This window comes from Lissotriton vulgaris, chromosome 3_1, assembly GCF_964263255.1.
Source record: "Lissotriton vulgaris chromosome 3_1, aLisVul1.2, whole genome shotgun sequence".
Taxonomy (NCBI): domain Eukaryota; kingdom Metazoa; phylum Chordata; class Amphibia; order Caudata; family Salamandridae; genus Lissotriton; species Lissotriton vulgaris.
In genome coordinates, this window is record NC_141689.1 from 443,176,599 (window position 1) to 444,330,031 (window position 1,153,433).

The window sequence follows — 1,153,433 nt, forward strand, 5'->3', positions numbered from 1 at the left end:
AAAGCCAGGCATCCCACCGCGAGGGGCCGTTGCGGAGATTAAGCAAGCTATTGCCCAGAGTCGCAGAGTGTGAACCCGTGAGTCGAGAAGGCACCGGAGCGAGAATTAACGAGTCCGTGGAATTTTTGAGCCCAAGACCCACCGAGGCAGGGAATTGAACCCTGGTCCAGGGCCGAACTCAAGCTCCAGGTCTGCCGCCTCTAACCCCTGAGCCACACTTCTCCAGTCATAAGGATACAGGGATGACAATTTTATAAAACATTATTGTGCAGCTCTAAACAGATTCTAAGGTATGATAATCTAACACTAATATAACCTATATATGCAGAACTCGAACACAAAACAGAAGTGAAGGAATGGAGAGCACAGTAGAAGTGAATAAATATCCTCTTTCCAGATCACAGCGCTAACAGAAGAAAATTGAATGTTTTGAAAAGTACTTGCAATTTCATTTTTTTGTAAGTCAGAGCCTCCCCCAATGTTTTCTTCAGCTGAATCACTGCTTTAGGAGAACTTTCATTGCCCACCCACCACCTCCAGGACAGTGTACATTTTGTCAATACTTTTTGAACATATCATGTCAATAGGACTCATCCTTCATTCCCCATGCCTGTGCTCTTGTTGGCTGTGGGCCATCAGACTAAACAAAACATTACAAAAAAATACACGATGGCCTCGTTGGGAAGCTGCACTGGGCTGTTTTTCTCTGAGCTGTCCTACTTTTTCAGATGCGGCTTTAAAATATCAATTCAAATAGCACTCATGTTAGATCTCCAAATTTGTGTATGACGTGACCTTAAAACTAGCACATGAAGAGAAATTAGCAAATTGCATGTATGACCTGCAGATTTTAACTATTGTTGAATTTAGGAGTTTTATGCTAAATCAAGAAAAATGTGCAATTATCATGCATGGCATGTGGATTTTCACTATTGCTACGTTATGTATATTTGAAAAGCACACTATCCCCGGTCACTGGCTTAACGAAATTTGAGGGGCCCCCTTCAATGTACGTAGAGGGGCACCCTCTGGACTAAATCGAGAGCTCTCCTGTCAGACTACTCTGGTGAGGGGGCCCCCTGGAGCTTGGGAATACCCACACTGCGGGGGCTGCGGGTCCTGTGTTCAGCCACTGTCCCCGGTGAGGGTATCCTGGCACAGAGCGGGTGTGTGTGCCTAGCCCTGCCAACCATAGGTTAGTTAATTTCAAAGCCAGGCCTTTAGCTTCTTGCCAAATTCAATAAGAGAGGAGTAGGCTGTTGTGTAGAGTGGGAGGCCATTCGATGCTTTAGGAGCAATGTAAGAGAATGTCTGTCATCCTGATCTGGTCCTGTGTATGCGTGGGATGTGTGGAGTCGGGTACTGTGGAGAGGAGGTGTCTGGGAGGTTGGTGGAAGGAGATGCAACTGTTCAGGTAGGTGGGGCATTAGTTGTGTAGTGCCTTGAATGTGTGTGTGAGGAGTTTGAATTGAATTTGTTCGTGTTTTGGGAACCGGTTGAGTTCCCGGAGGTGTGATGTGAGTTCTGTTTGGGAGGTTGCAGATGAATATGGATACAGAGTTCCTGTAATTTTTAATCTGCTAGTGAGCTGCTTAGTGATCCCAGTGTAGAGGGTGTACCCACAGTCCAACTTGCTAGTGGCTAGGGCGTGAGTGAGACTTTTTCTAAATTGCTTAGGAGCCATTTAAAGACCTTCCGAGCATCTTATGGATTTGGAAGCAGGATTCAGTGAAGGTGTTTACTTGTGTGTTCATGTCAAGATTCCTGGCATGCGTTGTGGGTATGGGTGTAGGTCCAAGTTTGGTCGGCCACAAGTTAGAGTCCCATGGTGAGGTGTCCTTGCCAAAGATCACCACTTCTGTCTTGTCGGTGTTGCGGCAGTAGGCTTACAACCTGTGAGCGACTTCGGTCATGAAGGCGGTGAAATTGTTTCTTGTTTTGGGGTACTTGTCTAAAAGCGGATGTCATCTGTGGCAGTGAAGGGTGCTGTTTCTCTACATGTGGTTTGGCCTGCATTCAGATTGCGTGGGTCAAGGAGCTGGTGGTTTCTCAAAAGGTTGATGATGCATCAGCTTATTAGTTTCTCTAACACTTGTCTGTTTTTCTATGTTCATGTGCTTGGGAACTGAAACCGGCTCATTATCACTGGCTGCATTTTTGAGAAATGAGTGGATTCATTGAAAGGTTTGCACATACTTTCTATTTCCTCTGTTAACATGTATCAAAATTCTCTAAAAGATTATTGTGTACTACTCTACAATGAGGTCTAGGCGTGTTAGTGCTATGTGGTGATCTGTGTCCTCTGGCTCTAGGAGTTCGTCCTTGATGTTAGCCAGTGTTGCTTAGGTTCCTCTTTCTGGACAAAATCCTGACAATAGTGGAATAAGGTATTCTGTTCTACAAATCTTTTAAGTTGCTTTGGCACATCTCCTTCAATTATGTTTCTTGGAAACGGAAAGTTAGAGACAGATGTGTCATTTCTAGGATTATTTGCGTTCCCATTGGACTCCTTTAGATGATGTGTATTTATGGATGTTTCAGTGCATTAAGTATTTTTCTCTGAGTAAATGAGGCATTTTCTAGAATTGTAAAGCAAAAGATATAGATAGAAAATAGTCCTTTAATGCATGCTGAGAAACATGGCTCAGCAGATAGACTGGGAAATGTATTATGGTGCAGAAGGCTATAGACCCCATTTTTTCATCCATTGTAAGGATGGGTGCAAAATAGGAAAACAAATATTTAGGATGGCGCAGTTTGGGGTCTGCTTATTATCGACTCTTATTCAGCAATTTTTGAGTTGAAACATGGGTGCACATTTTTAGTCTTGCTGGTAAGATATGTATTGTTTACTTACACTGCCATAAAACGGTCTGCATTAATCAATTCAAAAAACATGTGGATTATAGCTCTTTAGTTGGCTTGCAGTTTATTCTTTTATGTTATGGAATTGTTTTGGATATTATAAAGCACAACATGCACTGGAACAGGCCCCTGCAACAGGCCTTATGGAGTTGTTAAAGCAAAAATCATACAGTTGCTAAAAAAATCACCACAATCCATACCTTCATGAGTTTCTGAACTTGGTTTCTTCCTGATGTGTAAAGGAGTTTCACCCCATTGATGTGTGCCTTTCCCTCAAAAATATTTTCCACTCCATTTCTTCAATTTAAATTTCATGAAAACATATCGTAGTTGACCATTGAACTCAGAGTTCTGCTAGGAAAATATGTGACAAATTGTGAGGAATTGAGTTGTTGGTTGACTGGAGTGAGTCTTGGTCAAGGAACAGCCACAATCCCTTGCAGTTTGGGGTCTGCTTATTATCGACTCTTATTCAGCAATTTTTGAGTTGAAACATGGGTGCACATTTTTAGTCTTGCTGGTAAGATATGTATTGTTTACTTACACTGCCATAAAACGGTCTGCATTAATCAATTCAAAAAACATGTGGATTATAGCTCTTTAGTTGGCTTGCAGTTTATTCTTTTATGTTATGGAATTGTTTTGGATATTATAAAGCACAACATGCACTGGAACAGGCCCCTGCAACAGGCCTTATGGAGTTGTTAAAGCAAAAATCATACAGTTGCTAAAAAAATCACCACAATCCATACCTTCATGAGTTTCTGAACTTGGTTTCTTCCTGATGTGTAAAGGAGTTTCACCCCATTGATGTGTGCCTTTCCCTCAAAAATATTTTCCACTCCATTTCTTCAATTTAAATTTCATGAAAACATATCGTAGTTGACCATTGAACTCAGAGTTCTGCTAGGAAAATATGTGACAAATTGTGAGGAATTGAGTTGTTGGTTGACTGGAGTGAGTCTTGGTCAAGGAACAGCCACAATCCCTTGCAGTTTGGGGTCTGCTTATTATCGACTCTTATTCAGCAATTTTTGAGTTGAAACATGGGTGCACATTTTTAGTCTTGCTGGTAAGATATGTATTGTTTACTTACACTGCCATAAAACGGTCTGCATTAATCAATTCAAAAAACATGTGGATTATAGCTCTTTAGTTGGCTTGCAGTTTATTCTTTTATGTTATGGAATTGTTTTGGATATTATAAAGCACAACATGCACTGGAACAGGCCCCTGCAACAGGCCTTATGGAGTTGTTAAAGCAAAAATCATACAGTTGCTAAAAAAATCACCACAATCCATACCTTCATGAGTTTCTGAACTTGGTTTCTTCCTGATGTGTAAAGGAGTTTCACCCCATTGATGTGTGCCTTTCCCTCAAAAATATTTTCCACTCCATTTCTTCAATTTAAATTTCATGAAAACATATCGTAGTTGACCATTGAACTCAGAGTTCTGCTAGGAAAATATGTGACAAATTGTGAGGAATTGAGTTGTTGGTTGACTGGAGTGAGTCTTGGTCAAGGAACAGCCACAATCCCTTGTAGGGTGAACCACAAAAAGTAACTAAATTAACCTGTGCTTCGACCTAGGTAGCTTGTCACAAAATGCAGACAGGCTTAACTTAGAGGTAATGTGTAAAGTATGTATGCTATATTTTAAGAAAGAAGGAGGGAATCAGATGTGATAACGGGTTCACTAACCTTCCCAGACATCTAAACATACAAAAACAACAGGGGTGAATCCCCTACCAAGCATACCATGTCTCTCCATACCAGCCCAAGGAGGTCACCCTATGGTATTAAAAGGACCCTCACCCACTGAAATTCAAGGTTCCATACTTCATAATAGAGTCCTCGTCCAGATACATAGTGTATTTGGAAGGGCTCAAGCTTGGTAGCCAAGGGATCTCTTTGAATAATGGATGGGATCTTAGATTTAAATAGTCTAGGTCGTCTTGAGGGTTAATTTTATTTTCAAAGGGTACTCTGACAGAGTTAAAAATAGGTCGGAATGAACTAAGGATATCCGCTGTCGCCCTGGGTCAATATGTTTCAGCCAACAAACCAATGCCTCATTGGGCTAGTTAGCTTTCGATCATCAATGCTGGAGAAGGAGGAACCAAATGTGTTCACAGCCGGTAAGAGACCTTTGATGAAAGTGTGACTACAAAGTCCACCTGCATCCTTACCCTCATGGAGCCCTAACTAGGACAATACTAAAGAAATTTGAACATAGGTACAAAATAGGTCGGTATGTGTGGCATGTATAAGTATGGTGAAAGGGCGTTTCACAATTGAATGCACACAAAAAAGACACTAACAGGATACTTGTGAAGTCCAGACAAAAGCCAACTAGCCCGGTGGCTAATCAGGGTAGGGGTTCCCTCCTGTTGTTTTTTAAAGTTTTTATGCAGCACACAAACAGTAATAGAGTGAAAACACAGCACAAGAAAAAATCCCAAACCAATTTAGGCAGTGTCAATTTTGAAATATTATTTGACACCAAAACAACAAGAATCCAATTAGTAGAACCGGAGTTATGATTTTTTTTTTTTAGGTAAACTAGCACCTAAAAGTTCAAAGTGCCAACCGCTGATATCTAGTCGTGAGAGACCAGGCCATCGATGAAAAACTTGGCCGAACGTGAAGTAGTGCATTCGGATACAAGAAATGTATATGACCCAATCAGCAATTACCTTCGGACTTAAAAGAAATTCTGAGAAAAATTTCTGAAAACATAAAGTTCAGCGGGGCAAGGATGCAGGAAGCGCCCGAGTAAGGAGTTTTATCATTGGATGGCCTCGGATTAAAGCTGCAGTGAAGATTTCCATGACTTAATTGCCAAAAAGGAAGTCGAAAATCCCTAGTGAGTCGAGACAAGGGGCTGTAGCCAAAGACAATTCCATGAGGCTGGATACCCCTTTGGCGAAGAAACTCTGAAACGGATTTGCTGCTGTGGAGAACTTAGTGGGAGAAGACGCACAGTCAATCCGACTGGCGATGCACCTCGGACGGATAGGCGAGCAGCTTGTTCCCAGTCTCCTCCTGGTTCTCAGAGCAGTTTTCAGCTAAAAGTTTTCTAAGTCTTCAGTTTTGGAAATTGGCCATCTGGGCACCTTTAGAACCTTAATTAAGGGTCCAGGGACACCTCTTGAAGGTTCAGGACTCACTCAGGCAGGTCCAGGTGCAGGTTAAAGGTTGCAGAGCTTTTTATTTCCCTGTGTCAATCAACATGCAAAATAGCCCTCAGAGTCACTTCTGAGGGCTATTGTATATATATATAATGGTATATATATACCAGCATGCAGTTCACCCAGAGTCACTAGTATTCAGCACACACCTGCAATAAGGAGGAGTCGTCGTGAGACTGCTTCAGAGGGAGTGGTCTCTGAGTCAAATCCAGGAGAATTCAACCAGCCTGTGAGACCGGCACTGATGACGGCCATTCCGGCCAGGACTGTGCTTTGCTTTGCTCAATAAAACCTGTGTCTGTATCCGGAGCTGTGTTCCGCTTGCTTTTACTCGAGGTGAGCAATGGAAGTAAATATATATATATATATTTGTATGTGTGTGTGTGTGTTCCACCAACAGTCTACATAGAGCAATCGGAGCGCGCTGCTTAGTTGAAATTTTATTGATGACGCGTATCGGCCACACAGACTTAATCATGTCAGATTGGTTGCACTCCATCCCTCAATCCTTGTTTAAGTACGAGTACATTGCTGAGAAACACAAAAGAAGGACTTCTTAAAATGGCTTGATTTTTGTCGCCATTTTGAAGTGTTGTCTGATCAAACAATTTTGAATAGTTCATATAAATTCAATGTTCTTTAACCACGTATTTGCGTTCATTCCTCAAACAATAGTGTGCCAGGAAGTGTGTTTGCAGAGTGGTGGAGAAAGAGGGCGTGGCCTCCAAGACCTCTCAGCAATTCCACTGTCTGGGATTCGACCTAAAAGTTTTAAAAAAAGAAGCAAAGTTTCCTGTGATTCTTTTCTAATTGGCCAACAGGTACGGCAGGTCCCTGTGGCATTGTAACAAAGGATGGGGGTGCATGCTCTCCCTTCTGGAGCTCAGTGATGCCCCAGGAACCACCATTCTTCTTTTTAAATAAATGTGGGAGAGGCCCATACGGCCTCCACCACTACTGCCAAGCCATAGCAAATACTGCTCTGCTTCTAGCAAGCGACAGAAGATAAAATGTTCTCGCTTACTAGAAGCGTAGCAGAATTGCTTGTGGACAGAGGGAGCTGCATGTTAGCAGATCCCTCTGTCCAAAAGCAATGCCTTCTCCCGCAGGAGGCGGGGAGCCGTCAGGGAGAGCAGGTGCCCACTTTTCAAAGTGGGGTCCTTGGGAGGGACCAACGCAACTACACTACAGGTCAGGCCCTGGTACACTGGATGGCAGGGACCAAAATAGGCCTGAGAGGAGCCACCCACATACAATTAAACTTATGCCCCGGGGAGGTGGCAGTCCCAGGGCAGCAGGGGTCCATGCTGCCCCCCCCCCCCACCCTGATATTAAGACCGAACCTCAGGTAGGTGGAGGGTCCCAGGGCTGGGGGGAGGTTGAAAGGCCCCCCATCCAAAAAATAAATAACCCCCTGGAAGGTGGAGGTCCCCGGGACAGGAAGGGGACCGTGCGCCCCCTCTTTTATGACAATACCCCCAGGACCTGGCCCACCCGGGGATTCAGAAATGAATCGTGTGGCCTGTGCTTTGTTTTAAAAAGAGATTTGTCAGGATCTGTGGATCTCATTGAAAATGAAAATTGAAAATGTTTTCAAAATATGCTTTTTGAGCCCTGCCTCCCAAGAGGCCTAAGGGGTCAGGGTGTTTTACCTAGCTCCCTTTTTCTGTTTTGTTAAATTTTTTTTTGTGACCCAGTTCAACCAAGTCCCAAGATGGCTGGTAGCAATTCCTGGTGGAAGTGTTGGCAGCCAATCAAATTTCAGAAGGAATTTGTAGGATTTTGGGCTCCCAGATATCTATATTTTTAAACTTAGATATCTCTGAAACTACTAAATAGATTTATACCAAATTACAAAAAGCATACTTTCTGGACCAACCTCTAGCTTTCTACCAAATTTGGTGTAATTCTGTTCAGTGGTTCCGACTGTAGTCATGTTCATAAAATGAAAAATCCCCATGGACATTACATGGGGAAAACGTGTTTTGGGACCCCCCCATTTTTTCTCAGCCACCACTTGATCAATCACCCTGAAACTTTCAAAACAGCAGCTGAACTAATAAGAGGAAGATTTGTAATAATTTTGTGAAGATTCGTCGAGCGGCACCAAAGTTGTTGGCAAAACAATAAATACTTTTCCTATGGAAACTTTGGTCCTAACTATAACTACCAACTGGGGACCGCCAGTAGGTGATATGTATATATGTATATATATATATATATATATATATATATATATATATATCCACGGATTCCTTTCGAGTCGGGAAAAGGATGACAAGCCACACCACCAGGTACCGGAAAAGCTGTTTATTTTAGGGCATAAACAAGAGCTCACGGGCTCTTGGTCACATATATATATATATATATATATATATATATATATATATATATATATATATATATATAAATATATATATCACCTACTGGCGGTCCCCAGTTGGTAGTTATAGTTATATATATATATATATGTTCCACCAATAAACCCCTACGTTACAAGAAGGCACACAGCACTCTCTCCACCACCGGTATGCATGCCTTTCTGTCACACAGAATTACATTCTTCTGCATATTATTTCCATGTCGAAGCGTTTCAAGGCGGGGGCGCCTCTTCATCAGGACTCAGCATAGGGAAAATGAGACGCTCACAACAACATCCATTGATTGCACATTTTTATTCAATGAACAACGCCCTAAGTGGGTGTGGCAACATCATGACCACCAGCGGCATGCTGGTCTTTGTAGCCCCATGAATGGCGAGTACAATTATATCCTTTAGTAGGTTCACTTTCCCTATATTTGTTTGGCTGCATTTGTAATTCCTATAGTTGGATAGAAGTTCTGTATCGCGTGCTTGATCGCCCCTGGAGAGTGCGCCTGGTAGAAAGGAGTCGTTCCTTTCAAGGCTTTGCACTGTATGCATTTTCAGAATCCTGGACATGCCATCCAATGTGAATTGGTAATTTTGTAATTACTGTGCACCAATTTTTGGCTCTTCTGATCGTGATGTTGGGGTTCTTTTCCACAATGTTGTCTGTGATTGGAACCAATTGCAGCAGACCCCAGTGTTTTCTCAGTGCTTGGCATACTTGTTTTGATTCTACTGAACAAGTTGTGATCCTGTGTCATTGTCCTTGTGTTTCCATTTTAAAAATTGTTTGGTTTTAGCCAATCATGAGCTTATTATATGTTGTGGGTATTTTCAATATGAAAATAGTTTTAAAGTGTTGATGCCATATTTCCCAATTTTTCTTTCCAGAGAACAGTTTCTTTTGATTCTCAGACATTCCTTGTAGGTGATGCCCCACGTTAAACTCTGTTGGTGAAAGCAATCAGAATGTAGTACTGAATTAGTGGCAATTGTTTTTCGATGAAAGGTTGTTTGGATTATGATTTCATCAATATAGGTTTCTATGTCTAAGAAGATCACTCGACTCACTGATCTATTATGTGAATTTGAGATTTGCTGTGTTGCTGTATAAGATGGTATTATATTTGTAAAATTCCTGTACACTGCCATCTCAAATTATAAACAGATCATCAATAAAAGGCAGCCACACAATCATTTTGTTTACACATTCATCATTTTCTTGTGCCCATACTATCCGTTGTTCCCACCAACCCAGGGTTAGGTTTGCATACCTTGGACAGAAAGAGAATTCCCATCACTGTTTCTCTTGTTTGTTGTATACTTCCCTGTTGAATGAAAAAATAATATTGGTGTCTGATCATATCCAATAGCATCTGATTGTGATGATAGAAATATTTATCTCTCTTATTAAGTAAGTATTTGTATGCTTTTATGCCTATTTCATTTTTTTATGCTTGTATAAACTAAAGAGATGTTATATCCATGGTTACAGTTTGTATGACGGCTGTCATTGGCTGTCCTGCAGATGTTGTAGTAGTTCCCCCATATCTTTGAGATACGCAGCAATATTCTTAACAACAGGTGCAAGGAAAGAATCTACATAAATTTGACACTGGTTCCATCCAGATCCTTTCGTGAAAATGATAAGTCTACCCGGTGAAGTTTTCCAATTTGTATGTATATTTGGCAAGAAACACATTGTCTGTGTTACGGTATGGTCTACTGTCAAGTATTTGTGTTCATCAAGATCTATTAGATTCAGGTTAACCCTTAGTGCAAGTTTTGTTTGTAATTCTTCTTCATATGTTGATGTTGGATTATTTATTAATTTCATGTAGCATTCTTCATCAGCTAGTTGTCGATTTGCTTCCCTGATGTAATCATCCTTATTTAAGATAACGATATTTCCACCCTAATCTGCAGGTTTAATTTCGATGGTTTCATCCTGTTGTAGTTTCAGTAGTGTTTTTCTTTCCTCTGTTGTCAAATTATCCTTGTGTTTGATAATTTCTATAAATCATATATCACTGCCTCATAAAATAGTTCAATTTTATTTCCAGGTGGATAATTTGGATAATAGCATGATATTGGCTGTTGTCACTCATGTCAGCCCCTAGAGGGGTAATCTGTTCATCCACTATAGACCTTTCATGGCTTGTGCCTGTCTCATTTAAACTGATCAAGGTAAGGAGCCCAGATGTACTATCAACTGTTACATCTGCCATTTGTTTTTCTAATGCATCAACATGTCTGGTTTTGATTTTAGCTTCTGCAAATATGTTTGCTAGTTTGATTTTCCGAATTTATTGGTATATGTCAACTCTTGTTTGTGTTTTATTAAATGTCAGAATATCATCTAGCCATCCAATGCCTTTTTGTCTCTACCTAAACAATCCTGGCTGACACGATTATCACAATCTGACTTGCGTCCGTATTCAACGTATTTTGAATGCACAGCGACCTTTTCATTTGTTGCACTAAAAGTTTTGCCTTTTCAGATTATTTCACTTTAACACTACACGCAACAGATATTGACATTGCCAACTAAAATTAGCATAGGAGAAGGAAAAGGATCAAATAAAGTGATACAATGAGTCCAAAAGTATCTTTCTGTGTGTAAAATAGCTGAAGCGTAGCTGGTAAATCAACCCACTGGGGGGAAGTGAAACAAATGAATGGATATATTGTTCAAAATACAGCTTACAAAATTAAGTATCATATGTATATGTTTTGAACCAGCTAGTAATTTTCGAACATATAATAAACCACCACCAACTAAAAGTACAAACGTACAAAGTGCGGGAGAATTAGATAAACTCTCTATGCACACATGAATGAAGTATTGTTTAAATCATGCCATATTGTTACATTTTGACCGAAACAAGCTTGATTGCAATATTAACTAACTTAGTGGTCGATTAGGATGGCGGACGGACTTGCGTCTGTCCAACACCCCCGAGGTGGAGGGACCGACCGCAGGGGCAGCGGCGGTCCCTCCGTAGCAATTAGGATGTGACCGCCACCCTGGTGGTCACATCCCATATATTTTACATTGTGGCTGGTGCTGCTTTGAGCAGCACCCGCCGCAATGTGAAATATACATGTTTAACTTTGGCGTGCACAACTTGGCAGGCACCGCGTGGTGCCTACCACATTGTGCATGCCAAAGCAGGGGGGTACCATAGGTATCCCCCATGTGCACCCCACACCCCCCAACACCCTGGGCGCCCGCAACGGGCCTCCAAACACAAAAGACCACATGCTTTTCCACGGCGGGAAAGCCGCTGTGGAAAAGCATGTTTCCGCCTGCATCGTAATATGGCTGGTGGTGTCTTGCGTCCGCCGCTGATCCCACCACCATCCTAATGTGGCTGTGGGTGTTTCCAATGTCAGCGGCAGTGAATCCGCATCCTCCAGGCCAGCGGTGGGCTTCCGCCGGCCCCAGGATGCGGATTCACCGCCATCCTAATTGGCCCCTTTGTTTGCATCTCTTTCTGCTGCACTTTAAATACACTGCCATGTTTTCTCAGAAATTGTAATTTCAAGGCCGTTTGAATCACGTGTTGCAATGCAATGAACACTAGCATTGAACACTACAACTTCCATGTAACAGGGAGGAGAGACAAAAAGTTAAAATTAAAATAAATGTAAAACGGATATAAATATAGCAAAAGGACTGTGTTATTCATCCTGTGAACAAGATCCAGGGGGGACCAAAATGTGTGTTTTGGGGGGGCGGCGGGGTGATTGTTTGAACCATTCAAATAAATGAAATTAAAGTTCTTATCTTGGAGTGCGACTTGTTGAGGATGCTGGCAACAAAAGTAAACGCTCTTCTTTTTGAAATATATATATATATAATATATATGTATATATATATATTACCTACTGGCGGTCGCCAGTAGGTATATATAGTTAGGATTTTTTCCCCATGGGATTTTTAAAAATTCTATGTCTAATAACTTTGGCGTTTGTGGATGGAATCGGCTGAAATTTTCAGGAAAATGGCACATTTTGTTTCTGAGCAGCTCCTGGAAATTTGGGGGGGGTTCGTCAAGGGGGGGCCGAGAAAAAAGGGGGGTCCCAAAACGCGTTTTTCCCATGTTAATTTCCATAGGGCGGTTGGCCTCACTTTTAGCCCGAACGGCTGAATGGATTTCCACGAAACTTGGCAAAATTGTAGGGACTGTTAGCCCGATGTGCCTTTGCTAGGTCTCAATATATGTGCTTCAGTGGATTTTGAGAAATTAACGTTTAAAACAAGATATATATCTGTAACAGCGCTCCGGGCAGCGCTCCGGTTCGCGAACTTTTCGCGTATCGGAACTTTGCGAAGCGAAGCTGATTGGCTCTCCGGTGTCTGTCAACATTCTAAACAGTCCGGAGCGGCCGCCATCTTGTCTCTCGGTAGGATCGAGAGACAAGAGGAGGCCAAAACAAAGGGGGAAATTACCATAAGGGGGCATAGTAGATCCTCGTTGACCCCCTAGGTTTTATGTGGAGGTTTTAAAAGGGCCCAGGAAAGTCAAAAAAAAAATTTTTTTTTTTTTTTTGCGTGGTGAGCGCCAGGTTCGCGAACCGGAAAGCGTTCTGGGCAGCGTACTATAAGGATAAAAGAATGATAGACTTTTCTAATACTGTATGGTAATTGTTTGTTGTTTTTTTTTTTTTTTGTTTTCTTTATTTTAAAAGTATTTTTTTTTTTATTTTGATTGTGTGTCATAATTCATTAAACTTTTAACATTCAATAAACATATAAAAATAAATAATGTGTCAAACAATTTTTGAATTAAGAAATTAAAATTTATTTTTCATTTTGTTTTTCAAAATTTAAAAGAAAATCTAAAAAATCGTGATCATTTTTTTCTTCATTTTTTAGTAGAAAATCTACTGCATCTACGCATTGCACAAGTTCATTATTTATTGTGTCGTCGTAGAAATCCATGTCATCTTGTGTCTCAATTTTTTCTTCTGTTTCAGTTTTCATGTTGTTTTGTTGTTCTTCCATTTTCAATTCTGAAAAATGAATTTTTAAAAAATATATCAGTACAGAAAGGGCATTGTTGGGTTTCAGTACAGATTGGCAGTTTGGTTATTTATATAGTGTTTTTTTCACAAAGAAAGGTGTCGCCTGCAATTAAGGTCTATTGCAGGGGGCCCCCTCCTTGGGCCTCCCATGGATGGTGTCAGGAGGTATAGGGGAGGGAGAAGGAGACGCTCCCTCAATTGCAAGGAGACCATTCACAGGCACTGAGGGGGTCCATTGTCCAGCATTTTTGCGCCCCCACAGTTTTAACTTTTAGACCACAATCAATTCTCACACCTATGAAGGTGTGAGATATGCGTGTGGATTTAAAGTTAAAACTGTGGGGGCGTCAAAATGCTGGACAATGGGGCCCCCTCAGTGCCTGTGAATGGTCTCCTTGCAAGGGGCCCCTTATGTAAATTGGAGGGGGCTTCGCGCACGTTCCTTTTTAGCCTATGGTCTTGCAAATTCTTGGAATGGCTCTGCCATAACTAAAACAGAGTAGTCTATTTTTTTCTATAAGTATTACAGAGTGATAGAATATAATTCTCAGAAAATGTTTTTCTAATTAGGTTTCAGTACAGAACATACTTAAGTTTTATAAATAATATCTTACCTTTTAAATATAAGTTGAAGTTATCAGTTGATTTTTTGTTGTGCACTTCACGAAGTAGCAGTCAAAATGGCTGTGTTTCCTTCTCTTCCTTTATATATATTCAGGTATATAACCAATCAAATGTCAGGTAATAAAAGTTGAAAATGAAAGTAACATTTTCATTGGTTGTCAATTCCAACTCTTCAGATGTGTTTTGTGAAGTAATTAACCTCACGGTACTTAGAGAGGTCTACAGGCTAAATGGCTAAATGAAATTTCAATCAAATTTGTGAAAATGAAAGGGATTGTTATGTAGTATGAGCTAATCTATATTTGGTGAGAGTGTCTCTAGTCGTTTTTCTGTAAATTACTTTCCCACCTTTTTTTAGGACCGCTTCCCGGAAAGAGGCTCGGTTCGCGAACCTTAAGCGTCACGGGAGTCCACCATTTTGTGTTTCGGTCGCATTAAGATACAAGATGGAGGGCAAATAATGTTTAGAATGGGTAGAAGGGGTCATGGTAGACTTATCTTGACCCCCTAGGTTTTCTGAGGGTGGCTGAGGAGGCTTATATGTGCGGAAAAAAAACATTTTTAAAAAAAATTCCGCGAGGTTAGCTTTCGGTTCGCGAACCGGGTAGCGCCCCGGGGAGCGTATTTTGTGGAAAATTCGTGAAAAAAGTTAGAAAAAAATAATAATTGTGAGTGATCAGATGAAGGGTAGCTCTGAGAAGAGCTTTTGGGTTTATGGTACATTTAGATACTTATAAGTAGGTACCAATGCACAGTCTTAAATTCAGAATGAAACTTCTGTTCCCCTCATCTGAGAAGTGAACTCCATCTCCTCTGTAGATATCTTGCATGTAGTAACGCAAGTTATTGTTGTACAAGGAGCCCATTCCATGGTCTCTCATGAAAGCTGAAACAGATTTGTTTACATGCTTCCTCGCTTTCTCAATTTGTGGACAAAATTGGTTGGACCACCTCCATTTCTGTCTTTGGCATATATTGGAATATACCAAGGCAGTTTGAGGAAAAAGTGCCATTATTGCTCAAAGGTGTCCTTTAAAAGCATTTCCAGACCTACCCCAGTCAAAGTGCCCAAATCATTACCTCCACAGTGCACAATTAACAGGTCAGGTTTTGGCAAATGCATAAAGGTTTTCACCAATGGTATCAATTGGTGACATTTTAATCCTCTTTGGCCCAACCACTTAATTTCCACATCTTGTAAATTGAGGTTAGGTAAATTTCTGTTCTCAGCATACCTTTGAGCCCAGTGGATGTAACTATGTCCAACAATCCAGACATTAAACATGGTGGGAGAAGGTTGTGCTGCAGTCAGATGAAGTGTGGTAATGAAAGGGCAGTTGAAACAGTAGGAGTTTGTAAAGAAAAAAAACTGTGGATTTCCAATGCTAATGATTCATTAGCAGTGATTGGTGCATTTCCATTTCTGAAAACAGAAAGTTAGGGTGCATGGATGTGTTCTTTGAAAGATGTAATTTGAATGGTCAAAGAAGAAACATTTAATGAAAGATTGCACTGGATACGCAGGTGCACTGAGAGTTCAGAGTTCAATTGAAACATTGTTGTGTGAATTTGCAAACATGAGAGGTCTTCCAGGAGGTGGTTGCTATGGAAAAAAGGCAGAGAGGGCAGAGGGGGGAAGGGTTTTGATTTGTAAAAAGTGAGGGAAGAGTTATGATTGGCTAATATGAGAGATATGTGAAATGAATATCTGTATTTCTGTGCTTTCAATAGCTGCAGCCTCTGGAGTGCATCCTTTTTCTTCTGCTGAAGACAATTTGGTGTATTTCTGAGACTGTTTTCAAAACTCAAAAAGTATTTGCTAAGGTGAGAAAAGATTTATTTAATTTAGATAGAGAATAGTATGATTTAAGGAGAAAATGATGAAGAAAGCTGTGTTTTTAAAATGTGGCTTGGTCTCTAGTGATATACAAATAGATTTTGTTTCTTTGAGAAATTGTAATTGCATATTCGGTGTAGCATTCTGGCATGCAGTAACACAAGTTATTGTTTTACATGGAGCCCATTCCATGGTCTCTTATGTAAGCTGAAACAGATATGTTGTTTTTAAAAAACGATTTTTGAAATCAATTACATTTCTGGATATGTACTGCTAGAGCTTCATAGGTTGTTTTGGGTCATATTTATAAGGCATTTGAGTGTCTTTGATGTTATTTTTTCCTTTTTAAATGGAAAGCATTCCTCATGGGGCAAGTTTCTTGTAAATACGCTCCCACCTGTGCTTGGCAAATTTAGATTTTGATTATGGGAGTTACATAGCCATGTTAATAATGTCCAAAAAATGGTGCTAGGGCATTCCAAAAAACGCTTTCATGTGTCTCAAGGACATTTTCAGTCATTTCCTCTTGAATGCAGGTATACAATTGATTTATATGCTGTGTTTAAAAACGATTTTTTGAAATCAATTACATTTCTGGATATGTACTGCTAGAGCTTCATAGGTTCTTTTGGGTCATATTTATAAGGCATATGAGTGTCTATGATGTTATTTTTCCTTTTTAAATGGAAAGCGTTCTTCATGGTGCAAGTTTCTTGTAAATACGCTCCCACTTGCGGTTGGCAAATTTAGATTTTGATTATGGGAGTTACATAGCCATGTTAATAATGTCCAAAAAATGGTGTTAGGGCATTCCAAAAAACGCTTTCATGTGTCTCAAGGACATTTTCAGTCATTTCCTCTTGAATGCAGGTATACAATTGATTTATATGCTGTGTTTAAAAACGATTTTTTGAAATCAATTACATTTCTGGATATGTACTGCTAGAGCTTCATAGGTTGTTTTGGGTCATATTTATAAGGCATTTGAGTGTCTATTATGTTATTTTACCCTTTTTAAATGGAAAGCGTACCTCATGGGGCAAGTTTCTTGTAAATACGCTCCCACTTGCGGTTGGCAAATTTAGATTTTGATTATGGGAGTTACATAGGCATGTTAATAATGTCCCAAAAATGTTTTTTTTGTGTTTTTCATGGAGGGGAAACAACAAAAAACAGGCATTGAAAAGGGCTCAACAGGAGCAAAAAAAAAATTACTGTTTGGGTGGGTTAGGGCAATTGTGGTTTTCGTACGCAATGTTGATTAATTTCACGCTCATGTTCCCACATGAGAGCAGAGCACCACAATATAAGCAGGTTAGCTTCATGTGTTTGAAGTTTTGCTGTATGTTTGGCACGGTTTCCTGTGCCTCTCCTCCTGTCAAAGAGATATTTGACGTTGACCTGGCCACAGGAGTTGTTGGGGGATTATCTTGCAGGTCACACAACTCTGCCCGGCTGTAGTTTAGTGGATGCCACCTGGCCATATGGCGATGCATAGTATAGTTTCCCATACCATACTTTTTTTCAGTGCCTCTAGATAATCTGTATTTGCAAATGAGGCAGGTGGCATACTTCGCATTGACCTTCTTCTCCCCTCGAGGGATTGAAAAAAACTGCCATATGAAACTTGTTTTCCGTCGGGAAACACGGGGCAACTCCTGTATAAACTGTGGTTCATCTGTCTCCTCTTCCTCTAGGTCATCCTCTTCCTCCTCTCTGTTGGAGATGAATTGAGATGGTGGTCCTCTCTTCTCATGAGGAGGTGGAGGTGGTGGTGGGGGTCCACCAGCTGCAGCAAGTATAGAAGCCATTGCTGAACTACAGGAAAATGGTCTTTCTCTCACCAAGATGAAAGTCAGAGTGAGGAAAGAAGGAGGGGTTTTCATGATTTGGGAAAAGCAAAAGTTCTGAACCAATGAAAAGTGTTATATTTAGGTCACATGACCTAGTCATACATCATTTAGAAACCAAAAGTGAAATGAACCAATGAAAAGTTTGATAAACAAGTCACATGACCTGTTCCGCTTACGTTACGCGGTGCGCGCCGCGTCCCGGATCGTTTCCGGTTCGCGGTCCGGAACACTTCCGGGAACGCTAACGCGGCGCGTCATAAGACGCATTACGCGACAATGATACGTCGCGCTTCCGCGACGCGTCACAGTTGCGCTAACGAAACGTTTACCGGTTCGCGGACTAGGCCGCGGCATCAAGATGAGCTAACGGAAAGCTTCCCGGTTCGCTTACCGGAAGCGAAGAAAAAAAATATTTAAAAAAAAATTATCAATAAACATCTAAAATATATTTTGGGATTTAAAGAAGAATACATTTTACAGCTACAGATGTTAGCTTTTAAAAAACCAATGAAATTCACAGAAAAAACCATAGGTTATAGACCATATATAGTTAGGAATTTGCATTTACAAAACCTTGAAAATTCACTGAAAAAACCATAGGTTATAGACCATATATAGTTAGGGATTAGCATTTACAAAACCTTATTTTACTCGCATAAAACCATTGAAATTTCATATATAGTTAGTTGCGCTAACTATATATCGCGCACCCGCAATCCACTGCTGATGATGTCACATATTACATCATTCATGACATGGTCAGTGACATCACTGATGACATCACTGATGACATCTCAAATGACATCACTGATGACATCACTGATGACATCTCAAATGACATCACTGATGACATCTCAAATGACATCACTGATGACATCTCATTTGATATTACTGATCACATCACTGATGATATCATTCATGTGATAATACGATGAACCTCTTCAGACTCTAATATAACCTTAGATACAATCAGTGTAAACAGACACTCACAGACTGTCACTCATCCATGGAGTTACTCACACACCTAGTCAGTCATGCAAAGAATCAATCACACCTCCATTTCCTCAACTATACAGTTATACACACCTTACTTATTCAAACATATACTAACACACATTTACTCTCTTATACAATCCCTGATACAAGTTCACAATGATCCATACAGCCACTCACACATTCACTGGCTCTCATGCACAGTTATTTATATATGTCAACTCTCACATGTACTGTGTTTTACATATGTACTTACTTTGACATGTAGCACTAAGATATCCATTCACTCACCAATAGACTCATGCACACAGTCAACTGCCCATACAGCTGTTTCCACATGCACTTTTGAACCCATACATCTAGTGAATCCACTGCTCACACATCTATGCACAGAGTCATACACCTCCCAGCCACCCACACACACACTCAGTGTCCCATACAAATACTTGGGCAACCAATCAATAACCCATATAGTTACTCATATAGCTACTGATCAACACATGCAGCAGTTTACAGAACAACAGACATAATGATGCACAAATTAAGACAGTTTAGTCACTAACTCATGCACTCAGTGAGACACATTTAATCACTCACTCATACAGTCAGTCATGCACCTACTAAATCCTTCATACAGACACTTATACATCCACTCATTCTTCAATATGTAAGACATATTTTAACTTTACAGAAACTTACAGTCACTGGGTGTTGTCATCAGTGATGTCATCAGTGATGTCACTGACCATGTCATGAATGATGTAATATGTGACATCATCAGCAGTGGATTGCGGGTGCGCGATATATAGTTAGCGCAACTAACTATATATGAAATTTCAATGGTTTTATGCGAGTAAAATAAGGTTTTGTAAATGCTAATCCCTAACTATATATGGTCTATAACCTATGGTTTTTTCAGTGAATATTCAAGGTTTTGTAAATGCAAATTCCTAACTATATATGGTCTATAACCTATGGTTTTTTCTGTGTATATATATATATATATATATATATAAAACAAAAGGGGAATACTGGATACTGTGAGTGTTGGTGATTCTTGAGCAGGCTACGTTTGATGAAGGGGGCAAGCCCAAAACGAGTCAGGAGCGGCAACCAGAAGACCTTCGCTGATTGACATTGGCCTCCTTCGAGTGCTTCTCAATCTAGGGGCAACTCTATCTCTCCACATATACCGCCAGCCAAAGTCGTGTGAGGTCCGCCCCGTGATGCGAATCAGCTGCTGTTGGAGATAACTGTTACAGCAAACAAATGATGGACAGAATGCTGACAATGCAAACATTCTCCCCCAGTCAATAGATCTGGGTTAAATCCATTGTTCTTTTACCCATTATGTCTCCCCAGTTTGGACCCAGCCATATTCATATCAGTTTTGACCCTGTGCCCCATGGGAACAGTCCAGACTGAACTGCCAGGCCAGGCCCTCCCTGGACCGGAAACAAGCATCCTGAGACCGGTTTCAGGGTATGTCACCCTTCTTCAGCCAGGCTAGCTTGAATCCAGAGGCACAGTGAGCAAAGGACAAATGTCTGGGCATACACATCCCACCTAGGGCGAAAAGCGTTAAAGCAAACAAATGATGGATGGAATGCTGACATTGCAAACATTCTCCCCAGTCAAAAAATCTGTGTTAAATCCATTGTTCTTTTGCCCACTAAGCCACCCCAGTTTGGACACATCTATAGGCAAATCAGTTTTGACCCCGTGCCCCATGGGAACAGTCCAGACCGAACTGCCAGGCCAGGCCATCCCTAGACCGGAAACAAGCATCCTGGGACCGGCTTCAGGGTATGTCACCCTTCTTCAGCCAGGCTAACTTGAATCCAGTGGCACGGTGAGCAAGGTACATATGTCTGGGCATACCCATACCACTTAAGGCAAAAAAAGTGTTATAGCAAACAAATGATGGAGGAATGCTGGCAATGCAAACTTTCTCCGTCAGTCGAAAGATCTTGGTTAAATGCATCGTTCTTTTACCCATTACGCCACCCAAGTTTGGACCCAGCCATATGCAAATCAATCTTGACCTTGTGCCCCATGGAAACAGTCCAGCTGAACTGCCAGGCCCTCCCTGGACCAGAAACAAGCATCTTGGGACCGGTTTCAGGGTATGTTACCTTTCTTCAGCAAGGCTAGCTTGAATCCAGTGGCACAGTGAGCAAGGGACCCACGTCTGGGCATACCCATCCCACTTAGGGCGAAAAGTGTTACAGAAAACAAATGATGGATGGAATGCTGACAATGCAAACATTCTCCCCCAGTCAAAAGATACGGGTTAAATGCATCGTTCTTTTGCCCACTACGCCACCCCAGTTTGGACCCAGCCATATGCAAATCAGTCTTGACCCTGTGCCCCATGAGAACAGTCTAGACCGAACTGCCATGCCAAGCCCTCCCTGGACCGGAAACAAGCATCCTGGGACCGTTTTCAGGGAATGTCACCCTTCTGCAGCCAGGCTAGCTTGAATCCAGTGGCACAGTGAGCAAGGGACCCACATCTGGGCATACCCATCCCACTTAGGGCGAAAAGTATTTCAGCAAACAAATGAGGGACGGAATGCTGACAATGCCAACATTCTCCCCCAGTCAAAAGATATGGGTTAAATACATCGTTCTGTTGCCCACTACACCGCCCCAGTTTGGACCCACCATATGCAAATCAGTCTTGACCCTGTGCCCCATGGGAACAGTCTAGACCGAACTGCCATGCCAAGCCCTCCCTGGACCGGAAACAAGCATCCTGGGACCGTTTTCAGGGAATGTCACCCTTCTTTAGCCAGACTAGCTTGAATCAGGTGGCACAGTGAGCAAGGGACCCACATCTGGGCATACCCATCCCACTTAGGGCGAAAAGTGTTACAGTAAACAAATGAGGGACGGAATGCTGACAATGCCAACATTCTCCCCCAGTCAAAAGATCTGGGTTATTTCCATAGTTCTTTTGCCCACTACGCCACCCAAGTTTCGACCGAGCCGTATGCAAATCAGTCTTGACCCTGTGCCCCAAGGGAACAGTCCAGACCGAACTGACAGGCCCTCCCTAGACCGGAAACAAGCATCCTGGACCGTTTTCAGGGTATGTCACCGGAAGCCAATGATTTCACAAGGCACACGAGGGAATATGCAGCAGCAATAACTATGATCTCTGACACGGCCCTTGGCGAAGAAGCAAAGAGGCATTGAAACGCGTTGGGCCAGAGACTAATGGCAGGATGAAAAGCTGCATGGTTCCATGAAATAAAGTGGTAATATTTACCTACTGCGGAGTGCTGCTTCGTCTCGGGACAAAGTTTGGATAGAAATACAATCACGGCGGTTCCAGGCCGTCGAAGCGACACTCCGCCCGCATACCAGCCAAAGGGTCCGCAAGAGTGGAAAAATTCACTTCTGTTTGGGCGCAGCAAGAGAACTAATTAAAACATACAAAGTCCCATCCGCAAGCCTAGTGGGGGGGCTGTAAATTTATCTCGAAGTAAGTGCCAGAGATCTAACCTACTGGAGGGGAAAAAGTGTGCTACAAACTACATGTCCCAGTGTGCAGTGTTTAATGGACATCTACTTAAAGGGCGCACCGGAAGCCATTGATTTCACAAGGCACACGAGGGAAGATGCAGCAGCAATAATTATGATCTCTGACATGGTATCTGACGAAGAAGCGAAGAGGCTTTGAAACGCGTTGTGCCAGAGACTAATGACAGGATGAGAATCTGCATGTTTTCATGAAATAAAGTGATCATACTTTCCTACTGCAAGTCCGGCTTCGTCTCTGGGCAAAGTTTGGGTAGAAATACAATCACAGCGGTTCCAGGCCGTGGAAGCGACGCACAGCCCGCAAACCAGCCAAAGGGTCCGCAAGAGTGGACAAATTAACTTCTGTTTGGGGGGCAGCAGGAAAAATTATTAAAGCATGCAAAGTCCCATCCGGGAGCCTAATGAAGGGCTGTAAATATCTCGAACTAAGTGTTAGAGACCTAACCCACTGGAGGGGAAAAAGTATGCTACAAACTACATGTCCCAGTGTGCAGTGTTTAATGGACAACTACTTAAAGGGCGCACCGGAAGGAGCAAAGAGGCTTTGAAACGGGTTGGGCCAGAGACTAATGATGGGATGAGAAGCTGCATGTTTTCATGAAATAAAGTGGTCATACTTACCTACTGCAGCTTCGTCTCTTGGCAAAGTTTGGGTAGATATATATATATCGTGTGATCAAGGGCTTCTGAGCCCGAAACGCTTCACTGCTGGAACTGTTTTCCTGTTTTCAGTTACTATGTTTGGTAAATTTTGGTGTTTTTTTCCAGTGTTTTCAAGTAATTTCAATACCTTAAACAGTTGTTATCAGTGGTTACACATTTTCGCTCCTCAAAAAACAACAGGAGAAGTTTTTTCCCGGGGTTTATGGAACGTTTTTCTTTTATCATTGCTTGCTTTCTGCACCCATAGAACATGGTTTATAGACAGTGTACGTATAGTGTATATGAGGTCCAAATAGATTTTTGCACATTACGTTTATTGTAGTACACCATACAATATTTCTTCAGTGAGTCTTTGGTCATGTGCGCTCGCTCTTTCCTTTCCATGTAAATTTCTGTGAAAAGGCCCTCTCAACACTGGCACTTGAGACGGGCAAAGCCAAAACAGCCAGTACACAATTTGTTAACTCTGGCCACTGACATAGCTTTCCATGCCAATACTGGTGCACTTGAAAATTGCAATTCTCAGGGCAGGTTCTGCAACATTTGCCTGGAGCTGGGCGCTTATGCCCTCGGAGTTATTGAAGCAGTCAAAAATGAAGCAGCACTTTTGAAACTACTGAGGAAATTCCCCTTTACTGAAGGGATCTATATCTTGTACAGAGTACCACAGTGAGGTTTCATAGACTTCAAATGCCATTGGTGGTGAAGGGACATTTCTATGCATCACTGCAAGCCATTTCTCCTACATTGTAAAATAAACGTTCCTGAATTGCTCTCCAGCATTGCTTTGCTTATCAAGTGGCAAGCACTCTAACATGGAACATGTTGAAGTGCCAAAGTCACTAAAGGTGTTGCCCAGCCTACTCTCAAGGAGATGTTTCACATCTATACCAACTATGCTGAACACTTGGCAGAAAAGGTTTTTTCAGGCGCTAGCTTTTTAATTATGTTATGTTTTCCTGTAAAAATCTAATAATGCAGTAGAGTGCACTTTTTTCACATCACTATCTTTATACGACCAAAGATCTTCACATTTCTTCCCTTTGGCATCATCACTCAGCAACAATTCTCTAGATGGTTTCCACATGGATAATATAACATTCATAGCCCCTTGGACTGAGAACCATCAGCTAAGGGACACAGTTGGTATGACTATTTCTTTGATACCACACAAAGCACAAAATTATAAATATTCACATTTTAGTTCCTGTGCATAAGAAAACAGCGCACCAGAATGGACTAAAAAGTCAATAGCATCCCTCATTAACTTTGAATATTGTAAAGATGCTTTCATCATAACATCTAACAAGTGGCAAGGGTCCCCTACGGGGAATCACTTCAGCTTGGGTATCAATTTTGACAGGTCATCACACAACATTTTCATATACAGACCAGAATCTCCTCTGCAAATACAAACAATATCACTCCAATCTTTGTTGAACTTGAAAAGAATCTTTTTTGCAGACCATTCCAAGTGACACTGCGTTCTATGTTTTCCAAAAGTCTGGTGTCATGTTTTCAACACTATCCCAGATGCTTGGTGATAGCACTCTTTATTCATATACTTGTCATTATACCTTGCATTGAATATTTAAAGGCAGAGGTGTTGGCAATTCACCTACTATCAATACTGACCCACTAGAAACTGTGGTCTGATGTATTAAGGGTTTTTATCCATTCTCTGTGGGTTAATGTGATGACAGATGTTAGGAAAGATTCTTATGAAACCAGCCATTTTACCCATCAGTAAAAGAATCAAACACAGCCAAAATATCAAATACGATTTTGATATTTCCTGATTCTCTACAGTTTATAAAATAATTAAACGAGAACTAAAACATTCTTCTAAACACTGAAACTTTAGACCAAAGACCACAAAACTGAAAAATACAAAAGGAAGAATAAACAATATTTTAGTGGCATCCCTAAACAATAAAACTCAAGCAGAATAATGCTAGCCCAGTCTTTCTTATTGCTAGCTTGTATAACAAAGTTATATTGTATTTGCACCTTCAGGAAGAAAAACATGACTCTTTCACTCTCTTTTTTCTTTCTTTGAATGGCATTTAGATTGTGGTTGTGCAGGTGCTTTTTCAGTGTTTATATATCTTCACTGGTGAGGGCTATTTCTCTTTTAGAGGGGTTTAATCAGTTATTAAAAAGTTGAAAGGTTGTTTAAAGACTTGTTGTAAAGACACATTCATTGTTGAGGCGACTCTGTAAAGGCGTGCCATTGTTCATGCATCATTGCAAATGCTGATTCCCCTCAAAGACACTGCAAAGCATCAGTCTCATCCTGCTTCCACTACTTATCTTGCTGAGTAACGTGGTACTCTTAGAGTATAGAGGATTGTGATGCAGGTGGCCTGTAACTGGTTCAATTCCCAAGTCCCACTTCCAAAACCTCCTATTGCCTATTCTCCACAGTTTTCAACTACCAGATGCCCTACTTCCCTATTACGTATCTTGTCTTGAAGGCAAAATCCACTTTCTTCTAGGGCACCACTGTTCACCTGTTCTTCCCATCATGTTCTCCATGCCCTAGTCATCATAATAAGGCAGATAATTGAAATTAGAAAAAGGGCGATGTGATACCTGAAGAGAGGTTTGTGAAATGGCCTGAATCAACATCCTGACCCTCACACACACACACTAAGATCATATGGAGAACAGTGATAATGCTGTTGACATGTCTATAAGAATCAAAGTGCTGGCACAACTGGAATTAAACCAGTGGATTTCAGGTTACACAAAGCCCTATGTAGATAGGTTATTAACACTCTATCTTATTGGAACTCATATCCTTATAAATAAACATATTCTTATGCACATTGTTAGAAATGGGATTTTGGCAGAAACCATCACTCTAGTGGGAACAAGGGAGTTACATGCTGAAGATAAGCCCTGCTCACCCCCTTGCTGGGTTGGCACGAGCAGTCAGGCTAATCCCAGAGGCAATGTGTAAAGCATTTGCGCAACACACACCCACAGCAGCGACACACTAGGCCCATCACAAAAGAAACTCCACACAAAGTTATATAAAGAATAGCCTTTAAACACATTAGAACATAATCACAAATATACACTGTGCCAACGTGCACTTAGGTACTACTTTACAGGGGCTTATATACAAGACAGGGTCAATTGGGCCACTTTCAGCACCATGAGAATAATAAGCAGTGACAATAAAACAAGCAGTAACTACTGGTATAGACACTTTGAATAAATCACATTAGGCATAAACGCATTATGCTTCATCACATTTAGAAGTGTACCACATTTACACTCCCCAGGAGCATACATCACCTTCGGGCCTTGCCCCCTACCAGAACACCAGGTGCTCCCAGGCCCACTGGTCTTCCTTGGCCTTCCTTGGGGGACCATCTGGGACTCCCCCGCAATACCCTCTGTTCACAAAAGTTAGGGTTATAAATGGGAGCGAGGGTGCAACTCACCCTTGTTTTCCTTATGTCAAAAAGAACTGCCCCCGTCATTGCAGCTGCCTGCAGTCTGGAGGTGCAGCTCTGACTCACACCGGGCAACCACAGAGTGCCTCCTAAGTCCGCCTCACTGGGGCTTCTCTTTGCAGAAAAGAAGCGGGCACCATCAGTGCCTTGGGGACCCCCTTTTCTGGGCTCCTTCTGGTGCAACCAGCAGGCACCAACCGTGTGCCCTCTCCACCCCACTCACATGGGCTCCACTTCCTACTGGCACCCAGGACACAGCAGGACTGTAGCAGAGAGCCAGTGAGGCCCCTGTCACTCCTTAGGCGCTCACCCAAGCTAGGTAGGGTCCAGCCTGAATCTCCAGCTCGGCAGCGTCCCTCTGTCAGGTGAGGGCCATGCCCACAACCAGGCCTTCTATTGCCTGGCTTCTGCTCTGCACTGCTTTGCACACAATCAGGCATTCCACTCACTGTCTTCCAGCCCTTGCATGGGCCATCCATCTCTGGAGTGAAGACTCCTTCTGCTTGGCTCCTTCCTGCTTCTGGGATTTAGGAACAGAGGCTCACATACTGGGGCACTAAAAAGAATCCTGAAGCACCTCATGCACTTCACTGCAGCGGTGGCTAGTTCCGGTGAGGGAAAGGTTTTTCTGCGCTCTCAAAGCACGTGTATCAACAATGGTGAAGACAACAGCGCTCTGCTCACCCTTAATTTTCTTCGCCCCCCAATACATCAGGAAGGAGGCACCCACCTTATGAATCCAGAACTCTCTTAGTGCTAAGCCTGCAGGACAGGATCCCCCAAAGTCCAGAGATCAGAGCTGGGCACAGGCAGGCCAGTACGTAGGAAGCAGCAGCAGCTGGGTCCCAAAGCAGTTCCTCCAAGCCCAGCAGTCTTTCAGCTTCACAGCTCCCAAAACTGGTACCACCTTTCATGGGGTCAAAGCTTGAGTATTTATACCATGATTGTCTTTGTTTTTCCTCCTGCACAGGGCACTGGAGCTAGTCCTAACCAGTTCGGGGGGGGGGGGGGGTACACAAGCATTTCTATAGAGTGCTCACACCTTCCTTTGTCAGGTTAGACTCTGGCCCAAGATACACCACAGGGGGGCAGAGTCAGCATTGTACAAGGTAGGTAGGCACAGTCCTATTCAGTGTCTACTTTTCCCACTACTCTGAACGCAGATCAGGTCCATGCAGCCTAGCACTGACCCACCTAGCCCCTCTGGAGGCACGGCACCTCCCCAGTCCCTGTCACTCTAGAGCCAGACATTTAATACACATCAGGCAGACACAAAGACACATAGCAAATGCCCTCTTCTAAAAGTGGCATTTCTAAAATAGAGATAATAAATCTGCGAACACCATTATGCAGCATTTATTATTACTATGCCAAACATACCAAACTTGACAACGCTGCTCCTCTCATTCAGGAATTACCACTGAAACACTTATCAGGGAATCCCTAATATATTCCTGTGAGAGGGCAGCCTCACAGCAGTGAGAAACCAACATGGCTGTTTGTCCCTACCAGGACATGTCACACAGTTAAGGCACATGTCCTACCTTTTACCTACACGGCAAACTGCCCATAGGGTTATCTAGGGTCTACCTTAGGGGTGACTGGCAGGTAGTAAAAGGGGAGTCACAGACGTGGCACCCACTTTATGTGGACGTCACAGCAGCAGTAAACTGCGCGCACAGGCCCTGCAATGGCCAAGACCTGAGACAGGTTTGAAAGGCTACTTTGGTGGGTTGCGCAATCAGCGCTGCAAGCCCACTAGTAGCATTTAATTTACTGGCCCTGGGTATCTGAGATACAACTTTACAAGGGACTGACAGGTAAATCAAATACGCCAAACAGGTGTAGACCAATCTTACCATGTTTACCACAGAGAGCACACACACTTTACACAGGACAGTAGTGATAAAGTGCCCAGAGTCCTAAAACCACCAACATCAGGTCAGAAAAAAGACTAGGAGGTAGGCAAAAGTTCAGGGATGACCCTGTAAAAAGGGCCAAGTCCAATACACATTATATGAATTCAGTAGACATGATTCACTTCACGATTTCACTTTTCCTAATGACAGGATCTTTCAGTTATTTCTGCTGTCATTCTTTAGATGTCATTATATTTATATATAGCACCACATGCCACCAAATGATTCAAAGTGCTATGAAAAAAAGCAAATAACTTCTACATACATATACCTTGAAATATTATTCTTATTTGTATTCAACTCTTTCTTGGAAAAACGTTTGTCTCTTGGAGAGACAGATAAATATAGTTCTTGTCTCTCTACTACCTTGTGATTATAGTTTGCAACCTATATCTATATTTAGTAATGAATGTGCACTGTTTCCCTGTAGTGACTTTGTGAGATTAGCTACGATTAAAGAATATTGGCTTTGGAAACTACCCTTCACCATCTGGGCTCAAACTGTCCCCTCCTGTCATTATACAGACACTGGTATTATGATATTTCTCTGAAGTAATGGAAAGATAATGGGCAATACTTCCTAAAACTATTATATAAATAAACACATATGTATTTTCAGTGCATCTTAACCAATTATCATACAATTGCAGGAAAGATGTTACTGTTCTGTGGAATATATCGGGCGGTACTGGCTCACTCTTAAGAGTCAGGCCTAAATGATGAAACCTTGTTCTCACAGGGTCCCGCTTTTTAAACATTATTAGAACATTAGAATGTTGAGAGCTCCATTGAATACAATAAAGTGGCTCAGGGCTAAAAACAGCTAGCACAAGCCATCTGTTTATCCCTTTTAAGTCCAGAACTTTCTACCGTTAGTGGGTGGAATATTCTCATAGCCTTATAGCCATTCTGCTTTTGGCGACAACAGTTGTTAAAGGCCCTCTCCCCTATTATAACTCGGGTTCAGGGACTTTAATAACCGGTATAGCCCTCAGTAGCAGGCTATAATGCTATAGGCAATAGTAGGTCATTGAAGGTTCTTCTTAAAGTAAGATCATAAGAGAAGATTCTAGTTTGCTATAGTGGTTCACCACGGCGACTACTAAGAACATGAAGAACGCATCGCTCTGTTAAGAGTTATTCAGCCAGTAGTGCAAAAACGCTAAATCATTTCTCTTGAGCTACTAACACTTCATCAATGGAGTTAGACAGGAAAAATGTGTATGTTGGAAATCAAAAAATAGCCAAGATATTACACAACACAGTATTGACTCTATTACCAATAAAAACCATGGAAGGAAGAGCACTGGTGCACTAGACTTTTTCTCTGACAAAAGCTTGCACAACCCCTGCAACATCTTTAGAGCTGGGTAAAAGATTTCCTGCAACTCAGTGGTCTTCTGTCAATTTATTTGCTTTACCAAACACAACAAAAAGGCAATTTGTTAATGGAAAATGTTTTTAAAGTAAGCATGTAGATTTTTGAACAATTTCCTTCCATCTTACCTCCAAGTGTCCTCTTGCAAATTGCAGCATCCAAGGTGGTGTTCACCAGGCGTTCTTGTTAGTTCTAAAACAGTAATAAAAAGGATCTTATTTGAAGAACTCAGCCACCTTTCAACTATTTTGCCTATGTCAACTTCATCTTGCTTAAACAATGCATCTACCAGTTCTCATTATTTTATTCACTCAGAAAATCAATCTGCCTTCTGAAATATTGACTTCGACTGTTGATACTAACCCATAACTGGCACTAAATGCCACGTGCTCTTCTACAGCTGTCTATCTTGGTTAAGCCAAGACAGTGCCCACTCATTTAGGCATTTCCTGATTCCATGGCTGAGTATTCAGCTCTCACTGAGAACTGTAAAATATAAGGAACTATTTCCTTGTAAAACAACAGTAGTAGTATAAGGTGACGTGTCTAGATTCTGAAGGCGCCAACTATGGAAACTGTGAGCTATAATCTAAAACACATTTGAAAAACTAGAGGTTGCTTTAACTCTGATAGCAATGTGATAGAGCCATATGACATCCAGAAAATGTAATTAAGTAGCAATCTGACTTTACATTTTTGGAAAAATGTATAAAAAGTGGGCACCAGCTCAAATCAGCACTTGAGTTTGTGTTGCATTTTTTTTAATATAGACACCTATAAGATAAAGGATAGCGTGCGCCTGAGGTAGCAAAAACAAATGAATGTGATTCACTCTCGTGAACTTAGTGCTTCATGCATTTTCACACTTTTCAAAACCCTGCCCAAGCCATCTGGTGGGTTAATGTTTCAAAGAGGCACACAAACATACACCCCGCACAAGAGGGAGGCGAGGTGATGCCTGAACTTATCGCCAATGCACAGCTGTGCCATAAACTATCTCATTTTAAAAGGAGGGCTGATTGCGACTCTGTCTCTCCTGCTCTGAAAGTTATTCTGAGCCAGCACCAGTAGAAAGTCTTGGGATGTTTTTTAGGCCGATTGGGCTGACCCAGTGTCTCTGTTCAAATGTATGGTCAAAAGCATGGTTAAAATATGGGCATCAATATTTGACAATATATAACCCATGAACAGCCTCGGTTTAACCATGAATATGCAAATGTACAGTAGTGATTGAGGGTAGGGAGACCTCTTTGATTCAAGTCTGCTCTCAGTACTATTGAAGTTTGCATGGACGGTGTTTCCGTGAGGTGTTTGGTACCAATAGGCAGACTCTCTAAAAAGGAATTATTTGATAGTGTAGTAGTAGTGGGACTTGTAAATATGGCCATTTATGCATTGAACTTGCTTCAGATACATATGGACTGACAGCTCTTGTTTTTGTAAACTTAGGTTGGCCAACAGCTTGAGCTAGAAGAACAAGGAAGACCCACTGTCTGCTCTGAGAGGAGAAGCTATGGTCGTAACTGGAAAGTTTCGATTACATTCACTGTGAGCCATGTATTCAAGGGTCTCTGGGAAAGATCTTTGGGCAAGATCAAGGGCACAATGTAGCATTCCACCAATGGCAATTTAACACTGATGCATGGTTGGCGCAGCTGGTAATTGCCTTCTTTACTTTTCTTGCAACAAGAAAAAGTGTTCTCTTTTAAAGTCGTTACTACCAAACGTTAATCATAGAGGGAGAGAGGCTAATCTCACTCCTTTGCACCAATGTTTCCAAAGAAAATTCATTATAAATGAAGTATATCAAGAAGTTAAATACAGCATTAAAATATTCTACACATTTAAACCTACCTAGGACGACATACCAAGTTCATTTACTGAGGAATTACTGGGCACATGTATGAAGCCATTTTCCCGTTCGCAAACGGGCTGATTCTCAGAATCGGCCCGTTTGCGAACAGGTACTAGCCTTTTGGGATGTATCCTCCCAAAAGGCCCTCGCACAATACGGAATAGCAAAACTTGTGATTCCCTTTTCTGCAAATGCATTTAAGGAATCGCAAATTATGATTCCTTACATGCAATTCTGCAAGTACCCAAGTTGTGCGATTTTGCCTTTAGAAATCGCAACTTACCACTAACTTCAGGTTGGTGGTAACTTGCGATTTCTTTGAAAAATGCACTTTTTTGCATTTTTCCAAGTGCCATGTGGCGCATAAACATGCCCTTAGGCATGTTGGAGAAACATAAAAAATGGATGAAAGCCCCGGAAAACAAATTGTAGTGAAAAACGTTCTGCAAACACTGCTTTGCTGAAAAATTAACACTTTGTTGAAGTTTTGTTAAGTTCACAAGCTTTACAATTTCAGAATGGTGCAAGACTCAACTAAACTCCATGTTAGACATGGGGGCTGCTAATTCGGAGAGGTATGTACCTTTGTCCAAGTAGGCACCCCTGCTACTAGTCAGGGAAAAGGAATTACATGCTTTAGTTAACTCCAGCTCATCCCCTTGTTAGCTTGGCATGAGCAGACAGGTTTATCCCAAAGGCAACGTGTAAAGTATTTGTTACCAAACTCACAGTAACACAGTGAAAACACCACAAATGAACATCACACCAGTTTAGAAAAATAAATTATCTTTATCTAAACCAAACAAGATCAAAACAACAAAGTCCAACATACATGTATCAAGATATACTTTTAGAACTGTTATTTTAAAAATAGAACTTGTAAAAATAAAATAGTATAACGATGTTGTAACAAGCATAAATCCAGAGTACTGCACAGACCGCAAAGTGTGCGGCATCGGGCACGAAGACACACAGACCCACAAATAACAGTAGCTTGGAAACGAAGTCTATGGCCAATACACTGCGACATAGAGGTGATGCGTCAAGCGAAGGCTGGCCCTGGTTCCCACGGGGGAGGCAAGGCATTATGTCTGTAAGGAGGCAATGAGCTGAGTCCAGGACAGTGAAAGTTAGGTGGTGTCGTCGATGAGGCATCGGTTCCGGTGAGGCGATGCAAACTTGAAGAGTTTCTTAAAGTCACCCTCATCGGTTATGAGCCCCACGATAATGGGATGCAGGTACTGGCAGTGTTGGTGCGATCACTGTTGTCGGGAAGGGCGAGAACTGCAGGCCTCGGTAGACGTCGGAGCTGAGGTGTGTCCTGCACATCATGAGAGGTGCCCCAAGCCTTGGTGCGGGTCATGGCGCCACTAGTGAGAGCGATAATGGCGGCAGATTTGTTGCTCTTACTTTGTAGCTCAAACCACACAATACTCAGGGCCAAGAACTAGAATTGGAGCCCTTTTGAATGGAGGAGTCCACAGAGGAGTCCAGGTACTGGTCAGTGAGCTGCAGGTGAAGTCTTTTTGTCCTTCAATAATGCTAGCCTCCTTGTTTATCAAGATTCTGATTATCAAGATTCTGTATTCAGTAAAACCTTAAGAATCTTCATTTTATTTCAAGACAGATGCTTAGAATTATGCATGTTCAAAGTTTCTCAAGGGATAACATTGTCTACAGCTTTAAAATAGAATCTTCGAACAGTGGCTGCATTTGACCAATTTGCGGCTTTTTAATATGTCCTCCAATTGTCCCCCTGACATAAGAACCTTTTTTGCCATGGCTCCCCTGACTGAATGCTCTGTAAATTAATATAAATCACCACCCACCTCTTTCATTTCTGATTTCACCCATCTTGCCATTGTAGCATTTGTTACATCTTTATCTGGTTTAAGAAATTAACAATTGATTTTCTCCATCACATCTCTTCTCTAACATTCTACACCCATGTTCCTTTACATACCTCGCCACGCACAACTTTGGAATGAAATGAAATGATAAAGAGATTTATAAAGTGCAAATCAATTACCCAAAGGTGTCAAGGCGCTAGACTCAACAGATAAAGCGTAAGTTGTAAGATCTTGGCTCAAAGTCAGAGGTTAAACAGCCAAGTCTTTAGTGCCTTCCTGAAAATCAACAGGTGATTCTCGCCTTTTAACCTTTGAGGAAGAGAGTTCCAGAATTTAGTTGTCCCAACCAAAAAACTTCTACCACCACAGGCAGTTTTCTTGAACCTGGGGATCACTAGCTTATGAGATTGAGCTGAATGTAGCTGACGTGTAGGGAAATACAAGCAAAGATGTTACTTGAAAAAGACTGGCCCATATAATGAATACCTTTAAATGTTATACATTAGGCTTGAAACTCAATACGTTGCTTCACTGGTAACCAGTGCAATGCTCTTAAGGCTGCAGCGGCTGATTTATGCTTGGGTATATTCAACAAAAGCCGGGCAACAGCGTTTTGCACGATCTGAAGTTTAGTCAGGCATTTGGACATCAGATTAATAAAAAGGCCATTGCAATAATCGGCTCTGGATAGAATCAAGGCTGTGATCACCAGCTTACTTAGCTCGGCAAGGATGAACGGGAGAATCTTTCTCAGTAGTTTTAACGTATAGAAGAATGCTGAGGTAACTTGGTTCACCTGACCTTTAAATGTGAGCTTTGAAGCAAAGATGACATCAAGGTTTTTTACTTTAGTTGAAGGGGTTGGCAGCGGGCCAAGTTCCAGTGGCCAGAGAGTGGGAGACCAGAAAGTAGTGTTTCTGCCAAAGAGTAACCCCTCAGTTTTATTGGAATTCAACTTCATACAGTTTGCTGCCATCCAGACTCCAACTTGACAAAGGCAGGTATAAAATTGTGTTGCCGTCTTTGATGGTGTTCCTGTCATTGACACCACAATTTGGGTGTCGTCAGCATAAGATTTTGCTGAGAAACCCTGATATCTAATAGGCTGCCCTAAAGGGGCCACATAAATGTTTAAAAGGGTGGGGCTCAAAGATGAGCCCTGAGGGACCCCACAAGGAAGTATAAAATTATGTCAGAAAGTGCAACTAATTGTTTTCGGTCACACAGAAAAGAATTAAGTAGAGAAAGAGCTTTTCATTTTATGCTTATCCCTTCAAGGCATTCCAGTAGTTTTGTATGACTAACAGTATCGAATGCAGCAGAGAGGTCAAGCAGCACAAGTGCTGCGTTTCCCCCTGCATCAACCGTCTGCCTATTCTGTTCTGATGCAGATATCAGTGCCAGTTCCGTGCTGAGTGGCATCCAGTAAAGCAATTAGTCTCAATATACTCAGATAATGCTGTGTTCATGGCCACCTCAACTATTTTAGCAGGTAAAGTTAATCTTTAGATTGTCCGGTAACTGTTAGGATCGGCCGCATCCAGATGTGCTTTTTTAACAGGGGAAGAACTGATGCTAGTTTCCATTTGACGGGAAAAGTGCCTGAACAGAACATTTGATTTAAGATGGGGGAAAGATAGGGAGCAATTGTTCCTTATAAGAGATGAAAGATCTTTGGGGTGCAGGGGTCGAGAGGTAATCCTGATTTAGTAGATAAAAGGAGTTTGACAACTTGGTCAGTTGATAGTGATGAAAAATATAGTAGTTCTGGACGCTCCGTGGAATTTGGGGTTGTTATCATGACTTTTTCTGTAGAGTTAGAGGCGATTGGCTTAGCTTGTGGGGCGGTTACTCAGAGGAGTGGGGAATCAGGGAAGCCACAATAAACCAGTTTAACTTTATCCTGGAAAAAGGTAGCCAGTGAGTCACAGAAAATCTGGCTTTCAGGAATGTTGGTTATTTCAGGGGATTTGGCTAATTTCTTTACTGTCACAAATAATTCTTTGGATGAATTCTTAGCTGCAAATATGGCTGAAGAGAAATACAGGCCTCCTCCTCCTGTATTAGTCATTTATAATCTAGTAGTGATTGTTTGTACAAGGATCTATCATTCGAGTCATCGCTTAACCTCCAAAAACAGAACTGTTGCAGGTTGGAAAGGAAGCAGAGTCTAAGCTGTTCAGTAAACCAGGGCTCTGAGCATCTATCTCCTTGGTTAGTAATAGATTTTTCAGGTTGGACCTGGTCGACAGAGTTGTGAAGCCACTTTTCAAATGTGACTGCTGCTATGTTGGGGTCATTACTGTATTTATGGGGATTTGAGGTTAGAGATCTTTCAATAGACTTCAATTCGATTTTGTTCCATGGTCGGAACCGTCTAGAAAACTTATTTTGAGAGTTATGGAGCCTTAATTGGTGAGGAGAAAGAGAAAACATAACAGCTTTGTGGTTGGACAAGTGAAAGACATTGCAGGGCACTGTTATTGGAGAAGATACCGTCCAATAGGTGCCCTGCTAGGTGGGTGCTACAGTTACTTGCTGAGTGAGACCTAGGCTGTTCATACTGTCAATAAAATGTAAAGCGTCCCTGTCTAAAGGGTCTTCGAGATGTAAATTGAAGTCACCTAAAACGGTGTAGTCAGATGACTGAGATACCATATCAAAGGACAGCCCGCCATATTTAGAAAGTCTGCCTAGTGCCTGTTGGACGATATAGCAGTAGGCAGTTGAAAGAGCAGCAATTGTTATTAAGATAGTAAGCAGAACAGATTCCAGAGTTGTCTGATTGTATTGGGTGTTAAATGTCCCTTTCCAGCTACTTCGATGTATTATTGCTAGTCGCTCTCCCCTTTTACCTATTCTGTCTTGCTTAAAAATAATGTAGCCCCTTGGGACAGCTAAGGCTAGGTCTGTCCAAGTCTTGGTGATAAAGGCTAGGTCCACTACTTGAGATTCCATGAACATGGCAAATTCAGAGGCATGTTTACATAGGCATCTGCATTAATCAGGGTGCAAGCTATTGCTTTTGCCTTTTGTGGCCTTATTGTGACTAGCATAGTGCAGATCTTGTCAGTTGCAGCATAGTGGTACTGTACTGGAAGTCGCACTGTGTAGATACAGCAAACAAATCAGGGTGCAAGCTGTTGCTTTTGCCTTGTGTGGCCTTATTGTGACTGGCATAGTGCAGGTCTTGTCAGTTGTAGCATAGTGGTACTGTACTGGAAGTCGCACTGTGTAGATACAAAAAACAAATCAGATCCAAAGCTGAGCCTACACTACACCTACTTATGTTGTTGATATCAGCTAATTTTTCTCTGGAGTAGGTGACTCCTGTGGTAGAATTGTGACCAAAACCAACATAGCGACTGGCCCTAAGCCCGGGCCAGGCCAGGTGCGGACGGGCGCAGACGGGCTTTCCTTTGGCGCGGCCACGCAGCGGCTGTGCTTTTAGAGCCCCCCGGTGTTCAGCATCTAGACCACTGAACACCAGCTCTCCCCTTAGGTGTTTCCGGAAGTGAGGCAATCCTGTCAGCTCGTGTTTCCCCCCACGGAAAAGTGCAAGTGCAATTAGGTGAGACTCTACAGGTCTCTACAATTCTACAACTGATTGGCAGTAATAAATTAGCGTTCAAAGGTTACCCAAGAAACGTTTTCAAATTCAATACAGTTTCCAAAAATGAGACACAATAAAAACAGGGTAACAAACTAAAAATGAGCAGTACTTGAAAACGAAGTAATAAGGAACTCTAAACGGGATAAAAGGTCAATGGGACGTGCAGATACGACTGCTTACGAGAGAAACTGTCTCTAGACTCGTGCAGCGGCCGTGCTTTTAGAGCCCCCGGTGTTCAGGATCTAGACCGCTGACCACCTGCTCTCCCATTAGGTATTTCCGGTGTTCCCAGAAGTGAGGCAATCCTGTGAGCTCCTGTTTCCCCCACGGTAAAGTGCAAGTGCAATCAGGTAAGACTCTACAGGTCTCTACAATTCTACAAACGATTCTCAGTAATAAATCAGCGCTCAAAGGTCCCTAAGAAACGTTTTCAAATTCAATACAGTTTCCAAAAAAGAGACACAATAATAACAGGGTAACTAAAAATGAGCAGTACTTAAAAACGAAGTAATATGGATCTCTAATCAGGCTAAAAGGTCAATGGGACATGCAGATACGACCATTTACGAAAGAGACTGTCGTCAAAACTTGGATAACAAATTGAACTAGACTTTCAGCCTGATTCATCATTGTTAAAACCGGTCGCAAAGGGCCAGATTCTGAGAATCTGGCCCTTTGCGAGCGGTATTTTTGCATTTGGGATTCATCATCCCAAATGCAAAAATCGCTATTTAAGAATTCGCATATTTGCGAGGAATAGCATTTAAGGAATCTCTATTAGAGATTCCTTAAATGCTATTCTTGAAACATTTTTAAATTGCGAATTCGCAAAAATTTCCCGCTATTTACTGCGAGGTCAAACCTCGTGGTAAATAGCGGAAACTTAGAAAAATGCATTTAAATGCATTTTTCTAAGTTTCATGTTACACACACACATGTCCTTGGGACATGTGTGTGCGCAACACCAATGTAGCATACATTTCAGGGGTGCTACAGGGTGTCCTTTGGACACCCCTGCACCCTTGAAATTGCAATTTCAATATGCAAATCGCTAATTGCGATTCGCACATTGAAATGTCTTCCCATTCATTCCTATGGGTCTTTGGGCCCATAGGAATGAATGGGGGGAAATTCCTTAATTGCGATTAGCAATTTGCTAATCGCAATTAAGGAATAATTAGAAATCGCAATTTATTTAGCGATTTCTTGGTGAATAGCATTTTGCTATTCCTTAATAGCGATTCCTTAATAATCGCTATTAAGGAATAGCAAATACTCACCTTGATGAATCAGGCTGTTTGTCTTAATTCTTTTCCATATTTCACTACAACATTTGGTTGGTAAAATCTACTAGACACTTCCAAAGCGGTTATATCAGAGACTCTCCTGAAAGGAATGAAACACAATAATGTTGCAAGTTTCCATGCCAATTCCCTTACACCAAAATATTTGTTACTTGGCCATCTCTCAAATAGTTTGAGCACTATATCCACATCCATGAAGACTGAGACTTTGCTCGTGGAGGTCTCCTCAGCCCTTTCATCACTCAGCATTCTAATTGACTTCGACCAATAGATATTCCTAGAAACAAACAATGTCCTGTCGCCACTGCAGATCTTAACAATTATCAGTTCTGTATGGTAAACCTTTATCAAATAACTGTACTAAAAAAATAGACACTTCTACTTCATCTGCCTGTACGGGATCCAAATCCATTTCCATGCACCAATGTAGCCATACCCTCCATGCCCCTCTGTATCTCTTTCTTGTACTTGGGGACCAAGATTCATTGAGCAATTCTGTATCTGTTACCGAAAGGTCTGAGAATATTCCTGAATTCCTAACACTCTCAATACTAATAGATTGAGCAAACCCTCTACCACTAAAGGATTATCTTTTTGCTCTCCTCCCCTTAAAAGTCCTTCGCACAACTGTATTAAATATGGAATCTCAATCACCATCTCTAAAATTGTCAGAAACCATGTCTGTGTTGTTCAAAACTGGGTCAACAGTACTATCTGACACCTCTGCCCAGTCTCATGTACTAGTACACTCTGCATAATTGAAAAAGGAGACATAGCATAACCCCTCATTTCTTTCCAGTTCTGTAGGAAAGTGTCCACTGTTAATGCTCCAGGATCTGATCTCCAACTTATGTAGTACTGCAACCGGGTAGTCAACCTGGAGACAAAAAGGTATACTCCAAAAGGACCCAACATCTCCTGAATTCCCTGAAATAAATCTTCCCTCAACTTTGAATCACTGAAATCTGGTACATTTTTTTATTCCAACCTGCGATGTCACTGTGTACCCCAGGAAAGTATTCTGCCTTCAGGATAATCTTCTGTTCCCAACAAAACCCCAACATTTTGTGTGCTAAATTGGACAATCTCTTTGCACTGTTCACCACTTGTTGATATATATCACTGCTGATATATTGCCCATCTTTAGCAGATTGTCTTGTCAACTGTCTCCTGAAGAGAAATAATCCTGCCTTCCTTTTTAGACAATGTATGTGATTCTCCCTCTCTAATACCTGCCAAACTACTCCTGCTTACATTCCTGAGCATAGCACTCTCTATCCTAACTTGCTTGCATTAGACTCCAGAAGGTAATATGGTTTTACTCCAAATATCGCTCTTCCATTCCATGCTTCCAAATTCTCCTTCTTCCATTGCAATTCTACTTTTGCATCCTGATCCAAGGCTATTTTGTCTCTATACCACAGACCTCTGGACAGACCCTACGTCTTTAAACGTTATAGCTCTGTATTGTAAAGGCCCTGGGAAAATCACCTGTATCATTGAAGATAGCAGACCAATCACTCGAGCCAACTCTCTCAGTTTCACATCTTCCTTCTTCAATAAGGTATTTACCTCTTGCCTTATCGTTCTCCGGTAATTTGAATTGACATACTATTGTGTCTACTACAAATCCCCAAAATTCTAAATGTTAAGTCGGAGTCAAAATCAGTGTTCCCTGTAACGCGCGCTGGCGCGTGAGCGCGCACCTTGCTTACCCCCGAGCACGCAGAGTCCCGAGGGAAGCACGCACACATCCTGTGAGTGCTTTCGCGCCGCCGCTTTTAAAATGCGAGCGGCGCGAAAATGGTAATTCCGGCTGTGGCTGCGGGCTGTTTGTGGCCCTTTGTGAAAACATTTGTTAATTGCAGCTCCGTCATGCGCTGCAAGTACCAAACATTTTCACAATGGTTCACAATCAGCCCCCAACCGCGCTCCCTTAAGAGAAGACATTTAGCAAGTCCGTGCTTTTGGACTTGCTAAATGTCTTCTCTTAAGGGAGCGCGGTTGGGGGCTGATTGTGAACCATTGTGAAAATGTTTGGTAATTGCAGGGCATGACGGTGCTGCAATTAACAAATGTTTTCACAAAGGACCACATGGTTTCATAGCTTCCAAAGTTTCAGATTGCTTTGTGTGACGTATGCGCACAGGTCCCTGCAGAAGGCCAGCCAAACCTTCATGCTGAGATAGAAATGTGACGCGAATGAAGGCTTCAGGAACAGCTCGGTAGCAGTGGATTAACTGTCCGGGCTATCAGACCTGCACTTTCCATCCCCATCTCTGCCGTAGGGACATAAACCCACTGAGCTGTCTCACTTGGAGTGAATCATGACAGCTGCACATACTTTTCTGTTGCAAAAGTCTTTGGCCTGTAAGTTATAGAGAAATCAGTGCAGCATGTGCTGAACCCATTGAACTTTCTGTTCAGTTCGTTTTTGACTCGCACACAGACCCTTGAAGGTTGATAGCTTATTTTTGGCCAATGCAATATAGCTTTTTCATGTAAGTACCTGTCCGCGTGGCGCTACCTTGCAGCAATACATTATTTCATTATTTAAAGGGTGCTATTTTACTCCATTTGGGCCAGTGCTGTTTTCCAGAAAGTCCATATTGGTAAAAAATATGAATATTGATTTTAGCTGCTGTAGAAAAGCACTGACCATTTGAATAAGATATTGGACACCATTATAATCCGCAGGTGCTGGCAAATAACTCCTCGTTCCCAATTAGCACCATTAGGATAATTCACGTAACCGGCTCAGTGGGGTTCGTAGATAAAAGGGACCGAGTTTGTCCAGCTGATTCAAATTTACCTTAAGGTGGTTAAGAGGCTGTGATACGCCAGTTCATTGGTACTCATTTTATCAACCTCAGAAGGACGAAATGGCGAGTTGTTCCCGCCAGTATTTTTCCCTACGACTCTGCTGCTTCTGGAGTTCTCTTTAGGAGGTTCATGCATGCGAGTTCTGAGTAGAAAGAATACACAATGTGTGAAGAAAACTCAACAGGTAGTGTGTGCTGTCGTGACGAGTGAATGGTTATTGATCCATAGGTCACAGGTTCAAATACTCAAAAGGACTTCACATCCTTTTGAAGTAAGTAAAATGAATATCAATTTCAATTTGGCAATAGTATTTATGTAAAAAAAAGGTATTTTTATCATACTTTGGATAAATGTATTACATATAACAGAAGAAGTTCAAATGGAATTTGAAATAATCTATCAAACGTATTTATTGATTTTCTAAGTCTTGAGGTGCCGGGCACGTTATTAGTCAGGATAGAGATGCATTGTGAGAGCACTTGGAGTGTCTTGGATCTGAGGCACAAGTGCACTGCATGTGGGGATAGGGGGGCATCGCAGAGTCTGTGAATGGGTCTGTACTTAACAGTTGTGTATGCATACTGCATTATGAGAGATTCATTCGATGCATAGTGTAGATGTCGGTGATGTTGCATTATATGCCCACTCCCTCCCCCGAGCAGAAGTTATAAGCGATGACTCACCTGGTGCAAAAGAACAACCACAGACTATTTGTGGTGAAACAACTTGAGTTGCATTTATTATACACTTGTGTTACAAGGTAACACACCTCCTCAATTGCAACATCAATAAATAACTTGTTAGATGGAGTTGACACCATTCCCGTATGTATACCCATGGCTTGCATCACTAATCGCATTTTTCTTTTGGTACAATAATTGATTTTGATGAATAAAGGTGAGAGTTTAAGCACCCGCCCCTGCACTTCTGCCAGAGAACAGATCAAATTCTCAATCTTATTGCTTTTATATATTTCTTACTATCTCTGATGAGGCGGCGAAGCGCTTTATCCCGGGCAGCACATTGCTCAGAACCCGTGGTTAATGGTTAGTTCAGTGTTATTGGTTACTGTTTGTTATTAGGGTTAGTCTTGTGCATTCAAAGCAAACCATTGCATGCAGTCATTTCAGTTTGGTATGGTGTACTGAAGTAATAGTTGATGGTTGCTGTCCTTAGTGGTGAGGTGAGCTCAGGCACATGGTTGGTGGTATTAATACAGGAGTTACAGGAGATTAGCTATGGTAAGGCTTCTCTGTGTAGTTAGGCCTCTGGTGTTTGCAGTCTATCTTTTCCCCAGTGGGATACAATCATTGTTTGGTCTTCAGAAGCTGCTACAGGACTTGCTTCCCAACACAGCTGGAATTGATCCGTAATTGGGAAATCCAGTAAGATGACTTCTGAGTTCTTTAGTAGAACAATACATTGATCTCTTCTACATTTCCTGGCCCAGTTCCCAAAATGACCCCAACTTGCAGACTCTGGCCTTTTGTTTAAGTATTACTGTTAATCGGAGCCCGTGAAGGGGCTCTGATAAACATCAATACTTAAACAAAAGGCTAGAGTGGCTGGGGAACCGAGCAGAACAGGAGGCAAAAGGGGCACGAAAACATGGAAAAGCGAAGTGGGACAGAGGGCAGAAGGGCACCAAAACGAGTGGGACAGAGGGCAGAAAGGCAAAAAAACTAGTGGGACAGAGGGCAAAAGGGCACCAAAAACGAGTGGGACAGAGGGCAAAAGGGCACCAAAACGAGTGGGACAGAGGGCAGAAGGGCACCAAAAACAAGGGAAAAACGAGTGGAACACAGGACAGAAAGGGACAAAACGAGTGGGACACAGGGCAGAAGGGCACCAAAACAAGTGGGACAGAGGGCAGAAGGGCACCAAAAATGAGTGGGACAGAGGGCAGAAGGGCTGAGTGGGACATAGGGCAGACGGGCACCAAAAACGAGTGGAACAGAGGGCAAAAGGGCACCAAAACGAGTGGGACAGAGGGCAAAAGGGCACCAAAACGAGTGGGACAGAGGGCAGAAGGGCACCAAAAACAAGGAAAAAACGAGTGGAACACAGGACAGAAAGGGACAAAACGAGTGGGACACAGGGCAAAAGGGCACCAAAACGAGTGGGACAGAGGGCAAAAGGGCACCAAAACGAGTGGGACAGAGGGCAGAAGGGCACCAAAAACAAGGGAAAAACGAGTGGAACACAGGACAGAAAGGGACAAAACGAGTGGGACACAGGGCAGAAGGGCACCAAAAACGAGTGGGACAGAGGGCAGAAGGGCACCAAAAATGAGTGGGACAGAGGGCAGAAGGGCTGAGTGGGACAGAGGGCAGAAGGGCACCAAAAATGAGTGGGACAGAGGGCAGAAGGGCACCAAAAACGAGTGGGACAGAGGGCAGAATGGCAAAAAAACTAGTGGGACAGAGGGCAAAAGGGCACCAAAAACGAGTGGGACAGAGGGCAGAAGGGTACCAAAACGAGTGGGACAGAGGGCAGAAAGGCAAAAAAACAAGTGGGACAGAGAGCAAAAGGGCACCAAAAACTAGTGGGCAGAAGGGCACCAAAAACAAGGGAAAAACTAGTGGAACACAGGACAGAAAGGGACAAAACAAGTGGGACAGAGGGCAGAATGGCAACAAAAATGAGTGCAACAGAGGTCAGAATGGCACTAAAAACGAGTGGGACAGAGGGCAGAAGGGCACCAAAAATGAGAGGGACAGAGGGCAGAAGGGCACCAAAAATTAGTGGGACATAGGGCAGAAGGGCACCAAAAACGAATGGGACAAAGGGCAGAAGGGCACCAAAAACGAGTGGGACAGAGGGCAGAAACGCACAAAAAACAAGTGGGACAGAGGGCAGAAGGGCACAAAAAACGAGAGGGACAGAGGGCAGAGGGCACCAAAAACTAGTGACATTTGGCGCCGCAGACAATAGCGGTTTGGTTCCTGGCGCACATAGCCATGGTTGCAGCACACAGAGACCCTCCACTGCCGCACACAGAGGAAATCAATTAGAGAGAACATTGGTCAAAATTGATTTCTGCAAAGTTACTACAAAACCCAATGATTCCAACAAATCAATTTCAAAGAACTAAATGTACTGTCAACTCTCACAAATTCTAACTCAACAAAATATCTTCTAAATATATTTTCATTCATACACTTCTTTCTCTTAGGAATACATTACAGGTTCAAACCTTTGTGAAACACCAAGGTCTGCAGACAGCCTGAAAGGTAGACACAGAAATTGATATTGTACTCCTTTCCATCTGAATTGTAAATATTCTTCACTTTTCTCCTCCATTGGAATTGTGAAATATGCATCTTTGAGATCCCTTTTCACCATTCAATTGTGATCCTGAAGCATGACCCTTAATAGATAAATCCCTTCCATTTTCAAATGTCTATAGGTTACAAATCGATTTATATTTCTCAATTGTATTACCGGCCTCCATCACTTGACCTTTTTCTCTACAACAAAAAGTGTACTCACAAAACAATTTTTCTCTTCTACTACTATCACATTGGCACCCTTTGCTAGCATCTGCTTTATCTACTCCATTACAATACTTTCCAAGCCTTTGCTGAGTACCAATTCATTTGGTTCTCTTATTTGGTAAGGTTATGTTGTTATGTTTAAAACTCTATTTGATAACCTTTTACGGTTTCTAAAACACAAATGTCTTTTGTTAATTGTCTCCCGCGATCTTGGAGCAACTTTAGTCTTCTTCCCACTTTTATCGTGGTTTAACCAGTAATAGTCCTTAAACTCACCATGTCCTGAAGTGGGTGCCTGCCCTCGACTGCGACCCGATCTTCTTCTCCTTTTGGATTGGTCTCCTAATTCTCCCTGGTTTCCTATGCAATTTCCATAATTACCCACTGGTTTGGTAACCTGTGTCATGGGACACATAGTAGCCTGGCTTAAAGATTGCTCTTCTCTTTCAGCCCTTATTCAAGAAATACTTTTAGTAAATACTCTATTCTAATTAAATTGTTTTTAGATCTGGTGTTCTCTCATTGTCAGAGGTATGCACCTTGGTGCAAGTAGGGACCCTTACTTCTAGTCAGGGTAAGGGGGATACACACTTGCTCACCCCCTAAGTAGATTGTCATGAGCAGATAGGCTTATCTGAAAGGCAATATGTCAAGTATTTGTACTCAATATAGTAATATAGTGATAACAACACACCAGTTTTTAAAAATAAAGTATCTTTATCTAAACTCAACAAGATCAAAACAACAAACATCCAACATACTTGTAGTAATACAGCACTTCAAAACAGTTATTTCCAAAATAAATCTTGTAAAAAACAATAGCTCCACCTGGGACTTTTATGATGTTGTGAAAGCAATATATCCAAATTAAGGCGACACACGTAATTTGTGGGGCATTGGCACAGAGGCACACGGACCCCCAAACAAGCAATACCTTTAAGAACGAAGTCTATGATGAGGCACAGCGTCGTGGAAGGGAGGCATTGGTGTGGAGGTCGAGGCTGGCTTCCTCCCTGCCATGGGAGAGGCGAGGCATCATGTCCGCAAGGAGGTGACCTGTCGAATCCGGGACATGGGAAGTCTGCTGCATCGGCGGAGAGGTGTCGGGTCTTGTGAGGCGATGTGAAGTTGGCGAGTTCGTGGAGTCACCTTCAGTGGTTATGGGTGCCGGGATAACAAGATTCAGGTGCTGGCGATGATGGAGTTGGTGCAAGCGCTGGCATCGGTTTTACCAAGAACTGCAGGCATTGAAGGGCATCGGAGCTGTGGTGCAGGCTGTGCGGTGCTTCGTGCACTTCACGAGTGGTGCCCCTGGCCTCTGTGCAGATCGCAGCATCACAGGTGCGACCCTGATGGCGGCGTAGATTGCTTTCCCTGCTTCTTTTACGTTTCTTCCAGGTCTCAACAGCAGCAACACCCGCCTAAAGCCCAAAACTGGAACAGGCACCTCCTGGCAGTTCATTCCTCACAGCAATAGTCTTTGTGTGAGACTGCAGAACAGGAGGCCAGCACACACAGGTCCTTGGGGATTCTTTTTCAAGCAGTTTCCCAACAAAGTTCCAGTCTTTATATTTTACTTGGCAGAAGCAGCAACTACAGGCCAACCCTACACAGAACACAGCAAAGGGGCAGTCCTTCTCCTCACAGCTCTCCAGATCTTCTCATTGAGACCAAAAGTGATCCCAAGTTCTGGGGTTAAGGTCCACTACTTATACCCCATTTTTCTTTGTTCCCTTTGTGCAAGGGTCTCTGAGCCCAGTCCAAACCAGTTCTGACCTCACTGGTGCAGTATGACCATAGGGGGTGGAGACAGCATTGTGAAAGGGAAACAAGCCCTATTCAGGTGCAAGGAAAACTCCTCCCGCGACTCTGAATGAAACAAAGGGCTATTAAGCTCAGGTCTGAATCAACCAGGAAGGACCAGGCACACCTCAACCCTCCCACTTGCTGTCTACAGTGAATCCAAATCCCCAGCCGCTGTCAATCAAAACCAGACAGTCAACCCACAAACAGGCAGAAGCACATAGAATGGTTAAACAAGAAAATGCCTACTTGCTAAAAGCATCATTGTCAAACAAACAATTATAAAACCATCTTTACTAAAAGATGTGTTATTGAATTCTGAGTTGAGAGAGCCTAAACTTAATTTCTCTATCTTGTCTCAATGGTAAGTTATGCTTGTACGATGTAAGAAAGTAACTCTCATGTTATCCTATTCAATAGTGAAAAGCAAAATGTCCAGTATTTTGCTATCAGGTCATGTCACACACATCAGTACATGTCCTACCTCTCACATACACTGCACCCTGACCATGGGGGTACCATAGGTAATGGTAATGGTAATGGTAATGGTAATGGTAATGGTAATGGTAATGGTAAAAGTACTTATAAAGCGCTGACATTCATCCTGAAGGATATCATGGCGCTAAAATTAACAGTGTACGTGTAACTGGTGGTTGTGGACGGTAATATGGTGGTTTATTGGGTCTTAGGGAACAGTGTTGTTTTAAGTTTTTTCCTAAAGGCAAGATGGTCGTCAGTGAGTCTCAAATCTGTCGGTAAGTTATTCCACAGATTAGCTGCTAAGTGTGAAAAGGTGCGGCCTCCCATCCTAGCCTTCCTTATTCTAGTGGTTGTTGCTCTTGCTGTGTATTGGGAGCGAAGATTTCTAAGTGGAACATAGAAGTTGATTCTGTTTTTTAGGATGGTTGGACCTGTTTTGTGCAATGCTTTGTGGGTGAGGCATAGTATTTTAAATGTGGCTCTTTCTCTCATTGGCAACCAATGTAATGCTCTCAGACAGCTTGTAGCAGAGTCGTATTTTCTTTTATTACAGACGGCTTTTGCTGCCGCATTCTGAACAAGCTGTAATTTAGAGAATAGGTAATCTGCCATGCCAACGAAAAGGGAATTCCCATAGTCAAGTCTACTGATTAATAGTGACTGTACTAGGATCTTTCTACATTCCAGAGGAATCCATGGGAACACTCTTCGTAACATTTTCAGTAATGCAAAGCTTTTACCACAGATAGTTATCACATGCCTACCTGAGAGGTATCTTACATGTAAGGAGATGATAGGTTAAGGCCTGGCAAATGGGTGCACCTGCCAGATAGACATGGCAGTTTAAAAGTGCGTACAGACACGGCAGTGACAGGTCTGACATATCTTTTCAGGGCTACTCATGTGGTGGCAGAATCAGTGCTGCATGCCCACTAGTAGCATTTGATTTACAGGTTCTGGCACACTCAGTGCACTTTGCTAGGGACTTACCAGTAAATCAAACATGCTGATCAGGAGAAACCAATTGTAATGGCAATTTACACAGAGAGCACTTGCACTTGGACACTGATCAGCCGTGCCATGTTCTCATCAATGGGCGAGTACATTCAGCCATCATAATATTACACTCCTCTTTTTACAGAGGTTTCCTATTTGGATATCATATGCATTTGGACATATGGTCTAAGGGCCATCAGTGTTTACCCCTTGGTTGTCTGAGATCCCTTGGATCAAAAAAAGTTTTCCCCATAAGGTCTGTCACTATCTTCATCTTTTTTGACTTTTCATCTACACTTTCCCCAAAGTCATTGTCGATAACATCATTATAATTAAGTTCAAGAATGTATTTATCACTTTGGATGAGTCTCCTTTCATTTCCATCACATCTGATGGTATGTCACCTCTTGCAGTGCTAGACTGCCTTTTTTTGTGTGCCGCTTCGGACGCACACTATATCTGAGCTGCCTGGGACTCCCATCTTATTGGAAGAGAGTTACATATGTTTTATTTTTTTATGCACCATCCCCCCCCCACTCCCCCCCCCACAGTGCCTCTTTGCACCTCTTCCTCATCAGAAATAGAAAAATACTTGTCATCATCTATATGGCTTATTTCCCTTTTCTTCTTTAATATCTCCTTTATAGTTTCTTAAACTGCACCACCCAATTACTGTGAAATTATTTCCCTAATAAGGCTTTGCTGGCTATTCTCTAGATTCCACTGTTCTTCCATTTTACTAAAAAATTATTATTTTCTTCAAAAGGTTTGGATATATTTGAGTTATTCCTCCTTAAAACTGCTCCCAAAATGTTTACCGTGTATGAATTGTCCCCTGTTAGCAATGGACTGTTGTCTCTTCACTCGTAACTATTGCTCACAGAAGTATTTCGGGGCAGATTTACAAGCCCCTTGCGCCTCATTTACGCCGCCGTTGCGTCACTTTTGTGATGCAACGGCAGAGCAAATCCTGCTCCATGGTGCGGGGGTACTTACAACGTGACGCATCTGGGAGATGCCTCACGTTGTAATGCCCTGCGCCACATGTAGGCGTTCCGGTGCAGGAGGGGCATTCCGGCGCAGGAACGCCTCCTAAAAGTGGCTGAGTGAAATCTACAAGATTTCACTCAGTCTCTTTTAGGCCCATGCTGCGTCAAAACCCTGCGCCTGCATTAACTAGATAGGGCCACCAGAGCATTGCTGGAGCTGTGTTGCGCTTGCGACGCAACTCCAGCAATGCGTCACTTTTACGGCACAGATGCATCACGCATCTGTACCGTTTTTGCACCATGGTGTGCCGCATTGTAAATGCGGCGCATCCATGATGGCGGAGTTGTGTCGCACAATAACTGGCACATCCCTGCTGATTTGCAGAGATGCGCCAGTTATTGTAAATATGCCCCTTCGTTGTTATGCGACATGCTTCACATACCTATTTCCCTTGGAAATGAATCCAAATATTTTAAAAATAAGGCTTAATGCCTGTAGACATCCAATTTGTGTCTAATATACACTCTATTTCTTTTCGAAATGGACGCTCACAAACTTTCTTTCATGCGCAAGCATCTATTTCATTCCGGCCTTCATTGTGGTGCCTTCACACTGATGTGTGTGGCTCAATCAATTGCCCTTTCGCTCGGCACTGTTCTCCTGATGATTACACAAGGGTGAGAAAACAACCGCACGTTGCGCTCAGCTCCCAAAAGGTAAATATCTGTTTGTTTGTTTTTAAAGCTTATTGAACATTGGCATTAATGTAAAAATATATTACGCTTACAAATCCACCATGAATTTAACATCACTCAGTTATTTAAGCATTCTGTTCATACTATAATAAAGCAACTCATTTTTAACAAACAGAAAATTTGTGAAATTATTCTCTAAACATACATACATACCATCTCAATAAAAGCTAAACATTTAACCCATAAATTGGGAAACTTGTCAATCTAATTATTAAGGTTAAATCCCACTATAATAGATACAAATTCACATAGTAATAATAATAATAATAATAATAATCTTTATTCGGTTTTTACAGTTTGAAAAAGCCATAAAAGATAACATAATTATAAAAACATTCAGTTAATTTAAAAAGGGATTACAATTGAATTTTAAACTCAAAGAATCATTTTTACCAACTTATTACGAAAAGCGAGAAATAGTAAGTTTACAGTTACAAGTTGTTTCTGTGTCTCATGATACATTTTAAAAAGTTTAGTACATGATATACCGTGCATTCTGAGTCCAAAAATTGGAGTGCTAGCATCGCTGGGCGGCATTGTCTATGACCCCATTTTTTTAATAAGGGAATGAGCCATGTCTTTCGGTGTGGATGATAGAACTTACAGACAAGTACTGTATGGATGGTGGACTGTTGGGAATGATCGTCACAGGGGCACAGGACCGTCTGGGTGCTCCAATTATTCTTTTCAGGAAAGGTCACCAGTCTGAAAAATAGGTTCAATCTGAACCTTGTTAGGAGCATCTTTTCGTAGGTGGAAATCTCTAGTGTGAGATATGGCTGAATTTTCAGAGACTGCTGTATAATGATTGCATGCATAACGGATTTTTTTGTGGCCAACGTTGATAGTCTCAGGGAATCCAAATGGCTCAGTGCTACTTGTTTTAGTTCTTTTTTAGAGATTTCCTTCATTAGTTCTGGGTTATAATAATATTTCTCGATCCCTAGATCATAGAGGAAATTTCTAATGTAGGAGAGCCAAGGTATTTTTTTAGCATGGTCCAACTCCATAATATCTCGTAGAATGTTTTTTGTCAGATTGTTTTCTTCGGATAACCAGACTCTTCTCCAAAGCATTAGAGGTTGGATTTTGATCAGATCTTCGATAAATGGGATTCCCAATTCTATGTGCGAGGCATAGATGGAAGTGCCTCGTGGTATTGATAGAAGGAATCTCGTGAAGATATTTTCCTCTTTTTGAATGGGGCCGGTGTTTATATGCCCCCAGATCCCTGCACCGTATAATGCTGTGGATTTGCACTTCGCAGCATATATTTGTAGCAGTTCCACTGGAGGTTTTTTCCTTAGTCTGTTTGAAAATTTCATTAGTGCCATAATCGCTCGTTTAAAAAGATGTCTCCTAGCCTCTACCGCTGCTTTCCAATTTAAGGCATCATCTATCATGATACCTAAATAGGGGTATTGCGAGGTTCTTTCAATTTTTTGTTCTTTCATAAAGATGTCCTTTACAGGTTTTTTTGTGCCACCGACCACCATAACAAAGGTTTTTTTAACATTTATATGCAGGTCCAAGGCAGCCATAAAATCTGCATATTTGGTTAGTGATTTCTGTAGTTCATTTGGAGTTCGGGCTAAAATGACAGCGTCATCCGCGTAGAGCAGGGCGGGGATCAGACGGTCTTTTACTTTTGGGAGGTCTCTTCCCCCCTTCAGCATACACTCTTCGAGGCCGTTGGTGTATAGTGAAAAAAGAAAGGGGGCGAGGACACAGCCTTGCCTCACTCCCCAAATGGTGCTGTCAGTTCTCCTCTTGTCCCAAACCTCACTCTCGCTGTGGCCCCGCTGTAGAGTTCCCTTCGAAAATCCAAGAGAGGAGGGTCTACCCCCATCTCGCTCAGCAACGACCAGAGCTTGGTATGTGAGACACAGTCGAATGCGGAGGACAAATCCACATATGTCATAAAAATAGTACCTGTTTTTGCATTGGTATACTTGGATGTAAGCAAGGAAAGATTTAATGCTTGCTCAATAGTTCCAAAGCCCTCCCTGAAGCCGAACTGTAGGTCAGATAGGATGTTTTCGTCAGCTACCCACTGTTGCAACTTGCCAAGGAGGACTCTGCCAACCACTTTACCCAGAGAGTCAAGAAGCGAGATTGGGCGATAGCACTTGACATCTTGCCTGTCCCCCTTCTTGAAAATGGGGACCATTATTGATGATGACCATGAGATAGGGAAGGTGACTGGTTTGTATGTAGACTGGTACGGATCGCTATTAGGTGTGGATTGAAAAATTTTCGAGAAATGACTCATCCATGTGGCCTCATCTATAGCCACATCTATTTTTGGTCCACTGGAATCAGTTAAGGAGGGGGATTTGACTATTTTCCAGAAAGCCTGGGTATCCTTCGAGAGTGCACTCTCGTGCAAGGCCTTCCACAGGGATGTTTTTAGTTCTTTTTTCCTCGTTTTTCTGGCAATAGTGTATTCTCTTCTGAGGCCTTGAATCTTTATTATATTTCTGTTAGTTTCTCCAAGAGCTTTCCTCAATTTAGTCTGTGCTTTCGTACAATCTCGATTAAACCAACCTGTGGTGTTTTTATTATTTTGGTTGGAAGTTCTAGTTAACAGGTTTTTGACATGTTCTATAATGGTATTGAAATTTTCCAGGATTTGATTCGCCCCCGTTTGGGGATCAAGACAAATCAAAATATTTTTATAGGCAAAAGTAACTAGTCTCTTCGTAAGGATATTGGGATCCACTTTTTCCCATTTGATTGTGAAGCCATTGGTCTTGTTCAGCTCAAGTCTATTCTGTGATAAAGTGTTGGCTATAGTTACCATCAGAGATTTCGAGTGATGTAATTGGAGACTTAGACTTAGAGCGGAGTGGTCACTGAGACAGTTTTCCAAGATTTTAAATGTTCCGATTTGCGGTTTTAAGCCTTCTGTAACTAATATATAGTCCACGGTGGTCTCGTGGCCCCTTCCTCTATATGTAGGCTCTAGTTTGTTGGTTGCTTGTTGTGTGGGATTCATAATTTGCAGGTCCAAGTCTGAGAGTATTTTGTTCATAACAGACCCCACTCCTGAGTGGGTGAAGTGAGTTAAAGGAATGTCAGACTCGTCTACTATTCCACAGGTATCAATATTGGGGCAAGGATGCAGATTAAAGTCACCACCCCAAATTACGTGAGCAATGTTCACTTTTTGTTTGAAGTGAGTGTGTTCAGTTATTTTATCTTGAATTTGGGCAAGAACGCTCACAAAGTTATCAGAATCCAGGTTGTTGTATGTATTTACTATTGAGATACGAGTTTTTTTCCCTACAGAAAAAGTGAGGATCTGAAAGTTCGGAAGGAGGTCTGTCTTAATGATCTAGGATGGTTGGACCTGTTTTGTGCAATGCTTTGTGGGTGAGGCATAGTATTTTAAATGTGGCTCTTTCTCTCATTGGCAACCAATGTAATGCTCTCAGACAGCTTGTAGCAGAGTCGTATTTTCTTTTATTACAGACGGCTTTTGCTGCCGCATTCTGAACAAGCTGTAATTTAGAGAATAGGTAATCTGCCATGCCAACGAAAAGGGAATTCCCATAGTCAAGTCTACTGATTAATAGTGACTGTACTAGGATCTTTCTACATTCCAGAGGAATCCATGGGAACACTCTTCGTAACATTTTCAGTAATGCAAAGCTTTTACCACAGATAGTTATCACATGCCTACCTGAGAGGTATCTTACATGTAAGGAGATGATAGGTTAAGGCCTGGCAAATGGGTGCACCTGCCAGATAGACATGGCAGTTTAAAAGTGCGTACAGACACGGCAGTGACAGGTCTGACATATCTTTTCAGGGCTACTCATGTGGTGGCAGAATCAGTGCTGCATGCCCACTAGTAGCATTTGATTTACAGGTTCTGGCACACTCAGTGCACTTTGCTAGGGACTTACCAGTAAATCAAACATGCTGATCAGGAGAAACCAATTGTAATGGCAATTTACACAGAGAGCACTTGCACTTGGACACTGATCAGCCGTGCCATGTTCTCATCAATGGGCGAGTACATTCAGCCATCATAATATTACACTCCTCTTTTTACAGAGGTTTCCTATTTGGATATCATATGCATTTGGACATATGGTCTAAGGGCCATCAGTGTTTACCCCTTGGTTGTCTGAGATCCCTTGGATCAAAAAAAGTTTTCCCCATAAGGTCTGTCACTATCTTCATCTTTTTTGACTTTTCATCTACACTTTCCCCAAAGTCATTGTCGATAACATCATTATAATTAAGTTCAAGAATGTATTTATCACTTTGGATGAGTCTCCTTTCATTTCCATCACATCTGATGGTATGTCACCTCTTGCAGTGCTAGACTGCCTTTTTTTGTGTGCCGCTTCGGACGCACACTATATCTGAGCTGCCTGGGACTCCCATCTTATTGGAAGAGAGTTACATATGTTTTATTTTTTTATGCACCATCCCCCCCCCACTCCCCCCCCCACAGTGCCTCTTTGCACCTCTTCCTCATCAGAAATAGAAAAATACTTGTCATCATCTATATGGCTTATTTCCCTTTTCTTCTTTAATATCTCCTTTATAGTTTCTTAAACTGCACCACCCAATTACTGTGAAATTATTTCCCTAATAAGGCTTTGCTGGCTATTCTCTAGATTCCACTGTTCTTCCATTTTACTAAAAAATTATTATTTTCTTCAAAAGGTTTGGATATATTTGAGTTATTCCTCCTTAAAACTGCTCCCAAAATGTTTACCGTGTATGAATTGTCCCCTGTTAGCAATGGACTGTTGTCTCTTCACTCGTAACTATTGCTCACAGAAGTATTTCGGGGCAGATTTACAAGCCCCTTGCGCCTCATTTACGCCGCCGTTGCGTCACTTTTGTGATGCAACGGCAGAGCAAATCCTGCTCCATGGTGCGGGGGTACTTACAACGTGACGCATCTGGGAGATGCCTCACGTTGTAATGCCCTGCGCCACATGTAGGCGTTCCGGTGCAGGAGGGGCATTCCGGCGCAGGAACGCCTCCTAAAAGTGGCTGAGTGAAATCTACAAGATTTCACTCAGTCTCTTTTAGGCCCATGCTGCGTCAAAACCCTGCGCCTGCATTAACTAGATAGGGCCACCAGAGCATTGCTGGAGCTGTGTTGCGCTTGCGACGCAACTCCAGCAATGCGTCACTTTTACGGCACAGATGCATCACGCATCTGTACCGTTTTTGCACCATGGTGTGCCGCATTGTAAATGCGGCGCATCCATGATGGCGGAGTTGTGTCGCACAATAACTGGCACATCCCTGCTGATTTGCAGAGATGCGCCAGTTATTGTAAATATGCCCCTTCGTTGTTATGCGACATGCTTCACATACCTATTTCCCTTGGAAATGAATCCAAATATTTTAAAAATAAGGCTTAATGCCTGTAGACATCCAATTTGTGTCTAATATACACTCTATTTCTTTTCGAAATGGACGCTCACAAACTTTCTTTCATGCGCAAGCATCTATTTCATTCCGGCCTTCATTGTGGTGCCTTCACACTGATGTGTGTGGCTCAATCAATTGCCCTTTCGCTCGGCACTGTTCTCCTGATGATTACACAAGGGTGAGAAAACAACCGCACGTTGCGCTCAGCTCCCAAAAGGTAAATATCTGTTTGTTTGTTTTTAAAGCTTATTGAACATTGGCATTAATGTAAAAATATATTACGCTTACAAATCCACCATGAATTTAACATCACTCAGTTATTTAAGCATTCTGTTCATACTATAATAAAGCAACTCATTTTTAACAAACAGAAAATTTGTGAAATTATTCTCTAAACATACATACATACCATCTCAATAAAAGCTAAACATTTAACCCATAAATTGGGAAACTTGTCAATCTAATTATTAAGGTTAAATCCCACTATAATAGATACAAATTCACATAGTAATAATAATAATAATAATAATAATCTTTATTCGGTTTTTACAGTTTGAAAAAGCCATAAAAGATAACATAATTATAAAAACATTCAGTTAATTTAAAAAGGGATTACAATTGAATTTTAAACTCAAAGAATCATTTTTACCAACTTATTACGAAAAGCGAGAAATAGTAAGTTTACAGTTACAAGTTGTTTCTGTGTCTCATGATACATTTTAAAAAGTTTAGTACATGATATACCGTGCATTCTGAGTCCAAAAATTGGAGTGCTAGCATCGCTGGGCGGCATTGTCTATGACCCCATTTTTTTAATAAGGGAATGAGCCATGTCTTTCGGTGTGGATGATAGAACTTACAGACAAGTACTGTATGGATGGTGGACTGTTGGGAATGATCGTCACAGGGGCACAGGACCGTCTGGGTGCTCCAATTATTCTTTTCAGGAAAGGTCACCAGTCTGAAAAATAGGTTCAATCTGAACCTTGTTAGGAGCATCTTTTCGTAGGTGGAAATCTCTAGTGTGAGATATGGCTGAATTTTCAGAGACTGCTGTATAATGATTGCATGCATAACGGATTTTTTTGTGGCCAACGTTGATAGTCTCAGGGAATCCAAATGGCTCAGTGCTACTTGTTTTAGTTCTTTTTTAGAGATTTCCTTCATTAGTTCTGGGTTATAATAATATTTCTCGATCCCTAGATCATAGAGGAAATTTCTAATGTAGGAGAGCCAAGGTATTTTTTTAGCATGGTCCAACTCCATAATATCTCGTAGAATGTTTTTTGTCAGATTGTTTTCTTCGGATAACCAGACTCTTCTCCAAAGCATTAGAGGTTGGATTTTGATCAGATCTTCGATAAATGGGATTCCCAATTCTATGTGCGAGGCATAGATGGAAGTGCCTCGTGGTATTGATAGAAGGAATCTCGTGAAGATATTTTCCTCTTTTTGAATGGGGCCGGTGTTTATATGCCCCCAGATCCCTGCACCGTATAATGCTGTGGATTTGCACTTCGCAGCATATATTTGTAGCAGTTCCACTGGAGGTTTTTTCCTTAGTCTGTTTGAAAATTTCATTAGTGCCATAATCGCTCGTTTAAAAAGATGTCTCCTAGCCTCTACCGCTGCTTTCCAATTTAAGGCATCATCTATCATGATACCTAAATAGGGGTATTGCGAGGTTCTTTCAATTTTTTGTTCTTTCATAAAGATGTCCTTTACAGGTTTTTTTGTGCCACCGACCACCATAACAAAGGTTTTTTTAACATTTATATGCAGGTCCAAGGCAGCCATAAAATCTGCATATTTGGTTAGTGATTTCTGTAGTTCATTTGGAGTTCGGGCTAAAATGACAGCGTCATCCGCGTAGAGCAGGGCGGGGATCAGACGGTCTTTTACTTTTGGGAGGTCTCTTCCCCCCTTCAGCATACACTCTTCGAGGCCGTTGGTGTATAGTGAAAAAAGAAAGGGGGCGAGGACACAGCCTTGCCTCACTCCCCAAATGGTGCTGTCAGTTCTCCTCTTGTCCCAAACCTCACTCTCGCTGTGGCCCCGCTGTAGAGTTCCCTTCGAAAATCCAAGAGAGGAGGGTCTACCCCCATCTCGCTCAGCAACGACCAGAGCTTGGTATGTGAGACACAGTCGAATGCGGAGGACAAATCCACATATGTCATAAAAATAGTACCTGTTTTTGCATTGGTATACTTGGATGTAAGCAAGGAAAGATTTAATGCTTGCTCAATAGTTCCAAAGCCCTCCCTGAAGCCGAACTGTAGGTCAGATAGGATGTTTTCGTCAGCTACCCACTGTTGCAACTTGCCAAGGAGGACTCTGCCAACCACTTTACCCAGAGAGTCAAGAAGCGAGATTGGGCGATAGCACTTGACATCTTGCCTGTCCCCCTTCTTGAAAATGGGGACCATTATTGATGATGACCATGAGATAGGGAAGGTGACTGGTTTGTATGTAGACTGGTACGGATCGCTATTAGGTGTGGATTGAAAAATTTTCGAGAAATGACTCATCCATGTGGCCTCATCTATAGCCACATCTATTTTTGGTCCACTGGAATCAGTTAAGGAGGGGGATTTGACTATTTTCCAGAAAGCCTGGGTATCCTTCGAGAGTGCACTCTCGTGCAAGGCCTTCCACAGGGATGTTTTTAGTTCTTTTTTCCTCGTTTTTCTGGCAATAGTGTATTCTCTTCTGAGGCCTTGAATCTTTATTATATTTCTGTTAGTTTCTCCAAGAGCTTTCCTCAATTTAGTCTGTGCTTTCGTACAATCTCGATTAAACCAACCTGTGGTGTTTTTATTATTTTGGTTGGAAGTTCTAGTTAACAGGTTTTTGACATGTTCTATAATGGTATTGAAATTTTCCAGGATTTGATTCGCCCCCGTTTGGGGATCAAGACAAATCAAAATATTTTTATAGGCAAAAGTAACTAGTCTCTTCGTAAGGATATTGGGATCCACTTTTTCCCATTTGATTGTGAAGCCATTGGTCTTGTTCAGCTCAAGTCTATTCTGTGATAAAGTGTTGGCTATAGTTACCATCAGAGATTTCGAGTGATGTAATTGGAGACTTAGACTTAGAGCGGAGTGGTCACTGAGACAGTTTTCCAAGATTTTAAATGTTCCGATTTGCGGTTTTAAGCCTTCTGTAACTAATATATAGTCCACGGTGGTCTCGTGGCCCCTTCCTCTATATGTAGGCTCTAGTTTGTTGGTTGCTTGTTGTGTGGGATTCATAATTTGCAGGTCCAAGTCTGAGAGTATTTTGTTCATAACAGACCCCACTCCTGAGTGGGTGAAGTGAGTTAAAGGAATGTCAGACTCGTCTACTATTCCACAGGTATCAATATTGGGGCAAGGATGCAGATTAAAGTCACCACCCCAAATTACGTGAGCAATGTTCACTTTTTGTTTGAAGTGAGTGTGTTCAGTTATTTTATCTTGAATTTGGGCAAGAACGCTCACAAAGTTATCAGAATCCAGGTTGTTGTATGTATTTACTATTGAGATACGAGTTTTTTTCCCTACAGAAAAAGTGAGGATCTGAAAGTTCGGAAGGAGGTCTGTCTTAATGATCTTTGTGTCTACAATTGTATTAGCCATGTAGATTACCAGACCCCCCTTAGGTCTACCTGAAGTGCTGGGAAGGGCGGGAGAGGTAAATGTTCTGTATCCCACTAGGTGGAGGGCAGCCATTGCCCAGGTTTCTTGAATACAAATGATTTGATAGTCATTCAAGAATACCGCTGCCGAGCCATCCTCAATCTTGTTTCGGAGGCCGGCCACATTCCAGAAGACCATAGAAAGCTGGGTGGGTTCATGTTCTTGTGCAACATTGTACTTGTGTGATATAGATAGGGTAGGCGCTGGAATTGAGTATGAAGGTGCTGCTATTGTTGATGAGGGCTCTGGGGATTTAGTTGTTTGTCAATCGACCATTTCCAGGCCACTGAACCTGTTCGTGGTCGGGAAGCCTAGCCAGTGTTGCCCATTACTGGTGTCTTCATAGTTAGAGCCAAAAGGTTGGTGGGGTGGTCTCTCCCATTGCTCCCAGTTTCCAAATCTGTTTTGAGGGCCCACGATCTGCCATGGGGCTTCTCTCTGCTGATAGCTCAGATTAGATGGATACCGAGAGTTGATAGGTTCAGTAAATCGCATTGCAGGATTGGGGGCGGCAGTTTCTAGCTCCCATGGTTGCGGAATTGGCTTCCTCCACATGTTGTCAAAGTTACGTTGGTAATTGTTATTATTGAACCTTTTCGGGTAAAAATAGGACAAGGGTCTTGTTACGATCCCCCCAGAGGAGTTGTTACGTTCCCAGGAGCATATATAGTCAGCTATGCTGGGATCCTCAAACGTAATGACTATGCAGTCTCCCCGAATTGTTTTTTTCCTGTAACCTACCCACGAGGTCCGAGAAACTGAAGCTATTTTACTTTTCCAAGGTGGCGGGACGGGACGATTTGTATTCAACCAATACTGGACTTTGTTCTTTAATGACCAGTTGGGTTCAGGACCCTCACCTGTGAGTTCGGGGACCCCCGTCATAACTACCACGTATGGAGTGGCCTCAGGTGGTAAATTTAGGGTAGGTATTTGTTCAGTTGTCCCTCTCGGGGCATTTTTTGTTTGCGGTGGTTTAGTGTTTGTTGTTACGGGTGTTTTGAGAGCGGGTGTTTTAGGAGCGGGAGTTTTTGGAGCGGGAGTTTTTGTGGAAGTGGAGTTTGCAGTTGGTATTGGTTGGGAACTAGCTTGTGGGGGGATAACCAGGGGCGTGGGAGTTGGCTTTTGTGGAATGGTGGTGTTTGTTGGGAGGATTAATGTGGTTTGCTTTTTGGACTGTGGGGGAGGTACAGTTGCAGTTTTCTTAGAAGCAGGGTGTATGGATTCTGGGTTTGAAGGGGGCTTGGTATGAGGTTGTGGGGATGTAGATTTAAGAGAGCCGATAATTTTTGTTAGCTGCCTCTCTATATTACTGAGTCTGGATTCTAGTGGGCGTATATGGGAATTTAGAAGGAAAGCTATCTCTGTGATTAGTCTTGCTGATTCTCTTTGTCTTCCTGTGTTTTGTGAGGTTAACGAATCTGGCATTAAAGCATCACGGAGGTCACGCGGTACATGGTGAATTGTTACCACGTTATTAGTTGGGGGAGCAGGGTGGTTAGAAATCACTGAAACGTTTGTATCAGTGACCAATATCGGATGCTTGGATGTTATATAGTTTATAGTTTGATCTGATTTACTCTTAGCATTCCGTTTTTTTACGGCCCCCTCCCGCTTGCCTCTCATTTGTCTGGTTTCTTCAGGTGTGGGGTCGGGAAAGATATCAGGGGTATTCTCGAGATCGGTTTCTGAGAGAGTTACAGATATTTGGGATGCTGACAAATCGACATTATTAGGTAGGCTAAGTCTATTTGTGGTCACCGCCATTTGCGTAGGTGCTGGCTGTAATTCGGGAGTTTTTGCTGTTGCAAGTAATCCCATTGATGAACGACGTGCAATTGCCAATTCAGTAGAAACTCTACCCTCGATTAAGCTTATACTCTGGTCGATGAAAGTATTTGCTTTGGCCAGAAAATCGTCCATTGGACCTAGTAGTTGGTCACCTATACCATTCTTTTTTGTTTTTTTCTGCTTGGTGGATCTCGTGTTCATTTTGCAGTGAGTATTCACCTTGGAAGGGTACTAGATTGGCCAGTTGTGGAGGGAGTCAAGATGTTTATAAATACCTGTATTGGGGAGGCCGGGGTGTAGTTGTTAGAGGGGTGGGCCGGACCGGACTCTCCCGTACTTGAACGGCCTCAAACGGCCCGCTCTTTGCCCGGTCTTCGCCCCGGTGCTTGCCCCGCGCGCGTCCCGCGATGCGCGGTCCTGCGTGCGTTTTTCAGAGAGTGGTGAATTGTAGGGGCGGGGCACTGGAAGGGGGCGCAGCACTCACGGGAAGAGGACCAGCTGGAGATGGTGTATGCTGGTCCTCGCAGTCCCGGGGCCGGCGCCTCGTCCTCCTCTGCGGCCTCTCGCTGTCCAGGGTCTCCCTCAGCAGTTGGGCGAAGCTTTCACGCTACTCCAGTAGCAGGGATGAAAGGTCAGGGCGTCTGACAGTCTGTGGCAAAAAGATTAACTCCACGAGTGGCACCCGCGGAGCGGGTGCCGCGAGAAGTTATCGCAGTTCGCTGGGGGCGGGGCACTGGAAGGGGGCGCGGCACTCACGGGAAGAGGACCAGCTGGAGATGGTGTATGCTGGTCCTCGCAGTCCCGGGGCCGGCGCCTCGTCCTCCTCTGCGGCCTCTCGCTGTCCAGGGTCTCCCTCAGCAGTTGGGCGAAGCTTTCACGCTACTCCAGTAGTAGGGATGAAAGGTCAGGGCGTCTGACAGTCTGTGGCAAAAAGATTAACTCCACGAGTGGCACCCGCGGAGCGGGTGCCGCGAGAAGTTAACGCAGTTCGCTGGGGGCGGGGCACTGGAAGGGGGCGCGGCACTCACGGGAAGAGGACCAGCTGGAGATGGTGTATGCTGGTCCTCGCAGTCCCGGGGCCGGCGCCTCGTCCTCCTCTGCGGCCTCTCGCTGTCCAGGGTCTCCCTCAGCAGTTGGGCGAAGCTTTCACGCTACTCCAGTAGCAGGGATGAAAGGTCAGGGCGCCTGACAGTCTGTGGCAAAAAGATTAACTCACATAGTATACTCGTCTGCTCAGAAGCAGCAAACAAAAGAGGAAGAAGATAGAGGATATGGAGAATTTATTGGACTGAAAGTTTGAAGTTTATTGTAATGTTTCAAAGTTTATTTTCGAAGCTTTTAAAGGTGATGCTCATAAGGAGTGAATAAAAGTTTACACATAATGCTAGCTTTCTGTCTTCCCAACAAACATGAGGAGTCGAAGGGGGAAGAAAAGGGGAGGGCACCTCCCACTCAATTAGATTCAAACAACACGGCCCCACCTGAGTTGCACCTATCATGACTTAAACAAAGGAAAATACAATGGTGTTGTCTTATTCTCCTCCTAGTATGTTACTTTCCACTACTATGCTTCGTCATGGTGCTCCTTCAGGGCCTGATGTAGGTAATCTCGATTTACCTACTCTTAAATAGCGAATCATACCGATTCGGTATTTAAGAGTACGTAAATGGGATGTAGGTAATTTCTATTTTTAAATTACCGAATCGGTAAGATTCGGTAATTACCGAATCGGTATTTACCGATTCGGTAATTGCCATTCATTCTTATGGGCCTGGAGGCCCATAGCAATGAATGGCAATTACCGAATCGGTAAATACCGATTCGGTAATTGGGGGAAACATTGAAGGGTGGCAGGGTGTCTTTTTGACACCCTGTTGCACCCCTCAATCGAGTATGGGTGCACATGTTGCAGACATACATGCCCTAAGGGCATGTATGTCTGCAACATGGCAGCGTTTGAAAAGCAAAAAAAAAACTTTTTCAAGGCTTTTCATTATTTACGACCAACTTCTAGTTGGTGGTAAATAACGAATTCTGAAAGCCCTGTAGCACTGATTACAGTGCTACCTACATCGCAAAATACAGATTCGGTAATTTTACTGATTCAGTCATTTTACCGAATCGGTAAAGTTACTGATTCGGTAACATCTCATTTTCCAAATACCAGTCAGTGACGGCCGAAATTACTGAATTTCGGCCGTTACCGACCGGTATTTGCCTACCTACATCTGGCCCTCAGTACTTAAAAACTGTCATCACAGGTCTAAACTAACTCGTGAAAAAATCTAGGCCTAGATGTAGGTAATTTTATTTTACCACTTCTTAAATACCGAATTTTACCGATTCGGTATTTAAGAAGTGGTAAAATAGAGGGGGTGGGGGGGTATTACAGAATCGGTAAATACCGAATCCTAAATACCGAATCAATGGGCATTACCGAATCGGTATTTACCGATTCGGTAAATACTGATTCCAGCAAGGGTGCAGGGGGTGTCACTTTGACACCCTCTAGCACCCCAAATACATGCCCTCAGGGCATGTCTGTCTGTCACATGGCATAGGTGTGCATGCACACCTGAATTCGGTATTTTACCACCCAATTGGATTGGGTGGTAAAATACCGAATCTGAAAGGCCTGTGGCACTGTAAACTGTGCCACCTACATTTGTAATTACAGAATCGGTATATTTACCGATTTGGTAATTTTACCGAATCGGTAAATATACCGATTCTGTATTTTTCAGCCATCTACATCTGTAAACCCTAATACCGATCGGAAACGCCCGAAATCGACCGTTTCCGACCGGTATTAGGGCTCCTACATCTGGCCCCTAGTGTGTAAAGAGCGAGTACCTCACTGTAGCAACACCTGAGAGGGTTACTGACCAATAATTGCCAGTCTACCCACTTTTCATCATTGGCCGCTCTCTCTTCGTTGTGTGTGTGAAAATGATAGCCCAAAAGAACTAATATACTCCCTTTTCAACAAACTCATTTAGTGAAGAAGTAGTGGACAAAGTTGAATGTGCCCACTGCACTAACCACTTAAGTGCTCACAGAACCCCAGTGAAAACCAAAAAAGAAAAGTTTTTAGAATTCTCACTTCTTAAAACCGGGTGCTGCTTGCTGGCCATCCAATTTTATTCCTAGCTGTAAGCATTCCCATTTAAAAATGGTTACTAATCTACCATATTTTCGCCAATATATTTCATTGCCGGAAGTTTAGGCAACTTCGTCAGGGCTTTGGGGGTTTCTATGTTCTTACTCTTCACTCCTGGTGAATCCCAAGACCTAGTGGTTGCCGTCTACCTGCATACCTGTAACCTCCATTCATAAAAAAGGCCCTGTGTCAAAAGATCACGTGTCCGCCAGGTAGCCCTTCAATGTCGAGCACCAGGTGCCGAGTCCCTCTGGCGCGAATACTAAAAACTTTTCTTTTTTGGTTTTCACTGGGGTTCTGTGAGCACTTAAGTGGTTAGTGCAGTGGGCTCATTCCACGTTTATTCACAAGTTAGTTTAGCCCTGTGATGACAGTTTTTAAGTACTAAAGGAGCACCATGACGAAGCATAGTAGTGGAAAGTAACACACTAGGAGGAGAATAAGACAACACCACTGTTATTTCCTTTGTTTAAGTCGTGATAGGTGCAACTCAGGTGTAGCTTTCTGTCTTGACATAAATTCCGTAAAATACCCACACAAAAAAATATGGGCTTATTTGCGCTTATTGCATTTGTATTTGGCAATACATTGACCTGCTATCAGCAAGTCGGTGAAGTTGTCTTCAAGAAATGGTTATTTTCGAATTCTTGTCTTCTGTCCTCTCTATGACATCCTTTGACAGTTAAGAAGATAAAGCTGGAAAGCCTTTGAAGTTAGCTGAACTGTCCTAACCTGGTTAACAGTGTGTGAACTTAGATGATAGAACGAGCAGGCTACAAGGCTGTCTTCAAACAATCTGTTTTCGATCCTTCAAATTGTTCTAGCTGGATTTTAATGTCAGTAGTTGATCTCCCACAACGCAGTGGCATGAAAGCAGAAGTTGGAAGTGTGAGACCTTTTCAGCCTCAATCTCCTCTACTTTACTATTTAAAACATAATTAGACCACTGGCCCTTCAAAAGTAGCTTCAATTCAAAAGCAAAGGGGAGATTCCTTAACTGCTGCAAGACAACCTTATTCTGTCTGTCAGTTAAATATTGAAAAATCTATAACAATGGCATGAACCTCTGTTCCCTGAATATCAGTAATATCCTACTCAATGAAAACTCACTTCTGCAAAACCAGCTCTCAAAAACAGCATCTGAATTAGATTTAGGGAAGTCTACCTTTTTTTATAAACCAACTTTATTGGTTTCATGAAAAAGACAAAACAAAACAGAATAGTATCCAATATATAGAGTGCAAATGCAAGTCTATAGTATACCCACCACTGGCCCCAGATCTTACTATGTTTGTGAGTACAGCTCCTCACATTGCAAATGGGTTCTATGTGTGCGTCACTCACCATCCATATCTGTTCTCCATTCTACCAGATCGGGGAGGTTTGAGGACTACCATTTCTGTGCGATATCCCTTTTGACAATTATTGTGGCTATACTAACCAGTTCTCACTCCACTGGGAGCCTCCCAAGTCAGCTAGGATTCCCAGTGGGGCTATTCTTGGTGTTAGATCAGTCTGTGTCTCCAATTCTCAAGAGAGTACTCCATTTGCTAGCCAATATTGTTCAATATTAGGGTACATCCAAGTTACATTAAAAAAATTCTGCATTCTGGTCTATCCATCGAAAACCTACCTGCGAGCTACAATTGATGGTGAGGGGTAAAGTATGCTATGTGTAGCTATTTGAATGAAAGTTGAAATGACAATGTACTAGGAGCTATTGTGGCCTCTCTACAGTCACCATCATCAAGGGAGCTTACCCAACACTCCCATTTCTACAAAGGGATGCAAATATATCTGTGGTGTTGATCACCAATGATAAATAAATCTGTGCCATAAACCACTCTCTCTAGGAAACCCAACATAACTTTAGCCTACAGTGGCCTATATTCTGGGGTGTCTAGTCTTCCAGCCATGTGAGCTGTAGGTAGAGGTGGGTTTTGTTCAGGTGAAACTGTGATTGGAGTTCCAGGAATGATTTAATTTGTGAGCCTTGCCAGACGCCCCACCCCAACCCCAGTTTACGATACCTATTGGGTTCCACTTGCTGATTCTCTGTAGTTGGGTCAACTGTTCCAGCCTTTTCTCCTGCCATAGCCAAGTCTGTTGTGTCAATCTGCAGTCCCATGCAGTCATGCGTAGCGCAAAATTCCAGATCAAGAATACTACTTTCGTAATCTATGGATATAGGGCCTGCTTATAGGATTCCTATAATATTGTCCATCCCTAGAAGATAGCGCTCCCCCTTGTAGGCCAGGTCATTTCACCCCTCACATAGCCAGTCATTAATTATCATAAGTCCGCGTTTTAATCTTTTTGAACATGCAATATCTTTCACATTGAATGGGGGCAGCTATATTATCAGCTTAATAGACATGACTACGGAGTGTCACCCTTTGAGGTTTAAACTGAAAATTCTGCCAGGTTAGCGAGCAAATACTCTGCTGGTCTACTCAGAACAACTTCTGGACTATACTAGTCAGCCTGAGTTGTATCCCTTATCCTTCAAGACTCCTACTACCAAGTTTCTTTTGGAAAAACAGCTCTCCAAGGGTGGATTAGTTCATTAGGTGGGGTCACAGATCACATAAAGACTATGACCTCTCACTCCTATTCCCTATCAACTGCTTATCATCTAAAAGAGTAAACATTAGAAAGTTTTGTGGTTTGATAACAATAATTTCTGCACAATCCAGTTGTATTTCTTCCTTTATTGTTGCTTCACGGAATGTTCATGAATTTTTATGAAAACATTCTAGTGTTAAAGTTTACTATTTTATTTCTCATGTGGTGCAGCTCTGGTCTTGTTTTTGTGTATCTGATTTCCCTAGTGAGGGAGAGCTGAAGGTGTATACAGAGAAGTGAACACAAGAATAATAAATACTATCCAATAACAAAATGTAATATTGGGGAATAACGGTGTGGGTGCTGTATTTCATGCTCTGGTCCACTGCCCATGTTCACATTTTAGCTTCCTATCCATACAAGCAGTAAAAGAAAATTGAGTAGACAGATGTTTCTAGAACATAAACTTAATTCACTCTCCATCTGCTTTGTCTGCATTGAAACTGTCCGCAGTGATTGAGTTCTAGCTAGGACCAAATTGCTTTAAAAACCCCACTGAAAATGTACTAATTAATCATATTAATTGCCTATCCCAAAGATACTCAATAAAACTAAAGACTTTAAAAACCTAGCCTTGTGCTATCCTCAATTAACCATTAGATAAACCAAATTAAGCATAACAGGATGAACGCCTATGAAAAATATAACCTGGTCCTGCTTAATGTACAACTCCACCTCAAAAATGTAAATCAGAATTTTTTCAGAAGAATGCAGCCTTCTACAGTTAACATACTTTTCAATAAATCAGTACCCAATAGGCTTCCTCACATGGACCAGAAAATGAATATATCTGCTATGTGCATACTCTTATCTCTCAAAGTTTTAAGAAAAATCATCCTTCTAATAATGCCATTGAATATAATATCCAATTATGTTATTTAACCTCACCTTGTTATTTAGCTCCAAAGTTCAAACATGCCCTCAAATATCAGAATATTTCTTTGTGCAGAAGAACATAAAAATGGAATTCACGAGTGACAGTTAATCTATATTTGAAGTGTGGCTAATAAGGGTGTCTATAGTTTGAGAAGGATTTTTGGCAACTTTATCAATTTTTTTTATGATTTACAACTTTATTCAGCTTCACCAAAAGGCAAGGTTTAAAAAAAAATGCAAAACCAAAAATAATGAGAAATTATATTTTGTAGAAGCATTGAAAACCTACTTTGTTGCTGAAGAATTCTACTGCAAAAAAAATGTTTGGACAGAAAAAATCTCCAGCCGAAGCTAGTTTGTCTGAGAAATGTTGCTTGTTTAAGATTTTGAAAAGGTGGCTTTGCAATGACATGATGTTGAGCTGTTTTCAACCTTTGCAATATTTTATTTGCAGAATTTTGGCAGACACGTCGCCTTTTCCCAAGGAACTGCAAATGTGCAAAAAGAGGGCTCAGACAAGAAGATTCCGAATTAAATTATCAAGTATCAATACATTATGTGCATTTAAATTGAATGAGCCATACCACCCCTATTCATAGAGCTGGTAATCAAGTGCATCCTGGATGAGAACAGTTTGTTTCATCAATGTTGTAATTGCACTATTGGCAAGGTAGGTGACTAGAATACAGTTTTCTCTGATGTCTCTACTGTGCATGAACACCACTGGTCATCAACAAAAATTTCTATAAATGCCCTGTGCACAGGGCAAACATACTCTCAGCATGTCCAGGGTGTTAGACCTGGCATCCTTGATGTGGTTTTCCTCTAGCTTTTTATATTCAACCCTCCTTTTTGTTGCTGGCTTTAGGATTCTGCTCATTTTACCACTGCTACCCAGTGCTAAAGTGCTGTGCTCTCTCCATAAAACATGTTAGAATTGGCTTATACCGAATTGGCATATTTAATTTACTTGCAAATCCCTAATAAAGCGACACTACCTGTGCCCAGGGCCTGTCAATTGAATGACTACTAGTGGTTACCAGTGGGCTTGCAGCACTGATTGTGCCACCTACTTAAGTAGCCTTTTAAACATGTCTCAGGTATGCCATTGCAGCCTGTGTGTGCAGTGTAAACTGTCCTTTTGACCGGTCAAAATAAAAAAAATCCATATACCTTATCCCGGAGGTAGGCCCTGGAAAGCCCTGGGATCAAGTGCAGTACATTCAACATGTTGGGCATGTTCTTTTTAGTTTATCATGTCTTGGTGGTGAAGAACTCTTACATTTGTTTTTCACTACTGCAAGGCTTGCATCTCTAATAGGATAACATTGGATTTACCATATTACCTCTAATAGACTGTAACTTCCAAATGAGAACAGGTAACCAGTGCAGGTTTGGTGTCTTTTGAATTGCAATGAAAAATCCTCCATCCTGGTGAAGTCGGATTTTAAATTGTAATTTTGAAAATGGCACTTTCAGAAAGTTGTCGTATACCTGCCTTAGTCATTTAGTGCCTGTAGCCTCTCTGGGTCACATGACTGTGTGCAGCTGACATTAGGGATTTGTGTATTCCTCCTAGACAGCCACTACAATAGACACTTTAGATGTTAATGGTTGGGCCTTCACTGGCATGATGGGAGGGCGGAGCTGGTCACAGCCCTGTTTACACTTGAATAAGCTGTGTCCTGCCTCCGCACAAACAGCTGCTTTACCTCAGTAGTTAATCTAGAGCCTTGCAGGTAAGGCAGGATGCCTGTAGCCTTCAAAGGAAACCTCTAGAAGCTTTTCCCAGTTCAAAGGCAGGCCCAGGTATAAATATTGGACCCCAGACACCAACTCTTCAGTACACTTCGAAGCCTGTAGATACTCTCCCAGGACTGCTGTGCCTCTGAAGGGACTGCCACTTTGCTAGACTGCTGCTCTGAAGGACTGCTGCCATGTAGTGCAGTCCTGCTGCCTGCTGCTTTCTTGCTGGGGTGAGAAGAACTGGGCCTACATCTGTTGAACCCAGCACCCCAGAGTGACTCCTTGGTTAATTGGCTAGCCTCCTGACAAGAGCCTCAGGGTCAGAAGGGTCCATTAACCTTCCACCCAGCACCTGGACACTGCCATCTTTGAGTCCTACCCTGTCAAATGAGGCCACCCCAGTCCTGGACCCTTGGAAGTGGACCTGAAGCTGCCCTGCCAGCCTGTCTATGAATTCTGTAGAGCCGACGCATCTCTTCCGTTGAGCAGTGCAACCCCAAGCAGAACTGGCGCATCGCCTCTGCTGCAAGGATTCTTCCAGAGCAAAGGACTGCATCGACCCCACAGCTTGCAATGAAATTGCAGCTGCATGCCGCTGTACCAACACAGGCCCTTGCATTGCAAATCTCTTGTCAACAGCAGCCTTGATGACAATGCAGGTTCTCGCATAATGGCCTGGAAGCTCTGCAGAATCCTCACATCACCTCGACTGCATGACGCATCCTCAGTGCTAGACTTCACCTTGCAGCCCTCATCAACGGGATCCTTGACAGTAATGAAAGACCTCACATCACAATTTAGCAGCTCCTCAGCATCAACGCATTGCCTCAGCTGTGCGGCACATCCTTGACGTGGGACCTCGCAAAGTTCTGCAACCAGAATGTAAAGTGGTCCTGTTCAGCAGGCCTAACTGGGTTCCAGTAGCTGGCCTGCACTCCATCAGGGTCGCCCTGAATTTATGGCTTTGCCCCCGCCCAGAACGACCAGATACCCACAGTTGGCGCTTTGTGCTTTTTGGCGCTATGTTTACTGAAATCTTTAAAGTTGCCTAGCTCCAGTTCTACTGAGTGGCTTTTTTTATTTTTGTCTTGCCCTATTTATTAAAATTTACTCCATTCTTCTAAATTTGGATTGGAATATTCTTATGGTGTATTTTCACTTTATTAATGATTGACGTGCTGCATAAATAATTTACACATTGCCTCTAAGTTAAGCCTGACTGCTATGTGCCTAACTACCAGAGGGTTAAGCACAGGGTAATTTGGGGTTTGCTTATGTCTCACCCTGACATGGATTAGGGTTGCTTCTTGAGTAGGGTTTCACCACCCTCAACCAGAAACCCTAATTAGTGCATACGGCCTTTTTTGCATGTGGGTCGTCGAAATGAATCTTCACTTTGCGGGTATTCTTCTTGGACCCTTGTTTCTAACCACAGAATAAATAGTGCAAAATATTTTTTCTTTTATTATGCAAGAAGCAAAAAATATGTATAGATGTGTTTGCTGTATTCTGCACCAATGCCAAGCCTATGTGCCATGGATGGGCAAGGTTGTGTTCCAAGAACAGACTGCATACAAATAAAGAAGTCTGACTTAAAGAAACAATATAGCCCCAAAAGGGGAGCTCCCACACCTCATAAATTGCCTCCCTTTTTAAAAAATGTATCAACATGCTATCTGTTGTGCGCTACAACGCACAGCCTGTGATTTAAAATATGAACAAATAGCCCCTGAAATATCAATGAGATACGCAGACATTTTAGTTGAACCAATTGAGGATTGTGGTTTAAAAATAGGCAATGCATGCATGGAAATAAATGTACTTCAAGCCTAAGCGATGTGTGCATTTACAATGGTTAACACTTAAACGCTCTATTCAAACGAATAATACAACATAAGTCACACAGTGCTTATTTCACCTCCCACTGTATTTTAATGTCATCACATTTCGCTTATTCTTTGTTCCCAGCTTCTCTCCCAAGGCCAAAGACCCTTTCATCTTTTAATTGTTATCATAGAGAGAGCTCGAATGAAGCAGCGAGAGCAATATCGCAACGAGGGTTAATTAATGTATAAGTGCCTGATAAGTGGCGAAGAAAACATGAGGATTACACTAGGTGAGGCCCTCTCCTCCATCACATCATCCGTGCTTTTGAGTAAAAATAAGTGCACATCACACAAAGGACCTTGAGATCAACATACCATCCTGAAACTCCAAGCATTGAATACAAGCTCCAGCTAAAACCATATTCTGGTTACAGTAAATCTTTTGGGCAGAGTTATGTGCCTGCATTCACCAGGCTGAATTATGCGTCTGGTGTCGAAATCAAAATTCGCAATGCAGCAGAGTGGTAATAGTTCCAACTTAAAGCCTTTTCAGATGTGTTTTCTAAAGTCTTTATTAGTAGCTAGCGCCTAGAGGTCTGAATAATGAAACTGTTTTTCACCATGTTAGAAGAGCAGAAAGTTAAGCGAAAATCTCGATTCACAGTAGCAGATCTGTGGATTTTTTACTAACACAAATTCACATACTCGAGGCAAAATGTGCACAATTTGTGAATTTTCAGCGAGAAGAATTCCTTTATATGGAAGGGAAAGGGGCTTTTATAGGAAGACGTAGAAGACGTGGGGTTCAGGCAAGGCCTTGCGCACACGCCCCGGCCATGATTATGAAAGGGATGGTAAGTAAGTGGCATTTACAAAGTGTAGTAAATAGCTCGTATTCCATCTTCCCTTGGCAAACGGACACCGAATTCGGCAGGACGCATCCGAGTTTTCCTAAAGGTCCCCCACCCCAATAGTGTTCTTTAAATTAGGTGTGATGAAATTTGCAAGGGGGAAATAGTGATGTGCATTATTTATTGCAAGACTCAGAATTCCAATAACTGCGCAAACTCCAGTTTAAAGAGGGACTGAAAGTTACACCTCCTCTCATATTCAGGGCCTTACATTTTGAACTTTTTTGGTAATTGCAAACGTTGCAGTCATGCACACTTTAAACACACTCGAAATCCATGTATTTAAAAGGCGGATGTACGTTTATTACTCAGTGTTGCTCCAGAGAAATAAATATTTTCCCTTTAGGAAAAAATGTCAAATGTATATTTATAGTACACTTACTTAAGCAGTTTATACATGCGGGGAAAATCAGAATGAATTAGTAGGGTCTGTAGGAGCAGTCAAGGAAATAAATGACGTTGATAGATTTCCATGATTACTCTATGTGATGTTTAAGAATCATCTCACACATGCAGGATCCAATTTGCAATTTTCAAGTATTTAAAAAACTGTGCATCAGGCCCAGAATGTCATATTAAAATTACAAAGAAACAAGACACTTGGCTGGAAGGAGGATGACCAGGCCGAGTCTGTGTGCCAGTTATTTATTAGCCACCCAATGTGTTAACCGGCTAGAAGCTGTCACTGGGCGCTATGCTTTTGTCCGGATAGCCAGCAGGCAGATTAACCCCTTGCGTGCTGATGACGGCTCCCGTCCGTCATGCATCACAGTGGGCGTGTGCTGATGATGGCCGGGAGCCGTCATGACCACGCCCGCGATCGGAATCTGCCACAAAGACGCAGAATTCCGGCCGCGGTCAAGGGGTTGAAACAAAGAAGACTAACTAAGGCCATATTCTAGATTTCTGTTAAATGCGAAAGTCCCAGTTTGAGTCTCTGTGCTACACTGCACAGCTTCTGTGTGCAAAATTGTACGGTCAAATCTCCAGTTCCAGCCCCTCTCTCATTCTGAATGTAGACTTCTTAGTTGCCCGTTCGGTAAACCTCTTGGTTCCTCTTACTATCGCACTTTTCTATCGTCCCCCCCAAACTATGTCTTACTTCGTGCCAGCTTTGCAGGAACTTCTGGCCACCCTTGTGGTCAACAATTCCTCAGTTCTTTTAGTGGGTGACTTCAATTTTTGGCCTGGAGACCCCAGGGAAGAGCAGACATCTAAAGATTTTTCTGATACTCTTTGTTGTCTCAACTTCATTTCTCATATTCACGCCCCCACCCACATACACGGTCATACTCTCGACCAGATATGGTCGGCCAGTCGGACCATCCTTTCTCCTCTTATTCTCCCTTGCACTTGGTCGGACCATTCTTTAATTTCCTTTTCCATTGACCTGGGAGCTATTGATAAACCACCTCTGCCCAAGAATGTGTTGGCCCGGAATTGGAATCGAGTGGACCTTAATACTCTTTGCTCTTCTTTGGCGTCCTTTGCCCCCGATGTATCTGACCTTCCCCTCGACCTCCAAGCAGACGCCGTTAACAGCTGGTTGTCCTCTTCTTGTGACCTGTCATGTGCTTATCTAGGTTCCTGATCGATACTGTGACCTTATGCCCCTATTCGGCTATAAATCCATTTATTCCCTATATTGGCATAACCGTTCAAGTGCGATTTTCTGTAAAGTCATCTCTGGCCTCACACGAGCAGAGCCACAGAGCCACATTCCAGCATGACTCTCTGCTACTTCCTTTGCGACCAATTAGTGCAATGACAGAGCAGCAGTCACTATCTGATATTCCTAGATAACACTCCGAGTTCTTCAACAAGATAAAAACTTAGCAAACCTGGAAATCCCCGCTTGCTATGTTTTGATTAGTAATGGAACTCTAATGAGCAACTGATAACTATCACTTCCTAGTGACATCTTTAATTGACGTCTTATGTCCAGCAAACTTGCGTCAAACCCGGCACCTGTCAGGTATAAATATTACCAACGTTGCCTTAAGCAATGAGCGAACATGTTGCTGATGCCAGCTGCCTGCATGACCCCGTGTTGGTAAAAACTAGCACTCTGTCGCTGCAGCCTGCTATCCTGTGGTGGTGAAGCTACTGATTACCATTATCGCCGCTACAGCGCGATCTATGGTGCAGTACGCTTGAGGAGCCGTGCAGCCGTCCTCTGCGAAGACATCCAGCCCAGCTGCCCGCGGACGCTGTCACCCCTCCTTCCTCGACGCGCTGAGAGAAGCCGCTGCCTTTCTCGTGCAGAGAAATCCAGTCCCGGCGCTTCCAGTTTACCCTCGCGGGTGACTGGGATATCGAGAGAGACCCCTGAAGGAGATACCAATCCTCCATCATTCTATTCAGAGGTATGGTGTTGACTAAACCCTTAGACGAGAATTCTTGAAACAAACCTTGGCAAAACCAACTTAACTTAAGCTACTTACTTACTCCCCCTTCTCACGTGTTAGGCTTAGGTCAGGCACACTGGGGTAGGCTTAGTTAGAAGCACCAGTTGAGTATGTTAGCCTAATGTATATATGACTGTATATATGTTTTATTACTTTTAAACCATTGTATGGCTAAGAAACCATATCAATGCTTTTACAGTTCTATTTCGCTATTCTTATCTTACTGTACGTACTTTTTATAATAACAGTTATTGCAATTGTGGCAATACATTTCTCTTGTATGAGAAGAAAGACTGTTCAATAAATGTTAACCCTTTATTGATACACGCCCGTCTCTCTATTCTCTACATACTGTGAAAGTAAACTGCACTAGACTGACTGAGTAAAATCTATGTCTATTGTTTCACACGACCCTAGAGATCGACTCTTGATCTGAGGAGCAAAGTTGTCATGTTGCACGGTTGTTGGAAAGCTGAATCCCTTCTTGTCTGTGCCAAGGAAGCTGATCACTTCCTATGCAGAGAAGAAAGTTTCCAGTGACCTCTGAGCTAGTTGGTAACACAACCCAATTAAGTTTAGCATAGTCAGTGGAGGCCTGGAATATAAGCAGTTCCACGTCGATACTACTGTTTATGTTATTCCAACGCGCAGGGCCTAGTGGGAAACTAGGAACTACACTACATGGCGCCCAAACGTTTGGTAAGGCGATAAACTAACGCAAGACTTGTAGAGTAACTCAGTCGTGCATATTTCACACCCCTTTCTCCCTTAAATACTCCAATAGACGTCTGGAGTGGGTGAAAGGTTAAAATCCGCCCGACCTTAGTAGGAAGAGATTCCTATGTAAAGCTCTGGTTTATTCAACGTTGAAGGATACAGTGTTCCAAAATATTGTGCATCTAATCTTTGTCTCCTTGGAGACCTACTCTGCAAAAACTGCATTTATACAATGTCAGTAGAAAACAACGGCACCACTGGGGCCGCAGCAGATGCGACTCAGCGAGGTCCCGAATACACAGACCCGGATGCTATTATCATCCCGGTCCAGTTAAGAAGATCTATAACTTTAAAACTTATAGAACACGGACTGACACCTCAAGGAGGTACAGTAATTTTCGTGATAGAGGCTCACGAGTATCGGCAGACAGAGGTATTCTATTCATGGATAAACTTTCCAGCGGTAAACGCTATAACACAAGAGTTTCACTATTACAAAATAGAGGAACCTCCGGGAGAGTACGCTCCTTTCGAGGAGGTTGAAATCCCACTTAAATTTCAAGAGCACCTGCTCTGGTTTAATGGCGCCCTAAAACACAATGATCACATAACCAGGCTCGGTCCACTAGGTAGACCAGGAGCCACGTGGCCGGTTCTAGCCAGCTACACACCACATCCTGACATTATAAAAATGTCTAGAGAAGAGCTGTTAGTACAGCTAAACACATTAATAAAAATACATAGGCAATTAGTCCAATATGTAATACGGACTGCAACAGTCCAGCCAGCTGTTAATTCACACCAGCTGATCCCTCATCAGGGGAACACAAATAAAATTACACCACAGAACATACAGTCATGTCTTGGTAAAACACCCGTAAAACGGGAACAAATTCCTTTCTGGTTAGCCCAGAAAATCACTCAAATAGAGGCAGTATTTCCTGATACTACCCCTATTGAGAAACACAGAATCTTGACCATCTGCCTTCCTATGGGAATCGCACCACACGTGGAGGACTGCGACACTTGGGGTACAGTCTTTGCTTCCATTTACACAAAAACACACGGTGTTCCGTCTATGGCGGTAATACCAGACGTGCTAAAACAGATTCAAAATGAATTCGGTCCAGAACCAGCTTTAAATCTAGGTATGAAATTACTGAAAGACTTCAAGCAGGTCACGGCTATATTATTAGCCAACATAAAGGGAGAAGCAGCATCTGTGGCGATTCGCCAGAAGTTGAGGGAAACAGATATAAAAGATCCTGTTGAACTTGCAAAAATCATAGAAAAATGCTATGAAGAATTAGGTAGAGACAGCTTGGGTGGAAAACCAGTTAAGCCCCAACTGCTCGAAAATCCTGAAAAATTATTTATTAAAAATAATTCAAACACTCCTAAAAAGAGCTGGGATGGAAATAAACAATCCAGTCCCAAGGAAAAAGTTTTCCAGTCCAGAGGAAGGTCTCCTCGACGGAGGGAGAGAACTCCAACTCGAGAACGCCAGTCTCCCCAGAGGGAGCCCTCTGAGAAAAGATATAACCTTAGAAATAGGGATAATATAAAAAAACCTGATAGATATCAAAGTATTGATACACGTCCCTCTCGATCTCTTCCACAGAATTCGGAAAGAAGAGGACGGTCAGACCCAGGAGAGCACACCAAGTCCAAAGACAAGGAACCTGCTCAAAATAAGAAATCTCAATTTCAGAAAAAGAAGGTAGCCAGTATTAGAGTAATCAACCATGCCGAGAATACTGAGGACACAGTTGAAAAACGGGGAGTGGGCATTGACAATGTTGGACAGTGCAGCAGAGATCAGTATAGCGCGCAAGATCTTGATGAGTCATCTGGAGACAGTGGACACGAATGAATACATTCAGGTTGAAACTGCCGACGCCAGACTTAGCGAGCCCCATAAAATATACGAAATAACATTGCGTATGGAGGGTGATAAGACTAGGAAAATTAAGGGTCTATTTTGGGATAAGCTCTCAAAAGGCTATGATATTCTGTTAGCTGAAAAAGATTGGCCCCCGGAGTTTGTCAGGGAGTGCCCTCGTGGCGAAGAAGTGATTATGCCTGCCTTCTCGAATCACATTCCGATTCACAAAAAATACACATATGCAAGGAAATGGGCAGTAGCCCAGGCACCTGCATTGTATAAAAATCATGTAGGATGGGATGAGGATTCACCGCCTCACAAAATCCAACTAAAAAGTGAACCAACTGCCCAACGGCAGTATCCCATAAAGCAAGAAGCTAAAAAACAAGTCAGGGAGATCTTAGATCAACTTGAGTACCAGGGGGTGATTGAAACATGCACCTCTCAAATGAACAATCCTTTGTTTCCTGTCTCCAAGCCAGACAATTCATATCGTCTAGTGTTGGACTACAGACATCTTAATACATGTTGCAAAACTTTTGCAGTACAAAACTCGCATAGTGCAGCCCTAATGAATAACATAGTTAGGAAAAAATACAAAACGACATTAGACATTTCTAATGGTTTCTTTTGTCAAAACATTGCACCAGAAAGCAGATATTTGACCGCTTTCTCTGCATTTGGGTCACAGAAAAAATTCTGTCGACTCCCACAGGGGTTCAAGAACAGCCCAGGACTATTCTCAGCTAGGGTAACAGAGTTACTACAAATCTATGATGATGAAGCATTGTCTTACGTAGATGATATTTATCTCACAGACGACGACTTGGATACTCATTTGAAAAGAGTGAACACCATTATACTTGGGTTCGCAGCAGAGGGTTACAAATTCAACTTTAAAAAGTCCCGAATTGCCCATCTGACAGTACTGTTCTTAGGGTACGAATTATCAAGTGAAGGGAAAAGCCTAGCGGACAACTTCTTAGAGAAGTGCGCTGTACTCCAAGCTCCAAAAACGCTGAAGAATTTACAATCAATACTAGGTTTTCTGAATTTCGGAAGAACTTACATTCTAAATTACGCAGAAAGGGTTAAACCTCTCTACGAACTAATAAAACCTGATTTAAAACAAATCAATTGGACTCAAAAACACACAGAAATTTTGAGATCACTGCAAACAGACATGTTAGCAAAAACTAAATTAGATACACGTGACAACACGATCGATCTTGTAATCCGAGTCATCCCAGGAAGATGCGGATTCACGTACCTAACCTCTAATGAGGGAGAAAAGGTACCAATTTCAATTAAATCTCACTTGTACACACAAGCAGAAAAAACATTCAGTCGCACAGAAAAAACTGTGAACGCAGTGCAAATCGCATTAGCAAATGAACGAGAACTAGCACACGGCAAACGGATTAATATCCTTACAGCGGAATCCGCCTTCGAGGCGCTATTCAGCCCAGTAAACCTGCCTACAGTGTCACTGGATCCAAAATGGATACAGTGCATAGATTCTCTAGGAGCGGAAGACGTGAAATACTATTTCGCCCCGCAATACAAAGAACTGAATGATTTAGAATATGAAGAAGAATATCCTCTGCCAATCGAAATTCTGCCTCTCCCACAATACGCCTGTATAATCTATACAGATAGCTTTGTACAGCATTTTAATGTAGAGAGTAAATCCTACAATGCAGCATGTGCGATCATTAAAGGTCGTTGGCTGTGCGGTAAATTCAGACCGAAAGTAACAAAAACTGAATCAGTAAAGTACTGTTCGGTTCAAAGAACTGAAATCAGGTCTTTAAAGATGGCGCTAGAAAATGCAGAACGCGAATTCCCCACACTTATAGTGTGCGATTCTCATTTTTGCGTCAATTCTTACAACAACAAACTGCAGAGTTGGATCGAAAACGACTACAAAGATGACACAGGTGCCACAATAAAGCATAAAAAGCTCTGGAACGAGGTAGCTCTTTTACACAAAGAACTACAAAAGACTCACGTGATTCACGCACAGAGTCTTCAGCGTGATGGCGTTCACGTTGCAGGGAATTCATTGGCTAATACAGCCACCGCGGAAGCAACTAAACCGGCTTCCGTAGCCACAAAAAAGCGTACAGATAAGTACATAGACAGGGAAACCATGCTGGCAGTAAAAACGACCGTAAAAGGCGACTGTGCAGCACTACCCGTAAACTACCCACTCAATTATGCATACATAATCGATGCAAACTCCGTTCCTTTTGCTCGAATCCCTGGAGTGGGGGATAGAGTAATTCCAAACACGAACAGGAGAATATTTTTAATAGCAGACGCACATATGGGTTTGGGTCTAAGGCACAGAGAGATCAAGGAATCACTGACTGAATTACAATCAGTATTCTGGTGGCCGGGAATGAGTGTAGAACACCAAATATATGCAAACAACTGTGAAAACTGCAATAGGGATCGCAGTAGCGAACCTTGCTACCGGCTACCAGTCAGAAAGAGCGTAACGCTGCCTACACCCCATCCTGCGTCCTATTAATAGTTAAGACGAAATACACTTAAAAAAATGAGGCCTCCAGCACTCGGCTGACGCTAGAACGGTTATAAAAGATTAGCGAGTCCATATCGGCACATACGCAATTACCACGTTCCATTCTGACCAGGGTCCTGCTTTCAGCTCTCGAGCCTATAAGGAGGCCATGGCTAGCATGGGAATTGGGTTGTGGTATTCTTGTCCGTCGCACAAGTGTGGTAGAAAGAAAAAACCGGGATATAAAGCAATCTATAACAGCGAAGGTATTAGGTTCAGGCGCTGGGTGGGTCAAACATTTAATAAGTGTCCAGACTAGTCTTAACAACATGCCAAGAAATTCTCTAAAAGGTTTCAGCCCATACGAACTATTGTTCGGAATTAGAATGAACGTTCAGGACCTCGATAGTCAGATGTCAGTGGTACAAGCAGAAACAAAGCAGTTTGAAGTAAAAGACCGTTTGGCTGTTTTACAGGAACTGAATGAAACAAGAAAATCATTAAGCAACATAAAGTTAAAGCAACAGCCAAATACCACTGACAAGGCACCACCCGCAACAGCCCCAGCAAGGCCTGTCTGGATTCCAAAGATTGGGGATCTAGTCAGAGAAAAGATCGCGGTTAAGAAGGAATTTGGGCCTTCTTACAGAAAAGCAGTACCTGTCTTAGCAGTCACCGGAACAAGATCAGTTGTGCTACCGCCCCTTGCTGGTAAAAAGGAGAACAGAGTCGTGTCCATCGACCTGGTAAAACCACAAGCATGTGGCCTATAATCAACAGTAGGCCCAGTGGACTCCCAAGAAACAACAGAATACCCAAACTTGCAACAATCCAAGAGGTTCAAACTGAAAGACTCATCACATTCGATCAGCCTGCAGTGCACAATGAAGGACTATGCAATAATGCCATGGAACTCGTGCCTCTTGAAACAGAGATTGAAACAGTTCGTCAAGAAACAACACCAGTCTACACTAATGTGGCATCAGAAAGTGCTACGGAGAGACAGATTGAAAGAACAATCCCATCAATTGACAGAACTGCCTCTGGTTATTTCATCAACTTCGACAACTTCTCTGAAGATTTAAACGACCCCGAAGTGATGCCAGAAACAAAAAAGTCTTTTAAAGAAAAAGCAACGGAACTCTTTCATCAACTGAAGGAAATCTACCTAATTTCCCCTTGGCTAGAGTTCTGGTTCGGTCTAGGTGTATTTTTCCTCCTGCTTTGGCTCATCATGGTACTGTGTTTGGGAAAATTCATTGAGGGAAAATATATTACAATGGACACAGCAAGTCAGAACATCAACCTAGTCCTGAAACCACACAGATCATCCCACGTGAAGAAAAGAGAACTGTCAACAGTAAATGTCACAGCAATTCCAATACCTGGTGGGGTAGTATGGGAGAAAACAGACTATGAGATCTATGGTCCGGTCGAAATCCTGAAGTATCCTCATCAACTAAAGGTTTCCTTAAGTGACTTTGTGACACCAAGTACATTCTCTGATGATTGGGACTTTAACAGTATTAATGACATGATGTCTGATTTAGTAATGTCAGCTAGATTCACAGATCATGATTATTTACAAGGTTCATCTAGTTATGAGCAGTTATTCTGTTACACCCACTATGGGGATCATTACTTGCATAAATCTGCACAGCCTAGAAATGTTTTTATGTATAATCAATGGGAACATTGTTCTACACCACCTAAAAGCAGTTCTAAAGCATTTTTTGAGAAATTCAAATACTTCTCAGGGTTTAACACCAGTGATGCAGAAACGTTTTATTACAAACTGTTAGATAAAACAGGAATGAAAACAATGCTGACAAATTCAAAATTGATATATTCAAAAGCATTTTATGACAAAATGATGACATTTGGTTTTGATTATTGGAAAAAAAATATTGAAACGAAAACAATTTGGGGTACAAAAGATTGGCAGGTGCAAGGCATAGAAGCACTATTTAGAACCTGCATGATACCTGAACAAATGTTATTTTTAAATGACACAATACACCAAACATCTTGTCTTGGCCTAGCTAAGAACAAAGACCTTAAAACACCGTCTATACCAAAGCCAATGCCTGAAAATGCAACAGCTGATATTGAATTAGACATGTCACAAATTTTACATTTCAACAGAACACATCCTGATTGGAAAAAGTGGTTAATCTGGCCTACAGACACAAATAGCTGTCAAGATAGGTTCCTGAATAAAACACAGGGGTTAAAAATGACCAGATTAGACCCTAGATACTCCCAGAGACAACATCCAGGGATTATAACAACATACAGTGTAGGAAAGCTCTGCCTAGAATGGCTAACTACATCCACACTGGCTGAAATTAAGCAACACTTGTCTTTGCTAAAAGATGGTGCTGATTTGCGCGATTTCATTCTGGGACCACGCAAACAGCGTCAAAAGCGTTTCATAGCGACCAGCATCTATGCTGCTTACAACGAGGCTTGGAAAGTAAAGCAAATTGAAACTGCTGAAAAGATACGAGAAATTGATCGTATTAATTTGGAAAAATCACTTTCTGTGGTAGACAATGGGTTAATGACTCTGTCTTCCAGAATATATTCTTTGGACAATATTGTATCCTCTGCCTTTGATGTGATAGACAGAGATTTGCTAATGTTACAACATGGCCAGTCTCAATTACGCTCTATTATAGAATTAGGCTGGACGCTGCAAAATCTTCGTTCAGGCTATGTGCCTTGGCGTTTAATCAACACAACGTCATTATTTTCCATTTTTAACCTTACTGATAAACAGATCAGTTTGGCACAGAAAGGAGCAGACTATACAATCTTGAGCATCGAGAAACTCGAGAGATTACCATTGACAATGTCAGAGAGCCCTGTCATTGAATGGATAATACACGGAATTATCACAATTCCGATAACAACTTTCCGCTTTAAAAAATGCCTTGAATACATACCTGCTGGCCAGTATGAACAATTGGGTAAGGGATATGTTAAATCCGAATGGAAATTACCATACACTCATTCTTGCTATAGTGACAGCGACAAAAATGTATTTCTTAGTGGTGAAAATTGTAAACACTCACTAAGCGGTATACTTTTGTGTCAGGGTATTAATTTACACGGAGCATGTGATGGCAATTCAAACAACCTTTCATGCCACCAGCTAGTCACACCTGCAACTCAGATAGAGCCCTTCTTTATGCAACTCGCAAACGGGAGTTACATTCTAAGAACGGATCACAGGTGCTGTGGCCTCGCGCCCGGAAAAAGTTATCTAGTACAAGTAACGTCCATGGTCAAATGTTGCATGCAAGCATTGTTCCCGAGCGGGCCTCCAGACTTAGTGACTCCCCTCTGGCCTCGTCTGAATCTCTATTCTATACGAATTGATACATTAAGCAAAATGAAATCTGTGCTTTTACAGACAACAGTGCCTATAACGTCATCTAAAGAGACGTATGATCTTCTAGTCGCAAGGACGGCTACTGAGGTCCATGACCTTTTATCAACAAATTGCCCCGTGCATTTCGTACAAATGCTCGACCAACTCCTTAACATGTCTAGTGCTACAAGCATCCCAGGCATATTTAAGACAGTCTTTACGGGACTGCTAACACCCTTCCAGGCAATTTTGGGAATCTTTCCTAATTTTGTGCACTCCATCTTTGGTGGTATTCCACTATTTTTTGGACTCATCGCAGGGATTCTATTTTTGACCCTTCTGCTACGTTATGGCAAGCCTCGGCTCAGACATAGCTCCCATGGGAATGGAAGAAACAATCCTAGCAATGCGCTACAGGGACAGGATAACTAACGTCCTCGGATTGGCCAGGCTGAGAGATCTAAACATGACCTGGTTCCTTTCATTCAGACCAATATGGCAAAATTGCATTTTACCTGTGCTACGGTGTATGCTTTGCGGCGATGAATGCGTGTTGGACATCTGTCTTTCACTTCCATCAGCAGTACCAATGGACGTCGATACTTTGCTAAGTCCAATAACGGCTCACGCATTGTGTTGTCCCCAGCGGCTACCAATCCTGATGACGGCATTCGTGGAGACTCCTGTACTACAGCCAAGTGGTAACAGTGGAGCGAGTGACAAAAGCAACATCATCCAGGTACAACGTTCTGTGAGCAGGGCTGGTCCTGTCTTCGATGACAGCAATCATTCTCACACCTGCCAAGTTTCAGCGCTATCTAATTTGGTTGAACTATCACCTGATTTTGTAGACCAATTCTTTGCGAGCCTGTCTGATACGATGTTCTCACCCACAGAGAAACAATAACTTTTGAAAAGCTTTCCGACACACGGCGTTCCCATGAACTCTGAATTCGGCCTTCAGTTTTGATCAACATAAAACTGCCAGGAGCTTTGGTAAACTGATTTTTTCTTTGAATTGGACAATTTTTAAAAAAATATTGACCCTCTCTTTTTGGCACGAACAATTCTTTGCTTAACGTAAAAACTATTCTTAGAGAACAGAAGCTTCACACTTCTATTTCTAAAAACACATCTAGAGACATAACAACATAACACCAGCCTCTAGCACACATATTATTACAATGCATTTTTATGTGATGATTTATCTCGCATTTCTTCTGTCAGAGATACTTCATGTGTAATTCTTTATGCATAATCGTTCATTGATTTCATATGCAATAATTTTTGATTGATTACTATGCTTTTAAAACTACGTACAGTACCTAAATTCCATGTATTACAAGTACGCCTATTTCGAATGCATTTATGTATTTTGGGGTGGGCTATGTTACACCATGTTACACATGCATCTAATTGCTTAGTTTTAGTAATTTTGATGGACATGAATTCGTGGAGTGGGTGTCATGTGCTTATCTAGGTTCCTGATCGATACTGTGACCTTATGCCCCTATTCGGCTATAAATCCATTTATTCCCTATATTGGCATAACCGTTCAAGTGCGATTTTCTGTAAAGTCATCTCTGGCCTCACACGAGCAGAGCCACAGAGCCACATTCCAGCATGACTCTCTGCTACTTCCTTTGCGACCAATTAGTGCAATGACAGAGCAGCAGTCACTATCTGATATTCCTAGATAACACTCCGAGTTCTTCAACAAGATAAAAACTTAGCAAACCTGGAAATCCCCGCTTGCTATGTTTTGATTAGTAATGGAACTCTAATGAGCAACTGATAACTATCACTTCCTAGTGACATCTTTAATTGACGTCTTATGTCCAGCAAACTTGCGTCAAACCCGGCACCTGTCAGGTATAAATATTACCAACGTTGCCTTAAGCAATGAGCGAACATGTTGCTGATGCCAGCTGCCTGCATGACCCCGTGTTGGTAAAAACTAGCACTCTGTCGCTGCAGCCTGCTATCCTGTGGTGGTGAAGCTACTGATTACCATTATCGCCGCTACAGCGCGATCTATGGTGCAGTACGCTTGAGGAGCCGTGCAGCCGTCCTCTGCGAAGACATCCAGCCCAGCTGCCCGCGGACGCTGTCACCCCTCCTTCCTCGACGCGCTGAGAGACGCCGCTGCCTTTCTCGTGCAGAGAAATCCAGTCCCGGCGCTTCCAGTTTACCCTCGCGGGTGACTGGGATATCGAGAGAGACCCCTGAAGGAGATACCAATCCTCCATCATTCTATTCAGAGGTATGGTGTTGACTAAACCCTTAGACGAGAATTCTTGAAACAAACCTTGGCAAAACCAACTTAACTTAAGCTACTTACTTACTCCCCCTTCTCACGTGTTAGGCTTAGGTCAGGCACACTGGGGTAGGCTTAGTTAGAAGCACCAGTTGAGTATGTTAGCCTAATGTATATATGACTGTATATATGTTTTATTACTTTTAAACCATTGTATGGCTAAGAAACCATATCAATGCTTTTACAGTTCTATTTCGCTATTCTTATCTTACTGTACGTACTTTTTATAATAACAGTTATTGCAATTGTGGCAATACATTTCTCTTGTATGAGAAGAAAGACTGTTCAATAAATGTTAACCCTTTATTGATACACGCCCGTCTCTCTATTCTCTACATACTGTGAAAGTAAACTGCACTAGACTGACTGAGTAAAATCTATGTCTATTGTTTCACACGACCCTAGAGATCGACTCTTGATCTGAGGAGCAAAGTTGTCATGTTGCACGGTTGTTGGAAAGCTGAATCCCTTCTTGTCTGTGCCAAGGAAGCTGATCACTTCCTATGCAGAGAAGAAAGTTTCCAGTGACCTCTGAGCTAGTTGGTAACACAACCCAATTAAGTTTAGCATAGTCAGTGGAGGCCTGGAATATAAGCAGTTCCACGTCGATACTACTGTTTATGTTATTCCAATGCGCAGGGCCTAGTGGGAAACTAGGAACTACACTACAGACCTAGTCGCTCCCCTCAGGAGGGTCAGATCTTGCCGCCACCACAAAGCTAATAGATGGTTCTCTAGTGATCTCAAAACTCTTAAATTGGCTCTCAGACAATCAGAGCGTCAGTGGAGGCGCAACTACTGTCCTTCCCTGAGGGCCCGATACATGTCTCTTCTCCACAACTATAAGAAAGCTATTCTCGTAGCCAAAACGGAATACTTCACTGGGAAGATTTTACTGGCGACTAACAAACCTAAGGAGATTTTCTCCATTGTCCATAACCTAGCTGCATCTGACAGAGCTAATCCTAATCCTGTCCCCTCCCAAGTTCTTTGCAATTCTCTTAATGATTTTTTCCTCGAAAAAATCGCTAACATTAAATGAAATATTCCTCTGTCAATTCCCTTCCCTTCCCCTTCCCCCCCCCTCGCCGCTTTCCTCCCTTGACCATTTCTCACCTATTTCCAAGGAGTCTTTCCTTGCCCTGCTATGCAAGGTCAAGTCAGGCTCCCCTGCTGATTGCGGCCCGACGCACATCCTGAGGGAGTTGTTTTCCCGGTTGCCCTGATCCTCCCTTGTCCCTTCTTAACGCCTCCATCTCTCAGGGTACAGTCCCGGCCTCTTTCAAATTGGCCACAGTTATCCCCATTCTTAAAAAACCTAGTGCTGACCCCCCTCTCCCCGCCAACTTCAGGCCCATTTCCCTGCTCCCTTATCTGGGCAAGATTTTGGAGAGCCATATTACTTCCTGTTTCTCGGCTTACATTGAGGACAACCATCTTTTGGCCTCCCACCAAGCGGGTTCCGTCCGGACCACTCGACGGAATCTGTGGTTCTTTCCATCCTGGACGAGCTGAAGAGCAAGACAGATGCTAACTCTCCCCAAGCCTTGGTACTTCTTGATTTGTCCGCTGATTTCGACACGGGCGACCACTCCATTCTCCTCGATCGTGTCAGAGCAGCGGGCATCCGCTCTCACCTGGCTCGCCTCATTTCTTCAAGGCCGGTCGCAGGCGGTCCAACTTTCGGGCTTCACCGCCCCTACAAGCTTTGTGCCCTGTGGGGTTCCCCAAGGCTCTTCCCTTTCCCCTCTTCTTTTCAATCTTTATATCCATCCCCTTATTGTTTCCCTACTCAACATGGAGATCTCCGTATTTAATTATGCGGATGATCTCCAGCTTGTTCTGGTTCTTTCCTCCTCCCCGGACTCTATTCTCAAATTTCAAGCCACACTCATCTTTATTTCTGATTGGATGAATCAAAATCATCTAAAACTTAATCCGGACAAAACGGAGTCGGTCCTGGCTGGTGGCCCTACCAGTCCCTGGACCTCTGCCTTTTGGCCCTCCTATCTTTGCCCCTCCCCGGTTCCCTCTGCTCAGTTAAAACCTTGGGAATCAAAATCAGCCAGGACCTCTCCATGCGCCCTCAGATTAGTTCTGTCGTTTCGTCCTGCTTTCTGTCCCTTCGAATTATCCGCAAGATCTCCAGTTTCTTTTCCTTTGAAGCCCTCAAAATTATTGTTTTGGCCATGGTTCTCTCCCGTTTGGACTACGGGAACTGCTTGTACGTGGGCATCCCTGCTTACGAACTGTGGCGCCTCCAGTCCATCCAGAATCAGGCCGCTCGTCTCATTTACCGGATCCCCAAGTATCGTCACACTATCCCCCTACTTAAGTCTCTTCATTGGCTCCCCATCCTGCAGAGAACTCTCTTCAAGATGGGCTGCATGGTCTTCATGGCTTGCGCCGGTACGGCCCCAGTTTACATCAACTCCATGATCACCCCCTGTCTTCCTTGCCGTAACCTCCGTTCATCCACCCAGGCTCTACTCAGTGTCCCTCGCTTTCGAAGGTCCAGAGTGGGTGGCACTAGGTTCTCCATTCTTGCCCCCCGCTTCTGGAACAGCCTTCCCCTGACTATCAGGTCCATGACAGTATATCGGCATTTCCGTAAAGCACTCAAAACCCACCTGTTTGTCCAAGCCTTCCCTCTATAGTAACTTCCTGGTGTTTCCCCCTTCCCCCGTCTGTCAATCTCTCAGCTCCAGGAAACCGCTTGGTAGCAGAGCGCTTTACAAATCCTTTCAAATTCAAATTCAATAGTGCTGCAGTCAGATAAGCAAACGCTAATATCCCTGGATTATGAAGCTGGCGGGGAAGTTCCTTTATTCACTCGCATATTCATGATGGACCCTCAAGAACTCAGGTTGCCCTTAGGCCTAAATTGGGCCAAGCTGAGCGCTAAAATAGCGTGCGCCGCCATTATGGCGGTCGGACCTGTCCTTCGCCATACTAAACGAGGGGTAATCCCTGACCCATAACTCATCTGACCCCCAGATAGATGCTCATCTTACCCATGGAGGACTTCATTTCGTACAGCAGTGCCTTCCTACCCAGGAAAGTCAACTCATGCCTCCCCAGTGTATGATCAAAATGATGGGAGGGGTGAACACCACCCCCCCAAAGACTGTCGCAGCTTCTACAGAAAGCTGTGCCAGTGCAGGCCGGGGACCCCAACCAAATTATCTCAGTAGTGTGCCGTAGCTTCTACCCTAAGCTGTGCTCCTGCATGCCTCCATTTCTTGGATTTCGCCAATCGCGCCACACACAGGACGCATGGATGGCCCTAGCCCAGACCGTAGATCCTGGCAAAATAACAAAATGCTCAGTTGCTAGCATCCTTAATGAGCACTGCACACCATCTTATACAACTACCAAATCTAACACCTACTCAAAGAACGCCCAGAAGGCCCTCACCACGGACCATTGCTCCTGGCAACTTTTAAAATGCTAGGTCGCTAAACCCCCTATTGTGCTACATTTGTCATGACAAAGTGCTTTTGGCTGGTGGGACCCTGGGGAAAATAACACATACAACTAGCATCCCCTTTGTATTGCCCTAGCCTGCCAGTTCCTAGCCATCTGACCGCGATCTATAGCTGTTGGGTCACCCTGCTCCTGACCCAACCCTTGCATTAGGAGCCCTGTGCCACACCTCTGTTAGTGTATACCAGGAAGCAGTAGAGTGGGTGGTGACAATCCTATACACCCTGCCTCTCCATGCCACATAGCAGCATTCACTGATGCAGGTGTCTTGTTGCAACCACTACCCGCCCCTCTTGAGCGGTAATGGTTAGCATTGCTAAAGATGTGTGGTTACCTCTCATCCTGGTAGGTGTAACATATAGCATGTGCCCCGAAAGCACAATATGTGTGATGTTGTGCAGGTGTAGCAGCATCATTACACTAATAACTGTGCATATCACACCCAATACAATCGTAACTTGTTCTTGATATTTAATGAACAATGCTGTCAATTGCAATGCAACTCACTGGTACTAATTTTATTACGCTCAAAAAGTGAAAGCTTGAGCCCGCTACTTATGTCCTGAAAAGTCCACATGGGGTATGCAGCAGGCACATACCCCAGAGGGCTTCCTTGTTTGGAAAGGATCTTTGACCTGGGGATTACACCTCGCTCCCTATGCCAAAGGCAAGGACACCATAGGAGATGTCCTAGCATGCACATTTATGACCTATAGATTATGCCCAGTGCTTACAAAAGACCCCTCGCCTACACTTACAGACCTTGTAAGCCAAATTCTGACCATTTCCCACCGATCCTTGCAGTGCAAGCCTTAAACCACCAAACCCAGCATTATTGTTCCTATTGTTGAATTCTGTTCGACAGATTGGTATGGGAAATTCACACCCGGCCCTGCACTTAGATTGTAGAACACAGAGGGTCAAGTGCCATTCAAATGGGCATTTGTGGTACTGCAAAATAGAAGAATCTCGGGAATGAATATTGGACCAGGGCAAGTCAGAAAATAGTCCCAAGTCCCTTCACAATTACAAGGATTATAGATTAATAAAGTATCCTCCTCTAAGTACCAGTCACCCCCCTCTGGCAGGCACGTGGTGGAGCAGGAGGAAATACCTTGCACCCCCACATGTGTTCTCTGCACGCCAAAAGGTACCTAGTTGAGTCACCCAGTGGCCCCCTGATTCTGGCCTGGACGATTACACTATCATGGCATAGTCTTAAAACATGTAAGCTGTAAACATTTCTTTGCATAACGTGCCACACCTTTCAGGCTCTTCATCCTGTATCCCTCTATTACAACAACTTGTAACATTGGACCCATCGCCAGCCCTCATATTACCCTCGTCAATGGCTGATAGTTGCATCGGACCCTCGGAAGAATTAGCATGGGATAGATTCCACACATATTGTGGATCCGATCAGTGTGACCCCATCCGGCCCTACCTGGTGACCCCCAGAGGTGCTGCACTGTTGGCTCCCCTTCTCAGTTCAACCTGATCCCAACCACAAACACAGGCAAGTGTGCTGAGGGATTGTTTCTGTGCGTGGCTACGAGGGGGGGACAAGCTTGCGCTTGGTGATGTCACCATGACCGGTAGGGAACATGTGGCTATCCAAATGAATTTAGGGTCTAAAGAAATAAACCCTTCCCAATTAGTGTTTTTTACCTAGCACTTCAGACAGAAATCCGCTATCTCTGCACTGCTACCTTCTGCCTGTTTTCTGGCCATTCCGAGAGGGAGGACAGTAGGGCACTCTGAAAGACTCGGCCTGGGCCAACATGCCCTGTGAGTGTGTGCACCTTCAGCCCTAGGGATAACCTGGCACTGCCTCACAGGTGTTTCATGCTATCCCCTTGTATCAACCCCAGGAGGTATGGCACACTCTCAGATGGGATGGCCTTACAATAGCTGCCCCATTGTCATATGGTTACTGCGTTTCTATATATTGTGTTAAGTTAGCATGAGTTTATTAAATGTTTAAACATCATATTTTCCTTCGGCTTCAGTTTGCACACGACACCTAATTGTTATTGTAGCTTTCAACCTAGACGAAAGATGTGATTTATTTGAGAATAATATGTTATTGCTCTGATATCAGTCGTGCTTGGTACACTTGGTACAAATGTCTGCACACTGAGAACTGTACCCTCTAAGAATAACCTAACACAAGGTTGCTGAAGGCCTGATCCTCGCACCACATTAGACATAACACAAATAATGTTGCTGCCAACATTGGGCTCTACTCGGGTTTAAGATAGAGTTACAGGGAATGAATCAACACACTTGATGCTTCGCATGCAGAGAGCTGGTAGCTGTTGATGTGATCTGCTCCTACTGACCATTAGAGGTATGGGCCCGCCCTGCTAAAAACCCAAATGAGACCTTCTTAGATATAATATAATATGCTAATTAGGGTGCGCGAAATATAGGTGATACAGATTTCTATAGATTTTGCATTATAATATGCTATCACCATTCGCTTACTATTGACTAGTGACTATGCTGCTAACTCTGATTTTTATAATATGTATGTTGATATTATATAAGATACTGCGTTTGAGAACTTTGCATTGAAAAATAAACATTTCAAACTTGCACGTGTGTTCTTTGCCTCCCAGTTTCGGTTGGTAATGATTATATAACGAAAGAGTGTTCATGTGTTCCACGATACCTGAGGTACCCTAAGTTCATGTTCTGGATTGTCTAAGTCATTGGGAAGTTATTACTACCAATGAGACACTGTAGCTAGCTTGGTAAGGGGATTTCTGAAACTAAGGTGAGTTTTGGGTCTCCCTAACTCACCCAGGTTCTAGATCTCTGTGCACAGTTCTGTGGGAGAACGGAAACCCTGCTACATGGCGCCCATACGTTGTTGGCCTTATATCATGACACTCGAGTAGTATATCATTCAAACCTTAACCCCTTCATTCCCGTTTCCGGAAAACGGCAGTGTCGGAAAAACCTACCTATTTTTGAAATAGGTCTTTTTCAAGCTTGAATCTATCTAAAAACGGTTTCCTTGAATTACTACCCAGTTGTGCTACAAAGTAATCTTAGTTTTTTCACTTTCCTGTGCTGACATGGCACAAGCCGTGGACATCCCGCAGCATAGTCGCATTGCGGTGCGCGACCATTTGCGGGCTTATAATGTCCCTGTGGACAGCTTGGCTGTGGTTCTGGTGGTGAGTGCGGAACATGCTTACCCGTACGAACTGTTTTATTCGTGGGTGACATTTCCGGCGGTGGACGCTAATTCTGGAGTGTTCCATTCATACACTGCTTCAGTTGTACCGGTTGCGTATGCTCCGTACAGGGCACTGGAAGTTCCTATTGATGCTTGGCAGCTTGGAGTTTGGTTTGGTGGCGCCCTACCACACGCTTTAACCGCTCCGAGGTTAGGTCCTTTGTCCATTCCGGGCACACCTTGGCCCGCTTTGGCTGGATTCACTCCTCACCCTAATCGCGCCACTTGTAACGTGGCTGATCTGCGGCGGCTTCATGAAGTCGCAGTGGCAGTGATTAGAGCGCTTGTTCATTACACTAGCCGTAATGTTCAGGACGTAGCCCCTAGGGGTGCACAGCTTTTTTTTTTTTTTTTTTTTTTTTTTTTTGCGTAAGACCTTTATTAACATAAAGTAGAATACACCGCATGAGCCCACAACCCTGAGGCCGGCTCGCTATTGCATCATGTTAGATCAGTACAATCAAAAAATGAATATGCAGAGTAATCTGTTAACGGTAAATAGAACCAACCGGTATTTTCCAGTCAGGGCACGCATTGTACAATCGACATGAGTCTTACATTTTGTGATTTTGTCAACCAAACTCTAACTTCCCCAACTTAAGACCTGCCATCGCCTCCAGTTACATCCTATACAGTGAGCTAAGCAGTGTTACATAATTCTCTTTAAGTAGTCTTCAGGGGCCATATCCACACGACATTCACTCATCTCACGGCGTCACCCGTACATCAACTAATCCTCCCCAGTCTCCTGCAAGGAGTTCAAATAGTCCGTCAAAAAGCACCACACATCCTTGGGCCTAGATTTAGCAGGCAAGTCCTCTTCATACGTTTGTAGTTTATCCCTACAAGTAGACATGCTATGCATCCACATCTTCACAGTCGGTACCTTACGGCTGTGCCAACATTGTGCCACCTGTCTTTTGGCTAACAGCAGTGCGATAGCACAGAACTTGCGCTTCAGCGCTCTGAATTGGGGTATAATACCGAGCAGACAGACCTGTGGTGTGCAGTGTACCTCGTCATCCAACATGCTCGACAACGCGGTTGTGACCTCCTCCCAGTAGGTCGCCACACGCTCGCACTTCCATGCCAAATGTACAAAGTCTGCCCCATCTCTGTTGCAGCGCTTACATTTGTCTTCCTCTTGAAGCCCGTATCTGCGCATTTTCACCGGTGTGTAATAGCTTTGGTGTATGAACTTGAAATGAATAATCCTCAGATTCCCGTTTGGTGTAAGTATCTGAGTCAGTGCGCATGAACTATACCATTCCACCTCTGTCAGTGGAGCCTCCAGTAGCGTATCCCACCTTTCCTTGGCTTTAAGTGTGTGACCTGCTATGTCCGACTGTGCAGCAGCGTAAAGTCTGGATACCAAATGAGACAGATCGCTCGTGGTGATCAGCATCTGTAATGGCGCTAGTGTTTCCGGCTCCTCTGGGAATGTAGGGTAATGTCCCTTCAATGCCCTAGTCAATCTGTAGTACGAGAAGCGGAACATAAGAGTCTGATTTTGTATGTAATCTAGTTTATCAAGTTCTATGAATGTGCCCCCCTGAAATACGTCGCACATTTTGTCGATCCCTGCTCTGGACAGTAGTGACATCCCCACTTTCTCGCTAGTGACTGATAAGGCCTGATGGTGCTGTAATGGCATGTTCGGTGCATACAATGGGGTCTTGTGGGCCAATTGTCCTAGTTTATCCCATGCCTTGATCGTGGTGTCTACCGTGTTGATGTCTTTCGAATGAAGCGGGGGCCTAGTGTGTGACAATATCGCCGATAGTGGGACCGGATGGGCATCCCCTTCTTCAATGGCCACGTGTGTAACGTAGGGGACTTCGTGATACCAGTATGCGGCGTACTGAGCCTGGGCACAGAGATAATATAGGAGAAAATCGGGAACCCCGAACCCACCCTTTGCCACCGGGAGCGTCAGGGTCTGTAGTTCAATGCGAGCCTGCTTACCCGCCCAGATCAAGGTTAGGACTAGTGATTTGATGCGCCGAAAGACCTCCCGTGTAGGTGTGATAGGGATGTTGTTGAAGAGATACAACAACTTAGGCAGGATGTTCATTTTGACGATCGCTATTCGATCAGCTATGGACAATGGCAAGTGTATCCAGCGATTGACCTTCTCTTCCAGTTTGGCTATGACCACTCCGTAATTCGCACGTAGGACTTCGTCGGGGTCCCTGTGAAACATGACACCTAGATAGCGTATCGGGTCGCGCTGCCACTCTAGTGGATAATCTATTGCAAAGGAATCAGTGGAGTCGGTGAGGGGTATTAGCGAGGATTTGGACCAGTTTATCGCCAACCCAGAATGACCCCCAAAGCGGATGTACTCCCTAAGGAGCGGGTTCAAATGCGTTTCTGGATCGCGAACATAAAGCAACATGTCGTCCGCATAGAGCGATATGTGCAGTGGTCTGGACACAAATTGCAACGCCGATTCCCTGTAATTTTGACGCACGATGCACGCCAGTGGTTCCAACGCTAGCGCGAAGAGCAGGGGTGACAGGGGGCAGCCTTGTCTCGTACCCCGACCAATGTCGAATGGCGCCGAAACGTACCCATTTATCCGGACCCTCGCACACGGTTTGGTATACAACAAGGAGATCCACTGAACAAATCTTTTAGGAAAACCCATCCTATTGAGGACAGTCAACATGTATCTCCATTCGATTGAATCAAACGCTTTGGCGGCGTCGAGTAGTACAGCCACTGCTTTAACCGAGGGTTTTAGATAGTGCGCCAGGGCAAACAGGGACCTCGTGTTATGTGAGGTGGATCTCGTGGGGACAAACCCTGCCTGGTCCGGGAGCACTAGGCGAGTCATCAGGGGGGACAATCTGGCAGCTAGCAACTTTGCAAGTATTTTTGAGTCCACATTTATTAGGGATAGGGGCCTGTAGGAGTCACAGTAGTCCGGGTCTTTAGCCGGTTTGAGGAGCGCAATAATCATAGCTTCACGCAGAGTGGGGGGGAGCAGTGAACCTTCAAAGGAGGTGCCGTACATGTCCACCAAATATGGGGCTATGATATCGACAAATTTCTTGTAAAATTCGGACGTGTATCCATCCGGGCCCGGCGCTTTACCGTTTGGGAGCGATGCAATCACTTCAGTGACCTCCTCTACCGTGATCGGCCGAGCCAGATATTCTCTATGGGCATCTGACAACCAGCCAATCGCCACATCATGGAGGTATTCGTAAGTTTCTTCCGCTGTAGCCGTTGGTTGAGATTGGTATAATGTGCAGTAGGAGTCCGCGAAACATTTGACTATGTCCTCCGAATGTGTGTGAACTACACCCGCCTCAGATTTGACCCGAAGGATCGCCGAAGGCCCCCTCCCTTCACAAATTTTCCGCGCCAGTACTCTCCCTGGCCTGCCCCCTTCACCAAAAGCCCTGGCGGAGTGTTTGCGATCTAGATATTTGATTTCTGACGCTAGGAAGTCGGCATGTTCTGTGTGTAAGTCTCGCAGTTGGGACAATAGCTGTATGTCACGTGTATTTTCATATTGCAGTTCCAAATCCCTCATCTGATTTTCGCAGCGGCGGATCTGGCTCCTAATGTCTTTGAGTACACCTATAGTGGTGCTAATGCAGACGCCCCTTATCGTGGGCTTAAAGGCTTCCCAGAGTAGACATGGGTCGTCCGTAGTGTGAGAGTTGTTAGCGAAGTAGTCCTTGATCGCCTTAGTCAGGGTGTCAACATATACGGGGTCTGTGAGGGCCTGGGAGTTAAAACGCCAGTGAAAGGGGGGAGGTGTGTAGTGCGGAATGTCTAGTTGCAGTACTACCGGATTGTGGTCCGATAAAGTGCGTGGAAGCACCTTTACCGTACGAGCCCATAGTGCAATATCCCTGGATCCTAACCAATAGTCTAGTCTGGACCAACTATTGTGTGATGCTGTAATGTGAGTAGCGCCTGGATCGTCGGTATGTTGTAGTCTCCAGATATCCGCTAATGCTAAATCGCTCATCATGTGGTCTATCATAAGCCTCGCCTGCTTGTGTTGTTCCACTGATTGGGAAGATCGATCTAGCCCGTCCCGTAGTGTTACGTTCCAGTCCCCCCCACATAAAATGTGTGTGCCAGTGTGGTCTTGTAAGTGTCCCCAGATTTCCCGATAAAAGTCGGGTGCGTCGATGTTCGGGCCATATATGTTGAGGAGTGTAATGTGTTGCCCCCTGAGCTTGCCGGACACCAGCACGTATCTACCAGCTGGGTCGTGAGTCACATGTCTCTCTTCGAAGTGTACCCCTTTCTTGACCAAGATGATCACCCCCCGGGAATAGGAGGAATATGAGGCTCTGTAGGACGATCCCGCCCATCTCGACCCCAATGTAGCGTGTGTATGCGGAGCCAAATGTGTTTCCTGCAGGAATGCAATGTCAATATTCCACCTGGTGAGACTGGCAAACACTTGTCTAATTTTCTGTGGGCGTGAGAACCCTCGTATATTCCACGTAAGGACGTTCAGTTCGTGCCTGCTACCAGTATTGGAACCTGGCGTACCCATTTAACACAGTACCATTCAATCCTAAGCATGCAAGCAGCCCGCCCCCATCCCAACCCCATCCAGCTCTCCGAACACCACCTGCAGACACAAGCCCCAGCAGGGCTAACCCGTAACATGCACTGGTTTGCAATACCTTCGGTCTTATTAAACAGTTAAACATCCTTCCTCCCCAGATCCCTCCCACTCCAGCAACCCCAACCTGCCGAAGCCTCACCCTTTCAGAGCACAACTCCCTCAACAGTGTAACTAGTAACTTGGTGCTCATAGTAAAACTCGAGTAGGGTTGTACCCTCATGGAGGACCGCTAGTGGCGCAGCACGTCACCCGACAGACAGGTGCGGGCGACATTAACATGAAACTAATTGAAACGCGAAGTATGTGTCCATTAATCCACATGCCCACATTCCCAGTACCACCCCTGCGTCTGATGTAGGCAATGATGCCGCCCTAGAGGATGCACATCTCTCGACGTTGGATGAAGCATAAAGTCCATTAGTTAGCTACGTTATAGGCTGTCCCCCTTCCAGTTCTGAGGGCTCGTGAGCACAGAGTGCACATAAGGACCTGATCCAGTGCCCCAACATGTCCCAGGCGCAGGCGCTTCACGGCTGTTGGCTCTGAGCTCCCAAAAGGGAGGCCTGTTAGTTCAGTCCGAACATGAGTGTCTGCGACAGATCAGGGCAGGCTAGGGCTATAGCCACAGTTAGTTCAGCCGCCTCCCACCTCTTCACCGCCCAATGCACAAACCAATAATAAAGCGCCTGCAGCTCACCTCAATCAGACGTACACCAACGAACCTTACATAGACAGCCTAAAATAACAGTTTGGCAGAACCTCGTGGCAGTCAGTGCAGCATTCTCCACCGCTCTGCAAAGTTCGAGTGGTCTAGGCGCCTCAGTCCGATTCTCTGTTCTGGTCTCGTCGGGCTTCCGCTCTCGCCTCTTGTTGTATTTTCTTGACAAGTTCGAGGGCCGCCTTAGGTGTCGGTAGCACTAACGTCTGTTCCTTCCACACCACTCGCAGCCGGGCAGGATACAACATGGAATATCCAACGTTTAATTCTCGCAATTTGGCCTTGACCGCTGTGTATTCCCTGCGTGCTTGCTGCACAGCGACCGTATGATCGGGGTAAAATTCCAGAGTGTTGCCCTGGTGAACGATTTTGCCTTTCTCCCTTGCAAGCCTTAGGATCACGTCTCTGTCTCTGTAATTCAGGATCCTCGCAACTATCGGCCGGGGCGTGGCACCTGGTGGCGGTTTGGGGCCTAGCGATCTATGGGCCCGTTCCACAATGAAGATCTGCGATAAGGCTTCCGGTCCAAAGATATCCCTGCAGAGCCCTTCTACATACTGTTCCATGCGGCCCGTGTTGGTGGATTCTGGCAGGCCCGCTATTCGCACGTTATTGCGCCTCGAGCGCGCTTCCAAATCCTCCTCCTTTGCTTTTATTACCTCCAGGATACGCTCCATTCCCGCGCATTTTGTGGTGGATGTGCGCGCCTCATCCTCGACCGCAGATATCCTAGTTTCGGCCTCATCCAGTCGTTCTCCGTGCTGTTCTTGTCGGGCAGCCATGCCATCCATCCTGCACGTTAGATTGTCCAACTTTCCGTTGATGTCCTGAAGATTTGTTTGGATCGCTAGTAGTATCTTCTCCATGTTGGTAGACAGTGGCGAGGCCGAAGACCCGCCGGCCTCCGCTGCGTCATCCACTGGCTTAGACCCCTTCCTATTTTCAAAGGACAGTTTTGGTTGCTGTTTGTCTGGCTTGCCCATGGCGGCGGGTGGTGATGGCGCCTTATTCAGCTGGGGTCTAGCCGCCCTCGTCACTCTGGTCGACGTCGCCGTGTTTCCGTCTTGTTGGCAGGCAGTAGACGTATTCAATGGCTAGGTCGTTCCCAAGGTGGCCTCCTCCTGTTGTAGCAGCCCTGCAGCGTTAGGAAAGCGAGGTATACCTGCCAGTACTGCAACGTCGAGGGTCAAGAGTGAGGGTTGCGCACGTGCTTTTGTAGACAGGGCGCCCTGTTGTGAACCCCACCGGGGCCACCGCCCCCTGTGCGTGTGGTTCGCTGCCCCCAATGTCTGACCTTCCTCCAGACACCTGCTCCTTGATCCACGAGTCGGCGGACGCCAGCAGGCCCCCAATGTGATGCTATGCTCGCTGCAGTGTGCCCAGAACCGCTATGAGCCGGACCTCCGTTGGGGCGCCTCGTTATAAGAGCAGGGGCCCGTTGGCGTTAGGCCGCCGACATCGCTATTGCTGGAAGGGGTGCCGCCATCTTGTCAGGCAAAACATGCGGAGTGGTGGCGGACTTCGCCGCTATCGCTCAGTTTGGCAGCGAGTTGCTCGTGCTCTCCGGCCCTGGTGGTCCGTGTGAGAGGATGGGCGCTGATGCTGGGGTTAGGCGGCTCTCTCGCTCCCGCTCGCGTCTTGCTCGCAACGTACCTCCAGGCGGCCGCCGGCCATGTTGTCAGGCAGTCCGATGCAGGTCACCGCGATCTCGGTGTTTCTCCGCGATGAAGGGGAAGCGGCCGCCTCCGCACACCTCCAGCTGTGCTCCACATTATCCCACACTAGTACGTGGTCTTGCAGGGTAGATTGGTGGGGTTTTAATGGCAATGGATCACATCGTGTGATATCGCCCGGCGGAGCTGCAGTTCAGGCAGCCATTCCGCTGTGCGCCCCCTAGCGCCTCTTCAGGGGTGCACAGCTTCGTGCAGAACAGGCTGGTTTGAAAATCAATCCTGTCATGGTGAATTCCGTGATGGGCAAAAAGCCCCAGGACAAGGATGATTTTCCGTTCTGGCTTGCTGAGAAATTCGGCCAGCTGGAAGCTGTGTTTCCCAACACGAGTCCTGGTGATAAACACAGGATTCTTACACTAAGTTTACCGAACGATTTGGCACCAGAACTTGTTGACTGTGAGGCCTGGGGTAAGACTTTTGCAGCGGTCTATTCGAGGTGCTATGGCACCCCGTCTGTGACCAATCTGGGTGCGGTCCTTAAACTTGTTCAGGACGAACACGGACCGGAGTCGGCGGTTGAATTGGGTATGCGCCTGTGTGGCACCTTTGATGTAGTTTGCGATCTGATCCTTGCGAATGTCAAGGGGGATGCAGTGAACTTTCAGGTTGCTAACGCATTGGCGTTAGTTCCCGAGGCCGAGAGACCCCGTCGGTTGGCAAGGATTATTGTGGCTGCTTATAAAACGGTTGACCGCAATGCAAAGGAGCTTAAGGCTTTTCCTGATAAAGAGAAAAAGCAGCCCCAGGGTCAGTCTTCGGAAACTAGTGGTCAACAAAAGTCCAAGAAACAAAATTGGCCAAAAAAGCAGACTCAAGGTAAGCAACAACAACAGCAAACACAGGCTTCTGCTCCTGCGTCTCCGTTGCCTGCGCAGTCGGATCGGGTTTATGATTTGCGCGATCGCGCGATGATTAAGTCACCTGAAAGCTTTCAGGCTTCTAACCAACGCTCTCCTCGTTCCTTTCAGGACTCATCGGCTCCGTCAACCGGTGGTGGAGGGGGCGGCAGGGGCCGGGGTGGCCAGCAAGGACGTGGTCAGCCCCGCCCGCGTAACAGTGGAGAGCAGCAGGAAGGCGTTACGCCCAAGAGACCACAGTTTGCCACGAAGAAGGTCGCCGCCCTGACAGCGCATCGATATGCCCCAGATAGTGAGAACGCGGCTTCGGAATCTGACGTGGGCTCTGACCTTGCTGGACAGCGCGGCAGAGATTACCATAGTGAGAGAGGCCCTCCGTCCACTGTTGAAGGTGACAGCGACTGACACTTATGTTGTAATTGAAACAGCTGATACACATGTTGCTCCCCCTGAACGTCTTTTTGAAATTGTCCTGTTAATTGAAGGTGACATGCAGCGAACTGTAAAAGGGGTATTTTGGGAAAATCTTTCGTCTACGTATGACATTTTGCTTTCGGAGGCTGACTGGCCCCCACCTTTTGTTCTCGCAGCTCCGCGAGGGGAGGAGGTGAGCCTCCCCAGTTTCGCGCACACTGTATCGAGAGTGGAAGCGCTGCATTTTGCAGAAGAGTGGGCTCTAGCGCTTGCGCCGGCTGTGTACCGCAATCTGTGTGGCTGGGATAAATTATCGCCAAGCCACGAGATTCCTTTGCGGTCTCAGCCACAGCCTCAACCTCAATATCCCATACAGCGTGAAGCCAAAGCTTCAGTCGTGGCTATCCTTGAACAATTGGAATATCAAGGTGTAATTGAAACGTGTGTGTCACCAATGAATAACCCACTTTTTACTGTAAACAAGCCGGACGGCTCATATCGTTTGGTTTTGGATTATAGGCATTTAAACTCGCATTGCCGTAACTGCGCAGTACAGAATACTCATGGCTCTGCTTTAGTGAATAGTCTTGAGCGTAAACGGTTCAAAACCACGCTTGACATTTCCAATGGTTTTTATGCCCCTAGATTAGACGGTCTAAGTTCCCAATGGACCAGCTTCACATGCGGCGGTGTGCAAAAAATGTTTCGGCGTCTCCCAATGGGCTATAAGAATAGTCCAGGAGTATTCTCCGCCCGCATAGTCGCTCTTTTGGAGGGCTTCGACCCAGTTGCTTGTTCGTATGTGGATGACATTTATCTGCCAGACGACGATCTTTGGGAGCATCTGTGTCGAGTGAATAGCATAATTTGTAACTTTGCGGACATAGGTTACAAGTTTAACTTTGCAAAGTCGCACATTGCAGAGTACACAGTGTTGTTTCTGGGCTACGAGCTTAACAACGAGGGAAAGGGGTTGGCACCTCACTTCCTGGAGAAATGCGCACAGTTGCGCTCTCCGACAACACTGAAAAAATTACAATCTGTACTGGGCTTTTTGAATTTCGGGAGGACTTACATTCCGGAATATGCCCAGCGTATCAAGCCTTTGTATGCTTTGATACAACCATCTTTTTCCAAATCATGCTGGCTGCCTGAGCATTCAGCCATTCTGCAGTCTTTGCAGGCTGATTTGCTCGCTTTTGAATACTTACAGACTCGTGATAACCAGACCAACCTGGTGATAAGAATTATCCCTGGGGCGGTGGGTTTCACGTACCTGACTTTTAATGAAGGAGATACAGTACCTATTGCTTACAAGTCACACTTGTACACTTCGGCTGAACTGCGTTTTTCCACTGTGGAGAAAGTTTTGACGGCTGTACAGATGGCGATTCTTAAGGAACGTGCCCTGTCACAAGGAAAACGCATGTTGGTTGTTACCCCGTGTCCTGCCTTGGAGGCAGTTACGAAAGCCAGTGTACCTAATTCCAAAGCTAGGTGGATTCAGTGGGCTGCATCCTTGACGTCCCAGGATGTCACTTTTATTTTTGACGCCACTTTACGGTCGCAGGAGTATTTACAGTATGAATTTGTTCATCCTGCTCCTTTAGCAATGCGGCCGTTGGAGGATTTCCATTGCATCATTTACACTGATGGTTCGGCGCAGGTTGCGCATGGCTCTAAACATGCCTACATTTCCGCTTGCGCCATTGTGGTTGGTGCCATGGTGAACGATGAGTTCAAGTCCAGTGTCGTGCACACGCAGACGCTTGGGGACTGCACCACACAATTAGCAGAGCTTCGTGCTCTGATGCTTGCATTGGAGTACGCAGATCCTAGTGTGACGACTTTGATCGTAAGTGACTCTTACTACTGTGTCCAGTCTTACAATGAAAACTTGTTCTTTTGGATTCAGAATGAATTTTGTGATTCCAAAGGTAGCACAATAAAACATAAAATGATCTGGGTCCGAGTGGCGGAACTTAAAAAGAAGTTGCCACTCGTGTTTGTGATTCATACTCTCGGCCATCAGCGCGTGGGGGTCCACGCTGTTGGTAATTCGCTTGCTGATGATGCAGCAAAGTCAGCGGTATCAAAATACTTAGTTGCAGCAGTCATGAGGTCCAAAAGCAAAATAGATGATGACATCTTGGCAGCTGTGGCTGCGACCGCGAAGGGGGGTAAATATCCTGCGGGGTTCCCTTCAAAGTACACATACCACTTAAGTCCCGATAAGGTTCCTTATGTGAAAATTCCTGATGTTGGCGAACGTCTAGTTCCCAACTCGGATCGTAGGGCTGCTTTGATTACAGCGGCTCATGAAGGTGTGGCGTCTGCGCATGCGGGCGTCTCAGCCACTGTAACTCAGCTACAACAGAGGTTCTGGTGGCGGGGACTGTACAAACAGACGCGCGATTATGTCCTTCAATGTGACATTTGCCAGCAGATTAAACCTTCGACTGCTGCGCGTCCGCCTCAGACACAGTTGTACATCTCTAATAAACCGCTTGGATGAGTTTATTTGGATCACTGCGGTCCATTTTCTTCTGATACTGCATACAAGTACATCTTGGTAGCAGTTGATTCATGCACACGCTTTGTGTGGGTATGGCCACATCGGAGTGCTGATTCACGAACTGTCATCAAGGATTTGCGAGTCTTTATAGGGATTTTTGTCTGTGGTACCTTCCATTCGGATCAGGGTCCGGCTTTCGCCTCTAAGGCGTATAAGGATGCTATGGTTTCGTTGGGGGTCCAGGTCAAGTTTTCAAGTCCGTACAGACCCGAGGGTAACAGTGTAGTGGAACGAATGAACCGTGACTTAAAGCAATCTTTGACAGCCCGAGTTATAGGCACTGGCAGAAACTGGTTAGCCCACCTCAATGGCGTGCAGCGTGCGCTTAATAATCTCCCTTGAAGGTCTCTGGGTGGGCGGACCCCGTACGAAATGCTCTTTGGTATCAAGATGTACGTCCCTGACCTCAATGGTTTAGAATGCAAGGCCCAGGCCTCGGCCTTTGACGTAGATGAACATTGCAATGTTTTACAGGATCTACAAAAGACCATAGACAGTCTAGCAAAGGAACATTTGCGCTCCACATCGGATGATGCGTTGCAGATCCCAGCAGTTGGCTGGCTACCCCAAGTTGGAGAACTGGTTCGAGAGAAGATCGATAACAAGACTGCCCAATCTACCTAGCAGGGATTGTGGGTCACCCCGCCGTGTTCTGCTACTCCTTACCAGGCAGCAAATTGCTGACAGATAGAATGGCTAAAGACATAGATGGTGACATCTAATTGTTGAAGAATCATAACCTCTCACCACACCTTGAGTCTTCTGTGAAAAGTGTGCCACCGACTGCAAATTGTGACTTCAGACATTGGCTCGAGATACGTACTACAACAGTAACGCTACACCAACAAGTTGTACTTCTTGGGTGATAGTTGTATGAGTAAAAAAAAAAAACCACAACCAAGGCTCAGCAAGCTGAAAATTGGTGCTTAGCTTAGTGTGATGCCGATGGCAATCTACAGCTTCTGTCATTGACCGGACCTGACTACCAAAAGTAACACTACACCTGTTACCCCGACTCCAGGGGTCTTAATTGCCTAAGTAAGAAACAACTATGGCTCAGTTCTAATACTAGTGGACATGCTTCAGTTCTGAAATGATGAGGCTGAGCAAGCTCATGATCAGTCACTAGAAGTTACATCACTGGCACACCACAAAATTACAACATACTTGCCTCTCTGACCCAGTTGGTGCCCCTCAACATGAGCCACCCTCGACGCACACAGCTAACCGCTACCGCGCCTTCTGCTGCTACTCTTCTAACCCTTGGAGTGGCTGAACTCAAGAACCGCCCAGCAAGTATTCACTGGACATTCTGGAGTTGAAAACCATGTAACAATTGGACCTGTTGGAAAAACAGTTGAGCAGTGCCACCTTGTGGGCTGACACTGTAAGCCATAGTGGGGGGAATACAACCTTTCCCTTTTCAACTAAGGAGCAGGATAAACTCCAAAAAACTGACTACCTACCCCTGACTTCTATGGCGCTCTAATACTTGCTGACCGGCCATAGCGTTGTGCCTCTGAAGAAGTCACCCTGGGAAATCGATTCAGGCAGTAACAATGCCACTGTTCAAGCTTCTTCATACCCCTGGCAAGCTGCCGCAGGGTGTCACCTAGAGGCCTGGTTCACACTGCCTGACATGCAATTCTGCCCTTTACCTCGGAACTGCTAGCAGACATCACCTAGGATCCAAGTGAAAACATACAAACTTGAGCCACTGAAACTTCCACTTTTAACCGTGTCAATCTTTCTGCTAACCTACCCTTAGAAATTATCACCCCTTTCAAACCTTCCCCTTCACTTTCTTGCCTGGCGAAGCTGCAGCAGATTCCAACCGCCAAAAATACTTGGCAGTGCCTTTAACGTTTTGGAAACAATCCTTTCAAACATAGCTCCAACTTTGACTGGACAGTCAGCCAACAAATGATCTAATCACCGTCACGATCTTCTGCCCCCAAATTGAACTGGAAACTTTTGTGCTCGCTCCCGTATGGGCATCCGGATCCAATACCCCTTCACTTTGTTTGCACCGCAAAGCGAAGCCTCTGAAAAGTAGGGGGCATCGCGACACTCCCCACCTGCAGATGGCCACCTAGGAACGCGCCAGCCACAGCCTGTGTTGTGTTCTACCTTATCTAACACTCTAAGGAGCATTGCGCTGGAGACATGCACAGCACCCAATCTGCGAGGGCCACGGCCCAAAAACCGTCAGTCAGATTGGTAAAGGGGGGCCTGCCTCGGGATGGATATAGCGCCTCTCGCTTACTGACTGAAAGGCCAATCCTTCCTGTCCCCGTCACGTACGCGCCCTGCCCTGATGCAGCCAAGCCATGCCCACCCCAAAGCCCCTAAATGTATCTTTCAAATGCCCTCACAATACAGGCTCCATCATACACTATGGCTGTGCCAACGCCAGCAAATACCCAGGGAAGGGCTCTCCATGATGTGCCCATCAAGCACCCCCCGCCTTGCGACCACGCCAGCCAAGGAGCACACAGAAATCTCACCCCACTGCTCGTACTACCAAGGTATGCGAGCAGAACGGGGCCACGAAAGCGACACCACAGGACTCACTGTCAAACACCCTCGCGTAGTGTGTGTGCTATACCCACAGCAAAACCAACGGGAATAAATACCCACAGCGTAGAGCAAAACTTCCCCAGACCGCCCACACACATGGCACCCCTGTCCTCGCTTCCCCCCTAGCCGCCGCTCCAAGGGCAGGTAGTCTACTAATAAACGCCTGTACCGAAGTAGGAGCAAGCAGCCCTCGCTGCCCCTCCCCCCACCCCAACCTCCGGCCTGCGTGGGCCGGGGCCCAACCCTGGTGCTGACGCACTTCCAAACATCAATTGAACACAGGAGAGCAAGCGAACATTACTCTCCCGGGGACGCCCAACTCAATCCAAGCAGTAATTGCCCAGAATGGTCGGGGCCTGACCTAGCCCTATCCAGGCATTGGCAGGCATAATGAGAGGTGCACTGGCGAGGCTCTCCTCCTCCACAACGCAACCCTCGAAAGCCGTGGGGTAAATGCCCGGGTGTGAGGAGTCGAACCCCGGGCCTCTCAGCCCCTGTGCCCCCGCATGGCCGAGTTGTCGGGCCTCTGTACACCCCTAGCCTCTTTCCCTGGTCAAATGACATGGGGAGGGGTGTGATGTCTAAACACCCTGGTAGCTTCGCTCTCCCGAACTGTGGCCCAGGCTAGCAGCCTCGTTAGGCTTAAAAAGGGGGGGCACACTCACATACGAACAGCTCCGTGGGGCAACGTGTCACGTCTAAATCAGTTGTTGACAAGCTCCCCACCACGAGCCACACGGAACTGGCCTCACCGTTGTGGTCGCCTACTCCACCAAACCCGGACAACTAAGTTGGCGTCCTGCACCTAAAGAGGCCAACCCTGTTCGCGAGACCGGCTGTATAAATTTAAATACAGGCCAATTTTACTGCTGTGTCATCTGGCCCGGCTAAGGATTGAACCCCGGTCCTTTAATTCCAATCCGAGTAACCTATCATGCATTTAATCACTCCAGACCTCGTGGGGGCCGGGCAGGGACTTTGCGCACCCCCTCCCTTGTCCACAGCCTAAACACTGCGTGATGCCTGGTGTGAAAACGGGAGCACAAACACACCATCCACACGAGAATGCAGTGCCCCTGAGAACCGCACTCCCGGGAGTGTAGAGGATACGATTCACCACAAACAGAAACCGACCCCGCGACCGGGATTATAACCAGCACGCTGCTGACACCAGACCAGTCCTCTGCACGGAGTGACCAGATGACATGCAAACGGCATCAAGGCAGCATAACAAAGAGGGTGATCAGTGGGCGGGAGAGGTATATGTACCTCTCCCCCAGACCCCCCCTGCTCGGAAGTGACGTGGGCATGGGGGAGCCTCGATGGTCCCAAACACTGGGAGGCTGACTCGTCGTGTGCCATCCTGTGGCACTAAGGGGGGCCGCCCTCTTAGGAGGGCCCCCTTCGTGGGCCCAGGGCAGCCCTGCAATTCTTCAAGGCGCGCTTTGGTTTAAAGGCGGTGAGGCCCAGGTGCGTGAGGAAATGCGGGCTCAGCCTCGGCTGGCACCGCCCTCTCAGGCCTTGTTAGCAGAGTGAGGCAGTGGGCGCGACGGGCCCCGTCTGCCGTGTGCCATGGTTTTTGTGCAGCAGCGTGCACCGAGGAGACAGGCCAGGGGGGAGGCTGTTCACACAGCAGGGCCTGCCTAGGTGCAGATGTGAGTGGGCGAGCCTGATGGTTGCCTCTGGCTCACCTCAAGGTCCTCACAGAAGCTGGAGCAAGATCACTGCCGACCAGCTCACCACCTCTCTCAGCCAGTACCCACCCACCAGCACAACGGACCCCAACGAAGCAGCCCTCAACTTTACCCAGTGGCTGACCGCCTGCGCCGACGAACTCGCACCACTGAAGAACCCTCCCAACAGACCCAGAAGCAAGAAGGCCTGCTGGTTCACTGACGAACTCAAGGACTCCAAGAAGACCTGCCGCACCCTCGAGAAAGCCTGGCTCCTCGACCAGACCACTGGCAACATGACCGCCCTCAAACACGCCACCCGCAAGCACCACCAGCTCATCCGCACCACCAAGAAGAAATCACTGAAGGAACGACTGGACAACAACGCCCACGACAGCAAGGAACTCTTCACCATCGTCAAGGAGTTCTCCAACCCCAGCACCGGCAACAACGACATCACTCCCTCACAAGATCTCTGCGACTCTCTCGCCTCGTTCTTCCACCGCATGATTGCCGACATCCACAACAGTTTCGGCGCACCACCCACGCACCCAACCGTTGAACCAACGCCCCCCACCGCCACCCTCCGCACCTGGACCACGGTGATCACCGAAGACACAGCCCGCACGATCAACACCATCCACTCCGGATCTCCGACTGACCCCTGACCCCACCACGTCTTGAACAAGGCCAACTCCACCATCGCACCCCTACTCCGAGACATCATCAACACCTCCTTCGACACCGCCACCTTCCCGGAAAGCTGGAAGCATGCCGAGCTCAGCGCCCTACTGAAGAAACCAACAGCGGACCCCACCGACCTCAAAAACTTCCGCCCCATCTCGCTCATTCCTTTTCCTGCCAAAGTCATCGATAAGATCGTCAACAGGCAGCTTGCCGCCTTCCTCGAGACGAACGGATCCCTCGACCCCTCGCAGTCCGGTTTCAGAGCCAACCACAGCACTGAGACCGCCCTCATCGCAGCAACTGACGACATCCGAGCCCTGCTCGACAACGGGGAAACAGCGGCACTCATCCTCCTGGACCTCTCCGCAGCGTTCGACACTGTCTGCCACCGCACCCTAATACAGCGCCTCAGCAACATCAGCATCCAAGAGAAGGCACTGGAGTGGATCGTCTCGTTCCTCGCCGGAAGAACACAGAGAGTCCGCCTCCCCCCGTTTCGATCCGAGGCCACCGAAGTCATCTACGGCATTCCGCAAGGATCATCACTCAGCCCCACCCTCTTCAACGTCTACATGAGACCTATTGCCACCATCGCACGCCAACACAACCTCAACATCATCTCCTACGCCGAGGACACCCAGCTGATCCTCTCCCTCACCAGAGACCCCAACACCGCCAGAACCAGCCTACATGAAGGAATGAAAGACGTCGCCGAGTGGATGAAGACCAGCCGCCTGAAACTGAACTCAGACAAGACGGAAGTCCTCATCCTGGGACCATCGCCCTCCGCCTGGGACGACTCCTGGTGGCCCCCAGCCCTAGGCACCGCTCCCAAGCCAACAGACCACGCACGCAACCTGGGATTCATCCTGGACTCCTCCCGCTCAATGACCAGACAAGTCAACGCCGTCACCTCATCATGCTTTCACACCCTACGCATGCTTCGCAAGATCTTCCGATGGATCCCAACCAAAACCAGGAAGACGGTCACCCAGGCCCTCGTCACCAGCCGATTGGACTACGGAAACACCCTCTACGCCGGAACAACAGCAAAGCTGCAGAAAAGACTCCAACGCATCCAGAACTCCTCCGCCCGACTCATCCTGGACATTCCCCGATGCAGCCACATCTCCGACCACCTGAGGGACCTGCACTGGCTCCCCGTCAACAAGAGGATCACGTTCAGGCTCCTCACCCACGCACACAAGTCTCTCCACGACCTGGGCCCCAAGTACCTCAACGACCGCCTGACCTTCTACACGCCCACCCGCTAGCTACGGTCTACTAGCCTCACCCTCGCAGCCGTACCACGCATCCGAAGAGCAACCGCCGGAGGCAGATCCTTCTCCTACTTGGCGGCCAAGACACGGAACTCCCTCCCCATCCACCTTCGGCTGACCCAGGACCACCTCGCCTTCAGGAGACAACTCAAGACCTGGCTTTTCGAGCAGTAGCGGACCCCCTCCCCCAAGCGCCTTGAGACCCTTCCGGGTGAGTAGCGCGCTATACAAATGCTATGATTGATTGATTGATTGATAGTGTGCCGCCCGACTTGTATTTTGCTGTTTCTTTAATTGCATCCAGATATATAATTGATACAACAAGTAACACATACTTACAATAAGTCAGGACTATTGGCTTTGTCAATTTTGGCTAACAGCCATAATGCGGAGAGGAACGATTATTATTCCCTACTAGCAAACATTAACATGTTATCAAGTTAGCTCAGACGCTCTTAGTCCGCTCCACTATACTCCGAACTGTACAGGACACATACCATAAGGAGAGTGTTTTATAATTTATCTAGGCCTAGGATTTTGCTCTGAAAGGTCATGCTTCCAAGAATTCCCACACACACACTGGCTGAATTTTACTGCCGCATGATTGTATGGTTCCCTCGACAAATGAGCGCCAAAGGCAGAACTGTTCGAGAGTCAATCTCTGTCCAGCTGTACTGTATTCAATCCTAGGTACAGTGGCAGCAAGGTAGCTGCGCAGGTTGGTGTCAAAGTATCACAAAGTTTGGGCATGGGCTTAAGGTGGCGTCAAACAGTGTGCTTGTGCTTGTTTGTGCGCAGCTTCCAGTGTGCAGTAGGTTTTTAGGGTGTATAAAGTAGTGTTTAGCACACCATGTGCCCCTTTTTTTAACTGTTACATCCACCAATAGTAACACCGCACAATGTCTTAATCCGTGGACCACTTGCGCTCAGTCACTGATTGTGTCGATTCCTTGCCCACTGCGGGGGGAAGCTTGCTCCGACATTTTCCTTGTTGCTTGACAGAGCGGGGTTAGTGATGCCATCAGACATGGCACTATGGGAAGACCTTTATTCCGCAGGGCATAAATTGCATCCTTTATTTCTTGGGGTTAAACATTTAAGTGTTTGCCCGTCTAGCATTAAAGTTTGGGGACGGGTTGAGATAATGCAGTGGGGTCATGCATGACCTTTGAGGGCGCCACTTCGAGCTCAAGAGCATGGGGCCCTTTTTTGAACCACACTGATAGAGAAGGGAGGTTGTTGTATGTAGCTTTTCATAACATAGTATTGGCAATTTCCGACCACAGTGAATAACCATTGTTGTTATTACTTCATGTATGGTTCCCAGGGGGATTATATGTCGAATCACGTGGGTGTTGCCACGTGGGGGGTTACCGCTTTGTGGGTGGTTACCGTTTTGTGAGTGATTACCGCTTTATGGGTGGTTACTGCTTTGTGGGTGGTTACCACTTGGTGGGTGGTTACCACTTGGTTGGTGGTTACCGCGTGGGTGGTTACTGCGTGGGTGTTACCGCATGGGTGTTTACCGCCTTTTGAGGTTTACCGCATTTGTGTTTTACCGTGGGTGTGTTACCACGTCCCTCTTTACCATGTGTTACACCGCGTAAGGGTTACCACTTAGGTGTTAACAAGGGGTTGTTACTGCAAGAGTTTTACCGTGTGTTAGAAAAGTGACTGTTACCGCATGGGTGTTACAGCGTGTGTGTTACCGTGGGGTGGTTACCACACATTATCATGTCCATCTTAGCATGACTGCATCGCATGATACACAGGAGTAAGGCAGGAGATCTCTTAATCTACCCGTGCCTAAAAAATATGAATGTGTCCTCATATAATACGATTGGGCTATGTTAAGTGCTCTCAACATAATGTCTCGAGTCCCTGAGCTCCGGGTCAGCCAGCCTTGAAAGGAGCCCACACACTCTTACACTAATCGGAACTACGAGAGTAACTAATAACAGAAACATGGAAATTAGAATTTCACCCGGCAAGATGACTGGTGATAATGCATATCAAACTGAGATTCCGATAAATGGGAAGCCATTTTGTGACCAAGTTGTCTGATTGTGATTTTAATGAGGATATGTTTGTTGATCTAAATAATAAGGTACAAGGTAGCAGTCAGAATGCACACTGAGATTCGGCGCAGATCCTGTGATCTGGCCCCAGTTTGCATTGGGTGCGAGTGGATTTCAGCCTGTCATGGCCAGATTTCAATGTTCAGCAGCTAACGCAACTGTTCAGCAGCTAACGCAACTGGTGCTACGCTAAGCACTCTCATTTGAAAGTACGATTTCAATGTTCCTTGTAATGAAACTGGTACTGTGCTTAGCGCTCTCAAAGTCTTTCTGAAAATCTGATTTGTGTTTTTCATGTAATGCAACTGGTGCTATGCTAGGCGTTCTTAATTGGATTTTTTGATTTCAAGGTTCTTCACTTAATTGAACTGGTGCTATGCTAGGCGCTCTCATTGATAGTCTGATTTCAATGTTCCTCACGTAAAGGCAACGGGTGCTATACCAGGCGCTCTTAATTGGAAGTATGATTTCAATGTTCCTCACTTAATGCAACTGGCGCTATGCTAGGCGCTCTCACTGAAAGTCAGATTTCAATGTTCCTTATGTAATGCAATTTAGGCTATGCTAAGCGTTCAGAATTGAAAGTCTGATTTCAATGTAAAGTTTTAAAAGCCCTGCTTCGGGTCAGCCAGCAAGGTATATATACGGTATGTTACCCATTATTCTTATTGGAGTTCCCCAACCAAATTCTTGCGGAAGCGAACATATCCCTGCTTGCTAAAGAGTGATGACAGCCTGGTTATCTCACTATAATTTCATGCCACATTTTGGGGAAGAACTTACTCGTGAAGTAAGAATGCGTCTGGTCAATCTGAGCGCGAAGAACGCAATGCTACGCATCCATGAAGTGTCCATTATTTGCCACAGAATGGTCAAACCATTGACTTTCGTTCAAGTTGAAACTGACTGCTTAATATTGGCGTCACAGCAAGACATTCCAAGCCGTGGTAATGTCACATCAATACATCCCAGGCCTCGTTGTCATACCTTCGAGAGTGCCATATGCACGTGTGTCCTGTTACACATAGGAATTAGGAGTCTGTTGTCAAATAGCATCTATGCACCCATCGCAGGTACACATATGCATTGGAAGCTGGTTATTTCACACTATACCTCTGCACCTGTGTGCTGGCACACATACGCAATATATGCCTGTGGACCTGTCACACAGTACCTGTGTGCTCATACACCTATGATAAGTTATGTATTGTATCACAGAGTACCTCAGCACCCTTGTGCCTGAACGCATATGCATTGGTTGTCCGTGTTGTTTCACACAGTACATAGGCACCCTTTGTGCTTGTGCAATCAAGCTTTATAGGCCTGTGGTTCCTCACATCCATGTGCTCGTACACTTATACTATTAATGTATTTTATCACACAGTACATCAGCGCCTTTGTGCCTGAACACTTATGCATTGGATGTCCGTGTCTGTGTCACGGTACCTATGCTCCCTTGGGCCTGTTCAATTAAGCATTATATTCCTGTATTGCCTATTCCCTGGGTGCTTGGGTACATTTTGGCATTAGATGCCTAGGTTTTATCATACAGTACCTATGCACCCTGTGCTTGTACACTCTTTGCACTAGATACGTATGTGGTGGCACACAGTACCTATGCATCCGTTTTGCTTGCACATTTGATGTACGCATTGTGTCACACCGTACCTATGCACCCTGGGCTGAGGGTGTGGGTAGGAAAGAGGAAAGGGGGGGGGGGGGGGGGGGGAAGTCTCATGATGTAGTCAATGGGCCTGCCATGCAACCCACTTCTCTTATCCAAAGGCTAGGAGCATTAATCATCTGTGTTTTATGTTCCTTTATGTATGGTGGATCTATGAATGTGATACTCGTGAGGTTATCCACACCGCAATGACGGCGGGATGTCAGGGCCACTTCTCCTACGTGGCGATGGGTCACTCCTCACTATCTTTCAGTTCAAAAGTGTAATGGGTTTGGCCATCCAAGACGCCGGGTTATATTCGGCTAAACATTGGGACCCACTCGTTTAGAATTGGGGCAGCCACCGAGGCAGTAGCAACGGGTCTAAGGGAGGAGCAGGTCAACTGCTATAAGTGCTATGTGCCGTTGCACATGCTCTAGCCCATTGGTTCTGTTTCATGTGAACTGCAAGTTTCTTTATCCTGTGACTCAGGGGGAAGTTTGCATCAGTGCACTGTTACATAGTATCATGTGCAGTAGTGTAAGTTTTAGCCAGTCAGTAGGGCAATGCACTGACAGGTGTTCTATTTTCATGTTTCCTTGTAGTTTCACAAGGCCAGGGTGCGTAATCTGGAAACAAGAATAGAGTTTCATGGACAGGGCAGACTGTGCGTGGGGCAAGTCAGGGACTGGTGAAGCACTTTAAAAGAAAGTCAGGGACCACCAGCAATCTGATCCTGCACCTAGGGGATAACAACCAGGCTCACCTGGGACGAAGGGTTTTAGTTGAGGAACTGCCCCCTGAGGTGGAATGGTTTGGCAAAGAGGTGCCCCGATGCTACGATCGTGTGGCCTCACGTGATCCCCAGGTACCAATGGAGAGGGGACTGTTCAGTGCGCGCAGTGAATCACGCAGCAAAGCGGATCACCATTAAGTTTAATAAGACATGACCCAGAAACGGTTTTCAATAGGACATGGGTACAGCCGGGCTGATTAGTTTTTTTTTTGCAAGACAGGTTTCACATATCATTCAAAGGGAATCAGGCATTCATGGAGGACATTTTAGCATGGGTGGAGAGCGCGAGTTACAGGGCATGAACTCCAAGTGGCCTGAGGGGGAGGATAGATAGTCGGGCAACTTTCTGAGTAATTGTACATAATGTTCTTCACTAATGTTTTTCAAATTTTGTAAGAAAAATGGCCGGGGTTACCCCCCTAATCCAAAATAAAAATAGCGTGGTCTTAATACTTGCCTTGAAGGAGGAAGGGAGACCCCATCCAGACAAGGGCTGTGGGTTGAAAAGGTAAAAAAGAGACTTGGGGAGTACCAGGCTATATAGGCAAGCCCGAGCGCTAAAATAGCACACGCCCCCATTATGGAGGTTGGACCTGTCCCCGGGGGAAAGAGGAAGAGGTGGGGGACTCCCCCATGAGCGTCCAATAGGCGGCGTGGCGTTAACCGGAAGCACTTTAGTGCTTCCTGTTCACACAGGTAAGAGTGGGGGCCCTACCGGTTTAGACCGGCCTGGCCTGTGACCCCCCTAAAAAAAGGGGGTGTGGGGAGCAGAACAATCTCTTGTTACTTCGCTCCCCACGAGCACAGCACCGGGTCACCAGTGGCCCGTCAGTTATTTTCCCCCACCCACCATCCCATAAGGCAGGCAATTTAAATGTGTTGGTCAGGAATATATTTGCTTTTTCTTTAAAAAAAAATCATTACAGGTATCTCAGGAGGTAGAAGAGGTAGAATTAATGTAAATTTGATGATTTGGTACATTTTTAATGTATTTGCTTTGTTCTTTTAATTTTATTGCTGGAATCTCAGGAGATAAAATTAATGTAAATATGGAGTTTTGGTGAATTTGTAATAAAAGTGGCAATATTTGTAAGCTTGTCAGTTCAGGATTCGTTAATGCAGAGTTATGTAGTTGAAATGTATAACGTTTAATAAATGTGTCAGTACATGGTATTTGATTTCAGGTAATAATATCGTATTTAGTTGTATGTGTCTCCAGCCAGGCGCTAAGGTCATGATTTGTAAGCATAGTCTTCGGTCCTTAGCGGTCAGAACCATGTAACTCCAGGGGCAGTGACAGCCAGTAGGTAGGCTGTCAGGGTGCAGTGGGCCTGTGGCCACCTCCGCATGCGCATTCACATCAGGGCGCAAGTATGCAGAATTTCTGCAGCCCCTATTATGGAGTTTAAGGCACAGGGCGTCGGGGGGCCCGGGGGAAGGTATCCGTCCAATAAGCTGTACCCCCTGTGCAAGCCTACTCCAGGGGAATAATTTCTCGTAGTTTGCTGGGATCTGGAGGCTGCCAGTCATTGTCCTTGCCATAGGCTCTAGAGGGGACACGCAGAAAGTGAATATATGTATTGTTAGATTTACTGTAGGAGTGTCGTGTGTATTAGAGTAAAGGTTAGCCATGTGACATCATCTGTCTAACAACGTATCTGCACTTTCTGCGTAATTGTACATAATGTTAATAACTAATGTTTTTTCATTTTGTAATAAATAAGGTTGGGTGATTACACCCAAGGGTGTGGTCTTTACGCTTGCCTTGAAGGAGGAAGGGAGACCCCATCGCGACAAGGGCAGTGGGTACAAAACATAAAAAGGGGACTTGGGGAGTACCAGGCCATATAACTAAAACTTCTAATCACCCACCATACACCTACAACAATGCCTTGTAAGATAATATTTAATATTTAAAGCAATTTAAAAACTTTTAAAACATTCAAGAGTGGTTTAAGAAGACTGTGCATTGCATTAACTATCAAATAGTTCATCCTCATGAGGCTACTTTGCTATTTCCTAATTGTTATCATTTAAATGTTTACTATAGCAGAATTCATCCATCTTTAGCTAGCAACAATGTACATGTATAGCAACTTTGGAGATGGAGGTATATGATTACTAGTATCATATATTCACAATTATAGCAGGGAGAAGACTGTAGTAGGGTACAATCTAAGAGCCTCAGCGGTAGGATATGAGCTCCAATACAGGTTTCTTCTCTGTCCTTATTTAATTTCAGAGACAATGTCCTAATATTGTTTGGCACAGTTGGATCCCCTATGCACGAATAGGCTCAATTTATTAATACGAGCCTTTAATGTAATTGATCCTTTTTTGCAAATCTATGATTTACAAAGTACATATCAGAGACTTGTGGCAAAATAAAAAAGCTCCATTTTGTTTACATATTGATGAGTGCATGTCAAAACATTACCTGAAAATTCGATTGTCCCCAAACCAAAAGTTCCGCCCCTAATCTTCAAACTTCCAAGCCACATTTAGCTTCCCGTAAAGAAACTCACCAAAATGCTAAGCTATTTTTTTTTTTTTACTTAACACCTAACTTCACCTACATCTTTACGTAAAACTGTATTGGAATGGCACAATACCTGTATACTCATTTTGCCTTCTGTGCAAGTTTGCACAATAAAGCCTTCAAATAACCCACAGTACCATATCTCAAATTTACTTGTTTTCTCACTTGAATTCTCTATCACGCCTCTTGGAATCCTACTGAGTATTGTTTCCTGTTCTCAAACTCTGCTCAAGGCTAAGTAGAAATAATAACCTTTTTGGCCAACGCTCTCTATCCTCTCCCAGCTCACTGTATGACTCGTCTCTACTTCATGCAATACAATCCTAATTTCAAGCAGATGGTCATTTACTCTCAAGAACGTTTGTTTCTTACCTGTTTTCCCGTTTCACCCACGATTTAGCCTATTTTGGCCACCTAAAATCAATCAGTGTATCCCACTTCTTTCTTATATTTTAAAACTTTTTCAACTGATAATTTTTATTGAAGTGTCATACTATTTAGACCGTTATTATCATCTCCTCGCCATGATTCAATTCGGATTCCACTCTCCTCATTTGACTGAAACTGCTCCTCTCCCAGTTAAAAAAACACTCCTACTCCTGTTCACCACAAAAAACGTCCTCTTCTAATATTTTTCTATTTTTCTTTATCTCCCTTCTAGTTGTGGCACAGTTAATGGCATATTCCACAGGACCCCACTACAATGTCTTCAAGAATGAAAATGTAGTATCAAAGTTGCAAAAACCATCCAGCTCCCTCCCCTAAATTACGATGTCCACCTTCCTCAGATTTCTATTTTTGGTTTAGTTCCGCTTTCTATCTATCACACAACCTACTTTCACTAATCTCATTTTATGGATGCATTTGGCGTTGCAGCGCACACTATTTCATTATTTTTATTATTTATTTCTTTACTTAACTCCGATCGGCCGTATGCCAGAGTTTACAAACTAACAGTGTGCGACGGCAATGTGTATAGTATAAGTTTCGCAAATATCATTGGAACTGGAACTGTCAATCTCTTCGAATGGATGGTCAAAAAGCAGAATCATCAGTTCTTACAGGAATCAAGTCTCCAAACACAGGGACTTTCAAACTTCTTTATTTTCTCCAATTTAAACAGACCCAATCAATGCATTTCGTCCCATATGTGAGGACTTCATCTGGGCAAAAATGTAGCTATCCTATGCAAATTAAATCTTGGCTGTAATTTTCTAATATTTAGTTTATGCCGTCATTAGGAAACTTGAATTCCCTTGGGCGAAGAAAAAGGGGCAGCCTCACATATTGACAGCAATATGTCTACAGACAAGACGAATCCTGTACGAACTGATTCTGCTTCTTGGCAATCCATTTGAAGTGATTGACAGTTTTCGGTCCATTGATATTTGCAAAACTTATACTATACACATTGTCCTCCCACACAGTTGGTTTATTTCGAGTAGATTTGGGTTTGCTGGCACTCAGACCTTTGGGAGTGTGTATGAGGATCTACGAATTTGGGATATTGACCGGTGCGGTGCTAAAGTACTGCCATCGGATTTTATTATAAACCTGTATAAAGTAGTATTTTGAAAAAATTATTTGAGAAACAGCTGTAGATTCTGAAAGCAAAATGGAACACAAAACCCACAATCTGTACATTTTTGTCACCTTCACTTCTGACTCCCTGTTTTTGAACTCTTACCCTATGCTTGCTCCAACTCCTAATCAAGTATATTTTTTCTTTTACCCCATTATATTTCAGCCAATTTTTGACAGCCTAAATACATTGTGCTATATTGTTTCAACTCAGTTTATTTAACCAATCACTATCAATCTGGAGGTCGACTCTGGCCTCCTGCTAATTTGTGCACAGCACAGATTCGGGTAGTAAAAGTAAATCTTATTCTTATGAAATTTCGTATATTTATAAAAACATGAAATGTTTTGGTTATTATTATCACCATTACCAGTAATAGGACAACAAGATTCATCATCATCATCATTAGGATCATTTTGTAATATTATAAATAATTTCATAATGTTTCCATTTCTCTCTGTGGAGCTTTCAAGACGCCGACCAAGTGCTCTGGCTCCATGACTCTGATCTCCATCCTGGGCGGTAACAACATCCCTTAATGAATGAATGGATGAAACACATTTGTTATAGAGCAAGACGACTACTCAAAAGAGTGTCCTGGCGCTGCCAGAAAGTGGCTAAGGAAGCTGGGGAATGCTACTAGATTTTAAAAAGCCATGTTTTCAAGTGTTTCTTAAAAACAGAGACATCAGAAATGGAACTTAGGGCGACTGGAAGCCTGTTCCAAGGCTGGGCCTCTAAGAACCCAAAAGATCTGTCAACTGTGTTGTGACAAGGAAGCTCTTATTTCATAACTGTGAGAGAGCGCAATTTGAATAAAACGTATATCCGAGCCATATTTACAAGCATATCGCATAAACATAGGAGTTATAACGTGAAGTTGACACTTGTAGCGTAAAGTTAGCCGATGTAAACAATGTAATAGGAAATGTATCTATATCTATTCTATAAAGTATTAGAATTAGAGAGGCCCGTATACATAGTGGGCTAATATAGAAATGTATAGAAATGCTTACGAACAGTAGAATGTGCAAAACTGAATATACGTGTGTAATCATTAAATGGAGAAAGCGGGAAACGTGAAGCGAAGAAATGTGCAGAACATGTATAGAACGATGTAAGCATAAGAATATAAAGTTGTACTATATGTAGAATGTATTTGCTTATAATCAAAGGCTTTGCTAAATTCGATTATATATAAATGTGTGTTAAAGGTTATACTGTGTCGAAGAGTTTGTAAGAATGTTAGAAAGGTTTAGGTCATATGTGATTTTAACCTAACTGACCAAGAGTTCGCAGGAGTGTAGTCCGCTGTATGTAATTTAGTGGGCTCACAGGAGTCGTGAATAGCCTTGGTCTGAATGTGCGAGACAAGAGCAAAAGGTCTTGCTAGATTTAAGGTGACAATGCTGGACGAAGTTTATGGCCTAAACGTGATAAGAGGCGCTTGGAATTTGAGTCTTGTTTAGAGAAGTCCGTTCACAGGACCAACTAAGGTTATGAGTAAAGATCTGCTGAGGTGATAGACTTTTGAGCCGAAAGTGTCAAATGAAATGTCAAATGAAGTCACCAGCAAGAAGACGAAGATGGCGTCTAAGGAGAAGGGTCAACTTAACAGACGACGAGAAGAGATGAAGCCATGGAAAGAGCAAAGAATTACATCATGGGGAAAGTACGTGGTGGGCGTCGAAGGGGCGTTCCACCCATACTGTGATTGTGTATTTTAGGGACAGCACCCCGGGGAGAAGACAGCGAACAGCTCCGAGCCGATGCCATCATAGGGAGCTCAGAGAGAGAGAGAACAGAGCGCAAGAGAGCAGTAGGCCGAGGACCCTTAGAGAGCGGATGGGTAGGCAGAGAAGGTACTGCTTCTCGATAGAAATTACCATTAGGAGTTAAGAGAGTTTGAACTTCTTTGGAAGTCAAACTGCTGACACCTTTTTAGGTAAGGAACTTGCGAAGTAGGGATGTCACTTAGTACAGAGTAGGGACAGAATTAACTTGTTTATTCCTTTTATAGATGACGCAACGAGACCACATTGTATCTATGTTTTAATCTGCAGATTTGGAACAGATTTGGAGCAGATTTGGAACAGATTTGGAATAGAGTTGGAATTGACTTTAATTGTATTCTTTTGTATATCTATTGAATCTTATCCTGAGAGGATTGTATATGCACTTAATTCTGATTTTATATAAAATTCTTAAAACTTCATCAGTTGTAAGTGGTCATTCAGAGTTGCGTCAGTTTATGGGGTTAATTTAACCTATGCGGGGTTTGTCTTTTACTCAATGACAGAAAACAATCGATCCAAATTGATGAATGAGATTAATATCTAAGTGATCAAAAACGGTATCAAAATCTCATTCCCCGCAGTTGGTAGCAGAGAAAGATGGTTTTCTTCTTGAGGAAGACAACCTAGGTCAGGTCTAGATTACCCCAAGGTCCCTAGTCATCGACGACCAGAAGAAGAATCCCTGCCGAAGAAGGTGCTGACGGTGCGTCAAGAGAAAAGCAGCAGAGTCGGTCGAGAGTGAGTATAAGGGTCATGCGTTGTAAGATTGCGGTATTTTATGTTGTACCTGTGTTGTAATGTCAAGCGGAGTTGAATGCCTGTAGTGTGATTGAGGGAAGGTTGTGAGCGCGCGCAACCGGATAAAATCTTAAGTTCAAGGAGAGCTTAAGTGGTTCGGGTGTATCGAACACCCAGAGTAGTTGTTCACCATTGAAAGGGGGTCATGAGGTACCATTGATCGCCCGACAGACCGATGATAGGGGGAGCGTAAGAGTGAGTGTATGAGTAACGGACGCTGGTCGTACGTTTACTGTGTGTAAGTAACCTATCAGTAAAGGCGATCGTCTGACCGTGTGAGGAAAGACGTTTCGTCAGTTGAGGTGACAATTACAGTTAGACTGTGGCCGTACAGTCAGAGAAAAGTGATCGCTTGGACGGAAGTAGTCATTTTTCAGCGTATGAATGAAAACGCATGCAAGATTGTGAGACGAGTTGAGAAAGAAGGGGAACTGCTGCAGAGAGGACGAGTGACGTCAGCGTAGAGCCGCGCTGAGATTGGTCGGTCAGTGTAGAACTGCGCTGGGATAGGCGGATCAGCGAGAGTCGCACAGGGATTGGTTGGTTTGTCATCTGGACGTAAACAAGGAAGAGAATTAAAGGAAAATCGTAGATTATCGAAAATGAAGTGTTTTAAACGTTTAAGGGCAATCTTTAAGAGAGATAGAAGAAATTTGTATGCCGGAGAAGAAGCTCCACCAGAAGGCACACCAGCTTATCATATGGCAGTGAATGTAGGCTTACACTCGATATTATGGATCTCTGAGTGGAATAAGTTAACGGAAGGGAATAAGGAACTGACGTTTCCGAGATACGGAACGTTTAAGTTGGAAGTATTGAACCAACTGAAAGCGGTAATACTTGCAACAAGACCTCTACCGAGGCCAACACAATTCGAAGCACTTAGTGCATGGTTTAGAGCAGCACACGAAAAGAGCTTAAAGAGGCGCCAAGAAAGAGTGAGACGATCGGTAAAAGCAGTGCAGGATGCTAAATGGGACGATGAAGCTAAAAAGTGGAGGGTGCAAAAGATAGAAGCAGACAAACTGTTCACAATGTTAGAAGCCACGGGAGAAAAGAAACCTCTAGAAGAAGATGAGGATAGCGAGCCAGATGAGGATCTGATAGAGAGACTATTAACAGATAGACCACCTCCGTACAACACAGAAGCCGAAAGTCCTGTACTACAACAAGGGGACGGAGCTAGATGGGGGGAATATAAATCACTCCCAGTAACAGAATGGGATGCCAAGAAAGGTGAGGAACTACCTCAATCTAGTTCCGAACAAAGAGTAGTAGGAAGATTCGTGGTCCAGAAGGTGCCAGAAACGCAGTATGCAAGGTTGTATCAAATGCCAGACGCTCTACAAGTACCTGTTACCATAGGGCCTATAGTGTCAATCTACAACCCAGAGGGGGTCCAGCAGGATGAACAGGCACGATGGGACAGGGAAAGGGCAGAGATGGAAAGAAGGAATAATACGATCAATTCCCAAGGGCAGTTGCTAGGACCAAGGAGTCGGAGTACCCCACTAGATTCCGCAACGGGTCCCTGGATAGAACAAGGGGGTCAAAGAGGACAGATGGATTTGAGGGGACCGAAACCGAAATCCTATAAGGAATTAAGGGAATATTTGAGAGAATGGGATGCTGCTGAAGAGACTCAGAATAAAAAATTAGAAACAGGAGCAGAATGGAGTGATCAGGATAACAGGATCCTCTCTCACTGCGGAGCTGGCGAAAGCAGCCCTGAGTGGGAGGGAGGGAGTCAAGGAAACAGAGGAGATACTTGCCATACTACCAGTGGCAGTAGACAAATGTGCGACAACAGGAGTGCAGGGTGTGGGGGAGTGCCTCGCGTCATCTTTAGTGAGGGAGAACGAAGGACGCAGGAATACCGAAATAGTTTCAAGTGCACTCACCATGTCCCGGGTAATAATGTGCGACATTGGAATCACGGGAACATGGAGAGTCGCGAAGCGTCTTGCCATGCATCCGGTGATCACGGACAAAGTCAGAGGAATATGGAGAGTCGCGAAACGTCTCGCCATGCATCCGGTGATCACGAACGAAATCGCGGGAGCATGGAGGGCCATGAAGGACCTTATCGGTTGTTGAGCGACACCAGACAGCAAGCGAGTTACAGTGGTTTAGAACAGCACGGAGGATCCTATATCGGATCGGAAGAAACCGAGCCGAAAAGACGTAATGTAGTGATGGGGAATGGAGCAACGTTCCACCATACCCCAAGGGAAGATGGAAAAGCTTGGGATCTAGATAGGTGGGAACAAAGAGAAACAAGAAGAATTCCTCATAACTCACCTGTGCTTAGACGTAGGGCGCATAGTGGAGGTGAGAGGAGTGTAAGTGAACAACCTAGGACTGACGTACTGAGAGCTGAAATGAAAGCAAGACGGCTTGATGTAATGAGTTTAAAATCAGACTTGGATGAGATAATTGATGGCACAGTGGCAATAGAAAGGTTAGAGCTGTACGAACCAGATGAAATACTGTTTTTATCTAAGGATGTTACTCGGAAAGCAAGGGCAGCTCATGAAAAATTATCTGAATTGGCAGACAGGTATATGATAGACATGTCACGGACTAAAGCCTTACAGGCCAACCATAGGCTAAATTGCACGGATCAGGATCTAGATGAGCGTAGGACGATTGGGCTAAGAGTACACATAAGGGAACTAATCATGTGTATCAGAATATGGAGAGATCTGGATAGATGGGAGGAAAGATGGTCCAAGAAGGGCTCCGTCAGAAGGAGTACACTTGCGAAGTCCCAAGATGGAGAGCTAATGCGAATGGAAGCTTTCCCTTTGCGAGAAATCGCGAACGGAAACTACGTCCATGTACCCTGGAGTAGGGGGGATTTAGCAGCATTTACTAATTCTTTCCCCAAGTTAAGAGAGAACCCCGTAGAGTGGTACAAGCAGGTAGAGAGGTTTGTAAAGATCTCTAAGGTACTGTGGATCGATTTGAACACTCTGTTTGATATCGTAGTACCCGGAGATTTGTGGACGGCATGCAAGCTTAGTATTGAATGGCCCGCTTGTGAGCCTCCGAGGGATACTCAGACAAACGGTCCATCAGAGAGAGTAATGGAAAAGTACGAGAGAGTAATGGCATGGCTAAAGGAGAAAGTGCCAGTGCAAGACATAGACTGGGTTAAGATAGATCGAACAACTCAGGAACCTAAAGAGACAGTCCACGAGTTTTATGAGAGATTGCTGAAAGCATTCAAACAGTATAGCGGGTTGGATGTCATGGATCCCAAAGACATAGGACAGTTTGTGTCGAAGTTTGTTCTAGGATTGAGACCAGACATAAGCCTGATGATTCAACAGCATTTGATTTGTTGGCAAAACAAACCTTTAGATGAGATTCTGAGGTATGCGAGGTACTGTAGCGATGAAATAGACTCAAAAGCAAAGAAACTTAAAGAAAAGCTGATGTTGGTGCAGATGCAATCAGCTGGGAAGGGTGGACAGCGACAACAGGGAACAGGAACACCGGTAAAGAAACAGAATAATCAGAGCAGAGATGAGGAGGAAAGACCGAGACCGAGAATAGATATCGCGACACTTAAAAAGACAACAAGATGCCATCAGTGTAACGAGGTGGGACATTGGAGACGCAAGTGTCCCTACAATGTCGAGACAGGGGAATTAGAACAGGAGGAGGATGAGGTTCAAACCAGCATGATAAAGGGAACAGCAGTCCCGAAGGGAAAGTTTATCAAAGGGGGGAATCAGACTCCTCGAGCGCCGTTCCCTCAACCGCCTCGCATTACAAATGGAAGAAAAACCTATAGACAAATGCCATTGTTCGTAGGAGGAGAGGAATGCTACTACGTTGATCCTCTTACAGGGCAACGAGTGAATAGAGAAGAAGACTGTACTCTAGGAGCAGCCCTGGAAGTAGACCAGAGAGGACCATACGTAGAGGCTGAAGTAGCTGGATGTCCTACGACCTTTTTGGTAGACACGGGGGCCACTCGATCCACTTTGAGATCGGCGGTAGTCCCAGGTTTGCCAATGTCGGGAGAGACGATTCAGGTGGTAGGAGTCGCAAACAGGAGAATGACGAATCCTCTAACAGAACCAGTGTCAGTGAAGATAGGGAATTACAGTGACGAACATCAGTTTGTGATCTGTGATTCTAGCCCTGTGTGTCTGTTAGGAAGAGATCTGTTGTGTAAACTAAATTGCACGATACATTGCACACCTGAAGGAGTAGAAGTGCAGACCAACGATGAGGATGCCGATTTTAAGGTTGTAAACTCGCAGGAATGCGTGGAACTATATCCTACCTTGACAGTGGAGGAGCTTCCACAGGATTTGAGAGAGAAAGTGTCAGCTGAGGTGTGGGATTTTACGGGAGAAGAAATAGGATTGATTAAAGGGGTAGAACCAGTAAAGATCATGGTAAGACCCAATGCTGAGTATCCAAGAATACCACAATATAAGTTGACGCCGGAGACAATTGCAGGAATAAAGCCTGTGATTGAATCCATGATTAAACAGGGAATACTGAAGGAGATCGTGGGAAGTCCATGTAACTCCCCGATTATGGGTTTGCAGAAGCCTAGTGGAAAATACAGAATAGTGCAGGATCTTCGAAAGATTAATAATATCGTTGTTTCATGTTGTCCAGTGGTACCGAATCCATCAGTGATATTGTTTCAGATACCGTTCCAAGCTGAATGGTTCACCGTGATAGATTTATGTCAGGCTTTCTTTTCGATTCCTTTAGATGAGGAGAGCCAGTATTTGTTCGCTTTTAAGCTGGAAAATCGCGTTTTAACATGGTGTCGTATCCCTCAGGGGTATACAGAAAGCCCATCGATTTTTAACCAGCTGCTGAAGAAAAATCTTGAAAGTCTAGTACTGCCCAAGAACTCGGTTCTAGTCCAGTACATAGACGACCTCCTAGTTGCGTCAGAAACTGAGGAAGCTTGCAAGGTAGACACCATCACCTTGTTAAATCACTTGGCCGAGAACGGACACAAGGTGTCTCCAAGTAAATTACAGTATTGTCTCACCGAAGTGCAATACTTGGGCCACAGGATTGAAAAGGGAAAACGGAAGGTGTCTCCAGACAGAATAGAGGCGATCATGAAAATGAACGCACCTAAAACACAAAGAGAAGTCAGGATGTTTCTAGGCATGGTCGGTTATTGTCGGCAGTGGATAGCCAACTTTTCACTGAAGGCAAAACCTTTACTACAACTGACGCACAAAGGAGTAAGTGATCCGGTACCATGGGACAAAGATTGTTTGATGGCATTTTTGCAGCTGAGGGAGGACTTGTGTCGTGCCCCGGCTTTGGGAATGCCTGATTACACAAAACCATTTTTGCTTTACTGCTGCGAAAGAGAGGGATGCGCTTTAGCAGTTTTGGCCCAGATACACGGAGATGCGCGTAGGCCAGTTGCTTATTTTTCGGCTACATTAGATCCAGTAGCCGCAGCGTTGCCCGGATGTCTCAAATCCGTAGCTGCAACGGGTGTCAGCATTGAACGATGTGAAAGTGTGGTAATGGGACATCAGTTAGTGGTATACGTACCGCATTCTGTGGAATTGTTAATGACCAGGACTAAGACTCAGCATCTGACGAATAGCAGGCTCACACGCTACGAGCAAGTCATACTGGCTGCCGAGAATGTGACCCTAAAAAGATGCTCCGTCTTGAATCCTGCAACTTTGATGCCACTTCCAAATGGGATTGATGATGAAATTTGTACAGATCATGACTGCCTAGATGTGACTGAACTATGCACCAAACCGAGACCTGATATCGTAGATGAGCCATTGACTGACCCCGATGAAATATTCTTTGTTGATGGTTCATGCGTAAGAGACGATATTGGTCAGCTGAGAGCAGCATATGCAGTTTGTACAATTACCAGAGTTGTGGAAGCCGCCTGCCTGGAAGGAGTACATTCCGCTCAGGTAGCTGAAATTATTGCTTTGACGCGTGCCTGTTTAGCAGGTAACAAAATTCGAGTCACCATATACACCGATAGCCAGTATGGTTTCGGGGTAGTTCACGACTATGGGCAGTTATGGTCTCAAAGAGGTTACATGACCTCCTCGGGTTCTCCTATTAGGAATGGAGAATTCGTGAGATTATTGTTAGAGGCATTGCAAGGTCCGTCAGCCATAGCAGTTGTCAAATGTGCTGCGCACACGAAGAATGTAGACTTTGTGTCGCAAGGCAACCGTTATGCTGATGAGGTAGCACGATATTGCGCAGAACAAGGTTATTCTCACACCAATGTAGAAGTGGGGGGAATACAGGAAAGAACTGAATTGACAATGTTGTTAGACACTGTAGATACATGGGATGAGTTAAAGTGTGTTCAGGAAAATGCACCAGATGATGAGAAAAAGAGCTGGGAAACAGCTGGATGTACTAAAAGTGAAATGAACTTTTGGATTTCTGCCGATGGGAGAGCAGTTTTACCAAACGAACTTGTTAGTCCAATGGCAAGGAAATTGCATGGATAAGCACACATAGGTAGAGATGCCATGGTGAGAGTATTCAGACAAACGTGGTTTAATCCGAAGTTTAGAGTAGCGGCAGAAGCAGTATGTCAGCGTTGTGCGATCTGTCAGCAACTAAACGTAGGAAAGAGAACACCAGTAACGTTGAGTCACATTGGGAGGTCTGGGGGGCCTTTCAATAGAATGCAGCTGGATTTCATCGAAATGCCTCAATGCAATAGACTCAGATACGTTTTAGTGATTGTTTGTATATTTTCTAGATGGGTTGAAGCTTACCCGACACGTAGGTGCGATACACTTACAGTAGCAAAATTGTTACTTAGAGAGTTGATACCGAGGTTTGGGGTGCCATCCTCTTTGGAATCGGACAGAGGAACTCATTTCAATAGCGAAATAGTGAAGATGCTATGTTCCGCCTTGAGTATTGATCAGAAGCTCCATTGCAGTTATCGACCAGAAGCTTCAGGGATCGTAGAGCAAATTAACAGTACGATAAAATCCAGACTTGCCAAAGTTTGTTCATCGACATTCCTGAATTGGCCAGATGCACTTCCATTGGTTCTGATGAGTATACGTAGCACACCAGACAGAAAAACAGGTCTCTCTCCACACGAGGTGCTAATGGGAAGAGCTATGAGATTGCCATCGGTTCCGACTGCAGCGTTGTTGAACATCACAGACGATTTGATCTTGGACTACTGCAAGGGACTATCTGATGCCATTAATTCTGTGTCCCTCCAGGTCCAGGCTGCAGAGGTTCCATCAGCACAAGACTTGTGCCATGACTTGTGTCCAGGGGACTGGGTCCTGGTGAAGAAGCACGTCAGGAAGAACTGTCTAGATGTGCGCTGGCGAGGACCGTTTCAAGTCATACTAGTTACGAACACTGCAGTAAAGTGTGGAGGCTTGCCCAACTGGATACACGCTTCACACACCCGAAGAGTGCCAACACCTCTAGAAGAAACAGCTCCTCTCTCGGATGAGAATCCAGCAGAAAGCGGAGAAGCCACAGAGGGGGAAAGCCAAGCTGTAGAGGTGATCGAAGAGGCTGAGCCTGTATCGGAACAGGCCGACGATGGTCAGGATACCAGTGGGACCGAAGTCGTCTCAGAAGAAGAGAGTACATGGGAGTTCGAGTCAGATACCGAACAAGCTGTGAGTGACCAAGAGACAAGTCCAAGAACAAGGAGAGGAAGGACAAGGAGTGACGAAGCTAGTTGGCCGAAGAGAAGGAGTAGGCCAAGCTTGAAAGCAACTCAAGAGAAAACCCTTGTCCCGATCTCTGAAGAGTCGGATCAAGAAGAAGACACTACAGATTCAGGATCTGAGAGTCCAAGAAGATCAAGAAGGGTACGTGTGCCCTGTAGAAGGTACGCCACCCCAGAGTGGACTTATCTAGCAGATGTCTTGGGGACAGAAATCTGGGAGAGTGAAAGAAGTGAAGGTAATCGATCTCGATCCATTTGTGGCAGTGGAGATATGGATGTTGACGCCTGGACTCGAGACTGAGGGGTTACTGACTTTCACACTTCCCATACCCCCATACCTAAGTCGGATCAAAGATCTAGTGCTAAAACGATTACAGTTTCCAACTTTTGGTCATCAAATACCAGAACAAGAAGAAAAAGTCATCCGTTTAGAACTATTGGAACATGTTATTAGAGCTGCAGGTACGAGAATAATTGTAGATGCATAAAGACTTTTGTGTTTAAGCTATAAAGAAGAAGATAACCTAGCGCCGAGTGGAAAGAAGAATAAAATTAGGGATTACATTTAGAGGACGGAGAAGGGTTAGGGTTGTCTATTTCTGAAGATAAAAAGACATTTTTGGGAAAAGAGACTTTTGTTTATAAGAGCACTTTACAGGTTGAGAAAGCAAAACAGCAAACAAAGACCTGAAGAAGAAAACTTTCCTCGCTAAGGAAGGAGTGACGCCGTTTGATAACATGGAGAACGGCAACCCAAACCGAAAAGCCAAATGCATAATAGGTACATTAATAGCGGTAGTAGTTTTTCTAATTATTACAGTAGTTACCACGTCGTACATGGTAGGACATGCAAGTGAAAAAGAGATAACAGATGTAAAGCTTGTAACGACTTTGGAACCTGCTCTTGTTGGGAAGAAGGAAGAGAGCAATGTCATTCGTGAAAAGACGTTACTGGCAGATGAAACTCGTAGGTTACACGTAGACGAGTCACAGGGAAATTTTAGATCAAATGCATATGCCAAGCTGTTATATGAGTATATCGATGCCATGGAGGCCAAAGAATGCTATGTTTGTATGCAATTGCCGGCTTCCGTAGACGAAGGCATCAGATATCATCATCTCCCACTGACTTATGGGATAACATGTAGTTTACTGCCTAGTATATTTTATGGTAGAGAAGGGTTTGAGTACTACTTTTCAAATTATGATTCGGTACTGCCTGAAGTTCCGAATTATAAGCAAATGAATAAGTGGGACTATTACAAAAAGGAAGACAGACTGACAAAGTTCTTTCTTCCTTGGGATACACTAGATACTTCATATGCACGCAGAAATAATCTGACTTGCAAAGTGTCAGAGGTAGAGAAAAAGTTCATAGGACAAGTAGATGACCGATACAGAAGGCAGAAGATTCTGAAAATGTCAGGACAGTGGAAAACAGATTGGACCGAAGAAGAAAAAGCACACAAGAAGAAAGGTAGCAATGGTCCAATAGCTTTGGATAGAACGCAGAAAGGAAAGTTATGTTTAACTCGAAGCAAGACGTATTATGAGAGTGTATTTGTAGGTGAAGTAAATTGCGAACATGCTTTTCGATTAGAGTACTATACGAAGGATTTTATGAAAGGGATGCAAGCGATTCCTAATGTATATTTTGTATGTGGAAGAAATGCCTATGTAAAACTGCCTGACAATTGGTATGGTTCGTGTTACTTGGCAATTGTCTTCCCCAAAATATATCATGCAAAGGATTTAGCGATCATAGAAGGAAAAGCTTCGACAAGAGCGAAAAGGGAAGTAGGAGATGCAGAAGTAGTTGGAGACATTTTTGGAGCAATGTTTCCTATGTTAGGTTTAATACTTAACGATGTTAAGATCAGGAGACTAGCTACAGTTGTAGATAGATTATCTGCAAGTACTGCAAGGTCATTAATGTTGGTAGAAGGAGAGATGCAGTCGATTAGAGCAATGGTTCTTCAGAACCGACTTGCTTTAGATGTACTGCTAGCAAAAGAGGGCGGAGTTTGCAAGGCTTTGAAGGTCCAAGAATGTTGTACTTACATTCCAGACAATTCAAAACCACTTGAGAAAGTCATACAAAACATTACAGAGATACATAAAGAAATCGAAGATTTAACAAAAACAAATGTTTGGGAGAAAGTAGGTCATGGAGTAGGAAAGGTTGGAAGTTGGTTTGCCAACCTTGGTAAAAGCATTGTGTGGTATATATTAAAACCTGTATTGATAGTATTGATTTGCATAATCATATTGTTAGGTTTAGTGAAATTGTATAAATGGTATAGGTCGAACCGGTTACAAAGGTCCATGAGAGAGCAAGAAAGGAGATTAGCTGCTTTACAAGATCAACAGTACAAAAGTTTAAGAGCTCTCGAAACGATAAAAAGAGGGAATATTGTAACTAGTTCTGTGTAGGGTGTTATTCAAATTGCATTTAGTGATGACTCCTAGAAGTCATCAAAGGGGGGAACTGAGAGAGCGCAATTTGAATAAAACGTATATCCGAGCCATATTTACAAGCATATCGCATAAACATAGGAGTTATAACGTGAAGTTGACACTTGTAGCGTAAAGTTAGCCGATGTAAACAATCTAATAGGAAATGTATCTATATCTATTCTATAAAGTATTAGAATTAGAGAGGCCCGTATACATAGTGGGCTAATATAGAAATGTATAGAAATGCTTACGAACAGTAGAATGTGCAAAACTGAATATACGTGTGTAATCATTAAATGGAGAAAGCGGGAAACGTGAAGCGAAGAAATGTGCAGAACATGTATAGAACGATGTAAGCATAAGAATATAAAGTTGTACTATATGTAGAATGTATTTGCTTATAATCAAAGGCTTTGCTAAATTCGATTATATATAAATGTGTGTTAAAGGTTATACTGTGTAGAAGAGTTTGTAAGAATGTTAGAAAGGTTTAGGTCATATGTGATTTTAACCTAACTGACCAAGAGTTCGCAGGAGTGTAGTCCGCTGTATGTAATTTAGTGGGCTCACAGGAGTCGTGAATAGCCTTGGTCTGAATGTGCGAGACAAGAGCAAAAGGTCTTGCTAGATTTAAGGTGACAATGCTGGACGAAGTTTATGGCCTAAACGTGATAAGAGGCGCTTGGAATTTGAGTCTTGTTTAGAGAAGTCCGTTCACAGGACCAACTAAGGTTATGAATACAGTCGTAAAGAGTAAAGATCTGCTGAGGTGATAGACTTTTGAGCCGAAAGTGTCAAATGAAATGTCAAATGAAGTCACCAGCAAGAAGACGAAGATGGCGTCTAAGGAGAAGGGTCAACTTAACAGACGACGAGAAGAGATGAAGCCATGGAAAGAGCAAAGAATTACATCATGGGGAAAGTACGTGGTGGGCGTCGAAGGGGCGTTCCACCCATACTGTGATTGTGTATTTTAGGGACAGCACCCCGGGGAGAAGACAGCGAACAGCTCCGAGCCGATGCCATCATAGGGAGCTCAGAGAGAGAGAGAACAGAGCGCAAGAGAGCAGTAGGCCGAGGACCCTTAGAGAGCGGATGGGTAGGCAGAGAAGGTACTGCTTCTCGATAGAAATTACCATTAGGAGTTAAGAGAGTTTGAACTTCTTTGGAAGTCAAACTGCTGACACCTTTTTAGGTAAGGAACTTGCGAAGTAGGGATGTCACCTAGTACAGAGTAGGGACAGAATTAACTTGTTTATTCCTTTTATAGATGACGCAACGAGACCACATTGTATCTATGTTTTAATCTGCAGATTTGGAGCAGATTTGGAACAGATTTGGAATAGAGTTGGAATTGACTTTAATTGTATTCTTTTGTATATCTATTGAATCTTATCCTGAGAGGATTGTATATGCACTTAATTCTGATTTTATATAAAATTCTTAAAACTTCATCAGTTGTAAGTGGTCATTCAGAGTTGCGTCAGTTTATGGGGTTAATTTAACCTATGCGGGGTTTGTCTTTTACTCAATGACAGAAAACAATCGATCCAAATTGATGAATGAGATTAATATCTAAGTGATCAAAAACGGTATCAAAATCTCATTCCCCGCAACTGCAGGTGGAGTTCATCATCAACCTATGTGACATTGTAGCTCACTTCTCTATACACTTGGTGCTGAGAGGCCGCCTCTGTTTGAAATTGTGTCAACCTGCAATAATAGTTATCTATAGAATTCACACCTTCAGCAGGGTGTGTCTTTTTTGGTGCAATAGCTTTATTGCTTGATTGTGGTTGCAGAATCTCTTCGGTGTAGTGAGTTCTGGAGTGTGATGGACACTATCACAACAAAAGAAGGGGGACCAGGAGTGCCTTAATGTCCAGCATACATGCTCCACAGTGTACTGTAACAAGTAAGGGTGTGCAGTTCCTAAAGTTGAAAGGAGAAGGGAGGGAAGAAGTTGCAGGTCGGGACTGTGAAATCCACAGGATGGGGAAAAGTTCCTTGTTGGAACTAGGGCAATCACGCCCCAAGAGGTGTCATGCATTATCATCGGGCATGCTCCTCATTGGGCCGGTGCTGCAATGCTTGATGGGCATCCTCAAGGGGGCTCTTTATCAGAGATCCTTTGTCTCAATGAACGGCAATTTCTTCCCTCTCATCTTCTTTAAACTTAGGAACTGCATACCCTTACTTGTTACTGTGAAGGACACTGTGTGAACTCCATACATCTACCCTTGTTCTTCAAATAGGACTGTAATCACATGTGCACTTTCTGAGCATTGGGTTTAGAGGGCAATTTCACATTCATGATAGGAGCATAGTGACGTCACTTCCGGGTCAGTTGCCTGCGATAGTCACTTCCAGATCACTCCGCTACCAGCTAAGGACTTTCGGATCAGAATTCATGGGTGGCATCACTTCCAAAGCAGACACAGAAGTGATGTCACTGCCAGCTCAGGTCTCATGGGTGGTATCAGTTCCACCGAAGGTGCAGGAGTGAGGTCACACCAAGTAAGGTAAAATCGTAGCTTCGTTTTAAAACCACAAAAGTTTCAAACTGAGTTAGCAATTCATTGTACAAAATAAATGAGTGTTTTAACAAGTTCAATTTTTCTAAAACAAATATTGGACATGGTTCAATATGTATGTATGTGTGTTCTTATATAGCGCTCGACTTACCCTAGGGCATCTCGGCGCTTGCATTGGGAACCCGTCCTGGCTTTTCCCTATGAGATAACCCATACTGGGTCTCCCCAAGGTGAAAGCCAGGCATCCCACCGCGGGGGGCCGTTGTGGAGATTAAGCAAGCTATTGCCCGGAGTTGCAGAGTGTGAACCCGTGATTCGAGCAGGCACTGAAGCGAGAATTATCGAGTCCGTGGACAATTGGGCTCAGAACCCTGCCGCGTCGGGAATGGAACCCTGGTCCCGGGTCTGACCTCTGCTTCAGGGTATGCCTCCTCTAACCAGTGAGCCACACTTCTCCACTGATACCTATATGCAGAAGAGCCATTTTTTTTAATAAAAACTTTTTCAGGATTCTTTAATGGTTTCCCACCCAAACTATCTGTACCTAGGACCGGCTCATCTTCAGGTTGAGCGGTGTCAGAGCTGTGCAGACTTACACGTGTGTTAGAAGGCTTTTTTGCAAGTTGAAGTCTCTGTACTTGGGACAATACAGTCTGTTTCTATGGTTGCTTAGGATGGCCATATTTTGAGAAGTCGCAAATGCATAGGATGTGCTCAAGTGACAGTTTGCCAGCAGATTATTTAGTCAGCTGTTTAACATTTGCACAAATCAGCTGAGGAATTAAGAGAGTCAGTGTAGGAAGGTTAATAGGGTGGAAAAGTAGAAAAATGGAGCAGGTTGAGGAAAATGAGTCTGGGGTAAGGTGAAGGAATACGTGGAAAGGATGTTTGGTAATTTAGCATTGAGGTTAGATAATAATATAGACAGTTGTGTGAAGAGACATATCAAAGAACAGGGTAGCAGGTTAAAGAATAAAGAGGAGGCAAGGTACTGATGTACCGAGGAGGTAGCACCATTGGAACATATTTTGGAGGTTCCAAGAGAAAGCAAAAAAGAAAGCACATGGAGGTGCAGAAAGAGAATAAAGTGTCTGGACGTAAGTCACCAGAGGCAGGACATAATATAAAGGTAAAGGGCGAAGCTATAAAGGCTAAAGGGAAAAAACACAATGTGGTAGATTGTGACAGATCATTCTGTAGCGGGGATGTGGAATTGACATGTTCCTCAGGTAAGGTAAGTAAGTTTATTGATGGTTAATTACTTAAAAATGTGTGCATTTTAAGGCACATTGTAGTAAATACTGCCACATAAATACAGAAATACAAGCGATGTTTAATAACACGACTAAAATATTATATCTATGTATAAAATCATTCTGTCTAAGAGTCAATACTATGTGCAATGGCATCTGGATTACGGCTTAGTGTTTTAACATTTTTTGTGTTGCGCCTAAGGTCAATTCTGTGTGCAAAACAAGCGTAAAGTGCTTTGTGCTGTTAGACAGTCCTGCAAGCCTATTGTCATAATGAAACAAGAAATAAATAGTACATTGTGCAGGGCAAACTTGGTGCACTCTGACTTTGGTCATATAGATGTTAAGAGTTCATGTGATCTGAGGTAGTTCATTTTTTTTGTCTGTTGCTGATATGTTCCTCAAATTTAAATGAGACAGACAAGGAAGGTGATAAAAGAAAGAAAAGGAAATTGGATCACAAGAAAATAAAGTTGGAGGTAGATTTTGTGGATCCACTTGGAGAGGAGATGATTGATCCTCTGTTGATTCAGCACCCTTTGTCACCACAGTGGACTCCAGCTGAGCATGTGGCATAATATGTTAGTTATTGGATTCGCAGAAAAATACTGAAGGAATTGTGTGTAGTTCCTACAAATCTATATAGGATCTGTGCATTTAGACAACATAAACATAAACTAAAGGATTGGTGTTCAGACTGATTCCAGACACCCCAAAAGGATAGGTTAGTCTGTTAGTCCTGCTAGCTCACAGTGCCACTTCGAGCCCCTCTTACCGAGGAGCAAATAGTTTCTGGCAACTATCGAACTTGACAACCCTCACCCTTCAGGGATCAATGAAACTGTACTGTACTTTTTCGCTCAGTCACTCGTGCACACTTTGTCTCAGAATAAACAGTGGGGACGTTTTTCAATAAGCATTTATTGAACCAGCATCATTCTAGTGTAAAATATGTGTGCTGCAACATTCATGAGACAGAAACAAATATATACCGTTATAAGCACCAACAGAGTAAAGAAAAGGTAGAATTCTACCATAGTGCTAAAACAATGAATATATGCAGGCATATAGATACATGACAGTAATAATGCGTACTCCTGCGATGCAACCCTAACTAGATGTACCTAAGTGTACCTAGCATGTATGTAAGTGTAAAGCCACAAATCCCCTCAGGATAAAGCCAACCCTATTACCTGATGTGAGAGAGTGAAGGACATCTTGGTCTCAAGATGGACACCACACATGGGATGTCAGACCACTGCGTACTGGAGTGTCTACATGCAGGAACCTGAGCGTCTCACATCAGCATGGAAGTCTTTTTCTACTCTGGTTTGTCCAGTGAAGATGTAGTGCTTATATACCCGAAAGGTACCCTCAGGGGTTCTACCTAAAAGTGTACGAAGGGCATATCGGGCAAGGATGACTATAGAGGTGACACTTATACAGAGTTATTATGCAGAAGATTGTATTCCTGCTGTGATACTGAGAATCCTCATGCATAATACATTAGGCTAGTTTTTGGAGAAAGCCACACAACAGTCATGTAGCACCTAACTAGGTAAAAGGTCAGCGTCAGACCCGTTATGTAGAACAATGGTAGGACATATGTAGGTAAAAGGTTGTGTAACTACCTCAGCCTATATTGGGGTTCATAACAGGAAGTATCGCCTCAACATAGGTCGAAGTGTCCAAGACCAACCCTGCAGTCGAAAGTGACATATACACCAGAGTTGGAACCCAAATTCTTGAGTTTGCTGAATATAACAGGACAAGACCCAACAAAGGTGTTAGTTAAGGGTTTGAAGGGGTGCCAGGATAGGATGTTAGTCATCATGGGACCCATGACAAAGGGTTTAGATATGTGCGAAGAGGCACATGCTATTAACACTGGGGTAGATGTAGTTGAACTAAGACAATGGGTCCAGAGGGCGATATGCCTTTTGGGCAATTCAAACGTGGCTTTATGCATAAAAAGACACAAAAGCATTTTAATTAGGTTTTCGGATTCAGATCTTGAAGGGAATTTTGACGTTGCCTTTGGAGAAGGTGAAGAAGATATGCAAGGAGTTAAAGAGAGTGAAGCTATCAGTATAGATCACTGTGTGACTGGTAGTGAGGTTGTTGGGACCTCTGTCAACGTCGACACAGGCAATATTCCCTGCACCTATGCATTACGGTGCTCTTTAAAGGTTGAATGGATATCATTTACGTATGGTAGCAAAGTATTCCCAGAAGATAAAGAGTCAGGAGGCCTCGCAGGAAGTGGAATGGTGGTTAGTGAATATGGAAGCATGGAATGGAAGAGCGATTTTTGGGGAAGTTCCAGAGGTAATAATAGAGTCAGATGCAACTCTGTACGGTTTGGGGGGCCAGGTGCAGATCAGTGATGACAGGGGGACGTGGGTCAGAGAAGGAGATGCATATCAATTGCTTGAAAATGTTGGCATGATCTTTGGTAGTGAGGAATTTTGAGAAGGATCAGGTGAAGTATTGTGTTCTACTGAAAATGGACAATGTGTACGCAGTTCCTATGGCAACAAGCTAAGGGGCTCCTCAGACAAAGATGTTAGCAGAATTGACAAATGAGTTTTTATTTAGACAGGGGATTTATGGTACAGGCACACCATATTCCAGGGCCGAGCAATGTAGTAGCAGATTGGAATTCCAGGAATCTGACAGATTTGATTGGTTAGAAGTTGGCCAGAGCAGTTGGGTCCTTTCAAAGCAGATCTGTTTGTAGACAGATTGAATGCACGGTTGCAGAGATTCTACATTTGGAGACCGGATATGGAGGCGATGGCGGTGGATGCTTTTCTTTAGGAGTGGGGAATGGAAGAAGGTATGTATTTCCAGTCAATCAATCAATCAATCAGCAAATTTGTAGAGTGCGCTACTCACCCGCTAGGGTCTCAAGGCGCTGGGGGGAGGGGGAGTCGCTACTGCTCGAACAGCCAGGTCTTGAGTTGTTTCCTGAAGGAGAGTTGATCCTGGGTCAGCCGTAGGTGGGTGGGGAGGAAGTTCCATGTCTTGGCCACCAGGTAGGAGAAGGATCTTCCTCTGGCGGTGGATCTGCGAATTCGTGGGACGGTCTCGAGGGCAAGACTGGCGGATCGGAGCTGGCGAGTGGGTGTGTAGAATGCGAGGCGGCTGTTGAGATATTTGGGGCCCATCTCGTGGAGAGCCTTGTGTACGTGGGTGAGGAGTCTGAATGTGATCCTCTTGTTGACGGGGAGCCAGTGCAGGTCCTTCAGATGGGCAGAGTTGTGGCTGTGACGAGGGATGTCCAGGATGAGTCGTGCCGACGGGTTCTGTATGCGCTGGAGTCTTTTCTGGAGTTTGGCTGTGGTTCCAGCGTTCTCTTTGATTCAGAGTGTTCTCATGAAGGTCAGGAGAGAGAAGGCAGTGTCGGTGTTGATCACCTTGTTTTAGCAGTCACAGGTTTGGTTTCCATACGTGATGGGTTTATAAGTAGACGGTCCGGTATTGTTGCCATGTTATCCACAACTGTTTATAGATGGCCAAGGACATTGCCACGAAATAATGAAAGAGGTGCTTAAATGAGGCATACAGTATAGGGAATCACTCCCACTAGAATCAGAGTTGGCAGATGCATGTTATCTCGTTACATTAATTACAAATGCAACAACATGACCAATGTATTTCCCACACAATTCACAATTGGACGTAAGTGGCCTACAACATTAAGAGATCAGAGTACCTTGTTGAGCCATACTGTATGTAATGACGATGGTGACGGGGCTTCATGACCCAGCCAGGGTGCATCATAGGAGGCTCCGATCTAGCTGCACAGGGGTGTGGGAGCAGGTGTGTCCTCTGAGTCAGTGGCACGCTGGCGGAGGTACGTCATGAAGAGGTCTCAGATATTTTTGGGGCTGTTCATCGGCGGCATAAGGTCCCAAAAATTGGTTAGCTGTGCCTGGCAGTGGGAAACATCGGCCAGCCATGCTTTCTCGGTGGGCTCTGGCTTTCAGCCCCATTGTGTCGCCACTCTGCGCTTGGCCAACAGCAGTAACATCGGGACAAGGTGGTGGTATGAGTCCGTGGCCACCTTAACATATCCAAGTAGACACACCACGTGGTCTGGTATGAAGGGGTCTCCCATGATAGCACTGACAGTCTCACACACGGTACCCCAGTAGTCTGCCACATTCGGGCAAGTCCAGGTGCGCAAATGTGGCCTCCGACTCAGAGCAACGTAAACAACTCGCACTGCTAGGCAGTCTTATCCTATATAAGTGCATGGGTATGCAATATATTCTATGTAAATATTTCAAATGTATCAGCCGCAGTCCATAGTTAGGAGATGGGTGTTCAGTTGGGTGCTATTGATTTCAGTAATATTTTGACACCTGCTGTCACCAACTCAGAGGCCAAATCAGAGGGTGCTTCACAAGTATATTAATGTATGTGACTTGTGTAAAAACTCAAACTCAACCAGAAAACTATTATGTTCTTTACTAATCACAAACCATCGGCCTTGTATGTGAAAAATGTCTGTGCCAAATGGGAAACGTACCCTATTTTATCAAAGTGGCTTGAATCATACGAAGGTACTTTAAAAACAAACAGCCTTATTCATGAAGGCTAAATCGGCTCGCAAAGGGCCGGATTCTGAGAATCCGGCCCTTTGCGAGTGCGATTTTTGCATTTGGGATTCAGCATCCCAAAAGCAAAAATCGGTAATTGCTAAATCGCTAAATTGCGAGGAATTACATTTAAGGAATCTCTATTTGAGATTCCTTAAATGCAATTCATGAAGCATTTGAAAATTGCGAAAATGCAATTTTGGCCCGCTATTTACCGAGAGGTCAGACCTCTCGGTAAATAGCAAAAACTTAGAAAAATGCTTTTAAAAGCATTTTTCTAAGTTGCATGTTGCACACACACATGTCCTTTGGACATGTGTGTGCGCAACACCTGTTTCAATTTGCATTTAAGGGGTGCTACAGGGTGTCCTTTGGACACCCCTGGCACCCTTTAAATCGCTATCTTATTTGCGAGTAGCAAATTGCTAATCGCAAAAAGGGAATACTCCCCATGCATTCCTATGGGCCTTTTGGCCCATAGGAATGCATGGGGAGTTATTCCTTATTTGCGATTAGCAATTAGCTAATCGCAAATAAGGAATCAGTGGGAATCGCAATTAATATTGCGATTCCTACATGATTACCGTTTTGCGAGTCTCAAATAGCGATTCCTTATGATTCGCTATTTGAGCCTCGCAAAACGGCCCGATCATGAATCAGGCTGAAAGTGGGTTATGAAAATTCCCTGAAGCAGGCGGTATTTTATGTCACCTTCCAAAATGCTCTCCCTTTACAGCGCTCAGAAATAGAGCCTGCGCTGCACACGGTCTTCCATTCGAGGAAGACAATCAGGAAGGGCACTCTGTGAAACACAATTACAGGGTGCATGACATCATTCTAAACCTGTAATGAAATGTAAATTTTAATGAAGTCTTGGGAAAAGTTCGTTTTTAATAAAGCCAATGCCTGACCATTTCTTTAGGATTGTCAATTCAAAAAGAGGATGCCAATTATTAAATGACATTTTGGATATTAAAGATTCTCTTTAATTGTGTTATTGTCAGTAGGTCATTTACCTTGATGAAAACTGGTCCCCTTGATGAATTTGTAATGCTGGCGCCTAGAGCTGCAGAATTCTCTAGAAAACTGTAATAGCAGTCAAATCAATCGGCACAAAGTTATATCCTTACTTATTTTCCAATAGAAATGCCACTTAGCCACACCCACTCTGTTTACTTCAGCACAATAGCAGAGTCTTCAGCTTAAAAAACGTGCATAGCACAGCACGCATGTTTGTCACGTGGGTAAGTCTGTGAGGGGCAACACAAATTATTTCAATACCTGCATCTAGCACCTTCCTTGTTATCTGCGCCTCCAGGGGACCCGGGGACAGATGCCTGCACGGTATTTTGACGAAAGTGTGCTACCTTAGGTAAATCACGTTTATTGCGTTTTGCCCCATATTCCCGATGTGAAAAAAATAAGAGCATTTCAAAACTAAAGCTACGCATTTTTATTTTTCATTAAACAAATAAATAAAACTGAAATAAAAAATTGCTTTTTAGAAAGTGAGCGAAAAGATAGTAGTAAACAAGCATTGGCAAAGCCAAAAGGTCTCGCCTACGGGAGGGTTGTTGCCTTAGTCAATGTGTTTTAGCCATTTTGGACAGCTGCGTGGCTGGGGTGCATCATGGTTAAAAGTTCGGAAAAGCAGCGCTGTAATACGCCCTGCGCTGACAGTGTCATAGCGCTTTTTTCTGTTAGGACATATTAGAACAATGCGTTCATTTAATTTCTGCAGCAGCCGTCCGTAAAACAGTTTATATTGATTCAACTATCATGGACTCTGCAACCGAAAACAAGATGAAAGTAAAACATTGGTTCTGACGAAGAGTGTGCTCAATAGTGTTTACAATAGACATCTTATATGTGATGAAATAGTCTCGACCTTCCTTTCTGTAAATTAAGAGACTTTTCATGTGTAATTTTCGCAAATTGTTCAACTGAATATATATGATTTTTTTTGGAATGATTACACTGCTTAAAAACGTGCAGTACCTTAATTTTCCGTGTATTTCGAATACACCATTCCAAATGCAAAATGTATTTTGAGGTGGGTTGGAATACACATGCATCTTTATTGCTTAAGTTTTTAGTAATCGATGGACATAAAACCGTGGAGTGGGTGATGTGTTTTATCTAGGAACCCGATTCAATATTGTGACCTTATGCCCCTATACGGCTATAATCAATAAATATCCCTATAATGGCATAATAATCAGAGCCATATTTCAGTAACTCGCCTCTGCAGACCATGACAGAGCAGAAGCTACTTCCTTAAGATTCCTAGAGAGCACACTGAGTTCTTTCGACACACCAAACCCCCAGCAACCTGGGAAAGCCCCGCTTGCTTTGTTTTGATTTGTAATAGAACTCCTGCGAGCACTGCAAGAACGACCAGTTCTTAGTGATATCTTTATTGACGTCTTATGTCCAAACCTTACGTCAAACTCAGCACCTTTCAGGTATAAATATACCAATGTTGCCTTAAGCAAATACACGGTGTTGATTCTGGAAGAGAGCAGCTAATCTACTTTCCGAGAGCCCAGCAGAAGCGAGAAGCCCACGGACGCTGCCCCTCTTCTTTGACGCGCTAAGAAAGACGCTGTCTTTTCTCCTGCCGAGAAAATCCAGCTCCGGCATTCCAGCCTACCTTTGCGGGTGACTGGAATATCGAGTCCTGAGAGTGAGATACAAGACCTCCTACATTCTATTCACAAGGTACAGTGCTGACTAAACCCTTGAAGAGAATTCTTAAACAGACCCTTGGCAACAAACCTACTTAACTTAAATTGCTACTTACTTACTCCTTCCCACGTATTAGGCTTAGGTCAGGTACACCGGGGTAGGCGTATTTTAGAAGTACCAGTTGAGTACGTTAGCCTATGTATATATGTATATATATTATATCCATTTTAAAGTATCTTATGGCTAAGAAACCATATCAATGCTTTTACAGTATTATTTCATAATACTCCTTTTACTGTACGTACTTTACTTTATAACAAGTCTTTCAATTGTGGCGATTCATTTCTCTTGCATGAGAAGGAAGACTGCTCAATAAATAATATCTTTTATTGAAAACGCCCGTCTCTCTATTCTCTGCACCCTGGTGAAACTAAGTATGCACATCTGACTGAGTGAAATAGCTGTCTATTGTTTCACACAACTCTAGAGATTGACTCTTATTCTGAGGGAACAAAATTGTCATGTTTATGCGGTTGTCGGAAGCTGAATCCCTTCTTGTCTGAGCCAGGGAAGCTGATCACTTCCTATTTAGTCAAGAAAGTTTCCAGTGACCTCTGAGCTAGCTGGCGCAAACCTAAATTAAGTCTAACATAGTCAGTAGAGACCTAGAAGACCTCAGTCCTACGTCCACACTGCTGTTTATGTTATTCCAATGCGCAGGGCCTATAGGGAAAATAGGAACTACACTACAACATCACCGAATTGCCTACAGTGAGGCGGTTAAACAGATATGCAGCGGTTCAAATTTCTAATAGAGCGCGTGCACATTACCTTTTTCTGGAGTCGTGCTGTGCCTCCGTGGGATTCTCTGTAATGTCTTTGCTACTACGCATCTTCTAGCTGCCGTGGGATGCCTGCTAGCAGTAACCCACCTTGAGCCATCCCATCCAGTTCAGCCTCATTTGCGTGCTGCCATCTTGGGGTTGAAAGCATCAAGCAAGCACCGGGGCTACGAAGTGTCCCGTAGGGTCCAGCCTGCTTCGCATCACTTTCTGCCAACTATGTGTAGTACCAATAAAGTTGTACGGACATTTGAAAGAGACCGAGGACATTGTACTGCGGCTCTGGACTTCATTCTTGAGTAAAGGAAGGGTTTGGTAAAGCACCAGCGTCTGGGAGCCACCTGTTTCAAAAGTTTGACGTTAGATTTGCTTTCTGTATCTAACAACGCAGTTACACGCATGTGAAGCAATTGTCTAAGTCTGCTGCCTGCAATGCCTGCGGGGTCCTCAGACATCTTCATGCAAGCTCGAAGTTAATGAAGGTTGACATTGCTCAGGGGCATTCTTTTAGGGGTCACCACTCACCAGGACATGAAGTTTGATGCTGGAGGTCGTGGCAGAGTACAAGCTTTGAAAATGTTTTACTCTGTTTGTCACAAATATTTTTCTAGGGTCAAAGTGTTTAGTGTGTGGCATGTTTAGCAGTACTTCTTTGGCAGGCATTTTTACGTTACCCATTTCTTACTGGTGCGTACAGTTCTAGTGTTCCTATTTGTCTAAATACTATGTTGGTTACACTACAATGCGAATATGACACCTTACATAGTATTCACTCTATGTCTCTATGTTGCAGTTTACTTATCCCTTAGAAGTGGGATTACTTTTGGGGTTGTTCTGGCCCCAGTTTAACATTTACACTAAATTGTCATGCCTACGATTGGCAATAGATTTAGGTTACACTGCTACATTGAATTGGATATCCCTTACATGTGGGATTGCGTTATGGGTTTAAGTTGCCTTTTTACTTTGGAAGCTTAAGTACCCTTACATAAGGAAGGTCCTAGTGGTGTAGTGGGTGGTGGACACACATCTCTTGGTTTCTTCTTACACTCCCTTACATGAGGGACGGGTATGGATTTTAGTTCTATTTCTACACGTTATACTCGGGTATGGATACTCGTCCCATTTCTACATAGTACATTATGTGACCTCTACATGGGGGTTGCCTAACTGGGTGTTGTTCCCATTTACATGTGTTTACGTTGTTAACTCTTACACAGGGTATGTCTTTATGGGTCATTTCCCCATTTACATTAGTTTTTACGTCAGGGGTAGGTTATGGGTGTTAGTTCCATTTACACGCAGTACATTAAAAATTCTTACACAGGGTGTGTCTTTATGGGTTACAGTCCCATTTCTGACAGTTCTGATCCTCACATGAGGTTTGGTTCTATGGGTGTCAGTCTCATTTACACAGTTTAAGTCAAAAACCCTTACAGGAGGGATGACTTTATGGATTACAGTTCCAAGTGTTTGACCCTTACATGAGGGGCAGGCATCAAGACGGGTTTTTAGTACCATTTTCACAATGTGCATTATATTCCTTACATGAGGAATCCTGTCTACACTTTTTATTCCTTTGTAGTAGGAATCGATTTCTTGGGGTGTGTGGCACCCTTTGTTTCACTTTAGTGTGAGTGTTCTGAGTGGAATGTTGGTGTGACAGAGATGCATGGAATGTTTGAGTGCCTGTGTGGGTGAGGTGCGACAGGTGAAGATGGGTTGGGCAGCAGGCAGGCTTCTCCTGCTGGGGCTGTAGTACATGGTTTATCAAGCTGATGTACATATTACCATTGTATTCTACATGGATACAAATCTGTAACTAAGACCAAATAAAGAAACTACAAAGACATAACTCGGCTATGTCTGGTAAGATGTAACACCCCTTCTCTTCTTCAGAAGCAAAATCATTATATTAATATATATTAAAAGATCTTTGGGTGTTTGCTGCATGCACAGATGAAAGTTATAAATCTCAGATTCTGTTACGGTCTCCTCCCTGGACAGATCCCTCTCCAAGTGTGTTGTTACCTATTCTGTACATAGGTATGCAACAAAGTAAATGTTCCCAAACAACTGCTGCATGTGTGTGTTTTGTGTAGGTGCTGAGGCCTGACCAGAACAAAATAACAATGGGCATTGTTGTTTGACCTTGTCTACGATGTGCAGACTAAATCCCAGGAAAGAATAGTATGCAAAAACAACAACAGTTTCTCTGCGAAAGTACAGTGTGGCGCAAAGCAAAATACGTTTCTATAGTAACGTTCGCAAAGCAAAGGGGTGTCTGCAACATGCTCATGCTAACATAGGAAAAACAACAATGGGCCTGCACGAGACATATGCCACTGGGTATATGGTGTACCACTTTGCACCGGACTTACATGTAAATTAAATATGCCCATCATGTATATAGCAATTACACACATGTTTAGGGAAGAAGCACATGCACAATCTCTGGTCAGCAGTGGTAAAGTGCTTAGAGTTCTTAGGACAACATAAAAGACTCATCAAAACATGGAGGCAAAACACTAAATGTGAGGAGGACTACCACCCTGAGGATGAGAGGTCTAACACAAGTTCCCCCCCCCCCCCCCCAGCTGTAAGCGGGGAGATCTACCTAGTCTCTAGGGAGTTCTCTTCACTAAGGTGGAAAAACCTGGATAGACCATCAGCACTGGGTGGTCTACCCCTGGTCTGTGCTCCACTATGAAGCCCATACCCTAGAGAGAAATGGACCACCTCAACAGTTTGGGATTCTCACCCCTTATTTGCATGAGCCACCGGAGGGTTCTGTGGCCAGTCTGAATCAGGAAGTGAGTGCCAAACACGTATGGGCTCAGCTTCTTCAGCTCTTAAACCACAGCAAAAGCTTCTCTTTATACAACACTCAACCCTTGGTCCCTGGGGAGTAACCTCCTGGAGATGAACACAACAGATTGATCTAGATCCTCCTCATTACGTTGAGATAGTACTGCCCCTATGCCATGCTCTGGGGCATTTGTCTGAACAATAAACTCCCAGCAGAAGTCAGGGGCATTGAGCACCAAAGCTGTGCACATGACCTGTTTAAGGGAGCCAAATGCAGTTTGGCATGCCTCTGCCAAAATCACATTTCTGAGTTGCTTCTCCTAAGTCAGTTCAGTCAAGGGGGCAACAATGGTGCCATAGACCTTCACAAACCTATAGTAACCAGTGAGGCGCATGAATACATTAATCTCAGTTGGGTTTTGGGGGGTAGCTAGGTCATGAAGGCTTCTACCTTGGCCCAAATGGGTTGCATCTTCCCCCTGCTGGCCAGGTGTATCAAGCACACCACTGAACCCTCCCCTGTCAGGCCTGCCTTTGCAGAGCCTGGAAAAGATCCTAGAGGTGAAAACGATTGTTCTTTCAGCAGCTACTGATGACAGCTATGTCATCCAGATAGGCATCACAGAAGGCCTCCATGCCACCAATGACCAGGTTCATCAACATATGTAAGATGGCAGTGGCGTTATTTAATCCAAAGGGCATTACCCTAAACTGACAGTGGCCCTCTGGAGTAGAGAAGGCTGACCTCTCCTTTACTCCCTCTGTTAGGGGGATCTGCCAGTACCCTGATGTAAAATCAAAGGTACTTAAGTGCTGGTGAGCCCCTGACCTGTTGATCAGCTAATTAGCAAGGGGGGACAGGGTGAGCATCTTTTTTTGTCATTGAGTTTAGCCCTCTTTGGTGCGCACAGAACCTCAGTTCATCTGTGATGCCCCCTGGGCAGCTTTAGGTAACAGAACCACAGGACTGGACGAGGGGCTACTGGAGGGTTCTATCATCCCAACTCCAGCATTTTAGAAACTTCATCCTTAATGCTGGACCTCACCTTATCTGACAACCTGTAAGACTTATTCTTAACAGGCAGGTTGTTGCCTTTGTCCACATCACGGCTACATTGGTGGGTAGTCCTAGGGATAAGGGAAAACAGAGGAGTAATGTCCCACACTTGGTGTCAGTCTCCCTGTTGTTCAGGAGTTAGATTGGGAGAAGGGATTACTCCCTCCACAGACCCATCTTTTCCCTTGCAGGCTAAGAGATCAGGGAGAGGTTCACACTCCTCTTTGGTGCTAGGATTCCCTGAAGTTTGACCCCACCCCCATCCATCATATGCAACTCACCAAGTCCAAGCGGCGCAGAGGGCCGGCACTCTAACTCGTCTGCAAGAGTAGTCTCAGGTAACTGGGAGGTTTATAGAAACACTGGATAGTGACACCACCAGTGGGGGGTGGAGGGGCCCCAGCCCTCGGTGTCTGACATTGAGGAGTGAACTGTGGGGTGCTCTCCCCCATGGTATGGTCTCATCATCTTGTTTCAACATCCTACGCATTCTCCGAAAGATCTTCCGATGGATCCCCACCGAAACCAGGAAGACGGTCACAAAGGCACTCATCACCAGCCGACTGGACTACGGAAACACCCTCTACACCGGAACCACAGCCAAACTTCAGAAGAGACTCCAACGCATCCAGAACGCCTCCACACAACTCATCCTGGACAACCCCCGTCACAGCCACATCTCCGGACACCTGAGAGACCTGCACTGGCTCCCCGTCAACAAGAGAATCACGTTCTGACTCCTCCCCCACACACACAAGGCTCTCCACGACCTGGGCCCCACGTACCTCAACAACCGCCTGACCTTCTACACCCCCACCCGCCAGCTTTGTTCGACCAGCCACGCCCTCGCCGCCGTTCTATGCATCCAAAGAGCCACCATGGGAGGAAGATCCTTCTCCTACCTGGCGGCCAAGACATGGAACTCTCTCCCCATCCACCTCCGTCGACCCCGGACCACCTCTCCTTCAGGAAGCAACTCAAGACCTGGCTGATCGAGCTGTAGCAGACCCCCCCCTCCCCAGCGCCTTGAGACCCTCCGGGTGAGTAGCGCGCTATATAAATTTTCTGATTGATTGATTGTATGCTAAGGCAACAGAAGAAACAACAGGAAGTGAGCTAGGGGACAAATTCCTACCAAGGAGAACCATGTGCAGCACCGAGCAAAGGAGGCACACTAGGTGGGAGTTAGAGGAGAGGCACTGATGGAGAAGGGAGAGAGAAAGAGCTCTTGTTTGGGAAGCACAGAGGGATAACAGAGCTATGCTCCCTTCCCTGGAAGAGAGCTTAGCTAGGCACTGGGTTCCACATGAGGCGGAACTATAAATAAAACAGAAGGGAGGCCCCTATCCAGAGAAGGAAGGCCACGAGGTCATTAGAGTAGGAGAGGGCCAACCAAAAAATAAGAGATAAGGGTAGCCTAGCCAAAAATCAATTCAGACACAGGAGAAGCAAAATGGCACTTCTGGGCGTGCACATGGAGAGCAGCGATGAGAACGTCTGCCCATGCCACTGAACGTGCGGGTCAAACAAGCTGACCCCTAGAGATATGATATCTAGAGATGAAGGTGAGGTCTTTGCGTGACCATTTTGCCACCTACTAGCCCACTGGACCAAAAAGATGGGCCAGTATGATAGACCCTGATTGGAGGAGGGATCCTTCGAACCAGAGGACATGGTCATCGTAGAAGACTGGATTCAGCACATAGGGAGAGATCCCAGGTGGAGCTTCCCCTACATGAAGAAATGCCTGAGAAGACAGGAGCGCTACATTGGAGAAAAGCCAAAGGAGTGGCTTCTAGCCAAAATATGCCCATTGTTACTGAAAGGTGCGTAAGGGATCATCTATGTGCCATGGGCCACGAGTGACAAAGGAGGGTCAGGGCCAAACTGCCTCCATTGATGGACGGGGGGGGATAGATCTCCAGTTTTGAGAAAAACACAGCTGGAATAAACCTACTTATAGGCAATGTCAAAAGTCTATAAAAAATATTATTACAAAATATTATTTAAAATTCAGAGTATTTCTTCACAATCCTAAGCTGAGATGAGAGTGTCTAAAAGACAAAAAAGAGATAAAAAATATAGAAAAAAACATTTTACATCATGGGTCTAGTTACATTGAGATTGCTAATCAAACTCAATTTACTGCATGTCATCCCCTTCCTTTTTCTCATGCAGGTCCATAGGAAAGTTGCTACAGAAAAGCAAACCAAAGGACCTTGGAGTCTTTTTAAAAAGGATAGTGCTGCCCTACACTGCTTAAAGCCCATTTTCTTTAAAATTGGCTTCAAGTAGGCCGAACCGTTCACTCACGTAGAGTTTGCAAAATAAAACCAAATGCAGTTCAGTCTGAAGGGATACGTTATCACACAGTCTTAAACGTAGATTGGACTGGTTATACGTTTTTTCAGGGTAGCCAAGCATTAGAGGAATCAAGTTGGTACAAAATCTTAACAGTAAGAATCTATGTTGTGGACTGTTTATGTTGACCAGGTAAGAGAAATCTCCCTCCATTTATGGTGGGTTAAGATAATGGACCTGTGCTACATGTTTTTCTTTATGGTATTCCCTATGCTTATATTCAGCCATCAACATAAACATAGCAATAACTTTCTGCTTGGACACCCTCTTACAGACCAGAGGATCTTTAAAAAATTTGTGAAGACCGATCTCTTTTAAAACTGTCTCCACATAGCTTAGCCACTTAGATCTTTTCCATTTCTCCATCTCTATGCAACTCTTAAATATCCTTTGAGTCAGAGGTAATTTGTCTCTCCTCCAAATGGAATGCCATAGGAGGAGTGGGGCTAGTTTTATGTAATCTGATATGTAAGGGAGGGTTAGTTCTGTGTGTAAGATCACATTCATAAAGGAGAGAGGGAGGCCCACTACAGATTTGTAAAAATTATTTTCAATGATTTGTAGAGGGTTAGCTGCAACCGTACCCAAGACCCCAGCTCCATAAGTCATGGAAGATCTTACTCTAACCTGATATATGATTTTTATTGGCAGTTGGGGTTTGGCGCCCAATTTCTTTGCAAATGATTTTACGGCAGCAATGCCCCTCTCCATCACCATCCTCCTGCCTTCTATCAATTTTGCCCATGACAGGTCTTTATCAAAAAGAATACCTAGATAGGGGAAAGAGTCTACAACCTCAAATTTTCTTGCATCTGCGCTAAAATATGGGTCTTTATCTCTTTTAGTACCCCGAGATATATAAAGGACTTAGATTGATTTACTTTTAGCTGTAGTGATTCCATAAAAGAGACATACGCTGCTATCCCCGTTCTTGCAATTAAAACCGCACCGTCTGCATAGGACAATATCAGTAGCATTTGATTTTCATTAAGAGGAACGTCCCTAGTAACCACTGTTAGCGCCTTCTCTATTCCGTTTGTATATAGGGAGAAGAGAAAAGGGGCCAGTATGCAGCCTTGTCTGACTCCTTTGGAAATTTTAAAGAGACATGTACAATTTCTCGATTTAGAATAGCGCACTGAAGCCGTGGTATTTGCATACGATTGCCTAATGTAATTTAAGATAGCGTGTTAAACCCCAATCCTCTCCATTATGTCCCATAATTTTCATGGACCACGCAGTCGAAGGCCCGCTCAGGTCCATGAACGCCATGTATAGTTTACCATCTTTCATACTGGTATATTTTTCAATAGTCAGTGCTAAGTTCAAGCATGGTCCACAGTACCCCTCCCCTGCTGGAAGCCATACTGTGCCTGGATATTTGTAGAAGCCCAACTCTCTAATCTGGAGAGGAGAAGCTGGCCCATAAGCTTTGGTGTTGTGTCGGAGGGGCGTGCATTTTCAAAACACCATGAAAGTCAGATGCCACACTAAGTTAGAAACACTCAGCCAATCAGAACCCCGCATGCACACTACACACACTGATAACCCGATCCCCATGTCTGACATCCGAACAAGTACCCACTGGCCCCACAGTGTGTCCATGCAAGGTCGAGACCCACCTGCACTTCTTATTAAATGATCATATGATCATCTTTATAGCCCAGTGACGAGGCCCAGATTCCTATTCTAACAGAATGTACAAATTGCTTTATAACACTTTGTGAAATGTATAAAATGACGGCCAAAACCAATGTACAGTCTTCAGACCCCGACTCTGTGGCCTGTCCTCTTGGCTGTTGGGTTTAATTAAATAAGCTGTTCCTGTTTTGCCAAATGCCTCTTGTGAATTCCCATTCAAGCAACATAGATGGACCATGTGTACCATTCCATGTGTACACAACATCATTGTTCTTAATCAGTCTTACTACTATTATGAGTATATGTTTATTTGAGAAGACACTGCCATTTCATACACCCACAAGACCTGAGTACTTTAGCAGGTCTTTGTTTCTTATGATGGTTGATCATGATTCAATCTATATATATATATATATATATATATATATATATATACATGTCACATGTGATTTTAATTATAATTTAAGCAAATTATTGATGACAACATGTACAAGTTCAGCTTTGTCTGATAGATGTGTTCTTCCTCTCCAACAAACCATGAGGAGCAGGGCCAAGACTGATTCGCATATGGCTGGGTCTAAACTGGGGTGGGATTGTGAGGGGAAACATTTTTTATATTGCATCCGATACATCGCATGCCATTACAACGCGGTCATTACAACAACTGCGTTGTTACATCACAAACCATTACAACACAAGTCATTACGAAGACTTGCTGTAGGGGGCAGAAGGTTTTGGATTAAAAATCCAACACCTTACCTACTGTTGCACAGACTGGAGTTAGAATAGTAAATTATACTATTCTAACATCTAGCACCCCTACAGCAAGTCATTGTAGCAACTTGTGTTGTAATGGTATGCAATGTAATAACGCAGTTGTTGTAATTCCATCATTGTAATGGCATGCGATGTATCGCATGTGTTGTAACGTGGCCTATTCGATTGTGAGCAAAAGAACAATGGATTTAACGCAGATCTTTTAACAGGGGGTGAATAGTTGATTTATTCCACACATTTGTGTGTCTTTTGCTTTCTCACCATAAGTGAACCTGGGAATGCCCAGATGTGGGTCCTGGGCTCACTGTGCCACTGGATTCAAGCTAGCCTGGCTAATTAGGGGTGATACCCCAAAACCAGCCCCAGGATGCTTGTTTTTGGTCCAGGGAAGACCTGGCTCAGCAGTTCGGACTGGACTGTTCTCATGAGGAGCAGGGTCAGGACTGATTTGCATATGGCTGAGTCTAAACTGGGGGATATGGTGAGCAAAAGAATGATGAATTTTAACCATATCTTTTGGCAGGGGGGGGGGGGTGAATGTTTGATTTGTTCTGCATTCCATCATTTGTGTGTCTTTTGCTTTCTCACCCCCAGAAGTAGGTCCCGGGGGCTCACGGTGCCACTGGATTCAAACTTGCCTGGCTCTTGAGGGATGATACCCCAAAACTGGTTCCAGGATGCTTGTTTATGGTCCAGGGAGTACCTGGCTTGACAGTTTAGACTGGATTGTTCCCATGAGGAGCAGGGTCAAGACAGATTTGCATATGGCTGGGTCTAAACTGTGGTGGCATGATGAGCAAAAGAACAATGGATTTAACCCAGATCTTTTGACTGGAGGGAATGCTTGATTTGTTCCGCATTCTGCTTATTATTTGTGTGACTTTTGCTTTCTTGCTCTAAATGCACCGGGCATGCCCAGACGTGGGTCCTGGGCTCAATGCGCCACTGGATTTAGGATAGCCTGGCAGGTGAGGAGTGATACCCCGAAACCAGTCTCAGGATGGCAGTTTCTGGCCCAGGGCGGACCTGACTTGGCATCATTATTTGTGTGCATTTTGTTCCTCTTCAACAGACAACATGACCTCTGACAAAGAAAAGGCATATGGCATTAGGATAGAGGTACTGCCACCTCAGGCACGTTGTCTGGACCTACAGGCCCATGGAACAGAAGTATGAAGAAGGGAAGTCAGTGAAGACATGGAAGTCTGCACCTCAGGGACAACTAGGGCTGGACATGTCAAGCTACAGCCAGAAAGTGGTGATCCTGTTGCAGTTGCAGGACCCTCCACGTCTCAGCCAGCACTAGCACCACAGCATGTGAGAACTTCCCAAGGACAACCATCATATTTTGAGAAGCAGGCCTTTAAAGACAATTCTGACATCAAGCTAAGTCTGACTGGCCTAGAACTGCAGGTTTCCACACTGATGTGGATGTTTCACACTTTGTATCAATCAGCGGATCACAGAAGGTGAGGTGGGGGGCTGATGTTTAACAAGTCTGTAGTGGTCTCTGTTTAGAGTAGTATAAGTTAAGGTTAGGATAGTTGTAAGTCAAGGTAGAGTAGGGTAGTTAGTGTAGCTTAGTTATGGCAGGAGTTTAGATAGTATAGGTTAGTTAGTGTACTGTGTAGTTACCTTTTAATTTATAGTACTATATACTGTTAGTAATAAACAATGTTTTACACGTTCACAACTTCTTAGTGATCAACTGCGTAGGAGTTTTCATATCTGCTTTGGTTGTGGGGTTGGGCAGAGTTCAAGTGTCAATGCTTGATGTGTTGTTTCAGTTCATGTTTTTGCCTTTGTACTGTGGAACTTGTAGCTCTGGTGACTCATGATCTACATTCCACTACAAGTTCCAGTATGCAAGGTGTACCTAGACTAGTGCTACACATCAAGCATGGAAGGGACAACCTTGACAGAGCTGGAGTGAGCTGTGCAACATGTAACTGAGCTAGTATATGTTCTTGTGCTAAAAAACAATGACAAAACACTAAGGGGCATATTATCAATGCTTGCGATATGCTATTTTCGCCGCTTTAGCGGCCGTTATCGGCCGCTAAGCGGCAATAATACTATCGCCCAATTAGCAAACTGTCGCTAACTGATGTTAGCGACAGCTTTGAGGAGATAGCGAGCGGTTTGGGGCCCGCTTTGCATGTTAGCGATAATTATCACTAATGACATGCAAAGTAGGTGTTCCCAACTCGTTAGCGACTGAAAGCTGTCGTTAACGTCGCTAACGCTTATTGGCAAGGCAGGCTTAGCGATGGCAATATTCACGCTAAGCGCGAATATCGCCAAAAACTAACACCTGCCCAGACCAGTTCTTAGCCATGTTATACAATGGGAGGTGGATAACATGGCTAAGAACATTTAGTCGCTAATGCATGAATATCGCTGCATTCTCAGCGATATTCACGCTATCGCCGGAAAAATTATCGCTTTGGATATAAACGTAGCTAATAGCACGTTATCTCAGCGATAATTTCCGGCGATGCTTAGCGATAATAAAATCGTTGCTAAGCCTAGTTAGCGATAAATATCGCTAATCGTTGGTAATATGCCCCTATGTTTCCAGCAATAGCGTTTGTGCGGTAAGCTCTGTTAGCGTGCCCACAAAAGGTCGATAGTGTTTGTGCGATTATCTCGGCTAGCATGTCTGCCTGTTACCTCCCCACCCTTCCCCCTCCAGAACCACATACGGTCACACACCTGGTTAAGCCACACTCCTCATCAAGTGTGGCAGGGCAAAGCATTTAGTGAGTCTGGTCCTCAGCTCTCCTGCTGCCTCGCAGCCTCGCAACTTGCAGCCTCGCAGCCTCGTCTGTCTGTTCTGGATGCCACGATATCTCGGGGGTTCTCACTGCTTGTCTCCATAAGGGCACGGGTCCTCACCGTAAGGGCTTCTCATCTCAGTGATCTCTGTGCCTTCCAGGTTGTTCACGCTCGGTAGCTCATTGTTCTCTTCTTTTTTCTCCTGGGGCTTAAATCTGTCCTCCCTTTCTCCTGTTCAGGGCCGGCTTTAGCGCTGGTGGCGCCTGGTGCAACAATAAGTTTTGGCACCCCCACACCCCATGATAACCTCCTCAGATTCTCTCACTACAACCAGGCAAAAGCACCCCTCATCTCTCCAATCATAAGTTATTGCTAAACACAGTGGCTCCCTGAGATCAGTGACCCCCACCACAAGTCAGCGCCCAGTGCGGCCGCATCAGCCGCATGCCCTAAAGCCGGCCCTGCTCCTGTTTTGGTTTTTATCCCCGCCTCCACTGTTTGTCCTTCCTTTGTGTTCGTGTTGACTTCCAGAAAACGTAAAGTCTGTTGTTGCTTTCTTTTGTAAGCACAGCATTTGACTTGGCCCTGCAGCAGATTTTGGATAAGTCTTTCCCCAAATTGTGTCTACCCCCTTCAACCTGACACACTACTATAGGCATTCACAATAAGTTAGACATGTTCCTAATTCCTCCTGAAGTAGAACAGCTCAATGCGTATGAGAGTATTCTGATTCCGAACATACATCATTTTCAAACCATAGCCAGAATGCAGACAAATAGAACAACATTATCTTAAAGGAAATTAATGAAAGGTCTTAAAGGCAAAGTTGTTTATTTTCCACTAGATTTTATTTAGAATATAGATACTCTTGGCCCCAAAGTACCCCGGTGATTGCCCCAAAGTACCCCGGTGATTCCATATGTATATGACCTGGGGTTAAAACGAATTGAGGACCGGGCAGTTTTGATGACCCTGTTATACTGGATTAGGCTATGGGTTACTGATAAACTTTTCATTTATAGGTAGGCACTAAAATAACTCATTGCACTAGATATACATGTAACCATCCCTTGGTTGACTAACATACGTAGATGGCTAATAGACCTGGAGCTTAGCGAGTTCTGGCTCCACCCAGAAAAATTGACTCTCAAGGCGGACTTCTTAACCAGGTATGCAGCTAAAGAACAGAGGATCCAGGCGTTTGAGGAAGACGAGGAACTGAGAAAGGCACGCATGGAGTGGAGTATCTGCGAAGCCATAGAATACGACAACGAGTCTGCTGAGGAGGCTGGAGCGAGGACGTCATTAAAATGTCCTGGAACACGGATCCAGGACGGGAAAAGGAAGGAACTGGATCCAGACCCTATCTGGTACCGCCAGCACACCAGCCACGCTCCTGAAGGAGCGTGGCTACTTGAGGTACGCAACCACATCTGAGGGTGGTTTATAAAATGGGCCCAGCTGAGAAAGAGTTGTAGTCAGGGCAGGGGAGGGATAAAAATGAGGAAAGCACTTATTGTGTCTTGGTAGGGTTTTCACCCAAGTTAAGCACCTGTCACATGGTGGTGGTACGGTGTGACGGTGTACGTACCTCACTCCCCTCCCTCTGAACATGAACCGATGGACGTCTGCTTTCTACCCAGACATGTCTTGTACGCAGAAGAAATGGGCACCTGTTTTTAAGTAAGTCTGGTGATACATGGGATTTATGTAAAAACGCTGCTAGATTCCGGCTGTCAGCAGTCGGTTATCCAATCTGCCTTGTTTAAGCCAGAAAACATGAGTAAACGAGGAGAGAGCGGGGATAACATAGTGGTACATCAATATCCCCAGGCTAAGTAATGGACAAACAATGTGGACGAACATTCTCAAGCAACAACGTGTGCCCATTTGGTGCGTCCATGGTGAGGTCAAGACATACCCTGTGGCCAGGGTAGGGGTGAGATTACCCGATGGGAAAGACCTACAAGGAACCGTAAGGGTACTACTGAGACTCTCAGAAAGTTTAATACTAGGGACTGACAAGCCAGAGTTTATGTCTCTCCTTGCCAATAAGGTAAAGAGCGGTCAGGAAACCCCCTGTCCTCCTCACTCAGGCTCCTTGGCAGGTAGACAAACAGATATGCTCAGAAAAATTACCCCATACTTAGGATGGCATGGCAACAGGTGTCTTCTCCCTCTTCACCCGCTAATACCTACCCTACATTTCTGATATAACAGGACCTCCTTTATAGGAAGGGAACTCCCTCAGACCCCAAACAATTAGTCGTCCCTCCGGCATTTTGAGACCAAGTAATGTTCTTCATGCATTGCCACCTTCTAGCTGGCCATACCAGAGCACAAAAGACCAGCCAGAACATACTGGAGCACTTCTACTGGCCTGGCATACATGTTAACATCATGAAGTATTGCCAAGAGTGTGAGGTATGTAAAACAAAAACCCTATCACCCCCAGCCGTCCCCTACAGCCCCTTCTGATCATTGGGAAACCCTTCGACCGGGTAGGTATGGACCTCATAGGACCGTTACCTAGATCAAGAAAAAGGAACATCTACGCTTTGGTAATCATAGACTATGTCACCAGGTATCCCGAAGCTTTACCATTGCGGACACCAGACACCACCAATATTTGTGAGAAGCTGCTAAAACTCTTGGGTCAGGTCTGTAAATCCCTAAATATCACACAAATAAAAACCTCTGTATATCATCCACAAACAGATGTATTGTGCGAAAGATATAACAGCACTATCAAACTAACACTGCAGAAAATGATAACAGTCAAAGGTACTGACTGGGACACCCTCCTTCCCTTAGCCCTGTTCGTCATCTGCTGTCAGAAACAGAGTAGCTTATTGTTTTCCTCCTTTGAGCTCCTGTCTGGGAGACAACCACGCACCCTCCTGGAAATGACCAGGGAAGCCTGGGAACAGGAGAAAACAGAGAAGAACCGAACCCTTCTTGAGTATACCCAGGGTTTACGATCCCGCCTACACAAACTGTGTGAATTCACCCATACCAACCTAGAAAAGGCCCAGAGAAGCCAGCAGGTCTTTTATGACAAAGGGAAAAGGTGGCGTCATCTCCAATTACATGACAGGGTGTTGGTTGTTTTCCCCTCCTCCCTCCCCAAAGCCTGAGCAGAGTGAGGCCTTTATGAAGTGGTCGATAACACTTATCGTCTACGCCTTAGTAAAAATTAAACCCTCTTAAAGAAGTGGTTATCCCCCCCTAAAAACACCCTCTTAGTGACACAAGAAACGAGGAAAAACCTCTCCACTCTACATTCACTAACACCAACGAGGCCCTTCCCGAACCACAAAAGAGAGCACTGGAAACAATGCGGAATCCTTTTTTACATATATTCACTGACACTTCAGGCCGTACATCACTGGTGGAACACTCCATCTCTTCAGTGCACAGGAAAGTGGTCAGACAACGTCCGTACCCCGCAGTCCGCCGAAAGGCCATAGAGGAGGAGATCACAAATATGCTTGCGCTGGGAGTCATTTGACCCTCCCAGAGTGAATGGTCATCTCCGGAGGTCCTGGTACCCAAACCTGACGGCTCCGTGAGGTTCTGTATTAACTTCAGGGCGGGGAACGCCATCACCAAGTTCAATTCATATCCCCTGCCTCGGTTTGAAGAACTAATTGAACAGCTAGGCGAAGTCCAATACAACAACATACTAGACCTCACAAAGGGATATTGGCAGGTACCCCTATCGCCAAAGGACCAAGCTAAGGCAGCATTCACAACCCCCTCAGGACAGTAGGAGTTTACTGTCCTCCCTTCCGGCCTTCACAGGGCTCCGGCCACGTTTCAGAGACTCATGGATGTGGTCCTGCGAGAGCACAAAGACTACTCTGCCGCCTACCTGAATGATATTTTTATATACAGTCCTGACTGGGAACAACATCTAGTGCATTGCCAGAGAGTACTCCATGCCCTCCAAGAGTCTGGGCTCCATGTGAACTCCCAAAAATCCAGAGTGGGATATCAAAAAGTCTGTTACTTGGGTTACCTCCTGGGGAATGAGGTTATCGAACCACAGGAAGAAAAGATTTAAGCCATCCCCAACACTCCTTTCCCTACAACCAAAAGGGAGGTCAGGGCATTCTTGGGCTTATTGGGGTACTATAGTAGATTCATTCCACGTTACTCAGAGATAGCATCTCCTCTGACCGATCTCCTAAAAAAGGATGTTAGAAAAAAAGCTCTCCTCTCTCCCTCCTCCATAACACATCAGGCATTCCAAGATCTCAAATTGGTCATTACCTTCAGTCCTGTCCTGGAATCCCCAGATTTCACAAAGCCTTTCATTCTCCAGACTGATGCCTATTACTCAGGCCTATGAGCAGTGCTGTCACAGCTGTCTGATGAGGGCCTGAAGCTCCCAGTGCTCTTCATCAGCAGGAAGCTATTTCCCCGAGAGAGAAACTACCTTATCATAGAGAAAGAGTGTTTGGAGGTTAAAGGGGCAATTGATAAACTACACTATTACCTGGAGGGCAATCCCTTTGTCTTGTATATGGACCACGCTCCCCTTCAGTGGTTGAGCCACAATAAAGGGAACAATCCCCATGTCTTGAGCTGGTTCCTCTCCCTCCAGCCATTCTCTTTTGAGGTCTGACATCGGAGAGGCACGAGCAACAGGAATGCAGACTTCTTGTCCCGAGTTGCCCAGTTCCCCAATCATAAACTGTCTAGGTGGGAGAGGTGTTACGATATCCTAACCCAGGACCGGGAGGAGGAGGAGAATGAAGGGGTTTTTCCCCCTTACGTTTCTCCTGTATTTGCAGTCACCTGTAGGACATTCAGCGAAGGGCGGTAGTGGTCCCTATAATTTCCCATGCTTACGGGAGACCGTCTCGTCCCACGTGAATTCATCACAGGCTCCAATGAGCAACGAGGATGACGAGAGGGCAGATGTCTTAACCTAGTATGCGGATGAAGAACAGAGGATCCAGGCATTTGAGGAAGACGAAGAACCGAGAACAGCACGCATGAAGTGGAGTATCTGGTAGCCATAGAATACGAGGACGAGTCTGCTGAGGAGGTTGGAGCGAGGACATCGTCAATATTTCCCAGAGCACAGAGCCAGGACGTGAAGAGGAGGGAACCGACTCTATCCTGTACCGCAATAAGGCCAGCCGCGCTCCAGGAGGAGCGTGGCTACACAAGGTACACAACCGCATCCGGGGCTGGATTACAAAAGGGGGCCCAGCTGAGAAGGAGCCTGTAGTCAGGACAGGGCAGGGATAAAACAGGGAAAGCACTTTTTGTGTCTTGGTAGGGTTTTCTCCCAAGTTAAGCACCTGTCACCTGGTGGTGGTACGGCGTGGCGGTGTACGTCTCTCACTCCCCTCCCTCTAAACAAGAGTGTCAAAAGCCGAGCACAATGCCTAAAACAATTGTTTTTCTTTTTTTCTTACTTTCATGCTCCACGAGTGCCCACTACTTGAACGGGGACAAGGTCTGAGCCCACAGCCTTCCTCTGACTGGAAGATGGGAGGAAACCTGAACCTTATTGAAACATTGAATAAACTCCTTTGTTTGCATTACATACCCTCTTTGCCTCTCCTTGCACATTCAAACTCTGTTTTGTCCTATGCAGTTGCACATACTGTGCAAACAGGAGCACGTGGTGAAAATGTGACTGCAAGAGACTTTGCAGCGAAGGTTCATGGAAAAGATGAGAATCTTGAGTTTAACCTCATGAATGTCATTGCATGCCAATGTGGAACTAATGAGTACTAGTACTTTCAGTATGATGAGCTCAAGTGCATGTTGTGCAATTTAGGTGCACCTACATGGTTCATAACTCTTTGTTGTGTGAAGTATGCCTGGGATGATTTGCAAGCCTTCCTCAGAGAAGCTAACTTCAACATCTTCATGGCATCACCTTTAGAGAGTCAACAAGAGGAGACAACAGCAGCAGAGGTTCTGACGGACAGATTACAAGGCAGCCAGAGATTAGGACCTGAACATCAAAATACTCTTGGGCAGCCTATTATTGAGATTGACACAGGTAATGCTATTAAGGAGGGAAAGACTGCTATGAATCAGGTAAAGATTCAATCTACTGACTTAGACAATTTAGTAGTTCAACTAACTGCATCAGTGGATCATGGATGTAGGAAATTGGGTTAATGGTTTAGAGAGGTGAAACCCTACTTAAACAGCAAATACAATATTTGTCAGGTTGAACCACAAGCTCCCCATGTTAAACTGGGCTCAATCCTCTGGTAGCTTGACACAAAGCACCCATGTTTAACTTGGAGGCAATGTGTAAAGAATGCATGCAGCACTTCAAACAGGAATGAATGGAAAACAAACAGAAGAAAAATCCCAGAACAATTTAGAAAAATCAAATAAATTATTTGAGACCAAAATGACAACAATCCAATCAGCAGAACCAGAGCTCTACAATGTTAAAAGTTTACATGAAAATAGTACCTAAAAGCACAAAGTGCCCACTTTGGTTATCTGCTCATGCTGGACCATGACAAAGTCACACGTTCAGGCGACCCAGTACAGGGACCAAGTTAGGCAATCTGAACAAATCTGAGGATGTGTCACACAGCTGCAGTTCTAATGAGATGTGGTTGGGGATGCGAGGTCCTACTTTGAGGATGTTTCACTCAGAGGTGGTTCTAATGGAGTCATCAAAGCTTGCAAGAGGTTCAGCATTGTTGTCGAAATAGCTGCCGACAGATGTGTGTGATGCGAATTCCTGCATCGGGGAAGCTTCACGCAGCAGTGGTTCCAATGAGCTGGGGGCTGCGATGTAACGTCCTGCATTGGATATTTGATACACAGTAGTAGTTCTGATTTGAGGTTGCAAGGGAATGCTTTGCGCTGCATTGGGTTTGGCCAGGAGATTATAGCTGGTGTGGCAGGAAAGCTTCAGTCCCACGTCCCAGGGTTCAGGACTGGGGAGGCACCACTTTGGGGCAAGACGCACAGCAGACAGAGTCCAGGTGCTGGGTCAAGGTGGTTGGAGCCTTACCTGTTCCTGAGGCTCTGATCAGGCAGCCAGCCATATAACGCTTTGAGTCAACTTGGTGGTTCTGGGCTCAAGATGCAGGTCTAGTCCTGCTTGTTCAGGAAGCAGGGCAGCAGAGGAGCTGTGCACCACAGTAGCAGCCCTTCGTGCAACACAGCAAGCCTTACTGATCTTCCACAGGTCCAGAGGTGCACTGAGGAGTTGGGTCTGAAGGTCCAATATTTATACTTGGTGCCTGCTTTAAAGTAGGAAAAGGTTCTGGAGGTTTCCATCCCTGAGGCCCTTGGAAATTCTTGCCTCCTTGCCCTGGTTCTGGCTTGATTGGGGGCATAAAATACTATTGCCAATTCTTTTGTGAGTGTGCTCAAGCAGAGGCTTTGTGCTGTTTGAGTGTATTAGGTAACAGCGCTTCCCCCCTATCAGGACGGAGATGGCTCATTCCGCCAACACCTTATCCCCTTTTGCCTCACAGTCTTTGAGCAATACACAAAGACCAACTACCAGCTACACCTAGTCAATTGACCCAGGATACAGGTCGTCGGCACCAAATGGTTAGGACAAAACAGATGCCAACTTTGTAGAAGTGGCATTTTCAGAATTGTGACTTAAAATCCAATTTTACCATAAAAGAGAGTTTGCCATCAAATTTTCTTAGACACCAAACCCAACGTTCCTACTTCTCCCAATTGGCAGTAAGCACTTATTATATACAATATGGTAACCCAAAGTTATCCTATGGAAGAGGTAGGTCTTCTAGTAGTAACAAATTAATGTAAGTGTTTTTGACTACCAGTACATACAAAAGTTAAAAGTAAATGTCCAATTTTTAAAATACACTGCACCCTACCCTCGGAGTTGCTTGGGGTGACCTATATGTATTCAAAAGGAATTTTTAGGTCTGTCAAAAGGTTTATGTGGCCAGGTCGATCGATCGAACACACACACACACACAGTTGGGAGTAAGCCACTGTTACTAAGTACTATGTTTAGAGGAGAAAGCAGAAGAAATGTAACACTGGTTAGCAGTGGTAAACTACTCAGAATACGAAAACCAGCAAATACAAATAAACAGAAATAGGAGGGTGGAAGAAAATAAGAAGGGGGAAAACCACACCAAGGATGTCAAACACAACACTGGAATTCTACATGATAACTCTTATTAGACTGGCACCACATTCACACCTGAAAAGTGCTTGCTGCATATGTCCATAAAAAGATTGATTGTAATCTTTCTTGTGTTGTAAGAGCACCCACCAGGCTAGCTTCACATACTGTAAAAGGTATAACTTTGCATCAATGTCTGGTGTTGCCAGTGGAGCGTGAAAACTAACAGGAGTACCATAAGTTATTCGATGATGTTTGTCCTGAAGTAACAAGGGTTCTTAACAAACTGACGTTTCTGATTATAGATGACATTACCATGGTTTCAAACTTAATGCTAGAATGCAATAAGTGTTCAGAAAAAAACTGCAATATTCTGCTTGTCTGGAAACATTTTATAGTGTTTGGGGATCTACTTCAGCTGACGCATGTGAAAGGTCAGCCAGTTTCCAATAAACTGGGCCATGAGCAAATTAGAAATTGTTTAAGGGGCATTGGAAATGTTAACATTTGATTGAATTTCCAATGCAAAGAACTAACTAGGAATATGAGAAGGCTGTGCATGTGGAGTATTGTAATACATTTAAGACATTAGTATAAGGAACAGCCACAAAAAAGTCCAAGTCGGCTCTAGTGAGTAATAATACTTTAAGTACTCTTTATCCACACCACAAGTCTGCAGAGCCTGTAATGGAGGAACTTCTTAAATGTTACACACCAATGGTGTGCCTCATGCCAAAATTTAATGAATATGCACAGTTTACAACAGAAATGCTGATGTTAGAGAAAGAGGATATTATTAACCTTCCATGTAAAGACAAGTTGGACCATCAAGATATATATTTACCACATGTCAATCAGTGATAAAGAAGCTGGAGGGACTAGAATAATCAGTGCCTCACATAGCACATTTAGAGAAAAATCATCTGTAAAAACTGTAGAATAATTTTGCGTCAAAATGTGAATGTCAAGGAGGGCTATGTGCATTGTGCAATGGCTAATGTGATAGTTATCATTACATATGCCAATAAAAGTCTGAGTACATTATAATACAATTTGACTGTATTGAGGAGCCAAAATAAATAAGTGAAGTGCTAGGCTACTGTTAGTGAAAGATTTGTATGTGCAGTTTCTGCTATGCTTGGCATATGCTGCCACCATACATAAATCTCAAAGTTCTAGTCTGGGTTCAGTTAATATACATATAGGGAATATATTTCAAAGTCGAGATGTCTTATGCTGCACTGGAACCTCATCTGTGGAGTCCCCCAGAGATGGTCCCTCAGCCCGACTCTTTTTAACATCTACATGACCCTACTGGCCAACATCATCTGGTCACACAGCACCAACATTCTCTTGTCCACAGACAACTCACAACTGACACTGTCCCTCACGGACATGACATTTATGATAAAAACAACTTTGCTACCTGCATGACCACAATGGCCATCTGGATGAGATCCAACTGCCTCAAACTGAACACGGACAAGACCAAACCTGCGATTTTCGGAAAGAAGACCACTCTGTGGAACAACACCTGGTTGCAAGCAGACCTAGGACTCACACTGACTCCTAATGCCCGTGTCAGAAACATAGGAATCATCTTAGACAACAAGCTCGATATGGCAGCCCTGGTCAACTCAGGCACCTCCATCTGCTTCCACAACTTAAGGATACTGCGAAAAACCTTCAAGTGGCTACAAGAGATCACAAGGAACACAGGCACTCATAACCAGTAGAATCGACTACAGAAATACATTCTATGCTGGAGCCACCAAAGAGCTCCTGAACAGACTCCAAACCATCCAGAACACAGCAGCAAGACTCGTCCTCAACCTGACATGCCGCACCGACATCACACCTCAGAGAACTCTATTGTCAGCCCGTACACAAACACACACAATTTAAACTCCTCGCCCACACATACAAAGCACTACAGAACATGAGTCAGGCATACTTCAACCTCAGCCTACACTTCCTCCAATCTTCCAGGTACCTTTACTCAGCAGGGCTTGCCGCTTACACACATACCCCGCATACACAAAAGTTAAGCAGTAGCTTGCACCTTTTCCTACATCTCCCCCATAGCATAGAGCGACCTCCCACAGCGCATCAGGGACTCCAACTTGCTTCTTGAGTTCTGCAAGAAGCTAAAGCACTGGCCCTTCGAATAATCTCCAGGGAGTCCCTTACCTACCCATCTGCAAAACACCTAATTACCATGACAGGTGATAATGGTCATCTACAAATCTACATGGCATAATATAACACTGTCACGTATTATGTCACTTTCGGGGCTCTAGCTTGTAGATTTTGTTGAGAGTCAATAAAAGACAGACATCTTATGTGCCAGGGAGTATAATCAGTCGAGAAGTCTGTATGAGTCTCATCTGGGTCATACTCATCCTATGAAAAAAGTGACATCTGAGTGAAATATAAACTCAGAAAAGTGTTGAGGAAAGGAAAGGCCGTAAACAGGAGATCATAAAATCTAAGGTATTGAAAAAAGGGAATGCTGATGATGTAGCAGAAATGGTTGGATGTCAGTTCTCCATTGTATATGGAGCTGTTATTGTAATGTAGCTCTCAATGTTCTCTTTGTCACCTCCAGTAATACAGGGAATTAAGAAAATGCAGAAAGGCCACTATGTAGAGCACAGGCAACTCTACTGAGGCCTGTGCACGCCCAGAAAGATGCTTTTCACTCAGTGACAGGTATGTGTGATTGTGCTGACTTATGTACAAATGTCACACAATTTCCTCTCAGTTCTCAAGAAGATTCTCAAGAATTAGCTATTAAACGTAACATGACTGGGAGAATTGTCAGTACAACACAGTTTCTCCCACCCACCTTATGGTCAGGTCTACATTCTCGCCTCCTCCTTCATGTAGTCACATTCTAGCTGCATGGATTCATCTTAATTTACATTAAACTCTGGTGAATTCTATACCACTTCCATTTGTCGTTGTTTCATTTTTAAGAAAACGTCCTGTGTATGGGCCTTAGATTGTCCCGAGATTTAGCATACACTAATATTTGCAATTGCATAACATATTGCAAAATTACTTGTTGTATTTTTGTCCTTAAAAATACATTTGTAAGACGACGATGTTCAGTGGTTTTTTTGTGTACCATTGAGGATAGAACGCAGGTGTTGGTCTCACTTTCCTCCACATCTCAGCAGTCTTCTGCAGCAAGTCCTACTCGATGCTCTCTGTATGCACATGGGCATCTTTAAAAGAGTCCTCAACAGGTTAGTAGCAACTGAAATCATATCTATGAACACTGCTTAAGCATACTGGAGGCTTGTTGGGGCATATTACCAAGCCCGCGATAAATGCGTTAGAGACTTTTTAAAGTCGCTAACGCATTTATTTTCATATCACACTATTACCAATACGTCTCTAACCTGAGTCAGAGACGTATTCTTGACGTTATCTATCGCCCCGCGCTGGGGGCGATAGATGACGCTAATGGGATGCAGGGTGGGCGTTCCCACGTCCAACCACATGTAAAATGTGGTTGGAGGTGGTAACACCCTATTACCAAGGCAGGCATTTGGGAGAAGGAGACTTGCAATAAACTCGTTTATCGCAGGTCTCCCAACGCCTGCTCTGATCAGGTGTTAGGCATTGATAACATGGGGGTGTGGATCATAAAGCTGAATCCACCCCCACCCATATTATCAAGGCACACATTAGCGCGTGAAAACAACGCTTGTTTTCATGCGCTAATGTTCCATATCACCGACTATCGCCGGATTTGATTTCGCCTACGTGATGCGCGTTGATAATTATGTGCTATCACGGCGAAAAAATCCAGCGATAGCCGCCGATATGAAAATGTGCGATGTGCGTTTTTTAACGCACATCTAGATAATATGCCCCGTTGTTCGTACAATTTCTCAAGATAAATTCTGCCAAGACTGAGCGCTTCTCACCATGGGGGCAAGCATTAACAGCAGGTGCACTATTCTCAATGCATTTCACCCATTCACATTGTCAGGGCTTGTTAAATTTTTCATTGATCAATTTCGTTTTTTCAAAGAGCACTGAAACAAGACCAAAGGGTTTGGGATCAAATCACCCTAGGCAAATCCATACCATGGATCCACTATGATTAAATTTTTTATGGGAAACAGCAATAATGACGACGACCGAACCACAAGTTTCCTTTTCAACATGGTCGGAGCAATGAATGCGCCTTGACCATGCATTCCTTTACCACGCATGCCATTACAACGACATGCCTTAGGTATAGCAGGGTTGGACTTTAAAGTCCAACGCTTTACTTACTGTTGCGCAGACTGGAGTTGCTATAGTAAATTATACTGTTCCAAGGTCCAGCGCTTTCCCAGAAGCAACTCATTTTAAAGACCTGCGTGGTAAAGGAATGTGTTGGTAAGACTTTCATTGTTCCGACCACATTGTTAAGGCATGCGCGGTTCAGCTAATCGTGGTTCTGTTCTACAACCATCTTTTGTTTTGTTTTCATGAGAACGTTAGCCAAACTGTTAATCGTCTTCATAGAGCCCCAGGGGCATATTTCATTATTCTCGATGGTTAAAAGCATCTCTGCTTTGTTGGAAATCGTTGCCTCAGGGTTCATTCCACTCCTGGTTGGGTGACCTTGAAGCTATTGACAGCTAGTGGTTCTCCTTCTACATGATCTATGATCTGGTGACGAGTGTTGTTAGGTTGGCCTGATGTCTTAGGAGACCTGTGCGTCTTTAAGTGGTACTGCAACAAACCACTTGTCTCAGAACAGAGATGGCACCTGTTTTAGCAAACTCTGATTCATGCAGTTGTTAGCCCAGATTCACTAATTATTCATGCAATGCAGCACAGCATCAACATTTGTTGTGCTGCATTATGTAAAGATATAACGTAGACTAGACTGGCCTGCTGCTGGTGCTCTCCCTAGCACTGGCACAGCCTTGCACCAGGATGCAGAGGTGAGTGTGTGCGTCCTAGCTCAGAATGTGTGCCACACACAATCAATCCAGTAACAAGTACTGTGTGCAGACAAATTCAGAAGGTTTCCATGCACTGCATGTGTAGTGTGAAGTGCAGCACACATGTAACGTAAGACCCACTTTGCCCTTCTTTAGGCCTGCTCAGGTAGGTGCTATGTTTTAAGGCAAAGCCTGCCTGGCAGTGGCTACCTCTGTACATCGGCCTTTGCAACAAAATCTATTCAGACCCCCTTAATACAATGCAGCCCAAAGTGCTTTTTGCACAGTGAAAGGTGCATTTTTCTAGCAAAACCCATGCTTTGTGCTGGATAACAAATGGCACGCGTAGTTTTGTGTCACGTCACACTAACACCAGTGCACAGCCTTGGGTCATCTGGGCCATCATTCTGATGCCCTTCATTGGTGCCCAGCAGTCTGTGCCGCGCCCACCTGGGTCTCTGGAAAAGGGCAGCATTTGCATTCATGCTCCGACCCGCCCTCAGTATTGGCACCGCAGATGAATTCAAAGAAGGTCCTCCACAGCGTCACGATCTTCTTATTAAGAAGAAATATGACCGAGTTATTCATTTGTGCAGGACCGTATATCTCTCCTGTAATTATGCTTCAATGCATGATGCATCACTTTCATCTCAGTTTATATAGAAGATGCTCGCGATCGATGACCCCTGGAATGTTATTACTGTAATTAATTTGGCGTATGTATTTTTCTCATCGACTGATAACATTGTTTATAGTTCAATTTTAAAAAACTGCTTCATCAATATCTACTTGATAGGATATACGGCCGTATAATGGCCCTATCAATTCATGTGAATCCAAAAAATGAATATATTTCTCATTTATAATTTTCAGATGTAACTTATGATTATGTGAGCAATAAAGGAAGTACAAGCCCTGATTCCCCTTTTTCTGCCTCCTGCTATGCTTATTGTAAGGATCATTGTAAGGAACACTGCAATGCCTCGTGTTTATCATTGTTATTTGTAAAACGCACTAAAGTCTTCATGTAGAAGCACTGTGGGAGGCTCGAAATAAAATAAATGCAGTATTCTTTGCTCCATCGAATGAAGGGTATACTGGGCAATCAAAGTTGTATAAATCTTGTTCGTGAATTCTTCTTTCCATACCCTTTAAGCATGGAGAATTAGGACTTACCTGAGGTAAATAAATGCATTTTGGGACCAACAGCAGAGGATTCCAATGAAAACAGCAGAAAAGCATATATAATAATGTAAATGTAAATGTGGGATACTTGTAAAGCGCACAGTTACTCTACCCGAGTGTCCCGGCGCTGTAGACCGCTGGGGAACCCGTCCTGGTTTTCCCTGTGAGATGGTCCCTTTTCTGGGTATCTCCAGGGTGAAACCAGGCATCCCCGGCGTCTGTGGGGGGCCGTTGTAGAGATGAGGCAAGCTAATGCCCAGAGTTGCCGAGTGTGCTCCCCGGTCGGAGTAGGCACCGATGCGAGAAATATCAGTCCGCTGACCCTGGTCCAAGACCCTGCCGCGTCGGGAATCGAACCGTGGTCCCGGGCCGTTCTCTGCACTCGGGTCTGCCGCCTCTAACCAGTGAGCCACACCTCTCTACATCTACTGTAATAAACAAAATAAATTCTCTGTGATCATTCATCGCCCTACCCGGAGAACTTACTCACAGGATTTTACCTTTCATTGAAAGCACACATTGTGATGTAAGGTACGTCATCAACTCCTTCCTAAAGTGCTGCTCCAATTTAGGTGGTCCTAATCGGTACAGGGATGCTGTCATAAACTCAGGGTGCATAGGTGTATATGCACTGCTGTCTTGTTTTCTTTTTTCTTTTTTACACTTCTTTGTCTGCAGTCTGATTGAGTCCCAGCTGCGAATGCACCGAGAACCACCAGAGATGGTGAGCTTCTCTGCAAGGTAAGTGGTCATGCTGGTTTTAAAATGATGCAGCTGGTTTTGAAGATGGTGCAGGTCAGGAAGGTGAACCAATGGAGTTCCATCAGGATGAGGCTGATGTGATCATTTTTTTTCAGGCTCTGGGTGAGATGTTCAGAGGAAGTCAGTGTGGAGCTTGGGAGATCAGGGAGCTACCATCATCAAGATGCAACAGTACGAGGGCTAAAACAGCAGTTCTGAATTCACTTTCTGGAAAAAAAGGTTTCACTTCCTTTACAGGAGAGAGAGCTGGTACTAGTCCATCCTTTTTTGGGGGGGTGGGGAATATGTTTCTAGAGGGCAAGGTTGATGTCCAGGGTAATCCAAGTGACTTTGCAGTGAAAGCTGACACTCAGAGCTGTCAAGGCCCATGACATTGAGGCAGGCTTGTACTGCTTCTAGTTTGCTTATCTTGGCAAATAACAGAAATCCTGTCTCAGCTGCATTGTGCTTCTGTTCGGCGCTAGACATTCAAGGCTGGATGATTTGTAGGCAGCGTTTGAGGAGTTGGATGTCTGAAGCAGAAAATACTTTCAAGTTTTGTTGTGTTTTAATGTCATATTAGTAAATCTTGGTGCTTTTATATGTGAGTAGCCTCCATGTGGCTACATGGAGCGCCTGAAGTTGACGGGGTAGTACCGAACTCTGGTGATGGGGATCATTTGCAACCTGGAGGCGTTGTGTGAACAAATTGGTGTTGGTTGGTAAGGTAGGAGGTGAACAAGTAATGGATATTGCTGGTGAATCCCATTTGAAATTCCAAGGAGCTTTGTGAAGGCGGGACGGTCAACTGTGTTGAAGGTAGCTGAGAGGCAATATCAGGAGGCAGGGGCTATCTTCAACTGTGGTCAGGAGGGCATGGATTGCAAGGTGTATTGTAGCCGTCTCCATGCTGCAGGGTAATCTAACACTGCCAGACAGGGAAATGTATAAGGGAAAGTTAGAAATATTATAATCTTGGAGATTAAAATCGTCTGCTGTTTTAATTGGATGCAAATTATTATTGACGAGCTGGGTACAAATGGTTATGAGGCTTTAAGAGCATAAAATATACCGGATTAGGATTACTTGAATCAGTTAGTCAGCAACACATTGGTTAGAAGAGAAAGAAGTGCGGGTACGTAGATTAAAAAATTTAGGAAAAATCAAGTTTGTGATATTCCTCTACACATCAGACCCAAATCATTATCTGGAGTATGATGGTATCCAGGTCATGGCCCTCACCGCATAGCACGTACCTACAATTGAAAATTACAGCTCTGCTGAGTCTAAAGTTCTAAGCGAAATACTGCCTGGTAGTAGAAAACATTCACCTTTCACCGGTGCTGTGAAAGTATTGATAGGTGACTGGTGCAGGGCAATGAAAAAACAAAGATGGCTGATAGCCGTTAATTAAATATGTCACTGGAAATCTATACTGAAAACCAATGCAATTGACTTCTGGGCTTTTAGCCACAAATATAATCAGCCGCGGTCCGTGCAGAAAACAGCGCAGTTAACAGAGGTGGGGCGGTGGGGCCAGGTTGGGAGGCATTTCGAGGGACGATGCAGAGGGGATATTAAATAAATAATTAATTTTCCCTTGGCATCGTCCCTCGAAATCCCCCCCACCCAGCCTCACCACCAAACTTGTTACCTGCACAGACCGGGCTGAATATAATTACACGATTGGTCCTCAGCACGTACAAATTACCACTGGTGGTAACTGATACATCTACTAAATATTAAGGGGCAGATTTATGTTAACTGGCGCATCCCGAGGGATGCGCCAGTTAACATGCGCCACAGTGCGCCACAGCTACGCCACCCATGGTGCGCCGCATTTATGATGCGGCGCACCATGGGGCAAAAACGGCACAGATGCGTCACGCATCTGTGCCGTAAAAGTGACGCATTGCTGGAGTTGCGTCGCAAGCGCGACGCAGCTCCAGCAATGCTCTGAGGGGGCCTATTCTTTCAATGCTGCCTCAAGCCTTACGCCTGCTTCAAGCAGGCGCAGGGTTTTGACGCAGCATTGCCCTGAAAGTGACTGAGTGAAATCTCATAGATTTCACTCAGCCACTTTCAGGAGGCGTTCCTGCGCAGGAACGCCCCCCCCTGCCTAGGAACGCCTCCTCATGGCGCAGTGCTGTACAACGTGACGCATCTCCTAGATGCGTCACGTTGTAAATAGGGTGCAGGGATGCGCCACGTTTCCGCGCCGTTGCGTCACGCAACGGCGGCGTAAACGTGGCGCAAGCCCTTCATAAATCTGCCCCTAAGAATCCACCAATATTACCGCAATTGAGCATTAAAAGCCTCAGTCTGAAAATACAGCCAAGGCAAATGTAGCCAGGGGAATTGCCACCAGGTGGTAATAATTGCAACTGACAGATAAACAAATGCTACAAGTTGTAATATTTCTCACATCTAAAATACCATTATCCTCAGGTGGAACAGATACAGCTACATAAGACATAAAGTGTATCATTTTTTGTGAGTATATTTTTTGTAAAGGTGAGTGTTGCAGTCTAATGTTGTTAAAAATGACAGTAAGCCAGTTACTTCTAGGGGATATTTTAACCCAGTGGGTGGGTTTTTCTGGAGCTTTTTTTCTTGTTTGGTCTGTTACTGCCTACAGTATTCTTCCTGTTCATCCTGTAATATCTCCAAGAGAATGTGACTGACTGACGGCAACACATCAAAGGACTAACTACATGGTGAATTATTTAAACCAAGCATCAAGGATTCAAAAGATATTTTCGAACCATTTCAAGTCTTAAAGAGAGTAAACAATGTGCACAAGAGGCTGCTATTTTAGAAGGAAACATTTTACCTACCCTAAACTGTTTTTTTTTAAAAGGTGCAGGTTGAGGTTTTATGGCAAGCATTATAAAATATTGTCTTCATGGAAAGGGTGCATAAATGCAGACGTTCTAGCGTCAAAACACAAAATAATTTAAAACCCCATCAACAAAAACCTGGGCACATTTGTAGGAGTATGAAATGGTACTCATAGAGGACCTAAATCTAAAAAATGGATTACTCTTGTGCATAAAAGACATCTCTGCAGATGATGACACAGAATCGATTCCATATATTTGCTCTCAATTAATATAATAATCTGTAATCCGTATTGACCTTAGTTTACAAGATTTACACATGATCTATTCATTATGTGCTTTTATTTTTGTTTCTTATTAGAGTTTACACTTTTCACATTTAGATTTAGCATAAAGAATGAAATATGTGATTAACTGTTAGCTAATGTGCATATAAAGTTAACACGAGTAGGCCACCCCATTTTGGGAATGAATATTGTAATTCTGCTCACTGAGTGTTAGACCTGGCACCATCGGCATGGCTCTCCCTTCCATGTTTACTGTTGCCTCATGTGTTTTTGCTGGTGTTAGATGCTTTGGGCACTGTGCCACTGCTGTTCAGTGCCACAGTGCAAGTGCTCCCTATTGTAAATGAATGTATTAATTGGTGATTCTATGATTGACTGTTTGGTTTACTTGTCAGACCCTAGTACAGTGCACAAGGGGTGCCCAGGGCTTGTAATCCAAATGCTGCTATTAGGCCTGCAGCACTGGTTGTGCCACCCGCAGAAGCAGCCTTGTAAAATGTGTCTAAGGTCTGCCATTGCAGAGACTGTGTGCAGTCTGGTTCTGTCATGCTGACTGGGCAAGTGCACCCACTTGCCAGTCCCTAAACCTTCCCTTTTCTTCATATCAGTCACCCCTATGGTAGGCCTAAGGGCTGGGTGCATTGTAAGTATAAGGTTGGACATGCCCTGGTGAGTATAGCATGTCCTAATAGTGAAAGACAGCTATTTTCATTTTCACTATTGCAAGGCTACCTGTTCTTCATAGGCCAGAATGGGCTGCCTAAGAATTGTTCCATTTTATAATCCTAACTGACTCAGAGAACATGGTAGAAATTCAAGTTTAGTATGCCTGACCTCAGAATAATTAAAGACATCTATTAGTAAAGTTGTTTTTAATATTCTATGTTTAAAAATACCACTTTTATAAAGCAGGTGTTTTCTTGCCTAACCTTTCAAGGCTGCCTCTGCTAGGTTGTGTATTCCTTTGTCTGGAGTTTGTGAGTGACAGGGCTGGGGGATTCCAGGAGACAGGCTGGGCAGCCCAGTGGTGAAAAGAGAGATCTGCATCTAGATGGGAGGGAGGAGTTGCACCTGGGACCTGAATAGGGCTGGGCCTTCCCTCTACAATGCTGGCTCCACCTCCTGTGTGTCTGATGTCTCTGCCCTGCACACTGAAAGAAGAGAAGGAATCCTGTAAACAAAGTGCTCAGGAACTGGTTTGGACTATGCAAAAGCCCCTCTCCCTTCAGAGAACAAAGGATTTGGGGTATAAATATTGGGCCCCTGATCCCAAGAAATTAGATCACTTTGGACTACAAGAAGAAACCTTTGCTGAGGAGAGGAACCTGAACAAACTGAGGAGAGACTACCCCTAAACTGAAATGCAGCTTGGGGGATTAGCCTGCAGTGGTTGCCTGACTGCCAAAGAAAGGAGAAAGAACTTTGTGTCCTTTACTTTCAACTTGTGAAGGATCTCCATGGGCTTGCAACATAGCTTGCCTCCTGCTGAAGTCTCAGGGACAACAGACTTCACCCACCAGCTCCCCAAAAGTCTTCCTGAAGTGCATGCAGCTGTGCTGGACTTTGTGGGGGATTTGCCTGTCGCAAGGAGCTGGAAGCGCGACGCAAGATCAAGAAGCATGTTGCAGTACATCCTCTGCACAACACGAAGCGCCGCGCATCACCGGAGGAGAGAATAGACGTCGCATCAGACACCGGCGCATCTCTGAGAAGCGTGTCGCAGGGCCTGTCACGGCTCATCGCCGGAGAAGAGGATCGACGTCGCGGCAGACGCCGCCACATCACTGGGAAGATTTTTACAGCGCCTGTTGCGGCTCGCATTGTTGTGGAAGCATCTCGCATCGCCAGAAGAGAGGATCGACATCACTGCAGATGCCGTCGGGTCGCTGGGAAGCTTGTTGCAGGGCCGGTCGCGGCTCGCATCTTGTAAATTATCTCGCATCGCCGGAGAAGAGGATCGACGTTGCAGCAGACATCGCCGCATCCCCTGGAAGCGTGTTGCATCAATGAGAGAGCGCGTCTTTATTTCTTTGCACCAGAACTTTGCCGTATTTCCATCGCTGCAACATTACTTGTCGTGGAAGCGCAACGCATTGTAAGGTACATTCACGGAAAGTATCGCATCTTAAGAACTGAACTAGACTAAGCTAAGTCTACCATCTTAAAGTAATAGTATTGTGTATTTTTGTCTTTATGTGGCAACTCTATATAAAGTATTCAAATATTTTGATATAAAACCTTGTGTGGTGTCCATTTGTAGTGTTGTCACTGGGTTACTGTATGTGGTCACAAATGCTTTACACACGGCCTCCGAGATAAGCCTGTCTGCTCGTGCCAAGCTACCAAAGGGGTGAGCAGGGGTTATTTTAGGAGTGTAATCCCCTTATCCTGCATTGAGGCAAGGGTCCCTATTTGTCACAAGTACCTACCTGTGCCAACTAGAGACCCCCAAATCTAACACTCTGTATAACACTTTTTTATTTCAGATTAGAGTCCTTGTGTGCTTGTTTAAAATGTAATTCGTTGCTAGCTTACATTTTGAGGCTCATAGTGTAGGGGTTAGCTGGAATGGACCGAAATGCCAACTCCTGAGAAAGCTGATGAGGGAATACTCCTTTGTACAAGATATTGTGAAGGCTGGTGGGAGAAGGGGCTGCCATTGTATTATTCCATGAGAAGGAGGAGGTGGACATCATGCATGATAGAACATTGGGCTTTAATTGGTTATTGCTTGGCAGGAAAACAGAAGAGTGTTTTTTTGTGGACGGAATGTTATGTTTTCCCTGTGTAAAGCTGGTTAGTTAGATAACTTTGGGACGAACGTCTTTTCTCTTCTCCTGAGACCAATGCTCCTTAAGTTCCTGCTCCCAGTGATACTCTTCACAGCAAGTACTTTCTTCCTTCTTCTCACCTGAGCCTTTATCTTTCAATTATATTTTGGTTGACACCAGCTGCTTTTGTTTTCCCCAACCTGCCTACAAAACTTGCAGCCTGATTCATGAAGTAAAATTGCGCCCGCAATCGCTGCGAAAATGCAAATGCGGGCACAATTTCCGTAATCGGCATTCAACATCAAAATAGCGAAGTCGCAAACACAGAATAGCGAATTCGCTATTATATTCGCAGAATCCCGGCAGGTGAGCATTAGCGAATCGGAAAATGCGAGAAACCATGGATTCTGCGAAAATAATAGCGAATTCGCTATATAATCGCTATCGGTATTCAAGAAAAATCGCTAATAGCGAAAAACCCAAAATCCGCATTTTGCACCGCGCAAAATAAGGACAACTCAAAGCAGGTGGTAACCATAAAAGCCATGCAAAAAAAACTTTCAAAAAACCGTTGTCCAATCACCAACAGGTTCTGGCCTGACCAATCACACATAAGGACCATCATCAGCAGCAGCATTAGGAGTCCCACAATGCCAGGAATGTACATGGTGGTGAGGCGTCGAAGGCTACAGCGATTAGCACGGAGGAGACACAGGATCCAGGACAGGATATTCCGCCAGCGGGTCACCTTGCTGGGCCAAACCAGAGAGCAGATATATGCTAAATACAGGCTGAATGGAAAAATGATAATGCAGCTAATATAGGACCTTGACCCCCTGATGCAGCACCCAACAAGCCGTACCAATGCGGTGCCTACACATGTGCAGGTATTGTGTAGCCTGCACCTCCTGGCCTCCGGGAGTTTCCAGGGGATAGTAGCGGCTGCTGGGGGGATATCCCAGCCCACCATGTCACGCTGCCTCCACACTTTTGTTGACGCCATGCTCACCCAGCTACACCGTCACATCAAATTCCCCGCCAGCCAACAGGAATTGGACATGACCAAGCTACAATTCTACAATGTAGCCCATTTTCCACATGTGCTCGGATGCATAGACTGTACCCACGTCGCCATCTGCCCACCAGCTGCCATGGAGTATATGTTCCGCAATAGAAAGTCCTACCACTCCCTCAACATCCAGATGGTCTGCAATGCTAAGACATACATCACTGACATTGTCGCACAGTACCCAGGGAGTACCCATGACTCCTTCATATTCCGGCACAGCGGCCTCCACACACGACTGGTCAGGGGAGAGTTTGGGGAAGGACACCTACTTGGTAAGTACACTTTGTTGAAAATGTCACATTGCTAAGATGTAACAGCGCAGCACAGGCAATCACCATCTGCTCCTCTCATTCAGGTGGCAGTGGCTACGCCCTCCGTGAATACCTCCTGACCCCATACCTCAACCCTGCTACACCACAGCAACGGCGCTACAATATTGCACACATACGGACAAGGAATTGCATAGAAAGGACATTTGGCCTGCTCAAGAGCAGGTTCCGCATACTGCACAAGACAGGTGGGGCCATGTATTACAGTCCTGCAATGTGCTGCCGCATTGTGGCTGTCTGCGCAATACTACATAACATTGCAACCAAGCGCCGGATACCTGTTGACATCTCTGGCAGTGAATCTGAGGGGGACAACCGGCCACCTGCACATGCACGCCATGCACATGGGGAGAACCCAGCAGAAGGGCACAGACGTCGCAACCACATCACAGTGAACAGTTTCTAGTACAACCTCTTCCATCACCCCACAAATCAAAATGCATGCAAAATGTAATGATGACACAACGCTAATGTGTGTAGCAAAATAAATGTATTTGTTCAATTCACAAAAAATAAATAAGGTTCCAGTACAAATAACTCCCACTAACAGTATTACAGCATACTGCTGTGTATTAGAACATGGCAGGCTTAACGTCAGCCTGTGCCAATGAAAGTCTGAAGTTCTCAGGTGCGCCTACTGCGCGTTGCGCCCAAGCGCCTCTGAGGGGCATCCTCCTCCGGGGCTTCAGGACCTGGCGTGGGCCTGGTGCTGCGGCTGTGTGGTGGGATTTGTGAGGCTGAGTGGCTGCTGACGCTGGACGCCCCCTCACTAGCATCATCACCCCCCACAGTGGATGGTATTGCTGGAGGGTGTAGTGCCATGACGGCCGTGGTGAGGTGCTCCAGGACCCTGGTCATGTCTTCACTGCACTGGACTAGTTGGTGCTGCAGTGTCAGGGAGCGCCGCGCCAACAGAGAAGTTGCATTTGCAGCTACATAACTTGCCCTGCTGTATGAGGCCAGCCGGCTCATAAGTTTACGGTGGCTGCGGCGTGCTGCACTGCGCTGTGTGGACATCGCAGCGGTGTTGGCCTCCATGGCTGCAGCCATGCGGGCCATTCCCTCACCCACACCTACCATGGCTGCAGTCATGTTGTCTAAGCGCTCCCCCACACCTGCCATGGCCGCCCTCATGCCGTCCATGTGGCCTGCAACTGTGGCCACATTGCGCCCTATCATATGGAGCTGCAGCTGAATAGCTCCTTGCTGTCATGCCTGGCACTGGTGTATCCGCAACATGCGTCTTTCAATGCTGAGACGCGCCAGTCCCTGGCCATTGGCCCGCCTGCTTGCTGGAGTGGAGTGCTGGCGTGACCTGCCACGCCTGCCCTGCTGGCCTGAGTCTGGGGCTGGCCGCTGTGTGGCAACTGGCGCGGGCCCGGATGTTGTGGCGACAGCTGCTGGGGGTGTGACAGCTGGTGTTGCTGGTGCGCCAGATGCAGGGGGTGTGACAGCTGGTGTTGCTGGTGTGCCAGATGCAGGGGGCACAATGGTAGCTGCCCTGGCTGCGGCTCTAGGTGGTGCAGCGGTAGCAGGAGGCACAATGGTAGCTGGCCTGGCAGCGGCTGTGGGTGCTGCACCAGTCGCAGGGGGGACACTGCAGGTGGATCTGGCTGCTGGTGTTGATGCAGCGGCAGGGGCTGGTGCCTGGGTTGGTGGTGGAACCTCCTCCTCCTGGACCTCCTCATCAATTTGCAGCCTTTCACTATCGCTGCTTTCGCCACCTGTGGGGGTAAGTGGTGGATCATTAGTTGCATGTATCTGGCAGACGTGCAGTTGCTACATGCATGCTGGGTGACATTCCCTGAATGGCTGTGGCTTTGTGTGCTTTGGGACCTGTCTGGCTGCATTGTGGTACTACAACATTGTGGCCAGACTACATCTCCCACAATGCATCAGGACATTCCTTGATGTGCAACTATGGCATGCCTATGGGACATTAGGGGAGCCTATTTGGTCAGGGACATTCATAGGGGGCAGGGTCGCAGTCGCATGCCACTTACCTTGGGTGTCTTGGGTGGTGCGGGATGAGTCGAGTCGTGTGAATCCTATACAGGCCTCCTTCTCCAGGGTGTCCTCCACCTGGTCCTCCATGGCAGTATTGGGTGGGACAGTTGGTCCACCTCCTCCAGTACCCGACGACTCTCCAAGGCGCGCCGCCACCTTCTCCTTGGCACGGCCTCGGAGGTCATACTAGCGTTTCTTTAACTCCTCTAGGGACCTGTCCGCCACTCCCACGGAGTTCACAGTGGAGGCAATCCCCTGCCATATCCTGCGTTTCTCTTGTTCAGGGACCCTCCTGGAATCTTTTCCAAACAGTTTCTCATGGTTTGCCACCACCCCCTCTATCAGGTGTTCTAGCTCCTGCTCGGAAAATTTTAGTTTCCTTTTGCGCCCAGACGAGCTGCTGGTGCCAGGTACAGGTTCCTCAGACATTGTAGCAGAGTTGTGGTTCTGTAGTTCTCTCCTGTATTGCAGCAGCTCTCCAAAATGCTCCCTCTCAGTCAGCCGCACTGTGGAGAATGGGGGTGGGAACTGGCAGCTTCCTGGTTGTGATGTCATCACTGGGCTCGAAATGCGACTTCCCGTTTTCCCGATCTCGCGAGTTTGCGATCTCGCAAATAGCGATATCTCAAATAGCGATATCGCTATTTGCGAGATCGCAATCCCGGCGCGGGTAGCTGAAAATAGCGGTTTTTCTGCGATTATCGGTAATCGCTAACGGAATTTGCGATCGCGTGCGAATCGCTTTTTTTTATTGCAATTCTTCATGAATCCGGATTTGCGATTTCTGAATAGCGATTCGCTTTTTTTCGCTATTACAGAATCGCAAATGCCGATTTTCATGAATATGGCGGTTAGTTTAGAATTAGGGAATTTCGTTTGCACATGATGCCTTAAACGATGCACTTTTTGCCTTAGTAACTGAACAGCCTGAACTTTATTTATGCATGCTGTATCCGGGTGATTATTAACTTTACCTAATTTATGTGATGTGGGGATTGTAACCTTACTAATTTGTTAATAAAGCTTTATGGTTTAGAAAGCTACCCTTCTCTGTCATAACTGGGGCGAAATCTGTTTCACTGTTAATGCAATGTTAAGAAGCTTCTGATTTCATCCTCAGCTCGAGACAAAGACCCTTCTGGGTGTAGATAGCGGAGTTTTGAGATTGCTCCAAGATAAGTGTGGCACAAGGACCATCCATATCTTATCTCACTATCACAGATTATCAGGAACCACAAAACTTTCAAGCATACAGAAACGTTACACTTTTCCATTATCCTGGTGCACTGCTGTCATCTCTTAGCCGGCCAGTGCTCTCTAATTCTTTTGAATGTCTGTCATTCATGGAACACATTTCTTCCTGAAGTGTCTTGTCTTCCTACCTTGCCTGTAAAAATAAAGTGAAATAGAGCTCGTTCCCACACTTTCTCCACCACTTTAGTTTGGCTCATTCAGATGTACGTTTAACTGGTGCATGTAATTGTGGAATATACATTGCAAAGGCATATGTGTCCCCACAGAGAGACAACATGTACGAGCTACCCTGCTACAGCCACTTGTACACATCTCCGTGTCACGTGTGAACCTGGATGTTCAGCAGACTTTGTTGCACGTTCCATTGTCATAAATTACACCTCCACAGATATAACTAGGTCAGGTCTCCGTTTATATTCTCTGCCTAGACCACCAGAGGTATTTATTTATTTATTTATTTACGCAACTTTTATAGCGCAACAAATACCCGGGGGTGTCTCGGCGCTGTAGAGCAACTGGAGTCTATCATCAAATCATCCTCTTACTGATTAAACAGCCATGTTTTCAAGAGCTTGCGGAAGCTCATCAAATTCGGGGCGGTTTTGATGGCTAGTGGCAAGAGGTTCCAAAGTTTTGGAGTGGCCACAAGAAAGCGCCTGTCTTCCCAGGTGACCGATCTTGTGCGTGGCACCGGGAGGAGACTGTTATTGGCCGATCTTAATTGCCTCCTAGGAGTATACAGCTGGAAAGCTTCAACCAGGAACCTAGGTCCAGTGCCATGTACAGCCTTATAAGCAATACAGAGGGCCTTAAACTTGACGCGGCTCTCCACTCTCAGCCAATGAAGCTGACGAATACCAAGAGTGGTAGATTTGCGACGAGGGATGTTGAGAAGAATCCTAGCTGCTGCATTCTGAATAGATTGCAGCTTCGTTGTGACACGCTTCTGGGTGTGAAGGAAAAGTGCATTCCCATAATCCATCCTGGAGAAGACTAGGGTAGAGACCAGAGTCTTCCCAGCTGACGGCGGGAGATAAGGCAGCAGCTTCTTGATTTTTTTCAAAATGAAAAAAGACGACGACACCACCTTGTTGGTGTGGAGGTCGAAAACCAACTTGTTATCGAAGATCACTCCCAGGTTTCTGGTTTTTTCTACTGGGACAGGTGGAGGGCCAAGCTTTTCTGGCCACCAACCAAAAGACCATTCAGGGGAGAGTCTTCCAAAGGTCATGATCTCGGTCTTATCCGAATTGAGGCGAAGGCAGTTCAGAGCCATCCAGCTACTGACCTCAAGCATAGCTTTCTGAAAGTTGGCTGCTACGGTGAGACCATCCTTGTGGATACCCAGCACCAGCTGGGTATCGTCTGCATACGATGTAAGCTGTATCCCATAGGCCTTTATTATCCTCGCCAAGTCCGCTACGTAGATATTAAAAAGCATAGGACTTAGCGAGGAGCCTTGTGGGACTCCACAAGGGAGTGCAGAGATAGGGGAATAGAAATCTCCCAACTTTACTGTCTGGGTACGGTTTGCCAGGAACGATGAGATAAGATCCTTGGCGCAACCGTTAATCCCCAAAGCAGTGACACGGTCGACTAAGGTGGCATGGTCGACCGTGTCAAAAGCTGCTGACAGATCCAGAAGGATAAGAACAGCCGCCCCTCCCTGGTCCATGATCACCCTGATCTCGTCAGAGGCCTTTATCAAGGCAGTCTCTGTTCCATGCCCTTTCCTAAATCCAAACTGCGTATCGTCGAGAAGCTGGTACTAGTATCAATAACTCTAGGGCAGGGAAAATCTGGCCTATTAGGAGTTGGACCTTGACAGTACACTAGGAAATGAGGAATTACTAAGGAATAGATAATCCTGGTTCAGGGGCGCCCAATAATTCCTCAGTGGACTCAGACTTTCCCTTAACCATCTTGGCTGCTTTCAGCAGGTAAAGTTGCTGAATGAAAATAATTCTGCAGTTAGCTTTTTCTCAGTTGGCACACAAAACTTTGCCGTTTCAGCGTTAACAGAAATCAGGGTACACGTAACAAGGTCCTGAAGCTGGAAGGATGTGTGCAGGAGAATTCAACGAGGCTGTCGCGGATGGAAGAATGCTCCTTTTGTCACTGTGTTAGTTTATATAAAATGGTTGTTGCCCAGGAAACCAAGTATTGTTATTATTTCTGTGTAGGTGGGGTGTGGGTTGAAGATACAGGGTTGAAGGAACCAAGGGGACTAACAATGTCGTTCTTACATGTAATGTCCATTTTCTTGTAACTTCCTTTTCTTTGACTCCATTATTTCAACAGGGCTGTTTATTCCATCTCAAGGTAGTGATGTCGGTGTGGCATTCGTGCAGAGTTATTTCTTTTTAATAACCATACGCTATTAAGCCTTGCAGGAAACTAAACTAAGGGGCATATATACAAGCTCCTATCGCCGCAGGAACGTCACTTTCTCCGACGTTCCTGTGGCAATAGGGGTTTCTCCTTATTCACAAGGCAGCGCTAAGCCACTTAACATGCCTTAATGCTGCCTTGTAAATAAGCCCCCCTTTCACGCTACACAGAGGGGCCAATTGCGATTTCAGCCAAAAAGGCTCCGAACGATGGTCGGAGACTTTCGGACCAACTCGGAATGTGCCAGCTGGATTCCTTTTCGACCAAGCCATTCCAATGGGCTCGGTCGGAAAGGAATCCGACTTGGATTCCCAGATGGCGTCCTTGCCGTTCAGAAAGCCTTCAGCACTCCCCGGGCGCCTCTTCATGACCAAGGGAGTACGATGGCAGTTTTTCACTGCCTTTTCGTGTCAGTGTTTCCGGCATGAAAAGGGAGTCGGAAACTGTCTTTGGGGGGCCCCCAGTAGGGCCCCCACGAGTGCGAGGCCGCTGAATGGTCCCCCTCTGTTGATCCCTTATAGTAGGTTACCTCTAGTACCATTGATCTATACTACTCTTTTCAAAGCAGGACCTTAATTTTCCTATCTGTGTTGTTCAATTAATGAGCTGTTCTCTATACATATTCCTTAACACATTGATCAATACACAGCATTTTGTATACATCCACAATATGTACTCAATAACCTTTCATTTTAGAAAATTATTTTACTTCAAAATTGATTACCCTTCTTTTTCAAAAGGATATATTAAACACGTACTGCTAATTTACAATACAATTATGAAAAGTGCTTTATATACAGTGCATAATTAAACAACAAACATTCTTATGCCATTTCATTAATGTCAAAAAAGTCCTACTCAATAATCCTTAGTGATCTGGATATGCATTACTTAGACTCGATCTTTTTTCTTTTTCTATGGTCCAGGGGACAAAGTGAAAAAGTGATAAGGTCTGAGAAAACTTTTGAGTTTCTTCTCCAAGTTCCAACCACAATTCGTTGGTTGCACTAATAGTCTCTTTTTTTTAAATTCGTTGGCTCAACAATAGTGATACTATTAACCTTGGATTCTTACATACGTGCTTCCGTATGCAAGAAACAGGAATCTCCCTGAAGAACCTCTGAACCCGGAGAGAATGGCGAATTGAAAGCGCAAGACCCACACGAGTGTTGATGCGGTTGAAGAATTACCAAACAAAAGAGCCAAAACGAGAAAAAATTGAATATACCCTCGAAAAATGAGAACCGGAATAGCAGCGACCGCACTTACTCCTTCCGAATAAAGAATGAAAATGGAAACCAGCAAACACATCGAAAAAGGGAGCATTTGCTGTCCAAAAGCCGGCTAATTTTGCAAAAGAACAGACAGCAGAAGTGTCCTACAACAAGAAAAAGAAAACAGCCCTGAGGAAGACCTTCTTTGTAAATATACAGGTCCAACCACGAAGGTCGAAACGCATCGGCACATTACCCCATCCACTCACTCACCGACCCACAAACCAAGGTTAAGAGTATCACTATTGTTGAGCCAACGAATTTTAAAAAAAGAGACTATTAGTGCAACCAACGAATGGTGGTAGTAACTTGGAGAAGAAACTCAAAAGTGCTCTCCGACCTTATCACTTTTTTGCTTTTTCACCTGGATCATAGAAAAAGAAAAAAGATCGAGGCTAAGTAATGCATATCCCGATCACTAAGGATTATTGAGTCGGACTTTTTGACATTAATGAGATGGCATAAGAATATTTGTTGTTTAATTATGCACTGTTTATAAAGCACTTTTTATAATTGTATTGTAAATTAGCGGTACATGTATAATATATCTTTTTGACAAAGAAAAAGAAGGGTAATCAATTTTGAAGTAACAATAATTTTCTAAAATGAAAGGTTATTGAGTACATATTGTGGATGTATACAAAATGCTATAAAGATATGTCTGTGTATTGATCAATGTGTTAAGGAATATATAGAGAGAACAGTTCATTAATTGAACAACAAAGGTAGAAAAATTATGGTCCTGCTTTGAAAAGAGTAGTATAAATCAATGGTACTAGAGGTAACCTTCTATAAGCGATATATACGTGATTCCAGCCTCTAGCATCCTTAAATGAATCAATCCCCATATACACCTCTGTTGATCCCTGCACATGGTGGCAGGCACCGTGGATTACTGGCCAGAGGGTGCAGGGATGAACTGCACCCCTGCTTTTCACAATATTGGCATGCATTCCGCTTTGAATGCGTGCTCCATTGTCAAGTATAAGAGTGCGACCAAACAAGGTTCGGTCGCATCGTACTTGCAGGGCTGCAACCGAGGACAGCAGGTCGGTCTGTTATGGCTCCTGACCGATGTTGGACGAACCTGAGTCCGCCCGACATCAGAATCGGCCCCATAGTGTGAAAGGGTTGGGCCAATGGGTGCTGTGGTGGGCGTTCCACCACAAACCCCATTGATTTTGATGTTGCCCCCTATTTACAAGGGTGGCGTAAATAGGAGGCAGAGCAAAAATTAAGACCAGAGAAATCCTGGTCTTAACATGGTGAAACGAGGAGAAATTATTTATTTCTTCTAGTTTGTGCTGTTTCCATATGTGCTGCATTGTACAGCAAACATAGAAACAGCAAAAGGCCATTAATGCTGGCTTATGTGCAGGAAGTTGTTCCTTGCTGCGCATAAACACTCATTAAAAAAAATAGCGATTTGCCACTTCTATGTGTGCTGCACAATGCAGCACACATAGTAGTTACAAATCGCCATTCTGGATTGTTTATGTGAAGGAAGGGACACCTTCCTGCACATAAACAATGATTCCCTCAATGCAGTCACCCCTCCACTGTGGTGCAGATGTGCCTGAGTTGGCGCTAGCCAGCTAAGTGTAGCACCAGCGCAGGGAGAAACGCAGGGGTGCACCGTATTATTGTAAATATGGCACATCCCTCTGTTTTTAAAAAGTGATGACACACAGCATTAGCAATTTTGTAGATACCTGTGCTCCGCCACTTGCTTGTAAATATGACCCTAAATTGAGTGCAGCAGTAAGGTGTCCACTGGCATTTGCCTCCATCTTATGACAGTGGATACATTGATAGCAGAATTGTTCATATTATTTCCACATTTAGCTGTTTGAAGGACTGAAAGTCAGATCACTGTCATCCAGCTCAAACCTGCGATGGGACTGCGTCATGCACTTTCTTATTTATACACCTATTCAGATAGCAGGTTTCTCTTTAACTGTGTATTGATTGTTTGGCACCTAGGATTTTAACATGCGTGTTTTGCCTGCTTATTCTTGCATTGTGAAATCACCCTTTGGCGTCTACTTACAAGCCCAGAAGCAGCTGTTTGCTTCATTACAGTCTATTTTGAACGGTCTCAGTTAATGTGGGTGTCCTGTGTTTTTAAAGGTTATGCACCAAGAGCGAAGAATGTCGAACCATCCCTGGGAATGCAGCAGCAATAATTCTGCTTTACTGATTTCACGTGGGGAAATTACTCACGGAAAATTAATCACATTTCCTAAATACCAAGTCCCCCTTACATTTCACAGGCTCAGAGTACACTTAAGAACTGCCGAGGGTCTCCCCAAATGTATAATTTCCAAATAACCACAAACACAGATGTGCTTCCACGTAAAGCTTGGGACTGCAATAAAACAAAGGTCTTTGTGAAATAAAGCTGCTTTATTGGATGCAAATATGGAGTGAGTCACTCGAGGAGACTACCAACAGCAAACAACTACATGGAGGTACAGCAACAGGTTGAATATTTAAAAGAATGCAGTCATAGACACATTGTTTAGCTGTATTCGCCTCTCAATATTGTCTGAATTTGGAGTGGTGTGGCTCACTGGTTAGAGGCAGCAGAGGTCGGCCCGGGACCAGGGTTCGATTCCCAACGCAGCAGGGTCTTGGGCCATGGTCAGTGGACTCGATAATTCTCGCCTCAGTGCCTACTCCAACCATGGGTCCCACTCAGCAACTCTGGGCAATAGCTTTCTTAATCTCTACTAACGGCCCCATCAGCGCCGGGGATGCCCAGGAAGGACCATCTCACAGGGAAAGCAAGGATGGGTTCCTATACAGCGCCAGGACGCCCCTTTGCTGGGACAGCTGTGCGCTTTACAAGTATACGACATTTAACATTTTTAGGTACCACTGACTAACACGTCTGATATAAGTGGAGCAATTCTAGGCATTACTTTAATGATGTTTTCTTTGAAGGGCATCACGCCGCTGGGAGCCGCCCAGCTTCGCTTAGAATGGTTCAGAAGTGCGGGTTCAGGGGTAAACCGTCATGGTGGCAGTGGCTCAAGTAGTTGCAATATTCTACCCAACAATGGTATACGCGATGGAGAAGCCTTGGTAAGGATAAAAGCGAGGAAGAGCCGTCCAAGGAGAGGCTTATTGTTGAGACCGGTCTTTAACATCCCATCTCTCTGAGGTGAATAACATTTACATGAAGCATGTTGGAGAGTCAGGACAATTGCATTTTTTTAGGCCTAGCAGAACATCAGGAATTCTTTGGGTTGTTCTATATTATTATAGTCCGAACGCATGAACAGACCCAACCAAGCCGTGTCTATCTGCCCCACAGTCTTTAGCTAAGCTGTACGATGTTGATTTTACACCCACAGTTGGCACGAGTGAACTTAGTTCAATACACCAATGCTTGAATGTGAAAAGACAGGTTTATTGCAGCCCCACAGAAACCTCACCCAATACCTGAAGTGGTGTCAATGCTTTAGAGCAATATAACTTGCATCTAGGTCTTTTTAGACTGAATCAGCACACTGCATACTTGATTACAGCAAAGCGCTGTAGTTGTTAAGTAAGGGAGGCCGTGTTCTCCACAAAGGGGAAACAGATACCGCATCAGCTCCTCTCCTCCCGGACTTGGTGGCTCACTATCATTTTTTTGGAGAAAGTGTGATACAGCACCATCGCTGGCAGTCAAGATCATCCCTGGCAGTATCTTGTGAGATAATCTGCGGGGACGGACCTCTCATGACAAGTGGTCAAGTGTCAGGCATTTTTTTTATATATTGTCTAAAATGGGATATTACTAGATCACCTTAGGAATGTCTGGTACAGTCAATACGCATCAAGATGCTAGTCTAAGATGTATTCTTATAAACAAGCAAGGTAAAAATACAACAATTTTGACTAGACTGTTTTGGCTACTTTCTTGCCTGATTTTGAAATAGATATAACAAGGCGCTTGTTCCAGACTTCCTTGTATCAGGTGCCTTATTAATGTTATTGCCTGATTGACTTGACACTTTTACAAGTTCTTGGAAAGATAAGGACAGATGACACCTTAGTTCAAAGCAGACATGTTGATGATTCTGCAAAAATTAGACTAAATGGGGTCTCAGCCGGTTCAAAATGGAGTTGGACCTTATAGTCCTTACTCAAAGGTTCTAATGAATTCATGCAGAAACACAGAGACACTTCTTTAACACGATGAACGCGGCATGAATTCTGTCACGGTGCGAGCATTTTAATCAGTGGGCGGGGTTTGGACGGCCCCCAGCCATCCCCCGCACACGCTCACCATCACATGGGACGGCTGGGGGCCGTCTTCAGCATGGAAAGGGTTAAACTAAAATCGAAGACTGTCATCTTGAACAGACGTTTCTCTTTGAGAGTGCTTAGTTCATTGTCTACAAATTACAAGTGGAGAGGAGGTAACAAGTGAGGCAGACTAGCGATGGCCTTTGTTCGTCCTAGATGTTGGGCTTAGGACTCAAGTGAAGCTTTTTGTCCTGGCATGGCAGAATTCTGTAGTTAAACCAGCTTCATTGAGTCAGGCCAGAATGTCAATGAGACCATCATGAATCTAGTTACAGGTGTGGAGCAAAGTCAAAACTCCGACTGGTAAAAGTCATCTGTTAAGGTTAATGGGCCAGATGTACGGCGTGCAAAATAGCGCCTCGCAAATTGCGACTCTCGCAATTTGTGAGCCCATTGGGAATGACAGGCCCTCCTAGGGATGGTAGCCTGCTGGGCTCAGCAGACCACCATGTCTGGGACTGCTTTTAAATAAAGCAGTTTATTTATTTTAATGCAGCCCGTTTTCCTTAAAGTTAAACAGGATGCATGTAAAAAAAGAACGAAACGTTTTAGTTTCATTTTTTAAGGGCAGGTACTGGTCCCTGGGACCACTGCGCACCCTTCAAAAATATTTTATGAGACAGTCACAAAGTGGAAGGAGTCCCCTGGGGACCCCTTCCAAATTGCGACTGGATTACCATTGTAATTTGCGAGTGTTTTGCAACCACATTTTACATGGGGTTGCAGTCACTATTAGGAAGAGAATGCCCCTTCCTAATAACGACTCCCAATTCCTAAAGAGCTGGTCGCAAATAAATTGCGGATGCAAAATAGGGTGGTACATCTGGCCCAATATCTGTTGTGAGTACCCCCAGATTGAAGATTCTGAACATGCAAATCACAGACATTAAGGCATGCAGTACAAAAGAGTAAAGCAGCTGAGTGTCCATCTGGTTGAACATTGATGCAGGTCTGGTCAAGCTAGGTAGAACTCTAATTCATAGGGATCAAAGCAGCAGATCATCGGGATCAAAGCATGCAGTGGAGGGAGGGAGACTGCACCTCAATACAATTTCAATAGCTGTTAGTCTGCAATCTTTTGGATGATGGTGTAAGTTAGAAGAATTGAAAAGGGGAAAGTCACTTTCAGCAACATCCATTTCTCTTGCAGTATTCCAGGGCTGGTGCTGCAGAGCCCAGGCCTCTTGGTAAGAGTTTTCTGTTTCGGCAGCTCCATCTTCTTCTAGGAGCATCTCAGTTCCAAGGTTTTTCAGAGTCGGGTTTCCCAGGAGGCAGTCATCTCAGTTCACGCACGTATAACTATCCTATTTGAATTCTGGCAGGAATCTGTTTCTATAAATGGGAGGAGACATTAAATTCAGAGGAAAAAAAGCAACTTCCATTGCTACTGTAACAGGCATTAGAAGGCCTCCGTGCAGCGGCTAAGAGTCTTACTACTTCCACAAATGCTTGCACGCCGGTACAAGTAGGCCAAGGATAGACAGCTTAAAGGGAAACTGTGATGTCATTGAAAGATGGATATCTTAAAATGTCATGCATTCCACAGTGCCTCTTTTACTACAATGTAATGAGTTGTGGGAAAGGAATATAGGAACGCCAGGAGTCTGTGTAGACAGAAAGAGTTATTTCGCACCAGCAGTTTTTTTGCTAAAGAGTAAGGGTCAGATAAAAATAGGGAATATATACATTAAAAGACTTACCCTTGCACTGCCATGGACTCTCTTTGAAGGCCAAACTCCAATGTGATTCTGGCTTGGCCAATACACCTGGGGATTCGAAAGACTGATTTCTAGGCCTTAATACTAGTAAATCCAATATTTTAGAAATTTCCCCCCCAACTCCCCCCCCCCCCCGGTAATAGGCGAGTCATATGCAATTGTTGGCTGTAGCTTGGCTCCCAAGACTTTAACGAGATATTTGTACGATTGTCACCTCAGTGATTTACGTAAGCATTTGAAGGTATAAATTAAGATTGACGTTTTGCCCTCAAGACTTTAAAATGGCTTTTAAACAAAGCTCTATTATCAAATAAAATGCCCAGATATTTATATGTCTTTCCTACTTCAACCGGCCCACCTCTAGCCCTCCATGAATCACTCTTAAGTATCACTGGGCCAATTTTCATGACTTTATTTTTTTTAACATTCAATTCCAGGCCATTCGCTCAAATATATTCATGAAATGTATTAATCAGTCTTTTTAAGCCTATCGAAGTTTGACTCAAACAAAATAGTATCATCAGCATATTGCAAATAGCTAAGATGCACATCAGCAAGTTTTGAAGGATGGGCAGTGACAGACTCAAGGTGCTGAAGTAGGTCTGACACAATAAACTAGTCTGACAGAGATTTCGTTAATAATGTGTATTATCCAAATTCTCTGCAATCATTAATGTAACATTATATACAGAGTCCAAACAATGCAGTGCTCTCATAAATGTGTGACTACATACAACATAAACATAAGACACTGTATGCTCCAGATTCAATCAACAACTACAAATAAGAGAAGATAGCCTAGTGTTGCATATACATTATGATCACATTGGATATATTCAACCAAGGGGAAGATGGACCAGTTTCTCAGCATCTTCACTGTAAAGTGTCTGCTTCCATATAGAAAGCAAACTAATGAATGCCCGTGTCACCACAGATTCTCAGTGTGGACTTAACCGTGTAACAACACATAGGCATTTGTAGTTAATGAACAAGAACACAGGAAAAGAGATAAAAATCAGTTCATACATGCTGAATACCATACACCCGCCAAAGTGAGAATGGTTGAGTCAGAATTACCAGCCCTATCAGCAGAGGTCGCTATGATGGGCATCTGACCAACCTTTATACAAGAGGAAGATCCCAGGACACCAAGAGGACCAGATGAATAGGAACTGAAAAGGCAAACTGTGTACACATCTCCTGAAGTACTTTGACGAAACAAATACAGCAATAGAGAAAATGACATAAGTAGAGATCTAGAGCTATAGTAAAGATGATACTCTAGAGATAAACTTGGGTACTTTATTCCATAAGAAGAGAAACGCCGACATAGCAGGAAGCGACGAAGAAGACCTGCTTCTCACGACAGTTCTCCTAGTCCTCATCAACTCTACATTACTTGAATCACATTACAGTCTTGTTCTAAGTAACTGTTGCAATTTTAAGCATGGAAGTCTGCTATCTAACAACACCCCCCCCCCAAGGAATTTTGTTGGAAAGTGGGTTATTTATTTATTTATTTATTATTTATTTATTATAGAGTTTTGTATAGCGCGACCATGACCCGTGGGTATCAGAGCGCTTTACAATAAGAGGTAGGTTAAAGATTAACATATATAGTAACAATTTAAGAGCAAAACAGATATGAGGTAGATAATTAAATGGCTTTAGGATATATATATATATATATATACATAACATGAACGTTTACATTATGAGAAAGATTAAAGGATAGCAAAACAGAAGACGATTTAAAGCAAACAAATATGAGGTAGGTGATTATAAGGCGTTCGGGCGGTGATTCTATAAATATAAGTATTATAAGTATATAAGTATATAAGTTGTCTGCCACTGGCAATAAGGCCACTCAGCATACGTCTTAGAAAATGATTTCTATGCTCAACCCTTGGTAGCTTAGCTGCAAGTAGGAAGGCTTAACTTCAAAGACAGTAATGTAAAGCATTTAAAAACACCAATTCAGTAAATAATTAGGATACAGCATATAATAAAAATCCAATGCCAATTTATGAAAATAGGAATATGTTTATCTTTAAAATGACACCAAAATGACAAAAATCCAATGTAGGAAACCTGAGATAAGAATTTTAAAAGATTTAGCAAAATATAGCACTTAGAAACATATAGCACCATATTGTGATACCTGCTCGCGATAGACCGGGCCAAAGTCAAAGTTTCAGGCCGGGCACGGTGAAGCCTTGAGCGGCTACAGCTCACGGCAGGTCCGGGTCTCAGTTCCGACTTTCACACTTAGAAGCTTTTCTGGAGCTTTTCTTCCCAAGGGCCCACAAAGCTCCTAGCCAGTCTGGATCCGGTGAGAGTTCACTGGGTTGCCTTTCGACAAGCTCCTGGTCAACTTCCCTGGAGCAGACTTAGAAAATTTTCCTTCAACACCCAGGAATCCAGGCCGTCACGCGATGGAAGACACGCGGCTTGGCTCTTGCGGTTGCTCCCGGTCACCTTTTCTACGAGTGCACTTAGAAGCTTTTTTGAAGCTTTTTCTCACGAGGTCTCTTGATGCTCCTCATGTAGCCGGATCCGGTGAGGGTTCGCCGGCTTCAGTTTTCTTCTAGTCCCGGTCAATCTCGGGAAATTGGCGCGATGGAGCTTTTAGTGGGACGAACCTGGTTGGCTTGGCCAGCTCACGGTTGAAGGCAGGCGGCCTGGCTGGCCAGGATAAGTCGGTCCCTCTCTGGAGCTTTTTTTCAAATTTGCTTCAAAGTTCTCCAAACTTCTTGAACTTCATCCTGAACTTCCTCAAGGGGTCCCAACGTGTCTCAAACTCCCTCCAAGGGTCTGGAAGCTCCAAATTGGTCCTTGAAAGTCGAGGGCTTCAGTTCCCACAATCTACTGGTACAAAACCCTTACAAACCCACTGGTAGTTCTCCAAGGTGTAGATTTAGTTGGTGATGTTCCAGATTAGCTCTTTTAACCTGGAGCTTTCAAGGAGGTTATTCTTTAGTCCCTTTTCAGCAAGATAATTCACGAAGCTGTAGTTTCAGATGGTGCAGTCTTCAGAGGACAGGCCTTTGAAATCTTTGCACAGCAAAACTTCTCAACAGGGCACTTCTTGCTTCAGTAAGTTTCAAGCAGCAGATCTGGAGGTCTCTGCCTCTCCCAGATAAATATTCCAAGTTTTCTGGGTCAAGTAGGAGGTCACTTCTGACCAATGGGAGCAGGGTAACTCCTATATGGCCACATCCTGTTGAGTGTGGCAATATTTTGTCCCAGAGTGCATCAAATCTTCCAAATCCATAATGGCTAATTTTCCAGCAAGGAGGTAAGAGCTGTCTAAATACACCCCTAGGATGGCTAATTTACTTAGACTCTCCCTCCTGCATCTGTTCATACCTTCCTTAATCCTACCATCTGCCTAAGGTGGGAAGTTCAGAGTTGTAAATGACACTGTACTCTGCTCTCCTCTTTGAAGAACATAGTTTACGACTCCTCCCCCTGGCCTGGCATTCATATGGAACAGCACACTGCCCTGCCAGCAGAGCTGGTTAACCCCAGGGGTTCTTTATCACCTCTTCAAGGCAGCCTGGCTTATCCACTTAACTCTGACCAATCAGGGCAGACCACTGGAAGGCTGAATTTGGAATTACAAACAGGAAAGTCTTTTAACTTCTTGTATGTACAATTTAGGAGAAATTCAACAATATGATATTGTGGGATTTATTGATACCATTCCGGGAAGTCTTTGAATGGCATTTCTAGCCCTCTCCTATCAACGTTATTAATCAATACCTTCCTACCATGTTAACCTATTTAACAGGGGATTTGCAATGGGAAAAATGACTTGGGCCATTTTTCCAGCACCTAGACTTACCAAAACATATTTTATAAGTACTTGTTTTATATCTACAGGAACCCCACACCATTTGCAACTAGGGGAGACTTTAGGGGTTCTAAATCTATATAAATATTGCAGATTCTCCCTTCACATTACTTCTAGCATCAAAGTTGAATTTGAGCAGCACTTTACCTCAATGTGGGGAGTGAAATGTGAAATTTCACTTAACCCAGGGCATATAAAACTCATTTTATAAGGGTGTACCTTATACACATCTGTCCCCCCACAGCTGAGACACCTAGGGGAGACCCTGGGGGTTCCTAATATGCCAAAACATTGTAGGTTATCCATTTATTTTCAAGTGCCCCAAACCCCAAAGTCGAGTTTGGGCACAATTTACTTTTTAAAAGCAATTCTGGCACCCAGGGCTGCTTTTAAACTGACCACAGGTTTCAGCAGTGCACACATTTAAGTGCAAAAAGAGCTGCTGGCCTCTAAACTGCTATGCCCTGGGGTACTAGGGACTTCTAGGTAGTATCAATCCCCCTGCCCTTTTATATACTAGGGGCTTATAGGGTAGGTCATGCCTATCAAAGGGGTACCCCACCATACCATTGTGTACCCAAGTGTATGTAGGTGTTTTAACTGTATTCTAATGTGTCTCTTTCAGCATAGCACTAGCCCTGGGCCTGGTTAGGCAGAGCCCAGGGTCAGTCAGAGTTGTTTAGTATCAGTCAGCACAAAGTTGGGGGGTGCCCAGGGCACAGGTTGACTTGGCAACAAATTTATATTAATATACAAAATTTAAAAAACTATACATTCCACGCCAAATTGTTTAAGCTTAGTGGGTTAGACGATTTTCCATACACCAATAAATAAATAGAACTATACCTTACACACATAGCCTTTAAACTTCAAAAGGTGTAATGATTTTCCTTTAAAAACATACCATTTTTCTCATCTATATTATCAAACAAAGATAGGCTATCCCTGGATGGGGAAGTAAAATCGTGTCCATGTCGCTCTCACTTTTACCGCACTTTCTACTTGAGCCTAAATTATCTCTTGTTACCTCATCCAAAACCCAATCAGAATATTTTGTTCCTGACACACAATTCCCAACTTCAAAGCCTTCAAACCTTGCAACACTTCTCCCGTTATGCACGGAAATACGACTAAGATGCCACACTGAACCATCATCAAGAAACACAGAATTGCATAACACCGTAACTACACATAATGGATCATACCATTTCCCATCACTTTTGTTTTTATCACCCGGCACCTCGACTCTCTCCAACTCTCCCACCCATATGTTAACCTGTTTGCAATCATGGTGACAATCATTAAACCTCTTAACGCATTCCAGTGCTTTAGTTAAGTTCTTCTTAACTATTCTGGTGTCCATTCACCGTTCCTGGTCTTGAACATCCAACCAACACTGTCCTTTCATTAATACCTTGGCTGCTTGAGTTGATCTTCTGCTGTGCTGAAGGTCAATAGAAGCAGGTGTGGTCATGACGAGCTCAGCTCGTCATCAGCACATGAGCACTGTGCTGCATGACGAGCTCAGCTCGTCATGAGCATGGAAGGGGTTAATGGAAGGACAGTGGATACACATGGTTCTTTGGGACACATTTTGGAGCAGAACGGCAGCTCACGTCACCTGTAGTGTTCAATGTCTGACAACATTTGTTCATGATGCATAATGCAAGCTTGGCGCTACTGTACAAATGAGGCATTATTCCGGCTTAACAGTACATAAACGCAATTTGTATGAAAAGGCCATAGGCATTGTAAACCTATTAATAATACTCCTACCTGCCTAATGAGAGTTTATCTGCTCATTGCTGTACCAAAGTGTCCAGTGCAATGAGCTTTGTTCAATCGCAGGCAGTACTTTGTGCAGCTGTATGAAAGGACAATTTCAACCGGCTTCATGAAGCATTGACGGGAATGCGAAAAATGTAACTTGTTAATGCTAAGGAGGCTTAAGTGCCTAATGCAACCATTAAATCAGCTCTGCACAGGTGACATTCAGTGTGCAATTAGCAAGTTGGAAGTGTTGTGTAAGTTCCTTTCTAGCCCATGGACAGCATTCAAGACAAAATTTCAATCTGATTGTTAAAAGTCGCTAAAAACGGAACCAGGCGAACGTTCAGCATTACATTCTTTGGATTTAAGCCTCTATGGCTGCCGACCTGCAGGTTCTAACGTAAAAGGCTGAAGACTCCTTGCACAGCAATGGCCTTCTATATATATATAGCATGTTTAGGCACACCCAGAGTACATGTATAAATCTTTCTTTTGCCTGATGATACACACAGCCTCTGATAAGGGCATTTCTTTCTCTATCTGCTTGTTCTGCCTTGACCCATTCCCCTTCTTCCTTTAGTTCTTTTTCTCTGGCTTTATCTGCTGCTTCTTTACTTCTATCTAATTTGTGGAATTCTTTCTCTGTTCTCCTATGTGCTTCTTTACGCCATAACTCAATGGCATCTTTTTGGGACTGTCTAGCTTTCTTTTTCCATAGTGCTTCCTCTACTCTCATAATGCAATCAGCATCCCATGTCCCTGAGGCAGGCCATCTATATTTCTCTTCCAGATCCTTCGTGTAATCTACCCATAAGTCTAAAAACAGTATGGCATCTAGCCCATGCTTTTGGTACATGAAATGGCCAGGGGTGTCTCTAGGCGGGACAGGGACTGCCTCTTCGAGTATCCCTTTCCTTGTCCCTATCTGACGTAATTTCGAAAACAGTGGCATGTTGGAACTAACTTAAACGAAAACACAATATACACAAGAATAGACTGAAAACAACCATTCACACTACAACATTAAAACATTAGAAACAGATACGTCCTAACTGGTACATAGAAAAAGAAACATGATCCTGAAAAACTGTTTACTTTATGTACTGAAAAACAGCACAAACATACCGGTCCCATAAAGAGACACGTCTTTACCGTGTCTGTGTACCCAGACACGTCTTTACCGGGCTCAAATAAATGAACCCGTCTTTATGCGTTCCCAATAACGGTACTCACCGGGAAGCAGAACTGAAAGCCTCGGAAACTCAATACTGCTGCTGCTACTGCTGCGCATGCGCCTCGGAACAGGTGGGCCTCGGGATACCTCGGACCTTGCTCTCTCAGCTTGCGCTCTGGTTGGGATGGTCCGCGATCCTCACCGCCTCGTGTGGATGCCTGGTCGCAGTCTCCGTCTCCTCCGTGGGCCTGAGGGAGTAGGCAGGAAGTCCCGCTGTTGTGTACACTTGAAGTCCGTCAGGGCTGTAAAAGGGGGCAGGGGACTGGACCTACATCGCCGGCGCGTGGGGAAGGGGACTAGTCCCTATTTTATATGGCCAATATGTCCCCTGCGTGTACCCCAACGTGTAGTGTATGTGCATGACATCCATGCATTTTCCCTCTATGGCCGCCATAATGACGCCTCTGCATTTGCGTCCAACGTTAGCATGTCAGTTATCCAGTCCCACATGAAAGAAACGTTAATTCTGTATTGAGGCCTATGTTGCCCATGCTTTACATGGTGCACGTTTAAAAGCCGTTTTTGTGGCTCAGCCGAGCCAGGACCCGAATTCAGGCTCCAAGCTCCTGATACTCTGAAAGCTGCAGTTTAGCTATGTATCCCTGACCTCTCACATACTTCCTGCTCAGCCGAGAGGTGCCCAGCCTGGCCTGCCAAGACAGTATTTTGCCTAGTTATCTGCTCTGCTCCACAGAAACACATTCCTGTCTAATGAAAAGGGTAAACATATTCCGCCAGCAGATGATTAGGGCCTAGCCTTCCTGTCTTCATTCAAGTGATTTACAGAACCCAAATCCATAGAAAGCCCATGGCCCCACGCAATGCACCAAGAAATATAGGCACACACTAGCATTTAGTGATGAGCAGCCTTTGCTCCAGCGACCTTTCTTTTCAGACAATACATCCTCCAAGCTCAAGATATCAGATAATACCAGAGGTGCAGGTCGTCCTGACATCCAAGACTCCTCTACTAGCATGAAAGTCAGCTTCCCCCAGTTTTCCCCCAGTTGCACGTCAATTCCACGTCATGACCAGTTTGCGCGAACAAGTAGGGTAAAGGTTCCTGCTGACCATGTAGACCCCCCCCATGTATCCACCCACCCATGACACACCTATGACTCATCAAGTGAACACCCACGTGTACGCCTTCTTACACGCCCTTTTCACGCCCATGTGCTCTTATCTCTCTCTTTCACTTGCTCCACCTTCTCTATCCAAGTCAATGTATGTTTTAACTATATATATTGTGTTCTGTGAATAAAGATTTAGATGACGATCCTTCCTGATCCCTAGTGGAGATGGAACCCGATTCTCCAGTAACTCGAGTTATTGAATAAAGCCCTTCTGAATCGGACACCACGGACTCTGCCTCTCATTATATGCATGATCCTTGTTAATGTATAGAAACTCCGACAGGGTAACTATTTTATTTACCACATTAATCTGGCGGCAGAACAGGGACTAGTCCCCTTCCCCACGCATCAGCGATGTAGGTCCAGCCCCCTGCCCCCTTCTACAGCCGTGACGGACTTCAAGTGTACACGACAGCGGGACTTCCTGCATACTCCCTCAGACCCACGGAGGAGACGGAGACTCCGACCAGGCATCCACACGAGGCGGTGAGGATCGCGGACCATCCCAACCAGAGCCCAAGCCGAGAGAGCAAGGTCCGAGGTATCCCGAGGCCCACCTGTTCCGAGGCGCATGCGCAGCAGCAGTAGCAGCAGCAGTATCGAGTTTCCGAGGCCTTCAGTTCTGATTCCCGGTGAGTACCGTTATTGGGAACGCATAAAGACGGGTTCATTTATTTGAGCCCGGTAAAGATCTGTCTGGGTACACAGACACGGTAAAGACGTGTCTCTTTATGGGACCGGTATGTTTGTGCTGTTTTTCAGTACATAAAGTAAACAGTTTTTCAGGATCATGTTTCTTTTTCTATGTAGCAGTTAGGACGTATCTGTTTCTAATGTTTTAATGTTGTAGTGTGAATGGTTGTTTTCAGTCTATTCTTGTGTATATTGTGTTTTCGTTTAAGTTAGTTCCAACATGCCACTGTTTTCGAAATTACGTCAGATAGGGACCAGGAAAGGGATACTCGAAGAGGCAGTCCCTGTCCCACCTAGAGACACCCCTGGCCATTTCATGTACCAAAAGCATGGGCTAGATGCCATACTGTTTTTAGACTTATGGGTAGATTACACGAAGGATCTGGAAGAGAAATATAGATGGCCTGCCTCAGGGACATGGGATGCTGATTGCATTATGAGTGTAGAGGAAGCACTATGGAAAAAGAAAGCTAGACAGTCCAAAAAAGATGCCATTGAGTTATGGCGTAAAGAAGCACATAGGAGAACAGAGAAAGAATTCCACAAAGCAGAGAGAAGTAAAGAAGCAGCAGATAAAGCCAGAGAAAAAGAACTAAAGGAATAAGGGGAACGGGTCAAGGCAGAACAAGCAGATAGAGAAAGAAATGCCCTTATCAGAGGCATGTATCCCGTCCTCGCTGAAGGACTAGCTAAAGTGACCCCGGAAGTACCCGGTAATTTGCCGCCACCACTGATCCCGACTAAAGTACGTAGTCATAAACAGACAGCCGCGGAGGTCTTCCTTTCCTCCTATTTAGAGGAGCCCGCTCCAGAGTATGTTAATACAGGTTTTCCTCCTCCTGGCAACAATCCTTTTCTCCCTCTGATCACGTCACAGGATCAGCATGCACAACTGCCTCCGCCACCGACTGTGAAAGACGATTTAGGACAAGGGGCAGTGGGAGGGGGGACGACAAATACGCCGCAAACACCGCCACCAACACGAGCGCTCCAAGAACTAGCATTACAACGAACGCCGCAAATGACGGCATCACCCTATAAGCATAATGTAACGATTTCACACTGTATATACGATCCAGTACCAGGTGTGGGCCCAGCGCTCATGTTCTCACTACGATTAAGACGCGTTGTAGAGTATTTGATCACATTACCAGGCATGAAAGACAATTTAGACAAAATATACCATTTCATTAGAACGGGGGAAGGACCCGAGAGTATACATGAGGCCATGGCACAACAAAAGGTGGAGGTTCAACGCGCACTTTTACCCTTTTTGATTAATTGTCTGATCAGGGAACAAGACCAGCCAGATAAAAGAGTAACTAGAGGTATGATTGATTGGAGTGACAACATAGCTTCCTGTAAACATGATACAATGGCAAAGATAGAATGCATGTATAGGAAAATACGAAAAGAAATTCTAAACTTACACAGGAAAGAGTCAGACGAGAAAGAGGACGACTTAGCTTCTGATGATGATGAGCCCGAAACAGAGGAAATAAATAAAATTAATTACGTAGGCAGAGCAAGACAGTTTGACAGGCCTAAGTGCCTCGACTACATGAAACATGGACCTCCCATACCAGAAAGATATTCTCTCGAACACCTATTCCAAGCTACCGAGAATGCATTAAAAAGGCGAGTAGGGGGTGGTAGACACCACACTATACACGAACAGGAACTAGCCCGGTCAGCCGTTCAGTGGGTGACTAATTCTAACATATATAATAGTGACGTAGTGGCTCAGACCTTTTTGAGCCTTCCCCCGGTAGAACAGCATTTGGCTGGTATCTACATGGTTCAACATCTGATCACGTTGTACGAGAGTCAACGTTCTGATCCCGGTCCCTTGTATAAATTACTGGATGATATACTCCTAGAGAGATGGATAGGCCTAGGTACCGAAATAATTAATGTCATTCTAGACCAACGACATAAGTACTTGACATTTCTGACCACGCACATGATTCCTGCCCCACACCACGACAGAAAGAGTTTACACATAGACAGACAGAACCCCCTACGAGAGGTACATCCCGTCAAAAATACAAATAATGAGCTTCAACGAGTATATGTTTACACACCCTTGACGAAAATAGAAATACTGGAAATGAAAAAGTTGCTGCCCTGCCATGATAAAGACCCAGGGGGGTTCCACCGTGAATTAAAAGACATTCTCCGCATAGGGGATTACACGTACGCTGACATCATTAAATTATTAAAAGTACTGTTACCAGCAGGCATTTATGAAAAGCTTAAAGAGAAAGAGTGGGAGGTGGGAGAGAAAAAGATAAATTGGACAGAATTGGAAGATGAGGATAGAACACGGCTCCCTGGTGTTGGTCTTGGGGACAAAGCTAAGGAACTACCTGAACTCTTGATACAGGTCTTGCCAAGATTATTGGTTACTAAAAAGGAAGATTGGGATGCTATTTCAGCATGTAAACAGAAACAAGACGAAGACACCAGTGATTTTTATTCCAGATTCGAAAAATGTTTTACTATTAATAGTGGCCTTAAGCCAAATAGTGAATCGTATCCACATCTTTTTGTGAGCAAATTAGTAGAGAATTCCTTACCCCCGATCAAGAATAGAGTAGTGAAGGTTGAGAGTACCTGGCAAGCAAACAGCCCTTCCCAAATGTTGCAAATGTTACAATACCATCAGAACAGAATTAGAGAGGAACAGGAACATGAAAAGAAACGCATGAAAGATACAAAAATGAAAGTGCTAGTCGCACAATCAGTACCAGCTGATGGCCATAAAAAGGGCACGGCACCTGTTAAAGGGAACTGTAAATATTGTAAGCAACCAGGTCACTATGTAAATGAATGTGCTGTCCTGAAACACAATATAGCTACAGGCAAGACAAAAGAAAGACCGCGTCTTCCCAGACAGAATAGCACCCCACTGAACACGCAAACGCCACAGAACACGCAACAGACAGTAGCTGTACCGCAACCAATAGCTGCCGCACAACATGTCACGCAACAAATGTACCAGTATGCACAGTCAGACTATCCAGAATATCAACAGTACTCATGAAATAGCCTAGAGAGGGAGGTTGGCTTGCCCCTTATTGAAGTTCCTGTAGATCAAGAAGGTCCATATGTACATAGTCGTGTATTGGGAAAAGACAGAACATTTTTGATTGACAGAGGGGCGAGCAGAACTACCATCAGTCATGACGAGGTTCCAGGGGCACCCCTCTCAGGCTCACAGAATATTTCCCTGGGATTTTAAGGAAAGCCTATTGTTAACGAAGTGTCAAAGCCAGTTTCCCTAGGAGTCGGTCCATTGTCCCGTACCACAGACTTGTTACTTACTAAATCATGTCCAGAGAATTTGCTTGGTATAAAGACCTTGAAAGAACTAGGAGCAGTAATTTGTTGTTCTCCGGAAGGAGTGCGATTGTTTTTACGTGATTTTAAAGGACATTATGTGTTGAAAGATTTTAATCCCAGACTCCAGAATGTACCACAGTATTTATGGGCACGAGGTCCGACTGATGTAGGTTACATGCACATTACACCACACCGTGTCACTCTCAAACCAGGAGTAGTACTGCCACGAATCCGACAATACAAGTTACCACCTGATGCCGTAGTAGCATTATTGAAAATTGTTGACGAAATCATTGCACAAGGAGTGGTAGTAGAAACTGACTCAAATATATGTAATTCACCTGTCATCCCTATTCTTAAACGAACTGACACTAATGCACCACCAGTCTACAGACTAGTTATTGACCTTTGAGAACTGAACAAATGTATAATACCCCAGTACCCAGTGGTCCCAGACATTTCTTCGTTATTGACTGCAATTGATTCTGAGGCAACGTTCTTTACTGTAATTGATCTAAAGAACGCCTTCTTCAGTGTCCCAATCCATCCAGAGAGCCAATACCTCTTCGGATTCTGTTTAAATGGACGCAGCTTCAAATTTACGAGAGCTCCTCAAGGATTCACAGAAAGTCCTAGTATTTACAGCCAAGCATTAAAGAGACAACTAGACAGTATTCACATGCCTGCCAACACCGCACTGCTCCAATACGTGGGCGATATCCTGATCACAGCACGAACAGAACGAGACTGTGAACATGCATCACTGACAGTCTTATATTTTCTGGCAGACAAGGGGCACAAAGTGTCCCCTTCAAAGTTGCAATTCTGTGCACAGCAACTGGTGTACCTTGGACACTTGCTGTCCAAGAGGGGTAGACAGCTGACACAAGACCGCATTCAGTTAATTGCAAACCTTTCGCAGCCCAAGACACAAAAGGAAGTACGGCCTTCATTGGTCTCACTTCTTACTGCAGACAATGGATTCCCCAGTATGCATATCTAGCCAAACCACTCATACAGTTAACAACACAGGAGGCAGCGTCTTCGACTGTCCTCCCTTGGACACAGGAACATACACTTGCATTTGAAGAATTGAAAAAAGCTTTATGTCAAGCACCAGTTTTAGCGACTCCTTGGTACAGCAAGCCTTTTACACTTTTTGTCACTGAACGGGAAGGTACCGCATTATCTGTCCTTACACAAGATCAAGCAGGAAAACACAAGCCGTTTGCTTATTTTTCTAGTACATTGGATCCAGTGCCTGCGTGCCTGAAATCAGTTGCAGCAACAGCCCTAGCAATAAGACAGAGTGATTCCATAGTGTTAGGACACCCCCTGACAGTACAGGTTCCACATTCAGTGGAAGTTCTCTTGAACAGGACTCAGACACAACATCTGACTATAGGGAGACTGACAGGATATGAACTGACGTTATTCCAGCCACACATAGAGGTCAGACGATGCAATATACTGAACCCTGCGACACTCTTGCCCTCAAGCACAGCAGACACTGCACCACATGACTGTGTGGAAGTAATTAATACAGTGACGAAGCCAAGACAAGACTTGACAGACATTGCATTACCAGACCCTGACCTGACACTTTATGTAGATGGTTCATGCATGAGAACAAGCACAGGAGAGTTAGTGGCCGCATATGCAGTGACCACTGATACTGAAGTCATAGAGACACAACGAATTGGCACATTATCAGCACAAGCAGCAGAGCTCATCGCTCTGACACAAGCCTGTATCCGAGCCAAGAACTTGAAAGTAAACATATACACAGATTCACAGTACGCTTTCGGAGTCGTTCACGACTTCGGAGTGTTATGGCAGGAGAGAGGTTTCCTGACCTCTCATGGGGCCAAAATTCAGCATGGTCCCCTCATTCAGGCTCTGTTAGAAGCAATACACTTGCCTACAGCCATAGCCATCATGAAATGCAAAGCACATATGAAAGTCACAGACACCATTTCCCAGGGTAACGACCTGGCAGATCGAACAGCTAAACTTACAGCCCAGACTCCAACAGACACAACAAAGACAGAAGTACCATCACTGACAAATTGCATGACAGTCAGGGATCCCTCACAAGATGTCTTCGACATACAGACACATGCCACTCCAGACGAGATAAAGAGGTGGACTGAACAAGGAGGGGTCCAGACTGACCAGGGCTGGATGACAAAAGGCAAAGCTACATGGTTTATTCCTGACTCGATGGTTCAAGTCATCATAAACACAGCACATAGTCCCGCACACTTAGGAGAGAAGGCTATGCTAGACAGTTTACAGAATATTTGGTTCAACAAGCACCTGCGTGCAGCAGCAAAACAGAAAGTACGTACCTGCATGACCTGTTGCCAGTTCAATCCAGGCAAAGGCATTCCAGTGGAACAAGGTGGATTTCATCCTCCTGACCACCCTTTTGAAGTCCTCCAGATGGATTATATCCAGATGGACAGATGTCGAGGATACAAATATGTCCTAGTAGTTGTATGTGCATTATCTAGATGGACAGAAGCGTACCCAGTCCCAGATTACACTGCTGTAACCACTGCCAGGCAGTTGGTTCGAGAGTTTTTTCCACGTTATGGATTGCCCCGTGTCGTGTACTCAGATAACGGTCAGCCATTCTCCTCTGAATTAATGAAACAAGTATCTCTTCTGTTAGGGTACCAGTGGAAGTTCCATTGTGTACGACACCCAGAGGCAGCAGGTCTCGTAGAAAGACACAATCAGACACTTAAGACAAAATTAGCGAAAGTCTGTGCAGAAAAAGGCGTGGATTGGATGGTAGCCTTGCCGGTTGCCCTCTTTTACATGCGTATGGTAGCTCATTCCAGAACAGGACTGTCCCCTTACGAGATGGTTTTTGGTAGACCGCCGAATATGTGGGGTACGCCTATGCCAAAAAGAATTACCGATGTTGACAGTAATATGCTGACAGAGTGCCTGGCTTCCTTGATGTCTGCACTCCTTTCTTGTCATTCACAGGTTGCAGCCGCCTTCCCCGACAACACCGAAGTTAAGGAACACTCCATCGTTCCTGGAGATACAGTGTTGGTGCGGAACTTTGATCGTTCAAGTCCTCTCGAGCCCCGCTGGCGAGCACCGAAGTTAGTACTGCTTACAACGAGGACCGCCGTCAAGGTCGAGGGAAGGAAGGGCTGGATCCATGCCCAGCACGTCAAAAGATTCCATGGACACGGAACTGTAATCGAAACTAAGGACTGCCCCGAAACTAGTGACTCAAAGCCCCCTTTGCTAGAAAAGACTCCGAAACAGGAGTACAGGTCCAAATTACGGTCTAGTAAGTCAGACAGCGTTTAATTGTTTAAGTCCACCCTTTGGTGAATCGGTTAGACAGGTTCTTGACATGTATAAGATCGTAGACCCGAGTAGTAGACAGAGAGATAAGAAAGAGAAATACTGCAAGACCTTACGCAGCAGATGTATAGTAACTCTGATCATTATGTTTCTTCTAAGTATATCGATTATATGTATCAGCTTGACGCTATATGTTTTCTTTCCTCCTCTTGGTTCACATATACATTCTTCCTTCAATGATACTGTAGAGCACACATTCAGTGATCTGCCACCTCATGAACTATCATATCGACTAGCACTGCGCAACAATACTTTTATTCGCATGTTACACTATTCTCATCAGACCAGCAATGTAACAAATTGCTGGGTATGTGGCCGACTCCCACCTTATCAGAAAACGAAGGGAGTTTTGCCCCTCTTTCCTTTCCCGTTCTCGCACAATGGTTCGTGCAGAGCATGGTCTGCTTTAATGTCATCACAAGACAGAAAGTTCACAGATTCCCAGAGTGAATGGACCTGGGGAGACTTAAATATAGTAATGAACAAGACATGTTTTCCAGACAAAGATGGTTTTCCCCCAAAGGAAAGGAACAGATCTAGAAAATGAAGTGTACGACCAAGGAAATGTTTCCCTTAACTTTATGATTCTGAATGTCCAGTCCGAGAAAAATACAGGTTCACCGTTCATAACAGTCTTACCAGTGAAAGGTGAATTATGCGTTGGAAAGAAAGGCTCAGTGCATTTAGGACACAGTGATTGTAATACTGTAGTTGAGTTCAATGATAAAGGAAAGTCTATTTTCAAAGCTTCCCGCCATTCCTATTTTATTTGCGGTCAGACAGCCTATGTGCGCCTGCCCTTAGACTGGGGTGGGACGTGTTATATAGCGTTCCTACTACCACCTGTTTTTCTAGCCTCTGTCCCATTATCATCGAGATTCCCGACTAGTACATGTTAGACACAAGAGGGAGACCGATTCCCCAGTTGTCGATCAGACTGAGACAGCATTGGAGCAATATATAGATTTCAATAGAGGATTCTTTTTCTTCATAGGTCCCGTCCAAAACAGTAAATTAATACGTAGGTTAACAACTCTTGAAGCAGTAGTGAATGAGACTACTTCTGCTCTAGCGAACTTGACAGAGGAGCAGTCTGCGATGAGACTTGTTGTTCTTCAGAATCGCCTTGTTCTTGACGTCATCCTGGCAGATAGGGGCGGGGCTTGTAGAGTGATCGGCTCCAGTTGTTGCGTGTTTATTCCAAATAACGCGCCATCCGTGTATGCAGCAATAACAAGACTCCATAAGATAGCTCACGAGATACACCAAAATCCAGGCACATGGACTTGGTCTGGTTGGCTCTGGAGTGTAATATCAGCATGGGGATGGAAGGTACTGTCGTTCCTAGGAGTAATACTACTAGCTATTTTCAGTTGCTGTCTCTGTCTACAATGTGGCCCAGCGATTTGCGGCTTGTGTGCCACTGCCTGTATTCCACGTCCACGTCCATGTGTACAAAAGAATAAAAATGAGCAAATGATGCTGTATGACCATATACAAGGTCTTATGCAAATGGATGTTTCTTGAAGGGAATGTAGGTGACAAGGAGGGAATGAGGAAAATGAAATTTTATATGGCCAATATGTCCCCTGCGTGTACCCCAACGTGTAGTGTATGTGCATGACATCCATGCATTTTCCCTCTATGGCCGCCATAATGACGCCTCTGCATTTGCGTCCAACGTTAGCATGTCAGTTATCCAGTCCCACATAAAAGAAACGTTAATACTGTATTGAGGCCTATGTTGCCCATGCTTTACATGGTGCACGTTTAAAAGCCGTTTTTGTGGCTCAGCCGAGCCAGGACCCGAATTCAGGCTCCAAGCTCCTGATACTCTGAAAGCTGCAGTTTAGCTATGTATCCCTGACCTCTCACGTACTTCCTGCTCAGCCGAGAGGTGCCCAGCCTGGCCTGCCAAGACAGTATTTTGCCTACAGTTATCTGCTCTGCTCCACAGAAACACATTCCTGTCTAATGAAAAGGGTAAACATATTCCGCCAGCAGAAGATTAGGGCCTAGCCTTCCTGTCTTCATTCAAGTGATTTACAGAACCCAAATCCATAGAAGGCCCATGGCCCCACGCAATGCACGAAGAAATATAGGCACACACTAGCATTTAGTGATGAGCAGTCTTTGCTGCAGCGACCTTTCTTTTCAGACAATACATCCTCCAAGCTCAAGATATCAGATAATACCAGAGGTGCAGGTCGTCCTGACATCCAAGACTCCTCTACTAGCACGAAAGTCAGCTTCCCCCAGTTTTCCCCCAGTTGCACGTCAATTCCACGTCATGACCAGTTTGCGCGAACAAGTAGGGTAAAGGTTCCTGCTGACCATGTAGACCCCCCCCATGTATCCACCCACCCATGACACACCTATGACTCATCAAGTGAACACCCACGTGTACGCCTTCTTACACGCCCTTTTCACGCCCGTTTGCTCTTATCTCTCTCTTTCACTTGCTCCACCTTCTCTATCCATGTCAATGTATGTTTTAACTATATATATTGTGTTCTCTGAATAAAGATTTAGATGACGATCCTTCCTGATCCCTAGTGGAGATGGAACCCGATTCTCCAGTAACTCGAGTTATTGAATAAAGCCCTTCTGAATCGGACACCACGGACTCTGCCTCTCATTATATGCATGATCCTTGTTAATGTATAGAAACTCCGACAGGGTAATTATTTTATTTACCCCAGTCATGAGCATGGAAGGGGTTAATGGAAGGACAGTGGATACACATGGTTCTTTGGGACACATTTTGGAGCAGAACGGCAGCTCACGTCACCTGTAGTGTTCAATGTCTGACAACATTTGTTCATGATGCATAATGCAAGCTTGACGCTACTGTACAAATGAGGCATTATTCCGGCTTAACAGTACATAAACGCAATTTGTATGAAAAGGCCATAGGCATTGTAAACCTATTAATAATACTCCTACCTGCCTAATGAGAGTTTATCTGCTCATTGCTGTACCAAAGTGTCCAGTGCAATGAGCTTTGTTCAATCGCAGGCAGTACTTTGTGCAGCTGTATGAAAGGACAATTTCAACCTGCTTCATGAAGCATTGACGGGAATGCGAAAAATGTAACTTGTTAATGCTAAGGAGGCTTAAGTGCCTAATGCAACCATTAAATCAGCTCTGCACAGGTGACATTTAGTGTGCAATTAGCAAGTTGGAAGTGTTGTGTAAGTTCCTTTCTAGCCCATGGACAGCATTCAAGACAAAATTTCAATCTGATTGTTAAAAGTCGCTAAAAACGGAACCAGGCGAACGTTCAGCATTACATTCTTTGGATTTAAGCCTCTATGGCTGCCGACCTGCAAGTTCTAACGTAAAAGGCTGAAGACTCCTTGCACAGCAATGGCCTTCTATATATATATAGCATGTTTAGGCACACCCAGAGTACATGTATAAACGTTTCTTTTGCCTGATGATACACACAGCATAATGCATCTTTCGGTTGGGCCTTCTACTGCCACTTGGAGACGTAGTTGAAGGTGGGGAGTGCCCAATTTGCATCCTAATCAATTCCCACATGATGGTCAAATATAAAGCTGGCTTAAAATAGGGTTGTTCCTTGCTTGAGTTATATAAGTTTATTACTAGCCACCCATGTGATCATTTTGTCAGTGCAGCTTTATCTTCCAACCTGCTTTTCGGCTGTATGCATTTGCTCACATATTTTTCGGTGGTATAGCCAGTGGGGTGGGCGGAATTTGCGTAGTCGCGTTGCGAAATGTTCAGCGAAACGGTAAAAAATCTCTGCGAGCTGCGCAGAATTCAGCGAGCATGTGGAAATGCTTGTTCTGCCCGTTTGCGATGCGTTTTAACTGTTCGGGGACGCTGTTTGCGTGCTCGGGGGAAATATCTTGCGAACTTGCCCATGCGGTCCCCAATTGGTGTGGCCATCTTGTTTCACTTGTCCCGCCCTCTCGCGATGTGTGTTTCCTGTTCGCGACCGTGAATGTCCGATGGCGCGTCCGAATGACGTGTTCGGGATTGCACACTCTTGCGGGATCGCGCTGCCGGCTACCAAAATCTCATGCCGAACGGATAGAAAAAATTGTTGGCGAACGTAGGGATCCCGTTAAGTCACTACAGCGCACATGGACATGCATTTTGAAAGTGCGAATAAGGAAAAAACTCTGCTACGCCGCGGATCATGGAATTTTCGGCAATTACGCGTTCTCCGCAGAACGCAGAATTGCCAAAATTCAGCAAAATCCGTCAGCGGAGCAGAATTTACCACCCTGGCTAATAGCCACTCGTGTTCAGTTGCCATAAGTCTTGGATGCCAAGATACTTTATACGTTCCTGCAGGTATCTGGCGAATTGACCTTTCCACCTTGTCAGATTGCCCAGACGCGTATGACTAGCAATCCCTCAGGGGCACTCCAAAGTCAATGGCAGCACTTCACGAATGCCTCTTGCCAGGCTCTGATCATTTTACCTGGGCAAACTCTAAACTTACTTGGATAGGGAGGCTGACCTTGGAATCTGAATGCATATAGTTCTTCACATTTCTCTTCTCCATGACAACTTTGCGCACACACTGTATAGTATTTTTAGCACGATGGTGAAGCGCTCTACTGCACCATTACCTGCAGGGTGATATACTTAAGTTGTTTTGTGCCATTCCTTTTTAGATATGCCTTACATTTTTCTGAAGTGAATTGGGGACCATCATCTGTTCAGATAATTTTGATTAGTCCCTCCATGAATAGAATTTGGTCTTTAAATTCACTTTAGCTTGAGAACTGGCTCTAGGAGCAATCTTAATATCTGGCTACTTAGCAAAATGCTCCATGCTCTCAATAATATACCTGAGTCCATCACCTCCATGAATTGGCCCCATACTGTCCATGCCAATTCTCTCCAACAGCATTTCTGGAGTCTTAACGGGACATGGGGAGGCTTACAGGGGCTTAAAAATATATATTTGTATTAGCATTTCAACATAACCATCAACATAGACAGTAAGCAGTAGGCATTGTAGGATCATAATGTTTTGAAGGATACAGTAGTAGTCTTGCCCATATTAAATCACCCACCCAGTCCCTCCCTCTTGATTATCCATTGTTCGTGAGACTTGTGTTTCTAGATTGGAATGATTTTCCTATGTGGAGTCTATTAGGGTTTGAATCATAGCACTCCAAGTCAACATATTGTTCCTGATTCTCACATCCCTTCGAGACCGCTTCGGGTGCCAGCCCATTCTACCATGTCACTCCTCCAATCTGCCAGTGTGAGGGCTCCAGTACTCAGCCAACCAATAAAAAGTCTGCATTTGGCTACTACAAGACCCAGCATCACGAAGCATCTGCTCAAGTTCTTTTAAGAGTTATTAGGAAGAAGACCCAATATGGAAGAGTGCTCAATAAGCTCCAAAACTGAGCTCCAGTATATCCCCACCACCGCACAACCGCAGACCACATGTGCAAAGTCAGCTACTGGTGCCCGACATCACTCACAGCTCTGTGACCTGTCAGGATATATTGGGCGGAGCTGCTTAGGACAGAGGTACGCCACATGTATCATGTAGTAATGTGTAAGATTGAATCTCGCGCACAAAGCAATCGTATACACCCCAGCATGTATTTTTGGCCAATCATTACGGGAAAGGGGTTCCTCACACACCTGCTGCTGGGAGTCTTAAGTTGGAAGGGGGAGGCACTGCCTGTCTGCTTGTAGAGCACGGTATAAGTGTGTTATGAGTTTACTACCCCCTGACATTGAAAGCATAGTCAATAACATCTATGTGGATGCAGGAACCCCTGGGAATGCTGGCCACAACTGTGGTGCTATCAACTTTTGTCTGATTCATTGAACAACCTGCACTCTCTTACCTTCCATTCCATTAACACATCCATTTCCAGCCACCAATACAGATCTGTGCTCTCTGCCCTGGTCTTGTAAATTCCCAAATGTCCCTCATGATACATCAAGTAATGTGTTTTTAAGTTTCTCAGAATTAATTACTCTGCCATTGCATAACGCTGTGCCATTTACTATGGATAATTCATGTTTCAATCCCAAAAGACACACATTACTTTCAAGTTAATTGTTAATGTGCCCACCTTCACGTATCCACATGCATGCTTCCTTCATCACGCCGTCCTTCTCAGATGCTTCTCTCCATTCATTTTCTTGAACACCATGGATTGTATCAGTAATATCCATCACACATCAATTTTGTAACTCATCATCTTGTGTAGACTGAATGGAAAGTGGGAACTGACTCAAAAAATCAGCAATCTTATTCTTCACAACTGGTACATATTGTACTACATAATTATGTTCCAACAATGTAATTGATGTGCGAGCAAGACAGGCAGATGCAATAAATAACTCTTTTGTTGTTAGGACTTTTGTGAGCGATTTATGATCACTGAGCAACATTACCTGTGAAAACCACATGAATGGAATATAGTGCTCTATCCCCATACCCATACCAAAGCTTACCGTTCAGCTACGGAATATTTTTTCTTCTGCAGGGGTCAATGAACTAGAGGCAAATGCGACTCTGCACTCCTTCCCTTGTGAGTTGACCTTTGTAAGAATTGCACCAATTCCTTTGCAACTTACATCCATCATGACTACACTTTTCATACTAGGATCAAATCCCAGTAATGAACAAGAAATGATGTCCTTTATCAACTGGAATGCTTCCTGTCACTGCTTGGACCACTCAAACATACACCGAATTTTTCAAAGTTGTCTAATATGATACGTCATGGTAGAAAAAGTATTGACATCATTTGAATAAAATTCTGCTAGCCCCAAAAATGCCCTAACTTAGGGGCCGATTAGGATGGCGGGCGGACTTTGCCCGCCCGCCACCCTCACAGAAAACTGGAGCGTCCGCGAGCTTAGCGGCAGTCCCGCACTGCATATTAGGATGTTCCCACCACAGTGGCGGGCGCATCATGCATTTTTGACATTGTGGTGGGCGGTGGTCTCAGCACCGTCCGCCACAATGCTAAAAATGCATGTATGCATTTGCATACACAAAGCGGCAGGCACCGCGTGGTGCCTGCCGCATTGTGTATGCAAATGCAGGGGGGTACCACAGGTACCCCAATGTGCACCCCCCACCCTTCCCTTCACCATGGGGGCCCACAGGGGGCCCCCGAAGTGAAGACAGCATGCCTTTCCGTGGCGGCATTGCCACCACAGAAAGGCATCCTAATATGGCTGGTGGTGTCTAATAGACACCGCCACATATTAAACCTTTTCCGCCCCATTCGCAAGGCGACTGTGGTGGAAAAGCGGCGGACGGAAAGACCCCCCGCCATGCTATGGCATGGCGGGGGAAATGGGTAACGGTTGGACCTGGATGTCAGGCGGATCGCCACCGCCCGCATGGCGGTGGCGATCCGCCCGACATCCTAATGGGCCCCTTAATCTGCATTAGTGGGAGCTGGAGCCCATTTTGTCATTTCCACCAACCCACTTAGGTTCTATTTCTCTGCCGCGTATCTCATGTCGGTGATATGTAACCTTTCTTTTCACAATTTTTCATTTGCTATACTCCGCAGTAAAACCATTACTCTTCAAAATCCCCAGTACCTTCTTCAGCTTGGAATCATGTTCCATTTATTGTCTTCCTATGACCAAGACATCATCCTGAAAAGAAATCACATCATGAGTCCCCTTAATTAAATTAAACATGAGTCTCTGGAACATGGCTACCACCAACACTAGGCCAAAGGGGACCCTCACAAATTGGTATCACTCAAACGGTGTAACGAAAGCAGTGAGTATGCGCCTATCACGATGAAGAGATACCTGATGGTAAACTGATGTCAAATCAATCACAGTGAACTATTAAACCCCCTTTGTTAATGATTACATCTCATTGATCATAGGAAGGGGAAAATGTGATGCCATTTCCATATATATGCAATTAGTTATGCTCTCACCTGTAGTAGCAATTGCAACTAGGTTCCAACCATCATAAAGCCTCTGTGTTAGATCTGGCACCATTGGCTTGAGTCTCCCTTCCATTTTTCGCTGTTGCCTCATGTGTTTTTCTGGTAATAGATGAATTGGGCACTGTGCCACTGCTGTCCAGTGCCACAGTGCAAGTGCTCCCTACTGTAAATTGATGTATTCAGTAGTGGTTCCCTGATTGGATGTTTGGTTTTCTGTCAGACCCTAGTACAGTGTACTGAGTGTGCCCAGGGCGTGTGATCCAAATGCTGCTAGTGGGCTTGCAGCACTGGTTGTGCCACCCAGAGAAGCAGCCTTGTAAAATGCGTCTAAGGTCTGCCATTGCAGAGCCTGCGTGCAGTCTGGTACTGTCATGCTGACTGGGCAAGTGCACCCACTTGCCAGTCCCTAAACCTTCCCTTTTCTTCATATTAGTCACCCCTATGGTAGGCCCAAGGGCAGGGTGCATTGTAAGTATAAGGTAAGACAAGCGCTGATGTGTGTGGCATGTCCTAATAGTGAATTACAGCCATTTTCGTTTTTCACTATTGCAAGGCTACCTGTTCTCCATAGAAATTCGAGTTTAGTATGCCTGGACTCAGAATAATAAAATACATCTTTTAGTAAAGTTTATTTTAATATTCTGTGCTTTCAAATACTACTTTTAGAAAGTAGGTATTTGGTTGCCTAACCATTTGAGCCCGCCTCTGCTAGGTTGTGTATTCCTTGTCTGGGTTTGTGTATGACAGGACTGGGGAATTCCAGGAGACAGGCTGGGGCAGCCCAGTGGTGAATAGGGAGATCTGCATCCAGATGGGAGGGAGGAGTTGCACCTGGGACCTGAATAGGGCTGGGCCTTCCCTCTACAATGCTGGCTCCACCCCCTGTGGTGTGTCTGATGTCTCTGCCCTGCACACTGAAAGAAGAGAAGGAAGACTATCAACAAAGTGCTCATGGACTGCACTTGCCTTCCACAATGCTGGCTCCACCTCCTGTGGGGCGTCTGATGTGCCTGCCCTGCGTGGTGAAAGGAAAGGAGATGTCTGGTAAACAGAGTACTTCAGGACTGGCTTGAAAGGGGCACAGGCCCCTCTCCCCTCAGAGAACAAAGGATTTTGGGGTATTAGTATTGGGACCCTGAGCCCATGAAATTAGATCACTCCTGGAACTGACAAGACAAAACCTCTGCGGAGGAGAAGGAACCTGAAGAAACTGAGGAGAGACTATTCCCAAGCTGAAGTGCTGCTTGGGGGATTGGCCTGCAGTGGTTACCTTGAGTCAAAGGGAGGAGAAAGACTTTGTGGACTTTTATTTTCAACTTGTGCAAAGATCTCCAAGGGCTTGGAAAATAGCTTGCCCCCTGACCGAAGTCCCAGGACCAGTGGACTTCACCAGCCTTTGTGAATTGCTGCTGGAAACAAGTGGCTACAGAGGCAGGGAGCTGTGACCGACTCTCACGACTGGCCCGGTGTCCAGTAGGCACCGCACAAAGCAACGTCCGCCTCGAACAACGCAAGCTCTGCGCTCACCGACTACGTCAATGGGCCATAGCCTGCACCACGACTGGAAGGACACCGCGATGTGCAATGCCTCGCTACACCGAATCGAACTGGTCTGACCGATGCGGTCACTGCTGCTGACTTGAGTCCTGTGATCTCACCGGAGTTGGGCACCGCCTCTCACGCTTCGCGACGCACAGGCCGACTATCCGGACTGACCGACGCCAGCTCCCAAACTCTGGCTTTGTCACCGCACCGTAAAGCTGGAAGCATCGCAATGAGCAACGTCCGCCTCGAACAACGCAAGCTCTGAGCTCACCGATTCCGTCTCGACATAGTCAACGAGCCGTAGCCTGCACCGCGACTGGAAGGACACCGTGACTTGCAACGCTTTCTTTTTCTACACCGTGATGTACTCCGGAACCGGCTCGCACATCCGTGCAGGTCGCCTCAAGGAAAAGGTACTGTGACTGAGTCTGTCGACATTTAAGTGGACCCGGACCACCGCGGTCCACTGGATTTGTTAGACTCTGTGTTCTTTTCAGCAAGGCTGTAGCCGGACAAGGCTACTGTCTCGCACAGAACCTTGAATTAAGCTTTTTTTAACCTGAACTCTTGAAACTTAATAGTAATGTGGATTCTTTTTGTCGTTTATTGTTATTGTGATAACTCTATATAAAGTATAATTATTTTTTATATAAAACCTGTGTGGTGGCCATTTGTAGTGTTGTCACTGGGTTACTGTATGTTGTCACAACTGCTTAACTTACAACGCCTCTGAAATAAGCCTTGACTGCTCACGCCACGCCGCCTAGAGGGTGAGCAGGGGTTATTTTGAGAGAGTAATTCCCTTGCCCTTACTAGAGGAGAGGGTCCCTGCTTGTCACAAGTACCTACCTTTGCCAACCAGAGACCCCCAATTCTAACACTCAGGGTAAAGGAAATTGACAAAAATATTCTCAAAACAGCTGACACAAAGATCCAATTTGCTTGCCGCAATATTTGTAGTACAGAAAATGCTCAAGAGATAAACATGGGTACTTTATTTTATAAGAAGAAAAACCCAGACACAGCAGGAAGTAATAAACAAGTCCTTCTTCTCCTGACAGTTCCCCCAGTTCTCATCAACTTTACATTCCAATTACCACATACCATTCTAGTTTAAAGTGCCTATAGCAATTTACAAAGGACAAACTTATGCATGTAAGTCTACTATTTCACAACAATAACCATGATGGAACAAGAAAGGACAAAAACAACAAATGTGGAGGGAAACAATGGACAAGGTGCAAACTAGTCAAATCTGAGAGCCACAACAGCCAAAAACTATGTTATCGGATATCTTCTTCACATTGCTTTGGCCATACATACTTTATCTCACTCTAGGTGCACCCCTAAACAAGTAGTTTGTCGGTGAAAGCAAAACTTCATTGTGCAGTCTAGACTTGGTGAGTTTTCCGTTTCCCAAGACGTTTTTCAAAGGTTATGCATTCTGTATACAATCAAATTGCCTAGACCCACTGTGTCAATGTCCTAACTGACACAAACTACTGCTGCAAGTGGAGCAACAATTTATTATATTACATGGATGCGATTAACCAGTATTATATTGAAGTGATTGTTTTCTGAAACCATTTGTGGGCATGTTTGATAACTGCACTGAAATTTTTGCACTTTTTCACTCAATCAATCAGTCAATTATTTATAACGCAAGGCAAATCACCCATGAGGGTCTCAAGGCCCTGGAGAAGTTGGTTCCTCATTTGAACAGCCAGGTCTTGAGTTATTTCCTGAACTGCTGAAGTGATGGTGAGGTCCTAAGGTGCAAGGGAAGGTTGTTCCCTGTCTTGACCGCCAGGTGCAAGAAGGAGCATCCTCCACTGTTTTTTCGATGGATCGAGGGGTGTCGGTGAGGAAAGCATTTCAAAGGTATTTGGTGGGTTGGAAGAAAGCCAGTCATTTGTTGATGTTTGCTGGTACCTTGAAAGCATGGGTCAGCATCTTGAACGGCCATCTATTCTGGACTAGGAGTCAGTAAAGTTTCTTGAGGTGGTGTGTGATGTGGGTCCTTCTGGGGGTTCTAGGATGAGTCTTGCTGCAGAGTTTTGTATTGTCTGGGGTCTCTTTAGGAGACGTGTGGTGATTCCCCGGTAGAGTGTGTTTCCTTAGTTCAGTCCACTGGTGACAAAGCCATTTGTGACAGTCCTTTAACCCTTTCGCTGCGGCCGTGATTTTACCGCTGTGCGGTAAACAAAAGAACAGGGCGGGGCCGTGACGAACCCCAGCCGTCATCAGCACACGCCCATCGCGGGGCGTGACGGCTGGGGTTCGTCACCAGCATGGGAGGGGTTAAGTAATGTTTGCTAAAATGTAAATATTTGCTTACTAGAGGGAGATAAAACAATTCTCCAGACCCCACTACTGATTTAAGATGCCGACCACAATCTGGGCCTGTCTGCCGAAGTGCAGAAAATAAGTCTCCTCTTACGCTCAAAAACGGCAGAATTCTGATGTCTGAATTTGTAGCCCTCATGTGTTCCGTGAGATTCATCTTGCTTTACTTTAATGAATAAACTACAGGTGTGTTGTACACTTTTCACCCTATCCAGCCATGCTCCTGCTAGTGAAGATTTCACACTGAGTACAGTTCCTCCGGTGCAGACCCTGCTAAATGCTATTGTTTTGTTTCATGGATTATTTAAATGAACAGAGGCAGGCGCACGCCTTCTGTTTCCAACAATGTGATTGCATTGCAAGGATGTTATGCACAGGGAAAGAAAATAAAGGAAAGGAAAGCCGATTAGAGCACACTGAATAAAGAGTTGAGCATAATGAAAAAGTATAGAGCAGAATACAAATGAAGTATTGTTTTGAAACATAACAATAAACAAATTGAGCAGAACTCTTACATTAATCATTAGAGAAAAGAACTGGCTACCTTCCATGACTTTCGGCACCGACCCTGACCCTTCCATCTCTTGCAATAATTCCGGCCAGATAGCAAGGTTCCATCCTCTGCCCTCTACACCGAAGGCAAGCTTCAGCGCTTCCATGTAGGTGCAACACGTGTCATCTTGGGACCAACAGTGGCTGTTAGTATTTAACGGCGGTAGGGTGGCGGGCCCGAGGAATGAAGAAAGAAAAAAAATAAACACTTACCTATCTGCCACCGCCGCTTACTCTCCCTCTTCGCCCACTTCCAAGACAGGAAGCACCCTGCTTCCAGACAATCCCAACACTGCAATTGGTCAGAGCGCTGTGGATTAGTGCTCAGCCAGAGAATGTGAGGCTAGGCATGTTCTCCATACAGGCTGTAATGCATGGAGAACATGCAAAGTGCGCATGGCGGTTGGAAAGCCCTGAGACAGCAGGCCAAAGCCTCCTGCACACTTGGAGTGGGCAAACCACCCCTCCCTGGTCCCTGACCCTGCGAGCTGTGCAGCCCCGCCCCTACCCAGATGAGCAAGGAGAAAAATAAAAGGATAATCACAATGAGTTCTTATATCATTTTAATTTTTCTTCTTTGACCTGCTCAGTGGGGCAACACTCCTCCACCTAAGCAGAGGAGCCGGCACTGGTGACCAATCACCTCCAACGGAAAAGCACAGGTGAAAAGCTCTGCGAACCGTAACGTGAAGCATAACCTTGAGCAGAGCATCCCTGTTTTTCTGAATGTAGTTAGCAGTGCTTTTTGCCACACAATTTCTTTTTCTCTTATGTTGTAATGCTCTAAAGGACCCTAATTTGCTTGCAGTGTTCTATGAAACTCCTAAATAAATTAATAAATAAGGACATCATATCGAGACCTGGTCTGGCTAACATCTCCCTCCCTTCCTTTCCCGCATTCAATCTTTCTACCAGCGCCGGGAAACCTTTTTTGGGTAGCTGTAGCGCTTTACAAATCAAATAAATGAAATAAATAATTTCCTAGCGGCACAAGAATTATGTGCCTGAATGCAAATAAATTATCGTATTTTTATCTACATAAGGCATGAGTTGTTTATTAGGATCATAATATGCAAATATAAAATATGTAAGCACCGATTATGAGTTGAGTGCGTGGAATTCCTCTTTGAAATTCTTCTCTGCGCAGACATGAGTGGGCTATAGTTCCCTCTACCGGGGATGTGGGTACAAAGCACTAGAGTTTACCAGTCATATACTTTGGATGATGATGGCAAACATTTACAGAAGAGAGAGAGTGGTTAGCCATCCACTCCATGGGAGCGAAGACAAATGAAAAGATAGATAATTGACGTGAGCAGTGGAAGGATACAACTCATGCAGTCAAAATGATGGCAAAGAAATTATGCTACATGACTGGTACAAAAATACGAAGAGGAACATCAATGAATGAGGAACAACGAACTGAGACAGACAACATGTTGCAATCGTGAGCATGGGCCAACCCAAAGCTCACTCTGTGTATTATTGTATTCAAGACAATTGCAGGTACATGCATCAATATTGCATTTTGCGATTCCTTAATTGCGAAAAATAAGGAATCGCAATTAAGGAATTGCAAACTGCAATGCATCAAGAAATCACTATAAAAATAGCGATTTCTTAAAATTCCTTAATTGCGATTCTCTAATTGAGAATCGCAATTAAGGAATACTTCCCCATCCATTCCCATGGGCCTGGAGGCCCATAGGAATGAATAGAAAGACATTCTTAATTTGCAATTCACCATTGAAAATTCGCAAAATAAGAATGCAATTTCAAGGGTGCAGGGGTGTCCAAAGGACACCCTGTTGCACCCCTGAAATCTGCTTAGGAGTACATTTTGCACACTTACATGCCACAAGGGCATGTGTTTGTGTAAAATGGAACTTTGAAAAATGCACTTTAGTGCATTTTTCAAAGTTTTTGCAAATTACCATGAAGGTCAACTTCATGGTAATTTGCTCCCCTTATTTGCGAATTCGCAAATTTTTAAAGTTTGATGCATTGCATTTAAGGAATCTCAATTTGAGATTCCTTAAATGCAATCGCAATTTAAGAAATCGCAATTTTGGGATCTTTTAAATTGAGAAAATTACTAAAATGTTAATGCACCCCAAAAATGGGAATTGCATCCGCAAACGGCCAAATTTTGCGATTCGCACCGTTTGCGAATGTAATTTCCTTTGATGCATGTGGCTGTAGGTCTTAAACAGCAGACAGCTAAAGCATTTTGCAAGTGCGACATTAAAAGGAGGGAGAGAAAAAAAATGGAAGGAAGGACACTGGTGTAGAAAGGGTAAGAAAAAGAGTAGGAACAAGGAAGAAGAGAGATAAGGGAAGGGAAGGTAGCAAAAAAGAGGGAGAAAGATCAGAGGAGGACAAAGGATGAGCTAGAAAAAATAAAGAATTATGCAGTGTAGAAAATTAGGGACACAAGGTAAAGTAGAATGCAGGAGAGTAGGGTGGGGAAAGAGAAGACTAATGCAAGAATGAAGGGGAACAAAGAGACAGTGATAGTAAGAAAGATTAAACAAATCTGGTGTAGTTACAAAAAACGAAAGGGGTCAAAAGAACGGATGAAAAAGCAGAAAAAAGAAAGTACTGAGGGGAGAATGAGATGGGGAAAAAAGAAGTATATGAGGATGAGAAATGTGTTTTGAGCACACCTTTATTCTAAAATACATTCTATAATGCCTTGGGAGAGGACTTCCACCCTCCTCCCAGAGTCTACCAAATACCCCTTGTTGTGGTCAAGCTTGCTCACTGTACGCACTCGACATAGCCTAGGAGATGGTATGACAACGTTTTCCAAGACTGCTTTTGGTTCCCAGTTTAGTCATAATTGCTTGGAATGCACAACGTGGTTATTCCATTGGTTAGATTATCAATTTGCCTGATCATTTTTTTAAATATATATTAACCTCGGTTTATTCTTTTCATCAAATGAAGATTAAGTAATGTTTCTTCCTAGTGTGCCTGACGTTTATTACCTATCTTGTCTAATCATTTCCATTTAAGGTGGAACATCTATTTATCCTTGGGTGAAACTACTCAAGTGAGGTTACTGAAGAGAAGGTGGAACACCCTCCAAGATATTGGAGTGGCGGAGATATTTATGATGTAAGACCTAAGGAAACGCCCAACCCCACTGAATGAACAGGCCTTGACTTTCCACAAATGGATTGCCAGTCAGTATGATCAGTATGCAATTAAGCAGCATTGCAGTATATGTCAGGGGGAAAAGAATGTAGACCAATGGCTCACCCCTGATCTTATCTTAGGCTGTGCAAATCCAAACTGAGATGGTTAGAGTTCCAATGGTGGGAATCACTCTCTATGTTAGATGAGTTGACGTTTTGAGGAATTCCTGAAAAATTCTTAAATATATATATGGAGCGCTAAAAAACTATTCTATTTTGCTATGATTAAGTTGTTTCACGAAGTACCGAAAAGTGTGTTCTCGATCCATAGAGAATTGACGGACATATATAATGTCTTGCTCAAAACTCTACCTTCACAAAATGTATCTGAGCAGTTTAATGGTTTCTTCCTAGAAAATGCTGGAGTTACCAGAAAAGATATGGAGGACAGTCGATGTAAGCCAATGCCTGAGTAGGAAATGGCGACTCTTCTGAATCCTCTCATGACAGCGAATTTACTAGGAATGATGAAATCAGTGAAATCAGACTCCACAGATGACCCCTGACCAGTAAGGGTCTTTAACCATATAGCTCCGGTAATTTGACGACCTTCGTGCCAACTATTAAACTCCTCATTGCAGAAGGGCCTAGTCCTACTGCTCTTAAAGGAGGGAATGGTAATACAACTGCTAAAAAAAACAGGCTGGATCCCTTAGTTCTAAAACACTAATGCTCTATTTCTCTTTTACCTTTTAGGACACAAGTGCTAGGAAAGTATGTAGCAAGTATTCTCTGAGAGCATTTACTAGCCCCTAGCTGTTTAACCGAAACACAGGTGCGGGTCTGTACAGGCCACAGCACTGAGTTAGTTATAGTTTCCATCCTAGATAAGCTCAGGTTGGACTTGGAGTTGGGCCAACCTAGTTCACTGATCTCTGTAGATCTTTCAGCTGCCTTTGAAATGATGCCTCATGTTCGACCATATAAGGGTTGTTGGAATAGGCTGATTGGCTCAGCAGGTGGTTCTAAGGTTTTTTAACGAGTTGCTCTCAAGCAGGGCAGCTCCCCCCTTTTACATCTCAACGAGTCAGTGTCTCCTATGGGGTACCCTAAGGTTCATCACTCTATCCACCACTTTAATATATATATGTGTCCCTGGCACACCTGAATTGTCAAAGCACATATGTACGTAGATGATATGAAGATTCAGTTAAGGCTGAATGAAGAGGGCTAATATTTGGCATTTTAGCAGAATTTGCAGTTTATCTGCTCATAGATAGGGAGCAATACATTAAAGCTTACAAAGATAAAATAGAGATCCCTGTTGTGTATAATTGAAATGAACTCTGAGTTGATAAATGCTAGCCGTGAGAACTAGGCTCCTCTCCTACTCCTGTGCGTGTGGTGAAAAGCATTTGAGTTAAGAAAGATGCACATCTGACTGCATCAAAACAAGTCTCAGTAACAGTGTCAGCATGTTTCTATCAACTGTGCATGTTGCGTAATATCAGCTCTTTTGGATAAGGGGTGTGGACACTTGTTGACTCAAGCTTTGATTGGATCTAGACTTGACTACGCCAATGTGCCAGATTTGGAAATGTCCTCGACATTGATCAAAATATTGTAGACACTGTAGAACTTGGCTGCCAGTTTTGTGGCAGGTGTTTCTAGACTTGATCACATCAGTTCCACCCTGTTTCACCTACACTATCTTTCAATCAAACAAAGAATAGTTTAAGACCTTCCATTTAGTCCATACATCCAAAGATGACAGTGCCCTACCTTCATCAAAGAGTGCACACCCTGCAAACCCAGAGGGGGAGGGCAGTGCTTACCGATGTGTGATCCCAGATTGTGGAATTCTTTACCAGCTGAATCTTCTCTGGTGAGGTTTAGATTGGGCACTAAGAGACTTCACGGCTGCTCATGTCCTCCTGTCAGCTAGAAAAGGTTTGTACCATCACCCAGACAGGATTTCTACTTTCAGGTTTAGGGCCCCATTTAAATGTTGCCAGAGAGGAAACTCCATCAGAACAGTGACTGAGTTCCCTTCCTGATAACATTATGTTCCACCCGCTCGATTTCAATTCAGGTGCACAACAGTTTGGCGACAGTAGAGACTAGGTCATCTCCGCTGTGGTCAAACTTTTCTGACAGATCGACAAAAGGGCCATCGTAAATTTAGATTGGCGGACATGTATCCATTTTTCAATGCCCGTCACTGCCAGAAAAAACATGATGGTAAGAACCTTCTGGTCTTCCACAGGCACAGAAAGTGTTCTGACGAGTATGTCTTGATCGTCACATTTATGGTTGGCACTAGCTGGGGGTGACTCTTGGCTCCTATGTAACCAATGGGGTAAAGGTTCAGAGGGGAAAGCCTACTCAATTTTACAGCAGTTCCTTTTTACCCTACTGTAACAATCCCAGATTGTACCTTACTCCTAAAACCCAAGATGGGCTAGCCCATGCTCCCTTGTGAAGAGCCTGTGTGCCAACTGTTAGAAATGGGGGTCTCTAGTTGGCAGAGGTAGGTACCTTTGTCCAAATAGGGACCCATGCTTCTAGTCAGGGTAAGGGGGATACATTTCTAAAATAACCCCTGCTAACCACCCATGTAGCTTGGCACAAGCAGAGAGGCTTATCTCGGAGGCAGTGTGTAAAGTAAGTAAGTAAGTAAAATCTTTATTCGGTTTCATTGTTACAAAGAGAACCATAAAAGTATACAAACATTTCATAAAAATTAACATTGCTAATAGATATTCAATTCATTAAGAGTAAAAGTCCTCATTACTTTATCAAGAAGGTTAAAGATTATTATTTTGAAGGTTTATCCTGTGCTTAAAAATGCATTTTAGAAAGGTGCTAACAACTTTACAAACATATGCAGAGTTCAGAAATTGTAACCGTAGCATAGCAGGATGGCACCTTCTAAGGTGTAAAGATCGGAGCAAAGGGATTAGCCAAAGTTTACGGTGTGCAGAGTAAAATTTGCAGAACAGTACAGTGTGCATTGTTGACTGCTCTGATAGTTTATCACATGGGCAGACAGTTAGACATTCTTCCCAACTGTTTCTTTTAGGGAATGCTACAACCCTATGGAAAATGTTCAACCTAAATCTCGTAAGTAAAAAACGTTCAAACTGTGAGTTTACATAGGTTAGGTATGGGTCCATTTCCAGGGTGGTCATGACTGCTATGGAGTGCTGTACAGATGGTTTCTTAGTCTCCACAGTAATACGTAACTCTTCGAAATGGCTCAGCGCCTTTGCCTTTAGTTCTTTTTTTGATATTTCGGCAATGGTTTCGGGATTGTGATAATACTCCGCCATTCCTAGGTCTGTGAAAAGTTTTTTTACGTATGTCAGCCAGTCTATTTTTTCAGCACTGTCTAAGGTCATGCAGTCCGTAATAATGGCTTTGGTGAGGGTGTTTTTTGTTGAGACCCATATTCGGCGCCAAAGAAGTACGGGTTCGATTTTAGCCAAATCTTCAATGTGTGGTAGTCCCAATTCTGCGTGACAGGCGAAAGTGGAGACTCTTTTTGGTACCGCAAGTAAGAATCTCATAAAGGTGTTCTCTGCAACCTGGAGGGCTTTTGTGTTTTTATGTCCCCACAGGCCCGCCCCATAGAGTGCGATGGAGTGGCACTTAGCTCTATAGATCTGAAGTAGTTCAACCGGAGGCTTTTTCCCCAGCTTTTGGGCAAATTTCATAAGAGCAGCAATAGAGCGGAGAAGTTGGTGCTTACGCGCTTCTATGGCTGCTCTCCAGTCTAGCTTCTCGTCTATCATAATCCCTAAATAAGGGTACTGGGGGGTGGTTTTCTAGCTTTTCGTTGTTAAGGAAAATAGCTTTTCCATGTTTCCTGACTTGGCCAGCAACCATAACATAGGTTTTTTTTATGTTTATATGGAGATCTAGGTCGCTCATGAATTTAGCATAGCTGTTCAGGGACTTTTGAAGCTCACGTGGGGTGCGTGCTAAGAGCACCGCGTCGTCCGCGTACAAGAGTGCGGGCACCAGTCTATTATTCACACGGGGCAGGTCCAAACCCCCCCTCAACATTTCCACCTCAAGACCGTTGGTGTAGAGGGAGAAGAGGAAGGGGGCAAGGACGCATCCCTGCCTGACCCCGCGCTCTACGGAAAAGGATTCCGACAATTCACCCCGTACTCCAAAACGCACCCTGGAAGTGGCGTTAGAGTAAAGTTCTCTGAGGAAAGTCACGAGAGCCTCGTCTATTCCCATATTGGACAGCACCGACCATAATTTTGCATGGGAAACACAGTCGAAAGCTGCGGAAAGGTCGACAAAAACCATGTAGACCTTCCCGCGCTTTGCCGACACGTATTTTCCCATCAAAAGGGCCAAGTTTAAGGCTTGTTCCGTTGTTCCAAGGCCCTCTCGGAAGCCATACTGGATATCCGAGAGGGTCCCGGTGTCGTCTGCCCAGTCCTGCAAGCGCTGGAGTACCACTCTACCCAGTACGTTCCCCAATGAATCGAGGAGGGAAATAGGTCGATAACAAGTCACCTCCTCTCTATTACCCTTTTTAAAAATGGGTACGAGTATTGATTGTGTCCAGGAGGTAAGTAGGCCACACTTCATTGTTGCGTTGAACACCCTGGTTATAATAGGGGCCCACAGGTCTAATTTAAATTTGAAAAAATCAACTGGTACCCCATCCGAGCCTGGAGCTTTTCCACTCTTGCTAGCGTTAGCTGCGGCAATTACCTCATGTAGTTCAACTGCCAATGGAATTGGGAATGGTTTATCCTGATTTGGGCTATGACTTCTACCAGTGTGTAAATCATTTGTGAACACATACAGTAATACAGTGAAAACACTACAAATGGATACCACACCAGTTCAGAAAAATAAGTAATCTTTTTCTAAACCAAAAAAAAGACGAAAACAACATAAATCCACAATACAGTAATACAAATATGGCTTTCAAATGGTAGAAATAGTTCAGTTCAAAGCAAATTGTAGATGCAACACTTTTCACACAAAGTACCTTTGATGTGTCGTTCACACAAACAAAGAGTCGCAGGGAGGATGAAGCGTCTGTTCCTTGCACTCAGGGAAGGTGATCTGTCAGTTACTTGCTCTGGGGGAGGTGATGCGTCAGTTTCTTACTGCTGTGTAGGGGAGGTGATGCATTCGTTCCTTACTAGAGAGGAGGTGATGCGTTAGTTTCTTACTGCGTGGGGTGGTGATGCGTCAGTTTCTTACTTTGTCCCCCAACAACGTGACAGACTTGGTGCCTTGATGAGATGCGACAATCCGTGATGATGCGTGGGTTCTTGGAGTCGCACTGCAGGGCTTGTTTCGGAATCGGTGTGGTGATCTCAGACTTCGGAGACCAGTTCACTCGATGTGTCGTGCGACGATTACTCGAGCCGAGGGCAGACGCTGCGATGATTTCTTCGGTGATGCACCAGAAACAGGTGGGGATACATCACACTTCTTGTTGTTGCAATGCTTTTCCAGGCAGCTCATAAAAGCCAGAACAACCTACAGAGGCCCAGAACTGCTACACCTCTTGGCAGGTCAGACTCCCATATCTAGAGTAACCAAGGGTCTATAACAGTGTACTGAGCACTATAAAATTCTAGAGATAAAACACAACAATGAGACAGCCGCCGCAAAAGAAAAGAAAAATAATCAATACATTTCTGGATTCCCATCACTCACCAACCTGGTGACATGCTTCATCATCTGGGTCTCCTCAGAATATTCACTCTAGTGACACTGAGGGCTACAACCCTATCATAGTGATCGGGGAACCCGAGGAGGTTTTCATATAACAGTTCTAACTTGCTCACCTACCAGATGAGAGTAATTGAATATATGGGAACTAAGTGCAGTGCATAAGTGATAAGTGAAGTTAAAATTGAGTTGCGACAGACCAGGGGCCTTATTTATGAAGGCCTTGCGCCACCGGTGCGTCACTTTTTCCCATGTTAAAAGTGACGCACCGGCGGCGCAAGGCCTTCATAAATAAGGCCCCCTGTATTTATTATTGTCTCCCACACTTCAAATTAAAAACAGTGCAAAAAGACAGTTTAAAAATATAGCTGTCTAAAATTACAAAGTGTTCAACACTCTGACATTGTTCTGTCTTCTGCCTTCGTCAGGACCCACACAATATTTGCTTCTGCAACAGAGTACAAGTGAAAAAAATATATTATTAAAACTAGTACAACAGAAATGGTTGGAGACGATACAAACAAATCACCTCTTATATGGGGTGTACATTCCCTCCTTTGCAAGAACCAAATATCTGAAGGTATCTGCAAAAATAATAAAAGATATGCATCTCATTGCGTGTTAATCAACAGAAAATAAAGTGTTACCAGAACTCATTAGATCGTGGCATAAATATTACCAGCTATCATACTCCAACAATGGATCCAAGCCTATTATTCTTACCTAGAAATTGCAAGGAGGCTACTTCACCTTACCTGGCAACCGCTCAGGAAAAAAGGAGGCACCGCTCTAGAAAGGAGAGAATAAAACCTCAATTGGTTTGATCCTCTACCTTTCCTAACAACCCAAATCTTTATCATTATGCTCCAATCAACATACGTCCATACCAGGTCCCACAGAGTTAAAAACCAGCTTGTTGAGGCTTTCAATATTTATTCCTGCCTCTAGTTTATAAATCACAACTCTAGCATTGCGCCTCCAACATTTCCCAGACTGATAGTGTCAACAAGTTTACCAGAAGTGGCCAAAGAGTTCTCATTCGGTGTCAAGCAGAATTAGCTGGGGGGAACACATATTTGCTGATCCCACGTTAAGCCAGTCCTACACTAATGTTTTGCATGGGGCTTATAAGTGAGCAGCTCATGGCACTAAAAGATTGATTTTAAGTCGTATATTTCAAAATAAACATGCTGTGCAAAGCGGCCTTGAAGAATGGTCTTAACTCCTGTTCTCATTTGTATCATGGAGCGCATGTCGTTATAGCGATCTCTTTAAATACCCGCGAGCACCTTCTCATAAATAAAGTTGTTTACACCCTTGTATGGTTTTATCTGAGAGTGTTTGTGTAAAAACCCAGTAATCCATTACAGCCTGGCCCACCGCTAGCCTAAATGTGCTCACGGACGTCATGCTTATAACGTGAGCACGCACCCCAAAGGAAAAGATAACCGTTTACTGCGCATCAAGTGTAATGCTGCATTTACACTTACACATAACGAACACCGTCTGTGAGGTGAAGTTGTTTAACACTTATCTAGTAGTTTCTGTGCATATATGCATCAAGACCCAGTATCCAATACAGCCTGGCTCTTCACCAACTTATACTCGCTTATGGACAACCCGCTTGTTATGTAAGTTTGCGCCCCAGAAAGACAAAATAGTCCCAACTTTGCATCAAGAGAAAATGCTACATTCTCTCCATAGACATAGCACTACAACCCTGGGGGCTTACCTCTCCGTCAGTAGCTCAAGACGGTCAGGGGAGGTACCGGCAGGATGGCGCCAAGTTCCATATATTGTCAACCCATTTCTTTTCGATGTGACGCCCGTAGGCGTGATGACATCATTGAAAGGCGACCTGGGAGTCATGGGTAATGTAGTGTGAGTCTAGGGAAACACACTCGATGGAATGACAATGCTGTTTCCCTCAATGTTTACGTACTTTGAAAAAGTTTATTACATCCAATATATTCATCGGATGATCAAAACAAATGTGGGCTTCTGTCAATCATGTCCTGCCCAATTTCTGTGAGTCGACCAAGACCATTACTAGATTAGACGCCCCAAGAATCACGGGTAATGCAGTTGAGAAACAAAAACGTCACCACTAAATATGGGAAATATAGTTTTCAGCTATCATTTCTTTAAGGGATGGCATTACTGAGAGATTCGCTATTATATGGAATAATTCAAACAGCAATGTGTAGTTCAAAGATAGGGAGACTGGCAAGATGGTTATACCCTTTGGATTCTCCTTCATACACTGTTATCATGCCTTCAGAGATGATAGAATCTATTACTGGAGAGAAAACAAGTGGAGGCTCTATTCTTCCTACTCCATAATCCTGCCTTCAGAACTGTTAGTGTCTTTTATGAAGAAAACGCATGTGGAGATCCTCATCAAGTCAAAAAGACAAACCACCATGATTTGGTCATATATGTAGCTGTCCCTTCCGTAGGTTACGACCAGATAGACCAGGGAACCTTGGACCTTTGTAGCTCTGCTCAAATCCAGTCAGACCATAAGATAGTAGTCACAAGACAGACATTTTATATTTAATACGGTCCTTATCGTGCAGAGACTTATTGTAACATAACCCACGGTATGGCGTCATTCAAGCCTGCTTTGTCACTGTTTAGCTTGAACACCCATTTCTGCTCTTTAAGAAGCAGGTACTTAGAAATGTATATGTCTGTGACATGCTCTGGAATATATGGCTGTTCCAGAACTGTCCATGTGAAATTATCTGGTCATGATTAGCCTCGAGGAAATGACTGGTCAATCTAGTGACTTGTCTCTTGCACCTCACTGTGCTCCTATGCTCCATTATACGCAGTTTGACCTTTCGGGTCATCATGCCCACATAGTTAAGCTGACATGGGCACGTAATCAAGTATATGACTTTTTCGCTGTTACAATTTGTAAAATTCTTCTGCACCCACGGTCTATCTGTTCCAATGTCAACTGATTTGGATTTCCGAGTCTGGGGACAAACAGCGCAGGATCCACATGGAAAGTGGCCTTGAACAGCAGGGAGCCCCCACAACGTGTCCATCATTTGTGCCTGAGCACTCCTCGGTCTGGTATGAACCAATTGGTCATGCACATTTTTATAAGGAGACCCAAATGATGAAGCATGTCACCAGGTTGGTGAGTGATGGGAATCCAGAAATGTATTGATTATTTTTCTTTTTTTTTGCGGCGGCTGTCTCATTGTTGTGTTTTCTCTCTAGAATTTTATAGTGCTCAGTACACTGTTATCGACCCTTGGTTACTCTAAATTTGTGAGTATTGTTGGTTGGGGCAAGGTATCCAGGCAGGTCTCTAAATATTGCCTCTGACCCTACCTAAGTTATTTGTGTTTTTAGGTCAAAACTCCCAGAAAGGAAGTGCAGGGGAGCTGGGGGTGAAGTCTTTGTATCCCTGAGGCTTCAGGACAGGAGGCAAGCTCTTCTTCAAGCCCTTGAAGATCTTCCTCAAGCAGGGGACACAGCAAACAGCAAAGTCCTTTTTTCCTTTCCTTGGCAGAAAGTAGCCACTGCAGGCCAAACCAGACCGCACAGGGGCAGCATTAACCATTTGATTTCCCAGATGTGATCTTTGAAGTCTTTTCTACCCCTTAGTCTTCCAACAAGACACAAGCTCTACTTTAAGACCTTGGAGAAACCTCTAACAGCAGGATGATGAAAGCACAGTCCAGTCCTTTCCCTACCAAACACAGAAGCAACCACTGCAGGCCTACCCCAACAGCACTCCACAGGGGCAGTACTCTTCCTCCAGCTTTCCCAGTTCTTCTTCCTGGCAGGTTCCTTAGTTCAGCAGTGATCTAAAATTCTGGGGTCTGGGCCCCTCTTTTTATACAGTAAATCTCTTTTTTCTCTCCTGGCCCAGGTTTCTAAGCATAGTCCAAACCAGTTCTGGGGGGCATTTTGCAAGTGCACAACAACCTCAATTGTCAGTGTGAGCCCTGGCTCCACATACACCACAGGGGAGTGGAGCCATCATTGTGGAAGGCAGGCACATCCCTCTTCAGGTGCTAATCCACCCACCACTCCAAATGCAGACCAGGCCTAGCGCTGACTCATCCAGACTCTCCGGGACACTGCACATCACCAGCTCCTGTCACAACAAAGCCAGACAGTCAATGTACATCCTAGCAGAGGCACACTGGATGGCTAAACATGAAAACACCTTCTTTCTAAAAGTGGTATTTTCAAACACAGAATGTAAAAATCACCCTCACTAAAAGATGCATTTTAACGTGAGGAGTTCAGGCACACTAAACTTTGTTTTCCTATCTTGTTCCCAGGGGTAGTTAGGCTGATAAGATGTTATATGCAAACTCCCCATTATTTCCTCTGGGAACAGATATACTTGCAATAGTGAAATACTGCTAATTTTGTTTTTCACTATCAAGACAGGACACACACACCAGGGCATGTCCTACCTTTCTTATACACTGCACCCTCCCCACAGTGGTACATTGGGCCTACCTTAGGGGTGACTAACAAGTGGCCTGGCAAGTGGGTGGCACAAATGAATGATTTGTACCAACGATTATATTGATTCCCCCCCCTTTTTTTTATATGTGATTTATTTTTCTAATGTATAATTGTGTGTAATGTGCTACAATACTACTTTTTAGATATATGTTTTAATTGATATCATTAAAATGGATGTTTTTTTATATATATTCTGTTTCCTGATCTTTCCCTTTTGACTTGTTTTCTTTGATTAATTGCCTAGGAAGCTTTTTACTTGAATTGAGCTGGCAAGCAGTGCTCCAGGGTACAGAGTCTAAAACCCAGCAAAAAATGGGGGCGATTACACAAAAAATGACATTTTGTCACTTGCAGAAAAAAATCAATTAAGACATTGGCTAGTGGAATAATAAAGACAAGAGGTAATAGTGGTTTAGTTCATTAGAAACTTTAAATAACTGTGGGTACAGTACAATGACAATAGAAATTTTATTTGGGATGGTGCTGTTTGGCTATCCCACACTCTGCTATCAAAGGTGTGACTTCACATTGGATCAACATGTCCAGTATGTATATGCATATGAACAAATAAAGAAAGTCTAAAGCAAAAAAATAATAATAATAAAAAAAGATGAAAAACAGAGATAAGACAGTGACAAGCATAAAAAGTGAAGAATTTCTTTATGCAGGGTGAATTGACCAATAGCTAGGTCTACACAGTGAAGGAATGGACCTGCACATGTGACAAGAAATAGAATTTGTCTTGGACCTGCTTCAATTTGTACTTTATTGTTAATATCTCACAGCCTCGAAAAAGTCATTGTGTGATGAAACACGTCAGCTGCTGTCCATTTCCAAAGAACAATACATAGCCTTCCATATGTGCAATAAAGAAAACTGTTGTTCAATACAAGCCTTTCCTGTTTGCACCTCATACTATTTCTTAACACTAGCTGAGTGCTACGGTTTCCTTTTTCAAAGAATTGGCCAGTAGAATAACCTGGGCTATCAGCTTTGAGCACTGTGCAACCACTAATCAGTCAAATGAAATGAAATTTCTCCCATCCGAGATTTCTCTCATACCTTTAACCACCCATTTTTATTTCACTAAGACCCTTTCTACAAGTGGCCTATAATAATCCCCATTATTTCCCTCCCCTGGAATTGCCATTATGGGAGTCCTAGCAATTTTGGAAGGGGAGAAATAGCTGGCATTACAGGTGTTGGGGAAAGACGTGTGACTTGGAATTACTGTGTCAATATCTTTGTGCTGCAAAGCTATTACAGACTTTGCCTGCTTGCAGAAGATAACATATCCTGGTGCAGCAGTGTTCCTGCAAAATGTTTAATTCCAATTTCAAGTTTTGCTCATATAAACCCGTGATATCAAATAATTGTGAAACAATTGCAATAACTAAATTCTAGAGTTACCATTTGCTTTAAACCTGTTAGTCATGTGTGATTTGAATTGTCACACAGGCTACATTACATATTGAGCACCGTGTGAAATGAAAAGTCCCTTCATCGTTGTTTAGTTTCAGTTATGAATGCTTTAATGAATAAGATGTATTCTGAAGCCCCCAAGTTGAATTCATATTGATTTTTTCTTTTAACTTTACTAAGTGCTAATTTGTGGCTTACAATATTTTAACATTCACATGCAAGATCAATGAAAGAAAATGTCTTCAACAGGAGCAAAGTCTTTCACAGGACTCACCGAACCTGTGAATTAATAGTCCAGTCTGTCCCTATAAAAATGCCTATATATATGTGTCCTCGACCGTCACCTACCCAGCCGGACTTTGGGAAGACTTTTCTTCGTCTTTCTGCCGTATCTCCCTCCCACCCCTTTACCCTTACCACCTTCCCCTCTACACTTCACTTATCTCGTTTTCTATGCTCTTGTAATTGTTTGTCTAGCAACTGATGTAATCTTGTAATTTTGTGGAACCTCATGTAAAGCACTCTGATACCTCCGGGTCTAGCCAGCGCTATATAAAACTCTTAAAATAAAAAAAATAAAAAAATTTAAAAAAAAAGTCCATGGGTATGCATGAGTAGCTCTGGCAGTTGCAGTTTCCATTAAACTATTTTCTCTTTTGTACACTATATGGTATTGCACTTCAACATTTTATTTCCAAGGAGAAAATATGTCTCCTTGTGGAGTAACCAGCAATGTGTTGCCTCCCCATTTATAGCCTTGAGAAATGTGGGGGCATACATTATAGTTAGCTCAGGTAACCATACCTTGTGAATTGCACCGGTTCTGTATGAGTGAAATCTGAGCCTAACTATAACATTTCTGTAGTCTTTGGTTATTTCAGAATATATATATATATATATATATATATATATATATATATATATATATATATATATGTATATATATATATATATATATATATATATATATATATATATAGATATATATATATATATATATAGTTAGGATTTTTTCTTTATGGAACTTTTGAAAATTCTATGTCTAATAACTTTGGCGTTTGTGGACGGAATCGGCTGAAATTTTCAGGAAAATGGCACATTTTGTTTCTGACCAGCCCCTGAAAATTTGGGGGGGTTTAGTCAAGGGGGGGCCGATTTTAGATGCCTTGACCAGACCCACTCTCTGCACGACGCCGATCGTGACGTCTGTTAACGTTCGATTCGAAGGAAATCAGGAAGTGTTGACTGCCATTTTGACACTGCGAGTAAATATATTGTTAAAAATAGTTGTTATAAATTAATCCGTATTGATAAACTTTGTCTGCGCCATCTTGCTTTTTTTCCAATGCCACACTTTTGTCGTGCACAGCAGCCATTTTAGATGCCTTGACCAGACCCACTCTCTGCACGACGCCGATCGTGACATCTGTTAACGTTCGATTCGAAGGAAATCAGGAAGTGTTGACCGCCATTTTGACACTGCGAGTAAATATATTGTTAAAAATAATTGTTATAAATTAATCCGTATTGATAAACATTGTCTGCGCCATCTTGCTTTTTTTCCAATGCCACACTTTTGACGTGCACGGCAGCCATTTTAGATACCTTGACCAGACCCACTCTCTGCACGCCGCCGATCCTCAGCATGGCTCCCCACCCTCGCAAGCATCTCCTCCACGCATTGGTCACCCCCGCTCTCTCTCTCATGCATGGGCTATAAACCTCCCCCCATCTGCTCTGCTCTTCCCTGAGAATCACACCCTGTGCCCGCCCGACACCTCCCTTCCACCCTATTCACTACCGCACCCTCTGACACTCCTCTTCCTTTGTGTCTGATTGTCCAGGCCGGTCCCAGGCTATCACCTAGCCCTGCGGATGTAGTTTATGGCCTCAACTGTAAAGAATCACCCCTCTTCAAAGGAGTTATAGTAGATCAAGGCCCCCACCCCATGAGATCCGTCACACCACACGCGTTCCTACTATCTGATAACGATCCTGTATTGTGATTGGGGAGGGGATTCTCACTGTGAGGGTGTGTGGGACCGAGCCTGAAGCGGAAGATTCCAGGGATGCCTTTTTGTACATCAAAGTCTTCACAATTATGTGTCACATTAAAAATATATAGTACTCCAACAAAGTAGTAGGATTATAACACTTTAATAACTTATAAATATATACAACGCACTAAAAACAGTAAACACCTCATCTGCAGTGGGGCGCCCCTTAGCATTTCACTCGCCTTCCAGCTGCATTGCGCCCGCTCTTGCGGCACAGTGCCTCACCGCCCATCCAGCTGAGTTGCGTTTACTTTTGCGGTGCAGCGAAAGGCGGCTGCAACAAGACTTTCAAAATGGCGGCCGGCTCTTCGGATTTGGGCCTGGTCCACTAAAATGGCCCTGGGACACCTTGGAACTCGGACGCTTGCCTGCTAGGGCATGGGCCCCATTCATGAAAGCGTCCCCTCTTTTGACTGATTGTTCTTGTTGCCTATCTCTTCTGTTGTCATCTAACGGAACCTTTTTGGACTGCCGAAAGGGGTTCTGGTCCGACCGCTGGTTGGTGGAGACATTTTGACTATATCCTGGACCTGCCCGGCCTTGCCCAAAATGGCGCTGGTATAAATCGGACTCGTAACTCCTTGTTGTGTACTGGTTGCCCAACCTTGATATCACGAGATACATATGCAGTTTTGAAGCACATGGCGGGCGGGGACGAGTACTGATTGAACATTTGGACATCCCTTTTGATATTAAGTTCTGATGTGTTATTGATTACTGTACTATTGAAAGTTCGAATTAACGTCACCCATGGTACTTGCCCACAAATGTATATCTAGATCATTTTATTGTAACTGGCCCTGTCGTACTTTAATTATAAAATGTACGTCCATCGATTCCGCAACTGTTAGACACCTTACTTCTTGCAACCTAATGGCCCGCCCGTTACGTTCTTCTACAGTGTAAATGTCCCCTCATCATATACGATTCCAGTTTGCTCCATGGCCGGCCCACGTGGTTATAGGCCCGTATTTGTATACTGACATTTTCACAATAAAGGTTTTTAAAACAAAACATGGTAGTAGTATCTTTTTTGGTAAAGTTTTGAATAATAGCCACTGTTTTCGAATCAGTAAAAGGCAAGTGAAATAAAGCAGCCCGATTACATTACGGTTAAAAGGTATAATACGCAGGAACGCAGTAAAGATAAATGGTCAAGGGCTGTTGTGTTTTCCACTCCTGCAACATAAAGTGATCGATAAGAATCCGATATTCATGCCTATCAGCGACTAAGACAGCAGGCCAAGCCACTTTTGCTCAACGGCTCCCTCATGGGATGAAGAAACGCCCTTTTTCTCGAAATAGGAATATTTTACTTGCAGGACAGTTGTAAATTTCCCGGGAAAATACATTAGCCTGGAACATTGTTAGTGATAAACTGTAAATGCATCTGGGTCCTTTGCTTTACAAGTCAGAGCGAGAAAAAAAAAAAGGTGGGGCTTTCATCATTTGGGAAAAGAAAATGTTCGAAAGCAATGAAAAGCGTTATTTTTAGGTCGTATGACCAAGCCTTTCATCATTAGAATAACAAAAGTAAAATGAACCAATGAAAAGTTTTATTAACAAGTCACATGACCTGTTATGCTTACGTTACGCGCTGCGCGCCGCGCTCTGGATCGTTTCCGGGAAGCTGCGCCTTGCGCACCGGAGCACTTCTGGGTGCGCTAACGCGGCGCGTCATATGACGCATTACGCGACAACGCAGGTCCAGAATATAGTCAAAATGTCTCCACCAACCAGCGGTCGGAATACAACCCCTTTCAGCAGTCCAAAAAGTTCTGTTAAATGACAAGAGAAGGGACAGGCAACAAGAACAATCAGTCAAAGAGGGGAGGGCAAGTTCTTCTCTACCGGGTCACGTTGGGGCTCCACCGGAACTGATCGAATTGGTAGTCTACAGTGTTTCTGGATGTTTCAGATTGAAGCTGGCGTCAGCATGAGAGCACCCCGTGGCTACGTCGTGGCCATTCCGCGAGCAATCATGGCAGTCGCTCGCCACCGGAAGTCTGCGGGAGTCGGGGGCCCCGGTGACTTTTGTAAAATCTTCAAGGCTGAGGGGACGCTTTTGGGAATGGGGTCCATGCCCTAGCAGTCAAGCGTCCGAGTTCCAAGGTGTCCCAGGGCCATTTTAGTGGACTAGGCCTAAATCCGAAGAGCCGGCGCCATTTTGAGAGTCCTGTTGCAGCCGCCTATCGCTGCACCGCAAGAGTGGGCGCAATTCAAGTGGATGGTGGGCGAGACGCTGTAGCCGCAAGAGCGGGCGCAACTCAGCTGGTTGTGTGAAGCGCTGGGGTGTACCTGAGAAACCTCCACCTGGGGAGGTGGGGGAGGCTCATTCGCACCGCCTCTCCCTTCTAGTGCATCCCACGCCGTCTCCTGGCGCAGGAATATGTGATGGTCGGACTAGGGCACCGCAGGACGTGTCTTCAGGTCAAACGGATTGTGGGACAATGTTCAGAATGGAAGAGTCACCAAAAGGCAAAAAGTTCCGCTTGACCCCTGGAGCCAGCCGCCTATGTCCGGTGCGATCTCAGGCCACACCAGGGCAACAAGACTTGGGGAGGGGGTCGGCGCCATCACACCGCACCTCGGGGGCCTCCGTCAAGCGGTTCAGGGAGGCACCGCATCACATTGACTTTCAATGCAGTCAGGTCCACAAACAGCCCCCACTTACTTTGAGAATAGTGAAGCTGCAGCAGGTGCAAATAAACTTCAGACAGTATTACAAGCGCTGCTCGGAACCCTCAACTATGGCACCCAACATCCACGATTTATGCCATTTGTGCAAGGCAGTGACATCGAAGTAACTCAGGGACCAAGGAACATACCATATCCAGAGTCCTTCCCACAGCGTCTGCCTTCCTTGTTACCTAGTTATGGTTCTTTCACTCCCACTCCAGGCTTTTAGTCTGTGGATGGAAAACCATGAACCTACACTCACGTATGAAAATGTTACTATTGATGCTTGACTGAGGCCAAGGAGATCAGAGTGCATGAGTCTCATGCTCGATCATTTGAGGCAACAAAAAGGTGGTGGTGGGGGTGGCGGCATCAGCAAGGCATCCTCACACACAACTTGTCGGACATCAGCTCTGGATGTACTGGGGACGAGTCTTGGCGCATGGTGTCGTCCCCGGGCAATTTGCACAACGGTTCTCCACCCCTAGGCCGCCAGCTATGCTACCTCAACAGGAATAGTGATGGATGTTGCAGCAGGCTGCCATGTAAATAGTTATGTAATAAAACGTTTTACCCTGTTACTTTGCTGGTGTGTTGTATATATTTATAATATTTGCATAGGGTTTGTCGTTATTTTGGGCGGGATGGGTGGCGGAGCCGAGCTGTCTTGCAGCCATCATGGTGTCGAGCTCAGTTCATGTCACTAGTTTCGTATTTCTCATGAGGGGTTGTTCCTAATGTTTCTATTTTAGCGAGGTCAAAAAGAGATCCCATTAGTGGCCTACTGATTTTGCTTGATTCCTTTTGTTTTTTTTAGCGATTTTTCACTATCTGCAAAGACTAAACAGAGTATTGCGACTCTGTGCTTGTTTGTAAATAGAGAATGAACAAAGAGAACCAATTCTAAAATAGTAAATGCTTGGATAATAATCAATGAAATGGAGAGAGAAGCAGGCACGACGGATTACAACGGGGGCAAAGGCCTGCGTTACCTACCCTTCACTATCTGCAAAGAGAGAATACTCCTTAAAGAAAAGAGGAGGGGGGGGGGCAGCGTTCAAAGCACATTAGCGTGCATAAACACAAGAATGTTTTTATGTATCACGTACTTGACATTTTAAAGCTTTTCATATTTGCTATTAAAAAACCAGTGAAATTCACTGAAAAAACCATAGGTTGTAGACCATATATAGTTAGGAATTAGCATTTACAAAACCTTGAAAATTCACTGAAAAAACCATAGGTTATAGACCATATATAGTTAGGAATTAGCATTTACAAAACCTTGAAAATTCACTGACCATGTCATGAATGATGTAATATGTGACATCATTAGCAGTGGATTGCGGGTGCGCGATATATAGTTAGAGGAGCTAACTATATATGCGAATTTCAATGGTTTTGTGCGAGTAAAATAAGGTTTTGTAAATGCTAATCCCTAACTATATATGGTCTATAACCTATGGTTTTTTCAGTGAATATATATATATATATAAAATTCTATTTTTGAATACGTGTTTTAAGGGTTACATTACACTGAAAGGAGGTCTGTCACTCTGTCACAAGGATGGCGTCATCAGTGATGTCATGAGTGATGTCACTGACCATGTCATGAGTGATGTAATATGTGATGTCATCAGCAGTGCATTGCAGGCGCGCAAGTCATAGTGAATCCAACTAACTATAACGTGGGAATTTCAATGGTTTTATGTCAGTAAAATTTCCAGCTAACAGATTATATCCCTCATGAAATGGTCAGTGACATCACTGATGACATCATCCAGTGAGTGATAGTGTTTCGCAAAGGTTTCTGAGCGTTAAAGATATATATTAAGAAACTGCATAAGTTAAATTACTATTCTATGTGTGCTACCAATGAGTGATACTTCATATATATACGTCATCTGAGTGGCACTATGACAGTATCAGTGTGGGAGTGGGTGTCTGAGTGACTATATGGGTGAATAAGTGGGTGTGTGAGTAGCTGTATGGTTGAGTGAATGACTGTGTGAGTGGCTATATGGGTGAGCCAGTGTGTGTGAGTGGCTATATGGGTCACTGAGTGGCTGTGTAAATGGCCCTATGGATGTGTTTCTGAGTGTGTAAGTGGTTGTATGGGTGAGTGGCTGTTTGACTGGGTGTATGGGTGAGTGGCTGTATGAGTGGCTGTTTTGCCCACTAAGTATTTGAGTGAATGGCTGTATAGATGAATGAGTGGGCATGGGAGTGAGTGTACTGTTGAATGACTGGGTATGTCAGTGGTTTTGTGGATGAATGAATGGATGTGTGAGTGGCTGTATGGGTGAGTGAATAGCTTTTTTAGGAGCTGTATGGGTGAGTGAGTGGCTGTGTGAGTGGCTGGATGGGTGAATGTGTAACTCTGTTAGTAGTTGAATGGGTGAGTTAGTGGCTGTATGGGTAGTTGAGTGGTTGTGAGTGGCTGTGTGGGTGTGTGAATGGGTATGTAAGTGGTTGCATGGGTGTGTGAGTGAGTGAGTGAGTGAGTGAGTGAGTGAGTGAGTGAGTGAGTGAGTGAGTGAGTGAGTGAGTGAGTGAGTGAGTGGCTGCATGGGTCTATGAGTAGCTGTATGGATGAGAGTGTTTTCATTAGCGGTTGTATGAGTGACTGTGTGTGTCAGTAGCTGCATGGGTCTGTGATGAATGGGTATGTGAGTGGTTGTGTGGGTATGTGAGTGTGTGTATATGAGGTTGTATTGATTGTGAGTGGTTCTGTGGATGATGTAATGTCATCAGTAAAGTCACTGACCATGTCAGGAGTGATGTTATATTTGTGGTCATAAGCAGTACATTGCAGGGGCATAAGTTATAGTTAACTCAGGTAACTGTAACTGCTGAATTTCACTGGTTTTGTATGAGTGAAATCTGAACCTAGCCTAACTGTAACATCCCTGTAATCTTTGTTTTTTTCAGTACATTTTTTTTAAATTCTATTTCCTAGCTATAAACTCTGCTTTTTAAAGTGAATTTCAATGTTTATTTAATATTATTTTGTAAATCTAACTTTTGAGAGTGGGTTTGTGAGTGGCTGTACAGGCAGGTGAGTGTGTTTGTGAGTGGCTGTATGGGTCTCTGAGTGGGTGTATGAGTGAGTTTGTGGGCAAGTGAGTGGCTAAATGGGTCTCTGCATGCAAGTCTGTGTGACTGTATGGGTGTGCACATGGCCGGGTAAGTGGGTGTAGGAGTGCCTATGAATATCTGTGAGTGGGTGCATGAGTCTCTGAGGGGGTGAGTGAGTGGGTGCATGAGTATCTGAGTGGGTCTGTGAGTTGTGTTGTGTGAGTCTCTGAGTGGGTCTGTGAGTTGGTGAGTGAGATTCTAAGTGAGTCAGTCAGTGGGTGCATGAGTCTCTCAGTAGATCTGTGACTGGGTGAATTCCTTTCTGAGTGGGTCTTTGAGTGAATGCATGAGTCGCATGAGTCTTTGAGTGGGACTGTGAGTGGGTGTATGACTTGTGAGTGGGTGTATGACTTTCTGATTGGGGCTGTGACTGGGTATATGAGTGTCTGAATGGGTCTGACGGTGGGTGTGTGATTCTCTGGTGTGTGGTTCTCTTGGTGTGTCTGTGAGTGACCTTTTAGTCACTGAGTGGGTCTGTGAGTGGATGCATGAGTCTCTGAGTGTATCTGTGGAACATTAGTGTCTGAGTGGGTCTGTGAGATCATGCAAGAGTCTCTGATTGGGTGAGTGAGTGGGTGCATGAGTGTCTGAGTTGGTCTGTGAGTGGTTGTGTAAGTATCTGAGTAGGTCAGCGAGTTGGTGAGTGAGTCTCTAAATGGGTCAATCAGAGGGTGCATGACTCTGATTGGATCTGTGAGTGGGTGCATGAGTGGGTCTGTGACTGGGTGCATTAATTTCCGAGTAGGTCTGTGAGTGGGTGTGCTACTGGATGTGTGAGCAGGTGCATGAGTACCACTATGAATGGGTGCATGAGTGCCTGAGTGGGTCTATGAGTGGGTGAATGAGTCTCTAAGTCAATCACTGACTAGGTGCATCAGTCTCTGCATGAGTCTGTGAGTGAGTGCATGAGTGGGACTGTGAGTGAGCGCATGAGTCTCTGAGTGGGCCTGGGAGTGGGTGTGTGAGTCTCTGAGTGGATATGTGAATGGGAACATGAGTGTCTGAGTGGGTCTGTAAGAGTGTGCGATTGTTTCTCAGAAGGTCTGCGAGTGGGTCCTTGAGTGTCTTTAGTAAATCTGTGAGTGGGTGCTTGAGTGTCTGAGTGGGTCTATGAGTATGTGTGTGAGTCTGTGAGTGGGTGTGCATGAGTGAGTATATCAGTGGGTGTATCAGTGGGTGCTTGGTAAAAAAAAGTAGCGGGAAGCTCTTCATGGGAGCTCCCCCGTGATGCTCCTCTTGTCCAGCTTGCCTGTAGTCCAGTACCCCCTGCTCGCTTTGGTTTTGTGCCTCATCTGCTCATTTTCTGCCTCTTCTCTGCGTGCTCCTGCCCACTATGTTGCCTCGTTGCTTGTTTCCCATGTCTATTTTGCTTCTTTATGCTAAATCTGCCCATTATTTTGCCTCTATGTGCTTTCTCCTGATCTTTATTTTGCTTGTTTCTGCTTGTTACTGACCTTTATTCTGCCTTTCCCGCTCATTTCTGAAATTTATTGTGCCTCTTTCTGCTCCATTCTGACCTTTATTCTGCCTTTTCTCACCATTATTTTACCGCTTTCTGCTAGTTTCTCACCTTTATTTTGCCAGTTCTTGCTCGTTGATGACCTTCATTCTGCTTCTTTCTACTCATTTCTGCCCTTTGTTTGCCTCTTACTGCTCATTTCTCACCTTAATTCTTCCTCTTTCACACCTTTATTTTGTATCTTTATGCTTATTTCTCATCTTTATTTTGAAAATTTCTGCTTGGTTCCAACTTATATTCTGCCTCTTTTTGCTCATTTCTCACCTTTATGTTGTGTCTTTCTGCTAGTTTCTGACCTCTATTTTGCCTCATTCTGCTCAATTTGCTTCTTAATTTGCCTTTCTCTGCTTATTTCTGACCTTTATTGAACCTTTTTTCATCATTCCTGACCTTCATTCTGCCTCTTGCTAGTTGTTTCTGACCTCTAGTTTGCCTCTTTCTGTTTGTTTATGACCCCTATTCTGCATCTTTCTGCTCACTTCTGACCTTTATTCTGCGTCTTTCTTCCCTCTTCTGCCTTTTTTCTGCCACTTTCTGCTTGCTTCTGATCTTTATTTTGGCTCATTCTGCTCATTTCTAATCTTAATTTTGCCTCTTTCTCCTCCTTTCTGACCTTTATTCTGCCACTTGCTGCTCATTTCTGACCTTCATTTTGCCTCTTTCTGACCTTTTTTCTGCTACTATCTGCTCACTCCTGATCTTTATTTTTACTCTTTCTGCTAGGTTCTGATCCTAATTTTGCCTCTTTCTGTCCCCTTCTGACCTTTTTTTGTGCCTCTTTCTGCTTGTTGCGGACTTTCATTCTGCCTCTTTCTGCTCGTTTCTTAACTTTATTCTGCCACTTTCTACTTGTTTCCCACCTTTATTTTGCCTCTTTCTGCTCATTTGGCATCTTTATGTTGCCTCTTTCAGCTTGTTTCTGACTTCTAATCTGCCTCTTTCTACTCATTCCTGAACTTTATTCTGTCTCTTTCTGTCCCCTTCTGGCCTTTTTTCTGCCTCTTTCTGATTGTTTCTGACCTTTATTCTTCCTCTTTCTTCCTGCTTCCATCCTTTATTTTGCCTCTGTCTGTGCATTTCTGACCTTTATTCCGCTCTTTATGCTAATTTCTAATCTTTATTCTGCCTCTTTCAGCTAATTTCTGAGCTTTATTCTGCATCTTGCTGCTTGTTTCTCACCTTTATTTTGCTTTTGTCTGCTCGTTTCTATCCTTTATTCTGCCTCTTTATGCTAATTTCTGACATTTATTCTGCTTCTTTCTGCTCGCTTCAGGCCTTTATTTTGCCTCTTTGCTCGTTTCTGGCCTTTACTCAGTCTCGTTCTGCTAGTTTCTTAGCTTTAATTTGCCTCTTTCTGCTTCTTTTTTATGACCTTTATTCTGCCTGTTTATTCTAGTTTCTCACCTTTATTTTGCCCCTCTCTGCTTGTTTCTTGCATTTATTCTGCCTCTTTCTGCACTCGTCAAACCTTTATTCTGCTTCTTTCTGCTCGCTTCAGACCTTTATTTTGCCTCTTGCTGCTCGTCTCTCACTATTTTCTGCCTTTTCCTGCTCATTGCAGACCTTTATTTTGCCTCTTTCTGCTCATTTCTCAGCTTTCTTTTACCTTTCTGCTCGTTTCTGACCTTTACTCTGCCAGTTTCTGCTAGTTTCTTAGCTTTAATCTGCCTGTTTCTGCTCATTGCTGACCTTTATTCTGCCTCGTTCTGCTTCTTTCTGACCTTTATTCTACCTGTTTCTGCTAGTTTCCACCTTTATTTTGCCCCTTTCTACTTGTTTCTTACATTTATTCTGCCTCTTTCTGCACTTGTCAGACCTTTATTCTGCTTCTTTCTGCTCGCTTCAGGCCTTTATTTTGCCTCATACTGCTAGTTTCTCACCTCTGTTTTGCATCTTTTTGCTCATTTGACCTTTACTCTGCCTCTTTATGGTCGTTATTCTTCTTTATATTGCCTCTTTATGATAATTTTTTACCTTTATTCTGCCTCTTGCTGCTCTCTTCTGACTTCTATGTTGCCTCTTTCTGTTAGTTTCAGACCACTATTCTGCCACTTTTTGCACGTTTCTCACCTCTATTCTACCTCTGTCTGATAGTTTCTGAAATTTATTCTGCCTCTTTCTGTTCATTTCTCACCTTCATTTTGCCACTTTCTCCTAGTTTCTGAACACTATTCTGCCTCTTTCTGCTCTCTTCTCTCCTTTATGTTGCCTCTTTCTGCTTATTTCTAACCATTATTCTGCCTCTTTCTACTTGTTTCTGACCTTTATTCAGCTTCTTTCTGCTCGCCATTCACAATGTTATCTCTCTACTTATTTCTGACCTTTATTCTGCCTCTTTCTGCTAGTTTCCCAGCTTTATTTTGCCTCTTTCTGCTCATTGCTGACTTCTATTTTGCATCTTTTGCTTGTTCCTGACCTCTATGCTGCCTCTTACTGCTCATTTCTCATGTTTATTTTGCATGCTTCTGCTCTTTGTTAACCTTTATTCTGCCTCTTTCTGCTCTCTTCTGACCTTTAGCCTGCATCTTTCTGCTTGCTTCTCACCTTTATCTTGTCTCTTTATGCTAGCTTCTGACCATTATTCAGCCACTTTCTGCTGATTGCTGACCTTTACTCAGCCTCTTTCTGCTCACTTCTCCCCTTTTTCCCCCTCTTCTGCTCATTTTGGACCTTTATTCTCAAACTTTCTGCTAGTTTCTAAGCCTATTTTGCCTCTTTCTGCTGATTCCTGACCTTTATTTTGCCTCTTTCTGCACATTCCTGACTTTCACTCTGCCTCTTTTTGATAATTTCTGAACTGAATTCTGCCACTTACTGAACATGTCTCACCTGTATTTTGCCTGGTTCTGCTCATTGCTGACCTTTAATCTGCTTCTTTTTGCTAGTTTCTGACCTTTATTATGCCTCTTTCTGCTCATTTCTCACCTGCATTTTGCCTGTTCCTGACCTTTATTCTGCCTCTTTTTGCTTGTTTCTGACCTTCATTCTGCTTCGTTTTGCTCTTTGCTGACCTTTATTCTGCTTCTTTCTGCTTGTAACTGACCTGTATTTTGACTTTTGCTGCTTGTTCCTGACCTCTTTATTGCCTCTTGAGTTTAATTTGAGACCTCCATTCTGCCTCTTTCTGCTAATTTCTCACCTTTATTTTGCCTCTTTCTACTTGTTTTTGACCTTTATTTTGCCTCTTTCTACTTGTTTTTCACCTTTATTTTGCAGCTTCCTGCTCGTTTCTGTTCTTTTTTAGGCCTTTTGCTGCTCATTTCTGACCTCTATTTTGCCTCTTTCTGCTTGTTTATGACCTCTATTCTGCCTCTTTCTGTTCATTTCTCATCTTTATTCAGCCTTCCTGCTTGTTTCCATCCTTTTTTGCCTCTGTTTGCTTATTTCTCACCTTTAATCTTCCTCTTTCTGCAGTGTCTCAGCTTTATTTTGCCGCTTTGTGCTCATTTTGACCTCTGATGTGCCTCTTTATGCTTGTTTCTCTTCTTTATTTTGCCTCTTCATGCTAATTTTTTACCTTTATTCTGCCTCTTGCTGCTGACTTCTGACCTCTATTTTGCCTCTTTCTGTTAATTTGTGACCACTATTCTGCCACTTTCCACTCGTTTCTCACCACTATTCTACTTCTTACTCAAAGAATGAGCTGGGAGTGCTAAATTTTCTCAAGAAAGTACAATTATTTAATCACAATTGATAGGTGAGCGCAATAAAGTCGATTACTAGTGAATGTAACCCACACGGCATCACATTTGCCTATCTTTAAGGGGTACCTAATAAAGATGATTATCAGTGAATGTAACCCACTTGGCATCATATTTGCCATTAGAGTTAAATTTTGAACAGGTTGCCCATACTATCCTTGGGCCTCATTTATGACTTTTTGCCGTAGGGAAGCGCAGCAGGCCTTCCTGCTGCGCTTCCCTACGGCAAAAGAAAAGGGCAGCAATGCGCCGTATCTATAAGATACGGCGCATTCCTGTCCTTTTTCCTTGCGCCGGCGCACAATAGGCTGCCTGCGCCAGCGCAGGCACCCTTGCACCATGGTGCAAGGGTGCCTGCGTTGCGGGGAAGATTATATTTGTACAGGAAGGGAAACCTTTCTGTACAAAAATAATCACAAGAGGCTTTTCCTCTTTCTATGTGTGCTGTAGAATGCAGCACACATAGAAAAAGGAAATACGAGGAGAAATAAAGAAATTTCTCCCTGTTGCGCCTCCCTTACGCCTCCCCTGGGGAGGCGTAAGCTTTTGGCACTGCTTCAGAGTTACGATTTCTCGTAAATCTGGGGCAGTGTCAAAAGGCCATGGATGTTGCTGGGAACGCCCCCAGCAACACCCATTGCACGCCCCTTTAACGCAGTACACTGCGTTAAAGGGACTGATATTTATCAGGCAGCAGTACGCCACAAAAACTGGCGTACTGCTGCCTGATAAATACCACGCAGGCTTCTGCGCCACGGAACTTCATGAAAAGTGAAGTTCCGATGGCGCAAGGGGCCTCATAAATGAGGCCCCTGGTATGTCAAACACATGTAATAAAACAAATGTACAGATGTTTTTGTATATATAGTTCCCGCAGAATTTCTCAGTTTGTGAGCTAATGCCATTAGAACGTTTTGTAACAATGTGACCTTATTGGCACCAAGTTGTGAGGTATTGTAATAATTAATGTAAAATAACTGTTTTGGTCTTTCGACAGAAAAAATAATATGAGCTTTTTGACTTATGTATATGTATTTTGTGTTTACATTTACAGCCCTGATGACGTTCTACTTCTAGGATGAAACGCGTCGGCTGTTGGCAGTATAAAGAAATATACTTGGAATACAAGAATTATATTGTTTTCTTGAGGAACTGTTCTTCGAAAATCATGGATTCTGTTGTGTCAATTGTGATTAAATAATTGTACTTTCTTGAGAAAATTTAGCACTCCCAGCTCATTCTTTGAGAACCTAGTTGGATAATTTGGGGTTGGACGGTGCCCTAGTAGCTGGTAGTAGTGCAACCAAAAAGGACATTAACTGTTAAAATTATCCCTCAGAGTGTACCAAAGTGTACCCTACGTCGTCCACCTTTTTTGTTAAATTATTCTACTTCTGTCTGCAAGTTTCAGATTTTTTTCTGCATCTTTATGTTCATTTCTCACTTTAATTTTGCCAATTTTTCCTAGTTTATGACCTCTTTTCTGCCTCTTTCTGCTCCCTCTTGACCTTTAGCCTCCACCTTCCTGCTCACTCCTCTCCTTTATTTCGCCTCATTCTGCTTGCTTCTAACCATTATTCTGCCTCTTTCTGTTTGTTTCTGACCTTTATTCAGCTTCTTTCTGCTTGCACTTCACAATTTTATCTCTCTTTTAATTAATTTCTGACCTTTATTCTGCTAGTTTCTCATCTTTATTTTGCCTCGTTCTGCTCATTGCTGACTTTTATTTTGCCTCTTTTGCTCGATCCTGACCTCTATTCTGCCTCTTACTGCTCATTTCTCATGTTTATTTTGCCTGTTTCTGCTCATTGCTAACCTTTATTTTGCCTCTTTCTGCTCCCTTCTGACTTTTAGTCTGCATCTTTCTGCTTGCTTCTCACCTTTATCATGCCTCTTTCTGCTAGTTTCTGACCATTATTCAGCCTCTTTCTGCTACTTTCTGACCTTTACTGAGCCTCATCTTTTTTAGCCCTCTTATGCTCATTTCGGACCTTTATTCTCAATCTTTCTGCTAGTTTCTCAGTTTTATTTTGCCTCTTTCTGCTCATTCCTGACCTTTATTTTGCCTGTTTCTGCTCATTGCTGACCGTTATTCTGCTTTTTTCTGCTAGTTTCTCACCTTTATCCTGCCACTTTTTGCTCATTTCTAACCTGTATTTTGGCTGTTTCTGACCTTTATTCTGCCTCTTTTTGCTTGTTTCTGATCTTCATTCTACCTCGTTCTGCTCTTTTCTGACCTTCATTTTGCCTCTTTCTGCTCTTTTCTGACCTTAATTCTGCTTCTTTCCGCTCTCTCATGACCTTTATTTTGCCTCTTTCTGCTCGTATCAGACCTGTATTCTTCCTTTTGCTGCTTGTTCCTGACCTCTTTATTGCCTCTTGACGTTCATTTTTTACCTCTATTCTGCCTCTTTCTGCTAATTTCTCACCTTTGGTTGGCCTCTTTCTGCTTCTTTTTTCACCTTTATTTTGCCTCTTTCTGCTTGTTTCTGTCCTTTTTTCTGCCTTTTGCTGCTCATTTCTGATTTATATTTTCCCTCTTTCTGCTTGTTTCTGACCTCTATTCTGCCCCTTTCTGTTGATTTCTCATCTTTATTAAGCCTTCCTGCTCGTTTGCACCTTTTTGCCTCTTTCTGTTTATTTCTCACCTTTATTCTTCCTTTTTCTGCAGTTTCTCAGCTTTATTTTGCCTCTTTCTGCTCGTTGCTGACCTTTATTCATCCTCTTGCTGTTTGTTTGTGACACTGTGTGTTTAAGTGGCTGTATGGGTGACCAAGTGTCATTTTGAGTAGGTGTTTGGTTAGTTGATTGGTTGTATGAGTAGCTGTATTGAAGAGTGATTAGCTATGTGAGTGGCTGTATGGTTGAGTGAGTACACATTCGAATGATTGTATAGGTGTGTTTGAGTGGTTGTATCAGTGAATGAGTGACTGTTGAGAGGTTGTATTGGTGAGTGACTGGATATGTAAGTGGTAGTATGTGTGAATAAGTAGGTGTGTGAGTACTGTATCAGTGAGTGGGTGGCAGATGAGTGACTGTACGGGTGAAAGAGTGGCTGTGTGAGTAGGTTTATGAGAAGTGAGTGGCTGTGTGAGTAGCTGTATTGGTAAGTGAGTGGGACTGTTTGAGTGACTCTGGATCAGTGAATGGATGTGTGTAGGAACTGGGGTCACCAGTTCCCCAGGGGTAGCCTGGCACGAGCAGGTAGGCACCCGAAGGCTTAGGTGTAAAGTGACCATACAGCACACACATCCACTGAGACAATGAAACGCACACAATGACTGAGCCACACCAGTAGGTTTGATTCAAATCAATAGGTTTTATCTAGATCAAGGTTCAGTGTAATCAATAATCAATTCAATCTCCGATCACGAGCACATTTTATTGGGCAGAGGGCGACCATTTCATTTAGCATTGGTAAAAGACTCCAGTGAGCATCAGAAAAACATTTCATTAGATGTGCATCAACATTTCATCAGGTAAAATGAATAATTTCATAAGGTAAGAATAACCAATTCATCAAGCAAGGATGAGCATGTCACTAGGCAAGAACATTTCATGAAAGATGGGGCCACATTTCATTAGGCGGGAGAACTTCCACCTTTACAGGTAAACCAACATTTCTTTAGGCCAGAATAAACATGTTCAGAATCACTTCCAGTAAGAATAAGCATTTCATAGATCAGGACTACACATTTCATTTAATGGGAACACCCAACTCAGTGAGCAGGAATGAACATCTTGCTTCAAACCCAGTGCAGGACCTGGCCTGGAAGCACAGGAACCTATAATGGTACTCGCCCAGCTTAGGGGCCTGGCAGGCCTGTCCTGGCCCAGTTCAGAGGGCTCTCTGGAGGCTAATTAGAGCCAACCGAGCCCAACAACAGTCTCCTGCGGACAGGGGCGATCTCGGGGCCTCCTCGGGGGTTTACCTTTCTCCTTCGGTCTCCTCGGGGCCCTTGCGGCGGGTTGACGTACTGGGGTAGGGCTCGTGTTCTTTCTAGAGCCCTCCGGTTTGTCTCGCGCTGCGGGGGGCAGGTCGTGGGGTGCAGCCGGGCTACAAGGGCCCCAGCACCGATGATTCAGCCAGCTACAGGGATTTCAGCACATCGGAGGGGGCTCTCACTCCTCCGGGCCCCCTCCATTGAGATTCTCAGGCCAGCTGGGCTTCTCTTGACGATTCAGAAAAGGGGGTGGTGATGAACAGAGTGTCTGAATTAAGCAGACCACTCTTACCCAGTCCAAAGATCAGGGCTTAATCCATCACCGTTATTTATCTCACTGCACCATCCCAGCTCAGAACCTGGCTATATGCAAATCAGTCTGTCCCTGGCCCAGTGCATCATGGGAACAGGGCAGACTAAACTACCAAGCCAATTCTTCACCAGAAAGGAGACAAGCTACCGGGGACCGGTTTCTGGCATTTCAGCCGTCTTCGGCCCGGCTTGCTTGAATCCTGATGGTGCAGTGAGAAAGGGACTCATGTCTGAGTATACCCTGCCACACCTATAGTGGCCAAAAACGATTCAGAAAAGGGGGTGGTGATGAACAGAGTGTCTGAATTAAGCATACCACTCTTACCCAGTCCAAAGATCAGGGCTTAATCCATCACCGTTATTTATCTCACTGCACCATCCCAGCTCAGAACCTGGCTATATGCAAATCAGTCTGTCCCTGGCCCAGTGCATCATGGGAACAGGGCAGACTAAACTACCAAGCCAATTCTTCACCAGAAAGGAGACAAGCTACCGGGGACCGGTTTCTGGCATTTCAGCCGTCTTCGGCCCGGCTTGCTTGAATCCTGATGGTGCAGTGAGAAAGGGACTCATGTCTGAGTATCCTCTGCCACACCTATAGTGGCCAAAAACGATTCAGAAAAGGGGGTGGTGATGAACAGAGTGTCTGAATTAAGCAGACCACTCTTACCCAGTCCAAAGATCAGGGCTTAATCCATCACCGTTATTTATCTCACTGCACCATCCCAGCTCAGAACCTGGCTATATGCAAATCAGTCTGTCCCTGGCCCAGTGCATCATGGGAACAGGGCAGACTAAACTACCAAGCCAATTCTTCACCAGAAAGGAGACAAGCTACCGGGGACCGGTTTCTGGCATTTCAGCCGTCTTCGGCCCGGCTTGCTTGAATCCTGATGGTGCAGTGAGAAAGGGACTCATGTCTGAGTATACCCTGCCACACCTATAGTGGCCAAAAACGATTCAGAAAAGGGGGTGGTGATGAACAGAGTGCTTCTCTTGACGGCAGGCCAATCCGAGGCCTCGTCTGAGAGGGTGCGGCCCAGCAAGCCAATCGGGCAGCAGTAGGGGTGGGGGTGCGGCTAATGACGCGGCGCCGCCATCACGTGGGTTGAGTTTGCGGCCTCAGGGCCTAGCGCGGCCTACACACAGTCGCGGCGGCCTACCTCAGGCTCCGGGGGCCGCCGTGGGGATTCTTCGCTCTTGGGCCAGGCTGCGGCTGTGAGAGCAGGCCCTCAGAAGGCTTCCGAGCCACAGCGGTGAGGGAAAGCGGCTTGGGGGATAGCTGAGCCGCTCCCAGGCACAGCGTTACGCAGCGACCACCCCTAGTCCACCGGGGCGGCGGCGGTGAATGGGACAGTGCACTTCACAGGCACGCTTCACGGGGGCACACAGTGCACTTGAAGACCAGTTGGCGCTTGGCAGTTATAGCGTCAGGAAGGCCACAGCACCCCTAACAGTCCAGCGCTTGAGGGGCGATGCACACAAATAAGGCAGTTCTGGAGCGAGCACTTCTCTGGTGCCTCAACAAGAGAGTGTTTGAGGGGCAGTTAAGCAGGTTAGGCCACACAACCGTGGCAGATCATCAAAGGGGACCCAGGTGGAGTCAGAGAGCGCAGGGGTGACACAGCGCCAATACCTGGTTGATCGTCAGTAGTCCTTGTTAGCACATGGGGGGGTTCTTCTTGGCGCTTGGTGGTTCCTGCGCCCTTCGTAGATAGTTTCCTGAGAGGGGTGAGTTGAGTTGAAGGCTTCTGACAGGATTCCTCAGCAGGTCACTGCAGGTGGTCCCTGGGTTCCCCTCCCGCTGGGCCAGATCAGTGGGCTAGTTCAGTGTTCCTCACACAGCTTGGTGGGCAGCGCCTAAACCCTGTCACCCCCAGTGGTATAGGTTTCTGACTAGGCCCTACCGCCTAAGTCTCCTGCGTAGGGTCCCCCAGGCCAGTGATGCCCCAATTGAATAAAAAGTTTCCCTCCTTTCTTTATATATGCCCAGGTCAGGTGGCCACACTCTAAGGTGGCAAAAGCAGGCCCGCCCTTATTCTAGAAGGTTCCAGGAGCTTCCCTAGTCTAGCTATTGGCAGGCAAGGCAGTGTGGTATTGCAACAATGTTTAAGGGTTCCAGCCAGCTCCTGGCAAATAAGGTGCTACTAAAAAGACCATTCCGCAGAGCAGGGGCCTGTGGCAGCCATGTTGGAAGTAGAGAGCACCTGCACCTTAGCATTGGTTAGCAATGGGAAGGTGCTCGGAGACCTAAGGCCAACAAACAAGATGGTGGGAAAAATTAGGCAAGGGCGAAAAAAATAGGAAAAGACCACCCTAGGGCTGACAGGTCTAACAATGTGTCAGCGGTTGTATGGGTATGTGAGTGAGTGCATGAGTGGGCGTGGGAGTGGTTTTGTGGATGATGGCATCAGTGATGTCATTTGATATGTTATCAGTGATGTCATTGTCACTGACGTCACTGATCATGTATCAGTGATGTAATATGTGAGATCATAAGCAGTGAATTGAGGGACGTAAGGTATAGTCAGCTCAGGTGAATATATATATATATATATATATATTCACTTCAAAAACCATAGGTTTCAGGGACGTTATAGTTAGTTGGACATTTCACTCGTACAAAACCAGTGATGTCACTGACCATGTCATGAGTGATGTATTATGTGACATCATCAGCAGTGCATTGAGGGCGTGCGATTTATAGTTAGCTGAACTAACTATGACGGGGGAATTTCACTGGTTTGGTACGAGTGAAATGTCCAACTAACTATAACGTCCCTGAAACCTATGGTTTTTTCAGTGAATTTCTAAGGTTTTTTAAATGCTAATTTCTAACTATAACGTGCCTGAAACCTTTGTTTTTTTCAGTGAAATTAAAAGGTTTTTTAAATGCTAATTTCTAACTATAACATGACTCAAACCTATGGTTTTTTCAGCGAATTCCAAAGGTTTTTTAAATGCTAGTTTCTAACTATGCCTACAGAGGTAGGACATGTGAATAAATAAGAAAAAATGCACAGAAAAAAAAGAAATGCAGAAAGAAGCAACAGAAGTCCTCAAAGACAAAGAAAAGTGCAGGAAGAAGGAAGATGTGCAGAAAGAACAAACAGAGGAGCAGAAGGAGGCCTTGTTGCAAAAGCATCCTGTACCCTCAACTTTTTCAGATGGGTACTGGTCGTAACTGACTCTGACTAACCAGTCCTAGCACCAGTGCTATGCTAAAATACACTTAGAATACAGTGAAAACAACTACATACACTAAGGAACACTATGCGTTGGGGTACCCCTGTGATTACCATGGCCTCCTCTGTAAGACCCTAGTACATAATAGGGCAGGGGGATTAAAACTACCTCTTAAAACGCACTACTGGGTATGTTTGCACACTGGTGAAGGGAGGGGGGGCCTGAGGTGACACGTGTGTAAACTCACCCTGTGGCCATTTTAATTTTGGGGGTAAAGTCCCCTTGAATCCTGAGTGTCCCTTGGTCCAACTAGCCCACCGGGTATCTCCAGTTAGCGCCACAGAGCTGCAATGCAGAGAGGTGTAAAAAGGGGCACGCCATGGACCACCTCTCTGCAACGCAGCGCAGTGGCGCTTACTGGAGGCACCTGGTGGGCTAGAGTGCCCCCAGGGTCCCTCAAGATGAAAGGGGAATTATTGCACACGTCACCTCAGACCCCATCCCCTCCGTTCACCACTGTGAAAACGTGCCCTGTGGTCATTTTACGTTGGGTGATTAAGTCCCCTTGAATCCTGAGGGTCCCTAAAGTCCAACTAGCCCACTAGGTACCTCCAGTAAGTGCCATAGACCTGCGTTGCAGAGAGGTGTAAAAAGGAGCACGGCCTGGACTACCTCTCTGCAATGCAGCGCAGTGGCGCTTACTGGAAGCACCTTGTGGGCTAGTTAGCCCCCAGGGGCCCTCAGGATTGAAGGGGAATTCTTTCCCCAACTTAAAATGCGCCACAGGTTGTGATTGCACACGTCACCTCAGGCCCCGTCCCCTCCCTTTCCCACTGTGTGAACACGCCCTGTGGCCGTTCTAAATCGGGAGATTAAGTCCCCTTGAATCCTGAGTGTCCCTAGGGTCAAACTAGCCCACTAGGCACCTCCAGTAAGTGCCATTGAAGAGAGGTGTAAAAAGGGGCACGGTCTGCACCACTGTTGCAGGGATGCTGCTCCTTCACAGAACTGTGCAAAGAGACTTGGAACCTCAGTGAATTAGGGTGTTGCAAAACTCACCTTAGTAGCCAAAATCCCCTACCAGTCTAGCAATCAGTGTCTCATTGGTTCTTCCATACTCCCAATGATTAGACAACCCAGAACAAGAACTTAGTACACCTCAGGTAATGTGGAACACATCAACATTCTTTTGTTATACTAACATACCAGTCCAGAACGAGGAGTAAATGAAGAATCGGGCAAGTTTGAAATATTTATTTCTAATGCTGTGTTCTCAGGCGCAGTATCTTAGCTAATACAAGCAAACATAATATAAGCAACAAGGTTATCAGCATAGTTACTATTCCATAAAATACAAAGGGTGAAAGCATGTTAAAATGCTAAAGGGAAGAAGTCTAAATAGCACCTCAGTCTTACCCTCCATTGCTAGTATATTATATTATATCTACAGAAGGTCTCTTTGGGTTTTAAAAGGGTGGCTCCATACCTCTGGTCGTAGTAGAAAGGGATCACATCATCTTCTACACCAACTCTCTGCATGCGAATATTCATCAAGTGTGTTTGCATGCTCTGCGCAGTGCATTATTATACGCGCCAAAAGCCAGAGTTGGCCACAGCTGCATATGTGTTATGTCTAGGACGTGCGCTGATCAGACCGGACAACAACCACTGTGTTGAAATAACCTTGAAGGCCTCTGCATTCACTGTTCAGACATAGCTTACCAAGCAAAGCTGATACTATAGGAAAACATATTATTCTTGTGTGAAGCAAAATATTCTAATAGGCTCAAAGTATTAATAACAATATGTGCCGTGTGCGGAAGCAGCCGAAAGGAAAAATGGCGTTTAAACTTCTAATAAGCTCATGCTAACTTAACACAGTGTGAAGGCAAAGACTATCTTCATGACACCCTCCCTTGATCCGAGCACGGATAAGATAAGATAATATAAGGGGCAAATTTAGGAATGCAGAGTTCAATAACAATAGTCCGAACAGGAGCCTCCAATTTGTTCCTAGAAGGATAGAGATAAAAAAAATGTGAAGAAAAAAAATCTCATAGTTTGCCAACAGTTCAATTGTTAAAAAAAAATGTAGCCTTCGGACATAGTGAAGTCAATTGGTCTGGGTCAAAAAAAATTTGATGAAAAAGTTATATATCCATTGTCCAATAAGTGGCGTTGGTCATGGAAGAGATACAGAAGATATATCTCATCCTAATAATGAACATGGAAGATATGCAGCAACAGCCTCCAACAGGAATTCACTGTTATCATCCGAAAATAATTCGGCCATCCAATTTAACAAAGGGAAAGAACATACATGTTCCTCAATTACCGGAGCCTCTCGCACGATCAGAGGACAACTCGGTAGGTTTTCAATGAAGCTACAAGCCAAGAAATCTTGCGCCGCTCCGAACACATTCTAACGACCCGGTACTCCATGCATCGCTGCAAAGGCCATAATCCCTCCATCAGAACAAAGCAATTCATGAGCAACTATGGGGCTCATAAATTAATTATAATCTGCATCGGGAGACACTGTATTGCAGAGACACAAATCCAGGGCCCATTCGAAGTCGCAACTCAGGCAATGAAAGACAGGCTGGATGCATGTAAAGTAGGAAAATCGGAACAATAATCCATAAGCTGCACTCAATGTAGCAAGAGGCAGCGCTCCATAGTACTCAAGCATTCGGGCGCGAAGCAGCCCCAGCCGGGACAGCTCGTCTTATAACACAGGATGTGCATCCATTTTGAAACAAGCCAAACAGCAAAAGTACGCCAGCAGCCAGAGCCAGTATTAAGGTAAATCCACCAAACAGGCTGGAAAAAATAGAATGGAAGAATGCTGGAAACACACCAAATATAGTTTGAAAAGAAATCACAAGGTCACTGCTTACAACTTTAAAAAAGTGAGCCAGCCCTGTTGTGGAGGATGCATTGAAGATAGTGTGAATTAACTCACCGAAATGTAAGGGCAAATCAGTATTCAATAAAGCATGCACTTCTGTGCGGGTATTAGCCACGTGAAGGACGAATGTTTCACAAGCAGATGTGAGGGCAACTTCTTTCTGGGACAATAGAGCTCTTATGCCACTCATCTTGATGAACTCTGCTTTCAAGGTCGGAATCTTGGGCCAGATGGAAACATCAAGTCTCCCATGCTGAGGAGGATACATTACATTTTTACAGCAAACAACCCTTTCACTGACGGTAACGACATAAGCAATTCCCGCCACTAACCCACAACAATCTTCATTATTTAAAAGTAAATAACTCCCGTTTGCCAGTAATATGAATGTGGGTACGATAGCAGGCACAGGTGTACCTTTCAAAATACAGGCTAAAGTTGGCTCATTTTGATTACAGGAGCCATGTAATTGGGTATGTATGACGTTACAACGCAAACTTTTACCACGCATACCATAACAACGCGGTTTTTACAACGCATACCATTACAGCGCATAGCGCTTTGGGGTGCTGGATAGTGAATAGTTTAATTTATTATTCCAACTCCAGTCCCCGTGGACACTAGGGAAGGTGTTGGATAGTAAATTCAACGTATTCCTATCCTAGAGCGCCCCCCAGCGCAATGCGTTGTAATGGTTTGCGTTGTAATGACTGCGTTGTAATGGTAGTGCGTGGTAAAAGATTTGTTGTAAGGGTTGTATACCTGTAATTGGATATGTCTACACATCATCGAGTGACCCGGTGTTTCAGTGCAATCTTCACCATTCAAATAAACTTCCTTTCCCTCCCTAAGGCATCTATAGGTAAATGGAAGCGACCAAGCTTCATGGAGATAAGCACTGCCAAGAAGCTCATATCTACCAATGGCAAAGTGCTTCATACACCCCTCGAACTTGAATAAAGGAAACGGGAGAGTTATTAATCCATGGATAAGCCACGTTGCAGTATTGGCTTCTGCCACAGAAAAGGGTAAAGGTTCCAACCTTCCAATTTGTAACATAGAAAAAGATGCATCTTTCATCAACAGTAAACGTTGCTTGTCAGTTAAATTAAACGGGGCAAACAAGGATGACGTATTCATGCAATGCCAGGGCACTTTTCCTGCCTTCAGGGTCTGCAGTGTCCATGCAAAGGCCATAATAGAACACAATTGATTTTGACCATGGTGCAGAACAGACACTTCATCTTGCACAATATCAACAACAGATACTACAATATTGTCTAATGTGTAAATGCAGGAAGAGAGCATGTTTATGCTATTATCTACAACCTTTTCTAAATTGGCTTGATCTATAGCCCTAATGCTGGTAGCCGCCTCAATCTGGGATGTTTTCCAGATTTTGTTGTAAATAGCATATATCCATCTTTTAGATCTGCCGTTAGCCGGGCCCTTAATAAAATCATTCAGATCAACATTTTCAGTCAGTTCAGACAAATGTAGTTTAACTGACGCCAAGGTAGAATGTTTGAGCCAATTCTGACACCATTTGCCTACAGAATAGGTAGTCACAGAATGGCCACTTTCAAATCGGGGATCTACTCTTACCTATGTAAAGCCATGAGCCAAACCCAGAAAACGATGCTGGCAACAGTCAGCACTTCTGTGCCAGAGCAACCAGCCTTTTGGATCCAAACTGGATATGCTAAAGGAAGAATTTAGCAAAAGAGTTTGTAATTCTCTGATTGAAAATGTAGTAGTATTACTCCAACCAGAATATTCTTCTAATTCAGGAAAATAAGGAGCATTTAGGGCCAGATGTAGGTAAATTTTATTTTCCGACCTCTTAAATACTGAGTCATACCGACTCGGTATTTCAGAGGTCGGAAAATAAAAGTACCGAGATGTAGGTAAATGCAGATGTGCAATTCCCGAATCGGAAACAGTCGGTATTTTCCGATGCGGGAAATACCGACCAGTTAATGCCCATTCATTCCTATGGGCTTTGAAGCCCATAGGATTGATTGGGCATTTACCGGTCGGTATTTACCACATCGGAAAATACCGACTGTCACAAGGGTGCAGGGGGTGTCACTTTGACACCCTCTGGCACCCCCAAAAGAGGCTCGGGTGCCATGTGGCAGGCATACCTGCCCTAAGGACAGGTCTGCCTGTCATATGGCATAGGTGTGCATGCACACATGTGCATGCACACCAGAAACGGTATTTTACCATCAAGTAGTATTTGATGGTAAAATACCGATTTTGTACTGCTTGTGGGACTCAGAAGAGTCCCACCTACATACCAATTTACCGGAATCCATAATGATACCGACTCGGTATTTTACATACTCGGTAAATTTACCTATCGGTAAATTTACCGAGTCTGTAAAATACAGGGTCCTACATGTCAAATTGCTCTTACCGGTCGGTAACGGCCGAATTCGGCCGTTACCACCCGGTAAACACCTACCTACATCTGGCCCTTAATCTTTTAGTAGTAGCCAATCCAATTGTAGAATTCAAAAAACAACATTTGGTTCGGGATGAGGCATGCACGGTGCAAAGCCTCAGTGCCTTGCACTTGCCAGCTTTTAGAACCCCTAACTGATTTAGGGTCAATGGTATCCTTCCACAACTCGTAGCCCCCAACAGCTAACTTGTCTAGAAAGGACTTTGAATACGACAATTTAGTATCAGTAAGTCTAACTTTGGATGTGGACTTTTCAGTCATTTTAAAATAAAATGCAATGGGATTCAACTGATTAAAATCGGTAAAGTAAGTGAACCTTTTCAAAAAGGAAGCAGAACTGCTTTGTATAGGAGCTAGACAATGTTCCCATTGTGTATAATTCCCAGTGTTCCTCCTGGTATTAGCTTTATGGAGGTAATGATTGCCAAAGTGTTGGTAACAATATAAATCACCGTAATTAGCAGATTCTAAATACAAATCTTCAGCATCAAAGGCAGCATGATATTTCAAATCAGAAAACAAAGCTTCTACGGCCTGAACATCCCAATCATCAGAACATATATTTTGTTTCATTACATCCCCCATAGAAACTCTAAGCACATTAGGGACATTTATAACCTCAGTGGGCCCATGGATTTGAAATCGAACAGGATCCCATACAATCCCATCGAAGACAGGCCAAGCAGGGATATTAACAAAAGCCAGGTCCCTCTTCAATCTGTGTGACATAATGGCACACATATGCTTGGCATAATGCTTGACGGGGCTCTTTCGATTAAGGTTCAGGTCAACCAGGTTGCCGGAACTTGTTTTGGAATGCTGCGGCAATTGGGTAAAATCTTCAAATGGCTTCCACTTGATGCCAGAAAGCCCCTGGTCCAGGGATTGATAGTCAGCAGGCTTGATTATGGCAATGCGATGTTTGCCTCCATAAATGAGAATCTGCTGACTAAGTTACAAACTATCCAGAACACAGCGGCAAGACTAGTGCTGGGTCTGCCCCCTAGGTCTGCCTCTAAACCCATTCTTAAAAAACTGCACTGGACCTGTGCACCAGACATGCCATTTTAAAATCCAGAGACTAACCCATAAACTCCTTCACGGTATTGGCCCTTCCTATTTAGCAAAAAAATTAGTTTGGTACACTCAGTCCAGAGCCCTTCGCTCTAGCTCAAAATTCTTACTGTCCCAGCCTAGAGTCCGTACGTCCAGGAACGGATGTCGGTCCTTTTCATATGTGGCTTACCCATTCATCTCTTGTCCCTCTCCAACCATCTGAAGTTTCGAAGGGGTTTGAAGGCGTGGCTCTTTCCCAAATAATGTTTTCCCCTGCGATGTGTCTCCACTCTAGTAGGTCAATGCCTTTCTTCTGCAAAGCGCCTTGGGACCTCTTTTGGTGATAAGCGCGCTATATAAAAGCATTTGACAGTTGACATTTGACATGGGATGAGGAATGGGGAGCCAATGTTCCATTGATATGTCGGATGCATGTTCTCTCCTCGACATAGTGTCCATTCACAAGTCGGAAAAAATACACCACAAAGCCAAATGACATAAAAAGGAAAATTGAAAAAAGCACCAGTCAAAAGTAGGTAAAAGGTGGAATCCAAATTTTTTTTAAATCAGTTTTGCTAAAACAGTAAATCTTAAAGGTTTCTTTGAGGTATGTGAATCAGTGTTAGATGAAAATTTGGATTCTGTAGCCAAGCGAGTTTGCAAAACAGGCATCGATAAGTCAGTTGGGTAAGTGTAGTCAGTTTCATCAAGTTGAGTACCCGGCAGTGTACTCAATAAAGGACGCGAAATTGCAGGCATCTCGAGGGCAACATCAGGCACTGGATTAGAAGCCGGTGCCAAAACAGAATTTCTCAAAATCGAAGGACATGAGACTGCCGGTGTCATACTAAGAAGAATCAGCCACTCTGTGTATTTCGTATTTTGACATTGTCAATGGAGATATACCTGTTTTCCTTACAACCTGGAAGGGGAGGTAAAATGACTGTTCTAGTGCCCTTCACACCAAGCACTGGAACCAGAGCTCGATAAGAGGGACCAAATTCTTTCTTGTTTTCGATCTTCTCTCGAACCAGTTCTCCAACTTGAGGTAGTGTGAAGTCAAAGCCTATCTCCATGACACCACCTCTCTGCAACACAGTGCAGTGTCGCTTACTGGAAACACCTGGTGGGCTAGCAGGCCCCCAGGGGCCCTCAGGATTGAAAGGCAATTAATTCCCCAACCTAAAACACGCCACAGGGCTACTCACTCTCTACTACTCACTCTCTACTACTCACTCTCTAAAACTCTCTACTACTCACTCTTTACTACTCTCTACTACTCACTCTCTACTGCTCTCTACTACTCACTCTACTACTTACTCTCTACTACTCTCTACTACTCACTCTCTACTACTCTCTACTACTCATTCTACCATTCACTCTACTACTCTCTACTACTCACTCTCTGCTACTCTCTCTACTGCTCTCTACTACTCTACTACTCACTCTCTACTCTCTATTACTCACTCTCTACTCTCTACCTCTCTACCTCTCTCTACTTCTCTCTCTACTAGTCTCTACCTCTTTACCGCTACCTCTCTACCTCTACCTCTCTACCTCTACACCTCTACCTCTCTACCTCTCTCTACACGCACACATATACGCATATATATATGCATATATATGCATATGCATTTATATATATATGTATGTGTATATATATATACATACATATATAAACATATATAATCTGTATATCTATATAAATACAAATATAAATGCATGCATACATATACATATATGCATGCAGATGCATGTTATTTACATGAAAGTTTAAAAAACACTAATAAAAGCGAAGCTAAAAAGCCACCTCATTACAAACAGAATGGCTTTAACTTAAACGAGGGCGAGATCTATTGCATTTTCAATGCTTGTTAACTTTGGTTCCATCAAGAAGGCATTCAGATGTGTCACACATTTGCCATACATTCTGAATGTTAGCACTCTAGTTGCTCATTAGATCACTGTAGTAAAGCTACTGCTCACCAGGGAAGTCTGCTGCTGGTATTCAAAGTGCATGTTTCAGTCTGCATGTTAGATTTTTTTTATGAAATTGAAGAGGATTTGAGAAGTCACTCAAAATGTGACCTAATTTTTCTTTCTGCAGCACTAATCATACTTTCTATGGCAAATATACCCCCTCATTTTGTTCCTTTTTAAATTAAATGTTTTAAGAGTTACCACTTTATTCCAATCAAGATGGCTTCAGGTGTGCCATACCTTTGTAATAAGTAGGACTGTTAGCGCTCTAAATGTTCTTTAGAACACTCTGGGACATTCTGTCATTGGGCTATACTTGGGCTACATCTGGGTGATATTTGGGCTACATTTGGGCTCTTTTGTCTCTGGTGGCCATCTTGGGAGACTGCATGTCAGAATTTTTTAATGAAATAGAAGAGGATTTGAGAAGTCACTCAAAATGTGCCCTAATTTTTCTTTCTTTTCTTTCTGCAGCACTAATAATACTTTCTATGGCATAATATACCCCCTCACTTTGTTCCTTTTTAAATTAAATGTTTTAAGAGTTACCACTTTATTCCCATCACGATGGCTTCCGGTGTGCCATACCTTTGTAATAAGTAGGACTATTAGCGCTCTAGTTGTTCTTTAGAACACTCTTGGAGGCTGCGCTAGAACACAAAGGAATCAACTGACAGTCTCTGTCCTTGTTGGATGTACATGTTTTACTGAGAATGTCAGACTTCATTCTCACATGACTGAGAAAGATAATGTGAATTTACAGAAAATATGCTTTCAGTTTAGCTTATAGATCCCCTTCCAAACCACTGTGGGAAAATTATGAGATATTAGTTTTCTTTCAAACATGATTCATGATATCACAGCAGAAGGCGTTTTCACATGGTTAAATCACCTTAGAACACACCACAATTCCTAAAATGAGTATGGTACCATTAACAAATGATTTATAATGTAACTAAAGTCCTAAAACCCTCTATTAACTACAATGCTTTTTAATGAGTTGCTATCTTGTATATTGGTCCCAAGATGGCTGCCAACACTTCTTGGATGAAGTGCTGACAGCCAATCAGATCAGATGTGTGGTTAGGCTCCGCCCAGATATATATATTTTTTTGAACCTAAATTACTCAAAATCCACTGGAGCACATATCTTGAGACATAGCAAAGGCACATCGGGCTACCAGTCCCTACAATTTTGCCAAGTTTTGTGGAAATCCATTCAGCCGTTCGGGCTAAAAGTGAGGTCGACCGCCCTATGGAAATTAACATGGGGAAAACACGTTTTGGGACCCCCCTATAACTACTATAACTACCTACTGGCGACCGCCAGTAGGTAATATATATATATATATATATATATATATATATATATATATATATCCTACTGGCGGTCGCCAGTAGGTAGTTATAGTTAGAATTAGTTTCAATGCAAAATCTCAACATTCTATTGTGAATAACTTTGGCGCCGGTCACGGAATCTGCCTGAAAAATTCCTCAAATTTGCCTTGCGGCGCTCCGGTCCTTCCTTGAAAGTTTGGGGGAGATTCGTGAAGCGGGCCTGAGATAAAAGGGGGGTCCCAAAACATACTGCCAGTAGGTAATATATATATGTGGATTTTGAGTAATTTAGGTTAAAAAAAATATATATATCTATAGGCGCGCACCGGTACGCGCACCGGGGCACGAACCAGCGCGCTACGCGAGTTTGCGCGCGGAAAGCTGATTGGCTCTCGGGTGTCTGTAAACATTCCAAACAGTCCGGAGCGGCCGCCATCTTGTGTCTCGGTAGGATCGATACACAAGAGGTGCTAAAAACAAAGGGGGGAAATAAGGGGGCAGAGTAGACCCCCCCTGACCCCCTAGGTTTGATGTGGGGGCCATAAAATGGCCCCGTGGGGCAAAAAAAATGTATATTTTTTTCGATTTGCGCGGGGGAACGCCCGGTACGCGCACCGGGGAGTGTACCGGGGAGCGTACCTCGGAGAAAAAAAGAAAGGCAGTTTTTTAAAATGGAGCATTTTTATATAAATTGGAGGTAGTTCTGAAAAGAACTATTTTTTTAATTCTTTTTGTTGTTTTATATTTTTTTTATTGTTGTTTTGACTTTTTTTTTTTTTTGGATTTTCTGAACAATTTTATATTTTTTTTGTAGTTTTTATGGGGTCAAACAAAACACAGGGAATCAGAAACAGCTCAACTGGAGCAAAAAAAAAATAGAAGAAAATTAAAGTTGCTTGCTGCAGTAATGGTTGTCTGCAGCTCAATTGAATAAAGTGATGCTCTGCTCACCATATGAAATTGTTTTTTTGCAATATATGCAAACAAATTTAAATTTTGCAAACCTGGTTGGTACATTAGGGACCATCTCCCTAGCCTCTGCACCCGATGGATTGGGTTGATTGGAGGGGCCTGAAGAAGAAGGATGGGGAGGGTTCTTGGTCAGTTCCCTGACCTCTGCTGCCGAATAATTGTTCGGGTGCTTCCTCTGCATATGTCTAATCATAGTGTGGTTCCCAAAAGAATATTTTTTGTTTGGGTTCCCTCTTGACAGTTGTTGGTGACAGATGAGGCAAGTCACCTTAGCTGCATTCACTTTTTTTGCACCCCTTGGCATCTTGAAATACTGCCAAATAAAATGTTCCTTGGGTCTGTATGGGGGATTGTCCTCAGGCAGATATTGCATCTCCTCCTGCTCCTCTTCGTCCTCCTCTTCTTCTTGACCACCAATGTGGTCTTGTGGTGGTCCTTGTGGTGGAGGTGGTGGTGGTGCAAATGCACCTTCAGCTGCTACTAGTGAAGCCATTTCTCACAGAATGAATGCAGGTCTTCTTCACTCAAACAACAAAGTGAGAATGAGGAAAAAAGGTGGGGTCTTTCATCATTCGGAAAACAAAACTGTTGTGAACCAATCAAAAGTGTTATTTTCAGGTATCAAGACCTGGGCTTTCTCCTCATTTGGAAACTAAAAGTGTTCTGAAACAATCAAAAGTGTTATTTTCAGGTCACATGACCCGACGCGCTTACGCTACGCGCCCCGGGGCGTGCCCAGGCGCGCCCGTAGTCGCGCCCCGGGGCGCGCCCGGCGGCGCTTACGTTGCGCGATCGTATGCGCTCGGGTGCTTCCGGGTGCGCTTACGCAGTGCGTCATATGACGCATCACGCGGCTACGCGATACGTCACGATGTTGTTTTCGTTCGCGGGAATAGCGCTAACGGGACTCACTATAACTTGCGCGCCTGCAATGCACTGCTGATGACGTCACATATTACATCACTCATGACATGGTCAGTGACATCGCTCATGACATCACTGATGACACCATCCTTGTGATAGAGTAACAGACCTCCTTTCAGTGTAATGTAACCCTTGAAACACATATTCAAAAATAGAAACTAAAATTTTCATATAAATAGAGATACCCATACCAGTTACAACAACCAATTCAGTAATACCACCATCTATATACACATCCACTCATTCACCAACAGTTCTATATAGTCACTCATACATATACTCACTCATCATATGTAGTGATACACCTATACATCCTGTTACACACCGACAGTCATCCGAAAGTTACTGACACACATACTCACACATGCAAATAAACTATTGAACATCCATTTATTTGCATATACAACTATACACACACTACCACCTTACTTCTAAGGAAACTTACACATACTTACTCTCCAGTGGCGGCTGGTGACATTTGAAAGTGGTGGGGCGTAAATACTGCACTGTGGGGTCGGGGGTTCTCCCACGAGAACATTTTGAAAAAAGTGGGCAAATGATGCATTCTCAAGAACATTTGAGAAAGAGGTGGCTTGGCGAATACATCTCTGGGAGTAGCCAGACAAGTCTCTTTGCACTTGCACAGATGCATCTCTCTTCCTGCATTATAGGCACAGTTACTCACCCTTCCCTGACACATCACTAAGCCAGCATTCACCCATCCACATCACTCACTCTGGACTCACACAGGCACACTGCTCAACCTGCACTCACACAGACATCACTCACCTTGGACTCACACAGGCACACTGCGCTTACACAGACATCACTAACCCTGCACTGTCACAGACATCACTCCCCCAGGACTCACACAGGCACACTGCTCACCCTGCACTCACACAGACATCACTCACCCTGGACTCACACAGACATCACATACCCTGGACTCACACAGGCACACTGCTCAACCTGCACTCTCACAGACCATCACTCACCCCTGCACTGTCACAGACATCACTCACCCAGGACTCACACAGACATCACTAATTTTAAAATGTGGGAACTCATTTTAGAGATGTTTATAAATAGTCACAAATTAGCATTTCCGTTTTCCCCTATGGACTTTGTACAATTTCTGTGGAAAAATATGCCCTGTGGCGGAGACTCAAAACACTGGAATGTCGAATTTGCTGCTTGCACTGTCAAACCACCTGCTCGTCGAGTGGTGTTTCATTAAACTCATGTGTAAGTAAGAATACATTAGTATGCTTAAGTTGAGATTAGGCTGCATTTCAATAAACTGATGCGATAATGCGGTGTCCCACAAAGCAAGTAAAAGATTCGTAATTGAACAGTTATGCTGCGACATGGATGGATGGTGACACTTCACAAAATTATAAAAAACCAAAGCTTAATCTATAAAACTTCGACACAGGCACAGCAGTTCTATAATTATTAAAACATACAATAATCATGTTGTACTTCGGTCTAGGGTGAAGGGCTGCTGTTGTAAATCTCCCACTAAAGAGAATCGGGGGGAGGGGACAAAACGAATGAAAGAGTAATTTCCCCCCATTTCATATAGGATTCTACTACCTCTTCTCTCTAAATAATCATTGCGTGCTCACGCACCTTGAACACGTCCTTTCCCCACTCCAGTCACAACAGTCATTTATCTATATAGACAGATGTTCCTAAGTGAAAGTAAGGGTGAGGGAGGGATGTAATTAGTAAATGCTCACTCACAGTGTCCGGCTTTGATGTCCCCAGTTTCTTCAGCCCGTCCAAAGGCAGCAGATCGGCTGAGTCATTGTCATTGTGCATGAACTAACTGCTGCACCAACTTCTTTATCCTCCTCTGTTGCTACTTGCTGCTCCCTGATCTCGGCCTCCTTCCTCCCCGAGTCCGACAGCATGCCTGTCTGCAGGAGTAGAACATCTCGGTGGCGGACCCCAGGGTGGCATCGGGCATACACTTACAGCGCTGATCTGGCAGGGCCCTTGGTGCGACCTGAAGTGTTGAACTCCCGCATCTACACTTCCGACAGCCGGCCATAATCAAATGAGTCATCAGTCAGGCCGCAGCGACAAAACCAGTGCACGGGCAGCTCCTAGAGGCCGCAGCGACATAACCAGTGCACGGGCAGCTCCTAGAGGCCGCAGCGACATAACCAGTGCACGGGCAGCTCCTAGAGGCACGCACAATCAAAAAAAAAAACGTGACCAATCTCTGGATTCTGCGCTGTGTTTAGATGATGTCAAGGTGGGAGACAGAACAACGGCCTGTTTTAGGAAGTTAGAGTCATTATTAGGGGAGGTCAGAGACTACAAATGTAAGGGCTTTCCTTAATAACAGCCTGGAAGTTTACAACTGCGTGCTCGGGTGTCTGCACTCACTGACGTTTCCTTCCAAAACATACTCATTGTAGAACCGACCCCTTGTGGATGTAAAAGTTCAATCAGGCCATCCTAATTATATGTATTTTTCTGGCCGGCGAAGCCCCTTGCAGCTTTAATACACATGGTCCTTTCCAGGAAATGTCCTCGCCGGGGCCACTGACCTTCTGTTTGATGGTCTTGCAGCAGGGCAGCTTTCATTAACTGCTCACTGACACTCTCGCAGGCGCAGCAATCTTCCGGGCCTCGCTGACGCTGTGGCCGGGCCCGGGACACCCAGCGCTGGAGTCTGATGCTGGTTTCTGTGCAGCGCTCCTCGTACCAGTGGTGGCCGGGCCTAGTTTAAATTCTTTTAGCAAGCGCGGCGGTATCTCAGCCAATCCTGGCGCAGCATAACATCGCCACTGCGCCAGGATTGGTTAACGAGCAGGGCTAAAACTGCCCGTAGTGAGACCCAGCTCCCTGGGTCTCTACCTGTGTCCGTGCTGAAGGAGGAGGAGGGAAGGGGCTTCTGCATGTGTGCGCATGCGTGGGCAAGTCTAAAAAATGACGTGTCCTAAATGCGCACACACTGCAGCTGCCCTCCCTACCAAGCTGATATCTGCTGCCTGCCTGCCACTCACAAGTAACTGCCGCAGGCCCGCCCCCCACACCCTTCCGCGATCGTGATGAGGTCACTAGTTAGTGACTTACTCCGACCGGTTCCGAACTTCCGACCTCAAAATAAATAATTGATTATGACTGTCGGTGCTGCGCTTGTAATTTATATTTTTTGGTATGCGCTCACAGTGTCAGTGTCAGTGACGGTCGTCCATGGCTAGTGGGGCAACGCCCCAACGCCCCCAATGGACGAACCGCCACTGTTACTCTCTTAAACAAACACTTATAGGGGAAACCAACCTTGTGACTACTGAGGAGGAGCCTTGCTGCCCGTGACCCCGTGGTGGTGGACTGAGAAGACAGAGGCTACGCCTTGCCGCACCCGCTGCGTGGGTGCCGCTTCGTTGTTTGGGAGTGGTGCAGATCGTCGTGGGATAGCTGCTGTGTTGTAGGGTGAGAAGGGCTGCGAGCGGGTTGCTTTGAACGCCGCAGGGACTCAAACTACCAGGAGTCCCTGCGTGACCTCCAACACCTGGTCCGCGTTCGCCGCTCAGCCCCGCCCCCTACTCACCGCACAGTGAAAACTGCCCTGCGCTCCCCTACTCTTGGGAAACCAACCTTGTGACTACTGAGGAGGAGCCTTGCTGCCCGTGACCCCGTGGTGGTGGACTGAGAAGACAGAGGCTACGCCTTGCCGCACCCGCTGCGCGGGTGCCGCTTTGTCGTTTGGGAGTGGTGCAGATCGTTGTGGGATAGCTGCTGTATTGTAGGGTGAGAAGGGCTGCGAGCGGGTTGCTTTGAACGCCGCAGGGACTCAAACTACCAGGAGTCCCTGCGTGACCGCCAACACCTGGTCCGCGTTCGCCGCTCAGCCCCGCCCCCTACTCACCGCACAGTGAAAACTGCCCTGCGCTCCCCTACTCTTGGGAAACCAACCTTGTGACTACTGAGGAGGAGCCTTGCTGCCCGTGACCCCGTGGTGGTGGACTGAGAAGACAGAGGCTACGCCTTGCCGCTCACGCTGCGCGGGTGCCGCTTCGTCGTTTGGGAGTGGTGCAGATCGTCGTGGGATAGCTGCTGTGTTGTAGGGTGAGAAGGGCTGCGAGCGGGTTGCTTTGAACGCCGCAGGGACTCAAACTACCAGGAGTCCCGGCGTGACCTCCAACACCTGGTCCGCGTTCGCCGCTCAGCCCCGCCCCCTGCTCACCGCGTGCTCTTCATAACTGACAACGCTCCCCGCATCGCGGGAGCGCCCGGGGCAAAGCCCGGGCAAAGGGCGGGCCCTCTACGGCCCTCATCGGCCAGAAGAGACTGGACTGGGCCAGTAACCCTGGACTAAAAGTGTTGAGGTACACATATTTGCCACTTTGCTATCCATAAGTCAACATTGGGTGGGTAGTGTGTATAGATCTTGCTGATTTCACTGTATTCACTGAGCAGGGTTTTTCTGTCTTACAAAGGCGCCCACATCTTCAGAGACGGCCACTTCGAAAGACTCATTATAAATAGTATGGAGATGCGTGAGACAAGAAGTAGGGCAGCAGCGGGGGGGAAGAAATTAACAGGCCCGCTAGATGACTTTATTGTAAGAACAAATACACTGATAGTGAGGGGATTTCTTTAATGGAAAGAAGGGTATCGCAGGACTTGGCTGCCGCAAAACGGTCCTCTATGGGCCATTTTGCTAATGTACGGAGCCCTAATACACGAGAGAGTAATATATTATCTACGGATGTGTCTAGCACAGCTGTTTCTCAACCCCTTAACCCTACTCAGACTCCCCTAGTGCATACCTTACCATCCCCCCAGGCATCAACTAGTGTCTTGATACATATAGTAGCCTCACCCAAAGATAAAAATGTTGTGTTACAGGGGATAAAGGAAGGGGCAATTCCTAAAAAAAGAGCAAACCAAAATAAGCCTATTAAAGCTCATAGTAAAGAACTATCTAAAGATACAAGCAACGTACTTAATGCCATTGATACTGATTTACAGGGAGAAGACATCCTGCCCCCTAACATATTGCCCCTAGCCATTCTAGATGACACTATTTTGGATGATTCAATGGCTGATTTAATCTCCAATAGCACTAGAGATAGCTCCCCAGAGGGAAGCGTTAATACTAGCAGGGGAAAAGAGAGTACAATGTTATATATGTTGGAGACCTTAATAAAAACTCTATTAACCCCACTGACAGAATTTCTCAAGGAGATTGAAAAACAAATTCAAGATCTGAAGAGAGACACTCATACACAGTTTGAGAATCTGGACGAACGAATAGCCGACTTAAGCGCGCCCAAGGCCAAAGCTATAGCAACAACATCTAATAATTCTGGCCCCATATTGGCAGAGGGTGTCCCAAATAGCACCCCATTGAGTACAATTAATCCCGAAAAAGGAAAACTCCCTAGTAAACAGCTATTAAAAACTCAATCAGCACCTAAAAGCTCAACCCCACCTGTCAAGGAAGTATCAGCTGCACAAACTCCTGTCCAACTACCTGATAAAGGCCAACCAGCTAAACCCGACGTGCGTAGAAGTATACATTTACCTCCAAGAGCATCACCATATGCCGTGGTTTTAACTGGAGTCCCGGAACTGGGTGCACAATCCACTGAAACCAATGGGGCACTTGTAAATAAGGCTATCCATTGGCTTAACGACAACTACCCTCTCCCGCCAGCTATTAAAAGCAATATTTTAATGGTAGAAAGGGTACCATGGGTTGGGTATAACAGAAAAAGGGCACAGGATGATTGTGCGGTGATAACTTTTGAAAATCCACGCACTGCGGAGTACATCATAACGAGGGCCCCGAGAAACAATGGCCTGTCCATTGTGGCCAGGGCATTACCCTACTTCTACTCCCACGGGGAACATCCGGATAACAGATGGAGCTGGACTAGGGACAGCCGTTATCAAAGGGGCGGAAATGGTGCAGGATATGACAGGAATCAGCATAATACTCAATGGGGAGGGGTGAATGAAGATGGGTAGACTGTGGTGAAACGTAGGGAAAGGAATCCTCAATTCTTTCCGCAAAGGCACGATCCAGGATGGTTTGGACATCAGCAATTTCCTCCACTACCTATTCCATGCTACAATCGTTTTGACTGTCTCGAAATGGTGGATTGACTCCCAGAGGCTGTATATGTCTCTAAGTCACCTATTTCTGTAAGCCTGGGGGAGATTAGCTCATCAGGGCATGATGTGTCACACGAAACTCGAGTGGAGCCAATGATAACACAAGGGATGCTGGGTGGCCAAGTAGGGGTTGTTGTAGAGATGTTGCCTAAAAGGGAATTCTGTAAGGTGGTCTATTGGAATGTGGCAGGCATTAAACAAAAAATCTGCAATCCTTCCTGGGATGACGTAATTACTGACGTAGCCATTTTAGCTCTGCAAGAAACTTGGGCAATTGCACCGATACACTTAAATGGCTACAAAACCTATTTTACCCCTGCGGTGGGTGGTTCACATGGAAGGCCCAAGGGAGGAATGACAACGTATATATCTAACCTCTAGTATGTGATAGGACTTCTTTTTCCCCTGGATCCAGTTACTATCAGAAAATAGTGATAGATACAAGGAAGGGTTTAAGGATTGTCTTTTTAAATTTCTATAATAACCTACCTAGTAGCATGATAAAGGAAGTACTTGTTATGACCAGTGAAGATATACAATCTGAAATTGATAAAAAAAGGGGTGAAGTAATGATATTATGGGGGGGTGATTTTAATTGCTCATTGTGTAGAAAGGGACAAAAAGGGTATATGTGGCCTGATGTTGGAACAGGATGTTAATTTAACGCATTTTGAACATACCCTATTTGGAGATCTAGTCAATGAGATGATTTTTAATTATGATTTTGGGTTTACGAATGAGATAGCCCACCTCCCCACGCCATTTGCTCCAACTTTTGTGGGACGGGGGGCCTCGTCTGTTATTGATTTTAGCCTTTGTACAAATAGCTCTGCTGGTAGATTGACCACCTCTAGCTTAATGGACGTGGCACTGAGTGATCACTTCCCAGAGGTAGCAGAAATGGAGAACTTATTTGTCTCATCCCAAAATGTACCAAGCTCCAAGTATACGGCACAGGATGTGCAGTTAGGTGCCCAAAATGGCTATACTCTTAAATGGAGTAAAGTGGTCCCGGATGACTTTCTGTCCAAAGTGGTGAATAAGTGTATGAATAGCTTTTTGATCTGCCTGGATGAACATGCAGAGAGTAATGACATTTTAGCGCATTTTAAAATTATTGCTGCTACAATTAAGGGGGTTTTGTGGATTACACGTAAACATTGTTTAAAAACTAATAAGAAATGGTTTGATAAGAAGTGTACTAAAGCCTTAACATGCGAATCATCAGAGACCACGGGATGTAACTCTGATTAGAGAACTACGGAAGAACTACAATACTGTACTGAAAGATAGGAAGGATGTGATAAAAAGGGAGGCTTGGGACGAACTTTGTTCGGCGTCACAATCGAAGGATCAGGCTGCTTTCTGGAGGGTTATAAATACTCCGCTCCTTTATGATAACAAAGCACGCATGGAAATTGCCATTACAGAAGATGAATGGGTGGCCCATTTTTCCACCCTTTACATGACTGCTGAACTGGCGCTCGATACAGGCCCTGATCCAATGCTGGAAAATATGAATCTATCAAAAGATTTGGTCGTGACCCTCCCTGAAGTCCTGGCAAGTCTGAAGGCAACTAAGGGGGGCAAGGCAGCTGGCCCGATGGCATACCAGCTGACCTTTATAAGGCTAATACTGATTTATGGGGGCCATTGTTGGTCCAGATTTTTAATGTTGCTCTGACTAAAGGCCTAATCCCTAGCTGGTTTACATCAAGTATTGTTCCGATTTTTAAGAAAGGAGACAGGCAGAATTGCACATGTTATAGGCCAATTTCTTTATTAGATTCCTCCATAAAAATTCTTGGGAGAGTAGTTTTAGCTAAGTTGCAATGCAGGGCAGAAGAAAATGGGGTGATAAGTGATTTTCAATACGGATTTCAAAGGGGTTTGGGGACCGTTGAGCAAGGGTTAAACCTATTTATTTTGCAACAGAAGTATATACGGGTTAAAAAACAACGCCTATACCTCACTTTTGTCGACTTATCGTTGGCCTTTGATTGTGTGTCCCATAATAAGTTGTGGGAAATAATGGTTGAACTGGGGGTAGATAAAGCTATTATATGCTTTCTGAGAGATTTATATTCTGGGGCCACTGCAACGGTACGGTACGGTAAAGAAGGTGAATGTAGCAGACACTTTGGGATAGGCCGTGGTGTACGCCAAGGGTGCGTTTTAGCGCCCTTTTTATTTTTAGTTTACATAAATGGCCTGGAGCATCGCCTCGTGCAGGAGGGCAGGGATATGCCTATGGTGGGAAGGAGACCTGTCCCTGCACTACTGTATGCGGACGACGCAGTACTGATGGCACGCACCCCAATGGCACTTCAAACTTTGGTTGATTCTTTTAATAGTTTCATGCTTAGCTTGGACTTGAAAATCAACTGCTCCAAGACATTTTCTATGTATTGTGGGACAAGAACACGCAGGCATTTGAAACCTATTTTTATAGATTCCAAACCCCTAGAGCAGACCTCTACTTTCCCGTATTTGGGCATCTTGTTTCATGAAAGTGGCTCATGGACTAGTGCTATTAATGCTAGAACCCTGTTGTTTTCTAAAACTGTTATGGCTTTACAGTGTTTTCTAAAAATGCTGGGGAAAAAACCCATAAGGGAAATCTTAACCATCTACAATGCCACCTGTATAGCGGTAGCTACATACGGTTCTGGATTATGGGGTTATTCAAATATCAGTTTGATCCAAACCGTGGAAAATAAGTTTTTTCGGCACATTTTGTCCATCCCAGAAAGTACTGCAACTTTTATATGTCACGCTGAATTAGGTTTGGTGTATATTACTGACACAATTAAGATCCAGCCGATTCTTCTTTGGCATAGGGTTTGGACAAGCGATGACTGTGTGGTCAACCGGGCTATTTTAAAGGACGTATTAGCACTTGATAATATTAATAATTTTAAATGGATATGTTATGTTAGAAATTTTCTTGAAGAACTGAGCTGTATTCAATACTTTGAGGATCCATTATCTATGGTACACATTTCGAGAAGTGGATTAAAAAACTTGTGTATCGAACATCTCAAGGAACAAAGAAGACTAGAGGAGGTGAAAAAAAAAGACTGTCCTTGCCCACCAGTCGATCATAACTGGAGAGAAACTGCAGCCATACTTATCTTTATACATGTCCAACCATGAACGTTTCCTTTTAACCCGGTTCAGACTTAACATTGTCTTTAGGTTACTATCTTTCCCGGAGATGAATTGTTGGCTGAAAGACTTGTGTCCTTGCCCATGTGGCGATGTGTCCACGCAATGCGATATTCATATTTTATTTTTTTGTAAATGTTATACTTTCTATCGTAGGAAACTTATCATCCCAATTCTTAAAGATCTAAATGTACATAGATGCCGCTTAGCGTTTTTAGAGTTTCAAAAAATGTTTTTATGGTAGCGTCACTCTCCGAATTTCTTAAATTGGTTTTTAATTGTCATAAAACCCTTCGTATGAACTAATTCTTATGCTGTATTTATGCTTTTTAATATGTCTTTTTTGCTGTGATTTTAAATAATGGTCATCTGACCCATTGTAAACTGTATTTTACATGCTACTTTCATGGTTATTCTCTGTTTTTAACCGAATAAAGTACTTTTGAACCTTTGAACCACTTATAGAAACACATACTTATTTAAACAGGACCTCTTACAATCTCTCACTCTCACATATACTCACTTATAAACATCAATACTCACATATACTAGATTAAAACATATGTTGTTACTGATAAAGACACTAGTGAGACAGTCATTCACTCACTAACACACACATATACACACTCATCCACCCTTACAATCCTACACATATGCTGTCTTCAAAACACATATAAACAGTGAGTCAGTCATTAATGCATCTATGTGCTAAGTAATACCCCCACCAAACCATACAGGCACTCATACTGATACTAAAAAAAACATCTAATAACCCATATACACACACATGTAGGTACTTACCAACCCATGCAGCCACTTATACACAAAGTGAAACACTGATACATATATTTAAATATTTAAACATTACTCGCTAATATATGTATTCACTAAGATACACTTAATAAGCCAGTTAACCAATCAATTAAAAAAAAAAAGCATCCACTTAGACACTTACTTAAACATTTATTCTTCCATCGACCTTTTTCATATACATATATAAAACATATTTATTTTTCAGAAAGACATACATTCACTGGATGGTGTCATCAGTGATGTCATGAGTGGTGTCACTGACCATGTCATGAGTGATGCAATATGTGACATCATCAGCAGTGCATTGCAGGCGTACAAGTTATAGTTAGTCCAACTAACTAAAACGTGGAATTTCAATGGTTTTATGTCAATAAAATTTCCAGCTAACTATAACTGGTGTGAAACCTATGGTTTTTTCAGTGAATATATATATATATATATACATGTGTATATATACACACACATGCAGAGAGAGGGAGAGAGAGAAAGCTTTGTAGATTTGTACCCGATATCATACAAAAATATTTTCATAAGAAACTAATAATTGAGAAAATATACCTTTTTAGTACCGGTAGTATAATTTGGTAAGATTTAAAACAATTTAAAAGATTCTTTCGGAGTTGGGTTTTGATGTAAGGTATGCTACTGGTAACTTGCATGATATATGCAGAATTTGTGTATTTTGCAATTTCTAAGTACAGTAAAGCAGTGGTGTTCATTGTTTTTTTAATTTAATTTACTTTAAAATGTATTTATATTTCCTTAAAATTTCTTTCCGTACAATTGCTTTTCCAAAATTGATTTTCCACAATGTAGTTTCTCAGTTTTTGTTTTTCCATTAATTCACATACTCAGGGTTTGTAATGTCTCAGCTGTTTGGTTACATTATTAATCTATTCCTTGAATGTTAAGGAGCTAAAAAGAATTCCCAGGGTCTAGACCTTCGTGGCTGTGTGTGCTTTTGTCCCACTAACTCAGAAGGTGCATTATATCCGGCCTAATTAATAGTTTAAAGTAGAAAATCCAGTAGGAAAGGGTTCCAGCTGCTGTGCAAGATGAGAGGAAAGTCTGAGAATTGTAGTCTAATTCGCTTAGTGGTCCACGCCAATCACCGACACATTTTAGCCTTTAAAGTGTCCTGCTTGACCCAATCCCAACAGACAGCTGAATGAAAACGTAAATAATACTTGCTGCTTCACTGTAGAATTTCTTGCGACATGTGATTGATCTGACAGAATGCTTTTGGCTTAATCTTCGATCTTTGGTACGAGAAAATGAATAAAACACTAGTTGCCCTATCTTCATGTTGACCTCAAGGACACGGGGTCCAGATAGAGCCTGTGTAGTCTGCATGTCCTTTGCGAATGTCCCTGATGTGGCTGGAAGTAAATGTAAAGTGACAGAACAGAATAAGCTGTGCCCTGCCTAGTGGAAAAGCAGTGGACTAGTTGCAAACGGAACAACGTCTGTGCCTAGTTATGTGACTATTCTCCCCAGTGCCTCGAGTGTGCATAACTTCTACGGTAAAAGTAAGTTGGTTTTGCTACAGAGAAATGCCACGATTCAGCAGAGCTATGTATCTTTTTTGGAGCCAAACAAGAATTATCAGGAATCCTTTTAACATTTGAAACTATGGTATTTTGACCCCTGACGAAATTTGAATATTTGGAACTTTTAAGGCTAATAAATATGACAACATAGATCGTTTCTAGAAGCTTGGACTCAAAAAGTCATTCCAGGAAAACCAATACAGTTTCAAAAGCCTAGCAGTACCGCTATGTCCTCATTATGAGCTTTTTCGTGCGTAGTTTAAGGCTGTAGTAGGACCAATCAACAGACTTAACTGGCCTTCTGGTGTCAGTCTTTGGCATACATTCCAAATAGCCCTACTGAAGATTTCAAACCTCTAGTAAAGTTTTTTAATTTTGAAAGTAAAACATAGACCAAGAGCAGTGGCGGTTCGTCCATTGGGGGCGTTGGGGCGTTGCCCCACTAGCCATGGACGACCGTCACTGACACTGACACTGTGAGCGCATACCAAAAAATATAAATTACAAGCGCAGCACCGACAGTCATAATCAATTATTTATTTTGAGGTCGGAAGTTCGGAACCGGTCGGAGTAAGTCACTAACTAGTGACCTCATCACGATCGCGGAAGGGTGTGGGGGGCGGGCCTGCGGCAGTTACTTGTGAGTGGCAGGCAGGCAGCAGATATCAGCTTGGTAGGGAGGGCAGCTGCAGTGTGTGCGCATTTAGGACACGTCATTTTTTAGACTTGCCCACGCATGCGCACACATGCAGAAGCCCCTTCCCTCCTCCTCCTTCAGCACGGACACAGGTAGAGACCCAGGGAGCTGGGTCTCACTACGGGCAGTTTTAGCCCTGCTCGTTAACCAATCCTGGCGCAGTGGCGATGTTATGCTGCGCCAGGATTGGCTGAGATACCGCCGCGCTTGCTAAAAGAATTTAAACTAGGCCCGGCCACCACTGGTACGAGGAGCGCTGCACAGAAACCAGCATCAGACTCCAGCGCTGGGTGTCCCGGGCCCGGCCACAGCGTCAGCGAGGCCCGGAAGATTGCTGCGCCTGCGAGAGTGTCAGTGAGCAGTTAATGAAAGCTGCCCTGCTGCAAGACCATCAAACAGAAGGTCAGTGGCCCCGGCGAGGACATTTCCTGGAAAGGACCATGTGTATTAAAGCTGCAAGGGGCTTCGCCGGCCAGAAAAATACATATAATTAGGATGGCCTGATTGAACTTTTACATCCACAAGGGGTCGGTTCTACAATGAGTATGTTTTGGAAGGAAACGTCAGTGAGTGCAGACACCCGAGCACGCAGTTGTAAACTTCCAGGCTGTTATTAAGGAAAGCCCTTACATTTGTAGTCTCTGACCTCCCCTAATAATGACTCTAACTTCCTAAAACAGGCCGTTGTTCTGTCTCCCACCTTGACATCATCTAAACACAGCGCAGAATCCAGAGATTGGTCACGTTTTTTTTTTTGATTGTGCGTGCCTCTAGGAGCTGCCCGTGCACTGGTTATGTCGCTGCGGCCTCTAGGAGCTGCCCGTGCACTGGTTATGTCGCTGCGGCCTCTAGGAGCTGCCCGTGCACTGGTTTTGTCGCTGCGGCCTGACTGATGACTCATTTGATTATGGCCGGCTGTCGGAAGTGTAGATGCGGGAGTTCAACACTTCAGGTCGCACCAAGGGCCCTGCCAGATCAGCGCTGTAAGTGTATGCCCGATGCCACCCTGGGGTCCGCCACCGAGATGTTCTACTCCTGCAGACAGGCATGCTGTCGGACTCGGGGAGGAAGGAGGCCGAGATCAGGGAGCAGCAAGTAGCAACAGAGGAGGATAAAGAAGTTGGTGCAGCAGTTAGTTCATGCACAATGACAATGACTCAGCCGATCTGCTGCCTTTGGACGGGCTGAAGAAACTGGGGACATCAAAGCCGGACACTGTGAGTGAGCATTTACTAATTACATCCCTCCCTCACCCTTACTTTCACTTAGGAACATCTGTCTATATAGATAAATGACTGTTGTGACTGGAGTGGGGAAAGGACGTGTTCAAGGTGCGTGAGCACGCAATGATTATTTAGAGAGAAGAGGTAGTAGAATCCTATATGAAATGGGGGGAAATTACTCTTTCATTCGTTTTGTCCCCTCCCCCCGATTCTCTTTAGTGGGAGATTTACAACAGCAGCCCTTCACCCTAGACCGAAGTACAACATGATTATTGTATGTTTTAATAATTATAGAACTGCTGTGCCTGTGTCGAAGTTTTATAGATTAAGCTTTGGTTTTTTATAATTTTGTGAAGTGTCACCATCCATCCATGTCGCAGCATAACTGTTCAATTACGAATCTTTTACTTGCTTTGTGGGACACCGCATTATCGCATCAGTTTATTGAAATGCAGCCTAATCTCAACTTAAGCATACTAATGTATTCTTACTTACACATGAGTTTAATGAAACACCACTCGACGAGCAGGTGGTTTGACAGTGCAAGCAGCAAATTCGACATTCCAGTGTTTTGAGTCTCCGCCACAGGGCATATTTTTCCACAGAAATTGTACAAAGTCCATAGGGGAAAACGGAAATGCTAATTTGTGACTATTTATAAACATCTCTAAAATGAGTTCCCACATTTTAAAATTAGTGATGTCTGTGTGAGTCCTGGGTGAGTGATGTCTGTGACAGTGCAGGGGTGAGTGATGGTCTGTGAGAGTGCAGGTTGAGCAGTGTGCCTGTGTGAGTCCAGGGTATGTGATGTCTGTGTGAGTCCAGGGTGAGTGATGTCTGTGTGAGTGCAGGGTGAGCAGTGTGCCTGTGTGAGTCCTGGGGGAGTGATGTCTGTGACAGTGCAGGGTTAGTGATGTCTGTGTAAGCGCAGTGTGCCTGTGTGAGTCCAAGGTGAGTGATGTCTGTGTGAGTGCAGGTTGAGCAGTGTGCCTGTGTGAGTCCAGAGTGAGTGATGTGGATGGGTGAATGCTGGCTTAGTGATGTGTCAGGGAAGGGTGAGTAACTGTGCCTATAATGCAGGAAGAGAGATGCATCTGTGCAAGTGCAAAGAGACTTGTCTGGCTACTCCCAGAGATGTATTCGCCAAGCCACCTCTTTCTCAAATGTTCTTGAGAATGCATCATTTGCCCACTTTTTTCAAAATGTTCTCGTGGGAGAACCCCCGACCCCACAGTGCAGTATTTACGCCCCACCACTTTCAAATGTCACCAGCCGCCACTGACCAAGAGAAAAACACTAACTTTTTCTTAGCTGCAGAGCATTGCCACTCAACTCTAGGTCCTCTCTACTGCACCCTGCAAACATTGACCTTTTCCCACTGTTGAATTTTGAACCCTGCATTTTTTTCTGAAATTTTGCTCCTTACAATTTAACCTCTTCATCTAACAGACTTGAAGTTGTTCATTTCTCGCCAGAGAAGTGTTCTTGCAAACGTGCCTGCTGCTTAAATCAAGCAAACAAGAGTGAGCCAAGCATTTCTTAAAGTAATTAACTACCTACAATTTCTCAGATTGTTGTGACATTGTGGGAATTCAATCAAAGTTCACATCGAGATTGTGGTCTCTATTTTTCATAGCTTAGCACACTGATATTAGTGCTCGACTCCACAAATTGTTTAGTACGATTTTTAAAATTCCCGCTTTGTCACCGATAATTTTTAAAACTCATTCGAAATTCATTGTTACTTCCTGGTTTTAATAGATATTGCCTAGATTGACTTGCACTTAAAAATTTACCACAACTTCACCGCTGCTTAGCGGGACACTAGCTCTACCACCACATACCCGGCAGACATCTTGGGTGGGAGGTAGACACTTGTGGCGCCGCCATTTGCCGAGCGCTCTAGTGCTCAGGCCGGCGCACAAGGGGTGCATAAAAAGCTGCCATGATCATGCTCAGCGGTAACGCGCAGCGGGAGCGCCGTAGGTGAGCCGGAGTCGAGCCAGAGTCCGGCCCGTCTGCGCCCGTCCGCGCCTCGGCCGGGCCAACGGCGAGGTATGCTGATCCAAAAGCCATACGTAAGGTTTACACAAGACAGGAGCTAATTTCCCTACAATACGCGCCTGTATGTGATAGACATAAACTGGATCCATCTGTGTGGTCCGGCCCTGCCATTTGTCAGCGCTGTGGTAACACTTTCACCTGGATACAAACTACTGATATGACACCTAGAGTGAAACTCCTATCTGGAGGCCTAATAAATGTTAGATCAATGCCTAGACATGCTCAGGATATATATGATCTAATACTTGATGAAAATTTGGACCTACTATGTTTTACTGAGACATGGCTGAAACCAGGCTGCACCCCAGATGTGGTACAAGCTCTGCCTCCGGGTTATACCATTCTTAGGAAAGACAGAGGAGAAGATAAACGGGGAGGGGGAGTGGCTGTCATCTACAGGGACACTCTTTCATGCTCAGTGTTAGAGCTACAGGATCTTAAAGAAGCTGAAGGAATGGGTTTTTGCATAAAAATTAATGACACCTTCACTTTTGCTGGTGCAGTAATTTATAGACCACCAGGACCTTGTAAAGGTTTCTTGGAAACAATAGGAGGAGCACTCAGCCCTTTGGTACTAAAGTACTCTAACTTCACGGTCATGGGGGATGTAAATATTCACTTAGAAAATAGATCAGACAATGCGGCTGTATCATTTAGGGAGACCATGGAAGTTCTTGGCTTAGTTATCAATGGTAGCCAGTCCACTCACGATGCAGGACACATGCTCGACTGTATCGCGACTAACATAAGCACTCTAAGATGTGAACATCCAAAACCTCAGGTATGGACAGATCATGCGCTCATACCGTTTACTCTCATGCTTGAACATAACATGAAATGTAAAATCGCGATCAGCAATTTCAGTCCACCCATGAAGAATGGAAGGAACTAATAACCCACCCAGACCTTGCCAGATTGGCAATGGAATGTAGACCTAATAAGATAGGATCCCTGAATACGGACCCTAATACGTTCAAGGAATGGATGAATGTACTAAAAAGAATGGGTGGGCAGGGAAACATGAGGAAGACCAAAGGCAAAAAAAAGAAGCAGTCAGCCCCATGGTTTAACCAAGATCTTAAAACAAGACAAGGAGAACTACGCAGAGCAGAGCGCAGATGGCGTAAGAACTACTGCATGTTAGAACGCACCAAATATAACGCTACCAAGAAAAAATACCATGAACATATTAAGTTGGCAAAAAAAACCTATTACTGTAAGGCAGTTGAGGCTGCAAATAACAAACAGAAAGCCATCTTCAACATCGTTAGGGGATTTAATAAACCTGACTTCCTAACACAAGAAATCCCCCCTTCAGTGACTCTGTGCGAGGCCATCGCCGAGTACTTTGAAGCAGTGGCGGCTGGTGACATTTGAAAGTGGTGGGGCGTAAATACTGCACTGTGGGGTCGGGGGTTCTCCCACGAGAACATTTTGAAAAAAGTGGGCAAATGATGCATTCTCAAGAACATTTGAGAAAGAGGTGGCTTGGCGAATACATCTCTGGGAGTAGCCAGACAAGTCTCTTTGCACTTGCACAGATGCATCTCTCTTCCTGCATTATAGGCACAGTTACTCACCCTTCCCTGACACATCACTAAGCCAGCATTCACCCATCCACATCACTCACTCTGGACTCACACAGGCACACTGCTCAACCTGCACTCACACAGACATCACTCACCTTGGACTCACACAGGCACACTGCGCTTACACAGACATCACTAACCCTGCACTGTCACAGACATCACTCCCCCAGGACTCACACAGGCACACTGCTCACCCTGCACTCACACAGACATCACTCACCCTGGACTCACACAGACATCACATACCCTGGACTCACACAGGCACACTGCTCAACCTGCACTCTCACAGACCATCACTCACCCCTGCACTGTCACAGACATCACTCACCCAGGACTCACACAGACATCACTAATTTTAAAATGTGGGAACTCATTTTAGAGATGTTTATAAATAGTCACAAATTAGCATTTCCGTTTTCCCCTATGGACTTTGTACAATTTCTGTGGAAAAATATGCCCTGTGGCGGAGACTCAAAACACTGGAATGTCGAATTTGCTGCTTGCACTGTCAAACCACCTGCTCGTCGAGTGGTGTTTCATTAAACTCATGTGTAAGTAAGAATACATTAGTATGCTTAAGTTGAGATTAGGCTGCATTTCAATAAACTGATGCGATAATGCGGTGTCCCACAAAGCAAGTAAAAGATTCGTAATTGAACAGTTATGCTGCGACATGGATGGATGGTGACACTTCACAAAATTATAAAAAACCAAAGCTTAATCTATAAAACTTCGACACAGGCACAGCAGTTCTATAATTATTAAAACATACAATAATCATGTTGTACTTCGGTCTAGGGTGAAGGGCTGCTGTTGTAAATCTCCCACTAAAGAGAATCGGGGGGAGGGGACAAAACGAATGAAAGAGTAATTTCCCCCCATTTCATATAGGATTCTACTACCTCTTCTCTCTAAATAATCATTGCGTGCTCACGCACCTTGAACACGTCCTTTCCCCACTCCAGTCACAACAGTCATTTATCTATATAGACAGATGTTCCTAAGTGAAAGTAAGGGTGAGGGAGGGATGTAATTAGTAAATGCTCACTCACAGTGTCCGGCTTTGATGTCCCCAGTTTCTTCAGCCCGTCCAAAGGCAGCAGATCGGCTGAGTCATTGTCATTGTGCATGAACTAACTGCTGCACCAACTTCTTTATCCTCCTCTGTTGCTACTTGCTGCTCCCTGATCTCGGCCTCCTTCCTCCCCGAGTCCGACAGCATGCCTGTCTGCAGGAGTAGAACATCTCGGTGGCGGACCCCAGGGTGGCATCGGGCATACACTTACAGCGCTGATCTGGCAGGGCCCTTGGTGCGACCTGAAGTGTTGAACTCCCGCATCTACACTTCCGACAGCCGGCCATAATCAAATGAGTCATCAGTCAGGCCGCAGCGACAAAACCAGTGCACGGGCAGCTCCTAGAGGCCGCAGCGACATAACCAGTGCACGGGCAGCTCCTAGAGGCCGCAGCGACATAACCAGTGCACGGGCAGCTCCTAGAGGCACGCACAATCAAAAAAAAAAACGTGACCAATCTCTGGATTCTGCGCTGTGTTTAGATGATGTCAAGGTGGGAGACAGAACAACGGCCTGTTTTAGGAAGTTAGAGTCATTATTAGGGGAGGTCAGAGACTACAAATGTAAGGGCTTTCCTTAATAACAGCCTGGAAGTTTACAACTGCGTGCTCGGGTGTCTGCACTCACTGACGTTTCCTTCCAAAACATACTCATTGTAGAACCGACCCCTTGTGGATGTAAAAGTTCAATCAGGCCATCCTAATTATATGTATTTTTCTGGCCGGCGAAGCCCCTTGCAGCTTTAATACACATGGTCCTTTCCAGGAAATGTCCTCGCCGGGGCCACTGACCTTCTGTTTGATGGTCTTGCAGCAGGGCAGCTTTCATTAACTGCTCACTGACACTCTCGCAGGCGCAGCAATCTTCCGGGCCTCGCTGACGCTGTGGCCGGGCCCGGGACACCCAGCGCTGGAGTCTGATGCTGGTTTCTGTGCAGCGCTCCTCGTACCAGTGGTGGCCGGGCCTAGTTTAAATTCTTTTAGCAAGCGCGGCGGTATCTCAGCCAATCCTGGCGCAGCATAACATCGCCACTGCGCCAGGATTGGTTAACGAGCAGGGCTAAAACTGCCCGTAGTGAGACCCAGCTCCCTGGGTCTCTACCTGTGTCCGTGCTGAAGGAGGAGGAGGGAAGGGGCTTCTGCATGTGTGCGCATGCGTGGGCAAGTCTAAAAAATGACGTGTCCTAAATGCGCACACACTGCAGCTGCCCTCCCTACCAAGCTGATATCTGCTGCCTGCCTGCCACTCACAAGTAACTGCCGCAGGCCCGCCCCCCACACCCTTCCGCGATCGTGATGAGGTCACTAGTTAGTGACTTACTCCGACCGGTTCCGAACTTCCGACCTCAAAATAAATAATTGATTATGACTGTCGGTGCTGCGCTTGTAATTTATATTTTTTGGTATGCGCTCACAGTGTCAGTGTCAGTGACGGTCGTCCATGGCTAGTGGGGCAACGCCCCAACGCCCCCAATGGACGAACCGCCACTGCTTTGAAGCTAAAGTACAGGGCCTGACTAAGGATTTCGTAATCCCTAGCCTGACCAGTGATGAAGCTAATGAAAAGGAGAGATTGGTAGAGAAACAATTGACGAGCTTCCAACCTGTCAGCTTAGAGGAATCCCGGCGGACTATTCTCCGCACCAAATCTGGTTCTTCATTTGACCCCTGCCCTATTAAACTTCTGCACCTTATTGTGGAGGTTGCCAACCCTGTCATTAACGACATTGTAAATAGTTCCCTGGCCACAGCCAATGTCCCCTCAGAGTGGAAAATTGCAGCAGTGAGACCCCTTAAAAAAAAACAGCTCCCTGATCCCACCACATTATCTAATTTGCGTCCCATTTCTTTACTTCCTGCTCTATGCAAAATCACAGAATCTATGGTCAATCAACAACTGACCAGGTTCTTAGAAGAGAGTGAAGTATGGCATCCTAACCAGGCAGGTTTTAGAGCACAGCACTCAACGGAGTCTGCTCTCTTGCATACTGCAGATACCATCCGTACAGCCCTAGACCAAGGGAAGAAGGCCGTCCTGATTCTATTAGACCTATCGGCGGCCTTCGATACGGTCTCACATATCATTCTGATAGACCGTCTGAAATCCTTTGGCATCACTGGCGTGGTACTTGAATGGCTCAAGAACTTCCTGAGTGGAAGGAGACAGGTAGTGACGCTAGGAGAATTTCAATCTGGGGAGAGAAGACTCACGACAGGAGTACCTCAGGGCTCTAGTCTTAGCCCGACATTGTTTAATGTCTACACCGCACCCCTAATCAGCTTGATTGCTTCGTTTGGCATAGAAGCTATAGCCTATGCCGACGACACGCAACTGATCCTGACCATGGACAAAGACAACCAGGACTGGGAAGAGAAACTCAAGGGCTGCCTTACGGCGACCTTTGACTGGATGCGAACTAATCATTTGAAATGTAACACCGGGAAGACAGAGATAATACCGATGGGCCCAAACAATGAATTCATACCCAGACTGTGGTGGCCTGAGAAAGCAGAAATTCCACCCAATACTGCTATCACGGCCCGCAATCTGGGAGTGACCTTTGATAGGAATCTGTCCTTTAAACAGCAGGCACTGAAAGTGGCAGGTACGTGCTTTGGTGTTATAAAGAGTCTGAGAAAGTTCTTCGATCTCCTTCCTTTGGAGGCCAGGAAAACAGTAGTGGTCGCACTGGTTACATCTCATCTTGATTACTGTAATGGATTATATGCAGGCACCAATAAGGAGGTCACCCATAGGCTCCAAATGGTGCAGAATTCGGCGGCCAAACTCATATTAAAGTGGCCCAGAAGATCATCAGCGACAGAAGCCCTTAAAACTCTACATTGGCTACCTATCATTAAAAGAATTCTATTTAAAATATTGCTCATCACCTTCAGAGCATTTCATAAACGTGGACCACTGTATCTGCGGAAAAAATTCACCAGATATCATCCAACCCGAATTCTCCGCTCAACCAACGCCAATCTTCTGGCAGTTCAATCATTCAGGCTTAAGACCCGCGGAGGCAAGTCCATCGCGGTATTAGGTGCAAAAGCATGGAACACCCTCCCACCTCACATAAGAGCTCTGGACAGAGAAACTGAATTCAGGAAACAATTAAAAACCTGGATCTTTACCCTTCCTGACACTACTGCCAGATCCCTAGTGTAAGAATTCTATCTGATCAGCTATACAAGTGGGCGCCAAGATGCTCCTTGGAGCGATAGTTGCGCGGTATAAAAAAAAAAAAGAAAGAAGAAAGAAGAAGATATTCCACATTGTTATTTATTAGTGTAAATTGCACTTGTGGGTGTTCACCAACTACTTAACAGACATTTCTGTGTACATAAGTTTTGGGGTCAGACAATTTTTGCTTTAATGGGATCGGTTTAATATTTGTTTGTTTTTTTAGGTCAGACCTAGACAGCGCTTTCACTATCACTTAGCAACCTGTTGTTTAAGCTTTGTGGAGTTCCAACTTTGCCCATTTCACGACTTTGCTTTTCATTTCTGTATGTCAGTGTCCTTTAAAAAATTCTTGCTTCCTACTGGTCAGTCCTGCCTCTTTGTACCTCCATTTCATCTTCTGTTCTCCTATGGAGCAGGGACTAACAGCTAGATTCATCAAGCTAAATTGCGCTCGCAAAGGGCCAGATTCTGAGAATCTGGGGGCATATTATCAAGGGGGTTTATCTCCGCTTTTTTGGCTTTAAAGGCCAAGAAAGCGGAGATAAAATTATCTCCCTATTACCTAGCTGTCGCTAACACCAGTTAGCGACAGCTAGTAGGAGATAGCGACCATCTTGAGCCCCACTTTGCATGTCAGTGATATTTATCACTAATGAGATGCAAAGTGGGCGTGCAAAGATGTTAGTGACTGAAAACAGTCGCTAACATCACTATCTCCTAATACCAACTTTTGGAGATATTCGCGCTAAGCGCAAATATCTCCAAAAGCTAACACCTGCCCTGAGCAGTTCTTAGCCATGTTATCCAATGGGAGGTGGATAACATGGCTAAGAGCATTTGCTCGGTAATGCATGAATATCGCAGACTTTTCAACGATATTCCTGCATTGCGGCGATTTTTATCGCATTTGCGATAAACCTTGGTAATACCAAGGTTTATTTGCGGTAAAAATCACCGCAGCTTAGCGGTAAATGTTTGTCTCTAACCAAGCAATAGCGATAATTATCGCTATTGCTTGGTAATATGCCCCCTGGCCCGTTGCTATTGCAATTTTTGCATTTGGGATTCATCATCCCAAATGCAAAAATCGCTATTTGCGAAATCGCATATTTGCGAGTAATTGGATTTAAGGAATCTCTATTAGAGATTCCTTAAATGCAATTCATTAACCAATTCGAAATTGCGAATTTGCAATATTTGGTCGCTATTTACCACGAAGTCTGACTTCGTGGTAAATAGCGAAAAAATAGAAAAAAGCACTTTAATGTATTTTTCTATGTTGCATGTTACACACACACATGTCCTTTGGACATGTGTGTGCGCAACACCTGTGTAAATTAGCATTTCAGGGGTGCTACAGGGTGTCCTTTGGACACCCCTGGCACCCTTGAAATCGCTATCTTATTTGTGATTAGCTAATTGCTAATCGCAAATCAGGATTACTCCCCATTTATTCCTATGGGCCTTATTCCTGATTTGCGATTAGCAATTTGCTAATCGCAAATAAGGAATGTGTAAGAATCGCAATTTATTTTGCGATTCCTACATGAATCCCGTTTTGCGAGTCTGTAATAGCGATTCCTTATTATTCGCTATTACAGACTCGCAAAACATGCCGATGATGAATCGGGCTGTAAGTGTCTCATTACGCTATCATTCTTTACCTATTATTTGAGGGACTCTTTTTTTCTTAGTTTCCTGTTCTCCTACTGTTTGCCTGTGTTCAGTTTCAGGACCACAGCTGCTTACAGTTTAATATAGCATTGCTCCCTCCCACCTCCTCTCAATGCCACAGTTGTGTTAGTGCTGCCTCCTGTGCCGTGCCTCCCACTTCGTTGCTTGTTTTCTTATTATTTTAGTCTTTTTGCAAATTTTGATGTTGACCACCAGTTCGGCTTCTTTTAGGAAGAATATGTTTTGTTTTGGGCTTCTTTTTAAGGCGGATTGGGCTTGTTTTTTTCACTGGAGAGGTGGACATCCGCCTATCATGCTCTGCTTTGGAGGCATTGGAACTGCGGCACAGAAATGCAACATGGTGGCTGATTCCAGCATGCATGCAGCAGAGCAAGGACGTATGGGAACCATTGCAGATGTAATTTTTTAAGTGATTCTTTTTACCTCCCGAACACATCTGAACATTTCAATGCATGTTCTATTGCAAACTCCGTGACTCACTCTTAAATTTTCATAGTCGCGGATACACAACGCAACTTTTCTGTGTAAGGGCAACCGTATCTTCACTTACAATGACCACAATTTTCCATGAGCGTTCTAGATTATTTCTCTTGCAACAGTTCGGGCAGACCAATGCATTTCATGGAACAGACTTGTCACTCATGAACTGCATCATCAGCGCTGTCAAGTATGTTGTGTGTGTGCCCGGAGCCCTCCTTTCTGGTGGTGAAAATGGTAGGAGCAAATTAAGTTTATTTTAGCCGCCTTTCAATCCGTTGCCAGGGGCCCCTAAAACCTTCCCTACTCTAATGCTATGATTACGTATGGTAATCCCCATTACTCTTAGTCCTACTCGTCCTCGACCCAGTCATTACACATGAGGTATTCCACACGACAGGAAACAAAACAGGAAACGCTTTTAGACTCCACCCACCCTCCTGTCAGGTGCTATAACACACCTCAACACCAGAAGCAAATCCTGATGTACCAAGCACCAAAGGCCTGGAAAAGAAGGGCGGGCGGGTTGTATTACTGGGTCGAGGACGAGTAGGACTAAAAGAAATGGGGATTACCATACGTAATCATAGCATTACCTCTACGTCCCTCGTCCTCGACCCAGTCATCACACATGAGGCATACCAAAGCAACGCCCAAACAGGCCTTTGGCAACCCACACACAACAAAACACAGACCAGACACAAAGGAGTGCAGCAAGACAAAGTTGCAAGAAACAACAGAATCACAGCAGAGGGGAAAAACCCCCACAGCTAGCAACACCCCACGACCAAAAACCGGTCCGGTCAGACAAGGCACAACCCCACCATCAGTGCCGCACAAACGCAGACTCTGAGGCCCAGGAACCAGCCCGACAAATCCACCAAGAGACACACCCAGGGAAGCAGCCCAGGAGGCAGACACGCCCGAGCGGAACGCGCCAGGACACCCGCCGGACAGGGCAAACCAGCACCAAGATAGGCAAGAGCAAAGACCGCCATAAACCAGCGACCCAAAGAGAGCCAGGAAGCAGCCGTAGCCAAACTAGTCAAGCCAAAGGACACGGAGAGAGAGTCAGAAGAGCGAAACACCCCAGAACGAGCCACAGAAATGTACAAGGCACGTTCGAGGCCAAAAGAAAGAACAGAAAGCCACCAGGCACGACAGAATTTCAAGGTCCACCGACTCCAAAGGGACAAAAGGGGAAGACTGCAAAACCCCCAACACCAAGGAGAGACCCCAAGGGGGCAGCGAACAGAAGGAGAAGAGTGAAACTCCGAAAAAGGCGAGAAACCCAACAAGCCATCAGAAGGAAGAAAGGAATCCGGGACCCGGAAGGCACGGATAGCAGCCTAAAGGCCCAGCAAGGAAAACAGAGGAGGAATACCACCTCGAAAAAGAAGACCATCGCTCCGAATAGGAAGACAAGGCAGACAACCTACGAGAAGCCCGCAGCACCAACGCAAGTGGTCGGGCAGACCACAAGTCCCAAGAGACACCCGTTCAACCCCCAAACCGCCAAGGAGAGGGGAACCAGAAAGAGGGACGGAGATCTCAGAGGAGAGGGGTGATGGGGCAGAAGCCAAGGAGGCCCCACCGCCAGGCCCAGCAGCAGAGGAAACCATGACCTCCTCGGCCAGTGAGGTAGCACTGCCACCACCTGAGCCCCCTACCGCCGAACCTTCAGCAGAAATGCAGGAATCAAAGGAAAGGGAGGAAAGGCACAGAGAAGCCAGGGAGGCCAAAGGAGATACATGGCATCCACCCCCCTGCGCCCACCTCCGGAGACCAGGAGCAGAACAGGGGCACCAGAGCATTGGACCCTGAGGCAAACAAGTCCAGAGCCGGAGTCCCGAACCTCAGGCAAAGCATTCGAAAGGTCCTGGGAGCCAGACACAGGGACAGAGACGAGAGAAACCTCCGGCTCAGAGAGTCCGCCACCACATTGTCCACACCCCGAACGTGATGAGCAGACAGGGCCAGAAGATGAAGGTCCGCCCAAGCCGAGATGGAACAGGCCACCAGATTCAGGGAGGAACTGCGGGTCCCCCCCTGGTGATTCAGATACGCCATAGTCACCGTGATGTCCCATCCCACCAGGACATGGCAACCCTTCAGATGAAGATGGAAATAGCGAAGCGCCCTCTCCACTGCAGACAACTCCCTCCAGGTGGACGATCTGCGAGACTCCGACGGGAGCCAACGCGCCTGCCTCACCCAACGGGCCAGAGTCGTGCCCCAGTCCGAGGTGCTGGTATCCGTGGTCACAACCAGAGGAGGAGGGAGACGAAACAACATCCCCACAGAAAGGTGGGAGGGGTCCAGCCACCACTGGAGAGCAGACACAACATCCAGAGACACAGGAACAGGAACTGCAAAATCCCAGACAGGAAAGGGGACCCACCGCTGCACATGCCATAGCAGAGGCCGCAGAAGAACCCTGGCCCAGGGCACGGTGAAAACTGAAGCAGCCATGTGGCCCGAACCTCCAGCCACTGAAGGAAGGGGAGCCGAGTCCTGCAACAACAACTTCCTCAGCAAAGACTGCAGGCGATGAATCCAGGCGTCCGGCAGGAACACCCTGCCCAACACAGAATCGAACACGGCTCCGATGAAGGTCCTCCGGGTCGCAGGCTCCAGGTGAGATTCGGGCAAGTTGATCAAAAACCTGTGGTCCCTGAGCCTAGACATGGTCAAGTGAAGGTGGTGAGACATGACTTCCAGGGACGGAGCCTGAACCATCCAGTCGTCCAAATATGGGGAAACAGACATCCCCAGGAGCTGGAGATGGGCCACCAAGGGAGCCATACATGGCAAGGCAAGTTGTGGTGAGATGCACACCTTACTTCCAATGATCTATTTGTTCATCTCCAACTTTTTCATGTTTATTCATTTCCATTTGTATTTAGCCTTTGTTCGGCGTGCAAGCCTTCTCTGTGCTCCGCCCAAATTGCGCTGCAATTATGAAACCAAACTGAAGTGAAGCCTGTTTAGACCCCGTTAAGCTGCACAGCCATGTCGTCAAATAAGTCCAATAAATCAAACTTATGTTTTACTTCATTTTACTCCTTATTTTCTCCATACTTTTGTGAATCTTTTTATCCTTTAATTTCTTCAATTTATTTTACTCATTTCGCTTCCTTCTCAATTCCTTCGTAAACAGCACAGGAGAAACGTGTTTCCACAAGTCACCATTTATTTCAAAATACCCAATGAATTTCGGGATTTCCCTTCGTCAGGGGTTTATCTAAGAGAAAAAATGTATACTATCAATACAATCCGACTTCTTAACATCAGTGCACAAGCGTTAAACTGAATATCATTCATCAACGCTATCTGTTAAAAATGACTAACTATTAAACATTGTTTTATTTACTTAAAATTATTTTAACAGTGTTCGACATTTGCTCATTTCTATTCAGAGTTCAACGGAAATACCTTCCTGATTTTAATGCATCACATAGCTCCCTTTTAGATATGGAAACTGCAATTTTCCTATACGTTTCTTATTAATCCCCTCCGTTTGAGGTAACTTTAAAGTACATTCGAACCCCCAGCTTCCACTGTCTACTCTCTATTCCAGTTTAAGCCAAAGGTTAAACCCGTCCCTGCTTACCGTGACTCGTGTTCGTGAGCTGTTTGCCATCATCATTCTAATCTGCTTTACTCATTTTGTCTGCGGTTACCCCCGCACTCTTGTTACTAGCACGGCTTTGCTCTTTTTCTGCAATTTTTATCCTGACCTCACTTCCCCAGGTGTTCCCATTCAGTGCTCCACCTAAGCTACGGACCGGAATTGTACCCTCCCGCTCTACGACTTATTCATTAGGACTTCAGTTGGATTCCATCTATATCGTACTCTCGACGTGAAACTACATCACCCAGAATGCTTTCCTCAAACAATTACCCACCCTGGGCTTACACTCCTCACCACCACGGGCTCTCTTGTTTTAAACACTATGTGACGTAACACTGAATTACATGAGTATCATGAGCAACAAAATACAGATATCAAAATGATATATCATGTTAAATCACTGTCTATATAACCACTTGCTCGAGTACCAATTAGTCCACCAAGTCATGTTGTATGTGATCTTTTTTTTATGTGACACGAAAACAGCTCTCCTGAGTGTTCCATGCAGTTCTCCATGTTGTTGAATGCAATACTTCATTTATCCGTGGTTCATGTTCTTTATGGGTGCAATCTCTCCGTTGGACGGTAAATCCATACATGGCAAGGACAGTTGTGGTGAGATGCACACCTTACTTTCAATGATCTATTTGTTCATCTCCAACTTTTTCATGTTTATTCATTTCCATTCGTATTTAGCCTTTGTTCGGCGTGCAAGCCTTCTCCGCGCTCCGCCCAAATTGCGCTGCAATTATGAAACCAAACTGAAGTGAAGCCTGTTTAGACCCCGTTAAGCTGCACAGCCATGTCGTCAAATAAGTCCAATAAATCAAACTTATGTTTTACTTCATTTTACTCCTTATTTTCTCCATACTTTTGTGAATCTTTTTATCCTTTAATTTCTTCAATTTATTTTACTTATTTCGCTTCCTTCTCAATTCCTTCTTAAACAACACAGGAGAAACGTGTTTCCACAAGTCACCATTTATTTCAAAATACCCAATGAATTTCGGGATTTCCCTTCGTCAGGGGTTTATCTAAGAGAAAAAATGTATACTATCAATACAATCCGACTTCTTAACATCAGTGCACAAGCGTTAAACTGAATATCATTCATCAACGCTATCTGTTAAAAATTACTAACTATTAAACATTGTTTTATTTACTTAAAATTATTTTAACAGTGTTCGACATTTGCTCATTTCTATTCAGAGTTCAACGGAAATACCCTCCTGATTTTAATGCATCACATAGCTCTCTTTTAGATATGGAAACTGCAACTTTCCTATATGTTTCTTATTAATCCCCTCCATTTGAGGTAACTTTAAAGTACATTCGAACCCCCAGCTTCCACTGTCTACTCTCTATTCCAGTTTAAGCCAAAGGTTAAACCCGTCCCTGCTTACCGTGACTCGTGTTCGTGATTGTTTGCCATCATCATGTCGTCAAATAAGTCCAATAAATCAAACTTATGTTTTACTTCATTTTACTCCTTATTTTCTCCATACTTTTGTGAATCTTTTTATCCTTTAATTTCTTCAATTTATTTTACTCATTTCGCTTCCTTCTCAATTCCTTCTTAAACAACACAGGAGAAACGTGTTTCCACAAGTCACCATTTATTTCAAAATACCCAATACATTTCGGGATTTCCCTTCGTCAGGGGTTTAAACAGGCTTCACTTCAGTTTGGTTTCATAATTGCAGCGCAATTTGTGTGGAGGGCGGAGAATGCTTGCACGCCGAACAAAGGCCCCAAACCCCTACCTTTCCACGGTCGAGGATCCAGCAGGAAAGAACATCAAGCAGCAGGAGGAAGATCCACAGCACATCCAGCAGCACGAACAGAGACCAGGGCAGGAAACGAAACAGGAAGACCCACAAAGCCCAGCAGTATGGGTCACCTGAGCCCAGGAGGAGAAAGGGAAGCCCAGCAGCCCCACTCCAAGGAATCCCACGACAGTCCATGGGAGCCCCCCAGAGCCCAGCAGAGGAGGATCCATAGGACAAACGAAGCAGGTAAGCGCCCGGCACTCACCCCAGCGTCTCCCATCAAGTAAACCACCGACAGGAAACAAAACAGGATTTGCTTCTGGTGGTGAGGTGTGTTATAGCACCTGACAGGACGGTGGGTGGAGTCTAAAAGCGTTTCCTGTTTTGTTTCCTGTTGTGTGGAATACCTCATGTGTGATGACTGGGTCGAGGACGACGGACTTAGAGGTAATGACAACTCTCATTTGGGCTCTGCACATTTCAGGGTTCGATGGGGGATCGTTAATGCTGTGAAGAGAGTTGAGTGAGGCTATTTGCTTTTCATTAGTGCACAGTGACCACTTTAGGCTATAGCTTGGAGTTCCAGATTGTGTCTTTAGTAAATAAAAACACATCGTCCCTAGTCTTGAAGAACTGCCAAATTACCCGTTGCTTGTTCTTATCAAGTCAAGCCAAATCACTTTATTCGATTATTTAAAATCATGTTGTTATAATTGCCTTTGTTTTTCAAGTCGCCTTGTAAATGCTTTGAAGTTTTGATTAGTTTTGTCATGTTTTCTTTAAGCTGTACAGTTGATGGGAGCTTTTTTTTAAATTTTGGAATGTTAATTTGATTTTGATATTAAGTTAATGTGTTGAAGCTTTGAAGGTTTCCTTCGTTTATTTTTGCGGAACAAAATGGTAAATGTTGGTGCTTTTGGTGTTAGCTCTTCAGTAATGTCAGCAGTTGTGCTGATTTGTGGCAGTCTCTGTTAATCTCAGTAGCGGTTTTGCATTGTAAAGGGGTTATATTGGTCTATGGGGAGCTTTCGATTACAGTTGGCCACATTGCCCCTAGCCCTTAACAAACAAAAATCAATAACACAACTACATCTGGTTGTGGTTTGTTTGCAGCCGCGGAAGAGGTAGTGATGGATTTCGCACACTGCTTCTCTCTTTTCCACAAGGGACTCCTATATTGTCACTAAGAAGCAAGTCATAATATTGCTTTTCATTACATTCCTTGCTGATGCAATATTATGTACTAGTTTTTTCTAAAAAATACAGTACATCTTGTCTAGATCTTCTGAAGATTAAAGTTCTCTCGTAAGACGTGCATGGGTGACTTCGTGCAATCTCTGTTGGTCTGAGCATAATGTTTTCTGGCAGCTATATTCAGACAAATAACAGTTATGCTGCTGTTGCAGGCTGCAGGCATGGCTGTCCCTATCTATCAGCCACCAGTTTGTTATTAACATCTAACCCAGGTTTTGCCATCCTTGCAAAGGCGGCAACGTACGACTTGTAACACGGACTACTTCACCCTAACTGGTTATTTATAACTGTCAGGCTATTTTATAAGTGACCGAATCAATCACAGCCTTACCAGCCCTTTCTGATCAACACGCACTCAGCGGACAAGATGTTCATTTAAAAAAAAAAAAAAATAGATTATATTTACCTTCATTCACTGAGTCAGCATGTAAAATCTTAACAGCTTTCCGTTGTTTTCGGTGTGTTTTAGATTTAGATTTTGGAAATACAATACATCATGTTTGGAGTTCAAAATGTTCAAAGCGCTCTCCTGTAACAGCAGCAAGCTCAGGCGATTTCATGCAATCCATGTTAATCTCGGCAGAGGGTATTACTAGGTATATTTACACAAATAATGCACTTATGCTGCTGTCACAGGTTTGACTATCTCCCTCAACCAAACCTATCAGCCACCTGTCTTCCATTGATATATAACACGTTTAACTATCTTTACAAAGACAGTAAGACATGGCCTCTAATACTGGCTGCTTCAGTACAACTGGTTATCCATAACCATTAAACTATTTCATGAGTAACTGACTGAGCCCCAGCCTTTTCCTTTTAAAATAGGCTCAGACAACAGAATTTTCTTTTACATTTGGTATTGTAATTACCTTTATTTCGAAAAGTTATAGAAATATTTACAGTCATTGTCATTTGATACGTACGCCTGCTAGGCAGCATCTGGTGCATTATTGTTTTTATTTTTAAAGTTTTCATTGATGCATTATTGTATTATAATTTTCATAATTTGAGTCAGTGAGCAAAGGCTTTAACATTTTACTTTCTTTTGTTCTTTACTTGTATTTCTTGTTTCGATACTTTTATTTATTATTAATTATTTATTAATTATAATTATAATAACCTTTGTATTTTCAGTCAGGCTTTCAAATTTTGATTCATTTTTAAGTGTTGCTTAAGCTATATAGTTAACGTGAGATTTTTTTAAAGATTTCAGCATTCCAATTTTGATATTAAGTCAACGAGTTAAAATTTTAAAGGTCTGTTTTGTTTATTTTTTGGGGGAAAAATATGTTACATCTTGGTGCATTTGATGAAGATATTAGCACTCTTCTGTAATGCCATCGCTTGTTTGCAATCCATACATCTCTTTCTTGCACACCCACTCCCCCTCTCATCTCTCCCTCACACTCCCACTACCCCCTCTCGTCTTGCGACCCCACTGCCCCCTTTCCTCCCTTCCTTACACTCCGTATTGCCTCTCTATACTGCCTTCTGACACATTCTACCTTCCTGTGCCTCCTCATGCTGTGCACTGGTACAGCTCTCCTCCCGGCCTCGGTGCCACTTCCACTCTTCCCTCTATCGCTCTCTTGTACTCTCTCTCACCCCACTCTATAACGCACTGTTCCTGCCTTTCTCATATGATAGAGTTCAGGTCTTCAAGCACAGTTTCTTTCTCGTGCCTTTTCAGGGTTTCCGTCCCTCAAACCCATACTCTCCTCCTCTACTTAGGATGTCTTTTGCATACACAGGTGCTCCCTCTTTTTGTGTCTGTAGCCTCCTATCCCCTTCTTTCTCTCTTTCTCACACACTTTCTTCTCCACTGTATGGAGTTCATTCACCACGTCTGGAATAAAATATCTATCCCTCTTGATTCTTCTTTCTATCTATTCTGTGCAGCTCGCACCCTTATCTATTCACCATTCCACATAATCCCATATACAAATACACTACACACCACATAAGTCGACTTCACGCGATTCCACAACTAACAATTCCAATACAGACACATAATTCCAAATGCTTGTTTAGATCATGGAGATTGAGTTGGCTGCTTTCCCAAAACCAGTCACAGCTATGAAAGCGCTGCGGAAGTCAAGGAGTGCAACAAAACCAGATCAGGGAAAAGACCACAGAGCAGAGGGAGGAAGCGAGGAAACTAGGTAAGCAAAGGTAAAGAAGCAGAAGAATATAGATAATGGAGCCAAGATAGCACGTGAAGGAATTTTGATGCTGCTGGCCTTTGACCGAAGAAATGGAGGCATCCGATCATGTGCAGCCCTTTTCCAATACAATGTCTGCCTATTTGCAGCAGAAGATTTTGGAACTCTAGAAAAGTCCAAAGGTGTAAGATTTGATTTGGATGAACCACTGTCTTATCAGGAGTTGTGTATGAAGGGCTTCTACCTCCTAGTCTACTACAAACATTGGGTGCTTAATTTCTTGTTATTTTGATGGGATGGAATCATGTTTTTGCTTCAACTTTGATCTCTTTTTCTGATTTTCTTTAATCATTAAATCTTCCCCCTTTTTCCTAGTTATGAAATCTTCATTTCTGTATTCTGTAACTGGTTTGTTGCTGTGCTGTTGTCGCCTATTTCATATTTGCCACATGCATTTCTCTGAAAACATAACTGCTGCTTGATTCAAAACTTCATGCTACAACGTTTCACAATCCTCAATATTGGGAAGATCTCTTGCTCTAAACTCTGTTTCTTCAGCAACAGGGCTATAAATGTAAGTTTATCTTCCAATGTCACACATCTCCACTATAAGAAAGATATTATTGAACACTGTGAGGTTTTAAGATATTGGAGATCCTGGTGATCATGTCCTTGGATGTTCTCCATTAGGAGCTGGGAAGGGTGGTGCTCTGTGGGAAATACGCCCCCTCCCAATTCAGAGATCACCAGAAGCCGACTGGCACCCACTGTTACTTCTGCTGCCACCCTGTGTTTTCTGTGCAGAGATTGCACTTGGTGAAAACGGGTACTCCGCAAGCTGGAATCAGGGAACAACACACAGGGAAAGGCCAGGTAATCCCAAGACCTGAATGTTATTCATTGTTTCCCGGCCCCCTCAGGACTGCATTATGCAGGAGTGGAATTATCAGACCTGAATCGGTGATTCTGTCCCTGATAGTTCCAGAACCCCTGCAACATGGAATTGGGACCTATGTTGATTGATAAGGATGAGATAACATTTGTGGGGTGGGCATGGTTGCCGTGCTTTCGTGTGAAGTGGCATCTACCTGAACAAAGCAAGAAATGGTGACATAGCCTTTGCAACACCATATTTTAGAGTGCTCTATGATGTACTTTTAACAGCTGATTAAAAACATCCACCTGGTTAAGTATGGTTCTAAGCAGAGCAAGCTTGTAGCAAGAGTCTCGATTATGAAGGAGGGCAAAGGACGGTGTTTGCAATGCGCAAATCGTAGTGCAAACCTACAGACTTTAGCTGCAGTCCATTGGTGGATCTTTGTCTCAAAACGAGCTTTGACATCAACAATAGTAACATCTCAATGACAGTGAAGCAAACCTTTTTGTTCCGAAATGAGGTCAGACATCGCCAATTTAGTATCATCTCAATGACAGTGAAGCAAAATTTGCCCCTCAATAATTACAGACAGTACTAGATTTGCAAACCGTAAACATATTATTAACAAATGAATAAAGTAGCAACTCAAATCAATAGTTTTAGTCATACATTTTATAGCATATGTTAATATAGTCCAGGCAGATCAAACAGATCAAACAGAAAATGTGAAATCCTGTTATTTGAGGCTAGAGTAGGCAAATCAAAGAACTCAGGTCCCCTGTAGTGACCCTCTCCAGTGCTAAACTAAACTTGCGAGAAAAGTCCGGGAAATTCCTAACCAGCAGATGTCAGCAAATATAATAACTACAATTTAACCTGTCAGACCTGACATCCTTGGCTTTCCATTTCCTTTATGCCTTCAAACCTCCAGTGTTGTTGACTTCATTTATACTGGTTTTAAGACTCCGCTAGCCAGTGCTAAGGTGCTTGTGCTCTCACCTTAAAACATGATAGGATTGGCATATACCTAATTGGTGTATTTATTCTACTTGAAAGTCCCTTGTAAAGTGGCCTCACTGGTGCCCAAGGCCTTTCAGCTTAAATGCTACTAGTGGGCCTGCAACACTGATTGTGCCACCTACTTAAGTCGCTCTTTAAAACATGTCTCAGGTCTGCCATTGCATCCTAGGTGTGCAACTTTAAACTGCTATGTCAACCTGGCAAAATAAATCTATTGACAGGCCCAAACCTTCCTTTTTTAATACATATATGTCTCCCCTAGAGTAGACCCTGGGCAGTCCAGTAGGCAGGCTGCAGTGTATTTAAAAGTAGAACATGTACTTCTAAATGTAGCATGTCCTGGTAGTTAAAAACACTCAACTTTGTTTTTCTCTACTTCAAGACCTACCTCTCAAATAGGATAACATTGGAGTTACCTACTACATTTAATAAGTGAACATTTCCAAATGAAAGTACATGGCCATAATATGTTTGGTATCTTGGAGATTGCAAGGAAAAATCCTTTCTCATGGTGAATTCGGATTTTAAATTGCAATTTTCAAAAAGGTCACTTTTAGAAACTGTACACCAAGAGTGTCTGTTAATTTATCGCTCTGGTTTCCCAAATGTAGGACTGGCTGAACATTGAATATCATATGTTTTTTCTTTTTTTTTTCATTTATGATTCAAGATTTGTTTGTCACAATGAAAACAAAGTGTTTCTTAAAATTTGCACATTTCATATTAGAAAGTTGATATCTCTCTCTTGTTTAAAAAAAAAATGCCTTTTTAAAAAATGAAGTGATATGAGCATTTGTAAAAAAAATAATCAGGGGTCAAGTTTATTGAGTGTAAATGAGCCTCACAAACAAGTAAAACTGTTTAAATCACGCAGCCACCTATTGTTTCGTGTTTAGACTTTTAGAACCTTGTCAATTTCCTGTCTAGCCATTTAGCGCCTGTAGCATGTTTCGGGGTCACATTATTGAGTGTATATGACAGTTGGGCTTTGTGTATTGCTACTAGACAGCCACACACAATAGAGAGATTAGGTGTGCCCGAAAGGGCCATTAATGGGAGATTGGGAGGGTGGAGCTTCGCACAACCCTACTTACACTTGTCTCCACTCAAAGCGCTGCATACCCCCTGTAGTTAGTCTAGAGCCAGGGCAGGGAAGACAGGAAACCTATGTACTTCAAAGGGAAACATCTAGAAGCTTCTTCTAGTTCAAAGGAAAGCCCAGGTATAAATATTGAACTCAATCACTAACCATATGGATGATGAAAAGAACAAGATAGAGCCATGATTGATACAAATAAAGCATTCATTAAGATAGCAAAACCAAGATACTATACTGAAAAAATTACAGCAGCTAAAAACTCTTTCAGTAAGCTCCTTGATACAGAGAGGACTATATCTAAATGTAATAACTCTCAGACTTGTACTCCCACTAAACAATTTTGTACAAAAGTGGATGAATTTTTCACGCAAAAGTCAATGATGTATACTACGACTTGTCTGTGAATCAAAAAAAGGAGCACTATTCCTCTTGGAATGAGGACGACAGGGATGCAATTCTTTGGGAAAATGCTTACCCTTTAACAGAAGAGAGAATCAGTAGGTTATTAGAAGAAAAGATGGACCAGTGTCCCTCATATGTTTTACGTATGGTCTTTAGCACTATTGCATTTGACCCCTCGTCTTAATAAAGTGTCAGTCTCAGGTCACTACCCAATGGAATGGAAAAAGCATTAGTAATGCCCCTTCTAAAGAAAACTTCATTGGACCCAGGTGATACTAAACTTTATAGACCTATTTGAAGGCTTTCTCTCCCTGAAAAAACTACTAGAAAAAGCCATTAATGAAGAACAACAGGACTACATGGATGCATATAATGTTCTAGATACTTTTTAACACGGTTTAAGATTTCAAAATTGCAAGTCCACGTTAGTAATTGCCACAGAGGAGATTTGTAAATTGGTGGATCAGAGAGATAGGGCTGCATTGATTCTTCTAGACCTCTAAGCCGCATTTGAGACAGTGAACCATCCCATGCTAATAATTTGTACACAAGAGACCTGGCAAATCCACCATCTCTCCCTGAGAGGATACGCTGAGTACGGAAAACCAGCGATAAAGCTTAACATCTTCTGCAGACCCTCGGGAGGGATATGTGTCTACATTAAACATGCACTAAATTTGGAATTTGAAGAAATCTCCAACCTACCGGATTTCCTCCAGGCAGGCATCCTGAAAGGCTGTCACCTGGCTTTTAGTAATTTCTCAATACTGTTGATTAATCTTTACCATAACCCCCATGGGCCTTCATCTAACTCGGCCATGTTGACACAACATATTGAGTGCTTACTGTTTCAAATTGCGGCCCTTGAATGCATTATTCTTGGCGATTTCAACACTCATAACATAGGGGTTACGACCACACGCAGCCACCAGGCAGGGGCCACTGAAGCATTAAACGATCTACTAGAATCCTATAACTTGGCGACGGCCCACTCAGTCCTCCTAAAGAACAGTCCGGGACAGATGGTCGGCCCCACATTCAATAATCAAACCACGGTCGATTACATAATTTTAAGCGGCAAACTCCAACTTATAATGTCAAACTTTTCAGTCCACCCGCGCAGTGACAGCGACCAGGCTGCCTTAACTGTCACTTTGAACCTCATAGTGGACCAACGCCACAAGCTTGAATACATCGGAGCGGCCGATGGAGAAGAGCTAATAAAAGTTGCCCAGAAGGATCAAATGGGAACAAACCGCAATACCCAGATTTAACAGCTGGGTAAATCATTGGGCAGGTTGGCCATCGAGTGAACAGAAAAAGGGCGCAATAGAAAGCTGGAATGTCACATCAGAGACCCTGGCGGTGATTCTTCGCGGGAATCAGAATAGTGTGTCGCACAGGCGTCCCCTCCCTATATATGGTCATAATATAGAAATCAAATTTAGCGCCAAAAAACTAAACAAGATACATAAACTGATCCACAAATGCGGGACAAAACATAACAAGAACCAACTACAAGAAGCTAAAAAAAGCCATGCAAAAAAGGTATGGGCTGCAAAACGTGCCCATTGTGAAGCACAATGGTTAATTATTTTTGACTTGCTGAGCCCGGGAAAATCACAGGAATTTTAGAATTATATATGCAACATGGGACAAGGCCCAAATCATAGGGAAAATGCCCTGGAAGCCTCTACTTGGGTCGCCCATGTAAAAGCACTATATACTAATGATGGTCCCGCAAATACGCAAAATGTAACACCTATGGCTGGAGACTACACTGATCCTTCCATCGAGACGACGGCCCCACCGGGAAAATTGTTGGTCTCCAAAATCTTAAAAAACATCAGACAAAATGCCGCACCGGGCCCCAATGGGCTTCCCAGGCATCTATTCAAGGCAAACATTGACTTTTGGACCAAAAATTTGACCCACCTGTACTCCGAATGCTGGCTCCAGGGGGATGTTCCAGACTCGTGGAGAGGCTCGCTTTTACAGCCTATTCATAAAAAAGGCCCAAAATCGGAACCCACCAATTACCGCATGATTGCCGCATGATTGCCTTGTTGGAAATTGGGGGAAAAGCCTGTGCTAGCGCCATCTTGAGGGACCTCGCAGACTGGTCAAGTGCAGCAGGCATCCTTCCATTCTGTCAAACCGGATTCAGACCTGGGTCAGCCACAGTCGATAACATCATCGCTCTTTCTTTCCTGGCACACCGAGCACAGACAGGCAAAAGTCTTCCCCTCTTCGCCTGCTTTATTGACTACTCTGCGGCGTTTGATGGGGTCGACCGCGCAATTCTGTGGCACAAGCTGGTCCAATGGAACATCAATCCGGGGCTGCTAAGAGCGATACAGTCCCTGTATCAAAAAACTTGGGTGCGCATCAAACTCTCAAGGGACCATGCTTCTGCTAAGATCAACACAGATAGAGGCCTAAAACAAGGTTGTGTGCTAGCCCCCTTATTATTCAACTTATACACTGCAGACATGGAGAGGGCCTTGACCGGGGCTGCCCTGGCCACCCCAAAGATTGGCGGGCGCAAAATACATTTTATGCAATATGCTGATGACTTGGTCCTCTTGGACCACACGAGAATGGGGCTGCAAAAGGTGCTGACGGCACTTGCCGTATACAACGACAAAAACAGGCTCGTAGCTAATCGAACTAAATCAAAGGTAATTATATTTGGGCACTACCCAAGGAAAAAATCTTTGAAATGGAGGCTAGGCAACCTTTTGCTGGGAAGTACACAGCGGTACATCTACTTGGGCATCTGTTTTCAGGAATCGGGGCTTTCAAGTGCCCACCTTAAGTCAATCCAGGTCAAAAATAAATCCATCACCTATGCCATTCGCAAGCTGCAAGCCTGCCTCCTTATACAGTCCGTCTACCACGGCCATCAATAGAGTACTTAAAGCCAAGCTTATGCCGGCACTCAACTATGCCCTTCAGGCATTCCCGGGCAAACTGAGCAATGAATTAGAAAAAATTCATTGCAGGGCATACAAGAGACTTTTCCACCTCCCAAGCTGCACCAGAAACACCCTTGTTCGCCTGGAGTTCTCACTCAACCAGCAAAACCTGGAAGAGCTGGCCGCCTTAAGTAAATATTATTTTTTAACAATGGCAGCACAAGAGAACACACTGAAGGCAGTCTTGAAATGTATCTTCAGAGAGCCAGGGAACCCCTGGTCGGTCACCCTAGAAGCAGCCAAGTTTCATCTCAACCTTGCATGGACTCCTGGAATCCAGAATATGTTACATACTCTGCCATCAAAAACGTGATTAAAAAACAAGTGAGTGTGCGATCACGGGAACTGGATCTGGAGTCCCTCAGGAGAAGAAAAGACTTGCATGAGACCCTGTGTTTCCCGCACGCCCAGCACACTCCTAAACAGCACCTCACGCAGGCAGTGGGCAGTGCAGCCCTTCATAAGATCTTGGCTTACAGATTACACCCATTGCCTCTCAAAGAATTATACCAGTGCGGCAAGGACAGCCCAGGAGCGCAGGAATGCAGGCTGTGCAGCTATAAACGGGAGTCATTGGCCCATCTTCTCTTCTGTTGCCCGGCCCTGAGTTTGCCCCGCAGTCTTTACCTTAGGCCATTACTAAGACATTCAGGGTTACGCTCTGCAAAGGATGGGATCTTTCATCTCTATACCCTGACCACAGTAAAGCATATGGCCGCCTTTGGGAAGTTTATCTTTCAAGCACGTCAATGCTGAAGACTTCCACTGGCCAGATCATAGAGCCCTTTGCCGGCCCATGAACCTTTTCCTTGGCATCTCAGTACTCTCGGGGCAACTAGACAACTTGATCTGTTTGAAACTCTCTTGATTTTAACTTTTGTAATGTTGTGATTTTTGTATATTTGGTTTTATGTAATGGTTTTTAGTAACCAACAATAAAAAATTCATTCATTCATTCCATCCCATGCTTGTCAGATGGTTGTAGAGTGTAAGATAGTAAGGGCTGCACCTCTAATCCCAATAACCATTTTTGTCTAACAGAACAAAGGGTGTCCTCAGGAGAATTTACATCCAATCCTTTTTCTTTACCTTATGAAGTACCACAAGGATCGTCTCTGTCACCCACATTGTTCAACATCTGTTATCCCTCTAGTGAAACGACTCTGATCATTTGGGTTGATGGCAGTATCCTATGCAGACGATACAAACATTGTGGTAACAATATCATCTGATGTTGATGAAGCTGCTAGTTACTTTCAAAACTGCCTGGCCAAGATAGTGACCTGGAACCAGGATAACTGTTTAAAACGGAATTCATAAAAGACAAAAGTAGTTGTTTTTTGGTGCAAACACATCTTTTTTGGAATGTGTCGTGGTGGCTGATAAAGTTTGGGCAGCTTCCCTGCCCTTTGTTGAAAGCAAAACATCTGGAAGTGCTATTTGATAATCAGATGCATTTTTCAGCCCAAATCTACCAGATCACCTCTGCTAGTTTTCATCTCCTCAGAGATTTAAGGAAAATATTTCTGTTCAGTCCATTAGAATTACCAAACAAGCATATGCAATGCAATAGGTCTCCCAGTAATTAAGTTTGAGCTTTTGGCATTGCTAAATATTGCAACACTAATTGCAACAGAAGTCAATAAATTGTAGGCCAAAAAAAAGTGTATTTATTTTTGTAGCAATGGTGGCATGCTGCACTTTAGATGAATATGTTTAAAAGTAAAGTGTACCATACTGCGATTGCTGCAATAGTTAATTGTGGATGTGTTAACAATTGATGTGTGCAGTGATGGCTAGTGGTGTGTGTGCCTGTAGAAATTGTGCACTGATGGCTGGTGGTGTGTGCCTGGTGGAAGTGTGCACTGCTGGCTGGTGGTGTGTGTGCCTGGTGCAAGCGTGCACTGACAGCTGGTGGTGTGTGTGACTGGTGAAAGTGTGCACTGACAGCTGGTGGTGTGTGTGTGCCTGGTGAAAGCATGCACTGACGGCTGGTGGTGTATGTGTGCTTGGTGAAAGCGTGCACTGACGGCTGGTGGTGTGTGGATGACTGGTGAAAGTGTGCACTTGCGTCTGGTGGTGTGTGCCTGGTGGAAGCATGCACTGGTGGTGTTTGTGCCCGATGAAAGCGTATACTGATGACTGATGGTGTTTGTGTCTGGTGAAAGTGTGCGCTGATGGTGTGATGGTGTGTGGTGGTGTGGTTGTGTGTGTGTTGTTGTGTGGTTGTGTGTGTGTGTGGTTGTGTGTGGTTGTGTGTGTGTGTGTGGTTGTGTGTGGTTGTGTGTGGTTGTGTGTGAATGTGTGTGGTTGTGTGTGGTTGTGTGTGGTTGTGTGTGGTTGTGTGTGTGGTTGTGTGTCTGTGGTTGTGTGTCTGTGGTTGTATGTATGGTTGTGTGTGTGGTTGTGTTTGTTGTTGTGTGGTTGTGTGTGTGTGGTTGTGCGTGTGGTTGTGTGTTGTGCGTGTAGTGTGTGTGTGTGTGTGTGTGTGTAGTGTGTGTGTGTGTGTGTGTAGTGTGTGTGTGTGTGTGTGTCATGTCAGACATGGACCTCTTCCCAAAGAGGGATCTATAAAATGCACCCGACATGAATGAAGCCCGCTGCGCCTCATTTAGATCCAGAACTTGCAGCATCGTAGACAAGAATCATTATGTCTACATACTCAGCCTGCAGCCCAGGAAAGTGAAATATTCTACAGGTGTAATCCCCAGCAGCATGTCTTCCAGTGCTGGCACTAACTATGAGCTAGGTTCGCACTCGTGATCTTCATTAGACATCTGAGTTTTACAGGCAGTTGTTATGGAAACAGGGCATGGTGATAGATGGGTTGTGACTGTTAGGAGTCTTATTTCAGCTTCTGGATAGCAATCTACCTGGTAGTAAACAACCAACAATAACCAAATATAAATGTTACATGTTGGCGTTGCACCGCTATGCAATTTACAGCGGTGGCTCACAGTTTTCAGTTTTACTGATTGTTATGCCTAAATACAAGCACACAACATTTTGAGGAAAAAGCTAAAAGAAATCCAAGTAGGTTCAATGAGAAAATAAACTAAGGATCGGAGATAAGGGAGTAAATTAACTGTGGAGAGATGGGGCGCCCACAGGCACTTAGATATTTGTATTTATTTATTTTAATCTGGAGAGTGATTTATGATCACTTTTTTAGGTTGTCTGTAATCCCAAAATAGATGTAGAATACTTTCTTCTCCTAGAAAGCGTCCTACCTTCTTCCCTAAGTACATGATGACTACAGGATATCAAAAAGGTTTGGAATATATGGCTAAAGCGCAATGATTCCAAATGCACTCCCTGCTACAAGCAGAGCCAATCTCCTGCCCACTCTTCAGCTCGTATTGTCTAGTGGCTCTTGCCCAAGAAATGAAAGCCCTGTGTACATTGGGCAGAGTTAAAGAAGAGAAAGATGATAGTACAACAGACACATTTTGTGACAATGCACGTCTTTTCCAAATTGAAGTAGAACATGTCAAAATGTGACGATGTCTCAACGTGTAGATTTGTTCTGCAGTGAACAGCACACCATCCCTTCTTTGCAGGCATTAATTCCACTTTTAAATCCGCTACCATGCCACTCCAACCATTTTTGGGGAAGACTAAATGTAATCAGTATGCCACATTTTGCCTTGCTTCTTTCTCGGTTGCATTTTGTCCCGTCTTCTTTTTTTCCACTTACTGATAAAACGTTTCTGAAAGCACAGCTGCTCGCATGTGCCCCACGTGTCGTATTTTAATCAAGTTTTAGAATATATATGTTTGTGGACTCTCTCTTCCTCCTCACTTTTCGTTCTAGTATCTGTCGGATATGGTTGTCTACTGTTTGCCCTGGAAGACAGGCACACTTGCAGGTGTGGGACAGAAGGACTGGTGTCCTCACCTATGTACATTACTGCTACACACCACTTGTTTAATTTGAAGTCTAGTAATGGAGTGAGGAGTTGGAACCACTAACACACTATAGTGAACATTGGGCAGATGTACTGTAAGTTTCAACTTCAATACAATGTTAAAATGAAGCGCACCTGCATTTCTCTTCTCATTGGATAGGTCCAGTCCTACAAAAGAGAGTAACAAGCATTGGCTGCGCGTCCGCTAAAGCGACGAGAACGAGACACGCTCTGTGGTGGTGGGGGGGGGGGGGGGGGAGGAGGAGCGTTGAAGCGCCGCAACGATGCGCAGCCTCACCGGAAGTCAGGCAAGGTCGCCTGTGACGGGGGCGGGGCCCGGGGCTCGGGGCTCCTGTGAGCAGTGGAGAGCCCCGGGGCCGCCAGAAGGAGGTTGCGCAAGTGTTGCACATGCCCGGTGCCTGCCGCCTGCGGAGAGAGGAGTCCCCCGAGATTCGCCCGGTAAGTTGAAAAAGCCTGGGGGGTGTCTAGGTGCACTCGTGTGTGTGTGTGCTCGTGTGTGCATGTATGTGTGCGACGGCGGGGCGGGGGCTCGGTGCACTTGTGTATGTGTGCCGCGTGTGTGTATGCGTGGGGGGGTGTCTCTGTATGTATGTGCGTGTGTGCATGGGCGCTCGTGTGTGTGTCTCTGTGTGTGCGCATGCGTGGGTCTTGGAGCTTTCCAGGAGAGGAGACAGGAGCTGGCCACAGCGAGCGCATTCGCATGTGCGTGGCCCGCTCAATTCCCTGCGCGTGGCCAGTTCCTGTCCCCTCTCCTGGGAAGCACAGACGCTCACAATAGGTCTCTGGCGAGACCGTGCTTTGCGCGGTTAACGCCGGAGACCTAAAAACAGTGGTGGTGGTTATGATACTATCTAAATTAGATTATTGTATTGCATTGTAACTAGGTACCCAAAACTGTTTGCTTCGAAAGCTTCAACCCCTCCAAAATGCTATTGCTCGTCTGCTATTGAGAATTCCTAAATTTGCTTCTGTTTCAAAGAGCAATAGGAATTTTCACTGGCTACCTCTCAGTGAAAGAATTACATTCAAAGCTTTGTGCACAAAGCAGTGCGCAGAAGGAGGCCTGCATACTTCCAACAGACCTTTGTCTGGCATGTGCCTACTTGAACTCTTAGATCTAATTCAGCAAGACTTCCCTCTGTTCAGAAAATAAAAAAAGTAAGATGAGAAGGGAGAAGTTTCTCTTTTGTAAATCGCAAACTTTGTAATTTGATGCCATTGAAACTGAGATCAGAATTGAACCATTCTTCCTTCAAACAGTCTTTAAAGACATGGATGTTTAAGAGCAGTATGGCCTGTTAATCAATTGCAACTTATACTTGGTTATGTTTTCAGTAACTATTAGCACCAGGACTCTTCGGCAAGGCGTGCTCTACAAAATGTCAACTTACTTACTTACTCTTCGATACACTTCTGGACCTTTGGATACTCTGCCAGGAAGAAGAACCGATGTGCTTCTGAAACGACTGTCACTAGGCTGGACTCCTGCTCAGAAGGACTGCTGCCCTGCTCTGATGCCCTGCTGCTTTCTGCCCTCTTTCCAGGGTGAGAAGGACCTGCATCTGTTGAATCCACGACCCGGAAGTGACTCCAAGAGAAAGTTGCTGGCCTCCTGACAAAAGCCTCAGGGACAGAAGGCTCCAACAACCTTGAACCCAGCACTCTGCCGTCTGTGAGACTTACCCTGCCACCAATTGCCACCACATTCCTGGATCCTTGGTAGTGGGGTTGAAGGTGCTCTGTCAGCCTATCTGTGGATCCAGTAGGACCGATGTATCTTCTCTGCTAAGTGGCGCACTCCCAAGAAGAACTGAAGCATTGCCTATGCTGTGAGAATTCTCTCAGCAAAAGTACTTTGCATTGACCTCACAGCCCACATTCTGACCCTCCAATTTGCGAAACTTCCTGAACGCAGGCCCTCACATCACAAATCCTTCGTCAACTGCCGCAATGATGATGCAGGTTCTTGTATCGCAGCCTTGCAGCTCCTTGGAACCGGTGCATCGCCTTGTTTGCGCGACACATCCTCGACAGTGAACTTCGCATCCAAGATCCTAGACAATGATGCAGGGCCTCACATCGCAGTTTCGCACCTCATTGGAACCAACGCATCCCCTCTACTGTGCGAAACAGCCTCAAAGTGGAAACTCGCAACTCTAAACAATCAGGATGTAAAGTACTCTTGTTCAGCAGGCCTAACTGTGTCCCTGTTGCCAGTCTATGCTCTATTGTGGTCGTGACTTTGTCCGGGTCTGGTGCGACCAGGTATCTAAAGGTGGCACTTTGTGCTTTTTGTCATTATTTTCACTAAAATCTTAAAAATGTCACATATCCGGTTCCCCTGATTGGATTTTTGTTCTCTCTGGTCTTGAATATTCATTCAAATTTAATCTACATTTCTAAATTGTTGTGCGATTATTCTTGTGTCATTTTCACTTTATTACTGTTTGTAGTGCTGCATAAATACTTTAAACATTGCCTCTGAGATAGGCCTGACTGCTGTGTGGCAAGCTATCAGAGTTGAGCACAGCTTTATTTGGGGTTTGTTTGTGCCTCACACTGGCAATGATAGTAATTGCTGCTTGAGTAGGTTTTCACCCCCTACAAACAGTAATCCAATATTAAGGTTCTGGTCAGAGGAAGAAGAAATATGCCTGCTCAAGAGATTAACTCTGTGAGCAGAAATAAAAGGAGCTTGAGATCTCAAGAGTGGACAACTGACATCCCGCTGCAAGGGTGCACAGAAAAATGTCTAACTACGGTCAGCTACTGTTTGACATGGTCATTCCTACGAGAATGACCCCAAAATGTTTTGTTTTTCCTCCTAGTCTTTGCCGATGCTCTCTGCCTGGCCGTAGGAATCTGGGCACCTTCCCACTGTACTGCAGAGAGAAGTTGCACTTGTCTGCCACATCCACATTGGACAGAGGAGGCAAACGTGATGGGTTTAGGTGCTGTACCTCTGTGTGCCTCATATGATAGGTACACTACATATCCGAGGGGGGTGCGCCACTGGCTAGTAGTGGGACATAGCACTGCCTGAGCAACCCACCAGATAGCCTGTCAATCCTGTATCGGGCTTATAATTGCAAGCCGTTGAGGCGCCAATGCGTCCCTGCCTAGGTTGGCCCCACTTACTTCTCAGTCAACCCTGAGTGGATTGTCCCATACCATGAGGGGTGGGGGTAGGCTAAAGGCTGTGGTGGGTACATGGCCAGGTAGTGAGAAAATCTCCCACAAGGGGCTTCCTCTGCCTTAGAGTTTGGCTCTTCCCGTGGGATACTTCTCATATGTGGACTAACGGCCCTGAGCACACCATTACTGGCAAGACAAGGGGGAAGTGTGCGTGCCCTCCTACACATATTAGGAAGAGGCGCTGACACGGTGATCATAAACATGGGTGGGTCTGTTAATGCACTTGTACATGGGAGGGTGTTTACCATGCACCCAGCCTGCCATTCCAGGCCAGGGTGTGCACATCAGCCCTTATGATATTTTAAATAAGTGCCCAGCCTGTTGTCCCAAGCTGGAGCATGCACCCCGGCACCAATAACACTGTGGATAGGTGCCCGGTCTGCCAACTGGACCGGTGAGTGTATGCCTGCATCTCTCAGTGTTCTTACCCCCTGTGTTAGGCTTGCCACTGCAGGCATGTGTCCAGGCACTTGCACCCATGGTGTTAGTGGCAAGGTGCCCGGCCCACGTCATAGGCTGGGTGTGCGCAATGACACCCATATGGGGGTCGACCCGAGTCCAGCACCTATGATGCTAGGGCCTGGGTAGGCCCATGTCTCAGTCTGCCATTGCCAACCAGTGTGTGTGCATTGGCAGCTATTATGATTAAACTCATGAGATACCTGCCAGGGCAGACCACTGTATGTGCACACCTGAACCTATGATGCTTACAATTGAGCGTGCCACCTTCCATCACAGGCTTGTGCAGGAGCACTGATACACTATTAGTTAAACCGATGTGCAGTCTGCTGTTGCAGACTCGTACAGGCGCACTTGCTTCCCTAGTGCTGTGGGCTATATGTCCAACCTGCCATAGCAGGTCAGTGTGCACCCTGGAGCACACTGTAAGGTAAGGAATACCTGTATGTGTTTTTACTACTTATGAGGCTTGCTCTTCCCATAGGTTTTAAAATAGGGAAGTGGTCGACTTCATTTTGCGCTGCAATAGTGGATTGCAGTGGAGAAGCCTCATGATGTTTCTAATGAATGGATTCACCATGCCAAACTCTTTCCAATGGTAAAGGGGTTTCTTGTGTAACTTGCTTTGCAATGGCACTTATAGAATATGGACATTTCTATGCAAAGAGTCAGGTGTGCTGTGGTGCCTGCCTCCAGTGAAGACCATAGGTCAGGGGAGCACATCTGTGCATTTCCTAAGTGACAGCCATAAACCATGGGCATCCCACGAGACCAGCAAACCACGCCATTTGAGGGCCGAATGGGATAGATTGGACAGAGAGGTTCTGACATTTAGCCTAAAGGGGCCGGATCATGGCCCCACTAAAGATTAAGATCTGTATTGCACGACCCCATGCCAGACAGGCCTACAATTTAGTAGAGACATCTGTGATTCGAAGGGAAACCCATTGAACCACCCCTAACTTCAAAGACATCCTTCAGCAAAGGTTGAGATAAGCTTGTTGGGATATGGGACCGGAGAACCCGGACTGTGTGGTGCACATTGCCAGAGGACTCTGTTGTGCACATGGATGATTACTGCCCATGAAGGGGACCTTGTGCCCTTTCTAAATAGTAGCTGGCATGGACCAAAGGCCTGCTGAATTGTTGGCCCCTGAACTGTGCTCCCCAAGAGCCCGTCTATGGGTCTCCTGTTCTCCTGGAGATCTCAGGGACATCATAGATCTCCTGCAAGAGAACCACACCATCTACCTATGACATCTGGAAAGCTGTCCCCTCTCAGGTGCCCACATCGGCTACTGAATCCCAACTGATAGTGCGGTGTGAGCGTGAAACCAAGACTTGTGTCTGGAGATCAGTGCTGAGCCCCAGAAATCTTGTCTGCATCTAAGATGTGTGGTTCCTGTACTGCATGGTCCCTGACAGTCATAAGTGTCTAGTTGGTAGAGAGCGGATTCACTGGTTGAGGGAACCTCTATGGCTGTTTTATCGATTGTGTCAAATCTCTCTTGTGCAACATGCCTACTGCATGCTCATTGCATTTGTTCGATTCACAGGGTGCGACCCTCGGAGGTGGGGGTCTACCCATAGTAGTGCCTCATTGTACCTCACGGGACCCTACTGAACTTGTGCCTGGATGTGTGACGGACTGGTCTGGTGCAACCTGTATCATCGTGCACCGGGCGTTGCCCCTTAATCTCAGGAAGGTATAACATTTGCAACTCTTTATTGTTTGTGACCGGAATTGCCAGATGCAACCCATCTCAATGTGTGCCGGTCATTGTGCCTCATTACCAGGGAGGTACAGAATTTGCAACTCTTTGTGTTTGAAACCTAAAGTGTCTGGTGTGACTCATACCATTGCACACCAGATGCTGTGCCCCGATTGCCTAGGCATGACCTTCATTAATGTGTACCAGATGGGGTGCCTCCTCCAATCCAGATGCCCCCTTAAGTTACTCCCCATTCATCGGCTGTTCCCTGGTGGCGGACCAACTGCCCTCTCCATATCTGGCCCCTCCCAAAGACATCCTAGCCCCATGTATTAGCAAAAGAGATTCTGAGTGGTTTGAAGAAAAGCTTCCAAGACATTTCAGAAATGGGTCAAGAGACTACATGACTCTATTGTGTTTTGAGACCTGCGCGTTAACTTCCGAAGTGGCTGCTAAACTCCCCTTGTTCACGTTTACCTCCTAATTAAAACTTGCTATGTCGCCACCGGTTTGCTCAGGACCTACACTAAGTGTGACTTTGGCTATATGTGGCATAGTATCCGGGAGGCAGGGTTGTTTATCTTCCATCCAGGGCTATAAGACAATCAGGGTGAACAAGAGGGTAGGGGAGGCTGGGGCCACAGAGTCTGCAGGATGTTATCCATTAACCTGCTGGCTACATTAGGGTGGTGAGTGCATAAGTGTGCAAGAGTGTTCCGTATGGATTGAGCTGATACCTGTTGCAACATGTAATGGTAAGGAGAGAGTATGAGTCGGAGTGATGGTCTGTGGACCACCTCCTATTCACAGCACTGGCCAGCGGTGCCGCTATACAAGTTGATTTTATGCCAAAAGCATAATACATTTGACATTGAGTTTACCCATGTGACCCCAGTCTGCGGTGCTGCTAAAAAGTGTTCTATTTTTGTGTATGTACATATCTTTGATATCGCTGTGAACCAGGGTGTACCCTATACCTGCGTGGGATTGTATTATCAGCCAGACGCGGCCCGTGCAGGTAATAGCGTTGGGGGCAGGGAGTCAAAAGTCGACAAAGAGGGAAACTTAAAGAAAAAAAGAAAAACACTTACCTATTTAAGTTTCCCTCATCATTGTCTGTCGATTACCCCCACCCCACTGCTCTTACCTGCATGGGCTGCGCCTGTTATCAGGATTGCTAGGGTGGGCCTGGGGTGGACAGCGTGATGCACCACATAAGGGTACTCTCATAATTGGGGAGGGGTTAGATTAGGAATTCCCCACAGTGTGCACACTATTGATATCATAGCAATATGAGTGGACCTAGTAATGCTAGTAATATTTCCAAATGTGTTTTATGCCCAAAAGTGTATGATGTTCATCTTATGATGATTGACTATGTATGTTGAATTTTAACTTTATTTACATACATCCTGTGTAAAGTCTCTTTTGTCACGCTCAGTGTATTTATGGTGAGTGACTGATGTGCCTTTGATTTACACGTTGCCTCTGAGGCAAGTCTGACTGCTCAGTGCCAAGCTACCCAATGGTGACCACAGATTATAAAGCGAGTGAAATCATCCACCCTTGATGGGAGCGGTAACTTCTGCCTGGCTGGGGGCATCCCTTCAGCCAACAAGGAAGTGTCGGATCCAACAGTGGCACATAATTAAAAACGTGAAATTCAACAAAATGAGATACACTGCATGGTTCCCACAAAGAGGTAACCAATTAAAATGGAACATTCACAGTGCGCTTGCTGTCAAAGGAGGATTTCTTTTCCATCAGCTCCTCTCAGACGCAGGTGCTGAGATTTGCTGTGCAAATCATTAAAAAATTACATCAAATGGCCTTCACACAGAACTTAACAATAACAATACAATCCTAACGAGCATGAGGTGGATGCTTTGCTCCTGAAGCAAGAAAAAGATTATGCACAGCCAGCAGAAGTACAACATTTCATTTACCTTTCAATTGAGACCTCCAAACGACTCTGGCTAACTTAATGTGAACACACTCTAATTATGGTTAACTTGTTAATATAAAGGCACACATTATGACAAAGGAAATATCAAATCACACGTGAAGATGTGTAAGCAATGATTATACATGCTCTACATTAGCATGTCATTAGATGCAAATGAAGAATAGCGATACCGCGTCACCAGTTTTTTGGCTTTCCTTTCCAAAGATCGAGCCTATGCCTTGAGAGTAACTACTGCATCTCATATATGTCAGTTAGTATATCGGATAAGCGCTGCAAAGTGCAAACTGTTCCCAGGCCAGCACTTCACATAAAGAGAAATATAAATAAATTCTATTAGAATCATAATGATCTGCAATTTACATCTATTTCTATATGTATTATTCATTTATTACTGCATTTAGTCTGTTTTTCATCACCTAACTCCTATCCAAATTAATAATACATATAGATTTACCTAACTCCTCTCATTGTTGAAAGTAAAGAACAGTGTGGTTTGCTGGAGTTATATAGTTCATTGGGTCCGCCCATTCAACCTCTCAGTAAAGTCTACGGGCAAGATGTACAACCGTTTTTTCCGGTCACAAACAGGAAAACGGCCCGTTTGCGACCGCAAAATAGGTCTGGCCCATGTACAAACCCTATTTTGCGAGTCAGTGACTTATTACTGACTCGCAAAATAGGGTTTGCGACTCGCTATTTAGAAGGGATGTGCCAAGGGCGTCCTTCCTGATAGCGAGTCCCACTGCAATGTAAGATTGCTTAGCGGACGCAATTGCAGACGCAAAACACTTACAGTTTACCACACATTTTAAAATGGTAGTAAGCCACTCGCAAACAGGAAGGGGTCCTCTTTGTGACCGGCGCTGAAAATATTTTTTTAGAGCAGGCAGTGGCCCCATGGACCACTCCACTGCCTTCTATTAAAAAATTAAACAGAAACATTTCATTCATTTTAACGCATCCCATTTTCCTATAAGGAAAACTGGCTGCATAAAAAAACTTTTTTTTAAACTGCTTTATTTAAAAAGCAGTCACAGAGATGGTGGTCTGCTGACCCCAGCAGGCCATCATTCCTGGCAGTGCTAGCCATTCCTAAAGGGGTCGCAAATTGCACCTGCCTCATGAATATTATATCTTAGTACTGGGGTGAATGTATGACATTGTTTTGCATTCTTTTCATCAACTGTTGTTTTTGCATTTGTCACCCCGAGTGGGATGGGTATGCTCAGACGTGACTCCCATGCTCTCCACACCACTGGAGTCAAGCTATCCTGGCTGATGATGGCTGATAGCCAGAAACCGGTCCTAGGATGCTTGATTCCGGTCCAGGAAAGGCTTGGCTTGGCAGTTCGGTCTGGACTGTTTCCATGAGGCAAAGGGTCAAGGCCGATTTGCATATGGCCTTTTCTGAACTGGGGTGGTGTGGAGTGCAAAATAACGATGGATTTAGCCCCAGAGATCTGTACTGGGGTGAATGTATGACATTGTTCTGCATTCTGCTCATCAACTGTTGTTTTTGCATTTGTCACCTCGAATGGGATGGGTATGCTCAGACGTGAGTCCCATGCTCTCTACACCACTGGAGTCAAGCTATCCTGGCTGATGATGGCTGATAGCCAGAAACCGGTCCTAGGATGCTTGATTCCGGTCCAGGAAAAACTTGGCTTGGCAGTTCGGGCTGGACTGTTCCCATGAGGCACAGGGTCAAGGCTGATTTGCATATTGCCATGTCTGAACTGGGGTGGTGTGGAGTGCAAAAAAACGATGCATTTAGGCCCAGAACTCTGTACTGGGGTGAATTTATAACATTGTTCTGCATTCTGTCCATCAACTGTTGTTTTTGCATTTGTCACCCCGAGTGGGATGAGTATGCTCAGAGGTGAGTCCCATGCTCTCCACACCACTGGAGTCAAGCTATCCTGGCTGATGACGGCTGATAGCCAGAAACCGGTCCTAGGATGCTTGATTCCAGTCCAAGAAAGGACTTGGCTTGGCAGTTCGGGCTGGACTGTTCCCATGAGGCACAGTGTCAAGGCTGATTTGCATATAGCCATGTCTGAACTGGGGTGGTGTGGAGTGCAAAAAACACAATGGATTTAGGCCCAGATCTCGGTACTGGGGTGAATGTATGACATTGTTCTGCATTCTGTCCATCAACTGTTGTTTTTGCAGTTGTCACCCCGAATGGGATGGGTATGCTCAGACCTGAGTCCCATGCTCCCCACTCTACTGGAGTCAAGCTATCCTGGCTGATGATGACTGATAGCCAGAAAGTGGTCCTAGGATGCTTGATTCCGGTCCAGGAAAGACTTGGCTTGGCAGTTCGAGATGGACTGTTCCCATGAGGCACAGTGTCAATTCTGATTTGCATAGGGACATGTCTGAACAGGGGTGGTGTGGAATGAAAAAAAAGTATGGATTTAGGCCCAGGTCTCTGTACTGGGGTGAATGTATGACATTGTTCTGCATTCTGTCCATCAACTGTTGTTTTTACATTTGTCACCCCAAGTGGGATGAGTATGCTCAGACGTGAGTCCCATGCTCTCCGCACCACTGGAGTCAAGCTATCCTGGCTGATGAGGGCTGACAGCCAGAAACCTGTCCTAGGATGCTTGATTTCGGTCCAGGAAAGACTTGGCTTGGCAGTTCGGGCTGGACTGTTCCCATGAGGCACAGGGTCAAGGCTGATTTGCATATTGCCATGTCTGAACTGGGGTGGTGTGGAGTGCAAAAAAACTATGGATTTAGGCCCAGATCTCTGTATTGGGGTGAATGTATGATATTGTTCTGCATTCTGTCCATCAACTGTTGTTTTTGCATTTGTCACCCTGAGTGGGATGGATATGCTCAGACATGAGTTCCATGCTTTCCGCACCACTGGAGTCAAGCTATCCTGGCTGATGACGGCTGATAGCCAGAAACCGGTCCTAGGATGCTTGATTCCGGTCCAGGAAAGACATGGCTTGGCAGTTCGGGCTGGACTGTTCCCATGAGGCACAGGGTCAAGGCTGATTTGCATATGACCATGTCTGAACTGGGGTGGTGTGGAGTGCAAAAAAACGATGGATTTAGGCCCTGATCTCTGTACTGGGGTGAATGTATTACATTGTTCTACATTCTGTACATCAACTGTTGTTTTTGCATTTGTCACCCCGAGTGGGATGGGTATGCTCAGACGTGAGTCCCATGCTCTCCTCACCACTGGAGTCAAGCTATCCTGGCTGATGATGGCTGATAGCCAGAAACTGGTCCTAGGATGCTCTATTCTGGTCCAGGAAAGACTTGGCTTGGCAGTTCGGGCTGGACTGTTCCCATGAGGCACAGGGTCAAGGCTGATTTGCATATGGTCATGTCTGAACTGGGGTGGTGTGGTGTGGAGTGCAAAAAAAGATGGATTTAGGCCCAGATCTCTGTACTGGGGTGAATGTATGACATTGTTCTGCATTCTATCCATCAACTGTTGTTTTTGCATTTGTCATGAATATTATGAGGCAGGTAATTTGCAACCCCATTTGGAATCGAAAACAGTGTCTGAGACAATCTAGTACATTCCTATTTGTGAGTCGCAAAATGATGCAATATGCAACTCGCAAATTGGTAAGGTCGTACATCTAGCCCTATGTTTCTTGAAAATTAAGAGCACAAATTTGGTTACTCCATTGTCAGAAAATTACATCAAAATGTCCTTCCCTCCGCTAAAAACTAATGAACTACAATAAGTACCAGAGAGAGTTATGACAATGTATATGGAACAACAGCAAACTGATGAAACAGATGTATGAAATCTACATCAAGACATAGACAGGCATCTACAGTGAAGGGTGAACAATCATTATGTAAATGGGACCTGTGTTGCAATAGCTCCCTCGTGTGGTCAAAGAGTAAATAACAGGAATGGCAGCTAATGTCAGAGAACTTCATGCAGCTTTACAGAAGTGCCAACTCCAGGCAGATATTTGTGCCTCAGATAATTGAACAGTGAATATTGCAAAGATCATGTAGTATTGACTTTGAACCATGAAAAGAATAAAAAAACAGAATCTGATCCTGCAGGTTTTCTACAATTTGTGGGGCAGATTTCCAACATTCATCAGACTCACTCAGTTGTAGATTTCCAGGAATAATATTCCTCCCCCACATGTAATAAGTCAGATTGCCCATTAGGTGACAGTATGACAATATACAGCAGAAAGGTTCTTTTCACAATATTGCAGTATTTTATCACCTTGGAAACAACATTTTCCGTGAAGAAACTCATTCTACCCCACCCCCTACGATATTTGGAGGATTGATAATTCCTTCAATTCATCACAGGGGGTTTACGATATATTCAACTCCTTTACAAAAGCAGCCAACATAGGCTCTAGTTCTCCTCTATACGAGTCCCGCTGCAATATGCTTGCCGACAACCCTCTGGGTAAGGTAAGCAGCATCTATGAATGCCTTGGTGGGGGGAGCCAGTACACAGGGGCACACTCAGCGGTTCCGGACAGGTGAGATTGACAAAAGAGAAATTAGCCTTCTTTTCTCCAAGAGGACGGGAAGACATATTTGTCCCTGCTAAACCTGTGATATCAGGCTTGATCCAGAACCTCATGAAAACTTATTGAATGTAGGAGTCACAATCTTTCCAGTGCTGTTAGATATTTACAACTGGTCACTGGAATCCTCCTTTCAATAGGACTTCATGAGAAGTCCTATTGATTAGACTAAATTATTAGACTAAAGTTATCCTTCATGGAATGGAATTTTCAGAGAACTACAGGCCAATATCACTACTTCCTGGCATTAGTACATTTTTGAAGAAATGTGTTAATAAACTTCTCTCTGGCATCATGGAAGCCCATAACCTACTGCACCCTACTCAAACAGGCTTTTGACCTCGATTCAGCATGGAAACAGCTCTCCTAATGGTCACAAGAGTTAAACAGGATCCTCAACAAGGGATACTGCTGCAATCAGTTTGCTGGACTTGAGTGAAGCATTTTATATTGTTTCCCACTGAATGTTGCTTAAAAGATTTAACGAAGTGGGAATTCTTTGTCTAGCAGACAAATTGGTCACTTCCTTCCTTAGCCAGTCAGACAGAAGCTTTGAAGTCAGTGAAGGAGCTTTTTTTGCAGCCTCCCATCACCTAAAATGTGGGTTTCCACAGGGATCTTCACTGAGCCCCACGCTATTTTTATCTTTATGTCTTTCCACTTGCAAACATTATGTGCTCCAATGGTTGCTCAATGGTGTCATATGCAGATGACACACAGATCATTGTTTCCATCTCTCCCAATTATGAGGCAGTATCTCACCAACTCAATTCCTGCCTAACTGAAATTGCAAATGGATGGTGGCCACCTGCCTAAAACTTAATGGTGATAAAACAGAGGTACTAATAGTTGGGAATAATCTCTCCTTATAAGGTGATCTCAACTGACCCAAGTCCGTAGGAGATGTCTCATCTTCCAGATTGTAAGTAAAAAGTCTGGGCATCATCATTAACAGCAAACTTACCATGGAACCCCAGGTTACAAAGCTGGTCTTCTGAGAACCCTCAGGAAGCTGCTGAGGTTGTTTCCAGGCCCTCTACAAGGAGTGATTGTTCAGCTTGATATTATCACAGTTGAACTATGGAAACTTAAAAGTATTTAGGTTGTTTGAAATCTGGGAGTAAGAAATGCCAAGTGATCCAATATGCTGCTGCCCGGATTCTCTTGGGAATCCCAAAGCAACAGACAGCTTTGCCTGCATTAGCCCTGCTACATTGGCTGCTGATACAAAAAAAGATTCTGTTTAAAGTTGTGTGCCTGGCTTACTGTGTCATGTATAGGAAGGGGCCACAAATTCTACATCATTTAATTCACCCCAACTGTCCCACAAGAGGTTTAAGATCCTGGAATATAAACTTGCTCGACGTCTCAAGGGCTAATAAGGGTAGGAATGGGGGGTTTGTTGGCACACTTGGTTGCCAAATTATGGAATTCCCTTCCTCCAGTGCCCAGGCAGAAAGACAATTTACTCACTTTCAGGTAACAGCTTAAAACATACTTGTTTGTGTAACCTCCCGTAAATGTTTTTCACTATGGACCTACCTCTCTCATAGGATATCATTGTATTACCTTATTACATTTAATAAGTGATATTTTTTTGTCTGGGAGTAGATAGAAATGTCATGTTTGGTGTCTGATGAATTACAATTTTAAACCCTCTTGTAAGAAATTGGATTGTTGGTTGACTGCAGCGTGAGCCCATGGCAAGCAGCAACCGCAATTATTGCCAGTGTGAGTTATAAACCATCTCTAAATTAACCTTTGCTCAACTCTCTTGTACATTGGCACAGAGTCTCAAATTTAACTTAGAGGCTTAACTTAGAGGCAATATGTAAAGTATTTTTGCAACACTTCAAACAGTAATAAAGTGAAAACATCACACTAAAAGGATCCGAAACCAAATTAGAATAAATAAAATAAAACATGACTAAAACAACAATAATCTAATCAGTAGAACCAGAGATATGCAATTTTAAAGGTTTCAGTAAAAACAGCGCCAAAATTCACAAAGCGTCAACTGTATATATCTGGTTGCGCTAAACTGGGACAAAGTCACTTTATCAGGGCAACCGTGATGGAGTGCAGGCTTACTACAGGGACAAAGTCAAGCCAGCTGCACAGAGTACCTACAATCCTGGCTTGCAGAACTTTGTGGTGGTCCGCATCAAAATAGGTTGCACAGCCGAAGCGATGAGTCGGTTCCTAGATGCGTTGGGGCTGCAATGTGAGGGCCTACATCATTGTTGAGGATCTTGTTGATAGAGAGTCGCTATGCAAAGTCCGGCATTGAGGATACATCTTAGAGTCGAAGTCTTGTGTTACTTCTGAAGACCTGCGAGGCTGAAATGCGGAGTCCAGTATCGTTGTCAACGCTACCATCAATGAGGGGTGCGAATGTTATGTTATGTTATGTTATCCGGATTTATTGAGCGCACAGATGCCCCAGCAAAGGGGCCTGCATCAAGGATGTTTCCCACAGCAGCAGTTCTGAAGAGGCTGCAGAGGCAATGCAGGTCTTTGTGTCGGGCAAAGACACGTAGCAAAGGTGATGCGTCAAATCTGATTGAGGGGCACAGTGCAGCAGAGGAGATGAGTCGGTTCTGCTAGTTCCACAGAGACTGGCAGAGCACCATAAGCCCACTTCCAAGGGTCCAAGACTGGGGTGGCACCACTTGGCACAAAGATGGCAGAGTCTGGGTCCTGGGGTCGAGGTTGTAAGGGCCTTCTGTCCCTAAGTTTCAAGTCAGGAGGCCAGCCAACTAGCCTTGGAGCTACTCTGCAGTCAACAGATGCAGGTCCAGTCCCTCTCACCGAGGCAAGAGGGCAGCAGGCATCAATTCACCACAGTAGGGTAGCAGTCCTTCAGAGCAGCAGTCCAGCAGAGTGACAGTACTTCCTCTTGGCAGACTATCCACCGGTCCAGATGTGTACTGAAGAGTTGGTGTTTTAGGTCCAGTATTTTTACCAGCTGTGCCTTTGAAGTAGGGAGAAGAATCTAGAGGAGGGCCTTTGAAGTGCACAGGTGCCCTGACATCCTGGCTCTGGCTATAGACTAACTAACTACAAGGGGTATGCAGCCCTTTGTGTGGAGACAGGACACAGCCTATCCAACTGTAAGTGGGGCTGGGCCCAGCTCCTCTCTCCGATCCTGCCAGTGTTGGCCCATCAAGGCACACCTACGCTCCCTCCTGTGTGTGGCTGTCTAGGAGGAATGCACAAAGCCTAAATGCCCAATACAGCCATATTACCCACAAACAGTTTACAGGCACCAAATGGGTAGGGCAGTAAAATGCCAACTTTCTACAAGTGCCATTTTCAAAATTGTAATTTAAAATCCAACTTCACTATAAGTTAGGATTTTTTAATTACAATTCCAAAGACATCAAATATGAACTTGTTACCTGCTCCCGTTTGGAAATTACAACACATTAAATGTAATAAGGTAACTCCAATGTCAACCTATGGGAGAGGTGGCTGTGCAGTAGTGAAAAATAAATATACGCATTTTTCACTAACACATAATGTAAAAGTACATATCAAACTTTTTAAATACTTTGCACCCTACCCTGTGGGCTGTTTAGGGCCTACACTAGGGGTGACCTATACATTGAAAGGAAGATTTGGGCCAGGCAAAAGGATTATTTTGCCAGGTCAAAATAGCAGTTTAAAACTACACACACAGGCTGCAATGGCAGGCCTAGGACATTTTAAAGAGTTACTTAAGTGGGTAGCACAATCAGTGCTGCAGGCCCACTAGTAGCAATTAATTTACATGCCCTGGGCCCAGGTAGTGCCTCTTTACTAGGGACTTACAAGTAAATTAATTATGCAAATTGGGTATAAGCTAATTCTACCATGTTTTAGGAAGAGAGCACAAGCAATTTAGTTCTAGTAAGCAGTGGTAAAGTGCACAAAGTTTATCCAGCAACGAACACTGGTGAGACATTTTGCTGTCTCATATTTATTTTTCCTTGGCTGTCCGGTTTGTGGCATATGCACGATCATGGAGTATTGGAGAAGCCCATGCATTGGAATAAGTGCAAGCAGTAAGGCCTGAAGTTACTTGCAATTTGGAACGGTGGGATGTCCTTGGATTCATAGTATTGGCTTAGCACATTTTGTGCGTATGCCACAGAGGGAGCTTAAATGCAACTTTACCATTATAGAGAATTTTAAATTACAATTGATTTGGGTGGAAACAGTATTGCTCTATATGGTACCAAACTGAAGTTAGCAGTTAGTGAGGTAACCCAGTGTTGGTCAATGAGAGACATAGCCATAAAACAGTGAAAAACAACCTTAGGAGTTTTTCACTGTCAGGACCTGTAAAACGTAAACCCACATTACTACATTTTAAATACCATGCAGCGTTCCCTTGGATTGGTTAGAGCTTACCTTAGGGGTGACATATGAGTACTAAAAATGAACTTTTGACCTAGAAAAAGTTTTATTTTGCCAGGTGGAAATTGCATTTAAAAATGCACTTGAGACTGGAGTGGCAGCCGTTATATATGTTTTACAGCGCAACCTCAGTGGGTGGCACAATGAGTGCAGCAGCCCATTAGTCGCATTAATTTTCAGGACATGGGACCATGTAGTACCATATATTTGGGACTTATAAGTAAAACGAAATGTGCCAATTAGGTGCATACCAATTTAACCATGTATAAGGGAGAGAGCACAAGTACTCTACCACTCATTGACAGAGGTAAAATGTGCGGAGTCCTAATGCTACCAAAACAGCAACAGCAAAACAGGATAGTGAATGCAAAACGACTGGTGTAATACCTCGCCAAAGATGTCAGGTCCAACAGCGTTCACGTGAAGTGTGCAGTACTGAGGATTTCTCTTTAGCCTGAGTAGTGCATTTGCCCAGGCTGCAAGCTGATGCCGGATTGGTGGCATGGTGCTAACAGCTCCCGTCTATCCTGCTGGGGGATGCAGAGTGTCTCTCATGCCCATGGGAACCAGTGCCACTGCGGGTGCAAACTACTCCCCTAGCTCGGAAAGTACAATGGATGGGCTTAAGTCAGGGATGTTCATGGACAGCAACAGCACTCTGAACATTGTTCCAGCACCCCAGCCAATTAGTCTACCATATTCATCATGGTAGAAGACAAGTTCCTTCTTAGTTACCAACATAATTCTTAAATGTATTAATTTCTCCGCTGCATTTTAGGGCACGCCTTGCGGCACTGAATGATGAGCTATAAAGGTAGGATCTCATGTAGTTAAATTCATGTTAGAGATCTGCACCTACATCTTGTAGACGTTGATGGTATTTTGTTAGGTTTAGCTTTTCTGTGATCCTATCTAGGTCAAAGACTAAGTGATCCATGAACGTGTGATACCACTCCCACTCCTATTCCTAAACGACAACACCAGTGATCCAGGTGCAATTAACTGGGAGCACGTGTTGGCACATTATGGGACCTTCCTGCAGTGGCCATGATGGGAGGGGAGGTGTGTAGGTTTGCTTTACATATATGGGTACCAGCAGGCGCATTATGCTAGGACTGGGAGGGGGCAGGCCATCGCAGCTGCCCTTAGGGGCTTCTCCCTCCGATTGAGAGGACCCCCAGGATGTCGAGCTTGTTACGATATTTGTCTCTGAAGCCGCGCAAGCCACATTTAGCAGAGGAATTCAGCGTCCTCAATGGTTTACAATAACGAGTTAATCCTGCTGCACAACATTTAAATACAGGTTCCTGCTGATCTAATAATTAAACTCAAACGAAAACGACCCGGTAATTTCATCGCTGTGTTTATAATAAGTGGCGTTTGTTGTGTTTCACTTGTTTTTCGCAAGAATAATTCTTGGTCGTGAACTGTTCATTCCAATATGCAATTACTGACATGTTCTCATTATCCGAGCCTGACAACAGGTAGAGGGTTTACTATCTGTGTAGAGAAATGCGTAGATAAGCTGCGGCTCGGCCCGGCAGGTGGTGCAGTTGTACAGTTGTTGCAGACAGTTCCATTCATTTTTTTTGTTATGCTTCAATGCCGAAAATGACCTTGCTAATGATGTTTACTTGATTAGATAGGGAGTTATGTGTTTTCTCTGCCTCTGTGTCTCAACGAAGTATTACTACAAGTAAAGAGCCATTCAGCAACACTCTTTACCATGTTTGTTTAATTTTGGTAAATATACAACCGAGGATAATACACAAAGAAATCATCTTAACAGTTACTGGATCAGGTAAAGACACACAGGTGTTCATCCTTCTGAATTCAAACCACCAATGCCAGGCGTTGTTGACGATTATTACCTATACCAAAACAATATAGTAGGCTTATGCAGTGATAAAACAATAGCACACCTTTACGTTTTGTGACCTTGTTTGTTAAGAAGAAGGACACGGCCAAGAGGACATCGTCCTCTCGGCTCCCCATCGCTTCCCCCATTGAAGGAACTACACTGGCTGCCAATAAGTTCCTTCTTTAAGATCTTCTGTTTAACATTCAAAGCCTTGGAAGGCAAGGCCCCCCAGTACCTTCAAAAGATGCTTGTTAAACAGATCTCGGGTTGCAACATTAGGTCCAATTCTTTAGCTCTTCTGAAGGTCCCTCGTATTCGTCTCGTACGTAGGGGGGTTGAGCATTTTACTATGTTGCCCCAAAATACTGGAATCAGCTCCCTTTAACCCTACGTAAATGTACTTCCTACCTGGTCTTCAGGAAACACTTGAAAACATTCCTGTTCTTACCCCACTATCTATTCGTGGTTCCACCTCCTGTCCTCACTGTTTAGGTAAAGGAGAGTGTGTGTTCCATAAGGAGTCAATATTGTACTTGTTGGGATGAATGCCCGTTCTTTCAAAATTTCATATAGAGGACATGACTACTTCAGGTTGCAGTGTGACATCTTTATTGTTATATTGTGAAAAATGGACAGCCGACACGTGTTTCGCCCCCTATTGGCGAATTGCGCTGGGCTTTCTCAAGGCTATATACACAAATGCAGCTTATAGTTCAAACGTTTCCATATTGTCAAGATTCCAAAGACAAGAGTTTCAATGCTCGCAGAACAATATTCTTCTGTACGATTGCAGAAGGCTGGAGAAACGTGCAGTCCGGTCCCTGCTCGCGGCTATTCGCCCGTCGTCTATTGCAGACAGGAAGTTAAATCAGCTCCCTTTAACCCTACGTAAATGTACTTCCTACCTGGTCTTCAGGAAACACTTGAAAACATTCCTGTTCTTACCCCACTATCTATTCGTGGTTCCACCTCCTGTCCTCACTGTATTTGCTAGGTGAAGCGCCGAGATGCCCCAGATTGAATCGAGTGCTATTCAAAAGCCCCTAACAAGAGTGAATAAATAAAATCAGGAGAAAGCACAGGAAAGCATTTTGCACAAAGTGAGGCACAAAGAGCACCTATAGACGGCAGCTGTCATTATGGAGATGGTTTTCTCTGATGAGTTACACTTGATACCCATCTAGAATTGTAAGGTGTGTATTACCTACCACACTCATCTTCCCTTCTCAGATCAGTTGTGCATCAGGAGAGAAGTCACGGTGCTTCCTCCTTCCAAAAAAAACCACGGCCTTTTCTCCTAGTAATCTTGATAATATTAAAAATGCTCGCTTTTTAAGTATAAAAAATGCTGAGAATCCTTCTATCCTACCCATGTGTCACCCTCATCACTACAGTCTCCTCCTAAACCCAAATGAAAATGTTAATAGCTGGTAACCGGTCACCCACTTTTTCTAACATTGCAGTACTTTACAGCCTGCCCAAGTAGATTGGATTTGATCTGGGGCAGAACTGATCACAGCTGCATGAGGAGAAAACAGCAAGCACCAACAAGATAAAAAGGTCTTCAAGACTCTCCTGAAACCTGAAAAACTACTTTTTGCCCACTCATTTCTAAACCCATTTCACTCCTCACCCCACCAAACACCATGCAATGCGAGCATGAGAACCATAGACATGTTGGCAACTTCTCTGACGGCCACTGCCAGCATACAGTCCGTGGTCATCCATGTGTCTCTCTGCAAAGAAGGACAGCAGCTTACAGAAAAGACAAAGGGGCATATTACCAAGCAATAGCGATAATTATCACTATTGCTTGGTTAGCGTGAAAAATTTTCCACTAAGCTGCGGCGATTTTTACCGCAAATAAACCTTGGTATTACCAAGGTTTATCGCAAATGCGATAAAAATCGCCGCAATGCATGAATATCGCTGAAAAGGCAGCGATATTCATGCATTACCGAGCTAATGCTCTTAGCCATGTTAACCACCTCCCATTGGATAACATGGCTAAGAACTGCTCGGGCAGGTGTTAGCTTTTGGAGATATTCGCGCTTAGCGCCAATATCTCCAAAAGTTGGTAATAGGAGATAGCGATGTTAGCGACTGTTTTCAGTCGCTAACATCTTGGCACGCCCACTTTGCATGTCATTAGTGATAAATATCACTGGCATGCAAAGTGGGGCCCAAGATGGTCGCTATCTCCTACTAGCTGTCGCTAACTGGTGTTAGTGACAGCTAGGTAATAGGGAGATAATTTTATCTCTGCTTTCTTGGCTTTTAACGCCAAAAATGCGGAGATAAACCCCCTTGATAATATGCCCCAAAGTTTGTTGTTGCATGTGTGCCACACAAATTATCCTAACTCCATCATGGCTGAAGCCCGGGAGAGGTGGAGATGGCAAGTGAGATGTTGCCAATCAACCATCATTACACTCCCATCCTCAGCTCCATAAAGGACCATTGTAGAGCAGTCAAGTCTAAATTCACTGCTCACTGATGTAGGTGCAGTGAATAAATGAGTTTTTAATCTGATGTTCCTAATAATTGCTTCCATTGGAAGCCACACACAAAATAATTTCTATGCAGTTACGAAACAAGTCTACTACACTTAAGCAAGGTCACTAAGTAGGTCGAATTGTGACAGCCCTAACTAGCTGGATTTTCACAAACTTCAACTATTCTAACATCCACTAAGATCTGATGTTTTATTTTTCGGGCGGCTCCTTCGTTGGAGTAGAGCGGCGTTGCCCCATCGAGCCACGAGACGAAAAATAGAATGGTAATTTATTACCATTTTATTTTTCAGCCTTCGTCCTGAACCAAGAGTCAGGAAGGGGCAGGGCTTAGTGAGAGGAGCAGCAGAGAGGAGGATGGGCTGTGTTTGCACTTTACAAAGTGCGCATGTCCCTTTGGCCGGCCGTTTTGTGACGGCCAAGCAGACATGCGCACTTTGAAACCTATAACCCAGCTGTCTTGGTTAGAGCAAGTACTGGCCTGCAGAGTGCTGTGGAGCGCCAAGACTGGCCGCTTCCTCCAATCAGCTCGCTGTTCTCATGCAGCGTCAGGCTTGGTCAAAGGAGTTGCTGAGGCCTGCTCTGCAGTCCCGATGCTGTCCGAAGTGGAGAGGTCCCTCAATTGACTTTATGATTAATATCAGCCCAGCTTGTCAAGTATCACACTTTTCTCTTGGTAGAAATACAGCATTGTTATATTTCTGTCTTAAAACTCAATGATAACGATCTTCAGTTTTCATCCATTGTGACCGGGCCAGTGTTCAAGTTTCGACTTAGCTAAACAAAAACAGTTGACAAAAGTAAATAATAGGAGGGATTCAAATTTATATTTAATTCAATCTTTTTTTGTTTTAACCTCTTCCTCGCTGCGCGAATTTTCGCATTGTGCGGGAGTTTTATTGAGTGGGCGGGATTCAGATGGCCCCTGGACCATCGTCAGCACACGCCCACTGAGACGTCAGACGGCCGGGGGGCGTCCGAAGCACCCAAGGGGTTAAAACAATTGAAACAAGTAAGAAGCCTGACTTATAGCCTTCTATAGAGTCTTGTGATCATTGCGGGGTGAACAGATGGGTGAATGTACACTCTGCAGGATAGTGCCTTCGTGTGAGATTGCTGAATACCAAGACTTGTGTCAACCTGCCATATGGGTGTGAAGAACCCCCATTAGCGGGGTACACAGTCTTCAAACTAATAAGGCGAAAGTAAATGAAAATGCAGTGCTCCCTCGTTACTCAAAAGTCATCCCTAACTTTTAGGCCCTACTACTTTTAAATATTCCTAGCCACCACTGCTTAGTGTATGAGAATCAATAAATGACCAGAAGATATGATAAAACAATTCGGGAAAACAAAGGTAAAAGCAAAGAGGTACATTAGAGCTGAAATCTAAACTATGTCATATAAGATTGACAAGTTGATGTAATCAAGCACACATACACTAGAATCATGGAGATAATAGTTTTAAAGCATTGGTAAATTCAACAAATGGTTTAAAATAAAAAAAATAAGTATCAGTGGAAAGGCATATTTGTGCATATAAACAAGGCAGAATTTTGAGAAACAGGACATAAATCACAACAGATATTCTTAACAAATATTGCTAAAGAATCATATGGGGAAACATTCTGCTTAAATTTCATTAACTGTAAAATGATTGCAAAATGAAATATAATTTACTATTTTCATTTGGAAAGTCATTGTTATAGAATGTATTTAATGTGTGATTGCATATATCTAATTTAAATGCAGAAAGGTCCAAATGGCTATTATTATGTAGGTCTAAATATTTGATCAGAAATAAGATTTAGCATTGAAGATATAACATTGAAAAATATAACTTTAAGGGCTGAATACACTTTAAAGGGGAAAAACACGCTTTATCACAGATTAATTTTCAAATCTTAGATACAGTGTCTAAATTATCTAAAATGGGGTCACTGAAAGAGAATGTAATAATGAAAGTAATCCTATTGCATAATGGAGTATGGGCTCTTTTGCACTAGTGAGAAATATGTGAACTAAGGGATTTAATTTATTTGTAGTAAATTAAACAACAAAACTACAACTCCTGATGAGACTATAAAGGGATAAAATAAGGCTTACTTAATTTGGAATTAATAATAACACAAAATATATTGTTCAGAATTGAAATTCAAATAAAAGTCTATGGTTCTACATGTGGGATACCTTGTTTTGTTTAAAATAAGATGGACGACTTGACCGGTTTGTTGATCAATGCAGAAAAAGTGGAAAGATTACACTACAAAGAAGGTAACTGTATGAACAAGTATTGCGTTAAAGATAAGCATATGAAGTTGTCACAAACACATGTTGATAAAGATGGCACCTGTCTGCACCCCGAATCTGAACGACACGAGACCTGCTTACGCTGAAACCCGCATCACCATTCTGAAGGACTGTATTGGCAGTAAGGAAGCCTCTGAAACCCACCAGTAGCAAACCCTGTATACAGGATCCCTTCCAATTAATTCCATATGCCGAAAACATAACAGACTTCGCAAATAAAAGCGAGACAGAGCCGGAGCCACTAATTTAACACGTGAATAAAGCCGCCGGACTCAACTTAACAGGCAGAACCAGCAGTACGCCCTGCATAAACCTGTAAATAAACAAATAAAAGATTGAGCAACATACCACTTGATATATGAATAATACTTCGAATTATTAAGATGATAACAAGTGATACTGCGCTACAGAAGCATTTGTCACTGACCTGTCATCAGTCACTCTATCTAATATCACTGTATCTCATCACGAAGCCCCGCCCCACTTCGTAACTTCATAACTCCGTGAACTCTGCCTGCACCATTGGCAGGCTGTTCACAAGTATTTGTCACTAAGCTGGAAGAGCACTGATTAGCTCCAAATTTGAGAAAGTAGAGGCACTCGAACAGTGTAAGCATTACACCCTATCACCGCGGCGGACCTTTGGCCCCTTCCCTCATGGTTTAACCTAGACTTGAGTTGAAAGTTGTTCTTTATTGGATATAGCTCATGAATATCGTACAGGGGTGAATGTTTGGTTTGACAGTGTCCACATCGCAAAGAGTCAAGCTATCCTGGCTGAAGACGGCTGATAGCCAGAAACCGGTCCTAGGATGCTTGATTCTGGTCCAGGGAAGATATGGCTTGGCAGTTCGGGCTGGACTGTTCCCATGAAGTACAGGGTCAAGGCTGATTTGCATATGGCCATGTCTGAACTGGGGTGGTGTGGAGTGCAAAAAAACGATGGATTTAGGCCCAGATCTCTGTACTGGGGTGAATGTATGACATTGTTCTGCATTCTGTCAGTCAACTGTTATTTTTGCATTTGTCACCCAGAGTGGGAAGGGTATGCTCAGATGTGAGTCCCGTGCTCTCCACACCACTGGAGTCAAGCTATCCTGGCTGATGACGGCTGATAGCCATAAACCGGTCCTAGGATGCTTGATTCCGGTCCAGGGAAGATATGGCTTGGCAGTTCCGGCTGGACTGTTCCCATGAGGCCCAGGGTCAAGGCTGATTTGCATATGGCCATGTCTGAACTGGGGTGGTGTGGAGTGCAAAAAAACGATGGATTTAGGCCCAGATCTCTGTACTGGGGTGAATGTATGACATTGTTCTGCATTCTGTCCGTCAACTGTTATTTTTGCATTTGTCACCCAGAGTGGGAAGGGTATGCTCAGATGTGAGTCCTGGGCTCTCCACACCACTGGAGTCAAGCTATCCTGGCTGATGATGGCTGATAGCCAGAAACCGGTCCTAGGATACTTGATTTCGGTCCAGGGAAGATATGGCTTGGCAGTTCGGGCTGGACTGTTCCCATGAGGCCCAGGGTCAAGGCTGATTTGCATATGGCCATGTCTGAATTGGGGTGGTGTGGAGTGCAAAAAAACGATGGATTTAGGCCCAGATCTCTGTACTAGGGTGAATGTATGACATTGTTCTGCATTCTGTCCATCAACTGTTATTTTTGCAGAAGGCGTTCCTACGGCAAGCCCGTCTGCGACCGTCCATGCCTGGACCATGCCAAGCGCCAGACCTCCTGGTCCCCGTGACCACCACTACGACAGACGCCACTACGATGCAAGCACCCTTCACGCACTCAGCACCGGAGAATCACACACCTGCTTCCTGGCAGCCATAAAAGCACACCCAAGGAACTTTCTCCTGCTTAACTGCAGCTTCACCAGCTTCCGAGCCGCCAAACCGCCCACCCGCTCCACACGCAAACATGCGTCGAACTCTGGGACCTGATCGACACGTCCACCCCGGATGTCGCCTTCCTGACGGAGACTTGGATGAACGCCTTCCCTGCACCCGACAACGCCATAGCCATCCGGGACACATACAAGATCACCCGCAGGGACTGCACCAACAGAGTAGGAGGTGGAATCGCCATCGTCCACAAGAACACACTCAGGGTCTCAACCAGCACCGACAACACCCTCAGCACCGCAGAACACCTGCACTTCCAGATCCACATGGACCCCAACACCACCCTCAGAGTAACGCTCATCTACAGAGCCACGGGATCTCGGCCTGAGTTCAGTGACTCCATCACCGACTTCGTCAGCATTCACGCCATGGCCTCCACAGACTACATCCTTCTCAGAGGCCTGAACTTCCACCTAGAGAACACCAACAACACCAACTCCACCCCCCTGATCGACAACCTCGCCAATCTTGGACTCAGAAAGCTCATCACAGGGCTCACCCACTCCGCCGGCCACACGCTCGACCCCATCTTCTCCACAAACTCCCACGTCTCTTTCAGCCACACCACCAAACTCCACTGGACCGACCATTGCTGCATCCACTTCACCTTCCGGAAGCCCACCACGTACCACCGCACTCAACAGATGCCCCACTGCAGCTGGAGCAAAGTCACTGATGTCCAGATTAACACCACCCTGACCCGGAGCCCACCCGGCGACCCTACCAATACAGACAGCGCCACCCGCGACCTCAGGCGATGGATCAACGACTGCACCAACACTCATCGCCCGATCAAGAAACCCTCCAACAGACACATGAACAAGAAAGCCAGGTGGTTCACCGCGGACCTCCAGGCCTCCAAGCAAACCTGCCGGAAACTAGAGAAGAAATGGCCCTGCAAACAGATACCGGACAGCCATGAGGCCCACAAGAACACCATCTGCAGACACGATCACCTCATCAGAACCACCAAAAAGGCCTCCTTTAAGGACCGCCTCGACAACAATGCACACAACAGCAAAGAGCTCATCAACGACATCCCATCATCGCAAGACCTGTGCGACTCCCTTGCCACCTTCTTCCACCGCAAGATCCCAGACATCCACAACAGCTTCAACAACCTTACCGCCTTGACAGCCAACAACCCCTTGGACCTCCCGGCCACCATCCACATCAACCCCATGCTCACCTGGACCAACGTGAACGAGGACGACATCATCAAAATCATGAACACTATCCACTCCAGCTCTCTGTCAGACCCATGCCCGCACCACATCTTAAACACAGCTAGCGCCACCATCACACCCCATCTCTGCAAAGTCATCAACATCTCGTTCAAGACCGCGACCTTTCCAGAGAGCTGGAAGCATGCAGAGATCAACGCCTTACTCAAGAAACCCAAGGCGGACCCGAGAGACCTCAAGAACTTCCGCCCTTCTCCCGCTCCCGGCGAAGGTCATTGAGAAGATCATCAACAGACAACTGACCCTGTACCTCGAGGAGTACTACATCCTGGACCCATCCCACTCGGGGTTCCGCATCAACCACAGTAACGAAATTGCCGTCATCGCTGCCAATGATGACATTAGGACCCTGCTGGACAAATCTGAAACCGCGACCCTCACCCTCCTGGACCACTTAGCCGCCTTTGACACAGTCTGCCACTGCACCCTATGCACACGCCTCCACAACGCAGGGATCCAAAACAAAGCTCTGGAATGGACCACCTCCTTCCTCTCCGGAAGAACCCAGCGCGTCCACCTCCCCCCATAACATTCCGAAGTCTGCAAGATCATCTGCGGCGTACCCCAAGGATCATCTCTCAGCCCAACAATGTTTAACATCTACATGATAACGCTCGACAACGTCGGCCGACTGCACTACCACAACATCATGTCCTACGCCAACGACACCCAGCTGATTCTCTCCCTCACCAAGGACCCCCTCACCGCCAAAGCCAACTTCCATGAAGGAATGAAGGCAATCACTGAGTGGATGAAGAAGAGCCGACTGAAGCTGAACTCCGACAAGACGGAGGTCCTCGTCCTCAGCTCCACCCCGTCAGCCTGGGATGACTTCTGGTGGCCAACCACACTGGGAGCAGCAGCGACACCCACCGACCACACACACAACTGGGGGGTCCTCCTTGACTCGACACTCCATGAACAAGCAGGTCAATGCCTTCTCGTCCTCTTGGTATAAATCCCCACGCATGCCCCACAAGATCTACAGGTGGATCCCCACCGAAACAAGAAGAACGTTCACCCATCCCCTCGTTAGCAGGAGGCTGGACTATGGAAACGCCCTCTACGCAGGAGCCTCGGACAAACTCCTGCAACGACTGCAACGCATACATAACACCTCTGCACGCCTCACCACAGGCACATCTCATCCCACCTGAGAGACCTTCACTGGCTCCCCGTCAACAAGAGGATCACCTTCAAACTCCTCATCCACGCACACAAAGAACTCCACAACACCGGACGACTCCCCGAACTGCCAGGTCAGCTCCTCCGACCTTGCCCTCGCCATTGTCCCCCGGATCCGAAGAGCGACCACCAGCGGAAGGTCGTTCTCCTACCTCACCACCAAGACCTGGAACACCCTCCCCATCCTCCTACGGCAGACCCAGGACCTACTGACCTTCAGGAGGCTCCTCAAGACCTGGCTGTTTGATCAGTAGCAGCACCTCCTCCCCCCCAGTGGTTTGAGACCCTCACGGGTGAGTGGTGCGCTTTACAAATGTGTTGACTGATTGATTGATTGCAGGACATCACATAGATCAGCACTCGCCGCATCTTGAAAGAGAGAGTCAATGGGGTTGGCAAAATAAAAGTGAGCAAATATTTGAAACAGCATTGACAGCCAACTTAAAGATGGCTGCATGTTGTGTAAGCTGCGCTGGATGGCTCGTGGCACGTTTATACACCAAAGCATCTCACAGATAATCCAACGAACACCACCAAGGATGCACAAATGGACAACTTCAAAGAGGATCCATGAAGGCATTGCTGCACACTCGGAAAAAGGTAATACTGCATGCGCTCACTGTGTATGCGCTGTGCACAGCTCGTGCCATATTTTCAAAGGGGCTAATGAGTGGTTAAACTGCCAAATGACTTACCCCCAAAGGTTCGCGCCTGCATACTGAATGTGGCCGTCAGAACGATCCTTCTCCAAATGGCCTCCACAACAGACCGGCTTCATTTGCAGCAACAACGTACAAAATATCCACAGCTGGAACACTGGTGAGACCCAGTGCTTGAGATTTTCATGCGTCTCCAAAGTTCCAAAATAAGCACGACTACACCGAAGCTGTGTGGCGCTTCTCAAGTCCTCGCACTGACACCATGTGCAAACTGCTTCATATTATTGAAAAATAAATCCTCATTCCGTTTCTGTGCAACATTTCTATGATGTCTGATGCATCCTAAAGGCAGACAATCGGGGATGTGGTATGTCCAAGTGGCACTTGTCAGTCGGCACTTCAACTAGTGGCTCTTCTGGGAAACTCCTCTTACTGGAGACACTCTATCAATGCAGCAGGAACACATTTTCCAAGGCAGAATGACAGGGAGAGGGACAGGAACTGGCACACTTGGGTTGAGGCGACTGATGAAAAGGTCACTTGTGGGGCTCAGGGGTGCCAGTTTGCTTAAATATACAGCTCTAATTTCAAAAAGGTTCCTTTACCTTGAAGTTTCTTCATGCTTCAAGAAGATCAGCTTTCAAAAAGACTTAGGTTCTATGTAGTTCCCTCATGCAGGTTCTTTTATATATCATCGCCAAAATGTAGTGAACAGAAAAAAGTCCAGTCCAAGTCGTTTTCATGTAGGTTTATTCCAAGTATGATGTTACAACATAGATCCCCACAGGGATGCTGCTCAGCCCATCCACCAACTGCCTCACACACTCCTCAACATTCCACTCACCAACATTCTCTCACACAATCACCCTGGCTGAGCAGCAGGTATAACATAGGCACTCGCTATATATCATCATATATTATTGTGTGAATGTGTTGTCAGTTCTTACTATCAAGGTTGTCATGGTTTAAACGTGAAAATAGTTTCTGTATGCTCTTCAAGCGAATAAATGTCTTAAACTTGCACATCAACAAAAGACGTTTGTTTGAATCAGGGTTTGTAGTATAGTTCCTATATCCCTGATAGGCTCTGCGCATTGGAATAATATACACTATAAATGTGGCATAGGACTGAGGTCAGTATGCCTCTATCAAGTACATTAAACTTAATTACTTGTGTGTGCCAGCTAACTCAGAGGTCACTAGAAACTTCTCGAATAAACAAGAAGGGATTAGTTTCTGACTACCGCATAAACATGACAACTTTGTTTCCCTTACAATCGGAACAGTGTCAGAATTGTGGAAACAATAGATAACAGTTTCACTCAGTCAATCGTGCATGCTTCGTTTCTACAGTTTACACAGAAATAGGTAGACGGGCGTTTATATAAAAAGGATTTATGAAACAGTCTAATTTCTCGTGCATTGAACAGTCTCATTTCCCGTGCAAGAGATATGATCTGCTACAATCGTAAGACAGAATGCAAAGTATAATACGTACAGCGTTAGCAGTAGGAAAATATAATACTACAATAGCATGGTTTGTAGCTATGACATATATTCATAAAAATACATACATAAATAACACAGACTAAAATGTGCATACTCATCTGATGCTTCTAGCTAGTTCTACCCCAGTGTACCTAACCTAAGTGTAGTACGGGGTAAGTCTAGTTCAGCTATAGTTTGGATTGGTGTTGCAAAGATTTGCCAAAAGTCCCTCTAGGTTCTAGTCTGCTCCATACCTTAGAATGAGAGAGGTTGGAATCTCGAGGTCTCGATCTCTAACACCCCACAAGGGGAGTCAGAAATACTGGAGCTGGACTCTCTCCGAGGAGGAGGACAGCGTCTGGTCAGAGCGTCAGGCGGGGACTTGACTTCCTTCCGAACTTGCCATGGCGAGCCGTGCAAGTATGCAGCCGTGACTTGCCGTGACTTGCTATGGCAAGTGAGGGTATATTTATACCTTGAATGTGTCTAGTAATGCCAGTATTGATGTAAAAGTCAGGCAGAGGAACGTCATGAATAAACCTCTAAGAAATAGATATTCATGCATAATAAATGAGTTTTTGGAGAAATCAATAATCCAAGCAGGGGAAGTCCTAAAGGCTTAAGAGTCGGGTTTTCCAAGAACTCGCTGTGGGTTGGATTCCTATGCATAAATAAGGGCAATGTGAATTGTGCCTATATAAGGGCCTAAATCGGGAAACCTGTACACGGTATCTAAAGCGTCACGTAACACCCACTCCAGTTTTGTATGAATGATATTACTAAATTCTAAACATGCTACACATATCTAAAATATAGCTACACATGAATTGCTAAAAACATGTCTAACACACATTTGTAAAAATGTATCAAAACTGTTGCTATTTGTATTTGTATTTGTATTTTAGACTTGTAGAGCGCCTTATCACCCCGGGGTCTCTAAGCGCTTGACAGGCGAGTGAGTACTGGCAGGAGGAAAACCGACTAGATGTTACCCCATGCCTCTTGAAAGAGCACGGTTTTTAGCTTTTTCCTGAAAGGCAGGAGTCTGGTTTCTTTGCGCAGATTTCCAGGCAGTTGGTTCCAGGCTTTGGGCATTGTGTGGGAAAATGTCCAACCACCGATGGTGGATCGTTTGATCCTAGGGCAGATCAATAGGGCGGCGTTGGCTGAGCGTAGGTTCCTGTTAGGGGCATATGGGGCAAGGCGTTTTTTGATGTATTTCGGGGCTTGCCCATATAAGGCTTTCTGCGTAATGCATAGTCCCTTGAACTTGGCTCGTTGATTCACTGGCAGCCAGTGTAGCTCCCGGAGGAGGGGGGTGGCCGGTGTCCTTCTTGGTTTATTATAAATAAGTCTGGCCGGTTCATTCATGACGATCTGGAGTCTCTTGGTGAGTTTTTTCGGAATGCCGAAATACATGGCATTGCCATAGTCCAGTCGGGCCAGAATTAAGGCTGACACTGCTCGTCTGAGAGTGTCTGCCTTTAGGATGGGAGCTAGCTTGCGCAGTTGTCTCAGGAGGCCTACACAGGTGCCCACCACCGCCGAGACCTGGGCTGACATAGTGAGATTTGTGTCGATGATTATGCCCAGGCTTTTTACTGCTGTTGCCGGTATTGGGGGGTTACCTAATTCTGATGGCCAAAGTAGGTCGCACCAAGGGCTAGATGAAGTTGTGATAGGAAGAACCTCCGTCTTATCCGGGTTGATCTTTAAAAAATTTGCCGTCATCCAGTTGACCTTAAATTTTAGAATATTCTTCAATTTTTGATCAGCCATAGGGGAATCGCCTATCTGAATGATGATCTGGGTGTCGTCAGCATATTTATATATATTACAGTCCATCTGATTCAGAGATGAAATGAGGGGCTGCAGATACGTGTTTAACATCAAGGGGGACAAGGCAGAGCCCTGCGGGACGCCGCATGTGATTTTGGCAGCCTCTGACACCAGGTCATTGTAATGGCAGGGTTTTTGGCTCTATTTAGCAGTGATATAGACTTTAATCTTGCTCACATCTAGGATAGGTATTCTTAGCTTGTGTTGGCCCTTTTAAGCCCTTTTTTCCAGACCTAGAAGAGGATAGCTGCTTAATATGATGATAGATCCCTTATTCTTGACTCTAATCTGTCTATTGCCTATTGGCTTTGACATACTTGATGGTTTATGTAGGTATTCTGACAGAGCTAAGGAGTATTTCATCCCTTTCAGGCCTACAGGCCTAGAACTAGAGGGACTCCATCTTGATGGAGCTGAGAGGCTTTTTAGAGTAAAGGTAAAGTTTATAGTTAAAGCTGTTGTTCGCCCTAAGCGAACCGGAGAGAACCGGCCAGAGCTGAATCTAATCAGGAATTGTTCCTGGGCTCAGGTCTCTAGACGAAACATGCGTGGGAGCGTCTAGCGCAAGGAGCCTGGTGCATGGGATCGGTGGGAGGAAGCTGCTGGCTGGAACTTTCCATGAGGAAACAGCATTCTATATCAGTGAAGTGCAGAGGCGGAGTCAGGCAGTCGAGTGGAGTTGGCAGAGCCAGAGAGTCGAGTGGAATTGGAGGAGCGGAGAGGAGTCAAGCTGGAGTGGTAGAAGAGTGAGGAGCTGTTGGAGTAGGAGAGAGAGAGAGGGTTCAAGCTAGAGAGAGCTGAGTTGAATTGAAGGAGCAGAGAGTGTTGGTAGAGTTGGAGGAGTGGAATTGCAAGAGGAGAAGAGACAGGACATGCTTGGAACAGAGAGAAGACAAACAGACAGTCAGTGAGCTGGAACTGAAGGAAGCAGTCAGAAGCAGTTACTTATCAGGAGGAGGTGTGAATAGCTGGAGTCTAAAGTAATGCCTTTTAGAAGAGACGGAGGAGAGATCGTGGACTAACCTGTGGGAGCAGCTGGAGTTAATTGGACATTGGCACAGAGACATTTAAAATAGAGTGAACAAGCTAGTGGAATGAAGAGCATCAGAGCGGCAGAAACCATTAGATTGAAGCTGGAAGGTGGAGACAGTTCGTGGGGGAGAGGAGTCCAGTGCAAAGTGATCAGCGCAGAGGTGTATCCAAGAGTGCAGGAGAGAGAGAGAGAGTCTGAGATGAGCCAAGGCACAGACGAGAGAGGAACCCAGATGACAGCTAGAACAAGACTTCACACTAATCAGGTGATATCGGTCCTGTCATATTAGTTTACTTTACACTTACATCTTAATCTTGTCTTTAATCCCTAGGCTATTGTATTGCTAATCCTTTTCCTTGCAGCGGTGTGTTCTATCTATAGTCTTTGTCAGTTACATGTGGATGTGTACAAATCTGTGTAGGTGTTTATATTGTTAAAATAACCCAACCCCAGTTTATTAGTGAACTGAAATGTGCCTTGTATTCTTGTTCAATCCGGGTAAATGTAGTTCCTAGTTGATGATTGTTTATGTGAACGGATGTTCAATCCCGATCAGGTAAGTGGTGATCAAATAATTAGGGAGCGAGTGAACCTTTGATGCCAAGAATAAGAGGTACATTATATTAATTGGCTAACTCCTAATATTGTAGTAGCAAGCCCTTAGTGAATAGGGAGAGAGAGACTTCCCAACATATAACTGAAGGTGTTCATAGGAATGTGGTCGTCGTTGATATACGGCGTTAGTGAGAGCGTTGGGGTGGATTACCAACGTGTATACCCACAGGATTGTGGCTTGTGTAAGTGAGAGCGTTGGGGGGGATTACCAACGTGTAGGTTTGCCGGATTGTAAACCGTTTGGAAAAGAGAGCATTGGGTTCTGCAGGCCCATGTGTAGACACGCCGGATTGTGTGTCATATCTGCCCCAGGGTAGATTAGTCTGGGTCTGAGTGGCCGCGAGACTATAAGGTATGAGTGTGGTGTATGTAGGGCATGGATATCCTTAGTAATCAGTGAGTATTCTTAGTATCCCTCTAGATTTAGTGGTGTGTCTGATAATATGAGCTTGTATATTGCGAGTTCCCCATCCTCAGGTAGGTACCCAGGTGCCTGGATAGATGGTCCTGAGGAGGGAGGTGAGTGCGTTCTGGCTGGGTTGGAGGGGCCCCTAGGGGCTGATCCCATCTAAGCAGAAAATCCGGCCATTACAGTCATCCAGTTGTACTTTCTGAACCCGTCCACCGAGGAACGAGGTCAGCCAGGCGTGGGCCGTGCCCTTGATGCCAAACTCCCCCAACCGCGACAGAAGAAGGTCATGATTGACCATATCAAATGCAGCGGAGAGGTCGAGTAGCACCAGGGCACAGGGATCTTTATTATCTGTTTTAAGACGTAGGTCATCTAGCACTGATAACATGACTAGTTCCGTGCTGTTGTGGGCTCTAAACCCAGCTTGGTTGGGTTCGAGTAGTGCGTTACTCTCGAGGTGGTGCGAGAGGGCGGACAGCACATGATGTTCCAGTATTTTTGCTAAAAAAGGCAGTTGAGATATGGGCCTGTAATTCTTTAGAATCTTGGTGTCGGCACCGGCCTTTTTTAGCAGGGGGATCAGTCTTGCTTCTTTAAGAATAGAGGGGACTAGTCCCGAGGTTAGGGAGCTATTTAGGAGCGATAAAATATTCTCCTCCAGACCTGGCCATGCTTGTTTAAATATCTGCGGGGGGCAAGGGTCCGCCGGAGAACCTGATTTGACTTGGTTCATCACTTTTGTCAGGGAGTCCTTGGTAAGTAGGGGTAGGGAGGTTAAAGGCTCTGTGATTGTGGGCGGGAGAGTTAGCGGAGTTACCGGGCAGTCGAATCTAGGGGTGCTTTCGATTTCTATCAGAAGGTCGGATATCTTTGAGGTAAAGAAGGATTGAAATTTATGGCAGTCCTCTTGCGTAAAAGAAGGCGGTTGTTCCTTCTTTTTCCTCAGTTCAGTAAGTACTTGGAAAATTTCCTTCTGGGGGTTAGGTACTGTGGCAATTCTGCTCTCGTAGAACTCACTTTTTCTAGTTCTGATGGCTTGTTTATACAAGGCGAGCTTTTCCTTATATAGAGTCTGGCAGTTAAGATCATACCCCTTTCGCCAGGCTCTCTCGCACTGTCGCAGGGCCCGTTTTAGGAGTCTCAAATCGTCATTGAACCAAGGGGCGCCCTTGCCTTTTTCCCTGATTTTTATCTTACGTGCTGGGGCTACCACCTCAAATGCAGATTCTAATTTTTGCAATAGCTTTTGACTGGCCTTCTCTAGGTCATCTTCAGGTAGTCTGTTTAGATGGGAAGGTTGCTGTAAAGTAGATAGCAAAGTATCCGGATTAATGGAGTTCCATCTTCTCACTACTCGCCATTTGTCGGCTGAGATGTGTATAACAAAATGCAATGATGCTGTACATAATAAAGTACTGTATCATTCCAAGCATATATTTACAGTGAATGCTAAATGAATGAACATACACATATATACACATGATGAAATGGCTCATAAATACAGAAGAAAAAAGGCTGAAACCATTTCATGTTAAGTTACATAAAACAATTGTTATTGACAAGGAGACATGTTGTCTCTGAAAGTGTTTCAAATAATTCAGTTCTCTATTAATAGTTTTACTGTAAGCAGATTACTTTGCCCCAAAAAAATACAAATTTGGAGAAAAAAAATTAATCATAGGAAAAAGTTCCAAGTATAGTCTTTGTTTTTAAAAAATGAAGGCCACATTCAGAGTCTTCCCGGTACACTGTGTACTGAATCAAAAGTCAGTGTATGGGGATGGAGAAAACATGAAATCTTCTAATCCTATAGACAAAAAGTCATCAACCGTTGTAGGTGAAAGTTGGATTACTTCGTTTAGAAGACTAACTGCACATAGATGAGAATCTTCGCCTTCAGCATTTGTCGCATCAGCAATGTTCGTATCGCATGTTACCTGCGTGCCTCTTATTTCCTCTCGTACATCAGCAGGAGCAATTTGCATCTCTGAGATCTCAATGAATGCTGTCATCAGGATTGGTAGCCGCTGGGGACAACACCTAGCATGGGCCATTACCGGTTACAACAGAGTATCGATATCCATAGGCATGACTTATGGTAGGGTTAGACAGATGTCTAGCACACATTCTTCATCGCAAAGCAGGCAGCGTAGAACAGGTAAGATACAATCTTGCCAGATTTGTCTGAATGACAGAAACCATGTGATATTTAATTCTTGTAGACAAGGTAAAACTAAAATTTGGACGATACGCTCACAACACTTTATCTCCAGTAGAGCTCACTGTATGGTACTTAGAGTGACGCTGGTGATTTGGCTTGCATATCGTAGCAAGAGGAGCAAAAACAGGATCCCTGCAACGAGTGCTAAAAGCAGTGGCAGTTTGCCAAACACAGAGTGCACAAAGTTGGCAACTATTCAGAGGACTGCTTGAAAAGGTGCTAACAGTCCTGAGCACACATTCTTAAATACATGTACAATACTGCTCGTATCAGACAAGTTTAGGATACGCTCCAACATTTCTGAGAAATGTATAGGGCAGTTTGTATTCAAAAGGGCTTGAATTTCGGCTGAAATCCTTGCGACTTGTAGATCATAGATTTCTTTGGCAGAGTTCAGAGGCACTGTGTGTTGTGAAAGAATGGCTTTCATTCTGCTTAGAGTATCAAATTGTATAGAAAAGATTTTCAGTGAAGGCCATAAATATGACTCCTTGGCTGTCTTGATCTGAGGGAACAAGACTTGCATACAGCAAGTGACCCTGGATGTAACCGTTACTAGATATGAGATACCTAGAAACATGTCACAGCAGCTGTGATCATTCCACATAATGTAACTTCCATTCGAAAGTTGTCCAAAAATTGGATTAATCACTGCAGCCGGTGAACCTTGCAGGTGGCAGGATACGTTTATAGTGGAACCATCACAGGCCCCGTGTAAATTAATACCCTAGCATAAGAGAGAGCCGCATAGTGCGTTTTCACAGTTTGTACCACTAAGAAACACTTCACGCCCCCCACTACAACATCTGTGTGTGTAAGGTAAATCCCAGGATGTCTTGATGTATCCTTTACCCAACCTTTCATATTTGTCTGCTGGTATATGTTTCAGTCAATACTGAAAATGGAAAGTTGTAACAGGCAGAGTAATTTTACCATGTATGAATCACTCAGTAGACGGTTTTTCTGCCACCGTGAATGGTAATTTTTCCAGTTTTTTAATGCTCAGCACTGTATATTCCGCTCCCCTTTGTGTCAGTTTGATCTGTTTATCAGTGAGACTGAATTCTTAGAGTGACGTAGTGTTGATTAAATGCCAAGGCATATAGCCTGCATGCAAGTTTTGTAGCGTCCAGCCTAATAGCATGATAGAACGTAGTTGAAACTGACCATGTTGCAACAAGACCAAGTCTTATTCCATAATGTCTATGGCAGAGGATACAATGCTGTCCAATGAATATATCCTGGATGTAGCGTATTTGTATAGCGCGAACAGTGACCCGAAGGCATCCCGGCGCTTGTACTCCTACCACAAGGGAACCCCTCCTGGCTTTTCCTTGTGGGTTGTCCACTCCTGGGCATCCTATGGTGAAACCAGGCATCCCGAGTCATTAGCCCCTTGTCTACTACAGCAAGAGATTTCTCTTAATTAATACGATAAATTTCTCGTATTCTTTCTGCAGTTTCTGCTTGGGTAACCTTCCATATTACATTATAAGCAGCATAGATACCGGCATATATGAAACATTTTTGACACAGTTTACTTGGTCCTAGCAAGTATTCCCTAAGGTCAGCCTTCTTGAAGTAAAGTTAAGTCTTGTTTCACATCCTCTAGTATAGCTTTCTGTAGCCAATCAAGGCAAAGTTTCCCTACACTGTATGTTGTTACTATCACTGGATGCTGTCTTTGAACATATTGTCGGTGCGAAACCCTGTGTTTTGTTCGGGAATCAATCTTGACAGTTGTTTGTGTCTGTGGGCCAGAGCAACCATTTGTTCCAATCTGGATCTGGTCTGTTGTGATGCAAAATAGTATGTACGTCGACCTCCCCCTGTGTAGTGCTATTACTTGCAGGTGCAGCTATGGACGGAGTGTTCATGTCTTTGATCTTGGCTATTCCAAGGCAAGAAGTTTGTTGGACAGTGTCATTCGACAACATAAATTGCTCAGGGTGCTGATACAGGCTCTAAACAAAGTTTCTACCCCCTGCACTTGACAATCATTTGTACCCCAGGCAGATTTTGTCTAAATGTTGTCTTTCAAAAAGCGAAACCCTGTCTAGACAGTTGGGCAATAAAGGCCTGCAGAATCTATCTGTTTTGTATTGGGTAACATATTTTCCATTCCTGTCTTGTTGAACCCTGAAAAATATGGAAATTTCATTGCAAAAGTTTTTGAGCTACCCTTTGGAGGTGTAGGACAATGTTCCCATTGGCTATACATAAATACATTTCTAGGTGTTGCAGTCTTATGCAAGAAATGATGACCATAATGGTTATAACAATACATTTGTTCATAATATGATGAACCCTCCAAATATTCATGATTTGTGAATACTGCAGACATTTGTAGATCAAACATCATGTTATTAATAGTCTTGAAGTCCCAATCATCATAAAAGGTACTAGAGGTAATAAAGTCACTTAAGGACATTTTAAATGAGTGTGGAATTTTCAAAAGTTCTGACTGGCCAAAAATGTCATATTCGGTTTTGTCCCAAACTATACCATCTGGTATAGGAACGGCTGTGATATTCACTGCTGACAAGTCTCTTGCTTCATGATGGAATCATTTGTGTGGTTGGAGAAGTAAGTTCACTCTTTTACTTGCTGTGTCCATTCTAATATATCTTCCATTAATCAGCACACCCAGAGGAACTACCAGAGCTAACTGAAGTAGAAAGAAAAATATTCCCAAAACAATCCATAGTTCAATCCATGGTGAAACCAGATAAGTCTTTTTCAGGAGATGAAAAAAATCTGTTGTTTCTTCTTTGAAAGTTCTTTGTGCTGGCGTTGTTTCAGGTTTGCTGGGATCCTCAGAAAATGTATCAAATTTAATGAAATAGCCAGAGTCAGTTTGTCAATCGTTCGAATTGCATCAGGATTTGTTGAAATCGCTGACACCAGTTGATCACTTGTTACTACGTTGTAGACAGGTGTATCAAGGCGTACTGCTATTTGGGTCTCAAGAGGAACAAGTTCCATAGCATTGTTGCTTAGTCCTTCATTTCTTACTGTAGAATCTTCAAAGGTAATGAGTCTCTCAGTTTGATCCTCTTGGATTGTAGCTAGATGTGTGCGTCTGCTACATTGTCGTAGTCCACTTGGCCTACTGCTTAGTATCCGCCACATAGTAGGGTTTGATCAGGTCGATGGACAGAAATCTTTTCTGCTTTTTACCAGCAAGGGGCAGCAAAAGTACTGTTCTTGATCCGTGGATTGCTAGGACAGGTACTGGTTGTCTGTAAGAAGGCCCAAATTCCTTCTTATCCACAATATTTTCTCTGACTGGATCACCAAGGATTGGGATCCAGACAGGCCTTGCTGCGACAGCTGGTTTTTCCCCAGTGGTGGTTGGCTTTAGGAACACGTTGCTTTGTTTCGATCTTAGTTTATTTAAGTCCTGTAAAACAGCCAAACGATCTTTGATAGCAAATTCTTTATTTTCCACTACTGTGCCTTTCATGTCAAGGTCCGGTACCAACATTCTAGTCCCACATAAGACCTCATATGGAGTGACACCCCCTAGAGAACTTCTTGGCAAATTGTGTAATGAGCGTTGGACTCCATAAAGATGTTTGACCCACCCATCACCCGAACCTACTACTCTAGCTGTTATAGACTGCTTTATGTCCTGGTTTTTCCTTTACATAACAGAATTTCCCTGAGGATGGAATGGAGAAGAATACCGCAATGCTACACCCAAACTGGCCATGGCTTCTTTATAAGCTCGAGATCTAAACGCTAGGCCCTGGTCAGAGTGTAGTGTGCCTATTGCGTATAAGCTGATGAAAAACTCGCAAATCTTTTTTAACAGTTCGAGCGTCAGCCAAGCTTTGAGGCCACATCCATAGGAACCTTGAACATAAGTCCATTGCGGCCATGATATATTTATAGTTACCATCCCTTTGTAAGGGACCAAAGTGGTCCAGGTAAACACACACTTATGGTTTATCAGAGATTAACAGGGGCGTCTGCGCAGGACGTTTCACAGTAGAGACTTTCATCTTTTGCATATTTCACAGTCCAAAGTTTCTGGTATGTTTCTTAATGCTGGGCCACCAGTATCTCTGTTTTAATAATGATACTGTGGCAGAAACACCTGCATGAGCAGAGGCGATCCCTTCATGTGCTGCCAGGATTACTCCTAATCTTTGCTCCATGTTTGGTATTACCCTATCCCCACTCCAGGGATTCGTGCAAACGGAACATTGTTCGCATCAATTATATATGAGTATTCGAGTGGAAACTTTTTAGGTAACGCTACACCACTTCCTTTGCTTGAAGCAGTGACAGCCAGTATTATTTCACTGTCTATTTTTGTTTTTGAACGCGTGATTGCAGCTACGGAAGCCGTTTGCCCAGACCCCTTTGCAGCTTCATCAGCAAATGAATTCCCTTCAACGTGAACGTCATCACGTTGATGACTCAGCGTGTGTATCACGTGAGTGTTTTGTAGTCCATCTAGCAACTGAACTACTTGTTCCCAAAGCATTTTATGCTTGATTGTGCCACTTTTTGCATCTTTGAAACCATTTTGAAGCCAATTCTGTAAATATTCATTATATGATTGAACACAATTAAATGAATTGCACCCTATGAGTGTGGGGAATTCGCGATCCGTATTTTCAAGAGGCATTTTAAATGCTTGTAGTTCAGCTCGCTGAGCTGTACAATCTCCTAGAGATTGTGTTTTTGTGACCATTGGTCTGAATTTTCCATCAAGCATACGACCTTTAACGATCGCGCATGCTGCACTATAAACTTGCTTACCCCCCGTAGCGGGTTGTGCCGGTCCGTCAGTATAAATTATAAATTTGTACTGGTCAAGAGGGAGAATCTCAGTAGGCAAAGGACATTTGTGTTTGTTTGCAGGAATGATGGTGTTTTCAAATAAGGATCAAAAACATATTCAATATGAGTTACAGCAAGTGGGTTAACCCATTGTATCCATCATGAATGTAAAGATTTTGCATTCGGAATGCTAGCTTTTGTAGCTGCCTCTAAGGCTGGTACAGGAGATATGACCATAATGCGTTTCCACTGTGCTAGGGCTCTTTATTTTGCTACAGCGGATTGAACTGCTGTCAGAATTTTTTCTGTTGATGTAAATTTTATTTCTGCTTGTGTATACAAATGTGATTTGTATGCAATTGGTACTTTTTCACCTTCGTTAAAAGTTAAGTAGGTGAATCCACATTGACCCGCAATGATTCGGATCACTAAGTTGCGTACGTTTATGCGTGTTTGTTAGACCTGGCATCCTTGACGTGGTTTCCCCCTATCTTTTTCCCTCTACCTCCTGTATTTTTGATGCTGTGCTGGATTTAGTTTTTGCTGGTTTAGATGCTTTGGGCACTTTGCCACTGCTGTTCAGTGTCAAAGTGCAAGTGCTCCCTGTCTAAATTGTTATTGTGATTGGTTATCCATGATTGGCATACTTGTGTCACCAAGAAGTCCCTAATAAAGTGCACTGAATGTGCTAGGGGTGGTGATAACAAATGCTACTAGTGGGCCTGCAGCACTGATTGTGCCACCCACATGAGTAGCCCTAAAATGGTGTCTCAGGCTTGCCACCACAGTACCTGTGTGCAGTCTGTGAACTGCCATGTCCTCCTGGTCAGTGTCCCCTCTGGCCAGGCCTAACCCTTTCCTTTCAGTACACATTGGTCACTCCTATGGAAGATTCAAGGTACCCCGTTGGGCAGGGTGCAGTGTAAGTGAAAGGTAGAGCATGTACTAGTGCAGGTGACATGCTCTGGTAGTGAATTACAGCCATTTTCGTTTTTCACTATTGTAAGGCTATCTTGCCCCATAGGCTATCATTGGGAATGCTGGCTACAGTGGCTACCAGCATATCTTCCCATAGGAGCAAGATAGGACATAAAAGTCTGGTATCCCTGAACTCACAATTTTATAACACATCTTTTAGGAAAGGTTATTTTCAAATCCTGTGTTTGAGAACAGCACTTTTAAAAGTTGCTGTTCTCTTGTCTGACCTTTCTGTGTGCTTGGCATGTTTGTGAATTGACTGTCTGGTTTGAGAGTGACAGAGGCTGGTAGCCCCCAGGAGGCTGTCTAAGTCAGCGCTAGGCTGAATGACTGCATCTGCATCTTGAGTGGTGGGAGGGGACAGCACCTGGGCCTGAATAGGGCTGTGCCTGTCTCCCACAATGTTTGCTCCACCTCCTGCTGGGCGGGTGACAACCTTGCCCCTCTCCCTGAAAGGAAAGGAGAGGCCAGGAAAACAAAGTGCTCAAGGAACACCCAGTACTAGTTCAGACCGGGCTCAGAGCCCTCCTGCACAAAGGGATCAAAGACTTTTAGGGGTATAAGTACAGGACCCCTGACTACAGAAAATCAGATCATCCTGGAATCAAAAAGGAACCTCTGCCAAGGAGAAAGCTGAAACTGAAGAAGGAAGACTGTCCTGCTTTTGCTCTGCTGGACTGACCTGCTGTTGCTTTGCTGCCAAGGAGAGGGGAAGGACTTTGCTTTGTGCTGTGCCCCCTTGCTTGATGGAATCTCCAAGGGCCTGGGAAGAGCTGGCTCCCTGTTCAGAAGTCCCAGGAACAAAAGGACTTCACCCCCAGCTTCCCTGAACTCTGCTGAGAGAGTTCTGTCCTTCCGAGAGTGCTTGGGCCAGTTGTTGTGCCTCTGGAAGTTGTACCTGTGTTGGGAAGTTGGAAACCAAGCTTTTAAGGAACTTTACTGCAAGTTTTGTCGCATCTCCGGCATATTGAGAAAATTCCTGCCGCTAAGAAGACCGAGATCGTCGCAGCGCCTGTAGTCACTGCCCGAAGACGTCGCATCCTTCCCCTGCGGGAAGATTTCTGTTGCTGCGAACATCGTCACAGAGCCTGTCACCCCTGGCCGAGAATCACCGCAGAGCCATCGTATCCAGGAACTGCGAGTTAAAGATCGCATCTGAGCCGCAAATCGTCACCCCGGAGATCGTCTCAGTCCCTCAAGATCATCGCATCGTGCCTTTGCGAGCATTTTCCTACGGAACCTCCGCACCGGAATCCATACAAGGTATCGCCTCCCTCCCCATACAGACCGGATTCGTCGCAACACGCCCGCTAAGTCCAGCGGGGTTGTCGCATCGCGTCCCCAAGGTCTCAGGAGTGACACATCACTTGTTTTCGACTGCACCAGCTTCTGTTGTCGCATTTAAAGATACTGTTGGCTAAACGTGACGCAACTGTGAACTTTTCACGCAACTGTGAATTATTTTATCGCAACTTTAAGAACTCTTTTGAAACCAAATTTTTTAACCGTGTATGTTGGATTTCTGTCGTTTTGGTCTTGTGCAGTTTAGATTAAATACCTTTATTTTTCTAAACTGTTGTGGAGTCAGTTTGTGGTATTTTCACTGTGTTACTGTGAGTGTTGGTACAAATACTTTACACATTGCCTTTGATAAACCTTGACTGCTCGTGCCACGCTACCAAGGGGGTGAGAATGGGTTATCTAAAGAGCGTATCCTCCTTACCCTGACTAGAAGCAAGGGTCCCTATTTGGACAGTGGTACCTATCTCCAGTTCTAACAGTGTTTGTAAGTGTTTTGTTGCTAACATGTCAGCTTGAAGTGAATGCAGGATAAGTGTGTGTTCCTGTGTCCAATGTACGATCTTAAAATCAGGTTTGATTAATTCGTAGAGAGGTTCAACCCTTTCTGCGTAGTTTAGAACGTATGTTCTTCCAAAATTCAGGAAACATAGAATCAACTAAGTTTTTCAGCGTTTTGGAGGTTGGGTCAGCGCACACTTTTCTATAAAGTTGGCTGCCGGGCTTTTGCCTTCACTTGATAGTTCATATCCTAAGAAAAGGATGGTGAGATGGGGATTTTAAATTTTTTTTTAATTGAATTTATAACCCTCAGAGGCGAAGCTTAGTATAATGGTGTTCACCTTGTTCAAGTGCCAGTCCAGGTCATCGTCTGTCAGATAGATATCATCGGCATATGACTTTCCCTCTTCATCATAAATTTGTAGTAACTCTGTTAACCTTGCTGAGAATAACCTCGGGCTGTTCTTGAACCCATGTGGGAGTCGAGAAAATTGACGCTGAGTCCCCATTATTGAGAAAGCTGTCAAATACCTGCTTTCAGTTGCAATGTTTTGACAAAAGAAACCGTTAGAAATATCTAACGTGGTTTTATACTTTTTTACGCACAATGTTATCCATTAATGCTGTACTATGTGCATTTTGCACTGCAAAGTTTTTACAACAAGAGTTTTGGTGTCTGTAATCCAAAACTAGACGAGATGTATTGTCTGGTTTGCAAACAGGAAACAAAGGATTGTTCATTGATGAGGTGCATGTTTCAATCACCCCTTGGTATTCAAGTTGATCTAAGATCTCCTAGAATTGTTTTTTAGCTTCTTGCTTAACTGGGTACTGCCTTTGTGCAGTTGGTTGATTTTTTAACTGGATCTTATGACTAGGTGAATCCTCATCCCATCCTACATGATTTTTGTATAATGCTGGGGCTTTGGCCACTGCCCATTTCCTAGCATAAGTATATGTTAAATGTACTGGACCATGGTTGGAGAAGGCTGGCATAATGATGTCTTCACCATGCGGGCACTCCCTGACAAATTCTGGTAGCCAGTCCTGTTCTCCTAGAAGTATATCATAACCCTTTGAAAGATGCACCCAAAAAGTGCTTTCACTTTTCTTGGTATGTCTCCCTCCATCTGGAGTGTTCTCATATAACCTATGTGGAGAGCGAACCCTGGTGTCTACAGTCTCAACTTGAATGTCCTCATTCAAGTCCACTGTCTCCAGAAGTCCCTTCTGGTTCTGGCGAGCTATTGTTACTTCTGCTGCACAGTCCAGCATTGTCTGAGCCTATTCTCCGTTCTTGAGTTGTGTTCTCAAAATTCTCGGCATGTCTGATCTTCAGACCTGCTACCTTCTTCTTGGAGAATTGAGTTGAGGTTTTGGTTTGTTTTTCTGAACGTGTTGATCGTCTTTGGACTTCACACGTTTTTTAGCTCGGACCGTCCTCTTCTTTCAGATGTCTGTGACGATATCTGAAAGGTACGAGAGGAACGAGTATCAGTATCTTGATACAAGTCAGGTTTTCTCAAATTATCCCTATTGCTGAGGTTATACCTCTTCTCAGAGTGCTTCTTTTGAGGAGACCTACCTCGGGATTGAGAACGTTTATCTTTTGTATGTTGTTTGTAATTTTCCCACTTCTTTTTAGAAGAGGTAGGATTGTGTTTAATAGAGTCCTTCTCAGGACCTTCAGACAGTTGAGATTTAACTGTGTAATTCTATTAATTTTTGTATCTGATTAAGTAATTCTGCGTCTGACATTGCTTCAATGTGAGGATGAGGTGTATACCCGGCTTAAATCTGCCATGTTGCTCCTTGTCTACCAAGTGGACTGAGCCTAGTAATGTGATTGTAATGTTTTAGGGCGCCTTTAAACCAGAGAGCATGCTCCTGGTATGTGAGTGGAATTCCATTATCCTCGAAAGGAATATATTCCTCTGGTAGATCATCTTCTTTGTAGAAGTGAAACATTTTAGTTACTGGATGTGATTCAGGGAATACTATCCATGATTAGAATACCTCTTTCTGGTGAGATTCATGTGCCTCTATCACAAAAACTGCTCTACCACCTCTTGGTGTTAGGCCATGCTTTATAAGTTTTAGAGTGATGGCTCTCCTTAAATTTGGAGCGATGATTATTGCATTTTCATCGGTTTCATTAAAACCTGTATAATCAAAAGCTGCTGCAACATAGTCGGGTACAGCTCCATTGGTTCCGGTGTTAGTCTTGTTATTAGACATTTGTTTAAATAAAGTTGCAGAGCAAGTTTCAAGGGAACAAAGATAAGGTGCACAATATTTTGGAACACTGTATCTTTCAACGTTGAACAAACCAAAAAGCTAATACATAGGATTTTCGTCCTACTCAGCTATGGCGGATATTATTCCTACCCACTCCAGACGTCTTATGGAGTTTTATGAGTAGGGGTATCTGAGAAAAGCACAACTGAGTTACTTCTGTATCTAGCGTTAAATGAGTACCTTACCAAACCGTTGGGCGCCATGTAGTGTAGTTCCTATATCCCTTATAGGCTCTGCGCATTGGAATAATATACACTATAGATGTGGCATAGTATTGAGGTCAGTATGCCTCTATCGAGTACATTGAACTTAATTAATTGTGTGTGCATGCTAACTCGGAGGTCACTAGAAACTTCTTGAATAAACAAGAAGGGATTAGTTTCTGACAACCGCATAAACATGACAACTATGTTTCCCTTAGAATCGGAACAGTCTCTGAATCGTGGAAACGTGTAAGAGATATGAACTGCTACAATCGTAAGAGAGAATGCGAAGTATAATACGTACAGCGTTAGCAGTAAGATAAAATAATACTGCAATAGCATGGTTTGTAGCTATGACATATATTCATAAAAATACATACATAAATAATACAGGCTAAAATGTGAATACTCATCTGATGCTTCTAGCTACTTCTACCCCTGTGTACCTAAGCTAAGTGTAGTACGAGGTAAGAAGTAGGTCCTGTTTTTCTTTAGTCTAGTTCAGCTATAGTTTGGATTGGTGTTGCAAAGATTTGCAAAAAGTCCCTCTAGGTTCTAGTCTGCTCCATACTTTAGAATGAGAGAGGTTGGAATCTCTTTCTGGGTCTCTATCTCTAACACTCCGCAAGGGGAGTCAGAAACACTGGAGCTGGATTCTCTGCGAGGAGGATGAAAGCGTCTGGTCAGTGCATCAGGCGGGGACTTGACTTCCTTCTGAACTTGCCATGGCAAGCCGTGCAAGTATGCAGCCATGACTTGCCATGACAAGTGAGGGTATATTTATACCTTGAAGGTGTTTAGGAATGCCAGTATTGACGCAAAAGTCAGGCAGAGGAACGTCATGAATTAACCCTTAAGGAATAGATGTTCATGCATAATAAAAGAGTTCTTGGAGAAATCAATAATCCAAGCAAGGGGAAGTCATAAAGGCTTAAATGTCTGGTTTTCCAAGAACTCGTTGTGACGAGGATGGACGGATGTAGGTGGCCATGCCTGTATTTGGTTCTCATGGATAATGCCTAAATAAGGGTTGGATTTCTATGCCTAAATAAGGGAAATGTGAATTGTGCCTATATAAGGGCGTAAATCGGGAAACCTATATACGGTATCTAAATCGACACACAACAGGTTCAGCTTGGCCACGTAAAACATTTTCACTAATAACTGCAGCATGTATTTTTAGGCACTTTTGGAATAAAGGGTGTGTAACAGCACACACATATATGCTTAAAAGAATCAGTTCATCAACAGTAAATATGTAAATGATACTGTAGTGTGCAGATTCATAGAAGTAACCTTTTATTCACTGGATTTGCTTTTTAAAATATTTTCTTCCTTCAAAAACAAATCTTTCATACTTAAAAATTATCAACAAAGACCAGAGCAAGCGTTGTGTACTTTGCATGCAGCAGAGGGAGGGAAATTGACATGCACATGAAACATGACAAATACAAAATTTCAATTACTACAATATTCTAAATTAGGCAAAACGTACTCCAGTAGTTAACAAAAAGTCCTGGTTGTTGCTAATGCAAAAAAGCTTTTTTCTATGAAGGCCATTAGAGATTCATCAATGCACAGGTCAATATTATTCACCCGTTCTTTAGTAGTATGGATTTCAAGCCTGTCATCCGATGTCTTTCAAAGGTAGCTAAAGTTTTAATGGATAATTATACAACATCATAAGTAGATCGATAAAAAAATGAATTCCAGAAAAATGTAAATCCTCTTGAAAATCGATTTACAAAACTCTTTGGCTCTTGAACATGTTATCAACCTGTAGGAGAGCACATCATTTTCCTAGTTGCAATTCCAGCAACCTGAGACCTTAAAAAGTTACAGCGTGGCAGTTTTCCACGGAGAGCAATGCATCCTGAAAGCTACTTGTTGCTGTGTGATGACAGTTTAAGAGAAGGACCGCAATGGGTTATTAGACGCTTCAATGAAAACATTTACATAGATGTATATCACAATACATAGATTGCTATGATAACTTATTCATCGCAATGTAGTGTACCTCTATGGAAATTACATTTGCATCGCAAACATTTACACAGACATATTTGCATTACATTTTTTACAATGCATTGTAGTTTCATGTTTATTTTTTGTTTCATGCTTCCACTGTCCGTACGTTTTAAAAGTGTTTGTGTTCTATTCAGGGGAAGGATGTGCTCTATTCTATTAAAGTTTATTTAATGTTATCATCTGTTTATTAAAGACTGTTCTAATTTTTATGGAATTGTTCAAGTGTGGGAAGACAATTTTTTTTGTTATTATATTTGTTAAATATTAAACAGAATACGTTCCTCCCCAAACTTGAACGCAAAGAGTTTTAAGAAGTACTGACAGTGACAGCAGGAACTGAAAAATATATGACAAGCATTGTACATGTGATGTAAATGTAAGTCTACGGAAATGAATTATTATAAAGGTAACAGACCCATTTGCATTAGCCACAAATCTTTCTGAATAATTTCACGTCCTTTTCCAAGTCATGTTGTATAGGATATTCATATACATTTAAAACGTTTTGGTGCTGAGAAAGCAACAATGGTTTCACGATACTTCTTTGGGTAACCGATATGACAGTTGCATTTCATATGTGTTTAGTATTCTGGAGGATATTGATGCCGCTGGTCCCAACTCACTGTACAATGGGTCCCCACTCCTGAATCGAAGGTTCCTGACCACGACTCGTGTCGGTTCCATTTGGGTCTCTCTTAAGACAGAAATATCCGTGCCTTTTCAGGATGAGATACAACATTTTTTTAAAGCTTGCTCCGTGAGGTAGTTAAGGTGACTCGAATTGCCTAGCAAGGCAGGTGCTTTCCCCATCGGATTGCTCATTAGGGGTTTATCCAAGGATAAGGTGGGATGACTAAATCTGCACACTGTCAGCGCCCTCATCAGGAGACCACTGCAGATTGCATCTCCTATTGACCCTGCCAGCACTGCAATGACAGTACACACATATCTACTAGTTATCAGTTACATACAAGTATGACGTTTTACACTATTTCAGGCCCCAAAACTGTAAGAATTGCTAGGGTGACAGGTGTTAGCCATTCTGTAATGTATATTGAATTAATAAACAATTGTTGTTGTGCTGATCTCTAAATGAAATTAATAGTGCAACCATGTGGCAGACTGTCAGACGTGCAGAGCACTGGAAATCACCAGCTCAAATTAAGCACTGCCTCTGGGACTGACTGAAGTATATCTTAGTATTTAATGGCAACACAACTTGCATCCTGAAACTTTTCTCTTATGGAGAACCTCTGCAGCTTGTATAGTTGACTTCATGAAAATGTATTACACAGTGGTAGGGTTACCAGACACAGTACTCCAGGAAAAAGGCAGCAATTTTACATCCCAACTGAATAATAGAATGGAGATATATCACTTTATAACATCAGCTATTCAGCTTATCACCCTTAGGCTACTCTCCCTGTGTTATTGACTGTTCCCAATGGGTTGCAAATTGCAACCTGCCTCATGAATACTGATGGGGTAGATCATTTGCAGCATCTTTGGGAATAGCAAAATGTGGCTGAGACACATTAGTGCATTTACTTTGTGACTCGCAAAAGGAATTGGTCTTATAGTTGGCCCATAGTCCTAAAACTAATGTATGTTTCTTACATCTTTCAATATCCACTTGAATTGGTATTTTGTGGGGGGGGGGGGGGGGGAAGATTTGTTGAACTAAAATGTTCTGTATTTTTAGAAAAGTATTAGCCAAACATTTGTTCATCATAGCTTTCTGTGTTAAAGTTAAGTGTTCATATTCTTATTTGTAAACTATGTTATAAAAGGGGAATCATGCTAGATCTGTTCCAATTGATGAAATAGCAAGTGCACTTCCCAAAATGAACCTTAGAGGATAGCTAAGTGGTATTCTCATGTTAGAAGTGTTGGAGGGGACCATGTTTTAGTGGTATGGTCCTGATTTTTGCCTTCTTATGCTGAACACATTTGTTCTGGCCAAATCATGCTCAGTGCACTTTACCCTTGCCATCCGGGATTACGTGTGAGTGTTTTCCCTTCTAAACATAGATAAATTGGCACAAACCTAAAAAAGCATTTAATTTACTTAAAGTCCCAAGTATATGGTAGTACATGTACTTAGGGCCTGTATATTACATGCTCCTAGTGGGTCGTAGCACTAATTTTTGCCACCCACTAAAGTAGCACTGCAAAACATGTCTCCCAGCCTGCACTTGGAGCCAGGGTATGCAGTTTTAAACTGCCATTTCCACCTGGCAAAATAAACCTTCTGCCACGCCTAAACCTTTCTTTTTTTCAACTATAAGTCACCGCTATGGTAGGACTTAAATGCCCTTAGGGAATGGTGCATGACATTTAAAAAGTAGGGCATGCATATTTAATTTTTTATTTGTCCTGGCAGTGAAAATCTCCAAAGTCCTTTGTCACTGTAGTAAGGCTAGCATAACCATTGGGGAACACTGGGTTACACACAATTTATGGTGCTTCATTTCAGTTTGGGAGCAGCTAGAATTATGGTTCAAGGATTTTTAGTAGTAATTTAAAATCCAAGTTAATGGTCAAGTCGCTTTTTAAAGTACTATTTTGATAATGACACTTATAGAAAGTTATTTTCCTTCTGAGCCAAATATGCATTTCTACCAGTGTTGACTGTCACCAAGGAGCTGAATGGCTACTTGATTAGGTGCGAAGTGGCTCCCATAGTCGAGAAAAAGGGAGAGGTGATCTTCCCCTGACAGGATGGACATCTGGGGCCAGGAATTAAGTAACTTCAAAGGGTGACTACACTTTCACAGGCAAATGTAGCTCCCACCTGGGCCTGTCCCTCCATTGTCCTCTAGCCAGCCAGGCATTAATCCACAGTGGATTGGAGCTACCTCTAGAACTGGAGGGGGTTTGCCCATTATCACAGCTACGCCTCTGGGGGACACAAGAAATTCAGGTTCTGCCATGTTGGTTTCAGGTAAAGAGTGGCTCTGTGGAATAGTTTACAGTAAAGCACACAGGAAGTGCTGCAAAAGTGGGCTGGATCACTCCAGTTACTCCATTGGTTAGGGAGTTGCCAGGAGTTTCCCCTACCCACAGGCTAACATATGGCTTAATGAGATGAACCCAGTACCCTACTCAGATTACCTCCGGGCCTGTGGTAGAACAGAAGAGTATGGGACCAGCTGTCTGAAACCTGAAAAGAGCTTTGAAGACTCAACCTGCTCTCTCTTTTGTACCCAGGACAAAGAAGCGGACTAAAAGGGTCATAAAGCTTACCTCTTCTTTGGGCTACAGGGCCATAACAAATTCCAAGAGGCATTTTGCCTGCATTCCCAGCTGACCAGTTCCAACTGGATCTGCCCAGGACCTTGCTGCTGGCTTATGCTGAATTAAGTGTTGTCCCAAATGTCCTGGACCCTTGGCTTGTGTCAAAGTGTACTCTTCCTGAAGTTTCCTGATGCTGGGACTTAGAAACATTTTGCCAACTTGTTGCTCTAAGAACAGTTAGGGGATGGGGATCGACCTGACAAGTCGATCCACGGAAGGTGCATCAACAACGCTGGGGCAAACACTGAGGTTTCTACTCCTACGCTCTCCACAGCAGACAATTTAATCCAGAGGGACCTCGTCCAGAAGGTGTCCAAGTCATAGATCCCTTTTCGGTTACAGCCTGCAGTCTTGCCCTGGCAGAAGAAACCGAGTTCCAAAAAAGGGACTAAGTCCAAATGACGAAATCTCAAACAGGCTACGGTGCAAAAAGTATCTATCTGACAAGTGGCCTTCTCTGGGCGTAAACTTTAAATAGCTCTGCCTCTGAATTTTCCCGCCAAAAGTCAATAGCTTAACGGAGGACTCATCCAGTGGCTATTTGTCTAAATGGAGCCTTTTCAGCCACAGTTTGCTGCCTTATCCCACTGAGGATTTCTGACTTCCATTCCAGAGACTAAGCCGAGTTAAAACATTTCACCGGAATGAATTTGGTCCCTGCGTTCAATCTATGTGCTCCATTGCGGTCGACCTTACCTTTTCATTCCGTTCTGGTCAAGTGCAACCAGAGCACTGAGGTTGGGGCTAAAAGCTTTTTGGCACTATTTTTTTAATCTTAAACTTTAGAAATTCACAACTCTGCTTCTACTGATTAGATTTTGGTTGTTTCGGTGTAAATTCATTTATTAAAATCCCCACAGCTTTTTATGCAGAGACCGCCATCTTGGATCAGTTACTTTATATGGCAAAACTCCATCTGCTAGAATCCTGCACCGATGCTTGCAAATCCGTGCCTGTATAAATCTGCTTCAGGCACTAAAGGACTCAGACAATCAGAATGTCATATTTCGAACTCAGTGCGGCATTCTGGAACGGGCGGAGTAGAAATTCATAAGAGAATTCTTTCCCTTGCAAAACAACAGGAATTCTGGTAAGCTCCAAACTTCCACTTAGTCTTGAAATCAATGTGGCATCGGCTTAGTTTGGTTATTAAATCATTGGTGCATCAAAACGAGAACAGGAAGCACTTCTATTAAGTGTTTTATAGAATGATCCTGGGGACTGACTACTGCTCCATTATAATGGCTACAATTTTCAAGAAATATATTAAGCAAATGAGCCACACAGGGCTGCCCTCATCACCACTGTCCTCAAGACTAGCTCTGGACATTGGCTATAGCAATCAGGTCGAATATCAACATGAAAGGGACTGGTTGAGGAGTTAGAGAATTCAAATGACTAATGTTCACTATGGTATGCTCTTGATCTTAACTGAGGCAATAAATTATCTTCTTTATTACCAATTTTTCTGCTTGCACCTTTTCTTCTAAAAGAAAAACCTGCTTAGTTACATTTGAAGATAATAAATTATCAGATTGTTTTTCTTTTGGGCCGCTCAGATTGATGGCTACATTCCATATTGCAACAGGTATTTTAATTAGATTTGTTTTTTACTGTAGCAATACGTTTTCATGCCAGTGTTTAGGTGATCTAAATATATTGTTACTTACATTACATACATTGAAATATAAAGGTATTTTCCAGTTTCTCTTGTTCGACAAATGTAATGTTTTTAATAATCTGATTCTCTGACTCTCCGGTGCCATGGTCTTCACACTATATTATGCAGAGCGTCCTTTGAATACAAATAATAACAACAACACTGAGTCCTCCAAAGTGACAAAATACTTAACAATACAAGTTGAATACTTCCAGCGAAGGGTTAAACTCAATAAATAGCAGAATACGCATCATGTTAAATGGTGCATCCCCCTACCCAGACTCTCCAAATAATTACATGTACAAGTGTTATCATAACGTTCTCTGCTCAGGCAGCAGCAGCACCATTGCAACCGCACTCACAGCTAGAACAGCACAGGGAGCAGCAGTATAAGCCTGGCCGGCAACAATGCATGCATGCGCCACAAACAGTGGCGTAACACAGGCGCCCACCAACCCAGCCACGTGGGTCGGGGGCAAGCTTCAGGGGGTCCCATCAACACAGTACTCTGGCCAGAGAGCTCATGATTGAGTCCGGAGGGGGCCCCTCCACGTGCCTTTCAGGGGGGCCCCTCAAGTTTCATTACGCCAGTGGCCACAAACTAGACTATGAGCAGCAGAAGGTAGGTACCTACGGAGGATGCCTCCTGCCCCCCACAGTGTTTGCAAGCAGAGGAGATGCAGGGGTCTGTTATTGGACACTTATGCTCCTGGCAGTTTATGCTGGAGAGAGGGTGGATGCACGGAACATCTGCCCTTAATAAAGTAGACTTTGTCAGGTCCCTGCTAGCAGCTTTGAGGCTTGGGTCTCATGCTGCGGTGTCTTTCATGGTGCATAACTCTCTGTCATCCATCAGATATTGATATTATTTATAGAGCGCGTGAATGCCCGAAGGTGTCTTGGCTCTAGCATATGCAAGCAGGGCGGCTCCTCCATTTGAGCAGAGGAGCGTCACCCCATAAGCCCCAGAGCTGTAAAATAAAATGGTAATAAAGTTTATTTATTACCATTTTATTTCTCAGCAACTGGTCCTGCAATAAGTGTCAGGACGGGGCAAGGCCTGCGCTGCCTAGTGGCAGCTGCAGGGGGATGTGAGCTTTAAAATATGCATGTTTTCTTTTGCCGGCCATCTTGGGCCAGCCGGCCAGACATGCGTCTTAGACAGCTGGGTCAGAGAAAGCACAGGTCTCCAGTGCTCTTAGGAGTGCTGGGAGAGCCTGCTCTATCTAGTCCTGGTGCTGCTTTCATGCTGTGAGAGCAGTACCAGGTTTGGGTAGTGAAGTTTCCTGTGTCGGGAACTTCCTGGAAAACACCCGAGGGGCAAGGACGTTGCGTTGCGAAGGTAAGTGCCTCCACCTCCCACCACCCTTGTAAGAAGACAGCCTCACCTGTAGGGAAGATTAGTGACAAAAGAAAACAGACAAATGGACCATAAAACACAGAAATTTCCTAAAACTACTATGGTAGTGCAAGAAGCCAGGACTTCAGTTGCTTCCTATAACAAGTCAGATTGGACTGATTCTTTAACTGGTTAGTCAGTTTATTCCAGAGTTTGCACATTCAGAAAACAAAACTTCTGCCCCCCATCCCCTGGGAATGTTTGTTACATTTGGGGATAGTCACAGTTTTGGATGCTGCAGATCGAAGAGTACTCCTAGGCGTGTACCATGAGAATCTTTTCCTCAGGTACTTTGCGCCTGTATTGTGCAAAGATTTGTGGGCCATACAAAGGGGTTTAAAACCAACTTGCTTTCTGATTGGAAACCAGCGGAGCTCCACTAACATGTGAGAAAACTATTTAAATTTGGGTACTCTCTTAAAAAAACGAGCAGCTGCATTCTGTAATATTTGAAATTTGTTTATGAAGTGTTGCTGAATGCCCAAATAGAGGGCATTGCAATAATCCAACCTGGAAAGTACCAGCACCGTAATCACTGTTTTTTGAAGGACAAAAGAGAAAATAGGTAGAATCTTTCTTAACATTCTTAAGAGCCAAGAGACTGAGAGAATGATCAGATCAGAAAATATGAGATTTGAGTCACAAAAATAACTCCCAAGATCCTCATTTTTGGATGGGAGGAGGAAGGGGGCCCAGATGCCTGGCACTATGAAGGGTCCCAAAAGGAAACATGCTTTCCAAAAAGGAGGACCTGGATTTTATCCAAATTTAATTTGAGACAGTTATGTCTCATCCTCCAGACAACTTCACTGATGCAGCTGTTGAAGCATTGCAATACATCCTCAACATGATTAGAAATCAATACTAAAATGTGTGTTATTGGCTTAAGAAATAGTCAAAAAGCCAAAAGAAGTGATCAATCTAGCTAAGGAGACTAAATACACATTGAAGAGCGTAGGGCTCAATGATGACCCCTGAGGGACCCAATGGGCCAGTGAAAAAGGTTTGAATGTGAATCCTCCCAGGGAGACAGACTACTCTCTGTTAGTAAGAAAAGAGCCAAACAGATCTAACACCGTTCACTATCTCATCCAAGCAATCTAGGAGACGGGAGTGGCTCACCGTACCGAAGGCTGCAGATAGGCCTAATTGCAAACCATCTAGGACTTCATTTTTATATAAGTAGTCAGAGAACGCAGCATTGAGATGCTTTTCAAGATTTTTTGCCGGCATAGGCAAGCACAAAATCGAATGATGATATTTTTTCATCATTAGGATTGACATTTGCTTTTTTTAACAGTGTGAGTATGGAAGGCAATTTCCGGTCAGATGGAAATTGCCTGGACAATATATTATTATTCAGAAGGATGGAGGAGGGCCTGCCACCGTCCCTGATATTTCATGAAGAAGTTTAGGAGACAAACGTCAGAAGGAGACACTGACTTAGTGTTAAGTATATGTTTAGTCACTCCTTCTTCTGTAAGCAGATGACATTTCTGAAACTTAGTATTCCCAGTATCTAAAAGTTTAGTGCCAGAGGGAATAACACTGTGACTGGGGTCAAACTCACTAAAGACTGCCTCTACTTTATTTTAGGAAAAATGGGCTGTCATTAAAAGATTGGCTTGGCGTCAAGGCATTAATAGAATCAGGACCAGAAAGGATTTTAACAGTTTTAAAAAGTTCTTTCAAGGAGTTTTTAGCAAAATTAATTTTCTCTGTGAAATAATTAATTTTCTTGAGTATGTTCAGATCTTTGTACTCTTTGATAAGTTGCTTATACCTATCTCTTTCAGATGAGCTATAGTGTTCTCTTCACTTTTTTCTTGTCTACAACATTTTTGTTCCAGGGCCCTGAGTTTCAGGGAAACCATGATGCTGTGGGCATGTTTGTGTTATTTTTGGCAAATTTAAAAGGAGCCTGTTTGGTACCTGCATAGTTAATCCAATCGGAATAGTTGACTGTAGCTACTTTGGGATGACTGTTAAAAAGGGGCAAAGTAGCAGATAAAATGTCTGTAGGTCCAGTTTTATTGATCTTGCTCCGGGCCCTGCCTTATATGGCCTGCATGGTTTTATTAGCTAATGGTTTTACAACCCAAAGAATTAGGCTAAAATTGATGGCCTTGTGGTCTGAGCAAATTAATGACTGCACTGCTTCTAACTGCAAATGTGGATTACTCTCAAAAATGCCATCTAAGCTATGGCCTGCTGTGTGTTTGGTGGAATTTACCAATTGATTAAGATTAAAACACCTCAGACTATCAATGAGTTGGTCAGTTTATTTGTTAGTGGAGTCCTCTAAATAATATCAACGGCAGTCGCCAGCCATCCACCCCTTAGACGTCTCCTGCTAGCCCTTGAGACACCCAAGCATGCTCTCATTTACTGTTGGTTGTTGGTTAAGAGAACCTTCAGCCTGCCATCACAGACTTATTTCATGGCTCTCAAGGAGTCTTAGTTGGCACACTCATTCTGTAAACCATTACTCAAAGGATCATGTAGACTATCTGTCACCCTTTCAAGCCCCTCAACAAACTTTAAGATGCCTGAAAAGAGGTCTGAGTTAACTCGAAATCAGTTTCTAGTTAGTCAGTGACAGTCCACCAGTCCTGAGACACCATGAGCTACCCCTCACTAAGTTCTCAGGGACCACCAACTGACCATACAAAGCACTCACACCAGGATCAGTACTTAAACTCTCCCAATCACCCCTTCTGGGTCTCTTCCAATCCCCAAAGATGCGCAACATGTACGGCATATAGTGGAACTTGGACCAAGTGTGCCCTGTACCCTTGCTGTATTCAGTCCTGTGCTGCATGCTCATTGACCGTAGTTTCGCACAGCTTCTGACATGAGATGTAGCTATGCATATCTTCTTGGTTCAACAATGGGATCAATGTATTTATCTTGTCATTCAGTGCCCTAATATGTGTAACTTGCATAAGACAGCTGGCAGGAGATTTATTTTTCTGTGTGTGTGTTTAAATCCATGTTACATGTTTATTTTGTAAACCTATCCCCATTAGGGCGGCAAAAGCAGAGTATTTAGAAGTGAGGTCCTGAAGAAACAACATTTGCATAACTGGAATATCGGTAACGACGAATACGGGAACAATGGAACTCTATGTGGAAAAATTGCTAGTGGCTCTGCTGGGACGAGACACGTTCTCTGACATAATTATAGTCGAGAGAGCACTAAAACCCTAGTGCCGAAACGACCGACTGGCTCACGACCGTGCCCAATTAAAGCAAGAATATTAAATTACAGGGGTAGAGACGCAGCGCTTAGTAAGGCCAGAGAATTGGGCAAGCTGAATAATGACGGAATGGATATCTCTCTCTACCCAGACTTTACGGCGCCTGTGCAGGAAGAAAGGAAAAGGTTTGGGGGGTGAAACAAAAGCTGAGAGACTCAAACATACCATATGCCATGCTGTATCCGGCCAGGCTCCGCATCACAGTAGATGGTAAGGCACAAATCTACAATGACCCTCAAGAGGTGTTGAAGTTCCTACAACAGAAAGGTCAAACAAGTACAAGGAGGAGATCGCCGAGAGGGGGACAAGGAGAGCAATCCACCACATCGGATGTGGAATGATCAAACTAAACGAGTATATAAGACTGTCTCCATGCTGGGTGGTCTGACCTGTGTGATTATCGGACTCGATGGCAGCGTGTCACGATGACCACACAGCCATGGCGGCCTCTCGAGTTGCAATAGTTATTGCTGTGAACACCTAGGTAATCGTCTGAAACACCAGGATGTGCTCTGGCAGATGGAGGACCTGGAGTTGTGTTGGTGGCGGACCGATTGAGATCTGGGTCTGCACTGGCACTAAGGACCAGATAAGTTTATGTGTGACATTCTGTTTGTTCTACATTTGAGATATTAAGTTTATTATGAGCAAATCTGTGGTGAAAAGTTTTGGGTTGTTGATTCCTTACTCCTAGGCTCGTCCTCAGCAAGGGGGGTCCCACCCAAATAGACAGGTGGGGAATGTGATAACAGTAGGCCTAGCGACTGATGTATAAATGGAATGGGCGTCTACCCATGAGGGACCAGCTCCACAAGAAACGGGGCAGCAACTCTGACCCCTCAGTGTGAACCACACTGTGTTTTGATGTTTGTTTGGTATGCTTTTGTTCTAGAGGGGTGGGAGGGTATAGGGGATATGAAGGGGCGATGTTCTGGGGTTGCCTCCACTGCGAAGGGATGGGCCGAGTGGGCGGTGGGGGGGGATGAAAAAAGAAAAAGGTCCAGTCCGCATTACATGAGCGCTTTACAACTGATCTACACCGATGCACAACACCTCACAGGATGGGGAATACATACTGGGAAGGGTACAGAAATGGCTGACAGAAACACGAATACTCGTACACTGACGTTCATGACGTGGAATGTCCGTGGCCTTCAGAACCCACAGAAGATACGCAGAGTACTGGCATATTTAGACAGACATAAGGTGGATGTTGTCTGCTTACAAGAGACGCACCTCACCACACACATGGACACCAGAGTGGGTACGAAGTGGATGACAAATAGGGTAGCTTCCTCATTCTCTACGTATGCTAGAGGTGTGCTGTTACTGGTGAGACGGGGAACCCCCTTCCAGCATCTGGCTACCATTACAGATGACCAAGGTGGATTTGTCATTAAGCATGGTCATTTTGGAGTGAAGAAACTGACTGTGGTGACGTCATATGGCCCTAACACTGATGACCCCAGTTTTTATGCCAACATATAGTCCAAACTTAGAGAGTTGCCCGACACGAAAGTTATCTGGAGAGGCGATTTCAACACGTGTCTGGACCCAGCTCTAGACAGATCAACAGATAATGAGAGATATGGCAAACAAGCTGCTAAAGCCTTGAGAGATGGCATGGATGCTTGGGGTATGAAAGATATATGGCAAATGAGACACGTTGACCGTAAGGAGGGCACCTGCAAGTCCACAACACATAACACATGGTCTAGGATTGACTATTGGCTTCTCACACAGGACGCATGCACGTGGACAAAGGACATTGTACACTTACCCAAGACACTATCAGACCACTCACCAGTCCGCCTCACGCTATATGTCCCTACACATATACCTGGACAATTCACACAGCGATTGCAAGGCAGTGCTCTTCTAGACCCAGTATTCCACGCGAGCTACAACAAGCAATAACCAACTATAGATAGTGCGGGTTTACTGTGGGAGGCGTTTAAGGTCACAATATGGGGGTACTGCATCAATAAACATGCTGGTATATGGAAGGACATACAACAACAACTGGTCATGATTGAAAGGGACATTGCGAGACTAGAAGAAGAACATATTAGGAAGCAAAGCCCGACACTGCTAGCAAACATTAGGAAAAAAAGGATTATCAGAAATATGCTGCAGACGAAGTAAAATATAAATTGCGCAGATTTGCAGCACATAGGTATGGTGAAGGGGGCAGACCTGGCCGCGCCTTGTCCGGTAAAATAAAATCGGCTCTAACTGTGTCTTACATTACGCAGATGACCGATGATGATAACCACACTTTATAAGACACTGCATCTATATTAGATCTTTTCACAAAATACTATAGTGAACTTTAGGGCACGAAAACAGCGAGCACACAACCAGACATAAATCAGTATTTACAGGATATTGCCGTAGATTGGCTATCTGACACACACCGCAAATTCCTGGGCCATCAAATTACTAAGGACGAAATAGTGGACGCCATAAACTCCCTCCCAGATAATAAAGCTCCTGGATTGGACAGACTTCCCGGAGAGTTCTATAAGACCTAAGCGAGATACTCATATTGTACCTAGCTGAATGTATGAAGAGGCATATGAGGAGGGCCGACTACCCGCTTCACTAAGAGAGGCTCTCTTTGATAGCGCTCCCCAAACCATATGAAGATCATATCAAATGCGACTCATGTAGGCCCCTATCTTTGATAAACATAGATGCAAAGATTTAAGCAAAAATAGTTGCAACCAGAATACAACTCCTGCAGGAAAAGCTGGTGTTGCCGGACCAGGCGGGGTTTGTACCCAATAGATCCACTACTCACAACCTTCGCACAATCTTTGCTCTGTATCACCACTTAGACCCTGATGTACCAGCTGCGGTGGCCCTATTAGACGCGGAAAAAGCCTTTGATTCCGTTGAGTGGGTTTATATGCTCACAGTCCTGCGCCGTATGGGATTTCCGGGAGATCTTTCTGAAGTGGATAGAAATATTATATTACAGCCCCAGCGCTAGAGTCAGAATTAACGGACAAACATCTGATCCTATACGCATAAGCAGAGGAACGCACCAAGGTTGTCCACTCTCCCCTATTTTATTCACGTTGATATTAGAACCTTTGGCCTGCAAGATTAGACAATTGCATCCAGAGGCGGCGCTACAACTCCCTCTCAGCCCCCTCAACATCTCCCTTTATGCAGATGACATGGTGCTATTCACCTGTCACCCAGACACACACTTGAATACATTGATAAGAGAATATGTTAGATTTGAGCAATATTCAGGTTTGCAGATCAACTAGGATAAGTCGGTGGTTATACCGTTTACTCCGAACACTGCACGCCCGAATCTGGATTACCCTCTGACTTAGAGTACAGACCTAGGCATATGGATACATAGAGACCCGGAATTGGTGGTAAGAGAAAATTACAGAAGAACGATGTCTAAATTGGAATGGCAAATAGATAGTTGGATACTGCTGCCTCTATCACTTGCAGACCGTATAGCTTTACAAAAAATGATTGTTCTACCAAAATTGCTGTATTTGTTTAGCAATATCCCAATTTGGTTAACACAGATGCTGTTTTTGAAACTTAGGACAGCAATGCAGAAACTAACGTGGGCTGGAAAACAGGCGAGAATACGCTGGGATATACTGACAAAACCGTATCACAAAGGCAGCTTTGCGGCACCCGATTTGCAATTATACTATTATTGGGCTCAGGCACAACACGTTCATTATTGGCTACAGCCACACACCTTTATCCCTCATGTGGCGGTGGAGAGGGATAGAGTAGACCCAACATCCCTGACAGCATACATATCAGATCCGAACTCCTTCACCCACTCTGACAAGATTACTCCAGTCAAATGCACCTCGAGGGCATGGCACATGCTGACGCGCAGAACCGAGAAACTCCCTGTCTATGAGCCAGCACTACCACTCACGCACCATCCGACACTGTCCGTCACACAGGAGATGGGCATGCTCCAACTTTTGTGGGCCATGATATTAATCAACATGGCAGATATATTCCCACATAGCAGCTTTATCGTCAGGAAGGACACATCGTTAAGTATACACCAAGTACCAATGAAACGGTTTGCCCATATGCGATTGCAAGCAGCGATAATAGAACTATTCAGCACATACCCGGATGAACCACCTAAGTTGCAAGCCCTGCAACATTGGAAGTTTTAACCTTCAACCACCAAGGCAAAAGCTTAGAACAAGGTTTCCTTCCTCATAATTTCTCAAACGGCGATAGAAACGTGACAGAATTTGGAGAAATGGGATACAGCAATAGAGTGGCACATAGAGTCTTTTTCCATTCAAACCCGCTTTTGATAACTAGCTGATGAGATTCTTTGACCACCCTAATAAAGCGTTCTACCTGGCCATTGGCTCGTGGGTTATAATTGTACACTCTTTTATGCAAAACACCACATCTTTCAAGAAACAAATCAAACTCCAGGCTAACAATTTGAGGACCATTGACAGAAATAATTTCTGCAGCCAACCATTCACGGCAGAAAACTTCATCTAAAAATTAAATTATTTGAGTTGAACCAATCTTGTCTACAATCGTCAACTCAGGCCATTTTGAAAAATATTTTATTAAGACTAAAGCATAAACATCCTAATTGAAAGATAAACCAAGGGGACCAACAATATCAATACCTAGTTTCCTCCAGGTACCTTGAACATACTCAATAGGAGTGACCTCCACATACAGTGATTTGACTGATTTATCACTTTTAGAACAAGGAAGACACTGTTTGACCCATTTGTCAACCATACTATCAACACCAGGCCACCAATTAAATTCTCTGGTACCTCTTTTGGTGCGGGACATACCCATATGGCCATCATGAGCCATGGACAGGATTTTTTCTCTTATTTTAAAAGGAGGAACAATTGTATCTCCTCTTGTTACAAAACCTTGAGAAAACATTAACTCATCCTTGATCTTGCAAAAAGACATAAGATCACCAGTTAATTTCCTTTCTTCAGGCCAACCCACCTGTAGGAAATTCACCACATTAGATAACGTACTGTTCTCGCACATTGCATTCTTCCAACCAGTTTCAGAAATAACTTCCGATGATGATACATTAGAATTTCCATTATTAACATGCTCCCACTTATTTGTACTATTAACATTTTTGACATACCTGTTTGACTATGCTCCCTCATGTACCTACCCCACCCCACTTATTACCTACAACTACGCTATGCCCAATTGCCTGTTATTCACTCTCCTGTTCGTACCCCTTCTTTGTAAAGCGCTCTGATATCTGCAAAGATCTTGTTCGCGCTATATAAAACTTTCAAAATAAATAAATAAATAAACATCATCAACTGTGTACGCTACATCAAAGTCAACACCATTGTTATCAGTATCAGGTGCTTCAGACAAGGGTAATCGTGACATGCAATCAGCATGTACATTTAAACGCCCTGGAACAAATTCAACAATGCACTGATATTCCTGTAATTCCTGTAATTTTGCAGCCAATCGTGCCAAATGAGCTGTATGTGTTCTACCACCACCGGCAGCCAACATATTGATTAAAGGCTTGTGGTCTGTCCATAAGCAAAATTTGGTACCCCACAAAAATTGACGAAAGTGTTGCACAGCCCATGTACATGCTAACAATTCCTTTTCGATGGTGGAATATTTGTATTCAGCACCAAGTAACGTTCTAGATGCATAAGAAACAACATACTCATCACCTTTGTTTTTTTGCATTAAGACAGAGCCTAAACCTACATTGCTGGCGTCTATAGCTACAATACATTCCCTTCCAATCTCAAAAGGCCTAAAAAATGAAGCATCAACAATTTCTTTTTTTAAAAGCTCAAAAGCTAATTGTTGTTCTTTATCCCAAGTAAACTTCACATCTTTCTTTAACATTGTTCTTAAAGAATGCACTTAAGAAGAATAATGTTGTACGAATTTGCTGTAACATTCTGTCAAACCTAAGAAAGAAACCCATTGTTCTTTCGTGTAGGAGCAGGAGCATTAGAAATACTTTAAACATGATTAAGCTTAGGTTTTATGCCACTACTAGAGATCTCATGTCCAAAATATTCCACCTTGCTTTGCATGAATTTGCATTTAGAAAATTTTAAAGTCTACCCTTTATTTTGTGCACATTTTAACACAGTTTGCAAATTCTTGTCATGTTTCTCGTAGTTCGAATATCATCCTGGAAAGCAATTGCACCAGAACATCCTTCCAGGACCTCCTTCATAAGTCTTTGAAAAACGGAAGTAGCGCTGGCTAGGCCAAGCGGCATGAGGGAAAACTGGAACATACCTTCAGGCGTAACAAAAGTTGTTAGAAATTTAGAATTCTCATGTAGGACTACCTGGTGATAGGCACTGGCTAGATCTATAGTAGAAAAAACACAAGCACCTAACAGTGTGGAAATTAACTCATGTATGTGGGGTAAAGGATGTCTATCAATCCATATTTCCTTATTGAGATTGCGAAGATCTACACCCAAACAAAGATCGCTATTGCTCTTAAGGGATAAAACGACTAGGGAAACCCATGGAGAGTATTCTGTAGGTTCAATGATGTTCTTAGAAACCAAATCAGATAATATTTCCTTAAGTTTATAACGATACGCCAATGGTACATTTCTTACTCTTTGTCTGACAGGAATTGAGCCATCCTTGAGAATGATTTTATGTTTAAAATTTACAATTTCCCCCAGACTATAGTGAAGAGTGAAGGAAACCTGTCTCTTAATTCTGTAGCAAGTTCCTCATTTTTGGGTGCTACAACATAGGCATTAGGATCTAACTTTATGCCCATCTCTTGTTGATGAGACCAACCAAAAGTAGATACACCTTTGGTGGCTACATACACTTTCCCTCTGGTTCTTCTGCCTATAAACTCTAAGTCTGCCCTCATAAATCCATCAAGATCAATCTTGTGTCCAGAATAACCACCAGGGTGAATATCAGGAGGAAATAACTTTTTAGTTTTCCAACATTCATTAATAAATATTTCTGCCAATAATACTGTACCAAGCACATGAGTCTACCAACATAGAAATTTCTATATCATTAATTGACACTTTGCCGGTAGGAAAACCTTTGCAATTAGTATTACCAACACACAAAAGACTATTGATCTCTGGAGGATGTTCACTCTCTTCATGTGTCATGAAATTATTTTTTGCTAAAATGTCCAGTTTGCTTAGATATGATACAGATCTTCTTCCATGCAGGACACCTTCTGTAGCTTCCAACATAGTCAAAGCCACCGCACCTATAACAAACAACTTGAGATTTTTCCCAAATAATGTATTATCTTTTCCCAAAGTGTCTTTCTTAGAGAGAAAAGGGGAAACATTTTTGGAAGAGGAATGATCCTTTACTACAGACACTTCGGGAAAAACTTCATTAATTTTGACAACTTGTCCCCTAATTTCGCTAACAAACTTTTCAGATTGTTCAATACCTCTAGCAATATTTACTAAAGCATTTAGGGAAGATTCAGTGCCCATCCATAGTCGTTCTTGAATTTTCTTGCTTTTAGTTTTCATCATAATTTGATACCTTAAAACTTATTCAAAATTAATAGTTTCAAAAGACAAGATCCTGCTAACTTGTGTAACACAGCTACGTAGTCCTCGGTGGATTCATCCTCTTTTTGTGAACGAGATTAGAATTTAAACCTTTCCATAACAGTATTAATTTTCCTGCCAAATCTAGTGCTCATTTGTTGGATAGTAATATCAAAGACTTTGGTGTCCCCAGAACCTTCAACAGGAGGTAAATTCGCCAATTCTTTTAAACCTGCCCCCCTAAACAGTTCCTTAAGAGAGCAAGTTTCCTCTTAGGAGAACAGCCTTCTACTTCAAAAACATCTACAAAAGCTAGGAACATTGGATACCATAAATCCCAATCCATTTTGGGTTCTCCGGCTACCGGCAAAAAATGTGGAGGTGCAACTATATTAGACATGACCTAAATGAGTAGAAAATGGGAATACAATGAATACTAAATGTATTTATAAGCAATAAAATAAAGGGGAAATATAAACTTATGTAGAATAGTGATAATTGATCTACAAATGTATAACCTGAAAAAAATAGGTTACAAAATAACAAAACAAAAATAATAAATGTAGTCACCGAAGTCTATGTGTTTCCTGGTGAAGTTAAAATTCATCAATCTCCACAAAGTTCCAGTCCAGGAAAGACATGGCTTTGTAGTTCGGGCTGGACTGTTCCCATGAGGCACAGGGTCAAGACTGATTTGCATATGGTCATGTCTGAACTGGGGTGGCTTGGTGAGCAAAATAATGATGGATTAAACCCAGATCTGTGACTGGTGGTGAATGTTTTGCCATTGTGCAACATTCCGTCCATCATCTTGTCTGTTTTGCGGTTCACCCTAAGTGGGAAGGGTATGCCCAGACGTGGGTCCCTTGCTCACTATGCCACTGGAGTCAAGCTATCCTGGCTGAAGATGGCTGATAGCCAGAAACCGGTCCGAGGATGCTTGATTCCGGTCCAGGAAAGACATGGCTTGGCAGTTCGGGCTGGACTGTTCCCATGAGGCACAGGGTCTAGACTGATTTGCATATGGCCATGTCTGAACTGGGGTGGCTTGGTGAGCAAAATAACGATGGATTAAACCCAGATCTGTGACTGGTGGTGAATGTTTTACCATTGTGCTACATTCCGTCCATCATCTTGTGTGTTTTGAAAATAAGCTATAGACAGCTCATGCAGAAACAAGTAGGTAATTTTGAAACAAAACTTTTGCCATCCGTAAAACATCTGCAAAAACAACAGCTGATGGACAGAATGCAGAACAATGTCATACATTCACTCCAGTACAGAGATCTGGGCCATGCCATTCCAGTTTGAACCCAGTGTTGCGATGTAAAACTTTGCAATATACTGTACAACGCTGTCACACAGGGTCAAAAACATGGACCATACGCAAAAAATAATAATCAATCCAATGAAGAACATACGACAGCTGCAGTTAGATAGTAACAACAGCCACAAGTGCAATCAATATACACTTGTGAGACGAAATACCACAGTATTCAAACAAAACTCCATATAGTACAGGAGCGTTTCTGTGAGTAACTGCTGCTTGTGCTATCAGTGTACAATAAACAGAACGGCCGCTGGTGCAATCAAAACAAGAGATAAACATGAAACACAGTACCTGTTTCGTTATAAGTGAGCGTTGTCTATCTATAAATCCTGATCGTCGCCAAGTTGTGAAGAATCCACAAATGCAGGTTCAAGAAAAGAATGTAGTTTATTCTCACAAGACAGCTTTAACATCCACAACCGGTAAACACGTTCTCTTAACTCCCACTCCCCGCTCATAGAATACTAGGCATGGAAGAAAGATAACATTCTATACCAAGAATATTCTAAATAAGAATACCACAATAGCCAACCTGGTACACTCAGAAAAACTCCACAGGATAACCTCACTAAGGAAGCTGAAAGATGGTCATGTTCAGACGGGCACACAATAAAGAGCCCCATACTCCTGTCCAAATTGAAAACCTCAGCAAGAATAACAGTAGTAAAAGATTGAACCCAAAAGGATGCTAATTCCCAGCAGATCACTGATCTCAGCCCCTCTACTCACAGCTCTGTAGAGGTAGAAATTACAACTTCAACCTTACACCCACTGAAAAATCGTAGAGCTCCTATAATCCCACCAACCAATTTTCCATACAATTGTCTAACTAACATCTGTATGTGACTAGCCGCCAGACCACAGGAATGGAGCAAGTTGATTCACATATGCTTGCACAGTTACTCCTAAAGCATAGATTCTCATTCTGCTATTGCCACCCAAACTAAGCATAAAACTGACACCGCCCCAACACTCAATATCTCAGTGAGAAGTTTGTCTTTGCCATTAAGAAAGCAACACCAATCTAACAATCCCTACATATAATGGGACCAAGGTCAGACTACATTAATGGCTTTGGAGGAACAGTCCTGATTGAGGGGGTAGAACCCAGTTAATACGAGGTCTATAAATGTTAAGTTAAGTAAAGTCACTTCCCCAATAGAAGCCTACTTTGCAATCCTAATACTACATGTAGTTATAATAAAAGGCCTTACCTGTATGAAGATGTTTTGGTTCACTTTTGTTTTCTGTGGAGATGGAAATCACAAATGGTGCAGTTATCTTTCAGTTTTAGACAGCAGCTTTAGAGAGGAGTCACTCTACCTACGCTGTTAAAAAAGAAAAGAGTTAATGTTCACTCTTTTGTAATACAGTACGCACCTGTTCAGATATACACCAATGTAAAACAGATTGATAGGTGAGTTAGCTTTATCCATAGTTACTGGTAATAGGAAGTCTGTTAGAGTGAAGTTGCACTGTGGCATTCAATATTCTTGTTTCTTTGTATTTTTGCGACATTTGCTCTTTGTAATTGTTTTAGTCTTTATCAAGAATATATACTAATAAATAAACATTTTTCTTTGACTAGCAGCTCCTATGAAATTCAAGTGCATATTCCACACAAAGTCATTTACCAGAGTGCATTGTTGTAAAACATTGGGTTAGTAGTTGAAAGAGGTGGTGGAAACCCCACTCAAATATTAAACACAATCCTTGCCAAGTTGAACCCCCAACGTTACTGAATAGACCTGTGCGTAACTATCTATTAGCTTGACACAAAATCAGTCAGAGTTGAATTAGATGCCATCTGTGAAGTATATATACACCACTCAAACTGTAATAAAAGGAAAGAACACAACAAAAATCTCAAACCAATTTAGAAAAATAAAGGTAATTTAAAAAAATAAGATGACAGCAAAGCAGCAAAAATAAATTCAACAGAACTGAGAGTTTTAATGTTTTAGGTGAAAATAGTGGCAAAAAGCACAAAGCGGCACGCATGGATAACTGGTCGCACAGGATCAGGCCAAAGTCACAAGTTCAGGACAACTGTGATGGAGCACTGGTAGGATACAGGGATCAGGTTAGTCCAAGCCGACACTTGGAGCTGCAGGTGAAGTTTTGTGTTGACATGGGTCATGCAGTTGGTCCCTGTGAACATGACACGTTGCCAACGCAAGCTGCATGTTGGGTATCGTGCAAGGGTGCTTTTGTGGTAAAAAGAGCAGGACGTCATGGAGGTTCATGTTGACAGTCGACACAAGTTGTTGCTGACACGAACTGTGGAGGCTGAAGAGTAGGTGTTGCAGTAGAATAGCATCAGCTGGCGTCGGGAATGGTCATTGTTTGCTTCAGGATTTTGACCTGGAGTTCAGGAGGGGTACACTCTGATGCCAACCAAAGGTCCAGAATGGAAAGGGGCGACCACTCGGTCCCCCCGAACGTATGGTTGGGTGCCTCGATCCTCCCAGGAAACCATTTTGGGCGGGGGACGTGTCTCGGCTGGTATGCCCGAAGCGGCGTAGCCGGGGCGCGCCTTTTTCCTGCCCAAGAGGGGTTGTCCTAGACACCTACACCGATGACCACGCTCAGTAGGCGTTCCGGAGGAGGGTACACGCCCTCCCGCATAAGAATAAATAGAGCGGAAATCCGAAGAAGCGTCCTCTTGTTCCTGTGCTCTGAAGGCTGCACCCACTCGTTGCTCGTGAGCCCTCGACGGAACAAGCAGCAATTTTGAGAACTTGTAATCTTGTTGTTTTTCTTTCAGTTACTCGAAGGCGAAGAGTCCAGGACCTCGTTGCTCGTCTAAGGAGCCGATAAATCGAAACCATGGCTGGCAAGAAAGCAGGAAAGGGTTCCGAGACGGATAAGGTGCTACGCCTGTTGATGAACTGAATGGCTGGCATGGAGCGGAAACTCGGACAAGTCCCGTCGATCGGTCGAGGCCTGGCGGACGTCAAAAAGCAACTGGCTGCACTGAGCAATCCTGGTAACCCTAAGAAGGTAATAGGCCCGGCCTTGCCTGGAATCGTCCCCGAGGGTGGAAGGAAGCAGGTCAAAAAGAGGGCGGTTTCAGGGGAGGTCCCGGTCCCTGCGGTGCCCCCGGCCACCCCGGTCACACCAGCTGACGGCCCGGTACCAATCCCAGACGCGGGTCAACCGATCCCGGTTGTGATGACCCCCGCTAACGATGAGGATATGCCTCCTGAATTGGCCACCCAGTTGGCCGCATGGCTCAATAAGAAAGCAGGGGGTGCCAAGGCGCCCGGAGACACGGCCGAAGAGGCCAAGTTACTAATACAGCAGTTGCGGCAGTCGCGAGATGCCGCAAAGGCGAATCTTCCTCTTGTTTCCCCACAGGTGACACCGGTAGGACCGGCAGTTGGTCTCGAAAAAACGGCGGGAACAACGACCGAACCGGGTAAGCTCGCTTTGCCAATGGCGGGGGAGGGCTCATTACCCTCAAGGCGGGAGAGGGTGGCACAGCACATCCCTATGGCCACAAAAGAGTTGATATGGGGAGACAAGTATGTCAATATGTTTTCGTTATTAACTGACCATTGCGAGATGGAATACGCCAAAACCCAGAAAGATTTGTGGCACCCGAGCGTGTGGCGCGCCAAGATGGCGGAGTTCAGGGTGGATGAAACGATAACGAATTGGGCGAAGGCCTTTGCAATATTTACTGTAGTTATGGGGGAACGTAAACCCGAAGTATTAACTGAACTGTCTTGCTATCAAACTCGTATTATGGATTTCTATGCAATGTATGAGGGAGAGGAATGGAAAGGTTACAACATGAAATTCCGAAAAGCAAAAGAATATGATGCCTCTCTGACATGGGACTGCCTCGACTCGGTCTCATGGCATAAGCAGCTCCTGCCGGGGGCGGCAGGTACATCCTCGCCTGGCGGGAGTGGGTCAGGGGTTTCCCGCCAAAAGCCCGCGGTGCCCTTTCGAGCAGGCGCCGGTGGTGATCACCAGCCAAAAACCGGCGGGAATGGTGGAAAGCGGGGGGTCTGTTGGGGCTTCAATCGAGGCAACTGTAACAGACCGCAAGGAACATGTAGGTTCAAGCATGTGTGTGCGGGCTCTGGGAATTCCTCACACCCGGAGAGTTCATGTAGATCGAAAAATAACGGGGCGGGAGGAAAGGGAGGGTCCAAGCAGGAGTGAGGTAGATCGTTGTGACCAATTGCCTACACCCGTTGATCTCATGGCTATGACTCCTTGGTTAAACAAATACCCTGATTATGTCTCCGCTGGATTGTTGAGGAAGGGATTATTGCACGGCTTCCACATCCCGGCGGAGGATTTTCGAGGGGACTCCTTTTGTAAAAACCAGTTATCGGCGCAACATAATCCAAGTGTGGTAGAGAGGAAAATTGCGAAAGAAGTCAGATTGGGGCGAGTGGCAGGGCCTTTTCATCGCCTACCGGTGGCGGATTTCATCTGTTCCCCGTTAGGGGTGGTCCCGAAGAAAGACCCGGGGGAGTTTAGGCTTATCCATAACCTGTCCGCTCCAAGGGGTTCCTCGGTGAACGAGGCCATTGACCCAGAAGTCTGTTCGGTGCGGTACGCATCATTCGATGATGCCGTTGCCATGTTAAATCGCCTGGGCCCCGGGGCGCTGATGGCAAAATCGGATATCGAATCGGCGTTCCGGTTGCTCCCGGTACACCCACAGGATCAGCGCTTGCTAGGTTTTGCATTCCAAGGGAGTTATTACATGGATAAATGCATGCCGATGGGTTGCTCCATTTCTTGTGCCTATTTTGAAAAGTTCAGCTGTTTTCTAGAGTGGGCCTTCACCGAGGCCACAGGGCATAGGCATGTTATGCATTATCTAGATGACTTCCTGTTCTTAGGAGCGACCGGCGACACAAAATGTGCGCAGGCGCTACATGACTTTTGCATCCTCATGAGGGAGTTTGGAGTCCCATTGGCACCAGGTAAGACGGTTGGACCATCTACTTCACTGGAATTCTGGGGATTGAGCTCGATTCTGTGGAGGGATGTTTCCGTTTGCCAGTAGGAAAGGTAACCAAATTTAGGGCCTCCCTGAAGCTATGCCTTAGTAAGGAGAAAGTGACCCTGCACCAGTTACAGCAAACAGTAGGTCAGCTTAACTTTGCCTTGAGAGTTATACCAATGGCGCGCCCCTTCTCACGCTCTATTGCACAGGCTATGGTTGGTCTCAAAGAAGGACACCACCGTACGAGACTGTCTGCAGAGGTTCGCCAGGATATGCGCATTTGGTTGGCATTTCTGGCGGACTTCAACGGTCGAGTAGTATGATGCAAGCCGCCAGCGTCTTCAGACGAGCTAGGTTTGTGGACTGACTCGGCGGGGAGCGTGGGATTTGGCGCCATTTTTGGTAACCGATGGTCGGCGCAAACATGGCCGGCTTGGTGGCACTCCAGCGGTCTCACAAGTAACATTGGGTTCCTGGAGCTATTCCCTATTTTTGTAGCGCTTATGGCATGGCCAGACGAGTTCAGAGACCGCTCTGTGGTGTTTTGGTCAGATAATATGACTGTTGTCGAATGCATTAACCAACAGGCAGCACGCTGCAAATGGATCTTGAGATTGTTGAAAGAAGTTGTGCTGCTTTGCATGAGACTGAATGTACAGTTCAGGGCGAAACATGTGCTGGGTGTACTGAATCATGCGGCTGATGCACTCTCTCGTTCACATATGCAGGCGTTCAGGGGTTATCTACCTACAGCGGACCTCGTGGCGGCACCATTCCCCGAAGCACTTTGGCTAATCGGTGCCCCGGATTACAAGACCTCGTGGCAGCAAGCTTAGCCCCCAGGACGAGGAAAGCATACGAAGGAGCGTTTCGTTCCTATTGCACATTTTTGGGTCCGACAGGGAATCAGAACTGGGGTCAGGAGGAATCCTTCCTGAGGTTCTTGGTAGCACTACACAGGGAAGGCCGATCAGCGGCAACGGTCAATAGGCATAGGGCAGCCATTTCATTCATGGCGCAGGTGCATGGCATAAAAGACCCAACAGGTTCCTTTTTGGTGAAAAAAGCCCTTCGCGGCTGGCAGCGCCTCAAGGGTCGCAAGCAAGATGAGAGGCGCCCGATTGGCTTAGAAAGGTTGTCCATACTCATGGCGAAACTAGTCGAGACAGGCTCTTCCCAGTACGAGGCAGTTCTGTTCCGGGCAGCTTTCGCATTAGCGTTCCATGGGGCTATGCGGGTAAGCGAACTGGTCGCAAGGAATAAGAAAGACGTTGAGGGAAGCTTGTGCAGGGATCACATCCTAATTAGGGGTGATTCGATGGTAGTCACGATAGCCAGGTCCAAGACCGACCAGGGGGCTACGGGAAATAGTGTTGTTGTGCAGCGCGTGCGAGGGTCCCCCACGTGCCCGATAATGTGTACAGAGGAGTACTCGGCACTAAGGGCGGATACATGGGGGGGGGGTTTGCTGAGGCACAATGATGGCACCCCACTGACGAGGTTTCAGTTCCGGAGGGTGCTAGCACTGACGGTCGCTGCTGCGGGCATGGACCCGGGCGATTTCGGGACCCACTCCTTTAGGATAGGGGCTGCTACTGAGGCTACAGCCAGGGGTCAGAGTGCGGATGAAGTGAAACAGTTGGGACGATGGTCCTCGAATTGCTTCAGAAGGTATGTGCGATTGCACATGTTGTAAAGTCAATTGACATGCACTCACGCTTCTTGTCTTTTGTTTGAATTACAGTTTCGCGAGCCTGTCACGCGGGGCGGAATTTGCAGTCGACCCAGTACCAGGAGACCAGCGGTCATGGATCACCGTCTAGAGAGAGAGTGGTATGGGTCGTGGGCCACTCATACGTTAGGCGCGCCGGGGACGTATTCAAAGCAGGTGACGCGACTCGCGCAGCTGGGGAATACGGGTACACGGTGGCCTTCCATGGGAAGGGCGGGCTCTGTTTTGACCAATTCGAGTCATTTGTTGAGGGTCTCTTAGGGCGGCGAAGGTCACCGCCATCTGTAGTCATAGTACACCTGGGGGGCAATGACTTGGTGACACTGGGTAGACGAGTGTTGTTTGAACAAGTTTTGTCTCCTGTTAGCTGGTTGGCAAAAAGAATCCCGGGGTGCACGATTGCCTGGTCCCACATGATTCCCAGGAAAGTATGGCGGGGGGGCCTTTCGGTGTCTGCACTGAACCATTCGGTGAAGAAGGTAAACATTAAAATTGGTAGATTGTTTCGCTCTGCGCAGTTGCATAGCATTCCTCATGGGTGTATTCGGGGTGATCACATGTATCTGAATGATGGTGTTCACCTGTCCCGGGAGGGGAATGTTTTACTCATAGGAGACTTCATAGCATGGCTAAGGGGTTTGAGGAAGCATGACCTTTAGGAGGAGTTGGGGGGGCCGGATAGTCGGTCAACTATCCGGCCTGTGGCGGTAAGGTCATGATCGGTGAGCAGTAATTTCAAGGTCCCTAGAGGGGGGCGCCACCCAGAATGGATGGGAGCGCCCAGGGGGAGGCGGCCATTGGCCCCTCCCACGGGGAGGCGGCACCCACTAAGGATGGGTCGCCTAAGGGGAGACGGCCATAGGCCCCTCCCAGGGGAGGAGGCGGCTATATGCCCCTCCTACTAATTTCCCGGGGGCCGGATATCCGCGACGGCGGATAGAGAGTGTGGGGATGGGGGGGAGTCCACGCTGTCCTTCCTACAGATACCTCACACGGGAACTCGGACGACCTTTAAGATGGCGTCGAGTGGAAAGGGGGCCCCCACCACGACAAGGGAAATTACAGTTGGCAATGAGGGTACAGTCCTCTGCGCATGCGCCACTCACACCGTGAGGGCGAGAGTTTGGGTAGTAGGGATCTGACACCGGTTAAGACCTTGCCGTTGGCCCTTAATACTAGGATGTACAATTTTAATTTAGAATGTATGCTTTTGCAGGATGTTAGACTCGGCTAGGAAACCTTTGTGTTAGAGATCTGTTAAGGTTAGCCAAAGAACATGTCTTCATCGAAATGTAATAAATGTAAAATTGTACATGATTATGAAACTTTTATTTAATGTTTTAAATTTTGTTTCATATTTTAATAAATACGGCCGGGAGGGTGGCTCCCTCCCGCCTTCCAAAAGTTCAAGCCTGCGTCCGACATCCCATCCTTGGGGATTGTGTTGGGAGGGGGTGACGGGCATCCCGGCCATATGGAAAGGGGCGACCACTCGGTCCCCCCGAACGTATGGTTGGGTTCCTCGATCCTCCCGGGAAACCATTTTGGGCGGGGGCGTGTCTCGGCTGGTATGCCCGAAGCGGTGTAGCCGGGGCGCACCTTTTTCCCGCCCAAGAGGGGTTGTCCTAGACACCTACACCGATGACCACGCCCAGTAGGCGTTCCGGAGGAGGGTACACGCCCTCCCGCAGAAGAATAAATAGAGCGGAAATCCGAAGAAGCGTCCTCTTGTTCCTGTGCTCTGAAGGCTGCACCCACTCGTTGCTCTTGAGCCCTCGACGGAACAAGCAGCAATTTTGACCCACCCACCAGCCCCTTATGGCAATGCTTGTTTTGTAATAAAGTTTTGCTGAGTTAGGCCCCTTTTTTCCTTTGTAGAAAAGTAAAGGAATGTTTTAGTTGAGGGTGTGACTTCTGTCTGTAGGATACTGTTTTTTCTTTTTAGGAATAAACAGTCTTGATACACTTGGGTATGATGAATTTCTTCCTTCCTTAGTAGGTAAACAACTGTCGTATTTATTCTTTTGGTCGGGCGGTAAGGTCATGATCGGTGAGCAGTAATTTCAAGGTCCCTAGAGGGGGGCGCCACCCAGAATGGATGGGAGTGCCCAGGGGGAGGCGGCCATTGGCCCCTCCCACGGGGAGGCGGCACCCACTAAGGATGGGTCGCCTAAGGGGAGACGGCCATAGGCCCCTCCCAGGGGAGGAGGCGGCTATATGCCCCTCCTACTAATTTCCCGGGGGCCGGATATCCGCGACGGCGGATAGAGAGTGTGGGGATGGGGGGGGGGTCCACGCTGTCCTTCCTACAGATACCTCACACGGGAACTCGGACGACCTTTAAGATGGCGTCGAGTGGAAAGGGGGCCCCCACCACGACAAGGGAAATTACAGTTGGCAATGAGGGTACAGTCCTCTGCGCATGCGCCACTCACACCGTGAGGGCGAGAGTTTTGGTAGTAGGGATCTGACACCGGTTAAGACCTTGCCGTTGGCCCTTAATGCTAGGATGTACAATTTTAATTTAGAATGTATGCTTTTGCAGGATGTTAGACTCGGCTAGGAAACCTTTGTATTAGAGATCTGTTAAGGTTAGCCAAAGAACATGTCTTCATCGAAATGTAATAAATGTAAAATTGTACATGATTATGAAACTTTTATTTAATGTTTTAAATTTTGTTTCATATTTTAATAAATACGGCCGGGAGGGTGACTCCCTCCCGCCTTCCAAAAGTTCAAGCCTGCGTCCGACTTCCCATCCTTGGGGATTGTGTTGGGAGGGGGTGACGGGCATCCCGGCCATATAGAGGTGGGTGCACCTGGAGTAATCCTCACTAGCGTAATTATTCATAATTACTACAAAATAAATTACTCATAATTATGCGTAATTGTGTGTGAAGCTGAATCCAGCATTTAGCACTATTTTCTTAGTGCAAAATGAACCGTTGTGTCCAAAATGAGCCAGAGGATGCATTGTGCACTGGGAAAATTCCACTACATGCTACAGGACATGAACAGCAGCAGCCAGCAGCCGCCTGCTCTGATTTATTGTTCCTGTACTCCTGCGATAGGCTTTTGACCCAAATCATTCTTTCTTAAGTGGGAGTAACTGCATAATTACACATCACAAGCGTAACAGCACTGTAAAAGTGTGCTTGAAAGAGCTAGTTAAGGAGAAAATACATTGCTAAATAGTTACAACGTTTATCATTACATTTTCATAACAAGATTATTCATGAAATTATGTTTTACTATTCACGTATTGATGAAAAGTATTAAATCTAATGATGAGGCATAACAGTTCTATTGCCTTTCATTCCAAATGCGTTATAAATAGATTGTAGTGTAATTATGCAATAAAATTAGCTAAATTGAAACTTACAGATATGATAATAGAAATTGTGATGATTATAGAAATTAGGAAACAATGTTAGTAAAATGTTTTTTTTTTTTATTCTCATTCGCCTCGGACCCCAGTCGACTTAACAGTAGGATGTCATTACCGTTACTCTGTTTCAAGGAGATGTAGGTAATCGGAATGAGACCTGAAGATACCGCCCTCCTACCGGCAGACAACAATCCTACGAAATGTCGCTGGCCCCCTTTTAAAAAAAAAGGAGGGGTCACACTATCTTCTGATGGATCGATACAGATGACTGTAAATGTTAGCCCGCGAGATGTAGAAACTGGGGAAGAAAAGGGCCCAACACAGTCATAGAGCTTCCAGAGAGGCATAATTATTGGATCCAAAAATTATTTTCCAAAATGCTAACACAACAACTTAGACCCCTAAATTAAACTTGTCCAGAGGCTAACTGTGGGACCAAATAAGTAAACAATCCCATAGTGCTTTCTTTTTACTATTCTGCAAGCTACCTAAGTCAGTCTTGGAGGTATAGAGAGGACAACCATTCTGAATGAGTGGGGGGGGGGTGTAGCCTCTACCCATCTCCTACATATTTTTTATTCTAGCTAGCAGGATTTCATAGAACAACAACCCCCTAGCAGGGCCTGTAACTCCACAACCTATGCCGAAGATGATCAAGGCTAGAGAAATTTGTTCTGGGATTCCCAAGAGGTCAGCTAAAGTTGCCCCTACTTGCTCCCAGAATTCAGCAATGGCTGGACAATCTTTAAACATATGTATATCTGAGGCATTTACTATGTCACACTTCTTGCAGCTGACAGGGGGGCCCTTTGCTATTTTAGAGAGTCGTGAAGGAGATAGGTAAGCCCTATGTGTAGTGAAGTAGTGGTTTCTCCTAAGCAAGGCTGGCTTTAGAAATGGCTTTACAAATGTAAACAAGGTGTTAAAGGACGTTTGCCACAAGTCTGCCCAGTGTTCGTCTGGTATAGAAGCTCCCCACAAATCTTCAGCTAGTTTAAAATCACTGTCAATTACTTCCTCTATGGACCAATATTAGAAATAGACCTCTTTACTCACTGCCGTCCTTGATACCAGTTGCTCCGCTAGAGTGTTCCCTATGCCTATAGGTTTTTTAAGATTCTGGGGCTTGCTCTGCAATTGCAGATATTTAAACCTGGACATGACCTCCTATAACTTATTATGAAGTGACTCCCAAGATAAAAGTGAACCATCAGAAGCCAAATCTCTTCACACCATAAGCCCTGCTGTTTTAAGTGGTGTAGCCAGTTTATCTTTCAAACCGTCTGGAGTCCCCAGAGAATCCCACAGAGGAGCCAAAGTTGAAAAATAAATCAGGCTAGTACATTGCTTAATTGTGGCCATGTACGAGCCATCCCCAGGAGGACTTTCAGCCTGATCTTCTTAAAAACCTTTGATCACCATATTTAAAAAGAAACCCCTCAAGTAACAGCCCCACTCCATCTAACATAGCGGAGAACATCACCCCCCCCCCCCTCTTTCCTACTGATCTGGAGATTTCAGAAGCATTCTTTAGTGCGATACCTGAAAGGCCCTGGCGTAGTACTGGAGGTTCAATGCCGGACAGTAAAATGGTTTTTAAGAATAATTTTCATGTATGGATATTGAAAATTGTGGCAGTAGGCCACAGCTAACGTTAATCGATTTATGTGTAATAATACATTGATGAAATAACTATTATTATCCTCTTATCATGAAATGATGATTGGATGCATTATATTTGCTTCCAATTAAGTTTAATTCATTTAAAGATGATGTTGAATGTTTGGCTTTAAAAATGTTCTTTATTGAACGGAAATTTTCTCTTAGCAAGCATAATAATTCATTGACATTTCTGCAAATGTTAGTTTACTTGTTCTGTGCATGTTTCATCTTACATACAAAATACATTCTTTTGAAGTTAACTGTGAAATGTCTCTGCGGAAAAGTCATCTCTCACCTGATGCCACAGTCTGTTACATTGTATAGTTCTTAAGGTTGACAAACCTGTGAGGTCCACAAAAAGTCGTTCATATGAAGTGCTTGGAAAAGAATGCAGGAGTAACTAAAATGTATTCGGTGATTGCATATGTAAACAAATCATACAATGGAGTGACTAGTGGAGTGACGCTATGTCGTAAGGTGTCATAAGGACTATAAATGAAAAAAAACCCGAAGGAAGGGCAACGCTATGCCATTATTATTCTTTCTATAGGACACACTTCAACTCAGCGCCATATCCATTTCCTTTCGAAACATATCCTCGCTTTTATTTTTTCTTTTCTTTTGGGAGAGAATGGAACTCTTTTCCTATTATTTTATAATCATCCATCAAATTTCCATCTTGGATTGCCTTTTTGCTGATGCAGCTGCCTTTCTGCAGTTAACCTGGAATGATTATTTGCCGAACTACTAATTTTGCTTTATTTCCCCTTTTTGCCCATGCTCATGGACTTACCCTTAGAGGACTTTAAATTGACCTTTTTTACACATTTGCTCTAAATCTTTGGATTCTGTTAAAGAGGATCAACCATCCTTCTGCCTTTAATGGAAGTTGGAATTTGTAACATGTGAATAATGTCTATTTTGTAAACCATCCTCTTTGTTATTGAACTCTGCCTAAATGAGTAGCCTGTTACTACATGCTTAAATATTCTTGACTTAGATTTTTAAGCAATTACTTATCTGTATCGATTTTGAAACATGAATACAATCTAAATATGCCTGAGTCTATTATTGTGTCCTCTTTTTGATCTAAATCTGTTGCAGGAAAAGTCAGCAAATATTTTCGGAATATCAAGTTCAGCTTCTTTCATTTTGTGTTGCAATAGCAGAGCTTTTAGTCTGTATCATTCTAGTTAGACTTAATTTCTTTAGGAGATTGGGTCTCCCCATTGCAATACTTTATTTTTGCAGTTTTGTTTTGAGAGTAGTGTATTTGAACCTTATTTCAAAATTTTGAGTTATACACCAATTAATTGTCCTCATTGGGTGGCTAACATGTTTTGAACATTCTAATTCCCACCCCTCCTATCGCAGAGAAAGATCCATCAGAGGACCATTTGCTTCTATGGTAAGGGTAATGCTGTGATCCGTCTAGCTGAGGGGCTCAGTACAGTTAGTACAAGTGGAGAAGTGTGGCTCAATGATTAGAGCCGCAGACCCTGATGCAGAGGTCTAGCCCGGGACCAGGGTTCAATTCCCTGCCTCGGCGGGTCTTGGGCTCAAAATATTCCACGGACCTGATAATTCTCGCCTCGGTGCCTATTCCAATCATGGAGTCCCACTATGCAACTCTGGGCAATAGCTTGCTTAATCTCCACAACAGCCCCCACAACGCTAAGGATGCCTGACCTCCACCTTGGGGGTGCCCAGGAGTGGACTGCTCACAGGGAAAGCCAGGATGGGTTCCACAGCGGTATTCGTACTAGCGCCTTGAGGCCCTTGTGGGTGAGTAGTGCGCTATACAAATATCAATTTACATTTTTACATTTTACAAGTGAGTAAGTAGTGAATTGAAAGTGAAACCTGATAATATTTATACCACTTACGCTGGAGCACTTGCCAGCTGGGCAGTTGAAGAAAGGCCTCTGGAAGCTTCTTGTGTCCCTATAGCTCAAACTGATGCTTGGAGTCATTTCTAGGGAGCCTGTGTTTAGGACAAGCAGGCCCAGGCTTCTTTCTTCAAAAAGAAAGGAAGGGTTCTTTCTGAATCTTTGAAAGGTCCAGGAGAAGGTGTCAAGGCATTATTTTTATATCCAGTGGCAGCATGGGAGATGGGGATGCCACTTTTTATGGCTTTAGCTGAAAACTATCTAGGGAATCAATGGGAACGCAGATCTAGGTGTGAGCTGCATTTGTCAGTGGCAGGGAAAGTAGCCCATTGAAGTTAGGTACACGGTGGGCATAGCACTCAGGCTACCCGTTGAAGCTCAAGAAGGGTAAGTACAACTCAAAGGCCATCCTGTTCAGGAGAGAAACACACTGCCTAATACCCAAGGCCCCTTTGTTCCCATGTCTGGAAGGAATACACAGCACACCGTGGGAGAGCCATTCACTGTGATATGACCTTGAACATTGACAGAAAGTGTGAAAAGATACCCCAGTATTAGTCTAAGGGAGAGATAGTCTTACAGCAGTGAAAAACGACTTTGGGAGTTTTCACTGTCAAGACATGTAAAACCTAAATACACATGTTCTTCTTTTTAAATACCATGCAATCTACCCTTGGATTGGTTACGATTCAGAAAAGGGGGTGGTGATGAACAGAGTGTCTGAATTAAGCAGACCACTCTTACCCAGTCCAAAGATCAGGGCTTGATCCATCACCGTTATTTAGCTCACTGCACCATCCCAGCTCAGAACCTGGCTATATGCAAATTAGTCTGTCCCTGGCCCAGTGCATCATGGGAACAGGGCAGACCAAACTACCAAGCCAATTCTTCACCGGAAAGGAGACAAGCTTCCGGGGACCGGTTTCTGGCATTTCAGCCGTCGTCGGCCCGGCTTGCTTGAATCCTGATGGTGCAGTGAGCAAGGGACTCATGTCTGAGTATACCCTGCCACACCTATAGTGGCCAAAAACGATTCAGAAAAGGGGGTGGTGATGAACAGAGTGTCTGAATTAAGCAGACCACTCTTACCCAGTCCAAAGATCAGGGCTTGATCCATCACCGTTATTTAGCTCACTGCACCATCCCAGCTCAGAACCTGGCTATATGCAAATTAGTCTGTCCCTGGCCCAGTGCATCATGGGAACAGGGCAGACCAAACTACCAAGCCAATTCTTCACCGGAAAGGAGACAAGCTTCCGGGGACCGGTTTCTGGCATTTCAGCCGTCGTCGGCCCGGCTTGCTTGAATCCTGATGGTGCAGTGAGCAAGGGACTCATGTCTGAGTATACCCTGCCACACCTATAGTGGCCAAAAACGATTCAGAAAAGGGGGTGGTGATGAACAGAGTGTCTGAATTAAGCAGGCCACTCTTACCCAGTCCAAAGATCAGGGCTTGATCCATCACCGTTATTTAGCTCACTGCACCATCCCAGCTCAGGACCTGGCTATATGCAAATTAGTCTGTCCCTGGCCCAGTGCATCATGGGAACAGGGCAGACCAAACTACCAAGCCAATTCTTCACCGGAAAGGAGACAAGCTTCCGGGGACCGGTTTCTAGCATTTCAGCCGTCGTCGGCCCGGCTTGCTTGAATCCTGATGGTGCAGTGAGCAAGGGACTCATGTCTGAGTTTACCCTGCCACACCTATAGTGGCCAAAAACGATTCAGAAAAGGGGGTGATGAACAGAGTGATGGATCAAGCCCTGATCTGTTGACTGGGTACGAGTGTTCTGTTTAATTCAGATTCTCTGTCCATCACCACCCCCTTTTCTGAATCGTTTTGTCCACCAATAGCGTGGAAGGGTATACTCAGATGTGAGTCCCTTGCTCACTGCACCATCAGGATTCAAGCAAGCCGGGCCGAAGACGGCTGTAATGCCAGAAACCGGTCCCCGGAAGCTTGTTTCCTTTCCAGTATAAGAATTGGCTTGGTATTTGGTCTGCCCTGTTCCCATGATGCACTGGGCCAGGGACAGACTAATTTGCATGTAGCCAGGTTCTGAGCTGGGATGGTGCAGTGAGCTAAAAAACAGTGATGGATCAAGCCCTGATCTGTTGACTGGGTACGAGTGTTCTGTTTAATTAAGATACTCTGTCCATCACCACCCCCTTTTCTGAATCATCTTGGATTGGTTACAGCCTATCTTAGGGGTCACTTATCTGTATTAAAAAGAAAGGTTTTGGCCTTAGAAAAGGTTTATTTTGCCAGGTCGAAATGGCCAGTGAAAGTTGCACTAAAGGCTGCAGTGACAGGCCTAAGACATATTTTACAGGGCTACTTCAAAGGCTCTCACAATAAATGCTGCAGCCAACTAGTAGCATTTAATTTACAAGCCTTGAGCAATTGTAGTACCATTTACTAGGGACGTATATGTAAATTAAAGGTGCCAATTAGGTGACTACCAATTTTACAGTGTTTAAGGGAAAAAGCACAATCCCTTTACTGTTTGTTAGCGGGGGAATATGCACAGAGTCCTAAAGCCTATAAAAATGAATTCAGTAAATGGGGTGACTAAAAGTTTGGAATGCCAGGTCTAACAACTGTGTATCATGCAAGCCCTGCTCTTGCTAACTGCTTCATCATGCCACCAGGAATTTGAGAACACTTTATGGGTAACAGTTTTTATCCACTAATCTACCAACTGGAATTTAAGATATAATGACTACTTCCTTATGTTCTGTGTGGCACAATGCTTATCTTTAGGATAGCCTGTTAGACTTTTTTTTCCTTTGACCCAAATGCATGAAGTTGAACCTGTGCATTTGTATGAGTGTTCATTTATGCATTCTGCTTATTGACCACTTGCCTCCGGCTTTTCTCATGTAAACCCTGCAACGATTCAATTGGTGGATTTCCAAAACTATATAAAAACAGGGAGTGAAAAAGATGAGGATGAGGTGGGGTTGTTATCAAGGTTCACCCTAGTATGCCTTTTGAGTACCTAAGCATGAACTATGCTACTATGTCACACGTATTCATTAAGACTAATGACATTTATGTCTGACTCAAATAGCATGTTTCCTTCCTGGTTAAAATTCATAAATCAGTCCCTTAATCTTCAAGCAGTGTATCAGTAGATACTACTAACTGTCAATCTTTCATTGTTTGGCCCATAACATGGTGAAAATCCATAGATGATCTGGATAAGGAGGGGGGGGGAGGGTTAAAGAGTTGGTTGTCTTTTCTATCCAGTGATGAAATTTGAACAACGCAAGCTGAATGCTTCCAGCATGAAGGTTTCATCCATCGACAGAGACTAACAAGCTGTAAGACAAATGTAGGTAAGTCACAAACAGCCTTGATGTTTCAGCCTTCCTGTCCACATTTCCCTCCAGACTACATGTGGTTCTGTCATTCTTCCAACTACTAAGTTTAATACAAATCTTGAAATAAGTGAACAAAATCAAGTCCTAGAAACTTCCAAAATTTGTTGTGCATCCTCCAACTCAGATCTAATCAATGACACCCGCAAAAGGGCTTGGTTCCCAGCCTATTTATCATGCCATAATCACAGCTCTTTTAAAGAAACCAAATAATCACCATAATACTCCACCCAAGTGCCCTCTGATCAACTATAATGTCATCGCAATATTACAAGGAATGTGACATATGTAGAAAAGAGCTCACTCATTTGTCACTAATCAACCTGCAGATGGATGCTGGGAACTGGGTCATAACAGACCAGCACTAGCCAACAATTTCTAATATCCATGCATAGCTGTTAATGGGGCCATGAGACCAACATTGCCACAACTTATGGCACAGTCAAGCAAAGTTATTTTGCTGCACCGATAAAAGGGTTGGATGGGGGAGCAGGACAATTTTAAACTGAATTAAATATTTTCTCTCCGATCAAGGGGAGAAGATAAGAAAAGGTGCAGCTTACCTCCCCAAAAGAATTAATCTATGGTAGCCTCCACTGAACCCCAAAGTCCGCACTCCTCTTGTATGTTTGTATGTGTCTCCTACCCAAGGGCTAGGCTGGTATTAACAATTGTTTCTGATGCAAAATAAACTACTAGTATATCCTACACCTGATGAGTTAACAGTTGTTCAGTACACACAAAAATGAGCTAAACTAATTCCTCACATCCTGATATGTTATGATTTGTGTATTTGTAGAGTGTGCTATCACTCGCGAGGATGGCTTGGCATTGAGCAGGTGTACTCGTTTAATCCAGAGGTCTTTGGAGGGGGTGGTTAGTCAAAGAGCCAAGGCTCCAGGTTCTAGCTGAACTCCAGTAGAGAGGAGCAGGCTCTGATGTGTAGTTGGGGGTCGCTCCACACTTTTGTAGCGATGAATGAGAAGGTTCAAGCTCCAGGCACTATTTATGGGTATGCTTGGGATGTTTGCGAATAGAAGTCTACCTGACTGGAGGTGTCTGCTTGGTTAATGGAATGAAGTGCAATTGTTCAGTCAGCCCATAACTGCGTGGTGTGGTCCTTTGAATGTGTGGGTGAGAAGCTTGAACTACACATGTTTGTGTGTTGGGAATTAGTGGAGTTCCATGAGGTATGGTGTGATGTGAGTGCTACGTCGAAGGCTGAGCGTGAGTCTGACTGCCATGTACGTGATGGTTTGTAGTCTGGTGAGTTTTTGGGTTGTACTGGCATTGAGGGAGTTCTTGTAGTCCGGCCTGCTGGTGACAAGGATGTGGGTGATTACTTTTCTGGTGTAAATCGGGAGCCATTTGAAGATTTTCCTAAGCATCCTCAGAGTGTAGTAGCAGAAAGCTGTGACGTCATCGACTTTTGCAAACATGTCTAGCTTTTTCTCAGTGATGATCCCTAGGTTTCTGCCATGGGCGCTACAGGTGGGTTTTGGCCCCAGTCGGCCAGCCACTAATTGGAGTTCCAAGATGAAGTTGTTTCTTTTGAAGAGCACTCCTTCTGCCTTGTATGTATTGAGCAGGAAACAGTTGAACTTCATCCAGGTGGAGACTTTGGTCATGTTGGCAGTGCACTTGTTTCTTTTGTCGGGGGCTATATCCAAGAGGAAAAATCTGAGTTTTTTTGTCATCTGTGAATCAGAGGCTGATCATGTTGTCAACACGTACGATGCTGTCTAAAAAAGACATATATGTGTTGAAGATTGTGGGGCTGAGGGATGGATATTGAGGTACTCTGCAGGTGAGTTTCCAGGCTTCTAAAGTATACAGTGTTAGGATTACCGTTTGAGTTGTGTCAATCAGAATGGAGCAGCTTCAGTGGAGAGCAGGTCCTGGATTGCCGATCCCTGGTAAGTGACTGATGAGGTTGGCATGTGACATCATATTGGAGGTTGCCGAGAGGTCCAGCAGGATGAGTGCCACAATCTCGCTTCTGTTCGGGATCACACAGAGGTCATCTGTTGTGGCATTAAGTGCTGTTTCCATGCTGAGGTTGAGTATGAATCCGGATAGAGGGCTGTAAACCCTTGGCCGGGTATGGTAGGAGGGAGATGGGTCTGTATTTGGTGATCTTGGTTGGGTCTGCCGAAGGTTTCTCGTGGAAGGCAGTGACTGTGTCATGTTTCTAGGCTTCTGGGAATGTAGCTGAGTTGGTGAAGGCAATGAGAATCGAGGTCAGTCCCCTTGTAAAAGGCTTGGTGGGGGCAGTAGTTTGATAGTGGACTAGAGTGGATCAACTTCATGGTGTGGCTGTTGCTATTATGGTGATGTAGTCCAGAAGGTCAGGATCTGTCCTTCATTTGAGATGGAGAGACTTACCGCTATGTCAAAGGTGTCCAATTGCAGGTTGAAGTTGCTGTATATGGATGTGATCTTGTCACAGAAGAAGCCAGATAGATTGTTGCAGAGGCCTTGCTGATATTGTTTCAGGTGGCTGCCGGAGTGGTGAACTCTTTGACAATGGCAAATATATCCTTGTAATTGCTGGTGGCGGCATTGATGCAGTCTGTGAGGGCTGTGTGTTTTTCTATATTTGCTGGTGTTAGTGTTTCCACTTGCACACTAGTTGCATGCAGTGCTGTTTCATCAGCCTATTCTGTTTAAAGATGGCACAAGTTCATTTTCTTGATGTTTTCCCATGCTTGGGAGGTCAGGGTGTCAGCGCACATGGTGATCCATCATTGGAGTTCTTGATGTCTTCAGTCAGATTTCTATTTAGTTCAGGTTTGTGTTCATAGAGGGCAAAATCTAGTCAATCTATCAGATATTTTTTCCAGCAGTGGTGAGGAGGTCCTTGAATGTTGAGTCTCCCATAGCTCTGGTTGGGAATACTGAATCTAGAGAGGCAGTGGAAATCCAGGTAAAAAAAAAATGTAAATGTAATGTATGGTACTTGTATAGCGCACGAATTACCATGAGGCATCTCGGCGCTTGTACGAATACCGCTGAGGAACCCTTCCTGGCGTTTCCCTGTGAAGTGCCCACTCCTGGGCACCCCCAAGGTGAAGCCAGGCATCCTAGCGTTGTTGGGGCCGTTGTGGAGATTAGGCAAGCTATTGCCCAGAGTTGCAGAGTGGGACCCATGATTAGAATAGGCACCGAGGCGAGAATGATCAGGTCCGAGGAAATTGAGCCCAAGTGCCGCCGAGGCGGGAATTGAACCCTGGACCCTGGTCCCGGGCCAGACCTCTGCATCAGGGTCTGCCGCTCTAACCATTGAGCTACACTTCTCCACATTGAGCCACACTTCTCCACAGGTGATAGGGGATGGTTTACCAACTGTGATAGTGTTGAAGTAGGAGGAAAACAGGTGTAGAAGGTGTCTGGTGCTTTGGTTAGTTACTCTGACATGCAGGGTGAGACCAAGATTGCTGAGGTTTTTTAAAAGGTTGATCGAGTTGGAGTCAGTGTGGTGTTCCAGGTCATAGTTCAGTTTTCATAGGAGGATTAAAGTGTTGGAATCAATGATGAGGGGCTAGATGAAGGCTGTGATCTTGCTAACAAAGTTACATTGGAGTCCTGGTGGTCTGTATACAAGGTTTCCCCACAGCATCCTCACCCACGCACACAAGGCTCTGCACGACCTGGGCCCTAAGTACCTCAACGACCGCATGACCTTCTACACGCCCACCCGCCAGCTACGATCGACCAGCCACGCACTTGCCACCGTACCACGCATCCGCAGAGCCACCGCCAGAGGAAGATCCTTCTCCTACCTGGCAGCCAAGACTTGGAACTCCCTCCCCACCCACCTTCGGCGAACCCAAGACCATCTCTCCTTCAGGAAGCAGGTCAAGACCTGGCTGTTCGAGCAGTAACATACCCCTCTCCCCCAGTGCCTTGAGACCCTCCAGGCTGAGTAGCGCGCTTTATAAATGCCGTGATTGATTGATTGATTGAGAATAAAGTTGGTTGTGATTTGAAGCTTGAAGGTGAGGTGCTCCATGTAGTTGGTTGCTGTGTCCATGTTGGTAGTGCAGCTGAAGGTCTCATTCAATATAAATGTGACTCCGCCTCTCAGCTTGTGCTGATGGTCTTCTCTGGAGATCTTGTAGCCGACGGGGATGGCTGCGAGTGTTTCTGGTAGAGAAGCTGGTTTCAGACAGGATTCTGAGAGAAACTGTAGGTCCAGGGCCTGTTTCAGTAACCAGTCCCATAATTCTGATATGTCTTTACTGAGTGAGTGAGTGTTGAGGAGCATGCATGTGAGTGAAGTGTAGGCAGTGGCAGGCTAGTGTGCACATGAGAAGGTGGGGTGCTAGTTGTAATTGGTGCAGAAGTGTTGGGAAGGAGCATGCAACAGAACCAGGGGGAGTTGCATGTGAAGGCTCCCTACGTGTTGTGTGGTGTGGCATCAGTGCAGCGAGCACTTGATTTTTCAAATTTAAAGAAAGTAAAATGGCATTTTAGGCTGGATGAACAGAATATATTGTCTGACAATTGTGTGTAGTGATTCATGATACAGTATTTTAAAGATGTTAGTGTAAATACCACCTAAAAGCTCAAAGCACCAAGTGTGGATGCTGGTCACGGCGGACCGGTTCAAAGTCATAAGTTTAGGCAGACCGCATTGGAATGTGGGTCAGCCATGGAGACCCTGTTAGGCCCATTGAACAAAATACCTTCTCTGGTTTGCAGAGTATTGCAAGGATCCGCGTTGAAGATGTGTTGTGCAACCACAGCAATGTACCAGTTCCAATTTGTGGTGAGGCTGAAATGCAAATCCCTCCATTGTTATCGAGCATCACATTGATGGGGCTCGCAATGTGAAACAGGCATTGAGGGTGTGGCGCGTAGTTGGGGTGATGCATTGGTTCGGAAGAGCTATGTGGCTGCGATGCAGGGTCCGGCATTGTCGTCGGGGCTGCTGTCAACGAAGGACGCATGTGCCATCGCTAGGTATACAACAAGCAGCAGTGGTTCTGGTGGGTTGTGGTGGGATGTAGATCTTTGTGACGCATCCAATCCATGCAGCAGCAGTGAAGTGTCTGTTCTACTCAGGTTTGCGCCATGCAGCAGAGGGGATGTGTCGGTTCCACTGGACCCACAGATTTTGACATAGCACCTTAAGCCCATTTGCAAGCATCCAGGACTAGGGTGGCCCCACTTGGCAGGGTAGACTCATAGATGGCAGAGTCCACTTGCAGGTGCAAGGTGGTTGAAAGCCTGATATGTCCCTGGGGCATGAGATCAGGAGGTCATCCAACTAGCCCTTGGAGTCACTCTGGATTCTGGGTTCAAGAGATGCAGGTCCAGTCCTTCTCACCCAGGCAAGCGGCAGCAGGTCAACACAGCAGGGCAGCAGTCCTTCAGAGCAGACGTCAAGCAGAGTGGCAGTCCTTTCAGCAGCACAGCAGCCCTTCTTCCTGGCAGAGTATCTACAGGTCCAGAACTGTACTAAGAGCTAGTGTCTGAGGACCAGTATATATACCTAGTTGTGGGGAGAAGCTTTTAGAGGCATGACTTTGAAGTGCACAGGTTACCTGCCTTCTCCCTGGCTCCAGACTATCTACAGGGGGTATGCAGCCCGTTGTGTGGAGGTAGGACTCAGCCTAGTCAAGTGCAAGTGGGGCTGGGCCCAGCTCCTTCCTCCCATCCTCCCAGTGAAAATGCCCATCCAATCAGACCTAATCTCCCCATTGTGTGTGGCTGTTTAGGAGGAATACACAAAACCCAATTGACGGCTACACCATGTCATGTAAACCATCAAATGGCTAAGGCAGGAAAATGGCAACTTTCTAAAATTGGTATTTTCACAACTGTAATTTGAAATCCGACTTAACCATAAGTTAAGTTTTTTCATTACAATTTCAGAGGCACCAAACATAAACTGGTTACCTGTTTCCATTTGGAAATGACACTAAAAACATTTAATACGTTAACTCATGTATTCTCTTATGGGAGAGTTAGGTATTGCAGTAGTAAAAAATACCAGGATATATTAAAAGTATAAGTCCTACTTTTTAAATACATTGCACCCTGCCATCTGGGATGTCTAGGGCCTATTCTAGGGTTGGTTTGTACATATTAAAAGGGAAGGTTTGGGCCTGGAAAAACGTTTACTTTGCCGGGTCGAAATGGCAGTTTAAAACTGCACACACACAGGCTGCAATGTCAGGCCTGAGACATGCTTAAAGTACTACATAAGTGGGTGGCACCATCAGTGTTGCAGGCCCACTAGTAGCATTTAATTTACAGGTTCGAGGCACATGTAGTGCAACTTTACTAGGGACTTACAAGTAAATTAAATATGCCAATTGGGAATAAACAAATCTGACATGTTTTAAGGAGCACACAAGCACGTTAGTACTGGTTAGCAGTGGGAAAGAGTGCAGAGTGTGAACGCCAGCAAAAATAAAATCAGCAAAAGAGTACTGTGTTAGATGCCAGGTCTAACAAAAGTCAATAATAAGCTAGTGTAGCACTGTTCTTCAGAAAAAAAATATAACAGCAAAATAGCTCGAGTAATAAGGCACACTTGGAAAAAACATGGAATTGACAACCCATAGATACACAATTGCTATCAAATGCTACCCTGTAAGAGGTGTAGAGGTGCTCTTAGATGCAGGGGTCAAGTTGAGAGTCTAGTTTTCTGTAGCAAATAGTGATGAAAAGGGTCCTATGTATCCCAGAGACACACCCTAGGGGTCTGCAGTGATGCATAAGTACCAGCTTGCTCATTACAAAAGACAGCAATCTTCAGCCAGTCCCGATGTCTTGGGAGAGGAACTCTCATCCATGCCCTGACCAGTCGCTGTCAGGAAAGCAACAGAATCAATGCGGCCTGTTTTTACCTGCACGTGGGATATCAAGATTCTCCAGTATCATAGGGAGTGGCACACATGGGAATCAAAAGTCAACAATTTCACTAGTGGTTAGAGCGACCTCTGGCCATAAGGGTGGAATGGGGGGACAGCCCATGCAAGGAGTAAAAAATCATGCATTCAGGCCACAATATTTTAAGAGTAGAGCCAAAAATCAATATAATGCACCTGTCATTAAGTAGGTCGGAGTGAGGAGTAAGGCTGGAAGGGGAACAGGAAGAGGGAAAGCAAGAAACGGGCGAGGTACAGGAGGGGGAAAAGAGTGGCACTGGTAGGAGGGAGCACAAAGAAGCGAGAAGTAGCAGGTTAAAGGAAATGGCAGAAAGGAGGTGAGACAAATAAAGCAGAGAGACAGTCACAAAAACAGACTATGAATTGCGAAACAGACAATGGCAGAATGAACAATGACAAAAAAGGACTGTGGTAAAAGACGGAAATAGAATGGCAAAACAGACAATGGTAGAATGAGCAGTGGCAAAACAGGTGCTGGCAAAACACAGACAATAAAGTGTCAATCCAACAAATGGCAGAACGAACAGTGGTAAAAATAGACGGTGGCAAAAGAAGGACAATACAGACAATGGCATAATAAATAAAATCAAATAGTGCTAGAAACAAACAAACCTGGGTAAAAGACAGAGCGACAGGAAGAAGAGGAGGTAGAGCCTTGAGGCTTAGGAGCCGGGTCTAAAAGGGCGTAGCTTGTATGGAATTCAAAGTCCAGGTAAGTTTAGGGGGTTAGGACAATCACCTGCTTAGTAGATGTTACGTTCTATTCAGCATTTCTGTAGCCATAAAGCACATTTTATAATCATATTTCAAAATAATAGAACACAAGTATAAGGAGCTCAGACATAAAGATAAACAACAAGCAAAGGTCAAAGGAACCACAGTATAAAACAATTCAAAGGGCAAATGCATCTACCTTTACCTTTATTCTCGTTACTGGCTGGCTTATACCCTGCTATACGCCAGCAAAGGTTAATCCCTCACCCTCATCAAAAGCAAAACATATCAAAACACAAACTGGAAAGTTCGGCCAAATAGGTGATCGAATTGGTAGGCCAAATAAAGTTTCTTGTTGATTCAACCTACTTTTTGGGCAACAAATATAGGAAGCCTACCTATAGACTTTCCCATTCAGCTACTTTCCTTACCAGCAATCTCCTGCTTCCTTTCGAGACACCAAACCTAATTGCAATACTCATTGTCCAGAGGCTGGGGGGAAATTATTCATTACGTCATTTAAATATAACACTGACATTTTAGCAATTGAAGAAACCCTCAGATTAAGAAAGATATTAAGAGAATATTGATTTGCCAGATAGAACAGCTGGCAGAATGTAAGAGAACTTAAAGGGGCCGATTACGATGTCCGCCCGCCATCGTAGCGGAGACTGGGACAGTCCACTTGTAAGGCGGCGGTCACGCAACCCCAATCACGATGCGACCACCACGGTTGCATCGCCCATACTTTGCATTGTGGAGGGGATGCATACAACAACCTTCGCCACAATGCGAATACGAGGCACTTGCATATCCCCGCACTGCATGGCAGGCACCGTTTGGTGCCTGTCACATGGTGCAGGAACATTTGTAGGGGGGCACCAGAGGTGCCCACCGGTGCCCTTGTCTGAGGATGAAGGAGGGCCCTCTATGGGCCCCTAAATCCGTTTCAACCTTTCTTTAGGTGGCGGGTTGCCCACTGCGAAAAGAACGGCAGAAAGCCAGCCATGCGGTGGTGGACCCTCCGCCACCATGCGGTGGCGGACGGTCCCCCACCGCATGGCTGGCTGTGGCGGACCTTTCGCCATCCTAATTAGCCACTAGGTTCTAGTCAGTCAGACTGAATCATTGCCAATTTAGCGAGGCCCAATGCATTTTTAAAGCTTTGCTTTCCAATTCCAGCAGATAATGATGATCATCATCATCACACCCATACAACAACATATGGATTGGCTTTATGGCACCATAAACTAAACTGAAACAAGTCTGATATAACACTAATGTCTTGGTTCTCACCTTGCACCATTCTAAATTACGAGAGAAAGTTGTGTAAAGATATGTGTAGCAGTCCTCCACCTCAAAGCATTTATCATCTAACTATCTAGAAAACGATCTCTAATACAACACATCATTATGGTTTTATAAATAATAATCAATATTTTAGTCATCCAGCATCAAGACTTATGGCATTTTTCTTTATAGCCCACCAAGTGTGTGGTCTAACAATACTAAGCCAATTCTAAGTTGTTTGCAAACACAAGATTACCACGGTGGATATGACTCAATGTAGAGGAAAATGACTGGATCTTACTACAGATCAGCAATTTTTTAACGCTATCCTAGCCAAACCTTTGTATGCAAAAGATGAATAATAAATATAGGCTAGGGAATTGTCTATTTGTCCAGTTCAGTCAAATGATTAACTTTAGTCACAAAGTCTAAAGTTAGCCAGAAGTCAACAAGGCAGCAGCAAAGCACTCAGCTTGCCTCAAGTGACTTTAGGTCACCTTCAACAGACCAAAGCACTGACAAATGGTTGATTGGCTGTGCTGGAACCCAATTTTGTCAACAGGAATTCTAGAGGATTCTACTGACCACTTAGCTAATCTTAGTGACACACATTTGGCAAAGATTTTTTGAGCTATGTCCATTAAAGAGATAAACAAATAATATGTTGGACTATCCCTACATAATTTATTATCGAAGGGCTTTGTTATTGCACCTTTTCAAGAGGACAGGATTTTACAATTCAGTACCATCCTTCTAAAGAAAATCTAAAGTTGGTTTACCCATAGTGGTTATACTTTGGCAGAGAATGCCAGCAATTTATCTATACCGGCAGACCTCGAAAGGTTCATGAACTTAAAAGTATTGGTCATGGATTCTTTTATAATCGACTCTAATAGACCTTCATAACCAGCAAACTCCAAGGATTGCTCCCCTATGAAAGGACCCCATTTAGGTGTTTTATACTTTTGACCTCTAGAATACCACTTGCTGGGGCGTCCAGCCTAGTTCTAGGGCCTAAATTCACCATTTCCAAAGGAATGTGTATCACCTCTTTCAATGACCCCCAAAATATATTGTCAATTTTTACATTAAAAGTCTATTGTTATGCTTAACTAATATATGATATTTAAAATCAAACCGTTTAAAGGAGATTACATTTGACCATATCTTTCCCTTTCTAAATGTGTGCTGCTGCCCAAGCCTTCCTTTCTTTAGTATAGCATACTCAGCATTATAGCATGGGTTAACTAAACTGGACACCCACCCTACAAATGTTCGTACACTTATTACAGCCAGATGGATGAAAGTGACAAAATTCAGCTATCTGGTTTATAATATAGTCAAAACCAACATAGAGTATAAAGGTGATAGTTGGAACAGAGTTCGCCTAATCTTACCTGAAAAGGCTTTTTTTCTCCAAAGTTGTAGGCCTTGACGGTAATCTATTTCAAGATTTCGACTATCAAATCTATAACTGGACACTCTCTCTTTCATAGATAAAGATATAAATGATGGCTTCCATCGCACTGGCACAGCAAAAAAAGCTTTGCAAGAGGAAAAAAATTCAAGATAATACATAGTAAATAGAATTTGTCCTATTTTCATCACAGAAAAGACTTTGCAGATGGTTCAGTGTTTGAAACAAATAGCGTTTAAAAAAAGAAAGTGAAGCTCAAGAAAATGACCATCCATCTTCTTAGCCTATCTAACCTCACTGACAAATATTTAAAGATTTAATATCTTTCCCAGCCAAGTCCTCCTGTTATTTGAGAGCTGCCAATGTTGAAACATTCTACATATGAAGATGATCCATTATCCTCAAACAACACCATTCTTTACACCTCATGCTGCTTTTAGCCACAGACAACCTTCCCATTTGAAGATGATCCAAGATTACAGTGCAAGAGGGGAAATGGGGTCCACAGCATCAAGCAGATCCTCCTTGCCCACTAGATGGTGGATAGCGCCTAGCCCGACTGGACTAGAGCCAACAACCACTTCTCTATGAGCATTCTCAATGGCTTGTTTGATTTTCTTAAAACTTTTCTCACATTCATATAACCCATGAAATGAAACATTATTTATCATCAAGTACCTCAAGGGGCACTTGTAGTGGCAAATTCTTGTATTTATCTGGAATAGTAACTAGCCAAGTTAAGAAATGAATGCACCATAGAAACATCTTGTGCGGATGAGCATTTGCAGCCCCATGAGAAAAGATAAGGCCAAAGAAGGCCAACGAATTTTAGGTTTGTCTTATGGAACTCACACTTGCCAGCATTCAAAGTCAAGCCTGCTTCAGCAAGTAAATGACATACTTGTATGAGAGCTTTATTGTGCTCTTTTTGAGTAGCTCTGAAAACTAATATGTCATCGCAATAACTGAACACATTTATGACAGGCTGTATGATGCATCGAACAATGTCATGAAAAGATTCTGAAGCCGATGACACACCAAAACGTAGTCTTGTGTATCAAAAGAGACCAGAATATGTAGAAAAGGTTGTAGTGTACCTGCAGAGTTCCAGCTGAGGATAACTGTTATTCATATCAAGGCGAGAGAACACCTTTACACCATTTATATGTGTTATCATGTCAGCAATGTGTGGACCTGGATGTCGTTCTCGCTCAATTGTCTTGTTTGCCTAATGCATGTCAATGCATATTGGTATGGGTACAAAATCTTCACTGGTCTTTTTGGGGTCTACCATTAAGGGAGAAACCCATGGCGTTGGATCAGCAGAATTCTCAATGATATCATGCTTAAGTAACGATTCAAGTTATTTTTCAACAGCTTCTTGAGAAAGAAAAGCAAATTGTCTATGTCTTTGAGCAACAGGACGGATGTCCTTATGAATATGCAACTTTACTTTCATAGCCTTAAGATTTTCTGATCCATCAAACAACTAAGCAAATTGACTTACTATTTCGTGGTGAGCCTTCATGTTGTAGTTTATGGAAATCAGTCCCATATCTGCAGCTGTGCTGAAACTGAGTGGACAAGCTCTTGATGCTGTGCCCTGAAGCACACGGATGGGTGCTTGCACTTCTGTTTCATCATCACTACAAATAAACTTTGACGTTTTAAGGGCGTTGATGCTGCCCATGTACACACTTTGGTTTTTGATGACGTGAGTTGTGGTAATGTAGACAATTCATTATATTTCTCTGTTCACTGATAGAATATCGATGCCCAAAATATCCTCATTCACATATATCAAGTCAAAAATATCGATGTCTAAAATATCGACATCTTATATTTATAAAGGTAAGTATAAAACTATCCATAAAAATATTATCACTGTAAAAAACATTGATGTACAAAATATTGATTTATTTATATGTAAAAAATATTGTTAAATTGATTAAATAATAACTTTAATTTTCAAATAATTATTCGGATTTAATATACATTTTAACAAATATAAAAAATAAATGTAATCGAAAAAATGTAAACAGACATATATAAATTGTAATATATATATTTACTTTGAAAAAAATGATTAATTTTAATTTATTTTTACATTTTATGTATATAAATATTTACAAATATATGTATATATATATATACATACACCTATAACATAAACTCTAATAAAAAAACATATTCAGGCAGATGCATCAAAGAAAATACCGGGAGCAAACGGGCAGATTCTCAGAATCTGCCCGTTTGCTCCCGGTATTTTTGCATTTGGGATGCATCATCCCAAATGCAGAAATCGCAATTTAAGGAATCTCTAAATAGAGATTCCTTAAATTGCTCTTGCATTTAAGGAATCCCAAGATGAGATTCCTTAAATGCAATGCATGAAACCCAAAAAAATAGCGATTTCGCTAATAGGGGGAGCAAATTACCATGAAGTTGAACTTCGTGGTAATTTGCTAAAACTTTGAAAAATGCACTTTTGTGCATTTTTCAAAGTTGCATGTTGCGCGCACACATGCCCTTAGGGCATTTGTGTGTGTAACATTTGTGCACAGGTCCATTTCAGGGGTGCAACAGGGTGTCCTTTGGACACCCTGGCACCCTTGAAATAGCGGAACATTAGCGATTCGGTAATAGCTAATCGCTAATAAGGAATGGCTTCCCCATTCATTCCTATGGGCCTTAGGCCCATAGGAATGAATGGGGAAGCCATTCCTTATTAGCGATTAGCTATTACCGAATCGCTAATAAGGAATCTTAAGGAATCGCTAATAACATTGCGATTCCTACATGCATCCCGTTTTGAGAGTCTTTAATAGCGATGCCTTAAAATTCGCTATTAAGGACTCGCAAAACATTACTTTGATGCATCTGCCAGATTGTAAATTAAAACATTCAAATATTTAATAGTCTTTAAACTTAAATTTTGTACTCCTTTGAGTGCAACAGTAGGGAAAATGTTGGAAAGCGGAGGGGTACAAATTACTATTCCCGCTCCAGTGAGTGCAACAGTAGTGAAAGTGTTGGATAGCACAGGGGTAAACATTATTAGTCCACACCAGTGAGTGCAACAGTAGAGAAAGTGTTGGATAGCGGAGGGGTAAAAATTACTATTCCCACTCCAGTGAGTGCAACAGTAGGGAAAATGTTGGATAGCGGAGGGGTAAAAATGAATCTTCCCACTCCAGTGAGTGCAACAGTAGAGAAAGTGTTGGATAGCGGATGGGTAAAAATGTCTATTCTCCCTCTAGTGAGTGCAACAGTAGGGAACGTGTTGGATAGCGGAGGGGTAAAAATTACTATTTACACTCCAGTGAGTGCAACAGTAGGGAAAATATTGGAAAGCGGAGGGGTAAAAATTACTACTCCTACTCCAGTATGGGCAACAGTAGGAAAAGTGTTGGGTAGCAGAGGAATATAAAATAATATTGGAGTCAGTTCAAAATTAAAAACAAACAAAATATCAACTACAACACAAAAGATTCTAAAAAATAATACATGTATAAAAATATATAAAATGTACAAAAGATAAAAACATATTATAATGTTGAAAAGATCTAACAAATACATAGAAAGATTTGTTTTAAGAAATGTTTTTTTTTTAATTTCTTTTTATCAAACACAACCAAATAACAGCATAACAAATACAAGCAGGCTGCTTCGTCTATCACAGGGACAATTAGCATTATGCAAGATAAATCACAAATAATACGTGAGACACTTTAAGGGGTATCAAGAGTGTCCGAGTGCACATGACGGCTTGGAGGAAGACAGATGTCGTCTCTATATCGGTTCCATGCTCCCCATACCTAGAGCCACTTCCCAGGGCATCCCTTCGCTATGAAGACTGACTTTTCTCTGTACATACACCAGTCCAGATCTTCCTTCCACCTTCCCACTTGCGGCGGCTGATTGGCTCCCCTAAACTGTTACGTTTTACGATCATGTATGTAAGTGTGACCCACTGCGTGGTGTATGCATTAAGATCTGAAGGTTCCGAGACATTCAATATGCATCTTCTAGCTTCCGGCTGAATGTCTACCCCCAATACCGATTGCAGTATGCGATGAACATCCAACCAGTACCGCTCTATCTGTTGACAGTTCCACAATATATGCATGAACGTTCCTTGCTCCCCGCACCCCTGTCTGCACTCTCCACCCTCCGCCCGTCCCATGCGAACCAGGCCCAGGCCTGTGACAAAGATCCTGTGCAATACTTTAAGCTGCACTAACCTCAGCCTGGCCTGGATCACGACGACTCGCGGGAAGGAAACTGCCTCTTGCCAGTCTTCATCGTCTAGTTCTTGACCGTCTCCGGTCCATTTCCCTCTTAGGGTCGATAACAGACTCTCCATGTTGTTGATCAACTTCCTATATATTAGGGATATGGTTTTTTCTGGAAGATGTCTGTCCAGAATTCTGTCCTCCAGGGGTAGGCTTCCGGAAGTGACATGCCACTGGGCACATCAGTAAGTAATGCATGTCAGATCTGAAGGTACCGGTAGCTCTCAGTATCCGACAATTTATACTGTGCTTGTAAGGTCGGAAACGGCTGTATCGTACCCTCCCCCCAAATGTCTTTGATTCAGGAGATTCCAATGAGGTCCCATTTGTCGAACCCGTTAGTTTTCCAGAGGTTACCCAGTTTCTCTGAGCTCCATAGTGGCGTGGCAAGAGTGAGTTTATTCTCCCATTTCAGGTGTTTGGTGGCAACGTGCCATACGTGTACGTCATGCACAGTTGGTCCTGGCAGCGGGTATCTACGGGGCTTCGCGTACACCGCTCTATTGTAGTCCCCCCCAGGGAGCAGCCATCTGTCCATAGCATACCCGGGGTCATTTGGTCGCCCATAGACCTCGTGGTTGATCACAGCTAACTGCGACGCCCAGTAGTACTTTTTTAGATCCGGCAGACTAATCCCCCCATCATGCCAGTTTAAGGTCAATTTGGAGAGTGCAATGCGTGGTCTTTGAAATAGGACTCTGGAACCGGATCCATTGTATTCTGAAGAGCATTTAGAAAATGTGGGAGCGCCATCATTTTGAATAGGACAGCCCTGCCTAACATCGACAAAGGAAGAGATTTCCAGCGAGTAACGTCGTTCTTAAGTCTTTGCAGTGGTGGATCCAGATTCCGGGCTTGACGGAGTTTCGAGTCGAGGGTCCCATAGATTCCGAGATAGCGGAACCCTTCCGACTCAATTTGAATCGGGCAACCATTCAGTATTATAGGCGGGTCACCCTGAAGAACAAATAACACAGATTTGAGCCAGTTTACAGTAAATCCTGAATACCTTCCAAATATTAACAGCACATCAAGGAGGCAGATTAATGAACCTCTAGGGTTTGTGAGGTACAGCAGGACATTGTCTGCGTACAGGGATACCTTGTCCTCCCATTCCAGCGACCACCACAATCCGCCGATGGATCGGTCCTGCCGGATCCAAGCCGCCAGTGGCTCTACTGCCAATGCGAACAGGAGCGGTGACAAGGGGCACCCTAGATGTGTACCTCTGCTGAGTTTAAAATCTGGGGACTTACAATTATTTACCACTACCCGGGCCAGCGGGCCGGAATACAGGAGTCGAATCCAACCACTATACTTCTGTCCAAATCCTAACTTATCTAAGACCGCAAATCAATAGGGCCACTCGACCATATCAAACGCCATACGGGCGTCTATTGAAATTATGACTGCTGGTTCCAATATAGTGGACGCCCTGCTCAATATTCCCTGCAGCCTATGTAGGTTAAGTGCTGTATTACGATATGGCATAAAGCCCGATTGGTCCGGGTGTATCAGGGTGGTGATTACCTTGATCAAACGCGTCACCAATAATTTAGCAAGGACCATAGGCTCTACTTTTAATAGTGATATCGGCCGATAGGAGGCACAGCTGGTTCTTGGCTTACCGTCCTTGTGTTTAACCACTATGTTTGCAATCGTTGGTCATAAGGCTGGGGTCCTGTCTCCCTACTCTCAAGTAACATGGACCGGAAATAGAGGGCCATCTTGTTGGAATTCAGTTTATACAGTTCAACTGGGATACCGTTTAGCTTTCCCTGAGTTCACTCCTCAGACAGCCTGCGCCACTTCTCCATCAGTAATAGGAGAATCCAGGTACTCTCTGCTTTCATCAGAGAGGGTAGTGAGCCTTATATCTCTTAACAATTCCTTATTCTCTTCTTCCGTGAACCTGCCAGCCGCAGTATAGACCGCGCAATAGTGGGCGGCAAATGCATCCGCTATGGCCTGTGGGTCTGGTATAGGAATAGAATCTGGCCCCTCTATTTCAGGCACCACCCGAGACGCCAACTCCCGTTTATCTAGCCACGCTATCAGCCTTCCTGCTTTGTCCCCAAGTTCATAGATTCTGCAGTGCATGTCTCTGCTCTGTGCCCTGGCTCTGTCCCTACCAATACTGTGAAACTCATCTTGCTTCAGTTTCAGGAGTCGAAGGCCCTCCGGGACAACCTCCTGAGCCATCTCTGCTTTTGCTTTAACAAAGTCCTCTTCTGCTCTTTTGAGATCGGCCTGCCTCTCCCTCTTCTTTCCGGCTATTAGAGATAGAGTCTCTCCCCGGATCACTGTTTTATAAGCCTTCCACAGTGTCTGAGCGGAACTCACTAAGTCCTTGTTTTCTTGGAAATAAAGATCTGTGACTTTGACTAGGCTTCTGCGAGTGGGTGAATCCTTCAAATACCATGTATTGATAGGGGCTACCCTCCCAACTTTCACATAGTCCCATTCCAATTGGAGCCACATGGGAGAGTGATCCGAGATTCCCCAACCCAGGTGGCGAACCTCTCGAATAGTATGGGCCTGTGCCGCCAGGACTAGGATATAGTCTATTCTAGACAAACTGTGGTGTGACCCTTACACATGCGTAAACTGTGTTCTATCGGGATTATGGATCCTCCAGCTATCCACCAGACCCACAGTGTCAACAAAATCAGGAAGCCACCTCAGAGCGGGCCTAATCACCAATGGGGGATGTCAATCTAGATTCTCGGACATGACAGAAATTGAAATCTACCCCGATCATCAGAATGCCTATCGGGAGAGTAAGGAAAATTGCCCCAAAATCCTTAAATGTGTCCGTCTGTAGGCCTGGGGGGACGTATAGGGAAACAAATGTGGCAACCTTCCCTTCCCAAAGGCCTGAGACCCCTATATACCTCCCCCGGTTATCCGTCCACGTGTTTGGAATCTTAAAGGGAAACGTGTTTTTAATCAGTATACCGACTCCCCTGGACCCTGCGGTGAATCCCGCGTGTGCCACCAGTCTGTATCCTCCCTTATGCAAAGCCATACATTTGTTCCCAATCAGATGCGTTTCCTGCAAAAGGATCACATCTGGGGTATACCGTCTAACGAATTGGTTAACCATGCCCCACTTTAGTTTATCCCCCCGCCCATTCACATTCCAACTGAGAACTCTGACCCCTATCGGACAACATCTCGCCTCCTTAGAAGACCCTCAAGCTCTGCTCTGCTTTTCAAAAGTGCCGAAGTAAACAAACAATCAAACAATACAAACTCAAAAATAAAAATCAATACAGCCTCTAGCCCACTCCCCCCCTCCCTGCACCCCTCCACGTGGTGTTTGCCCATCCCCAACTAGCAGAGTGCCTGTCACCCTACACACCAGAACTACAATATAACTAAAGGTAGTAAAGAGGAGGGAGGACGGCTTTCCGTCACCAACCCCCCCAAGCCCGTATCAAACCACATAAGATTGTCCCTTGAAGCTCACATTTCGTTTTACGGTCCCAGTCACCCCGGGGATGGTCGGATATTTTAACACTGTACCCATTCCCCGGTACCTGACAATATACCTTTAGTCCATGCACAGAGGGGCCTGGTCTCAGAGATGTTCTTGCACTAGACCCATCTCCCAGCGCTTGACAATGTACGTTTAGTCCATGAACATGGGAGCCAGATCTCATTCTTCTTCCTGCGCTGCTTGCTCACCACCTCGGTCCCGAGACCCAGAGCCTACAAGGGGACGGCTGTAGATCCAGTCAGACGCTATTTCAGTGTTATCGAAAAACCATGCTCTTCCCTCGATTTCCACTCTAAGACGCGTCGGGAACATCATAGCGTATTTTATCCCTTTGTCCCTAAGTTTTTACTTGACTGCGAGGAAGTTCCGGCATTGATTCTGCACCACTTGTGTAAAATCAGGAAAGAAGGGGATGGTGGCATTTTTGTATCGCAGGGGGGCCCGACCGGGCAGCCTGCAGGATAGCGTCTCTGTCTCTAAAGTTTAGAACCCTAACAATCATAGCACGTGGGTGCACACGCTCAATGGTGAAGAATTTACCAATCCCCTTGGGCTTGAGATACCTTAAAATAAGGTCTTCAACAAACAGGTCCGGGCTGGGCCTTCAGACTTTTCGGGCACCCCTAAGATGCGGATATTATTGCGCCGGGCTCTCCCTTCATATTCATTCAACTTACGTTCTGCCATTTCCTGGGAAGATTTGAGTCTGCGCAATAGTTCTAAGATACATAGCTTCTTCATCATTAAATTAATTGAACTTACATTGTTTGACGAGTGTCTTGAGTCTCTCCACAAATTCATTGATGGTCTAATCAACTTTCTGTCGTTCTTGACTTTGTCAGTTTGCAGCTGTCACTTCTTTTACACCATCATCAGCAAAAAGTTTTAAGATATTTGATCATCTTTTTGTGATCAGTCTCTTAAAGTGCAACAATGCAATCATCAGATGTCTCCAGCCAAACAATCCATCTAGTGCCAATATTTAGCTTTTTGGTGGTATCGAAAGGTGGTGGTGGTTTTAGGAACACATTAGCGAGACCAGTATGGAATTTAATGACACTGCTTGTGGATCACTGTGAATTGGTTTATTCGCACCATCCGTGAGGCCTTGCAATGTGCTGACCTCTGGATCATCTTTAATGATAACTGGAAATTTGATTTTCTTCTTGGTCTCCATCGGAAAGCCACTTTTCACTATTTCAAACACCTTCGTCAGCTCTTACTCTTCTATGACTCACAGCGTCATACTGATCCCGGCTCTCCAGCTTTGGTGGCACTCCGCTTCAGGTATATACTGCTCTGTAAGTACAACCCTGGACACATCTACTCAAGCCACTTCACCGAGTGGAATGGTACGATGACTCTCTTTAACAGGTTCGGTAAGTCAATAATTTCTTCTTTTCTAAAAGTCAATTTCAACTATCTGACACCTAGTTGATCTCCGTCTTGAAGGGATTCTGTTCACACTGTTATTTTGCAGTTTTCGGTTATCAATGGCTGCTCTGTGTCCTCCTTCAGTGTTAACTCTATCTTGCATTGCAGCGTGGTACCTTTGTGTATGGCCTGACAAACAGGGTCTTGGCTAACGATCATCGAGTTACTTATCCCCAATCTCGTTGCCAGTTGTAGCATCCTCCGCAGCCTGGGTAGCCCACAATGACTACACTACACACAGAGCGTAGTGCTACATGTCTTTATTCTTCTGTGTGTAATTACAAACTCAACATTCTAAATCAGCCTTCCTTGCATTCTGCTCACAGTGCTACAAAGTACATCAGAAGCCAAAAGGGTTCCGTCATTGCTAACTCCCGAAGCCACTACAGGCTGCAGTAATAGTTTTATTCATTTTAGTTGGGTTAGTGATTCATTTGGTTTGTGACTTGAGAATATTCCTACTCTTAGCTTCTTTTTCCAAAAAAAAAACGTTACTTAAATAGGCAACTATCTATTTCCCGAAGGGAATGTTTGATAACTCTATAGGGTTAATAAGAAAAATAAGCTGAAGAAGTTTCTGATTTTCCCCAACCCAGTTGGAGCGGGAGTAGTGAAGGCTGGTCTCACCTTACACTGTCAGTTGAATCTTTTTTGTAATAAAATAATAAGTTTACAGAACAACGTTCATTCCTGATGTCCAATAACCGAGACCCGATTTGTCTGCTTTCTGTTAACCGCTTCCTACTATGCCCTTCGGGCAGATCGCCCTGATGGGAAAACCGGTGGAGGTGTGGCCATGATTATACGGTCTCACCTTCAGTTTCAATCTCTGTCCTACCCTTCCATACCTAGCGTGGACTTCTTAGTCGCCCGCTCGACGAACCTTTTGGCTCCCCTCACCATTGTCTTTCTATACTGCCCCCCCAAACCATGCCTCACTTTGTGCCCACTTTGCAAGACTTGTTGGCCACTCTTGCAATTAACAATTTGTCTGTCCTTCTGCTGGGTGATTTTAACTATTTGCCTGGTGACCCTAGGGAAGACCAGACCTCCAAAGACTTTTCCGATACCCTCCGCTGTTTTAATTTCACCTCTCACATTCATGTTCCTACCCATGTCCACGGTCATATTCTTGACCAGATATGTCTGCTAGTCGTACCATATCTCCCATTACCATCCTTCCTTGCACCTGGTCGGATCACTCGATTATTTCCTTTTCTATTGATCTATCAGCTATTGACAAGCCCCCTCTGCCTAAAAACGTCTTAGCACAGAATTGGAATCGGGTGGACCTCGACACTCTTCACTCCTCCTTGGCTGCCTCCCTCCCTGATTTATCTGACCTCCCTCTAGATCATCAAACTGAAGCCATTAACTCCTGGCTGTCTTCTTCCTGTGACCTGGTCACCCCCCTCAAGAGGGTTAAGGCTTGTCGCCTCCACGAAGCCAACAAATGGTTTTCTAGTGATCTTAAAGCCCTCAAACTTGCCCTCCGACAGTCAGAGCGCCAGTGGAGGCGCAACTACTGCCCCCTTTTGATGGACCGACATAGGTCTCTCCTTAACAGCTATAAAAGAGCTATTCTCTCAGCCAAATTGGAATATTTCTCGGGCAAAATTCTATCAGCGGCTAACAAATCTAAGGAGATCTTCTCCATTGTCCATAAATTGGCAGCACCTGACAGAGTTAATCCTAACCCTGTCCCTTCCCAAGCTCTCTGCCTTTCTTTGAACGACTTCTTTCTTGAGAAGATAGCTAATATCAAACAGAACATTCCCCCACCATCTTCTCTCCATCCCTCTGCTCCCCTCCCCCCTCTGCTCTCCTCCCTCAATTATTTTCCTCCCATCTCGAAGGAATCTTTCCTTGCTTTGCTCGGGAAGGTCAAGCCTGGTTACCCTGCTGACTGTGGACTGGCTTGCATATTAAGGGAGCTACTTTCTGGTTGTTCCGACCCTCCTCTATCCCTTCTTAATGCATCCATCTCTCAGGGCATAGTTCCGTCCCTGTTCAAATCAGCCATAGTCATTACTATTCTAAAAAATCCTGGCTCTGACCCTACTCTCCTTGCTAACTTTAGGCCCATCTCCCTGCTCCCCTACCTAAGCAAGATCTTGGAGAGCCATATTACTACGTGCCTATCGGCCTATATTGAGGACAACCATCTCTTGGCCTCTCATCAAGTGGGCTTTCGCCCGGTTCACTCGACCGAATCTGTGGTCCTCTTTGTTCTTGACGAGCTGAAGAGCAAGGCAGACTCTAACTCTCCTCAAGCCTTGGTGCTCCTTGACTTGTCCGCTGCGTTTGACACGGTCAACCATTCCATCATTCTCGACCGTGTCAGGGCAGCGGGCATTCAGGGCACCACCCTTTCCTGGCTCTCCTCATTCCTCCAAGACAAGACGCAGGCTGTCCGTCTTTCTGGTTTCTCTGCCCCTCCCCGTTTGGTACCCTGCGGGGTCCCCCAAGGTTCCTCCCTTTCCCCTTTCCCCTCTTCTCTTTAATCTTTACATCTATCCCCTCATTATCTCTCTGCTTAGCATGAAGGTCTCAGTGTACAATTGCGCGGATGACCTTCAGCTAGTTTTTGATCTTTCCCCCGCTCCTGATTCTCTTATTAAATTTCAATCCACACTTATTTTCATTTCTGAATGGATGAACAAAAACCCCCTTGAGCTCAATCCGGACAAAACGGAGTTAGTCCTGACTGGCGGGGCCAATAGTCCTTGGACCTCTGCCTTTTGGCCTTCCACTTTTGCCCCCCCTCTGGTTCCCTGCGTATCAGCTAAAACCCTGGGCATCAAAATCAGCCAGGACCTCTCCATGCGTCCCCAGGTTAGCTCTGTTGTATCATCCTGCTTTCTGTCCCTTAGGATTATCCGTAAGACTTCTTGTTTCTTCTCCTCTGATGCCCTCAAAATTATTGTTTTGGCTATGATTCTCTCACGGCCGGACTATGGGAATTGCTTGTACGTGGGCATCCCTGTCTACGAGCTGCAGCGCCTTCAGACCATCCAGAACCAGGCTGCCCGCCTTATCCATCGGCTTCCTAAGTCCCACCATATCACCCCCCTTCTCAAGTCCCTTCACTGGCTTCCCATTCTCCAGCGCACCCTCTTCAAGATGGGTTGTTTAGTTTTTTGGCCCTCGCCCGTACCGCCCCTAACTTCATTAATTCTATGATTACCCACTACCTCCCCTGTCGCAATCTCCGCTCCTCCAGCCAGGCACTTCTCAATGTCCCCCGCTTCCGCAAGTCCAGAGTTGGTGTAACCAGCTTCTCCACTCTCGCCCCCCGCTTCTGGAACAGTCTCCCACCTACCATCAGGTCCATCACCGTTTACCTGCACTTCCGTAAGGCGCTTAAAACCAACCTGTTTGCCCAAGCCTTCTCAACCCAGTAATTCACTAGCACCCCCTTCCATCCGTCACTGTCAATCTTCTAGCGCCAGGAAGCCGCTTGGCCACAGTGCGCTTTACAAATAATTTCAACTTCAACTTCAACTTAAACAAAAGAAGCATCTCTAGAATGTCCTGTAAATTTCAAGACATTAGCATAATACAGTTCAATTTAGCGATTGTAGTTGTTAAATTCATTTTCTAACCATTTTAATTGATCAGAGTTCTGCGCAGCTCTACCTCCCAAAGCATCTGAGTGAAATTCAGAGTTTGTTTTGGCCATTTTTTTACTTTGCTCATCTGAATTAAAATAGTGGTTGCTTATTGAAATATTGGGCTCAGAGAAGGAGTGTGGTAAAAGTATAGAAAAGGAAGATAACCCCCCTTTCTGTCCGCACATACCCACACTAATGTCCTCATCAAAATGGATACCCACTCCCCTTTAATCATAGCTAAAATAGCACATGTTCCACTTTTATTTAACAAATGTTTTTTCCACACAAATCTGCATTGAAACAGCTAGGAGAGGTGTTAGCTTTTGACTATCCATTTTTTCTTTAGCTTCCTTACGTTGTCACCTCAACTTCTCAGAACTCAGGCAATTCACCTTCAACCCAGAGTATCCCATATATCTTGAGGATGTCCATTATTCCTCACAAGATCTCTGGATCCGTCAGGTAGAGTGGACTGTCTGCATATAGAGATATGCGATATTCCCCCGTTTCAAGTCGTCTAAGGTGTCTTGGCATTGTGTCTCCCCACATCCTGCACAATAGTGGTTTGATGGCTAAAGCAGAATATCAGAGACAGAGGCAGCCCTGTCCTGTGCCCCTCCCCAATCAAATGTATTGCTACAATACCCTGTTCATCTACAGCCCACTGAAAGGGCAGTGTGCAGACCTCACTTAACCACAGAAGCAGGGGCCAAACCCCATTGTGCGAAAAGAGATGTTCTGTATTCTTACTGACTAAAGGACCCCGACAGAGATATTCATATGTAACACTGCTAGACATGACATCCTTGGTGTGGTATTCCCTTAAATATATTTCACCTTCAACCCTCCTTTTTAGCTGGATGTGTTTGGACTCACCTAGGCAGCACATGTGCTGTCTCTTTGAGGCATGCCGTGTCCACTCTGTGGGCTTAGGGCCCACCCATTGCTTTTGAATTGTTTCTTCACATTTCTTTCCCGAAGACTTGCTTCTATGTGGGTAATCTGTGTTTTTTAACCTCTCTCTTGTGTCTTGCTCCATCCCACAGAGCAGTTTCCTATTGCTTATATCCTTTCACTTTTGTCTATTTCAGTTTGTGTATGAGCACTATTTGTTTTATTTTTTTCAGCCTGTATTTTGGGTAGGTTCCCTTAAGTTTTTCATTTGTAGCGTTGATGCTCCTATTGCTGTTTCTGTAAACAGCCCTGTAAATCTTGTCCTTATCTTGTCACATTTGCTGTTTTCCGAGGGCGGCTGATCCGTCCACCCACCCCACCCCTCATAGCTGCTTGCCCCCTCCATAGCTGGCTGCTCTTTCAGTCTCCTCCCCTCTGAGTCCAGCTTTAACTTCCCAGCCCCTTTTTGCAACTGCTTCCAATGGAGAGCTACAAGCAAATCTGAGACCGCTAATCATCACACAGAGTCACAATGCATTACAAATATTTATGGCAACCACATATGCAAACCCAAAATGTAACAGCTATGCATTTTATAAAACAAACCCGTTCACTTATGTCTATTTCAGTTCGTGAACGTGCGCAGTTAATCACACAGAGGCACAATACATTAACAATAATTATCGCAACCGTATATGCAAACCCAAAACTTTACAGCTATTTATTTATAAAAGGAACCATTAGTGCACAGTCTTGCGGCCCACGTGTTCCAACAGTTAATGCTCAGGAGCAAGGAAAGAAGTTGTGTGAGCTGTCTACTTCATCTTTTTTGCACTACATGACTCAAGTTCACTGACGGGTTGTGCAAAAACAATGATGTAAGAGGTGAGTGATTTATAGACATTGATTCACACTTTTTCATGAAACCATATTAGTAATACTACAACAAACAGCTACCACTTCTATCATATGTTGTGATGGCTCTGCCTTAACAATATACAGAGCTCCACTGCCTTTCAAGTAGGTTAATATATAAATACCTTATGCATACAACTTCTGTACTGAATGGAGGCCTCTCCTAGTGAACGAACCAAGCCTCTGTGTGCTGTGCTAAAGTGACTTAAGAAAAGCATGTACTATAGCTCACTGAACACTTGCAAAAGGGAGCTTCTGTAATTTGTAGCAATGGTTTCCAATGCCATTGAAGTCATGCAGGACATTAATGCTTCAACTGGCAAACATCTTCAAAAAACAAAGCCAATAGGTCTACCGAGGCAGACAAACCATCCAACATACATTACCTAAGCACCAAAACATAAAAAAATATTTAATAAAACACACAATCTACACTTGCTTTCCACACAACTACTGTAGAATAGAGAAAACAAAACAAGAATCTCTCACAAAGGGGAGACATATTAGCTTTGCCAATGCTTGTTTTTGTTGACTTTAGGACTCTTTGCACTTTACCACTGCTAACTTGCATTCTCTTCCTGAGGCAGACCTTACACTGTATTTCGAGGAACACCACCAAGAGCTATCATTCTCTTCCTGCTTAACTATAGGGACAGGGATTCGTTGCTGCAAGCAGAAAGATGAAGAGGCTCCTTACAAATAGAGAATATGCAAGTGAAGTTCTTCCTGGACAACACACAATAAGTGCAGAGGCAACACCGCTCGTTTTAAACATCAAAATAAAATTATGGGACATGAACCTTGTATACAAGGGGGTATTCTTTCCTGAGGGACTCAAAATCACACCAGTGCAGATCACTCTGTATTTTTACAGAGATGGCCAAAGCTAGGGACCTCATTTATTTTTTTCAGAGGTGGCCTATGTAGTTTCCGATCTGATCTTCAAAACTAAATGGAAATCTCCAGGGTCACAAAAAGCCCAAATGGGCACACGCCAATGGATCCAAAATTGTGCTCCAAAGAAACTTTGTTGCATCCCCCTTCCCCTTAGGGCACACCTTGTGTAGTTAAAATTAAGATCCTTTTGTGTTATTCTCAATCAACACAATTATTTGTAGTAGTTTATCAATTTTTTTTTCTTAACTTTATTTCATTTCAATTAAACTTTTTTTACACCTCAATTTTCATCATTGAGTTGCTTTTCCCAAATTGAGTTTACAATTGCTTGTTGTACTCCAATGCATTTCGCGCAAAAAGCTCTTCATCCTGGAGGAACATCTATAAATTAAATTATAATACACTGAGAATCCTATAGTCTGTTTTGTTTAAACATACCAAGAAATCTACTTCAATGAAAAGTGAGTGCCATGCATTAGTCTTTCCAAAAAAAAACGTGTGTGTATTGTGTGAGGTGCATTAAAAAGTGAACATGCTCGAAAGGCGAAGTCATCTGTGAGTTAATCTAAGTATATTAATCACGTTCAATACCCTCCTCGGGCCATAGAAAATGGCAAAAAAAAAAATCAAACTACCACCAGGGAAATTGTTCTAAAACCGTCAGAAAAAACAGTTAATACCAGGACAGTGCTAGTGTCAAGATTTTGTACCTCAAGTAAAGTTTTCAAAAAAATTAATAATAAACATTGGCAAATCTTGACTATGTAATAACTGCAATAACATTATTCGTGGAACTGTTGTTAATCACCCAATGAAGGGGCACAAAGTCAAACTCCAAGTAACCGCAACCTGTGATACCAGTAATGTCATATATCTACTTAAATGCCCATGTGGCATGGTCTACGTGGGTAAAACTGAGAGAAAGTTGAGAATACGGATTAACGAACATTAGTCGATTATTAGAACCCAGAATTTGAAGTCATCTGTTGCGACCCATTTCTTGGAAGAAAAACATAATATATCACAATTGAGATTCATGATACAGGAAGTGATTGAAAAAATGGAGGGAAGAGACAATAATAAACATTTGTTGAGACAAGAACATCATTGGATCATGAAGATGCAATCTTTTAAACAATATGGCTTAAATGAACAAATCAAATTCACATGTTACCTTTAGTAACGTGGTTCTGCCTCTTGAAAACTGTTATTGTTTGCATACTGTTAGGTTTGCGTACTGTGAATTGATTATTATGAATTGTTTCTTTATACACATGTAACGCGTTTATTTAATTTTCTTTTCACACTCTTTACATTCATTTTAGTTTTTCCTGCTCATAGTAAGCAGACATAGTTTATAGGATAGCTACCATACTGTAGAGATCAGACACTACATCATGGCCGCCACAAACTCCACTACCAATTCCAGTCCGTTTTCATTGTTTATCTTCTTTCTACGTACGCACGCACTCGGGATACCATATTGAATTGTTGCTTCAGAAGCGCCGTCAAAGCAACAACTGGTTGTACGAAACGCTACATTGGTGGTCCGAACGGAATCCTTTGGAGATCGCCCGACCGGGACAGAGCTTTTGTAAGTGGACTTACTAGACTTGAAGCACTTAGTAGTTAGCACGCTACATGTATATACTACTACATGTAACTCACCTACCCCAAATCGTTGCAAAGGTGTTATGATAAATGTACAAGGTAGATCTGGTGATATTTTCAAGTAGGTTTATTCTTCAAAGGAAGACCTGAACATCTTCATGCCAGACACCGCTGGACCAACTTACGAACCGCTTTGTTTGATTTCAGTTAACACTCGTTTTTTTAACATTTCAGAACATTTGGAGACACTACCGTAATGATATAGAACGTGAGTAATATACTTAGATTAATTCACGGATGACTTCACCTTTCGAGCATGTTCACTTTATAATGCACCTCACACAATACACACACATGTTTTTTTTAGAAAGACTAATGCATGGCTCTCACGTTTCATTGAAGTAGATTGCTTGGTATGTTTAAACAAAACAGACTATTGGATTCTCAGTGTATTATAATTTAATTTATAGATGTTCCTCCCTGATGAAGAGCTTTTTGCTCGAAATGCATTGGAGTACAACAAGAATTTGTAAACGCAGTTTGGGAAAAGCAACTCAATGATGAAAATTGAGGAGTAAAAATAGTTGAATTCATTGAAATGAAATAAAGTTAAGACAAAAATTTGATAAACTACTACAAAGAATTGTGTTGATTGAGAATAACACGAAAGGATCTTAATTGGAATTACACAAGGTGTGCCCTCAGGGGGATGCAACAAAGTTTCTTTGGAGCACAATTTTGGATTCTAATTTCAAGACGTTGTTTACAGGACAGAAACGTCGCCCCAGGAGCACCCAATAAAAAAGTGCAACTATTATAAAATACCACTATAAACATTGCCAAATAAGGTTGTGCGCATGCCAATTACCTCAGTTTGTCTACACGACAATGGACACATCTCAATCGTACTAGTAGACACCCCACTAAATAGTTCAAGGATCCAGACTTGCAGTCTGCGGTCACTGTGCCCTTTAATGAACACAGTCAACGTAAGCACAGTTCGACTTCATCACAGTTGCCAATATTGTTGTCTTTCGGTTATTCTCACAGCCTTAGATGCTGTGGACACACACATGTTGTTACGTCACTATATAGTATATTGTAAAGTTAATTGTGGTTAGTTCAGTATGGAACTTCAATGGGCAGCACATTTGCCCCAAGTATCTCATGATTGTACATGAGCCAGCTGGAAGGAGGCCACATTTGGGCCAACAACTCCTTCACCAATGAGTTTCGTTTCTGGTGAAGATATATAGATGATATCTTAGTATTATGGCACAGTGATGAGAGGAGCGCCGAAATATTCAGAGATAGCTAAACCAACTGAACCCATTCCTCTGCTTTACTATGACCATATCGATCCTTGATGGTAACATCATAGCTAGAGATGGAAGATTGGAGAGCATCCTCTACACCAAACCCACAGAATAGCCTGTTCCACTTTAAATGCGTGCACCCCCATTCCCTTAGAGAAAACCTTCCTGAGGGAAAATTCCTGAGGATCTGTAGGAACTGCTCGGGCCTGCAGAGCTACAAAAAGGAAGCAGATAAACTCACGTCAAAAGTACAGGCAAAGGCGTATCCCAAAAGGATTATAGAACAGGCCCAGAAAAGAGCCTGTGGCACTCAACGCTCGGCCTTACTGGAAACCAATGCAAAAAAAGCAACCACTTCATTGAAATGTGTTACCACTTCTAACTCGTCATCAAACATCGTAAAGAAGATAATAAATAAGAAGTGGCATATCCTGACCTCCAACCAACTGCAGTTGGTTGCAGGTGAAAAACCACCATTCTTGTTCAAACGCAGCAGAAGTATCCAACATAAATTGGTCCACACTGACTCTGTGGAACCAACCGCAAGTGAAAAATCATTACCCATGTCGTTTTTGCATAGTTTGCCCTCAAAGCCCAAACTGCTGGTATTGATTTATGCCTCCCCTCTCTATGGGAACAGCGATACCACATCAACTGTAATACTGATGACGTCATCTACATGATCACATGCCCCTGTAACAGCTGATACATCGGAATGACGACCAGGAAAGTGAAGACAGATAAGTGAGCATAGGAGCACTATCCGACGAGCCAGAGCATCAACCAAACTCACCGCCCATTATGTTGAAAAGGGGCATTCAGCTCTCGAATGGACTGTGATTGAGAAAATTAAGAGGGGCGTAGGACTGACCCAAAGACTACTAAAAAAATAACAACGCTGGGTGTATAAACTTAACACGCACACACGAGGGCTCAATGATGAGATCCCATGGGGCCAAGTGACCCACACTGGAGCGCTGCCACAGCGGAAGTGTAGTTCACAATAATGACCACCTTGTATTCACTAAAGTGTATGTGTAACACAAAATACCATGCATTATACCCTCACACACTTCATATGGATTTAAGTGTCTTAAAAGTGCCAAATAGTAACTGTACACCACATAGCATATGTGACGTGTTATCCTTTAGCAATCTTTCAAGAGTTGGTATTAAATAGGATTGTTATCATCAAATGACACTGTCAGTTATTGTATCTGCACCACTTTAATTGTCTTGTATTGGCAAATAATATACTGCACTATGCTATATTATTATGTACAGTACAAATAGAGAGTTGTGAAACAGCAACGTATATCAACACTACTTCAAGTGCCCATATATTGACAAAGAATATGCTCTATCCTTTGTATGCAGTACAAACCATAAAATGGTTTATTAGCAACTTATAGCGAGCAGACTGTAATGGTACTGAGAGGTAGTATGGCCTTGAAATGCCACCAAATGCTACGAGGCAATAAAAATATGACATTAACTATGAAATAAACATCCTACAAACACGGCTACATTACGATCCTAACATACGCTGGCAACAGGAACTTATGGCAATCAGCATTGCACACAGTCAGAAACTACATGCCCCATAAATCCATGGGACATTGTAGTTCGGCTCCCACAGCCACACCAATGTGACGCTGCAATGAGGTCAATTGGTCCGTCTAGGACGAGGCCCCACCCGCTAACGAGTCGCACCTGGGTAAAATGGCACACACAAATAAATGCACTCCCAGGCTCGGGATACACAGAGAGCCAGGAGACACGAGACCAAATAGGTGATCAAGAGGGGTAGGACTCTTGATGAAGTAAGTGGAACAGACATGAAACTCGTTTATCGCAGGTCTCCTTCTCCCAACGCCTGCCTTGATAATAGGGTGTTAACACCTCCAACCATATTTTACATGTGGTTGGATGTGGGAACGCCCACCCTGCATCCCATTAGCGTTATCTATCACCCACAGCGCGGGGAGTTAGATAACGTCAAGAATACGTCTCTAACTCAGGTTAGAGACGTATTGGTAATAGTGCGATGTGAAAAAAATGCGTTAGCAACTTTAAATATTCGCTAACGCATTTCTCGCGGGCTTGGTAATATGCCCCTAGATTTGTAAATACTAGATCAGGGGAGATAACTCACATGACTGCAGAATAGAACATCATCGCTGCCACCCGCCGGAGGACAAAGAGTGGTCCTGCACACTGTTATTCTGGAAAAAACGATCAACGATAAAAAGGTACTCCAAAACAAATCATTCTGCCTGATTCTGTATTGAGAGGGAGATAAAGTGTGCAGACTGTTGTCCTGGCTACTGAGACAAGAAAATCACCCACAGGTATTGCTACAAAATATACTCAGGATATTATTAAGTCTTAACTGGTGCTCATAGCACCAAGATTGCAGGAGCAGAGGGAGGTGCAAGAAATGTCCTTGACAACAAAGGAAATCAGACACCATCATGGAGCACTTACAAGGTGCCTGGATCGGGCTGCCTAAGTTCCAGCAGAGTGGTATCAAACCTACAGAGGCCAATTAGGTGACATATTATTGCGGAAATACCTAGAAGCAACAGACACATGTAAATTGCTAGGTCAAATCGAGAAGCATTGATATTTGTGTTGTTAAAATCTGACATTGATTCATTAGACTATAAGGGATCCCATCCACTCTCTCTACTCAATGAAGGTGCTTGCCTGAAGGCTCACAAACATGATAGGCTTTCTACTCAATGATCAATGCAAGTCTCTTGGCACTGCCTGTTCACTGTCTTAGGCACTGTCTTTGGCACCTTGTTCATGTAAGCAAAACCATTAGCCATAGTGATGAGAAACTGGATTATCTCGGAAGAAAGGGAGCTTGTGAGATGCACCTCTCCTGTTTACTCTGGCGATGGAGCCCCTTGGTCCATTTAGTCAACTTAAATCCACAATCAACACCTGGGCAGTAAAAATAAGAATCTACCACATTTGCGTTCTTCATGTGCAGACGGCCCTTTTGCTGGACCTGCACACGATGGTGGAAGGGATGAGGCACTACTGACACTGCTCTTAGACTTTGGGCTGCAGAATAAAGAAACCAAAAATCACTAATGTATCCCCTTGTAGGACTGTCTGGAGACTCTCCAGGAGACTTGGCAATGTGTGGTATACCTTGGGAGCTTGCTGGGCTTAAAGACTTAGAAGTAATGTTTACAAGAGACGAGTCTGGCTGGGACACCAGGAACACCGATAGATTGATTGAAAGGCTCCAGTGGTCCTGCCTCACTGTTTATACCTATTTCAATGTAGTCTACATAATATTCTAAGACACCACATACAACAGGTGACGTGGATACTACCCACTTTAATTTGGGATAGGAAAAAGAGCAAGTGAGGATGCCCGTGCTCATGTGTACCTACAAAAATGGCATTGGCATAGTCCCAGAAATAGAGGCATAGTACTTGGCCACCCAAATGTAAATTGAGGCGGGCTTGTCTGAAGAGCGATCATTGCATTAAGGGTTGCCTCTTGTATACGTGCAACTGTGTATCCCCATTGAGTGTCCATGAAGGCTTTGTCGCGATCCGCCAAGCGGTATGACAATCACAATTCTTGGCAGATCGCGGCAAAGCCTTCATGGATACTCAATGGGGAAACACACTTGCACGTATACAAGAGGCAACCCTTAATGCAATGATCCATCTGCTTCATTTCAGCTTTGTTCATAGAACTTCTGTGACCCCAGACGTGCTACATAAACCTGATACTATGCACTTAACATCCTGTTCTAAATGTGGTGAGCTAGTGACCACCTATTTACACCCTAGTTTGGAGGTGCCCTAAGATATATCAGTACTGGAGAGAAATTTTCGAACGCTGAAAGCCAAACAACGGGGGTGAGTGCCATTCACTCAAAACACAAAATGAAAAGACGCTTTGAACACTTTACACTGCTGTTAGCTAAACAACGCATTGCGATCATGTTTGTGCCTAAGGGGGGCCGCACTCGAAAACTGAATCAGAGATGCAACCAAGTGCTCGTTAGTGCAAATGATTAGCATGAAACTCCTAAGAACGAACAACAAACTGCAAGATCATTTGGAAGCCGTACAAATGCTATCAAGGTACTTAATATACCCATCTTATTGTATATTGCATAATATATGCCCAAGAATGATAAGTTTGTGCATACAACCAAGAAGTAAATGGGTCACACATAGTTCAGTGCCTGCTTAAGTACACAGAATGTTTGATTTCAAGTTACAAAATGTAAATAAAAATATCTTTAAAAAAAAAAAGCTTAATGTAAAGTCTGCAGTTGGGGAACTAAGAAAAGTCCTCCATCGATTTCCTTTTTATCACATATAAGGGTAAAACTTGGCCCATTGCAGTTTTGAGTTAACTATCTTTGAAATAGTCCAAGGTCTCATGGGAACCCTTCCAGATCGGAAAAATATCGCCAACATAGTGTTTCAATATTAGGAGATGGTTCCTGAAAGAATTAAAAACAGTCAGTATAATAATAGTAGACTACAAGCTGTCCATGTAAAGAATATCAAAGTCTGGACCAAAAACAGCCCCCATAGAAGTAACTTTCATTTTCATGAAATGATTATTGTCAAATTTGAAGAAAACAATTTCTAAGTGCCGGGTGGGAAATTCTATATTGAAAGTCATTGGAACCTGGTGTGGTTTGGGTCTGTTATTGAGGTGGCCATTTCCAACAAGCATTTGCAATGCAATAGGTCTCACATTTACTTGAGTTTCAGCTATTGGCATTGTAAATGAGAATGCCTTTTATTTATGATTTGGTTTAAAAAAAATAAATAGAAAGGCATTGCCAATAGCTTAAACTCGTGTAGAGGCGAGACGTATTGCATTGCAAATGCTTGTTCAGGGAGAAGGGAGAGTTAAGTCGAATTCAAAGTGTGGCTAGAAGAGATGGAGATGAGAAGAAAGAGCCATGGGCAGAATGATAGTAAGGGAGGGGTAAGAATGGCATGGAAGAAGTAAAGTTGGAGACACAGGACAGGGATGGACTGAGGGAAGGAAGTGCCAAGGAAGGGGTCTGGGAGAGGCAGAGAAGATGACGTCACACAACAGGAAGGTACTAATAGAGACGGCGCGGGGTGGAGAGGGCAGAGAATGAATCTAGAAAACAATTAAAGGCAACGTTGGATGAGTTGAGGATAATTAAGAAGGAGAGACAGGTGGGCTAGTACAAGGGGGAGGGGCGCACGAGAAGCTCAGAAGACAGATGGCCAAAAGCAAGTGGGGTGGGAGGGAGGGAGTCTAGAAGCGGAGGGTTACTGAGAAGAGTAGGAAAAAGGCAGGGAGAAGTCGGTAGTGCAGGAGTCTGAGTGGAAAGCAGCAGTAGATGGCGAAAAGCACAAGAGGTCAGCGGGGGTAAGAGGGGCGACCACTGGAAAGAGGTCCGGGAGGAGAGAGGCAAGCGTGGGAGGGAAGAAGATAAGGCTGAGAGAGTGGAGGGCCTAGGCAGGAAACCGGGGGCGGGAGGAGGTGGGGGCAGAGATGGACAGTAGGTCACGGGAGGTAGTTTCAAGTTTATTTATTTATGATAACGGAACTCAATTGAGGTCCACATAGTAATTCAAGCAAACAGTAAAAAACAATAGAAACATTTTGCTCAAAATACCATAGAAAAATACATGATATCAATCTATCAATATAACGGCAGAAAACATTTAAAATAATGAAACAATTTAAAACAAAACATTTCATTTGGAGGGTTAAGCATTGCTTCAATAAAATCGGAGGCTGTAAGGATACCCATTTGGAAACACATAGGTCTTAACCATTTACGTCTAAATACCATAAGTGCCGGACAGACAAAAATGACATGATACACATCCTGGGAGTTGGAATTACAAAAATCGCAAACGTCGGAACGGCCGTACCATTTAGACAAAAGACAATTCAAAGGGAGTAAATTATGCCTTAGCAAAAGGGTAAATCGCCGAACTCCATGGGGGAGATTCCAGGATATGTATGGCTGAGGTTTTTTCATTTGACAAAAACTACTGGTAGGGAACATCCCTCTCTTCAATTTACTTGCCCCTCTATCTACTCTGTAAACAAGCTTCCAAGAAGCCGACTTTAAAACCGACTTTAGTTGGGCCGCTGATAGTGAAAAAAGACCTAATTCATCCAACTGTAATAATGTAACTGCCTGTCGAAAATTCCTTACAGTTAAAGAATAAGCATTAAAAGTACCTAACAGCTCATTTTTTATAAGGTGCCTCAGCGTAACCAGCATTCCCTCAGCTATGCTAAAAACCCAACGCACCACACTCGCAACTGCCTGAGCCCAGGAGCTACGCAAACTGAATTCCTGTCTCAGAGAGGACGTGGAATTCGCAGTATTTACAGAGATGAGGTTACGTAATATTTTTCCTTCAGTGGAATCCAAAAAAATTCCAACTTGTCATATCTACTGTTTCTAACCCATACATAAGGGATGCGGGGATTTTTGCTCGGAATACCTCGAGCAATATAGAGAAGTGCCTTCTACCTGTCGCCTTATAAAGAGAAACAAGGCTTTTCCCTTGAGCAAGAGCGTTCCTGCTATTGTTCTCAATATGGGCTGTGTCTCTTAGACTACTTGTGACAATCTTTCCAAGGAAAGGATAAGATTTGACTACTTCTAGTCTTTCGCCCCCAACAGACCAATAGAAATTGTCATATTTGGATTTTTTCCTTCCCAGGAAACACATTATTTTGCTTTTTGAAATATTTATTTTTAGAAAATGGGCCTTAGCGTAGGTGTTCAGGGCGTGTAGACGACCATTCAAACCTTTTGGGGTAAGGTCCAAAATTAAAATGTCATCCGCATACATTAGGCACACTATTGGAGTTCCCCCTAAAACTGGAGCAATGCCATTACTGGATAATAATAAAGCCAGGGGGAGGTCAGCTATGTATAAAGAAAACAGCAGAGGAGCCAATAAGCAACCCTGTTTAAGTCTGTTAATCGTGGGTATAACCCTAGATAGTCCTCTCTCACCTCCCATTAATACTCTGCACCAATTGTCTGTATGCAGGGCAATAACTAACCTTAATAAACTAGAGGGCATCCCTAGATCAAATAAATTACTCCACAACAAAGATCTGTCCACCTTATCAAAAGCCGTAGAGAAGTCAATAAAAGCACCATATACAACTCCTCCACGGACTATGACATATTTTTCTGTCAAAACCTGGAGAGCGGTAAGATTGTCTAGGGTACAATGTTGTTTCCTAAAGCCGGTCTGCTCAAGCGGTAATATTTCTGTGGAAGATACCCAGTCATTTAGAGAATTAAGTAAGCATTTAGCAAAAACCTTACCAATGGCATCTAGGAGGGCAATTTGTCGATAATTTTGTGGTAAATCTCTTTCCCCCTTTTTAAAGAGTGGAACCAATATACTCCCTTTCCAGGAATGCGGGACAATGCCTTTTGTAAAGCAAAGTTTAAAGACTGGATATAAAAATTTTCCCCATAAAGTACTATGAGATTTTAGCACAGAAATAGGAACTTCATCAGGGCCCATTGCACCAGATGTGCGCAGACCCTTAATGGCGGAAACAATTTCCAATTCGGACGGAGGACCATAGGGTAACAAATCCTCCTGTAGCTTACCGGAGTCAAACATCACATCATTGCCACTATATAAATGCTGAATGAAATCAACCCAAGACTGCTCGTTAATAGATATCGGTAAGGGTCTAGATCTTAGCCCGTATCCTTCTCTGATTAATGACCAGAAGGTCTTAGCCTGCCCACTTCTGGATGCCTCGCGGAGTTTAACCCATAGGGCATCTTCTTTCTCCCGTTTTAATCTGGCCTTTATCCTATTTCTCCTTCTTCTTAAAAGAGCTATCCTTTGATTGCGTTCAGGAATAAAGAAGAGGTACTGATCCCTAACCCATTTATTTATTTCTATGTTTAAGTAACGGAGGCCAGAGGGGATTTTTGGAGTTATCTTCCCAAGGGGAGACTTTTTTACTTTAGATTGTAAGGTATGTAAGAAGGAAGCAAAACACAGTAGCTCACTCCCTCCCCATAGGAGTAAGTTCTCTACTGTGTGTTCCAGTATACTGACCAAACTTTTAATAACCCCTGGGTTCCAATAACATTTCCCTTTTTTAATATTGAAATTCAATAAGTCATCCCCGATATTCCATGCATCCCTTTGAAATGGTGTTACATTTAATTTGACGGACAAAACATTATGATCATTGAGATCAGTGATAAGTACAGACAGGTCCATCAGAGAACTAAAGAAAGAGCTATCTACTATCATATAATCAAGGATCGAGCCACCATTCCTTGATTTAAGAGTACAATGTGCAGGACTATCCGAAGGAAGCCTTCCATTAATTATAATACAATCTACTTCGGATAAACTCTCCAAGATTAGTTTCCCTCTTTAATTAGTTTTAATGTTCTCTGGGAATATGGCTTTTGGTATCAGGAGTGTTTCCTCCTTTAACTTATTCCTAAATAGATCCAGGGCACTATTGGAAATTTTGCCATTTAAATCTCCTAATAATAGAATATGAGGAGGAGACATAAATTCCTGAAGATTCTGTATGAAAGAACAAATCGACTTTATACCGGCGTTATGACATACATCTGGAGGTATGTAGGCATTTATTAGCACAAATGAGTTCTGAGGGGCATCAACTGCTAGATTTGTTAAAGTTATTGCCTGAAATAATTTATTCGGATCCAGATAATGGGAATAATTCCAATTAATTTTATTGGACAGTAAACAGGCTAGTCCTCCTTTGGCACGCCCTCTCGTAGAAGGGGTGGCACTACCCTCTAATACATAAAAATCTTTTCCCACTGGGAATTTCCCCACCAACCAGGTTTCCTGCAAACAGATCACATCTGCCTCTAGAGATTGCAAAAATAACAACTTTTCTGGACTCTGTGATAGTCCAGCAATATTCCACAATATTATTTTTAAATCAGCGTTAAAAATGGGAATTCATTCTAGATGTAAAACCAGATTTGTTTGATAGAATAGCGGGTAACCAACTCCACTCAAAATTGGCGTCCTTTACCATAGTTTGTTTTATAGGCTGAGGGTTATTTATAATCACCTGTCGCTCATTTTTTAATATACCTATTTTTAATTCCTCAGGCACTATAGAGGATCCATCTGAGGGACCGGAATTTATTCCCTGAAATGATGACATTTTTTGGGGTCTTCGGCTTCCTATTTTGACCGGAAAGAAGGGATCAACATCAATCCCCCTTATTTGAAATTCCTCGGCCCATTGTAAGACATAATTTGTTATCAGTTTGGAGTAAAATTTTACCCGTGCAATCTTTCCACTCTCTGCATTTATTAGTGTTATTACATCTAGCTCTACAGATTGGATTAGTTTTAGGCTCTCTATTTCACGAAAACAATTAACCAATACGGATCTATTTAAAATAAGATCTGGGTCAAAAAAGAGGTATGAAGTCCAAGAAAATAGTGTCCACATTTTCTCTATTCTTAGGCACCATCTTGGATTCATATTCAGTTGCGACCACATCTGAAAAGGGGATAGCCAAAGGATTAAGAATTGATTTTAATTTTGGATCAAGAATTGGTTTTGATTTTGGATCATTCACCATTTTGATCTGCTCATCAGAACGTGGCTGGCTTGAATGAATTAAAGATTCATGTTGTGACTCTATGGGTACCAACTTCGTGATTCCCACTGGGTCATGTAACGGATTAGATTCAGAGACCTCCAGGTTAGAATTTTCTAAAGAGGGCTCTTCATCACATTCAAAGATGATTTTCCTTTGCCTTTTTTTATAAAATCTACGGTGTGGTTTTCTTTTTTTGCCTCTTTGTTTTTTTGGTACTGCTGTTACAGATTTTTTCTCCTTTATCGGATAGACCTTGTTCAGGAGAACAGTAGGGGTTGGTGTTTCTTTGTTTGTTTGAGAAATAAAAATAGGAAAGATGGAAGGTAGAATCCTAGTCGAATTATCGTCTGGAATCATCAAAGCCTCTATCTCTTGGTCAATAAGTGCCACACAATTACCATTGATTGGATTCACATTCCTATTTACGGGAAATTCTGAAATAACCGCTGTGTGAGTGTTAATTTTAACCAGAGGATCTAAAACTGTGGCAGATAGGGGTACCTCAAGATTTGTTTTAGTGCCCGTTTCCTCATTTACTTCCTTACTGGGATTTTTTGTTGGAATAGCTATTTTTGGAGGTGTAACAACTTCTGATCCTTTTTTATGATTCAGTAGCGCCTTTAGAATCAGGGTTACTGTATCAAATACACTATCCAACCCACTAACTAATTTTTCCAGAAGCTGTAGGATAGACGAGATAAGATGCTCTAGGGAGGACAAGGATTTAGATATTACGTTATCCTCACATGAATAAGGGGATCTTTATTTCGTATGTGAACGGGGCTAGGAAAAGAATTCACTTGAGAGATGGAGAACTCAGAATTTTTAGAGGGAGTGCTACTAAAAAGATGTAACCTGGGGGTTGCTACAATGTCTTGTGTAATAATAGTGTTCTGCACTTTGATTAATCGCTTCTGAGACTCTAAGTTTATATCTGGTAAAGTGAAATCCTCTGGCAGAAAATTTAGAGAAGGAGATGTATCGAGATGAATTTTTTGGTCTGCCTTAAGAAGAGGAGGGAAGTTATCTAGTACAGCCGCGGCAGAAGAAGCAGAGATGTTAACTAAATCTGCAACACTTGCTGCTTTGGCTTGGGTTTCAAACAAATAAACAGAGTCTCCCACTTGGTTCTCGTAAGATAAATCTTCTGTAAGGGGCAGGGCAACTATACTCGATAAGGTACTATCACCTTTTGTAACAACAGGGTCCCTCACCTGCTCTTTGTTCTTAATATCTTCAGCATAGGGCCCCTCCCGCACTACTTTATCCTTTCCCTTGTCCCAAAGAGAGTATAGTTGACATTTACTTTTTAATTGTAAAGCAGACACATCTCTATTCCGCAAGGGATTGGATTTAGTCTTGGAACAAGCTCTACCAACTAATACTCTTCCCGATCTTAATTTTTTTGTCGTCATTATTAACAAGTAGGAAAATAGAAAGTAACACTAAAATAAATTAAGATACGGGAGGTAGATACGGTTTAATAATTTAGGGCCCGATTCACAGAATGAACTTAAGACTCAATCCTAAACTTACTACTATTTCGGTATTCACAGAAGGCACTTACTCATTTCGGTATTCACAGAAGTTACTAGTCCTAACTTTAGGACTCCTAAATGCCTTCTGTGAATACCGAAAGTCTTAAAATTAGGATTTTTCTCAGTTTAGGAGTCCTAAAGTTAGGAGTCCTAACTTTACTACTACTAAATTGAGAAAAATCCTAATTTTAAGACTTTTGGTATTCACAGAAGGCATTTAGGAGTCCCAAAGTTAGGACTACTAACTTCTGTGAATACCGAAATGAGTAAGTGCCTTCTGTGAATACCAAAATGAGTAAGTGCATTCTGTGAATACTGAAATGAGTAAGTGCATTCTGTGAATACCAAAATAGTAGTAAGTTTAGGATTGAGTCTTTCGTGATTCCGCGGAGGGAACGTATTCCTCATTCTGCAACATTGGAGCATAAGGGCGGTGGAGCCGAAGAGGCCAGGATCAAACCGTGCATCTGAATGAAAAGTTGTGTCCGCGTGGGGGTGCAGGGTACAGAGCGAGGCAATGAGAGTGTGGGGAAGTGACACATAGGAATGGGGTACAGATAAAATGAGACGGACAGACTCTGGACGCTTAACGTCAACTGGCTGGGGGTTATGATTTAAATAAAATGCCTGTTGTATATTGTTTTGAGGTTCAAGTCATAGAAATTGCCTAAGACGGGGGTCCTGAGCTTACAATTATAACGCGTGCTGGGGCTCGGAATCCAGTTATGATTTAATGGGAGTCCACAGTACGTTTCCTTGTGTGATGTAACTGGTTGGTTCTCATCTAAACCACTCCAACACCTCCGGGTAAAGTTTGTGCTATGTAAAATTACAACAAAAACATATATTCTGATAGCTTGAATAAAGCGTATTAACTAGATAAGCTACCACCATCTCCTCTCTGATGGACGTTGACCTGGCATCTGCCCCGCTAACTATTACAGATCAGCTCTTCATCAGCAGCACCTAGTCCCTGTACACCGGCAGCGGCGTTGTATCCACTCAATTCCTCTTCGGCAGCCTCAACACTCGGAACTCGTGCACCACTTCCTGTTTACTAGTACAATACAGCTTCCCAGGGACCGTGGCAGAAACTCTCTCCCAGGCAGAGTATGTTGCACAGCGGAGATGGCCACGCTATTATAACGCAGCTACAATTCAGCACTCCTGGAGTTTAGTAAGATTTTTTGCAGTCAATATGCTGGAAAATCCCAAATTACTGTCTTCGTTCAGAACAGTGATTTCTTAGAAAGAAAATTCAGTTTACCGCCTTTATTAACAACAGTGGGACTCTGGGAAGACAATTCAATTTACAGACTTTATTCAGAGCAGTGGAATTCCGGAAAGGAAAAGCTTCTCTCCAAATAACACGTGGAGTGAAAGCGTACTACCTCCAAGTATCAAGAACCTACCCACTGCCTAGAACTTGCTTAGGTGCTTCACTGTCTTGATTGAGATGTAAAAAGCCTCAACGGCAGCACGTATACATACCACCACACAGGCGAGGAGCCAGCAGATGCGGGAATCGAAACCAGTGGTGCGCGTGCACCACAAAGGAGCGGGGGCAAGCGAGCCTGTCATCTGTGCCACACTGATGCCCTTAATAGACACCGATGGGACTGGGCGGAGCAAAAGCGGGATATGCGCCTGCCTTTGCCCAATTGCATGCCTTATTTTTTTTTTTTTTTAAACATGCTAAAGCCAATGGCAGCCAGGGAAAGCAAAACCACATGCACAAGCGTATGGTCAGCTTTCAGAACCCCGTACAAGAGGTCTCGTGCTGCGTGACAATGCTGCACACTGGAACGCTAGAAGCGAGACCTAAAAAGGAAATCCCTTTCTTGGATGTAATAGTCTGAGCAGAAAACGATACATTAACCACAACACTCTACCGTAAATGAACAGAGAGGAATACTTTATTACAATATTCCAGTCTCCACCCTCGTTCTTTTTACCGTAGATCCAATTTCTAAGGATCTGACATAATTCTTTTTTAGAGAAGCAGAAATATTGCTCAAGAAACTCATAGATAGAAAGTACCCAACAGCCTAGCTAGGAACTCACTTAAACGTGCATGGCAATTGCCTGGTGTTACACTCCTTACACAGGAGGATAGGGAACACACAGGTGTAATTACCTTCTCCCCTATTTTTCTTTGGTTTCCCAAAGCATCAGAACACATTAGAGGGTACTAGCAGCTGGGGACCTAGCTCTGGAATAATCCCTGTTTTCGTATTACAGTGGAAACAATCTAAATAATCATCTTGTCTGGGCTACATTGGCATCTGAGAAATCATCCAGAACACTGGCACAACAGTGAGGCCAACCCCAAGGCATTGGGTATTTCAATTGCAATAGTTGTAGTGTATGCCTTTTTTTGATAGAATCAAAAACATTTGAAAATAACAACATTGTGGTACAACTTAAAGTGTTTCTAATCTCAATACTTCTAATGAAGTGTATGCAAAAACATGTCCATGTGGTAAGCTTTACATTGGATTAACCACACAACAAATATGTGTATGAATTTGTCAACATCGAAGCCATATCTGCTGTATGGTTCCACTGATCCTTTATTAGAGCGCTACTTAAGCCAGGGCCACACAGAAAATAATACCCAATGGCAAGTGAACAGTATCGTCACATTACCAGAAAGGGGAGATAATATGGAGCAATTGCTAAATAAATAATAATTCGATCCTGAAGATGAAAACCATGAAAACCAGGCTAGACTGGCAGGAGGAATGGACAAATTTAATTTGAACTGGCACAGAGATATTTTTCCTTAACCTAATGGATTGGTAATGCCTGGAATTGTCTTTATGTGCATTCCTGGGTCGTCCTCAGGGGTCTCATCAGTTTTGCATCAATTGTGTACATTGCAGCAATTCATTGTAACACCTTTTTTTCTTTCATGTGTGATTCTTGCATTTGCTAGTTTTCATAATATTACCGTTTTCCTTCTCTTTCACCATTCATTTATATGTTTTCCAATTCTTCTTCTTACTTGCTTGCCCTTTTCCAAGATGGTTGCCACTAGACACTTGATCTCCTTTTCCTTTTATAATCTCTGGGATGTCCTTCCTCTATGTTCATCAACCGGGGGTCCATGTTTAGAGCAATCCTTCCTTCATTTCTATTACCCGGAGAAAACAATCATCTTTTAAAGCACAACCAGCCAACCTCACTCAGCTATTCTTTTAAGAAGTATTGTCTGCTGTCCAAGAAGATCTTGTGGTACTCCTCTGGTGGCCCTTTTAAATTCTAGAAGGAGCCCTCTCCCCTCTCCTCCCATTACCAGGTATGTGCCTTTATGATATGGCATTCATTCCTACATATTTCCTTTACCAACCAATTCTCTGACTGACATCACTTTCTCACACCTCATCCCCTGGACCCCATTCGAACTACACTGGCAAGTGTTGATGACTTTGGAAGTCTATAAATTCCTGCACAGGTAGTTTTGAGGCTAATTGACATTTACTCTAATCCCATTCACCTGAACCCATACCCCTTTCCATTTTCCCCCCATTTTGGCAGAGGTCTTATGTATTTTGAATCTACAGGTGTAGTTGAATTGAGCCCATTGGGGCCTTCAGCAATATTTAGTCTCAGTGAGTATCGACTCAGTGAATACAACATACTGTGGCTTTCCCTACTCTAACACTATAATTTCTGTGCTCTCATTCAGTCCTCTATTTTTCTGGAGCTCATGTATTCTTAGAGTGCTGATGATGGTTGTTTATCTTTCTAAAAGATCGAAACATCGTAGACTAGTTCTATGGATCCCATTTGATTGTACATAAGAATAAAATGGGCCATGTTGTTCTTACTTGGTACACACTCTTGATAATGTATTGTCAAACATGTATATCACTTGTATGACAGCACATTTCTCACCATACTCCACAGCTCCGTCACATTTTTTCAATGTTTTTTACATGTGATTGAATAAATTGATCATTAGATTAATTGTGATATCTGAGGTCTTGGAACAACTTTTCTTTACGCATAAGCTTACCCAAGTCCTAGGCAGAACTCTGGTTCTCTTGTTACTAATAAACATGTGGCAGGGCAGGCATCCTTTGACTCTCAAGTGGGGCTGGACACAGCCCCCAGGCCATCCTTCAACTGGGGAGACCCCCTCCACACACCCAGAAGCCTTTGTCCACTGTCTGAGAGCAATTAACATCTCACCACAGGGAAGCCATCAGGGTCAAGAGACAGTTGGGCACTAGAAGTACAGTCTTTTCATTTTAGGAAGGAAAATGCAAACATTCCAAAAGTATCATTTTCAAAAATAGTAATTTAAAATCCGACTTGGGCATTAAGTTGTTTTTAACTTATTATCAACATTAGCCCTTGAAATATTATTCTAGCTATTGCCTAACTGAATTTACTATGTCGGTTGGTAGACGAGTGAACAGCTATGGATCAACAATTAGTAAGCAAAAGTTCAATCTATAAAATAGGTGCTCCCAGGTATCGTCCTCTCCCCATTGGACGAGTGGTAATTCAAAAAATGAAGCGCTATCAATTGAAAACTGATTGCATCCCTTAGGGCACACTTGTGTTGGGGGGTCTTTGCCTCCAAAAGGTTTTTGAAAGAAACAGTATTGACAAGTTTGTTTGTATCTCAAAGAATAAAGTTTTTAATCCAATGTGGTCATTGTAATATGTTTCTCCACATACTGAATGTAGAACATTATATCCATAATTATTTCCTCCTGTTCCAATGCATTTCGACTGCTGCCCTTCGTCTGGGAGCATCTAAAAAGAACGACAAATCAGAAGACCTGTGTATATTCCTTCAATAAAACAGATCTACAAACATACAATAGATATACAAAAATACAAAAATAGTGCACTGAAAATCAAAATCTACACAAGGTGAACATTAATGAGCAATCAGGAAGTTTGTGCGCGTAAAAGTTGGGAAACGTGCTGTTACATCTTTAACGTGCGTGGGACGAAAACGGTTCTGAGGCGGGTGGTGATATTACGCTGTACAGAAAAGGCCTAATTAAAATGAAGGTGTTTTAGGAGCAAAAGGCGCTAAACGTGACTGTTGTTGAAGCATAGCTAGATGGATGCGAGCATGTTAAAATAAAATTCGCAATTTACCCAAGTGCTAAATGCGGCTAGTAAAACAAGTTAATTACTGGCAGCCTTAAAGGTGGTTAGTGAGAAGTGCTCCACGACTTACGTTAGGGAAAAGGAATGGCGGGTCTGTTCGCGCTGGTTCAAACGCTCAGCAGTAGGTTGGGAAACTAATGCGGAAGTGTGGTTTAAACCCGGTGAACCGGTCACGTGCTCAGGAAGCATGAAACTAAAGATAGGACTGAAAATGTGTATCAAAGAAATGACTGTGATACAATGATTTTATCAAATGATAACAACAAATGAATGAAAAAAATGAATGACAAAAATTACAAAAAGATGTGTTCTCATGTCTAGGAATAATAGAAAGGTACTTAATACAACAACAAGGAGAACTGTCCAGAACTGGTGACCCCGTGGCGGGGTTTCTTCAATGATTATTTATGGATAGCATGAAAATTCAATGCGTTCATTTAACCCATATGGTTTCATGGACTGAAGTTTGTAAATCCAATAATTTTCTCTTCGGAGTAAGTACTTATTATTGTCTCGTCCCTCCACGTTGTCGATGACTTCCAAAATTGTGCATTTCAGTTGTGAAACAGAATGTTTCATTTCGTTGAAGTGACTTGCTACTGTCGATTTTTGGCTCATGGTGCGTATGTTGGACTTGTGGTCATTTAAGCGTAGTTTGATTTTTCGCTCAGTTTTGCCAACATAAGTCTTTCCACATGGACATTTTAAAAGATAAACACAGTTATTGGTGTCACAAGTGGCTGTGACGTGTAGAGAAATTTCATGTCCTTTTATTGGATGTGTTATTTTATTACCCATGATTATGGTATGGCAATTGTTACAATTGTTGCACGGTCTAGTACCGCAAGATTGTGGGACAGTCATTTTGGTTTGTTTGAGAATTTCTCCCAGGGTTTTTCCCCTGGTGTGAGCAAAGAGTGGTTGTGATTTGAACATATCTTTAAAATCCGTTTCGAGCTGAAGTAACGGCCAGTGTTTTAGGACGATGTTCCTGAATGTTGTACTGACATTGGAAAATTTCGAAACTACAACCATGCAGTCGCTCTTAGGTTTTTGTCTCGGTTTTTTCAACATTTCTTGACGATCCAATGGTTTAATTAGATTTTTAGCAGATTCCAAAATCTGGTCAGGGTATCCTCTTGAGCCGAATCTCTCCGTCATTTCATTGATGCGTGTCTCAGCTACTGTGGGATCTGATGTTATACGCTTAACTCTGAGTAGTTGAGACCTGGGTAGATGTTTTTTTAATGATGCTTGATGAAAACTTGTGTAGTGTAAGGTTTTGTTCTGATCCGTAGGTTTTCGGAAGATGTCAGTGGTGATTTAGTTGTTCTTGAATATGATCTTGACATCCAAAAAGGTGATGGATTTTGATTCAATGTTCCATGTGAATTTGATTCGATCATTGATATTATTCAAAGTGTTCAGGGCTTTTTCTAAGCTTTCTTTTGTGTCCTTCCAAAGGATGAACAAGTCATCGATGTAGCGTACATACATTTTGAGATTATTGCTCCAATCCGGGTTAGACCATATGTTGGTGTGCTCGAATTCACCCATGTAAATGTTCGCGTAGACTGGAGCTGCGCAATTGCCCCTGCTGGTGCCCACTAGTTGCAAATACCAGTTATCTTGGTGTTTGAAATAACTGTGGTATAAGGTAAAAGTCACTAGTTCCATTAAGAAAATTTTGGTTGGTTCATCCAAGTCTAAACTCAAGACTGCTTGTTCCATGGCCTCAATGCCGCCTGAATGTGGAATGGATGTGTACAAAGCACTTACGTCAGCAGTGCATAACCGTAGTGTTTCATTGGAATGAATTTCCAGATCCTGTAGTTTACATAGAAAATATGTGGTGTCTCTGATGTAGCTTGCCAATGATTGAACTGTGGGTTGTAATATGCGATCCAGATATTGTCCTACAGGTTTGTGAATACTGCCACGAGTGGATACAATTGGACGAATCGGTGGATTATTCAAGTCTTTATGTATTTTTGGCATGGCATATATTGATGGACTTCTTGGATGGGATAACAACAGAAAGTTTTTTGTTCTTTGATCGATGATTCCTTGTGAATGCGCTTTATCAATGATGTTTTTCAACGATGTGACGAACTGTTGTTTAGGACTTCCTGTTAACTTCAAAGTCCATCAATATATGCTATGCCAAAAATATATAAAGACTCGAATAATCCACCGATTCGTCCAATTGTATCCACTCGTGGCAGTATTCACTAACCTGTAGGACAATATCTGGATCGCATATTACAACCCACAGTTCAATCATTGGCAAGCTACATCAGAGACACCACAGATTTTCTATGTAAACTACAGGACCTGGAAATTCATTCCAATGAAACACTATGGTTATGCACTGCTGACGTCAGTGCTTTGTACACATCCATTCCACATTCAGGCGGCATTGAGGCCATGGAACAAGCAGTCTTGAGTTTAGACTTGGATGAACCAACCAAAATTTTCTTAATGGAACTAGTGACTTTTACCTCATACCACAGTTATTTCAAACACCAAGATAACTGGTATTTGCAACTAGTGGGCACCAGCATGGGCAATTGCGCAGCTCCAGTCTACGCGAACATTTACATGGGTGAATTCGAGCACACCAACATATGGTCTAACCCGGATTGGAGCAATAATCTCAAAATTTATGTACGCTACATCGATGACTTGTTCATCCTTTGGAAGGACAGAAAAGAAAGCTTAGAAAAAGCCCTGAACACTTTGAATAATATCAATGATCGAATCAAATTCACATGGAACATTGAATCAAAATTCATCACCTTTTTGGATGTGAAGATCACACTCAAAAACAACTAAATCACCACTGACATCTTCCGAAAACCTACGGATCGGAACAATACCTTACACTACACAAGTTTTCATCAAGCATCATTAAAAAAATATCTACCCAGGTCTCAACTACTCAGAGTTAAGCGTATAACATCAGATCCCACAGTAGCTGAGACACGCATCAATGAAATGACGGAGAGATGCCACTCAAGAGGATACCCTGACCAGATTTTGGAATCTGCTAAAAATCTAATTAAACCATTGGATCGTCAAGAAATTTTGAAAAAACCGAGACAAAAACCTAAGAGCGACCGCATGGTTGTAGTTTCGAAATTTTCCAATGTCAGTACAACATTCAGGAACATCGTCTTAAAACACTGGCCGTTACTTCAGCTCGAAACGGATTTTAAAGATATGTTCAAATTACAACCACTGTTTGCTTACACCAGGGGAAAAACTCTGGGAGAAATTCTCAAACAAACCAAAATGACGGTCCCACAATCTTGCTGTACTAGACCGTGCAACAATTGTAACAATTGCCATAACATAATCATGGGTAATAAAATAACACATCCAATAAAAGGACATGAAATTTCTCTACACGTCACAGCCACCTGTGACACCAATAACTGTGTTTATCTTTTAAAATGTCCATGTGGAAAGACTTATGTTGGCAAAACTGAGCAAAAAATCAAACTACTCTTAAATGAACACAAGTCCAACATACGCACCATGAGCCAAAAATCGACAGTAGCAAGTCACTTCAACGAAATGAAACATTCTGTTTCACAACTGAAATACACAATTTTGGAAGTCATCGACAAAGTGGAGGGACGAGATAATAACAAGTACTTACCCCAAAGCGAAAATTATTGGATTTACAAACTTCAGTCCATAAAACCATATGGGTTAAATGAACGTATTGAATTTTCATGCTATCTTTAAATAATCGTTGAAGAACCCCCGCCACGGGGTCACCAGTTCTGGACAGTTCTCCTTGTTGTTGTATTAAGTACCTTTCTATTATTCCTAGATATGAGAACACATCTTTTTGTATATTTTTTTTCATTCATTTTTTTCTTTCATTTGTTGTTATCATTTGATAAAATCATTGTATAACAGTCATTTCTTGGATACACATTTTCAGTCCTATCTTTAGTTCCATGCTTCCCGAGCACATGACCGGTTCACCGGGTTTAAACCACACTTCTGCATTAGTTTTCCAACCTGCTGCTGAGCGTTTGAACCAGCGCTAACAGACCCGCCATTCCTTTTCCCTAACGTAAGTCGCGGAGCACTTCTCACTAACCACCATTAAGGCTGCCAGTAATTAACTTGTTTTACTAGCGCATTTAGCGCTTCGGTAAATTACGAATTTTCTTTTAACATGCTCGCATCCATCTAGCTATGCTTCAACAACAGTCATGTTTAGCGCCTTTTGCTCCTAAAACACCTTCATTTTAATCAGGCCTTTCTGTACAGCGTAATATCACCACCCGCCCCAGAACCGTTTCTGTCCTACGCACGTTAAAGACCTAACAGCACGTTTCCCAACTTTTACGCGCACAAACTTGTTGATTGCTCACTAATGTTCACCTTGTGTAGATTTTGATTTTCAGTGCACTATTTTTGTATTTTTGTATATCTATTGTATGTTTGTAGATCTGTTTTATTGAAGGAATATACACAGGTTTTCTGATTTGTCGTTCTTTTTAGATGCTCCCAGACGAAGGGCAGCAGCCCGAAATGCATTAGAGCAGGAGGAAATAATTATGGATATAATGTTCTAACTGAATTTACCACATATTAAATGTAATACTGTAAATGAGTGTTACAGTACGGGAGATTCAGTCTTGCCACAGTGAACAAGCATTGTCAATGCCAATCGGTCTTGCATTTGCGAGAATTAGAGCTATTAGCATTGTAAATGATAATGTCTTTCACCCATGTGTTTTAGTTTGGAGTGGATGTATGTGATGTGGAGTGGAATTATGTATGTTGGATTGGAATTGTTAGTTGTGGAATTGTGTGGGGTGGAATTGTGTGGTGTGGAGTGGATTTGTGTAATGGAACGATGTGGCATGGTGGATTGATAGGAGTGAGAGCTACACAGAATAGATAGACAGGAAGACAGAGAGGGATAGGCAGTTTGTGAATGAAGTGCTGAATAAACTTCAGACAAAGGAGCAGAAAGAGTATGATATAAAGAAATAAAGAGGGGAGAGCAGGCAACAGACATATATAGAGGGAGCACTTGTGTACAAGGAAGACACGCCAAGAAGAGGTTGAGAGTGTGGAATTGACGGACAGAAACCTTGAAATGGCAGAGTAAATAAACTCTGCTGGAAGACTTGAAGTCAATCACATGAGAAAGGTGGGAAGAGTCCGTGAGAGAGGGGTGAGACAAAGTACAAGAGAGAGAGAGGGGGGCCAGTTGCTCTTCCCCAAGAAACCTGATTAACCTCAAAGTAAAGCAGGTGCTCAGGGAGGCAATGACCACCCACCAACTGAAGGCAGGGCACTGAAGATGAGCACCAGACCGCGAGAGGCGTGAAAGCCAGCAGAGAGAGCAGGGAAAGAGATGAGCTGTGCACATCTTCCAGTTTCCGCGTATAATTGAGAGCAGCATTAAGACAAGTGGGAGGTGCACCCACAAAGGGGGGTGAGCGCAGTAGCGTAACATAGGCCCACGCATCCCCTTGGTGTGGGGGGGCACCCTCATCACATTACCTTGGCCTGAGAGCTGTTGGCTGACTCTGGAGGGGGCCCCTCCATGTAATTTGCAGGGGGGCCTCCCAAGTTTCTTTATGCCATTGGCCGAACGGTGGACAAGGGTACAGCGAGGGGAGGTACAAGAAGGAAGCATGTGTGAGCAGGCAGTACAGAGCGGTGACAGAGAGTGTGTGGGAGGGATGAGAGGGGGCAGTAGGAGTGAGAGATGAGAGAGGGCAGTGGAGTTGTGGGGGAGAGATGACAGGGTTGATGGAAGTGTGAGGGAAAAATGAGAAGTGCCAGTGGGAGTGGAAGTGTGAGGGAAAGGTGAGAGGGTGGTGGGAGTGGCATGTCCCAGCATCATTTGACAAGTCCTTCCCTTCCCCAAGGGCCTTACCACCAAAGCTGTGAGATTGCCACAAACAATTAGTACTACTACCTTTCTCTGCTAAACAGCAACTGATAGTTTGATGCTGTGCATGTCATGTATACATATTTGGTTAAAAGGTTTAATTTGGAATCTGTGTGTGCCCAAGTATTTCTCGATATAGATGTGTACACATAGAGTGCATTCAAAGTTGGATCTAAACATTTTCAGTAAAAGTAAGCAAATGTTTACACATATATGTGCACATACTGTTTACAATAGTTCGTGATTAATGGCCCCCACTAGTTTTATCTGTACCCACCTCCTAAATATCACTTTTTGTGATGCCAAAGGATATAACAAATTGGAGCCGAAAATGTCTCTCAGCCCTCTTAAACAGTTTTATGATCTTGTTGAGACATTTTCTCCTAGAGCCTGTCTCAGGGGGGCAAAAACTTCCCAAAAAAAGATTTAATACCCATAATAAAAAGTTGTCCTGAATCTAAGAGACCCTTATTTCAACCAAAGACAGCACTGTGTGCATGCAAAATCAAGTACAGCGATCTTCGGGGCTGCATTAGGAAGCTGCTGCACACTATAGAGAAAAGAATGTTTTTGATGTAACTTTTCTTTTTTATATAGCGGGAACTCGACTGAAGGTATTGTAACACATGAGCACTAGTTTCATTACACAAGTACATAATCATTTTTAGGTCTTGCCTATCTAACGCAGCGCATGCGCTGCTTCGCCTTGGTGAGACTATTGTTGTGGGTTTGGTGCACGAAGGGAGACAAACCATGTGCACGCACGCACGCACAGGAGATGTGCACGCGCATGGCGTCTCCTCTCTGCCTCACACGCTCCCACCATGCGCATGTTTAAGAGACATGCATGCGTCTGGCACACGGCGTGATCACATGTCCCGCTCGCTTTTTTTTTTATTTGTCAAATGTCGAAAACGCAACCGGAAGGTATTGTAGTGCTTTGGCCAAACAAACACACTCAAACCGGAGGCTGCTGCAGAGAATATGCTTGTTAAAGGTGCAGTGAAATTAAAATATTGTTTATTTAGGCCTTTGTTTGTGAAACATCAATAAAATGTAAGACTTCGAATTTGTCCATATTAACGCGACTATACAAAAAATCAACAAAAACACGCAATAAAACATTATTAACTGGGAAAAATCTAATAACATACCATGGTATTATAATTCTAAGTTCTCTACTAATTTTAAAAAACGACTCGGAGCACATACAACATCTAAAAGCTCTTGTCGCTTGAATTTTTTTTTTTGCCACTGCAAGATACAATATTTTATAAAGACTGGTTTTAACATATGGCGTCATAAGTTCAATCAAGTAAAATAGTTATCGCGCATTTCCTGCTAATACTACTGTTCACTAGACTTGACATCCGTGCCCCCATGTGATGGGCTCACCGTACCCTCTGGAGAAGGGCTCTCCATGCTCCCAGTGACAGTAAATCTCAGGCTGCACGTCCGAGTGTGCAGTGTGCAGCATGACAACCCGTCAGGACGATGTATGATGAACGGTGCACCGTGCAAATACGGTGAGGTCACTGGAAGGAATGCGCAAACAGCGCCAAGTATCAAAGGCATGTCAGCCCAGGCGCTGCAGGCGGAAAGGCTGTACTTTTCCATGAAAGCACCTTTCACTGCAGAGCAAAGCACCTTCGAAGAGGGACATTAAGTCCTGGAGTGTGCACTGTGCAAACAAAACAAACACTGTTTAGGGCTGTGCCCTGTTCCCTCAGCCTGGACCTTACATGGGTCAGAAATACCTCCAGGGATACTAGGCCTGCAGACTCTAGGACCCCTCGGGCCCCTAGGCAGAGTCGGGCAGCCGCTAGAGGCTTTTTCCCGATGTCTGGCTGGGCCCGAGGCCCGATAGGGCTCCTAACACAAACACTGAGCAGAGCTTTCACGTGCACTCTCTGACCTCTCGCGCCTTCAAGCCGCCCTCGGTGCTGCAGTGAAGGCTCACCCATGCTGCGCTTTATGCATTTAGATGACCCCCAATGTTGAATTGGCAGTGCCGCTGTTGTATTTCTATCTAGGACCCTAATTCGATATTCCTGATTCATGCCCTTATGTGGTTATAACAAATAATATCCTTATAAAGGCATAAGAATCATATCCATATTTAGTAATAGCCCATGCAGTCCAAAACACAGCAAGGCTACTCCCATAGACTCCTAGAAAGCACAACGCGTTCTTTAAACAAACCAAGCCTCCAGCAGCCCGGGAAAACCCCCTGCTTTTGTTTTGATTTGCACAAGAACTCCTAGAGTCCAGAAAGAACTGTTAGTTCTTGGTGACGTCTTATGTCCAACCTTACGTCAAACCCTGCACCTTTCAGGTATAAATATACCAACGTTGCCTTAAGCAAACACACGGTGGTTGGGAGTAGAGCGACCTTCTACTTGCCCGGGAGCCCAGCTGTTATGAGAGCCGAACGAAACCGCCTCTCCCCTTGACTGTAAGAGACGCTGTCTTTTTCTCCAGCCGAGAAAATCCAGCTCTGGTGTTCCCAAATTACTCTCGCGGGTTGCTGGGAGATCGAGTCCTGAGAAGCGAGATACAAGACCTCCTTCATTCTATAACCAAGGTACAGAGCTGATTAAAACCTTAGAGAGAATTCTTGATTCTGATACTTGGCAAAACTTAACTTAACTTAAAACTGCAACTTACTTACTCCTTCCCACGTATTAGGCTTAGGTCAGGTACACTGGGGTAGGCGTATCTTAGAAGCACCAGTTGAGTTCGTTAGTCAATGTTTTTATGTATGTATATATTTCATCCATTTTAAAGTATCATATGGCTAAGAAACCATATCAATGCTTTTACAGTATTATTTCATAATACTACTTTTACTGTACGCACTTTACTTTATAATAAGTATTGCAATTGTGGCAATTCATTTCTCTTGCATGAGAAAGAAGACTGCTCAATATCAATAAAATAACACCTTTTATTGAAAACACCCGTCTCTCTATTTCTCTGCACTCTGGTGGAACAAAGCATTCACGATTGACTGAGTGAAATAGCTGTGTATTGTTTTCACACAACTCTAGAGGTACACTCTTTATTCTGAGGGAGCAAATTTGTCATGTTTATGCGGTTGTCAGAAACTAATCCCTTCTTGTCTAAATCAGGACGGTTAACCCTTTCCTGAACATTCGAGAAAGTTTCTAGTGACCTCTGAGCTAGCTGGCAAAACTAATTAAGTCTAACATAATCAGTAGAGACCTAGATGACCTCAGTCCTACGTCTACACTGCTGTTTATGTTATTCCAATGCGCAGAGCCTATTGGGAATATAGGAATTACACTACACCGCAATTGCTTAAAAAGTAAAGAAATCGAAAAATATGGTTTTCTATTTCTTTACTTTTTAAGCCATTGCGGCACCTTCGCTTTAGCTTACGATGTTTACAGCTGAAGCACGAGTGCGGATATGGGATCAGTAGATTAACAACAAGCGCAGCTTTGTGTACATAAAACGTATGGTGCTTGCTGCACTTTTGATAGGTGTGTCTCTTGGCTTTGGGTGTGTATGCGCAGCTATCCTTTGCCCCACTGTTCTTAAGTGTCCACGTATCATGCGTTGCACCTTCAGCCAGTCCCATTTTTTTTAAATCAACAATAATGTGCATGATGGGATTTTTCAAACAAACTTATTTTAAAATAAAAACAGGTATCCCAGAATGCAGGTGCCTCACATAATGTGTGCCACTTGGTAGCCATGCAATGGAACGGTGTCAATTGGATGTCAGTAAAAAATCAGTGCTGACTTTTCAGTGAAAGAATTAAATGCTGGCACGTGCATTTTCAGTTACTCTATTATAATTACGGTCCTACAAATCCCAGCATGCTTAGTGCTGATGTCAAAAACAAATTGATGAAAGTCACACTCATAGATGTATATTTCTACTCTATTTCTACTTCGAAGATGTATGCGACTATAGTTTGTGGTATTCAACATTGGCGCCTTCGGCAGCTTAGACGCATGTTACTTGTGCTATGTGTAGGCTGAAGGCAAGCTTGTGATGTGTCCTTTGACATTTACCTTAATTCAGCATGCAATACAAGAAGATCTCTTAACAAAAAGGATTGTTTGTGCTGTCCCCAACTATGGAAGCAATGGAAGCAAAAAACATTTAAGATGTGCTCTGAGATGGTTGTTCCTCTATTACAAATTATGCCTTTCACAAGCGCCTAGAAGCAATGCGGTGTTCGCTGCACAAACATAGAACAAACAAAAAAATGCATTGAAAGCGAGCATGAAACAAAAGTAAGCAAGATAGATTTTAGCATATACACATTGGAGCAGTTTATTGACATAACAGGCTGTATTTCAAGAGGCAAGAGCCACACATTTTAGGAGAAAGCATCTATATACCTGTATGTTTTCATACATCGTGTCCTAGGAGCTGGGAGAGAATAAGGCTGAAATCCTTGGCTAATATTTGCACTAGCTCAGTCACAAAAGAGACTGCTTGACATCCCAGCCCCTGAGTCAGCTCTTCCCCGTCATCAGTCGTACACAAGCCTTTGCAATGCAATAGGTCTCGCATTAACGAGAGTTTGAGCTATTGGCAATATAAATGACAATGCCTTTGTAAAAGGTAGGGCCGATTTCGACCGAGAACCTTTAAGTATTGCCCGGCGTTAGCCGCCTCTCATACCACTCGAAATTATCAAACAAAGAGGCAGGCGCTGGAGACTGGAAGGCAGGAAACAGGAGTTTATTCCGACGGAGCAGAAAACGTCAAATAATGACAACAGGGTATCTTCTCGAGGTGCTCTAACCGCATCTCTGAGGCCTGGCCTCTTATACACAGGTTTATGGTCTTTATTACAGTTTATTACATGTGGCACATTCCTGAAAATACTTTGAAGTACAGAAAGACATCCTCGGAATCCCCGCTTCAAGCCCGTTCCCACACACATTTACAGTAGAAGTCCCCACCCCGATCTCAGTAGGTGATGACTGTCGTGCAGCTGGGCATTCCGCCGGTTCCCGGAATGTGTGCGGCTGATCGGATCTCATGGGGTGGGGGCTTTGATCAGTTGTAGATCCTTTGAAGAGAGAAGCTTCCTACTGTATGGGGAGCAATAAAACTGCAGCCACAGGTCCAGGTGAGGCCTGGGAACGAGCAGGACAATCGGGCACAGAGGAAAGGGGGTTCATCAAAGGATGTATGATCATGAAATGGATGGAGGGAGGTGTTGGCTGGGTACGGGATGTGGTTCCGAGGCAGGGTTGCGCTAAAAGGGAGGTTTATGGCCCAAGCATGTGAGAGCGGGGGCTGTCAGCGTGCGGGGGATGCTTGCGAGGTTAGAGGGAGAGAAAGAGAGATGCGCTGGCTATCGGCAGTGGGCAGAGAGGCCATGGCATTCAAAATGGCTGCTACTTACGCGCACATATGAGCCTGAAAAGGGACAAGATGGCGCTGTTGATGTCGCAAACTAGATTTTAACACCTTTTATTTATGTTTTGGTTTTTAAAACAAAAATAAAAGGCATTGTCATTTACAATGCCAATAGCATAACCCACGTAAATGCAAGAGCTATTGCATTGCAAATGCTTGTTTTCTTTGCAGGCACAGGGAGATAAAATGATTTGCACGTAATCACACAACGTTGAGCAGTGCGGACACTCAAACCTACTTCCCCAGCTCCAAAGATGGCAGCTGTAGCATTTTTTAATGTTCTTAATGGATGCATGGTCTTAGTGTTTCTAAGCATGTTTTCTAGGCCTGGACGGAGTTCACAGAGTTACACTACGCAGAACTCCGCAAAGTGACCAAAAAACTCTGCTTTGCTAAGCGGAGTTCTGAAAGGGCAGGTGTTAGGTCATACTGTTCATGCTGATTTTTAGCACCAGGTGTTTGTCCCGCTCTGGAAAATCAGTGCAAACTGCACCAGGCTCAGCTCAAGAGGGTGTAGCTTCTTTCTGCTGCTCAAGCATATGTTCTACTCTAGTGGCAGCTTTCTCCACGTGAAACCAAAGGTTTCTCAATACGAGCGATCACTGCCATCTGCAACCGCATGTGTTGAGAAATCTCACCAGGAGGTGGCCTAAGATTGAGGTGGAGTAAGATTTTCCTCGCTCGCACTCACCAACATAACGTTGTCAATCGCGAATGTGGAAAAAAATAAATTTCACGCCCTGGTCTAATGTGTTCTAGCCTCACCTGTATTTACAGATTACATCAGCCCAGGAAATTTTTGTTGTTTACTATGTCCAGGCAGACATGCGGTCAGTCTGGCGCAAGTCAGGCTTCATAGAATGGCGAATGAATAGCCTATGTCTGTCACAAAGCATATTCCAATTACTCCAGGGATCGCTAAACACCTATAGAAGCAAGCACAGGCCTCCTTTTAAAACAAGGAGTGACTGCAGAAAAACAAAACTGACTTTTCAGAGAAGGGGAAGACAACAAATAACTGAGTACACCCTCATGAATTTCTTATGGCTGACAAAATCCCTTTTCTAAACACATCAATGTATACCATCTGTGAAAATAATGTCTTTAAAAGCCTCCACACAAAACTCAACTGCTGAAGGTGACCTCTAACCCTTGCAAACAGGGAGGCTCAGCACTACGACCTGTGTGCACAATTGTCATAGCTGTTGATCTGTCGGAGGTAGAATTAGAAACAAAACAGATTATAGGGAAAACAAGGGAGGTGGGCAAAGCATGAGCTCCAGCGTAGGACATCAATGAATCTCACCCACTCCCTGCATCTAATATCGCCCTAAACTAACGTCTTGGAGATCCAACTGCGGAGCTTTGTTTAGTGAATGATTAGAAAAAATGGAATACTGTGTGTTTGTGTGGGGGCGAAACATGCTGTAAGCTGAGCACATACACTGACATGCTGAACGCTGCAAAAATGTGAATGCTGTGTGCGAGGTGTAAATGAAAATGCCATCATCTGAACGCATTTAGAATGACTTCAACTTTCGAAAAAGAAGAGCAGAGACAAAAGAAACAAGCAGCATGATTTAATTAATTAAAGAACACGTTCAATATAAACAGAAAGTGAACGCCGTGGGTGCAGCACATGGAGCTTTTTAAGGCATACACTTGAATAAGGAACAACAGTCATTCAGAAACAGCCGTCGTAGTGGCTTCAAGAGTAACATTTATACTCTGTTGGTGTGATTTACTTGATTGGAGAGCACTTTTAGTATAAATCTATCAAATCAGAAAAACACCAGCCACTCTTAAGGTTGTAAAATGGTGTAGTGGAGGCCATATTAAAGGCAACGTCAAAATACAGGAAAAAACATACGTTGAAGATTCAGAGAGCCGATTTCAGATGGACGACATCCCAAGTTGCAACAAAGGCTAAATACATAAAAAAAGCAGTGTGCCAAAACTATACATATGGCCGATAGTGAAAGGATCCATGTAACAGGGGCAGTCTCTAGGGCGGGAACCAAACAGCCAAATGTTGGGACCAATGTAAACTGTTAGAAAGTCATCCTTTCACTCTATTCACCCCCATATTTTGCTGACTGGTACTGGTGGTAACTGACTCTGACTGTGCTCCCTCAGAAGAGTGATGCTGTGGAGGCCCTGAGTGATGCTGTGGAGGCGCATAATGATGCTGTGATATCGCATAGTGATGCTGTGGTGTTCCAGAGTGATGCTGCGGTGTTTCAGAGTGATGCTGTGGTGCTGCTGAGTGATGCTGTGGTGGTGCTGAGTGATGCTGTTGTGTGCTGACTGATGCTGGGGTTGTGCTGAGTGATAATGTGGTGGTGCTGAGTGATGCTGTGGTGTTGCCGAGTGATGCTGGGGTGGCGCGGAGTGATGCTGTGGTGTTCCAGAGTGATGCTGTAGTTTTCCAGAGTGATGCTGTGGTGGTGCTGAGTGATGCTGTGGTGATGCTGAGTGATGCTATGGTGGTGATGAGTGGTGCTGCTGAGTGATAATGTGGTGGTGCTGAGTGTTAATGTGGTGGTGCTAAGTATTAATGTGGTGGTGCTGAGTGATGCTGTGGTGGTGCTGAGTGGTGCTGCTGAGTGGTGCTGTGGTGGTGCTGAGTGGTGATAGCTCTAATCATGAGAGTTAGTGTGAAAGTAGTGAAGATTCAGTGTGACGTCCTGCAATGTGGCCGATGTGCCCATGCACTATTTCATCCTAAAGAAATTGACAGCTGTTAGAAATATATAACACGCTGTGTAGAGGTGGTCAGTAGGTTATGTGACAAACCGATAATATCTGGTAATAAGAAGCGTAAAAATTGAGTGATGTAACCTTCACCAAGAAAAACATAAATTGAGAAAAGGGTGCATGAAAGGGTTCAAATACAGGAAAAACGTGTCGGTAAAGCGACCCGCTTACTGGCACTACGAATTCAGCATGAATGGTAGACACGAGGTCCCGGTGGTGTCGATCGTGTATCAGGAAAACGCCACTGTAATCGGAGCAACGGCATATATAGAAATGGCAATAGGACTACTAGAGAAAGTGCCCGGGAGTGAGTAAGTGAAATGGTGTGCTAATAAAAATGGCGGAGTTCAAAAAGTAAACTAATAGAAATTAGTAGTGTGTTCAGTGTTCAATAGCCCTAAATGGTAAAGAAACTAACTACAAGACAAGGATAAATGCACTGCGCAATGCGATAGGGTGTTTTCCTAAATGTATGACGGTAATGTGTTAATCTAAAAAAACTGTGGCAGTAGTACAAAAACAACCAATTTAGCGGAAATAAATGTGAATTAAACCAGGTAAATTAAATATAGTAAAACAAGTTGAAAAAAATAAAAGTACACTGGGAGGGGGGAGGAGAAACGCGGCCGTGAATAATTAGGGCAGGAGAAATGCCTGAGGCAGAGCGCATGCTGGGGGAAGCTTGTGGGAGAGAGGCTGGTGGCTTTGATGCGTGCACGCGCTTTTCACAGGCACTGCATGAAATCGCCAGTTTGGTTAAGCTCTGGTTAAGCCCCTATATCTCTCGCCAGCGATAGGGGCTTCTAAATATGCCTCTATGTCTCTTACTCAAGTTAAACAGAAGAAGTGGTATGATACTAAGAAAGGAGTCAAAATAGCTCCACTAGAGGTTGGGGAAATGATCAAGATAAAAACTCCTGTCCACGCCAAGAAAGCAGAGAGTAAGTTTGGTGATCCAGTCAAAGTTTTGAAAATTGTTGGTAATGCTGTGAAAGCTGATGGGGGGTCATTGGTGGAATCTGAACAACATGGTGAAAGATCACTCTAAGGAGTAGGTTCCCGAGTATGTAAACAGTGATCCACGTTGCAGTCTTAGGAGAGGTGATAGGGTCATTGTTAAGCCTGCAAAATATAGATTGTAAATTCGCATTTGTATTGAGTCTGCTTTATCCTTTTGTGTCCTTTTTTCCAGTTTTTTTTGGGACGATGTGTTGTATGCTGTAGTTTAGTGTGTTTGTTTCTTTAACTTATAGTGGTATCCATTCTACAATGTTGCTAATTACCTAGGGACAAAAGAATGTATTCGCTTGATCTGATGTTGGGAGCTGTGTCTGGTGGACCATTGTATTTGTGGGCTCCGCAAACCATGTAGCCAAGAAATAAACCATCTCAAGATCCTCATGTTTCCGGTTTCATCACTACAGACCCTTTAACACTAAGCTCTCACTTTTTAAGTTATTCAACAGACTGGTATAGAATGTCTTCATTTCAAGCCCCTCTTGCTAATGGGTCTTCCTTCAGTCACCCATGTTGACTCGAGGTCCCTCCTTGTGTATCTTATTTGTGCAGCAGTATAAAAAGGGGCAGAAGGTTACAATAAGGCCATGAGATGATACTGCAGCAGGGTCGGTGGTGGGAGCTGATGAAGCCTCTTGCCAGTGTGCCAATCACCGAAACTAGTGGCAAATGCCACTGCATAGACCTGCTGTGACCACTACCCTCAGAGTCTGGCGTGACAAAATAGCCTCCCTGTCTCCTGCCTCCGGGGGCAATTGATTCGTGCCTCTGATGGCCAGTCCAGCACTGACCTTTTCTTTCAACTTTACATGTTGAATTTCTGTTGTCTTTGCCAAAAAAATGCTTGAGACGAGCACAGCTGAAAATCCTTTAGTTCCAGAAAATTGTTTAATTACGAAGGTAGTTTAACAAGTTTAACAGCAACAAAGATGACGATTCACAGAAGTAATCTGAGATAAAATCCTAAACGTAATACTTTTGGTATTTACGGAAGGCATTTAATAGTAGTAAAGTTAGGACTCCTAACTTTACTAATACTAAACTGAGACAAAATCCTAACTTTACGACTTTTGGTATTCACAAAAGGCATTTAGAAGTAGTAAAGTTAGGAGTCCTAACTTTACTACAACTAAATGCTTTCTGTGAATACCAAAAGTAGTAAGTTTAGGATTTTATCTCCGATTAGTTCTGTGAATTGGCCCCTAAGAGCGTACGTGTTTCCCAATGAAAAGATCTATGGGAACACTTTGAAGGATTTCAGAGTCTTCCACTCTTTCTCATAGGCTGGTGTCACTTTCCATTGACTTTTATGTTCCAGCGTGCCCGATTTACTTTAACCTACAAGTGTAACCTAATTTTAGATCCCAGGGATTTGCCACAAGTGAAATGTTTAAAGATTAGAATTGTACCCAATAAACCTGAACTTGTACCATGAAAATCTTTTAAGATACATTTTTATAGGGATTCAAGGATGGTCCTCAGTGGTTGTCACATTATTTCACGTGCTGACTTTAAATGAGTGTTTTGGTGCAAAATGCTGCACCAGGTTTAGCATTTTTAGTTATGTTAAATTAAAATAGAATCGTCAATTGTTCAACTTGCGGCTGTGACGTTTGCTTCATATTCATACCGCATGGATTCCGAAATATTTTTTAAATAAAAAAATTGAAATTGACAAGGTCAGTCCTAGCTCTATAAACTTTAGCACCGGTCACAGTAATGCTTACACTGAAGACGTCGCTGTCATTTGAGGAGAAATAAGAAAGAGCTGGTATCATAATCTAATTCCCACGCCAAAGCAGAGACGGTAAAAAGGCTGCAGCCAGGCTGAATGTGTGCCGTCAGTTGGCTGTGCTTTGTGAGCAGTGGATGTGTCAAAGTCAACAGAGAGAAACTGTGTACTTTCTCGATAAAAGGACTGGATTGTTTGATAAGATCTTAATCAGACTCGGCTATTGAGCATCATGTTGCACAAACATGTTTGTAGGTAAATACAGATCCAGAATGTGACAACGTTTCCTATTATGAACTGTTATGTGGCATTAGAAATTCCCCTAAAATGTTTGGAATCAATTCAGATGCCCTGATTAATGTAAAAACTTAACAATGTTTTAGGATTTTAGTGCCCAATATAATAATTGGAAAGCATGCATTAAAAAGTCTCAGCTTGCTGGGGAGTCTGTTCTGAGCTATTCAACGTTGTTCTTTTTGCTATGCAAACAAGTGTTACTGTGCAACGGGACAAATGTGTTTACTGTGAAGATTAGCAGAAGATACCGCAGAAGGCCAGCGCATGGACTTCAGACATCTAAACGCAAACTACTGATAAAGCGAGCAATTCTCAAAGGCGTGTATACATAGGTTCAGCAGGATTATTTCACACAAAAAAATGGTTCAGCACTGGGGGCTGTGGGAGCCTCGGAACTTAAGGAGTTAACTCTGTTGCATAGCAACCTCGGGGAACTCAACGAAAAAGGCCTATGCTCCCTGTAGCTTTTGGATAAAGGTCTTAGCTCTAAGAGTGCTAGCAAAATTGGGACTCTCTCCCAGGGTCACTCAATGTATGTAAGGGACTTGGGAGCACATATAAAATTAATGGGAGGCCTGACAAGTTCGAGGCAGATCCCTAGGATCAGCCTTCTAAGGTTGTGTATGCTCCTCTCGGGGCTCCAAAAAGTACTTATGTAATTGATTCTATAGGCTGTGGAAAGGCTTATGCAGTGCACTCATGGCAACAACCCTAAACCTATCGGAACAGGAAATCGAGGCACCAGCCCTCCACCCAACCATCTCTCCTAGACTCACAGGAGGCTCCTGAAGATTGCTCAAAGGTTTTTTTAAAAAAGCACATACAGGCAATACATTGTTTAAGTCCTGATGATGATCCCAGTTCACTAGGAGCCGGGGATCGAAACGCCGTCAACACTTTTTCCAATTCTGTAACTTTCCCATTGTGTTGACACTGTTACAGGAATTGGTTGTCTGAACTTGCTTTGCGAATATGCTATTGATGCAAGGGACAATTGGCTCCCATGTTCTTTTTGCCTGATATTCTTTACCCTTCTCTTTGCTCTCTCTCCCACCTTTGAATTCTTTTTGAGTGTACTTTGGATAGGTACAGGCTTGTACCCTATCAACTGTCGCATTAGACCTCCTTGATGGTCTTTTAAACTTGTTTATATTTTAAATAAAATTTCAGGCCCGGCTGGGCACTGAAAAAACTAGTCAATATAGTACTGATTGGAGTCTATATTTGCATCTGTTTTTGTGAAAATGTAATCCTATGGACCACTGTTCTTTATAATAATTGATTGCCCAAGGTCCCTAGGTACTGATTGGGTCCCCCTTGTTTTTGAAAAATATACAGCCACATCTGGAGCAGGCAAGAAGCGATGGCCCAGAAGCGCGGAGGGAGGTCAAAGCTGGCCCTTCTTCGTCCAAAAAGCGCAGGATCACACCCCAGAAAAAAGCACCCAGAAAGAAGCCCCAAAGGAGATAGCGGATGACCGCAGCGAGGCGACTAGAAGCATGGCGAATGGTGAGCATGTCTTAAAGAATGTCTTAAATCCATCGCGCCTACATGGTCTAATGGTGCAGGGCAGGGGGCAGTGGGGCCAGAGGAGCAGCGCGCAGAAGAGACATCTGGTCTGCCATGGCACTGGCTGGACCCAGGCTGGGCACGACAGGCAAGAGTACAGGGGCAGGAATGGCAAGCTGCCCAGGTTGGACAGGGATCCCCAGTTGCAGCATGGGGGTACAGTAGTATTGCAGGTACAACAGCGCACGAGGGGCTGGTTATTGATCCCTACACCAGGCCATCCCCCGGCCTGGTGTCGTTAGTCACAAGAGCCATCGGCTTAGCTTATCTTATCCCCCTGGCAGTCAAGGAGAGGATATGGTGTAAAGAATTTAGGGGCATATTACCAACAACTAGCGATAATTTTTGTCTCTAACTTGTTTAGAGACAAAAATTATCGCCGCACATCGGCGATTTTTATCGCAGATAAACCTTGCTATTAGCAAGGTGTATCGCAAATGCGATAAAAAACGGCCGAAATGCATGAATATCGCTGAAAAGTCAGCGATATTCATGCATTACCGAGCTAATGCTCTTAGCCATGTTATCCACCTCCCATTGGATAACATGGCTAAGAACTGCTCAGGGCAGGTGTTAGCTTTTGGAGATATTCCCGCTTAGCGCGAATATCTCCAAAAGTTGATAATAGGAGATAGCGATGTTAGAGACTGTTTTCAGTTGCTAACATCTTGGCACGCCCACTTTGCATCTCATTAGTGATAAATATCACTGACATGCAAAGTGGGGCCCAAGATGGTCGCTATCTCCTACTAGCTGTCGCTAACTGGTGTTAGCGGCAGCTAGGTAATAGGGAGATAATTTTATCTCCGCCTTCTTGGCTTTTAAAGCCAAAAAAGCGGAGATAAACCCCCTTGATAATATGCCCCTTATAGATATTTTCTCCCTGCTTGAGATCCAGCTAGAGGGACTGGACCTCACAACTTGCGATAAGAAGGATGAGGACAGGAGGGAAAGGCGCAGCGCTAGGAAGGAAAGGAACTTTGACAATTGGCTTGATGCATTTAGAATTATGGTTTGCATTATAGTTGAAAGATTCCCGCGCTGCGCGGCAGATTTATGGCTCTACGAGACCAATATTCACTGGGTGCAGAGGCAGTTTCCAGGGGACGCCTGGCTGGAGTATGACAAGGCTTTCAGGCTGAAGATGCAGAGACATCCTGAGATGGAATGGAATGAGGAGGATGTTTCTGGTTTTATACATAAGATGCTAGTGGCCAAGGAGGTAAAAGCTTGGGTAGGAAAAAGCGACCAGTCCTTTCGGAGTTCCCACCTCAAGGGAAGGGGCAGGTCATTCCACAGGGCGAAGCACAACGCAGGGAAACCCCTGTCACCCAATGGTGCCACGGCCATTTGCTGAAAATACGTTTCTGGGGATTGCTCATGGGGCGCTGCATGCAAATTCCAGCACACATGCTCAGGAGAAGTCATTGGGCAGAATTGAGGGACCTCTCCCACCACAGTTGCACAAGGGTATAGTTGTCTCCCCCCTGGGGGGGTCCCAAAAAAGGAGCCAGGGCAATTTAGACTCATACACCGCCTCTCATTCCCTGATGGGTCCTCCGTGAATGATGGGATCCCCCCAGAGGCTTGCTAACTGGGCTACGCATCTGTGGATGATGCAATTGACCTGGTAAAGGCGGCAGGTAAGGTGGCACCAATGGCCAAGGCAGACATTGAATCCGCATTCCGTCTCATACCAGTTCACCCCTCCAGTTTTCACCTGTTGGGCTTCCAAGGGGAGGGGGACCTGTTTATCGAAAAAGCAATGCCCATGGGTTGCGCCATATCATGCGCATATTTTGAACAGTTTGCAACCTTCCTTGAGTGGGCCCTGCATGACAGACACCCGGGGGGTGGGAAAGTTCATTGCTTGGATGACTTCATGTTTACAGGCCCCGCTGGATCCTCCACATGCGGGGATGCCCTGGCTGCTTTCGAAGAACTAGCCGGGACATTGGGGGTCCCCTTAGCATCCGAAAAGACCATGGGCCCAACCACGAGACTTACGTTCTTGGGTATAGAGCTGGACTCCATAGCTGGGACAGCCAGGCTGCCGGACGACAAGGTGAAGGATTTCAGGGAGGAGGTTAGGAACTAGTGTGGCGGGAGTAAGGCCACACTCCGCAAATTGCAGGGATTGATTTGGAAACTCAATTTCGCGGCCAGGGTCATTCCCGCGGGGAGAGTTTTTGCCAGGCGCTTGACGCAGCTGACAGCAGGCATCACCCACAAACACTACCACATCCGGCTAGGAGCAGGGGTTAAACAGGACCTACTCATGTGGGATGAGTTCCTCAAAAATGTTAATGGCATCTTGATATGGAGAGAGGGTTGGGTGACAGCCAAACAGATAGCCCTTGTTACGGACGAGGCAGGGAGCTTGGGCTCCTAGGGCAAAAGTGGTGCACGAGCCAGTGGCCAGAAAAATGGCGCAGACAGGGCACCACCAGTAATATCACATTCTTGGAACCTTTTCCAATATTAGTTGCACTAACAAAATGGAAACAGGAGCCAAGAGACATGAAGCTAACCCTCTGGTCTGACAATAAGGGGGTAGTGCAGGCCCTTAACAAAGGCGCAGCGAGGTGCCCTGACAGGTTAAGGTTAATGCGACAGTTGATTAAATTGCAGCTGGAGGGAAATCTGGAGCTGAAGGCTCGCCATGTGCCGGGGGTGGAGAACACGGCGGCGGACGCCCTTTCACAATTTCAGATGAAACGGTTCAGAGAGCTGGTGCCAGGGGCAGACAAGGAGATGACCCCTTTCCCGGCATACCTGTGGGACCTGGGGGGATAGACTTATCCACACTGGTAAATCACTCACTTACCCCGGAGGCAACCAGAAGGTACAAGAAGTACGCAGCCACAGTAATGATAATTGGGGGCATACAGTCACTGGGCAACAAGGCTGGAACACAAACAGCGTTGGAGAAATGTATACAGTGGGCGTTTAATAACAAAAAGATAAGGTCATGGGCGCAGGCCCATCTGGCAGCCATTGCCCACTTTGCCAAAATCCACACGGGGGAGGATCCCACAGCATCCCTATACTTCAGGGCCGCAATAAAAGGGTGGAAAAGAGCTGAGGGGGTAAGGGCGGACACCAGGCGCCCCATTGATTTTAAGAAGCTGGGCCAGCTAATAGAAGCATTGGTAGGGGTTACAAAAGACAGTTTTGAACTTCAACTCTTCAGGGCAGCATTTACCACTGCATTTTTTGGCGCCTTCGGCATCAGTGAATTGGTGGCACCTAATAAGCGGGGCCCGGCCCAATGGTGTCTCCAGGCCTCAGACATCAGACCCTTAATAAAGGCAGTAGAGATAAGGCTAAGAAGGTCAAAAACTGGCAAGGCAGGGAAGGGCGCGATTATATGGCTCCAGTGCATTCCAGACTCCAGGTCCTGCGCAGTATGCTGCCTGGTCAAATACAAGGTGGCCCGTCCGGCAGGCAAGGGACCGCTTTTCAAACATCAGGATGAGAGTAACTTGAGCAAGTTCCAATTTACTGCAGTTATGCGCCAGGGCCTCCAAAAAGCCGGGCCCCACCCAGAATGCTTTGCCCCTCACTCTTTCAGAATCGGCGCAGCCACCTCGGCATCGCAGCATGGCATGCCAGAGGAAAGAATTCAGGCCGTTGGCAGATGGCGGTCCCGGGCCTACAAGACGTACATCCGGCTTCAACTTTTGTAAAACAGGCATTGAAGGGGGAGGGGCAGTCACTTTGGTATGCCGCACGGCAGGGTGAGCAGCAGGTAGGGCAACCTTGGGATGCCGCACGGCTGGGTGTCAGAACTTCCACCTCCGCACCCCAGTCTGCAGTCAAAAGGTATCGGTGCGCAGCATGCCACCTTAATGTTGCTATGCTTGCTTCAGCTGGGAAACGTCCACGGATGGTATGGGTGGTGGGACATTCCTTCGTGTCCAGGATGGAGACCTGGGGCAGCCAGGGATGAAATGGAATCAACTACCGGCAACACTGGACAATCTACTGGCAGATTCAGCATGGCATCTGGACGTCCTGGTCATTCATCTCGGCGGCAACAACCTGACCCAGATGGGACGCAAAGCATTGGGGCAGGCCATCCAGACGGACCTCACCAGGGCAGCCACATGGTTCGGTGACACGACGATCATATGGTTTGTGATGGTTAGCAGGAGGCATTGGAGGGGCGCGGAGTCCAACAAGGCCGTTGGCAGATGGCGGTCCCGGGCCTACAAGACGTACATCCGGCTTCAACTTTTGTAAAACAGGCATTGAAGGGGGAGGGGCAGTCACTTTGGTATGCCGCACGGCAGGGTGAGCAGCAGGTAGGGCAACCTTGGGATGCCGCACGGCTGGGTGTCAGAACTTCCACCTCCGCACCCCAGTCTGCAGTCAAAAGGTATCGGTGCGCAGCATGCCACCTTAATGTTGCTATGCTTGCTTCAGCTGGGAAACGTCCACGGATGGTATGGGTGGTGGGACATTCCTTTGTGTCCAAGATGGAGACCTGGGGCAGCCAGGGATGAAATGGAATCAACTACCGGCAACACTGGACAATCTACTGGCAGATTCAGCATGGCATCTGGACGTCCTGGTCATTCATCTCGGCGGCAACAACCTGACCCAGATGGGACGCAAAGCATTGGGGCAGGCCATCCAGACGGACCTCACCAGGGCAGCCACATGGTTCAGTGACACGACGATCATATGGTTTGTGATGGTTAGCAGGAGGCATTGGAGGGGCGCGGAGTCCAACAAGGCAGTGGATAATGCCAGGAGAAAACTGAACATCGCAATGCACAAATTCTGCAAAACCAAAGGGCTGGAATCCGTCAGACACGGTCTGATTCACCCAGGACGCCCGGAGGGATGAGAGTCTTTTGGGACAACTTGTGGGGCGCAATGGTCCTTGCAGGTTGCAGATAAAAAAAATGTTTTTTTAATTAAAAATAAATAAATAAATAAAAGAACCAAACATTTTGTCGTGGGGGGAGCCGCGGAAAGACGTTAACCTCCCCGCGGCGTGGCGGAAATTGGTACAATGATTGACGAAGGAGATAAACCGACGGGCGGTGTGTAGGATGAGGGCCACTCACTTTTGGATGCCACACGGCAGGGTGAGGTGGCTGCGCCAAAGGGCGGAGTAGCCAAGGAGACGGCGCTCGCCGCCCAGACCCGGCCGGACGGCAGGGCGCAAAAGGTAGCGAGCTGGGGGCCTAACTCCAGAGAGAGAAGATACCCTCCACTACACGCAGAGGGCATGGGTGATCAGCCAAATGGTGATCCCAGAAGGGACAAACAAAGAGGACTACCAAGGACTAACAAAAGAACTGGTTTGGGCGTGCCATTTACGAACTGAGAGGTACCACAAGAGTATCAGCCCAGGATTGTTTATGATATGTATGATTTATGACAAGCATGCAGTTCGCAAATGACAAATGACAAATGTATAACCAGCATATGTACAATCATAATAAACTGCGACCAACAACGACCACAGCAATAGAGCGCATTGTTGGCTAACTTTCTGTTAAGGATGGTAGACGGGCGGGGGGCATAGTTTTGGTTTCCACCGAATGGGCACGGTGCGAGGGTTATTGCAGAGGCCGCCTCACCCCCCCAAAGGTGGGGGAGGCTCAGGGGCCGGCGCCATAACCTGCGCCGTGCCCCCAGGGAAAAACCGGTTCTGGGCGCTTTAAAGCGCCCAGAAGCAAGCCGGAAGGAGATGCCACCCCGCGAAAAAAGGAGAGGGCCAGAGGCGCCAAAAAGCGACCAATGGGCAGGTGCTGCTAGGTTCGAACCACGTAATCAGGGGGCGACACCTGGGCGCCAAGAGAAAGGAAAGGGGAATATAAGTCGCCGTTCTCCCGAGTAGCTCCTGACTTTGTGGAGCAGGGAGAGCGGCGCACCGGACGGAGTTCTGCAGACCCACCCACCCACACCTAAGGAACAGCAGTGTCGCAGGGCTGGATAGTGGCACGGGTGTTTGCGGAAATTGGTACAATGATTGGCGAAGGAGACACACCGATGGGTGGTGTGCAGGATGAGGGCCACTCACTTTTGGATGCCGCATGGCAGGGTGAGGTGGCCGCGCCAAAGAGCGGAGTAGCAAAGGAGATGGCGCTCGCAGCCCAGACCCGGCCAGACGGCAGGGCTCAAAAGGTAGCGAGCTGGGGGCCTAACTCCAGAAAGAGAAGCTACCCTCCACTACACGCAGAGGGCGTGGGTGATCAGCCAAATGGTGATCCCAGAAGGGACAAACGAAGAGGACCACCAAGGACTAACAAAAGAACTGGTTTGGGCGTGCCATTTACGAACTGAGAGGTACCACAAGAGTATCAGCCCAGGATTGTTTAAGATATGTATGATTTATGACAAGCATGCAGTTCGCAAATGGCAAATGACAAATGTATAACCAGCATATGTACAATCATAATAAACTGCAGCCAACAACGACCACAACAATAGAGCGCATTGTTGGCTAACTTTCTATTAAGGATGGTAGACGGGCGGGGGTGCATAGTTATGGTTTCCACGGAATGGGCATGGTGCGAGGGTTAAGCACATGACGCCATACCTGTGTGAACAGCTAGTAAGTAGAGCCGGACTGTGAAGCAAAAATGTCCACAGCAAAGTGCTCTGCCGGCTCCCCATCCCCACTAGGGGGGGGCGGAAGGGGGGGGGGTTGGAGGTGCCGCTGAGCTCTATGCCGGGGCCGATTTTGTTACAGGGGTGATTTTGCAGCTATGCTGCAAAAACGACCCTTTAACAAAAACGGCCCCGAAGGCCCAGAAACAGCCCCCACCTGTGCGGCGCACCGGGGGATTGCCCGTTGCCCGCTATGGCCAGTCCGCCCCTGCTAGTAAGCTACAATTATGATGCAGCCTTACAGCTCATTTCAGCTGGCAAATAATTTCAAATTACGAAAGATTCAAAATGCAGCAAGCAAAACAAGAAGAAACCAATGACAGTTTTCATGCATGGCAGTGTGAGATGCCCAGCACTTGCACCCACGGTGATCTAGAGATAGGAGGTACAGGCCCAGATCATACAGAGGTATAGATATCCATACAAAGTTGGATCATTCTGTGGTAAGCCAGGACGAGGCTAGAAGATATTCAGTTGCTTACTCGCTCACACATGTTGTCTGGCAATAGAGCTGAACAGATGGTAGCAGCACTAGTGAGAGCAATGGTGAAAGAAAACCTTACTACTCCACTGAGGATTAAAAAAGTAGGTAGCAGTGGTAATTCAGAATAAGAACCTGGCAAAGCTGCTGCCAGTACAGAGCATCACATCACACATCTGCACAAATCATAGGTTGAAACCACACCCAGCTTCCAAATGCCCTGTGCAGAAGACTTGCTCTAAGTGTATTACCTATAAAACTTTGCACAAGGGGGCATGGTCAAGATTGCAGCAGAGTAGCTGCGTCACCTTTGGAGCTCCGCTCGCCATGGCTGGCAATACAGCATCCATAAGCTATTGAGTTCTGCCAATACCGCTACAAACGGCTCATCTGGGCCGGAAAAGCACCTGTGCACCGGGAGACTCGCCGCAACCCACGTGAGATGGCTAAAGTGTCCTGGAGATCTCTGGACTACTGGGCAGCAGGTCCGGTCGGAGCGCATGGTGCGGCCTTGCCGGGAGCACTGGCAGCTTTCAGACCACAGTAGAGACCCTTTTGGAAGAGACCCGGACCACATAGAGGCGGTGGGGAAGGCTCTGGGAGCGGTCGGCCTGCGGCGGTGACCTGCACCCCAATCATGCTGAGGTGAGGCAGACGGGAAGGGCGCACCCACCGGAGCCACCCACTAGACTCACCCACCAAAAGGAGGAGAACGAGGGATAGCGGACTCGGCGGCAGGCATTTGGAAGCAGAATTGGGTGCCCAGGGTGGAAGAGAGCCTCGTCGGCTGGAGGGCTTGACGTCTCCCTCGGGTGAAGACCAGGACGCTTCGGGGGAGCGCTGGCCCACCGAGCCGCAGGCGCCAACTAGAGAGCGGGTGCAACTCCGGAGGCGATACTCCCTGTGAGGAGTGAAGGAGAAGGCTTCAGGGATAGTCTACATCCCTTGCGAACTGAGGTGAGGCACGCAGTCACTTCATTCCCCAGTGGCGGACGGCACGAGACGGTGCACAGCCCAGCGGTGGCACAGGCGCGACATGCACTAGTGAAACAAGGCCAAGGCCCACAATGAGCAGATACACACCGTGAGTGAGGGCCAAAAGACAGAGGTTGGGAAGCAGGCGTTCAACTTGCGACAAGCGATTAGAAGCACACCAGTTACAAAAGCTGCAGCCCGGTTTGTGCAGTGGGAGGGAGCGGCGAACAAGCACCAACTTCGTCTAGGCCTGGCCTTGGTACTGGCTGTGGAGCTGCCATTGCTGAGGCAGGGAGCACATATATAGTGGAGGACTGGAGGGGAAACAAGAAGACCTGGCAGACCCGAGACAATCTAAAAGACCCTGGACAATCTTAAAGATTGCAATGAAGAGCTGTTTCTTCCGCTTGAGGACCTTGAAACCTGCTCCAGGAGATCCAACATTCATATTAAGGGGAGTCCCACTAAACACAGATTGGGGGTAAGCTCAAGGACTGGGTGACCTGGTTCTCCAAGCATGTGGTGTCACAACTGGGGGACAAAGAAATGGTGTTGGACTGCACGCACTGAGCTGGGCGCCCAGACAGAGATCCGGGACAACAACAGGATATCCTCACATGCCTCCACTCATTCCAGCAAAAACAAATCTTTATGGCAGCCACCAAGGATAAAGCAACCATAGCCTTTGAGCCCCTCCAGATCAGAATCTATCAAAACCTGTCCCCACTCACTCTCCAACGACACAAAGTGCTGAAGCCGGCCACTACCTACCTATCTGACAAAGGAATTCGATATAGGTGGGACATCCCTTCCGACTGCCCTTCGTTTGTGACAAAGAGACACACTCTGTGTGCTCCCTCAATGAGGCACAGGAAGTGTTGGGCCTGGAGATGACGGAAGATGACAGTCCGGGTGCCACAGAGGGGTTCTCTCTTATGCTTGGCACATTGAAATCAGGAGGGCAGAGAAGGACCAGATGGGGGAAACCCTCAAAGCCCACTGCCACAGAAAGCCACAAAGAACGTTAGGCCTTGCTACGACAGCTACCAAACCAGGAAGGGTCTGGCGAGGCCCCAGATGCCGAAGAGTAGACTATATTGCAACACTCCTCTCCTACCACAGTTCGCATGAGACTGGTCCGCAGACGACAAAAACTGGACCCAGCGAGCCGGGCTCAGTCCAGATGGTGAGATGTTAGATCATTGGACACATGGACCCAAGCATGAGCGTGCGAATACAGCCGATTGTTTGGCATTCTTTTGGTTCCTGTTTACTCTTTCTGCTTTTCTCCCTTTCCTATCTATCCTTTATTACCTTAGTGGATACAAGGTATGCACTCGATATCACTGCAGGGTGTGTAGGGGGTGTGGGTCTGGTCTGAGGTGTGTTGGGGTGAGTGAAGGGTAAACCACGGGTAAGGGAGCAGACACAGGCGCCGCCCGGCCCTGCAGCGACTTGCGACTCCCCGTCCAACCTTATGTCAACAATTAAAGTTAGCATCCTAAGCCTCAATGTCTGAGGCCTCAACTCCCTGATGAAAAGACGGGCGCTGATGACACTTCTGTGGTAAACGGGTAGTGAAATCTGCCTTCTTTAGGAGGCCCACCTACTGCGGGCAGATTGGAAGAGTCCCTGCTCCAGGTGCTTCAACAGGCAATACTTCTCCACCTCTGGGGACAAGAAGGCCGGGGTGGTGATCCTACTGGCTACACATTTTAGGGGCAGGGTGGTGGGCACACGGGTCAAGGGGCAGCGCGCTAGCTGTTAGAATAATTATAGGCCCCCACACTTGCATCTATATATAGCCCAAATGAGCGACAGGAGAGGTTCCTCAGTGACACCTTGAATGCTATCCTGGACTCTCCAGATGAATATCTGATCCCAGGTGGGACTTTAATATAACGTATGACGTGCAGTGGGACCCATCCATACTAAGACAGGGGCACACTGGGGCGCTCTCAGATTTCATGCGACAGAGATTGAACGTCCTAAGGTTGACAGACGTGTGGAGGAAGTTAAACCTGACAGCGAGGGAATACACATGCTTTTCAGCAGCACACCAAACATATGCCCAAATCGACAGGTATTTTACATCTCCAAGGGTAACTAGGGCCACCACGGATGCTTTGATAGGGACTGCAGCCCTGTCGGACCATTCCCCAATCAAACTGGAGCTGTGCACCCGGGGGTATCTACGGAGCCGAACTCAATGGAGACTTAATCATAGCTTGCTTGGTTATGAGGCCAACGTCAAGTACATACGGGTAACAACCAAGACGTATCTTGAGATAAACAAGGAAGGGGTATCCTCAATTGCCATTCTATGGGACACGCTAAAAGCTGTCGGCAGAGGGCGATGCATAGCGATAGCAGTGGGGGTCAACAGAGACAGAAAAGGGAACACCTGGAATCCCAAGTTAAGGAACTAGAAGGGGTTCCTCGTAGGACAGGGACAGTCCAGGTCAGGAGACAGCTCAATGCTGCTAGAAAATAGCTAAAAGCTCTAGACTATGACCGGGCAGAATATTCACTCCTAAGGACCAAACAGCGGTGCTACGCCGGTGATAATAAAGCTGGGAAATTCCTGGCGACTTTGGTGCGGGCACAGATGACCGCTCATAGGATTGGGCAAATTAAAGGCACCCAGGGGGAAGCTCTAGGCTCCGATGAGGAGATCGCTGGCAGATTTGAGTCCTTTTATACAGAGCTCTATAGTGCAGACGACTTAGATCCAGAGGTAGCCAGACAATATGTCAAGTCAAGTCAAGTCATAAAATTTGTATAGCGCACTACATACCCAGAGGGTTTCAAGGCGCTTAGGATGGGGAGGAGGATTATTTGTCAAATATCCACGTTTTAAGCTGCTTTCTGAACGCTAGGTGATTCTGGGTGAGGCGAAGGTAAGCGGGGAGTGAGTTCCATGTTTTGGCAGCCAGGTAAGAAAAGGATCTGCCTCCCATGGTGGTCTTGTTGATGCGAGGTACAGTGGCGAAGGCTTGGCTGGAAGAGCGTAGTTGGCGGGAGGGGGAGTAGAAGGACATTCGAGAGTTGAGGCAATCTGGTCCGATGTCGTAGAGTGATTTGTGTGCGTGGGTAAGCAGTCGGAAAGTGATCCTCTTATTGACGGGTAGCCAGTGGAGGTCTTTAAGGTGACCAGAGATGTGTTCATTGCGTGGGATGTCTAATATGAGCCTGGCTGAGGCGTTTTGGATTCGTTGTAGTTTCTTCTGGAGTTTAGCGGTGGTACCTGCGTAGAGGGTGTTTCCGTAGTCCTGTCGGCTCGTGACTAAAGCGTGGGTGACTGTTTTCCTTGTTTCGGAGGGGATCCAGCGAAATGTTTTTCTGAGCATGCGAAGAATGTTGAAGCAGGAAGAGGATACGGCGCTGACTTGTCTGTTCATTGAGAGTGAAGAATCCAGGATGATGCCAAGGTTCCGTGCGTGGTCTGTCGGGATGGGTGCTTTTCCGAGGGCTTCCGGCCACCAGGAGTCGTCCCATGCAGAGGGGGATGTACCTAAGATGAGGACTTCTGTTTTGTCTGAGTTCAGTTTCAGGCGTGTCAGACGTTCCAGTGACGTCCCTCCCACTCTCAGAGGGAACCAGGCCAGACGCGGACATTAGCGTAGCCGAAGTTCTGAAGGCCATAACAGGCCTCCCATCTGGGAAGGCACTGGATGAAGATGGGTTCCCGACCGAATTCTATAAATCCTTTGCTCAGGAGCTTGGTACTCAACTTCTTTAGTGACACAGGCAGAGTGACGCCGGCTATGACAATGGCCAAAGTCGTTGTGATCCTGAAACCGGGTAAAGACCCCACAGACTGTGGCTCGTATGGCCCCATTTCATTGCTATATGTGGACTTTAAGATTTTTACGAGTATCCTAGGGGCCAGACTGGTGCCCCATATGCAGGGGGTTGATTGACCCCGACTAGCCGCGGTTTATCCCGGAACGCAATTGCAGTGATGGGACCCACCGTATGTGCCATCTACTGGACAAGACCCAACATACCCAGACACCCACAGTCCTTCTCTCGAAAGATGCTGAAAAGGCTTTCGACCGGGTGCATTGACCCTACTTGCAACAGACTCTATGCAAATTTGGGGTGAAAGAACGCTTTTTGAAGTGGGAGGATTGCATCTATGTGGATCCACAGGCACCGATCAGGGTGAATGGGGTCACATCCCGGCCATTCCAAATTTGGCGAGGCACACGACAGGGGTGCCTGTTTTTGCCCCTGTGTTATACATGGAGCCATTTGAAGAGAGGGTCCGGCAACACCCGGGGATATCAGGGATTATAATAGGAGATAGAGAGCATAAGATCTCTTTATATGCAGACAATGTAGTCCTTTTTTTAACACAGCTAGAATTATTGCTGGCCTCCCTGATGGAGGAACTGGAGTTATTCAGTTTAGCATCTGGTTTTAAAGTTAATCTCTACAAATCACAGGCTCTGAGCCTGACCCTCCCTCAGGCAGAACAACAGGCTCTATCGTCACAGTTCCCATTCCGGTGGGCAACAGAGGGCGTCCTGTACTTGGGCTTGCAGATGTTTCTCACCATGGCCAAAACAGCGCAAGCAAATTACTCCAGCCTTCTGGCCGGGATTAGGCGCAAGCTCACAAGTTGGAAGAAACACACCATCTCCTGTTGTGGTAGATTAGCCGCCGTCAAAATTGCCACGCTCCGATTGATATTGTATATAATGCAGACGCTTCCGCTTAGTCCCCCTCTCAATATGCTTTCATAAATGCAACACCTCATCTGTACATTTATCTGGGCGGGTAAGAAACCGGGAGTGGCTAGGCACTTGACTTACCTTAGACAGGAGGATGGGGGATTGGAGGTCCCATGTTTAGAATCGTACTTCCAAGCGGCACAACTCAGATACATGCTCGAATGGAATAAACTGGAATCAGAGAAGCATTGGTGTTTAATAGACCACTTGATAGCAGGCATGCACATCTGGAAGGTCCTGTGGCTCCCCTGAAAGCATCGAACCTGCAGTGTATATGTGACACCGGTTCTGAGAGCTACCATGGCGGTGTGGGACAGAGTGCAGGTGCCATACGGTTTATCCCCTGACCACATTCATAGGCAATCCTGACTTCCCGCTGGCTCACCAGGGAGATAGCTTTCTCCAATGGCAAGAGGCCAACTGTAAATGAATTGGGGATTTGTTTGATGAGCATGGAGTTATGGAATTCACTAGGCTCACTGAAGGATACGGGGTCCCTCGAAAGGCAAACTGGCAGTATCTGGCTCTTCGCCATTGGGTTAACCAGCCACAGGTGTGCCCCAATGCTAACCGTACATTAACAAAATTTGAGAAATGGTATATCACTAGAACGACAGACAAATAACTCCTGTCGCACATTTACACCTTTCTAAGCGCACCCAGACAGCTTGGTAAATCCACCACGTAGCGTTGATTGGAATCGCAATTGGAATATGAGTTCTCACCCAAGGAATGGAGTGACATTGTACACAGAGCCAGAGCATCTGCATGCACTACAGCCGGTAAAGAGATGTTTTTAAAGATTGCACTTTCTTCGTACTATACCCCGGCACAGCTTCTTAAAAGGAAAACGGGTGAGACGGGACAATATTGGCGTAACTGTGGGCAGCAGGGCACACTCACCCTTATTCTTTGGTCATGTCCGAAAATACAGGGAGATAGTCCTCCGAGACATGGACACAATTTATCACACGGATTTGCTAAAACTCCCCACATTTACGCTACTAGGGTTGCCTAATGCCTTGATGTATCCCCTCAAATCCGGGTGGGGCAGAGCGATAGCACTATCGCTAGGTGCGGCCTAACAGGGACAAGGGAGATACCGTCCCCCTTGGACTGGCTCTATAAGCTATGGGAACTGCTTGGAATGGAAAGATTACAGCAGGCCCTACACACTCCCTCCCTAAGTTTGACAAAACCTGGGGTCTACCATAGAATTTTTGTCAAACAAATTCAAGGAACTTACCTGCCCAAAGTATCTCAGGGTGCTCGGCCTCACTAGTCCCCCTCGCCCACAAGAATAAGACAACACACAACTCCCAACCTGTTTACATACAGGACGCATGCCTGGCCCGCCTCACACACATACAGGCAATAGGCCTTTATGCCCATCCTCTTCTTTCCCACTTTTTTCTTTCTAGACCTTTATCTTCAGTTAAAATAAACGATCCCCACCGGCCGATGGATGTAGGTGGTGGCTATTGTATTGCTTGACCTTCTCAATCTAATAATAATAAAAAGATTGAAACCATAAAACTTTGTGCAAGTGTACTCGGGACAAGATTACAAACGCCCAGTAAAAACACCACGTCTCGCCAGATACGTACTATCCAAGATTATGATGATCACTGAACACACCCGAAAGCATGAGTGAGAACAAATTAGGAAGAGACGAAGAATACATATTTCTGATATCTTATGCATATGTGGAAGAGGTGTTGTGCAGCGACCAGAGCAGCTGCCTCTCTAGAGTTGGGGCTCATGGTTCAAACCCTTGCGCCGATGCAGCTCAGCACAGCATCATGTTCCTCTGGGCAACAGCTCACTTAATCTCCCCCACGGGTCCCAGCACCTTGAAACCTTAAGGGGTGATATGTTGACGCTTTACAAATATGGATTATTATTATTACAGGCAAGTGAGCAGGTTTGAGGTGACTGCAGCCCAAATGGAAAATAGAAGTAAGAAGCGCGAGCATCATTTTATCTGGAGGCACCTCACCGCTGATGATAGTAGGAATTTTTAAAACCATAGCATGGCACAAAGACTGCAAGCTAGGCTGGGAAATTTTATATTACCAGTGAAAGCGGCAGAAACCTCCTGAGCTGTCACACAGCATATGACCTGGGATTGGTCTCATTTGCATGGCAGGTCGATGAAGGGCAGACCGAAAAGATTCTGAGAGACTTTGATCATATGTTCCTTGGGCTCAGATGGCTGAAATACCACTCTATCAGGCTGCATATAGACAAAACAGTAAAGTCCACAGCGCCATGGAACTGTTTTCATTCCAACTGCATCCCCAAATAGAACAGAACAAGAGGGGCTAAAGGAAATGGCTGTGATCGAGAAAATCTCTGGGATGATACTGTTGGTATTACCAATAGTGGTGGTTACCAAACCCTAAAAGTTGGGATCAGCATGCCTTTGCATAGATATGGTGCTACCCAACTGAGCAACCAAGCATGAGTGTCACATCCTGCCTTAATATAGATGGCATGATTGTAGATCTCACTGTAGCCCCCTGGTTCTTTAAAGTTGACCTGAATGCAAGCCCCTGGTTCTTTAAAGTTGACCTGAATGCAAGCTTCTATCACCTACCCCTCAATCCAGCCAGTGCTACATTACCACATTTTCTATTCACCTGAGTCTCCTAACATATAAGAGTGTAAGCTTCAACATCTCCTCTGCAGTGGACGTCTTGCAAAACACAGTGAGGGAAACCCCTATAAGAACTGGAAGTGGTGATCAACATAGGAGATTAGATCTTAATCTACTCCAAGACAATTGAAGATCACTGCCCCCACATGAGTTCTACCTTAAAGCACCTCTAATACTATGGACTCATTCCGCACTGGGAGGAGTGCAAGTTCTTCTCGAATCATGTGGAATTTTTCAGATACATCTCCGCTATGGATGGGGTAAAGGTAGACCCAAGGAAATTACAAGACATCAAGAAAGCTCTGGCTGCATGGCCAGCTGCTGAAGTCAGAAGTTTTCATGGCATGGCCAAATAATTAGCCATCTTCCCCTTTGCCACCATGACATAGCCATTGTGAACCCTCTTGAAGGCACATTCAAGCCAAGAATGGAGAAATGCCCAGGAACTAGCCTTCCAGAAAATCAAAGATGCTTCTTTCCACGATATGAATATAGTCTACTTCAACCCAACAAAAAGTAATAAACTACTAGTAACAGCAGCTCAATATGAATCATAAGGGTACAGGGGCAAAGAAGAGGCCAATGAGCACCTGTAGTATTTACAATAAAGGCATTAACTGACTTTGAAACCTGGTATGACCCAATTGAAAGGGAAGCGCTGGACATTTATGTGGGGATACTTGCACTCCAACCTCTTCTAGTATGGGAGGAATGTCAAGGCTATCACAGACCATAATCCGTTAGTAAACGTCTTATGAAGGCACATCACATAACACTCCAGCCAGGATTGATAAGTGGGTAATGATATTATAGCTATATTATCTAGAGGAGAAGTACCAAATCTACAAAAACAGCTGCTTTAGTTACACACTAATTTCACTTCAGGAGGATTCCTTTAGTTTCAAGTTGCTTACAAAAGAAAGGGCAACAGTACTGATTAGTTCTCGATAGTGCTCTGCCACTCTGCTCACTGTGAATGTCTGCAAGGTTTGATGTAGGCTTGGGCGAAATTTTAATTAAGTCAGGATACTGGGAGTCATTTCAGTAATGTTGCTTTACTCTTTTGACATGAAATTTCTAAAGTTACGCGTTATGCCTGTTTGCATAATTATAAGTAATTTGGCACAAAAATCATACTGCAATGCAGGAGCACAGAAATAATGAACTTATTGACCACAAGCGTGTTCTCTTGTACTTTGATTTGCATATGACCATGTCTGAACTGGGGTGGCAGAGTGGGCTAAAGAACGGTGATGGATTAAACCCAGATCTTTTGACTGGGTGTGAGTGTTTGATTGGTTCAGATGCTCCGTTCATCACCCCCCCCCCCCTTTTCTACCTCTTGTACTTAGAGCCATTTTCTTAGCATGAAAGGCATCTCTGGGCCATTTTTTAATGCAGGGTGAATCTTGCACTACGAAAATAGAGCTAAATGGCGGGATGAATCCTTTCTTAATTCCATGTAATCTCACTTAAGTATGCTATAGCAAATCACACGAGTTACACTCATCCCTGGTTTTCGATTTTATTTCAGGAGAACCAGGCCCCACAGGTGTCAGTGGATTGTACAGCAATAAACAAAGTATTTGAGTTAACTGGTAATAAATATCAGCCTACAGAATAAACAAAAGAGGAATATTAGATATAATCATATAGACTGTCTTTAAAAGCATACATAGAGTGGTCATACATGCAATGAGAAATGTTCAGGCTGATGATAAGTATCTCTACCAAAAAATATTCAAGGTCTTCTTGAACGTCAAGAGAGACTATGCCAGTCTAATATAGCTTGGACGTTCATTCAAGGTTTTAGAGCAACGGATATGCCTGAGTAGATTTGTGTTCAATATGGGCATTTCAATCTTCTGCAGACCTTTCTGCCTGCCTGATGAAGAAACTTTTTGGGGGAGGGAGGGGCTTGGTTTAGGGACCTGTAGTTGACACAGGCCTTTGTCCTCTGGTATACAGCGACCAACTGGGGTAATGAGAGCAGGAGGCACCACAGATTCCAGCTTCATCCCTGGCTGCTCCACAACACCTCCCATGTGCTGACAATATTCCTGTTTCTTGCAATAGAGTATTTCAGTGGAACATATTTTCAGTTCTAAAGGACCTGATCAGTCCTTGCTGTGGAGTACTCTGGCTACCCATGTTGCAGAGGGTAAAGAAAATGAAACAGGTCAAGCTATAGGTCTTCCTACAACAACAAAAAGTATGAAGTAATTTCTCGCATAGCAGCTATTCTGCATAGATGGTTTGGTCTGGCTAGGCCATGTTAGATCTGGGGGTCTCTAGTTGGCAGAGGTAGGTACCAATGTCCAAATAGGGACCCTTGCTTCTAGTCAGGTTAAGGGGGTACACTCTTTAGATAACCCCTGCTCACCCCCTTGGTAGCTTGGCATGAGCAGACAGGCTTATCAAAGGCAATGTGTAAAGTATTTGTACCAACACTCACAGTAACACATTGAAAACACCACAAATGGACTCCACACCAGTTTGGAAAAAAAAAGTATCTTTATCTAAACTACACAGGACCAAAACAACAAAAATCCAACATACACAGTTCAAAAATATGATTTTCAAAGAGTTCTAGGATTTGCGTCAAAATAATCCACAGTTGCGTCACTTTTAGCCCAAAGTACCTGTAGATGCGACAAAACTTCCAAGTGGAAGCTGTAGCGTTGAAAAATAGGTGATGCGTCACCCCTGAGACACTGGAGAGGCGATGCGACAACTCTGCTGCACGCAGCGGATGTGTTTTGACAAATCCTGTCTGTATGGGGAGGGATGTGATACCTTGTATGGATTCCGGTGCGCAGGTTCGGTAGGAAGCGTCTCGCAGAGGCATGTTGCGACGATGTTCGGGACGGCGACGATATTCGGTGCGGCGTTGATGCGCGGCGCAGCATTGATCTTCTCTCGCGGCCCTTCGATGCGTTGACTCTGCGACGATGTTCGCAGCGACGGAATGCGATCCGCAAGCAAGCGGTGCAACGGTTTCTCACAGCGACGACAGGCTCTGCGATGATGCTTGCAGCAGCAGGAATCTTCCCGCACCAGGGCGATGCGCTTCGCAAGCGAACGATGCGCCAGTTCTTGCAGCGACAATAGGCGCTGCAACGATCTTCGTGGCGACGGGAATTTTCTCGCACTGTCAACGATGCGCTCCGCAAGCGATGCGTGCAAATTGTAGATCTTCTTCTTTTCTTCTTGTCCAGCTCCCCAAACAGCAGGCAACCAATTCCAGAGGCCCCACAAATGAATCACGCACTCTAGGAAGGGCAGAACTCACTCAGCAGAGTTCAGGGGGGAAGCTGCGGGTGAAGTCCTTTTGATCCTGGGGCTCTTCTCAGACCCTTGGAGATCTCTTCAAGCAAGGGGACACAGCAACAGCAAAGTCCTTCCCCTCTTCTTGGCAGAATATCAACTGCAGGTCAGCCCACAAACACACAGCAGGACAGTCCTTCCTCTTCAGTCTTCCCATTTTCTCCTTGGCAGAGGTTCCTTCTTGATTCCAGGATGATCTAATTTTCTGAAGCCCTTTTTATACCAATATTCTCTTTGCTCTCTGAGGGCAGAAAAGCTTTGGCCTAGTCCAAACCAGTTCTGGTCAGTCCTGGAGCACTTTGTTTACCTGACTCCTTCTTTCCTTTGAGAGAGAGGGGGGCAGGGTCGTCAGCCGCCCAGCAGGGGGTGGAGCCAGCATGGTGGAAGGCAGGCAAAGCCCTATTCAGGCCCAGGTGCTATCACCTCCCACCACTCAAGATGCAGATGAAGCTATTCAGCCTAGGGCTGACTCACTCAGCCCCTGGGAACCACCCCAGCCCCTGTCACTCACGAACCAGATAGTCAATTCACAAACAGGCCAAGGCACACAGAAAGGTGAGACAAGAAAACAGCCACTTTCTAAAAGTGCTGTTTTCAAACACAGGATTTAACCCCTTCCATGCTGATGACGTCCCCCAGCCGTCATGCATAACGGTGCTCGTGTGCTGATGACGGCTGGGGGCCGTCATAAATCCGCCCACTCTTTAAAACGGCCGAACAGGCGCAGAATCGCGGCCGCGCCCAAGGGGTTAAAAACCATCCATCTTAAAAGATGTGTTATTACATTTTGAGTAAAGGAATACCAGATTTTAATTTCTATCTTGCTCCTATGGAAAGATATGCAGGTAAACCTTATACACAGCATTCCCCATTATAGCTTATGGGCAAGATAGCCTTTCAATAGTGAAAAACGAAATTGCCAGTATTTCACTATCAGAGCATGTCACCCACATTAGTACATGCTCTACCTTTCACATACACTGCACCCTGCCCAGGGGGTACTTTGGGCCTTCCATAGGGGTGTCCAATGTGCACAGAAAGGGAAGGGTTAGGCCTGACCAGTGTGGACACTGGTCAGGTCAGCATGGCAGTTAGCAACTGCACACAGGCACTGCGGTTGCAGGCCTGAGACACCATTTTAGGGCTATTCAGGTGGGTGGCACAATCAGTGTTTCAGGCCCACTAGTAGCATTTGAATCACCCTGCCTGGCACACTCAGTGCACTTTACTAGGGACCTACTGGAAAAACAAATATGCAAATCATGGATAACCAATCACAATAACAATTTATACAGAGATCATATGCACTTTAGCACTGATCAGCAGTGGTAAAGTGCCCAGAGTCCTATTGCCAACAACCACAGGTCAGGAAAAATAAAGGAGGAAAAAGCTAAAAGTTTGGGGATAACCCTGCAAAAAAGGCCATTTCCAACAGGCCACATCAAAAAGTACTTTAGTAGACCCTAGATGATACCTGGTGGAGCAATGGACAGATACTTTTAAGGTTATTGCTGACCGAAACAGCATGCAGTCTAGTTTTGGAGTCCATGAACAAACACAGCAGTTTATAGACAGATCTTGGCAGTAGAAAACCAGATGTAACAACTGTCTGAACAATCTTATAAAAACTGGTCCTCGGAGGACAGTGTTCGAATTCACAGCTTAAAGGATGACAGCCAGTAGAACGATCTGCATTACTGTGTGTCTGACCTCTTTTGTTTGGTGTTCAAGGAGTGCTCAGATTTACATATTGAAATTGGGTATCTACATAGAGACGAAAGATGAAATGCCAAAACTCAGAAACACTGCAGGAATTCTTGTTTCTTGTTGAAGATGTCATCATACCTATTAAATGAGCAAATAATCACCAAGTACATGATCTAGACAGCACCGTTTTTCCATACCGGCACCTCTCAGCAGTGATGCTGCTCAAGACAAGACATGTTCAACTGGTTGTAGAACTGAATTCAAACAACCTGTGCTACATATTGCCATTTCCAACAGGCTCCAGCTTCATTTGGCTGGTAAGAAAGTCATGGTGTCCACAAGAGAAGAAAGAAGAGAATTCTGGGTGTGGGCCTTGTGAATGAAACCTACCGCTCGCATCATGGATCGCTCAGCTCAGCAGAGGATACTTTAGGAGGACATAAATGACAGAGGGATAGGTTTTCTAAAAGAAGGGGTCAGTGAATAAAAGATCAGTGAGGGCAAACCAACTCCATGGGAGACTTATTGTGTCATGGTTGGGTGCTCTGCATGGCTAAGCTTGGGATGTTTCGGATTTTTATATAAATTGCAAGCAATCGTTTGTCATTTGTTATGCAGCGTCAAGAGATGTGTGCATACACCAACTAAATCAGTGGGTTTCTCCTGTGTGGGATTGCACTATTGCAATATTTGCTCTTTTCAAAGATAGAATGTAAACCACCTATATTTTTTCCCAATTGTTTTGACAAATGTCACATTGTTCTGCCAGTTACCCGTATAGGCAACTGGAAGTGAGCTGTGGAATTTGCTTCACACATACTATTTTCTGTCATTATGTTCTCAGTTTGGAATTCTTATTCTTTGAAGCTTTGGGTGATTAGTGAGTGTTGAACCTGGCCATGTTTACAGGTTTATCGTCTGACATTTTGCCTTCTGCCTCCTCTTTTTTCAGACCCTGTTTTTGTTGGCCTTAGGTCTCTGGGCACTTTACCAGTACTAATCAGTGCTAATGTGCATATGCTCTCTGTGTAAATTGTAATCCTGATGTGTTCTCCATGATTGCCATATTTGATTTACTGATAAGTCCCTAGTAAAGTGCACTGGGTGTGCCCAGGGCCTGTAAATCAAATGCTACTAGTGGGCCTGAAGCACTGGTTGTGCCACCCACATGAGTAGCCCTGTAAAGTTGTCTGAGGCCTGCCATTGCAGTGTCTGGGAGTGCAGTTTTAAACTGCCATGTTGACGCTCAGTTGAATTGCAGTCATCATCATATTGTTTAATTATTGGAAATAAACTCCATCAGGCCACGTTTAATCATAGCCCGATATATTGTGAATGTTCTATCTCACATAAAGTACACAGTTGGTAACAAAGAAAAGAAACGAAACACAGAAAGAAGTGAGGACAAAAAATGGACCAGGCAGTGCTGCTGTGTTAAGACGAGAACCCTCACTCACCCTAGGTTGACATGCTTCATCATTGGGTCCCCTCTTCACACATGGGACTGCAAGGTACCCAGTGTGGGCTACAACTCCCCCATAGGAGAAGATCTGAATTTTTTTGTCTTCCCCACTATAAGTTCTGTAGGGGAGGGAGGGGCAGAATGCAAAACAGAAAAAAATAATGTGCGAGTTAAAACTATCTCTTGGTGGGTGAGGACAACTTTTATTCTGGTACCCCCAATAGATAGGATTAAAACCAAGCACTGTGAAACAGGGATTATGGATATTCTTCTATTTTATATTCTGTTCGACATGTTTCTGCCTAGATTGACCGACAGGTTCATGGCGTTCATCAGGACCAAGACTATGAGTCACTCTGCTTTCAATTAAAATAAAAGAGTGAAAACCATACTTTCACTGGTATGGCAGCTATACCGTGGTACAGACATCTAGTAAGGTTCACAAGGTGCTGACAAATATAAAAACTCAAATTGAGAACAATATAAAGACATGTGTCCATTTTCCACCCCACTAGTGTCCATCACCAAAACAGCAAACCAAGTGTAATGCAATTGTTAAATCTCCTACAACATTCCTTACCATTTGTAACCTATACAACTAGCCCCACTTTCATCAGTCCCTTCATGGCGGGTCAGAGCTACAAGGGTATGTAAACATGGTATTAGGATCATATCAAATTAAATTAAATCACTGGTGCCTCAATTTCTTCAAACACACTATGATCATAGTCTACTCACAAAAGTTCTTTGGGTGTACAAACATAATCTAGGGGGCCTTATCTTTGTCATACATTCTGTATGTGTGTTGTCTATATCTAAGAACCTCTCCAAGCAATACCAGGGAACATCAGATTTGGTAAATATCTGAGGTGGTCACAAGAAAATGAGTGTGACATCTCGTCTCCCTAAAAACAATTACAGTACAGGGAGGAGAATTATATTTAATCTCCACCCCATAACAAAAGGGGTAGCCAAACATACATCGGCTCACAGGATTCATGCACAATTATATTACCATTACCCTCAAAGGATAACATCGAACTTCATAGTCTGTCATGCCCTCAAACTGATGTTCGAAGGTAGGAGTATGTCTCTAAAGGCTCGTTTAAATTAAAAAGGCAAGAAGAAAAAGAGGGGTGGGCAACAAAAGAGAGGTGGGCTAAAAAAGTGTGTGGGTCACATGCGGCGCCGTTGTTTCAAACCAGCACGACTCGATGTGTCTATTATTTATTATTATTCTATTGGCACGGTAAATGGGCCTGGCAGATGTGGACGCACGGGGTAGGAAGGCGTCTTACCTGATTCACCTCGACGGCCGCTTCTCAGAAGGGCCAGCAGAGACGGGATTCGGGAAGACGCTGCTCTTTGAACGTCATAGAGCATAGAGAAGTAATCTGCACATGTAATGTAATGCCGTGTAGCAGGAATTATGTGGTTTGTAGTTACAACTCCGAAAACTCCCGTGAAAAAAACGGAGGAAACGAGGCTCCAGGCATAACCTAGTAAACTCCAGGCTGGATTTAAAGAAGACAACTCAAAAGAAATGCAGCAGAATCAGAAAGGTGGAACCTCCCAACCAAACTACGTAAATAACATGCATAACGTTCTACAAGGGAACACTAATAATCTTTTAGAAGATATAACTTGACAAAAGAGGGTATCTATCTAAAGTCTCTAGACTGAGTGTACTATAGTATGACTTCTGTGGAACACATACTAAAAAACAAAACAAAACCACACTCAGCATGGTGTGGTATACAGGAGATGGTTTGGGACATGAGGCAGATGGTTATTTGTTTCATAGATTGTAACACGTGGGTGTAACCAGTTTAATTTTAAAATTATAATTTTAAAAAGATTATTTATTTGGTATGCAGGCACAGTATAAAATCCTAAAAAGAGTCAGCCAGCTCTCGCGTCAGGACATTATTTAGTGATGCACTCACCTAAAGGGAACACCAAGGGATAGCATCATTAAGTTCCTTCTTGTGGCTGCCTATTCTAATTACCCAGCGCTGTTCTCTCTTAAAAAGAGTCTTATCCAGAGGACCCGTTTGTGTGTCATAGTTGGGGGTGCTAAAACCAGCCAAATCAGCTCCTTTTCTGCATGCCCCAACTCTGATAAAGTGTCAGTTTGCTGTTGGATTTTTTACACCTAATGGAACTGTGCTGTTCAACAATCCTACTCCTCACTCTGCGAGTGGTCATGCCAACATACATGATTGCACAGGGGCACTTAATCAAATAGATAACACCCTGTGAATTGCAATTGGAGTTCTTAGTCAAGAGCCACGGTGTCCTCAGCCCTAGATTTACCTGTTTGGTCTGTTGTGTGAACGCACAAACAGAACAAGATCTGCAAGTAAAACGTTGTGAAATAGGGGAGCCACCCCATATTGACTGGTGGGCCACTTGTCAATTCGCAACTCGTGGCCATGTGTGGACCAAAATGACTTTCAGGTTCCTACTCCACTTCAGGGCGAACAAAGATTTATTATCTAAGATCTTGCCTCCCTTATGGAGGATATACCAGTTTTTATTTATAACCTTCTTAACTGGGTTTGCTTGGTGACTAAATGCACTCACACAGACTATCCTCTCTGTTTTGATGTGTGGGTATGTCTCCAAAAGGGCATCCCATTTAATATTACGTGCCCTTTTGGAATGCCTGCGGATCAAATCCCTTGGGTATTGAGGTATTTGTAGCTCTTTGCTTAGGTTCCCAGCGTGTTGTCTGTATTTATCCATTTCTGTACAATTCCTCCGCAATCTGAGGAACTGGCCCACAGTGCCCGTGGGTGGAAACTTGAGTAGTGGAGTAGAGAATTACGTGCCATTGGTTTCTGATAAAGTTCAGTATATATCTTGCCTTCTTTCTGATACAGCAACAGGTCCAGAAAGGGAATTTGATCTTTACTGGATTCACAGGTAAAAAGTAGACTGTGAATGTTGACAGTTGCATGTTTACTGACCATTGTTTTTAACATTGCGTATATTTAGAAGAACAGCGAAAGGATGAATGTAGTATTGCATGTTACTTGTTTACATTTTTGTTGTCACTAAATTAATTTCTTACCATGGTTGTGCACATGTTGCTTTGTTAAGACTTTAATAGAGATTTTTGTGTTCATATTCAGCATGCATTGAGTTAGCACAGTATTTCGTTTATTTGTTTATTTTCACAGTGTTCCGGGTCAAGTGGTTTTCATGCGTCATCAGGTATAATTTAAGCACACTTGTTCATTTGACCTTGTTTAATTTGAGCACTTATCGTGGTACGGAAAGTCGCAGCGTGTTTCTTTGGTGCAGGTACTTTATAGTTTTAATGTTGCCACACTTCTCCTCAATCATGTAGGAGTTTTATGAAGACACATCGTGTGGTTGCATGCACAAGTGTTTTATGTACATTTATTGCATGTGTTTAATTGCGAGTTTTTGGCGCAGATCACGGTTATTAATTGGTTGAAAGTACTTGACAACACTATTTTGAATAACTCTGTTTGGTTGTTTTTCATTGTACTTATTATTCGCATAGGCACATGGTTGTATATTTATTTCATGTCATGCAAATTAAAGTATAAGAGATCATGTTTATTTTGAAGTTGGTGACTGTTGATATTTATTTGTTTTTGTCATAGTTACCCCTGAGGAATAGCAGTTTTTGCCAAAATGCAGTGGGTCTACATTTCCCATTCTGCGCTATCAAGAACAGTGAACCAATGGGTGCTTATGAGGAAAGCCTGACCCGTTGAAATTGTTGTTGAACCATACAAATTAATACATGGATACATTTGATTACTGATGGACCAAATCTGATTAAAATGGTTAAAGAGCAATTTGAACTTGTTTGACTTACAATTCCTTTGTTGTGCATTCTGGAGCTCAAGGAGCCTGATGAGGCTTAAGCAATATCTTTTCATTTTTCAAGTGCACCCACTTGCCAGGCCCCCACCTTCCCTTTTACTACATGTAGGGCCCCCCTAAGGTAGGCCCAAGGTACTCCAATGGGCAGAGTGCAGTCTGTATGAAAGCTAGGACATATCCTGGTGTGTTTTACAAGTCTTGATAGTGAAATACTGTCAATTTTGTATTTCACTATTGCACGGACAAACTCTCCCATAGGCCATCATTGGAGCTGCCTTGTAACCTATTACAACTGCATCTTTCAATTGGAAATAGCTAGAGATTTTTAGTTCCCTGATCTCGGACTTTAATTTGAAAACACATCTTTTAGTAAGGGTAGTTTTTAAATTTTGTATTTGAAAATGTCACTTTTAGAAAGTAGGCATTTTCTTCTTTATCCATCTTGAGCCTCTAGCGGCCTGTGGAATCAACAACGTCTTGTTTAGACTGACAGAGGGTGGGCTTTGGGACCCGCCCACCACACAGTCCTACCAGCTCCACCCCTTCTAGTTCTGCAAGGCCCCCACCTGCTTTCATAAAGCCAACACACCACACACAGCTCCTTCAGATCACCTCTGCCGTGAGGCACAGTAATTGTTTCAGGAGTGGCGTCCACCACAGAACTCCACAGATTCACACACCATAGATCTTCACCAATGCACCCCCCTAGATATACAATCTCCCTGCTATAGAACTCACACATCTCCTCCAGATCACCTCTTCCCTGAGGCACAGCTGATGTTTCAGGAGTGGCGCCCACCCTACAGCTCCACCGATGCACCTCTCTCGATACACAATATCCCCTGCTACAGACCACACACAGCTCCTCCAGATCACCTCTGTCCTGAGGCACAGCTGCTGTTTCAGGAGTGGCGCCCAACATACAGCTTAGCTTATGCAGCCACCACACTGCTCCACCGATGCACCCCCCTAGATATACAATACACCTGCTATAGACTACACACAGCTCCTTCAGACCACCTCTGCCCGAGGCACAGCTGCTGTTTTAGGATTGGCGCCCACCACACAGCTCCACTGATGCACCTTCCTAGATACACAATATTCCTGGTGTAGACCACACACAGGTCCCTTAGACTATCTCCGCCCTGAAGCACAGCTGCTGTTCCATCAGTGGCGCCCTCCACACAGCTCCTCTGATGCACCTCTCCAGATACACAGTATCCCCTGCTGTACTGACACCACACACAACTCCCTCAGACCACCTCTGCCCTCAGGCACAGCTGCTGTTTCAGGAGAGGCACCCGCCACACAGCTCCACCGATGCACTCACCACACAGCTCCACCGATGACCCACCACACAGCTCCAACGATGCACCTCCCTAGATACACAATATCCCTGCTGTAGACGACACACAGCTCCCTCAGACCACCTCTGTCCCGATTGGGGCATTAGTTCACCCTGGCTAGGGACATCCCTTCAGCCAACCAGACACTGCCGGCTCCAACAATTTCTTTATATTGTTAACTATTTTAAATTAATTTAATTTAACATTATTTATATGGGGTGTATTTTAAGTCCCTACAACGTTCCTGGTTGGCGTTTGTGATTGAGGGCTTACTCTAGCTCGGAGCTGGAGCAATTTACTCCTGTTTTAGGTCCCTTTTTCTCTGCAGTAACTTTAAAAGTGGTCTGCGGTCCGATTGTAGACACTACAAAAATGAAGTTAAAAGATTTATTTTTATGCAACTTAGTAAATAATATTGTCTCCCTCTGTAGTAGTTGTATATGCCAACTGCAATCAACTTATAATTACTTCAGTGATTTAAAGATGAGCATACATACACCAACCCAGGGAACTACCTCACACTTTCATATATTTAGGTCGAACATTCAAGACTTCTTGTATATACTTTAGTATATACTTATATACTTTAGTATATACTTATATGTGTATGAACTTTGTGGGCTCTGGAGATCAGCCCTAGGACTTGCCTGCTTCCGCTTAGGGACTTTTTTTTCAGTTCAACTGCCTCTATATAACTGTCTTGATAGAAAATGACCAGCAGAGGTAAGTAAAATGCCAGAATTGCTTTCTGCAGAGGGACTTTTTTTTCTATTTTTCTGGCAACTGCATCTATTTAACTTTCTTGATAGAAAACGACCAGCAGAGGTCAGTAGAATACCAGAATCACTTTAGCATTCTCGAGATTCAAGTCCATAGAAGTTGTCTTCCACAAGCACCCGTAGACAATAATATATTTTTTTATTCTTGTATTTTCAGTGATATGACCACCGAAGGCCCTGATTTTATATTAAAAACAGAGTTTTGGACTATACCATTTACAGCTGAAAGGCAATATTTCTCTCCAGGTGTTCCCATACCTGGCATGTCATGCAGTTTGGTGCTTACTTTCCCTTCATTTTAAAGAACAGTTGATGTTTCATCACCCAGGCTAATGTGCTGCATAGCTAAATACATATAAGGTCCCAAAGGCAAGACTGATTGCATTGCAAATGCTTGTTTTTAACAACATGGGCCCATGTGTTGTCCCATGCTGAGGGGGTGAGACCGAGGACAAGGACTTCTGTCTTCTCTGAGTTGAGCTTCTTGCAGCTGTTGCTCATCCAGGATGCAATGTCTTTCATTCCTTCCTGCAAGTTGAGTTTGGTGGTGTTGCGTTGCTTCTTGATGGAGAGGATGAGCTGGGTGTCTTTGGCATAGGATAAAATGCTGAGTCCATGCTGTCTGACAATGGCGGTGAGGGGGGCCGTGTAGATGTTAAAGAGCGTGGGGCTAAGTGATGATCCTTGGGGTACTCCGCACTTGATCTCTGAGGGTTCGGAGAGGAAAGGTGGGAGTCTGATTCCTTGGGTTTGGCCGGTGAGGAATGAGCAGATCCAGTTGAGGGCGGTTCCCTGTGGACCAGCGTAATGGAGTCTGGCGGTGAAGGTGTGGTGGGAGATGGTGTCAAAGGCTGCAGAGAGGTCTAGTAAAATGAGGGCCGGTGAGAGTGCGGATGTCGTGTGTGGCGGCGAGGAGGGCGGTTTCAGTGCTGTAGTTGCTGCGGAATCCAGATTGGGAAGGGTCGAGGATGGAGTAGGCTTCGATTAAATTCGTGAGCTGGATGTTGACAATCTTCTCGGTGACTTTAGCCGCAAAAGAGAGGAGAGAGATGGGTCTGTAGTACTTTTATTTAGGTCAGTGTGATTTTCGGAGGGCTTCTTGAGGAGGGACTTGACTTCTGTGTGTTTCCAGTCGTCGGGGAATGTGCCAGATTCGAAGGAGGCGTAATGGTGCATTGTAGCCCAGGTACTATCGCGGCGGCAGCTCGGGCCATAAAGAGTGAGAACTTAGGGGCATATTATCAAGGGGGTTTATCTCCGCTATTTTGGCTTTAAAAGCCAAGAAAGCGGAGATAAAATTATCTCCCTATTACCTAGCTGTCTCTAACACCAGTTAGCGACAGCTAGTAGGAGATAGCGACCATCTTGCGCCCCACTTTGCATGTCAGTGATATTTATCACTAATGACATGCAAAGTGGGCGTGCCAAGATGTTAGGGGCCGGTAACAGTCGCTAACATTGCTATCTCCTATTACCAACTTTTGGAGATATTCGCCCTAAGCGCGAATATCTCCAAAAGCTAACACCTGCCCTGAGCAGTTCTTAGCCATGTTATCCAATGGGAGGTGGATAACATGGCTAAGAGCATTAGCTCGGTAATGCATGAATATTGCTGACTTTTCAGCTATATTCATGCATTGCGGCCGATTTTTATCCCATTTGCGACAAACCTTGGTAATATCAATGTTTATCTGCGATAAAAATCGCCGCAGCTCAAATTTTTGTCTCTAACCAAGCAATAGCGATAATTATCGCTATTGCTTGGTAATATGCCCCATAGTTGTGTTATATCAAAGGGTCAATGATCGATCAAATCAGTTTTATTTACCTCCTGTAATGTAAGGTATCATGTATGCTTTGCAAGAATATCCCGAGTTATAAAGATTGTCTACCAAAGAACAAATGCAGGAGGTCGTGAACAAAAATGCCTTGTTATTCTAAATGAATCCAGAAGTTGTCCATCACATCTCTCCTCAGAATATACAACGTTCACTGAAGTTTTATTTGAGGGGCAATGATAAGGATCTCTTCCCAAATACCTGAGGACTTTCTGTAAGGGTCCATCTGCCACCTGCTGATTTTCCAGCATTACTCCATTCCTGGGCTTCCATTTCCATCTCGCAAAGCTATGTTTTGTTTTGAAAGGACAACCTTAGGACACAGATAGCTAACAGCAATGGCTAATGCAGACGGCGTCTGCACAGACACTGCCCCAAGATTCAGCATAGCAAACGTTTCCAGATAAACATACAGAAATTTGGCATTGCGCTGTATTATCAAAGTGTAAAATATACAATTCGACCCACTATCAATTTTGAAACAACCTATTACGAAATGCCCTTGCCTTTTTAATAGCAGTTGATGGCATTGCCTAATGATTTCGAATTAAACAGACATCAAGGAAAAACTGGTAATCCCATTTAGATTTTTTTTAAACGGCAAACTGAAAGCAAGAGGTATTAGTCTTAATTTCGTAAAGATCGCTTCCAAAACATAAGAGGGATGGGCAGAATAAAAGAGGCACACATTATTACAAGAAGCCTGCTCACATAGTGCTGCCATCTGCGGAGTTCTGCACTCATCAGAATATAGTCCCACATCTGCATAGATATGTCTTGTAACACACACAATTTTACTCTTGTAGTTGCAAGGGGAATAGTTAATAATCTAGTGTTTATGAGCTTCTATTAAAATAAAACCAAAACTTGTTGGGAAATACATGTTCAATAGGATCTGGAAATGTGTATAGGTTTCTTTCTGAAGAAAACGTTATATTTTGCCTAGGTGTTGGAAACCTTTTCTGTACTAATTTGTGTTAAGATGACAAAATAGCATTTCACAATTTTCACCAAATGTGGCGCGTATTGCTACATAATGTATTTTGTTGTTGCCACAAAATTCATTCACTCACTGACTGACCCTGTGTATAGAGCACAATGCTAAGATTGTGAAGCATATGAATGTTTTGCACAGTGAGCTTTTAATGGGAATCAGAGGGGTTTAATCGACATGAAAAGCTGTCCTCTCAGTGCAGCACCTTGTTCTGCACTGCAGCCTGTCAGGTTAATTGTTTACTTACCTTACAGGCATGAGGTTGCGGCAACCGTACATACCCTTCACGCAAATGACAAGTTGCATTAAATGGGATTTTCCATATAACTGGTACTGTCAGGCTGGTACAGTGTCTGCACTTCCCCCACACAAATGCAGGCTCCCTGGCAAAGAGATGCCTCCCACTATGTGCTCAGTCAAAACAAACTAGTAAAACACACACAGGAAAAGCCCCTCCAGCCTTCCTGGTCGTCGTGTGGAGCTGTAATGCTTCCCAACCGATTTGCTATTTAACAAAGATTTTAATTCCGAGAGCATGACATTAGAACTTTAGGTGCACTTAAAATCCCCGCAAATCCCCTACCGACGTTGTCATTAACCCAAGTTTAAAGACAAAGCCCTTCTTTTATTGGAGTTCCGTGTACTGGATCCTGGCACCACTTCTTTCAATCCATTAAAAAAAAGTGTTTGTTTGGAAATCCTCTAGCGGATCATCTCGTCTGCCAAAAGCAAATATTTAATTTCACATATGGCCAGCTGTAGTCCTGATACACAGACAAACAAGAACAGTGTTTTATTCTTCCAGTCTGTGGCAGTGCAGGGGGTTACTCAGTCAGGACTTACTTGTTTCCAGCTTGTGACAGCCATCAGGTTTTGGCGGGAGCTCGGGGATTAGTCTCAGTGTTCATGTTTTTTAAACGCAGCATATCCTCATTGACAACTATCGGTACAGTAGTGACGTGCTCTGGGACTATGGATGCCAACAGGAACTGCTTCAAATTAGTCAGTAGAATATAAGCGACTCTCTGTTTCTTTTCACCTGGCTGATTACCAGGATTCTACAACAGCATAAAACACACATGGACAAATGAGTAGTAGCTCCTACAATGAGAGCCTTGTTTTCAGGGGCGCTGCCGTAGAAAATATTCTACAGCTCACAGAGACGATCATTATCTCCATTTTAGAAAATGGTGGAATTCAATTTATCAAATCCATGTATGTTCTCTGTTACTGCTACCTTAACCCCTTAACTGCGGGGCTAATTCCCCCGCTGTGCTGGGGGGAGCGGGGTGCGCGCAGGGCCCTGGTGTTCATGAAGAGCCCAGCTCGTCATGAGCCACGGTGGCCGTGCGCTCTTGACGAACTGAGCTCGTCATGACCACGCCCGTTCCAATGGAACGCCCAGCACAGCAGAGGAATTATCCCCGCGTGGGCGCGGCGCAACGGTCATGACAAGCTCAGCTCGTCATGAGCACACGGCCACCGTGGCTCATGACGAGCTCAGCTCGTCATGAGCATGGGAAGTGTTAAGGAGTATGGTTGGTTAACAATATGTATAATACTAGTTGGCATTAACACAGTAATGGATCTCACCACCGTAAGAGTCCAAGGAGGCTATAGCAACTCATCAGGTGGGGAGGCAATGTAGCGTTTACAGTAAAACACCCACCACATGGGTGGTCTAAATTATAGCAGTGGTGCCCCATTTCCACATGTCTGTGGGTAAGATATTTGGGCAAATTGCAAACCATTCAGAATCCTCTTTTTTCCACCTGCAGAGCAGAATCAAGATTTGCCCAGTGCTAGACATGCAGAAAAAGAAGCAAGCCCAACACACTTGCATTTAGGAGCTATGCATTTATCTTATTGATATTTGCATTAGGGTTAACATTTGCATGCCCCCAACAGTGCTCTTGATAGCAGCTTGCCTGGCAGGGAAGCCTGTGCGCATTGCCTGCCCGCAGGGTCCTCCTTACACTCTACGAGTCAGGACCACACACAGACTCCACTGTTGGGGCGCTTGCTTTGATGCACTGCCAGGGACTAAACAGTGTAATTAACATAAACAAATTGCCATTAAGAAAATTACATTTTCCAGTCCCTGGAAGTTTAAAATTCAGGACAGGCAGATGGGAAACCAGTGGAAATGTGCAGAATTATCAAAAATTTCCTATCTGCTTACTGGAGTGTTGTGTGATCACGTGCAGTAGGACCCTTGTGGTGCTAAGCAGATTACTTGCAAAGTTATGTAATCCATTGGGAGGTATTTGGGTGTGGTCAATTAAGACTATCTTAGAGTGCATGCAGTTAACGGATACATGTTGAAGAATAAAGACATGTATTACAGAGCTACGTGTGTTGCGTAGTCATTAGCATGTTCCAGTGCTAGGATGCGACAAGTGGTGACAAGTAGGGGATATGGGCCTTGAAGAAACAAGACAACTCACCCTGGGAGTTTGCCATGGTCCAGCAAACTGCACGTGCATGCCATGTATGCCCTAAGAAGCAGGCTACAGTTGGCGTCTGTGGAGTCAAATCCCCACTCTAGCTGGTACAAGACCCTCAAAGAACGTGAAGGCCCTACAGAGGAGTACAGTTAGAAAGCCCGCCACAGCATTACTGTTAGAACTCTGGGTCTCTAGTTGCAGTGGTAGGTACCACTGTCCAAATAGGGACCCTTGCTTCTAGTTAGGGTAAGGAGGAAACCCTCAGAGATAACCCCTGCTCACCCCCTTGTTAACTTGGCACGAGCAGTCAAGGCTTATCAAAGGCAATGTGTGAAGTATTTGTACCAACACTCACAGTAACACAGTGAAAATACCACAAACTGACTCCACAACAGTTTAGAAAAATAAAGGTATTTAATCTAAACTACACAAGACCAAAACGACAAAAATCCAACATAAACAGTTCAAGAATATGGTTGCAAAAGAGTTCTTAAAGTTGCCATAAAATAATCCACTGTTGCGTGAAAAGTTCACAATTGCATCACGTTTAGGCAAAAGTACCTTTAAATGCGACAGAGTTCCAAAACAGAAGCTGGTGCGGTGGAAAACAAGTGATGCGTCACTCCTGAGACCTTGGGGAGGCGATGCGACAACACCGCTCGATGTAGCGGGCGTGTTGTGGAGAGTCCGGTCTGTACGGGAGGGATGTGATACCTTGTATGGATTGCAGTGCGGAGGTTCTGTAGTGAAAAAGCTCGCAAAGGCACAATGCGATGATCTTTGGGGCTGCGACGATCTCCGGGGCGACGATGCGCGGTACAGCGGCGATCTTCCTTTTGCAGCTCCTCAATGCGATGGCTCTGCGACGATATTCGCAGCGAAGTGATGTAGTCCGCAAGCAAGCGGTGCGACAATCTCACCCAGTGACGACAGGACCTGTGACGATACTCGCAGCGATGGTAATCTTCCTGCACCGGACTGGTGCTTCCCGCAAACGAAGGATGCGACGACTCTGGCAGCGGCAACAGGCGCTGCGACGATCTCGGCCTTCGTAGCGGCGGGAATTTCCTCGCACTGAAGGGGATGCGCTCCGCAAGCGAGTGATGCGACAAAACTTGCAGAAAGTCTTTAAAATCTTGGTTTCCAGCTTCCCAACACAGGTACAACTTCCAGAGGCACCAAAACTGGTCCAAGCACTCTAGGAAGGACAGAACTCTCTCAGCAGAATTCAGGGAAGCTGGGGTGAAGTCCTTTTGTTCCTGGGACTTCTTAACAGGGACCCAGCTCTTCTCAGGCCCTTGGAGATTCCTTCAAGCAAGGGTACACTGCACAAAGCAAAGTCCTTCCCCTCTCCATTGCAGCAAAGCAACAGCAGGTCAGTCCACCAGAGCAACAGCAGGATAGTCTTCCTTCTTCAGTTTCAGCTTTCTCCTTGGTAGAGGTTCCTTCTTGATTCCAGGATGATCTAATTTAGTTTAGTCAGGGGTCCTGTACTTATACCCCTAAAAGTCTATGATCCCTTTGTGCAGGAGGGCTCTGAGCCTGGTCTGAAACAGTTCTGGGTGTTCCTTGAGCACTTTGTTTTCCTGGCCTCTGGTTATGAACCAGACCCATTAGGAAGTTCCTGAAGCACTTGGGTACCACCAGCACACGGGCTGCACCGGGCTCAGCAAACTTAGGCTCACTATACAATAACTCATCTTCCCAGTAAATGAGATGATGTTTCGACGCTCCACCTGCTGCCTGGTCTGCAGCCTGTTGCCGCACACCAATGAGGGAAGGGCACTCTTTCTGCACCTTGCAGAATTCCTCCCTGGAGGACCCACCTTCTTGCTGCCAATGGGTCAGCTCAGGCAGGTCGCCCAGTTCGGCCACCTGTTCCCCCTCAGAGTCTGCTCATTCCTTTACCATGGGAATGACTGGGGCTGGTTTCCTGCGCCCCCTACCTCTTCCTCTCCTGGCAGGTCTCTGTGCCACTGTTTCAGTCCCCAGTTCTGCTGAATCGCCCTTACTGGCTGCCATAGCACGCGTGGTCACACAGATCCACGCAGGCAAACCCAACATCTCCAGATGAGTTTGGTGCTCCACATCCTTCCATGGAGAACTCTCCAGGTCATTACCTAGCATACAGTCTACAGGCAAGGCATCACTGACAACAACTTCCAAGAGACCAGAGACCCTTCCAAATTTAAAGGGAACACAGGCCACTTTGCAGAGGCGCACTGAGCTGTCAGCTGCCACTACAGGGAGGAGTACATTGGGAATGACCTGCTCTTCAGACACCCACTGACACCTCACGGATGTCATGCTGGCTCCTTTGTCTCTTAGAGCCTCTATCTCTCTCCCATTGATGATCACCTTCTGCCTGTATTTCTTAGTGTTAGGGGGCAGTAAGGTTTCCTGGACCATCTCTTGGTCTCCTAAAGAGACAAGGGTCATAACTGCTAGTCCCTCCTTCCCACTAGATATCAAATCCCCTCCCAAAGCTACACTTGCTAACCCTGGGGCCGGAGCACCAGTGTGTGCTGGAGGTTCTTGGGACATCTAGGAGCAGTGGCCCACCTCATTGCAGTGATAGCAGGTAGGGGGACCCCTGTTGTCCCTGTTGTCTCTATTGTCCTGCCTGCCCCTCGGGGGCCATGGATGTATAGGTCTGGGGGGTTGGGATTCCTTTCCCTGGGAACTATTTTGGTGCCCTTGAGAGAACTCCTTTTGGTTACCCTTGTCCCCCCACTCTTCTGCTGGGGACCCTGCCCACCTTTGGCTGTGGTACCCACAATTCCGCTGTGGACCCTGGTACTGGTCCAGCGGTCCGCCTCCTTAGCAAGCTCAATGGGGTCTGTCAGCTTGCTGTCTAAAAGATGCTGGTGCAGCTCTGGAACACAAATAAAACTTAAGTGCTCCCAACTAATTAAATGCAACAACCCCTTATAATCAGTTACTTTGCTGCCCTTCATCCAACCTTCCAGTGCATGTGAGTACAAATTTACACACTCCATCCAAGTATCAGACTGTCTTTTCTTAGCGTTCCTAAACAGCAGTCTGTACTGCTCTGGAGTAAGTCCATACCTGAGACATAAGGCTTCCTTCATATTGGGGTAGGTCATGGCACCTGCTAACTCTAAGGGCTCTAGAGCACTCCTTCCAGAAGCCTCAAAATGTTTCCACAGGCCCGCCCCCAATGCTGTTCAGGCACACCATTCATTCTATATGCAATCTCATAAGAAGTAAACCAGGCATAGATATCCTCACTCCTATGGTAATTCTGTACCAGATCCTTGGGAATATATACTTTACCCCCCTGCACTGGCTGTGCGCTGCCACCATTTGAACTGGAATCCACCTGCTTGGACTTGATATCCAGTTCTCTCATGCTCACTTCATGAGCCAAAATCAATTTCTTCTTCTCCAGGGCACGGGCATTTTTGCACTCCTCCGCCACCCATTCTTTTTCTACCTCCAATTGCTTCATTTTCATTCTCATGATTTCAATTTCATGGTCTTTCTTCTAAAACTTCTGGCGTGAAACCCCTACTGGAATGGTGACTGCCAGGCCTTGAGCCTGGTCTGCCCATAGGCAGATCTTGGGGGTGAAAACCATTCCCTCCACTTGCATCATTTCTCTCTTGGGCCTCCCAATAGGCCTTCAAGATGCTCTGCAGATCCTCCTTCCTGAGGCTGCTCTTTATGGGGCACTCAAACTTGTTGCAGAATTGTTTAAGCTGTGTAACCTTGCAAGAATACAAATCCTCAATGCAAAACTCCAATTCTGCCTCCTCACTTGGTGCCTTCCCATTAACCGACATGATGCTTTGAAGAGTTATTAAAAAATAGAACCAACCAAAAAACGTAGTATGCAGTGGCGTAGTGGTCTGCACTCACTAGTGATGTACACCAATCACTGTGGGTCTAGTACAAATACAAGTTCAAATCCCACCGCTGACCAACAATGTTAGAAATGGGGGTCTCTAGTTGGCAGAGGTAGGTACCACTGTCTAAATGGGGACCCTTGCTTCTAGTCAGGGTAAGGAGGAAACCCTCTGAGATAACCCCTGCTCACCCCCTTGGTAGCTTGGCACGAGCAGTCAAGGCTTACCAAAGGCAATGTGTGAAGTATTTGTACCAACACTCACAGTAACACAGTGAAAACACCACAAACTGACTTCACAACAGTTTAGAAAAATAAAGGTATTTTAATCTAAACTACACAAGACCAAAACTACAAAAATCCAACATACACAGTTCAAGAATATGGTTGCAAAAGAGTTCTTAAAGTTGCGACAAAATAATCCACAGTTGCGTGAAAAGTTCACAGTTGGGTCACGTTTAGCCCCAACAGTACCATTAAATGCGACAGAGTTCCAAAACAGAAGCTGGTGCGGTGGAAAACAAGCGGTGCGTCACTCCTGAGACCTTGGGGAGGCAATCCGACAACCCCGCTTGATGTAGCGGGCATGTTGCAGTGACTCCGGTCTGTACGGGGAGGGATGGGATACCTTGTATGGATTCCGGTGCGGAGGTTCCGTAGTGAAAAAGCTCGCAAAGGCACGATGCGATGATCTTTGGGACTGCGTCGATCTCCGGGGTGATGATGCGCCGTCCAGCGGCGATCTTCCTCTCACAGCTCCTCGATGCGATGGCTCTGCGACGATGTTCGCAGCGACGTGATGCGGTCTGCAAGCAAGCGGTGCGACAATCTCACCCAGTGACAACAGGCCCTGCAACGATAATCCAAGCAATGGTAATCTTCCTGCACCGGACTGGTACGACCGGCAAACGATGGATGCAACGACTCTAGCAGCGGCAACAGGCGCTGCGACGATCTCGGCCTTCGTAGCAGCGGGAATTTCCTCGCACTGACGGGGATACACTCCGCAAGAGAGCGATGCGACAAAACTTGCAGAAAGTCTTTAAAATCTTGGGTTCCAGCTTCCCAACACAGTTACAATCTCCAGAGACACCACAACTGTCCCAAGAACTCTAGGACGGACTGAACTCTCTCAGCCGAGTTCAGGGAAGCTGGGGTGAAGTCCTTTTGTTCCTGGGACTTCTTAACAGGGAACCAGCTCTTTTCAGGCCCTTGGAGATTCCTTCAAGCAAGGGGAAACAGCAAAAAGCAAAGTCCTTCCACTCTCAATGGCAGCAAAGCAACAGCAGGTCAGTCTAACAGAGCAACAGCAGGACAGTCTTCCTTCTTCAGTTTCAGTTTTCTCCTAGGCAGAGGTTCCTTCTTGATTCCAGGATGATCTAATTTTCTTTAGTCAGGGGTCCTGTACTTACACCCCTAAAAATCTTTGATCCCTTTGTGCAGGAGGGCTCTGAGCCCAGTCTGAACCAGTTCTGGGTGTTCCATGAGCACTTTGTTTTCCTGGCCTCTCTTTTCCTTTCAGGTAGAGGGGCAGGGTCCTCAGCCGCCCAGCAGGAGGGGGAGCCAGCATTGTGGGAGGCAGGCACAGCCCTATTCAGGCCCAGGTGCTATCCCCTCCCACCACTCATGATGCAGATGCAGTCAATCAGCCTAGGGCTGACTCAGCCAGCCTCCTGGGAGCTCCCAGCCTCTGCCACTCCCAAACCAGACAGTCAATTCACAAACAGGCCAAGACACACAGAAAGGTCAGACAAGAGAACAGCAACTTTCTGAAAGTGCTGTTCTCAAACACAGGATTTAAAAACAACCTCTCCTAAACGATGTGTTTTTAAATTCTGAGTTCAGGGATACCAGACTTTTATGTCCTATCTTGCTCCTATGGGAAGATATGCTGGTAGCCACGGTAGCCAGCATTCCCCATGATAGCCTATGGGGCAAGATAGCCTTACAATAGTGAAAATCGGAAATGGCTGTAATTCACTACCAGAGCATATCACCTGCACTAGTACATGCTCTACCTTTCACATACACTGCACCCTGCCCAAGGGGGTACCTTAGGCCTTCCATAGGGGTGACCAATGTGTACAGAAAGGGAAGGGTTAGGCCTTGCCAGTGGGGGCACTGACCAGGAGGACATGGCAGCTCACAGACTGCACACATGCACTGCCATGGCAGGCCTGAGACACCATTTTAGGGCTACTCATGTGGGTGGCACAATCAGTGCTGCAGGCCCACTAGTAGCATTTGTTATCACCAGCCCTGACACACTCAGTGCACTTTACTAGGGACTTCTTGGTGACACAAATACGCCAATCATGGATAACCAATCACAATAACAATTTACACAGGGAGCACTTGCACTTTGACACTAAACAGCAGTGGCAAAGTGCCCAAAGCAGCTAAATCAGCAAAAACAGCATCAAAAATACAGGAGGTAGAGGCAAAAAGATAGGGGGAAACCACGCCAAGGATGCCAGGTCTAACAGTGAAATGCAGCCATCATCCGTATACAGCAAAAATGCGACAGGCAGGTTACAGCCAGATATGAAAAAATGCTAAAGGTAGTAACAGCCAGGTGCAAGAAAGCACTAAAGGCAGAGATGGCCAGGTGCAATGGAAGCTAAAGATGGTAAAAAACAGGTACAGAAATACAAATGTACTTACCTGCATGAGCAAGGAAAATGCCACACAACCTCAAATCGGGTGTGATGACAAAACCTGGCTGAGCCGCCGATGCCTGCAAAGTGGCAGGTAGAATCCAATTTACTGAAAGGCATTCAGAATTGTGACATTTTTCAATGGCTGAAGAAAGGAGCGCCAAATTCGACGCAGTCCTGTTCCTGAAACCACCAGCATCATTCGTCATTGCCAAAAAGCAGAATATTGGCACCAGATGGACTTCATGGATTGAAACATGACTTCACAGATGCTCTATAAAAATTAGATGTCAAAATATTACCAAATACTTAAAAACCCTTGCAGGTAATGGAGTGAAAAAGTGATAAAGAAAATATCACAAGCTGATGAAGTATTGTACCGTCTAATCAAAGAAACTGTAGGCAAGTTTACTCCAATGCAGAGTGTCCACTATGAAAGGTACATTTTCAACTAGGCAAGACAAAAAGCTGGTGAAATGATGGATGAGTTTGTTGAAAGACTTGATACCCTTAACAAGCATGCAAGTTCAATGATAAAGAAGCCAGGCATCTCAGTCATCAATGGCTGCCTCTTCAATTTGTTCAGACAACACGTGCTCAGAGAGACACTCAGTCAACAGAAGGTCTGCAAGAACTGAAGAATATGTAGCTAGACAGGCAGCTATAGAAGCTGGAATGGACCAAAATAAAGAAATTGTGCTTTCGATGTAGATTCTCATTTACGCACAAAGGTAAATATCCTGCTATTGGAATGGCAAAGGTTGTGTGAGAGAAAAACATTTCACAAAGGTCTGGAAAGCAAAAGAGAAAAGAGAGACAAAATGTGTCACGGCGAGAAGAGAAAATGGGTACCAGAAAGTTCCAGGTAGGCCCACAATTGAGGCAAGTAGAGGCTAAACAAAGTAGATCATCATCAATGTAATCTTCCAAAAGCTCGTCAGCATCATCATCGAGCAACATGAAGAAGATGGATGTGCAATGGTGATGTTGACTCCAAAACAAAATGCATATATAGGATTGGCTGCTTGCAAAGAAGAACAGAAGTCACAGAGAGATCGCCACATGAAGCAACCAAACTCATATGGCCAATGCCCCAAGATCATGCTAAAGTTGAATTACTGCCCTACAACTTTCATTATAAACAGTGGTACATCGATTAATATCATGCCGGCAGAAAAATAAAACGTCCAACGCCATCAAAAACATAGGTGTTCACATGGGTTGCTTCATAGCCATTGCAAAGTCAAGGATCATTTCTAGCGACCATAATGCATAAGAAAACAACAGTACAAGCACCAATTCATGTTCTCCAAGGTAGGTCATTAAGTGCATGTCTACTCAGTTTCGGCATTGCTGCTGACATAGGACTGATATCCATCAACTACAATCACAATGCACCTTCTAAAATAGTGAGTCACTTCCCATGGTTATTTCATGGTCTAGGGAAACTGAATGTAATGTAAAAAATATTTCTAAAGCGCAGCTAACACCAAACGGTTTCTTGGCGCTAGAGCACATGGGGGAAAACAGTCCACAGAACAAAGGGTGTTAGTGATTAACATTACAGAACAAATGGGTTTTGAGAAGGGACCTGAAACGAGTATAGGAGGAAGCAGATCTTATACCTAGAGGGAGCGAGTTCCAAAGGGAAGGGGCAAGAAAGGAAAATCTCAAGCCACCGTGTTTCTTACGTTTAAAGGTTGGAACTTTAAGCAAGGCAAGATGGGAGGAACGGTGGTTACGGGAGGGAACATAAGGGTGTATTAGTGAGGAGATAAAGGACGGACCCGTTCCGGCAAGGGACTTAAAAATAGTGCAGCCTAGTTTAAATTTACTACGCTCGGACACGGGAAGCCAATGGAGGGACTTTAACAAAGGACGGACGTATTGGTGCCTGGGTTGATGATAAATGAGACGCGCAGCCTGGTTCTGAACAAGCTGCAACCTCTTCATTAGATACGCCGGGATGCCAACATAGAGAGAATTGGCGTAATCTAACGTTGAGATGACTAAGGCTAACTCAAGACAATGAAGGTGCCACTTCACATTAATAAGGACATTCGTCCTGTTGCTCAGTGACACAGCTGGATTGCTGTTCATTTACAGGAGTCCATTGAGAAAGAAATAGAAACATTGTTAAGGTAAGACATCATCAAGCACTCTACTGGTACGGCACCCGGGGTTTGCCCATGGTGATAGTGCCAAAAAGGGACAGTGGATGTTCATTTGTGTTGATTTATGACAGAACGACAAAGGAATTGAGGGAGAAAGACATCAAGGTCCACACACAGCAGACATGATTATACAGCTGAATGACTTTAAAGTCTTCTCCTGTCTTGATCTGAACAAAGGATACTATCAGCTCAAGTCGGAAGAGAACTGTAGGTACATTACTAATTTTCAACTCATGTTGGTTTGTTTAGAAATAAAAGAATCCATTTTGGTGTGTCTTCAGCTGCATAAATCTTTCAGGATATCTAATACTGAGTAATTCAACCTCTCACACATGCTTTTAACGGCAGTAATGATATATTAGTGTTTGGGGCCACACAAAAGGAACATGACAAAGCTCTTTCACAAGTATGCCAGTTGCTTGCTGATGCAGGTTTCATTTTAAATTCAGAAAAGTGTGAGTTTCACAAAACCAAACGAAAATTCTTTGGGCATATTTTCTCTGAAGGAAGAAGGACTCCTGACCCCGTAAAAGTTCAAGTATTGTCGTCCACCTGTCTTCAACAACATGTCACCATGCTGCAATCCTTCTTAGACATGGCAAGCTATTGCTCCAGATACATTCATGATTTTGCCACAGTGAGCGCCCCATTAAAAGAGTTGGCTAAGACGAATGTTCCCTTCCAATTGTCCTCTGAATCCAAAAGAAGTTTCAAGAATATCAAACATGCAATTGAAAATGCAACTGAAATGGCTTACTTTGATCCAAAGTTATATAGTGAGATTGATGTAGGTGCAATCCCAGTGGGATTGGGTATGATCCTTGCTGTATACAATGGAAATACAAATGCTCAGAGATACATTGTGTACTATATTTGCATAAGTCTATCTCAGACTGAACATGACTATTCTCAGCCAGAAAAAAAGAGCCTGGCTGTAGTGTGGTTTTGTGAACACGGTCATGTTTTTCTGTACGGAAAACATTTCACCCTTGTCACTGACCACTATGCTTTGCTCACCATTTTTGGAAATCCAGAAGCCAAAATGCCCCCTTTCATCGAGAGGTGTGGGTTGAGATTGCAAGAGTATGATTAAGATATTGTGCATAAGCAGGGAAAGGATCAAAACCCCACAGATTCCTTCTCACAAATGCTGCTACAGCATCACAGTGCAATGTCTAAAGTGCCTGAAGCATACATACATTTCATAGTAAAGTCCAGCACCCCTGTAGCTCTATCCATTGAGCAAATCATTGCTTATTCCAACACAGACAGAGACATGCTCATACTCCTGGATAGCATTACAACGTAGTCATGTAGAAAGCATACTCAACATCTCACAGATATTGAATATCAAAATTCTAAAACGTGCAAGAAGGTATTATACTAAGAGGTTCAAGGATTGTCATACCTGAGAGCTTGAAACCACAAGTCATTGAACTGGCACACAAAGGACATAGTAGCATTATAGCCACCAATAGAGCTCTCAGAGACTGTGGGCCCGATTCACAGAATGAACTTAAGACTCAATCCTAAACTTACTACTATTTTGGTATTCACAGAATGCACTTACTCATTTCGGTATTCACAGAATGCACTTACTCGTTTTGGTATTCACAGAAGGCACTTACTCATTTCGGTATTCATAGAAGTTAGTAGTCCTACCTTTAGGACTCCTAAATGCCTTCTGTGAATACTGAAAGTCTTAAAATTAGGATTTTTCTCAGTTTAATAGTGGTAAAGTTAGGACTCCTAACTTTAGGACTCCTAAACTGAGAAAAATCCTAATTTTAAGACTTTCGGTATTCACAAAATTCATTTAGGAGTCCTAAAGTTAGGAGTCCTAACTTTACCACTTTAGCAGCTTTCGACACGGTCGACCATAGTATTTTGGTCGACCGTGTCGGAAAAATGGGCATCTCCTCCACAGCAAGAGCTCTCCTCGCTTCCTTTCTCTCTGAGAGAACGCAGGCCGTCACTCTTGGCCCTTACCAATCTGCTAAACTGTCACAACCGTGTGGGGTACCTCAAGGCTCATCCCTGAGTCCGACACTTTTTAATATCTATGTGTCGGACCTGGCCAATGTCATCAAGGCACATGGGATGAGCCTAACCTCCTACGCGGACGACACTCAATTGGTGATAGCAATAAGAGGTGATGGAGAAGAGGTAGCTAAAAGATTCCAGAGAGGTTTGATGGAATTAGGTGAGTGGATGGCAGCGAACTGCCTAAAACTTAATTCGGAAAAAACCGAGGTAATGATTTTTGGACAACTCTCACCAGAATGGCCCGCCTCGTGGTGGCCCCAAACTTTTGGTGCCCCCCCCAATCCGGTGACTAAAGTAAGAAACCTAGGAATACTTTTTGATAACCATTTAAACTTCATGGACCATGCTAGCAAAGTGGCCTCTATAGCCCATCACAAACTACGCATGATTCGAAAAATAAGTCCTTATCTTCCTACTACTGCCATTAAAACTCTGGTGAGCTCACTAGTCCTGACATCCCTAGACTACTGCAATGGGCTTTTCATCAACTCCCAAGTTAGAGTTATAAAAAAACTGCAGACCATACAGAATGCGGCAGCACGTCTTATTCTGGGAATTCCTAAGTTTGCTCCTCTCTCTGACGCCATTCCAAAACTACATTGGCTGACGATTCAGAACAGAGCTAGATTTAAATCACAGTGCATTGTTTACAAAGCACTAAACAAACAGGGCCCGCAGTTCCTTAAAGACCATCTACGTCCTTACCAACCTATACGCCAGTTGCGCTCCACCAACAGCACCCAACTAACAGTACCTCGCACCAGAACAGTGATGTGGGGAGACCGACGGTTTGTGGTAGCAGCTTCCAAACTTTGGAATACTCTACCCCAGGACATTAGAGCATGTCTCACACTACTCCAATTCCGCAAAAAATTGAAAACCTGGCTGTTCAATAAATAAGTTCTCGGTATAGAATAGAGGTCTGAGCAAGGCAGCTTATTTAACATCAAGCTGGCAAATTAATCAGCGCCAAGACACCCTAGGGTACATGCTGCGCTTTATAAATGCCAATAAATAAATAAATAAATAAATAAATTGAGAAAAATCCTAATTTTAAGACTTTCGGTATTCACAGAAGGCATTTAGGAGGCCTAAAGTTAGGACTAGTAACTTCTGTGAATACCGAAATGAGTAAGTGCCTTCTGTGAATACCGAAATGAGTAAGTGCATTCTGTGAATACCAAAATAGTAGTAAGTTTAGGATTGAGTCTTAAGTTCATTCTGTGAATCGGGTCCAGAGAGTGGTTTCTTCGCTTTTAAGAATGAGTCAAGAAGGAATTGAAAGCATGATACCTGTGTAACTGCTTGTCTCCAAAGACAACAAAGCATCCACTAAATATGTCTGACCTTCGTAGACAAGCATGGGAGAAAATAGCAGTTGATTTCTTTGGACCCTTACATAATGTTGATCATCTTATGGTAGTTATTGATGAGTATTTACGTTTTCACTTAGAGGAAGATCTATCATCGACTACTCATGACAAAGTCACTGGGAGGCTGGATGATATTTTTGCTGCATGGGGTGTTCTCTCCAGCTTCAAATCTCACATTAGTTTGCCCTTCAATAGCAGAGAATTTAAGGACTTCACCTCTCTGTCCACAGGCAGATGGCACTGTTGAATGATTTATTGACACCCTGAAGAAAGTGGTTCAGCAATCTGCACAAGAAGGAATCAATCTCAAGTCCTCCTTATGTCCAGCTATTTGTGCCCATCAGTCAACTCCCCATTTTACAACAAGTGAAAACCCTGCCACTTTGCTGTTCGGAAGAGCCATTAAGACAAAGCTACAATAATAAACCAAAAGCTGAATAATAGACACTGATGAGATTTGTGTCAAAGGCGCTTCTTGCAAAAGTAGGATGTAGGTCTATGCAGATAATCGGCAATGCACTCAGGACACAGTTTTTGAAGAGAGAGACTCAGTGGCGTTGCTACACCTACTGCCACGCGGGGCAACCCCTACATTTAGCACCCAGTGCAGGTAAAAGTAAAGGGTGGTGGGTGACGGAGTGCTTGTTCGGGGGAAGGGGTTAGTGGTAGTCGACAGACACAGATTGCTAACCTCCATGGCTCCCAAAAAGAGTGCCACCTGGGGTGGACCATCCCCCGCTTCCCCACCTAGTTCGCCACTGTAGAGACTGGGTCCTAGTCAAACAAAAACACAAAACGCAAGACTAATGCTCCTTTTGATGCTGACCTATTGAGAGTTGTGACAAGTAATGGACATAAGTGATGGCTCAAGTTCCTGGAAATTCCATTATGAGAGACTCATCACATTTCAGGCAACTTCCTCAATGTGAGTCCGCTTCAGACCTTACAAGTGAGACAACTCCATCTGAGTGCCCAAGTCAACCATCTAAGTCTACATCTATGATTCCAGATGACAATGCAACTCCATCACCTACTACGACTCGATCTGGAAGATTGGTAACAGAATCTCGATGACTCATTGAGGAACTCTAATTTATATATGTTTTCCATATTTATTATTTAACAAAGGGAAGATGTAGAGTCATGTGATCATTTGCAATAGGACCCTTGTGGTCCTAGGCGGATTCCTTACAAAGTAACGTAATCAGTTGGGAGGCATTTTGGTGTGTCTGGATGTCGTCAATAAAGTCTATGATGCAATGCGTTCAGTTAACTGTTGCATGCCAAAGAATAAAGACATGTATTACAGAGCTTCATGTGTGGCGTAGTCATTAGAGTGTTCCAGATTTGGAGTGGCTGCTACACGTACCATAGTTTTACAAAAAAGAGATTTGCCCACCCCCAGTGAAAGGCACTGGTAGCATAGCTCATAAGTACTGATTATGTCAGAAATGTAATGTTCCTATGGGTTGAACAATACAACATTTCTGTATAATGGCTGTACTGGTGGACACAGATTATCATTACTGAAAGTGGTTTTGAGCACAGTGGGGGAGGCTAATTCCTTTTTAGGCGGCTAATCATCCTTTGTATTGCATGATGCTCCTTGGGGTGGACAAAGCTATAGTTTTCCTCCCAGTGGAAAAACGCAAAGCTTCGAAAAAGGTACAACAACTAAGAGGAGTCCATATTAAATGGCAAAGCACCTTTGGTGGGAAACCGTTCCTATATGGAGACACAGGAAGCCAGGAAGTTAAAAGTATATAGAAATAAATTGCAAAGTCAGTGAAAGAATATATTACCTAAGTCAACACCTTATTCCTCCTGAAGTATTAAGCTCAGCTAGGGTTGCTTCCTCCCCGTTCCAAAACAAAGCAAAAAACTAGAAGCGGGAAACAATGCAGAGAAATTAGGATGGGTGGTTCCTAAATAAGGGGCCGATTATGATGGCGGACGGACCTGAGTCCGTCCGCCACCATAGAGTAGGAGGGACCGTCCGCAAGGGCAGCGGCGGTCCCTCCGTGCAGATTAGGATGTGACCGCCAGGGTGGTGGTCACATCCTCTATTTTTAACATTGCTGCGGGTGCAGCTTCAAGCTGCACCCGCCGCAATGTTAAAAATGCATGCACGGCATTTGCGTGCACAAAGCGGCAGGCACCGCGCTGTGACTGCCGCTTCGTTCACGCAAATGCAGGGGGGTACCATAGGTACCCCCCATGTGAAACCCCACCCCCCTTCACCCAGAGGGCCAGCAACGGGCCCCCGAAGTGAAGGTCCGTATGAAGCATACCTTCTACTCCATCATAATATGGCTGGCAGTGTCTGATAGACACCGCCAGCCATGTTAATGCTTTTCTGCCGCGGTCGGAAGGCGACCGCGGCGAAAAGCGGCAGACAGATTCCAAGACGCACCAGCCATCCTAATTTGGCGGTGGGTCTTTCAAGCATCCGCAACGGTTTTCCCGCATCCTCCGGGCCGGCGGTGGCTTCCGCCGGCCCGGAGGATGCGGGGAATCCGCAATCGTAATAGGCCCCTAAATACGTATGCAAGTAACAAAGTCGGTATATATCAAAGTTGTAACAACTGCAATACAAGTCTTTGTCATGGAGTGGAGAACCATCAGATTGCAAATACAGTGGGCTTTTGATCTGGCAGACTTGTAATCAGCTCTAAGGAATTGCAGCTGCCACTGCAAGAGGATGCAGCTGGAGGAGCAGGCCATCTTGTGTTAGGAGTGAGTAACTGAACGAACCAGCCTCCTTGAATTAAGGCTGTGTTGCTGGAAAACCGTGTCATCTTCAACTGGTATTTCACTCTCTTCCAATCCTGGACATAGAAACAATTACTCAGTTTCTGTTACCGAACTGAGGCTTCGTATTTCAGGGCCTACTTAAACGTTTCCTCTATGTCTCGAAAGCTGGTGCCTCGCCTCCCTCTTTGATATATATCACATTGGTCACATGTGTGAGGTATTGAGCACTGGCAAGTCTCTTCCTGGTGTAATGAGGGCACAGAGAAGTGACAGGATGAAACATTAACAATTTAGCCACCTACAGTGAGGTGAGAAGTGAAAAAGATTGAATTAATTTTTATTCTTGGTAAATTTTGGAATGTGAACAGTAAACATGTCCACTGGTAAGTGTTTTTACCTTTCTAATTTGTAAGCACGAGTTTAGTATGACTGCTAAAAGATATGGAACATTAACCCCCAGATTTCTCTGCACAGCATTTCATCACCACATGGTTCATGCATTCGTTGCTTTTATACACTGCCAGGCAGCCGAGATGCAGGGATGATGGAGATTCGTCTTTGTGCCGTGACTAGGAGAAAGCAATACCAAAGGGGATGATGGACGGAGCGTTTGAGCAAATTAAACACTCGCCCCCAGTCAACTGATCTGGGTTTAACCCATCATCATTCTTTATCTCACTCCATCATACCAGTTCAGACATGGCTATATGCAAATCAGTCTGACCCTGTGCCTCATGGGAACAGTCCAGCCCAAACTACCAGGCCATGTCTTCCCTTTACTGGAAACAAGCATCCTGGGACCGGTTTCAGGTTCATAACCCTCATCAGCCTGGCTATCTTGAATACAGTGGCAAAGTGATCAAGGGACCCACGTCTGGGCATACCCTGCCAACTTAGGGCGAACAAAGCAATACCAATGGGGATGACATGGCTTGGCAGTTCGGGCTGGACTGTTCCCATGAGGCACAGGGTCAGACTAACATACACTGCAAACCTGTTCCAAAGAGGCTATGTGAGTGCACATGACACCTGAATTCAAACAACACCCTAACTATGTATTGTATTGGGTCTGGATGCCATGGTGAGCGGCACTGACGAAGGGACAAGGCGCATCCATGCACAGGGATTCCAGAGGGAGGGAGCGGTGTGGTCCACGCTCTGGGGCTGGACAGCCATAAAGATTGCCTGATTAAGTGAACACTGAAAAGACCCAGGGTCAAGCAACCGGACCCCTCCCCCCCACCATTGACAATGTTACGCAAAACACTACGACTCAAAGCTCTAACCTAGAAGAGATACCACCCACGGAATCTGGAGGTCAGACGGACAAACTAGATTTAATTCTGAGAGAAATACAGGACTTATATAGGGCCATAGAAGCACAAATGGGTACACTGACCACCAGCTTCACCCTCTTGAAGGCAGACCAGGCTAAACTAGTAGATAAGGTGAAATCCCACAAAATAATATTAGATGGCCTAGTACCACAACAAACAGCCACCACCTCCAAATAAAGCAACTACAAAGTCAATTGAAAGTCGGCAAGAAAGGGTGGATGATGCAGAAGGAAGGTCCCGACGCAATAATGTACGAATTTGGGGCATTTCGGAAAGGAGTGAGGGATCCAACCCCACCCAATTTGTAGAAAAATGGCTTTCGGACCATGCTGCATCAGTGGGTTTGACTGAACAATATAGTGTGGAACGAGCACATAGATTCCCACCCAGACCTCCACCCCCTCGTGCACCTCCCAGGCCGCTTATAGCGTGCATCTTGAATTATAAAGACCGGGACATGATGGTGCGCGCTGCCAGAGAAAATGCTCCAATCCGCTTTGAGAACAAATGTATTTTCATATATCCAGACTGCACTCTGGTGGTCCAAAAAGTGAGAAATACCTTCAGAGATGTGAAAAAGACACTCCAAACCCATAATTTGAAATATGCCATGCTCTTCCCAACCAGATTGAAGGTCATTTATGGACAGAAGTCTTTATTTTTTGATAGCCCAGATGAAGCAACAGAGTGGGCTGAAATTGCATTAACGCCAAAATCGTCACAAACTCTATCACAAGAAAGCCGACAGCAGCAGTCTTACACGCATAAACCTGGTAAGACTAAAACGGATCGTAACCAGAAAATTAGACCTGGCCTTGGGACAAATCCATCATTGGAACAGAACTCAGGAAATCAGAGAGATGCCTTACTTGCTGCTGCAGCACTGATCGACCAGGACACGTCCTCTGTCGCCGAAACTGTGGACTCCTCTGAGGAAGCAGATGCCAACTCAGACTCTGAAAACAACATGGCACTGTTCCCTTTGATTACTCCGCAAACTGTGAATGACTAAGGTTGAATAATGTGGACACTTCATACGGGTCTTAGATGTAACAGATGAGTATGGTTTGGTATACGTTGTGCTGTTGAATACTTGGGATGTCCCCTGTACTTGTATTAAAATAGTGCCGTAGTCGGAGCTTTTTGACTGTATATGCTGCTCGTAGCAGTGTTGCTGAGACTTGGATTTGCCTTCTGACCTGGGACGCCTACTGCGGGACTGCGAGGAACAGCTGCCTCGGTGTTGCTTCCAGCTGAGTCCTCTTCGCGCCCAACTTGCTTGCTGTACTTAACTACGTCCGAGACATGCACCGCAGAACGCACGCGGATGCGCGCCGGGCTAAGCCCGGGCCAAGGGCGGACCCTTTTGAGCCCGTTCGAGTCTGGAGAGGCTGGGCTGACCCCTCTAACGGCTGAGAACTTGATACAACAATAAGTCCACTTATGTACACTTGAACTACTGGTGAATTTAAAATGGCTGGTCGTTCAGGGAAAGTTAGTAAGGCCATGTTTGGGGGCTCTGTGGCGGGCACGCTCGGTCAATTTATTGTTAGAGCAACATCTGTGCTAGCAAGAGAAATTGACATGACAGAGCGTCGACTCTCTCTTGGTCCGGCCTACACCAAACGTTCTTCCCTGGGTAACATTGTGTTATCAAAAACCCCGGACCGTAATGTAACCTCAAACGCCATTAACGACTCGTCATCTGCATGTCTGGATATTGACTTAACAACCACAGATATAGCAATTCAATCTACATGTGGGCTTTCTAATGCTCAACCCCACAGTGCTCAGGACTTTGGAAGGGGTATCGACCCGTGCACCAACATTAGCTGATTCTGGAGCTAAATCGGCTTTGACAGGAATGACAACAGTAGCAATACCGAAAAAGAGACGTGGAGGGGGTGCCAAAAGGGGAAAACAAGAAAAAAGCATTAAAGTTAACTGCACTGCTTCAACATCTGCAGAACAAATTAACCCCAAATCAGTATCACAGAGAGTAAACACTCCCTATATAAATACCACAGTTGATAGTCCCTTGGTCCTGGATGAGGGGTTTTGGTCTAAAGTTGGAGGAATCATAACATCTTATAGTCGACCAATTACGGATAGACTAAAGGTCATTGAAGAAAGACTAAAGAAACTTGAGCAATTGACCTTATCAAATCTTGAACTTCATAAAAAGAATCAACCCACAGCACATTTAGTGACCCAAGACAAATGTCTCCCTATTAAAGTTACAAGAAATGTGCAGACGCCTGCGCCCACATCTAAGACATCCGTTGTGGATTTGAGGAAAGGTATTCCTCGGAGTGATGCTGAAAGTGGACTGCACAACAAGAACGATATAAGCCCAGAGGAAAAAATAGACTTAATGAATAGAACTGGCGAAACAAATGTTACAGTAGAGGGTGGTGTTATCAAAGGGAAGGGCAGAAATGAATTTAATGTAAAGGATGATCAAGGGCCCTTACTCCGAAACATAGATTTACCACCGAAATCTGTCCCCTATGTTGTAGTTTTGACAGGGGTTCCAGAGCTGGGAAAAGGCCAGCCAGGAATCGTTTACTGAATTAAAAAATAAAACTACGCATTGGCTCAATGTCAATAGATCCCTACCTTATCACATTCAAAGTAAGATTCTATTTGTACGCAGAGTCAATTGGGTTGGCACCACTAAAAAAAATATATTGGGGGACTGTATCATTGTAAATTTTAAGGACAGGCAAGCTGTACAGCACATCTGTGCCGGATGGCCAAATTTCCTTAATACTAGAATCCAGCCACTTAACTTAACTTACTTCTATACCCCGGAATCGATTAAAATAAATTATGCCCAGCAGGGAAGGCCTCTGGAAGGGAAGTTTGTTGTAAATGGTTTGAGAAATAGGCTTGATTATGAGGGCTTTGGTCTGGAATATGGCTTCCCCACTAGCAACAGATATAGCACACTCGAAATGGTCGATTGACTTACCCCAAGAATTGCCACACCCAAGAACTCTAGGAATATAGCAAGGACGAAAGAAACAGAGGGACAATATTGTGAATGGAGGTCCCCTAAAGCAGATACGGGTGGGAAGAATATATATACTGTAGAAGGCAAAATGGACATGGGGAATGATCCCAATTCTATTTTGGAAAATAAACAACATATACAAAATATACGTCACACCCCCTGCAAGCTGTATGTATCCCCAAAAAGAAGAGAACGGGAAAAATTCAGGGCAGATAATCAACAGGCCATAGAATTTTGTTCGTATCCTTTGGCCTGCTGTAACGTAAGTGCAAGCAAAAGTGACCATATCAAATTAAAGAATATAGAGACGGGTCATACCATTGTTTTCTTATCCTGGAATACTGCCGGGTTATTAAATAAGATTAGGGACCCTGGGTGTCTATCTTTTATGCAAGATTTTTCTATTATCTGCCTACAGGAGTGCTGGGACCGGGAGGCCATTCACATTAACGGCTTTCGCACTTACCATACTCCCGCTAGACAGCCGACGAGGGATAGAAATAAAGGGAGACTTTGTATTTATGTCTCAAATTTATTGAACGACATGACAATAAAATCCAATACTGACTCTGATTACTATCAGATTCTAGAGTTGACTGTGGGAGGAAATCAAAAAATTGTTCTGATTAATTTTTTATAACAATATCCCGAAAGTGGAGATAAGTAAGGTCTTTGAAGAGATTTCCCAAAGTTTGATAAATATTGATGAGAATTGTATCGCTGACAGATGCGTTCTATGGATGGGCGATTTTAATTGCTTCCTATGCCCTAATAGTCACTTGGGTGTTTGTGGTCTGGACAAAGGCAGAGACGATTCCTGTACACATTTTTTACACACAATTCTAGGGAATCATCTTATTGACCTGATTTTCCTTTTGGATTTGGGTTTTGTAAATGAATTACGCACCCCACCGGTTCCTTTTGAGCCTACATTTATTGAATGGGGATGCAAATCAGTGATAGATTTTGCATGGATTTCAAACCGTCACTCTTGTCACGTTCTTACTTATAAAACATATGACATGGCAATGAGTGATCACTTTCCAAATAGCTTATCCCTCTATTTTGCGGCACGTAATGGAAAGAAACAGATTTAATAGATCATTTATACAGCTATAGAGTAAGCCTAGTGAAAAAGAACGGATACGCTATAAAGTGGAATAAAGTAGAGCCCGTGGCCTTCTGTGAAGTCCTTGTCAAAAATAAACATAAAGAATTTGAAACGTGTCTCTCAGAGAACGATGACTATACTCTAGTTATTGCGGCCTTTCGCAACATTTCCGCGGAAATTTGTAATCTCCTTACAGGAACTCTGAAGAACAGCAAAGTAAAGGTGCAGGGTTGGTTTGATTCGGATTGCAGTAAAGCCCATGCACACTTGAAGTTGGCACTAAAAAGCGTACCAAGAAATGTGGCAGAAATAAGAAATGCCAGAACTGCATATTACAGTGCAATAAAAAACCGTAAGAACCAACTAAAGCAGGAGGCTTGGCAGGCTTTACACCAAGCCTGTCTGGCCAAAGATAACATAGGATTCTGGAAGGCTGTAAATGCCCCTTTTTTTGTAGATAGAAAAACTAACTCAATGGAAGTGGCAATAAATGAAGATACTTGGGTCAACTACGTTACTGAGCTTTATCAAAAAGATGATTTAATCGGGGAAGTGAATGTAGATAAAAATGGAGGCGAGGAAACCAATGCCCAGGGACTATTTTCAATTAATATTGAATTCTCACTACTAGAAGTCGAAACTGCCATAGCGGAGAGTGCTGCAGGAAAAGCCCCAGGGCCGGACGGGGTCCGAGTAGATACATATAAATCTAATACGGAGTAATGGGCGCCCCTTTTAACTAATGTATTAAACAGTTGTAATAAAAATGGGTTTCTCCCTACATGGCAAGAGGCCATTGTGGTCCCAATCTTCAAGAAAGGTGACAGCAACGATCCAAAATGTTACCGTCCAATTTCTTTGTTGGATTCTCTAATGAAGGTTGCCGGGAGGGTAATACTCAATAGACTACAACTTTGGGTGGAAGACAAAAGTATTCTTTCAAAGTTTCAATACGGGTTTAGGTCAGGCTTGGGTACCACAGAACAAGGCTTGAATTTATCATTGATAATAGCTAAATATGTGGTGGCAAAAAAGGACAAACTATATTTAACATTTGTCGATTTGAGTTCGGCCTTTGACTGTCTGAATCATGATACACTATGGACCACAGTACTGCAATTAGGTATTGACCTAAATCTGCTGAATTTTTTTAAAGAATTATATCGGAGGCGGGTGCAAGGGTACGGTTTGGGAACCAGGGCGAGTGTACTAATTCATTTCCCATAAATAAAGGAGTTAGACAGGGATGTATACTCACACCGTTTTTATTCAATCTATATATAAACAGCGTGGCCTCCCATCTCACCCAAGACAAACAGGATTACCCTCAAATTGGGGACACTCCAGTCCCTATTTTATTATATGCAGACGATGCAGTAACTATGGCAAGGACTCAAGTCGGTCTACAGAGATCGCCCACTAACATTTCTAATTATGTGAGTGCGAGATGCTTAAAAATTAATATTAGTAAGACATTCACCATGTGTTGTACCACAAAGAGAAATCTCGTGTGTAAGATCTTCTTATCAAATACAAAAATAGATATAACCAACACATTTTCGTACCTGGGCATACATTTTGATAAGAAGGGGACCTGGTCGTCAGCAGCCCAGGCAAGGAAATTAGCTTTCTAGCGCGCCATTGGAGCGGTGAGAAATGCTGCCAATAAGTTGGGGGGTCGACCTGTGCCAGTTTTGGTGGACATATATAAATCAAAATGCGTGTCCACTGTAACATATGGTGCAGGAATATGGGGGATAGCGGATACCCACGAAATCCAACTCTGTGAGAACGCATTCCTCCGGTACTTATTAGCTGTTCCAAGGTCTACCTCCACATATGTGTGCCATAAAGAACTAGGTCTAAATTACATCTTGGACCTCAATAAAGTCAGTCCCATTTTATTATGGCACAAGGTATGGACTACTGATGAGACCGGTCTTAACCGAGACATAATTATGGATTGTCTGAATCGTCACCGTCTCGACGCTGTTGATAGCGGTCGCTCCCCAAGCTCCCTGCTCGGTCTGGTATCGTTGTGCTGCGCTTCTCACCCAGACCTGCTATTTCTCTAATCTGCTGCAACGCGATTAGCTCTGACGTTTTGCCGACTTTAGCATTATAATTTGATTTTACGCTGCTGCAACGCTATTTATGTGATTTTGCTTCATTTGATCAGGAAATAGTTCATTGTTAGCGCTTTTTGCACACATTGCCCCATTATTGAATGTATCTTTGTGTCTGTGTTTACTTCCCTTTCCGCTGCCATTTTGTTGTTGTTGTACCTGGAAGCCCGTCCTCTAGAGCCCGCCCCGCCTCCGAGCTGAGCCTACCTCCCACTGATTGCTTAACCTGCTCCCGTACTCAGAAGCGCTATGACCGTCTCGACGCTGTTGATAGCGGTCACTCCCCAAGCTCCCTGCTCGGTCTGGTATCGTTGTGCTGCCCTCCTCACCCAGACCTGCTATTTCTCTAATCTGCTGCAACGCGATTAGCTCTGCTTACTTTAAAACGGAATTTCTAGCCGTTTTGCCGACTTTAGCATTATAATTTGATTTTACGCAGCTGCAACGCTATTTATGTGATTTTGCTTCATTTGATCAGGAAATAGTTAATTGTTAGCACTTTTTGCACACATTGCCCCATTATTGAATGTATCTTTGTGTCTGTGTTTACTTCCCTTTCCGCTGCCATTTTGTTGTTGTTGTGCCTGGAAGCCCGTCCTCTAGAGCCCGCCCCGCCTCCCAGCTGAGCCTACCTCGCCCCTCTTCCCCTCCCACTATCCACATATGACAGATGCATTTGCGCACAGCGTTCACGCGCAGCGGTCGCGCCCCATGCGCGCCGAAGGTGCGCCAAAGGTAAGCCCGTCTACGCCTGTCCACGCCTGGACCGCGCCCAGCACCAAACCCCCTGGCCCCCGCAAAGCGCACTCCTCTAGCATAACGTATGACGCCGCCAACCCTCCTAGCCCTTAACCCCGGACGCACACCTCTATGCTGCGTAGCTGCCCCAGGTCTCACCCATGGACCCTTCGCCTGCCACTCCTGCAAATTTACCAGCTAATTTACCAGCATCAAGACCCATACCACATCCACTAACACCAAACACAGCTCCGGCTCTAACCACCTGAAGTGCATCCTGCTGAACACCCGCTCGGTCCACAGACACGCCACCGAACTGTGGGATCTACTCGACACTACATCACCGGACGTCACCTTCCTAACTGAAACATGGATGAACGCATCATCAACACCCTGATCTTGGTGGTGGCAGCACTTAGTGACCTCGCTGGGGAAAGACGGGCAGACTGCGAGGGTTCCTCTTCTGCCTATTTACTCTCCGCAGCACTGATTTACTAGCGCATTTTAAAACAAATAATTTTATCCTACACTCAATTGAACACGAATTGTGCTGTATGTCTTTTTAAAATTGTAGTGCGATTAAATACCTTGTGTACTGTTTCCCGGTTCCCCTGGGCCCCGGTCCACCGCGGCTTTCTGTGCAGTTTGTTGTGGAGGGTCAGGTCGGGCGGCGCCATCTTTGGTGAGGCCCGGTACCCGGCTGGTTGGAAGTTAGCGGTCCAGCTCGGGGAGGGGCTTGGGCGATAAATAGACCCTGATTGCTCTGACTCCTCGCGACTGATCTTGGTGGTGGCAGCACTTAGTGACCTCGCTGGGGAAAGACGGGCAGACTGCGAGGGTTCCTCTTCTGCCTATTTACTCTCCGCAGCACTGATTTACTAGCGCATTTTAAAACAAATAATTTTATCCTACACTCAATTGAACACGAATTGTGCTGTATGTCTTTTTAAAATTGTAGTGCGATTAAATACCTTGTGTACTGTTTCCCGGTTCCCCTGGGCCCCGGTCCACCGCGGCTTTCTGTGCCGTTTGTTGTGGAGGGTCAGGTCGGGCGGCGCCATCTTTGGTGAGGCCCGGTACCCGGCTGGTTGGAAGTTAGCGGTCCAGCTCGGGGAGGGGCTTGGGCGATAAATAATGTTACACCATAGAACGCGCAGCGGTCGCGCGCAGCGGGCGCGCCGTCTGCGCGCCGAAGGAGCGCCAAAGGAGGGCCCGTCTGTGCCCGTCCGTGCCTCGGACGGGCCCAGGGCCAGCCATCCTACTCGGCGACCTTTGGGATTGGTCAAATCTGAAACGTACAGGTATTCACATCATGATCTGTGGAGGCTTGCCCCTTCGGTTAACAGTGGACACTGCATACGTGCGGATTTGAACTGCCATATGTCTATATGCCCCTCTTGTGGTTTTGTCCCCCAACCCTCCCCCCTCCCAAGTTCAGACATTAACGCTCCCACCACGAATATTCGGGCGGGACTGATTAATGCCAGATCTGCAGTTAGGCATGCCGCCGAGATCTTCGATCTTTTGGTGGATGACCATCTGGAGGTGCTGTTCCTTACGGAGACATGGCTGACCAGCACCTCCGCACCTAGCGTAGAGCTTGCGGTCCCTAGGGGGTTTAAGATCGCTAGAGTGGACCGACCCCTGGGCAGAGGGGGCGGACTAGCGGTTGTGTTTAAGGAAGAGTGGTGCTTCGCTTCTGAGCCGCCGGCTGCGGATATAGGGGGTGAGGTTCTCCACTTTTCCATCACAACTTCTCCCCACTTTACTTTAGGAGGCTCTCTCATATACAGACCTCCGGGTCTGGCTACTCGTTTTTTGGACGCCCTAGAAGAATATCTGGTCCCACGGGCCCTAGGTTTTCCTAGGTTCCTATTGGTTGGGGACCTGAATATTCATATGGATGTCCCTGATCTGCCCGATGCCCACAGGCTTGGTGAAATTCTGGAGCTTGCTCAACTTAAGCAATGGGTGACAGCCCCGACGCATATGGGGGGCCACCTGCTCGACCTGGTATGTTCTAACTTCCCTATTCAGTCTGTGGCTGTTGAAAAAACGACCTGGTCTGACCATGACCTGGTCAGATTTAATTGGGAGATTCTGGAGCCTTGTTCCCCATCTTCTATCTCTCACTCCCAAAAGATCAACTTACCTGCATTCAGACAGGCTTTGAGTAATACTCGCCCCAATTTGAATTTGCCCCTGGGCGATGCGGTCTGTGAATTTACCGAGTGGCTACAGCTGGCGGCAACCGCCTCTATTAGGCAGACCACGCTTACCAGATCTAGACGTACCCCCTCCCAACCTTGGTTTTCCCCAGAATTGAGGGAATTAAAACTGGGGTGTAAAAAGCTTGAACGAGCGTGGAGACGTGATTATAGCCCTGAGGCTAAATCCACTCTACGGCTGGCGCAAAAAGAATACCACACAGCCATCAAGGGTGCGAAGGGGAAATATTATGCTGGGCGTATCGCCAAGGCAGACAACAGTAGCAAAGAGATCTTTGCTATTGTGAAAAGCTTCGTGACACCTGTCGCTGAGGCCGTTTCTCATCCATCCTCGATGCAATGGTGCGAGGAACTGTCCTCCTTTTTTATTAACAAAATAAAGAGGATTCAGCAAGACCTTGCAGCAGCCCTCCCCACTGACTATGCAATAGAGGGCCCGTGCCCTTCCCTTTGCCCTGGTTCGGAAGAGCAGTTCACGATCTTCGAGCAGATTGTGGAGGACACTACTCTCCCTTTAATTCAGTCCCTGAAATCTGGCTCACCCGCCGACCCGTGTCCTGCTCGGGTGCTCTCGGAGGTGGCGGAATTAGTCTGTACTGAGATCACGCAGATTGTGAACCTCTCCCTGAGGACGGGCGTAGTTCCTACTGCTTGGAAACAGGCTAAGCTTCTGCCTCTCCTAAAGAAACCAGGTCTAGACTGGACGGCCCCCGGGAATTATCAACCAATTTCCCTTTTACCGGCACTCACAAAGATCTGTGAGAAGGTTGCATTTCGACAACTAGAGAGATTTGTTGAAACTTCCAATGCCCTCCACCCGGCCCAATCGGGCTTCAGGGCTGCTTACAGCACCGAGACAGCCCTCTTGGAGATGAGCGAGGCCATCCGGGACTGTTTAGACGGTGGCGGCAGAGCGGTCCTAATTCTTTTGGACCTCTCTGCCGCGTTCGATACCGTCCCCCATGAGCTCCTTCTTGGCCGGCTGGCGGATATAGGTATTGGAGGGGTTGTGTTAGACTGGCTGTCTTCCTTCTTGTCTGACAGGACCCAGCAGGTCTGGCTGCCTCCCTATGCCTCCGAGCCTGAACCTCTGCTTACAGGTGTCCCGCAAGGTTCCACCCTCAGCCCCCTACTGTTCAATGCCTACATTACACCTTTGGTTTATCTAGCTGAACAGTTCGGGGCTAAGATTATAGGGTACGCAGATGATACCCAATTGCTGTTCACCTGGCCAGATGATAACCTTGATACCTCTATAGTTCATCTATGTTTGTCCTCTGTATTTCGCTGGTTGACGAAGGCCCAGTTGAAGTGCAACAAGGACAAATCTGAGGTTCTTTTTTATGGCTCCTTTCCCCCCTCGTTCATGAGCACCCTATGGCCTTCTGACATCCCTGGCCCGAAAGAGATGGGGAGACCTGCCAAAAATCTGGGCATCTGGTTCGATGAGGACTTAAGATTTAAACATCATATTAAAAAACTTACTGGCACCTGTTTTGCGACCTTAAAAATGCTTCGCAAATTCTTTCCCTTGCTTCCTAGAGAGGCAAAGGAGTCTGTTGCGCGAGCGCTTATACTGTCCAGGTTGGACTATGCCAATGCATTGTTCAGTGGAATCCCCTCTTACCTGGTAAAACGCCTGCAAATCATCCAGAACGCGACAGTCCGTCTTTTATTTAACATTCCTAGATGGAAGAGCGTTCGCTCGGAGATGCGCACACTCCACTGGCTCCCGGTTGCACAGCGCATCCGGTTTAAGTCATTGGTTTTGGCGTTTCGTGCTATTCATGATCAAGGCCCCCAGTATTTGAGAAAAAGATTCACTAGTTACGTTCCCACACGTACTCTGAGATCCTCCACTCTGTTTCAACTATCCCTCCCCCGTTTCAAACGTGCCAGACTTGGTGGTCAGTCGATTGCGGTGGTCGTGGCTCGCGCCTGGAATGCTCTTCCTTTTCACCTGCGCTCCACACCAACTGTAGCCGCATTCAAAAAACATCTGAAGACGTATCTGTTTAACAGTGCTACTTAAGAGTCCTTTTTTTGTGAGGGTTTGCTTTCTGTTTTTCTTTCTCCCGCGCCAGGATACTCCCCAGTAGCAGAGCGCGCTATAAAATGGTTTATAATAATGATAATAATAATAATAATAATAACACCCGACATCGCCATAGCCATCCCGGACAACTACAAGATTATCCAAAAAGACCGCACCAACCAAACAGGAGGAGGAATCGCCATCGTCCATAAGAACACCATCAAAATCACGGCCAGCTCCGACGATAACCTTACAACCGCCGAACACCTCCACTTCCAGGTCCACACCGATCCCAGAACAACACTCAGAGGCACCCTCATCTACAGGCCTCCAGGAACCAGTCAACAATTCAGCGAAGACATCACTGACTTCATCAGTCCACATGCCCTCGCCTCCGAGAACTACATTCTATTAGAAGACCTCAACTTCCACCTGGACAAGAAAAACGACAGCAACACCACCACCCTTCTTGACAACCTGGCCAATCTCGGCCTCAAACAACTTGTTGACACCCCCACCCATGTAGCCGGACATACGCTCGACCCAATCTTCACCTCCAGCAAACACATCTCCTTCGATCGCACCACAGCTCTCCACTGGACGGACCACAGTTGTGTTCACTTCAGCTACAAAACCACCTCGACCCACAACCCCCCACAACCTATCCCCCGAAGAAAATGGAACAAAATCACCACCGACCAACTCCTCACATCGCTCAACCAAAACCCACCCGCCCTCTCATCGGACCCAAACCAAGCTGCCATCAATCTCAAACAATGGATCACTCACAGCGCTGACGAATTAGCACCCTTGAAAAACCATCACACCAAACAAGACAACAAAAAGGCCCCCTGGTTCAACGATGACCTTAAGAAATCCAAAAAGCTATGCCGCACTCTTGAGAAAACATGGAGAAAAAACCCAACCACCGACAAGGTGACCACCTTCACGGCAGCCACCCGAAAACACCACCAGCTGATCCAAGCCACAAAGAACACTGCACTCAAGAATCGACTCGACAACAACGCCCATAACAGCAAGGAACTATTCAACATCGTCAAAGAATTCACCAACCCCACCGCAGCCTCAAACGACATCACTCCCTCCCAAGACCTCTGCGATTCGTTATCCTCCTTCTTCTACAACAAAATTGCCGACATACATAACAGCTTCGAAAACAGTTCCAACAAACAATCCTCTCCACCCCCCTCAGAACCTAAACCGCCCTCTAACAACCTCAGCGCCTGGAACCCAATCACCACTGAAGACACCATCCGCCTCATGAATTCCATCCACTCTGGCTCGCCAACCGACCCATGTCCCCACCACATCTTCAACAAAGCAGACTCCATCATCGCACCCCATCTCCGTGATGTCATCAACTGCTCCTTCATCTCTGCCACCTTCCCAGAAAGCTGGAAACATGCCGAAGTCAGCGCCCTCCTGAAGAAACCCACAGCAGACCCCTCTGAACTTAAAAACTACCGCCCCATATCACTCCTCCCATTCCCGGCCAAAGTCATTGAGAAAGCCGTCAATAGCCAACTCGCCGCCTTCCTCGAATCCAACAACTCCCTTGATCCCTCACAGTCTGGCTTTCGAGCCAAACACAGCACTGAAACCGCCCTCATCGCAGCAACAGACGACATCCGAACACTACTGGACAACGGAGAAACAGTGGCCCTCATTCTACTCGACCTCTCCGCCGCCTTCGACACTGTTTGTCACAGCACACTCATACAACGCCTCAGCAACATCGGCATAAAAGGAATATCCTTGGACTGGATCATCTCGTTCTTAGCTGGGAGAACTCAGAGAGTCCGACTTCCCCCCTTCAAATCAGAGGCCACCGAAGTCATCTGCGGTGCACCACAAGGATCATCACTCAGTCCCACCCTCTTCAACGTTTACATGAGTCCACTCGCTTCCATCGCGCGTCAACACAACCTAAACATCATCTCCTACGCTGACGACACCCAACTGATCCTTTCCCTCACCAAAGACCCCAACACCGCCAAAACCAATCTTCACGAAGGCATGAAGGAAGTAGCCGTATGGATGAAAGACAGCCATCTTAAACTTAACTCAGACAAAACGGAAGTGCTCATCCTAGGATCAACCCCCTCTGCCTGGGACGACTCATGGTGGCCTTCGGATCTGGGCCCAGCACCCATACCCACGGACCACGCACTTAACCTTGGCTTCATCCTAGACTCTTCACTCTCGATGACCAATCAAGTCAACGCCGTCTCATCCTCCTGCTTCAACGTACTTCGTATACTCAAAAAAATCTTCAGCTGGATCCCCGCCGAGACAAGAAAGACTGTCACCCACGCACTGGTTACGAGTCGACTAGACTACGGAAACACCATCTACGCCGGAATTCCAGCCAAATTACAGAAAAAACTCCATCAGCATCCAAAACGCATCAGCGAGACTCATCTTGGACATCCCTCGCCAAGATCACATCACCGGCCACCTGAAAGACCTCCACTGGCTTCCCGTCAACAAGAGAATAACGTTCCGTCTCCTCACCCACGCACACAAGGCCCTCTACAAACTAGGGCCCGAATGCCTCAACACTCGACTATCCTTCTACACACCCACCCGCCAACTAAGATCATCCAATCAAGGCCTCGCCGCAGTTCCGCGTACCCAAAGATCCACCATGGGAGGTAGATCTTTCTCCTACTTGGCGGCCAAGACCTGGAACTCACTCCCCACTCACCTCCGCCTTACACAGAACCACATCTCCTTCAGAAAAGAACTTAAAACCTGGCTATTCGATAAATAATGAACCCCCTCCCCAAGCGCCTTGAGACCCTCTGGGTGAGTAGTGCGCTATATAAATTCTTGAACTTGAACTATTGGATCATGTACGTAAAGAAATTCCTAAGAGAAATCAGATATCCCGAATATTTTGAATCCCCGACCTGTTTAGTGGCAGTATCGAGAAAGAAGTTGAAAGAAATTTGTCTCCACTTCTTAGAGAACAAACACTGGCTTATAGAGAAAAGTAAGATCTCTGTCTTGGAAAATCAGTTGATTCTCCAGGGACAGGGCATTCAGCCATATCTGATCTTGACCCAAAGTAGTTATTCTCGTATGTTACTCACACGTTTTAGGGGGGAAAGCTTTTTCAGATTACTCAGGTTCCCTGAAGTTAATTCCTGGTCCAAAAACCTGATATTGTGCCCCTGTGATGACATACCTGTACAATTAATGCTACATTGCATATTGTTTTGCAAGTTCTATACCTTGCCCAGGGAAAAATATTTAACACCTATGTTGAGAAAGTGGGGTTTGAGACAATGCAGACCGGCCTTTCTGAGACTACAAATGTTAGAAGATGAACTGACTATGTACTGAGTGTCAATGTTTTTAAAAAGTATAATTAGACATAGGACCTCAATGAACTGGCCTAATCTGTTAAGATATTGTATTCTCATTGCGTCTTGTTCTGAATTATTTTTATGTTTAAGATGATCACGTATTCCTTTTTAACTGATTATTTACTTGTGCTTTTGTGATTTTTACAAGTGAAATCGAATAAAGCTGCTTTGATTTGATTTGATTTGACTGTATATGCTGTGCGACGGGTAATGCCAAGCAAGAGTATGGAGGTTACCACCCCCCCAATGGCGACTGCACTGTGCTGTAGATTTCATAGAGTTTCTGTTGATCTTGTTTTCATTGTTTGGTCCTCTAGGGTTTCATGTGGAAACCTGGGTATGAGAGTTATGTTAAAATACATCAATGTGGACCCAGTTACAGGAATCTTTTTAATCTGTCTGCACAAAAAGGGTGCAGACCCATATCTCAGTGCATACCACATGGGTGCATGGCACAATCTAGGAAACACGCTCTGGAACGTGAGGGGTAATAGGGCGCCATGTTATTCTGAAAATTGTAGGGGTGAATTATAATCACCCGTAGTTAGCACCCACATATCTAGAGGACTGTATTAACGTGTGATTCTTAGAAATCTAATCAAGTGTATTGTAAAATGTAGAAGAGTGCTCATATCATTTGAAGACTAATGTAGTGCTTTAATCCAGAATATGTCTTAAGTAACTTAGAAATTATTGCTTCATGTGTGAAATGTTGTATTAGGTTTGAACGCGCCATATTAAAGCAGCATGTGTAGGTTGCTATTTAAGAGAAAATGGTGTTCTAACATGAGAAGGAATAATGTTTTAGAAATGCAATGAAATAACGCTTTTAGAATGGGTTTAAATGTAATGCTTATGTTGTCGTTTTAGAAATGCATTTAAAAGTGTAAAGGCCTGAGACATGAAAACGCCAGCTTAGGCCTTAGTTAACATGTAGACTTGAAATGTGTAATTTTTCCCTGGGAAAAGGCTCCTTTTCGCAGTTGAATTCAAATTGTAACTTAGAGAGTGTGCAAGGATGTTTCTCATGTGTTTCTATTGCAGGTGCTAGGACACGCAGGACCGAGATAGGGGGAACAAATGTGTGAGTGTGTGAGTAACTGACGCTGGTCATGGGTTGCTGTGTGTTTGAACAGTTGAGGTGATTGTCCGGTCGTTTTGTGGACAGACAATGGCCAGTTGAGGTAGACAAATACACGACGGTGGACGTACAGTCAGACTGTGGACGTACAGTCAGCAAAGTAATTGCTTGGACGTACAGGCGAGTATTTCAGTGTATGAATGGGATGTATGCATGAGTGAGAACCGGACTGTAAAGGAGGGGCACTGCTGCGAGCGGGGGAAAAGTGACGTCAGAAGGTGCCACGCTGTGATAGGCCAGTTGGTGCAAAGCTGCACTGGAAGTGAACAAGCACTGCAAAAAGAGAAACGCTGGTTCCCATCATGAAATGTCTTAAAGCTTTGCGAGATTTGTTCAAAAGAGAAAAGAAATTAGAGCCTGGGGGGAAGAGGCTCCGCCCGAGGACACTCCAGCTCACTACATGGCTACGAATGTGGGTTTGCATACTATACTGTGGCTTGAGAATTGGTGCAAAATGACTGAAGGAGATGAGGAGTTGACCTCTTCCAGATATGGAACTTTTAGATTGAGAGTGTTACACCAGTTGAAATCGATTATGGCTTCTTTGCAACGTTGGCCTTGTACTTTTGAACAAAGTAGATAAGATTTACCTGGGTTTACCCACCCCGATCATGACCCGGTGGTGGGGGCTTTGGGGGCCTTGTGTTTCATGGGGGTAAATATCTTGTCTTCTTTTTCTCCGTTGTCACAGATGGAATTCGAGGCACTCTGTTCAAAGATCAAATCAGGTTCACCAGTGGATCCGCTGACTCGTGCTCACTTCCGCCAGTTTCACACTCCCCTCTCTCCGCTGAATCTCAACCTCGTCAATCTTTCTTTGGCCTCAGCGTCCGTACCGAGGGCCTGAAAACATGCTAAGGTCATTGCACTGCTCAAAAACCCGTCCATGAACCCCACAGAGCCAGCCAATTACCGCCCAATTTCCCAATTGCCGTTTCTGGCAAAGGTGACAGAATCGTATGTGAATTCCATCTTCTCCAAGTTTTCCAAGCAGAATGCTGTTTTCGATCCATCTCAGCATGGTTTCTGTTCCCGCCATAGCACTGAGTCTGCTCTGCTGGTAGTTACGGAGGCCATTTGGGCAAACTTGGATGTCGGAGACTCAGCGGCCTTGGTCCTTTTTGACCTAAGTGCCGCTTTTGACACTGTCTCCCATGCGATACTTTTAAGACGCCTGCAGGAAATAGGCATTAGGGACACAGCCCTGCAGTGGCTCCAGTCTTTTCTGGAGGGGAGGTCCTTTCAAGTCCACGTGCCTCCTTTCCATTCCCAAGAGCTTGCCTTGCACCAGGGTGTACCGCAGGGGTCAGTGTTAAGACCCCCTACTGTTTAACATCAACGTCCAGCCTTTGGCTGTGCTGGCAAAGGGAAGGGGCCTGTCACTGGTATCGTATGCCGACGACACCCAATTGCATTTTCAAAAAAAAGGTGCACCAATTTGATCAAGTTCAAAAAGGACCTCTCTGTGATTGCGGACTGGATGGCGGCGAATTGTTTGCAGCTCAACAACAGTAAGTCCGAGTCCCTGCTGTTTGGGAAGGATCGGGGGTTGTGGTCCGAGCAGTGTTGGCCGGCGCCTGAAACCTGCCCCCTGGCCCAAGGAGACAGTGAAAAACCTAGGAATTTGGTTTGATAGCGGCCTGACATTTGACGCCCAATCCAAGGTAGTGGCCGGGGCTTGTTTTGGGCTTCTGTGTGGCCTGAAGCCACTGTTGTGTTTTTTCCCTCCAAAGGTTCGTCGAATTATACTTCAGTCTACAATTTTGTCGAGACTGGATTATGGTAACTGCCTATACTTGGGTGCGAACAAGGCCAGTGTTAAGCATCTTCAAAGGGCACAGAATTCAGCCTCCCGCATGCTGGTGGCCCTCCCTAACTCTTGCTCTGCCTCCCACGTACTTCGGAAACTCCACTGGTTGCCGGTGGAGAAGCGCATTCAATTTAGGGCACTTTGTTTGGCTCATGAGATCTTGTCGCTTCAGGCACCCATGGGGTTGGCGGAGCTGTTAGAGTTCTACGTGCCACGGCGTCCTTTGAGATCTGCGCCTTAGCTCTGGTTTGCACTCCGCGTGTCCTGAAAGCTAGAGCGGGTGGCTGCTCCTTCCGCAGTCTGGCTGCGCAAATTTGGAACTCGTTTCCGGTTTCCATCAGAGGGATCCAGAACCACTTTGCGTTCCGGAAGGCCATAAAGACCTGGCTTTTTCCGGCTTAAACCCCTCTGCTCTCTGGTTCGTGTCTTGGAGTCTGTGGTCTGTGCTGGGACGCCCCGTCGCTGGGGCAGCTATGCGCATTATAAATCCGACAAATAAATAAACACAGTTTGAGGCATTACATGCGTGGATTAGGGCGGCACACGAAAGAAACAGGGACAGGAGACAGGAAAGAGTGAAGAGGTCAGTTAGGGCATTTCAAGATGTGAGAGTGAGATTGCTTTTGTGTGTAGATGATCTGATAAGAGTCTATCCTCCAGTGGTGAGGATTCCTCAGCTCTTGTCCCTGGCGGTAAGAGGGATTGGAGTGCACGCTTAATTTGCAAATAGCTAAACTGTTCTGTCTGTGCTAGGCCATAGGTGGCTTATAGATCAGTAAAGATGACCATTTCTCCCTTTTGCCATAGGTCTCCAACTCTGGATATACCTATTAGGTCCCAATCGAGGAAACCCTTGGTATTGCCCAGCATCTCGAGTCTCTTTGTGTCCCATAGCGGCATCGCTTGTGTCACTACTCCCTCCCAGCCCAATGCTTTCTGCGTCTCAAACCATATGCGTATTGTATGTGACGTTGAACCTGTTATTTTGTGCCTCTTCTTTTTATTGTATAGTACCCCCATGATCCCTGATGGGGCTAGTAGGTGTCTGGCTAGCCTAAACGCTGGATCCTCTTGGGGGATGTGAAGCCATTGATTAATAGCCACAAGCTGGGATGCCCAATAGTATACTTTGATGTCTGAAAGAGCTATTCCTCCATCATACCAGCTTCTGGTTAGTTTGTGTAGGGCTATGCGGGGCGCTTTCCCATCTCATAGTAAGGTCGTCACTTCCGCATTAATCGCAACAAAGTAGGCAGGGGGGACAGGGAACGGTGTATTCGGTAGCACGTACAAGAACAGTGGGAGTGCCATCATCTTAAAGAGGGCGGCTCTTCCCAGTAGCGTCAGAGGTAGTGTGCGCCAGTGCTTGACATCGTTTTTGAATCACGATAGGGATTGTGTCAAGTTCCGTTCCGTAAACTGTGTGCGGTCATGTGTGATAAATATCCCTAGGTACTTAAACCCGTCCTTGACTATCCGAAGCGTAGATCCATGCGGGAGTCGTGGAGGAGGGCCAGGCAAAATAAAGAGAAGCGACTTCTCCCAGTTGATGGTATATACTGATACGCGCCCATAGGCTGCACAGATGTCTAAGAGGCAGTTGGTGGATCGTGCCGGGGACGTTAAGTATAGTAGTATATCATCCGCGTAAAGCGAGATGCGGTCCTCCCATCCATCGGTCCATTTCAGCCCTCGTACAGTCAGGTCTTGCCTGATCCATGCTGCCAGTGTTTCAAGTACTATCGCAAATAAAAGTGTCAATAAAGGACAGCATTGCCTTGTCCCTCTACCTAGTTGGAATTCCATAGATAAATGCCTCACACCACTACCTATGCCACTGGCTTCATGTACAGTAGTTGGACCCATGCACAGAACTTAGGTCCGAATCCCATACGCCTAAGCACTGCGAAAAGGAAAGGCCATTCCACTAAGTCAAATGCCAGCCGCACATCCAGGGAGAGTATTGCTGCATCTTCCGCAATGGTCGATTTACGTTCCATCACGCCATGCAGCCTTCTGAGATTTAGCGCTGTGTTGTGGTGGGGCATAAAGCCAGACTGGCCCGGATGAATCACCGCTGATAAGTGTGGTTGCAGCCTGGTTGCAAGCGTCTTGGCTAGTATTTTGGCCTCCACATTCAGGAGGGAGATCAGTCTTTAGGATGTGCAGTCATGTGGCGGCTTACCAGGCTTATGTGTCATGACTATGGTTGCGAGTCTCTAGTCTTTAGGCAAAATCCCTCTGTCTAGGCTCTCTCTGTGCATGGCTAGTAGGTGTGGTACAAGCTGTGGGGCAGCCCGCTTATAAAATTCAATTGGGATCCCATTGGGTCCCAACGCCTTCCCCGTGTGTAACGCCCTAATGGATTGTGTAAGTTCCTCCGGAGTAATATCTTCATATAGGGCAGCTATGGCCTCTGGTTCTAGCGCAGGCAAGCATATATCCTGTATAAATGCCATGTTCTCGTCTTCCGTTGCAGTGGCAAGGGGTGTATAGATTGCCTTGTAGTGTCGTGTGAGCACTTCAGTGGTTTGGTGTGGTGTAGTTACTTGGTCCCCATCGGTGGATCTTATCGGAGCTATCCAATTATGTGCCCTTTCTTTCTTTCTCAACCAGGCCAGTAACTGGCGTGCTTTATCCCCCTGCTCATAAATTGTGTGCTGTGTCTTAGTTAGTCTAGTGCGGCCTCTTCATGTGCGAATGTCTTATATTCCTGCTGTGCCAAGTGTAGTCTATGTGCGATCTCCTCAGTAGTGCTTGCTGCCAGGGCCGCCTCTAATTCCAGCCCGTCAATGTGTTTCAGGCTCTCTCGCTTATGACCCGTGATTAGGGAGATAGCATGTCCCCTGAGCACTGTCTTGTATGCCTCCCATAGGGTAGTAGGGGAGGAGATCGAGTGCTAATTTTCTTCGAAATAGCATTTAGTCACCTTAATGAGGTCTTTACTTATCTTACGATCCTTGAGATACCCCGGGCGGATCGGGACCAACCTCTGGTTTTGTGGGGCATATGGTGCATATGTTATTAGGATTGGGAAGTGATCCGATATGCCTCTGGACAAGTGTCTGACCTCCGCTAAACCGAGTACCCCTGTGGCCAGAGTAAAGATGTAGTTGAGTCTGGATAGACTATTGTGCACTCTTGAATTGAATGTGAACTGCCTGTCTTCTGGGTGTCTTTAAAGATCCAGCAGCCCAAGCGCGTCTACAAACTCCCGCAGTCTGAGAGTGGAGCCACTTGTGGTTCTTGGGGGCTATCGGTCAATGTCTGCATTCATGGTGCCATTGAAATCTCCCCCCATAATCAGTTCCCCCTGGAGAAGTGTAAGCAGGAACCTCCCAAAATCTAGGAAGGCGATCTGATGTAACATAGGCGGTATAAATACTGGCACAACATTGTACAGCCTACCATCCCACTGGCACGAGAGTGCCGCAAATCTACCCTGATCATCATGATGGGACCCAGTTACTATCAAGGGAAAGTGCTTGTTTACAAGAATCGCAACTCCTCTAGAGCCAGAGGTGAAGTCTGAGTGCACTACCATCCGAAAGCCCCAGCGGTCTAGAGCTTTGACTGTCCTTCCTTGTAGGTGGGTCTCTTGGAGGAGCACCACTGCTGGAGTCTTCCGTTTAAGATATTGTAACACCAACCCACGTTTAATTTTGTCCCCCAACCCATTTACGTTCCATGAAATTACAGTCAGTCGAAGGCCCTGTCGTTGGGCGGTTTGCGTTCGTAGGGCTCCGCCCCTGTCACCTTGGTGTGTGTCTGTCATAGTCATCGGTTGTAGGAAAGTTATCCTAAGCTATTTCAGATCTGCATGCCATGTAATACCTTAGAGCAATTCTTCTAATAATCTTACAACAAAACACTTATAACATATTCAGTAACTTTGCCATTAACTGATCCGGTCTCTTCACCCCGCTCCCTGCCTCCCTGCCTAGCGGATTTAGAACTATCCCCTCCCCAACTTAGCAGAGTGCTTGAACCCCATAACTGCGTACTTGCGTGAGGGGGGAGAGTCGCTCTGTGACCATCGCATCACCCAGATACAGTTGTTCGATCTAGGACATGCATTCCGGACAGTGTGTCCTCTCCTTCTGGGGTGAAATGTTCACCTATCATCTCATAATTGAGTCCAGTGTTCTTTGTATTTAGTCTGCAGTGTCAGTGATTTCGTCTCCGCTTTACAGCCTGTCTGCTTTTAGTGGGTGGGCTCTGGCCCTCTGTAGAGGTGCATTTCGGTGTATCAGCAGCACTCAGGAGGGCTCTCATGTCATAAAGGTACTCCCTTCAGGGCGTCATTCAGCTCCAACCCGGTGTCCTGCATCAGTGCGCATTACTGGTGATCCTTCCGCCTCCTCGTGTTGAGCAGCTTGCGAGGGTTGTTGTCTTGTTCCGGCCTGCCGTCTGTTGTGTCCCTTGGCAGGGCGCCAGCCCTCCAGCCAGTCTTGCGCCTCTTCAGGTGATGTAAAAAAACAGCTCTTACCTTCTGCTTCGACTCTTAACTTTGCCAGAAAGAGCATTGAGTATTTTAGTTCTCTACTGCAAAGCTCTCTCTTGACTTCTGTAAAATGTTGCCCATGTTTAGTGACTGCAGCTGTGTAGTCCGGATATAGAGTCACCTCACAGTTATCAATCCGCAGGAGGGGACCGATCGCATCTCGATCTCTAAAGTTGAATATGCGCGCCAGAATAGGCCGCGGAGGGGCTCCCTGCTTGGGTCATCCGCCCGGCACTCGGTGGGCTCTTTCCACCGAGAAGAATTTTGAATGTCCCCATGGTTGCAATTGGGATTGGACCAGTTCTTCCACAACGAGATCCAGAGCCGGCCCTTTGACACTTTCTTGTACATCTACCAGGCGGACGTTATTTCGCTGCGATCGCCCTTCTTGATCATCCAGCTTCTCCGCCAACTGCCTGGATGTAGCTTCTAGTTGTCGTACATGCCGCTGCAGGGTGGCCGTGTCTGTTGTAGTGGCTTCGACCTCTGCCACTCTTGTGCTCATTTTGGAGATGTCGGCCCGAAGTAACGTTATGTCGCAGGATAATGTGCCAATAGAGTTTTGCATAAGTTGTAGTGCAGACATCACATCATGTAGGGTGACCTCCTTCGGTTGCTCCGTCTGCTGACTGTTTGTGGCAGTCAACATCCCCTCCGGCACTTCTTTTTGTTCCCTATCTATACTGTTGCTCTGTACCGTCCCCTACCGGCCATGGTGTTCCCGATGGGGTGCGGGTCAAGCTCGCCCAAGCAGTATATATAAACAGCAATTTGAAGGGGGCCTGCACAGGCCACTCACTGTCCTTGTTTAATCAGTGCTAGGGGTGGGTGCTCGTTGGCTTTTGTCCTTGGCAACCCGTTGCGCCCCCGCTAGGATGGTGCTTCTTCTCTTTCTGTTCGGCAGCTCACAGGGGCAAAAGGGGGGCTGTTAGTGTAAGCCCGTTGGTGTCTGGCTTATACTGTGTGTGCTATGGCTGTGAGCCCAGTAGATTCCTCATTGGGCAATTGTCACTTTTCCTGTTTATTTATGGCTGGCCGCCACCCCAGTGTTTGCCCCCTTCTCCAAGGGTGATATCATTGCTGCTCAGCTTGCCAGGTACCTCTTGTCCCGGTAAGTCTGTTGATGCCTGCACTCTGCGTCTTGGCCTCGTGTCCCGATCAGGCTATTGCAGCATAGGTGCACTCTGTTGGATGTCTGATCGATGTCGAGATGCGTCCTCGCTGCGGGGTGTCTGCGGCCAAATCTCATCCGAGGCCAGGAGCGTGATCCACCGCCCACGCCTAGCTCGCTGGCAGACACCGCAATCACTGGGGGTCCCGGCTTCTCTGCAGGATCTAGGCCGTTGCTCCGCCCCTCGACTGCTCGTTTCTCGCCCAAACTTCCACAGCTGCCGCCGGAGGTCTTGTGGTGCTTCCGCTACTAGTTTCCACAGTGCGAAAGTCAGGATTAATGGCAGGATTACCGGAGTTGTCGCGGCGGTCTCTGGACGCCCCCAGTTCACTGTGATTGACCTTTGTCAGGCTTTCTTCTCAAATCCATTGCATGAGGAGAGCTAATTTCTTTTTGCATTTAAGCTGGAAAACCGTGTTTTAACATGGTGTCGTATCCCACAGGGGTATACAGAGAGTCCATCGATCTTTAATCAGATCTTGAAAAAGAACCTTGAGAGTCTTGTACTGCCGCAGAACTCTGTTCTCGTCCAGTACATAGATGATCTCGTTGTCGGGTCAGAGACTGAGGATGCATGCAGGATTGATACCATCGCCTTACTGAACCATTTGGCAGAGAATGGACACAAGGTGTCACCAAATAAGCTACAGTACTGCTTGAATAAGGTGCAGTATCTGGGTAACCGGATAAAAAAAGGCAAGAGGAAGGTGTCACCAGACAGGATAGAGGCAGTTATAGGTATGATGGTGCCTTCTACTCAGAGAGGTCAGGATGTTTTTAGGGGTGGTTGGCTACTGCCGTCAGTGGATTGCCAACTTCCCATTAAAAGCGAAGCCTTTGCAGAGACTGACGCACAAGGATGCAAGTGATCCGGTACCATGGGACAAAGACTGTATGAAGGCGTTCTTAGAGTTACGAGAGGAACTTTGTTGTGCTCCGGCACTGGGGATGCCTGATCACAACACACCTTTTTCATTATTTTGTTGTGAACAAGAAAGTTGTGCACTGTCAGTTTTAGTCTCAGATCATGTGGGTGTCCTTAAACCAGTTGCCTACTTTTCAGCTACTTTAGATCCAGTAGCTTCAGCGTTGCCCGGATGTCTCAAATCCGTTGCTAAACGGGTGTCAGCATTGAAAGGTGTGAGGGTATTGTCATGGGTCACCAACTAATTGTTTATGTTCCACATTCTGTTGAATTATTGATGACCAGGACCAAGACATAGCACCTGACCAATAATAGGCTCATACCCTACGAGTAGGTTATACTTGCTGCGGAGAATGGGACCCTTAGGCGGTGTTCAGTTTTGAATCCTGCCACATTGATGCCGTTGCCAAACTTGATGAATATTGTGCGGACCATGATTGTCTTGATGTGACTGAGCTTTGCACCAAACCGAGACCTGACATTGTTGACGAACCATTGCCTGACCCTGATGAGATTTTCTTTGTTGATGGTTCATGCTTGAGATCAGCTTTTGCTGTATGTACAATTACAGGAGTAGTTGAAGCTGCATGCCTGGAAGGAGTATACTCCGCTCAGGTGGCTGAGATCATTGCCACAGATGTGTTGTTATTTGTGGCAAAGGATGTGACCCACAAAGCGAGGTTGGCACATGAGAAACTAACTGAATTGGCAAACAGGTATGAAGTGGATCTGTCTAAAACTAAAATGTTGCATGGTAGTCACAGATTACAGTATATTGATCAAGATTTAGACGAAAGAGGGTAATTGGACTGAAGACCCACATCAGAGAGCTGATTTTAGGGATACAAGCATGGAATAGGCTCGATAAGTGGGAAGAAAGATGGTCCAAGAAAAATAATGTTAAGACAAATGCGACAGAGACACCTTCTTCGGGAGGGGGGGTACAAGGAATTGAGAACTACCCTTTGCAAGAGTTATCTAGCGGAGGGTATGTACATGTGCCGTGGAGTCGAGGAGATTTAGTGGCATTTACAAATGACTTCCCAAAACTAAGAGAGAGCCCAGTTGAGTGGTACAAGCAGGTTGAGAGGTTTGTCAGGATCTCGAATGTGTTGTGGATTGATTTGAATACATTGTTTGACATTGTGGTTCGAAGTGACTTTTGGGTGGCCTGTAAGGTTGCAGTTGAATGGCCCACTTCTGAGCCGGACAGAGATGTTGTCACCAATGGACCGTCGCCGATTGTCAAGAAGTACGAGCAAGTGATCACGTGGTTGAAATCTAAGAAACCACAAGAGGACATTGACTGGGTGAAAATAGATTAGACAGTTCAGGAACCGAAGGAGATGGTGCATGAGTATTATGAAAGGCTGTTGCAAGTCTTTAAGCAGTACAGTGGGTTGGATGTAATGGATCCTAAGGATATGGGACAGTTTGTGTCGAAGTTTGTTCCAGGGTTGAGACCTGAGATTTGTCTTATGATCCAGCAGCATTTGATTTGTTGGCAGAAGAAACCGCTGGATGAGATATTGAGGTATGCTAGATATTGCAGTGACGAGGTAGATTCGAAGCATAAGAAACTCAAGGACAAATGTCCAGATGCAGGTCCAGATGCAAGCTGCTGATAAGGGAGGCCAAGTACAGTCAGGTGTAGGCACGCTGGGAAGAAAATAGAAAGGTCAGAATAAGGGAAAGGGAAACGCAGAGGATTCTAAGCCGAGAGTAGATTTGGCAACTCTGAAAAAGACCACTGAGTGTCATCTTTATCATCCGATTAGACACTGGAGACGCGAGTGTTCCTTGAATCCTGCAAATCAGATGCAGCAAGAGGAAGAGGTGGTGCAGGTATAGGCGCCTGAAGTGACAAGGACAGTTATAAAGCCAACGCTGATGATAGGAGGGACTTCGGCTCCAAAGGTACAGGTTCCCCTGCCTCCGAGGATCCCGACAGGGACTCAGACTTATCAGCAGATGCTTCTTTTTGAGGAGGGTGATGACTGTTACTTAGACCTGTTGGCATGACGGTGCCTGAGGGGGAAGGAAGACTGCACTCTTGGGGCAGTCTTGGAGGTAGACCAGAGGGGACTCGTGCCATTTACATCAACAGCCAGTATGGGTTTGGTGTGGTTCATGACTTCGGACAGCTATGGTCCCAGAGAGGTTACATTACATTGTCTGGATTTTGTGAGGTTGCTTCAAGAGGCCTTACAGCGCCCCAAAGACATTGATGTTGTAAAGTGCACGGGTCATGGAAAGGGGACAGATTATGTGTCACTGTGCCGAACAGGGTTGTTCATTCACTGAAAGTCATGTGGAAGGGAGCCAAGAAAGAACCGAGTTCAACATGATATTGGCCATGGCAGAGACTTGGGATGAGCTCAAGTGCCTGCAGGAACAGGTTTTAGACAAGGAGAAGAATGTGTGGATTAATTCAGGCTGCGTGAAAGGGGATGTGGACATTTGGGTCTTAAGTGATGGAAGAGCAGTGTTGCCGGATGAGTTGTTGAGCCCGATGGCAAGACAGATTCATGGTGCGGTACATCTGGGAAGAGATGTAATGGTGCGAGTGTTCAGACAAACATGGTACAATCCGCGATTTCGTGCAGTGGCTGAAGCTGTGTGTCAGAGGTGCGTTACATGTCAGCAAATGAATGCTGGAAAGAAAACTGTGTTTACGATGAGTCACATTGGGATGTCTGGGGGACCTTTCAACAGGATGCAGTTGGTTTTCATTGAGATGCCTAGGTGTAACGGGCTGAGGTACATTTTGGTAGTGGTGTGTGTGTTCTCAAGGTGGGTTGAGGCTTACCTGACACATGGGTGCGATACACTTACTGTGGCAAAGCTGCTGTTGAGGGAACTCATTCCTAGATTTGGGATTCTGACCTCTTTGGACCTCCTTGGAATCGGACAGAGGAACACACTTCCATAGCGAAGTCATGAAGATGCTTTGTACAGCATTGAATGTGGATCAGAGACTCCATTGTAGTTATCGTCCAGAGGCTTCTGAGATAGTGGAGCAGATCAATGGGACTTTGAAAGCTTGAAAGGCAAAAGTGTGTTCATCCACGTCTCTGAAATGACTTGATGCTTTGCCTTTGGTGTTAATGAGCATGCGCAGTACCCCAGACAGGAGAACAGGTCTTTAACCTCATGAAGTGCTGATGGAGAGGGCTATGAGGTTACCAGCAGTTCCATCGACAGCCTTGATAAGCATCACCGATGATATGATCCTTGATTATTGCAAGGGACTCGCTGATGTCATCCGTTCTGTGTCCCATCAGGTGCAGGCCGCTGTGGTTCCGGCTTCAAGTGATCTCTGTCACGACCTAAGTCCGGGGGACTGGGTGCTGGCTTGAAAGCATGTGAGAAAGAGCTGCTTGGATGTTCACTGGAGAGGCCCATATCAGGTTATCTTGGTGATGAACACTGCAGTGAAGTGTGGAGGATTGCCAAAATGGGTGCATGCTTCTCACACCCGTTGAGTTTCAGCACCCTTGGAAGAAACAGCTCCTCTCCCTAATGAAAATGCAGCTGAAGTGGCAGGGCCACAGGAGGGGACAAGTCAAGCTGTGAGGGTGTCTGAAGAAGCTGGTTGCTCACTTGATCGAGCTGAGGAGGGTTACAACAACAGAGACACTGAAACTGCTTTAGAAAGGGGAAGTTGTTGTGAGAGTGGTCCAGAGTCAGACTCAGCCGAGGAAAGTTGTGAGCAGGGTGAGCAAAGAGAAAGCAGGAGAACAGGGAGAGCATAAGAGCCGTGGCCAGAGGGACAGAGGCGACTGAACTTGAGACGGGTCCCGAGAGGGATCTTGCTCCTTTGTCTGAAGATTCTGAGTCGGACGAAGGTGAAGAAGGGCAAGCTCCTGGAGGTCTGAGGAGATCAAGAGGAAAGAGAGTGCCTTGCCGATAGTACGTGACTCCAGAGAGGTCATATGTTGTGACTGATGCCAAGAGGGCTGAGATCGGGGAGGCTGAAGGCAGTGACAGTGGTTAGTACCAGCCCTACTAACATGAAGTTGTATGTGGTTTTGTTAGTACCAGGACTCGAAATTGAAGGAGTTGCTGACCATCACAGTTCCGAATCCTCCGATTCAGAGCAGAATACGTTACTTGATTTTGAATAGACTGATATTACCTACCTTTGGAACTGAGATACCATCTCATGAATCTATTTATTGTTCTTCGTCTTGAACTTTTGCAGCATGTTCCAGAAGCTGTTGGAGCAAATGTTATTTTGGATTAAAGAGTCTTTGCTGTAAATAACCTGAATTAGATAACTTAGTGGAAGAAGAAGAAATTTAGGACATTTTCCCCAAGATTTATCATAAAAAAGATTTAGAGCTCTTAGATGGAGGACAGCATGTAAGAGTGAAGCGAGGTGAAAGTGCAGCAGCTGTGGTTGGAGATGTTTTTGGAGCAATGATACCAAGCTTGGGAGTGATTTTGAATGATGTGAAAATTAGAATGTTGGCGACTTTTGTGGACGAATTGTCAAAGAATAAAGCTAAATCATTGGTGTTCATTGAAGGAGAGATGTTATCAATAAGGATCATGGATTTGCAAAATTGTCTTGCTTTAGACGTCCTTCTGGCAAAAGAGTCTGTAAACTTTTGAAGGTCAAAGAGTGCTGTACTTATATACCAGATAACAGCAAAGATCTGGAGAAATATATAAGTAACATCACTGCAATTCATTATGAAATTGAGGATTTGACTGAAAAACTGTGTGGGAAAAAGTTGGTAAGGGTTTTGGCAAAGGGGGGAGTTGGCTTGCGAAAATTGGAAAAGGGTTCCTTGGCTATGTTTTGAAACCCCTTGTTATAGTTATGGCATGTGTGATTGGATTGTGGGGTTTGATAAGTGCTTACAAGTGGTACAAGTCTAACGGATTGGAGAGATCACTGAAGTGCAAGAGAGACGAATGGACAGTCAATATCGTAACCTTAAGAACATGAAAATGCTCACGGAAGAGTGGCAACAAGTTCTGTTTAAGTTGGTTCTTTCCCCAAGGATGGTGTATTTTGTGATGGCACGGGTCATCAAAGGGGGGGACTGATAGAGCGCCATGTTATTCTAAAAATTGTTGGGGTGCATTATAATCACCCATAGTTAGCACCCGCATATCTAGAGGACTGTATTAATGTGTGATTCTTAGAAATGTAGAACTAATCAAGTGTATTGGAAAAAGAAGTGTGCTCATATCATTTGAAGACAAATGTAGTGCTTCAATCGAGAATATGCCTTAAGTAACTTATAAAGTACTGCTTCATGGGTGAAATGTTGTATTAGGTTTGAACGTGCCATATTAAGGCTGCACGTGTAGGTTGCTATTAAAGAGAAAATGGTGTTCTAACATGAGAAGGAATAATGTTTAGAAATGCAATGAAATAACGCTGTTAAAATGGGTTTAACTGTAATGTTTATGTTGTTGTATTAAAAATGCATTTAAAAATGTAAAGGCCTGAGACATGAAAACGCCACCAGAGGCCTAACTGTATTTCCTTAGCTTAGCTAACATGTAGACTTGAAATGTGTAATTTTTCCTTGGGAAAAGGCTCCTTTTCGCAGTTGAATTCGAATTGTAACTTAGAGAATGTGCAAGGTTGTTTCTCAGGCGTTTCTGTTGCAGGTGCAAGGACACGAAGGTTGTTAGGTAGAATAATCCATTGTTTAGGAGTTAGGTTGGTAGGAGTGAGAACTGAGGGAGTGGATCGGAATGCAGAGATGCAACATTTGGCGGAGAAGGTGCCTGGGACCCAAGGACACAGCAACGGTTTTTGGACAAGGATAGAGTTTTGGTGGAAAATTCCAGAAGCAGACACCTTCCCAGAGGGGGTGTGACTAAGGCGTGTCTACTGTTTTGGGGATTTTGTATTAGGGACAGTGCCCGAGGGTGAAAGTTAGTTCTTAGTTAGCTTGCCAGCTAGGCAGGAGAAAGGAAGGAGCATCTTAGAAGGAGCTCGGTAGCTTATGCTACTTACGTGGGAAAAGTGAATGTCCTTCTTACGGAGCCTTCACAGCTGACACCTTTTTCTCTTGCCTGGGAGGTATGTTATGTAGGGATGTCACCTCAGAGTTAGTGTAGGGACAGACTAATCTTTTTCTTTTCTTTGGAGCAGATGCAGTCAAGACTTCAAGTGGGAGCAATTATTGTTTGCCTGATGTTTCTTGAGCTTATTTTGATTTTTATATTGAGCCGTCTGAGACTCTTGCATAGGATTATGTTTGTATTAGTGCCAGTCTATTTCTTGAACCTCTTGCTGAGGTGCTTGGATGTTCAGTTATTTTTGGCTTTGTAATACATTTTTCAATTTTACTTCGTAGTCAGTGGTCCTTTGAATTGGTATGTATTTGGTCATTGAAAAATTGCCAGAAGTATGAAATTAGAGACAAAAAGGTTCAGTCGACCAGGGATTCCAAGGATTGGTAAGGTAAAAATCTATATGAGAATCCCAGCTTTAACAGGGGCTTAGTCCCAATGCACAAACGACACAGAATTATCACACAGCTAACCGTAGGAAAGTATGTATTGCTTTTCTGCAAGAATCCCTCCTCACACATGCAGAGTCCATAAAATTACAAAAGAAGTGAAGAGGACAATTCTTTTTTTACATCATATTCTGCGTTTGCTAGGGGAGCAGCGATATGGATAGGAAATGGTACCCCTTTCGCACTCCTGGAGCAAAGAATAGATCTACATGGAAGGTATGTGCTACTGCATGGTACATTAGACAGTAGACACATAGTGTTGGGGAGTGTACATGCTCCAAATTCGGAGCAAGAGAAGTTTCTCAACATACTCTCAATGGCACTGACGGGCTGGGATGACTACCCTTGAGTCATAAGGGCTGACTTTAACGCAGTACTTGATATAGCGCTGGACAGGTCACACCCTCGGTTATAGGGAACTGGTTGTGGAAAACAGGCTGATGGTCTCAAGGGCTGGGCTGAGGGCTGGCGATTCGGAGATGCATGGCGCATGAAACACCCTACTAGCAAAGAATACTCCTTCTTCACACCGTCACATTGGTTGCATACTCGCATTGATAGGATCTTTTGCTCTCTGCACCTAATCGCCAATGTGACGGACACCACATGTTTAGGCAAGACCCTGTCGGATCACAATTCCCTTGAAATTATATTATTATGGGGAAGATCCCCACATCAATTCCGACCTGGAAACTGCAGCCACTGTTACTGGAAGACTTAGTATATCACAACTCCCTTTCCACAGCGATTGTTAATTATTTTGCAGAAAATGCAGACACTGCTAGCACGCGTCAAGTGGAGTAGGACGCTTTTAAAATTGTAATGAGAGGATTAGCAATTAGCACGCCTGCAGGGGTTCGCTCTGCTTTAGTTGAAAAGCTAAATGACAATGAGAGCAAGCTGGGTGCACTAGAAAGGGAGGCAACAACAAGTAGCGCAAGTAAAGACGCACTACAGGAAGTTCACATAAGACACGCAGAACTGCTGGAAGAATTGCCTATACACACATAAGCAACATTGAGAGGCGGACAGAGCAGGCCCACTCCTTGCTAGACTTATCAAGGATACACCTGTGATGTCTCCCATCCTCGAAATTAACACCCTAGAAGGCACTACTGTCCATACCCAATTAGAGATCAATGCAGCTTTCAAAACTTATCATGAGGCGTTATATGCGGCTCCAGTAGAACCCTGTGAAACTGAATGTTAGCCTTTCTTTGAGGGGCTGCAGTTCCCGCAGTTGTTAGATGACCAAAAGTAAGAGCTAGAGAAACCGATAACGGAAGCGGAAACAAAAACAGCAATTAAGGCCCTACCCCGAAACAAAACTCCAGGACTAGACAGACTCCCGGTAGAATTGTACACAGCATATTCGACATTACTAGTACCCCATCTATGGAGGCTGTATCAGGCCTCCTTGGAGTCTGGTTCTCTCCCTCCTACTACGCTGCAAGCACTAGTAGTCTCGCTATTAAAACAGGGCAGGGATAGTACAGAAATGTCAGGATATCGACCCCTTTCATTACTAAACACAGAATATTAAATTCTGAGTAAAGAATTAGCAAATAGGATTCAACAATTCATACCACACATCATACACAGGGATCATTGTGGGTTTGTACCAGGAAGGAACACAGCTCTTAATATTAGAATATTAGAAGGTTACATCAAATCCAATCAAATACAATCAAATTCCAATTCCAACACACAGGGATGTATATCACTGGACTTGCGTCAAGCATTTGATTCACTGGATTCAAACTATGTGCTTCGTACTCTCCCGAAATTTGGGATCCCGATAAGAATTTACAGTGGCTTACCCTCCTGTACACACACCCTATGGCACGTGCACGTACAGGGACTTATATCTCCGGACAATATGCAGTAGCACGGGGTACGAGGCAAGGCTGCCCGCTCTCCCCTTTAATATTCATCCTTGCTCTAGATTCTCCTCAACATCCGTACATTGGCAGAACACCAGGGTATACGACTGGGACAAGACATCTGACGCTGATTACATAATATTGTATTTTGACAACCTTAGAAGTGACCATGCACTAATCCCTAAAATATTTAACTATTTCCAATCGCTGTCAGGGCTTTCTATAAACGACACCACATCCTATGCATACTTCTTCCCTTATATAACGCAATCTGGCCCGCTGCGGTTCGGCCAATGGACATTTCAAACAGCAGCCACTACTAAATATCTTTGAATCTACATATACAGAGAGTTGGCCGACCTGCTTGATGGCAACCTGACTCGGACGATTACAACACTTAGAGCGCAGATAACGTTCTGGGCATCTCTGCCACTGTTTGCAACAGGCAGGATAGCTGTCACCAAAATGGGAATACTCCCCAGACTACTTTATTATGTTACAAATTTACCACTCATGATCCCAACACATGTGTTTAAAACACTGGATACCTTACTGGTGGAATTGATAAGGGGGTCGGGACGCCGGCGTAGGGATTGCTAAAACTTCAGCTAGGCACTAAAAGTGGGGGGTTGGGCGTCCAGGACTTCAGAGCATACTGCAACGCAAGTCAGTTGCAATGGCTGGCGAATTGGATTGCAGGGCATAATCTAGAGGAGATTAACATGACTCTGTGTGAATGGGAACAAGGTATGCTTCACACACTTTTGTTGCCAAACAGGAAGCTCCCACTGACTGTAGCCCCTTTGTTAAAGGTGGCATTGCTATACTGGAAGAAGGCGAGGCAGATCTTGTTTGCCCCCAATATTCTGCTACTGGGACTCCCTCATCCGTCGGGATTAGTAAGGCTCCGACGTATTTCTGTTTGTGCAGAAGCAGGTGTAGATATGGGAGGAATGCAATTTACAGATGGCACATTAATGAATCATGACACATTTGTGAGGGAGCAGGGTGTACAGAATACATTATTCCTCCTTCATGCACATATAACTAAATATGTCAACTCAGAACTGCATGGGCTCCTACAGGGCGGAACCCCCATTGATGGGCAATGGCAGTCACTTAACAATGTGGTTATATCATGGGATCCGAACACATGCTGCAATATCGTTACAAACTCTGCATGACAAATGTAATGTTGACATAGGCCATGAGCTAACAGACAAAGAATGAGGTAATATATTAGAATAGACAAAGAAGATATCGCGTAATCCAAAGTTTAAATTCAGCTTATGATTGTACATCGTGATTACCTGACCCCTCACACGCTGAATATGATGTTTCCGAACGCAGCAGATGTATGCCCCAGATGTCAAGACTCTAATACCAATTTAATGCATATGCTGTGGGCTTGCCCACGACTGACACATTACTGGAAAAACATGCATAAAATGCTAACTGAGATTGGAACAGGGGGATGGGAAGAGCCATGTACTGTATACTGGGACTGAACGCTAGAGCCCAGACAGGGAGTCCCAAACATAGATTTGCTAACTTGGCACTGATCTTAGCTAAACAAACATTAACCATGCGATGGAAAGCAACCATGGCGCCATCAGTAATGGACTGGTATAATGACGTTATTAAATGGGGTAAAGCTGAAAGTGCGGAGTTACAGAGAGAGGAATGCAGGAGATTGAGAAAGAAACCTATATCAATGGAATGGAATGGAATGGAATGCTGGAAGAATTTATAGCGGCAGAGGTGCAGACAATATAGACAGGGCGAGGATAAATTAGTACAAAACACAAACCGTAGTCTCAAATGGTGTACAATAGGATGATGCAAGGACACATCAAGATCTCAGTACTACTTGCTGGAAATGTGCCAATAAATACCACTGATGTTTATCGTAATGCTGACTGAAACATGTATACAAATGCAATGAGGGGTCCACGGGGGAGGGAGGGATAGGGAATAGTTAGAGTAGATCATGTTGTACAGACCTAAGATATCTCAATATTCGAAACATGTTTGTGTTTACAATAATACATAATACTATGTACCATATTAATGGTGAGGTATAATTGTATACCACTGTTCAAAGATATTGTATCATCCAGAGAAAATTAATAAAATGTGTTAAATAAAGGGTAATTGAGATATTCATTTTTAAAGTTTTAAGGAAAAGAAAGCAGAGAAAAAGTAAAGCATCATTGAAAAATATCAGTTTATGGTAGACCAGAACTGAGGCACAATATTAGCTGAACATGATAGAGAGGAGGACAGCCAGTTTTTTCCAGTCAAAGGTTTTACTTCTTGACTTTGTCTCTACTATAGATGTCAGAGTTTTCCAGTGGGTCAAGACTCAAGGCTTAAGTAGGCGAGGGTTCCCAAATTCAGATTAATGGTTATCAAGTTCCCACAGAAGTGGTTGGTTTTGGTGTTAAAAACTCTGAGTGGGACTAAGGTGGATGTGATAGCCAACTAGGATGCTTTGCTAATGGGGTAGATTAGTCCACCTTGCACTGGTGGAAGGTTTTAACTTTTTAATCACTTTTTTGGTTCTCATGATTATATAGCAGGGTAAGACTGGAAGCTATGGCTTGGCAGGGCTTCATGATGCCAGAAAGCTTTATTACGAGCTTCCACTGAATGAGTGTTCAGTGTAGCAAAATGCTCCAAGATACACAAACCCATCTTTCTTGAACACCTAGGTTGCAACCTCCCTGAACAAGACTCAGCATCTTGCTCCGATTCTCTGAAGGTGAAACAAAATGACTGTCCTACTTGTCTCCATCAGCTGGGAGAGTTCCATATTATCATTCTAACAGCCCACAGGTCCTCCAGGTAAGCTTCTAGGAATCAGATCTCTCTGCAGACAGGGCTCCTGAAGTGTCCAGTCTTCAATGGTCAGCTGAACCTCCTTGGACTCAGGTGTTCTTCTGCTTTTGTGTCCCTGGAGCAGACAGAATGGAGGTCAGCCATCTCAGTTTTGAAGCAGTTCCAGTCCATGTGTGTAAGCAGGGGTTCTGGCATCTCCCTTCTTGCTGGTCAGAACTTGTGTAGTCTCCTTAGCTCCTGGAATGTTCTGAGGAGATGGTGGTGAGTTGGCAATATTATGTGAACTAGCCATTGATTATAGTATTTTTTCCACCCAATCCAGTCTCCTGGATAAGGTGGAAAAAATAAGTAAGGCATACCTCATTTTGCAGTACTTGTGCTATGTTTAACTGTAAAAATTCCTAGAAGCCCTAAATACGAAAAGATAAATCCTTTCCTCCATTAGAATGGTCTCTCTATACCTCTTGCTCTCTCTATACCCCTTGCCTATTTAGATGTGTTCTCATCCCTCTGTCAGGGTCAAGGACAGACTTTCCCTTCGGCCAGTCGCATTTAACATATCCAAGTCATAATAGGTAGTGTGAAGTTTGTTGTTTGATCTGCCTGCTGTTTCTGTAGCCCTCAAAGATAGAAATAGCCTGGTAAGAGGAAAGTTGTTGACAACACCCCTGCCTCCCGAGGCCCAGAGGCCAAAATATTATCTTCTGGAAAGCAGAGTTGTTACCTCTAGCCAGGAATGAGTGACAAAACTAGTAACTAGTTCTAAGTCCGTTTTGGCTCAGGAAACAAAATGTAAATGTTTGTAAAGTTATTTTTCCACTAAAAGTTAATAGAAATCTGGTTCACAATTACATTAGGTTTTCAAAACTGACTGGAAAATAACTTTGAATAACTTTACTAGCATTTTCCTGGGCAGAGATAAAAGATAATGCTTTTAATTGTACTTATGCCTGTTCAGGAAGAAGCTGCCTAAACCTACACAGCAAACCATATTTAAATATGAAGTCCCTGTGAGAACATACCATTTTAAATATGTATGGCACCACTTTGTTATAAATTTAAGCCCAGAGCCAGGTGGACTTGCATGGCACACCTTGGGGCTACGTTAGCAATATGAAAACATTGTTTTTCCTATACTTTTCAAAGACAGTTTTCCTTTCCATATGTTATTGCTGTTCTTGTAAAATGCAGAAAAGCCAGAATACAGTAGTGCTCCATGCCAACGTATACTTTTGGCATATATGTGGGTGGTGTGAATACTCATTTCTGCCCAAATATGACATTTAACTCTCACATTATTGGTGAATTTTCTGGCCATTTACCGAGGCCTTACATGAACGTTAAATAGACCAATTGGGAGAAATCTGTTCTGACAGTATTATGTTATGGCCACAGCATATGAACGGTGGCACTGATTAGCCATATTGCAGTACACAGAGTCCTATTACCAGTACCCTAATTAAGTTAGGTAAAGCCAGGAAACATTTGTCTGCAGAAAGGCAGTGTGTTTTCCTGACTTCACTGAGAGCAGGTTTGGGCTACTGAGTCCCTATAGGTGGCTGTCGATTCCCTAGAAGGGAGGAACATCTGGTTGCAAAGACAGGCTACTTGCAGCCAACAGAATGTTGTGAAACATTGCCATGAAATACTTGCCTTGTGCGGCAATGGTTATAAGAAGTGCTTCTCTTTGCTGCGGACATAAGTTGGTATTCTGTCCACTCCGGGAAGCTCTGACTCCCTAAATGGGAATTCATATGATAAGTTAAAACATCTGGAAGGCTGCCAAGCAGTAGCAGTGGCCAAGCCCTGGCTCCGAGCATCAAGTGGAATGTTTTCAACTATAACAGAGGGCTCCTTTTCCTAAATTCTTTCTAAACGTTAACAGTTTTGCTAAGAAGTAAGCCTGCAACATGTTAATTATGCAAAGTTTTGAGCCATTCATTTTTGTAACATTGCTCTCTCCTATCAATACCCATACCTTGAAGAGTGAACTCTGAGAAAGACTGCCACAGAAAGGTTAGGTGACTTTATACATATATAAACCTTCACATCATATACTCATATATGACGTGTAATTTCCACGTAAAGTTAGCAATATTTAATTTTTAATGTGGCCCGGTGTTAAAATGATTCATGCTAAAGTGAAAATTTGTTTTTGGTTGCTGTGTTCTTTCTCTCTTTTTCTCATTTCAGGAGCCAAGCTGCAGTAGTTTGAATTAATTAAAATGTTGCAAATGTTTTGCTTTCCGTGAGACTTACTTATCCATGTGTGTATGTCACTGAGAGCTGCTCTGCACCTGTGCTGAGGACAGGATGACCGCAATGTATTATCCTGCTAGGAGATATCTCCTAAAGGTTGTGCAGATGAAAACTTACATTGTGCAATGCTTGGGAAAATGGGTGAAACCTTCTTTCTGGGAACATTCAATCCTGTTTGGTCCCCTCTTCCTGAGAACAGTGGGTGTGTTGCATATTGCCAAGAATTGTATGTTTTATTTGTGCATTGCCGAGTTAATTAGATTTAGATGCCCCTTTCCGCTCTATTGAAACGTGTCATTTAATTTTGCTTCGGCTCGAAGAATTAGAATACTGAGCAAATTGATTCTTTCTGTACCTGACTGAATCTTTATTCAATTCTACCCGTAGAATGTTTAGTAGTTGACACCTTCTGCTTGATGTTTCTCACTTCACTTGACATTTTAGCTTAGAAATATGGAATTTCCCTTGCCCGACAAATCTGAATGATCTGAGTTTGTAACTGCAAGCTATTAATAAATCTTCATTGTTTACAAATCTACTACTCTCTCTCATTGTGGGGTCTAATGTGCTTCACTGTTAATTATATATGGTTATATGGTTGATGTTAAGCCTCAGCCTAGGATGAAATGTCCATCCACTCAAGTGCAGCTTATACTGGAGTTTGAATCAGGGTTCTGCACAGTGAAGATCCCATCCGCACCGCAACAAAATTCTGGTAGCGGAGGACGGTTCCTACTAAGGTTTAGGAAGTTAGAATTTGCCTCAGAGTCAGTTAGAATAGGCTCTGCGCAATCCGTATCCCTGAAATTTCATGGTCTAGATTAGAGAACTGGAGGTGTTCAGGTGTTCCTTAAGCAATTGTGATGTCCTAGGATGGTAAGTATGAGCAGGACTATGCATCTTTGATTGTATGTTTTCAAGTGATGAAAACATTTGATGAAAACTGTAATATAGCCTGCAAACAATTCAACGAGTGGTTGGATAACGCAGTCAAACTGACAGTCCCGCGAAAAAAGGTTACTCTGAAAAGAAAAACCCCCTCACAACCATGGTTCTCAGAAGCACTGAAGGCTCAAAAACAGAAGTGCAGAAGAGCAGAGAAAAAGTGGAGAACCAACTATTATACACACTTCAGACAAGAATACAAAGCTAACTTAGCCAGTTACAAAAAATTAATAATAACAGAAAAAAGTAAATACTTCGTCCAGAAAATTAATGAGTCAAAAAACTCTAGTAAAACCCTCTTTGATACTGTCAAAAAATTATCAAAATTTGAAAATAACAGCTCAGAAGTACTGTCATTCAAACGTACTAGGTGAATTCTTTGTTAGCAAAGTATCATCAGTCTACGATTCCTTCAAAAATCACAGCACGGAGACAGCAGAAAAGGATACATCACACCTAATAAATCCAGCGAAATAATCAGTCCAAACCACATCTTTCCACTTCACTCCCCCTACAGCAGAACAGATCCAGAAAGAGGTTCATACCACTAAATTAGGTAGCCCAATGGACCCCTGTCCACCCAAAATAATGCAAATCTGCTCCGAACAGCTGAGCCTAGTGTTAGAAAAACTATTCTCCCAAATTATCAATACCAACATCTTTCCAGATGACTAGAAAATTATATCAATCAGGCCGCTACTAAAAAAACCAAACCTAGACTGCGAAACTCCAAACAATTACAGACCAATAGCCAGGATCCCTTTTGCCGCAAAAAATTTCGAGAAACTGTTAAACAAACAGTTATCCCGATATCTGATGGATGGCAACTGGCTGGACCATTCTCAGTTCGGTTTCCGCGAGGGACATGGAACGGAGACTGCTTTGATTACAGCAGTGGAGGAACTTAGGCAAGTTCTGGACAATGGATCGAAGGCCGCCTTGGTGCTATTCGACCTATCGGCGGCCTTCGATACAGTCAGCCACGAGATCCTTATAGCACGACTGAAAGCAGCACAAATACATGACTCAGCTTGTGCCCTCATTGCCTCCTACATAGAGAACAGAACTTTCTCAGTAGAATCGGGAGAAGCGAAATCCAATCTATTCAACCTGCCATGCGGAGTCCCGCAGGGCTCCTCGATGAGCCCCACTCTTTTTAACCACTTGGATGCTATTGGAATTAGACTCATATAATGAGATTTCCATTGAAATGAATGGGCAGTGCATGACGAGTTACCCTTGTCATTAGCATTGAAGAGGTTAATCTATATGTGGCTCCCCTTGCAGAAATAATAAGGAACTGTGGGTTCACTCCAATATCCTACGCCGACGATATTCAAATCGTGGTGTCAATTAGTAGGGATGTTGAGGACACAGCAGAAAAATGTCAACACTGCATGGTACAGATCAGCCAATGGATGAGAATTAACTGCTTAAAACTTAACGGGGACAAGAGTGAGGTCATGATACTAGGAGGGGACACAAATATATGGTCCCCTTCATGGTGGCCAAAAGATCTGGGAAGATGCCCCAAATCATCAGAAAAGGTGATAAACCTGGGAGTCACTCTAGACACCAATCTCTCATTCGATGCCCAAGCCAGCAAGCTGGCATCAACACTTTGGTACATCCTAAAAATGATTAAAAAAATTCTACCTTACCTACCGCAGGATTCGCGCAAGTCAGTAGTGACAGCTTTAGCCTTGTCCAGACTGGACTACGGAAACGGCCTCTATGCTGGAGCCAGGAAGAAAATCCTAGTCAAACTTCAACGCCTGCAGAATGCAGCAGCCAGGTTGATACTTGACATACCTAAGTTTGAACCAATCAGCCACAAACTAAAAAACCTGCATTGGCTACCAATTGCAAAAAGGATACAATTCAAATCATTATGCCTGGCATACAAGGCAATCAACGGAACTGGATCACAATTTCTGAAGTCACATCTAAAACATTATAAGCCAAATAGACTTCTCAGATCCGGCCAAAAGAAACTCATCAGGGTCCCGAGATTCAAAAGAGCCAACTGGGGCGGAAGAAGTTTCTTGGTACACACAGCAAGAACCTGGAATCAATTACCTCTAGCCATAAAAATCAGCCCATCCTTGAAATCCTTTAGAAAGAAAGTTAAAACATAGCTTTTCTCTGCACAGCTCTAATTAACATCTTCAAGAGCCAGTGGTATATCTCAGCGCCAAGACGCCTTCGGGCATTCACGCTCTCTACAAATAGATAAATCAAATCAAATTAAGTGCTGTGGTGCTTGCAGTTTTGATGATGAAGTGTATATTACAGTGTGGTTTCCATTTAGGTCCAGATGGGCTCTGTGTTGAAATTGAGATCTGAAATGCTGTTTTGTACTTCTTGCTTGAGCATATATTGAGAAACGTGCCTGCTTCAAAGAGTTGAACTTTCGTTTTTGGACTCGTCATAGTCAAGGATTGCGCTATAGATATTAAGTTATGTTAAGTTGCAGCTTGTCTTTTAAGGTTTGTCGTGTCAGACCATGGATCAAACAAGGGAATAAGATCACAGCGAATGAAGGGTCCTTGCAGGTTCACTTACATGATAACTTTAATCTGAGAATAATTGATAATTTGAGGTGAACGTTGTATGAGATGAAACCCCCACCCGGGCAGGCTCAATATGAGTCTTTGAATGCATGGGAGCACACTGCACATACAAAAGGGAAGAGGAAATATTAGACTCGATCATAGAATAAGGTCCCTAGTTAGATGGAAGCATTATTAGTTGCAGAACAGCAAGAATGGAGAGAGAATGTAATTAGCTGTATAATTATTCATCCAACGTTAACAAGAGGCAGAGAAGAGAGGAAGAAGGTACGTGAAGGGGTGGAATTCAAGGAGAAAAAAAATGGAAATGAATGATAGTGATTCTATTGAGGACTGTTTAGATGATCTATTGGGTTTCCCATCCACATGTGTATATACTTTTCAACAGACTGGAGGGAATCAACAGCCCCTAGGGCCCCCACAGCCTGTAGACACAGATGCAAGTGTGTCTGTAGATCGCAGTCTCCCTGAGGGAAGCCTACCCCTTGGAACGCCAGGCACAGCATTAGGAACCATGAGTACCACTGTCATTATCACAGCCCCAGGAATATCCACAGTTACAACAATCGCTGTTACACCAAGCACTGGTACTGCTTCAGATCTGGGAACGAGCAAGACCAGGAGCAAGTCCCCATGTGAGTGTGCCCATTGTAGAGGTTATGGAAAGTACTGATCTGCAAACCCTAGGGAGAAATGTTCCTTCAAGGTTACTGGCTGTTTTGAGAGAAAAGCTAGAATTTGAGGAAATGATTAAAGGAAACCTTGAGTTGGGATTAATATATGGGTACATTGAAGAGGAACTCTTGCTCCTGTGCAAAGAAGCTGCAAGACATGGTTGTGAGACTCATGAAGGTTTTGAGGGAATAGCCACAGAGTTTAGGGTCGATTTGTCCAAGAGTCAGAATCTGAGGAAGAATTACAGGATGTTCATTAATGAGTCAATTCTCTCGAACATGCAAGTTCTGAGGTTCCGTGTTTTGCGAAACCCGACTCCATTTTGTTTACTTTGTCTAAAGACGCCATTTTGTGTTGCCCTCACGTAGGCCGTGGAGGTAACCGAACGAACAAAGTTGCATGGGCTTCGTTGTTCGCGTACATATTAACTAGGCCTTTTCTGACTTGCGAGTGGACTGCAAAGACGCTGGCCCCGTCACCTGAAACTGACCCTTTGCGAGGCCAATTTCCCTGGCTGATTGTTGTCTGAAATTGCCAATCACTGTCCAGGATATCGTTAACTTTTAGTTCGCTTGCACATATCTTATCCTACTCACTATCTGAATTACTTCTTTCTTTATGTCTTTTCGTTACATGGTTAGTGCTTTCAATTATGGGTTTGTCCGGCCGGTGGAAATTGAATTTGGGACATTCCTAATAATTAACTTGTGGGTTGGTACAATGTAAAGTGAGTGTTTTACGATATGACGAAGCATGGGAAAATGTATTTGATTCGTTCAAATTTGTCGCAGTGGGTGTGCATTGCAAATGAGTAAAATGTGGATAAATACTGGTGTCTTGCTCTACGAACATTTAACAGTTTCTTGAGTTGTACACTGTGTTGTATTGCTGGGATTACTGTTACTAGCTGCAGCTAATAAATTTGATCTCTGATGCCACCTAGAAGTATTCCGTGTCTGTGTATACCAAGACAGGTGAACTCGAAGACTTTGGGCGTGTCCCTGGCGCGGCTGGGTTCTAAAAACCCGGTTCTTCAGTTCCTGCACTAAAATGACAACTAAGCGAATTAGTTGATAACATCCAAAGATGAAGTGATGTTCAAAAGACTTAAGATCGGTGGGCTCAGAAAAAAAATAATAATAAAAAGAAAGATGTTGCTGGAGGACCAGATGGATAAGGAGTCCAAAACAACATAAAGATCAAGGCTTACCCATTGAGGGAGGTGCATGTACCTTGGAGTTGTGGTGATCTTTTCACATTTACAAATCAATTTCCAAAACTGAGAGAACATCCTGACATTTCTTACACTCAGGCTGAGCAATTAGTGAAAGGTTCAAAGGTGCTTTGGGATGATTTTAATACTTTTTAACATACTGTTGTCACTACCAATTTATGGGAAGAGTGCAAGGTGTTGGAGCAGTGGCCAACTGAGGAACCACCGAAAGCTGTGCAAATGAATGCCCCTTCCCCTATTGTCATGGATACATATAATCAGGTGATGGCCTTTTTGAAGACAGGTTCTGCTGAAAGAGATTGATTGCTTGAAAATATCAAGAACTATCCAAGAGTCTAAAGAGTTTGTGCATGTTTATTACAAAAGGTTAATACAGGTTTTTTTTTGCCAGCATAAGAGTGTCAACATCCTGGAAGAAGACATCTCAGTAATGTTGTCTTAGTTAATTTTTGGTTTGCACCAGGAAAATAGTTCGCTTATTCAGCAGACTGTGATTTGTTGGTACTCAGAGCCTCTGGATTAAATCCTATGATATGCAAAGTATTGCAATGATGATTTGAAAGCAAGACAGAAGAGGATCAAGAAGAAATTCATGTTGGCTCACACAAACGTAGCACAGAAGGGATTTCAAAATTGTCAGTATGTGGCAGACACGTTATAGTCCCAGTGATGGTGCTGGAATGCATGAAGTTGGCTATCACAGCCGGGGTACAATGATGCAGAGTGGGAACGGTGTCCCACAGGGTAGAGGATGAGGAATGACAGTTGACCTGCATTCTGGGATGAACATAACCACGTTGAATAAAACTGGGTAATTATTTTAATAAGGTGAGCCACTGGAAATGGGAATGTAGGTTGAATCCAAGTCAAATGCAAATTGAGTGTCACTTTTTCCAACATGAATGCAATGCCTATGCAAAATATGCAAATGTGAAGACCCCAAAACTCTAACATGCCTCAAGTCATATTGATTCTGCAGAACACAAATGGCACGAAGTCCAATGCAAATCCAAATCCTATAATTTAACAATACACTTTGCCACAACTCAATAGTTCCCAGTTTTACAGTTTAGATGATCCTTGTTCTGCTCAATCTCAATGACGGTGTCTTAGAGAGGAGTCAGGATGCATGCTTGTTGCAGTATATCAGCTAGTCAGAGAGGCCCATATGTGGATGCCCCCCGTAGTGTTTCTAATCGATACTGGTTCTACCCTCTATACTGTAAGATCTATAGAGGTCTCTAACCTGCCCCTCTGGAATAAACAAGTCAAAGTTGTAGATATTTCAAATAAGCAGACCATGAATCCTGTTTCATCAAGGGTCTCTGTGAAGATTGATGTCCTTGAAGAGGACCATTATTTTGTGATATGTCAAGGATAGAATCTGCAAGTACATTGGATGGTGCCAAGCTTCAGACACAAAATGAGGATGCAGACTTTAAATTGAGCAATCAGCAGCCAATCATGGGGTAATTCCCGATGTTGACAAAGGGAGGCTCAGTCTGTGACTTAAAGGACTCTGTGAAGGAGGAAGTTTGAGAATTTACTGGCAAAGATATTGGCTCGAACAAAGATGTCAATACTGCAATATCAACGAGTCCCTGCAATTCAACTATAATGGGTTGCTGAAGCCAAATAAAAAGTGGAGAATCATGCAAGACCTGCCAAAGGTCAATGATATTGTTGTCCCATGGTACCGAGTTCTGCTGTGATACTCTTCTAAAGTGTGGTTACCGTCATTAATCTGCACCGAGAATTCTTTTCCATTCCTTTGCATAAGGACAGTCAGTCTTCCAATTTGCAATCCGATTCCAAAATAAAGTTCCAGCATTGTGCAGAGTCCCAAAAGTACTGAAAAATAATCTGGATACCCTGCAGTTGCTATGCAATTCAGTCCTAGTTCAATATATTGACAACTTACTGGTGGCAGTGACATTACAAGATGCATGCTGACAAAACTCCATTACCCTGTCAAACCATCTGGCTGAGAATGGACATAAAGTGCTGCCCACAATATTACAATACTGTCAGAAGGAAGTCCTGTATTTGGGATATCATATTAAGAAAGGGGCTAGGGAGATGTTTCAAGGGAGAATCTCTACCATACTGAAAAATTAACCCTCCCACAGTGCAAAGAGAAAGCAGGATGTTTCTGGGAGTGATGAGCTACTGTCATCAGTGGATTCCCAACTTTTGCTGAGTGGCACAGCATCTACAGAGATTCTCACATAAAGATGAATCTGATGTGTTACCTTGCGCCAACAAATGCATTAGTGCCGTCTTCGAACTGAGTGAAAGTCTCTGTCATGCCCAGCTGTAAGAATGCCAAATTATGACATGGATGTTAAATTGTACTGCTGTAAACACAATGGGTGCTTGCCATCTGTACTTCCACAGACCCATCGAAACTCTAAATGTCCTCTTGCATACTTCTCTACCACTCTTGATGTGGTAGCCGCAGCATTGCTGGGTTGCCTAAAGGCGGTGGCCACAGTTGGTGTCAGCATTCAGCAATGAGAGGGAATACTTCTAGGCTAACCCCTTAAAGTTATGATTCCCCATTCTGTAGACATCTCGCTCTCTGCACTCGAACACAACACATGACCACAGTAGACTAACCAGTTATGAGCAGGTCGTCCTTGTGGCAGAAAACATTACTCTGCAGAAGTGCTCCTGCCTCAACCCTGTCATACTGTTGTCTTTGCATGTGACAGATGAAAATTAGGATGGGGATGAGCATGCATGTCTAGATGTTACTGAATTGTGCACCAAGTCCGCATTCTCAAAGTAGAAAGGGCTCCTACGGGGATCCCTTCCCATTTTAAAATAGGAAGTAAAGTAAAGTATTACTGTTTTGTGACAATGAATTGGTGGCAAAACAGTATTACATACCATGCCTATTGGGAATTTGGAAGGTACGCCCAAAACATGCTGCTTCCAAATACTGAATCGCAAATGCAAGGCGCCACCCCCCTTCGGGGAGTGGCGTCATTAGTGGCAGCCAAAGGGCCGACACAGCAGAGGTTCACTTCCGGGTCAGCAGACCCGGAAGTGAATATTGGGCGAAGACCAATGGTATCTGGGCTTATTGGCGCCCCGGAAGTAGTCATAGGGCGCGAGGCTTAAAAGCCTGCGTCCATCTTAGGGGCCCCCTCTTTTGTTCGCTGACCGCCCAGGAGTCGGACGTCGCGGGAAGAAGGCATCGTGGGACCGTCGCGTGAAGTGAACAGCGAGGGTCAATCCGACTCTTGATCCAGGTTAGCGGGCCGTGCAGTGTGTTGCGTGGTTGTTAGAAGTGACACGCTTGCATATTTGGAAGCGTGCGAGCAATTTAATTGTTAGAGCGAGCGGAGGCGGGGAAGCGTACCGCTCGGGAGGCGCGTTGATATTTAAAGAGCACCGTGAGTCGCGCGCACACGGGAGAACGGGCGCGTGGTTGTTAGAAGTGACACGCTTGCATATTTGGAAGCGTGCGAGCAATTTAATTGTTAGAGCGAGCGGAGGCGGGGAAGCGTACCGCTCGGGAGGCGCGTTGATATTTGAAGAGCACCGTGAGTCACGCGCACACGGGAGAACGGGCGTGTGGCAGACGCGGTGTGATTAGGATCCCCTAGCGCGCTCAGCCCCCTACTGAACTAAGTTATTTTCGAAATTGAATTGCACGATAACGGAGCGCTGTGGTCTGGGATACGACGCGGTAATACTTTAAATTACTAAATGACTCCGCGAACACCCGCCTTAGTAATCAGTATCATGTGGGCAGCGGAGATCCCGGGGTAAAGCGTCTTTTGCTGCATGAAATGGATGAGATGCATCCCCCCACCCCCTTTTTTCACCTTTAAAGAATTACAGGGTGGCGATTGCATGAGGGCCAGCAAGATAGTTATGGGCTCTGAAGGTTGAGGCCCCTTGATGATCCTTTAGGAGAAGGGCAAGATTATAATAATGTTATTTAATTAATACATGGGGGCTGTTTAACAGAGGATAGAAGGATTGCATTTAGCATATGGGGGCTATGGAGAAAAGGGCAGTAAACGAGCAGTCAGGTTTCTTTTGTCATCAGCCCTAGGGGGGCAAGCCCATGCGCAGGAAGCACAACCTGATTCATTTGGGAGCAAGCTCAAGCCACGGTGGCTTTCGCCTGGGGGAATAGGGTCCGGGTAAAGGAGAGCACGGTTTATCCAAATGCATGTAATGTCAGTTAAAGAATTTTAACTCTTGTTTTCTTTAAGTGCAGGATGCCGCCAAAAAGGGCACGGAAGGGCAAAGAGCCCTCAGCCAAAAATGACGAGTACCTCGCTTTTACGGAGCTGCTGGAGTTCACGAGAGAAAAAGACATGGATTGGGTGCTAAAGAACATGCGAGAGGGGGCTAGAGCAGAGGCGAATCCTCAGGAAGAAAGAGGGAGAGGCAAGAGAGCGAGGCGTACGCCAGAAAGGTTTAAAGATGCAACAAAAGGCAAGCGGCCTAGGGCGGCAGAGCCCCAACCAGCATCACCAGGTGAGGAGGAGGTGCTAGAGACAAATGATTTGAATTCGGTTGCAGATAAGGACAAGGACGGCGTAGAGGGACAGCATGTTGCTGCTAAGTCTACACAAATAGGAGGGATCCCTGTAACTCATGTGGGGGTGCCCTGTTCACAGGGTGCGTTACCACCGGTAGTGGCGCAACCAGGTAGCGGAGTGTCGCAAGTGTGGGTACAACCCGGAGGGGTCGCACAGTTGCCAGGGATCCAATTATATGGTTCTCATGGGCAAGCAATTGGTAAGGGCCCTATAAGCTCGATGATCCCCACCATGACATACCCGACAAGTGGAGGGCCCGTAATGATGGATGCTTTCTCGAATTTAAGATGTCCACCACAGACCCCTATAGCTAGCACCGCTGTTGATTTGTCTGTGTCTCCTAATAGCCAGATACAAGGGGGGGCTGGGGGGCAACCGGCAGGTCACCCAATGTTGGCATTAGGCCCGTTAATGTTCGGTTCATCCTCAATGACCCTATCGCCATCTACGGGGATCACCTGGCACGTTCCAGCAGATATAAAAGAAAAGATACTCAGAGGTGAATATGTAGAGGTGTTTGACCTCATTAATGCAGGGGTGGCGTCAGGGAAGTCCAGAGGTGGGAAAGAGGGCGAATATAATCAAAAGAAGTCATGGGTAGAGTGGTCCATGAAGAACTGGATCACGGGTTTTGCTATTTATGCTGCAGTTATACTGGAAAAATATCCCGTGTTGGGTCCTCAAATGATGAGTTACATATCCCTGATACATGGAGCTGCAGCTGAGTTTCCAGGCCTGGGGTGGTTAAAATATGATAAAATGTTCAGACAAATGAAAGCAGTCCACCCAGGTATATCATGGGACCAACGGGAGATCAATCTATGGCACACAGTGTTTTATTCTTCGCCCTCAATGTCTAAGACTAGTTCCCCTGCTCAGAGTCAGTCCTTTCGGAGTGACAAAGGAGTCGGTGACAAAAAACAGGCCTGCTGGCAGTTTAACCGAAATGAGTGTACTAGGGGGACCTCGTGCAGGTTCAAACACTGCTGTTCTTACTGCGGGGGAACATCTCATCCAGAAATCAGATGTTTCAAAAAGAACGGAAATCCCAAAGAACAGTCCGCCCATACCACCCCAAAAGGAAAGCCACCAAAAAAATCCGACAAGGCTCCCAACTCCCATTAAACGTCATGTCCTGACACTCCTCCTTAGTAAGTATGACAAACTTAAGGAGGCGCAATTCCTGCTTCACGGCTTTACATTTGGTTTCCGTATTCCGTCTTCGGCCACCCCCACAAATGTCCCACCTCGCAATCAAAGCTCAGTGCTTCAGAATATGGAGGCAGCGCGAAACAAGATCATGAAAGAAGTCTCCTTGGGGCGGGTTGCGGGTCCTTTCAAAAATCTACCTAACTCTGATCTGGTCTGCTCACCGCTGGGATTAGTTCCTAAAAAAGAGGTGGGTAAGTTCCGCCTGATACATAATCTATCAAGCCCCCCAGGGTTATCTGTCAATGATAAGTTAGACCCAGAACTGTGCGCTATACAACGTTCGACACAGCCATTGAAAAATTACAGGCGCTGGGTGAGGGAGCCTTAATGGCCAAAGCCGATATTGAGTCAGCGTTTAGGTTACTTCCTGTTCACCCAGAAGATACCAGGTTGTTGGGTTTCACCTTTGATGATAACTATTTCATAGACTTGTGCATGCCCATGGGATGTTCTATTGCTTGCGCAGTTTTCAAGACTTTTGCCAGGTTCTTAGAATGGGCGGTGGAGCAATTCCTGACCTCAGACAAAACCCATACAGTGGTACACTACTTGGATGATTTTTTATTCATGGGCCCTAAGTGTTCCCAGTCATGCAGGAAGGCCCTGCTGGGCTTCCAGCACCTGGCTGAGGCTCTGGGGGTGCCTTTGGCGGGGGAAAAAACAGAAGGCCCGACTACATGTCTGACATTTTTGGGCATTGAGATCGATACCAGAACAGGTGTGTGCAGGTTGCCTAAGACAAAAGTAGATGCCTTCAAGGCCGCAATTGATAGCTGCCTAGAATCAAAGAAAGTAACTTTACACCAGTTACAAGTCCTCTTGGGCCAACTAAACTTTGCCTTGCGGGTCATACCAATGGGCAGGGCCTTCTCCAGGAGCATAGCAAGGGCAATGTCTGGGCTGCGTGCAAAGCACCACAGAGTGAGGCTATCAGCTGATGTGAGAAAGGACTTATTGATTTGGAAGTGTTTCTTGCAGGAATTCAACGGCACGGTGTTGTGGCGGTCAGCCAGCACCTCAAATGCCGACCTTGAGCTGTTCACTGATGCGGCAGGAAGTATTGGTTTTGGAGCGATTTTGGGCCCTAAGTGGTGCATGCAGCGCTGGCCAGATGAATGGGTAGAGCGAGGTCTGACCCGTAACGTTTCTTTCCTAGAGTTGTTCCCCATAGTGGTGGCGTTGCACTTGTGGGGGGATATGCTCTCAAACAGGCACATTGTATTTTGGTCAGACAGCATGTCAGTAGTGATGGTGATCAATAACCAGAGAGCAACCTGCACATGGGTGCTCCGCCTTTTAAAAGAGTTAATATTGCAATGCCTGAGTCACAATGTCCATTTCACTGCTAGGCATGTTCCTGGTGTTGAGAAAAAAGCGGCTGATGCGTTATCTCGTTTTAAGTTGACAGAATACCGTGCACTTTGGGGCGCACCCATGAAAGCAGTGAATACATCGATAAAGAGGTTAAATCAGTCGGTGGCAGAAATCCTGCAGAAATCCACCATTGGAACTATTCGTCACAAATTGATACAAACGTCCAGGCCGGATTTATATGCGGAGGATGGAGTGCACCTTTCAGAGGCGGGCACTGAGATATTTATAGAAACAGTTTTAGGAGCCATCTCCGAAGCTCTCGAGCACGGGGGGGGGGGTCGAGTCCACCAGTAAGCGCCTCGCCCTGTGGCGGGGTTCCGGACAAGAATACCACGGGAACTTCTTGTCCAGTGACAGTTTTACCTCTGAACAGGTTTTCTAAATCATCATGGACTCCGGGCTGGCGGGAGAGTTGGGGCTGACCTGCTGGTGGCCTTGGCTTCTCCAGCCCTACCCCGGAAGCCGCTCGTTGCCCAAGTGGGGGCACATTATTCACCTGCGGCTCTGTTGACCGGAAGGGGGTTAACGTAAAGAGAGCAGGCTATCTGGGTTGTGGCCTGCTGGCGCAACCCGAAGTTAAACCAAACGCCCATTGGAGAATGGGCGGTAAAAGAGTGTATATGTATATAAGTGTGAGTTTTCTTAATGCTGTGATGTAAAAATAATTTGGACTATAAATAAAGAAATGGGGGTCAATGAAGTAATTGACCTTGAACTTAATTTTAATAAACATGCACACTGCAGAAAATCAAGCAAGACTCCCGAGTTTAATTGTTGAAGGGGGCCTTTCGTTAATGCATGCGTGGGAGGGGAGAGTGCACTTTGTATGCCATCTATGCAAATTGTGATTCAATAAGTTACCGAATCATATTTTGCACATTTGAAAAAGCATTTCCCCGGTCGCAAACAGCCCAATTTTGTGAATTGGGTCGTTTATATCTGGAAAAATGTGTTTTTACATCTGGCCTCTGGATAAGGCATTTTGTTATTTATGCCTAACCATGACACTTGTTGTCACTTACTGTGCTAGCCCTTTGAGGCCAATTCAAGTGGCAAGAACGGGATGCCAGTGTCTATGTATAACATAAATTTGTAATTAGTAAGATATTAACAAGGGTATATTAGTCCACATTGCTGGTCAGAGCGCTACAGACAATTAAACAGCAATAGCCCATCCTTATGGGCGCGCCTTATGGACATAAAGAATGTCTGTCAGGCTGAGAAAAGGTCAGCCTGATAGACGCTTTTTATTTTGAGGTCAGGCAGACCTAGACATGTGCTTAATGCACAGGCTCCTGGCTGCCTGAGCTGAAGTTTGCTGGGCTGAGGATGTCACAGCTCCTGAGGGTGTGACCGCTCTAGCTTGGAAAAGGTGCTCAAGGCCCTACCCCTTGTGGCGAGGGAGAGTCTCAATGACAGCCTCATACCTGGGTGCTTCAGTTTTAAGCCCAGAAGTGCCTCGGCCCAGTGTCTATCACTGACACCTCATCACAAAGTGGATGGGGTCCGCAGCCTCTCTGACCCCATCCTACTCTATAACGAGGTAGGGACTGCTGCCTCCCCTCATTGGCTGACCTAAGTTAAGCCAATGAGGGAAGTCAGCAGTCTCAACACTTCTGGCACCTCAGAGGCTTCCCTCCCAGTAAGTTGCAGCAGGTAAGTGTTTTTATTGACTGGTGGGCGCATGCATGTATGAATGTATGTGCATTTGTGAGTGTTGCAAATAGGTGTGTGTGCGCATGTGTCTTCATGTGAATGCATGGGAGTAAGTGAGCATGCATCCGTGTGGGCCCCCTGTAAGTTGCACTTACCGGTCACCACTGCAATTTAAGGTTTTCAATCATGGCATATAAATTACAATCAACCTCTCGATGTAAAATATACTTATTACTGATTGGTACAAATATAGTTTGTATGTGTTGTGATCCTGTTTTTGAGAGATCGTCTGAATTATGCAAAGGTCAGTGCAAAACATATTAGGATGGAGTGACAAAGCTACATAGCCCTGGCTTACACATGAAAATTGCTTTTTGAATTCACGAAAGTTAATTTTCCACTCAAAGGATTTAAGTACAGGAAGAACTGTATGTGAGTAAATCCTTTCCCAGAGGTATAAAGTGAAGGGTTCATGGGTGGAATGGATTGTCAGTTTGTGCATACTATTCACAAATTACTTTTAAACACCTTCCCGTCATTCATAAGGTCGGAAATGTACGTTCCCCATGAGTTGAAGGTAACCCCTTTACAGGCAACGAAGTGGAAGAAAAAGCTCCCAGAATTTTGAGGAGGGGGGTGGTTAAAGGTAGGGGATTTACAGATTCTCAGTCAGAAAATCTCCTTTTGGAGAAAAAAAGGGACACTTTAAAGCAAATGTAAATGTATATCTTGTAAGAGATGTATTTCTGTCAAAGGCAAGGGTAAATCCTCATGGAGGAAAAAAGCAAAGAATAGTCTAATGAGCACATATGCATTTGTATATTTGCTAAGGTATAAACTAAAAGTCCCAACATTTTCCAGGAGTAATCGTGGGAAAACTATGGCGAGAATGAATGCTAAAAAAACACGTACATTTACTCCACACATAAGAGAAAACCTAAGGGTCCTTTTTGAAATCTGACACCCTGTAAAACCCTGGGAATTGTAAATCTGCACCAAAGAAAATATGGACAGCTACTAGTGCAGATTCATGACTCTTGCTATTCATGTACCCCCTCATTCACCTCTGCTAAGAATCTATTTACTTTTGACCAGACACAAAATGTTTGCATTGAAGAATTAAAAAGTGTTATCCTTTTCTGACTAATGTAACTTGTTCATTTGCATACAAACTGAAGTACAATGAAAGTATTAATGAAAAATGTGCATAATATTTTAGTGATTAAAAATAGTGTGAACTGGCTCGAAATGTTACGCTTTACATGATTGAAATAAAAAATGTAATTAAAAATGGCTGTATGAAAAGGAATCGTAATTTTTTTGTCTTTTTGTTCTCTAACATATAAGGGTTTTCACAGTAAGGGATGTGACAAAGAAACGCGACAGGGGCCTCATTTATTGCTAAATGTGTTGTTGAATCTATTAAATTAAATATCTTTATAGCGCAATTAGTGTGGACATAACTATTTACGGATGAGCTTAAAATAGGGTGAAACCTTTAAATTTTTCAATGATTCCAATACTGTGAAGAAAATGTTTTATCAAAAATATATGGAAAACAATGCATGAATGTTGAACTAAATAGACTAAATTAACTATTGGCAGACTTCTAACCTCGCAATCGTTTTTCAAAGTTCTTGCTGATGGCTATTTACGAGCATGAGTCAGTCCAAGGTGCAGCAGTGACGGATAGCTGATGAAAATGCAGCCATAAAGAAACACACCTAATTGAGCAGTCATGTTGAAAAACATGTTTTTCCCTGTAAAACCTTGTACAGAAACAAAATTTTGCCTTGGGGGTAAATTCCATGGACAATCCTAAATAGATGTGCAAAGCTGTCAGTTTTCAAAAACTTGAACTGCAAAAATCGTTGCTGTGGTAGAATAAAACCCCCCCTCTAAGGACTAGATTTAAAAATATTTTAGCAATGTTGTTTTTTCCCAATGCATAACTTTAACATATCAGGCAGGTCAACTGGCCTTTTTTCAATTTCGAGTATGTCTATTATGGTCAGCTGAAGATGAGCCTACTCTCTGCTTGTTTTTGTTTCTTAGGGCACTACATCTAACTGGGTCTATAAAAACCTTACTTCTGGTGGAGTCAAGTTTGCTATTCAGCTTTAAAGAACATTCGAGCTAGTGTTGCATACAGCACAATTCACAGATATGTGGCTGCATCGTGCCTTTATACTGCTGACACAAATTTAAATATTTACTAAATGCTTTATTAAAAATACAATGTGCAGAATGTATGGGCGTTTATTGCATAGACTGTAGTATGCAACCATATTTAAAACCTATAGGCCTGTAACAATGAAATGAAGTATGAACTCTTAAATTGACATGGTTGAAGATGCCATGAATTAACATGAAGGCCCATTAATGTTTTTCACTTTAAACAGCAGTTGTACAAGTTGTATTTCTTCTCTTTGCTGCACACATTGCAATTTCAGAAGCTACTGTTTATTAGTTAATGAATAGACATTTCTTGTGTTAGATGACTGATAGTGAGGCTCTCACCACAAAAGATGAAGACAACAGGGAGGATGATTCATGGGAAGACGTTTTTGAAAACAAGAAAGGAAGTGCTGCACCATTGAGTGGCACATGGTTAAAAGATGATTGTACCCTGGTGAGAAGATGGGAAGTAGACTTGTTCTCAGGAGCATGCTGAAATATTATTGGTCAACATGAAGAAGAAAGAATATTAATGTTGCATCATAGAAAACGCGTTTATATTAGTGCATGTTCCTAGACTAGGGAAAAATAGTCACATTAGAAATAATTACAAAGGGGGCATGGCTTACGCGCCGATGAAGATGGCGGCGTGTTACCGGAGCTCCGGAGCCGACCCTTCTTCTAACGCGATTTGCGGCGTTATTTGGACCAATTCAGCCCAGCCACACTCTTTACCTGTCACCGGAATGTGAGGTGAGCCCAGCGCCCTCACTCTTGTGAAATTTCCAGCCGTTTTGACAAAGTTGCTCGTTTCGGCCGGGCGTTTTAGTTTCGGCCGCCATTTTGTGTGTGACGCGCACTTTCCTGCCTGCGATGTCAGCGCTGTTCATTGTGCCTCTGGCCATGCTACTTGGCTGAAACTGCGCATTCCTTCTAGCGGTGAGTCTCCTATTCTGGGAGCGGTTTGGTATGTGCCTCATTTCCTCCTCTTTTGACGCCAAGTTTATACCTGCTTTGACAACCGCCATTTTGTGATGTGCTGATGCCTTGTACCTCTGCAATGCAGCTCTCTCTTGGTCTCCTTGGCTTTGACTTCTTGACTACGTTCCAGTGTTAAATGATGATTGACAATCGTTTTTCGCTTCTGCATTTCCCTGCGTGCTTTTGAACTCTTCTTCACCTTAAACCGAATTTCACGCAGTTTTGCCATCTTCCTCTCAGCGTCTGCTGCTGCTCTTGCCAATTCGCCTCCATGGTTTTTGGATTTTCTACACATGTCTGGAATTTCCACTGTCAACTTCTCTCCTGGTGACACAGGTTGGCTGCTATGGAAGACACTCTCCTGTCTTTTTGCTTCCCTCAAGTTTTCTTCTGGATTGGAGTGCTTCCCTCACAATAATTAGGCCTTTTTGGGATATTGGTTGGGATACTTTTGCCCCTTTGGAGTCTCCATTGGGGTTCATGCTTCCAGTTCACCCCACCCACGTTCATTGCTGATCATACTGAACTGTCCTTTTATTCAGGTGCTTCCTGTTTCATTTCACTGCTGTGCTGAGTTCTTCTATGGGGAAACTTCGCAACTCGAAACTTGCCACGCTAACTGATATGTGCCTGTATAGGAAGCGCAGCGGACGAGCGCAGCGGGAGCGCCGTTTGCGCGCCGAAGGCGCGCCTAAGGCAAGCCCGTCTGCGCCCGTCATCGCCAAGACATCGCCTCTCGCCAGTCCCCCTGTACAAAATCCCTCACTTCGAGTCAGCTATGACAGAAATCATCTCCACGCACTTAACGCCAAAACTATATGCAACAAGGCCAAAGGCCACCTTGGACAAACTGCACTTCAGTGTGAATCTTGCAACTTTGCAACGCCCCTACCCAGCCTGGTAAGTGTTACAGCAGCGAAGCCCAAACTACCCTCCCTCCGGGTTCTGCAATTGAATGTTAGATCTCTTGTAAAACACCATGCAGAAGTCAACACCCTCATCATGGACGAAAATCCAGATATTCTGTTCATATGTGAAACCTGGCTCCATAACGATCAAACCAGTATTCTAAATCTCACGCTGCCTAACGGCTTCTCTATGAAACTGGTTAATAGAGACTCTAGAGGCGGAGGAATAGCCGTTGTGTACAAAACCATATACAACTGCTCCTTCACCAAAGAAGAAATCTGGGGCTGCGAATGCGCACGCTTCAAGATTGCCACCTGCCCGCAATTCACTCTCTCTGGCCTTTACGTTTATCGGCCTCCAGGCCCCTCCACCAGGTTCATCGAGGAACTCTTGGAACTTGCACACACCTTGGCAGTTTCCTCCCCCAACTTTACCATCCTGGGTGACCTCAATCTTCACTTTGACTCCCCCACCGACCCCACTATCAAAAACCTGCTAGCCGACATCACGGCTTTACAGCTAAACCCCTTGGTTCACTCCCCTACCCACATCGCTGGGCACATACTGGATCCCGTGTTCTCGAACCTATCGGAAGTCACGGCGGATCCCCCTGAACCCATGGGCTGGACCGATCACTTTCTTGTCAAACTTACCATCATGGGGAATAAACCACCCCCCAAAAGCACGGCCAACTCCTGCCACAAACGACCTTGGCATAAACTCATCTCCGGAGACCTCATCAACCATCTAGGTGAATTCCACCTCCCCGAAGAGAATAGGGATATTAATACAGTTTACGCCGCCTTCCGCGATTGGATAGTCACGGGGCTCGATGCCTTAATTCCGCCCAAATTGACTAAAGCACGCAGCTCCCCCTCTAACCCATGGTACAACGATGCACTTAAAATGCTACGGAAAGAGTGCAAAAAAGCCGAACGCGAATGGAGGAAAGAATACTTAGATATTAACAAAACCCTCTACCTATCTAAACTTCGCATCTACCACAAGGCGATTCGTACTACTCGAGCCTCTTTTTACGCAAAAGAAATCGAAAGTAGTTCCAACCCTACCAAAACCATCTTCAACCTAGTTCAAAACCTCCAGAATATCCCCAATCCAGGCTCCTGCATCACCTCCCTGAAACAATGCGAGGACCTTGCCACCTTTTTCACTGAAAAAGTAAGGAAGATCTATGCGTCCTTTCCACAGGACGATGCTGCTCACCACAGCATTCCCCATTCAACGGCAGAGACTTCTAAACTGCTGAGAATATCTGATATATCCCTAGACGACCTCGCTAAACTATGTAGACAGGTTAAGTCTGGTTCCCCAGCAGACCCCATGCGTCCGTCCAAATTCTTGGAATCACTTGACTTCTTTCTCCCCCCGCTTGCCAAAATACTCAATCTTTCCTTTTCTTCAGCGGTGGTCCCCACTTGCTGGAAATCTGCTTGGGTTTCACCCATCATAAAAAAACCCGGATTAGATCCCAATAAACCTGAAAATTTCCGACCTATTTCCCTGCTCCCCTGGACGTCGAAATTAGCTGAGGCTCACGTCAACAAAATACTATCCCTCCACATGCAGCAAAACCATGTCCTGGACCCCTCCCAAAACGGCTTCAGACCAGGTCACAGCACTGAGTCGGCTCTGCTAACCACCACGGAACACCTTCGAGGAATCCTAGACGCCGGTCAGAGTGCCGCGCTGATCCTGCTGGATCTCAGCGCGGCCTTTGACACGGTCTCACACAACATCTTGCTGAAACGTCTTGAGGCCATTGGGGTTGGCGATTTAGCCCTTGATTGGTTCAAGTCCTTCCTTAAGGACAGATCCTTCCAAGTCTCAGCCCCTCCCTACATCTCTCAACCCCACTCCATCGGGCAAGGAGTCCCCCAGGGGTCGGCGCTTAGCCCATCCTTATTCAACCTATACGTTCAGCCTCTCGCAGTGGTGGCAAAAGAGTGGGACCTTACGCTGGTGTCGTACGCTGACGACACACAGCTGGTCATCACACTCTCTGAAGGTCCCTCACCTTCGGCAACCAAATTTAGAGATGGCCTTGCGGCAGTCGCACAGTGGATGACACTCAACTGTCTGCAGCTAAATGCAGGGAAAACGGAGGTCCTCCTCCTGGGGAAAAACCCTACCCTTTGGAACAATCATTGGTGGCCCTCTGTGCTTGGCCCCACTCCCGTGCCAAAAGAAGTTGTCAAAAACCTAGGAGTCTGGCTCGACCCCGCACTAAACTTTCAGTCCCACACAAAGAAAGTGGCAGCCACATGTGTGGGTCTCATGAGGAGCCTCCACCCCATACTCGGATTCTTCAACTCCAAAACCCGTCAACTCATCATGCAAGCCATGATTCTTGCCCGGCTAGATTATGCCAATGTTTTGCTCTTAGGAGCAAACAAAGCCGAACTTGCAAGACTGCAGCGTATCCAGAACTCGCCCGCCAGAGCTGTGGTTGGTCTCCCACGCAGGTGCTCTGCCAGAACTACCATTCGCAATTTGCACTGGCTGCCTGTGGAATCTCGGATCCATTTTAAAACCCTGACCACGGCTTTTAAGATTCTCAAAGCCGACTGCCCTGAACTCCTACGTCCACTTCTGACACCATACACGCCCCAGCGCAACTTGCGTTCTTTGGGACAAAACCTCGTGATTGTCCCTCGAACTAAGCTCTGTAGACAGGGTGGACGTTCCTTCAAAGTCCAAGGAGCTAAGCTATGGAACTCACTGCCTCCACACATCCGTGCCCAAACCAATTTGATCGCTTTCCGGAAAGCACTTAAGACCCACCTCTTCTCTGTCATTTAATTCCTTTGGTTTCCCCTTTCCCCTCTGGTATTGGTTAGGTCAGCGCCGGGACGCTCCGTTGCTGGGGCAGCTGTTTGCGCTTAACAAATTATATAACATAACATAACATAACAGTTGCCATCTGGTTCAGACTCTGACTCCCCCCTTCAGGATTTTGACACAGCCACAATGTCGAAATCTGACGCACCAAACTGGGGCCATCCCCAAGTCTCAAAATGGCGGGAAGACGCCCTCCGCTTTAACCTCTTCCAAATGTCTTAAGAAAGACCCACCTTCTCCCGAGAATGGCTCCTCTCCTTCGTCCATGGATATCATCTTAGAGGAACTCCGTGCTCTCAAGCCTTTCATGGAAGCTACCACTCAAAATATGCAAGCTATGCAAAATAAATGGACTTCTCTGGACTCCTGTGTTCTTCTCCTGGAACAGTCTTCAGAATCTCTTCACTCCTCCTGTTCTCGCATCTCCTCATTGGAGGCTGAGGTTCTTCTGCTTAAGAAAACGACAGAGGATTTTGAAAAAAGAAATCGTAGGATTTCCTGAATTAACAGAGGGGTCCAACCCTACTACTTTCTTTCAAACTTTCCTCTCAAAAGTATAGACGCTCCTGCCCTGGCCTCCATTAACATACAGAGAGCTCACCGCCTTGGTCCTAGAGTCTCTTCTAAACCTAGAGGTGTTATCATGCTGTTCCTTCAGTATACTGATCTTCTGCAAGTTCTCTCAGCTGCAAAAGTTAAAAAAACAAATCATTTGGCAAGGCCACCGCCTCTATTTGTCTCAAGATGTCTCCAAGGCCACTGCAAACAGACGGAAAAAGTTCCTAGATATGCGCCCGCAACTCAGAGTTCTCAATGCACGATATGGGCTTCTTCACCCATGTCTTTTCAAGGTTACCTACAAGGACAAAACTACCACCTATGAAGATCCTGCTGTCCTTCAAGAATTCCTTCGTCAGCATGGCTCTGATGTTATGGGCGTCTCCAGACCGCCTTGAATGAACTTATAACTTATATGTTCCTCCACTCTGCTGTCATTCTTTGTACTTCATGACTCTTTTTGCTGTTGTCATTTTACTCCTCTGTATATTTACCTCTGTTTACTCCTGCCTTGCGTCATGTCTCCCTCATGACTTATGCATTTACTCCGTTTTCTTCTCTTATATTTACAGATGCCGCTCTCTTCTTCTCTTTCTTCCCAATGTACCCATTCTGTTTGTATACCATCCTTCGGACCTGTGATTTTTGTGGTCTGGCATCCGTTCTTGGTGTTGCCGTTGTCATCTCCTCGACGCCTCCACCCCCATCTTCGTTTGCGTTTTTCGTTTTCGTAAGTATGTCATTCAGTCGTTCGTTATGGACGTGTACTGTCTTCTTGATTTTTCTTGTCCCTGTCCTTTTTCTTCTCCTCTCATTTTCTGAACTCCTTTATGCAACTCCTTCCTTCTTTTTTCTTTTCTTCTCTACTATCTCACTTTCTGTTCTTTATGGTCTCATTTTTCTTCTCTTTTTATTCCTCTATTATTTTTATCATCTTTTCCTTTCATCACTTCACTAGTTTCATCTAGATTTTTGCTTTTAATGTACATGTTGCTGTTATCTCTGCTGTCTCTTTTAACTTTTCATTTTCTCCAATCTTTCCCTTTCTTCTCTTTTCCTCCGTACATTACCTCCTTCACCCTATTTTCTTCCATCCTTAAGACTATTGATGCAGTACTCTCCTACCTTTTTATTTCTCTTCTCCTTCCTTTCTTTCTCTTCTTCCATCCTCTTTTCCTTATCACTATGTTTGCATTTTTCTCAATTCTCTCAGTTTATTTATATGCATTAATGAGCATGTTGCTGTTAGTTGTCTTTCTTTGCTATTCCATTCCGTGTAACGACATGGAACGTTAAGGGATTACATAATCCCATTAAAAGGCAAAGGGGTCTCTCACACTTAGCAAGACTCAAGACTGATGTTGCTCTTCTTCAGGAGCCTCATCTCTCTGAGATAGAGGCTCTGAAGCTCAAGCGTTGTTGGGTGGGTCATGTTGTTTACTCCCCCAGAGTAACTAGAAAAATGGTGTTGTGATTTTGTTGCAAAAAAAGTTAAACGTTTCTTCAATTTCTCACGAATGTGATGTTGATGGCCGTTGGGTTATTGTTACATTGCTTATAGATAATATTCCTCTCACCCTTTTTAATGTGTACGTCCCTACTGGGATTGACCGGTCCTTTTGGCCCTCTATCTCTACTAAGTTATCCTCCCTTTCTGGGGATTACATTCTTCTCGGGGGAGATTGTAATCAAGTTGTTGACCCCTTCATTGATCGACATTCAAAAGTCAAATTTGTCCCCTCTAAGATGCACACTCAATTTGTAAATGCTTTTCACAATAATGCTTAAGTAGATATTTGGAGACTGTGTAATCCTGACCTGTAGTTCCGTGGTCTGCGAATGAGGTTCGATGGTTCCGAACCCGTTCAACAAAGGTCGTCGGAAATGGACGATTTTGGTGTCAGCAGACCGCAAATGGCGAGTGTAGCGTGTCTGAGTGTTTTCATATGAATCGATAAAAGAGAACACTCCGTATTCGAGGATGTAGTTTGAACCTCCGGGTTCCATTTTGTGTACGGCAGCCATTTTGTATGGTTGCCCCCACATAGGCCCGATAACGGTGGCCGAACGAGTCCTTGAGACACGTATGCCTTAGCTGACTTCTGAGTGACCTGGCCGAACTGACTCCTTGCCCGAGGCCGACCTCGCTGAGGCAGTTCCTTGGTCAGCAGCTGGTCTGATAAAGATCAAAGAGCAGGACGTGCCCGAGTTTACGGTACACTGATCCCACCTTTCTATCTCACTTCCAATCTGTTTCTGCCTTTCCTTTACGACATAATCATTGATTTGGGTTGCAGGTTTTATGATGGGTTTGTCCGGCCTGATCGAACAGGAAACTTGGAATTTGCTTGGTCACTTCTGGTGGGCTGGACAACGGAAGATGGGATTGTCTAAGATTGTCGTCATACGCTACTTTCAAAATGTTACACTGTCATTGGTCAGTTTGTATGCACCTAATGCTAATTTGAAAAGTTGCCTGAGGCTTGATTTTTGGCATAAAAGACCATGCTCCGCTTATTGAATTTGTGCAGTCTCTGACGAACCACCCGTGTGTGCTTCGTAGATCTCTGTTCCTGGTTGCAGCCAATAAACTTTGGTCTTTGACGTCATCAAGAAGTATCCCGTGTCTCTGTTTGCCAAGACAGGGGAACTCGAAGGTATCAGGCGTTCTCCCTGACGCCGCTGGGTTCTAAAACCCGGTCCTTCAGTTGGCACCCAACGTGGGGCGACTTCAGCGGTACCGGTCCAAGCCAGAGGTTCGTGAGAAGCTTCGTGTGAAAATTCTGGAGGAAGGCCAGCCACTTTATCGACCCCTGTATGTCGTCGTGGTCCAAAAGTCTTTGCTGCGAGGTTTCCCGCTTCCCGACGGCTACGAAGGACTGCTGCCCTGACTGTCGCCCTGTTTTGGAGCCTTAGACGTTTGTAGAGCGAGACGATTGACGGGTCTTCTGGTGACGCCATCGACATTTCAGTTAAGTATAAGCGGAGCGTCTCCTAGTCCTTAGTTTGTTTCGGTATCCTTTAGTGGATCGCTTTGATTTGGTACCTGCAGGCCCCAAAGCCAAGGGATTCGTGTATTCACGAGACTATCGTTTTGAGATTTCCCTTGTTGTTTGAAGCTAGACTAGTGTGCAAGATGCCTGGTTTTAGCAGTTTTAGGAAATTGTTTGGTTGTGGTTTATCTAAGGATTCCCGGTTAGAGGATTTGTGTCCGGTTCCTCCGATCGGAACTCCTACATATGACTTATATGTAAAGCATGGTGTGGGCCCTATTAGTTATAATGAGATTTGGGTAGAATATACGAAGAATGACGGTGTCCTACAGTGGCCCCGTTACGGTAGTTTTGAAACTGAGATTCTAGATAATCTTGAAGTGAAATTGTTCAAGTAGAAAGCCCGGCCGGCGATGTTTGACTCTTTCTGCATATGGCGCAAAGAAGCCAAACAGAAAGAAATGAAATTAGCGAAGAAGAATAAGCGAGAACGAGGTATGTCCATGGTACAAGCTGCTATTGCGTTTAGAGATAATGAGGAAGAGCAAGAAAGTGAACAGATGCTTAAAGTGAGGAAGTTAGCGGTAGATAGATGCTACCCAGTCTTGCCGCCTAAAGAGCAGAAAGACGAAAAAGATCTTGCGAAAGATCCTTTAATGTCGAATTTGTTAAGTTTGCCACCACCCTATGCACAGAATGCTACGGCACCACCGCCACCAGTGGTGGCTGTACAACCTCCTCTTGTAGTTCCTCCACAGCATACTACTCTTCTGTTGGCTACTGTACCTCTGGCGCAGCCTCCTCAGGGGCCGCCAACTTTGCCTTCTCCTTTGACTGCTACTTCTATGTCTGTCCCTAATGCTTCTTCAGCTCCGACTTTGGATTCTTCTACTATTGTTCCGTCTTCCCTTATTCTTTCGACTTCTCCTTCTCCTAGACAGCGAATGACCGCTGCCTTTTCTGGTTTTCTGACTCCCTGGTTGGGACAATTGGGTATGTCTCCTGTGAGCGAGCGTAGGCAATCTTGTATTCAATTGCCTGATGTAGATGAGCGTGTGGTTTTGGATCACATGGCACATAGATGGGTTACGTACACATCCCAGTACGATCTTGGGGGTATTATGGATGTTTTTCAGCAATGGAAAGCACCTAAACAACGGTATGTTTTCGAGATGATGTCTGTGTTCCTCCATGAACAATGGATGGACGAAGTGGGTAGAGCTCCTGAAGAATTGTGTTGAGTGCGTTCCGAATTTGTGAAAGGGACGATTGTGAGTCTCCCCGACATTGAGAGAGCGGTGTCGACGTTATTGTCGTTTCGAAATAATGCTCCTTCTGAATGACTGTTTGAGCCTGATTCGTCAGTTAGGAGACAAGCGCGTCAGTATCCGATGCGAGAGGTTCCTCCGGTTTGGAGACCTGCTGATGCCAATGCTGTTCCACCTGTTGTTGCGCACTTTCAGCGAGTGTGGGTACATGTTCCTTGGAAGCATGCTGAAGTCCTAGCACTTAAGCAGACTTTACCTGATCCACGGAAAAATCCTGCGGGATATTATAAAGAGCTCACTCAAACTGTGAGTTAGTGCGTTATGAATTTGGCGGATATAGACATGTTGTTTGGGAATGTTGTTCCACAGCCTATCTGGAATGTCATTCGACATACGGATCATGATAATGAATTGGGTATTACGTGGGTTAATCTTGTTGCTGCGAATGACAGACAAGTTGGAGGTGCTAAGCCTGAAGATCTTATCACAGAACTCCCTGGTAGGATAATTACTTTTATGAAGACTCTGATGCCCGAAGTGCGTGTTAATTGGGACAAGTTGTCTGCATGTAAGCAGAAGAAAGATGAGACTGTGTCTGATTTTTTCAGGCGTTTCGAAGAAACTTTTGTTGATCATAGTGGTCAGGATATGGCTACCGAGGGTGGCCAGAGACTATTCGTTGACAAGTTTGTACATAATCTTCTTCCCGAGTTGTGCACTAAGTTGAAGGATTCTGAGAGTGCTTGGCCTGTTTCCACATCGGCACAGATTTTAGCTACGGCTCAGTACTATGAGAATAGACGTAAGGATGAGTTAGAGAAAGCGGATAAGAAGACTAAGGAATTGAAGACTAAAGTTCTTCTAAAACAAGCTTATCCACCTCGTGTTAATAGTCAGCATGATTATCAGCAACCTCAGCAGTATTCGAGAAACTCGCAAAGGAACGAGTCTTCTCAACAGCGTTTTCCGTATGGGCCTAATCAGTGTGCGTACTGCAAAGAAGAGGGTCACAACAAGAATAGTTGTCCGGTCTTGTTACAACGTACGAATGGTGCTTCTGGTGTAAGAGGTAGAGGTGCTCAACAAGCGCCTAGAGGTAGAGGTCGCGGACAGAATGTACGTCCTTTGCCTCCACAGAATTCGATGAATAGTTTTGATCAACAGCAGAGTTCATCTGGTAGGACAGCACAATATTATGTGGATGATTATTATGTTGAAGGTGACGAAGCAAACGGTAATGATTGTTAAGACAGCCATGGACAAAGAGAGGGAGTTGTTTCAGTTCCAGTAGATCAGAGTGTACCTTATATGGAAGTGATTACATCAGGTGTGTCAGAGCCTTTTCTGCTAGATACTGGTGCTACAAAGAGTTCTATTATGCATTCTAAACTCCCTGGCGCACCTTTGTCTGGCTTTAATAATGTTTCTGTAGGTTTTTCTGGCGCCCCCGTTACGAATCCGATTTCTGCTCCATTGTCGCTTTCTGTTGGTCCTTGTAAGTTTGAAGCACCCCTTCTTTTGACTACAGGTTGTAATGAGAATTTGTTGGGATTGGATTTGTTTAAGAGATTGTATGCGACATTGTATTGTTCTCCGTCAGGGGTACATCTTACTTTGGGTGAGAGTGTGATCTCTCCGATGTATGTGTTGAAAGATAGTCTTCTATCTGAATTGTCTCTGTTACCGGATTCACTGTGGGCTACGGGTCCAAATGATGTGGGTCTATTAGACATTCCCCCATATATTGTGACACTGAAGGCGAATGCTAAGTTACCGCGCATTCCACAATATCGTATCTCAAGTGATGGTGAGCGTGCACTTTTAGCGATTATTTATGACCGACAAGTATGTCATTGAAGAAACGAGAGGTAATGTGTGCAATAGTCCTGTTTTGCCTGTTTTAAAGAGAACTGATCCTTCACAACCTCCTGTATATAGATTTGTTATTGATCTTCGTGAAGTGAATAAGATTGTTGTTCCACAATTTCCTGTTGTGCCTGACATTACTGCATTATTGACTTTGATTCCGGCTTCTGCCACCTGGTTTTCGGTGATCGACTTGAAGAATGCTTTCCTCAGCATCCCGATTGCCATGGAGAGTAGGGACATCTTTGGATTCTCTTTAGGAGGTCGTAGTTTCCGCTTTAAACGTGCTCCTCAAGGGTATTGTGAGAGTCCATCGATCTATAGTCAAGCTTTGGAGACACAACTTGATCTATTGGTTTTACCTGAAGGTGCAGCCCTTATTCAGTATGTTGATGATTTGCTAGTCGCTGCTGATACTATGGAGATTTGCAGGGAAGTCACTTTGTCGTTATTACGTCATTTGTCTGATTGTCATCACAAAGTTTCTCTCTCGAAGTTGCAATTTTGTCAACAAGAAGTAACTTACTTAGATCACCTCTTATCGAAGGAGGGAAGGAAATTGACCCCAGAAAGAATTCAAGCTATTGCGAAAATGAGGGTTCCTACGACACAGAGAGAAGTACGTGCGTTTTTGGGTATTACGTCGTACTGTAGACAGTGGATTGCTAATTTTTCGTTGCTAGCGAAGCCTTTGATAGCTCTTACTGTTAAGGATACTCCAAATCCTATTCCTTGGACTGACGAATGTCAAAAGAGCTTTTCCGAATTATGCAACGCGTTGTGTTCGGCTCCTGTGTTGGGTACTCCCGACTACAGTAAGCCTTTCACATTGCATGTCCATGAGAGAGAAGGATGTGCATTGTCAGTTTTGACTCAGCAGTTTGGTGATAAGCAACGCCAATGTACGTACTTTTGGTCGACTTTAGATCCGGTAGCTAGAGCGTTGCCGAGTTGCTTGAGAGCTACGGCGGCAGCGGCTGTTTCAATTCGACAGTCTGCTGGTTTGGTTATGGACAACACGTTAGTGGTAATGGTTCCACATGCAGTGGATACCTTGTTGAATCATACGAAGACACAGCACTTAACAAGTGCTCGGTTGTCAGGGTATGAGCTGACATTGTTAGCGAGTCATGTTCACATAAAGAGGTGTAATACCCTAAATCCAGCCACGTTGTTGCCGATTTCACTTGAGACAGATGAGGATAGTGAAGAACAGCATGATTGTTTTCTAAGAACTGAAGAAGAGACGAAAGGGAGAGTAGACCTTAGGGACACTCCTCTTCCTGACTGTGATGGTACTTTGTGGGTTGATGGTTCGTGTTTTAAGTTGCCGAATGGCGATACGACTGCAGCATATGCTGTTACGACTTTGCATACGATTGTTGAAGCTGCACGTATCCCACATAATTCAGCACAAGCAGCAGAGTTGATTGCATTAACGAGAGCATGTGTGTTGGCAAAAGGAAAACAATTGACTGTGTATACTGACAGCCAATACGCCTTTGGTGTGGCTCATAGTTTTGGACGTTTGTGGCGTGAACGTGGATTTTTAACTTCGCATGGGACGAAGATCCAGCATGGACAATTAGTGAATGAACTTCTTGAATCTCTTACATTACCATTACAAGTAGCGATCGTGAAATGCAGTGCCCATAAAAAGGTTACGGATGATGTTGGTCGTGGTAATGCGTTGGCGGATGAAGTTGCGAAAGAAACTGCAAGAAACTTGATGAGTCGAATGTATGTTGCGGGTCCAGCGAGATGGGTTCCAGAGAAGAGTATGTGTGAAGATACGATCGAGAGTGTGAAATCCATCCAAGCTGAAGCCACTGAGAAAGAGTTGAATGGAGAGAAAGCAAGGGTAGATTGGATGCGAATGGCTGTTGGACTGATTTGTCAGAGCATCAGAGATGGTTGTCGCCTAACGCGTATGTGCTTCCAGTTGTTACAATAGCTCATGGAATGGCACATATTAGCTTGAAAGGGATTTGTAAGTTGTTGGCTCCGGTTTGGCAGAATGTAGGGATACCCAAATGTGCAGAGAATTTGGTCAAGAACTGTATGGTGTGTTTGATGCATAATCCTGGTAAGGGAACTCCAACACCAGCTTTTGCTCCTCCTACGTATCCGTTTGAGGCTTTGCAGCTAGATTTTATCCACATGGAGAGATGCAACAACTTAAAATATGTTTTAGTAGTTGTTTGCTCTTTTTCTAGATGGGTAGAAGCTTACCCCCTTAAGGACAATACTGCCTTGTCTACAGCGAAAGTTTTGATAAAATAATTTTTCCAGAGGTTCAGAATGCACGAGAATTATCTGGAGTGATAATGGGAGTGAATTTGTGGGTCAAGTTATGAAGAGAGTGTGTGAGGGTCTAGGAATTAGGCAGAAATTCCACGCTGCAAATCACCCCCAATCAGCTGGTTTAGTCGAGTGCTATAATGGTACTCTTAAATTAAAATTAGACAAAATCCAAGCGAGCACTGGTTTGCAATGGCCAGATGCCTTGCTATTAGCACTTCTGTCTACAAAAATGACTGTGCATTCACAAATGGGTTTGAGTCCGTATGAGGTTGTGTTTGGTCGCCCGGCAAATATTTGGGGCGTACCAAGACCAACGAAGTTTAGTGACCTTGAGTACCCCGTGTTGCTTGATTATTTGCGTGAACTGACAACTAAAATTAGTATTTTACGCCAACAGGTGCATGACAGCCTTCCACAGGCTTCAGAGGATCCAGGCCACTCTATTGAACCTGGCTCGTGGTTCTTTGTGCGCAATTTCCAGCGGACCAAGAACGAACAGCCCCGTTGGACGGGACCTTTTCAAGTGCTCCTGTCAACTCGATCTGCGGTCCGAGTGCGAGGCAAGCGAAACTAGATCCACGGAGTGCATACTAAGCGGGCACCTTTGCCCTTACCTTACAATAAGTGGGTCCAGGAGGGACTTGCAGACTCTGAAACAGAAGTTGTCCCACGGTTCTTACCATTCAGCGATGCTCGACTGATTGGAACAAACTCAGAGAAAGAGAGCGACGACATTTTGCAAGAGTCAGTGCCCCTTGCGGATCGGTTGAACACTACAGAGCCTCAGCTTTTATTTACGGATCAGGAATTATCTGGAAAATGCCGCTATAATTTGCGACCGAGGGTCATGGACAAATAAATAAAGATTAATAAAGTTTTATGATATTTCTGTTTGCAGGTTAACTCTCCACCAAGGATCTACTCATTTTTGTTTTTCTTGAACCGCCATCCGGTTCTTGCTGCTAGGGTCACGGTTGCCATCAGTCTTTGAAGTGCAAGCCTGAGACACTAGGTCGAGGGTTCTGGTTGGCCTAAGGGAGTCTTCCTGGGTTGACAGAGGCATTCCTTAGCAGAATCAACCTACCACCGCGGGCAGCATATTTAGTTCAGGATGGATTTCTTTGAGTTGGAGAGACCTGTACAGACAATAACTTTTAGAAAATGAATATGTAAAATCATATCAAAGAAAAGTTTTTTGATACCATGTTTGTTTTTACTATTGAGCTTGATGATATTTATAGTTGGTTATGTAATATTTTCTTTTAAAATGACGTTTAATCCCACTGTGCAACCTACACCTCCACCTACTATTTCTTCTCATTCTTTTCATCCTTTGCCTGAGCATGAGGTAGTCAGACGATTGGAATTTGCTAACAATTCCTTCATCCAACTTTTGCACCAACACCAGTTAGTGATGAATACGACAAACTGTTGGATTTGTGGTCTAATGCCCCATACGACCGATAAAGGTATTCCGTATTTAGTTTTACCTTTTAGTTTAAATGGTTCTATTTGGGCTTATAGAACTATGTTTATCTATGCCCATAGTGTCTACCCTCAACGTTCACTGAAAGATAACCCGAAGAATAGTGCTCTAGTTAAGGGCATTGTCGACATGATTAGAGGGATTAGCTTGTATGAGGCCATCCCGAGAGATGAGACACTAGCCTACATTGGTTGGAATGTTACTGGATATGGAGTTAGTCTGAGTGTTAACCAGCGAGCGAAGAGTTCTCCACCGATTTGGATAGTGCCCCATCAGGGCCACTATTGTCTGCAGGGTAATGGCAAGAATCCCAGAGCTCAGTTAGGGAAGAGTGTTTGTGCTGAGACTTATGTATTTGCGTCTCAGTCTTCCCCAGCGTTCTTAGGGTACCTACTTTGTTTGCTATGACAAAGCATATACATGGCTGCCCCCTGACTTTTCGGGCACATGTTTTGTTTCCTTTCTGTTACCCCCCACTTTTACAGCTGCGGCAGATTACCATAAGATGAGAGTTGCTAGAGGTGTCTTTAGTCAAGAAGACACTGCAGGACAAGAATTGGGAGATTTCTTTAAGGGTTTCCTGCCGTTCTGGGGACCGATGGCTAACAGTAGGAATATTCGTCAGTTGGCGAGAGTGGTTGAATCCACCATAGTCGAAACTGCCGGTGCCCTTGGTAATTTGACTGCTGAGCTCCAGTCGGATAGACTTATGACACTCCAAAATAGAGTTGCCCTTGATGTCATACTAGCAGATCGAGGTGGAGTTTGTAAGCTGATTCAATCAAGCTGCTGCGTTTTCATTCCAGACAACGCTCCATCAGTCTTCCAGGCCATTTCCAAGCTACATAAGATCTCCGATTCTGTCCATTTGGACAAAGGAGATTGGTCTTTGATGTGCTGGTTATGGGGATTGATATCCACTTGAGGTTGGAAGATTCTGATGGTCATTGGGATGATCTTAGCTATCCTTTTTCTGTTCTGCCTCTGTGTACAGTGTGCTCCTACAATTTGTGGCCTCTGTGCTACTTCGTGTGTAAGGAGACCTGTCCGGAGAAAGATATCAAGTAATAGGATGATGCTACAGCAACATATCGATGATCTGATGAAAATAGATCCAGATTCAGATTGACATGGGTTTGGGTCTGTTGCCTATGTAAGGGCAAAAGGAGGGTCTGTAGTTCCGTGGTCTGCGAATGAGGTTCGATGGTTCCGAACCCGTTCAACAAAGGTCGTCGGAAATGGACGATTTTGGTGTCAGCAGACCGCAAATGGTGAGTGTAGCATGTCTGAGTGTTTTCATATGAATCGATATAAGAGAACACTCCGTATTCGAGGATTTAGTTTGATCCTCCGTGTTCCATTTTGTGTACGGCAGCCATTTTGTATGGTTGCCCTCACATAGGCCCGATAACGGTGGCCGAACGAGTCCTTGAGACACGTATGCCTTACCTGACTTCTGAGTGACCTGGCCGAACTGACTCCTTGCCCAAGGCCGACCTCGCTGAGCCAGTTCCTTGTTCAGCAGCTGGTCTGATAAAGATCAAAGAGCAGGACGTGCCCGAGTTTACGGTACACTGCTCCCACCTTTCTATCTCACTTCCAATCTGTGTCTGCCTTTCCTTTACGACATAATCATTGATTTGGGTTGCAGGTTTTATGATGGGTTTGTCCGGCCTGATCGAACAGGAAACTTGGAATTTGCTTTGTCACTTCTGGTGGGCTGGATAACGGAAGATGGGATTGTCTAAGATTGTCGTCATACGCTACTTTCAAAATGTTACACTGTCATTGGTCAGTTTGTATGCACCTAATGCTAATTTGAAAAGTTGCCTGAGGCTTGATTTTTGGCATAAAAGACCATGCTCCGCTTATTGAATTTGTGCAGTCTCTGACGAACCACCTGTGTGTGCTTCGTAGATCTCTGTTCCTGGTTGCAGCCAATAAACATTGGTCTTTGACGTCATCAAGAAGTATCCCGTGTCTCTGTTTGCCAAAACAGGGGAACTCGAAGGTATCAGGCGTTCTCCCCGACGCCGCTGGGTTCTAAAACCCGGTCCTTCAGACCTTAGAGAGTACCGTTTTTTCTCCCCTCCTCATCAATCCCAGTCCCGCTTTGACCATATCTTCCTTAGCAAATCGTTGTCCCAACACGCTATTCGCTCTGAAATTGGTTCCATTCTACTCTCCGACCATGCTCCAGTTTTTGTGGACCTTGACTTACTTCCATTTTCTCCCCATTCTGGCAGATGACGTTTTAACAATGCTCTGCTTTTAGAACCCACTTTTTGTTCTGAATTTATTGCCTTTGCCAATGAATTTTTCCTATTCAACCATACCCGTGATTCCTCTTTTGTTATGATTTGGGACTCTTTCAAAGCAGCTTCTAGAGGTTTTATTATCAATTTTGTGGCCCGGCGGAAGAGACTCCGAGAGGCCAAGTCAGATCAAATTTTAGCTGACATTAAAACTTTAGAACTTGCCTATCACGCTTCTAACTCTGAGACCTTCCTTAAGAAACTTATTGATGCAAAAATCTCATTCAATAATTTCACAACCGACGCTGCCTCTAATCTTTTGCTAAAATGCAATTCCCGATATTATGGAGGTAAGAACAAAATGGGGAAACTCCTGGCCAACTACTTAAAAATAAGAAAGGAACGTACAAAGATTGAATCCATTAAGACTTCTTCTGGAGAATCTAGATTTAAGGCTAAAGAAACTCTTACTGAATTTGTCAAATTTTATGACAATCTCTATACTACCGAACGAATCCGTGAGTCTGCAGATCTTCTTTCTTACTTTCATTCTCTTCCCTCTCCTCCGGTTTCCCATGTTGATTTTAATTCCCTGGAACGAGACATTTCACTCTCGGAAATCTCCCATGCTGTTTCTAAATTACAACATGGTAAGTCTCTAGGCCCTGACGGCTTCACTATCGAATTTTATAGCCACTTTGCCTCTCTCCTTCTTCCTAAACTTTTACTCTTTTTTCAATCCTTCCTTGGAGCAGGTTCCTCAAGCGGTTCTTTCCAACAAGCTTTAATTTGTTTGATTCCCAAGGAGGATAAGGATCATTCTTTATGCAAGAATCACAGACCAATATCCCTAGTCAATACTGATTATAAAATTCTAGCTAAGATATTAGCATTACGCATGGATCCTCTTTTACCAGATCTGGTTGGTCCTGAACAGTCGGGTTTTGTCAAGGGGCGTCTCTCCTCCGACAACTCCTGTGTCTTCCTTAACATACTTAGCAAGGCTTTCTCTCTGGCTCTGCCTTTCGCGGCTATCTCTTTAGACCCGGAGAAAGCCTTTGACAGGATTGGATGGGATTTTATGTTTCAGGCTTTGCGTTGGATCGGCATTCCTTCCAAATTCATCTCTATTGTTTCCTTACTTTACTCTAACCCTCAAGCTTCCATTTTTGTCAATGGAATGTCCTCAGACTACTTCTCTTTACGTAGGGGAGTCCGTCAGGGTTGTCCTTTGTCCCCCTTGCTTTTTGTTTTAGCTTTGGAGCCTTTCCTTACTAAAATTCGTCTGGATGACAGTATATCCGGTTTCCAATTTGGTTCTCGCCAGGTTAAACTTTCGGTTTATGCCGACGATATTCTTTTTTATTGTTCTGATCCTGTTTCCTCTATCCCTTCATTCCTTCAGCAGGTTTCTTCCTTTTCTGCGGTATCCGGTTATCGCCTAAACGCCGATAAATGCGAAATTCTGCCTTTAAACTCTCTCTGCCAGAAGCATCTTTTTTCTTCCACGGGTTTTTCATTGCAGCCTTCTAAAATCAAATATCTGGGTGTTTGGTTTGCCCCTCTCTTATCTGATACTCTCAAAGTAAACTTTGATTATATTTTCAAGAAAATGGACACGGCTATCACGGTGGAACCCACTCTTTCTGTCCAGGTGGGGTCGGCTCAATTCTATAAAGATGATGTTATCTCCCCTCCTTCTTTATACTATTTCCATGCTTCCCCTGTGCATTCCTCTTTCTTTTTTCAAAAAGATTGATTCCTTATTACTGAAATTTTTGTGGAACGGGAAGCGTCCTCAGATAGCTCTTGCCTCCTTACGTAAGGACAAAGTCCATTCTGGAGTACGCTTTCCTGACTTTAGAGAGTACCATCAAGCCTTCTCTTTGAAACAAACAACCCGCTGGTTTTCTTCTGACCTCCCTCACTATCCTCCTGTCTGGTTGAGTATGGAATCTTCCTTTATTTCTCCCTTCACCTTTCGAGAATTCTTGTCCTTTACATCTCCTTCAGTTCGTCTTCGTACACCTGTTATTTCTCTTTCTCGCAATCTTCTTTTACCCTACTTAACTTCATCTTACCCCTCCCTCCTTTCCATCCACGAACAACCGATCTGGAACAATTCACTCCTCAAAATTCGTAATCGCACCATCTTTTGTAAGACCTGATACTCTCGAGGATTATGTTGGATCTCTCAACTGGTTTCTAATGGTACTCCTCTCTCCTTTCAGAACCTTCAATCCTCTTTCTCATTGCCCTCTTCGGCTCATTCACAATACACTGCCCTTTATCCAGTCCTGATCTTATATCTTCGCTCCTTATCATCTTCTAATGATATTCCTTTGGAACGCAAATCCACCTCTTTATTATTGGAGGACTCTCCCTCTGCCTCTGCTCTTTATAATTCTTTCCGTCACACTAATCAAAGATCAAAATCTAAAATCGAGACTGCTTGGGAATTGGACGTCTCTCAGGAGTGGCTGGTGCTTTTCTGGGATAAGGTATGGACTAAACTTCATAAGACCTCTAGAGCTGCTAATACTAACCAAACTTTATACTTCATTTATAATAGGATTTTATTTACCCCACTTACTTTGTCCTGTTTTTCATCAGACACTCCCTCTACCTGTTGGTCATGCTCCTGTCCCTCTGCAGATCTCAAACACATGTTGTTTGAATGTCCTCCCATTTCCAAGTTCTGGCAGCTAATTTGGAAGCAAATACAAAAGATTTTCAAGTTTCAGGTTCCCTTCTCCCCTTCACAAGTTTTTCTAGGTTCCCTATCGTCGGAACTTCCTCAGTCCCCCCGTCACTATCTATTACCCTTTAATTGTTGTGGCTTTCCATACCATTACTTCTAACTGGAAGCAAGCTGCAAATGTTTCTTACCAATCTTGGTGGAATGCGGTCTGCTTTCACCACCGCTTAGATACCAACTACGTGTCCCCCATCTCCCTGGCAATTAAACGTGACCTGACCTGGCTTCCTTTGGTAACATATCTCTCTTCCTCTGCTCCAGAACATGCCTCTCCGGACTCTAGTACAGTTGAGGTACGCAAACCCCCATGATTTTCTTATTGCCCTTTTGCTATGATTTTAAGTGTCATTATACTGTATTGTAACTTTCATTTGTATATATATATGATATGTTCATGAAATCCTCATGCTTGTTATATTTGCCTTTCATGAGAGTTTTTTATTGTATTGCTTATTTCATTTATGTACTCATTTTAGCTTCTACTTCCCTCTTTTTCTCCCTCCCCTCCCCTTCTTTATTTCTTGAATAAAATCAAACTTAAAAAGTAATAATTACAAAGAAAATCGATAAGGTATTCACTGTGTATCTTGCATATGTCTGCAACAAATGCAATTTATTACCAGAACATCAAATGATTGTAAATAACATCTTGAACATTTATACATTTGAGATAAAGGTGCTCAGAATGAAAAGAATATACAGTGCCATCAACCTCTTAATTGAAAAATACAGAAAATGCAACAGCACATCAACAATACCAAGCCTGATTCATCTCTTAAACCCACCCCTGTAAAATACCACAGTGAGCAGCCTTCAAAGGCTTATCTCTTTCAGATCTCACTAACAAATTAATCTCACTCAAAGCAGCTTCTTATGAAGAAAATGTCTTATCTTTATTTGAGAAGCCAGGTCTTTAGCTTCTTGAGGAATTTAAGAGGAGAGGAGGAGGCTCTGATGTAGAGTGAGGTATTTCACTAAGTGCAAATTGTATACTATATTAAATACAATTATGTAAATCATAATCAACATTGACACAAACTACAAAGAAAAGGTTCAGCGCCCAGTGCTTGTGGAAAGTGAATAGGTGCTAACTAAAAGTAATATGTAGGCACTTGGCTGAATTCCATCAAAACATATGATTTCCCAGTGACACATATAGTATTGTAAAGAGTCACAATTTTTTTTAAATGTAACACTGCGGCATTTAATCATAAATGGTGTAGATATTTTGACCTGTAAAATAACGATTTTTAGTAGTCCAAGTCTTTATCAGGACAAGAACTATGGCCACACCCTGGGTGAAAAAATAAAAATAATGTCAGAAGTGTTTGCAAAAAAAAGTATACAACATTGTAGCATGTGAGTGCAAGAAAGACCAACCTCTGAGGAGGTTTGTGGGTTGGTTAGACTTCACGAAGAATCCCGAAGACACCAGACTCTGTTTCCAGGAAGGTATGAAGAACGTGGCAGCCTGGATGAAGGACAGTTGCCTGAAGCTCAACTCAGAGAAGACTGAGGTCCTCATCCTCGGACCCTGCACCTCCGCCTGGGACAACACCTGGTGGCCCTCTGCCCTCGGGAGGCCACCCACCCCTACAGACCATGCTCGTAGCCTCGGCATCATCCTTGACTTCTCCCTCTCCATGAACAGCCAGATCAACACTGTCTCCTCCACAACCTTCAACTGCCTTCGCTTCCTCCGTAAGACCTTCAAGTGGATCCCCACCAAATGCAGAAGGACCGTCACCCACCCACTCATTACTATCAGACTGGACTACGGCAACACCCTCTACGCCGGAATCAACAAAACTCTTTTGCACAGACTCCAGGCCATTCAGAACGCCACAGCCAGACTCGTCCTAGGGACAGCGCGCCATGACACATGACCCATCACCTACAAGGCCTCCACTGGCTCTTTGTCAAGAAGAGGGTCACCTTCAAACTCCTCACCCACGCCTACAAATCCCTCCACAACATCAGACCCAAATACCTCAAATAGAGAGTATCCTTCCACGTACCCAGGAGGAAGCTCCGTTCCACTGACCCTGCCCTGGCAGCGGTACCTCGTATCCGCAGAAACAGAACCGGCGGGAGAGCTTTTTTCCACATTGCAGCCAAAACCTGGAAGGAGTTCCTGGTGAACATCAGACGCTGCCTGCACATGTTCAGGAAGGACTTCAAGAGCTGGCTCTTTAACTGATCTGGAGCTGCCCCCACTTCAGCGCCTTGAGACCCTCACTGGTGAGTAGCGCGCTATATAAACCCCTGATTGATTGATTCACATGAGTATTTTATATGGGTGTCGCAAAAAGCTAGCCTAAAAAATGAAAGAAAATGGACATGCATGAGGAGCCCATGGCTGCTACACAATGATAAGTAGCAACAGAGGTAAAAGCAATCTCTACTTACCAGTGTAGAAAGACCAGGTTAGATAACTCTGTATTTTACTGTGAAACTAAGCATAAGTGACTGGGTTAGAACCCTAAGAATAGTCATATGAGCAGAAGATAAGTATCTCAAAGACCAGTAAGGAGTACTCAGCTCAAACCTATCTTTCATTAACTGGCGTGCATAGGAGCTGCTGGATAGAGAATAAAGAGAGTGGCTAATGGCTCACAATGTTATACTCGATACGAGATGTCATCCAAGCCTTATCAAGACTGTCTTCTCCTGAGGTGCTAATCAAATTGCTTCTAATTCCTGCTAATTTAAAGTTGTCTCCGGTCCTGAAGAGACCATCAATTAATACATAGGTCTTTAAAGCCATGCTCTACTAGTATTTGTGGTTAAGATAATCTGTAAAGGTGGTAAAACTGGCACACTCCTTTCCAGATAAATATTGTCTAACCATCAAACAAGTTCATCCTTGATGATTTTTCCTCTCACTTCTATGTCAAAGTCGCGAAACACATGATTTTAAACCAGTTGTATGCATCACAATTGTAATACTATATTGTCCCAAGACCATATCTCCAGCTGCCATGGCTCCTTGATGAATGAAAGACCCTACTGGCCCAGAAGAATTAAGAAATGAGGCCTGATCGCTGTAGTCTGTGATCAGAAAGAACTAGCATACATAGATCTGACTGAAAGCAGGCCCCAATGATCTCTTCACTCTCTGCTGGATCCAACTTGGATTTCTTCTAGTTGATTAGTTATCTGTCTTCCTTGACATCTTGTGCAATGTTACATTCTGTTCAGTTGATGAAGAATGGATCAGCCAATCATCCGGATATGGGTGCAGAAGAATGCCTATGCCATTCAAAAGGCCCACTGGAAGAGGAACCATTTGGGTAACTACTCGGGGCTACCTTGAGCATGAAGAGCACAACAGAAAATTGGAAGTGGTGACCTGCTGCAGAAAATCTCAGAAATTTCTGATGCAGCTGATTCACTGGATAATGTACATAAGCATATTGAAAGTCTATGGAAGCTACATATTTTCTTGGTTGAACCGTGGGAGTAATTTCTTTAAACAGTCCATTTCAGACAAAACAGAGGTCCTCATCCTAGGCACCTCCCCCTCCACCTGGGATGACTCTTGGTGGCCAGAGGCCCTTGGAAGAGCACCCATCCCGACGGACCACGCACGGAACCTGGGCGTCATCCTGGATTCCTCACTCTCGATGAACAGACAAGTCAACGCCGTTTCTTCATCCTGCTTCAACATTCTTCGCATGCTCAAAAAAACATTTCGCTGGATCCCCACCGAAACTAGGAAAACGGTCACCCACGCACTGGTCACGAGCCGCCTGGACTACGGAAACACCCTATACGCCGGTACCACCGCAAAACTCCAGAAAAAACTCCAACGCATCCAGAACGCTTCAGCCAGGCTCATATTAGACATCCCGCGTAAAGAACACATCTCTGGTCACCTGAAAAACCTCCACTGGCTCCCCGTCAATAAGAGGATTACTTTCCGCCTCCTAACCCACGCACACAAAGCACTTTACGAAATTGGACCCGAATGCCTCAACACACGACTGTCCTTCTACACCCCCTCCCGCCAGCTACGATCCTCCAACCAAGCCCTGGCCACTGTACCTCGCATCAACAAAACCACCATGGGAGGTAGATCCTTCTCCTACCTGGCAGCTAAAACCTGGAACTCACTTCCCACTCACCTGCGCCTTACTCAGAACCACCTAGCATTCAGAAAGCAACTTAAAACGTGGATATTCGACAAGTAATTCCCCACCCTTCTTCAAGCGCCTTGAGACCCTCTGGGTATGTAGCGCGCTATACAAATCTCTTGACTTGACTCGACTTGACTATAAAGTTTGATGTCCAAACGTAGGAGTTGATTCTTTAGATCCAGGACTCCACAGAAATCACCTGAAATATGTCCTACCAGGAAAATAATGGAATAAACTCCAGAACCTTTTTCATCCATGGAAATTGGTATTATTGTCTTCTTAGAATACATACAGTTTCATTTCAGACGAAAGCAATATATATTTCACATTCCATTCCTCTTCCAAAATAGTGCTAGGATTGATGTTGTCCACTAAGGCCACACAATACACATCCCACTCGCCCCACACATGCTCTTCCATGGATACAGAAGATCTACTAAGGAAGTCTGCAACCTTGTTCCATCTTCCTGGAACATATCTAATCAAGTAGTCTCAAAAACATTCTGGCAATGATTAATGATCAGTGTGAAGTGTGAATACTTAACCCACATCGTCAGGTCTCAGAGAAAAGACAGTTCTAACACATCTAACATGACTTGAGGGAAGAGGATGTGGCCTAACAGCGAGAGTGGTCAGCCCTGAAGATAGGAACTGGGTTCAAGCCTTGGCCGGGACACTCAACATACTGTGATTCTGGGCACATCACTTAAATTCCCCTTGCCAAACAAAATGAACGTGTCCATCTGTAACACAACTGGTGCACATGTAAAGTCCTCTGATACCTTTGGGTCAAGTTTGCGCTATATAAAACTAAAAACAAAAAATAGTTGGAAGAACAATTTGCAGAAAAGACAATCAATTACTGGCACAAATGTCTTCAGTTGGAGTAGAATGCACCAAAACTGAATTCCAAGATGGGCGCCATGTTTTAACTACCCTGTACTATTTGTTTCTTGCTAAAGTTTCTTGCAATACTGGAAGATGTGAGGAGGCACCAAAGACGCACTCAAGCCTGAAAACATTGCACTTCACTAAAAGTTGACAGGTTGTGTTCCTTCATCGCGCATGCACATCCTCTGAGGTGCAACATTGAGTCATGGCAGTCGCCGTCATGCAGAGTAGCATCTCCTAACAACATGGCAGGTAGTTTCTCATTGTAGACTTTGGAACAAAAATACTTAGCAGAAACTCTTCTCTGCCATGCCAGTGTCTGTGCCTCCTCACATCATGGCTGGTAATTCCTCACTTCTGACTTTTGAAAGAAAACTCTTGACAGAGAGTACACTCTGTTCAGCTGTGTCTTCAGGAAATATTTCACTTCACCATTTTATGTCAGCATTGTTCATTGTTTTCATGCAGCAATTGTATATTGAAAGTGAATATTCACTAGTGCACCAGTGAAATTATTATTTGCTGTATGTTCTCAGAACTTTACTGAAATTGCGTCATGATTTGTAATTTTCTTTTTGTCTTACTGTGTCAACTGCTCATTACGGAACATTACTGAACTCAAGAATCCTCAAAGGAAACATAGACTTGCCTAAAAGAAGTAAAGCCTTCAGAAGAAATATTTTAATACAATCATACCTAAATATTTATGGATTAGCCATGGCATTATCCTCTCATAGTAGAGAGGTAAGAGCCAATGTCTTTTGGGATATGTTAGAGCTAATTGGCTTACAAATAGAAGTAATTGTATAATTTGCAATAGAACTATTATTATTCAACTGCATGTTACTTTTGTGTTTTAACATTTGTTATAGTTCTTCAGCAATTTCCTCCTCAATCCAAGACGTTAAGGAAGTATTACATTGATGAGGTGCCAGAGGAACCCTGCAGGAAAGCAGAGGCTGTTTCTTCTTGATCCCCATCCCCTTTCCCCTTTAGAGTTCTCTATCTTGTTTTTCTTGATATCATTTAGTAGAAGAGGGTAGGCTTGGTAGGGCATTTGGAATTTAGCATCATCTGTTCATGTGAAAGTTGGGTAACAAACCTCTGGCTTAACTTGACTGAGTGAAGTGACCATACTATTTTATTAACCTAAGCAGGATGGTTGAGGATTATTACATGAAGACCCTGTGATAAATCCTAGAGGTAATTCAAAAATGTTAAAAGGACTACTTGTGTTTAATGAAAATCCTCCCGAGCTATTATTGTTATTAATGGTGTAAAAGTGACCACATCAGACAAGATTACATTAGTGATCATCCTATGCAAGATTACCAGCAAAGTACACAACTGTGACCCAGGCAGGGTTGTCTGAAGTAATGCAAACTGAAGTTGTCAGTTTGAAATGCCTTTACATGGGTAATACAACACCGCAGTAGGTGGATGCTTCTAGCACTAAGAATATCTAGTAATAAGTGTCCAGCGGGCGTAGCTTGGTCAGTACGATTGTGGGGTGTCAGCTTCAGCTTTTCTGAATATCTGGCTGGCATATAATATATATAAAACATTATAAGACAAGCAGGGTGCATGAGAGGAGCTTAGGGGGCATTGGAAAGGGGGAGGAATGCAGATTGGTAGGGGTACTAAGAGAGAGCATACAATATTTTGTAAGATAACCAATATTCGGAGATCTTTCAAACCAAAGAAGGAAGAGTGGATCTACGTTTTTGTCTGCATGTATGTAAAATTCCTTGTTGAAGTCCGACTGACAACTCACAATACCCGACTGAAAGCATCTGTACCCAACTATTTTCCAGAAAATACATTTATTGGGGAGTGGGGGAGGTGTAACTCCCCAAACATCTCCCTGAAGCTACACCCATGTAAGTGCTCCCTAGTGCTACATGATTTAACACTCAAATATCCCCTTTAAAAATATTTTGGAAATCTATCACCCAGAACGAGAAAGCATACAGGAAGGTGAAGCATGCCCTTAAATGCATTTTTACTGATGTACAGATTGTTTCCACCGAAGGGAAATGTTGGGCTTATTTGTTTTCAAAACGTTTCTCCCAAATAATATAAGGTTTTAAAATCAATTTACAGAATGTACTTGAGGTTTTATATAGCGCAGACAACATGCTATTAGGTATAAAAGAGCTGTAAACACTGCAAATCAATGCGCTTCCATATAAGTTAGTAAATGAGTATATATATTGGGCCCATGAAATGACATTGGTATGTGGTTGTTAAATAGGTGGATTTATTAGTCAAACATCTCTGAAATTGTTTTAAGAGCTTTTTTAAATTGTTATAAAGAAGACATTTAGATACATAATGCAAATGCAAATATTTGACAGTCACAGATGAACGTTTATTCACCATAATGCCAAGGGTAGCAAAAGTGACATCATACACTCTTTGACATTATTGACATCATGATGTCACATGACTTTAACCATGATGACATCACTATAATTGACATCACTGAAGTTCCATAATATCTGCATCATTAACATAACACAACATAGACAAATGTCTGTTGCAGATGCAAACAATATTAGGAAGATGGCATGATCTTTGGAAAAGCTGAGGACCAATACTTGCCGTGAATTGTAGTGAGCAAGTGAATTGAATGAGCAAGACTGCTTCTTGTGGAGGTGTTGGGGTGGCGGTTGTATACAAAAGGGGTCAAATGGCACTTTTTAAAGTACAATTTTTACATAAATTTGTTAAAAAGCCATATCTCTGAAAGGGCCTTATTTAAATATTCACTCCCCATCATGGTGTGGTAAGCCATTGAAACCAGATTTCCCCCTCCCCCCCAGAGTTGACTCCACTTGTTTCCAAAATATGCTCTGGATGCCCTTTACGTCAAGCATTATCTTCATTGTGCTAAAGCCAGCCTTTTGATACCAATGCTCTCCATAGACCCTGATGTCCAAAATGTCCTCTAGTACATCAGGGCAATATCCCCAGGCCCTTCCATAGGCCATAGTTGTCCTGCCTCGTGTGAAGAAGTATCTTCAATATACTAGCATCAGCTTTTTCTCACATGTCTCCCCAAGCCAAAAAGTTCCTCAAAAGTGACAGCACTAGTATTTTAACATGGGTGCCCATTATGTTAAGAATTATCTCAAGTATGCCAGTGCCAGTATTTTGCCACAGTTGCCCTGTCAAGTTAAGAATTGCCTTTAGTACTTCAGCATTAGTATTTTGTTATGAGTGCCTCTATCATCAAAGAACCACCTTCAGTGTGCCAGGGCCAATGGCAGACTCGCATGTGTGGCACACAATCACACTCATTCACTGTCACTGACTCTCAATTTCACAACACACCGACATAAACACCACACATATATATACATGTGTTACCATACTTGTGGGGGCTATGTGTGGGCACCTGCTTTATGGAGACTATCCTTTCCAATGTTTTAATACAACACCAATAACAGAAAAGAATGATAATTAAAAAATCATAATACAGGATTCTGCTTCAAATTTGTAAATATGTTATTTAATTACGGGAAAGAACCATACTTGTGGGGACTTGAACATGTGTTACCATCCTTGTGTGGACTTATTCAATATTCAATATTTATCATTTGTGGTTGATTACAGTCATGTGCACTTGGCTAAATGTTTGATTAATCAGCAATGAACACAAATAACATCAGAAATCAGTCCTAGAGGCACACAATACATGGATTATTTTAACAATGTGTCAGAAAATATCATATAGCAGGGTTACAGAAGGGAAATGTAAATTGTAACCCTGTGCTTAGTACTCAAAGTCTTAGGAGATAAGGGCCTAACACATGGAGAAGTTAAATTAAGTAATGACGGAATGTGGTTAAGTGGAACACAGTGTGATTAGTTACTTTCCTTTACGTCAAAGTAGCTATTAGACATCTCCCTCGAAATAGCATGTAATGTTAATGTCTGCCTAAAGTTGGTGTGTGATGATGCCCACAATGGTGGAATGTGGTGACAGTAGTATCATAGTTGCTTCAGAGAAGCTCTCTACAATAAAGATTGAAAGTCCCACAAGAGGTAGCATGTGAAGATGAAGATGTTCAAGTACCCACAAGGATGGTGTGTGATTATAGTGATGTTCAAGTTCCCACAGAGATGGTGTGTGGTTACCGGGATGTTCAATTCCTGCACAATGATAGTGTATGATCAAAGTAATGTACAAGTCCCCACATATATAGTGAATAGTGTGCTACAACTTTGTAGGGATAAAAATGATTAACACATAAGGAAATTAAGTGATTTGCTCAGAATCACACAATGTGGTTATGTAGGAAAACCAGAATTATGTTTATATTGGCTCAGGATATTGACAGGCACATAGCCATCACATCATATCTCCTCCCTAGGAAGAACATGTAATGTTGATGTAATGTTTGTGTTGATAGTAGTGGCTTAGTACTCACAGCACATAGATAGTGTGTGCTAGCAATGTCCACGTGCCTACAGAGATGGTGTTCAATTATAAGGATCTTGAAGTTCCCTCCGAGATAGAGTGTTATTACAGTGTTGTTTAGAAACTGCATAGATAGTGCGTGCTTTAACCCTGGGCGGAGTTCGCGTAGTTGTGCTACGCGAAACTCTGCCGCTATACGCGGAGCTCCGCAAGTGGCGGAGTGTGGTAGAAAAATGCTGTTTGCGGTGATTGCACAGTGCCAGATGCTTGTTCGCACTGTGCAATCATTGTAAATGACACCATGCACAGCACAAGCTTACCTTTTCTGCAGCTCAAGTAGATTTTTTCTCGAGCGGCAGCTTCCTCAACAAGAATGGGCAGTTTCTCAATGTGAGCGGTCGCGAGCATACACGACCACTCACAATGAGAAACCTGACCCCCTGCATTGAGAAATCTCACCGGGAGGTTTATTTTCCACACTCACGCTCGCCAACTTGATGTTGACAATCGCAAACGAGGAAACATTTTGTCAGGAGGTGGATTTTCCTCGCTCGAGCTTGCCAACTTGACATTGGTGAATGCGAGCGAAGAAAACAACTCCGCTCCGCAGTGCAAAGTGGAGTTTTTGGGAACTTTGTGAACTCTGCGTAATGCGGAGTGCAGAAAACTCAGTGAGCGGAGTTCACCGCACAGGGATAGCGTGCATACAATGTTGTTCAAGTCCCCACAGAAATAGTGTGATTACGCTATATTTCAAATCCCTACAGAGATAGTGTGTATGTAATGTTGTTTAAGACACCACATAGCTGGGTGTCATTACAATGTTGCTTAGGTCCCCACAAAGATAGTGTGTGACCAGGGGAGGCTCCTCTGCTAAGGCGTAGGAGCATCACCCCACTGCTCTTTGACCAGGAAAAATAAAATGATAAGAACATAGTTTTATAATTTTATTTTCACAGATTCGGGTCTGGGTTAGGGCCGGGCCAGGCTCGAGGCCCAAGGGGAAGAGTAGTTTGCACACTCCAAGTGTGCATGACTGCTTGACCTGCTGTCTCGGGCCAGCCAAACAGCTATGCACACTTTGCATGTTCCCCACCAGGATGCGTTACACAGCCTGGTGGGGAACGTGCCCAGGCCCCCAGTCTGCATCTAAGTGCTGATCCATATATATTGAGTTTGGCCATATTGGTGGATTTATTTGGGAAATTCGGAAACATGCCATGGCCAGAACCGCCACATCAAAGTAAAGTAAGCACATGTTCCATTGATATGTATCAGCAGTTCTCAATCTGTAGAGTGCACGGCGAGATCAACGACCCCTTCGGATGTGTGGCTAAAAGATATATTATTGCGGCTATTGCGAGGGGAACATTGATCAAATACAGCGCTTCATGTGGATTTACTGTGGCTTCACATGAAGTTTAGTGGCAACTTAATGTGAGTGACAATGTGGTGAGGACTGATCAAATGTGGCCATCAATGTGAGGATATTGCAATTGTACCTACCTGGTCCTTCGCCAAACTTCAAACTAATGAATTATCGATAAAAATAGAATTAATGGCAATTGAGTAGAGAACAGGGGTACAACCGTTTGAAATCATGGACATTCATCACTATAAAATTGCCACTGCAGGAAATGTATTCAAACAAGGATAGCAACAGTCCCTGCCTATGTGCTGTGTTCATTTCCCCCGATAGGAGTTCATAATGTAATGTAAAATACCTAATTCCACCCAGATGATGCAGATGTGAAAGCAGGTATTGAAAAAGGCGTAAACCAAAACGCATTTACAAGCTTACAAAATGTTTTACTTAAACCCTGTGAGTGCTCTGTACAGTCCTCTGTTGGATTATTATTAGATCATGAAAGGGTGAGGCCAGTCTATGATTGATTTATTGATATATATATATCAATCAACTAATCATAGACTGGAATCACTGTTTCAGGATTTGTGCTACCATAGAGGTGCAAAGCAATGCCAGCAGTTCCCTATCTCTGGGCATGCCCTAGACCAGCGGTCTTCAATCTGTGGGGCGCGACCCCCAGGGGGGTCGTAGAGTCCTGGGAAGGGGGTCGCAGACAGATTCTGCAGAGTGCAGTTCCTGGCATTGGGCTGAGGGTGCTCACGGCGGAGGCCTAATTCACACCAAGGTGTGAAAAACATCAACGCCTCATTAACAAGTAAAAGGTCTTTTAAAGACCTGTCAAGTACTTGGGTGTGACTTTGTGTGTGTCCCTGAAGCTGTTTCAGCCGGGCTCACATACACGAGCTGGGGGGAGCAGGGGGGAGCTGGGGGGGGAGGGGGGGCTGGGGAAGTGGCTGTAGTGTAGCCCTTTGAGTTCAATGGATGTTGCGCACCTGGAGCTGTGGATCCCGTGACACGTCCCCCGCCCCCAGCAGGGAGGCACAGAGATGCCCTCCCATGAGCGGGAAAGAAGGAAGACGACGTAGAGAGATACTGAACCCCCCCATGAGAGAGGCACAGAAAAGGTGGATGGATGGATGTAAGGCTGAAGGATGGATAGATGGATGTGTGAAAAGGTGGGTGGATGAATGATGAGTGGATGGATGAATGAAAGGGTGGATGGATGAATGATGGATGTAGGGATGGAAGGATGAAAGGGTGAATGGATGAAGGATAGATTGGTTAGGATAGATGTATGGATGGAAGAATGAAAGGGTGGACGGATGGATGGATGAAAGGGTGGATGGATGAATGATGGATGGATGGATGTGTAAAAAGATGGGTGGATGAATGATGGGTGAATGGATGGATGAAAGGGTGGATGGATGAATGATGGATGTATGGATGGAAGGATGAAAGGGTGGATGGATGAAGGATGTATGTATGGATGGGAGGATGAAAGGGTGGATGGATGAAGGATGTATGTATGGATGGGAGGATGAAAGGGTGGATGGATGAAGGATGTATGGATGGGAGGATGAAAGGGTGGATGGATGTATGGATGGATAAAAGGTTGCATGGATGAATGATGCATGGATGGATGTGTGAAAAGGTGGGGGATGAATGAAGGGTGAAAGGGTGGATGGATGGATGTATGGATGGAAGAATGGAAGTGTGGATGGATGGATGTGTGAAAGTGTGGGTGGATGAATGATGGAGGGATGTGATGAGGTCTAACAGGCGCATTTATGGTTGTCAAAAGTTGATGATGAGGAGTACCAGTTTCTAGAAACTTTTGTCGGAAGGAGGTCCTTACGCCTAAAAAGGTTTTACAAGGGGGTCTCGGCATCAAAAAGTTTGAAGACCTCTGCCCTAGACCATGGGTACTCACAAACATTTTCCCTGAGGCCACAAAGTTTGATCTTCGCTGTGACCGAGGGCCGCATTGATGCCAGCAGGGGAGGGGGGTGTAAAATGGGTGTAGTGGAAGTGAAGCATGTATATCTACTAGTTGAACTCAATTGCGGAATATGAAACCAGAACACCTGGAATGAATCCCGGCTTCTCCATTTGACCAAATTGTATGACCCAGGGCAATTGTTTATTTCAATTTCCTTCCTTTTTCTTCATTATCACATATAAGAAGAGTTTGAAATACAGGACTTCAGTATGTGTGCTCTACAAAACAATCCCCTGTACTTGGCTGGATTCACTAATGGCATTGTTGTCAGGGTGGGGGATGAGATGGCGGTTGAATGGGTGGCATCCACTGCTTTTAATAAAATCAATTAAGCAATCGACAAGGCAAAAGTATTACAACTTACTCATTCCTTTGACCCAATAGCAAATTTTGAAATAGTCCTCATTAAAATAATGCAAGCTCTACAGGCGAATGTAAAACTTCAGAGTAACAGAGCCACATTTCAAACAAGAAAGATCCCAGACATAAAAGTGACTGCATTAAATAAATTAATTTGTATGTAATTTCAAAACGGATCTCGGCTGCATCCAGGCAACTACCGACAGATTGCTCTGTTGGACGCAATAGGAAAGATCTTTGCATCAAGCGTCCAGGACCATCTAAAAGATTGGGCTTTTACTTCTGCAGTGATCCCTCTAAATCTTGCTGGGTTTAGGCAGAAACATTCAGTAATGGACAACATAGCGGTTCTTCAGACTATCATCGACAAATACGCAGTCCTGAAATTGCAGGTCGTTTACGCGGTCTTTGTTGATTTTTCAACCGCATTTGATAGAGTGGTAAGACCAACATTCTGGAAGAAACTCAGAAACTTGGGAATCCCGGAATCTCTTCTCTACCTTATTATTTCATTACACTCAGAAACTCGGTGGCAGGTACAACTTGGACAAGTAAAGGGACTAACATCAACATCAACATCAACATCAAATGGTCTCAAGTAAAGGCTGCCTTTTGGCTACCCTCCCTGTAGCATCATATAACATACACACCAAGGGCATAGATACTTCCTTTTGTTTAACTGCAATTAACCTTTAAATAAGTGCTTGCTGTATATTTAACAATGTTTTAATGTTAGTACTGAGCAGAGTAAACAGACATTCTAAAATTGTCTGTACATCCTTAAGTAGACAAAAAATGCCAGTAGTTTAAGATGCAACTGTGGGTACTAAATGAAAAGCCCATATCTCTAATGCCAGCCTGCATTGTCATTGGCCAGAAAGGGAAATCACAGTTCATTGTGTATGAAGTTTGATTAAACAGCAAGCCACCATCACAGTATTCAGTGGCTACTGTTTCTCACTTATACTTGCACAGTAAGTGCACCCAGCCCTCATAACTGAAAATTAAACCAAAAAAATAGAAAGAAAAGCCCACCCGTATTTATAACACAAAGCTTTCTAGGCAGTAAACTTGAAAGTGTTAATGTGTGCCTATTGTGTTTTAACTCCCTGGCTAGCAGACAAAGGTTAAAGTCAAGAAACTAAACATCGGAACTCCTCCCCCACGCCCTGCTGTCCAAAATACATTTTTGGTGGCACTTGGAACATTGGGCAATTGAGTAATGCCTGGTGTAATGGGCGTACATTATTTACTAAATCTTAATAAAAGCTCTCTTGTTTGTAATTGTTGTGAAACAAACCAAACAAAACTGATTATCCAAATCAATCCATCCTCTTAGGCCCACATTTAATAAAAGATAGACTGCACAGCACTGCGTGAAAATGTGCAGCGCTACATTGTGGTAACTGTAAAAAATGTAATAATATCCACTATGTTCGTCCAAGGGTGCTAAGTAAGCATTGCAGGCACAAAGGTGACAACTGTGTCTAGCATGAAATTCCTACTCAAAGGACACCATCAAGTACAAATGGACCACGTGATGACACCCAGCCATTTCAAACGCAAATGATATTTAGGTGTAGGGAGCATCACCGATCACGCTACATTCTGCTTCCCATTGTTTGCAGTGGGTTTCATTTGCTGCTATGATTTCGCACAAAGCCTGACCATGCTAGTTTAGTAGGTCTGCCTTTACGTGGAATCCTAGAAGTGGGATTTCAGAGCTTAATTCGTATAAATGTAGCATGCAAAAGAGCTTTTGCACATAAAAGTTGTTTGTCGCTGTTGGTTACACCTGCTTGCAATGCTTTCTTTACATCGCCTGTAACCAGAGACACTATGCATTATGCAGCAAGGGAGGACGAAATTGTGTAAAAAGGTTGACTAAATTATAAAGCAAGAAAGGACACATTGTATGAGATAATGTTGCATAATTTGTGGCAGAATTAAGCACAATTGTATCATTTTTACACATAGTAACACTGTGTGGGCAAAGGTTTCAGGTAGTGTCAGCTAGTATCAGGTTCATACCTAAATACAGCCGTCAGCAAAGAAAGCTGACTGCACAGAAACGGGCTTACAACTGCGCAGCAAAAAGTTAGTCTGTTTTATTTAGCTTTCGTTCAAGAATCATATTTTTTTGTTAAAACCTTGCAGTTATACAGAAGTTGATGGCTTATGTGGCAAGTGCAGCAAATCTATAATTATACTGAGAAGGTAAACCGTATAATCGCATAATTTCAGGAGCCCTGCCTATGATCCTCAGAGTTTGAGAGGATCGAGGTTGAGAAGTAAATTAAAACCTTTCGAACATTTAGCCCGAACTTCAGAGGCTCACGATAATCATTTAAACATGGATTGAAAGGCCCAGAGGTCTAGCTTTAAGTGTGACCTTGTCTATCCGAACCTTGTCATCAATACCAGGTACAAGGGCTGCAGAATTAAGGGTTTAACAGGGCATTAGAGAAAGAAAGCTGTAGGTCATCGATCGCAAGAACTTCCGGCCACATGCATCATTGTTGCCGTTTGCGATTCCTAAATTGTGAAAATTAAGGAATCGCAATTTAGAAATCGCAAACGGCAATGCCTGAAAAATTCGCATTTTTTATTGCGATTCGGTATTTTTCCTTAATTGCGATTCACAATTTGCGAATCGCAATCAAGGAAACTCTTCCCATTGATTCCTATGGGCCAAAAGGCCCATAGGAATGAATGGGGAGGCATTCACATTTTGCGAATTTCATTTTGCGAATCGCAAAATGTGAATGCAATTTCAAGGGTGCAGGGGGGACCAAAGAACCCCTCCCTGCACCCCTGAAATTTAACTTTAAGTGCAATTTACACACACACATGACCCAAGGACATGTGTGTGTGTAAATTAAAACTTTCAAATATGCAACTAGTGCATGTTTGAAAGTTTTCGGTAAATTAGCATGAAGTTCAACTTCATGCTAATTTTCCCCTTCCAAATTGCGAATTCGCAATTTAAAAATAATCATGCATTGCATTTAAGAAATCTCAAATTGCGATTTCTTACATGCAATCGCAATTTTAGAAATCGCAACCAAATTGCGAAAAGCATGATGCATCCAAAATTTGAGAATTGCATTAGCAATTGGCAGAAAATTGCGATTCGCACCGTTTGCTAATGCAATTCTCAATGATACATGTGGGCAAAAGTGTGTACTTTTTCATTTATCACCAGAAACTGCTGAGGCCAATCAAATTTCAAGCTCAGGGGGTGTATCACATGCTCAAGGGCCTGTGGGTCCAACCCAAGGTTGGGACCTGACCTTACACCCTAGACTGGCCTGGGCCACGGATTTGGCAAAATTGGAGGAGGCAGATTAGACAGGTGTACCAGGTCTCAAAGGTGGTAAGATGTCAGATGAATATGAAAACAGAAATCCATACCATAATTAATCTGAAGGTTTGATGAAGTGGGTGGGGGGAGTTTCTTTTCATACAGCTACTTCTACCTGACAACCATGAGGCATTTCTTTACAAGCCACACCAAGCAGACAGCTGCTGGTGTCAAAGGCAGACCTTTTCAGGCTTCTTGGCTGATAGCAAAGCCTCGCTTGCTAGCCTAGCACAATCCCAGTGCTGTGACGAGCTAGTTAAACACCATCCAAAATTCAAGAGCTGCAGAAGCCCTGCACCTCCAATCCAAAGCCCACCATTTGGTATTCGGCATGGACTATAAAAGAAAACATAAATCACCCGCACCCAACTTTCCACCTTGAATCCTGCAGCTGAAATGGCAATATATGTATGGATCCCTCTGACTCCAATTACCTTCCTTTGTCACTCACTTGATCTCGATTCCATTACCACCTGGGGCATCTCTGTTAGTACCTGGTGGTATGAACTAGCACATGATGGCATGCGCACCTTGCATCTGACAAACATATTTCTTTACCAGGGACGTGACCTTTGTCACTTCAGGATAATGGAAACCCTCTGTCATGGACTTTGTGTGTAAAGTCCAAAGATCACATGTTCATAGTGGTGCACCAGTCCACCACGATTAGAACGAGAAGCAGCATTTCCAAGACTCTTCATCAGTGTATTGTCAACTGCCACCCAGACTTCTGCTGAGCTTCATCTCTGCACAGGTTGTTCTGCCCTTCCATGCCTGTGGTGGGCAAAGTTTTGTTTTCTGTGAGAACTGAGCATAAACAACGGCAGCAGGACTTAAGAATTCTATAAGGCATGAAGGATGTCAAACTTGAGCTTCTTCTTCATTGTGTGAACCAATGACATGAGCTCATGGAAAGGGTTGGATACAAACCTTAAAAATAGCCATTTTGAAGATGGTGGTCTATTCATGGGAGGATGTCAGAGCGTGCCAATCCAATATGTGACAGAGCTTGTTCAAATGGTATCAGTTCCTGTTAGAAGCATATATAAATGAAGTTTTATGAGCTGATGATGTTTCCCTGAAATTTGTTATGCCTGATGTTCCATCACAAACCGTGCACCTTGCTTCTGTTTCGTTCCTGAATTTACCTATAACAGACCATTTTCCTTCTGAATTCTTTTCCTGGTAAAGTCCTTTTTCTCCATGCTTTATCCCGGAGGAGTTTAGTGCCAAATGATTTTCTCAGTGCCATAGAAATCTTCAGTCCAGATTTAGAAATTGCCAGAGGTTTTTTTTTTCCTCCTTTGTTGGTATTTCTTACTAACTTTGACCCTCTAAAGAAGATACTTGGCACGTTTTATAAATATTATTTTGTGCAGAGTGGCACCACGGCTACTGGGAGAGGTAAGTGAAACTTTTGTGCCTCCTTGTCAATTCCAGTCGGTGACGGTATCACAACCCAACCTTTCTAACCGCAACTGCATTACAAAGCCCAGTCATTGAAGTGGTCTTTATCTACTCTACCAGGCTATGCACAGCAAAGACATTGATTGTTCACCGCCACCACCTGGACAGGATGGTAATTGCAAGATGTAAAAAAACCATAAAGTTTCATCGGTTCATCCACTTTGCTAGCACCTCATCACCTTTAATCTCTGCAACCATATTAGCTCAAGCTCTGCATCATTTCATAGGAACAATGTGACAATATTAAGTGAGGGAAACATTGCAATCCAATAGGATTGAAATACAAGCACTCTTTCAGGAGAGGCACACAACCTCCCAATCAAATGCTGTGTTCAAGGGAACCAAAGTGAGCCACATCAAAAACCTTATCTCCGTATCCCTACTTAAAGTTAATTGTCAGTGATTACATAGGATCTGGTGACAGCTGAGCTGTCAAGCTGGACCTAAAAATATAGCTGTACATCAATTACCATGTAAATTACAAGAATCAACAAGATGCATCAGGGGAATGTTTTGAGAAATATTTTTAAAACAAATACCAAATTCTATATAATTAGAATTAGTGTGATTTCTGTTTTAGTATGCATATGCAGCACTACACCACAATCAGTTGATTCATAAATCATTGTGCTCATTGTGCAGAGAATTACTAATTTCTGCATATGAATTAGCGATTCTTATAAATGGAAATATGGATTGGTGAAGAATTAGTGCATATATTGCATTTCCGAATATGGTGATTCTGCCAGTAATTGAGAGCCACTAGATCTACAAATAGATAGCAATGGACAGGTGTGTGGGCGTTCCTAGATTCAGCTAGCTGAAATTGTAGGAGAACTGTCACAGTCGTAAGCTTGTGGATATTTGTGTACCTCTAGCAGGCAGCTTTCCAGTTTGGTGATGGAAACAAAGAAAGTTAAAGGTGGCATGCCCAATTGCGAACCATACAGTTTACACATTGGGGCAATATAAAAGAAATCTAAAACTGGTGCAAATATCCTTGTGTTATATACTACATACTGTTTATCATGCAGAAGAGAACATTTATATTGTTCTAGTGTTTATTGAAAAGTAATTTTTTGTTGTAAACCTCATCAAAATAACTGTAATTTAATCTATTATATTTACATGAATTAAATATTTAGTTCAAAATTAAGTTGTTCATTCTGTAACTTTTTTTATTTGATTCTACATTTAAAATAAATATCTATCAAATTATTTGACATTAATATTTATTATAACATTTTTAATAATTGTTTTGAATACTGTAGTAAAACAGTCAGAGCAGAGATCGGTATCATCAGGGGAACTTTTAAGTTCCTAACTCAATTATTTCTGTGGGAGGGCGATGCAGTACCAGTGGTTGACCAAGTATTGTGCTGACCTTAATGGTGCTTTTTCTTTTTTAGTAGTAACTTACAATTGTAAATATGGCTCCACACTGTTGTTCACAGGGTGGAGAGGTGAAGTTTATACTTTAGAGTAATTCTACAGTGGAATTTTGTGACTCGCCAAAAGTAGTAAAGTTATTCAAAAGTGTAAGAGTGAAATACACTTGTAGATTTACTCACAAGTGTAATATACATTTGTGAATAGCCCCGTTAGGATCTATTTGTGAGTCACCTCTAAATAAGCAAGTTTGACCTCATCACATTGCAACTCAGCTTCCCCCTATGGCCAATCCCTGACCTAGTGGTCTGCCATCACCCCTGTCAAAACTGCTGCTTTCATGAAGAACATGCACTCAAGGCCCAATCTGACCCTTGCCTTAAGCACACCTTCACCAAAGGGCTCCTACTGATCAGTGAAGCACTAACACCTGTCCTCAAGGCCCTCATCGACTCAGCCCATTCCTCGACACCTGGAAACATGCCACTGTCATTACCCTGCTCAAGGAACCATCCGCTGAGCCAGTTACGCTTTCCAACTACAGATCCATCTCCTTCAAACCAAATCCAGCAAAAGTCTTAGAAAAACTATTCAACAAATGCTTCCCTTACTACATCCCTTCTCTTGGCTAAACATTAGAGATGAAACCAATGTTTATTTTGACCAAAACAGTGTTGTTTATTTATTTTATTTTGATTAGACTCATTTAGTCTTTTTCACTTTAAAGGAAGACTTTAACCAAGTTCATTTTTTAAGACCTTATGTACAACATGAACAACAAATAGCATATTCTCAAATATATATTTTTTACAAAAAAGGAAAATTGGAAAAAGTTAGACAAAAACAGATCACACACCTTCAATCATACAACTGTCATACCACACTATATACACATTATATACAGACACATCTTACAAGAAACAATATGAATTATTTCAATAATGTAATCAATTGGATTACAATGAAGCCCAAGAACATTTGTATTTTCAAGAACTGTTTGATGTTTTTTCACAGTTTTAGATAATCTTTTTAGGCTTATAGAGTCTACGCGTTTCGAACTCAAATTAGTAACAGAGTTCTCATCAGGACGAGGTCTGTGAAAGAGAAAAAAGGAAACAGACACTTAATGGTTTGCTCTGAAACTCTACAGCTAAACTGCCTTTTTCTACTGCTAGCCACTGCTTCTTACCTCTCAGTTTAAGTAGAAACCAAAAGACGTAAAGGTATGTCCGGGTTGTCAAACATCTATCACAAAAAAGAAGAAACACACAAGATTCCTAAAGTTACTACAACGTATCTCATTGAGTCATCATGCCAGCATACATCTCTCAGTCAAACTTACATGGTGTGGAAGACTGAATCCTGCAATGGTATGCGATAATTGCCTGTCGAGGGAAATGAATCTGTGAAGCCAGGGGGTGCGGCAAGTGCTCCCGGCGGCGGAGCGTGGGTCGGACTGCATGGTCGGCGGGTCTGGGTTCAACCTTACACCAAAGGATCAATCAATGCATCCGAGGTTGTGACCCTCGCTAAAAGGAATAATGATCCGAATTAGTGTGTGGGGCCTGGATTAAGGGTCTGTCCGTTAGCCGGTATGTGTATGAGGTTTTGCGGATCTTACCTCCATTCGATCTTGCCAATGTGGAGCGGTTCCAGCTTCGGCGTCCTCGCTGTGCGCTGCTTCCTGGTCCGCGTAGGTTCCTGGGAAACGTAGTGAATGTGCTGCTTTCTTAATTTTTATATTGCAATAAATGGGCTTGGCTCACAAAATGAAGATATAAGTGCAATTGAGATGTGGACATCAATCCTCTTATATTTGGGAAGGCTCTCATGCTATAATGCTTATTTGTATCGCGCAATCGTTACAAGCTCGATTGCATGAGCTCTGACTGGAATGTTTATATTATGAAATATGACACGTGCGCTTGCTTAAAACATCATGAGATTGTGGACCTTGTTCTAAAATCCTTATATGTGTTTTGTAACTTGATAAATTTCAACCCATTGGTGTATGGGGATTGTGGGAGTTGTAGTCCACGTTTGCCCGATGTCACGTGAGGTCGTGACACCTTAACTCGATGTCCTCATTCTCTGGCCCAAGTCGATATGTCCATGGTTGCAGATACTGTGTAGTATTGATTGATTTGCTCGCATTTACAGTAGATGTAGGCGTCAGTGTGATTGTTGTTGATGAACATGCTGAAATTGGGGACTTTTGTCATGTATTTTGTTGTGAGTTCAAAGTTTGAACATTTCTGACATCTCATTCAGTCCGGAAAAAGCTGTATTAAATTTGACAATTAACAGCGCTTTCATTTTTGTTAATTTTGCGTCCAAGTCACCACCTCTGGCATCATTTTCAACCTTTGCAATGACAGTCCAATTTAAATCTGTATCTTTGTGTTGTTTTTCCTGCCAATGATTCACTAAAGGTGCAGTTGCCACATTATTACGAATCCTTGATTTATGTTGCTGTATTCGGAGGCGAACTTCTTGGTTAGTTTTTCCAATATATGTCCGGTTGCAGGGGCATATAATTCGGTACACCACGTAGCGTGATTTGCAGTTGGAAAATTTGTCATGTTTCCAACTAATTTGGTTGTATGTGAAGACTGTTCCTTCTATCGTGGTGTCACAGCATGTGCATGTCCCACATTTGTGGTGACCCCGGATCGGTGGTAAGTTTAGCATAGTCCGTAAATCTGGATTTGTCTTTTTGGGTAAAGCAGCTCTGATCAATTGGTTGGCAACACTGTGATTCTTTTTAAAGGCGAAAAGTGGTTCCTTTTTGAAAGTTTGATACAAATTCCGTAACAGATGCCAGTTTTATTTTACTACTTTTTTCAAAGCATTAGAGTTGGGACAAAACGTGGAGACAAAGACTAACCTGTCTGTTTCTTTTTTGGCTCTTCTTTCTAAGAGGATGTCACGTGGAGTCCACCATGCTCTTTTTGCTGACTTCTTTAAAAGTTTTTTTGGGTTACCACGTTGAAGTAAATTAGCTGTAAGGTTATCTGCGTGTTTCCAGTATTCTTCCTTACATTGGCAATTTCGCCTTATCGGCAGATATTGCCCATACTGGAGGTTGTCTTTTAAACTCCGAGAGTGATTACTCTAGAAAGTGAAGAGCCTTATTTCGGTCAGTTGATTTTTTATGGAGTGTTGTTATTAGCTCACCTTCACTCGGGTACACTTCCACATCGAGAAACGGCATTTTATCGGCCGCATATTCCATGCTGAATTTAATTGTTGGTACCCTGTTGTTGATCCAATCATGGAATCTTAGGAGTTCATCTTTTGGCCCAGACCAGATGAAAAAAATATCGTCTATATAACGATACCAATGGGATATCCATTGTGCATAGGGGTTATTCTTGTAGACAAATGCCTCCTCATATTTTGCCATGAACAATACAGCTAATTCAGGGGCAAATGGGCATCCCATCGCCACACCACCAACTTGGAAATAAAATTCCCCATCAAAGTTGAAATAATTATTTTTCAACGCGAATTCTGCTAGTTTTAAAATGAATTCGGTTGGTATTGGGTGTGGTCTTGGACTTTCTTCCAGAAATGCTTCAAGGACATAAATACCTTCCTCTTGTGGGATCTGAGTGTAACGTGAGGTTATGTCCATTGTAACCATTAACTGAGAAGTTTTTTCAAATTTTATTGTCTTGAGCTTGTTAATAAAGTCCGTGGTGTCTTGTATATAGGATAGATAGAAATGGTTTGAGAAAGAAATCTACAATCTTGGAGATTGGTTCCAATAGGGATTGACAACCGGACACTATTGGGCGTCCTGGGGGTGTTTTTTCATTTTTATGTATTTTAGGCAATACGTAAAATAAGGGTGTCCTGGGATGTTTTATTTTTAAGTACTCGTACGCTTTTTTGCCTAGAAAACCTTGTTCAAAGCCGTCATCAATGATTTTGTGTAATTCATTTTTCAATTCCAGAGTTGGATCTTTATTGATTTTCCGATAACATGTGTCTTCGTTTCGTTGTCTTTTAACTTCTTTCACATACATTTCTTTGTCCCAAATCACAATAGATCCACCTTTATCGGCCTGCTTTATGATGACCGAGGTATCCATTTTTAAGTTGTTTAAAGCCTGTGCCTCTTCTTTTGATAAGTTAAATTTGATGTGTTTTTTCTTTTTTTCCATTTCCATGACTGCTGATAATATAATCCGTTCAAAAGTTAGCACTTTCTTCGGTATTTTGTTTGTTGGTGGGCAAAAGGATGATTTGTTACGTAGTCCTGTTATTTCGAGCATTGGTTGGTAAGTCTTCTCTCTGAAGAATGTTTTAAGTCTTATCTTTCTACAGAACTCAATGACCTCTGTCTTGAGTTTCACGAAGTCTGTATGTTTTGTTGGGACGAATGTTAATCCTTTTGTTAAGATCCTCTCTTCTTCAGTTGTCAAGATTTTATTTGACAGGTTGAATTTTGGTGACGAGGCTAATTTTTGTAATTGTGTCGTCTTGTTGACATCTCCCATGGTTGGGGGGCAAAGCGAGTATTTCCACGTGGTTTGGTTTGGCCCCTGCCTAAAAAAGTTTCCTGTTGCTGCTGTTGGAATCCTTGATTTTGTTGGAATCCTTCTCTTCTGTTGTTGTTTCTCCTTGGTGCAGGATTGTCACCTTCGCTCCTACTTCCGGATGACGATGTATCGGAAAAAGTTATAAATTTATTGAAAGACCTACCCTGGTATTCTTGTAGGTGTTTCCGAGAATCAGGTTTGGTATAAAAGTCTGATTGGAGATACGGATATACTTTTTCCAAGTTAAAGTTTTTTTTGTCTTTCTCAAAATTGTACTGTCTTTTGGTTTATTGTATAGTCCTTAAACTCACCAATATCTTTTTGGACTTTCTCTAACAGTGATTTTGAATCTGTAATTAGTTGGTTTGTAGAAATCGCTGTTTCTAATGCCTCAATTTCTTCCAGTTGTGTTTTAGAAAGTCTTTGGGCTGTTTCGATTGTTAAAACCATTAGATCGCGACTACATTTCGTTTCGATGTAACTATATCCCTTTTTGTATATAGGGTCTTCTGTAAAAATTACAGGGATGTTTTTAATTTGTAGTCCTCCAGGAATCGTTCCCCCTCTCAGGTGTTGGAGCAAAAAATGGCCATGCAGGTCAGTGCGAATTTGTTTTTTCTCTAGGCATGTTAATTTGTCTATTTCATTCTGGTTTTGGGCTGAGACGCTTAAAGAAGCAGAAGCGAATAGAGGTGGGGCAGCAAGCAGATTCTTTATGTGTTCTTCAGTGTACGCAAAAGTTTCATTTTCACTCATACTCACAATCAATAACTACACACAATGTCACTCTACCACATAGGCTACCACCAATACCAGACAGGATTATCTGCTTGGTAGTGAAGCAACGACAAAAATTCAACAAAGAAATCCCACTTCTTCGTCTCCTATTTCGGGAGGTGAGGGACCACACAGACAACTGTCTGCTACTACAGCCTTAAACAAAAACCACTGGGTTTGGGCTCCCAACAGCACAGCTTGCCACAAGCTAATAATGAACAACAGAAAATGCACGTGCTGCCAATCAATTACCTGCCTTCTCTTGGCTAAAGATTAGAGATGAAACCAATGTTTATTTTGACCAAAACAGTGTTGTTTTTTTATTTTATTTTGATTAGACTCATTTAGTCTTTTTCACTTTAAAGGAAGATTTTAACCAAGTTCATTTTTTAAGACCTTATGTACAACATGAACAATAAATAGCATATACTCAAATATATATTTTTTACAAAAAGGGAAAATTGGAAAAAGTTAGACAAAAACAGATCACACACCTTCAATCATACAACTTTCATACCACACTATATACACATTATATACAGACACATCTTACAAGAAACAATATGAATTATTTCAATAATGTAATCAATTGGATTACAATGAAGCCCAAGAACATTTGTATTTTCAAGAACTGTTTGATGTTTTTTCACAGTTTTAGATAATCTTTTTAGGCTTATAGAGTCTACGCGTTTCGAACTCAAATTAGTAACAGAGTTCTCATCAGGACGAGGTCCGTGAAAGAGAAAAAAGGAAACAGACACTTAATGGTTTGCTCCCAAACTCTACAGCTAAACTGCCTTTTTCTACTGCTAGCCACTGCTTCTTACCTCTCACTTTAAGTAGAAACCAAAAGACGTAAAGGTATGTCCGGGTTGTCAAACATCTATCACAAAAAAGAAGAAACACACAAGATTCCTAAAGTTACTACAGCGTATGTCATTGAGTCATCATGCCAGCATACATCTCTCAGTCAAACTTACATGGTGTGGAAGACTGAATCCTGCAATGGTATGCGATAATTGCCTGTCGAGGGAAATGAATCTGTGAAGCCAGGGGGTGCAGCAAGTGCTCCCGGCGGCGGAGCGTGGGGACTGTATGGTCGGCGGGTCTGGGTTCAACCTTACACCAAAGGATCAATCAATGCATCCGAGGTTGTGGCCCGCGCTAAAAGGAATAATGATCCGAATTAGTGTGTGGGGCCTGGATTAAGGGTCTGTCCGTTAGCCGGTATGTGTATGAGGTTTTGCGGATCTTACCTCCATTCGATCTTGGCAATGCAAAGCGGTTCCAGCTTCGGCGTCCTCACTGTGCGCTACTTCCTGGTCCGCGTAGGGTCCTGGGAAACGTAGTCAATGTGCTGCTTTCTTTATTTTTATATTGCAATGAATGGGCTTGGCTCACAAAATGAAGATATAAGTGCAATTGAGATGTGGACATCAATCCTCTTATATTTAGGAAGGCTCTCATGCTATAATGCTTATTTGTATCGCGCATCGTTACAAGCTCGATTGCATGCACTCCGACTGGAATGTTTATATTATGAAATATGACACGTGGGCTTGCTTAAAACATCATGAGATTGTGGACCTTGTTCTAAAATCCTTATATGTGTGTTGTAACTTGATAAATTTCAACCCATTGGTGTATGGGGATTGTGGGAGTTGTAGTCCATGTTTGCCCGATGTCACGTGAGGTCGTGACACCTTAACTCGATGTCCTCATTCTCTGGCCCAAGTCGATATGTCCATGGTTACAGATACTGTGTAGTATTGATTGATTTGCTCGCATTTACAGTAGATGTAGGCGTCAGTGTGATTGTTGTTGATGAACATGCTGAAATTGGAGACTTTTGTCGTGTATTTTGTTGTGAGTTCAAAGTTTGAACATTTCTGACATCTCATTCAGTCTGGAAAAAGCTGTATTAAATTTGACAATTAACAGCGCTTCCATTTTTGTTAATTTTGCGTCCAAGTCACCACCTCTGGCATCATTTTCAACCTTTGCAATGACTGTCCAATTTAAATCTGTATCTTTGTGTTGTTTTTCCTGCCAATGATTCACTAAAGGTGCAGTTGCCACATTATTACGAATCCTTGATTTATGTTGCTGTATTCGGAGGCGAACTTCTTGGTTCGTTTTTCCAATATATGCCAGATTGCAGGGGCATATAATTCCGTACACCACGTAGCGTGATTTGGAGTTGGAAAATTTGTCATGTTTCCAACTAATTTGGTTGTATGTGAAGGCTGTTCCTTCTATCGTGGTGTCACAGCATGTGCATGTCCCACATTTGTGGTGACCCCGGATCGGTGGTAAGTTTAGCATAGTCCGTAAATCTGGATTTGTCTTTTTGGGTAAAGCAGCTCTGATCAATTGGTTGGCAACACTGTGATTCTTTTTAAAGGCGAAAAGTGGTTCCTTTTTGAAAGTTTGATCCAAATTCCGTAACAGATGCCAGTTTTGTTTTACTACTTTTTTCAAAGCATTAGAGTTGGGACAAAACGTGGAGACAAAGACTAACCTGTCTGTTTCTTTTTTGGCTCTTCTTTCTAAGAGGGTGTCACGTGGAGTCCACCATGCTCTTTTTGCTGACTTCTTTAAAAGTTTTTGTTGGGTAACCACGTTGAAGTAAATTAGCTGTAAGGTTATCTGCGTGTTTCCAGTATTCTTCCTTACATTGGCAATTTCGCCTTATCCGCAGATATTGCCCATACAGGAGGTTGTCTTTTGAACTCCGAGGGTGATTACTCTGGAAGTGAAGAGCCTTATTTCGGTCAGTTGATTTTTTATGGAGTGTTGTTATTAGCTCACCTTCACTCGGGTACACTTCCACATCGAGAAACAGCATTTTATCGGCCGAATATTCCATGCTGAATTTAATTGTTGGTACCCTGTTGTTGATCCAATCACGGAATCTTAGGAGTTCATCTTTTGGCCCAGACCAGATGAAAAAAATATCGTCTATATAACGATACCAATGGGATATCTATTGTGCATAGGGGTTATTCTTGTAGACAAATGCCTCCTCATATTTTGCCATGAACAATACAGCTAATTCAGGGGCAAATGGGCATCCCATCGCCACACCACCAACTTGGAAATAAAATTCCCCATCAAAGTTGAAATAATTCTTTTTCAACGCGAATTCTGCTAGTTTTAAAATGAATTCGGTTGGTATTGGGTGTGGTCTTGGTCTTTCTTCCAGAAATGCTTCAAGGACATAAATACCTTCCTCTTGTGGGATCTGAGTGTAAAGTGAGGTTATGTCCATTGTAACCATTAACTGAGAAGTTTTTTCAAATTTTATTGTCATGAGCTTGTTAATAAAGTCCTTGGTGTCTTGTATATAGGATTTTACTTCTGATAGAAATGGTTTGAGAAAGAAATCTACAAACTTGGAGATTGGTTCCAATAGGGATTGACAACCGGACACTATTGGGCGTCCTGGGGGTGTTTTTTCATTTTTATGTATTTTAGGTAATACGTAAAATAAGGGTGTCCTGGGATGTTTTATTTTTAAGTACTCATACTCTTTTTGCCTAGAAAACCTTGTTCAAAGCCGTCATCAATGATTTTTTGTAATTCATTTTTCAATTCCAGAGTTGGATCTTTATTTATTTTCCGATAACATGTTTCTTCGTTTAGCTGTCTTTTAACTTCTTTTACATACATTTCTTTGTCCCAAATCACAATAGATCCACCTTTATCGGCCTGCTTTATGATGACCGAGGTATCCATTTTTAAGTTGTTTAAAGCCTGTGCCTCTTCTTTTGATAAGTTAAATTTGATGTGTTTTTTCTTTTTTTCCATTTCCATGACTGCTGATAATATAGTCCGTTCAAAAGTTAGCACTTCCTTCGGTATTTTGTTTGTTGGTGGGCAAAAGGATGATTTGTTACGTAGTCCTGTTATTTCGAGCATTGGTTGGTAAGTCTGCTCTCTGAAGAATGTTTTAAGTCTTATCTTTCTACAGAACTCAATGACCTCTGTCTTGAGTTTCACGAAGTCTGTATGTTTTGTTGGGACGAATGTTAATCCTTTTGTTAAGATCCTCTCTTCTTCAGTTGTCAAGATTTTATTTGACAGGTTGAATATTGGTGACAAGGCTAATTTTTGTAATTGTGTCGTCTTGTTGACATCTCCCATGGTTGAGGGGCAAAGCGAGTTTTTCCACGTGGTTTGGTTTGGCCCCTGCCGAAAAAATTTCCCTGTTTCTGCTGTTGGAATCCTTGATTTTGTTGGAATCCTCCTCTTCTGTTGTTGTTTCTCCTTGGTGTAGGATTGTCACCTTCGCTCCCACTTCCGGATGACGATGTATCGGAAAAAGTTATAAATTTATTGAAAGACCTACCCTGGTATTCTTGTAGGTGTTTCCGAGAATCAGGTTTGGTATAAAAGTCTGATTGGAGATACAACACACATATAAGGATTTTAGAACAAGGTCCACAATCTCATGATGTTTTAAGCAAGCGCACGTGTCAAATTTCATAATATAAACATTCCAGTCGGAGCGCATGCAATCGAGCTTGTAACGATTGTGCGATACAAATAAGCATTATAGCATGAGAGCCTTCCCAAATATAAGAGGGTTGATGTCCACATCTCAATTGCACTTATATCTTCATTTTGTGAGCCAAGCCCATTCATTGCAATATAAAAATAAAGAAAGCAGCACATTGACTACGTATCCCAGGATCCTACGCGGACCAGGAAGTAGCGCACAGCGAGGACGCCGAAGCTGGAACCGCTTCGCATTGCCAAGATCGAATGGAGGTAAGATCCGCTAAACCTCATACACATACCGGCTAACGGACAGACCCTTAATCCAGGCCCCACACACTAATTCGGATTATTAATTCTTTTAGCGCGGGCCACAACCTTGGATGCATTGATTGATCCTTTGGTGTAAGGTTGAACCCAGACCCGCCGACCATACAGTCCGACCCACGCTCCGCCGTCCGGAGCACTTGCTGCACCCCCTGGCTTCACAGATTCCTTTCCCTTGACACGCAATTATCGCATCCCATTGCAGGATTCAGTCTTCCACACCATGTAAGTTTGACTGAGAGATGTATGCTGGCATGATGACTCAATGAGATACGTTGTAGTAACTTTAGGAATCTTGCGTGTTTCTTCTTTTTTGTGATAGATGTTTGACAACCCGGACATACCTTTACATCTTTTGGTTTCTACTTAAACTGAGAGGTAAGAAGCAGTGGCTAGCAGTAGAAAAAGGCAGTTTAGCTGTAGAGTTTCAGAGCAAACCATTAAGTGTCTGTTTCCTTTTTTCTCTTTCACAGACATCGTCCTGATGAGAACTCTGTTACTAATTTGAGTTCGAAACGCGTAGACTCTATAAGCCTAAAAAGATTATCTAAAACTGTGAAAAAACATCAAACAGTTCTTGAAAATACAAATGTTCTTGGGCTTCATTGTAATCCAATTGATTACATTATTGAAATAATTCATATTGTTTCTTGTAAGATGTGTCTGTATATAATGTGTATATAGTGTGGTATGAAAGTTGTATGATTGAAGGTGTGTGATCTGTTTTTGTCTAACTTTTTCCAATTTTCCCTTTTTGTAAAAAATATATATTTGAGTATATGCTATTTGTTGTTCATGTTGTGCATAAGGTCTTAAAAAATGAACTTGGTTAAAATCTTCCTTTAAAGTGAAAAAGACTAAATGAGTCTAATGAAAATAAAATAAATAAACAACACTGTTTTTGGTCAAAATAAACATTGGTTTCATCTCTAATGTTTAGCCAAGAGAAGGCAGGTAATTGATTGGCAGCAGGTGCATTTCCTGTTGTTCATTATTAGCTTGTGGCAAGCTGTGCTGTTGGGAGCCCAAACCCAGTGGTTTTTGTTTAAGTCCCTTACTACCTCAGCAACCACTAGATCCTCAACTCCACACAGTCCTGATTCAGGGCCAACAACAACGCAGAAACAGCACTTATTGCCACCACAAGTGATATCCACATGATCATTGAGAGATGCGACACAGCAGCCTTCATTCTCTTGAAACTCTTTGCAACATTTGATTCTGTCTCACTCTTCATCCTCATCCTCAAGCACAAACTCAAACTTAGACTCAAACTCAACCTCAACCTCAATCTCAACCTGTCAGGAACCCCTTGTCTAGTGCCAGTACTCTTGTTAAGAAATCCCCCATTCATACCATGAAGACATTGTTACATAAAGACTTTCACAGTGTGAAAAGACTTAAGCCATGTTAGAAATCTTCTTTGCGAGCAATCTTGCACCAATTGAGGAAATTCGTCATCCCAGGGAATGATTTTACCGCTGCCGCTTCCAGTAGCGATGCGCGGTCTAGTCTTTTTACCTCAAGACATTCCGGAGTTAACAGTGTGCATGCACGAGTTCAGGCGGTGCACTTCAACTGTGAGAAACCTTCGTAGCGGGTTGGTTTTTTTGCCGCTTGCTTATCCTGACAGAAATTTTCACGAGAACTTTGCAGCGCTTGGTCTCAGCTTTAAGAGAAGTTAAGAATTACTATTTCAAGTGTGTTTGACTTCCTAAGTTAATTGTTGTAAAACATTTTTCACAGAAATTCGAGTTGAGGTACCAAGTTTCACCGTGCCTGAAAATTCGAGCAGTAAGAGTTTTTAAATCTTTTGATTGCAGTCCAGAGTTTTGTATCGAAGTTCTACATACCTAAAGAAGCAGAGTAATCTATCTATCGTTTTCTGAGGAGAACTATTTACTGACATTTCCTCTCTGAGTCCAAGGAGCGTTCCAATGCATTTGGTTCTAATTAGGCATTGTGTGTAACAAAAGCTAAAGAAACATCTTCTGAAATAGTGAAGAAAAGGAAATACATGTTTTAATAACCAAAATATGAGACAACTTATAGGAACTGATTATAGTATGCCTAAGATTCTTTCAACCAATCAAAAGGTATTGATACCAGACAAACATCCAGAGAGGGGCTAATCTAGGTCACCTGAAGGTAAGAAAAAGAGTAGAAAAAATAGATTCATGTGTATTCAGTTAGACAGACAGGGTGGAGACGATAATTGTTGTTTATGTATTTCAGGTAAGAAAACCTCAAGATAGCAGTTAAGAAGAAGAGGTGTGCTTAGCAGTCTCTCTTACTTGTCTTCCACTTTCCCTTTCCCCCAGATTTAAGTCAGGGGCAGTTGTCTTCACCTGTCATTGATTTGGGTTTGAGGGATTTGGGGCAAGGTCATCTGCTCCTGAGGAAATCGCACTAGAGGTTTGACACAACCTTATCTTTATCCTTAACCTAATTCTTATCAGGCACCCGCACAAGATTGGCATCCAATGACCTGCTCTCCACTGGATCTGCTCTTTTTTTATAGGTAGAAAGCAAGCTGGCAGTATGGAACCTTACTCCTCAGAAGCCTGCAAACTTGAGGTAGGTTCTGTGCTCAGTCCCACTCTCTTCAACCCACACATTATCCCTGTGGGAACCTTTATCTGTGCAAATGACATCAACATCATCTCCTACACTCAAGACACGCAACTCATACTCTCCCTCTTGGACAAGCCCTCCAACACAAAAAACAAGTTTATCACCTGCATGACTGAAATCACTCAGTTGATGAAAGCCAACTGTTTCCAGCTCAACACAGATACGACAGAAGTGGTCATATTTGACAAGAACACTTCACCATGGGACTCCATCTGGTAGCTGGCAGAACTCGGACCATAACCCCAAACCCATGCCAGGAACCTCTATCCTCAACAGCAAACTGGACGCAGCTGCACAACTCAACGCCTTCACTGCATCCTACTTCCACACTCTGAAGAGGCTGAGAAAGATCTTCAAATTGCTTGTAAGCAACACTAGAAAAACAGCCACTCACGCTCTACTCACCAGCAAGTTAGTCTATTGGGAAACCTTCTATGCCAGGATCACCAAGAAACTCACTAGAAGAATACAAACCATCCACAACTCACAATACAATCTCATTCTCAACCTCCCGCACAGAAATCACATCTACCACACCTCAGGGAGCTCCACTGGCTCCTGTACACAAATCCGCGCATTTCAAACTTCTCACACATACATTTAAGGTACTACATCACATAGGCCCCACCTACCTGAAGAGTTGCATCTCCATCCACCAACCATCCAGTCTCCTCCGCTTCACCGGAGTCCTACTTTCACACATCCCATACATACTTAAAACCAGAACACGAGGATGAGTGTTCTCTTACACCACTCCTAAAGTGTAGAACAATCTCCCACTCTACATCCAAGTCTCCTCCTCTCTTCTTGAACTCAACAAGTAGCTGTAGACCGGACTTTTCAGTTAACCAACCAACCATACATAGGAGGGACTAGGTGCGCACACACACCTGCTCAGCACCAGGATACCCTTGTGGGTGATAGTGTGCTTTATAAATGCACATAACATAAGAGTGTCCCATATATCCTGATCTAGCTGCTAGCTGCAAACTGTTTGCAAGTGAACCCGGATTGTATGTTTTTTTAAAATGACAATACGTATGAGTTTACCCCTTGCATAATTTTCACCAGGTACAACCTGGAGGAATTTGTGCAGGAAAAAAAAACTATTCCCAGGTGTAAAAGTCAGAGTGTGACAAGGTAGTACCACACCTGGTAAATTGCAGATGCCGCAGCATAGCATCATTATTTTCTGATGTGTTATGACTACCTAGCACACCACAGATATCATAATGAAGTTTTTAGTATAGCAACATATGCATCTAAAGAAATAACTGTTGCTTCTTCTTTCCCTGACCATTCTATGAAGAAGCTATGGAAAAACTGTTGTGTGGGATCTTATTTGTTTCCTGCAAGGTTTGCGGAATCTAAAAGAATAGGTTAACAGGGACCGAAAGTACCAAAAACGTATTTGGTGTCAAAATGGACAAGATTGTAGTGACAGTAGTAAAACTGCAATTTCTAGTATCATCTTAAGAATCTGTGACCTTGATTTTCAACCTGATTTCACAAACCAGGGATATGCAGATTGCATATCGAACGTTTTTTTAACAGGGATGTAATTTGTGATTTGGCCTATGTACTAATAGGTCACATAAAAATTTTCCATTAACAGGGGGCTGCAACATGACCAGCCTAATGAAAATTTATTAGGCAAGTCACTATTTGCAACCCACTGCTATTGGCTGTGAGTGCGGATATGGTGGCATGCACGAGACAGCAGTCCGCCATTCCTGTCTTTACATTCCAAAGCAGAATCATTTTCAAAAAACAGCTTGCGTCAGGTGCTTCTTGAATGTTTCCCATTTAGGAAGACATTGGGAAAGTTGATGAAAGCAGACGGTGGTCCACTCTGGGTACTCGTTTCTCTGACACTGCCCCACAGGATTGCTAAAGGCAAAGCTGTCCTCTGAATCAGTTACTAACTCCTAGGAATTGTTAAGAACTTTTATTTCTTTTCAACAGCAATTGCAGTTGCGAAAAATGTATATACACCAGTGAGAATCACAACTTGGATTTGGTTACAAAAGCAATTTTCTGAGTTGGAAAGGCTTTTAAAACTCCCTAAAAGAGCTTAGTGCATTGTACAGTACACTTCTTGTGAATCATATTGTTTGTTTCTGTAATTTCCTTTACTAGAAGGGTTCAAATCACCGGGGAGCCTGTAACGGTACCCAGGGTTTGCTAAACCCTCGTTAACATATTTTGCCCATCTGATTTCACTATTGGGGGGCTATGCGCATATCACATACTTGGACACGCCTACTGAATGGCCAGACAACCTGGCCTTTCTGAGACAGATATGCCAACTCTTCAATCCGTTCGAGAAACTCTACTGGGGCTAAACAAAGGTAAGTTGGAAGGTTGCAATAACCTCGAATGCTCCACCTTAGCACTTAATATTTCTGTCAAATGCCCATTATGCAAAGAAAAGTTCATGGTAGAGCCTAGTAAGCTCTTTCTAGAGACCAATACCCAGTCATTTAACATACCACCCTTGTACCTGCTAGTAAGTCACCGAATGCTGTACTCACAGCTAATACATCATAGGCACATATTAAACAAGTTAATAATGTGTTGAGCTTCTTATTATATGTTCTGCTAAATGCTAGATCCCTAATTAAACACAGTTGTGAGTTTCACTTATTTAGGGAAACCCACAGACCCACGCTGGCTTTAATTGCTGAAACCTGGGCAGATTCCGCTTGCAACATAGACATGTGAGCTGCACTGCCAGGTTTTAACATTTTTAGATACGGTAGGGAATCTAAGTGTGGTGGTGGCAGTCAGTGTTAGAGAAACATTAGCAACCTGCTGCCATACTTCCCTCTTTTCTTTTGGTGAAACACTCTCCTATATTAGTGAGGTCAATGAACATCAGCCTTTTAAAGGCCTGGTCCTCTACCAGCCACCTAGCTCCAGGAATATGTTTCCTCAAGAAATAGACAGCCTTCTGGAGGCACCCATTTTAGACTCAGATTACACAGTCCTTGGTGTCTTTAATTACCATCTGGAGGCTACCTCAGATCCTGATACCTCACCTCAGCACTTTTGCAAACATTCTCCTCTCTACATTTAGATAAAATAATTGGGGGCCCAACACATCAAGCTGGTCACACCTTAGATGCCATTTTTACAAACAACCCTGCCCTAATCAATGTATTTCAACTGGCATGGTCTGATAATAGTGCAGTCTCTTTTTTTAACTATCCCTCCTACAGTCTAATTTTATCACGAAGGAAATTGCCATCCACCTTTACCTCACGAGCCAGGCACAATGTGCAACCGAATCTTCTTATTAATGCTCAGAAGGATGGCTGACAGTAAGAGACCGAGCGCCCTGATTCTGTTGGACCTATCAGCGGCGTTCGATACTGTCAGCCATACCCTTCTGCTGGACAGGCTGGCTGGGGTTGGGATTCAGGGCTTAGCTCTTCGGTGGCTGGAATCATTCCTATCTGGGAGAAACCAGAGAATCCAGATGGGAGACAGCATATCAGGAGTGGGAGGTCTGACCTGTGGTGTCCCCCAGGGTTCAGCACTATCCCCACTCCTGTTTAACCTATACCTGCAGCCTCTGATTAACACACTAGCAGGGATGGGCTGTCGGGTGTTTAACTATGCCGACGACACACAGCTGTTGCTGGGCATAGATGACACCGTACAAGCCCAGTCACACGCCCAGGACATACTCAGATACACAGTCCACTGGATGGCCACTAACCAGTTAAAAATCAACCCAGAAAAAACAGAGGTGCTGATAGTACCATCCAAGTGCTCCTCTTGGAGTGACATGTACTGGCCCCAGGAGCTGGGCCCAACTCCACAGCCAGCTGCCACAGTCAAAAGTCTTGGCATTAAGTTAGACAGTGCCCTTTCAATGACCAACCAGGTTTCCACCGTGGTTGGTACCTGCACCGGTCTTTTAAGACAGTTGCGCAAACTAGTTCCTCTCCTCTCCCAGTCGATGCTTCGCACAGTGGTTTCTGCCACCATAGTGTTAAGACTCGACTATGGAAATGCGCTCTACTTAGGCCTGCCAAAAATGCTAATAAGCAGACTTCAGGTAGTCCTAAACGACGCCGCCAGACTCATTTTTAATCTCCCGAGGAGAGCGCATGCCTCTCCATTACTAAAGAGTCTACACTGGCTGCCAATCGAGAAGAGGTCCGTCTTTAAAGGCCTCTGTATAGCCCATAAAGCCATATATGGGCAGGCCCCGGTTTACATCAAGGAACGGATTGAGACATATAGACCGGAAAGAAACCTCAGGTCTTCAGACGCCCAACTCCTTGTATGCCCACGTTTTAAACTGGCCACAATGGGAGGGAGATCTTTCTTGGTCCTACTACCGAACCTTTGGAACGCCCTGCCTGAGGCACTCCGTAAGGAGGGCAATCTACTCCGCTTCAGGAAAGCCCTGAAAACCAACCTTTTCAGAACAGCACTCAGCTTAGCTTAAGTCCTGTCCCTTCCCTTCACCCTCTTTCAGTATCCCGGTTGTTATGTTTTGTGGTCAAAAGCGCCTTGAGACCTGCAGGTGATTCGGCGCTATAGAAACCCGCTATAACAATAACAATGCTCTGTCTGACATACCCTTGTTGAGACTGCAGCCAGACAATATAATATCTGGCTGGAAACGGCTTTTAATTCTCTAGCTCCTGTTAAAATGGTTAAAATCAAAAGTCAGAAGTCTTCTCCCCCCTGGTTCTCCCGGAACTTAGAGATTGTAAGAAAAATTGTAGAAAGCAGGAAAGGAGATCGACAGCTGCTTATAAAGAGGAAGAGAAGACAAAATATAAACAAAGCATAGCTATCTACCAAGATCTTATCCTGAAGGCCAAAGCATTATACTTCACAAGGAGCATCGAAGAAGCTAAAGACTCAATCAAAGAGCTTTTCCGGACAGTTAGAGAATCAAAAAATAAATGTAACAGAAATATTTGGTCACCGGTCAGCCTTTCTGTGGCACTCAGGCAAATTTCTTTTAGAAAAAAGTAGAAACAGTCTTTAAGACGTTTTTTTCCAATCTGAGGCCTCTATACTACCCGATAACATTGTTGGTCCGCCCCGAAGCAGCCAAAAATCTTGAACAAGTTTACTGTTCCACCCATTGAGGATATTAATAATTCATTCAAAACTTCCACCTCGGGTTCACCATACAATCCTTGCCCTCCCAATATAGCCAAACTTGCTGCAGAGGTCATTGCAACCAAACTAACTTCCATCTATCAATCCATGTGCAAAACGGGTATGTTCCCCACTATCTGGAAGAAAGCAGCCCTGATCCCTCTACTTAAAAAAGCCTCACTAGGACAGAATGACCCAACTATCGCCCCATTTCCCGACTCCCCCACCAAGTCAAAATAGCTGAAAAATGTATGAATATCCAGCGTGTGACATTTATTGAATCTGACAAACTATTGCACATCATCCAGTTCGTTTTTTGAAGCTGGCTTAGCACGGAGACAGCACTTATCAAGGCAACCAAGGAGATCTGGAAAGTATTGCATCAGGGAAGAGGGTCAGCCCTTATCCTGCTTGATCTCTTGGCCGCCCTATGACACTGTCAGTCAAAAGCTACTGCTAGGCTGACTAGCTAATTGTTGGATTGTGGGCTCGACCTGGGATCCTACTTGCTAGATCATGAGCAAATAGTATATCTGGAGAACTGTAAATCCGTTTAGCAGTTTTTTCTGTAGCCCTGCCTAAAGAAGTCCATTAAAAATGTATGGGGATTTTGTGTCTTGGGACCCCCTTTTTTCTCAGCCCCTGCTGGACAGATCACCTTGAAACCTTCAGTGCACAAACTAGACAAGAGAGAGCACTGTTTTGGAAAGTTTTGGAAAGGATTATCAAACAGGGCCAACGTTATTTACAACACAAAAATGCATTTCCTATACTTATAGGAACAGCATATTTTAGACGCAATGTTTTTGTATTCTGGTACTTTTACACACAGTTCCATTAGTGATCTAGTTGGCTGATGTCCTGTGTGTACTACAGGGACACAGGAAGCTTCAGAGGCCCCCACTGAACCTGCCTAAGCCCTGCTGACCTCTGCTGGAATGAGTCTCTGATACCCATGCTGTGCTTAGACCATTGGCAGGAATCAGAGTGTACTCCTCCCGAATAAAAGGAGAATAAAAGTTTGGCCTCCTTGCAACTTCTAACAGACCCATTCGTGCCCAGACTGTAACACCTATGAGAACCGGCAATGTGAAACTCTGGTGAGACCTGCTCTTCATGTTGAAAGTGACAAACAGCTATGCTCGGCAACATGAGATTTCATTGGCACTGACCATCCCCCAAGATTATCAAGCCTTTTAATTGTTTATTTTTCATAATCTGGGTTTCTTTTACACATCTGTAACTCTCATTTACAGGAATCAAAATGGCCTTCTGATGTTGTATTTTTGTTTATTAGTGTTTCGTGGAATCATACAGTATATTGGCTGGAATAAATTAATGTATTTTTAATGATTATATTAAAGTGGCTAGCTAGATTATATCAATGATCTGAGTGGAGCATTATGTGTATACAGATCTGTAGGACAAATGACTTTTCGATCCGTTTCATTTTGCTGTGGTGCACAGTTGTCCATTAATCTGCTTGGGATGCTGTTCAAACAGAAGACATGTTTGCTAATGTTGTTGCATTGAGGCAATGTTATATTCAGGTGCCAGTGTTTATATTGTAAATTATTATTATTGTGATTATTGGGACTAAAACTGTGAAAGAATATAGAGTAGGTATTCCTTTATCCAACAAACAGGGTGTGTTGTGGGCATGACTTTGCCAGATGTTGTGTATATTATTCACTCTTGATGTACTGCAAAGTATGATCATAATTTCCTAGATGTGCCAGTGATGTATCAAACCTTTAACTAACTCTATAGCTTGGAGCAGAATTGTGCGGTCAGTGTTGCAAGTGTAATCCAATGTGTACTGTTGTTGCAGGGCAGTATTTGAGTTTAGCTTGTTCTAGAGGCACCATTAAGGTTTCATGTGCGTAGCCAACTATATGTCTTACAGCTGTGTGGTGCACAGTGGCAGCGGGGTATGTCTAAGTTGTGCGTTTGGAGGGGCTTAGATATTGAGAGAGCGCAATTTGAATAAAAAGTATGTAATTCAATTATATATAAATGTGTGTTAAAGGTTATACTGTGTAGAAGGGTTTGTAGGAATGTTAGAAAGGTTTGGTCATGTGTGATTTTAACCTAACTGACCAAGAGTTCGCAGGAGTGTAGTCCGCTGTATGTAATTTAGTGGGCTCACAGGAATCGTGGATAGCCTTGATCTGAATGTGCGAGACAGGAGTCAAAGGTCTTGCTAGATTTAAGGTGACAATGTTGGACGAAGTTTATGGCCTAAGTGAGATAAGAGACGCTTGGAATTTGGGTCTTGTTTAGAAACGACCGTTCACAGGACCAAATGAGGTTACGAATATAGTCGTAAAGAATAAAGGTCTGTTGAGGTGATAGACTTTGCTCTGAAAGTGTCAATTGGAATGTCAATGAAGTCACCAGCAAGAAGACGAAGATGGTGCCTACGAAGCAAGGTCAACTTAACGGACGACGCGAAGAGATGAAACTATGGAAAGAGCTAGAAATGACCTCATGTGAATGTGTACGTGGTGGGCGTCAAGGGGCGTTCCACCCATATTGTGATTGTGTATTTAGGGACAGTACCCCGGGGAGAAGTTAGAGCAGATGGCCTGAGAGCAAGTTAGGAGCGAGCGCAAGAGAGCAGTAGGCCGAGGACCCTTAGAGAGCGGATGGGTAGGCAGAGAAGGTACTGTTTCTCGACATAAGTTACCATTAGAGGCTAAGAGAGTTTGAACTTCTTTGGAAGTCAAACTGCTGACACCTTTTTAGGTATGGAACTTGCGAAGTAGGGATGTCACCTAGTATAGAGTAGGGACAGAATTAACTTGTTATTCTCTTTTTGTAGATGACGCAACAGAGCCACTTTGTGTCTATGCTTTTTAATCTGCTGATATTGGAATTGACTTTAATTGTATTCTTTTGTAGACTGAGGTTCTTTAGGGAATTTATGTTCCTTTTAGTTCCTGTATACTTGTTGAATCTTATCCTGAGAGGATTGTATATGCAATTTATTCTGATTTTATATTAAACTTTAAAAACTTTATCAGTCGTAAGTGGTTCTTCAGAGTTGCGTCAGTCCATGGGGTTGATTTAACCTAGGTGGGGTTTGTCTTTTAATCAATGACAGAAAATAATCGATCCAAAATAGATGAATGAGATAGGTATCTAATTGATTAGAAAAGGTATCAAAATCTCATTCCCCGCAGTTGGTAGCAGAGAAAGATGGTTTTCTTCTTGAGGAAGACAACCTAGGTCAGGTCTAGATTACCCCAAGGTCCCTAGTCATCGGCGACCAGAAGAAGAATCCCTGCCGAAGAAGGTGCTGACGGTGCGAGAGAAAAGCAGCAGAGTCGGTCGAGAGTGAGTATAAGGGTCATGCGTTGCCAGATTGCGGTGTTTTGTGTTGTACTTGTGTTGTAATGTCAAGCGGAGTTGAATGCCTGTAGTGTGATTGAGGGAAGGTTGTGAGCGCGCGCAACCGGATAAAATCTTAAGATCCAGAGAAGGGCTTAAGTGGTTCGGGTGTATCGAACACCCAGAGTAATTGTCTACCATTGTAAAGGGGGTCATGAGGTACCATTGATCGCCCGAAGGACCGATGATAGGGGGAGTGATAGAGTGAGTGTATGAGTAACGGACGCTGGTCGGACGTTTACTGTGTGTAAGTAACCTATCAGTTAAGGCGATCGTCTGACCGTGAGAGGAAAGACGTCTCGTCAGTTGAGGTGACAATTACAGTTAGACTGTGGACGTACAGTCAAGAAAAGTGATCGCTTGGACGGAAGTAGTCATTTTTCGGCGTATGAATGAAAACGCATGCAAGACCGTGAGACGAGCTGAGAAAGGAGGGGAACTGCTGCAGAGGGGGCGAGTGACGTCAGCGTAGAGCCGCGCTGAGATTGGTCGGTCAGCGTAGAGTCGCGCTGGAATAGGCTGGTCAGCGAGAGCCGCGTAGGGATTGGTTGGTTTGTCATCAGGACGTAAACAAGGAAGAGAAAAGGAAAATCGTAGATTATCGAAAATGAAGTGTTTTAAACGTTTAAGGGCGATCTTTAAGAGAGATTGAGGAAACTTGTATGCAGGAGAAGAAGCTCCACCAGAAGGCACACCAGCTTACCATATGGCAGTGAATGTAGGCTTACACTCGATACTATGGATCTCCGAGTGGAATAAGCTAACAGAAGGGAATAAGAAACTGACGTTCCCGAGATACGGGACGTTTAAGCTAGAAGTATTGAACCAACTGAAAGCAGTAATGCTTGCAACGAGACCTCTACCGAGGCCAACACAGTTCGAAGCCCTTAGTGCATGGTTTAGAACGGCACACGAAAAGAGCTTGAATAGGCGACAAGAAAGAGTGAGACGATCGGTAAAAGCAGTGCAGGATGCTAAATGGGACGATGAAGCTAAAAAGTGGAGGGTGCAAAAAATAGAAGCAGACAAACTGTTCACAATGCTAGAGACTACGGGAGAAAAGAAACCTCTAGAGGAAGATGAGGATAGCGAGCCAGATGAGGATCTGATAGATAGGCTACTATTAGATAGACCACCTCCGTACAACAGAGAAGCCGAAAGTCCCGAACTACAGCAAGGGGACGGAGCTAGATGGGGGGAATATAAACCGCTCCCAGTATCAGAGTGGGATCCCAAGAAAGGTGAGGAAGTACCTCAATCTAGTCCCGTACAGAGAGTAGTAGGAAGATTTGTGGTCCAGAAGGTGCCAGAAACGCAGCATGCAAGGTCGTATCAATTGCCAGATGCTCTACAAGTACCTGTTACCATAGGTCCTATAGTGTCCATCTACAACCCAGAGGGAGTCCAGCAGGAGGAACAGGCACGATGGGACAGGGAAAGGGCAGAGATGGAAAGTAGGAATAATACGATCAATTCCCAAAGGCAGTTGCTAGGACCAAGGAGTCGGAGTACCCCATTAGATTCAGCAACGGGCCCCTGGATAGAACAGAGGGAGAGAAGCCAGATGGATCTGAGGGGACCGAAACCGAAAACCTTTAAGGAATTAAGGGAGTATTTGAAAGAATGGGATGCTGCCGAAGAGACTCAGAATAAAAAGTTAGAAACAGAAGCGGAATGGAGAGATCAGGATAACAGGATCCTCTCTCACTGCGGAGCTGGCGAAAGCAGCCCAGAGTGGGAGGGAGGGAGTCAAGGAAGCAAGGGAGATACTTGCCATACCACTAGTGGCAGCAGACAAATGTGCGACGACAGGAGTGCAGGGTGTGGGGGAGTGCCTCGCCTCATCCTTAGTGAGGGAGAACGAAAGACGCAGGAGTACCGAGATAGTTTCAGGTGCACTCGCCATGCCCCGGGAGAAAACGTGCGACACTGGAGTCACGAGAATATAGAGAGTCGCGAAAGGTCTCGCCATACATCCAGTGATCACGGACGGGATCGCGGGAACATGGAGGACCGTGAAGGACCTTTCCATTTATTAAGTGACACCAGACAGCAAGGAAGTTGCAGTGATGTGGAACAGAACGGAAGATCCTATCTCGCATCTAGAGAGACCGAGCCGAAAAGACAGAATGTAGGAATGGGGAATAGATCAATGTTCCACCATACCTCAAGGGAGGATGGGAGAGCTTGGGATCTAGAGAGGTGGGAACAAAGAGAAACAAGAAGGACGCCTCCTAATTCACCTGCACCGAGACGTAGGGCTCGTAGTGGGGGTGAGAGGGATGTAAGCGAACCACCTAGGACTGAGGTACTGAAAGCTGAGATAAAGGCAAAACGGCTCGATGTAATGAGTTTAAAATCAGACTTGGATGAAATCATAGACGGCACATTGCCAATGGAAAGGATAGAGCTGTATGATCATGATGAAATACTGTTTATGTCTAAGGACGTTACTCGGAAAGCGAGGTCAGTTCATGAAAAATTATCTGAATTGGCAGACAGGTATATGATAGACATGTCACGAACTAAAGCGTTACAGGGTAACCATAGGCTAAATTGCACGGATCAAGATCTGGATGATCGTAGGACGATTGAGCTGAAAGTACACATAAAGGAACTGATCCTGAGTATCAGAGCATGGAGGGATTTGGATAAATGGGAGGAAAGATGGTCTAAGAGGGGATCCGTCAGGAGGAGTGCACTTGCGAGGTCCCAAGATGGAGAGCTAATGCGAATGGAGGCTTTCCCTTTGCGAGAAATCGCGAACGGAAACTACGTGCATGTACCCTGGAGTAGGGGGGATTTAGCGGCATTTACCAATTCCTTTCCAAAACTCAGAGAGAACCCCGTTGAGTGGTATAAGCAGGTAGAGAGGTTCGTGAAGATCTCTAAGGTACTGTGGATCGATTTGAACACTCTGTTTGATATCGTAGTACCCGGAGATTTGTGGACGGCATGCAAACATTAGTATTGAATGGCCCGCTTGTGAACCCCCGAGGGATGCTCAGACAAACGGTCCATCAGAGAGAGTAATGGAAAAGTACGAGAGAGTAATTGCATGGTTAAAAGAGAAAGTACCAGTGCAGGACATAGACTGGGTTAAGATAGATCGAACAACTCAGGAACCTAAAGAGACCGTTCACGAGTTCTATGAGAGATTGCTGAAAGCATTCAAACAGTATAGTGGGTTGGATGTAATGGACCCCAAAGACATAGGACAGTTTGTGTCGAAGTTTGTCCTAGGATTGAGGCCAGACATAAGCCTAATGATTCAACAGCATTTGATTTGTTGGCAGAACAAACCTTTAGATGAGATTTTGAGGTATGCAAGGTACTGTAGCGATGAAATAGACTCAAAAGCAAAGAAACTTAAGGAAAAGCTGATGTTGGTGCAGATGCAATCAGCTGGAAAGGGTGGACAGCGGCAACAGGGAACAGGAACACCAGTAAAGAAACAGAATAATCACAGCAGAGATGAGGAAGAAAGACCGAGACTGAGGGTAGATATCGCAACACTGAAAAAGACAACGAGGTGCCATCAGTGTAACGAGGTGGGACATTGGAGACGCGAGTGTCCCTATAATGTCGAGACGGGGGAATTAGAACAGGAGGAGGATGAGGTTCAAACCAACATGGTTAAGGGAGCAGCAGTCCCGAAGGGAAAGTTTATCAAAGGGGGGACTCAGACTCCTCGAGCCCCGTTCCCTCAACCGCCTCGCATTACAAATGGAGGAAAAACCTATAGACAACTGCCACTGTTCGTAGGAGGAGAAGAATGTTACTACGTTGATCCTCTTACAGGGCAACGAGTGAATAGGGAAGAAGACTGTACTCTAGGAGCAGCCCTGGAGGTAGACCAGAGAGGACCATACGTAGAAGCTGAGGTGGCTGGATGTCCTACGACCTTTTTGGTAGATACGGGGGCAACTCGATCCACTTTGAGATCGGCGGTAGTCCCAGGTTTGCCAATGTCGGGAGAAACGATTCAGGTGGTAGGAGTCGCAAACAGGAGAATGACGAATCCTCTGACAGAACCAGTATCAGTGAAGATAGGAAATTACAGTGATGAACATCAGTTTGTGATTTGTGATTCTAGCCCTGAGTGTCTGTTAGGAAGAGATCTGTTGTGTAAACTAAATCGCACCATATATTGCACGCCTGAAGGAGTAGAAGTGCAGACTAACGATGATGATGCTGATTTTAAGGTTGTAAACTCGCAGGAATGCGTGGAACTATATCCTACCTTAACGGTGGAGGAGCTTCCACAGGACTTGAAGGAGACAGTGTCAGCTGAGGTGTGGGATTTTACTGGAGAGGAAATAGGACTGATTAAAGGGGTAGAACCGGTAAAGATCATGGTAAAACCCAATGCTGAGTATCCAAGAACACCACAATATAAGTTGACACCGGAGACAATTGCAGGAATAAAGCCTGTGATCGAATCCATGATTAAACAGGGAATACTGAAGGAGATCGTGGGAAGTCCATGTAACTCCCCGATTATGGGTTTACAGAAGCCTAGTGGAAAATACAGAATAGTACAGGACCTTCGAAAGATTAATAATATCGTTGTTTCATGTTGTCCAGTGGTACCGAATCCATCAGTGATATTGTTTCAGATACCGTTCCAAGCTGAATGGTTCACAGTGATAGACTTATGCCAGGCTTTCTTTTCGATTCCTTTAGATGAGGAGAGCCAGTATCTTTTCGCTTTTAAGCTGGAAAATCGCATTTTAACATGGTGTCGTATTCCCCAGGGGTATACAGAAAGCCCATCGATTTTTAACCAGCTGCTGAAGAAAAATCTTGAAAGTCTAGTACTGCCCAAGAACTCGGTTCTAGTCCAGTACATAGACGACCTCCTAGTGGCGTCAGAAACTGAGGAAGCTTGTAAGTTAGACACCATTACCTTATTAAATCACTTGGCCGAGAACGGACACAAGGTGTCTCCAAGTAAATTGCAGTATTGTCTGACTGAAGTGCAATACTTGGGCCACAGGATTGAAAAGGGAAAACGGAAGGTGTCTCCAGACAGAATAGAGGCGATCATGAAAATGAACGCGCCTAAAACACAAAGAGAAGTCAGGATGTTTCTAGGCATGGTCGGTTATTGTCGGCAGTGGATAGCCAACTTTTCACTGAAGGCAAAACCGTTACTACAACTGACGCACAAAGGAGTAAGTGATCCGGTACCATGGGACAAAGATTGTTTGATGGCATTTTTGCAGCTGAGGGAGGACTTGTGTCGTGCCCCGGCTTTGGGAATGCCTGATTACGAAAAACCATTCTTGCTTTACTGCTGCGAAAGAGAAGGTTGCGCTTTAGCAGTTTTGGCCCAGATACACGGCAATGCACGTAGGCCAGTTGCTTACTTTTCGGCTACATTAGATCCAGTAGCCGCAGCGTTGCCCGGATGTCTCAAATCCGTAGCTGCAACGGGTGTCAGCATTGAAAGATGTGAAAATGTGGTAATGGGACATCAGTTAGTGGTGTACGTACCGCATTCGGTGGAATTGTTAATGACCAGGACTAAGACTCAGCATCTGACGAATAGTAGGCTCACACGCTACGAGCAAGTCATATTGGCTGCTGAGAATGTGACCCTAAAAAGATGCTCTGTCTTGAATCCTGCTACTTTGATGCCACTTCCAAATGAGATTGATGATGAAATCTGTACAGATCATGACTGCCTTGATGTGACTGAACTATGCACCAAACCGAGACCAGATATCGTAGATGAGCCATTGACTGACCCCGATGAAATATTCTTTGTTGATGGTTCATGCGTAAGAGACGATATCGGTCAGCTGAGAGCAGCTTATGCAGTTTGTATAATTACTAGAGTTGTGGAAGCCGCCTGCCTGGAAGGAGTACATTCCGCTCAGGTAGCTGAAATTATTGCTTTGACCCGTGCCTGTTTAGCAGGTAACAAAATTCGAGTCACCATATACACCGATAGCCAGTATGGTTTCAGGGTAGTTCACGACTATGGGCAGTTATGGTCTCAAAGAGGTTACATGACCTCCTCGGGTTCTCCAATTAGGAATGGGGAATTCGTGAGATTATTGTTAGAGGCATTCCAAGGTCCGACAGCCATAGCGGTTGTCAAATGTGCCGCGCACACGAAGAATGTAGACTTTGTGTCGCAAGGCAACAGATATGCCGATGAAGTTGCACGTTACTGTGCAGAACAAGGTTATTCTCACACCAATGTAGAAGTGGGGGGAATACAAGAAAGAACTGAATTGACTATGTTGTTAGACACTGTAGATACGTGGGACGAGCTGAAGTGTGTTCAGGAAAATGCTCCAGATGATGAGAAAAAGGGCTGGGAAACAGCTGGATGTACTAAAAGTGAAATGAATTTTTGGATTTCTGCAGATGGGAGAGCAGTTTTACCAATCGAACTTGTTAGTCCAATGGCAAGGAAATTGCATGGATCAGCACACATAGGTAGAGATGCTATGGTGAGAGTATTCAGACAAACGTGGTTTAAGCTGAAGTTTAGAGTAGCGGCAGAAGCAGTATGTCAGCGTTGTGCGATCTGTCAGCAACTAAACGTAGGAAAGAGAACACCAGTCACGTTGAGTCACATAGGGAGGTCTGGGGGGCCTTTCAATAGAATGCAGCTGGATTTTATTGAAATGCCCAAGTGCAATCGACTCAGATATGTCTTAGTGATTGTCTGTATATTTTCTAGATGGGTTGAAGCTTACCCGACACGTAGGTGCGATACACTTACAGTAGCAAAATTGTTGCTTAGAGAGTTGATACCGAGGTTCGGGGTGCCATCCTCTTTGGAATCGGACAGAGGAACTCATTTCAACAGCGAAATAGTGAAGATGCTATGTTCCGCTGTGGGTATCGATCAGAAGCTCTATTGCAGTTATCGACCAGAAGCTTCAGGGATCGTAGAGCAAATTAACAGTACGATAAAATCCAGACTTGCCAAAGTTTGTTCATCGACATCTCTGAGTTGGCCAGATGCACTTCCATTGGTTCTTATGAGCATACGTAGCACACCAGATAGAAGAACAGGTCTCTCTCCACACGAGGTGCTAATGGGAAGAGCTATGAGATTGCCATCGGTTCCGACTGCAGCGTTGTTGAACATCACAGACGATTTGATCTTGGACTACTGCAAGGGACTATCTGATGCCATTCATTCTGTGTCCCTCCAGGTCCAGGCTGCAGAGGCTCCATCAGCACAAGACTTGTGCCATGACCTGTGTCCGGGGGACTGGGTCCTGGTGAAGAAGCATGTCAGGAAGAACTGTCTAGACGTGCGTTGGCGAGGACCGTTCCAAGTCATACTAGTTACGAACACTGCAGTAAAGTGTGGAGGTTTGCCCAACTGGATACACGCCTCACACACCCGAAGAGTGCCAACACCTCTGGAAGAAACAGCTCCTCTCTCGGATGAGAATCCAGCGGAAAGCGGAGAAGCCACAGAGGGGGAAAGCCAAGCTGTAGAGGTGATCGAAGAGGCTGAGCCTGTGTCGGAGCAGGCCGACGACGGTCAGGACACCAGTGAGACCGAAGTCGTCTCAGAAGAGGAGAGTACCTGGGAGTTCGAGTCAGATAACGAACAAGCTGTGAGTGATCAAGAGACAAGTCCAAGAACAAGGAGCAGGAGGACAAGGAGTGACGAAGCTAGTTGGCCGAAGAGAAGGAGAAGGCCAAGCTTAAAAGCAACTCAAGAGAGAACCCTTGTCCCGATTTCTGAAGAGTCGGATCAAGAAGAAGAAACTACAGATTCAGGATCTGAGAGTCCGAGAAGATCAAGAAGGGTACGTGTGCCCTGCAGAAGGTACGCCACCCCAGAGTGGACTTATCTAGCAGATGTCTTGGGGACAAAAATCTGGGAGAGTGAAAAAAGTGAAAGTGATCAATCTCGATCCATTTGTGGCAGTGGAGATATGGATGTTGACGCCTGGACTCGAGACTGAGGGGTTACTGACTTTCACACTTCCCATACCCCCTTACCTAAGTCGGATCAAGGATCTAGTACTAAATCGATTAGAGTTTCCGACTTTTGGTCATCAAATACCAGAACAAGAAGAAAAAGTCATTCGTTTAGAATTATTGGAACATGTTATTAGAGCTGCAGGTACGAGAATAATTGTAGATGCATAAAGACTTTTGTGTTTAAGCTATAAAGAAGAAGATAACCTAGCGCCGAGTGGAAAGAAGAATAAAATTAGGGATTACATTTAGAGGACGGAGAAGGGTTAGGGTTGTCTATTGTTGAAGATAAAAAGACATTGTTATGAAAAGAGACTTTTGCTGATTAAGAGCGCTTCACAGACTGAGAAAGCAAATAAAGCAAGACAAAGACTTGAAAAGAAAACTTTTCTTCGAAAAAGAAAGAGCTACGCTGTTTGATAACATGGAGAGTGGCAACCCAAACCGAAAAGCCAAATGCATAATAGGTACACTAATAGGGGTAGTAATTTTTCTTATTATTACAGTAGTTACCACATCATACATGGTAGGACATGCAAGTGAAAAAGAGACAACAGATGTAAAGCCTGTAACGACTTTGAAACCTGCTCTTGTTGGGAATAAGGAGGAGAGCAATGTCATCCGTGAAAAGACGTTACTGGCAAATGAAGCTCGTAGGTTACACGTAGACGAGTCACAGGGAAATTTTAGGTCAAATGCATATGCCAAGCTATTGTATGAGTATATCGATGCCATGGAGGCCAAAGAATGTTATGTATGCATGCAATTGCCGGCTTCCGTAGACGAAGGCATCAGATATCATCATCTCCCACTGACTTATGGGATAACATGTAGTTTATTGCTCAGTATATTTTATGGTAGAGAAGGGTTCGAGTACTACTTTTCAAATTATGATTCGGTACTGCCTGAAGTTCCGAATTATAAACAAATGAATAAGTGGGACTATTACAAAAAGGAAGACAGATTAACAAAATTCTTTCTTCCTTGGGATACATTAGATACTTCATATGCACGCAGAAATAATCTGACTTGCAAAGTGTCAGAGGTAGAGAAAAAGTTCATAGGACAGGTAGATGACCGATACAGAAGGCAGAAGATTCTAAAAATGTCAGGACAGTGGAAAACAGATTGGACCGAAGAAGAAAAAGCGCACAAGAAGAAGGGTAGCAATGGTCCAATAGCTTTGGATAGAACGCAGAAAGGAAAGTTATGTTTAACTCGAAGCAAGACGTATTATGAGAGTGTATTTGTAGGTGAAGTAAATTGCGAACATGCTTTTCGATTAGAGTACTATACGAAAGATTTTATGAAAGGGATGCAAGCGATTCCTAATGTATATTTTGTATGTGGAAGAAATGCCTATGTAAAACTGCCTGACAACTGGTATGGTTCGTGTTACTTGGCAATTGTCTTCCCCAAAATATATCATGCAAAGGATTTAGCGATCATAGAAGGAAAGGCTTCGACAAGAACGAAAAGGGAATTAGGAGATGCTGAAGTAGTTGGAGACATATTTGGAGCGATGTTTCCTATGTTAGGTTTAATACTTAACGATGTTAAGATCAGGAGATTAGCTACAGTTGTAGATAGATTATCTGCAAGTACTGCAAGGTCATTGATGCTAGTAGAAGGAGAGATGCAGTCGATTAGAGCAATGGTTCTTCAGAACCGTCTTGCTTTAGATGTACTGCTAGCAAAAGAAGGCGGAGTTTGCAAGGCTTTGAAGGTCCAAGAATGTTGTACTTACATTCCAGATAATTCAAAACCACTTGAGAAAGTCATACGGAACATTACACAGATACATAAAGAAATCGAAGATTTAACAAAAATAAATGTTTGGGAGGAAGTAGGTCATGGAGTAGGAAAGGTTGGAAGGTGGTTTGCCAACCTTGGTAAAAGCGTTGTGTGGTATATATTAAAACCTGTTTTAATAATATTGATTTGCATAATCACATTGTTAGGGTTAGTGAAATTGTACAAATGGTATAGGTCGAACCGGTTACAAAGGTCCATGAGAGAGCAAGAAAGGAGATTAGCTGCTTTACAAGACCAACAGTACAAACGTTTAAGAGCTCTTGAGACGATAAAAAGAGGGAATCTTGTAACTAGTTCTGTGTAAGGTGTTATTCAAATTGCATTTAGTGATGACTCCTAGAGGTCATCAAAGGGGGGAACTGAGAGAGCGCAATTTGAATAAAAAGTATGTATGTACCATATTCACAAGCACATAACGCAAACGTAGAATCTATAACGTGAAGTTAACACTTGTAGCGTAAAGTTAGCCGATGTAACCAATGTAATAGGAAATGTATCTGTATCTATTCTATAAAGTGTATTAGAATTAGGAAGGCCCGTATACATAGTGGGCTAATATAGAAATGTATAGAAATGCTTACGAACAGTAGAATGTGCAAAACTGAATATACGTGTGTAATTATTAAACGGAGAAAACGGCGGAAAATGTAAAGCGAAGAAATGTGCAGAGTATGTATAACACGGTGTAAGCACGAGAATATAAATGTTGTATTCTATGTAGAATGCATTCGCGTATAATCATTGCTTTGCTAATTCAATTATATATAAATGTGTGTTAAAGGTTATACTGTGTAGAAGGGTTTGTAGGAATGTTAGAAAGGTTTGGTCATGTGTGATTTTAACCTAACTGACCAAGAGTTCGCAGGAGTGTAGTCCGCTGTATGTAATTTAGTGGGCTCACAGGAATCGTGGATAGCCTTGATCTGAATGTGCGAGACAGGAGTCAAAGGTCTTGCTAGATTTAAGGTGACAATGTTGGACGAAGTTTATGGCCTAAGTGAGATAAGAGACGCTTGGAATTTGGGTCTTGTTTAGAAACGACCGTTCACAGGACCAAATGAGGTTACGAATATAGTCGTAAAGAATAAAGGTCTGTTGAGGTGATAGACTTTGCTCTGAAAGTGTCAATTGGAATGTCAATGAAGTCACCAGCAAGAAGACGAAGATGGTGCCTACGAAGCAAGGTCAACCTAACGGACGACGCGAAGAGATGAAACTATGGAAAGAGCTAGAAATGACCTCATGTGAATGTGTACGTGGTGGGCGTCAAGGGGCGTTCCACCCATATTGTGATTGTGTATTTAGGGACAGTACCCCGGGGAGAAGTTAGAGCAGATGGCCTGAGAGCAAGTTAGGAGCGAACGCAGAGAGAACAGAGCGCAAGAGAGCAGTAGGCCGAGGACCCTTAGAGAGCGGATGGGTAGGCAGAGAAGGTACTGTTTCTCGACATAAGTTACCATTAGAGGCTAAGAGAGTTTGAACTTCTTTGGAAGTCAAACTGCTGACACCTTTTTAGGTAAGGAACTTGCGAAGTAGGGATGTCACCTAGTATAGAGTAGGGACAGAATTAACTTGTTATTCTCTTTTTGTAGATGACGCAACGGAGCCACTTTGTGTCTATGCTTTTTAATCTGCTGATATTGGAATTGACTTTAATTGTATTCTTTTGTAGACTGAGGTTCTTTAGGGAATTTATGTTCCTTTTAGTTCCTGTATACTTGTTGAATCTTATCCTGAGAGGATTGTATATGCAATTTATTCTGATTTTATATTAAACTTTAAAAACTTTATCAGTCGTAAGTGGTTCTTCAGAGTTGCGTCAGTCCATGGGGTTGATTTAACCTAGGTGGGGTTTGTCTTTTACTCAATGACAGAAAATAATCGATCCAAAATAGATGAATGAGATAGGTATCTAATTGATTAGAAAAGGTATCAAAATCTCATTCCCCGCAATATCCTCAAAACAATGTTCTGGTGAAGTATAAGTTTTCCCATGCAACAGAAGTATAACAGAAGCATTGCCAGATTTACAGTTTCTGATACATGTTGCAGTTATTTAGTTAGGTTCAAAACATTAATGAATACATTAATCAGGACTGAATAAGTAAATATCTTGGCAGTAGTTGATCTGCCTTTTGACCATTGGACATTGAATTAAGCATTGGCATAGCCAACAGGTCTTGCCTTTGGGACCTTATAAGTGTTTAGTTATCCAGCACAATATCCTTGGCGCAACAACATCAACTGTTGCATGGCTAAACACTTATAAGGTCCCAAAGGCGGGACCTATTGGCAATGTCAATGTTCGTTTTGTTTTAACAATGCCCACTGCAAACTCGTGACTGCAGCAATCTACTGAACAGTGACCTATTAGACACAAAACCTTGATATGAAAGTTGAAACGTTAAATATGTAATTACTCCTAAAAGTAACACCACCAGATTGGTAGATCACATGGATTGCAAAGTACTTAAGCACAATTAAGCTTGAACAACCAAGATGTAACTAGTTATCATACTGGACATCCACGAGATACATTTTCCTAACGCTGTCAGTTCAAGTTTAATTAAGTGGGAAGTACAGAAGCCTTCTATAGCTCAAAGGCTTTTTTTTTCTTTTTAAGCAGACACGCACATACAAGAATAGCCCTAACCTGATCTGTACGGGCGTACAAAGTGTTTGCAGCACACAAAAACATATCTCAATTCCTCATACGTGTTAGTGAAGTATAAATTTGGGTCGTAACAGAAACCGACCGCAGCAAGGTAATGGAGCAATGCCAGCCTCCGAATAAGCAGAGTGCTGAACGCAGCTTAGCCTCAACCTACTCCCACCTGCACTCCACTTAAAGGTCAGACAAGACCTGCACAAAAAACAGAGCATACTCCCAATTCAAGTGACCTACCTCCAGGGCCCTACTCCCAACCATTCCTGGAAGACAAGGAAGCTAGGTGTTTACTTGATGCTTACTAGTCAGTCACGCCCAAATCAACACCGTCTTCGGCTCTCGTGTCTCCTTTCTCCCAAACAAGTGATAAAGTGGAGATAATTAGATCTTTAGTTATGGTCTCATTGGACTACTGTAAAATTGTGTTTTATGGACCCACAAAGAGGCCAGTAAAGGCGAGAGTGCAGATCTGAAGGGGCAAGAGTGGCTTGTAATCTAAAACGGTTGACATTACATGAAACCTCCCCATAAATCCTTTCACTGACAGCAGTTAAAGCACAGATTTAGTTGAAAGTCATCCGCACTGTGGACAAGGCCTACTGGGAGGAAAAGGAGCTGGCTACCTAAGAACCGCAAGTTAAAGCCCATTCAGAGTTCTTCCGAGACACATTTTAATATCCAAAAGAAATTAAAAAGCAATCAATCACGTGGGGAAACCAATGGGCTTGGCCTGGTTAACATACCTTTTAAATGTTTGGAAAAAGCTAGCCTAGGGCATTGAAAGTTTAAAATTAATGCAAATGACACAATTTTTAAAGCCACAAGGCCACCTCTGTGAGTATCAAAAGGTGCAATCGTGAGGCAATCTTAGAATAGTAACAAAGATTGGTTGGTACTGGATATGGCAAGGTTGTTGCTTAACCAGTTACCTTGAATGAGTTGTTTGGCTCGAACGATACGAACCAGCAGAACTTAGTCACGACAAATTGACACCAAAGCCCCGTTTATGATGAAAACGGAGAGGCTGAGTGGCTCGAACAGACGTTAGGAGGCGCCGCTGCTCCAGCAGTTTACAGTCACAAATTTGCTAACTTGCCTCTTTTGTCCTCCATAAACCAAAAATAACAAGCACACGCGCCAAAAGTGGGAGGGTTGAGGGGAGTGCGGCTGACGTTAATTACAAACATATGGTGTCAAGCTCGCTCCCACAAGGGAACCGCCAAACGTGCACGATTTGCCATTGAAGGCAATGGAACGCGTGAACGTTTTTGGGACAAAAAACGAAGCGATTGCTAAAGGTCTTTTCCTATGCAGCGCATGCGCGCTGCGTAGGCGTGCCCTAAAAAAGGAAGCCTGGCATGCAGAACCAACTTCTCAGGCAGGAATTGCTATGATCCCTTTCTTCAGGAAGTGCAGCTACAGTAGCTAATTGCCTTCTTCTCTGGCATTGTGTTAGCAGACTTCCAATATGGCATGAATGGGAAAAGTAGGAACAAACAGTATGAAAAGATGCATGCAGTGAGTTTAAGCACTTGGGTCCAGGAACATTCCAAATCCTAAAGGAACTAGAGAGGCAAAAGGCTGTTACCCGGTTTTGATATAAAGGCATGTAAGCCTTCATAATCCTGCAACTGGGTGCTGGTGTGCGGTATGAATACACAAAAGGTTAGAGGGGCTTCTGACAGCTTTGAATGATTGTGGAAGCAGTTGATGATAAATAGTATGAGGGAGAAGAGAAATGGGAGAGCAGAAAGAAGAATAGAAAAGAGCAGAGAAGATGGAGCACAGGGTTCAAAGGAGGTAAAATAAAAAGCAGGAGAAATAATACAGTGTGAGTGAGAAGGAAGAGGAGGAGAGGATAAACTGAAGTGTAGGGATGCTGGAGGGGTGGTAACAGCAGGGAGGAGAGAAATGTGGCGAGACAGAAGGGGAAACAAAAGAAGAGTTATTACAAAGAACAGAGGAAAGCGGATTTTTGAGAGAGATGAATGCGGAAAAGAGAAAATGGAGGCAGTGCAGTGGAGGAAAGATGTGTCATAAAGTGAATTATTAATTGGGGGTGGATAGCTGAACACCACAAGTAATAAAGTCACAAATCGTTTAGGTCCAGTCACAGATTTCAGTTATTTAAACCTGAACTCAACCCCTGATAACGGTGGCATGCAGCAGACAGGCTTATCTCGAGGATAATGTGTAAAGCATTTAAAGCAATTACCAAAACAGTTAAAATTTGTAAAGCATTTAAAGAATTTACCAAAACAGTTAAAAAGTCAAAGACACATCATAATAAAGCTCCACTACAACGAATAAAAGATAGAGAATAATTAATAAGCAAAATGACACAGAATTTGTTTAAAATCCAATAAGAGGAACTAGTGATACTAATCTGCAAAGATATAAGAGGAAAAAGCAGCAATACAAGTATCGCACCAGAGATAGTCAATGGTAGCAGTAGACCGGGACCGAGGTACAATTTCAAGCTGACCATGATGGAGCACTGGTCAGATACCTCAAGCGGAATGGTCCAGGTGAAAGTGTGAAAGTAAAAAATGTCTGAATGGTCTGGAGGAAAAGTTTTCAAAAGATTCCATACATTCTTCTGGTGACAAAAAACCCACAGGAATGCACTTCTAAGGCCCCCAAGTATACACAGGGGACACTCCCTAACCAATGAGGTTAAAGTTCCCTACCCACTTTTTCAGTAGTTCCTGTTTGCCTTTCTGTGAACTGGCTTAAACTACCATTTGCCAAGGCATTTTCAAGATGATAAAATCATTCAAGCATACTAAACTTAGGGCCCGATGTAGGTAATTCCTATTTACCGAATCTTAAATACCGAATCATACCGATTCTGTATTTAAGAGTAGGTAAATAGGAAGGGTGCAGATGTAGGTAATTCTTATGTTAGAATTACCGAATCTGTAAGATTCGATATTTACCGATTCGGTAAATACCGAATTGGTATTTCCTATTGATTCCTATGGGCCTTGAAGCCCATAGGAATCAATGGGAAATACCGATTCTGTATTTACAGAATCTGTAAATACCGAATCCTGGCAGGGGGAACGGGGTGTCACTTTGACACCCTGTAGCACCCCAATTGCAGGCTTATGTGCCATGTGGCACACATACTTGCCCATAGGGCATGTCTGTGTGTCACATGGCATAGTTGTACATGCACATATGTGCATGTACACTGGAATTCGGTATTTTACCACCCAATAGGATTGGGTGGTAAAATAAGAATTCCTAAGGGCCTGTGGCACTGCAAACTGTGCCACCTACATCTGGAATGACAGATTCGGTAAATATACCGAGTCGGTATTTTACCGATTCTGTAAATTTACCGATTCGGAAAATTTACAGAATCGGTAAAATTGGGGCCCCCTACATCTCAAAAACCAATTACTGGTCGGTAACGGCCGAAATCGGCCGTTACCGACCGGTAATTGGCGACCTACATCTGGCCCTTAGTCTCTGAGGACTGGGGGTTGTACATAGGAGTGTCATATGGCAATCCCTAGTGCCCTTCACATCTAATACTAAAATCCAGTATGAAGCAGGCCCTGTACTCACAACAAACCAGGAGACGGAAGCCTGGTAGTACAAAAGCAGCATCCCTCAACACTAGACCCATGATGCACAAGAACTGTCATGTCATCCTATTTGCTCCCTTTCAAGCACGTCAAAGTTCTACATTTGGCTCAAAGAGACCTGTCAGGCAAGAATTGAAATTGTGGTACCAACAGGATGGCAAGCCCCTACCTTTTTGCTGAGATCAAAAAAGTTATTCCTGTTCATTCCAGTTGACCTGTCAATTACACCTTTTGGTCACTCTTGTAAACCGGCAAACACTTTACATACAGACCCACAGCAAGAACAACACACTTTTAACCCATGCACTACCTAGGGGCAGCATGCTACCAATTTGGGTGGGGGGCCTATCGGGGCCTTGCAATTGGGTTCAACATAGTATAAAAAACGAAAGTACAATGCACTACAATTCAAAGGCCATCTAATGAAAAAAAGAGTTATGGTAGATTGCAATATTGCAAACATGAAGCAGACAAGCTAAACTAATCCCCTTTGTTCCAGTCAGATAGATACCACTCAATATATATTAAATAAAACAAAGCCTAGGCAGGGTTTATTATGTGATCATTTGATATTATCTTCCCTATGAGTTAGCATGTTGGGGTCCCTTGCTTCCAGCCTTCTCAACTTGAGAGATAATAGTCCCAGAAAGTACCAGAAAGTAACGATTTAATGCTGTACGACACAGCACACCTGGGTAGCTCAGTCCTCATCAAATCTCCTATAACAAGATTCTAAAATATAAGGCCTGCGACTAGTACCAACCAACACAAGGACTGTGCCTAAATTAACCTATGGCAGCCCACAACTGCCACCTACCTTGCAGTTAACATATTCCTTACAGGAGACTGCCTGGCACACACAGCATTTCACCATGCATAGCTCTCTCTTCATCTCCCATTCCATTCTCACAGTAACACTTCAATGTGTTCTGGGACAAGAATCCCATGTGGTCTTCCTCTCCGGTTCTCAGAAATACCATAAAGGGGCTTGTAGAGTTTTCTAAAGATGCCTGCTTACTGGAAACCATCAACTGTATGCCTTTCTCTCATACTTCTTTATTCATCACACTGCTATGCGCTGCATCCCATAACACAATAACAACACCTCGGTGGTCCTCACGCATTAAATTGGAACACTTTGCACATAGTGTCAAAAACAACCACACACCCTGCACAGCATATCCTGCTGCCCATTTGGGCATGCACTTTGTTGCCTAACTTGGGTTAGTAAGCATAAATAAATGTTACAATACCCTAAGAGTGGGTAGAGCTCTAAAGAGCAACATCATAAAATTAAATAATGGATGGAGGGTTGACATTTTTCAAACACTCATCTCCCCCTCCCCCCAGTCACAGATCTGCATTTAATACATTGTTAATTTGCTCACCAAGTCACTCCACTTCGGATCCAGCCTAATGCAAGTCAGTCTTGACCCTGCTCCCAATGGGAACAATCCATCCCGAACTGCCAAGCCAGAGCCTCCCTGGACCAGAAACAAGCATCCTGGGACCGATTTAGGGGTATCACCTTTCCTCAGCCAGGCTAGCTTGAATCCAGTGGTGCAGCGAGCAAGGGACCCATGTATGGGAATAATCTTAGCCACTCAAGGCGCACATTTGCAACATCACAAAATAAAATGTTGGACGGAGTGTTGAGCACTTTTCAAACACATCGTTTTTTTACTCGCCACGTCACCCCAGTTCGGACCCAGCCATATGCAAATCTGTCTCGACCCTGCTCCCCATGGGAGCAGTTCCTCCCTGGACCAGAAACAAGCATCCTGGTGCCGGTATTGCCCCTCATCAGCCTGGCTAGCTTGAATCCAGTGGTGCAGCGAGGAAAAGACCCACAACTGGGCACGTTCACCTAAGTGGCCTGTGTATGCCAAGACATGGGTCTCATGCTCACTTTGCCATTGGATTCAAGCTAGCTTGGCTGATGAGAGGTGATACCCTAAAACTAGTCCCTGAATGCTTGTTTTTGGTTCAGGGAGAACCTAGCCTGGCAGTTCGGGCTAGACTGTTTTACATATGCTCGAGCCCATACTGGGGCTGCTTAGTGAGCACAAGAACAATGATGGAGTCGACCAAGATCTGTGATTGGGGGTTTAGTGTCTGAAAAGTTTCAGCACTCCATCCATCATCTTATTATGTTTGATATGTATGCCCTAAGAGACATGCCTAGACATGAATCCCTTGCTCACTTTGCCATTGGATTCAAGGTAGCCTGGCTGGTGAGGGGTGATACCCTAAAACGGGTTCTAGGTTGCTTGTTTCCAGTCCAGGGAGGACATGGGGTGGCAGTTTGGGCTTGATTGTTCCCATAAAGAGCAGGGTGCAAGCTAATTTGCATATGGCTGGGTCCAAACTGGGGTAGCTAAGATCCAAGACATGGTGAATTGAAAATTATCAGAAGAGCAAACTGAAGTTTTAAGGGAAAACGGCTGACAACTTCCGGTGGCGCCAAATGGCATGCAAGCACTATTCTCTTAATATCCTGTGTTCTTTTATAGCTTGCCCCACCGACAAAGGGTGCTTCTGACTGTACCATTATTTCATGTCATATCAGATCTGTGAGGCGCTCCTATTCATTCCTATTCGCCTGGCCTGCTGGTCCACAAGATAAATGAACAACTGAAAATGCAATCCTGCTTTATGATCCCTACAGATAGCCTTCTTCCACAATCTCCACAACTCATCTTTGTTGACCCCTCACCTCCATCTCCCAGCTCGATGTCCAACATCTTCCTCTGGTTCATAAAATACCCAGAGGTACTGGAAAGGCTAAAATGCACCAGCTATAATTCTCTAACCTGTGATTTTGTATAAAGATTGTGCTTTGAGCTCTGTGCCACATAATCCCTTCATATCAGAGGACACTCTGTCTTCAGTCCCACAATCACAGTTGCCACCAAGCCCCCTGCCGCCCTATTTACTAGTTGTCAATCCCATTCCCACACATTTGTGCTACCTTACCATGGGCGAATTTTGCGAATCTCGCGTTCGCGAATTTTGCGGATATGCGAACTCGAAATCCGCAAAATCCGCGAATTCTCGCGAATTTGCGGATTTTTTTTTTTTGTGTTTGCGCGGGTTTCTGCCAGTTCGCGAGGGTTTTGTACACTTTCGCAAATTGCGAACTTACCTGTCGGGTCGCAAGTTTCGCGAACTTGTTGTTTCTACATGTCCAGCCTGTTTGGGACACTCTTCTTCATCACTGCCACTCTCTGTCACCCCTGCCACTCTCTGACTACTCATGCCACCCTCTGGCCCACCCATGCCACCCTCTGTTTCATCACAGCACCCTCTGGTTGTCCAGTCAGTGTACATTATTGTGGCAACGCAAGCACACCTTCCCTGCCTCAAGTGACCTGAATTAATTTGGGGCTGATTAATGTGTCACAGAATATTTTTTTAGCTGGCACCTGCTTCCTTAGTGCTTCCTGATTAGTGATCTTTTGTACTTGCTAAGTGCTTTCATTGTTGCAAAATTAGTTACAACACCTGCCCTGCCCCAACTGACAATAATGAATTAGGGGCTGATTAATGGATTTGAACTTCCAGCCTGGCTCCTGCTTGTCTCCCTTAGCTGTAATTCAGGACCTTTGTGGCATATGTGTAACTATTCTGAGGTTCAGAGCAGGGTCACATAATAGTTGCAACTGGCAACTGAACTCTGGAGGGGCCCCTCAGGAAGCACTACAGGAAATGGCTACTAATGATGAGCCTGAACTTTTGAACCTGGTAAGTAGTTTCAGTTTTGCTAAGATCGTATTTCTGCAATTTTGCACTTATTCGCGGGGCGCGAAGTTGTACTGGGAAGCCGCGAACTCACGCGAACAGTGCGACCAGTGCGAGCAAAATCCACTGCTCGCGGATTTGCGGATTTTGCGGGAGATTTGCGAATCTCGCGGATTGCGAATTTACCGAAAATCCGCAAAATCCGCGAGCGAAACGGATTTTCCGCCCATGCTTAGTGCTACCCAATGTGCAAATCTAGCCATGTTCTCATCAAGTCATTTTGCTGCTCCAGCCGCCAAATGTGCCCAGTGCCATATTAGCTGCGTTTCCTTGCAACGCCCGTTTAAAAATTGCTTTTTCAAACAAAAAAACAAGGCAAAAGAATATACAACTGCACTTATTGTGTAGTTGAGCTTTACATACAATCGCAAGTATGACTTCCTGCTCAACGTTATAATAAAAATTGCCACTGGTTTATAAAGGTGAATTTTTGTGGGTTTGGTGCACAGTGTAATTCACATATGAGCTATTGAGAAATTGCATTTAATCCTTCCACATCCTCATCTGCACCATGTACACAAATTTTGAAGGGCGCGCACTGCTTATAATGTTGTCTGTGGGGCCCGATGTAGGAAATTTCCATTCTCGAAGGTGGTTGCAAATTACACACCGTTTTGCAAATGGAACGGAATTTTGTTAACCAGCCTATGTATTAGTGGGTCGATTCCCAAAATTCCAAATCGTAGTGGATCACAATCCAGTCTACGTCATCATCCTTAATGAGGTAGGTTGCAAATTACTACTCACAACCATTGAATGGCATCACTGTGTTGTGAACAAATTTTTTAAAAAAGTAAACTTTTTTTTTTAATGCAGCCCATTTTCCTTAAAGATAAAGACTGGGCTGCATTTGAAAGGAAAAGTTTTGGTTGGTTTGTTTGAGAGTTGGCAATGATTCAGTGGAACATCACCTACTGCCCATAAAAAAATCCTTTTGCATTGATAAAGGGGGAGGGGTTAGAAGAGGACCTCTTTTCATTTGGGAATGGGTTGCCAACTCATTTGAGTTGTCAATAAATATCAGTGTTATGCAACCGGAATGTGTTGCAAAACTCAGATACATGACTTAGCTAGTTGGAAGGTGTGTGCTTAGGGCATCCCTTCATATGGCTGAGATACCCTCCACCCCCTCTCAACACAATCCCCCAAGGATGGGAAGACGGAAACGGTTCTGAACTTGTGGAAGGCGGGAGGGAGTTACCCTCCCGGCCGTATTTATTAAAATATGAAACAAAATTAAAACGTTAAAATAACAGTTTCATATCATGTACAATTTCATTTACACATTCGATGTTCTTGGCTGACCTTAACACATTTCTAATACAAAGGTTCTCCTAGCCGATACTAAACATCCTGCAAATGCATTACTCAAACTTTGAAATTGTACATCCTAACATTACGAGCCAACGGCAAGGTCGTAACCGGTGTCAGATCCCCAATACCAGAACTCCCCCCTCACTTGTGAGGGGCGGTCGCACAGAGGACTGTACCCCTGTGCCAACTTCCAATTTCCCTTGTCTTAGCGGGGGCCCCCTGTTAACTCGCCGCCATCTTTAGTGGTCGTCCGAGGACTCGTGTGAGGTGTCTAGAAGGTAGCGTAGACCCCCCTCCCACCCCACACAACTTACCACATCTGCCGTCGCAGATGTCCTGGCCCGGGAAATTCCCAGGAGGGGCCCTAGCCCCTCCTCCCCAGGGAGGAGCCTATGGCCGCCTTCCCTTTCGGTGTCCCCATCCTTAGAGGGGACCGCCTCCCCGTTTGAGGGGCCAATGGCCGCCTCCCCCCGGGCGCTCCCATCCATAATGGGTGACGCCCCACCTCTAGGGATCTTCTAATTCCTGCTCACCGATCATGACCTTACCGCCACAGGCCGGATAGTTGACCGGCTATCTGGACCCCCCACAAAAACTCCTACTTAAAGGTCATGGCTGCAAACTCTTTAACCAAGCTACGAAGTCTCCTATGAGTAATGAATTCCCCACCTGGGACAAATGAACTCCATCCTCTAAATACATATGGTCCCCCCTGATACACCCATGCGGAATAGAATGCAATGTACTTGTAGGAACAATCTACCAAGTTTGTTATTCACCTTCTTCACTGAATGATTTACAGCAGCCACAGAAATAGCCCCCCGCCACACTTTTCGTGGAATCATATGGGACCATGCAATCGTGCACCCTGGAACCCTTCTCGCCAACCAACTCACTGTGGACAGTATCAACTCGAGAAGTACTCGTCTACCAGTGGTCACCAAATCATTGCCCCCAAGATGCACTATGATTACAGCTGGCGGTGACCTTGTCCGCCCTAACAAACCCTCCATAAAACTTTGAAACTGGTCAATACAGAGCCCGCCCCTTCCGTAGAAGGTCACCCTGTACCCGTATTCTCCAGCCATGTGAATCATGTCACCTGCTTTGAATATGTCCGCGGCACGCCTCACGTATGAGTGGCCCACGACCCACACCACTCTTTCCTCAGCCGGTGATCTTTGACCGCTGGTTCCCAGGTGTCGGGTCGACTGCACAGTCCGCCCCGCCTCGTAAGCTCGCGACACTGTAAACCAAACAAAAACAAGAAGCGTGAGTGCATGACATAGGCTTCACAACATGTGCAACCGCACATACCTTTTATAACAATTTGAGGACCAACGCCCCAACCGTTTCACTTTTTCCACACTCAGACCCCTGGCTGTAGCCTCTGTAGCAGCCCCTATCCGGAAGGAATGGGTCCCAAACTCGCACGGGTTCAAGCCCGCTGCTGCGATTGCCATCGTTAGCACCCGCTGGAACTGAAACCTCGTCAGTGGGGTGGCGTCGGCGTGCCTCAGCAAGCTTCCCCCCCATGATGCCGCCCTCTGCGCCAGATACTCCTCAACGCATGCTACCGGGCACATGGGAGATCCCGGAACCCGCTGAATCACTACACTGTCCCCGATCGCTTTCTGATCGGTCTTGGACCTGGCAAATGAGACAACCATTGTCTCCCCCGTAATTTGAATGTGCTCACGGCACAGACCTCCCCCCGTATCCTGCTTGTTCCTCGCTACCAGCTCGCTTACCCGCATAGCCCCATGGAATGCTAATGCAAAAGCGGCCCGAAATAGCACTGTCTCTGATTGAGCTGAACATGTCGCAGGGAGTACGGACAGTAACAGGGCTAACCTTTCAAGACCTATCGGGTGTCTTTCATCCACTCTGCAACCCTCACGGCGTTGCCACCCACGCAGCGCCTTCTGCACCAAGAAAGACGCCGTGGGATCCTGTAAGCCATGGGCCCGTGCCATGAAAGAAATGGCGGCCCGGTGCCTATTGGCCGTAGCCACTGATTTGCCTGCCTGATGTAATGATAACAAAAAGTTCAGGACATACTCTTCTTGGCCCCAAAGCTCCCCCCTAGCTGAACCCACAAAGGACAAATAGGAACGGAACCCCCCTTCATAAGCCTTCCTTGTCCTGGGCGCTAGACTCTCTCCCACGAGGTCTTGTAGTACGGGGCACCGAGAGACCAGAGAGCTTCGGGAAATGGTGCCGCCACCGGGTCCGCTGAGGGCAGAAAACCCCAGAAGGCCTGCATACGGGAACAAGAAAGTGCATCAGCTGCCTGATTCAAAACCCCTGGCACATGTCTTGCCCTAAAGTGGACGTTTAGTCTCATACATAACAGGACAATTTCCTTCAACAGTCTCAAGATCCATTTGCAGCGTGCTGCCTGACTATTGATACACTCAACCACGGTCATATTGTCAGACCAGAACACCACAGAGCGATCACGAAACTCCTCAGGCCATGTTTTCAAGGCCACCAGAATCGGGAACAGTTCGAGAAACCCAATGTTGCCTGTCAGCCCACTCTCGTGCCACCATGTCGGCCAGGTTCGTGCTGACCAATGATTACCCAAGATGGCGCCAAAACCCACACTCCCTGCCGAGTCAGTCCACAACCCCAGCTCCACGGAGGAGACCGCTGGTTTCGTCCACACGACACGACCGTTGAAATCCGCCAGGAATGCCAACCATATGCGCATGTCCTGGTGGACCTCTGCCGAGAGCCTTGTGCGGTGGTGCCCTTCCTTAAGGCCGACCATGGCTTGAGCAATAGAGCGGGAAAAGGGGCGAGCCATCGGTATTACTCTAAGGGCAAAATTCAGCTGACCCACAGCCTGCTGCAACTGATGCAAATTTACCTTTGACTCACTAATACATGTTTCAAGCGATGCCTTAAACTTCGTTCCCTTTTCCTTAGGCAAACGGAAGCACCCCTCTTTGGAGTCGAGCTCTATTCCAAGAAACTCGAGCGAAGTAGCCGGGCCCACAGTCTTACCTGGTGCCAATGGCACACCAAAGCGAGTCATGAGATCACAAAATTCATTCAAAGCCTGTGCACATTCTATGTCCCCGGCTGCCCCCAAAAATAGAAAATCATCAAGGTAATGCATAACATGTGTAAACCCTGTTGTTCTTGTGAACGCCCATTGCAAAAAACTACTGAATTTTTCAAAATACGCACAAGAGATGGAGCAACCCATTGGCATACATTTATCCATGTAGTAGCGTCCTTGAAACATGAAACCAAGGAGACGCTGATCCTCAGGGTGTACCGGAGCAACCGGAACGCCGACTCAATGTCCGATTTGGCCATCAGCGCTCCGGGCCCCAGGCGATTCAACATGGCGACATCCTCATCAAAAGATGCGTACCGCACCGAACAAACTCCCGGGTCAATCGCATAGTTCACCGAAAGACCCCTTGGAGCTGACAAATTATGTATCATCAACCTGAATTCCCCTGGGTCCTTTTTGGGGACCACTCCCAGAGGCGAACAAACAAATTTAGCAACAGGCGGCATGTCATATGGGCCGGCAACCCGACCACGGGTCACCTCTTTACCAATCTTTGCCTGTACCACCGCCGTATTCTGTAAAACCGACAGTTGGTTCTTACATTGCGCTTTACCCTGAAAATCCCCCGCCGGGATGCGGAAACCATATGAAAAACCATCTCGCAACACCCCAGCGGAGATATGATCCGGATATTCGTTCAACCAAGGAATCATTGCCATGATGTCAATCGGGGTAGGGAGAGGCGCCCCTCGGACTATTTCAGACCTGTTTGGCGCCCCCTCTACTTCCCGGATCACCATTTTTGGCTCTGCACATGGTCTCGGGGTGCGAGGACTGCCCGCACCCAGCACATTCATGCCTAAACCTGCAAGATCCCTGCGGCCTAGTACATTTGCCTCTGTTAAAGCTCCAGCAAACCCCTTTTTTACCTGAGTTGCCATTATTCCTTGTGTGCTGATCATTGCTTGATCCTGCCCGAAAGGGCGCCCCAGATGAATGGCGGGAAATCTCTGCCATATTCCCCCCTAAAGATGGCGACTTCGCAGTGCCTGACTTCTCCATTCTCTGCCAGGAAATGGAGTCGAAACAATCCCACGTCAGGGATGAGTCGTGCTCCTTGGACTTACGAAATATGCTATCATATAAAAACCATTGATTGCCACCATATGTTCCATAAAATTCCATGATACGTGTCTGATACACGGCCAATCCCACCAATAATTCGGGCCTACGTTCGCCCATAATTGCAATGAACATTCCAAACGCTCTGCCCCAATTGTCGATCGATTCATCAACTCTGAAACCGGCCATCTTGGCGCGCCATACACTGGGATGCAGAAACTCCTTTTGATTTTTAACATGTTCAATCTCATAATGATCGGTCAACAAGGAAAACATGTTCACGTATTTATCAGCCCATATCCTTTCTTTTACCTCAATCGGGATATGCTGAACAACTTTTTCCCTCCTTGAAGGTACCGATCCCTCCCCCGCAATCGGCAACGGCTGCTTACCTGCACCGGCCACTGTGGCCGTAGTTCCTGCCGAACCAACGCCCGATACTGGTTGTTCCACGGGAGCCTGCGGGGAAACAAAAGGAGACGGTGCCTTCGCAGCATCTTTCGATTGCCGCAACTGCTTCATTATTGCCCTGGCTTCCTCAGCCGTGGCCCCCTCGTTCTCTTTGCCTAACCATGCCGCCAACTGGGCAGCCAGCTCAGGAGGCATATCCTCCCCGTTCACTGGAGTGACTACCACAGGGATCGGTTGGCCCACATCTGGGACCGGAGTTGGGGCCTCGATCGGGGTGACCGGGTGCGCAGGGGGTGCTTCGGGAACCGGGGCCTCTCCCCCCGACGCTCCCTTCTTGGCCCTTCTACCTCTCCCGCTAGGGACCACCCCCGGCAATGCTGGCCCGATGACTCTCTTAGGCCCCCCCACACCATTCATTACCGCCATCTGTTTTTTCATATCGGCCATGTCTTTCATCAGCATACGAAGCATCTGATCAGTCCCGATCCTCTTTCCGACCTTTTTGCTAGGCATCGTCAGAGTATACTCCTCAAAAGGTCCTAGGCGGGAAGCTCCGAACTCACTGAAAGAAGAAACACACGATTAATTCTCAAAAATGGCTCTTCGTTCCGTCTCGAGCTCACGTGCAACGGGGAGGTGCAGCTTCAGAGCACAGGAACAAGAGGATGCTTCCTTGGCTTGTCGCTCCTTTTATCCTTCTTCGGGCGGGCGTGGACCCACCTCCAATCCGCCTCCAGGGCGTGGCTAGCGGTGTTGGTGTCTAAGACAACCCCCTCTTGGGCGGGAAAAGGCGCGCCCCGGCTACGCCGCTTCGGGCATACCAGCCGAGACTCGCCTCCCGCCCAAAATGGCTTCCCGCGGGGATCGGGGTACTCCACCATACGTTCGGGGGGACCGAGTGGTCGCCCCTTTCCATAAGAGTGATTTGCTATTTGTTATAGGTTTCTAAACCCACTTTGGCATTCTGTAACGTATCACAGAATCGCAATAGGGTTTCAGTACTTGGCATAAAACAATATTGTGGTTACAAACCCTGTGTTTTGCAGATCACAGGCTTTGGGCCTGCAAAATGGCTTTATACATCAGGCCCATGGTTCTCAAATTATGGAATTTGTTCTGAAAATTCTCTCAATGTTGGTGCTATTTTGTCACCCCGTATGTTCTCCAGACAGCTTTGAAGCATTCATGTACACTGTGTTCTGTATTGTGGTTTTAGAGTTGCAGGAACATGATTATTAAACGTTAATCGAAACACCTGTCAAACAATAAAAGCCACCAAGCTTGTGATATTTAAGGGAATAATCACAGTGAAATATGCCTGTTTTCATGCAGTCGTGTTTTGATACAGACTATGTGCCACTGTTCTCAAAATCCACAATTTGTGAACTTTAATGCAGTTTTATCTAGTTAAAATAAGTAGTCAATTGACTTGCTGCATGCTGTCCATTCTGTGATCTGCTAAAAACATTTTACACAGAGTAGCACCCCCTTAAGTATTATAGTGTTTTGATTAATTTGAATTAGAAAACGTAGACAATGTTTGCCTGCTTTGCAGGATTTCTGTAGTGTTGTGTGGGGCATCTAAAAATGAAGCTTTTTTGCAAACTAAGTCACTCTTTTTACGAAAGCTTTAATTTTCTGGAGGCCCTAATTTGGGAAAAGCTCTTTTGCACGTTTTTAGTGGCATCCTGGCTTTTGACAGGGTCTAAGGTCAAGGCGTTAACCACTACTGCTCTGAAATCCAGTGTTCAAAGGTGTATTCTTTGAAGCTTACCCATCCCCCAGTTTGGGCGAGGTACCAGCTTCAGGAGCTTCCAGTCCCCAATCTTCTTGACATGCTCATGAAGCCTTTGTCACGCACCAATATGCCTTTTACACCACTTTGTGGTTGTACTGGGGCCCAGCACTGTGTCTTCATTCTTTTAAGAGGAACAGCAGCAGGGAGCAGGGCTTCAAGTTTCTTGCAGCAACACTTGTTTTATATAAGTTGCATTTGCGAGGGCTCATTCTTTTAAACGTGGATAATTAAATAATTTAGAATACCATACCAGGAATTGTGTATGAGTGGCACCAAGAGACATGATCTATGTTTTGGCTTTTCTAGCTCACAATGTCACATTCGTGTGGGTAAGGTCTCATACGTAGATTTTTTCTACCGCTCACATCCTTACTATAGATCTGATCTGGCTACTCTACGCACCCAATGTATGTTGCTTTCCACATAACGCGAATGCAAGATACGTATAAAACAAAGCAGCAAGATGGTAAGTACTTGGGTGCTCTTCTAACGTTTTAGAGTCACTGATACAACCATACCATTACATAAAAGCATAACACGTATATTGGCTACCTATTCCAATGCTAAAGTAAACAAGCATTAAAAAAGCCAAGAGTTTCGGTATTTGTAAAGTGAAAATCGTTTTTCTTCATCCATACAATGATAGAGACACGTAGGTTGAGAAGGAAACAAGTGCAAAAGCAGAGAAGGTCCATGAGGGGTGGGATAATGGTACTGCAGCAAATACAATATTTGCAGGTGTTCATGTTGCTTCTAAGCCCAACTTTGATCCTCTGTTGCTCTCCACAGATTATGTGTAGGTTCACATAATGCAAAATACCACATACATACATTCAACCTGACACATAGAACCACTGTGGTTAAAAAAACAAGATGTTTTTGCCTACGTGTGTGAGAATAAGACCTGTGCAGATTGAACATGGCAGTAAAAAGTACTACTTGATGAATAAAAAATAATGGTGAGTGTGTGATAGCGAGCTAGCTATGCATTATGGCTTGTCTACATGTGCACCTGTAATGAGCAGGCTGTAAGTTAATGTTACCTTTGTAATTCAGCAGAAATGAATTCGAGTGGGTTGCATATTTACAAGGAGCTTGCACTTCTGCTGCGTAATTGTTTTTGACCCAGCGGCGGTGCTTTCTTTGCTTCATATTTACAAGGGGACGCATCTAGGCAAATGTGTCATTTTTCATCAACCTGCACCGGTTTCTACCCTTGTCAGAATTAGCTGTGTTGTGTTAGTTTTAATTTATGCAAGGTAGACGTCCCAACCGAAAATTCCCCATAAAACTGACGCAGTGGTATTTATGACATTTTGTAAAAGTGACGCATCTTGTAGACGGGTGCTGCTGGTCTTGAGATGCATCAAAATTCCTACGCCTCTCAAACCCAAGCGTAGGAATGACGCATTGGCTGTGGCATAGGTATCTAACCAGCTGAAGTGATTTGAAACAGGGAAATCTGCAATCAAGTCACATTCCCTCAACAGGTAAGTGCACACATAAGGTAGGTAACACAGTAACACATCATCACAGACTTGCACGCACGCACATTGTACTTTCACATAATATATCACACATGCGTAGACATAGTGGTACACATAAGTACACAATGCCCACTTGTATGCGTGCCATTCATGACCAATGTAGGAGTAACAGGTGAATTTTTCATCTTTTTACACTCTATTACATTGGTCCCCACACATGAGGCTACTTGCGTCATTGAAAACTGATGCATTGCCTCTGATTTCTAATGGATTCCTTTGGTTGTGTCAGTCTTTTGCCCAACTACAGCAATGTGGCACTTTTGGTCCGGATGCCTTGGGCCGCCCTACCCATGGGTGAGTCCAAATTTCTTACGCATCCTTGGGACCTTGCACCCTGGAACCTCGTATTGCAAATACGGTGCATCCATGGCATCATACGTTTTTTTTACACAGGCGCAAACATTTTTGATGCATCGCTGCTTTGGTGTAGCAATGCATAATTTCTTGTAAATATGGCTCCTAAAACCCAGGCATAGGAATGACGCATTGGCTGTGACATAGAAATCTGACAAGCTGTAGTCACTTCCAACAATGTAATCTGCAAGGAAATCATGACCCCCCTCAACAAGTAAGTGCACAAATACAACATTAATGATTTGTATCTCACACAATATGTCACAGATACCTAGGTATAGTGGTACACATACATACACTCTGTCCACTTGTATGAATGACATCCAGGACCAATATATTAGAGTGGATGGTGAGTTTTTCACCTTTTCACAATCTATTACATTTATCCCCACACATGAGACTACTTGTGTCACTCAAAACTGACACATTGCCTCTGATTTCTGACGCATTGCTTTAGTTGCATTAGTCTTATGACCAACTACCGCAATGCCCCACTTTTGAGCCGGATACTTTGCAGCATTCTACCCATGGTTGAATCAGAATTTCCGATGCATCCTATGGACCTTGCGCAATGGAGCCCCATATTGTATATACGGTGCATCGATGATATCCTAAGGTTTGCGCAGCGATGCATCATTTCTTTTAAATAAGGCCCTCAATTTCCACATTACTTTGTCATGGCTTCAACTACTGTACAAGAAGTAATCAGAAGTACAGTGTGACTAATTTCTGCCTGTAAATATATGCATTACCAAGGTATCCTGTTGTGTGGCTACCACTAATTAGAGGTCGTTTTTGAGCATTTTGTGAACCAGTGTCTGATGTAAAGCACAGTGATATATACAGGGCCACTGTAGTTAAGAGGCAGAGGAGCACCAATTTATGAGGCAGCGCAGACTAAATTATGCTGCAAGAAATGGCAAATATTTTGCCAAAACAGAAATAAGCAACTAAAGATGACCAGTTAACCTTAAAAAAGAGCCTTACACTGCGTGATCACACATGTTGCCACAATATTAGCAAGTTTTGATCCGTTTGCGATATAAACAATGTTATTGTTAAAATTTACTGATCATGCAGCAGATGATTGCTTATGTGGGAAAGGCGGTAAATACGTCATTATTGGAACAAATGCTGCAGAATTCCAGAGACACTGGAAATATGGAGTATCTGGGTGCATTGAAAAGATGTGTGAAACTGGGAAATGCAGCTATGGCCAGTTGACTCAAACTCGTTGGTAGTACTCGTTGTGAGACTCAGTACTGAAATATCAGTGTCTGAGCATATCTGGTCAAGAATTAACAAGGAAAAGATGTTTTGTGGTCTTATTACTATGATAGTATGATGTAATTAAATGCCCAACTGAGCTGTACTGACAGATCAGCTTATGTTTATTGACGGCAAAATAGAATCTGCTGTAGGTCAGTGATGCAGAGCAGTAGTGAAGTTGAAGGTGGATCCCAATCCTGGAGCAACACATACTTGCACTGTAAGTTAGGAGGTGTACGTGTGTATCTCAATAACGGGCAAAATGGAGTGGGATCCCATTGTTATTATGATGTTTTAGTCATGCGCTGGTCATAGTACTGGAATAGCTTGAGAAAGAAAGCCCTTTATGAAAATTCAATTAACTAAAATATTGTGTGGGGGTGTGCTTTGGAGCTGGACTGAACTGCTCTTACAGTGGTGTGCATGTATTATATCGAACTGGTAATATTAATATAGCACTTCATACCTTTGTCAAGGTACCAATTTGCTTTCTCGTAAATATGCTCCCCTGTTTACTTTGTATGGATTCTATAGTTTTTAAATCAAGCAATTCAAATGATTTAAATATATATTCGAAGAAGTTCATTAATTTTATAAGAACATCATTTTTCAGTTAAAAATACATTTTCCATGCTTGCCACTCACTCATCTAGGCATCAATTAAAAGAACATATTCCATACTGCATATTAATATGTAAACAAAGGCAAAGCAACATGAAGACTCTGAGTTCTTGGTACAAGCATTACAATGTAACAATAGAAATTGATTGCCTTTAGGTTATTTAAAAAAATCCATCAAATCAGTTTATAATCTATTGTAGTGTAGTCCACATCACTCTTTAATTGTAATAGTAAGGTATTCTTGGATTGAAAACTGACCCAAATTGCTTTTAGCAATGTTCATAAAACCGCAAACTATTTTCAGACGGAACATGTTTAAATACAATAGCTTCATGTAAAATAAAGTTTTATTTTAATAAATAAATAAATGGTTAATTTATATGAAAAATATTAGGATAAACGCAGGGTTTTGCAGCTTTTCCTTTGAGAGTTCTGTCCTTGTTGCTGCAAGTATGTATTTCCAGTGAGCAAATTGTGTTTAAATGCAAAGCGTGTTTAGGACTGCAGTACCCCCTCCTGTCTACAGGGGCAGAGCTGAGCAGGAATATGAACACACTTGATGAAACACAGGTCCCCACAAGGCAATTTTTTGAAAAGTTGTAAAAATTGACACAGTTGTTCCTTTAGTCATTTGTTATCAATTAGAAGACAGTGCCTTGTGGGGACCTGGGTTCAGGTCCACACAGTGCAATTAAGTCCGCACAGTGGTAGTTGTGTTTTCACACCCAAGTCCCCATAGGATAGTAACACACAGACACACACACACACTCACACACACACATGCAGGTACACACACACACACACATACAGGTGCACTCACACAAACACACCCATCACACCTACAAATGGACACATAGGCTCACATATATGCATTCTCTAGCTCACAAACTCACACATACACACTTTCATCCACCCAGGACACACCCAACACGCATTTAGAAGAATTTTGTACTTACCTTAGTGACCAGTGAAGGTCGAATTTCAACTTGTGTGAGCCACCTCTGTTTTCTTGGCACTGACTTTGCTACCTATGTAGCCAGGAATCACCCAACCAAAGCCAAGGTTTGCAAGGGGCAAGCCAGGGGTGACATCAACTGCTGGCATCCTCTAAATGATATCCTTTGAAAGCACAGCAAGACTAAAACACCCAAAATACATTAGCTTACCATAGGCCCAAACCTGGAAACACTGATCCTGGTGACAAGGAGGAGGTGGCTGTCTTAGCTGACACCTACAGTAATTCAAAGGCAATACTTACAATTAAACTTGGTATTTTCTATAACTTTGTTTTGTTAAATATGCCCTGATGAACTGCCAACTGTTATTAGAATGGAGAATCTAATACAAGTGCATGCTCTTCACATGTGTAGTTATAAAAGTTATAAAACGGTTTGAATAGGTTTCTGTCAACTTACAAAGTCATAGATTATTTTCCCAACAAGAAATGCCTCAGTATAAAAACAGCGGTGCAAAAGGGGGTGGTAATGGACGGAGCATCTGAACCAATCAAACACTCACACCCAGTCAAAAGATCTGGGTTTAATCCATCACCGTTCTTTAGCCCACTCTGCCACCCCAGTTCAGACATGGCCATATGCAAATCAGTCTTGACCCTGTGCCTCATGGAAACAGTCCAGCCCGAACTGCCAAGCCATGCCTTCGCTGGACCGGAAACAAGCTTCCGAGGACCGGTTTCTGGCATTCCAGCTGTCTAAAAACATCACACAACATATCCTGCCTGAAATTACTACCATAATGTCGGAATCTTGTTGAGCAGAAGGATCATGGAGATATTTGATGACTGAGAAGATGCCTATACTTGTTGCCTAGATCTGATATTTACCAGCAGCTGGCTCTTGTAAAAGAGTTGAAATGAAAACACTTCAAAAGCAAGAATGGTACAGAACATTTTTCATGTATACTCTTATGGCCATGAGCAATGTTAGCTTAGCATTCAAAGAATTACAAAAATACATTGTTATGGTATTCGTTTATGTTCTGAAGCTGTTCATTCTATGGACATAATAAGTGCATTGTGTGTACTTCCCTGCCACAATGTAATTCACAACTGCATGCGAAGGGTTTTTTTTGTTTGTGGTCCTCATACACCATATTGGGCATTCTTGATGGAATACCTCCAGCTCTTCTCATCTGGCCAGCCTGTTCCGACCCTGGTATTAGGCCTACAATGATAGAGAGATGGGTTTCCCCCAAGCCAGTACTGTTTTCCTTAATCCACTCCTGTTCGCCCCGACTACGGATGTTACTTAGGAGTAAAAGGACCAACAGAACCCAGGCTAAATCATAGGACCTCTTTTAGCGGTTTTGCCAGGCCACTAGGGTTGCCCATATCTTATCTAGGCTTGTACTGTCGCAGGTTATATCTGATTCGCTTGTAAAGATAATATGTTTCAAACATTCCGCAAACGCTGGAGGATTTACAGATTTCCAGACCCTACATATCTCTCTCCTTGCCAAAATTGAAACATAAAAGATAGATTTAGACGCTGGATCTTTCAGGTGGTAATTTGTAGTTAGGCCAAGAAGAAAAATGCCAGAGGAGGTGGACTCTGGAGAGGTCTCTATTATTAAAGGAGGAGGTAAAGGCAGAACGAGTAGTTCAAACAGAGGAATATTTTAGGAACAATCTCGGCACTACAAATGATCAGATAGTCTGGGAGGCTTTTAAAGCCATTTTAAGAGGCGTGTTAAGCTCGCTGATGATTAGACAAAACAAATCCTCGAGAAGGTTGGAGGAAGATCAGCTCTGTAAGATTAAGGAAAAAGAGCAGGAGCTGCAGGGGGCCTCAGTAGCCGCCCAGAACTTAGTGCCATGCCTGCAAACCGAGCTAGAGGGACTTCAGGCAGAATTCCAGGCCAATCTTGATAAGATCTTAAAAGATAAGTGGGATGTCAGTAAGCTCCAACAAATGTCTTATGGGGAAAGATGTGACTCTCTTCTAGCATGGAAGGCCAGGGCAGATAGGGCAAGGAATCAGATAAAAAGTATATCTCAAAGAAGTGCAGGAACTATTCTATATGGAGATGATCAGATCCGGGCGGAGGCCAGGGTATTTATGCAAGACCTCTATAAAGAAGACTTTAATTTTAGACCTCAGAAAGCTAAAGACTGGCTAAATCAGCTAGACCTCCCCCAGTTGTCTGAAGCAGACAGGGCCTTTTTACTTTCTGGTATAACTGAGGGTGAAGTAGAAGCTCAGTTGAAGAAAATGGCTAGAGGTAAAGCTGCCGGCCCAGATGGGCTTCCCACTGAGGTATACCTTGTGATATCTGATAAAGTAGTGTCTGTCTTGAAATTTTTTTTAATAGAGTATATAGGCTGGGTGAGCCTATTCCAAAGTCCTTGTCTGAAGCCACGGTCTCTCTGATCTTGAAGGCCATCAAAGATCCGTTTAAAAATGGAGTCTTATAGACCAATTTCTCTTTTAAATATCGATTATAAAATCTTCTCTGGGGTACTAGCAGCTAGGACTGCAAAAATTATTAAAATGATGATACATCAGGATCAAAGGGGTTTTATTCCCGGTAAACGGTTGAATGAACTTACTTTCCAAGCTATCGGGCAATAGATGTGGCGGTAGATAAGAAAGTCCCTTTAACGTTAGTTGCCATCGATGCCGCCACGGCGTTTGACCAGGTGAACTGGCCATATCTCTGGGAGTCCCTTTATAGCTTTGGATTCCCCAGTCACTTTGTTTCAGCAATTAGATCTCTTTATGCTGGCCCCCAAGTAAAAATCCTAGTCAACGAAGCTCTGACAGACTGGGTTACTATCTCTCGAGGCACCAGGCAGGGGTGTCCTCTGTCACCCCTATTGTTCAACCTACATATTGAGCCCTTTGTGTACCGACTCAGGACCGATCCTTTGATTAAACCTTTTAAAATTTCAGATCTGGAGTTAAAAATTGCCTTGTATGCGGATGATCTGCTTATGTACACAACTAATCCCGTAGAAGCTATCCCTAAACTAATAGAGCAGGCCGAAATATTTTGGGAATCTCGGGTTATAGAATAAACAAAGACAAGACCGAGATTATGGAATGGAATCAAGGCACTGAAACACAAGGGGTCAAGCCACGAATGAGGTATCTTGGGATTCAACTAGCTCAAAAAATAGATGACATACCAGGGTCTTTAAAGATGTTTGTTGCTTGTTACTTCGGTGGTCAAACCTCCCTTTGAACATACTTGGGAGGGTAAATCTCATAAAAATGATCATCCTGCCAAAGATAACCTTTTTATTCAACTCGATCCCATTATCTTTTAACGCTTCAGACATAGCAAAACTGCAGGGAAAAATCAGCTCTTTTATTTGTAACTCTAAGTCGCCTCGAATTGCTAGGAAAAATCTCAGGAGAAACTTAAATATGTGTGGGCTAGCTCTATCATATCTGCTTAATTATTGCCATATGTTCCGTTTTAAAAACTTTAGAATCTTAGCCAATAAACCGATTTCGTCCTCATTGGGTCTACTGTTTCAGGCATTATTACATGACATTCCCCAAGGGCAGGAGTTTTTTCTTTTTAAATTTGGGGACCCTAAGTTTTATAAAAAAAAGTCAGGCTTAAGGTCCTGGGGGCTGCATTGAAAAACTGGATTTACATCAGGAAGAGCCTTAAAATCCCTTACTATACATGCCAGGCTCCAATTTGGGACTCCCCGGTACCCTGGTCTGCCTTAGAGATCAACTCTCCCAGGCATTGAAATTGGCAGGTATTAAATCTTGGCGCGTCCTCCAGAAGGACTTTCAGCTGATGAGCTGGGAGTCTCTTTCTGGTATAACGGGTTGCTCACAAGATTTAAATACTATCAATTGTCGGGTGGTGGGCAACGCAATCCTGGGACCATGAAGAAGCAAGCCCAAGATTCAACTCGGTTTCCAGAAAGGGAGCCTGGAAACGGGAGATCTCGTTTTGGTATTGGGCTTTGATGGAAGATGGGAAAGTAGTTGAATCTGAACTTCAAAAACTCTGGGGCAAAGTTTTTGGTACCAATATTCTTAATCTGGGAGACTCCTGGGGCGACTCTTTCATCATGCTTCGGGCAGTAGTCAAACCACCTGCTCTCAAGAGAAACCACCTCTATACGGCATATAGGGTATACTGGACCCTGGGGAAATTAGCCAAGGTGATAGGGTCTGAATATCATTGCCCTAGATGTAAGCACCCCACAGCAGATGACCTCCACATGTTTATAGACTGCCCGAAGATTATCTGTTTCTGGCTGGAGGTACAAAAATTCCTAGAAGACGTCCTCCAGCAACAAGTAGAGGTCAATCCCAGGACAATTTTTGCATGCAAAGGGCTGTTCACGAAAAAGGGTCCCAATTTAAATGCTGGCGTAGAGGGAACTCCATTGCAACAGCAATGAACTTTCCTCCCTCGCAACATCATGGTACACCAACTTAATTGTGATTCGGATGGAACATAGTTTGATGATGGCAGAAACTACTCAAACTTCTCAGCTGGCCCAATGAAGATTTAGCTATATTTTTGCCCACTTAATTTTGAAGGTGCACGTACAGCCAATGTTCAATGCCCGTCACCGCCAATAAAAACAAACCTGGCATTAAGGATAACTGAAAAGTCCTCAATGCCCTGCTCAGCATGGGAGGAAACTCCTGTGGCAAGGGGGGGCATTCTTTTTTTTTATTTTCAAAAAGAAAATTTTGCTTTGAGATTTTCTTTTAAAAAATATAAAAACATAGTACTTTGCTGGATAGCTCCGTCATATTTGTCAGAGCTTTCCAGCAAAGTTACAATGCATTTGCAGGAACCGCTTGGATGGCGGATCCTGCCTGTACTTCAAATGTCCGCCGGGCCAAATGGCATTTCAAAATTTTGCAGTTGGCACCTCCATCAGGGCAACGGAGACAGTTACTCTGTAACCCTGACGATGGACAGGCTGACCACCAAAACAGTGGCACTATGTTTGTAAATGCATAAGATACCAGAGCTTTCATGTTCTTTCATTTCTAGTGGTGAGAGGTTTAAAGGCTCTGGGAGCACTTCTTTGCATCCTGACACTTGTGGGTTGATTTCCCTGTTTTCAATGCTAGACTACTATCCCTAGGATTTGAATTAAAAACAGGACAGGAAAAAATTTCATGCCTGAACCTAGGGCATTGGAGATCAAGAATTAATCATCCTACAGACTACAGACAGTGGCTACTTGGCAGGTGTGCAAGGTCCAGATCTATGCCAATTAATTACTTTGAGCATTTATCAGCCTGCTAGGTTACCAGGTACAATATTTGTGAGACAAGGAGCCAGACGTTTATTAGCAGGCAGCTGCTTTACATGGTTGCAGGTAGAAGTCGCTTTGTAATATCATGCTACCTTTGAAAAGGAATTTATTTTTGTTTGAGCTGTTTAGACCGTAGTTATACCGGAGCTTAGCTATTATAAGTGCAGCAGGTGGAGTAGCACCGTTGCACAGTGCCTGAGATGGATGGTTGTGTGACCATACAAAACAGGTCAATACATTGCATGCCTTTGCCACGCATTTTTTAGCACGCACGTTTTTACCACTAATATGCATTTACAACACATGCCATTACCATGCATAGTTTTTAGATGTAAAAACAATGTATTTGTGGGGGGAGACCCCTCACAGACCCCAACTTACCTTAAATGCGCGGTATAGACATGCATTGTAAATGCATATTAGCAGTAACAATATGTGTGCTACAAAATGCATGGTAGAGGCACAACAGGTAAAGACCTTGTTCTAAAGGCTGTTTCCCGAGAGGGACACACGCCAACACAATTAGAGGGTTTATTTTTATTTTTACATGGGCTCGATTTTCTTGCTTCCTTTACGGACCATTGCCACCATGCTACGCCCATGAGCCTACCCATTTCATTTTGTTTAGTGCTGTTAAATAAAAAAAGATAGTTAACCCTAATTTATAACTACCAGACAGAAGATTTCAGGAATTAGAAATTGGGTTGTTGGTTGACTGGGCTGTGAGCCATGATCAAGCAGCAACTTCAATCCTAGTCAGGATAAGGCACAAGAAAAACCCAAATTAACCTGTGCTCAACTCTCTGATAGCTTGGCATCGAGCAGTCAGGGTTAACATAGAGGCAATGTGTAAAGTATTTGTGCAACACTTCAAACAGTAAAACAGTGAAAACACCACACAAAATGTTCCCACACCAGGTTAGAAAACTAGAGCTTAATTTAATGAATAACACAAGACCAAAATGACAAAAAATCCAATTAGTAGAACCGGAGTTAAGATTTTTTTAAAGAATAGCTGCAATATAGAACTTAAAACAAGAAAGGGCCAACCATGGTAGTCTAGTGACACTGGACCAGGTCAAAGTCACCAGAGGACTGCCCTGCTGCTACCATAGGACTGCCCTGCTGCTAGTGGCTGCCTTGCTCTCTGGGAAGGAGGACTCACTGGACCTGCTCCTTTCATCCCAGGCTAACCTGACCACTACAGCAACTGCCAGTGCTAACTGGCAACACAAGATTTGCATTTCATGCTACAGCAACCAAAGTTTGCACCGCCTGGCCTGCTCTTCATACTACAGCAGTTACCATCTGTGATGTTCCACCGCGAATGCAACTTTTTGTGCTGGACTTTGAGACAGCAACTTTTTCAGTGGCGCTCACCTGGTACCTGTATTTGGCCCATGCTCCATTGTGGTTGGCCTAAACTTTTGACTTTCACTCAATCTAGCATGCGTTGCTTTTAGGCATTAAATCAACCTAAAACTTTATATTTGAATCTCTCTGGTTCCGCTGATTGAATGTTGAGGTTCTGGTATCATTTTATGTATTAAAACATACTCTATTTTCTTAAATTAATTTGGGATTTTTCTTGTGTTGTGTTTTCACTTTATTGCTGTTTGTGTGCTGCATAAATACTGTACGTATTGTCTCTAAGTCAAGCTTGACTGCTTTTGTGCTATGCTACCAATGGGTTAAGCGCAGGCTAATTTAGTGTCTTTTGTGGTTCACCCTGAGAAGGCCTGTGGTAGTTGTTTGAGTGGGGCTTACTCCCCTTCCCCAATCTAGACATATAAAGAAATAGTTATTATGCATAAATACACTAAAATCAATAAAATTGAAAAAGAAAAGCCAAAGATATACAGTTTAAGAATGTCAAAGCGACAAGGATCTAGATAAAGTCAATCAGACATAACAACTCGCAGTTGACTGGGGCCTAGGTGCTATTTCAGGCCAACCACAATGCTGCAGATGTCAGGTACACAAGGCAGAACACTCCAGTCAAAGAGGTTGCCTTCTGATTTACCGTAAGTCAAAGTCCTCTATAGCGGGTAGTTGTAAGGTTAAAACTGGTGAGGGTCCCTCGTAGTCAGATACATTTTTGTAAAGTTCCCATTGAACTTGCTGGTTTTCTTGCCAAAAGTTCTGAGTGGGGCAAAGGCAAGAAGTGCTAATCTTTTCCCCTTCCCCATACACTCCACTCTCTGTCCTCTCATTGATGATTTCTTCCTGGAAAATAAAATCCTCATGGTCAACTTGGACACTTTGTACCGCGTTTGTGCTCTTGAAAGTTTGCTGCATCACTGGACGATCCTGCTGGGCTGCCCGCTTTGTTTCCAAGCCAACTGCTCGCGGAACCCGCTTCGCGGGTCCCGCTTCATGGAGGAGGTCTGCTGCAGGAATCAGCTGCTGTCACTGGGGAGCCTAGGGGCAGGGCAGGGCTGCGAGCGTGAGTGCGGGGACTCCATCTCCCAGGAGTCCCTGCTCGGCCAACTTGAAACACCTGGCCCGCTCTCCCTGCTAGCCCCGCCCCCTGTGCAGTCCACACCCAATAAGAACTGGACTTACCCCCCGCTGCACGGGGGCACGCCGGGAGAAGCCCGGGACAAGGGCGGGCCGTCTGGGGCCGTCTGGGGCTGCAGGAGGCTGGGCTGGGCCCACTCTCTGACATCCAGTGTAATTTATCGGACTCGACAGCGTAAGGTGAAGCGAACTGTTATATTGTGTAGCTTTGTTGACGGACCGTAGTTTAAGTTTCCTTCTGTATTTCGAGTGGTCCAGTTGCGGTTTACAGCGTTCTTGCTTATCCCTCGTGCTGTAAAGACCGCTAAGCATGTCTTCACCTCCAACTACTCCCCCATTGAATCCCCTCCCGCCCACGGTAGGGGTTGCAATCTTGGGTCCCTTAGACAAGTATTTCTCTAGGGCCACTCGTGACATTGATAGAGAGATTGCCCTAGCTGAGAGACGCGCTGAGCGCAGGCAGTCTATCGAACTCCTTAAACTCCCCCTAGAGAAGCGGGCACCCCTGGGTTCTCTGGCATCGGTCCCTTCATCTCCACCCTTAACTGTGCCAGACTCTGTGGAAAAGCCCCAGGATTCATCTTTGTCGCCCAGTCTGGTCAGGGTGGAAGGTACGTCAGGTTTGGACTCCTAGACCGGAAACGCGCCATCGGTCGCAGTCTCTACCAACTTACCTCCCCCCATGCCTACTACTTTAAATATTACATCCACTGACAAGGAAATTCCTGCCATACACGACGTGTTAATCCAGGCAGCACCCAAAAACCCTCATATTAAAAGAAAAAGAAATACTAGTCCCCGAAAAGGTTGTCACCCTAAACACCCCAAGAAAATTAGGAAACTTGGTTTAGCAACAGGAGCTTCCTATAAGTCTAAAGGGGCTGGTTCAGGTGGGGCTCAAGCCGTCAAGGGTGGGGTGTTCTTTGGTGATTCACCATGTAACACAAGCGAGACTCTGGCGATGGCTCCTGCCGAGACTATATCCCCAGATTCACCCTTACTCACGCAGATAGAGAAACTGATGAAATCTCTACTGACCCCTATTGTAGAACGAGTCAAAAGGTTAGCGGACCGTTTGGACAGTTTTGAACAAGCTACCTTAGACAACTTTTTCTCAACTAAATCCTTAATTAAAACACACTTTAGGACCGGGGTCAGTAATAAAGGGGGGTCCAAGCGGCTACCACGACCTCTATCACTCCACAAGATTCTCCTAACATAAGTGGGTTGGCTAGTGGGGTACCTGCTCCAGAGTCCCTTCCTCCTGCTGTTGTAACTGCCAAAGGGGGGCCTCGTTCTTCAGGTCAAATCCATAAGATCAATCTCCACCCTCCAGACCATTCACGGGCAAACACATCCCAACCCAAGAAGCTCTTAGCTATCGAGGCCACGGAAACTATTGATAGATCCAAACCTAGGTACCCTGGATCCAATAATTGCAACGCCTTAGCCCAAACTACACTGACTTGCCCCGTCCCTCTCCCCTCTAGCCAACCCGACACAGTTCCTCCCAAAGTGCCCCGTAGAATACCTCCTATGGATCTACCCCCAGACTGCCATCCCTTTGTCGCCATCCTTACCAACGTACCACCATTGTTGGTTGGGCAGCAAGAATCCTTCCAGATGCTAAAAAATAAAACCATGCACTGGTTAAGAATTAATAGACCACTGCCCAGGGAAGTGGATGGGCTGATTCTTGGTGTCAGAAGGGTAGGTTGGGTAGGTAGTAGTCATAAGCGCTATGAGGGGGACTGTGTGGTTGTCAACTTCAAGGATCCCAGGGTAGCTCAGCTAATTTCTAGCCAGAATTTAGGCACTAGCAGTGCTGGTATTGGAGTAGTCGATTTGACCTTTTTCTACCCGAGATCAGTTGGCATCCATTTTGGTATCGCCCCAGAAGTAAGTTGTTATCACAATCTTGCCATTCCTGGATTTGACCCCCTCTCTGTGCCTTATCAGCAAACCCCATGGACCCATGGAAGAACCGCAGGCTATTGAAACAACATTCTCCCTGGGACAGTTCTCTTACCCCTGGGTATGAGCCCAGGGTTGGATCCCTGCTCCTTGGAGACTACCATCAACGGTTGGAAATCCATCTCCACTGAGAGTGGTCCCCAGCCTCAGGGCGACAGTCCTGGTAGTGGGTCTGAGGGGGGAAACAGAGCCTTTTGCTCACTCCCTGAGGGAGGGCAGGATATTAATCTTGTCCCCTACGCCGAGTCAATTATGGCCGATCCTGTCATAAAGATTCTTAGCTGGAATGTTGCTGGGATAGCGAGGAAGTTGGCTGTTCCGGAATGGAACATCTTAGTGGAGGGTTTCTCCATCTGTATCTTCCAAGAATCTTGGAGTAAGGAACCATGCCACAAGGTAGGATACTCATCCTTCTTCCTGCCAGCAGTCCCTTCTCCTTCTGGGAAAGGCCGCCCCTCTGGAGGTATTCTTATATGGGTCGCTATTTCGCTTGATTGTCAGGTCACCCAGCGCGTGACTGACTCACTTGACCTTTTTAGTATATCGCTCACAGGACCCAAGAGAGGGCCAGTCCTAGACATTTTTAACATCTACATTAGGTGATCAAAGGGAGGTCTACTGTCACCCATTGTTTCTGAGTTAGAATCCCGGTTAAGAGGGGGCCCCGATAGTTCCCATGTTCTAGTCACAGGTGACCTTAACTGTATGTTCGAGCCTCTTGGGCTGGAGTATTCCCTAGGGACTTTTGAGGATGATAACAGGAGAGGTATACCAGCCCTGACCTTACCTCCTATCAGAAGGTGGTCCCAAGTGGCAGTCCAAATCTATTCCCTAACCTTGGAATTCGATCTTAGGGCAGTGAATGGTAGGACGTCTCTGGATCCTTCTGGAGCGCATACCTACAATAGGGAGGATCATACGTCTAGAATAGACTATATCCTTCTTGATGTTAACTCCTGGGACCACTTGCTGGACATGGAGGTACTCCCTTCAGTAGAGAGCGACCACAATCTGCTCTCCCTTGCTCTTTGCCCCTTCTGGACGGAGTATTCGGGAGTAGATGTGTCCTCCTTAGCGCTAGCTCACCAGGAGCTTTACCCTTCTTATTGTGGTAGGCGTTTAAAATGGGGTAATATTGTCATGGACAAAGAGAAAGTCCTAGCCATTTCAACACTTTTGACCTCTGCCCACTCCAGGTTAGCTGAATCCTCGCTACATCCAGAGGAAGTAACATCACTCTTTTGTACTATCACTAAGGCTCTGAGTGAACTCTTTTATCTTCCTAACATGGCTTCTCGTGCTGGAAAGCCCAAACCTAGGCAGAATCCCTATGCCTGGTATACAAAAAAATGCAGGGAGATGAAAAGTTCCTTGATTTGCGCTGTGAAGAGCAAGTCCCTGGCCGACATACGTCTGGCAAGGAAAAACTACTCACTGACTGTGATCGCAGCAAAGAGGGAATGGGAGGACTGCTTCTGGGAGGATCTGAGGAAAGCAAGTCTGGACAGGGATGCTAGAGGTTTCTGGACCCTTATAAGATCTAGGGATAGGCCAGACAGCACATTAATGACGTGCAATATCCCCCCCAGAGCTGGCTCAACCACTTCTCATCCCTCTATGTTGTAAGCGACCCACCTACCAATAACGCACCCCCCACAGGAATTCCCATAGCGGGATTAGAGATTGTTCCTTTTACCGCTAGAGAGGTGATGGACGTATTTAAAACCCTGGTTCCGCTGAAAGCAGCAGGGCCCGATACCTGGTGATAATCCGGGCATGCCCCAAGGAGTGGGGGTCTCTCGTATCCTCACTGTTAAATGCCATTAATGAGGGCGCGCCTAATCCTGAATCCTGGAAGGGGGCAGAGGTTGTCCCGATATTCAAGAAGGGGTGTTGGGACAACCCTGCCAACTACAGGCCAATAAGTCTAATTGACTCCACCCAAAAACTGGCGGGGAAGGTGATATTGCGAAGGATGCTCGAATGGATGGACGACAATAACATTCTGTCGGACCTCCAAGCTGGGTTTCGTTCTTGTACCGGGACCATCGAGCAGGCCTTCAGATTAACTCTTCTCCACTGGAAGGTGGTGGTGTTGGGAGGGGGCAGTCTATACCTGGCCTTTATAGACTTAAAAACCGCCTTCGACCTGGTTCACAGGGTGAAACTATGGACGGTCCTGTTAGACTTAGGGTTGCCCTCTTACATTCTCTACTGTTAAAACTTCACAATGGCAACTTTGCACAGGTGCGTTGGGGCACGAAGGGCGAAAAAACAGAAAGAATTCCTGTAGGAAGGGGAGTCCGACAAGGATGTGTCCTAGCGCCCACTCTGTTTTCGCTTTATGTAAACGGAGTGGTTGAACATCTGCTTGGCACTCCCTCGGATGCTCCTTCCTTGGCGGGCAAACGGATCCCTACACTGCTTTTTGCGGATGACACTCTCCTCATTTCAAAGTCCTCTATGGGTCTGCAGAGCCTTTTAAATTGCTTCCAGGAGTTTTGTCTTTCGAGAGGCCTATTAATCAACACAGACAAAACTAAATTTCTGGTCATGAACCCCCCCAGGAAACTCGGCAGACTTCCGACCTTGAACTCAGAGCCATTAGAGAGAGTTTCCGAATTTGACTATTTGGGTATCCGCCGTAACGACTCCCTTTCCTGGAATCCTCATATCTATAAAATGCTACTGGGCCACAAAAGGGTAGGAGGAGCACTACTCAAGAAACAACGCTCCTCATCTTGCAAACCCATTGCCCCAGTAGTGGATATATACAAAGCGAGAGGGGTCAGTGCTGCTTTATATGGGGCAGAGTTGTGGGGTACCTGCAACCTGGATCCAATAGTCAAATCAGAGAACAAGTTCCTGAAAGACCTGATGGCCTTGCCACGAAGCACTCCAACTGTGCCAGTGCTATTGGACTTAGGCTGCAGACCTATTGGGGATCAAGCGCAACTTCGCCCACTGCTTCTTTAGTCAAGGTTGTGGCGGGTGCCCGAATTGGTCTCCTACGCGGAGGCTCTGTCTGAGGTTATGGATATGGCAGGGTGGTCTAGGATCAAATGGTTGAGGGACGTCAAAAGACTACTAATGGAGATTGGGTTACCTGATGCTTGGTCTACAAAATCTGCCCCACCTAAGGCTACCATTAAAAAGTTGTATTGGAACTGGGTCTCTACGAAATTACATCTAGAGTCACGCCATTGCAACACAACAGTAGCTTTTGTGAGAATCAAGGATGTGGTTGCATGCCAACCCTATCTAGACATTATCACCATCCCGTTTGACCGCACTCTGTATTTCAAGTTTCGTGTGGGGACCTTAGCAGTACGGGAGGTAGTCGCCCGCTGGAAGGGGCCTCACCAACTTTCACCTTTTTGTGCATCCTGTCCCACTCGTGTAGAGTCAGTTGTCCACATCTTCTTTGAATGTCCGGACTATCGTGTCCCGCGAATCCGTTGGCTTAAACCACTCTGTAGACTGCTGGGCATTCGTCAATGTATAGTGGCAATGCGCATTTTAATGACTGACACATCCCCTGTGATTGTATGTGCTGTGTCAAAATTCTTGAAATGGGCTTGGTTGATTCGCAATAGAAGGCTTTCTGTGTCAATTTAATCTTTGTTTTAACTCGTCTAATCAATTATTGTACCTGCTTTTATCAACTGTGTATAATTAGATTGTATATGACATTTTTTATAAATTGTATTTTTGTACTGCTTTTATGGTATTTGTATACCGAAATAAAGCCTATCAATCAATCAACTTGGCCTGATCCCACCCTTCAAGTGAAGACAGTGAGTGTTCCGGTAAATGTTTTTCTTCAGCCTGCTAATATTCTTTGTACATCTGCTCCATCTCAGAGGAATCAACCATCTGCACAAATTATTTGTTTTAAATTGGAGTGCTCTATAATTCGGCCTTAAATGCATCCTAGACCATTATGTTGTCAGCTGTATCATTATTAGTTAAGCCAATAAACTCCTATTTTCTACCTATGTTTTTTCAATGCCTGGTTCTTAGGAGAACAATATGTTGTGTCGTTTCTATCTAACTGTTCTGTGTATATGGTTACAGTCAAAGAGCCACCTCACATATGCAGATTGACAGCTTACCCTTGTCTCTGCTAAGGCCACTCAAACTTAGAAATAATCTATTCTAGTGGCCTAAAGAGTCTACTAATAATGCAGGTAACATATTGGAATTAGGAGCATCATGCTGCCAGGGATCGATCAGACATAGAATCTTGCACAGATTGCAGATCACTTAAGAAGTATATTTCTTTATTCTGAGGTTGTCTGGGATTTGAGAAATCTAATGTATTCAAGGGTAGAGAATTGTCATTACCACCCATCGCAGAAGAATTTACTTGATGTTGTTTCTTGAGTAAGAATAGGCATGAGCATCTAGGATTTCTCCTAATACGATGGCTTTGACAACACAGAAGAGAAAATGAAAAAGTAGCTTGCCCATATTACTTTGCATTTCGCTGGCTGTAACATCAGGGTCTAGGCTCCTACTTGCCAAAACCTCTCTGCATCACAAAGTTTCATAACATACATTGAGATAAATCACAAAGCTGTATTTCTTCGGAACTTTAATTGATCTCAATTGAGTTGCTTTAGCTAGGATTTATTCCCTAATCCAAATCTTCAAAGTTGATCAGCTTCTGCATGGCTTGGTGTCACCCCGAGGAGAAGAAAACAGAACTACATGAGCTCTGGTAATTTTGAGGAACTCTGGTAAATCAATTGGAATGACATTTGATAAGATGTGTAACAAATTCAACTATGTTTTGACCTACTTCTTTCTTCTCCAGAACCCCTACCAAACTAAAGCTAAGGCAGCAAGAGCAGTTCTCTGTCTCTTTTTCCTTTTTCCTTAAAGAGGTGAGTTCATTTAAGATGGAACGGACCTGGGCTTGTGTGTGGGATCAAATTACATCAACACCTGTTATCAGGGGCGTAGCCTGGTCAGTAAGATTGGGGGGGGGGGTTAAGCTTCAGCTTTCTCAGCAATTGCACTGGTGTAACTTATTAAAATATTGTATGAGAAGCAGGAGACGAAAGGGGCTTAAGAGGCAGTCAAAAGAGAGAGGAGTCTGTATTGTATGGGGTACTTAGAACACAATAGTTTTCAAACTAACCAAGTGTTAAGGCAGAGACGTGAGAGAGTGTGTGTGTGTGTGTGTATGTGTTTGTTAGTGTGGGCATGTAAAAATCCAGATTGAAATCAGACAGACTCCTAAACATACCCAAATGAAAGCATCTGTACCCAACAATGTGCTCAAAAATGCATTTTTTAGGGGAATGTAACACCCCAAACAACCCCATGCAGCTATGCCCCTGCCTGTAACCCTACATTACCAACAAACCATTTCACCTAAACTGGTTAATGCGCATTTACAGAAGGAATGGCATTTACCATTTCATAGAAACCAATTCATATATTGTCATTTTCCTCAAACCTGGCCTTTGTATGCATATTTTCAATGGTGCAAATGGAATGGTAGCAGGTCTTACTTTCAAAAAAAATTTTGTCAGATATATTTACCTCCCAGCTTTACTTCAGGGGAAGTTATTTTAGATTTATATATTTTACATACTTAGGATGCTTTTAAGTTACTAACCAATCACCACTCCAAAACACCATCTATCCCGAACACGTCACAATCCATGAACACTTTCCAAGCCTCCTAAACACCCCTCACCCTGCCTAAACTACATTCACCCTTGACCTGATAAACCTCACCCATCAATTACCCTAAAAGCCCTTTCTATCCTTAGACTCAACCCATCCCTGAACCCTAAAAAACCTTCACTACCCCTAAATTCCACACATTCATGAACCCTATTAACTCCTTTGACCAAATCCCTCATGCCTCAGTCCTTAATAAGCCCTCACCACCTCTAAGCATCATTCATTTCGGACCACAAAAAAGCTAGCACACCCGTAACCAACACCCACCACAAATCCCTAAAACCCTTACCTCCCCTAAACTCTACCCATTCCTCAACCCTAAAACCCCTTTACCACCCCTAACCTGTCTCCATCACTGAACTTTAGAGGCCCCTTACAGCCCTAAATTCTGCCCATCCATGAACCCTAACAAACTCTTAACACCCCTACACTTCACCAGTAACTGCTTCCTAAAAACACCTCATGACCCCTAAATTCCATTCATCTGTGAACCCTAAAAAACCCACTTCACTGCTAAACTTCATCTATTCCTGATCCCTAAAAACCTTTTTTCTATGCCAGAACCTGCACACTAAAACCCATCATCAACCCAAAACATCACCCATCCTAGAACCCAAAAACCCTCTCTACCCTTAAACCTTACCTAATTATGATTTTGCTTTAGATTTGTCCATACAATTATGTTTCCTTTTAAAATGTTTCCTATTTTTTGTATTCTTTTGTATTTCCTAAAGATTGTCTTTCCTTACAATTGGTTTCCTATAATTTGGCTTCCTTAAATGTGGATTTTCAGTTTTTGCACACGCATCAGTCATTTTTATTTAACCAAGGCTGTCATGACAGCTATAGTATGTATTTATTTATTTTAAAGTGTTCAATAGCGCATGGCCACCCAAGATATAGATGTGTTCTACAGTTAAACAATAAACATGACAAAAGGTCTTACAAAGAACTGGTATCAGTCATAAGTACCGCAAAGGCTTACCATAACAGTTCCTGGAAGGTGGGGAGGAGAAAGAGCAGGGGGAGGGTAGAAGGGATTGGTAAGGAGACTAACGAGAGAGAGAACAATTTGTGGACGGAGTAGTAGTGAAGTTGGCGGGACAAATAGAAGGGAGAGTGGGAGGAAGGAGTATTCTAGAGAAGGGAGAAGAAAAGTAAAGTGACAACAAAGACGGCTTAGGTTTGGGTCTGGATCTGAGCATACAGCGTGTCTTATACTATGGTGCCAATTATTACATACTGGATTCTGGGAATTTGATGCACTACTGAACATGGAATTGGATATTAGCCACATTTCTATCTCTCTGAGCTCCTCGCTTGAAGGCTCCCTCCTGTATCAAATTATTGTTAGAAGCCCCTTCATCCAGAGCACAATCAGAGGACATCAACAGGCTTTCTGGAGGGTTCAACTTTTTAATTTGGGGGATTTGTGGTGCTTGAAGGCTTGGATGCAAGGATGTAATTTTCCTCTGATCCAGAACATCGGCTTGGCTGAGATTAAGGAACTGGGAATAATCATAAATGTATTCTGTTGCACCAAATCTTGGACTGTCGAAATTTCTATTGTTTTATTAGCTAAATGATTTTGCAAGGTTAGAGTACAAACTTTAAAAAACAATTCATCAATCTGAAACCTGCATAATACAATTTCAAAATATGAATAAAAACATGCACATCACATATAACCTATCCCACATCAATCCAACTCATCTACAGGCTTGCTTCACGCTACCCCTTGAGGTCCTTAGTCTAAATGCTGCCCTTAAAAAGTTAGTAATACAAACAAATGTAAAAGCATCTGGGGCCAATTTTAAAAATGAAAGTGCCACCGTGCTTGTTTGAATCTGGCCTTTTTTAAAATACCCTTCAGAAAAAGTCTTCTGGGATGTAAATAAAATGGGCAAAGTAAAACAAAGTGAAGGGTCCAGTGGAGACCTGTGGTTGCAGCCACAGGGCACCTTCATATCTGAGGGCGGTGTAAACCCTGCTGGCTATGCTAAGACATGATGCAAAAGATTTAGCCTAAACCGGGTCATTAAAAATCTATCGTGGCCACTACTTATGCAAGACAGGTATGGTTCAATGCCCTCGGTGGACCTGGCTACTAAATATTCTCTCACCGACGGTTTGGTCAGCTATCTGTCTCCCCGGAGCATCAAAGCACACTTAAAGAACCGGTCCTTAACCAAGGCCTTATCCTGCATGCTTATTTTCGATGGGTTAGCAAATAAATCTGCACTCCCCAGTTTCTCATAGGACTCCTTCACATATTTAAGCCAGGGAATTTTGAGTCCATGGGCCAGGGAGAGACAATCATCTAAAACCTGCCTGCTCAGAACCGCCTCCTCATTTGCCCTGATCTTTACCTAACAAACTAGGGGATGTACCGCCTACCTATCCGTAATATAACGGGCACCCAATTCTTCATGTACAATGTGGGCTGGCGTGCTCTGGGGGATTTTTAACAAATGCCTGAGATAATTATAGTATTGTAGTTGGATAGCCTCAATAAATCCCCCACCTCACTACCATACAGCAATTTAGCAAAACACATAGAGCTATATAGTCTCGGAATCTGATCTGGGAACCACCGTCCTAGCCTATGTGCAAAGTTCATTATTGATCCTGTACATTTGGTCATGGTTCGGCATTTGTCTTCTAATAAATATTTAAAATGTAACCGTCCATCAAATAAAATCCCTAGATACGAAAAGGACTGTACCTTTCCTAAACAGTGAGATCCAATTATGTAATTATAGGATTTACCTGGCTTTTTGCCCACTTCCATAACATAAGATTTTGTCAAGTTGGGGGACAAATCCAGATTCTCCATAAAAGATACAAACCCATCTATCAAGAGCTACAGGCCTTTAGGAGTGCGTGCGAGGAGTACCGCGTTATCTGCATAAAGCAGAACGGGAATCTCACGAGTACCTATCCTTGGGGTGTCTGCCTGTAAAGTGCTTAGTGCGCGATCAAGACCGTTTATATATAATGTAAACAAAAAGGGAGCTAATATGCAACCCTGTCTGACACCACTAGAGCATGTGAAGGGTTCTGTTTTATTTCTCTCCTGACTGTATCTAACTGCAGCAGTGGTGTTCAAATGCAAGGTTTAAAGATGTTAATAAGCCCATGGCCACACCAAGCCCGCCCATAGTTGCACACAATTTCCCTCTATTGGCTCTGTCAAAGGCCAAGATCAGGTCCAAAAAAGCCAAATACATCGTCCCTGGGCTGACTACTGCATATTTGGCTGAGATGAAGTATAGGTTAAGGCATTGGTCAGTGGTAGATTTCCCAGGCCTAAAACCAAATTGAACAGTGCTCCTCAGCCCAGTCAGACAGCCTACTTAAAACCACCCACCCTAATACTTTTGCTGACACATCAATGAGAGAAATTGAGAGGTAACATTGTGGGTTATCCTTATTACCTTTTTTAAAAATGGGGACAGTCGTGGCTGTGGACCAAAAAGCTGGCAATACTGTGTACACTGCTGCATTTATGACCCTAGTCAGGATTGGCACCCAGAGATCCACGTTGTTAATGAAAAGGTCCGGTGGGATCCCATCTGGGCCAGGGGCCTTATTCCTGGTTAGACCCTCAATTCCCGTTTTGACCTCACCCAATGAGAAACTCAGTGGGAGTAACCCCCGCACCCCGTAATGCTCCTGCAGCTGATCCGTACTTGGGTGATGATTATAAAGCCCTTTAAAGTGCTCATACCATTGCTCTGACAAGATATTATTACTAAGCCCAGGTTTATTAGCATCTTGAAAACGTGGATTATTTATGACTCTCCAGAAAGCGGTGGTGTCCTTTAGAGTTATTGCCTCTGTCAAGTCTTCCCAAGCTTGCTTTTGTGATTGACCTTTACGTCCCTTAACAGCTAACTTGTAATTTTTCCGACAGACGGACACCCATTCCCTATCTCTGGGGAGGTCTTTAGGGCACCTTTCAACTCTCTAATTGCACGGGAACATTGTGGATCAAACCATCCCGGGTTATCTCTTTTGACCCTAAGTGCTGGGGCTCTCAGCAAGGTATTAACTATTTGGGCAACATCTTTAAAAGCCTCAACTAATTCTGCCGCTTCCACTTCTAGGTCTAAACACCTTAAAATTACCAGTCATTTGACAACCACCTGCGAATTTTGAAAAAGCAAGTTTTCAAAGCACAAACATCATAAAAGTAGGAGAGGTTCAGTAACATGTGGTTGCACTTGTCATATCGGTGGTTGGCAACAGTTCCCTAGCCAGTCGCTTGGTGATTCCACATATTAACTAAATAAAGTAGGACCTAGGTACTCGGTCTAAAGTGACATTTCCTAGCTCCACTATCTGTTTGCATTTGGTTAAGAACTGTTGCACTAGTTGAATACTTTTCCTTTGATGCCCTATCTGTAGCAGATCTGAGCTTCACTTCGAGGAGCTGCCTTGAACATGGGTTTCTCTTCAGTCAAACAGATTTACATTGGTTCAGCTAGGCTCTTCCACATATGCATCAATGCTAGAGCCCCCATCTTTCATTGTTCTCCCACTATTTAATCTGGATCCTCGTCTAACACTTGTTCATCTGCTTCCTGGACGTTAGGTTTACCATTTTCATAAAATATCTAGATTCTTTTTCACAGATTGGTGTCTCTCTACAGCAAGGAAATAGCGCGCTGGTGCATGACCTCATACTATCTGAAGCTGATTATTTTGAAAGCATATATTCTGCTTACTTGTTTGACCTCTAACAGTAGGATGCCGGTCTATGGTTCTTCTCTATCGATCTGTTTGTTGCCCAGTTAGTGTAGTCAGAGACATAGGAGTCTAAATCGACGCAGAACAATCTATCACGAACAACTCAAATAGTCTCAGTCGTAAGATTTAATTTTTATCATCTTTCCATTGTACCTCTATTATGCATTTTCCGACTTTATCTTTTTGGATTATGGTGTGAATGTTTCCAGTTGCGGCTGCCGCAGAATGGGGGGTGGTGGGGCGAGTGGATAAAATAAATGAATAAAGTAAACTCACCTTCACTGCTGCCGACGCACACCTCTCCTCCGTCCTCATTTCTCTGCAATGGCAGCACCAGAAGCACCCCGGCTCCCAGACTCTCCCACCCAATCACAACGCTGTTCATGCAGCGTGATGATTGGTCTGAGCGGCCTGTTTGTCTGCTCAGGCAGTGCCTGGGAGCCTGGGCATGTTCTCCACTGGGCTGTGCAACACAGCCAGGTGGAGAACATGCTAAGCGTGCATGACTGTTTGGCCAGCCCAAGTGGGGTGCAAACCACTCCTCACTCTGCTCCGGTGAGCTGAGCGCCTCTCCGCTCCGGCTCCAGTCCCACACAGAAAAATAAAATGATAATAATGTCTAGTTAGTATCATTTTCTTTTTGTACTGCTCAAATAGCAGTGGAGCAACGCTACTATGTATTAGCCGAGGAGCCACCACTGATTATGTTTCATACATTCATGCCTGGATTCTTACAACTCAAATTAGGTATTTCTACCAAGAAAGTATGCAAACTAAAACACTTTAAGAATATGATAGTTGAAAGTCGCTTAGTTCTAAAATATTTACTATATTTTTGGAAGAGTGAGGATTTGCCTAGCTGTCTGTAAAAAGAAAATTGATGGTTTATATCGCAATGCCTGAAGCACAGGGATTAGCATGAAGTATCTTATTCCATTTTGGCTGACAAATTTGTGAATCGCCCTCTCTCCCATAGGCTTCATGCCTCTACCATTCTTTTGAAGGTCCTCATTCTTCGTTTCAAGTCCATCGAATGAGGTTTATCAGACAGGGCACAGATGCCCTATATTGCAAGGTTCTAGGTTATGAGAATCACCCTGTAATTTTATACCAAAAAAGACTTTCTTTATAGGGTGAATGCCTGTGCTCTATAAGTACCCCATCAGGTAGCTCATCAAAAGGTATACAAGGACCAGGTTTCTTTTAAGAATTATAATTAAGTTATTGACATATTTATACCAAATTAGACATTTGGTGCTGTAATCAAAGCAGCATCAAAGACAAATTCACCTGTTTTCTATATCCTTTAAAGAATTACGCTTTCTACATATGCAGTGGGATTGGATCTGTATTATGTCTTTTTGGCTCAGTTGGAGGGATCCCATAGTATCAATCCGGTGCACCACGTGAACTCCCTTTAGCACCGGTAGAGGTGCAGGTAAACCCTAAATTTCCCTCCCCACTTCATATTCTCAAGGGTAAACCTTTACCCTTAGGTGCTGGCTTTCAGAATTATATATTTTTGGTGTGCTGTAGTTGCATCCAGAGACAGCTCCTGTTTGAAACGTGGACCTCTGGAAAAATTGACCCTTTATCTCTGTATTTTTTTAGATGAATAGGAATGATGTCAACATTGTATACATAGATACTTGTTATAAGAACCACATACCTTAATAACAAATAAATCAAAGAAAATATACGGCTGCTGCCACACTAATTATCTTAAACATCTCAATAGGTACAAGTTGAGAGATGATTTTGATCATGGCTGGTACACCTGTTGTTAGAGATACGTGTAGGTGAGCTACCAAGCATTATCTCTGACATTGAGGAAAATGATTGTAAGTTATATTAGAGTCTGTTGTATTGGCCACACATTGTTTTTGTTATTTGGTTTGTCCTGAACTTTTGCAGAGATTGTGATCATGGCACAATATACATTTTGGCAGGAAAATCACAATCTTTATTGGTCCATAACAGTAATGCAAACAGCATTTTGAGAAAGTGGATTATTAGTTGGGGTGGATAATGTCACTATTCTTGTCAGATCCAGTAAAGGTTTCAGTCATTTAAACCTGAACTCAACTCCTGGTAGATATGGCACAGAGCAGACAGATTTAACTTAAGAAAACGTGTAAATCATTTGGAAGTAAAAAGAAATATTTGTTTCAAACCAGCAAGAAAACACAAATAAAATCCCACTCCCATTTATATGCATAGAAAATACTTTAAAAAACAAAATGATAATGAAAAAACTAAAATCAAATCAAGGTAACTGAAGATTAGATTTTACAAAGGTTTTGCATCCAAATAGAGCAAAAAAAGCATTAAGCCGCAATCCCGGTCATCCGGTTGCACTTGACCAGTAGCTAGGCATGATCTAATACAAAATGCGATGGAGAAAGAGTCGTATACAGAAACCAGGTTCAACCCATCAGAACTTTTACCTTCTGATTTAGGGGTTGATTTAGATCTTTGCGGAAGGGTTACCCGTCCCGTCCACCGAAATATAGATACCATAGGATATGTAGGGATTTATATTTGAGTGGCCGGGATATCCATTACCATCGTGATGGAGTAACCAGTCCGCCAGGGTTTAAATCAGGCTCAGAGTCTCTGGAATATTAGTCAAAATTCCTCAGCTGGGCAAGGCAACAGGCTCTGACCGGTAAATTGAACTGAAAAATGTTGTAGGGAAGGGGGCAGGTGCATGGGAGAGGGAAGGAAGGGGGTGATAGAGGGTGGAGTGAGGGATTACAATAAGGATGCATAGAATGTTACAGAATGACACACTTCCTCTCACAGTTATATCTGCGACAAGATGTCTGACTATCGTAAATTTGTTGTTAAATTTTGCGCGCAGAACAGAGTCCTTAGTGGGCCAAGGCAGCAGGCTTTGGTTGAGAAGGGCTCTAAAAGGCTTGATAGCCACTGGACGAGGTCCTGGTGGAGCTGATGACTTTTGGCGCGGACATTCAGAGCAGGAGCAATAAAAAGTTTGCGCCCAAGGAAGGTCCTTCCCCAGCCGGATACTTTTGGCACCATTGAACTGTGAATATTTCCATGCTTGGACCTAGTCACTTTGTTGGAGCTCCAATACCTCCTTTAGGACAAGGCTGCAGCCTGTAATTGAATCAGGCCAGATACCTTCTCCCTGATGTACCGCTGAGAAGGACAGATTTGCTACTGCGAGCTGGAGTAACATGAAACTTTGTCCCAGCAGCAATGCACCTTCGTCAGATTGACATGGCAGATTTGTCCCGATATTTAGAGCCACAAGGTTTGTAAGGGCAATCAAACCCCCATGGGCAGGATCTACCAGCAGGGTCCAGGGCAGGTCCAGTTGGAACTGGTCAACAGGGCTCTTCAGGAAAAGGGCTTCTAGTAGCTTATTGAGCCACTCTAATTTAACAGGAGGTGAGCCAACTGACCCTTATAGTCCACTTCTTTGTCCTGTGTACAAGTGATAACAGTTCTAGCTTTTCAGGTCTCCTCAGAATTCAAAACAGCGGGTTCAGTCATTCTTGTGTTTTCCACACGTTCGTAGGATTCTGAAGAGGGCGTCCAGGGGTGCCACACTAATGCTTGGTCACTCCTAGCCCCTTTCTAACAAATAGGGAACTCATTTCCAGGGGTAGTCCTACCCAGTTTGCAGTAGGTTCTGTGTGCCCTACTGCACATAATCCCATAATTCCTCTCTCTACCTAAACCCAAGGTTGCAGCACCCTTCTTCATTTGTGCAGAGCTCCGGTGCCTGCCCTAGAGGTATGACCAGGTAAATGAGCAACCCCTCCTATGCGATAACTTCAAACCACTTCTGGGGGCAGCTCCTGTCCCAATGGGATTTATGCCTGCCTAACTAGGTGGGCATATGAGAAGCCTGCCCAAGTGTAAGTTAATATTTCCTTGTGACAGAGGAGGCATTTTTGAAGTTAATTAAGCTTCTGGGCACAGCGTATTTGGTCCTTGTAGTACTTGGCCTTTTTGGCTAAAGTTCCCTAAACTTTTTGTTTTCCCCCTTGACCGTTTTCCTGACATGGAATACCCAATTTAGATGCTTTGGGTACTGTGCCACTGCTGATCAGTGTCAAAGTACAAGAGTTCCCTATTTAAAATGTAATGGTGATTGGTTGTCCATAATTGGTATGTTTGCCATTACTAGTTAAGTCCCTAGTGATGTGCACTGTGTGTGCCAGGGCTAGTAATGCAAGTCACGCAGAGAAGGGAACTCAGGCCTTCAATGTAGGGCCTGCGCGCAGAATGCTAAGTTAAGATGTTGCCCTGACAAGTGCAATCACTTGCCAGGCCTGACTTTCCCTTTTACATGCATATTGGGCACCACTGTGGTAGATCCCAGGTAACCCCTGGGCAGGGTGCAGTGTAGGTAAAAGGCCGAACATATACTGAGCTGTGTGCTATGTTCTGACAGTGAAAAACTCTCCATTTTGTTTTTCACTGCTGAAAAGCCATCCTGCCCATAGGACAGAATCAGGGAGGCTGCGTGTTGTGTTTGTTAGCCTAGTTTCGTGTCAGTTTATAATGTTGAGATGAAGTTTAGTAAATATGAACTCACAGTGTCATAACACATCTTTCTGTGATGATGGTTTTATCACTGTTTGTTCAGAAACCACTCTTTTAGAAAGTGGCTGAGTTTTTTGCCCTGAGCATTTCTGTGTGTCTCCGAAATGTGGATTATCTGTCTGGAACTGAAAGGTGAGAGGAGCTGGAAGAGCTCTTGACCCAGGGAGGGGTTGAGATGGCACCAGGCTGCCCTGCATCTGGAGAGTAGGGGAGGAGAAGCCGGGAGGTGAAAAGGTCTGGGCTGGTGCTATAAACCAAATGAATCACCTCCTGCGGAGTGATTAAGGATCCATACCCCCAGTATCAAAAGGAGAGAGGTGACACTGGTAGGGAGACACCCAGAACTGGGACCCTTGAGCACATACGAACTTCAAAGACATTAAGGGGTTATAACAAGGAGAGTTGAAACCCCTGAAAGGGGGAATGAAACAGATATGGATTGAGACTGTAAAGACTTGGACCCATTCTGTGGTCGAGAGGAACCTCTGCTAAAGAAGGAGAAACTGAAGAGACTGCTGTGGACAGACCAATCCTTTATTAGTGACTTGGGCTGGTCTGCAGTTTGCTGTTCTAACTAAGGGAGAAGCTGTTTGGACTGTGCTCGGAGGCACTGGGTCCCCCTGCGCTTTGTGCTGTGCCTTTTAATCTTTTAAAGGGCCCGAGTTGAGCTGGCTCCCTGTTTGGAAATACAGGATCATAAAAGTTCTGGAGAAGTCCTGAGCAACGCGGTGTGCGCATGCTTTTGCAGCTTGAGACCCTCAGAAGTTGTGCTGTGTGTTTGTGAGCATGCAGGAGTAAGCTAAGTCTCGGACGCGCAGAGGGTGTGTTGAAGTGCAGGCCAAGGCGTTGGAGAGGAGTGCCTGGTCTTGGTGTGCATGGAGAGACAAGGTGTGCATGTTGTAGTGTGGTGTTGGTGAGGAGCACCTGGGCCTCGTGTGCACCAAAGGAAGAAGCGAGACTCGGAAGCGCTGAGTGCGTGTCGTGGTGCAGCCAGGGCATTGGTGGAGAGCACCTGGACATCGCTTGCACCAACAGAAGAAGTGAGTCTCGGACGTGCTGGGTGCGTGTCGTGGTGTGGCATGGGTGTTGGGGAAGAGCGCCTGGGCCTCGTAGGCACCAAATGAAGAAGTGAGTGATGCCTTGGCTCTGGTAAGGAGTGCTTGGACATTGTGTGCACTGGGACAAAAGGTGAGACTCAAACGTGCAGGGTGCGTGTTGAGGATGCGCAGAGTAAAGTACATGTTGTTGTACAGCCAGGGTGTTGGTGAAGAGCGCCCGGACATTGTGTGCACCAGGAGAAAAGGAGAGACTCAAACGTGCAGGGTGCGTGTTGAGGTGCGAGCGGAGCCTTGGTGAAGAGCGCCGGATCGTCGGGAGCACCAGAGAAGAGGCGAGTCTCGGACACGTGTTGTGCGTGTCGAAGGGCAGCCTGCGGTGCTGGTGAGGAGTGCCTGAGCAGGGGGTATACCGAATTGGAAGTAAAGTGTCTACAGTGCTGAGGGTGGATCTCGGGGTGGACAGAGACCGCCAGAAGGAGGGCCGAGTCGTTGGGCCCTCGGAGTCACTCGCAGCGGCCCGGACCAGCAGCCACAGAAGAGCTGAGCCTCCGGCCTGAGCCTGCCGCACCCCAGGACAGAGTTCTGGATCAAGGACCAAGTCACTGACATCGGGGAGAAGCGGAGGGGTTGCACCCCCAAGGTAACATGGATCAATACCTGGGGTGGGGTGCGGGCCCGGATGGACATTCTCTTGACCTCCCGTTTCAGTCACCGGCACAATCCGTTGCTTCCACTCGGGTCCCGGCCCGTGCTGACCCAAGGAGGAGCAGTGCTGGGGCCGGAGTGGGAAGCAGTACTTTTGTGTCAACATTTTATCCATAACAGGGGCACTGTTAACGGAGCACGTAAAACTGTTGTATTACACTTTGCATTATTGCCGCTAACAAACTGTCGTCTGGGCCTGACGAACTACATGATTGGTGCGCTACGCACTGCGTTATTTTTCCCTTGCATATTACCTGATTGTAATGTGGCGCATTCCATTATTTCTTCAGTGCACAGTATCTGAGTATAGCGTGGTGCAGTGTATCATTTCTTCATTGCAATGTACAGGATTGTAGCGTGACGCATTGCTTTGTTTCTTCCCGATACAGGGCATGCTGGTGGAGATACGCATTGCATTATTTCTTCAATTGCAAAGTAGATGACTGTGGCGCTACGTATGGCATTGTTTCTCTGTTGCCCAGTATCAGAGAATATTGTTACGCATTGCAGTATTGTTTCCTTTTGCAACGTGTGTGATTCTAGTAATACAACTGGCCTAACCTTTTGGAAATGGATAGAAGTGATATTAACTGTTGGTTAGGAGCGGTGGCTGGTATTAGAACCTTCCAACCCACTGGAAAGAATACTATCCTTTCTTTTATGTTGATTTTGTATTGTGAGGTCATATCATATAAGCTCTTATATAAAGTTTATACTCATTTTATGAAAACTTGTGTAGAGTCTATTTGTGGTGACATCATTGGGTTGCTGTGAGCGTGGTTGCACATACTGAACACTTGTGCCTTGGAGATAAGCCTGGCTGCTCGTGCCAAGCTACTAAGGGGGTGAGCAGGGCTATCTCAGACGGTGTCCTTACTTAGCCTAACGTTGAAGTGAGGGGTCGGGGACTCCCGCCTCCAACATTTGGTGGAGGCGGTAAGTGATAAGGACCCCCACTTCCAACAGTCCTCTTGCCAAAAGAACATAACACCTCCCCTCACTCGGTCTCATCTGTGAGAGCAAGTTCACGCCTCATCACGGGGCTATTCTAGTCCTGGTTGAAATTTGGAAGCTGATCACACAGGGCTCCTAGAGACTTTAGTCAGGGAAAAGGTAAGGTAACTTTCTAAAAGCCCCTTTTTCTATAATATTTATTAAAAAAATGGACTTCAACAGTAAATTGAAATGTAATACATAGTTTTGAAAATCCAAGAATTAATTTTGAGCTGTTTCCTAGGAAGAGATAACATAATTAAATGTAATATTGTATTCCAGTACTTTTCTATGTGACAGCTAAAGTTACTACACTGAAAATAGTTTTGGGGGCATTTTCACTGTAGGGACATGTTTAACATTAGACTTTTACATGTCTGACTTTAAAATACCATGCACCTTGCCTTTTGGGTATTAAGGCCTACTTAGGGGTGAAATATTAATATGTTTAAAAAGAGTTATTTTGGCAGGTCGAATTGGCTGTTTTAAGACTATTCAGACAGCCTCCAGTCGTAGGCCTGAAGTCGTTTTTGCACTGTCACTATAGTGGGTGGCACAATGGGTGTTCTAGTCCACTAGTGACATTGAACTTACAGGACATAGGTACACTTTGTACCATATACTTTGGGTGCATAGGTAAGTTAAATATGCCAACTAGGAGTATAATCAATTTCAACATGTTTTAGGGTCATAGCAAATGCAGTGGGGCCTGGTCAGCAGAGTCTCAGTGCACTTAGTCAACTAACTACCAGCATCACTCTAACAAATGGGGGTGATTAGGCAAAAAGAGGCATTTTCCTGTAAACCCTTTTGATAGTTTGTACTTTGTGTTCTTATTTGCAACCGATGCATACAGTGTATGTTTATAGAGATTATGTTTATTATTGCGTGCTTCTATTTATTATCATGTAAACATCCATAGGTTTTACGGTGTTATTATATTGTTTTTCTTTTTAAACCAAATAAAAACACAAGAGGAATATTACATCTTTAGCTAGTCTCAGCCTTCACTCAATATTCTTTGAGGTAGGCCTTAACTGCTCTTGAAAGCAATATCAGTGACTTAAGGAGCCTTGGGAGAACAACATATCAAGGATGGAGTACCCAGTATCTGATTAGTTGGGCAGGAGAGGAAACAACAGTGGCAAGCAAAGTAGGTCAAATTCCTTATCCAATTTGCCTTCCAAGTAGGACTGGACAGTGGGATAAACATGGCACACTCCTCTTTGGGCAATTGTCTTCTCCTCAAATGAAAGGCTATAAAAGGTTTGTTCGGCACTACTGTGACACTGTCCACATCTTCTAGACCCGATCTTCTAGACCCGATCTTTTCTAACATTCCTAAAATAGAAATATCGCCCCCCCACCCATTACCATGGTCGGACCACTTCCTCATCCCGTTCACATGGCAAACCAATTTAGACATCCCCCAAGTTCAGGCACTTCGCACTCAGGAGAGAATATGGTCCAAACTCTCCTTTGAGAACTGGACCCGGGAATTAGAATATTCTGCCCCGCTCGTTGATCCTGACCCTCTGAAAGCTGACGCGAATTTCACCAAGTGGTTGACCAACACCCTTGATTCGGTAGCACCCAAGAAAAATTTGAAGAAAAAAAGCAAAATCTTTAAATCCCCATGGTACTCCCAAGAACTTAGGGACCTGAGAAAAATTTGCAAGACTCTGGAGCGTAGATGGAGAAAAGACTGGGCCCCCCTCAATAAAGAGAAATACAAAGCAGCCATGAGGACTTATAAATCAGCTCGGAAAACAGCCCAAGCCTCTTTCTTTGAAGAGAAAATTAGAACTGCCTCCAACTCGTCTCGGGAGACATACAATATAGTAAAAGAGCTACTCAAAATACCCAACCCCCCCTTGGTGCAGGATTCCTCAGACACCAGATGCAACCAAGTAGCAGCTTTCTTCGAGAGCAAAGTAAAAAACATCCTACAATCCCTACCGCCAAAATCTGATAGTTCTGCCCCCGCGGATCCTACTGCCGCAAGCATAGGCCCCACTCTGGACTCCTTTAACCAGATATCCAAAGAAGGCTTTCGAAACGCTCTAACCGTCATGAAAAGTGGATCCCCGAATGATCCGGCCCCCATTCACATCCTTCAGCAGGTGGAACCTACCATCTCGCCTTTGGCCACAGACCTTATTAATGCCTCACTTGACCAATGAGTGGTTCCCCCTAGTTGGAAACAGGCAGTAGTAAAAGCACTGCTGAAGAAACCAGGACTTGATCCCCATGACTTTGCAAACCTCCGACCAATCTCTCCTTTGCCATGACTTAGTAAGATCGCAGAGAAAACCGTAAACCAACAACTCTCGGCCTTCTTAGAAACCAACAATCTGCTTCCTCCCTCTCAAACAGGGTTCCGCCCGGGTCAGGGGACTGAGACCGCCCTTCTAACAGTGGTCGAGGAAGCAAGGTGCATCTTAGATTTGGGAGGATCGGCTTTACTGATCCTCCTGGATCTAAGCGCTGCATTCGATACTGTAGGCCATGGGATCCTGATCCAGTGCCTTCTTAACCTAGGGGTGAGAGGCACCGCACTGCGATGGCTCACATCTTTCCTGAAGGACAGAACCTTCCAGGTATGTGAAGGGAACGCGCGCTCCAAGCCTTTCCCCCTCCAGTGTGGGGTTTCTCAGGGCTCTTCATTGAGCCCTACCTTATTTAACATTTATATGGCCCCCCTGGAGGATGTTGTCACTCCCTTTGGGATTAAAGCTGTCACATACGCTGACGACACCCAAATGGTCGTCTCACTCTCCCTGGAAAAGGACAACCTCAAAAAGCTGCATGATTGCCTTGCAGGAATCTATAATTGGATGTGTGACTCGCGACTTAAATTAAATGGCACAAACACAGAGCTCATGCTTCTGGGCCAGCGAATGACATCCCTTCCCACCTCCATATGGCCCCTGTGTCTAGGGGATCTCCCGCAACCAAAGAAAGAACTCAAAAGCCTAGGGTTCTGGCTGGAGCAAGACCTCTCCCTGAAAACACAGGCCAAAAAGACGGCTGGTACCTGTGTGGGCCCTCTTCGCTCAGCCCGGAAGATTCTCCCCCTACTTCCGACACAATCCCGAAAGCTGCTCATTCAAGGTCTCATCTTATCTAGATTAGACTACAGTAACGCCTTTTTTATGGCTGCGCCAGAATCCACCATTAATATCCTTCAGCGCACCCAAAATGCAGCAGCTAGGCTGTTGACAGGCACCGCCCGGAGAACATCGGCAAAACCAGCACTCAGAGCTCTTCACTGGTTGCCTATTAGGGAAAGGATCAAATTTAAGGCTCTGTGTATCACCCACCGATCCCTTCAGGGCAAAGGGCCCCCTATGCTTGGGACATAACTCTATCCCTACAAAACTACCAGGTCCCTGCGTTCATCCCAAGGTAACCTGGCCACAGTTCACAGAGTCAGGAAGGCCCGCACTGGAGGGCGACGTTTTTCGGTCACTGCAGCAACCCTGTGGAATTCCCTGCCAACTTGTCTGCGAACCGAACCGAACTACATGAGGTTTCTTAAACTCCTGAAGACACATCTTTTCCCACAAAAGCCATAAGTTCACCCGTCATCCCCCTGCGCTTCCCCTCAGACTTCCACTGCACCCTCAGCGCTGGGACGCTCCCGGGCAGCCATGCTCTTTATAAATCTTTTTTCATTTCATTTCATTTCATTCATTCTCTTCATTTCACCATACACAGTCATTTAGGCGCCTAAGTTTGCAAGTCCACAAGTACGTGCACATGAGAGGGTATAGTCTCAATCCACATTTTGAGAGTCCTATTTCGCCAAATTTTACCCTTGCAAATGGAACAACAAACTTAAGGGTTTTTCCACCCTTCAGGGACAGCAATAGTCCAGCTCCCAGGTTCATATGCGCCGGGACACACTTCCTGAGTAGCTGTGCGAATACCTTTTAACATAACAATCAGGAATAGATCATTTCAGCTAATATGGTGGATTTCAAACATTCACAAATATAGGTTTAGAGGTGGGCCTGATGGTACTTCAGGGAGATCCTGCCTGTATATGTAGGTGACACCCACAAGCGTGTACATTTAAGGCTATACGAAAATCATTTACAGGTACTTTGCCACCATGAAAATGATCACAAATGATTTCTGTCGGAAGCGCATCAGAAGAGAAGATTCAATACGCTCATATTTCAACTGCGTGTCAGAGAAGAGGGTTTTCTACAGAGAGGGAAACGCCTTTAGAGTCCGATTAAAAATGTAAATTAGCAAGTGCTGATTCACATCTGATTTCATTGCCAGAATGTTTCACCCGGCGGAGATCCACAAGCGTAAATGTTATGCGTGTGGGTATTCCTGCAACTCAAATGCCATAGACTTCCTTGAATATACCTGCAGTCATTTTGAGTACCTTTATAAAAGTTTGACATTTTGCTTGGTGTTTTGAACGTTTTTAGAAACAGACGCCAATATCATGACCTGAGTGAGCACTTGTAAATTCAAAGTGTCAGTTAATTTGTGCCTTTCAACATACTGAGAATAGAATGTTAATTTATGCCACTAAATAAATGGTGCTACATTTCTGTATATATGTTGCCAGGAAGCAGTCCAAATTGAACGCTTCTCTCAAAATGATCAGAAGACTTGCATTATTCTTAAGTAGCTGGGAGATTCTGCTGCTTGGCAGCAAACTGCATTGGAGTGCTTCTATGGGGGTGAAGAGAACTTTCTGTGTAACTGATGCTTCGTATATTTTCTTAGAAACGACCTAAATATTCACTTGCCAAATCTTGTGAGGCTGCTGCACTCAGCACTAGCCCACAATTATCACTATATTCTAAGTAGTCAGCTTGGCACAAGCTCATCCTTATCTCCATAAAGAATCTTGGGTACTAGAATATTAAAATCAAACATTATTGTGCTTCCAAATATAGCTTGGGGTCGAAAAAATGTGTCTGGTGTTTAGGAAGGCTTTTTTTCTTTTTTATTATATTTTTTATATTTTATACATACACACATGAAACTTTTCAACGTTATAGGATGACGACGCTCATTGTAAACAACATGCCTCCTCTGACGTGATGCCTTCGTTCACTCCACCCGAGGAGAGCCCCAGTACTTCTGTGTGGATCAGTGGGGTCAAGTTGAAACTCCAACAGGGAAAACCCAAGACTACCTTAGTGACGTTTGCATGTTTACACATTCAGTTACCCAATGAGGTTTCTTGAGAGCTATGTAGCACCATCAGTAAATACGATCATATATTGTACTAACGCCTTGAATAAATACGTTTATTTAAATCAAACGCCGAAGTAAGGGAATGACGGGGCTCATTTTACGTATTTTACATAATTCGCCAGTTGTCAGTGTAAGGCAGAGGTCTTCAAACTTTTGATGCCGAGACCCCCTTGTAAAACCTTTTTAGGCGTAAGGACCCCCTTCCGACAAAAGTTTCTAGAGACTGGTACTCCTCATCATCAACTTTTGACAACCATAAATGCGCCTGTTAGACCTCATCACATCCCTCCATCATTCATCCACCCACACTTTCACACATCCATCCATCCACCCTTTCATCCTTCCATCCATACATCCATCCTTCATACATCCACCCTTTCATCCTTCCATCCATACATCCATCATTCATCCATCCACCCTTTCATCCATCCATTCACCCATCATTCATCCACCCATCTTTTTACACATCCATCCATCCATCATTCATCCATCCACCCTTTCATCCATCCTTCATCTGTCCACCCTTTCATTCTTCCATCCATACATCTATCCTTCACCAATCTATCCTTCATCCATCCATTCACCCATCCTTTACCCACCCACCCTTCCTTCCATCCACCCACCATTCATCCACCCACCTTTTCACACATCCATCCATCATTCATCCATGCAACCTTTTATCCATTCATACATTCATCCACCCTTTCATCCTCCCATCCAGACATCCATCCATCCTTCATCCATCCTCCCATCCATACATCCATCCTTCATCCATCCACCCTTTCATCCTCCCATCCTCCCATCATCCATCCACCATTTCATCCATACACCCACCCTTTCATCCATCCACCCATCATTCATCCCCCACCTTTTCACACATCCATCCATCATTCATCCATGCAACCTTTTATCCATCCATACATCCATCCACCATTTCATCCTTCCATCCATACATACATACATCCTTCATCCATCCACCCTTTCATCCTCCCATCCATACATACATCCTTCATCCATCCATCCACCCTTTCATCCTCCCATCCATCCATCCTTCATCCATCCATCCATACATCCATCCTTCATCCATCCACCCTTTCATCCTCCAATCCATACATCCATCCTTCATCCATCCACCCTTTCATCCTCCAATCCATACATCCATCCTTCATCCATCCACCCTTTCATCCATCCATCCATCATTCATCCATCCACCCTTTCATCCATCCATCCATTCACCCATCATTCATCCACCCATCTTTTTACACATCCATCCATCATTCATCCATCCACCCTTTCATCCATCCATCCTTCATCCGTCCACCCTTTCATTCTTCCATCCATACATCTATCCTTCACCAATCTATCCTTCATCCATCCTTTCATCCCTCCATCCATACATCCATCATCCATCCATCCACCCTTTCATCCATCCATTCACCCTTCATTCATCCATCCACCCTTTCATCCATCCATTCACCCTTCATTCATCCATCCACCCTTTCATCCATCCATTCACCCTTCATTCATCCATCCACCCTTTCATCCATCCATCCTTCATCCGTCCACCCTTTCATTCTTCCATACATACATCTATCCTTTACCAATCTATCATTCATCCATCCACTCACCCTTTCATTCATCCATCCACTCATCATTCATCCACCCACCTTTTCACACATCCATCCATCCTTCAGCCTTTCATCCATCCATCCATCCACTCATCATTCATCCACCCAACTTTTCTGTGCCTTTCTCATGGGGGGGGGGGGGAGGGGTATCAGTATCTCTCTGCGTCGTCTTCCTTCTTCTTTCCCGCTCATGGGCGGGCATCTCTGTGCCTCCCTGCTGGGGGCGGGGGATGTGTCATGGGACCCACAGCTCCGGGCGCGCAACATCCATTGAACTCAAAGGGCTGCACTACAGCCACTCCCCCAGTCCCCCCCCCCCCCCCCCCCCCAGCTCCCCCCAGCTCGTGTATGTGAGCCCGGCTGAAACAGATTCAGGGACACACAGTCACACCCAAGTACTTGAAAGGTCTTTAAAAGAACTTTTACTTGTTAATGAGGCGTTGATGTTTTTCACACCTCTGTGTGAATTAGGCCTCCACTGTGAGCACCCTCAGCCCAATGCCAGGAACCGCACTCTGCAGAATCTGCGACCCCCTTCCCAGGACTCCACGGCCCCCCTGGGGGTCGCGCCCCACAGATTGAAGACCGCTGGTAAGGTGTGATTTAGGTCAAAACTTTGTAGATGAAAAGAAGGAACGCGCCAGAAAAAAAAGACGCTGTACTACCAGGTTCACTTTTCCAATCAAGTGTGTGCAAAGGAAATCTGTACATTACTGCCAGCAAAGTCACATGATTTGAAAAACATGCTTGTAAGACGTTCTTACCTATTTTACGGCAAACACTGGGTCTTGCAGAAGAGTTTTCCCTTAAGGAAGAAATGTGTCCGGTCACAATCCTGTTGTTAGAGTGAGGGATTCAGAGACGGGTAACGCTCCCTGCTCAACACAAACATGTCCCACTGCGAGCTGCGCGCAGTTACTGCCACAACCCGCTCGTCTGTGCCTTCTAGAAACGCTGCAGGGTCGGCTTCTGGCAGCACTGCACAAGAAACAAGCTGGCTGCCAACCAAAAGCACCTGTGGGAAGCATTTTAAAGTTGCTGATCTGCTACCGAAACACACCTTAAATCCATTGTGCTTGCTTGGTTTTCCGTAACTTTCCTACATTACTATGATTCTTGCCTGTATGTCGAAGACTGACAGAAATGCTGCATTAGTAGCAGAATTCCCAAGAAAAGTATAGAAACGTAACTCTCCTGTGCATTTGTTTAAACTGCCTCAATCCACAACTATGTCCCTGTTTGTAGTAACCAGAAGCAACGAATGTGGTATCAGTGAGCGGCTGAAGACTGGGGTAGGGCAGGCAGGATGGTTTTATAAGCAAACTGTGGTAAAAGAGTTAACGTGTTCTCTTGTCAGGTTCAGAACGTTCTCTTCTTGGATGCTTTCTGCTCTGATTTATAGACCATCAGTGACGAGTACATTTGTAACACTATGCCGAATACTTCTTAACCTTTGAAGCAACTTTCTTATTTGGTTGCTGGTCCGCCCTCCCAAAACAAACACTGAGGCACTGTAAGTATCTCCCCGTGGACCTAAGGCGGCTAAACAGCTTCTGTCAAAAATCCAGCTGACAAAATACATGTGGTTCTTCTGAGACGTAGGTCCCACAACTAGAGGCGGGAGAGCCACTGAGACTTGGAACCAGGCTCGAGCCTGAAGCCTGGCTCAGCTGGAGGTCCTGATGGGACCTCGGGCTCCTAATGAGCCGAGTTTTCATGTGCCTTCTGCCTGCCACCATCTCTCTACACAGGAAGTGACATTACAGCCAGAGATGGTGACTATGGACCTGGGGAATCAGTCTCTAGTCTCGGCTTTGGCTCAGCATCCTGTGATTATGGGCAATTAACTTAATTCCCCTGTGCTTTTGAAATGACTGCAAGCTTGAGTAAATGGGGCTTCAATACCTTGGGGTCGGTCCGAGTTTGGCCTATATAAATAGGACATGCGGGGTACCACTTTGGGGTCAGTGGCTTGCTTCATCTGGATCTAGGTGTTGGTTCAGGGCATTGGTAGCCTGTTATGTCCCTGTGGCTCTGAACGGTACAGGTTCAATCCCTCTGTCTTTGGCAGCAATCCAGGAAGGCAGCAGTCCAGGAAGGCAGCAGTCCAGAAAGGCAGCAGTCCAGAAAGGCAGTCGTCCAGTAGAGTGGCAGTCCTTTAAGCAGCACAGCAAATACTTCTTCCTGGCCGTCTCTCTACAGTTCCAGAATGTACTGAAGAGTTGGTGTCTGAGGTCCAATATGTATATCTGGTCCCTTCTTTGAAGGGGGAAAAGCTTCTGAGTTTTCCCTTTGAAATGTACAGGTTTCTGCCTCCCCTGGTCTGGCTCCAGACTAACTACAGGGGGTATTAATCCCTTTGTCTGGAGGCAGGACAAAGACTACTGAAGTGTAAGTAGGGCTGTGCCAAACTCCACCCTCCCATCCTGCCAGTGATGATCCATCCAGGCTTACCCGAGTTCTTTACTGTGTGTGGTTGTCTAGGAGAAATACATAAAGCCCAACTGTCAACTAAATCACGTCATTTGATCCAAAGACAGGCGGCAGGCACTGAACGGCTAGGGCAAGAAAATGCCAACTTTCTAAAAGTATGCAAAAGAAGGGGTGAAGGACAGATACCAGGGCGGGCCATATTCAATAAGTACAAAAAGGGGGAACCCGGTATTCGGAATAATTTGTGCAATTTCTTTACTGCAATAATCACAATTAAATATTTTATATGATTAGGTAATTTATGTAACCTTTTTTTCTGTTTTAATAGCTTTTCATCTTTTCAAAGTTATGTACATTAAGAAGAACGCAGGTACACAAAGACTTCTAATCCTTCCAATCCAAAACATTTCGCTATTAACACCTATTCACATATTTTCACAACATTTACCACTACAAACATTTGCCACAAAAAAATAACAAAAACATCGGTATAGTTCATTAACCAATGTATCATTTGCAACTGATCAATACAAATTAATTCATTATAATTGATAAGTACAAATAAATTCTCAAAACTGGAAACACAAAATGCATTCAATGTTCCTCAGTAACTAACTACCCTTTTGTATTGGTCTTAATACCTATTATTGCACATGTATGATATGTGTTGGATTGGAAGGATTAGAAGTCTTTTTGTACCTACGTTCTTCTTTTTTTATTTATTTGTATTTAAATACCTGGTATTTATTTATTTATTTATTCAGTTTATTAAGCGCAACAGCTACCCGAAAGGATTTCCCGGCGCTGAAAATTTGCAACTAACAGAAGGCAAGAAAGGAAAACACAGTTATTGGTTAAAGAGCCAGGTCTTAACGGCTATGCGAAAATGAGCATAGCAGTCCACCGAATGGATATCGAGAGGGAGGGAGTTCCTTAACTTGGGCCCCAGATAAGCGAACGACCTACCGCCCATTCTGGACAGTCTGAACTTAGACACAGTGAAAAGAATTTGGGAGTAGGACCGGAGGGAACGGGAAGGAGAGTAAGTGCTCACTAGTGTTTGAAGATAACTGGGAGCAATATTCTTCCTGATCTTATACATGTAGCTGAGCTCCTTGAACTTCACTCAGCTGTCAACCTTCAGCCAGTGAGGATCACGAAGGAGTCCCGTTATATGATCAGTTTTGCGTCAGCCACTAAGTAGGTGTGCCGCGGCATTTTGCACAAGTTGGAGGCGGAGAGTGAAGGCCTTGGTCGCCCCCAGGTAGAGTATGTTGCCATAGTCCAACCGGGAGGTAACCAAGGCGTTCACCACAGATCTCTGGGTGTCAGTTGGCAACATCCACAGGATCTTCTTCAGACAGCACAAGATGGTAAAGCAGGTAGACAAGACTTTGTTAGCCTGACACTGCATCGTCAGACCACTGTCAATGATCACCCCCAGATTGCGCACATGCTCCGATGGAGATGGGAGCGGACCTAACTCCGAAGGCCAGTGCCTGGAGGTCCAGAGGTCTTGCTTGTGCCCGAAGACAAGGACTTCCGTCTTCCCTCCATTCAGTTTGAGGATATTTTGATTCATCCACCTAGCAATTTCCCCTAGACCAGACTGGAGGAGGGAGGTGGGAGCCTTGTCAGACTTAGAAAGGGAAAAGACCACCTGTGAGTCGTCGGCGTAAGTGAACAAGGTTAGTCCAGCGCTCTCAGCGATGTGGGCCAGTGGAGTGACATAAAGGTTAAAAAGTAAAGGACTAAGAATAGAACCCTGGGGAACACCGTGAGGTTGGGGATAGATGTTAGAGGTAGCTGTATGAGAGAAAATTTGAAATGTATGATCGGTTAGGATTGACGCTAACCAATCGAGGCTAGACCTCCAATGCCCATGGTGGCTAGAGATTCAAGAAGAATTTTATGCGAGACTGTGTCGAATGCCGCGCTGAGATCGAGTAATATCAGCGCAGCAGTCTCGCCTCAGTCAAGCAGAGACCGAAAGTTCTCCGTAACGCCAAGGAGCGTAGTTTCTGTGGAGAAACCAGGGCGAAATCCTGACTGCAAAGGATGCAATAAGTTATTAATAGTGATAAACTAAGATAGATGGTGATGAATGTGCCTTTCAAGCACTTTAGAGAAGGCTGGCATCAATGAAATTGGACCATAACTGGAAAGGACCTTAGGGTCCGCAGTGGGCTTTTTCAGCAGTGGCGTAACCATTGCGTGCTTCCAACTGGCCGGGACGGTAGCAGTCTTAAGGGAGAGATTCAAAATGGTGCAAATCAAAGAAAGCTGAGGAGAATCCAATAACCGAAGTGTAGGAATAGGCAAGGGGTCAGTAGGGGAGCCAGATTTTACCTTGCGCAAAGTTTGGTGGAGGACGGCAGGCAGTAAGTGCGGCCAAACAAGTAATGGACCTGAAGTGGGAGCCAAACAAAGGTTGGTGCCTACTTAATTAGCGTAAAGAGCTGGATGGTTATTACTGCCCCTATGCAAGGAAATCTCTTGATAAATCTTATTAATTTTGCTAATAGAGAACTGAGCAATTTCATCGCACCTGCTGTTGGACAAGGGAGGGGGTTTTGCTGTGGTAGAGGAGCCGGCAAGATTTTTAACCAGGCCAAACAGCACCTTTGATTTATCAACTGAGTTTGTTATCCTTTTGGTAACAAAGCTGGCCCTGGTCAGGGCACAAGCTTTATGGTATCTCTTTAGAGCACTTCTATAAGTGGACGCTGCTGACAGGGAATAGTCTTTACGCCAAATGCGTTCAAGTTTTTTACAATGGGACTTGTCTATTTGTAGTGCCTCAGTGTACCAGGGGGCTGGGGTCTTATGAAGGGACTCCTTTTTGAAAGAAACAGGAAGACAGGTATCAATGGCACCTAGAAGCCAGGAGATTGTTTTCTCAGCTGCTATTTCAACGTCAGCCGACGTAAGTAGCTCTGTGGGAAGGTGGGTAGCAAGCACATTATTTAGAGAAGCTATGTCCAGTTTTTTCCACTCCCTCCTGCTTACAGCGTGAGTGCTTCTATGATAGCCCGACACATCCATGGTGGTGACCCTGAAACTAACTAGGTAATGGTTAGACCAAAGAACGGGCAAGGCAGGAGGACAGTGTAAAAGCGGCATATTAGAAAAAATTGGGTCTAAAAGGTGACCACCTTTGTATGTAGGGCCGCCATTGTGTAGTGTAATGTTCATGGCCTCGAGATCAACGATCAGGGTTTTGCCCGTAATGTTTCCAGGGTCATCCAAGTGAATATTGAAATCTCCTACAACCAGTAAAGTGCTAGAATCGGTGAGGATGGAGGCAATAAAGTCGGTCAGTTGAGGGGCCCAGTCATTGGCAGGGCTGGGAGGAAGGGGGGGTAAACTAATAAACCCGTAAGTGTTATTTTAGGGTGAAGGCCAAGTTTAAAGGATGCAGCCTCACAGTTGTTTAGGGTGATATGTTCGAATTGGCATTGGTACGTGTTCTTGAAAATTATAGCAATGCCACCTCCAACTTTAGTGACGTTGTCACGCCTAACAATGGCATAGTTGGACGGAAGAGCTTCCGCAATGTCGGGTCCAGAACCCTCATGGAGCAATGACTCAGTAATAAAAAGAGCATCAGGTTGCTCCTCGCCTAAGAGATCAAATATCTCACGTCTGTGCTTAGGCACAGAACGGCAATTCAGGCTAAGAAATGTAAAAGAGTTTTTGTGAGAGATCGTAGTGAGAGACATACAACTACGGCACAGCTGAGGAGCTTCCAACGAAAGTGAGCAACACGTTCAGGACTGGGGGAATTTACTGGACAAGTCAAAGATAGAACAGTCCTTATTGGATTGAGGTCTATATACTTTCAATTGATCGACCCTATTGAAAAGTCTCTTCAGTGAAATGGGCCAGGGGTAATGGCCCATGGATTGGTTTGGGCGCAGACGGGCGCAGACGGGCACGTCTTTGGCGCTCCTTCGGCGCGGCATCGGTGCACCTGCTGCAAGGATGGGAAAAGCCTGCCATAAGTACAGGAAGAGGGTGAAGTAGTGTGGCTCACTGGTTAGAGGTGGCAGACCCGAGAGCAGAGGACGGCCCGGGACCAGGGTTCGATTCCCGGCGCGGCAGGTTTCTGGACCAGGGTCAGCGGACTCGATAATTCTCTCGCCTTGGTGCCCACTCTGATCAGCGATCACACTCGGCAACTCTGGGCATTAGCTTGCCTCATCTTCACTAACGGCCCCACCAGACCGCCGGGGATGCCTGGTCTCACCCTGGAGATACCCATTAAGGGACCATCTCTCAGGAAAGCCAGGAAGGGTTTCGCAGCCGTCGAAGCGCCTTGGGACCCTACGGGTAAGTAGTGCGCTATATAAATGCCTATACATTTACACAGTTACATTGGTTGCGGGCAGTTCGATCCCTCTGCGGCCTGGAACCGCCGCTTAACATGTAACCAAAAACGCTCAGAAGCTTGAGGCCGCACAGCACTGCAGGTGAGTAACAACTCTATTCAAACCAAGCAGGCAGCTTAACATCCCTTTGAAGTCCATGGCCTGACGCGTTTCAATGCCGCTGTTTGCATCTCCTCAGAGGCCGTGCCAGCGGAGGTGATTAGTGGCTACCGCATTTCCCAAGCGTGTTTCCGTAATAGGGGGCTTTCAGTGCTCCTCCTTTGGTGGCAGCTCATTTTTAAATGCACGCTGGGATTTGATGTCTCATTTTGCCAATTAAATCCCTCTAGTGGGTTACCCCCGCTGCAGCTAATTATGGACAATATTTCTCGGCCCTCCATTGAGCCTTGGACGAGATTCTACAGGCTTCATTAAAGGTTCCCTGCAGCTTCAGAAAGAGGAAGCTTCCTCTCTCCTAATGCCCATTGCTTGCGGGCAGTGCGATCCCTCTGCGGCCTGGAACCGCGAATAACATGTAACCAAAAACGCCCTGAAGCTTGAGGCCACACAGCACTGCAGGTGAGTAACAACTCTATTTAAACCAAGCAGACAGCTTAACATCCCTTTGAAGTCCATGGCCTGACGCGTTTCGGTGCTGCTGTTTGCATCTCCTCAGAGGCCGTGTCAGCGGAGGTGATTAGTGGATACCGCATCTCCCCAGCGCGTTTCCGTAATAGGGGGCTTTCAGTGCTCCTCCTTTGGTGGCAGCTCATTTTTAAATGCACGCTGGGATTTGAGGTCTCATTTTGCCAATTAAAGCCCTCTAGTGGGTTACCTCCGCTGCAGCTAATTATGGACTATTTTTCTCGGCCCTCCATTGAGCCTTGGATGAGACTCTGCCGGCTTCATTATAGGTTCCCTGCCCTGCAGCTTCTGAAAGAGTAAACTTCCTCTCTCCTAATGCCAATTGGTTGTGGGCAGTGCGATCACTCTGCGGCCTGGAACCGCCGCTTAACATGTAACCAAAAACTCCCAGAAGCTCGAGGCCGCACAGCACTGCAGGTGAGTAACAACTCTATTTAAACCAAGCAGGCAGCTTAACATCCCTTTGAAGTCCATGGCCTGATGCGTTTCGATGCCGCTGTTTGCATCACCTCAGAGGCCTTGTCAGCGAGGTGATTAGTGGCTATCGCATCCCCCCTGCGTGTTTCCGTAATAGGGGGCTTTCAGTGCTCCTCCTTTGGTGGCAGCTCATTTTTAAATGCACGCTGGGATTTGAGTTCTCATTTTGACAATTAACGCCCTCTAGTTGGCTACCTCCCTGCAGCTAATTATGGACAATTTTTCTCGGCCCTCCATTGAGCCTTGGATGAGACTCTGCCGGCTTCATTAAAGGTTCCCTGCAGCTTCAGAAAGAGGAAGCTTCCTCTCTCCTAATGCCCATTGGTTGCGGGCAGTGCAATCCCTCTGCGGCCTGGAACCGCTGCATAACATGTAACCAAAAACGCTCAGAATCTTGAGGCCGCACAGCACTGCAGGTGAGTAACAACTCTATTTAAACCAAGCAGGCAGCTTAACATCCCTTTGAAGTCCATGGCCTGACGCGTTTCGATGCCGCTGTTTGGATGTATGACGTTACAACGCATGCTTTTACCACGCATGCCTTTACAACGCGGTTTTTACAACGCATGCCTTTACAACGCATAGTGCTTTGGGCGCTGGATAGTGAATAGTTTAATTTACTATTCCAACTCCAGTCCCCGTGGATAGTAGGGAAGGTGTTGGATAGTAAATTAAACCTATTCCCTATCCTAGAGCGCCCCCCAGTGCTATGCGTTGTAATGGTTTGCGTTGTAAAAGTTGCGTCGTAAAGGCACTGCTTGGTAAAAGTTGCATTGTAAAGGATGTTTCCCCCGCTGTTTGCATCTCCTCAAAGGCCGTGTCAGCGGAGGTGATTAGTGGCTACCACATCTACCCTGCGTGTTTCCGTAATAGGGGGGCTTTCAGTGCTCCTCCTTTGGTGGCAGCTCATTTTTAAATGCACGCTGGGATTTGAGGGCACATTTTGCCAATTAACGACCTCTAGTGGGTTACCTCGGCTGCGGCTAACTATGGACAATTTTTCTCGGCCCTCCATTGATCCTTGGATGAGACCCTGCCGGCTTCATTAAAGGTTCCCTGCAGCTTCAGAAAGAGGAAGCTTTCTCTCTCCTAATGCCCATTGTTTGCGGACAGTGCGATCCCTCTGCGGCCTGGAACCACCGTATAACATGTAACTAAAATCGTCCAGAGGCTTGAGGCCGCACAGCACTGCAGGTGAGTAACAACTCTATTTAAACTAAGCAGGCAGCTTAACGGCCCATTGAAGTCCATGGCCTGACGCGTTTCGATGCCGCTGTTTGCATCTCCTCAGAGGCCGTGTCAGCGGAGGTGATTAGTGGATACCGCATCTCCCCTGCGTGTTTCCTTAATAGGGGGATTTCAGTGCTCCTCGTTTGGGGGCAACTCATTTTTAAATGCACGCTGGGATTTGAGGTCTAACTTTCCCAAGTAACGCCCTCTAGTGGGTTACCTCCACTGCAGCTAATTATGGACAATTTTTCTCGGCCCTCCATTGAGCCTTGGATGAGACTCTGCTAGCTTCATTATAGGTTCCCTGCAGCTTCTGAAAGAGGAAACTTCCTCTCTCCTAATGCCCATTGGTTTCGGGCAGTGCGATCACTCTGCGGCCTGGAACCGCCGCATAACATGTAACCAAAAACGCCCAGAAGCTCGAGGCCGCACAGCACTGCAGGTGAGTAACAACTCTATTTAAACCAAGCAGGCAGCTTAACATCCATTTGAAGTCCATGGCCTGACGCGTTTCGATGCCGCTGACACGGCCATCTTCTCAGAGTCCGTGTCAGTGGAGGTGATTAGTGGCTACCGCATCTCCCCTGCGTGTTTCCGTAATAGGGGGCTTTCAGTGCTCCTCCTTCGGTGGCAGCTAATTTTTAAATGCACGCTGGGATTTGATGTCTCATTTTGCCAATTAAAGGCCTCTAGTGGGTTACCTCCGCTGCAGATAATTATGGAAATTATTTCTCGGCCCTCCATTGAGCCTTGGATGAGAATCTGCCAGATTCATTAAAGGTTCTCTGCAGCTTCAGAAAGAGGAAGCTTCCTCTCTCCTAATGCCCATTGGTTGCGGACAGTGCGATTCCTCTGCGGCCTGGAACTGCCGCATAACATGTAACCAAAAATGCCCAGAAGCTTGAGGCCGCATAGCACTGCAGGTGAGTAACAACTCTATTTGAACTAAGCAGGCAGCTTAACATCCCTTTGAAGTCCATGGCCTGACACGTTTCGATGCCGCTGTTTGTATCTCCTCGGAGGCCGTGTCAGCGGAGGTGATTAGTGGCTACCGCATCTCCCCTGCGTGTTTCCGTAATAGGGGGCTTTCAGTGCTCCTCCTTCGTTGGCAGCTCATTTTTAAATGCACGCTGGGATTTGATGTCTCATTTTGCCAATTAACGCCCTCTAGTGGGTTACCTCCGCTGCAGCTAATTATGGACAATTTTTCTCGGCCCTCCATTGAGCCTTGGATGAGACTCTGCCGGCTTCATTAAAGGTTCCCTGCAGCTTCAGAAAGAAGAAGCTTTCTCTCTCCTAATGTCCATTTGTTGCGGGCAGTGCGATCTCTTTGCGGCCAAGAACTGCCTCATAACATGTAACCAAAAAACGCCCAGAAGCTTGAGGCCGCACAGCACTGCAGGTGAGTAACAACTCTATTTAAATTAAGCAGGCAGCTTAACATCTCTTTGAAGTCCATGTCCTGATGCGTTTCGATGCCGCTGTTTGCATCTCCTCGGAGGCCGTGTCAACGGAGGTGATTAGAGGCTACAGCATCTCCCCTGCGTGTTTCCGTAATAGGGGGCTTTCAGTGCTCCTCCTTTGGTGGCAGCTCATTTTTAAATGCACACTGGGATTTGAGGTCCCATTTTGCCAATTAACGCCCTTTAGTGGGTTACCTCCGCTGCAGCTAATTATGGACAATTTTTCTCGGCCCTCCATTGAGCCTTGGAATAGACTCTGCCGGCTTCATTAAAGGTTCCCTGCAGCTTCAGAAAGAGGAAGCTTCCTCTCTCCTAATGCCCATTGGTTGCGGGGAGTGCGATCCCTCTGCGGCCTGGAACCGCCGCATAACATGTAACTTAAAACGCCAAATAAATCCCATGTGAGGCGCCAACATTCAAACTTGTTGGTGGCTTACTGAGGCTGTGGAACTGTTCCTACCTTGCACGGCGCAGCTGAATAAGTAAGAAACCAACAAATTTGAATTTTGGAGCCCCACTTGCGATTTATTTGGACAATACAAACTCTGCTGGTATGCTGATTCCACTTGGAAATAATAATGAGCTTGAGTTAATATAAAACTACATGGACCAGCATGCTAAGAACTATGCTCACACGAGAAGTCCAATGGGACTATTTTACGGAGCATGCACTAATGGTGATGTTACGAGTTCCTTAGCATGCAGTGGAGCCGTTATCCTGTGAAGAAGGAGCATTTGTCAGCCCCGAAACGCGTCAGATCTTGTGTATTAGATCTCTCAGAGTTTCCAGTGCTGGTTGCAGATAATGAAGGTTTTGTTTAACCGTAAGCTACTGTGTTCATTCCCACAACGTGGCAAAGTTAGAGGGGGATTTGAGCACGGCTGTCACGGCCGTGGGGAATGAACCACCAGACCACGGGGCCAGAGGCTGTGGAACTGTTTCTACCTTGCACTGCGCAGCTGAATAAGTAAGCAACCAACAATTATGAATTTTGGAGCCCCACTTGGGATTTATTTGGACAATACAAACTATGTTGGTATGCTGATTCCACTTGAAAATAATAATGAGCTCGAGTTAATATATAACGACATGGACCAGCTTGCTAAGAACTATGCTCAGGTGAGAAGTCCACGGGGACTATTTTATGGAGCATGCACTAATGGTGATGTTACGAGTTCCTCGGCATGCAGCGGAGCCTTTATCCTGTGAAGAAGGAGCATTTGTCATCTACAAAACAGGTCGGATTTTGTGTGTTTGAAGTCTCCGAGTTTCCAATGCTGGTTGCAGATAATAAAGGCTTTGTTTAACCGTCAGCTGCTGTGTTCATTCCCACAATGTGGCAAAGTTAGAGGTGGCTCGCGCAATGAGGACACCACACCCCATGTTGATTTCACCTTTTTAATCCGATAGGCTGAAACCGGGGTTATAACAAACAAAGTTTTTCGCCTCATGCCATACGCGTTTCAGATTCACATCCCTTGATCACTGGCTTGGCGTCTTGGGGAAAAGAGCAGTGTGCAATGTTCACACAGGTGTTCAAATTATATCCTTAGTGGGAATGTTCTCGCTTTGCATCCAGGATCTCGTAGTCCAGGATAATATTGTTCCATTAGTAGGAGCCGCTTTTCCTTCTCCTCCAAAATAGTACTTTCCGTCGGGTTGCTGCAGTGAACAGGCCCAGCTTGCTGCTCAGTTTGTGCCACATCGAACAGGTATGTAGTCCAAAGTTGCACCTCACTTGAAAGCGCTTGGATCTGCTACAATAGCAGAGGGGTAGTCCTCGTGGCCAAAGCGGGCCACTTAATATTCTTCATTGCGCGAGCAGTTACATTTGGAATATATATATATATAGATTTATCCTGTAATATTTAAAGATGTCAAAGTTTTTTTCTTATTAAGAAATGCTGACTTTAATTTCTTTGTTTTGCATATTTGCACAGTTAGAACTACAACAATTGAGATGTTGTCTATGTCTATGGTCACATGATCTGATCAGAGGGCAGGGCTGGGAGATCACCAATAAAAAGGAAAATGTTACATACAATTGTTGCATGTGAGCAAGGGCTTATGTAGCCGGAAACGCGTAATGCACTTTTTCCAGCTGGTTTTGCCAAAATAAAGAAAAACCTGTAACTGATCCTGTGGTCCGTCTCCTGTGTGAACGCCTCGCTGGTCCGGCTGGATTGGAAGCGGCGTGGAGGAGTTCTGTGTATATATATATATATATATATATATATATATTCTGAATCACAGCGCGTGGCCGCAGCTACGCAGATGCACTCCACTCTGAATGTCCAGACCACTCCAATTGTAGATTTTCAGTCCAAGGAAAATGTATTAAATCATTGCAGCATGGAAATCAGGCAATGGAACCAAACCCCTAACGCCTTTCGGTCATGGGTGATTTTTAGTGAAATAACAAAGAAATAAATAAAGTTTACTTCGAGAGCAATTCTCGCGTGAACACATGTGTAAACACAAACAATGGACTAGTGACACCATTACATAGCGGCCATCTTGAAATGGTGTACTAGTGCGATTAATCTAAAGACCCGGTTCCTATACAGTAAATTTCAAGTGCAAATAAACAAAGGCAATGTTATAAAAGCAAACAAAATCCTGCCATATAATGTGACGAGCCATGGCTACTGACAGTGATTAAGTCCAATGACTAATGCACAATAAATAATCAACAATCAAAACACCAAGTGGTGTAGCATTATTCTGAATGTCTCGTAATGTAGTCCAAAAGACAATCATAACAGTTAACATTGAATTAAACCAATAACATCCCCAGTGGGCAAATAATAAGGACGTAATCATTTCCATGTACAAATAAATCTTGTCACGACCCAAGTGGGTATTCATATCCGGTGTGCAGATGCTTCAAATTACCTAGACAAAAGGAAAAGGAGGAACCGGTCAAATTCTCAGTGTTCTCGCATACACCAAAGTTAGCTACCATGGTACAAAGTCCTAAGCGGTTCACAGTGAACCCCATTACCCACTCAAGAAGTGCTCATTTAAACAAAAATGTGAATTGAGTTAAAAACAACAGAAAATAGCACGAAAAAGAAGAACATCAGGCACAAAATGCTCATTTCAGTCAATCAAAAAAGCATGAGACAGTGTATGAAAATACATAAAATGTATGAAAATCGCATAAAGGATCATAATGTGTAAGATGATCAATAGTATCCACAGAATACAAACTAAAAGACAATACAGCAAAATTACTCCCCCAGATGCCAAATCATTTCTTCTTCAGAGTTCAGGCCTCTGGGAATCAAGGTATCTACATCCAAGATATATCTGTTTTCAAGTTGTCTCAGCTTCCGAATCTTATCTCCCCCTCTCTTCATTACAAGGAGTTTATCAATTACAAAGAACTTCAAAAGATTGCGATTGCAGTTATGTAGTTCTTCGAAGTGTCGGGCAACTAGCGATGACTGATCTTTATTTTGGATTGCCCGCATGTGTTCTAAAACACAATTTTTTGCAGGAAACATCATGCTACCTACGTATCTTTTGGAGCAAGGGCACACCAGAATATAGATACAGTACTCGGATAGACAGGTCAAGTGTTTACCAATAGGCTTTTCAACAGCTTCTACTGAATAAGAGACCCCTTTGACGTTGTTGCTGTACTTGCAGGCTTTACATTTCATGCAAGTATAAAAGCCTTGAATGTTATTGTTTCTCGGTAGATTAGTACTTACTTCATTTTTACTAAGCTTGTCCCTCAGTGAATTGGCCTTACAAAATGTCATATTTGGAATGTCTCCCAAAATATCAACCAGAGTGGGCTCCATCTTGAGTACATTCCAATGCTTTTTAAGACTGCTCTGTACCTGCTAAGATTTAGAATGAAATGTAGAGATGAATCTCACCTTGTCTATATCTGGAGATTCCTCTCTAGCAAGGGGAACCAACAGAGTAGAGTGACTGATCTTACTAGCTTTCACAAAAGCTTCCTCAATGAGTTTGGAGTGGTAACCTCTTTCCCTGAAGCGCTCTTTCATGCACTCACCCTCCACTAAAAAATCCTGATCCTTGCTACAGTTTCTCCGAGCCCGGAGGAACTCGCCAAATGGAATGCTACGGATCAATGATTTGGGGTGTCCGCTTTCTGCATGCAACAGTGTGTTGCCAGCGGTATCTTTGTGATACAGTTTTGTCGTCAGTTTTTTCTCAGAGACTTTGATGGATAAATCTAGAAAAAACATAATTCGAGCATCATTCTGGCCTACTAAGGCGAGATTAAGTTCATTCCTGTTTAGATCTTCAATGAAAAGCTCTGCTTGGGCCCTAGGGCCCTCCCTGATGATAAATAGATCGTCTATATACCGCAGCCACATCTTCACGTGGCTGCGGTATAGTTTGTGGGTTTTCTCAACCTGCTGCTCCCAGCTTGCCATGAACAAATTGGCAAAGCTGGGAGCAAAACAGGTTCCCATCGCAGTCCCTTGTCTCTGTCTATAATAGACATCATTAAAGACAAAAACGTTTTGCTCCAGGCAGAAGGTCATCATTTGGATGATCATTTCAGTATGTTGGAAATACGAAATAGATCTGGTGTTGAGGAATTGGCAACAAGCATTAATGCCATCTTCGTGTCTAATGGATGTGTATAGACTACACACATCCAATGTTATGAGTAAGTAGTTGTTCTGTCACTCAAAATCAGACAGTTTGTTGATAAAGTCCCTACTATCTTTTAGATAAGAGGGCACCTTCTCCACAAAGGGACGAAGAAAAAAATCAATGTATTTCGAAGTGTTCTCGAGAAGAGCGCCTATCGAAGATACAATAGGCCAGCCAGGGGGTTTCACAGGATTCTTGTGGAGTTTGGGCAAAAGATACAATACTGGCATCTTAGGATTGCGATTCAAAAGGAAAGAATGTTCATTCCATTCTATGATCCCACTCAAACGCCATCCATTCAACATTTCAAAATAAGTACTGTTGCTTTTTTCAATAGCCTGTAATGTAGTAACTTCATAACATTCCACAACATTTAGTTGGCGCATGCCCTCCATAATGTAATCCTGTACATCCATGATTACTACGTTCCCCCTTTGTCCGATTGTCGAATGACAATTGAGGGATAGCTTTCCAGCGTCTTAATGGCAAGTCTTTCAAATTTACTCAAATTGTCATTCGACCAGCATTTCTTTTTGGCCAAATTCTTAAAGTCATTGATGACAAGGGATTCAAACGTGTCAATACTGCAGGTAGGCAGTTTGGGGTTAAAGGTAGATTTAGGTTTGAATGGATTGGATCAATTTAAATTAGTTTTAAAGCCCAAGGAAATATCATTGATAGGAGTATCAGCTGGTGTGCCAAATTCCAGACCCTTGAGTGCAATCAGGGTCTCAACCTCATTAATGGTCTCACAAGCAGGTTTGATGGTGGAAACAGTTAAACCAGCATTCTTGATTTATTCCATTTGTAAAGACGTAGTTTCCTATTGAATTTAAAAAGGTCAATGCGTTTCTGGGAATAATTAAAATTAGAGGTTGGACAAAAAGAAAGGCCAAACTGGAGTACATCATGTTCAGTAGTGGAAAGTAAGCGAGAGGATACATTTACCACGTTTTTTAAATTCATTTTCCTCTTGTTTTCTTCTGGCCCGTGTTTCCACTCCCACTGGGGTTATATTTCCGCTTGTACCAGCCGCCCCTCCTGGTTGAATGTTGCCTTTGGCGATTCCTTCTCCAGGGTTTCCTCTTCCTCTGCCTTTTCCTCTGAATCCTCTTCCTTCCCCCCGACCTCTGTCCATCTGCCAAATCTGTAGTTGAGAAGGTTGATTCATCATTTTGAATTCCTCCCAAAAATTGGAAGGTTTGTTGGGGTTCTTAGTTACCGGCGTCTGGCCATCCTCGGAGACATCACTCTCCACTACTTCCTCTTCGGATTCCACGCCTACTCGCACTTTATCAAGATTTGCTGGCAGGCCCTTTCTTTTTATGTTATCATATTTTCGGCTAAAAGTGAAAATCCGGCCTGCCTGGTAATCAACCTTGTCCCTGAGGAATTTCCTCTCCTTCTTGGCTACAATTTCATCCTCATGTTTAGAACTGAGTCAAGGTGAGGATAGGTGATGGCCGAGCTTTGTCCAAAAAAATACTGGTGACTCGTGGCCTTAAGCAGGGATGCGTGCTTGCGCCTTTACTTTTTAACTTATTTGTGGCCGATCTCACCATCTCATTAAACGAGGTAAACTCACATCCACCTAGGTTAGCCGGAGAACAAATGTCTAACTTGCTATATGCAGACGACGTGGTATTGCTGAGCCACACAAAAGTGGGCCTGCAAAGACTGATCGATCGTACACTTAAATATGCAAAAAACAACCAAATGACAATAAATGAGACAAAAACAAAAATAATGGTTGTGACAGGAAGAAAAAGACAAAAGATGAAATGGTTGTTGGGCCAAACACAACTAGAGCAAGTGGAGAGTTATCGATATCTCGGTGTCCTCTTCAATGAGACCGGAAGTTTTGTACCACAAAGGGAAGATATAGTAAGGAAGGCGAATAGCTTGATTGCGGCATTTAGAACCCTACAAAAGAATCTATCTGCACTGTCATATGGACCGCTGTTAAAAATCATAGCTGCCAAATTATTACCATCCTTAACATATGGCGCTGAAGTGCTAAATGGGAAGGATGCTGTGCTTATCAACAATGCTGTGGCAAAAACTTATAAAATATTATTCTCCCTACCATGTAATGCCTCACAAGCGCAAATAAGGATGGAATTCGGTACGAACAATCAGCTATATGTCCGGCAAGGCCAAACTTTAAAAGTTTGGAATAGAGTAAAAAATGATCAGGACAATCAATTGTCTATAGCTTTGTGGAGAGAGGTTAAAGATAACCAGAAACTGCAAGCGTGGAAATACCTAAACAATGCAAAAGAAGAATTTGGAATATCAGCAATCTGGGAAAACACAATAACGCAGGAAAGCTTTAAAAAAACAATCAACAAGCTGGTTACTCACCTATCACTGCTAAAAGACAAAGCTCTATTAGTAAAACGAAAGCACTCATGGCCAATCATAAACGGCTACAAAAAAAAAACAAAGCCAAACTTACCTTCATTCTGCATGGTCAGTCCAAAATAAGCGAACATTTATAGGAGCACGCTTTGGTCTATGGCCAGGTTTGTGCCATCTTCCACCCTGGAAGTCAAACGAGGGCCATACATTATGTAGACTTTGCAAGGGGGGCAAAGAAGACATTGTGCACTTGGTATGTCTGTGCCCTACCATAGACTCAGAAAGGAGACTAATCCTCAGGAGGTTGTTTAATGCACGAGATATAAGAACCTGTAGACAAGCAATAATGGCGTGCTTAAGCCCGAATGACCTACCAATGAATGTTGCTTTTGTAAAAAATTTAAATGTGATTGCCAAATGTCTTAAGGAAAATTTTATCTAGTCATATTTATTTTTTTACTATTTCCTTTTTAATGACATTTACTATTTGCACGATGTTTTAAATGTGTATTGATGCTGATATTTTCTTTAAGGTCACGTTTTTGTAAGATTTTAATTAATCAAACAAATAAACTTAAACTTGAAACTTGTTCCTCATGTTTAGATATTCTTTTATTGATTTCCTCCATTTTCTTGGTGAAATTGTCTGTTGTGTCATCTTTCATTATTTCATCCTTAAGTTCAGAAATTTGTTTTAGCAAAATCAATCTGTCTTTCCATGCATGTTTAATTAGAATTTAAAGCATTCTGTTTGAACAGTCCATTAACTTCTCAGCCCATTCTTCGGCTAGCTCCATGATAGGTTCTTCATATGAGGGGGCTATTAAGATTCTCAACCCTCTGGGGACTCTCTTCTCCTCTTGATATTTCTCAAGGGTTATTGCCTCCCACCATCTAGATATTTCTTTCCTAATAAGTTTCTCCAGTTTCTGATATTTATGTTGAACAGATGTTATTGTGATAGATGGCTCTGCGCTAGCTGACCCACTCGAGGACTGAACAAACATGGACTGAGCCCTTAGTCTTCTTCGTGCTTCTGTTTCATCATCCATTGCACTAATTCACCGGGATACTTCCCTGTAATGCATGCACACTTATTACGAAAATCGTAGTTTCCTTACAACATGCACTATAAAATAATGCAGTTTGTGGTCATCTTCAGAGACCTATGCTCCCTGACCCCAGCCTCTACATACGCTGGTTATCGGGCATAGGAAAGTCGCATTATCTTTATTCGAGCCAAGTCAATGAATGTGGTAGGGTTCGACGGGTTAACCCGTACTTGAACAGTGGCTTTCAGACGAATTGTGCCATGAACACCATAAAGTCGCGTGTAACACGGCACTCGTAAGAAAAGTAAACGGACTCACCACAGCATGTCCATCACAGCGCAAGGGAGTAACAACAACTCCCTGGCTCCCACTTGGGTTTCTGGTTACTGCGGGAAATCCAAATCTTACAGTGCTCCACAGTGATGGCTGATAGTCTCGTCAAACCCTGGCAAGAAAAACGCGGTCCACCGGTGGTAATTTTCAATGAAATGTTCACATCCTCCACAAAACCGCCGGGACACCAAGACAGCGGTGCATCACAGGGGCAGAGGTAACCCTGTTACAATATTCTGAATCACATAAAAATTTGCTAAGGAATGGGGGCGTGGTCTGTCGAGCTGCAGAATGGCCGCTCTGTGAGTGAGCTCCGCTGGCCGAAAAATAATCCTTTGATCATCCATACATGAGTAGAGCTAATGTTGAGTTAAAGTTCGATCATCAAGAGCGGAATTCTTTTGGAACCAAACACCGTAACTAACATCTGTGTGCCCCGCTCTGGTGCGGAGCTGTGCGACCTGTTGTGCGGAGGCCGGTCACAGATGCAAGTCCAGACGCTGTGTGGGCGGGCAGCCTCTGAAAATCGAGCCTGCGGCTTCTGGCATGGTGCTAGCCTCAGCTGCGGAATCGAAGACGTCATCCCATTGCCCCAGTGATCCTGAGTGTGGCACTGCCTGCTGAATATTTTCCTACACATGCCCTGATCTCTAAAGGTGATACAAAAGGGGGTGGCAATGGACGGAGCATCTGAACCAATCAAACACTCACACCCAGTCAAAAGTTCTGGGTTTAATCCATCACCGTTCTTTAGCCCACTCTGCCACCCCAGTTCAGACATGGCTATATGCAAATCAGTCTGACCCTGTGCCTCATGGGAACAGTCCAGCCCGATCTGCCAAGCCATGCCTTCCCTGGACCGGAAACAAGCTTCCGAGGACCGGTTTCTGGCATTCCAGCCGTCTTCGGCCCGGCTTGCTTGAATCCAGTGGCATTTTGCTGCTGTGCCACATGTGAGCCTGGCTCAGCTCTCTCTGGTGGGATATGCTGACATCGAAACTGTTCTCCCCATATTTACGGGCGAGCCACAGAGTCACGTAATTTTAAAGACCCTACTCTGTGTGTGCCCTACCTTGGGCTCTGAAGGGCGCGCTGGCTTGGTCCCAAGTCACTGATCACTGTATGTCGGCCATCTTGCTCGAAGGACATGTGTGGAGGAGTGCTGTGAAGGAGCGTCTGGGGCGCACAGATTGAGCCAGGAGGACAATCAAGGTAAACAGACTGGCCGCCACTTTGCACTACTAGCTTGGCACTTTGTTGAGGAGCAGTCTACACTTGAAGTGTGGAGACGATCCCCACAAGTGTGTTCATTTGCTGGGGATGGTGTGAGGTGATCACCCTCGTTCCCCTGGGGACTGAGACTGTGCATTAATCCACGACATTTTTATAATGGCTGACAGGCACGTGAGGGAAGGAGGTGGGAGTTTGCACTGCGTCTCGCCAGACGGAGAGGATCTGCTGCTGAGACGGGGGACACCGACACTCAATATGGGAAACCAAGATGCCAAACAACCGAAGTTAAACTTTGACCAACGGAGGATGACTCGGCTCACGGAATCTGATCCGGAGACCAGCACTGGGAGATCCGCGGAGTTGCTAACAGAAGATCAAGGGGAAGACCTCCAGACACTTATGCATGAAATGAGGTCAATCCTACGCAACATTGACACCAAGCTTGACGCACTCACCACACAACTGGAATCAGTAAGTCCCAGGTGTGAACCCATGAACATAGAACCGACTTGCTTAATAATAAATAATCTGACTTCCACGAATTTCAAGTGGAAACGAAAGAAAAACTTCTGCAGATGGATAGCTTATTGGAACTAATATACACCAAGAACGAGGATTTGGAGTAGAGGTCTCACCGAAACAACTTACTTATCACAGGTATACCGGAGAGTACAGCCACTGCCAAGATGGAGACCTACGTGTCAGATTTACTCCGGGAACTGTTTGATACTCAACTCTCCCCTGTCTTTGCAGTAGAAAGTGATCACCGTGCTTCGGTCCCAAACCACTGGTCAGGTTTCCACCCCGGCCCATCCTATCATGGATTCTTAACTACCAGGACCGCGACTTGAGTTTGAGCCGGGCGCGTGAGATGGGGAAAATTATGCACAAGGGTAATTAGATCACCTTTTAACCTGATTTCACACCAGCAGTGCAATCTGCGAGACGTGAATTCCTGCCTGTGAAGCGGATCCTGAAGCAGGCCCAAGTCCCCTACTCATTATTGTATCCTGCCAAACTCTACCCACTTTTTTACTGATGCCAAGTCCACCCTCAAATTTGCAAAACACATCGGCAGTAAACAGTCGAAGCATTGCTCCAGATCAGCGGACTCAGCAGAAACCCAGCTAAGTGACAATTACTGACAGATTTCCAGCCTTGCCACGTGCTATGTTCTGGATGTTTAATATGGGTTTTGCTGGTTGGAACCCTATTTGACATTGTATTTTTTGATGGCACGTGTCCGCTATAACATGTGCTCCCGTGTTCAAATTGTTTCTTTCTAGCTGGTTTCCCTTAAGGTGGGTGAGTGGAACCTGCCTCTGCGGGTGCCTGTTTATATCTATGCTGTGGACTGGGGGGCTTGTACAGCATGTCGGTCAAAGGATCAAAACACTAGACTGGGCAGAGGTGTAGGACCTGTAGGGCTCCAGTCAGGCCTTAATGCTATGTATATGATTTCCTTGAATCCTGTTCTGTTATTGGCTTGGCTCTCTGCAGTATCTTGGCCAATCTACTATGGCAGGGAAGTGTGCCAGCATTCCTGCATCCCTATGGGAGGTTTCCCGGATTCTCAATGTTTTTCTATGTGTCTACGGGAGGGTTATCTACAACCTGATTGGGGGTGGGAGTGGGTGGAGGGTTGAGGGTTGGGAATGATGTTGTCTTTTTAGCCCGTATAACCATCTGCTACTTTTCTGATTGCACGTTAATTTTACAAATGGATTATGCTGCCCTCGCCCATTGCTTTCTTGTACTTTGCATTGTTTTCCATCATGCTACCAACCTGATTTTTGTCACATGGAACATCAGGGGATTGAATGACGGCAGGAAGTCCAGGCTTGTGCATGCTTACCTATTGAGGCACAATATAGACATATGTGTACTGCAGGGGACCCACCTAAATGTCGTGCCCTCCCTGAGGCTGAAGCACAACAGGTGGAGCCACGTCTTCTCTTCCATATATTCCAATTACTCCAGAGGAGTAGCGGTGCTGTTTAAGCGGGGCTTGGATTGGAGAGAGGGGGAATTACACAAGGACCCTGAAGGCAGATTTATTATCATAACGGGCACATTGGGAGAGGTTTCAATTATGACAGTAGCGATATACGGCCCCAACGTGGACTCCCCTAATTTCTTCCAAGACATCTGGGATAGAGTCAGGGCGATTGGTTGCAGTACCATTCTCTGGGGGGGAGACCTTAATGCCATATTGGATGCTGACTTGGACAGACGGGTGGGGGCCCGGGCCCTGCATCTCTCAGTAAGCAAAGCTTTAAATGCCATAATTTCAGACAGAGACTTAGTTGATATCTGGCGCTGTAGACACCTTTCGTTTAGGGAGGGTACTTGTATCTCCAAGTATCACAGTCCCTAGTCCTGCTTGGATTTTTGGCTGGTTTCTCACGATGTGGCCTGCTGGACCATTGAGGTGTCTCATCTGCCGAGGTCCCTGTTGGATCATGCCCCATGCCTTTTGAAGTTGGCACTTCCTGAGTCCCCTCCATGCACGTTCTCTTGGTGGCTCCCACCACATGCCCTGTTAAATTAAGCTTTTAAGGAAGAAATAAGGACAGATATCACCAGCTATTTCATCCTCAATGCCGGTTCGGTAGACATGGAGGCCTCCCTCTGGGAGGCATTTAAGGTGGTCATTAGAGGTCAGTGTATTGCCTGCCAAGCGGGAGTGTTAAAAGCCATTTGGGACATCCTTGCCTCCCTTTAGTCTCACATAAGAGGACTTGAAACACAATTTAATCCCACCAATGACCCTGACACTATGGCGCTCTTAAAGACCAAACTACTTAACTATGCTGAGGAGGTGCAGCATGAGGTCAAGTTTCTCGGGGAAATATGCAGTGGCGCGAAGGTATGGTGAAAGCGATAGGCCAGGAAAGACACTTGCTAGAATGATTCAAACCCCGTGTTCCACTACCTCCTTTCCCGAGTTGACTGGCACGCAGGGAGGTGCTATTAGGGGACAGACGGGTATCCTAGACAAATTTGCCTTGTTCTTTTCCAGACTCTACACTGCCACTCGAGAGATGTGCAGTCCTTTTTTGATTCCTTGGAGTTAATCTGGTTTTGTCAAAGGGACCAATTGAGGCACAATATACATGGATGTCCCGTAATGTAGAAGATGCCACTCAGGTCATAAAAATTTACCCCTAGATAAGGCTCCTGGATCTGATGGCCTAACCACCGCCTCCTACAAAACTTACGTGGAAGAACAAGCGCCACATTTGATAGCCTTATATAACGAAGCCCAAACTACTGGTATATTACAACCAACTATGCATGAGGCAATAATCATCACTCTGTTAAAACCCGGGAAACCTGAGACTGAGCTAGATCGGCGAATTGTCATGAATGAATGTGGGTGTAAAAATTCTGGCCAAATTGATAGCCAACAGGCTGCAGCCCCTACTTTCCCTTATCGCTTGCCCTGACCAGTTGGGATTCATCCCTTTGTGGTCTACCTTCCATAACCTCCGGACTGTCTTTTCGGTGCTACATTACCTCCACCCTGACGTGCAGGCCGCTACAGTTTTTCTTGACACTACTAAAGCATTCAATACGCTCAAAAGGCCATATTTATTCGCTTTTCTAGGCAGCATGGGGTTTAGCCTGCTCTTTATTAATCTTATCTGGTTGTTATATACCAAGCCCACTGGTCGGATCAGAGTGAACGGCCTCCTATCGGAACCTTTCCCTATCTTGGTGGCACTCGACAGAGATGTCCCCTGTCCCCCCTGCTGTTTGCGATTGCGATGGAATCAGGCAGCACCACACAGCCAGGGGGATTGGGTTCAGCACCGGGAGCCTCCTCTTCTTACTATATGCTGACAATTTCACATTGTTCATCATTGACCCCGTGACGAATCTGGACCCCATCTTGAGAGAATTTATTAGATTCAGAGGGCTGGCTGGTGTCTCAATCAATTGGGCTAAGTCTGTTGTGTTTCCCTTGGTGGATAACACAATCCCGGTGATCTCGGAGTTTCCTTTTAAATGGGAGGCCGAGGAGGTTAAATATCTGGGCATTTGGACTAGCTGAACCCTACAGGAGGTGTGGAACTTAAATTACGGACGTGCCATGACCTGGTTGGAAGAGAAGGTCACACTATGGTCTAAACTCCTGTTATCCCTGGCAGGGAAAATCGTCCTAGCTAAAATGGTCGTATTACCAAAATGCATTTATTTATTTGTTAACATTCCGATCCCCCTCACACATAACTTTTTCAAGTCCTTATGATCACTGCTATTTTCTCTGGTGTGGGCAGGTGGGCAGGCGAGAGTATCATGGGATTTGCTGACACTCCTGCTGAAACAAGGTGGGATGGGTGCTCCAGATATGCAATTATATGCCTTGTGCACTCAAGCTCAGTTCCTGCACCACTGGGTTCACCCGACACCCTTCCAGCCTCACAGCAGTGGAGACCGACGCAGTGATGCCTGTCTCTATTCGAGTGGCGCTATACTAGTCATACCGCAGCCCACGAGACGGCATAGGCACCTCGAAGGCCCTACGTTGGGCATTGGATGAGCTGAGGAAGCAAGCGGGCACTCCCGTACTATATGCCCCTTCTATACCGTTAGCACATAACCCTATGTTGCCAAACATAGGGACAGAATTAGTAAAACAATGCACAATCATTGAGTCTCCATACGTTTGCAGACCTTTACCCAGGGAACACATTCAGGTCCCCCCGGTTCAGATGAGGGTCAAAAGGTGCCATTTACTGAAATTTTCCAATACCATAAGCTCCCTGCATGACAGTTTTCCGGTGCCCCCGCTACCCTTGGCAGCCTTAGAGAATCTGTTAAGTTCAGCATCACCCCGTAAACTTGTCACACGCCTTTACACACACATGCATAACACAGCCCCATTGGTGAAGCCCAGAGCATTACAGGGTTGGAACCACAAGCTCCCTGCCCCAATAACTGAGGATCAGTGGGCATATTGTTGCTGCCACCTCACCGAGCTATCCCCCAATTATAGGCTTCACCTGCTTCATTTTTAGTTCCTCCACAGATTCTACAGGACACCTATTGGCCTGCACTGTATGGGGCTGAGAGACGATGAAAGATGCTGGCGATGTGGGTTCACTCCTGCTTCTTTCTTACACATGGCATGGGACTGTTCAAATCTAACGACATTCTGGTCCACAATTTTAACATTGAAAACATAGATCATTGGTACGTCTCTGTCCCCATCTCCCCTATTGAGCTTGCTGAGCTACGTCAAAGACATGCCAGTTAAGGTACACAAACTACACGCATTACTTCTCTTGTTCGCCAAATGCCAGGTTGCCGTGCACTGGGGGAGGAGGAGGGTGCCCTCCATTAAGGAGTGGATCAGGGACGTCACATACGGTCACTCCCAATTAACCACATTCTGGGAACTAATGCCTTCCACTTCGAGACTTCGGCACATCTGGGAACCATTCAGTACTTGGGCCCGGGAGAAGCAGGGGTCTGATGGGGATACCCGACACACACTGGATCAACGGATGGGCTACTGTGAAATGTTAAAGCTATCTCTTTTTACCGCTAACCTACCGGAAGTACATGTGATATGAGACGATTCTCTGTATTTGTAAACACGTTCCTCAAATTATTATTTCTTAATTGGTATTCAAATGTGGTTTTTAATCACATTTTTCTATCTAGCATTAGTGGGAAGGGTGCCTATTGTACAACATTTGCAGTGAACTAACTGTGCAGATTTTATCCCTGGACATGCATCACTAGTATACTGGCTTGTTGTTTTGTATGTGTTTATGTTTTTCTTTTGAAAATGGCAATAAAAATAAATATATTTGCTACGGAATTTTAATCCAAAAAAAGGGGGGGGGGATATTTTTGTATTCAAAATGAATAAATGATTAACTCAACTGGTCTGACATGGTATTTGTAGAACATAAACGTATTGTTTTGTTATATGCAAATTAGGAGAAGTATTCATATTTGTTTATTTTATGTATCTTTCCCTGTACTCTTCTCCACACTAATCTAGCTATTCAGGGACCCTCTATGTACTTTTTTTAGTGAGCCTAAGGCTCCTGAACATGAGTCAATGCATGTATTGGGAGTTCCCCAATGTTACAGGGCCTTCCTTCTGGGACAGGCTCATGAGATACCCCTGGCAGAACATCTGGGGCAGGAGAAGACCTTTTATAGGCTTGTCATCCACTTTTAATGGCCCAGTTATAGAACAGCTAATTCTCTACTTTGTAGGACTTGTCTCACCTGCCAGGCAAGTAAGACTAGGAAAAAGTTAAAAGCTCCCCTCACTCCCATGCCTGTTGATTTTTTTTTCCAAGCCTAGTTTCAAACTTTATTTTGGACATTTTCTTTTTTTAAATTGTATTTATTGGCAAAATATAATAAGCATACAATCTGGATGGATTAATCACAGCCATGTCATACTTGTACATGATAGTGTGACACAGAACACAAGCCATAGCAGCATACATTTAAACACTTATCACTTTGGATGATGAATAAGTTCTGCTATGGTTGCATTCCTTCAAATCAGTATGGTGCAGTCAGACACATAATGGTTTCTATCGTGGATTACTAATGCCTGGTTAGGCCATATCGTTCCTGCAGTTGTGGCGTATCATCTTTTTCATGCGAACCCATAATATTCATATACCTCCTTCTCTGCATCTAGCCATAATTTTACAGCACTTCTTCTTGTCCTCCCTCTGTTTCTCCCATTACTTTACCCACTAAATACATTTGGTATTGACCCCAGTAGTCCTTGGGGCAACGTTATGTTGGAAGTAACTTACTATAGACATCTGATTGCGTGTTGCAGCATACCATGTCTGCTGGCTCTTCCTCTAGTGTCAGGACTGAACCTCCAGTCCATTGCATCACCGCTCAACGTTTGGCTAACAACAAACTGTAGCCTAGGAGGGCCAGTATTGGGTCCATTTCTAATGAGGAGCAAGTGATAACTGCCAACTCTTGGAATGCTTTTCTCTAGAACTCTTGCACTCCTCAGCGGTACCATGCAGTGTGTATGAACCCAGCCTCTTGTTCATGACAACGTTGGCATTTTGCTGTATCACGTAATCCATTAACGGAAAAGTCTCTCTGGTGTATAGTAAACTTGATTAACATATTTTAAAATGTATTTGTCGGTGTCTCCAATACAACGATATCGCCTTGGTCATGGTGCAACAGTACCGCCAACAGTTATCATTAATCTCCCTGCCTAGGTCTCTCTGTCATTCTAATCATGCCTTGGTCATGCCGAGTCTATGTGCGTCTTGTGAAAAAGTGTAAAATGTCATTACCAGTTTAACAGGTGCGTCCCTTTGTATCAGCGAGGAAAGCACTGGCATATCCAGTGGTTCCTGCATTTTGTCTCCCAGTAAGTCATGTAATTCATGTCTGGCCCTGTAATATTGATAGCAAGTGAGAGTTGGTGGTACATTCTCTCTATCTTGAATAGTCTCCCATTCGCTTACCACACCACTTTGAAAGAAATCCCACATCTTAGTTATTCTCAATGTATGCAAGGCCTTCACAGAGCCCATTTCCTGCCCCACTGGGAACCAGGAGCACTATTCTAATGAGATATGTAGGGAGTAGAGTAGGGGAACAGACTTTTTTTCAAATAAAGTCCATCAGGCATATATCATGGTGTTCAAGAAGTCTAGTAAAATACTATGGCTTTGTCCGGAGTTGTGAAATAGTGCCTGAGGGAGTGTGTAAGTATCTGCGGCATCTCGCTCAATGTATTGGTGTGGCAGGTCATGTGGGCCGTGGAGCCAATAATGTTCAAATCAGCTCTGTACTGCTTTATAAAATAACTCATAGTCTGACGCATTTAGGCCACCCGTTTCTTAAGGCAGAGTAAGGACTTCCCATCGCACTCTTGGTTGCTTTCCGGCCCATGCCAGCTTGATCATCAAAGAAGGCAAAGTAGTAAACACCACTCATGGTAGAAGCGTTGTGATATTTTGGAACAAAAGTAAACATCTGGGAAGTGCAACCATTTTCATGAGTTCTATACGCTCCATTAAGGACAATGGCAACTTAATCCAGTGATTTACATTATCCACCAGTTTTGTATTGCTTTACCATAATTATCTAATAAAACTGTTGTTGGGTCTGTGTGAATCTGTACTTTCAGATAGTCCACAGACTCCATTGTTCATCTTAGAGAGAATTCTAGCATTAACAGTGACATGGAGGGGGTTAGTGGGAAAATAATGGATTTGTCCCAATTTACGCGGAGGCCTGAAAGCCCCCCAGAATCGCACTAGTTCTCTAAGTATGGGCAAGAGGTTTCTCTCGGGGTCACAGACATATAACAGCGTGTCATTAACATATGCTAAAATTATAAGATTGTAACCAGTGAGATGCAGTCCTCTATTCCTGTGATACTCCCAGAGGGCACATGCCAGTAACTCTGCCACCTGCGTGTATAGTAAAGGTGATAATGGGCAGCCCTGCCTCATGTGATAGTGATTGTTACCAACGCAGATCCAGGCCACCAGTGCAGTATATAATACCGTAATTAATCGCACAAATACCTCTCCCACTCCAATATGTCAGAGTACAGCTCGCATAAACTCCAATTCAATGGAGTTGAACGCCTTATCGGCATCTAAAAAGATGGCAGCCGCCTTTATTTCAGGGTCAACGCACTGTATGGTGTCGAACAATGTTCTGAGATTACATGTTATGCTACGGCCCAGCATAAGTCCAGCCTGTTCTGGGCGCACTACCCCTAGCAAAATTGGGGCCAGTCTATTTGCCAGTACTTTGTTGAATAATTTACTATCATTGTTCAATGAGACAAGAGACTGTACGAGAAGCAACTGTTGGGTCATTTACCAGTCTTTAAGTGAGCTACTATCAGGGCCTTCTGCATTGAGGGGGGCATTATGCTAGTCTGTAACATCTTCTCATATAGTGTGACTAGGTGATATGAGTAACTCTTGGTAGGCCTTAAAGAAAGCCACAGTGAGACCGTATGTGCAACGCGTATCTCTATGGGATTCAGTGGCGCCATCAAGTTCTCCCTACGTTCTGTAGTAAGCCATGTCACTGCTATGTGTTCCAGGTAGTCAGTAATGGCATCAGGATCTGGTAGTATTTGCAATCGGTACAAATCAGCATAGTATTTGCGGAACCTTTCAGCAATATGATCTGTATCATGCAATAGCTACCCGCTTTCATCTTGAATTTCCATGTTCACCTCGGTCTCCCTCTTTGGAAGCATCAAGGCAGCCAACATGGCCCCCAGGCATTCCTTGTCCCCATACGTCCTTGTGACTGAGAATAAACTCATGTGTTTGACTTCACTGTTGGCTATTTCATGATATTCTTCTACTTTAGCCTTGATGTCACTAAGGAAATGTCCATTGCCCGAGCTCTGATGTCTCAACTCTATATCTGCTATTTCCCTTTCCAGGTGACAGTCTACCTCTTAGCGATTTAAAAATGCCTGCATCTTTAGAAATTGTGATACCTCTAATATAGACCTTAAAGGTCTCCCAAACTGTAGCGAAGTTATCAACCAAACTTATATTATTGTTAAAAAATTCCTCAATGGCTTGCGCTATTTCCGCCTTGAAGGCTAAATCTAATTAGGAATAACAGGCAAATCGCTAGGTGAATGTAGTGACCCTACAAGTGCGGAGCTCCAGGTCCAAGTATTTGTGGGAGAGGTTCACACTTAGTGACACGGGAGACTAGACACCAACCAAAAATGTATACGAGTGTAGATGTCATGCATAGCTGTGTGATGCGTGCACCCTGTGTCATCAGGTGAACGATGCCGCCATATGTCTAGTAGTCCCAATTGTTCAGCTAGGTCTATAATTGCCCTAGAGGCTAAAAGGGGTCTGCAGGGTGGGCCCTTTGATAATTCCCATTCAGGGTTTAATACACAGATGAAGTCTCCTCCACTGGTGCAAGTGAGTGATGAGTGAATGATAGAACTGCGTGTCTTCATAGTAGGATCCATATACCCCCACCAGAAGCACCACCAACTCCTCCTTGTTATAGTTGGCCACCACAAACCTACCCCCTTGGTCCACACACATGTGCGGCTGCCTGACTCCCTTGTAATATTGCCACCTCAACGTTGTGCCTTTTAAGGTAAGCCACCACTTTACGGATCTACCAATGATCATTTAAACCTCTCCCATTTCACGCAAGTAATCTGATCAGAGGTCTGGTGGGTTGGTACATCACTGCCCGCTCTATGTCCCCCATCTCCCCCTGACTTCTATCGAACAGTGGTCATAATCAGCCAGACAATAACATCACAGTTTTTCAATAATAACAAAAATACAACAAACCCAATGAAGAAGCCTTCCACGCTATGTGAAACTGAACTTTGCATAGCAGTATTGTGTCCCTCCCTGACCTTTCCCATCAAATTCTCAATCGAAAAAAGCAGACAACTACAAGCTGCACATGGTGGTGCACACATGGAGATAAATATTACTGGCTTACAAACTTCTCCATGGTCCCAGCCACCCTCTTCGGATGTAATTCTAAATGAACGTCTATTACTTAAGTAAGGAATCATTAGAAGATCGCCATCAAAGGTCTGGCCCTTACATCACCAGGATAAACATTGGAAGCAGGCGAGGAACAGCCAAACAGCCTCCATGAAGGGGCATGTAATGCACCATGCCAAACACACAAGCTATCTGTTTGTGGGGGCTCACCTAGGTACTGTTTGAAACAGTCTTGACAGCATCTTGAGTCCTGGCCCAGGCAAGGGGTACCCCAGCAGCTCTCCAGTCATGCAATTAAATGAGTGTCCATCGTGGGAGGAGGGTCGTGGACCGCGAATGTGCCCCCCCATCGTTAGATGGCACTAGTCTCAGTTCTGCCCTATCACTGTTAATTCAACAGGTCTCTGTCTTGTTAATAGCCGCTGATATCAATTCAATGTTCCACTATATCCAGCGTGTCATCCTCATCGCTGTAGGTGGTCCTAGGGGACTCCCTCTTGGTTCCGATTCCCTCCTTCATTTTGATAAAATGGAGTACTTGCTTTCCGGTATGTATCATACTGTATCTCATTTTGAGCTCTCTGAGTTTTCGTTTGGCTGGAATGAATTGATGTTGGACCTCCTGAACCTGCTGCGTGAAGTTGGGCAAGAGGGACAGCTCAGTGCCATCATACCACAGTGTTTTTAGGTCTTGGTCCTTCCGAAGAGCAGCGTCCTGATTTCTGTAATTTAAGAGTCTCGCTTTTATTGTGTGGGGGTTGGCACCTGGGACTGGTCTTGGTGCCAGGGAGCGGTGGGCATGCTCCACCACAAAGATTTCAGTAAAAGTGTATCTACCCAGCATGGCAACAAGGAATCATTCTACATAGTGTTCAATGTTGTCTATATTGGTTGACTCTGCGACACCCACAATTGTTCCTCCTGAAGCACACTTCAAAATCTTCTGCTTTCACTTGTAGTTTGTGGAGTAGTTTATCCATTTTATTATGCATTGTCGACTCTGTGGTTATCATATCTTCTGCATCAGGTACCCTCCTTTCAATGTTGTCTAGCCTCTCCGTATGCTTGTCCAGTCTCCCCATCATTCTGTCCATTCTGTAAGAGAGGGTATCGTTTTTCCCATCTATTTTCGCTAGATTGCGCTGCATGGCTACTAGTATTTGTTTCAGTACAACGTCTGTGTTGGGGTCATTGGTCTTTGACTCTGCTGCATTTGTGCCTTCCATGGTTCAAATTAGAGCTTAGCCTGGGACCTATCTGTCTTTGCCACATTGTCCACTCTCTATTTAGCGTCAGTTATCACTAGTTACGTGGTTTAAGGTGGCCACTGTGTTAAATGGTGCCCAGAGCTCTCGGGTCGGCCCCTAACATTGTTGCGCTAGATTATCCTGATGTGGTTTGCGACATCTGCTAATCTTGTCCAGACAGAGGCCGCTGTATTCTTTAGGCCAGTATCGTACCGAGGTGCCGCTGGACAGCCCCACTACATCCAATAAGTGCCTGCCAGGAGAAAGCAGACTTTGTCACACATAAGCCAGACTAGACCAGGACCACGTTCAGTATGGCCAGAGGAACCACTGTGGGAGCTAGGATTATGTTGGATGATTGGTTGGGCTGATGGAACTTCTCTACTCTGCGGCCACCTTGGAGCCAGGCAAGCTCCGCCCCTCCTATGCATGTTGTTGACACACACTTTGAAATGTCCATCCACAGACATTGTTCAACTGAAAATAAGAGACAGCCACACATGGGAAAGAGAGGGGACGGACTACATGGGATATTGACGATGGCCGCTGAAGTAGTTCAAATAACAGGTAGTGACAGGTGGAGCGGTACAGGGGAATTCCTGAAAAGAAAGATTTACAGGCCTGTTTTCAAGCTGTGCCATCGCTCAGGCAGCTTTGTTTTTGATTGCGATCCGAGACAAAACAAGAAGCGTGGTGGCCATGAAGGGGGCGCTGTGCTGATTCCCGACCCTAGTCAAGCAATTAAACAAGCTATAGACACTCACACAGTAAACAATAGAACACATTTAAAATTTGTAGTCCCTAAAGAAACACATATCCGACTACAGCGTAAGGAAACTGAAGTAAAAAAAAGGAAGTGAAGTATCAGGAGCACCACCAATAAGGAGCCAGGAAATACAAGCAACACAGGAGTGAACAAATGTAAGCAGACAGCGAGATTACACTCCGTATAGAGCAATTACAGCAGGTCTTGCAGACAGCGCATGCGCTCTGTAGGCTCGACCTAAAAATTGTGAAATATGTTTAGAGGTTCTGTTTTAATGAAAGGCAAGCCACTTAAAAATGGCCAGTACTCTCAAAGAGTGCAGTTGGACAGCTACCATTTCCTACGTTGATAAGATCATTGCCCAGCAGCTGAATGTAATCAACTGGGTCCTTTATGCGGGTGTCTGTCCCCATCTAGTCGCAGGCTCAGGTGGCTCGAGCGTATCCAGCGGATGTTGAGGATGGGATGAGTGATTGTATTTATACCACCCAGAATCAAAAGCTAAATACAAAAGACAGGCATGGAATGCCAACAGAAGGTATGTTTTGACTTCCACTGTGATTGTGCAACCTTTTTACAATAGCACCATCTTTCCAAAATAGTTTCCCGTAGTTACAGAGGAACAATGGTAATCAAATACAGGTAAGAACCACTCTATCATGTAGAGAGAAATAAAATTGTATTGCATAGTGAGGACGCTATACAACACTACTGAGAGCGCATCCATTAACCCCAGCTGGCATAATCGTTCCAAGGTATAATGTGCCAGAGAAGGAGGTGAATGGGAAAAGGAGAGATAAAGCGAGAATATAATTAACCCACTTTCTTAAACAAACGGAAAGGAAGGTTAAGAGTTCAACAGAGAAACAATATAAAGAAAATATTATCTCTTATGTATTCCCTAAGAATGAGTTCTTGAAGAGTTCCTTGCACCATTATGATAAGCGTGGCTCAAATCCACCCGAGTGACTTACCGCACTCACCTATAATTACCAAGTAAGAAGTCAGCCGGACAGTGGAGAAGAAATAACAAAGTAATTTATTAGGCCACAAACTCCCATATGAGAGGGCCCTGTCCGACCTCACCCCTAAGAGTGCGCCGAGAGGACTGACCCATCTCATCACAGCAATACATTATAACATGGTACAGCAAAGTAGAACACGCCCATACTGGAAAAGTACTGGATCCCAGAGAGGGTGAACAATGGCCTCACACAAGAGGCATCTGCACCTGCAATAGCAACATTTGGTTATCTCTGCCCAAGGCCGCGGATTAGGATTTTGTTATTAGTTTCGGCCACAGTTAGCTAAGAAACGAAAACTGCTGCGTTCAGGGTTTTTCCTATTCCTATGGGAGGGGGAATGAGCGAGTGCGACTCGCACGCAGAGAGAAGCACCCAAAATGGTGGCACACAAGCTAAGCTAAGAAAACTGAATATCATCACACGCATAAATGAATAATGAAATGGAGAATACAAACGTAAATGCATAAATGAATACATCATTAGTTAGACACATTATGCTAACTCATATATGTAAATGTAAGTGGGCGGGGCATCGGAAAATGAAACCTATCAATTACCAACAGAACAAATAACAGACAGAGGGAGGAGGATGGAGAAACAAATAACGGACAGCGAGAGGAGAACGGGTGCGTAAAAAAGAATGGGCAGTTGAGGGGGGTGGGGAAAGAAGAAACAACTACAGCAGGAGGAGGGTGAGGAAAAGAAAAGACAATAGTGGGAGGTGGGTGGGGAAAGTAACACAAGGGAGGGAGCAGTAACAGTGGGAAGAAGGTCTGCTTGGGAAAGAGGGACGGCAGACACATGGAATCCAAAAGAGTGCATGTAACAAAGTAAAAAAAAAAAAAGAGTACCTGCAGGAGCCTGTGGCCATTGGAAGACCAGTGGCTTCAGATAGGCAGCTGTACTTGGCTCTTGTTCCATGGAAGGGGCACACAGCAAGCGCTAGGAAGAAGCTGGAGGTAAGGAAAAGGCCCTGGCCAATAAGAAGCAAGGAAACGAGTGTGACATGGAAGCCAATCGGTTATGTAATGGGCAGGTTCTAAGCCCACTTTAAGCTTTGCTAATTTATTTGCGAGAGATTTCGCAAGCACAGCGCAAGTGCTGTGCAGGTGCAACATAAAATGGCAAATATCAGGACTTTTTGTCAAGAGGCTATCAGATAAAATTTGTATTTGACAATAATCAAATATATTTAAATGGCAGGTTCATTTATAATAAATCAGCATCAGTAACCAGAATTTCCACTCACTCGTAATCCACAGATTATAAATGTATTACCTTGAATAAAAAATTCATTTAGGTTGCTGTGCTTCAAGAGAGTGACCTCATATCGCCAACGTTTAAAGTAATGACATGTACTAATCCAAGGGAGCTGTTATAATTCTGGTCAGAACAGAGAGGAAGCTAAATATTGGAGTAATTTAGGGGTTGCAGTTGCAACATCTTTCTTGTCCCATGCTACCCCTGGCAATGCCCTGTGACGCCTGCCTTTCTATTTCACAATGGAGTGCCAAGAACAGAAGTTCAATGTGGCCTCTGATGAGCCATGTTTACTCTCAGTTGCTACACTCAAACCAGGAAATATTACTTCGTAAGAATGTATGTTCCATTTAAGAATGTCTTTATTTGCCAAAATAAATACACTCTGAAGTGCATGTGATGCATGCTCTTATTAATTAAAAGGTTACCTTGCCGAGGGAATAAGAAACACCCTCATTTCAGGGCTATTCCTGTTTTGACTTGCGTATGCAGTGCAAGGCCTCTCCCTTTCCTGATTTAATGCAGTGAGGTCCTCTCCAGGCTCTGGTTCCTTCTGCTAGATGTAAATATTTCATTCACTACAATTTAACAACCTTGGCATGCAGGAGCAACATTCCTTGATTGTATCCTTGGCTCCTAGGGATGTCCATCGTAAAAATCAAAACGCATTTGCAAAGCCAATAGTTCTAGCTTTGGCTACTGACCTTTTGGCTTTACCATTTCTTCTGGTCTTTAACCGCAGCGGCGGTTTAGCAGAGTGGGCGGGGCCGCGTCGGCCAACGGACGTGTGCAGCACTACGCAAACACATGAAAGGGGTAGGAAGCTATTTTCATTCAATGTTATCACAAAAACCATTAGGAAATTATTGACTTTTCCTGCACATACTTATATGAAAAGAGACCATTTAAAACAAGTATTTGCAATGCAATAGGTCTCGTATTTACCAGACTTTAAGCTATTGACATTGTAAATGGCAATGCCTTCTATTTATGTGTTGTTTTTAAAACAGATAAATAAAAGGCATTGTCATTTACAATGTTAATAGCTTAAGCTCTCGTAAATGCGAGACCTATTGCATTGCAAATGTGTTCGGCACCCGTGCTTTACATTTTTTTTAAAAGCGTTGGGAGAGAGCGTGTCCTGTCTGTAACAGAAGGCAGGACAAAGCTATTCGAGAAAATAGTGCTCGGAGGCTGTAATTAAAGCCTACCAAGTAACAACACACATAACAGGGGGTGTTGCCATAATAGGTTACAAAATGAGACAAGGCGGTACTAAGGAAGGACTACTAAGCCTATTGACCAAAGAACAGTCACAGTTTACAGTGGACAATAACACAAGCCAATGAAAAAAATGTGCAGAGAGTGGGCGGAGCTTCAAATCCATACCTGAATACAGCATGCCTCGCAGAGCAGCGCATGCGCTGCCCAGACTTGACCTAAAAAAGTTTGGTACTAAAGTTTTACAAAAACTATTTAAGGGTGCAGGCACACACTGCCATTTCCGAATGCCTTTTGTGATAAGGTTTAACAAAAAAGGTTTCTAAAAATAGTCAAATAAAAACTTGCATTTAGCAGAAAGCTCTGAGCTTTAAGGAAAAAAAATAAGCCAGGTGCCCTCACTGCAATACAGTCCCTGACACAATGTAGCAGGACCTGGTATCACCATCTTTCTATGCAAAGCCTTTCCCTTGTCCTGGGAAGATATCAGTGTCCTATTATGTCACTGCCTGTGAGTTTTGTTATTTTGGTGCATTATGCCTGACTCTATTGAGGATTTTGCACAATTAAAAAGGAATATCCATAATGGTACTATACTATATTCCCTCCACTTTTAAATGCCATTCTAAGGGGAGCACTATTTCATAAGAACGGAGCACTGCGTTATAAATTTGTGTATTAAAAATACTGGGAAGATCCTTAATCAAAGCAGATGTTGACTGTTTTCCCTGCCTTGTCCACCAGTAAAGATATTTTCTAAGTGTATATTTGATGCACTTCAGGCATGGATTCATATCAATAAAATTAGTTTTCCCAACCAGATGGGTTTTCGTCAATGATATAAATGTGCAAATATCACATTTTAAACCTGCAAGTCAAAATTCTAGAATATCTTCTCGCACAGATGTTCATTAGGTTTGTGCACTTACCCGTATATTGTTTATCATTCATGGATGCAACCTGAATGCAGTATTCCCTAACACTTAAACTTTTATCAGAAAAATAAAAGTGACTTAGAGGTGAAAGTACTGCACTGAGCGTTGGTTTTGTAAACAATTGCTCACTGTTTTCACTCTCTATGCTCTAACTTATGTATTGGTGTTCAGAGAGATAAAGTAAAAAAGAATTGTGTTTTATAAAATGAGTTTTGTGGGAAAGTGGGTTTCTGTTGCAGTAACCCCCCCCCGCCCCACTTTTTGACAGACTACTGATGCATTTTTACTTGATGTGCCCTGGATCCCTGCCAATCAGGTTTCCAGGGTAGCTGTTCTTTTCCCAAACTACACCCAATTGGCATCTCTGATCACAGGTCAGCCCCTGGTAAATGGTACCAAAGGTACCCAAAGGAACTTTGACCAGAGAAGGCCTCTAAGGGCTGCAGCACTTATTATGCTACCCTTAGAGGTCCTGTACCACTACACTCACACACTGCCTTTGCAGGCTGCGTGTTTTGGTGCAGAACAAAGTGAAGAGTCGACATGGCGCACATCCCTGTGTGCGATGCCTACAACCCACTGCCCTGGCATAGGTCAGTCACCCCTCTAGTTGGGTGTACTATACCCGTGGTGAGGTTACAGGTGCATGAGCCCTGTACCCCTACATTGTCTAAGTCCATTCTTAGACATTGTAAGTGCAGTGCTGCCATTAAGAGTATGTAGTGCTGGGAGTTTGTCATTACGAACTCCACAGCACCATAATGGGTACACTGAAAACTGAGAAGTTTGGAATCAAACTCCTCAGCACATTAAACCCACACTGATGCCAGTGTGGGAAAAAATGTACACAGAGGGCTTCTCAGAGATGCCCCCTGAAAATTAACCCACCTCTAGTGTCCCAACTGAGTGGCTGCTTAGGCTGCCATCAACAGACATGTTTCTGGACCCCTGGGTCGAGAGGCTGCTGCTCTCGGGGGCCTGAAACAATACAAATCCTGGGACAAGGTGCCAAGGCTCCACCCCCGGGATGGCAGGGTTCACGAAGGGGAAGCTTCAAAGGCAAACCGCCTTTGTGAGCTTCCCCAGACCACTTGCTGCTTTCAGCAACTGGGCACCACTGGTTCTGCCCCCCCTTTGGGCAGGAGAACCAGCAGGAAAAACATGTGAGGGAGGCGAGGTGAACCATAACTCCAAATTCCCGCCATCTTGAGGGTTTGGGGACCCAACCAACCAGGGACAGGCTCCTGCCCCCCTCCCACTGGAGGGTGGCACAATAGAGGGTGTATCCCCCCCAGGGAAGGGACCCATTGGTCCCAGCTCTCTATCTACCTGTAACACCCCTAAATCTAGCATTTAGGGGGCACCCTACACCTTGCTTCCTTAGATCCAGAAACGACAAGAAAGAAGATAAGAAGAAGGGCCGAAGAGCCGTGCAGAGCTAACAAGAGGACGACGCCCACTGACTTGGCCCCAGCCATACAGGCCTGTCTCCCCTTGAACCTGCCCCTGCAAAACCCTGGTGTGTCCTGCAGCCAGCAACCTCAAAAACCCTGGAGGACCTGCCTGCCTTCCCTTCCAAAGACTGCTTCTCCCATGAACACCAGATTTGTTCAACTGCAACCTCTGGCAGCAGCCGGAAACCACAAATCCAGCTTACTCTGCAATCGCCAAACCTGGCCTGAGCTCGAGTGGAAAAACAAGTCAAGGATGTCACCCCAGCGATCCTGAATCAAGATCTGGTGACTCCTTACCTGCCTCAAGCCTCCAACCAACACCTACAGTCTAAATCCAGAAGGCCCCCCTAACCGCAACCAGGAGCGGGTAGGAAGATCCAACCCCAAAAGGCACCCCAGCACCCTACGCCTTGTGTGCCCAAACCAATGGTGCCTAACCGACCCCTAACATCCCAACTTACCTCTCGAAGTGGTGATCGCACCCAGAAGTCCTTCGTCTCCCTGCCTGCAGTGCTTTTGCAAACTGGAGGGTCTCAATTGGAAACCACAGGGCGCCCGGTTTCGAAGCAGCACTCTGCATCCAGCCGCCTCAGTGCCGCTGAGGGTTTACCTTTTGTGCTACTCTGTTTCCCCAATTGCCCTGACCAAAATCCTAGGAGCTTTGCTCCCACAACCCAGTGGCCTGCTCGTTAGCAGCCACCAACCGGAGGCCCTCTATCCCCCATTGGATAAAATTGGGCCTCAACACTCTGCACCCAGCTGCCCTAGTGCCTCTGAGGGTGTAACAAGAGTGCATCTCTGACCCTGGGGGACCCCTGAGTCCAACCCCAGAACCTTAACTCCCAGAATCGCTAACCCACCTTGGAACCGATAACCTGTTTTTCCTCCGTAGGATAACATTGACAATTTTCTCCCAAAAAGTTTTTAATTGTGGAGTTTTGAAATCTAAAAATATTCTTTAAAAATCGTACGAATAACCAAAACGCATTTACTTACCTGTTTGCAGGAAATGTCCCAGTGCTGAATCTAGTTATCCAGCACTAGGTTAGAAAAGTAACGTGAAAAGTAACTTACCTGTATTTTACTGAAATACAGATGATCTGTATTTGCTAAGTATTGCAACGTACTGCATCTCCTATAAATCAAACAAAGTAGAATTCCTATTGCATTTTCAAACTGTTCTACAATCAGCAACTTATTACTGTAAAGTATTTAATGCTTACCTGTGCCAGGCTTGCTTGGTTCTAAAAATAAAACAACAGTATATTTTTTATACAAAAACAATTGGTCTAGAGTTCAATCCTTAAGTGTGTGAATTCATTTGCTGACTGAGTGTGTACATCAAATGCTTAACACTGTCCTTTGATACTGCCTTACTTCATGACCACTCTACCACAAATAGAGAGTAAATTTCTATTGAACTTTAACCTCGCCTCCCTCTGGGGTCACCGGGACTCTATGCCCACTATACCTCATTTTGGTGTAGTATATATAGAGCCAGTTTTACTACAAGTATAATGATTGTTTTTGGAAAACGGCTGACCAGAGTTAGAATTTATAAATATCTCAGACTTCACTGTGAAACCAGATTGCCAGGGTCCTTGTTAACAATGTGGCTGAGCTCTGCAGAATCTTATACCCATACTGCTGCACTGCAAACAGGAGGCAGGGACGGGGGCTATAAATTGGATTGTGAATTTGCGACAACTAGCGGCTTGGGATGTGATTTTGGAACAACATGGCTGGGCTCTGTGAACTCTTAAGGCCAAAGTGCTGTGCTGCACATTGGAGGCGGGTCCGGAAGGCATACATTGTATTGCCACACCCAGCGGAGTGGGGCGTGCCTTTGGAACACCGCAGCCTGTGCTGCTCACAATGTGACGTGCACAGTCTTTTTGTGTGAGGAGCATGTAGTTACCAACACGGAAGGCACAGAAGTGCTTGAGTCCCTGGGAGTGTGTGCTGGCTCTGTACATCTCCCTCCCTGACACTGTGGGCTCCAGGACTGCGCGCATGACCGGCTTCTCCCTAGTCCTCTGACCCCTTCCCCCCTGTCCCGGGGGTGTAGGGTGGGAGCGTCCGGAGGCCAACTCCAGACTCCGAAGCGTGGCCGGGGCAGAGATAGCATAGGCCCCCACCACCTCTCTCCCTGTGTGGCCCGAGCTTCCATCCAACACCAATATGGAATGCTGTGTGGAATACCAGGTATGTAACCATCCTCTTGACTAGTTATTCTCCCTCCTCAGGAGTACTAGTAGGAGCCGCTGCTGCGCAGCATACTATTGATATATAAGCTCTAATTGCTTCTCCAGGCCTTTACTAATCACCATCCCCTTGCAGAGATAGAGCCTACATCTGGGTCACAAACTGGCACCCTGCCCCCTTCACTGTATACACATGCCAGTCGCCCCCACCTCAACTAACTTAGGAAGGACACACCTTCTGTTTTTTTAAAGCATGCAACTTTGAAGAAACTTTCACTTTTCTATGTTGTGCTTTAACCCTATGCGAACTGAGGAGAAAGGGTGGGGCATTATTCCTCCGGCTTTCTGTTGCGACAGTGGGTGTGTGGGTTTCCATATCTTGACATCTGGTCATGGAGAATATGTTCCTAGATTGGGAAGTCTGCAACTTTACTGTTGAAAATAGGAGTGGCAGAGCAATAGTCCACCAGAGCAAGGAACTCTGTGGAATTTCCACAGAGTGAAAAACCGTGAGCTCCACCCAGGCCTACTTTCAAGTTTTAAATTAAGATCACCCTTAAGCAGGCCTTGTGGCCCACAAGGTAGGGTGCCTGCTATTTAAAAGTACAACATGTAAGAATTTAATGTTTGCACATTCCTACACCGAAGGGAGTCCAAAAGGCATTTTCACTGTTAGGGCTGTAGCTGGTTCTATGAAGAAAAATTTAAAGCACAATTCATGTGTGTTGGACTTGGCCCTTTTGGCAGGTTCACCCCGAAACTTTTTGCATTTTCCTGGTCTGTTTCTGTAACCTGGTGTTGGTGATTTTCTAGTGTAAAGTGTGTGCGCTCTCTGTGTATGTGTGCTGAGAGTGGCCTGCCCTCCCCAAGGAATGCATGGGGATATGTGTGTCCATGGTAGTTCCCGATATGTGGGGAGTGCAGGGGCGAGTTTGGTATGTGCGAACTCGTGAGAATAGATGCTGTGCGACTGTGTGCGCAGATTTAATGTGCTTAGTGGAGAAGTGCCATTTTTAGAACCTGGCATTTCTGTGTGCAGTGTGATGTGAATTGCCTGTCTGGCTTTTGAGTGACATGTGCTGGCTGGTGTGCTTGGCTCCAGGAGCCAGGGTGAGTCTGCCCTGTGGTGAATAGGGAGATCTGCATGTTGATGGAAGGGAGGAGGTGCACCTGGGACATGAATTGGGCTGTGCCTTCCCTCCACAAGCTGGCTCCACCCCCTGTGGTGCGTCTGATGTCCCTAGCCTGGCCAGTGAAAGGGAGAGAGGGGCTGAGCAAAACAAAGTGCTCAGGAGTTCCCTTGAACCAGTTGTAGCTGGTTCTCCCATTACCTCCACCCTTTTAAACAAAGGAAATGTGTGTATAAAAAGGGGACTATGACCCCATGTAAAGTGTTCTTACTTTTGACTTGAAACAACCAGGGGCGTGCTGCTGCTGGGGCCCAGGGGAAAAGCTTGCCTCCCTGGGTCCTGCCCTGCCCCTGGATGCTTGGAGGATCTCTTGCTTGTGGTCCCCTTTTTGCTTTTCCTTGATGCCTCCAGGGCTGCTGGGACCATTGGCCCTCCAGTGTTGCTCTTGCCAAGGCTTGTGATAGCCTAATCACCTTGGGAGCACTGTATTTTAAATGCCCAAGGAGGAATGCCTGGGTTTGGCAGCGCAGCGCTGACTGAGGAGAAAAGGGAATCCCCGGCGAGGGATTCCCTCGAGATTGCCCCTGTGTGCCACGGGTGCCCACCCCGCTGTTGTGCCGCTGCAGGTTTTATTTAAATTACGAGCGGGTGCCCACCCCGCTGTACAGTTGTAACACAGAGGGAGCCTACCCCTCATTTCCCCCGAGAGCTAAGATTGCCACCGCCGTCCGTGGCCCGCTTGGTTGTGGGTGGGGCCGCTGGACGGAAGCAGAAGTGATGCCTGCTGCAGGAGGGGAAGATCAGCTGTGTCATGAGGAGGACGGGAGCCAACCCCGCCTCCTCGTGTGCCGTTAGCAAGTCCCGGGACCCAGGAGGGGGCCCGGGTGAGGAGGTGAGGCCGGTCATCTGGGCTCTCGTGATGGAGAGAGAGCCCTGTGTTGGGAGGACACGAGGGAGGAGCCCGACCTGAGCATCGAGAGCTCCCTGGGCGGAGTCCCCCACCCACGCAGAAGAGAGGAGTGCTGGAGCCTCCAGGCTCCACGGTGAAGTCCTGGTCCCAGAAGAGGGACCGGGCGAAGTGGAGACCAGGAGGAAGTGCCGTGTCCGCCCGAGAGCCGGTGAGTTCAGATGGCCAGAGGGGAGGGGGAGAGCGCCAGAGTGAGATGTCACACTAGGTTCCGTCGTTACCCGAGCAACCCCCGCTTGGCAGTGGGGCTGCTCCAGCGATGGGTAGAAGTTCTTTTTCTTTTAAGCAGCGCTGAATTGATCCCGGAGCCAGTGTTCCCCGAGGGGGTCTGATAATTTTAGAGCCTAGATGGCTCCCACGCATTGCCCCTTATTGTAAGGCCCCCGTGTGGCCCCGCCATGTGATTATTTATTTAAGGGCGCGAGTGCGCTCCACAGTGCTTAGGGGCAAGTTCTTTTTCCACAGTTGCACAGAGTTGTTCTAGGAGCCCGTGTGCTCGAGAGGACAGGATGTCTAGAGCCTAGGGGGCTCCAAAGTTTGGCGCAAATTGTTTAAAGGGCTACTGAGAGCCCATGCCGTATTACCTATCATTTTCAGCTGCCCAGCAAGTAGCGGGAAGCTGCACCGTTTAGGCGCCATTCCTGAGAAAGTCCCTGAGAGGGAGCCAGGCCTTCCACAGCTGTGCAGTACTTAGTGCCAGCTGCAGCGTTTAGGCCCCATGTGATAGGTTTTCAGCTGCCCAGCAAGTAGTGGGCAGCTGCAACGTTTAGGTTTGCGCAGATGGCGCACCCCTGACTGGCGCTGCCTTGGCAGCGTGCCCTGACATTCTGGACACAGGGCATTTGAGCCCCTTTGGAGATGGCCAGTTGGCCAGGGGGCCAGGTAGAGGGATAGGGCGCAAGGCCCTAATGTGATTATGCGCTAAAGTGATGTGGTGCTAGGAAATGTATTGTGTATAGTATGTTTTGCGCACCCTGTATGTGATACCTCTAAACTGTGGTTTATGATTATGAGGTTGTACAGCATATTATGGTTTATGCTAGTGAGATTATGTTTCACTCTGTGATTTACGCCCCTAATGTGAGTTATACTTAGGAGGTAGGGTCTAATGTGTTTAGACTAGTGAGGAGATTGCATAATGTGTTTATGCTGGTGAGGTTGGCGCAGAATGTAATTCGCGCCTGATGTGACTGTGCATAATGCAGTTTATGTTACAGGTTGAGGAGGAGCGCAGTAATTATCAGTGGTTACTGGTTGTATGTTTAAGATCTATTTTTACTTGTAGCAATTTCTGCTAAGTGCTGATCCTGACAGTGGCCCAAGTGGCCCTGTCATGTGTAAATAATCCCTTGTGAATATTGGCTGTGCCAGTGGCACAGTGTATGTTATGTGTCTACTATTCTAATGTGTTATGAGAATACAAAGGCTATTTCTACATAGCCTTGTGTGGAGATCCTTTTGTAGTGTGCCTGGGATGTTGTTGCTGTGTGCATGCGCAAATGCTTCACACATTGCCTCCGGGATAAGCCTGACTGCTGGTGCCAAGCTACCAAGGGGGTGAGCAGGGGTTATCTTTAGCGTGTAACTCCCTTGCCCTAACTAGAGTGGTGGTTTCTGCCTGGCTTTGGCCCAAGCCTTAGCCAACCAGAAATCCCTGGTTGTGTGATGCATGCTCTTATTAATTAAAAGGTTACCTTGCAGAGGGAATAAGAAACACCCTCATTTCAGGGCTATTCCTGTCTTGACTTGCGTATGCAGTGCAAGGCCTCTCCCTTTCCTGATTTAATGCAGTGAGGTCCTCTCCAGGCTCTGGTTCCTTCTGCTAGATGTAAATATTTCATTCACTACAATTTAACAACCTTGGCATGCAGGAGCAACATTCCTTGATTGTATCCTTGGCTCCTAGGGATGTCCATCGTAAAAATCAAAACGCATTTGCAAAGCCAATAGTTCTAGCTTTGGCTACTGACCTTTTGGCGTTACCATTTCTTCTGGTCTTTAACCGCAGCGGCGGTTTAGCAGAGTGGGCGGGGCCGTGTCGGCCAACGGACGTGTGCAGCACTACGCAAACACATGAAAGGGGTAGGAAGCTATTTTTATTCAATGTTATCACAAAAACCATTAGGAAATTATTGACTTTTCCTGCACATACTTATTTGAAAAGAGACCATTTAAAACAAGTATTTGCAATGCAATAGGTCTCGTATTTACCAGACTTTAAGCTATTGACATTGTAAATGGCAATGCCTTCTATTTATGTGTTGTTTTTAAAACAGATAAATAAAAGGCATTGTCATTTACAATGTTAATAGCTTAAGCTCTCGTAAATGCGAGACCTATTGCATTGCAAATGTGTTCGGCACCCGTGCTTTACATTTTTTTAAAAAGCGTTGGGAGAGAGCGTGTCCTGTCTGTAACAGAAGGCAGGACAAAGCTATTCGAGAAAATAGTGCTCGGAGGCTGTAATTAAAGCCTACCAAGTAACAACACACATAACAGGGGGTGTTGCCATGATAGGTTACAAAATGAGACAAGGCGGTACTAAGGAAGGACTACTAAGCCTATTGACCAAAGAACAGTCACAGTTTACAGTGGACAATAACACAAGCCAATGAAAAAAATGTGCAGAGAGTGAGCGGAGCTTCAAATCCATACCTGCATACAGCATGCCTCGCAGAGCAGCGCATGCGCTGCCCAGACTTGACCTAAAAAAGTTTGGTACTAAAGTTTTACAAAAACTATTTAAGGGTGCAGGCACACACTGCCATTCTGAATGCCTTTTGTGATAAGGTTTAACAAAAAAGGTTTCTAAAAATAGTCAAATGAAAACTTGCATTTAGCAGAAAGCTCTGAGCTTTAAGGAAAAAAAAATAAGTCAGGTCCCCTCACTGCAATACAGTCCCTGACACAATGTAGCAGGACCTGGTATCACCATCTTTCTATGCAAAGCCTTTCCCTTGTCCTGGGAAGATATCAGTGCCCTATTACGTCACTGCCTGTGATGTTTTGATATTTTGGTGCACTATGCCTGACTCTATTGAAGATTTTGCACAATTAAAAAGGAATATCCATAATGGTACTATACTATATTCCCTCCACTTTTAAATGCCATTCTAAGGGGAGCACTATTTCATAAGAACGGAGCACTGCGTTATAAATTTGTGTATTAAAAATACTGGGAAGATCCTTAATCAAAGCAGATGTTGACTGTTTTCCCTGCCTTGTTCACCAGTAAAGATATTTTCTAAGTGTATATTTGATGCACTTCAGGCATGGATCCATATCAATAAAATTAGTTTTCCCAACCAGATGGGTTTTCGTCAATGATATAAATATGCAAATATCAAATTTTGAACCTGCATGTCAAAATTCTAGAATATCTTCTCGCACAGATGTTCATAAGGTTTGTGCACTTACCCGTATATTGTTTAACATTCATGGATGCAACCTGAATGCAGTATTCCCTAACACTTAATCTTTTATCTGAAAAAATTAAGTGACTTAGAGGTGAAAGTACTGCACTGAGCGTTGGTTTTGTAAACAATTGCTCACTGTTTTCACTCTCTATGCTCTAACTTATGTATTGGTGTTCAGAGAGATAAAGTAAAAAAGAATTGTGTTTTATAAAATGAGTTTTGTAGGAAAGTGGGTTTCTGTTGCAGTAACCCCCCCCCACTTTTTGACAGACTACTGATGCATTTTTACTTGATGTGCCCTGGATCTCTGCCAATCAGGTTTCCAGGGTAGCTGTTCTTTCCCTATAACTAAACCCAATTGGCATCTCTGATCACAGGTCAGCCCCTGGTAAATGGTACCAAAGGTACCCAAAGGAACTTTGACCAGAGAAGGCCTCTAAGGGCTGCAGCACTTATTGTGCCACCCTTATAGGTCATGTACCACTACACTCGCACACTGCCTTTGCAAGCTGCATGTTTTGGTGCAGAACAAAGTGAAGAGTCGACATGGTGCACATCCCTGTGTGCGATGCCTACAACCCACTGCCCTGGCATAGGTCAGTCACCCCTCTAGTTGGGTGCACTATACCCGTGGTGAGGTTACAGGTGCATGAGCCCTGTACCCCTACAGTGTCTAAGTCCATTCTTAGACATTGTAAGTGCAGTGCTGCCATTAAGAGTATGTAGTGCTGGGAGTTTGTCATTACGAACTCCACAGCACCATAATGGGTACACTGAAAACTGAGAAGTTTGGAATCAAACTCCTCAGCACATTAACCCCACACTGATGCCAGGATTTGGGATGTAATGACAAATTTACTGAAAAATGCACACAGAGGGCTTCTCAGAGATGCCCCCTGAAAATGCCAGACATGTTTCTGGACCCCTGGGTCGAGAGCCTGCTGCTCTCGGGGGCCTGAAACAATACACATCCTGGGACAAGGTGCCAAGGTTCCACTCCCAGGATGGGCAGGGTTCACGAAGGAGAAGCTTCAAAGGCAAACCGCCTTTGTGAGCTTCCCCAGACCACTTGCTGCTTTCAGCAACTGGGCACCACTTGTTCTGCCCCACTTTGGGCAGGAGAACCAGCAGGAAAAACATGTGAGGGAGGCGAGGTGAAGCACAACTCCAAATTCCTGCCATCTTGAGGGTTAGGGGACCCAACCAACCAGGGACAGGCTCCTGCCCCCCTCCCACTTTAGGATGGCACAATAGAGGGTGTATCCCCCCCAGGTAAGGGACCCATTGGTCCCAGCTCTCTATCTACCTGTAACACCCCTAAATCTAGCATTTAGGGGGCACCCTACACCTTGCTTACTTAGATCCAGAAACGACAAGAAAGAAGATAAGAAGAAGGACCGAAGAGCCGTGCAGAGCTAAAAAGAGGACGACGCCCACTGACTTGGCCCCAGCCATACAGGCCTGTCTCCCCTCGAACCTGCCCCTGCAAAACCCTGGTGTGTCCTGCAGCCAGCAACCTCAAAAACCCTGGAGGACCTGCCTGCCTTCCCTTCCAAAGACTGCTTCTCCCATGAACACCGGATTTGTTGAACTGCAACCTCTGGCAGCAGCCGCAAACCACAAATCCAGCTTACTCTGGAACCGCCAAACCTGGCCTGAGCTCGAGTGGAAAAACAAGACAAGGATGTCACCCCAGCGATGCTGAATCAAGATCTGGCAACTCCTGACCTGCCTCAAGCCTCCAACCGACACCTGCAGTCTAAATCCAGAAGGCCCCCCTAACCGCAACCAGGAGCTGGTAAGAAGATCCAACCCCAAAAGGCACCCCAGCACCCGACGCCCCACTGCCTTGTGTGCCCAAACCAATGGTGCCTAACCAACCCCTAACATCCCAACTTACCTCTCGAAGTGGTGATCGCACCCAGAAGTCCTTCGTCTCCCTGCCTGCAGTGCTTTTGCAAACTGGAGGGTCTCAATTGGAAACCACAGGGCGCCCGGTTTCGAAGCAGCACTCTGCATCCGGCCGCCTCAGTGCCGCTGAGGGTTTACCTTTTGTGCTACTTTGTTTCCCCAATTGCCCTGACTGAAACCCTAGGAGCTTTGCTCCCACAACCCAGTGGCCTGCTCGTTAGCAGCCACCAACCGGAGGCCCTCTATCCCCCATTGGATAAAATTGGGCCTCAACACTCAGCATCCGGCTGCCCTAGTGCCTCTGAGGGTGTAACAAGAGTGCATCACTGACCCTGGGGGACCCCTGAGCACAACCCCAGAACCTTAACTCCCAGAATCACCAACCCACCTTGCTACCGATGACCTGTTTTTCCTCCGTAGGATAACATTGACAATTTTCTCCCAAAAAGTTGAAATCTAAAAATATTCTTTAAACATCGTACGAATAACCAAAACGCATTTACTTACCTGTTTGCAGGAAATGTCCCAGTGCTGAATCTAGTTATCCAGCACTATGTTAGAAAAGTAACGTGAAAAGTAACTTACCTGTATTTTACTGAAATACAAATGATCTGTATTTGCTAAGTATTGCAACGTACTGCATCTCCTATAAATCAAACAAAGTACAATTCCTATTGCATTTTCAAACTGTTCTACATTCAGCAACTTATTACTGTAAAGTATTTTATGCTTACATGTGCCAGGCTTGCTTGGTTCTAAAAATAAAACAACAGTAGATTTTTTATACAAAAACAATTGGTCTAGAGTTCAGTCCTTAAGTGTGTGAATTCATTTGCTGAATGAGTGTGTACATCAACTGCTTAACACTGTCCTCTGATACTGCCTTACTTCATGACCACTCTACCACAAATAGAGATTAAGGTTCTATCGAACTTTAACCTCGCCTCCCTCTGGGGTCACCGGGACTCTATGCCCACTATACCTCATTTTGGTGTAGTATATATAGAGCCAGTTTTACTACAAGTTTAATGATTGTTTTTGGAAAACGACTGACCAGAGTTAGAATTTATAAATATCTCAGACTCCACTGTGAAACCAGATTGCCAGGGTCCTTGTTAACACTGGCTGAGCTCTGCAGAATCTTAAACCCATACTGCTGCACTGCAAACAGGAGGCAGGGACAGGGGCTATAAATTAGATTGTGAATTTGCGACAACTAGCGGCTTGGGATGTGCTTTTGGAACACCATGGCTGGGTTCTGTGAACTCTTAAGGCCAAAGTGCTGTGCTGCACATTGGAGGCGGGTCCGGAAGGCATACATTGTATTGCCACACCCAGCGGAGTGGGGCGTGCCTTAGGAACACCGTAGCCTGTGCTGCTCACAATGTGACGTGCACGTGTCTTTTTGTGTGAGGAGCATGTAGTTACCAACACGGAAGGCACAGAAGTGCTTGAGTCCCTGGGAGTGTGTGCTGGCTCTGTACATCTCCCTCTCTGACACTGTGAGCTCCAAGACTGCACGCATGAACAGCTTCTCCCTAGTCCTCTGACTCCTTCCCCCCTGTCCCGGGGGTGTAGGGTGGGAGCGTCCGGAGGCCAACTACTGACTCTGAAGCGTGGTCGGGGCAGAGATAGCATGGGCCCCCACCACCTCCCTCCCTGTGTGGCCCGAGCTTCCATCCAACACCAATATGGCATGCTGTGTGGAATACCAGGTATTTAACCAACCTCTTGACTAGTTATTCCCCCTCCTCAGGAGTACTAGTAGGAGCCACTGCTGCACAGCATACTATTTATATATAAGCTCCAATTGCTTCTTCTCCAGGCCTTTACTAATCACCATCCCCTTGCGGAGATAGCGCCTACATCTGGGTCACAAACTGGCACCCTGCCCCCTTCACCGTATACACATGCCAGTCGCCACCACCACCTCAACTAACTTAGGGAGGGCACACCTTCTGTTTCTTGAAAGCATGCAATTCTTTAACTTCCTAAAACTTTCGCTTTTCTATGTTGTGCTTTAACCCTATGCGAACTGAGGAGAAAGGGTGGGGCATTAATCCTCCTGCTTTCTGTTGCGACAGTGGGTGTGTGGGTTTCCATATCTTGACATCTGGTCATGGAGAATATGTTCCTAGATTGGGAAGTCTGCAACTTTACTGTTGAAAAATGGAGTGGCAGAGCAATAGTCCACCAGAGCAAGGAACTCTGTGGAATTTCCACAGAGTGAAAAGCTGTGAGCTCCACCCAGGCCTACTTTCAAGTTTTAAATTAACATCACTCTTAAGCAGGCCTTGTAGCCCACAAGGTAGGGTGCCTGCTATTTAAAAGTACAACATGTAAGAATTTAATGTTTGCACATTCCTACACCGAAGGGAATCCAAAAGGCATTTTCACTGTTAGGGCTGTAGCTGGTTTTATGAAGAAAAATTTAAAGCACAATTCATGTTTGTTGGACTTGGCCCTTTTGGCAGGTTCACCCCGAAACTTTTTGCATTTTCCTAGCCTGTTTCTGTAACCTGGTGTTGGTGATTTTAGGCCTCTGTGCACTTTTTCACTGTGGTCCAGTTTAAAGTGTGTGCACTCTCTGTGTATGTGTGCTGAGAGTGGCCTGCCCCCCCTAGGAATGCATGGGGATATGTGTGTCCATGGTAGTTCCCGATATGTGGGGAGTGCAGGGGCGAGTTTTGTATGTGCGAACTCGGGAGGTTAGATGCTGTGCGACTGTGTGCGCAGATTTAATGTGCTTAGTGGAGAAGTGCCACTTTTAGAACCTGGCATTTCTGTGTGCAGTGTGATGTGAATTGCCTGTCTGGCTTGTGAGTGACAGGTGCTGGCTGGTGTGCTTGGCTCCTGGAGCCAGGGTGAGTCTGCCCTGTGGTGAATAGGGAGATCTGCATGTTGATGGAAGGGAGGAGGTGGACTTGGGACCTGAATTGGGCTGTGCCTTCCCTCCACAATGCTGGCTCCACCCCCTGTGGTGCGTCTGATGTCCCTATACTGGCCAGTGAAAGAGAGAGAGGGGCTGAGCAAAACAAAGTGCTCAGGATTTTCCTTGAACCAGTTGTAGCTGGTTCTCCCATTGCCTCCACTCTTTTAAACAAAGGAAATGTGTGTATAAAAAGGGGACTGTGACCCCATGTAAAGTGTTCTTACTTTTGACTTGAAACTACCAGGGGTGTGCTGCTGCTGGGGCCCAGGGGAAGGCTTACCTCCCTGGGTCCTGCCCTGCCCCTGGATGCTTGGAGGATCTCTTGCTTGTGGTCCCCTTTTTGCCTTTCCTTGATGCCTTCAGAGCTGCTGGGACCATTGGCCCTCCAGTGTTGCTCTTGCCAAGGCTTGTGATAGCCTAAGCACCTTGGGAGCGCTGTATTTTAAATGCCCCAGGAGGAATGCTTGGGTTTGGCAGCGTGGCGCTGATTGAGGAGAAAAGGGAATCCCTGGCAAGGGATTCCCCCGAGATTGCCTCCGTGTGCCACGGCTGCCCACCCCGCTGTTGTGCCGCTGCAGGTTTTATTTAAATTACGAGTGGGTGCCCACCCCGCTGTACAGTTTTAACACAGAGGGAGCCTACCCCTCATTTCCCCCGGGAGCTAAGATTGCCACCGCCGTCCGTGGCCCGTTTGGTTGTGGGTGGTGCCACTGGACGGAAGCGGAAGTGATGCCTGCTGCAGGAGGGGAAGATCAGCTGTGTCATGAGAAGGACGGGAGCCAACCCCGCCTCCTCGCGTGCCGTTAGCAAGTCCCGGGACCCAGGAGGGGGCCCGGGTGAGGAGGTGAGGCCGGTCATCTGGGCTCTCGTGATGGAGAGAGAGCCCCGCGTTGGGAGGACACGAGGGGGGAGCCCGACCAGAGCATCGAGAGCTCCCCGGGCGGAGTCCCCCACCCACGCAGAAGAGAGGAGTGCTGGAGCCTCCAGGCTCCACGGTGAAGTCCTGGTCCCAGAAGAGTGACCGGGCGAAGTGGAGACCAGGAGGAAGTGCCGTGTCCGCCCGAGATCGGGTGAGTTCAGATGGCCAGAGGGGAGGAGAAGAGCACCAGAGTGAGGCGCCGCATTAGGTTCCGTCGTTACCCGAGCAACCCCCGCTTGACAGTGGAGCTGCTCCAGCGATGGGTAGAAGTTCTTTTTCTTTTTAGCAGCGCTGAATTGATCCCGGAGCCAGTGTTCTCCGAGGGGGTCTGATAATTTTAGAGCCTAGATGGCTCCCACGCAATGCCCCTTATTGTAAGGCCCCCGTTTAGCCCCGCCATGTGATTATTTATTTAAGGACGCGAGTGCGCTCCACAGTGCTTCTTTTTCCACAGTTGCACAGAGTTGTTCTAGGAGCCCGTGTGCTCCAGGGGACAGGATGTCTAGAGCCTAGAGGGCTCCAAAGTTTGGCGCAAATTGTTTAAAGGGCTACTGAGAGAATCCCTGAGAGGGACAGAAGGGGCACAGAGGTGCCAGGCCTTCCACAGCTTCGCAGCACTTAGTGCCGGCTGCAGCGTTTAGGCGCCATGTGATAGGTTCTCAGCTGCCCAGCAAGTAGTGGGCAGCTGCAACGTTTAGGTTTGCGCAGATTGCGCACCCCTGACTGGCGCTGCCTTGGCAGCGCGCCCTGACATTCTGGACACAAGGCATTTGAGCCCCTTTGGAGATGGTCAGTTGGCCAGGGGGCCAGGTAGAGGGATAGGGCGCAAGGCCCTAATGTGATTATGCGCTAAAGTGATGTGGTGCTAGGAAATGTATTGTGTATAGTATGTTTTGCGCACCCTGTATGTGATACCTCTAAACTGTGGTTTATGATTATGAGGTTGTATAGCATATTATGGTTTATGCTAGTGAGATTATGTATCACTCTGTGATTTAAGGCCCTAATGTGAGCTATACTTAGGAGGTAGGGTCTAATGTGTTTAAACTAGTGAGGAGATTGCATAATGTGTTTATGCTGATTAGGTTGGCGCAGAATGTAATTCGCGCCTGATGTGACTGTGCATAATGCAGCTTATGTTACAGGTTGAGGTGGAACACAGTAATTATCAGTGGTTACTGGTTGTAAGTTTATGATCTATTTTTACTTGTACCAATTTCTGCTAAGTGCTGATCCTGACAGTGGCCCACGTGGCCCTGTCATCTGTAAATAATCCCTTGTGAATATTGCCCATGCCAGTGGCACAGTGTATGTTATGTGTTTACTATTCTAATGTGTTATGAGAATACAAAGGCTATTTCTATATAACCTTGTGTGGAGATCCTTTTGTAGTTTGCCTGGGATGTTGCTGCTGTGTGCGTGCATAAATGCTTCACACATTGCCTCCAGGAAAAGCCTGACTGCTGGTGCCAATCTACCAAGGGGGTGAGCAGGGGTTATCTTTAGTGTGTAACTTCCTTGCCCCGACTAGGGTGGTGGTTTCTGCCTGGCTTTGGCACAAGCCTTAGCCAACCAGAAATCCCATTTCTAACAATGTGTAAATCCCTTATCGCCGGTATGGAATAAGCATAGATATGGTCAATCACTGGTTTTAATATTTATAAAAAATCTAATTCAAAGGTATAGATAATGGTGGTATTAGTTAAGGGCTGTGAGCACCCACCTCAAATATTAACCACAATCCTTGCCAGGGTGAACCATTAAAATGGCTAAATTAACCTGAGCTCAACCCCCTGGTGGCTATAGCACAGAGCAGACAAGGCATTGTGTAAAAGTAACAAATACAACAAAAGAAAAACCCCAAACCAATTTAGAAAGGTAGAGTAAATTGTAATAAGTGAAATGACACCAAAACCACAAAAATCTAATATATCGAACTGGAGTTATGATTTTCTTTTTAACCACATGGCTGCTAGGCGTTTTCCCGTTCTGCGCTGAAGCACCAAAATAACCATTATTCATGACGAGCTGGCCTTGTCATCCGCGCACGGCAGGTAAGCGCCATGACGAGCCCAGCTCGTCATTAGCTTCGAAGGGGTTAAAGTCTAACATGTAAAATATCCCTAAAAAGCCTTAAGGACCAATCAAGGTTATCTTGGTGCATTTGACAAGTACTAAGATGCAAATTAAGATTGTCCACACTGGAGCATGGGTTGGATACAGAAACCAGGTTTGGCCTGATCAGACATTTCACCTTTGGACTTAGTCTCTGAATGAAAGTCAAAAATCCTCAGCTGGGCAAGGCAGCAGGTTTTGGCCTTTAAAGCTGAATATTGTAGGATGCCACTAGAAGAGGTGAGGTGAACCTGTTGACTTTTGGTGGGAAAGCTCAGAGTGGGAGAAATGTGAATTCCATGCACAGAGATGCCTCGCCAGCTGGATACTTTTCAATCATTCTTCTGTTGAAGATTTCTTTCAGACTCACTCATTTTTTTTGCTTTAATTCTTCCAGTCAGGCAAGACTGCAGGTTGTAGCCTGAAGGCTCCACGAGGCTGAATAACTTCTCGGCAACTTTTCGGTAAATCGCATTTGCAGCTGCGGAGAATGTAGTTGGAGAACAATAAGTTCTGGCCACTTCCGAACCAATGGGGTAAAAATTCTTAAGGCGTGGCCCTACCCACTTTTGCAGCCCATCTAGTGGGTTATACTGCAAAAATCCCACAGTGCCCCTCTGTTAGCCCTGGCATCCTTGGCTTGGATTTCCCTCAAATGTTTTGCCTTCAACCCTCCTGTTTTACTGACTTCATTTTTGCTGGCCTTAGGACTCTGCACACTTTACCTGTAACCAGTGCTAAAGTGCTAATCAATGCTAAAATGCATCTTCTCTCGCCCCAAATCATAGTAGAAGTGGCCTATACCCAATTAGCACATTTAGTTAAGTTCTAAGTCCCTAGTAAAGTAGCACTACCTGTGCCCAGGCCCTGTAAATTAAATGCTACTAGTGGGCCTGTAGCACTGATTGGACCACCCAGTTAAGTAGCCCTTTAAACAATTCTCAGGTCGACAATTGCAGCCTGTGTGTGCAGTTATAAACTGCCATTTAGACCTGGCAAAATAAAAGATTTGGCAGGCCCACACTTTTGTTTTTATTACTTATCAGTCATCACAACGGCCTTGGGCAGCTCAGAGGACAAGGTGCAGTGTATTTAAAGTCGGGTATGCACTTTTATGTTTTGCATGTCCTGGTAGTGAAAACCTGTTAAATTTGTTTTTCACTACTGTAAGGCCTTCCTTTACCATAGGATAACATTGGAGCTACCTTATTACATTTGATAGGCTGCAACTTCCAAATGGGAACAGGTACCCAGTTCATGTTTGGTGTCTTTGGAATTGTAATGAAAAATCCTCTCCTATGACCAAGTTGGATTTTAAATTACAATTTTGAGGAAGCCACTTTTAGTAAGTTGGCACTTTCCTGCCTCAGCCATTTAGTGCATGCAGTCTGTCTCTGGGTCAAACAACTGGGTGTAGATGACAGGTAAGCTTAGTGTATTACTCATAGACAACCACAGGCACTAGATAGCATAAGGGTGCATAGATTGGCCATGACTGGCAGGATGGGAGGGCAAAGCTGGACGCAGCTCTACTCATGCTTGAAAAGGTTGTGTCCTGCCTCCACACAAAGGGCTGCAGACCCACTGTAGTTAGTATCAAGCCAGGGCATGGGAGGCACTTCAAAAGGAATCCACTAGAAGCTTCCCCCACTTCAAAGGAGGCACCTGGGGTAAATATTGGACCTCAGACACCACCTTTTCAGTACATTTCTGGTTCTGTGGAGACTCTATAAAGAAGAACTGCTGTGGTGCAGAAAGGAATACCACTTTGCTGGCCTGCTGCACCGCTGTACTGCTGCCCTGCTGCCCTTCTGCTCTGCTGCCCTTCTGCCCTGATTCCCTGCTGCCCTTCTGCCCTGATTCCCTGCTGACCTCCTGCCTGAGTCAAAGGGATTGGGTCTGCACCTGAACCCAGGAGTCACAGAGTGGCTCCAAGGGCTAGTCTGCTGGTCTCCTGTTCAGAGCCACAGGAACAAAACAGTCTCCCAACCACATGAACCAACACCCAGATCCAGGTGAAGCAAGCCTCTAGCCCTCAAGTGCTGCCCATCAGGGTCTGGACCCTTGGTGTGGCCTCAGAGAGGTTAAATTGACGTTTTTTGCCTCTTCACGAACACGAACTGCCCAGTTTGTGCTTAAGCCACGGCAAAGTTTCATCAACCTGATTATTTGCACTACAGCATTAACCGATTGCAGGAAGTGTCACAGTAAAGCTTTGGTCTGCCTGCTTGCGAGGACAACAGGATTTTCATGCACCTGCGATGACAGTCTACGACACCAGGTCTGCTCTTCATGCTACATCAAAGACCATCCTCTCCACCGCGAGTAGGACTCTCCGTGCTATACTGATAAGGTAATTTTTCAGCGTGACTAGCCTGGTCCCTGTATTCGGCCTGGGCCCCGTCGCAGTCTGCCTTAACTTGTGACTTTTTCCTGGTCTCACATGACCAGAGAGCCGCAAATGGTTCTTTGGGCTGTTTGGAGCTATATTCACTTAAATATTTAAAATTGTATACCTCCAATTCTACTGATTGGATTTTTGTCCTTTTTGTGTCAAATCATTTGTTAAACTTGGCTCTATTTTTGCAAATTTGGCGTTGGGGTTTCATGTGTTGTGTTTTCACTTTGTAACTGTTTGAAGTGCTGTATAAATACTCTACACATTGCTTCTAGGTTAACCTGACTGCTGCTTGCCAAGCTACCAGATGGTTAAGCACATGTAAATTTGGGGTTTGCTAGGGCCTCACCCACAAAAGAATTGTGGTTGCTGCTTGAGTAGGGCCTCACCCCTCTCAACCGGTAACCCAATTCATTACACCCTTGTTGCCCAAAACCAATGATGTGCAGAGCTCCTTTGCCCACCCTAGAGATGCAGGCGGGTAAATGAGCAACCCCTCATCTGTGGTCACTTAAAAACAGCTCTGTGGTCAGACCCTCTACCAGTGGGCCTGGTGCCTGATTGGCTAGGGGGACAAAGGAAATGGACAGGCCCAAATATTAGCTACAATTGCCTGTGACACAATTAAACCCTTTGAAGTTCATTAAGTTCCTGGGGACAATCCAGATGGTCAGCCTGCCAGAGAAACTGAACACCTCCCCACTGCAAAGTGCTTTTTGCTCGGCTCTGGGAGAAAGTTCAAACCTCATTTATGGGGCTATTTAGCTCCTGGGTCACAGAAACTCATGCAAATGGACTTCTAGAGGATAGAGGCAGGCAACAGGTATCTTTTCTAACATTTGATGTAACATATTCTGACAACGTTCATTTAATCAAGACAGGGTCAGAACCATTGTTGTTATTTTTTTGTGCCTACTTTAAAACAAATGATTTCAAGATACCAATGGCATTTGAGTTCAGTAAACAATCCAGCAATTTTTTGGACATTGAAACATACACAAAATGCAACAGGGTATACAGACTAAAATCTAGCGCAAGTTCACAGCATGTAATGCATTGCTAGATGCTGATAGTGCTATCATGTCAGCAATACCTGATATTGAGAGGTCAAGGATCAAAAGAAATAGTTGTGAGCCAGAATCCTCTGAAACTGAATAGATCACCTGGCGAATAGCTTTATAGTAAAAAGAGGGTATTCCAAAGAGGTTATAAAAGGTCCCTGGAAGAAAATCGTAAAAGTATCCAGGCCATCCTTGTTAAGAAAACGCAGGAAACAAATGACCAAAGTAGCATGCACTACAATACCTTTCTGCACGTTATATAGCAGTGATAGTAACTTGATATATAGGATACTATTGAGACATCGTCATATACTTGGCAAAGACAATACACTTTCATGGATAATTCCGTCAAACCAAAGATGGTTCACAAAAGAGGAAGGATTATCAGCGATATATCATGTAGCAGTTACTTGCCATCTGTGGAGACCAACACATGGTTCCCACCACATCAAAGAGTTTCTTCACATGTAGCACTTGTAATATGTGTAGCCTGGCAATGCATAAGACATGCAGCTTTAGTTTCATCAGAAGTAAGACATTCATGATTGAGACTTTCATGGACTGCAACATAAAATATGTTGCTGATTTGTGAATGCGGGGTAATTTATGTAGGACGTGTGATTCATACCCTGAAGGAATGAATACAAGAACATATGCGATCAATGGGAAACAATGACTCTACTTCACCACTAGAAAGGCGCATCAGTGAGATGCACTGAACTTCTAAATCCCCAACTGTCAGATTCTTGAGAATTAGTCAGACTAAATCCAACCTAAGAGGTGGGCCCGTATGGCCGAATTACGATAGAAGGAGGCGGGGTGGATCATCAATCTAAGAACTTTGGAGGTTGGCATGAACCATGATAATGAAATGCATCAGTTTTTGCAATAGGCGATAATACATAAGACCTTGAGAAACTGTGTAATTACCATTGTGGGTGGGGAGTGGAAACAACATATACCTACCCCAATAGTCAATCTTCTGGTTCGCCATATGTATGATTTTGGTATCATATTGGTTGTCATTACCTTGGTATCAACCAAGTGACTGATCTTGTTTGTAGTGTGAAAATGTATGTAATAAGTAGAGTTCTATGCTAGACAAACAATTAAGAAAACCCCTGTATGTAATCATTAGAAAGGTGACAACTGAATATAATGTGATTAAACAAAGAGGACTAGCTTAAGTTGACCAAAGTGTTACAGTACTCAAATTAGTTCTGTCACGGGCACCTTGTTGGTGTGTTCATGAAGCCCTCACCCACCAACCTAGTTGGTGGCATGCTTCATCATCGGGCCCACCCAGTGACACCTAGTATGTCCCAGGTGGGCTACGATGCCTGATTACAGCGGAGCTGGTATATTGCTGAGAGTGCAGTGAGGTTGGGTGAGTTGTGATTTAAAACGGCTTGGTGGTGGTCCCAGTACCCGAGGGTAAATTAAATTTTAATAACTGGGCCGTCACCAGCGGTTAAAAGTAAGGCTACAGGACGCGTGAGCGTGGCGAGTTACTGCCCCCTGCGTCCTTCAGATGGTCGACATGTTTTAGCCAGTGCCTTAGAGTATTCTGGCTTTCCTCAGGACCGTTTTTTAAAAAGGTGTGGTGGTATAAACCCTCGGGGACTCGGACTAGCTAACTAGTCCTCTCTCTCCCTCTTCTTACACGCAACTGAATATAATGATCTTTTGTAATATATGCTGTGATGTATTGCTTTGGGAGTGAATATCCTCTAGGACCTGGGACTATCACAGGAAGAAATGCCCTCGTATAGTATATACCAAAAATGGGGTCATAGATTAATATGACCTCACTTCCATCTGTCACTGGGCATTTAACTATGCCATGGTGCATACTTAATGGAATTCAGGTAAACAATTTTGTCAAAGGTTAGGAAAATCATATTGAAATCATATTGATATCTGGGGCGCAAAAGGCTAATTATGTTGGGAGTATCCAAAATGAAAATGTAACAACTATTTTTGCATCACTCTGGAGTTGCCACATGTGTTTCTATACACATTGTCATTTTCAGTCTACATATGGGGCTACACTCTTTATGTCTCTTAGTGCATGAATATATGTTGTCTAGTGTTGGGATATACAAGTTTGTGGTCTAAATAGCAATGTCTTTGTGGGTACATGAAATTAAAAAAAAACCAATAACCACTTTTGGACCACTTTAGAGAGGACACACTCTGGTATATGTCCAAAGTCACGTCTTGGTATATTTACATTGAATTGTACATAGAGTGAGACTCCATTTTATTTTTATTCAGATGCATGGATATTATTATAATGTGAGTAAGGTTCACATGCTTTAGCCTCCATTTCTCTTTTATTTTTTCTTATATTACTCTTTGATTGGGTTCTTGAGTTTTTCTTTGTTAAGCTTTGGCATTTATATGTTTTTTTCTGGTCATTTGGTTCCAATTTAGCAATTTTTCAGGTTTTGTCATCTTTAATATGATTGAAACGCTGGGGATATGCTTTCCTTTTTTCTTGGGGATGCGTTTTTGGTACATAATTTATTTAAGATATGGTAGAGAACCACTTTTTCTCTTGCCACTCATCAAAAATGTATATATGCACCTGGCCATTTAAACATGGACGGCAGGTAGGGTTAACAACAAACATGTTTGGTTCGGCTGTCTTTTTCTCATTTTCCATGACACACTATTTTAGTATTGGACGTACGGAGTTTGAAATTCTTTTCACAAAGTACCTTTTCTATCTCTATGACTTTTGGGACACAGATATTCACTATAAAGGGAAGATGGGATCTGCCATTAATTTCCCAAACTTTGGTTATTGAGGTCAGAGTGCACAGCACTCACCATATGGGGAGTTGTTTTACCAATCTGTGGAGCATTTTAATTTAACGTGCCAAACACGCCTAGCATGTTTTTGTATACAGTATAATGACTTAAGATTTTTTTTAGAACTTTGATGAGAGTAGTTTACATGTGGATTTGATATGGACTTACTGGATGTTGAACCGCTCGTACATGTTCTTTTAACATATTAAAGCTCCCTTTATCACGTAGGGTTACGCATCGATACTATTCGATGCAATTAACTAATTCCGTAGTTCTTGCATTGCATTAATGATATTGTGAGAGGATGATCCCATATCAAATGGCTTGAGTTATTTTTACCCCAGAGGTATTCTTCAACATTGGCTCACCCATATGGCAAATACGCACATGATTACGGACGGGCATGTCTTGTATTTAGAACAATTTTTAAAGTATGGGTACTGTAACAGCAAGTGCCTCCTGACTACCACTAAGCTTCTTCAGATCAATGGCTTACCAATGCTGCACACTTTACATCAATTAATCAAAGTCAAAGTCAAAAACAACTTTATTTGGTGAGATTATATCACCATAAAAGCATGCTAATCAAGGGGAGTCAATACAAGCTGCAGTTGTCACAATTAAACAATACAAATTAAAACATTTCATAAACATTTAGCATGACACAACGTATTTTACTTTAAAAGTAATACATATACCAAGAGACCGGATGCCTAAAATGCAAAGAGCAGATATATCAAATAAATAGTAAAGTGCAAGGTGCAAAATCCTAACAGGATGCAAACATTTCTTACAGGTGAGTAAAGTGCATGTAACTATTAAACATAAAAGAACAGGGTATGTAAAAAACTATAATTAATAATCAAAGTTTTCGTATTGCAGAGCATCCAAAAATGCATATGCTTTTCTTTTCCTTTTTGCTAATAGTATAAACAGAATAACAGCATTAATAACTTTTTCATTGCACAGGCCACATATAAAGTTAAAAGCATGTTTGTAATGGAAAAGCGTGTTAGATAAAAACTGAGGTTTTAAAATAAATTTTCGAATATCTTTATAAAAACTACAAAAAATGATAAAATGCATCGTGGATTGAGGTGTTTTACCATCACATGGGCAATATGGGAGTTTATGGCACCACTTTTCCCTTTTAGGGAAGGCTGTTAAATAGTGAAGCATGCCTAATCTAAGTCGTGTTAAGTGAAATCTGTGTTGTAAATTCCTGACCTGTGTTAAGTACATTGGTACACCCCTTACAGGTATAATTTCACAGTAAAAATAACACTATGCATTTGGCTAGCTTCAGCCTCCCTTACACATTCTGCAGACTTCATGTATCTTAGCTTTTGATCTCTTTTGCTAAAATCTTGGATAGCTACAAGGTTCTTTCTATCAGTATTTATCTTACAGAATTTCAAAAGGGTGTAAATATGCTCCAACTAAGGGATTTTCATGCACTAGTCTAGAGCTAAACAGTCCATATTCAAATCTTTGATAAATTTGGTCTTGTCTTTGCTATTCCATGCCAGAAAGTAAGAGCTTGCCTATTTATTAGATCGCTAAGGAAAGATAGTGATAATTCTCTGTGTACAATGTAGTTCGCAGTAGAGTTAGGCACTGCCAAAAATCTTTTCAGAAATGTGTTTTCTTGTATTTGGAGGGGGATAATATTTGCTCTCCCCCATAGCGCGGCCCCACAGCAAACTCCTGTAACACATTTACTTTGATATAAAGCTAAGATTTCCCGTATAGGTTTATTACCTATTTTTGTAGCAAATCTAAAAATACCCTCAGTAATTCTTAGAAATTTCAAGTTACACAATTCTATGTGGGAGTTCCATGTGCCATTCCTATTAAATAGCAGGCCCAAATATGAAAAAGTTACAACTCTGTTTATAACTACCCCTCCCAGATGATGTTGTCTGTTCTTCGACCTAATACTCCCACGAGTCATAACAAAAGTTTTTTAAAGTTTATCTGTAGGTCTTTTCAAGACATATATAATGCAAAATTGTCGATTAATTTTTGCAGGCCAATTTGCTGTCCAATTAATAATAATAATAATAATAATAATAATAATAATACATTTTATAGAGCGCATGATTACACTGGGAGCAGTGTGTCCCCGTGCTAAGTGTGGCTGGCCCTAACCAACAGACGAATCATCCCCACCCAGTTCTCTCCTACTAACCTCCTCGTTCTCACATTAATCATATATGTGCCAAACCTATTGCCCATACTGTGGACTTTGGATAATGAATAGCCACCACTTATTAGTCCTATTAATTGGATTAATAGAATGATGCCATAATCTCTATATATTTCCACACTCCTACATAAAGACTTATTAAGGTCCTTAACAATCCTGAGCACGGTTCATTCTCGTCATCACTTAACATAGTGATTCTATTTATAACCTTTGAGGAATTCAATGGGGGTTTGGCTGTTATGGTGATACCTATAGTTGTTTTGATACCAGTTTTCATATACTAGCCAGTGGATCTTTTTTGTACCACTGTGGTGTTATATTGTTTATCTTTGTACCACGTCGCGGTAAACTTAGGAATGATTTTCATTTTGTAGCCATCTTTGTGAACATTAACAGAATGATATATATTTCTATTGTATATGTCGGTTTCAAAATTGGCAGCTGTTGTTTATGAATTACGTATATTCACGCCAGATTGCAAAAGAAGAGGACGCACGTACTAGCCGGCATAGCTGTTCTAGCTCATCTAATTTGAGGGTAGGGCGCATTTGCTAGCATACCTGGGTGGAGATTGCCCATGACTTTTTTAGATATGTTTGAGGTGATGAGGTCTATTTGCAATGTAAATGTTATGTTCCGTTTAGAGATTTTTTTAACTTTTGCTCGGTGTACAAAGAGGATTAATAAATTTCTGCACCACAATCTATCTTTAAAAAAATATGGGTATAGGTAATTGGATCTATTTTCTCTGTGTCCCTGTAGATTAGAGTTATAGATAACTAAAGACAAATTTTGCTGCAGCAATTTGGCTTAATTGGTTATTTTAGTGAACATGTTTTTTTCAATAAGATCACAGACTCATATGCACAATGGACCTCCATTCCCAGCTAGTCTTAGGATCACCCTCTGGAAACTCTGGGCCGAATTTATATCTCGGCGGAGGGGAATACTCTGTCACAAACGTGACGGATATCCTGTCCGCTGTATTACTATCCCATCATATACTATGGAGATTGCAATACGACAGACGGACGGACGGACGGACGGAGGGACGGACGGACGGACGGACGGGATATCTGTTGCGTTTGTAATGGAGTATTCCATCTGCTGAAACCTAAATTAGGCCCTCTGTCTTGGTGATGGTTCGATGGATGATCATAAATTCACAATTGCAAGATTTTCCACTGATCACGTGGTGTTAGTAGGTCACGGGTGAATAATATGACACACAATTAGAGTTTTAACCTATTTTGTTTTTTAATAGGATTAGAGAATTGTTTTTATTGATGTTTTTTCTTTTTGATGCATCATTTGATCAGCCTTGAAAAATTCTTAAGTAGGGATAGACCAATTGTCGGCTGAAATTGTCTAGGAAGCATTTTCATCAAAACATCTGTAGTTACTGTTGAATGGCTTGAATTGTACAACAAGCAATAATATGACAGCGATAATATTGTTTGCTTTTTGTGGTACTAAGAATGAGTGAAAACACAACCCCCCAGAATATATGGAGATCTGAATGATTTTTTGGCTTGATCATATTGTCTTATGAAAAATAGTACCTGCATATGCCTATGCCATTGAGGTATTCATTTGTGTTCAGCTTTTCTAAAAGTACCGGTTCTAAAACATTTATTACATATCTGACTTTACTAATGAATTGGGATAGAGATAAATATTTTTAGAAGTCTAAAGATAAACTCTGTACGGAACAAGCAAATAATGCATGGCATTACATCTTTATGTTACAGCAAATCCTGCTACAATGAAAATAGCTTTGAGGTACTTTTCACTGTAAATACCCGTTCAACATTAAACCTTTACATGCCCTACTTCTAAATACTATGCACACTGCCTTATGGAAATTAAAGGCTAAGTTAGGGTTGATATGTAATCAATTTAAAAGAAAGTTTGGGCCTGTCAAAATGGGGTCATTTTGACAGATCATATTTGTAGTTGGTGGTAGACCTGCAGTCATGTTTATCTTGTCACTATAGCAGGAGGCACAATGAGTGCTGCAGTCCACTTGTGACATTTAATTTACTGCCCCTGGGTACACTGCAGTACCAAATACTAGAGACTTATAGGCAAGTTAAATATGCCAATCAGGAGTATGTCACTTTCATCTGTCAGGGCAAAAACGTGAGGTGGTACCACGCAAAAGATGTTTTATTTCCAACAAATAGTGTAGTTTGATTTTTGATAAATATGTAGTAAAAGTATTTTTTTTAAAGTTATACTTTCCACTCCTGAAGCCACTGCAGGCTAATTAGCTTTGGTCTGCCTAGAGCTTGCTTGTCAGTAGTGCTTTAATGAGGTGTGAAATACAGCTCCCAGAGCAGAGCCAATGGCTTGGGTCTAGTAAGATGGCTCAAAGGAAGAATGTGTCCCAGTTTATTCCATGCAGGGCTGTTTAGGAGTGTACAGGCACTTCACTATCTTAGCAGAACCAGGAATATACCTATACATTTATAGTTTAGTTATAAGAGAAGCTTTGAGAAGAGCAAACTTTTGATCCTAAAACACACTTCAGCCTCCTGGCTTTAGTTTCAGTTGAGGAGGGAGCTGGGCCCAAAGCCAGTTTTGAGTGGTTAAGTGGAAGGGTACTGCTCATTACCTTAACCCCTTACGCTCTGCACTAATTCTACCGCTGTGCGGGACAATTAGCGGGTGGGCCGGATTTGGTCAGCCCCCAGCCATTCTCCACACACACCCACCATCACATGGGATGGCCGGGGGCCATCGGCAGCACCGAAGGAGTTAAAAAGACCCCGGAGGCGCCACAACCACAAGGGGCAGAACGATTTTGCCATGTTGGATTTCACTGAAAATGGCCCATTTGAATGTGCAGTAAAAGTGAAAACATTAGTCCCTGGGAGCTTTTCACCCAATGGTCAGGAAGTGTACATGAGTGACCCTTACCCACTGGCTAATGAATTTAACAAAATATCATCTCACCCTAGATCTTCAGAACTCTTCTGGACCTGTGGTGTTATAAAAGAGGACTGGATTTGCTGTGTCTACTTAAGCTGGATTTCTGGGCACACTAAGTCTTTGTGTGGGGCTTCGGGGGGTGCAAGTGTGCAGGTGCATGGAGGCAGGGGTCCGCAACCTCACTTGGACTTCTTTGTTTGAGGGGGTTGAATGTTTTGGGACCCTTCAGACTTCTTGGTTCACTCAGGAGTGAAAGGATTGAGACGCTTGCAGGATCATAGTTGGTGACTTGCTGGCTGCACTCTGCTTCATTACCCCTGAGTGTTTTGTGTACCTTGACCTTCACCACTATTTCAGCTCCTTCTGTATGACATGGTACACATGCACGCAGCTTCACTACCCCCAAGTGTTCTGTGTAACTTGAACCTGACTACAGTTTCACCATCCTGTGTATGACATTACACAAATGCCTCAATCTATCTGAATGTGTATGAGTAATGTTTACAGTGTGCAAGTGCCTGTACCAGCCCTCTTGAGATGCTACCTGAAATCTCTTTTCTGCAGACAAAGAACTGTGTCTTTTAGTGTACATTCAACCCATTTCCTATATAACCTGCAGTATCAGGGAGTGCCCCAGTCTGGGCACTGCTGTCCCAGGAGCTCCTCGACCAGATCGCTCCAATCCACCCTCAGGAACCTGAAACCAAACCTATACAGATCGGATCCATCAGGTCTCAGCTCACCAACCAAGAAAAGGAACGCCGGTGACAAGGTAATTTATCCTGTACTCTGGGTTGGAAGGACATTTTGTCAAAGAGTGTGGGAAGAAACCCAGAAAGAGCTGAAGACCTCCTTCTCACCACCAAATGAGAAAGACTGCTCCAGCCACTACACATCACGTCACCATGGATGTATCCCTATTTTTTCCTGGCATGCCCTGTTTTACCACATCTGTTATGACTAACTCAGGGGTGATGGGAAATTTCTGAGATCGGCAATACATTTGACAGCCTAAGAACCCTGTGTCATGCAAACTTGCCTGAGGATAGGTTAAGGCGGTTGACAGTTCTTTACTCCCATCCGGCCCTATCATTCACCATACTCTCAGAGCCTCAATGTTCAGACCCAGGGGTCATGTGGAGGAATTGATGTTTGATCTTATTGATGCCCACCAATATGGTATCATCCTAGGCCTTTCTTGGCTACATCAACACAATCCAATGATAGATTAGAAACAGGGCTCTCTACAATTCTTTCTCCATACAGCCTCAAACAATTTCTCACTGTCATGCATGCAGCAGGCTCCCTCCATTTAGAAGTGTTATCCAATGAATAACAGGACTATGGGGATGTGTTTAGTGGACAAGGAGCAGAATCACTCCCCTCAACATGACTTCAATTGTAAAATCGATCTCAAGCCAGGGGCTTTGGCTACCATGTAGTCGAATGTACGTTCCTACTGAGCCGGAGACTGTGCACCAGTGGCACTACTTAGACAACTATTTGTCTAATGGGTTAATCTGCCATTCCAGCTCACCTGTTTCCCCGCCTCTATTCTTTATCCCCAAAACGGACAAGACTCTGCACTCCTTCATAGATTATGGGGCCCTGAATAATGTGACCAGAAATAAGCTGTACCCTTACCACTAATCCCCGCACTACTGGACCATTGAAGAGGGCCACCATCTTTTCCAGGCTCCATCTATGGGGTGCCTACCTCCTAGAGAGGAAACAGGAGAGGGACGAGTAGAAGATGGCCTTCGGCATACAATTCGGCGTCTTTGAGCACCAGGTGATATCATTCGGATTGTACAATGTACCAGTGGCATTCCAACATTTCATAAACTGCTTTCTTAGGAGATTCCTTTATTTGTGGTTGCCTATATAGACAACATAATTATCTACTCCACCTCCACTAGGGAACATGTAACGCATGTGTGGAAGGTCTTACAGGCACTGCAAGACAATTACATGTATGCAAAACTCAAAAAGTGCAAATTTCACTGCTCCTCCATTAAATTCTTGGGATGTTTGATCTCCGCGGAAGGGCCTTCTTATGGATGATAGCAAGGTTCAAGTAGTCCTACAGTGGCCAAGACCTACTAACATCAAGCAAGTCCAGAGGATCTTAGACTTTGCTATTTTTTTGCTATGTTTTATCTCCAATTTCTCTTCTCTCATCACCCCCCATCACCAACTTGCTTTGGAGAAAAGGTTTTTGGTTTTTCGCCCACGAGGCATTTACCAAATTAAAGATTGTCTTTACATCGGCACCCATCCTGATGCATCTCAACCTTCATTGTGGTAGCAGATGCCTCCAACATAGCTGTAGGTGTCCCGTGGCCTTCCTTTCAAGCAAGTTGAATGAGGCAGAAATAAATGATACCATGTTTGATATGGAGTTGTTGTACATCAAGACAGTTTCTCAGGAGTGGCATCGATAATTCATGGGGGCTCAAAACCCAGTCTCTGTATATAAGGACCCTCGGAACCTGCAATCTTAAAAATCCAATTTGGCCCTAACACTTAGACCACTGCAACGGTCACTGTTCTACGCCAACTTTAACTTTGTGATAACCTTTTGTCCTGGCACAAGTAATAGCAAACTGGATGCTTTATCAAGGCCTGTAGGCTTTAAGGAAACATTGCCGACCCACATAGATCAGTCAGTTACTGCCCACCAATTTTCAGATTCATTCCTGCACCTCTTTAGAGGCTGGTATATGATCTGCCATTCAACAAGTGGATGTGGGTGCTTGGTTAGCCAAGGACCCTAGCTTGCATCTGTCTCAAGGACTTCTATTCCACAATAAGTCGCTTTAATTTCCCACCAAGGAATTACGGACCTCAGCTCTGCAATGGACACATGATAGTCCGCTGTCAGGACACCAAGGCATGGCTAAGACCTACAAGTTGCTACTAAGAGTCTTTTGGTGGGAAACTATGTTTCAAGACTGCAAGAAATATGTAGCCATGTGTGGAATGTGCCCGAGAGCAAAGGGTTATTCTCACAAGTGCACAGGTTTCCTCCAACTGCTCCCTAATCCACCACTCACTGGCATTCCATCTCCATGGATTTTATACCAGACCCTCCTGAAGATCAGGACTCAGGATACTATCCTGGTGGCCATGTATACCTTGACCCAGATGGGTCATTACATCCCCTTATGTGGGCTGCTCTCTGCTCCAGAATAACCAACCTGTTTTTACAACATGTCTTGTACCCGATTGGTTTAGCATCTAGTATAGTTTCTGACTAAAAATAGGGGTCAGCCAAGGAGAAGACCTCAAATGGGGCCTACACCGCTTCCTACAAGCTCATCATAAAATCTCCGCACTGCATCATTCAGTGTACCACAGCTAAATGTTTGTTTGGGAGGGCATTGAATTCTGGCAGCACCCCAGTGGTAGCTGATGTTTCTGGATTCCAAGCCACTTGCAAGATGCTGTTGGAATGCGACCGAGTTCTACAGAAAGACCGTCACAAGGGTTTTGCTTCCCCTACTAAAGGATTCCTGGTCTGCTGTGTTGGTAAAAGGAACAATAGTAACAGCTCAAAGAGGGATGGAAATGCTCACTCATAGCATCTCATGGTTCAAGAAGGTACCACAGGATGGGAACACTGAAGTGAACTGCCAAGAAGCTTGTTCAGGGAAAGGGAGGAATAAGAGAGGGTATGTGAGGCAGACTGGTTCACCCACCTCTCACCTGCACCACTAGTGCCTCATTTAGAGTGGCATAGTCCAGAACATCCTGGAGAGTGCTCTAAATAACTGTCCAAACATCCAACTGTTGACTGTTGACTGATGTCATTCCTCAGCCAGAAGTACAAACTGAGACCCAACCAGACACCCTGACACAGAATCCAAGACTATATATGTTGCAATGCTGTCCCCAGGAACCAAGGATAGGGACTACAGGAGAGAGAGAAAGAGATACAAGCAGTAGTCCAAAGTGGGAAGGGATATAGCAAGCCGCCCGGAGTCACACACCCTAGATCACACACACCAGGAAGGCCAGGCTCAGCCTAAGCCATAAATAAAGAGATGTTGGACTGCTCAAGGCCAAGCCCATGCCACAACCACTGTGTGAGGGTGAGTTGAATGAATGAAATAATGAATTAATTAATGAAAACACATTTGTTATAGCGCAAATGGCTACTCAAAAGAGTGTCCCGATGCCGACAGAAGCGGTTAGGGAGAGCTATGGTATGCTGCTAAGTTTTGAAAGGCCACGTTTTCAGATGTTTCTTAAAGACTGAGATATCGGAAATGGAACGTAGGGTGACTGGGAGCCTGTTCCAAACCTGGGCCCCCAGAAATAGAAAAGATATGCCACCCGTCCGGGCAGGCGTACTTTAGGAGTACAAGCACGTCGGTGGAGGAGGATCTTAGAGATCGAGCCGGGATGTAACGATTGACTCGTTTGCTAAGGTAACCAGTTCCTTTCCCATGAGAAGCCTTACAAAAGACAATAAGAGCTTTGAATTTGATCCTCTCCTTCAGTCTCAAGCAATGAAGTGATTTAAGGAGGGGGGGGACATAAGAGACCTTGGTTTAGGGTGAAGGATCACCCAAGCTGCAGCAGATTGTACTACTTGTAGGAGCTATACAAGGTAAAGGGAAAGGCCAAAATACAAGACATTTGCGTAGTCCAGTTGTCACCAAGGCCTGTACCACTCTTTTCCTAGACTCTATTGTCAAGAGAGGAAGACATTTTTTTAACATACGCAAGATGCCAAAGCAGTGCCAACCAGGGCCTGGACCTGAGACTTCATGGACAAGGCGTTATCCAGCAAAACTCAGAGGTTTGTTACAGCTGACTGCTCAGTGTGCGGTGGCGAATATTCTTCAGGCCACCATGCGTTCCAGTTACTGATGGCAAGTTGGCCAAAGAAGACAATCTCGGATTTATGAGAGTTGTATTTGGTTCGCCTTCAGCCACTGGAAAACCTTGATGAGCCAGGCTCTGATATGAACACTTTTGAAATCTGCTCCTTTTTCACGGGTGAAAATCAGTTGTGTGTCATCCACGTAGGATATGATCTTCAAACTGTTTGCCTCTGCTATGTATGGCAGGGGGGCTAGTACAGATTAAAAAGACTAGGGCTAAGAATGCCTAGTCATGGGGGCTGAAAAAAGGGGGAAGCCATATCTCCTGTCCTGCAGGAAAAAGTCCAGGCAGGTCAATACTGTCCCGCTGATTCCCAGATTCCTTAATCTGCCAATGAGTCTCTTGTGCGGGACAGTATCAAATGCTGCTGACAGGTGAAGCAATATCAGGACAGTTGTTCCACACTGATCCAGTTTTCCTCTAATATACTCAGTTACTTCTAATAGGCAAGTCTCAGTGCTAAAGTTGGCCCTATAACCAGATTGAGAAGAGTGCAACAAATTGTGGCACTCTGAATGATATGAAATAACTTTATTAATGTGTTTTTCCAGAGCTTTTGGAAGAGCCGGAAGGAGAGATATCGGCCTACAATTGGCTGGATCATTATGGTCAGCCGAAGGTTTTTTTTTTTTTTAAGTGGAAGTATTTTAGCCTTTTTCCAGCTAAATGGCACTTTACCAGCAGAGAGAGAAGAATTCAATACCATATTTACTGTGACAATGATTGTAGGGGCAAGGGAGGCAAGTAGTTTAGCCGGGCAGGCATCACTTGGAGAACAGGACCAGAGACCTTTAAGATAGTGGAGTGAGTCGGCTAATAGTATTTTAGGAAACTCTACTAACATGGCAGTCAGCAAAAAGTCGACCCTATGTGACAGTAATTGAGTTACTGCTAGGACCAGGTATTCTGATGTGTGTCCTCACTGAGCACCACCACAATGTTTATCCTGAAACTAGTTTGGTAACCTTAATGAAAAGTCATTCCAGATCACTGCCAAATATGACCTGTCTCCTCCCCATCAAATGAAGGGAATAAGTCACCCAAAGGTTACTTTTGAAATTGCAGTCCCCAGCCATATTCCCAGCTGAAATGATTTTTTTTTTTTTTAAAGGTTTTCAGTTACTAGTTCTGCTGAAGAAACCATCTCTGTTTGGATCTCAGCAAGACTATGCATGTTACTTGCAAACTTTCAAAGGGTCTTACATGGTTATGCCAAAAACAGTATGCACTACTGCATGAACCTGCAACCCTCACAGAAGTCTTTGACATAGAAATGCTATTTTGAAGCACTCCAAAACAGGCATTAATATTCCCTAACTCGCTCATACTTGTTCATAAGGATGAAAGGCGTGGGTTGGAAGAGCACTTCAGGCCCACTTCCAGGGGCCCAGGACTGGGGTCGCACCACTTGGCAGGGTAGGACACACAGATGGCAGAGCCTATGTGCTGGGGTCAAGGTTGAAGGAGCCTTCAGTCCCTGAGGCTCTAGTCAGGAGGCCAGTCAACTAGCCCTTGGAGTCACTCTGGGGTGCTGGGTTCAACAGATGCAGGTCCAGTCATTTTTATGCAAGCAAGAGGGCAGCAGGTCAGGACAACCCAGTCGCATTCCTTGAGAGCAGCAGTACAACAAAGTTGATGTCCTTTCAGCAGCACAGCAATCCTTCTGCCACAGGTCCAGAAAAATATTGAAGAGTTTGGTTTAAGGGTTGAACATTTTCACATGGTGCCCAATTAGAAGTGGAGCAAGCTTCTAGAGGCTTCCACCTTCCTGAGGTGTCAGGCACTCCCTTCCTCCCTCCCTATCCTGGGCCCAGCTTGTCTGGGGTCACAATAGACCAGTGTCAAACCCTTTGTGGGAGCGCTCAGGCAGAGCCTTTGTGATCTGAAAGTGTGGTAGGTGACCATTCCTCCCCTTTGTTAACTCGTTAACTAGCCCATTCAGTCAACACCTATCTTCCCTTTGTCTCACCGTCTGGGAGCAATACACAAAGACCACTGCCAGCTACACCTAGTCATGTGACCCAGGAACAGGCTGTAGGCACCGCATGGCTAGCACAAGTAAATCACAACTTTATAAAAGTGCCATTTACAGAATTTTGATTAAAAGCATGACTTTGGATAGCGGTGAGCAAAGGCTGCCCCATGTCCTGCTGCTGATTTCGGAACTGGATCCTCAGGCCTCATCTACCTCCCTTTGAAGGCATATGCTGGTGCTCTGTCTCATACTTGGTGCTCCAGCGGCACTCAGGTGTACTGAAATGAGACATTGAGAAGGCTGGGAAGACCGAGCGGGTACTGCAGTCAAGGGAATCTGGAAATTGCCAGTTCGAACTGCGGCAGTTTGATCATGCTGGGAAAAACGAGTTGAACAGTTTATATAGAGGCGAAATGAGGCTTGGAGTTTTGTTCCTGTAGTTCTTTGTTCCCAAGGAGTTTTTTTTCCTCTCCTCTCACCACTCCCACTCTTCGTCCAATATGCTGAATTACTTTTGTTGAGGCAGTGGAGCCTGGCAGAAGTGTGGTGCCAGGTCTGTTGAGGACTTTGAGGATTTAGATGCAAGTTGCCAGTTGCCGTCAAGCTTTTCGGAGATATACTGAGGTCTCCTCTGTTTAGAGCAGTGTTCTTCAAACGTCATGACATATTGAAATACTGCGGGACGTTCAACATCATAGTCGAACGTGGAGTTGAGATGGATATTCAAATTACTGTGTTTGATACATTGCACAAGCCCACATAAATTTTCCTGGGCAAAGGCAGGTCTATAGGTGGATTAGCAACACTCATTGAACTCGATCAAAATCTAATGATAAAATCATTGGACAAAAGCATCAGGACTAACTGTCCCAGACTTCCCTCTCTCTGAAGAGGTGGTTTCCACAATCACCAGCACCTGTACCGCATTCCTGCTGCGCTATATAGAGCCTCCATGGATCCCACTGTGCGGGAGGAAATTATCAGGCAAAAGCATTGGGACTAACTGTCGTCCCAGAGTTCTTTTGGGACTAAGGTGGCAGGCCACGCAATCACCAGCGCCTGTACTGCATGCCTGCTGCGCTATATAGCACATATATGGAGCCCGCTTCGAGGGACGAAATCTTTGGGCAAAAGCATCAGGCCTACATGTCCCAGAATTTTCTCGGGGCTAAGGAGCAGTGGTGGCCGCCACAAAAAAAAGTGGTTGGTGGGGTAGGGTGTGCAAGGGGGGAGAGAGTTTAATATTAATAATTTTAAAAAATGGGAAAGGTACCTGCAGCTGCTGTCCGCCTCCCGCGTTGCGCCTCGGTGTTCTTTCTTGTCCCCACAGAGCCTGGGACTAAGTCACAGACTTCCTGTGCAATCCTGGTGCTGCTCTCATACTATCAGAGCAGTACCGGGATTGGCCTGAGAGGGCTGCAAAGATGCCCTGCTCAGAACAGGGAGTCTGTGCTGTTTCTCTAGCCAGGCTGTTCATTACAGCCAGGTTAGAGAAGCCTAAGTGCGCATGTGTATTTGGCTGGCCTGAGACAGCAAGCCAAGCACACATGCGCACTTAGAAGTGCACATAGCACTCCTCTTCCCGCGCTCAGGGCCGGCCCCACCCCTCCCCACTGCACGCTGGCTCTACAAGCAACTGAAAAATGAAACAATGAAAGTATGGTGTTTTATTTTTCAGGTGCTGGTTCTGCAACAGTGAGGTAATGCTCCCCTACCATTGCGGAGGAGCCACCCCTGCTAAAGAGGCAGCCCCTGCAATCAGCAGCGCCTGTACTGCATTCCTACCACGCTGTATAACACTTACATGGAGCCCGCTGCACGGGATGACATCATCGGGCAAAAGCATCAAGACTACCAGTCCCAGAATTTTCTTGGGGATAAGGAGGTGGCCCCCGCAATCACCAGCACCTGTACCGCATTCCTGCCACTCTGTCATTTCACCACGCCCACTCCCAAACCTGCAGTTTACTAAACACTCTTATTGTATTGAATGTTATTTGCTGAATATGCCCGGAATGTGCGCGTGGCAAAATTTCTGTCAGGTGGTGGGGGGGCCCAACATCTAAAACAAAATCAGCTGGGGGGCGCAACCTACAAAAGTATGAAGACCTCTGGTTTAGAGGGCGTATTACTCTGGATTGCTCCTATGCAGAGGGTGGAGACTAGAAGAGGGACTGGTATGATTGTCTGCCACTAACCGGTGGAAGTAAAGGAGGGGCAAAGGCGAAGTGTAAGGTAGGTGCTATGTATGATTTAGTTGCTTATTTAGGGCCTTGCTAGTTTGCCAGCACCACAGTAGAAGGCAAGACTTTGGTATTCCAAGCACCAGTAGAACATGTGCCCTACTGTCATGCGACAACTCCACACAAAAATTGCTTCATCAATTTCTCCGGTCCCCCTAAACAACACAAGAAGACCTCACAGATAAGGGTGGCTGGCTGGCAAGACAAGCAGATGGGGACCTCAGGAGGTGCTTCTGCCTTTTCTTTCAATCCTGCCCAGCTGCTCGAAGAAGAGGGAAGGGGGACAGTGGAAGGTTTGTTTTTGCACAAGCCTGGTTCAACAGCATTAGAACAAGCTTGTACTTCCTGTTCAATTTCCAATAGCTCAGAGAATCAAACTCTATCCCCAGCCTCCATTCCACTGAACGTAGGGTTAGATAAAAATCTTGAGACCCGGCCTCCCCAAAAACCTAAAACCTTCCAGTTGTTCACAAATGTCCAGTCTAAGCTTTTCAGTTAGGAGACCAGATGGGAGTATCACCATCAATTACAACAATATCAGGGCCTACGAATCCAACATTTGAGGGAGGGCGCTGCTCGAAACGTGCAATAGAAGTCAGATTATACCCCTTAAATTGTTCTGGAGGGGGTTCGGGAGCTTCAGATGAAGTTTCTTTTGGCCACTCCCTAGTTCAAAGCCCCGCCTACCTTACAAGCGATGGTTGCTCCTAAACTGAATATCCACTCACAAGTATCGCTGATTAAAAATCCTAGTGTGAACCTTGAGCTCCTGCCAGACGCCTTGAAAAAAGTGCTTGATGCAATTCTGGTGGAGAGCTGCAGGCCTAAATTCTAGCAAGCTTTGGATACAGAGCTAATAAAACAAAGGCTTACTAAAAAGGAGGAGACCTTATTGGTATTGCCAAACCAGTTACAGGCAGCGGAGCAAAGTATTTCAGACATTGAGGACAAATTGGCACTTTTCCAATCCCGTACGACATCTGAATTCCCAAAAATCAAAGAACTGGAGAACCATGCAAGACGTTCCAATCTGCGATTTACAGGAATTCCGTAAGGGAGTGAATCCTAGGGTCAAATACAATCAGTTTCTCAGCTTATCAATATGTTGATTAAAGATCATATTTTACCATCTGCTCCTGAGGATTTGACAATCATTCTGGCTCATGGAGTTCCTTTCCATGAGACACTTGGGGCCAAATAATCTTGAACTATCCTGGTCAACTTCCCCGATTTCTGGATTAAGAACAGGTTTTCACTCGAGCGATCTAGCAGAAAACCTTTACCGTCTTCCAAAATGCCTCTTTGAAGATTTACTTCAATCTTTCCGTGACTTCATCTAGGTGGAGAAAAATGCTTCAATTGCATGCCTTTGAATTTAGATAAATCGGAGCACAGGCCTCCTTAGTTCAGTCTTTGAAATTGAGGCTTCTGTGGAAGGGACAATGCAAGATCTTTAATGTTCCTTCAGAAGCACAGGAATTCCTAAAAACAATTTGAAATTAGATATATATATAGGCTGGTATTAATTCTTGTTTTCTTGTTTTTCTCTCTGGTTTTTGTTTTTTCTCAAATATGGCTGGGGCAGGTGGCGGTAGTGGTGAGGACCCGATTCTGACAGATAAGGATGCAATTCCATGGCCTCCATCAGCTAGGGGGTGTGGTAGCATAGAAAAAAGTAGAGGATTGCTTTTTGATTGCATGCATAAGTGTGTTTTTCTCAATATTTAAGTTTATGTATTTTTGGTGCGATGAAAGCTGTAATTTCTATTATGAATGTATAGCATCAAAATAATTTTTTACAATGTGAATGGCTGGTTGAATAAAGAAAAGCAAGTGCAATGTTAACTTGGTTACTTTCTTTCTCCCCACAAGTGCTGTTTCTCCAAGAGACTCATTTTAAGTCTGATACAACTAAATTGATTCTTCCAAAGCCTATTTTGCAAGCCTATTTTGCTTCGGCTAACTCATCAGTTCATGGGGTGGCAAAAATATTTTCTAATAACTGCAATTGTCACATATTAAAAGTTAGTCACGCTGTTCTAGCCCGCTGGATTTATGTACACGTTAACCATTGTGGGGCAGTATTTGATCTCTTGAACTATTATGGTCCTATATTTCAATTTCCGCTTTACTTCAAATTTATGATCTATTGACAGTTTCTGAGGGCTCTATATTTGGGGGGAAGATTTTAACTTTATTCAAGATATTCACATAAATACTTCTAATCCAGCTAAGAAACAACCAAAACCCCAAATCAAATAAGTTGATTAATATGATGAAAAAGGATTTTGCGTTGCTGGATCTCTGGCGTAAAAGTCATCCAGGGCAGTCAGCTTATACATGTTACTCTGCAAGATATAAGACTGCATCCCAAATAGATTTTTTATATTGATAACCTGTTATCCAGATGCGAGGCGGAGATCATTTCCAATGCCTTTTCTGATCATTCAGCTATTGCTATTAAAATCCATATGAAGGGAACACAGCCTCGAAATTTTAGGCGCTGGTGCTTCGATAAATCTCTTCTCGAAAATGTGGAGTGCATTGCTGTAATGCAGTCTTTCATTAAGCATTTTTTTAAATCAACAAGAACTCCTCTCTTTTCTTTTTTTGTGTAGGACACTTTAAAAGCAGCCTTTAGAGGACAAATGTAGGTAGCTGGCTCTGTATATACTGTACCAAAGTGAGGTAAAGTATGCACAGAATCCAGGGAAACCCAAAAGGTAGACAGAGGTAGATGGCAACTCACTCTCTGTTTGTAGTAGAGTGGTCAAGCAGTAAGGCTTTATCAGAGGACATTGTTAAGCATGTGTTGTACAATTCAATTCAATTCAATTTTTTTATGATTTGGAATTCCGAAGAATTCCACATAACATTATAATTAAACATTAATTCATAAAAGACAGTATTAAAGAAGATAGAGGACAGGGGTCCTAGGGCACTTCTTTAAGAGGTAATCATACTACTATAGTGATTAAACCGGCGGACAAGGGCGGGGCGATAGTCATCTGGCCCCGTCCTATGTACCTGTCAGAGGGTGGGAAGAAAGTCAACAATACCATCTGGTACCGTGCACTAACAGAGGGCCCCACAAAGGACATCCAGGGACAAATTGCAAGAGTCTTGGTCTCAGGCAAAGAAAGTGGTTTCCTGGGCAATAAGGAGTATGATTACCTCTTAAAGAAGTGCCCGAGGACCCCTGTCCTCTATCTTCTTCCGAAGATACATAAGAGCTTGACAGAGCCCCCTGGACGTCCCATCGTATCGGGCTGTGACTCCTGTTTAGAGCCGATAGCTCAATATGTGGATTTCTTTCTAAAGCCATTTGTGTGCCAGGTTAGCTGTAATTAGCTGTAATTTTCTAAAGCTCAACAGCGATAAGACGGAGGTGCTCATCTTCGGTAATAAGCCTGACCTTTGGAGCTCGAGACATTGGCCGTCAACTATGGGCGACTTACCCATTCCATCGGAACGAGTGAGAAATCTCGGGGTCATTATCGATAGGGAGCTATCGATGAAGGATCAGGCAAATAAAGTTGCAGCCACCTGTTTTATCATCCTTAGATGGCTGCGAAAAATCTTTTGGATCCTTCCTTCTGATACCCAGAGATCTGTTGTGACGGCGCTGGTGACCTCTAGATTGGATTATAGTAACGTGCTCTTTCTGGGGGCGACAAAGGCGGTCATGCGCCGTCTCCAACTAGTTCAGAATGCCGCTGCTCGGCTTCTGTGTGGCTGTCGGAAATATGACCCAATTACCGAACGCATCAAACAACTCCATGGCTCAACCTTGATAAACGAGTCAAATTCAAGGCACTATGCTTTATGCATAAGATAAAAATTGAAGTTGCCCCCACTTATCTACAATCCCTGGTCAAACCTTATGTTCCCGCACGCTCCCTCCGTTCCTCCTCCCAACACCTTTTCTGTGTGCCTAAGTTTAGGCTCTCTAGAGTGGGTGGCCATTCCTTTTCTGTACTAGGACCCAGACTTTGGAATTCTCTTCCTCTGGACTTACGAGTGGAGCATTGTCATCTTCGTTTCCGCAAAGCCGTTAAGACCTGGCTTTTTGCCCAATAACTCTTTCGGTCAGCCACAAAGCTTTTTCTAGTTCTGGCTTTGTGATATATCTCCCTCTGGATTGCTATGCTATACTGCCAATCAGCGCCGGGAAACCCTCACGGGTAGCTGTTCGCGCTCTACAAGATAAATAAATAAATAAATAAATAAATAAATAAATAAATCTTATTTGCGTGACACAACCGACTTTTTGAACAAAGTCGAAGGTACCATCTTTGATCCGCAATCGCAAATCATGGTTACAATGGACGTTACGTCCTTGTATACCCAAATCCCGCAGGAAGAAGCCCTAGAAGTCATGCAGTTATATCTGGACATGAGAGAAAGACCACATCGGGTTCCGACTGCCTTCATTTTAGAATTGGCAGCAATAGCACTGAAGAGAAATTACTTCACCTTTAACGGCCAGTTCTACATGCAAGTGAAGGGCACCACCATGGGATGTCCTTATGCCCCAGAAATGGCGGTGCTCTTCATGGCGCAGTATGAAGAAAGGTTTGTGGACATGAATAATCCCTTTAAACATCAAATACTACAGTGGTACAGGTACATAGACGACGTCTGGCTCCTGTGGCAGGGGAGCCAAAACGATTTAATGGCCTTTCACGGATGGCTTAACACTAGGCACAGAGATATAAAATTCTCGATAGAAAATAGCCCTAGCCGGATGACTTTTTTGGATATTGAAATGAGGTGTGTGGACGGTCGGTTGGTTTCATCATTGTTCAGGAAAGACACTGACAGAAACACGATTTTACACCACAGGAGTGCACATCCCCGCAGTCTAAAAGCTAACTTACCTTATGGGCAATTATTAAGAATAAGACGGAATTGCTCAGAAATACAAGACTATGAGCTGCATGCCCAAGCATTTTGCTGTGATATGCAAGAGCGTGGTTATCCACGGAAGCTCCTCAAACATTCTCTTAAGCGTGCCAAATATACGCCTAGAGAATGTTTATTACAAACCAAACAGCGCGCACCTTTGGAGAAACTCGTGTGCATCACCACCTTCTGCCCGGACACACACAAACTAAGACAGGCTGTATTAAGGAATTGGCATTTGTTGGAGGGGTTGAGCTGCCCGTTCCCCAAACCCATTTTTGCCTACAGAAAAAATTGCAGCATTGGCCAGGAACTCATCCGAGCTGATGTGGTTATTCCTAAGCCCAAGAGCGACTTATTGGTGCAATGGAATCTCAAGCCTATCGAGGGCCACCACAAGTGTGGTAACTGCGTCGCCTGCTCCAGCACAATAGAAGGCGACGAGTTTGTACATCATGCGATCAAGTGGAAGCACAAAGAATTTTCTAATTGCAGAACAAAGAACGTTGTGTACATGATTCTATGTCCGTGCCAATTAATTTACATTGGAAAAACCAGTCAGCAAGTCAACCAAAGAATAAGCCAGCACCGATCGCGAATTAAGAAAAAGTGATGTCTGCTCCAATGGTGGAGCATTTCTGTGAGAAGTCCCACAATGAACAAGAATTCAAATGGTCTGTTCTGTACACTATGAATTCCAGGTCAAAATGCCACGACGTCGAGCGCGTTTTGTTACAAAAAGAAGCGTATCTGATATTGAAATTTAACAGTGCACAGACTAGTTTGAATAACCTGTCTGAGATAGCGCATATCTAATTACATCTGTCCTGATTTGCACCGGTTAGACATCCCTGGTTTGCCCTTTGGTCTTGGTCCTCTATCTCATGAGAATAGGTCCCTGGCCCCGAGAAGCCTCCCAAAACGCTCGCACATCCTAGCAGAGTCTTTCTTTGCTTTAAAACAAAACAATACATCAAATATTTGGGAGCGATGTACCCATTACTTCCAAACTACGATAAGGTGTTGACGATAATATGCCCAGCACCCACTCATGATTTTTCTGACAATAACAAAAAATGTTTTTAAGTAATTGCGATTTATGGGACTACATGCCCCATAATGCATCAGCACAGTTTCTGCATATATAACAAACAGGAAACAGCGGCGGCCATCTTTATTGAGAGAAATTCTAATCCAGCAGCACAGAGCAGCAGCTCCAGCTACAGGTATTTGTCCTATCTGCACTAACACGCGCTCGCCTAGCGCTGAATTAGCAAGAACATCCCACTAAGATCGCGCTTTGTTTTTCCCTTTACAACGCTGAAATTAACAACCCCTTTCATGCGCAAACGAGAGATCAAATCAAGGTAGGCAACCTTTCTTTCAATTGTCCAAGCGAGGGTGAAAGACCATTTGCACGCCGCCAAGCCTCTGAATGTCAATCTCTCCCATATCTCAGAATCCAAATTGATGGTTACGCCGCTCCTAATGGATCCTGCCAGCACTCGGCACTACCCAAAGTAAAAGGTACACTTTCACTTCCCCAAACTGACTCAGCACTAGCATAATGAATGAATCAATCATGTAATTAAAAAACATCCTTAAATTCTTTCTAGGCTTCAACTTCCCCGATTTCTGGATTAAGAACAGGTTTTTACTCAAGCGATCTAGCAGAAAACCTTTACCGTCTTCCAAAATGCCTCTTTGAAGATTTACTTCAATCTTTCCGTGACTTCATCTAGGTGGAGAAAAATGCTTTAATTGCATGCCTTTGAATTTAGATAAATCGGAGCACAGGCCTCCTTGGTTCAGTCTTTGAAATTGAGGCTGCTGTGGAAGGGACAATGTAAGATCTTTAATGTTTCTTCAGAAGCACAGGAATTCCTAAAAACAATTTGAAATTAGATATATATATAGGCTGGTATTAATTCTTGTTTTCTTGTTTTTCTGTCTGGTTTTTGTTTTTTCTCAAATATCTCTGTTCGACCACGCTATTCATTTAAACGGACCTCCAAAAGACCTCCTCTGAAATTCTACATTGAGCAGCGTTGGTATGTAGCGCACACCGTCATTATAGCTACTTCATGGTAAAAAGGAGCCCACACACTAGACTAAGCAAAACATTGCTTTTGTATCCTACAGATACAAGACACATACAGCCCTGATGACAGACCAGTGACCCCAGTCTGGTCTAGAAACGCGTCGGCAGTGTTGTTTGGGAGATACAAAGTATCATTGTTGTATAAAAGCTAGGACCGGCTGGTTCAGCATTAAAATATATACAAGTCATTTAATTACTTATATTCTATCCTCCGAACCCCTAGTTTCTCTCATTCGGTGTTTGCAATTTTTTTGTTGTTTGTGATAAAAATGTTTGTATTATTTTTTCAATAATTGTTTTATTTAATGTCTGATGTGAGAATACTTTCTAATGTGTGACATAATGGTTTCTAAATGTGTAAATAGTCTTTGCCTTTAATGTTTGTTAAAGTTTGTTTAGCCTTGTAAATATTTGCAATCAATGTCTTTTTCTGTCAGCAATTCTTTGAAAATATAAAAAATACAAAATGATTGACACAAAATAATGGTGTCTAGGGAAGCGACAATAAATTGGTTTATTACCCTGTATCAAAAAAACTTATTGAGTCACTGTGGTTTGGGTACTTTGTGTTGTTCACTGTTTCTGCTTCCAAGGCTTGTTGGTGCTCCTGCCAGACACTGACCCCCTGGTTCTCAATTTCTGATGTGGGTCAGCTCATGAATGACTCCTGGTCTTCCACAGAATCGCCTGGTCCTCACAGCTGTAGCGACAAGGTCACAGTCAACCCTCTTGCATCTTCAGTAATTGGGCTTCCGTGCCCACTGGTCACTCACGAGTGGCATAGACACTGTAGCCTCTGCCTGCAGGTACTCTTCTTCAAGAATCCACCCTTGGATTCCACCAGACTCTTTCACCTTCTTCACCAGCGGCATCTTCACTGAAGTCCTCCATTGTGGTCTACTGTGGTTTCCACTGTCACTTCGCACCTATGTACCCGCCTTCCCTGGTATAGGTATCCTGGTTCCTGGGCTATCCACGGGTGGAGTGACTCTCCAACCTTCCATCTACCACAAGGTTTCTTCAGGGTCCTCTAGGAAGGGTCCTTCTTCTGCAAAACTGCAACCCCGGCTTCCCCATTGACTTGCAGGGAGTACGTGGCTGTGTTTTGACTCTGCACACAGCCTCTGTGGGGTTTTTGGGTACTTACCTTGGGTGGTTTCTTCGGTCCCCAGCTCTTCTAAGTCTTCTTGGTCAAGTCTCGACTTCGGTAGCTGTTCGCATTCCACTGTATTAGTATATGGTTTGGTCTACCCCTGGAGACCACGGTGTATTTGTGCTACTTATCTGTTCGCCTTTTGAAATATTGTGTGTATTGTATTGTGTTTATATTTCTGGGTAGAAGATATACCAGTGTGTTAGTGAGTGTGCATAATAAATCTTAATTTTTTTTTAACTACACTGTGTGGTTATTTTTCGTTTATCCTACACTACATGATTAGTACTGGTAAAACAAACTGCTTAACACTCCTTCTGGACTAAGCCTGAAGGCTGCTCTCCACATCTACCACTTAGAGAGCTTTCTAAGATTGTCTAAGACCACTAAAATCACCATAAGGGTTGTCTGGATTAGTGCAGGGTGCTTCACTTAAATAAGTGTGCACCATATACTAAGCCAGTCTCCTGCAGAGGCTTACAAGTAAATTAAATGTGCCAATTGGGTGTAAGTCAATGTTACCATGTGTAAAGGAGAGAGCACTAGCACTTTGGCACTGATTAGCATAGTAAAGTGCACAGAGTGCTAAGGCCAGCAAAGTTGAAGTCAGTATAATTATTAGGATGGAAGGCAAAAAGTTGGACTACAACTATAGCAGAGATGTCAGGTCCAAAAGGCAAACATTCTGGGATGGGTAATGCTGACATTTGAGATGCCTCAGCGAACCTGTAAACAGAGAGTCTCCTATTAAGTGAAGCCGAGGGAGTGACCAGCAACTGAACAGGAAACAAGCCTTCCTGCCAGAGCGCCTGCTGCATGAAAGAATTGTAAATACACGCATTTGGTTAATCTGCAAATGTAAAGGCTGCTTGGAAGCAGGTATTGCCTTTAGCTGATGGAGTCACTTGAAGACTATTCTTTAAAGAAGTACTGTAAGGTGAGCTGTGGACTGTCTGCTTTTAATGGACATAATAATAAACGTTTGCACTAAGTACAGTCGACATACTTCTCAGATCTATATTATGGAAGCACTTTTATTAAATCTTAAACCTAAATCTTTTTGCACTTTGTGGCAGCCTATTTTATACTGTGTGTAATGCCATACATATTCACAGTGCTTTCTTTCACAGGCTGGGACTTTGTAACACTAAAAACACACAATTCACTATGCCCACTGCACTCAACAGAATTACATTCTGTGGTTTTCTGGTTAAACAAACAGACCTCTGCAGAGATTGCAGTAAAGTATAGAGGTTTCAAAACATTAAAAAAGTGCATTTTTCACTGATAAGTTGAAGTTGCATTTATTTTTCATTTAAGGTGTGTGTTATTATATATGCAGTTACTTGAAGGTGAAATACCAACAGAATAGTTACGGAATATTGTGTTGTTCTTTGTCATGCCTCTGATCCCATCCCCAGGCTCCCTTAGACACTGGATCACAGTTCCCATGCTTTTTTTTAATGCACTTCAACCTCTGTAACCAATTAAGTTGTTAATCCGTGGCTACCCAACAGTACAGTACAGTAATGACCACCAACCCATCTCCCATGGCATTTACATTACCTTCTAGACTTCATATCAAGCTATATAAACCCGGACACCAGCACAAAACTGATTGGAACAAAGGTGTAATGTAAAAGAGGTACAAGAATTTTGGAAATACCAACAGTTTAACTATATTTATCCTCACAGGTAACAATATTGGTAGATAACTGCATTACTTTGATAAAGAGACAGTCTCTGTATGTATTTGATCATAATTGGCAATAAATGCAAGCTCAAAGTAGTTTGTTAGCAATAACTCCTATATACCCAGCTTACCCTACCACTCGCAGATCTTCCAAATGCATTCCACTACTAATAATATCATTGCCTTTTTCTAGATTCAATTTGTACCACAAAACAACCCCAAACTCGGACACGAGTGCCTCTGTTGTAGCTTCTTCAAGTTGGAAGTGTAAATTGCTATGTCGTCTGCAAAAGCAGTAATATTGACTTGGAGGCCTAAGCATCTAACTGATATAAATCACCTCGCCTATTTCTTTTAAAAACGGGTCGACATACATAGTGACAATCGGCATTACGGATATGCTCTTCGTTTGATTTGTATATTTGATGTTAATCTTCCATTGATCAACATTTCAGCCTTTGGGTCAGAGTAGATCATTTTAATCCAGCTCACAAATCCTGATCTAAAATTCATCAGGTACATCACCTCATACAGGAACCGCCATGACACCCAACTGAATGCTTTTAGAGAGACATCGATTAGAAGAATGGCCATGTGATCTTGTGTTGTTATGTATGTTATAATAAGTGCATTTGAAAAGCGCACTGTCACCTATGAAGGAACCTGGTGCTGACAGGTGTGTGTGGCTAGCCCTGCCTATAGTAGGGTAGTTAACTGAATAGCCAAGTCGTCAGCTTTTTGCAGAAGTGAAGAAGAGAGGAGTAGAGTGAGAGACAGTTCCATGCTTTAGGAGTGTTGTAAGAGAATGCCCAGCCTCCTAATCTGGTTCTGTGTATTTGTGGGATACAGTGCAGATGAATACATTAATTTTGCTATCTCAGGTTGAGGGTTATACACAAAAGGCACTCAACCAATATTTTTAATATTTATTAACAAATCAATTCACTGGTACAATGACATTTTTTTTCATTTTTTTACCTTTATTTAAATTTTAAAGACTTTACAGCAGCGCAAGCAGTATATGTGATACATTATCATCTGTACAAACACTTTGCCTATGTGCAATGGTACACACTTACAAGCCATTTGTGATACCAACCTTATTCATCATGCATGTGTGTAGTATAATAACATCACCTACAACATTGTATGCTCTCCCTACTGCACCCAGCATGCTGTACCCCTAAACTCTGCAATCATTGAGCATTTTATTAGTGTAAGTACTTTTTCTGCCAATTCCCGCACCGTCTTTTTCCTCCTGTGACCTCAGCAGCTTTCTTCACCAAGTGCACCTGGTATGGCCCCCATACATTCCTAGGTTGACACCGGATGGGCATTACTGCATTGTAATTATCTGCTTGTGTAGAACAACAGGCAAGGTCTGTGTGCCAATTTGCGAGTTTGGGTAATGGACAACACATCCATCTCATTGCAATCCTGCGCTTTGCTAGTAATTGGCCAATAGCAGCCAGCTTGTGTCCAGACTTGCGTATCTCTTTATCGTATCCTAGGAGCGCAACTAATGGTGTCTCTGGCAGTGACAGCTCCAGCATTTCTGTTAATGCAGCGAACACTTCACTCCAAAAACCGCGGACCCCAGAGCATTCCCACGCCAAGTGTGTAAAGTTTGACTTGCCACTTTGCATCTCATGCACCTATCGTCTACTCTCAAACCATACTTATATAATCGAGCTGGAGTGTAATATACTGTGTGGAGATATTTATTGTGGATTAACCTGTGCCTACCGTTCTGGGAGATGGACTTCATGTTATTGGAGCAGTGAGTATGTGGGTGATGGGCGAGGCGCTCAGCTTAGTTTTATCTTTAAGGTTGAAATAGGTTTATATAGTTCATCAAAAGTTTTTTTTAAAGGTAGGGTGCTCCTTCAGGTAACGGATCCGTCCAATCCGTAAAGTATCAAATTGGAGCAGTGAGTCCACTGTGCCTCTGTAATTTCTATGCCTAATTTTTCTGGACATTCCGGTTGGAATTTGTTTTGTGTCTGAGTGTTAAGCCCCCACATGAGATCATAAAGTGTTGTTATACCGTGTTGTGGGAATTGGGCAAAGTGAAATTACATTTTTTGTAACTATTTAGTAAAAGTAACTTTTAGGAAGTTACTTTTCCCCTGACTAAAGCTTCTAAAGGCTAATTTGCAAATGCCTGCCAGCAGCCGACGCTGACAGTGCCTAACCATGATGAGGAATGAAAAAAGCTCTCAGAAGAGAGACAACCGCATAGCCCTGGTGAAAGCATGGACTGAGGGTGAGGTGAGACACACCTGTCTTCCTAGGAAGAGCAGTTGGGAGGGTTCAGGATTTTAATTTACTTAAAAGGACCAAGGGTGAAGCCTGACAATTTATAGTTAAGTGTGTGGGAAGGCTTGAGAAAGAGAAATGCTTTGTTCTTTAGGCCCTCTGTAGATGCTTGTGCACTAAACCAATGGGAATGGGAGCTGGTCCTAGAACCAGATTGGTGTAGCTGAGGAGGGGGGAGATTGCTAATTTCCCTAAACACAACCCTGTCCTGGCCACAGGCTCCCTTCAAGGGCAGGAGGCCTGCATGATCTTGGATTTTCCTTATAATAGTGCACTCTGGGAAAGTCAGTAGTAAGGAAAACAGGATGTGCTGCAGAAGTTTGTAGGTTTGCCCCTTAGAGCATTTCCCCATTCTTTAGGAAGTGTCCTTGAGTCACTACCACCCACTGGCTCCTAAACAGTACAAAAAAATCGGACCTCACCACCAACTACTCATTACACTTTCTGGACCTGTGGAAGAAAAGACGAGGATTTAATCTGATGTCTGAAACCTACGAGAAGACCTGAAGGGTTGTACTGGCTTCTATTTTATCCACAGGACTCCAAGGATCTGTTACCTGGCTGCCTGTGTGGCTACAGGGACATCAAAACCTGCAATTAGACTTTTTCCCGGGATAACCTGTTGCAACATGATGAGGACTGAACTGTCAAAAGGTTGCATTAGGCCCAGATAGAAACGCCATTTTTCATGGTCACTTTCTTAAGTTACCTTCTCTCCCTAAAACACAATGACTTTTCACACACATTACTTTGTGGATAATACTCTTTAAAGTCAACTTTGCTTACACTGCCACTACGTAGGTACACTAACAAATACCTTGAACATTCTGTACAAGGGCTAAGTTCATCACGCAAGGTGTTATTTGTTTTGGCAGTTCACAGACAGAGCAATCACAATACAATACACAATAGCAACCTAACTTGGGCTTCGACATAGTAATATGGATGATGTTCTTATATACACAACAGGAGTACTTTGTTAGATAGAGGAGCATTTAGCTGACACTGAGAGGTTGGCCCATGCCAGAATTTCAGCACAGCTGATTCCGGTTTACCTCTTGCGAGGGATGCTGCCCAGCTCTCTACCAAGATGGGGAACTGTTAAGAAGGAGTCATCAGACTTGCGCAGGTTGAAGTTTGTAGGTTTATTCTTAAGATTAAGTTCCATGCGAAAGCACCCACAACCAGAGCCGTCCAGTCGTGAGGAAGCCAACGTCCAAAGTGACGTGCGAGGAATCCTCACGACTGAAAGGCAGGATTCCAGAACCAACAAGAAGATCTCTCGTGCTGCAGCACGAGAGAGCAACAAAGGGAGAGTAATCACATTATATAACATCTTCCCCACTAAGGAGGGAAACAAAGCAAACATACTAATGCAAACAGGAGAAATTGCAGGAACAATGGAGGAGAGTTGCAGTGTAAAGCTAAATTACTCTAAAACATAGTCTCTCAATCTGCAGGATAACTGTTTTAAACGAAAAGCCCTTTTGGTTGCCACTTCAGGGGTTTCAGGAGTTTCCTGAGAAATCGAATCATGTGGAAGGGAAGTTTCCTCGGATAAAGAGGACTGAGGGCTGGAGTGCGAAGTTTCAGCAACGGGACTAGAGGAATGTGGTTGGGAGTAAAGAAAATCAAACCAATCACAATGCTCAGAGTCTGAAGTGGCATGCTCCTTGATGACATGGGCTTGAAGTGGAGAGATCTTGACAAGAGCTCGCTTGTTCCACCATCCACTGTCATCAAGGAGGGCTGAGGTTTTACTAACTTGAGTGACCAAATTAGGGGAGGAAAATTTGGACATACCTTTGGAAACTCTTTTTGGATTTTTGACAAGAACCATATCCCCTTTTTGCAAAGGTTGATCAACAGAATGTTTACCCTGATCAAAACGTGATTTCATTAACAGTTGCTTAGCAGACACATGATCTTGAACAGAAAAAGAAGAATCAGATAAACCAGAATTCTTATGCAACCAACTGGGATTAAGAACGGAATGAACTCTTCTTTTTCTAAGTAAGCTAAAGGGTGAAACCCCGGTGGTCGAATGTGGAGAAGTATTGTAGGCCCAGACTTTGTCATGAACAAAGGGTAAAGGGTCGAGCCGAGAAGAAATAGCGGTTTGGACACCCTCCTTAATGATGCGATTGCATCTCTCAACAAGGCCATTTGAAGACGGGGAGTACAAGGCAACTTTGTGATGAAAAATATCGTTACGTTTGAGAAAGGAACACATCTTTTGAGAAACAAAATGAGTTCCGTTGTCGGTAACGATGGATTTGGGAAAACCTTCAATGTCAAAAACAGATTGCAAAAAATCTATGGCATTGTCAGTAGAAGCAGAATTGCAAAAAGAATAATAAAGCCATTTGGAATAATAGTCAACCAGGAGTATGAGAATCTTGTGTGCAGAGGGTAAAATATCATAGGGACCAGAAAAGTCCAAGGCTACTTTGTCCCACGGGCCAGCCGGTAAAGAGACAGGACATAAAGGAGTGGAAAGAGTCTTCCAATGTTTATCGGAAAGGATACACTGAGTGCAATTGTCAATCATCTTTCTAATATGAGACTCCATAGAAGGCCACCAGTAAAATTGTTTGATGCGCTGACAGGTCTTAAATATGCCGAGATGACCCTGATGAGCAGAGCGAATGATATGATCACGAACAGACTGAGGAGGAACAAATAGATCGTTGCGCATGACCATATCATTGACCAAGGAAAGTTCTTCCGAAACATTAGCAAAACCTTTAAGATCAGTGGATAGGGTTCTACGTTCGGGCCATTTGTTGACAATGAAATTCTTAACTTTACAGAGAACAGGGTCATTGGCATAAGCTGAATTCCATTCTGCTTCAGAGATGGGTTGACATTCGGCAACGGCATCAATGGTGGCAACAACACATTCAACATCATCATTAACAATTGAATCATCAGTAAGAGACATTCTAGATAGGCAATCGGCCCTGAAATTTTTACCTCCGGGAATGTGTTTGATGACAAAGTGAAATTCGTGAAGCTTGGAAAGGAGACGAACAAGTCTAGCAGAAGCTCTATTCGAGGCACTGTCAGAGAGCATGTGCATGAGAGGCTTGTGGTCTGTGTAGATTTCGAACTCGCGACCCCAAATATAGGATTTAAACTTTTGAATAGCCCAGACGCAAGCCAGGGCTTCTCTTTCAATTGTGCTGTACCTGGTTTCAGCAGGAAGAAGGGTTCTGGAAGCGAAAGCAACCGTGTGTTCTTTGCCCTCAACCCACTGACCCAGGACAGCACCCAAACCAGTGAGACTGGCGTCCACAGTGATGAAGCACGTAGAGCCGTCACAGAAGGGGTTCAAAGCAGGTGAATCTTCGATGATCTTTTTGACTTGCTCAAAAATTCTTTGCAAGTCTTGGGACCAAACAAATTTTACACCTTTTCTTAAGAGTGTTCTTAAGGGTTCAACGATTTGAGCATAACCATGAACGAATCTGGCGTAATATTCAGATAAGCCAAGGAAGGAGCGAAGTGCGTCGCGATCCTTGGGAGGCTCAGCGTCACGAATGGCTTTAATTAAAGAAAACTTGGGTTTAATGCCATTGGGGGAAAGGGAGTGACCCAAGTAATCCAACTCTTGGACACCAAATTTGCACTTATCGTGTCTAACGGTCATGCCAGCTTTTTCTAGGACTTGTAGGACAGTATTAAGAGTTTGGTTGTGCTGAAAAGAGTCATTGGCGTAGACCAAGATGTCGTCTTGGTACGCTTGTACGCCAGGGATACTTTGAAAAAGGTTGTCCATTAGTTTTTGGAAAATGCTGGCAGCAGAGGCCAAACCAAAGGGAAGCTTAAGGTACTTGAACGCACCGAAGGGGGTGACGAAAGTTGTTAACTCCTGAGACCTGAGGGATAAGGGAATTTGGTGATAAGCGGATCTGAGGTCAAGGAGGGAGAAGAATTTAGCCCCACCCAGATTAGCCAAAAGGTCGTGAATTTTGGGAAGGGGGTGGCAATCAACAATGATATTATTATTGAGGGAGCGTAAATCGGCACACAACCTAACCTCACCGGTCTTCTTGCGGACTAGAACAATGGGGGAAACCCATTCAGAAGAATCGCAGGGGGCAATGATTCCTTCGTCACAGAGATTTTTAAGGACGCTTTTGAGTTCGTCTCTAGCGCTCAAGGGAAGAGGGCGAACCTTGTGGACAACTGGTTGAGCATTGGGTTTGAGACGAATTTCATGTTTGAAACCAATCACAGTGCCAACTTTATTTTGAAATAAGTTTGGGAAAGAACTCAGCAAGGAGTCAATTTTGACAATGGGAAAAGAAAGATCAGAAACGTCAAAGTTCCCAGAATCATGACTGGTATAATAGTCATGAGGGATGTCACCTAAAGCAATGGGTTGGTCAGAACCAGGCTTGAGGATCAAGCCCATTCTGGCTAAGTCAAACCAGCCTACGACATTCCTGCCCTTAATGGCAACATAGACCTTGGTGAAAGTGTATCTTCCAAGACAAGCAATGTTGGAATAAAAGAACCCCAACATATCAATGTCTTTTTCGCCAAATGCTTTGAGATGGAGATCAGACTTTGACAGAACAACTTTAGGCCAATTTGCAAAAAATGTAAGATCAGACAAAATGGTGATGGGAGAACCAGAATCAGCTTTAACCTGGAGGGTAATTGTACCGACTAGCAATTCACACAAAGGACTCTTAATTTTGGTAAATTCAAGAGAATCACATTCAATTGATAACATAACATCATTGAGTCTAGAGGAACAAGAGTCTATATTCTCCTGGATCTCGATATTATTGACTCTAGTGAATCTCTTGCGACCCCTGCAGACAGAAGGAAAATGACCAATTTTCTTGCAGGAGGAGCACTTTTTACCAGAGGCGGGACATGTGGGAGAATTGCCAAGATGGTTCCTGGATCCGCATCTGTAGCAAATGAGGGGTTTTCTATTTGTTTGTCTTGAAGAACTGTTGACAAGGTCAATTGAAGTGAAACCAGAAGATTGTTCAACTAAATGAACAGAAGGTTGAGAAATGCTCTCTTGTAAAATTCTAGAAGAATAAGTTGCACGCTCAATTCCCTTGGCAATATCAATAGTCTCAGTTAAAGAAGGATTTTTGCAACTTAAGAGACGCTCCTGGATTTTTTTTGAATGGCAAGCAAATATGAATTGATCTCTAATAGAGGTATCTGTACTAGCACCAAAGTCACAAGTAGAAGCTAAGATTCTAAGTTGAGCGATGTAGTCCTCTACCGATTCATCAATACTTTGTCTACGTTTAAAGAAGTTATGGCGTTCTAAAACAATGCTAGGCTCATCATCATATTGTTTATTAAGGCGAGCAATGGCTTCTTGAAAAGCATCCCAGTTGTCACCAGATTCACCAGCGGGAGAAGCAACAAGTGGCAAATTTTCGAAGACTTGTTGGGCAGCAACTCCCAGACAACCATAGAGAATGGCAACTTTGCGAGGAGGATCGTACTTAGTGGCGTCAATGGCTACTAAATAATTTTCAAAACCTTTTAGCCAATTGCGCCAAGCGAGAGTGGGTTTACCAGGAGTTTGAAGGAAAGGAGCTGGTGTTTGAAACTGTTGACCAGAAGCCATCGTTGATGAGATGAGGTTGAAAAGAGTGATAGGCAGAAAGCGTGCCTATCGCCGATGAAAATAAACGTGGCAAAGAGCGTGCCTATCGCTGTGATGGGTGAACTTGGTAGGCAATGAGCGTGCCTATCGCTGATGAAAATAAACGTGGTAGGTAAAGAGCGTGCCTATCGCTGTGATGGGTGAACTTGGTAGGCAATGAGCGTGCCTATCGCTGTGAAATATGAGAATGAAAGGCAAGAAGCGTGCCTATCGCTGTGAAATTTGATGAAAGCGCTGTAAAATTGATGGAAGCGCAGTGAAATTGAAGAAAGCGCTGTGAAATTGATGAAAGCGCTGTAGAATTGATGAAAGCGCTGTGAAATTGGCGAAAGCGCTGTGAAGTAGATAAAAGCGCTGTGAAAATGGTGAAAAGCGCTGTAAAATTGAAGTAAGCACAGTGAAATTGATGAAGTCGCAGTGCGTGTGAAACGCAAAGCGGTGGACGAAGGCTTTAAAAGGAGCAGAAAATGGCCGCCGGCGTCGTCGTCTAGGAGACGGAAAGACGTGGTTTTCTAGATGCAGTGGAGCTTGTTCTGAGGCATAGCGCGCGTGTGCGCGAGCAGGAAGTCGGAACGTTGCGCGCGTGAATGAGCGCGAGCCAGCAACCGACGGGCAGAAGCAGCGCCAAGGAGCAAGCCCAAAAACCAAATAAATTGAGGCCGGGAGGCAGGAAATGGACAGGAAAGGTGTCCAGAAGCATTCGACCTGGTGTAGCAGGAAGCAGACTGGAGGCGAGTTGAGCAGAGAAGGCACAACGAGCAGTGGTCGAGTTCCGGTGAGTAGGCTGGCGGTGGGTGCTGCAGGAAAATCCCACCCTCGTCGCCAATAATGTTAAGAAGGAGTCATCAGACTTGCGCAGGTTGAAGTTTGTAGGTTTATTCTTAAGATTAAGTTCCATGCGAAAGCACCCACAACCAGAGCCGTCCAGTCGTGAGGAAGCCAACGTCCAAAGTGACGTGCGAGGAATCCTCACGACTGAAAGGCAGGATTCCAGAACCAACAAGAAGATCTCTCGTGCTGCAGCACGAGAGAGCAACAAAGGGAGAGTAATCACATTATATAACAGGAACCTAATAACACTTACTCACAGGTAACTGGGAGATAGATAACCCTACAGGGATTTGGCAGATTCACTTGTCGCTTGAATATGAATTTATCTTGAAAAGATGAAGAACAAGAAGCGTTTGGCAAAACAGAGCAGTTGGTTTAATTAAACGCAGCAGTCGGGAAAGCAGGCAACAGAGTTGGGGTCATCTGAAGTTATGGTGTTTTGGGAGTGTGGGCCCCTCCTGCCAAACATGTTTTATTGGGGCCCATTTCCTAAGACCATTGTGTTGTCACTGCTAATATGTGGGAAGCGATCTGGGTTTTGTTGTTTGCTGGTTTGTCTAAGTCTTGCTTGTCACCCTCACCTGTGATCTGTCGATCAGTTGCCTAAGGCTTATGTCGCAGGGCATGCCTGACCACGTATTTCTGACTCGCGGTTGATGGGGAGGTCATATTGGGTGGATTTGACAACAGCGATGAGAGTTCGCTGTCATAAGTATATATATCATAGCGTTAATAGACATTGCATTAATAAATATTAACACATTCATCATAGACATATTAGGTTAGCAATAACTGGTAGGAGTACAACATATTACAGTACTCAAATACAAGCATATATTCTCTGTAATAAGCAAAACGGTTGAACTGTTTATATTTTTCACCATTCTCGTTATGCTTATAAAATTGCTTTGTTTCCTTCTATTCATTATTGTAGTGTATGTATTTTACTCAAGAATCACAAAATTTCAATAAATATTGAAAAGCTTTACTGTGCATTTCTTGTGTATTTCTTTGGGTATGCATAAGTAACTGAGTGAAAAGGTTCTAGATCTGTTGCAACAATTTCCTTGGGGAGGTAGGGTTGTCATGTTTGGAGGTTGTACAATCCATTTGTTACCTTGTCAGGTTATGGGTAGAGATGGTGCACTGTGCGCTAGCAGGACTAAGGCCATCATATCAAGATGGTGTGCGTGGAATCAGTCTCACAAAGTTCTGATAGTTATGTTGTCCAAACGCAAATTTATACTTGGGAAAGTATAAGACGTATGACAGGACCCTACTGGTGGCTTCTGCTGGAGTGATTCTTGACCCCCGCCCATCAAGTGTTGTCCCTGAGGTCCTGGGTGCCTTAGTGGTGTCCAGCAGAACTTATTTTGAAATTGCTGAAAATGTGGATATTGAAACATTTCAGATTTCCAGACCTCTGAAAGACTGGAACCAACCACTCTAGTCAATATACCCAAAAAGTGATTTCACTGGGCACGGAAATAAGGTTGCTCCCACTCAGAGCTCCAGTTCAATGGAGCTTCATGGAATGCCTATCTGGCTTCGGTGCAACCTTCTCGGACACAACCTGCTGACTTGCCATACTGGAGGAATTCTAGCTCTAAAAAAAGAGACTAAGTCCAAAGCTAGAAATCTTGCTCAGACTAAGGCACCAAAATTATACGGCCAATAAGAGAACTTCAGTGGGTGCAAAATGTGACTTTTCCTGCTCTGACCTCTGCTGGTCAAAATCAACGGCTTCAGCTGGACCTCACTCAGCACCAATCAGACTTTGAAAAGACTTCACTAGATACAGCCTGCTGTCTTGACCTCCTGGAGAAGTCAGACTTCAATTTCAGGGTCTAAGTTAGAAGGTCAAAACTGTAAGGGGGTGAATCTGGCTTGAATATACATCCCACGCTCCATTGCAGTTGGCCTGAAATTGTGCCTGTGTCCCAGTCACATGTGAACAGTACTTCATATTGCTGCTTTCCTTTTTCTTGGGGTTTTCTGCCTTACATCTTTAAAAGTTCAGGTCTCTGGTTCTCTTTGTTGATTATTTGCCATTTTGTTTATTAAACTTTATTGTTATAAATTGGAGTATGATTTTTATTGTGCTGAGTTTCTGACTTTTTTTTTTTACTGTTTTGGTACTTCTAAGTTCTTAACACATTTAGGCCTGTCTGCTCCGAGCCATAGCGAGCAGGGTTTGTGCTCAGGTTTAAATTATTGAAGCCATTGTCTGAACCAAACAGGTTAGTGACTTTACTACTTCTGATGAAATAGATTCACCCTAATTAATAAACCACTTTTACATTTGGTATAAAGCATACCTAGGTATGTCTTAATGTCTTCTGCAAAGGCCTCGTAGTTTGAAATCATGTAGGTTATAATAAATGGGTAAGTTTGGTAATTGCAATGAAAGGCGATGGAGTTTTTGCATTTCCTTACGGAAGTCGTAGTCCTTTAGCTGTGGAAGTGAATGTTAGCAGATCCGCTTCTATCCAAGTGAGTTATATTTCTGAATGTCTTCTTTTACAGAGAAAAAACTTCGATTGTTTCTTCTTTTATATTTCCAAATTATTTAATTTGGGTCTGACATTTTCTTATTTGTACTGACAGGACTTCTGTCTCTCTAAATGACTGAGAAGCAAGGTTCTCATTTTCATTCAGGTATTCTTCAAATGTGTGATACTTCGGCAGTGGTTAGGGCTATTTCCTAGCCTATGTTTGAGTGTGTGGTTTAAACAAGGAATTTGCAGCATTAATTACTCATAATTTTCAAATTAAATTATGCACATGTAGATCTGCAGGCTATAAATATTAAATATAGCAGAACATTACATATATCAATGTGGGTCAGGACTATTGTACATTTAGACATGGCTTGAATGTTCACAAATGCTGGCACTGCCTTGAATGTAATTGAACACAGCCAATTAGAAAATATAACATCTCTAAAATGAACGTTTCCTCTACATTCTCCTAAAAATAAAGAAACAATGCTTCTAATTCCATAATGTCATGGATAATCACTCACTACTGCTAGGTGTGGTACATGGAGATGCTGAGGCGGTCGGAAATGTTTAAAGATTTTGACACTGTATATTGATAGGACATTTTTTTTATTAAATGTGACAGAAAAGGCCAATTTACCTTCGAAGGATATAGTCATCAGTTTGGAAAATGCTGTGTTGATGGACATATGTATTCGATCTGTTTTCTGTACTGGCCAGGGGGAGTCAATCTGATGAAGCTGAAGAAAGTTAGGACAGCAAAATGTATTAGCTATGTGTAGGGTTGCAAATGCTTGACTTGGCAAAGAAGTGGAATAGCTCAGTAATCAAGATTGCTCGTTACTAGAGCAATTATCAAGGAATTAGCTATGTGCACTTGGAGGTAGGACCAAATATTACTTTCAGCATATGGTACTTTGCTGCTGCAGGTGAGTTGGAGACAGAGGTTTCCGGGTGCATGTTGCAAGTAGAAACCTAGAAACCAAGGTTTCTAGCTATGTGAGGTTTAGATGGAACCTGGCAAAGCCAATGGTTTTGAGTATATTTATTTGAAAATTGTCCTGCTGAAATGCACTATTTGGCCTATTTTTTGCCAAACTTTTATCAGATGGAGAACCCCCTTGCATTTTCCTGTTACAAGAGAACACGTGGTATGCCCCATTGTTTTATTGTTTTCAAAGATGAAGAGCATGAGCTGTTCCTTGTTGATTCAAGCATCAGTATGGACCAGTGGCGAATGAGAGACCAGCATGACATTTAAATCTCAGACGACTGAAAGGATATAGATCTAGCGAGGGCCATGGAAAGTGAAGCAGATACATGCTCGAGGAGCAAACTGTATTCATTGCCCCTCCCTTCTATTCCTAATATTAACTTCAGACACTGTCATGCCTTTCATCCTGGCCTAAAGAGAATGTTACCAGAAAATGAATACATTGTCTAACTTAAGCTTTTAGCATAGTGTAAATGTTGCACTAAAGTCTAAACCTTTTTCTTTCAAGATTTAGGGATACCTTTGGATTGCAGTAGCCAGTGGTTGGGCGGTTTCTCTGGAACTCCTCCTGTACTGCCCTTTTACACAGGAATTAAGTCACACATCAAACTTATCTGAGGTAATAGCTGACACATGGGTCTTCAAGGACTATACTCGACTGCCTCATATTGTGTAGATTAGGGAACTAGCTTAATTAAAACTGCATTTTTGATGGGAAGCCAATATGCCTAAAAATTATATGTACATTTTCACAGATTCTCACACTGCTCATTTTGTTTTTTATTCAGGAGCATATCACTCGAAGTGCGGTTTAATATCCTTAGTGATAGAACTGATTAGCTAGTACTATCATCTCAGAAAACGTGCATCACACTGGATTGTGAAGAAGAAAGATCCCGACTGAGTGACTGTGCATTCCCACCATTTTTCTTTTGTTCCTGAGGATCCCCCACTGACCTTGAGTTTGAAACCTTTAAACTGCACACTAGTCTGGTGCTCCCTAGTAATGTCCATGGTGTACTTACTCTAGGATTGAAGACACCTAAAGCAGGCTTCCCCACCCAATATTCTTTTGGCATCATTTGTTCAGCTGTGCCAGGCGGTAGCTGTGCCTTGGGGAGGGGCCTACTTGCACTTGAATTAGTGAGGACTAGTGACCCCCCCTGATAAATGGGCCCAAATAGAGTTTATTTTTTCTAGGATTAAAGAGACACATATTTAAATGGATTTATATATTTGCAATTGTTATCTAGATAGCATCTGTAATAATAATCATATAAAATAGAAAGAGTGTTTAAGGAAGGCTGATCGTAACCACCGTTGGGGCCCTTGTCAAGTAGAGTACCCTTTGATAAACGTGAATACATTTTTTTGTGGTGAGAGAATACAAGATGGAGGATAGCTTCTTAGCACAGAGAGTCAGCAGGGACCAGACATAAACACTACTTCTGTTTATTTGCTTACCTGTCTTCATGATCTGTCCAGAGAGAATAGACATGGTTTCTCTTTCCAAGTAGACCCCTGGAGAACGTAAATCTCTGATGCCATATAGGTACCAGCCAAAAGTGCTTTTTGACAGTAGGATACAGCATGCTCTACCTGCCATAGTCTCTCAGAGAATAAACTCTGCCCCAACCTGACTGGTTGTATTTCTGAACTCTGAAGGTGCTATGGCACTCATTGGCAGTCGGTGGACGCCTACCTGCCAAGGAGTCGGCATGTAAGCGGGAGCTCCGTTCCTGAGCGAACACAATCTGTATGGACCCTGCTGCAGTGATCCTGGTAGCTTTGTCCTGCTTTTTCCCTTATGAGTTAGACGAATCATTATGCACTACTGCAGCTTTGCTTGCCAGTGACTCCAGAGACACAGAGTTCCAAAACACTCTTGCTACTCCTCACCAGAATCTAGAGGAGAAATGCCCAAGCACCATTTATCTTGTGCAGATGAGCTGAAAGTTGACTCTACCTTCACATTTCCTTTTCTCCACATATTTGCCTTTCTGGGCCCTGCCACTAGAGCAGTCCCCTTCTGGTACCCGGACGCTTTTACTCAGCATGGTATGAGTCTCGTCACCCCTTAAAGTGGCCTGGGTGATGGAAGAAGTTCCCACGAGCCATACTTGGGGGTCCATTGCATTGCAAATGTCCAGCCCTTGGTGTGCTTCTGTGCTGACAGGAACCAGAAGCTCAGAAATGTGCTGTTCCGTTCTTGTTTGTTGCCTCTGCAAAAATGACAAAGCATAAAAGACAAAACAGAGGGCAGAAAAAGTACCAGAGAAGGCAAAACAGATGGCAGAAAAGACAAAACAGAGCAGAAAAGGGAAACACTGAGGGCAGAAAAATTAATGGAAAAGCCTTAAGAGAGGACTGGAAAAAAAACAGAAAAGATAACAGGACAAAAAGTAGAAAAGGTAAAATAGTGGGCAAAACAGAGGGCAGAACACGAGCAGAATGAGCAAAAAAGAAGGCAGAAAAATGCTGTTCCGTTCTTGTTTGTTGCCTCTGCACAAGCCGCTTCCACCCCAACTCTTCATGGGGTCAAGTACCCCCCCCCCCCTCCCCCCCCCCCCCCCGGAATGTGGAGACACTGTCACGGTGTTGCGAGATCCTTGTTTCAAGGTAACACAAACTTTAATCCTAAACCTGGAGGTAAAGCAAGGTTTCCCAACACCATAAGCCATTACCTCAAGCGACGGTGAATTGGGATTCACTAACGCTAGTTCGTTTAGGAGTGTGATTTCAAGATGTGTATTGGCACCAACATATAAAGCAGTTTCATTTAACTGAAACATCCCGAAAATGTTCAGTTCTGTCTGGGTAAACTATAAAAAAAGGGACGAAAAATAAACAAACGACTGATCAAACAGAGTGTGGAAAGTAGCTGCAGACATAGCTTATCGCAATTACCGTGTATCAAGCCCGTATTGTCCCGTGTTTATTAATGGATTTGTAACAAAAAACTATTCCGGCTGACTGCTGTGTGGTCTCTTGCACGCCGACCGTGAAATGGCAAATAGAAAGTAGTAAACAGTAAAAAGCGGTACTACATTTGACAAGCAGGCGGCATCTTTTTATTTGACTAAATAATGAAGGCAAGTGTGCAATTCTGAATGCATATTTAAATAATGAGGTTTGAACAGTCTGTATTGGTAGATAGTACATGGCTATCCTTGGGAGTTGATTTCCAAGAATTTGTAAGACCAGAGCTTTGTGGAAATACATTTTGAACACATTTTTGGTAATTTGATAGCACACTTATTTAGTGCTTTCTTTAAGCATTAACAGTCAAAAGGAGTCCTGCATTTTCAGCCCGAAAACAGTAAGTAACGCAACACATAAAGGTGGCAAGCAAAGACATCATAAGCCCTTTCGGAAACCTGACGACGCTCAGAGCCTTCCTCATTCATAGTAATTGGTTATTGGTTTTGGTGCGTTTGACTTGCCACACAAACACTCCTGTCCCCCTTTGAGGCCACTGTAAGGATCCAAAGGCTCCTTGCAGGCACAGATACATATACGGGGGCCTAAGAGCAGTCCCCTGTAAGGATCCATAACATAAGGCTGAAGGTCTTCATTCTGACCCTTATGGTCACTGGAAGCAAGTGAAGAGATCTGCCCATGTGCAATAAAAGGCCATTCCTAAAGCAATCTCTTTGCAACAAATTGTAACTTGCTCAGATATGTTTTCTCATTAATACATTTTGTTATGAGAATCCTATAGTTTTAATATTGACAAAAATGAATGATTAATTTGCAGTTAATTGCAACAAACTATTATTAACCCCAGTCCACCAATCTTTCTTGAAGAAACATTAGCAATGTATGTATTCAACTTGACAATAATTTAACAGATCTGAGCCACTTGAAAAAATTGATTTAAAAATAAAAATCTGATCTTTTTTGCAGCATCCTCACCATAGCATTTACAATAGGAAACACCTTTTTGATATTTTAAGCATTTTGACAGCACATACCTCGCTGTGAGAAACAGTTGTAGAGTAGAGGAAACTCATAATTGATGATTATCAGTGAGCAATAGTTACAAGATATCTAAGTGCATAACCGTATTTTTAACACAGAAGAGAATTTGAGGAAGAAAAACTAATCGGAGAGCTAAACCTTGTAAATGGTTTAATTACAGTCCCATATCAGTCAATCAATCAGCCTTTGTAGAGCGCGGCACTGTCACTCCTGGGGGTATCTGGGCGCTGGGGTAAGAGATCTTCACCGAAAACCCAGGTCTTGAGGAAACGGCTGGAAGAAACAGGCAGAAAAAGGCAAAACAGAGGGCAGAAAAAGTACCAGAAAAGGCAAAACAGATGACAGAAAAGGCAAAACAGAGCAGAAAAGGGAAACACTGAGGGCAGAAAAAAATAATGGAAAAGCCCTAAGAGAGGACTGAAAAAAAAGCAGAAAAGGCATAACAGATAACAGGACAAAAAGTAGAAAAGGTAAAATAGTAGGCAAAAAAATGCAAAACAGAGGGCAGAACACGAGCAGAATAGGCAAAATAGAGGGCAGAAAAATGCAAATCAGAGGGCAGAACAAGCAAAACAGAGCAAGAAACGAGCAGAGAAGGCACAAACAGGAGAACAGGTAGACAGGCACCAGAGGGTAGGGGACTGCGGGAAAGCTGGACAGGAGTACTGTCGCTATCCTGTTCACAAGCGTTTGGAGGTGGGATAGAGGTGTTCTCACACATTTTTGTTGAAAAATGTCACCTAATTATTCATTTTACAGTAGAATCTAAATAACGAAAAGTAATGCATGAAGTTACAACAGGAGCAAACAATGTATGTCCCTATGTCCCCGCGCTGAAGAGAGCAATTTATCAGAGACATACAGACCTCCCAACACCCACCGCCTGTCCCACTGCTTATAGTTTATATAAGTACGTTTTTAGCATTGTTCTAAATTTTGTTTCAGATTCTTCCAGCCTTAGGGATGTGGGGAGAGCATTCCAGTTTTTTGCCACTACATATCTAAAAGAGCGACCACCTAGTTTTGCTCTTTTTACACGGGGAATCGTCAACAAACCCATTCCCTCTGATCTTAGGACTCTGGTTGGCTCATACCTAAGTACTAGATCAAGCAAATAGGGAGGGGCTTTACATTGGAGTATCCTGTGGCACATTAGGAGGGCTTTGAACATCACTCTTTTCTTGATCGATAGCCAGTGTAGAGCCGATAATGCTGGTTTTGATGCTGCTCTTCTGGGGAGTCGTAATACCAGACGAGCTGCTGTATTTTGGAGGACCTGTAGGCGCTTTAAACTGTGTTCTGTAGCACCCAGGAACAAGACATTCCCGTAGTCCATACGGGAGGTCACCAACGCCTGGGTCATAGTGCGTCTGGCCTCCAACGGGAGTAAATCCAGGGTGCGATTTAATGTTTTCAGGACTCCAAAACATTTTCCAACGAGGCAACGAATGTGGCCTTCGTAGGATAGAGTGTGGTCCATCCATATACCCAGGTTTTTGGCTTCTTTACAGGGAACAGGTGTGGGACCCAGACACGTCGGCCACCAATCTGGAGACCAACTCAAGTTGTTTCCTCCCACCACCATTACCTCTGTTTTAGATCCATTCAGTTTTAGGCAACGTGCGTCCATCCACTCAGCTAGTGCTTGCATGCAAGCCTTAAAATTAGATGCTGCCATTGCAGGTGCTTGAGACAGCGAGATCAGCAATACCAATACTATATGCAATTATGATGCTAGGATAAAAATAACAGTAAACAAACCAAGGTTACTGTGCCCACTCATTATCTATTATTTAACAATAAAATGCATCAAACACACAACAGTTGTTGGGAGGAATGCTTGTAATTTTTTTAGCCACTGGCAATCGCTCTGGGTAACATTCTGACCCATCGTTCTTTTGTCTAACATGCTACCTCAATTTGGAACCAGTCATATGCAAATTAGTCTTGGCCCTGCTCCAGTAGGTCAGTCTAGCCCGGACTGCCAGGCCAGGAGAACCGTAAAACAAGATACCCAAGCCTGAACAGGAAAACAAGCAACCCAAGACTGGTTTGCCCTGATTGGGTCTCTTCATTCTTGTGTAGCTTGGTTCCAGTGGCACAGTGATCACAGGACTCACATTTCATAGCTTGGTTCCTATGGCACAATGAACATGGGACCCAAGTCTTGTAGTCTGGATTCAGTGGTACAGTGAACATGGGACCCATGTCTCATGTGTAATCTACTCTCTGGGCTCAGGGAGGGGGTGCGCAACTAATTTTAATGGGGAGGAAGTATGCGGCTCGCTTCCCTGAGCCTTTTAATGGTCTCGCAGACTCTATCCCCTAGGGTTTGAGCCATTTATGTACATCTTAATTCTGAGGAGGCATGCTACCCTCCCTACCCAAGCCATTTCAAAGCCTCAGGGGGTCTGATCTAAGGCAATGTCCCGAGAACCCCAGCCTAAGCAGGAAACATAGCAGGGCAGATACAAAAACTTTTCCTCGCATGCAGGAGCATAGCAATACAGCTGGCCAGGATGGGTGCTTGGAGGTGAGCTGGTGCTGCCACCAGGACCATGGGCTGTCCCCACAACCCCCAGCCATGTTGTTGTGTGTGCCCCACATTGGCACCCACTTAAAAAACGAATAAACTAAATGAATAAATAAAAAAGACATGAACCGGGTAAGAATGGACTCCCTGCGCTGTTTTCTTTTTTTTTTAAAGAAACATAGGATGTGAAAGCCCTGGGTAAGATCGAGGCACCCATGCATAACAAAAAAAAAGTATCTTGGCCTCTCTGGCCAACGTATCAATTATTCACTTCTTATTCTTGGGAGCGCCCCATAATTGCTGTCAGAAAATGGGTCACTGGTTTATTGGGGTTTAAGCCCTGGTCAAGCAGCAACCACAATACCTGTCAGGATGAGGTACACGCAAATTCCAAGTTAACCTGTGGAAGAGGTGTGGCGCATCAGCCAGGGTGCCTGACTCCGGACCACGGGGTTCACGGTTCCATCGCCGGCGGCAGGTTGGCCCAGCACCATGTGACTCTGGGCAATAGCGCGCTTAATCTTCCCGACGGCCCCCAGCGCCAGGTCACCTCTCCGGAGGTAGCTATGTGCTTTACAAATGCTGATATTTTTTATTATTTATTTATTACCCCCTTGGTAACTTGGCACAGAGCAGTCAGGCTTAACTTACAGGCAATGTGTAAAGTATTTGAGCAACAGATTTACAGTAGAGCATTTTTTTATAAATAAAGCAAGACCAAAATGACAAAAATCCAATCTGTAGAACTGGAGTTACTGAATTTGACAGTTTTTAGGTAATATAGCGCCATAAAGCACAAGGCGCCAATTGTGGATATCTGGTTGCGCTGGACTGGAGCAAAGTTACATGTTCAGGATGATTGCGATGGAGTCTGGGCCGGCTACAAGGACCTAGTTAGTCCTTCTGAACAAATTACCTTAAATCTTGGTTGCAGAAAGTTATGTGGATCTACATCGAAGATGCGTTGCACAGCCAAAGCTATGGAATGCGTCAGCTCTGAGGTGTGGTGATGCTGCAGGGAGAGATCCTGTCGTGACAACTTCGGGGCTTATGATGAGAAATCGGGTGATGCATCGGTTCTGAGAAGCTGTGAAGTTGCAGATCCAATTAGTAAGAGATGATATGGATCGTGTTTCAAAAGGAATCGTTATATAAGGTCATTTGAGGGGGAACCACTGTAAGTAGGACCTGAGTGATGTTCATCAATTGCGTGAAAAAATCACTGGCACGGGTTATTAATGGCAAGGCGATATGCGCTTGAATTCGCCTTGCCATTAATAACCTGTGCCAGTGATTTTTTCACGCAATTGATGAACATCAATCAGGTCCTACTTACAGTGGTTCCCCCTCAAATGACCTTATATAAGTCTTGCAACCAGACCCGGAACGATTCCTTTTGAAACACGATCCATATCATCCCTTCCTAATTGGATCTGAACGGACGCACCGATCAGAGGTGGCCCGCCCAGTCGAATTGGCGTGATACACCTCCACATTAATTCTGTGGTCCTTCCAAACCCCCCTCCCCCTCCTTCACCCGTTACTGTCCTGAAGAAGACCCGCTGCAGAGGTCGTGAATTTCCCGTATTGCACCAGGGTCGAAACGTCGACGATTACGCCCCTTTTATTTTGAGGCCTATACCATTTATTCCCTTGCCCCTTATATAATAATGTATATAGAATTGTATGGGTAGGCTTTGTTTTTTGTGCAACTTTAAATTGTCCTTTTGTTGTACATAATCACCTTAATCCTGTGCCTTGAGCCTTTCTTCTCTCTAATTCACTTGAGCACCCTTTCCCTTCTTTCCTTCCTTCCCAGTAACCACTTTATGAATATGTAAATAAAAATTGTGATATAAATGTGATTATTAGTTACATGTTTTTCATTAAAATAGTTGTGTTGGGTTTACTGCATACATAATGCAAGTATTATATCTCCCCTCTTTGGTTACAGATTCAATCTGATTCATTGTTTTGTGAAAAATCAAGATTCACATTTATTGATATTTAGAGTGCTGTCTAGGACCACCCTTTTTTATATATATATATATATATATTTTTATATATACATTTTCATGAATGGCATATTTTCCCAGCATTACCAAATTATACGTTTGAACACCATGAGGGTTGAGAACGAATCTGCATTATTTGCATCCCATAGTGCAGAGAATGGTTAAACATGGTGACATTGCAGAGATATCTTTGTTCCCATGACAGATGTGGATAGTTCTTTGCATCCTGCTATTTCTTTGCATTCTGGTACTCACAGGTTTTTTTCCATTACATAATAGGAGTATATCTGCAATAATGCAAAACTTTCTTGGCATTAACATACCTACAAGTATTTACAAAGCTGGATTGCATACAGTGTTCCGTTTACATAGGTTTACATAAATTACATGACCACAACATACAAGTGTAAACTTGCAAACCATGTAAATCCATAATGTTTAAATATTAAAAGACCAGAAAGAGTCTGTGTGCTACAGTTGCTTCATTCATTATTTGATGCTGGCATGCAGCTAGTAGCTGTGCTCCTTATAAATAGATGTGTGCTATCCAAGATGTGTGAGTTCTTTTGACAAGGCAAACAAGACGACATTAAGTTGGAACCTGAATTTGTACCTTTGTAAAGTTTACAAAAATAAAGCACATGACTTAGGCCCTCACCAACAGTCCCTCTTCAAATGCCATTATGTGCATTAACTTATTTTACTGTAAATGTTGGAATTCCGGGTTTACAGCAAATGCAGCATCCCTGCAATAGTCTGCAACAAAATTTAGGGTAGGTCAAACTTTTCCAAAATGTACCAGGGCAATGCAGATTTTGGTACACTGAGCACAAAATGCTGCATTCTATACCCCATTTTAGGGCAAAACTCAACATAGGGGATAATCATCACACCCCATAAATGAGCAGCTCTGCGTGAATTTTATCTACAGGTGGAAAAAATGATTGCATCTGACACTGGGGCACTGATAATGAATGCATATGTGCTTTAGTTTCATTTTGGGCTCAGTGGAGAAATTTAGTGGATGTCCAAAGAGGCCAAAATTGTGGAGTTTTTAACTTTGATAATGTTGAAAATTAATTCTGTGCCTTGGGCACTACCCTAACCTTTTTACTGATTGGTACTGGTGGTAACTGACTCCGACTGACCCTGAGCTCTGCCTAATCAAGCCCAGGGCCAGTGCTATGCTGTTAGAGACACTTAGAATACAGTGAAAATACCTACATACACCAGTGTACAGTATGGGCTAGGATACCCCTATGATTGGAATGACCTCCCCTATAAGACCCTAGTACATAATAGAGCAGAGGATTAAAACTACCTTTAAGTCCCTAGTATAATAGGGCATGGCAATTTAGAGGCCAGCAGGCCCTTCTGCACTTGCATGTGCAAACTGCAGAAGACTATGGTTTAAAAGTTTAAAAGCAGCCCCGAGTTGCAGGACTGCTTTTAAAATGTAAATTGTATCCAAATTCGACTTTGGTGTTTGTGGCACCTACAAATTGATAATGTGTGGGAATATTAGGTGCGCCCAGGGTCTCCCCTAGGTGACCCAGTCAGTTATTTATAAGGAGGAACCTTATAAAAATGAGTTTCATATGCCCTGGGTTAAGTGAAATTGCACATTTCACTCCCCAAATTGTAAAGATCTTCTTCACAAAATTGATATTTGTGCTAGGAGCATTGTGGAGCGAGGATCTGCGGTATTTGTATCTACTCAGCACCCCTAAAGTCTCCCCTAGCTGTTCAAGAGGTGGTGGGGTCATGTGGATAAACGTGGGGTTATTATAAAATATGTTTTATAAGCCCTGGTGTTGGAAAAATGGCCCAAGTAATTTTTCCCATTGCAAATCGGCTGCTACATGGGTTAACATGGCAAGAAGTTATTAACTAATATATCCCAGTAGGAGAATCATAAAAATATAATTCAAAGACTTCCTAGAATGGTATGGATAAATCCAACAATATGGTATGGTGGAATTTCTTCTAAAGTGTGCAGACAAGAAGTTATATGACTTTCTTGTCTATAAGCCAAAATTCAGCCTTCCAGTGGTCTGTCCTGATAGGTCAAAGTTAAGTGGATTAGCCAGACTCCTTTGAAGAGGCGGTAAATGACCCCTGGGGGTGAGGTTGCTGGGAGTAGGAATGCCAGAGCAAGGGGCAGGGGTAGTAAATATTATTCTTCAAGGGAAGGAGGGCATAGGCTGGAGAAACCAGTTTCATTTACACCTCTACACTATGCCCCGGCCAGATGGCAGGATTATGGCAGGAATTCCCAGATGTAAGGGGAAATGGACCTATGCAGATGAAGCCATCCTTTAGGCTGGCCTAGTGAGCTCTACTTCATCCGCAGGAAAATCAACCATGATGAATTTTGCAGAAATGGTGCTCTCTGGGAGAATATAGTGCCACACTTTGGAGGAAGTGGTCATACCCTGAGGTGTTACCCTGCACCTCATTGAACAGGAGTGCCCTTCAGCGTGACCCAGAGAACTTGGAATAAGTATCTGATTGGGGCATAGCCTCTCAGTTCTGCTACTTGAAACTCAAGAAAGAAGAAGGGCCCATTCTGAGACGTTTGATTTGCACCAACCAGGCCCTGCACTCTGAAGATTGAGTCTGCTGCACAACCTAGATTTACAGCACTGTGGACTACCTTGCTTCAAAGGGACTTAAGAGAAAACTCCCTGCAAGCTACAGGTTAACAGAGGTCACCTGGAACATCACCACCAAGAATACTCAGCCTGAAGTACTACCAGTGGATTTGTAAGGGTTTTGTCCAGGTGGATTGTGGGAACTGAAGTACCAAACTTGTAAGGACCATCTTGGAGCTTCCAGACCTTTGGAGGAATTGTTGGACACGTTGGGACCCTGTGGGAAACTTCAGGAAGAAGTTCCAGAAGTTTGGAGAAGTTTAGAGCAACTTTGGAAAAAAGCTCCTCAAGTGGACCGACTATGACTTGGCCAGCCAAGCCGGCGACCCTCAACCGCGAGCCGGCCAGCTGTCCAGGTTTGTCCCCCTGAAAAGCTCCGGAGGGCTAACTACCAGAGTTTGACCAGTAGTAGGCTAAAACCCAAGTTGGCAAACCCTCACCGAATCCGGTCTGGTGAAGAGCATTGAGGGAGCCTGCAAGAAAAAGCTCCTTAAAAGTTTCAAAGTCTGAACATATGAGAGGTGACCGGGACCAACCACGAGAGTCAAGCAGCCGACCTTCAACAGCGTGCCAGCCTGGATCTCTGGTTCATCTGGATGAAAAGCTCTTGAGTAGGGGTGGGCGGAATTTGCGTAGTCACGCTACGCAAAGTTCTGCGAAACGGCAACTAATCTCAGTGAGCACGCGGAATTCCACGTGCTCGCTGAATTTCTTGTTCCGCCCGTTGAGGTTTAATTTTTGTGACAGGAGCACCTTGTCAGAATGAATCCTGCCCTGTATATTTATCCATTCATCCATTTCTTTTTTTTATGTGCTGAATGGAATTGTGGCTGCCCATATTCGACCTGCACTGTGTGTAAGGTAATCCTGCAATGCTGCTAGGTGCATTGTACATGCGACGTGTGTTGCTTGAGCTAAGCTTAACCTGCTGCATGTCTGTGTGTGACTATAAGCCTGTGCGCGTGTGTGTGTGTGTGCTTGTGTTCATATGTATGTGTACATATGTGTGTGTGTGTGTGCCTGTGTGTATGTGTTTGGATGTGTGTACATGTCTGTACATGTGTGTAAATGCATATGTGCCTGCATTTTTGCTTGTGCGCGTCTGTTCATCTGTGTGTGTTGCGCATTTTTATGTGCGTACCTGTCTGTGTGTGACGTATGTCTGCATGTGTGTGCATGTGCCTACTTGCGCATGTGCATTTGTGCGTGTGCGTGTGCGTGTGTCTGTTTCTACGATTCTGGGTTTTTCCCATCTGTCTCACTTCATGGGTGAATGCAGCCCCCACCCCGAGGCTGGCATTATGCAGTGCACGATGGTCTGCAGATAGCTCCCACCCCTTCGCCGCTGGGTGCATTATTTCCGTGGCTGTGAAATGCTCTGTTCTCATTATTCCCCCCTCTTCTTTGCAAGTTCTTGAGTGGAATCCTTGACCGCGGTGGTGTGAGCTCTGTGCTGAATGAAGTGCGTGTCTGTGATGAATGAGGTCAGGATTAATGTTCTAGTTATCGCACCTCCAGTCTCTCTACCACTGCTCCCTCTCGTTTTCCATTTCAGTTCTTTTTTTCTTTTGTGCACACTCCCACTTTCCTTTTAATTCGCTTGTTCGATTTCTTTCAGCCTTTGCTTGCTTTACCTCAATTTCCCTCACCTTTACCATTCCACTCTTTCATCCCACTCCTCTCATCCTCCTCCTCTCATTGCCTGCCCTATTTATCCTAAGCATTCCCTTGTCTCATTCCCCCTACTCGCCTCGCCTCTTTCTTTTCTCTTGCTCCTCCTTTTTCTTTCTTTGCTGATTCAACCTTCTTATTCTTCCTTACATTATCCTGCTTCGTTTCCCTTTTTGTTTCCTGATTTCACACTTTCACCCACTCCTTCTTTCTTCTTGTCCCTTGCTTTCTTTCTTTTCAGATTAGTCTTTTTTTCTTCTTTTCTTACCCTCCTTTTCTCATCCCGACTTTCTTCCGCACTCATGCTCTCTCTTGAACACACACACGTACAGATCTCCCTTACAAGTGCATGTAAAGTCTTGCCATAAGAAACGCATCCCCTGAAATGCACTTATGGGGCACTCCGCTGTAGGCACGTCTCCCTCACTCGCACACTTCATTTACAAACAGCTTACCCGGCCATATATCTTCTATACACATTTTTACCATACGCCACATGCCTCCTTTGTATAAAAGGTCAGAGCACGATCTCAGCAGCAGACGAGGAGAAAGAACCTCCTGGTCACAGGAACTACAATGAGGATTATGCTCGAGAACATCAAGAATGCAAAGACCTACATCGAGGATTAGACAGCTCACCTTCCACAATGGACATGGGTAGATTGCACATCTGCTTAGCCTCGATGACAATCACAATTTTTTCGGTTGGTTAATGCGTTACTGAATTTGAGCTTCAACTCGGGCACCTGCTTTATTTATATCTGTAAGTGCTTCCTGTTGAGGTTTAATTTTTGTGACATGAGCATCGTGCCAGAATGAATCCTGCCCTGCATATTTACCCAAGAAGATGCCACCTTTTTGTGCAATACCTCTAATGTACTCACCATCACCATGCCCACAAATTCCGTTCCACTGCGGATCGTGGAATTTTCTGCAATTCTGCATTCCCCGTGGAACGCAGTATTGCCAAAATGTTGCTAATTCCGCAAGCGGAACGGAATTTGCTGCCCACCCCTTTTCTGGAGGTCAGACTTCCACAAGTTTGACCGGGAGCTCGTCACAAGGAAAGTCGGCAAACCCTCACCAAATCCTGACTGGCTACCAGCTTCGGGGTTCTCTAGGAAGAAAAGCTCCAGAAAAGTATATAAGTCAGAAGGTAAAGACTTTGGCTGAGACCTACTGCAAGGGGTTGATGCGCAGGGCTCCATCGCGGTTGGCCTGACAATTTGACCTGGTCTAGCGCAACTCGATGTCCCAATAGCCACTATAGATTTCTATGTGCTATAGAGTTCTAAATCTTAAGAAATTCATATCTCCAGTTCCCTACACTGGATTTTTTTTATTATTTTGGTGTCATTTTAAAGATAAGAATCGATCCTATTTTTATAAATTGGTGTTCGGTTTTTATTGTGTGCTGTGTCTTAATTATTTACTGAATTTATGTCTGTAAATGCTTTACATACCTGTCTTTGAAGTTAAGTGTGTGTGCCTGCCTGCTCACAGCCAAGCTACCAAGGGTTGAGCATGGGAATCATTTTCTAAGACCTGAACTGAGCCCTATTTTATGGTAGTGGTCTTATTGCCAGTGGTAGATATACATTTACCACTACTAATAACCCACTTTCCAACAGATATGCAGATAATAAAATCTCAATTTTAGTGACACAAGCATTACCTTAAGTGTTTAGTAAATTACTTCTTCCATATCCCTCTGTTTTCAAACAATGCTCAAGAATGCACTAGGCAAAAAGGAGACAGTGAAATGTATAATTTCCTGAGAAGTCCAGTTATATTGTGTCACGTGTGTCTACTTTGCGGCACCCTTGACTTCTAGAGTGTTGGGATAGTGTCGTTCTTGTGGTCCCACTAGGGTCTTATGCAGTGGAATATGATGGGAGGAAGATGGGTGTGCATTTTGACCCTGACCCAGCTCAGTCTAATGGTGTTTGCTGACTCACACACATCCTTTGAATTCTTCAAGACCCATTCTTTCCAGGAGAAGCTCGATTTCAGTTACCCCTGTTGGAGCATCCGTCAAGACCAGGTCACGTCCTGCTAAGTTTTGCTATTACAAAATGTTTTGATTCTATGTCCTCACCACATACTTTGCTATGTAATTCTTGTGTTTATTTTCTTGTATGTATTTGTCTGTAGGAAGGGGGATATGTTGGGTTAGTGTTGTTCTTTGGTTCCCTGCATGGAACCTGGAACGTGGAGATGAGGTGGTTCTGCGGGCGGCATGTATGCCTGTGGGATGGAAGATGATTAAAGGACTTTACCAATAGTCCTGACTCCGCCATTTTAACTTCATTTCATAGAGCCTACTAGAGGCAATTGGTCTGGAGTAAGCAGTAGAGAAGGAAATGGTAAGAGAACATTAATAAGGGAAATAGTGGCTGGCATGAAAATCAAAGGGATAATGTAATAAATTGATGTCCATAAATCCAGTATATGTAACAATTTAGGTTTATTGTAGGATAAAATCAGGTCAGGTAGATAAATAGAATAAGATTGTATAATGATAGAAAAGATCCCACCAGGAGCAGATGGACTTCAGCTCAGCCTCCAGATGTAACTGTTCCAGCTTTCAAGCCAATACAATTGGAACACAGATGACATCATAGAGACATGCAGAGATAGAAATGAGAAACAGAAAGGAAGGACAAAGAAGCAGGATGTAACACAGGATGCAGGATGTAACACATCTCCCCCCTTGACAAAATGAAATAAGATAAGAAAACAAAAGAGGATAAAACATAGACAATAGAACTAATAGCATATACACAGGAAGAATTATGGTAAAGTAAAAGAAAGAGATAGAACAACAAAAAACGAAGCGAAAGTACAATAGAAAATACTGTAACCCTCATGGCACAGAATCCATATCACAGAGCAAAAACACAGCTCTTAAAACACACAACAACATGAACACCTCTAAACTTAGAGCACTTAAAAGTGGTTCAATAACTAGATAAAAGATAGCGAACACAAGAAGTTCTACAAAAGAGCAACCAGCGGCTCTTTAAACATCAAAGATAGCAAACACTTGTTATTCTACAAATGAGCAACCTGCGGCTCTTCACATTGAAAATAAATGAAACTCCTCTAATATAATAGAGCGCTAAAGCGGTACACATCCTAGTATAGAACAACTCTCACTCTCACAAATCCTGAATACCTGAACTCCTCTAACAAAGTTAGAGCACATTGTGGTTCAGCAAAAGAAACTAGAACTCTTCAAAATATTGAAATCTCATGAACATGGCTCATCCTAAGATGCAAACCGTAAACACATAAAAATACAATGAAAAATGGCAACTCTTCAAAATTATGCAATCTCATGAACATGGCTCATCCTAAGATGCAAGCCGTAAACACATAAAAATACAATGAAAAGTGGAGCACCTCAATAAATGAGCACAAAATGTGGCCCCTTTCAAAAATACACATGTACACATCCATGCACATGTCAAACATGCAATCCACAACGGATTTAAATAAAACACTTGAGCACCTCAAACAACGTTGAGCATAAACATGGCTCTCACATTAAGGACGATACTATCTGACTGTAGTATAACTAAACACCTTCCAAAATTAAAATGATAATATCTTATCTCACTGTAGTATAACTAAACACCTCAACCATCATGACACGTGTGTGTTCTATCAATTCCAGAACACACATACAAAGTACACACATGCAAAGTACACACATGCAAAGTACACACATGCAAGCAAATCATATGAAAAGCAATACATGGCAATAAAATAATGCGCAGTTCTCCCCAAAAATACATATATGAAACATCCACCACCTCCCTCTAAAAATAAGTTACAATAAAGGTCTTAATTTTCCACAAAACGATAAATCTATAACACCGGTGAGCGATCCCTCACCCGAGGACCTCTCACAAATGGCTTCCTTTAATAAGTAGAAAGATTTCCAGTTCAAAGCAAGACGCTGAAATTTCTTCTTTGAACACAGTTTAGAGGTTATGATAGTAAATCACTGGGACAGGAAGTTCAGCTGAAGACTTCATAAGCATCACCCATGCAATTTTCTTCACAGATGACAATAGTCCATGACCTCAAATGAAACTGCTTAAAAAATGACTCCAAAACTGACGAAAATTCATTTGCGTGAAACAGTGAATTGTCCGTTGAGTTTTAATACCAATACATATCCGCTGCTGTACATATCCGCTGATGTACAATGATAATTAAACTCACCCCAGGACTCCGTTCCGCCATGAGATGAGTAGTCAGATGCAGCGATGTCTTTCTCTTGGATCAACACTTTACAGGAAACAGCTTGCAAATGCGCATTGCAAAATGGCGGCACGTACACAGACGCTGCACCGGGTGGCTCTCCTCACGCCAAAGCTAGAAAACGTCTATGAGCAGCCAGAATGAAGATGCAGACGTCACAGTAAACGCTCAGAAAATGCTGGTGCTCGAGCGATTGCCCAAGTGAGTCGTTTGTTTTTATTTCAAAAATTGCCTCAAAAGCAAAACGTTGACATGTAAAAACTCACTGCTTTAAATGTGCTAGAAACACAGAAATTCCTCTAATGTTGCACTCCTAGAAACACGCTGTTCTAGGATTACCGCTAATGTTGCACCCCACAACAAAATTGTACATTTGTAGATTGTACCTTGTGCGTTTGCTCACAACCGCCAGCATCCCTGTCTCTCCCGCAGGGCCAAAACGCTTCTCATCCTCTGAGATATTGAAGAACAAGAAAACACAGCGCATGCACTTCCCTAAAGTTGGTAGATGCGTGTTTTCTTGTCTAAATCCAAACCATGTGTGTTACTGGTCAGACAGTTGGAAGCTTTGTATGAACACAGTTCTTGCAAGAGGTCTACTTAAATTCAAAATTTAAATTCTTTAAGTTCTCTTCAGATTTAGGCCAAATCATAAATTATGCAGTACATCTATCTTTAAGTTCCCTTCAGATTCAGGCCTAAACATTGCAACAAGAACTCCAACACCCTGGGGAAACAGGCTGTCCAGATCACACAGGACACTGGTGGGGTCAATCAGGGTGCTCTCATAAAATATCTTTTCCTCCTCTTGGCTTGAAAAATTCTTCAGTTGCAGTAGTTCCAATAGTCTTTAAGTTCCTTAGTTCCTTTGTTGCAAATCTCTATTACTCCATTAGACCAGTCTTTTTCCACGCACAGGTTCTGTACCTCGTCGCCAAAATTGTAATAAATTGATGTCCATAAATCCAGTATATGTAACAATTTAGGTTTATTGTAGGATAAAATCAGGTCAGGTAGATAAATAGAATAAGATTGTATAATGATAGAAAAGATCCCACCAGGAGCAGATGGACTTCAGCTCAGCCTCCAGATGTAACTGTTCCAGCTTTCAAGCCAATACAATTGGAACACAGATGACATCATAGAGACATGCAGAGATAGAAATGAGAAACAGAAAGGAAGGACAAAGAAGCAGGATGTAACACAGGATGCAGGATGTAACAGATAACAAAGGCATTAATTTCCAGTGGCTGAGGCCCATGATAGACTAATGTGGCTGCAATTCCATGCTATGTCTTAGGGCCTAGAGACATTGCCTAGCATCACTATGCACAAGGCTGGTCCTGGACCTCACCTTGATACTGCTGTGCCTCTGAAGTCTGTTCTGGTCACTTCTCACCCCCAAGTGACTCCTTCCATCCTATCCCCATTTGGTTCCCATCATCTCATCCTCCAGTTTTGAGCTGGTGGTGGGATGCACTCCGGTGTGGTGATATCGATGTCAACCCTGATGCAGTTAATTTGTGTTCCATGTTCAAACTGTGAAACTGATCTGGCAAACCTCTACCGCCCTCCCTCGCCCCTGTGCAGGTGTCTCCCTTACCTGTGGTTGTTTTTTTTAAGACAATGCCTCAGTACCAGCTGAAAACCTTATGATGCATTCATACACCAGTCTGACAGATTAGACTACTTGAATCTAGACGCAGTAACAGGTCACACGCATATTAAAAGATTTATGTGTTTAGAGGCTGTATGCTTTATACATAATAGCCATGCATTACACCCATGTGATTGAATCTGTGATACAAATATATGCATATTTGGGATGAACTTGTTCCTATATGTTGACATGTTGTACTTATCAGGGAGTATTCAGCGAGCATAGCCCCTTTCCAATTTCTATTCTGATTTTGAAGAGACGCATTCAGCAGGTCCACTAGGTAATTTCCTGTGCCAAATCGTTTATTTCTGGCTGAACAGATGGGTATGAAACTAGGTTAGACTTCAGTGGCTACAGTACTCGCAAGTAGTATTAAGGGGAAACATTTACTTCTAAAGAATATGGCCATAATTTGATTGAACAAAAAAACAGAAGTAGTGTTAGACTCCACTCCCTGTAGGTAACAATGGTAGATCCTCTTTGTTTGTTTTTAAAATGTATTTATCAATTTAAGAGAGAAAGTAGTTATTCCAATAAAGCAGTAATACGTGAACAGTATAAGAAAAGCATAAATCTCTTCTTAGTTCATGCTTTACATCGAATAAACTAGTATTGACAGCTCTGATTAGTCATAGCAAAGTTATACAGCATATCTTGAGAGCTAGACTCAGTGACACCACTGGTTATCCTGGCTTATATTTAAGAACTTGGAAGAGAAAACAGGAGGAAAGAGAGAGAAAAGGTGGCGTAGTGGGGAAACATGACAACTTGGCAAGGGGACCCATTTGCCAGGCCTTAATCTTCCCTTTTTTACATATACATCACCTCTAAATTAGGCCCAAGGTACCCCTGTGGGCAGGGTGCTGTGTATGTTAAAGGAAGGACATGCACTGGTGCGGGTAACATGTCCTGGTAGTGAATTACAGTGCATTTCGTTTTTCATTATGGAAAGGCTATCTACCCCATAGGATAGAACGGGGGTTTTACTATAACATCTTATAAGCATAACAAAAATGGAAGGGGAGTTTATTATGCCTGGACTCAGAATGTAAAAATGCATATTCTAGTAAAGATTATTTTTATGTCCTGTGTTTGAAAATACCCCTTTTAGAAAGTAGGTATTTTCTTGCTTAGCCATTTTGTGTGCCTCTGCTGGGTTTGTGGATTGACTGTCCGGCTTTAGAGTGACAGGGGCTGGGGATGTGCATTCTCTTCAGACAGTCACTGGGTGGTGGGGGTTGAGGTGTGTCCTGCCTTTCCTAGATGAGTCAGAGCTGGGCTGAATAGACCTGGGCTGCATTTAGAGTAGTGGGAGGAGATTTCCTTACATCTGAATGTGCCTGGTCTGCTGTGGACAATGCTCCCGCTAACTGGCTCTGTCGCTTGCACTGCATCGAACACCACCTCATCCTGCACAGTAAGCTTTGCTCTCACCAATGCCGTCTGGACGATCATCAATTAGCCGCTGCCTGCATCGCATCGTGAGGCCACCGCACTCTGCACTGCTTCCATTTTGCAATGCAACTGCGACGGTTGCCACGACCGGCTCGCACCAATGTGCCAGCCGCAACGAGAAAGTTACTGTTCACGAGTCTGTCCACACTTTCGTTGACCCGTACCGACATGGTCGGCTGGAACAGTCGATACTGTTGTTTTCAGCATCGCGGTAGCCCCAGACGGTGCCACCGACTCATAGGAATGGTGTTTTTGGAGATATTTCTGCAAAGTTCTTTTTAAGTACTGTATGTTGGATTCTTATTATGTCGGACTTGTTTTGGAAAAATAAAAATATTGGAAATTTTCTAAACTGGTGTGGTGTCCTTTTGTAGTGTTTTCACTGTATTACTGTTGGTTATGTGCAAATGCTTTACACACTGCCTTTGAGCTAAGCCTGACTGCTCGTGCCAAGCTACCAAGGGGATGAGCAGGAGTTATTTTTGGAGTGTATCTCCCTTACCCTGAATAGTAAGAAGGGTCCTTACTTGGCCAAATGTGCAAACCATTGCCAACTAGAGACCCCCATTTCTAACAAAGATTGAGATCTAGTTTATTGCATAATTTAGAGGAAGCTTTCCGGTTGGCGAGGAGGTTGTCTACACCACTGATGAAGCATACTCACGCCCACTGTGCATGGCAAGAGATGTTTTGAGTTCTTCCACTTGCAGAGGATCGTTTTTATGACTATTGTTATCAATAAGTCTAATAAAGAGAGAAAAAAATAACCTAGTTCAATAGGGAGGTTCATATGCCAGGGACCAAAGGTGATGTTATGTAGATTTATTGCAAAGTAGATTTGGAAGATGTTTTGAATAATATATTTTTTTACACAGATGTTGAGAGGCAATGTGTATAATACAAATTTTTGGCTTCAAATGCCATACATAGACATGAATGGATGACAGGAGTGACGAATCTCCAGACAGATGGCATAACTTTCAAATGCTTTTATTGTGATTCATAAAATCCACAGCCTAAGCGTTTCGCCCAACACGGGCTTCTTCAGGGCTTATCTTTTATATCCTGTAACTGAGGCGTAATTTCTCCAATTGTGGGGTCTTCGCTGACTTCCCACTTCTGCACGGGCAAGTGTTTCCTGGACCACAAGATCACCAATTTGTTTATTTAGTGAGTATTTTAGAAGTATTTCCCTCCTATATCAAGGGTGTCCTTACTTCCTGGATTGAGACGAAAAACTGTAAGAATAGCCGTGTCGGAGTCGTCCTTCTCGAATCCTCGTTCGACACACCTTACCGGAACGAGGATTCGAGAAGGACGACTCCGATACAGGAGATAACCTTTTGTGCCCTAATCGGCATATGATAGCGACACGGCTATCGTTACAGTTTTTCGTCTCAATCCAGGAAGTAAGGACACCCTTGATATAGGAGGGAAATACTTCTAAAATACTCACAAAATAAACGAATTGCTGATCTTGTGGTCCAGGAAACACTTGCCTGTGCAGAAGTGAGAAGACAGCGAAGACCCCACAATTGGAGAAATTACGCCTCAGTTACAGGATATAAAGGATAAGCCCTGAAGAAGCCCGTGTTGGGCGAAACGCGTAGGCTGTGGATTTTATGAATCACAATAAAAGCATTTGAAAGTTACGCCATCTTTCTAGAGATTCGTCACCCCTGTCATCCATTCATGTCTATGTATGGCATTTGAAGCCAAAAATTTGTATTATACACATTGCCTCTCCACATCTGTGTAAAAAAGTTGATATGTAAAGTTAAGACCAACATTGGTGGCTGGTCTTAGGAGGTGGGCAATAGTGTACACTGTGCCTGGAACCAAGGAATTGTTTTGAAAACTGCCATTGAGTGCAGCAATAATACCTGCCACCAGGTTCTGTGTTGTAGCCATTGAATAATATATTCAATGTTTTGTTCCAAACTGTTAAAAAAAAATACAAAAGAAAAGAATATGTTCTTGATGTTCTAGCAGCTTAAGTACAGTTAATGAGAGTTTTAGAACTTGAAGCACTTGACATTTCCGGCTCTGATCCTGACTCACAGTGTGATGCAGTCCATACACTGGGGACTTGACGGGAGAAGCTCACCGTTCAAGCAGTCAGTTTCTGAGCAGTCTGTGGTGAACTTCATGAACAAAATGCGAAAACAGAATGAAACCACTAAAAGCAGCACTTATTTTCAAACATGAAAAGCAAGCAAGTAGATGCATCTAGGCGTTTTTTTCAGTTAATTGTTTGGGGGAATAAAAACCATGCCCCGCATACAATGATAAATTGTATAGCGCGAACGTAGCTGAGGAACAAGTGGAGTCCTGTACAACACCACGTACATCAAAAGGGGCGGCATTGTTTATTTAAATGTATAGTACCCCATTTTTGTCTTTAGTTGTAGATAAATTAAGTGACTTGTAAATAATCAGATTAGTTCTGTCACGTGGCAACCAGGGGCTCCAACGTAGATCCTTGGGTTGGTAAATGGGCAGCTCAACCACTAGACCTAATTTCCCTTTGCACGTTTATCACTATTGCATGTCCTACCTTTAAATTGCTCGTTTTTCGGTAGTAAGTATAATTTGTTACAACACCTCAACCCCAACACAGCGAGGTAAATGCAGAGCCTCAACTATATTTTACTGAAACATCCTACGTTATGACCTCACTGGCGCCTTCCAAACAAGAATGCACCGCGCAGCTGACTTCATTCAATACGTAAACACGATTGGTGTTGACCTTGTAAGGCGTTGACAGCTGCCAGAGGGTTCAGTCTATTGTATCGCCTGCGGTTCTAGGCATTGCTTTTGAAATTAATCCATTAACACAATCCGTTCTCATTACCAGATAAGCTTTACTTAATCCACTTGCTGAGTTAAAAAAAAAATCAGAATTACTCACTTAGTCTTTCTGTTGCATTACCCGCTGGAGAAGCCTTCGTCCTCGGAAACGTCAGGCTGCAACCATAAATAAAAGGGGAACTTGCCCCTCTGCTGCCATGCCACCTGGGGGCTGCAATTTAAGGCTCCGGGCTCACACAAACCGGCCTCCAAAGTGACTCCGAGCCGCGAGCGGCAGCAGCCAATCGCTTCACTCCTCGTAAGAAGTCTGAGTGTCCGCGAGGAGCTGCAGGTGCTCCACGAGAACAGAGGTGCGATGTGCCGCTCAGTAATCTGCTTATCCGGAATCCCTTCTGCGGGGTAGCCGGCGAGCCTTCACCTCGTCACTGTTCGTAGGGTGTAGAAGCAGGCAGGTAAGGGCACAGGCAAGGCAGCATTCCGTCGGACTTCCCTCCTTCTGGTATGTAGGTCACAAGCGTGCTCCTCGAGCAGGCTCTGCCCTCAAAGCCACGCGTCTGAACCGGATCTCTGCTTATCTATTTCCTTTAAAAATAATTATTCCAGTTAAAGTTGTTCTAGTTAACAATTATCGGTGTTTTGCAGGCAGTCCTTTACTCCGCACTGTTGGCGTGGCTGTGCAAATATTTACTGAATGGCCACGCGCTGCTTAATGTAGTTTTTGCAGACTTTTCCGTACCTTTTATCCTGGTTCATGTCAGTAGCACCTTACTTCCAAATACTTCTCCTAATAAAAACCCCTATTTAAACTCCAGCCGGCACACAACTCAGTGACTGTAAATATTTGCTTTGTAAATGCTGGATCGAAACACAGTCTAGCCGGTTTTCAGCATTAAAACGTGTGTCCTCTTTCCAAGTTTTAGCTCATTACATTTCGACTGGTCTTTTATTTACCTTGTAGTATTTAAGAAAGCTTTGAAACCCGTTTGGATTTCTCTAGGAGCAAAGATGCTTGCCTCACGTCACGTTCCTGGTATTTTGGAGAATCGACGGGGTTCGGGAGTCAGTGCAAAGAGGCTGCGCAGCGTAACCCCCCACAGCCCCAATGAGAGTGCCGCACAGAGCAGGGGCGTGGCTTCTCTCCTCTCATTAATAGACAGACACTGCTCCAGCACCAGATCTCCCATCCCTTTCCAGCAAAGGTACCAAGAACATTCACTTGGTAGGAAGACACACCTGGTGCTTTAATTACATGTTGGGAAAATACCTTTCGTAGGGAAAAATTCCATCACGAGTATTGCGAGAGTGCGGGCCTTACTGTGTTATCCACAGAAGATGAATTGTTGGACAGCACTGGGTGTGTTCCCATTTCTTAATGACATCGAGGGGCCGAGGTGGTCTATACCTACAGGCACAGGTCCTGACAAAATAGGAAGCGCTTGGAGCAGAAATTGTGAGTTTAGCACCCTGCCCAGATTGCATATTTTTATTGCTTAAATTATTATTTAATTGTCATGTGGAGTTGTCTTGAAAGACTTCTAACGGGTGAAGAAATTAAGAGGGAGTGGAAAGTTGCATTACAGCACGTGGTCAAAAAGCAGGGGTGGAGGACTTGTCGCCAGAAGCGGTGGACAGTACTTTGAGACAGCTCATCGTCGAATATGGACCCAAAATTATGACAGAGCCTCGAAACAGCACGAGTCTCCAGTGCCTGGGTGAGTGGAGAGATGTCTGGGCCGGTGTGATGCTGTTTCAGGCAGCCCAACAGGAGAGTTGCATAGTTTGAACTCTGGAGTTTTGAGTTAGAATGGGAAGACCATCCTGAAGGTATTTTTTTTATGGTTAATAATCCTAGGGGAATGAATCACTAGTGACAAAGAACCAACAAAGCAAAGAATGTGTTGTAATGGAGACTCTCAACCACACTAACACAGTGCGCTGTATATGTTTACTCCGCTCGTGTGGGCAGGTGGATAGTGTCATCATCAGGTCGTAATCACCTGAGTGTTCGGTTCTCCAGGTGATTAACCAACCTCCACCAGGAGGGAGACTGTCTGTGTGGTTCGCAGTCTTGGAGCATAGCTAGTGATCAAAAATGTTTCTCCTATTCTGTATAAAGAAAACTTTATTCGGTCAGGACAGGGACATGATTAAAAGGAAAAGTGGTGCGTGAGTGGATTAGTGGTTGGTCCACTGCATCTAGTGTGGGGTCGACATGTTTCGGCCTAGGGATTGCTCTTATGAGTCTGTTGCCGTTCTTCAGGACCATGGAATGTGAGGTGGTCTTCAATTTTCAGATCACCTTTATTGTAGACAGGGTTAGTACATGCAATTACCCTACTTCGTGAGTGAGCACAATGGCTCACAGTTTATGTTAAGCAAACACAAGGAGATGATGGATGGAGCGCTGAAACTTTTCAGACACTCACCCCCAGTCACAGATCTGGGTTGAATCCATCATCATTCGCCACCTCAGTTCAGAATCAGCAATATGCAAATCAGTCTTGACCCTGTGTCTCGTGGGAACAGTCCAGCCCGAACTGCCAAGCCAGGTCTTCCCTGAACCGCAAACAAGCATCCTGGTACCTGTTTTTGGGTAACACCCTTCCTCAGCCAAGGTAGCTTGAATCAAGTGGCAAAGTGTCATTTTTCTAACCAGGACCACTAAAACTCTGCAACAGTAAAGCACCATCATGCAGCAGCGTTTTCTACATTTTGCGTTAAGAAAAGAAAAATTATGCTGTATAATGCAGCACTTTTTTAAAAATAGTATTACTTCATGAATTTGTTATTTTTTCATTTGATAATACTGTGTGGGCAAATATATTACCTCATTGGTACCAATTAAAAAACAAATACAGATATAAGCAACTGAAAGATGACCAGTTAATCTTTGCAAAGGGCCTCCACTGCATGCAAACATGTTGCCACGTTATTTGTAACTTTTGATAAGTTTGAGCTAGAAAAAATAACTTTTGGTTAAAATCCGCAGATTGTGCAGAAAATTATGTTTTATATATTTAATCTGCGGGAAATCCATAGTTGTGTGAAAAAAGCTGCTGCTGCAGAATCACATAATTCCAGTGGCCATGATTTATATTGAAGGTTCAACGTCCCTACTGGAGAACCAAAACTGTACTGTTTTAACACACCACAAAGACAGTTATATTTTAGCCCCAAAAATGTTTTGTATTGTACATAAATTACTGAACATGGCTGTCAATAAAACAATTCAAAGTAGGATAATAAAGTTATTAAAGTGCAAAATAGGCAACATTTAGGAGCAACAATATTGATGTAATACTGTCCAATGTTATTAATGCATGAATACACAACCCAAGAATGGCTTTGTGTTAAGGCCTGTGCAACTGCCTGGACTAGTGTCACTGCAATTTGACAGGCTGCCTTCCCTGACGTGTCACGGGAGGCAGCCTGTCAAATTGACAGTTTCCAGCTCGTACGCCCTAGTAGCTCGGTGGAAGCAGAAAGATAAAGTCACGTCTCCTGCTCCCTATAGAAACCATTGCGAAGCAGGCAACGTCTATTTAATCACTCAATCTCCAAACGGCTGGTGGAGACTCTAAGGAATTGATTACACTGTCCTAGACCACAACCGCTCGGTGTGCCTTTACAAATGCTGAACCTTCCCAGATCCTATACTATTCATCCCATAGGAATCCTCTACGATTAATCTCGGATGTTAACCATTATTCACCTAACCTTTGTCCTGATGAAGACCCACTACTTCCTAGGGTCGAAACATCGACGTTGCAGTAATTTATGTACAATACAAAACATTTTTTTGGACTAAAATATAATTGTCTTTGTGGTGTGTTAAAACAGTACAGTTTTGGTTCTCCAGTAGGGACGTTGAACCTTCAATATAAATCCTAGTTACTTCACAAAAAATCAAATTGTATTTATTTATTTAAAGAGTTGTATATAGCACTGGCTGTTGTGAATACAATGATTTCTCCAGTACAAAGCAAATGACACCTTCCCGACAGAACCACTTCTTTATACATCATACAGATAGATTTAGGCAGAGTTTCAGAGAACAGCCCAGCAGTGCACAACCCATGTTAACAGGCACAGATACTGGAAAACTGGTTAATTGTCTTGTGTATTTTTACAGGGTGCTATCACCTGGCTGTGGAATTTGGGTGCTGATGTAGGAGTAATCTGGGTCTAGCTAGGGACTGGTCTAGTTGAAGAGCTACATGTTCAGCTTCTTAAGGAATTCAAGAATAGACAAAGGGCTCTGTTGTGCAGGGCAACAGTCCCTCTAGGCTTTGTGGGTGAGGCAGGAGAAGGCACAACAGCTGGATTTGGTTCGGCATATCTATGGGATAAACAAGCGCAACTGCAAACACAGGTAGAAGTCCGACTGAGCAGAGGTGGCTGGTGGGTTTGTGGAAGTTGATTCAGTCTTTGAGGTATGTTGGGCCCATGTTGTGTAGGGCTTTGTAGGTGTGCATGAGCAGTTTGAACAAAGCTCATGTGAGCATCAGAATCCAGTGGAGTTCCCTGAGAAGTGGGGAGATGTATATGTGGCCTGGTAGGTTGAATGTGAGCCTGGCTGCTGGATTCTATATGGGTTGGAGTTGTCTGGTCAGTTTTGTGTTAATTCCAGCTTAAAGGGTGTTCCGATTGTCTAGTTTCCTGGTGATGAGGGCTTAGTTGACGAATCTGGGGTGCTGGTGGGGATCCATTTGAAGACCTCTTCAGCATTTCCATAGGGCTGAAGAAGGTGGCGGAGATATTATTTACTTGAGCGGTAATGGAGAGCCTGTTGTTCATGATTATTCCAAGGTTCTTGATGTGAGCGATAGTTGTGGGTCAGAGTTCTGCTGGCTCCAATGGTGAGGAGTATCTGATAAATATCACAACTTCTGTTTTGTCATTGTTCAGTTTAAGACAATTGGTTTTCATCCACTCAGAGTCTTCGGTAATGTAGGAGAACTTTTTCCAAGTGTTAGATGTTTTGCCAGAGAGGGAGAGTATCAGCTGTGTGTTGCTGGCATAGGACAAGACATTGATTTTGTTTGTGGGATGATGCTGACCAACAGGGTCATGTAGTTGTTGAAGAGAGTCAGGCTGTATGAGGAACCTTGAGGTACTCAGCAGCTGAGGTTGTGAGTGTCTGAACTGTAGGGGGCCAGGCTGACTGACTGGGTTTAGCCTGTCCTTAAGGAGTATATCAGTGGGTCCCTGGATGCCAGTTTCATGCAATCAGTAGATTAAATGGGGTGAGAGATGGTGTCAAAAGCTGTAGAGAGGTCAGGAAGAATGAGGGCTGTGGTGTCTCCTCTGTCCATGATTGTGCAGCTATCGTCTATTGCAGTCATGAAGGCTGTTTCTGTGGTGTGATTTGGCCTGAATCCAGATTAAGTGGCATTGAGGAGCTGGTTTTCGATGAGGTGGGTGGCTAGGCGCTTTGCTGAACGGTTTCGCCAGGATTTCTGCTAATAGTGTGGCAGTGAGATGTGTTGGTAGTAGGCTAGCATTGTTGACGATCACTTAGGGCTTCTTGAGGAGGGGGAGAACTGTGGCGTGCTTTCAGGTCTCTGGGCAAAGGGGAGTGGTCATGCAAGTGTTCAGGATTGCTGTGAGCACTGAGCTGATGGGAGTCTAGACCTTTGATGAAGATGTGGAGGGCCAAGGGTCTGAGGGGGCTCCGGAATCGATGGATCAATTGGTGGTTATGGTTTCTTACATGGTGATGGCCTGCCAAGTAATCAATGTTGGTCGAGATGGGTAGATGAGCAGTAATGGTGGAAGGGTCAGGTTAGGATTCAAAGTTATCATAGATGTTATCTTGTTGCAGAAGAAGAGGGATAGCTTGATGCTGTGAGGTGGTGATGCAGGGGGAGTTGGCTGCTTAGGGGTGAAATCTTTCACAATGGCGAATATCTGTTTGGAGCTGTTGGGGCTATGGAAAATGTGGTCTGCGAGTGCAGATTGTTTGGTAGCTAGGATCTGCTGGTGGTAGCATATGAGAGTAGGTTTGATGGTGTTCTTGTCCATGTTGTTCTGGCTCAATCTCCATATGTGCTTCAATGTTTGCAGTAGCACATGGTCATCCTGCATTCTACCTTGAACCAGCTGGCTTGGGGTCTAGAGTTTGTGGTATTTTTGGGTTTGAGGGACGCCAAGGTGTCGGTACAGGCAGTGATCAAGTAATTGGAGATGGGAGTCTGGGAGGCTGTTGTTGCGTAGGGGGTGGCACTCAACCATTTCAGATGTCCAGGATGCATCTGAGACTTTGTGTTAGTGTTGGTGTGGGGATTTAGAGTTGATGGTTCTGTGGAGATAAGCAATGGGGTGCTGAAATTCATGATGGAATGGTCTGACCAGGTGATCTTTTTGGGCTTACATACCCCATCATGTCCCTGGAGAAGGTGAATACTGGGCCAGTAGGTGTCAGGCGGTGTGTGTGGGTCCTGTCAGCTGTTAAGTGAGGCACATTTTGGCCAGGTCCTCTAGGACAGAGGTTGTGTTTAGGTCGGTGTTCCATGTTGCTGTAGGCCATATCCGAGGGGATGGTGCAGCCGATGGATTCCTTGATGATAATGGCAATTTGTTTTTTTCCCCTTCAGATATGTGTGACCTGTTCTGTCTGACAATATTTTGGTTTGGTAGAACAGCTGTGGTGATGTCTGGAGCAGACTCAAGGGTCAGCCAGTTTTCACTCAGGAAGAGTAGATCCAGTGAGTGGTCATGAAGGAGGTCCCATATTTCCATAGCATGTTTGGTGAGGCAGCGGGTGTTGAGGAGGAGGCAGGACAGGGAGGTGTGCATTGGGTGTCTGAGTGTGGTTGAGTGTGAGACGAGATTTGGGTGCAGTGTGTGGTGGGTGGGTGCAGGATAAGTTTCAATTATTGCAGAACAATGCCCCTTTGGTGTTGGAATGTGCAGCAAGGTAGCTGCACAGCAAGCAGGAGATGGAGGGCTGCAGCAGAGTAGTAGAGGTGAAGGAGGACAAGGGTTCATGACACAGACAAGGCATGGATGGGCGCAAGTGGACTTGCCTTTGAGATGCCAGCAGCACATCTGCACTGCAGCCAATATTAGGTAGGTTCGGAGAGATGAGGAGATGGTTGTCAGGGCTTGACGCTGGAGTGTGCAACCGGGCAAAGGTGAGAAGAGATAAGGTGAATGTAGGGAAGGCAAAAACAATGGGAAACAAGCTAAAGGGTAAGAAAAAAGGAGTGAAAAAGCTGAATGAGCATAGAAAAAAGAGCGAAATGAGCAAAGAAGAAGAGAGGAAAAAGGGCTGAGAGTATGGAAAAAGGTGGAAAATTTTGTGAAATGGGTACAAGTAAGCACACAGAGGTTGGCAAGAGAGGGAATGAGCAAGCAAGAGATTGGAAAAAAGATTGCTATAGGTGCAATAGAGACAAGCTGGACCGCAAGGTCAGCAGATAGTCACGGTTGGGAGATCGCAGAAGCTACAATAGAAGCATACAAACAGGCAAAAGAAACAGGACAAAACAGGAAAATGAAGCAAAAAAACAGGCAGGGAGAATTGAGAAAGTGGAACAGGAGTGAGAGGGGCGAGTGAGGGTGACAGCAGAGAGAAGCAGCAGGAGAGGAGGCAGGGTGTCTCACATGCAAAGGAGCAGAGTCAACAAGTACATTACCTGATCGGACGACCAGGTGCAGGTAAATCCTGGGTAGGAGCCAGGAAGCTCCTACTTAATGCTAGTCCATACTGTGGCTGCCATTATGTTGGTTTAGGAGGGGAGGGAAGCTTGGGGCTGTGGACTTGGTTGGCAGAGGAGGCGATAAGTGGTGTTGCATAAACTAAGTTTATAAGCTTATTTCTACAAGGTCCGACTTTCCCGCCCACGGATGCCTGAACTTAGTTCAGTGCACCAATGCTTGAACATGGAAGTCAAGGTTGTTGTAGCCCAAGGCAACACCACTCAGCCCTCTAGTTGATGTGGTATCTGTGTTTTCTAGGTTATTAGCAGACCCGTAAAGGCAGTGGCGGCTGGTGACATTTGAAAGTGGTAGGGCGTAACATTACCACCGAACAACCTACGGGGGGGGGGGGTTGGGGGTGTTCTCCCCACAAGAACATTTTGAAAGAAGAGTGGAAGAACTGGGCCTAATACACATAGATCCATCACTACATAGGAAAAGCTACTGGAGGCTGTGCAGTTGGCGAGCAATCATTGCAGGTGGCTAAAATGGCAATGTGTACCTGCAAATTCCAAGAGCAGCTTTTGCAAATCCCCATGTCTTATCTCTCCCAAATTCAGACCACCTCACACTTTTTTAGCCATGCATTTGCTGCAACAAAACAACCTGTCAACCGAGAGAAGAGTAAGTTTAGCAGCAGCACAGTAGAACGGACCCCGTTAGTATGCATGGCCATATCACCTGAATGCAGAGTACCGACCACAGATTGCATGCAAGGAAAAAAGGGCACTTTTACAACCATGAATGCTCATTCAGAGACTAATTTGAGGCAGTGTTTGTCGGTGCTCGGCATCCGGCACTTAATTACAACACTGTCACTTAAGTCAATCCCCCGCAAGGTGGTGATATTAAAATATGTGAGGTAAGCACTTTAGCAGAGAATTAGGCACTTCAATATACATTTACAAATAACAATGCATAAGGCCAACAGGTGCAGGCCATTCTTACAGCTTTGAGCGTAGCACTGTAGCGTACCCTCCGGAACAGTGTTAGCACCTGCACTAACAGTCCTTAAACTGCTTTGATGTGCCTTGAACACTACATCAACGAGGCGCTTTGTGCATTTGTCCATCGCACGTCCGTCATTGTTTCGAAATAATGGGACTGAAACGCTCAGGGTGGCGTACATGACCGTGCAACCTTTAACTATGGCACATCCAGACCTGTGGGATTTGGAGGCAATGGGGCAGAAAGAATCACAATGTTACCCAGGGCCGTCTACTGCCTTTGTCAAGTGCCATTAGTCACATCTATTGCCTCCTTTGTGTAACCTACTCGTGTGCAGTGCTTTCTATATGCAAATTGCTAGGACTTTTCACATTATTCCACATTTGCTTTATCGAGTCTAGTTTGGCCCTCTGTTACGGAGTTTTTATACCCAGGCAGGATTGCAGGGAGCAGTATGCTAGCAACAGTCACGGCTCGCTCACAGTGGGGGCCAGGGGGGTGGGGATAAATAAAATAAAAAACTTACCTTGTCTTCACTTGACCGGGTCCGCACCATCTCTGCTCTGGGGTCCCGTTGGCGCCTAGACTAAAATTAGTAATGGCTGCCAACTTGCCGAGACACAGTAGTAGCCAATCCTGATGCTGCTCTCTTTAGAGGAGAGCTGCTCTCTAAAGAGAGTAGCATCAGGATTGGGCTGAGCATCAAAAAAACGTCGTTCGTTTTTTCAGCAACGGGGTACGTTGCATTAGGCAGGCAAACCCCTAATCGGTTGTTTTTTTTAAATCCACATAGTTTGCTAGTTAAAAAAGCCCTGCCGGGAAAACACCACATGCGCAGTGAGTGCGCACTGTGCCGGCACAGTCAGTCCAGCGCCACCCAGTGTCAGACAGTGCATACTGTCCAAGTCCATGACACACACCACGGCCGCAGGGCAATAATTATCGGGCAATTTATTCGAGCGGCGCGTTAATTTATAAAACTTTTATTAACGCGCCGCTCGAATAAATTGCCTGATAATTATAGGTGGGGCAACGCCCAAACGCCCTAATGGTAAAACCGCCACTGCGTAAAGGTTTCAGGGATGTATTAGTATTTCATTTCCAATTTCGATCTTTAAAGTATCACACACAAGCACTGCACTAAGTAAGTGACATTTTATGCTGAAAGTGTTTATAATAACATTCTAATTCTGGTTCTTGGGACAGGAAATGTAACCACAAAGACTATGATTAATACAGCACTGAGGCACAAGCCCAAGAATGTAGAATTTTCCAGGTTTTAATGAAAGACAGCCTCAATTTTATTAAAGACGTGGAGACGAGTATTATGCATTTCCTTAGAAGAAAACCCATAGGGGTTAGGTACACCAAACCAAAGGCATTACAATTAATTTACAACAATGAACCAATCACAGATAAAGGAGTCCTATAATACCCATCTTGACAGGAAACAATGCTCATTTCTTGAGTGAGAAGCCTTAAAACGTATGAAACATCGGAAAGATCAGAAAAATAATGGCAAGTGCCAACAAAAAAACAGCAACAATTATTAGGACATTTCTATGAAGATATTCTTTGAAGAATTAGATGATGAAGATCCTGACATGCCCTAGAAATTCAGAGAATATGAGTAAGATGCATAAATCTTGGTATCATTGAAAAATTCTGATGCACCTTATAAAGAAGTAGATGCTGCAGAGGTGGACACTAAAGAGAGGGAAAGAACAGAATGGTTGGATAGTACTCACCTCCGTGTCTTTAATAAAAATGAGACTTTTCTTCATTAAAATTAGGAAAATCTACATTTTATGGAAGGACTGGAAACTCCTATTATGCTTGTTCAAAGCATGTTTATTTCAAAGATGAAGGTGTAGTAACAGGTTTACAATAAAATGTATGGAAAGTATTATCATTTGACCAAGCAACTGATCTCTGAATGTCCTCTAAACATTACCCTGTACAAAAGGATTTGGATGCCATAGTAGCCCTGGAAGAGTGAGCTCCAAAAATGGTGATGTCAATACCCATTAGGAACATAACCCATCTAGCAAGATTAGGGGGGGGAATGGTTTGTATGGTTTCCAAACAGAAATGAGGAGTTGAGTATCAGAGGACGTTCTCAGATGATTTGTTTTTCTGTTCATAAACTTTCAAACAATTGCTTAAGCACAGTTTAGGTTGATTTGGGAAATAAAGATAGAACATAGTAAGCAAATTTGTCTTACTACCTTTCCTAACATTAAATAAAACACCTGTAGGATTGTACTGATGGGTAGAAATATCCAATGCTTTCACATCTGAAAGACGTTTGATAGATATTAAACATAATAGCACTGTTAACTTTGCAGAAAGCATTTTCAGAGGTAGGGATTTATCATCTGGCCAATTCAAGTACATTTTTAAAATCAAATTAACATCCAATAAAACACTGTATTTTGAAAGAGGGAGATTACAAAATCTTACTCCCTTTTAAAAGTTGACATACAAGGGTGTTTTCTCCAACTGGTTTTTCATTAATAATAGGCAAGTGTGCTCTAGAAACTGCTGAACAATAAGTATTAATTGTATGTTAAGTCTTACCTCCGCTAGCCTGTGAGGCAATGAAATTAATTTTGAAGGTGATATCAGCTGAAAAGGAATTGATAGATTTTCCCAAAAAGCAGTTTGTCCAAACAGACCAAGCCGATTTATACACTTGGGAGGTTCCTGGGGCCCAGGAGTTCTTGATATACTTTTCAGCTTCTGACAAAATGCCTGGAGTAGACCAGGCCGACCTGATACTTTTCAGGTTTTCTGAATTAATTTGTTGTCCGATATCAAATTGTGCATATGGCCCTCCGACTCTAGAAGAAGAGTGGGGAAAGAGGGTATCACCACTGGAAAATCTACTGTAATTCTAACATACCACACTATAGACTGTCAGAAAGGACCTATTAGAACTAATAAACAGACTTCTGTTGTCTCACTTGAGCTAGAACCCTGTTGATCATGATGAAAGGAGGAGAGGCATTATTGATTGCTTGAGACCAACCCTGAAAAAAGGCTTCTGTTTCTGGAGATGAACATTGAGTCTGGAAACAAGCAGGTCTATTTCTAGGGGCCCCCATTTGAGACATCCTTTTGTGAAAATAGAAGAATGTAGTCTCCAATCGCTTGAATCTTGGAGATATCAAGAATGCCAAATTGCACCTGTATTGAGCGAACCTGGGAGATATTTTCTCTTATGAGAGTTTCTGAATACGGCAAACACTTTTTGCTAGCTCTGCTAGGGGTCTGTATTTTGGACCTCTGAGGTGATTTATATATCTTACTGCTGTGAGATTGCCCATTCGAAGGAGGACGGAGCAACTTACCCCATTTTTCACAAAAGTCTGGATTGCTAAAGGGCCTTCAAGCATCTCTAAACAATGTATGTGCATTATAGACTCCATTGGTGACCATGTACCTCCAGGCAAGACCTGACCACACTGGGCACTCCAACCTGTCAGACTTGCATCGGATTCTAAGACGAGATCTGATGCTGAAGCGAAAAGGCTTCTGCTGTTCCAGGCATCCAGATGATCCAGCCACCACTGGAGTTCTATAAATTCTAGATCTAAATCTATTACATCTGATTAGGCCAGACCTTTCTGTACTTGACAGATCTTCAATCTCTGAAAAGCTAGAAAATGGAGATGCCCTGGAAGGGTAGCCTGTGTTTACGAGGAGAGAAGACCTATAAGTCTTGCAAGAGTGCTTAGAGAAGGGGAAGAAGCATGAGGAGTTTGAGATATCTCTGTCTTTATTGCTTTTGCTTTGGATTGGGGAAGGTGAAAAAAGCAAGACTCTGAATTTATTAGGAAACTGTAGGAAGTTGGCTCTGTATTTACTATGCCAAAGTAAGGTATAGTGTGTTCATTGGATCCCCAGAGGCTGAAGTAGATAATACTTCACTCTCTTTGTGGTTGAACAGTCAGGCTTATCAGAGGACCGTGTTAAGCATTTGTTGTAACAATCAGACAAGAAATGATGTCATAAACTCAAAGACTGAATCCTGATCAATTCTTTCTATAAAAAGTTATTTTGTTATTTTTATTTCTAGAACCAAGGTTTACTCTGTAGAAGGTAAGTGATACTTTAAATACAATTATACTTTTCACAATTCGGTGTGCACTGGTTTTGCAGGAGCATACATATTACTTTGCAATCAAGAAAATGGGATGTAAGCTCTACAAAATACTGGTAATTACTTAAAATTACTTTTAGTTACTTTACAGTTAGTTTTCTACTTTTGCGCAAAACAGACTAATCACACAGTTTGGGTATTGTATTACATTGGCAAGCAGGTTACCTCTTTTGAAGACACTAAGGGCCAGATGTAGGTAATCCCATATTACCAATTCCTAAATACCGAATTTTACCGATTCGGTATTTAGGAATCAGTAAATGTGATGTAGCTAATGATTCAGTAAATTTTACCGAAACAGTAAGAATCGGTATTTACTCATTCAGTATTTACCCAATCTGTAAGTCCCATTCATTCCTGAGGGTCTGGAGGCCCATAAGAAGGAATGGGAATTACCGATTCGGTAAATACTGAATCGGTAATAGGGGGAAGACCTACAAGGGTGGATGGGTGTCACATTGACACCCTGTTGCACCCCTGAATAGTGCATGGGTGCACATGTGGCACACATACATGCCCTAAGGGCATGTATGTCTGCCTCATGAAACTGTTAAAAATTGCAAAAAATGTGTCCTTTCACGGTTTTCGATATTTACCACCAACTTGTAGTTGGTGGTAAATAACGAACCCTGAAATGAGAAAAGCACTCATTTGAGTGCTCCCTACATTAAAGATTCGGTAATTTACCGAATCGGTATTTTAAGAATTCGGTAATTCACCGATTCCTTAAATTACTGATTCGGTAAATTACTGAATCCTTCATATTGGCCATCTACATCTGGAAAGCCTAATACCGGTCGATAACGGCTGAAATTCAGTAATTTCGGCCGTTACTGACAGGTATCAGGCTACCTACATCTGGCCCCACGTTACTTTTGTTGCAGTACAGGATAGTTCAACACAGAATATTTTTCAGAGAAAACCCAACATGCAATCCCATGAAGAAAAACAAAGTGTTTGGTATGCAGGTAAGTAAACTATTTTGGTAACTGAGTTTTGGGGAGGATAGAAGTCAAGTCAAGTCAAAAAAACTTATATAGCGCACTACATACCCAGAGGGTCTCAAGGCGCTTGAGGAAGGGGGGGAGGTTTTCTTATCGAATATCCAGGTTTTAAGCTGTTTTCTGAATGCTAGGTGGTTTTGAGTAAGGCGGAGGTGGATGGGAAGGGAATTCCAGGTTTTGGCCGCTAAGTAGGAGAAGGATCTTCCCCCCATGGAGGCTTTGTGGAAGCGCGGAACAGCGGCGAGGGCTTGGTTGGACGAACGCAGCTGGCGGGTGGGGGTGTAAAAGGAAAGGCGCGTGTTGAGACAGTCGGGCCCAAGTTCGTAGAGGGCTTTGTGTGCGTGGGTGAGGAGACGGAACGTTATCCTCTTGTTGACGGGGAGCCAGTGAAGGTCTTTCAGGTGACCAGAAATGTGGTCTGTGCGGGGGATGTCTAGTATGAGTCTGGCTGAAGCGTTTTGGATGCGTTGGAGTTTTTTCTGAAGTTTTGCGGTGGTGCCGGCGTACAGGGTGTTTCCGTAGTCCAGACGGCTTGTGACCAGTGCGTGGGTGACCGTTTTTCTTGTTTCGGTGGGGATCCAGCGAAATGTTTTTTTGAGCATGCGTAGGATGTTGAAGCATGATGATGAAACGGCGTTGACTTGTCTGGTCATCGAGAGTGAGGAGTCCAGGATGACGCCCAGGTTCCGTGCGTGGTCCGTCGGTATGGGTTCGTTTCCTAGGGCCGCTGGCCACCAAGAGTCGTCCCAGGCGGAAGGGGATGTAACTAAGATGAGGACTTCCGTTTTGTCCGAGTTCAGTTTAAGACGGCTGTGCTTCATCCACTCGGCTACTTCTTTCATCCCTTCATGTAGGTTGGTTTTGGCGGTGTTTGGGTCTTTGGTGAGTGAGAGGATAAGTTGAGTGTCATCAGCATAGGAGATGATGTTGAGGTTGTGTTGATGTGCGATGGTTGCGAGGGGGCTCATGTAGACGTTGAAGAGGGTAGGGCTGAGAGAAGAACCTTGTGGGACGCCGCAGATGACTTCGGTGGCCTCTGACTTAAAAGGGGAGAGGCGGACTCTCTGAGTTCTTCCAGCAAGGAACGAGATGATCCAGTCCAAAGCTTTTCCTTGAATTCTGATGTTGTTGAGGCGTTGTATCAGGGTGCTATGACAGACTGTGTCGAAGGCTGCAGAGAGGTCAAGGAGGATGAGGGCAACTGTGTCTCCGTTGTCCAGTAGTGTTCAAATGTCGTCTGTTGCTGCGATGAGGGCGGTCTCGGTGCTGTGTTTGGCTCGAAATACATACTGTGAAGAGTCGAGGGATTTGTTGGTTTCGAGGAAGGTGGCGAGCTGACTGTTGACGGCTTTCTCAATGACTTTGGCAGGGAATGGGAGGAGCGAGATGGGGCGGTAGTTTTTGAGTTCGGTGGGGTCTGCTGTGGGTTTCTTCAGAAGGGCGCTGAGTTCGGCGTCTTTCCAGCTTTCTGGGAATGTGGCGGAGTTGAGGGAGCCGTTGATGACGTCTCGGAGATGGAGTGCGATAATGGAGTTTGCTTTGTTGAAGATGTGGTGGGGGCATGGGTCAGTAGGGGATCCTGAGTGGATGGAGTTCATCAGGCGGATGGTGTCTTCAGTGGTGATTGGGTCCCAGTTGAGAAGGTTATTCGGAGGGGGTACAGGTTCGGAGGTGAGTGGGGTGGACTGGTTTACGGGTTGGTTGTCAAAGCTGTTTTGAATGTCGGCGATTTTGTCATGGAAGAATGAGGCGAGGGAGTCGCAGAGGGCTTGAGAGGGGGTGATGTCGTTGGAGCTGGCGGTGGCGTTGGTGAATTCTTTGACGATGTTGAATAGTTCCTTGCTGTTGTGGGCGTTGTTGTCTAGTCAGTCTTTGAGTGCTGATTTCTTGGTTGTTCTGATTAGTTGGTGGTGTTTGCGGGTGGCATTTTTGAAGGCGGCTTGGGTTGAGGTGTTTGGGTCTTTTTTCCACGTTTTCTCAAGGGAGCGACATAGCTTCTTGGATTTCTTAAGGTCATCGTTGAACCAGGAGGCGTTCTTGCTGCCTTGCTTGATTTGATGTTTTTTCAAGGGTGCTAGTGTGTCGGCGCTGTGGGTTAACCATTGTGTGAGGTTGCTGTCTGCTTGGTTAGGGTTCGACGAATATGCAGGAGGGTTTTGCAGAAGCGATGTGGAGATTTCGTCGATGGTGATTTTGTTCCAGTTTCTTCGCAGGGTTGGTTGAGGGTGGTTGTGGATCGTGGTCTTTTTGTAGATGAAGTTTGATGCAACTGTGGTCCGTCCAATGGAGAGCTGTGGTGTGCTTGAAGGAGATATGCTTGCTGCAGGTGAAGATAGGGTTGAGTGTGTGTCCTGCGTAGTGGGTGGGGGTGTTAACAAGTTGTTTGAGTCTGAGGTTGGCGAGATTGTCCAGAAGGGTGGTAGTGTTGCTGTCGGTGCTCTTTTCCAGGTGGAAATTGAGGTCTCCCAGTAGAATGTAGTCCTCGGAGGGGAGGGCGTGTGGGGTGATGAAGTCAGTGATGTCTTCGCTGAATTGTGTTCGGGATCCTGGTGGCCTGTAGATGAGGGTGCCTCTGAGTGTGGTCTTGGAGTCGGTGTGGATCTGGAAGTGAAGGTGTTCGGCGATAGCGAGGTTGTCATCCGAGCTGGTTGAGACGCGGATGGAGTTCTTATGGACGATGGCGATGCCTCCTCCTGTTTGGTTGGTGCGGTCCTTTCAGATGATCTTGTAGCCTTCCGGGATGGCTATGGCGATGTCTGGAGCTGATGAGGCACTCATCCAGGTTTCTGTTAGGAAGGCGACGTCCGGAGAAATGGTGTCCAGTAGATTCCAAAGGTCGATAGCGTGTTTGTGAACCGAGCGGGTGTTGAGAAGGATGCATTTAAGGTGGTTGGTGTCGGATCTCTGTTTGGTGTTTGTGGATTTGGTGTGGGTCTTGATGCAGTCGAATTTGCAGGAGTGGCATGTGAAGGGTCCATGGGTGTGTCCCGGTGCGGTTTGGACACAGTTAGGGAGTCCGCCGGGGTTAAGTGCTAAGAGGGTAGTGGCGTCGTATGTAATGCGGGAGGGGTGGGTGATGCGGGGACCAGGGGGTCTGGCGCTGGGCGCGGTCCAGGCGCGGACGGGTGTAGACGGGCTTACCTTTGGCGCACCTTCGGCGCGCATGGGGCGTGTCCGCTGCGCGTGAACTCTGCGCGCGGGTGTGACTGTCATAAGTGTATAGTGGGGGGGCGGAGCGAGGGAGGGGCAGCTGGGAGGCGGGAGGCGGGCTGGATGTGCTGGTTCAGGCACAACAAACAAAATGGTGGGGAAATCGAAACTGAGCCTGGGCGAGATTGGGGCACAGGGAGGAGGGACGCTGAGGGCAGTGGCACCGGCACAAACAGAAAATAAATATTCAATCACCAAGCAAACACCAATACAATCTGAGCGCTAGCTGCAAATGCAGAACCAAATGATTTCAGATGACACAAAGTGCACGATAACAGAATGTAATTTAAAAGTCCCAAAGTGCACGTTCTCAAGGCGGCAGCAGTGGCAGGCAAAACAATGCGGCAAAAGCAGGCAGGCGTATAGTGCTACGATACCAATTTTCAGCTGAGCAAAGCACTATGGCAGTCGGGCAGGGGCCATGGGAGCGACCGCTTCCTACGGAGTAAGAGAGGTCACAGAGGATCAGCAGGCAAGGCAAGCCTTCTCAGTCCGTGGGAGGGAGGGGCAGCTGGGAGGCGGGAGGCGGGCTGGATGTGCTGGTTCAGGCCTTTATGTTGACACTCAAGGTGCACCACCAGTGGCACTAGGGCAGCCATGTTTAAAGTGCAGGGTGCAGAAAAGGTTATTGGGATTACGCACACCGCTGATAATCCAATTGTATTTTTGTGGCGTGCACTAGAGATAAAGTGCAGGGTGCCAATGTTAGCCTAAGGGGCACCACAGTTGGGGGCTACTCATGGGCAGGCCACTAAGTCTTGGATTGCAAGCTCCTGGGCTTAAGGTGAGGGCAAAGGGGATCCCAAGTCAGCACCAACACTACACCACCAGCGGTGTAGGGGTGGCTGGGTGCAGGGTGCTTGGTTGGTGCATTCCTCTGGAGATAGCCAGTCGAAGAAAAAGACTTCTGGCTGGTGCCAGAAGACTGACGAAGGGAACCATTGATTGGAGGATGAAGTTGAAGACACCAGGACACTGTTGGTTGGGCACCTCCTGACTCTGGGGCAGCAGGTTCAGCTGTGTCTTTTCGTGTCCGGTTTTTCTTACTGATTATGGTCATGGTCAGGGGGGACCCTTCAGGATGAGGCTTCAGGTGTCGAAGAGAAGATCTGAGGAGGTAGTCCCAGGCTGGATCCCAGGTCCGGATCATCGGGGGGGACCTTACTGGGGTGTTGGGCCACTCTGACTTGGCTGTGGGCGTCGGGGGCAGAGTGATGAGGACTCGCAGTAACAGCTTGATCTAGAGTCCTGGCTTAGGTTGCTGTTGTACAAATCAGATGCCCACGGAGATCAGAGCCTCTTGGGAAGGCAGAGCATGTCCCCATGGTTCTTGGAGGCTTCTGGCTGCATGGCACGCCAGTTTCAACTTGCAAGGGTTCAGAAGCAGGAGACAGGCTGGTAGGGCCTGGGCAGAAGCAGTTATTGTTGTGCTCTTCTGCAGCACAGCTCTTCTGTCCTTCTTCTTATCGAGTCGAATCTGAATTCTGGGACAGAGCTGGTCCTTAAATACAGTGTTTAGGCGGCATTTCTGGGGTCTTGAGGTAGTATCCAATGGGCTACTGACCTTAGAGTGACTACATCCTTGGGTGCTCACCCCACGTAGGGTGGTTGGACACCATCCCTATCCCTGATTGGAGGGTGCTGGCCATCTACATGATGGTGGGCACTGAAGAGTGGGCTTCACCTAGTCTCTCCCACCTGAGGGGTGGGGTTGGCAGAGGTGGGCACACCTTCTGGACTGTTCCACTTTTTCCCACCGAAAAGGGGGTGAGACAGGAAGGAGGCCTGCTCCTGATAGCAGGAGAGGCTATGATAAAATCGCAAAGCTCAGAACAGCTCAAAAACTCTATTTGAAGTAGCAAAAGAATTGTCAGACCCTAGTAAATGGTCCCCTGTTGCTCGTTTGTCTCAGCCCCAATCCTCAGACTTAGCACAATTTCTTTATAAATAAAGTGACTACAATTCAAACACATTTGGAGGCTAACTTGAAGCCTGGGGCACGTCTATTCAGGTATGTTACCATATGTTGGTATTTATATCCACCCGCTCTCTACCATACTTTCATAAAAATTAGGCTACCCCGATTTGGGATTTCTTGGTATATGCGTGTATTTATACTTACTCTCTGTTCCTATAGAATGAGGTGCCTTTCTACATTGAGACCCTATAGAACTTATGTATACCTTTTAAAGACATTATAGGTCTGAGGCCTTTCAGGCCTGATATGCTCGTCTGGTCCCTTATGTACTGCTTGTTCCATTCTATTGTGTTTCTTCCCCCCTTTTTTTTCTTTAAAAAAAAAATATATTATGACTCTCCATATACACTAGCATAGCCCACAGTTTTCATGTTTGCTTTTTCCGATTTTCAGCGCTTAATCACTGGCCCTTATCAAGGTGGCATTCTGTGATATTTGGAGAGACCACTTCACCAACACTTCAATACGAGGACAAAGTGCGACTTACATCTTATGAACATATCTGGTATGTCCTTGACCTCTCCTGATCCCTGATGTACTCAGACTAATAGTAAGAAGAATGGCCCTCTGTGAACCCCTCTTCTCTCCTTTTTTCTTTTATAAGCAATTTATGACATGATCACTTGGAGGGGGACACTTATCCTTGAGAGCTGACCTTACTATGTGCTCCACAGAGATTTTAACTATTTGAAATCACATTTCCATGCATTGCAACAGAAGCACTGTGTCTGAATTCTTATGCATGGAAGATATAGCATAAGGAGACTATAAATATAAATTAAAAACGAACCTCTTGGGTTTTCTTCCTCTTCTTATACATAAAATGCTTAATAAATTCATTATGAATTCTAGAATGGTATTAATATAGGCAATTTTTGAATGAAGGCCCCATACCCACCACATTTATATATGGAAACCTAGGATATGAGTCAATTAATATGTTTTCTTGGCTTAAATTAAGAGTTTTTCAACCATTACAGTACAAATTCCTGAGGCCATTACCTTCTCCAAGGTTTCTGTGTTACTGTGACTCGGTTTTTTAAATATGTTAATGTATAAATATGTATTATGAGTTTGTTATTTATGTTTTCTTCTCCAGCCCTGACGAAGTTCACTTACGAACGAAACGTGTTGGCTGTTGTTTTATATCTTTGAATTTGGAGTTATTTGAATAAAGCTTGTCTTTATTGATTTGAGAATACCTGGTTAGTGCAACACTCCATCATCTTTGAAGCCTGGGGCTCTCTATGAGGAATTAGAGAATACTCTTCTACCTGTTTCTACTCAGAACCCACCTTCACCCCTGGGTATGTCTCAGTCAGCTCAAAAAGTAGAGTCCTGGCCATTGCTGGATTGCGATGGTTTTTTGACCATCTTACGGGCTATTAAATCAGGATCCCCTCTGGATCCACTTCCCCGAGCCAAGCTGGAGCTTCTTGATAGAGGTCTGCTACAAGTGGTGATGAAGCTGCTTAACAGTTGGACCAAAGAGGGCTATATGGAACCATCATAAAAACATGCTATGGTTCTCCCACTGTTAAAAAAAAAAACGAATCTTGATACTACCGCATGGGCAAATTACAGACCCATCACTTTGATAAAATTTCAGGAAAGCATGTAAATGCAAGTTTAACCACCTATACTGAAACCCACCAACTCCTTCTCCAACACCAACACCGGTCTCAGTCAGGATTCAGAAGGGCTTTTAGCACAGAGTCTGCCTTACTAGGGGCAACAGAGCATCTAAGACATCTTTGGGATGAGGGCAACACTGTGGCCTTGATACTGCTGGATTGGAGTGCAGCCTTCGACGCAGTGTCTCACCATATCTTGATAGACATCAACAGCTAAATGCCTACTGCACACAGCGAGAGGATAGAGTCAATGATTGTGCCACGGTGGACACCTTAACATTCAGATTGAAGCTGTCCGAAGAACCAAACAATGTCTTTTAGAAAAGATCTTCATTTAATAGTCTTTGTAGCCAGCCGACACATGTTTTCGTCGCAAGGGAATGTAATAATTCTGTGACTCCTCAGGGCTGTAAGGTTGAGGTATCAAACAAAAAGGTCACTAAGCCAGTGATATTTCCGACCCGGTCTTGCTCGAGACCAGGTTGCATGTGAGAGTCCGTGTTGAGTACGCACAGTTCTAATAGAAGAAACGCCGATACAGGTTCTTAGTCATCAGGTAGTGGATGTGGGCGGTGTAGACACTTGATGTGTCCTCGAGAAGAATAGTACTATGAATCAGTTCTTAGGAGGTGATATCCTGCAGGCCGGTTGTTTAGAAGTTGGGGAGTGAGTGAACTCCCATGTGTTCGGTAGCCCCTGTACGGGGGATCGTAATGATGCAGGTTCCACGAGTAACCGTGCGGGAAGCCGTGTGACCTACTTGTAGGACACCCCCGTGCCGCACGGCCACCAGCTGCTGCGTGTGCCCCCGCCTGTCGCTGCTCTCAGCCTCGCTGAGCCTCCCGCCCTCGGGCCCGCCCTCGGTCCACGCCCCCGCTCGTTTTTCTCCGCATTCTGTGCCACTGTGTAGCTTTTTTTCATCTTTTACTGTATTTCTGTGATTTATTGGTGTGTATCCGTGCTGGTCATTGTGTCCCCTGTGCTTGCATCCCCCCCCTGTGCTGCTGTCCCCTCCACCCACCCGCCCCGCTCCCCGCTGCCGCTTCCCGCCGCCGGGGAGTGTAGACACACCCCCTTCCTCCCCGCTCCCGCCTCCCAGCTGCCCCTCCCTCCCTGCACTTCGCCATAAATGGCGACCGTGCGCACGCGCAGCGATGACGCGCAGCGATGATGCGCAGCGGGCGCGCCGATTGTGCGCTGAAGGCGCGCCAAAGGTAAGCCCGTCTGCGCCCGTCCGCGCCTGGACCGCGCCCAGTGCCAGGACCCCTGTCTCCCTTGCTCATTGCACCATCAGGATTCAAGCAAGCCGGGCCGAAGAGGCTGAAATGCCAGAAACCGGTCCCCGGTAGCTTGTTTCCTTCCCAGTGTAAGAATTGGCTTTTGTAGTTTGGTTTGCCCTGTTCCCATCATGCACTGGGACAGGAACAGACTAATTTGCATACAGCCAGGTTCTGAAACTGGGATGGTGCAGTGAGCTAAAAAACGGTGTTGGATCTAGCCCTGATCTCTTGACTGGGTGAGAGTATTCTGTTTAATTCAGAGACTCTGTCCCTCACCACCCCTTGTTGTAAATATTTTTGTCCACCCTAAGCGTGGAAGGGTATGCTCAGATGTGAGTCCCTTGCTCATTGCACCATCAGGATTCAAGCAAGCCGGGCCGAAGAGGCTGAAATGCCAGAAACCGGTCCCCGGTAGCTTGTTTCCTTCCCAGTGTAAGAATTGGCTTTTGTAGTTTGGTTTGCCCTGTTCCCATCATGCACTGGGACAGGAACAGACTAATTTGCATACAGCCAGGTTCTGAAACTGGGATGGTGCAGTGAGCTAAAAAACGGTGTTGGATCTAGCCCTGATCTCTTGACTGGGTGAGAGTATTCTGTTTAATTCAGAGACTCTGTCCCTCACCACCCCTTGTTGTAAATATTTTTGTCCACCCTAAGCGTGGAAGGGTATGCTCAGATGTGAGTCCCTTGCTCATTGCACCATCAGGATTCAAGCAAGCCGGGCCGAAGAGGCTGAAATGCCAGAAACCGGTCCCCGGTAGCTTGTTTCCTTCCCAGTGTAAGAATTGGCTTTTGTAGTTTGGTTTGCCCTGTTCCCATCATGCACTGGGACAGGAACAGACTAATTTGCATACAGCCAGGTTCTGAAACTGGGATGGTGCAGTGAGCTAAAAAACGGTGTTGGATCTAGCCCTGATCTCTTGACTGGGTGAGAGTATTCTGTTTAATTCAGAGACTCTGTCCCTCACCACCCCTTGTTGTAAATATTTTTGTCCACCCTAAGCGTGGAAGGGTATGCTCAGATGTGAGTCCCTTGCTCATTGCACCATCAGGATTCAAGCAAGCCGGGCCGAAGAGGCTGAAATGCCAGAAACCGGTCCCCGGTAGCTTGTTTCCTTCCCAGTGTAAGAATTGGCTTTTGTAGTTTGGTTTGCCCTGTTCCCATCATGCACTGGGACAGGAACAGACTAATTTGCATACAGCCAGGTTCTGAAACTGGGATGGTGCAGTGAGCTAAAAAACGGTGTTGGATCTAGCCCTGATCTCTTGACTGGGTGAGAGTATTCTGTTTAATTCAGAGACTCTGTCCCTCACCACCCCTTGTTGTAAATATTTTTGTCCACCCTAAGCGTGGAAGGGTATGCTCAGATGTGAGTCCCTTGCTCATTGCACCATCAGGATTCAAGCAAGCCGGGCCGAAGAGGCTGAAATGCCAGAAACCGGTCCCCGGTAGCTTGTTTCCTTCCCAGTGTAAGAATTGGCTTTTGTAGTTTGGTTTGCCCTGTTCCCATCATGCACTGGGACAGGAACAGACTAATTTGCATACAGCCAGGTTCTGAAACTGGGATGGTGCAGTGAGCTAAAAAACGGTGTTGGATCTAGCCCTGATCTCTTGACTGGGTGAGAGTATTCTGTTTAATTCAGAGACTCTGTCCCTCACCACCCCTTGTTGTAAATATTTTTGTCCACCCTAAGCGTGGAAGGGTATGCTCAGATGTGAGTCCCTTGCTCATTGCACCATCAGGATTCAAGCAAGCCGGGCCGAAGAGGCTGAAATGCCAGAAACCGGTCCCCGGTAGCTTGTTTCCTTCCCAGTGTAAGAATTGGCTTTTGTAGTTTGGTTTGCCCTGTTCCCATCATGCACTGGGACAGGAACAGACTAATTTGCATACAGCCAGGTTCTGAAACTGGGATGGTGCAGTGAGCTAAAAAACGGTGTTGGATCTAGCCCTGATCTCTTGACTGGGTGAGAGTATTCTGTTTAATTCAGAGACTCTGTCCCTCACCACCCCTTGTTGTAAATATTTTTGTCCACCCTAAGCGTGGAAGGGTATGCTCAGATGTGAGTCCCTTGCTCATTGCACCATCAGGATTCAAGCAAGCCGGGCCGAAGAGGCTGAAATGCCAGAAACCGGTCCCCGGTAGCTTGTTTCCTTCCCAGTGTAAGAATTGGCTTTTGTAGTTTGGTTTGCCCTGTTCCCATCATGCACTGGGACAGGAACAGACTAATTTGCATACAGCCAGGTTCTGAAACTGGGATGGTGCAGTGAGCTAAAAAACGGTGTTGGATCTAGCCCTGATCTCTTGACTGGGTGAGAGTATTCTGTTTAATTCAGAGACTCTGTCCCTCACCACCCCTTGTTGTAAATATTTTTGTCCACCCTAAGCGTGGAAGGGTATGCTCAGATGTGAGTCCCTTGCTCATTGCACCATCAGGATTCAAGCAAGCCGGGCCGAAGAGGCTGAAATGCCAGAAACCGGTCCCCGGTAGCTTGTTTCCTTCCCAGTGTAAGAATTGGCTTTTGTAGTTTGGTTTGCCCTGTTCCCATCATGCACTGGGACAGGAACAGACTAATTTGCATACAGCCAGGTTCTGAAACTGGGATGGTGCAGTGAGCTAAAAAACGGTGTTGGATCTAGCCCTGATCTCTTGACTGGGTGAGAGTATTCTGTTTAATTCAGAGACTCTGTCCCTCACCACCCCTTGTTGTAAATATTTTTGTCCACCCTAAGCGTGGAAGGGTATGCTCAGATGTGAGTCCCTTGCTCATTGCACCATCAGGATTCAAGCAAGCCGGGCCGAAGAGGCTGAAATGCCAGAAACCGGTCCCCGGTAGCTTGTTTCCTTCCCAGTGTAAGAATTGGCTTTTGTAGTTTGGTTTGCCCTGTTCCCATCATGCACTGGGACAGGAACAGACTAATTTGCATACAGCCAGGTTCTGAAACTGGGATGGTGCAGTGAGCTAAAAAACGGTGTTGGATCTAGCCCTGATCTCTTGACTGGGTGAGAGTATTCTGTTTAATTCAGAGACTCTGTCCCTCACCACCCCTTGTTGTAAATATTTTTGTCCACCCTAAGCGTGGAAGGGTATGCTCAGATGTGAGTCCCTTGCTCATTGCACCATCAGGATTCAAGCAAGCCGGGCCGAAGAGGCTGAAATGCCAGAAACCGGTCCCCGGTAGCTTGTTTCCTTCCCAGTGTAAGAATTGGCTTTTGTAGTTTGGTTTGCCCTGTTCCCATCATGCACTGGGACAGGAACAGACTAATTTGCATACAGCCAGGTTCTGAAACTGGGATGGTGCAGTGAGCTAAAAAACGGTGTTGGATCTAGCCCTGATCTCTTGACTGGGTGAGAGTATTCTGTTTAATTCAGAGACTCTGTCCCTCACCACCCCTTGTTGTAAATATCCCTGTCTCCCGCAGTCACCAGCCCTCTCGCCGGACCTACGGCACCACCGAACTCAACGCACTCAACGCCGGCCGACTCCTGGGTTGCTACCTAGCCACCCCGAAACGCACCCACGGACCCTTCTGCTGCCACTCCTGCAAGTTCACCTGCATCCGGACCTGCACCACCCCAGCACCGACCAAGACAGAGACGAGCAACAGCAGCAGCCACCTGAAATGCAACCTGCTCAACACCCGCTCCGTCCACAGACACGCCGTTGAGCTCTGGAACCTGCTCGACACCACAGCCCCAGACGTCGCCTTCCTCACGGAAACATGGATGAACGCCTCTTCAGCACCCGACATCGCCATCGCCATCCCAGACGGCTACAAGATCATCCGGAGGGACCGCATCAACCAGACTGGAGGAGGCATCGCCATCATCCACAAGAACACCATCCGCATCACGACCAGCACCGACGACACCCTCGCACCCGCCGAGCACCTGCACTTCCAGGTCCACATCAACCCCAAGACCACCCTCAGAGGAACCCTCATCTACAGACCCCCAGGGCCACGCACACAATTCAGCGAGGACATTGCCGACTTCGCCAGCCCGCACGCCCTCCCCTCCGCGGACTACATCCTCCTCGGGGACCTCAACTTCCACCTGGAGAACAACAACGACCGCAACACCACCACCCTGCTGGACAACCTTGCAAACCTCGGACTCAAGCAACTGGTAACCACCCCCACCCACTACGCCGGACACACACTCGACCCCGTCTTCTCATCCAGCAAGGACATCGCCTTCAGCCACGCCACTGGACTCCACTGGACGGACCACAGCTGCGTCCACTTCAGCTTCAAAAGGACCATGATCCACCACCACCAGCAACAGGTTGCACGCAGAAGCTGGAGCAAGATCACAGCCGACCAGCTTGCGACCTCCCTGAGCAAGAACCCACCCACCAGCGCAGCAAACCCCAGCCAAGCGGCCACCAAACTCACGAAGTGGATCAGCGACTACGCAGACGACCTCGCCCCTCTGAGGAAGCCTAGCAGACCTGGCAGCAAGAAGGCCCCATGGTTCACCGACGAACTCAAGAGCTCCAAGAAGAACTGCCGAGCCCTCGAGAGAGCCTGGCGCAGAATCCTAACACCGGACAACATGACTGCCCTCAAGCTCGCCACCCGAAAACACAACCAACTGATCCACGCCACCAAGAAAACTGCATTCAAGGAATGACTGGACAACAACGCACACAACAGCAAGGAACTCTTCAACATCGTTAAAGAGCTCTCCAACCCCAACGCCGGAAACAACAACATCACTCCGTCGCAAGACCTCTGCAACTCCCTCGCCTCCTTCTTCCACAACAAGATCACAGACATACACAACAGCTTCAGCACTCAACCGACGCACGCCACGACCGAACCACCGCCCCCCACCACCGCCCTCCGCGCCTGGACCCCGATCAGCACCGAAGACACCGTCCGCACGATGAACTCCATCCACTCCGGATCTCCGACGGACCCCTGCCCTCACCACGTCTTCAACAAGTCATCGCACCCCACCTGCGGGACAACATCAACACCTCCTTCAACACCGCCACCTTCCCGGAGAGCTGGAAGCACGCCGAACTCAGCGCTCTACTAAAGAAGCCATCAGGCGACCCCACCGACCTCAAGAACTACCGCCCCATCTCGCTGCTCCCGTTCCCTGCAAAAGTCATCGAGAAGACCGTCAACAAGCAGCTGGCCGCCTTCCTCGAGACGAACGGATCCCTCGACCTCTCGCAGTCTGGCTTTCGGGCCAACCACAGCACCGAGACCGCCCTGATCGCAGCCACCGATGACATCCGAGCCCTGCTTGACAACGGAGAAACAGCAGCCCTCATCCTCCTAGACCTCTCCGCGGCCTTCGACACTGTCTGCCACCGTACACTAGTACAGCGACTCAGCAACGTCGGAATCCCGGAGAAGGCACTGGAATGGATCATCTCCTTCCTCGCCGGAAGGACACAGAGAGTCCGTCTCCCCCCGTTCAGATCAGAAGCCACCGAAGTCATCTGCGGCGTTCCTCAAGGCTCCTCGCTCAGTTCGACCCTCTTCAACGTCACCATGAGCCTCCTCGCAGACATCGCACGCCAGCACAACCTCAACATCATCTCCTACGCCGATGACACCCAGCTGATCCTCTCCCTCACCAACGACCCCGCCACCGCCAGAGCCAACCTCCACGAAGGGATGAAAGAGGTAGCCGAATGGATGAAGAACAGCCGCCTGAAACTGAACTCGGACAAGACGGAAGTCCTCATCCTGGGATCTTCACCCTCCGCCTGGGACGACTCCTGGTGGCCCCCCGCCCTAGGCAACACACCCAAACCAACAGACCATGCACGCAACCTGGGCTTCATCCTGGACTCCTCCCTCTCCATGACCAGACAGGTCAACGCCGTCTCCTCGTCATGCTTCAACATCCTGCGCATGCTACGTAAGATCTTCCGGTGGATCCCCACCGAGACCAGGAAGACGGTCACCCAGGCCCTCGTCACCAGCCGTCTGGACTACGGCAACTCCCTCTACGCCGGAACCACTGCCAAACTCCAGAAGAGACTCCAGCGTATCCAGAACGCCTCAGCACCTCTCATCCTGGACATCCCCCGTCGCAGCCACATCCCCGGACACCTGAGAGACCTGCACTGGCTCCCGGTCAACAAGAGAATCACCTTCCGTCTCCTCACCCACGCACACAAAGCCCTACATAACCAAGGCCCAGGATACCTCAACAGCCGCCTCAACTTCTACGCTCCCAAACGCCTGCTTCGATCGACCGGCCACGCCCTCGCCGCCGTCCCCCGCATCCGAAGAACCACCACAGGGGGACGGTCCTTCTCCTACCTCGCCGCCAAGACTTGGAACTCCCTCCCGACCCACCTCCGCCTGACCCAGGACCACCTCACCTTCAGGAAGCAACTCAAGACCTGGCTGTTCGAGCAGTAGCGGACCCCCCTCCCCTAGCGCCTTGAGACCCTCTGGGTGAGTAGTGCGCTATATAAATGCTGAGATTGATTGATTGATTGTTCCGGGTTTGGACCTATGGCTTATCCCCTTGCCTAATTGCACCACCCCATTACTATAGCTTTCATAATACCCTTGCGTTAAACAGTAGCAGAGCGCCCAGTATTTCCCCTTATCCTAAAAACCCTTTTCTCTAGTTTGATATCTTCATAGACAGACTGAGGTCAATTGGGCTGGAGGGCACAGCCCTCGCGTGGCTGATCTCATGTCTGAAAGAAAAAATCTTTCCAAGTATTTTCAACTGATTCTCGGTCAGAGACCTGCACTCTCTCCTCAGGAGTACCTCATGGTTCTGCTCTTAGTCCCTTGTTATTTAACCTTTGTGTAAGTCTGTTAGTAGATGTGGTGGAGAGCTGGGGCCTCACAATTTTCTCGTACGCCGATGACATCCAAATCATTTTATCACTGTCTTTCCATCATAAACACCATGCTGAGACAATTAAATATGGTCTTCAGTAGATTGCTGTACGGCTGGATGGCAATCTGCTTAAACTGAACGGCGACAAAACTGAGGGTTTGATCATGGGTAGAAGTCCACAACTGTAGGGTCCGGAGCACAGGCCGACCTCCTTAGGCTCTGTCCCCACTCTCTCTCCAAAAGAGAAAAGCCTGGGCTTCTGGCTAGATGAAGACCTGTCTCTGCGTCCTTAAGCTGCCATAGTAGCATCGTCTTGATTTGCAGTCATCAAGCGGGTGAGGAAAATTCGTTGGATTATTCCTCAATCAGCAATGAGAGCTTTAATTCAGGCCTTTATTCTTTTGAGATTAGATTATGGAAATGTTTTGTACTTGGGTGCTGATAAGGCGGCTATCCGTCGCCTTCAGGTAGTAAAAAACTATGCAGCCAAGCTTCTCGCTTGCACCTCAAGTAGGACTGCGGCATTCCCAATTCTTTGTGAGTTACAGTGGTTTCTTACTGAAAAAAGAATGCAATTCAAAACCCTTTGCTTCATGTTCAAAGCTAAGGTAGGGTTTGGCCCAAAATATATACAATAGCTGGTTTCTCTGTTTATTCCTTCCCGAGACTTAAGATCTGCCAACCAGGGACGATACAGTGTACCTAGAATACACCGGGTACGCTTGGGCATACGCTCTTTTGCTTATCTAGGTCCAAAACTGTGGAATGCCTTGCCTCAGTATATTAGGAATTGCACCTCACTAACAGTGTTCTTCAAACTCTTAAAAACATGGCTCTTTTAATGGCAGTGTCTTCAGAAGTGTCTTTGCAGTGCTTGGCACCAGGAAACCCGATGGGTAGCTGGCTGCTTTACAAATTGCAAATAATAATAATAATGGGTCACTTTGTAAAGGTAGCAAGGCCTTTGAAGGTCCGCACTCCATGTCGGGGTCCAGGTGAATGTCGCAGAGTGTTTCGAGGGTCAGTGGAAGGTGTTGTCCCAGGGCATGATGCAAAGGGCAGGACCAGGCAATGACAGGTTATATGGCGGTGATGGATGCTACTACCTCCTTCCTCGCACAGTAATTACCATCCACATCTTAGTCCTCTGATACTTCTTCTGTGTCTTGTGTGTCAAGTGTGTGTGGCGGGGGAATGGCTGCATCACTGTGTGCCACTGACACATCAGGGTGCGAAGGTGATAGGGCTGCAACACTGTGTGCCACTGACACATCAGGGGTCGAAGATGTGTGTGTCAAAGTTCCCGCTGCAGTCATCTGGGACCGGCTCAGTGGTAGCAATGTCAAAATGATGAACTGCAAGGCATGGAAGATCCCAGCTACATCTCACTGGTGTTCAGCCATGGCAGCCATACTTCCAGCCATACTTCCAGCCTGCTTCTGCTACATTGTCTCAATTGTCCTACACATCTGTGCCAACTCTGTGCTGTCATCACCAGTGCTTGTCTGACTAGACAGTTCCTGTATCTGAGTGATGGCCCTGGCGAAGTCAGCCAAGGATTGTCGTGAAGCATGGTGCGGACAGTGGGTGTCAGTTAGGGATTGTAAGTGGTCCACGATGGGACTCAGACACCCACGTATGGCATCGAGTTTGGCTGCTACGAGCTTGAAACCCACCCGCAGCTGATCAGCCAACTCCACCTGGCGACCCAACACACGGCGTTGAAACTCCATGTGTTTTTCGTGGGGGTCCTGGGAGACTGCCGTGGTGGTGTGTGTTTCCTGCTGTGTGCCCTGCTCCTGGGGGTGGTGTAAGGAGGCTGTCCATTAGCCATTGGAGGGTGTCTGAACATATGTGCAGGTTGTCCTCTTCACCTTCACTGATGGGATTTGAAGGTAGTTACTGTTGTTTATTCCTCTGCAATGTTAAGGGGAGATGCAGGTAAACAGAGTTTCCCATGTATGTTGCTGCTTTGTAGTTTACATACAGACAGCATGACAATGCACATTGTGACTGTATTGGTGGTGCGGGCTATTTGATGGCAGACAGTGTTTTTTTTAGTACATGACGGATGTGTGGTAGTACCTGTACATTGTCATCACAGTGTCAGGCAATGCCAGATGTGAGTGGCCAGTTACTACGCACAAGCGGAACTTGTGATATCCACTGTCTTGTGGTGAAGGTGTTGCACTATGTACCACATTGCCATCATTGCTGATGTTCTGTGATTGCAATGTGTGTGTGCTGCATTGTGGGGGAATCACCCCTGCAGCTCTGGATTCGTGGACCCTTATCCCTCTGAGGCGGTGTGCCTTTGAATTGTGTGCATTTCGAGGACTGACATGTTTGCGACTTGGGTAATTTGTGCTCTTGGATGGATTTTGTGGCCTTGTGCATTGTTTGTCTGCTGCATCTATTGGACGGCATGGGTTGTGGGTGCACGTAGATATGTCGGAGTGTGACCTGCTCCTTTACGGATGTGATCCACACTGGGCCACCTCCATGTCTAATCGTGTACTATGTCATGTATTTTTGCTGCTGCCATGCTATCGGTCATGCAGTGTCACTTGCATGGTCAGTGTGGCTCACACAGCCGCTGCTTTTCTGGATTCATCACATGTGCATGGATAGGTTGTGTTGTTGGTGATTTAGTGGGGGCCCAAATGTGCACATGGTGGACGGGGTCCTACTTGGTGTTTGTATGTGTTGTGCAGTGTGCCAAGGGTATCAGGGACATGTTCCACAGTCATTGTGCGTGTGTAGTGTTCTACACGTGATTATGCTTATGTGCCACTGTGCCTATCTCCCCCCGTACTCCCAGTCCCTGGGCGTTACTCCCCTGTTGCTGTAGGGGCAGGTTATATCGAGCTGTGTCCAAGCCCCTGACTCCTGCCACCATCTCCACACTGGTGACTGTGGCCTCCTTGTCCGCCAGCTCATCCAGTTCCTTCTGTGGTGCAGAACTCCCACCTCCTGTCGCCGTTGCTGCCTTCCTTTTGGCGGCAAGTTTCTGTTTGGTCTGGCTTTGCACATCATGCCAGCGCCTCTTGACCTCCTCCATTGACCTCCTTGGCACTCCGACTACATTGACGTTGGTGACGATGGTCTGCCATATTTCCATTTGGGTTTCCAGTGCCGCAGTGGCGGTGACGAACAGTTGTTGGTAGTGTCCTATCGCCTCCATGATGATGATCCCATCATCCAGCGGACTGAACCCCGTCTTCTGCTTCCTCTTCTCCTTGCCCTTCCCGGACACGGGGTTCCATTCTGGTCCTCTGTGGGGCTTGTGTGGTTCGAATTTTACACTGTCATTTGGCGCGTTATCAGGCAAGACTGTGTTATTTTCTTGCGATAGACTGCGATATCAAAAGTTGCGTTAAGCTAAATTAGCGATGGCTATCACACGTTCTTGAGAATATGCCCCAAAGTTGTTAATGCCAGTGGTATGTGTGCAGCAGACAAAGAGAGTGATCCTTCCAGCTACAAATCCAAATGAAACATGATCAGGAGATGAACAAAGCACTGGGAAGAGCCTGCCTGACAGGAACAGGAAGTTGGATTCTCTGGAACACATCCTTCCTGTTGGAAAAAAAGTATATAAAAAGCCTTATTGCCCCCCAAAAATAACTTCAATGGTCCTTTGGAGTAGAAAATCCACTCTAAAACTTCTTATTGTAGATTTAGCTGCTTCATGAGCACAAAAGCTACTCGAGTGGTGTGTTCACAATTGCAAGCAGCACTACATTGGCACCATTGCAGCCGAAAGCCTTGCAATCTCACGCACGCTTACTTAAACTTCTCTTCATGCCCAGAAGGGAGAATCAAGGAACTCTGTGCTCCACTGCGGAGTGCATGAATTCCACAAACTCCGCAAGCAGAGCAGAGTTTACCCCCTAAACCTAGTTAATTCACGCAACAAGCAAGACCGTAGACAGAAATTGAATCACCGTAAAGCTTGTATTAATTCACATGGGCAAAAGATGGCTAAATAGAGCCCCTGTGGGCTAGGCTTACACACAAATCCAGACATAACCTGTTATGCTTGGATACCCTAACATAGTAGTAAACAAGGGCATCCATTTGAGGCCATAACAACCTCCCAATGATGTATTTAGAAAGTGTAATGCATTTGTAATATCAGCATGTGTGTTGCAACGAGTGTATAAGTATATACAGTGATGACAAATTTCTATCAAGCCACTGGAAATTAATATAAAGCCCTAATGGGCTGTACCCTTCCCTTAAAGAAATAGATTGGGACAAAAAAATTAACTGATGCATCAAAGTACAATAAACACAATGCATCTAAAACATTATCACAATGCACACACATCGGAACCTAAGTGGGCAAAGACCAGACAAGGATCACACATCCTACAAAGTATATACGCACTGGGGGTCTACAGACAGGGAGCTATACGAGGTACTGAAAAAATAACTGTACAGAAAATAAATTCATCAACATCGAACAATTGGCCCAAAAATAATTAACATCATGCAAAATATATACTCTAGCTCATACGTGTGGGTGCAACTATTATAGTTGAGTAATCTGGCCATTAAATCATTGGAGTCATAAAAAGCCCCCCCTCCCCCAGGCCTGATAATGCCCTCTCAAATTTAAAATATACGTATTTTGTAATGAAAAACGTGGACCCAAGACAATCATGAAGCATACTACATAACTCCTTTCTAATCCAGAGGAAGGTAGTCCAAATATCCAACATTACATCAGGTCTAAGGCATTTATCAGTACACTGGAAGAGTCCCCCCACCTGGAAAAAAGTGCTTCATAACCTGTACCAGTTACAATGGTAATGCTCCCCATCAAACCCCAAGGTCCACCCAGTTATTCCACCAAAATAGTTAAGGGCAGCTTCCAGTCAGCCAACTGAGTACATTCATTCTCACAGTGCAGTGCTCTTTCCCCACCAGTGCCATGCAGCGTAGAATGGAAGGAAATGAAGAAGAACCGAAGAAGACGACACAAAGGATAGAAAAGAAAAGTACTACAACAATAAATATGAGCATCCCCTTCTGGTATTCAGCCCTAATGTGTATTCATCTCTTTGTCCATCTTAAGATCCTTCGGTACCATAGTGTCCAGCTCCAGGATGTATAGAGACTCAAGACATCTCAGAGCCATTTCCCTGTCACCTCCACTGACTGTGGGGTCTATTCCATCAAAGGAAAATCAATCAATGGAGTTGGTTGGTATCACTGTTGTGAAACTGGGCAAAATGCCTGCCTACATGGTAGTGTCTATCAGTTTGGGTGATTGTGAAGAAGAGGGTATTGGAACATCTGAGAGCAGAGTGAAGGGTGCTCCCAATGGGCAAACAGCCATTACAACACAACTTTCACAACGCACTACCATTACAACGAAGCTTTCACAACGCAGGATCCATTACAACGCATGCCATTACAACGCATGCCATTACAACGCATGCCAATTATAACGCAGATGCTATTGCAACACATGCCACTACAACGTAAGTATGGTTAAGTATTTAATTTAATTTTAACCCCTACTATTACACCCCCTTGGAGTTAGAATAGTAATTTTAACCCCTACACTATCCAACATTTACACTACTATTACATTCCCATTAATTAACACCTTGGCTGCTAGAGGTTCTCCCCTCCTGTGCTGCATATGCATGATCCCCATTGTTCATGAAGAGCTCAGCTCGTCATAAGCACACGACCAGTGTACTGCATGACGAGCTGAGCTAGTCATGAGCAGCGAAGGGGTTAAAATTAAAAAAAACGTACCCATACTTACATTGTAATGGCATGCGTTGTAGTAGAATCTGCGTTCTAATGGCATGCGTTGTAATGGCATGCGTTGCAATGGATCCTGCGTTGTAAAAGTTTTGTTTTAATGGTATGCGTTTTGAATGTATGTGTTGTAACGTCATACATTCCTCCCAATGTACCATTTTCCACAAGGGCAATTAATTACATACACTGTGAAGTTGGAATTGCAGGACAAGTATTTTTTGATATATCGTTCCTCATCCGCAAGCAATTAGTAGAATTTATTAGTGCCCTTACTATTCCTAAAGGTTTTGCATTGTCTGCATGTGAAAAACCCTTTCCTTTTGCCAGTAGGCTATGGGGAATTGCTGTAAATAGCACACTCAGTATGTCATTCAGGCTCTTGCCCCTTCTATAATTGACCATCGGAGAATCAGTGAGTAAATTACTAAGGCATTCCTCACTCTGCAATATCTGCCAGTTCTTCTCTAAAATCCACTTGATGTCTTTAGATATGTTGTTGAACATTGTGATGAATCTAATGTTCCCACTACCTTTATCATTTCCACTGCGTCTTTTCGGGATGAGAAGTTACTATTGGGTTACTTTCCTAGCCTTGTTCATAGCTGCTAGGAATGTAGATTCAGTGTACCTCCCTCTCTTTGAATCGCTTCAGCTTAATCCCACTCTCCTGAAGGAATCCGTCCTCTGTGCTGCAATTACGTTGGGCATGCAATAGTTCCCTATAAGGAATGCTTTGAATAAGGGGTTTCAGATGCCCACTTTGGGTGTGTAACAGTGTGTTCCCTGCTGTGATTTTTTTGTGTAAACTTGTAATTATTTCTCCCCTACCACTCTATGGTTACATCAAGAAAAATTATGAAGGTGCAACTCTTCTAACTTGTGAATTTCAGATTCAGCTCATTGTTTTTTAGTTGGCTTACAAAATTCAAAGTATCATCCAAGCTCCCTTTCCATATAATGAAAAGGTCACCTATGAGCTCAGTCCATATAGCCACTTGTGAGTTGAAGGTTTCAATAGAACCCACTATTTGTTCCTCCCACCATCCAAGAAATAGGTTAGCAAACCTGTAAGCATAGCATGTCCCCATCGCTGTTCCCTGTTTCTGTTTGAAATACTTGTCACTGAAGACAGTAACTCAATCATTTTTAGAACAATCTCAATGTGATAGAGGTGAGACAGGGACCTAGCTTTCAGGAAATGCCTACAGGCTGCAATACCAGCCCCATGGTCAATGCCCATATACAGGCTCCCTACATCTAAGGTAATTAACAATAAATTATTTTCCCAGTGTATGCCATCTATATGAGTCATAAAGTCCTTGGTATTTTGTATATATATATGAGGATGGAGAAAAAAGTCCTCATATTTAAGTATTCTTGAGTAGTGAGCCCATGAATGACAAAATAGGTCTACCTAGGGGTTTGGTTTCATTTTTGTGAATTTTAAATAGCAGATACAAAATGGGGATCTTAGGATACTTGCACACAATGCACTTCTCTCCATTCCATCTATTTGTCAAAGTACATTTGATTAGCTTTCATAATTACATTTTTAGTACACTCTAATAAAAATCAGCAACACTCCATTGCCTATACCCTTCCTCCTAGTATATCATTTGGGCCAATATGACAATGCTGTCCCCTTTATCCAATTGTCTTATAACAATATAATTGTCGACTGCAGTGTTTTAATGGTAGTTCTTTCTTTGAGGCCAAGGTTGTCACCCTTCCATCTCCATTTCTTTCTGTTACCCTTGATAAGAATCTTGAGCTTTATGATGGTAACTGCCTCAAAGGAATCAACAGTGTCAAAGGGTATGGTAGGCATGAAAGTAGATTTGGGTTTGAACCCACTAGGACAACTGACATATAGGTCCAATCCAAGTTGGTCAAGTCCAGGAACTTGTCAACAACTGATTCCACAATTGGGTCAAGTTCCACCAAAGTATGTAATAGGTCAATGTAACTGATGGTTAATTTGCTGGGTATGCTCTTTGGTTCCACTGTGGACGATGACAGTTTCTTAAGGGAGTACCATTTATGTATCCTCATCCATCAATATAAATTGGATAGATTGACTATGCTCTTACTTTTTTCTATCATTATCCTGTCTTCTGTCCCTCATTATGATTTCCATGGGAGTTGATGTTTTTGGCAAAGTTTGCCTCTTCTTGTTTCTTTACTCCGTCCCTGTATCCTCTTCCTCTGCCCTCCCCTCTTCCTTTCACCTGGTCGTTTTGCCAATTGTGCTGGTTCCTTTCTTGATTTATTAGACTCAGCTCCTGCCAAAAATGTGTCAGCTTGCTTGTATTTGGCCTAAGAGTATCAGGTCTTCCATCCTCCGATACATCACTCTTGCTCAATTCACTGTTGCTTGTCACCTTTTTATTCTCCATGGTATTGCTTGGTTGTGGGACAGCCATTTTGGTACATTCATCATATCTCCTCTGAATATTAGTAATCGGCCGCTTGATAGTCCCTTTGCTCCCTTCAGAACTAACTTACTTTGTGTTTTTTAATTTTTTTGAAACGTTTAACTCTTGCAGTTATTTCTTTCTTATTTTTGTCGAAGGATTCCTTATTCTCTTCCTTTAGTATTTCAAGGATTAGACTGTCTATTTGCTGTAATAATTTGTTTCATTCTTGCCATGCATACTTCACAAGGATCAAAGCAATACAAAAGGGGATGATGGACGGAGCGTTTGAGCAAATCAAACACTCACCCCCAGTCAACTGATCTGGGTTTAATCCATCACCATTCTTTAGCTCACTCAGCCACCCCAGTTCAGACATGGATATATGCAAATCAGTCTGACCCTGTGCCTCATGGGAATAGTCCAGCCCGAACTGCCTAGCCATGTCTTCCCTGGACCGGAAACAAGCATCCTGGGACCGGTTTCGGATTCATAATCCTCATCAGCCAGGCGATCTTGAATCCAGTGGCCAAGTGAGCAAGGGACTCTCGTCTGAGCATACCCTGCCAACTTAGGGCGAACAAAGCGATACAAAAGGGGATGATGGACGGAGCGTTTGAGCAAATCAAACACTCACCCCCAGTCAACTGATCTGGGTTTAATCCATCACCATTCCTTAACTCACTCAGCCACCCCAGTTCAGACATGGACATATGCAAATCAGTCTGACCCTGTGACTCATGGGAACAGTCCAGCCCGAACTGCCAAGGATCTGCATAGTTATCTTGGAGCAGTTCTCCCTGTTAGCTTCCCACTGTCCTGCTCTTAAGTCCCCTCGGTACTCTCCCACATTCAAGGTATTTCTCTAATGTGGTAACCTCCCACCATTTTCTTACTTCCTGGTTGATTATCTTTTCAAGTTTGCCATATTTTTGTCTAACGCATTTCTCACCAGACTCTGTTATAGTATTAGTCGTAAATAGATCGTCTGCTGTTTGTTTTCTTCTAATATCCAATTGCGCAATCCCAGCACTCTGATCCATCATGATGAAATGTTAACTCTGCGGGAGCCCTTGCAATAGGCAATACTGCCTGCTCCACAGTACTGCACACCCACATGCGTTGATAAACAGAAATAGAAGACACCACAAACCCCCTCAGTGACACATACTTACAGTAGTGCTGGTATTGTAAAGTTGGGTGCTCCAACTCAGCACATGGATTCCAGAAACCCTACCTTTCCATCGCCTGAGAAATGCAGGCACTTCTGACTTTGATGTCACTGTTGTGTGTGGGTTCTGGGGATAACAAAAGTCATCTCTATTTACTGCTACCTTTTCACAGCGTTCCCTGGTTCTTGCAGCAGTGGTGCACCTGCGGTCGTGAGACCAAATTTCCATAAATTACCACATTATGCCTCGGCCATGAACAACGCACATCCATAATGCTTGCGCCATGAACTTATTTGCAATCCCATGGATAGTGCCAGGTGCAGACACAAAACTCCCAATGCGTATCGCCGAACTAATCACCTTGATCACAGGTGGGTAGCTCCAGCCTCTCACTGGTTTATAAAATATATGACATATGCTACAATGTAACAAAGACAAAGAGCTCGCAAGACTGCCAAAATCAGAGTAAATGTGGGTGCCATTTTAAGACGCTAAAACATGCCTCAATACTGCTTGCACTCAGAGAAATTCTATATGGACATGTATGGCTCAAACAAAAACTGTTAAGTACACAGTATGTAAATCATGATGCAATAATGATATTGAGACAGAATCTGTATACAAAATATGCATAATATTCGAATGTGCTACAGGGACATAATAAAAATGCAATACCTGTTTCCAAAGGCAGTACCGATCACCATAATCATAAATCATTTCTGAAGTACCAAATATTTATCACAACCCAATAGAGCTATACTTACAAATAGCCCTGATATCATTTACCAATAATCAGTCAGTTGGCAGTGCAGAAGGTCCAATCGTTTATTATACAAACAAACTCTGCCAGAGGAGCTTCTCGCGACCTAACCCCTCGAGGTCCGCCGAGAAGACTGCTGGCACATTATTAGCAGATCACATATATACTGTTACATTTCGAAACCGTTACCTAAGAAGGAAAAAATACAAGTTGGTACAGGTTGGTGCAAATGAAAGACCATATATGGCACACAAAGCATTCTTAGTTTTAGCTCAGCTCGTTATAGCAAGGTCGAGGAGGGTGACTTCCTTCTGCCAGCTCTAGGAGAGTCTGCACAGCACCTCTCGGAATGTGCTTATCCAGCCTACCACCACCTACAACCTTGACAGGCCTGACGTGCAGGAGCAGCAGCTTGTTACATTTGTCAGACTATTTCTCAGTAGAACGGCTCTTACCAAGTGTAATGGTAGGTTTCCACTAATACTGCAAGCGGACTAGGCCCCAAGATGGCGCCCATCGGGTCAAACTATCTTGCTAATGAGAAGACGAAAAGCTAAATAATGTGTACGTTAATCCCAACGATATTTCATATGTGAGCTTATTAATACCTGAACACCTACTTTAGTCTAATAGGTACATCACGCTAATTTCTAACCGTAATTATGTGTTTTATCATGCCTAATTCAGATTTTGGTTCCTCAAACCCTCCTTTTAGCGTGATGTAGCTAACTAAGATAAATATTAATCTTGGAAAACTTCCTCATCAATGGCCATTAACTCCCTTATCTCCTGTTGAAGCATCTGAGGCTTAGAAAGGGTAGGGGAGGGGACAAGCATGGCCGTCAATTTGGTGGCACATTAGGAGCAAAAGGCTGGACGGCATTGCATACAAAGGCAGCAAGTGAAGAGGATACCTGCGGCTCCAGCAACTATCATCAATAATTTCCAACCCCAAGTAGATAGAAGCCCCCAAAACCAACTAGAGAGTGACCAGGATCCATTCTCAGTGTGCATTTCCGCAGCAATGCGATGTAATTTCTGAATAGCCAAATGAACCAGGGGGGGCGGAGTCTTGAATGTAAATGCAGCAGGAGCTACCGATCACCCTACATGCTCCTCCTCGATCAGCCAAGATAACGTCAAGAACCATTCTGTTCTGAAGAGAAACTAGTCTCGTAGCCTGAAGCTCTACTGTAATATTTGTCATAATCTCAGTGGTGATATTTATGACATTCTCCACTATCCTGGACAACCGTCTACTATTAAATATCGGTCCCCAAAAAGGGACCAATCCCTTTGTAAAATCTGTAAACTGTTGCAAGGAAGTATTGGTTTGATCAACCTCAGTCATTCCGAGCAGCCTCCGTGATCTATGGGAAACTATTTTTGTGTTATGAAGTTGATGGGTTTTGTGATAATCTGATGGTGCTATGTATACGAGGGGGTACAAGAAAGACAGGTAACATTGCCCAGCCCATCCCCGTGGTAACCAGGTGTAGGCATTTTCCCCACATACAAAATACACATTCGGTGGTGTCAACAGTGGAGGACTGCTAAAAATGTTCATTCTATATGTGTAATTACAAACACTATTCCCAACTTGCACATGTCCAATTCCTTGTACACAGAAAGCAGAGGAAGTATTGAAGATTGGGACGGGAATAATGCGTTCACTTGTAACGTTCCTGGTGACAAACTGCTGGAAATACTGAGAATGATTAAAATTTGTAAAATCATACAGTTCATCTTTCAACCAAGTACTGTTTTCATTAGTAGTATACAAATTCATACAAGCATCTGAGACTCGTGATCCCTCTCCCCCATTTCCTGCTGGATCAAACCCCTGTTGTGTTTCAATGTAAGCCAGAATCATGTTATAATCTTTTTCGGAGTACTGTTTGGGGTTTTCCACATAATGGTTATACTTGGCGGAGAACATTTGAAACCATGCTTCACAGCTACCTAAGTAGGATAAGGGCAGAGAGAGAAATAAGTCATGTTCATGCATAACTGATGGCAAGAGTCCACAAACCCAACAATCGGTCATATTAGTAGTAGTATGAGTTTGGTGGAGCATTTCTACAAATACATTCTTAGCACAAGTCTGGCGATGTCTCTCCTTATGTGGTGCTAAAGTGAACATCAAGTACTCAGGCGGGGCAATGGTAGAAGGTAGCATGGCTTGCATTATATCGCTATACTCTAAATATACGAATATGCTCATAAAAATGGCTAATATAACTGTTATCACTAACATAAATGCTATTTTTACACGCATGGTCCAGGCAGAAAACATTGGCTCATAAAATAGCAACTATCGTGGTGCAAAAGGACGTTCTTCTTCAGGTATAATACGACCAAAAGGGTACATTCCTAACTAAAAGTCCAAAGCTAAACTCGGGCACAGCAGTCCGTCCTTCCAGAGGGTTTCTTCTCCCTGTGTCCGTCTAGAGTCTCACAGGCAGACTCCTATCGTTCATTTCAAGAAAGTAAAACGTCGTCGTCAAGGAAATCCAATGTACAACCTGGCCGTTTACATGTGACAGTCTTTCTTTCTGAACAGAGCGCAAGACCAAAGTTCCAGTTCTCAACTAGTTCAGTCCAGTGTCTCGCTCAGTACCTCAGGCCAGAAATCTAGCAAACCCTGCTTATTCAAGTCTTTCCTTATCTCCTAACCGTAATCAAACAAGAGTGCCTCCCACTAATCAATTACAGCCAAAAATCAAGGCAGGTTGAAGACGCTATTTGTCGTTTTCAACGCGGTACTTTTATTTATACCAGTTACTTTTTTTAGTTTATAACATGTTTGTCGTACACAACATATGATAAGCAGAAAAGACCTGTACGTAACATAAATTTTAAACACAGTTTAAATTATTCAATGCAACATATTGTCAAAATTAAATGTAGACCTGAATGTGGTCAACAGACAGAAACATTAAACAAATATAACAAATACATGGTGCAACACATTTTTACATCAGTACAGGGTTTGATTAAAGCCAAAAGCTAGCAAAGAAAGAAAAGATTAGAAAAAAGGAACGCGAAAGTGAATTTGAAACTCTATTTGATCGTCAGCATTAGCTTGACTTTGAATTGTCCTTTTCTAATTCGCCGACGCGTTTCGAATCCAGAGATTAACTGTCAGGATTCTCATCAGGGCATAGTTATTCTATCTGTGAAATTTAAAAAAAGGGGGGGAAAAGGGTTTTAGTGTCGTGGTTTATTGCAGAGGCAAAACTCCTTATATTGTGACAATCAGCTGTGACCTACCGCTTTTGAAAGAAGCTGATATCAGCAAGGGAATTAAAGTGCAGACTTGAAAGTGGGTCCAGAAATGGAACCCCTACAATTAAAATGAACGGACATTATAGCACAAATTGGACATTTAGATGCTGACACTTAGAAAACAAATTACCACTAAGCGTACCGTCATTGGTTTCAGAGTCGGTGAAAACGGCTGATTATTGCGGAGTGAGGGCTCTGCAGCGTGCTCGCAGTTGAAGAGGGGCCAGTGGCGCTGTGTGCAAAAAAGTATATGTGTATCGGTACTTGAAAACTGAAGTCTAAGTGTTAAAACAGATCGTTTCCAACATGTGGAAATAGTACCTTTAAAATTTGTCACTGTATTGGTCCAAAGGGATCCTGTTGCCTGAAGGGACGTCTTGGCAAAGCCGACGTGTTAAGGTTTAGTGACCGTGCTCCATCTCCGCTGTAGGAAAACGGAGTTGTTATTAGTATAGAGCTTGCATCAGTCCTTTGGAGCGCGCTGGGTCGCGGCGCTTTGCCGCAGGAGCATCGCTTACCTCGGTGTGGTTCAGTTGACGGCTCACAGCATTCTGCCTGGTTTCCCAAGATGGATGCTGCTACGGTTGCTATGGCAATGAGTAATTGGGGTGTTGCTTGGCATTGTGGGATTTGTAGTTTTGTGCCAATGTCACGCATTTAGTGGGGGAAGGCCCGTATTTCGATTAAAAAACAGAGGAAAACTCACTGAGACGCGACCAAGTCGGTCGTCAGGAAAAACAAGACACCATTGGATCAGAGTCTGGCGACTTCAGATAAGCTATTAAGGCCCCTCTGCACACTGTTAAATTTCAATATTAAGTAGGCTTCTGTTTTCAAAAGCAACCTGTCTACATCCACATTGCTCTGTGCCGGGCGTAATGTATACAACACCGTCCATTTGAGATGATTGGCGTCATGGCCGGCATTTATGAAGTGTTCCACCATGGGGGCAGTCATGATTTTATTCTTGATCCTGGATCGATGTTGGCAAATACGTGTGTTCACTTGTTGTGTGGTTTTGCCAATATAAATTTGATCGCAGGGGCACTGAACCAGATAGACCACATTTTTGGTCTTACAATTTGAAAAGTCTGAATGCTTCCATCTGGTAGTCCCATGTTGAAACTCGTCACCCTCGATGGTGTTTGGGCATACAACACAGGTGCCACACTTATGATGCCCAGTGATTGGTTTAAGGTTCCATTGGCTCAGTAGGTCACTTTTCTTTTTCGGTAAAGTGACGTCCGCCCTCATGATGTGTTGACCTACATTTTGATTCCTCTTGTAGGCAAACAGGGGATTAGATAGTGGGCAGTCTAAATTCGCCAATAAGTGCCAATTGCTCAGCACTGTTTTTCTCAATTTGTGGGTGTCTGGTCCGAAGGTGGTAACACAGACCAACCTTTCAAGTGTAGGTTTGGGCCGTACTTGCAGTAGAGTTTCGCGGGGGTGAAGCGTGCTCTTGTTAGGGAGTGCTTGAGTAATTTTTTAGGATACCCCCTCTTCTGCATTTCTTGACAAAACGTCTCAGCATGAGACGTGAAGTCTCTCAGATTCGAACAGTTCCTCCTAATGCGCAACAATTGCCCATATGGAAGGTTAGATTTCACGTTCCTGGGATGAGCACTCTTATGGTGCAAAATAGTATTTCTATCTGTGTCCTTTTTGTGGAGAGAAGATTTCAATACTCCATTGATGTTTATGATTTCAACGTCAAGGAAGGTCATCCTTTCATTGCTTTGTGCCATCGAGAATTTGATGTCAATATGCCGGTTGTTAAGCCAGTCATGGAAAGCTACAAGGTCTGTCTGGCTCCCCTGCCACAGGAGCCAGACGTCATCTATGTAGCGGAGCCATTGTAAGATGTGCTGTTTGAAGGGATTATTGCTGTCAATGAACATCTGTTCGTACTGCGCCATGTACAGCACGGCCATTTCAGGGGCATAAGGGCACCCCATCGCGGTGCCCTTGACCTGCATGAAGAACTCCCCATTAAATGAAAAGTAATTCTTTTTTAAAGCAATTTCGGCCAGTCTTAAAATGAACGCTGTGGGTACTTGGTGGGGCCTCTCTCTCTGGTTCAGGTAAATTTCCATCACCTCTAGTGCTTCCTCTTGCGGAATCTGTGTATACAGGGAGGTGACGTCCATTGTGACTAGCAGTTGGGTCTCAGAGTTGAACGCTGTGTCTTCAACCTTGAGGAGAAAGTCAGTCGTATCGCGTAAATACGATTTGACCGTCTTTAAGAAAGGTTTCAAGAAGAAATCCACGTACTGAGATAAGGGCTCAAGACACGAGTCACACCCGGAAACGATTGGGCGTCCTGGGGGATCTTGGAGTTTCAAATTCACTTTCGCGTTCCTTTTTTCTAATCTTTTCTTTCTTTGCTAGCTTTTGGCTTTAATCAAACCCTGTACTGATGTAAAAATGTGTTGCACCATGTATTTGTTATATTTGTTTAATGTTTCTGTCTGTTGACCACATTCAGGTCTACATTTAATTTTGACAATATGTTGCATTGAATAATTTAAACTGTGTTTAAAATTTATGTTACGTACAGGTCTTTTCTGCTTATTATATGTTGTGTACGACAAACATGTTATAAACTAAAAAAAGTAACTGGTATAAATAAAAGTACCGCGTTGAAAATGACAAATAGCGTCTTCAACCTGCCTTGATTTTTGGCTGTAATTGATTAGTGGGAGGCACTCTTGTTTGATTACTATATATTTAGGCCCAGCCTCCTCACTTGTCCTCTAAGGGCCAAGCTCCCCTTGTTCTACTATTATCTCCTAACCGTGGCATCTGAAGTAGCGCGATGTTTTCTTGGCCGCAGGTTGTAACGTACATGACCCGGAACCTCCTGATCAGAGAACAGCACCGAAGGTACGTTTCCTTCATCAGAGCCCCTGCTCACTGCGATATCGGTGACAGGTTGGAGGGCAATTGCGGATTTACTGGGGACCGTTGCGCCCAATCCCGTCACTCCTTATTCTTGCCTCTGCTCTATTTCACAGGCGTCAGAAAAAAGAGCAAATGCAGTGGCTCTCTCACTTCCCTGGGTCAAAATTCCATTCGGATGCTGCTGATCATAAGTGAGCGGGAGTGGTAAACGTTTGAGATGAGAAACGTGGATCCAGTGTTTCTTCCCTTCCACCTTTACAGCCGTCCGCGTGGCAAGAAGGATTTGATATGGCTTAGACCATCTCGGAGCTAGGCTGGTGTCTCGTTCGTACTTCTTGACAGTACCCATTGGCCAGGTTCCAATCGATGTCCAGGACCCTCTGGCAGGGGCTGCAGTACAGATGCTACCTGCTGATGAATAGAACAGAGGTTTTTAGTCAAAGTATACAGATAATCAATTAACATAGGATATTCAACATCGGTAAAGGACCGTGGTCTGGGCACTCCCCATACATTGGCAGGTCACCCAAAAATTACTTCGCTGGGAGAGAGACCAGAACGTGAACAAGGGGTAACTCGTAATGACATGAGGGCCAGTGGCAAGGTATCGGGCCACTTCAAACCAGTACTTTCCTGAATCCTGAATCTTAGCCATTTTTAGTTTCAGAATCCTATTATACTTTTCCACTAAACCTGCTGACTGAGGGTGTCGAGCTGCATGGAACTTCTGTCGTATCTGCAGTCCATCACAGATGTGTCTAACAAGAGCCCCATGGAAATGTCCCCCGTTATCTGACCAAATCAAACGGGGCAGCCCGTATCTAGGGATAAAATCTTTGATAAGAGCCTTTGCTGTAGCCAAAGCAGTGTTCTCCTTAGTTGGGTAGGCCTCAACCCATTTACTAAAGGCACAAACCACTACCAGAACATATTTTAAGTTGTTGACGCATTCCATATGGATGTAATCCATCTGGAGTACTTCAAACGGCAACACAGGAGGTGCAAAATTCCCACTCAAAACACTTTCTCCCTTTACCGGATTGTGTTGTAGACAGACCATACAATATTGGACCAAATGGACAGCCGTCCTTTGAATGTTGGGATTATTCCATACTGGGTCCAACAAAGCAAAATACCTTTAGCTCCAATATGAGCTGGACCGTGAGCCATAGTTACAACGGCTTGAACAAAAGCATTGGGTAACAGCCATCTTTGTTTTTCCGTCCAATCAACCCAACAGTTATTTTCATCCAACCTTCCCACTTCCTGCTCCCATCGTGCCAGTTCAACCGGAGTGGCTTCTTTCTGTATTTCTCTCACACTCTCTATGGTATTATTAAACAAATCAGATTATTCCACCCATCTTGCAGAAGAGGTTACAAACATAGCCGATAATGTGGACTGAGCCATCTGCTTAGCAACCTGGTCAGCAAAGGCATTCCCCTCCCCTACTTCATTTACCACTGCCTTATGGGCACTGCATTTGAATATGGCTAATTTCTTGGGTAAGGTTAGGGCAGCAAGTAATCGTAACACCAAGGGGCCATTCTGTATTTTCTGACCATGAGAGGTGAGGAAGCCCCGCTCCCTCCACAGCCGCCCAAAGCTATGGGCCACGCCGAAGGCGTATTGGCTGTCTGTATAAATGTTAACCTCAAGTCCCTCACTCAATTCACAGGCTCGTAATAATGCCACCAATTCAGCAGCTTGGGCTACTCGATAGGGAACTCGAGAAGTCTCAACTACCCTTTTTAGTGTGGTGATTGCATATTCAGCTGTTGTTGTGCCATCTGCTAACTTGAAACAAGACCCGTCCACATATAATTTCCCTTGGGGGTCAAATAGAGGAATGTCAGTGAGGTCAATCCTCCCCTTTGTTTCTTCCTCAGTTCGGAAAATGCAATCATGTACATCATTTGTAGTTTCACTCGAAGGGAGAAGTAACAACGTAGCAGGGTTTAACGTGGCACATGATAGTAATATGTGGAGCAAATAGTGTCAATTCATATCCAGTGAGGTGAGCGCTTGTAAGATTCTGTGTTTTGGTTTTATTTAGCAATGCATCCACAGCGTGTGGCACCATCACTGTCAGGCTAGAATTTAGAACGATCCCCTCCGACTGTCGAATGGCCACCGCAACAGCTGCAGTGGCCCTCAGACAGCTAGGAAGTGCTCTGGCAACATTATCCAATGTGGCCGAAAAGTAAGCGCAGGGCCTTTGCTTACTACCAAATCCCTGCGTTAACACTGAAAGCAAGCAACCGTCGACCTCATGCACGTATAGTACAAAGGGTTTACGGTAATCAGGAGTACCCAAGATGGGTGCAGAACAAAGAGCAGATTTCAAAGCAACAAAGAAATGCTGACATTCATCAGTCCAAGGAAGAGGATCATGCACATCTTTAGTGGTAAATGTAACAAAGGTTTAGCAAGGAGAGAAAAATTAGGTATCCATTGGTGACAGTAGGAAGTGATGCCAAGAAAAGCACGAACTTCACGTTGGGTGCAAGGGACAGACATGTTAGAAATGGTAGTAATTCGTTCAGGAGTCAAACGCCTACCCTCCTTCGACAGTAGATGACCTAGGTAGGTCACCTCCTGTCGACAGTATTGAGACTTAGACAGGGACACCTTATTACCTTTCGCTGCCAGATGGTGCAATAATTTAACAGTGGCATCCTTACAGCCCTCCTCAGTGTTGGACACCATCAACAGGTCATCCACATATTGCAAGAGCACATTGCCTGAGGGTAACACTAAATCGTCCAACAGGGCCTTAAGGGCCTGACTATAGATGCTCGGACTTTCAGTATAGCCTTGAGGTGCACGACAAAATCTAAAGCTTCGGCCAGATAACGAGAAGCCGAAGATCTGCCGGCTGTCTGGATGAATCGGGATGCTGAAGAAAGCATTCTTCAGATCAATGACTGAGAAATATTGGGCAGTTGGTGGGATCATTGTCAGTATAGTGGTGATATCAGTTACTACTGGTACTACAATCTTATTAACCTCCCGCAGGTCTATCACAAAATGATATGCATCAATATTCCCAGAATCAGAGCATTTCTTCAAAATCGGGAGAATAGGACTGTTACAAATATTAGCAGCTGTTTCCTCAACCACCCCTTTATCAATCAAGTCCTGAATGATTGAGAGTAATGCTCGTTCGCCAGCCGGTGAAATTTTGTACTGGGGTATACGTGGCAATTTCGCACCAGGTTTCAACATGATATGGACGGGAGGGATGTCTAATTTACCGACATCCGCATCCCCAGTTGCCCATAAAGTAGTAGGAATGGCATCAAACTCAGGGGGAAGAGGTTAATTCTTGGCACAGCACTGTTTCACATTATCAGTGTGGGGCTGTATTGTTACGTAAACACCATCGGGGGAACAGTAAATTTTCGCATTCAACTTCTTCAACATATCTAAACCTAACAAGTTCTCACCACAATGTGAGGTCAACAGAAAGGGGGAATCAATAGTTGCAGGACCAATAGTGAATGGGAGGGGTTTAGAGATGGGGCTTACCACGGAACTCCTGAAAATCCCACTGATACATTATTTTGCCCGGACAGAGCCGCCCCTGGGACCAATGATCGAGCAACAGAACTATTCATTGCTCCTGTGTCAATCAGAAAATTCTCGGAAGTCCCCATCAATTCCCCTTTCACATAAGGTCCTTGTTGATTGACTGGGATCGACACTTGGCCCCTACTCTGTCCCCGGCTGTCCTATGGATGATCATACCCATCCTGTTCTCCAAATGCGTAATTCTCATTATAGTATTGCCTACCTTGAGGGTTATCAAAGTGGTTTCGTTCAGGCTTGCCTTGAGCAACTTCTTCCCTCCGCATATCACTCCGGTCTGGGCCGTCTCGCCCACGCCTCCGTCCCGGACAGCTCCGTTCTGGGCAAGCAGTAACGGACACTGAGCTCTCCAATGTCCTTCCTGTTTACAATAAGCACACTGATTTATCCCTAACGGCGTGGCCGCACCAGCACTTCTTCCTGTCCCCACCCCTCGAGATACTGGCTCTCGTACTCCTCTCCCTCCTCCTTGTCCTCGAATAACTTGCTGCAGCAATACTCGGGTCTTAAGATCCTTCAGCTTTTTCTCCACTTTGTCCTTACTCTCATTCTCCCTATGCTCATAGTATTGGGCCATACTTAATATCACGGAAGGAGTAGAGGTAGTCCAGTTACTCTCGGCGGCTTGCCGCCGAGCAGAGATTTCAGATATCAAGTTGGTCACAAAACGGTTTACAAACAACCGGACCCCACCTTCCGTGGCTAGGTCCTGCCCGCTAAAATCAATAAAAGTACCCTCAAATCGAGTGAAGAAATCGGAAACGCTTTTGTCTTTCTTCTGTTTACAAGCGGTCAATTTATCCCAATCAACTTTACGTGGGGGTATCAGGTTGTGCATGTTAGCAATTATTTTTGCGGGGAGGGTAGTAATTTCGTCTCTGGGCTTGTCCCCAGGTTTGCGGTCTCGGTCCCAGTCTTTCAACTGAGTCCAAGTCCCTCCTAGTTCTGCTGCATGATCAGTGTCATGAACCTGTCGCCATATGCCTACGGGAACCAGCAATCCGAAAAACAGTTCGACATCTGCTAAGGCCAACACAGCCGATGCTGCAGCTTCCGTTAGTTCTTTATAGTAAGCAGTGGGGTTCTTACGAGGGTCAGGCAGTTGTGATTTTAAAGCAAGGACCTTGCTTCATTTCCATGGTGTATATTCCCATTGTTCCTGAAACCCTGCATATACTCGGGCTCTTGTAACCTTATTGGCATCATCTCATGCTTCAGGCACTTCAGGATGGAAAATAGGATGCACTTCCCTCATGGGATGTTGAAAATCCCAGTTGGGATATGTCAGATCATCCTATGCAATCAAAGTAAAAGACTTTTTGAAGCTGCTCTGTTCTGTATCACATGAAAACATGTAATGTATATCCAATATAGTAATTCTTGTTTAGTATGTTTTTTCTATAAACTAGACCTAGGCCCAAGGTTCCTATAATGTATTCATAACAATTGTATGCCATTATCAGACTACCATTTTTTGTGACATGGTTTTTATATGTTTTTCAGTGTTGTGTTTTATGTCCTATTGCAAATGACGGACTCCTGAAGAAGGCAATAGCCGAAACGCGCGTAGAGTCTCCATCCACCGCTTTGCTTACTCCACTAGCCCTACTTATCAACATAGTCATTTGTGTCGTTTGTTCCTTTTTTCCCTTGTTTTTCAATATGTTTCCACAATCTTCTTGAATCATAGAATGTATGTCATTGATCTTTTAATTGAATATATGTATTTTTATAAAAGAAACTTTCAACAAAAATGAAGAAAATAATTTAAATAAATTAAAAAAAACTATTTTGTATACACACAGCTAGTTTTGTTTCTATTAATTTTGTCTATATGTCACAATATTCATTTAATTAATTGACTAGTTTCCTTGGGTTTTTTGGCTTAACGATTAAGCTCACTACTGTTCGCTTTTCAAAAAAAAGTTCAATTTATTCCCTACGAGTAGTGAATGGATTAGGAGTAGGGGTCCCCTTTTTTTCTAAATTGTGAAAATCCCAGTTGGGACATTTCACGAACATTCTTCCCCGGTATTTCACCAAGGTTTCTACGTTTTTGTACACTTCCACCGGACTCAGATCGAACTTATGAGCTCGGTCCAGGATGTCATACAATATTTGAGGGGCTAATCCGTCCTGAAAGCATTGTTCACATGCGTCAATAAGGTACAGAGACATTTGATGCAAAGCATGTTGCTGCATTATCGGTTCGAGGTCCCTTGTGGTACTCCATAAATTGGCCACTGTATATACATCCTTCCGCATCCACTTGACTGCCTGTTCTGCTATGGCCTCCTTCTCACTATAGCCCAAAGAGGCTCTCGTAAACAGTCACCTAGCGTTCATTCCACCTGGATCCCCAATGGAGTGCGCTCCCTCTCCTCGGGGGTCGCACTAGCTGATTGAGATGTTCATATGGGACTCGGGGTTGCCAGAACTATACGAGAAGTTCCTGGGGTTTGCCGTGTGTCAGGGATAAGGGTAGCCGTGTCTCTCAATGAGGTAGTGTAGTGGTGACACAAGTAGTACCTAGGGGGGTGAGAGGTACGGCCGTCTCCGGGGCGGAGGCTAAAGAGGCAGTAGGCGGATGAAGAGGCACAGCGGGGTATATGCGCTGAGGCGCATACTGTGGCGGAGGCCGAACATTCAATAAATCCTCTATCTCATCTTCCGCCTCATTTCGAGTCACATGTCTACCTGTAACCTGAACTGTCTATCTAAACATTCGATATTTTGCTCTGTCTGATTTTTATCATGAGCAATGGCTTTCTGAGCCACAGTTTGTCCTTGCTTTATCTTTATCAATTTCGCTGCCCTGATATGTCTCCGCTTTGCCTCCTTTTGCCATTTATTGAGAGTATCGAACATGGCCTGTCTGCTGCGTTTAGCAAACAGACGGTCTTGCAAATACTGGATCTTTTTCTCATCAAAAGATCCTGTCAACGGCCACTGTAGTTCCACATTATCTTTGGTGTACTTATTCCATAAAGTATTGAATAGGAGTGGGCCAATCCCATGTTTACAGTACATATCATGACTGGGACTTCCCTCTGGAGGGGCAGGTATGCTTTCGTCCAGTCTCGTACCTCCCCGGCAAATACAGCCGAAGCATAACTTACTAAAACACGGCATTGCCCCATCTCTAGAATCTAAATACTTCTAGCTGAAAAAGAAAAAGGTTAATTTACAACGCTCTCACACACATGGCCATGTTTCAATCAAATTGAATTACACACAGATAGATCGACCACAATCTTTACATCGACATAAAAGACAAACAAACTTATATCAGACAGAAGGTGGAGCCCATCGACTCCCACCTATGGAGAACTCTTTCCAATATTTCCAAAACAAAAAGACCCAAAATCAAGCATCAAAATCAAACAGTCTTGTCCTTAGACTGTATAGAGATAACCACACAGGTTTCTTCAAACCACAGACTGACCTACGGACCATCCGGCAACCTTCATGGTTCACCTCCCGGACTATTCTGGCTGAGCCCGCTTTTTCAAGCGCCGCTCCAGATCTGTCTGAGGGCTACCCAATCTCAGCTGTCAGCCTTTCTGAGAGCAGTCCGGCCCGGTGTACACTTCGCAAGTTACACCAAGGCATCTGGTTCCAATCTCTATTACTTCTCCCAAGGCAGGAGCGTCTGCCCGTGCAGCCTCAATACTGCCCCGTCAGACCCCCTTCTGAGTTCTGCGTGGCCTGAAACCACCAAATACCAAATTCAAATCCAAAAGGATATCCAACACAAAACAAAAGAAGTCGCTCACCTGGTGCACTCAGGTTTGATTGCGCGTTCTTCACTGCCAACTCCTGTAGACCAACGTGGTCTGTTCCCGGGTTACACCCGTAGGACTCCGGCGTGAGGTCACTAGCAGCTGGGGTTCTCTCGATCGGGAGAGCGGAGCAACCCCCAAACTTTTCGGTCGATCCTTCCCCCCGATCAAGATCACCCTTCCCAATGTCCTGTTCCTTTCTGATTACAGAGGGCCGACCCCAACGCGGAGTCCCGGCGGAGTCGCCAACTGAAGTATCGAAAATTTATCACACCCCAATAGAGCCCTACTTCCAAATAGCCCTGATATCATTTACCAATAATCAGTCAGTTGGCAGTGCAGAAGGTCCAATTGTTTATTATACAAACAAACTCTGCCAGAGGAGCTTCTCGCGACCTAACCCCTCGAGGTACGCCGAGAAGACTGCTGGCACATTATCAACAGATCACATATATACTGTTACATTTCAAAACCGTTACCTAAGAAGGAAAAAATACAAATTGGTACAGGTTGGTGCAAAGGAAAGACCATATATGGCACACAAAGCATCCTTAGTTTTAGCTCAGCTCGTTATAGCAAGGTCGTGGAGGGTGACTCCCTTCTGCCAGCTCTAGGAGAGTCCGCACAGCGCCTCCCGGAATGTGCTTATCCAGCCTACCCCCACCTACAACCTTGACAGGCCTGACGTGCAGGAGCAGCAGCTTGTTACATTTGTCAGACTATTTCTCAGGAGAACGGCTCTTACCAAGTGTAATGGTAGGTTTCCACTAATACTGCAAGCGGACTAGGCCCCAAGATGGCGCCCGTCGGATCAAACTATATTGCTAATGAGAAGAAGAAAAGCTAAATAATGTGTACGTTAATCCCAACGATATTTCATATGTGAGCTTAATAATACTCGAACACCTACTTTAGTCTAATAGGTACATCACGCTAATTTCTAACCGTAATTATGTGTTTTATCAGGCCTAATTCAGACTTTGGTTCCTCAAATTTCTTCACCCATTTTATTATCTTGTATTGCAAATACACAAAGTTTAGGTTTTCTATTTTTATGTTTGATCTATGGAAAAGTGAATGTTATAAATTATTTGACAATGTAAAAACTTTATATTTTGTTCAGATATTGCAAGTTTAATTTTGGCATACGGATTGATATGATCATTAATATTGAAAGAGTCAACTTTTTAATGGTTCCTATCCATACTTCATTAGTGAAATATGCAATCACTTTTTGAGTGCATTTGCACAAACACAAATAACCTGTAACATGAAAATGAAACATGTAGGCCCTCACCAAAAATATTTTCCGTTAAATGAAAAAAAATATAGAAAAGCATCTTTTGTAGCAGAATATTGCAAACATTGTTTTCCTTATCCTGGCCTTCTTTGTCATATTCCAGAATAAACTTTCCTTTACAGAGATATCTTTCATTGCAGAAACTCAATTACCTAAATATAGATAGATACCTGCATAGGGTCATTGTGTACAAGAAAGAAATATTAGCAAGAGTTCAGAGAGTAATTGCAAATGTCACTCTGAAATCACTCTCAATACATTCTGAGAAATAGCAGCACATTGGTAAAAAGCTTTTATGTACACAGAATATCAATATTTAAACAATAGATTTCTCTCCAAATAAGAGCACATGAACAGTATTTCATATTTCCTCTATAACCATGAATACACTTCAAAGTGCAGGTATCTTTGTCCTGTTCTTTCCCAGTTGTTTCACTCTCCGGACACCGTCCCTGTGCCAGAGTCTAATCTGAAAAAGAAAAAGAAGCACACATCAGAGAGTAAATGTTAAAGTTTGATCAGAAACATATCTTATGTAGAAAAAAATTTCAACAGACCTTTTATAACTGAATATATGCAGACATTTTTTTCAGTTTGAATACATGTTGTATACACAGCAAGTAATTCTCATTACCCTAGTGCTCAGCATGGATTTAAAATGAACATTGGATTCAACATTATAACACCATTGTAAAACAATGTACTGATCTTTTCGAACTCAGATGAGTCTTTTTCTTAAAGACGGCTTTCAGATATTCTTGAGCTTGGTGTGTTCTTTGCCTTATCACAGTTGAAACTGGTTTACAAGTTAGATTTAGTGCATTTACGTAGCTATGGTAAAATAATGCCAGGGGTCCTGGCAAGGGCTGGTGGAAGGGTAGTCAAAATGAAGAGAAACGACACAGAGGTACCAAAGGTAGCACAGTCAGGAGTGAAGGGAGCCAATGGGAAAGCTCTGCGCAGAGTAATAAAGTCAACATCATCATCGACAAACATAATATATACAAAAAACAGTTGTACATTAAAAAGGTTAAAACATCATTAACGATCTAAGTTTCACAGCTCCATTAAAACAGATGCATTCAGTTAATAACTTTTGCAAATATATCACAGCCAGCCTGTTTTGGGTAAAATTACACTCTTTTAACTGGTAAAATATAAACATAATACACAAATGAGTAGAAGACCTACTACATCAAAAAGTGCATCGTGTTTCACAGCCACAGGGACCCAGGCTTTTAAACTGACTCCACCCCTTCGGTACAGCAAGTAGACCATGTACCAGATTTAACATAATCCTGGTTAGGAGAAAAGTAGAAAACAATGGTATAAGTTAAACACAAAAATCAGATGTGGTTCAATCGATAGTGTAGTTTTGAAGAGAACCTGGGCACGGTTGGTGGGTTTATTCAGTTCCCTGGATACTCGTATGGTCTGTTTGTATGCGAGAAATTTGATTTTGGCCCAATTCAGGTTCTGATTTCTTAGAAAATTCTGGAGTAGTAAAAATATCCTGGTGCCCTCATGTAGTCCCTCAAAGTGACTCTGTTATGCTTGGTTTTTAAAAAAAAAATCTAAACGGATAGCCATCTCATTAAAAGACTTAAAGCAAGCACATCTGAGATATACCCCATGCCTAATTCCTCATGAACAATATAGGATGAATGGTACAGACAGCAGGAATTTCCTAAAACTATTTTCAACAATTTGTAATAGACAAGTGCCCATTGTAACCCCAGATGCTACTTCCATATGAGACCCCCTGTACACAATTGGCCAGGCATATATTTGTCACAGCTTGGACCATTTTGTTTCCCAATCTTGCAGCAAAATCAAAGAGTGCTGACGTGAACCTTAAGCAGAATTTTTTAATTAAAAGCGGAAACCATAAACCACAGTGGTCAAACTGCACTCCCAGGTACGGAAACAATGATTCTCTGCTAGTCTCTCACTCTTGAACCTGATATCTTCTTGACTTAGGCGTGCTGGAACCTATGCGTAGAATGTGATATTTACAGTAGAATGATCTAAAAGAGTTCATGAAGCCAACAAAAGAGTCCACCACATCATCAGCGCAAAGGAGTGCCAGGATCACCCTAGAGCCCACTCATTGCATGTCTTGATCTTCCTTGAGCAAGGTGTCCACCAACTCATTAATATACAGTGCTTAATCACAAAACTCTCAGTGCACCTGCCATTTGTGCTATATCCTACTGATGCAGTCATGTTCTTATGTATGTCACATAAAAGTAGAATTTTATCCAAATTTACCCCCATTAAAAGCATAATTCTCCACCATTTGTCCCTATAAACTATAAAGGCCATGTGTGTGGAGCCCCACTTGGCCAGAATGTATATGTTAATAAGTGTAAATTAAGATGCTAGTCAAACGTGCTCCGTCCTGACCTAAAGCCATATTGTACAACAGATAGCATATGGTTATCTTCTGTCCAGTCCATAAGCCTTGTTAGAATCACCCGCCTTTTCACCTTGATACACACTTGAATCTGTAAGTGAAATAGGCCTGTAGGAGTGCAGCTAATTCATTGAAAATCGGGATAATAATGAAATGTAACTAAGAAGATGAAATTCTGTCATTGAAGGATAATTTATGGTCTAGGTAAGCACTTAATCTCATATATGGGGGGGCAGCTTCTATAAGTCAGATGGGACCCCATCGGGGTCAAGGGCATTCATCTTTGCTAGTCAGACAGTTCCTCCAGACACAATTCTGCAAAAGAATAGCTGTCGAGATACTCTGGGCACTTACAGGAACAGTGCCAGAGTCGACTGGCTCAACAGCATCCTAAATCCCTTGAAAGTGTTTCACCCAAGTTTCCTATGAAATCTGTTGTCCTGGGCGAAGGGTAGTCAGTTAACTATCACCCAGAATAATGAGCTGTCTGTGCTAGCTTGCGTGAGGTGCTCTCATGCTTCTCCTCTCAATTAATGTTTCCTCTCTTTTATTGTTTTTTTTTTTATTTCTTGTGACAAACCTCAAGCTCATTTTTAGATCTACGCTTTTTCTTCAATGCTTAACCAGGTCATAGCGCACTCTGGCACAGTATTGATCAAACCATCTACATTGTAAAGTACAAACTTGAGATTTGCGACATAATAGGTCTGCATTAACTCACTCACAAATCTTCATAAAAGAGGCTGAAATTGCTGTACCGTTTCAGTCCTTGGAAAAACAAACCCCAAACTCAGAGGCAGAACTAGTAAACAAGTTTTCAAGAAATAGTTTCGAGATGTCTTTATTTTATTTTAGTCTATGACCTTGGTCATTTGATGATGCTAACCTGCTGGTTAACTTGGAGTGGACCTTCTGACCCCTGGACCTATCCCAAAGAAAAGGAAGGTTGATAGGGTTGTGGTCACTGTATCCACTCCATACTACCAATGTGGCTGAGGCTGATATGAAGAAAACAAAGGTTGAGGAGTCTCTCCCTGTAAAGTTGAATTGCTTATCTGGGGATTGTCTGTTCTGCCATCATTCCCTGTAGACACTTGGGGGCAGATTTATGATGCCCTTGCGCCGCAATTGCGTCACTTTATTTGACGCAACTGCGGCGCAAACAATGCGCCTTATTTACAACGTGACGCATCTAGGAGATGCGTCACGTTGTAAAGCCCTGCGCCATAAGGAGGCGTTCCTGCGCGGGGGGGGGGGGGGGGGGCGTTCCTGCGCAGGAACGCCTCCTGAAAGTGGCTGAGTGAAATCTATGAGATTTCACTCAGTCACTTTCTGGCCAATGCTGCGTCAAAACCCTGCGCCTGCTTGAAGCAGGCGTAGGTCTTGATGCAGCATTGTGTAGATGGGGCACCCCCGAGCCTTGCTGGAGCTGCGACGCAACTCCAGCAATGCGCCACATTTCCGGCACAGATGCGTCACGCATCTGTGCCGTTTTTGCACCATGGGTGGCGTAGCTGTGGCGCACTGTGGCGCACGTTAACTGGCGCATCCCTCGGGATGCGCCAGTTAACATAAATCTGTCCCCAGGTTAAAGCCATTTAAGATTGAATTTAACATTTACATGTGTGATATACGTTCAAAGTATGCAACGCTGCCCAGATCGCTAGCTTGCCCTGTCTTAAATCTATAGCAACTTTGATAACACCTTCACGGGGAGAAACACCACCTCTATTATTGATTTCCTGATCATCTCCAACCGGGTAGCTCCCCATTGTTCGGTCCCCCAGATCTTAGATCTCGACCTGAGTGACCACAACGCTCTTACCATGGTCATATATTGTGAGCTCCATAGGGATGTATTCTCCGGCAGGGTTGTCGACGATATTATCCCATGTAGACCAAATGGGACTCGCATCAAATGGAGTGGGGAAAAATCAGAGAATTTACATCGAAGGGTGGTGAAAGCTGGCCTAAACACGATACTTAGTTGCCTTGATACGGAAGCCCCCCCAGAACAATCTGTAAATAACTTTGAGAAGTTGGGTGTCATAATTAAGCAAACCCTTACCACAAAGAAGGCTAAAACTAGACGGGATATACAGGGCTGGTTTAACCAAGCATGTACAAGGGCATTAAAAGCCCTTAAACTCGCCCTCTCCATAACCCCGAGAGACAGGGAAGCGGTTACATCCCTGAGGGCCAATTACAAAAATGAGCTCAAACTCAGGAAACAAGAACTGAGAGAAATAGCCTGGGAAGATCTGAGCAAAGCTGCAGCCCTCCGGGACAGCAAACTATTCTGGAGTACCATCAATAGCCCGTTCCTGCAAAAAGAGGAATTCCCTGTTCTCACTGCCCAAGTTAGTGAAGATGGCTGGGTGTCCCACTTCTCAGGGATTTTTGATCCTACTGGAGAGTCCACTGCCAATTTTAACTCCATCTGCACTACCCCAGTTGAAACCCCGAGAATCACGATACACGAGGTGGATATGGCAATAAGGAATAGCAAAGGGGGAAGGCTCCAGGCCCAGACGGGGTACCAATCGACCTATACAAATTTGATCCAGCCCTCTGGAGCCCACTATTGACCATAGCTTTTAACGCTGCTATGGATAACAGGATTCCTTCTACCTGGGGTGAATCCATTATTATTCCAATCTACAAGAAGGGGGATAGAGGAGAGGCTAAGAACTACCGCCCTATCTCCCTTCTGGATTCCTCACTAAAAATCTTGAGTAGGGTCCTGCTAGCACGTTTGGAAGATTGGGCCTTAGATAACGATATTCTTGCCCCATCCCAATATGGCTTTAGAAAGGGCCTTGGTACGATTGAACAATGTATCAACTTGAACCTCTTAATAGGGAAGTATACCAAGGCTAAGCCTGGATCACTATTTTTATGTTTTGCAGATCTTTCAAGCGCATTTGATTTGGTCGACCATGCCCTGTTATGGACAACTTTACTGGGTATGAGAGCCCCCCCTGATATCATCCATTTTTTAGCCACACTTTATTCAAACCTATCCGCCCAAATTCGTTATGGTCCAGAGGGGGAGTGCACACGGAAGATTAGAGTAAGATCTGGCATCCGACAGGGATGTGTATTGGCCCCGTTGCTTTTTTCGCTCTTCATTAACTCGGTTGAGCAAGAATTAAAGCAAATCCATGCTGATGCCCCCCAAGTAGGAGGCACCCCCATACCGGTATTACTTTATGCCGACGATACAGTCCTACTCTCTAGGACCCCTATAGGCCTTCAAAAACTGATGGACGGGTTCTATGATTTTATATTGAAAAGGAAACTCAAAATCAATAACTCCAAAACGTTTGTCATGGTGTGTGGGAAAAAGCTGAAAGTTTTTAAACCTTTCTCTTTTAAGGAAAACCACATTGCAACTGTCTGACAAAGAGAAGGTTTTTGGTACAGTAAATGGGTGCACTGCCTGTTCATGCGCATATAGTACAGGGTGGTACAAATTTTTAGGTGCTATTCGGCGAGTGGACAAACCTAAACCACTCATGTGAGTAAACACGGAACCGGGCTCGGAAGAGGTGCACTCGCCTGCAACGCGAGAGGAAGCCGCACACGGCTTTGACTTACGGACCAATTGGAACCGCACTGGGTTTCCACCTTACTAGAAACTATCGAAAAAACTATCGCATGTGATGTCATTATCGGCATGACCGACATTCTGGATTTTATTATCGAGTGATTTCCGAGCCCCATTTATATTTATATGCCAGATAAATAATTACATAAAGACTTCCGCCGCTTTTGGACGCACTAGAACCAGTGCACATACTGGAAGGCCCGGCTGGGTCGGAATTATCACCAGCTAAGCGACCTTCTGATATCGATACGGCCATCTAGCCCTGAGGAATCGCGAAGGCGATGAAACACGTGTCGGCTGGCTGTAATCTCCATTAAAGAATCCAAGATTTACTCATCTTGTGGAACTTTGGTTACTTCTGTCATTTGGTGTTCTCAAATGTGTTGTTATATTGTAACTGTACAATCGTAATTACTTACCAGAGTGCTTCGGCAAACCTCTTACACATTGCAACTGTCACCAATTTCTGTTATTTGGGTGTTACTTTTAATGATAGAGGATCGTGGGCCCCTGAGGAGACAAATGTCAAAGCCAGAATGGGGAAAGCATCCTCAGGCGTCTTCCACTTTGCCTCCAAAGTAGGAAGCCGCCGTATTGTTGATATGGTAACTATATACATACACAGATGTACCTCGATAGCATTGTATGGTTCGGGGGTATGGGGACACTGCAATACCAAGGCCCTGCAAATTGAAGAAAACAAGTTCATCAAACGGCTACTTTGTCTTCCCTCCTCGGCATCTACTGTTTTAACTCATTTGGAACTAGATTTGGATTACCTGTCCGATCTTACCGGACTAAGGCCATTGCTGGTATGGAAATCCATTTTTACCAAGATGGAAACTGCATTCACTAAAGATATCATCAAGGACTGCTTACTCTTGGACAAAGTTTTAAGTATTCCATGGTTAAAATATGTAGTTTCGACTGTTAAAGACCTGTTCGACATGGACTTGAGTAACGACCCCACCTGTCTGAATTGTCTAAACAAACAGGAACTAAAAAATGTCTATCTTAGGGCGAAATCGGATGTGCGAAGTTATGCTACTAGAGAATATTCCACACATATTTTTCACTTGTCTATGAATGATGATAGCCGGGGTATTCCTATGTACCTTAATGTTATCCACAGACAGTCCCACCAGTTTGCTCTTTCAAGACTAAGATTAGGTATAGTACATAACCTGGTTGCTTTCCCGACAATGAAATCTCACCCAGTTACTCCATGTCCGTGTGATGGTTTTTCCAAACAAAGCACATTGCACTTTTTATTACTCTGTCCTTTGTATAAAGCGCAACGCATCTGTTTCCTCAAGCCTATGTTCCTTAAATATTCCATGTATACTACTGGTAACGCCTTGAGGCTTCTCTTCTCACTTTCAAGCCCTGATATATGTTTTTTTACTGCCACTTTTATTTTGAAATCTATTAGAGCTAGACTTACTATGGTTTTCCCGTAAATTTATGTGCAGCAACCCCCACACCATGTGTCAAGGCTATCCCTGTTTTCTTATCTTGTGTATCATGTATATGTAATGTTTTTAACTGTATACTTTTATGATGTTTTTTAAACATTCGAATAAAGTTATAAACTGAACTGATAACACAAGTGTGAATTAAAGGCACTCAGAAAGATGCAAGGAGTAATGGGGTGGGACTACTTTCTAACTCGCTCAAGATATGCCATAAGGGCCAGCAAGTGCTCATTTTCCCCCTGCAATGAATTAGGATTGTAGAAGATAATGAGCAATAATCTCAGTGTTTTGGTTATAATTAATAATTCTGCTACCAGATCTAGTGATCTAGTATATAACCTAGTAAATGTACACTTAAGTTCAAGCGAGACCAGTGTAATTGAGCCACCCTTAGCTCGACCAAATGGAGCCAAATGACAGAGGAAAATAAGGACCTAAATTCCTGAAGACAAATAATAGTTGGTGGCTTAATTTCTTTTTAAATTTCACCATTTTTTTTCCTGGAGCTGAAACCAGTAATATTCCAAATTAAAAAGAATATTGTGCTAGAGGCAGCAACAATTGATATAATGCCTGCTTGCTCATTGCCATGTCTCCTAATGCTACTATTTTCCTTATGAGTGGATCTAGTATAATCTCAGGTATACTAACATTGCCTTTAGTGGGTGGTCGGTCAGTCTGGTGTGACAAGATATTGAGTCCAATTCCATCTTCAAGGGTTCAGGGAGCTTACTACCTCTTGGATGTATGAATGCTGCCACTTTCAAGTGCCTCAAAAGTCATTGGGGACTTGAATGTTGAAACAGGTAAAAAAAAAATTTAAACTGACTTGGTGGATAAAAAATCCAAGTAAGCGAGTGTGTATTGTGGAAGATGTAAAATATGCATAGGTAAGATGTAAAAGGAAAATGTTGTAAGGTCTTAATATTCCATATCATTCACCACACAATACCCCCCTCTTGAATTGTTGGGGCCTTATCTGATTGACTTCTCCTACCATATTGATATGTTTAAAAAGAATAGGGCCACCCACAGTGCCCACATTACACCAATATACTACTTTAATTTTCAGCTGATGGAATCTTTCTGTAATCCTCTCTTTTAGAGGAATAATATTTACCAAAATGACAACATACGGGGTCCATCAGATGGTACATTTAGGTTGCTTGGTGCTGACTGTATCCTGGAGTGAGTGCAAGTACGCTGATCAATCTGCCTAGGAGTGGTCCCCTTTATCCTACCGATGTAACTAGGTGGATGTTCGGGGCCCGAGACATTGGTGGTTAGGTCCCCAAGGGACTACAAACTTGAACCAGGGGAACATCAGCACAGCAGCCACTAAATTACTATGACAAAACCCCAGCACGAGCCCTGTGTGCCCTGCCTGTCTATCCTAAAACCCATAGGAATCCGGGTGGCAAGGCTTCAGATAGGTCTGAGGCCATCTCAGTGATAGCTGGAATCTAGAGAGTCTTGGGTATCGAGCTTGCCAAAGGAGGAGGGTGACACTCAGCAATTGCCTTCTTAATTGACACTAGTCTGGTGTTAAGAGTCTCAAAGTAGTTCAATACTAGTAGTGCGTTTTTGTAGATAAATGGTTTAAAAGTGAGTCCAACAGTTTAGTGTAAGCACAGTTTGTCCCCTTACCAACTCAAGTGGATATGTCCTCCAACCATTACAGTCCATCATTGTTGCCTCACATGCCCTCACCAGCAAAGACCCTTCAACCTTCGCCAGTGGAGATCCTTTTTAGGTTGAGTGTAAGCGTACGACCTCTTGTAAACTTTAGTATACTTCTCTTGTGGGATGAAAGCCACCCCCCTGCTTTTAATTTGTTTTTTTCAGTATCCTTTAAAAATCCTTGCTTGCTAGTGGTCAGTCCTGGCTCTGTGTCCCTCCTTTTCTCTTCGTTACTCCCACAGACTAGGGACTCAGTACTGTTTCATTGCGCTATGGTTCTTTATGTGTTCTTTGGGGGATTATTTTTTTCATGGTTTTCTGTTCTGTTTGTCTCTGTTCAGATTTGGGACAATACCTGCTTACATTTAAATATAGAATTGCTTCCTCTAATCTCCTACTAATGCAACAGTTGTGTAAGTGCTGCCTTGCCCACAGTGCCTCCGCTCCGTTGCCTGTATTTTTTTCCCATTTTTGCACTTTTTGATGTCCACTGCCAATTGGGCTTCTTTTGGTAGGATATTCATTTGGTTTTGGGCTTCCTTTTATGGGGGATTGGGCTTATTGAAGTCTTGTTAATTGCATGCTGTTGTGTCTTAGCTTTGTGATTCCTTATTACAGGATCTCCATTATTACACAGTGATAGAGCTCAGGATCACTTGCTCGTTTTACCATACTCACCTGGGCCCATTAAATAATATACACTTTGAACAGGTAAACCTACACTAATAGCAATTTAATTTAACCATTAGGACCTGTACCATTTGTCTTACCAATCCTTGTCACCAGTACCTAGAGTCCTAAGGGATCAAGGGTGTTAGCATAATAGGCAGTAAAGAAACATTTGCACTCTTAAAATAACCACAGACTCGGGAAAGATTTAAACACTTTATCTATGTAAATTCTTAAATGTCAGAGTCCATACCAATTCGATTAAAGCGCATTTAATTAGAAAGTATATGATCAAGGCAAGATAATGTGGAGATATTATGAGAGTATTGAAACATAGGAAGGGTAAGGAAAGGGAAACAGTACAATAACATAACAACGCAACTTTATATTTACTTAGAATGGTGTAAAGTCCAACCCTGGCCACAGGGTTGGACAAAGGAGAGGACTCCCGATAGTTCAGGTACCAAAAGGATAGGATAGGTGAAGACCAGAATCAGGATAAGTACGGACCAAATTGGATCAGGACTGGACCAACGCAGGACCGGTACCCACAGCTAAAGTGCAACACCAGCGTCGCAACCCTCTCTGTAGCTAACAGTCGGACCCCGATTGGGTTATCGAACCTTCTCCCACAGAACCCCGATAGGGTTATCGAACTCCTTCCCAGAACCCTGATTGGGTTATCGAATCTTCTGAAAGAGTGCTCCGCCAGCACCTCTGCTCCTGAATTTTCTGACAGAGTGCTCTGCCAGCACTTCTGCTCTCAATCGCTTATTGAGTGCGATGGGTCAGTGGCAGGTCAGCTATTCGGACAAGTCGGACAATCTAACTAGCTAAACCTACCTTAGTTATACCATTTTCCAGGGCAGTGTACCACCCCCCAATGGTGCAAATGTCTGTATTCCTTCAATTTGTTTGGTCAAAAGACGAGGAGAGGTTATCACACCATACCAGTTATGAGGTTACTTGATTCAATAATGCAAATTATCTTTCCTGCCCATAACTTTATTTTCCCATGCATTTTATTCCGCCCAACAATTAATGTTTCAATAACAACTACATTGTATTTAAAATGTTCAATTTTGTTTCCTCTCGAGAGGTCGAAGGGTGACTTTCCCAGGCGCATCTCACTGCCATGACATGTGGACTCTTGAGAACGCAGCACATGCGCGGTCGCGGGACCCAAGATGGAGCAACATTGTACTTGATTGATCCAAACACAAGCTAATAGCAAAGTCAAAGAAAAACAGTTTTAGAGCAAAGAATAAATGAATGCACTGTATACCACTTATCTCTACTCTATTCCCATTATTTTATTTTAACTACAGTGTTAGGACTTAGCTAGAACAAACAATTTAGTAAAAGCTGCAATGCAAGCGTTAGCACATGAAAAAATAGAGCAGCCATCTTTAGTTCTAGTGTGCAGAAGAAAAGTTTTTCCACCAAAGCAAAAAGTATGTCATGTCACGTGAGTGTGACAGACGCATGCGCAGAAAGGTTCCCGCCGCGGCCATATTAAGTCACTCGAGTTACGGTTAGTAAGAAGCACATTGTCAAGCTTCCCCAGCTTACTAGAAATGTTGTGTGGTGCATTGTTAGTAAAACAAAACATGTTTATTAGTGTATTACAGTTTATTTCAAGAGGGTTGAGTACAAGCAAGTCCCTTTATGGACGAAACCTTGCTCCATCAATCCCCTCTTTGATGATATTTTATATCATCACATATTACAGAAACAGATGCCAACTTTTCAACATTTACTCATTTGTATTTCTTCAAACCCTCCTTTATGTTTTTCACCATTATTCATGTGGAAGTTTTTAATCTTTTTATACAAATCCCCATTTCATTCTTCAAGCTCAATTTCACTAAAGTTTCTTTTCTTCCCTTTCCTATTTATTGTATATGTCTTTTTATGTTTGCGACATTTGCAACAAATTATTATCCCTAAAATCAGTAATGCTACTCCCACCATTGGCATCAGTATTCTACCTACAAAACTCTTTCCTACGTTAGAAAACCAACTACCTATTGAAGAGAGACCACTTATTGTCTCTTCCATGCACTGTCAACCTCCAGTGGTTTCAATTCTTCTCTCAAATGGGTAATATTTTTCGTGTACTTCTTAATTTCTACGCTTTCGTCTGGATAGTAAGTGCAACAATGTTGCATCTTCAACATTCTACAAACTCCGCCCTCTTTTGCCAATAATATATCAAGAGCAAGTCAATATTGTAAAACCATTGACCTTACCGCAATGATTTCGGTATTGATCATTAGAAATCCACTAGCAGTGTCAGTCGATAAGCGATCCACTACTGTTGACAATTTGCAAATTCTTTGAGTGTTCAGAACCACTCCCACTGAAGGTATTATTGCACTAAATATGTCACCTACTATTTCAGCAAATGATGCTCTTTTACTACGAGTTAATCCATTAGTTTCTTTGTTGCTTCCAGTGATTTTCTCCACATGGTACACCTTTGGGACTACTATTCCAAAATAGCAACTCCCATGCCAGTGATCAGGCAATTTAAAATAAGCCTTGTTCCGACAAATGTAATAAATTCCAGGATAAACTGGTTCAGTTCCATCTTTGAAACCCCAACCCCCAATAACTTTAAAATTATGTTCACATTCACTGGAACCAATGAATATTTTACAATCATCTGTTTTCTCTCTATGGAGACAGAGTTTCCCTTTCTTTTCAAAATCCAGCAACATAGCAGCTTGAGTCTTGCCATTAGAGGTAAACTCTTTATTTTCAGCCCTTTTAGGAATCTTCCGTTTATGATCAGATGCATTCTTATGGAAATCCTGTCTTCTTTTCTCTACTAAATCTAAAAACAGATTTTCTTTCTTTTGAAACATGCATGTTAGATTATCTTTGTGAGCCTTAGCTATATCTATTCATCCTACTGTTAGAAAATAATCACCCATGAAGTGTATAGAATCTCTAGTACTAGAAATACGATTAAAATGTATATGTAAAGGAACTTCAGAAACGATTACATCAAAATTGAAATAATAATACTGTAATTTTCCAGTTCTATAAAATAAACTAGCTAAAATGCTACATGAAATACCATAGGTCAGAGGTAAGTGATGGTAAGTGACCCCTTCAGCTACGGATGTGGGCAACTTCATGCACACGTAGCAATCACTGATTTCCATAGCTTCTACATAATGTGCTAACAAATTAGCAAATACATTTAATTGAGTTCTATTTCTAGCTCTTCTATAATGTAAGTCTCCCTCATCTGGTGCTTCTAAACCTACTCCAGGTTGCTTAAGACTAACTGCTTTCTCAGGTGTATGTGTATCTACTTTCTTAGGTGAATCTACTTGCTCAGGTATATTAGTATTATTCTGCATGTCTTCGCTCATTAAGTAAGGTATAGCTAATGTCAACCCAAACCATGCTATAACTACTATTAATATACTACATGTGCATATTCTACAACATGTCTTTAGACAATTTCTTTTCTGTCTTCCGTTAACATTTATAATCAGCCATTTCTGACTAAGGAGATTTTATCCCCTCTTTGTAACTTTTCCACAGACTTTAGCCTGTGATTCTTTTCTCAAGTTGGTCTCACTTCTTCATCAGTCTGATCATCAATCAGTTCGTCATCACTCCGTTCTAGATTTTTGATATCTTCAAGAATGACGTAGGTCCACTCAGGTCCTTAGAACTTGTTATACAGTCTTTTCAAACGTGGACGTCTTCTTCTGGGTTGCTCTGTGGACGGTCCAGCTTGACTTGATATTTCATTTACTTGCCCTGGTTCTTCATTTATTGTTTTAAGGCGACATTTCGATCTTTTTTAACAAAACCACACCACTTATCTCCTTTTCTGAGTCTTTTAGCTGGCACTGTGCTTTGACTTTCTTCAGATGCTCTTTTATTTTCGTTCATTTGTGGCACTACTTGTTCTTCATTAACTTCTGATTTTCTCCCTATCTGACTTGGTCCAGGGCTTAATTTTGTTTCTTCTGCCTGGATACTAATCTGGCCTTGTTCAGGATGTTGCTGTATTTGACTTTGATTTTGGCTTTGACTTTGTTCGCCTTCTTCTTCCTGAACACACTTTTCTACACCTATCTGGTCCTGCCCAGGTCTTTGGATTTCTGGATTGTCTTCTACCTGAACTTTCGCCCTAATACCTATCTTTCCCTCCTCAGACTCTGGAGTTCTGGATGGAGTTTCGAATATCTGAGCACACCGATCTTTCCTTATCTGGTCCTCCTCAGAATTACTTTTGACTTGGATTTCTGTAATCTGAGTACCTTCTGCTATTCCTGACTCGTCCTCACTATCACTCTGTCTATCTAGATAGGTTTGACTTCTGGTTTTCACAAATTCTGCAGGTATGTCGACTACTGGAATCCATTCATCCTGACTGGTGCTCGGTTGTTTCTCATCATCTACTTTGGGATCAACTTCTCAACTTCTTGAGACCCCTCAGCTGCACAACCTTCAGCTTCTACTTCATCAGGTTCGGTCCCCCTCTTGGTATGACTCGTGTGGATCCAGTTTGGAATTCCCCTGCACTTTACAGCTGTGGTAGTAACCAATATCACTTGATGTGGCTCTCCCCACCTTGGTGCTAGGCAAGATTCTCTAGTATGTTCCTTTACCACTACCCAGTCACCTGGATTCAGATCATGTGCTGGAGTTGATTGTCTGGCGACAGCGTCTTCCCCAACCTGGTGAGAGAGAGAACACACTTGGTCAGCCAGTTATTTGCAGTACTTGAGTACTAAATCATCAGATATATTTATCAGCTTGTGTCCTGGTACCCATGCCTGCCTCATTGCTCTTCCCATGAGTATTTCAAGCCTGTGTTTCTGTCTGGAATGCTTCTGATTCCCATCAGAACAAGAGGTAAAGCATCAGGCCACTCCAATCGGGTAGATTCATACATCTTCCCCAATCCTGACTTGATTGTACCATTTAGTTGTTCTACCACTCCAGAAGCCTCTGGGCGGTACGCACAATGCAGCTTTTGCTCAATTTGGAATCCTTCACAGATCAGATGAATTATTTCATTATTAAAATGAGACCCTTGGTCTGATTCAATTGTTACTGGAAAACCGAAATGTGGTATGAGTTCCCTCAGTAGTAGTTAAGCTACAGTGATACTATCATTCCTGTGGGTAGGGTACGCTTCCACCCATTTTGAAAACAGGCAGACAATGACAAGGACGTACTTCAATCCTCGGCAAGGCGGTAATTGGATGAAATCAATCTGGAGTCGTATGAAGGGACCTTCTGCATTTCCAATCTTACCTGGCAACACTACAGTTCTTTTACCAGGATTAATTCATTGGCATGTTATACACCTCTGGCAAAGACTCTCTGCTACATTCCTGAATTTTGCATTGAACCAACTCTGTCTGAACTGCCTAATCATCACATCCCTACCTATGTGTGAAGTTCCATGATACATCCTGGCCATAGGAGCAAGCATACAATCTGGTAACACAGGTCTCCCATCAAGGTAAACAAGAACACCATCCTCAACCCTTTTTCGACATCCTATTTTCTCCCACTCTTCCTTTTCCTTAATTTGTGCCTCATTTTGCAAATCTCTCACTTCTTCCCATGTTTTCACTCTTTCAAGCAACATAAGTTGGCAGCTGTTTCCATGTGCATCAATGTTCGTATTTATTGCCATCTTATGTTTGGCACAATGCTGGGATAGTTGGTCAGCATATTGGTTACCTGCTGTCACACTGTCATTTCCAGATTGGTGAGCAGCACACTTGACCACAGCCACTTCTTTTGGTAATTGAATTTATTATAGCAAGTCTTTTACATAATGTCCATTCTTAATAGGAGAACCCGAAGAAGTCAGAAACTCCCTTTGCATTCATAGTTGGCCAAAGTCATGCACATCCCCGTAACCATACTGACTGTCAGTGTATATGGTTACTTTCAAATTTTTTCCAAATTTGCAGGCTCTTGTTAATGCAACTAATTTGGCTACTTGTGCAGACTGGACTCCAGGTAAATAGGATGCTTCCACTGGACCCCACAAAGTACACACAGCATAAGGAGCACTTAATCCTCCTTCCTCATGTCTCATGCATGAGCCATCCACAAACAGCTCATATTCAAATGTCAACAATGGCTATTCGTTTATGTCTGGTCAGGGCTTTGTACTGTATTCTGTAAGGTCGATGCAATCATGCTCGACTTCCCCTTTCACTTCTGCGAAGTGTGAATCAGGTAACAGTGCACCTAAAAAGAATTCGCTCATACTTAGTCAGCCGACTAGTAGTCAAATACTGAGTACCTGTTCTGGTTAACAGAATCACCACTTAGTGTGGGACATACATAGTTACAGGGTGTCCCATAATGATGGTTTCACTTTGCTCAAGACTCATGCAGGTTGCAGCTACTGCTTTCAGACATCCTGTTAATGCAGATGCCACTGGATCCAGTGTGGATGAAAAATATGCCACTAGACGTCTCATTAAACCATGAGTTTGGGTCAGAACAGACAATGCACAATTGTCGAGTGCATCACAGAACAACGCAAATTCCTTTGAATAATCAGGCATCCCTAAAGCTGGAGCTGAGCAGAGGCAGTCTTGCAGCTTCAAGAAGGCAGTCATGCTTTCGCCATCCTACTCTACTGGGTCTTTTGCTCTTTTTGTTGTCATTTGTATCAGAAGTTTAGCTAGGACTGCAAATCCCACTATCCACTGCCTGCAGTAACCTACAACTCCAAGAAACATTCTGATTTCTTTCTGTGTCTGAGGTAGATTCATGTTTCTGATTATTTTGATTCTTTCAGAGGTAACTCTTCTGGCACCTCTTTCTATCTGGTGCCCCAGATACTTTACCGATGTGGTACAGAATTGTAACTTTTCAGGTGACACTTTATGCCCTCCTTCAGCCAAATGATTCAGTAATGCAATGGTATCAACAGCACAGTCATTTTGTGTTTTAGACGCCACCAACAGGTCGTCTATGTATTGCACCAGGACAGACTGTCCGGGCAAGACCAGAAATTCAAGGCACTTTTTCAAATTCTGATTAAAAATCGATGAACTCTCTGTGTACCCCTGAGGGACACGATTCCAAACACAAACATGGTCGTCCAATTTGAACGAGAAAAGATATTTGCTATCTGGATGTAATGGTATGGAGAAAAATGCATGACACAAATCAATTACTGTGAACCATCCGGCTCCCCACGGTATCTGATACAGGATCACTGCAGGATTTGGCACAACTGGACAACATGGGATGACCCTATATTTTCCGCTTGTTTCTTTATGCCAATTATAAGTGAATTACATGGACTGCTCATGATTTCTTGTAAAATGGCTTGCTCAACCAAACTCTTTATTTCTGCTGCAACACCTGCTTTTATTTCTGGCCTCATTTTGTATTGTTGAATGTTTGGGTAAACTGCACCTTCTTTCACTGTCACTTTTACTGGGTCAACATTTGCCATTAATCCTACATCTTTTCCAGTTAAATCCCACACTTCAGGATTTACTGTATGCTGCAATTCTTTTGAGAGATCTTCCACTCGCATCGTTTTATTTTCAGTTTCTTGTTTGGCTAACATTAATTTATAAACTCCATCTCGTCTGGTGTTTGAATTTCAACATCACTCGGGGTACAAAAGATTGTGCAAATTATTTTGCACAGTAAGTCCCTACCTAATAGGTTTACTGGATTCGCACACTACAAATTTGTGCATTTCTTTAAAATTACCTATTCTGATTTCCATAGGCTCTGTAATAGGTTCTGTAACAGAGGTACTAATTTGTTTATTAGAAACACCCACTAATTGGATCACTTCTCCCGAGAGGGGTAGGTTTGGAACGTCTGCTGTTCTCACAGTAGAACGGGTAGCGCCAGTATCCTACAAAAAGGTAACCTCATTCCCCTCAACTTTTCCCTCAATGTATGGGCCTGACTGATCTACTGGCAAGGATGTGCCAAGCACGCACTCCTCGTCCTCCCCTCTCAGGCACCATCAGTAACTATCTTCCTCAAAAAAAGCGTCACTCAAAAGAAATTGTGATGTCACTGCGTCTCTCCTTCCACTTCCGTCCCAATTTGTGGTATCCACTTTGTAATTTGCTTGGCTCCCAGAATCTGGCATAGGTGCAAGTGGTAACTGGTTCTGTATTACCTGTTGCTGTGCCTTCCTTGACACCCCATTCTGCATCTGTGGATTCAAATGATCGTTTTGCACATTGTTACTCAAAACAACCTTACACTCGTTTCTCCAATGCCCCATTTTACCGCACCCATGACAAGGAAATTTTTTCTTGGCCTCCTCTCCGTTCATCCTACCTCTCTGTTTACCCCCATTTCCATCTCCTTGATTCTGATTATTTTTCAATTGATTTAACTGAAGTTCCTGTAGCTCTGCTAATTTACCTGTGCCCACATTACTTTTTCATCTAGATTCTTTTGTTTATTGTCAATTTCATCCCCACAATTTTGCATACTTAAGTATTTCATCTACCGGCTTGGCCTGCCAACAGATTTTATGATCTTTAATCATTTGCGAAATTTCTGGTTTTAACCCGGACACAAATCGATACATAAAATGTGTCATGTCTTTCATATCAATGCTTTCCAGCCCACTGTACTGCTTGAATACCTGTAAAACGCGTTCATAATATGCATGTACTGATTCATCCTTTTTTGGGTAGTTCTGTCTATTCTTGTCCAATCTGTTTCTTTTGAGGGTACTTTTACTTTCAGAAATATTATGACTTCATCTGACGGTTCTCCTGTCTTTCGGTCTCTGGGGTATTCGTCACTAGGCCAGTCAATAGAAATTTTACATTCTGTCCATAAATCGGCGGGTACTACAATGTCAAACAACCCCTCTAAATCCTTTAACAGTACTTTTGAAAACTTTACAAATCTTTCGACTTGTCTGTACCACTCTACAGGTTTCACCCTGAGTTTTGGGAAATCATTTGTAAATGATCAAATATCCTGTCGGGACCATGGCACATGTACATAACTCCTCCAGGCACTTCTCTTATTTGGCACAACCTTTCTTCCTTTGCTGGTTCTTTTAATAAATATTCGTTTGCAGTATTCTTCGCTTAGGCTACCTCTTTTTCTTTGCCCATCTATCTTTCCATCTATCTAAATCACCCACCTTTTGTAATAGGGACAGTAGCTCCTTGATTTGCACTTTACATCCTGACACATTCATGTTCTCTAAATCTTTGTGAGAAAATTCAGCTCGGTAAGGTTTCTGTAACACTTTAGATTTACCAATGTCAATTCCCATATCAGAAGCCATACTCATTAATTTTTCATGAAATGTTTTAGTATTTTGAGTGATACTTCGACATATGAATAAAAATTCATCTTCACTGAAAGTGTTTACCCTTTCCAATCCCACATTTCCAGCAATCATTTCTTCTAATTCAATTCTTTATATATATCCAATACCGTGGGCTGTGATTTTGGCTTTTCTATTTCTCGGGATCCATCTCTATATTTCTTCCGGGGATACTACAGTAGCACTTCTTGTACCTGAGGATGTTTTCATCCGTACCTCTCTAGAGCTTCGGGAGTGTTTTTCCTGATCGAGTCAGCCACCGGTTCCCTTATAGGTAAATCCATCAAGGAAATCACTGACTCGCATTCACTTGCTTGATCATCAACTATCAAGGTTTCTTTTCTAGATTGCGCTACAAGTGTGGTCAGAACGGGTGGTTTAGGTAAGGACTGCTTTTCTCCATATAATGGAACGGGACCTAAGGGTACCGGAATGGTTAATGCTTCAGGACTCGTATTCAACTGTGAAATGTTCTGAATTAATTCACTTCTATGTTTATTTATGGCCCTCTCCTGTAGCACTTTTTCTAACGAAGTTTCATGCACTACTTGCGGAACCAAAGGTGGTTTTAAGAACGGGGCGCTAGGGTTAACTCTATTTGCTTCTTCATGGTAAGGTGGCGGACTTTTCATTAACAAATCCTCCAAGTAGTCATCAACCGATTCACCACTACTCATTAAATTTCTCGGTTTCTCTGTGTACTTGCTTCCTGACGGTTCCTCTAAAGTAAGTACAGGATATAATCCTTCTACTAACATAGACTGTCTCCATTTCTTCATTTGTTTATCTCTTGTCTCTTTAGGAAATCTGGGATAACATGTACTCCAATTTCTGTCGCTTCGGGTCTATCTCGCTCGAAAGCCTCAGTCTCCCATTCTTCTAATGCTTCATACCGGGTTAATCTAGGTCTAAGATCTAATTCATTCATGCGTGTTCTCAAATTGTACAAAATTCTACCATTAAAGGTACCATCTTCAGCGCCTTGATGCCTACGGGTTTACTTGCGCTCTTTGTATACAAATTTCCATTATTAATAATAGTAATAATAATAATAATACCATGCTCTGGAAATGCCAAAACACCATCATCTTTTGTGTACTCTGTCCAGTTCTCTAACCACACACAGGTGTGATAGCCCTTTTCTGCCATCATGTATGATGAGGGCGTATTTGGTGGTGGAATAATAATTCCTTCTATGGTTTTAATCATTCTATCCTTTTTAAAGGAATTCTTAATTTTCTTAAATAGCAACATTTTTCTCTCTCCTCCGTACATGATATGAGGTCTTCCTCTTATGTATTGTTCTTGCGCAAAACCTAAGTACCTCCTATGGGGTCTATTTCCTATAACTGTTGGATCTAAATGCCACATATACTTTGCACAGTTTACTTTAGTATGCAGCTACACTCCTTTGCAAGGTAATATGAGAACTTATTTCTTTTCACTTTTAAATGCAATATTCATTAATCAACAACGTAAAAACATTCGCCACTGTGCCTAAGTGACTAAATTCAAAGGAAAGATGATTTGCACCTACTGCGAGTAAAACCTTTCCGCTTACTCTTCATACACTGCGAGTAGATCCCTTCCACCTACTCTTCATACAAGCATTGGAGAACCTGTTACTCCCTCTGGCTTACCCTTTCTAGGTGATATAAGGCCAAACTAACACCAACGAACACCTTTCCTATCATTTATTCACACATTTATACAGAAAATCCCTAATCAGTGCTTCCAGTTTTACCTAACCATGCACTTATTTCCTTAGGCAAGTGACCTCACTGCAGTTTGGCTTCCATTTACCACCCGCTATTCTGCCCCCGGGGATTCCAATCCAACATAGAACAATACAAACGGGTTTTGGTTAATACATAAAATCAAATACAATCAACTGATCAATACACAACTAACTACCTATCTTAACTAAACCCTAACCATCTTACTGCTGCCAAAAGAATACTGATACAACGCAGGCTCACCTGCTCGTTTTACCATACTCACCTGGGCCCATTAAATAATATACACTTTGAACAGGTAAACCTACGCTATTCAGCAATTTAATTTAACCATTAGGACCTATACCATTTGTCTTACCAATCCTTGTCACCGGTACCTAGAGTCCTAAGGGATCAAGGGTGTTAGCATAATAGGCATAATAAACATTTGCACGCATAAATAACCACAGACTCTGGAAAGATTTAAGCACTTTATCTATGTAAATTCTTAAATGTCAGAGTCCATACCAATTTGATTAAAGGGCATTCAATTAGAAAGTATATGATCAAGGCAAGATAATGTGGAAATATTATGAGACTTTGTTTAATCATTGAAACATAGGAAGGGTAAGGAAAGGGAAACAGTACAATTAACATACCCACGCAACTTTATATTTACCTAGAATGGTGTGAAGACCAACCCTGGCCACGGGCTGGGATAAAAGACAGGACTCCCGATAGTTCAGGTGCCAACAGGATAGGATATGTGCAGACCAGGATAAGTACGGACCAAATTGGATCAGGACTGGACCACCGCAGGTCAGGACCGGCACCCACAACTAAAGTGCACCGCCAGCATTGCAACCCTCTCTGCAGCTAACAGTCGGACCCCGATTGGGTTATCAAACCTTCTCCCACAAAACCCCGATTGAGTTATCGAACTCCTTCCCAGAACCCCGATTGGGTTATCGAATCTTCTGACAGAGTGCTCCGCCAGCACCTCTGCTCGCAAATTTTCTGAAAGAGTGCCCTGCCAGCACCTCTGCTCTCGATCGCCTATTGAGTTCGCTGGGTCAGGGACAGTTCAGCTATTCGGACAAGTCTGACAATCTAACTAGCTAAGCCTACCTTAGTTATACCATTTGTCAGGGCAGTGTACCACCCCCCAATGTTGCAAATGTATGTATTTCTTCAATTTGATTGGTCAAAAGACGAGGGGAGGTCATCACACCATACCAGTTATGAGGTCACTTGATTCAATAATGCATATTATCTCTCCCGCCCATAACTTTATTTTCCCATGCATTTTATTCCACCCAACAATGAATGTTTCAATAACAATTACATTGTATTTAAAATGTTCAATTTTGCTTCCTCTCAAGAGGTTGAAGGGTGACTTTCCCAGACGCATCTTCAGGCAAGACAGTCACTGGCACAAGTTCAATGCCATGACTTGTGGACTCTTGAGAACGCAGCACATGCGCAGTCACAGGACCCAAGATGGAGCAACATTGTACTTGATTGATCCAAGCACAAGCTAATAGCAAAGTCAAAGAAAAACAGTTTTAGAACAAAGAATGAATGAATGCACTGGATACCACTTATCTCTACTCTATTCCCATTATTTTGTTTTAACTACAGCGTTAGGAATTAGGTAGAACGAACAATTTAGTAAAAGCTGCAATGCAAGCGTTGGCACATGAAAACATGGAGCAGCCATCTTTAGTTCTAGTACGCAGAAGCAAAGTTTTCCCACCAAAGCAGAAAATATGTCATGTCATGTGAGTGTGACAGACGCATGTGCAAAAAACTTCCTGCGTTGCGGCGGCCATATTAGGTCACTCGGGTTACGGTTAGTAAGAAGCACATTGTCAAGCTTCCCCAGCTTACTAGAAATGTTGTGTGGTGCATTGTTAGTAGAATAAAACATGTTTATTAGTGCATTACAGTTTATTTCGAGAGGGTTGAGTACAAGCAAGTCCCTTTACGGGCGAAACCTTGCTCCATCAACAGTAATGGTTACTGGCAAAGCTTCAAGCAGTGAAGTGCGCTGCTTTGCTTTTCAAAGTGGCCTTCCAGTTTCAAAAGCAAAAGCTGCTACCTAAGAGGGTCTGGAGATCTGCTTTTCACTCTCTGGAGGCACTGGAAACGAGATTGCAGGTCTGTATCGACTAACCAAAATGTTGTTTCCGATCGTAAATTCCTGTAAAAAAAACTAAAAGCATATGGTGATGTTTAGATGTAGTGCAACCTTTATTGAGAACATATTTGTGACCCAGAAAACATATAAAACATAAAATATGCTAAGGAGCCTGCTGAGCAACTTCCCAGTCTTGCGACGAGAATGCTTTAAGATCTCGCACAGCACACAAGGCTAGGGCTGACTTCAGAAAGGCTAGTAAAGACCTTTAACTCACGATCAGCATTGAAACATGCACTATTATAAACGTTGGTGGCTCATTTCTTAAGGAATTTGTTCACTTAACAGACATTTATGCCTGACCCTCTTTCTCGTGAGCCAAAACACGCCCAGGAACACCTACCTTAGGCCAAAAAATAAAAAAGAGCACCAGCCTAGTCGCTCTCAAACACCAAAACCTTTACCATTTATGCCATGCTATAATTCATTACTCTGCAAATCAAGCTCTTCCCCCGGTGGAGCATTCTAGTCACCCAGTAATGTGTGTCAGGGGGTATAAAATAAACAAAAAAGGAGCCGGACAGTTAACGTTTTAGAAAAAGATGCACACCTAGTATAATCAATTGCTAGGCTGAACAACCATTTGTGTTGAGTCACTTAATATTTTATAAGAGATTATGAACCAAGTTTTTCAGCATCAAAAGATACACCACAACATTTACAAAGGTTCACAAGTGCATTGAATAAACCAAAAACAATACATTCAAACAAATAATACACACATAAATAATTGTGATGAAGATAAATATAGACAACTGTACAATGCCTCAACAAATTCCGTCATTGAGGCACCAATCCTGAATGTAAATTGAACAAGTGGACTGACAAGATGAAAAACTAGCCTACTTGTTTCACCCACCACAGAATACACAGTGAATTTGTCACATGGTGCAGAAAATAGGAAAACACAAAAACTATACAACAGTGTAGAAATGTGTGGGTTCTATTCCTATTACGCCCTAGTAATTTGGTATCTTGGTGGAACTGGACTGGCGGACTACACTGTTGTATAGTTTTTGTGTTTTCCTATTTTCTGCACCATGTGACAAATTCACTGTGTATTCTGTGGTGGGTGAAACAAGTAGGCTAGTTTTTCATCTTGTCAGTCCACTTGTTCAATTTACATTCAGGATTGGTGCCTCAATGACGGAATTTGTTGAGGCATTGTACAGTTGTCTATATTTATCTTCATCACAATTATTTATGTGTGTATTATTTGTTTGAATGTATTGTTTTTGGTTTATTCAATGCACTTATGAACCTTTGTAAATGTTGTGGTGTATCTTTTGATGCTGAAAAACTTGGTTCATAATCTCTTATAAAATATTAAGTGACTCAACACAAATGGTTGTTCAGCCTAGCAATTGATTATACTAGGTGTGCATCTTTTTCTAAAACGCTAACTGTCCGGCTCCTTTTTTGTTTATTCTATAAGAGTGGTCCAGGCCGGTCAGGGACAGGACCCGAGCCTTTCCCATTTTCCCTGTATCAGGGGGTATAAAGCACCATATAAATGTATTTACAATACAGTACATTACACCTGTGCCACCTGTGGCATGTAAGCTGTTGCATCCTAGAACAAAATAAAGGAGTTGAAAGGGGGTCTGGTTGTGGGTCATGACTGCTTCTGTGACCTAGGGACAGTGTATCAGACTTTGTACTCCCTACCCCCCACCTCCTATTGCATTGCTCATGAGGTTTGCTATTTATTTTGTGGACCAGCACTTATACTTTTCGTTTGGGCTGCATGACAGTATTCGTACGTACCCGTTTTATGAACACTATAAGTAAGTCCAGTTTTCACCAGTCTTGCCCCCTTCAATCACCAACATTGTCTGTTTGTGTCCCCACTTTGTGCTCTTCCATTCATTTCTACTTCTACTAATCCAGCAACGTCATCGCCCACCAAGTCCACCAACTTCTCGTTGTGGTGCTCTAGCATCAAACTGGACCTACTCAGATCATGTCACTGTCAAAGTTGTTGTTTCTCTAGTGAATATATTCTGACTAAACAGGTTTCCTCCTTCAGTGGGCATGAAGTCAAAGCTCAGAAAGAACGGGCACCAGGGAGGCAATTCTGTATTCACTGAAACTAGGAAAGAGAGATGGGCAGGCAGGGACAAGTAAAAAGTTACCAACTGAAATAGAGAGCATATGAGAAATAAGGAGACACTTAAAAAGTGCTAGCTTAGAAACTAATGAAACAAGAAAACACTGCAGAACAGTGCTATTTCAAAGTACAAGGATTGCTATCTAGCTCACGAATATTCTGGAAACAAAGTTTAGCAAAAGCTCAGGAATTCTTAACTCTGGAAAGAAAGGGTCAGCCAAACAGGAACACTGCTATAATAACTGGAATTCTGAGGATTAAAAGCAGCTCACCGGTGATCACATTCTTCAGGTGTGATTAAACTAGCACCTGACAACCACTGATTACTCTATCCATTTTTGGCCTGCAAGATCTGGAATCTGAAAGGATGTTGACACTATTGCACAAGTGGCTTGAAGTCAGTCTATGGATATAGTGGAATGTCCGAAAGCTTATTGAACACCGGAAGGTCTCACAGGTAGCTCCCATAATGTTGGTCACAAGAGTGCAAAATTCCACACACAACTATTTTAAATCTTTAATGTGAGGTGGGATTTTCCAGGGTCATGTTCACTGAAACAAAGAGGAAATCATGATAAGAAGTGTGTGAGAATGGCATTTTTTTATATCAAAGAAAGTTAGTCACACATGGTTAAACGTGGCTGTTCCATGTCTTTATATGTTATCAACAAATGGTTATTTAGCCCAGTTCAAACTCGATTCAAATAGTTCATTGGTTCTGAAATGTCCACATCACATGGGCCCAAGTTTACCAGAAAGCCGGCAGCACACCATACAAAAGCCGCAAGCTGCCTTGTCTATTTACTCAGTCACTTGCCAATGATGTCATCTGCCACGTAACGCAGAAAGTCTGCTTTAGTGGAGCGTAAAAGTGAGTGATGTCTTGCATGAGATTTGAACTTGAAGCATACATCCAGTAAAAGTTTCTACCTAGAAACAGCCACCCATGTGTAAATCACGTAAAACGTGTACTTTAGCAGAATTAATTATGGGGCATATTACCAAGCAATAGCGATAATTATCGCTATTGCTTGGTTAGAGACAAAAATTATTTACCGAGCTGCGCCGATTTTTATCGCAGATAAACCTTGGTATTACCAAGGTTTATCGCAAATGCGATAAAAATCGGCCGCAATGCATGAATATCGCTGAAAAGTCAGCGATATTCATGCATTACCGAGCTAATGCTCTTAGCCATGTTATCCACCTACCATTGGATAACATGGCTAAGAACTGCTCTGGGCAGGCGTTAGCTTTTGGAGATATTTGCGCTTAGCGCGAATATCTCCAAAAGTTGGTAATAGGAGATTGCGATGTTAGCGACTGTTTCCAGTCGCTAACATCTTGGCACGCCCACTTTTCATGTCATTAGTGATAAATATCACTGACATGCAAAGTGGGGCCCAAAGCCAAAAAAGCGGAGATAAACCCCCTTGATAAAATGCCCCATATGTTATCAATTGGACACATCAAGCGTTTTTTTTCTCCGCTTGCCCATTATTTGTGCCTCGTGTCATTTAGGGTTGGAGTTTTGCACAGAGGCGCATTATGCTACTTCAGTCGGCCTAGCTTTGCATCGAGTCCTTTGGAGGTTTGTACCTTCGCTGCCTTGCTTGCATAATTTATGGCGGTTTGGCGTTACTTGATGCAACGGCATTTGACTGCACATTTCGATTCGCTTTTCAGTTAAAAAAAGATGTTGCTCGTGAACGTTGATCAGCATTGACCTTTGCACTGCTTTATATCATATCGTGCTCTCCCAAGCGCGTGGTAAACCTGGGCTATGGAGTGCAATGGATCGCTCGGAGTACAGCGGTGTATTTCAGAGTCCACGAAAATGTAAAGGAATGCAGAACCGGAGCCTCTCCAGTTCCCTGCCAGAGCTGAACAAGCATTTGCAAAGCAATCGGTCTCGCCTTTGGGACCTTTTAAGTGTTTAAACATGCAGCCCATTATCGCACATTACTGCAATGGACTGTGTGGCAGTGATTATGTTTCTGGCAGTAGATTTGGCAGCAGACACGTGGGCGTGGTATTTGAGCTCTTGGGTGTGGTTTGGAAAAAAATACATTAAATTATTAATACATTGTAATTACATTTATTAAAAAAAGTGGAGCCTGTGTACATGTGTGGAAATTAAAATGCATGTCCTTGTTAATATTTGATGTTCTCGCCAGCTTTTGATGTTTTACGCTGCTGTAGTTGACATAGGCGCAAAGAGCACGTGGATGGGGCTATCACCTGTTGTCAGTTATAGGACAGGGCGTGTGCCCTGATCAAAGTGACACATAGTCTCGCTCCAGGCACCCCGACTGTGAGTAGGGCACTGGAAGCACAATCTGACTCCAAAGGGGCCTGGAACCCCACTCTGAACTCCTAGGGAATATGAGGACCCAGGCTGTCCTATTGGACCTCAGTACACCAGACACCTACAGAGGAGTTAGGAATGCTCAACCCAGACTAACAGCAGTGGTAAAACTTCATACAACTGTGAATTGACATGCACCTTGAGGGGACGAACACTGGTGAACACCTAGAATCAGACCCCAGATTAGTGCAAGTCCCCTCAAGCCTGAACAGATGAAAACAGACCGCCGTGCACATAAGCGGAGCTCCGTGTGCTATCATGAACCTGGGGGCTTTGAAAGAGGGGAGGAGTTACCGCCGTCCTGCATTGTACAAAAGAAATGCAAAAAGAAAGGGTTAATCCCACATTGGCTTGAGTCATTGTACCTCTTGCAGACTACAGAAGCAGCAGAGACCTGTGTAAACATCCCAGAGCCTAAGAGATAAGTAAAAGAATAGGAAAGGCAGATTTACTTCTGTCACATATCAAAGCACTAACTTGTGACATTTGTTCAAGAAAGGGAAAGAAATTCAAAGTTTACTGAGCAAGGTTAAAGCCAATAGTTGTGAGTTTTGTATAGCAAAGACCATTTCATGCTCACATAGACACTAATGACATGGAACAACAAGGCGAAAGAAATGAAGACAAGAGGGGAGTAAAGAGAGGGTCGTTAATGTCCTGTAGTTCACTCCATACAAAGGCAGGGCACAGGAGAGAGAGAGAGGAGAACCTGAGAAAAGGAGGGCAGCCCAGCCCTGGCTAGAAAGAGGTGGGCGAGGAAAAAAGAGTGGCTCGTAGATGTGCACTGGGGAATCATGGGTAAAGGAACAATAGTGAGTTCCGGGAGGTGAAGGGGGGGAGGGGGGGGGTATTTCAGCTCTGGAGAGAGACAGGCATGGGCACAAGTGCATCACTATAGAGGGACACAGGGGACTCATGGGTAAAGGAACCATGATGACATTGGGGTAATGGGGGGCAGTGCAGATGTAACTAGAGAGCTGGGCATGTGTACTAGTGACCCACTATAGAGGGACACGAGAACTACAGGTAAAGGAACAATGGTAGTATTGAGATCCGAGGGATGAGGGAGGGGGCAATGAAGCTCTGAAGAGAGAGGGGCGGGGGTACAAGTGCACCACTATAGACGGACACAGAGAATAATGGGCAGGGCCGGCTTTAGTGCTGGAGGTGCCCTGTGCAACAATGCCTGTTGGCGCCTTCCCTCCCCCCAATGACAACCTCTGCCATGGATTACCTCACTAGCACCCTTTAACAGTGCCCCTCAAGTCACCATAACCACTGTCTCTCAGATACATTTAGTTTTATAGCTCCACTCTGTCGTGTTCTTGTTGCTTGCTGGGCGGCACACCAAAACACAGGACACAGGTTAGTCTAGCATTTCTTTATTAGCATCTTGTGTCGCTGCTGGTCAACACATCGGGCAGCTGCTGGTCAGCACATCCGTCCTCGTCCATGTCCATGTCATTGTCTGTCCCTTTCCTGCCTCGTCACCGGATCTGGTGTCCGGTGACCTGGTCACTCTGCCTGAGGACCCACAGGGTCCTAACGCCCTACTGTTAGTCGTCCACACTGTTGAGTCACAACATCTCCGTCACGACATCTCCCCCCTTGTTGCAAACAAATGTTCGTGACACATTTACCATAGTCCTCATTCACAGTTATATTGATGGAGGTGAAAGAACGAGAGAGAGAGAGAGAGAGATAGAGAGAGAGAGAGAGAGAGAGAGAGAGAGAGAGAGAGAGAGAGAGAGAGAGAGAGAGAGAGAGAGAGAGACAGTACTTGTCACTCTACATCTCTTCAATTAGTCTCTGTTGTTGACTTCATGTCCTTCGTGATCTAGTGTCTCCATCGCTTCCTTGTCCTCTATCTTCCTCCTTCCATGTGGCTGCAGTTGCCGCTGCCATTTCTTCTTCCTCCGCCTTCAGCTCCTTGAAAGCTATCTTTTTCTTGTTATTCGTTGTCGGTCGGAGGCAGCCGTTATCATCGATCCTTTCACTTTTGTCACCGCCAGTGAATCTTTGGAGAACCAGTTGTCTGATTATCGATATTGTTTCTGTCTCACCACCTTTGGTCCTGGTCATGCGGTGCCTCTTGCCTTGATCTTCCTTGGTGGCGCCTGTCCGCTCTGCTCATTGTATGTCTTTGTCCTTTCTTCCTGCTGCTGTCGTTCCTGCGCCAAAGTCCTCTCGTGTTACTCTTTTTTTTTTTTTACCCATTTTGTTTCCTTTGTCTCTGTGTCTTTCCTTTTTGTTTTCTTTTCTTCTATGTTTTCCTTTTCTCTTTCCTGTTTCTTTGGTGAGTTTTGTCCCTCCTTTCTTTGTTATTTCTCTTTTCTGTCCTCTATTTAGCCTTATCTCTTGCTTTTCCTTTATTTTTACTTCTTTCTTATTTCCCTTATTTTTACTTCTTTCTTATTTGTACTTCCTTCTTTTCTTTATTTTTACAAAATTCTTATTCGGCCTCTTCTGGGCTTTCCTAGTCTTTTTCTTCTTTATTTCCTTGTTTTCATATATTTGCTCCTCTATTTTTACTTCTTTCTTATTTCCTTTATTTTTACTTCTTTCTTATTTGTCCTTCCTTCTTTTCTTTATTTTTTACATAATTCTTATTCGGCCTCTTCTGGGCTTTCCTAGTCTTTTTCTTCTTTATTTCCTTGTTTTCTTATATTTGCATCTTTCCTGCGACTTATTCTTATATTTGTGTCTTTCCTTTTGTTTTCTTTTCTTTCGTGTTCTCCTTTCCTCTTTCTGTTTCTTTGGTGATCGTTGTCCCTTCTTTCCTCGTTATTTTACTTCTCTTTCTTCTCTCTTCTTTTCTTTATTGTCTTGTAACTTCTCCTTTGCTCTATCTTTTTCCTTGTGAGATCTTTGTCCTTCTTTTCTTTGTTGTTCTGCTTTGTTTCCTTTATTTTATTTTTCTTTTTTTTTCTTTGTTATTTCTCTTTTCTGTCTTTTATTTAGCCTTCTCTGGCTTCTTCAGTTCTCTTTTGCTCCTTTCTTATATATTTTCCTTGTTTCTCTTTGTCAAATTGTCTTTTTGTTTATGTCCTTTCTCTTTGTTTCACTTATTTTCTTTGTTTTTCTCTTTTCTTATTGCACTGTCTTCTTTCTTTGTCTTATTGCTCTTTTTTCACTCGTGCGCCCTTGTTGCGCTTTGTTTATTCTTTATTCTTCATTTTTTTTTCTTGTGTTATTCTTCTTATTTGCCCTTTGCCTGTCTTTGAAGTCGCTGCTCTGCTGTTTCCTATGATCTTTTCTTGAGTCTCTGTTTCTTTTGGTATGCTATGTTGTGCTCCTTTTTCTTTATTCTTCATCTTTTTCTCTGGCGCCTAAATTGTGTTTGTACTTTTTTTTTTTCTTTTATCTTCTTTTGCCCCCTTGTTTTTCTTCTGTGTTTTTTTTTGTGGGGATCTTTTGCCCCTTTCTACTTCTGTTTACTTTTATTTCTCTTCCTTTCCTTTAATTATCTCTTTTTCAATGTTCTTTTCACTTATTTTCTTCTTCGCCTGTCCTTGAAATGGCAGCCCCGTTGTTTCTTATTGCCTATTTCTCCAATGTCCCATTTAAAATGGCCGCCGTTATCTCGCGAGATTTCGCGATCGAAATCTCGCTTTTCCTGGCCTCATAATGGCCTCCTCACTCATTCTCCTTTTTGATTGGCTCAGCCGCCTGACTTAGTGATGGCCGCCGAGACTCCTAAGCTCTCGCGGGACCTCGCGCCTTGTTTCAAAGTACCGCACTTGTTCTTAGCGCTTACCGCGATCTGCTGCAGCTTTCTTCAGTCGCTGTCTGGTGGGCTCCCGGGTCGCTCTTCCCGTCTACCATGTTACTTGCGGCGCATCCAGGGTGGGCACCTGGTTTTTTCACGATGGTGCACGTGCTGGACACACGCCGATCCACGCGTCGATCCGTTTCTCCACCTTTCGTCGCCAGTTGTCGTGTTCTTGTTGCTTGCTGGGCGGCACACCAAAACACAGGACACAGGTTAGTCTAGCATTTCTTTATTAGCATCTTGTGTCGCTGCTGGTCAACACATCGGGCAGCTGCTGGTCAACACATCCGTCCTCGTCCATGTCCATGTCATTGTCTGTCCCCTTCCTGCCTCGTCACCGGATCTGGTGTCCGGTGACATGGTCACTCTGCCTGAGGACCCACAGGGTCCTAACGCGCTACTGTTAGTCGCCCACACTGTTGAGTCACAACATCTCCGTCACGACACACTCATACCAGTGTAAGGTGTCGCAGGGCTTTACATCACACACAAACTCCGCACAGAGACGACCATACATGTGTAAATCAGTGTGTAGGAAATGTTACATTATACAGGACTACAAGGTGTAGTGTAGGAGTGATATGTCATCTATCATGGTAGACAACATAGTTTACGTCCTTATTCTGGAAAACCACAAATTCTGAATTTGAAATGTAACATCATTGTTAGGGGTTCTCTTTAATAATAAGAATTGTTTTCAATACAAATTAACCCTTTTCACAAGATTAGGATGATAAAAGACTGGGCAAAAAAGCATGTAGGTCTAATGTATTACTTGCAGTTTGCAGGCAGCTCTTTGATGAGGTAATAACTCAAAGTTCTATATTAGGATTTTTTTTTGTATAAACATATTTTACTGTGTCAAGTACCACATATAAAGCAGAACGCTTTAACCCAGAAGACTTCTGCCACAGTGTACATTGCAGGATCATGGCATTGACATTTAGATTACATATACTCAACAAAAAAAAAACAAGAGAAAAGAAACATTGTAACCCCCAGTTTCACTATTCCCTTTCCACATTTTGAACGCCACTCCAACACTCACTCCAATATGTGAAGTCCATCATCACATATGTGATCCCTCATTTAACAGAATTGAATGGTTAACCCAGAATTGTGGCCTCTGCTGGAGGCACTAGCTCCAGATAGAGTCCCCGGTAATCCGCCCATCTGTTCCAAATCTTTGGATGTTTTTGCGTGCATCCCCTGGCTTTGAATATTGGAATCTCCAGCCCCATACTGAAGTTTAGGCCATTCTTCCACACAGACAATGAGGGTAGAGCCTTTGCCTTCCATAGCCTTTCAATATCCCTTTTAGCCAATGTGAGTCCTAACAACAGGAGATGCCGTTTGTAGATATTGCCTCCTATACCCTCCATTACATGCAAAAGTACTAATTTTGGCAAGGAGGGAATGTCCCACCCCAAGACCTCTGCAAGGCAGGCCATGACCCTTTTCCAAAATCTCGTTAGTGATATGCAATGCCAGACCGTGTGGAACCCGCTCGCACCTTAGGCATGTCGGAGATGACACTAGGCCTGCCCTCCAAAGCCCGACTCTGGTACAGTACACCCGATGTAAGTATTTAAATTGGATGAGGCGTAATCACATCGCAATCGCCGCCTCTCGTGGGGAGGCCGGTGCCTCTGTCCAATCGTCCTCGTCCAGTGTGCCGAGATCTCCCTCCCATGGCTCTCTAAGTTTCTGTAACATGGTTGAACTATTTGTCACTGGGATTGGTAGATTTTGGATATTTGGTGGTCTTGTAGGTCTCCCATAAACACTTTGGCTTCGATGGGGCTGAACTCAGGGAGGGCTTCCAACCCCGCAATGCTGGGGAGATAACATATTTGAATTGGAGTTATCTATAAAATTGGGTCTTTGGCATCTGAAACTCCTCCTGGAGGTCCTGGAAAGACTTCAGTACCATGCCTCGCATAACATCCCCTAAGGTAGAGATACTAATATTGTCCCATCCACGAAATCCAGACAGAGCTACCAGCTGCGGAAGGCGCCCATTATGCTACAGTGGTGTCTCCCCTGGCAATTTGTTCCACCACCCCACCTTGTGGAGAGCCTGCTTCAACATCTGGAACACCATCCTTGTAGCCGGCGGCAGGGAGTTACGGAGGGGTGCTGAGTATAATATAGTGTGCAATGTATGATTCCCCATACATTTTCACTCAACCGCATATGCAGGATCCCTCCTGTCACCGTACCATTATTCATTCAATATCAGGAGGTGCGAAGCCATGTAATATGACTGAACGTCTGAGGTAGCCAACCCCCCACAGTACTTTGACACATATATCCTCTGGGTATCCGTCCACGTCTTGGAATGCTTGTATGGAACCCTCCACTGTATTAGATTTGCAACCCCAAGGGACCCCCTTGTGAACCCTGAGTGAAACACCTGAATATACCCATATCGATGGAGGCACAATGCCTTCGTTCCCTGTAAGTGGGTCTCTTGCAGCATTAGGATATCTGCGCGATCACGTTTGGCCTGCCGAAGTATAGCCCCTCTTTTCACTTTGTCCATTGCCCCTCTAACATTCCAGCTCACTATCCAGAGTTCTCCGGGGTGGGTCTGCCTCTTATCAGTCGGGACCGCCATCGATGAATCTTGTAGCATTAGTATGTAGAAGAAGGAGTGACCAATGTGTGGGTAGTGGCGCTAACCAACCGCGTCGTAGTGCAACCTAGAAACATAAACACCCCGAATTCCCCCCCGCCCCAATACGTCAAAACCGCAGAAGTATCTGTCACTGTGAAGGTAGCCTGCGGACCCCAACGGGAGTACCTGACCCACCCCTCCAATGGATCCCCAATACCCAACCCATAGTCAATGGATGTTCCCTCTGTCAAGTGAGTGTTGCCAAAGGTACAAACCCCTCCTCGTGCTTTGCCAACTTGAATAGTTTGTATCTGCAACCCCCTGCCTGGGGGATTCCCAGAGCGACTACGAGGTGGAAGTCTTTTGCTGAGACATCAATGTAGACCTGCTAGGATCACTACAGGATTTAGATCGACGTCTGGACCTTGATCGTCTGTTTCCTTTAGCTTTGGGCTTGAGTGGTTTCCGAACCACATTGCTAGAGGATGAGTCTGATTCCCTCCTAGGCGACTTTTGGGCCCGACCTTTACCGTCTCATCTGTCCAGTTGAAGACATCCTCCGGTGATTCAAAAAAGATAGTTCGCAACTGGTACACCACCCGCAGACTAACAGGATATAATATAGCATATGGGAGTTTTAGCACCCGTAGGCGGGTCTTGGATGCTAAGAAAGATTGCCGCTTCTGCTGGACTAGCCGTCTGTATTTCAGAAACACGAAGATGCAGGCATTGTCATAAGTCAGGGGCTCTTTGGCTCTGGCCTGTTTTAGGGTCACATCTCTGTCGTGGTAATTTAATAATTTAGCAATGACATGACTCAGTCTAGCGCCTGGGGGCGGCTTCTGCATTAACACTCCGTGAGCCCGTTCTATGACAAAACAGCGGGACATGGACTCCGGTGATAGCCAGCTGGTGAGCCATTGGGTCAGAAACTGTTCCATGTCCTCCCCCTCTTCGCAGCCCTCGGGAAAGCCGACAAAGCGTAGATTGTTCCTCCTAGCTCCGCCTTCCGTATCTTCCACCTGTATCACCAGGGCCAGCTGAACCTCTTCCATAGAGGCTCTTTTTTTTCTGCAGCGTGGTGACTGAGTCTTCCACCTCAGAGATCCTGGTCTCGGTAATACGCTCCACTGCATTACATAGATCTTGCCGGAGAAGCTATATTAGGATTTTGACTTATAAATAACAAGTTACAAAAGGAGCTCTCTTACAGAAGCAGTTACACACAGATCTATTTACATTATATGCACTTTGGTATCTGGATAATACACGTTCTTAGCCGCAGGCATTTTAACCCTCTGCGCTACCTCAGTATGAATCAGACTTCCCAAAGACAAACCTCCAGTCTCTTCACAGAAGACGATTAATCACCAGATTAGCCTGACATTTAAATTGATGTCTGAAAATTGCTGGAGGCCAGGAACATGGCAGCAGGTGCTTCTAAAAGGAAAATATACATTTTAAAAAATGACGCCCCCACCCCAAGTCAATGCCTGGTGCAGTGGCACTGATTGCACCTCCCTAGAGCCGGCTCTGATACATGGGTCAAGAACAGTGTTAAGATTGGACAGTGGAGTGCTGGGGGCAGTACAGATGTGGCAGAAACCGATGAAAGCAGATGGGGGAGGACATGTGCACTTTAGTCTTCAGCAGAGACAGGAGATGGTCCTGGAGAGAAGTTTGCTTTAGTGAGATCTGCAGTGCTTGAGGTGCACACAGGAAGAAAACGACACACATTCTTCGAGCGAATTTAGGGGAGAGGTCCTGCACTAAAGCGTGTGCTCTGGTGGACAGATATATCATAGGAGAGAGGAGGGGGGTGAAAGACGGGAGGAGAAATACAAGAGAAAGAGAGGGGACAATTAAAGTGAGAGAAAAGACAGCATGTGAATTAGGAGAAGTGGTGGTTTTCACTGCAATGAGGACGATGTCCACTGTGAGGTCATTCAGTGCAAGGAGTTCAGTGTGAGGACACTGCAGCCAGAGCAGGTCTCACTTTGATGCCCTGAAATTAGGACAGGTACCAGTGCATGGGAAGCTTCTAGAGCAATGCCACTGCAGTAAACCGCACCTAGGGGCATATTATCAAGGGGGTTTATCTCCGCTTTTTTGGCTTTAAAAGCCAAGAAAGCGGAGATAAAATTATCTCCCTATTACCTAGCTGTTGCTAACACCAGTTAGCGACAGCTAGTAGGAGATAGCGACCATCTTGGGCCCCACTTTGCATATCAGTGATATTTATCACTAATGAGATGCAAAGTGGGCGTGCCAAGATGTTAGCGACTGAAAACAGTCGCTAACATTGCTATCTCTTGTCGAGATTGGAGGAGATTGGGATCACAGGGCCAGCGCTGGAATGGTTTAGAGACTTCCTTTTCAACAGGTCTTTTAGAGTCTCTACCCCTCCTTACATCTCTGAGGAACATAACATTGGACAGGGAGTGCCGCAAGGCTCTTCCCTGAGCCCCACCCTGTTCAATGTATATGTCCGCCCCCTGGCAGAGGTAGCTAGAAGAAATGGACTTGCCCTGGTTTCCTACGCCGACGATACCCAGTTGGTGGTGTCACTTAATGACAACAGTGGTCTGGAGGCTCAACACTTCAAACAGACACTCACTGACATCACCAACTGGATGACGGCGAATTTTCTTCAACTAAGTGCCGGGAAAATGGAGATTCTCCTCCTGGGCAAAAACACCTCGTCCTGGGGTGACAACTGGTGGCCGGATGTGCTAGGTTCTCCCCCTACGCCTAAGGAATGTGTCAAAAACCTGGGAGTTTGGGTGGACTCTGCTTTAAAGTTCACGCACCACACCAAAAAAGTTGCCGCCACATGCTTTGGCGTCTTGCGTAACATCAGGCCCATTCTGAAGTTCTTTGATTGCCGCACTCGCCAACATATCGTCCAGGCGACCATTCTCTCCAGACTGGACTATGCGAGCTCCCTTCTATTGGGAGCTAATCTAGCTGAAATCACTAGATTGCAAAGAGTTCAGAATGCGGCCGCCAGGGCTCTGGTTGGTCTCCCGCGCCATTCCTCTATATCGGGAACCTTGAAGAAACTGCACTGGCTCCCGGTGGGCAAAAGGGTCCAGTTCAAAGCATTGTGCCTCGCTTTCAAAATCCTTAAAACCTCCTCCCCCCCAATGCTTCGCCCACTCCTGTCAGAGTACATCCCTAGGAGATCGCTCCGGTCAGAGGGGCAGCATCTTGCGATCATCCCCCGCACCAGACTGGCTAGAGTGGGCGGCCGCTCTTTCAGTTTCCTAGCGGCCAAGCTATGGAATAGTCTCCCTGAAGCTATCCGCGGGATTCAGGATCTCCTAGTCTTCAGAAAGGCTATCAAAACACACCTCTTTCAACAATAGTTTCATCCTTAGCGTCTCCACCTCTCTGTACACTGTCCTTCCGCAGCGCCGGGACGCCCCTTTGCTGAGGCAGCCGTGCGCTATACAAATCACCATAGCATAGCATAGCATCTCCTATTACCAACTTTTGGAGATATTCGCGCTAAGCGCGAATATCTCCAAAAGCTAACACCTGCCCTGAGCAGTTCTTAGCCATGTTATCCAATGGGAGGTGGATAACATGGCTAAGATCATTAGCTCGGTAATGCATGAATATCGCTGACTTTTCAGCAATATTCATGCATTGCGGCGATTTTTATCGCATTTGCGATAAACCTTGGTAATACCAAGGTTTATTTGCGGTAAAAATCGCCGCAGCTCAGCGGTAAATTTTTGTCTCTAACCAAGCAATAGCGATAATTATCGTTATTGCTTGGTAATATGCCCCCTAGTGCTTTGCCACTGCATTAGCAGCAGCCCCGGGGTGATTTCATTGCAGCATCGTCACTGCACAATGGCCACCTCCAGTGTGCTGCTGCTTCGGCATGGACTGCCCAGAGTGAACGTCAGTGTTGGGTTGGCAGTGTCCAGTGTCACAGCAGCACGGCAGCTACCATTGCTAGCACTGCAGGAAAAGCAGTTCTGATGTGATATCACTGTTTAATGGCAGCTGTCAGTGAATGTGTAGCGCCGTCAGTGTCCATTGCTAATGCAGTCAGAGCAGTTCCCAGTGTGCCATCGCTGCTGTGGACAAAGCTGTGTGGTCACAGTAGCATGCTGCTCCCAGGGGATGTCAGTGATGTGCTGGTTGTGTTCACTGTTCATACGTGGGCCACGTGATATAAGAAAAAGCAGCTGGTGGCAGGAGCAGTTCCCTGGCTTTTCTGCTCCATGAACGTATCTGCACTCGTTCCCCGACTTTATGCGCTAAGTGGAGAGCTGCTGGGGGCCGTGCACCTCCCGCACCAGCAGTTGGAGCGGGAGAACTTCTGGGTGCGATACCTGGAAAGGGCACTGGAGTGGCACAAAGTGGGTTGGATGGGAGGGAGGGCAGCCGGAGGCAAACAATTGAAAGTGTCCTATGCAGACCCAGTCAAATGAAAGGTGCAAGCAGCCGAGGAAAAGACAACATTTACAAGGCTATTTCTTTAAAGGTACTATTGTAGATGGTTTTGTGAAGTAGATCTGAAAGGTGCAAGCAGCCGAGGAAAAGACAACATTTACAAGGCTATTTCTTTAAAGGTACTATTGTAGATGGTTTTGTGAAGTAGATCTGAAACAACTTTAATGGATGGGTACCAGACACCAAGAGATGTCTGCGTATTAAGGTGCACACAGGGGTGGGCGTACTCGGACTGCCGAGGCTCACTAACGCATGGTGCGTTTTCCACCCTCTGCGGTGATGATGCTCCCTGTGCCTGGATGGCAGCAGCAGCACCCGATGTGTGCGAGCTGAGGTAGTCTGTTACAGATTATGCTACTGAGCCAGCACCGAGAGCACCCACAAGACAAGAGAGGCTGAGGCTCCTTTGTTTACACCATAAACACAAGACTAAGGGGTAGATTTATCAAGCCGTTTGCGAATCGCAAACCGTCTTTTTGCATGTTTTGGCATGTAACAAAAATTCGCAAAATAAGGAATCCCAAAAATTTGCGATTCCTTTTTTTGCTTAAGCATTTAAGGAATGGCAATTTTGCGATTTCTTAAATGCTATGTATGTAGCAATTTGGAATTGCGAATTTAGGTTAAGAAATCGCAAATTACCACCAACTTGAAGTTGGTGGTAATTTGCAAATTCTTTTAAAAATGCACAATTTGGCATTTGTGAAGGTGGTATGTGACGCACATACATGCCCATAGGGCATGTATGTGCGCCATATGCACAAACATGTACATTTTAGGGGTGCAGCAGGGTGTCCTTGAGACACCCCTGCACCCTTGAAATTATTCTCAATTTGCGATTATTAAATTGCGAATCGCAAATTGAGATTTATTTCACAATCATTCCTATGGGCCTCCTGGCCCATAGGAATGAATTGGAAATTATTCCTTAATTGCGAATTCACAAATTGCAAATTCGCAAATAAGGAAGATTAAGAAATCGCTAAAAAATAGCGATTTTCTACATACATCCCATTTTGCGATATCTAAATAGCGATTCCTTAAAAATCGCTATTTAGACATCGCAAAAGGGTATGTTGATACATCTACCCCTAAGAGCGTGTGACCATGGAAGCAGCGACGAGAGAGTAGTGATGCGATTAGAACAATGACACTGGAAATAAGCTGTGAGGGGAGGTTTTGTTGGGGGAAGGCACTGGGAGACTAACTGTACTGCAAGCAGCGCCTTGTGCAGGTAAGCGGCAGGAGCGGGATGTAAGAAAAAGTAGTGCACTCAAACAAACATATGGCCCATAGTTAAAGGATCTGCGTAGCACGTTGGGAACAAAACCGCCACAAGGCAGGACAAATGTACACTATTCACCAACTAAAACGATGTAATTTGTAAAGCCAGACTAAGCAACCAATGAAAAGTGGTGGGTGTGTGGTGAGCATGTTCAATCTCCACAGATGAAGGCAGCATTCCTCGCAGAGCAGTGAATGTGTGCTGCATCTTGGCTCGACCTAAAAATGTGATGCCGGTCCATAGACATTGGTGTTTGCCCTGCCAAAGATACAATCCAAAGATATGCAGGCATAAAACACATCACCCATTAGAATATTTAGGGTTCTAATCAATGAGACGGAGTAACAAATGTTCCATCTTTGTACTTTGCAAAAGTTACTGCTTACTTGTAAAAAAAAATAAAACGTTCAGCAACAGAACTCATTGAAAGTACTCTTTTGGCTCATTTGTTAAATACATAAAGTAACTTAAAATATGTGGCCACATGCAGCCATAAAGCAAAGGCACAGTGGAAGTTATGTTATGTTATATGCTGTTTTATACCGTGCTCAATTACTACTGGAGTATCCTGGCGCGAATAGACCACTGGGGAACCCGTCCTGGCTTTCCCTGTGAGATGGTCCCTACTGGGTATCTCCAAGGTGAAACCTGGCATCCCCGGCGTATGTGGGGGGCCTTTGTGGAGATGAGGCAAGCTAATGCCCAGAGTTGCCGAGTGTGATCCCTGGTTAGAGTAGGCACCGAGGTGAGAATTATCGAGTCCGCTGACCTTGTTCCACGACCCTGCCGCGTCGGGAATTGAACCCTGGTCCCGTGCCATTCTCTGTTCCCGGGTCTGCCGCCTCTAACCAGTGCGCCACACCACTCCAGAAGTTTCAAGGCACGTTTTTTTTTGATGTGTCACCTTTAGCACTGGACCCTCCCTTTGCAGATAATATTAACTCAAAGAAGTACAAGATACTTCTCAAGTACACATTGCCATTATGCTTTCCTGTCTGCATTTACTCTGCCATTGAAATACAGCAAATGTAGCCTGCTTTTGAAATGCACTTGCAAAATGCACCTCCTTAGCGTTCATGCCTAACACCAAATTCAAAAACACATATTATACCTTTCCTAAGATCTTAAAATGATACAAAAAAATTGAAACTGATCAAATGTCATAGGGCAGCGGTGGTTGGAGAGAGACGATTTCTAGTGGGTTGCTAAAGTTCAAGCAATAAATGAATATGCCTTTAAATTGTCTGATAGTCGTGTCACATTTCCTGCACTTCCAAGACAGAGGTCTAATGTCTGGCCATGTCTTGTGACAAATCGCTGCTTATGTGTGTTTGTTTTTAGTTCAAACATTTTTTATTGGTTACTGCCAATGTGGTATGAACACAGGGAATGGTGTTTATGAACTCCTCTAACTCAGCAGTCAGATAAACTAAAGTTAATTATGCAACAATCTTTCTGGGCTACTGGGAGAGTGAAAGAAAAGGCTGTTAGGACCTGATTTTTTGTAGCACACAACATAATGTAAATACCTGTGAATTGGACTGTACACATTCAGTAGTTAGAACATCAAAACGATGCACATTTTGGTAATTCTGAAGTGCTAGGGAAACCGAGATTTTAATTGGTTTAGAACAAATCAAGACACCACTTGGTAGTACATGAATGTAAATAGTCACTCGAACCCGATTTCCACACATTATATTTTGTGTGCAATATAGTGTTATCAGCAAAACTGTAAGTCTGTGCAAATTTAGTGGCCATTTAAATGGAAAATGTGCTGTCTGCAAATGACTCTGCTCTACCACATGATGCTTCAATTACTTTTTCAAATCGCTCACCTAATGGGTATTAAAGCTAGGTGAGTTGAGACAGTTTGTTGTCCAAACAATTGGGCTGTGCTGTTAATATTTTTGAGAAACACTGTCATAAGACACAAACAGGTACTTGCAGACGTTTGGTATTCAGAAGTTCTGTAGACATCATCCTGCTAAAACACAAGTTTCTCAGCATTGTGTTTTATTCACTCCAATATTATTTAAATGTGTTACAAGCAAGCAGCATAATAATAAATTCCTTTTATATAGTGCCTGTAGGAAGCTGGATTTCTTTTGCAGTCCCCCCACCCTCCACTTTTTGCCAGATTTCAGATGCACTTTGACTTGATGTGTCCTAGGGGCCCTGTCAATCAGGTTCCCAGGGCCTGTGTTCTTTCCCAAAGCTGTACGTTTGTACCCCAAATTAGCACCTCTATTACTACATGAAAGTCCCTTGTAAAAGGTACCATGGCTACCAAGGGCACTGTGACCAGGGAAGGCCTCTAAGGGCTGCACCACATATTGTGCCATCCTTAGAGGCCCTGTAACTAAACACACACACACACACTGCCATTGCAGTATGCATGTTTTGGTGGAGAGAAAAGTGAAGAGTTGACATGGCACACATTCCTGTGTGCAATCCCTGCAAACCACTGCATCTGGTATAGGTAAGACATCCCTTTAGTTGGGCGCACTATACCAGTGGTGAGGGTACAGTTACATGAGCACTGTATATAGTGAACAATTTTGGTAACCAGGTACAGCTAAAGAGCGCTCAACCTTTGTCATGGGTAAGTACACTAAACCAAAAAGATCTGGGTGGTGCTTTAGAAAAAGGAAGAAAGATAGGTTACCAATTCAATCTTATGTTAATCCTCCAACGAAGACTATTAATACATTCAAAACTCCTCCATGAGCAATCTAAGAGTAAATTCAAGAGTCCATAATGTATCAGTTGATTCCAGTTTATTCAAAGCAATGTCCAAATCTTTATTCCATTTTGTCATTACGAACTCCACAGCACCATAATGGCTTTACTGAATTCTGGGAAGTTTGGTAGCAAACTTCACAGCATAATAAACCTACACAGATGCCAGTGTGGGATTTATCACACAATGCACTCAGAGGGCAGCTTAGAGATGCCCCCTGAAAAATGACCAGCCTCTGGTGGGTTCCCTGACTGGTACACACCAGCCTGCCACCCGAGACATGTTTCTGGACCCTTGGGATGAGAGCCTTGGCTCCTTGAACCCAGAAACAAAGCCTTTTCTAGGCCAGGAAGAGCCATCTGTGGCAGGGGAGCTTCAAAGGCCTTGCTGCCTTTGTAACGCGACCCCCAGCCTCTTCTGCTATCAAGAGCAGGCCCCCTTCCTGTCTCCCCTTCTTTTCAGCAGGAAGACAGGTGGGAAAAATTAGCACAGCCCAGAAGATGTGCCTACCTCTGCCAACCCCACCCCTCAGACCCAGGAAGCGAGGTGAAGCCCACTCTTCAATGCCCGCCATCTTGCAGATGGCAAGCACTCTCAAATCCGTATTAGGGATTGTGCCCACTCCCCCACTTGGGGTGAACACTCCAATGGTGTAGTCACCCTAACTTCAGTAGCCCATCGGCTACTGACCTCGTGACCCCTAAAATGCACTTTAAATGCAGTATTTAGGGGGCAGCCCTAAAGCAAGAAGACAGATTCCTGCAACCTAGGAAGAAGAAGGATGAAAGAAGATGCACAGCAGAGGAGACTGCAGAGAAGAACTGACTTGGCCCCAGCCCTACAGGCCCGTCTGCAGTTTCCAAAGATTCTACGCCAAAAGTTGCCTTGACCTGCAGCCAGCATCCTCCAGGATTGACTGCCTTTAACAAAGACTGGATCTCCTGTGAACAGCCACTCTGTTCAAAAGAAACTGCCAAGAAAGACTCCCCGCCTGCTGAGGACAAAGAAATCCGATGCCTGGAACCACCACTGCACCTGACACCTACGGCTCGAGTGTGAGTAGCCCACCAGTCCCATCAAGGTCCCCCAGCGCTCCAGATTCTGAGTCTACTGTGTGTTGACCCCTCCAGGACTCCCCGACATCGCCTGCAGCCTCTGCATGCAGACCCAGCTGCCCCCCGGTAGTAGCCCGGTAAGGTGAAATCGGACCTCAGAAGACACCCCTGCATCCAACCGCCTGGCGCCCTGGAGAAGAGAAACCGAGATGCACCTACATCCCGAGCCCTCCAACTTTCCTGCCCAACTTTTAGTTCCTCCCGGAAGACTTCCTGGACCAAATCTGCAGCCAAAATCCAAAACCAGCAATCCCCATTGAAAATAATGAGGCACTCCACGCTAAAACTGCAATCTGCACACAGCGGCCCCTGTGCCGTTGCGGGTTCACCTTGTGTGCTAACTTAGATACTCCTTTACCCTGAGCTTAAGTCATGGAGCTGTGCTCCCTCAACCTTGTGGCCTGCTCGTAAACATGGTAAATAGAGTGAGCAACCCAGTAAACCTTTGGGGGCTTGGGTAAAAATACAATAGAAAGGGTAAAATTGCCTCCAAAGGAGTTTGTTGTCTTTAGTTAAATTGACTTAATTATGGAACTGAGTCGAATACAGGTAACTTAATTGTCCTGAACAAAATTGATTCCAGTTTGATTTAAAAAAAAACATTCATACACTTATAACTGATTAAACATGACAATACTTAACAATGAGACAAAAACAAATAGACATGTGTATAGGCAAAAAAGTGAATTTTATCAAAATTAGGTCACAAAGGGAAATATACAATGCAAAAGAAAGTATGCAAAACAGGAATACAGGATATATGTCTGAAAATAAATCAAGATCTCTGTAAGGCCTGTTAGCCGCCTATCCAAAATAAAGATTAGAAGAATTTTCTTTTGGATAAAGCTGAGAGTCGATGTTTCGGTCTTTATGGGCAACTCTTCAAGACCATCATCAGGACAGTAGATAGTAAATATTGTAACTCCCTTAAATCGATAGTTTTGCTCCGTGTATTTAGAGAGAGGCGCTATGTAGAGCAGAAGCAGCGTTGTATCTATTTCATGACGTAAAGGTTCGCTTTTAAAGCTTCATTGGTCGAATCTTGTACTCTCTTGCATGGGGGTCGCAAGGAAATTTCGGAACGTATAGATAAAACAATCTTTAGGTGTATTTAGAGTAGCTATCAAGGCTCTCTTCTTTAAGCTCGCTCCTCGCACAAATGTCAAAGGGGGCACAGTCAATGATGCATTCGACAAGTACCAATCTGTTCAAAGCGTCCGCATTCAAGGAATGTATCCTCCGTTACTCCGCAAGCCACCAACCGGAGGCCTCCTATTCCCCATTAAATAACATTGGGCTCAACCCTAGTGCCGCTGAGGGTGCTTTGAGAGTGCATCCTTGACCCTGGGGGAACCCTGGTTCTAACCCCAGAAACCCAATTCCCACAACCAAGTACTTACCTGTAAGCCGATAACTTCCTTTCCTCCCACAGGATTGCATATATTGCTTTCTTTAAATTCTTGTAAGTGTGGAATTGGTTTGTATGAAACTTTGAAATACTGCAAATGTACAAAAACGGAATTACTTACCTTTCTTCTAGGAAATGTCCCAGTGTGATATCTAAGCATCCCTAGTGAGGACCTAAGATAAAGCCACCAAACTCAGACACTTCATTAAGTCAACCCACCACTGTGGGGTTTAGGCCACTCTTTCATACATTATTGACGTATTATTGCGAGCCGCTACTCCTTTGTTCAGTTTGCCAGGTTTTTTCTGCCTGCTGCAATCTCCGCAAACCGACGCCACGCTGTGTCAATCAGCCTTCCTTTCACATGAACGCCATTTGCTTGGGGGCTCTTTACTGGTTCGCTTTCGGGACCCGCTATTTGCGGTCCTGGGATGGGCACGGTGCCGTGACCTCAAGTTTTGGTTATATGCTCATGGGTTACACAGGATTGATTACAAGTTGTTGGCTGCCATTTGGTTTTGCCTTGTTGTTCCCCGGCTCCTCTATATCATAGAGGGGATGTGTACTGATATTCCCGGCCACTGACGGATGGTGGGTACTCGTATCGGCTTGCCTGCGCCAATAGGTGTAGGTGTGTCTTTTCTTGTTGTGTCTGGCCTTCTGGTCATTACTTCTCTCCCTCACCATTCAGGTACCATCAGCCGAGGTGCCTACGCTTGGGAGAAGTCTGTTGACGCCATATCTTGTCCCTAGTAGGGTGAGAATTGCGAATTTCCTTTTCTACTGTTATTGTTAAGATCGATTGACCTGTCCTTAGTCGTTTTAAAAAAAAAAGTTTTTTTATATTTTATATTCCCTTCCTTTGGTTTAATTACCACACCTTGCTTGCACATGGCAGCTTTCTCTTTGAATTTTGAACCAAGCAGTTGTGATCTAAATGTTGGGTGACAGTATTGTGGTAACAGCTATCTTCATGTTTTGCTTTATTTGTCATCCTCTCTAGGTCCCACTAGGACACAGCAGGACCTCTTGGCCTGCCTTCAAGTCTCCTGTGGAAGGTAGTAAAATACCCGTCCACCGACGTGTAGTACAGTTGTCTTATTTAGGTCCTGATGAATTGCTAATGATTCATGAAACATGTCGACCGATCACTAGGTAGAACGCACATCATTGGATCTTTGTACCAGTGTGCATGTTCTCCCTCCTGTTTTTAGTATGGTAGTTAACCACACCATTAAATTTCTTGTGGATTACCTAACCTTTTTTATTAGCACCACTTCTCTTCACGTCTACACCTCACCTAGAGCCCTCACACCCACATGCACCAACTGGCAGGAACAAAAGATCTCAGATAAAGAGCCCCTTCGCGGGTGCCCGTCAGACATTGCAGCGCCAGTCTGACGAGGAGCAGAACCCGTCGGCCCCCACAACGCTAAGGATGCTTGGCCTCCACCCTGGGGGTGCCCAGGAGTGGACGCCTCACAGGGAAAGCCAAGACGGGTTCCACAGCGGTATTCGTACAAGCGCCTTGAGACCCTTGCGGGTGAGTAGTGCGCTATACAAGTATCAATTTACAATTTACTATTTACAACCCCGATGATGAAGCATGACACCTAGCTTGCTGGGTGTGTGAGGGTTTTAGTTCTCAACTCAGCCCAAGTTAAGGCATACAAGTCGGTGTTACATATACCAAGGACAGCAAGAAGATCCAGGCTGAGACTGGAGCTTGGCTTAGCAAGGCCTGACTTGATCTGCCAGGGGGAGCTTATAAAGTTGTATCTAAGGACATTAAGGGCTCCAGCTAACTCCCTAAAATACCACTTGAGATCCATCTTCGAAGGGCCAGCCTCGACATGGCATACCAGGCTGGGAAATGCAATCAAAACTTTGAGGATTGAGGAAGAAAATATTCTGCGGCAGGACATCCCACTGAATGTTTGGAAGAGAGCAGTCAACAAACAAGTGTATGAAATCTCTTTTGACCTCGACCATGAAACCCTTTGTCGAAGCTCCCATTTGGACCCATTAAACAACTCGTAAATGGTAGGAAAAGCACAATTATATCTAAGTGAGGCCCTAACAACTCATGTCCGAAGCAAAATTCTATACATGAGGCTGACCACGCTTGGGATAGCAGACTTCAACCCCTTATGGGCTCAAAGAGGGGATTCCATATCTTGTAGACTATGCGCCTACAAGAGGGAATCTTGGTTGCACCTTCTCTGCTGCTGTCCTTTTTTCGACATCGACCGCCAGCGACTGCTGAGACCGATCTGCCTCAGTCAGAGCATAAAATTAACCCTGGGCGGAGTTCGCGGAGTGGGGCTTTGCGGAGCTACGCGAAGTGGGCGAGAAACTACGCCCACCTCCGGACTCCGCGTAGCCCCACTCCGCAAAACCACTGGCCGCCAGCCCCGCCACCCGCCTCCCTCCCGCCCTCCCTAAATACTTTAAAATAAAGGAATGCTATAATTTAAAAAGCACTTACCTTGCCGCCGCTGGCCGCCGCGTTCCCCGGGGCTCGTTATCTTCCGTCTTCCGTCTTTATCAGTAATGCGCATGCGCGGGCGGCCGCGCATGCGCATTTTCTCGTGAAAATGCGCATGCGCGGCCGCCCGCGCATGCGCATTACTGATAAAGACGGAAGACGGAAGATAACGAGCCCCGGGGAACGCGGCGGCCAGCGGCGGCAAGGTAAGTGCTTTTTAAATTATAGCATTCTTTTATTTTAAAGTATTTAGGGAGGGCGGGAGGGAGGCGGGTGGCGGCCAGCTACGCTCCGTCTGCGGAGCGTGCGTAGTGCCGCCTGGCTCCGCCAGCTCCGCAAAATGCGGAGTGGGCGGAACTACGCACACTCCGTGCACGGAGCGTAGCTGGCCGCCCACCCCTACATAAAATCATGCTCTGAAGCATCAGCTTTGTGTTTCACAACCATCAACACAATGACCCTAGCGGGATTGGTGAAATTCGTTCACCAAATTAGGCTAGCCCTAAAAGCCAGCAACAAAAACATTTTAACACTCGGGAAGCCCATGGTAAAAGCAGCGGACGACAGCTGAAGTGACTTCGCTACTTAGTAGCATTGACAGTGCCCAACTGGTACGCCCCTCCAGGATTGAATCGTCCGCCGTTAAGACTAACTCCAAGGCACACAAGGTTGGAAAAAGGCCATTCATATGGGACTTAGACAGGGGCGTCGTACCCGCTCACTCTACTGTTTTTAATTCGCCTTTTTAATTAGCACAGTAGTACACCTTTTATCAAGCAAAGAAGTTTACAATTACTGTTTTCTGTACTCTCTCCTTTTACTGTAAAGACTTTAATTAATTGTACAGTTAATAAAAAAAATTCAAAGTTCCGAAAGGAGGCTTCTCCCTCCTTTCCCACTTTTGCTTGGTTCTTTTCATTTCTTTCTACTTTTTGGGGAATAGTGTATCCTTGTTGTTGTATGTCTAGTCCTAGGGCCTATACACTGGACCCCGTTAAAAATTAGCCCCTGTTGGTTCCTCCATTTGTTATTTATATCTAAGCATATCACATTGAGTAGAGAAAGTAACTTAAAAAGTCATCCGAAAAGTAATGTACAAAGTAATATGAAAAGTAATTTAAACTGCTTTACAAACAAATGACTTACCTGTAACCAATCCAATTGCATTCAACTGCAGTCAAACAGTATTTAACAGCATTATTCTTGCAAAGTGTTATGATACTTACCTGCACCAGGCCTGGCTTGGTTCTAGAAAATAAAATAGAACTCAATAATATTTTTATACAAACAAAATTAGTCTGAGTTTAGTCATTGAGTGTGTGGCATCATAGTCTATTCAAGATTTTTATAGTCAAGTTTATTTTTGTTTGACTAATTAAAGCCATTGCAAATTAATAAAACATATAAAACAGCACAATTAAGTATGTTTCCAAAGCATGGCATTAAAATTATGATTGGGTGAATTTAAAAAAAAATATTGTCATAAGTCCATATCACATGTAGAAATACTTACTTATGATAAAACATGTTGACCAGTGAAATAATCAGGGATTGACAGTATTTTGTACTACCTGTATTGACATTGCACTCATTATATCGAAACTTAAAGTGTCGGCGCAGGAATAAAAATGGGCACCTTAGTTGACTGCAAAATGTTTGCACAAGCACTGTAAAGGCTAACAATTTCATGTGTACACTCAGGTTTTTAAATATCAATCTTGTATGTTTGTTCGCATACAAGTGGTCTTTAATCATAAAAACAATCCAGGCTACAAATATATTCCACAAGAGTCTGGCAGAGTAGCAGTTCTTAGCAGCTTGTCTGTTTTATTTAAATATTTGACTAGACCACAAAAAGCTTGAGGATGAGCGTCACTGAGTTGTAAGTCTACTGCTCCTTGAATTGTTTGTGAAACTTGATTAATTCATATGTGATGGAGCAGTTTCCTACAGAAGTAATCCTGTGGATTAGGGCTGGACAAATACAGAGAAGGTGATATATATTCCCTCACCAAAATGGAAGATCTTCACTTAGTGTGATTCCAATGTTTATGGTGGTATTTATTTACTATTCATTTACTATTAAAATATAGTATTTATTTAGTATGCATGAAGACTATGTAGTATGACTAGAAGCTGAAATATGCAAATGAGGGAATACTAGTTCGACTCAACTACCCTTCAAATACATGATGAACACTTCAATTGATTGTTAAAAGAAGACTAGTAGGATTGTAGAAGAATAGTATTTGAAGCTTAGTAGTATTCTGTTAGGGTTTATTAGCAGCTCTTGTGCTATTTCAAGAGCAAAATGAAAGCTAGTCTCATTGATTGTGACCACTGTTTGAGGACTAGTGGTATTCTTTGTGAGCAGTATCTGAATACTAACTACAATGATTGTGAGGACTCAAGTAAGACTAGCAGAATTTAAAGTGAATGTTAATTGAACACTATTGTGCTATTTCAAGAGCTAAAGTAAGGCTAGTCTCATTTATTGTGACCGCTAATTGAAGATTAGTGGTATCTTTGTGAGCAATATCTGAAGACTAATGGTAATGACTGTCAAGAGTTAAGTAAGACTATAGCAGAATTAAAATTGAATGTTAATTGAACAAAATTTGCATTCTTTCTGATTAATTTATAGCAATTGTATACATTTGGTTGCTTGCACAAGGCTTCTTTTAATGATGGCTTTTGGACTAAATTTGATGTGCTACATATCTTGCGAGTCAATAATTCTAATACGCCTGTTACAAACTCATTAGTCAGTCATGCATTTAGTATGCATTTTATAATCGTGGTATGTGAGAAGAATGGAGCAAGAGATCGTAGGAGAAGCACAAAGCAAAGGAACCAACCCAGACATACACAAGATTGTACCAGGAGACCCCTCCTCCTGCAAGTAGAGAGCCAGTTGAATTGTCGAGAACCTGACTGAATTGCCACTTGGTCCATGACAAGACAAGATCACCACCGTTTGTTTTCAGGTTACCCAAAATGAGCAATTGTGCAAAATTCAATTAGTTGTCAGATAAAAAAGTAATTGTTCTAATACCTCCTGTGTTGATTGTCCACCAGACTCCATTAATGTTAGAACTTATAAAAACAATTCACTAAACACGTTTGTACAAGGTGTTTATGGCATTGACTTGTACATTTTTTTAATAAAGGAAATGCAGTTGGACACAAAAGTGTGTGATATGACATTTCAATGATATTTGTCTATGGAAGAGCTATTGGCTTTGCCAATGGGTTTTAGCCATGCTGTGCACTAGCTAGTGGTGTGGAGTGTTGCAGTGTGGCATTGCGAAGAGTGGAATAGATTGTTATAGAATGGAGTGGCAGATAGTATCATGTATTGGAGTGACAGAGTGGAGTCGTGTAGAGTGGCATACAGTGGAGTGGGATAGAGCAGAGTTACTAATTTGTTGCTGCAGAGTGGAAGTCCTTTTGTGAAGGTTGAAGGATCACCTTTCTGTAGCCTATTGCTGTATTTGACTTTTAAAGTAGTACTAATGGAGTAAATCCTTCGCTAAGCCAGTGTAAACAACAATAAAAATGCCAAAATAATAAAGGCAAAAATATGTCACCAAATGTGCTGCATTTATCTACAAAATTTGACTTTTCAAACCACATAATTTAGTCAAATATATCCCATGATTTAGTCCTCTGCAGCTCCATAATTCCAGTGACCCCTAAATAGATTGACAATTTCTTGAGATAATGGAAATACAGTTGCCTGTTGATTCTCAAATATTTACCAGCAGCAGCGAATTAGGTCAAAAATGTTTAGTGGTGAGTAGTGTTACTAGGATGTGTTGTGAGTGGGTGATGGTATAGTGAGCAAGAAGCACAGTGGCTTTGAGTAGGGTCTGGAAAAACTGAGGGGGATATTGAGTGGTTTTGTTAATGACTGCAGATAAGTACTTCAACTGGCCTACAATGTAGTAGGCGTTTCTTCTTCTTTTTTTTTTAAGGGTCTGCAATTGGTAAACAGAAACTTATTTCAGAGATGTGCCGGTGAGGAGTACAAAGGGAAAGTGGGTTAAAAATATGAGTTTCACTTACCTTTTTAGCAACCATTTTTACATTGAAATAATCCTATTTTTCAGACTAGTAGCAGGCCAATCTGACGAATAGCTGTAATAATTGAAAAGGAGATATAAGTGATTTACTAATGTAAAAAAGTATTTTGTAAAAAGGCGCATAACAGTGTGAATTCAAATTCTTAAGCATAAACTGAGACAGAATGTGTGGTTGAGTTTCAATAACCATACCCCATATTATGGCATATCGAGTGGTGAATATCATACATTTATTACACAGTCACCACAGTTTAGTTCTAGTTTGGCCAGAGTTTCCATAGGAAAGGCATTTTTCCTTTCTTTAATAGCCTTGGTACCGTTTCATTAAAACATTTTTTTTAAAACAATCACTTTGGCTTCATCATGGAAAGTTATGCAGTAATTATACCAAAATTGATCAGCAAAATGTTTGAACTTTATAGAGAAAACCTGCATTTGGTTATTTGGTGTAAATCTGTTCAGCCACTTTTTGAGAAATTAGCATAAAAATGGAGATCACAAATGCATCCACTGTAGGAGTCTATACATGACCTCACTACAACATGTTCAAATCCCAATCCACTCAGCCTTTTATCCTGAGGTTGATAAAATGAGTACCTTTGAGTTGGGTAACAATAAACATCTATTAATCAGCAACAAGATACCTTTTCGCAGAACGTGTGCATTACAAATCTACATGTTATGTTAGGGTAAACACCAGTTAAAACTTAAAAATAACGGAACCATTGGCGCCAGATAATCTGCGATTGGCCCATTCAAAGTGAAAGGGTGGACCCTGATTGGCTGGCCACAAAAATGAGAATATTGGGTCAGCCATCTTAATCCTCTAGTCCTGCAAGGGGAAAGAAAACATGAAAGGTCACATCGGGGTCAGGATGGTCATGCCTTTGTGACACCCCACTTTAATTCAAAACAGGTAAAAACAGAAAATAAGAAGATTGGGTCAAAGGTACCCCGGTATCAGTGTCTGGTACTAGGGTACCCAGCACAGTAGCCACTGTGGTACCAATAAAACATTAAAAAATAAAATACAAAACCCTACGGCCAATCACAACTTTGCACATGCGAAAGACAGGCACCATCATATCATGGAAGCCAACAACAGGACAGGAATTCCTACCATAATACCCAAATCAGCATTTTACCAGAGGTAGCCAACATATCATGCATGCTCACATATGGCCAAGAATTACCCTTTGTGTGACTGGGCCAAAGTTTTCCAAAGGTTGGGTATCATGCAATGGTTGCCTAGTTGCAAAGGAAAACCATTATATGAGGATCAGCATATCATCAGTGTTGGCAATGGGAGCAACACTACTCCCTCAGGCACTCACAGAGTCTTAAATGTTTTTCTAGATTACTTTTTACTGCTGTCACAACGCCAAATGGTGCTCCAGGCTGCCTTCCTTTTCCCCTCACGTAGACAGCAGCAGTTGCCCGATTAGTACTCCTGGGAGAAGTGGGCGGGAGTCTTTTGGGTAGACTGAAGGAGACAACTGGGTGAGAATGACACGGCCTGGGGGAGGGTTTGAAACAGGAGAGCATGAAAGCAGCAACCAGGAGCGGAAGTGCATGGATAACTGGACACTGCAGTGGTGAGAGACCTTGTTATGTGAAACTGTAGGTGTGAATGAAAGCATGAGTGACTCCACACCTGTGTAAACATTTACAATCTATCTGATAGGGCCATCATAGTGTGCCCACCCGCTGGTATTTTTGTTGCTTTTGTCATTGCATTCAGACATATATTACAACATGTAACATTGCACCTACAATATACCAGGACTCTTTGCTTTGTCAGTGGTTATTAGTTCCATGAGGTAAATAAGCACCAACTATGTCTGCGTGGTATATATAAAAATGAAAATGCTTCCGTTCGGAAATGAGACTGAAAGTACTATATGGTGTCTCTTTGACGTTACCTCAAAGGCAATGAGGAGGGGGGGGGGGTAAACAAATAAAGCGTTAAGATTTATTTTTCATCCTGATGGTGAGGGAAAAACTGGAGAGCCCGATGGGGACCCGTCTCAGCATGTGCTTTTAAGAACTGCCAGTGCTAAGCACTGGCAGGACCCGGCCCACCTAAATCCCTGGTGAAGACCTCTGTTGGTGGCCAGTAAAATTGGGATTTATCTGGTTGTGCCTGGCTTTACTTCTGTATTGGAAATTCTGTTGTCAGGGCTGGAGAAGCATGGCAAACGCTCGACATGAGGAGGGGGTAAGAATCAAAGTGATAACTGACGAATCATTGGCTTTGCCGTGCTGTGAAGCTACCTCCGTTTGTGGGTATGGATGAGCTCCTACGGGGACCAAACACCTCATTTTCTAATAAGAAACTTACACTGCCTTTAGGTTTTTCAGACAAGCTATCTATTGAACGGTGGGACCCACCTAGGTGTGTGTGGGGAGGGGGATGCTCTGCATTTCCCTTTAGTGCTAAATCTGATTAAATGTTCATCAGCTGACCCTGTGAAGGGGATGTTGTAGAAACAACCAGACTGAGTGTATCCATCCTCTTTAGTGTAAAGATTTACAGTCCTGTTTCCCCATTGGAATTTTCAAAGGCATACAGCCACAGGACAGGGCTCTGCCGTCCTTTGGGGTGTTTGTTGTGTCATGTGGTAAGGTGAAAGTGTAATATACGGATGAGACCCATTTGTTTTATTTTTTTACTGCATTTTTCTGCTATCTAGTCAGTGGAAACTAGGGGGCATATTACCAACAACTAGTGATAATTTTTGTCTCTAACTTGTTTAGAGACAAAAATTATCGCCGCACATCGGCGATTTTTATCGCAGATAAACCTTGCTATTAGCAAGGTTTATCGCAAATGCGATAAAAAACGGCCGCAATGCATGAATATCGCTGAAAAGTCAGCGATATTCATGCATTATCGAGCAAATGCTCTTAGCCATGTTATCCACCTCCCATTGGATAACATGGCTAAGAACTGCTCAGGGCAGGTGTTAGCTTTTGGAGATATTCGCGCTTAGCGCGAATATCTCCAAAAGTTGGTAATAGGAAATAGCGATGTTAGGGACTGTTTCCAGTCGCTAACATCTTGGCACGCCCACTTTGCATGTCATTAGTGATAAATATCACTGACATGCAAAGCGGGGCCCAGGATGGTCGTTATCTTCTATTAGCTGTCACTAACTGGTGTTAGCGACAGCTTGGTAATAGGGAGATAATTTTATCTCCGCTTTCTTGGCTTTTAAAGCCAAAAAAGCGGAGATAAACCCCCTTGATAATATGCCCATATTTTCGGTACGTTTTGAAGCTTTAGTTGGGTTGGCAGTCAAATCCATTCCTGTCAGAGGACTTGTTTATTGACTACCCGTCGACCGTGGCAGGGGTATTGAACACCTCTGTTCATAACCCCTTGCGTAGAAACCCCAGTGTGCATCACAAGTACACTCATAGCTTGTTTGTATTTACAGAACTATTACCTTACAACCATTTAATGTGCCGGGCAAATATGCAAACACGCTAGGATTTACATTCCTGCAAGGGTTTAATATCAGTGGTGTGGGCTATTCTTCGTGCTGCTGGCTGTGTAAAGAGACTGATAGGAGACTTACTGCAGCAATAGTGAGAGGCAGCTCACATAATAACTTCTCTCCACTGACAACAGCATCTGGAGGAGCTCCTCTAGTCCTGCTGAAAGCAGTAGAAGCGTGTCTCCTGCCACGCAGCCCAGGCACTGCACAGCCACAGGCCTACAGCCACAGTTCGGCCAGGCCATGCCCACCCAGAGTGGCCAGGGAAGATACCACTAGAGGCGGCTTTTTCCAATGCCCCAGCAGCCAGCACAGAGCATACGAGCAGAGAGAGGCAAGATTCCCATGTCTGATAGTGAGCTATTGCACTAATTTACCTACTGTGCGCAGGCCCCAGTGTTTGCTTGGGGAGCTGGGTGCCAGCAACTGTAGTCATGCATGCTGTCTTGCACTACTATTTTCATGTAAGAGAAGTGAGTAGCTGCACCACTGCTGTTTGGGCAAGGTGGACAGCCTGTCGCTCACGCTACTACACTAGATGTGCTTGTAAAAAGATGACACTTTTTTATTGAGAAACAATAATGAGTATACCAGAAGGTTCCAAGAGATGATGGTCCCATAAGATAATCAGAAGTGAGCTGCTTCGTTGTAGCCTCTCATGCCATCCACGTTGTGCAGTGGAACTGCGAAGATTTGCGATAGATATTTCCAAATGCATTCTTGCAGTGGACATAGGTTGCCTGCAAATCAGATGTTATACTGGCATGCGCGCCGCTCACCCCTAATTAAGCTGCGATTGCTCAGGTGCAGACTCTATATAATATATAAGCTTCCTTCTATGAGCTATCATTTTGCACTTCTTTTTCCAAATGAACATGCACATTTTGTTTTTATTGGCCTGATTGTATAGCTGCAAACATCACTAAACAGCGTTTCATGGCACTATGTTACATTCAAGCTGTGTCCTTTGATGTTCAGTTGCCAAAATGAAACATGTTTGTTATCTGGCACTTTAAACTTCAATGTATTTCCAAAGTGTGTTCTTGCAGCGAACATGGATTGCCTGCTACCAGACATTATATATAATTGAAAAACATGTATTACTTTAGGAACGTCTGGTGTCCTGTCAGCGGCTGCTGCTCTAGTGAAAGCCTGAGTCACACAGGTTCTGGGGCCCTTATGAACCTGTAAGAAAGCCCTGGTCACTTGCGTTACGTGTTTGTGTCGATTGTGTGCCTTGACTCACAACCCCCTCCCCACCTGATTTCACTCACCGGACTCTGTCTTCGTCCGGTCACACTGCGGCTGCCCGCGAGGCTCCCTCTTCACCACTGGAGCCCCGCCTGGGATTTCCCTCAGTCGCGGCCTGCTCCGGCCACCCCTCCCCTTCACCCGGGCTGCCATTGGCGGCCGCAGCAGCCTTCACCTTCGGCCGCGGTGCCTCTTCACTAGGGCCCTCTCCTGGAACCTGGGACTTTGGGTTTGGAGCTCTTGGAGGCTGGGTAGGCTCCCATCCTCCCTTCCGTCTTCACTTCCTTAGGCGCATCGGGGCTCCCATCTGCTCACGGAGCCCCGCACCATCACTAGCACTTCTTCCGGTCCTGCCGCCGGCCCCGCCCAGAGGCAGGCAAACTTTGCTTGGCTTCCAGGTCGGCAGCCATTTTTCACTCGGGCCACGGTGGTGATTTATCGCCGGTAACGTGGGGTGGGCTCCCTCTAATTAAATAAAGGTGTAAGCGGGGTGGGCAGTCGTGTTTTTGCAGACTCCATAAGCGGGGTGGGTACCCGCAAAGCCAAAAGAATGCAGGGTGGGCACCCCCATTTTTGCAGACTCCATAAGCGGGGTGGGCACCCGCAAAGCAAAAAGAATGCGGGTGAGCACCCGCCATTTCTGCCCCTCCATCAGGGGGAATACCCACATCCTCCCTTTGAACTGTATATTTCAAGCAATGAAAGGGCCAAAAGGGATCTAGAAAACCATTGGATGCAGCAGTGTTTTGCAGGACTGTATTAAACATGCATGTTCGGTTTATTTCAAAACATATGTAACTTAGTTTATAACCTGTTATTGAGGTCTGATGACATGTACCCAGAGCTGATTATCATGTCACATAAACACCCACTTTGACAGCATACAACGAGGAGCATGCAAACTCTAAACTTCACCTGGATAGTTTTGCATTATCCCCGCCCTATTCTATGCAACCAAGTCCAGAGGGACATCCTACTGAAGGGAATTGGCGCTCTGAATAACAACAGAGAATACAATAGCCTCTTTGATAAGTCCCTGCAGCTGGAAATCCTGCCTTGGGACATCCAGCATCAGGGATGGAAAGGTATATGACTACATTCGAACAATACCCTACACGACCCCCCAGCACTACCCTAAACACTAAAACACTACCCCCAGCGCGACCCTCCCCCTACCTCCAGTCTGGTCCCCACACTCAAACACTACCCTGCACAATCCACTAGCCCTACCCTAAACCACCACCCTACACTACTCAAACACCACAACATTACTCTAAACCCTAAAACACAACCACCAGTACGACCCTACCCCGACCCCCAGTCCGGTCCCCACACTCAAACACTACCCTGCATGACCCCCCAGAACTACCCTAAACCCTAAAATACCCCCCTACACTACACAAACACAAACACCACAACACTACCCTAAACCCTAAAACACTACCCCCAGCTCAACCCTCCCCCGACCCCCAGTCCGGTCCCTACACTCAAACACTACCCTGCACGACTCCCCCAGCACTACCCTAAAAGTTAAACTACTACCCTACACTACACACACACCACAACCCTACCCAAAAACACTACCCCCAGCACGACCCTGCCCCGACCCCCAGTCCGGTCCCCACACTCAAACAAAACCCTGCACGACCCCCAGCACTACTCTAAACCCAAAAACACTACCCTACACTACACAAACACCACAACACTACCCTAAAACACTACCCCTAGCACGACCCTCCCCAGACCCCCGGTCTGGTCCCCACACTCAAACACTACCCTGCACGACACCCCAGCACTATCCTAAACCCGAAACACTACCCTACACAACACAAACACCACAACACTACCCTAAAACACTACCCCCAGCACGATCCTCCCCAGACCTCCAGTCCGGTCCCCACTCTCAAACACTACCCTGCACGACCCCCGAGCACTACCCTAAAATCTAAAACACTACCCTACACTATACAAACACCACAACATTTCCCTAAACACTAACCCCCACATGCATCATTGTTTCATTTTGCACTTCCTAATTTGCGATTTTTAGGGAATCGCAAATTAGGAAATGCAAAATGGGATGCATGTACATTTGTGCAAAATATTTGAGAATCGGTAAAAATCGCAATTTTTACCAATTCTCAAATATTATGCGAATTCCAAAGTGCGAATTCGCACTTCCCATTGTTTCCTATGGGCCAAAAGGCCCATAGGGATCAATGGGAAGGCTTTAACAAATTGCGATTTTCATTTTGAAAATCGCAATTTGTTAATGCATTTAATGGGTGCAGGGGGGGGGTCCAAAGGACCCCCCCCTGCACCCCTGAAATGTATTTTTCGCATCATGTTACACACACACATGTCCTAAGGACATGTGTGTCCGTAACATGAGTGCTTAAAAAAGCATTTTTAAGCATTTTTACACCTTTTTCAAAATTTACCGAGTGGTTCAACCACTCGGTAAATTTAACCCCCTAATTGCGAATTCGCAATTTGAAAAGTATTCATGCATTTGCTTTCAAGAAATCGCATATTTGCGATTTCTTAAAAGCAAATGCAATTTTAGAAATCGCAAAAATGATGCGAATTCTAAAATTGAATGATGCATTCCAAAAAGCTATTTTGGAGTCGCAAACGGCCGATTTTAAGGAATCGCACTGTTTGCGATTCCAAAATGCTTTGATGCATGTGGGGGTAAAACACTACCCCCAGCACGACCCTCCCCCAACCCCCAATCCGGTCCCTACACTCAATCAGTACCCTGCACGATCCCCCGGCACTAACCTAAACCCTAAAATACTACCCTGCACTAAACAAACACCACAATAGTATAATAAATAAGACATAAACATAGTATAATTAATAAGGCACTGATCAACCATTCAGCATGCAGCTTGAATAGAATGTTAATAGTAGTCTGGGTAAAGTCCAGTAGTATTCAAATTGTTTGTATTCACTAAATGTTCTGCATTATAAATGAAGACTATGCGATTACAAATAAGTATGTGCTTAGTATTCTGTTAGTATTCAAGAAGTACCACTCACATATCAGTAGTCTTCATGCACTAGCCTTCCCAAAAAGCATACTATTGAATACTAAAATGGGCATAAAATAGTCTTCGAATGCTATAAAAAGACAGGTTAAACACTAAATGTAATATTCAACTTAGGTAAGGGTTCTCTTGAGTTTGACAGCATAGCCAACATTCAGTTGATACTGGACGCGTCAACCAAAAGATCTAATGTTGTGAAGTTTCCCATTCTTTTAAGGCATTATTAATTTTATAGTGCACAGTAAAAGTATCTGTAATATATTTTTTAACCTTTCTTTCAGTATAACTTTTTTGTATGAGATAAGCATGCTTTAGAGTCTGACGATCTTGTACAAATTATGCTATTTGAATTAGACGATTCACAGGTGATTATTCTCACTGTGTGACTGATGGTTTGACCACGGTATTCCTAGCAGCATTGACACTGCTTTTGAGTAAGTTTGCCTTTGTTCTACCCTGGGCTTATCCAAGTAGTGACCATTGATTATTTCCAGGCCATCTCTGACAGACAGCTTATTCTTTCAGGCATTTATCACTCTCGCCTACACCATTTGGAGCCTTTCGAAGCCGCATCGTCCCTGACGAAACATTGTGCCTGTTAGGCCTTTCTCCCTACTAGATACGGTAAATATATAGAGATTCACACATGCACTATGCTCTTGTCTTTAATTCATTTATTGGACTTGACAAACTCCTTATGTTTATCTTTAGGTGCCCCTCTGCCCTCACTTTCACTTCTGTCCTGAGGAAGACCCCGTCAGTAAGGATTCGATGGCATTAAGTAGCATGCCCAACAATTTGATTGTGATGCTTTTAAATACTGTTTGTCACTTTCCTCCCTTCCCCTCACCCAGTTGGGCACACCAACATAATATGTGAATGTTCTTTGTAAATTGTTTCCTTAAGAAATGCACCGATTATTTTCTTTGTTTCATTGTTTTTGAAACAATTTTACACTGTTTTGATGTAATAGTACTGGGACCACCACCTTCTATACTGTTCTATACCCAGGTCCCAGTGATTTTGGGTATACCCTTCTTTATAACGAGCATCCAAGGTGTGACATAATTTATTGTGTACAATAAATGCTTAACACTACCCTGTGTTAAAGCCTTACTGCTCACCGCACTACCACAAATAGAGAGTAAGGTATTATCTACTTTTACATCTGCCTACCTTTGAGGTTCCACTGGATTCTGTGCACACTATACCTTACTTTGTTATAGTATATACAGAGCCAGCTTCATACAGGGCCTTATATCACAATTATGCTACATATGACAGCATCCCTAATCTGTTCCTCAGAAGATCTGCACCCTTCAGACAAGATTGCGTAGAACATGTTTTCTAAAAACAGCATTTTCTATATGAAGCCTCCTCTGAAAATGACATTTTTGTATTATAATAAGTCTAAAAGGGAGGACATATCTGCTTATTTTGTTTTTTTGTGCATTTAATGGTGCCTGTAGCCATGATAAATTCCCGAAATCTTTCCTCTACTTAGCCCCTTGCACTGATGCAGCTTCTTATGCTCCAATGACATTTTGGGAAATTGCTTTTGAAGAAGCCAAAAGGACAAAAACTGTAGAACTCTGACAAATGCATCCCGCAAAGAGGACAGTATGGCATTTGGAAAAGTGTAATGTGCTAAGCCGTACACTTGATAGACAAGCTCAGTGGGTTGATGTCCCGGTGAGGTCTAATTTTGGCATGCATGCCTCAGTAATGGCTTTGGCAGGGTTGACTCCATCTTTTAACCTTCAGAGACCAGTAAAAACACTGCTGTTGAGTTTGTTAGTATTATTGCATATTTAATTGCATTACAGTTTCATAATTGTATATACATTTAGGGCCTCATTTATGAAACGTGTTGCATTGTCGGTTGAAAACTGTGATGCAACACTTTTCAGTGCACTCCTTGCGACACCCTGGATGTGTGGTATTTACAGTATGGTGCTCCATGTTGCAAGGATTGACCAGACACATCAGGAATCCTAATGTATCTGGTGGTGCAGTAATGACACAATGCTCGAGTGGGTCCCAAAACAGATGCAACTCCAGCAATGTTTCATTACACATGGGCGTGTCCCATGTAAAAGGGCCTGCATCAGTCCTTATGCCTGCTGCTGTGAAGCAAAAAAGTGATGCGACGGTGGCGTAAGGCATCCTAAATAAGGCCCTGAGTAAGATAAATGAGGCTAGAAAGTCCATTATCATTTTCAGCAGATCCAAGCATCAAGTTTGCTAATAAAGCTGAGATAAAGCAACCACCGCTTGCGGTTGCAATAGCAGAGGTCCTTATAGGATGTACAAACCACAGATGATATCTATGGTAAAGGAAATAATTATTTTTTTCCTGATAGTCAAGGGCTTCTAAACAGATGCAACTGACATCTGACGTATTCTACACCATCTCCACCATCCTACCCAACTCCCACAGCCTCATCACACTGTCAAATACATCAACTTATCTGAAACCCTCTCAGTTTCTCATTTGGCCATAGCCACCTGGATAATTGTATTTATTGTAAAATATGGATCATTCAGCAGTGATTTAGCTTGCCCTCCAATCGTAGGTGCCAAGTACACAGGCTAATGTTTGAAGGACCAGTAATGTATCCTCATTTTGAGAAGTGTGAACTAAATAATGGGCGATTGTGTCTGTGTGTAAGAAATTGGACTATTAATTGGGTGGATGACATCCCACCTTACGGAATACCCACAACCCATGTCAGGCTCAACCTTTAAAAACACTAAATTAACCTAAGCTCAATCGCCTGCTCACTATGGCACAGAGCATACAATCTTACCTTAGGGCAATGTTTAAAGTATTTATGCAGTATCAAAATGGAACAAAAAACAAAATGCAAAGAAATTTAAATCCATAACTGAGTTAGAAACTTGTAGAAGTGGTGCAGTGAAATCTGATTGATTTCACTCCGCCACTCCTACAAGCCTTTTTTACGGAGGATTGCCCACCCTAGATACATTATACCTGATGCAGTAAAAGCAAAATGGCAAAAATCTGGAGTTCTGTTGTGCCTCTCCAAGGTACTGGGAGCTCCCCAAAGTTGGTCCTGTTACATGGTATGGACGATATAGGAGGTAACCAATACAAACGCCATCCTATGCTATTAGGGTTCACCTTGGCCAAGAGGGATGTTTTTCAAAGCCTGGAAGGCTCTGAGGGCGCCCTCTGTATCTGAGTGAAAAAATGGCATGGATTTCTGTATGGGGCTGGGGATCCCTATCTTTGTGGCCAGGGGGTGCCCGCTTAAACATTATAAAATCTGGCGGGGATGAGCAGAGTATCGTGGCCTAGAGCTAGAGCCTGTTTCAGTATCCAGGTTTACTGACTTGTTGTTCCTCCCACTATAACTGATATGCAATGTCGCCCCTTGGATACTGGTGTATTATGTCTGGATAGATGAGACTGTTCTCTTATGGTGCTGCTCTGGGGTAGGCGTGAGTGCAACGGGGTGGGTTTTGGGGTTTGATTCTTTTTTCTTTTTTATATTTCAAATGTATTGCTCTTAAATTGTTATTTTGCCATTGAAATTGTCAAAGTCACTTCAATTACATTCTATATGCATGAGTTGCTGGGTTACAATGCTATGAGATATATTTGTTATTTGGCAAATAAAATCTGTTCTTAAAAAAAAATGGCAAAAATCCGAAAAGAGATATGATTTTACAAACCTTTTAAGTAGTGTTAGACCTGAAACCCTTGGCTGATAGTCCCCAACGTTTTTGCCCTAACACTGCTTGTTTTCATGATTTTTCTTGTTGCCTTTAGGACTCTGTGCACTTTATCACTGCAAACCAGTGCTAAAGGGCTAGCGCTTTATCCCTAAAACATTGTTCAATTGGCCTACATCTCATTGGCACATTTAATTTACTTGTAAGTTCCTACAAACTGGTAGTACATGTATCCTGGGCTTGTAAATTAAATGCTACAGGCAGAACTGCAGAACATATTGTGCCAACTAAAGTAGCCATTTAAAACATGTCTCTGGCCTGTCACTGCAGCCTGCAGTGCAGTTTTAAACTGCCATTTCTACCGGGCAAAATAAACATTTTACCAGGACTGAATCTTCCCTTTCTAAATACAAATAAGTCACTCCTAGACAAGGCCCAAAACAGCACATGGGGCAGGGTGGAGTATATTTAAAACGTTTGACATGTACTTTTAACTTTTACTTGTCCTAGTAGTGAAACATTATTACATTCATTTTTCACTACTGCAAGGCCTGCCTTTACCATAGGATAAAATTGAGTTACCTTATAAGTAATACATTTCAATTGGGAGCAGGTAGGAAGGGTGAGTTTGGTGTCTTTTTAATTGTAATTTAAAACCTTATTTAAAGGTAAAGTCAAAGTGTAAGTTACGATTTGGCATTTTCTTGTCCTCACCATTTGGTGTCTGCAGCCTGTTTCCTGGGTCACATGACTAGGTGAAGATGGCAATTGGCCTTGGAATATTGTTCCCAGACAGTGAGACACAGTAGCAAAACCATCTATGTAAAGATATGCAATTTTTGACATAAGGGATAGGAGCTATTAGCTACCAATTTGCACACCACAAAGTCTCTGCCTGAGCACACTCACAAAGGGTTTGACACTAGTTTATTGTGATCCCAGACAATACGAGGGCTAGGGCAGGAAGGCAGGACATTCCAAGCACCTCTGGGGTGGAACTCTCCAGATCATTCTCCTACCATGTATAAATATACGACCCTCAGATAAAACACTGCAGTACACTGCTGGAGCTGGAGCAAACTCAGAAAGACTGTTGTGCTTGTCTGCAAGAAGAACAACTGCCTGAATTTTGAACCCAGGGCCTCCAGAGTGACTCCAAGGACTAGATGGCTAGCCTACTGATCAAAGCCTCAGGGACAGAAAAGACTCCAACTACTTTGAACACTGCACTTGGACTTTGTCTGTTGTGAGTCCTACCACCCAAGTGGTGTTACCTCCAACCTGGACCTTTGGAAGTCGGCCTGAAGGTGTTCGGTCAACCCAGCTGTGGTCCTGTGAAGCAGTACGGACACAGCACAACATATCTCATCGAAGCTGCATGGGAACTGCTGCAGGGCAACGCATTCTTGATGCCTGACATCGCATTGCGTTGCAGTTCGCAGTCTTCTCGGAACCCCCACTGAATGATGCATCCTTGGTGTAGGCCTTTGCAATGCAAGCCTCTCGTCAACGGCATCCTCAACAATGAACCAGGACTCCCAATTGCAGACCCACAGCTTCCGCTGAACCATCAGTGCGCAATGCATCTTTGAGGGCTTCACATCGCAAGCCCTCAACAATGGCATCCTCAATGACAATGCAGGACTCCTCATCACACCCTTCCTGGTCCTCGGAACCTCCACTGTGCGATACAACCTCGGCGGTGGATCTCACAACGCTCTGCAAACCAGGATTTAAGGAACTGTGTTCAACAGACTTAACTGAATCCCTGTACCCAGCCCATGCTCCATCACGGTTGGCCTAAACATCTGACTTGGTCCCTGTCCGCTTTGACCAGATGACTGCTTGTAGTCACTATTTTCACTTAAAATTTTGAATTTGTATATTTCCTGTTCTACTGAATAGATTTTAGTTTTACAATTGACGTTGTTTCCAAATTGGTGGGGGATTTTTCTTGTGTTGTGTTTTCACTTTATTACTGTTTGAAGTGTTGCATAATAGTTTTGTTACACATTGCTCTAACTTAAGCCTGACTGCTTTGTGACAAGCTACTAGAGGGTTAAGCACACATTAATTAAGCGGTTTGCATGTGTTTCACTCTGACAGATTGTGGTTGCTGCCTGAGTTAGCATTTACCCTACTGAACCAGTAACCTAATTTTCAACAACAACCATCTGGAAATAGGTGTACATTAGTCTATGCCTACATATGTAGTCTTCTTAACAGGCAATGGGATGCTTCTCAACAACGTTTGGACAAAATTCTTGCCTTCACATTAAAGTCTACCATCCTTTTTGCAGTAGTCTTTCACAGAGGTAACTCCATGGACGGTGGCAGAGCAGCCACTCTAGAGCAAGTAGTTAATCTCTCATCAGTTGTAACATACTTTGCTGTTTCTAATGGTGGAGCTGGTGGAATCTCCGCAAACAGGAATTGGGCAAAAAAGGAGGCTGAGGTGCAGACAGTGAACTCAGAGTTTTTTGGCAGAATTATTTTTGTTTTTTCGAATAGGACATGGAGTTGAAAGGGCCAACAAATCTCTCTCGAAGTGTGACTCCTAACCTCGGAACAGGGCTCTGCACACATGGTTGTGCACCTGTGTAAATCTTTGGCTGACTTGCTTGGAAAACATGCATGAGCATTCCAGACTGTGGTTTAGGTTCAGTCCAGGTACAATACAATACACACAGACTTACAAGGACAAAACACTTTAACAATACCTCAAGAATACATAAATATATTTACAGTCGAAATGGGATTTCAAATGGTGGAAATTGCAAAAAACAATATACAGTGCAACAACAATATAAAACATTGCAGCCGATTACGATGCAGGCTGAAACGGCTCTGACCATTGGTCGGAGCCCTTCAGAACGCATCATAGTTGGATTGTCGGATTCCTTTCCAACCGACCCATTTTGATGGGGTTAGTCAGAAGGGAATCCGAATGGGATTTCCGAAATGGCCTCTGACGGGCTCGGAGAGCCAGTCCACCATTCGGAAAGACTTCAGTAATCCCTCGGCTGGCTCTTTCCGGCTGAGGGATTACGATGGCAGATTCCCACAGCCTTTCTGTACAGGCCTTTCTGACACGGAAAGCCTCAATGGGTGCAAGGGTGCCGAATAGCGGCATCCCTGGTGAACCCTTCACCCGGTTGCAGACACCTTGAAGTGCCTGCCACCGGATTCAGGAATGAACTGCACCTCTGCTCTTTTTCTTGCATTTTTCCAACAGGTAGTCTGCTATACAGATACATAGTTATAGCCATACTGGATATTAAAAACGCAGGAATAGAACAGCAGCAGCCAGCAAGAAAACAAAAAAGAAGAACAAGATAACATAACTCAACTTATTCAGCCATATAGGGTTACGCATCCTTGTCAGCAAATAAAGAGATAGAGTGTGAATAGTATGCAAACTAATGGCTGCCAGTGATGTCCTTAGATAGTCTGCATCTTCATCTCCCAACACCAATATTGTCGATCATAATTTGTTCAGTTGCAAAGTCAATGACACATAGCAGCAACAAGAACATTAAAGAAATAGTAAATGGAAGAGACAAAACCAATTTACATATAAGAATTATACAGCAGAAAAAAACAATAGTGGACCCTCACCGAGTTCCGGCAGGTGCATGCAAACATCTGATGATTCCCAGGTATCCCATCCTGTCCCTGCACATAGGGCCCCCAAGGTGCCCGGGGATGGCCGATCTCAGTCTGTGATTTCAGGATGGAGCAATAAAAAAGAGCATAGGGGTTGCCAAATATCCTTGGGCCTAGAGAAGAGGGGTAGCAGTAGTGTAAAGGTGTCACTTGTCATGTCACAGTAGATTAAGTCTCTCAGCCAGGCCTTACACACTGGGGCTGCAGAAGAGCCCCAATTATTGGACACCTGTCTTTTTTCGAGGAGCAGAGAAATGGTTGTAAAGCGTCGTATACCTGCGTCCAAAGGCTTGACATATCCTAACAGTGCCAAGAAAGGAGAAGGGACAAGTTTGTTTAAATCATGGAAGTGAGGTAGCGAAAAACTTCCCCAGAGAAAACCTGGACTAGCGGGCAGTGCATGCCAAGTAAATAAAATCTGCGTTATTAGTTGCACATCTGGTGCAATTGTGGGATCTAGTAGAATCTACCTCGCTGAGGAGTGCTGGTGTGATATGGGCCGTGTGCAAGTACTTGAAGTGGAGAATGTTGTGCCTGTTACTGCCAGAGACGAAATAGGACTGCTCACAGCAGAAGAACCGAATCTCATCAGTCAGAAGTTGCCCCAAATCTCTTTCCCATGGCGCATGGGCTCTCCCCCTTCCCCCCACAGGGGGCCGTAATGTCTGAGTTAATTGATACAGCCGGGAAACCAAATTTTCATTGTCAGCTGATGTGAATCCTTCGGTTCTGTGGTTGAGGAGTCCATTGCAGCGCGTATGGATACCTATGTTCTATGCAGAAGGAACCTATCCATCGGAGACACTGTGTGCCCCTCTGCAAGGCTCGATAAAGCTCGCGGGGGCATATTATCAAGAAAGCTCGATACATTATCACTGCTTTTATCGGCAGGAAACTGCAGATAAAGCAGCGATAATGGGCTTGATAATATGCGCTATGGAATTCCAATCGAAGCCCATGTTAGATGACTCGGGGGCAGAGTGGGTTTCCTGCAGGTAAGCAACCTTCACCGCATGTCTAGTAAGATAAGCTAGGACTTGCCTACCTTTACAGGGGTTCGATAGTCCCGGCACATTCCAACACATACATTTGAGCTCTAGTGCCTCAGGCATCCCACCCATCTGTGTCATTGCTGGCATGTCTATGGAGACAGAGAAGCGCCACCACATCCATCTGCAAAAAGGGGAGTAAATGTGCGTTTAACATCCCTTATATGGCCATCAAACATGGAAACACACAGAGCAATAACCCCCAACCCTCCACCCCCTCCCACATAGCGGTTTGAACAAAGTAATGGAATTCGGGGATCTTAAACAACTGGTAGCCGGTCCTACACATCTTAAAGGTCACACGTTAGATGGGATTTTTTCTAACAACGCTAATGTATCCTGTCAGGAGGTCCTTCCCTTGGCCTGGTCTGACCACAGTGCCATTATATTTGGGCTTAAGAAACCTTTAGTTCCTAAAACAGAGAGGGCTCTACTTAAGTAGGTGGAAAAAGAGCCTTGAAAGATTTATATAGGGTACAACTGGAGGAGGAACTCAAGAATACTCTACCCCCTCCCCATGCAACACTGACAAAGCTACTAATGATTATACTGATTGGCTTGATAAAGCATGTAAGAAACTGGTTCTGATAATAAAGTGGACCCCTAAGAGAGCGAACCCTTCGGCCCCCTGGTATTCTGACCAGCTTAAATGCCAGAAATTGGCTTTTAAAAAACTTGAAAGGGCCTGGAGGAGGGGCTATTGTACTGTTGATAAAGCGAATTATAAATTTAGTTTAAAACAGTACAAAGACTTATTGCTGGAAACAAAGAAGAATTTTTTTTCTAAGGAAATTCTTCAAGCCAAGTCCAACCCAAAATATCTTTTTAAAACGGTGAAAAGGTTATCTTCTCCTCACGTTATTAAAAATGTTAGTAGTCTGGAATTTTGTGACAATCTGGCCACTTTCTTTCAGCATAAGGTGGAGGCAAATGTTTCTACATTTACTCCATAGTTGAAAGGGTCGGAGCTCTGCCCAGTGAGTCTTAGTCAGGTTGATTTAATCTCAGGATCTCCTTTTGATCATTTCACCCCCTTAGGACTCGAAGAAACTGTTAAATTGTTATCTTCTGCCCGCTCAGGGTGTCCTACTGACCCTTGTCCTGTCCCAGTACTCAAATCCATTTCTGAAGTGATTTGTTCGGTTTTGAACCCTCTGATTAATAATATCTTCACTTCTGGGATTTTCCCGACTGCTTGGAAGAAGGCTTTGATACTCCCCCTTTTAAAGAAGCCCACTTTGGATCCTATAGACCCAGGGAATTATCGGCCTATTTCGCGACTCCCCCTGCCTGCGAAAATCAATGAAAAGGCCATGAATGTACAGCTTAGTAGCTTTTTTCATGGCAATAACGTACTTGACCCCACTCAATATGGCTTCAGAGCTGTCCATAGCACCAAATCGGCCCTCATTAAATCCTGTGAGGAAGTAAGGGAAGCTTTGGACTGTGGGGGGAAGGCTATTCTCATAATGTTAGATCTCTCAGCAACCTTCAACATGGTCCATCATAAAGTTTTGATGGAGCGGATGTCGGGGGCTGGGGTGCAAGGGGTCGCTTAGAAACTCCTACACTCCTTTTTATACCTTGGAGATCACAAATGGTCGATCTAGATAATAACAACTCTCAGCCTTTTAGCCTTCCGTGTGGGGTGCCGCAGGGGTGGTCACTGAGCCCTACGCTCTTTAATATCTATGTGACACCCCTGGCAGCCTTGATTAGATCGTATGGTTTTCAGTTGACTTCCTATGCTGACGACACTCAGATTGTACTATCCTTCAAGGACGGTCAGGTAAAAGAAGTAGGTGTTCGCTTTCATGACTGAATAGGGGCTATTGCAAACTGGATGTCGGCAAATTATTTGAAACTGAATTCCACTAAAACGGAGGTGATTGTAGTAGGAAATAACCCTCAAATATGGACTCCAGATTGGTGGCCAACAGATACGGGAAACCACCCCACTCCAAGCTCTAAAGTGAAAAACCTGGGTGTAATAGTGGATAATAAACTCACTTTCTGTGCCCACATTAGTCCAGTTGTCTCCGCTTGCTTCTTGATTCTGCGAGTCTTAAGAAAAATAAAACCTTATCTTTCAGATGACAATTTTAGGATGGTAGTCACAGTCCTTGTACTGTCACGGCTTGACTATTGCAATTGCTTATATCTTTATGCCCAGAAACAACTGCTTCATAGGCTTCAGATAGTTCAAAATGCTGCGGCTAGACTACTGTCCGGTATACCCAAATTTGTCTCAGTCCGAACAAAACTAACTCTGTTACATTGGCTCCCGGTGAAACAGAGGGTTCGTTTTAAGGCCCTCTGTATAGCCTTCAAGGCCCTTAATGGTATTGGCCCTGACCACTTGAGGCAGAGGTTTAAATGGTATATCCCCGGTAGGGCGCTTCGATCCCTGGGTGCTAAACTGGTCCAAACACTGACTTTCAAGAAAGCCGGCTGGGGAGGGAGGAGCTTTATCACCTGCACATCCAAGGCATGGAACGAGTTGCCGTTCCACCTGAGGAATGCTGCAAATCTGTTCTCCTTCAGAAGAGTCCCTAAGACCTGGATTTTCTCTCTCTGATCGTATCGACGTATGTTTAGGCCTAGATCAGCGCCAGGACACTGTTATGGCTGTCTTTTTGCTAGCCCTTTGGAGATGGAGAATGATGGAGTGTGACTCCAGCCTATCACCCCCATAGCATAGGGATTAGGCCGATAGACAGGGACCCTGTCTTACATATATAAAGGCATTTTCGTATTATTTCCCTTAGAGTAAGGCTTATGAATTTAAGTTAGGGGATAGATATATAAGTACTAGTCATGATTCACTCATTTGCTAACATGCCGATCTGTTATTCATGGAGCTATGCATATTATGGGCCCCGTAGGCCTTAAACGAGACAGACTCCATTTTGCTTTCTGCCCGGTAGCTCGAGAAGGCTTTCTAGGTGAAGAGTAATGTTTTAGTTTCAAGCTGTTGTTCGCTTGGAGAGAACCGGTTCAGGCTGACCCTTATCGAAGGAATGTATTTTTCTCCACTCCGAAGACACAACTTCAGGCTGGCCAGCTGGGAAAGTGTCCTTGGTACGGGGAGGTACAAGAATTTGGTGGGCGGCAGGTTACTGGCCGTGAATTTCCATGAAGGAACGGGCTTTGATATTAGCGAAGGTGTTAGTCTTTTTGTCAGTTAGTCCGTAGGCGGCATCTAGCCGTTAGCATCTCTGCCATTATTCATTTTCATGGTGGATGAGTCGCCATCTTTGAAGTCGGAGAAAGATTTAAGACCGAAAACTCTCTGAGATAGACTGAACGAGAAGTAGCGCGGAGCGCACTGGTACAGAGAGAGAGAGAGACGGTAGCTAATAAACAGCAAGGTTCCGAGGTCCTGAGGGAGAGCAGACGAGGTTGAGCCTAGCGGTGCAGACGTGTACTTGTGACGGCTGAGGGTGACTGCAAGGCGAGCCAGGACCCAGAGACGAGACAGGAGCCCAGATGACTGCCGAGTCCAGACTTCCCACTAACCAGGTGATACCCGCCCAATTTATGTAGGATGTGCACTCTAATCTTTACCTTTTTCTTGCAAATGTTATGCTGCATAGTAATGTGATTTATGTTTATTGTTAATAAATACCCTAATTCATATAGAATTATTGTGTGCCTGGTGCTCATGTTCAATCTTGATAAACCCGACTTCTAGTTAGGAGCTGTTTGGGTGAACGGATGAGAAATCCCGATCAGGTAAATGGTGACTGAATAAGGAGGGAGTGGGTGGATCTTTGATGCCAAGAGCAGGGAGTACACTACATAATCTGAAACCATATTCAAAGTTATTACTGTAGTTTTATTCCAGGTAGACCACTGAGACAATACCCCCGAATAATGGTTCATAGGAATGTGGTCGTCGTTGATATGCGGCGTTAGTGATAACACTGGGTGGGAGACCAGTGGGAATACCCACCAGATTGTGGCTTGGATAAGTGAGAACGCCAGGGAGGATACTGGCGCTTAGTTTCGCCAGATTGCGAACAGTTTGGAAAAGGGAGCATTGGGTTCTGCAAGCCCGTGTGTAGACACACCGGATTGTGTGTCAGATCTGCCCTAGGGTAGAACGGTCTGGGTCGGGGTGACCGCGAGGCCAACTGATGTGAATAAGATATTGTAGAAAATCCGTACCTACATATATTGTCATTCCCCGTCCTTAGGTGCGATCTGTATATTTATCTGTATATCTACTCATTGTGAATACGATCTGAGGAGGGAAGGTGAGTACGTTTTGGCTGGGTCACAGGGGCCCCTGGGGGCTGATCCCATCTAAACAGAAAATCCAGCCATTACATCTGGCGTCACGAACTGTTTACGAAGCCTGTGTGCATTGTGTTGTTTTAATCTCGTTGGTTTGCGCTCGGCTTGTACGTATGAAATTTTGTTTATAATTGTGTATATAATTTTTTGTGTGTCATTATGTTTGCGAAAAAATCAACGTCGGTTTTCAAATTACCGATCCAGATTCCCGGCTGGGAGTCTACGCCTTACGAGGCTTTGGCCCGTGAGTGGGCTGATTCTACTGGTTTGAGTGAAAATTGGTCTTCATGCTTGGAGCAGGCGGAGCCTGCTGATGTGGTGTCATGCCTACAGAAAGCGCCAGTAGTGAAGGGTGATGAGCTTCCTATTTTAGGACGCAGAGGGTGGATTGTTCTTAATGCATACAGAATATTGCATGAGAGGTTTGTTCAACTACAGAAACAGTTTAAAGATTCGGAGGGACAGTGTGTCGAGTTGCAAAATGCGCACACTTTGTTGCGTTGTCAAAACAAATTGCTTGCCGATAAACTTGAAACATATCAGACCATTGCCGAAAGAGCTGCGGTCCGTATTGCACGATATAAATATAAACATCGTCGTGGACGTGTGTCTTCACGCAAAGTGCGTATGATTGTAGCGAAAGCTGGAATGGATTGGAACCCCGACGAGTGGGACGGTAATATCTGGGATTCTCATACTTCTGACTCCTCGGCAGAGGAGGGTGACAAGCGCGAGTCTTCTCGCTCCGGACGTGATTGTAAATCTGCTTCATGCATTGATTTGACTCCCGATTGTGACCGTGCTCGTTCTTCCCGTGTGGATGACGTAGCTTGCCCCGATTGTTCTGTTAAATCTAAGATGCGGGCTTCCTCGGAAGCTCTTCCCGCAGTTTCTGCTCACCCGATTTTTTGACGAAAATTACAACAAGCCCCTGGTAATCCGGGTGGTATAGCTCTCGATTGTATGGAAGATTTTACTCAGCAGGAGGTCAGTGACATCCTGCAACGATTTAAACAACGGCCTGGTGAGGCCTTGCTTACCTGGATGGTGCGTCTTTATGATCTTGGCGCTGCCGGTATTATGCTTGATGCTGTTGATTGCTTACGATTTTGCTCTTTAAGTTCTGATTCTACGATTCAGGACCATTTTCGGAATTATAATGGTGGTGTTCAAATTTCTTTGCTCCAGCTTGCGTCTGAGGGCTGTAATCATAAATATCCAACTGAATCTGATTGGCCTACTGATGAAAAACCGTGGTATACTCTGCGCGATGCGTCGCAACGTTTGAAGGAGGAAGTCATGAAAACGTGTATCTTCCTTAGTACTGCTGACAGGTTATTAGATGGTCTTTTAACATCTTCTGTGCGTAACCGCATTATACGTACTTCCCCTGTTGCTTATAAGCAGGTCATGATGACACTATTGATTAATCAAACTGGCAATCCTTTGTCTGCTGTGCTCGAGTCTGTTCGTCAGCTTGGTGAGCTGGGTGAATGGTTTAAACCTGAAAGACAATCCCGACCTGAGGGTCGTACTGGTGGGGACTATAAGTTCTCTAGACGTGACATGTTTCTTGCTCTCATTGCTGATGGTGTCAAAAGGGAAGACATTGATGGCGAGCCTAATAATCGCTTATGGGACATGTTTCGTAAGCGTGGTTTGGATCGTAAGGAGGGTGCCCGCCGTGTGCGAAAGAATGAGTATGACCGTGGTTCGGATGACAGTGGTGATGAGAGGTGACGTGTGAATTTTGATCGCCGTGATGATCGGCGCTATGAGCGTGATGGATCCCCCCGTCGGAATGATGGGAGGGGGAGAGAGGATGAGCGTGAAAGGGGTAGAGATGATCGTGTTTCTGACAGACGACGAGATGCAAGGAGTTACTCCCCTGACATGAGAATGAGAGAGGATCGTAACAGACTCTCTGATCGTAACTCACAACTTTTTGAATCTGACACTAATCCGTTTCGTACTGGAGACGGATATGAACAAGACATCCTAATACCAAAGAAAACTGAGAACATTTACCCTGATCTGTCTTGGTTGACGGAACGTGGGAAAAATGACTAGGAAATAGGTCAAGCTCCGGTACGCAAGTGGGCCCACAGAGATTACAGACCCTATGTAGATATTGAGATTTTTTGGAAACATCGTAATATCCAAAGGGCCCGAGCGTTGGTTGATACTGGGGCGGAGGCCACTTTAATTCATGGTAAGTCGAGAAAATTTCATGGACAGTCTTTTACAATTACCGGTCTGGGTGGTAAAGAGACACCCGCGGTTCAAACTGCACTCGAAATTAAAATTGGTAGAATTCCTCGTAGAGAATACTCTGTGTTGGTTGTGCCACTTTTGGAATACATTATTGGAATTGACATTTTGAAAGGTATGACTTTGCATTTGGATGATGGATGTTATCAATTTGGTACACGACAGTACATTTCGACCAGACCCGTTCGGGTTGGCCGTTTACGCATGCCACCTATTAAGATCCCTTTAGCGACGAAAGTGATTTCTCAGAAACAATATCGCATTCCAGGTGGTCATGAAGAAATTACAGCTACGATTCAGGATTTGGTTGACGCGGGAGTCATTACTCCGGTCACATCTGCTTGGAATAATCCTGTTTGGCCCGTGCGCAAAAGTGACAACTCTTGGCGCATGACTGTTGATTATCGAGAATTGAACAAACACACACCTAAATTAACTGTTGCAGTGCCTGACATTGTTACACTGATTCAGAGAATTCAAAAGCATCCAGGTACATGGTATGCTTCTATTGATATTGCTAATGCATTCTTTTCAATTCCGATTGCCCCCGAATGCCAGGAACAATTCAGTTTTACATGGAATGGACGTCAAATGACGTTCCGGAGTCTTCCTCAAGGCTATGTACATAGTCCTACGATCTGTCACCGGCTGGTGGCGGAACATTTATCTGAAGTGCCCACGAATCCACAAGTTCAGATTTGTCATTATATTGATGACATTTTGATTCAAGGTGAAACGCAAGACCAGGTACAATCCCATTTAGATCAAATCATTGATTATTTGCGAGCGAAATTAATCCTGACAAATTACAAACCCCATCCCAAGCTGTAAAATTTCTGGGAATTAATTGGCATGAGGGTCACAGAGAGGTGATTCCACAAGTTAAACGAAAAATACTTGATTTTGCTGTTCCCAGAAACAGGAAAGAGGCGCAATGCTTTATTGGATTGTTTGGATTTTGGCGTCAGCATATTCCCCATTTGAGTCAGATCTTGGCTCCATTGTATCGAGTCACTCGTAAAAAGAATGCGTTTGAATGGGGTGAACCTCAACAGACTGCTTTTAATTTGGCTAAAGAAGCTATTCAGTATGCTTTGGATTTGTGGCCTGTGAGTGACGGTGATGTGGATTTGAATGTGTCCGTGGAAGGCCTGTATGCCAATTGGAGTTTGTGGCAAAAGCAGGGCAGACAAAAAGTGCCATTAGGTTTTTGGACCAAAAAGTTGCCAGAGGCTGGTGAGCGTTACTCACCTTTTGAAAAACAGTTGCTTGCTTGTTATTGGGCTCTGGTGGATACCGAGCAATTGACCCTAGGCCATGCTGTGATTTTGAGGCCTGAAATTCCCATTATGCAGTGGGTTTTGAGTTCACCGAAGTCCCATCGAATTGGACATGCTCAGGAGGCTAGTGTGATTAAATGGAAATGGTACATTCAGGACAGGGCACGTGTGGGTCCGAAAGGTGTGGCGGTTTTACATGAGCGAGTGGCGCAGGCGCCCTCCAATGAGGCTGAAAGTGAGTGTTCGGTTCCCGTAGTGCAGGAGTCTCCCGTGAAGTGGGGTAAATCATTTGATGATCTGTCCGTGGAGGATAGAAAACATGTGTGGTTTACGGATGGTTCTGCGAAGTTCATTGGTGACAAAAGACATTGGAAATCTGTTTCTTATAACCCAATTACAAAGAAATTGTTATGCACAACTGGAGACGGTAAGAGTAGTCAATATGCTGAACTCTATGCGATTTATCAAGTTTTGAAACAAGAGTTACCAGGTACATGTCACATTTTCACTGATTCTTGGTCCACTGCAAATGGACTAGCGGTGTGGCTGCCAACATGGCATTCTCATAATTGGGAATTGCATTCTAAGGAGTTATGGGGTAAAGAGTTGTGGCAAGAAATTTGGGAATTGCTTCCGCAGAGTACTGTAACAATCTTTCACGTGGATGCTCATACTCCAATCGACTCCCTTGACAAATTTTTTCATAATATTGCAGATGAACAGTCTAAAATTTCTGAGGCAGTGGTTGACATGCAGGATTCTGATTTGGCGGGATTGGCGAAGTGGGCCCATCAGAAAGCAGGACATTTTGGAGAGAAAGCCACTAACAGGTGGGCTGCCGATAGAGGAATTCATATTCCCTTTTCTTTAATTAAAGATGTCATTCTACATTGCCCCATTTGCCAGCATTCTAGAAAGAAAGAGGTGCCTCAAATTGTTCGAGGCCACTTACATCGAGGTAAATTGCCCGCCCAAATTTGGCAGATTGATTATATTGGTCCGCTCCCTATGAGCAGAAACTGTCAATACATTTGTACAGTGGTTGATACTTATAGTGGCCTTTTGGTCGCTTTCCCTTGCAAGAATGCTACCCAAGTGAATACAATTAAAACCCTGGAGCTCATTATTTTGTATTATGGTGTCCCATTCCAGATTCAATCAGACAATGCATCCCACTTTCGTGGAAGATTGGTGCAGGAATTCTGTACGGAGAATAATATAGATTGGGTGTTTCATATTCCATATTACCCTCAAGCTTCAGGACTGATTGAGAGAATGAATGGCTTGTTGAAAGAACAGTTGCGCAAGTTGACTGATGACCGTTACAGCCAGTGGAGAGATGTCCTACTTCAAGCCTTGTTAATTTTAAATAATCGTCCTTTGTTACATGCTGAATCTCCTTTGATGCGTTTGTTTCCTCCACATGTTGATGCAAAACCTAATTCTATTTCGAATACAGTAACATATTGGGAAATTACCCCCGGTGCTTTGGCTCCATGTAGAGCAACCCCAGGTTCTGCAGGCCTTGACCTGCATGCATTAAATGATGCACAATTTCCAGGAAAAGATCGAATCATTGTTGAAACTGGCATTGGTGTCTCTATACCTGCCGGTAGTTTTGGATTAATTGCCCCTAGATCTGGCCTGGCCCTGAAAGGTGTACAAGTACTCGGAGGAGTGATTGACAGTGATTATCAGGGAGAGATTAAGGTTCTCTTGCTTAATAGCAGTGAGACTGACTTATTGATCAAAAAGTCTGACCGTGTTGCTCAGTTACTGATTATGCCTGTCTTCAGTGGTGAGATCAAGAAAGGCTCTGCCCCAACGTTGCTAACTGTGCGAGGACAAAAAGGCTTCGGATCGTCTGATCTTCCTGGAGCTAAAATATGGGTGCAATCGCCTAAAAATCCTCCTGAACAGGCTGATATTATTGCGACCGGTCATGACAACACCGTTTTGGTGATGAAGCCAGGGAAAGATGGCTGGGAAGCTGTCCCAGCTGATAAATGTTACTTACGAGAATGATTAAGGCCTGTATTTGTATTGTTTCAGATCATTCTTTGGACTGCTGCTGCAGGATGTGTCGGCGTTGGACTCCTTTTGGCTTGCTACGCCGGGAGAGGAGAGGATCCACCGACGCCGGTTGATGGGATTATAAGAGCCACGCGGTCTGCGTGGCGTTCGTCTTCAAATTTCTGGGTCACACTCGCGAAGCGGGTGACGAACTCTCCGCATTTTTGCCTCACTCCTATGAAGAGTGTTACTGACATCCTAGCGACCTGTTTGGTAGCTGTCCCTGCATCCACTGAGACTTTGCGCCATGTGTTTAATGTATCCAATGCCCGACCTAATGTTATTCTGGGCGATTTTGCGGCCCACGAGTTCTGTCCCTCATGTACTCTTCTTCCAGACCTTGATATCCCTATTAATTCCAGAATTACTACTTTTAATATTACCCCTGGTGACCTTTGCTTCGTGATGACCTGCAATCCTAAGGCTATTACCGAGTGTTTGCGGTTGAAACTCCAAGCCGCTACTACTTTTTCATTTCATCAACGTTTGTTATGTTCAAAGAGACTTCCTAATTCATGCCTTTCAGTGAAGAACAATATGACCTGTCAACGTTTAGTAGTAGCAACTAGCCATTATCGTTCAATGTTATTGCCAGCTGGATGGCTCTTTTCCTGTGGGAATTCATCTTGGCCCTATATTCCTGCGAATATTTCTGGTGGCCCATGTGCCATCACTAGATTAAGTTTGCTAATGTTTTCTTCACATCCTCCTTCCCATTCCCGTATTGTCCGAGACTCAATGTCATTACATGAAGACTGTGATTCCTCTGTTCATCTTTATTCCAGATCAGAATATCTTGGTTTAGCTTTTTCTATTATTGGTGTTCCAGCATTGGCCGTTTATAATGCCAAAACAATCGGCAAAATGGCCTGCTGGATGGTGAAGTCTATAAACCAAACGTCTACTGTTTTATCAGATTTATTATTAGATTCCCAAGGTGAACGTAGAGCTATTTTGCAAAACCGTGCAGCAATTGATTATTTGTTGTTAAAACATGGGCACGAGTGCTCTGATTTTGAAGGTCTATGCTGTTTTAATTTGTCTGATCATTCTAAAGATATCCAGTCCCACATTAACAAACTCCACGACTTGACTGCAGAAATCAGAGAACATATAGATCAGGGTTTCTTTGACTGGCTTTTTAATTGGCTCCCTGACATGCATTTCATGCGACAAATTTTAGGGGGGGTTATTGTTGCTGTCTGTATCCTTATAGCAATTTGTTGCTTTATTCAGTGTATCCCTTCCCTGCTACAATTTTTTAGACTTACGAAGGGTCGTAGATCAGTTAGTTTTGTTTCATATTATTCGTCTACTGACGTTAGTTCTATTTAGTTTGTGGTTAATAGACTGGAGTCAAGGGGTGTAATGTTATGGCTGTCTTTTTGCTAGCCCTTTGGAGATGGAGAATGATGGAGTGTGACTCCAGCCTATCACCCCCATAGCATAGGGATTAGGCCGATAGACAGGGACCCTGTCTTACATATATAAAGGCATTTTCGTATTATTTCCCTTAGAGTAAGGCTTATGAATTTAAGTTAGGGGATAGATATATAAGTACTAGTCATGATTCACTCATTTGCTAACATGCCGATCTGTTATTCATGGAGCTATGCATATTATGGGCCCCGTAGGCCTTAAACGAGACAGACTCCATTTTGCTTTCTGCCCGGTAGCTCGAGAAGGCTTTCTAGGTGAAGAGTAATGTTTTAGTTTCAAGCTGTTGTTCGCTTGGAGAGAACCGGTTCAGGCTGACCCTTATCGAAGGAATGTATTTTTCTCCACTCCGAAGACACAACTTCAGGCTGGCCAGCTGGGAAAGTGTCCTTGGTACGGGGAGGTACAAGAATTTGGTGGGCGGCAGGTTACTGGCCGTGAATTTCCATGAAGGAACGGGCTTTGATATTAGCGAAGGTGTTAGTCTTTTTGTCAGTTAGTCCGTAGGCGGCATCTAGCCGTTAGCATCTCTGCCATTATTCATTTTCATGATGGATGAGTCGCCATCTTTGAAGTCGGAGAAAGATTTAAGACCGAAAACTCTCTGAGATAGACTGAACGAGAAGTAGCGCGGAGCGCACTGGTACAGAGAGAGAGAGAGACGGTAGCTAATAAACAGCAAGGTTCCGAGGTCCTGAGGGAGAGCAGACGAGGTTGAGCCTAGCGGTGCAGACGTGTACTTGTGACGGCTGAGGGTGACTGCAAGGCGAGCCAGGACCCAGAGACGAGACAGGAGCCCAGATGACTGCCGAGTCCAGACTTCCCACTAACCAGGTGATACCCGCCCAATTTATGTAGGATGTGCACTCTAATCTTTACCTTTTTCTTGCAAATGTTATGCTGCATAGTAATGTGATTTATGTTTATTGTTAATAAATACCCTAATTCATATAGAATTATTGTGTGCCTGGTGCTCATGTTCAATCTTGATAAACCCGACTTCTAGTTAGGAGCTGTTTGGGTGAACGGATGAGAAATCCCGATCAGGTAAATGGTGACTGAATAAGGAGGGAGTGGGTGGATCTTTGATGCCAAGAGCAGGGAGTACACTACATAATCTGAAACCATATTCAAAGTTATTACTGTAGTTTTATTCCAGGTAGACCACTGAGACAATACCCCCGAATAATGGTTCATAGGAATGTGGTCGTCGTTGATATGCGGCGTTAGTGATAACACTGGGTGGGAGACCAGTGGGAATACCCACCAGATTGTGGCTTGGATAAGTGAGAACGCCAGGGAGGATACTGGCGCTTAGTTTCGCCAGATTGCGAACAGTTTGGAAAAGGGAGCATTGGGTTCTGCAGGCCCGTGTGTAGACACACCGGATTGTGTGTCAGATCTGCCCTAGGGTAGAACGGTCTGGGTCGGGGTGACCGCGAGGCCAACTGATGTGAATAAGATATTGTAGAAAATCCGTACCTACATATATTGTCATTCCCCGTCCTTAGGTGCGATCTGTATATTTATCTGTATATCTACTCATTGTGAATACGATCTGAGGAGGGAAGGTGAGTACGTTTTGGCTGGGTCACAGGGGCCCCTGGGGGCTGATCCCTTCTAAACAGAAAATCCAGCCATTACAGACACCCACAGGTAATCATGCGCTTCCTATAAATTCCAATAACATAACATATCCCCCCAACCTGTATCCGGTGAATCCCATCTTCCCAATACAACAAAAAATGTTTAGGAGGTAGGCAACACACCATGGGAGCCCACCATATTGTCGGTGTTCATCGTAATGCTAAATGAAATGCAGCCAGCATATGACAAACGTTTCATAGCAAGGGAGGAAAAAAAGGGAAAAAAATTGCAACATGGTGAGACAGCCATCGACGGGGCAATCAAATAGAACACCAGTTCACAAGTCGCTGAGCTAATCAAAGCGTCCAGGCCAAACAGCGTAAGATAGCTGGTCACTTCCCAGGGGGGGGGAAGCTTGGATTTAATTTGCAGTGTTTCAGTAAGTCTGCGGCTTCGGAGGGCGATTCAAAGATGTGAGTCTTCCTGTTCAATTGAACATGCAGACGGGCAGGATAAAGTAATGGCACATCGTATGTTTTCTCTTCGCAAGAGCCATTTTACTTCCTGAAATGTACGCTGTGCTTCTTGGACAAGCGGGGTGAAGTTGTGAAAAAATGTGAGCTACATACCTTGATGTTGGAGTTACCCCTTTACCCTGGCCAGACGAAGGGCAACATCCTGATTATGATAGTTCAGGAGATGGGCTATCACCAATTGCGATGGAGCGGCGGAGGCCAATTGAGGGGCAAGGGCCCAGTAAGCCCTCTCAATTGCGAACGTTGAGGAGAAGGCCTCCCTGCCAAAGAGGTCCACCAGGAGCCACTCCACATATGGCGCCATGTCCCCGTGTTCGTAGATTCAGACACCCCAGATATGCGGGTATTATTTTAGCTGGACCTGGCCTCTAGGTCCTCTGCCTTGGCAGCTGTCGTTTTCAGAAGTTGCTCCAAGCGGTTAAGGTGCTTCACTGTAGATTAGGTGTCTTCAATTTCAGAGATGCAGTGTTCAGAGGCATCAATACCGGTCTCCTGCTGTTCCATCCATCCATTCATGTCATCCAAGAGAGCCTAGAGTGTGCCAAATCTCACCATCTATGGCCTTGAAGCTGGCCCGCAGCTCCGCCAGGATGGCCGTGACACTGTCCGCAGAGGAAAGACCGGTTTCAGGAGGGTCAGTAGGGCCTGGCAGGTCAGTACCCCCAATCTCCTCCTGTCTAGGAGTTTTAGATAGGAAGAAAGACAGCTGCAGCTGCCTGGGGTCCCCATAGCCCATGCTGCAAGGAAGCCAGACGGATAGCGACAATGTTGCCAGGCGTCAGTAAGCAGCACTTCCTAGTAGTGAGCGTCACAGAGGAGAGCCCACAAGCACCTCCAAGTCCCCTGGCTATGAGGCACCTCTCCGTCCAGTTGGAGGTAGGGGCAGAAGAACAGAATCAGCAGGGTACCCAGAAGAAAAAATGTACCCAATTGTCACCACCCACTAGGGCCCGGGATCCACTCGCAATGTATGCAGTACGGCTTCGGCGGAAGTCGTCTCATCCCAGTGCTCATATGCGCAGGTGGTGCCAGCATTGCTGTGCGCTCGTATGACGATGGGAAAGGGGACGCCCTTCACTTTCATATGTCATGGCCCTGGGTGCCGGGTTCATATGCAGGCTAGTGGCCCGGTGCAGGTCACTCCCACTACTGTCCCTGAGTGTAGCGCCTGTTGGCGATGTTAGGGCTCATGGGGAAAGGTGCAGGACTAACCCAGCTCGGGCAGATTGTGCAAGTCCACGTGCAGCAGCCGGAGATCTCCATCAGTCACCACATTACTGCGCCTCACGTTGCAGTGCGGCCGTTCAGACCAGCCGCAGCCCCGCCCTCCTGCTCGCCCTCGACCCCTGTCATCGCAGGGCCTCCGAGGGCCACGTCAGGCCGCCGCCAGCGAGCGGCAGCACGCTGTGGTGAAAGCTGGATTGGGCACTGCTGAAGGCTCCGGGCACTCCCTGGGTTCCGCAGTGATCACCAGCCTACTGTGCGGCTGCTGATGTACTGTAGAAGCAGAGCATGGCTGCAATTACCGGGCGGTGGCTCCGAAACTTCACGGACAAGTAGCCATCTTGGTGCACGGCCTGGCCATTCCACCTTCCTCTGCTCATTACAATGAGAGCATGTATTCCGTTCAGAATACATGCCCCCATTGTAAAGTATAGGATTACAACCAAACAAGGGCCTGGAACCGTGACAGGAGGTGGTCGGTTCTAGTTCCCAAATGATATTGGACGAACTCCGGTCTATCCGACATCGCAATCGGGCCCATAGTAGTAAATTCAAGTCCTCAGGCTATGCAGACGACATACTGTCGAGGCCCTCCAGCTGCAGGCGATTCTGTGCCCCAGCATATCAGGTCCGCCCTGACCTCGGTGCCCCTTGCTGCTGCTGCTCGCTCTTCCTTTCGTTTCATTTTGCCCTCCTGTGCCTCCTTTGTATTTTCCATTTGCTTGTCTGGTATTTCACTGTATTTCCCCTGTTGCTCGCTCTTCCTCTCGTTTCGTTTTGCCCTCCTGTGCCTCTTGTATATTACTTCTGCTTGTTTGGTATTTCACTGTATTTCCCCTTATTTTGTGTGCAGGGTTAGAGATTCTGCCGCTGACTCCCCTGGGGTGACCCCCCTCCGCTCCCTGCCTCCCGCCGCTGCTCCATCGCGGCCCGCCCCCTTTTTTCCTGTGTCCCCACTGGCCACCCCGCTCCCGCCTCCCAGCTGATCCTCCCTCCCACTTGGCCTTAAATGGAGACCGCACGGCGCAGGTGAGTGTGACCTGACCTAAGGACACCCCCACGCCGCGCGGCCCTCCAGCTGGAGCCGATTCTGTGCCCCAGCACCTCAGGTCCGCCCTGACCTCGGTGCCCCCTCGTTGCTGCTGCTCGCTCTTCCTTTCATTTTGTTTTGCCCTCCTGTGTATTTTCCATCTGCTTGTCTGGTATTTCACTGTATTTCCCCTTATTTTGTGTGCAGGGTTAGCGATTCTGCCGCTGACTCCCCTGGGGTGACCCCCCTCCGCGCCTCCTGCCGCTGCTCCATCGAGGCCCACCCCTTTTTTCCTGTGTCTTCACTGGCCGCCCCGCTCCCGCCTCCCAGCTGATCCTCCCTCCCACTTGGCCTTAAATAGAGACCGCGCGGGCGCGCAGCGGACACGCGCAGCGGGCGCGCCGATTGTGCGCCCAAGGCGAGCCAAAGGCAAGCCCGTCTATGCCCGTCCGTGCCTGGACCGCGCCCAGCGCCAGGACCCCTGGCCCCTGCCGCGGCCAGCCCACCTGACGGACCTACGACCTACCACCCTCTACGCACTCAACATCGTCCGGAACCCCGCCTGCTACCAAGCCAGCCCGAAACGCACCCAAGGACCCTTCACCTGTCAAGCCTGCAGACTCACCTGCCTCTGGACCTGCACCGCACCCGACAAGCCGGACACCAGCATCAACCACCTCAAGTGCATCCTGCTCAACACCCGCTCCGTCCACAGAAACGCCGTGGAACTCTGGAACCTGCTCGACACTACATCACCGGACGTCGCTTTCCTCACGGAAACCTAGATGAACGCCGCCTCACTGCCCGACATCACCATAGCCATCCTGGATGGCTACAAGATCGCCAGGAGGGACCACGTCAACCAGACTGGAGGAGGAATCTCCATCGTACACAAGAACACCATCGGCATCATGACCTACTCCGATGACACCCTCACTGCCGCCGAACACCTCCACTTCCAGATACACACCGACCCTAAGACCACACTCAGAGGCACCCTCATCTACAGACCCCCGGGACCACACACACAATTCAGCGAAGACATCGCAGACTTCATCAGCCCGCACGCCCTCCCCTCTGCCGACTACATCCTCCTTGGGGACCTCAACTTCCACCTGGAGAACAACAAGGACAGCAAGACCACCACCCTGCTAGACAACCTCGCCAACCTCGGACTCAAGCAACTGGTGGACACCCCCACCCACTACGCCAGCCACACGCTTGACCCCGTCTTCTCCTCCAGCAAATACATCTCCTTCAGCCACTCCACCGGACATCATTGGACTGGCCACAGCTGCGTCCACTTCAGCTTTAGAAGAACCACGACCCACCACCACCCGCAACAGGTTCCTCGCAGAAGCTGGAACAAGATCACCGCCGACCAGCTCACCACCTCCCTCAGCCAGAACCCCCCTGCCAGCACAACGGACCCAACGAAGCAGCCAGCAACCTCACACAGTGGATCACCAACTGCGCAGATGACCTCGCACCACTGAAGACCCCCCTTAGCAGACCCGGCAGCAAGAAAGCCTCCTGGTTCACCGACGAACTTAAGAACTCCAAGAAAAACTGCTGCACCCTCGAGAAAGCCTGGCGCAATAACCAAAGCGCAGACAACATGACTGCCCTCAATCACGCCACCCGCAAACATCACCAGCTGATCCGCACCACCAAGAAGACAACATTCAAAGAACGACTGGACAACAACGCCCACAACAGCAAGGAACTCTTCAGCATCGCAAAAGAGCTCTCTAACCCCAGCGCCGGAAACAACGACATCACTACCTTGCAAGAACTCTGCGACTCACTCGCCTCGTTCTTTCACAGCAAGATCGCCGACATACACAACAGCTTCGGCGCACAGACCACGCACCCAACCACCGTACCAACGCCCCCCACCACCACCATCCGCGCCTGGACCCCGGTCAGCACCGAAGACACCACCCGCACGATGAACACCATCCACTCCGGATCACCAACCGACCCCTGACCACGTCTTCAACAAAGCCGACTCCATCATCGCACCCCAACTACGGGACATCATCAACACCTCCTTCTACACCGCCACCTTCCAGAGAGCTGGAAGCACGCCGAGATCAGCCCCCGCCTAAAGAAACCAACAGCGGACCCCACCAACCTCAAGAACTACGGCCTCATCTCGCATCTCCCTTTTCCTGTCAAAGTCATCGAGAAGACCGTCAACAGACAGCTTGCCGCCTTCCTCGAGACGAAAGGATCCATCGACCACTCGCAGTCCAGTTTCCGAGCCACACACAGCACCGAGACCGCCCTCATCGCAGCCACTGATGACATCCGATCCCTCCTCGACAATCGGGAAACTGCAGCCCTCATCCTCCTGGACCTCTCCGCAGCGTTCGACACTGTCTGCCACCGCACCCTAGTGCAACGCCTCAGCAACATCGGAATCCAAGAGAAGGCACTGGAGTGGATCACCTCGTTCCTCGCCGGAAGAACCCAGAGAGTACGCCTCCCCCCATTCAGATCTGAGGCCACTGAAGTCATCTGCGGCGTACCACAGGGTTCATCACTCAGCCCCACCCTCTTCAACATATACATGAGCCCCCTCACAGCCATCGCACGCCAACACAACCTCAACATCATCTCCTACGCTGACGAGACCCAGTTGATCCTTTCCCTCACCAACGACCCCGCCACCGCCAGAACTAGCCTACACGAAGGGATGAAAGATGTCGCCGAGTGGATGAAAAACAGCCGCCTGAAACTGAACTCCGATAAGACGGAAGTCCTCATCCTGGGATCATCGCCCTCCGCCTGGGACGATTCCTGGTGGCCCCCTGCCCTGGGCACCACTCCCAAGCCTACGGACCACGCGCGCAACCTGGGCTTCATCCTGGACTCCTCCCTCTCGATGACCAGACAAGTCAACGCCGTCTCATCATCATGCTTCAACACCTTGCACATGCTCCGAAATATCTTCCTATGGATCCCCACCGAAACCAGGAAGACGGTCACCCAGGCCCTCGTCACCAGCCGTCTGGACTACGGGAACACCCTCTACGCAGGAACCACAGCCAAACTCCAGAAAAGACTCCAGCGCATCCAGAACGCCTCAGCCCGACTCATCCTGGACATCCCGCGCAGCAGCCACATCTCTGCCCACCTGAAAGACCTGCACTGGCTCCCCATCAACAAGAGGATCACGTTCAGACTCCTCACCCGCGCACATAAGGCTCTCCACGACATGGGCCCGAAGTACCTCAACAGCCGCCTCACCTTCTACACAACCACCCACCAGCTCCAATCCGCCAGCCTCGCCCTGGCCTCCATCCCAAGAATTCGGAAATCCACCATCGGAGGAAGATCTTTCTCCTACCTGGCAGCCAAGACATGGAACTCCCTCCCCACCCACCTTCGGCTGACCCAGGATCACCTCTCCTTCAGGAAACAACTCAAGACCTGGATGTTCGAGCAGTAGTGACACCCCCCCTCAGCGCCTTGAGACCCTACGGGTGAGTAGCGCGCTATACAAATTCTGTGATTGATTGATTGATTGATTGATTGATTGATTGATTGATTGATCGTAACCAACATCAGTATAATCCTGAAAAGTAAAAGAACAATACCACATCAATTCAGCCCGGAACTGCTGGTAAGGTAAAGTCTTGTTTTGTTTACAAAGATAATAATCACTAGCTTCATGTGATAACTGCAGTGAAAAATTAGGTTTCACAATCCTCTTGCCAAAACTGAGTTACTTTTTTGTGAGTTCGTCAATTTTACTGTTTGTGTCCATAGTGTTTAAAAACCCTGAAACAATGGAGAAACCACACAAATTCAACTGCAAAACGATGTACAGTACAATGTCCTTTGTAACATCTAGAAGAAGTGGACTATGTCACAGAGACCTTCATTTGTGTTTACTAACCACAGTGAGGCAAACTCTTTTCTAGGGTTAGCTTTAGGATTTTTGGTCTTGTGCAAGTGAGAAGTATCGCCATGTGGGGTCTACAGAGGCTCAGAATGAGTCCCTGTTCACTGAAGGTGATGAATCTTCGTCATAATGACAGTCAGGCTGCTGTGTGACTCAAAAAAACTCTTATATGCCCACGAGTACAGAGGGCTTTGTTCAGGCCACACAAGCCTCTCTCTATCGAGATGGTTGGTAAGCCAACCAGGCTCTGGCAAACCACTGCAATAGTGAGGCCAAACCATGCGGAAAAAACAAAAAGTGATGCGGTGACGGATTGTGCTCACCACACAAAGGGATGACTCATGTCACCATCACTTTCAGCAGTTGTGTCTTTGGCAGCTCACCATCAGTCTATGGTGAGGGGTGTACAGGATTACAAGGTGCTGTGTTTGTGTCCCTGAACTTCTTGTGCTAGTTGGGGAAGTTATGCAGCAGGTTGGCCATCAGAGCTTTGGAAGGGGATTTCATCCATGTTTTAATTTAGGGAAAGTGTCCAGCAATTAGCTTTACATTCTGGAAGTGCTTAGCAGTGTCCAGATAAAAACAAGCATTTGCAATGCAATCGGTCTCACCTTTGGGACCTTATATGTATTTAGCCATGCAGCACATTAGCCTGGGTGCTGAAACATCTACTGTTCTTTAACATGGAGGGAAAGTAAGCACCAAACTGCGTGACACACCAGGTATGGGAACACATGGACAGAAGTATTGCCTTTCAGTTGGAAATTATATAGTCCAAAGCTCTGTGTTGTAAATAAAACAGCGATAGTATTAATCATTCGTTGAAGACATGCTATCATGTCTTTGTTCTAGTTTCCCGCCCGTACTTGAAATACGGCCAGACTCCATTTTGTTTTCTGGCGCCCATCTTGTGTGCCGTACATTGCCATGTGCTCGCCACGAGGCGAGCCCTACCTCACTGATTGTCACCCCTGAAGTTTGCCCAGCAACAGGTTATAAATAGTTCCTTGTGCGTCCAGCGCATGTCCAGTAGGAGTCACATCTGTTTCTGATTAGCGTAGATTAGAATGTGTGTTCGGCGGGTCTCAAGAACCGTTAACTCCACCCATGTATCGATTATGTTCAAGAAATGTCCATATATGGTTGTAAATCATGCTTTGAGCTGTAACCGCCCACTTATGAGCCCCTTCTTTGTGTATAAAAGGGGACCGCATGTCTGAGTTCTTTGTGCTACCTTGTACAATACTGTAGAGTGTTGTGTAGGCAGTAGTACCACCTTTAAAGGTTTATTAAATTATGTCTTTGTATTTCCAGTTTCCGTGCCAATTTCTTTTGTAGTCTAAAGACTTTGTGCACAGAAGAGTGAACCCTTTTGCTCTAACAGGCCTTGCTGAGGCCTGTACTCATCAATTGGCGCCCGTCACAGGGGGCTTATCGACGACTCGGATGCTCGAAGGACTGGTCGTGACGAAGGATTGAAATCTTGCCGGGGACGTGATCACTGCCAGCGGCGCCTTTAGTCCTGGCATCCCGAGGTATTCTTCCTTCCCTTCCGATCTGACCTTCTGGGTGGCGCCAGTCGTCGGCTGAGACCTCTTCTGTCGGTTTGCCGCATAGTGGCCGTTTGGGCGAATTCGGAACTTGGCAGTTGGAATCTGGACGCTCTTGATTGGTAAGAATCGGTGTACGGTACTTGGTGCGAGCCTTTGGTAGTCTTGATTGGCAAGGCAGTTTTAGGATACGCTTGCCCCGACTAATTTGATTGTTTGTTTGCAGTGACTAGTCATATTGTTTGGTTTGGTGATATTCATATATGTGTTGAAACTCATATAGGCAGGCAATGTGGAGATATTTCTCCTGATCTTTGGATTTGAGCGGCGCAACGTTTTAAGCGCTATTTTAATTATAATATTGCATAGTTTGCACTATTTTTTCGACATGCCTGTTTTTAGAGCACTTCGCAAGTGGTGCTGCTGTTTTGGAAATGACCGGATGATACTAGAAGAATCACATCCGGCTCCCCCGGAAGGGACGCCGAATAGGGACATGTATGTGAAATTTGGTCTTTCCCCCATAATGTACAGCACGTTATGGCGGAAATATACCAAAAGAGATCCTGAGTTACGATGGCCTATGTATGGATCATTTGATTTGCGGGAAATTGAGTATGTGGAGCAGTGTATGTGTAAGCGGCGAGTGAGACAAGATATGTTTGAGTGTATACGTATGTGGGTGAAAGAGGTGCAAGAGCGTGAGAAGCGTGAGCAGGCACTGATTGAGAAAGAGCAGCGAAAAAGTGAGTGTGAGAGAGCGCCCGAGGCGAAAAAGCGCGTAGCAAAGGAATTAGAAGAGAAGCAGGAGAAAGAACGTTGGTTGCAAATATCTGGCCAGTATCCTGTTTGACAGCATCTTTATCCTGTCCTTAATAAATCGGATGATGATTTTTCGTTATTAGATCGCTCTCCGCCCCCGTACGCTGGCCCGACTATGTTGTTGACCGAGCGTATGGCTGACCTCCGTAAGATTGCTTACCGAGTTAACAAAGATGCTGTCTCGCTAACAGAATTATTGGAAGAGCTTGCAGCATGGGAGGATAGGGAGAAACTATACTTTACTGAATTTGTTTCTAATGAAGTAGTAACTGCTATTTGGAAATTTTCTGATGTTCTTGAACCAGATGATGTGATAGCCGATTCTAAAGAAATGCGTAAAGGTCTTCTTCTTCCTTCTCAGGTGCCTGATGCGATTCGACGGATATTTGTGTTACGGGATGAGATGTTTCGGCTATGGGATGGAGCGCGGAAAAGGGAGGCTGGCGAGGAGCAAACGAATCTGAGTGGCGACGGGAAGCAGTCGTCCATCTTTTATTCAGATAAGATCGATGCAGTGCATGTTAAACCAATGCGGGAGGCTGCGCCTTTGTACGTTCCTCCTAAAGGAGCGGGTACTAGTTCGGATAGAGGATCAGCTGATGCTCAAGGGTATTTCATTTATAACTGGGTTTATACTCCTTGGAATAGAGCAGATGTCATGGCATTAAAAGCTGCATTACCTGATCAACAAAAGAATCCCACCGCCTTTTATGAGGAAGTTGAGGGGGCTCTGAATTCCTGTACTATGACCTTGGCCGATATTGACTTATTCTTCGGGCTTATATTACCCCCAGATATGTGGAGGTCTATACAAAAGGTAGATGACCTTCAGACGTTTAAAGTTAGATGGGCGTATCTTGAGGATGAGGATAGAGAGAGGAAACCTGCGCAGAAACCGCCCCAGTTGATTTTAGATCTTCCCGCTGCTATCTTGACTAAATTAAAAACGCCTAGTCCCCCTAAAAAGATTGATTGGACTATGTTAGCGTCATGTAAACAGAAGACAGATGAATCAGTTTCAGATTTCTTTACACGATTTGAGGAAACTTTCCATGATTTTAGCGGCCAGTCACTTACGGACGACACGGGTCGACATCTTTTTGTTGATAAATATGTTTCGAATGTATTACCGGGAGTAGCAGCTCGATTAAAAGCGAGCGAAATCTCTTGGACAACTTCGACGCCAGCCTTCTTCCTGTCAATGGCTCAGTATTATGAGCGTCAGGAATTAGAAGAGAAGGGTAGTGAGGAAAAGAAATCTAAAGATTTGAAAACAAAGGTTATGTTAGCGCAAGTGTATGGGCCGCCTCGTAGAGGTAATGAAAGGGGCGGTTGGAATTTCCCTGGTTCTTTTTCGGGCCGTACTGATTTGGCCCGGGATCAATGTGCATATTGCAGGCAGAAAGGCCATTGGGCGAATGAGTGTCCATTGTTCCGCGCACACCGGCAAGAGCGTGGGCAGGGATTCACGAGGGGTAGAGGAGGTTCTAGGGGCAAAACGAATGATCGAGTTAGGTTTGAATCTGATATGCGACCACGAGATGCGTCCAATGTTTTTGATCGACGAAACCAATACCAAATGTCCGAATATGTGCCTCCTGAACAGCACGATTCACAGTATGCATAGGATTGCATAGGATGGGGTAAGGAATCAGTTGAAGTGCCAGTAGATCAGAGGGGTCCCTATGTTACAGCACATATTTTGGGTTCTACTGATTGGTTCCTGTCTGATACAGGAGCTACTCGTAGCGCTTTGTCTAAAAAATTGGTTCCGAGGGCTCCCCTGTCTGGCTTAACAATTACGACAATAGGGTTCGATGGAACGCCTTCTGTTAGCCCACTATCACAACCTGTTGCACTTTATGTAGATCAGTTTGCTGCATCATGTCCATTTTTGCTTTCCCCGAGCACGCCTGATAACATTGTGGGCCTGGATATGCTCAAGCATTTTCGGGCTACAATACGATGCTCCCCTGAGGGAGTACGTGTTATTTTGAATGACAACTATCCAACAATGGAGAGGGTGTGTACGATTAAGGTAGATGCTGCTCTGGCCTCTTTGCCTCATACTTTGTGGGCCACTTTGGATACTGATGTGGGACAGATGATTATTCCTCCGGTGCACATTAGTGTAAAGGAGGGAGCTGTGTTACCACGCCTACCTCAGTATCGAATTTCACAGGAGGGGGAAGAGGCGCTTATAAGGATAGTGCAGGATCTGATTAAAGTAGGGGTTGTTGAAGAAGTTCCATACAATGTGTGCAACAGTCCTATACTACCGATTTTGAAGAAAGACACTGACACTAGGATATATCGATTTATTATCGATTTGAGGGAGGTTATTAACAAGATAGTGATACCTCAATACCCAGTGGTTTCTGATATTACGACACTCCTTACTCTGGTCCCGCCAACTGCAACAACGTTCTCAGTTATAGACTTGAAGAACGCTATCTTTTCGATCCCTATTCATCCTGACAGCCGATATCTTTTCGGATTCACTTTGAATAATAGATCGTACAGATTTTGTAGAGTTCCCCAAGGCTATCCTGAGAGTCCCAGCATTTATAGTCAAGCGTTAAAAAGACAATTGCATTTTTTTGTTTTACCCGAAGGTGTGGCACTTATACAATATGTCGATGACATCTTGTTGGCAGCCGACACCCCTGCACAATGTGAGGAGTGTACGTTGTCTTTGCTTACCTTTTTGGCATCGCACAATCACAAAGTATCGGAAAAGAAACTGCAATATTGTAGACCAAAGGTAACCTACTTAGGTCACCTTTTGTCTAAGGAGGGGCGTGCACTTACACCAGATCGTATTCAAGCCATTTTAGACACACCAGCACCCTCCACGAAGAAAGATGTTCGAGCTTTTCTGGGTCTCACCTCCTTTTGTAGACAGTGGCTATTAGGGTTTTCATACATAGTTAAACCACTGTTAGCCCTTTTGACAAAGGATACTCCACTTCCCCTTCCCTGGACAGATGAATGTGAGAATGCTTTTCAACAATTACGTCAGGCCCTTTGTTCAGCACCAGTGCTAGGCACCCCTAATTACACGAAGCCCTTTACATTGTATGTGCATGAGAGAGATGGATGCGCGTTATCCGTGTTAGTACAGATGCACGGCGATAAGCAGTGCCCTTGTGCATACTTCTCGCCGATGCTTGATCCTGTTGCTCGAGCGTTGCCTGGTTGTCTTCGCTCAGTTGCAGCTACAGCTGTGTAAATACGCCAGAGTGAAGGGATTGTGTTATCTCATAAGTTGTTAGTGTTGGCCCCCCATGCTGTTGATGCCCTTTTGAATCAGACAAAGACGCAGCATTTAACTAGCGCTCGTCTGACAGGATATGAACTAACGCTGTTGGCTCCTCATATTACTTTGAAGAGATGTGCAACACTGAATCCTGCCACATTGTTGCCCTTCCCAGCGACTCAGCCTGAGGCGCAAGTAACACATGACTGTGTCTTTGTGACTGAGGAACAGACAAAGGGTCGTATTGACTTGCAAGATACGCCCTTTACAGATGTGGATGGAGAACTGTGGGTGGATGGGTCTTGCTTGAAATTACCAGATGGGACTACCTCCGCAGCATATGCAATTACTACGCTACACGCAATAGTGGAGACAGCACGCATACCGCAGAAATCAGCTCAAGCAGCAGAACTGATAGAGTTGACACGAGCATGTGAGCTTACTGCAGGATTATGTGTGAACGTCTATACGGATAGCCGCTATGCTTTCGCAGTAGCGCATGATTTTGGCCTACTCTGGAAGGAAAGGGGTTTTTTGACATCACATGGAGCGCAGATAATGTATGGAGAATTAGTACAAAATCTCTTGACTGCACTGACCTATCCTAAAAAGATAGCTATAGTGAAATGTAGCGCACACAAGAAAGTGACAGATAATGTGGGACAAGGAAACGCTTTTGTAGATCGAGTTGCACGTGAAACTGCGATGCAGCCTGGCTCCACTCTAATGTATGTTGTGAAGTCACAAGCTGAGCGGTGGCATGATGCTAGGGAAAAGGTGTTAGAGATGCAAAGGGCTGCTACTGAGAAAGAACGAGAGCAATGGTCCAAAGATGGAGAATTGGACGATGAAGGCTGCTGGAGGAATAAGCAGATGGATAGGTGGAAGTTACCTACAGCCTTCGTACAACCTATGGTTCAGATGGCACATGGGCTAGCACATGTTGGAGCTTCAGCAATTGTGAAATTGCTTACGCAAGTTTGGGAGCATACAGAAATTGCTAGCACGGCTAAGAGAGTAGTACAGACCTGCATGATTTGCCTTAAATACAATCCAGGAAAAGGGACACGAACTCCAGCAGGAGGATTTGCAACACCCACTGCACCTTTTGAAGTATTGCAAATGGATTATATTCAGCTGGAATGGTGTAATAATCTGAAGTATGTCCTGGTTGTGGTTTGTGCATTCAGCAAATGGATTGAAGCATACCCTCCGAAGGATAATACTGCAATGACTACTGCTAAGGTGCTGTTGAAGGAATTCTTTCCTCGTTTCGGTGTTTGTAGATTATTGTGGAGTGACAACGGGCCCCATTTTGTGGCGGACGTTGTTAAGTATGTCCTGAAGGGATTAGGCATTGTGCAAAAGTTCCATGGCGTGTTCTACCCGCAATCAGCAGGGTTGGTGGAAAAGTACAATGGCAGTTGGCACGCTTAAGTTAAAAATAGCAAAAATACAGGATTCTACCTCTCTGAGGCCAGATGCTTTGCCTTTGGCATTATTGTCTATCAGATCAGTACCGCATTCTCGGACGGGCCTAACGCGCTATGAGATTGTATTCGGGTGCCCCATGAACATGTGGGGGGTGCCCAAACCAAGTTCAGTGTATGATGTACCTTGTGTTTTAATGAATTACTATTTGGAACAATAAACTGATAGCTTGGTTTGCATTCATCAACAGGTTCGAGGAGCACTCCCTGACCGGTCCACAGGAGAAGGCCATAATCTCCGGCCTGGTGACTTCGTCCTCGTGAAGTCCTTCGAGAGGTCGAGTAGTCTGGAGCCGAGATGGTGCGGTCCTGAACAGGTCCTTCTCGCGACGAGAACGGCAGTGCGGGTGACCAATCAAAGAAATTGGATCCATTCCATCCATTGTCGAAAAGTGCAACCTGACCGGGTGGAGCCTGCTGTATTGACCGACCATCGAGATATCCTGACTACGGAAAGAGGCCGTGCTGTGGTACCAAACGAATCTGAGGAGTTCTTCCCGGACCAGACGATCCCTGGATCAAGAAGATATAATCTACGGCCAAGAAAAGAATCTGCAATTGTGTGAGAAGTTGTCAGAACGGTCCCTAGGTCAGTGAAACGGAGAGCCGCTGAGGCAAGGGGGGGAATCAGCCATGCATTAGTGTAGTGACACCCGTCTTGGCCCGCTGGTGAAGAAAACAACGGCTACCTAGGGGTAAGAGTTCTGACAACACTTTAGTTTCAGGAAGATACTGTGTACATTTGTTTGAATGGATGAAAAGAAGATTTTTGTTTCTGTAGGGTTCATTATCATCATAGCAGTTATCGCTACAGTCACGTGGTTTGTGGAAGATAAAGCTCCTGCTTGTGAACTATATGCTGTTTCCACTCCAGTCCCTGATTAGCACTTTTTCTATACACTCCCATATCAAGAGTTGAAACATCGACAGTCATATCTGAATAACACTTTCATCCAGATGTTGCATCATACCCACGTTGCTACAAATGCTACAGATTGTTGGATATGTGGGATGATGCCTGCGCATCAAAAGAAAGGGGGAACACCGTTCATACCTCTTCCTTTCTCTCATAATGGCTCTTGTAGAGCATGGTACACTTTGCTTTTTGCTACGAGAAAGCCTACAGTAGGAAGATTGCTTTTTAGGCTGAATAAAGAATGTCATCAAGATAAAGAAGGCTATCCACAAGCAAATGGAACTATATGGGAGTGGGAAGAGTATCGACCGGACAATGAATCAACACCTTATATTTTCACGAACACTAGAGACACTGTTGGACAAGAGAAGTTTGTGATCTCAGTAGCCCAAGCACAAGCAGATTTATGTGTACAGAGTGTAGGTCATATTCCTGTAGGTGTTAGTGATTGTATTGTTATATTGAACATTGATGGCCTTATTAATAGTACTTTCCTTGCCTCTCATAATACTTATTTTGTTTGTGGGAACAAAGGCTATTATCGATTACCAGCCGGATGGTCTGGAGTATGTTATGTATCGTTTTTATTACCACCTGTATTCCTGGCACCTGCATCATATCACAAGGACTTGAAATTATTGAATAATGTGACTGTAAATAGATTCAAACGAGTTTTATCTGTAGATGACGTTGACCAGACTGATACTAGTCTGCGGCAATATATAGATTTCAATTTAGGATTATTTTTCTTTATGGGAGCTGCTCTGAACAGCAGAAAGATACGACGATTAACAAGAGTAGTTGAAGCTGTTACCAACCAAACTGCTACAGCCCTTGGGAATCTTACTGAAGAGCTGCAAATTACTAGGATTGTTGCATTACAGAACAGAATGGTTCTAGACGTAATGTTAGCGGATAGAGGTGGAGCTTGTAGAATTATCGGAAGCAGCTGCTGTGTCTTTATGCCCGATCATACTCCTGTGTATAAAGCCATTAACAAATTATATAAAATTACAGCTGATATACATGTTGAAAATGGATCTTGGACCTTCTCTGGGTGGTTTTGGACCGTGATTTCTACATGGGGTTGGAAGGTTCTCACTGGGCTATGTATAATTGTTGTCATATTATTCACGTGTTGTGTATGTATTCAATGTAGTCCAATGATATGTTCTCTATGCGTTTCTTTTTGTGTGCCTAATAAACAATCTGTCGCAGAAGCTACCCATAAGAAAACTATAACCAGAGAGATAGCTGATATGATGAGCATCGACATAAACGATGAGTATTTAGATTATCCAAGGAAACCGAATGTCTTCAGCAAATGCTGAAAGGGTCGTTTGTTGTAAATAAAACAGCGATAGTATTAAGCATTCGCTGAAGACATGCTATCATGTCTTTGTTCTAGTTTTCCCGCCCGTACTTGAAATACGGCCAGACTCCATTTTGTTTTCTGGCGCCCATCTTGTGTGCCGTACATTGCCATGTGCTCGCCACGAGGCGAGCCCTACCTCACTGATTGTCACCCCTGAAGTTTGCCCAGCAACAGGCTATAAATAGTTCCTTGTGCGTCCAGCGCATGTCCAGTAGGAGTCACATCTGTTTCTGATTAGCGTAGATTGGAATGTGTGTTCGGCGGGTCTCAAGAACCGTTAACTCCACCCATGTATCGATTATGTTCAAGAAATGTCCATATATGGTTGTAAATCATGCTTTGAGCTGTGACCGCCCACTTATGAGCCCCTTCTTTGTGTATAAAAGGGGACCGCATGTCTGAGTTCTTTGTGCTCCTTGTACAATACTGTAGAGTGTTGTGTAGGCAGTAGTACCTCCTTTAAAGGTTTATTAAATGATGTCTTTGTATTTCCAGTTTCCGTGCCAATTTCTTTTGTAGTCTAAAGACTTTGTGCACAGAAGAGCGAACCCTTTTGCTCTTACAGGCCTTGCTGAGGCCTGTACTCATCATCTGTTTTTAATATAAAATCAGGGCATTCGGTGGTCATATTTCTGAAAATACAAGATTTGAAAAAAATATTGTTGTCTACGGGTGCTCGTGGAAGAGAATTTCTATGGACTGGAATCTAGAGAATGCTAAAATTATTCTGGTATTTTACTGACCTCTACTGGTCGTTTTCTATCAAGAAAGTGAAATAGAGGCAGTTGAACAGAAAAAAAAGTCCTGAAGCAGACAAGTCCTAGGGCTGATTTCCAGAGCCCACAAAGTATATACACATATAAGTATATAATAAGTATATACTAAAGTATATACAAGAGGTCTTGAATGCTCGACCTAATGGAGGGTAGCTCGAGCATTTACGCCCAGTGTCTGGCAGCTGAGCCATTTTACATTGCCGATCAGAATAACAGCATCTCCCGCATCTGTAAGGTCTAGTCAACCTGGCTGGAACAAAGGTCCCGTCCTCTGAGATGTTTCTGGGAAGGGATTCTCCCAGAGTGCAAGTAGTCACTGACTACTTGTAGGTGACCTGTACAACTTCCAAGAGGTAGCTGAGGTTGGTAAACTTGTGTATTCCTCCAGACCAGCTCTGGAAAAAAGAACAGGAGATGATGAAGTTGGGAATGGACTGGCCTCTGCGGGCACCAACTATCCTACATTTTACAGCAGCCTCGCCTATAAAAACAAATGTCTATGTATAACCCAGTTGCACCATTGGAATTTGAAAAGCATTTAATGTGTGTGCACTTCAGTTATTGCTATTAATATTGCAGAGTGGTATACTCTCAAATGTTTTCAAACATCCCAAGCAAACAGGCAGTAATAAATAAGGAGGGGGCTGCGTCTGTCTCAAGACATCAGGGTTCGGCTGCTGCACGATAACAACAGTAACATGCTACCACCAGCCAGAGTTTGTGCATAATAGGTAAGGAGGCTTACCTCCTTGAGATTACATGACAGGGAGAATAATGTGGGCTCTTTCAATCTCCGGGCTCAGCAAAGAGGGACATGGGCAACCCCAGAAATGCAATATAAGGTGCCCTTGGTGATTATTTGCCCCAAAAAACCGATTAAGGCAAAAATGTCGGGGAATCCTGATACAGACAAACATGGCCGGGATGGCAAAACCACAGACGATATAGCACACACTGGACTGCCCTAAGTAACTTATGTAAATTAAGTGAGTTCTATTTCTTTGGAAATCTGCTTCAGTTACCTCACCCCCCTCCATGGGACTAACCTTCAACAGGAAGTCGCAACCAGGTAGTAATGATGACCCTACCTGTTCTTGGCCCCAGAATTCAAAGTTGTTGAAGTTCTGTTTTTCCATTTCAAGGCTTCTGTGAAGAATCCTCTCCTACTTCCTCTTACCCCCGCAAAATTATGTGGGCACTTACTTACTGTGATGCTATGTTTACTCTTGCAATAGCTTCGTTGCTTGACTCTGATTTAATATAGCTGATATTATTATGTGAGAACTAATCACATCTCCACTTGCCTTGGCAACCACTAAATCTCACATCAATTGCCTGACTCTGGAAGCCTTCCTCGGCCCATACCTTGAATACTTGTGATCTGCCAGTTGAGGAGATATCCCTGTTTGACCCCTAAATCTGATGTCTAATCCGGCTCCCTACTCTGAAGCTGTGTACCACTCCGCCTCTGATTCAAAGCAGAATATAGACATGAGGTGCAAGATTTTATTGAATGATTTTCTGTTTTGTAAAGAGTGAAACGCCTGATAAGATGTCCTTGTTCTATATTCTAGGGAAAAAACTGTAAAACAGCACTTATAAACTGATGCTTTGAGTTACTTCCTGAATCTGATATATAGACCAGTTTAATACATCCACTCTTAGGGGATCTTTACAAAAAAATGTTGGAGCACTGTGTTACTCTAAAATTGCTAACGCATTCTAAAATATACGGCGCACCGGTTCGTTTACCCTAACACTGGCAGTAAAAAAAACAGACTAGCACCAGCACAGGCCCCCTTGCGCCATGTTGCTAGGGTGCCTGCACTGCAGGGGTGATTGTTTATAAGCAGGAAGGGACACCTTCCTGCGCATAAACAAATTTACAGGTGATTTGTTGTCTGTATGTGAGCTGATGAAAAGAGCAAAATATGAGGAGAAATAAAACATTTCTCCTTGTATCGTCTCGTCTGTTTAAGATCAGGTATTTCCTGGTCTTATTTTTGGCACCGCCCCATACCTTGTAAATATGGAGCAGCATCAAAAAGCAATGGGTGTTGCGGTGGAACGCCCACAGCAACACCCATTGCCTGCCCTTTGCAGCAGCAGACTGCTGTGGTAAGGGACATATTTACAAGGTGGTGTTAAGCCTTGTTAACACCTTAACCGCGGTACGATTTACCGTGGTGTGCTGCAGATTTTAAAAACCCACTTTACATGACGAGCTCAGCTCGTCATCAGCATACGAGCGACGTAGCTGATGACGAGCTGAGCTCGTCATCAGCAGCGAAGGGGTTAAGTGGCTTTACACCACCTTGTAGGTATTGGGTTGAGGGGATACATCCTTTACAACGTAACTGGCACAACGCGGTACCGTTATGACGCAGCTTTAACAACGAAAGTCGTTACAACGACTTTCGCTGGAGGGGGCTCTAGGATAGGGGATAGTTTCCCCTATAATACGTCTTTTATACTGATGATTCGTGTTTTCCGACAGGTAATATCCTGGCACCGTCGGATTACGTTATTGTAACACGGTCTGAACGCGCCTGATTGTGGTAAGAAGTTTCCCACGGCCACCCGCGGTCACTCCTTCCTATTTCATTTATTTTTTGTTCACTCGCCTCTAATTTTCCCAATTTACAGGGCTGCAAAATCGAATACAGGCTATACTCTCCTGCCGGTTACGTACCAGTGCATTAAACTACACTGGTAAGCCTGTTTTAATTGTCATGAAGCACTCTTCGCAATAACGCTAATCACGCTGTGTAAACTACCCGCACCGGCCGATCTGGCGGTTACTAAGCACTCATGGCTTCACTCGAACAAACAGTCCCGCTGCGCTTCTCACTCATGGCTCCACTCTATTTAACAGTCCCGCTGCGCCTCTCACTATATAAGCACGATCCAGCAATTCTCACTTCACGTAGCACCGCAACTCACTTCTCCAAGATGCTCGCACTAGCCGCTCGTGTTTCTGGTATCACCTGAACAGCCAGCACCATTGTATAGAAATGATTGAGTAAGTTCGTCCTCGCCTTGCCTGTACACTGGCACGTGTACTGAATCCGTTCCTTGGTCGATCACCACGCCGGCACTACTCCTGCTGCCTTGCACAATATCGGAATGATCGAAGCCACCTTCCTAAGCGACACCACCACTGATAACTTTCACTTGATTATGAAAAGAAAAAGCGTTTTAATTCACGTGTATATAAAATGAATAGGTGTACCTTTCACTATGAGTCACTTGTTTAAGTATATAGATTTCTTTATGTCCTTGTATCTAAAATGTATATATCTTTCTCTCTATTTCTTTCTTAGGCGATTAGAGGCTAAATAACGTTAAGGCATTATTTGAATGTCCTGATGATGGTCCCCATGATTAAGTAAGGGGACCGAAACGCCGTCGACTTGTCTAGCACCCTATACAAAACTTGATCTCTATGTAATGTAATGGTGCCTGATTGATACAATTGAATTTCAAACAGAAAACGTTTGTTTGCCTTAAAAAGCCCTTCTATGTTCGTAATCTACCTTCTGTATGTGATCTGTTAGTGTTTGGGCACAGGCTTGTGTACCACACTGGTGAAATGTTGAAGGTATTCTCTTTGTATGGATCATTTGTTCATTGAGTAAACTTAAAGACCTCTGTCCGGCTGGACATGTCGCTCCAAATATAGATTTGATTCTGTCTATATTTATTGTCTCATATATTCCTGAATGCATGGGACCGCTGTTGTTCTAAAAAGTATGTTCCCCGAGGTCCCCTGCTGACTGAATTGGGGTCCCTTGTTGTTGTTAATATAGTGCAATACAAAAGGCCATAAATGAATAAATACTTTTTTGTTTAATCTCTCTCTGTCTCTGGGATCAAAGCTCAACAGCTACTCAATGAGTGAGTGTCCGGGGCTATTAAGCAGAATGGATCCTCTCTGACCAGAGATCAGAAAGCCGATTCAAAGAGCCAGGTTTTTTAGTAGGCGCTAGAAGGTCTGAATATCCACAGTATTATAGTAATGCAAACTATTCAATTCAATTCAATTCAATTAATTTATATAGCGCGCTACATACCCAGAGGGTCTCAAGGCGCTTGGAGAAGGGTGGGGAATTACTTGTCGAATATCCATGTTTTAAGTTGCTTTCTGAATGTTATGTTATGTTATGTTATGTTAGTGCTATTTGTATTGCGCAAGGCTGCTCCAGCGAAGGAGCGTCCCAGCGCACCGACAAGGTGGCGAACACAACACAACAGGAAAACAGAAAATATTATTAAAAATGGGGGAGTTGAGGTTTTAACATAGCTCAGAAAATAGATAAGTTTTAGCGGCCTTGCGGAAAGAAAGCAAGTCGCCAAGGGTCCGGAGTTTCAAGGGGAGAGCGTTCCAAAGTGCGGCTGCCCGCACCCTAAAAGAGCGACCCCCGCCCGACTGAGTTTGAACTGAGGGGCTACCGCTAATTCTTGGTCCAGTGAGCGCAAAGTGCGGCCCGGGATATAAGGGCACAAAAGTTGGCGCAGTAAGGGAGGCGATAGGCCCTTCAGAATCTTGAAAGAAATGCACAGTACTTTAAAGTGGATCCGCTGCCTAACGGGTAACCAATGCAAGGCTCGCAAAGTTGGACCGGCCGAGCAGAACCTAGGAAGACCTACGATTGCTCTGGCCGCTGCGTTCTGCACTCTTTGAAGTCGGGTTAGCTCGGTGGTTTTGAGTGAGGCGAAGGTGAATGGGAAGTGAGTTCCAGGTTTTAGCCGCCAGGTAGGAGAAGGATCTTCCTCCCATGGTGGTTTTGTTGATGCGAGGTATAGCAGCAAGGGCTTGGTGGGAGGAGCGTAGCTGGCGGGGGGCAGGGGGGGTGTAGAAGGAAAGTCGTGTGTTGAGGCATTCGGGTCCAAGTTCGTAAAGTGCTTTGTGTGCGTGGGTTAGGAGGCGGAATGTTATCCTCTTATTAACGGGGAGCCAGAGGAGGTTTTTCAGGTGACCAGAAATGTGGTCTTTACACGGAATGTCTAGTATGAGTCTGGCTGATGCGTTCTGGATGCGTTGGAGTTTTTCTGAAGTTTTGCAGTGGTGCCGGCGTATAGGGTGTTTCCGTAGTCCAGGCGGCTTGTAACCAGTGCGTGAGTGACCGTTTTTCTAGTTTCGGTGGGAATCCAGCGAAATGTTTTTTTGAGCATGCGAAGAATGTTGAAGCAAGATGATGAAACGGTGTTGACTTGTCTGGTCATCGAGAGTGAGGAGTCCAGAATGACTCCCAGGTTCCGTGCAAGGTCTGTTGGGATGGGTGCTTTTCCAAGGGACCCTGGCCACCACGAATCGTCCCAGGCGGAGGGGGAGGTACCTAAGATAAGGACTTCTGTTTTGTCGGAGTTCAGTTTCAGACAGCTGTGCTTCATCCACTCGGCTACTTCTCTCATTCCTTTATGTAGGTTGGTTTTGGCGGTGTTAGGGTATTTGGTGAGTGAGAGGATCAGTTGAGTGTCATCAGCGTAGGAGATGATGTTGAGGTTGTGTTGGCGTGCGATGGCCACGAGGGGGCTCATGTATACGTTGAAGAGGGTGGGGCTGAGTGAGGATCCTTGAGGTACGCCGCAAATGACTTCAGTGGCCTCTGACTTGAATGGTGGTAGGCGGACTCTCTGGGTTCTTCCGGCAAGGAACGATGTGATCCATTCCAGTGCTTTTCCTTGGATTCCGATGTTTCTGAGGCGTTGTAACAGGGTGCTATGACAGACTGTGTCGAAGGCTGCGGAGAGGTCGAGGAGGATGAGGGCGACTGTGTCTCCATTGTCCAGTAGAGTTCGAATGTCGTCTGTTGCTGCGATGAGTGCGGTCTCAGTGCTGTGTTTGGCTCGGAAGCCTGACTGTGAGGAGTCAAGGGATTTGTTGGTTTCGAGGAAGGCGGCGAGCTGGTTGTTGACAGCTTTCTCGATGACTTTGGCCGGGAATGGAAGGAGCGAGATGGGGCGGTAGTTTTTCAGTTCTGTGGGGTCAGCTGTGGGTTTTTTCAGAAGGGCGCTGAGTTCGGCGTGTTTCCAGCTTTCCGGGAAGGTGGCGGAGTTGAGGGAGCAGTTGATGACGTCTCGGAGGTGAGGTGCTATGATGGAATCTGCTTTGTTGAAGATGTGGTGAGGGCATGGGTCTGTGGGGGATCCTGAGTGGATGGAGTTCATCAGGCGGATGGTGTCCTCAGTGGAGATTGGGTTCCAGTCGTTAAGGGTGTTCAAGGGGGGTGAAGGTACGGCAGAAGGTTGGGTGGGTTGTTCTCCGGGTTGGTTGTCAAAGCTGTTGTGGATGTCTGCGATTTTGTCGTGGAAGAACGAAGCAAGGGAGTCGCAAAGGGCTTGAGAGGGGGTGATGTCATTGGAGTTGGCAGTGGGGTTGGTAAACTCTTTGACGATGTTGAATAATTCCTTGCTGTTGTGGGCGTTGTTGTCCAGTCGGTCTTTGAAAGCGGCTTTCTTGGCAGTCCTGATCAGTTGGTGGTGTATGCGGGTGGCGTTTTTGAAGGAGTCCCTGGTGCTGGTGTTTGGGTCTTTTTTCCAGGCCTTCTCAAGGGAGCGACAGAGTTTCTTGGATTTCTTAAGATCATCGTTAAACCAGGGGGCGCTTCTGCTGCCTAGCTTGATTTGATGTTTTTTCAGGGGTGCTAGGTTGTCAGCGCTGTTGGTTAGCCATTGAGTGAGGTTAATGGCTGCTTGGTTGGCGTTCGAAGAGTGGGCAGGGGGGTCTTGAAGAAGCGATGAGGAGATCTGGTCGATGGTGATTTTGTTCCAGTTTCTTCGCAGAGTAGGTTGAGGATGGTTGTGGGTTGTGGTCTTTTTGTAGATAAAGTGAACGCAGCTGTGGTCCGTCCAATGGAGAGCTGTGGTGTAACTGAACGAGATATGTTTGCTGGAGGTGAAGATAGGGTCGAGTGTGTGACCTGCGTAGTGAGTGGGGGAATTAACAAGTTGTTTAAGTCCGAGGGTGGCGAGATTGTCCAGAAGGGTGGTGGTGTTGCTGTCGTTGCTCTTTTCTAGATGGAAATTGAGGTCTCCCAATAGAATGTAGTCCTCGGAAGGGAGGGCGTGTGGGGTGATAAAGTCAGTGATGTCTTCACTGAATTGTGCACGGGGTCCTGGTGGTCTATAGAGGAGGGTGCCTCTGAGTGTGGTCTTGGGGTCGGTGTGGATCTGGAAGTGAAGGTGTTCGGCGCTAGCGAGATTGACGTCTGAGCTGGTAGAGACGCGGATGGAGTTCTTGTGGACGATAGCGATGCCTCCTCCTGTTTGCTTGGTGCGGTCTTTTCGGATGATCTTGTAGCCTTCCGGGATGGCAATGGTGATGTCTGGGGCTGAGGAGGCGTTCATCCATGTTTCTGTTAGGAAGGCGACGTCCGGAGAGATGGTGTCTAGTAGATTCCAAAGGTCGATGGCGTGTTTGTGGACTGAGCGGGTGTTGAGCAGGATGCATTTTAGGTTGTTGGTGTCAGGTCTCTGTTTGGTGTTATTGGATGAGGAGTTGGTCTTGGTGCCGTCATACTTGCAGGAGTTGCATGTGAAGGGTCCATGGGTGTGTCCAGGGGCGGCTTGGGTGCAGTTGGGGAGTCGACCGGGGTTGAGGGCTAAGAGGGTGGAGGCGGCGTATGTAATGCGGGTGGGGTGGGTGGTGTGGGGGCCAGGGGGTCTGGCACTGGGCGCGGGCTTGGCACGGACGGGCATAGACGGGCTTACCTTTGGCGCACCTTCGGCGCGGCCGCAGCGCGTGGACGCTGCGCGTTGGTTCATCTGCTTCAAATGGAGCGTGGAGGAGGGCGGAGCGTGGGAGGGTCAGCTGGGAGGCGGGATCTAGGTGCAGGGAGGGTCTGGGACGGGCCAAGGGGTCAATACAAAATGGCTGCAAGGTAAACAAATGCACGAAAGTAAATTATCCAAAGCGCTACACACCTCGAGGTGCACCACAATGAAAGCGCTAGCGGAGATTAATGTGAGGCAAGTAGCGTTATACACAGAGCTATCTGTTATCAATGTCAGTTGTCCAACAACACGAGCGCTGCATACAAAGCCCAATAAAACTCTCTTGCACTGCTATTAAATCACGCAGGACACAAGTGCTGCACAGAAAGCCCAGAAACAACTGTTTAATTTCTATATAAGGCGCGTAGGTCACAAGCGCTGCACAATGCTATTCTAATGAGATACAAACAGAGGTCACCAGCGCTGCACAATGCTATGCTAATGAGATACAAACAGAGGTCACGAGCGCTGCACAATGCTATTCAAATGAAATACAAACAGAAGTCACGAGCGCTGCACAATGCTATTCAAATGAAATACAAACAGAAGTCACGAGCGCTGCACAATGCTATGCTAATGAAATACAAACAGAAGTCACGAGCGCTGCACAATGCTATTCAAATGAAATACAAACAGAAGTCACGAGCGCTGCACAATGCTATTCAAATGAGATATAAACAGTACAGCAAGTGGATTAGCAGTAGTATATACTATACCACCAGGAGAGGGAGGTGAGGGGAGCGACCGTTTCTGCGTGGAGCAGGATGGTCACAGCTCTACACGAGGGCAAGTGCAGGCTCTACCTCTGTGGGTGGGAGGGTCAGCTGGGAGGCGGGATCTAGGTGCAGGGAGGGTCTGGGACGGGCCAAGGGGTCAATACAAAATGGCTGCAAGGTAAACAAATGCACGAAAGTAAATTATCCAAAGCGCTACACACCTCGAGGTGCACCACAATGAAAGCGCTAGACACCAATAACCAGTTCAAAGATGACAAAAAAGTGTCGAATTGCTATTCTCATCACATCTAAAATGAAACACAGTCCTGTAATGGAAAACTGTTCAATGTACACATTGTGGAAGATGAATTGGTGTTGGCAGAATTTAAGTAAATTTTGCACACAAATATGCTGTGATTTGTTTCCCTTTTTCACAGAGACACTCTATCCTTGTTATATTTTGAACGTTATATTTGCAAGAAATAAAACGGGTATTTTGTGTATTCGTCTGCAAAAGGGTATTTGAAGCTTCAGTCAAAATTAACACCCTCTTGCAGATCCTCCACCTTTTTGGAACAGCTTCAATGATTGTGCTTTTCAGGGCTTGTTAAAATCACTGGCTGAGAGACAATGCATGTTTGTTTTTCAAGTTCCATACACAAAAATGCATTTGTTAACATGTATCCGTTTATATTTCAGTAATGTGTGTTTTCTGTAAACAGAAGAGTTATTGTTTTCCAGTACTTTCATCTTAGTAGCAGTGATGTCTGTAGCCAAAGTAGTGGATACTTTTGGTTGACAAAGCCGGGTTTCAGTGTAGGACATTGTACATCCTAAGGTTTCTCCTATGTGTGCAGTGGTTATCTGACCTTTAGAAGATTCCGGAGAGTCACTGGAGTATTTCTGAACCTGTGCCCATCCCTGTTGGGACCTTTTAGGGTACTTTTCATAAGCTGGTAGAGACATCAGCACAGGAAGGAGCGGGTCAACTACCAAAGAGGTTGCCAGTTCTGCTTTTTCTGAGGCACGCATACTCCTGCATTACGTTTTGGGTGAGTACATGCTTGCAGACAGCCACTTTCAATTCTTAGTCAGAGTCCATTTCAGTTCTACACCAGTGCGACAGTGTAGACTTAGCTGGGCACCTTCATGGTACATCCCCTTATATTCAGGGCCACATTTACTACAAAGTGGCGCAGTACGGCGCCTGAAGCCATTTTGCTGTGATGAGCTGGTTCATTTTAAAAGCACAGGTATGAGTCGTATTAACAATATGACACATCTGTGTGCTTTCCCCTGGGATGGCGTACAATTGGCTGCTATGCGCCAGCGCAGGCACAGTTGCATCATGTTGCAAGGGTGCCTGCGTTGCGGTTATGATTTTTTTGTTCAGGAAGGAGTACCTTCCTGTACATAAACAATCATTGATAACATTTTCCTCTTTCTATGTGTGCTGCAGAATGCAGCACAGATAGAAAGAGGGAAAAAGGAGACATAAAAGTATTGATGCTCGTTGCGCCACTCTTACGCCTCCCCAGGCAGAGTCCCAGATGTCTTTGCTGCATAATTCGCAAAAAGGAAGTCAACATCCAAAAAGAAATGGACATTGTCAATTGGCAAAAAATTGGCCATTTCAACTTTACATCCAGAGTCGCCAGTGAAATGTGGAATTTGGGGGCTGAACTAAATTGGGGGTGTTGGAAATGGCCCTTTCTAGGGTGCTTTCTCTCAACTTTTTGCTTTTGTCCCTGACGGTTTTCTGCTGATTTATGTGCTAGCCTCAGAACTTTGAGCGCTTTTGACACTGCCATTCAGTGCCAAAGTGCTGTGCTTGTCATATACATAGTGGTGATTAGTGTATACATGATTGGCTGATTTGAGTTAGCTGTAAGTCCCTAGTCTAGGGGTAAGGCATATACATAGGGCAAGTAACTCAAATGATCCTCCTTGGGCCTGAGGCACTGTTTGTACCACCCACTGAGGTAGTTCTTCAAATGTGCCACAAGATTGCCATGGCGGGGCCTGTGTGTGCAGGTTACTCGGCTTGGCATTTAAAAACATACTTGCCATGGTTATGCATATCTCTTGCTACATCGGATTACACCCTGGGGGTAGGGCGAGGTGCTGGGAAGAGGTAGGTCATGTGCGCCGGTGCGCCACATGCACTAGTAGTGAATGGCACTCAATGGTAGATGATGTGTTCTGAACTGTAGGGCCTGCTTCTCACATTGGATTGGCATGAGGGATCTGTCGAAAGGCTATTGATCTGTATTTCCTATGTGCAGAAGAGTGGCAATATAGTGTTTGATATTGATGAATTAGTATTGGCAAATCCTCTCCGGTGGTGCAAGCGATTCAACATTACTAATGTGGAAATTCCACTTTGGGATAGAATCCATCTTTGTGCTCAAGGCTTTGTATGCCTGTCGGATTGTCTTTAATCCACTTCTGGGTGCTGAGAGCACAGCCACATCAGTGGATTTCAATTAAGAAAGCCATAAACTTGCGACTCAAGGGAAACTGCAGACATCTGACTCTGAGGACCCTTCTTGGAATGGTTAAGAGGGGATGGAATTGGCACCTGCATACCAAGAGGCAGGGTCTTGGCCCCATTGAAGATATCGATCAAGCCTCCCAGGGTAGTATGGCGACAGGATAACATTTAGAGAGGACCAGTGCATTTCAAACGGTGGCCCTTTTAACTGATCTCATCTTTAAAGGCCATTATGGGTATAACTACCAGGGCTCTGCCCTCGGGAGTTGGAGACGCTTGTGAGACCGGAACCATACTATACTGGACCGACACTTGGACATTGAAATGAGGAACTATTAGGGCAGGAGGGACTGCAACTGGATTAGGTGGCCTAGGGTTTGTCATGCTCTGTGAAGGGGACTATCACATGGTGGATTTTCCCTGGATGTTGCTGGCCTGCAGCTAACTGCCAACTGTCATAGCCTGGGTCTCTAAGCACTCTCCAAGGGCCCAATGGCTGGCCTTCTGTCCACAAGCTCTCAGGTACAGAAAGGATATCCAAGTTTACAAGAGATTGTAAGGACCGCACAGGGAGCAGCGGAAATGGGTGAAAGTGATTGTCAGCTGAGACAAGGGCCATGCGGACATGTGCAGTAATCACACTATGCCGAGGAGTGTGTTAGTAAAGATAAGCGGCCAACCTGGGGGTGCTGTAGCTGAAGTTCCGTGATTCTGAACCTGTTCAATAAAGGTCGTCGGATAATGACGATTTTGGTATCAGCGGACCGCAAATGACGAGTGCGGCATGTACGAGTGTTTTCGTCATAATCGATCAATGGAATCTCTGCGTATTCAGGGATTTCGTTCGAACCTTCGGGTTCCATTTTGTGTACGGCAGCCATTTTTTAGTTGCCCTCACATAGGCCGATGACTAAGGCCGAACGAGTCCTTGGGACGTGCACACCTTTAGCTGACTTTTGTGTGACCTAAACGAGCTGACTCCCTTGCCCGAGGCTGACCTCGTTGAGCCAGTTCCTTGTTAGGCAGCTGGTCAGATAGAGATCAAAGAGCAGGACATTGCTAAGTTTATGGTACATGCACACACCCTTCTATCTTGTTTCTCATCTGCTTCTGTTCCTTCCTTTATGGCTTAATTTATGGTTTGGGTTGAGGTCCTTTTATTATGGGTCCGTTTGGACCCATAATAAAGCGAACCACCCGTGTTGTGCTTCGTAGACCTCTGTTCCTGGTTGCAGCCAATAAATGTGGTCTTTGACGTCACCGAGAAGTGTCCCGTGCCTCTGTTTGCCAAGGCAGGGGAACTCGAAGACATTGGGCGTTTTTCCTGGCGCCGCTGGGTTCTAAAACCCGGTTCTTCATAGCGTGAGGAATGCGAGGGAAGTTTGCGGAGTCCAATGGACCCGAGCATTCAACTGGAAAAATTTGCTAACTCTCACTCCGTAATGTGTGGTGTCAGAGGGGTCTTGGGGGAAGTTTGCAGAGACCACAGGACTGGCAAGCCTAGACTGTGTCTGACCTCCAGATCAGGAGGACAACAGTGCCTGACAGTGCGGCCACAGTCCGAGGTTGCTGGCTCCCTTTCCCTGGACCCACGCTACAAGGTACCATGTTGTTGAGAATATATTGACTTACCCAAGGGATCTTGTTGTGCCTTATGTGCACCCACAGCTGGGTGCCTGGAGTAACTGTAGCTTGCACCTCTGCCAGAGGGAAGAACAATTCTCCAAATTGTAAGCGCACCAGTTATCAGTGTCACAGTCTTTTGCCTATAGGGGGATAGTGAACCCATGCTTGTGAAGGTGCCTAAGGACCTAATCTGGATGGATGAGAACACATAAGTGTTTCCTTCTGCTTTAGGTGGCCCGACAATTGATTGAAAGTGCTGCCAGCAAGTGAAATGTGTATCATTTGCTGGTATAGTTTGAGTGGCTTAGGGTCTGAGTCACGAGGTATAGTCAAAACCTGTGATTTCTTGACCATTACAACTATACGGGGTATGCTATATTGGGATGTTGTGTTTAATGCTAATGTGTAAGCGAGAAATTGGAATACCTCTGAACTGCCTGCTTGTATGTTTCTATCGCTTCTGATGTGGGAAGGATTGCTTGGATCATGAACACCTCGGGGAAGTATGCACATGTGTTTATGTTGTTTATGAGGCTGAGCGGGTAACGGGGCAAGTGAATGCCTATGACTAGTACATATTTGTTCATGCCATTCTGCTGCTAATGGAAGATTTCAACAATTGAATATAACTATAAAGTATATATCCAATGTGTATATCGTTTTGAGTTCAATGTGTGTGTAATACAAAGACTAGTGATTTAGAGTTACATTGTGGAGTCTTTTTGTAGCGTACACAGTGTGTTGCACGGGTGAGGGTTGTGCCAATACTTTACACTTTGACCCTGAGGATAAGCCTGACTGCTCTGTGCCAGTTACACAAGGGTGAGCACAGGTTATCAGACAAGTGTATCATACTCATCCTATCTAGGACAGTGGATTCTGCTGGGTTTCGATGTGTCCCAGCCAGCCAGAATCTGCTGGGTCAGCCAAGAGAGCACTCCATCTGTGCTTCCCACCACACATGCCTGCTCTCTGGGTGGGTCTAACATGCTACAGTCGGCCTTTGCATAGACTGTGCTCGCGAAGGGAAAGCATGACTGCCATCATCGTGTTCCTCAGAATTGCTGGAAGATGCGTCGTTGGGTGAAACTCCGTTGGCTGAAAAATCACTTCCAGATTTTGCTCTATTTTCCTCTCCCTCAGACGCTGTCTCGGTCTCTGTTCCTGAATCAGAGCTGTCCTCCATAACCTGAGTTAGGCCTGGGCAGCAGTCGTGCACTGAGACGCCATCTCTGCTGACTGGCTGAAACCTTTCTTCTAAAACTCTGTCCTACGTAAAAGGCAGAAATATTGTTACATCAGTAAGTGGATGTGTGTGTCTGTGAGATGTGAGCAACAGTCTGTATCTGCAGGTTCTCCAAAGGCACTAAAAAAAGGACAAAAAGGCACAAAATTACTTCAGCTTGTCAGGTACCCAATTACACAACATACTTTTGTCGTGGCATATGCAAAACTTTATTGTTGGGAGATATGCTGGGCAACTGCCAGCAAAAAAGTCAATTCCCAAAGCTACAAGTTTGCCTTTTATCTCACGAAGCACACATTCACATAGTAGCTACTAAAGGCATGCTCCTTGTGAAACCTCATATTACTATCACCAAGGTCACTGGAATTATGCATAAGGGCATCAATTATGAGGCAGGATTGACGAAATTATGCAGCATAATGTAGCACATTTTTTTCAATATTACTTCATTATCTTTTTGATTTATAAACATGTAGATATGGAAATACTGTTTGGACAAACCTTTCACCTCATTAGTACCTGTTTAGCAATCAAATGCAGTAAAAAGCAACTTAAAGCTGACCAGTCAACCTTTTCACAGTCCCTTGCCCTTCATGCGAACACATGTATACTGCATATGCCACGTAAATCTAGCATCTGCTGCACAATCTGCAGATGGTAGACTCATTTGGCATATGCAAAAATATGTTGTTGTTTTTTTTAAATATGTGTATTTTCCTGGGGAGGCACTATCTGTTCCCAGGGGGAAAACTCACATTTATAAAATATATATATACTGGCCCCCCAAAGGAGGTCAACACATGCAATAAAGGTCAAAACCATACCTACTTTTTATTTTTAAATGTGTAAACAAGATGTACCAACCCCCTGTCAATTTCCCGTTTTAAAAAGAAAACAATCTATTTTCATTCCCCTGGAGAAAAAAGCACACATTTTTGAATATGTGACTGGGGTAAGGGGTTGGGAGGGGAGGGGAGGAGAGAGATTGGCCTGTTACCACAAAAGCCAACCCCTCCCAAACAAAAATCGATGGTGATCTAGTGGTTTCCTGACAGTGGATTGCGTCACGACCGCAATTCACAATCAGGAAACAGTGAACGGAAGGCTTAGTTAGATAGAGAAAAATAACTTCTTACAAACAAGGCCTCCCTGGAACTGGGAAGGCATTTATTTAGCTTTTTTCCCCCACTGGAGCGGGAGAAAACACTCACCTGCTTCTTCTGCTGCTCAGGTGGGGAAACTGTTGCGTCATCGCGCCTTATGATGCGCTGATCTCGCAGATGGGTGGGAGGGTGGCGGGGGGATAGATGCAGAAGTGATACCGGTGTGCCCCAGCCCTTTTTAACAAAATGGAATCCTTCAGTGCCAGCGCAAAAGTATCCACTGGATCCTTCCCCATTGTTGGCCAATGGTCAACAACTGCACTCGGAGGGTGTGCTGGTGTCGGCCATTAGCCAACACCCATACCAAACTAGTTAATCATTTTGCACACTTTTATAATTGGGCTTTATTTAGGTACTAGTTGGGATACATTTGTGCTCTTTGTTCTCAGCCTCATTCTTGGGAATTTGTTTTGTTATAAGACTCCTTTCATTACTTTATTTACGACAGTATCCTCTGTAGAAAATGCTTTCAGATATACAGCTTTGATTCAATCAAGATGGTAGCCTGGTGTGCCCCACTTTTGTTATAAATACAGACTGTTAGCACTCTGGGTGCTCATAAAATCACTGTGGTGAAACTGGAGTTGATCAGATAAGTGGCAGCCTTCTGCTGATTTTAGGGATACATAGTTCAGTCCTCTTGTCCGAATGTTTCACTGAAATGGATGAGGACGATATTTGAGCATTCATACAAGATGTCTTTTAATTTTCCACCCTACATACTGATAGAGCCTGGGCCACACTTACACAGTAACAATTAGGCGACAATCTTTTTTGAGCATCATGAAAGGTAAAGTGAAACACCTTCTTTTCAATCTCCAAATACAGTGCAGCCAATTTGGTTACACAATAACTCGGTTCAACATGAAGTCTCAAGTTAGTTAGTTTATTCTAAATTCAGACTCAGAAACAGAATAATATAAACTGATGTAAGCATTATCATATAGACCAGTGGTGGCACCTCCGCTATGGCGGAGGACCGATGCCACACTGCTTTTAAGCAGTGCGTGGCGTACATAGTAGAAACATATAACTATAATAACTGCTTTACTATAATTTATGCTTCCTGCTGCTTTTCAGGCAGGCAGGTGGGCGGGGTTGCTCTGCTCTCGGAGGGGACAAGTGGTTTGCTCACCTGTAAGTGTGCAATGACTGTTTGGTCGGCCCTCTCGGACCACCCAAACCAGTCATGCGCACTTTCCCCTTTTCCATGCAGGCTTCATTACAGCCAGCCTGGAGAACATGCCCACCCCTCCAGCACCAGGCTGAGTTCTGTGTCACGGCGCTCAGACCAATCATAATGCTGCATTGCAGTGATGTGATTGATTTAGGGGAGGGAGCCAGGCTACCTGCTTCCTGAGAGCAGGAGCAGAGATGCGGGACCCAGCGGAAAGGTATGTTTCTTTTCTTTTTATCTGACTTGCCACCCGCAAGCCATGCCAGCCGCCCCGGTGTAGACATACATTGAAACAACAAGAAGCCATATCTTCTAAAACGATTCACCCTATATAATAAAAAGAAAGTAACTGACTCAATTATTGCTATATAAATAATAAGGAAACAACATTTTGCATTAGATTAGATCAATTTTTCATTGAAAAGTAGCATAGATCCTCTTTCTGTCCCTACACTATCCTTAAATGACAACCCTAAACTAAGTTAAGTTAAGTTGAAATTTGAAAGCTGTCAGCTGTCAGAGTCCTCCCTAAAATAAACTCTAACATGAGTCAAGTAGCGTAAATCCCCACTAGTCAAGGCTGAGGTCTGAACCTCAAGGTATCTTAAGTTAGAATGCATAACTATTCCTCACTACGTTGCATCATAACATCAGTAACATCCAAAGGACGTCCCACAACTGTTCTGTTCTGCCAGCACACATTGGTTTCTTTTTACCACCTTTCCATTCCCATAGATCATTACCTCAGCTATCCTTGGTCTCATCTCCTTCTCTCATGAGAACTCTCCTCCTATCTTGTTATCGCAGTTCCTTCATACCAGTTGCCGCTGCACACACCTCACTATCTACTAGAACCCTTTTCTCTTCCTAACAAAGTCTTGTCCACCTGCAGTGGGAATACAAAATGCATGCGACGTTTCTACTGCATCTACTGCAAGAATAAAATATGAATTCAAATGTTAAACTGAAATGTCAGCTTGACTCCAAATACATCTCAGGCCCACAAGTTGACCTAAGTTAACATTTGCACAGGTTACATTATGTGCAGTTCCCCACACACAACTAAATCTATACTACTATTATAAAGGAAGAACTTTGAGGCTTTGAGGCGGGTAAACTCGGGAACCACAGTGCCAATCCACATACCCGATACATCGTTGGAATCCTCAGGGTGTGCAGGTGGACATAGGCTATATAAATTTAAAAAATATGTTATATTTAAAAAATTTACATTTTAAAAAAAAGTAGTCCCACAAAGTAGCGCCGGCCGCGACCTGCGTGCTGACGTCGTCCAGGAGCGCGAGGATCGCGAGGAGGAGCGGCGGACATGGCGCGGGGGAGGAACACTGACGAGCGGCACACAGGGGGTGAGCAGCAGCAGACCGGGGGAGCGGCGAGGAGCACTGAACTGAGGAGCGGCGGCTGAGCGGCGGACATGGCGCGGGGGAGGAGCACTGACGAGCGGCACACAGGCGGTGAGCAGCAGCGGACCGGCGGAGCGGCGAGGAGCACTGAACTGAGGAGCGGCGGCTGAGGTAAGGCTCCGGGGGACAATGGCGGGGAAGGCTGGGGTCGGGGCACGCGTGGGACGGGGAGTTACAACAAAAAGGCTCTGGGGGACAATGTCAGGGCAGGCGGGGGTCGGGACAGGCGGGAGACCCTCTGGCATAATTGTGCTCAAGCTCCCAACTCCTGCCGGCCGCTCCATACTCTGTGAACTCCTACTCTAATCCCTGCAACCTCTGCTCATCCTCACCTCCCTGCAAACAGAGCGCTAGAGCCCCACTTACCCAGAAAGCTCCCCAGTGCCTCAGGCACTGCTGCTGACCACCACTGCAAAACTGGGCCTCTGGCATAATTATGTGAGGTAAGCCTCCGGAGAACAATGTCAGGGCAGGCGGGGGTCGGGGCAGCCGGGGGACGGGGCGGACGGGGACCCGGGCTGATGGCCAATGTCGGGGCAGGCGAGGGTCGGGGAAGCCTGATTGCTCCCGGACAAGGTCGGGACGGGTGCTAGTTACATATATTTTAGTAATCAATACAGTAGTAACATGATTATTCTTTAGTAAACATCTCATAGTACCAACTCCTCTTGAACACATTAGCAAACATTTCTCATGACTCATGAATTCGTAAACACCACATTTCTATAGATTACATCTCTAATCATGCATGTGCTTCATTAGCTTGTGAGGGTATTTTAATATAAAATACCCCCACTGTCATTTTCAACATTAGTCACACAGAATATATGCACTTGCGGACCACACATGATTATAATGCACTCCTAACACAGCTCTCGTGGTGGAGTCCTTTTCTACTACCATACCATAACCTCATAACCATAGTGTCTGAGGCAAAACAAACCTCCACATTTTTTTAATTTGTATAGATATTGTTTGAAGTTTTACAGCTTTGATAGACTGAAGATATTTTCAGGTGTGCCACGCTTTTATCAAATACAAAATGTTAGCACTCTAGTTGTTCATTAGAAGACTAAGGGAAGGTACAATATAACACTGGGGAATCAACTGACAGGCTGCTGCTGCTGTTGTAGGTACATGTTTTACTCTGTATGTCAGACTTAATTCTCACATCGCTGAGGAAGATAGTGTGAATTTACAGAAAATATGCTCTCATTTTAATTTCTGTAGCAGCTTTCATGACCTCTATGAGAAAATCATGAGAGAAAATGTTTTGTCAAATACAGCAGAGAATCTTCATTTTTCACAGGGTTAAATGACCTTGGAATACACCACCATTCCTAAAAGTAGTACTTCTAGCAAATGATTTATATTTCAAGTGAAATCTGTTATCACCCCTAATATGTGCTCCTTTCTTTGACCTCCAAAAGCAGACTTTCATTGAAATGCTTTTCACCAGGGAGTATTGTATGTTGTCAATAATGTGGCCAGCCAATGAAGAGGGGCCCTTTGGGAACCTCTCACATTCCATTTGTGGTCCAGGTGTTCTCACCCTGTCACCTTATTGTAAGTCTGTGGTGTCTCCATCGGTGAATACAGGGCCCTCCCTACTCTTACCCTGCCCAAAGGCCTCACAGACACATCACATCACAGTGTTCCCAGAGGGGACCACTTTTTGTGGCTCCTTCAAATCTGATAACATGTCGGACCAGGCTCTCAAATGATCACCTAGCTTATCATCACTATGGATATGTCTCATTCACACTTACCACGCAGTTGTCCACTCAGAGACATCTCAGAGTCAGTCCATACATGTAGGGGGTGTTGTACTAAGCAATTTATTTGTTATACACTAGTTTGCTAAGAACAAGCCCCGAAGGAACACCTTCCTAATGCATTTTTTATTAGTGGGCGAGGGAAGCAGGCCTAACAGCACCTGTCATATCTCTAGCTGCACGGTCGGCCCAGTGACCCTATTAAGGTCTGCAGTACTTCTTGTCAATAAGGGATCTGAGACTGCAGGTCCACACCAGGTAATTAAAGTCTTCTGTCCAGCCCCCGCAGCATGTGCAACTATTCGATCGGGTGATGTATATGGCATGTAAAACTTTCAGAGTAAGGTATGTCTGGTGAACATAATTGTATTGTAGGGGCTGGAATTGACTGTTGGAGATGTCCATACTCCCTCACGGACCTTTTTCCACTTCCTGGGTGTCAGGGGTTCCTCCAGTAGCTCCTCCCACCTAGCCTGAATGTGTAAATGTTGGTGCCGGGAGAAATCAATCTGGCTAGCAGTGTTATCAGGGTGTTTGAGCATGGCTGCCCATCAGGGAATGTGGGTCACAATTCTTGTGCTGTGGTTGAGGTTTAGCATACTGTAGATATTGTTCTGTGCCCAGTGAGAAGGATTCTATGGCGTTGTCCCATGTGATAAACTCCCCCATGCACCCTACCACCCGGGTTAAGGTCTCCCATAGTGCTACCGCCCCAGTCTTTCCATCTCTGCACTGACATGAAACCAGCGATTTTTAGAAAGGGTTGCACAGCCCACAATGTCATGTCTGGGGCATATGGTGCATTTCGAATTACTCTCTGAACCACCCCATCCCAGCTGCAAGCAACCAGGTGAAAAATATGAGGTAAGGCACAACATAAAAATCATTTTCACTGAAAGATGTATCTTTAAATTCTGAGTTTAGTAAACCTAAACTCCACCTCTCTATCTTGTTAAAATGGAAAGTTATGCTTGTAAAATGTTACAACGCAACTCCCATGATAGCCTATGGGACAGATAGCCTTTCAATAGTGAAAACGAAATTGGCAGTATTTCACTTTCAGGATATGTCACACACACCAGTACATGTCCTTTCACATACACTGCACCCTGCCCAGAGGGGTACCTTGGGCCTACCTGAGGGTTGCCTTACATGAATGAAAAGGGAAGGTTTGAGCCTGGCAAGTGGGTGCATTTGCCAGGTCGATATGGCAGTGAAAATCGTGCACAGACACTTCAGTGGCAGGTCTGAGTCACCTCTGAAAGGCTACTTATGTGGGTGGCACAACCAGTGCTGCAAGTAGCATTTGATTTACAGGCCCTAGGCACACACTGTGCACTGTACTAGGGACTTACTAGTACATTAAATATCTCAATCATGGAAACACCCATCCATCAACACAATTTCCAGTAGGAGCACTTGCACTTTAGTATTGATCAGCAGTATTAAAGTGAGCAGAAACACTAAACCAGCTAAAACAATATCCAGAGTACCACCAAAACCAGGTGATCAGAAGCAAAAAGACAGGGGAAATACACCAAAAGATTCCAGATCTAACAGCTGCTAATATGTTTCATGTCTATGTTTAGGAGAAATATCAACCTATATGCAGAAGTGACCATCACGTCCAAGCCCAGATTTGACACTATTACAATTAATTCTTCACACATTGTGGCTGGAAGACTGCCATTTTGAAGGGCATCCTTGTATACTTCCAGAAGTCTGTTCGCTATGGTGTCAGCATTTCTACAATAGAACTCCACAGGTAGAACATTGCTGCCCAGGGTTTTTGCAGTTTTAAGACCACAGACTGCTGCGAGAATCTCTTCACGGGTGATCGGTTTGTCCAAAACCTACGAGCATTTGAGTCAAGACTGCAAGATATTCCTCGAGTCTCTCTGTTGGGGCTTTCAACTGTTTACCATAAGTATTACATAGATGGGCACAGAATACGCAGTTAATAGCTCTTTGCGTACAGACCAGAGTACCCGTGTTCTTGCATAATGTCAGGATAGGGGTCCTGGTGTACTCCGGTCAGACCAACCGGGCCAACATTGCTTCCATCTTACCATCCTCTTCATGTACTTTCTGGCTACATGCTTTGTAGGTGTGATTCGCAAGCCTGCGCCAATCCTCCAGCAATACTGTACGGGCCTCCTGCCAGGTAGTCAGTTTGTCCAGGTGTGCAGGGAGCATTGCCTAAAGATCCCTCAGCTTTCTTTCATGTGTACTGATGTCCCATTCTAATTGGCATTGAACCCTATAGCTAATTTTAATACTACCCGCCATAGAACTATCTTCATTGTTTTCCAATCTGCTTCCCAATCTGCTTGCTGAGCCCCAATTCTCAGCAAAATAATATGTCAGTGACTCACTGACAATCACTGCAAATGGGTCTATTAGTGCCTCCGCAAGTAGATGCCACAGTGGGATTGCTGGCGATCTGAGCTACCTGCAAAATCTCAGCAGGACTGGGGAGAGGTCCAACAAATAGCAGGCCATGTAGGGGACTAAGGGTGGGCGTAAAATCTGTTTCGCAGGCGAATTTGCGGATTTTCCGCGATTCCACGATCCGCGAATCTCGCGAAATCTCGGTAAAATCCGTGAATCAGCGGGGACGAATTTTCAGCCAAGCAAGGGTTACAGCAGCAGGTGCAAAAGTTGAACCTAATTTCTTTGTAACCTTTTACAAAAGGGTTACAAACAAATTAACTTCAACTTGGACACCTGCTGCTAATTGCTTCCTGGCGCCTCGTTGCCTACTTGCAACTATTCTCTGACCCTACTCTGAACCTTGAAGCAGGGTCAGAGAATAGTTACAAGTAGGCAACGAGGCACCTGTCCAAGGAATTAAAGCTCATCAGGAAGCACTTACAGATATAAAAAACAGGAAGAAGGGAGAGGATGGCAAATACACCCATTTTGAGTTGTCAGGAGGGGTTAAACTAAAAGAGACCTTTACAGCACAATTTTCATATGCATTTTGCTAAAAATAAAGAGCTGTATGTTCTGTAGGGGCAACTCAGGAATCTGGCCCTTCAGAGATCCGGCCTCTCTTTCTTTCTCTCGTTCTCTCTCTCCCTCTCTCTTTCCCTCTCTTTCTCTCTCTCTATCTATCTATCTATCTATCTATCTATCTATCTATCTATCTATCTCTCTCTCCCTCTCCCATAAACGACTGCATGGGTAACTTCGCTATGCAAGCGGCTCGCGAAGACGCAAAAATCCCCGCGAACACGCAAAAAACCAGCGAACACGCAAAACATCCCGCGAACACGCAAAAAAACAAAAATCCACAAATTCGCAAATCTTGCGGATCGCAAATTCGCAATTCCGCAAATTCGCGGATCGCAAATTCGCAAAATTCGCCCATGCTTATAGGGGACCTCCGTCTGAGCTGCCTGCATCATCTCAGTGGAGACCAAACAGTAATCTATCGATCGTGAGTCCCCGCCACAGGAGTATAACATGAAAACACTTGCTCCATTGGGTGTATATCACTCCAGACATTACAAAGGGGCAACCCTGGCATCATATCTTTGGGTGCCCCTATAAGTGGGGCTTTGTGTGATCCCTGGGTGGCTCCAGGTCTAGGGCACCATCCAGGATACAATTACAGTCATCCACCATCACAACATCTGTATTGAGGTATGGGAACGCAGCCGTGGTAACTCTGGGATAAAAGTCTGGCATCTCAATATTCGACGCATACAGATCCATAAAGCATGCTTCTCGGCCATGCAGGGTCCCATGTAAGATTATGAATCAGCCCTCTGGGTCAATGATATGACCCCCCATGGCAGAACGGGACTCCGGGGCCAACCATATAACCACACCTCAGACATATCTTGAGTATGAAGTAGCATAAATTTGTTCCCTAAAGCGCCTCCACAGACAGGGAATAGAGTCACTCCACACATGCATCTCAGGGAGGAGCACAATTGACACCCAATATATTTTCAGACAAGCATATACTCCTCTGTTTCTCAAATTGAACCTTTCCTCTAACATTCCAGATCAAGAGTTTAGTTACGTGAACAGTCATTCAGAGTGATTACCAAACCCTCCCAGTGTCTTAATCAGTGGAAACTTGCAGCCAAACAGTCCATGCCAGGACATCACATGACCATCAAACAGGACCCAAATGCACAGGAACAGAACAAGATTCCCCAATTTTTCGAAACAATGAAAACCATGACCCCCCTTTAACCGCACCCTTCCCATGGGCAGCAAGACCAACACCCTTGTCCAATCAGTGGCCATTTGGAAGTCAACTTAGACTACCCCATTAACCCCAACTTTGCATCGAGAAAAAAACAATGTGAATTGAACAGCCTTTCCCTCCTCAGAACTGTGGTGCTTTGCTAGAGCCTGGATGATCAGGTTAAGTGTGAGGCCAAGGCTCTCAAGCTCCCTCCCTGTCACTGCTTGCCTCTCAACTAGAGGACACTCCTGCCAGCATTTATGAGAATACAGGAGGAAAAATGACTATGATACATCCTAGAATGTCCATATGACTTACAGTTCACTGCATGTTCAATCCCCCTTCAACACTTAGAATACCAGTCATACGGCCTTAGCTGTACTCCTGACAATATGGGAAAGGTGATCAGAGTTTCAGGAGGGCACAATACCACTGGGTACATCCATACTCACAGGTGCAATGTAGGGATCACACCTAGTACAAACTATCACCTGCTGTGTCATGATCCGTCCGATATGCTTGAGATACATTCTCTATTCTGGAACCATTGAAGTAGCCTGAAGGGTGCCAGCTGGGCAAACCATTATCTTTTCCCAAAGTTTTATCTCCCTCCAGGCTCTTCCAAGATCCTTTCTATCACCGAAGAAGTGGCAAATTGTGCTGCCTGCATGGCAGAAACAAGCCTTGACGATTCATGTCTTGGCTAGATGTACGTTCCAGGGAATCCAAACAGTTGCTTGCTTCTTCAGGAGTAAAAAGTACAGGACCTTCCCCTCATGCTGGACTCACAGCTTCACCAGAAAAGTTAGACTATATTTCATATTAAGGTCACATAGTCCTTTCTTGACAGACGGAAAGGTTTTCCATTGTTTTTGCATCCTCTGTGTATATGCAGTGAATATAGAGATATGGCTCTCGAACATCTGTGGGTGCCTTGTCCAAGTGCTTTGTAGGATGGCGGCACAGTCGCAAGAGTTGACCATATCAGCCATTATTTCCATTGGCGAGGCCTCGGACTTCAGTGGCGCTCCATGCCCTTGTGTGCCCTTTCAACCATGAAAAACATGGAGAGGTTTTATGGGAGGACCATAGTTATCCACTTCTCCCGGAACAGTTCAGTGGACAGTCCCTCCGCTCTCTCCGGGAAACCCACAAATCTTAAGTTGTTCCTGCATGTGTACCCTTCTGAGTCTTCCATGTAGTTGTCTAGGTGAGCTGTCAATCTCTGTAGACGGTGTCTTGGAGGGAGTGGACCTCCTGCGGCAAGGAGTCTACTTGGTGATCTGTGGTTGTCACACGGTCTGCCACTTTTCATAGATCAGTTTGCAACAGGTTTATGTCAATGGCAACTGATTCAATTTTGTGAACCATCTCCTCCCTGGAGTTCTGTATTGCAAATAATAGATCTGCCACAGATAGGGCCGAGCCTTCCATCCTACCATTTTGCTTAGTTGGACCAATTGGTGCCTCATCTCGGGTTGATCCCTCTGGGAGACTAGGGTGCATATAATTATAATACCTATTTTATGTGCTGGAGCAGACTTAGTCCCCTTATCCTTCACCATTATAATATCATACTGCCCCCAGATCAGAAAGTCAAAAAGTAGTCCCGCTATAAGCATTAAGGAGAGTTGTCTAGGACACTTCCTTGGTACGGGTACTGCTCAGAAGAGGTCCAATAGACCACAGTGTGGAGTGGCAGTCTGAGATAAACAGCAATTTCTCCTTGGTGTCCAGCAAGCCAAGTTGCTGGCTATCAGCAAAGCACCTTTCACTGCAGCAGATAATCTTGAAGTCTCAGTTCTTAACTTGCTTGTTCAGAATTCATGTAGGCCCCAGTTCATTGACAGATCTGATTTTTACCACCTCAATTCACCGGTTTCTAGTCACAAGGGGTTCAGGATATCCATATGCCAGATTATGTCTATGACTGAGGGACCTTTGAGTTATTCAGCACAGGAACTTCTGAAAAACAAAGGGCATGATTTAGATCTTTACAAAAGAAACAATTGATGGACAGAATGCTGGACAATGCAAACATTCAGCCCCAGTCACAAGGATCTGGGTTTAATCCATCATTCTTTTGCTCACCAAACCACCCCAGTTTGGACGCAGCCATATGCAAATCAGTCTATACCCTGTTCCTTGTGGGAAAAGTCCAGCCCGAACTGCCAAGCCAGCTCCTCCCTGGACTAGAAACAAGCATTCTGGGATCGGTTTCAGGGCATCACCCTTCCTCAGCGAGGCTAGCTAGAATCCAGTGGTGTAGTGAGCACGGACCCACGTCTCACTGGACCTGGTCTGGCAATTCGGGCTGGACTGTTCCCATTGGGCCCAGGGTCAAGATTGATTTGCATATGGCTGGGCCCAAACTGGAATGGCATGCTGGGCTAAAAATGGATTTAGGCCCAGATCTCTGTACTGGGGTGAATATATGACATTGTTCTGCCTTCTGTCCACCAACTGTTCTTTTGATTTTTCTAACCTACCTGGTCCCACCTCCAAGACGCTGCTGGGAAATTTGAACTGCTGCTTTCTGTCCTCCCGCCGCCGCATTTCCTACGACAGCGGCCGCCGAGTGGAGGACTACGCCTCCCAGGGTGCACAGCGGCAGAAGCCGCCCTCGTCATCTTCCGTGCCCGGAGGCGCTTTAAATACCGCTTACTCCCGGTGGAGCGGGTGCTACTGTTTCTTACGTGGGGCATTTTCTAACCTACCTGGTCCCACCTCCAAGACGCTGCTGGGCAATTTGGACTGCTGCTTTCTGTCCTCCCGCCGCCGCATTTCCAACAACAGTGGCTGCTGAGAGGAGGACTACGCCTCCCAGGGTGCACAGCGGCAGAAGCCGCCCTCGTCATCTTCCGAGCCCGGAGGCGCTTTAAATAACGCTTACTCCCGGTGGAGCGGGTGCTACTGTTTTTTACTTGGGGCATTTTCTAACCTACCTGGTCCCACCTCCAAGACGCTGCTGGGCAATTTGAACTGCTGCTTTCTGTCCTCCCGCCACAGCATTTCCAACGACAGGAGGACTACGCCTCCCAGGGTCCACAGTGGCAGAAGCTGCCCTCGTCATCTTCCGCGCCCAGAGGCGCTTTAAATAACGCTTACTCCCGGTGGAGCGGGTGCTACTGTTTCTTACTTGGGGCATTTTCTAACCTACCTGGTCCCACCTCCAAGATGCTGCTGGCCAATTTGAACTGCTGCTTTCTGTCCTCCCGCCGCCGCATTTCCAACGACAGCGGCCGCCGAGAGGAGGACTATGCCTACCAGGGTGCATAGCGGCAGAAGCCGCCCTCGTCATCTTCCGCGCCCGGAGGCGCTTTAAATAACGCTGACTCCCCGCGTCACGGGAACGCGCGCGGGACACGCCGGGCTAAGCCCGAGCAAAGGGCTGGCCGTCTACGGCCGGAGGAGGCTGGGCTGGGCCCACTCCCTTTTGCGGAAACTTGAGAAAAGGTGCTGTTTCTGCCACAAAACATATCGGAGTATTATTTTGTATCGCCTGTATTTGTGGACATTATTGACTTTGCTTTTTTCCCACCTATTTGTATTGCCCTTCTGAAAACACCCGGGTCAGTGCTATATTTTGAACATGTATAATCTGACCATGAGCAAAAGGAAGGGAACAGCTGGTACTCTAGACGATTTCATAACTAGAGCTGAACATGTGTTGTCACGTAAAATTTAAATAGCTCAGAGAAGGCTATCACTAGACCCCTCCAAACTCCCCATGTACAGTGAAAATAGGGAACAACTCCCATTGATAATTACGAGTCCGACAATCAGCTCAGTTGATCACCAAGATAATGAGAATATTCCATTTGCCCATTCTAGCCCTTTGACCAGACTAGCGGATGAGAGCCCAGGGGTAAGCCCTGGAATCTCGAGTCGACTACGAGGACAGAGGGCACTGGGTCTAACGGGTCTAAATACGGAGGACAAAAATGAAAAATCTGTAAGGGGAAAGAAATCTTACAAAAAGAAAGGGAATACAGGTGGGAAAGGGGGGGCTTGTCATTCCCAGGCAAAGGAAAGTGAAGCCACAAACCACACATCTAGATCAGTAGGAAACAAACTGATGACACTGATCATAATGGTCCCGGCCGGGACAATGAGATAATAGAAGGTCTCGAACAAATTGTGGCAGACGTTATTAAAACCAATCTAGCTTCTGTTCACAATCAAATAAGTGCAACAATGGATATTAAACTGAGGGACCTGAATAGTGAAATTGCCCAATTAAACGCAGCTGTACTTCACCTAGGAAAAAGTATTAGTGATGGGAGAGGCATAATTACAGAAGGGGAAAATCTATTAGTCAACTTAAAAACATCACTAAAAACATGTAGTGTCCCTACTGGAACCGAAGGGAACGTGGAACACTGTCCGAAAGTGGGCGTAAGAAGTCCAGATAGAGCTCATCCAAGAATTACCAAAGAGTTTAATGACCAGTCCCTGCAAAGAAAGAGGGTTTCCTCTGCTCCCGACAATGCAACAACAAGACCCGTACATAATCACTGCAGGGAAATACAACATAGCCCCAAAGGGACAGACTTGATTCCTAACACAGAAAGGTTAGATCTTCCGCCTGCAGCATGCCCATACGTTATAGTATTAACTGGTGTTCCTGTTTTAAAACGTGACCAGAAAGAATCCTGGAACGACCTAAAGAATAAGGTTGCGGATTGGTTATGCAAATACAAAACATTTAGGATGTACAGGGTAAATGAGATCCTAATGGTCCGTAGGTTAGGTTGGGTCGGGAATACTGTTAGGGCCCATGAAGAAACAACTATAAGTAACACAAATATTCATGCACTCCCATTAGGGTATTTTTACAAAAACCCCACCCAGAGTGAGGCAAAAACATTGAATTTTGTGAATGATGTTGTAACTCCCAATAGATTTCAAGGGTTATCTCCGCTGGAAGCAGTGGATTGACTGTATCAACCTTTGGCACAGATGAGTCAAGCCAAGGAAGGAATAAGTATAGATCATGGGCTCACTGTGTCTTTAGCTAATTTCGGGAAAAGAAAAGGAAGATGGTCAATAATAATTCTTGTGAAGAGGCGTCGCCTATAAGCTATATGAGAACTTTAAAAATAAAGGGTCAACCAATTGTCTGTCAGCAAATCCACAATAGTGCAAGCCACGCTTCAAACTTAAAATTAATATCTTGGAATATAGCCAGGCTAACCAAAAATCTAAGTGATCCAGATTGGTCCAATTACATTGAATCTAGTGTATTCTGCCTTTTGCAGGAAACCTGGGCACTCAGTACCCCACATAGAGTTGGCTATAAGACCTTCAATATTAATGCAGTCCCCTCTATAAGAGGTAGGCCTTCGGGCGGACTCATTATCTGGGTAAAGGTAACTCTTAAAGTTCGGGTTGAAAAAATTGACACCGATTCCCTGGATATATTGGCTTTGAAAGTCACCACTAATGAGGGAAAGGTGCTATACTTAATTAATGTACATAATAGACCCTCTGCACCATCAAAAGAGTCAGTAACTTTGGGAAAGTTGGACTGTTTTTTAAACAGTAAAGAAGAGAAACCAACTGTAATAATAGCTGGTGACTTGAACTGCAACTACGAACCTATCATAGGTCTGTGAGATGTCTTCAATGAGGGAGATAGAGCAAATAATATACCCTTGCTAGATAACATTGACCCTGTGCATTGTTCAGTATTGGCTGTCCAAATCATAAAGTTGACTGCGGATTTTGGCCTTAGGGCATGTAATGGCCGCCTTCCATCTGACCTATCTAAACAATCGACCTTTGTAAGGAATGACTCAAGTAGTAAGCTTGATTATATAATCGTTTCCTTGGATATTTGGCCGCACATGGTTGACTTAGAGGTCAAAGAGAGAGCTGAGAGTGATCATTGCCCACTGGAATTGAAATTTGACACTGTCTTACTTCATGGCACAAGTGTAGATAATAGAATAGATGACCAAACCTGTAACAATGATGCGATATTGCTTAGCAATAACCGGCGTTCGTTAAAATAGTCACATATATTGGAGCGTGGTGAAGCACTTGCTGGGATTTATTTACTCTTAGTTGAGACATTCTCCAAGTATAAAAATGCGCCGTTGGAGGCTGACAATTTTATTCATTTACATAATGAATTTTTTAAAAACTTAAAACCAATGGTAACGACAATGCTGAGGAAAAAACACCAACATTTAAATAATTTATCACATAGTAAACCATGGTATGGCAAAACTTGCCGTTCAGTCTCTTAGTGGCAATAAAAACCAAATCTCCCGCTGAAATTAGGTTGGCAAGAAAAGATTACAAGCAAATCCAGTACGCTGCCAGAAGAGACTGGAAAAAAGAATGTTGGGCAGACTTGTTAATAGCAGCCAAGACCAAGGACCACGTTGGTTTCTGGAGACTGGTGGCAAACGGGAACCACGTGGGAAGAGCGGTAAAGTATGTGTTCCTGGATGAATTAACTTGGGTCAACCATTTCACTACACTCTTTAAAAAACCTGACCTTGTAAACGCCTTCGGCAAGGATGCCCCGTGGCTTACTCCATGTGAAAACAAACAGTATAGAGGAAACTGTAACGGCTATCAATGCTGTTAAAAACGGCAAAGCACCAGGCCTAGACAAAATTCCAGGTGATCTCTATAAACACGAGCCTAGTGTCTGGGCACCCTATATTATCCTTTTATGTAATACATTGGCGTCCGGGGTCGATCTCCCAGACAGTTGGAGAGGTGCAGAGATCGTTTTAATTTTTAAAAAGGGCGACAGGTTTGAACCATCTAACTATCGTCCAATCATGGGCGATCGCAGGGGGGGCAAGGAGGGGCGCTTGCCCCCCCCCCCACCCCCACCCTGGAGCACCCCTCCTTGTCCTCCCCCCAGCAGACACCCATGAAAACTGTGACTTTAAGACGGGGTTCTCACTCTCTTTCCTCTCCTTTCTTTTATTTGCTTCCCTGTGAAATGGATCCAAAAAAGAAAGACGCTTTTGCTGGAAATGTCATATTTTTCTGACATTTTAATTCCAAAGTGCAGCATTGGGAATAAAAGGCTAAAAATATGAAAAATAGATAAATAACTAAATAAAGTAAGAGCGAGTGGTAGCAAACTGCCCAAACTGATTTTATTCACACCGAAACACATTAGCGCCACTTTTACAGAGTTTGCCAGTGAAGCGCTATTTTTGTTTTCTTGTCTTTGTTTTCCCTGGACTTGGAACTAGTGCACCAATCGTGGAGGTACTGCAATGTGTGGATTGGAAAACAAAATGTGTGCTGCGGCTCTGCGTCCAGGAATTTGGTCTTTTTACCATACTGCTTATGTTTTGTAAAGATATAAGCAATGGCCATTGAAATGGGTCCATTCAGGGCCCTGTAGTCGTGTCCTTAACTTTTCAGGCAAAAGCACTCACTGATTTCTGAATAGTAAGTGTAAAAGCATTAAGGTAACCATGTTGTTCCTGCTTACATTTCCCATGGTTTGCTAAATGTTGCATTCCCTATATTTGTTTGCTTTTTCCAGGATGTTGTTACTTTTTTTTTTGTAGGCCTCATATTGCTCTTGTCTAGTGCGTAATTTACATTGAGTCGCATCCAGGTGTTTATAGCGGGCAACAATTGGGTTGTAGTTGAAGACAGTGGGAGTTTTTCTCAGTGGGGCAGAGGATGTGGTACTATGGTCAGAGCTGCTGAATTTGGAACGGGGAACTAGGTTCAGCCGTAATAACCAGTCCACCAGACCATTATCCTGCAAGAGTACAATCACATGCTAGACATTAGAAGGCTTCGCAACACCTTAGAAGCCCTGGTGTCTTCGCACCAGCAGGTGGACCCTAGCATGACAAGTGTAGGTTAACCTTCAAGGTTTGTCCACCACTATCCATACTGAAGTTCACCTCCAGTCTTGCGAGCAGAACTTTAAAGCAGCACGTCCTAGAAGAATAGTGACTCTGTCACTGATGTCACAGAACCCTTGAGAAGGGCCAGCTCTAGGGCGGTGCAACCAGTGTGACCGCACCGAGTGCTGACTTTAGGTGGTGGCATCATGTTTGCAAGTATATTATGGTTTTAAAAAAACTTGCTGCCTCCTTCCTGGCCTCCAGCAATTTTCGGCAACAATAAAAATGTCATGATGACTCTGGTGATTAATGTTCTTCCTAGAGAGATCAGAATTTTGTCTAGTGAAAGACTCATGGGAAGGTAGCTCAGAGGGTTAATGTACCGGCTGCAAAGAACATGTGCCATGCATATCACAAAGTGCACATAATGTAAATAGGTCGGTGGGTACTGCTTTTGTCAGAAAGAGCCTTTTGTTACTTGCAGTTTATAAGTTAAAATCCTAACTTAGAACAGTGAGCTATTAACTGTCATCTAAGACCTGCATACACACTGCAAGGTATAAATGAGAGCGTTATGTCCCAACCCAACCCCCTGCCCCCCCCCCCCCAGTCTTCGATTATCCCAAAAAGTGTTCTTTTGGACAGAAATCAATTCTGATTATTAAGGAGAACCCCCAAACCATGGTATTATGTTTTAAATTCCGGGTATTGTGTTTCTCCAGACCAATCATTACAAAACTATATGGGCTTCCAGTATGGTTGTCATGTGACTTCTACACCTTGTAGTCCTTAGTCTTATGTAACATTTTCTATACAGTGATTTACACACATATTGATTGTCTCTGTGTAATGTGTGTGATGTAAAGTGCTCTGACACCCTACAATGGTATGAGTGGCGCTGTAAATCAAATTAAATGCATCTGAGAGAGTGTTGTTATGGAGACTTGGGGGGGGCACAGTTAAAGGGTGGTAGTGAGGGAATCCATGGCAGAGGTAGTCATTGGGGGGGGGCTCTAACAAACATTAATGCACAGGACACCACCAGTGCTATGGCAGGCCCTGCCCTTGAGGCCAGTCTGCCTCACCCATAGGTACCTCCACTGGCCTTGTTTCAGCAGTAGTAGCTGCAACTCACCAGGGATTGACAATGCAGGATTTGCAAGCACACCAAACTAAGTTCACAAACTTCACAGTCTCCCTGCTTCATTTACAATCACTTTTAACATGTGTTGCCTGCTGTGGGGCCACTGGAATTAATTATGCAGCAAAGGATGACAAAATGATACCGTAGTCTTGATTAAATTATGCATTAAAAATAAGGCTGCTGCGTAATGAAGTATATTTTCAGATATTTTATATTTTGACGTGTGTACACATGCTAACAGTCTCTAGAAAGATGTTGCCTTATTAGTACCAGTGTAACATACAAACGCAGCAGTGAGAAAGGTGACCAGTCAACCTTTGCAATAGGCCATCCACTCCGCAGCAACACAAGTCACATTTTTTATTAACTTTTGATATGTTTGAGCTACAAACAATGTATTACTTTAAATGGTCAGATCATGCAGCAGATCTAGCATTATGAGGCAACTATGGCAGAGCCATAATTTTAGAGAAAACATTTGTAAACTAGGATATTTTGCCATTCATGTTTGAACTGCTGTTGTGGAAAAAGGGAGAAGTGCTGATGACAGAAACTCCATGACTCGGAGCCAATGGCTTGTGTTTCCACATTTTATCATATTTGGTACATTCTGTGATTAGAAGCATATCCCACTTTGTGAATATATTTTAATGTCAATAACGCATTATAACCTTAAATAATCATGTGTATCCATTGGTTGATTAAACTGGGCAGTGAAATGCCAAACAAATACTAAAAATGGAAATGTCTGCGCATTCTGGCTACACCTCTGGCTCCACCCAGAGATCCAATCCTTGGGTTATTCCAGCCCTCTGATTCTCCGTCCACTGTTCTCCTACTTTTTTCCCCCACTTTGACCACTGTGTGAGACTCAGCATCCCTGGACCTGTGATGTGCTGCTGCTGCGGGCGCCGCATGTGCCACACTTTTACGGTGCAGGGCTTCCGCATAAGGGAGCTAACCATTATTGTATCCCTAAACATGTGCACATTGTCAGTTTGACATTGACTACACGTAGAGGGACTCTAGGTTTCTTTCCAAAAATATAGCTAACATTTGGACCTATATATTTTATTTTTTATAAATTAATTGAATGTGTGTAAAATTTTGCAATGACCGGGGAATTCTAGTAAAGGGAGCACCCCTTGGCGAATCACTAGCGTGTGTGATTGCTGTATTATTTATTACTGACTTTGACGTTGTGCTTTAACTTTGGATAACATTTATCATGAATTCTAGCGCCAAGAAGCCAATATTGGTAAATATGTGCGCTACAAATAATTTCTAACATACACTATGCATACAGTATATTTAATCTGGTGCTTTAATCATAGGCTGTTTTAAAGTATTCGGTGCTGAAGACAGCCTTGATTGGTATAGGATTGAGGACCTGGAAGTCTGCACACCTAGCAGACAGAGATAAAGCAGCTTGTCAGAAAGTTTAGAATTTTCCCTACAGGCGGTGTTTGTTGGCCTGTGGCAGGGTCAGTCACATGTCCAGGATTCCTGTCATTTAATTGAGTCTATCCCAGTTCTGCGCCCCAGTGTTTCTTGTGCCCTACCTGGCACACATCATGTCGGAGGATGGTGATGATGTTAACATTTTGCCCACCCTGGAAAAAAGTCTGCGGACGCCCATGCGTCCAATCTGCCTAATGGATATCCTACAAAAAATGTATTCAAGGCATATTTTAGCTAGAGTGAATTTGTGGATGGAAGACAACTCCGTTCTTACTAAGTTTCAATCTGGCTTTAGGAACAGAGTAAGCATTGTTGACCAAGTCTTCAGACTCTGTTGCCTTTATTGGAAGTACGTGCTTATAAGAAAAGGGTACCTTTACGTTGCCTTTGTTGATCTCAGGGCCGCGTTCGACCTTGTATCACACGATCTCCTATGGGAATCTTTACATTCACAAGGGCTACCTGCTTGTCTGCTTCATCAGATCATAAGGTTGTATGCAAACAATTTTGCAAAAGTGCGATGGGGACCAAATGGAGAATTGACACAAGAAATACCGATTGAGCGTGGAGTCCGCCAGGGCTGTGTGCTGGCTCCTACGCTATTCTCACTGTTTGTTAATGACATTCCGTCCCACTAAGCAGGCTGTCACAATGATTCCCCTAAGCTGAACGGAGAGAAGGTATCTGCCCTGCTGTTTGCGGACGATACTATATTAATCTCCCAAACCCCCAGAGGACTACAATCACTATTACACTCATTCCACTTATATTATAATAAAAAGGGTTTAGAGATTAACGCTAAAAAAAACAAATGCATCATAAAACTTTTAAAGGGAACTTGGCACTATCTGGGCAAAAATTAGAACTAGTTCAAGGCTTCTCTTATTTGGGAATCTCCATTGACTGTAAATTTTCTTGGAGAAGCCAAATAGAGAAGAGCAAACTGACATTTACGCAGAACACCATACCTATCCTAAAAAGACATGGCACAAGTACTAGCAAAGCTGTTTCTCCGGCATTAGAAGTATATAAGTTTAAGGCTCAGTCTGTAGCACTGTATGGGGCCGAAATATGGGGGCCAATGTCTAAGAATGCATTCATAACTAATGAGAACAAATTCTTGAGAAGCCTTGTGAAGTTGCCAACGGGTACCCCGTCAATACCACTAATGCTAGATTTTAATATCAAACGCACAGATCATTATACCATCTTACGGCCTTTATCATTCTGGGTTAGGCTCTGGGTTACACCCGAGCTTCTAGACTACAGAAATGGGCTGAGGGAAATAATGAGCCTGGACTCACTAAAGACAAATATCTGGCTCAAACATGTGCATTCCTGGCTCATCAAAAATGGGTTGTCACAGTTTTGGGAAGAACCAGAAAATTTACCTCAAAACGCTAAAAATCTGGGTAAAATTGCCTTCTGGGCCTACATCACATATACTTTGACCACTGAGCATAGGGGTGGATCACTAACAAGCAATTTCTTTGTCTTCAAGGATTCTCCTAGCTTCGAGGATTTCCTTGACGACATCCAACCCCGTGTCGCCAAAAGTCTATTTATTAAATTCAGATATGGCAACCTAAAAACGAACTCAACTTTAGCAAAATGGTCCAGGGTGGATGAATCAGGGCAAAGCCAACCAAGGCAATGTGGATTATGCACTCTTTGTCGAAATAGCGCCAAGGAGGACGATCAGCACATCCTCTTTTTCTGTCCTGCCTATGCGATAGCTAGAAAGAAATGGATAAAGCCACTGTGTAATCTCCTAGGAGTAAGATCATGTGGAGAGGCACTGAGGATTATTAAGTCAGATACCAGAAGAGTGATTGTATTTGGTATTAGCAGATTCTTACTTTCCATAAATTTTGCACGAAGTAAGAAGAGACTCCAATTGTAAAAACGAAAGAGAAATGAATTTGTCGTAATACCTATTCACTTTTTTAACCAGTACCAATTGTAAAGTTTTAATAATAACACTTTTTAATATTTGTATGTTGTTTTAATCTATTTATGTACCCAACGAATCTCACCCATACCACTGTCCTGTGTAACGCCATTTGCTTCTCTATATAGCAAACGCACTATGTAACCAAAATCTTTTTTTTTTTTATGCATTGTTGATATATGTATCTTTTATGGTTCAAATTGTGCCGAAATAAAGATTATGATGATTTAGATCTTGGCAGACGGGTCACTACATCACAACGGTAATGGATATCCCGTCCCCCGCAATCTAAATCCCATTATATCCTGTGGGATTTATATTTCAGAGAACGGGATATCCAACTACAATGTGATGGAGTAACCCATCCACCAAGATCTTAATCAGGCCCTAAGTCATGATTCGAGTGATAACATTGAAGATGACCCTTTCTATATATCAAGCTCAGTAATAAACTACAGGTAACTCCAGATGTCAAGGGGAGGTGATGATATGTTATCCCCCCAGCAACTGACGCAGGTAATTGCATGCAGACGTAGCAATCCCTAGCATCCATTGTATCAACATATATATAAAGCAATTTTGACTAAACATTCAATTAATAATCTCCTCTAGATGGGTCTACATGTAAATCCTTCTCATGTATTGGAGATAAATTATTGTCAGTAGGAAGTGGTGTATGAGGGGCACTTGTAGACTTAAGCTCCTCTACTAGTGAAGGATGGGGTAAACTCAGCATTGCAAGTAAAACAATTAGTACTAATGTCAAAACGACAAATACTGCTACACATAAGGGTCTATGTCAATTAGTCTCAGGCTTTGACTTCATACGTGCTCTGACGTTAGACCCTTCAGGTAGATTATTGTAATACAGTCCTTCCAGTTGTTTCCACTTGCACAAACAGTAAAGCAACATTTTAAATGTTTTTCCCAGTAATGTATTTACAAGTGATCTTTTTGAGACTTCCTATGCCCTACTCTGTGTTCTTCTAAGGGACAGCCTTACGCTCCTTCAGCAAACTCAGGCCTTGGTGCTCTTAGTATTTTAGGCAAAATCTTTTATTATCTTTCTCTAATAAATGCTCAGTTCAAATTCACTAATAATCACTTCCAGGATAAATTGATTCATTCTGATTAGTGGCAACACTATTTCAAAACTGACTTCAGCCACAAAAGTTCAATTCAAGGAGGCTGGATTGAATGTGAATTATTATAGCAAATGGTGCATAATGGTCCCTCCCTATCATTGACTGCTAGGTATGTCCATTCAGGTGAAGAGTACCTCTGACAGAGTTCTCTATCTCTCTTTGCTCTCCTTACTGTTGGCCCTTCTTCATGACTGTCACTTAGGCCAGCTGCTTCAGTATCTTGGGGGACCGTGGGTGGCCCATGCACTTCAGACAAACTGCATCACCCTCTCTCTTGTCTCCTTGGACATTGGTCTGCAGGTACAACATGCGTTACTGCTGCACTAGGCCCTTTGCCCGGGTCTGAATCTGACGGAGTCAACACTATAGAATGGGACCCTTCTGTACTGATTTCAACTGGTAACTCTCTCAGACCCCCCTCAGGCCAAATAAGTGATGTCCCAACGTCTTGCTGATCCCCAACAGCTTGACTAACCTGCTTCCTTTGTCTCACTGTAACCACCAGCACATCAGGAACAGGTGCTGTTATATCGCCAAAAGGACAAGGGACTCTGTATGGGTGACAAGTACCCAATTGGGAGGACCTCAGCACTTCACAACTGTTGTAGTGACAAAGATACCCTAGTAGGGGCCATGCTACAGAGGCTCCAAGTATGAATTGCACTTGAGCTTCTTTATCATAACACAAGTCGCCGGGACTGGCACTGCTCCTGTTAAGGGGAGGCTGTAGCCTCTCCAACCTGGTGAGACCCTGTCCCTCTTTTGCGACTTCTTTTTGAAACCGATAGTACAAAACTCCTAATCTTATTTGAAAGACACCAAGGACCTACTGGCTCTTCTCAGAGAAATGCGTGTGGACCAGGAGACGACTATGCTAGTAAGCTTAGACATTGAAAGCCTGTATACTAGTCTCTCTCAAGATGACACTATTGAGGTCATTAAAAGAGCCCTAGAAGGGGCCACATGGGACTTCCAGACTCCGAAATCCTTCATTGTTTAATGTGCAGAACTAGCACTAAAAAGAAAAACATTTGAATTTGAAGGGGACCTTTTCCTACAGATCTATGGGACTTCCATGGGGAACACTTCTGCCCTTAGTGTGGGTGGCCTTTATGTTTTCGAATTTGAGAAAACACATCCTTCAAACGAACAACCCATTTGGGAGCATCACAACATTCTGGAGAAGATACATAGATGATATTTTAATGATATGGCAAGATCCAGAGAAGACCCTCTCCACTATTCTAGATTGGATTAATAACTGTGATAGGAACCTTAAGTGTTCCCATTGTATGGGCAAAAAGAGGATCACATTCATAGATATCACCATAACGATTGATTGAAGATGGAAAACTAGAAACCAAGACCTATCAAAAACCCACAGCGAGGAACACCCTCCTAATATTTTGACAGTGTTCATCCAAGGGCACTAAGGGAAAACTTACCCTATGGGCAATTTCTTCAACTTAGTAGGAACTGCAGTCAACTGGGAGATTATCAGGCTCAAGCCTCAGAGATTGTGGGTACCAAGACAAAATAATAAAACCTCCCAGAAACGTGTACATAATCAACAAATGGATGTCCTCTGGAAGACTCTTCCAAAACAGAGAATAAGAGACTGCTTACCTGCGTAACAACTTTTTAACACGATTTCAAACAAAGTAACGAAAGCCATTAAAACAAACATTAGCGGATATTACAAACAGGGAGATTGAACTGGGAGAAACTGCTCTTTTCTTCTAGAAAAGCTAGAAGCTTAACAGATGGGCTGGTCTCTAACCGCCCAAAAAAGACAAACAAACACCCTACAAGTATAGTACTCAACGCCTGGGGTCTACCTGATTAGACAGGACACTTTCCATGTGTCAACTGTAGTGTATGCCACCTTACTGTCACCACCAAAAGTTTAAATTTGGAAGCTAACCAGCCAGACTGAGGAACTCATTTTAATAATGAGGTTCTGATGATGTTGTGCGCAGTATTACAATTCGAACAAAAGCTACATTGCAGTTACTGACCAAAGGCTTCGGAAGCCCCATTCCATCACCACGTGGGCCAGCAGTCCGGGTGGCCCACTCAGCACAGGCACCTGCTTTAATTGTGGGCCACACGTCCGTGTCAGCAAGGGGCCCGCAACTTTCCTTCGGTCACAATAAGCAGTCACCTCCACATGGGGGTCCCCAGAATGCGTGCTGCCAATCCTCACAATGTCCTTCAGGACCCCATGTGCAACTCTGGGCCAAAACAGTCGCCAGGCCCAAGATGGTGCGGTCCCTGGTGGCCGAGGCTGCAATCAGCAATGTGGCCCCATGCAGTGGTGCCCGAGTTCCCATAGGCCAGCTCCCCACTTCGTGGCAGGTTCTGGGGCTGGTGAAAGTGTCAGGGGAAAAGAAACTAGTAGGATGGGCATGAATTGGTGCAGGATTTTACAGACTCCAGTGGGAGCACCAAAAGCATCATCTATGTGGCAATCTTGCTACACCACACCCCCATGAGCAAGTTATACTTGGTGGCGAAAATGTGACATTGAGGAGATGTACTACGCTGAACCCCACAACTTTGTTGCCCATATCTGGAAATGAAGTTATTGAAGGTGAAGTTAAGCATGAATGCCTTTATGTTAATGAACTACGCACCATGCCGAGACTTGACATGCTAGATGTGCCACTACCTGAATCAGATTAGATGTAGTTTGTTGGTTTACGAGACTATGATTGAAACCTAGGAGCTGCCAATGCAGTCTGTACTGTCTTAGGTGTGGTCAAAGCCTCCTGGCTTCAAGGAGTATTTTCAGCACAAGTGGCGAATTTAATTGCTCTTACTAGAGTGATCTCATCAGGTTACCCGATAAGGAATGGCAAAATTGTCCATAATATTATGAAGGGTTCACAGTTACCTGGCTAGTGTGTAGCCCGCTGGTCACTGTTGTCAGTAGACTTGTGAGGGGGCCCAACCTCTGAGGCAATGGACATGCAGCTTGTGCTTGGGCCTTTGATGAACGCTTACAGGAACCGGGTGACTGGAGGCAGAGCAGCATTCTGGCTCCTGAAGGAGCCACTCTACAGCAGTAGTAGGGTGGCACCTGCCTTGTGAGGCATCCCTTGTTGCTGGCCCTGATATCGGGAGGCTGCACTTGAGCCCGGGCCTCTCCTGTACTGCGACTGCCAGTCAGCGTTTTTTGTTGGACCCCAGCCCGATCATCGTAGGGTAAATGGTGAATATGGGGGACTGCTGCAGTGCGAGACTTAGAGAAGTCCCCCGGAACACACCTTCCTATACTCCAGTGATGCTCTGAGTGGGTCCTTCGAGTGCCAGGCTGCCGTGGGAGTCTGCTGTGGCCCTGAGCTCCAAGCAATGAGGGGAAGACTGCTAGCAGTGAGCATAGCTTAGTGGAAAATAGCATTAGCTTTAGATTGGCAACATAAAGGAAAATATTCATGAGAAAATCCACAACTGACATAAATTATGTAGGGGTTGGGGAATGTGATCATACCTTTGAAGTTCAAGGAAATTGTGTATATGGAGTATATTACATTTGTGGGAAAAATGCATTTTGCAAGTTACCCATGAGATGGTATGGAACATGTTACATGGGGATAGTTTTTCCAAAGAAAAATCATGTGGGACAACTTGATGATCTCACAGGGGAACAACATGTGAGACTGAAGAGAGGTGCTAGTGCAAGTGAAATTGCAGAACATATCTTTGGTGCTCTAATGTAATCTATAGGAGTGACACTCAACTCACACAAGATTGGACAACTTTCTACTGTGTTTGATAAGTTATCCACTAGTACAGCTGGACGATTTTTCATTATAGATATGGAAATGGTTGCTATTAGGTCAATGGTTTTGAAGAATAAACCTGCATTAGACATCCTTAATGCGAAAGAAAGAGGAGTATGTCAGTTGTTAAAAGTTCGACAATGTTACACTTATATTCTAGACAGGAATCCTAACAAAGGTTCAAGTTAAATACAAAATAACAATAACAAAAGATCAAACAAAAATGAGTGAGAAGAAAATAAAGAAAGTGCTGATCTATTTGTTAAAAAAATTATAAGTAACTTTCTAACAAGTGATACCCCTACACAAATTCACAAAAATGTTAATAAGAATATAATTATGACAACCATAAAACAACAATGGCGCTCAATGAGTTACACAAACAACTAAAAAGACAACAGACTGTGAAAACAAAAGGATTTGCTGGGGAAAATGACATATATGTAGTTTGTACAAAACAAAAACAAGACATGGCAAGGAATGCATTCTCATTATTTAAGACCACATGAAGGCGTCGAAGGTGTTTCGACCACATTTAAATTTGGTGCTCATTATCAGGACAGACAGCAATAAACACCACAGCGTCCAGTAATAAATTCGAATCGGTTTCCGGCATGGGATTAGGTAGGCTACACTTGTTCCAACCTCAATTGCACCAAAGCAAAATTGCATCTGAGAAGGCACCCTATCCACTCGTGTATGAATGTAAATGTAAATGTAAATGTATTTGAGCTTGTATAGCGCACAGCTACCCGCAGTGGGTTTCCCGGGGCTTGCTTAGGGAACCCGTCCTGGTATTCCCCTGTGAGGTAACCCCGGCAGGGTATCCACAAGGTGAAAGCCAGGCATCCCGCCGCGAGGGGCCGTTGTGGAGATTAAGCAAGCTATTGCCCAGAGTGGCAGAGTATGAACCCGTGAGTTGAGAAGGCACCGGAGCGAGAATTATCGAGTCTGTGGAATTTTTAGCCCAAGACCCGCCGAGGCGGGGAATTGAACCCTGGTCCAGGGCCGATCTCAGCTTCCGGGTCTGCCGCCTCTAACCCCTGAGCCACACTTCTCCACATGAAGCAATTCAAAGCTTATCAGAGACACAAGTAGGGTCACAATATACTAGCAACAAATGGCATCAACATATATACCCTTATATCTAGAACAGAAGACCACAAGCTGTTCTCTGAGCATCAGATATTACTGGTGGTCCTAAACTTCTTTAGGAGGTTGGCTTTCCCAGTTGTTATTCTCTATCTTTATAGCATGGTGCTGAGATTCATGTGCCCTTACTTGATTGCTATCTTGTAGTAAACCTTCATAACAATATTTACTTATTCCTGGTCCCTATTGTGTAACCAAATGGGTTACACTGTCAATTGAAATTGATTGATGTAATGTTAACTCCCATCACCTCTCAGTCAGAAAATAAAAGGTCCATCAAATAACAAATGGTAAGAGGGTTTGCCTATAACGCTACATCAAAGGAAATATTGAAGATCAGTGGCTTAGATTAGCGCTTCCCTGTTCAACCCTACCTGTCTGTTTTACCTTTGTTTCACATGAGCATGGTCTCCTCCTTGACTTTAGGTTGCATTCTAATTGTAGTTGAGTTAAAGGTGTGTGACTTTTCTGATCACAAGGAGACATATTGGTCATTGTGAGCTGCAAAGACAACACCAGCTAATGAGACACCTATCTGTAAATGCGCATGAACCACCGTACCTTTTCGTAAACAGATGCGTGTGTGTGTGTGTGTGTATGGGATGTTTGTGATCACATGTGTGCATGTGCTCCATTTTTAATGATGAAGCATGACACATTGAAATATGTGTGTGGGTGCCTGTTAATAAAACAGAAGTATTCCCCTTGACAATAGGATAAGAGATAGTGTAGGAGGCCATCCCTTTTTGTACTTACTGTTGATTCCCTGGGCAACAGAGGCACTCCTCAATATAAAATTTCCCTGCTCCCTCTTTTTTGATTATGGTAGCAAGGAAGCCGCTGTCAAAAGTGAGTCATGCCAAGGAGAAGCAGGATCATGTAGGGTTTCGATTTGTGTCAGCTGGGATTGCTCACTCAGACAAAGACCCCTTGTTCTTTCACTATTCAAAACTGCTCAGAGAGTCCAGATAGTCTTCATAGTAGTCTGCTTGAAAAGCATAACTTTTTGAAGTTCAGATGAGAAGATTCAGATGGATATTGTCTGCAGGATAATATTATACGGAACCCAGGTCTAGGATCAAAGTCAACGAAAAGCCTTAGAAATTGATGCTTTCAGCTCACCTATAACTAAACTCTACAAAACATTATGGTTTGATTGAAGAATAAATGATCTGCTGCTTTCTTTCCTTGGGCACCAGCTTCAATTTCCTTACAATTTATCATCTGATCATAAGCTTCAGTGCTCTAAAGTGATCAAATACAATGCATAGCACTGTAAAACTTATATCAAACTAATAAATAAATAATGTAAACAAGGAGAAACCCAAATGGTTCCACACCTCTCTCCCTGCTAAGATCCCACAATGGGCTACAGGAACACCCTCTATGTCAGAACTAACAGAAACCTACCATGAGGCTGCAGACCATTTAGAACTTTCCAGAATATCTCTCTACCTCCTACACTGAACTCACATTACACCACATCTGAAGGAGCTTCACTAGCTTCCCATACACAACACAATTCAAAATCCTCACCTGCACTTTCTAGACATGACAAAACAATAGCTCAGCATGCTTCAACAATTGAATATGCTTTCACAAACCTTCCAGACATCTCCGTTCATCAGGACTCATAATTGCACACATGCCACGCATACAGAAAATAATATTTGGCAGTCGAACCTTCTACATCGCATCTAAAGTGTGGCATCACCTGCCGATACACATAAGAGCCATCTCCTAACTTTTTGAATTCCATAAGATGCTGAGGATTCATTGCTGAAACCTAGTCTTCTTTATACTACTCAAAAGTCCTGAGTTCCTCATTGATAGGCACAGTTTCTGATTTGGATGGCTGTAAAATTAATGGATGTTTTCTTTTAATGCTTGTAAACTTTCTTCAGGTATTTTGTTTGTTGAATGTGTCTGTCTCAATATTTTTTATTTTATTTCTTCTCTGTTGAGTTGACTATTTAATCGTGAATGGTAAGTAGTCTTTGCTTTCAGAGGGCCACAGGTCAAACAGGAACTGCTGGGCTTAGCCTTCGGAGTTGAGGTATTGTACTGATGATGTCCCTGGATCCGACCTACTTTTGGTCCTGAGCAACTGGGCCATGTACCCTTTCAGGACTTGACTCCTAGAGTAGCATGGGTCAAGCAGTCCAAGACTTCTAAGGGGGAGGTAGATGCAGGGGTGTGAACAGAGACTCACATTTCAAAATATGTTCCATAGCCGCAATAAATGATTGTCCATTAAAATATTTTCTTTTAATGAAATAATAAGTATCTATATACGTCACAGGGTAATATATGGCATACACAAACAATAAACGGAGTCCCCTGAGCTCAGGGCTCTAGTATTAGATGGGCAGACCCCAAGTCCCACTTCTCTCTTCCTTGCAATTAGTCTTACCTGCTCATGCAGAGAATGTGCCACCCGAGTCCCTGGAAGCATTTTATTCTCAGACGGTGTGGAGGGCTTCAATGGGTTCAGATGGTGCGTGGCACTCACAGCTGGGTGTCCACGGCTCTTCCTCCGGTGAGACAGTAAGTTCCTCTGATCCTTCACACAGGTTGAGGGAGGCAATCATTAGGATTCCAATCCTCAGTCTGGGCTTGGAAAAGCACCGGTCACCATGGTGTCCTCCTCTCTCAATGAGAGGTGAATGAAGCAACATCCTTTCTTCATCCAGTGGACTCCTCTGGCATTTGGGGTCAAAGACCTTAATCCAAACCCGGGCAAAGGCCCCCCTGGAACAGCAGTAATTTCCACTTCACAATGGCCTCCTACAACTAAAGGATCACAGACTTCACTCTGCACACGGGCATTGGCCCAATCAGCAAGCCAGTAATCTTGATGGTGGGCCCTCTTCCCATACGGGATCACAATTCAAACCAAACACAGGTTACAGCCCGATCGGCACAGCAGTAGTCTTCACGGCAGCCCCGTCTGTCATTTGAGGTTACCAAATTCACTTTGCATTAGGGCTACAGCGAGATCGGTGTAGCCACAGCTAACGTCACAGCAGCTCCCTATGTGATAGGGGGTTGTCAACTTCAACCTGCAAACGGGCGACGGCCCGATCTGTGCAGCAGCCGTCTCCTCACACATTACCAATAGAATACATTTCCAAAGATCCACCACTGGACCTTGATCCCTCAAATACTGTCCTTTCCCTCACAGGGCAAGCAGGGAGGCGCTGGTGCACGAGAGGCAATGGTCTTGGGTTTCCCTGGGTGATGTCTCTTCGCCAAGATGGGAGACTGGCAAGACTTAGCACTCTATCCTGGTCACAGGAAAAAGTCTTGTAGAGCTTCTCTTCCTCACACTGTGTGGTTACCACGGGCCTACCTGAACGTAAGTGATCCAGACTTGTTGGTGGTTTTTAGACAAATTAATTCTTTATTCTTGTCAACTCCTGTAGAAGTTGCTAAGTATTAAGGGAAGATTATTTTTCTTTCCTTTAAGTTCTCAACTTCTCTTCTGCTCACTTCATTTACTTTTCTTTAGGTCCTTCTTCTCTATTCTTGTATTTTTTCATCTCTACTCTGGATGCTCCTTGTGTCCCTGAACTCTGCTACGTTGCCAGGGAGAAACCATAGCATTACCCTCAGAAAAACAAGACAGGAAATATCTTAAATAGCTAGTCAGTAGACTAAATGTGTTCCTCCTGCAACTGTGCCGTCACCACACCCATGTGTTATGTTTTAGTCTCTTTCTTTCTTTATGTTTTTCTTACTTCAGTATATTGCCCTCGTTTTACCCCTCCCCTTATCCAAGGATGGTTACAGCAACTTTTTCTGCCCCTCTCACCACCTTTGTAATGAAAAGAATTTCACAAAAGGCACTTGCCGGTAACCACGGCCCTCCTGGGTCATGGCAGATGGAGTTGCAATATCCTCCTCCCCGTGGGGACCACTGGACCTCAGGGCACTGTATTGTTGACCCGCCACTAAGGCTGCTGTCAGTTCTTCTGGTCTCCGGACGCCACTTGTACTGCTCACCACCTATGTCTGTTCCTCGCACACTGGAACTTATTGATGTTCTCCTTCTTCCTCCATACTTACTCTGTCACCAGTTGACTTCCTTCCGCTCTTCCCCAACTCCTTCAAATGGCTTGTGTTGCATGTCAGCATGTCAAGACGCACACTGGAGACACTGGTATGGTGACTCTTGTTCCTGCCAGGCTGACATTGGTGGCCATGTTGGAATTCTTGGGTACAATAAATGCCAGATCACATCCTGACTGACGGACTGCTTGACAGTTGACAATTTGGAGGGTTTGATTGCACCTTCTTGTAGTCAGGGCCACTGGAATTATGCGGCAGTGGAGCAACAAATTATGTGGCAGGGTTGGCAAAATAATGCAGCAAGAAAAGACAAATATGTAAATGTAAATGTAAATGTATAGGCATTTATATAGCGCACTACTTACCCGGAGGGTCCCAAGGCGCTTCGACCGCTGCGAAACCCTTCCTGGCTTCCCTGAGAGATGGTCCCTTAATGGGTATCTCCAGGGTGAGACCAGGCATCCCCGGCGGTCTGGTGGGGCCGTTAGTGAAGATGAGGCAAGCTAATGCCCAGAGTTGCCGAGTGTGAACACTGATCAGAGTGGGCACCGAGGCGAGAGAATTTTCGAGTCCGCTGACCCTGGTCCAGAAACCTGCCGCGCCGGGAATCGAACCCTGGTCCCGGGCCGTCCTCTGCTCTCGGGTCTGCCGCCTCTAACCAGTGAGCCACACTACTTCACTTTGTTATAGTATTTCTTCATTATTTTGTAATTTTTATACATGGTTATACTGTCTGAGAAAATATTAAACCTCAGTTGTACCAGTATAATTACCAAATACAGTTATAAGCAACTGAAAGGAGACCAGCTAACCTCTGCAAAGAGACTCCCATTGCACACAAACACGTCAACATATTTTTTGTAATTTTTGACCTGTTTGAATTAGTAATATTTGTTTGTATGTCACAAATGCAGGAAATCCATTATTATGTGGAAATAGCTGGGGCGGAAGAATCACACAATTCCAGTGGCCTTTCCTATATATTACTCACAATTAAAAATATTTTGAAGCAAGTTCACTTTTAAGAGGAAGTAGATAAAAGAAAAAATTAAATGTCTTAAAAGCAGCTCTTTACAGAGGTGTACAGATCCATTAATGTTATATATTTGATCTGTCTGCAAACAGCTACCTGTACCTCTAAAACAGTCTACTCATATATATATATATATATATATATATATATATATATATATATATATTTATATATATATATATATATATGTATATGTATATATATATATGTATATGTATATATATATATCATATATATATATATTAAATAAAGAATTACGACACTTGTGGGATTATAAAAGTTTCTTTAATCCGCCGCCGCCAAACGCGTTTCGACTGCCAAGCAGTCTTGCTCACTGGACAAAAGGAAAAAGCGTGCGGCCATTTTTAAATAACGAAACTACACGTAATGAACTACATGTCAAATGACATGAAAGACAGACTCGTAGTTTTTGCATAGTCACACCAACACATTGAAAATTACTCTTTTCCCAAGCAAAACAACGTGGCAATTACATTTGCAATAAATACATTTCAGTAGTTCTGGCAAAAAATCATTTAAACATTATTTGGCAATTTAGAGCATTCCGTAAATCACCTATGCTCAGCTCCGCATTTCATTGAAATTTGTCAACAAACTATATCAACAAACTTTGTCGACAATGCTCGGATGCACAGTCCAAGAATAATGCCCAAGTGGGCCCTTAAATATTATATTGATTGGCAATGGACTGCAATAGAAAATAATCCATAGTCAAAATCAAGCTCAAGTGAGCTTACGCATCCCACAACTAAGTCATCCTGCTCTGAACATGCCGTAATCCATTAATGCCAAAATCACTATATCAATACATTTGTTTTGCCAAAATTCATTTTCGAATACAGTTTCTATGGGAATATCATCAATGTCAATTCAGTGAATTTAGTGCATAGCATGTCTGTCCAAAAACATCCTAACCGTGATTAATTAGTACTCTTACTACAGGCGGCTACCCATACATATTCACATGATTCATTTTTAAAAGTGTGTGTGTGTAAATCTTCCTCAATGTTGAGGCCCCTAGGCTGTTTTGAATCTAGCTTGAGGATGTATCGAGACTCTAACCGTCTCAATTTTTTAAGGCGGTTACCGCCTCTCAAGCTCGCTGGAGTGGAGTCAATCACATAATATGTAAGACCATTAGTATCTCTATTATGTGCACTCTCGAAATGTCGCGCTACAGCATAGGATCTGTCAGAATTTTTGATGGCTCGAAGTGTTGTAAAATGCGTTTATGTACTTCATTTATTGTGCTGCCTACGTATCGCAAGCCACAAGGGCATTGCAACACGTAGACAGCGTACTCTGTCTTGCATGTGTATTTGCCTGTAATTTTTTCAATCCTGCTGGAAAGGCCCAGTTTGTACTTGCTACAGTTTACACCATGCGTGCATGCCTTGCACTTTAGACATTTTACAAATCCATTTTTCTATGTGAGCCAGTTTTTTTTCGGGCGTGGTTTTTTGAGTGTGTTGCTCACTAGGGAATCTCTGAAAGATTTAGATTTCCTGAAAGTAATTTTTGGTCTCCTGTCGACCTCCTTCCCAAGAATGGGATCATTTTTGATAATATGCCAATGTTTGTTGAGTGTTCTTCTCACCTCAACATGTTGTTTACAAAAGGTTGTTATGAATCTACACTGACTCTGTTTTTGTTGGGCGGTCTTCTGGTTGGAGAATAGGATATCCTCCCTTTTCTTTTTTGACGCTTTACAGATTCCCTGATCGATCCAATTCTCAGGGTACCCTCTTTCTTTAAATCTTCTTTTCAGCACCCCTAGTTCTTTTACTGTGTCTTCTGGGCTACTACAATTTCGCCTAACCCTTAGGCTCTCTCCATAGGGAATGCTACACTTCAAATTCATGGGATGAAAGCTCTGCGCATGCAGCAATGTATTACCACTTGTGGGTTTTCTGTAAAGACTAGTTTGCAGCCTTCCATTTTCTACATAAACTTTGATGTCAAGGAAATTTACACTCTCACTGCTGATGGAACTAGTAAAAGAGAGATTCAGATCATTAGATTGCAGGCTGTTGATAAATGCTTAACTTCGCAATCTGTACCTCTCCATACCAAAAATAGGTCGTCTATGTAACGACTCCAGTGAACTATATGTTCCTCCCACTCTTTTTAGTACTGCGTCCGGACAACCTGCTCCTCCCACCAGCCCATATGCAAATTAGCATAGCTGGGGGCGAAGCAGGTCCCCATAGCAGTACCACACACGTGAAAAAGTTGCCCATAAAATAGAAAAAAATTACTTGGCAAACATTTTTCCACCATGCGTAGAATCATTTGAGTATGTGACCACAGAGCGACGTCACATTATACACTAGTATAAGGCATTCTGATGGCTTACGTGCAGTAAAACACTTTTTGGGTACAAGATCTATCACTCTGCATTCTCTTTTTTTTTTGATTCGCTTCCTGGTTCGCGCCCCGGTACGCGAACCGGAAGCGAACCAAAAAAAAAATGGAAAAAAAAATAGTGTATATAAGGGAAGGAGACAGAGAGAATAATGTTAAAAGAAAGACAGCTAGAGGGAGTAACACAGACATACTGTATAATAGATAATTATACAAAGAAAAGTTGTAAGAGGGAAAAATTGAGAAAAAGAAAATAGAAAAGGAAGTGAAAGAAAAAAGAGTGTAGAAGAATAATAAACAAGAGTTACTTGGAGAATGTGAATGAATTTTCAAATAAAAAAAAAACAGAGTAAAGGATGTGGAATAAGAAGTAGGGATAGAACCGGACTAAAACAACAACCCTGAGGGAAGGTGTTAAAAAAAAGAGAGTGTTAGTAAAGAGGATTAAAACAAGGTGTATCATAGTGAATAAGATAAAAACATGTGGAATGACAGAGAGAAAAAACAAAAAGAAGAAGTGATAGAAAAAGAATAATTGAAACAGCAAAGAAATGAAAATAAGATACTGTGCATGAACTACAGAGAGAAAGCATAAAGAACAACTTGTGAAAGAGTGAAGAGACAGTGACAGTTTGTGTTAGAGAAACGGACTGAGTGAAAAGGAGTGAGGAACTGTGAGAACAGAGGGACTGAGAAAAGGAGTGGAAGGAGTAGAATAAGTAAGTAATAGAAAAGAAATGAGGGAGGTAGCAAAGGCAGGAAACTGAGGGTTAAAGAAATGAAGCAGTGGAACTAATAAAAGTTAAATGTGATAGAGATGTAACGGAAAGAGTACTAAACACTTACCTTATAATTGTCGTTAACTTAGTCACTTGTTATTTTTATACTTTCAATCTGTGAAAGAAAGAACAAAAATTTAAAAATTGATAGAAGGTAGTAAAAGATGAGTGAGCATGAGACAAGATGAGTACATATTAAAAATCACAATTCAAAGTACAGAATTAATTATACATATTAAATGGTTTATTTTTGCTGTTCTCAGAATATATCAAATTTCACTAAAAACAGTGAGTTGAAGGTATTCATCATATAACAGCGGGGGAAAAAAAACACAATCAAAATGATTGTGTTTAAAAACCCATATAATATAACCAATCAGAAACCAGAACTCCTCAAAAGTAACTTACTTTCCATGACGTCAAAGAATGTCCTATGAACAGCTTATACTCTGTTGTGCTGTTATTATTTTCTGCCCGCCACTTTCTGAAAGATAAGCTCCATCGTTTTAACAAAAATGTGACATACAAAGCAATTTAAAACAGCACACTAAATTATATCAACACCTAGAATCATTATAGTCCAGTTACCTACCCTAAATTCTCATTTCTGAAAACAAGTCAAAAGGCAACATTGCTTCATAGTCAAATGGTAATCATTGCCGAAAGACCAGCCTTTTTTACATTTCAAATAAGCTGTGTAATATCCTGATGTTGTCAAAGGACCATCATATCATATAATAGCAGCAGTTACAAATGTTCTTCCTGAAATCGACGACTGTGTAGCCAAAACATTTTTAATTAGACTTGACATCTTATTTACATCCGGTTTATATAGTTGGAATTGTAAAATGACATTTCACCCATAAGTTTCTATAAATAATGTGGACAGCATTGTAGACTTACATTACCTCTACTCCTTGTTTTGATCTGATGCTTGAATTAGCTTATTAAAACAAACAGTTTTTGCTCTGTACTACACTTATCCACAAGGCTATATAGTGTAGGAGCCATTAGAACCTCTTGGAATTCCTCAGAACAAATCCCGAGATTCCTTCCCTAAAATTTTGGTTGTAAGAACACCAGGTAAGAATTTTTAAGGTGAAAAGGCAATCTTTTTTTGAAAGTTACAAAAGAATCATTGCAGAATGACCAGCCGTTTCCAGACTTCAAATAAGTTGTGTAATGTCCTGATATTGTTGAAGGACCCTCATGATATATAATTGCTGCAGTTAGAAAAGTCCTTCCTGATATTGACAACTGAGAAGCCACAACATTTTTAATTAAAGTTGTCAATTTTGTTCCATCAGGCCTACATCGTTGGAACATTAAAATGACATACTGGCCATATCTTCGTATAAATAATGTGGACAGCATTGCAGACTTACATTGGCTACACTCCATGTTTTGATCAGCTGCTTTTACTAGCTTATTAAAGGATACTGATTTACTGTCTGGCAAAGTTAAATATATAAATCTTTCTGAGTCTAAACTAGTAGTACTTGATAACGTACAATTCTCGCAGTCATGCTGCCATTGATAAGAAAGGCCAAACAGATGATCTACATCTACACCTTCATCTTGCAATACATTAAGCATATACATTAAAAACTCCTGACAATCTTGCTGAATATTTTGAGAGAATTGTGTTTGACCTGAACATTTGTCTAACAGATTTCGAATTTCAGACACACTTTCTACTCTTGTTCTATCAGTGCTACATTTCTCTAACACAGAATTCAACAAACAGCAAAAACTTTGATCCGAATTGATCACAATCTGTTCTTTTAAAGTTTCTAGAGAAAATACAACATTAACCACTACATTAGCATAGCAGTTGACACCAGAACTATTTTCAAATTGAAAACCAACAACGTCTTCAACAGAATTCATTTTCTTTCTGCTTACAATTTTGGGTTCATCGACTTTTGGTCTTTTTGCTACAACCTCCCTACTATTACTGATATTTCTTCGTTTCCGGCCTACCACACGTTTCTCAAACAAAGGATATTGAGGCAAATGTGGCGCATACTCTCTTCTTAACCTATTGTATTCCTTAACACAATCTAGATCCGCACAAATGTTTGTGACATCACACTCAATCAAGTACAAACCCGGTAAAGTTCTGACTCGTGACAATGCTACATAAGCCATACCCTCTTTGAACACAGAACTGCCAATATTCACCAAAGCACTGTCTACACTTAAACCTTGTGATTTATGGATTGTCACCGCATATGTCAAGCAAACAGGAAATTGCTTACGGCGAACATATAAGTCTTTTACAAGCAAAAACCTAGCTGTGCAACGACCAATTAGCTGTACTTCCTCAATGCCATCAAATTTAATTTTTAAAAATTCAATTCCATCTCTATTTCTGTATTTCTCAAAATCAACAACATTACCCATTGATCCATTTACCAGACCTCTTTCAACATGTAAATTCCTTCTCAAAATGATACGGCAATTTAAGCACACATTCAGAGTCTTTTCAAAACCAGCAGTTTTAGATATAGTCTTCTCTAATGAATCCAATTTAGATTTCAAATTCTCAGACAAAATAATTGTTGCTCCCATATGCTCTATTCTGTCAATAGCTTCCAGTTTCACAATCTCTTGGTTTTCTAAATTCAACATTTTGTTGTTGAAGATGGAACATTCTGCAAGAGTTGGCATCAAACATATTCCAGATTTCTTCTCAGTAATTTTCTGAAAAATATTCTCTGGCAGAACGTCTTCTTCTGGATACAAATTTGACAGTAATCGTGCATGTAAAGCTTCTTTCCCACGCTCAGTCACTATCCCGATTCTAACATCTTGTAGAATATTCTTGTAATCTTCATCCTTCGCCTGACGCATATTTTCACGCAGCTCAGCATAATTGAAGTTTAACTATATGTTAACGTTGCCAATGCTCCCTAGGCACTTCCTGGTATCTTCATGTGTAAGCAGTTTAAACACTGGTTGTCCTTTCACTGGTGTCAGCTGCAGAAGATCACCGAAAACAATGATGTGTTTGCCACCAAATAACACATCATACTCTGTTTTAAGAACTTCCTGCATTCTCAAATGCACAAAGGCAAGCATGACATTGGAAACCATGCTTACTTCGTCATTGATAAGAAGTTTCATCTTCTTCAGGACTCTAGATACTTCACAACAAGCATCTCCCGATAACTTGTGGTATTGTAATTTGTTATCATGCTCCACTGGCAGCATCAGTAGCCGATGCAAAGTAATACCTTTAATGTTATGTGCTGCCAGGCCAGTTGGAGCGGTGACAACCCAAGACAGCGATGACTCAGTCCTTTTCTGCAGATAACATGAAATTGCTTTAATGAGGAAACTTTTTCCAGTTCCTGCTTCTCCACTCACGTACAGTCGGACAGGCTTCAACAACGTACATGAGCACTCTTTCTTCTCATGACTTAATCCATGCTCAATTTGGCTGGTAACTTCGTCATATATTTTCCTCTGCTCAACGTTGAGTTGTCTTTCCAAATCTTCTAAGTTAACCGCATCCTCCTGAGCATGTGCCATGGCGCTTTCCACTTCAATCATGGCAGTGGCAGCTTCATTTTCGATAACTGGTCCTCCTGGTGGATCCTGACACAATGAAACAGAACTCTGACTGTCCTGAGAACTGTCTCTAACAATCTCGGCTGCAATTGTTGCTTCCTGCTCGATTTCTGCATTCAACATTTCTAGATATTTTGGAAAAACAGGACATTCTATGGACTCCTTGGCTGCATTGAAAGAGTCTTCGTAACAGAGGAAATCTCCAAGCAGTTCCTCTTCTGAACGCCAAGGCTTGAAAAGTTGCAAAAGAGCTAAATAGAAAAACTCTTTTCTTTCTGGAGATTCGCAATCCAATTTTCGATGATTTGCCAATAGACATTTTCTTTGCTTGACCAGACATCCCTCACTTCCAATTACAGCATAAACTCCTTTATCAATATCTTCTTTGATGTTCCTCTTGAAAATGTAATTTTGTAGAACCTCATACAGACAAACATTCTCCAGGTGACTGCTTCTATTTGGATAATATGTATCCAACATGTTGGTCTTCAAAATATCTGTACTGCTTGGCTCCTTCTCGGCCAAATACTCAATTTCCCGTACAGGTTTCAGAACTCGATTACGCGTTGCAGAAAGACCAAGACTTGCCCAAATGATACTCCTAGATTTGGCATAGAGACTTGCTGAAGATAACCGGTCAGAACATTCGTAAGCTCCGATTTCTCGATGCGACAACATCTTCAGACTGAAACTGTACAACTTCTTACTGAGGCTCTTTTCATGGGAAATGTCCTCCCATATATCCTTGAGTTCTGTCTTTTCTTTTTTTGTGATGTAAGACGTCACATACCGAGCCACAGCCATACAGTTGTCAGCCACAAACTGTATATCCATGTTAGCATTCCACATGGGCAAAATCACTGGGTTGTAGTCGTTGATGTTCTTGGACTCTTCGTTTCTTTTCAAATTGTATGTATTTTTGGGTGATTTCCTCGTCACATTATGTCGCAGCGAAGACATCAATTTGTTCACTCTTCCTTTAGATATCACCGATCGTGGAAATCCAAAACGACATTTTGTATAGTACTTGTTCTTGTTTCTGAATTTACGACAACAGTACTTTCCACAACGATGGCTTTGAAACCGTAAAACTTGTTCTCTTAGACTTTTGTCTTCCTTTGTCTTTGGAACAGCACATGTAGAATACTGTTCTATGAAATTCATCACTAAGTCATCCGGATCTGTTCCAAATTTGGGTGCTTCTTTGATCCATAGCAGCATATGTATATGAGGAGCACCTCTTGCTTGATACTCCTTTCTCCAGAAGAAATCCAACACCTTTCCAAGAGGTGGATTTTTCTTGTTCGTTATGAAAGACATCATAGCTTCAAATCTATGATTGAAGTACCTGCATACATTCACTGGATCCAAAGAGCACAGTTCTCCGGGTGTCTTGAATTCAATATTTTCAATGTTTCCATTTGCCTCTCGTAGAAATTCAAGTAAGTCTTCCCAGCCATACTCAGCACAGCTGAGAGTGAGGAACCATGTGGGAGTTCCTAAGGGGCGTATTACCAAGCAATAGCGATAATTATCGCTATTGCTTGGTTAGAGACAAAAATTTACCGCAGCGCTGCGGCGATTTTTACCGCAAACAAACCTTGGTATTACCAAGGTTTAACGCAAATGCGGTAAAAATCGCCGCAAAGCATGAATATCGCTGGAAAGTCAGCGATATTCATGCATTAGCGAGCTAATGCTCTTAGCCATGTTATCCACCTCCCATTGGATAACATGGCTAAGAACTGGTCAGGGCAGGTGTTAGCTTTTGGAGATATTCCCGCTTAGTGCGAATATCTCCAAAAGTTGGTAATAGGAGATAGCGATGTTAGCAACTGTTTTCAGTCTCTAAAATCTTGGCACGCCCACTTTGCATCTCATTAGTGATAAATATCACTGACATGCAAAGTGGGGCCCAAGATAGTCGCTATCTCCTACTAGCTGTCGCTAACTGGGGTTAGCGGCAGCTAGGTAATAGGGAGATAATTTTATCTCCGCTTTCTTGGCTTTTAAAGCCAAAAAAGCGGAGATAAGTCCCCTTGATAATATGCCCCTAAGTTCCTCAGCATACATTTTAAGTCACCATGACGACGGTACCAATACTCATTAGTACCACGCTGACATGCCATCAGATTAATCAGATGAGAATCCAAAATACTGTCTTGCACATTCACTTTATCCATAAAGTCCCTTGCTGAGATATTTCACAGTTGTACACCACTTTTCAGGATGTGGTTCACTGCATAAGACAGTCCAGACAGATCACTTTCAAACAGTAGATGAAACAAATAGGGAATGCATTGACGAAACCTAGGATCTTCTGCATACAATCGTAAAGTCCGGTATTCAGAAGCAGGAATTTGATCAGGTCGCTCATCATATCGTCCTCCTCAACCTGTGGGAAATAACTGTGGAAAACACAGAGCTTCCAAACTTTCCTCCCAAACACTAATGGGACTCCCTTTGGCTTGTTTCATTTGAAACAACTCAATAGCATTCCCCATGACTTCCTTGGAATGCAAAGGATGAACACTATAATGTTCATATATTTCTTCATTTTTAGAGGCTTCTACTTTCTCAATTTGTCCAGCACACAATTCGCTGTCTTCTTCTTCACTTACTTCCTCTTCTGCAACACATACATTCTTGTAGTACTCATTGTTTTTTATCAAATACAATGTTGCCTTTTTGACTTTCCTAACATCCACTAAATCTTGCCAGATTTTCTTACTCTTTGTCGGAACCCCATTAACTAGGAAAACCAGAGGTTCCTATTCCACTTTCTCTACTCCAATTGTATTAATGTTTTTCTTCAAATCTAAAGGCAAATAAACAACTCTTCCCTTTAATCCTCTCTGTAAATCTGATGGAGGCAATTTCCCTGTTTTTGGCTCCATTTGTACAATAGCCTGAAAGGGATGCACACTTTGAATCAAAATAGATTCATAAGTATTTAAATCCTTCAATTCAGAAGGAATGTTAACCAATTCCAGATTATTATGAACCGCTCTAGCAGGCATCCGGTTTTGGTTTAATTTGTTAAAACAATAAGTACACATACGTTGGTCCGATCCCAAATCAAAACAATTTTCTACCATCAAGTATGTGGCAAAATCCTTCCATTCACTATTGTTTTCCATTTCATTTTTTGCATATAAATCCACTAACTTAGTCTGATTCCTATAATAAGTCCATCGACAACACACACAAGTGAAATTAGGCCTCTCACTTAATTTCACCTGAAAGATGGAAATGTCCTTGTGAAACTTATCTATATTAGAAATCTGTACACTCTCCTCCACATTACCTTCTTCTACTGGGTCAATTTCAACATTGTTCTCTTTACTAGCAAAGTAACAGAAGTCAATTTCATCACAAATATTCTTCACATGTAGTTCTGAACCATGCAAAAGAGCACTGCTCAATTGTTTAAGCATAATTGCTGGACTCTTAGCATAATACAACATTCTCACTAATTTCCTCACTTTATTATGATGCACTGCTAGCATCCTGAAATGATGAAAAACACTCTGGCATACTCTTCTGGAAAGACAAGCCAGTGAATGCCCATGCAAACCTGTTACTTCTCTCACTCTGCAAGGATCTAATTCTTGCAACAACTTCATTTTCTGTTTTAAACTTTTCTTATTAAATGTACGAACAAAATCACAAAGCAAATTGATGGAATCCTGCCGCACACTACAAATACTACTACACTTCCATGTGTACACTGGACCCTTAGGACATCTTCCTAAAACCTCATCACCTAACACCTGCAGACACAAGTTTTTCTTTTTCAACCGGACAACCATCTTTCACCTCATATGCTCGACCACTGGTGTCAACTGCATGCACCAAATCATTGTCCTGGAAGTAACTCTCCTCCTTGAAAAATGCCTTACAACTTGAACTATGCATCCATTCTCCTGAGAAAACTTCACAAAAATTACTATGATTAACTACTCTCTTCCATCTAATATTTGATTTGAAATCATAAATTACCTTGTTTAGTTTCCTAATTCTATTGATTACCAAAATAAAGAAGTTTCGCTTAATTTCGAAAGCCTGATCAATAATTTTCTCTACATTTTTCTTTTTCTTATAAAATGCCACTTTCTGTTGGCCTTTCTTAATATTTTTTAACAAATTGACAATTATCCTGTTGCGGAACATTCGCCTACGAATGTCCCTGAACTGATTTTTCCTTCTACTGCCATGCACAGAGTTATCTCCTGCTCTAGCAGAAACTTCTTTGACGGGCCTTTCCTTTTCCTTTAAATTGTCTCTCTTCTTCTGCAATAAAACATGTTCTATAGTGGTATTTTTTTGTCTGCAAATTCTTTTTAAAAATGATTTCATTTTCTTACCCGGAGCTTTTTTGGCGACTTGAAACGATTTAATAGTAGAGGACTGCTGCAAATCTTTACCAAGGTGGAGTGTAAGTCGCTTTGCTTCTTTTTGTTTCCTCTGCCTTGAGGGCATTTTTAAATTTTTCAAAAGATCTTCAGTTAAATCTGTGGAAAAATGTTTAAAAAATTGTTATTAACCACTATTACCAAACAGTAAACCAATAACAGTAGGCAAACAATTAACACACTAGTTGTCAATTCTACCTACAGTAATTTAACAACATAGACAAATTTAAAAATCTCAAATAGTACCAATGGAATGGAATGCTTCTACATATGACCTGTGCTCTGTTATATGTTAATCTCAACTAATTTTGAGACTCTATTTCACAGTTATATTAAAAACACTTCACACAGGGTGTTTTTGAAAACTTTTATATAATTTTAAATCAACATCTACAGATTGTTCCTCATCTAGAGATTGTTCCACATCTAGAGATTGTTCCTCATCTAGACATTGTTCCTCATCTAGAAATTGTTCCACATCTAGAGATTGCACCACATCGGACATTGTTGATGTTATTGTTATTGACTTAAAATTGCCAAGAACACATGAAGGCATATTTAAAAGGCCCTTGTACCAGGGGGAAGTGACTTAAAATTGCCAAGCACACATGGGGGCGTATTTATAAGGCCCTTGCACCAGGGGGAAGTGACCTAAAATTGCCAAGCACACATGGGGGTGTATTTACAAGGCCCTTGCACCAGGGGAAAGTGACTTAAAATTGCCAAGCAGACATGAGGGCGTATTTACAACGCTCTTGCACCAGGGGGAAGTGAGTTAAAATTGCCAAGCATACATGAGGGCGTATTTACAAGGCCCTTGCACCAGCATAAGGTGTGGCCTATCCAGAGGTATGCTGGATTGTCTGGCAGCCATGGTAAAACCAAGAAATATCCAGGAGCAAAAAGGCAGGTCTTGCAGTCACAAAAGTTTGTTTGAGGTGAGGCCTACTCAGGGTTGCAGATGAAATTTAGGCTTGTTGAAGAGTACAGAGGAGATAATACATGTGCAGGCCTACAGATGAAGTGAGTCATGTCCACTGCACTCTTGAACAAAGGCTAGACCTCCTCTGTCTCCCTGGACAGGCCTAAACCTCATCTGCACAATGTGATTAGTAATGTTAGTAAACACAGGTGATGTAATTGAAAAACGTGCAAATATTTTTGCTCATTTCACAATCACATCACCTGTGTTTCCTCAGCTTAGGAATCTCATTGAGCAGATATAGTCTAGCATATCCAAGAGTACGCAGAAGGTGAGGACTGTATGCAGCAGTGCAATTTTCTGGTCATAATTTGAAAACACAGCACAGCTCCTATGTACAAGCACACCCTAGCTGGCTTCCTTATTTGCTCCAAAAAGCATACTAATCTCTTTCTAAATTAAAGGAATCTTTTCTCACCTTAGCACGATTTTTAAACACATCATGTAAGCAAATTAGTCTCCCAGATTCATGGGAGAAGTAACTTAAAATTGTCTAGCACACATAGGTCATTTCACAATCACATCACCTGTGTTTCCTCAGCTTAGGTATCTCATTGAGCAGATATAGTCTAGCATATCCAAGAGTACGCAGAAGGTGAGGACTGTATGCAGCAGTGCAATGTACATAATTCTCCTCCTTTGACAATTACAGAAGCCTCAGCATAACCATGCCCCCTAAACAGTCCTAAATGTATACCATTATTATCATAGTGACTATGAAACTCTAGCAGTACATATTGTGAAACCTAAATGACTTCAAGAAATGAGTTTTTAAACCGACAAACAAGCAAATTATTCTCCCATATTCATGTTGGGAAGTGAAATATTTATTTAAAAAAGCAGACCCCATTTTGTCCTTCTCATAAATGTGAAAAGTATTTCTATTTTTTTTAAAACGATTTTCTGGTCATAATTTGAAAACACAGCACAGCTCCTATGTACAAGCACACCCTAGCTGGCTTCCTTATTTTCTCCAAAAAGCATACTAATCTCTTTCTAAATTAAAGGAATCTTTTCTCACCTAAGCACGATTTTTAAACACATCATGTAAGCAAATTAGTCTCCCAGATTCTTGGGAGAAGTAACTTAAAATTGTCTAGCACACATAGGGGCGTATTTACAAGGCACATGCACCAGGGGAAAATGACTTAAATTTGCAAAGCACTCATGAGGGTGTATTTACAAGGACCTTGCACCACCTTTAAAGTCACTTTTAAAATGGGGAAAATGACGTGAATGTGGCTCATAAGCCTTGTAAATATGCCCCCATGTTGACTATGTAACTCTTGCAGAACATATTGTGAAACCTAAATGACTTCAAGAAACGAGTTTTTAAACCAACAAACAAGCAAATTATTCTCCCATATTCATGTTGGGAAGTGAAATATTTATTTAAAAAAGCAGACCCCATGTTGTCCTTCTCATAAATGTGAAAAGCATTTCTTTTTTTAAAAAAACGATTTTCTGGTCATAATTTGAAAACACAGCACAGCTCCTATGTACAAGCACACCCTGTCAATACTAATACTTCACATTATCTATAATTATAATTTGTCAAATAAGCAAAATCTTTTTGGAAAAAATAATGAAAACACTTGACACAAAACAACATTTTATATGCACAGCTGGCTTGCTTAATTTCTCCATAAACTATACTAGTCTCTATCTAAATTAAATGAATTTTTTCTCACCTTAGCAAATCCTTTTTGAATTTCAAAACAGTCTCAGACACACACCAATTTTTCTTTAGCAGAGCAAAGGGTATGCACTCTAGAGGCTGCAACCAACAAAGGCACAGACATGCTGTATTTCATCACACATATCTCTCATGTCACCCAATCAAAACTCTTCTCTCACTTTTTTCAAATCAACAGCCTTCCCCCCTCTGCCCTTTCTGCCCTTTTTCCATAGCAACTACCTCCTGAAAGACCTCTCATGTTTACAAGTTCACACAACAATGTTTCAAATGAACTCTGAACTCTCAGTACACCTGCTAATCCACTGCAATGTTTCTTAAAATCATTTTTTCTTAACCATTCAAATTACATCTTTCAAAGAACACATCCATGCACCCTAACTTTCTGTTTTCAGAAATGGAAATCCACCAATTACTGCTAGTGAATCATTAGCACTGAAACTCCACAGTTTTTTTTCTTTACAAACTCCAACTGTTTCAACTGCCATTTCATTCCCACACTTCATCTGACTGCAGCAGAACCTCCTCTCACCATGTTTTCTGTCTGGATTATTGGACATAGCTACATTCACTGGGCTCACAGGTATGCTGATAACAGAAATTTACACAACCTCAATTTACAAAATGTGGAAATCAAATGGATTGGCCAAAGAGGATTGAGATGTCACCAATTGATACCATTGGTGAAAACCTTTTTACATTTGCCAAACCCTGACCTCATAATAGTGCACTGTGGAGGAAATGATTTGGGCACTTTGATTGGGGTAGGTCTGGAAATGCTTTTAAAGGACACCTGTAAGCAATTGATGTCACTTTTTCCTCAAACTGCCTTGGTATATTCCAATATATGCCAAAGACAGAAATGGAGGTGGTCCGATCAATTTTGTCCACAAATTGAGAAAGCGAGGAAGCATGTAAATAAGTCTGTTTCAGCTTATATGAGAGACCATGGAATGGGCTCCATCTACAACAATAACTTGCGTTACTACATGCAAGATATCTACAGAGGAGATGGTGTGCACTTCTCAGAAGAGGGAAACAGAGTTTTCATACAAAATTTAAGACTGTATATTGGTACCTACTTATAAGTACCTAGAACTTACACAGAACCCAAAAGCTCTTTTCAGAGCTACCTTAACTATAATTACTCTTTTAAAATTTCGAATGTACCTTTTTTCACTAATTTTCACTTATGTTCGCTTCCCGGTTCGCTACCCGGTTCGCGTACCGGCAGCTAACCACGCGAAAAATTCCCAATTTTTTTTCCCAACATATATGAGTCTCCTCAACCACCCTCAGAAAACCTAGGGGGTCAGGATATGTCTCCCGTGCCCCCTTATACCCATTTCCCACATTGTTTTTCCTCCATCTTGTGATTAAATTCGACCGAAACACAAAATGGCGAACTCCCGTTACGCTACCGGTGAGCTACCCGGTTCGCGTACCGGGTAGCGCTTCTACCGCCAAAAATCAATTTTTTTTATTTTTTGCCCCACGGGACCATTTAATAGCCCCCACATCATTCCTAGGGGGTCAGAAGGGGTCTACCTTGCCCCCTTTCATTAATTTCCCCCTTCGTTTTTCTCCACCTCTTGTCTCTCGATCCTACCGAGAGACAAGATGGCGGCTGGTCCGGACTGTTTAGAATGTTGACAGACACCGGAGAGCCAATCACCTTCGCTTCGCGAAGTTCCGTTACGCGTCAGGTACGCGAACCGGGGCGCTCACTGGAGCGCTGTCACAGATATATCTGTTTTTTAAAATGTTAATTTCTCAAAATCCACTGGAGCACATATATTGAGACATAGCAAAGGCACGTCAGGCAAACCATATCTACAATTTTGCCAAGTTTCGTGTAAATCCATTCAGCCGTTCGAGCTAAAAGTGATTCCAACCGCCCTATGGAAAAATGAATGGGAAAAACGCGTTTTGGGACCCCCCTTTTTTCTCGGCCCCCCCTTGACGAAACCCCCCCAAATTATATGGGGCTGCTCAGAAACAAAATGTGCCATTTTCCAGAAAATTTCAGCCAATTCCGTCCACAAACGCCAAAGTTATTCGACATAGAATTTTCAGAAATCCCATAGGAAAAAAATCCTAACTATATATACCTACTGGCGACCGCCAGTAGGTAACATATATATATATATATATATATATATATATATATATATATATATATATATTGTTTTTTTCTACACGAAAAAACAAAAGTGATGTTATATTGTCAATTATCGTTTAGTGATCTTAATATTATGCCTCCATTGAGCACTGCTTATGACTTCACATATTACATCACTCATGACATGTTAAATTACATCATTGACATTTTAGATGACATCACTAATTACATTGTCCATGACACTACTATTCACATTACTCAATAAACCCTTATATAACTTAAAAAAATAAAGTTGGTAACAATGGGCCTATAATCATATACAAGACAGAATTACTGTTTACCCCTTCAGCTTGTGCCCAACCATTTTGCGAGCATTCTCTGTCCAGCCCTTTGCAGGCAGCCAAACTCTCTGCTGTCCACAGCATTCAGTCATTTACAGTGGGGTATCTACCCTGTGCCCAACCCTCTTTAGCAAGCCAACCCTCCCATAAACTCCTAACCCGCCCATGCACAGCCATGCAACCTAACTTATTCCTGCAACCAACAATATTTTTTTTAAACAATTTTAACCTTAGGGAGGGTTACTGTTAGACTCTTACAGATAGGCACCTGGTTGTCAGGGTGTGTTCATCCTGTCTCCTTATGAGCCCTTTTTTACTTTTTCTTTTTTCAGGACTCTGGGACAGAGTCTCAAGTCCTGTAGTGGTGGCCACAACATTTTTCGTCAGCCAGCTTATCACATTGTTTTGGTACCAGGGTTTTTCTCCAGATCTACAGTAAGAGAATGGCTGATGTGAGTGAAAGTGACATTTTTAGTACTGTGAAAGTACTGCAGTACTCAATGGTCTAGATATGCTCAACCCGAGCCCCTCTTTAAATGCTAACGATGTTGTAAAGTTCCTTGGTGTTGTTGGCACAGGTTTTAATGAGGGCGGCTAAGGCTAACTTCTTCATTGCCCTCAGCAGGTGGTGGTAGAGGTTGAGGGAGGTCTTAAAGGCTGCACTCTTGGAGATATCCTTGCTGACACACCATCTCCTTTCCAGCTGCTTGCTGTCTTGTTTTGCTGTTCTAAGTTCTTTGGTGTTCCAACTGGATTTTATGGAGGATTTTCTCAGGATATTGCTCTTGATGGGTAGGATCTTGTTGGGCGCAATTTGTGATCCAGGTGTTGAAGTTCTTCACTCCCTGTTTGAGGAGGTATCAGGGTTGAAAGTGTTGAGGGCATCTGTTCATCTGGTCTCTCAGATTTTGTTGTACCTTCAGTGGGAGGCACTGGTCCTCTTGGGGGTGGCGGTGTGAGGGCTGGCGATGCTGAAGTGGATATTGGAGTGATCGTTCCATGTGAGTTCTGTGACGTGGCTGTATTTGATGCGGTTGCTGGAGTTGAAAATGGGGTCCAGCGTGTGTCCTGCAGTGTGTGTAGGGTCATGGACGATCTGGGTCAATCTGTGGCTTCTCATACTGTCGGGGAGGTGTGCGAGTTCTTGTTATTAGGGTCATCAATATGTAAATAAAGGTCACTGAGGAAGATATAGGGGCACATGCATCAAGCTATTTAGGAATCGCAAACGGTGCGATTCGGTAAAATCGGCCGTTTGCGATTCCTAAATACCTTTTTAGTATGCATCATGCATTTCTGGTAAATCCATCACTTACCCCCGAGGCAATCAGAAGGTACAAGAAGTACGCAGCCACAGCAATGAGAATTGGTGGCATACAGTCACTGGGCAACAAGGCTGGAACACAGACAGCGTTGGAGAAATTTATACAGTGGGCGTTTAATAACAAAAAGACAAGGTCATGGGTGCAGGCCCATCTGACAGCCATTGCCCACTTTGCCAAAATCCACACGGGGGAGGATCCCACAGCATCCCAATACCTCAAGGCAGCATTAAAAGGGTGGAAAAAAGCTGAGGGGGTAAGGGCGGACACCAGGCGCCCCATTGATTTTAAGAAGCTGGGCCAGCTAATAGAAGCATTGGTAGGGGTTACAAAAGAAAGTTTTGAACTTCAACTCTTCAGGGCAGCATTCACCACTGCATTTTTTGGCGCCTTCTGAATCAGCGAATTGGTGGCACCTAACAAGCGGGGCCCAGCCCAATGGTGTCTCCAGGCCTCAGACATCAGACCCTTAATAAAGGCAGTAGAGATAAGGCTAAGAAGGTCAAAAACTGACAAGGCAGGGAAAGGCGCGATTATATGGCTCCAATGCATTCCAGACTCCACAGAGCGACGTCACATTATACACTAGTATAAGGCATTCTGATGGCTTACGTGCAGTAAAACACTTTTTGGGTACAAGATCTATCACTCTGTGGTCACATACTCAAATGATTCTACGCATCGTGGAAAAATGTTTGACAAGTAATCTTTTTCTATTTTATGGGCAACTTTTTCACCAAGTGTTTGGTACTGCCATGGGGACCTGCTTCGCCCCCAGCTATGCTAATTTGCATATGGGCTGGTGGGAGGAGCAGGTTGTCCGGACGCAGTACCAAAAAGAGTGGGAGGAACATATAGTTCACTGGAGTCGTTTCATAGACTACCTATTTTTGGTATGGAGAGGTACAGAATGCGAAGTTAAGGCATTTATCAACAGCCTGCAATCTAATGATCTGAATCTCTCTTTTACTAGTTCCATCAGCAGTGAGAGTGTTTATTTCCTTGATCTCAAAGTTTATGTAGAAAATGGAAGGCTGCAAACTAGTCTTTACAGAAAACCCACAAGTGGTAATACATTGCTGCATGCGCAGAGCTTTCATCCCATGAATTTGAAGTGTAGCATTTCCTATGGAGAGAGCCTAAGGGTTAGGCGAAATTGTAGTACCCCAGAAGAGACAGTAAAAGAACTAGGGGTGCTGAAAAGAAGATTTAAAGAAAGAGGGTACCCTGAGTATTGGATCGATCAGGGAATCTGTAAAGTGTCAAAAAAGAAAAGGGAGGATATCCTATTCTCCAACCAGAAGACCGCCCAACAAAAACAGAGTCAGTGTAGAGTCATAACAACCTTTTGAAAACAACATGTTGAGGTGAGAAGAATACTCAACAAACATTGGCATATTATCAAAAATGATCCCATTCTGGGGAAGGAGGTCGACAGGAGACCGCAAATTACTTTCAGGAAATCTAAATCTTTCAGAGATTCCCTAGTGAGGAACACACTCAAAAAAAAACCACGCCCGAAAAAAAACTGGCTAACAGAGAAAAATGGATTTGTAAAATTGCACAGCGTAAGCGCACCCGGAAGCACGCATGCGCATACGATTGCAAAACGTTCTGACGCGCTTACGCTACGCGACCAGGGGCGCGCCCCGGGGCGCGCCCTGGGTCGCGTAGGGTAAGCGCGTCGGGTCATGTGACCTGAAAATAACACTTTTCATTGGTTCACAACACTTTTGGTTTCAAAATGATGAAATCCCTGCTCATGTGCCTTGAAAATAACACTTTTCATTGGTTCACAACACTTTTGGTTTCAAAATGATGAACGCCCTGCTCATGTGACTTGAAAATAACACTTTTCATTGGTTCACATCACTTTTGGTTTCCAAATGATGAAAGCCCTGGTCATGTGACTTGAAAATAACACTTCTCATTGGTCGAGAACAGTTTTTTTTTTCCAAATGATGAAAGCCCCCTCCTTTTTTTTTATTCTGACTTTGTCCTTTGACTGAGGAAGACCTGTTTGGAGATCTGTCTCTAATGTATTCTAATTAAAAATGGCTACAGTAGCAGCAGCAGCTGGAGCATCTGCCCCACCACCACCACCACCACCATCAAAAAGACCACCAGAAGATCACATTGGTGGTCAAGAAGAAGAGGAGGAGGAGGAGAAAGAGGAGGGAAGCTCAAGGCAGTTCCTGCAAGAAGTTCATCAACCCTACAAACCAAAAGAGCACTTCGTATGGCAGTTCTACAAAATCCCAAGGGGTTTCAAAAAAGTCAACGCTGCGAAGGTGACTTGTTTGATTTGTGATGCTGAGCTGTCCAGGGGGAACCCTAACAAAAAATATTCCTTCGGGAATCATACCATGATTCGGCACATGATCCGTTGGCACCCAATCAACTAGTCTGCTGCAGAGGTAAGGGACCTCTGCAGTAAGCTACCCCCATCATCATCTATACCCTCAACATCAAAAGAACCAACTCCATCGGGTTCAGAGGCAACAGAGACAATGCCTATCATACAACCCAAATTTAACGATTTTAAAATCATGTGCAAATATTGTGGTAAGTTAATTTGCTATGGTGAGCTAAGTGTTAAACTTATCATCAGTGCTGGGGATAACCATAAGTGCCCGAAAAACCCTAATTTTTTGCAGAATTTTTTTTGCTCCAGTTGAGCCATTTACAATTCCCTGTTTTTTGTTTCTCCCCCAAGAAAATACAAAAAAAATATAAAACTGTTCAGAAAAGCCATAAAAAGTAAAAAAAATCAAAAAAACAATAAAAAAATATAAACAAAATAAAGAAAAAAAACAGTTCTTTTCAGAACTACCTCCCATTTATATAAAATGACTTAAATTTTTAAACTCTGCCATTCTCTTTTCTTCCCGGTGCGCTCCCCGGTGCGCTCCCCGGTGTGCGTACCGGGCGCTCCCCCCGCGCAAATCGAAAAAAATATTATTTTTTTTTGCCCCGCGGGGCCCTTTTATAGCCCCCACATAAAACCTAGGGGGTCAGGGGGGCCTACTCTGCCCCCGAATGGTCTTTTCCCCCTTTCTTTTGGCCACCTCTTGTGTCTCGATCCTACCGAGACACAAGATGGCGGACGCTCCGGACCGTTTGGAATGTTTACCGACACCCGAGAGCCAATCAGCTTTTTGTGCGCAAGTCGCGTGGCGCGCCCGGAGCGCTCCCCGGTGCGCGTACCGGGGCGCTGCCATAGATATATATATTTTTTTGAACCTAAATTACTTAAAATCCACTGGAACACATATCTTGAGACATAGCAAAGGCACATCGGGCTACCAGTCCCTACAATTTTGCCAAGTTTAGTGGAAATCCATTCAGCCGTTCGGGCTAAAAGTGAGGTCGACCGCTCTATGGAAATTAACATGGGGAAAACGCGTTTTGGGACCCCCCTTTTATCTCGGCCCCCGCTTGACGCATCCCCCCCAAACTTTCAGGGAAGAACCGGAGCTCGACGAGGCCATTTTGAGGAAATTTTCAGGCAGATTCGTGAACCGGCGCTAAAGTTATTCCAAATAGAATTTTGAGATTTAACATTGAAAAAAATCCTAACTATAACTACCTACTGGCGACCGCCAGTAGGTTATATATATATATATATATATATATATATATATATATATATATATATATATATATATATATATATATATATATATATATATATATATATATATTACCTACTGGCGGTCGCCAGTAGGTATATATAGTTAGGATTTTTTCTCTATGGGATTTTTGAAAATTCTATGTCTAATAACTTTGGCGTTTGTGGACGGAATTGGCTGAAATTTTCAGAAAAATTGAACATTTTGTTTCTGAGCAGCCCCTGACAATTTGGGGGGGTTTCATCAAGGGGAGGCCAAGAAAAAAGGGGGGTCCCAAAACGCGTTTTTCCCATGTTAATTTCCATAGGGCGGTTGGCCTCACTTTTAGCTTGAACGGGTGAATGGATTTGCACGAAACTTGGCAAAATTGTAGGGACTGTTAGCCCGATGTGCCTTTGCTAGGTCTCAATATATGTGCTCCAGTGGATTTTGAGTAATTTAGGTTCAAAAAAAGATATATATCTGGGCGGAGCCTAACCACACATCTGATCTGATTGGCTGTCAGCACTTCATCCAAGAAGTGTTGGCAGCCATCTTGGGACCAATATACATGATAGCACCTCATTAAAAAGCATTGTAGTTAATAGAGGGTTTTAGGACTTTAGTTACATTATAAATCATTTGTTGATGGTACCATACTCGTTTTAGGAATTGTGGTGGGTTCTAAGGTGATTTTACCATGTGAAAAAACCTTCTGCTGTGATATCATGAATATTGTTTGAAAGAAAACTAATATCTCATGATTTTCCCACAGTGGTTTGGAAGGGGATCTATAAGCTAAACTGAAAGCATATTTTCTGTAAATTCACATTATCTTTCTCAGTCATGTGAAAATGAAGTCTGACATTCTCAGTAAAACATAAACATCCAACAAGGACAGAGACTGTCAGTTGATTCCTTTGTGTTCTACTGCAGCCTCCTAGAGTGTTCTAAAGAACAACTAGAGCGCTAACAGTCCTACTTATTACAAAGGTATGGCACACCTGAAGCCATCTTGATTGGAATAAAGTGGTAACTCTTAAAACATTTAATTTAAAAAGAAACAACATGAGGGGGGTATATTTTGCCATAGAAAGTATGATTAGTGTTTCAGAATGAAAAATTAGGGCACATTTTGAGTGACTTCTCAAATCCTTTTCTATTTTATTAAAACATTCTGACATGCAGCTCCCAAAATGGCCACCAGAGACAAAAGAGCCCAAATGTAGCCCAAATATCACCCAGATGTAGCCCAAGTATAGCCCAATGACAGAATGTCCCAGAGTGTTCTAAAGAACAACTAGAGCGCTAACAGTCCTACTTATTACAAAGGTATGGCACACCTGAAGCCATCTTGATTGGAATAAAGTGGTAACTCTTAAAACATTTAATTTAAAAAGAAACAACATGAGGGGGTATATTTTGCCATAGAAAGTATGATTAGTGCTGCAGAATGAAAAATTAGGGCACATTTTGAGTGACTTCTCAAATCCTTTTCTATTTTATTAAAACATTCTGACATGCAGTCTCCCAAAATGGCCACCAGAGACAAAAGAGCCCAAATGTAGCCCAAATATCACCCAGATGTAGCCCAAGTATAGCCCAATGACAGAATGTCACAGAGTGTTCTAAAGAACAACTAGAGCGCTAACATTCCTACTTATTACAAAGGTATGGCACACCTGAAGCCATCTTGATTGGAATAAAGTGGTAACTCTTAAAACATTTAATTTAAAAAGAAACAACATGAGGGGGTATATTTTGCCATAGAAAGTATGATTAGTGCTGCAGAATGAAAAATTAGGGCACATTTTGAGTGACTTCTCAAATCCTTTTCTATTTCATTAAAACATTCTGACATGCAGTCTCCCAAAATGGCCACCAGAGACAAAAGAGCCCAAATGTAGCCCAAATATCACCCAGATGTAGCCCAAGTATAGCCCAATGACAGAATGTCCCAGAGTGTTCTAAAGAACAACTAGAGCGCTAACAGTCTTACTTATGACAAAAGTATGGCACACCAGAAGCCATCTTGATTGGAATGAAGTGGTAAGTCTGAAAACACTCAATTTAAAAAGGAACAACATGAGGGGGTTAATTTTGCCATAGAAAGTATGATTAGTGCTTCAGAAAGAAAAATTAGGGATCATTTTGAGTGACTTCTCAAATCCTCTTCTATTTCATTAAAAAAATTCTGACATGCAGACTGAAACATGCACTTTGAATACCAGCAGCAGACGTCCCTGGTGAGCAGTAGCTTTACTACAGTGATCTAATGTGCAACTAGAGTGCTAACATTCAGAATTTATGGCAAATGTGTGACACATCTGAATGCCTTCTTGATGGAACCAAAGTAAACAAGCATTGAAAATGCAATAGATCTCGCCCTCGTTTAAGTTAAAGCCATTCTGTTTGTAATGAGGTGGCTTTTTAGCTTTGCTTTTATTAGTGTTTTTTCAACTTTCATGTAAATAACATGCATCTGTATGCATATAAGTATATGTATGCATGCATTTATGTTTGTATTTATATAGATATACAGATGATATATGTTTATATATGTATGTATATATATATTCACTGAAAAAAACAAAGGCTATAGACCATATATAGTTAGGAATTAGCATTTACAAAACCTTGAAAATTCACTGAAAAAACCATATGTTATAGACCATATATAGTTAGGAATTAGCATTTACAAAACCTTGAAAATTCACTGAAAAAACCATAGGTCATAGACCATATATAGTTAGGAATTCGCATTTACAAAACCTTATTTTACTCACACAAAACCATTGAAATTCCATATATAGTTAGTTGCACTAACTATATATCGCGCACCCGCAATCCACTGCTGATGATGTCACATATTACATCATTCATGACATGGTCAGTGACATCACTGATGACATCACTGATGACATCTCAAATGACATCACTGATGGCATCTCAAATGACATCACTGATGACATCACTGATGACATCTCATTTGACATTACTGATCACATCACTGATGATATCATTCATGTGATAATACGATGAACCTCTTCAGACTCTAATATAACCTTAGATACAATCAGTGTAAACAGACACTCACAGACTGTCACTCATCCATGGAGTTACTCACACACCTAGTCAGTCATGCAAAGAATCAATCACACCTCCATTTCCTCAACTATACAGTTATACAAACTTTACTTATTCAAACATATACTAACACATATTTACTCTCTTATACAATCCCTGATACAAGTTCACAATGATCCATACAGCCACTCACACATTCACTGGCTCTTATGCACAGTTATTTATATATGTCAACTCTCACATGTACTGTGTTTTACATATGTACTTACTTTGACATGTAGCACTGAGATATCCATTCACTCACCAATACACTCATGCACACAGTCAACCGCCCATACAGCTGTTTCCACATGCACTTTTGAAACCATACATCTAGTGAATCAACTGCTAACACATCTATGCACAGAGTCATACACCTCTCAGCCACCCACACACACACTCAGTCTCCCATACAAATACTTGGGCAACCAATCAATAACCCATATAGTTACTCATATAGCTACTTATCAACACATGCAACAGTTTACAGAACAACAGACATAATGATGCACAAATTAAGACAGTTTAGTCACTAACCCATGCACTCAGTGAGACACATTTAATCACTCACTCATACAGTCAGTCATGCACCTACTAAATCCTTCATCCAGACACGTATACATCCACTCATTCTTCAATATGTAAGACATATTTTAACTTTACAGAAACATACAGTCACTGGATGTTGTCATCAGTGATGTCATCAGTGATGTCATTTGAGATGTCATCAGTGATGTCATCAGTGATGTCACTGACCATGTCATGAATGATGTAATATGTGACATCATCAGCAGTGGATTGCGGGTGCGCGATATATAGTTAGTGCAACTAACTATATATGGAATTTCAATGGTTTTGTGTGAGTAAAATAAGGTATTGTAAATGCGAATTCCTAACTATATATGGTCTATGACCTATGGTTTTTTCAGTGAATATATATATATATATATATATATGTATATATATGTATATATATATATATATATATATATATATATATATATACAGTATGTCGACGCCCAACCTTAGCAATTCAGCCAAACAGACGAAGCGAGACCCAGAAATTGGTGCAAATTATTTATTTCTTTGCCCAACACCAATCTGCCATGACGAGTTTTGGCTTAATGAAGCCTTGATCACATGACACCGTCATGGGGGCTGGCATACCGTTTTTAAAGTGCAAGATGCCGTTACATAATAGACATAGTAAAGTTACTGACACAATTAGCACATAATGCGTTAAAAAGACTTTCAATAGAGGTAAAGTAAAAATGATTACTACATGTATATAAATATATAACAACCTCTAAGTAATATTGCACAAATTCAGGTAAAAATACAATGGCAATATAGAATAATAATAAAACATATAAATACATAAAATGTTTTAAAATATAAATATTCCCATTCATTGCCAAAGATCAACGTAAAACATCTTACCAATTTTATTTGGTGTACTGTTCACCCAACCGTATGCCAATAACAGCAACAGGGGCACTAAGTACGTGTATTGTATAACAATACAAAGAAATGTTTCTTTCATTGGTATCAGAAATAACTATTGATAAAGCCCTAGTGGGATAAAGATAGTATATGTGCAAAATGAAAAAGGGATCAAAAGAGAGACAAACATTGGAATGCTGAGAGCTCCATTGAATACAAAGGAATCGCTCCGGGATTATAATGGCTGGTATAAACTTTCTGCTCCAGCATTCCAATGTTTGTCTTTCTTTTTCTCCCTTTTTAATTTAGAATGTTCTACCCTTACTGGGTGGAAGTTTTAATAGCCTTACAGTCTTTCTGTCTTGGGTTATACCAGTTGTTAAAGGCCCGCTCCCTCGTTATACTTGGGTTCAAGACCTTTAACAACCAGTATAGCTCTCGGCAGCGGACTATAAGGCTATAGCAGTTGGTCGGATAAACCAATTACTGACAAATCTTATTAAAGATCTGATTATGAATTTGATTAATGACGAATTACCTTTCGTAACTTCAGTACCATTTCCAGATAAACTGCTTTCAGGTATTCTTTTATATAGCAATTTACCAGGTGAGAGCTTGAACTTCCCTAGAAGAGTTTTTCCATTTCCTAAAACTCTGCAGATAATGATGATTATTAAGTCACAACTGCAGTTTGTAAATAGATATTCTTAGTTTAATTTTACTTTGCAGTGTTGTCTGTAGCAGTGCTTAATTTGGGCCTGTGATTTCCGGTGCTCAGAACCAGCACCTAAATGTCAACTCTGGCCCTTATGTGGCGCTGTTTGTCTAATTTAGAGATGAGCACAACAACAGTTGTTAATGATTTCAAAATACATTCAAAACGGCTAATCGTGAGGGAGGCTTGTCTAACGCCTGACAAAAATGGAAGCATGATGGCAGAACTCCTGGCTGAACTATACTGTGGCCTTTAATCTCCCTGAGTGTCCGTCTGATATGCAAAACAGGCTCCAACATACCAGCAAGGTTCCGGTGATATGTAGATGACATTTCCAAGAGGTAGGTTTGGTGCACAATGCATATTGTGAACTAACGGGCCCCGATTCCAACAAACCTGTCACGTAAAATGGCGCCTGTTTCTCCGCACAACCTCGTCAGCCCATCTCTGACATCGTGCTGTGGTTCCTAAACGTAACCCTGGTACGAAGCGGGCCAGCGCAACACACATTTTCCCCTGGGAGATGTATATCAGACCTTGGTGTGCCCTGTAAAATGATTTTTAAGTAGGAATCTTACATTGCCACTGTAATCGAAAACCTTCCTCAAAATGGTGGTCGCAAGAGCTGCTCAGGATCCGGAACTGGCTTCCTAAGAGGTTTCTAGCTGAGGTACTCTATTGTCAGGACTTGTGTGTTTGTGATTTTGTCTCCAACAATCCTGTCAATATCAGTATTTCACAAAATAATAAGGACTTACTGGACAATTTGGCAAAAAATGTGGCAACATTTTGAAGGCAACATAACAAAACTAAGTATGTCATGCATTGCGCTAAAGTGACAAAGTGTTTTAAAAACAAGGAGTGTTGAGAACTGACAAAAGCGAAGGTGATTACTGGCATTGCTTAGTTTTCTTCAAAAGAGACTTGTGTGACTGTTTACAAGATCCCAAACAAGCACCACATGTTGTTTTATGCCATACTGTCTGCTCCGTCACACACTTCTCTGGATAATGCTCTTCTGATCCACGGGTAAAGATACAAGCCTGATGTTATTGTGTCCTTATACTACCTAAAATAAACCTAACGAATAGCAGCAGATACTAGAACCTAGCAAATGCAAGAATTTGTGTAACACTATGTAAACAGAACCCAGCAAATACCAGGAATATCCGTAAGTGACTGTAAATACTGTCAAATTCTGTTAAAATATTCTCAAGCTCCTTTGTATGTTGTCAGTTGATGGAGTCTGTTGTTGTTAAGTCTCAGGGGGGCAACTAACTAGAGTCAATTGCTCTAATTACTACCACAAAATATCAGCAACAAACGTGTAAAGTCTGCTTTGAAACTACACTAGTTATTTCCATGTTGTACCTAGTACTATGTATTTTACCCCGCAAGGGATCGCAGGAGCTGGCAGTGAGTAGTTCGGGCAGGTTTATACAAGGCTTTTGTGAATTTCTTTAGGTGTTTATTTTGTACCATCCGTTTACCCAAAGATTGATGCAAAGGCTCTCATATTTTAAAAGGCTATAGTGTATATCATAAAAGTGGGCATGCAGACTAAGCTTAAGCACATTCACTTTACCTCCATTTTTCCTTAGCTTGACTATTGTATATATATTATGACCAGGGAGGTTTGTCTCTTCCTACATCTCTGCAGTGGGCCTGTCTACTCCTTTACATCTATGTACAAAGTCGTATTACTCAGCTGGCACTGAATATGAGCGGAGTGCCACTTGCCTCCACATCAGCAATCGCCTACAACTAAACACTATTAAGGCTTTATTTATTGCTCCCTCTATACTCTAAACTCTATAAGCATGGCAGACACAAGAGAGAAATATCACAGACTTGATACACATAGATCAAAAGAGTATTAAGACCAAAAAGAGAAAAAATATGGTAAAAAATCAGGTCAACATTGAAAAGTGATATTCTTCTACTCCAAGAAAAAAGCCCATAGCATGCAACATAATTGGATATCTGACTATACTTGTTCCTCCACCTATAACAAGAAAAATGATGTTTTCACCTTGATTTAAATGCATTCAGGTTGTCAGTCAAATACTATTGCTCACGACGACCAAGGTAGATGGCTTATCTCTAAAATCACCCAAAACAACTCCTCCTTTTACACTGCAAACATATATACACCAACTATGGACAACCCAACATTCTGGACCCCTCTAACCAGATACTTTTAGAAATCCCATCAAACAAGAAGCTCATCCTAGCAGGCACATCCTATTTACCTTATGACACCACCCTAGACAGTTTATCACAGTATACACATAGACCTAAATATTTACTGAAGAGAATTAACTTACCGATATCTGGCACCTTGATAACCCAACAGGTAGCAATTTTACATTTTACTCTCACTCTCACAGCTCCTTATCTAGTATAGATTCTTTTATTATCAGCAACTCCCTGATTAAATCTGTTTCTAATCTCACCATTGAGCCTATTATTGTCACGGACGATGTATGCATCTCCATTACCCTAAATTTCACTGGTTTTCCTCTGAAAACTAGATCTTGGCAAATGAATAATGAGATTCTTTAGAGTCCTGTTTACAGGAATAGAGTGGCACTAGCATTAACACATCTATTAAATGATAATACCGCATCTGATGTTGATGGAGGTCCCCAATGAGATGCTATGAAAGCTAACATTAGAGGTGTGATGTTAGGCATAATGGCCAATAAAAACAAGCAGCTGTACTCTTAACTAAATATCTTGGAGAAAGAAATACAGATTCTAGAACAGGAGAGAATCAAGGTCCTTAAGTCCAACAATTCCTCCAAAATCAAACAATTTAAATACAAATACAACAAGCTACTTAGTGAAAGTGCTCACGTGTGGTCAACCAAACTTAAATCTAGAAACTTATTAGAGAGTACTAAAGATGGGAGACTACTGGCTCTTACCCTTATGAATACTAAAACATCCATTAACATCTCGGCCATTAAAGATTATTTAGGGTTTCAACAAACTGATCCTATAAGATTGTATAGTATTTTTGTAACATCAATTTACATCTGTTTAATCTTGCAAACTCAGATAATAATGGTTGTGCATTTGCATGCAAATCCTTCTTAGACCCTCTCCAACTGCCCAGAGTCCCACAGGATGCCCTTGCTTAACTAAATAATCCCATTACACTGAAAGAAATCTCTTTAAGTATTAAATCTTTGAAACTAAACAAAGCTCCTGGCCCAGATGGTTTCCCGGTAGGCGGAGCTTGTGGAGTATTACTTCACAAAATTCCACTGACTTAACTAAAAATTCTGCAGAATTCCGCAAGCAGCGGAATTACCAACACTATGCGTGTTTTGTGTTTTAAAGCACTTGGTGGTGTGCTGCAGATTTCTTTCAGAATCTCCTGGTCACCCACCAACAGATTTCCTTTACCCGCCCTTCTCCTGCTCCCCCAACCCCTCACCTGTTTTGAACCTCAGCTGCTATTCATCCTTGGAGCTAAACACTAACTGCAGGGAGGTGAACAGTTTAGGAGAGTAGTATCTGCTTCTTATAGTTACCCCCAATTTTTGCTGATGTTTCACTGTTTTCGACTTAGACTGGTGGAGATCCTGCTATCCAGAACCCCAGCCTAGTTGCTTTCTCCTCTAAATTGATTGCATATACTTTAGGTACACTCCAAATTGGATTCTGGGGTACTCTTATAAGTCCCTAGCATATGGTATACTATGTACCTAGGGCATAGGTACCCCAGAGGTCTCCGAGGGGCTGCAGCATGTATTATGTCACCCCTGGGAGACCATTCAAAATGACACAACAGGTCTGCTACTGCAGCCTGTGCAAGGTGGGGCATGCACCCCTTACTTAGATATAGGTTCACTATATCTACCTTATATCACTTCACATATAAACCTATCAGTCACCCCTATCGCAGGCCTTATCAATCCTGAAGGCAGGGTGCTGGGTTTTGGGTGAGAGAGTGCCCATACATGAGCAGAGCCCATCTGCAGCCTTCCGAATCTATTCTCTGGGGTTGTTATGTGATGTAGCCAACCATATACTCTTAAGTGCCTTATAACCTCGCTGTAAATGCTAACTTTAAAACGGCTGCAAGGAAACATGTTGTGTTTGAAATCAAACACCTTGGAATCATACCTCCATGCGGTGGAGGCATGATTCCACCCTCCTAAAGGCAGAAATATGACAACACAAGTACCAGCTTTCTCGACCCTGGCATCACAAAATGGATGCTACCGGCCACAGACAGGAGTCTGCCCTCCTGCTGCTGGCCAAAACTCCAGCAGGGGATGGCAGGACAATAGGTTTCCTGTCTCAGGGAGGTGTAACCACCTCCCGGACAGGCTTTAGTTTATTGGGGCTGGGTGGGTGCACTCTCAGAGTGCTTTGATGTCTGCACTGGGGGCACATTTGGTGTCCCTGTGCATAGTCCAGCTCAACCCGGTTGCAGGAGCCATTTGCTCCTGCTTTGGAGTGAAACTGGACAAAGGACATGGGTGTAGCCACCCCTCTGTTCTGACCCTCCCATAGTTGGGTCCCCAGAGTTTGTCCCACCCGTTCCCTGGGTATAAAGTAGGAACCCCTGACTACAGGACTTTAGATTTTACCTGGACTAAACTCTGCTACAGAAACCAAGGGCCTCATTTATGAGATTTTGCCGTAAGGAAGCACAGTATGGTATGCTTCCTTCTGCGCTTTCGTACGGCAAAAGAAAAGGGCAGGAATTTCCTGTATCTATAGGATACGGTGCATTCCTGTCCTTTTCCCCGGCGCACAATGGGCTGCCTGCGCCAACGCAGGCACCTTTGCACAATGGTGCAAAGGTGCCTGAGTTGAGGGGATGATTATTTTTGTACAGGAAGGGAAGCCTTTCTGTACCCAAAATAATCACAAGAGGCTTTTCCTCTTTCTATGTGTGCTGCAGAATGCAGCACACATAGAAAAAGGAAAAACGAGGAGAAATAAAGATATTTCTCCCCGTTGCGCCTCCCCTAGGTAGGCGTAAGCTTTTGGCACTGCCTCAGATTTACGATTTCTTCTGGGGCAGTGTCAAAAGGCCATGGATGTTGCTGTGAACACCCCCAGCAACACCCATTGCACGCCCCTTTAATGCAGAATACTGCGTGTTTCCTCAGCTTAGGAATCTCATTGAGCAGATATAGTCTAGCATATCCAAGAGTACGCAGAAGGTGAGGACTGTATGCAGCAGTGCAATTTTCTGGTCATAATTTGAAAACACAGCACAGCTCCTATGTACAAGCACACCCTAGCTGGCTTCCTTATTTGCTCCAAAAAGCATACTAATCTCTTTCTAAATTAAAGGAATCTTTTCTCACCTTAGCACGATTTTTAAACACATCATGTAAGCAAATTAGTCTCCCAGATTCATGGGAGAAGTAACTTAAAATTGTCTAGCACACATAGGTCATTTCACAATCACATCACCTGTGTTTCCTCAGCTTAGGTATCTCATTGAGCAGATATAGTCTAGCATATCCAAGAGTACGCAGAAGGTGAGGACTGTATGCAGCAGTGCAATGTACATAATTCTCCTCCTTTGACAATTACAGAAGCCTCAGCATAACCATGCCCCCTAAACAGTCCTAAATGTATACCATTATTATCATAGTGACTATGAAACTCTAGCAGTACATATTGTGAAACCTAAATGACTTCAAGAAATGAGTTTTTAAACCGACAAACAAGCAAATTATTCTCCCATATTCATGTTGGGAAGTGAAATATTTATTTAAAAAAGCAGACCCCATTTTGTCCTTCTCATAAATGTGAAAAGTATTTCTTTTTTTTTTAAAACGATTTTCTGGTCATAATTTGAAAACACAGCACAGCTCCTATGTACAAGCACACCCTAGCTGGCTTCCTTATTTTCTCCAAAAAGCATACTAATCTCTTTCTAAATTAAAGGAATCTTTTCTCACCTAAGCACGATTTTTAAACACATCATGTAAGCAAATTAGTCTCCCAGATTCTTGGGAGAAGTAACTTAAAATTGTCTAGCACACATAGGGGCGTATTTACAAGGCACATGCACCAGGGGAAAATGACTTAAATTTGCAAAGCACTCATGAGGGTGTATTTACAAGGACCTTGCACCACCTTTAAAGTCACTTTTAAAATGGGGAAAATGACGTGAATGTGGCTCATAAGCCTTGTAAATATGCCCCCATGTTGACTATGTAACTCTTGCAGAACATATTGTGAAACCTAAATGACTTCAAGAAACGAGTTTTTAAACCAACAAACAAGCAAATTATTCTCCCATATTCATGTTGGGAAGTGAAATATTTATTTAAAAAAGCAGACCCCATGTTGTCCTTCTCATAAATGTGAAAAGCATTTCTTTTTTAAAAAAAACGATTTTCTGGTCATAATTTGAAAACACAGCACAGCTCCTATGTACAAGCACACCCTGTCAATACTAATACTTCACATTATCTATAATTATAATTTGTCAAATAAGCAAAATCTTTTTGGAAAAAATAATGAAAACACTTGACACAAAACAACATTTTATATGCACAGCTGGCTTGCTTAATTTCTCCATAAACTATACTAGTCTCTATCTAAATTAAATGAATTTTTTCTCACCTTAGCAAATCCTTTTTGAATTTCAAAACAGTCTCAGACACACACCAATTTTTCTTTAGCAGAGCAAAGGGTATGCACTCTAGAGGCTGCAACCAACAAAGGCACAGACATGCTGTATTTCATCACACATATCTCTCATGTCACCCAATCAAAACTCTTCTCTCACTTTTTTCAAATCAACAGCCTTCCCCCCTCTGCCCTTTCTGCCCTTTTTCCATAGCAACTACCTCCTGAAAGACCTCTCATGTTTACAAGTTCACACAACAATGTTTCAAATGAACTCTGAACTCTCAGTACACCTGCTAATCCACTGCAATGTTTCTTAAAATCATTTTTTCTTAACCATTCAAATTACATCTTTCAAAGAACACATCCATGCACCCTAACTTTCTGTTTTCAGAAATGGAAATCCACCAATTACTGCTAGTGAATCATTAGCACTGAAACTCCACAGTTTTTTTTCTTTACAAACTCCAACTGTTTCAACTGCCATTTCATTCCCACACTTCATCTGACTGCAGTAGAACCTCCTCTCACCATGTTTTCTGTCTGGATTATTGGACATAGCTACATCCACTGGGCTCACAGGTATGCTGATAACAGAAATGTACACAACCTCAATTTACAAAATGTGGAAATCAAATGGATTGGCCAAAGAGGATTGAGATGTCACCAATTGATACCATTGGTGAAAACCTTTTTACATTTGCCAAACCCTGACCTCATAATAGTGCACTGTGGAGGAAATGATTTGGGCACTTTGATTGGGGTAGGTCTGGAAATGCTTTTAAAGGACACCTGTAAGCAACTGATGTCACTTTTTCCTCAAACTGCCTTGGTATATTCCAATATATGCCAAAGACAGAAATGGAGGTGGTCCGATCAATTTTGTCCACAAATTGAGAAAGCGAGGAAGCATGTAAATAAGTCTGTTTCAGCTTATATGAGAGACCATGGAATGGGCTCCATCTACAACAATAACTTGCGTTACTACATGCAAGATATCTACAGAGGAGATGGTGTGCACTTCTCAGAAGAGGGAAACAGAGTTTTCATACAAAATTTAAGACTGTATATTGGTACCTACTTATAAGTACCTAGAACTTACACAGAACCCAAAAGCTCTTTTCAGAGCTACCTTAACTATAATTACTCTTTTAAAATTTCGAATGTACCTTTTTTCACTAATTTTCACTTATGTTCGCTTCCCGGTTCGCTACCCGGTTCGCGTACCGGCAGCTAACCACGCGAAAAATTCCCAATTTTTTTTCCCAACATATATGAGTCTCCTCAACCACCCTCAGAAAACCTAGGGGGTCAGGATATGTCTCCCGTGCCCCCTTATACCCATTTCCCACATTGTTTTTCCTCCATCTTGTGATTAAATTCGACCGAAACACAAAATGGCGAACTCCCGTTACGCTACCGGTGAGCTACCCGGTTCGCGTACCGGGTAGCGCTTCTACCGCCAAAAATCAATTTTTTTTATTTTTTGCCCCACGGGACCATTTAATAGCCCCCACATCATTCCTAGGGGGTCAGAAGGGGTCTACCTTGCCCCCTTTCATTAATTTCCCCCTTCGTTTTTCTCCACCTCTTGTCTCTCGATCCTACCGAGAGACAAGATGGCGGCCGGTCCGGACTGTTTAGAATGTTGACAGACACCGGAGAGCCAATCACCTTCGCTTCGCGAAGTTCCGTTACGCGTCAGGTACGCGAACCGGGGCGCTCACTGGAGCGCTGTCACAGATATATCTGTTTTTTAAAATGTTAATTTCTCAAAATCCACTGGAGCACATATATTGAGACATAGCAAAGGCACGTCAGGCAAACCATATCTACAATTTTGCCAAGTTTCGTGTAAATCCATTCAGCCGTTCGAGCTAAAAGTGATTCCAACCGCCCTATGGAAAAATGAATGGGAAAAACGCGTTTTGGGACCCCCCTTTTTTCTCGCCCCCCCCTTGACGAAACCCCCCCAAATTATATGGGGCTGCTCAGAAACAAAATGTGCCATTTTCCAGAAAATTTCAGCCAATTCCGTCCACAAACGCCAAAGTTATTCGACATAGAATTTTCAGAAATCCCATAGGAAAAAAATCCTAACTATATATACCTACTGGCGACCGCCAGTAGGTAATATATATATATATATATATATATATATATATATATATATTGTTTTTTTCTACACGAAAAAACAAAAGTGATGTTACATTGTCAATTATAGTTTAGTGATCTAAATATTATGCCTCCATTGAGCACTGCTTATGACTTCACATATTACATCACTCATGACATGTTAAATTACATCATTGACATTTTAGATGACATCACTAATTACATTGTCCATGACACTACTATTCACATTACTCAATAAACCCTTATATAACTTAAAAAAATAAAGTTGGTAACAATGGGCCTATAATCATATACAAGACAGAATTACTGTTTACCCCTTCAGCTTGTGCCCAACCATTTTGCGAGCATTCTCTGTCCAGCTCTTTGCAGGCAGCCAAACTCTCTGCTGTCCACAGCATTCAGTCATTTACAGTGGGGTATCTACCCTGTGCCCAACCCTCTTTAGCAAGCCAACCCTCCCATAAACTCCTAACCCGCCCATGCACAGCCATGCAACCTAACTTATTCCTGCAACCAACAATATTTTTTTTAAACAATTTTAACCTTAGGGAGGGTTACTGTTAGACTCTTACAGATAGGCACCTGGTTGTCAGGGTGTGTTCATCCTGTCTCCTTATGAGCCCTTTTTTACTTTTTCTTTTTTCAGGACTCTGGGACAGAGTCTCAAGTCCTGTAGTGGTGGCCACAACATTTTTCGTCAGCCAGCTTATCACATTGTTTTGGTACCAGGGTTTTTCTCCAGATCTACAGTAAGAGAATGGCTGATGTGAGTGAAAGTGACATTTTTAGTACTGTGAAAGTACTGCAGTACTCAATGGTCTAGATATGCTCAACCCGAGCCCCTCTTTAAATGCTAACGATGTTGTAAAGTTCCTTGGTGTTGTTGGCACAGGTTTTAATGAGGGCGGCTAAGGCTAACTTCTTCATTGCCCTCAGCAGGTGGTGGTAGAGGTTGAGGGAGGTCTTAAAGGCTGCACTCTTGGAGATATCCTTGCTGACACACCATCTCCTTTCCAGCTGCTTGCTGTCTTGTTTTGCTGTTCTAAGTTCTTTGGTGTTCCAACTGGATTTTATGGAGGATTTTCTCAGGATATTGCTCTTGATGGGGAGGATCTTGTTGGGCGCAATTTGTGATCCAGGTGTTGAAGTTCTTCACTCCCTGTTTGAGGAGGTATCAGGGTTGAAAGTGTTGAGGGCATCTGTTCATCTGGTCTCTCAGATTTTGTTGTACCTTCAGTGGGAGGCACTGGTCCTTTTGGGGGTGGCGGTGTGAGGGCTGGCGATGCTGAAGTGGATATTGGAGTGATCGTTCCATGTGAGTTCTGTGACGTGGCTGTATTTGATGCGGTTGCTGGAGTTGAAAATGGGGTCCAGCGTGTGTCCTGCAGTGTGTGTAGGGTCATGGACGATCTGGGTCAATCTGTGGCTTCTCATACTGTCGGGGAGGTGTGCGAGTTCTTGTTATTAGGGTCATCAATATGTAAATAAAGGTCACTGAGGAAGATATAGGGGCACATGCATCAAGCTATTTAGGAATCGCAAACGGTGCGATTCGGTAAAATCGGCCGTTTGCGATTCCTAAATACCTTTTTAGTATGCATCATGCATTTTTGGAAAAATCGCTATTTTTAGCGAATTCTAAAAATGTGATTGCTCTTAAGGAATCGCAAATTTGCGATTCCTTACAAGCAATGCATCATTTATAAAAAAATTGCGATATTTGAAACTGGAAGTGCAAATTACCACGAGGTTGAACCTCGTGGTAATTTGCGAAATGGTTCAAATATGCTTAAAATTGGTTTTTTTAAACTGTGCAATTACAGACACACATGTCCTAAGGACATGTGTGTATGTAACTTGTACTGAAAAGTACATTTCATGGGTGCAGGTGGGGGGTCATTGGACCCCTCTCTCCACCCTTGAAATGCATTCATGAATTGCGAATTCGCAATTAACATTGATTCCTATGGGCCTTTTAGCCCATAGGAATGAATGGGAATTGCGAATTCGCAATTGAAAAATCGCAAATTTGATGCGAATCGGTAAAAATTGCGATTTTTACCGATTCGCATAAAATTTGCAAGAAAAATGATGCATAGGCTTTTGCGAATTCTTATTTGCGATTCGCTATTTTTCGCAAAAAGGAATTCGCAAATGCCGATATTGATGCATGTGGGCAATAGTCCTTGGGGTCCAAGGCTAGGGGTGCAATGAAGTCTGCGATGGAATTGCAGAAACTGGGGTGTGGGCCTGGGGGTCGGTGTGAAAGGATGCCTTTGATGGTTGTCTTGTCATCCATGTGGATCTTAAAGTTTACATTTTCTGATGGCCATGGTGTTGTCGTAGATGGTGGTGCACTGTATGGCCTCTTTATGGATGATGACTGTTCCTCCTCCCGGCTTGTTCATGCGGTCCAAGTGAGTTAAAGTTAATGATAATTTTATTGGTCTCTTGTCACTAGTGTCAAACATGATGACACAGAACAAAATGCAGGGAAAAAGAGTTTCAGACAGAGGAGCAAAAAAGACAATTTTTCAGTTGCTTACTGAACTTTAGAAAAGCTGGCTAAGCTCTGAGATGGTCACACCTTAAGTTCCATCATATACAGTCGGAATGGGCGAAAGTTCTTCTTCCCCAACGTGCTTTTTTGATTCTGGGAATGTATACCTGTCTTGCTTCGCTGGACCGCAGATACTGAGTAGACACATACCGTTTAGAAAACATTTGAAAATATAGCGGACCAGCCTGGTGGAGGGCCTTATGAGCCCAGAGTAAGGCCTTGAACTTAATTGGTATTTTGAAGAGCCTGCAATTTATGTTGCACATACATTCTGGAGTCTACATATATGGCTTTGCAATAGTCTAATTTGGACACAACTAGGGCAATTATGACAGTTTTTCCTAGCTCCACTGGGAGAAAGGGAAGAATCTTTAAAATAAATTCTCAGTGTGAGAAAACATGAAGATGTTATCTGGTTGTTGTAGTCATTTAACGCTAATTTAGCATAAAAAATGACCCCTAAATTTCTAGTTTTCTCGACAGGCAATGAGGGTACCAGAGATTAGAGGGCCACCATGTGGTGTTCCAATAAGAGGTGTCCTTGCCAAACAGTTACACCTCAGTTTTTTTACAAGCATCTGGGATTGCTGTGGCAATGTCTGGGCAGATATGGGGTTGAGCCAGGTCTCAGTGAGGAAGATTATGTTGGGTGTGGGGGTGGCGAAGATCTCCCATAATTTGGTGGAATACTTGCATGGTGAGCGTGTGTTGAGAAGAATGCATGCAAGTTGGTGTTTCTATTCAGATGGTGTCTGTGGTGTTTTCAGGGTGGTGCTAGTCAGTGGGCTGGTGTATGTACTGTGACAGGTGAAGTGCCAGTGGGTGCAGGTGAAAGGTTCTACTGTGGAGCATAGGTCAGCATGGTGGCAATGTTTGTTGTGAAGTCTAGGGTCAAGGGTGTAGAGGTACGCAATGCTGTGTCTTTGGGGGCAAGAGGGCCAGGGTTTGTGGCGCTGGGCACATTCTGGGTGCAGACAGGCGTACCTCTGGCATGACAGCAGTGGGCTCGCTGTGTGGTCATGCTGCGACCTGCAGTAAGTAGGTCATTGGTTAGGCAGGGCTTCTGTTGGTGGGATGAACAGTAAGAGGGAAAACCTAGGGTGGGAAAGGCCAGGCTGTGGCGGTGTCACTGGATCAGTCTGAAACAAGCAGGAACTGGAAGATAGAGGCAATGTCAGGCTAAGTATCCAGGGGAGTGGAGTACTGCTAATTTATATTCCTGTCTGAGTGTCTCTGATTCTGTCCTAAGCTTACATTAGCCTGTATCAGAGAAAATGGTGCAATACAAATGCCACTTTGGTTTAGGTTTTAGAGCTGATTATAGTTTGTTTGAATGTTTATGTTTTAATGATTTTTTGTTTTATAGATGCAGAAATATCATCAGTTATGTCGTCAATGATGGTATGTGTGATGTCAGAGGCAGCTCCAGGGGTGGCAAAAGTTATGGTTCAAGCATTGTTGTCAATGGTGATTTAATAAGTGATGTAATCAATGTTTTCACTTATAATGTCATTAGTAAATTGAGTAGTTTGATCGTAATTCGATTTGTTGCAAGGGCAGTTACAACATTTTTCTAGAGCTCAATCTCCCCGACTAAGTTACACACCAATCTAAAGTGGTGTAGCGAAACTTGAGGGCCCCCCCTACAAAGTACATGTGCCTCCATGTACTTTGCAGGGGGGGCCCTCAAGTTTTGCTACACCACTTCAGATTGGCCTTTTACTATTGCTTGTATTCAGGGCCTGCTCGTGATAGCACTGCCCAATCCTCTACAAGGACCGGTAGCAAAGGTGAGTGGGCATGCTCCGAGTAGCGGTACACTGTTAACTCACTGCCTGAACAAACGCTAATCCTGCTTTCACCTGCTAGAAATTGCATCACCTCAAATGGGCATACCTGCTGCCAAAGCCGGAGTTCTCCATGCAGTCTCTGACATCCTATGCAAATGCAAGGGTTTGTCCTAGTCTGCCCTTCCACTGCTCAATGGACCCGCTGGTCCAACGGAGTGAAAGGCCCATATTGAATGACACCCAGTGGTTTTGCAGAGGCCGCCTCACCCCCCCGAAGGGGGGGGAGGCTCAGGGGCCGGCGCCATAACCCGCGCCGTGCCCCCAGGTGAAAACCGGTTCTGGGTGCTTTAAAGCGCCCAGAAGCAAGCCGGAAGGAGATGCCACCCCGCGAAAAAAGGAGAGTGCCCAGAGGTGCCTAAAGGCAACCAATGGGCAGGTGGCGCTAGGTTCAAACCCCCCAATCAGGGAGTTACACCTGAGCGCCAAGAGAAAGGAAAGGGGAATATAAGTTGCCGCTCTCCCGAGTAGCTCCTGACTTCGTGGAGCAGGGAGAGCGGCGCACCGGACGGAGTTCTGCAGAAGAAGGACCGAGGTAACTGTGCATGGCGAAGCTCTGTCCGAGCGGCAGGAAGACTACCAGACCAGCGGAGAGGAAGCAGCGAGAGGAGATCTACTGGACCAAGGGACGGAGCAGCCAGAAGCACGGTGCGCCGGCCAGGTGAACGGTGCCCTCGTCACCAAAGACACCCAACCTACACACGGTGCGATCCCTTCCCGCGCCTTGTGGCAGGCAGCGGGAGGCCCGGCTCAAAGGGGGCAGCGAGGTGTGCGACGCACCACACCACGAAGGAGGCCCGATCACCGACGGTCTTTTCGGTCGGGAGCGGAGAGGTGCCCGGTCAAGCTGGATCAAGCAGGAGTCGGAAAGGAGCCCAACGGCAACCAGGGGGTGAGGTCACAGAGAGGGAGACAGCGTGAGCGAGCGGCGGAGAGCCCTCGGCCGGTGCTGGCGCTTATAATTTGGGAAACCGACACCAGCCCCGTGTGGGGGCACTGGCAACGGCCTGCAGCCACCCGGAAAAAAACCCATGCCGCGAAGAGCTGCGCCCAGTTCTGCGATCGTCAGTTTGAGAAGCGGTGCCGGGGGGGGGAGGGCGAACGGCTCGGTTCCAAGGCGAAGCATCAACTCTGTATCCAATCAGGAGTGAAGAGTTGATGCTTCGTTCGATTTACTCGTTTTCAAACTATCTTGGATCCTGGGACTCACGCCACAGTTTCCATCAACAAAAAGAATCTTTTGCTGACCAAGACTTTTGGATATAATCTAAGGGCAGACTTGAAGCTTCCTTAAGACAATGAACTTATAAATTTTATGCGAGTTTACCAATAGCTTGGTCTCATACACTGTATAAGGGTCATCCTTATTGCATTACCTCCCTGTCCTGATGATGGTCTCTGGATCACACCACTGAGACCGAAACGTCGACAATCCAATCCAAGTCTCTTCTCCAACTTTTGACTTTCTATTCATCATCTTTTAAAGAAGTCAATTTTATTTAATTTCGTTTAGACTGGATTGTTTTCTTCTGTATATATGGATTGTTTCATCAGCTCCATTTACACAAGAAATATATGCATTTGTTAATAACTGTACACCCTTCATTTTCTTTGATGATTTATTTCTGGATGAATATAAATAATAATAATTTTTTCTAAAAACAAACTTTCTTCGTGTTGCTTTACCTTCATTCTTGTGTTTAATATTTCATTCACTGTTTAAAATTACAAGGTTTTTATGGAATCTGTTCTTACTAGTGTAGTTCTATGGGGCTAGTGTGGTAGTTACCATAGATCTGGGATAACAGGTTCATAATAAATTCAACAGTCGCTGCTTCATTCAGCTGCCAAGTCTAAGCAACATAGACTGCATTACACTGTCAAACTCTAAGTGCCAAATAAATCCCTTGCTGGCAACCTTCCTTAGAATACTTTGACTGCCCAAGCCCGCAATGGTATATTGGGTCACCCACCGCTATCACTAGCATTTAGAATTATGGCTTGCATTATAGTTGAAAGATTCCCGCGCTGCGCAGAAGATTTATGGCTCTACGAGGCCAATATTAACTGGGCGCAGAGGCAGTTTCCGGGGGACGCCTGGCTGGAATATGACAAGGGTTTCAGGCTGAAGATGCAGAGACATCCTGAGATGGAATGGAATGAGGAGGATGTTTCTGGTTTTATACATAAGATGCTAGTGGCCAAGGAGATAAAAGCTTGGGCAGGAAAAAGCGACCAGTCCTTTTGGAGTTCCCACCAAATGGGAAGGGGCAGGTCCTTCCACAGGGCGAAGCACAGCGCAGGGAAACCCCTGTCACCCAATGGTCCCACGGCCATATGCAGGAAATACGTTGCTGGGGGTTGCTCATGGGGCGCTGCATGCAAATTCTAGCACACATGCTCAAGCTGCGGAGGAGGGCACCCGGCAGTGGCATGTCAGAGTAAGTGCAAGCCAAAAAGGGACAAAAAATACAAGAATAAGAAACACTAGATTCAAGACAACAGGTGGGGGGGATTTGAGAGACCAGTAGGATTGCCAGCTGGCCAGATCCCCAATTAACACACAAGAGCTGCGCAGACTAGCTAACAAATACCCTAACAGAACAGACGCCACGGTCCTAGTGGGAGGCTTTGAGTATGGTTTTGTGATCCCATTCACGGGCCCTCTGCCACTAGAGGGGGCCAGCAATCTAAAATCCGCACTCCAACACCCCGACGTGGTGCACGCCAAATTGTATAAAGAGAAGTCATTGGGCAGAATTGAGGGACCTCTCTCACCACAGTTGCACAAAGGTACCTCTTACCTGTTCACCCCTCCAGTTTTCACCTGTTGGGCTTCCAATGGGAGGGGGACCTGTTTATCGACAAAGCAATGCCCATGGGTTGCGCCATATCATGCGCATATTTTGAACAGTTTGCAAACTTCCTTGAGTGGGCCCCGCATGACAGACACCCGGGGGGGGTGGGAAACTTCATTACTTGTATGACTTCATGTTTACAGGCCCCGCTGGATCCTCCACATGCGGGGACGCCCTCGCTGCTTTTGAAGAACTAGCCGGGACATTGGGGCCTCCGAAAAGGCCATGGGCCCAACCACAAGACTTACGTTCTTGGGCATAGAGCTGGACTCCATAGCTGGGACAGCCAGGCTGCCGGAATACTAGGTGAAGGATTTCAAGGAGGAGGTTAGGAACTTGTGTAGCCGGAGTAAGGCGAATTGCAGGGATTGATTGGGAAACTCAATTTCGTGGCCAGGGTCATTCCCACGGGGAGAGTTTTTGCCAGGCGCTTGATGCAGCTGACAGCACGCATCACCCACAAACACTACCACATCCGGCTAGGAGCAGGGGTTAAACAGGACCTACTCATGTGGGATGAGTTCCTCAAAAATTTTAATGGCATCTTGATATGGAGAGAGGGCTGGGTGACAGCCAAACAGATAGCCCTTGTTACGGACGCGGCAGGGAGCCTGGGCTTCGGGGCAATCCTAGGGCAAAAGTGGTGCACGAGCCAGTGGCCGGAAAAATGGAGCAGACAGGGAACCACCAGTAATATCACATTCTTGGAACTTTTTCCAATAATAGTTGCACTAACAATATGGAAACAGGAGCTAAGAGACATGAAGCTAACCCTCTGGTCTGACAATAAGGGAGTAGTGCAGGCCATTAACAAAGGCGCAGCGAGGTGCCCTGACACATTAAGGTTAATGCGACAGTTGATTAAATTGCAGCTGGAGGGAAATCTGGAGCTGAAGGCTCGCCATGTCCTGGGGGTGGAGAACACGGCGGCGGACGCCCTTTCACGATTTCAGATGAAACGGTTCAGAGAGCTGGTGCCAGGGGCAGACCAGGAGATGACCCCTTTCCCGGCATACGTGTGGGACCTGGAGGGATAGACTTATCCACACTGGTAAATCCATCACTTACCCCCGAGGCAATCAGAAGGTACAAGAAGTACGCAGCCACAGCAATGAGAATTGGTGGCATACAGTCACTGGGCAACAAGGCTGGAACACAGACAGCGTTGGAGAAATTTATACAGTGGGCGTTTAATAACAAAAAGACAAGGTCATGGGTGCAGGCCCATCTGACAGCCATTGCCCACTTTGCCAAAATCCACACGGGGGAGGATCCCACAGCATCCCAATACCTCAAGGCAGCATTAAAAGGGTGGAAAAAAGCTGAGGGGGTAAGGGCGGACACCAGGCGCCCCATTGATTTTAAGAAGCTGGGCCAGCTAATAGAAGCATTGGTAGGGGTTACAAAAGAAAGTTTTGAACTTCAACTCTTCAGGGCAGCATTCACCACTGCATTTTTTGGCGCCTTCTGAATCAGCGAATTGGTGGCACCTAACAAGCGGGGCCCAGCCCAATGGTGTCTCCAGGCCTCAGACATCAGACCCTTAATAAAGGCAGTAGAGATAAGGCTAAGAAGGTCAAAAACTGACAAGGCAGGGAAAGGCGCGATTATATGGCTCCAATGCATTCCAGACTCCACAGAGCGACGTCACATTATACACTAGTATAAGGCATTCTGATGGCTTACGTGCAGTAAAACACTTTTTGGGTACAAGATCTATCACTCTGTGGTCACATACTCAAATGATTCTACGCATCGTGGAAAAATGTTTGACAAGTAATCTTTTTCTATTTTATGGGCAACTTTTTCACCAAGTGTTTGGTACTGCCATGGGGACCTGCTTCGCCCCCAGCTATGCTAATTTGCATATGGGCTGGTGGGAGGAGCAGGTTGTCCGGACGCAGTACCAAAAAGAGTGGGAGGAACATATAGTTCACTGGAGTCGTTTCATAGACTACCTATTTTTGGTATGGAGAGGTACAGAATGCGAAGTTAAGGCATTTATCAACAGCCTGCAATCTAATGATCTGAATCTCTCTTTTACTAGTTCCATCAGCAGTGAGAGTGTTTATTTCCTTGATCTCAAAGTTTATGTAGAAAATGGAAGGCTGCAAACTAGTCTTTACAGAAAACCCACAAGTGGTAATACATTGCTGCATGCGCAGAGCTTTCATCCCATGAATTTGAAGTGTAGCATTTCCTATGGAGAGAGCCTAAGGGTTAGGCGAATTTGTAGTACCCCAGAAGAGACAGTAAAAGAACTAGGGGTGCTGAAAAGAAGATTTAAAGAAAGAGGGTACCCTGAGTATTGGATCGATCAGGGAATCTGTAAAGCGTCAAAAAAGAAAAGGGAGGATATGCTATTCTCCAACCAGAAGACCGCCCAACAAAAACAGAGTCAGTGTAGAGTCATAACAACCTTTTGAAAACAACATGTTGAGGTGAGAAGAATACTCAACAAACATTGGCATATTATCAAAAATGATCCCATTCTGGGGAAGGAGGTCAACAGGAGACCGCAAATTACTTTCAGGAAATCTAAATCTTTCAGAGATTCCCTAGTGAGGAACACACTCAAAAAAAAACCACGCCCGAAAAAAAACTGGCTAACAGAGAAAAATGGATTTGTAAAATTGCACAGCGTAAGCGCACCCGGAAGCACGCATGCGCATACGATTGCAAAACGTTCTGACGCGCTTACGCTACGCGACCAGGGGCGCGCCCCGGGGCGCGCCCTGGGTCGCGTAGGGTAAGCGCGTCGGGTCATGTGACCTGAAAATAACACTTTTCATTGGTTCACAACACTTTTGGTTTCAAAATGATGAAATCCCTGCTCATGTGCCTTGAAAATAACACTTTTCATTGGTTCACAACACTTTTGGTTTCAAAATGATGAACGCCCTGCTCATGTGACTTGAAAATAACACTTTTCATTGGTTCCCATCACTTTTGGTTTCCAAATGATGAAAGCCCTGGTCATGTGACTTGAAAATAACACTTCTCATTGGTCGAGAACAGTTTTTTTTTTCCAAATGATGAAAGTCCCCTCCTTTTTTTTTATTCTGACTTTGTCCTTTGACTGAGGAAGACCTGTTTGGCGATCTGTCTCTAATGTATTCTAATTAAAAATGGCTACAGTAGCAGCAGCAGCTGGAGCATCTGCCCCACCACCACCACCACCACCATCAAAAAGACCACCAGAAGATCACATTGGTGGTCAAGAAGAAGAGGAGGAGGAGGAGAAAGAGGAGGGAAGCTCAAGGCAGTTCCTGCAAGAAGTTCATCAACCCTACAAACCAAAAGAGCACTTCGTATGGCAGTTCTACAAAATCCCAAGGGGTTTCAAAAAAGTCAACGCTGCGAAGGTGACTTGTTTGATTTGTGATGCTGAGCTGTCCAGGGGGAACCCTAACAAAAAATATTCCTTTGGGAATCATACCATGATTCGGCACATGATCCGTTGGCACCCAATCAACTAGTCTGCTGCAGAGGTAAGGGACCTCTGCAGTAAGCTACCCCCATCATCATCTATACCCTCAACATCAAAAGAACCAACTCCATCGGGTTCAGAGGCAACAGAGACAATGCCTATCATACAACCCAAATTTAACGATTTTAAAATCATGTGCAAATATTGTGGTAAGTTAATTTGCTATGGTGAGCTAAGTGTTAAACTTATCATCAGTGCTGGGGATAACCATAAGTGCCCGAAAAAACCCTAATTTTTTGCAGAATTTTTTTTGCTCCAGTTGAGCCATTTACAATTCCCTGTTTTTTGTTTCTCCCCCAAGAAAATACAAAAAAAATATAAAACTGTTCAGAAAAGCCATAAAAAGTAAAAAAAATCAAAAAAACAATAAAAAAATATAAACAAAATAAAGAAAAAAAACAGTTCTTTTCAGAACTACCTCCCATTTATATAAAATGACTTAAATTTTTAAACTCTGCCATTCTCTTTTCTTCCCGGTGCGCTCCCCGGTGCGCTCCCCGGTGTGCGTACCGGGCGCTCCCCCCGCGCAAATCGAAAAAAATATTATTTTTTTTTGCCCCGCGGGGCCCTTTTATAGCCCCCACATAAAACCTAGGGGGTCAGGGGGGCCTACTCTGCCCCCGAATGGTCTTTTCCCCCTTTCTTTTGGCCACCTCTTGTGTCTCGATCCTACCGAGACACAAGATGGCGGACGCTCCGGACCGTTTGGAATGTTTACCGACACCCGAGAGCCAATCAGCTTTTTGTGCGCAAGTCGCGTGGCGCGCCCGGAGCGCTCCCCGGTGCGCGTACCGGGGCGCTGCCATAGATATATATATTTTTTTGAACCTAAATTACTTAAAATCCACTGGAACACATATCTTGAGACATAGCAAAGGCACATCGGGCTACCAGTCCCTACAATTTTGCCAAGTTTAGTGGAAATCCATTCAGCCGTTCGGGCTAAAAGTGAGGTCGACCGCTCTATGGAAATTAACATGGGGAAAATGCGTTTTGGGACCCCCCTTTTATCTCGGCCCCCGCTTGACGCATCCCCCCCAAACTTTCAGGGAAGGACCGGAGCTCGACGAGGCCATTTTGAGGAAATTTTCAGGCAGATTCGTGAACCGGCGCTAAAGTTATTCCAAATAGAATTTTGAGATTTAACATTGAAAAAAATCCTAACTATAACTACCTACTGGCGACCGCCAGTAGGTTATATATATATACCTACTGGCGGTCGCCAGTAGGTATATATAGTTAGGATTTTTTCTCTATGGGATTTTTGAAAATTCTATGTCTAATAACTTTGGCGTTTGTGGACGGAATTGGCTGAAATTTTCAGAAAAATGGAACATTTTGTTTCTGAGCAGCCCCTGACAATTTGGGGGGGTTTCATCAAGGGGAGGCCAAGAAAAAAGGGGGGTCCCAAAACGCGTTTTTCCCATGTTAATTTCCATAGGGCGGTTGGCCTCACTTTTAGCTTGAACGGGTGAATGGATTTGCACGAAACTTGGCAAAATTGTAGGGACTGTTAGCCCGATGTGCCTTTGCTAGGTCTCAATATATGTGCTCCAGTGGATTTTGAGTAATTTAGGTTCAAAAAAAGATATATATCTGGGCGGAGCCTAACCACACATCTGATCTGATTGGCTGTCAGCACTTCATCCAAGAAGTGTTGGCAGCCATCTTGGGACCAATATACATGATAGCACCTCATTAAAAAGCATTGTAGTTAATAGAGGGTTTTAGGACTTTAGTTACATTATAAATCATTTGTTGATGGTACCATACTCGTTTTAGGAATTGTGGTGGGTTCTAAGGTGATTTTACCATGTGAAAAAACCTTCTGCTGTGATATCATGAATATTGTTTGAAAGAAAACTAATATCTCATGATTTTCCCACAGTGGTTTGGAAGGGGATCTATAAGCTAAACTGAAAGCATATTTTCTGTAAATTCACATTATCTTTCTCAGTCATGTGAAAATGAAGTCTGACATTCTCAGTAAAACATAAACATCCAACAAGGACAGAGACTGTCAGTTGATTCCTTTGTGTTCTACTGCAGCCTCCTAGAGTGTTCTAAAGAACAACTAGAGCGCTAACAGTCCTACTTATTACAAAGGTATGGCACACCTGAAGCCATCTTGATTGGAATAAAGTGGTAACTCTTAAAACATTTAATTTAAAAAGAAACAACATGAGGGGGGTATATTTTGCCATAGAAAGTATGATTAGTGTTTCAGAATGAAAAATTAGGGCACATTTTGAGTGACTTCTCAAATCCTTTTCTATTTCATTAAAACATTCTGACATGCAGCTCCCAAAATGGCCACCAGAGACAAAAGAGCCCAAATGTAGCCCAAATATCACCCAGATGTAGCCCAAGTATAGCCCAATGACAGAATGTCCCAGAGTGTTCTAAAGAACAACTAGAGCGCTAACAGTCCTACTTATTACAAAGGTATGGCACACCTGAAGCCATCTTGATTGGAATAAAGTGGTAACTCTTAAAACATTTAATTTAAAAAGAAACAACATGAGGGGGTATATTTTGCCATAGAAAGTATGATTAGTGCTGCAGAATGAAAAATTAGGGCACATTTTGAGTGACTTCTCAAATCCTTTTCTATTTTATTAAAACATTCTGACATGCAGTCTCCCAAAATGGCCACCAGAGACAAAAGAGCCCAAATGTAGCCCAAATATCACCCAGATGTAGCCCAAGTATAGCCCAATGACAGAATGTCACAGAGTGTTCTAAAGAACAACTAGAGCGCTAACATTCCTACTTATTACAAAGGTATGGCACACCTGAAGCCATCTTGATTGGAATAAAGTGGTAACTCTTAAAACATTTAATTTAAAAAGAAACAACATGAGGGGGTATATTTTGCCATAGAAAGTATGATTAGTGCTGCAGAATGAAAAATTAGGGCACATTTTGAGTGACTTCTCAAATCCTTTTCTATTTCATTAAAACATTCTGACATGCAGTCTCCCAAAATGGCCACCAGAGACAAAAGAGCCCAAATGTAGCCCAAATATCACCCAGATGTAGCCCAAGTATAGCCCAATGACAGAATGTCCCAGAGTGTTCTAAAGAACAACTAGAGCGCTAACAGTCTTACTTATGACAAAAGTATGGCACACCAGAAGCCATCTTGATTGGAATGAAGTGGTAAGTCTGAAAACACTCAATTTAAAAAGGAACAACATGAGGGGGTTAATTTTGCCATAGAAAGTATGATTAGTGCTTCAGAAAGAAAAATTAGGGATCATTTTGAGTGACTTCTCAAATCCTCTTCTATTTCATTAAAAAAATTCTGACATGCAGACTGAAACATGCACTTTGAATACCAGCAGCAGACGTCCCTGGTGAGCAGTAGCTTTACTACAGTGATCTAATGTGCAACTAGAGTGCTAACATTCAGAATTTATGGCAAATGTGTGACACATCTGAATGCCTTCTTGATGGAACCAAAGTAAACAAGCATTGAAAATGCAATAGATCTCGCCCTCGTTTAAGTTAAAGCCATTCTGTTTGTAATGAGGTGGCTTTTTAGCTTTGCTTTTATTAGTGTTTTTTCAACTTTCATGTAAATAACATGCATCTGTATGCATATAAGTATATGTATGCATGCATTTATGTTTGTATTTATATAGATATACAGATGATATATGTTTATATATGTATGTATATATATATTCACTGAAAAAAACATAGGCTATAGACCATATATAGTTAGGAATTAGCATTTACAAAACCTTGAAAATTCACTGAAAAAACCATAGGTTATAGACCATATATAGTTAGGAATTAGCATTTACAAAACCTTGAAAATTCACTGAAAAAACCATAGGTCATAGACCATATATAGTTAGGAATTCGCATTTACAAAACCTTATTTTACTCACACAAAACCATTGAAATTCCATATATAGTTAGTTGCACTAACTATATATCGCGCACCCGCAATCCACTGCTGACGATGTCACATATTACATCATTCATGACATGGTCAGTTACATCACTGATGACATCACTGATGACATCTCAAATGACATCACTGATGGCATCTCAAATGACATCACTGATGACATCACTGATGACATCTCATTTGACATTACTGATCACATCACTGATGATATCATTCATGTGATAATACAATGAACCTCTTCAGACTCTAATATAACCTTAGATACAATCAGTGTAAACAGACACTCACAGACTGTCACTCATCCATGGAGTTACTCACACACCTAGTCAGTCATGCAAAGAATCAATCACACCTCCATTTCCTCAACTATACAGTTATACAAACTTTACTTTTTCAAACATATACTAACACATATTTACTCTCTTATACAATCCCTGATACAAGTTCACAATGATCCATACAGCCACTCACACATTCACTGGCTCTTATGCACAGTTATTTATATATGTCAACTCTCACATGTACTGTGTTTTACATATGTACTTACTTTGACATGTAGCACTGAGATATCCATTCACTCACCAATACACTCATGCACACAGTCAACCGCCCATACAGCTGTTTCCACATGCACTTTTGAAACCATACATCTAGTGAATCAACTGCTAACACATCTATGCACAGAGTCATACACCTCTCAGCCACCCACACACACACTCAGTCTCCCATACAAATACTTGGGCAACCAATCAATAACCCATATAGTTACTCATATAGCTACTTATCAACACATGCAACAGTTTACAGAACAACAGACATAATGATGCACAAATTAAGACAGTTTAGTCACTAACCCATGCACTCAGTGAGACACATTTAATCACTCACTCATACAGTCAGTCATGCACCTACTAAATCCTTCATCCAGACACTTATACATCCACTCATTCTTCAATATGTAAGACATATTTTAACTTTACAGAAACATACAGTCACTGGATGTTGTCATCAGTGATGTCATCAGTGATGTCATTTGAGATGTCATCAGTGATGTCATCAGTGATGTCACTGACCATGTCATGAATGATGTAATATGTGACATCATCAGCAGTGGATTGCGGGTGCGCGATATATAGTTAGTGCAACTAACTATATATGGAATTTCAATGGTTTTGTGTGAGTAAAATAAGGTATTGTAAATGCGAATTCCTAACTATATATGGTCTATGACCTATGGTTTTTTCAGTGAATATATATATATATATATATATATATATGTATATATATGTATATATATATATATATATATATATATATATATACAGTATGTCGACGCCCAACCTCAGCAATTCAGCCAAACAGACGAAGCGAGACCCAGAAATTGGTGCAAATTATTTATTTCTTTGCCCAACACCAATCTGCCATGACGAGTTTTGGCTTAATGAAGCCTTGATCACATGACACCGTCATGGGGGCTGGCATACCGTTTTTAAAGTGCAAGATGCCGTTACATAATAGACATAGTAAAGTTACTGACACAATTAGCACATAATGCGTTAAAAAGACTTTCAATAGAGGTAAAGTAAAAATGATTACTACATGTATATAAATATATAACAACCTCTAAGTAATATTGCACAAATTCAGGTAAAAATACAATGGCAATATAGAATAATAATAAAACATATAAATACATAAAATGTTTTAAAATATAAATATTCCCATTCATTGCCAAAGATCAACGTAAAACATCTTACCAATTTTATTTGGTGTACTGTTCACCCAACCGTATGCCAATAACAGCAACAGGGGCACTAAGTACGTGTATTGTATAACAATACAAAGAAATGTTTCTTTCATTGGTATCAGAAATAACTATTGATAAAGCCCTAGTGGGATAAAGATAGTATATGTGCAAAATGAAAAAGGGATCAAAAGAGAGACAAACATTGGAATGCTGAGAGCTCCATTGAATACAAAGGAATCGCTCCGGGATTATAATGGCTGGTATAAACTTTCTGCTCCAGCATTCCAATGTTTGTCTTTCTTTTTCTCCCTTTTTAATTTAGAATGTTCTACCCTTACTGGGTGGAAGTTTTAATAGCCTTACAGTCTTTCTGTCTTGGGTTATACCAGTTGTTAAAGGCCCGCTCCCTCGTTATACTTGGGTTCAAGACCTTTAACAACCAGTATAGCTCTCGGCAGCGGACTATAAGGCTATAGCAGTTGGTCGGATAAACCAATTACTGACAAATCTTATTAAAGATCTGATTATGAATTTGATTAATGACGAATTACCTTTCGTAACTTCAGTACCATTTCCAGATAAACTGCTTTCAGGTATTCTTTTATATAGCAATTTACCAGGTGAGAGCTTGAACTTCCCTAGAAGAGTTTTTCCATTTCCTAAAACTCTGCAGATAATGATGATTATTAAGTCACAACTGCAGTTTGTAAATAGATATTCTTAGTTTAATTTTACTTTGCAGTGTTGTCTGTAGCAGTGCTTAATTTGGGCCTGTGATTTCCGGTGCTCAGAACCAGCACCTAAATGTCAACTCTGGCCCTTATGTGGCGCTGTTTGTCTAATTTAGAGATGAGCACAACAACAGTTGTTAATGATTTCAAAATACATTCAAAACGGCTAATCGTGAGGGAGGCTTGTCTAACGCCTGACAAAAATGGCAGCATGATGGCAGAACTCCTGGCTGAACTATACTGTGGCCTTTAATCTCCCTGAGTGTCCGTCTGATATGCAAAACAGGCTCCAACATACCAGCAAGGTTCCGGTGATATGTAGATGACATTTCCAAGAGGTAGGTTTGGTGCACAATGCATATTGTGAACTAACGGGCCCCGATTCCAACAAACCTGTCACGTAAAATGGCGCCTGTTTCTCCGCACAACCTCGTCAGCCCATCTCTGACATCGTGCTGTGGTTCCTAAACGTAACCCTGGTACGAAGCGGGCCAGCGCAACACACATTTTCCCCTGGGAGATGTATATCAGACCTTGGTGTGCCCTGTAAAATGATTTTTAAGTAGGAATCTTACAATGCCACTGTAATCGAAAACCTTCCTCAAAATGGTGGTCGCAAGAGCTGCTCAGGATCCGGAACTGGCTTCCTAAGAGGTTTCTAGCTGAGGTACTCTATTGTCAGGACTTGTGTGTTTGTGATTTTGTCTCCAACAATCCTGTCAATATCAGTATTTCACAAAATAATAAGGACTTACTGGACAATTTGGCAAAAAATGTGGCAACATTTTGAAGGCAACATAACAAAACTAAGTATGTCATGCATTGCGCTAAAGTGACAAAGTGTTTTAAAAACAAGGAGTGTTGAGAACTGACAAAAGCGAAGGTGATTACTGGCATTGCTTAGTTTTCTTCAAAAGAGACTTGTGTGACTGTTTACAAGATCCCAAACAAGCACCACATGTTGTTTTATTCCATACTGTCTGCTCCGTCACACACTTCTCTGGATAATGCTCTTCTGATCCACGGGTAAAGATACAAGCCTGATGTTATTGTGTCCTTATACTACCTAAAATAAACCTAACGAATAGCAGCAGATACTAGAACCTAGCAAATGCAAGAATTTGTGTAACACTATGTAAACAGAACCCAGCAAATACCAGGAATATCCGTAAGTGACTGTAAATACTGTCAAATTCTGTTAAAATATTCTCAAGCTCCTTTGTATGTTGTCAGTTGATGGAGTCTGTTGTTGTTAAGTCTCAGGGGGGCAACTAACTAGAGTCAATTGCTCTAATTACTACCACAAAATATCAGCAACAAACGTGTAAAGTCTGCTTTGAAACTACACTAGTTATTTCCATGTTGTACCTAGTACTATGTATTTTACCCCGCAAGGGATCGCAGGAGCTGGCAGTGAGTAGTTCGGGCAGGTTTATACAAGGCTTTTGTGAATTTCTTTAGGTGTTTATTTTGTACCATCCGTTTACCCAAAGATTGATGCAAAGGCTCTCATATTTTAAAAGGCTATAGTGTATATCATAAAAGTGGGCATGCAGACTAAGCTTAAGCACATTCACTTTACCTCCATTTTTCCTTAGCTTGACTATTGTATATATATTATGACCAGGGAGGTTTGTCTCTTCCTACATCTCTGCAGTGGGCCTGTCTACTCCTTTACATCTATGTACAAAGTCGTATTACTCAGCTGGCACTGAATATGAGCGGAGTGCCACTTGCCTCCACATCAGCAATCGCCTACAACTAAACACTATTAAGGCTTTATTTATTGCTCCCTCTATACTCTAAACTCTATAAGCATGGCAGACACAAGAGAGAAATATCACAGACTTGATACACATAGATCAAAAGAGTATTAAGACCAAAAAGAGAAAAAATATGGTAAAAAATCAGGTCAACATTGAAAAGTGATATTCTTCTACTCCAAGAAAAAAGCCCATAGCATGCAACATAATTGGATATCTGACTATACTTGTTCCTCCACCTATAACAAGAAAAATGATGTTTTCACCTTGATTTAAATGCATTCAGGTTGTCAGTCAAATACTATTGCTCACGACGACCAAGGTAGATGGCTTATCTCTAAAATCACCCAAAACAACTCCTCCTTTTACACTGCAAACATATATACACCAACTATGGACAACCCAACATTCTGGACCCCTCTAACCAGATACTTTTAGAAATCCCATCAAACAAGAAGCTCATCCTAGCAGGCACATCCTATTTACCTTATGACACCACCCTAGACAGTTTATCACAGTATACACATAGACCTAAATATTTACTGAAGAGAATTAACTTACCGATATCTGGCACCTTGATAACCCAACAGGTAGCAATTTTACATTTTACTCTCACTCTCACAGCTCCTTATCTAGTATAGATTCTTTTATTATCAGCAACTCCCTGATTAAATCTGTTTCTAATCTCACCATTGAGCCTATTATTGTCACGGACGATGTATGCATCTCCATTACCCTAAATTTCACTGGTTTTCCTCTAAAAACTAGATCTTGGCAAATGAATAATGAGATTCTTAAGAGTCCTGTTTACAGGAATAGAGTGGCACTAGCATTAACACATCTATTAAATGATAATACTGCATCTGATGTTGATGGAGGTCCCCAATGAGATGCTATGAAAGCTAACATTAGAGGTGTGATGTTAGGCATAATGGCCAATAAAAACAAGCAGCTGTACTCTTAACTAAATATCTTGGAGAAAGAAATACAGATTCTAGAACAGGAAAGAATCAAGGTCCTTAAGTCCAACAATTCCTCCAAAATCAAACAATTTAAATACAAATACAACAAGCTACTTAGTGAAAGTGCTCACGTGTGGTCAACCAAACTTAAATCTAGAAACTTATTAGAGAGTACTAAAGATGGGAGGCTACTGGCTCTTACCCTTATGAATACTAAAACATCCATTAACATCTCGGCCATTAAAGATTATTTAGGGTTTCGACAAACTGATCCTATAAGATTGTATAGTATTTTTGTAACATCAATTTACATCTGTTTAATCTTGCAAACTCAGATAATAATGGTTGTGCATTTGCATGCAAATCCTTCTTAGACCCTCTCCAACTGCCCAGAGTCCCACAGGATGCCCTTGCTTAACTAAATAATCCCATTACACTGAAAGAAATCTCTTTAAGTATTAAATCTTTGAAACTAAACAAAGCTCCTGGCCCAGATGGTTTCCCGGTAGGCGGAGCTTGTGGAGTATTACTTCACAAAATTCCACTGACTTAACTAAAAATTCTGCAGAATTCCGCAAGCAGCGGAATTACCAACACTATGCGTGTTTTGTGTTTTAAAGCACTTGGTGGTGTGCTGCAGATTTCTTTCAGAATCTCCTGGTCACCCACCAACAGATTTCCTTTACCCGCCCTTCTCCTGCTCCCCCAACCCCTCACCTGTTTTGAACCTCAGCTGCTATTCATCCTTGGAGCTAAACACTAACTGCAGGGAGGTGAACAGTTTAGGAGAGTAGTATCTGCTTCTTATAGTTACCACCAATTTTTGCTGATGTTTCACTGTTTTCGACTTAGACTGGTGGAGATCCTGCTATCCAGAACCCCAGCCTAGTTGCTTTCTCCTCTAAATTGATTGCATATACTTTAGGTACACTCCAAATTGGATTCTGGGGTACTCTTATAAGTCCCTAGCATATGGTATACTATGTACCTAGGGCATAGGTACCCCAGAGGTCTCCGAGGGGCTGCAGCATGTATTATGTCACCCCTGGGAGACCATTCAAAATGACACAACAGGTCTGCTACTGCAGCCTGTGCAAGGTGGGGCATGCACCCCTTACTTAGATATAGGTTCACTATATCTACCTTATATCACTTCACATATAAACCTATCAGTCACCCCTATCGCAGGCCTTATCAATCCTGAAGGCAGGGTGCTGGGTTTTGGGTGAGAGAGTGCCCATACATGAGCAGAGCCCATCTGCAGCCTTCCGAATCTATTCTCTGGGGTTGTTATGTGATGTAGCCAACCATATACTCTTAAGTGCCTTATAACCTCGCTGTAAATGCTAACTTTAAAACGGCTGCAAGGAAACATGTTGTGTTTGAAATCAAACACCTTGGAATCATACCTCCATGCGGTGGAGGCATGATTCCACCCTCCTAAAGGCAGAAATATGACAACACAAGTACCAGCTTTCTCGACCCTGGCATCACAAAATGGATGCTACCGGCCACAGACAGGAGTCTGCCCTCCTGCTGCTGGCCAAAACTCCAGCAGGGGATGGCAGGACAATAGGTTTCCTGTCTCAGGGAGGTGTAACCACCTCCCGGACAGGCTTTAGTTTATTGGGGCTGGGTGGGTGCACTCTCAGAGTGCTTTGATGTCTGCACTGGGGGCACATTTGGTGTCCCTGTGCATAGTCCAGCTCAACCCGGTTGCAGGAGCCATTTGCTCCTGCTTTGGAGTGAAACTGGACAAAGGACATGGGTGTAGCCACCCCTCTGTTCTGACCCTCCCATAGTTGGGTCCCCAGAGTTTGTCCCACCCGTTCCCTGGGTATAAAGTAGGAACCCCTGACTACAGGACTTTAGATTTTACCTGGACTAAACTCTGCTACAGAAACCAAGGGCCTCATTTATGAGATTTTGCCGTAAGGAAGCACAGTATGGTATGCTTCCTTCTGCGCTTTCGTACGGCAAAAGAAAAGGGCAGGAATTTCCTGTATCTATAGGATACGGCGCATTCCTGTCCTTTTCCCCGGCGCACAATGAGCTGCCTGCGCCAACGCAGGCACCTTTGCACAATGGTGCAAAGGTGCCTGAGTTGAGGGGATGATTATTTTTGTACAGGAAGGGAAGCCTTTCTGTACAAAAATAATCACAAGAGGCTTTTCCTCTTTCTATGTGTGCTGCAGAATGCAGCACACATAGAAAAAGGAAAAACGAGGAGAAATAAAGATATTTCTCCCCGTTGCGCCTCCCCTAGGTAGGCGTAAGCTTTTGGCACTGCCTCAGATTTACGATTTCTTCTGGGGCAGTGTCAAAAGGCCATGGATGTTGCTGTGAATACCCCCAGCAACACCCATTGCACGCCCCTTTAATGCAGAATACTGCGTTAAAGGGACTGATATTTATCAGGCAGCATTAAGCGCAAAAAAGTGGCTTAGTGTTCCCTGATAAATATCACGCTGGCTTCTGCACCGCGGAACGTCACAAACAGTGACGTTCCGATGGCGCAATGGGCCCCGAAAATGAGGCCCGAGTACTTCGACGATCGGCACGATGCTGGACGATTGAAGAATCTCCCTTGGAGTAAAGGAGTTAATCCCCTGCTAAGCAGGCACCTAAATGCATCCGGCTGGTTTGCATCTATGAAGCTCCGGAGGACTTCGAAGATTTCTGCAACACAGTAGGTGTCTTCCCGTGGTCTCTGAGGTTGATCTGCACTCTCAGCTATTCTGAGGCCCTTATCCCTCGAGGAGACCATGCAACCAGACTCCGGTGCACCATGTATTTTTGCAGCGGCATATGCTTTCTGGCAACCCCTGAGGCTGTGCTTTGGGCTACTTGTACTCCTGACCCAAGCAGTGTTTCCACTGAAAATTTCCAGCCTACACTCCACGAGTGTTCCATGGGCTGATATTTTGTGATTCCTCTCGAGGTACCTTTGCGATCCCTGGTTAAGCATGAGCGGATTTTGCGGATTGGCAATCCGCGAATTTTGCGGATTTGCGGATTCGCAATCCGCAAAATCCGCGAATTCCCGCGAATTTGCGGATTTTTTTTTTTTTTGTGTTCGCCCGTGTTTCTGCCAGTTCGCGAGGGTTTTTACAATTTCGCAATTTGCGAACTTACCTGTCGGGTCGCAAGTTTTGCGAACTTGTTGTTTCTACGTGTCCAGCCTGTTTGGGACACTCTTCTTCATCACTGCCACTCTCTGTCACCACTGCCACTCTCTGACTACTCATGCCACCCTCTGGCCCACCCATGCCACCCTCTGTTTCATCACTACACCCTCTGGTTGTCCAGTGTACATTATTTTCGGCAAAGCAAAGCACACCTTCCCTGCCTCAAGTGACCTGAATTAATTTGGGGCTGATTAATGTGTCACAGAATATTTTTTTAGCTGGCACCTGCTTCCTTAGTGCGCCCTGATTAGTGATCTTTTGCACTTGCTAAGTGCTTTCATTGTTGCAAAATTAGTTACAACACCTGCCCTGCCCCAACTGACAATAATGAATTAGGGGCTGATTAATGGATTTTAACTTCCAGCCTGGCTCCTGCTTGTCTCCCTTAGCTGTAATTCAGGACCTTTGTGGCATATGTGTAACTATTCTGAGGTTCAGAGCAGGGTCACATAATAGTTTCAACTGGCAACTGAACTCTGGAGGGGCCCCTCAGGAAGCCCTACAGGAAATGGCTACTAATGATGTGCCTGAACTTTTGAACCTGGTAAGTAGTTACTTTCAGTTTTGCCAAGATCGTATTTCTGCAATTTCGCACTTATTCGCGGGGCGCGAACTCACGCTAACAGTGCGAGCAGCGCGAGCAAAATCCGCTGCTCGCGGATTTGCGGATTTTGCGGGAAATTCGCAAATCTCGCGGATTGCGGATTTCCCGAAAATCCGCAAAATCCGCGAGCGGAACGGATTTTCCGCCCACACCTATCCCTGGTGCGTTAGCCTGTGGGTCTCTGTGAAGGTAACTTTAACTTTCTATGGGCTTTCCTGGTTGCTCCAGACATGCCCTGACTCTCCTTTGTTTGGAGAGTCCCCAGGACCTTGGTGGTCCTCACCGAAGCTAATTTCCTCTGCCTGCGTGGATTGCAGTTGCCAAGGCCTGTTGGAGTTCCATCCGGACACTGACCCCCCAGCACTCGACATCCTTTGTGGGACATTCCACCTCCGGAATTTGGTTGTCCTCGATATCTTCTGGGCCCTGTGGCTGCAGAGTCCAGCATCGCGTCATCTCACCTGAAGCACCCGACATCGGTGGGAATTTGTCTACCGAGCCCCTGGTCACTCTGAAGTGACCCAGACTATGTCCCCTATGCTTTCAGGTTCCTCTCACCTCTGATCCAGGTTTTGATCAACCAAACACTTTTCCTCTTCACGGCAGCAGCACTTAGCAACATCACACCATTGAAAACGAGGAAGATTCCCGACACCATTTGACACCTATGTACCCGGCTTCCCTGGATTAGGTAACACGAGTATTCCAGTGCTTACATGGATGCTGGCCCTAGAAGCTTCTATTTTTAAAAGGGTTTGCTAAACGATCTCTCCTAAGTGTCCTTCATTTTTAAAATTCCAACCGCGACTTTCTCATAGAGTTGTAGGGAACTCGCAGCTGTGTCCTCACTCTGCACACGTCCCCCATGGGTCCCCTGTGTCACTACCTTGGGTGGCTCTTTAGGGTCCCAGCCACTCTACGTGCTCTAGGCACTGTGTCCAGCCAAGTCGTGGTTGATATACCCCTTTCTTAGTATATGGTTCGGTCACCCCCTGGAGCCCTCTGTTGATTGTGTAATTTACTGTTGTTCTAGTACTGTAATATTGTGTGCCTTGTTCTCTGATCTCATAAAGAGGTTAGTAGAGAGTGTTTTGTAATACATACATATATTTTATATATACCTTGTGTGGTTCTCCTATTATTTGGTCCTTCAGGAGGTTATAATCTGGTAAACTAAGCTGCTTTTCATTCCTTCGAGACTTACCCTGAAGGCTGCTCTCCATAGCTACCACTAGGATAGCTTTCAATAAAGGTTGTATTTAACCTAATCATCAGTAAAGGTCGTTTGGACTGGTGGTGCAATGTGCCCACTATAACTAGTGAACAGCATATACCAGGCCAACTTCTCACAAACAGCACCAAGCAGGCATTCTGGATGCCAAAGACCTCCACATAGAGGCCAGCATTACCACTCAGCCCCAGCCACCCTCCCTGGGTTCAAACTCCTTGCGTGCCTCCCTCCTTCTGAGCCATGGACCACCTCGGCGCAGCAAGAGGACCTGTGCCTCCTTCAGAGCCCCATAATTCCTGTTCTCCCTCTTATCGTCTGGATGCAAGACAGTACCTACTGGGGGCACCTTTTCCACAGGAAGGGCAAGGTACAACCTCTGCTGCCCCTGAGGTGCTATATGCTTGTTGACCTGCGAGTGCCACATGTTTCCACCTCCCCCACCGGATGTGCAAAGTCTGCTATATATACATAGATAAAATGAAATCCCAACATCCAAAGCCTGTTGGAAAAAGCACAGTGAGCTAAAGGGACGGGCCTAACACAAGCCGCAACCACTAACGAAAAAGAATGCAAAAGGATGGAAACTAAAGCGGGTGCAGGAAGATAGTAGTTACTGGAAGTATACATATGAGCTGGAGTTCACCATTTCCCATGCGCCACCTAACCTATCTATATTAGGCGCTAAATATTTCCTAGATATGGTATACAAAGAGCAACATCACTAGAACCGAATTCCTAAAGTGGTTCATTGCGAATTCCTTTACACAATCGTGCATCTGTTTTTTATGTTGACAAGAGTCATCAAAAAGAATCACCTCCAGGGCAATGTACCGCTTGTCTTCCCTATCGCTGAGTTTAAGTAAATCTTTCATGACTCAGATAAAAGCACTTATTGCTCTAAAATAAGGGCTGGAAGCAGATTCGAAGAGGTAACACCTGCAGGGCATCCTTGGCTTACAGTAACAAAAATCAAAATGGTAAACGCTCAGGTGTCAGACTTCAGAAAAAACCCTGAACACTCCCTGATTCTGAGGCAATGTGTAGTAAAAAGGGTCCCAACAATCGTAGTTGAAATACTTATTTATTTGCAGTATAACCAAAAGGTGCTCCCGGCTTGACAGAGCTCACACAGGAGGTCAATGTGTTAACGTTCTCCCCCTGCCTTCAACATCGGTGCAGGGACCTACCAAGTGGTAGGAGAGGGTGGGGGTGACGGGAGATACCATTATAAGACGTAAGTTACAACACATCTTCCTCCCTAGGGAGACAAACAGCAGTGGAAAACAGGGAGTAACTGGGTGTGAGCTGGGAGAGGTAGGGAAGGGGTGAGGAAAGAAAAGGGAATGACTCAAGGATCAAAGCATGACCAGGTCTTACGCAGAAGACCCCGAAACATTTAGCAATGGTAAAAGAGATTAGAAGAACAGACTCATTTCATGCTATATTGTCTGTGCCAGTGCGGAGAGGATCTTTGTCTATAACTTTTCCTACACTGCCCCTCATTCTTCCAGCTGTCGCCCTCTGCAAACCTACCTTCCTCTACTGTGTACTCCCTTCCTCTGACAGGAACTACCTGGTCCTGACTCCACATCTTCCCGTCTTCCATGACAACCACATTTCTTTTAACTTCCCTGATCTTACCCGGGGGAAAGAATTTGTCACCCTTTGTGGCAAGTCTTACTGGCTTCTTGATGTACACACTCTGTCCCTTCCCAAAGTTCCTCTCCTTTGCACCCCACTTCTTGTCGTACCATTCTTTGTATTTACTTTGTTTGTGTTCAATCTTCTTGCTCGTCTCCTCCTGATCAATCTCCCCCTCTGTTTTCTTCCCCAACCAGCTGGGAGCTAATTTCGAACCTGCTTTTCTTCTTCTCAAAAGCTCAAAAGGTGAATGTCCTGTAGTTGCATTTGGCGTGGTATGGTACGCCCATAACATGTCTCTTAATGCATCATCCACGTTTACTACTGATTTGCTGGCCAGTTGTATAAATTCTTTCAGCATGCGATTTGTTCTTTCTACTTTTCCGTTCGCTTTTGGGCAATATAGAGGGGTACAAACATGGGCAATAGAGTAGTCCTTTAGGAACTCCTTCATCTCCTCCGAGACCATTTGAACTCCATTGTCCGTTACCATCGTGGATGGAATACCCTCTCTTGAAAACACCTCCTTTAAGAAATTGATTAGAATTTTGTTTTGTGTTGATGTTATGTATCACCTTGTGGGTAATCCAGTTGGAGTAGTAATCAATTAGCACCAACAAATACCAATCCTGTGGTCCCTTACCTTGAATGGGACCTGCAATATCGAAACCCAGTTTGTCCCATGGTACCTTTGGAACCTCCACTGGGCATACGGGTGCATATTTCGTCACCCTTGACTTGTCACTTAAACTGCATGCAAAGCAGTCTTTTACTTTGTCTTCCATGTCCCGATCCATAGCTGGAAACCAATACTTCGAGCGTAGTCTTGCCTTGCTGAGACTGCGGCCCAGATGGCCCTCGTGAGCTAGATCAATCACCTGGTTTCTCAAACCTTCTGGTGGTACCAATCTTCCTGACTTAAGAATGAATTTCTCCTCCACAGAGAGATTGTCCCTAACATTCCAATATGGTTGGATTTAAGTATCAAGATCCTTGCATCTGTCTGGCCAACCTGTCACGATGTACTTCTTTACTCTCTTTAAGATATTATCTTGCTCCATGTGTCCATCCCATTCGTCCTTTGTCAACGCTGCTAGGTTCACTTGTAGGATATTTTTCTTGATTTTTTCCTCCTCAGCTTCCCCCTTGATGGGCGCTCTCGATAGGAAATCCGCCACCTTATTTTGTTGACCTGGAGTATACGCCATTTTGAAATTGTAGCCTTGCAGCTCTAAAACCCATTTGGCAATGCGAGGGGTCATATTCTCCATGTCTTTGTTCGTGAACATTGAAATCAACGGCTTGTGATCTGTATGCACTTCAAAAGGAACACCCCACATGTATAATTTGAAATGCCTGATAGCCCAAAAAGACGGCTTGAGGCTCTTTCTCCACTGTAGAATAGTTAATTTCCGGACTTGTGAGCTTCCTGGATGCAAAAGCGATCACTTTTACTTTGTTGTCCACCCTCTGGGCTAATGTCCCTCCAATCCCTTTGTTGCTGGCATCTGTTGAAATTATGGTATAATTTTCTGGATTGAATTTGCCAATGTAGGGTGCCTGAATGATAGCTTCCTTTATGTTGGTAAGAGCTGTGTCTTTCTCCCTTTCCCCATTGAATTTACTATCCTGCTTGATAAGTTCTGTTAGAGGATGAAACATTGTGGCAAAGTCTTTGATGAATTTGGCCATGTATTCTGCCAATCCTAAAAACGGCATGACATCCTCTCTGTTAACCGGGGTGGGAGCATCTCTCACTGTGTTGACTAGATCACACTTTGGCTTGATGCCCTCTTCAGAGATTGTGTGTCCCAGATAGTCCACCAAGCTCACTCCTAGCTTGCACTTGCTCGCTCTCGTGGTGAACCCCACCTCTTTCAATCTCTCCAATACTCCTTTCATGTTGTCATTGTGCTCTTCTTCATTTGTTCCATAAATTAGGATATCGTCTTGAAAGCACAAAGGGGCAGATTTATGTTAACTGGCGCCACAGCTACGCCACCCATGGTGCGCCTCATTTATAATGCGGCGCACCATGGTGCAAAAACGGCACAGATGCGTGACGCATCTGTGCCGGAAATGTGGCGCATTGCTGGAGTTGCGTCGCAAGTGCGACGCAGCTCCAGCAAGGCTCGGGGGTGCCCCATCTACACAATGTTGCATCAAGACCTACGCCTGCTTCAAGCAGGCGCAGGGTTTTGACGCAGCATTGGCCAGAAAGTAGATTTCACTCAGCCACTTTCAGGAGGCGTTCCTGCGCAGGAACGCCCCCCCCTGCGCAGGAACGCCTCCTTATGGCGCAGGGCTTTACAACGTGACGCATCTCCTAGATGCGTCACGTTGTAAATAGGGCGCATTGTTTGCGCCGTAGTTGCGTCAAATAAGGTGACGCAATTGCGGCGCAAGGGCATCATAAATCTGCCCCATAGTTTTGATGCAGTCGTTTAGAATAAGTTGCATCACCCTTTGAAATGTTGCAGCGGCGGACGCCAAACCAAACAGCATCCTCTGAAATGTATAATTTCCGAATGGGGTCGTGAAAGCTGTTAAGGACTGAGACTCCGAGTGTAATTGGATCTGGTAATATGCTGAAGACAAATCCACGACACTGAAAAACTTTGCACCCTGGATTGTGCTTAGCATTTCGCTTATCCTCGGCAGGGGAAATCTATCCACCTGGATGTTGGCATTTAAGTCTCTCAAGTCGACACAGAGCCTTATGTTACTTCCCCCATCCTTGGTCGTGATCACGATTGGGGCCAACCATTCCGAGCTTTCGATTTCCGTGATGACACCTTGGCTGACCAGCTTCTCCAATTCTTTTTTCAATGGCTCCCTCATGCGCAGTGGAATAGATCGGGATTTGTGTAAGGACAATTCTGTGCATGTAGTTCTTGAGCACACCCAGCCTATCACTAAACGCCTCCTTGAATTCTGTAATTAAATTTTCTGCAATTTTGGGAGGCTCCACCAGGAGTACTTGCTCTCTATTGTTAGGATCTAATTTAATTCCTAACTCCTTTTGATGCTTCCACACAGGAAGACTGGAACCCCTAGTGGCTACCTAAACCTTGCCTACAGTATGCCTGTCCTTGAATGAGATCCTCATTCTCGCCTTGCCTTCTAAGGGGATACGTTCCCTATTGTAACCTACTGGGCAAATGTCACCTTTCTCTAGCTTAACCTGGTGTCTGGCAAATTTCTCATCGAAAATACTTTTGTCAGCAAGAGTAAACGGAGAGCATGAGTCAGCATAAACTTGAAACTTTTCACCATCTAGGGTTATTTCACACGTAGGGTAAATGTTATCATCCTTGACATGTTCATCCTCCACCTGAAAAATATACGTTTTCTCACACTCATCCTCTCTTTCAACATTTTCTATTGCATTTACTTTTTGACCAACGGTTTTACAAACTTTTGAGAAATGCCCCCTCCTATTACATTTTTTACACTCAAAATTTCTCGCTGGGCACTTCCAATTGTTCGCCAAATGATTTGGGCTTCTGCATTTGAAACAATGAAAGCCTTTGTTCTTTCCCCGTGGGTTACCTTTGTATTTTTCTCCCACCTTACAAACTGTTTCCCCTACATCAGTAACCTTCCCCTCGTTCTTTTCACTGTTTGCTCCATCCCGTATTTTCATCTCTTTCATGCATACCGCTGTGTGTTCCAAACCCTTCGCTATACTTAGAGCCTCCTCCAGGTCACGATTTCTAGTGAGCAATTCTTCTTGAATTTTAGGGTCATTGGTACACCTCACAATCTGGTCTCTAATCATGGAATCTGTAAGTGCTCCAAACTCGCATGTGGCCGATAAACCCCTCAAAACTGCTACATACGATGTCACTTTTTCGTCTTTCTTTTGCACCCTCTTGTAAAATTTGTGTATCTCCAACACTACATTCACTTTTACTTTAAAATGCTCTTCTAATTTCCTTCGGGTATATTCATATACATTTGTACCTTCCACTTCTTCCACCTGTTCATCATCCACCATTCTGCCGGTTATGCCCTCAAAAACCTTCCTTCCTTGAATGCATAAATTATGGAGCAATATTTACTGTTTCCTTACGTTGTTATAATTGCTCCCCCCAATCGTTATGAGGTAAGACTTAAAAATACCTTCCCACCTTTTCCATGGGATATCAGGCTCACCTAGCTCATTTAGGAAAGGTGGTGGTTGACTCATACCTGCTCCCGCCATTGCCATGTGGGGAAAAGCACCGATATAGAAACTCCTCCCCCACTAAATGCCCAACCGTGGGTGAGTGAGCCACAACCCTGCACAGACAATTCCCAGTATGTGAAAGGTAAATAAAAATGGTGAATACGCCCAAAACAAAGTACGGCTCATAGAATTCCCCCCTAGACTTACTTAAGCCCCACTGACCTTCACATTTAGGGGTTTTCTTTGAATGGTAGAAAATGAATACCAAATGCTGTATTACAATTTTACAACCTGCTGCTCAACCCTCAGTTTATAGATTTTGTGGTACACCTTCCCTCGAACTGCCATTAGATCACCGAAGGATAAATGCTCTTCTTTACTTCAGTATAGGATGATAGACCTATTTTTATTGCTGATATATTGTTTGTTATATTTGTTTCCCTCAACCAATAAGTACCGCCGAACTTCTGAAGGCAACAGTTCCAGTCACCAACAGGAGAGCAGCGCTCTCTTCACTGTCCTCAACATTTTTTTTCCTTTCCAACAGATTCCTGTAAAACGATTGCCGGAAAAAAACACCGCCCTGCAGGAGACTCTTCCTCACACAGATACCTCGATGCCGAAGTGTCCACCCTTGACTTTCCACAAGACGGCTCACGCTGACTGGAGGCCCCCTCCCCCGGCGACCTCGGCTAGCACGGCGCGGCTGAGGTGAAATCACGATGCTCCTGCCTCAGACCTGCGCAACCCTCACAGCGTGAAACTTCAAACGCAAAGTCAGTGACATTCACTTGTTGAATTTAGCCCATGTGCGCTGATGAGAGGGTAACTTCACCAGAGAGACAAGCCTTCCCCCGGATCCTTAACAGTGCTGACAGGGAACTTTTGGTAGAACCTGCCCCAATGTCAGTTTGTTAAATCTGATTTTAATCACCACTGCCACTTCTTATGACCCAGACGGCAGGAGCCGAACCGCAGACGGAACAGAGGCAAGTCTCTCAGCTGTGAATAATACACAATTTCTATATTTTCCTTTTCACCAGCTTCCTGCAAATGTCCTTTATATATTTAACTTTCCGCTGTTGGCGTCAGCTGCGCTCAGCACTCACCGGGAAATCCAGGTCACTTTCTGTTACATGTGATTTGTCACCTCCTTGACTTTTTCATCATCCTCCGATCAAGCATCACTAAAATCAGGGAAGGGCACTCAATGTGTTGACTGTCCCTGACACAGCCTCCGGACCTCGTCGCCACCAAATTGTAGTAAAAAGGGTCCGAACAATCGTAGTTGAAATACTTATTTATTTGCAGTATAACCAAACGGTGCCCCCAGCTTGACAGAGCTCACACAGGAGGTCAATGTGTCAACGTTCTCACCCTGCCTTCAACATCGGTGCAGGGACCTACCAAGTGGTAGGAGAGGGTGGGGGTGACGAGAGATACCATTAGAAGACGTAAGTTACAACACAATGTCCCCATGCCTTTCTTCAGAAACAGACATATAAAAGGAGTATATTGCTTTTCTATTCTAGCACCTCAGCCAAAAGCAGGCCATGCTTGCTTATTCATTGAAAATAAGAGTACCCTAACCCATAGTGTACCCTAGCATATGTAAGTGTTTTCACTGTATTCCAAGTGTATCTTCAGGATTAGAACCGGTCCTGGTTAGGCAGAGCCCAGGGTCAGCCAGACTTAGTTGCCCCCAGTACCAGTCCTCAAAACATTTGGGGGTGCCCAGGGCACAGAATGACTTTGCAACAGTATCTCATCCATTTCTTCATCACCCTTCCCACCTTCCAGGTGATCCTGCTCATCATTGTCATGTAGCTATGGGACGTCTGTCTGTACACATATGTTATGTGAGATGCAGAATACTAAGATGATTTCACACACCATTGGCAGTGAGAAGAGGAGTCTTCCCCCAGGTTAATCTATGCACTGGAAGCAGGATATATTGACTCCTAAAGTCAAATGAATGATGGACCTGGTGCTGCAGAGGGCGCAACACACAAATCACATAGTATTGGCCAATGGTGCTCCATCTGCCTTTTGTAGTTGACATACACTACATATTTACTGGTAACAAGTAAAGTCAAAGGTAGTGTCATATATTCCGCTAGAATACTGGTCTGTGTGACATACTTGTGTGGATCAACTCCACTTTGCCAGAAGTGTAATGTTCGAATAGGATACACAGATCTTACAAGCAGCTGCAGTTTCTTCATTGGAGTGTGGGGGCGTTGCCCCCCTGATTATTTTGTTGCTCCTATTGTAAATTAATTTTTATTCCTTTTGTATTTTTTAGCTGCAGTTCATGACAAGGCCATGACAAAGTTTGCCCAAGATGAGATTAACTGAAGCCGGTCGGACGGACGTGGGGGGTGTTGGAGGATGTATGTCGTTACAACGCATACTTTTACTCCGCATACCATTACAACACGGTTTTTACAACGCATACCATTACAACGCATAGCGCTTTGAGGTGCTGGATAGTGGTAAGTATAATTTACTATTCTAACTCCAGTCCCCGTGGACCCTAGGGAAGGTGTTGGATAGTAAATTAAACTTACCTCTTATCCTAGAGCGCCCCCCAGCGCAATGCGTTGTAATGGTATGCGTTGTAATGCCTGCGTTGTAATGGTAGTGCGGAGTAAAAGTTGCGTTGTAACGGGTGTATACCGTGTTGGAGCTTGGATAATTGACAGACAAGCTGCCGGGCCTCCGGGAGGTGAAGTGCGCATGTCAGGTTGAATGGGTGCCTAGCTCTGCCCTGCCTGACAAGCTCACTTGAACGCTCGCCTACCTGCAGCAATGTTAGGAGCCCGGGAGATTGCTGCCAGAGTCCTCAAGTCTCCTTTGGAGCATTGGCAGCGACTGACCGAGTCAATCCTCAGGCTCTTCTCTTGCTGTTTTCTAACATAAACAGCAAGGGAGCAGCATCTAGATTGGCTTGGGAGTCATGGGGGGTGGGACAGGAGAGCTGGTGTGGTCACAAGTTCCAATGCCTGGAGGCAACATCACGATGAGTGGTATTCTTGGACACAGACCGGACGGTAAGTCTCTTGTTGGGTATCAGGACTTATAAAGTTGTTTCTTCTTATTATAAATATGTTTTATAGTAAAATAAATTATACATTACATGTGTAAATTTAAACTCTATACAAAGAGAGACATGCGTATGCATGCGGTGGTGTGTCTGCTGCACGTAGAGCTGCAATCTCCTGACACACTGAAGGAATATTTCAGAGCCTGTGTGGCATGCCACCCGACTCACAAGGTCACCCTTCAGGACCACAGTTTTCCAGTGTGGAGACTCACACCTCAGAACTGGTAGGGTAAGTATGGACTGGTCACTGCAAGGGTCACAGGGACATTAAAAAATATATTTTTTACACCAATAAATCATTGGGTATGTCAGTGTGTGTGACCCCCCCCACCCCCTGAAAGTGCCACAAGGGCCACGCGCTGGGTTTAAATTAAGATGAAGGAGGCAATGAAATGGATAGAATGCAATATCATGATCGTTTTGGGTACATGATGAACAGTCTTATAAACGCTTTGAAAAAATTAGCATAGTCCATAACTGATGAATTCGTTTTTTAAATTCAGTGAAGTTTTTTATTAAATTATTGAAGTTGGCAAACATACAAAAAATACATATTTGTATTTGTAGATGCCCCTGATGAAGGGAATGTATTTCTCAAAAAGGATTGGGTTGTTGGAATAAAGTCATGGCTTGTCAAATCCATGTCATACTCCTGCGTTTTTATGAACATCAACGTTAAGCTATGATTGAATTGAATGGATTGAATACAAGTTAAAAGAAATAGATAATAATTAATCGTGAAATAATGAAGAGGAAGAGAAAAGCATATGAAGTTGATTCATTGGATTCAAACTAAGTTGAGATTGGGCAGCCTGATGGAATTGTAATGGGTTCCTGTGTGGATTTCTTATGTTGAACAACGCAATGAGACGAAGCGCAAAGCAGGTATTGCACGCAGATAAAAATCGAACGTGAAAGAAAGATTGTAACATGGATTATGAAGGAGTGCATCTCATCTCATATGTCATTTGCACAACTACAGTTTCACCATTGCTTTATGAACTTTCTTGCTTTCTCGAATTTGCTTGAAAATGCACCATTTGCCCACTCTATTTTCAAAATATTCTCACAGGGAAACTCCCCCACGAAATCCCCCTTATTGCAGTCAGCCTCACTCGCTCGCCACAGGGCACTTTTTCTGAGCTGTTACGCATCACCACTTTCAAATGTCACCAGCCTCCACTGCTTACAAGATGTTAGTTAAGTGACTGTTGATTTCTATATATACTCATGATTTTAACGTATCCATCCCTCCTCCGGGCTGCTGTACCGGCAGGTTGCCTCTGGTCCTCTTCTTCTTCCGCTCAATCCTCTGAATTTTCCTGATCAACATTAGTTCAGACACATATATTGTGTCGTATAGAGACAAGTATGAATTTTCAAATCAGTAGTGGTGAGTATAACAGTCGACCGCCACATGTGTCCAGGCATCTAAAACGGGATTGGAGGATATCAAAAGTCCTTTCCACTATGTTCCTGGTGCTGCCAAGTGCAACACACCTTGGAGCTTTGACAGCATTTGGTATCCATTCATTGTGTGTCTGCACTGGTAATAGCAGTGAAGATTTCCTCAATGACACTCACAATATGCCCTTTGAGACATTGTTGTTAGCTGTCAGGCTTATGTTGGTATCCAGGACAGTGGGGGGAACCTGGAAAAGGATGCTGCGATACTACTGGTACTCTGGCGGTGGTATGTTGAAATATTCCTGACATCAACCTGTGGAGGACAGTGAGTAGCTTGGTCTTTGGAGGGATGTTGGTGCAGTGCTGGGATGTGGGCTGCAGCCCAGGTGCTATTTGGTTCAGGAGGCGGACAATGGACACCCTCCTAAGCCTGCAATGGGCTATGACCTCCTCTTGCCAGAAGTGAATGAGGGTGATTGTCTAGCAGTAGATCCATTCCCCTCTCAGGCACTGCCATGGTGGTGGTGGTCATGACCCTGCTTCCCTCTGTCCCTGCACATTGTGCACACTCACGCTTGTCCAACCTGGATTGTAAATAGTGGTAATATTATGGAACTGTAATTGTAATTGTAATTGAAATTTAGGTTTATAAAGTGCATTATCACCCAGAGGTCTCTAAGCGCAGTTTAGAGGGCGCACCTGAGCCAGAAGGAATGGGCAGATGGCTGCTTAAATATTGCCCCAAGCCTCTAAGAAAAGCAACGTCTTCAACTTCTTCCTAAATGGAAGAAGGTTTGCCTCCTTATCAAGGTTTGCCGGGAGGCATTTCCACACCTGGGGGATTGATGTTGAGAACGCTCTCCCACCCATAAAGGACAGGTTGAAGCGGGGGCATACCAGTAGGTTGGCCTCTGTTGACCGAAGCGCCCTCCTAGGGACGTAGTTGGTTATGCGGTCCTTGATGTATCTTGGGGCTTGGCCATACAGAGTTTTATGTGTGATGCAGAGACCTTTGAACTTGATTCTCTGCATGACCAGGAGCCAACGTAAGTTGCGTAGGAGAGGCATGGCATGTGCCCGTCTCGTTGTCTGGCTGTATCATTCATGACAACCTGTAGTCTGGCCTATAGTTGTTGTGGGATGCCAGAGTACAAAGAGTTGCCATAGTCCAGACGCGACAGTATCATGGCTGAGACCGTCCATCAGAGTGGCAAAGGTGAGGAGTGAGGACAGTTTTCGCAGCTGTCTCAGCAGTCCAACGTAGGTTCCTGCGACAGCCGACACCTGTTGTGCCATGGATCACTTGGCATCAATTTTGATGCCCAGGCTTTTCACGGCTACCGCTGGTTCTGGGAAAGGCCCAAGTTCTTTTGGGCAGAAGAGGTTCTTCCATGGGTTGGAGGCTGTGGTGACAGCCACTACATCTGTTTTATCTGGGTTTATCTTTAGAGAGTTCGCCGCCATCCAGTTGACAGTACATTTTAGAATGTTTTGCATCTTTAGGTGAGCCGATGGTGAACTGTCAATCTGAACAATGATTTGGGTATCGTCGGCGTAGTTATAAATCCGACACTCCATCTGATTCAATGCAGAGATCAGGGGTTGTAGATAAGCGTTGAATAGAAAGGGAAATAGTGCTGAGTCCTGAGGTACTCCGCATGAAAGGGTGGCCGGATCGGACACCAAGTCAGCTAGCTGGATTCTTTGGGAATGGTCTTTGAGAAAGGAGGTGAGCCAGGCAAAAGCTGTACACTGGATTCCCAGATCCGTAATCTGCGACAGCAGTTGGTCATGATTGACCAAGTCAAATGCAGCGTATAGGTCTAACAATATCAGGGCACATGGCATTTTTTTATTGGCCCTGAGTCTCAGATCATCCAGCACGGAAAGCATGACGAATTCTGTGGTGGGGAAGGGCCCTTAAGCTTGGCCTGATTAGATTCTAGGAGGTGATTGTCTTCAAGATGGCGGGAGAGGGATTGTAGAACTTGCTGTTCAAGTATTTTGGACAGAAAAGGCAGCTGTGAAATTGGACTAAAATATTTCAGAATCGTGGTGTCTGAGCCCGGTTTTGTAAGAGCGGGATAACATGGGCCTCCTTGAAACTAACCCGGACACGCCCTGATTCCAGGGACTGATTAAGGAGAGAGAGCACCTCATCCTCAATTCCGGGAAAGGCCATTTTGAAAATCTTAGGTGGACAGGGGTCTTCTGGTGAGTCTGATTTCACCCGGCCAGTGAGCGTGGTCAGGGACTCCTTAGTGAGTAGTGGCAGGGTAGTTAGGGGATTAGCGAAAGTCGGGGTGGGACGGTAGGGCCTGTAAGACAGGAAAGCGTCGGAGTGTGATGAATTTTCATCAAAAGGTCCTTTATTTTCCCAGAGAAGAAGGACTGAAATTTATGACAGTCTTCCTGGGTAAAGGAGGGTTTTTACCTCTTGTCCTTTCTTAATTCATTCAGGACCCTGAAGGTTTCTTTCTGGGGATTGACGGCCGCAGCAATCTTAGTCTCGTAGAATTCAGCATTCCGTAATATGATAGCCTTCTTGTAGGAGGCGAACATTGATACATAGGCTGTCTGGGCGCTGGGTTAGTAAGCTTTGCGCCAGGCTCTCTCGCACTGGTGAAGTGCTTGTTTCATTTCCCTAAGTGCCTCGTTGAACCAAGGTGCCCCTTTCCCTTTGTTCATGATTCTGACCCTGGGGGCTGGTGCCACAACATCTATGGCGTCCTGGAGCCTTCGTGAAAGGGTGGCACTATCAGCTACAAAATTTCCCTTCAATGTCGGTGATGGGTCGGAGTGGAGTATGGTGGCTACTAAATCATCTGCATTAATCTTGTTCCAGCTCCGCAATACTTTCCACTCCGGCCGAGCGTTTGCCGCTCCCTTGGGAGGGGAGAGTCAGCCCTGGATTTGATGATGGTCTGACCAGGAGCAAGGGGAGATGACAATGGAGCTGGACAGTGGGTGAGATGATCAGTCCAGATCCAGTGTGTGGCCCTTCTCATGCGTCGGACTCACCACTATTTGGCATAGTTCTAGAGAGGTTAGGACCTCTTCCAGCTGCTTTGCCTGGCTGTCTTTCGGGGTGTTCTCTCAGTGGAAATTAAAATCCCCCATCACCACCACTCCTTGATAGCGAGAGTGGAGATCGTGGACTAATTCCAGGAAGGGTTCCATGAACCCAGGCGGCGTGCATGGTGGGCATTAGACAATTGGTATTACAAAACAGTCTGATGGGGAACAAAACTTAATCCCCAGCACATCAGCACCCTCAATGCTTTCTGCGCAGAGGGTTTCTGTCTTAAGTAAGCCGTTGTAGAGGATGGCAACTCCCCCCCTTTCGAGCTACTAGATCTGTTGCGCTGGATGGCTGCGAAATTTGGTGGAAGCGCAGCTACCAGGTCTGGGGTTAAGGACTCTTCCAGCCACGTTTCCGTGATACCTGGAATGTCCAGGTTGTTCTCTTGGCAGAGCGTAAAGACCTCGAGGCTGTGCTTCTGTAATGAGAGGGTGTTGAGAAAGGCAAAGCTACACCCTTGCGAACTCGCCGGCCTTGCCGGCCGATGGGGATGTGTGATGTAGTTTATACTCGTGGCGCTTGCTTGTGGTTTCAGCAACCCTTCCCTCCTGAGCTTGGCTGTTAGTGTGTTATGCAGCGGTGGTCCGCCTTGGTTTAAGGACAGGAGATCCTGCATGGAGGATATACGGCGGGGACCAGGGGTCCTGGCCCCTGGACACAGCCGGGCGCGGACGGGCCCAGAGGGGCTTTCCTTATGCCCGCCTGCGGCGCGCCTGCTGCGCGATTGCTCAGGCATTGATTATATGCCGGTGACTCCTCCCACCCACCACTCAGCCCTGCAGTGCAGCTGCTGCCTGTTCCGAGCACTAGACCGTGACACTGCCATAAAGTGCAGAAAGCGGAAGTAAGGGGGCGCTGGGAGCGAGATGCGGGGATTGCAGGTGCAATTTACACAGATTTTCAGGTAACCGTTTTAAAAATGACTTTCAAACAACAGCGTTAAAAAATTAGCAGCGTTTCCTTGATTAAAAGCTAAGCGGCATTTCCAAGCAGCCCACAGTGAGTCTAGGTAAGGCCCTCTAATCAGCGCGCTTGCTCCAGCAATGATCATATGCCCGTGACACCTCCCACCCACCACTCAGCCCTGCTGTGTAGTGGCTGCCTGTTCTGAGCACTAGACCGTGACACTGCCAGGAAGTGCAGAAAGCGGCAGTGAGAGGCATGTTAGTAATTTAACTGTCCCAATGTTATCATGTGTGCTATTGATTTGAGTAATCCCTGGTGGTAGTGGGTGTTTCATCCATATGTTTGTTCACTCTGGATATATCCAACAATGTCAGTCAGTCAGTCAGTCAAAATACACTTTATTCGATTCGTTAAAATCATAAAAGCAGTAAAAAACATTTATATACAATTAAAACAGCACTTATTTGATACAAATGTGCAATCATTCATTGGAAATCGTTATGGGTCATATTAAAAACAAGTACAAAACTGAACATGTTATAGATATTACATTATAAATGCAAGCTCAGCTGTACAGGATACCTTAGTGGGCATTTTTTGTTTTGACTCTATAAGCCGCCACTAGGAAACTGGCGATACAAAAAATAACACGAATACTACATAAAGACTGTAACTAAACAAAGGCAGGCCTAACCTGAATAAAACCCGCCTCTTTTAGTAAAGGTGCTAGGTACTTCTTCCTGGGTACCATGTGCAGGCTGCAAAACATGATGAAATGCATAGGGTCCTGTGTGGAGAATTCGTCACAACTACATGGGGGACCATTTTCCGGTTTGCACCATGAGTGATAAGTACCTAAGGTGTAATGTATCAAGTTAAATCTAAATTTAATTGATAAAAGCCTGTGAAACAGCTTGGTCACAATTCTTAGGTAGGGTTCAAGGGAAGGTGAACTTAATAACAGATAATGTTGTCTGACCATTGGCTTTGCCAGTTCCTGCTCTTCCCAAACTACTCTTGCCATGGCCAAGAAGTTCTTTTTAGTCCAAGTCACATCCTCCCGCCTAATGCTGGAAGGGACATTGAATAGATCCGGGCGCCCTAGCCGAGCAAAAGTGTATCTTATATATTCTAGCCAGGGTATTTTCGTTGCATGTCTAATGACATAACATCTAACAAGATGGAATGATTAAGTGTTAGCTCGTCATTTAGCCATGTCTTTAGCCGGAATAGAATGGTGGCCATTTTAATCCTGTCAGTGACATAGTCAAGTCCCACCTCCCCATGGATTGAGAACGTTGGGGTGGACTGGGGGATGGATAACAAGCGTCTCAAAAATTTATTTTCCGCTTTTTGTATAAGATCTTGTGATACGTAGCCCCATAATGGAGAACCATACATAACTATGGAGATACATTTAGAATCATAAATTTTTAATAGGGCATCCATGGGTCTAGCACCCAACCTTTTTGAAAAACTCAGCAAGGCCGAGGTAGCTCTCACCATGGCTAGGCTTTTGACCTTCATTTGTGGACCCCATGTGCCCCTCTCATGAAACATAACTGCTAGGTATGGGAAAACATCCACCCTTGACACAACTTCTCCCTTACAGAAAAAGGATATAATTTTCCTCTTCTTTCTGTGTCGTCCCACCACCATAGCCAGCCTGGCTTACACAGGCTGCTGATGCATGCCTACCTTTGAGCATGCAATCGCACAATTATCATCATCCACCTGCACCCTGGTTCACTGAAGCCTTAAAAAAAGAAAAAAACATTTGCAAAAACCTGGAGCGCAAATGGCGCATAAAATATGACTCATGTTCTAAACAAAGCTATAAAGTCGACTTAAAAAAATACCATTCCCTATGTAAAACTGCCAAAGCTGAACATGTTAACCACACTATCCTTGAAGCAAAAAATCGCCCAAAGACACTCTTCAAGGTAGTGCAAAAACTCTCGGGAACACTATGCCAGCCCAAAGCTCCCTGTCTTAATTCATCTCAATGTAAGTCACTGGCTGAATTCTTCATCGCCAAAATTGATACCATGTACTCCAATTTTGTAATCTCATCCCCCCTTCCTTCTTTATCCAACTCACCGGCCCCAACCTCATCTCTCGAGCAAGAGACACCAGATGACAACAGCCCCATTCACTCCTTGCCGACCCCCTCCTCTCCACCCACGCCTTCCTGTGACTCTAGGCTCACATCTGGTACCTGTCCTCCAATCGCTCAGCTGATCGACACATGGGATCCACTCAACATCGAGACCCTCTCTGATATCATCAGTAAAATTAAATCTGGTTCCCCATTAGATCCCATTCCCCCCCAAATTCTAAAAAAGCTGGACAACACCTCCCTAGAACTCATCATGGAGCTTCTAAACTCCTCCCTAAGAGAAGCTACGGTACCCTCCGCATGGAAACATGCGATGATAATGCCTCTATTAAAAAAGGCTAATGCTGATCCCAGCATTCTAGCTAATTTCCGCCCCATCTCGCTTATCCCAGTATTTTCTAAAATTTTAGAAAAGCACATTAACTCTCAACTTTCCACCTATGTTGAGCTAAGGGGAATCTTACATCCATCACAGTCAGGCTTTAGAGCCGGTTTCTCAATGGAATCTACCTTGCTGGGAGTCTCGGAAAACATCCGCTTCCGAGTCGACAGGGGGGAAACCGTGGCACTCATCCTGCTGGATTTGAGTGCTGCATTCAATACGGTTTCCCATCCCATTCTTGTCAATGCCCTCCGATCATCGGGCATCACCGGCTCAGCTCTCAACTGGCTTGTTAGCTTCCTATCCAACCGCACCTTCCAAGTTTTCTCTTCCTCATCTGCTTCCCAAACCTTTACATATGCGTATGGAGTCCCACAGGGTTCCATCCTGAGCCCCTTGCTCTTCAACTTATACGTCAGACCTCTGGCGTCCATTGCGGAGCAAGCTGGGCTCACAATTTACTCATACGCAGATGACACCCAGATCATCTACTCCCTTTCCTCATGCCCCTCATCCGCCCTCTGTTCAGGACTGAGCAGCATCACAGCCTGGATGTTGGACAACAAACTCCAACTGAATGGGGGAAAAACAGAACTTCTTCTGTTTGGACATAATACCACTCTATGGGGACCCCAACACTGGCCTGCTCAAATGGGCACTCCACCCACTCCTTCTAAATCAGCTCGCAACTTAGGCGTAATCTTTGACGATCAGCTATCCATGAAAAGCCATGTGATCAAAACTTCCTCCACCTGCATCACAATCATCAAATGGTTGCGTAAGATCATCTGGATGCTGCCTGTGGATACCCAGAAAACTGTTGTCCAGGCTCTAATTACTTCTAGACTGGACTACAGTAGCATTCTTCTCCTGGGCGCCAGCAAAGAGGTAACCCGAAAACTTCAAACCGTTCAGAATATGGCGGCACGACTGCTCTGCAAACTACCCAACACCTCCCCCACCTCTAACTCCCTCCGCACACTTCACTGGCTCTGCATTGAAAATCGCTCGAAATTCAAAGCTCTCTGCATTATGCACAAAATAAACAATGGTTTGGCCCCACCATATCTTACATCCTTGGTCCATCACCATTGTCCCCCCGCACTTTGCGTTCATCTAACCAACACCTTTTCTCAGTGCCTAGAATCCGAAAAGCCAGAATGGGAGGTCGTTCCTTTGCCTGGCTAGCCCCTTCACATTGGAACTCTCTCCCCCTTCAGTCACGAAAAGAACCCAATTATCTCAGATTTCGCAAACAAGTGAAACATTGGCTATTCAACATGTAAGCTTCCTCCCCTCTCCCTCTGTTGATTTTAGCGCCGGGAAACCTACGGGTAGCTGAGCGCTTTACAAATTTAAATATAATAATAATAATAATAGTGTGAGACTTATTTGCATTGATCTTGAGGTCCATCTGGTCCATAAAGGTTCCAAAAGAATCAAGCAAACGCTGGAGGCCTACCCCTGTGCGCGCTAGTAGGATAGCATCATCCGCGTATAGGAGAGCCGGAATATTCGCTTATCCTATACGCGGACCATCCCCCTCCACTGCCTCAAGATGTTTGCCCAGGTCGTTTATGTAGATGGTGAAAAGGAGGGGGGCCAGGATGCATCCCTAACGTACTCCTCTTAGTGATTTGAAGTGACTTGTACATCTCCCTTCTTTCGTAACCCTCACTTGGGCAAATAAATCCTGGTGTAAGGAAGCCAAAAAATAAATAAGTGGCTTGTCCACCCCCATCTGCTCTAGAACTCTCCACAGTTTTGATCTGTTGACGAGATCGAAAGCCGAGGAGAGGTCCATGAACGCTAGAAACAAGGACCCCTCCTTGGCAACTGTATACTTGGATAGTATCAAGTGCAGGTTAGAACACTGGTCCACCGTGCCCCTTTTTGCTCTGAAGCCGTATTGGATGTTCGTTAGACCCCCCCCATTTCGATATTATCTCTTAATTTATATAATAGGACTCTGCCTAGGATCTTAATCGCAGAGTCCAAAAGGGAAATTGGCCTATAACAGCCTGGGTCATCCCGCTGGCCTTTTTTAAAAATTGGGACAATGATAGAGGTGGTCCAAGTGCTGGGGAGGGTTTTACAATTTGCAGCTGCAAACACATTTGTTAAGACCCTCGCCCAGAGTTTGGGGGAATATCTGTAGAAATCTGCAGGGACACCATCTGTCCCCGGGGACTTCTTTTTAGAGGTCTCCTCAATCGCTTTCTCCACGTCCTCGGGCGAAAAGGACAAAGGAGCACACTAGCCCATATCCCAAGGGGTATCTGTGGCTACAGTCGTGCTACCCCCTTATACCTTACTAAAATGGTTCACCCACTTGTCGTCTGGGATAACACATTCAGTAACCAAGTTGTCCCCTTCAGAGAAAAATGGGTGGTTGACTATGGACCAGAAATGTGAACTATCATGTAAAACCTCACAGGAAAGTAGGTCTTTCTTTTTAATCTATTTTTTTCTCCTATTTACGGTGTCTTATACTCCTTTCTTAGACTGGCCACCACTAACCCATCTCTAGGGGCAGATTTTAAGGCTGACATCAAAGCCTTGTGGGCTTTAGAGCTCTTGGCATCAAACCAACGATGTTGTTTAATCCCACCCTGTAGCGGTTTAGCTGTTATAGCTTCAGCAACATGGGAGCATATGGTTTCAAAGGCCTTCATTACCTCAGTGGGAGTCGCCTTTTAGTCCTGGCAGATACCCAAGTGTTCTTTGATTATGGGTAATAACCTATCCATGAAATCTTCAGGAACCACTTTGGTCCAGTTTATCCTTCTCCCTTGATCTACAAGGCGTAGGGTGTGGCCGCTGGCCGAAGGGCAGGGCTTATCCTCCCGGTGGGCTCCCCATAGCATAATTATTTGTTCCGGATTATGGTCGCTGTAGGGTGAATCTAGGACTTTATAGGAAAGCACGCTGTGGAGTAAGCCTGAGGTCATAAAGATGTAATCTATTATGGAGCCTGAACCAGTGCCTTTAAATGTAATGGTTCTGGACCCTCCCTCACTAATGCATGGTTCGTATAGATTCCAACTAGCAAGAAGTTCCTCAAGAGCCTCCCCTACCTTGGTGTGCTCAAAATGAGGTGTTCCTATGCCCATTTGACCCTCCTGATCACCAAGAAAGCATGAATCACTACAAGGGTGTACATTAAAATCACCTAACAAAATTATCTCGAAATTGGTGTAATTCATTTGAATGTACGTAGTTATACATTGATACGAGTCTACTACATGATCATTTCCCCTATCCCTGTTATAAAAAGGATTTTACTACTAAATGGGACAGACCATTCAACAATTAGGATATTTGGAGAAATGTTCGGTATCTTCTTAAAAGTGCCTTTAAGATTTAGAGAGAACAAAAAGGCAAGACCGCCCTTTGCCCTACCAGCGGTACTAGGAGTTGCCGGAATAGAATAAGATGAGTATCCATCAAGCCAAGAATTAGACGATGTTTCCCATGTTTCTTGACAAGCTATAATGTCATAACTGCTTACAAAATCAATCCACGATGGATCGACCCTCTTTGTTCTAATCCCGGCTACATTCCATGTTATCACTTTACAACCTGTTGCTTCGCATGGATTGTAGATCTCTGTGGTAACTGACTGAGATGGAGATAATTGTCTGTCAGAAAGAGGTGAGAAGCGATTGCTCACTACCACCCCTCTTCCCTCCTTGCAAATGTGTGTCTGCAACAAGTTTGGGACAATCTGTGTTCCTGGGTTAGCTCTAGTTTGGTGCTCTGTAGGTCTTACTGTTTTAGCCCCAACTCCTACTATGGACTGGCTTCTACTATGTGGTCCTAGACGTAGAGTGCAACGGTGTGTGGTCTGAGGAGGGTAGAAGAACCCCAGGGGGACTGGTCTCATACGAACTGCCCCCTCTAGGACTAAAACGTCCCAAAAAAGTTTGTTGGCCTGGTCTGGGCGATCAAAGTTGACAACAACACAGTCCCCCTGCACTAACTTGGGACGTTTCCCAATCCAACCCACACTGTTGGCAAATATGACCCTATCTGCTATAAGGGTCCCACCACTGCTGCCAGCTGCACACCATGACCTAGCCTTTCTTAATAGGTCATTAGCAGTTTCCACCATGCCCTCTGCTAGAGTGGGTACACCAATAAAAATAGCTACCAGAGGGGCTGCTTCCGGGGGTAAATTTAAATGGAGCTTAATTCCCCTAGACTGTCTAGTGAGATCCTGTTTACTTGGGCCAACATCAGTATTTAAATTTGGCTTTGCCCCAATATCCCCCAGTAAGGAACCCCCCATGCGACGGCAAGAGTTCGACTTATTAGTCTCCATAGTTTCCATAGTGCAGGGAGGGGGATGGTTAGGAGTCAAATCAAACATATCATTATCCATATCCATGTCCATTTTAGGGGCAACAGTGTCACCATTAAGTAAAATAGGTACAGATGAAAGGTCCTTGACAATTTAATCAATCAATGAGACCGGAAAGGCAAGTATTCAATGTTTCCACTATGTCTTTAGCAATATCTGCAATCAAAGGCTCAATCCTCTCACAAAAAAGCGCCTCCAAGTGTTCATCCATGCTTGGAACATTCCCAACGTAAGACTTAATACTGGGCGCCGCTTTCTTCCTCTTACCAGAGACCCTCTTGGAGCCCCTGCGCGGGGTCGAATCCCTCTGGGTTAGTGGCGGTAATATGGGAATAGTCGGTGCGGGGCAGTCCAAAAGTGCAGTCACTGGTTTCTTGTTTACAACAACCACCTCGGGTTCTAGGGGGATAATAGACCCTCTATCATGATCTGTGGGTTGTGCTGCCAGTGGTTGTAGGCTGGATGAAAGGCCCAGTTCGTGTTCAGCACTTGCTATTTCCTTGGTTAGCGCCCCCACAGCTGAAGAGAGGTATGAGATAATTGACTCAGAATGTCTCGGCACCTTAGCCCTTTTACCCCCCTCCTCCGCAACAATGTTTTTGCGCTTACCCATGGGTGGATGTCAGGGGGATGGCCTTGCCCTGCCTCTTTCAGCCTCTGATGGCCGCAGATAGCCCGCCCTTGTGCCGGGCTTCTCCCGCGCGCGCGTGACTCGTGTTGCGAGAGGTGTTCCTGCCTCTTCAAGCGCCTCCGGGCGCGCTGGTTGCGTGTAGAGTGCGCGCCGCCCCCGGGGCTCCTAGGATGTGTAGTTCCCTGGTCGGAACTACGGCTGTTCCCCTCACGGCGCTGCGGAGTTTGAACAAGCCAAGCCGTTCCCCTCACGGTGTTTTAGTGGACAACGGAGCCGATGCCCCCACAGTCCGCAGATCAGGTATTTTGAGCCCCCCTTTATATATGCAATGCATCTCAGCCATATGGGATATGCGCAGTCCTCACTTTCAGTATGTGGGTGTATCGCACAATCATGATTTGGGGTGCCCACCTCCCTCCAGAATAACACAAAGCTCTCCTTTCAACCTTTGTTCACGCTTACATAGCTTCTCAGCTTTGACCAACAATGATTGTATACATGAGGAACGTTAGTTACGTGAAAGACAATAAGCATGTTGCATTCACAACCATGGCACGTGTCCGCACAACCAGAGACATACACACATGCCTAATTGATGGTGAGACATTGTCAGCGCACCTCCAAGTGCTAGGCTAAAAACTATGCTCAAACATTCTGCATGTGTTTGCCCTCATCAACGCTACTTAACCGGAACGCCTCCTGCCTTCAGTGAAGGTCTTCTCTGCTGCTCCCCCAATAGTTTCTAATTGTGACTCTCTCTTTCTTCCACGGTTCCAGATGGCCCCGGATAGTCTCTGGCTTTCTGCGGTTCCCTGTCTCCAGCTTCCTGTTGCTGTTGTTCCGGTCTTCCTAGGTCGGCATGTCCCACACAACTGCACTGCAAACCTGCAACAGTTAAAACAAACAGCCTAAGAACATTATCAGGTATTCGTGACACACGTCTTGCAGTTGTTGTTTTGAACTTCCTGCAACATGGAGGTAATTATGAAAATATTGCCATAGAATGGTTTGGTTTCCTTTGAACATTTATTCTTCTTTCGAAGATTATATTATTTGAACAATGCAATTCTCTATGTGAACATGATGTGTAATACTGCCTTCTGTAGCACATCACAGATGTTTTCTTCAACAATGTGAAGAACTGATTTTGTGAAACAGAAAAAGTAAAAGGCATTTCCTCGTGTTGCAAAAAAGCAGATTTCAAGGAGAAAATTGCTTGATTTATGTTCTTTTAATAGGCTATTGTGAATCTAGTGGCACCCTTGTTCTTTGTGTAAAGCAGTGGACATAGGTGGGGGTTCTTCTGGAATTGCAGAATTCAGTTTGTACAGTAAGTGAAGATTAGTGTCATTAATGCTCAATCTTTTGTTTCAGCTTTTATATTGATCACTTTTATTCTCCACAAAAGGGGCTTTAAAGATTTATGACGTGTCACAAGAAAATCAAGATTTGAAATTAGTGCTATTAAGAACCTTGCTTTGTATGTTTTTTCCTTTTATACATGTACAGAACATTTCACAGCACTTTCACTCCATATTAGATTCCGCGTTTTGATTCCCTGCTGGGAAAAAGTTTTGTGGTAAATGCTGTTTACCCGTTCCTATTATCACTGCTACTGAGGTCAGCACTTAGAGGGGATCAGATCCAGTCATCACCCAAAGGGAAAGGCGCAATTGTTCAGGTGAGTGACGCATGACATGGGTGGTGGTGGTGGTGGTCCTCTTGGTGCTCCTAGCTGCAATAGCAGGAGGTCCATGGCTTTGTTGAGCTTGCCAAGGATGAAATGGGAGAGTTCTCCTATTATTGTCACATTTTTTACATTCCGGGAGCGCAATGTGTGACAGGATATTCACAAGACCACATACAGCCACTTTACATGGCTTTTCATGGCCTTGTAAATATGTGTCCCTTTCATGCAGATCACGGCTTGAAATGGGTGTTCCATGGGTGTTGCTGTGGATGTTCCCATGCAACACCTATGAAATCTGAAGCATTCCCACATTTACAAGAAATTGTAAACCTGGGAATGCTTCAAATCTAGCACAACCCAAGGGGGTGGCGTTAGGGAGGCGCAACGAGGAGAAATGTTTTTATTTCTCCTCTGTTTTCCTTTTTCTGTGTGCTGCATTCTGCAGCTCACATAAAAAAGAGGAAATCGCCTCTTGTGATTGATTTTGTGCAGGAAGGTGTCCCTTCCTGTACAAAATTAATCAGCCCCGCAATGCAGGAACCATTGCACCATGAAGCAGGGGTGCCTGCGTTGGTGCATGGCAGCCATTGGGGACAAACGTTGGGGGAAAAAGACAGGAATGTGCTGTATCTTATTGATAGGGCGCATTCCTGCTCTTTTGTTTTTTCATTGGGCAGTGCAGCAAGTTTCCTTGTGGTGCTGTCCAGCACCAAAACCTCTTAAATGAGGCCCCAAGTGTGTCGGCATCATTTTTAAAACCCGGAAATTTCTGACATTAAAAAACGGGCACTAATGGGTCTTAGCAGCAGTTTTTCTTTTTTAGTGATATACAAGGAAATTCTTGTAAATATCGCGTTCACTAATGGGACATAGCAGCAGTTTTTCTTTTTTTAGCGATATACAAGGAAATCGTTGTAAATATCGCGTTGTACGTTTTGCGGGAGTTTTTACACGGAAACACCTGCCTTACATCTCATTTTTGGTAAGTCACACTAACAAAAGTGATGCTGTTAATAATTCACCTTAACGCTGAAAAAATTACACTAACTGGACTTTGCGGCAACTTTTAAATATGGCGATAACAAAAAGCTGCTGTAGCGTCAATAAATGTACGCTACCGTTGCGTTAAATCCTTGTAAATATGCCCCTAAAAACCATATAGAAACCTCCCTTCCTGTGAAAATTATCAAGCTTACTGAGGAGTGGACTCCAAAATGTATTACATGTGGGGTAGAACTGAAATAGTTTAGATGCTAATTGCACCTCAAGCCAACTTTTATCTTAATATGTTACCTCTGCACGCCCCCAACACCTTCTTCACATCTCTCAATGATTTAAGTACTACTTTCATTTGGAAGGGTAAAAGATAAGAATTTCCTTATGTAAATTACAATCAAGCAAACAATAGGGTGATATTAACCTCCTCAGTTTCCTCTTCTACCAAACTGCCTTCCTAATTAGTCCAATCATCTGGTGGCTACTCCCATCGGTTCCTTTTTGCCCTACTTGGGTGGACATATAGATGGACCTAACCTCCCCTCTCTCACCCATAAGTATCCTACCAACAAAAAATATTGCAGTTCCTCTTTCTTACAATATAATTATAGATTAATTTGCAGCTGTGAAAAGATTAGATAAATGTTTTCCTCGTAGAATCGAAGACTCTGAACTTGCCTCCCTATGATTAAATCCATCTATAAAACGTGATCCTAGTCCCTTTTTCTGGAAATAATGGGCCTCTACAGGTGTACTGTATGTTATGTTATGTTATGTTATGTTATGTTATGTTATGTTATGTTATGTTATGTTAGTGCTATTTGTATTGCGCACGGCTGCTCCAGCGAAGGAGCGTCCCGGCGCACCGACAAGGTGGCGAACACAACACAACTGGGGAACAGAAATAATTATTAAGAAATTGGAGAGTGAAGGATTTAACAAAGCTCAGAAAATAAATGAGTTTTAGCAGCCTTGCGGAAGGAGAGCAGGTCACCAAAGGTCCGGAGTTTCAAAGGGAGAGCGTTCCAGAGTGCGGCTGCCCGCACCTTAAAAGAGCGACCCCCCACCCGACTGAGTTTGAACCGAGGGGCTACCGCTAATTCTTGGTCTAGCGAGCGCAAAGTGCGGCCCGGGATGTAAGGGCGCAAGAGTTGGTGCAGTAAGGGAGGTGATAGGCCCTTCAGAATTTTAAAGGAAAGGCACAAAACTTTAAAGTGGATCCGCTGCCTAACGGGTAACCAATGCAAGGCTCGCAAAGATGGACCGGCCGAGCAAAACCTATGAAGACCTACGATCGCTCTGGCCGCAGCGTTCTGCACTCTTTGAAGTCGGGTTAACTCAGCCTGGTTTAATCCTATAAAAAGGGAGCTGGCATAGTCCAACCGCGCCAAAACCGTTGCTTGCACCACCAATTGACGAGTTGCGGCATCGAAGTATTTAAGGGCAGGGCGCAGATTGCGCAGGATGCCAAAGCAGCAAGCCGCCGTCCTTTTGGTGTGGCCAACGAAGTTGAGGGAAGGGTCCAGCCAAACACCAAGGTTTTTGATCTCCGCAACCGGAGTGGGGGTCGGCCCCAGCTCAGAGGGCCACCAAGTATCTCCCCATAGGTCCGTCCGCTTCCCAAAGATCATCACCTCCGTTTTTTTGGCATTTAGTTGGAGACAGTTGGACGTCATCCAACCAGCCACCGCCCTGAGTCCTTCTCTGAATCTTGGGGCATCCACCCCAGAGTCCCCGCTGATCGTGACCACTAGCTGGGTGTCATCTGCGTACGACACCATGGTCATACCACAGAGCTTCACAACCTCAGCCAGCGGCCTCACGTAGATGTTAAACAACGTGGGGCTCAGTGAGGAACCCTGTGGGACCCCAAGAGACAGAGGATGACATTTGGACTGGTAGGGCGGGGACGCCACACAGAAGGAACGATCCCTGAGAAACGAACGGAACCACTGGTGTGCAGTGCCGATCACCCCTATCACCTCAAGACATTGCAGGAGAATGTCATGGGAGACCGTGTCAAAGGCGGCGCTTAGGTCTAACAAAACAAGCGCCGCCGTTTGACCTGCATCCAGAACTACTCGAAGGTGCTCGACCATAGATAACAGTGCTGTCTCCGTACTGTGGCCAGCCCGAAAACCATTCTGGGTGTCGTCCAGAATGTTGGCACGCGACAGATGACCAGTGAGGGCGGTGTTGACATGCGCCTCCGCGAGTTTGGCTGGCCACGGGAGAAGCGAAATCGGGCGGTAGTTCTCCGATTTTGTAGGGTCGAGAGATGTTTTTTTCAAAATGGGCATTACTACCGCATGCTTCCATTTCAAAGGCACCTGGCCTGATGATAGCGACGTGTTGATTAAGTCGCAAACCGGGCAAGCAAAAACCTGGTCTCTGAACATAGGTGGCTTGAGCGGGTCGTCCGGCGACCCCGACTTAACTCGGAGAGCCAAGGTCGTGTAAGACTCCAAAGAGAGAGAGGGGAGAGAGTCTAGCACCACCTGATCCAACCGGATGGGAGGCCCCATACTGGTTTGTGCAGTGGAGGAGGGGAAGGCCCTATATATGGTCTGGACCTTCTCCAGGAAGAAAGCCGCCAGCGCTTCACAATGAGTATTGGAGCTGATGGAGTTACCGGCCGGCTTCCTTGCCACAAGGTCTTTAAGGGCCTTAAAGATGGTTTTAACAGGATTCCCACTATTGCGAAACTCCAGAGCGTAGTATTTAGCCCGGGTTCTACAAACCGCGCGGTGATAAGACTTGACCGCAGCCATATACAGGGTTTTTTTGCTGCTGTCATACCTCTTCCTCCAGTCTCTCTCTGCACGTCTGCAGACACTTTTCAGAGCCCTCAGATTGCCATCATACCAGGGACTGGGGGCGCGGGAGCCACACTTACTGGAAACCATCGGGATAAGGGAGTCGAGGGCCCTGGTTACCCATCCGCAGAAATGGTCATAACCCGACTCCACGTTCTCCACTGCACCCAGTGGGTCGTCAGTGAGAAGGCGGTGGAGATCTTCCGCCTTTAATTTGCTCCAGCGCCGTCTGGGCATGGCTCGCAGTGGCACCTTAAGTGGGGCTATAATATGTCAAAGACATTATATCCCAGGAAGATCCACTAACCTTTGCCCCATTAACAACTAAATTCGTCCTCCAGCCATAGAGTTTTAGAACTTTCTGTCCCTCAAAGTTGCTCTTAGGGGTTTTAAGAAACCGCATAAAGCAGACTGTCTCAACTTTCTCCATATCTTAATACCTAAAGACCATAAAGTCTCCGTAATTTATAAAATACTTTAAAAATATTTTCCTATTTTTACGGACAAGATCCGAAAAACATGGTATAGAACCATAACCACCATCGCATTGGCCGGATATATGGATATCAATGCTATTGCATAAAGTTTCACCTCTCATCTTACAATACAATGCAAACTATGGAAAACATATAGAGCATTCTGGGCTCTGAAACAGCGGTATAAAGGTGGTCTCCTTTCTTCAGCTGCTTGCTGGCATTGCCAGCATCCCTCAGGTGATCTAGAACATTTGCTATTTTACTGGAAACACATTATTCTCTTCTGGCTCTCTATTCAAGCAACACTCCCAAACATATTCAACAAATTCCATTATTACCATTCCATAATCTCCCTGGATAGACATGCAATATCCAACTTGATTACACTAAACTCACTGTCATCTTGGGACTCTTTCCTCATTGATATTTTGCTTGCAATGGGCATTAAAACAATCCTTGTGAATTGAGACTTCTTGTACAATCCGTATACAATCCTGATTGTCAATTATTCAGGTCCCTATGCTCTTCTTCTCCTTCTTCTCTTCTCTCTATATTCTACTCCCCTTGTTCGTTCTCCCCCTCTTGTACATGTACCATGTTATATGAGATATTCAGGCTACCCATATATTCATAAACCTACAATCAATCTGCTGTTACAATTCTATTTACTCAATTATATGAGCCTCTCAGTATATATGATCTCATGCTGTATTTTGTTCTTTGGGACAATAAAAAGCGATAAAAAGTTTCCAAAATCAAAAACAAAAATGGCTACTACCTGCTCCACAAGCCATTCTTATAGCTTTAGGCAGGGCTTTGAGTGGGCTGTGTCTCACCGGTGCTGAGCACCAGCAGTTTTTAATAAGGGGCCTCAAAAAGGGTTTCTATCGGGCTTTGTCTTGTGCCTTGGCACAGGCGGTCAGTTTTTTTCCGGACTGCAGTGACAGCAGGCACAGCGATGTGCGCATGCTAACACTGGTCACTTCTCACTAGTGGAGAAGTTATGGCATGATGTTATGCCAGGTTAGCGTTGTAGAGGAAGAGAAATCCTTTAAAGAGTCATTCTCTATCCGGATTTCCTTTCTCATTTTGAAACTAAGGAACAGCAACATTGTCAAGGTGTAACCAAGGCTTTAAGTGGAAGCTTTTTTTAATATTATATACAAGTCATAGTTGCTGCCTATTAATCTTATGCAACTCACAACCACTGACAAAGCCAATAGTCGTGACTTGTTGTAGGTATGATGTTACTTGTTGTATCATATATCTGCGGATGTAATGACAGAAACAGCAAAATAATACAAGTCGGGTGGCACACTATGCTAAGCACAGATTTTTAGCTTACGTGTTTTTAAGCCACCCCCTGAATTATATTGGCCACGCCCCTTTAAGAGACCCCACAGTTTTTTCATTACACTTAAAGCCCTTGCTTTAGGGGCCCAGAATAGTCTGAATTGTCACGCTTGTAGGAGTGTGGTGACTAGTAGCTGTATTGGTTCTGTCTTTGGCATCGCTGGCAGGGGCCCAAAGGTGGTGCAGGCTGCAGTGGCTTCTTGACAAGGGCCCTGGCACTTTTTTGTTTATAAAATTAAGCACTGGTCTGTAGATTCCAGATCATACATGTTATCGTGAATGGTTATGCAAGTTTAGTTGCTGTTCAGTGCAGCATAATTCAAGGCTTGGAGAGGCCCAGAAAACGAGTGCCCACTGGGGTCAAATGAGAGACATTTGGAGGATCAAATACAGGACACCTTAGTTTTTCAAACTATTTCATTTTAGGCGGTTTATGGCAAATAAACATATTGGACTAATGCACCTGAAATGTATTGTTTGAACAAGGGAAGCCCAGGGCTGGAACAGAGTGCTGTGATGGCCAGGGGTCATCGGATAACCTTATGGAAAGGAGTAGTAGTCTTTACAGATTAGTTGTATATTGGGATAAACTCATTGACATAAAAGAAACGTAGGGAGTGAAACAATATCTATCAAATTGGGCGAGCTCTGCATAGAACATGGACGCACTAATGCGTTCTGATCAGCATAAACAACAAAACTTTTTTGTTTCAAAGTTTGTATCACAAGCAACAACCGACTGAATAGAGGCCATAATGCCAGGTTTCACTGCGCGTACTGTATAGCTTAATTAATTAAATGAAGTCAAGTCGTGTTTATACAATAACACCTATCCAGTAAGTTCACTTTAAACAATGTTTAGAGCATGAAATGGCCAACATGGTTGTTAAGTTAACTTTAAAGCAAAATATTCTTTGTGCAACCCTGCCTTGTCCTCACATAAACAGATCCTTCACATGGCAGGACCAGGTGACATTTAAATGTGTTCGCCCTGTCTTAAATTACCCTTTCACCGGCGCTGAGCTGGCGCGGGTTCTGGCGTGCATAATAGTCCTTGTTCACACCTGACTGGCTACATTCAGGGCTTCTTTGATAAAAGCGCGAGTGCTCATAATATTCGATGTTCTGCCAGCAGCAGTGACCCGCTTTTCCGTGCATCCTTTCATGGTATTTTCTTTTCTTGTAAATGTTTACCAGACTTTCAATAGGTTCCAATAAGTAATGAGAACAGGCTGTCGCAGGTAAATAACGAAACCGACAGCGCAAGAAAATATACTGATGCGTAGGTGAGGTAACCTCATGTTCATTCTTCTCATGCAAAAGTCATTTACATCACCGACCTGAGACAGAAGGTTATGGAGTGAATTCGAATATTTGGTTTTCAAAGCAAATATTTTTGATTGGGCTTATATAACAGAGGTTTATATGCAATAAACCATGATTAAAATACAGGGCTTGATCAATTATGACACAAACAAAATTGGTGTTTACAAATGGTTCATTCATCCTTGTAGACTAAATCAGAGCACGCGCTCTCACACAAACACGCGCGCACACACACACACATAATAATAATAAAATACCTATTATTATGAGGACTGAAGAGCCTAATTACTATTCTAACTTCTCACACTCTTTGATAGTAGGGAAGGTTATAAAGAGGACGGATGCAAATCGAACTGCGCTTTTAGGGGCATATTATCAAGGACAGGCGATACATTATCGCCGCTTTTATCGGCAGGAAACTGCTGATAAAGCGGTGATAATGGCCTTGATAATATGCTCTATGAATTCCAATCGAAGCCCATGTTAGATGTGAACATCACTCATGACATCACTCATGACATCTCAAATGACATCACTGATGACATCATCCAGTGCATGTGTATCTTTCTGAAAAATAAATATTTTTTATACATGTATATCTAAAGGTTGATGGAAGAATAAATGGGTAAATAGATGTTTTTTTTGTGTAAAATTGATTGGTTAACTGACTTATTAAATGTATCTTAGTGAATACATATATTAGCGAGTAATGTTTAAATATTTAAATATCTGTTTCTGTGTCTCACTTTGTGTATAAGTGGCTGCATGGGTTGTTGAGTAGCTACATGAGTGTGTATATGGGTTATTAGTTGTTTTTTTGAGTATCAGTATCAGTGTCTGTATGGTTCGGTGGGGGATATTACTTAGAGCACAGATGCATGAATCAGTGACTCACTATTTGTATGTATTTTGAAGACAGCATGTGTGCAAGACTGTATGGGTGGATGATTGTGTGTATGGGTGGGTTAGTGAGTATGTGTTTTTATAATTGATTGTTTAAGAGAGTAAATATGTTTTCGTTTCTGTAGAAGTATGTGTAGTGGTGTGTATATAGCAGTATAATCAAGTAAATGGTTTTTTGATAGTTTATTTGCATGTGTGAATTTGTGTGTGAGTAACTATATGGATGAGTATTAGTGTGTAACAGGATGTGTAGGTGTATGAGTAGATATGATGAGTAAGTATATGCATGAGTGACTATATAGAACTGTTGGTGAATGAGTGGATGTGTATGTAGATGTTGGAATTACCTAATAAGTTGTTGTAATTGGTATTGGATTCTCCTTTTTTAAGAAAATGTTAGTTTCTATTTTTGAATGTGTGTGTCAAAGGTTATTTTATGCTGATAGGAGGTCTGCCACTTTGTCACAAGGATGTTGTCATCAGTGATGTCATTTGAGATGTCATCAGTGATGTCATGAGTGATGTCACTGACCATGTCATGAGTGATGTAATATGTGACGTCATCAGCAGTGCATTGCACGCGCAAGTTATAGTGAGTCCAACTAACTATAACGTGGGAATTTCAATGGTTTTATGCGAGTACAATTTCCACCTAATTGCTGTTGTGAAACCTATGGTTTTTCAGTGAATATATATATATATATATATATATATATATATATATATATATATATATATATATATTTATCTATATAGATATAGATATATATATATATATATATTCAAATCCTGCACGGCCGCCACGTCTTTACTCACGCAATGCCAGCAAAACAGGACACGGACCCGAATTTTGTGCTGTTAAATTTTATTCACCCAAGTGTCTGAGACGCGTTTCGCAGCGCGAACGCCGCTCGTTCACTCGACAGTTTGTTTAAACTCGGGAAGCATTTTTAAAGTGACAGTGCATTAATTCTGTGAATCACGTGACTTAGTTTCACTATGGAAATAAACAAAATACTCTGCGCTTCTCGTTTCTGTGCTGTTTTACAACTGTGCAAGCTTATATATGTTCTCATATTGAGACTTTGGCGAATGCATAAATATCAGTAAAACACATTATTATACATTTCAAACCTTTTTAGTAATCAATAGCATCATAGTTTGATTGAAAAAAATCCTTGTAAAATACAATAGCCAGATTTCAGTTGTGTTTGTTATTGAATAGAGGTTTGTCATTTTACATAGCGAATGTTTCTATGTTGTGCTTCTATGTGCAAGTGATGTTAAAATCATGTCAATTGGTCTATTGTTCATACCTGTTTTACCTCACAGACCAAATGAATCAAAGGTCGCTAATGTCATCTTTGTACCCATGTTGTTGGACATATACATCCTCTCGTCATTACTGTTTCATCTTTTTTGTAATATAACATGATCTATCTAAAGCATTATCCCATGTCAACATCGTACCATCTACAATCTACATCTGTATGGAACTATATTAGTTTTCAAAAATATGTACACTAGCTTCAAGGGTTTCAATACTCAAATCATTTCCAAAGTGAATATGTCCGTACGTCGTGATAACCTGATATTTACAACTCATGATCACTTTATCAGAACATTTCATATACAAGTTGATTTGTATTTAAAAAATATTTAAAAACATCCTAAGATATTTACAAATATTTAAAAAACATCAGTTCAAAAAGTCTTAAAATTTCTTGAATAAAGAAACCTAAAATTCATCTATGTGTATCATGCCTATCTTCTGAAAAGTGCTGCGTTGTGATTGTTATTTTATAGAACACTAATTACCATTTCACTGTGCAGGTGAACGGAAAATTTATTGGTCATCATTATTCTAGACAAGTGTAGAGATCTTCCGTTAGATTCAATCCATTAGGATGTTTCGAATCTAATAATAAAATATACCTGGTCTCCAACTTGCGTAGTTTGTTCTCCCTATCTCCTCCTTGCCTATTGGGAGGGACTGCATCTATTAGATAATAGGACAACCCTTTGTTGTTAGATCCGTGGCATGCCTTGAAATGTCGAGCCACCGGATAGGTGTTGTCCATATTAGTTATGGCGCGGAGATGTTGGAGTATTCTAACATGTGCTTGTAACTTAGTACTGCCCACGTAGCTAAGTCCACATGGGCATGTTAGAACATATACTGTATATTCGGTTTTACAGGTTAACATTTTATTAATTGTGTATGGTTTTGTCTTAAATGGACTTAGATACGTTTTTGTATTGGCCCCGTGTGTACATGCCTTGCATGTTGTACATTTTCTGAAACCCTTTAAGTTTTGGTACCAGACTGGTTTATTTATTATTTCAGGATCAGATACCACCAAGCAGTCTCTCATTGAGGGAGCTCTACTGTATGTAATGGACGCCCTCTGCGGTAGCAGGGGTCCTAATACGGGGTCACTGAGCAGTATAGACCTATCCCCCTGAATGATTTTTCGGATTGCCTTGCGTTGTTTGCTATATCCAATTATGAGGCGAAAACTTTTATCGTCCTCAGTAGCCTGGTTTTGATACTGATCTTTCTCTTTCTTACCAATCAATAAATCATCCCTGGCTAGTGTCGCTGTTTTGGCAATGGCATTTTCTATTGTTTGTCTAGAATAGCCTCTTGCTTCAAATCGTTCCTTGCTAAGTAGTTGGGCCTTCTGTAGTTCGTCGTGTGTGCTGCAAACCCTCTTGATTCTGAGCATTTCGCCATAAGGAATGCTATTAACTAAATGGCGGGGTGAGAACTAGAGGCTTGTAACACCGAATTTCCTGCAGTTTTCTTTCGATACAAGGTCGTTTCTAGACTGTTGTTGTTTATATACAATTTACTATCTAGGAAATTTACACAGGTGCCACTAATTTCAGCAGTAAATCTTAATTTCAGATCATTGTTGTTAATTTTGACCACAAACCTTTCTGCTTCCTCTCTAGTTCCATGCCAAACCACAAAAAGGTAATCGATAAACCTAAGCCACAACTTAACTTTAGTAGACATTATATCACTGTGTGTCCCCAAAAGGACCAGCTTCTCCCATTTGCCCATATGTAGGCAAGCATAACTCGGGGAGAAGCTGGCCCCCATGGCTACTCCTTGAATCTGGCAATATAGCAAGTGATTGAACATAAAAATGTTATTATAGAGACAAAATTCTATCATTGCTAACAGCATTTCATTGTGTTGTTTGTAGATTGGTTCTCTATTTTTCAGATAGTATTCCACAGCTTGAATGCCATCCTCATGTACTATACTTGTATATAGTGAAGACACGTCTAGTGCCATCATTATATAGTCAGAGTTCCATTCAAAGTTCTTTATTTTGTTTATGAAGTCACTTGTATCTCTTACATACGATGTTAAGGATTTCACGTAGTCCTGAAGGAAATAGTCAACGTATACTGACGTTTTTTCGAAAATGCTGTTTCTAGCACTGATGATAGGACGTCCTTGTGGTTTTTTGTTGTCCTTATGGATTTTTGGTATGAAATATATCGTGGGTACAGTTGGAGTGTCACTTTTTAGATATTTGTACCATTCTCACTTATTAATTGCTTATTACGCCAGCCTGATAGTTTTTTATAATAAGTTTGATACATTTCTTTCAATCTTGAAACGTCAGTACGTATTTAACATTGTTTATCGTTCAGTTGGCTCATGGCCTCCTTTATGTATTCATCATGTGCCACATATATATATATCAGTCCCCAAGACGCTCCTTCTGAGATACTGGGACCCCCGAGGGTTGACGCACATTCCGGCGGAGCAAGCCGGTAATTTCCAATTGCAAAAATCGTTCACAAAGCTCTTCATGCGCTCTCAGGAAGAAAGGAACAAACCACAAATGAAGTTCACAGGTTTAATCCACACAACGCGTTTCGCCATGCGGCTTGTTCACATGAACAAGCCGCAAGGTGAAACGTATTGTGTGGATTAAACCTGTGAACTTCATCATTTGTGGTTTGTTCCTTTCTTCCTGAGAGCGCATGAAGAGCTTTGTGAATGATTTTTGAATATATATATATATATATATATATATATATATATATATATATTTTTTTTTTTTTTAAACAAAATCCTCAATGAAAAAGACGCCGCGCACCACTTCAAGATGGTTTTTAGTGCTTTATTTTCTGTAGGTTTTCTCCCACCCTACGCGTTTCGGACTTTCCCAGTCCCTGGTCACGGTATACAAACAATAGTCCCTTGTTTGTTTTGCAAATTTATACACAAATACCCACATGGCCTGTTATGATGCATTGTGGGGGTTGTAGGCAGATGCAGCGTTTATCAGTATCAACAATTATCAAGTGCTTAGTGTCTGCCAGGATTTTCTCTGTGATTTATGGGGCTAGTAAAGGTAACGATTCTACCAATACTGGTCTTTTGTTTCATACATTTATGAAAAAGAATAGTTTTTCATGATGGACAGTAAGCAAATGCTTAATAAGTTGTCCCATGTTGAAATTAATTGTAGGCTAAGTGCCTTATTTAAGATATTACCCAGGCATCAGATTTTCCTTTCAGACTCTTAGCATTTTGACAAATAAAATTTCTCAAGATTCTGCTTTTCTACCACATTCAGTTATACTCTACATGAGGAATACATTTGTAGTTAAGTCTATATTTTATAAATTATCCAGAATGTTTTATAAGTTTCTTGTATCAATAAGTTCTTAGATTTACAGATGCACATACAGCTCATCGTCCCCATTTAATCCCATCGGGGTCTTTGTTTTAAATCTTATTATCAGTTTAGATTCAAGACGGCATAGCCTTGTGATTCGATCTCCACCTCTCTCGTCCTCGTTGATCATAGCTATGCCAGAGTAGGTTACATCCTTCCATGTTTTTCCAGGGTGTGTTTTCAGATGCTTTGCTATTGCACTGAGTCCCAAACAAAAAGGGGAAATTAAGTAAAGAGGGCAGGGTAGGAATACCCTGACCCCAAGCCATGGTGTTGTATGCCACAGCATAAAAGCATTAAAAAAAAGATGTTGCCGCAAAATCGAGAGAATCAAAAAATCACAGCGTAATTTTTTTTTAAGCATGTGCGGGCTCCCTTGCTTGCTTTACAATGACCCCGGGTGGGCCAGGTCCTGGGGCCATATGAGGAATATAGGAGGGAGGAGAACGGGCCACCTCCTTGGGCTTATCAAATTCCTGGGACCGCCACCTCCCCAGGGCATATTTAATCAGGAATGAGGGCAGGCCTACCACCTTGCCCCGGGCCTAATTAAAATTATATGGGTGGTCTCGTGGTCCTCCACTGCTCAGGGGACCGCCACCTCCCTTGGGCACTTTACATTAGAAATGTAGGGAGAGGCACCTGGCCCCCGCAGGCACAGCGACCACTACCACCCCAGGGCACAAAAACACAACAATGTTAGCTGTCCGTTGCAGACCCCAGGCCCCGGGGACCACCACCTCCCCAGGGCTTAGTTAACATTCATCCCCCAACTAGTAGTATGCCATGAGGCGTGTTTTCAGAGTTTTTCAGAAAGCAGGCTGGCCTCAGACAACCTCTCAGCAATCCCACTGTGAGGGGCTTACTGGAGGTAACAGGAGTAAGGGTGGGCGTAGTGCACTTAGTCGCGCTACACGAAGCTACGCGAAGCCGTTCTCTCACTACGCGAGCTTCGCGAGCTTGCGTAGTAGCTTGCTGGTCCCGTTCGCAAGCCGTTTTTCCTTGCTCGGGAGCACGTTGTGCGTGTTCAGGCGCTGTCTGCGTGTTCGGGGGCTTGTAGCGTGCGACCTTACCCATGTGGTGGGCTATGGGCGTGGCCATCTTCTTTTTTCAATTGTCCCGCCCGCCCACGTCCCCTATTTCCTCTTCCGGGTCGCGAATAACGCGTTCGCGCGGTGCACGTCTTGTTCAGGAACACAGCTACTTGTTCACACTGACAAAGTGCGTGTTCGCGTGAAATCTCGTACGAACTTACCCACGTAGTCGCGAGGGGCTCGGCCATCTTGTTTTTCACACTCTATGCTATGGTTCTGGGCCTACTTTTCTATCCACCTTATATCTGTGCAATCTTTACCTATTTTCACAGTTTTTCTTACTTTTTTTTACTTCTCATCTATCTCTCTCTGTCCCTAAGTTTATATTTTGCATTTTATTTCTACTTTTCCACCTTTTTTTTAGCTTTTCTACTGTTTTATTTAACTTCTTTATTTAAGCTCCTACTTCTTCCCCCTAACTTTTTTTCCTTTTGTTTTAACTTTTCTTTTCCACCTCCACCTCCACCCCAGAACCATGGCAAAGGGGAGCAGCAGAATCGGCTTGAAGGGCAAGGCGCCTGCGCCCAAGAGCCGGCTGCCATGCGGCAGAATGCGACCTGCAGGGGTGCAGGCCCGGAATCTTTTCTGGGAGGTGGAGGAGGCTGACCAGGGTCCGGTTACCTCCCAGAGGAGCGCCACCGCCGGTGGGCGAAGGTGCGCCCGGCAGTCTACCGTCGCTCGGAAATCCGGCGCACCCACCAGCAGCTGGCCCACCGGTGGGCAGACATTCTGGACAGGGAGCAGGACCTGTTGGACCTGCTAGGTGTTGAAGTTGTGGGGCTTGGTGAGTAGCTAGTAATATTAATAATTTAATATATATTATAGTAGTATAAGTATTGTGTATAATTCTTGGACGAATAAGTAACACGGTTACTGGTGCGCTTAGTTACATTGCAGATCAATTCCGTCTCAAAATCTTCTGTTATTGTATGACACAGGTGCTGCTCGCCACTTCTCTTACTGGTTTGTAACTTAGCGCTAGCTTGGGCTGCTGATTATTGATGTTAGAGTTTTTAGAGAGCTGAAGTTAGTTAATGCTATTGCTAGAGTCTAGTCCTTACATTGTCCTTTAGTGAAATAGTGTGGATGGATAGTATTAGTTCATATTTTTTTAACGGTCTGCATGACGCCTCCTCTGTCACTGAATGCTTAGTTAGTTCTTATTTACCCCACCCCTCCATAGAACCGGTTTGAGTTTGTTTACTGAGTGGTAGGCTTAGCACAGCAATAGCATGGTCAGGTGAGTCAGTAGCAGTTCTGACGCAAGCAGCCAACAATTACGTGCATGTACAAATTTATGCATGTGTCCTCCATCTCATCATCTATGCATGTTTGGGGGCAAAAATAAAATTGAAATGCCGACTTACTGAACAATTGGCCCGTCTGGATTCTTGAATAGGTGGTGTAGGTCAGGTGGTACTGGCTTCGTTAGTATATTCTGCAATCAGAATGTTTATGGCACATTTGATTAGTATTCTATAAGTAGACGGTCTGTGGGTCTTGCAAGCCAGTAGTCATTTACACTTCGAAGTCAATTTTATTGGAATTGTTGTTCCCTGAAATGTTTGAGAGGATTTTTGAATGAGGTCTTTGTTTCACAGCACTTAATGTTTCTCTTTCTTTAGTATTTCTTACATGATCAGCACCACCCAAGGGCAAGAAGACGGGGTCCGAGTTGGCGGGACAACCACAAGAGGAGCGCTCCTCTACCGAGGATCCTGCTGCTGGCCCCAGTAAGTCCTACAGTGCTTATATTATTAACAATTATATTTCTCTAAATTTTTAACGCATCTTATTTTTTCCTAATTCAATGTTAGCAAAACCTTCTTTGGTCTTAAATTTGTTTTCCAAATTTTGGGTAACTATCCAATGCCATCCCTGACTTTCAGTTCCTTCAAACTGCCTCTGCCCCAGAACTCTCTGTGCTACTACTATTAGACTGTGTGTAGCTAAGCTTGCCCTGTTGGCCACTCTTTAGTTAAGGTATTCTTTTGAATAAAGCTATGATAGAATAGCTGTAGCCACTGGGTCCACTCCTGTCTTTTGCGTTGTCCTCTGTAATCTCCAGTCTTTGTCAATTCCCACCAACAAAAATGCACAACCAGATGTTTGCCTACTAATTTTTGTTCAGTTAGTATACTTCTACTACTGTTGTGGTTATTATTCTCTGCACATACACATACAGAACTATGCACAAGAAAATAGGATGTTGTTGATATTGGTGATAGGGACGTTGGACCTTACACCCTGGTCACAGAACTCAGTAGGAGGAACCCATAACCCCCACACGAAGATAGTTAGATATATACCCAATGATTTTAATACACAACCCACGCCAGAACAGAAGAAGACCCTTTCGCTCACTCACTCGTTTCAGTCCACAACACCCCAGACACTGAAAATATACCACATAGTCTATGTGCAAGTTCAAAAACTTTATTTTTTTAATAACAAGCTTTGTATTGTTGTAACTTGTAAGTATTTCCATGAAAAACATCCTGCTCCACCATGCAAAATGAAGATGATTAAATACTGTACATTTTGTACATCTAGTGCACGATAGAGAAATGTGTGAATTGTGGGAGACCTCTCACCGTTGAACGTATACTGTTAGTGGTTACACATGCATCTTTCGAAAGCTCTGCAAATCCCTTGTTTCGTAGAAGGCAATCTTCTCTTCTCATCTGCCTATGAGAAAAATGTTGCACATTAGACAGTGAATACAACTATGCCAGTTTTTAGCAGTCATGGCAAAGAGTGCAACATTATGGATAAGCAAAAGGGACTAACAATACTGGTTTGTCAATTGTATGCAACACTCATGTGGCCTCAATGGTGTCTTCCTTACTGTGCAACAAGCTGCGAGGTAACATGGGCAAAGCAGTAGACCCGGATCTAAAAATGGTTATATGGCTCAGGCTAACTTTCCAAAGACTAGAGTAGGAGTAGATTAGATGACCCTAGGGAAAAACTAAACTCTGTCTAATGTGACTGCTGTACATTAGGACGCAATTTGGACTAGTTACACTGTCACAACGATTCATGTTGTACGTAACTGTTTTTTCAATCTTCCTTCCTGGTGAAAAAAGTACAACTAGTAAAATAGGGGGAGGTGTGCAGGCATCTAAAAAGGTGTACTTGCTTTTATAGGTGCATAATCACTACCAACCACCAGTGCCGATGGGGCCAGCGGCGATGCGATTGCCATCCAGGAGGGGACAGAGGCTGCGGCACCTGCAGGAGCATCAGTGGGGGAGGTAACTTCAGCGGTGGGTGGTGGTAAGTTATATTCATTACTTATTTGCATTACTAGATGGAAGGGGGACATTATTTTCCTCACTGTACTATAAGACTTATTAAGAAAGTATGAATTTGAAGTTGTACTGGACAATATACAATGGTTGAAGAAGACACCCGTTGTAGCATTACCAGTTTGAGTTGAGTAAACAAGGCCTCTTCCATCAGACTCCAACTCAGCTGTGAAACTTATGGAGAAGACTAAAAGTCAGATCAGATTACCTTGAGGGATGTGTTGAACAAAAAGGGAAAGAAGTGAACTAGGGTAGAAGGAGGAAGGACTAAAGAGATGTAATAATAAGACTAACTACCATAGAAGGATACTTTGGAAGGTTCATTCACATGGCTGATACGAATCGGATGCATGGGTTGTTAAAGGATGGGTAGAACTGGAAGGTCAAAGAAAATGCAGGCCTGGTTGGGCAAAAGAATATGGGTGCATGGATACAGTGGATAGCAAGAATCATGAGCGGAGTTTGTGTCAATGAAACCCAAGGCAAGGAAGGAGTGGACGCATGGGTGGTTGCTGGTGAAAGTGAAACCAGCTAAGCCGATAATAAAGAATGATAAACATTTACTTTTAATGGGTGGATGCCCCCTAAATGTATTTGTATTCATCATAGGTGACGACTGTCACTGGAAGCAGAGTCTTACTTTGAAAAAATAAAAGGAGATACAAAAAAGACTTTTGTTCTTATGTGTACTCAGGGCCACCCAGTACTAGGGCAAGTATAATGCCGGAAAAAACTTCAACAAATGCTTCAGGCAGGGGAAGCAGGAGGACAGATTAGATAGATACTAAAAGTTGACACCAATTGTATGTACTGCGTTTGGTAGTGCTACTATGCCACAATGTACTGTTGAATTAATTATGAAAAGTTTCAGTTACAATTCTGTTTCTTTTTTTATAGATACTCATACTCCTTCCTCAAAACCATCGCGGAAGGAGTTGGCAGCCAGAGCCCGGCAAAGGAAACTGCAGGCCATTGTGGAGGAGTACCGCAAGCTGGTGGCTGAGGCTGAGGAGGAGGAGGAAGAGGCGGCGGCAGCAGCTGCTGCCTCTTCCAATGCATCTGGCCCCAGCAAGGCTCCACCTGCAGGAGTACGGCACCGCGGCCAGGCAGCCGCTCACCGCCGGCATTTAACATCTGCCACCCCCACACAGCATGGATGCAAATGTAGGTGTCGTGCATTTCGGCAACAACTTCTCCTCCGGGTGGCCAAGCTGGAGGACCATTTAGAGGAGCGCGTAAAGATCATTGTTTGACAAACACCTCAAAGCCCTCCAATTGTAATGGACCCGGACCCTGTTGATTTGCCCCTTTTTTAATACTTTTGTTGGTGGGTGGGAATTGGGTGTTGGGGTTATTTTTGTGGGACATTCTTTGGACTTAGACATTGGTTGGGGTTAGGGTGGGGATAGGGGTGGGATAGGAGGATATTTTTATACATGAATAAATGTTATTTATTTTCAACTTACACATATGATATGATGTTGTTTTGTGGTGGGGTTACTGTTGTACGTCACAAGGTTTACTCTAGATGCAGGGCAGCGGCCAGTGTTTGATTGAAATACTTTATTAATTGACCACATGTTTAACATGCAAACAGATATATGCTGTACCCCTCACTCAGTTATATTTGTCCTATTAGTACTACCAGCCTCTCCTCCATTATACCTCCCAGCAAACTTCCCTTCTTACCTGTGATTGATGATGATTGCGTTTGGCACCGCAAGGGCTGCATGGTTTCCCAAGACAACGGAGAATATGCCGTGGTTGTGTGATCGTAGTAGTAGACTAGACTCCTAGACACTGGCACTAGCATTGGCAAACCAAAACAAAGAGACAGTCATTTGCCTGAGAAAGAATGTGAGAGAAGTAGAAAATTACAGTACATAATACGGACAAAAATACAAACAATATTGCAACTGCTAAACGAACTCAAAGAAATCAATGGTGTCGGCGACTGAAAAAGTAGAAGAAGATAACTGTAGTTGCGCTGGAGTCATTAAAACACAATACAAATCGTAAACTTAAATGCTCTAAAATTAAATTCAAACAATGCCAGCAATGATTTACATTTATTCGTTGGGTCACTTTGGGAAATTAATTGCCTTGTACACTATTACATAAAGTGAGCTTGGGTGGGCAAGCAGAAGAAGATCCTCGCCCTGCCTCGTTGACATTTGATTTCATTAGTGTTGGTTTCACCACATCTGCCCCAGCAAGCGTGTGATCAATTGTTGGTGTAGATTTAATGTAGTAACATCACACCTCAATATAAAACCACACAGCCCGGGGGAAGAGGGCTACAGACCCCCGGGACCATGCACACAATTCAGCGAAGACATCACCGACTTCATCAGCCCGCACGCCCTCCTCTCCGCTGACTACATCCTCCTCGGGGACCTCAACTTCCACCTGGAGAACAACAACGACCGCAACACCACCACCCTGCTGGACAACCTCGCAAACCTGCGACTCAAGCAGCTGGTCACCACCCCCACCCACTACGCCGGACACACACTCGACCCCGTCTTCTCATCCAGCAAGGACATTGCCTTCAGCCACGCCACCGGACTACACTGGACGGACCACAGTTGCGTCCACTTCAGCTTCAGAAGGACCACGATCCACCACCACCAGCATCAGGTTGCACACAGAATCTGGAACGAGATCACAGCCGACCAGCTCGCGACCTCCCTGAGCATGAACCCTCCCACCAGCGCAACGAACCCAAGTCAGGCGGCCACCAACCTCACGAAGTGGATCAGCGACTGCGCAGAAGACCTCGCTTCTCTGAAGACCCCGCCTAGCAGACCCGGTAGCAAGAAAGCCCCATGGTTCACCGACGAACTCAAGAGCTCCAAGAAGAACTGCTGAGCCCTCGAGAGAACATGGCGCAGAGTCCCAACACCGGACAACATGACTGCCCTCAAGCTCGCCACCCGAAAACACCACCAACTCATCCACGCCACCAAGAAAACCGCATTCAAGAACGACTGGACAACAACGCACACAACAGCAAGGAACTCTTCGACATCGTTAAAGAGCTCTCCAACCCCAACGCCGGAAACAACAACATCACCCCTTCGCAAGACCTCTGCAACTCCCTCGCCTCCTACTTTCACAACAAGATCGCGGACATACACAACAGCTTCAGCACTCAACCAACGCACGCCACGACCGAACCACCGCCCCCCCCCCACCACCCTCCGCGCCTGGACCCCGATCAGCACCGAAGACACCGTCCGCACGATGAACTCCATCCACTCCGGATCTCCGACCGACCCCTGCCCTCACCACGTCTTCAACAAGGCCGACGCTGTCATCGCACCCCACCTGCGGGACTTCATCAACACCTCCTTCGACACCGCTACCTTCCCGGAGAGCTGGAAGCACGCCGAACTCAGCGCTCTACTAAAGAAGCCATCAGCCGACCCCACTGACCTCAAGAACTACCGGCCCATCTCGCTGCTCCCATTTCCTGCTAAAGTCATCGAAAAGACCGTCAACAAGCAGCTAGCCGCCTTCCTGGAGACGAACGGATCCCTCGACCTCTCGCAGTCCGGCTTCCGGGCCAACCACAGCACCGAGACCGCCCTGATCGCAGCCACCGATGACATCCGAGCACTGCTTGACAACGGAGAAACAGCAGCCCTCATCCTCCTAGACCTCTCCGCGGCCTTCGACACTGTCTGCCACCGTACACTAGTGCAGCGACTCAGCAACGTCGGAATCCAGGAGAAGGCTCTGGAGTGGATCATCTCCTTCCTCGCCGGAAGGACACAGAGAGTCCGCCTCCCCCCGTTCAGATCTGAAGCCACCGAAGTCATCTGCGGCGTTCCTCAAGGCTCCTCGCTCAGTCCAACCCTCTTCAACGTCTACATGAGCCCCTCGCAGACATCGCACGCCAGCACAACCTCAACATCATCTCCTACGCCGGCGACACCCAGCTGATTCTCTCCCTCACCAACGACCCCGCCACCGCCAGAGCCAACCTTCACGAAGGGATGAAAGAGGTAGCCGAATGGATGAAGAACAGCCGCCTGAAACTGAACTCGGACAAGACGGAAGTCCTCATCCTGGGATCCTCACCCTCCGCCTTGGACGACTCCTGGTGGCCCCCCACCCTAGGCAGCGCACCCAAACCAACGGATCATACACGCAACCTGGGCTTCATCCTGGACTCCTCCCTCTCCATGACCAGACAAGCCAACGCCGTCTCCTCGTCGTGCTTCAACATCCTGCGCATGCTACGTAAGATCTTCCGGTGGATCTCCACCGAGACCAGGAAGACGGTCACCCAGGCCCTCGTCACCAGCCGGATGGACTACGGCAACTCCCTCTACGCTGAACCACCGCCAAACTCCAGAAGAGACTCCAGCGGATCCAGAACGCCTCAGCACGACTCATCCTGGACATCCCCCGTCACAGCCACATATCCGGACACCTGAGAGACCTGCACTGGCTCCCGGTCAACAAGAGAATCACCTTCCGACTCCTCACCCACGCACACAAAGCCCTACACAACCAAGGCCCAGGATACCTCAACAGTCGCCTCAACTTCTACGCTCCCAAACGCCAGCTTCGATCGACCAGCCACGCCCTCGCCGCCGTCCCCCGCATCCAAAGAGCCACCACAGGGGGACGGTCCTTCTCCTACCTCGCCGCCAAGACATGGAACTCCCTCCCGACCCACCTCCGCCTGACCCAGGACCACCTCGCCTTCAGGAAGCAACTCAAGACCTGGCTGTTCGAGCAGTAGCGGACCCCCCCTCCCCCAGCGCCTTGAGACCCTCTGGGTGAGTAGTGCGCTATATAAATGCTTTGATTGATTGATTGATTGATGAATGGATGGGAACAGGGGTTTGGGGAAAGGTTTGACAAAGAAAAACAGTACGCATGGAGACAACAAAAGCAAAACAATGAAGACGATGATTGCTGATCCACAATTCCACAATAAATGTAAAGTCAATTTAGAACAACGAAATGGATGCATGCTAAAGGTTTATTATTAACTTGATGGTTAATAATAAGTGGTAATTACTTAACTACTACTACACAATTCAAAGGAAGTACTTCTTATGATATGATATGACTTTTGCCTAGGCTGTATGCCCTCTGAGAAACCGTAATACCTGATGAAAGCTAGCAAACAAAATTGAGATAGTTTAAGTGAACAATCAATTACCAAACACAAACGTAAAATAAATGAAGAGGAAAAGGGAATCAAAGAAAAATATGAAAATGATACTAAAGTTAATGTATTATCCAGGGCCAAATGTGTAGTTGTATCTCGTCATTCATTTTTTCCTCCCTTCCATGGACACTGTTGTGACTGATTGATTGATTGATTATATCATTCTTGGGCGCCTCTGGCAGGATGATGATGAGGAGGATTGGTTAGGTAAGTGTGAGTTGTTGCTCCACGTATAATAGCGCTTGGTGAAAGGCCGGCCTGTAAGTGTTGATGAAAGAAGAAATGGGGTATTACAAAATAAGTTAACAGAATGAAAACATAAATTCAAATCAATTAAGGTGTAGTGCAAAAAAGACAAGACTTGTGAGCGAGAAGATTTTCAGACTGAGGCTGCTTGGATACATTGATTAACTCTACTCTTCTAGTTGTACAGCAGTCATCGAAAAGAACAACAAGATAGGAGCCAGCACAGAACAGTTACAGGGCCACACCACAACACCGGGACGTGAGTCTGTGGCCCAAACTCCATTTACCTAAATTTTTCAGAGTTTCAGACAAAAGGCATTTACATCAACCTAGTATTTCCAAAACAAGTGATTAATGTAAATCAATGCGCCAATGTCAGTCAATCATACCACAATTCCATTCCACCACTGCACACACATGTAGCCTAGGTCTGCTGTGCTTCTTTTTGATTGGTTGTGTGTTTACCTTGTATTCCACTTCCTGAACATATTCCATCAATCATCTCTGATCAAACTGACTGACAGCGTGCAAAGATGGTATGGTGGTCATCATCATCATCATCATCCGGTATGGCACGTGTACGTGTTCTCCAACAGACCAAAAAACAGCAACTAAGTCTGTAGTGAGTGACTACGATTAAGTCCAGACTGCACCTGCAGTAGTAGGAGTTCAATTGGATACATATTATTAAACAACATGGAAACATTGACCATCACTTGAGACACAAGCACTTTGTTATTATATTAAACTACTAGTATACTTCTACTTCCTGCACATTTGCTCTGAGTCAGCAAGCAGCCCATGCAATGTATGGCATCATTTATTTCATATACCGGTCTTTCTCTTCTTTGTGGCTGTCAGATCACAGATGCAGCAGAGCCTTCTGAAAGTGATGACGAGTTTACTTTAATTTTGGAGTTCTGACATTGAAGAGTTGTGTATGCCTGCAGACAGAGGTGTAGCCTTAAGACAGTGATGCATTTCAGATTGGAAACAAAACAGAAGATGGTTGTAGTCACGTACGTTTCACTTGTTATGGAGGGACTGTTAGAGGCTACATTATTGCACTATTGTCCATCTCCATCCAAAGTATGGCAAGATGTATTTAGGGTGAGTCAGGAAGATGGAGCAGGACTCTGATGAGTGGAGTGCACAGTAAATGCTCAGATGTGCAACTCCAATAGGTAATTAAAAGAGAAAGGAAGATGGTGTTGGTTTTCAAGTTTGAGTCAGAAAGACAGATACAAATAAGGAAGGGAGAAATAAAGGAAGGGAGAATGTAACAATTTCCAAGCCTAGTTGTCAGAGAAGAGGAGCTTGTCCTCAAACCCTGGTGGTTCTTCTGACAGAAGTAGGTCCTGTAACCCACTACTTATTTCTTCCAACTCGCTCTCCTCTTCCAGCTCTGATTCACGGACTTTGTAGTCTGGTGGTATCAAGTGCTGATTCAATTTTATCATGGGTAACCTCTCCACGCTTTTGGGCGAGAGACTGGTCCTTCTCACAGTCACAATGGCACCAGCAGCACTGAACACATGCTCAGAAGAGACACTTGCAACAGGGCAAGCTAGATACTTTATCGCCAGCCTGCTGAGCACTGGCCATTGGCTTCTTGTCCTATACCAATACACCAATGGGCTTTGCTGCATGAACACCTCTGTTGTGTCATCCAGATAGGCCTGGACCATCCACTCAATGTTCATTGGTGCTCTGGTTTGCTCGTCCTCTTTTTGCTTTGCGACAGCAACAGACTTCCCCATCCCTTTCTGTAGAAACCAAGCAGCTATTTTTTTGCTTGTGTCCGATGAATCAGATCCTGTTGGTGCGGTTGTTGTTATTGTTTGTGTTGGTGACTGCTGGGAAGCAAACGCACTGCTCGCATGCTGTGAAGAAGAACTTGACTCTGTAGGATGCTCAGTAGTACTTGCACTGTCCTGGGCTGGCTCTGGCAGGCCTCTAATTGAGAGCCGTTCGTTTTCTAAATCAGTGGCTTCCTTGGCTATTACAGTTTTGTACTTGGAAACATCCCTTCTGAAAAAGGAATTACTGCATTACTGTTCACAAATAATTTGTACCGTGGATCCAAAATTGTGGCAGTAATGTAATGTTGATGTGACAAAATATTATTTTGAATCCTTGTATTCTCAGATAAGCGGCCGGCTAAGGACTTCGCAAAATTACATGCTTCACGTTTTCCTTCCACACCTTCGTATGTTTCAGACACCTCCTTCAGCTCTTGCTCAAGCATGTGCAACAATGGGATTGCTTGGCTCATAGTACAGTCCTCCCTGCTGAGTGCACGTGTGAAGACCTCAAAAGGAAGTAGCATCTCAGTCAGGCATTTAATGAGGACCCATTGCCACATCTCAACGGTCATGGCTTTAACAGTAGGATCCCCTGATCTTCTTGTCATGACATAAGCATTAAGTGGTATGTACTGCTCAAACAGCCGTTCGAGCATGTAATACGTTGAGTTCCAATGTGTTGGTACCTCCTGGATGAGTGCTTTGACTGGCATGTTACACTCACGTTGAATGACCCGTAGCTGCTTCCGGGCTTTAAAAGAATGATTGAAATGCGTGCAGATTCTTCTGCAAATGGTCAGTAAGTTGCTGACTTTGCTTTCATTTTTCAGAAAGTCTTGAACCACAATGTTAATGCAGTGTGCCAAACACGGGACCCTGAAATAGCGACCATCTTCCATGGCCTTAACTACATTACTGCCATTGTCGGTGGCAACAAAACCAATATTGAGGCCTCTTGGTCGCAGCCATTCAAAGACTTTGCTGTTGAACTCATCCAAAATGTTTGCAGCAGTATGCAATTTCTCCATAGCAAACATGGCTACAGTAGCATGTTTGCGAGTATCATTAAAAATCTCAGTAGTGTCAATGCCTGTAGATATCTTGTCTCTAACACCTGAAAAAGAGATCCAGTGTGCAGTGATGCACATGTAATCTGTGGCTTGGCAACTGCTCCACTTGTCTGTTGTCAGTTGGATACTATGCACAGCACTCTGCTGCAAGGCTTTTCCAAGCAATTCCAGCACGTCGTGGTGTAGTGCTGGAACAGCAACTCTGGCAAAATAGTAGCGGCTGGGAACATTCCATTTTGGGCAGAGGGTTGTCACAAATTCCAGGAAACCCATCCCTTCAACAAAAGAAAAAGGAAGAAGGTCCAGAGCTAACATTTTAGCAAGCTTAGCATTGTACAAACGTGCTATTGGGTGGTTGCGCTCGTACTTTCCCTCCTGCCTAAACATGCTAACAATGGTACGCTGCTTGGTATTTCTTTCAGATATGCCCTATGCAGTACTTCGTGTCGCAGACTTCGCACCCGTACTCCTTGGTGTCTCTGGGTTACTACTCTTACTCTGGTGCCACAGAGATGTTGCTGATGCGGAGGATGTGGATTCTACCACTGCAGTGCTGGGGAGTGGGACAGGGCTACTTAGTGTACCACTACCAGATAGAATGTCTCCCTCTTCTTCCTGTCCGACCCGTGGACCTTCTACTGCTTCCCCACCAACATTAATGGTTCCTGCTTTTATGATACGTAGGTGGTCCTCCCACTTGATTGCGTGGTGTTTTTTCATATGGGTCATTTGGCCTCCGGTACCATAGTTTGTACCAAGCTTACCACGACTATGACAATGACAAATGGAGCACATAGCAATGTTCTCCTCATTTTGTAAAGAAGTCCCACACTGGGGAGCTTAACTTTTGTCTCCTGCTAGAAGTGCCACTTCCAATGCCGGATGAACTGGAGGTTGTGTGGTGAACTTCACTATGTGGCTGCGCAGTAGTACCACTACCTACTTCTGCTGAGGTGGAACTTGTGCTGGATGTAGGACGCTGCCGGCTTTGTGCAAATGTAAAAATGGAAGCTGGAGGTAGTTTTGGTGTGGCCTTTGTTGGTGGGATGCGTGCTACTACATCCCTAGTCGCAGCCATTCTTGATAGGGTTATAATGTTGGTCTCCATGTCCTCAGGGCCAGGAGTAATGCTTGTGATGACTGGGTCTGACTCATCATCACCATCATTATCCGGCTGCTGAACATCGCACTCCATAAGTGGTAGGCTTCCTGGAACCTTCCTTTTCCCTAGCCTGGTCTTCTTGGGATGTCTCTCCCTCTCATGCTCAGATTGTTGTGGCTCCCAATTGAGGTCAAGATCATCAGAAGGGATGCTTGGCAAAGAACTCAATGGACTAACCCTCCTTTTCCTTGGTGGGGATTTGGAAAACAATAGATCTCCTGCATGAGGTGCTGCCTCTTCTTGCTCTGCATCAGGCTCAATTTCCTGAACTGCCCGACTTCGGGAGGAACAACACCTACTATTGCCGGTGGTGATTCTTGAACAACAACTATTGCAGGCAGTGGTTGTGGTAGTTGTTTTCGTTGAACATCTACTATTGCGGGCGGTGGTTGTGGAACAACTACTATTACAGGCGGTGGTTGTGGTTGTTCTTTTCGTTGAGCATCTACTATTGCGGGCGGTGGTTGTTGAACATCTACTATTGCGGGCGCTGGTTTTTGTTCACCACTTTTCTGCTGTGTTCCCTCTTGCGTGGAATGTGTACTACTTTGAGATAGAGATAAGTTCAGGTCAGGCTCAGTATGACTGCTTTCCATCATTAGGCTGGCTACCTCTTCCCCACTCATCTGCTTGGGCCTGAGGTGGTGGCTTAGGCCCACTGATGCGGAGGTGCTGGCCCCAGCTTGGACCCCGGTCACTGCTGCTGCAGGTGTACTTTTTTTTCCCAATAAAGGTTTTCGGGTCAACACCAGACTTAAGTGTCACTTCCTTCTTCTGTTCTTCCTTTTTCTCAGCAACTTTCTTGGTCTTGGAGGACCTGGTACCTGCTTTCTTTGGGCCCATCTTGTTCAGATGTCAGCAGCAGCACTCAGTTGCAAAAGTTGCTGAGAATGATGTCTGGTCAGGTTAGTCACACCACACGTGACGTAGTACAGAAGGACGTCCGTCTGGCAGTAGAACAGGCGATGAATGATGACAGACACCTCCTCTTCAGTCTTTTGTGCACCTACAAGCAAAGAAGGCAGAACAACATCAGTCGAATATGGATTTTTTTAGCTTTAATTACTACTAGAAGTATTAGTACATCCAGTAAGAGTAAGAATAGCAAAGAATTAAAATGCAAATGTAGTGGAAGTGGAACTTGTTTATCCTTAATTTGTGCAACATTTTGGATGGATGCAGCATCAGTGACATGCAGCAGATAGCAATGGGGATGTGAACAGTAGTAAGCCAACAGGAACAATGGCAAGACACAGGCCAATTTGTCAAAAACAAAACAGCACACTCTTACTACCACCACAGCTCCACATGGGCACTCTCATCACAGGTACATGGGTAAAGGTCAGAAAAAAATAAACTCAAGCAGGCCTATATCCCTCCCTATATGGCCAGAAAAAGGAGGATGCCTACATCACTGTCACGATCCAGCTAAGGCGCCTGCCAAGATGTGAGGAACGGGGGCAATAGCGGAACTACGAGTCCCAGAAGGCTCAGGTCAAGGAGGAGTCATTAAAGGTCGGAAACGCGCACCCGAGAGTGTGCGTAATTTGTATCATTTTCCCGAGAACGGCATCGGAGATTCGAAGGAAGCTGCCACAGCCGTTTTTCTGGTGGAACCCGGGGAATGTACCGGAGCGAGGATCCGCTCTTTCTGACCCGCAGGTTCTTTTGCCGTCAGGTAGGGAGAGAGGAGTAACACTCTGTCTCTCGAACATTTACCGACGGACTGTTTACTTTTCAAGGGTGTTTCCGTGAAGCTAACGGACATCGCGACCTTGCTCTACACCGTCTCTAGAAGTATAGAGGGCGGATAATTGACTGCTGTGCTTAATTGAATATTGCCTGGACAACTGTCGGAAAGGTAGTGGACGCCCTTGTTTCCCCACTCATAGCAGAGTGCGGTCAGGGGCTAAACGGTGAGCTAAAAGACGTGATAGCCAGAATTGATCCCCAGCCCCGCACTTGCGCGGATTTGGTTAACCTCTCTTTGCGTCTGGATGGGCGCATTCACGACAGAGGTACTGACAGTTGATTTAAAAAGGAGAATACACTTAGTGATGCGGGAAACAAGCATATGGAACTAGGGGCGGTAAGGGCTCAGTTATCTCGCACTGAAAGAGAGAACAGGCGCACACAGGGGCTGTGCATGTACTGTGGGAAGAGGGGCCACTATGTGCGTGACTGTCCTTCCAAGCCTTAGACACAGAACCCACCATTTCGACCAAAAAGAGAAGCAGTGTCTAGTCTAGGAGCAGAAGGGGGAATATCAGAAAGCCCACTTGTAAGCCAGGGATGAAGATACCCTCACTTGCTTCTGACCTCCCTTCAGCCACAGAAGCCCATATAGTATTACAAGGAAGCATGGTGGTGGGTTCTCAGGTTCACGAGGTTCTGGCTATGTTGGATTCAGGAGCAACAGACAATTTCATAGATAGCGGCTTAGTCAAGTTGCTAGCAGTCAGGGTCTTAGTCAGGGAGGTACCTGAAGAGGTGGTGGCGGTAGACGGAAAGCCGCTGAAATCTGGACTGATAACCTCACAAACTGAGATTTTGAGGTTGACACTGCCTGGAAAAGGGAAACATCATGAGGAAGACATAGTGCTCAACGTCATAGACGCCCCACAGTTCAAATTAATCTTGGGTATGCCTTGGTTTTGTTAACATAACCCTGAAGTAAACTGGGCAGATAGAGAGGTAAATTTTACATCTGAGATTTGCATGACACAGTGTTTGAGAGGAGGAGAGTCCATAGCAGCGGCGTTGGCTGCATCCTGGTTTGTGGCAACAGTAGTAGAACAAGAGGTACAACTTCCCGACGAATATCATAAGTTTGCGGAAGTGTTTAGCAAGACAAAGGTGAGGTCCTTTGTCACGATTCCCCAGTCCCGCCTGTTCCTTCCTATGGAAACATGCACGATACCCATCAGTAATGTACACCTTGTACATAACTGTTTTCTTTCCCATCAGAAAAAACCCACCCCTTTCCCGTGCACCAGCACCTCTTATGTATGTGTGTCTTTGTAAAATGCTTGTGTGCTTTGTAAAATGCTTTTAAATACGTTTGCTAAAATGGGATGGCTATAACGATGTAGTTGTATGAATGCTATGATTAAATCTCATTTGTGACCTCGGTTCAGGCATTTCCGTGAATTATTTGTAGTATTTAACCTTGCTTAGACATTGTTTGACAGAAAGCTTTCACACGCGAAAGACAGAAGTCAAAGATAGACGCGTGTGCTTTGATTCTGCCGTCTGCCGTCTGAAAGCAGAAAGCCTTCCGCTCGCGCTGCACGCGGAAGGCTGAAGACCGTTGCCACGTGCAAGCGCACGTTGACATTTGGTGCGGACGGTATTTAAACCGCACCCACACCTAGAAAACTCGCTTTGCCTCTGAGTTTTCAAGAGGACAACTTTCCCGTGCACCAGCACCTCTTATGTATGTGTGTCTTTGTAAAATGCTTGTGTGCTTTGTAAAATGCTTTTAAATACGTTTGCTAAAATGGGATGGCTATAACGATGTAGTTGTATGAATGCTATGATTAAATCTCATTTGTGACCTCGGTTCAGGCATTTCCGTGAATTATTTGTAGTATTTAACCTTGCTTAGACATTGTTTGACAGAAAGCTTTCACACGCGAAAGACAGAAGTCAAAGATAGACGCGTGTGCTTTGATTCTGCCGTCTGCCGTCTGAAAGCAGAAAGCCTTCCGCTCGCGCTGCACGCGGAAGGCTGAAGACCGTTGCCACGTGCAAGCGCACGTTGACATTTGGTGCGGACGGTATTTAAACCGCACCCACACCTAGAAAACTCGCTTTGCCTCTGAGTTTTCAAGAGGACAACGTCGCGAGCTTCATCTGCAGGTTCCTGGTTCCAGCGCTCCACGGAGGACTTCGTGGGAATTATTTCCTAAGCCTTTTGAACTGCTTATCCTGCGCAAGGACTGGGGAACTTGGCAAGCAGCTCAAGAATCCTGACAATCTACAAGAGAACATTAAAGCTAAGTTTTTGGATATTCTCAAGGCGCCCAACGCAAGAAAGAAAGCTATTTTAAAAAATAGGATTTGATTATTATTAGTGTCTTTTGGGGAACTATTTTGAATGCAGAGATTGCTTATTGAATGCAGAGATTGTTTCAGAACCTGATTAGTGATTTATTGTGTGCACATTTCTGTTTTCTGTTTTGAAGGTATTCACAAGAAATTCATTGTGAATCACAGATTATGTTTTAAGACTATTGAGGATACGTACTTGTCTAGGAATATTCACAAGAAAGTCATTGTGAATTGTTTATGCTAGAGTTGTTGCTTTTCTTGGTGTATTCCATTCTCTTAGGAAGAATACACTAGAGCTCATCAGAAACCACCATTTAATTCAGGAAGGAAGAGTTTATCAAGTAAGTGATAGGTAACAGAGAGGGGAGAGAGAACAAGGAGAAAGGAGAATAATAGTGAAAGACTGGATTGTTAATATTGTATTTATTTAATTCACAGACTTCTAATCTGAAAGGCTACAAGTCATCCTAAAAGGACAACTCCCAAGACTACGTCCCTGACAAGACAAAGAAATACTGGACGGTGGACAGAACCAGACTGATCGCAGGTAGGAACCAGCTTAGAGTGAACTAGCTCTTACATAGGGTAAAGGGTGGGCTAACTAGTAGTAAGAATACTATAAGAATAGAGTGGATAGTGAGCTTTATTGTTCTTGTTAATCCGCAGGTCGACAGTCAAAGGCATAACCCTCCAGTCAACGTCCAGTACCGGCCCTCCTCCCGAAAGTTCTAGTTAATGCTTAGCTGTAAGTTTAGTCAGCAAGTTTTAGTTAGAGTTTTCTGGAAGTTGGTCCCTTGCGTCTCTGCGAAAATCTCTACACTGTCTACAAGGAATCCCAGTCATTACTGAAGGTAAGAGACAGCGTACTTAGGTCTTGACAGAAGGCAAAGCCCAAGAAGAATATTTCGCCCAGACGCAATGGACCAGGTTTCCTTACAGGAAATAGCAGCAGTACTAAAGGATATAAGGGATGAGAATGTTTCTTTACGAAACGACATGACTGCGTTACAAGCAGCCATTCAGCAGAGTTCAGTTAGTGTGCAGACTTCATCCTCAGACTCAGGGGGGGGAACTCAGATTCAGGTAGTTACCCCAATACCAACGCCCTTAGCTCCACCAGAACGTTTTTATGGGGACTGTAACAAGTTTTCCATATTCTTGCAACAATGTCATCTACATTTCTTAGCCAAGAAATCAGCCTTTCCGGATGACTCCTCCAAAGTAGCTTTTATGTTATCATATTTTGGAGGTGATGCTGCTCTTTGGTCCATCCCTTTAGTTGAAAGAGATGATGCAATTCTGTATAATTTCAGAAACTTTGACCGGGCTCTAAAGAAGATTTTTGCAAAACATATGTTTGTGCAGTCTGCAGACAATGAGTTATTAAGTTTAAAACAAGGGTCTTCAGATCTCCTTCACTACATCTCTCAATTTAATCATTTGGTACTAGAGGCTAATTGGCCATACGATAAAAGAATTTCTATTTTTTATAGAGGTCTTCGGGAAGAATTGAAAGATATGGTAACTCAAATCTTAGAACCTCCGGATGATATCAGTGAGTTTATCGATCTTGTGATAAAGTTGAACCATCGTCTTAGTGAGAGAAAGGGCGAAAAAGGGAAGAGTGACCATAAAATCCTATTTGTAAAGGATAGAAATACATCGTCAGGCAAGGAGGTAGGCCCTAAAACCGATCATGTGGAACCTATGCAAATAGGAACAGTTCGAGGTCCGCTCTCTAAAGATGAAAAGGAAAAGAGACGAAAATTAAATCAATGTCTTTACTGTGGTAAGACTGGACACTTTGTAAGAGACTGTCCTACTAAACCTAATAATTTTAAGTCAAAATCCTCAGATCTTGCTCTAACTCAAGAATCGTCGGAAAACTAGAAAACTCGATGAAAGAAGAGGTCGGTTCATCGAGTGTAATTTCCAGTTTGGCCTCTACTGTTCCACCTTTGGGATGTAAGCATTTTGGTATTCTAGTCGAGTTAAGAAGTCAATTGCCTTCCTCTCTAACTAGAAAGGTAGAAGCTGTAATAGACTCAGGAGCTACGGGAAACTTTATGGATACTCAGTTTTTCTCCCAGTTAGGCTTTGAATCTATTTTAAAAGATCATCCAGAGACAGTTAGAGCAGTAGATGGTAAGGAGTTAACTTCAGGACCGATTAGCCGACAATCTGAAATCCTTGAGATGGACTGTTCGCCTATTCACCGTGAAAAGATACAGTTTGACATCATAGACGCCCCGCAGTTCAAGTTGATTCTGGGAATTCCTTGGTTGATCAAACACAACCCAAGTATAGATTGGGTGTCTCAGACTATAACCTTTCAGTCATCACATTGCATTAACAGATGTTTTCTTCTTGAAAGATCAGGAGAAATTATTCAAGGGTTTAACTTTCCTTCCGATTCATCTAGAGTTTTAGCAATAGAAGGTGTTCCATCTGTTTACTCGGATCTTCAAGATGTTTTTGACAAGAAAAAGGCAAACACTCTCCCTCCACACAGAGACTTTGACTGTAGGATAGATCTTGTTCCAGGGGCTACTCTGCCATGTAGCCGAATTTATGCATTAACGGAAAAAGAGAATGTCCATCTTAGAGAGTACTTGGATGAGTACCTGGCAAATGGCTTTATTCGTCATTCCAAGTCTCCTGTCTCATCAGCTCTCTTTTTTATTCCGAAAAAGGGAGGTGAATTGCGCACGTGCATAGATTATAGAGCCTTGAACAATGTGACAGTAAAAAACCGGTATCCTTTGCCTTTGATTCCCACTCTGTTAGACCAGGTCAAAAAGGCAACCATTTATACAAAATTGGACTTGCGGGGAGCTTACCATTTGGTACGAGTCCGAAAGGGTGACGAATGGAAAATAGCTTTTCGTACAAAATTTGGACTTTTTGAATACAAAGTCATGCCTTTTGGTCTTTGCAATGCCCCCGCAGCCTTCCAATTTTTTATAAATGAAGTTCTGCATGAGTTTATTGATGTATGTTGTGTTGTCTATATAGATGACATTCTTATCTTTTCAAATTCGGAAGAAGAGCATGTGCAACAGGTCCGAGCTATTCTTAAGAAACTGCTTGCTAATTCATTGTATGTCAAGTTGGAAAAAAGTTTGTTTCACACTTCAAAAGTAGAGTTCTTGGGATATGTCATCAGTCCTAAGGGGATAGAAATGGACCCAAAGAAAGTGGAAGCGGTAGAATCCTGGCCCAGTCCTTCTTCTGTAAAACAAGTTCAAAGTTTCTTGGGGTTTGCAAATTTCTACCGTCGGTTCATTCAAGATTTCTCTAAGACAATCACTCCTATCACAAGATTGTTGAGAAAAGGTGTAAAATTTGTGTGGACAGAACTAGCTGAAGAAGCTTTTCAGAAACTTAAAAAGAAATGTATTTCAGCTCCAATTCTTTCTCATCCAGATCCCAGCCAGCCTTTTATTGTGGAGGCTGACGCTTCCCAATTTGCTGTAGGAGGTATTTTGTCTCAAAGACATGTTGACACAGGACAAATGCACCCAATTGCATATTTCTCTAGAAAATTATCTGAAGCAGAGTTGAATTATGCAATTGCAGATAAAGAACTTCTAGCGATAAAGGCAGCTTTTGAAGAATGGCGCCATTATTTGCTGGGAGCAAGACATCCAGTGACAATATATACGGACCATAGAAACCTTCAAGCCTTGAGATCTGTAAAGGCTCTATCTGCTAGACAATTGAGATGGTCAATGTTCTTTAATGATTATAACTTTGTTATTACCTATCGACCAGGTAAAGAAAATGTGAAAGCTGATGCATTGTCTAGAATGGGAGAAGCTTTTATAGATGCTCCGTCTGAGGTAAAACCTGTAATACCAATATCACGATTTCAAGCAAGTATAATGGTTTGTGATGTTATTTCAGACATTAAGAAAGAATTGGCAAAGAAAGATTTCAAGGTTTGGAAAGAATCACACCCTTATTTGCAGGAAAGAGATGATTTGATCTTTATGCAAAACCTCATTTTTGTACCCACTGACACGCTAAAGGAAAGGATTCTACACTTTCATCATGACACTACCTTATCTGCTCACCCGAGTAAGATTAAGACCTATGACTTAATCAAAATAACCTTCTGGTGGCCTTCAATGTTTAAAGATGTGCAACTTTTTGTTGAAACTTGTGGTGTTTGTATTCAGAACAAATCATCTCATCAAAATCCAAGTGGTTTGTTAAACCCTCTACCTTTACCACCTCAACCATGGCACACAATTTCTTTGGATTTTATTGTTGAGTTACCAATCACCAAGAAGGGGTTTACCACTATTCTTACTATTGTGGATCAGTTTTCACGCATGGCTCACTTTGTCCCGCTTAAGAAGCTACCAACTAGCATGGAATTGGCACACTTAATAATGGAAAATGTAGTCCGTTTGCATGGGATTCCATCAGTGGTGATTTCGGACAGGGGGTCCCAGTTTATTTCACGAGTTTGGCAAAACTTAAGGTCTCTTTTGAATATGGATATACGTTTATCCTCTAGCTATCATCCTCAAACAGATGGTCTTACGGAACGCACCAATCAAACTATTGAGCAATTCATTCGCTGTATGCTAACTAATGTAGGTGAGGAATGGTCAGCACTCCTAAGTCAACTGGAGTTTGCCTATAACAATGTAGGCCATTCCTCCCTTGGCATGTCACCTTTTTTTTGTAATCTAGGTTATTACCCTAATTCTTTTCCTAAAGAGATAAAAGAACTTAATCGTGTACCAGCCATTTCTGATTATGTTTCCAAATTATCTTCTATTCAAGAGCAAGCAGCTTTCAATTTGGCCAAAGCGAAAGAAGATCAAAAAAGGTTTGCTGACAAACATAGATCTGAGCCTCCACTTTATTCACCTGGGGATAAAGTTTGGTTAAGCACTAACAGCCTGATTCATGTAGATAAATTGCGCTCGCAAAGGGCCAGATTCTCAGAATCTGGCCCTTTGCGAGCGCAATTTTTGCATTTGGTATTCATGATACCAAATGCAAAAATCGCTATTTAAGAATTCGCATATTTGCGTGGAATGGCATTTAAGGAATCTCTAATAGAGATTCCTTAATTGCTATTCATGACACACAACAAAATAGCGATTTTGGACTTTTGGGGCCGCTATTTACCGACAGGTCAGACCTGTCGGTAAATAGCAAAAACTCAGAAAAATGCTTTTAAAAGCATTTTTCAAAGTTGCATGTAGCACACACACATGTCCTTTGGACATGTGTGTGCGCAACACCTGTCCAAAAGTGCATTTTAGGGGTGCTACAGGGTGTCCTTTGGACACCCCTGTCACCCTTAAAATCGCTATCTCAGTTGCGAGTAGCAAATTGCTACTCGCAAATTCCCATTCATTCCAATGGGCCTCTTGGCCCATAGGAATGAATGGGGAGTATTTGCGAGTAGCAAATTGCTACTCGCAAATAAAGAACATGTAGGAATCGCTATTTAAGTAGCAATTCCTACATGAATGCCGTTTTGCGTGTCCTCAATAGCGAATCGCTATGATTCGCTATTAGGGACACGCAAAACGGCCCGTACATGAATCAGGCTGTATGAATCTGAGACTAAAAGGGAATCGTAAATTTAATCCTAGGTACATAGGCCCTTTTCCCATAGAGAAAATCATAAATCCTGTATGTGTAAGATTGACCTTACCTGCCAAATTTCAGATCCATCCAGTGTTCCATGTATCGTTAATCAAACCTTTTCATGCCCAGACTCGATTTGTCCAACCTTCTTCCTCCATTGATATAGAAGGAAGTCCGGAATTCGAAGTTAAGACGATTTTAGATTCCAAGAGGTCTAGGGGAAGATTGCTTTACCTAATTGATTGGAATGGTTATGGCCCGGTGTAAAGGTCTTGGGAACCTTTGGAACATTTAAAAAATGCTCCCAAATTGTTAAAGAGGTTTCATACTCAACATCCTGGGAAACCCAAACCCATTGCACCGGTCTTAGGGGGGATCTTGAGGAGGGAATAATGTCACGATTCCCCAGTCCCGCCTGTTCCTTCCTATGGAAACATGCACAATACCCATCAGTAATGTACACCTTGTACATAACTGTTTTCTTTCCCATCAGAAAAAACCCACCCCTTTCCCGTGCACCAGCACCTCTTATGTATGTGTGTCTTTGTAAAATGCTTGTGTGCTTTGTAAAATGCTTTTAAATACGTTTGCTAAAATGGGATGGCTATAACGATGTAGTTGTATGAATGCTATGATTAAATCTCATTTGTGACCTCGGTTCAGGCATTTCCGTGAATTATTTGTAGTATTTAACCTTGCTTAGACATTGTTTGACAGAAAGCTTTCACACGCGAAAGACAGAAGTCAAAGATAGACGCGTGTGCTTTGATTCTGCCGTCTGCCGTCTGAAAGCAGAAAGCCTTCCGCTCGCGCTGCACGCGGAAGGCTGAAGACCGTTGCCACGTGCAAGCGCACGTTGACATTTGGTGCGGACGGTATTTAAACCGCACCCACACCTAGAAAACTCGCTTTGCCTCTGAGTTTTCAAGAGGACAACGTCGCGAGCTTCATCTGCAGGTTCCTGGTTCCAGCGCTCCACGGAGGACTTCGTGGGAATTATTTCCTAAGCCTTTTGAACTGCTTATCCTGCGCAAGGACTGGGGAACTTGGCAAGCAGCTCAAGAATCCTGACAATCTACAAGAGAACATTAAAGCTAAGTTTTTGGATATTCTCAAGGCGCCCAACGCAAGAAAGAAAGCTATTTTAAAAAATAGGATTTGATTATTATTAGTGTCTTTTGGGGAACTATTTTGAATGCAGAGATTGCTTATTGAATGCAGAGATTGTTTCAGAACCTGATTAGTGATTTATTGTGTGCACATTTCTGTTTTCTGTTTTGAAGGTATTCACAAGAAATTCATTGTGAATCACAGATTATGTTTTAAGACTATTGAGGATACGTACTTGTCTAGGAATATTCACAAGAAAGTCATTGTGAATTGTTTATGCTAGAGTTGTTGCTTTTCTTGGTGTATTCCATTCTCTTAGGAAGAATACACTAGAGCTCATCAGAAACCACCATTTAATTCAGGAAGGAAGAGTTTATCAAGTAAGTGATAGGTAACAGAGAGGGGAGAGAGAACAAGGAGAAAGGAGAATAATAGTGAAAGACTGGATTGTTAATATTTTATTTATTTAATTCACAGACTTCTAATCTGAAAGGCTACAAGTCATCCTAAAAGGACAACTCCCAAGACTACGTCCCTGACAAGACAAAGAAATACTGGACGGTGGACAGAACCAGACTGATCACAGGTAGGAACCAGCTTAGAGTGAACTAGCTCTTACATAGGGTAAAGGGTGGGCTAACTAGTAGTAAGAATACTATAAGAGTAGAGTGGATAGTGAGCTTTATTGTTCTTGTTAATCCGCAGGTCGACAGTCAAAGGCATAACCCTCCAGTCAACGTCCAGTACCGGCCCTCCTCCCGAAAGTTCTAGTTAATGCTTAGCTGTAAGTTTAGTCAGCAAGTTTTAGTTAGAGTTTTCTGGAAGTTGGTCCCTTGCGTCTCTGCGAAAATCTCTACACTGTCTACAAGGAATCCCAGTCATTACTGAAGGTAAGAGACAGCGTACTTAGGTCTTGACATCTTCCCCCACATAGGAGGTATGACTGTAGAATAGACTTGATTGACGATAGTGTGCTTCCTTCTTGCCGTGTTTATGCCTTGTCCGAGCCCGAAACAAGGCATCTCAGAGCGTATCTAGATGAATATATCAAGCTGGGGTATATTCGACCTTCCAGGTCACCGGCGGCATCCCCTTTGTTTTTTATATCAAAAGCAAATGGGGATTTGAGGGCTTGCTGTGACTATAGATCGCTAAATAAGAACACGGTCAGAAATAGATACCCACTGCCACTCATTAATGTGTTGTTAGATCAGGTACGCGAAGCGGTGATCTATACCAGATTAGACCTAAGAGGAGCATACCCCTTGGTGAGAGTAAGACACGGAGATGAGTGGAAAACCACCTTTAAGACCAGGTATGGGCTATACGAGCAGCTGGTACTGCCGTTCGGACTGTGCAATGCCCCGGCGGCATTCCAGTACTTCCTTAACGAGGTACTAGCAGAGCTGATAGACGTCTCCGTTATAGTGTATCTGGATGATATACTGATTTATTCCAGCAGGACACAAGATCACATCTTCATGTGTGTGAGGTATTGGAAAAGCTCCAACAACAGGCTCTTTTTTGCAAGTTAAGCAAGTGTGAGTTTGGGGTAACTGAAGTAGAGTTCCTAGGAGTAAACCTAAGTCCTGCAGGGTTATGTATGACTGGGTGCAAGGTAAAAGCGGTGTTAGACTGGCCTAATCCTAAGAATATTCGTGAGGTACAGAGTTTCCTGGGGTTTGTGAACTTTTACAGGAGGTTCATTAGTGGGTTCTCGTTAAAGGCAAGTCCCATCACAAGATTGCTGAGGAAAGGAACAGTGTTCCTTTGGGACTCGGAGGCAGAGAGAGCTTTTGGAGTATTGAAGAAAGCTTTCACGTCGGCTCCGATTCGTAGACACCCGAATTTAGAGGCTCCGTTCATAGTGGAGGCGGACGCCTCGGATACAGCCATCAGGGCTGTTCTTTCTCAAAGGGACAAGGACACTGGTCGGCTCCACCCAGTGGCATACCTGTCGAAGAAGCTGGACTCCGCAGAGAGCAACTACACCATCGCAGAAAATGAGCTTTTTTCCATCAAAAAGGCATTCCAAGAATGGAGACCTTACTTACCTGCTGGGAGCCCGTCACCAAGTTACGGTGTACTCAGATCACCGGAATCTGCAGTACATGCAATCAGCCAGAAATCTCACCCAGAGGCAGATGAAGTGGACTCTTTTCTTTGCGGAATGTGACTTCCAAATTACATATCGTCCAGGAGTGGACAATCGCAAGGCAGACGCCTTGTCACGACGGGAAAGCTCAGGCAACCCAGAAAGACATGCACCTATGGCAATCATTCCTAATGAAAAGGTGATCTGCATCGCGAGAGAGGAGGAGTTCCTCGATGAGATACGTCAGAATCGTCTCATGAACAATGGGAAAGATGGAAAAAAGGTGAAGAAGGAAGGAAACTAAGGGAAGGACTACCATTCTATAAGGACAAGTTGCATCTGCCTACCCAGGGGTTGCAAAAGAAGGCTTTTCAATGGTGTCACCAGTCTCCAATAGCGGGGCATCCGGGAATATCAAAGACTACGGAACTGCTGCAAAGACACTTCTGGTGGGAATCCATGAAGGCAATGGCCAAGAAATGGGTATCGGAATGCGAGACGCGTGCCAGAGGTAAATCGGATCACACAAAGGCCAGAGGAAATCTCAGGCCGATGCCCACACCTCCTTATCCTTGGCACACCATCAGTCTGGACTTCATCACTGGGTTGCCCTCCGAAGCGGGTAAATCAGCGGTGTTGGTGGTAGTAGACAGCTTGACAAAGATAGGGCACTTCGTGCCTTGTAGGAACTTACCAACAGCTGGACAGACAGCGCAGTTGATCTTGAGTGAGGTTGTCCATCTCCATGGCCTGCCGGTAGTGATTGTGTCGGACAGGGGACCTCAGTTCGTGACTAGTTTTTGGAGGACTTGGTGTAAGGCGTTACAGATCGAGGCTGCTGTTTCCACATCGTTCCATCCACAGACTGATGGACAGACAAAGCGTCTTAACCAGACTCTAAAGAAGTACTTGAAATGCTATTCGGAGGAGGTTCACGAGTCATGGGTCTCAATGCTGTGGTTGGCCGAGCAGTCGTACAACAACGCTGTACACTGCTCTATAGGGGTCTCGCCCTTCATGGCCGATTTCGGGTATGTCGCAAAGACCCTTCCAGTGGAGGTTCCGGCGGAAGTGGGTAATCAACCCACGGTCCAAGCCCGCATGAAAACTCTGTTAGCGTTACATCGGAAACTGGCAGCTCAACTCCGGAAGGCAAAGATGGTGTACAAAACATGGGAGGATCGTAGGAGGGTGGATGGACACGTTTACAAAGTGGGGGACAAAGTGTGGTGGTCCACCAAGAACATTCGTTTCAAACGTAGGAGTGTTTTTCATCCTAGGTTCATAGGCCCGTACGAAGTGGTGAGGAGAGTGAACCCAGTGGCTTACAAGCTTCGTCTACCAGGTAGCCTACGGATACACGCTGTGTTCAACTGTGGTTTGTTGAAACCGGCGGGACCGGCAAGGAGAAGGGCCCCTCCCCCAGTAATCACGGCGGATGGAGTGGAATATGAGGTGCGGAGGATTCGAGACTCCCAGTATCGGAGGGGTCGGTTGTTGTTCCTGATATCCTGGAAGGGTTATTCAGAGGAGGAAGATTACTGGGAACCATGTAGCGCGGTGCACGCCCCCAGAGCGATTTATTCCTTCTACATGAAACATCCGAATCAGCCTGGTTCTAGTAAGGCGCTGGGAAGGGGGGTATACTGTCACGACCCAGCTAAGGCGCCGGCCAAGATGTGAGGAACGGGCGCAATAGCAGAACTGTGAGTCCCAGAAGGCTCAGGTCAAGGAGGAGTCATTAAAGGTCGGAAACGCGCACCTGAGCGTGTGCGTAATTCGTATCATTTTCCCGAGAACGACATCGGAGATTCGAAGGAAGCTGCCACAGCCGGTTTTCTGGTGGAACCCGGGGAATGTACCGGAGCGTGGATCCGCTCTTTCTGACCCCCAGGTTTTTTCGCCGTCAGGTAGGGAGAGAGGAGTATCACTCTGTCTCTCGAACATTTACCAACGGACTGTTTACTTTTCAAGGGCGTTTCCGTGAAGCTAACGGACATCGCGACCTTGCGCTACTCCGTCTCTAGAAGTATAGAGGGTGGTAATTGACTGCTGTGCTTAATTGAATATTGCCTGGACAACTGCCGGAGAGGTAGTGGACGCCCTTGTTTCCCCACTCGTAGCCAGTGCGGTCGGGGAAAAGACATCTGTTGGTTGTTTCAGAGGAAGCGTGTTGATCCCCCGGTGAGGAGGAGCGCTACAACTTGGTGTGTAAGGCGGCGGTTGTTACACCGTGGAAGCCTATGGTACATTGATTAGTGACTTCCAGATTTGCACAACCTAAACGTATATTCCCAATTGACTACAGGGGAAGGGTTATTTGCATAACGAGGTCTTCTGATGAAGTTATCACGATTCTCCAGTTGCAGGATAAGATCCGTTGAATTTATAGTGGGTCTATGGTTCTTTTCGTTTTGTGTTTGGCAGAGGATCTGCATTGAAGGTATATAATTCCCTAGTGAGACCTAAATGAGTGTAGCATCTGAGGGGGGGAGTGAGAGTGCTAATATTGTCTGCTTGTGTCTTTCAGATCCTTTGTCCCTACTGACCCTTCCCCGACCTTTATCCCCTGCCTGATCGGTCCTGAACTCAGTGATTATCATGTTGAGTTCGGATCTGTCTGGAAGTGGAACTCTTATAGCATCATCCGAACCCTGAGGAGCAAGAGGAGCATAACAATCACAGCTTAATGCAAAAAAGAAAATCCCCATGGCTACAAGGTTTGAAAGGTACACAACAACACAAACAGCAAAGGCATTTGTAGTTTTTCCCCAAACAGTTAACTACACCCCAAACACCACATTTGAAAATTCAATGCATTGCCACCCATGCCCTAAATGATGTTAAATTCAACAGACAAATGGAAACCACTACATCAAGCATCCCCGCTGACTATCTCTGGGACTCTAGGCCTACTGGCAGAAAAAAATCACACAACTTTGTAGGCCTGCGGCAAAAAAACGAAAGCAGGATGGAAGGTCCCACAAAATGGCCGCCCCCGCATGGCCTGGCCAATGCCACCCCCAAAAACATGACAAGAAAGAGAAGAAAGACAATACATTCCTATGGCAAAAGGACAATGCTTGGCTTGACAAAATGGCCGCCAAGCCGCCCACATGGTCAGGCCACCCTCAAACAACAAGGTACATAGAGAACAGAAACAGTAAGTGGTCCATGCTCCAAAAAGAACAAGCAAATGAAAACCTGAGGAGTTTCTTTTAGCAAAGTGAACAGCATCTACATTTTCGGGAACGTTTTAGGCAACTCGAGAGATATTGCTCGCGAGAATGCAAATTCGGCGTGTTCGGCGGTGCGAACTGTACAAAACGTCGTGATCGCACGCCCGAGCACGCACATTGAGCGCGCGAAGAAGACAAAAACTGTAAGGTCGCGTTGTAGCGCTGTGCAAACTTACCAAAACAGTACAGGCCTCCCTCAATATTAATTTTTAAGAAAGATTGAGAAGCACAGAAAACTGTAGTAAAAAAAAGAAAAAAAAAACATTTACAGTACACCAATTCTCATTTCTCAAACTTACTTTTGAAAGAAAAGTTCAAATCCAAAATTCCTCAATAAATCCAATTAAATGCTATGATGCAGCAGACAAACACAAAGAGTGATCCTTCCAGCTCCAATTCCAAAATGAAAGTGAACACCACATGGACAAAGCACTGGGAGGAGCCTGGTGGACAGGAACAGGAAGTTGGAGACTCAGGGGTACTTCCTTTCTCTTGAAAAAAAGAGTAGAAACAAAAAGTGGACTCCTAGCCCAAATAAATACAGCCAAATCACAATCTGAGGGGTTAAATGAACATTTTTGAGAAAATGTTAACATGCTCGAGAGATATTCTGTGCCAGATTGCAGTTTCTGCGTGTTCGGAAACGCGATCTTACCAACATGGCGCTGCAAGGAGGATCGCACGTCCCATGACATGTTTGCGCGTCCGAATTACGTAATCGCGTTCTCAAAGTCGCATGGGATTGTGCAGCCGGATTCCAAACATCGTAGCGAACGCGACCGGGAGAGAAAAGCGAGAAAGCGAACGCAGAAGTCCCACGCAGCAGGATTGCTGGGAGATCTTCGGAGACCAAGCCCCCTTTTTCCACCACTCTGCAAACATGGCTCCTGGCACAATACTGTTTGGGGGATGAGGTCCACTTTACTCCCGCAGGACTTGGGGGCCAAGAAGCCCTCTTGGTACCTCCTGTAAGTCGTACACAGCAGGATTCTTGAGAGCTGGTCGGAGGGCCAGCCCCCTTTCTCCACCACTCTGCAAACACGGCTATTAGTTTAAAAAATCATAGAAATTCACTGAAAAAAACAAAGTTTACAGGGACGTTATAGTAAGGTAATGGAATTTAAAAAAGCTTAAAAATTCACTGTAGAAACCAAAGGTTACAGAGACGTTATATTTAAGCTGATATTTCTCTCGTACAAAACCTGAGAAAATCAGCTTTTATAGTTAGCTGAGCTAACTATAGCTCGTGACCCCGCAATGCATTGCTTATGACCTCACATATTACATTACTCATGACATGGTCAGTGACATCAATTATAGCATCTCAATTAACATCACTCATGAAATTATCCAGTGACTATTACTGTTTTTAAACAGTTTATGAATGTTAAATATATATACCAAAGTGTAGTGGTGAATCAGTGAGTGTATAAATGTCTGTATGAATGATTTAGTGGTTGTGTGACTGATTGTATGTGTGCGTGATTAGCTGTCACAGTGTAGGAAAGTAGGATCTACTTCTATGGTTACCCCCACTTTTTGCTTGATGTGATGCTGTTTTTTTCTTTTTATAATTTTTTTTTATTCAATAATCATCGACATATAGCAAATCACACAATACAATCAAAATCAATGCAGGCGAGACGGACTAATACAGTCATCATTTACAATATCCATCATTTTGATAAATTATGGGGAGAGTTAGTCATCCACTTCACAATTTTGAGGGGGAGGGCATATATCACCACAATATCAGTTCCACACACTCCAAGTTCATGACACCTTTTTAGGGCAGCCGCGGGCCACATAGACTGTCTTTTCCCAGAACATGCACCAGTCTCGGTTTCTTTCCCAAGTTCTTAATGTGGGTGGCGTTGCTGCTCCCCAGGACTGCACAATATTTCTTTTTGCTATCATCAACCCCGAGTGACCCATTGTTTCTGGTGTGCATTTAAATCAGTAGGGGGCATATTGTCAAGAACAGGCGATAAAATTATCACCGCTTTATCAGCAGGAAACTGCCGCTAAAGCAGCGATAATAATAGGCTTGAAAATAGCCCCTTGTGAATTCCCATGGCAGTCCAGTTTAACACCAGAACCTGGGCTGCTATGGGAATTCACAAGGACCTATTATCAAGCCCATTATCGCCGCTTTAGCAGCAGTTTCCTACTGATGAAGCAGCAATAATGTTATCGCCTGTTCTTGATAATATGGCCCCAGGTTCCCAAATATTCAGGAGACACCGGTGTGCCTACGGGTGGATAATCGTTTCAAGCACCGCACTCATAACCCTGTGTACTTCCCTCCAATACGTCTGAATATGCTCGCAGTCCCATATAATTTGCATATAGGTGCCCGGCATCCCACACCCTCTCCGACAATCCCCTTCGCTCGTTCTACCCATCTGCACTAAGCGGGTTCCTGTAATATATGTCCTATGCAGGATTTTGAGCTGCACTAGCCTGAGCCGTGCCGGGATAGCTACAACTCTAGGGGAAGACACTGCGTCTTGCCACTCCTCATCGTCCATCTCTATACCCTCTGCCAACCATTTATTCCGGAGATCTAACAGGGGGTCTTCCATATTGTATATTAATTTTTGATATATAAGAGAGATAGTTTTCTCAGGGAGGTGGCCGTCTAGTAGTCTATCCTCTAGTGGGGGGGACTCCGGAGGGGAGGAACCTTTTGGGAGGACTGAGTGTAGTGCGTGGTAAACTTGGGTGTAACGAAAATACTCAGTGGCAGCTAGCTCATGTTGACTTTGGAGAGCCTTGAATGTTTTGACATCTCCCTTTTCCCACAGATCTGCAATCCGGGAAATTCCAATCAAAGCCCAATTACCAAATCCTTTTGACTTCCACAGGTTACCCAGTCGTTCAGAGTCTCACAGGGGGGTTGCTAGCATTAGTTTAGTCCCCCAGCCGAGGAATTTGTTGGCTGAATGCCACACCTTTACGGAATGGCCAGTGGGACCCGTAAGACGAAATCTAGTCAGCCTCGATTAAAGTGCCCTATTATAATTAGCCCCCGGGAGGAGCCACCTATCCATACAAAATCCAGGGTCGTTCAGGTTATCGTATGTGCCATGATTAATAGCTGCCAGGTGTGCGGCGCAGTAATATTTCTTTATATCAAGGACACTGATGTCTCCATTATACCAGTTTAAGGTGAGTTTACCAAGAGCAATACGCACCGTTCCGTTCCACAATAAGTCCCTCTGGAGACTTTCAATTTCTTTAAAGTATTTTGGTGGGACTGGGTGAAGTGTGTTTTGCAAAACATAGAGAAAACGGGGTAGGGACATCATTTTAAAAAGGGCCACCTTGCCCAGGAGAGAGAGGGGAAGTGTTTTCCAGCTGGTTATATCCCACTTGAGTCTTAATAGGGGAGGAAGTAGGTTTTTGTTGTATTGCAGCATAGGATCTAAAGAGAGAAATATACCCAAATATTTGAATCCCGTGGCACTGATCTGGATGATACAATTTTGGGGTAGAGCAGGCGTTTCTCCCTGGAGGACATATAGGGGAGACTTTGTCCTGTTAATCGTGAATCCAGAGTACCTGCCGAATATCGCTAAGATATCTAGGACTGCGATTAGGGATTTCCTAGGGGAGGCCAGGTAAAGCAAAATGTTGTCCGCGTAGAGTGATATACGGTCCTCCCATTCGGCGGACCAACGCAGACCCCGTATACCCGGGTCCCTCCGAATCCAGGCTGAAAGAGGGCATCCTTGACGGGTTCCACGACTAAGGTTAAAAGTATCAGATTTTTTATTGTTAACCACCAATAGAGCCAATGGCATCATATACAGGAGACGCACACATTGAATAAAATTTGGACCAAACCCCCTTTTCTGGAGCACAGCCATCAGACATGGTCACTCAATAGTATCGAACGCCATGATAGCGTCCAGGAACACCAGAACAGCTGGTTCCAATATCGTTGACACTCTACCTAATACACCGTGGACTCTGCGTAGGTATAATGCTGTGTTACAGTGAGGTATAAAGCCGGATTGATCCAGATGTACAAGGCTGGATATCATTTTAACTAATCGATTGGCCAACCCCTTAGCGAGAATCTTGGGTTCAGCGTTGAGGAGTGAAATCGGCCTATGGGAGGAACAGTCTGTTTTGCATTTACCTTCCTTATGGATGGTTACGATGGTAGCCACCCGTTGGTCGACTGGCAGTACCCCCTCTCCGCTTTCTTCAAACATGGCATTCAAATAGATGGCTAATTTGTCCGGTTTAAGTTTATACAGTTCAATCGGGATTCCGTTAGGGCCTAGGGCCTTCCCTAAATTCAGTGATTGGATTGCCTGTGCTATTTCATCTGCTGTCAAGGCGCTATCTAGGTGTTGTTGATCTAAGGAGGAGAGAGAGAGAAGCGTTATGTCTCTCAGCATCTCAGAGGATTCCTCCAGTGTGTAGGGCGCCAATCGCAGTGTACACCTAAGAAAAGTGTTGTGCAAAGCAATTTACTATTTCCTGAAGATCAGTTATACACTCGCTATCGTCGCCCCGTAATACAGGGACCAGACTGTTTGCCATTTCCATTTTATCAAGCCAGTCTATTCATTTCCCTGCCTTGTCTCCCAATTTGAACAATTTACCAAGTTTCTCCTTCCCCAGGGTCTTAGTTCTTTCGGTCACCAGTGCCCTATATGCATCCTGTTCAAGCTGCAGCAAGTGGAGCGTATCCGGAGTGGTCTTCCTCTCCAGTTTCCTTTAAAGGCTCTAGATATTGTTCTCTACGTCTGAGACCTCCTGTTGATGGGCTTTCTTTTGTCCAGATATTAGTGATAAAGCCTCACCACTGATCACCAATTTAAAGGCTTCCCAAAGTGTCTGGGAGGAGTCCGCTGGGCCCTCATTTTCAGCAAAATAGTTATCTATGGCATTGAGGAGGGCCTTCTGGATTTTGGGGTTACGAAGATGCCAGGGATTAATTGGGATGGTCCTACCACCCGTGTATGGTCTAGGCATATGTGGACCCATATCGATGAATGATCGGAAATGCCCCTAGCTAGGTGTTTGATTTTGTGCATTTGTGTAATTTGCATTGTATGCAGGGCACCAAAATTTAGTCCAACCTGGACAAACTGTGGTGGACCCCAGCGTGAAAAGTATGTTTACTTGTTTCAGGGTTTTAGGTACGCCAGGCATCTACCAATCCCAGGGCCTCAAGGACGTTTGCCAGCTGTCTCATGGAAGGCCCCATATCTCGCGGGGAATGGCAATCAAGTATACCCGAGACCACCAAATTGAAGTCTCCACCCAATAGAAATAATCCGGTAGCGATAATCGAACAGTGCATAAGTCTTGGAATGTAGTAGATTGGAGGCCAGGGGGTACATAAATAGAAAACAAGGTTATGATATGCACCTCCCACGTCCCTATAACACCCACATAGCGGCCCTTACCGTCAGCCCAGGTGGAACTCACACTAATGGGAAATGTATTCTTTACCATAATACCAACTCCTCTTGAGTCCGTGGTAAATCCGGCATGTGCTATTAATTTGTATCCCCACCTGCACATAGTTTGCATGAGTGCCCTATCAAATGTGTCTCCTGGAGAAGGACGACGTCAGGGGCCTGTTTCCTAGTATATTGGAGTACTATACTATGTTTGACTTTATCGCCAAGCCCGTTGACATTCCAACTCAGAATTCTGGCACTCTTATACCACTGTGTATGCATAAAAACTAAGTAAACGCTTATGGTCCTAGTCATGCCACCTTCATTGATTGTTGATGAAAAAACTGCAACAAAAATCCACAATATAAACTCCCTGATCCAACAACCCCCATCCCTGCTTCCCTTCCCACTGGGCCTTAAACTGCCCATAAATAACTAGCAGAGTGCCTTTCACCTTAACTGTTACTAAAAGAAGAACCTTAGGGGGTAGCATGCCCCACCTCCCCAACCCCTGTCAGTAACAGCAATATGGTTCCCCAGATAGCAAACCGCCCCGTTGTGAATATGACAGAGCTGATAGTATGCCCCCTCTTGACAGTTGCAGTAGGAGTGTTCAAAACCTTAGTCACAACTTTACCATACGGCCATCCAAGCCCATCAGGGTGTATTCAAGCTGCTAGAATAGTTACTTCCCATTCCGTGGGGAGGAGTCTCTGCCACTGTCCTGGTCGTTGACACGTTGACCCAACCAGCCCTCCAGCCAGTCCGACGCCAATTCAGGTTGTTCGAAAAACCAGGCCCTTTCATCAGCTTCCACACGAAGTTTCGCCGGGAACAGCATTGCGTATTTGTATCCACCTTCTCGCAGTTTCCTCTTGACCTCTAGGAATGTCTGTCTCCGCCTCTGCACTCCTTGCGTGAAATCCAAAAAAAAGGTTATTTCAGCATTGTCATACCGAAGTGGAGGGCCTCTTCGCGCATTCTGGAGGATCACATCCCTATACGGAACTTGAGGACTCTCGTCAACATCGGTTGCGGGGTCCCCAGGCTTTGGGCGACCACCCGGTACCCGACGGTCCGCTTTGCGACAAAGAATTTACTAAGACCTTTAGGCTGTAGGTGTTTCAAAATAAGGTCTTCCATAACGAGGTCAGGGGTCAGTCCTTCCGCTTTCTCCTGCACTCCAAGGATGCAGACGCTATTCTGTCGAAGACGCCCTTTATAATCATCCAGCTTTAGTTCCATAGATTTACGGGAGGATTGTACTTCACCGATGTCACATTGTCATTGAGTGACATCTCCCAGGAGGCTTGAGGTAGTGATTTCCACTTGTTTGACCTTCTCATTGATCTTGGAAAGATCAGCATGGATAAGATTCATATGAATTGAGAGGTAGTCCATTTTGTGTTCCAGCGTAGTTTTGATACCAGTTATAGCGTCCATGACGTCTTTTAAGGTCAGTTCTGAGTTTTCCTCATCAGGATCAGTTGTAGTCTTAGTTTTAGATTGAAGGTCCTGCATGGCTTTTTTTGAGTAGGTATAGCGGTCCAGTCTGTTTGATTGGATTGCCTTGGGTCCCCTAGTTCCTGCAGATTTGGGTTTATCCATAATGAGTCTTGGAGAGTACAGGCTGCCGCATCTCGGTTCAGTTTGGTAGTCTTTGCGATATTCAGGGAACTGCTGTGTTGCACCGGTATGGGCCAAAGATAGGCAGCTCAGCGATATGCAGAGGCGACACAAGTAAGGGTCACCCACTCTACAATCACAGAAGATGCATTCCATGTTTAAAAGATCAGTAGGGCAGTACTCACAGCTTCTCGGGCCCGGGCCGCCAGTCCCCGCCACACATGCAGTCACACCACAAGGATAAATTCCAACACTCTGTATAGGGCCAGGCCACTGTCTCCGCTCTTATTATCAGCTTGCCAGTGAGTGGAGCGCTGTCATGGGGGGCCCCGGCTGCACGAGAGAGGAGTACCTTACCCCAGTGCAACATCACCAGTCTATCGCCTCTCAGCAGGGTCGGCGGCCAGAACAGTCGTGGAGGCCTCAATGCAGGCACGTTCAGAGGTGTCAACAGTCGCTGCCGCCCCCGCTTCTCAAGGTATACCGCCCATGGACTGCAGTAGCGCAGCGACGGCTTCCATCTTCTTCCTCACTCTGATGTCTCGTTCAGCGACACCAGTGCACAGCCGTCGCTCAGCCTCACTAGGCTACGTACCCGGCACCGCTACAGTGTTCAATGGTGTCTGCAACGCCCCCGGCGGGCAAGACCCAGAATGTGAGCTTGTCACAGCCTTACCTCCAAGGCACCTCAGCGGGTACGGCCGCCACTCTAATCCCCGGCTGCAACGCTTCAGTAGGCCGCGAGCCAATGGAGCTCACAACTCCAGTTTCGCGCGGTCTGGAACTTTGGGTATGTTTGGAGCTGGAGCTGCTTACTTTCTGGAGCACAACCCTTTACTAGGGGCCGAATCGTTGTACCTGATACACGACTTTAGGGGAAGGATTCGGCGGAGCTTCGAACTTAAGCAGCCATCACGCTCTGCAGCTTGGCCACGCCCATTTGATGTGATGCTGTTTTTGACCAGTCTGACTGGGATCCTGCTAATCAGGACCGAGTCTATCTGCTTTCTCCCTAAATTGTTGTGTTCAGTACTTAGGTGCATCCCAGATTGGATACTGGGATACCCTTATAAGCCCCTAGTATATGTTACCCATGTACCCAGGGCATAGTTAACCCAGACGCCTCCCATGGGCTAAAGCATGTATTATGCCACCCATAAAAGACCATTCAAAATGGAACTACAGGCCTTCCATTGCAGCCTGTGTAAGATGGTGCTGCAACACTTATTAATGATACAGGTTTACTATATCCAGGGGTCACTGCACTTAAAACCTATAAGTCACCCCTATAGCAGGCCTTTGCAATCTTGAAGGCAGGGTGCTTGGTTCTAAGTGAGAGGGTGCCCATGTATGAGCAGGACACATCCCGCAAGCCTACTGTGTCCATTCTCCCAGGATGTCAGTGAAGCAGCCCGATACTATATAGAGGGGCACTGCGTAATCGCGCGATGACCATCTTAAAAACAGCTGCATGTATGTGTGAGTATGTGTGTGTGTGTGTATAGATAAGTATATATATACACATATATATTCACTGAAAAAACATAGGTTTCACACCAGTTATAGTTAGGAATTAGCATTTAAAAAACCTATTAAATTCACTGAAAAAACCATAGGTTTCACACCAGTTATAGTTAGCTGGAAATTTTACTGACGTAAAACCATTGAAATTCCCACATTATAGTTAGTTGGACTCACTATAACTTGCGCGCCTGCAATGCACTGCTGATGACGTCACATATTACATCACTCATGACATGGTCAGTGACATCACTCATAACATCACTGATGACACCATCCAGTGAATGTGTGTCTTTCTGTAAAATAAATATGTTTTACAAATGTATTTGTAAAGGTCGATGGAAGAATAAATATTTAAATAAGTGTCTAAATGTATGTTTTTCAAAAAAAAATTTGAATGGTTAACTGGTTTATTAAGTGTATCTTAGTGAATACATATATTAGCGAGTAATTTTTAAATATTTAAATATATGTATCAGTGTTTCACTTTGTGTATAAGTGGCTGCATGGGTTGGTGACTGACTCACTGTTTGTATGTGTTTTGAAGACAGCATATGTGCAGGGCTGTATGGGTGGATGGGTGTGCATATGTGTGTGTTAGTGAGTGAATGCCTGCCTCACTAGTGTCTTTATGAGTAACTACATATGTTTTAATCTAGTATATGTGAGTATTGATGTATTTAAGTGAGTATATGTGAGAGTGAGAGATTGAAAGAGTTCCTGTTTAAATAAGTATGTGTTTCTATAAGTGATTGTTTAAGAGAGTATGTGTAAGTTTCCCTAGAAGTAATGAGCTAGTGTGTGTATAGTTGTATATGCAAATAAATGGATGTTCAATAGTTTATTTGCATGTGTGAGTATGTGTGTGAGTAAATTTTGGATGACTGTCAATGTGTAAAACGATGTATATGCGTATCACTACATATGATGAGTGAGTATATGTATGAGTGACTATATAGAACTGTTGCTGAATGAGTGGATGTGTATATAGATGGTGGAATTACTGAATTGGTTGTTGTAACTGGTATGGGTATCTCCATTTTTTTGAAAATGTTAGGGGCATATTTCCAAGCAATAGCGATAATTATCGCTATTGCTTGGTTAGAGACAAAAATTTACCGCTGAGCTGCGGCGATTTTTATCGCAAATAAACCTTGGTATTACCAAGGTTTATCGCAAATGCGATAAAAATCGGACGCAATGCATGAATATCGCTGAAAAGTTAGCGATATTCATGCATTACCGAGCTAATGGATAACATGGCTAAAAACTGCTCAGGGCAGGTGTTAGCTTTTGGAGATATTCGCGCTTAGCGCAAATATCTCCAAAAGTTGGTAATAGGAGATAGCGATGTTAGCGACTGTTTCCAGTCGCTAACATCTTGGCACGCCCACTTTGCATATCATTAGTGATAAATATCACTGAAATGCAAAGTGGGGCCCAAGATGGTCGCTATCTCCTACTAGCTGTCGCTAACTGGTGTTAGCGACAGCTTGGTAATAGGGAGATAATTTTATCTCCGCTTTCTTGGCTTTTAAAGCCAAAAAAGCGGAGATAAACCCCCTTGGTAATATGCCCCTTAGTCTCTATTTTTGAATATGTGTTTCAAGGGTTACATTACACTGAAAGGAGGTCTGTCAGTCTGTTATAAGGATGGTGTCATCAGTGATGTCATGAGTGATGTCACTGACCATGTCATGAGTGATGTAATATGTGGCGTCATCAGCAGTGCATTGCAGGCGCGCAAGTTATAGTGAGTCCAACTAACTATAACGTGGGAATTTCAATGGTTTTATGTCAGTAAAATTTCCAGCTAACTAGTACTTTTAATAGGTTTTTTAAATGCTAATTCCTAACTATAACTGGTGTGAAACCTATGTTTTTTTCAGTGAATTTCATAGGTTTTTTAAATGCCAATTCCTAACTATAACTAGTGTGAAACCTATGTTTTTTTCAGTGAATTTCATAGGTTTTTTAAATGCTAATTCCTAACTATATATAGGGCCTCAAACCTATGTTTTTGTCAGTGAGTTTCAAAGGTTTTTTAATATCAAATTTCTATAGGTATGAAATGTAATATTTTTTATAATGAATCCTACATTGTATATTTATGTAATACTATTTTTTTTATGTATATTGTTCATGTTTTTTTTTTTTGCCCTGGAGCGCTCCCGGTGCGCGTCCCGGTGAGCGCACAGGTGAGCGCACCAGTAAGCGCAGTCTTCCGGCACGCCCCGGGGCGCGTACAGGTGAGCGTCCCGTTAGCGCTATTGCCACAAACGAAAACATCATCGTGACGTATCGCGTAGCCTCGTCTGCATGATACGCACGGCGTAAGCGCACCCGCAAGCACTCGAGCGCATACGATCGCGCTACGTAACCATCCGATGCTCTTACGCGACGCACCCTGGGCGCGCCCCGGGGCGCGTAGCGTAAGCGCGTCGGGTCATGTGACCTAAAAATAACACTTTTTATTGGTTCAGGACAGTTTTGGTTTCCAAATGATGAAAGCCCTGGTTATGTGAACTGAAAATAACACTTTTCATTGGTTCAGGACAGTTTTTTTTTCTCCAAATGATGAAAGCCCCCACCTTTTTTCCTCATTCTCACTTTGTACTTTGAGTGAGGAAGACCTGTTTGCAGAGCAATTACTAATTTGTACTCAGAAATGGCTTCAGTAGCAGCAGCAGCAGGAGCATCTCAGCCACCACCACCACCACCACCACCACCAAGAGGACCACCACAACACCACAGTGGTGGAGATGAAGAAGAGGAGGAGGAGGAGGAGGAGAAGGAGGAGAGGTTAAGGTTCCTGCCGGAAGATAATACCCCATATAGGCCAAAGCAGCACATTATCTGGGAGTTTTTTTCAATCCCAAAGGACCTCAGAAAAGTAAATGCGCCAAGGGTTACTTGCCTAATCTGTGGCACTGAACTTTCAAGGGGGAACCCTAACAAAAGTACTCTTTTGGCAATAACACCATGATTTGCCACATGCAACGCCGGCACCCTAACAACTATGCTGCGGCAGAGGTCAGAGAACTGGTCGGAAACCCTCCCCAATCTTCACCCAGCACCTCTAAAAGTAAACAACCCACTCCATCGGGTACAGAGGCAAGGGAGATGGTCCCAAACATACCACCCCAGTTTGGACAATATAAAATCAGTTGCATATTTTGTGGTAAAACAATTACCTATGGTGAGCAAAGCATAAAACTCATCAACCGTGCTGGTGACAACCACAATTGCCCCAAAAAACCTTAATTTTTTCCTGAATTTTTTTTTGCTCCAGTTGAGCCATTTACAATTCCCTGTTTTTTGTTTCTCCCCATAAAAATAACAAAAAAAATATAAAATTGTTCATGAAAGCCAAAAAAAGTACAAAATGTTCCAAAAAAAAATAAAAAAAATATAAAACAACAAAAAGAAGAAAAAAAAAACAGTTCTTTTTAGAACTACCTCCAATTTATAAAAAAAAGGCTAAATTTTTTTAAAACTCTGTCATACTTTTTTCCCTATGGTACGCTCCCCGGTACGCTCCCCGGTGCGCGTACCGAGCGCTCCCCCCCGCGCAAATCGAAAAAAAAAAAAAATGTATGGCCCCCACATCAAACCTAGGGGGTCAGGGGGGGTCTACTCTGCCCCCTTTTGGTCATTTCCCCCTTTGTTTTTGCCCCCTCTTGTGTCTCGATCCTACCGAGACACAAGATGGCGGCCACTCCGGACTGTTTGGAAGGTTGACAGACACCCGAGAGCCAATCAGCTTTCAGCGCGCGAACTCGCATAGCACGCTGGTACGCGCCCTGGTGCGTGTACCGCGGCGCGCTTATAGATATATATATTTTTTTGCACCTAAATTACTCAAAATCCACTGGAGCACATATCTAGAGACATAGCAAAGGCACATCGGGCTACCAGTCCCTACAATTTTGCCAAGTTTGGTGGAAATCCATTCAGCCGTTCGGGCTAAAAGTGAGTTCAACCGCCCTATGGAAATTAACATGGGAAAAAACGTTTTGGGAACCCCCTTTTATCTCGGCCCCCGCTTGACGAATCCCCCCAAAACTTTCAGGGAAGGAGTGGAGCGCCACGAGGCAAATGTGAGGAAAATTTCAGGCAGATTCCTCAACCGGCGCCAAAGTTATTCCCAATAGAATGTTGTGAATTCCCTATACAAAATAATCCTAACTATAACTACCTACTGGCGACCGCCAGTAGGTAATATATATATATATATATATATATATATATATATATATATATATATATATATATATACTTATCTTACTTTAGTAACCCAGAACCCCTCACCCCGTACCTACCCTAAACTCTTCATTCATAATCAAGAGGTCACTTCAGCTTGCACCACCCATTGCTGTTTTCCATAGGACTCTGCTTACTTTACTCCTGCTAACTAGTGGTAACGTGCTTGTACTCTCCCTTTTAAACATGGAAAAATTGGCATAAACCTAATTGGTACATTTAATGTATTTATAAGTCCCTTATAAATGGTACTGCTTGTACCCTGGGCCTATAAATTAAATGCTACTAGTGAGGTACAACAGTCATTTTGACACTGACTTAGGTATCATTGTAAAACATGTTTCCAGGCCTGACAATGCAGCCTGGGTGCACAGTTTTAAACTGCAATTTTGACCAGGAAAAGCAAACCTTCCCCTTTAACATTTACAAGTCACCCCTAAGGTAGGCCTTAAATGCCTTTAAGGCAGGGTACATGGCATTTGACCCCTTTAAAGTGGTTTCTCTTCTGCTATATCAATACTTGGGCCAAGTTATGCCCCCAAGTACTGATCACAGAGTTTGAAAAATCATGTTGAGACACAGTGAAAGCTTTTCCCACATGTCCCAACGTTATTTTTTTAAAGAAAAATCTGTCTGGTGCAAGCATTAGAAAGAATTTAAGTGTGGTTGATGAACTGTCATGTCAACTGCACTACACAAACAGTTCGTCAAGCTAAGGGGTTTAAAAGTAGGACATGTATATTTTAAGTTTTACATGTCCTGGCAGTGAAAAGCCTACAAAGTGATTTTTCACTGTGTCAAGGCTGGCTTTCCCGGAAATTATCACTAGTTTACACTATTACCTTTCGTCTGTGCAAAATTAATTTTTGGAGTAGCCATAAAATGGTCCAAGAACTAATTTTAATAATAATTTAAAACGTAATGGTCAAGTCGAATTTTATATTACTATTCTGGAAATTACACTTTTAAAAAGTTATTTTCCTCCCTAAAATTAAAAGGCTTTTCTGCCAGTGTATAGCTATCACCTAACCCCAGATGACTCCCCTGTGGTGAAATGTTTTATTGCTCCCAGATATTGAGCAAAGGGCTCTGGGAATGACAGTATAGCCTGTGGGCTGTGCACTGCTCCGTTCTGAGCTGAAAAGGATGTGTACCTTGCAGATGAAGCTCACACCTAGTCCTGCCTCCACTTTGTTCTATAGTCAGGATGACGCTAAACAGAGTGGGGGTAGTAGAGGGACTGGCCAGAACTGCTTTAGGGGTGGCCAACAGCTTGCCCCCTGGTAAAAGACTGGTACTCGGCATAATAGTGGACCCAACACACCTCTCCATTGAAAACCTCTGGACCTGTGGAGAATCAGAAGGACTGTCTTGCTGTTTGAAGAACCCAAAGGAAGATCAAACCAGCTTGCCTTGAACCCCGGACTCCAAGGGTAATTTGGCTGCCCTCCTGTTTGAGCTATTCAGACAATCAAGCTTCCAGAGGCCCCTCTCCCTGCTACTGCTCAGTTGACCAGTACCAACTGAACTTGCCTTGGATCCTGCTGCTGGCCTCTGTTGGAGTGATTACTAACCCAAAAGTGGTACTCCCCAGGCCCTGAGTCCCTAGCTGGTGTTAGGTTGTATTCCTTGCACTCACTCTGCAAAAGATGAGATTTAAATACTTTTTACCACCTGTCTGCCTGGATAAACTATGGAGACCGGGATCGTCATCGAAGTTGCAGCTGTTGATATCGAACTGCCTGTTTGCCTTAGCTTGCTTGTATGACCCACTGAAGGAGATCTGACTTCCAGAAAAGTTTCTGAGTCCAAACATAGAGGGCATTATCAGAACTGAAGCCAAGCAGCAGTCCGTCAATGTTGAGGCCTTCCTGGGCACAGCTTATGTTTATTCCGAATTGAGACTCCGCTCTCCAGCAACTCAATATCGTCGAGCTCTGTTTCGGACCCAACTTGCAGCTTTCACTGCCAACGATCATCAAGTACTACTTTTCCTCCATAAAAGTTGCTAGGTTAGAAGGGAAAAATTCCGTTGGGATTAACCTGAACCCTGTGTCCGATCAGTGCTTCATTGTGGTTGGACATAACTTTTTACCTTGACATGGTCTTGCGCAGCCAGATAACTGTGATTATTGCTTTGTGCTTTTTTGTACTATTTTTTAAATCAAATTCATGTATTCATGAATTTGCACCAATTTGCCTGCAGTTCACATTACACTTTTGGCTTGCTCTGGTGCAGGTACGTGCATCACACTAGCCCATCATGTGATCTTCTTGTCCCTTTTTATTGTGGTGGGGGTTCGGAGACCTGTTGTTTAGGCACTCCTCGCACCCTGCAATGTCAACAACAAACCATAAATGACTGTTATGTAGCATGAACATTATACAAGTCCATGATCAGAGGCATGAAGTAATACACAGTTCTGTACTTAAGACAGTGCTCAATTTGAGCTGGCAGTTGCAGGTGGAGTCCACCAGCACTCTTTTTTTAGGCCCGGGCCTTATTTTTCCATCATCAGAGTCAGATCTTTAGTCTTTAATTAAGACTAAAGTGCCTTGGTATTCAAAAACCCTGCCATTGAGCAGCTCTGACAGCAGGCTCCTGAGAAAAACATTGGGTCCTGGGACTTATTCTTTTACAAATTAGCCACTGGACAAACATAAAAACGGAGATGGGTTCTCTTCACCAAGGTTTGTGAATTGAGTGCACCAGAGAGCAACAGAAAGATAAACACAAACACAGAGCTTCATTGCTGGTTTGCATTTCTTGGAAGGCAGAGGACACCTTTTTCAGTAGATTCTGGTCCATGCAGGCAGACCGTTCTGCATATTGTTTTTAGGGAGGTTATGGCTGGTTGTTGGGGGAACAGCCAAAGGATTTGTTAATTCTGTAATTTGAGCTGTGTGTTCTTATCCAAATGGTTTATGGTATTTTTTTGTTGTTAGTGACCCTCCTTATCCTTCCTCTGAATAATGTTGTCATGCATTGTATTAGTTCTTTTGTAAGGCAGACAAAGACATTGGTTTCGGTTGAAAATGCAATAATGGAAGAGAGCCATGCAAATAAGGTTGCCTGCTTATTATTATTATTATTTGAAAAATGTGCAAAGTGCAACTGATACCTGTGAAGGTATCCTGGCGCTAATGATAGCCAAATACAAACTGCTCAACCTGGAAGGCACATTAGGTTTAATCCTGAAAGGCAGCAGCTCACTAGTGGAGTGGAGAGACAGAGGAAGATTGTTTCAAAGGTGAGCGGCTTCAGCAGGGAAGTCTTTACCACCTGCTCATACCCTTTTAAACTTGGGGCGGTAGGTAGGTTGGCATCAGAAGAATGGAAAAGTTGCTTGGGGTGGTCCCGTTCGAATTTCTGTTGAAGACATTGTTCTGCATTCTGTCCATCAACTGTGTTTTTTGCAATTTTCACCCCGAGTGGGCTGGGTATACTCAGATGTGAGTCCCAGGCTCTCCACACCACTGGAGTCAAGCTATCCAGGCTGATGAAGGCTGATAGCCAGAAACCGGTCCTTGGATGCTTGATTCCGGTCTAGGAAAGACATGGCTTGGTAGTTCGGGCTGGACTGTTCCCATGAGGCACAGGGTCAAGGCTGATTTGCATATAGCCATTGTCTGACCTAGGGTGGTGTGGAGTGCAAAAAAAGGATGGATTTAGGCCCAGGTCTTTGTACTGGGGTGAATGTAAGACATTGTTCTGCATTCTGCCCATCAACTGTGTTTTTTGCAACCTCTATAGACAAGACACATAATGTCCGGGGTGGAAGAGTGTCAGTGCTGAGGCGCAAGGCTCTATCTTCCCACATGCAGAAGTACTGCCAGAAAAGATTCCCTATCAAGTCTGACTTCAGTGGAGTATTCCATAGGTGAGCAATCTGTGGCTACATACAGTCATTACCACAAAGATCGTTACCGAAGGTAACTAACTTCATGAGTAAATCAGTTCACTAGAGACAGTGCTTGATTTGTACCACTGTTTGCTGATCCTCGTCACAAGTAATTTTTTCTATAATTACCAGCACATATTTATACACCACATAATCGCACTGTGTATGTATTTATTTTTAGCAGAACACCTCAATGGATCATTGATGCAGTGTATGCTCAAGAAATCCTTTGGGGCCTGGCACTTAATGTTTTACAAATTAAACACTAGCTAGAGGTCTTATATAGGTATTAAACAGGGTCAAACGTGTTGTACTTTGGGGAACCCCTTGGCCGATGGCTTTAAACTTGTAATGAAATGAGGGAGATAAACAGCTTGATATCTGCTTTCCAAGTAAGATTTACACTACCTCAAAGCTGTGCTGCTGATACCAAACTCTGCGAGCCTGGAGTGTAACCGTATTGAACGGTGCCGACAAAGCAAGTGACACAAGTGCCATGAAGCGGCCCTTGTCTGCAGACATCCTAAAGTCATTAATCCAGAAACAAAGGCAGATTTGGTGCAGTACGGAACCCAGAGTGGGCAGCGTCAAGTAGATGGTGATGTTCCAAAAATTTATTTTTTCCGTGATTCAAACAGAAAATGTCAGTAACGATATAGGCTGAACATTGCTCCATTTTGATGGCTCAGCAGATCTGTGCCTTTAATAAAGGAACCACCATGGCTTTTTTCCAATCTGAAGGCAAAAAGTCCACAGATAAGGAATGGTTGCAAATGGCTTTTAGAGGGCCCGCCACGAAGATAACATTTCCTACCATATTCTGAGAGGTACAGGCTCTATATGGGAGCCGCACTCAATAGAATTTGCAATTTTCAGAAACACAAATCTTCAAAACTTGGGCCCAGGTATAGTGGCAAGTTATTTTAGTTTTTTTAAAGCACACACAATGCTAAACCTGTTTTGGGATTAACAAGCCAAAGCAAATTGGTATTAGCATTGGTTTGTATGGAACAGTTAGTTTATGTCATGGGGGAATTAAATTGGTGGTACATGGGCGTTTCCATGCAACTACCCATGCCTTTTTACGCTAAACTCCATCTACTAAAATTTGCGCAGCTGGAAAGCAGGCATTAAAAGGAGAAATGTTTTCATTTTTCCTTGCTTTTCAAACTTTGCATGCATGCCCCACTGTACAGCACGCATGCAAAGCAGGAAAAGCTTTAAAGTGTGTCTACGCGTAGTATTTTGTGCTGGGAAGGTAGCCTTCCAGTACAAAACCTATTATAGACTCAGGCACACACACTAGTGCTATGGCGCTAAGGTGTGTACCTAGCGCACAGCAGCTGAAATCAGAGCAGGCACTAGGGAGAGATCACAGAGCGCAGCCTTATTGGGTGCTGCGCTAAGTTGCCTGATAGGTACGAGAAACTGGGCATTGATATTTCACTGCCACAGGACATGAGTTGGAATAGTGTACCATTTGCTCTACCGTGTTTGTTTCTTAATAGTGTAATTAACATCATGAAGGTCAAGTGTCCTCATAGTAGATAGCAATTTAATTGCTGCAACAGAGGCTGCATTCTAGCTGAACTGCACCATTTATTCTCCTGTGCTTCTGTGTTTGACTTTTAGCGTAAACAACATCTGGATGGTGAAGTATCTTCACATTAAGTGTGTAAGGTAATTAGAACGACACACACTTGCAAAAATGCAGATGCGAAGGCGAATGCAATGTCTCCTAATTCAATTGCAAATGTGGGAAACTTGCCTCAATGACTTTACACATCTACAGAACATAACATTGGGGCAAATCAAGGTCAGGCAATACATTATCGCCGCTTTTATCGGCAGATAACTGCCGATAAAAGCGGCGATAATGTATCGCCTGTCCTTGATAATATGCCCCATTGTTCTGTGAGTAGTGTTTCCAGATGGGAGAACGTTGGGGTATATTATCAACAAAGGGCGTTACATTATCGCCGCTTTTATCGGCAGGAAACTGCCGATAAAGCGGCGATAATGGGCTTGATAATATGCTCTATTGAATTCCAATCGAAGCCCATGTTAAATGTCTTGACATCTAACATGGGCTTCGATTGGAATTCATAGAGCATATTATCAAGCCCATTTTCGCCGCTTTATCGGCAGTTTCCTACTGATAAAAGCGGCGATAATGTAACGCCCTTTGTTGATAATATGCCCCGTTGTTGTTTGTTGATTGCAATACATTAGTTTAGACAGCTTCTATGATGAGCCCCATTATCATTGCCTGAAATATTTTACATTAAGCAATTGATGGAGATAACTTAAATTGCCTGAATTGCTTGGCATTCTGTGCTTTTAGTTGTGAGTGAGTGGCATTTAATGAAGGTCACATATGAATGATTCCTTTCAGCCTAATTATGTTGAAACATTAACTTGTAACCCCTATGGAATTCCGAAGAATTACGCTGGCGTGGATATATCACAGTTATGACATGTTCAGTGTCATCAGTTTATCCAGGTTCTGATGTTTGTGAATTGTGACATGATGTATTGTATACACAAAAAATCACAAAAGAAAGAGGGGCATATTTAAAGAGAATGATGAAGCATGGCGTTAAGCTAAAATTGCTAATCCCGTGCTCTGTCATTCTGAAAATGCAGGGATTAGTCATATTCACAAAAATGCAGCACACCCCTGCTTTTCCCCTAGCACTGACACTAAATTTAGATGCTTAATGCCAGCGCACTAAGCACCATAGTGCATAAAGCAGCACACATGGAAGTTACAGCTCGTCATTTTCTAATGATTGTTTATGTGCAGGAAGGGACACCTTCCTGCACAAGAACAACCATTACTGGCGATTTGGTGTTTCGGCACACGTAGAAACAGCAAAAATGAGGAGATATTAATCATTTCTCTTCAGTGCACCAGGTTAAAATCAGGTTTTCCCTGGTCTTTTTTTTGGTACTGCCCCATAATAATGCCACTCTTGTAAATAGGGGACAGTGTCAAAAAGCAATGTTTTTTACGGCAGAAAGCCCACCCCAACACCCGCCCCTTTCACGCTAAGTGCTGTGTGAAAATTAGCCTTATTCTCAAGGAGGCGTTAAGCAACATTAAGTGGCCTAACGCTGCCTTGTAAATAAGGCGAAGGGTTTATTGCCACCAGAACATAACAACAAGTTACTTTCTGGTGGCAATAAGCTCTTGTAGATATCCCCAGAGTTTTAAAAAAAAGAAGAATAAATCCTTTCATTCCTACATTTGTGATGTTTATGATATCCTATTCCTTCTTGTTGGTGATGTTTAAATAAATGACGTCTACCTTCCCAAGGGCATCCTGCAGACAATACCCCACCTGACATCTCATGTGTTGAGTAATACATTTTGTTTGCATTCAGTTGTGCTTCACATTTGTTTTCCCTACTTGTTTCCCTCTCATGGCATTCAATTATTTATCATTATAAATGCCTGTTTATATAGCATTGTAGAAGTCTGATGCAAGGTAATTTCAGAGGAAAGAAGATCTTTGGATTTCCAGGGAAAGAAAGTCTCACTAGTTCACATAGACACTTCAGGTGAAGGTCGCAGGCCGGCATCATCAGTCTAACAGGCGCTTTCACAGCATAGGATGCCATAACAGAGCCAAGCTACACCCTCGAATTCAGAGCAAAAGCAAAGTCTAGACTCATTTGGAAAACAAATGACAGGTTCTTTGCTGATAAACAGGTTTAGCTAAAAGCTAGGAAGGGAAGGGTTCCAACATGGACGAGTACATCAATGTTTAATTCAGTGATTATTGTCCAATAAAATGCCATTCTTTTTAATACATTGTTTAATCCCCTTTTCAGTTATAACCATTTTTCTTACTTTTATTGCGAATTTATTCATACAACCTGCACTAGAAGAAGTAAATATTTAATAATAAAGCCTTCTTAAATATACAGTGGGATTTTATGTGTGTTTTCATCCATGGGTTAAAGGAGCTGTGGAACTCACTAAGAGAATAATCCTACAGTCTCATTGGACTGCTCGCTACCCAGTACGCATTGCCCCCAATTAGGGGTGGGAAGTATTTGGGGGCAGATTTATGACGGACTTGCGCCACGTTTACGCCGCCGTTGCGTGACGCAACGGTGCGGAAACGTGGCGCATCCCTGCGACCTATTTACAACGTGACGCATCTAGGCAGATGCGTCACATTGTAAAGCCCTGCGCCACATGAAACCTGCGTCAGGTTTCATGTGGGCGTTCTGTCGCAGGGTGGGCGTTCCCTCGTAGAAAAGCCCCGTAAAACTGACGCAGTGAAATCTACGAGATTTCACTGAGTCAGTTTTACGAGGCTGCTGCGTCAAATCCTTACGCCTGCTTGAAGCAGGCGTAAGGAGTGACGCACCACGTTATGTATGGGTGGCCTCTGTACATTGCAGGAGTTGCGTTGCACTTGCGACGCTACTCCAGCAATGCGCCGCCCGTACACCACAAGATGCGTCACGCATCGGCCCTTCCTTGCACCATGGTGCGCCGCATTGTAAATGCGGCGCATCTGTGGTGCCGCAAGGAGGCAATTGCGTGACGCATCAGTTCTGGCGCATCCCTGCTGATTTGCAGAGATGCGCCAGAACTCATAAATCTGCCCCTTAGTTTAATATCTGCTTGACTCTCTCGGTTCCAGTTAGTAAGTTGGCCTTCTACTAAAGCTGTGCTTGCCAGAGGTTTATGAGTGACTAATGTGGGCCATATTTCTAAGTAACTGGCCATATTTGCTGAGTAACCTGCAAACTCGTTTCAGTTCTTCCCAGTGTATTTCAATGTGTTGCTTAGTGTCATGACCTGACAAATAGATTGGACCAGGGCGACCACGAAGAAGGACGTGTGTGTGACCAGCTGTACGCAATATCACAATAAAGAATCGAAAGCGCACCTACCTGTGTCCGTGAGTGATTGCGCTGCGTAGTGCCAACCCAGTAGATATGACAACTGGCGACGAAGGGTGCGAGAGGAACAGACGTGCATCTCAACGCCATCAACATCGGAAGAACCAGGTGCCCACCCTGGATGTGCCCAAGAAGAGGAGTAAAAAGAAGCGACATCGGAGCCCACCCGACCGCCTCTGACGAACAAGAACAATCCGGCAGAACTGTGGTAAGCGCGAAGGAACGCGCAAAATCTCAAAATAGGCGCAAGCTCTCGCGAGAGTCTCGGCGGCCATTTTGGGATCAGGCGGCTAGGCCAATCAGAGGCGAGATCGGGGAAGCGGCCATTTTGGGACCAGGCAAGCGAGATTTCTAACGCGAAATCTCGCGAGAAGAGCGGCGGCCATTTTAGGGAAAAGACAAAAGCAGAAAAGGCATAGAAATAAAGAGAGCGGCCATCACGGAGTCAGGCGGAAAAGAAGAAAGAGCAGCAATCAGTAAAGAAAAGGCAAGAAAAGCATAGAAAGGCTCAAAATAAAAGCACAAGAATAGAAATAGAAGAAGACAAAGAAGAAACAAAGAAGAAAACGAAAAGAAAGTAATAAAAGAGACACATAAGGAAAAAGAAAATAGATTAAAATAAAACAAGGCAGAAGAAGAAAAAGAACAAGGGGAAGAAAAGAGACAAAAGAGAAAAGAAGATAAAGAAAGAGAAAGGAAGAATAAGAAGAAAAAGAGGAAATAAAAGAAGAAAGAGCGGATAGAAAGAGAAGAAAAAGAGAACAGAAGAATAAGAAGAAAAGAGGAAATAAAAGAAAAGAGACAAAAGAGAAAAGAAGATAAAGCAAGAGAACAGAAGAAGAAAAAAAAAGAGGAAATAAAAGAGAAACGAACAGATAAAGAAGAAGGAAAGAATGGCAGATCCAAAGCCTAACGCACGATACAGGAGACCACTACCGTTTAACCTATCGGAGCCACAAATAGGAATAAGGTGGGAAAAGTGGATCAGACGGTTTGAAAGATATGTAGACGATGCAGATGTAGCAGCTGGAAAGAAACTGGGACTACTTTTGAACTTGGCAGGGGACGACGTCGAAGAACTTCTGGTGACACTGCCGACTGAGGAAACAAAAACTTATGACCAACTAAAGAAATGTCTAACAGCCAAATTCGACCCGCAACGAAACATTGATTTCGAACGATATACTTTCACCATCGCATGTCAACAAATCGGCGAAACACTAGACGACTTCGCGACACGGCTGAGGAAATTGGTGACAAATTGTGAATTTGACAAATTTGATAACGAGCAAGCAATCAGGCTACGGATCATAGAAGGCTGTCGCGACACAGGATTCAGAGCAAGAATACTTAAGGAACCAACCTCATTGTAGAACATCCTGTCACTAGCGAGAGCAGAGGCGAGAGCAACGGAACATGCCAAGAAAATGGAAAGAGGGAAGAGCGTTGAAACAGAAAGCGCACACTTTACGACAAACAGATATCGCACAGACCAACGAAAGAATGACTGGAGGGAACAAAAAGAGAGGAGACGACCTGAAAGAACATGCTACATGTGCGGAATGGAATTTCCACACAGAGGTCAATGCCCCGCCTATGGCCAGACGTGCAGAAGATGTGGTGGAAGAAATCACTACACCAGTATGTGCCAAGGTGCCCCATTAGGAGACGACAATGGGAGAACAGGAAGACAACAAGAATCGACGACAAGACATGTCAGGTATATTGACAACGAAAGGAGGAGTTCATCACGAGGATCAGGTGAAGAAGAGGAAGTAGAGACTGTAGAAAGAAAGGAGCAAGAAACAAAGTGGAGGGCAGAGAACAACGATCAAGACGACGAGAGGCCGGCAAAAAGAGAGCAGAAGGAGAACAGACGGAGAACAACTGAAGAGCAGAAAGAAAGATGACGACAGAAAACGACATCTCTCTCTCTCTCTCTCTCTCTCTCTCTCTCTCTCTCTCTCTCTCTCTCTCTCTCTCTCTCTCTCTCTCTCTCTCTCTCTCTCTCTCTCTCTCTCTCTCTCTCTCTCTCTCTCTCTCCTCTCTCTCTCTCTCTCTCTCTCTCTCTCTTCTCTCTCTCTCTCTCTCTCTCTCTCTCTCTCTCTCTCTCTCTCTCTCTCTCTCTCTCTCTCTCTCTCTCTCTCTCTCTCCTCTCCTCCTCTCCTCCCCCCTCCCCCCCTTCCCCCCTCCCCCCCTTCCCCCCACGGCTAGTTAATGATGTAAATGGTGGTGACACGGAGTGATTAATAGAACTGTACCACAAACTGTTGTTTGCAACAAGGGGGGAGATGTCATGACCTGACAAATAGATTGGACCAGGGCGACCACGAAGAAGGACGTGTGTGTAACCAGCTGTACGCAATATCACAA